At 51.7% G+C, this 1,068,541-nt stretch overlaps 365 protein-coding genes and 2 non-coding genes across 367 annotated transcripts; 190 read left to right on the top strand and 177 right to left on the bottom strand.

Moving 5' to 3' along the window:
* Positions 1-4,745: 4,745 nt before the first annotated feature.
* Positions 4,746-5,018, top strand: N0V89_001610 (uncharacterized protein; the record flags this gene model as incomplete). The annotated part of the gene is made up of 2 exons (XM_056210421.1): positions 4,746-4,884; positions 4,936-5,018. The coding sequence occupies 2 exons, from the start codon at positions 4,746-4,748 to the stop codon at positions 5,016-5,018; spliced, it is 222 nt and encodes a 73-aa protein (XP_056077243.1).
* Positions 5,019-15,242: 10,224 nt separating this feature from the next.
* Positions 15,243-16,259, bottom strand: N0V89_001609 (uncharacterized protein; the record flags this gene model as incomplete). The annotated part of the gene is made up of 4 exons (XM_056210420.1): positions 15,243-15,305; positions 15,399-15,543; positions 15,678-15,805; positions 16,035-16,259. 4 exons carry the CDS (start codon positions 16,257-16,259, stop codon positions 15,243-15,245), a joined length of 561 nt encoding a protein of 186 aa, XP_056077242.1.
* An 8,248-nt stretch (positions 16,260-24,507) lies between these two features.
* On the bottom strand, positions 24,508-25,383 carry N0V89_001608 (uncharacterized protein; the record flags this gene model as incomplete). The annotated part of the gene is made up of 3 exons (XM_056210419.1): positions 24,508-24,691; positions 24,742-25,162; positions 25,215-25,383. The coding sequence occupies 3 exons, from the start codon at positions 25,381-25,383 to the stop codon at positions 24,508-24,510; spliced, it is 774 nt and encodes a 257-aa protein (XP_056077241.1).
* Positions 25,384-27,297: 1,914 nt separating this feature from the next.
* N0V89_001607 (uncharacterized protein) lies at positions 27,298-28,185 on the bottom strand (the record flags this gene model as incomplete). The annotated part of the gene is made up of 1 exon (XM_056210418.1): positions 27,298-28,185. One exon carries the CDS (start codon positions 28,183-28,185, stop codon positions 27,298-27,300), a length of 888 nt encoding a protein of 295 aa, XP_056077240.1.
* A 1,378-nt stretch (positions 28,186-29,563) lies between these two features.
* N0V89_001606 (uncharacterized protein) lies at positions 29,564-31,054 on the top strand (the record flags this gene model as incomplete). The annotated part of the gene is made up of 2 exons (XM_056210417.1): positions 29,564-29,640; positions 29,695-31,054. 2 exons carry the CDS (start codon positions 29,564-29,566, stop codon positions 31,052-31,054), a joined length of 1,437 nt encoding a protein of 478 aa, XP_056077239.1.
* Positions 31,055-31,967: 913 nt separating this feature from the next.
* Positions 31,968-35,884, bottom strand: CLU1 (Intracellular distribution of mitochondria; the record flags this gene model as incomplete). Its single annotated transcript, XM_056210416.1, has 3 exons — positions 31,968-35,591; positions 35,640-35,695; positions 35,749-35,884. 3 exons carry the CDS (start codon positions 35,882-35,884, stop codon positions 31,968-31,970), a joined length of 3,816 nt encoding a protein of 1,271 aa, XP_056077238.1.
* Positions 35,885-36,658: 774 nt separating this feature from the next.
* Positions 36,659-38,480, top strand: N0V89_001604 (uncharacterized protein; the record flags this gene model as incomplete). Its single annotated transcript, XM_056210415.1, has 2 exons — positions 36,659-36,824; positions 36,880-38,480. The coding sequence occupies 2 exons, from the start codon at positions 36,659-36,661 to the stop codon at positions 38,478-38,480; spliced, it is 1,767 nt and encodes a 588-aa protein (XP_056077237.1).
* Positions 38,481-39,423: 943 nt separating this feature from the next.
* Positions 39,424-40,272, top strand: N0V89_001603 (uncharacterized protein; the record flags this gene model as incomplete). The annotated part of the gene is made up of 4 exons (XM_056210414.1): positions 39,424-39,775; positions 39,831-39,934; positions 40,004-40,094; positions 40,151-40,272. The coding sequence occupies 4 exons, from the start codon at positions 39,424-39,426 to the stop codon at positions 40,270-40,272; spliced, it is 669 nt and encodes a 222-aa protein (XP_056077236.1).
* Positions 40,273-40,995: 723 nt separating this feature from the next.
* Positions 40,996-41,962, bottom strand: N0V89_001602 (uncharacterized protein; the record flags this gene model as incomplete). The annotated part of the gene is made up of 2 exons (XM_056210413.1): positions 40,996-41,708; positions 41,761-41,962. The coding sequence occupies 2 exons, from the start codon at positions 41,960-41,962 to the stop codon at positions 40,996-40,998; spliced, it is 915 nt and encodes a 304-aa protein (XP_056077235.1).
* Positions 41,963-43,464: 1,502 nt separating this feature from the next.
* On the top strand, positions 43,465-45,019 carry N0V89_001601 (uncharacterized protein; the record flags this gene model as incomplete). Its single annotated transcript, XM_056210412.1, has 2 exons — positions 43,465-43,770; positions 43,835-45,019. The coding sequence occupies 2 exons, from the start codon at positions 43,465-43,467 to the stop codon at positions 45,017-45,019; spliced, it is 1,491 nt and encodes a 496-aa protein (XP_056077234.1).
* Positions 45,020-45,364: 345 nt separating this feature from the next.
* On the top strand, positions 45,365-45,962 carry N0V89_001600 (uncharacterized protein; the record flags this gene model as incomplete). Its single annotated transcript, XM_056210411.1, has 3 exons — positions 45,365-45,554; positions 45,677-45,819; positions 45,879-45,962. The coding sequence occupies 3 exons, from the start codon at positions 45,365-45,367 to the stop codon at positions 45,960-45,962; spliced, it is 417 nt and encodes a 138-aa protein (XP_056077233.1).
* Positions 45,963-47,188: 1,226 nt separating this feature from the next.
* Positions 47,189-47,707, bottom strand: N0V89_001599 (uncharacterized protein; the record flags this gene model as incomplete). Its single annotated transcript, XM_056210410.1, has 1 exon — positions 47,189-47,707. The coding sequence occupies one exon, from the start codon at positions 47,705-47,707 to the stop codon at positions 47,189-47,191; it is 519 nt and encodes a 172-aa protein (XP_056077232.1).
* Positions 47,708-51,508: 3,801 nt separating this feature from the next.
* N0V89_001598 (uncharacterized protein) lies at positions 51,509-52,477 on the bottom strand (the record flags this gene model as incomplete). The annotated part of the gene is made up of 1 exon (XM_056210409.1): positions 51,509-52,477. One exon carries the CDS (start codon positions 52,475-52,477, stop codon positions 51,509-51,511), a length of 969 nt encoding a protein of 322 aa, XP_056077231.1.
* Positions 52,478-53,255: 778 nt separating this feature from the next.
* On the top strand, positions 53,256-54,741 carry N0V89_001597 (uncharacterized protein; the record flags this gene model as incomplete). Its single annotated transcript, XM_056210408.1, has 3 exons — positions 53,256-53,592; positions 53,641-54,052; positions 54,108-54,741. 3 exons carry the CDS (start codon positions 53,256-53,258, stop codon positions 54,739-54,741), a joined length of 1,383 nt encoding a protein of 460 aa, XP_056077230.1.
* A 2,066-nt stretch (positions 54,742-56,807) lies between these two features.
* N0V89_001596 (uncharacterized protein) lies at positions 56,808-58,505 on the top strand (the record flags this gene model as incomplete). Its single annotated transcript, XM_056210407.1, has 1 exon — positions 56,808-58,505. One exon carries the CDS (start codon positions 56,808-56,810, stop codon positions 58,503-58,505), a length of 1,698 nt encoding a protein of 565 aa, XP_056077229.1.
* A 1,036-nt stretch (positions 58,506-59,541) lies between these two features.
* Positions 59,542-62,158, top strand: N0V89_001595 (uncharacterized protein; the record flags this gene model as incomplete). The annotated part of the gene is made up of 3 exons (XM_056210406.1): positions 59,542-59,958; positions 60,062-61,603; positions 61,658-62,158. 3 exons carry the CDS (start codon positions 59,542-59,544, stop codon positions 62,156-62,158), a joined length of 2,460 nt encoding a protein of 819 aa, XP_056077228.1.
* Positions 62,159-62,517: 359 nt separating this feature from the next.
* Positions 62,518-64,345, bottom strand: N0V89_001594 (uncharacterized protein; the record flags this gene model as incomplete). Its single annotated transcript, XM_056210405.1, has 3 exons — positions 62,518-62,679; positions 62,740-63,892; positions 63,945-64,345. The coding sequence occupies 3 exons, from the start codon at positions 64,343-64,345 to the stop codon at positions 62,518-62,520; spliced, it is 1,716 nt and encodes a 571-aa protein (XP_056077227.1).
* A 1,218-nt stretch (positions 64,346-65,563) lies between these two features.
* Positions 65,564-66,552, top strand: N0V89_001593 (uncharacterized protein; the record flags this gene model as incomplete). Its single annotated transcript, XM_056210404.1, has 2 exons — positions 65,564-65,822; positions 65,876-66,552. 2 exons carry the CDS (start codon positions 65,564-65,566, stop codon positions 66,550-66,552), a joined length of 936 nt encoding a protein of 311 aa, XP_056077226.1.
* A 329-nt stretch (positions 66,553-66,881) lies between these two features.
* Positions 66,882-67,202, bottom strand: N0V89_001592 (uncharacterized protein; the record flags this gene model as incomplete). The annotated part of the gene is made up of 1 exon (XM_056210403.1): positions 66,882-67,202. The coding sequence occupies one exon, from the start codon at positions 67,200-67,202 to the stop codon at positions 66,882-66,884; it is 321 nt and encodes a 106-aa protein (XP_056077225.1).
* A 1,400-nt stretch (positions 67,203-68,602) lies between these two features.
* On the top strand, positions 68,603-70,282 carry N0V89_001591 (uncharacterized protein; the record flags this gene model as incomplete). Its single annotated transcript, XM_056210402.1, has 1 exon — positions 68,603-70,282. One exon carries the CDS (start codon positions 68,603-68,605, stop codon positions 70,280-70,282), a length of 1,680 nt encoding a protein of 559 aa, XP_056077224.1.
* Positions 70,283-71,604: 1,322 nt separating this feature from the next.
* On the bottom strand, positions 71,605-72,621 carry rrp4 (Exosome complex component rrp4; the record flags this gene model as incomplete). Its single annotated transcript, XM_056210401.1, has 1 exon — positions 71,605-72,621. One exon carries the CDS (start codon positions 72,619-72,621, stop codon positions 71,605-71,607), a length of 1,017 nt encoding a protein of 338 aa, XP_056077223.1.
* Positions 72,622-73,170: 549 nt separating this feature from the next.
* On the top strand, positions 73,171-74,640 carry N0V89_001589 (uncharacterized protein; the record flags this gene model as incomplete). Its single annotated transcript, XM_056210400.1, has 1 exon — positions 73,171-74,640. One exon carries the CDS (start codon positions 73,171-73,173, stop codon positions 74,638-74,640), a length of 1,470 nt encoding a protein of 489 aa, XP_056077222.1.
* A 2,306-nt stretch (positions 74,641-76,946) lies between these two features.
* Positions 76,947-78,647, top strand: N0V89_001588 (uncharacterized protein; the record flags this gene model as incomplete). Its single annotated transcript, XM_056210399.1, has 1 exon — positions 76,947-78,647. One exon carries the CDS (start codon positions 76,947-76,949, stop codon positions 78,645-78,647), a length of 1,701 nt encoding a protein of 566 aa, XP_056077221.1.
* A 7,353-nt stretch (positions 78,648-86,000) lies between these two features.
* On the top strand, positions 86,001-86,714 carry N0V89_001587 (uncharacterized protein; the record flags this gene model as incomplete). Its single annotated transcript, XM_056210398.1, has 3 exons — positions 86,001-86,201; positions 86,273-86,546; positions 86,692-86,714. 3 exons carry the CDS (start codon positions 86,001-86,003, stop codon positions 86,712-86,714), a joined length of 498 nt encoding a protein of 165 aa, XP_056077220.1.
* A 2,197-nt stretch (positions 86,715-88,911) lies between these two features.
* On the top strand, positions 88,912-90,827 carry N0V89_001586 (uncharacterized protein; the record flags this gene model as incomplete). Its single annotated transcript, XM_056210397.1, has 3 exons — positions 88,912-89,530; positions 89,576-89,972; positions 90,023-90,827. 3 exons carry the CDS (start codon positions 88,912-88,914, stop codon positions 90,825-90,827), a joined length of 1,821 nt encoding a protein of 606 aa, XP_056077219.1.
* Positions 90,828-90,870: 43 nt separating this feature from the next.
* On the bottom strand, positions 90,871-91,628 carry N0V89_001585 (uncharacterized protein; the record flags this gene model as incomplete). Its single annotated transcript, XM_056210396.1, has 3 exons — positions 90,871-91,459; positions 91,514-91,529; positions 91,589-91,628. The coding sequence occupies 3 exons, from the start codon at positions 91,626-91,628 to the stop codon at positions 90,871-90,873; spliced, it is 645 nt and encodes a 214-aa protein (XP_056077218.1).
* Positions 91,629-92,376: 748 nt separating this feature from the next.
* On the bottom strand, positions 92,377-92,858 carry N0V89_001584 (uncharacterized protein; the record flags this gene model as incomplete). Its single annotated transcript, XM_056210395.1, has 2 exons — positions 92,377-92,567; positions 92,741-92,858. 2 exons carry the CDS (start codon positions 92,856-92,858, stop codon positions 92,377-92,379), a joined length of 309 nt encoding a protein of 102 aa, XP_056077217.1.
* Positions 92,859-95,274: 2,416 nt separating this feature from the next.
* N0V89_001583 (uncharacterized protein) lies at positions 95,275-95,893 on the top strand (the record flags this gene model as incomplete). The annotated part of the gene is made up of 2 exons (XM_056210394.1): positions 95,275-95,651; positions 95,746-95,893. 2 exons carry the CDS (start codon positions 95,275-95,277, stop codon positions 95,891-95,893), a joined length of 525 nt encoding a protein of 174 aa, XP_056077216.1.
* A 1,967-nt stretch (positions 95,894-97,860) lies between these two features.
* Positions 97,861-99,331, bottom strand: N0V89_001582 (uncharacterized protein; the record flags this gene model as incomplete). Its single annotated transcript, XM_056210393.1, has 2 exons — positions 97,861-98,288; positions 99,022-99,331. The coding sequence occupies 2 exons, from the start codon at positions 99,329-99,331 to the stop codon at positions 97,861-97,863; spliced, it is 738 nt and encodes a 245-aa protein (XP_056077215.1).
* A 1,084-nt stretch (positions 99,332-100,415) lies between these two features.
* On the top strand, positions 100,416-102,047 carry N0V89_001581 (uncharacterized protein; the record flags this gene model as incomplete). The annotated part of the gene is made up of 4 exons (XM_056210392.1): positions 100,416-100,423; positions 100,496-100,503; positions 100,543-101,488; positions 101,546-102,047. The coding sequence occupies 4 exons, from the start codon at positions 100,416-100,418 to the stop codon at positions 102,045-102,047; spliced, it is 1,464 nt and encodes a 487-aa protein (XP_056077214.1).
* A 783-nt stretch (positions 102,048-102,830) lies between these two features.
* On the top strand, positions 102,831-104,011 carry N0V89_001580 (uncharacterized protein; the record flags this gene model as incomplete). The annotated part of the gene is made up of 4 exons (XM_056210391.1): positions 102,831-103,107; positions 103,153-103,181; positions 103,336-103,499; positions 103,555-104,011. The coding sequence occupies 4 exons, from the start codon at positions 102,831-102,833 to the stop codon at positions 104,009-104,011; spliced, it is 927 nt and encodes a 308-aa protein (XP_056077213.1).
* A 455-nt stretch (positions 104,012-104,466) lies between these two features.
* Positions 104,467-105,494, top strand: N0V89_001579 (uncharacterized protein; the record flags this gene model as incomplete). Its single annotated transcript, XM_056210390.1, has 2 exons — positions 104,467-104,905; positions 104,956-105,494. The coding sequence occupies 2 exons, from the start codon at positions 104,467-104,469 to the stop codon at positions 105,492-105,494; spliced, it is 978 nt and encodes a 325-aa protein (XP_056077212.1).
* Positions 105,495-105,578: 84 nt separating this feature from the next.
* On the bottom strand, positions 105,579-108,167 carry N0V89_001578 (uncharacterized protein; the record flags this gene model as incomplete). Its single annotated transcript, XM_056210389.1, has 4 exons — positions 105,579-105,862; positions 106,566-106,582; positions 106,636-106,905; positions 107,218-108,167. The coding sequence occupies 4 exons, from the start codon at positions 108,165-108,167 to the stop codon at positions 105,579-105,581; spliced, it is 1,521 nt and encodes a 506-aa protein (XP_056077211.1).
* A 2,178-nt stretch (positions 108,168-110,345) lies between these two features.
* On the bottom strand, positions 110,346-112,618 carry N0V89_001577 (uncharacterized protein; the record flags this gene model as incomplete). The annotated part of the gene is made up of 2 exons (XM_056210388.1): positions 110,346-111,676; positions 111,823-112,618. The coding sequence occupies 2 exons, from the start codon at positions 112,616-112,618 to the stop codon at positions 110,346-110,348; spliced, it is 2,127 nt and encodes a 708-aa protein (XP_056077210.1).
* Positions 112,619-113,322: 704 nt separating this feature from the next.
* Positions 113,323-113,802, top strand: N0V89_001576 (uncharacterized protein; the record flags this gene model as incomplete). Its single annotated transcript, XM_056210387.1, has 1 exon — positions 113,323-113,802. One exon carries the CDS (start codon positions 113,323-113,325, stop codon positions 113,800-113,802), a length of 480 nt encoding a protein of 159 aa, XP_056077209.1.
* Positions 113,803-116,183: 2,381 nt separating this feature from the next.
* On the bottom strand, positions 116,184-120,659 carry N0V89_001575 (uncharacterized protein; the record flags this gene model as incomplete). The annotated part of the gene is made up of 1 exon (XM_056210386.1): positions 116,184-120,659. The coding sequence occupies one exon, from the start codon at positions 120,657-120,659 to the stop codon at positions 116,184-116,186; it is 4,476 nt and encodes a 1,491-aa protein (XP_056077208.1).
* Positions 120,660-125,789: 5,130 nt separating this feature from the next.
* Positions 125,790-126,232, bottom strand: COX9 (Cytochrome c oxidase subunit 7A; the record flags this gene model as incomplete). The annotated part of the gene is made up of 3 exons (XM_056210385.1): positions 125,790-125,875; positions 125,955-125,990; positions 126,094-126,232. 3 exons carry the CDS (start codon positions 126,230-126,232, stop codon positions 125,790-125,792), a joined length of 261 nt encoding a protein of 86 aa, XP_056077207.1.
* Positions 126,233-126,611: 379 nt separating this feature from the next.
* N0V89_001573 (uncharacterized protein) lies at positions 126,612-127,836 on the top strand (the record flags this gene model as incomplete). Its single annotated transcript, XM_056210384.1, has 2 exons — positions 126,612-126,927; positions 127,001-127,836. 2 exons carry the CDS (start codon positions 126,612-126,614, stop codon positions 127,834-127,836), a joined length of 1,152 nt encoding a protein of 383 aa, XP_056077206.1.
* A 3,522-nt stretch (positions 127,837-131,358) lies between these two features.
* DUG1 (Cys-Gly metallodipeptidase) lies at positions 131,359-133,061 on the bottom strand (the record flags this gene model as incomplete). Its single annotated transcript, XM_056210383.1, has 2 exons — positions 131,359-132,660; positions 132,708-133,061. 2 exons carry the CDS (start codon positions 133,059-133,061, stop codon positions 131,359-131,361), a joined length of 1,656 nt encoding a protein of 551 aa, XP_056077205.1.
* Positions 133,062-133,843: 782 nt separating this feature from the next.
* Positions 133,844-136,833, bottom strand: GLG2 (glycogenin glucosyltransferase; the record flags this gene model as incomplete). The annotated part of the gene is made up of 5 exons (XM_056210382.1): positions 133,844-134,335; positions 134,541-135,561; positions 135,622-136,606; positions 136,725-136,752; positions 136,801-136,833. The coding sequence occupies 5 exons, from the start codon at positions 136,831-136,833 to the stop codon at positions 133,844-133,846; spliced, it is 2,559 nt and encodes an 852-aa protein (XP_056077204.1).
* Positions 136,834-138,015: 1,182 nt separating this feature from the next.
* On the top strand, positions 138,016-139,968 carry N0V89_001570 (uncharacterized protein; the record flags this gene model as incomplete). Its single annotated transcript, XM_056210381.1, has 1 exon — positions 138,016-139,968. One exon carries the CDS (start codon positions 138,016-138,018, stop codon positions 139,966-139,968), a length of 1,953 nt encoding a protein of 650 aa, XP_056077203.1.
* Positions 139,969-142,595: 2,627 nt separating this feature from the next.
* Positions 142,596-144,245, bottom strand: N0V89_001569 (uncharacterized protein; the record flags this gene model as incomplete). The annotated part of the gene is made up of 1 exon (XM_056210380.1): positions 142,596-144,245. One exon carries the CDS (start codon positions 144,243-144,245, stop codon positions 142,596-142,598), a length of 1,650 nt encoding a protein of 549 aa, XP_056077202.1.
* A 1,726-nt stretch (positions 144,246-145,971) lies between these two features.
* N0V89_001568 (uncharacterized protein) lies at positions 145,972-148,259 on the top strand (the record flags this gene model as incomplete). Its single annotated transcript, XM_056210379.1, has 2 exons — positions 145,972-146,378; positions 146,432-148,259. The coding sequence occupies 2 exons, from the start codon at positions 145,972-145,974 to the stop codon at positions 148,257-148,259; spliced, it is 2,235 nt and encodes a 744-aa protein (XP_056077201.1).
* Positions 148,260-148,461: 202 nt separating this feature from the next.
* Positions 148,462-149,009, bottom strand: N0V89_001567 (uncharacterized protein; the record flags this gene model as incomplete). The annotated part of the gene is made up of 2 exons (XM_056210378.1): positions 148,462-148,725; positions 148,788-149,009. 2 exons carry the CDS (start codon positions 149,007-149,009, stop codon positions 148,462-148,464), a joined length of 486 nt encoding a protein of 161 aa, XP_056077200.1.
* A 247-nt stretch (positions 149,010-149,256) lies between these two features.
* EFM4_1 (Protein-lysine N-methyltransferase efm4) lies at positions 149,257-150,018 on the top strand (the record flags this gene model as incomplete). Its single annotated transcript, XM_056210377.1, has 1 exon — positions 149,257-150,018. One exon carries the CDS (start codon positions 149,257-149,259, stop codon positions 150,016-150,018), a length of 762 nt encoding a protein of 253 aa, XP_056077199.1.
* An 80-nt stretch (positions 150,019-150,098) lies between these two features.
* N0V89_001565 (uncharacterized protein) lies at positions 150,099-150,678 on the bottom strand (the record flags this gene model as incomplete). The annotated part of the gene is made up of 2 exons (XM_056210376.1): positions 150,099-150,572; positions 150,652-150,678. 2 exons carry the CDS (start codon positions 150,676-150,678, stop codon positions 150,099-150,101), a joined length of 501 nt encoding a protein of 166 aa, XP_056077198.1.
* A 91-nt stretch (positions 150,679-150,769) lies between these two features.
* On the bottom strand, positions 150,770-151,257 carry N0V89_001564 (uncharacterized protein; the record flags this gene model as incomplete). Its single annotated transcript, XM_056210375.1, has 2 exons — positions 150,770-151,106; positions 151,154-151,257. 2 exons carry the CDS (start codon positions 151,255-151,257, stop codon positions 150,770-150,772), a joined length of 441 nt encoding a protein of 146 aa, XP_056077197.1.
* A 727-nt stretch (positions 151,258-151,984) lies between these two features.
* Positions 151,985-153,351, top strand: N0V89_001563 (uncharacterized protein; the record flags this gene model as incomplete). Its single annotated transcript, XM_056210374.1, has 2 exons — positions 151,985-152,152; positions 152,557-153,351. The coding sequence occupies 2 exons, from the start codon at positions 151,985-151,987 to the stop codon at positions 153,349-153,351; spliced, it is 963 nt and encodes a 320-aa protein (XP_056077196.1).
* A 211-nt stretch (positions 153,352-153,562) lies between these two features.
* On the top strand, positions 153,563-154,987 carry N0V89_001562 (uncharacterized protein; the record flags this gene model as incomplete). The annotated part of the gene is made up of 1 exon (XM_056210373.1): positions 153,563-154,987. One exon carries the CDS (start codon positions 153,563-153,565, stop codon positions 154,985-154,987), a length of 1,425 nt encoding a protein of 474 aa, XP_056077195.1.
* A 1,012-nt stretch (positions 154,988-155,999) lies between these two features.
* Positions 156,000-156,853, top strand: N0V89_001561 (uncharacterized protein; the record flags this gene model as incomplete). The annotated part of the gene is made up of 2 exons (XM_056210372.1): positions 156,000-156,004; positions 156,076-156,853. The coding sequence occupies 2 exons, from the start codon at positions 156,000-156,002 to the stop codon at positions 156,851-156,853; spliced, it is 783 nt and encodes a 260-aa protein (XP_056077194.1).
* Positions 156,854-157,950: 1,097 nt separating this feature from the next.
* Positions 157,951-158,823, top strand: N0V89_001560 (uncharacterized protein; the record flags this gene model as incomplete). Its single annotated transcript, XM_056210371.1, has 1 exon — positions 157,951-158,823. The coding sequence occupies one exon, from the start codon at positions 157,951-157,953 to the stop codon at positions 158,821-158,823; it is 873 nt and encodes a 290-aa protein (XP_056077193.1).
* A 2,264-nt stretch (positions 158,824-161,087) lies between these two features.
* Positions 161,088-162,662, bottom strand: N0V89_001559 (uncharacterized protein; the record flags this gene model as incomplete). Its single annotated transcript, XM_056210370.1, has 4 exons — positions 161,088-161,550; positions 161,601-161,927; positions 161,977-162,294; positions 162,346-162,662. The coding sequence occupies 4 exons, from the start codon at positions 162,660-162,662 to the stop codon at positions 161,088-161,090; spliced, it is 1,425 nt and encodes a 474-aa protein (XP_056077192.1).
* Positions 162,663-163,339: 677 nt separating this feature from the next.
* N0V89_001558 (uncharacterized protein) lies at positions 163,340-164,184 on the bottom strand (the record flags this gene model as incomplete). The annotated part of the gene is made up of 3 exons (XM_056210369.1): positions 163,340-163,727; positions 163,782-164,011; positions 164,065-164,184. The coding sequence occupies 3 exons, from the start codon at positions 164,182-164,184 to the stop codon at positions 163,340-163,342; spliced, it is 738 nt and encodes a 245-aa protein (XP_056077191.1).
* A 423-nt stretch (positions 164,185-164,607) lies between these two features.
* N0V89_001557 (uncharacterized protein) lies at positions 164,608-165,615 on the top strand (the record flags this gene model as incomplete). Its single annotated transcript, XM_056210368.1, has 3 exons — positions 164,608-165,040; positions 165,067-165,419; positions 165,466-165,615. 3 exons carry the CDS (start codon positions 164,608-164,610, stop codon positions 165,613-165,615), a joined length of 936 nt encoding a protein of 311 aa, XP_056077190.1.
* Positions 165,616-165,947: 332 nt separating this feature from the next.
* Positions 165,948-167,470, bottom strand: N0V89_001556 (uncharacterized protein; the record flags this gene model as incomplete). Its single annotated transcript, XM_056210367.1, has 2 exons — positions 165,948-167,205; positions 167,262-167,470. The coding sequence occupies 2 exons, from the start codon at positions 167,468-167,470 to the stop codon at positions 165,948-165,950; spliced, it is 1,467 nt and encodes a 488-aa protein (XP_056077189.1).
* Positions 167,471-168,309: 839 nt separating this feature from the next.
* Positions 168,310-169,528, top strand: N0V89_001555 (uncharacterized protein; the record flags this gene model as incomplete). The annotated part of the gene is made up of 2 exons (XM_056210366.1): positions 168,310-168,313; positions 168,426-169,528. The coding sequence occupies 2 exons, from the start codon at positions 168,310-168,312 to the stop codon at positions 169,526-169,528; spliced, it is 1,107 nt and encodes a 368-aa protein (XP_056077188.1).
* Positions 169,529-169,767: 239 nt separating this feature from the next.
* N0V89_001554 (uncharacterized protein) lies at positions 169,768-170,397 on the bottom strand (the record flags this gene model as incomplete). The annotated part of the gene is made up of 1 exon (XM_056210365.1): positions 169,768-170,397. The coding sequence occupies one exon, from the start codon at positions 170,395-170,397 to the stop codon at positions 169,768-169,770; it is 630 nt and encodes a 209-aa protein (XP_056077187.1).
* An 884-nt stretch (positions 170,398-171,281) lies between these two features.
* N0V89_001553 (uncharacterized protein) lies at positions 171,282-175,187 on the top strand (the record flags this gene model as incomplete). Its single annotated transcript, XM_056210364.1, has 6 exons — positions 171,282-171,362; positions 171,409-172,125; positions 172,180-172,215; positions 172,842-173,344; positions 173,389-173,976; positions 174,029-175,187. The coding sequence occupies 6 exons, from the start codon at positions 171,282-171,284 to the stop codon at positions 175,185-175,187; spliced, it is 3,084 nt and encodes a 1,027-aa protein (XP_056077186.1).
* A 94-nt stretch (positions 175,188-175,281) lies between these two features.
* N0V89_001552 (uncharacterized protein) lies at positions 175,282-176,017 on the bottom strand (the record flags this gene model as incomplete). Its single annotated transcript, XM_056210363.1, has 2 exons — positions 175,282-175,911; positions 176,009-176,017. 2 exons carry the CDS (start codon positions 176,015-176,017, stop codon positions 175,282-175,284), a joined length of 639 nt encoding a protein of 212 aa, XP_056077185.1.
* Positions 176,018-176,755: 738 nt separating this feature from the next.
* On the top strand, positions 176,756-178,828 carry N0V89_001551 (uncharacterized protein; the record flags this gene model as incomplete). Its single annotated transcript, XM_056210362.1, has 1 exon — positions 176,756-178,828. One exon carries the CDS (start codon positions 176,756-176,758, stop codon positions 178,826-178,828), a length of 2,073 nt encoding a protein of 690 aa, XP_056077184.1.
* Positions 178,829-184,268: 5,440 nt separating this feature from the next.
* Positions 184,269-184,749, top strand: N0V89_001550 (uncharacterized protein; the record flags this gene model as incomplete). The annotated part of the gene is made up of 2 exons (XM_056210361.1): positions 184,269-184,383; positions 184,433-184,749. The coding sequence occupies 2 exons, from the start codon at positions 184,269-184,271 to the stop codon at positions 184,747-184,749; spliced, it is 432 nt and encodes a 143-aa protein (XP_056077183.1).
* A 3,607-nt stretch (positions 184,750-188,356) lies between these two features.
* On the bottom strand, positions 188,357-189,454 carry N0V89_001549 (uncharacterized protein; the record flags this gene model as incomplete). The annotated part of the gene is made up of 1 exon (XM_056210360.1): positions 188,357-189,454. One exon carries the CDS (start codon positions 189,452-189,454, stop codon positions 188,357-188,359), a length of 1,098 nt encoding a protein of 365 aa, XP_056077182.1.
* A 297-nt stretch (positions 189,455-189,751) lies between these two features.
* Positions 189,752-191,290, bottom strand: N0V89_001548 (uncharacterized protein; the record flags this gene model as incomplete). The annotated part of the gene is made up of 1 exon (XM_056210359.1): positions 189,752-191,290. One exon carries the CDS (start codon positions 191,288-191,290, stop codon positions 189,752-189,754), a length of 1,539 nt encoding a protein of 512 aa, XP_056077181.1.
* Positions 191,291-192,916: 1,626 nt separating this feature from the next.
* Positions 192,917-194,119, top strand: N0V89_001547 (uncharacterized protein; the record flags this gene model as incomplete). Its single annotated transcript, XM_056210358.1, has 1 exon — positions 192,917-194,119. The coding sequence occupies one exon, from the start codon at positions 192,917-192,919 to the stop codon at positions 194,117-194,119; it is 1,203 nt and encodes a 400-aa protein (XP_056077180.1).
* Positions 194,120-194,427: 308 nt separating this feature from the next.
* On the bottom strand, positions 194,428-195,624 carry N0V89_001546 (uncharacterized protein; the record flags this gene model as incomplete). The annotated part of the gene is made up of 1 exon (XM_056210357.1): positions 194,428-195,624. The coding sequence occupies one exon, from the start codon at positions 195,622-195,624 to the stop codon at positions 194,428-194,430; it is 1,197 nt and encodes a 398-aa protein (XP_056077179.1).
* Positions 195,625-197,954: 2,330 nt separating this feature from the next.
* N0V89_001545 (uncharacterized protein) lies at positions 197,955-199,817 on the bottom strand (the record flags this gene model as incomplete). Its single annotated transcript, XM_056210356.1, has 3 exons — positions 197,955-198,542; positions 199,057-199,314; positions 199,647-199,817. The coding sequence occupies 3 exons, from the start codon at positions 199,815-199,817 to the stop codon at positions 197,955-197,957; spliced, it is 1,017 nt and encodes a 338-aa protein (XP_056077178.1).
* A 713-nt stretch (positions 199,818-200,530) lies between these two features.
* On the top strand, positions 200,531-202,996 carry N0V89_001544 (uncharacterized protein; the record flags this gene model as incomplete). Its single annotated transcript, XM_056210355.1, has 4 exons — positions 200,531-200,713; positions 200,768-200,895; positions 200,946-201,325; positions 201,375-202,996. The coding sequence occupies 4 exons, from the start codon at positions 200,531-200,533 to the stop codon at positions 202,994-202,996; spliced, it is 2,313 nt and encodes a 770-aa protein (XP_056077177.1).
* Positions 202,997-205,985: 2,989 nt separating this feature from the next.
* On the top strand, positions 205,986-207,809 carry N0V89_001543 (uncharacterized protein; the record flags this gene model as incomplete). The annotated part of the gene is made up of 1 exon (XM_056210354.1): positions 205,986-207,809. One exon carries the CDS (start codon positions 205,986-205,988, stop codon positions 207,807-207,809), a length of 1,824 nt encoding a protein of 607 aa, XP_056077176.1.
* A 552-nt stretch (positions 207,810-208,361) lies between these two features.
* N0V89_001542 (uncharacterized protein) lies at positions 208,362-209,232 on the top strand (the record flags this gene model as incomplete). The annotated part of the gene is made up of 2 exons (XM_056210353.1): positions 208,362-208,482; positions 208,520-209,232. The coding sequence occupies 2 exons, from the start codon at positions 208,362-208,364 to the stop codon at positions 209,230-209,232; spliced, it is 834 nt and encodes a 277-aa protein (XP_056077175.1).
* A 288-nt stretch (positions 209,233-209,520) lies between these two features.
* SPP1 (COMPASS (complex proteins associated with Set1p) component) lies at positions 209,521-211,764 on the bottom strand (the record flags this gene model as incomplete). The annotated part of the gene is made up of 1 exon (XM_056210352.1): positions 209,521-211,764. One exon carries the CDS (start codon positions 211,762-211,764, stop codon positions 209,521-209,523), a length of 2,244 nt encoding a protein of 747 aa, XP_056077174.1.
* Positions 211,765-212,201: 437 nt separating this feature from the next.
* Positions 212,202-213,240, bottom strand: N0V89_001540 (uncharacterized protein; the record flags this gene model as incomplete). Its single annotated transcript, XM_056210351.1, has 3 exons — positions 212,202-212,800; positions 212,847-213,165; positions 213,211-213,240. The coding sequence occupies 3 exons, from the start codon at positions 213,238-213,240 to the stop codon at positions 212,202-212,204; spliced, it is 948 nt and encodes a 315-aa protein (XP_056077173.1).
* A 181-nt stretch (positions 213,241-213,421) lies between these two features.
* AIM18 (Altered inheritance of mitochondria protein 18 mitochondrial) lies at positions 213,422-214,762 on the top strand (the record flags this gene model as incomplete). The annotated part of the gene is made up of 1 exon (XM_056210350.1): positions 213,422-214,762. One exon carries the CDS (start codon positions 213,422-213,424, stop codon positions 214,760-214,762), a length of 1,341 nt encoding a protein of 446 aa, XP_056077172.1.
* Positions 214,763-215,655: 893 nt separating this feature from the next.
* N0V89_001538 (uncharacterized protein) lies at positions 215,656-216,942 on the bottom strand (the record flags this gene model as incomplete). Its single annotated transcript, XM_056210349.1, has 1 exon — positions 215,656-216,942. The coding sequence occupies one exon, from the start codon at positions 216,940-216,942 to the stop codon at positions 215,656-215,658; it is 1,287 nt and encodes a 428-aa protein (XP_056077171.1).
* Positions 216,943-218,702: 1,760 nt separating this feature from the next.
* N0V89_001537 (uncharacterized protein) lies at positions 218,703-219,443 on the bottom strand (the record flags this gene model as incomplete). Its single annotated transcript, XM_056210348.1, has 2 exons — positions 218,703-219,208; positions 219,263-219,443. The coding sequence occupies 2 exons, from the start codon at positions 219,441-219,443 to the stop codon at positions 218,703-218,705; spliced, it is 687 nt and encodes a 228-aa protein (XP_056077170.1).
* Positions 219,444-220,940: 1,497 nt separating this feature from the next.
* On the bottom strand, positions 220,941-222,386 carry N0V89_001536 (uncharacterized protein; the record flags this gene model as incomplete). The annotated part of the gene is made up of 1 exon (XM_056210347.1): positions 220,941-222,386. The coding sequence occupies one exon, from the start codon at positions 222,384-222,386 to the stop codon at positions 220,941-220,943; it is 1,446 nt and encodes a 481-aa protein (XP_056077169.1).
* Positions 222,387-222,747: 361 nt separating this feature from the next.
* ZCF27_1 (Zcf27p) lies at positions 222,748-224,210 on the bottom strand (the record flags this gene model as incomplete). The annotated part of the gene is made up of 2 exons (XM_056210346.1): positions 222,748-223,671; positions 223,854-224,210. The coding sequence occupies 2 exons, from the start codon at positions 224,208-224,210 to the stop codon at positions 222,748-222,750; spliced, it is 1,281 nt and encodes a 426-aa protein (XP_056077168.1).
* Positions 224,211-225,110: 900 nt separating this feature from the next.
* On the top strand, positions 225,111-226,738 carry N0V89_001534 (uncharacterized protein; the record flags this gene model as incomplete). Its single annotated transcript, XM_056210345.1, has 2 exons — positions 225,111-225,304; positions 225,364-226,738. 2 exons carry the CDS (start codon positions 225,111-225,113, stop codon positions 226,736-226,738), a joined length of 1,569 nt encoding a protein of 522 aa, XP_056077167.1.
* A 212-nt stretch (positions 226,739-226,950) lies between these two features.
* Positions 226,951-230,102, bottom strand: N0V89_001533 (uncharacterized protein; the record flags this gene model as incomplete). The annotated part of the gene is made up of 3 exons (XM_056210344.1): positions 226,951-228,615; positions 229,155-229,757; positions 229,806-230,102. 3 exons carry the CDS (start codon positions 230,100-230,102, stop codon positions 226,951-226,953), a joined length of 2,565 nt encoding a protein of 854 aa, XP_056077166.1.
* A 651-nt stretch (positions 230,103-230,753) lies between these two features.
* N0V89_001532 (uncharacterized protein) lies at positions 230,754-232,478 on the bottom strand (the record flags this gene model as incomplete). The annotated part of the gene is made up of 3 exons (XM_056210343.1): positions 230,754-231,239; positions 231,294-232,042; positions 232,088-232,478. 3 exons carry the CDS (start codon positions 232,476-232,478, stop codon positions 230,754-230,756), a joined length of 1,626 nt encoding a protein of 541 aa, XP_056077165.1.
* Positions 232,479-233,571: 1,093 nt separating this feature from the next.
* N0V89_001531 (uncharacterized protein) lies at positions 233,572-235,307 on the bottom strand (the record flags this gene model as incomplete). Its single annotated transcript, XM_056210342.1, has 4 exons — positions 233,572-233,676; positions 233,729-234,532; positions 234,583-234,945; positions 235,002-235,307. The coding sequence occupies 4 exons, from the start codon at positions 235,305-235,307 to the stop codon at positions 233,572-233,574; spliced, it is 1,578 nt and encodes a 525-aa protein (XP_056077164.1).
* Positions 235,308-236,514: 1,207 nt separating this feature from the next.
* N0V89_001530 (uncharacterized protein) lies at positions 236,515-237,810 on the bottom strand (the record flags this gene model as incomplete). The annotated part of the gene is made up of 1 exon (XM_056210341.1): positions 236,515-237,810. One exon carries the CDS (start codon positions 237,808-237,810, stop codon positions 236,515-236,517), a length of 1,296 nt encoding a protein of 431 aa, XP_056077163.1.
* A 3,942-nt stretch (positions 237,811-241,752) lies between these two features.
* Positions 241,753-242,796, top strand: N0V89_001529 (uncharacterized protein; the record flags this gene model as incomplete). The annotated part of the gene is made up of 1 exon (XM_056210340.1): positions 241,753-242,796. The coding sequence occupies one exon, from the start codon at positions 241,753-241,755 to the stop codon at positions 242,794-242,796; it is 1,044 nt and encodes a 347-aa protein (XP_056077162.1).
* Positions 242,797-244,148: 1,352 nt separating this feature from the next.
* N0V89_001528 (uncharacterized protein) lies at positions 244,149-246,393 on the top strand (the record flags this gene model as incomplete). The annotated part of the gene is made up of 2 exons (XM_056210339.1): positions 244,149-244,202; positions 244,282-246,393. 2 exons carry the CDS (start codon positions 244,149-244,151, stop codon positions 246,391-246,393), a joined length of 2,166 nt encoding a protein of 721 aa, XP_056077161.1.
* A 1,028-nt stretch (positions 246,394-247,421) lies between these two features.
* N0V89_001527 (uncharacterized protein) lies at positions 247,422-248,023 on the top strand (the record flags this gene model as incomplete). Its single annotated transcript, XM_056210338.1, has 2 exons — positions 247,422-247,425; positions 247,698-248,023. The coding sequence occupies 2 exons, from the start codon at positions 247,422-247,424 to the stop codon at positions 248,021-248,023; spliced, it is 330 nt and encodes a 109-aa protein (XP_056077160.1).
* A 3,839-nt stretch (positions 248,024-251,862) lies between these two features.
* On the bottom strand, positions 251,863-252,621 carry N0V89_001526 (uncharacterized protein; the record flags this gene model as incomplete). The annotated part of the gene is made up of 1 exon (XM_056210337.1): positions 251,863-252,621. One exon carries the CDS (start codon positions 252,619-252,621, stop codon positions 251,863-251,865), a length of 759 nt encoding a protein of 252 aa, XP_056077159.1.
* Positions 252,622-253,413: 792 nt separating this feature from the next.
* Positions 253,414-254,352, bottom strand: N0V89_001525 (uncharacterized protein; the record flags this gene model as incomplete). Its single annotated transcript, XM_056210336.1, has 4 exons — positions 253,414-253,506; positions 253,561-253,956; positions 254,028-254,204; positions 254,263-254,352. 4 exons carry the CDS (start codon positions 254,350-254,352, stop codon positions 253,414-253,416), a joined length of 756 nt encoding a protein of 251 aa, XP_056077158.1.
* Positions 254,353-255,196: 844 nt separating this feature from the next.
* On the bottom strand, positions 255,197-257,227 carry N0V89_001524 (uncharacterized protein; the record flags this gene model as incomplete). The annotated part of the gene is made up of 4 exons (XM_056210335.1): positions 255,197-255,628; positions 255,680-256,624; positions 256,723-256,880; positions 256,933-257,227. 4 exons carry the CDS (start codon positions 257,225-257,227, stop codon positions 255,197-255,199), a joined length of 1,830 nt encoding a protein of 609 aa, XP_056077157.1.
* Positions 257,228-257,802: 575 nt separating this feature from the next.
* N0V89_001523 (uncharacterized protein) lies at positions 257,803-258,259 on the bottom strand (the record flags this gene model as incomplete). The annotated part of the gene is made up of 2 exons (XM_056210334.1): positions 257,803-257,880; positions 257,933-258,259. 2 exons carry the CDS (start codon positions 258,257-258,259, stop codon positions 257,803-257,805), a joined length of 405 nt encoding a protein of 134 aa, XP_056077156.1.
* Positions 258,260-258,304: 45 nt separating this feature from the next.
* Positions 258,305-258,919, bottom strand: N0V89_001522 (uncharacterized protein; the record flags this gene model as incomplete). Its single annotated transcript, XM_056210333.1, has 1 exon — positions 258,305-258,919. The coding sequence occupies one exon, from the start codon at positions 258,917-258,919 to the stop codon at positions 258,305-258,307; it is 615 nt and encodes a 204-aa protein (XP_056077155.1).
* Positions 258,920-259,820: 901 nt separating this feature from the next.
* On the bottom strand, positions 259,821-262,268 carry N0V89_001521 (uncharacterized protein; the record flags this gene model as incomplete). The annotated part of the gene is made up of 1 exon (XM_056210332.1): positions 259,821-262,268. One exon carries the CDS (start codon positions 262,266-262,268, stop codon positions 259,821-259,823), a length of 2,448 nt encoding a protein of 815 aa, XP_056077154.1.
* A 658-nt stretch (positions 262,269-262,926) lies between these two features.
* Positions 262,927-263,745, top strand: N0V89_001520 (uncharacterized protein; the record flags this gene model as incomplete). Its single annotated transcript, XM_056210331.1, has 1 exon — positions 262,927-263,745. The coding sequence occupies one exon, from the start codon at positions 262,927-262,929 to the stop codon at positions 263,743-263,745; it is 819 nt and encodes a 272-aa protein (XP_056077153.1).
* A 1,860-nt stretch (positions 263,746-265,605) lies between these two features.
* N0V89_001519 (uncharacterized protein) lies at positions 265,606-266,567 on the top strand (the record flags this gene model as incomplete). Its single annotated transcript, XM_056210330.1, has 2 exons — positions 265,606-265,892; positions 265,940-266,567. The coding sequence occupies 2 exons, from the start codon at positions 265,606-265,608 to the stop codon at positions 266,565-266,567; spliced, it is 915 nt and encodes a 304-aa protein (XP_056077152.1).
* Positions 266,568-266,848: 281 nt separating this feature from the next.
* Positions 266,849-268,492, top strand: N0V89_001518 (uncharacterized protein; the record flags this gene model as incomplete). The annotated part of the gene is made up of 3 exons (XM_056210329.1): positions 266,849-267,685; positions 267,736-268,120; positions 268,173-268,492. 3 exons carry the CDS (start codon positions 266,849-266,851, stop codon positions 268,490-268,492), a joined length of 1,542 nt encoding a protein of 513 aa, XP_056077151.1.
* Positions 268,493-268,929: 437 nt separating this feature from the next.
* On the bottom strand, positions 268,930-269,554 carry N0V89_001517 (uncharacterized protein; the record flags this gene model as incomplete). Its single annotated transcript, XM_056210328.1, has 3 exons — positions 268,930-269,074; positions 269,124-269,380; positions 269,438-269,554. 3 exons carry the CDS (start codon positions 269,552-269,554, stop codon positions 268,930-268,932), a joined length of 519 nt encoding a protein of 172 aa, XP_056077150.1.
* Positions 269,555-270,236: 682 nt separating this feature from the next.
* On the top strand, positions 270,237-270,857 carry N0V89_001516 (uncharacterized protein; the record flags this gene model as incomplete). The annotated part of the gene is made up of 1 exon (XM_056210327.1): positions 270,237-270,857. The coding sequence occupies one exon, from the start codon at positions 270,237-270,239 to the stop codon at positions 270,855-270,857; it is 621 nt and encodes a 206-aa protein (XP_056077149.1).
* A 1,155-nt stretch (positions 270,858-272,012) lies between these two features.
* N0V89_001515 (uncharacterized protein) lies at positions 272,013-273,934 on the bottom strand (the record flags this gene model as incomplete). The annotated part of the gene is made up of 2 exons (XM_056210326.1): positions 272,013-273,548; positions 273,764-273,934. The coding sequence occupies 2 exons, from the start codon at positions 273,932-273,934 to the stop codon at positions 272,013-272,015; spliced, it is 1,707 nt and encodes a 568-aa protein (XP_056077148.1).
* Positions 273,935-274,591: 657 nt separating this feature from the next.
* Positions 274,592-275,782, bottom strand: N0V89_001514 (uncharacterized protein; the record flags this gene model as incomplete). The annotated part of the gene is made up of 2 exons (XM_056210325.1): positions 274,592-275,185; positions 275,255-275,782. 2 exons carry the CDS (start codon positions 275,780-275,782, stop codon positions 274,592-274,594), a joined length of 1,122 nt encoding a protein of 373 aa, XP_056077147.1.
* A 235-nt stretch (positions 275,783-276,017) lies between these two features.
* TOP3 (DNA topoisomerase) lies at positions 276,018-278,200 on the top strand (the record flags this gene model as incomplete). The annotated part of the gene is made up of 5 exons (XM_056210324.1): positions 276,018-276,098; positions 276,147-276,523; positions 276,572-277,934; positions 277,988-278,113; positions 278,162-278,200. The coding sequence occupies 5 exons, from the start codon at positions 276,018-276,020 to the stop codon at positions 278,198-278,200; spliced, it is 1,986 nt and encodes a 661-aa protein (XP_056077146.1).
* A 1,230-nt stretch (positions 278,201-279,430) lies between these two features.
* STB3 (DNA-binding proteins Bright/BRCAA1/RBP1 and proteins containing BRIGHT domain) lies at positions 279,431-280,555 on the top strand (the record flags this gene model as incomplete). The annotated part of the gene is made up of 1 exon (XM_056210323.1): positions 279,431-280,555. One exon carries the CDS (start codon positions 279,431-279,433, stop codon positions 280,553-280,555), a length of 1,125 nt encoding a protein of 374 aa, XP_056077145.1.
* Positions 280,556-283,367: 2,812 nt separating this feature from the next.
* N0V89_001511 (uncharacterized protein) lies at positions 283,368-285,929 on the bottom strand (the record flags this gene model as incomplete). The annotated part of the gene is made up of 6 exons (XM_056210322.1): positions 283,368-283,916; positions 284,002-284,926; positions 284,973-285,220; positions 285,526-285,629; positions 285,743-285,801; positions 285,907-285,929. The coding sequence occupies 6 exons, from the start codon at positions 285,927-285,929 to the stop codon at positions 283,368-283,370; spliced, it is 1,908 nt and encodes a 635-aa protein (XP_056077144.1).
* Positions 285,930-286,604: 675 nt separating this feature from the next.
* soh1 (Mediator of RNA polymerase II transcription subunit 31) lies at positions 286,605-287,053 on the bottom strand (the record flags this gene model as incomplete). The annotated part of the gene is made up of 3 exons (XM_056210321.1): positions 286,605-286,743; positions 286,794-286,927; positions 286,982-287,053. The coding sequence occupies 3 exons, from the start codon at positions 287,051-287,053 to the stop codon at positions 286,605-286,607; spliced, it is 345 nt and encodes a 114-aa protein (XP_056077143.1).
* Positions 287,054-288,049: 996 nt separating this feature from the next.
* On the top strand, positions 288,050-289,865 carry N0V89_001509 (uncharacterized protein; the record flags this gene model as incomplete). The annotated part of the gene is made up of 3 exons (XM_056210320.1): positions 288,050-288,074; positions 288,154-288,422; positions 288,600-289,865. 3 exons carry the CDS (start codon positions 288,050-288,052, stop codon positions 289,863-289,865), a joined length of 1,560 nt encoding a protein of 519 aa, XP_056077142.1.
* A 987-nt stretch (positions 289,866-290,852) lies between these two features.
* N0V89_001508 (uncharacterized protein) lies at positions 290,853-292,005 on the top strand (the record flags this gene model as incomplete). Its single annotated transcript, XM_056210319.1, has 2 exons — positions 290,853-291,074; positions 291,166-292,005. 2 exons carry the CDS (start codon positions 290,853-290,855, stop codon positions 292,003-292,005), a joined length of 1,062 nt encoding a protein of 353 aa, XP_056077141.1.
* A 489-nt stretch (positions 292,006-292,494) lies between these two features.
* N0V89_001507 (uncharacterized protein) lies at positions 292,495-293,957 on the bottom strand (the record flags this gene model as incomplete). Its single annotated transcript, XM_056210318.1, has 4 exons — positions 292,495-293,154; positions 293,204-293,537; positions 293,727-293,754; positions 293,819-293,957. 4 exons carry the CDS (start codon positions 293,955-293,957, stop codon positions 292,495-292,497), a joined length of 1,161 nt encoding a protein of 386 aa, XP_056077140.1.
* A 282-nt stretch (positions 293,958-294,239) lies between these two features.
* Positions 294,240-298,451, top strand: N0V89_001506 (uncharacterized protein; the record flags this gene model as incomplete). The annotated part of the gene is made up of 7 exons (XM_056210317.1): positions 294,240-294,308; positions 294,359-294,382; positions 294,433-294,946; positions 294,996-295,419; positions 295,790-296,562; positions 296,612-296,907; positions 296,955-298,451. The coding sequence occupies 7 exons, from the start codon at positions 294,240-294,242 to the stop codon at positions 298,449-298,451; spliced, it is 3,597 nt and encodes a 1,198-aa protein (XP_056077139.1).
* A 640-nt stretch (positions 298,452-299,091) lies between these two features.
* N0V89_001505 (uncharacterized protein) lies at positions 299,092-300,549 on the top strand (the record flags this gene model as incomplete). Its single annotated transcript, XM_056210316.1, has 1 exon — positions 299,092-300,549. One exon carries the CDS (start codon positions 299,092-299,094, stop codon positions 300,547-300,549), a length of 1,458 nt encoding a protein of 485 aa, XP_056077138.1.
* A 340-nt stretch (positions 300,550-300,889) lies between these two features.
* N0V89_001504 (uncharacterized protein) lies at positions 300,890-302,132 on the bottom strand (the record flags this gene model as incomplete). The annotated part of the gene is made up of 3 exons (XM_056210315.1): positions 300,890-300,927; positions 301,206-301,715; positions 301,835-302,132. The coding sequence occupies 3 exons, from the start codon at positions 302,130-302,132 to the stop codon at positions 300,890-300,892; spliced, it is 846 nt and encodes a 281-aa protein (XP_056077137.1).
* A 443-nt stretch (positions 302,133-302,575) lies between these two features.
* Positions 302,576-303,939, bottom strand: N0V89_001503 (uncharacterized protein; the record flags this gene model as incomplete). The annotated part of the gene is made up of 2 exons (XM_056210314.1): positions 302,576-303,745; positions 303,877-303,939. The coding sequence occupies 2 exons, from the start codon at positions 303,937-303,939 to the stop codon at positions 302,576-302,578; spliced, it is 1,233 nt and encodes a 410-aa protein (XP_056077136.1).
* A 124-nt stretch (positions 303,940-304,063) lies between these two features.
* Positions 304,064-305,104, bottom strand: N0V89_001502 (uncharacterized protein; the record flags this gene model as incomplete). Its single annotated transcript, XM_056210313.1, has 1 exon — positions 304,064-305,104. The coding sequence occupies one exon, from the start codon at positions 305,102-305,104 to the stop codon at positions 304,064-304,066; it is 1,041 nt and encodes a 346-aa protein (XP_056077135.1).
* Positions 305,105-306,148: 1,044 nt separating this feature from the next.
* Positions 306,149-306,916, top strand: N0V89_001501 (uncharacterized protein; the record flags this gene model as incomplete). The annotated part of the gene is made up of 2 exons (XM_056210312.1): positions 306,149-306,193; positions 306,248-306,916. The coding sequence occupies 2 exons, from the start codon at positions 306,149-306,151 to the stop codon at positions 306,914-306,916; spliced, it is 714 nt and encodes a 237-aa protein (XP_056077134.1).
* A 202-nt stretch (positions 306,917-307,118) lies between these two features.
* On the top strand, positions 307,119-308,049 carry N0V89_001500 (uncharacterized protein; the record flags this gene model as incomplete). The annotated part of the gene is made up of 2 exons (XM_056210311.1): positions 307,119-307,162; positions 307,212-308,049. 2 exons carry the CDS (start codon positions 307,119-307,121, stop codon positions 308,047-308,049), a joined length of 882 nt encoding a protein of 293 aa, XP_056077133.1.
* Positions 308,050-312,169: 4,120 nt separating this feature from the next.
* Positions 312,170-313,025, top strand: N0V89_001499 (uncharacterized protein; the record flags this gene model as incomplete). The annotated part of the gene is made up of 3 exons (XM_056210310.1): positions 312,170-312,316; positions 312,368-312,859; positions 312,933-313,025. The coding sequence occupies 3 exons, from the start codon at positions 312,170-312,172 to the stop codon at positions 313,023-313,025; spliced, it is 732 nt and encodes a 243-aa protein (XP_056077132.1).
* Positions 313,026-338,482: 25,457 nt separating this feature from the next.
* N0V89_001498 (uncharacterized protein) lies at positions 338,483-344,262 on the bottom strand (the record flags this gene model as incomplete). Its single annotated transcript, XM_056210309.1, has 8 exons — positions 338,483-338,557; positions 339,035-339,358; positions 339,411-340,221; positions 340,297-340,914; positions 340,963-341,274; positions 341,321-342,822; positions 343,127-343,970; positions 344,024-344,262. 8 exons carry the CDS (start codon positions 344,260-344,262, stop codon positions 338,483-338,485), a joined length of 4,725 nt encoding a protein of 1,574 aa, XP_056077131.1.
* A 1,287-nt stretch (positions 344,263-345,549) lies between these two features.
* Positions 345,550-346,797, top strand: N0V89_001497 (uncharacterized protein; the record flags this gene model as incomplete). Its single annotated transcript, XM_056210308.1, has 1 exon — positions 345,550-346,797. The coding sequence occupies one exon, from the start codon at positions 345,550-345,552 to the stop codon at positions 346,795-346,797; it is 1,248 nt and encodes a 415-aa protein (XP_056077130.1).
* A 135-nt stretch (positions 346,798-346,932) lies between these two features.
* On the bottom strand, positions 346,933-348,915 carry FRS1 (phenylalanine--tRNA ligase subunit beta; the record flags this gene model as incomplete). Its single annotated transcript, XM_056210307.1, has 5 exons — positions 346,933-347,096; positions 347,147-348,182; positions 348,229-348,338; positions 348,389-348,545; positions 348,601-348,915. 5 exons carry the CDS (start codon positions 348,913-348,915, stop codon positions 346,933-346,935), a joined length of 1,782 nt encoding a protein of 593 aa, XP_056077129.1.
* A 913-nt stretch (positions 348,916-349,828) lies between these two features.
* Positions 349,829-351,198, bottom strand: MKK1 (Protein kinase C signaling pathway involved MAPKK protein; the record flags this gene model as incomplete). The annotated part of the gene is made up of 2 exons (XM_056210306.1): positions 349,829-350,494; positions 350,542-351,198. The coding sequence occupies 2 exons, from the start codon at positions 351,196-351,198 to the stop codon at positions 349,829-349,831; spliced, it is 1,323 nt and encodes a 440-aa protein (XP_056077128.1).
* A 3,161-nt stretch (positions 351,199-354,359) lies between these two features.
* N0V89_001494 (uncharacterized protein) lies at positions 354,360-355,793 on the bottom strand (the record flags this gene model as incomplete). The annotated part of the gene is made up of 3 exons (XM_056210305.1): positions 354,360-354,483; positions 354,533-355,235; positions 355,289-355,793. The coding sequence occupies 3 exons, from the start codon at positions 355,791-355,793 to the stop codon at positions 354,360-354,362; spliced, it is 1,332 nt and encodes a 443-aa protein (XP_056077127.1).
* A 1,804-nt stretch (positions 355,794-357,597) lies between these two features.
* On the top strand, positions 357,598-358,845 carry N0V89_001493 (uncharacterized protein; the record flags this gene model as incomplete). The annotated part of the gene is made up of 4 exons (XM_056210304.1): positions 357,598-357,619; positions 357,765-358,033; positions 358,083-358,503; positions 358,556-358,845. The coding sequence occupies 4 exons, from the start codon at positions 357,598-357,600 to the stop codon at positions 358,843-358,845; spliced, it is 1,002 nt and encodes a 333-aa protein (XP_056077126.1).
* Positions 358,846-360,609: 1,764 nt separating this feature from the next.
* N0V89_001492 (uncharacterized protein) lies at positions 360,610-362,186 on the bottom strand (the record flags this gene model as incomplete). Its single annotated transcript, XM_056210303.1, has 3 exons — positions 360,610-361,113; positions 361,166-361,492; positions 361,545-362,186. The coding sequence occupies 3 exons, from the start codon at positions 362,184-362,186 to the stop codon at positions 360,610-360,612; spliced, it is 1,473 nt and encodes a 490-aa protein (XP_056077125.1).
* Positions 362,187-362,638: 452 nt separating this feature from the next.
* N0V89_001491 (uncharacterized protein) lies at positions 362,639-363,841 on the top strand (the record flags this gene model as incomplete). Its single annotated transcript, XM_056210302.1, has 3 exons — positions 362,639-362,791; positions 362,844-363,011; positions 363,062-363,841. 3 exons carry the CDS (start codon positions 362,639-362,641, stop codon positions 363,839-363,841), a joined length of 1,101 nt encoding a protein of 366 aa, XP_056077124.1.
* An 847-nt stretch (positions 363,842-364,688) lies between these two features.
* N0V89_001490 (uncharacterized protein) lies at positions 364,689-366,309 on the top strand (the record flags this gene model as incomplete). Its single annotated transcript, XM_056210301.1, has 2 exons — positions 364,689-365,298; positions 365,396-366,309. The coding sequence occupies 2 exons, from the start codon at positions 364,689-364,691 to the stop codon at positions 366,307-366,309; spliced, it is 1,524 nt and encodes a 507-aa protein (XP_056077123.1).
* Positions 366,310-368,407: 2,098 nt separating this feature from the next.
* On the top strand, positions 368,408-369,547 carry N0V89_001489 (uncharacterized protein; the record flags this gene model as incomplete). The annotated part of the gene is made up of 3 exons (XM_056210300.1): positions 368,408-368,663; positions 368,717-369,400; positions 369,447-369,547. 3 exons carry the CDS (start codon positions 368,408-368,410, stop codon positions 369,545-369,547), a joined length of 1,041 nt encoding a protein of 346 aa, XP_056077122.1.
* A 170-nt stretch (positions 369,548-369,717) lies between these two features.
* On the bottom strand, positions 369,718-371,437 carry N0V89_001488 (uncharacterized protein; the record flags this gene model as incomplete). The annotated part of the gene is made up of 3 exons (XM_056210299.1): positions 369,718-370,030; positions 370,078-370,520; positions 370,595-371,437. 3 exons carry the CDS (start codon positions 371,435-371,437, stop codon positions 369,718-369,720), a joined length of 1,599 nt encoding a protein of 532 aa, XP_056077121.1.
* A 511-nt stretch (positions 371,438-371,948) lies between these two features.
* TPD3 (protein phosphatase 2A structural subunit) lies at positions 371,949-374,082 on the top strand (the record flags this gene model as incomplete). Its single annotated transcript, XM_056210298.1, has 7 exons — positions 371,949-372,114; positions 372,168-372,319; positions 372,368-372,859; positions 372,908-373,167; positions 373,217-373,317; positions 373,366-373,703; positions 373,750-374,082. The coding sequence occupies 7 exons, from the start codon at positions 371,949-371,951 to the stop codon at positions 374,080-374,082; spliced, it is 1,842 nt and encodes a 613-aa protein (XP_056077120.1).
* Positions 374,083-374,588: 506 nt separating this feature from the next.
* TTR1 (Glutaredoxin) lies at positions 374,589-374,962 on the bottom strand (the record flags this gene model as incomplete). The annotated part of the gene is made up of 2 exons (XM_056210297.1): positions 374,589-374,746; positions 374,812-374,962. 2 exons carry the CDS (start codon positions 374,960-374,962, stop codon positions 374,589-374,591), a joined length of 309 nt encoding a protein of 102 aa, XP_056077119.1.
* Positions 374,963-375,767: 805 nt separating this feature from the next.
* On the top strand, positions 375,768-377,801 carry N0V89_001485 (uncharacterized protein; the record flags this gene model as incomplete). Its single annotated transcript, XM_056210296.1, has 1 exon — positions 375,768-377,801. The coding sequence occupies one exon, from the start codon at positions 375,768-375,770 to the stop codon at positions 377,799-377,801; it is 2,034 nt and encodes a 677-aa protein (XP_056077118.1).
* A 273-nt stretch (positions 377,802-378,074) lies between these two features.
* Positions 378,075-379,683, bottom strand: N0V89_001484 (uncharacterized protein; the record flags this gene model as incomplete). Its single annotated transcript, XM_056210295.1, has 5 exons — positions 378,075-378,493; positions 378,547-379,245; positions 379,352-379,543; positions 379,596-379,606; positions 379,664-379,683. 5 exons carry the CDS (start codon positions 379,681-379,683, stop codon positions 378,075-378,077), a joined length of 1,341 nt encoding a protein of 446 aa, XP_056077117.1.
* A 1,346-nt stretch (positions 379,684-381,029) lies between these two features.
* Positions 381,030-381,773, bottom strand: N0V89_001483 (uncharacterized protein; the record flags this gene model as incomplete). The annotated part of the gene is made up of 1 exon (XM_056210294.1): positions 381,030-381,773. One exon carries the CDS (start codon positions 381,771-381,773, stop codon positions 381,030-381,032), a length of 744 nt encoding a protein of 247 aa, XP_056077116.1.
* Positions 381,774-382,237: 464 nt separating this feature from the next.
* Positions 382,238-383,734, top strand: N0V89_001482 (uncharacterized protein; the record flags this gene model as incomplete). Its single annotated transcript, XM_056210293.1, has 1 exon — positions 382,238-383,734. The coding sequence occupies one exon, from the start codon at positions 382,238-382,240 to the stop codon at positions 383,732-383,734; it is 1,497 nt and encodes a 498-aa protein (XP_056077115.1).
* Positions 383,735-383,816: 82 nt separating this feature from the next.
* Positions 383,817-385,717, bottom strand: N0V89_001481 (uncharacterized protein; the record flags this gene model as incomplete). The annotated part of the gene is made up of 3 exons (XM_056210292.1): positions 383,817-383,863; positions 383,914-385,537; positions 385,598-385,717. 3 exons carry the CDS (start codon positions 385,715-385,717, stop codon positions 383,817-383,819), a joined length of 1,791 nt encoding a protein of 596 aa, XP_056077114.1.
* Positions 385,718-391,248: 5,531 nt separating this feature from the next.
* N0V89_001480 (uncharacterized protein) lies at positions 391,249-391,929 on the top strand (the record flags this gene model as incomplete). Its single annotated transcript, XM_056210291.1, has 3 exons — positions 391,249-391,364; positions 391,427-391,846; positions 391,899-391,929. The coding sequence occupies 3 exons, from the start codon at positions 391,249-391,251 to the stop codon at positions 391,927-391,929; spliced, it is 567 nt and encodes a 188-aa protein (XP_056077113.1).
* Positions 391,930-398,036: 6,107 nt separating this feature from the next.
* Positions 398,037-399,135, bottom strand: N0V89_001479 (uncharacterized protein; the record flags this gene model as incomplete). The annotated part of the gene is made up of 2 exons (XM_056210290.1): positions 398,037-398,858; positions 398,905-399,135. The coding sequence occupies 2 exons, from the start codon at positions 399,133-399,135 to the stop codon at positions 398,037-398,039; spliced, it is 1,053 nt and encodes a 350-aa protein (XP_056077112.1).
* A 231-nt stretch (positions 399,136-399,366) lies between these two features.
* N0V89_001478 (uncharacterized protein) lies at positions 399,367-401,073 on the top strand (the record flags this gene model as incomplete). Its single annotated transcript, XM_056210289.1, has 1 exon — positions 399,367-401,073. One exon carries the CDS (start codon positions 399,367-399,369, stop codon positions 401,071-401,073), a length of 1,707 nt encoding a protein of 568 aa, XP_056077111.1.
* Positions 401,074-401,538: 465 nt separating this feature from the next.
* N0V89_001477 (uncharacterized protein) lies at positions 401,539-402,877 on the top strand (the record flags this gene model as incomplete). Its single annotated transcript, XM_056210288.1, has 2 exons — positions 401,539-402,101; positions 402,151-402,877. The coding sequence occupies 2 exons, from the start codon at positions 401,539-401,541 to the stop codon at positions 402,875-402,877; spliced, it is 1,290 nt and encodes a 429-aa protein (XP_056077110.1).
* A 449-nt stretch (positions 402,878-403,326) lies between these two features.
* N0V89_001476 (uncharacterized protein) lies at positions 403,327-405,971 on the top strand (the record flags this gene model as incomplete). The annotated part of the gene is made up of 4 exons (XM_056210287.1): positions 403,327-403,497; positions 403,587-403,702; positions 403,754-405,174; positions 405,229-405,971. 4 exons carry the CDS (start codon positions 403,327-403,329, stop codon positions 405,969-405,971), a joined length of 2,451 nt encoding a protein of 816 aa, XP_056077109.1.
* A 598-nt stretch (positions 405,972-406,569) lies between these two features.
* Positions 406,570-407,792, bottom strand: N0V89_001475 (uncharacterized protein; the record flags this gene model as incomplete). Its single annotated transcript, XM_056210286.1, has 2 exons — positions 406,570-407,114; positions 407,174-407,792. The coding sequence occupies 2 exons, from the start codon at positions 407,790-407,792 to the stop codon at positions 406,570-406,572; spliced, it is 1,164 nt and encodes a 387-aa protein (XP_056077108.1).
* A 1,192-nt stretch (positions 407,793-408,984) lies between these two features.
* APL4 (clathrin associated protein complex large subunit) lies at positions 408,985-412,419 on the bottom strand (the record flags this gene model as incomplete). Its single annotated transcript, XM_056210285.1, has 6 exons — positions 408,985-409,308; positions 409,704-409,775; positions 409,827-411,942; positions 411,993-412,181; positions 412,234-412,357; positions 412,410-412,419. The coding sequence occupies 6 exons, from the start codon at positions 412,417-412,419 to the stop codon at positions 408,985-408,987; spliced, it is 2,835 nt and encodes a 944-aa protein (XP_056077107.1).
* A 636-nt stretch (positions 412,420-413,055) lies between these two features.
* Positions 413,056-414,929, top strand: ARE2 (Sterol O-acyltransferase 2 (Sterol-ester synthase 2); the record flags this gene model as incomplete). Its single annotated transcript, XM_056210284.1, has 5 exons — positions 413,056-413,222; positions 413,297-413,836; positions 413,885-414,462; positions 414,509-414,855; positions 414,903-414,929. 5 exons carry the CDS (start codon positions 413,056-413,058, stop codon positions 414,927-414,929), a joined length of 1,659 nt encoding a protein of 552 aa, XP_056077106.1.
* Positions 414,930-415,706: 777 nt separating this feature from the next.
* N0V89_001472 (uncharacterized protein) lies at positions 415,707-417,797 on the top strand (the record flags this gene model as incomplete). The annotated part of the gene is made up of 1 exon (XM_056210283.1): positions 415,707-417,797. The coding sequence occupies one exon, from the start codon at positions 415,707-415,709 to the stop codon at positions 417,795-417,797; it is 2,091 nt and encodes a 696-aa protein (XP_056077105.1).
* Positions 417,798-418,718: 921 nt separating this feature from the next.
* N0V89_001471 (uncharacterized protein) lies at positions 418,719-419,683 on the top strand (the record flags this gene model as incomplete). Its single annotated transcript, XM_056210282.1, has 2 exons — positions 418,719-418,778; positions 418,919-419,683. 2 exons carry the CDS (start codon positions 418,719-418,721, stop codon positions 419,681-419,683), a joined length of 825 nt encoding a protein of 274 aa, XP_056077104.1.
* A 122-nt stretch (positions 419,684-419,805) lies between these two features.
* Positions 419,806-420,869, bottom strand: N0V89_001470 (uncharacterized protein; the record flags this gene model as incomplete). Its single annotated transcript, XM_056210281.1, has 2 exons — positions 419,806-419,993; positions 420,059-420,869. The coding sequence occupies 2 exons, from the start codon at positions 420,867-420,869 to the stop codon at positions 419,806-419,808; spliced, it is 999 nt and encodes a 332-aa protein (XP_056077103.1).
* Positions 420,870-421,366: 497 nt separating this feature from the next.
* On the bottom strand, positions 421,367-427,600 carry N0V89_001469 (uncharacterized protein; the record flags this gene model as incomplete). The annotated part of the gene is made up of 4 exons (XM_056210280.1): positions 421,367-422,649; positions 423,797-423,806; positions 424,783-427,010; positions 427,057-427,600. The coding sequence occupies 4 exons, from the start codon at positions 427,598-427,600 to the stop codon at positions 421,367-421,369; spliced, it is 4,065 nt and encodes a 1,354-aa protein (XP_056077102.1).
* A 301-nt stretch (positions 427,601-427,901) lies between these two features.
* N0V89_001468 (uncharacterized protein) lies at positions 427,902-428,818 on the top strand (the record flags this gene model as incomplete). Its single annotated transcript, XM_056210279.1, has 2 exons — positions 427,902-428,301; positions 428,352-428,818. 2 exons carry the CDS (start codon positions 427,902-427,904, stop codon positions 428,816-428,818), a joined length of 867 nt encoding a protein of 288 aa, XP_056077101.1.
* Positions 428,819-430,265: 1,447 nt separating this feature from the next.
* On the top strand, positions 430,266-431,909 carry mns1B (Mannosyl-oligosaccharide alpha-1,2-mannosidase 1B; the record flags this gene model as incomplete). Its single annotated transcript, XM_056210278.1, has 3 exons — positions 430,266-430,423; positions 430,476-430,541; positions 430,595-431,909. 3 exons carry the CDS (start codon positions 430,266-430,268, stop codon positions 431,907-431,909), a joined length of 1,539 nt encoding a protein of 512 aa, XP_056077100.1.
* Positions 431,910-432,756: 847 nt separating this feature from the next.
* N0V89_001466 (uncharacterized protein) lies at positions 432,757-433,877 on the bottom strand (the record flags this gene model as incomplete). Its single annotated transcript, XM_056210277.1, has 2 exons — positions 432,757-433,192; positions 433,243-433,877. 2 exons carry the CDS (start codon positions 433,875-433,877, stop codon positions 432,757-432,759), a joined length of 1,071 nt encoding a protein of 356 aa, XP_056077099.1.
* Positions 433,878-434,518: 641 nt separating this feature from the next.
* On the bottom strand, positions 434,519-435,617 carry emi5 (Succinate dehydrogenase assembly factor 2 mitochondrial; the record flags this gene model as incomplete). The annotated part of the gene is made up of 2 exons (XM_056210276.1): positions 434,519-435,012; positions 435,137-435,617. The coding sequence occupies 2 exons, from the start codon at positions 435,615-435,617 to the stop codon at positions 434,519-434,521; spliced, it is 975 nt and encodes a 324-aa protein (XP_056077098.1).
* A 448-nt stretch (positions 435,618-436,065) lies between these two features.
* PRP24 (Splicing factor) lies at positions 436,066-440,128 on the bottom strand (the record flags this gene model as incomplete). The annotated part of the gene is made up of 3 exons (XM_056210275.1): positions 436,066-436,719; positions 436,778-439,469; positions 439,704-440,128. The coding sequence occupies 3 exons, from the start codon at positions 440,126-440,128 to the stop codon at positions 436,066-436,068; spliced, it is 3,771 nt and encodes a 1,256-aa protein (XP_056077097.1).
* A 691-nt stretch (positions 440,129-440,819) lies between these two features.
* mrpl22 (39S ribosomal protein L22, mitochondrial) lies at positions 440,820-442,057 on the top strand (the record flags this gene model as incomplete). The annotated part of the gene is made up of 2 exons (XM_056210274.1): positions 440,820-441,792; positions 441,918-442,057. The coding sequence occupies 2 exons, from the start codon at positions 440,820-440,822 to the stop codon at positions 442,055-442,057; spliced, it is 1,113 nt and encodes a 370-aa protein (XP_056077096.1).
* A 234-nt stretch (positions 442,058-442,291) lies between these two features.
* utp15 (U3 small nucleolar RNA-associated protein 15) lies at positions 442,292-443,987 on the bottom strand (the record flags this gene model as incomplete). The annotated part of the gene is made up of 2 exons (XM_056210273.1): positions 442,292-442,651; positions 442,707-443,987. The coding sequence occupies 2 exons, from the start codon at positions 443,985-443,987 to the stop codon at positions 442,292-442,294; spliced, it is 1,641 nt and encodes a 546-aa protein (XP_056077095.1).
* A 506-nt stretch (positions 443,988-444,493) lies between these two features.
* On the top strand, positions 444,494-447,124 carry HMLALPHA2 (homeodomain mating type protein alpha2; the record flags this gene model as incomplete). The annotated part of the gene is made up of 3 exons (XM_056210272.1): positions 444,494-445,121; positions 445,168-446,287; positions 446,338-447,124. 3 exons carry the CDS (start codon positions 444,494-444,496, stop codon positions 447,122-447,124), a joined length of 2,535 nt encoding a protein of 844 aa, XP_056077094.1.
* Positions 447,125-448,514: 1,390 nt separating this feature from the next.
* Positions 448,515-448,621, bottom strand: N0V89_001460. The gene has a single exon. It is a non-coding gene; the product is annotated as a tRNA-Lys (tRNA).
* Positions 448,622-449,105: 484 nt separating this feature from the next.
* N0V89_001459 (uncharacterized protein) lies at positions 449,106-449,644 on the top strand (the record flags this gene model as incomplete). The annotated part of the gene is made up of 3 exons (XM_056210271.1): positions 449,106-449,280; positions 449,348-449,571; positions 449,621-449,644. 3 exons carry the CDS (start codon positions 449,106-449,108, stop codon positions 449,642-449,644), a joined length of 423 nt encoding a protein of 140 aa, XP_056077093.1.
* A 549-nt stretch (positions 449,645-450,193) lies between these two features.
* N0V89_001458 (uncharacterized protein) lies at positions 450,194-451,468 on the top strand (the record flags this gene model as incomplete). Its single annotated transcript, XM_056210270.1, has 1 exon — positions 450,194-451,468. One exon carries the CDS (start codon positions 450,194-450,196, stop codon positions 451,466-451,468), a length of 1,275 nt encoding a protein of 424 aa, XP_056077092.1.
* Positions 451,469-451,846: 378 nt separating this feature from the next.
* On the top strand, positions 451,847-452,720 carry VPS21 (Vacuolar protein sorting-associated protein 21; the record flags this gene model as incomplete). Its single annotated transcript, XM_056210269.1, has 2 exons — positions 451,847-451,921; positions 452,064-452,720. The coding sequence occupies 2 exons, from the start codon at positions 451,847-451,849 to the stop codon at positions 452,718-452,720; spliced, it is 732 nt and encodes a 243-aa protein (XP_056077091.1).
* Positions 452,721-455,508: 2,788 nt separating this feature from the next.
* Positions 455,509-456,834, top strand: N0V89_001456 (uncharacterized protein; the record flags this gene model as incomplete). Its single annotated transcript, XM_056210268.1, has 2 exons — positions 455,509-455,966; positions 456,084-456,834. The coding sequence occupies 2 exons, from the start codon at positions 455,509-455,511 to the stop codon at positions 456,832-456,834; spliced, it is 1,209 nt and encodes a 402-aa protein (XP_056077090.1).
* A 1,869-nt stretch (positions 456,835-458,703) lies between these two features.
* On the bottom strand, positions 458,704-461,051 carry N0V89_001455 (uncharacterized protein; the record flags this gene model as incomplete). The annotated part of the gene is made up of 2 exons (XM_056210267.1): positions 458,704-460,887; positions 461,043-461,051. The coding sequence occupies 2 exons, from the start codon at positions 461,049-461,051 to the stop codon at positions 458,704-458,706; spliced, it is 2,193 nt and encodes a 730-aa protein (XP_056077089.1).
* A 1,971-nt stretch (positions 461,052-463,022) lies between these two features.
* N0V89_001454 (uncharacterized protein) lies at positions 463,023-464,410 on the bottom strand (the record flags this gene model as incomplete). Its single annotated transcript, XM_056210266.1, has 4 exons — positions 463,023-463,344; positions 463,404-463,785; positions 463,839-463,911; positions 463,961-464,410. The coding sequence occupies 4 exons, from the start codon at positions 464,408-464,410 to the stop codon at positions 463,023-463,025; spliced, it is 1,227 nt and encodes a 408-aa protein (XP_056077088.1).
* Positions 464,411-465,838: 1,428 nt separating this feature from the next.
* On the bottom strand, positions 465,839-466,983 carry N0V89_001453 (uncharacterized protein; the record flags this gene model as incomplete). The annotated part of the gene is made up of 2 exons (XM_056210265.1): positions 465,839-466,673; positions 466,937-466,983. 2 exons carry the CDS (start codon positions 466,981-466,983, stop codon positions 465,839-465,841), a joined length of 882 nt encoding a protein of 293 aa, XP_056077087.1.
* A 128-nt stretch (positions 466,984-467,111) lies between these two features.
* Positions 467,112-467,678, bottom strand: N0V89_001452 (uncharacterized protein; the record flags this gene model as incomplete). Its single annotated transcript, XM_056210264.1, has 1 exon — positions 467,112-467,678. One exon carries the CDS (start codon positions 467,676-467,678, stop codon positions 467,112-467,114), a length of 567 nt encoding a protein of 188 aa, XP_056077086.1.
* A 3,272-nt stretch (positions 467,679-470,950) lies between these two features.
* On the bottom strand, positions 470,951-472,069 carry GPA2_1 (Guanine nucleotide-binding protein alpha-2 subunit; the record flags this gene model as incomplete). The annotated part of the gene is made up of 1 exon (XM_056210263.1): positions 470,951-472,069. One exon carries the CDS (start codon positions 472,067-472,069, stop codon positions 470,951-470,953), a length of 1,119 nt encoding a protein of 372 aa, XP_056077085.1.
* A 492-nt stretch (positions 472,070-472,561) lies between these two features.
* N0V89_001450 (uncharacterized protein) lies at positions 472,562-473,296 on the bottom strand (the record flags this gene model as incomplete). Its single annotated transcript, XM_056210262.1, has 1 exon — positions 472,562-473,296. The coding sequence occupies one exon, from the start codon at positions 473,294-473,296 to the stop codon at positions 472,562-472,564; it is 735 nt and encodes a 244-aa protein (XP_056077084.1).
* Positions 473,297-475,330: 2,034 nt separating this feature from the next.
* ILS1 (isoleucine--tRNA ligase) lies at positions 475,331-478,819 on the top strand (the record flags this gene model as incomplete). Its single annotated transcript, XM_056210261.1, has 4 exons — positions 475,331-475,408; positions 475,566-475,596; positions 475,644-477,697; positions 477,743-478,819. 4 exons carry the CDS (start codon positions 475,331-475,333, stop codon positions 478,817-478,819), a joined length of 3,240 nt encoding a protein of 1,079 aa, XP_056077083.1.
* An 888-nt stretch (positions 478,820-479,707) lies between these two features.
* On the top strand, positions 479,708-483,273 carry N0V89_001448 (uncharacterized protein; the record flags this gene model as incomplete). The annotated part of the gene is made up of 2 exons (XM_056210260.1): positions 479,708-479,777; positions 479,831-483,273. 2 exons carry the CDS (start codon positions 479,708-479,710, stop codon positions 483,271-483,273), a joined length of 3,513 nt encoding a protein of 1,170 aa, XP_056077082.1.
* A 1,303-nt stretch (positions 483,274-484,576) lies between these two features.
* On the top strand, positions 484,577-486,530 carry N0V89_001447 (uncharacterized protein; the record flags this gene model as incomplete). Its single annotated transcript, XM_056210259.1, has 7 exons — positions 484,577-484,819; positions 484,869-484,974; positions 485,024-485,058; positions 485,107-485,177; positions 485,241-485,363; positions 485,418-485,582; positions 485,633-486,530. 7 exons carry the CDS (start codon positions 484,577-484,579, stop codon positions 486,528-486,530), a joined length of 1,641 nt encoding a protein of 546 aa, XP_056077081.1.
* Positions 486,531-487,106: 576 nt separating this feature from the next.
* On the bottom strand, positions 487,107-490,198 carry N0V89_001446 (uncharacterized protein; the record flags this gene model as incomplete). Its single annotated transcript, XM_056210258.1, has 2 exons — positions 487,107-489,923; positions 490,076-490,198. The coding sequence occupies 2 exons, from the start codon at positions 490,196-490,198 to the stop codon at positions 487,107-487,109; spliced, it is 2,940 nt and encodes a 979-aa protein (XP_056077080.1).
* A 2,254-nt stretch (positions 490,199-492,452) lies between these two features.
* NOP13 (Nucleolar protein 13) lies at positions 492,453-493,957 on the top strand (the record flags this gene model as incomplete). The annotated part of the gene is made up of 2 exons (XM_056210257.1): positions 492,453-492,458; positions 492,581-493,957. 2 exons carry the CDS (start codon positions 492,453-492,455, stop codon positions 493,955-493,957), a joined length of 1,383 nt encoding a protein of 460 aa, XP_056077079.1.
* A 761-nt stretch (positions 493,958-494,718) lies between these two features.
* Positions 494,719-495,883, top strand: N0V89_001444 (uncharacterized protein; the record flags this gene model as incomplete). The annotated part of the gene is made up of 3 exons (XM_056210256.1): positions 494,719-494,812; positions 494,881-495,134; positions 495,200-495,883. The coding sequence occupies 3 exons, from the start codon at positions 494,719-494,721 to the stop codon at positions 495,881-495,883; spliced, it is 1,032 nt and encodes a 343-aa protein (XP_056077078.1).
* Positions 495,884-503,609: 7,726 nt separating this feature from the next.
* Positions 503,610-505,529, top strand: N0V89_001443 (uncharacterized protein; the record flags this gene model as incomplete). Its single annotated transcript, XM_056210255.1, has 3 exons — positions 503,610-504,258; positions 504,307-504,966; positions 505,054-505,529. The coding sequence occupies 3 exons, from the start codon at positions 503,610-503,612 to the stop codon at positions 505,527-505,529; spliced, it is 1,785 nt and encodes a 594-aa protein (XP_056077077.1).
* A 3,035-nt stretch (positions 505,530-508,564) lies between these two features.
* Positions 508,565-509,428, bottom strand: N0V89_001442 (uncharacterized protein; the record flags this gene model as incomplete). The annotated part of the gene is made up of 2 exons (XM_056210254.1): positions 508,565-509,119; positions 509,189-509,428. The coding sequence occupies 2 exons, from the start codon at positions 509,426-509,428 to the stop codon at positions 508,565-508,567; spliced, it is 795 nt and encodes a 264-aa protein (XP_056077076.1).
* Positions 509,429-509,698: 270 nt separating this feature from the next.
* N0V89_001441 lies at positions 509,699-509,833 on the bottom strand. The gene has a single exon. It is a non-coding gene; the product is annotated as a tRNA-Arg (tRNA).
* A 544-nt stretch (positions 509,834-510,377) lies between these two features.
* On the top strand, positions 510,378-513,221 carry N0V89_001440 (uncharacterized protein; the record flags this gene model as incomplete). Its single annotated transcript, XM_056210253.1, has 1 exon — positions 510,378-513,221. The coding sequence occupies one exon, from the start codon at positions 510,378-510,380 to the stop codon at positions 513,219-513,221; it is 2,844 nt and encodes a 947-aa protein (XP_056077075.1).
* A 500-nt stretch (positions 513,222-513,721) lies between these two features.
* Positions 513,722-516,314, top strand: N0V89_001439 (uncharacterized protein; the record flags this gene model as incomplete). The annotated part of the gene is made up of 5 exons (XM_056210252.1): positions 513,722-514,574; positions 514,625-514,803; positions 515,184-515,272; positions 515,332-515,470; positions 515,526-516,314. 5 exons carry the CDS (start codon positions 513,722-513,724, stop codon positions 516,312-516,314), a joined length of 2,049 nt encoding a protein of 682 aa, XP_056077074.1.
* Positions 516,315-516,563: 249 nt separating this feature from the next.
* N0V89_001438 (uncharacterized protein) lies at positions 516,564-517,241 on the bottom strand (the record flags this gene model as incomplete). Its single annotated transcript, XM_056210251.1, has 1 exon — positions 516,564-517,241. One exon carries the CDS (start codon positions 517,239-517,241, stop codon positions 516,564-516,566), a length of 678 nt encoding a protein of 225 aa, XP_056077073.1.
* A 648-nt stretch (positions 517,242-517,889) lies between these two features.
* Positions 517,890-518,940, bottom strand: N0V89_001437 (uncharacterized protein; the record flags this gene model as incomplete). Its single annotated transcript, XM_056210250.1, has 2 exons — positions 517,890-518,547; positions 518,603-518,940. 2 exons carry the CDS (start codon positions 518,938-518,940, stop codon positions 517,890-517,892), a joined length of 996 nt encoding a protein of 331 aa, XP_056077072.1.
* Positions 518,941-520,272: 1,332 nt separating this feature from the next.
* On the bottom strand, positions 520,273-521,305 carry N0V89_001436 (uncharacterized protein; the record flags this gene model as incomplete). Its single annotated transcript, XM_056210249.1, has 2 exons — positions 520,273-520,688; positions 520,915-521,305. 2 exons carry the CDS (start codon positions 521,303-521,305, stop codon positions 520,273-520,275), a joined length of 807 nt encoding a protein of 268 aa, XP_056077071.1.
* Positions 521,306-522,449: 1,144 nt separating this feature from the next.
* N0V89_001435 (uncharacterized protein) lies at positions 522,450-523,644 on the top strand (the record flags this gene model as incomplete). Its single annotated transcript, XM_056210248.1, has 3 exons — positions 522,450-522,614; positions 522,665-522,757; positions 522,850-523,644. The coding sequence occupies 3 exons, from the start codon at positions 522,450-522,452 to the stop codon at positions 523,642-523,644; spliced, it is 1,053 nt and encodes a 350-aa protein (XP_056077070.1).
* Positions 523,645-523,659: 15 nt separating this feature from the next.
* Positions 523,660-524,580, bottom strand: DFG10 (3-oxo-5-alpha-steroid 4-dehydrogenase; the record flags this gene model as incomplete). The annotated part of the gene is made up of 2 exons (XM_056210247.1): positions 523,660-524,454; positions 524,512-524,580. 2 exons carry the CDS (start codon positions 524,578-524,580, stop codon positions 523,660-523,662), a joined length of 864 nt encoding a protein of 287 aa, XP_056077069.1.
* Positions 524,581-525,230: 650 nt separating this feature from the next.
* Positions 525,231-528,641, top strand: N0V89_001433 (uncharacterized protein; the record flags this gene model as incomplete). Its single annotated transcript, XM_056210246.1, has 1 exon — positions 525,231-528,641. The coding sequence occupies one exon, from the start codon at positions 525,231-525,233 to the stop codon at positions 528,639-528,641; it is 3,411 nt and encodes a 1,136-aa protein (XP_056077068.1).
* Positions 528,642-529,022: 381 nt separating this feature from the next.
* On the bottom strand, positions 529,023-529,683 carry PIN4_1 (Peptidyl-prolyl cis-trans isomerase pin4; the record flags this gene model as incomplete). Its single annotated transcript, XM_056210245.1, has 3 exons — positions 529,023-529,099; positions 529,162-529,239; positions 529,473-529,683. The coding sequence occupies 3 exons, from the start codon at positions 529,681-529,683 to the stop codon at positions 529,023-529,025; spliced, it is 366 nt and encodes a 121-aa protein (XP_056077067.1).
* Positions 529,684-530,000: 317 nt separating this feature from the next.
* On the top strand, positions 530,001-531,595 carry N0V89_001431 (uncharacterized protein; the record flags this gene model as incomplete). The annotated part of the gene is made up of 3 exons (XM_056210244.1): positions 530,001-530,652; positions 530,696-530,920; positions 531,012-531,595. The coding sequence occupies 3 exons, from the start codon at positions 530,001-530,003 to the stop codon at positions 531,593-531,595; spliced, it is 1,461 nt and encodes a 486-aa protein (XP_056077066.1).
* A 250-nt stretch (positions 531,596-531,845) lies between these two features.
* Positions 531,846-532,754, top strand: N0V89_001430 (uncharacterized protein; the record flags this gene model as incomplete). Its single annotated transcript, XM_056210243.1, has 1 exon — positions 531,846-532,754. The coding sequence occupies one exon, from the start codon at positions 531,846-531,848 to the stop codon at positions 532,752-532,754; it is 909 nt and encodes a 302-aa protein (XP_056077065.1).
* A 271-nt stretch (positions 532,755-533,025) lies between these two features.
* On the top strand, positions 533,026-534,435 carry N0V89_001429 (uncharacterized protein; the record flags this gene model as incomplete). The annotated part of the gene is made up of 4 exons (XM_056210242.1): positions 533,026-533,188; positions 533,237-533,434; positions 533,543-533,833; positions 534,194-534,435. 4 exons carry the CDS (start codon positions 533,026-533,028, stop codon positions 534,433-534,435), a joined length of 894 nt encoding a protein of 297 aa, XP_056077064.1.
* A 671-nt stretch (positions 534,436-535,106) lies between these two features.
* Positions 535,107-535,932, top strand: N0V89_001428 (uncharacterized protein; the record flags this gene model as incomplete). Its single annotated transcript, XM_056210241.1, has 2 exons — positions 535,107-535,110; positions 535,286-535,932. The coding sequence occupies 2 exons, from the start codon at positions 535,107-535,109 to the stop codon at positions 535,930-535,932; spliced, it is 651 nt and encodes a 216-aa protein (XP_056077063.1).
* Positions 535,933-536,499: 567 nt separating this feature from the next.
* On the top strand, positions 536,500-538,697 carry N0V89_001427 (uncharacterized protein; the record flags this gene model as incomplete). Its single annotated transcript, XM_056210240.1, has 3 exons — positions 536,500-536,944; positions 537,001-537,730; positions 537,782-538,697. The coding sequence occupies 3 exons, from the start codon at positions 536,500-536,502 to the stop codon at positions 538,695-538,697; spliced, it is 2,091 nt and encodes a 696-aa protein (XP_056077062.1).
* A 1,756-nt stretch (positions 538,698-540,453) lies between these two features.
* N0V89_001426 (uncharacterized protein) lies at positions 540,454-542,825 on the top strand (the record flags this gene model as incomplete). The annotated part of the gene is made up of 2 exons (XM_056210239.1): positions 540,454-542,257; positions 542,320-542,825. The coding sequence occupies 2 exons, from the start codon at positions 540,454-540,456 to the stop codon at positions 542,823-542,825; spliced, it is 2,310 nt and encodes a 769-aa protein (XP_056077061.1).
* A 1,226-nt stretch (positions 542,826-544,051) lies between these two features.
* On the bottom strand, positions 544,052-544,827 carry N0V89_001425 (uncharacterized protein; the record flags this gene model as incomplete). The annotated part of the gene is made up of 2 exons (XM_056210238.1): positions 544,052-544,584; positions 544,668-544,827. The coding sequence occupies 2 exons, from the start codon at positions 544,825-544,827 to the stop codon at positions 544,052-544,054; spliced, it is 693 nt and encodes a 230-aa protein (XP_056077060.1).
* A 982-nt stretch (positions 544,828-545,809) lies between these two features.
* On the bottom strand, positions 545,810-546,913 carry N0V89_001424 (uncharacterized protein; the record flags this gene model as incomplete). Its single annotated transcript, XM_056210237.1, has 2 exons — positions 545,810-546,154; positions 546,203-546,913. 2 exons carry the CDS (start codon positions 546,911-546,913, stop codon positions 545,810-545,812), a joined length of 1,056 nt encoding a protein of 351 aa, XP_056077059.1.
* A 533-nt stretch (positions 546,914-547,446) lies between these two features.
* N0V89_001423 (uncharacterized protein) lies at positions 547,447-548,010 on the top strand (the record flags this gene model as incomplete). The annotated part of the gene is made up of 3 exons (XM_056210236.1): positions 547,447-547,558; positions 547,612-547,727; positions 547,810-548,010. The coding sequence occupies 3 exons, from the start codon at positions 547,447-547,449 to the stop codon at positions 548,008-548,010; spliced, it is 429 nt and encodes a 142-aa protein (XP_056077058.1).
* Positions 548,011-548,800: 790 nt separating this feature from the next.
* On the top strand, positions 548,801-549,940 carry N0V89_001422 (uncharacterized protein; the record flags this gene model as incomplete). Its single annotated transcript, XM_056210235.1, has 1 exon — positions 548,801-549,940. One exon carries the CDS (start codon positions 548,801-548,803, stop codon positions 549,938-549,940), a length of 1,140 nt encoding a protein of 379 aa, XP_056077057.1.
* A 1,920-nt stretch (positions 549,941-551,860) lies between these two features.
* N0V89_001421 (uncharacterized protein) lies at positions 551,861-552,964 on the bottom strand (the record flags this gene model as incomplete). Its single annotated transcript, XM_056210234.1, has 1 exon — positions 551,861-552,964. One exon carries the CDS (start codon positions 552,962-552,964, stop codon positions 551,861-551,863), a length of 1,104 nt encoding a protein of 367 aa, XP_056077056.1.
* An 818-nt stretch (positions 552,965-553,782) lies between these two features.
* N0V89_001420 (uncharacterized protein) lies at positions 553,783-554,960 on the bottom strand (the record flags this gene model as incomplete). Its single annotated transcript, XM_056210233.1, has 2 exons — positions 553,783-554,368; positions 554,422-554,960. The coding sequence occupies 2 exons, from the start codon at positions 554,958-554,960 to the stop codon at positions 553,783-553,785; spliced, it is 1,125 nt and encodes a 374-aa protein (XP_056077055.1).
* Positions 554,961-556,404: 1,444 nt separating this feature from the next.
* N0V89_001419 (uncharacterized protein) lies at positions 556,405-557,931 on the top strand (the record flags this gene model as incomplete). The annotated part of the gene is made up of 1 exon (XM_056210232.1): positions 556,405-557,931. One exon carries the CDS (start codon positions 556,405-556,407, stop codon positions 557,929-557,931), a length of 1,527 nt encoding a protein of 508 aa, XP_056077054.1.
* Positions 557,932-558,382: 451 nt separating this feature from the next.
* On the top strand, positions 558,383-559,376 carry N0V89_001418 (uncharacterized protein; the record flags this gene model as incomplete). Its single annotated transcript, XM_056210231.1, has 2 exons — positions 558,383-558,397; positions 558,453-559,376. The coding sequence occupies 2 exons, from the start codon at positions 558,383-558,385 to the stop codon at positions 559,374-559,376; spliced, it is 939 nt and encodes a 312-aa protein (XP_056077053.1).
* A 261-nt stretch (positions 559,377-559,637) lies between these two features.
* On the top strand, positions 559,638-561,768 carry N0V89_001417 (uncharacterized protein; the record flags this gene model as incomplete). The annotated part of the gene is made up of 3 exons (XM_056210230.1): positions 559,638-559,646; positions 560,168-561,512; positions 561,566-561,768. The coding sequence occupies 3 exons, from the start codon at positions 559,638-559,640 to the stop codon at positions 561,766-561,768; spliced, it is 1,557 nt and encodes a 518-aa protein (XP_056077052.1).
* A 1,576-nt stretch (positions 561,769-563,344) lies between these two features.
* On the top strand, positions 563,345-564,688 carry N0V89_001416 (uncharacterized protein; the record flags this gene model as incomplete). The annotated part of the gene is made up of 1 exon (XM_056210229.1): positions 563,345-564,688. The coding sequence occupies one exon, from the start codon at positions 563,345-563,347 to the stop codon at positions 564,686-564,688; it is 1,344 nt and encodes a 447-aa protein (XP_056077051.1).
* A 1,133-nt stretch (positions 564,689-565,821) lies between these two features.
* Positions 565,822-567,063, top strand: N0V89_001415 (uncharacterized protein; the record flags this gene model as incomplete). Its single annotated transcript, XM_056210228.1, has 1 exon — positions 565,822-567,063. The coding sequence occupies one exon, from the start codon at positions 565,822-565,824 to the stop codon at positions 567,061-567,063; it is 1,242 nt and encodes a 413-aa protein (XP_056077050.1).
* A 741-nt stretch (positions 567,064-567,804) lies between these two features.
* Positions 567,805-568,612, top strand: N0V89_001414 (uncharacterized protein; the record flags this gene model as incomplete). The annotated part of the gene is made up of 2 exons (XM_056210227.1): positions 567,805-568,051; positions 568,104-568,612. The coding sequence occupies 2 exons, from the start codon at positions 567,805-567,807 to the stop codon at positions 568,610-568,612; spliced, it is 756 nt and encodes a 251-aa protein (XP_056077049.1).
* A 124-nt stretch (positions 568,613-568,736) lies between these two features.
* Positions 568,737-569,095, bottom strand: N0V89_001413 (uncharacterized protein; the record flags this gene model as incomplete). The annotated part of the gene is made up of 2 exons (XM_056210226.1): positions 568,737-568,946; positions 569,027-569,095. The coding sequence occupies 2 exons, from the start codon at positions 569,093-569,095 to the stop codon at positions 568,737-568,739; spliced, it is 279 nt and encodes a 92-aa protein (XP_056077048.1).
* An 839-nt stretch (positions 569,096-569,934) lies between these two features.
* N0V89_001412 (uncharacterized protein) lies at positions 569,935-572,307 on the bottom strand (the record flags this gene model as incomplete). The annotated part of the gene is made up of 2 exons (XM_056210225.1): positions 569,935-571,575; positions 571,624-572,307. The coding sequence occupies 2 exons, from the start codon at positions 572,305-572,307 to the stop codon at positions 569,935-569,937; spliced, it is 2,325 nt and encodes a 774-aa protein (XP_056077047.1).
* A 697-nt stretch (positions 572,308-573,004) lies between these two features.
* N0V89_001411 (uncharacterized protein) lies at positions 573,005-574,148 on the bottom strand (the record flags this gene model as incomplete). The annotated part of the gene is made up of 2 exons (XM_056210224.1): positions 573,005-573,472; positions 573,534-574,148. 2 exons carry the CDS (start codon positions 574,146-574,148, stop codon positions 573,005-573,007), a joined length of 1,083 nt encoding a protein of 360 aa, XP_056077046.1.
* A 935-nt stretch (positions 574,149-575,083) lies between these two features.
* N0V89_001410 (uncharacterized protein) lies at positions 575,084-576,361 on the bottom strand (the record flags this gene model as incomplete). Its single annotated transcript, XM_056210223.1, has 1 exon — positions 575,084-576,361. One exon carries the CDS (start codon positions 576,359-576,361, stop codon positions 575,084-575,086), a length of 1,278 nt encoding a protein of 425 aa, XP_056077045.1.
* Positions 576,362-576,713: 352 nt separating this feature from the next.
* On the top strand, positions 576,714-577,478 carry N0V89_001409 (uncharacterized protein; the record flags this gene model as incomplete). The annotated part of the gene is made up of 1 exon (XM_056210222.1): positions 576,714-577,478. One exon carries the CDS (start codon positions 576,714-576,716, stop codon positions 577,476-577,478), a length of 765 nt encoding a protein of 254 aa, XP_056077044.1.
* An 898-nt stretch (positions 577,479-578,376) lies between these two features.
* Positions 578,377-580,148, top strand: N0V89_001408 (uncharacterized protein; the record flags this gene model as incomplete). The annotated part of the gene is made up of 2 exons (XM_056210221.1): positions 578,377-578,417; positions 578,468-580,148. 2 exons carry the CDS (start codon positions 578,377-578,379, stop codon positions 580,146-580,148), a joined length of 1,722 nt encoding a protein of 573 aa, XP_056077043.1.
* A 727-nt stretch (positions 580,149-580,875) lies between these two features.
* N0V89_001407 (uncharacterized protein) lies at positions 580,876-583,125 on the bottom strand (the record flags this gene model as incomplete). The annotated part of the gene is made up of 2 exons (XM_056210220.1): positions 580,876-583,058; positions 583,122-583,125. 2 exons carry the CDS (start codon positions 583,123-583,125, stop codon positions 580,876-580,878), a joined length of 2,187 nt encoding a protein of 728 aa, XP_056077042.1.
* A 1,205-nt stretch (positions 583,126-584,330) lies between these two features.
* N0V89_001406 (uncharacterized protein) lies at positions 584,331-584,963 on the bottom strand (the record flags this gene model as incomplete). The annotated part of the gene is made up of 1 exon (XM_056210219.1): positions 584,331-584,963. The coding sequence occupies one exon, from the start codon at positions 584,961-584,963 to the stop codon at positions 584,331-584,333; it is 633 nt and encodes a 210-aa protein (XP_056077041.1).
* A 2,281-nt stretch (positions 584,964-587,244) lies between these two features.
* Positions 587,245-588,534, top strand: N0V89_001405 (uncharacterized protein; the record flags this gene model as incomplete). Its single annotated transcript, XM_056210218.1, has 1 exon — positions 587,245-588,534. The coding sequence occupies one exon, from the start codon at positions 587,245-587,247 to the stop codon at positions 588,532-588,534; it is 1,290 nt and encodes a 429-aa protein (XP_056077040.1).
* A 162-nt stretch (positions 588,535-588,696) lies between these two features.
* On the bottom strand, positions 588,697-589,538 carry N0V89_001404 (uncharacterized protein; the record flags this gene model as incomplete). Its single annotated transcript, XM_056210217.1, has 4 exons — positions 588,697-588,851; positions 588,904-589,020; positions 589,068-589,264; positions 589,363-589,538. 4 exons carry the CDS (start codon positions 589,536-589,538, stop codon positions 588,697-588,699), a joined length of 645 nt encoding a protein of 214 aa, XP_056077039.1.
* Positions 589,539-593,267: 3,729 nt separating this feature from the next.
* N0V89_001403 (uncharacterized protein) lies at positions 593,268-595,199 on the bottom strand (the record flags this gene model as incomplete). The annotated part of the gene is made up of 3 exons (XM_056210216.1): positions 593,268-593,894; positions 593,955-594,133; positions 594,962-595,199. The coding sequence occupies 3 exons, from the start codon at positions 595,197-595,199 to the stop codon at positions 593,268-593,270; spliced, it is 1,044 nt and encodes a 347-aa protein (XP_056077038.1).
* A 438-nt stretch (positions 595,200-595,637) lies between these two features.
* On the bottom strand, positions 595,638-599,164 carry N0V89_001402 (uncharacterized protein; the record flags this gene model as incomplete). Its single annotated transcript, XM_056210215.1, has 5 exons — positions 595,638-595,948; positions 596,007-597,259; positions 598,366-598,491; positions 598,545-598,857; positions 599,023-599,164. 5 exons carry the CDS (start codon positions 599,162-599,164, stop codon positions 595,638-595,640), a joined length of 2,145 nt encoding a protein of 714 aa, XP_056077037.1.
* A 4,247-nt stretch (positions 599,165-603,411) lies between these two features.
* On the top strand, positions 603,412-606,623 carry GIN1 (Gypsy retrotransposon integrase-like protein 1; the record flags this gene model as incomplete). The annotated part of the gene is made up of 8 exons (XM_056210214.1): positions 603,412-603,599; positions 603,649-603,722; positions 603,788-604,559; positions 604,608-605,219; positions 605,271-605,392; positions 605,441-605,655; positions 605,712-605,751; positions 606,124-606,623. 8 exons carry the CDS (start codon positions 603,412-603,414, stop codon positions 606,621-606,623), a joined length of 2,523 nt encoding a protein of 840 aa, XP_056077036.1.
* Positions 606,624-607,589: 966 nt separating this feature from the next.
* On the top strand, positions 607,590-608,549 carry TPT1 (tRNA 2'-phosphotransferase; the record flags this gene model as incomplete). The annotated part of the gene is made up of 1 exon (XM_056210213.1): positions 607,590-608,549. One exon carries the CDS (start codon positions 607,590-607,592, stop codon positions 608,547-608,549), a length of 960 nt encoding a protein of 319 aa, XP_056077035.1.
* A 1,864-nt stretch (positions 608,550-610,413) lies between these two features.
* On the bottom strand, positions 610,414-612,348 carry N0V89_001399 (uncharacterized protein; the record flags this gene model as incomplete). The annotated part of the gene is made up of 5 exons (XM_056210212.1): positions 610,414-610,984; positions 611,030-611,399; positions 611,499-611,624; positions 611,676-611,751; positions 611,803-612,348. 5 exons carry the CDS (start codon positions 612,346-612,348, stop codon positions 610,414-610,416), a joined length of 1,689 nt encoding a protein of 562 aa, XP_056077034.1.
* Positions 612,349-616,787: 4,439 nt separating this feature from the next.
* Positions 616,788-618,475, bottom strand: N0V89_001398 (uncharacterized protein; the record flags this gene model as incomplete). Its single annotated transcript, XM_056210211.1, has 6 exons — positions 616,788-617,453; positions 617,557-617,569; positions 617,618-617,672; positions 617,724-617,910; positions 617,968-618,194; positions 618,241-618,475. 6 exons carry the CDS (start codon positions 618,473-618,475, stop codon positions 616,788-616,790), a joined length of 1,383 nt encoding a protein of 460 aa, XP_056077033.1.
* Positions 618,476-621,842: 3,367 nt separating this feature from the next.
* N0V89_001397 (uncharacterized protein) lies at positions 621,843-623,290 on the top strand (the record flags this gene model as incomplete). The annotated part of the gene is made up of 4 exons (XM_056210210.1): positions 621,843-622,007; positions 622,076-622,292; positions 622,346-622,948; positions 622,986-623,290. 4 exons carry the CDS (start codon positions 621,843-621,845, stop codon positions 623,288-623,290), a joined length of 1,290 nt encoding a protein of 429 aa, XP_056077032.1.
* A 1,321-nt stretch (positions 623,291-624,611) lies between these two features.
* Positions 624,612-625,922, top strand: N0V89_001396 (uncharacterized protein; the record flags this gene model as incomplete). The annotated part of the gene is made up of 5 exons (XM_056210209.1): positions 624,612-624,629; positions 624,736-624,754; positions 624,817-624,999; positions 625,097-625,271; positions 625,322-625,922. The coding sequence occupies 5 exons, from the start codon at positions 624,612-624,614 to the stop codon at positions 625,920-625,922; spliced, it is 996 nt and encodes a 331-aa protein (XP_056077031.1).
* Positions 625,923-626,936: 1,014 nt separating this feature from the next.
* On the bottom strand, positions 626,937-628,527 carry N0V89_001395 (uncharacterized protein; the record flags this gene model as incomplete). Its single annotated transcript, XM_056210208.1, has 2 exons — positions 626,937-628,484; positions 628,519-628,527. The coding sequence occupies 2 exons, from the start codon at positions 628,525-628,527 to the stop codon at positions 626,937-626,939; spliced, it is 1,557 nt and encodes a 518-aa protein (XP_056077030.1).
* Positions 628,528-630,606: 2,079 nt separating this feature from the next.
* On the top strand, positions 630,607-632,535 carry N0V89_001394 (uncharacterized protein; the record flags this gene model as incomplete). The annotated part of the gene is made up of 3 exons (XM_056210207.1): positions 630,607-630,850; positions 630,900-630,977; positions 631,025-632,535. The coding sequence occupies 3 exons, from the start codon at positions 630,607-630,609 to the stop codon at positions 632,533-632,535; spliced, it is 1,833 nt and encodes a 610-aa protein (XP_056077029.1).
* Positions 632,536-633,066: 531 nt separating this feature from the next.
* N0V89_001393 (uncharacterized protein) lies at positions 633,067-633,617 on the top strand (the record flags this gene model as incomplete). The annotated part of the gene is made up of 2 exons (XM_056210206.1): positions 633,067-633,226; positions 633,283-633,617. 2 exons carry the CDS (start codon positions 633,067-633,069, stop codon positions 633,615-633,617), a joined length of 495 nt encoding a protein of 164 aa, XP_056077028.1.
* A 700-nt stretch (positions 633,618-634,317) lies between these two features.
* Positions 634,318-635,361, top strand: N0V89_001392 (uncharacterized protein; the record flags this gene model as incomplete). The annotated part of the gene is made up of 3 exons (XM_056210205.1): positions 634,318-634,515; positions 634,561-635,070; positions 635,128-635,361. 3 exons carry the CDS (start codon positions 634,318-634,320, stop codon positions 635,359-635,361), a joined length of 942 nt encoding a protein of 313 aa, XP_056077027.1.
* A 740-nt stretch (positions 635,362-636,101) lies between these two features.
* N0V89_001391 (uncharacterized protein) lies at positions 636,102-637,966 on the top strand (the record flags this gene model as incomplete). The annotated part of the gene is made up of 2 exons (XM_056210204.1): positions 636,102-636,142; positions 636,208-637,966. The coding sequence occupies 2 exons, from the start codon at positions 636,102-636,104 to the stop codon at positions 637,964-637,966; spliced, it is 1,800 nt and encodes a 599-aa protein (XP_056077026.1).
* A 1,857-nt stretch (positions 637,967-639,823) lies between these two features.
* Positions 639,824-640,858, bottom strand: N0V89_001390 (uncharacterized protein; the record flags this gene model as incomplete). Its single annotated transcript, XM_056210203.1, has 1 exon — positions 639,824-640,858. The coding sequence occupies one exon, from the start codon at positions 640,856-640,858 to the stop codon at positions 639,824-639,826; it is 1,035 nt and encodes a 344-aa protein (XP_056077025.1).
* A 949-nt stretch (positions 640,859-641,807) lies between these two features.
* N0V89_001389 (uncharacterized protein) lies at positions 641,808-642,761 on the bottom strand (the record flags this gene model as incomplete). Its single annotated transcript, XM_056210202.1, has 1 exon — positions 641,808-642,761. One exon carries the CDS (start codon positions 642,759-642,761, stop codon positions 641,808-641,810), a length of 954 nt encoding a protein of 317 aa, XP_056077024.1.
* Positions 642,762-644,519: 1,758 nt separating this feature from the next.
* On the top strand, positions 644,520-646,514 carry SED2_1 (Tripeptidyl-peptidase sed2; the record flags this gene model as incomplete). The annotated part of the gene is made up of 3 exons (XM_056210201.1): positions 644,520-644,693; positions 644,812-645,445; positions 645,496-646,514. The coding sequence occupies 3 exons, from the start codon at positions 644,520-644,522 to the stop codon at positions 646,512-646,514; spliced, it is 1,827 nt and encodes a 608-aa protein (XP_056077023.1).
* A 1,104-nt stretch (positions 646,515-647,618) lies between these two features.
* Positions 647,619-649,406, top strand: N0V89_001387 (uncharacterized protein; the record flags this gene model as incomplete). The annotated part of the gene is made up of 3 exons (XM_056210200.1): positions 647,619-647,808; positions 647,879-648,057; positions 648,111-649,406. The coding sequence occupies 3 exons, from the start codon at positions 647,619-647,621 to the stop codon at positions 649,404-649,406; spliced, it is 1,665 nt and encodes a 554-aa protein (XP_056077022.1).
* A 230-nt stretch (positions 649,407-649,636) lies between these two features.
* Positions 649,637-650,848, top strand: N0V89_001386 (uncharacterized protein; the record flags this gene model as incomplete). The annotated part of the gene is made up of 1 exon (XM_056210199.1): positions 649,637-650,848. The coding sequence occupies one exon, from the start codon at positions 649,637-649,639 to the stop codon at positions 650,846-650,848; it is 1,212 nt and encodes a 403-aa protein (XP_056077021.1).
* A 366-nt stretch (positions 650,849-651,214) lies between these two features.
* Positions 651,215-652,201, top strand: N0V89_001385 (uncharacterized protein; the record flags this gene model as incomplete). The annotated part of the gene is made up of 2 exons (XM_056210198.1): positions 651,215-651,221; positions 651,306-652,201. 2 exons carry the CDS (start codon positions 651,215-651,217, stop codon positions 652,199-652,201), a joined length of 903 nt encoding a protein of 300 aa, XP_056077020.1.
* Positions 652,202-653,281: 1,080 nt separating this feature from the next.
* PGG1 (Polygalacturonase) lies at positions 653,282-654,412 on the top strand (the record flags this gene model as incomplete). The annotated part of the gene is made up of 1 exon (XM_056210197.1): positions 653,282-654,412. One exon carries the CDS (start codon positions 653,282-653,284, stop codon positions 654,410-654,412), a length of 1,131 nt encoding a protein of 376 aa, XP_056077019.1.
* Positions 654,413-657,979: 3,567 nt separating this feature from the next.
* Positions 657,980-658,870, bottom strand: N0V89_001383 (uncharacterized protein; the record flags this gene model as incomplete). The annotated part of the gene is made up of 3 exons (XM_056210196.1): positions 657,980-658,504; positions 658,563-658,701; positions 658,761-658,870. The coding sequence occupies 3 exons, from the start codon at positions 658,868-658,870 to the stop codon at positions 657,980-657,982; spliced, it is 774 nt and encodes a 257-aa protein (XP_056077018.1).
* Positions 658,871-659,416: 546 nt separating this feature from the next.
* Positions 659,417-660,727, top strand: N0V89_001382 (uncharacterized protein; the record flags this gene model as incomplete). The annotated part of the gene is made up of 2 exons (XM_056210195.1): positions 659,417-659,528; positions 659,580-660,727. The coding sequence occupies 2 exons, from the start codon at positions 659,417-659,419 to the stop codon at positions 660,725-660,727; spliced, it is 1,260 nt and encodes a 419-aa protein (XP_056077017.1).
* Positions 660,728-661,730: 1,003 nt separating this feature from the next.
* N0V89_001381 (uncharacterized protein) lies at positions 661,731-663,022 on the top strand (the record flags this gene model as incomplete). The annotated part of the gene is made up of 2 exons (XM_056210194.1): positions 661,731-661,839; positions 661,899-663,022. 2 exons carry the CDS (start codon positions 661,731-661,733, stop codon positions 663,020-663,022), a joined length of 1,233 nt encoding a protein of 410 aa, XP_056077016.1.
* Positions 663,023-663,669: 647 nt separating this feature from the next.
* YKU80 (ATP-dependent DNA helicase yku80) lies at positions 663,670-666,162 on the bottom strand (the record flags this gene model as incomplete). The annotated part of the gene is made up of 7 exons (XM_056210193.1): positions 663,670-665,295; positions 665,343-665,403; positions 665,449-665,638; positions 665,682-665,749; positions 665,797-665,869; positions 665,926-665,980; positions 666,034-666,162. The coding sequence occupies 7 exons, from the start codon at positions 666,160-666,162 to the stop codon at positions 663,670-663,672; spliced, it is 2,202 nt and encodes a 733-aa protein (XP_056077015.1).
* Positions 666,163-668,103: 1,941 nt separating this feature from the next.
* N0V89_001379 (uncharacterized protein) lies at positions 668,104-669,438 on the top strand (the record flags this gene model as incomplete). Its single annotated transcript, XM_056210192.1, has 2 exons — positions 668,104-669,361; positions 669,389-669,438. The coding sequence occupies 2 exons, from the start codon at positions 668,104-668,106 to the stop codon at positions 669,436-669,438; spliced, it is 1,308 nt and encodes a 435-aa protein (XP_056077014.1).
* A 197-nt stretch (positions 669,439-669,635) lies between these two features.
* N0V89_001378 (uncharacterized protein) lies at positions 669,636-670,797 on the bottom strand (the record flags this gene model as incomplete). The annotated part of the gene is made up of 2 exons (XM_056210191.1): positions 669,636-669,763; positions 669,855-670,797. The coding sequence occupies 2 exons, from the start codon at positions 670,795-670,797 to the stop codon at positions 669,636-669,638; spliced, it is 1,071 nt and encodes a 356-aa protein (XP_056077013.1).
* Positions 670,798-671,725: 928 nt separating this feature from the next.
* Positions 671,726-673,821, bottom strand: N0V89_001377 (uncharacterized protein; the record flags this gene model as incomplete). Its single annotated transcript, XM_056210190.1, has 4 exons — positions 671,726-672,363; positions 672,416-672,622; positions 672,926-673,631; positions 673,684-673,821. 4 exons carry the CDS (start codon positions 673,819-673,821, stop codon positions 671,726-671,728), a joined length of 1,689 nt encoding a protein of 562 aa, XP_056077012.1.
* A 679-nt stretch (positions 673,822-674,500) lies between these two features.
* Positions 674,501-675,118, bottom strand: N0V89_001376 (uncharacterized protein; the record flags this gene model as incomplete). Its single annotated transcript, XM_056210189.1, has 1 exon — positions 674,501-675,118. One exon carries the CDS (start codon positions 675,116-675,118, stop codon positions 674,501-674,503), a length of 618 nt encoding a protein of 205 aa, XP_056077011.1.
* A 770-nt stretch (positions 675,119-675,888) lies between these two features.
* Positions 675,889-677,097, top strand: N0V89_001375 (uncharacterized protein; the record flags this gene model as incomplete). Its single annotated transcript, XM_056210188.1, has 1 exon — positions 675,889-677,097. One exon carries the CDS (start codon positions 675,889-675,891, stop codon positions 677,095-677,097), a length of 1,209 nt encoding a protein of 402 aa, XP_056077010.1.
* Positions 677,098-677,611: 514 nt separating this feature from the next.
* Positions 677,612-678,953, bottom strand: N0V89_001374 (uncharacterized protein; the record flags this gene model as incomplete). The annotated part of the gene is made up of 5 exons (XM_056210187.1): positions 677,612-677,833; positions 677,906-678,094; positions 678,408-678,803; positions 678,856-678,891; positions 678,948-678,953. 5 exons carry the CDS (start codon positions 678,951-678,953, stop codon positions 677,612-677,614), a joined length of 849 nt encoding a protein of 282 aa, XP_056077009.1.
* Positions 678,954-679,917: 964 nt separating this feature from the next.
* Positions 679,918-681,441, top strand: N0V89_001373 (uncharacterized protein; the record flags this gene model as incomplete). Its single annotated transcript, XM_056210186.1, has 1 exon — positions 679,918-681,441. One exon carries the CDS (start codon positions 679,918-679,920, stop codon positions 681,439-681,441), a length of 1,524 nt encoding a protein of 507 aa, XP_056077008.1.
* A 745-nt stretch (positions 681,442-682,186) lies between these two features.
* Positions 682,187-683,070, top strand: N0V89_001372 (uncharacterized protein; the record flags this gene model as incomplete). The annotated part of the gene is made up of 3 exons (XM_056210185.1): positions 682,187-682,206; positions 682,311-682,615; positions 682,673-683,070. The coding sequence occupies 3 exons, from the start codon at positions 682,187-682,189 to the stop codon at positions 683,068-683,070; spliced, it is 723 nt and encodes a 240-aa protein (XP_056077007.1).
* A 151-nt stretch (positions 683,071-683,221) lies between these two features.
* On the bottom strand, positions 683,222-683,668 carry N0V89_001371 (uncharacterized protein; the record flags this gene model as incomplete). The annotated part of the gene is made up of 2 exons (XM_056210184.1): positions 683,222-683,325; positions 683,437-683,668. The coding sequence occupies 2 exons, from the start codon at positions 683,666-683,668 to the stop codon at positions 683,222-683,224; spliced, it is 336 nt and encodes a 111-aa protein (XP_056077006.1).
* A 334-nt stretch (positions 683,669-684,002) lies between these two features.
* On the top strand, positions 684,003-685,166 carry SUI3 (translation initiation factor eIF-2 beta subunit; the record flags this gene model as incomplete). Its single annotated transcript, XM_056210183.1, has 2 exons — positions 684,003-684,825; positions 684,877-685,166. 2 exons carry the CDS (start codon positions 684,003-684,005, stop codon positions 685,164-685,166), a joined length of 1,113 nt encoding a protein of 370 aa, XP_056077005.1.
* Positions 685,167-686,505: 1,339 nt separating this feature from the next.
* On the bottom strand, positions 686,506-687,263 carry N0V89_001369 (uncharacterized protein; the record flags this gene model as incomplete). The annotated part of the gene is made up of 2 exons (XM_056210182.1): positions 686,506-686,915; positions 687,182-687,263. The coding sequence occupies 2 exons, from the start codon at positions 687,261-687,263 to the stop codon at positions 686,506-686,508; spliced, it is 492 nt and encodes a 163-aa protein (XP_056077004.1).
* A 905-nt stretch (positions 687,264-688,168) lies between these two features.
* On the bottom strand, positions 688,169-690,678 carry N0V89_001368 (uncharacterized protein; the record flags this gene model as incomplete). Its single annotated transcript, XM_056210181.1, has 2 exons — positions 688,169-690,554; positions 690,671-690,678. 2 exons carry the CDS (start codon positions 690,676-690,678, stop codon positions 688,169-688,171), a joined length of 2,394 nt encoding a protein of 797 aa, XP_056077003.1.
* A 112-nt stretch (positions 690,679-690,790) lies between these two features.
* N0V89_001367 (uncharacterized protein) lies at positions 690,791-691,927 on the bottom strand (the record flags this gene model as incomplete). Its single annotated transcript, XM_056210180.1, has 1 exon — positions 690,791-691,927. One exon carries the CDS (start codon positions 691,925-691,927, stop codon positions 690,791-690,793), a length of 1,137 nt encoding a protein of 378 aa, XP_056077002.1.
* A 516-nt stretch (positions 691,928-692,443) lies between these two features.
* On the bottom strand, positions 692,444-693,550 carry N0V89_001366 (uncharacterized protein; the record flags this gene model as incomplete). The annotated part of the gene is made up of 1 exon (XM_056210179.1): positions 692,444-693,550. One exon carries the CDS (start codon positions 693,548-693,550, stop codon positions 692,444-692,446), a length of 1,107 nt encoding a protein of 368 aa, XP_056077001.1.
* Positions 693,551-694,043: 493 nt separating this feature from the next.
* SER2 (Phosphoserine phosphatase) lies at positions 694,044-695,186 on the top strand (the record flags this gene model as incomplete). Its single annotated transcript, XM_056210178.1, has 1 exon — positions 694,044-695,186. The coding sequence occupies one exon, from the start codon at positions 694,044-694,046 to the stop codon at positions 695,184-695,186; it is 1,143 nt and encodes a 380-aa protein (XP_056077000.1).
* A 3,439-nt stretch (positions 695,187-698,625) lies between these two features.
* Positions 698,626-699,395, top strand: N0V89_001364 (uncharacterized protein; the record flags this gene model as incomplete). Its single annotated transcript, XM_056210177.1, has 2 exons — positions 698,626-698,690; positions 698,744-699,395. The coding sequence occupies 2 exons, from the start codon at positions 698,626-698,628 to the stop codon at positions 699,393-699,395; spliced, it is 717 nt and encodes a 238-aa protein (XP_056076999.1).
* A 389-nt stretch (positions 699,396-699,784) lies between these two features.
* N0V89_001363 (uncharacterized protein) lies at positions 699,785-700,648 on the bottom strand (the record flags this gene model as incomplete). Its single annotated transcript, XM_056210176.1, has 1 exon — positions 699,785-700,648. The coding sequence occupies one exon, from the start codon at positions 700,646-700,648 to the stop codon at positions 699,785-699,787; it is 864 nt and encodes a 287-aa protein (XP_056076998.1).
* Positions 700,649-711,134: 10,486 nt separating this feature from the next.
* Positions 711,135-711,566, top strand: N0V89_001362 (uncharacterized protein; the record flags this gene model as incomplete). Its single annotated transcript, XM_056210175.1, has 2 exons — positions 711,135-711,201; positions 711,262-711,566. The coding sequence occupies 2 exons, from the start codon at positions 711,135-711,137 to the stop codon at positions 711,564-711,566; spliced, it is 372 nt and encodes a 123-aa protein (XP_056076997.1).
* Positions 711,567-711,843: 277 nt separating this feature from the next.
* N0V89_001361 (uncharacterized protein) lies at positions 711,844-714,421 on the bottom strand (the record flags this gene model as incomplete). Its single annotated transcript, XM_056210174.1, has 8 exons — positions 711,844-712,254; positions 712,310-712,696; positions 712,747-712,981; positions 713,044-713,179; positions 713,351-713,402; positions 713,467-713,818; positions 713,912-714,138; positions 714,317-714,421. The coding sequence occupies 8 exons, from the start codon at positions 714,419-714,421 to the stop codon at positions 711,844-711,846; spliced, it is 1,905 nt and encodes a 634-aa protein (XP_056076996.1).
* A 1,329-nt stretch (positions 714,422-715,750) lies between these two features.
* On the top strand, positions 715,751-716,333 carry N0V89_001360 (uncharacterized protein; the record flags this gene model as incomplete). The annotated part of the gene is made up of 3 exons (XM_056210173.1): positions 715,751-715,817; positions 715,873-715,987; positions 716,078-716,333. The coding sequence occupies 3 exons, from the start codon at positions 715,751-715,753 to the stop codon at positions 716,331-716,333; spliced, it is 438 nt and encodes a 145-aa protein (XP_056076995.1).
* Positions 716,334-717,510: 1,177 nt separating this feature from the next.
* N0V89_001359 (uncharacterized protein) lies at positions 717,511-718,814 on the bottom strand (the record flags this gene model as incomplete). The annotated part of the gene is made up of 4 exons (XM_056210172.1): positions 717,511-717,917; positions 717,971-718,041; positions 718,093-718,568; positions 718,623-718,814. The coding sequence occupies 4 exons, from the start codon at positions 718,812-718,814 to the stop codon at positions 717,511-717,513; spliced, it is 1,146 nt and encodes a 381-aa protein (XP_056076994.1).
* A 1,352-nt stretch (positions 718,815-720,166) lies between these two features.
* Positions 720,167-721,351, bottom strand: N0V89_001358 (uncharacterized protein; the record flags this gene model as incomplete). The annotated part of the gene is made up of 2 exons (XM_056210171.1): positions 720,167-721,198; positions 721,247-721,351. The coding sequence occupies 2 exons, from the start codon at positions 721,349-721,351 to the stop codon at positions 720,167-720,169; spliced, it is 1,137 nt and encodes a 378-aa protein (XP_056076993.1).
* A 1,302-nt stretch (positions 721,352-722,653) lies between these two features.
* On the top strand, positions 722,654-723,568 carry N0V89_001357 (uncharacterized protein; the record flags this gene model as incomplete). Its single annotated transcript, XM_056210170.1, has 1 exon — positions 722,654-723,568. One exon carries the CDS (start codon positions 722,654-722,656, stop codon positions 723,566-723,568), a length of 915 nt encoding a protein of 304 aa, XP_056076992.1.
* Positions 723,569-724,224: 656 nt separating this feature from the next.
* Positions 724,225-724,992, bottom strand: N0V89_001356 (uncharacterized protein; the record flags this gene model as incomplete). Its single annotated transcript, XM_056210169.1, has 1 exon — positions 724,225-724,992. The coding sequence occupies one exon, from the start codon at positions 724,990-724,992 to the stop codon at positions 724,225-724,227; it is 768 nt and encodes a 255-aa protein (XP_056076991.1).
* Positions 724,993-725,879: 887 nt separating this feature from the next.
* Positions 725,880-727,052, top strand: N0V89_001355 (uncharacterized protein; the record flags this gene model as incomplete). The annotated part of the gene is made up of 4 exons (XM_056210168.1): positions 725,880-725,900; positions 725,957-726,143; positions 726,195-726,467; positions 726,523-727,052. 4 exons carry the CDS (start codon positions 725,880-725,882, stop codon positions 727,050-727,052), a joined length of 1,011 nt encoding a protein of 336 aa, XP_056076990.1.
* Positions 727,053-727,954: 902 nt separating this feature from the next.
* N0V89_001354 (uncharacterized protein) lies at positions 727,955-729,400 on the top strand (the record flags this gene model as incomplete). The annotated part of the gene is made up of 1 exon (XM_056210167.1): positions 727,955-729,400. The coding sequence occupies one exon, from the start codon at positions 727,955-727,957 to the stop codon at positions 729,398-729,400; it is 1,446 nt and encodes a 481-aa protein (XP_056076989.1).
* A 252-nt stretch (positions 729,401-729,652) lies between these two features.
* Positions 729,653-732,866, bottom strand: N0V89_001353 (uncharacterized protein; the record flags this gene model as incomplete). The annotated part of the gene is made up of 5 exons (XM_056210166.1): positions 729,653-730,162; positions 730,243-730,425; positions 730,932-731,046; positions 731,177-731,957; positions 732,005-732,866. The coding sequence occupies 5 exons, from the start codon at positions 732,864-732,866 to the stop codon at positions 729,653-729,655; spliced, it is 2,451 nt and encodes an 816-aa protein (XP_056076988.1).
* Positions 732,867-734,801: 1,935 nt separating this feature from the next.
* On the top strand, positions 734,802-736,725 carry N0V89_001352 (uncharacterized protein; the record flags this gene model as incomplete). The annotated part of the gene is made up of 2 exons (XM_056210165.1): positions 734,802-736,559; positions 736,618-736,725. The coding sequence occupies 2 exons, from the start codon at positions 734,802-734,804 to the stop codon at positions 736,723-736,725; spliced, it is 1,866 nt and encodes a 621-aa protein (XP_056076987.1).
* A 2,168-nt stretch (positions 736,726-738,893) lies between these two features.
* N0V89_001351 (uncharacterized protein) lies at positions 738,894-740,157 on the top strand (the record flags this gene model as incomplete). Its single annotated transcript, XM_056210164.1, has 2 exons — positions 738,894-739,199; positions 739,252-740,157. 2 exons carry the CDS (start codon positions 738,894-738,896, stop codon positions 740,155-740,157), a joined length of 1,212 nt encoding a protein of 403 aa, XP_056076986.1.
* Positions 740,158-742,428: 2,271 nt separating this feature from the next.
* On the top strand, positions 742,429-743,718 carry N0V89_001350 (uncharacterized protein; the record flags this gene model as incomplete). Its single annotated transcript, XM_056210163.1, has 1 exon — positions 742,429-743,718. One exon carries the CDS (start codon positions 742,429-742,431, stop codon positions 743,716-743,718), a length of 1,290 nt encoding a protein of 429 aa, XP_056076985.1.
* Positions 743,719-744,697: 979 nt separating this feature from the next.
* Positions 744,698-747,547, top strand: N0V89_001349 (uncharacterized protein; the record flags this gene model as incomplete). Its single annotated transcript, XM_056210162.1, has 1 exon — positions 744,698-747,547. One exon carries the CDS (start codon positions 744,698-744,700, stop codon positions 747,545-747,547), a length of 2,850 nt encoding a protein of 949 aa, XP_056076984.1.
* Positions 747,548-748,254: 707 nt separating this feature from the next.
* N0V89_001348 (uncharacterized protein) lies at positions 748,255-748,573 on the top strand (the record flags this gene model as incomplete). The annotated part of the gene is made up of 2 exons (XM_056210161.1): positions 748,255-748,487; positions 748,552-748,573. 2 exons carry the CDS (start codon positions 748,255-748,257, stop codon positions 748,571-748,573), a joined length of 255 nt encoding a protein of 84 aa, XP_056076983.1.
* A 756-nt stretch (positions 748,574-749,329) lies between these two features.
* On the bottom strand, positions 749,330-751,457 carry N0V89_001347 (uncharacterized protein; the record flags this gene model as incomplete). The annotated part of the gene is made up of 2 exons (XM_056210160.1): positions 749,330-749,551; positions 749,607-751,457. 2 exons carry the CDS (start codon positions 751,455-751,457, stop codon positions 749,330-749,332), a joined length of 2,073 nt encoding a protein of 690 aa, XP_056076982.1.
* A 1,716-nt stretch (positions 751,458-753,173) lies between these two features.
* N0V89_001346 (uncharacterized protein) lies at positions 753,174-754,429 on the bottom strand (the record flags this gene model as incomplete). Its single annotated transcript, XM_056210159.1, has 2 exons — positions 753,174-753,981; positions 754,035-754,429. 2 exons carry the CDS (start codon positions 754,427-754,429, stop codon positions 753,174-753,176), a joined length of 1,203 nt encoding a protein of 400 aa, XP_056076981.1.
* Positions 754,430-755,932: 1,503 nt separating this feature from the next.
* N0V89_001345 (uncharacterized protein) lies at positions 755,933-757,278 on the bottom strand (the record flags this gene model as incomplete). Its single annotated transcript, XM_056210158.1, has 2 exons — positions 755,933-757,125; positions 757,176-757,278. 2 exons carry the CDS (start codon positions 757,276-757,278, stop codon positions 755,933-755,935), a joined length of 1,296 nt encoding a protein of 431 aa, XP_056076980.1.
* A 2,206-nt stretch (positions 757,279-759,484) lies between these two features.
* On the top strand, positions 759,485-760,222 carry N0V89_001344 (uncharacterized protein; the record flags this gene model as incomplete). The annotated part of the gene is made up of 1 exon (XM_056210157.1): positions 759,485-760,222. The coding sequence occupies one exon, from the start codon at positions 759,485-759,487 to the stop codon at positions 760,220-760,222; it is 738 nt and encodes a 245-aa protein (XP_056076979.1).
* A 1,420-nt stretch (positions 760,223-761,642) lies between these two features.
* On the top strand, positions 761,643-763,115 carry N0V89_001343 (uncharacterized protein; the record flags this gene model as incomplete). Its single annotated transcript, XM_056210156.1, has 1 exon — positions 761,643-763,115. The coding sequence occupies one exon, from the start codon at positions 761,643-761,645 to the stop codon at positions 763,113-763,115; it is 1,473 nt and encodes a 490-aa protein (XP_056076978.1).
* A 1,164-nt stretch (positions 763,116-764,279) lies between these two features.
* N0V89_001342 (uncharacterized protein) lies at positions 764,280-765,694 on the top strand (the record flags this gene model as incomplete). Its single annotated transcript, XM_056210155.1, has 2 exons — positions 764,280-764,404; positions 764,725-765,694. The coding sequence occupies 2 exons, from the start codon at positions 764,280-764,282 to the stop codon at positions 765,692-765,694; spliced, it is 1,095 nt and encodes a 364-aa protein (XP_056076977.1).
* Positions 765,695-765,717: 23 nt separating this feature from the next.
* N0V89_001341 (uncharacterized protein) lies at positions 765,718-766,773 on the bottom strand (the record flags this gene model as incomplete). The annotated part of the gene is made up of 1 exon (XM_056210154.1): positions 765,718-766,773. The coding sequence occupies one exon, from the start codon at positions 766,771-766,773 to the stop codon at positions 765,718-765,720; it is 1,056 nt and encodes a 351-aa protein (XP_056076976.1).
* Positions 766,774-768,418: 1,645 nt separating this feature from the next.
* N0V89_001340 (uncharacterized protein) lies at positions 768,419-769,653 on the top strand (the record flags this gene model as incomplete). The annotated part of the gene is made up of 2 exons (XM_056210153.1): positions 768,419-768,620; positions 768,686-769,653. 2 exons carry the CDS (start codon positions 768,419-768,421, stop codon positions 769,651-769,653), a joined length of 1,170 nt encoding a protein of 389 aa, XP_056076975.1.
* Positions 769,654-771,539: 1,886 nt separating this feature from the next.
* On the top strand, positions 771,540-773,339 carry N0V89_001339 (uncharacterized protein; the record flags this gene model as incomplete). Its single annotated transcript, XM_056210152.1, has 1 exon — positions 771,540-773,339. One exon carries the CDS (start codon positions 771,540-771,542, stop codon positions 773,337-773,339), a length of 1,800 nt encoding a protein of 599 aa, XP_056076974.1.
* Positions 773,340-775,274: 1,935 nt separating this feature from the next.
* Positions 775,275-776,760, bottom strand: N0V89_001338 (uncharacterized protein; the record flags this gene model as incomplete). The annotated part of the gene is made up of 4 exons (XM_056210151.1): positions 775,275-775,583; positions 775,634-775,705; positions 775,754-775,841; positions 775,892-776,760. 4 exons carry the CDS (start codon positions 776,758-776,760, stop codon positions 775,275-775,277), a joined length of 1,338 nt encoding a protein of 445 aa, XP_056076973.1.
* A 2,845-nt stretch (positions 776,761-779,605) lies between these two features.
* On the bottom strand, positions 779,606-780,257 carry BIM1 (microtubule integrity protein mal3; the record flags this gene model as incomplete). Its single annotated transcript, XM_056210150.1, has 2 exons — positions 779,606-780,138; positions 780,191-780,257. 2 exons carry the CDS (start codon positions 780,255-780,257, stop codon positions 779,606-779,608), a joined length of 600 nt encoding a protein of 199 aa, XP_056076972.1.
* Positions 780,258-781,123: 866 nt separating this feature from the next.
* N0V89_001336 (uncharacterized protein) lies at positions 781,124-782,795 on the bottom strand (the record flags this gene model as incomplete). Its single annotated transcript, XM_056210149.1, has 4 exons — positions 781,124-781,519; positions 781,570-782,300; positions 782,351-782,683; positions 782,747-782,795. The coding sequence occupies 4 exons, from the start codon at positions 782,793-782,795 to the stop codon at positions 781,124-781,126; spliced, it is 1,509 nt and encodes a 502-aa protein (XP_056076971.1).
* A 3,292-nt stretch (positions 782,796-786,087) lies between these two features.
* Positions 786,088-788,361, bottom strand: N0V89_001335 (uncharacterized protein; the record flags this gene model as incomplete). Its single annotated transcript, XM_056210148.1, has 1 exon — positions 786,088-788,361. One exon carries the CDS (start codon positions 788,359-788,361, stop codon positions 786,088-786,090), a length of 2,274 nt encoding a protein of 757 aa, XP_056076970.1.
* Positions 788,362-789,314: 953 nt separating this feature from the next.
* On the bottom strand, positions 789,315-793,206 carry FUN31 (serine/threonine protein kinase; the record flags this gene model as incomplete). The annotated part of the gene is made up of 5 exons (XM_056210147.1): positions 789,315-789,592; positions 789,646-792,508; positions 792,565-792,646; positions 792,703-792,892; positions 793,185-793,206. 5 exons carry the CDS (start codon positions 793,204-793,206, stop codon positions 789,315-789,317), a joined length of 3,435 nt encoding a protein of 1,144 aa, XP_056076969.1.
* Positions 793,207-794,313: 1,107 nt separating this feature from the next.
* Positions 794,314-796,035, bottom strand: N0V89_001333 (uncharacterized protein; the record flags this gene model as incomplete). Its single annotated transcript, XM_056210146.1, has 4 exons — positions 794,314-794,363; positions 794,410-795,394; positions 795,455-795,655; positions 795,709-796,035. The coding sequence occupies 4 exons, from the start codon at positions 796,033-796,035 to the stop codon at positions 794,314-794,316; spliced, it is 1,563 nt and encodes a 520-aa protein (XP_056076968.1).
* A 514-nt stretch (positions 796,036-796,549) lies between these two features.
* Positions 796,550-797,694, top strand: RDH1_2 (short-chain alcohol dehydrogenase; the record flags this gene model as incomplete). Its single annotated transcript, XM_056210145.1, has 4 exons — positions 796,550-796,639; positions 796,682-796,785; positions 796,832-797,451; positions 797,510-797,694. The coding sequence occupies 4 exons, from the start codon at positions 796,550-796,552 to the stop codon at positions 797,692-797,694; spliced, it is 999 nt and encodes a 332-aa protein (XP_056076967.1).
* A 568-nt stretch (positions 797,695-798,262) lies between these two features.
* Positions 798,263-799,942, bottom strand: TEF1 (translation elongation factor EF-1 alpha; the record flags this gene model as incomplete). The annotated part of the gene is made up of 3 exons (XM_056210144.1): positions 798,263-799,371; positions 799,462-799,597; positions 799,877-799,942. The coding sequence occupies 3 exons, from the start codon at positions 799,940-799,942 to the stop codon at positions 798,263-798,265; spliced, it is 1,311 nt and encodes a 436-aa protein (XP_056076966.1).
* A 3,616-nt stretch (positions 799,943-803,558) lies between these two features.
* Positions 803,559-803,919, top strand: atp8 (ATP synthase F0 subunit 8; the record flags this gene model as incomplete). Its single annotated transcript, XM_056210143.1, has 2 exons — positions 803,559-803,696; positions 803,755-803,919. 2 exons carry the CDS (start codon positions 803,559-803,561, stop codon positions 803,917-803,919), a joined length of 303 nt encoding a protein of 100 aa, XP_056076965.1.
* A 1,586-nt stretch (positions 803,920-805,505) lies between these two features.
* On the bottom strand, positions 805,506-807,564 carry N0V89_001329 (uncharacterized protein; the record flags this gene model as incomplete). Its single annotated transcript, XM_056210142.1, has 2 exons — positions 805,506-806,606; positions 807,211-807,564. The coding sequence occupies 2 exons, from the start codon at positions 807,562-807,564 to the stop codon at positions 805,506-805,508; spliced, it is 1,455 nt and encodes a 484-aa protein (XP_056076964.1).
* A 2,673-nt stretch (positions 807,565-810,237) lies between these two features.
* On the top strand, positions 810,238-811,620 carry N0V89_001328 (uncharacterized protein; the record flags this gene model as incomplete). Its single annotated transcript, XM_056210141.1, has 1 exon — positions 810,238-811,620. One exon carries the CDS (start codon positions 810,238-810,240, stop codon positions 811,618-811,620), a length of 1,383 nt encoding a protein of 460 aa, XP_056076963.1.
* Positions 811,621-814,020: 2,400 nt separating this feature from the next.
* N0V89_001327 (uncharacterized protein) lies at positions 814,021-815,760 on the bottom strand (the record flags this gene model as incomplete). The annotated part of the gene is made up of 5 exons (XM_056210140.1): positions 814,021-814,682; positions 814,776-814,932; positions 814,985-815,283; positions 815,333-815,426; positions 815,560-815,760. 5 exons carry the CDS (start codon positions 815,758-815,760, stop codon positions 814,021-814,023), a joined length of 1,413 nt encoding a protein of 470 aa, XP_056076962.1.
* A 915-nt stretch (positions 815,761-816,675) lies between these two features.
* On the bottom strand, positions 816,676-818,065 carry N0V89_001326 (uncharacterized protein; the record flags this gene model as incomplete). The annotated part of the gene is made up of 3 exons (XM_056210139.1): positions 816,676-817,169; positions 817,264-817,681; positions 817,739-818,065. 3 exons carry the CDS (start codon positions 818,063-818,065, stop codon positions 816,676-816,678), a joined length of 1,239 nt encoding a protein of 412 aa, XP_056076961.1.
* A 4,405-nt stretch (positions 818,066-822,470) lies between these two features.
* Positions 822,471-822,784, top strand: N0V89_001325 (uncharacterized protein; the record flags this gene model as incomplete). Its single annotated transcript, XM_056210138.1, has 2 exons — positions 822,471-822,713; positions 822,773-822,784. The coding sequence occupies 2 exons, from the start codon at positions 822,471-822,473 to the stop codon at positions 822,782-822,784; spliced, it is 255 nt and encodes an 84-aa protein (XP_056076960.1).
* Positions 822,785-823,175: 391 nt separating this feature from the next.
* N0V89_001324 (uncharacterized protein) lies at positions 823,176-823,879 on the bottom strand (the record flags this gene model as incomplete). Its single annotated transcript, XM_056210137.1, has 3 exons — positions 823,176-823,519; positions 823,616-823,814; positions 823,865-823,879. The coding sequence occupies 3 exons, from the start codon at positions 823,877-823,879 to the stop codon at positions 823,176-823,178; spliced, it is 558 nt and encodes a 185-aa protein (XP_056076959.1).
* A 409-nt stretch (positions 823,880-824,288) lies between these two features.
* RPC11 (RNA polymerase III C11 subunit) lies at positions 824,289-824,747 on the top strand (the record flags this gene model as incomplete). The annotated part of the gene is made up of 3 exons (XM_056210136.1): positions 824,289-824,298; positions 824,341-824,666; positions 824,715-824,747. The coding sequence occupies 3 exons, from the start codon at positions 824,289-824,291 to the stop codon at positions 824,745-824,747; spliced, it is 369 nt and encodes a 122-aa protein (XP_056076958.1).
* Positions 824,748-825,574: 827 nt separating this feature from the next.
* N0V89_001322 (uncharacterized protein) lies at positions 825,575-826,556 on the top strand (the record flags this gene model as incomplete). Its single annotated transcript, XM_056210135.1, has 3 exons — positions 825,575-825,616; positions 825,799-825,940; positions 825,997-826,556. The coding sequence occupies 3 exons, from the start codon at positions 825,575-825,577 to the stop codon at positions 826,554-826,556; spliced, it is 744 nt and encodes a 247-aa protein (XP_056076957.1).
* A 1,503-nt stretch (positions 826,557-828,059) lies between these two features.
* Positions 828,060-828,908, top strand: RDH1_1 (short-chain alcohol dehydrogenase; the record flags this gene model as incomplete). The annotated part of the gene is made up of 1 exon (XM_056210134.1): positions 828,060-828,908. The coding sequence occupies one exon, from the start codon at positions 828,060-828,062 to the stop codon at positions 828,906-828,908; it is 849 nt and encodes a 282-aa protein (XP_056076956.1).
* Positions 828,909-830,159: 1,251 nt separating this feature from the next.
* Positions 830,160-831,726, top strand: N0V89_001320 (uncharacterized protein; the record flags this gene model as incomplete). Its single annotated transcript, XM_056210133.1, has 3 exons — positions 830,160-830,172; positions 830,461-830,986; positions 831,156-831,726. The coding sequence occupies 3 exons, from the start codon at positions 830,160-830,162 to the stop codon at positions 831,724-831,726; spliced, it is 1,110 nt and encodes a 369-aa protein (XP_056076955.1).
* A 174-nt stretch (positions 831,727-831,900) lies between these two features.
* N0V89_001319 (uncharacterized protein) lies at positions 831,901-834,004 on the bottom strand (the record flags this gene model as incomplete). The annotated part of the gene is given in 2 exon segments (XM_056210132.1): positions 831,901-833,984; positions 833,998-834,004. The coding sequence occupies 2 exon segments, from the start codon at positions 834,002-834,004 to the stop codon at positions 831,901-831,903; spliced, it is 2,091 nt and encodes a 696-aa protein (XP_056076954.1).
* An 851-nt stretch (positions 834,005-834,855) lies between these two features.
* N0V89_001318 (uncharacterized protein) lies at positions 834,856-835,636 on the top strand (the record flags this gene model as incomplete). Its single annotated transcript, XM_056210131.1, has 2 exons — positions 834,856-834,899; positions 834,949-835,636. 2 exons carry the CDS (start codon positions 834,856-834,858, stop codon positions 835,634-835,636), a joined length of 732 nt encoding a protein of 243 aa, XP_056076953.1.
* Positions 835,637-835,785: 149 nt separating this feature from the next.
* Positions 835,786-836,809, bottom strand: N0V89_001317 (uncharacterized protein; the record flags this gene model as incomplete). Its single annotated transcript, XM_056210130.1, has 2 exons — positions 835,786-836,716; positions 836,763-836,809. The coding sequence occupies 2 exons, from the start codon at positions 836,807-836,809 to the stop codon at positions 835,786-835,788; spliced, it is 978 nt and encodes a 325-aa protein (XP_056076952.1).
* Positions 836,810-841,857: 5,048 nt separating this feature from the next.
* On the bottom strand, positions 841,858-843,891 carry N0V89_001316 (uncharacterized protein; the record flags this gene model as incomplete). Its single annotated transcript, XM_056210129.1, has 3 exons — positions 841,858-842,331; positions 842,442-843,661; positions 843,708-843,891. 3 exons carry the CDS (start codon positions 843,889-843,891, stop codon positions 841,858-841,860), a joined length of 1,878 nt encoding a protein of 625 aa, XP_056076951.1.
* Positions 843,892-848,142: 4,251 nt separating this feature from the next.
* Positions 848,143-849,814, bottom strand: N0V89_001315 (uncharacterized protein; the record flags this gene model as incomplete). The annotated part of the gene is made up of 2 exons (XM_056210128.1): positions 848,143-849,402; positions 849,452-849,814. 2 exons carry the CDS (start codon positions 849,812-849,814, stop codon positions 848,143-848,145), a joined length of 1,623 nt encoding a protein of 540 aa, XP_056076950.1.
* Positions 849,815-850,564: 750 nt separating this feature from the next.
* Positions 850,565-851,966, bottom strand: N0V89_001314 (uncharacterized protein; the record flags this gene model as incomplete). The annotated part of the gene is made up of 2 exons (XM_056210127.1): positions 850,565-850,805; positions 850,873-851,966. The coding sequence occupies 2 exons, from the start codon at positions 851,964-851,966 to the stop codon at positions 850,565-850,567; spliced, it is 1,335 nt and encodes a 444-aa protein (XP_056076949.1).
* Positions 851,967-852,370: 404 nt separating this feature from the next.
* Positions 852,371-853,354, top strand: N0V89_001313 (uncharacterized protein; the record flags this gene model as incomplete). The annotated part of the gene is made up of 1 exon (XM_056210126.1): positions 852,371-853,354. One exon carries the CDS (start codon positions 852,371-852,373, stop codon positions 853,352-853,354), a length of 984 nt encoding a protein of 327 aa, XP_056076948.1.
* Positions 853,355-854,785: 1,431 nt separating this feature from the next.
* N0V89_001312 (uncharacterized protein) lies at positions 854,786-856,717 on the bottom strand (the record flags this gene model as incomplete). The annotated part of the gene is made up of 3 exons (XM_056210125.1): positions 854,786-855,858; positions 855,939-856,193; positions 856,306-856,717. The coding sequence occupies 3 exons, from the start codon at positions 856,715-856,717 to the stop codon at positions 854,786-854,788; spliced, it is 1,740 nt and encodes a 579-aa protein (XP_056076947.1).
* A 2,279-nt stretch (positions 856,718-858,996) lies between these two features.
* Positions 858,997-861,061, top strand: N0V89_001311 (uncharacterized protein; the record flags this gene model as incomplete). Its single annotated transcript, XM_056210124.1, has 3 exons — positions 858,997-859,091; positions 859,151-859,929; positions 860,772-861,061. 3 exons carry the CDS (start codon positions 858,997-858,999, stop codon positions 861,059-861,061), a joined length of 1,164 nt encoding a protein of 387 aa, XP_056076946.1.
* A 1,359-nt stretch (positions 861,062-862,420) lies between these two features.
* N0V89_001310 (uncharacterized protein) lies at positions 862,421-864,072 on the top strand (the record flags this gene model as incomplete). The annotated part of the gene is made up of 3 exons (XM_056210123.1): positions 862,421-862,793; positions 862,843-863,769; positions 863,819-864,072. The coding sequence occupies 3 exons, from the start codon at positions 862,421-862,423 to the stop codon at positions 864,070-864,072; spliced, it is 1,554 nt and encodes a 517-aa protein (XP_056076945.1).
* Positions 864,073-864,688: 616 nt separating this feature from the next.
* On the top strand, positions 864,689-865,541 carry N0V89_001309 (uncharacterized protein; the record flags this gene model as incomplete). Its single annotated transcript, XM_056210122.1, has 4 exons — positions 864,689-864,692; positions 864,883-865,254; positions 865,305-865,386; positions 865,436-865,541. The coding sequence occupies 4 exons, from the start codon at positions 864,689-864,691 to the stop codon at positions 865,539-865,541; spliced, it is 564 nt and encodes a 187-aa protein (XP_056076944.1).
* A 1,528-nt stretch (positions 865,542-867,069) lies between these two features.
* Positions 867,070-867,666, bottom strand: N0V89_001308 (uncharacterized protein; the record flags this gene model as incomplete). Its single annotated transcript, XM_056210121.1, has 1 exon — positions 867,070-867,666. One exon carries the CDS (start codon positions 867,664-867,666, stop codon positions 867,070-867,072), a length of 597 nt encoding a protein of 198 aa, XP_056076943.1.
* A 2,300-nt stretch (positions 867,667-869,966) lies between these two features.
* Positions 869,967-870,662, bottom strand: N0V89_001307 (uncharacterized protein; the record flags this gene model as incomplete). The annotated part of the gene is made up of 2 exons (XM_056210120.1): positions 869,967-870,084; positions 870,388-870,662. The coding sequence occupies 2 exons, from the start codon at positions 870,660-870,662 to the stop codon at positions 869,967-869,969; spliced, it is 393 nt and encodes a 130-aa protein (XP_056076942.1).
* A 3,357-nt stretch (positions 870,663-874,019) lies between these two features.
* On the bottom strand, positions 874,020-875,205 carry N0V89_001306 (uncharacterized protein; the record flags this gene model as incomplete). Its single annotated transcript, XM_056210119.1, has 2 exons — positions 874,020-875,076; positions 875,201-875,205. 2 exons carry the CDS (start codon positions 875,203-875,205, stop codon positions 874,020-874,022), a joined length of 1,062 nt encoding a protein of 353 aa, XP_056076941.1.
* A 1,672-nt stretch (positions 875,206-876,877) lies between these two features.
* On the bottom strand, positions 876,878-877,950 carry N0V89_001305 (uncharacterized protein; the record flags this gene model as incomplete). Its single annotated transcript, XM_056210118.1, has 2 exons — positions 876,878-877,610; positions 877,814-877,950. 2 exons carry the CDS (start codon positions 877,948-877,950, stop codon positions 876,878-876,880), a joined length of 870 nt encoding a protein of 289 aa, XP_056076940.1.
* Positions 877,951-884,165: 6,215 nt separating this feature from the next.
* N0V89_001304 (uncharacterized protein) lies at positions 884,166-886,959 on the top strand (the record flags this gene model as incomplete). The annotated part of the gene is made up of 3 exons (XM_056210117.1): positions 884,166-885,247; positions 885,295-886,434; positions 886,485-886,959. The coding sequence occupies 3 exons, from the start codon at positions 884,166-884,168 to the stop codon at positions 886,957-886,959; spliced, it is 2,697 nt and encodes an 898-aa protein (XP_056076939.1).
* A 2,740-nt stretch (positions 886,960-889,699) lies between these two features.
* Positions 889,700-891,330, bottom strand: N0V89_001303 (uncharacterized protein; the record flags this gene model as incomplete). Its single annotated transcript, XM_056210116.1, has 3 exons — positions 889,700-890,938; positions 891,038-891,044; positions 891,323-891,330. 3 exons carry the CDS (start codon positions 891,328-891,330, stop codon positions 889,700-889,702), a joined length of 1,254 nt encoding a protein of 417 aa, XP_056076938.1.
* A 1,162-nt stretch (positions 891,331-892,492) lies between these two features.
* On the top strand, positions 892,493-893,802 carry N0V89_001302 (uncharacterized protein; the record flags this gene model as incomplete). Its single annotated transcript, XM_056210115.1, has 2 exons — positions 892,493-893,708; positions 893,756-893,802. 2 exons carry the CDS (start codon positions 892,493-892,495, stop codon positions 893,800-893,802), a joined length of 1,263 nt encoding a protein of 420 aa, XP_056076937.1.
* A 1,568-nt stretch (positions 893,803-895,370) lies between these two features.
* On the bottom strand, positions 895,371-897,492 carry N0V89_001301 (uncharacterized protein; the record flags this gene model as incomplete). The annotated part of the gene is made up of 2 exons (XM_056210114.1): positions 895,371-896,803; positions 896,904-897,492. 2 exons carry the CDS (start codon positions 897,490-897,492, stop codon positions 895,371-895,373), a joined length of 2,022 nt encoding a protein of 673 aa, XP_056076936.1.
* A 1,623-nt stretch (positions 897,493-899,115) lies between these two features.
* MOH1 (protein yippee-like moh1) lies at positions 899,116-899,505 on the top strand (the record flags this gene model as incomplete). Its single annotated transcript, XM_056210113.1, has 2 exons — positions 899,116-899,214; positions 899,272-899,505. The coding sequence occupies 2 exons, from the start codon at positions 899,116-899,118 to the stop codon at positions 899,503-899,505; spliced, it is 333 nt and encodes a 110-aa protein (XP_056076935.1).
* A 490-nt stretch (positions 899,506-899,995) lies between these two features.
* On the top strand, positions 899,996-901,252 carry N0V89_001299 (uncharacterized protein; the record flags this gene model as incomplete). The annotated part of the gene is made up of 4 exons (XM_056210112.1): positions 899,996-900,114; positions 900,225-900,941; positions 900,990-901,103; positions 901,150-901,252. The coding sequence occupies 4 exons, from the start codon at positions 899,996-899,998 to the stop codon at positions 901,250-901,252; spliced, it is 1,053 nt and encodes a 350-aa protein (XP_056076934.1).
* An 810-nt stretch (positions 901,253-902,062) lies between these two features.
* On the top strand, positions 902,063-903,190 carry HEK2 (RNA binding protein, heterogenous nuclear RNP-K like protein; the record flags this gene model as incomplete). Its single annotated transcript, XM_056210111.1, has 2 exons — positions 902,063-902,453; positions 902,508-903,190. 2 exons carry the CDS (start codon positions 902,063-902,065, stop codon positions 903,188-903,190), a joined length of 1,074 nt encoding a protein of 357 aa, XP_056076933.1.
* A 932-nt stretch (positions 903,191-904,122) lies between these two features.
* HUT1 (UDP-galactose transporter) lies at positions 904,123-905,438 on the top strand (the record flags this gene model as incomplete). The annotated part of the gene is made up of 2 exons (XM_056210110.1): positions 904,123-904,346; positions 904,400-905,438. 2 exons carry the CDS (start codon positions 904,123-904,125, stop codon positions 905,436-905,438), a joined length of 1,263 nt encoding a protein of 420 aa, XP_056076932.1.
* A 712-nt stretch (positions 905,439-906,150) lies between these two features.
* AIM9_1 (Phosphotransferase enzyme) lies at positions 906,151-908,143 on the top strand (the record flags this gene model as incomplete). The annotated part of the gene is made up of 5 exons (XM_056210109.1): positions 906,151-906,546; positions 906,605-906,816; positions 906,867-907,045; positions 907,095-907,181; positions 907,332-908,143. 5 exons carry the CDS (start codon positions 906,151-906,153, stop codon positions 908,141-908,143), a joined length of 1,686 nt encoding a protein of 561 aa, XP_056076931.1.
* Positions 908,144-908,674: 531 nt separating this feature from the next.
* On the bottom strand, positions 908,675-912,030 carry N0V89_001295 (uncharacterized protein; the record flags this gene model as incomplete). The annotated part of the gene is made up of 6 exons (XM_056210108.1): positions 908,675-909,411; positions 909,674-909,940; positions 910,006-911,173; positions 911,237-911,255; positions 911,312-911,587; positions 911,708-912,030. 6 exons carry the CDS (start codon positions 912,028-912,030, stop codon positions 908,675-908,677), a joined length of 2,790 nt encoding a protein of 929 aa, XP_056076930.1.
* A 1,020-nt stretch (positions 912,031-913,050) lies between these two features.
* Positions 913,051-916,748, top strand: N0V89_001294 (uncharacterized protein; the record flags this gene model as incomplete). The annotated part of the gene is made up of 6 exons (XM_056210107.1): positions 913,051-913,069; positions 913,193-914,342; positions 914,622-914,728; positions 914,872-915,053; positions 915,261-916,122; positions 916,177-916,748. 6 exons carry the CDS (start codon positions 913,051-913,053, stop codon positions 916,746-916,748), a joined length of 2,892 nt encoding a protein of 963 aa, XP_056076929.1.
* A 70-nt stretch (positions 916,749-916,818) lies between these two features.
* N0V89_001293 (uncharacterized protein) lies at positions 916,819-918,402 on the bottom strand (the record flags this gene model as incomplete). The annotated part of the gene is made up of 1 exon (XM_056210106.1): positions 916,819-918,402. The coding sequence occupies one exon, from the start codon at positions 918,400-918,402 to the stop codon at positions 916,819-916,821; it is 1,584 nt and encodes a 527-aa protein (XP_056076928.1).
* A 457-nt stretch (positions 918,403-918,859) lies between these two features.
* N0V89_001292 (uncharacterized protein) lies at positions 918,860-920,545 on the top strand (the record flags this gene model as incomplete). The annotated part of the gene is made up of 4 exons (XM_056210105.1): positions 918,860-918,938; positions 918,983-919,317; positions 919,373-920,122; positions 920,177-920,545. The coding sequence occupies 4 exons, from the start codon at positions 918,860-918,862 to the stop codon at positions 920,543-920,545; spliced, it is 1,533 nt and encodes a 510-aa protein (XP_056076927.1).
* Positions 920,546-920,654: 109 nt separating this feature from the next.
* N0V89_001291 (uncharacterized protein) lies at positions 920,655-921,235 on the bottom strand (the record flags this gene model as incomplete). Its single annotated transcript, XM_056210104.1, has 2 exons — positions 920,655-921,102; positions 921,228-921,235. 2 exons carry the CDS (start codon positions 921,233-921,235, stop codon positions 920,655-920,657), a joined length of 456 nt encoding a protein of 151 aa, XP_056076926.1.
* Positions 921,236-921,882: 647 nt separating this feature from the next.
* On the bottom strand, positions 921,883-923,034 carry N0V89_001290 (uncharacterized protein; the record flags this gene model as incomplete). Its single annotated transcript, XM_056210103.1, has 1 exon — positions 921,883-923,034. The coding sequence occupies one exon, from the start codon at positions 923,032-923,034 to the stop codon at positions 921,883-921,885; it is 1,152 nt and encodes a 383-aa protein (XP_056076925.1).
* Positions 923,035-923,171: 137 nt separating this feature from the next.
* EXG3 (Glucan 1,3-beta-glucosidase 3) lies at positions 923,172-925,006 on the bottom strand (the record flags this gene model as incomplete). The annotated part of the gene is made up of 3 exons (XM_056210102.1): positions 923,172-924,415; positions 924,510-924,541; positions 924,600-925,006. The coding sequence occupies 3 exons, from the start codon at positions 925,004-925,006 to the stop codon at positions 923,172-923,174; spliced, it is 1,683 nt and encodes a 560-aa protein (XP_056076924.1).
* A 1,014-nt stretch (positions 925,007-926,020) lies between these two features.
* On the top strand, positions 926,021-927,212 carry N0V89_001288 (uncharacterized protein; the record flags this gene model as incomplete). The annotated part of the gene is made up of 2 exons (XM_056210101.1): positions 926,021-926,344; positions 926,397-927,212. 2 exons carry the CDS (start codon positions 926,021-926,023, stop codon positions 927,210-927,212), a joined length of 1,140 nt encoding a protein of 379 aa, XP_056076923.1.
* A 550-nt stretch (positions 927,213-927,762) lies between these two features.
* On the top strand, positions 927,763-928,734 carry N0V89_001287 (uncharacterized protein; the record flags this gene model as incomplete). Its single annotated transcript, XM_056210100.1, has 1 exon — positions 927,763-928,734. One exon carries the CDS (start codon positions 927,763-927,765, stop codon positions 928,732-928,734), a length of 972 nt encoding a protein of 323 aa, XP_056076922.1.
* A 429-nt stretch (positions 928,735-929,163) lies between these two features.
* Positions 929,164-931,023, top strand: N0V89_001286 (uncharacterized protein; the record flags this gene model as incomplete). Its single annotated transcript, XM_056210099.1, has 5 exons — positions 929,164-929,229; positions 929,360-929,388; positions 929,443-929,903; positions 929,958-930,232; positions 930,382-931,023. The coding sequence occupies 5 exons, from the start codon at positions 929,164-929,166 to the stop codon at positions 931,021-931,023; spliced, it is 1,473 nt and encodes a 490-aa protein (XP_056076921.1).
* A 215-nt stretch (positions 931,024-931,238) lies between these two features.
* Positions 931,239-931,600, top strand: N0V89_001285 (uncharacterized protein; the record flags this gene model as incomplete). The annotated part of the gene is made up of 2 exons (XM_056210098.1): positions 931,239-931,243; positions 931,330-931,600. 2 exons carry the CDS (start codon positions 931,239-931,241, stop codon positions 931,598-931,600), a joined length of 276 nt encoding a protein of 91 aa, XP_056076920.1.
* Positions 931,601-934,086: 2,486 nt separating this feature from the next.
* Positions 934,087-936,204, top strand: N0V89_001284 (uncharacterized protein; the record flags this gene model as incomplete). Its single annotated transcript, XM_056210097.1, has 4 exons — positions 934,087-934,189; positions 934,313-934,603; positions 934,732-935,379; positions 935,459-936,204. The coding sequence occupies 4 exons, from the start codon at positions 934,087-934,089 to the stop codon at positions 936,202-936,204; spliced, it is 1,788 nt and encodes a 595-aa protein (XP_056076919.1).
* Positions 936,205-936,651: 447 nt separating this feature from the next.
* On the bottom strand, positions 936,652-937,455 carry N0V89_001283 (uncharacterized protein; the record flags this gene model as incomplete). The annotated part of the gene is made up of 1 exon (XM_056210096.1): positions 936,652-937,455. One exon carries the CDS (start codon positions 937,453-937,455, stop codon positions 936,652-936,654), a length of 804 nt encoding a protein of 267 aa, XP_056076918.1.
* A 915-nt stretch (positions 937,456-938,370) lies between these two features.
* N0V89_001282 (uncharacterized protein) lies at positions 938,371-940,194 on the bottom strand (the record flags this gene model as incomplete). Its single annotated transcript, XM_056210095.1, has 1 exon — positions 938,371-940,194. One exon carries the CDS (start codon positions 940,192-940,194, stop codon positions 938,371-938,373), a length of 1,824 nt encoding a protein of 607 aa, XP_056076917.1.
* A 1,413-nt stretch (positions 940,195-941,607) lies between these two features.
* Positions 941,608-943,262, top strand: N0V89_001281 (uncharacterized protein; the record flags this gene model as incomplete). The annotated part of the gene is made up of 2 exons (XM_056210094.1): positions 941,608-942,078; positions 942,129-943,262. The coding sequence occupies 2 exons, from the start codon at positions 941,608-941,610 to the stop codon at positions 943,260-943,262; spliced, it is 1,605 nt and encodes a 534-aa protein (XP_056076916.1).
* Positions 943,263-944,070: 808 nt separating this feature from the next.
* On the bottom strand, positions 944,071-945,858 carry N0V89_001280 (uncharacterized protein; the record flags this gene model as incomplete). Its single annotated transcript, XM_056210093.1, has 4 exons — positions 944,071-944,267; positions 944,482-944,535; positions 944,589-944,779; positions 944,837-945,858. The coding sequence occupies 4 exons, from the start codon at positions 945,856-945,858 to the stop codon at positions 944,071-944,073; spliced, it is 1,464 nt and encodes a 487-aa protein (XP_056076915.1).
* A 4,277-nt stretch (positions 945,859-950,135) lies between these two features.
* On the top strand, positions 950,136-951,091 carry N0V89_001279 (uncharacterized protein; the record flags this gene model as incomplete). Its single annotated transcript, XM_056210092.1, has 2 exons — positions 950,136-950,144; positions 950,279-951,091. 2 exons carry the CDS (start codon positions 950,136-950,138, stop codon positions 951,089-951,091), a joined length of 822 nt encoding a protein of 273 aa, XP_056076914.1.
* An 863-nt stretch (positions 951,092-951,954) lies between these two features.
* On the top strand, positions 951,955-952,336 carry N0V89_001278 (uncharacterized protein; the record flags this gene model as incomplete). The annotated part of the gene is made up of 2 exons (XM_056210091.1): positions 951,955-951,957; positions 952,013-952,336. The coding sequence occupies 2 exons, from the start codon at positions 951,955-951,957 to the stop codon at positions 952,334-952,336; spliced, it is 327 nt and encodes a 108-aa protein (XP_056076913.1).
* An 824-nt stretch (positions 952,337-953,160) lies between these two features.
* Positions 953,161-954,204, bottom strand: N0V89_001277 (uncharacterized protein; the record flags this gene model as incomplete). Its single annotated transcript, XM_056210090.1, has 1 exon — positions 953,161-954,204. One exon carries the CDS (start codon positions 954,202-954,204, stop codon positions 953,161-953,163), a length of 1,044 nt encoding a protein of 347 aa, XP_056076912.1.
* A 515-nt stretch (positions 954,205-954,719) lies between these two features.
* Positions 954,720-955,721, bottom strand: N0V89_001276 (uncharacterized protein; the record flags this gene model as incomplete). Its single annotated transcript, XM_056210089.1, has 1 exon — positions 954,720-955,721. One exon carries the CDS (start codon positions 955,719-955,721, stop codon positions 954,720-954,722), a length of 1,002 nt encoding a protein of 333 aa, XP_056076911.1.
* A 589-nt stretch (positions 955,722-956,310) lies between these two features.
* Positions 956,311-957,444, top strand: N0V89_001275 (uncharacterized protein; the record flags this gene model as incomplete). Its single annotated transcript, XM_056210088.1, has 1 exon — positions 956,311-957,444. The coding sequence occupies one exon, from the start codon at positions 956,311-956,313 to the stop codon at positions 957,442-957,444; it is 1,134 nt and encodes a 377-aa protein (XP_056076910.1).
* An 833-nt stretch (positions 957,445-958,277) lies between these two features.
* N0V89_001274 (uncharacterized protein) lies at positions 958,278-959,543 on the top strand (the record flags this gene model as incomplete). The annotated part of the gene is made up of 1 exon (XM_056210087.1): positions 958,278-959,543. One exon carries the CDS (start codon positions 958,278-958,280, stop codon positions 959,541-959,543), a length of 1,266 nt encoding a protein of 421 aa, XP_056076909.1.
* A 606-nt stretch (positions 959,544-960,149) lies between these two features.
* N0V89_001273 (uncharacterized protein) lies at positions 960,150-962,396 on the bottom strand (the record flags this gene model as incomplete). The annotated part of the gene is made up of 3 exons (XM_056210086.1): positions 960,150-960,370; positions 960,426-961,717; positions 961,768-962,396. The coding sequence occupies 3 exons, from the start codon at positions 962,394-962,396 to the stop codon at positions 960,150-960,152; spliced, it is 2,142 nt and encodes a 713-aa protein (XP_056076908.1).
* A 1,135-nt stretch (positions 962,397-963,531) lies between these two features.
* N0V89_001272 (uncharacterized protein) lies at positions 963,532-964,313 on the bottom strand (the record flags this gene model as incomplete). Its single annotated transcript, XM_056210085.1, has 2 exons — positions 963,532-963,819; positions 963,882-964,313. The coding sequence occupies 2 exons, from the start codon at positions 964,311-964,313 to the stop codon at positions 963,532-963,534; spliced, it is 720 nt and encodes a 239-aa protein (XP_056076907.1).
* A 966-nt stretch (positions 964,314-965,279) lies between these two features.
* On the bottom strand, positions 965,280-970,023 carry N0V89_001271 (uncharacterized protein; the record flags this gene model as incomplete). Its single annotated transcript, XM_056210084.1, has 4 exons — positions 965,280-966,159; positions 966,228-966,356; positions 966,551-967,167; positions 967,972-970,023. 4 exons carry the CDS (start codon positions 970,021-970,023, stop codon positions 965,280-965,282), a joined length of 3,678 nt encoding a protein of 1,225 aa, XP_056076906.1.
* Positions 970,024-971,248: 1,225 nt separating this feature from the next.
* Positions 971,249-971,836, bottom strand: N0V89_001270 (uncharacterized protein; the record flags this gene model as incomplete). Its single annotated transcript, XM_056210083.1, has 1 exon — positions 971,249-971,836. One exon carries the CDS (start codon positions 971,834-971,836, stop codon positions 971,249-971,251), a length of 588 nt encoding a protein of 195 aa, XP_056076905.1.
* Positions 971,837-972,637: 801 nt separating this feature from the next.
* N0V89_001269 (uncharacterized protein) lies at positions 972,638-973,107 on the top strand (the record flags this gene model as incomplete). Its single annotated transcript, XM_056210082.1, has 2 exons — positions 972,638-972,698; positions 972,776-973,107. 2 exons carry the CDS (start codon positions 972,638-972,640, stop codon positions 973,105-973,107), a joined length of 393 nt encoding a protein of 130 aa, XP_056076904.1.
* A 5,767-nt stretch (positions 973,108-978,874) lies between these two features.
* On the top strand, positions 978,875-979,995 carry N0V89_001268 (uncharacterized protein; the record flags this gene model as incomplete). Its single annotated transcript, XM_056210081.1, has 3 exons — positions 978,875-979,157; positions 979,219-979,651; positions 979,701-979,995. 3 exons carry the CDS (start codon positions 978,875-978,877, stop codon positions 979,993-979,995), a joined length of 1,011 nt encoding a protein of 336 aa, XP_056076903.1.
* A 2,030-nt stretch (positions 979,996-982,025) lies between these two features.
* CPP1 (tyrosine/serine/threonine protein phosphatase) lies at positions 982,026-985,091 on the bottom strand (the record flags this gene model as incomplete). The annotated part of the gene is made up of 1 exon (XM_056210080.1): positions 982,026-985,091. The coding sequence occupies one exon, from the start codon at positions 985,089-985,091 to the stop codon at positions 982,026-982,028; it is 3,066 nt and encodes a 1,021-aa protein (XP_056076902.1).
* Positions 985,092-988,253: 3,162 nt separating this feature from the next.
* RPL4B (60S ribosomal protein L4B) lies at positions 988,254-989,755 on the top strand (the record flags this gene model as incomplete). Its single annotated transcript, XM_056210079.1, has 3 exons — positions 988,254-988,334; positions 988,672-988,745; positions 988,795-989,755. 3 exons carry the CDS (start codon positions 988,254-988,256, stop codon positions 989,753-989,755), a joined length of 1,116 nt encoding a protein of 371 aa, XP_056076901.1.
* A 1,217-nt stretch (positions 989,756-990,972) lies between these two features.
* On the top strand, positions 990,973-991,980 carry N0V89_001265 (uncharacterized protein; the record flags this gene model as incomplete). Its single annotated transcript, XM_056210078.1, has 1 exon — positions 990,973-991,980. One exon carries the CDS (start codon positions 990,973-990,975, stop codon positions 991,978-991,980), a length of 1,008 nt encoding a protein of 335 aa, XP_056076900.1.
* A 637-nt stretch (positions 991,981-992,617) lies between these two features.
* Positions 992,618-994,273, bottom strand: PRP45 (mRNA splicing protein; the record flags this gene model as incomplete). Its single annotated transcript, XM_056210077.1, has 1 exon — positions 992,618-994,273. The coding sequence occupies one exon, from the start codon at positions 994,271-994,273 to the stop codon at positions 992,618-992,620; it is 1,656 nt and encodes a 551-aa protein (XP_056076899.1).
* A 1,349-nt stretch (positions 994,274-995,622) lies between these two features.
* On the top strand, positions 995,623-997,697 carry N0V89_001263 (uncharacterized protein; the record flags this gene model as incomplete). The annotated part of the gene is made up of 2 exons (XM_056210076.1): positions 995,623-995,829; positions 995,907-997,697. The coding sequence occupies 2 exons, from the start codon at positions 995,623-995,625 to the stop codon at positions 997,695-997,697; spliced, it is 1,998 nt and encodes a 665-aa protein (XP_056076898.1).
* Positions 997,698-1,005,029: 7,332 nt separating this feature from the next.
* On the top strand, positions 1,005,030-1,007,050 carry N0V89_001262 (uncharacterized protein; the record flags this gene model as incomplete). The annotated part of the gene is made up of 4 exons (XM_056210075.1): positions 1,005,030-1,005,096; positions 1,005,198-1,005,557; positions 1,005,728-1,006,014; positions 1,006,121-1,007,050. 4 exons carry the CDS (start codon positions 1,005,030-1,005,032, stop codon positions 1,007,048-1,007,050), a joined length of 1,644 nt encoding a protein of 547 aa, XP_056076897.1.
* Positions 1,007,051-1,009,175: 2,125 nt separating this feature from the next.
* N0V89_001261 (uncharacterized protein) lies at positions 1,009,176-1,011,974 on the top strand (the record flags this gene model as incomplete). Its single annotated transcript, XM_056210074.1, has 3 exons — positions 1,009,176-1,009,519; positions 1,009,575-1,010,250; positions 1,010,304-1,011,974. 3 exons carry the CDS (start codon positions 1,009,176-1,009,178, stop codon positions 1,011,972-1,011,974), a joined length of 2,691 nt encoding a protein of 896 aa, XP_056076896.1.
* Positions 1,011,975-1,013,220: 1,246 nt separating this feature from the next.
* FKH2 (transcription factor) lies at positions 1,013,221-1,015,829 on the top strand (the record flags this gene model as incomplete). Its single annotated transcript, XM_056210073.1, has 2 exons — positions 1,013,221-1,015,655; positions 1,015,706-1,015,829. 2 exons carry the CDS (start codon positions 1,013,221-1,013,223, stop codon positions 1,015,827-1,015,829), a joined length of 2,559 nt encoding a protein of 852 aa, XP_056076895.1.
* Positions 1,015,830-1,016,506: 677 nt separating this feature from the next.
* Positions 1,016,507-1,017,318, bottom strand: N0V89_001259 (uncharacterized protein; the record flags this gene model as incomplete). Its single annotated transcript, XM_056210072.1, has 3 exons — positions 1,016,507-1,016,677; positions 1,016,785-1,016,924; positions 1,017,291-1,017,318. The coding sequence occupies 3 exons, from the start codon at positions 1,017,316-1,017,318 to the stop codon at positions 1,016,507-1,016,509; spliced, it is 339 nt and encodes a 112-aa protein (XP_056076894.1).
* Positions 1,017,319-1,017,937: 619 nt separating this feature from the next.
* N0V89_001258 (uncharacterized protein) lies at positions 1,017,938-1,019,343 on the top strand (the record flags this gene model as incomplete). The annotated part of the gene is made up of 3 exons (XM_056210071.1): positions 1,017,938-1,018,245; positions 1,018,587-1,018,876; positions 1,019,039-1,019,343. 3 exons carry the CDS (start codon positions 1,017,938-1,017,940, stop codon positions 1,019,341-1,019,343), a joined length of 903 nt encoding a protein of 300 aa, XP_056076893.1.
* A 2,652-nt stretch (positions 1,019,344-1,021,995) lies between these two features.
* Positions 1,021,996-1,028,019, bottom strand: MOT1 (TATA-binding protein-associated factor mot1; the record flags this gene model as incomplete). Its single annotated transcript, XM_056210070.1, has 4 exons — positions 1,021,996-1,022,317; positions 1,022,368-1,027,800; positions 1,027,921-1,027,953; positions 1,028,015-1,028,019. 4 exons carry the CDS (start codon positions 1,028,017-1,028,019, stop codon positions 1,021,996-1,021,998), a joined length of 5,793 nt encoding a protein of 1,930 aa, XP_056076892.1.
* Positions 1,028,020-1,030,300: 2,281 nt separating this feature from the next.
* On the top strand, positions 1,030,301-1,031,452 carry N0V89_001256 (uncharacterized protein; the record flags this gene model as incomplete). The annotated part of the gene is made up of 2 exons (XM_056210069.1): positions 1,030,301-1,030,562; positions 1,030,656-1,031,452. The coding sequence occupies 2 exons, from the start codon at positions 1,030,301-1,030,303 to the stop codon at positions 1,031,450-1,031,452; spliced, it is 1,059 nt and encodes a 352-aa protein (XP_056076891.1).
* A 436-nt stretch (positions 1,031,453-1,031,888) lies between these two features.
* N0V89_001255 (uncharacterized protein) lies at positions 1,031,889-1,032,976 on the top strand (the record flags this gene model as incomplete). Its single annotated transcript, XM_056210068.1, has 2 exons — positions 1,031,889-1,031,894; positions 1,032,044-1,032,976. The coding sequence occupies 2 exons, from the start codon at positions 1,031,889-1,031,891 to the stop codon at positions 1,032,974-1,032,976; spliced, it is 939 nt and encodes a 312-aa protein (XP_056076890.1).
* A 2,418-nt stretch (positions 1,032,977-1,035,394) lies between these two features.
* Positions 1,035,395-1,039,028, top strand: N0V89_001254 (uncharacterized protein; the record flags this gene model as incomplete). The annotated part of the gene is made up of 7 exons (XM_056210067.1): positions 1,035,395-1,035,741; positions 1,035,786-1,036,521; positions 1,036,573-1,036,734; positions 1,036,783-1,037,562; positions 1,037,656-1,038,457; positions 1,038,508-1,038,622; positions 1,038,698-1,039,028. 7 exons carry the CDS (start codon positions 1,035,395-1,035,397, stop codon positions 1,039,026-1,039,028), a joined length of 3,273 nt encoding a protein of 1,090 aa, XP_056076889.1.
* Positions 1,039,029-1,041,918: 2,890 nt separating this feature from the next.
* N0V89_001253 (uncharacterized protein) lies at positions 1,041,919-1,043,569 on the bottom strand (the record flags this gene model as incomplete). The annotated part of the gene is made up of 3 exons (XM_056210066.1): positions 1,041,919-1,043,222; positions 1,043,290-1,043,404; positions 1,043,456-1,043,569. 3 exons carry the CDS (start codon positions 1,043,567-1,043,569, stop codon positions 1,041,919-1,041,921), a joined length of 1,533 nt encoding a protein of 510 aa, XP_056076888.1.
* Positions 1,043,570-1,046,140: 2,571 nt separating this feature from the next.
* On the top strand, positions 1,046,141-1,047,436 carry N0V89_001252 (uncharacterized protein; the record flags this gene model as incomplete). Its single annotated transcript, XM_056210065.1, has 2 exons — positions 1,046,141-1,046,629; positions 1,046,678-1,047,436. The coding sequence occupies 2 exons, from the start codon at positions 1,046,141-1,046,143 to the stop codon at positions 1,047,434-1,047,436; spliced, it is 1,248 nt and encodes a 415-aa protein (XP_056076887.1).
* Positions 1,047,437-1,047,545: 109 nt separating this feature from the next.
* Positions 1,047,546-1,048,114, bottom strand: N0V89_001251 (uncharacterized protein; the record flags this gene model as incomplete). The annotated part of the gene is made up of 2 exons (XM_056210064.1): positions 1,047,546-1,047,767; positions 1,047,824-1,048,114. The coding sequence occupies 2 exons, from the start codon at positions 1,048,112-1,048,114 to the stop codon at positions 1,047,546-1,047,548; spliced, it is 513 nt and encodes a 170-aa protein (XP_056076886.1).
* A 1,687-nt stretch (positions 1,048,115-1,049,801) lies between these two features.
* Positions 1,049,802-1,051,714, top strand: N0V89_001250 (uncharacterized protein; the record flags this gene model as incomplete). Its single annotated transcript, XM_056210063.1, has 3 exons — positions 1,049,802-1,049,996; positions 1,050,051-1,050,306; positions 1,050,369-1,051,714. The coding sequence occupies 3 exons, from the start codon at positions 1,049,802-1,049,804 to the stop codon at positions 1,051,712-1,051,714; spliced, it is 1,797 nt and encodes a 598-aa protein (XP_056076885.1).
* Positions 1,051,715-1,052,745: 1,031 nt separating this feature from the next.
* On the bottom strand, positions 1,052,746-1,053,348 carry N0V89_001249 (uncharacterized protein; the record flags this gene model as incomplete). Its single annotated transcript, XM_056210062.1, has 1 exon — positions 1,052,746-1,053,348. The coding sequence occupies one exon, from the start codon at positions 1,053,346-1,053,348 to the stop codon at positions 1,052,746-1,052,748; it is 603 nt and encodes a 200-aa protein (XP_056076884.1).
* A 3,063-nt stretch (positions 1,053,349-1,056,411) lies between these two features.
* N0V89_001248 (uncharacterized protein) lies at positions 1,056,412-1,057,748 on the top strand (the record flags this gene model as incomplete). Its single annotated transcript, XM_056210061.1, has 2 exons — positions 1,056,412-1,056,815; positions 1,056,863-1,057,748. 2 exons carry the CDS (start codon positions 1,056,412-1,056,414, stop codon positions 1,057,746-1,057,748), a joined length of 1,290 nt encoding a protein of 429 aa, XP_056076883.1.
* Positions 1,057,749-1,059,059: 1,311 nt separating this feature from the next.
* Positions 1,059,060-1,059,548, bottom strand: N0V89_001247 (uncharacterized protein; the record flags this gene model as incomplete). Its single annotated transcript, XM_056210060.1, has 1 exon — positions 1,059,060-1,059,548. One exon carries the CDS (start codon positions 1,059,546-1,059,548, stop codon positions 1,059,060-1,059,062), a length of 489 nt encoding a protein of 162 aa, XP_056076882.1.
* Positions 1,059,549-1,060,228: 680 nt separating this feature from the next.
* Positions 1,060,229-1,061,625, bottom strand: N0V89_001246 (uncharacterized protein; the record flags this gene model as incomplete). The annotated part of the gene is made up of 3 exons (XM_056210059.1): positions 1,060,229-1,061,156; positions 1,061,260-1,061,287; positions 1,061,337-1,061,625. The coding sequence occupies 3 exons, from the start codon at positions 1,061,623-1,061,625 to the stop codon at positions 1,060,229-1,060,231; spliced, it is 1,245 nt and encodes a 414-aa protein (XP_056076881.1).
* A 1,836-nt stretch (positions 1,061,626-1,063,461) lies between these two features.
* Positions 1,063,462-1,064,086, top strand: RPL6_1 (60S ribosomal protein L6; the record flags this gene model as incomplete). Its single annotated transcript, XM_056210058.1, has 2 exons — positions 1,063,462-1,063,521; positions 1,063,601-1,064,086. The coding sequence occupies 2 exons, from the start codon at positions 1,063,462-1,063,464 to the stop codon at positions 1,064,084-1,064,086; spliced, it is 546 nt and encodes a 181-aa protein (XP_056076880.1).
* Positions 1,064,087-1,066,741: 2,655 nt separating this feature from the next.
* N0V89_001244 (uncharacterized protein) lies at positions 1,066,742-1,067,953 on the bottom strand (the record flags this gene model as incomplete). Its single annotated transcript, XM_056210057.1, has 1 exon — positions 1,066,742-1,067,953. The coding sequence occupies one exon, from the start codon at positions 1,067,951-1,067,953 to the stop codon at positions 1,066,742-1,066,744; it is 1,212 nt and encodes a 403-aa protein (XP_056076879.1).
* Positions 1,067,954-1,068,541: the final 588 nt, after the last annotated feature.

Raw genomic sequence — 1,068,541 nt, 5'->3', positions numbered from 1 at the left:
ACGTGGCTCTCCTCTTTCACAGACCTTTCCGTAAATGTGCATCGTGTTGAGGGGGGTATCACAACGCGAGATAGAGACGCGGCTATGACGAGAGATAGTGACTACGATGTCTTACGCTATCGCACTGAAGAGGAGGCGAAAAGGCAGTATGGACTTAGTTGGTGGCCGCGCGTGAGTAATACGGAGATGAACGAGCGGAGGAGAGCGGGGATCACGAGTCAGGAGTATGTGCTTGGCGAAGGGGAGGGGGCTGCGGAGGCGAAAGGGAATGTGCAATTGGATGTTGGGATAACGAATTATAGTGGAAGGAGGACGAAGCTGGGGAGGCTGCTTGATTTGTTTAAGCTGGGGTGAGGGAGGAATGGGAAATGGAACAGAGAATGACTAGGTGTTGGGATGGATGGTGAGGTTCATCGTTGGCTGCAGGTGATGGATACCATTAATGCACTTCCCGGCTTGGGCTGTCGGGAAAGCATAAATAGCCCTTGGGGCAACGCTTCTTGTGCTTCTCTTCTTCACACAACTGCTTGGCTTCGGCCTTCTATAAAAGCCATCAACGCAGAGCTTATGTCTTTCTTTTGCTGGCTGGCTCTCAAAAGTGACGTTCGCCGAGAAGATGTCTTGTTTCGCCCCTTGCGTTCGGACAGCTCCAATTCCTGGATCACCTATGCTATGTCCTGCCGGACTCTCCCTTTTGGATCCAGAAACAAGATGCAAACCAGGCGATGTTCCTCCTCCTGTTCTCGTCAGCTCGCATGGCTAGGGCCATTCAAGAATCGACAGGCTGAAGGCAGAATGTCCTTCCTGTGCTGTTGGCCCTTTCAAAGCCCAGTGAAAACCCTGCCATGTCTTTGTCCTGCCCTTGTTCCCAATTAGGTCCGAAACACCAATCTTAATCCATCATGCTTGGACTGTTTCTGTCGTTGGGACTTCAAAATCAGGAGGCTGCATATGATGTGCTGCTTCCCGCCCTGCTTTTCGATCAGCCAAAGTCATAGACCTCTGCGGCCATGTTCTGCTTCTCTCTGTTGTTGCGGCTCTAAAAAGCGAGTTGAGACCCCGCTATGTCTTGCTTCCAGCTGTGCTTCTGCGGGGATACAAAAAGACATGGACAAAGCGCGCATGTCTGGTCCACCGCAAAAGTGTCAGAAGCGCCAAAGACACATGCCCTAATCGTTCATGGTGGGACGAATGGACGGAGATCTCGTAACAGCGGCGGTTGGGATGGCCTATGTCTATAAATACAGCTCTTCTGTGTCTTTCTTCTTCTTTTCCACACGTCTCAGGGCAGTGCCCATTGATAAAAAATCTGCGAGGAGAAAAAGATGTCTTCTCCTCTGGTGTTGGAATCTCTAAAAGTTTGAGTGAAGAGGAGAATGGCTTGCTGCTTGCTGGTGGACCAAAACACAGGTCATGGTCAAACATGTTGCTGTCTGGCTCGATGATCATGCAAATGGAAAGCCGCACGGTTGCGTCACAATACACTGCCCTACGTCGCTATGGCTCCAATTGATGCAGACTTCGAAAAAGTATGTTCTCGGATGGTCAGAGAGCATAAAGACAGTTTTCCCGCGCTGTTCTTCCTTTCTCCCACGAGTGCAGGGGCATCTCCTCGCCACTAAAACCAAGAATTCGCGATGACATGTCTTTCTCTGTCTGGCAGATGCCAAAATCGGCAGCGGAATCCCATGTCCAGCGTATTACGCTCTTCCTCACGATGGTCACGAACACACAATCCCTGACTTTCAGCTCTTTGGAATCCGCCAAACGTGAGCGCCATGCTGCCCTTGCGGCTCTTGGTCGAAAGCGAGTAGCTTGGGGCCTATGTGCTTGCTCGTTTCGAAAGCTCGCACCCGCACCCCCATGGCTCGGCTCGACAAGCAACTTGCCAACTGTCATGTGCCTCTCTCTTTGCTTCCTTAAAAGGGAAGAGTACGCAGCATGCCTCCCTTCTCGAAAGCGATCATCCAAGAGCTTGATGTCCTTGTCCGGCTCGAAAGCTTTGCTATCGCCGCAAATGAGTCTGCCTCAAATGGTTCGCCGCCATCCCGCATGTGCCTCTTGCCTTCGACAAAGCTCACCTTATAGGTAGCATGGATCGAACGTCTTGATACCATGGTATAATGTCGCCTGTGGTATAAAGTCGCACTTTCAGACTTGCTTTTTGCTTCACAATACTACGATTTGGATCTGTCACTAAAAGCTGATGGCAATTGATTTATGTGCTTGCTGCGAGCTGTCTCTAAAGGTCAATGATGGCAAACATGTGCCGCGGTCGATCACGAAAGCTGTATTGACGGATTTCATGGACCGAAGTCTTGATACGACGGTCTAGTGTCGCTTGCAGTGTGTATAGTCTCACCAACAGATTTGCTTTCTGTTTCACAACACCACGATCTGAACTTGTCACTAAAAGTTCATGACACTGATCCATGTGCTTGCTGGGAGCTGTCCCTAAAGGTCAATGATACTTGACATGTGAAGCGGTCGATCGAGAAGCCTGCGCACACTGCTTTTATGGACTAAAGCTCGAGAAATCCGTCGCAGAGTTAGTGTATGTCTGTCTCTTGTCGACCAGAAACAATACTATTGACTTGTTATGGAGCAGTGTTCTGTGAATTGTTCTCGCTTCCTATGCTTTCGCCGCGGAACGTCTCAAAATAAGAGAAGGCTCTGAACCATGTGGAGAGTACTTTCGAAAGCCTTGCTACCACGAACATGGTTCCGCGGTACCTCTTGTCATCCAAACCTTCGACGTCAAATTGCATGGAACCGGGTCCGGCAAAACACGATTCAATGACACGGATTTCCCACCCATGAGCTGAGAACCAGCACTCCTTCGCCGCCTTCCAAAATCGGGTCTTCAGGATGGATGTGGTCCGCTTCCTACCATTTGCCGTATACGTCAGTCTCAATGCATCTGGAAACCAGGACATGGCTGCCCACTAAATGATCACTATTGAATCTCATGTCCGTCCGTGCGCTTTGTCGAGCACAGACCTAGCCAGGACGGTATAAATACCTCCGCTGGTAGCAATTGGACTCTTCACACAAGACTTCTTTGACCCTCTAACCAAAAACGAACGATGCATGCTTCCATGTCTCTCCCTGCTCCGGTTTTTGATAAGCAAAAAGCTGAAGCTTACCATTGTATGTGCGGTTTGTTTTCTCGTCGAGCGTGAGAACTGCAAAATATCGAATGAAGGCTGTACATGGTGTCGTGCTTTCTGTTCTGACGGCATCTCATATGGTTCTCAAAATCATGGTTGCTTTACCGAATGTCCCGTGTCTGTGCTGGGCTCCGTTCTCAAAATGGTACAGGAAGACTTCATGTGCGCTGTGTCAACTTGAGGCACACATGTGCCAATAGACACCGACATTATCTCCCATGAAGCTGCCTCGTGTTCTTATTAGCACGTCTCACCTAGGTTTCGCTTTCAAAAGAAGCTTGCTAAACCCTCATGTCTGTTTTGTGCTGGGTCTGTCGCCAAAACACGGTGGGCAATATCCATGTTTTCCTGGTTTGATCCAGGGTCACTCTCAAAATTGCTAGTGAAGGTGACATGTGGAGGACGCCTTAACTCTATGTCAAAGAAACCTCAAAAGGAGTTCATGTCTTCGTCCTTCCGGGCTTGTCGCAAAGGCAGAACAAGTCTTTTCATGACCTGTTCGTCACATGTGGACAACTATCCAAACAGGCCATATAAAATCTTATCTCTCCCTATCATGCACTCGTCACACCACACCTGGACGTAGATCTTTCAAAAAAAGATACGCAAGAGCGACAATGTCTCCTGCGTGCTGGACCCTGTTTCCAAAAGGCAAGTAGCACGAATGTATGCTGCTGGCTGAGCGGAAGCATTGTCTTAAATTTCACAGGCTGCTTGGTATGTTGGCTTCTGACTTCACGGCGCTCGTGATACTTTTTGTTCCAAAGAGCTTGAAGCCTGGGCGATGTCCGCTCAAACCTACCTGGTGTACTTTCTATGTCAGCGGAGTCGGAAGAGCTGTCATAGCTGCTGCTCGGAAAGCTCCTCGGGTTGGGTGTGGAGCTGGGATTGAATTTGAAGGAGGGATTCAAAATTCACTGTGGAGTTCACCGATGGTGCATCGCAGCAATGGGGTGCTTGTTCCTATGCTTTGGGATGGCAATCGGGTTGGAAGAGGGACGTGTTTGTGGCCCCATTATAAACACTTTCGATATGTACACTGGGTCTGTAACCGCACTATACATGTTAAGAGAAGTAAAGAAGTAGAGCATGTAAAAGCAGGCATACATGCACCCACAGCCTCGGGTCTCGACTGTTATGACGGCGTTAGGCTTATTGACCAATGAAGCGTTGTTAGCGTGTTGATTAGCCATATTGGGTTAATAAAATGCGGGGAGATCAAGCGTGAAAGGCTCCATGCTTGGCTACGTCATGTAACCACTTGTCCGTTGAGTCTCTTCCCGCAAGCGAATGGCGCAATCTGTGGAACTGCAAGATCGATCGCGTGACTAGTATGATGCACTGCGGTACCCCGATGATGCATTGTGCTAGGGCTGTATGGCTAGGAAGTCGCCCCATCCCCGCAATGATGTAGTTCAGCTGCATAACCAAGTTTAAAGGGTAACACGGCAGTACTAGTGACGCACGACGATCAGGTACGAGTATATAGCTGTACAATTCGCATCTTTTGTACAGAGTAGCATCCGCATTCAGTCACCTCTACACCAAACCAAATTACTTCACCTTCAACGCAATATGGCGGACGCAGTCAACAAAGTCACCGACACTGTCGGCAAGACCGCTCAGGGCGCTACAGATACAGCTGGTGATGCAGTCAAGGGCGCTGGCAAGACGGCTGGTGATACTACCAAGGGTGCCGGCGATACCGCAAAGGGTAAGAATATCTTGCATACTCAGACATGAGGCCATGCTAATCGCCATACAGGGGCGAGTGGTCAATCGTCAGGAGGAGGTGGCGGTGGAGCAGACCATCTCGGACTGGGCAAGACGGATATTGGTGGTAGCTAGGGATGCTCATTGTCCACTGTATTGCGGTCGCAGACAGTTACGAAGCATAACAAATGCATGTAAAAACAGTTATTCCAATATGCAAGCTCAAACGTGCTCCATTTCATTACCCATCGACGGAAAGGGCGACACAACCAGCCCGTACTAAATGCGCACCACTCCTCCTAATCTGCCTCACCGTACATTGGATACCGCATTGTTCCAAGGGCCGGTCAAGGTAGCACTATGTTCTCCTCGTGGAGAGCCGACAGCGCTGACACATACCAACTAAAAGCATATGTCTATTATCTAGCGAACGGCGGTGCGCTTCGAGAAGTCTCCGAGCAAGCATGCCTCTACACGCTCGATGCCGCTCTACAAGGAATCTAGAGCACAATCACGTGCTCTTCGCTGAGCGCAACTACCATCCACAACAGTATAAAGCCCTGTCCAGACCTAGCCTTACGCTCTCCTTACAGCACTTACATACAACTCTCCAAAAAAGAAGAATGAGAGTATCGATGTTTCCTGTCCCGGAGTATGAAACATTGTTTCAAAACCTAGACGCGGTCTCATACATGGTCCTCGTGGGCGCAGGAGCACTACCAAAACAGCCTATTGCTGTCTGGGCTGAGCGCTGCTCTTGAGAAAGTCTCACAGATATCTCCAATGGGTTTTCTGCGCTGTTATCGGTTTGGAATAGAGAGCCTAAGTCTCGACGCCAAGCACTTTCCGGGGCGGACAGTATATTCACCTCTACAAATCCTGCTTCCTCGCTCCACACAACACCTGAGCATTGCTCAACAAAAGTGACAAGAAACGCATCATGTCTCCTTTTGCTGGGCCTCGGCTCAAAACCCTGTCGCAGCGTCGCATATGCTCCCCTGAAGCGCAGGCACTGCTATCACAAACGAAAGACTGGGCGTCTAAAACAAGACTGGGCGTCTAAAACACTTTGCTTCTCACCACCCTCGAAAAGCCTAAATGCGTGTCTGTCATATCTCTGTGCTGCTGATGATTCCAAAACCAGCGTGAACACATACATGCGGCTTGCTCAAGCGCAGATCCGCGAATACTTCACTTTCCAAAGACCTTTGCAAGCCATGCGATGTGTTTTGTGCCCCTTATGATCCCAGAAAGCAGCCACTCAGCGCAAAATGTTCTCTTGGTCAATGCGGTCTGAGTGGTATATATCCTCTCCAGATCCATTGTCACTCTCCACACCCTGCAATCGAGACTCACTCTCTAAAAGGATACCAACCTACCTCATGTCTTCTCCGTGCTGGACTTCGGACTACAAATACGACTTGCAGGTCTTAATGTGCATCTAGTCCAACACAGTACAATAAGTCCCTGGGTCTCGTCAGGCCTTCCTTGCGCGACACTTCGAACCGCTCTCTAAACCAGCATACAACATTCGCATGTCTCCGGTGCTGCGCCTCGAAACAGACATGGAACTCTTGACAGCATGCTCCGCGTGGGTGCAGAATTCCGTTCAAATCAAAACGTCTGTGTTGCCCGTGCGATGCCAGGGTGGAGCTCTTCAAAAAGACAATTCCAAGTGTTCCAATGCCTTCTCTGTGCAAGGTCAGACCGAAGCACATGATGAAAGCTCGCCGTTTGCTCCTGGGCCTGGATAAAAGCAGTGTTTGGAATGGTATCACCCTTACCCATACGACTCCTGAACTTCGTTCTCGAGAAAAAGATGGAAGAGTTCTATGTCTCTGTGTCCGTCGTTCGGCGTTGCGAAAACTGAATGCGAACCTTGTGATGTGTTCCTCGCCAAGCGCAAGCACTGTTCAAGCTCGAAAGCATCAAAGCTCTCTGTGTACCACGCTTCAAGCCTTCACAATACCCGAGCATAGAGCTCGAAAAGCACGATGGACCTCATTATGTTTGCGCTGTTTTTTGCTTTCTGAAAAGAACAGTGTCTGGACTTCATGCGCTCGTTACCAGACACAAAACAGGTCGAAAAAGGCGGTGTCTGTCACTTCATGCCTAAGCGCTTGTTCTTTTAAACACACGAAAGAACGTACCATGTCTTTTTCCACGATATCGGACTATGAAAGCGGTTCAAAACCCAATAATGTGCTCCTCGGCCGATACTGTGTAAATACCTCCGTAAAAACAGCTCTCCGTCGATCAGACAATGTCTGAGCACCTCTTTCCAAAAGAAGCATCGGTCCGTACTATGTTTTCTCGGGGCTGGCCCTGGTTCTGAAAACGAGACTTCAGTGTTTTTATGTGTTTCTGTGCTTCACGAAGGACGCATAGCGCAAGCGCATGGACTTGTTTGCGACTATATAAATCGCATCATTGGACGTACCTTACCTTCCTCACACCACGTCTGAGAGCCTTTCTTTAAAAAGATCCAAGCATAGTTCAATGTCTGCTCTGCGCTCCCTGGGACCACCATATCGCCGATATCTGGTTTATGCTGTCTCGGCCGCTGTTGACCAAACTCAAAACCTCAGTATGCAACATGATGGCTGCTCCCGTTCCCTGTTTTGCATCAGACCGAAGAAGAAGGATGCATATGTCTGCGGAGTGCAAGACTTTGTTCCAAAAGCACCTGAGGAACCTGGCTAAGGGTGCTCTTTGTTGAAGCGCGGGCGCGTTTAATTCCAGACAGGCAACCGTATATATGCTGTCGCAGGTCGAGCCCTCCCATGTTCTTCACACAACTTCGTGAGCTTTTTTCTCAAAAAGATGGAGGAGCGCATGATGTCTCTTCTGCGCTGGGGTTAAAAAGACCATGAAGAGAAGGACACATGTCTCCTTTGCCACGTGTCGGTCCACTAGGCAGTTCCTTAGGGCTTAATGTCCGGCTGGCTGATATTCTCCCTCTAAAATAGTGCTCAAGCTCCAGTTATGAGACTGGGGCTCCTTACCCTGGAGTTACTCTTGCAAAACATTGTCAAGAAGCTCGGATGTCTCTTCGGTGCTGGTTCCTGTTCTAAAATCCGTTAAGAAGGCGATATGCGTCGGTTTGAGAACAGACATGATTCGATGAAGGCTGGCAGACAGCAGTATAAAATCTGCTTAGCCAGCTGTCCCTCCTCACACCACACCCGAACTCAATATTCTGAACAACCGATCGACAACTTGATGTCTCCGTGCTAGGCCCATGAAAGGTCTTCGGTGATGGCATCTATGTCTCCTCTGCCCGGCTCTCGACCGCTGGAATATGTGGCTGCTCCGAAAGAGCCTTTTCAAAATGTCGAAGCACCCGTTGCCATGGGAAAGCAACTCTGACGAAACCAAAAAGATGCGTCACATGTCACTTCCGTGCTGGCTCATCACCAAGGCCAACGGCATAGAGCACATGATCTCCAGGCAAACGCAAGACCTTTCTACAATCGCTAGACAGACAGCAGTATAAATACCTCCCTCTGGACCACCTTCTGCTCTTCACATTTCCCAGGATTCAGACTAAAATGGCGTTGGAAGAACTGGCATGTCTTTGTGCTGGATCGGTGGAAAAAAGAAAAATGTATCCTGCCATGTCTCCGCTGCTGGGTCTTGTTCCACAAAACGAACACTTCCAACTGCATGTGAGGCTGTGTCTGGTCTCGCTCTGTTGAAATCGAAATCTCAGCATACCAGCCTATGATTCTGGTTTCTTCTGTCTTTGTGCTATAGTCCAAAAAAAGGTGGGCTCATTGACATAGTCTTCGGCGCTGGGTCTCGTCGCACACACAAAACCATGACCCCAATGTGTTGCCTGTCGCCTTTCATTCCAGCTCGGACACGAGACAGTATAAATACCTCTTTACACCCAGCCTTACTTCTCTCTCCACACTCTTCCTCCACGTTCTATGCCAAATCCATGGACATGCGCGATCATGTCTCTCCTGAGCGGGCGCTGCTAAAAACTAGTTGATATCCTCTGATGTCTTCTCCGTGCTGGGTCTGTTCAGAATCTGCATTGGGGCCAAAAGATGTGCTCGCTGCGTTCATCCTCGCCCCTTCTAAAACTATCGGTATCAGGTCGCCATGGTTGGAAGCGTCCTTTTCCCAAGAGGCACTCTCAAAAATCCGAACGAATTTCTGATGTCTCCGCGCGGACGTCCGTTCCAAAAGTAGCAGAAGACTTTGAAAAGAACTGTCATGCAAAGCCAGACACCGTTCAATCTGAATGAATAACGGTATATAAGCACGCCCAGGCCCAGCCTCACTTTTTTCTCCACGCTTGCTAAGCGCTTGCTTCAGAAAACCCGCGAGCCAAGAGTAGATGTCTTCCCTGTGTTAAGTGCACCAAAAGACGCGAATTTCCCGACGCATGTCCCCTCTCTTCTGGATGCTATGCTAAATTCAGCCTTGGCAACCTCATGTGTTTTGGCTTTGTGGGGTCTCTTTCGGCATTTTCATGACGTGCTGTTAGGTAAACCTGGTGGAGATACCTTTGGTGCGACTTGCTGGTGTTCTTGTTGGGTGGGTTTTTGAGTTTTGCTGCCTAGGTTGGAAACGTGGTACGCAAAGTGACTGGTTGACCGCGCTAAGAACGCATTTGAACCTCTGCATCGCCCACTTCGGTTCCTTCATAAGCTTGCCTTCTTATTCACACGAATTTGAGAATGATGCTCGAAAATGGTTTCCGAAGCTTTGTCATGTCTTCCCTGTGCGGGTTCTGGACCAAAAGTTGGGTACAATACGTCTAAATGTTCTCCGCTCTCACTCCATCAATATCAAACATCAAGCGGTATTATGTCTGGATGCGCAGGATCTCGCCCTCATGAAAGACAACTGGCCTGGCTTCACCGTGATGGCGGCTGTCTCTTCCTGTGACTTTCTGGCGAAAAGCACCCGAAGATTCGAACGATGCCTCTTATGCGCTGGCCCTGGTTCCGAGATATTGGATTTTACTTAATATGTGTCGCTTCCCGGGCGCAAGGCGTAAGTTAACCTGAGCAGAGCACTGTGTATAAACCATCCAGATCCCACCTTCTGCTTCTTCACACAATTGCGCGAGTACTTCTCCAAAAGTACGTCCAGAAGAACTATGGCTCCTCTGCTTTGAGTCTGTACGAAAAATCGGCTCGTATGTCCAGCATGCTTCCTCTGCTCCGGCTCTTAGGCTACAAGACCCACGCTATAGCAGTCCTACCTTGACCGTGTCCGATCCTGCTTTCTCATTAAAGACAGGAACAGACTGATCGATTGAAGTCTTCTCTTGCTGAAAGTCACCCAAAACACCGAAAAGTCTCCAGCATGTCTCTGCTGCGCTGGCCCTGGTTTCGAAGACCTGGATGGAACCCTCCATGTGCCGGTTGATTTGCGCAAGAACCAGTCAACTCAGGCAACCAGGCATATAAAACCTTCACAGAACCAGCCTTCTATTTCTCCTCACACTTGCTGCACTATCCCTACAAAACTGCCCGGATGGAAGCTATATCCCCTGGCAGTAGGACACTCCAAGGCCTCGCGCTCATGCCTCATGTCTTTTCTTGCGGAGCCCTTGCTAGAAACAAACCGATCCCCTCTCAATGTCTCGTCTGCTTGACACTGCCCAATGTTATGTGTCTCTGGCTGGACCTCCTATCAAAAAGGAAACGATCGTGTCACATGTTCTGGGCTGGCTCGACCTTCTCCCTTCTGATCATAATTTCGCCAAAGAGCTACAGCATGTGGGTCTCCTCCTTTTTCGATTCATAGTATCAAAATCTTTGGGAGAAAGGCAACATTTCTCCTCTGCGCCGGCCCATCTTCCAAAGCGAAACCAACACTTTACATGTTAGCTGAGCCAAATCCCGCTCTCTAACAACAGATCTGCGAAGCCAATCCGTAATGCCTGCTCCCCTTCCCGGGCATACACAAGCTCAAAATTCCCCAGACGCACCCTATATGTCTGGCGAGTCCGACCTTCCGCAACCAAATTCAACATGAGCAACGACCATGAACTAGAAATCATACAGAAGTCCTACCCATGCCGTGGGATCGTCTGCATTATTCATAGACCCAAAAGCTCAGCTACTTGTATCATGTGTCTTCTGTTGGACTGGGTGCCAAAGAATCTCAAATCCAATTCACATGTCCCGGCGTGTCCGACCTGCGACCAACAACAATGACCACTAATGATCATGTCCATGTCCTCTCCCTCGACTCGCACTCCGAACATCAAGGAGACAATCGACATGTCTCCCCTGCTGGACCTCGCTTCAAAAATACCTTCCGCCGTAACTATGCTGGCTAGTTCGGACCCCGCCCCCGCAACAACAAAAACTCGGAAATCTGGAACATCATGCCTGCTCTGCTCCACCTTTCAAAGCACGCAAAAGCTCAAAAGTTTGGAGCGAAGAGGCTGATGTCTTCCCTGCGCCAGATGTCGCGTCAAAAAAACCAATTCAAATGTCGAATGTCCTGGAGTGTCCGGCCTGCAACGAAAGTCGAGTTGAGTGAAAATCATGGCTGCGTCCTCTTGCCTCCACTTCACACTCCAAACGCCAAGGAGACAATCGACATGTCTCCCCTGCTGGACCTTGCTTCGAAAACACCTTCTGCCGTCATTATGCTGGCTGGTTCGAACCCCTGCCTATAGCAATGATATCTCTGAAGCCGGAACACGATGCCTACTATCCCTTCCTAGCGACACAACTTCAAAAATGTGGAGGGAACAGCCCGATGTTTCCCCCGCTGAGTCTTTCTCTAAAAGCCCAGACCGTGCCCTGTATGTTCTGGCGCGTCCGACCTGCTGCGACAAAAATGGAGTTAATAAGGATCATGGCTGCGAGACGAAAGAGGAAGACTCTCACATTTCAAGAAATCCAGGTCTCACATATCATGTCTGCCGTGCGCTGGACTTTGCTTCGAAAACACCCCTCTAATAAATCCAAGAAGAGAGATCGTCATGTCTGCTTTCCCTTCCCAAAGGTCATACAATCTCGAAAGATTAGAAGGGAAAAGTGATGGCTTCTCCGCTGGGCCTTCTTTTAAAACCCGACGACACTGACTACATGTTCTGGCTTGTCCGACCCGCGTCCAAAACCGTTTTGCGAAAAGCCTATGTCTGTGAGACGGAATCTCGCACTCCCGAAATTGAAGGACCATTCCGCCATGTTTTCCCTGCGCTGGATCTTGATTTAGAAACCGAGACCGTACCCTGTATGTCTGGCGAGTCCGATCTTCTGCGACCAAAATAAAGTAAACAACCAAATAATGTCTGCGAGACGAGGGAGGAGGACCTCGTACTCCAAAACTCAACATTGCTCACAACATGTCTGCCTTGCTTGGAACTTATTCCAAAAACTACACAATGCTGTCTCTATGTTCCGGCTCGTCCGACCTTCTGCAACCAAAATTATATCAACAACCACCCATGTCTGCGAGACGAGGGAGGATTATTCTCATACTCTCGAACACGAAGGAGAGGGTCATTATGTCTCCTTGCACTGGATCCTGTTCCAAAACCGTGAGACGGAAATCATATGTTCTGGTGTCCGACCCGCGTCCAAAACCAGTTTGCGAAGAGCCTATGTCTGTGAGACGAGGGAGGAGAACTCTCGCACTCCAAAGATTAATGAGCTCGTCGTCATGTTTCCTTGCGCTGGACCCTATGTCAGAACGTCTCCACCACGGCTACATGTTCTGGTGTCCGGCCTGCCGCCAAAATCGAGTCACAAAATTCTCGTGTCTACGAGACGAGGGAGGAGGACTGTCGCACTCCGAAAATGCAGCACATTTTTGCCATGTCTGCCCTGCTTGGATCCTGTTTCAAAATCACTATCCACCCTTTTCATGCTGGCTTGGTCCAACCCGCTCCCTCGTAACAAAAACCGACATTCTGAACGATCATATCTGCGTCCTCCTTCATCTCACACTCCAAAACTTAAAGATACCTACCACATGTCTCTCCGCTGGACCTTCCTTCAAAACCACTCTCTACAATCTTCATGCTGTCCAGCTAGCTCGCATCTCACTCTTAACACTTTCAAATTGCACAGCATCAGAGTTATGTCGCCTCCCTCTCTCTGGTATCAACGCTTCATCAATAAACTTGTGGACAAGCTTTCAAAAGACGAAGCTCAAGACAACCTCTATCATTGTAATGCGGCAGGGCGTGAGCAACTCATGTACTATTCAGATATCTATGTGTTTTATACCTACCTCCCTCTCTCCCGACCAACCACGCAACCTCTCAAACAGCAACAGCAACAGCACCACCTACACAATCCCCATCGTCCACCCATCCACCGGTCTCCACACCACACCGTGCCTCGGCTCCTCCATCCCCTTTCGCCACCATCAGCACCCCATCGCCACCCCCAACCCGTCAGCAACCCACCTCTCCTTCGCCCTCGTTTCCCGAACACTCCCGCTACCCAATAAATCCCTCACGTGCCCAGAATTCCGAAAAGCGAGTGTATCTGATAGAGTGGGAGATATGGTAGTCCGATTCGATCGGTGCGAGCGATCGGGAATGTACACCCACCCATCCACCCACACCACACAACCACACCACTTACCAGTCTAGTCTAATCTACACACCCTACTAGGATACCATCGCCTTGGTGTCTAACAGTAAGATATGCGTATGCTTCTCACCCCACCCCACCCCACCAATGCTCGCTATCTATATATTTATACATCCACATCTATCAGGCGCCCACGTATATCTACCTACCTACTGCACTGCACTGCATGCAGACCCACCGTACCACAGTCCCGTTCTGTTGTGGTGGGTGCGTACGTCCGCAGATACGATACGGGGAACGACTGTTCGTCCGGACTTCACCCATGCGCCCGGTGCGCGGAGTCAGAGTCCGCGCTGGAAGCATGCGAGCGGCATGCGCGTGGCAGATAGGGAAACTGTTCATGTTACAAAGACTGTGGCGACGGGGTCTGGACATGCGAGTATTGGATAGGATAGGATCCTGTAAGTAGTCCTCATCGACAATCCTAGCACATACTCCGCCGTCGGCATTCGCGCGGGAACATACAGTGTGATGCGTACGGTAGAAGCCATGCCATGCCATGTCCGTGACATCCCACTCGCATCTACGTGCAATCAGAGAACCATCAGCGACCCGTGTCGTTACCACGCGACAGCACACCCGCAGGACTCGATGCGTTCGCTCCCTCCCGGGTGAGCGTTGCGGTTGCGCTGCGCTGCCGTCCGTCCGTCGGCACAGCCGAGCGTTAATCACCGCCATCCCACGCGTGCCGTGCCTCTCCACATGCACCCTCAAGCTCACAGAAGTGGGTCGGCACCCTCCCACACCAGCCTCTTGGAGCTTCTAGAAGGCCCAGCATCCACACCGCTGGGCTGCCTTCAACATCAATGCACAAGCGCACCGAGCCCTCCGCATCGCATGAAGCGCACGTGTCTCTGTCGCTGAGAGTCAGTTTCATCTCGGGTGAAGTGCGTCGAGCGACGACAAAAAGTCATGAAGCCTGTAAGCGGAAGCCGAGCGACGGCTCCGCGCCTGATCAGCACACCTTGCTCTTGCGAGGCGAAGCGGAAATGTCACCTGGTTGCGCATGTGCTTCACAAGGGATCGGTGCGGTGCCAGCCCAGTCAGGAAGCCGTTTCACGGCGGGATGCTCGCTCCTAGGCACTTTCCCCTTTTGTACGTGAGGTCCTGCGCTAAGCCTCGCCGAGCGCGCGGAAACTGGACCGCAATCCCTCGCAGCGCTAACGGCTTCAGGAGTCGAAGGATCCAGGGAAGCAGCCGTTATTTGGCAGGGAGCGGGTGGTTAGCGGCTCCTCGCTGACGTTCCCACTTTGGACCCACGAGACGCGGACGGACAATAATCAAAAGAAAGTTCGCTGGGGACAAGGGTCGTGGATAAGGCTGAAGAACTTTGGAAAAAGAAGGCTGGAAAGGGGAACGTCTGTGCTGTTATTAATGAGATAATTATCTCGCGCTGGGGCCATGGATCCGCAGGGTGCGAAATTTCAAGAGGAACGTGTTATGCCGAGGATGTTTATCTTGTCGCGTGTACATTAGCACGTAAAATAAACCTCAAGAAGCATGTGTTGTGAAGCACGCCTTATCGTGTAACACGCGGCAGGTTTGTAGTCGGTCTTGGAAGCAGTAAAAAGAAAGGTGACGTGGGATATTTTGATAGTGTTTCATTTGTGGCTTGGGACTCGCCGTTTGATGCTTTTGTTGGTGGCCGTCGAAGCGAGTTGGCTGCCGTTACTGTGCCAGCAGTCAAATCCTTCGTCCGCACACCCTAACAGTCGACGTTCCTTCGTCGCACGTTGGTGGAGAGTTGGTAGCGTGGGATTCTGCCGGTGCCCGCTCAAACCGTGCGACGATCTGTCATGACCCTCACGATGCTGCCTGGTCCTGCGATTTCGACGAGCTGCGCTTGTGTTAGCATCTGCGGCAAGTGCTTATGGCGACCCTTTCAGATAGCCACGCTTGCAGTGTGGGCGGGACGGGACGCTAGTCCTACCTTCTCATGCCAGCTCAGCAGCACGCTCATGGCTTGACCGCCGCCCTCGCCGCCGCCGCGGGCGTGGATCTGGGAGAAACCGGTTGCTTGGGGCGTGATGTTGCGTGTTGAACTCGCTGCGTTCGTCTGTGCCATTCCCTTGTATCTTTGGTACACCGTTAGCTATATCTGCCCATGATACGAGCACGAGACCGTCCGTCGGACACAGCCAGTTGCGAAACGGTCACGCCAAAGGGTGACCGAAATGGTATCGTGTCTGTTTTGGGAGGTGTAGCGTACATATACTTCATAAGCACATCCAATGCCTCTGTTCCACCCGGTGAGCTGTATATTTGGCTTAATATCGGTGACATGTCGGCCTGACGAATGGACTGGAGGATCTCGATAACGGTAGCTAAGTGGACATCCTGTATAATAGTGAGACAAAAGTCAGCCCAGTCTCCCTTCTTGTGTGCTTGTACGAGGGTCGGAGCGACCCGTCCCGGTTGCTGGAAGCCCGGGTCCCAATGTGACGGCGGCATGGCCACGAAAGAGGCCGATTAGGGAGAGACATGGACCGTAGGGTTCTGCGTGACTGCCTGGGGAATATGGCGCAGTGTTTCTGGAGAGACGAGGTAGCAGCATGCTGTGACATACCTTGCCCTGAGCGTCTGCGCCATACGGCGGGTTCTCTAGCGCACCCTGAAGCGCGCCTGGATTGTCTCCGCCTCTTAGAAGCTGTCGGATCTGTCCTGCGAGCGACTGGACATCGGCGGTCGACACAGGTGCGACGGAGGGGGTGAGAGAGCTAAGGTCGAAGTTGGCGGGGGAGTCGGGGTCGAGCGCGTCGATATTGATTGTGCGCCAATTGACGTTGGCCATGGCGGCGTATTACGGTGTAGGGAGCGGCGAGGAGGGTTCGGCGGTCGCAGGGCGTGCAGCTGCAGGCGGTGGCGGTGGATGGGCGCTGATGTCGTGGGTCGAGGTAGCATACGTTGGGGAGCTCAGCGTGGGGTTCTCCACCACAACCGCCAAGACATTGAGGCTCCAGCCGGAGCTTTTGGAAGGAACTCATGTACCTCAGCCCGTCACGCAAGCAAGGGTCATCGTCTCGAAACAGATCGGAACACAACGGTCGGCTACGGAAAGCCTATCGACGGCACAAGTGTGGAGACGCGCGGCGTCGCGGGTGCTACGAGCCTACTGCATGGTCACTGCAATGACATGGAAGCGATGGTAAGAACACTTGGTGTAAATTGGTCAATTATGATAAGTCTATCCATCCTGGCCGTGTCGCGAGACACGAACGCAGGTACCAGGAACCAGAACCCAGGCAGTTCCTCCGTCTAGTGTACATCGTGCGGCGCGACATGCCATGGTCGCTGCCCAAGATGGCCGTCTGAATGCAAATCGTGAGCTGGTCGTGTGTCTGCGGATTCGCCAGCCCGCGAACTATATAGTACAAAGAGTCCACGCCCAGGGTGAGCCAGTGAAGGCAGGCGTGGAAGATCTATCAGATATGCTACTGTAAGAGAAAAGAAAAAGAGTCCGATTTTGGTATCCGATGCCTGGGCCTTTCCTAGTCTATAATGAAAACGCCGGTGAGAAAGACTTTTCGCAAGGAGATGCTGTCGCTGAAAGCAGGCAAGCAAGGAGATGGCAGGCCGAGAAGGAGTCGCAGGAGTCGCTCAAGGAACGTGGAGCCGGTAACGCAGGGGGTATTATGGCACGCTGAGAAAGGAAGAGTCGCTAGGTATTAAAATGGGCGTAATCCCGAGGGAAGGAGAAACCGAGCCGATGCGCCAGAAGATAACGAGTGAGACGGAAGGTTCGGCGGTGTACGCGGTTGCGTTGTGGTGCGGTGCAGTGCAGTGCAGCGGGCAGGGCAAGGCTGCATAGCTATATTGGTCAGTCAGGGTGTTCATGCAAGGCGCTGCGGACCCTGGCAACTTACGAATGCGAGTGTTGGCATCCCCCAGTTTCCAGTTCTCCAACGAACACCGAAGCCACATGGAGCAAGCTAATCGACATGAGATGACAGGATGGCGAGTGAGAGTGCGCAAGCTTGTGGTCGTTGGTCAAGACGGCTATTGCCTCTTGGGCTTCGGCGGCGGAGGCTTAGGCGTGCCGGTTGTATCGTAAGCACCGCGGCCCATGTTGGTCGACTCGGAATCTCTGAGTATCATAGTGACTGTGGGGACGGCGGCTGCTTTATATGTCAGTGATGGGTTTCACGAGGCGTCGGACGCCCGACAGGGCGGGATTGACTCACAGGAAAGTGTGCAGAAGGGATCGAAAGCGTGGCGTCAGACGGCTGATTTGGCGTGCGAGGGAGCAAGCAGAGCAGAAAAGGGACAGGTGAGCGAGGGTGAGGTGTCGGCGACGGAGGCTCAGTGGTTGGGTTGTGTATACGTGGACAGGGTCGTGTTCCAGAGACTACAGCCGGGCAGCGCTGGCAATTATTAGACAGAGGACACTGGGTGCCGGTCAAGGAGTGTGAGAGGGTATGATAGTGAGGGCAGGAAAAGAATTCCGACCGGGCATGGCGTTCCTCATATAAGGCGGCGCTCGTTAAGGGGCCTGTCTACTGACTCTCTCGCCTGGGCCAGCGACGAGACGTATGGAAATGAGCGCCAGTGCTTTTGTCCATGACGTGCCGGGAGACAGGCCCCGATGCAGCGCGGCAGGGAACACGTTGAAACAGCCCCGAGAGAGCCGTCCCTTTGCCAGAAATTGTGCAGCATGGATCTGCAGCTGAGTCCCAGCACAAGGGTTGACTTCCTTGCTAGCCAGGGGTCTTCATGCAGCGCTAGCCACCAGCTAACGGCCTGCGATGAGCAGACACCACCAGCGTCCACCACCGCCCACCACCGCCCTGCTCAGCACGGCTGGCGCCTCTCCTGGCCGCTGATGGGGCATCTCACCAGCGATGCCATCCCACGCGGGCTGTCGCTCGGCGGTGTGAGGGCAGCCGGCGCGGGCTGAGATGAGACCGTGTCAGCGACGTCCGGCCCTCGCTGGTCCAAGTCGCAGGCTCCCGGCCGTGTGTGTGCCTGCGCTGCGCTGACCAGACGAGCCGTGGCCGACGTGCCTGTGCCTGGCCTGCCTTGACTCGCCCGCCCGGCGCCAGAAGGCGCGCAGAAGCGCCTTTGGAACTCTCGACGACCCGCCGCGCCGCGGCTCTTCTTCCCCGTCGCCCTCTCTCGCACTGCCCTGTCCCGGGTCGTTGGATTGGAATGAGTGCATATCTGCGCTCGCTCCAGCCTCCTCCGCCATGGAATGCACGGCGTCGCCAGCGGACGTTGCATTTGCGCCTCCACCACGCACCACACACTTCTTACTCGCCCGCGAGACGCTGCCTCAAGGTGCCGTGCTGGCAGGACGCCGCGCTCCACGTGGGCGTCTGTCACTGCACCACAGAAGCCTAATGCTGCTATTCCTGGCGCCCTCCCGATGCCATTCTGACCACACCTCAGGATGCACATGTGCCCGTCGCAGCGCACACAAGCACCGGTGTGGACTAATCACAATCACCCGTAACATCACGCCTTGCCGCACCGGGAACCTTGTCGGCCTCGCTTGGCTATATCCTTCTAGAAACCGACTAGAAGGCGTTTGATCAGCCGCGCCAGATGATATGGGCCCTATCGACGCTCGCTGTGAGTTTTGCCAGTCACCGCAGAGGGCTGCGCTGAGATGCGACGGACAAGCGCCCGTGGCCTGACGTGGTGGCCAACGAAACGCGCCTGCTTGGTCGTCTGTGGTCGCACGTTGCGCTCGTCTGCGGGAGCGATCGCTGCAGGCCCGCCCAGGGGAATGGAAGCTCGCTGCAAGCATCCGACCTGCAGCGCATGGATCTGCGTCTGGAATCGTTTCACGCACAGTCGCGTCTGCCTTTGTCCACGGCCATGACAACTCGCCTGCTCGTCTTGTATAGTATTGCTTGCTTGGTCGTGGACATGGCTGCACTTTGCTTTGCGCATCGAGTCCGCACAGGCTGACTCTTCCCTATCGATAGACTTGCAATAAGCATGTCAGACATGGGCCTGGGTAAACGCAAAACACGCAGCTACCAATAGCATAATTCGCACTACATCTCCCGTGCGATTCGCCAGGACCAGCCTCCGCGCCCGAATATTGGCATATATCGACAGGGGCGGGAGCAGCAGAGTGAGACAGGCACACACCAGGACCAAACTGTGTTCCGCCAGGCCAGATTGCTTGCTCGAGAATCAATACACCGCTACGTCAGCTCACTTTGGCCGTCCAAGTCCAAGCCGTGTTTCCACAAGTGAGGGAGACCTGTTCCCTGACGCGGCTCCTGTTGCAGCAGCCGATGGATGAGCGCGCGGCTCGTGTTACCAGCTCCATCGCTGCTCGCCTGTGGCCGTTGTCTGCAAGTTCCCCAATGCAGGCTGCTCTCGACGCCCTTCTCCACAGAAAAGTTTTCCTCTCGAAATTGCTGCGCTGGCTGCTGCGCGGGGAGTCGGGAGTGTGGGTTTCGCAGCGGAAGCCAAAAGATAGGGCGCGCTAAGGGCTGCATCTGCTCGCGTAGGCAGCGGGCTCCATCCCCGTGGATCGCAGCCTGCAAAGGAAACCCTGCCGACACGTGGATCGCCTTGTGTCTGGGAAAGGGGCGATTGTCGACAGGATCGCTGTGCTGTCTGCGCTGCTCGTGTGCCGACTCGCAGGACGGCGACCATGTGCATTTTCACCGCGACGGAGTCATAATTCCCGTCTCGTTCGGGCCGGCCTCCAACCTTCGAAAGCGGCCAGGAACACAGGCGGCCGGGACGTCAACCGCGCCCATTAGCCGGTGGAGCTCATCCCCGAACGGGAACTATGGCTTGGAGGATGCGGCCCAAGTTGCATTCTTGCAACGTTCCACCGGCCTGACGGGACGTAACCTGCCTTCTCGAAGCAGAACCTGGTGAGCGGAACAATCTCAGCTTCGTCGACGGCGGCCTGAGAACGGCCAGTCAAGCCATCTGTGCGAGTTGAGGCTCTGTCGTGTCCGCTTGTCAAGCTGGATTGCGATCAGCCACAGGCAAGGTCGATCGCCCATTCCCTTAACTTCAGCCAGTGTTGCGACTCTGTGCGAAGCAAATTCTCATCGCATCGATCCTTAGTCAAACGAGCTGCAACTTTGTTTACCCGGTAACAGGTACATCTTTGTGCTTCGGCAGCTGCTGTGCGCCCTGCTGCGGCCACCCAAGCTCGGTGTCCTGCGTCATCTCATCATACAGCATGGGAATCCGGCTGCCTGCTGCTGCTGCTGCTGCATGTACCCGACCAGCACTCGCAAGGCGAACGACGAACGCCAGTTCTCCGTCTGTGGGGCGTTCTCGTAGCTACGCCTTGTACCTTTCTCCACCTAGGGACAGCCAAAACCGTAAAACGGCTGCCACCTCATCCGCATCGGTCACCAACAACCCAAAGTCAACATCGAAACATGGTTTCACAATCCAGGGGTAAACAAACACTACAGGACGCTACTGTACGATCCGGTTGCCTAAAACGTGCCTTCGTCGCCCGGTCGCATCGCGGATGTGGGACGGCGCCGTCGCTAATCCGACCATCGACGCGCCGCTGCACGTCTAAACGCACTGCGAAACTCTCTCGACGTCTCTCAAAGCATGGCGCACGGGCGCTGGCGAAAGGAGGACAGGTCAGGATAGGACACATCCATCGCTCGTCTCGTCTTACCTACTCAAATACCGAAATAGACGTCCTGCGACGGTGCTCTATCTAGCTTTAGCTTTGCGATCTGCTAATGCTATCGAATGGATGGATGGGGGAGCTACACCCCCAGCCGGCGTCCCATCCGGCACACATCTACAGGACGGGCCTACCTTCCAACAAAACAAAGCGCACCGCCCAACAAAAGATATGCACTGCACTCAGCTCACCTGCAGCGAGCGAGCGAGCGATGCAGCCCAACGAAACGATCGCCAGGCCCTCCCATTGCTGACTGACTTCGGTCCTTCTCGTCGCTGCTCCAGGGTGCTGAAATACTGATCGTCTGCATCGGATCTGCCTAGCATAGCAAGCTACCGTGGTATTCAGCCCTACGAGTCCTTCGTGCCGCAAGCGAAAAACAAACCCTGGACTTGCATGCATATCTCCCCTCTATCTATACACAGCAGATACGTACATACGTTGTAGACATGATTTCTAATACCCCCTTCACCCCACCCCACCTACACAACATGATATCAGCCTCGCGTACCCCCTTAGGGCCTTGCTCACGCACTCTCCACGCGTTCGGTATCCTTCCTTCGCTTTGCTTTCTGAGCTCAGCTCAGCACCGCTGATGTCAGCGCCACTATGCGTGCATGCATGCTCAGATGTACGCATGCTGACCTGGCTTATCGACGCGCACCGCACACCACCTGCGCCGTAACCACCGTAACCGCCGTATGTGATTGTAATCGGTGCGGTGCGGGCGGGAAGTCCACGTGTAGCCCCACAGCCGCTGCCTTTCCGCAACGGTCCGCACCGCATGGAAATGTAGTGTAAGCAACCGCGATGTGGGTTGAGATGACTGTAAGGTAAGGCTGAGGTGAGGTGAGGCGAGAGGGACCTCTCTGTGGGGGTGTGCTGATGCTGAGTGCGTGAGCGGGAGGTGCGGGAATACCTACGAGCATGGTGTGGTGAGTCTCGCGCGACACCGCTTTTTGACGCGTATGGGAGTATCTGTGAGATGGAGGATCGGACGAGGCGGTTTGAGGCTTATTTGACAGACGGGCGTTCCGCGTTATTATATTTTCCACGATATAGACGGGTATAGACGCCTTTGTCGGGTATGCAAGGGCGGGAAAAGAACGCAAAGACAGGACCTGCATAGTAGAGCAGAGATCCAGGCACGCGTTGTATTTCTAATTCATTGCCGAAGAGAAGACGATGCTCCGTTGCACATTGCCATGTCCACAGGTTGTGCCCTCATGCATTGCAATCTGACCTTCCATCAGGTACGGACCGTGGGACGGGATGCGCTTGCTGGAATCGCTGTGTCTTGTAAAATGCGAACGTTCAGCAGGGTCGTTCCAGTGACTGAATCGCTCCCAGGACATGGTAGCGGTAGTCAGCTTCGCAGAACCTATCTCTAGAAACGTATGTTTAATCGTACTCACACTCATAGGCACCGTTGCCTCCCTCATTGACTGTCATATATCGCCATCCTACATAGCACACATAACATTCCTAAATCGACCTCGCACTCCTCCAACCTCGTTACGTTGTCTTAGTAAGAATTTCAATCTGTGCAGCACGTTCCCTTCTGTGAAGTAATCACTCGATGGATTGGACGACTGCGATGCGCAACCCATCAGATACATGCAATTTTTCCAAATTAATTCCGTAGTCTCATTGCAAGGCAACATTTGAAACAGCTTCCTAGTTTTACATAGGGACATGGAGGTTGACGGAATACGAGAAACGCACTACCACTACCTATGCTGCATATTCGGCACTCCGATCCGATCCGGTCCCAAACTCAAACTCCCTTTAACCTTCCATCGACAAGTTCCCTCATCGCCAGCTATACATCTCACCTTAACCCTAGACACCGTGCTGCAGCGCTGCTATCCACCACGGCTTCACCTTGCGAAAAAGATCACACATGGACAGTGTACATAGTTATTCCCTAGCTCGTAATGTGATTTCAGCATTTCATTTACTTTTACACCGACCTTAGGTACTACTCCTCACCTCTCGCGACCTCTCCTCCAACCCAGCACCGTCCCGATGGTCTCTGTCCAAACACAGGACGTCTAACCTGCACTCGGAACGCCAAAAATGCATGTCCAGCCACAGACACACACACCTACACACACACATACACACACACATACACTCTACCTCACAGCTACAACCCGCCTTGCAATCACCACAGTAAGACTACGAGAGGAAAGGCGAAACACAGCAGCTACCCGTCCATCCTGCCTAGCACGCCTTCTCCTTCCACCTCCCACTCCCTCACCTTGGCCGCCACTACGTAAGCTAGCTTCCCTTCCCTTCCCTCCCGCGTCCTCCAAGCGCACATGCACAAGAACACTTCACCCTCCACAAGCCCCGTCAGCCTCCGCTCCGCCTTGTTCTTCAAAAGCAGCTTGAGCCCATGTCATCCTTTCCCGAGGCTAAGACGAGACGAGACGACCCTTTTCTTTTCTTTTCTTTTCTTTTCTTTTCTTTTCTCCTCTGTCGAGCCTGAAGGTCTCTCTGAGTGAAACGACCCAAAGCGCGGTAGCACCGATACCACGCTTCTTCGTCTGTGTACGCCACGCGACAGGAATCCATACTGCGGACATAGCGTGGGATGTAAAGTGCAGCGCAAGTGCAAACGCGCCAGAAATCCATACTGCGAATGACACCTGCATAGCGTGGGACGTACAAGTGCAGTGCAAGTGCAAGTGCAAGTGCAAAGAAAGGCGCATGAGAGTATGCCATGCCTTTACTCGACGTAGCAAACACAGACTACACTCACATCACAGTCCAAAACAGAAGAGCAAAGAGGTCAAATGACGGAAACCAGCGCCCGTTAATGCCTACCATTACCACCTGTTAATTCCTACCGCACTAATCTCAACGTCACATGCACACATTGTACAATCATAAACCATTACTGGGACACTGCAGCAGACTCGAGAGGTAATAGGATGCGTGGTGCGGTGTGGCCTATCCACCTCCCTCCCACGCATGCATGCAATAATACTATCCCTATCCCCATCCCTTTCGAACCCAAAAGCCCAAGTTCAGCCCCAACGCCACATACTCATACGTAAAGTCGGGGTATTAATGCAAAGAAAGCCATAATCATAAACTCGCCCTTCCCCTCCCCTCACCAATTCACAAAAGACACACTCGCCGGCGACTTGAACCCCCCTTTCGGGCTCTTGACACCAGATTTCTTCTCAGACACCTTGAACAACCCCATTAAACTCTGCACGCTCTTCGAACGCGTCATATCGTACATTTCAACACTATCCGCTGCACCGCCGATATCAATTGCAAGCTTATAATTAGAAACCGGCGTAACAGAGGACGTCTCCGGGACGCCTTCCTGCACGGCCGCCAGGTTCCGCTGCATATTGAGATTCGCCGTGCGATGAGCATGGTCCATCTGCTCTTCCTAAACAGAGGAATGAGTGCCGTCGTTCGAGGTTACGCCCCGTTCAGGCGACGACGTAGCCGCGCTGTCGGGAACGATGGGCTTCTCAGTGGGATCGGTGCCGACGTCGTCGCGCGTGCGTGCGTGCGTGGACTTGGGGCCGTGGGCATCGATGTGTGAGAGGGAGTGCCAGAGGAGTGCGGTGCTAATCACGTCAGTCAGTGCACGTATATAAAAGGGGAAGGGACAACGAACCTAGCGAACGTAGCGAGCATGCCGGGCCACAAGAAGACCACGCTGGCAATCGCGCGTCCATTGTTACGATACCGCATAGGGCTGCCTCCATACTCTGCGAGTAGCCTCGACACCGTCGCCGCATCGGCACCTGTGACGTACGCGGAGCGGGTTGCGACGATGACGGTGTACGCTAGAGCGCAGGCGAGGGTGAAGAGGCATGCGAGGACGGAGCATATGCGCCATGCCAACTTTACCGCCTTAGATTCCATGCGTTCAGGCCAAAAGAGGTCAAAGAAGAAGGCCGAGCCGAAGATGGTAGCGACGTAGATGCCGACAAAGATGTTGTACGAGGCGATGCCGATGAAGTCGTCGTTGTGGACGGTAGTGGTCTCAGCGCTGGGTGAGTGCGCTGCGACGTAGTCTTGCTGGTCAACGTAATCTGCGGTCTGTTAGTTATGTAGAAAGCGTGTTGGTGGAGGGTGAATGCATACCACTAAGTGCCGCTGTACCCAAGCTCTCGCTCACAACGCAGAAGATCATGGCGATCTGGTAGACGATGAACTTTGTCCGGCGGAGGTGGTACTCCTTGTTCCACATGTAGCTGTTCTTGAACTTGCCCCATTGCATCTCCTTCAGGTCCAGGCCCCATATTACGGCCATGGTGTGCTAAGTGTGAAGAATGTGTCCGAAGTAATCGAGCACAGAGGAATAGAGAGGGAGTTGAAGGCGGCTGTATTATGACGGCGCGCTTGTACACAGAGGCGGGGCGCGGGGGTATAAGACGTTGTGTTGGAGATGGGTTGTGGGTGGTTGGATGGTGGTGACACGGTCACAGTTAAGTTAGGGCTTGGAATGTTTGCGTTTGCAATGTGTGGAGGCAATGACGACCGTGCTACTCGACAACAGGCAAGATCGTGGGATCAAGTTGGGCGAGTTGAAACAGCGCTGTGGTCGACTTTTGTCAACTGACCAAGCAGTCGCATTTCCGGCCGATCAATGCTTATTTTCGCCGTTGTTTTGCACAAGCGCCGCATTTATCAGCGCCGTTAGGGCTTGTCCGGAAGCTTCGCACGCCAGTGAAATGCGCGTTCCGGCAAAAAGCTGCATGCGGGAGCCGGGTGCGACGTCATAGCGGGCCGGGGTTAGCCGCTTTAGCGAGCGCTAGCGCCAACGATGTCATGGTTGTTGAACCTCCGCGGCCAACAGAGTACATGCGAATTCACAACTTCGACTCTGGCAACATCTCATCCGAGTCATCCACCAGCGTGCTTAGCGAGCTGCGACGACAGTGGGGAGACCCTTCACCAGCCATCCGTGCTTCAGTTCACATCGTTCGCTAGTCGCAATCTGCCCCCGAAAATCCTCGTAGATCTTCGCCCTCCAGCCATACCGTGTACATTATCACATTGCGTCATGCGTGGTAACCGCAAATCCCACACAGAGAGCATCTGTTGACACGCAGATTCGATATTGATAATCGTTGAGGAGAACTCCACCGCCACACCTCGAGCGCTCCAGCCCATGTGCTCTCGGACGTCCTCGTGCGAGCGGGACCGAGCAACGCCACCACGCAGACCCTTGGGCCCGCGGGGACTTTCGAAAAGCTTGTCGCGTCTTCACACACGCGCTAGCGTACCAGATCGGACGCCGATACGCGCGAGGACCGTTGGTGCTGTCGTTGGCTGACAGACTGCATGCCACGCGACTGAGGAATCATCTGCTGGTGAGCCTTTTCTTGCGCGCTTAGCTTAGCAAAACTGTCACAAAACTCTACCTTGTTTCCACTATACATCTCTGCAACAAAGGTAATACTCTTTCTGGCTGTAGCTAAACCTCTAGAAAACTCGGCAAAGATGTTGAAGCAAAGTTTTTGAGATGTGCTGCTAAGGTAAGCGCGCAGGAACTGGCTGACCACCTGGGTTGCTGCACGATCATGTGTCATCTAGATGGTTGCTGTCTCAGCGCTTTCGCGGGAGACCCTGCGTTGGCAGAGGTCCGGGATGCTCCGGGAGGGTCTCAGATGGCGCTTGTAAGTGAAGCATGGGAATCGTGAGAGAAAGAAATTCATGTTCTGAGGCTGACTACGAACGAAAAGGCATGAGCTACCGTCTCAAGTCATCCTGGATGGCCTCGTTGCCATCCACAAGACGCCTTTCGCTCTTCATCATGCGCATGAGAATCCACCCTAAAGTTGATCCAGACCACTCACTCCATAGTCGCAGAATCGCCTTGAAGTGGTGTTTCGAACTGAGATTCTACACCAACGTGCCAAAAGGATGAGTACCCCGTATCACCTAGAGCGAGCAGACAATGCAAAGCCGCGAGTCTTCGCATTTGTGCCTCTTGCTTCTCATCTGAGCGTAGTCCATCCGGTGTAAATTCTTAGGTTCGCTGCCGCAATCGACAGTGTCTAACAACTACTTAACAGGAAGTTTGATCATCATTCAAAGAAGGATGCTGCTAGCCTACTACAGTTCACTTTCACCACAACAATCAACAGCAATTGCTAATTACCGCATTAGGAAGTTCATCCATCCCTCCCAGATCGTCACTAAAATACTCCATCCCCAGCACTCACACCCCCTTCCTCCCCTCCACACTCGGCTTCAATATCCCCGCCACAACACCATCCGCCACACCCATCGGCAAAAGCGTATACAGCAAAAACTCCTGCACCCAATGCCCAAAGTACCCCACCACAAATCGATGTCCATGTCCGACCCGCGCTAGCGTAGCCCTAGCCATAACCTCCGCCGTCGGCATGAAATACCCAGGCTTCATGTTCGGATCTTTTTGAAGTTGCTGCGTGTACGTCCCACCGATGATCACTTCGAGGATCTCAACGCGAGACTTAGCCTCGGCCTGCTCCGCGGCGAGAGCCCTGTTCCACGTGTGCAGCGCGCCCTTTGTGGCTGCGTAGCCTGCGATGTACGCTTGGCCGATTTGCGACTGGGAGCCGCATGTCAGGATGAGCGTGGGGTGGGAGTGTGCTTGGAAGACGGGGAGGATGCGGCGTGTAAGCTTCATAGGGAACTTGACGTTGAGGGAGAACACGGCGTCGATTTCTTGGCTGGTGTAGTCTTCGAAGTGTTTGAAGTTTGAAGACAGGACTGCTGTGCCGCCGACGTTGTTGACGAGGATGGTGAGCGGGATGTCGGATACTGTCGCGACGATGCGCTCGATGTCGGGGTCGGTGAAGGAAGAGGCGTCGACTGCTATGGTGCGGAAGCGTCGACTGGGAAAGCTGGCTTTGAGTTCGGAACGGCATCGCGCGAGTTTAGTCTCGTTGCGGCCGTGGAGGACGACGTTGGATCCGCGTGAGGCTAGTTGTTTGGAAAGCTCCCAGCCGATTCCATCGCTGGCTCCTGTTACGAGAGCCCAGCTGGACTCTCCATTAGATTCCTGGCGGAGGTACTTGGGAAGGCCAGAGCTGTAGAGGTAGTGGATCAGAGGGAGAGGCATAATGATCGAAGTATTGAGTTGGAAGTCGTTGGCAAAGTAAGAATGATTGAGGTTGTACTGAAATGCTTTCAAAATGGCTGATATGGCTCGAGATAGTCACAAAGTCGCTGTGGTTTTGTAGTTGCTGGTGTCAAGTCACTCGTCCTGGCATCCACGATGAGCGGGCCAGCTCGCAGTATTTGTACCCAACGCCCATGCCCTCTCGCACCATACTTTGCGACATCAACTCACCAGTATTTGGTGACTTTCCGTTACTCTTGGATGTCCACCTCGATGCTCGGAGGGTTGTTGATGAACCATCGGGCTAACGTTGTCGAGCAGCGGAGCGAAATCATGCCGCTGCTCCCCAGATGGGTAGCGTCCGTGCGTACGGACGAAAGAAGGATGTAAGTATATAAGCACGAAAGTCGCCAGCTTGCGCGCGTAGAGCATCACATCGTCATGATTGCTTTATTCGCTGGACGATTCTCGGTTACAGCATTTCAGCCGTTGTGGGTGTGGTCTTGATACGTCAAACCTACAACTTCTCAGGAAGCCTGCTTCTTCTTCGACCAAGCTACCTCGTCTGCGACCAGCACCAAGCTGGCATCTTCAACGACCGGGCTCACCTCGTATGTGACCAATAATAAGCCGACACCTTCGTGAGCAGTGCGCTCCATGGTACAATTCTCGTTACTGTGGCGTTTGGATCCTTTACGAGCGGAGTATACGGAAGAGCAGCGATCCGGCGGGGCTCAGCCACATTGCCAGGAAACGGGCCAGACGAATACCTCGATATCCGGATGCTTCAGCTTTCGCGATTTGACCACGATGCCACATGTCGGCAACTCTTTTGCAGGGCTACAAGCTCCACTTTCCCAGGACTGCGACTAGGCACAGGGCTTACTGTCGCATGAGCCAACAGCTTCGCTCATGCTACCACTACAATCGACTCGCGCAGGGAGAATTCCGTCTTCTGCGTGGCCTTCGCGCCCGCGACGGCACTCTCTCAGGCGAGCTCAAAACATTCCGCATCCAAGCGCCAGAGACGCCGCCATTCAGGGCTATTTCTTATACGTGGGGTCCGCAGGTGCTTCATAAGACGATTAGCCTTGATGGATGGCAGACACCCATACCCGACTCTCTCCACCCGTTGCTGGATGTTGAATGGCAATGCCCGATAGATGGCTGGTGGTGGGTGGATTCTCTCTGTATCAACCAGCGAGATGACGCGGAAAAGTCACAGCAGGTGGGACAAATGAAGGAGATATTCGAGTCAGCTGAAGGAACGACCGTTTGGCTTGGAGAGCAGAGCGAAGATAGCGAAAGGGCTATGAACTTTTTGCGTTATCTTGGGGACGATTTCTGGAAGCACACTCGTTTGCACCATACCTCGTGGATGCAAACGCTGGCTTCTAGGCGGGGGCAATACCGCTCCGAATGGGGCGCAGTCGAGCGTCTGTTCCAAAGACCTTGGTAGCTATACTTTTCTGGTGCGGTCACCCATTTGCACCTGACTGATGGCTGCAGGTGGAGACGTGTCTGGACCGTTCAGGAGCTTATTGTTTCGAAAGCCGTTGTTTTCCGCTGTGGAAGAAGCACCCTGGACGGAGACACAATGAGAATGGCAATCTACGCGATCTGGATGTGCCACAGAGCAAGTGGTGTTTTCCGTTACGACGCTCAATGGAACCGCAATCGGATCGTTGAACGTCGTGAGCATGCACACACGGCAGACCCCTCCTTGACAGCTCTTTTAGCGTATCTAGGGGACCACTTCTCCACGGACCCTCGAGATCGGTTGTATTCGCTCTTGGGCCTCGTTCGAGATCCTGACCTCATCGACAGCTCCAGTTACGATATCACCGCTCCAGCATTGTACACGAAGTTCGTCAAGTCTTTCATAGCGAAATACCAATGCCTGGACATAATTTGCTTCGTTACAACCTTCCATGGCTCCGGTGGATCTGTCGGTCCACTTCCATCGTGGGTTCCTGACTGGAGCGTACCTGCTACACCCTTGGTTGCGCCACTCATGGTCAGCCAGGGTGCTCGACAATGCATTGGAAACCTGCGACCATTTTGGGCGAAGAGGCTTTCAGCCGAGTACTTTGCGTCAGATGGTGGAGACATGCGCATTTCGTTCTTGCGAGATGACCAAGAGTTGACTTGCCACGGTGTTCTGCTAGGTACCATCGACGGGCTATCCAGTGTAGCCAATTGGATGGCCCCCAGAACAGATGAGAACCGCAAGACGGATGCTCTAGTCCAAGCGACGCCCCCTTCCGCCTCGGGCCCACATTCAGCCATCGACATCACCAAAGCCATCATGCGCTGCCTAGTGTTAAATCGACAAGACCACTACTTCAGCCACATCGCGCCAGAAGAAGAATACTACAACGGGCTCCGCTCCTTAGTAGACGAGGCAACAACCCCAGGCAGCAAAACGCACACACACTTCACATCATGGTTCCTCGCCAACCGGACATTTCAAATAAGCGGCCTTTCTCTCGCCAGCATCTTCGCCCAAGCTTCCAGCACCCGCCAACCCAGCGCACACAACTTCCTCGGGCGCTCGGAACGCTACACGTTCGCTTCGCGGTTCCATGACACCGTGATCAAAATGGCGAGACGGCTTGTTGTCACTGAGAACGGTCTCCTGGCGATGGTCCCGAGGAGAGCGAAACAGGGCGACGTTATTGGCATACTGTACGGGTGTAGTGTTCCCGTCGTGCTCCGGAGAGCCGCAGGGACAGCCGCAGGGACAGCCGCAGGGACAGAGCAGTACATGCTTATCGGGGAGTGTTACCTCGATGGCTACATGAACGGCGAAGCACTCCATGTATCCAGGCCCCCGTCGTTTGAGGAAACAGTTTTTAAACTTGTCTAAGGAGGATGACCGAGTCGCCGTGAAGCCATGCATGCATGCATGCATGCATCTGTCCGAGAAACCACCTGATTTCGCTCCATGGACTATCGAAGGTAAACATAAAAGAAGGAATTTTGTGTCGTGCGCTATCATAAGTGTCTACGACGCAACGCGTCTAATTACCAAGCTCTCAGACCTGGGTGACAGAGCAAACACATTGGTCGTCGACGATATCGTGCGTCTCGCAGAAGAAGATATAGACCTGGCTGAACACGAGGTTATCGACCTGGTAGAAGAACCCTCAGCCATTCAGTCCGTAAGACCACCAACAGGTAATTATCCTCCCCCAGCAAGCAGCGTTAAGATCACGCTTGGTGTTCCGACGGGATGACGGGTCAGAGGAAGCCTCTCGTGGCGAAGTTTCCATCTCATACTCTTCCGGGTCTTTGACATCGTCCGCATCAATGACATCGTCCGCATCAATGACATCGTCAGCCGCACGCATCTCGCACAAGACAGCAGTCATAAAATAAAGAGGAGAATTTGTACTCGCTACCAACATCTACACCATTGTTTATCCCACCCACCTTCCCTTCAGCCATGCACCACCCAATGATATAATACAAGCAATTGAAGGCCTAGTCGTAAAACCCAGCCACCCAACACTCTCCCACCACCCCATTTATCTATCCTCCAGATCCATCCCACCCATGCGCCAAACCCATAGTGCGTCAGCCACATAAAGATGAGCCGGACCCAACCGAGGTGAGATGCTTGCTTTCGCAAAAAAGAACGACCCCAAAAATGCAGCGCAAGCGTGATAGAGAACAAAATGGCTAATGTTACAAACAAGAATGTCGGCCGTGAAAATCAAAGCAATGTGTACTTTTAGTCATGTCCATGTAGGTCGAACAGATATCAATGTCGAAGTCGCCTATGAGGAAGGCTTCTGCGTCCTCCTCTTAGGGTTGGCCGCAGGAGTCCGCTGCTTAGGCGTCTTCTTCGGGCTCTCACCCTCGATGTACTTCATCAGCTCGTCGATGCTCCGCTGGTCTACACGGTTAGTGCCGCTTCGCGGGCGGTTCGCAGTCGTGGTCTCGTTGGCAGTCTGTCCTACGGCGGCCTGGGGGCGGAGAGCACCGCGGCTGCCGAGCTGGAGACGTCGGATTCTACCCGATTGAAGAGCTTGCGTCTGCTTGGCTTGAGTAACGGCACTCGTAGTGAGTTGCTCTAGCCACTGCTCCGCCTCCTTCGTGTTGCGGTCCTCGGCGCCTAGGACCTCCTTGAAGATGGTGTATGACTCGCGCATACGGTTCATAGCGCCGCGCATGTCTTTAACAAGCGCAAGCGACTGTGCGGTCTGGAAAAGGAGGGTAGCCGTGTTGATTGAGTTCTTGCCAGATACCTCTTCGCAGATCGAGAGGGAGGCTTCAAACCAAACCTTGGACTCGGGGAAGTTCTTCAAGGTCTGTAGCATCACTGCCGCGTTGTTGAGCGTCGTGATGGAGTCAGGGTGGTCGACGCCGTAGACAACCTTCCACAGCTCCAAGGCATGGCGGACGTAGACGAGAGCAGTTCTGCCGTTGCCAGTGGCGTGCTCGAAGAGGGCGAGGTTGAGATACGCCAGAACAGTGTCGGTGTGGTCAATGCCGAGCGTGCGCTCAGAGACGATAACAGCCTTGTGTGCGAGCTCAAGTGCTGCCGCCTTGTCATCCAGGTTGAAGAGCAAGTTTGACAGTGTGTGGTAAACACGAGCAACTTCTGGGTGCAAGACACCGTAGATCTGCTCGTGCAGGGTAAGAGACTCCAAAAGAAGCTCCTGTCCTAGCTCCTTCTGATCCTGAGCGACAGACATGCGACCCGCTTCGAGAGCCTCTTCAGCCAGCAAGCTCTTCGGCGAGCCCTCCTTGACGATTGGGACGATGTTAAGAATGTCGTCCGCGTGGAAAGTCTGCACATTTTGTGGCGCGGGACTATCAGCGCGAGCAGGTGATGCAGTCTTGCCCTTCTTCTTCTTGCCTGAAGTGGAGTTGCCATTGGCGGTAGGGGCAGCATTTGATGTCCCATTCACCACCGTCTCCTTCGTGAAACCGTATTCCTTGTTCTCGAGCTGCAAGCCAAGTTTCAGGGCGATCTCACGGAGCATCTGCAGTTGTTTGCCAGGCTCAATCCAAGCGTCATCGAGTTCAAAGCGGTACCTGAGAGCGACTTGCGCAACAACCTCCTTCTTGACATCTTCAGGAGTCAACTTCTCGAAGCTGAAGTCGTTTTCAGGGTAGAGTGTCTTGAGGTCGGCATCGCTCTCAGCTACAGGCTTCGCGTTCACCTCACCACCGAGAAGGCAGTTGAGCAAGTGTGCGACGCATGGAGCGGCGAAGGGAGCAGATACATTGCGCAGTTTCGCGTTGGCGAAGTGCTTGAACCCACGAGCAATCATCTCCTGGATTACGAGACGCCTGAGCGCCTGCAAGCGCGGGTCCTCTTTGTCGGAGAGTTCCGCCAACTCACCGAGGTAGCGAATGTTGATACCCCGCTTGTGCAGAAGAAGGCTCAGGGACTGACCGTCCATTGGGAATCCAACATCGCCGTCTTTGAGCTCCTGGATCAACCGCGGCATAACCTCAAAGAGCAAGTGGTTGCAAGCAGCGCGAACCTCGGCTTCGTCCTTGGCCCACTCGGCCTTGTCCTCGTCGGTTTGGGGATGTTGGCCGCAGAAGACATCTGGGTTGAGAGCATAGTGGAAGCCAGAAATGTCGACGCGGTCTTGGTCCGCAGCTTCGGCCTCCTCCTTGGCGACCTCGTCAGACTCGCCTTCAGGCTTCTTGCTGCTTTCCTCCTCTTTCTCCTTCTTCTCCTTAGAAGCTTCGCCCTTCTTCTCGAGCTCCTTCTTCACGTACTCGCGAAGCTTCAAGCGGCCAAACGACTCAACAAGCTCAGGGCGCAAGGTTGCCATGCGGTGAGGGTAGTCCTTGCCTTCCTCCTTCTCCTTTCCATCCTTCTCCGGTTCGCTCCAGTGCTCCTCAATCCAGCTAACATCAATGGGTGTGAGGCGGTAGAGGTCGAGGGCATATCGCCGTCCATCGGTACCGATAAGACCCTTGGTTTCGACACTACCCTCGAGCTCGTGTCGGACGTTGTCCTTATCCCATACAGGATGCTTCTTAACGCGGAGTGCCTTGGACAGCTGCTCAAATAGGGGAATGAAGGACTTGTCATCTGCTACGATTTCCTTGCCTTCAACTGCGCCATAGTCGATCTGGTGCTCTCCCGGGTCACGTTGCTTAAAGATACCCGGCACAATGCTCTGACCGACGATACGTTTGCCGAGGTAGTCGACAACGACCGTACCAGACGTGAACAGGTTGGGGATGTCTAAGTTGTTGACGGCACGAACACCGAAGACATCCTTGCCGACCGCCACACGCGCAGCCTCGTCGCCACCCTCAGTACCAAAAGTGCCAACACCATCAGCACCGAAAGAGTAGAAGATGTTGTTATAAACGAAGATCTGCGCGTCCTTGGCCTCGGTTGGGTTGAGGGGAGCAATCTCTCCGCGGGCTACGAGCATAGCTCCGCGGGTGGCAGCATCGTTGTAGTCGGCGAACAGCTTCGAGGTAAGTCGCTCACGGAAGACACGGTCCTGGACAGCCTCCTTAGGCATCTCCCGGGTGGATTGGAATTCCTCATTCCAGTCTCGGAGCGTCTCCGTGTTCTCCACACCTGCAATCAGATAGCTCTCTTGAGTCCGCGCAAGATCGGGCTGATGTGTGGTATGCGTAGAGTTAGGCGCAGGGACCAACCATGGGTTGGCGGGAATTGCGTTCGAAAGCTGAAAGAAAGTGAGCGGATCCCGCTTTTGCGTGTGCTCGAGGTATGACTGAAACGCTTGAGAGAAGGAGGGAGAGAGCTCTTCGAGAAGAGTCAGAAGCGAATGAGCTGAGTGTGCCTTGGGTGCTTGCCGAGGGGACGGGTCAAACTTGGCGTTGGACGACTTGTTGACGTAGAAGCCCGCGACCGTCGATGTGATATGGTGCTGCTCATTTTCGTTGGTAGTAAGAAGCAGATATAGGAGGTGGCCCTTGGATCGCAGGTGGTACGGCGGGGGGTTCCATGGCGAGACAGAGATGGCCTTGATAGTCTTTGGCGCAGGCTCCTGAGCTGGAGCTTGCAATGTCTTGACCGAGCCACCAGCCTTGAAGTCGTAATCACTCAAAGGTGTCTGGTCGGCCTTGTCCTCCTGTGTTTTTGACTCGTCCTGCCCAACAGTGTCGTGTAGCGACAAGCCCGCCAGGATGCCGTGAAGGGCATCCGTGCGGTCACCCGCAGCGCCGATGAGCTCCCGTACGCGAATGACGTGCATCCGTGCCTCTTTCTCGGTGTAGGGGTCCTCAACGAGGGTCAGGACGGCATCGGGTTTGAGACCCGGGACCTCGGATAGCTCCACAAAATCGTTGATGCGCTGGCCGTCCAGCTCCAGATGGAAGCAGGAGTACTGGAACAGCTGGGGTGTCTCAATGATGGCCTGGCGGAGGTCTTGCACCTGCTCCTGGGTCGAGATCTACTCTTCATCAGCCGTGTTTCCCTCTCCAACTGTGACTCAACGTACGGTGATCGCGTGCTCGTATGGCGCATGCGGTAGCTTGATCGTTATCTGAAATATATCTGCACCACCGTCAATTCAGCTCCTCCTCACGGTGTTTCATCGTCCAACGTACTCTCGGCGTGGCCATTGACGGCCTCGTCTCCTTTCTGCTCTACGGCGCCCTCTCCGTTGGTCTGCTGGACAGCATTCGACTCGCCGGCTTCTGCTGCAAAGGCCTGGTCAGCTTTCAAAAACTCCCACGGCCGCATGGTGTCCAAAAAGCGTATTGTCTGGGGGCGGTGTGGTGCGGGCGTGTGTGTGCTCACCTGGCTTGGAAGCGTCATTGTTGGTAGACATGATGGCGAAGAGGGAAAGAGCAAGTGGTATCCGATTACAACTCCAAGAGCGCAGCTATAGGAAGGAACGGCTTTCTACTGTAAAGATAATATACAGAAAAGGAGGATTAATGTACAATGGAGGCGGCAAGTGGAATGCGAGAAGGGAGACAGCTGGAGCTCGATGGTCCAAAACTTTTTCCAAGCCGAGTCGTGGACACGGGCCCGCATCCCGCTAACCCGGGGCGTCTCCGAGTCTGCCGCTGCCGAGCAGCCCTGTTCCTTCCCATGCGTACGGATGATGCGCCCCCAACGTGCGTGGTGGAATGAGTGACGGCATTGCGCGCCTCTGGCATCGTCCTGGGACTTGTACATGCGTCTCGGGCACCGTCAAGGCGGGCACCTCACTCGAGGGACGGCGCATGCGACGACTGCGCTTCCCCGATCCATCCCGACGCTGCACTGGATGCACTGACCAGTCCCACGTCCCCAGCGACACCCTGAAATTGCGATTCGGCGTCATGGCGGTCCGTGGATTCATCACCTACATACAAGACCGCGCTGGGGCACGCTGACCCTCGATTGCCGCTGGTAGCTGCGCACGCATGTCCTTCGTTCGAGATTTGATTGCTGTCGCCTCAATCGCGCGCGCAAGCCTTCCAGCGACTCGTGTGGGCCGCGCGACACATACAGTAGCTGCGCGTCAATATGTTTATGCGGCGCTGGTCCGCCCTCACCACTGCCATTGCGCGCGGCCATGGCTCGTTTCAACGCCAGCACCCATATCCCTCCGTTGAGCGGTTACAGCCGGCTGGCCGCGCAGCCTTGCAACGCCAGCAGCCCTCATTCGCCCGACCTCTCACCGGCCAGTCTGGTAGGATAACCACCGTGACGTGCGAACCGTACAATTTCCTGACATGCGCCCGCAGGACCACCAACGCCCGGTAACGATGCGCCTAATCCCGTAGACGATGCCACCGAACAGGCCAACGAGCAAGAGGAGGGCGGAAAATGGCAGAAGTACAAGGGAACGGCATTCAAAATGTTCGAAGCAGCTGCGACGACCGGCGCCTCCATCCTGATCCTCGGCTTGGTCGGCTACAGCTACACGCGCTACTACAAGCACAATGTGCTATCCAAGATGGAGGGTGCCTTCACACCTGGCGATCCTGTCCTCGAATTGGCCGCGGTCGGCAAAGAAGTTCCTCATGCACCGCAGAAAGACGCACCCGGAGGCCACGACGAGGGAGAGTATAACCGCTGGATACCCCGTGAGGAGCAAGCGCGCATTGACAGGATCATGCGCGGCGAAGAGAAGGGCCGCTACCATCTGCTCATTGGCGAAAAAGGCACCGGGAAGAGCTCCATGTTGATCGAGGCCATGTCCAAGATAGACGGCGAAGGCGTTGCCATGTTCGAAGCGCACGCCGATCCTGAGATATTCCGCATTCGTTTGGGCCGGGCTCTGGATTTCGAATATCACGAAGACAACATCGGAGCCCTGTTCTCAATCCGCGGACCGCGCGATGCGTCAGCGCTTCTGGACATCGAGCGCGCGTTCAACAAACTGGAAAAGGTCGCTCTGAGACGCCGCGCGCGCGTCGGCCGCCCACTGATCTTGATCGTCAACCAGGCTCATCTGATTAGGGACGATGAGAACGGTCGGGACCTAATAGAGCTCATCCAGCAGCGAGCCGAACAGTGGGCAGCTTCAAATCTTGCGACCGTCATTCTAAACTCGGACAAATATTGGGTATATGAGAGGCTGAAGCTCCACGCTACTCGCATGGAAGTAACCCAGGTGTCTGACCTCCCCAAGGACCGAGCCATGCAAGCGTTGAAAAACTACCGCATGAAGTACTGGAAAGAAGCCACCCCCGATTCTGTCCTCACGGAAGTCTACAACAGGATAGGAGGCCGTTTGACATTCCTGAACCGCGTGGCCAAGGCTCAAGACATGATCGTCAAATGCGACGAGATCTGCGAGTTGGAAAAGACTTGGTTTCTGAACAATTGCGGCATCCTCGGCACGGAGATGGACGACGACGTCATGGACCAGCAGAAGTACGCATCGACAGCCATGGTCCTTGCTCTCGCACTGCACAAAAAATACGACGAAATGGACAAAACATACGACGATAAGATCGGCCATATCCTACCTGAGATCCCGCTCCACCAAGCGCGCTACATCATGACGCGCGCCGACTTCATCCACCAGCACCACGAGCTGTCCATCTTCGCCATCGACCGGCACGCCAAGGTCCGCGCCGACAGTGTCCCCATGCAGCGCGCCTTCAACCAGATATGCTCCGAACCAGGATTTGAAAAGTTCCTCGAGGCGACCCTGGATCGTATCGGCGATATCGAGAGCTTGGGCAGGACGAAGGAACTTACGTTTAAGGACTTGTGGGAGGGTGGCAAATACAAGATCACGAGCAGGGACAAGAAGGGGAATGAGGTGGGTGTTGTTGAGATGGAGACTGTCGCGCCGCCGGAGGACGATGATGAAGGTGGTGACGACAAAGACTAGGCACACTGAATGTGTCAGAGAACGACGTCGGGTTATGTACAGGAGCCGGTCTAATGCGAATGGGAGGCGCATGATGCGTAACATGAAAACCAGCTGTATGACCACGCTGTACGATACGGATGGGTGTAGGTCTATTGGGAGGTCATGTCGGTTCTCAAGGGCAACGCCGGGATTAAGGGATGAAGATACCCTTCCTATGTCATCGCTGTATGCCTATTCTCTTTACTTCTCTTTGAATGTCAAAACTTCGTCATTGTATGCTCTTGTTTCCTTTCCCTGGTTTCCTAGATTAGCATATGGTATCTACTATTATTTCTATACGTTGTGTCCAACGTCGATCGTAACTTCCCACCATGGCTTTGTCAGGAATGGCTCCTTCTGTCGAAACTACGTGTTACACGTTACAGCGGCCGACCCCAAAAACTGATTCGGTCGCGTCAGCTTTGAGACACGTCCATACAGTGTTAGTTCGTGGCCTTAAACACGTACTATAGCGTAAGTTACCCTACGCTTCATGATTATACACGTATAGCTAATCTAGCGCTCATCAGTCTGTGTCTTCTAAATCGGACTTACTGCATGGCGGTGAATCATCCCACGCCCAGGGCGACCGAGTCGCCCAGATCTCAACCTCAGTAATCGCACTGCCTGACCAAAATGCATACAAATACTTTCAGCCTCCACAAACCGGAATAACCGAACCTTCACAATCGTCGCTCGCTCACAGTAAGTCCCACTCTTTCACATCCCGCGCATGCGGCACCCGCTCCTTCCGTCTTCGTTGGCACCACACTATGAACCGCGTTCTTCACTTCAACTTTATCCGTGCATACGCCCGCACTCCCGCTATAAGACTGATAAAGCTCACCTCACCTCAAGTCTCACTGTACCAGCGCCACACGCGAACTTCGAACCGACCGCCCGCGACCCCTCACCGCTCGGCATGCAGTTCCTTCAGCTCCTCGGCGCCTTGATCTGGGTCGTTGGCTTTGCTGCTGCTCTCCCTCAGAGCCTCGTCAATGATAACGCCGTCAATGACCCTGCTCTGAACACGACACTACCGGCGTCAGTGGTCAATGATCCCGCCACCAATACAACATTCGCAAATCAGACACTGTCGAATTCTAACTGCACCTCGAGCGGAGATTGTGGAATTACTGGCCCTCTCCCCCCCATTCCCGTCACCGTCGAGAACCCGGTGGATGCCACTTGCCGTGGCTCAGACATGTGCACCAAGGCAGGTTGTCCCGGTGCCGGAGATGCCATCAGGCACATTATCGAAACCCTCAGTTACAGTACGTTGCTCCATTGCTCACAGAACCTCATAAGCATCCATGCTAACGCGCGCAGTGAAACCATCCGCAAAGTACGCGAAGGGCCAGCAGATGGCCTGCTGGTACTGCCAGCCTATGGGACCGCTTACTTGGGGAAACGGAAAACACAATTATGGTATCGTAAGTTCTCCACACATGACCTTAACATCTTTCAACTTTTCCGTAGTCAGCGCGAGCTGACAGAAGTAGTGCGCGTGGGTAGAGGGCCCGGATGGCAGCGCAATGACCATCGACGATGCCTGGGACCTGCTCAAGAACCTCCCAAAGGAATGCACTCAGTGTAAGTCTTTGCTAACTAGCATGCGCGCGAGAAGCAGCGAGCTAACGAGCTATCAGGCGGTCGCAATCCTACCAGGGACAAGGGCGAGATCCGCGTCGACTATACCGCTAAAATACAAGGTCACTGCAAGAATCGAAACCACGACGACCCTATGGAGGGGCCGTGTCCGAACTACTAGGGTCATTTTCCGTGAAAGCAACTTCTCTCATGTTGCCCTGAGTCTTCGATAGCTGGTGCACGTAGACGGCGTTATGAGAGCGGAGGGTGAAAGCCCACGCGGCGTCTCCTTCCCGCATCTGAAAGGCAGCAAACAGCGGGTCATTATGCAGCATTAGTCGTTCTACATGTCTGAAATCTCATGGGGAACGCCTCAAACGATCGCTCGGCGTGTCGAACCGTCAATCGTGCTGAAATTCTTCCTATCAGGCTTAGGCCCTCACCAATGTTTTATCTACTCTGCTCACTGACGCTGAATAGCTCGTCGTTCGTGACTACCATCGTGACGACTATTGTAACCCACTATTACAACCACTGTTGTAACTACTATCGTAGGCACTACCTCGATCCTGCTACACTCAAATCAAACGCTGCATTCAGTAGATCGACCAAACACAAATTAATTCGCAGGACAGACGTAGCTGAATCCCGCCTGCTCGCATATATGTCGCATACAACAGTTGTGTCCAGGAAAATAGTACGCTGTGCATATCCAGCAAAATGAGAAATTGGTATCTAGTATCCAAGAAACGCTCCCTATTTCACAGTCCCCTTCACCGATGCTAATCATGCCCTGACGCTCTGTCATGCTCCCTCATCCTGGGTCAGAGTCTCCAGTGAGCCAGTACATATCGCCCCTACTGTTCTTATTGTTTATCCATCCTGAGTCTCTCGTCTTCTTTCCTCACGGCTCGGCGTCGCCAGTCCAAACGAACCACCACGCGCAGATATTAGCCGCCACAATCCAGACAGAAGCATAGCCCGCAGACCCGATGACTTCACTGCCTTCCAGCGTTGCGCCTTTGAGAACGGTATTGGCAAGCAAGAAGATGCTCAACACCGCAGTCCGCTGAATAAGCGTCCTCGTGCGCCGGCCGAAGAACCAAAAGTTGTGCTTCAGCGTCTGCGGCAGTGTCGCAGTCGCAGGCTCGAAGTCTCCCACAGGAGTCGCAGCCCCAGTGTCGGGTTGCGCGCCGATAGCGGGGTCGAGCAGAAAAGCTTTTGTCGCGTAGCCTGCGATGAGGAGCTTGGGGACGAAGGTCGCTGCCTGGACGTCGTGCGCGAGCTCGACGCTGGGAAGGTCGAAGTGGTTGATGAGGAAGAGGGTGAGCCAGTTGGTCTGCAGCGAGCTGTATAGCACGGTGGCATAGACACCGACGGCGAGTGCAGTGTTTGACCACGAGACCTGGAAGCTGTTAAGTAGGTAGCGGTTGCGGAGCGGCACGGCGGGGTTGTTGACGTCCGCGATCGGGCGGAGGAGGTATGTTGGCACCACAATAGCGATGACCTCGATGGCGATGTGGGCGAATGCGGTGAGAAGCGAGATGTTGTAGAAGGTGGTGAGGAGGAAGGCAAACGGGATGTTGATCACAGCCGTGAGCGCGCCGATATCGAAGTCTGCACGGTCAGCACGTTCTCGTCAACGCAGGCATCGCGGCGCGCATCTTACAGTCGTATTTCATCCCCCACGCGACAGCAATCAATGCGATCTTGGTTCCAAGCCGGATAACAGGATCTATTAGCTCGCCAAAACCCTCCTGCTCTTGTCCTGGGCGCGGAACCTTGCTCACGGCTCCAAGCTCGTGTGACAATACGTTTTCCGCTCCACTCCAGAGCGCGCTCTGCAGGCAGATGTTCAGGATGATCAGCATGGGAAGGCGCACAAAAGCCGGCAGCCTGGCGCGTCGCGAGGCGCGCGGGACAACGGTGGGCGGAGGACGATCAGCCATCTCGAACGGAAGTATAATTAAACCGGTAGAGAAGGTGAAAGGTCGCGACGTAGATGCGCGATTTGAAGAAAGTGCGCCGCGAGCGCTGGGACGTGGTGGATAAAGTGCGGTTTGTTGTTTGGTCGTCAGAACGTCATCAACACGCGAAGCACGGACCATTCGCAGTTTTCCCAGCCATCTCATCTTGCTTCAGATGTGCGATACTCCACATCATAATTGAAGATTTTTGTCCGCGGTTTTCCTGCTCATTTGATTCTTGGTTGCATTTACGGCGCGATATTCATCGCGATGGACGCTCTGCCTTTTTGACACGTATTCGCGCTGCTGCTCATTTCACCTCACACCTCGATGCTCTTCACCATCATTTTGCCTGCCTGACGCTTTCCCAACTCGCTTTTCCATTTTTGTTTTCGGTTTTGGTTTTGGTTCAGGTGCAAAGCTCATAAGGGACTGAACCCGTAACGATTCTCATCCCCAGTGGCGCAAGGACATAGTCGACAGTCAATAAGAGCGCTTGAGGCGTCCTACCCTAGCATGCCCACGTCGTTCCGGTTTCCTTGCCACCTGGTCGAGACCCCGCGCTCTTCTCCGCCTTGTTGCAGTCCAGTTGCTGTTGGTAATGACTCGCTTACCAACGTAACACCGAACCCTTGAGCAAATGTGTTGATATCTACGCCCGCACACCCATGCTCATCGCCTACAGCATAGAGTCGCAAAGTAGAGCCGTATATTATAAAAACATCACATCTTCCAATGGTCGCCAGCATGGAGAACCACTTGAGAACATCGGAACTTGACCGAGATTCAATCAGCTCACACCACGCTTGATAATTCAGACCAGCGGTTTCTCCCGAGACACAAGCTCACCGCTCGAAGACCCGAGATTGTACCGCGCAGTTTTAAGCCTCAAGATGCGGCTCAAAGTTTAGTTTGCTATTGCCCCACCGCATGGCGCGTTGGGAACTCAACCTTTCACCCTCACGTGCGTCTTACCCGTCCCGTCCGCCAATCAAGTGGGCTGGGGTTACATGGAGTGTCCCCCACACTGTGCACCATCCTCCCCACGTCTACCGACAGACAAGCATCCGCAGCCCAGTGGCGTGCCGACAATCTTTGCCGCCTTCCTGGGCACAAACCAATTTGCAAATGGTTGCAACATCTTTTCTTCCCCGCACTAGCGCACCGATGCGGCTCGCTCAATGCGGTAAGATGCGCTGTCTTGGCTGACATTCAAGGAACCACCTTCGCAATGTGACCGTTTGGTAAGCGGAGGACGGCTCCTGGGGGTGTGGAGACTCCATGGGCAAAACCTTCTTCCGCCAGCCGCCCCGAGACGAGGGATCATCAAATAAAAGCGTCTCGCCGCCCTCCTTCCGCTTTCATCCCATTTCTTGCTTTCGTCTGGTCGTTGGTGGGCACTCATCATGGCTCCCTCAGACGTGAAAGACCTTGATGCGATGGAGCTGGAGCGGGTTGGCCAGGCCATCCACGCCAGCCAGATGGACCCCGAACGGAGGAGGCAGGTCGAAAAGAAGCTGAAGATGAAGCTCGACTTGCGATGCTCGATTTTCGTCATGATGTATATTATGAACTACCTGGATCGGAACAACTTGGGAGCAGCTCGTCTCAAAGGTCTCGAAGCTGATTTGGGTCTCGACGACACCCAGTATGCGACATGCCTCAGCATTCTATACGTCGGCTACATTCTCATGCAGATCCCCTCCCAATATGTAAGAAACATATGGATTTTAGCTGAAGTTACCTGCTTATACAGATTACAGGATCATCAACAAGATCGCCCGCCCGTCGTGGTACATTGGCACCGTCATGCTCATCTGGGGCATGATCTCTACTCTCTCCGGCAACGTCACTTCATTTGGAGGCATGGTGGCCATTCGTTTCTGCATTGGCTTCGTCGAGGCGGCTTTCCTCCCTGGTGCCCTCCTCATTCTATCGAAGTGGTACACCCGCCGCGAACTTACCAAGCGCAACGCCATCCTCTTCTGTGGTAACCTGATCTCCAACGCCTTCAGTTCCCTCGTTGGCGCCGGTGTGCTATCGAACATGGAGGGTACGCTAGGACACAGGGCGTGGAGATGGCTGTTCTGGATTGAGGGCGCCGCGACGATGTTCATTGCGCTTTTGGCGATTTTCATCCTGCCGGACCTGCCGCACAATACTAGGGGCTTCACAGAGGAGGAAGGTGCCGTGGCTGTGCTCCGCATGACCGAGGATGTCGGCGAGGCAGATGTGGATTCTGAGACAATGGGTGCCTTCACAGGTCTCGTCATGGCGGTCAAAGACGTGAAGATTTACGTCATGATGTTGACCTTCACGGCCTACGTTGTCGGCCTCTCCTTCAACGCTTTCTTCCCCACGCTCACCGGCACGCTGGGCTTCGGATACGTTCCTACCCTTTTGATGAGCGCCCCTCCGTGGGTATTCTCCTGCATCGTCAGCTTGATCAACGCATGGCACGCTGATAGATGTGAGGAGCGCTTCTGGCATATTGTCGGCCCCATTATCGGTGGCATTGTGGGTTTCATTATCAGCATGTCCACGGAAAATGTTGCTGCACGTTACGTAGCGCTCTTTCTACAGGCGTCGGCCTACGCAGGCTTCATCGTGTTCTACTCCTGGATCTCCTCGTCCTTCCCTCGTCCGCCGGCGAAGCGTGCCGTCGCAATCGCGATGATTAACGCATTCTCGCAACTTGGCAATATTGCCGGGTCTTACGTCTGGAACATGAAGGAAAATGGGTACAGGAAGAGCTACGGCCTTGTCACGTCGATGTTCGGTGTCACCATTGTGGGCTGCTACATCTTTAAGATCATTCTCGAGAGGCTGAACAAGCAGATCGATGAGGGTGAGGCTGCATGGGTCACGAGTGGTGATGTAGCTGAGCAGACGGCAAAGACAGAGGGTGTCACCGTGGAGGAGGGCACGAAGTTGATCAGAGGGTTCAGGTACATTATCTAAGAACGCACGAGTCTACAGCTTCATAGTTGCGACTTTGCTATGATAGCCATCTTCTCCATCGACTCGTACTTCTAGCCGCAGACATCCGGCTCAATAGACCATTAACGATTTCTAAGAAGTGCACACATTTTACACATTCTCGCGTGACCTCCCTCCCTCCAAACGTCAAGGGCAAGCGCAAGCGGGGCCCCGCTCGGTCCCAATTGCACCGACCCGCCTAGTGCCACACCGTCGCCTCGAGCTTCCCTCTTCCACGTGTCTACGCTCCCTCCAAGCCTCTTTGCACCTTTCCGTACACACACCCTACACATATCCCGGCACGACCAATCACAACCCTCATCCACCATGTCCTCCAAAGGCCTCTGGCAGCCCAAACAGCCGGACTCAGCGTCTATGAACAAAACGAACCAAGGCCCCCGCCGCATCGGCCAATGGCTGTACCTCAGGCCTGAGAAAATCGAGGAGTACAAGAAATGTCATGCAGCTGTCTGGCCTGAAGTGCTTGCCCAGATAGCAGACTCGAATGTTAAGGATTGTACGTATTCATCTATGACAATCACATTCTCTACCTCGAAGCCGCAATGCTCCCTTTCTATTCCTGTTCTCTCCTCTCCCGGCTGTTTTATAGTAGAGGGTTCCTGACATGTGACCATAAAGACTCGATATTCCTAAGTATGCACCCACGACCCACACTCTTCGCGAGCTTCAAGTACGTGGGGCACAAGTTCGACGAGGATATGGCGCGGATGGCGGCGAATCCCAAGGTGCAGGAGTGGTGGCGTATGACGGATGGGATGCAGGTAATTCCTTCCCTGCTGTTGAAGATGAGGTGAACGAGGCGTGCTAATGAGTTGTATAGGAGTCGCCTGTGGACGGCGCGGTGGGGAGTGCGAGTGGGCCCGGGTGGTGGGGACAGACGGAGGAGGTGTTTTATGTGGAGTAGGAGAGGAAGTTGAATCACGAGATAGCTCTGGTGTATGGTCATGTACATGCAGTTGATGACGGGTTGCGGAGGTGGAAGGAGAGCTGACTTGATCGGGGTCACAAAAGAGTGATGTCAGACGCATCACACGTTTTCTGCATGGGTATACGACACGTTGTACATAAACAGTCTAAAAGACAGATGTGCTGTCCCTTTCGCAGCTTGGAGGTTTGCACTGTCGTGTTTACTCGTTCTGGTGTACCTTTGCTTGACCTAGCCACCCTCTCTGATCGCTTAGGCAATCCCGCTGACGACATTTCCTGTCTTCTTTATTCATACTATGCAGGAAGAACATACGGGTATTGAACAAATCGTTCTTGCTTTGCTAAACGTCGTTTCATGTTACTAATGTTGGCCAACAGGAAGTTTCGGCATTAGTGCGAGGGATCGTAAAGAAGGCCTAACATACTGTGGCTCAATGTTCTTGAGCGCCGATACGTAAGCTCTCTGCTCGTTTATACTTCCTTCCAGATTCTTTGAGATGGCTCACCTTTCTCATAACATTATAGCGCGGTCGACCAGCTGATCAAACATATCCGTGAAACTCGCAACTATGGCAGTCATATCGACCAGGCTATTCATACGGTAGGCTACCCGACCAGAACAGAAGGGGATAACTACATGTCTGAATGCCTTGGCGGAAAGAATGGCTTGATCAAGCTGGTCCAATCCTGCGACAATGATTGTCAGGACTACGAGACGGACAAGGATGACAGTTGCGGATAAGCTTAAGTTGCTGCCCGGTTCGTTCGGCATGAGGAGGTGGTACGATGACGGTGGATGACCCAGGATCGGTCTTTTTCTTGTTATGATGTGTCGCGATCGGCCGTTACTTGTTGATGAAACATTGACTTTCATGGAAGTTGCAAGCGCACTCTAGCGGAAATGGAAAGTCGTAGTTATAAGCATCTCACATCTCAGCAAGATAAGGCTCGTCCTTGTAAATCGTATATATGAGGGTAGGTACATGGAAAGAGTGGAAGCTCTTACCAGAGCAGACAAGAAGAACAACAGGTATGAAAAAGCCAATGGAGATACCCTTAGCTAGATCGTATGACTGGACAAGCAAAGCAGGGAAATGGTTCTTCGTCTGAAACCCTTCCTGATCGGACCATACCTAACTACACCAGCCGAATGAATCCCACCAGGTTTGAACGAAGAAGCTGGTGATGCGGTTAAGCAGCAGCCTAAGCAGAAGATGATCCTGTGTCCCCACCGACCGACCGGTCGCCTTCGGCTGGAATTTCGGCCTCATTCTGACGTGGTGCTTCGAATCTATAGACGAAGTAACATGCGTATTTGTCGTTATTCGGATCCTCGAAATTCCTCGCACCCTCGACTATCTGTCCATTTTTCTCAGATTCAACATAAATATCATCTATGGACATTGCCCATTTTTCCCAGTAGGTTGAGATGAAATGCAACCATTCTGGATGGATCAGGTTGATGTCAAAAGGGAGCGTTTCTTTCCCCTTGTAGAATAGGCCCATCGCGACCTTCACAGACTGGTTGTTGTCGATGTCTTTGATCAAGATGTCCCCGATGTCGAAACGGCCTGTGACATCGAGGCGTTTATACGATTCGACGTTTTTGGGACCATCCTTGATGTTGCTGACAATCTTTCCACAAGCTTCATGGATCAACTTGGCAACCACCTCGGGTTTTGGATTGCCCTTAGATAGCCTGTATTCAACTTGCGGTGGCATGTTGAACTTAGGTCGTCAAGTCGAAATATTCTTGGCTATCCTTCTAAGATTCGCAGTTTCGAATGTTTCTCGTTTCTTGATGTGTGCTCTGTGCGCGTATTGTGCATATAGGTGCTTTGAAAGCTAAAACGTGATGTTTTGTAGAGAAGTAAGTGCTCGAGGGTGTAAAAGTTATACTCCCCATAACGGGTCTGTGAGTTGAGCAGTATGACTCCATTAGTGTTCAGCTCGGCAGATATGGATGACCTGGCGAGGAGGCGCGTGTTTAATTAGCTTGCGCGTCCGTTGCCGAGTGTGACTGCGATTTGAGCTTTCGCAGAGTGTCAGTCACGCAACAAATATGGGTTTGTGTTGCTTTCCGCGGGAGCCTCTTCCCGCCACGAGCAGCAGACAAGATCTCGAGGTACAACTGCGGTTCAGCATCGCAAGAACCGACCAGAGAGGCGCAGCGGAAGAAGACCGCGGATAAAGCTTTCTCAAAATCGCGTTGGAGTGATGTGTAGCCACGGAACAAGCACAGCGAGTGAGTCGGTCAATATACCGAGAAGACAGAGCTTGAGAGGAAGGTGGACGAGCTCCCCGACGCCCTTGCCACACCGTGCTAATTTCTCTCCAACAATTTGACTTGGGCTTCTCATTATTCCTCTAGGACCCTGATAGCCTACCGAGCCTGGCTGCTTGGACTCATCCGCATGGCGGTTTCCTTTCTTACCCAACATGATCAGTCTGTGCATTCAGATACAAGGTTTTATAGATCCAATGCGAAGATAGGGCTAGGACTCTGGCACATACTGCCCCATGCCGCGCGTGTTACCGCGGCAGTAACACTCGAGTCACTCGGTAACGTTACACCATGACTCCAGGGCCCAACCCCAAGCACATGGCTGTTCTTCATCAGAGACTCGGGCACTGTTGATGCGTCACAACGCTCGAGTCACTGAGACACGCGCTCCGTGATTTCAGGCCCTAATCCCAAGCACAGGGCTGTTCTCTGTCAGAGTCTCGGGCATCGTTAATGCGTCAATGCTGTGCAGTCATCGACATGAAGACTCAGAGGCCGCACGGTGAAGGTCGTTCAATACTACTATTTATTCTCCGTACTGCTCTGCAGCTTCTTTCTTGATCAAATCCTCTATACAGTACACGATTTGCTTCAAGAGTATCGACACTTTGTCTCAAACTTCTACACGACGACACAAACTCTCAACGAGAATTGCCCGAACTAGTAATGAAAACTGCCCAAACACCCAACCCTATTGTGCCATATTTGAGATTCGATGTCTTAAAGTCTATTCCTCTCCGCGCCGGAGTTGAGCATGAGTTCATTTTAGTATCCTCTGAAATCAAAGAGAAAGTCGAAGACTTCAAAACCGAAAGCACAAGAGTTTCGGTATTCGCTAGAACAGAGCTCGCGAGTATGCTTAAAGACATCGAAGGGATCAAGGTGGATCCTCATATCGCCGAGAAGAGATTGCGATCGGACTCGGAGACATACGAAACGATGTGGACTTTGCCTTTCGAAGTTTGTCTTTGGATGGGGACGCCAGATGATTCCTACTGTGAGCGTCACCGTTGAGGAACGATAGACCCGAGAATTTTGGAAGTTGCTAACACAATCTAGTCGAAATCGAACTAGCTTCTCCTGTCGCAGAAATCAAAAGCGAAGAATGGGTCCTACAGACCCAAAGTATATACAACAAATGTGAAGAAATGAATTATGGAATATCTACTCCGCCGAGTACCTGCGCCACCCAAGTTCATATATCGCCCTCTAAGAATTGTTCTCTGAACGGTGTCTGGAGCGTGGACGCTTTGAAATCGATTGCAAAAGCGATAGTATATTACGAAAGATGCGTCGACGCCCTAGTGGACAGTCCTCGTCTCATAGTTGGGCACTGTGGAATGTCCAATTTTGCAAGCGTAATTTACCAGAGCAATGTCACGGATGCTCGAGATTGGAAAGAAACATGGGAAAACAACCTAGCGGACACCTTACTAGCCATGTGGGCTAAAATCGATGCATGCAGCAGCGTAGACGACCTCGCCAAATTAACGTGCACTCAAGTCCAAGGGTCTTGCATAAACACATGGGTGAATGGGATCGGTACCCGCGCAGGTCGGACTCAAGACAAACTCGATAGAGACTTCCGTTGGAACTTTCGGCCCCTTATCGACGAATCAGGCATGTGGGATCCAAAGGCCAATCCTGGTTCTCCCCACGTACTGGGAACGATAGAATTCCGACAACCAGAAGGCTCGAGCACTGCTGAGCAGGCGATCAGCTGGAGAGTGTTCGTGGCTGGTTTCGTCCAGGCAGCTTTGTGCCTTCACGAGTACGGGCTCAATATGGCTTCCCATAGCCCGACGGTAGGAGACTTGAGAACCTTCGTGAGAGAAGGACTTAGGATGATGGCATACGACTCGTCGAGAGTGGAACCGGTGTTTGTCGGTAAGCTGGGACTGCAACCTTCGAAGATCACGTTTTCTACGATGCCAGGGGGTTTCAAGAGATATGATGTTAATTAGGGGGAATGAGAGCCTCTAGCGCTGGTAAGCTGTCTACTATGTCGCTATAAAACTCGGCGACGGGGCAATGGGTCTCAATTAAGGTCATCCTGAAATGCAGTGGACCTGACTAGGTAGACTCCGTCTCTCTGTCTTTGGTTAATTTTGCTTCTATTGTTGTTGTTACTTTGTTTTGGTTCTGGTTCTGGTGTTGCTCTCTGGTTCTCGTGCTTCTTATGCTCTGGCTTACTTACATGTCGATAGAGGTCATTCAACATGTCGATGGAGGTCATTCAACATGCCGATGGGGGTTATTCAACATGTCGACGGGGTTTACTCTTTGTCTGATTGTTATTGGGGTTGTTAGAAATTCTGCTTTCTTTTGGTTAAAGGCTGATACTCTATACCCATGAATACCAGCCGTTTTTACAAATGACCCTGCCCTAGATTTGCTTAGTTAGTACAGCTGAGTGGACCTTATACTCCCTTCTATTGACTCAGGAAGTTGTTGGACTTTTTGGCGTAGCGTTATTGAAGTAAGGGTTTAACTGAGGTATTGTGTCTGATTCACGAGATACGAGATACAATAACACCCCAAACCGTTTCGTATGGAAAGCTAATCTCAGCCTACCACGCGAAACACCGATAACCCAAATGTGCTGATTTCTTGCTGAAGCTCTGTCCACGATCCCAATACACATTCGCGTACCATCGGTTCTCGTTCCTCGTCCTTGCGTTCAGTAACAAGTGACAGTATGCTCGTATCGAAGGCTTGTGATTATCTCAGCAATATTCGCACCGTAGCCTCGGAAAACTGTGAGCCTGTGGACTGAACAATGGTACACGCTGATTCAACGTACGAAGGCGCCGATTCTGATTCTGGTGTTGCGCAATACCCTGGCCACGGTTCTGGTTGTGATGTCAGTGTGCGTCTTTGTATTTGGATTGAGCGCATTACCAGCATCTCCTCAATTAGCCATTGGAACCTTCTTGGCCCAAGGCCGTTATCCAGAGTCTCTATATCAACTCAGCCAATGCACGTTATCTTTGGACAGGCTCGGCGGTGCAATTTCGTATGATAGACGAGAACTCGGTGCCCACCGGAGGTTCCGCATCGACTTGAAACTCTTAAAAAGATCGAAGATATAGCCGACACATACCCAGATTGTCTATTTCGTCCACGAAACAGACCATCTTCAGCATCTGTTATACACATCGCAATAACACTTCTCGTATGCGGGACAGCTTATCAAAGTTAGCAGTCGCGCATCTCAACCCTAATTCATCGAATACTCACTAAACGGGGTCTTGACCAAACAGGATGTGCCAAAGATACTCGAACACCCGGCCACTTGTCTCATCTTTTAGCGGAGTTTCCATCAACCACGTATAGTACTTTTTGTATTCGTCCAACGGCCGCTTCTGCACTTGCTTGCTCGACACGGCAAACTGCGCACAGCAAGGTGTCGCCAGTACGTGGGGTATATCCGTGTTGTTGAACAAGTCTCTCCACGCATCCGGCATCGCTGCTTCGATTGTTCGATGGTCCTCAGGCGGATCTCGAAACGGCATCACTTCGTGCGGACAGCCGGGATCGTGAACGCAACGCAAATTCGCGTAGCCGTTGCTCTGGATGAAGTTGATGTTAAGGGTTTGCAGAGAGACTACGTTGGAATGCTCGTTGTTGTCAGTGTGCCAGGCGAGCGGGTAACCGTCTTTATGCGGATGAATGAACGCGATCGTTGAAGGGAGGTTGTTGTAATTCTGCACGATGTATGCGAGGTATGCATTTGCTTCCATTCCTTTGTTCCGAAGGATACGTAGAGTGCTGTTAGTGAGAGGATCCAGGGTCGATGTGTTTTGCGGAGTTTCGGTATCGATGTCATAGATGGCTGATTGCCAGTCTTGTAGGTCGGTATGTACCCAGCGTGTGTCGTCTGTTGGAAGCCTTGCCATTACTACGACGTGATCAGGTAGTGATGGGCTAGGTGTCGCGACCGCAGTGCTTTGCGTCAGTGTGCTTGTATATTGAGGTGTGATGGAGGCCGATGATGTTTCCTCTTTCGTGCCGCCATGCGCATTGTCCTGCCCAAGTATCTTTTGCTCTTCTTCTGCTTCTGTTGCTTCATGTTGCCATGGTTTCTCAGCAACGCTGGCCTCGACAGATTCTTCTGGGATATCATTGAAGTGGGCGTCAAAGAGGAACCATGCGCAGAGCACGAACACCGCTACCACAATGATTTCAATTTTCCTGCGGGAACGCATCATCGCTTATTGGCGGCAAGTGAGTGGGGTACTCGAGAGGTGATCGAATTGGATGTGTCTATTTGGTCGGGATATCGTGGAGGCTCCGTGTTTGCGTCGCGCGCACGTGCGCATGTGATATAGGTTGCCTAGAGGAGATGCCGGTTACCAGGAGGTGAAGAGCAACTGGGTCGCGCAGCCTGAAGCACCTTCTCAAAGGGCTCTTGCAATGTATAAAGAGAGGTATACGTTGCAGCCCGCAGTCTAGCGATGTGGTATTGCGGCACAGCTTGAGGTCGGCGCTAAGCGGTGTTGAACAGTTGGTAGATTTGTGTGGTCGACGCTAGCCCTAGGCGATTGCGACGCAGCACGGCATAACTTGACTGCAGTATAACACTGAATTTGAATACATATGCTACGCCAATCATTTAGGGGCTATCGCTTGAAACCGCATTAACACATTATTCTTCTACGCCGCAGTTCCTAGCTCTTTAGTCCCTCCTTACGTCGTAACATTCACCATCGAGCATTGCAATGGGCCCCTTGGTAAGCCTGTCACCACTGTTTCTGGGAGTCTTTCACTTCTTGACCTTTGTGGAGAGTCAGTGCCAGCCACAGCCCGTTGTCGCACGTATCCAGAATGTATCTTTGCCCAACGGAGCCTTTGTAAGAGGGATTTCCATGACTGTCGGCTCCAACGACCAGAATATCTCATTCTTCGCTAGCAGGTAAGTCTTGCAGTATAAGTCGCAGGTTTTGATACAATCGGTCTTTTAGATACCTCGTTTGCAGTAACAAAATGTACCAAAACCTCGAAGAGCTTGCGGATTCGGTATGGCTAACTAGCACCGCTTATAGCGATTACAGCGAGACCTACATCTACGGGACCAATGGATATTGTACAGACGTCTACTCATCTGGAGCATGCGTGACATTCCGTGGTGGCGCATACGACAAAACAGTATCCTCTACGCACGAATCCATCGTTAATCGACAGGATAGTGACGGTTTCGAAGCGGACTGGATAGAAGATACTCTTAGCTTTGGCCGCAACACCTCACTGTCTTCCTTCGGATTCGGCGTTCCGCAACAGGATCTCAGCCAAGCGTTCACCAGCCAATCTCAGCTTGGCTTAGGTACGCACTCATCCTTTCTGCGAGCACTCGTATCTGCTGGTGATATAGGTACAAAAGCATACTCCATGTTTTGGGGACTGGTCGGTGGTCCCGCAGAAAAGCAGACTCGGGGGTCACTAATTCTCGGTGGCCTGGACAAATCGTTGATTGAAGACCAAAACGACAACTTCACGGCGTCACTGTTCCGGAGCAGTAGGTGTGGGACGGGCATGGTAGTAACGATTAGCGACATCCTTCTGAACTGGCCGAGTGGTAAGAATGAGAGCATCTTCATGGGACGACCGGAACCAGCGACCATACAAGCGTGCATCAGTCCCAGTTTCGCAGGCCTGATGTCCCTTCCACTAAGCTACTACGAAAGCTTCTGGTGGTACGCAGGCGGAACTCCTCCAGATAATAAGAGTGAGGCGAGAAGCTCCGGTATCAATTACTTCACGATGCTTTTTGACCGAGATGATGCGTAGGTGCCGTACCGATTCAGTTCGAAAGGTATACAGCTAATCACCATGATTTAGTTACTACGGTGGTATGACAATCCAGCTTCAAAACAGCATCTCCGTAAAGATTCCCAACACCGAACTAGTCGTTCCCGACACTTACATTGCCGCCGATGGCTCAGTTCAGACGAATACATCGGTCAGCAACGTCGTAATCAACTCGCTTCGAAATGAAAATGACGACGATAATGACAATGACTACGATCTGCCGGTCCTTGGCCGACTGTTCATGAGCTCTGCCTACCTATTGGTCAATCAAGAAGCTGGGAGGTTCTCCGTCTGGAAAGTGAACTCAAGATCGAAGACTTCCGATATCGTCGCAGTGGATAAACAAAACGATATGGTCAGTGAGTTCTGCGCGAGCTCTACGGGCGGCTCGTCCAGTGCTACATCCTCGCCCGCGTCTTCCGTCATACCTGCGCCACAAGATAAAGGGTCCAAGCTGTCAGGCGGCGCAATCGGTGGGATTGTCGTGGGTGCGGTGGGAGGTATTGTCATACTATGCACCACTAGCTTCCTTTTGTACCGAAGACGAGGATCAGGCGTTGCTGCGACAGGTATAGTACAGGAACCAGAGTTGCAGACAAAAGATGTGAAACCGCCCACGTATAGTATGGTGCCAGCAGGCCCTCAGGAACTTGCTGGAGATTAACGCAATATAATAGAGCTGGACAGTAGAGCCGTCGATGGTCGTAGAATAGTTGATTAAGTTATGGCCTTCAGCGACGTATAGTATACCTTAATGCCTTACGTCCGCTAGAAGAGGTGCATTCGTAGAACTTCTCCCTAAGTGTAAAAAATCTAAAGCATAAACCCCCATGGAAGATTGGTCGAGAAGAATGGGAAGATTCTTTACTTGTCTATAGTACAGTCTAATTGTCAAAGAACACCATGGTCTATTATACAGGGAAAACAGTCCGCCCCATATCAACACTAGGCGACACACCCCATAGCTCCCGTTATAACAAGCCCCAATAACCCCAACGCAACCTTAGTTGGGACCTGGCCGTGATAAGGGTTCCCGCTTGATCCAGTCTCAGTGGCCCCCGAGGAGGTGGCAGATCCAGTCTTATCCTCGTCGTCCTGCGAAAATGACGCGCCTGTAGCTGTCGCAGTGGGATATGACGTCGCCGTTGCTGTAGCGTTGGTTGAACCATGGCACCATACATCCTCCCAGGCGACGCCAGCCTTGTAGAGACAGTCGGTAAGGTCCTGGACGGACTGGTCCACGGCTAGGCTGTACAGAGCGCAATCGTTATAGTATGGTAGGGGACCGGCAGGCTTCGCACAGGTTTCGAAGAGAGATTGATAGTTTTTGATATTTGGGACAGCGCAGGCGGCGTCTTTGGTTGGGAGTTCGTATTGCCCGTTGCCGCCGCAAGTCGCTGAGGCTGCTGCCGCGCTGGTAGTGGTGGATGACATCGTGGGAGGGTCCGATCGCGAGAAGATAAAACGATTGGTTGTGAAAAGATAAAACGAGTGGAAAGATGTTAGGAACTATCATCCATGAGTACTCCCTATTCATATGCTGTCACTCTTGCCAAGGTTCCGAGGGCTTCAAGTGTGGTTCACATGCGCTGCCGGCTATTTATAGTCGGAATAACTGGTTTCCGAATTAAAGAAGCAATAGACATCGATAATCGGCTTGGCTGTTGTTGAGACAGCTGTTTAAGATGCGCCTCTCACCTTTTCGATTAATCCAATGCTCAAGCACTGCCTCACAGCGTCTGGGGTGGTACAGGGAGCTTGGGAGGATCGACGTTGGGTCAGTGAAAAATGAAGAATCCGCAGTATAAATTCAACCCAGTATCTCCGGCAGTTAGAGATATAAACGAATATTAACATCATTCTTTGGATACTCAAGAGGTTTCTTTCAACATGACTCTTTGCTCACTGTCATTACTCTTGTTGGGGCTGCGTGCGCCGCCAAGGTTCGAAAATCCCCATCAAAGTTTTAATATTCGTCTCCAGTGTGCTGATCGTAGTTGACTTGCGCGATGGTACTGCTTCGAATTCTCCAAGTTGTGGAGTAGTGCGAATTGGGGGGAGTGCCGACCGGCACTACCCATTCTTCTTTGCAATCGCCGCCGCTTTATCGTCGTGCCGTGCGTCGTGCTGTGTTGTGTTGCAGACTCCCATATATGTTTATTAGCAGCTGACTCTGGACTTTACATTGCGGAAGGCCGGAAACAGTGACTTCAACGAAGCAATTAGTTGGGCGACGCATAGAAAATTGGGCTTTCCGTCTATTTAGATATGAATAGTGTACTGGCGGACCAGTAATTGCGTGGGTGACCAGCAGCGAATATGCACTGTTATATACTTGTATGTTTTTGCCTTGGTTGGTTTTTGTTCGGCCTCTGTGTGCACTGTTGACTGTCAGCCTCTACGCACTGTTCTTGTGCGCGGAGTGGGCCCCGCCTAATTATGCGTGGCAAGAACGCTGTAGAAGTCAAGCACAGCTTCCCTAAAATCAAATAGCCCGCACGATGAAGATTGGAGGTATCGAGGCAGACGAAGTCGCAGCTTATTTGTTGATGTCGTTGCATGATTCACGAGGGCTGGCTTGACGTGCACGGTGCTTCCCCTTTTGGGTGCATTGCGCCAAGCCACCATCAGCCCTAACCCCTGCTACGGGAACTCAACCCTGCTCCACCGACTTGTCGATGTCATTTCCACAACAGCTCCGCCTCAATCCCAGCTCATCTCTGCTTCACCATGGACAGCCTTCCGCAAGAGCTGGTGGAGCGCATTTGCGGCCTCTTGACCCGCAACGACCTGAAGAATACGCTCACTCTTTCGCGAAGCTTTCAGTATGCTTCAGAGCGAGCATCTGGAGCTTACACAACGTTCGACTTGAACTCAGAAAACACACAAGACTTCAAACAGCTATATGCCGGCCGGCGGTGGGCGTACCTTCGACATGTACGATACCAGACGCACATTCCAGCCTACGACGCAGAAACCGAGGACGACGAATATTACCAGAAGCATCATTGCCGTGAATCATCGCAGGAGCTTCAAAAAAAGGACGAGCAATTCACTGAGCAGATAAAGGACCTTTTTGACACCCTCAAACTTCTGGAAGGCAACGCATCCGAAGGGAAACTGCAGGTCACCATTTACGCACCAGTTCGGGAGGTCCGTGAGGCTAGTCCCCATCGCAAGTGTATAAGCTGGCGCCTTCACTTACTTTCTCCCGAATCGCTTCCAAGTCTCGGCTCGGTACGAGCATTGCGCATCGAGGACCCCAGAATCATATTCCCCTTGGATGACGACAAGTCACTGCTTAAGATTGACCTGCGGGTTATTGTGGATTTGGCTGTGAAATTCCCTCATTTGGAATATCTGGGCTGCAAACTCTTTGCTGGTAGCGGATGGACGCCTTATTACAACTCGGAAGCGCCTCGAACGTATAGCCGCGAATGGCCAGGCCCCCTACGTGATACGCGCCTCGACTTTGCAAAAGCCATTGAGGATGCCAATCTGCCTGCAACGCTGCGTGAGGCGCAACTTGACTTCCTTTGGCCCATGACGTCGGCCGAGCGAATTGACCATGATGAGAGGATACCGAATCTTGTAGGCTCGAATGCGTATGACCCATTCAGCAACAGCTTGAGGTCTCTTTCGCATCGCTTACGAAGGCTGGAGCTGAAGGCGGTTGCTGATGCAAGTTTATTCTGGCCCTCTAATGGTTCCGCATCTTACCCGAACCTGGAAAGCGTCTGTATTGTGTTCCACATGTCAACTCCAGCCGGACGTTGGTATTTTGATGGTCCTGAGGATCTTGGCCATGACATTGAAGGAACTGAAGTTAACGAAAGATCCTACCCTCCTCTGGAGGACACCGCAGACGATAAGGCTCTCGATGAAGAAGTCGAGGATGACGGGCTGGACATTGAAGTAGTCAACAGCAAACAGTTCCGCGTCCGACCGAACGACGATGTCTTAACTCCATTCCTGACCGCCTTCGCAAAAGCTGCCGCTGAGATGCCTAAGTTGAAAGAAGCCTGCTTATGGTGCCCACTCAGATGGCAGGCGGGTGACAGCTATGGAAACAGCGACGAGCTTGGAAAAGACATCTCAAAATGGCCCGATCGACCTTTGGCTTGGGGTATCACATATATTGCACCAAAGACCTTCGGTTTTCACTTCGAAGGCCAGCACTTTTCGCAGTCGCGACAGCTATTCTGGACTACTGGGCCGTGGCGGCCAAGTAATGAACTTCACGATCTCTTTGGTCGCATCGGCGACCAGAATGCGGAGCTTTTAGAGTATTGGGGACTGGAAAACTACGGCAAAGATAAGTTGGCTTTACGAGACGTCTTCGATCAATTTCAAATCTACGGACGGCGGCACCCAGGTTGTGCATGGCCTATCGATAAGTCATTCATTGTGCACAAGACACTGCAATGAATGGCGATCAGAAGCAGAACACGCATGCGCACAGTCAGACTCGACTCGGCTACAGTCGCTACCCACATATTGAGTAATACAAGGCAGTTGTTTGCGAAATACCGTATAATTAAAAGAATCGTGAACTCCACAAAACGGATGCCTAATAACAGAAGGGCCCCGATTTTGTAGCTTCACCTCCAGCATCCCAGCTATTATGAGGGCGATGTCGAACGACAACAATAAACGGGCCTTCCTGTGAAATTGTAGTTCGCATTGTATCCAGGATTAACGCTGTGTTTACGATCAAAAATAGCCGTTCACAACGGCTTGGCGGCTGCAGATTCAAATGTGGGGCCAAATTCAAACCTCCAGGCTTTCATACAGCTTCGACGGCAAGAATACATACTTCGCTCAAACTCGGAGTCACTTGTCTGTCGCAGTCTAGAAAGTTCTGATATAAGCTGTAAACTGTAGAGTCCGACGGTGGGTATTGGAGATGTTCTCCGATGGAGACACGCATGTAAGAGTCGGAAGGGCCCCGTTTGTACATACGAACTCAGGGTAGCAGTCATCAGCGCGTGCCTAAACATCATCCCTAACCCGAAACAAGCTGTAGGGCTGTGCTTTCATCGTCCACTCACGGAGTATTGCGCGGCGTCAATTCCAAAAAATCCACAGAAGGATCCTCGATCGTCGTTTCAGGTCGCGAGTGCGCGCATAAGCATGGGGCGGAGTTTAGATTAGGCTTACTTGGCCCAGCCTAGCGCCTGAAGAGTCCGATCCGATGTGAGAACTTGGGGCGGGTGGATGTGCGCAGGGGCATTGGGGGCGAACATCACCAGATGGGAGCTGGGCATAAAGATTGGAGGATGTCAGGGCGTTGTTGCTTCTGTCTACGGCGCTCAGTGGCCTCATTCCCTATCGTACACGACATTCTTTTTTACAGTCACTCTTTGAGGCTCAGTTGGAGCAATACACTCGTTTCCCACATCATTCTCAATCGCAATTTTTCTTCCTAAAATCTACATTTGGACTTGTGCGCATCGTTCCCGGTATGAAATTCACAGCTTCGCTGCTGCTCCTCAGCAGCAGTCTCCTCCCTACGGCCCTCGCGCAGAACTCCGACTCAGAAGTTACCGCTTCGTGGACAGAGCAGGGTGTTTGCGCATACTTCTACGAGAAACCTGGCGCGTGGAAGTCACTCGCCGAAACATGCGTTAAGTACTGCGAGAACAACGGCGGACATGGTTACTCTGAATGCGACCATACGCCATACGCGAGCATGAGCCTTCCCGACGGCATCGACCAGAGTATCATCAGTAAAGATGACTCAGGCGACGTCTACGTTCCGTGCAAGTGCAAGTGCGATAACCCTGATGTCGAGGGAATCGCTACCGCTATTCTGGACGTTGTTATCGAGGGGTTGAGCAAGCTCGATGAAATCATTTGCGGTGTCTTCATGACGGCCATGGTACGTGTCATATTATTCTCCACGGCACGTTGTCCAGCATCCGAAATGCTGTGTTCAGATTTCCAGTTTCAGATCACTTGAACTTCGTTGATTTATCGTTCAGGTGTCCGTTGTCGAGGTCGGCATCGATCTCATTCCCGGAGGTGCGGAAGCCACTGCAGCAGCCAGAGGTGTCGAAGCAGTCAAGTCCTTCACCGAGAACGCTCTCGATGTCGCCGACTCCATGGGTAACTGGGTCGGCAAAGCCTGCGGTATCGACGATCCGAACTGGCCCAACAGCATCTTTGATGTGCTCTTGACATCTCCTGATTCCTTCGGTACGAGCATTGGGTGCAAGAAGAAGAACAAGGCAGACTGCAAGAGCGTTGATCCGGTGCCGGATAAGCCGAAGACGAAGGGTGGCGATGACCCAGCTACTAAGGGACCTGACCCGGCTACAAGTGCGCCGAACGCGGACCCTACGACTGCGGACGCGCCGCCTGCTACGTCTGATGCTGCTCCACCTGCTACGTCTGATGCTGCTCCGCCAGCCTCAACCGATGCTCCGCCTGTCTCTAGCGATGTTCCTGTTTCCAGCGATGTCCCTGCTTCAACCGACGCTCCTGTCTCGAGCGATGTCCCAGCTTCAACTGATGCTCCTGTCTCTAGCGAAGTCCCCGTCTCTAGCGAGGTCCCAGTCTCAAGCGATGTCCCTGCTTCAACAGACGTCCCTGTTTCCAGCGAGGTCCCTATTTCTAGCGATGTCCCTGCTTCTACCGACGTCCAACCCACGAGTGTTGACCCTTCTGCCAGCGTCGACCCTTCTGCTACACCTTCAGTCGACCCATCAGCTACAAATAGTGTTGACCCTTCGATAACATCCAGTGCAGACCCATCAGCGACCAGTGGTACCGCCACGACCTCTTCATCCTCGTCCTCCGAATCTTGCGGCTCCGGAAGTACTGTGGTCCAGAGGCGCGGTGCTTCGCAGACCGCCGGCGCTCCGGCGTGCGAGGCAACGAATGCCTGCGTTATCACCAACCCCGACGTAGGAGGTGAAGACCTTGACGCCGATTTTGCGGATGCTCTCGATGCCGTATCAGATGTTGCAGACATCCTCAGGCTTCGTGGAATTGACGGCCATCGTAGCCCACGTAGCCTTTTACACAAGCGTGCACCGAAGAGTGGAAACCCGTGTTCCGCCAGCCCCGGAAACGAGGCTTTCGTCCTCCAATCAGACGACTATCCCTCAAACGGCAAGCTTGACGCCAATACCGATTCCTGGGGGTACATTAAGCAGAACAACAAGTGTGATTACTCGTGGCTTGATGGCAAGCCGCAGATCACTGGTAACACGTACGACAGCGAGCATGTGATGGAATGGCAAACAGTTACCGACTTCTTCAAGAAGCTGAATGCCAAGGGTGGCCAGAAGTACGACCACCCAGACCCCAGCCAACCTGATGGAACCAAGACCGACTTCTGCACCTACTGGATCCAGTCCTGGAGTCTTGATGCAGGACAGGAATTCTCGATCAACAGCAGCGCCCCTTACACCCCGTGGAACCACATTAAGACCGTGTACCCTGGCAACACTCTTGGCGCGGCGTACAAATCCGAGATGATAAGACTCCAGAGGAACATCAACTCGACTCCCAGGTCCAACGTAAGCCGAAATTGCTGCCGATGCGTTGTTCTGTATACTGACTGAGATCCGCAGATGTTCTCCGACAAGAACGACTACATCTGGACAAAGACAGACATGGACAAACTAGTCACGTCGAATCGAGACAAGGTCCTCGAGCGCATGCGCCTCCTCCTGGGTGTACGCACCTACCTCATGAATTCAAAGGTCAAGGAAATCTTCAAGAAACAAAAGGAGCGCATGGGCGCCATGATCGGCCAGCTCGATACAGACATGACGACCCACACGCGCACGCAGACCGTGACAGACCCCGTAACGGGCACCACGTCCACCGAGACATTCCGCCCTTGGGTCAGCCAGAACCTGTTGACGGAGTGGAACACGTTCATGGACTCGAAGTGGACGGACGCCACGACGAAGCACGCGAAGGTTATGAACTACTTCATTAACGAGCTTGATGATAAGCATTGCCAGAGCAGGGCTAAGCAGTCGACGGCTGATAAGCAGTTCTGCTCGAACTTGAGGACGCTGCAGTCGAAGTACAACACGGCGACGATTTTCTCGCAGCCGTGGTAGATGTGTTGCTGTATGAGTGCTAGGCATGTTGAGATAGATACCCTTGTATTTGTAGATGCTAATGTGGAGTTTTGATTTTTCTCCCATTGTGATATGCTGTACTGGAGTTTGGAGTGTGACTGTGAAGGTGCGATACTCTGATCTCTTGCGGGATGGGACTATGTACAATAAGATAGACCGTATGCAGTATGTCCCTGCTGTGACGTGCGTTGGGGCTGCTGCAGGAGAACTGGCACGAAGTGGGCTGGAAGATTCTGACCTAACGTGAGAATAAGAACAAGTATCGAACCATATTGAAAACTTTCAGAACTACATGTGGCAATTTTCTCTTATCGTACAAAACCATGCGCAAAACACATCTAGTCCCCACTTCCACTTCCCTCTCCCACAATCGACGCCGCATATTCAAAGATACCCTCATTAGGTTCGCATTCCGTACCCTTCGCAGGCAGCGTTCCTTCGAAGAAGTATTCACGGACCGCTTCGATAGTGCAATTCGAAGGATGACTCATGAAGCCATGCTACACTCAAACATTAGCCGATGTATCCCAAAGAAACATAACAAGTGGAGGGAAACTTACACCTTGCCCCTTGTGCGTCAAAAGCACCGATCCCTGGAAGCCCGCCGCAACCTCCCAAGCCTTATCAAGGGGTGTAATAGGGTCGTAAGCGCCGTTGACGAAGAGGATAGGATAGCTCGTGTTGATGCTCTCGAAGTTTCCTTCATATTGCTCCGCTGCCTTGAATGGCCACTGCGAGCACGGCCAGAACTGCGGCGAGAAGGCATCTGCGAAGGGGCCCTGCTTTGACTGCGCTGCTAGTATGGAATACATGTCTTCTGGCTTCTGAGTGCGGAACGCTGAGTCCGAGCAGCTGACGCCGTGGACGTTATTGGCGCCCAATGACCAGGGGAGTTCGACGTCTGCGGTGTTGGTGGCGGCAGTAGTCGCATTCTTAGGTATGGTGATGATGTAAGAGTCCCAGTCTCTGGCCAGAATTTGCGTTAACTTCGGAAGGAGAAACTCATAAGCTTGGTCCGGGCGATAGAGGAACCGCATAATGTTATACTTGGCTTCTTGCAGAAGTGGGAATCCGCCTGGCCGGAACCAGAAGTAGCTCGGGTAAAAAAGGTAGTCCTCAGGAAGGATGATGGGGTCTTCTTCCAGTTCTTGGAAGACCTCTGTCAGTGCGTCCATGATATCTGACACCTTGGTGTCCGCGCCGGTGAAATTCGAAATGCCGGGGCATAGCTCAGGGCCTGCGTCGATGCAGTTCTGGAGCCAATTCTCAAGTGACTTTTCAGTACCGGATGTAGCTGTTAGCCATGAGCCACTGTAGTAGTCATTGGCGCGAACGTTGCTATCGAGTAGCATGCGGTCGATGCGATCGGGAAACATGGCAGCGAATGTTTGTCCGAGAATGGTGCTATACGAGCGACCCCAAAACCGTAGCTTGCCATCTTCGTCCAATGCGTCGATTATGCGAACCATATCACGAGCGACGAATGGGGTACCCAAGAAGCGACCAATGTCAGCCATGCCCTCGGTGTTTGCGCATGAGCTGGCGTACCACGTCCCATCGTCCCAGGCCTTGGTTTCGAGGAAGTTCCACATATCCACGGAAGCAAAGGTGGTATCATTGTTCTTGATTGGGTGTGCATTCGATGTGAAGTTTGTCGTTGTGTTCGAGCCTTTGGTAGCGTCGCACGCGAATGGAATTGTGCGTCCGGTGCCACTGTACATCGTTAGAGTTGCTACTTTAGTTGTAAAGCGGGCATAATTCTTACCGTGTGTCAAATCCAACAATGTTGTACTGTCCATTGAATACTTCATCACGATACACATGGCCCTTAGTAGCAATCTCTTCAACACCGGAACCGCCGGGACCTCCAGGATTAAATATGATGGTACCTTTGAATGGTTCCTTTGTTGCTGACTGCTTGATCAATTGCAGTGTCAATGTGTTGTTGTTGGAAGAAAGATCCGTATAGTCGAGCGGTACTTCGAGGGTTGCGCAGTCAATTGGACCGGCAATCTCCTCTGTGGTGTTCTTGTCGAAGGGTAGGTCGCATGGAGCCCATTTCAGCGTTGGCTCTGACGAGTTGCTTGTACCGTACGGTAGAGCTGAAGTTGAAGTTGAGAAGGAGACAGCGAATGCTGCGCTCCATGCGAAAGATTTGGATAGCATGATTAGTGACAGTGGGTTTTGTTGTACGTTCCGAATGAAACTGACGGTGCGACTTGATACTTCTTATACATAAAACTGCATTTTAGTGCGCCATGACGTCCTTCTAGGCGATGCATGCGTATACGGGATGATGCTCTTGAGGCGTCCATCGCTGTAGTGAGAACTGAAAGACGTGCTCAGACTAGTGCTAATAAGAATACTTGATGAGCCTCGCGCAGCCTGTCGATCACACTCCCAATCGAGTGAAAAGAGTGTTCAAATCTTCCGTTGGAGGCTCTTAAATGCACAGGGCTGAGGCTTCGCCCCCATAATGACGGGTCGATGGGGCCGAACATTGGATGATCAATGTCTCCATTAGGAATTGCCCATGGCCAAGAAGTGGACAGAGCGCGACTATGCGTAGCTTGCCAACATTGGACCTCGCTGTATTTCGCTCTATGGGGACAGAACATCACAGCCGTCTATGAGCGGCTACTTTTTGTGCTTTCAGTAAAATTACATTCTTGTATGCATTGCTTTTGCTGGCAGATCAAATTGGCCTCGGATATCAATACAGGTCGAAACAACCCCACGGTCAGTTTGAGACTACATAGCAGCAACTCAACAACGGAATTGTACGGTGCCATGCTCTGATCGACAAGCAGAATGCACCCTGATATGGGAACATTCCACAGCGAGAGTGAAGCTTCAGCAAGCTTGGCTCGTTGTGCGGCAAGTGGAACTTTTCGACCACTCAAATGTCGCAAATCTTTATACAGCATAGCAGACCTAAGAATGTGAGCTGAGTTACATTGTAGCAGCAGCAGCAGCAGCAGCGTGTTTTGGGTAATTGCCCCTACCTTCATCCCTTTTGTACCTACCATAGGTGCTCAAACGGCGCGATTTCACAACATTCCCAGAAAATTCCTGAGTAATACAATAGCTTTGCGGAACTTCGTCTCATGCCGCCAGATTCTACTTTCTGGGTGAGCAATACCCGAACTGTGACGGAATGGAGTTGAAGAGGTAGTGGTACGGTACACACTATCAGAAAGAGGCAAGCCGAGGCAAAGCGGCATTTGGCGGGGCACCGCATCCCACTCGCTGGCTCGTTTACAAGCAACCAAGCAGCACTACGGCCGTCTCCGACGCCCAATTGCGGCTCCTATCGCGTGAGACATCTCACATAGTCGTCTTCAATCCTTGCCCTCCTCTTACGCCCCGAGTACACACCACAAAATGGCAGCACAACCAGAAGGTCTGACGCCTGAACAGCTCGCGTTTTTCAACGACAATGGCTACCTACTCATTCCGGACGCCTTGTCGCAAGAGACGGTCAAGGAGCTGCTGCAGGATACAAACAAGATGCTGGACGACTTCTCGCTGGACGATCATCCTATGACGAAGTTCGCGACCGGAGGCGACGACGGCGAAGGACACGTTGGAGACAGCTACTTCCTTGAGTCTGGAGACAAGGTGCGCTTCTTCTTCGAAGAAGGTATTCTGATCTTCCACACCCTCTTGATGATACGTCTCTGACAACATGTGCAGAGGCATTCAACAAGTCCGGCGAGCTGACCAAACCGAAAAAACGCGCGATCAACAAGATTGGCCACTACCTACACGAACTCTCGCCTTCGTTCCGCAACATGTCGCTCTCCTCTCGTAACGCTGCCATCGCACGCTCGCTCGGCTTCCGCGACCCGCAATGCCTGCAGTCAATGGTCATCTGCAAGCAGCCACAGATAGGCGCCGAGGTCCGACCACACCAAGATAGCACGTTCCTGTACACAGATCCGCCGAGCGCAGTCGGCTGGTGGTATGCGCTGGAGGACGCGACGGCAGAGAACGGATGTCTAAGCTTCGCAGCTGGTAGCCACAAGCGGTCACCTATCACGAAGAGATTCGTACGTACAGGCAAGGACGATGGCGCAGAAGGCACGGGCTTTATCGATAACGAAGGTGCGCAATTCCCGAAGGCCCTCCAGCGGGAACAGAACGGTGCAACGAACGGCGAGTCGAATGAGGAGGAGTATACGATGGGTGAGGTCAAGGCAGGGACCCTGGTGCTGATACACGGCAACATCCTGCATCGGAGTGAGAAGAACAGCAGTGACAAGAGTCGCTTCATCTATACGTTTCATGTTATCGAGGGGCATCAGGCGTATGACAAGAAGAACTGGCTGCAACCGCCGGAGAAGGGGTTCTCGAGGTTGAATGCGTCGTAGTACGAAGCGATGATAATGGTATTGCATGGACTATGACTTGCTTTGAACACACAATGCTATGCCAGCGAGCACGAAGGCCATTCCGATCCATGTATCTGTTCGTCGTTAGCTTGTTGTACGATAGCGGGCTTGGTGAATCGTGGAGCCTAGGTTGACTCGTCCCACCACGCATGCCCCAGGTCGTCCATGTATAGCGTGACAAAGCTTACCTCTGCTTATGACCTTCTTCTCTGCCCACCATTCTCCCAGTACTGTAAACAAGAACGCTAACGAGTTCGTAATCGGCACGGTAAGACTCAATTCTGCCTTTGTCAGTTGATGTGCACACCCTACGCCTTCTGAGACTTACCAGCTTGTCCAATCAATATAAAGAACCAGACACTCCCCGTAACATTCAACAAGAAAGGCACCGCATACGCCGGCCGACTGAGCACCCCAATGACCGCCCACCATATCCCCAAAACTTTCCTCTTCAGCCACGAGTTATTCGGGTCTGTGAGCGATGGCCGTGCTGGAGGCGTATAATTTATGGCTGCACGGCGCATGAAGGGTGTCGTAAGGCCCCAGCAGGCACCGACCATCAGGAAGCCCAGAACCCAGCGGAAGATAGAGGGCTGTGGGGCAGGCGTGGCAGGCGTGTCGGGATCCATTGTGCTGGCCTGCGGGTGCTAGACTATGCGCGGTACGATGCGGTGCGATAAAAAAACGTGAAAAGCAAAAAAGAAGATGGCGGTACGACCCAAAGAGCTTTGCGCGGGTGCTGCTGTGCGTCGTGAACCTCGTGCTGTCGATGCCGCCCACCAAGCGTTTGGGAGACGTGATGCCCTCGTTCGGAGCGGTCGTGGAGATACGGAGCAGGCATGGTCCGTGCGCTCGACCACTCCATTCATCACCAACCTCCGCTCTCCTCTACGGGTCTTGCCGTCACATCAACCGTTGAACCGATGCGGGAATACAGTCCTGTCAGGGACATGCGCTAACTGTGGCAAGCGCTGCTACCCAATGACGCACAGTACCGTGATTCGCCTCCTCCGACAGCACAATTACGACCCCTCGAGGACCCGCTGGGCTAGTCTCACCCACAGTTAACAGACTCTTTCATCCATTACCATGGACCTCGCATCACGCAGGTCGTTCCGTATCGTATGTCAGCTCTGGTTACATCTCCATCGAGTCATAGTCTCAAACTTTCATCCTCTCGATACGAAGTATTGCTTTCCACTCGCTTGGGCATTCGACTGTTTGCGGTCTGGAATCATTTCATTCCACCCAGCTGGAACAGCAGCGGCCAAAAATTCGCCAGCCACCTCAGCTTCGGCCTTCGATAGAGAAATGCCTCATGAAGAGATAGTGCAACAGGAAGTCGATGCGCTTCGACGGCCGCTCGCCGTATGAAACTCCTTTCAGTGACTGCAGCTGTCTGTCACTGCCATCTCCTGTATGACACCCGCCTGTCACACAGCTACCGAGCTGTCAGGAAGCTTCTTAGCAAGAGGATTGTCCTGCTGTGTGCCCCGCGGTTGCTGAGTGACAGGCGGTTGGGACCTGGAATGCAACGTGGAGACCCGCAAAGCGGCTGTTTGCGGCATGCAACCCACGTCGCCACACCTTCAGTATTCCCAGCCACCCGCAAGTCTAGCCGACCGTTGACTTGTAGACAGACTATGCAAAGTAGTCAAACCGTATAACCGTCCCGGAAATATCGGCTTATGTCAACACCCATTCCTCATTCATTCGCTAAGTATAGCACCGAGCATTCCAGGAACTGATGAGGCTGGCAAGAAACCCATGCACCACCATGCAGCAGTATATATCGAGTATAGGTTTGTTCGTCTATTTGTTTACCATGTTTGCTTTTCGTACCATTGGTGCGTTCGTCCCAGTTGTTGCTGCAGCCTCCTGCAAGGTACAATAGCCACATTTACACGCTCTTTTTCGCCTCCCTCGCGCAGAACTTGCTTCGCGTCCCACTCCCAGCTACCTGGTATTCCCAGAACACGTGAAAATCAGCACCTTCATGTCATCCATCTTTGCGCCAACCAGCTTCCCAATGCGGACAAACATCGACAAAGAGATCGAGGCTATCGACCTAGATCAACTTTTTGACCAAACCGTTGAGACAGGCTTGTTTCAGCAGTATAGCGATGCTACCACGGCCCCTTCCAGCTCCGACGATTTGTCGTATCTCTTCGAAGAGCCTTCCTCGAACGGGAGTAACCCGTGCGACACGACAGCCTTGCCCAGTTGGGGCACTCCGAATGAGGGCGATGCTTGGCATAAGGCTATCCATCGACTTGGGGAACAAAACGTAGCCTCGCCCCTCATTGATAACGATTCTTCCTCAGTATACCCTCACAGCGACGGCAAGGCTAGCTTGAGCGATCCAATATTGTCCAGTTTTGAGGAATTGTTCATCTTGGACCATCTCGATTCACGGCCTGCTTCTCAGCCTTCCTCACCAAAAGTGCAAGTTGAGAAGCCTACTCGGAAGGCTAGGTCTAGTCCGGACCGATCAATCCGTGACCGTCACGGAGTTCATAAGACTGCTCACAAAAAGTCCGCGAGTGCGGGCAATACCGTCAGAATGATGCGGCCTTCGACCTACCGCGCAGGCTTCCAGGACATCTGGACTCGCAAACTGGACACTGCGGCCGAGGCTTTCAATCTACATATGCCAACAAATGGCATCCATTCGCCACCTCCATCGACCAAGCTCATCCAGGACGAACACTCGACCGGTTTCTTTCCTCGTGAACCTCAGCCTTACACCATCGCCGTCTCTCCACTGGCAGGCGACGCGGGGTCTTCACCAGGTATCCATTCTGTGAACTACCAGCTCACCCCTCAACCTTCACCAGCCGTCGATCAAAATGGAATGGCAAATGCGTTTCAATTTTCCAACGACGGGATGGCCGGCGCGTACATCACCAATGCGGCTCTTTCAGCCTTGCACACCCCGCCCCCATCAAATCGGATACCCGCTGGCGCCTGGAGCTCCGACAAGTCACCAAACGTAGACTTCGGTTCATTTTCCTCATCTCCGAATTTTCAAAATACCACGAAGACTACCGGCTGGTGGAGTGGACCTAACACACACTCCATACCCGTCACCGGGCCCTCTACAACATCTACCTACCAAAGCCCGCAGTCGCGCTCAGCTAGCCAAAACATGGGATTTGGCACATCTCCCAGCTCAGTGACAGGACTGGGCATCTCATGCGACAGTGCGAGTTTTGGCGGGTATGCACCAGAGATGAACGACAGCCAAAATGGTATGCCTCATGCAGCCTCGTCCTTCGATATGCCCCCCTACGCCGCTGTATACCCTCCCACTCCAGGAATTCCTATCGGTCATGGACCCGCCAACCCGCCATCACGTTCACCTTCTCTCTCCCCACAACCACGCTTCACCAGACGCCGGCATTCTTCTCACCCGCACAACCGCACCGCATCCCGCCGCAAGTCTTCAGGATCCAGCCAGCACTCCGCTCAAGCTAGTTCCCGGGGTATATCTTTGGGCGGTGGATTCGTGAATTTCACACCAGACGACAGCAGGAAGATACTAACAGGCGTGGCACCGAGCGGGAGTTCCAAGACGAAAGCGCGACGGGAAAAAGAGGCCGCGGAGAAGAGGAGAAAGCTGAGCCAGGCGGCCGTGAAGGCAGTAATGGAGGCGGGCGGAGATTTGTGGAGGCTGGAGAAGGAGGGACTACTTGCGCTAGAGGGCTAGAGTTGCGGTGTCCTTGACTCCCCTGATTTGGGGTTGAGTCGGCGCCGTTGGACTCGCCTGATGGCACAAGTAACCTCGAACCGCCTCAGATACTCCCGTTCACCACTTGTGTGGGTCTCTGATGGCGGCCTTTCTTGTAATGAATTCGCGCACGTAATTGCGCAGTGGGCGGTTTCTATCGGTGTTCAGGGAAATGGGAGCGCCCGCACGGCTGCGGTTTGCCTTTTACTATCGCTGGGGATGTAATGCGTCTATAGCGCGACGAATACATACTGCTTCCTTCTAATATAACAGAAATCTACCTCTGCTCTCCCTCCTACTAATATTTCCACGTCTTAGGCTGGCCCAATCACTATCATCCCCAGCAAATGTAACACAACACTATTCTTCAATTCTCCTCCATCAAACGCCCAAGAGCAAACACACCGTTATATCACAATTCTACATCATGCGCCCACGTGTCGTTCTACACCGCAGCCCGTAAGCCTCTCCTTCCCACCTCGAAACACCAACCGCCAGCACACGTGCGCGAGCAACTCACACCCATTGCACTCCACAAACACAAGCCTCAGGCCTATCTCGAGACATTCCACAATGCCACCCCAACCGCCCGACGGCGTCTCAGACCCCGATCCGTATGTCTCCCATCACACATCTCTCTACTTCCTTAACCATACCCTAACGTTTTTTCGCCAATACCCCCACCACCTCTTTCCTCCACGATATGCAATTAATCTAATTACTGCTTAGTCTCGATGTCCCCATCGACACAGACAACCATATCTCTACATTCATCATCGCGAGCATTGTGTTCGGTGCTATAGCGGCTGTGCTGCTGGGTGTCTTTGTGTGCGTTGTGTGGAGTGGGGCGCTGGGGTGGAGAGAGGGTTTGACGTGGAGGGGGAGAGGTGTGGATTTTGGGGCAGGTATAGAAGGGCGGGTGGGGGCGGTGATGGGGAGGATGGATGGAGCCTTGCGTGACGAAAATGTAAGGTTGAAGCTGTTGAGGTGAGAGACATATGGCGTGCCAGAAGTCATATGTACCTGAGACAAGAGAGGAGACTTGCATTGGATAGCGTTCCATTGGCAATGTTACCTGAGTGGAATCTGGCGCGCGGCCCAAGCGGCGATGACTCGCTCGCTGGGCGTGTAGCCCAGACTTGTCTCGCTATCTTCGAAGGCTATGCATGCGAGAACAAGCCGTGCGGCGGTGTGTGGCCGCCCGACGCCGCTGCGAGCGTCTTCTCTGGCTCAGATGTTTCAGCATATGGCCATGCCGTACTGAATGTATCTGTGATCGTTCTGCTACCCGTTGATCCTCTTCACCCGCCCATCTCCAAGCGACCCAGGACTGCTTCCACAACTCCTTTCGCGCCTCCAGCTCGATCCGCACTACCCATGACCTTCTCTTCTGCGTCCAGATCCACAGCACCCTCGTACACACGTACAATCATATCTTCGTCCACGCGCCGTCCGCAAGCCACGAGCCCCTTGACCAACGTGCTAACCCTCGTAATCTCTCTCGCAACGCCAGGCTCGATCTCATCGTTCTGACTCGAGTACAGCGTCTCCGAAACGCCCTGTTCCAAAGATGTAATGCTAACGTCCTTCTCATCCTGCTTCGACTTGTTGTGCGCAGACACAAAGATGTACCCATTGACACCCAACACAACGTCAATCTCCCCAGCCGAAGTCTGCAGTGTGAAAGTCTGCCTCTTGCTCCTCACCACACCTCCTCTCCTTGACAAGATCCCGCCGCCCGCCCCGCTGAGACTAGTGAACAGTCCGTTCCTCAGCTTCCCATACTTCAGACTCCTCGTGTGCAAACTCGCCGTGTTATCCCCGTGGAGACTCTGCACCTCCGCAACCAACAAATCGCCCTCGCTGAAGAACGTCCGGATATTGAGTTCATCGACCGCTGTTCTTCTCCGAAGGATACCACCGGGCAGGTTGATTGCGCTTAGCGGCAGACTCGCCAGCATGGGCGCCGCGATGTCCACCGTCCACTTCTTTGTCTGGACCGAGACAATGCGGCCGACGACAAGGTCGCCAATCTCGGGCTGGTAGCGTGCACGGAGAGGCTGAACGGAGAGTAACTTGTTGGTTTTGTGTAGGTGTCCGGCGACAGTGGAGATGATGGTGGTGGTCTCGGCGGGGACGTAGGTGCCGTGGCCGCGCATCCATTGCGGGTCTGATGTTACAGTCTCGCCGGGCGTCACGATCGAGGTTGCGCTCTGGATGGGAAGGCCGTCGTCGTCGCTCATGTCTTCATCCGAATCTTCATGCTTGAGGTGCGCGGTCGCGATCGGCGCAGAGGGTGGGAGGATTGTGATGGGCATTGTGGACAGTGGCGCTGTTGCGAGTGCGGGAGGTTTGCGTAGTGGGCGAGCGTGCCACTGTAGGTGTCTTTCGAACGGTGGAGGCGTGTATGCGACGGCGAGATGCGCGTGAAGACTGTCGGGTTGCAGCTCTCGAAATTTTGGCGGGATGCCTTTGGTACAAGCTACCCTTGCACGCTTCGTGCGGAAAGAGCCTAGTGCAAAGGGCGGGCGCGATGGAGGTCCGGCATCAGCCACCCGTGCCACCCTCATTCAACGTCATCTCATCCAGCATCAATTCCAATCATCCTCCAAACAGATCAGGTGACACGTCGGCGCTTGACGGCTGGTGTGGAAACATCAACAAACTCCCAGAATTGTTGTTTGAATCGCAGAATACCTCTAGACACTGCACTGGGCAGTGTATATGAGCTGGGGATCCCTGAGCTTACCTGCACCAGTATGATTGTCATAAGCTCGCGCATTTAAGGTCAAATACTAATGTGATCTATTAGTAACCCCCTTCTTCAAAGGCCTTCGGTCTTGAAGTCCATCGGAATCGAGGATAGCATGCCACCACCCAAACCAACTCCCAATCCATCACCTTATCAAGAGCCATTTATCAGAGTTTTGGATGAGGCAGCACTCATCAACCATGAAGATGACCCGAACTACTACGCCAAGTACCCACGATCTCTGCTATCAGAGTCCACTGTTGACTCATTCATGACCGGGACTGGAGACGCCATTTACCGATCGCTTGTACCGCTCTTGGAAGCTACGAACCATGAGCTCATTCTGGTGACCTGCTTCTGGGCTCGTTCCTCCACCCTCGAAACATTGAATGCGCTCTTGCGCAAGCTGTCCGAAAAAGCGATACGGCGCGGCACAGACAAGATCAGAGTACGCCTGTGTTTTTCTTCATCGTCGCTCTTTCAGAAGTTGTTCCATAAGCAATCGATATCGGGCCAAATATACTCAACTAGTTCATGGACCAAGCAGTTTGGACTACCAGACCCGAGCGAACTTGGCGGTCTTGATCTTCAGCTCAAATCTATATTCATACTACCCTTCTCCGTCATGCACCCAAAGTTCATGATCATCGATCGCAAAGCCGTCGTGTTACCTTCCTGCAACATCAGCTGGGAAGAATGGTTCGAAGGCGCTATAACATTTACCGGCTCTACTGTTGAGGAATTCGTCAAGTTCTACAAACATTTCTGGTTACGAACGGATATGCCTGACCTCCCCGCATCAACAACATATGACTCCAAGCTCGGACAGGCCGACACCACAGACACGCAGAATCTCGACCACGGACACATCGTCACCCGCTTTTCCACGGCATCGAAACCTTCAACTGTCTCCAAAATCCCCACAATCTTCCTCCCCTCCCCTCACCGACGGAATCCGCGTTTCCATCCTTTCGCCTCATCCTCCGCGATCTCCGCGCCTCCAACCCCACTCAACGCCTTTGTCCTCACGCTGTTAGCCAAAGCGGAGAGAAGCATACGCATACAATCTCCAAACCTTACCGCACCGCCCGTCCTCACCTCTATACTAAAAGCTCTAGAACGAGGCATAGACGTGCAGATACTGACCTCCGAAAGACTCATGATACTAGAGCAGCTCGTCACAGCCGGGACTACAACCTCCCGCTGCGTCAAGACACTTGTCAAGCGCTACAAGAAGCTTGCGCGGAACATAGTAGCGGGGCAGCGCCGTCCTGCGACTGATGAAGAAGCCGCCATCTCTCCGCCCCGGCTTGGCCGCCTTCAAATTTCGTACTTCGAGCCCATTGGCGGACTCAAAGGACGTGGCGAGGAAGGCGGTGAACCACAACAAAGCCATCTGAAGATGACGATCGCAGACGGCGAGGTTGTGGTGTTAGGGTCAGGGAATCTTGATCGCGCGAGTTGGTTTACGAGTCAGGAGCTGGGGGTGGCGTTCTTTGATAAGGGGCTTGTACAACAGGTGGAAAGTGTATTGGATCGGGCAATGGAGGGGAGAGCGAGGGTTGTGTATGATAGCGCAGCGTGAAAGAAGATACCTTTGTTATGACCACAGGAGGGGCACGAACGTAGAACCGGTGATCAACGGTGTACCTATCATCAGTACGTGTAACCTTGTATTTGTAGTAGATGTAGATGCCCTCTCTATCGCGCCGAGCCTTCCAATCTTGAAAAGGCGTCTTATTAATATCTCGCGTCCATACCCATGGACGTGCCCTAGCATCATTGAGAACCCCGTTCAACGAGGTTTAGCTCCGAATACTTGCGCCCCACCGTTGTGCATTCCCCGTCTGGATGGTGACGCACCCCCCATATCTGAAGTATATGCTTCTACTTCTCCTTATGAAGAGGCGCATGTCCTCATAGGCTCGCTACCTTTGCCAACAAAACCTCTTCAACCTCTTCCACTGAATCTCAGAGGATCTCGATTCGCGATGCGCCTTCTGGCTACTCACGTATCGCTGTAGCCAGATGCGCACCGCAATCTTCAGACTTTTCGGTATCGGCAAATCCCGCTCGTTCGTGTCTTAAGTCAAGAACTACGGAAGGTTCCCGACACTGTAATAGATCCAACCGCAAGGTCAAAAGACAGGCAAACGTTGGTTTGAAGACGGGAAGTTCAGACCGATGAGTTCAGTCTACGGACAATCTCATCAAGATCGAGTTCTCCGTGATGACTGCCCTGCGCAGGACCCTTAGGTTGATCTCTTCGATTATTCCCGCTGAAAAGACGGACAAGTTTGGACCAAATGTAGTAGTCAGCGTCCAAATAAGCGTAGAGCGCTCCGAATGCGGCACCGGCCAAATGAGCCTAATCGATCGGTTAGCTATGGAAAATATCATAGATATCCACAGTAGCTTACAGCGAATCCAATAGCTTCATCACTATACAACAATCCGTTCAAATCATTAGCAACTTGCCATCCTAACGTCGAGGCAGATAGCAAAAACGAGGGTGAAGTCCAAGGCTGCGCGAAGCAAGACGCGCCGAAAACAGCCATCGCAACTCCGCTGGCGCCCAAGCTGAGCGGCATCCTCAGGTTGAAGCGAGAACTCCATAACCGAGTCCATCTGACATATGAGACGGCGCGTTGAGCATATGAGCTGAAGATAGCGGCGGAAACATAGAAGGCGACGAATTGGTAAGGACTTTGGCCGCATACTTGGAGCAGATGTGGTACTTCGGGAAGCAATGAAGCCATGTTGGCGGAGAGGTGCTTGATGTCTGTGTGACAGAATGCACAAGTCAAGAGTGTCCATGTCCCACGAGGCGTGTCTGCCAACCTCAAGACGTTGCGGAGATCGCGCTGGCAGTAAAGGAAGACAGAGAGATTGAGGCCGACTACTGTCAGAGACAGACCTCTGTGGGTGACGAGTGGCGTGGATCGGCGTAGAGCATATTGCCTCCTCTTTTCTTCTAGACTGAGAGCGTAGGAACCGTCGGTAAGACGATTGTGAATTCCTTCCATTGCGGCAAGCCCGACATAAGCTGTGGTAGATGCACTGAGAGCCCATAGCCCGGGTTTCCATAACGCGATAGTGGGTGCAGGTTGTGGTGGATTTTCGCTCAAGAGCCAGGCGGCCCCAATAGCCGGGACCATCCACCACATAATGTTGTTTTGTTGAGATAGAAGGGAAAGGCGCGTAGTGACATTTGATGAGTTGACGCGTTGGGTAAAATGTCGGCTTGGAGAGCATTGATCGTTCTAGCTTCTTTCGATTAGCGCGATGTTAACCCGATCTGGCGTTGGGAGTGCCTGATGGGCTGAAACTTTTTATAAGAGGTTCCAAAGCCATGAAAAGGTGGGGAGGAACATTTGTGAAGCATCGATAGTCTTTGATGTGAACTCTTTTGTTGTGTTTATTTGAAACAAAGGACGTGTGCGATAGAAAATTATGCAATGTGCAAAGAGCCCTGGAGTTGTTCGAGTAAGACAACCTCGGAGATAGCTATAGCTGAGTTTCAAATCACGTTCGGAGGTCAAGCGAACATGTCGGAAAGACAGTAAGCTTGGTAATATAAGCAAGAACTAAAAGGCTCGCTTTTTGCACTCGATAGGCCCTTGGAAGGTGCATCCGGGATCTCGGGCAATGAGATGAACCAATAGCAGATCGTTCCGAGTTCCAATAGCCAATCACCATCGGTTCCGAACGCCTTCCGAGCAAAAGGCAACGCTATCTCGACGCTCTCCGAGCAGCATACATACAGCGGCAATTAATATGCTATGCATGCCTGTGCCTTTCACGCTCTTCACACGTTACTCGACAGTTGCATGATCATTTCATCTACTCGTATGAACACATTCTCATTCTCATTCACGATTCTTTTTCGATATGCCTGGTCAAGACCGATTGTCGCAAGACGAAGAGAGCCGGAGCGGGCCTCTCTTCACAGAGGTATCGAAAGAGTCCGCGGCATTCGATGACATCACGGCGCCTACTCAAGTACTCTCAAGCCTGCATCTCCCAAGCACCAAGATCATCGGAGATGCATCCTCTGCATCTAAATATCCCGGTCGGCGTGCGCATAACGTGGATCCTCAAAATGCCTACCAAGGATCCGGGACAGATGCTGACCCATTTCTCGTTGAATTTCGCCAAAACGATCCCGACAATGCAAGGAACTTCTCTCCAGCCAAGAAATGGTACACCGTCTTCGTGGTCACTATGTCCGTCTTTGCGGTGACCATGACATCCTCTGCATACTCTGGCTCCGCCGTCGAGGTGAAAGCGGAATTCAACTGCAGCCAGGAAGTTTACGCTCTCGGTCTTGCGCTCTTCGTGCTGGGTTTTGCAGTTGGACCGCCGCTCTGGGCACCACTGTCTGAATTATACGGTCGAACGATATGGTACAAGATTACACATGCCGTCATGGTGGCATTCGTCGCCGGATGCGCAGGGGCGAAATCCATAGGCTCACTGCTGGTGTTTAGATTCTTCGCAGGCGCTTTTGGAGCGTCCCCACTCTCGAACTCAGGAGGATTCATTGCAGATATGTTTGGCCCTCATGAGCGAGGTGTTGCGATGTCCATGTTCTCCGCGGCGCCGTTTCTTGGACCGCTCCTCGGTCCAATGGTGGGAGGCTTTATCAGCGAAACGATAGGCTGGAGATGGGTACAAGGTGTGATGGCCATATATATCGGAATTGTTTGGATCGTTGGATCCTTCACATTATCAGAGACGTACGGCCCGGTCATCCTTCAACGGAAAGCAAAGCGATTGTCGAAAGAGACTGGAATGAAACACATCAGCATCCTCGTCAAAGACAAGGGATCGGCTGCTGTCACTAACGTCTTTACCAAGGCATTACGGCGTCCTTGGGTCCTCTTATTCCGTGAGCCGATCGTATTGGTTGGATCGACATATCTAGCAATACTCTACGGCACACTATACATGTTTATGGGCGCCTTTCCGATCATATATCAGCGCCTCCGAGGCTGGGACGAAGGCATCGGCGGACTAGCTTTCCTGGGCGTCGCTATTGGCTGCTTGATTGCTCTTGTGTACATCTTTAGGGATAACACTCGATACAAAGCACATGGAAGTAAGGCGACCCCCGAGACTCGCCTACCTCCAGCGATCCTAGGAGGCGTTATCCTCCCCATCAGCATGTTCGCTTTCGCCTGGACGAGCTTCCCCAGCATCCACTGGTCCGCAAGTATTATCCTTTCTTCCGGATTTGGATTCGGCATGGTCCTCATCTTCATCTCCATACTGAACTACCTTGTCGATTCGTACACCATCTATGCCTCATCGGTCATGGCTGCTACCGCAATGTTCAGGGCATTCTTTGGGGCGGCTTTTCCTCTCTTCACTTCTCAGATGTATAATAAGCTTGGGATCCACTGGGCAAGCTCGATCCCGGCATTCTTGACGTTGGTCTGCATGCCATTTCCCCTCTTGATGTATAAATATGGCGAGACTGTTCGGCTGAAATGTAAATATTCGAAGGAGGCTGCTCTTCTCCTAGCAAAAATGGAGAGAGCCGACGAGAAGAGGGATGGGGAAGATGGTAGTTCAGAACAAGAGGTATAGTCGAGAACATCCACGTAGAGCTGAAGGAGACCACTTTGGAGACTTCGCGGAGGTTTCCGATGTCGTAGGTAGTCTGAGAAGCTTCAAAAGCTGTTGTTACGCATAATATAGTAGATATCAAATATTGAATTGGCCTAATTGCGCTTGCTGTTGCTTAGCCCAGGATTCAATTGACATCGTTCACCCAATACATGTCCTCCGGACCGAATGCAGGGTTATTCGGATCAAAGCCGATGTCTCGAAATATATCTTCCATAAAGGCATTCGGAGGTCCATCCGATATAGTATCGCCGCTCTGCACGACTACGTTGTGCGTTTCCCAGACCTTGCTCGAGATGTTTTGCAAGACTGTTATGGACTGCGCAATGAATGGACTGAGATGTTTATGGGCCTGGAGTATAGAGATAGCTCGCTCCCAAGCCTGCAATACTTCGAATTGTACTGAGAGATCGGGGTGAAGTTTCGCGGCAATCAGAACGGTAGCAGCTATATGAGTATAATAGACGCGATACCACCATGCTGGTAGCAGACTGTTACCTCCATCTTTATTGTGGTGGTCGGAGATCAAGGTGATTATGGACTGCGCGTTCGAAACGCAAAGGTATGCACACTCCCGCACTAAACGAGGAGCTAAACCTTGGTCCGCGCGACTGTTGGTTGACTCGGACGAGCTTGACAAGCAGAATCGAACCAGAAGAGGCCTAGAGAGAATCATTCGACTGTGTGCAGTGCTGTAGTGGGTTAGTCAGTGTGATCGTTGTCTTATAAATGGCTGGTAGCTCGATAGGCGCATTGACGTACCGAAGACGAAGTGCAATAGCCTGTTTCTTATGCCCTTCATCGTTTGAGGCATGATGCACTCCAGGTCGCAGATAAGGAGGAAGGCCTTGCTCCCACTTAGAGAGACAAGTATCAAAATGTAATGCAGTCTCGCAAGCTTCTCTGTCCCTTTCCAGCGGTAGAAGACCGACTCTCTCTGAGAAATTACTCGGCGTCGAGGTTTGGTCGTAGAGAAGGGGTACAGCACTATTAGTTATCTCGAAAAGCTCTACCAAACTCATAAGATATTCGCTGGTGGGAGAGTTCGAAAGCGTCTCGATGTCTTTGCGGCAAACGTCTATAGCTAAGAGAGCTTGAGTCTTCGGCACCATAGCTGATCTTCCGTATGTCATTGAAAATTGTCTAGTGCACGCATTAGTCACTCAGGAGGACTGTCAGAGAACAAATGGTTTGTGGCAATCCCACTTACCTGTCTAGGTAGATACATGCCAACCATACCTGCCTTTGTCTTGGAAGTTCATTGGTAGAAGGCCCAGGTAATGGATCTAAACGATGCAGCCCAAGAGACTGGGCTACAAGGAAAGCCAACCCAGCGATCATACAGGTCTGATGCGCATTATTGGCGCACTTCAAATAGGATCCCATGAGTACCAGGCACTGCACAAGTCCAAGACATGGCTCTTCCCATATCATTGCATTAGGGCGATGCAGTGAATTCCAGGCCCGCTGAAAGTACGTGCTGCTGGTCTGATCTCTCTGCACCGGGTCTATTGATTCATGAAGCTGAGTGGCCAGGGCGAAGACAACATTGAGAATGTTGAAAAATACACGCTCATAAGCGGTGTGCAAGGTCCCTGCAAAGTACGCAATATAGCATTTCTGAAAGTGATCTTTGTCGAGAAGTGGTTCCAGAGGATGCACATGCCGCCAGAAGATATCTACTAGCTGATCGGCATGACTTCTGGGTGGAAGCACGAAATCAAGATCCCCAATTGCCGTAGTCGCATGATTGATATGAGCGGCAGAGAACAACGGCGCGTTGGTCACCGAAGTCAGACCTGGAAAACCTCCTGCTGGCAATCCAAGTCTTGCTTCTACGGCGGCTCTCAGCTCTTTAGTAAAAGCCTGATTGCTGACACTTCCGTAGGTTTCGGTAGCACACCGTTTTTTCGGATGAGTGGAGTAGCTTAATTCAGAGTTAGGCTCCTGAGAAGGTGTAGGTGTTGACGTAGTCTCTCGTTCCGAACGATGTAAGCCCGAAAGAGGCGACCACTCTTGGTCCAGAGGTGGAGGTATTTGCAGCGAATAAAGTGAGATATCCGAGTTTAGAGCTGAAACACCACTAACTCGCCCTCCGTCTAAGCTATCAGAATGAGGTTCTCGATAGTTGCAGCTTTCGAGGGGGCTCTGCGTTTTCTGGCAATTTCCACAAGCTATCGCCAGAGCATTAGCCACTTAAGCAATGCAATGACCAGAAGAGTTTGGAGCATGCTTATTTAGAAACACATACCTGGTCGAAGGCCGTCACATTTCACTTTTCTGCGTCGGCAAAGCTCGCATGCCACGTTGACCTTGTATCGTCTCTGCCTAAGAGACGTGGGCGGCATCACGAATGCCTCCTGTCATTTAAAAGTCCAATCAACTGGAGAGACAGGACGAAGGGGGATGACCTATAACCCAAAGCTAGGTTGGAGCGGTTCGCACGTCGAAAGTGCCGGCCACGCTGCAGGTGACAATGAGGCTCGCTTTCGGCCCGACTCTCTTCCGCTTACAGTACCAGAGGTCACGTGAGAAATCTGAGTTTCTGACAAATCAAAATTGGGCGGCCCATTGCTGGTTAAGAAGCTTCTCTACATTCGTAACCTCGAGGATCAGTAGTCAGTAAATTGTCACAACTTTCGGAGCTTAGACATGAGGCGAGTATGAATTAGTAGAGCCATTTCCACACCTAGACACTTAGTCTAGGCTATGCATAATTTTGACATTGTGAGTATAATCTAAATTTAATGGCGTCATTCAGTTGCGATATACGGGAGTAGCTTTCGTGATCATTCGACCTTTACTCCAAGGATCTTTGGATTAGATTGCAGCTTTGAATACAAGCGGCGTTCCATAGAAGTATATCGGCAATAGTTGACTGGAGTGCGTCAATACGGGGATTACCAAGCAGGGAAAAGAGACATTGAGTGACCCGAACTTGTCTCTTTAGCACTGCGGAGGCGAAGACAATAGTTCATTTTCAAGACATCGCGCCAACCTGGTAGAATAATGTAGGCTGCAGTCAATCACTATGGGCATCGTCACTCTTTGAACAATCCATAAAACCATGCGGGGTCTCAGTGCATTTTGCAAACAAGCGCAGGACTTGGGTTGTAATCCAATCGCAACATTTGGTGATTGGATTGTGTTCTACTAAACGAGTGACTATGGGTTGAGACAAGGAAAACCAGAACAAGTCGCACAATAACACGTCGCACGAGTGCGCACAGTGCTCGGCAAGTGTTCAGTCCACAGGTCATCGTGAGCTACATGCCGAGACCATTCCACCAATGTGTCCATCATTGCCAGCGGAAAGCCTACGCCAGTATCTTGGGGCGCTTGCTACGCCCGTTGAGCGTTTCAATGCCTAGAAGCATCCGTCGGTCTTATCCGGGTTGCAGTGGTGAATACCGGCATCGCCAAATGGGCAGCCTGCGGCTTTTAGCATTCTGTCCGTCTCGGGAAAAGGACTACCTACACCAGACGCCAGCGCAGCACCTGATAGCCGCAGAGTCACAGTAATCGCCGCTACCTTGGCACTTAGAAGAGGGTCAGTTTATGATGCTGTAGCTGAAAAGCTGTAAACGTACGCGCTTCTCCAGCTGGAAATACTCGGGAACCGCGGGAGCGGCTGCACCCAGGGTGGCGAAGACAATGGCGACAAGAGCGAACTTCCTATGAAGCACTTTGATCAGTTTCGCGATCTTCAGTTCTTTTAGACGGGGGAAAGCACATTTTGATTGTTGTTGTTGAAGACCGGTTTGTAGTGTTGATGATCGAGTGAAGTGTGGGACTGAAGCTTGAAGTGAAGGCTTGGGAGTGAGTGCGATGAAGGTTTTGGCAGGGAGAGGAGGGTGCTCTTATACTTTTGCTGGCCATCTCGTGCTGTGTTTTTGCACGCTTCAGTCAGCCCTTTGTCTCTGTCCTTTACGGCTTACAGCTTATCCATCCTCCTTCATGCTCCTAGACACTGCCTTGCTTGTCTTTGACCTTGTCGATCCTATACTCAAGTGTCATTATGATGGGCTCTTCACCATCTGACTGGGATCTTGTCATCCTAACTCCGCTTCGGTCAATTGCGGACCTGTCGGAGGCGGTCGGATAACTCGATCCGTCGTCAGACTGCAACCATATTGGACAACATTAAGTGGATCGTGCATAGGATGCTTCAGCAACTCGCATTCTATGCCATGTCTTCGCGGCTGTGACTTCGACTGCTTGTCGATCTCTAGCTCAGGTCCTTCAGCAAGGTTACCCAAGTGATTGAGACCATGACGATATCCCGCTCACGCCCCTTTGGAAGACCCATTCATCGGCTCACCACTCAGGCTGTGCATACCTTATTCTGGACACGCCTTTTGCTGCCAGGTGGATGAGGATTGTTTCACCTAGAGGTACTGTGGCAGGAGCGTCGGGATGGCATGTACTTAGCCTAGCGGTGCATGCCCACCTAGCACCTTACCTTATACTATACAGAATGGATACCTATTATCCTGCAGAGTTCCGGTCCTGTGCCAGGTACCATGAAGTCTTTCATTATCATCATTTCACACATTAGCTCATTCATGATATCCGTCTCGTTCAGTCTATACCGTGAGCCGATTCAAATGCAGGCCTCCACTCTCCACATTAGGTTGTGGGGTGCTAAATTACATGGCCGTTTTCCGGGCCCGCTTCCTTGCTGAGCTTAGGGTTTACCGGCAACCCAAAAGGACTGACTTTACTTTAGGCTGCATCTGACTTCTTCGACTATTTAGGATCCTTGAGGTTACGTAACTAAAAAAGGCGCGTACACTAAGACTGAACCGTGTACACCTGGGCATGTATGCCTCTTGTGGAAAGTCATTTTATGACATGCACAAGGCTGAAGAGTCAATGCGGCTCCGAAGGAAGAGCGATCCGCCGAGTCATGGGTAATTGCTGCTTCAGATTACTTTGCGCATCGCGCGCTCACACATCCAAGTAAGCTGAATCCAAGATCGGCAAGCACGTGACCTTGGGGTCCAAATCTGGAAACACGGAGTAGAACTAGGTCTGACATGCGATTGGAAGGCTATGGCTACCAACCAAAAAATAGCGCTGACAATCGTCGATTTACAATCGATGTATGGGTTCTCTTCCTTGTTCTTATATAGGTAAGCGCAAGTCACATTGCATGGAGGCAGTAATGTGCGAAGCATAGGACTAGCATACCCAGTTGGCCGGAAAAAGTGGATATTGACAGAGCAATGATTTGTTGACGAAGGGGGGATTCACGTAGCAGATAGGAAGCAATTTGCGTTTTGCACAGCCCGCAGGTTTAGTTGCTCCAACTGCGCACGAACAAGAAGAACAATGCAATCTCGTATGAAGACGGGAATCTCGATATACAGACACACATTGGTGAAGCAGGTATATACAGCTTGATGGACGTCTCTCTTAGATTGTTTTGTTTGTTCACCATGCTCTTGCCAGCCGTCATACGATCCAGGCAGGTATCAGTCGATTCAGGCTCTAAGCCTCTAACACAGTAATTGACCCTACCGGAGCATTCAGTCTGTTAGATTGTGAGTAGTCGCAAGCATAGCCTAGAGCGAAAATCGATGAGGACCCGAGTAGAGATGTGCAAGAGACCTGCCGATCAGATTGGTTCAGTTTGAGCGGAGAGCGAACGCTTGTTAACGCTTGAAATGTGGGGAACATACGTCAATGACCAACATCATTCCGCTATATGAATGTTTCGGTCGGAAGAACAACTCGGAAATAACGTTCGAAGTGAGCGGGGTTCGTATAACTCCATTGAGAAGCTTACGACGGGTCCACCGCAGGCTCACAGCATTCCAATCGAGACGTGCACGATCTAACCCATCATGTATTATGTCATTGCAAGATGACCTGCAGGCCCACAGATACTCAAGTCTTTCAAGCATTGGAGAGTCCAAAGGATGATGCACCTAAGTGCTTCTCGTAGGCTATGCTTGCTACGACTCTTCGGTATCGAAAACCCAAGGTCTTAAACTCGGCATAATAAGGAAGAGCTTATCGGACATCACTCTGGAGCACCTCTTCTGTAGTGGGCCCTACCGGACAAACGTAGTGGTGGGCTCTTCCACGAGCACAAGCTCGGGAATTGTAACATTCAACTAATTATGGTAAGCCTCACGAAAGGAGACTTTCACCTTGTGCAGCAATTATTCTACCCTCCAAGCGTTTTCGTCTGCACTGCAGGCACCGGATCTTCCAAAGTAATTATTTTAGCGACTCGAGTGCGCTTTAGGTGCGAAACTATGCAACGACGGCTCAGTGGCGTTCGCTTTAGTCCTGTATATCTTAATTGCAAGCTCTGTCACGAAGTGTTGCTTCACTGTCTGTTTCAAGGTAGTCTTGACTTTGTTGCTGAACGACAACGATATAGACCATGATATACGCGCCTACTCATTGAATTGAGATAGACGAGGATGAAGATCTCTACATGCACTGTGTTGCGTGTGGGTGGTTCATAGAAAACATTTTGTGCATTGGGAACTTGGGTAGCTGAGATACTCATCGATCACGCCAATGTCCATTTGCCTCCAGCATGAACCATAAGTCACGCCGAGGTCCTTCTCTCCGGCTCTTAGGGATTTTTGGGGGACCAAATACTCATCCAGTTCAGATTGCACCTATCGTTACGTCCACAGTCGTAACTTCTGGTGATTCTGAGATCATGGATATTAACTCATTCTGTCCGGGTCAAACCTCAAATATGAAATGACCTGGAGGTTGTAATACCATCTAAGAACTTATAAGTCGTTTCGTTAAGACCCAATGCGATTCCTTCGAGATTTTAATAGACGTTATGTTTCCATCCTTGAATTCAGCGGCGCGAATGAAACCTACATACAGGCTATCATAGGTACATTCCTTGGATAGTATGTGGTCCTCGCGCAAGACCATATTCGAGTGACCAGCTGCATTTATCATGTTCGCGCTAGGCCTCTACATCGCCTGTGCTTCACGATACTACGTTAAGAGCTTAGGGACTGCCTCACCCTCAGATAACATATGGTACCGAAGATTTGAACGGCTTCTTTCAAATTCTTTATAGTATCGAGTTATTGGCCTGCGATGAATTCATCCGCACTCGTCCACGTACACTTTAGTTCAACTGTCTTCACAGTAAGATTACCGGCGTTGGCTCTCACTGCTAGTACCCAAATGGTTAGCGTGAGAACTAGCGTTACTTCCCAAATAGATCGTGTAGCCTTGTTTTGCCAGCACAAAACACGCGAAGCACTCAGGCCAGAACTTCGCGAGAATACCGTCGCAGCTCCTTACAATTGAATCTCTACTAATATGGGTACAGCTTCAAGCAAACAACAGGTGCCGACACTCGCAGCAAAGCTGTCCGCCAAAGCGAAAAAGAAGTACAAGAAGATTCAAGGAAGGAGCAATGCGCTAGAGCCTACCTCGGAAGCGCAGTCGCGACCCGAGACGTGTCATTGGAACAAGCTATCTACGGAGCTCAAGCTACTCATCTTCGAATACTCGGGCCTTGTAAGTAAACACGGCATCACTTGATGCGTTCACTTTGGGAAAGCTATCACTGATTATGTGCTGCAACACAGATCTTGGAAGATCCTGTACGCCATCCGAATGCGACGGGTGCGAGTGCGAAATACCAGCTTAGACAGCTCAGCTTTGGTCTCGTGAACAAGGAGTTCAGACAATTGAGCCAGGACGTTTGGTACAAGAAGAATACGTTCGTTGTTGCGCCGGTCTGGGTCACTGACTGGATAGACGCCGGCCCAGTAGGCCGCACGGTTCTCTCATACCCAAACCCAAGCCATGGCCACCTCGTCCGGAATCTTCAGGTAGAATTTACCGTGGGTTGGGGACGTGGTACGCTTGAGACGCTTCGATGTTGGGAGGGCCACTGGCATCACCTCTTACGCCCAAAACCACAGGCTTTGATGTCTACGACGGGCATTCACATTTGGAGCGACAACGAAGGAACTACTCTCGTCGGTGCATACAAACCTTGTAGCTGTGGAGGACTTTGCCCTCTGACGTTCGACGCTACACAATGGCAGAATCACTTCCCCTTCCTCGACAAGCTCACGATAAACCTCCGATGGGGTAATGGTTTTGAGAAATGCTTTGCTGGATGCAACTGTCGCTCGCACAAATGTCACCTTGGATGTCTTCATCGGGTATTCGTCTCCCGTATGATACGGCTGATCAGGGTCTCAGAAATAGTGATCAGTGCGAGGGAAGTGGATGTACGCGTTTTTTGTGATTGTGGGTTGGCAGCCGCATGCTTGCGGTGTGTCATCAAGGCCAGAGTCGAGACGCGCGATGACTGAAAGCATGCATCAAGACCAATGCTCATCGAAGCGAGTACTTTGATGCTTTTTGAGGGAATGCTTTGGATAGTCTATCCGCCTACTTGTCAACGAACTGCTACAAGGCGCTGTGGATATCTCGGGATGAAGAAGGAACGACAAAAGGGTACAATCGCTTTTAGTGTCGTCCTGCTTGCGAGTGCCGTTGATTTGGTGGCTGAACACGGGTTGATCAATTTGGGTTTGCGATGAGGAAAGAAAAAAAGGGTACAATCGCTTTCAGTGTCGTCCTGTTTGCGAGTACCGCTGTTTTGGTGATTGAACGAGGGTTGATCACATTGAACCTGCGAAGAGGAGCGATGGTTTACCTGCAAAAGCTTTTATTATGACCGTGGGTCATTGTCAATAAGCTAGCAGCCTTTTCAAACACTGTATACACTATGCCAGTACTGAACACTAATCTACCTAAGCGTGATGTGCTTCCGCTCCAAAATCCGCGTACTCCATGCTCATACAGTATACTTCGACACGCCTCGCGCATGTTTTCTCCGTGTGCACTCTGCGCCCTTGTCTTGATCGTATCAAAAGGCTGTGTCAGATACACCGTGACAGTACCAGCCAGCGCTCCCATGGCGAAGGTCAAGGGGCTACTCTGCTGCAAGCCATTCCGCCGCGCCATCTCTTTCTCTACATTATAGAAACCCATCTTGATTCCAGAAGTCGAGGCTTGTTTCAATGTCGTCGAAACTAGACCGTGATATAGGCTTGAGAGGCCGTGTGTCCGAATCATGAGTTTGAAGGCTTGATATTCTGAGCGGTAAAGCTTGTTCGTGTTCTTTGCGTCCTCGATGAGCAAGGTTTTCATCCGCTCGGTTGGCGTGACGGCCATGACGCTTTCTGCTGTACCAGCTAGCACTCCGGCTAACACGCCGCGGGCTGGTGACAGAGCACCGTTTTCGTCGGAAAGATAGTTGCGAAGACGGTAAAAGGTCAAGAGACGCACACTGGCTTTGAAAGCACTTCCAATGACCATGCTTGAAGAGCCGGTGTAAAGTGCACCGAAGCCTTCATTCTTCACGACGCTCGCAATAACCGAGAACGGGTTGTGGCGTGTGGTTGGAGCAGTGTGTAGCTGCACGCGTGTTTTGGCGAATTCGAATGGATAGGTTGCTGCCGACTCCACGGCTCCTGCGATTGCGGCAGAAGTCATTGTGACGCCAACAGATACTTGCTTCGCTTTAGGTACAGCGGCCTCATGTTGGCGAGGCTTTTGTGGCCGGCTGAAGCTGATAAAGGTCGAAAATGGGAGACGGAGAACAGTGGGCGAAGACATCTCCATGATACTTGTAAAGTAGATCCTTTGTGCAATGATTGATGGACAACATGGCTGTGAAGTGCTTTAAAGCGAGCTGCGGACTTGAAGAATTGATGTTGATACTGACCACCACGGAGTCGACGCTGAGGCTGCATGTGAAGTCAGATTCGCTTGCTCCCGCGGCTTGGCTTGCCGCGGCAAGCGTCCTCAGCGAGCTCTGCCCACCGTCCCCAACCCCGGAATACTCCACAACCATCTGCGACCATCTCCACAGACGTTGAGGCATCATGGAAAGTCGTGAGGACATGCGTCCGAGGGCGGGTCGCAAATGGAAACGTTCACCCGAAGCCTGTACGTTCTGTCGTCGAAGAAAGGTTCGCAAAATCCGGCCCGCGGGCAGCCTCGTTGCACGTGACTCAGAGACATCTGCCCATCCTAACTGTCACAGATCAAATGCAGCACGGAACGACCAATATGCATGAATTGCAAGATGCATGGAAAAACGTGCCATTACGCGCCTATCGATAGCGGCCTCCGCATACGAAATGTTCGTCGGGAGGAGCCGGTCGAGTATACCTCTCCCGCGGCAACAACTCCGGAAGCAAGCATGACATTGTCCGAAGAGAGCTCTCCCATCACGAAACAGTCTGAGGAATGGACTGAAAAGGGTCTTGTCGCAGAAGCAGCACGCCAGCGTCAATTTGAACAAGTCAATGCTCGTCTGGGCAAGCTCGACTTTGATGGCGTAGAGCCAGAACTTGGCCTTCACTTGTTGTCTCTCCATTGGAACCGACAACACCATTCGTTCCTCATTACATATCGCCCGGCTTTTATGCGGGACATGGCTTGCAATGGCCCATACTTCTCGAAACTACTACTGAATGCCATATACTTTAGTGCAGCAAAGTTCAGTCCACGGCACGAGCTGAGACGAGAACGCGATAATGTTCGTACCGCGGGTTGGCGGTTTCGTGAAAGAGTTCGGGAGCTTTTGGGTGGAGCACTCGACAGAAGTGACATAACCACGATCCAGGCTTTGTTGATCATGACCAATTCACTCTTTGCGCTTGGCGACGAGCGCAGTGCTGCTTGGCTATACGCCGGCTTAGCTTTTCGTATGATCGTTGATCTAGGCATGCATGTGGAGTCGCCGAAGCTCACTAGCTATCGTAAATTCTCGGATGAGGATTCCGAGATTCGAAGGCGTGTCTTCTGGGCTGCCTTTGGTAGGTCGACGGACCATCAAACATGACTTTGCACTGACTTTCGAGAAGTGGTCGACAAGATTCAGAGCCTGTACCAGGGCCGGCCTGTTACTATCAAAGAATCCGATACTCTAGTACCTATCAAGTTCCTCGACACTTTCGAAGAGTTTGAGCCCTGGACACCTCTTGCATATTCCACTCAACCAAGCGTGGCTTATCCGGGTTCTCCATCGTATACGGTCTCTACATTCCGATATTTTTGCGAGTTGTCGGTAATCCTGAGTGACATACTAAGCAGCATCTACACAGAGAGAAGCTTTCAAAATACCCCAGGAGAGCTTTCGGCCAAGCTAGAAACGATCAATGCAAGGCTGGCAAAGTGGTACGACACTCTACCTGGACATCTTTCCGCTACTTCGCAGAAAGAAGAGATAACCCCTCCACCACACGTACTGAACCTACAGTAAGCGGCCCTTAAGGTCCTCGCATGGATTTCCATCTAATCTCCAACAGAGCCTTGTACCACGTTCTCGTAATTCTTCTGCACCATCCTTTCATTACTGATGGCCATCATTATCACGCATATCGCAACATCTCTGCAAAGTCTCTCAAGGCATGCGCCACCGCCGCTAATGCCATCGTGCAGCTAGTACGAGCATACGATAAGGCCTTCAGTGTGAGGAGAGCTCCGTATCTCATCTCCTACGCAACGTATATGGCTGCAACAATCTACGTGCGTATCGCAGCAAAGAGGACTGCTGGATCAGATGCGCATAGTAGTTTAGGGACTTGCCTGGCCGTGTTTAATGAGAATCAGCAGACCAACTCAGCAGTACGACGTGCCAATGCACTGGTGCAGAACCTTATGAAGAGACTTGGTGTGACGGTGCCGAACACCAGTCAAATCCACATCGACAAGAATGTAGAAGACGGCGAACACCCTGACCATATGGCTGCGACTGAACATGGGTCACTAAGCCAAGAGCCTGGCCTCCAGGGTCTCGACATCGATAGCATCATACAGAGCTTTGTCCGCGAAGCCGAGAGTCAGCAAGCAAACCGAACGACACTAGCTGGCTCTGTTGATACAACGACGCAATTGGACAGCGCCACTGTTGCGCCAGACATGACATCTTCCACTCAGCAAAACAACACTGGCGTATTGCCGTACGACTACACTGCGACTTGGGGCCCTCCAGGCCAAATTCAACCGCAGGGTGAGGGCATGATGTCTCTTGATGATCTATTCTACGGCTTCAATAGCTCTGCTCTGGACAGCTTTCCGGTTACACCCATGCCAGGTTGGGAGACTTTATGAACCTCCAGCTAGGTACAACCACATCCGTCTCATGCAGTTGGATCTAACTCATTGTTGTTACTCCCCTCCAATGTTCCCTCTCCAGGATTTTGTCGTGGGCTTGCTGAGCGACTCCTATGCGCACCTTGCCTCCCCAACACTCCGCACCATTCAGCTGCTGCATAGCTCGCTCTGCTTCCTCCGCACTTTCCAGGTCAACAAAAGCGTACTGTATATCTTTGCTGGTTCCGTGCACATTTTCTCGTGGCCATTTCACCTTTGAAACTGCTTCAACGGCAAATCCTCTGAACAATTCGCGAAGCTCAGCATCAGAAGTATGTTGGTTGGCCGGCTTGGGCATGCCGCTCACGATAAGGCGGCGCCGTCTGTGGATTGGTAGAAGCAGGGATTCCGGGTCTTGCTCGACTGGAGAGAAAGTAGAAGTTCCCCAGCGTGTGAGCTGTAGCTGCGTGGCTGTCTTTTGATCGCTGTTTTTCTGCACGCAAGGCTTGACATGTATGGGGCGGTTGAGGACCGTGGTGCCAGGGAGGACTTCAAGAGCTTTGGTGGCCTCTTCAGGAGTGGCGAGGTCAACGAAACAGTAACCAGGGCTACGATTCGTGAAGCGATCGACAGCGATGTCGATGTTCACACTGCGTATTTGTTGTCAGTGAATTTTACCTGTCAAGTGCTTTGCGCAAACGTACACTTCAAGTCCAGCACCTGTGAACAGTCCCTCTACGTCGTCTCTCTGCGCTATGTACGGAAGGCTGCCCACATACACGCGTGTTCGACTTGCTGGTGGGCGAGAAGCCGTTTCATCGTGCTGTTTGGTGTGCTCCCGGTCTATTATCTTGCGATAGTTGGCGTTCTGTCGGGAATCTTGGTGTCGCGAAAACTGCAGGTTTGTCTCTCCATCGTCAAAGCTCAAGGTGTCTTGTATGCGCCAATTCGTTGAGCGGAGCGCGCGGCTTATTGAGGGGACCATGCTGGTGACCAAGTAGATTCTCAAGTACGATAGCTATGCCGAGACGTGCGGCTTTTTAAAGACTAAAGAGTATGTGTTTGTTTTGCTACGCGACGGCGGGTTCGTGCATGATTGAATTTGGAAAGAACAACCAACGCACTGCCAAGACCGCCACTTCAAGGTTGCAATTTTCTTTGTTAGGGCCGACGCTGTAGAGGAATTGAGAAAAGAACTATATTTTCATGCTGCTCGAGGTTCTTCTACCTCATCACCACTCCTTCATCGCCCCAAGATTTGTCTCACCCAGGCGAACTGCAGCTCCGCAAGCGTTTCACTCCACAATCTTTCCATAGCCATTCTACCATCACAGTCATGCAAGACTGGTGGGAACCTGCAAGCTTTCATTGTTTGACCTCAAGAATAACCCTTTCTTCACAAGCTCACCCAGAGACCTTCCAGAACATTAAAAACCCGCCATGACTCTCCTTTCCATGCGCAGCCACAGCATCAATATAAGTCCAAGCTGCCACGAAGTCCCCGACGTCAGACCTGGTTCGACGGTGTTGACGATGGTCCTGCCCGCTGAGACAGATTGCGAGAGCATTACACCAGGATCATGACGAGCAGTTTCGAGAGCCCGTAGCGCTCTCCTTCTGCAGCGAGTCCTGAGAATGGATCGTCGAAGTTGGGAATGAGCGGCTCGGCCTTGCGATTATCGAATGAGGCGAAGAGAGCTGTACCGGAACCGACAACGGTCAGACGGCCGGGTTCGGAACGACCGGTGTGAGGCGGTGCTGCAAGGATAGGTAAGAGAAGGACTGACAGGAATGTTGTCGAGAGATAGTTGACTTGGAAATCTCCTCGTGGCCTGTTGAACGGTTGATGCGCGATACGAGTCCGCTTCCAACACCGGCGTTCAAGATGGCTATGTCCAGCCCGGGCAGCGCACTACATCTTTTCGCGAAACCTTGAATAGATGGGTAGGATAGCACGTCGAGCTCCCATACTTCGACATTGCAGTCTGGGTATGCTTGGCGGATTCGTGCAGTTGCCTCTTCGCCCTTCTTGGTGCTTCGTACCGCCATGATGAGGTGGGAGAGGCCAAGCGTAGGTAGCATCTTTGCGCAAGCCTGTTCATGCCGCTGTTGCTTCCAGTGATAAGCAACAGTTTGTCAGAAAAGGAGACTTTGGGCTCCTTTTCGGGTTCCTGGTGGTGATCTCTGACGCCCTCGATCATCATGCTGAATGGGGAAGCTTTGTATGGTGGTAGTGACATTGAAGCCATAGTTTCGTCTCGATTCTTAGTGATGCTTCCTAGAGCGTTCTAATAACGTGCTGGAACCCTACTAGCTAGAACGCACTCGCTAGGTAGACTCCCTTATTCACCAGCCATTTACCTTATTTGCACTAGTAGAGCACGCCGACAGTTATCTAAGAAACGGAGAGCCCTCTTGGGTATTGTAATCGCGGAAACCCTCCACCGTAATGCGACTCTCCTCCCAATCATCAGAACCATGGAAGGTAGGGGCAGAAGTTTTGCAAAGTAAAATAAGCGTGCTCACACCCACTGCCGTTTGTGCTCGCGTTTTCGTTTCCGATGATCCACTTGTTCCAGTCGTCTTGTTGTGATGGTGTTCGCGGCCTTGGTTTCGCCGTTGCTGCTACTTGTTGGTCCACACCCGTACGTGTGGATGAGAACCAAAGCCCCACACAGACAGGCACGGCGAGTCATTCATGTATGTTTGAGGAATCCGCCTTCTCAAGGATGCCTCACGCTAGCCTTAGATACTTCTCGAGCGGAAATATGAGAACCATTTTAGCGCTCGTTTTTTGGCATGCCGTATCCAGGTGTCTCAGGCTGCATCTTCGAGGGGATGTATTACACGGCTCGCCGATTAATCGAGGCGCATTGACGGCCTGCGCATGACCTGCGAAAAAATGTTGACTGACCGGTTCGTATACACAAGGCCGTGTTGATATGATCCCAACGAATCCGATACTTCATCGTATGCGAACGCCGATAGTTTGGTTTGACCGGTCTGCGCTTCGGGTTGCTTGGGACTCAAAGAGGCTGGAACTGATGACTTGAGCCAATGGAAGCCGTCGCATGCACAGCAAGCAGACGTGGCGGGACGTGTATCGCTAGCCCAACGCATCGGCTTGGCAACCCTGCTGTATCCTAATCCACGGCCACAAGGGAAGATGAGACAGCTTGGTCATAAGGAGTCACCGAGCTGTGACGATCCTTAAAAGTTGGATCAACGATACGGGCTGCATACGTCCCGCCTCACCATCAGCCGGTGCATCCGCTCTCAGTCGCCAGTTTGCACCCGAACATCCATCAGCCAACTTTGTTCCAATTCCTATGCGTGTATCACGTATGTTTAGCTCCCACAACTCACTGTTGACTTTAGATACGTACTGATAGATCATATGATAAAAGCAACGATGCCAGCCATATATGAGACACCTCTCGATACCGATTCGAAGGAAATTCGCATCGTCAAGCTCCTCCCTAGCGCAGACGCCGAATCCAAAATCTGTTGTGAATTCGTACGCGAGAACCTTGATAAAGATCGAAAGGATGTATTGCCTTACTCAGCTCTATCTTACGTCTGGGGGAACTCTAGCACAAGACGGACTATCAGTATTAACAACGACACGGTATATGTCACGTCCAATCTCTTCGCAGCACTCAGTCGATTCCGCCATTCAACAGACACACTTCTTCTATGGATCGATGCGCTGTGTATCAACCAAGATGACATGCAAGAGCGCAATGCACAGGTGAACTTTATGGGGACGATATACAGGTCGGCTAGACAGGTTTTGATGTGGCTAGGAGAAGAAGAGGACGATAGCGATTTAGCTATGGAACTTATTCAAGAGTATGACAGCCATAATCCAGCCTACATGTCTCGCCACAACCAACTCTTGTGGGATGAGGATTATGAACCATACTGGAAAGCTCTTTTGTTGCTCTTCCAACGGCCGTACTGGACTAGGGTCTGGATTGTCCAGGAGATTCTTCTGGCTTTGGTTCCAATGATATGTTGTGGCTCTCGCCGAGCTAATTGGTTGGGCCTCGTTGGCATTCTCACGGCTGTTACAATCCACGACAAGTTCGGTACGTTTTCCCCGGCTAACACGAGGTTATTAAGGATGATATCTGGAGCAGAGCTTCAGATAGAGTTAGCCAAAGCACATTGGGACATATATTTCAATAAAGACAGGTCTCTTTTAGGTGGATTTAGGCATAGTTCCGGTAAAACGTACCTAAACGCAATGCTCTTGTCGAGAAACAGGCAAGCGACCGATCCACGGGACCATGTTTATGGCATGATGGGTCTGCTTTCATCTCAACGTCTAAAGGCAGATTACGATCTCTCCATGTTTGATATATATCGGGATGTAGTACGCACGATAGTCCACTATTCCGACAGTCTCGATATACTTAGCGCATGCCAAAGATCAAATAGGGATCCCGACCCGAAAAAGCGAATGGAGACGTTGATATTTGCCTACGAGCTTGAACGGAAGTTCAACCGTGCACTGGCATCTTTCAAACGGCTAACCGAGATCATCGAGAAAAGAGAAATGGAAGATGAGGGTGTGCAAGCGAATTCGCCTGATTTGGGAGATAATTCATCATTGGGCCATATCAAGGGTGAAAGCAGTGTACAGAACGAAGCGAACAATGAAACAACAAAGTCTCTCGGGCAAGACACCCAGGATACGATGGAAGCTAAGAGTTCTATGGAGATTCAAAACCCGCAAGATACAAAGGCAGACTACAATGCAGGCGAGGCCCAGGACATTGACGAAAGTGAATTGCATGAGTGCGCTACCGGAAGCCAGGATGCAGAACAGCTGGTAGGGTTGAGAGACTCACATGTTCGGCCACAAAAAGACCCAATTGAGAGAAAGAGCGTCCAAAACCACGTCGACACGGTAACAGATCTGATTTTCAAGGTTACATCTCTCTCTTGGGTCCCGGACTGGAGAATACCTGTGCCCGAGGTTGCATACTTACTACTTCGCAACCTCGAAAATTGCCACTATAAAGCCGGAGGGGAAGCAACAAGTCAACCTCAGTTTCCAGGAAGATGTACCATTGTAGTCTCTGGGGTCACTTTCGATACTGTTAGCGCCGTATCACTACCTTGCGAAGACACAAGTATGGAATCATTTATCTGTAATTCCGTGCAGGATGCGTGGACTATGTGGCGTAGCGGCGCTCATCCCCGTCATATCTACAAAAATGAGATGCTACAGCAAGACGCCTTCCTGTACACCCTGGTTGCTGCAAGGCGTTTGAACGGTAATAAAGGGGCGTGTCCAGTTCCAGTCTCGTGTTTGAACGAATTGTTTCATTTGGATCTTTCAGACGACACTCCTGAGGGGAGCGAACTCCAGTCATCTGAAACTTCACTTAACGAGGATGACGAATTGCCAACGAAAGGACAAGTTCTCGCCTTGTTGAGTCTTTGGAAGCATTTTAGATTTTGCTTCACAGCACAGGGATACATGGGTCTTGTTCCGATCGGGACTCGAGTCGGTGATATCATTGCGGTTCTCTTCGGAGCAAGAGTGCCGTTTGTGCTTCGCAAGTATGACGGCATTGATAGAGATATGTTCTATCTTGTAGGCGAATCTTGTAAGCTCTATAATTATGTCGGTCACTGGAAGGGAATGTTGCTAATAAGTGCTGTAGATGTCCACGGAATTATGGAAGGGGAAGTAATCGAGGAATGGAACCACAGAAAGGAAACTTCTACCGAGTTTTGCCTTTTGTAGTACTATTATTACGGTCGATCAGCAGATTAATCTTCTGTTGATGAAGCAACTCTGTGGAGTGCACGATCTACCCTTCCAGCATATTTATGGCGGCACCGGGTCTATTAATATCTACACAACGTGCTAACAGCCCCGACAAGAGGCTGTATGAAGTGGTCGTCCATTTTGTGCATGGCCCTCGGCTCCAGCTTTGAAAAATGTTGCCACTCCCAAGGCGCATCCACTGCAGACTGCCACAACTGATTGCGTGTCTAATGTCTTCTTAGGAGTCACCTCTTTCTCCATAAGTAGCCGTAATACGCGGTCCTCTCTTCCGAATATGGCTACAAAAAGAGCATGGCGATGTTTCCTTGCTATTGCATTCAGATCTACATCTACTTATACAAGGATACAAGCTGATAGGGCGGTTCGCGAAGAAGTGGACTACCCTGATGTATTGGGGGATCAAGGAAGACTATAAGTCAGCGTCTGAACCGCGACTTACTTGACAACCATCTTGCAATTTCGCAATGCAGTGCATCCTATGGCTATGTCTTTGTCGTAGGCCCATATAGCACAAAAACCCACACGTCACGTTGCCTTCGAGCTTCACAAGCCACCCTTTGACGCCGCACTGTTGTCCACTCTTTCATGTAGCTGGTGGATTCCAGCCTACCGATTGACTACTGCAACAGACAGCACGATACTCGTGCTAAGAATGGGTTGGCCAATGGCTCGCCATATCTTTATCTCACGGCCTACGGCATTCTGATGATGAGCCAGCAAGCTGCTCACAACTAGCTGCCCGCGGTTGCAGCGTGTTCGGATCGATCCGCTACTTGCGGCACGCCCGTTTAGGCTCTGCGACTACCATGTGTTCATACCGTGTTCGTGTCCTATTCTAGCATATTCGACACCGCTCTTATTGCAGCCTTCTCTCTTGAACTCGCAATGAGCGTTGTACCATGTCACATTTCCAATCATTATCTTCGCGAGCACTGCAAAGCTCATGCGTTTTGTGTATACATCCAGCGTAGCGATATAGTCGCTTGCATGTACATGATGTCCCTGTTCCATGTCGTAGAATCTCATGGTCCCGCCATGAAATCCCAAACTTTGGCTATGATCAAAGTTCCAACGCACCGGTGGAAAGTCTCGATTCGGTAGAAGAATTTCTTTGCCTTGACATGCGTGCAGTGCATTGCGTTACTTCCCCGTATTGGCATACTTTCGTGATCGAACCGATAGTTTTCTATTAACTTTTGAAATTATACAAAGCTTCTTCCTTTGTCCGCCTCTGCAGCCTTTGTTCTATCTACTGTACGTCACCTCCGCTGTTTGCGTCTTCATTATACCCCCGTGAGGCACCGCTCTATTACTGTCTCCATCGGCGCTGCTGCGCAAATTCCCTTCCTCGTTCTCATGCGCATGTGGCGAACTACTAGCATCTACTAGTGTCTCCATCATGATGTCAGAGTCGTACGGCCCCCTCCTCCTTGAGCTTCTATTGCCGCGAGAACCACCGCCAATGGTCACGATATCCCCCCTTGAGCCTTTGGAGTAGTAATTGGAGTCTTGGATGCTGGAGAGGAGTCCTGGTGCAACGGTCCGTATGAACTGGCGAACGGTCGGAAGGGAGGCGCATATGATCAAGAGGTTTGCCTCGATTGATACCCAGTAATTGATAGGGCCTGCAACCCAGGTAGAGTCTACCTGTTCGATCTCGGTGACGAGCAACGCTAGGCGGACGATCGAGGTGATGACCGTTCTAGATGAGTGCGACCCATGTTAGTGTAACCGTGGCTGAGCAGTGCGATTAAAGACGAGAGGAATATGGATACGTACATAGAGCCTAGGACAAACATCAGAACCAGTCCGATTTTCTTGCTCCGCGACATCTGAAGGCGAATGACCATCGGGATTGGAATCGCGATGATAAGACAATCGACAACTACCCCGAAAGCCGCGGTGGCTTCATACAAGGCTGGGCGATTGATGCATGTACCACCGGTAACAGTAAGGTCCCACCCCATTGCGATTGGACTGCATGCAAATATGGAGGCGAAGAAGATGCCGGTGCTTGCCCCGACGCTGATGAACATGGTAGCGTACGTGGCCCATTGGAACCATTTCATTTGACTTTGCAACTGAGTATAGAATATCAAGAGCACAAGTTTTGCGAGAGCAGTTGGCGGGGCGTATACAATCGTGTGTATGTACACGCCGTACTAATCTGAAGATTAGCAATGAGCATGACGATACCATTTCGATGGCACGTACAAAATAGTTTTCTTGAAACTTGCTGAAGGGCATCTCCCATGCATGGACTCCGATGTATTTTCGCACAAAAGCCCCTACATCGCATTCAGCTAGATGTTCTTCTTGGGATAGGAGCAGATCACTCACGGACTATAAGAGCCTGAATAGCAATGGAGAAGACCTACGTGCATTGTAAGAAAGGGATGGAATAACCCATGGGCTCATGGTTGGGAATCATCTCACCCATGCCACAATGAGGATATCTGGTTCTCCGATTCAGCAGCTTTTTCGATAGGAAGCAGAGATATTTAAGATACTCACAGTCGTCGATTGTCAATCGTTTGCGCAGCACGGCCTTGACATACAACCGCTGACCTAGAAACAGGAGAGCCAGGAAACCGCCCACACCTGTGAGGCAGTAGCAGGTGACATTCCCGTTTCTCTTGGGGTTATCGAAGTCGACATCGTAGCCCTCAGGTGCAGGTATAATGGTGAGGACGCCTTTGGTCATGGACAGCTCCATACTGACGCTAGCGAAGGCACCTAGCCTGAGGAGGTGAGGAGTGGGGAACACAACGGAGGTATGTCTGAGAGGATAGTCGCAGGTTGTCGCTTGTGCTCCCTGACGCTGACGGGCGGAAGAGGCGGCACTAGTCCTATAACACTACAAGGAGCAGCGTTCGCTGCTTTACTCATCCGTCCTTCACGTTTTCCGTCTCATTTTCCTTCAAAGGTTCTCTGTTCGGAGATAGGTCCACTGATTGGCGGCCCGCTCCCGCTTACTGTCGCCAAGTTCCCGTGCCACCCATCTGGACGGTTCGTGGCTTACAGTGTGGCTGGGGTAGTCGAACCATTCTGTAATCTTCTGCATACAATAAACAGCCACACGCTGTAGCTGCGGCCTATACTATTCCCCGAGAAAAGCTAAGGGTACCGACAGACGTAGAATCGGCGCCATACACCCATTTCTGGGTTGGTGCGTTAGCTTATCTCCGAGCTACAGCTTCCTCGTACAGTCACCTACCAGGTTGATCAACAAGGTTACCTAGGCAGTAAGACACGTTTTGGGAAGCCGTTAGTTTTCTGATTGGACAGTCTCTGCTAACAAGGTTTAATTTAGCCTATGCAGCTCGCCAGAACCCTTTAGAGGCCGCTGATGCTTATGCTATCCGCCGGTATCTATTCCGAATGTAAGCCATGATTGATTAGTTCGATATATTTTTGTCCGCTCTGGTGTTTGGGCAAGTGCGCGCAAGTCGATATATGGTATTGATCTCATGGTGCGCCGATTTGCTAAGATACGTGGGAAGATTTTGATGGTGAAGGGCGTACACAAGGATTGGTATGCGCCAATGTGGCGTTACGATGGAAGGATCTGACCTGATGCAAATCGACCCGCGTTCGTGCGGCGCCTGGTCACTGAGCCCAATCGCCACGCTCGTAGTCAACACGGGTCATGGATCTGACCACAAAAAGTCGGCCTGTTCGGCAGGGGTAACACGCAATGCATGATTGAGATATAGCCGGGCGGGACATGCAATCATTCGAGTTCGTTTCCTGAGACCGTCACAGTCACACACCACAACCTCGGGTTTTGGAATCTCAACATGTTATTGTGTAACAGCCTTACTGGGTTGCTGTTGCCCTTCTTATATAGCGCAAGTGCATGGGGCGCAAGCACACGCAGCGGCGTTCGTCACTCTCCTCTTATCCTCTTCTGCTAAACTAACGTAGTCTTGCTCATGGATACTGACGAAGCCCTCCAGTGTGACCAACTCTTCGCCGCAGGACTGCAAGACCTGGTTCTCCTACGCGGGTCTGCCGCTTACGTGGACCGCGAATCTTCTTACTGGGCGGCCAACAACCCACTGCACCCCAGTTGCATCGTCCAACCCCGCAACACCGAAGACGTCTCGCGCGTAATCAAGGTGCTTGCCAAGGCAAACAGCTTAATTGCCCTTCGCAGTGGTGGCCACACCCAATGGACGGGCTCCAATGACATTCACAATGGGATCACCATAGACTTGGGCCGAATGACTACTGTAACGTACAACCCCCAATCTAAGCTTGCCTCAATCCAACCAGGGCCACGATGGGGTGACGTCTACGAAGAGCTTCTGGAATATGGCGTCTGCGTCCCTGGTGGTCGTGATGGTAACGTTGGCATTGGCGGCTTCCTAACTGGAGGTGGTAATTCGTACTATGCCGGTCTATATGGTTGGGCTACAGACAATGTAGCCAACTTTGAGGTTGTTCTTGCTGATGGTTCTGTTATTGATGCGAACCCTAAGTCGCACTCCGACCTCTTTAGGGCTCTTAAGGGAGGATCTGGAAACTTTGGCATCGTGACCCGCTTTGATATGTATACCTTTCCAGCACATGATGTCTGGGGTGGTATACGCGCCGCGGTCAGGGGCAAAGGGGACGAACTTGCACAAGCTATGGTCGATTTTACGAACAACAATAAGAAGAACCCGGAAGACGCATATATCATCAACTACACCTTCAATCCTAGCTCCTCATCGGACGCTCTGGTCGCTCACGTTGTGGTCGATACCCATGGAGTCGTCAATGCACCAGCATTTGAGCAGATTTTGAAGATACCAGTCATTATGGACGACGTCAAGACGAGAACCATGGCAAATATGGCAAACAGTTACCTGCTTCCTAGTGATGAGCAGTAAGTATGATCATGCACCCTACTCCTGACCCAGAAAAGTCTAACTGATAGTCTCAGGCAAGTCTGGTTTACCCTCACGTTCAGAAATGATGTGAGAGTCATCAAAAAAGCGGGTTTACTGCATGACGAACTGGTTGAGGAACTCAAACGTGAGATGCCAGCAGGAAATTACACGACCCAGTGTCTTTTTCAACCCGTTCCCACCCTTTTCACGGAACACTCGATTCAACGTGGAGGCAATGTACTCGGGCTCGACAACGTCAAGGAAAATGCGCTGATGTGGCTAATCACTGGCTCCTCGGAAACTGCTGAGCAACAAAAGATCATGCGGGAGAAGCTGACAACGTTTTACACTACCTTGGACGCATATGCGAAATCACTAGGTCTCAATATCGCCTGGCAGTATCTGAATTACGTGGATCAGACACAGGACCCACTCAAGAGCTACGGTCAGCAAAATGTTGACTTCATTTGCAAGGTTTCGAAGAAATACGATCCGTCCCAAGTTTTTCAGAGCAAGGTAGTGTCGGGTTGGAAAATTTCGAATGTCGGCACATGATTAGAGCGGATTAGCCAACGTAGAGTGTCTAGGTTGTGCAGCTTTGTCTTCCTATGTAGCCTCAAGGCTGAATCTCATATCATCGTTACCCTATAAGGTTTAGAAAGCACGAGGCTCTGCATGTTGCGCTGACTACGGGCGGTACGGTCCGGCAACGGTGGCGCCACTGTTATTCCCTACGGTAACGGTTTGCAAATTTTGGCCCCTATCGGGCAACAAGCACCCCTGTAGAAGTTGTTATCACTACTCGGTGGTTTGTTTTTCCCATATATCTCACGGTGGGGGTTTCGGCGGTGAAGAATGCAGACCATTGCCAAATTCGGCGGCTTTTTCTTCGGACTTCATGCATCGATGAGTGTGGAAAACTTTATACCAGTGATTAAAGCAGCTTCATAGCCAAGTCAAGCGATTAGGCCTCCTTCGGACTTCATGCGTTGACATGTGTAAAAAGCTTTGCATGCAGTCGTGGGCACAGGAACGTTTGATGAATCTTATTCTAGCTTGTTTGCACGTGCTGCAGGCAGCACCCGTGGACATTGGAGCGATCTGACGGCATTTGCCTGTAATGGAAGGATAGTACGTACCCTTGCTGGATCTTAGCAGGGTGGAAAACTAGGCGCGACTTGCGCAAGTAATTCCAGAAGATTCAATGCAATAAGCTTCCAAAGCGACAATCAGCTGCTTAACTTGGCGTCCTGCTCACTCAGCTGTGTATACATTTAATGAGCTCACTATCGCATCCTTCCACGCTTCGTATCTGAGTGAATACACAGCCCATTCACTATGGAGTACCAGTTTTCTAAGATTGTCGACCCATCATCGTTTGATTCCAAAGGACTTATCTCTGACATCCCGGTTCGGAAGAATCTTTTCTCTGAAGCAGAGTATGTTGGAACGTTCCGTGCTCAAGAGGATTGGAATGCTTTTGTCGCTCCTCTGGGGGAGTTCAAAGGCGGCCTTGATCCTACGTATCCCCTGATGTCAGTGGACGTACCCGAATGTCGACCGGAACGCCTCGAAATGGTTGCGTATGGTAACGAATTTGCATTTCTATACGATGGTAAGCACGCGTTGCCAGATTCTGTCCTTAATGCTTACATTTCAGATGCCATTGAAAGCATGGCCCATGATCAGGTAAACCCAGAGAGATATTACATCCCAAACTAAGGTCGCGATCTTTGACACGGTTCAGCTCGTTGAGTCAATAAATGAATGCATAAGGCTGTTTCTTGAAGCCGCCGAAACTGGGCATATGAACCCCCAAGGAAGTGGTATACACAATATGCAGGCCCAGATGTTCAGGGAAATGGCGGCGATCGACCGACCTCGCGCAATGGTCACTATGAAAGCTTGGGCTGAGTTTTTGCGGCTCACGTCCAGCCGAGATCGCCAAAAACAGTTCGAGAGTCTGGAAGAGTACATTCCCTTCAGAGTATGGGATGTTGGACAGATGTCAGTCACGTTATATCTCTCGTTTGCTCCTGTAACCATTCTAACGACACGGAAGGCACATGTTCGGCCTCATCACGTTCGGAATGGGCTTGACGATCCCAGAAAGCGACATGGACAAGTGTAACAAAGATACAGCACCGGCCTGTGCAGCCATTGCTCTGGCAAACGATCTATTTTCGTGGGATAAAGAACGCGATTTGGCGAAACGGGACAACTTGCCACATATCGTCAACGCTGTCTGGGTCATCATGGGGCAATACTCTGTCAGTGAAGAAGAGGCGAGGAAGATCTGTCACTCCAAGGTCGTTGAGTTGGTTGAAGAGTATAAAGAAACTGTGGAGAGGTACAAGAACGATCAGTCGATCTGCCTTGATCTCAAGAAATACGCTGAGGCACTACTGTATAACATCAGTGGTAACCTTATCTGGAGTTTGACCTGTCCGCGGTATAATCCGGGAACGGAATTAAACTCCTGCCAGAGGTGGATGCAGAAGCGGCTTACGCAGCCGTGATAAGTAGGCTTTCTTTAGCCTTCTTTTACAATTACGGCAGTAGACAAGGATTAGATCATAGATGTCAGTACATATGTACATCCGTTCCACTACTTGTAGAAGCAGCGCTGTATGTACGCAGCATAGCAGCCGATTCTGTCAATACTCCGTATTGAGGCGACCTCCACGTGCTATGAAAGTGAAAACGCTCAACATACTGCTCTCTTCCTACAACGGCACGCGGCGGCTACTTTATTTCTCTGTGCGATTAGTAGCAGCCTTGTGCGCCTTGGACCCGACAAAGGGGAAAGTTGGCTCGGGGCTTAACAACCGAGCAACATAGAGAGAACCAATCATCGCGTCTTGTTTAGAAGAAAGTAAGACCCGCTAAGCAAGCGTAAGGCGCTGACTGTGCCGCACTGCATCTGCCAACCTTCTCGTATAATTTCTTCGGGCCAAATCTCATGTATCCAGACATGGAGCAGATTGCGGAAAAGCACAAGGGCCTCATCGGAGGCATGTCAAAGATCTATGACATTCTGATCGCGATGCGCTATCTCTCAGCTAGCGACGTGATCCGGCCTCCCATCGATAACCAATCTCTGCCCTTCTCTCAGCTGCGATCATTAGGCTACGAGTCCGAGGTCCTGGGTCTGGTGCAGCAATTACCTGCGCTTCGCAGTGAAGTCGTCTGGGGCTTTCAAGAGTGGGGCGTGGAGCTTCTTCCGCGCTCGAAAGTCGTGACTTACTTTTCGCATCCTGACGACCCAGACTTCCTGAACGACCTGCTATGGGGCGATTTCTACAAGACCGATGATCCAAACGAAATGAAGTGGTTGCATCCGTGGATGTTGAAGCTGACGGAGTGTGGACAGAATGGCTATGGCACGAGTCTGATTTACAATATCCGAGACCGTACGGCACCTTTAGTGACTTTGAGGACCTTATATGCTAATAACACCCAGAGTCAATCATAGAATGGACCCAGATTGGCAGAAAATATTGGGACGATATGCCCAGTCGTCCTGCAGAGGAGGTCCTATCAGAGATAGCAGAAAAGTTGGAGAGTCTGGAATGGGTGCCATACTATGACTCGGACGACAAAGCAGAAGCGCCTCTCTTCCAGCGAAAACTTGTCGAAGACCCTATAGTCTTCCAGAACATCTGGTCTGGAGGCATCCGCGTCCCGGGGGAGATTGCCGCTGCGATCGAGTACTTGCAGAGTGAACACGGAGATGCCGATTGGCTTCGACAGAGCATCAATCGTTGGAGAGCATTGCAGATGCACTATGTCGATAGCAGATGGGCCACAGGTGCCTGGGACGCAGACGCTTTTTGGGAAAAAAGGGTTGCGTGGATTCGGGAACTGCACGCTTTAGAGCGTCAGCGGCCACATGGTGCGTGGTCGGATAATCAAAAGTACCTCGAGCATCCCATGCTGCCAGACTGGGAGAACAGACACTTCGATTTCTTCAAGCAAAGTGCGGGAGACAGAGCCGTCTAGAGAACCCTTCGACGGCTGTCCCTATGCATTCACGCAATAGGCGTAGTCCGGCCACAAGTCACTACAATCCGCATCCAGCGCTGTTCAGGAGGAAGACTCTTTCGCGGAACCTAATACAGATTTCCCCTCTTTCCTCTCCTCTTTAGTGGCTGTAGCAGCAGCCGACTTGGTCAGTCGCCCCTGCTCCACCTTACCAAGCTCAGTCAAGATGCCGTCCTCGGAGAGATTCCGGACCGGCCCTCCAATGTTCTTAGCCTTAAGCCAGTCTCCAGAAATTGCGAATCCCGGTCTGCCGCTGAGGTCGATCCGCTCACTCAGTAGTATCTTATCACGTCGTGGTGGGCCATCTCTACTGGCAGCCGCGCGTGCTAGGACTTCTTCTGCAAGGTTGCTTCTTCTGTGAGGAGCATTCGAGGTTGACCAATGGTCTTGTGGCGAAGAAGATAGGCCGTTGTTAGGGGGTGGAGAAGGCAGTGACGACGATTTAATCGGAATTGCCGTGGTTAAAAATATGAAGGGCAGAGTTGGAGAGACTCCGTTCCGAAGTTAAACCTTTACAAAGGAGCTCGTATTTAGTGTGTCACCCTTGGCTACCTTACGACTAGCGAGGGTGGTGACTTACTAGATACGAGCTCCTTCGTGAATGGACAACAGACAGCAGCGTTATAGTGCCTAGGTATTCCAAGTAAGCTCGGCAGAGTAATTCTTTCATCATTATTATATTACTCTATAACTTTACCATAGTTGGTTCCTGATATACTAAAATCGGTAATTTTGTCCCTTTAAAGCCTTTGTAAAAACCTACCCTATGCAGGAAGCTTTAAGACTTAAATCTACCTCTTCTAGGTATCCGCATAGGCCGTATTTATTAGAGCGTGTATTATATAAGTACTGGCGAGTAAGTTACCATAATTTTTCCGTATTGTATATCTCAATCTTCCGCAGCGTGTACCTTGAATCTGCTTCCAGACACAGCACAACAGTGACAACAGGTCTTTGGACAAAGCTCAATTGGGCCAGTAGCCAGCTTTGCCAGGACACTGAACGAAATTTGCACAGCCCACTTTGTACGTCTAGGGGGTCCAAACCTACCATAGTTAGTCGACTGCTCACTGGGCCTGTTCGACTTATTGAGTCTTACCAGGGTGGAACTTTCGACTTCGAACATCGAAATGTAGGCATCTGCACCTGCACATCTTCTTCAAAGTCTTCCTCGAACATTGCAGCCAGTGTGTTTGGTCTTTCCCCCCTGATAAAGCGTTCGTGCTTCCGCATTAAGATCCCCCCTTCAAAATCCTTCTTCAGGAATCCCTTTCTCAGAAACTCGAATCCATCTCCATATGTGCAGGCAATGATGGTTTTTCTCTCACCATGCTTGTCAATTGTGTCCGTCCAGACAGGCATATCCTGGCTGTTGGTGCTGTTATTCCAAGACACATATATGAAATTGTTCTGACTACAGAGCTCCAAACACATTGTGTAGTCGAACATTGCCATGATACTCGATCCTTTATCTCTGTGGTTGATGTTGTCGGCAGCCATATAAAGGGCACGTTGCATTTTACATCTTAGATCTCGAATTAGGATGTCCTTTAGAAGATAGCCTTGGGAGCCCGGACAAACGTCTGTCGGTTGAGAAGGATTCTCAATTATCAAATTCTGGGCCACAGTTGCCGCAGTGCAGAAACATAGATTTCCGGAGCTTATTTGTAGAATCAGATACATAAGCTCTTCCGTAGGAATCTCGTAATCCACCTCAAATTGATAACCGTCCGTGCAGATCGAGAGAAGCGAGAACACTCGGTCTCGAGGTACACTGCAAAGTCTGTTACGAAATTGAGATAAGAGGCAGATTAGGGAGAGGCCTTGAGTGTCTTGAGGCTTGCTCATCACCTCTTTCATATCCAAGCACGCATTGTCTCCTTGTCCAGAGGAGATGCCGTAGTCATCGAGGCTTTGAAAGAAGGTCTCCAGTGAAATTGTCTGATCATTCATGGCTAGAGTCTTCTCCCTGGCTAGAAGGACCTCCTGTAAGATCCAAGCACGGTTCCAATATTCGTTCCAGATCATATCACTGAGCAATTCTCCCGCTTCATGAAAGGCTTGATCTTGATCAGGGGTACGACATATTGAATCGTTGTTGCTTAGTACCTGTTGCCTGAGGGTCGAAAACACCGCACACAAATATTGGTCAGAAGCAGCGTGTTTACCAAGCCATATGATCACCTCTTTGGCCGTTGCGTAGATGTTACCCATCTCCTGAACTTGATGGTTTCTTTCTGCTGCGTTGTTCTGGTCGATACACAGGGCATCGATCCAGAACCATTTGTTCACGTCTTGTCCTTTCCTAGTCCACGTGGCCAGGAAGTCAAAGAGATTTTCACGGACGTATTTCGCTTTTCCGTCCACGAAAATTCGTCGAGTCGCCCGACCGTCCCCCCATCGGTAAGAGAGGCATGTATAAGTGATTGCGTCATCATTTTCCCACTCATACGAATGATATATCGTAAGGCGGATCTCATCTTCGGTAGAATCGTTGCAGATCTGAAGCAGGTGAATACCAGTGTAGCCCTGGCCATGCTCCAAAGGCGCATGCACGAAAGTACCCACTTGTTCAGAATCTTGGCCTAACAGAACATTCCTCGAAGCCTCATATTCTTTTCCTATTATCATGGCGTTGCTTTCGTCGGAATGAAGATAATGTGACATGATGCAAAATTGAACAAGGCTGAGTTACACGCGGAAGCGAGCCAGAGCCCAAGTAGAAGGCTATGTGTAATGAAATCGCTTGAAATTTATTGGAGGAGTGATGGAGTATTAGAATAGCAGCAAAGAAGGAATGGCACCATTGAAGGAGAGTAGGGCGAAAGGTAAACGGCGTGAACGTGGCGGGGTCAAGTACAGTCACACCTCTCCAAGCCAGCACCACATGCAACCAGTGGTCTAGACCCTATGGTACCTACCCAGCCTCTCAACGATTTGTGGACGAGCCTGCATGAACACAGTTTTTAGATTGCAGTTAACCAAGGAATTTGGCCACCACTACAACTACATGCACGCCTATGTAATCATGCATCGATAGGACAAACAAGTATGTTGAGCCCATGCGCCCTTGCACTCACTTAGCCCAATCATCCGTACGGCAAATTTGGAGCCAGAATCGGATATTCTTAGAACCCAACATGTCGGAACTGAAATAAGCGGATAGAGGTATACCTTCGTATCGTAGCGAAGGCACACGTACAAACTGGTCGACACCCTAAGACTCAGCATCGGATACGAGGCCCTAAGGCCCTCAGCAACGTTCGACATTTCGCTATGGCATCCCGGTTTTGTATAAAACGGTCGCACACGGTAACAAAACATCTTGCTAGAATACTTACGCCGGACAGACTTAGACAGTCAGAATAGACCAGCGTAGAGGCCGAGACACACAGCAGCGGTTCAACTTTTAAGAAGTGCGGGCGAAGTATAATAATGACATTCGTGATGTACTCAAGCAAGGTGGAGAGTATCAGTCACAATGCTCAGAACGTAGAAAAGTAGTGTGTAAAGTAGACGGAAGCTGAAGATGTGCAGGTGGCGGGGTCTGGATCTTATGGTACCAGCCGAGCCTATTCCCAATGCTTGTTCCTCGCTTTGCGCTCCGAGGCCACACGTTAATCGACCAGACCTATAGTACAGTCATTATATTCTTGATCTTATAGCGCCTAAGTAAATTTTCGACCTACAATCGATCTCGAACACCTGTTATGTAGTCATTGGTAAAAGTTCCTCCTCCTCCACCTCAAAATGGCTTTGAGTCACGCACTTTGATTTCAACAAACCAATGTAATATGTTCGTACTAATATAACCTACCTGGCTATAGGTCAAAGCGTTCATACTCATTTGTTGAAATCTATGAACCAGAGCTATGATAAAGTGGTAGAGCAACTTTTGTAAAGCACTGATATGCACCCATCGATAACCTAGCAAACACACACACAGAAGGCACCGCACGAGGCTCTCTCTCTCTCACCACAAAGCAGCGTAATCTCTCTCACAATATCATACGCTCTCACATCCTCGCTCCGACCACCAACAGATCCTTCCATCACCCACCACCCTTGCGCATCCTCCAAAGCTCATTAACAAAGTAAAAGTCTGATTAATCTACTAAAGATAAGGATATCGCGTCATGCACCCGACTACACAAAGCCCTTACTATATACACCATCTCAATGCCGAAGCACAGCCTATGCAGATAACACCATCCATCCCTCCTTTCGATCCCATGCCTTTAAAAGCGCAAAAAACGCCTCCCAGTTCCAGTCCAGCCCAGCTTTGCTTTCCTTTCCTTTCCTTTCCTTGCTAGTACACTACGGTATACCCGACGCCTAACAAAAGGAACAAAGAAAACGATGGGGATATATGTAAGTAATGTGAAAAGTACTAGCAATGCCATGCCATGCCATGCCTTCCAGGAGAAAAAAAAAAAAAAAAAAAGGTAAAAAAAAGAAAGAACCCAGACGCACCTACAGAATGCACATTTTCGAAAGTGAAGCTGCCCTTCATATAAGGCAGCACTCCCTGCGCATCCTCGCTCTCTTACCGCAAACAGGCATAACCCCCTGGTAGGCATCCCCCTCACTTGCATCAACCTTCCTCTTCTGTCCCCTCTTCATCACCCACCTCCACCATCCCCACAGCCTCTTCCCCCCTGACGGGATGTCTCGCGGCCGTGTGAACGGGCATTCCTCTCCTGCCGTGCGCCTCGTCAGCTCTAGCCACGTCACCCAGCAGCGGCGCAGGCGCCAAAGACTTCAACACAGTAAATCACCGCAGCAACAATAAATGCATGCAAGCGAGACTCACGCATTGCCCACCAGCGCCCCCGCACCCTGCACGTTCCACCCAAAGTCCAAAATGAGCGTCCGCCCGTCCTGACTCGTGGCCACGACGCGGCGGTAATCGCTCTTGGCGCTGAGGATCCAGGACGTGGTCCAATTCTCGTACGTGGCGTACACGGCGCCGTCGGAGTAGTTCGCTACGCGGATGCTTTGGTCGTAGCTGCCGCTCACGATGCGGCCGTTGAAGGCATCGAGGAAGAGGGAGCGGACGAGCCCGCCGTGGCGCTGGGACGTGTGCAGCGTGTTGCCCGTCTGGGCATCGAACTTGTACACGACGTGATCGTTTCCGCCGGCAAGGACGTACTTGGCGTCGTCGGAGAACTCCACGGCTGCGAGACCGCGGTCCTCGGAGGGGAAATCCTTGATGCAGACACCCGAATCGAGGTTCCACAGCTTGGCTACACCATCGCCCGAGGCTGAAACGAGCAGGTTGCCTCGGAGTTGTACGGCGTTTACGGGGCCGCGGTGACCGGTCAGAGTGCGGACTTGTCGACCAGTTAGGCGATCCCAAACAATGATTGCGGAATCTTTGGAGCACGAGATGATGTGTTTGTCGTCCAGGCAAACGTCGAGGACACCGGCTTGGTGACCACGCAATCTGTACATTGGGACGTAGTCTTTGCCAGTGATGTCCCAGACAATACATGTGTGATCCGAAGAGCCAGTCACCATGATGCTATCATCGTATTGGAGACAGAGAATAGAAGCGTCGTGGTAATCGGCAGGCACGTGGTACATGTCGTTGCCCCTCTCTGTACCATTGAGCGAGGGGTTGTTGACAACCTTGGCTCTGTGCGTGTCCATACTGGGAGGGGTGTTGTTAACAGGGCGATGTGTCGGACCGCCAATGACCTTGATGCACTCGTACGTTGTCATATCCCATACGCGAATCGTTCGGTCACGCGACCCCGTGATGATCTTGGTCTCGTCGAATTGGCAGCAGTAAACGGAGTCGGTGTGTCCATTGAGATAGATCGCGGCCGGAGTGGCAGCCTTCCATCGCCTGTCAATCGTCTTTCGTGTTCGGAACATTTGCTTCCAATCCTGCGCTGGTGCATGCCTTCCATTCTTAGTGAATCTGCCCACGCCAACGCCTCCCATTTGGATTGGAGTCGGTGAAACGTGTACCGTAGGCTCGAACCGTCGTAGAAAAACATCTTTCCATACATGCGGAGAGGTTGCTAGATCGTTCCAGTGCTTGGAAACTAATTCTGCCTGAATGAGAGATGGGGCATCGAGATTCGAAAGAATAAGAGTAGTAATTTCGGCGGGTAGGACTTGTAGCGGGTCGACTGAGGTGTCATTAGCAGGTTGAACATACTTTGCTGAGAACGGGGATAGAATGAGTGGGGGTATTCCCTTGTGTGGAGATCTCCACTTTGTCATGCTTCGTGCGTAACCACGGTTCGTGACATCTTGAGGGGTGAGAGTAACTTACCCATCTTCTTCTCCTGCAGGACGCTATCCGCGCGGACGATGGGTGAGGAGCACATCATGCCCACACCACTCTCGTTGTCGTTGTCGACTTCTTCGACGTTCGTCTGCGACAATCCGTTTTCTAAGAATTTACGTGTCTGTTCTTGCTCGCGGCGCATCTGAGACAAGCGGGCGTCGTTTGCCGCAGCTGCAGCCTGGCGCGCAGCTGATCCAGGTAATAGTGAAGGATAGTTGGACGGAATAGGCGGCGGCATGGGGTTGTACTTGGCAAAATCACCAGACGGGCCTGACGCGGCAGGTCGACGGCGGAGACTGGAGAAGCGTTTGAGCATGGAGATCTTGGAATTCACAGGAGGCGTGGTCGTGTCCAATTGTGGAAGGGGCAGGCCAGAATCGTGGTGCGGAAGCGGCAACCGCAGCATGTCTGAGCTATTCTTTCGAGCAGAAGCAGAAGACGAAGGACCCGGTGCATCGAATATCGCACTTATGGAGGGCCGCCTGGACGACGAAGACGACAGCTTGCGGCGGATCTGCTTGAAGCCTCCCTCAAACATCGACGTCGCCCGCGACAGCGACCTGGAGCCACTCGAGGCATGGCGAGAGTGGTATTCCTCGCTCATGCCCTCGTGGACGGCGCCCAGCGCGTTGGGGGCCTCGCGCGCGTCGCTGCCATTGGTGCTGAATGTCTGCGAAGCAGTCCGCTTCATGCTCGGTTCGAAAGCCCGGGGCTGCGCTGAACTGTCGTCGGCGGCAGACGAGGTCTTTGGGCGGTGGGCAATGGACGGCCGACGATGCATTTCCGCAGCGGCGGAGCGGTGTCGTGCGAAGGGGCGGGCTTCGTGGCTACAGTGGCCAAGGGTCTCGTTAGCAGCGACTGCGCGTGTCGACTGTTCGGACAGGCCGATTCTGGTACGCGGGATCTCCTTCGGGTGGGTGGCACGCGGGCTGCTGCGACGATATTGTTGTACGACTGGGCTTCTAAAACGAGGGCAGGTCGTCGCAGGGGTTGGGCCTCAAGGGAGCGTGGGTGTTGATCGACGGCGAACGGGCGACAATGCGTGAATGCAACGACTAGGAGATGTGTACAACGATGCAGGGAACGACGACAGGGACGGCGGTGGTCAAAGGGAGCGGAGGGGAGAGAGCGGCGCACACTTCGGTCTTAGAAGGTGCCAGGAGGATCTGAGGAGCGATGGGCGTGTGCACATGTTTTACCTTTATGCTGGAGCCACCAGGGACGGGGGACCGCGCCAGGGTGAAAGACGCCGCCTCAAAAATTAGCGGACGCTGCAGATCGTCGTCTCGCCTGCCCAGGGCGACCAGCGCACTAAGCACGGCGACGCACAGCAACACGACCACGGCCATTGCATATTGTGCACCTACACACGCATAAAAAGCCCGCCGTTGCCATCGCGCGTCCTGTCATTGCCTCGCAGCGTGCATCACCTGCGTCCGCTGCGGAGGCCAGCCCACACTCACCGCCCCGGTCGCTCCAGTTGCCATGACGAAGACATGGCCCTCGCCGGCCATTCCGGCTCTGTACCGCATCATCTACCTGTACCTCGAGCCCGTCTCGACGCTGGTCGGAGCCATCTACGCCCACCACTTCCAGTCTACCTATTTGCAACTGACGCACGCCGACTCCGCGCCCGTTGAGGCCATGCCGCTGGGCACTTCGATCGTCCTGACCCAGCTGGCCAACTTGTACTTCCTGCTTTGCCTCAACGAGGCCCTGGTGCTGCGCGCTACCACGGATCTCAAGGTCTGGAAGACGTTCCTCTTTGGCCTTCTCGTAGCTGATCTCGGCCACCTGTATTCCGTGCACCAGGTCGGAAGCTGGGTCTACTGGCGCTTTTGGGACTGGAACGCGATTGATATCGGTAACGTACCGTTCGTGTACCTCCTAGCCGTCTCGCGGGTACTGTTCATTCTCGAGGTGGGCTTTGGTAGCACCGGGGCTGCGGCAAAGAAGAAAGCATGAAAGCAAGAACAAGTCGTACCCATGTAGTTAATCGAACTGCTATGTAAACAATCACACCGTCCCCATGTAGATAATCAAACTAAACAATTCATCACAACAACGTTCCCTGTAGAATACAAAGCAACACATCACACACGTCCGAGGTAGACCGTACCCCATCACAAACACCAAGCGACCGGACAGCAGTCACACAACGAAAACCCCGTCCCACCGTGCACACCCTCTACCCGTCCTAACGATTACCCCAGAAAGGCCCGTCCCCACCGACCCACTCCCTCGAATCCACACTCACCGCCAACTCCGACCAACGCATCTCGACGCCTCCCCTTCCAGAACCCTTCGTATCGAAACTACTGTACCCTTGACCCAATCCAACCCGCGGAAATGCCCGCTTCCTGCACACTTGCACCGCTCGGTATTCCATCGTTGAATCCTTCCTCATAGTCATGACGCATTGACTGTAGCTTTCCACGTCGCGCGCCCCGTGATGGTTGGCGGTGTATACATTCCAACCGCAGCCGCAGCAGCTCAGCCCTACCGCTTACCTCACCTCACCTCACCCTACCCTCACCTAAAATAGCCCTTCAGCGGTACGCAGACGCACCGCGACGAAACGGAACGAGCGCAGCACTCGCCACATCGTTACCCTGCATCTGCCTCGCATTGCGTCCGCCTCGCCCTTGTCCATCCTCACCGCTCGCTAGACCTACCTAGCCACCGGTGCACCCCGGCGCGCGCACCAGTCGGAGAATTCCCACGGCTGCCCTTCGCGCGCGCGCCGGCACGTAGACTCTGCTAGCTTTTCTGCCTTTTACCGGAGTTTTCTCTCCGCTTTGCTGCTGGCGGCGGGTCGCCATGTGCACCAGTGGGTTTTCTTCGCTGCCACGTCGAGTGCGCATTCCATTTCCGGAATCGCCGTGGAGAAGCCAGGCTAAAAGTCAGGCGATAAAGCGAAGAAGAAAGGTCCAGAAGGTCTCAACATGTTCGGCGAACAAAGGCAGTGAGCGTGCAGCGTGCAGGTGGAGGTACGTACCCCAACGGGTTCCCTGGTACGCATGCACCAGTGTGGGCGGGCAGCCAACCGGGGGCTTTGTACGCCCCTCATTGTGCGGGTGGTCCTGCCATCATTAGGACTGGCGAATGGAGAGCGGCCGGATCATATCCGAACGTGGGTATTGAAGTTGTACTTGACTCGCATGTTGAACTTGACACGACTGGAAATGCATGAAGATGGGTCGCAGGCATATCTGAACTATCCCCGCATATATACCAAACTATCGAACTTGACACGACCGAACATGCACGAAGACGGGTCGCGGGCATAGTTGGGCTATCTGAGCATATGTACCAGAGTCATGATCTCGAACTTCCGTGTTGAGCTTCGTACCGCGGGTGAAAATGCACGAAGATGGGTCGCAGGCATATTTAGGCTTGTGGGGGCACTGAACATGCACAAGAATGGGGGCTCAAACATGATCACAGGCATACTTGGGCTATCTAAGCACATGTATCAAAGTATTGAACTTGACACGACATTTTGAAAATGCACGAAAATGGGTCGCAGGCATGTCAATTGAGCGCATCACCAAATATCATGATCATTAAAGTATTGAACTTGACAAGGGTGAGAACGCATGGAAATGGGTCTTAAGCATCCTTGAATTATCAGAGCATATGTATCAAAATATTGAACTTGACACGAATGAACATGCACGAAGATGGGTCTCAAGCATACTTGGGCTATCCGAGCATGTATCAAAGTATTGAACTTGACTCGCACATTGAACTTGCCACGAAGGAATACATGTATGCAAGAAGATGGGTCGCACGCACATCAAATCAGTGCATCAGCAGATCAATGTAGTGTATCACCAAACATCACGCTCATCAACCGTGTCCTCGTCTCATAAACAGAACATCAATATCATTTCGTCCACTGTGCACATGGCGAAAAGCCTCCTAATGACACACACCGCCCAACCATCGTCACCTATAGCCAGACCAGAGGAAAATGTTCGCAATAAAATAGGAAAGACGCCCTGAAAAGGGTGTTACATGGGTATAATTAACCGCCGCCAGATTCCAAAAGAAAAAAGGTAAATCGCAAACGTGAAAGATCCATACGCAAACATGGTGCTGAACCTCGCCTGAGGTAGCCGCAGATCCGCATAAGCAAGCATTACATAGAAAACGCCTGTAGATATGAAAAGACCTGCCCGGGTAGTTGTGACCCAGATTTTCCACGCCCACCGTCCTACGGCGGCGGTTTCTCAAAGAGCGCCGTGGCGTACAAGTAACGAGAAAAGCCAACAAAAGCATTGAGAGTATACGCAGAGATGATGGTACATATGTGAAGAGGCGCAGAAGACAACATGCCAGGACTAGACAGAGATGCCAGGCATTCCACCCATGCTGTCCATGGCCTTGTCGATGCTGTCAAGGTCCATCATCACGCTGTCAGGGTGAAACGACATCATGTCGTCGCTTTCCATAGCCGGCAAGGTGACGCCTAAAGCCTCGAGGTCTTGAGACAGCATCAAATGAAGAGGAAGTGCGTCGCCAGTCATATTCAGCCAGGCTTCAGGCATATCGGCGTCTTTGAGATCAAGGTTGATCTGCAAGTTATCGTTCTCAGATATGTCCGACTGCCGCGTGGACGGAGTGTCCTTGGAAGTAGAATCCGGTGTATCAAGCGGCGAGCTAGGTCGTGACCGGAGCGCCCACGAGTTGTCCTCGTCCTTGAGATCCAGTGTTGTAAGCGGCCCGTTCGTATCGAGTACAGAGTAGATATCGTCATACGAGAAATCGAAAAGGGATACCGGGACAAGCGGCTGGACATCCTCTTCCAATTCGGGTCGAAGCTTGGGCTGTACGTCAGACTCCTTGTGTGTGGCCTTCGTGACGCTGGCTGGTGTTGGTTTGCCAGGGGCGCCAGTGCTCGGTGTGGCCACTTTGATAGATGCCTGGGGTGTCTTGAGAAGATTGGTTGAAGGGGAACCCTTAATGCCGGTCTGTGTTGGAACACGGGTCATTGGCGTAGCCGCAGCATGACCGGCCGGAGTAGCAGCTGATTGCGGCATGCCAGGAGTGTGCGCGGCCTTGATGGGTTGCGGAGGCGCGCGAGGTGCAGTGGATGCCGGCTTATTTCCACGAGCAGCTACAGCGGGATCCTGCCTAGGCTGGCCAGTCTTCGGATCAACATCCACATATTCTGCCATGGCCTCCAAAGCAAATTGAACAGGATCGTCGATCTTGGTGTGGATGTGGCTGACGTGAGTATCCAATTCAGCTTGCGTATCGAATCCACGCATGGAGTACTCGCAATCAGAGAATCTGCATTTGAAGGTAGGCTTCTGGGCAGCCGGCGGCGCTTGTCGTTTGAGCTCGGGGGAATTGCCTTTGCTAGAGCTGATGCGCGGTGACTGTTTCGATGCAGGAGTCGATGTCTGGCTGTTGGGATCCATCTTCTGCCTCTTCTTCTCAGGCAACGACAAATGCGTGAGTGGCTTCGCGCCTTCAAAATATTTGGGAGCACCTGAAGGTGAAGCACCACCAAGCTGGAAGGGCGGCTGACTCGCAGTCGGTGCTGGGGGTGCCTTTTGCTGGCGCTGCTGTTGTTCAACGATCTTGAGGTTGGCCGCATTGAGTTGCGGCGTCACTGCTTCCCGTTGAGGCTGTTGCTGGTTCTGTTGGCCAGGTTTGGCGTGAGCTTGCTGACTGGCCATCCTGGACATAACTTTACCAACGAATTGAAGTATGTGGCGGATGTTCATGCCAAATTCCGTTTCCGTCAAGGTCAATTCTGGATGTAATGTACCGTCTGCCGGGTTTAACTGCCTCAAGAGCAGTATTCGGGCCCTGATCACAGTTCTCGCAAGGTTCTCAGACTCAGGCGATTCATACGAGATAAGGAAAATGCGCAAGGCCTGTTCCACCTTCTTGATGTGAGGTAGCTTCTCCTTGATGGTTTGTTGCAAGGTTGCTCGCACGTCAGGGGAGATGTGTTGCACGTGGGCCTTGGGAAGTCTGCTCTCTTCTTGTTGGATCATCATCTTGAATTTCTTCTCCCTTTCCGGCTCCTTGAGCTTAGCGGAAAGCTCTTCTTGACTCGGCAGACGTGGTCCCTGTGACTGCTTGTTTGAAGCATCCTGGGCCTTCATGAGGTTGGCGCGCATCTGCGCTTGTTGCTGCGGTCCCATCTTCGACATTTGCTCCTGGGTCAAGTTCACTCCTTGCTGTGATCGAGAAGGAACCATGGCCGGCGCTTGCGGTGCTGCATTCGGAGGCTGAACTTCGCCGCCAGCATCAGCTCCATCGTCATTAGGTCGTTTCATGCTCTTGGTCATGTTGGCCTGGGCGTTTGGCTGCGCCGGTGGAGCTGGCTGGCCTGCTGGCTTCGTCTGCGGGGCAGCCTGGGCGGGTTGGGCCTGTGCTGGAGGCGGCCGTGTTGCTTGTGGACCTTGTCCGGCCATCAGGCCCTGCGGCTGGCCCTGATTCCGTTGTTGGTTTTGCATGTTGAGCATTGTCGCTTGTTGCTGCCTCCGTACATTTATCTTTTGTTGCATGATGAAGTTGCGAAGTTGCTCATCGGTGGCATTGGCTTGTTGCGGGGGCAATCGCTGTCGCCATGCCTGAATCTCCTGGGGAGTAACTTGAACAGGGCCAAGGTTGGCCATGTTGGGTTGCTGCTGGGGTGGCCGATTAGGAACAGAGCCTGGAGTCATCTGGGCTGGTGGTGCAATTGGCCCCATATTGTTCGGTGGTTGCTGTGGACGCTGTCCAGCCATACCATTTTGCTGTGATTGCTTCATCAAGTCCTGGAAATGCAAGACTTGTAGCAGCAAAAGCTTCTGACTATCGACACCAGGAGTGAGGTTTGGATTTTGCTGCGTCCAGCTCTTAAGCTGAGCCCAGGTCTTGATCTCCGGTGGTAATATCTGCCGTATCTGAGCATTGAGGGCACTCGGCGGAAAGATTCGGTTGTCAGTCATGGAGATGATTCCTGGATTTTGTTGAAGCGTTTGCTGAGCATGGAGGAGGCGGGCTTGGTGCGGAAGCTGGCCAGGACGTTGTCCCATAGCCATCTGTTGACCACCCATAGCGCCTGGCATCGGCTGTCCCAAGCCCCCTGGTCGCATATTCCCCATGTTCTGTCCGTTCATGAGACCGTTCGCCATGCCTCCCATTGGCATGTTCTGTCCGGGGTTCATCATCATGTTGGGCTGACCGTTGGGAGGTTGGCCTCCTGGAAAGGCGCCGTTGATCATGCCTCTTTGTCGGGCATTGGCCATGTACTGACCGAGGATGTGACGAAATTGAGGCTCGGGGACCTTCAGTAATTGTTGTTTCACCATAGGATCTAATTCATGAGGTATCATCTGCATCCGCATCTGCTCCGTCAAAGGTTGGCCTTGTACGCCAGCAGCCTGCTGAGCTCGTTGCTGAGCCTCTCGCATGAGTTGTGAGATCTGTGATTGGTCCACCTGGCCTTGAGATTGGGGTGTCATTTGAGGAACGTGAGCTTGAGGACGTTGTTGGGGCGTGGTGGGGTTTGGTTGGCCAGGTGGCACCATAGGACGATTCAGCATTGACATTGCTGCGTTCGGATTGGGGGTACCTAGCGGACGATTAAGGCCTCCCGGCTGACCGTGGAGATTGGGAGTTCCCATCTGTTGTTGTAGGTTCTGCTGCTGCATCGCCTGTCGAGCCCGTGCTTCCGCCTGAGCCTGAGCGGCTTGACGTTGTAGGTTGGCGTTTGCATTCTGGAAGGCAGCTGCTTGCGCAGCTTGGCGTTGGGCCATAGCAGCATTCTGCTGCTGTCCAGGGGGAAAGTTGCCCATTTGAGCACCGACGTTGCTGTTGTTGTTGCTTGCGGGAACGACTTGCTGGCCCTGGTCCTGCACCCGCATTGCTTCATTTTGCTGATTTGCCAGAGCGTTGAAGTCGAACTGCTGACTGGTTTGGCGCTGGTTGGCATTCATTTGATTCGCCATCTGCCCTTGCTGCATACCACCGCCCGCCTGATTGGGCTGAGCCTGGTTCTGTAGTTGCACGAGCAGTTCGCGAGAGATTTTACCATTTTTGAGCATGTTCTCGGCTTGCTGTCTGAATCTGAACAACAGAGGGTTGATGCCCCGACTTAAGAGTTGCTGCTTCTTATCCTCGGGCCAGTTGTTGACCTCATTCTGAAATTGCTGTCGGATCTCCGGTCGTGCTTGGTCCATCAAGCGCTGAGTGAGGCGTGATATGATCATGTTTTGTTGTTGGGATGGCTGCTGGCCTTGCTGCAAATTTGGCTGTGGGTTATTAGGCGCCTGTGCGGGGTTCCCCATATTTCCACCCTGCGCACCCATGGCAGACTGGCTCTGCGACATGGGGATGGCAGACGCCTGCATTTGCTGTCGGAGCTGAGGATTCGGAAACCCTTGCTGTGGGGTATTCTGACCCGGGTTCTGAGGGTTTTGGCCCATCATGCCCATCTGCGCGGCATTCATTTGGTTCATCGCGTTCATGGGATTGTTGGCATTAGGGTTCAGGCCCTGTAGCTGCTGCTGGCGAAGGCTCTGCATCGTGAAGAGCTTTTGTCGGAGGGTGGTGTTGTACTGCTCTTTTGTTTGCGATTGCATGAAACTCGCAGTCTCGAATTGTAATGATTGGCGCAGAGCATCGTTCTCGTGGGCGTCGGGCTTGAGCAATCGGTAGGAAGTGAAGAACTGCAAGGCGAGCCCTCCTCGTTCCTCGGCGGTGATTTGTTGCTGCCAGCCGGGAGGAGCCTTCTCTTGCGCCTGGCGGTAGTGCTTGAGCAGCAACTGCTGTATGGTCTGCTGGCGGTTTGCCTGCTGGTTCCCCTGCATCATGTTGGGGAAGTTTGGGTTGTTCATCCTGGAGTCGGAGGCCGCCTACGGGGCAGCACAACGGGGAGCGGCACTGATGGTGCGGCGCAACACCGCGTGGACGTCGTGGAGCTCTGCGGGCATGCAGAGGCTGTGCAGTCGAGGAACCCAGAACACGAGAGGAAGATTAGCGGAGAGTAGTCGAAGCGCTGTCTCAGGCCTGCGTAGGAGAAGTGGCGCCGTGAGCGGCAGGCGACGACGAGAGCAACGCTCTGATCAGGTGGGCGGCTACTGTGCCTGCAGCATCCGCGTGGGAAGGGTGAAGGTGAGTGAGGCGTGAGGCGTAGGTGCGACTGCGAGGGCTCCAGGGTGTGTGCGAATGTTCCGTGTCGATCTCTCGAGGCGGAGAGGGCGGTATGGCGCAGGCCGTGCAGAGCCAAAACAGCTGGACAGGCGTCAAGACGGTCGTGGGTGTTTCGGCTCCTGGAGTGTTTCGCGGCGAGCACAGTGCTGGGAGCAGTGCGTCGCTTGTGCGGAGCCTGGGGGTGTCAGTGAGGAGAGTTGGGGGACGGTGAGGGCTGCTGAGTTGGAGTTGTGGCAGATGGCATGGGCGCCCGGTGCAGGCGGCTGCAAGTGCAAGTGCAAGTGGACCAGCAAGGACAAGGGTCAGGCCGAGCAGACCCCAGCAAAGCGTCAAAAGCACGACGCCAACAAACTTGCCCGCCCGCTGCTGGAATTAACAGGCTGCGTGACTGGCGAGAATGCCTGGGGATTTCGATTTAGGCTCCAGTATCTGGGCGAGAGAATTCCATTGTTCTCGAGACGGGCGCTCTTTCCACTGCCTGGGCTCTGCGGCAGGCGCGAGCACGACGGTTGCGCCCGCCGCGTCAGGTGCATTCAGGTGCATCCAGGGTGGAGCCTTCCGAACATGTCGGCCGCTCGTCAAGCGCAGGCACATCACCACGTCGCCCGCCAACCTCCACGCTGTCTTCCTCGCGCAGTGCCTATCCTCTCTGTCTCGTCGTCCCCAGCATGCGCGGCGGGGGCGATGCTCGGTTTCACCTTTACTCGAACGCCGGCTTCGTCTGCTCGAGACTGTCATGGCTGCAAAAAGCACAAACGCACGCCACCGTAAACAGCCAGCAGAGCAGCCGAAGACTGCACCATCTGCGCAGTATCGCCGTGGCCTGCAGACGCCATCAAGCCTGCTCCTATCGACGCTAGCCAAGCTGCCTGCCGTGCCATGCGCCTGATCCCATGATGCGCCGCTCAGGTTCTACAGAAGCCAGCGCTCGTCCAAGCCTTTTGCGAGCCTGCGTCGCCCTCACAGAAACAGCGAGGCACCTTTGCCCTGCGCGGACGCTGTGGCTGCGTCGGCCGTCGCCCTTAAAAATAGGCGTCATCCGCCAGCGAGCCCAGCCCAACTCCGATGCCAATCACTGCCTTGGGCCCATGATATCATGGCAGAGCACCACCCGGTATCCTGACCATGGCCTGGACGACTTCCGATGCTCTGTGCCGGACAGCTCGCCGTGTTTCATTCCTTTGCGCGTCTCCATCTAAACAGCACAGGCCATGGTGTTGAAGACGACCGTTCCGACTAGCCCACACCAGCTGAAAGCGGTCAAGTCGCGAGCGGGAGCTCATCAACGGTGGGACCACGCGTCGAGTCAACGCCGCCCACTTGCCTGCGCCGACCGCCTTCGCAGTTTCTTTTGCCTTCTGCTGTCGCCTAGAAGCCTGCTATTTGAGTTGCGAACACTCGCGGGCCCTCTCGTCGACCTCCTGCCCTTCGCTGTCGCTGTCCTTGCTGGCCCCGTCGATCACTTAGCCGTGTTCCCTGCATCGATCTACCTTAGCGCGGCTCCTGCGCCCGCTCTCGTAAACTTCCATGGCGCGCCGCTTCCGCCGCCCACTCAAAGTCAAAGGCGTCCATTAACTCGCAGTGCACGCTCCATGGCTGCATCTCTTGCGACTCTTTTTGTGACTTCCCTCTCGATGGACTCGACAAGTGCAGCGACATGCGCTGGCAGGCGCCCGGATGCAGTCGCCCCGTAGATGCGAAACCATCACAGTGCACATCGGGTCCAGTTGCCTGCCGCTCATCATGCACAGGAGCTCTCAAACATTCTTGCGCAATGCCCGATCTGCAGTCGCGTCTAGAAACACCACGTCCGCTCTCTGGAATGATACGCGGTTCGATAGAAAGTCAACACAAACACTTCAGCGTCCCCCTTTCAGTGGCAATTTGCACCGAATAGATACAGCTGCCCCGAGAGTCTATTGGATCTCGTCTTGAGCTGAAGGCCTCCGAGATTGTTCAGTGGCTTGCCAGGGTTCATACGGCCATGATCCCTGTCCGTGGCCTACTTAGGCTAGAGCCATCTCGCTCCACACAACTCAAGCGCTCCATCAACACCACGTTCAGGACCCAATACGCGAGACGATCCCGCAAACGATAACGGGCAAAGCAGATCGTCGAGACCCTCGTATCGTTCTTACGAAAAGGTACTGTTCTTCTTCCTCTAAAATTTGCAGTCTCCGGTATGAACCCCGACCAGCCAATGAGAAGCTGAAGTTCCGTTTGACATCACCCTTCACACTTCGGTCACATATCGCCGATCCCCCACAGGTGAAAAGGCGCATTGGGAATCAATCGCATTCATCCGTGTGCGTTCAGCGCTCGAAAAGGGCCTTTTCGATACCCAAATGCGGAGGCACGGAGTTCCCACTGGGCATCCAACACCGCCATGACCACATAGCTGCATGCATTGAAACCCGCCAATATACTCCGATCACTCAATATAGTCCGACCACGAGCGCCACCGCGACCTGAAAACATATACTTCCGAATCCTCTGAGGCGTTTGAGCCGCATGCAGGCCCCCATGACTTCCCCAGCGTGGGATCGATGCCATGCGTGCCGACGAGTGGCCGTGAGCGAGGCCGTTGCACGGGGAGATGCACCTGTACATATGGCCCGTCGGGGGCGCCTTGGATGATTGGTGACGCGAGGTATTTGCCTTCATCATGCGATCTATGTCGATGTTACTGTCATGGTTGTCGAACACGACGCACTGATGTATACGCTTTCCTTATGATCTCCAAGCTCGCGAGGCAGGCCACAGAGTATTATCGCACAGTGAGAGCGTTGTTAGGCGTCCTCCGACCCCAGACCATTGTAAGAGTTACTCGGGGGGACTATGTCGTGCGGCCTGAGTCTATGCGGCCTCGCGCACATCTGCGTCCTTTCATGCAGGAGCATTCCTGATGGAAAGTTTCCAGCGTGCACGGCTTTGGAGCACGAGCGCCCTCTCCTAAGTCAACGTGCGCTAGTAGCAATGCTAGCCTTCTCAGAAACAGTGGTCGCGGTGTGTACAAAACGCGTCCTAGTCCAATAGCCTTTCCATAAGAGTGATCGCGGTGTGTACAAAGCGCGTCCTACTCCAAAGCGTGTATTGACCCGATGCAACTGAGAGAGACTCAGTTGACATTCAGAGATTTCAAACGACTGCAATCTTCGGGATGCAGTCTCCAGTAATGCATGCAGACGTTCATTCCCACCCCACATCTTCATGATTGAGATATATCTTTGGTAGCATAACGACTAGATACATGGATATTGATATCTTAACACCACGTTGGATTACGTGAACCAACGACAGAGGCTCGTACCATCTCCTACTAGCATCCATTCACAGTGCCAGTCTAACTAAGTTGGATGTATGATAAGATTGCAAGCCTATAGTGTTCTGTCTCTGATCTCGATGTATTTATACCCACTGCAGCATGAAGATATACAAAAAACCTCCTCTGCGCGACATTCGCGCCACACCTCTAAGTCGAATACATCACTCAAACTTGTTTCCGTCGATTCGAAAAGTCCATCCACGTCTAAAATATCCTATTTCTTAACCGTGAAGTAAGCCTGTGCAGCGCTATTATATATTTGTTAATATACGTTCGAGTTATGTGTGAAGTGGAGTATCTTCGCTTGGACAACGGTGATATTTAGGTTTGAGGCATGGCTGAGTCAAGGTATGTGTCTTGACATGAGTGCGATTTTACATTTTTTTAAGATTGTCGCGGTTTGAACTTGGCCAGGGTAAAGGAAACTCGGCATTTCCATGAAAGCTGTCAGCTGGATGTAGCAAGCTCCAATATCGATATGAGGACCCGATTCTGTGAGCAACATTGTGTCGAGTGAGCGACCAGTGTGTTCAGTGGCCGAAGACGCGCCATTAGACGATATGCTGTGCTCATCTGTTCGCAAACGGGTGAGTGCGCGTACTGTATGCTATCCAAATGCAAAGTCTTGACTGGGTCCTTGTAAATCTTCAAACACGGTACTATTAACAGCCACATGATCCGAATTACTTTCTGATATTATGTTGTGTCTTTCAGTCTTACTGCCTTCCACCACCGTAGCCGAGATGTTCATCGAAACCAGATCCATCAATGCATGCTACCATTCAACAGTCTAGCGTTACCGGTACGGAAACAGCTCTCGTGCTGGCGAGAGACTAATGCTACTCGATTCGATTATTGCAAAGAGTCTTGGTGACTTCCGAGCAGTGCTAGGATTAATAATAGACTGGACTGGACACGGTGAGGAGAATGTGAGGAACTGGGCATGTAACATGTATAAGAGAAAAAGAGGGCCTGGGAAAAGAATTGGGGCATGTTTTCGATATGGTCATGCTTTGGTGTTTTGATCTGTTTTGACCAATGGTAAAGGGAATGATTACAACTCATATCGAGGTAAGCGGGAACATATACTTGAGAGGTAGACGCGCATAGATTTTGAATTGCATAAAGAATTACTGAGGGTTCATGTTGGTCCTGGTGCAGGTCCTGAAAGAGCTTCTTGTTCTTGAAGGGTATGCTCCCACATAACTGGTGGCTGCTTATCATCTGCATAGAAGCACAATTCGCTCACAAACCCTCCACTTGATTGCGAAGAAAGAGGTGGGCAATTTAACGAGAACCAATGAAGACACTACAAATACTTGGTACAGGCTCGATTGAATTTGATGTTAGTCTGCTGATCGAGGTTCCACCCCGCTATGATACAATCGGTTCCCCAGATCCAGCTTGTCTATGCATTCGGTCCACCAGGCGACAAAAGAAAATTCGATTGGGAGAGACTGATCGCTTATTTCTGGCCGAGGGCGGCGGCTCGCTCGTCTTCGATCTTCTGGTAGTATGCGTCACGGTGGCGGACAGCAGGGACGTGGTAGCCTTGAGACATAAGTCAATGAGTTGTCCAGAGGCCCTTGTGGATTTTGCGATGCGGGTCATCCGCTCTTCGCTCACGTACCGTACCACCAGCCATAGCCGGCAGTTACCCCGAGGCCTGCACTTGCTGTTAGCGAAGCTCCATACGGCTCGCAAACAAGCTGCAGAGCTCGATAAAAAGCTCATAGAAGCTTGCGCGAGACCTTATAAAGGTTACGAACCCATAGCAACGGAGAGGTCGAGCACAATGGTGCGGCGGAGCATCTGGATGGCAGAGGTTAGCTTCCAGTCACAGGGGCCGTGGGACGCGCGCGGGCGCTCAATGGCAACACATACGCCGGTGATGGGTTTGACGGCCATGGCGAAGTCGGTTTGTGGTGAGTGGAGAGGGTGGTGGTGCGGGTGCGCGGGTGGTTGAAGCTTGTAAGGACGTAAAGCTGGTTTGACGTGAGGTGCCGTGGGTGGAGTGATTGTACCGCTTGGCGCAGTGGCCCGTGCGCCCAGAACCCGCGCTTTGGAGTTGCGACATCAAAGACAATGACCGTCACTGGCACAAAGTGAAGGCGCCCAAGCCTTCACCCCGCGGTCCGCCTATTCATCATCACCGTCAATATCTACTCCCCTAGCGCAGCAACGTCCGAGATCACAACCTCACGCGACTGTCGCTCACCCGCTACAAACCCTCGTCTGTGCCGCCCACACGACCCAACCTCCCTCTCGCCCCGCCAGCGACACGCTTATGCCCGGAATCATATCGCCCTTGAGTGCCTCAGGTACCGGCACTGTTGCAGGAATGAAGCGACCGTACGAGGAGGTGTCGGTGCCGACGTATGGCGAACCGCACCCGAAGAAGCGCAAGGTTATACATCACCTTCGCCACACGCAGCCCGTCTCGCACTATGTCGAACCGCTCGGCGGAGGGTTTGGCGCAGCAGATGACGAAGAGTTTGTCCATGCGCACCTGCAGCGCGCGATCGCAATACAATGCAAAGGAGTCGGCTTCGACGGTGCAAAGCCAGAGGCCGTAGAGGCAATGGCCGCTAGGGTACACGACTGTATGGCTTCGCCTATACCATTCCTAGCAGCGCATTGCTAGCTTTGTGTTTTGCAGGTCGCTAACATACATAGACATGTCGAACTTCACCGACAACATTCGCAAGTCCATGTCCAGCGCCAGACGTACCGTACCGCTACCTCATGACTTTGTCTACGCCCTCAACTCCGTAGGTCTCACTGGATCGGGAGTTCTTGAACCACATCTCGACACCGGCGACTTGCCAGCCTCCTTATTACAACCAGCTTTTGCGCCTCCAGAACCCGCAGAGCCCCCACCACCAGACCTAGAGGGCATGCTCGGCCCTGAGCTATCCGGAAGAGCAGACAAGGAAAGCAGAAAATACATACCGGCACACTTCCCCGCATTTCCGCCGAAACACACATGGATGGCAACGCCCGTTTACGCCAAGCGCGAAGTTGACCCGCATACGATACGCGAAAGAGCCGCAAAGGAGGGTGTTGAGGCAGAGAAGAGCTTGCGACGGCTTATGGAGAAGAAGAAGGAAGGAGATCGGAAAAAGAACGCCTCACGTGTGCAACCCCAACGAAGCCAGGTTGCAATAAAGCGCGAAGAATTGTGGAGAACATGCTTGAGAGAAGCATTGGAGGAAGAGGAAGAAGACGAGACCCACAAGCTACGCGAAGCGCAACGGAGAGACGCGCAAGGTTATGCGAGCGAGCTCGACATTCAACTTATTGAAGAGGCCAATAAAGCGGCTAAAGAACTTCGCCAAGCCGAGCAGGACGAAGACAAAACAGCCACAGAAGAGGCTAAAAAGGCTGGAGAAACATACACGCCTCCAACTTCGGAAGAACGTAGGGAGAAACGCATGCAGCAGCGTATGGAGCAGCGCGTGACCGTGAATTATGGCCGCCAATTTTGGAGAAAGAATAAGAGGGATCATTGAGGCAGTGGCGCACCAGTGCAAAAGAGCACATCAGATTTCTGAAAGGACATTTGGATATGCCAAGTACATCAACATTCAGCAAGCGCACTGCGAGAAACGTAATGAGCGCCGTGTAGCGAGCGCGGGTGAAACCGCAGCTCAGTGCCTGCTTCAAAACAGCGGGGACATTGTAAAAGTCTTGCGAAGCATTTCTAGCGAGGCGTTTGGGTAACAATATCTGCATTGGCGCAGGTAAGGTTGATGAGCATTCTCATGGCGTTTTGTCCTCGCCCTCTTTCAGTGGGCGGTTGTATTATAGTTTATTGCCGTGTACAAGAGTACACTTTTAGGCCGCACCAGACATTTCGAGCACAAGTCGTGCAATTGATACCTTATCATACAATGGCCAAGCTCTCGACGTGGTATCTTACAGTGCACCAAAGCGTTCGATGTCGTCCGCCTCTGATCTATGGAGCGGTCTCACGATGGAACTTCTCACACCCACCTTTCCACATCTACACCTCCTCTTTGCTCTGCCGTGCATCTAATCCCTCCCACGCCGTAGTCTCCACATGCAGTCCATCTCTACACCTGTACAAAGATCAGCCTCGTGCTCCCCGTAAGTCGCAACGCCAAGCCCATCGTCCCAATCAGGAAACCACGACCACAAGACATAACTCACACTCTGTACATGCGCACCACCGGATCGCAAGTAATAATCGGCTGCGCGCCCTTTACTTTCGCTTTGTGAACATTGCACTTGTACTGCACCATCTCCTTCAACGCACAATCTCGCAGATCGGCAATTGGCGGCTTCCGCGGTTTGCCCTTCGGAAGAGTGTTGATTTCTGTCGGGAGGGAAGAAGCTGGGTAAATGGGGGTGGGCGGTGCCATTCCTTCTCAAAAGGCGAAAGATCGGGAAAGGAGAGAGTTTGTTGATGAAAGGGGAGGGCGGCAGGGATGGCGGATGCAGGTGGGGCGGAGGGACTGGGTGTGAGGTTGCTGGGTGAGGTTGAGGAGTGTGGGTTGGGCGAGGTGAGTACATCATCAATACACAACATCAATCATGCTAAGCAGTAGTAGCTTCTCACCTCCCTAAGAGCACTCATCCTCCCGACTGAACAAAGCAAAACTTTCAATATCCCGGAACTCGACGCCTTGCTACCTACACCACAGCTAGCTCCACCAGTTCAGATACAGCAACACCACCCGCACTCCGACGACGACACATGGAATCCTAACCCGGAACCGACCCGCGAGCCTCACCGAGTGGTAACAGGGAAGAAAAAGGTCCCCACGTCCTCGAACTCATCTCCCCCTCACACCCACCACCCTCCCCTCGGGAAAACCTCCCTCCTGCACCTCATAACCACGCACGCCATCTTGCCCTCCACCCTCTCCACCGTCCCCCTCTCAGGCCTCAACGGCCTAGTCATCCTCCTCGACCCCCTACACCACTTCTCCGTCCCCTTCCTCGCAACAACCGCCCTAGCACATATCACATCCCGCTTCAAAGCCGCCGGCCGCGACGTCAGCGCGTCGACCGTGCAGAAAGAACTAACGCAATGCGTTAAAAACGCTTTAAACCACGTGCATGTTTTCCGGCCTGCGAGCTGGGATGGATTACTGTCTACCCTAAGGAGTCTGGAAGGTTATCTCTTCGACAGTAAAAGGCATGGCTCGAGGCACAGAGCTGTACATTCTATCGTCTTCGACGATGTAGATGCTTTTATCCCCGGCATACGCGGGCTCCCATCTCTACCGGGAGGTGGGAATGCATTAAGCGCCGCGTCTGCACAATTAACCCGCGAGCTGGAGAAGCTTTCTTCCGTGTTATCCTGTGCGGTTATTACGACGAGCCGGTCTACCACGCCGGGGGGCTACCGACCAAGTATGCCGCTGAGCTGGCCGAGTACTATGCAGCTTACGCGATTGGCAGTGAGGCGCGTCGAGGTGCTGAAGTTTGCGCCGGGCATCAGTGTGCAGGAAGCGGAGGTGGAGCGGAACCAGCGCTGGGACGTAGTGCAGAGGGGACGGTTTGAGGCGTGGAGGGTTGGACAGAACCGAGATGGGGAGGGGTTTGTGTTTAGGGTTGGGCGGGGGTGACTATTGAGGAAGAGGAAAGGTGACAAGGGAGGCGGGTATACGGCATGGTCCGAGTCTTCAGAGGAAGGACGAGACGATACCTGCAATATGGCATGGGGCAACGAACATGGCGATGTACGACGATGGATGATATGCTGATATGCTTCGCATTCGAATAATTGGTATGATACAGAAGAAATACACGTCTTCCTTCCCAGCTCCGTAAATGCGTACAATGCAGGTCCTCGTAGCGGCCTCATATCGTACACTTGTGTTCCGAATTCTCTTTATACAATGCCAGAACGCTTGCCCAGCCAACGATGTACATCCTCCTGATCTAGACATCTCATCAATGTCTCCATCCCCACTTTGTAATCTTCAGATGTCGCTCAGTCAATGCCAAATCACGCGTCCCTCCCCAAAGCTCCTTCCTCCTCTCTCTCTCATGCCTAGCCTCCCTCCTCCTCTCCCCCACCTATTCCTCGCCCTCTCATGCTCCCTGCCCACTTTCTCCGCCTTCTCCACATTCTTCGCAACCATCCCCACGAAGAACTGACTGCACCCGAACTTCTCCGCCAGCTTTAGTCGCGTCCACCGCACGGGATCTTCCGCCCGCAAGCGCTGTATCTCCTTGATGTCCACATCCGTAAGATGGTACTTCTTCTCATACGGTTGACGAACCGGTGCAGGCAGACTCGTCGAAGGCTTAGGCGGAAGGGCAGAGGACGCAGAGAGCGGTGTGCCAGGAGACGCGATGGGCGAAGTAGCTGTGCGATGTGCGCGCTGCGTACTCGTTGACAAGAAACTCGCATACAGCGCTCTTCTCCTGTCGTTCTGCGGCAGGAACTTCAGCGGGGTGTGGTAAGCGCTGGGCGCCGACGAAGGCGGATTAAATATAAGGGTCGGTTCCGGGCGATTGGGTGTGTATGAGGGAGCTTGCTGGACGGTGAGCAGCTTCTTGTGTCGGCGCGTGGTGGATTCGTGGCGGCATTGGACGCGAGGGAGGAGAGAGGGCTGCCGTATGCCTGTGCTTATGCGCACGGCGGATTTACATGTCGACATTGTGGGTTGAAGGAGCGGATGGTAATTGCCCAATGGATTGGGATGGTCGCGCGTGAGCGAAGGGATGGAAAGATTTAGTCGGCGCTAGTTGTTCCGACCCGGGCGTGCTGATTGGTCTGTGCTGTTGCCCTTCACCTTCACGTATAATCGACGGCTTTCAAAGATTACCCGATTAGGCAATTTGAACATGGTAGTCCGCATCCTTCCCTGATGAAAAGTACAGAACCAAAATCATGCAGAATGATCCAAAGCGTTGGGCCGCACCCGCTGAAGTTGTCATCACGATATTTTTATACCACATACTACATTCATCAAAATACAATTGTGGGTATAACTTTCATTTATTTGGCCATTGTATTACAGGTACAGCGCGTGTAGACTTGACACTTTGGGCCTCTAGTTACGCTTCAGCTCGCCTGCAACATAGTGCAAGTACGCTCCAAGAAGCTTGGTTCCCTCAATGTAGTTCCGCTTGTCAAGCTTCTCGTTGATTGAGTGTGCGGCATCGGTTGAGCTACCCATGGGCAGCAACAGGACATTCTTGCCCAGCTCCTCCTGGAAGGTGAGGGTGACCGGGATGCTACCTCCTTCCCTGGTCATGTCTGGCTTGACGCCAAATACGCGCTCGACGGCCTTTGCCGCAGCGGTATAGTTGGGGTGGTTCGGGTCCTCAACCCACCACTTTCCGCCGTGTACAATGTGGAACTTGAAAGTGTTCTTTGAGTTGAGCTTCTTGAACTCCTCGTTGACGTGCTTCTCAACGAGCTGTGTGACAGCATCGATCTCCATGTTTGGCACCGTTCGGATAGAGAACTTGCCAATGACCTTGGCCGGAATGACTGTCTTTGCACCAGGAGTGTAGAAAGCACCCTCAATGCCGTGAAGAGAGAGCGAAGGGTAGCGCATTTTGGCCTTGAGCGAATCCTCCTTGTTGTCGTAGATCGAGACCTTGCTGCCCAGCGACTGGTGCAAATCGTCCATGGTGAAAGCGATGGGAGGGTACAGTGCCGCTTCCTCGTCTGTCAGGGGTGCTACAAGGTCTTGGATACCTTCAATGAGGATCTTGCCGTTGGGGTCCACGAGCGAATTCATGATGCGAACCAAGTCGGTCATGGGCTCGTGGGTCAAGCCACCGTAAACACCGGAGTGGAGATCCTGTCCGGGTCCTGAAATCTCGAGTGCGTAGTAGTTGCAGCCGCGGACACCGTAGGTCAGGCATGGCTTCTCGGTGCCTAACCAGTAATTGTCCGAGATGCACACGACATCGGTGTCCTTGAAAAATTTCTTGGCTTCTGCGCGGATAGTGTCGTCCAGGCCCTCTGAGCCATTCTCCTCCATACCCTCAAAGCACATGATCAGGTTGACCGGAAGCTCGACGCCTGCCTTCTGGTGTGCCTCGATCGCGTTGAGCCAGCCCAGAACAGGACCCTTGTCGTCGGTGGAACCACGTCCATACATGCGGTCCTTCTCGTCGATGCTCAGCGTGAACGGGTCGGTCGACCATCCGTCTGACACTTGCGCGGGCTGTACATCGTAGTGGCCGTAGATGAGGACGTTAGGCTTCTTGGGGTCCTCGCCGTAGCGACCTAGCAGGCAGGGAGGGAGATCGAGGTGCTCACGGCCGGGCTGCTTGCCGAGTTCGCGAAGCTCAACGGTGCCACCGAGGGCCTTGATCTGGTCTGCGAGCCAATGGCCCATCTACCAGGCATGTCAGCATAGATCGTGCAACACTAGAGCATACGCACCTTGACAACGTCTGGCCTCCTCTCATCTTCAGAGCTGATACTAGGGATAGCCACAGCCTCCCTCAGCCTCTCGATGAACTTGCCTTGAAGGCTATCTACCTGCTTGAAGAAAGGGTCTAGGTGCGCCATCTTGTCGAAAGCTTTGTACAGGTAAGGCCAAACAGGCTTGTCAGATCGTGTGATTGAGGTGGAAGAGAATGCGCGAGAAGGTGGCAGGCGAAGTGCGGTTACCTGCGGTGCCTGCGGTAGAGAGCGCACACGACGTAGAGCGAATAGGGAAGGTGGAGGTGAATTGGGTGCTCGATATAGGAAGGTGCGAAAGAGGGGCACAACCGCGGTGCCAGAGCGGGGCATTTTTGTGGCACACGCGCGTGGCAGTGGCAGAGGGACGAACGAACGTCACCCGCGCAGCCGTTTGACAGATCTTCGCACGATGGCCCAAGCTCCTATAGAACACTACGTTCGCGCCAGCAACGTTACTATTTCCGTGCTCATAGTCGATGCTAAGTTCAAGAATGGAATAGTTTCAATAATTCATATACATACTTCTTGTCAAATGTGGTAGAAGCTACTTGCTGCTCCTACACGCATGAGCATCGTATCCACCTTTTCTCTTCAGCAAATTGTGTCTTCGATAATTGGCTCTGTGGCCGGAAATCAATATTATATTTACGGGTGTTTCAGAATTTGATTTCTATTTTTAGGAAGTCAACTTCCTACGGGGACTATGCTCTGAGCTGATCTTCTTCTATGTCTGGTTCGTGACTGATACTTTCGATGCCTGGACCGTTAGAACTCACCAGAGGACGCACGAACTTGACTCAATCGAGGTCATAGAGCGCATAAGGACATGAAAATGCAGAAATCAGTATGCATGTAAGCCGAACGATCCTTTATAGCTACAGTAAATGTCCTCTTATTATACTGAACTTTCCGTGGACATGCCTCATATTTCCATGCTGATAGATGACACATGATCGATGCGTGGAAATGCAGCTGCTCAAAATGTGGTCTAGTAATACACTGGGTATGAACGCATTGAATGCTTCAAAAATATCGTAAAGAAAATTAACCCCCTAATGCGGAGGTCCAAGAAGACACCGAAACAACAGCCCACCACCACCTGAAACATACTATCATCGCGTCTGAGTTGGACTGAGAGGTTCGTCGCGAGGGAATGGTGCTTGCTCGTGAGGCAATCTTGGTGCATCGTCGAGCTCGTCACCTGTGCCGTCAGTCCCGAAATTCGGTGCAACAAATAGCGGCATATCGGCTGGGGTCTGAGCAGCTGTGTCTTCCTTGTTTTCGGGTCTTGCAAGGGCGAAATAGCCGTGAGATGGTTTGGGTGGATTGGCCAGGTCTTTCGTGATGCCCTTGTTTGAGTCTTCCGGTGCACCCGAAGAACTCGCGACATCTTTTGCGTCCGTTCCGCCCATAGCTGGTCCGCTTGAGCTCACAAGAGACGGATCAGATGTCTTTGCCTTGGAAGGGTGGTTTGATGGAGGGCCTAAGTCGACGGAGTGTTCTGGCAGCTTTCTGAGTGGTGCCTTCGGATGATTGGGACTTTTCAAATGTTCGAATTCGATGAGCGAGGACCGTCGTAGCTGCTCGAGCTTCTCTTCTGGATTCTTTAACGCGAAGTCGAGTCAGCTCATATGCGAAATCTTAAACAATGATATGCGCGCTCAATGCAGGAATTCAATGCAATGCTGTAGCAAAACTGGAAGCAACAGAGGCGGAAGATGGAGGTGGCTCAAAACCAGGAGTGTGTGAATGGGCGTCGAGAAGCTTTGGGTCAGTCAAAGACACGAGGGGCGCTCCATGAGAGCTCACACCAATCCTAGGGTGGGGCTTGGGTGGAGCGGGCGATGACGTCGTGTTGAGCAATAATTTTTCTGACGCGATTGAAGTGGGCTGCGTTTTCGGAATCTTTCTTTGTTTCTTGGCCGGCTGAATCGTAATCGGCCGAGTTTCAATGGACTGGGTAGTAACGAGTCGAAGAGGAGGCGCGGCCTTCTCGACAGGAACGGGCGATGCAGGCAACTCGCGAGAACGACGAAAATCTGAAGCGCTGACAGAGAAAAATCCACATTGGGGACATACCCAGTCTTGTTGATCTGGAACACCCTCCGCTTGAGGTAGCTCCCCTTGCTCGTCCCTCTCTTCGCCCCAAAACGTGGGTCGCGCAACAGGCGCCGGGGTGACTGGCAGACTCGGTCGTTCGACTGCGGAAGGGAAATCGGTGAGTATGAGACTCTCGCGGCGCTGTTTGCGGCTCATGATGGGCAATGAGACCTCTTCAGCTGCTGGACTCAGGACTTTCGGTTTCCCTCGTTGGGATTGCGACTCCATGACTGCTCGTACGTATGTTTCGATCCCGGGCACGCTGTCCCATGCATTAGTATTGCTCTGCTGGAAGTCCTGCCACTGTTGGTCAGCAGTCTTCGGAGAAGAAACGCGTTCAGGGCTCTGATGCCCAGGCGCTACTACTTCTTCAGACATGGTCTCTTCCTCATCGTAATGCACAGTAGAAAACGGATGTGCCCCTGGGGGTCCAAAAGCCGAAGATGGACTTAACGTAATCGTGGGCGTAGGCGGCGTTGGCTCGGGAGGTGGAAGGTCTTCGGCAAATACACGTGTCGGCTTGGGACGGTCACGCTCGCGCTCCCACGGAAAGATTGGTTTCGGTGGCTCGGTAGGCTTGGGTTTGTCTTCTGGTACCTGATACCACATGTCTTTGGGAGGCTCGGGGTAGACTTGGGGTGCCTTGAAGAACTCGTGACTGTCGCTGAACGTGTACTGCGCGGTTGGGAAATTCGCGGCTTCTGGTTTGGATTCGGATGGCGGTTCGAATCTAGATGCATTAGAGCATACACATGGGTGTGACCAAGGTGATATGTGATAGTATACTCACCGAGTAGCGTCCCATTCCATCTCCGGTGCCGAGAACTGGCGCTGTTGCGAAGTTGGAGTCGGCTCTGTAAAACCTTGGTCAATATTTTCCGAGGCTTCTCCGGGTTCAGTGAGGGGCATCTCAGTGCTTGTGCCAGGGGCTTCGGGCTCAACTACAGACTGGGATATGGAAGCACTGTGCTGGGTCGGTGCGTCACCGGATACGACACTCTCACCATGCACATTCTGATGAGCTACCGTTGAAGAACGATGCTCTGCTTCCTTACCTGAACCAGATGTAGGGGCAACCGAAGTTTGCTTGAGATGCCTATCATGAACGGCCCACCAACGAGCCAGTAGCTCGTTGTAGACGCCGTACCCGCCAGGGCCATTGCGCCCAGCCTTCCACGGCTTGTCTTTGCCAATGAAGTGAACAGCACTAATATCGCGTTTGTAGTATCGGTATGCGGGCTCCCATTGGTATTGAGCATTCGGGGTCGTGTTGTAAGTAAACCTTAAGCGATGCCAATTGCGGTGTTCAAAGTATTGGTTTAGCAGACCCTGATCAGCGCCGTCGAAGCTGTCGCCGGTGGAGGCCATGGTCTGCAACGCCCAGTACTCGCCCATGTCAGGAGTGAGGACCATTACACCGGTGTTGAAAGCATCCGGCCAGCCAACATCTGGTGCAGCGGCAAAGGTTGCGTCGATGTCGAAAAGCTCGTCCAAAGCGCGTAATACGACCACGTCCGCATCCAAGTATACAATCTTGCGAAAGCGTGTTTGTCGCCATAATGCAATCTTGGTGAAGGCGTAGAGGAGGTCCGGGCGGCCCATCAAATACAAGTTGGCGGGATTAGGGTTGCGTATACGGTCGACGGGGATCACATAGTCGTATAGCGCCTTTAGCTTGGTTATGGTATCGGCCGACAGCGTGTCGAGCGTAACGAGAACGGCCAGCTTCTTCTTGGTGCCAGCATCGTGTAAAGAATGTGCAAGAACTGCGGCTCCTTTTCAAAATGTTAGCCATGCTCCATCCTTCACCGATGTTACGATAGTCGTGGCTGGTACATGACAGACTCGGGAGGGTGATGGTGTACAAGGATATGGTAAATGGAGGAGGCATACCAGGCAGATAGGAGTCGCTCATAAGGAGCTGCAAGGCGGTTAGCTCGCGTGCTTTGTGCGACATGCGCAGACTTACCGTGCAGTAGACATCCTCCAAAGGTCTTGCCATATTGAGGGCAAGACAATGAGGGACAAGCTGTAAAGCTCAATTACTGAGAGGGTCAATTGAGGGGCACAAGACTGGCAGGTAACGAGGCGGCAAAGTTGGAGGGCGCGTGGTAGCTTTCCCCGCAGCGACGACGTACGATCGGCGCGACTTTGCGGACGCACCTATACCGAGTCCGCAACTAAACAGCGTGCAGGAGCGTGTATCGCTTAAGCAAATTTCATAGTCACAGCACCAGAAGCTGTAGGCGATGAAGAGAGATGCTCCAATAGCTCAATTGATGGTCAACTCTAACAAGTTGGGCTGTCGAGAGGCAAATGAGTGCTTCTCGATGTTTTCCTGCATCATCTCGAACGGGGTGGGCCGGGCGCACGAGCTGGAGCTTGGGCCCGCAGGAGCGACCGCGATGCCTAATGTGGCAGTAGCGTCCCTGAAACGGGTAAGGTGCGCGCCGTTCGACCCGCAGTGCTTGCGCTTTGCGTCATCTTCGGTTCATGCACAACTCAACTCCACAGTTGTCTCGCTCACATCGAGCGTCAACATGAGTGAATGAACCACAATTCCATGCCGCCCCATACTTCTATGATCGGTGACAAGGTCGACAGTGCACACTTTGGAACATGAATAATGGGACATTGCCGTTCCCGCTTGCAACAGTGCACAGCGGCAGGTTATCGTGCCTTTGTCAGCGTCCAATTTCCAAGGCTTTGGGTGCACTCAATGGCGCTTATGCAGTATCTGGATGCGTACATATACAATATCGTCTTCGGAAAATTTCAGGCCGGAGACAGCCAACCTTACGAGTTCAGAGAGGTACACAATTTGACTAATCCGTTTTGCACAACAACTGTATTGCTCGATTGAATTGAGTAGCAAACCATTTCTTACCGTCAGAGCTTACGTGCTTCCGTCGCCGACGCTGTGTGCTCAAGCGACGATACATTCACTCGTGCTGCCGACCCGAGAACGCCATTGGTTGACATCACATGCGCCTTGCCTCTTTGGACAAGCGAAGAGCTAACCCCAACCCTGACATCTATGACACCATGCATTCCACTACCGTAGGCTAACCGTCCCAGGCACCGTTTGTTTGCAATTGGCCTTTACACAACAGTAACTGTCGCATGTTATGCTTCTCTCATCACTCTCAATTCCATTGCTTGACTTCGCGGCTTTCGTAGCAGAATGTCAAAGCCACGAGTGATCTATTGGTTCCGGACTGACCTACGGCTTCACGACTCACCAGCCCTCAAAGCAGCTTTGGATCTTAAGCCGGAATGTCTCTATCCTATCTGGACATGGGATCCCCACTACGTGTACCACGCTCGTGTTGGGCCAAATCGATGGCAATTTCTCTTGGACTGCCAAAAGGACCTTTCTAAATCAATCACCAAACTCAACCCCCAGTCAAAGTTGTTCCTCATCCGCGAAGCCCCTCAAACGCTGTTCCCTAAGCTTTTCGAGGAATGGAAAATTACGCATGTGGTGTTTGAAAAAGATACAGATGCTTACGGACGGGACAGGGACGACAAAGTGAAAGAGCTAGCAAAGAAAGCCGGTGTCGAGGTCATCACCAGGCCTGGACGCACCCTGTACGACTCGGATGAGCTGGTCAAAGCGAACAACAACAAACCCACCATGAGTATAAGCCAGGTCCAACACGCAGGGGCGAAGATCGGAGACATTGCACAACCAATACCCGCCCCAACGTCGCTTCCAGATCCAGGATCCACAACTCTCAGCTTCAACCAGCAAAAGCCGGCTAGTGACCCGGATATCAATGCAATCCAGCGCGATGCGGAAGAGAAGTCTTACAACGCCCTTGCAGGCCCGAATGGTGACTTCGCTGTTCCCACAATGGAAGAGCTCGGCCTCAAACCCGCCACAACACCACATCGTGGCGGTGAGACAATAGGCCTGAAGATGCTCGACGAAATCATCGCGAATGAAGACTATACTGCCACATTCGAGAAGCCAAAAACCGCACCTACAGCCTTCGAACCCCAAGCAACGACTCTCCTCTCCCCTCATATGCATTTCGGGTCTGTCAGTTGCCGCGAGTTCTACTGGCGTGTCCAAGACGTGGTTTCCGAATACAAAGGCAAAGCCTCACAACCGCCAACCAGTCTCACGGGCCAGCTTCTCTTCCGCGACATGTACTTCGGTGCCCAGGCCGCACTTGGTTACACCTTCGGCCAAACCTACAACAATCCGCAGTGCCGCTTCATCCCGTGGCATCTTCCCTCAGAAATCGACACCAAGTCTGGTCTCATAACGGGGAAATACCTCGTGGATAACGCAGAAGCAGAGGTCTTCTTCAAGCGCTGGAAAGAAGGCCGCACAGGGTTCCCGTGGATCGACGCGCTGATGAGGCAGCTCAGGTACGAGGGCTGGATACACCACTTGGGGCGACATGCTGTGGCGTGTTTTCTCACGCGTGGCGGGTGCTACGTTGACTGGGAACGCGGCGCAGAAGTCTTCGAAGAATGGTTGATTGACCACGAGGCTGCGTGCAATATCGGCAACTGGCAATGGCTTGCTTGCACGGCTTTCTTCGCGCAGTTCTACAGATGCTACAGCCCTATCGCGTTTCCGCAGAAATGGGACAAGGAAGGTAATTTCGTCAGGAAGTACGTCCCAGAGCTGGAGCACTTCGATAAGAAGTACATCTACGAGCCGTGGAAAGCGCCCATTGTAGACCAGAAGAAGTGGGGTTGCCTAATCAAGGGAGATGGGACTAAGACCGGGGACGTGGAGTTGAAAATGTATCCAAAGCCGATGCTGGACTTCCCGAAGCAGAGAGAGATTTGTATACAGGGTATGAAGAATGCGTACCATATCGGGCTTTATGGAAATAACTCGAAGGTGTTGGATGGGACTTGGAGGAAGTTGTTCGATGATAGCGCGGAAGGGCCGACGGAGGGGACAGAAGGGCCTCCGGGAGCTATGGTGGAGCATGAGGCTGACAATGCGGATGCTGATGGCGCGGACGATGGGGAACATGCAGCTCCCCCTAGCCCGAAAAGTGAAAAGAAGACTCCCAAGAAGACGACTGAAAAAGGCAAGGGCGGACACAAGAGAGAAGCCAGCCAGTGTACGCTCGACGGCATGATCACTCGCAAAAAGAAGAAAGACTAGAGAGGTCAAGAGGGAGGTATTTCACGACCACTGGATTCTTCTCAGTACTTAGATTCTGGGTAAGAATTGGCTGCATAGAGGATTCTCGATGATCCCGCGCGGGTATTTGCCATGCTCGCCGATACATCGTAAATGAAGTCACGAATCAGCCCCCCTGTTCGCATCTCCCGCTCTAACGACCACAATATACGGCAATGTCGCCCACAGCAATGGGCAAGTGGGGCCTTACTGATAAACCTAGACGTCGACCTTATATCCCATTCCATCGACGTTACCACTCTCTTCCGCCATCGTGTCGACCAAGCCACCCACTCCGCTCAGTCACAATGCGCCTCCCCACCACCCTCCTCCTCTGCACCGCCAGCGCCGCCCTCTCCCTCCAAGACCCCGTCCCCACCCCCCATCACAAACATCTCCTACTGGGGCTCCGCCTGCCCAGACAACGGCCTCTCTTTCGCCCTCAACGCCGCAAACACATCCTCCCCGACCCTCCCGCTCGTCTTCACGCTCTCCAACTTCCTCCCCAACTACGGCTCCTTCGGCTCCTCGCTGCGCATGTGCAACGCCGTAGCTTTCGTCTCGGTTGAAAAAGGGTGGAAAGTGAAAATCAATAGCAAGGGCACGACGGCGGCGGGGACGCGCAGTTGCCTGGGAACTCGACGTTGTTTTTAGGGGACGTGGGCTTTTGCGGAGAGTGCGGGGACGCAGGTACGTTGTGTTGAACTGGAGGGCAGGGTGGATTGTATAGGCGGGTGGCTAATTGATGTGGTGGTGTAGAGCGTCGGCATGTTCGATACGCCGGGGCCGCTGTCGGGGCCGTTTTCGCATCTTCTACGCCGGTGGAGGGCGATCTGGGGATTGAGTCGGGGTGTGAGGGGGAGAGCAGGAGTTGGATGTTGAGTTTCAGGCGAGGGCCGTCAATGATACGTACGGGGGTATGAGGGGGGTGGGGAGGGAGGGGATGCGATGTGGACGTTGACGACAGATGTGGAGGTTGTTAAGTGTTAGCTACGTTATTGACTTCGTAGTATCCTTCCCATTTAGGTCCTTCGGCGCGCTGTACAGGGCCTTGATAACACAATAGACGGACGTGAATTCGCTCGATTAGAAAGTACAGCCGCACCCATGCCTACCTATATCTTGACCACCCCTTTCAAAAGCTCCTCATCGTCCTCCCCCTCGCCAACGTCCCCAACGCTCTACCCCATCTCCCCAACACCCTCCACTCCTCCCCACCTCAACGTCTACTCTCACCCCTATCCTCCCCTCCTCCTCCTCCTCCTCCTCCTCTTTCCCCTTCCCCCTTCCCCTCATAAACCCCTCCCCAACACCTCCCCCTCCCTTCCAGTCTCTCAACGTCATCCACAAAAACATCCCATTTCACGCCCATACAGCGTAACTCCGTCCTCACTTTCTCCCTCGACGCAAGTCTATCTCTTGTAATCCAATCTTCTTCATCATCACCATCGGCGGCCTGAGGGGGAAAGGAAAAAGGGAGGTGTAAGCGCTGCGTCAGACCGCGGGAGATGAGCAGGCGGTATGTGGAGCTGTGCTCTTGTCGTTGGGGGAAGCGTGCTGTGCCTGGAGGAATAAGGTAAGGTGCGCCGTTGGGAGTGGTGTGTATCTCGTGACTGAAGGGGGCATGGGGGTGTATGGTGGTAGAAGCGCAAGGAGCTGCGTGGTACACTGCGGTACAGTGCGGAAGGCGTGACGATTCGATGCGGTGCTAAGCTTGCGTGGCGGAAAGTTGCGATGCGATGCGATGCGAAGCGTAGAGATCCAAAGGCCAAGAAGCCCGACTTTATGCTTCGAAGTCTGTTGTTTGATCTGTCTGAGCAGTGAATGCTTGTCTCGATGAAGTGGCGTTCATACTCCATAGCTCGAGGTGCCGACGGCTCGCATGATTGTTCAAACGGGTGAGCATGGAAGCGGCTGTCACTGCACACGATCTCCACCCCCGTTTGATCGTCAAGGCATTCACAGACATTGCATGAACCAAGAGTATGGTGCGAACTTTTGATCATTCAATCCCCTATTCACATTCCCTTTCCTTCACTACACTACACGACCCTTCACCCCCTCAACTGTTGGCTCCCTAGAAACGCACCCATACAAAGACATAGCATAAAAACGTCGCAAGCATATGCACACCCCGCGCGTCATCCCCACTCGCTCGCGGGCGGCCAAATATACACAACAAAGAATCCAACAAAAGCCTTGTGCAAGACCGGGGTATGAAGCAGCCATGCAGGCTTGGGTATGAGACACGTACAAATGCCCAGTCTAGCGTGCCGAAGAAGCTATCAGAAGAGAACAAGAAGGGTAGAGTAGACAGAGACATGGCGGGAGCAGACAAAACACATTAGCGCGACCGCGCGGTCGTATTAAGGAGAGTATGTACCGTGTAAGCAGGTAACGCTGTGGGTGCGACGAGTCGCTATAGCAGCGCGATGGACGCGCTGTCCATCGCGCTGTTGGGCGTGAGAGTGAATCTCGCCCGGGTATATAACGTGGAAATTCCACGTAGACAAATGCTGGGTGCTAGTTCGCTATGCACATGCACGCTTGTCGTGAGGCAAATATGGTGCTGGAATGACAGTGAAGAAGGTCAACAGCACACGGTATCATCACACGTTCTCGGTGAAGCGCGACCCCCGTGAGATGGTCGAGCCGTCTCGCGAGGGGTGGCTCCTTCCGAGCGAACCTCGTGGGGGAAAGTCGGGGTTGGGCGTGGCCGGTGGGCTCAGCGTGTTTCCGCCATTGCGGGGTGGTGCACCCCATACAGGCGTATCATCGGGGTGGTGGATGACTGGTGTTTGAGCGGGGCTTGGTCTCACTCGCGCTTCGGTGCCCATCGCACCTGTATTCGACGTTTCTCCAATTTCTTTTGCAAAACTCGAATCCCCAAAGTCCTTTGATACGACGCCTGGACCGCCGTACCAGCCTTTGTCGTCATGGTAGAACGACGAGCCAGATAGCGTGCCCTCTCCACGACCCGCGGCGAATTGCTCAGAAGTCATACCCTCGCTGAAGGCGGAAGGCAGTTTACGTCCCGAGATACGTTGGAAGCTCTTCTCACCCGTACCGCTACTCTCGGCTGTTGATCTAGATGCCCCAGAGAAGCGATTGAGGAAGGATGGGGGTACAAAGCTTGTGCGTGCTGCGTTTTGTGTCATGGGTTGGCTGATTTCCCTATCCGTGTGGTCATCTCCAGTGAGTTGGAGGGCGCCGCCATTCTGCTTCCGCTTGTGGCGCTTGATGAGGAACAGCATCAACCATAGAAGCAAAGCGACGCCAGCCAGACTACCAACAACAGTTCCGACGACCTGGGGTGTCTCTAGCGGACCACTTGATCCATCATTGGTGGTCGGCGCCGTCGTGCCCGTAGGAGATGCAGCGCCCGTAGTCGCAGGGTCGAAAAAGCCACCAGCGCCGCCTCCTATTGCGGTGCTGGAAGCAACATAGCTCAAGCTAGTGGTTTGGGCAGATGTGGCGCTAGATGTGATGGAAGAGTCAGTTGATGAGAGCGAGGTCGAGTGTGATGAAGACGACGAAGATGATGTCGAAGAGGACTGTGATGATGTCGAATTGAATGACAATGATGCAGATGACGAGGCTGTGCTGGAGGACGCGCTAGATGTTGTGGAATTGTATCCAGATACAGTCGAAAAGACACTCGAGAGAGCACTCGAGAGAGTGGCAGCAGGTGTCGACTCGGGAGACTCGAGAGTTGTGGATTGTGCGGTGGTCTCGGCGGCTGCCGCTGTGGGTACGCCTGATGGCCACGGGTAGGCTGGAACGGATGGAACATTCAAGTCGGTAGGAAACGGAGGGACCGAGGGGACTGAAGGTAGAACGGCTGCAGCTGTGGCTACTGAAGGTTCGACGGCGGCTGCTGTGGCTACTGAAGGGTCAACGGCTGCGGCTGTAGATACTGATGGCACAACTGCTGTCGGCGCAGCGTCCACACCAGGCGTTGTAGTTGCTTGCCCGACCACATTTCCGGCGGAATCGAGCGTGGCAACCACTTCCACATTTACGGTCTTGACATTGGGCGTGACCTGCGCCGAGCGACGGTGGAACAGGCGATGGGCCTTGCCCATGACGGCGCGTCCTTTCTGCTCGCGGATCAAAAGTGGCTCCCCAACGTCGTGCGAAGATTCCTCCTCTTCCTCCACTTGCACCTGCGCGGGTTCCTTTTTCACAACGTCCTGGGCTTGGTGGCGATAGCGCGAATCGATCCTAATAATTCTAGTCGGTAACGGCCCCGTATCCATACGATATGGGAGCACTCAACGCTACTGGGGCGCGAGTGCGTCTCCGGGTTCTTGGGTGGCGAATGGTATACTGTCGCAAAGCATATAGTGAGCGTATCGAGTTGGTCGCGGTGGTAGTAGCATGCAAAGGAGCGGACGTTGAGACTTGGCTCTGATCAAGGTCCAGTCAATGGATACTGTTGGTGTTGTGGCTGTGTGAGTGAGGGTTGGGAATGAGTGGACGCCAGGGGACTGGCAGGTGAAGGAGTGGCCTGGTGACGGTCAGCGATCTGCACTCCAATGGTAGCTCGCGTGGAGTCGCAGGTACAGCAACTGAAGCGACTTTGGGGCTTGCAGAAATTTACCTGGACGTTCAACGGACCAGCATTCGCTCTTGAAACCCGTTTGTCGAGGCGGCAAGTTTTGGCGGTTCCGAGTGTGGGCGCTGAGCGTTTATGGCAACCGGTTGGGGGTGCTGTCGTGCAATGGTAGCGTCGTCCAACGGTCGGAAGCACAGCGTGGATGTCGGGCAACGGGGGGTCTTGTCGCGGGAGGGCGCGTGGCGGGCTCTGTTGCAGTCCTGCTGTCGCACACCGTTCCCTTGCGGGCAGGCGATTCAATTGTCGACGTCGCAGCGGAGGTCTGGTGGAGAGGAGCCGGGCACGGGAGCACACAGGTAGAAGATGGAGCGTCGAGCGGCTGGCCCACGGTTGGGGGGTGGGCAGGCGCCGACGAATCAGGAGCTTGAACCCTTGCAGCAAATTTCGATGGCGGTGGTGAGCGCGGGCCAGCAAGCCTCACGAGATTGCGAGATGACGAACGCCGGACGGGGAAAATAGCAGACGCGGTATAGCAGCAGCACGCATGCAGGGTTAAGACTGTGACGGAAGGTGACGGTCGTGTGAGGCTCTCCCCAGCACTGCGCCCTGACTCCGACTCTGTGACGACTGCACGATGGGATGGATCCAGACGGCGTGCAGGTGTAGATAATGTCGTTCTTCTCGTCCCGCCGCTGCAGGGCCCGCGACGGACTCGACGCCAAAGAGGTCCTGATGACCGGAGTCGTCGCCGGCCTCGCAGCTTTGTCGATGGCGCCCCCAAAATAGCGACCCCGTGTGCGCCGCTGATTGACTCGCCCGCAGCGCTCAATTTACAGCGTCGCTCGCCGTGGCACATTCAATAACCCAAGCGTCCGCAACTGCTTAGGCGGCGCAGGGATCGGGCCTGCACGCGGCGGGCCATGTCGCTCACGTGTCTCCACTGTTTGGCGGTCCAGATGCTCCATTGGCCCACCGCCGTTTCGTGAATCGATACTTGACTTGTTCCTCGTTGCATCAGCGCCGATGGTCTCTGCTAGTCAGGAACGCTCTCGCAGCCCGGGTGCCTGTGCGCAGTGGGCATCGGTTCCAACATTCGCCGCGCCGGCTGGAGGGGTAACGCCTCCAGCACTGTCAGCGCCGCGCGGGGCAGTAGAAACCGCCTGTTTGTAGCATCGTGAGTGTAAACACGGCTTCGTTCGTTGTGTATACAGCGTGCTGCCTGGCTACACCCACCATTGGTTGCTCTTTCCCCCACATATCACAGCACACTCAACGCTGATCGTGCCTTCCCACGTCATAGCTCGCATACCTGTTTCGCCCGCAGCCAAGACAGCTCCCCCCCCGCCGACTCTGATGTCTCTGTTCTTCAACCATTCCAAGCATGCGCAGTGATATTTGACTCAGTTTGCATATTCACAACACTGGCCATGGCGTCGCCCTCGCAGTCGCCACCTCCGCCGTACTCCCTGGAGGCTGAGGGTGGCAGTGCATCATTACCACCACCGCTGCCACCACGCAACAACTCCCAGAGGCCTGCTGCGGACCCTCATACAGACTCTTCGTTCGCAGCCATGGCTTCTCATGACCCACGCTCGTCGTCGCAGCAGTCGCTGGGCGCGCAGATTGATGATGACAGAGCAGGCAGACGCCGCCTCATGCTTGTGTACATCCACGGCTTTATGGGCGATGAGACTAGCTTCCGAAACTTCCCCGCTCATGTTCACAATCTCGTCTCCGTCACACTGGCCGAGTCTCATGTAGTCCATACCAAACTCTACCCGAAGTACCGTTCGCGATATGCGCTTGAGGTTGCTAGAGATGACTTTTCCAAATGGTATACACGGTTGTGGCTCCTTGTCAAGCTTACGGTATACTAACTCATACCAGGCTGAGTCCACATGAAGACAGATGGACGGATGTGATACTCCTTGCACACTCTATGGGCGGTCTTGTGGCGGCCGACGTTGCTCTACTATGTCGGCACCGAATAATAGGCGTAATCAATTTTGACGTCCCTTTCCTAGGTATGCACCCTGGCATCATCAAAGCTGGGCTCGGAAGTATCTTCAAGCCGTGGCCAGAACCGCAGGATCAGACCGTTGAAGAACCCGACCCGACTGGAAAGAAACTCAGCCGTTTTAATACCCTGTTCAACCCTAAACCGAATGACCCCAACTTCAATGCACCTTTCCCCAATGACGTACATCTTCCGGTGCGGAAAGGATGGGAAAACACATTGCACTGGCTGAACAAGCACTCCAACGGCGTGGTTCAGGCAGGGAAAAGCTTGGTTCGGTCGCATCTAGAGTTTGGCTCCGCTATGGCCGATTATCCTACCCTTAAAGCGCGATACATGAAAATTCGGTCCCTGGAAGAAGAGAACGAAAAGGAAAGGATTGCTGCCATGCATGAGATGGCGCATCCGCCACGAATACGATTCGTCAATTACTACACCACAAGCACGGGAAGGCCCAAGAAGCCAAAATCACCAAAGTCGCCTTCGCCATCGCAATCACGGTCCCTCAGTAGAACTTCGCAACATCCAGCAGACAGTACTACAGCACTTGCGTCGTCAGGCGCGCAGCTCCAAATAGATGGCCACGGTTCCGAAGCATCTACAGTCAGCCCCAGGATCTCGATCGAACGCCCCCCGGAAGACGATGTCTTAGATTTTGTACCGCCAACACCAATAGACGAAGTCGATCCAGAGCCGGAAGTCGTTCCACAGCCGTCACTTGATCCGCAGCCATCAGTCGACGCTGAATCTGCAGAACCTGCAGAATCTGCATCTGGACCACAGCTTCCAGATATTCCGCCGATACCCCAGGAGCCCCCATTCGTTGATTTGGCGCAGTTCACGGATAAAAGTCAAAGGAAGGCTGCCGAGAAGGAACATGACCAAGCCCTCAAAGAGTACCAACGGGCCGTCAAGGGACGTAACAAAGTCATCAACGAGCGGGACAAAATTCAGGAGAGGTGGGAAAAGCAGATGAAAAAGGATCAGCAGTCAAAAGAGAAGCAAGCGCAGAAGGACCAGCAGTCAAAGGAGAAGCAAGCGCAAAAGGACCAGCAGGCTGAAACGAAGCAAACGGAAACACATATGCAGCGAGAGGAGAAGCGGCTGCAGCAAGAGGCGAAGCGTATGCAGCAAGAGGAGGACCGAATGCAGGGATGTCTCCCAATCGAGGAACGAACAAAGGGCAAGGAGAAAGCTGACAGCGAACAACACACCGAACTCATCCACGAAGATGTTGGAGCCGTGCAATTGGGCGGTGACAACGCACCGCGCAGCTCAACGGATAATGGGCCTTATGGGAACTATGACTTTTCTCGAAGCGCTATCATGAACCAAGCTGAGCCAGATGACCAAGCCTCCTATACGACGGCCTCGAATCCTCCCTCATCATACAACGAATCTACGTATTCACTCACGACCACAGACAGTAACGTCCAAGCTCCTGCTTCTGAAAAGCCACCAAAGGTGAGGCGCTTGAAGAAGTTCTGCATGCTTCCGCCAGAGGATAGTAAAGGGAATAAAGACCCAACATGGGTGCGCATATTCATGGAGGGCATCGACGAAGTCACTGCGCATACAACGTTGTTCTTCGTGAATGACACATATGAGCGTTTAGTCGGGGATGTCGGCGCACGAATCGAAGAGTGGGTGTCCGAAGCCGACAGTTTGCGGCTCGCGCGAGAATTGGAGAGCTTATGAGGGTAAAGACCCTACACACAGAATGCTATCGTGGACTCTCATCACAACGTGGCGATCTCGGAGTATCTACCTGCTTGCCTGGCCACAGTTCATTAATTGGAGACACAATCTACACGATGATCATCTGCTTCACACACCGCACCGTGGCATTGCCATGTCATTGATATCAGTTCATTTCGACAGCATACAACTCCCTACTGCATTAGAAGAAAGATAGCAAACCCGCCGCGATCCAAGCGGCCGTAATACCACCTAACAGCTGCACCACCTCCTCACTGCCTGCAATGGCCTCGTTGAACTTACCCATGAGCGGGATTTTGATTTGATCCTTCTCGTTCCAGAACGTCTTCATATGAAGCCTCGCCAAAGCGCTCACTGCCATACAGATGATGGACAGAACGACATGCGTCGTGATTCCAAACTTTGTGAGCAGCAACAGCAGAGAACACAGCGTGGAAAGGACCAGCTAGATCAATTAGCGTTGCTCCATTCCACCGGTCCGAACTGAATTGAAGGTAAAGGACATACAGCGATCGTTCCGCTAGTCTGCGTGGCCCGCGTCTTGTGCAATCGCGCCGCGACAGCGTTCGACCATTTTGACAGCTTCTGCGCCTGCTCTTCGTACTCCTGGAGCCGCGTGATGTTCTGGTAGGCCATGTAGAGACCGTACGAGGACAGGGCGGTCACGAAGCATAGCGGGATGAGGGGCGAGGTGTTGTATTCGGGAGTTACATCGAGCCAGTGGACCATCTTTGCAGTGTGAGTTTTTTGAAATTCGGACAGTGAAAGAATGAGGGTTTAAAAGTGTCTGGGAATGGAGGTGCAGAAGGGTGGACGCCCAGAACGTCATGTTTCGCCAGGGTCTGGTCTCTGCGAAAATCTGCCCCTCGGCTCGCGTAGTAGTGCAGGGGTCGTTCGTCGACCTAACCCCTCCGCTCCGTACCTTTTCCTAGATACAACTCGACTGCCACTGGTCTTTGCACACGCGACCTGCAATATGGCAGATTCGACAAAACCCGAACATCTCAATACTTCCGCCCTGGGCACCCGCGCCTACTGGGACTCCGCCTACTCGACCGAGCGCTCCAACTTCTCCGCCGACCCCGCCGACGAAGGCACCATCTGGTTCAGCGACGCCGGCGCAGAAGAGCGCATGCTCGCCTTCCTCGAGGACCTCGCTGACGAAGACGTCCTCCACAAAGAAGCAGACGGCGAAGTCGCAAACGGCGAGGAAGACGCTGGCTTTACGGAGCCCACGCGCTTTCTTGATCTGGGCACTGGTAACGGACATTTATTATTTGCGCTGAGGGAGGACGGCTGGGAGGGCGAAATGGTGGGCGTGGATTACTCGGCGGAGAGTGTGAGGCTTGCGGAAGAAATCAAGGCGAGTAAGGGGGCGGAATGCGAAGATGTGCTGTTCTATGAGTTTGATATTCTGGGGGCTGCTGCGGCGCCGGAGTGGCTGGGCGAGGGATTTGACGTTGTGCTGGATAAGGGGACGTTCGATGCGATTAGTCTGAGTGAGGAGAAGGATGCGCAGGGGCGACGTATTGTCGAGGGATACAAAGCAAGTGTAGAACCACTGGTCAAGAAGGGCGGAAGGTTTCTGATTACGAGCTGCAATTGGACGGAGGAAGAGGTGAAGGGGTGGTTTGAGGGTGGGCAGCTGGAGTACGAGGGGAAGGCGGAGTATCCGAGTTTTACGTTTGGTGGGAAGACGGGGAGCAGTGTGTGCACGCTTTGCTTTAAGAGGAGGTGAGATGGATATCAACAGCTCGGAAGTTACACAGATCTACGTGAGACAGAGGGGAAACCGAGGGAGGATAGATGCCGAAGAGGCTATCTACGGCGACGCAGCCTTGCAAGCACACACCACTTCTTCCTCTCGGTAACATCCTCCCTGCCGCCATCGCGCTCCTTCGCCCACGCGCGCCTCTTACCTTCGGCGTTCATCTCGTAGATCGACGCGACCTCTAGCCCGACTTCCGGCACAGTCTCCTCGAAGAACGGCGCCACCTTCGCGCGACCCGTGTGGAATCCTGCTACCACATATACCCTCGCGTCGGGAGAGTCAGACAGGAAATGCACCATGGACCTCGCAAGATTCTCATGTTCGTGCGCCATCCACAGGCAGTCCGCAGCGAGGACCCTCGTATACCGCCGCGCGTGCTCCTCGGCGAAGCAATCGTCCAGAACGCCCCATTGGTGCCCGTAAACCGCAATCTTCGCTCTCCCCTCAGCCTCAAGGTTCTCTTCAAGATTCCTCCTAAGCGTCTCGAGTATCGGCGTCGCGGGGTAGTCCGTCACAGCGACCTATCCAATCCAGCATTAGCTTCATCCACCCCCCCTCAATACAGTAGTAGTGAAGAATAGAAGGACAGGGCAAACACACCTCTTTCGCCCCAGCAACCGCGCTCATTATCCCGCCTAGGCCTACTCCTGCACTGTCCATCAGCTGGCCTATCTCTTTTTTTCCGATGGCAATAAATGGCATCCGACGCGACGCGACGCTACACACCTGCGCCCAACTCCAGCACCGTTTCTCCTTTCACGCTCCACTTTTCCTCCTCTTCTGCGTCCGTCCACCACGTGCCTGCCGGCCATCTGCTTTCTTCGGCCCATACTTCGCTTTCTTCGTTTCTGGCCTCGTCCCCAGTCCCTTCTTCACCAGGCCGCCCGCCTACCAGCTCGGCCATCAGGATGCCGGCGTTCCAGAGATAATGCGCGAATTTTTGCCGCTGGTCTTCGCTGTTTACGTCGGCGGTGTGGAGGGAGATTGGGGCATAGGAGGGGTTCGAGGGTGTGTAGATGAGGGTTGAGGTGGGGGAGTCGCCGTGGTGGTTTTGTCTGAGCGGGTCAGTGGGAGGTTTGGGTGTTATCCTATAGATACGTACAAGTCATTTGCGAAGACACCTCCGAGACTGCTCTCGAAGATGTCCTCTGGTGTGAGCTCATAGGAAGTGGGGCGGCGGAGGGTAACGAGCGAGGTTAAGAGCATTGGTGTGCGCAGTATCGGCGACAAAGTAGACCAATAAATCAGTGTGAATGTTGGAGAAGAGGATCAAGGTGGTGTTTAGATTTTGGTGGCGGGGCATGGTCTGAACGGGGTGTGGGGGTTAAGGTAAAAATAGACAGGGATAGTACTAGCGCCACGTCGCGTGTCACCGCGTCATCCAAGTATCGGACGATCGAGCCTCGGCTTCACATCTATCGCTCATTCACTTTGGATAAATCGTTGCCTTGTAGGTCCTTGTCTTTTACCTCCATAACTGCGGCTTCTAGGATTCTAACATACATCTTGACACAACCTCTAGCTCTCACAGCTCGTCAATCGCAGCCTCGCTTGCCCTGAGCTCTCCCAGTCAACAATGACATCCCTCTCCTCGTTCAAGAATCCGGCTGCGTATCATTTGCTTAGGTACGCGCTTTCGCCTGCATAATGCGCCCATCCATCTTTCTATTCCTCTCCGCTCTGCTAACAACGCCTCAGCTATGGCACCCTCCTCGGCAGCACCCTCTTTCAATCCTTCATCGGCGGCATAATCGCCTTCCGCGCGCTTCCGCGCCCCATGTTCTCGACCCTCCAGAAAAGCATCTTCCCCACCTACTTCACCCTGCAGACCGTCGCTCCAGCGCTCATGGTACTGACCTACCCGTCCGGACCTTCATCTCTGTGGACATATAAGGCTAGTGGCGATGGCTTGGCGTTTTGGCTCACGACGACGATGTTTGCGACCGGACTGGTAAATTTGCTGTATGTTGGGCCGCAGACAACGGAGATTATGCGCATTAGGAAGCACCAAGAGACAAAGGATGGGAAGAAGAGCTATGATAAGGGACCGCATAGTAAGGAGATGGAGGCGTTGAACAGGCAGTTTGGCATTCTGCACGGTGTGAGCTCGTTGGTCAATTTGGTCGGTTTCTTGGGCATGTGTTGGTATGGAGTGTTGCTCGGTGAGGGACTGAAGTGGTGATCTGGCGGTATGAATGCATGACAAGAAACGACAAGGACAGGCAGTAGTTTGAAGAAATGAGATTGGTGGATCCGGATGAGTCGGAGACAGATACGAAGTGATAGTAAAGACGAGCAAAGAAGGTGCGGAGTGGATTACTGTGCCAATCTATTGTAGGATCTGAGCACCGCATTGACCCCCTACTTTCCACTTGTTCTTCGAAGGGCGTCGTCTAACGTTTTCTAGAAGGTAACGTTGTTGCACAATCGTGGATGAACTTGACGTTACAGGTACACAAACGCGATACACGCGTAGTGGGGTATTCGCGGATATCACCGCACTAGCAACCATCCACGAGGAACAGTCATCTCAGGGTCCAGATTATATGTACCTACATCGAACGGTATCTTGGCTTCAATAACTACAACATGTCTCCATCAACACCGAACGAAAAGTTCGGGCCCGAGGTCCTGGATACACCCGCCAAAGCCCCAAGCTACGAAATCAAGCTCCAAGGCCAACATGTCACAATCATCCCAGTCCATTCCGATCACGCCGCAGACCTATACTCCCAAGTCAAAGGCCCAGAAAACGCCTCCTTCTTCGACTACCTTTTCGACGAACCCCCAAAATCCCTCGACGCCTTCCGCGCCTCCCTAGCCAAAAAAGCAGATACCACCAACCCCTGGACCTACACCATCCTACTCAAAGCCACCTCCAAACCCGTCGGCATGGCCTCCCTCATGCGCATGGACCTCCCCAACCGCGTCATCGAAATCGGCAGCATCCTGTACACACCTGCACTGCAGCGCACACCCGCGGCGACAGAAGTGCAGTATCTCTTCGCGTCGTATGTCTTCGATACGCTCGGTTTCAGACGGTATGAGTGGAAGTGTAACGACTTGAATGGGCCGAGTAAGCGGGCGGCTGGGAGGCTGGGTTTTGTGTATGAGGGTACGTTTAGGCAGCATATGATTGCGAGGGGGAGGAATAGGGATACGGCGTGGTTTGCTATTATCGATAGGGATTGGGAGGGGGTGAAGAGGGGTTTTGAGGGTGGTTGGCGAAAGATAATTTTAGCGAAGGTGGGAAGCAGAAGAGGAGACTGGAGGAGGTTAGAGGTGCTCAGGGATGTGTAGAGATGTGAAGAATGGTATAGACTGTACTTTGTGTAACCTTCGCTTCTCACATACTTGACGCTGTCCTGATCTGGTTAGTCTCAAGTTGTGTCATGGTGCAGCATGTGGCAGCAACAAGTTGGCTTCAGCCTAGCTCAACTTCCTGCTGCCTACTCTCAATCTCTCCATTCCTCAGACGGTGACGAAAGCGCTTGAAACCAGAAACAACGCGATGGCTTCCAGCCGCAAAAACTTCGTCCACGATCCCCTTGACCACACCAAGCCTTCCATACGACTCATCGAGCTACAGCCTCACTTATCCGAAGACGGGCTGGCGCAATGCGCCCTGTCCCACGCAACGATTGATGGCGAATATACATGTTTATCATACATGTGGGGCCCGAAATCGCCGACTGCAGTCATCCTCGTCAACGGCAAGGAGTTCCGCGTTAGGCAAAACCTCTTCGATTTTCTCAAAATGGCCACAGCCCGTAAATCATTTCGTAGGAAGGTTTTCTGGATAGATGCCGTCTGTATCGACCAAGAAAACAGATTAGAGCGACAACACCAAGTCTTACAGATGGGCGATATCTATGCACAGGCGAAAGAGGTTATTGCTTGGCTCGGCCTTTGCAATGTACCGATACCTTTATGGGCTCTGAAAGTTTCTGGCTCGAGATTCCATGCCTCTGAGCGGCTCGAGATATACCGGGAAGGCTTGGACCGTTATCTTTATGACAACCCATACTGGAATCGCGCATGGATCACACAAGAGATAACACTAGCACGAAAATGCTCGGTAATTCTCAACTCGACTTGGATGGCACTCGATCATGTCATAGAATTCTACTTGCAAGTGGTCGAACTCAGATGTATGGCTTTCAACCCGCAATTAAAACCTATAGACAGGACTGACCCGAGACGTACAATGCCTATCATTACCCTTCTGGCAACCTTCGAGAATAGAAAATGCAGCATTCCACAAGACCGCATATTCTCCCTCCTTTCACTTTGCGATGAGCGGCAAGCTATCGTTGTCGACTATAAGCCACCAAGGCTGAATCTGATGCTCAACGTCCTCAACATTTTTCCAGATAAACTGTGCATCTGTTCGGTTTACATTGTCGGCCGTGCGTTGGAGCTTACAGGAACTCAATGCAAAAAAGTACACCTGAAGAAGCTCCTATGGCTCAGCATCGATTTAGACCCCCGGAAACGCGTACCGGAGAAGGATCATGACCTAGCACCCGAATTGTGTACCTCCAGAATTGAGGTATTATCGCCCCGTGCTGGGTATGCTGATTGGTACAAGGGCAAGATCTGGGTCGCAACGTTTACATTACAAGACCGCCTTGAGCATGTAATTTACTGGGGAGCAGAGTGCACAATGAACATGCCGGTATATTATGCCAGGAGGCGCTCAGATGGTACAGACAGCGAGTACCAAGTGCTTTGCAGGTATGGTGATGGTCTAGAACTCTCTGCCATGGCCGCCGACAACGGAAAGTATACGCTTCGTGTCGCTCTCCCGGTATTTATGAAGATTGTCGCCGCCATGAAACATGAGTTGTGTGACGTTGCAAAGTTTGGGCGTCAGTATTCGTACATTCGTGATATGGGCTGGCCTGAGATGAGGATTGGGTATCATGACTGCTAACAATCCTAGAAGAATTGATTGGACATTTCCTACGCATCTCTTATAGGCGAAAGCTTCAGAATTGCATTTTAGCAACGTATTATTGGCAAGCAAAAGCGCTCATCTTTACTAAAGAAGAATCTTTTAGATAGTTCTTGCGGTTTCCACACTTGGTCATGTTGATTGATTCGAATTTGGGAGTTTAAATAAAATGTGGAATTATACCGTTTGCTTTGCTCACTAGCGATACCCATCTCACTCGATGATAGGTACTTCACTTCGCAACGATACTCGAGGTGCCGCCGTGGTCAGTGGGGAAATTTTGGGATTGCTAGCAATCAACAGACATTGCTGTATTTAACTTAGATACTCGATATGCTGCAATTGCTGTAAGTTGCATTCACTTCAAAGGACGTCCACCTACAGACTCCCAGAACTAGCCATCTCCAAGGATTACGGCAGCGTTCGAAAGCCAAGTTTTTCTTGCTGCGCAAGGTGTTGCAGCAACCCTTCACGCCTTTTACGACGGCAAGCCAGGAGCATCTGTCACGGATGTCCAGTATCTATATAGATTTAGCATCAGATTGGGTTCGGATTGCAGTTTCGTAGCTACGGTTTGTTTATAGAAGTTTTGAATCTTGCGGCTGCTGCTAGTTTTGGCAGGAACGCGACCTCTTCTGGTCCAGCTCGCGACACCACCACCACCGTCACCATAGAAACGCGCCAAGTATTGCAAACGCCTACCACGAGATAAGGATTTGGATTTCTTCTTACCACAAAAAAACCTCTTAAATACATACACCATCACGTTGCATTGCCCAGTCGTGCGTGGCGGTGTGCTCGTTCGTTTGACGCGTTGTTTTCGATTACCACAGTTCCAATCTGACCATAGTTTTCGCAGGTCACGCACCATAGTTCGAGATGGCTTCGCCTAGCGAGCCTGATATCTTCCACCGCAGATCAAGCGCCTCCGGGTCGACACCTGCAGCAGCATCAAAGTCGGTTTGGGATGTTGATAGGAAATCACTCATAGATGAAGTCAATTTACCTGTGAGTACTCTCGGGACTCGACCTGTAGATGATTGACTGACTGGGGAGGTTATTTCAAGTACTGTCGAACACGGAGCAGCCTCTATCGACGCGGACCCAGAATCCAATGCGGTTGTTCATCAACAATTGGACAACTGGCTGTTGATGATCCGATTCGAGAGAATGAACATGATGAAAGGACCAAAGATCTCAATTTCCATTGGAGACGTGTTAATTCGAGGCATCTACAAGCGGGCTGCAATGGCCGTGTCCAGAACCCTCAATGAACACTTCACCATGGCTCCGCACAGTACACATTTCCACTTCGAGGCCGGATCATTGGAAATCAAAGCCGTTTGCACCTTGTTAATTAGCTGGCTCCGGGAGACAAGTAAGATCTTTGAAGCTCACGAAGTGCGCTTTCGCAAGCGATTCCACACCAACATTGCCATTCTCCGGGCTGCGCGCCTCCTCGGGATGGAGCGCTATACGAACATCATCATGCAATCTTACATCAACTATGTGCAAACGGAAGTGCCTTATTACCACGAGATCGCCTGCGTCGAGGCAATGCGCACATCGCATAAAGATCCAGTTTGGACAGCGATGGTCAACCACCTCAGTCACCTTCGATATACAGGCCAGATTCCCGATCCAAAGACGTTCTCCAAATTCCATCGAAAGCATCCCGAACTTGCCGGTGCTATGTACTATACCGACCAGTTCTTCAAGGCCAAGGCTGCGGAGGATCGCCGCGGCTACCCTTTGATCAAACACCTGATCTGCGATTACGAGACAGGGCAGAAGGTGATGGTAACGGGAAAGGAAGCTGCGATGTGGTGGGCTTCGCAGTTGTAGACCATCGTTGTTAACTATGCACAATTATTGGTGGCACAGCTCGAGAAGGTCTAGAACGGGGTTAAGACAGGTGGAACATTCTCATAGCTGGAGGCCTGGGGTCTTTTGAAGTGAGTCGCAGGCATACTCTATGGATTTAGAGTAATTGATTGTTTCTAATACATGCACAAAGACATAAACAAATCAATCCCGCTCGATTGCTGCTTGCTCAGCAATCTATCATGCAGATGAGGTTTATTAGAGCCGTCTAAGCCTGCGAGCAACCTCATCCCGCACCATCATCTCACTCCGCGTATATAACTCAAGTATGCAGCGAATGAGACAGGAAAAACTGGTGGTCTGAAGGTCGCGGTACATAGAGCACATGAATTAATAGCTGCTGTCAATTTTCGATACTTTAACCTTAGTCTACGCTCCAAACAACGACCTATTTCGTCCTGTCGGTGCTCTCGACAAAGACATGGCCCAGTGTTCAATTTATGGAAAATTGAAGAGGTCAAACGGTCTCGTCAGTTGTACTATCGTTGGTAGACGGCTACTAGGACCATGCATACATCTACCGGTACTAGAGGGAAGTGACTAATCGCTTGTATACCGACGGTAAGATCTCTCCACTTCTCCACAAGTTGAAAATTGGTGCCGCTGGTCATTTCTTTGTAAAAATGATAATATACCTTGGGTTTTGATTGCTATATACATTTCACTTGTTTTTCTTTTGCAGATACTGACATGTACCTAGACCGCCGACAAGTAATCAGTCACTGCCTTCAATGATGTTCTAGACGGTCTGCGGTATGTCGCTCTAACTTCATACAGTCACAAAGTCTTTCACAGCAGCATTGTGCGCCAAGCACGGGACTCCACCCATTCATTGACTCTTTATCACTAGGGGGGGACGTGCTCTTTCACTAAGGCTTGTGCACGCATGATGTCGAGCCGCGGCCCTTCTGTATATAAACACGCCAGCACCATTAGTAGAGAACCCAAAACACTCTCAACTGTCGAACCACCCCATCGACACAACCAACTTACAGCACCTTCAGTCAAATCTGAAGCTTCACACCAGCAAAATTTCCTTACAAAAACACACTTACACCATGTCGACTTTCTCCAAGACTCAGACTGTTGCCATGAACCCCCTGGCGGCAGACCACAACCCCTTGGTCTCAGCGAAGACTCCGGTCCACGAGGTCATGAATGGCTGTGTTGACCTGCGCCAGCTCTCACATGAGGAGCGCCGTGGCCTCTTGGAGGGCCCAATGGTCACGCTCACCCTGAACGGCAACTTCATCGCTCGGGTTCACAAGCGTGTCCTCATGGCCGTCTCTCTTTGGGCCAACAATCGGATCCAGGACCGCGCTACGACGACTGTTCTTGCTCTTCCCGCATCGGCCTCGCGCGCCGACCGGAAAGCTCTGAAGACGGTCATCGGCTGGATGTCGATGGCCTACGTTGGAGCCGTCAAGCTTCGTGGAATTCCAATGGGCCAGAACACCGTGGAGGCATGCAAGATCTTCCACGCTGCTACGGCCCTCGACATGCGTCCCCATGTGTCTCACATTGCGGCGTACTTCCACACCTACATCAACGACCAGAACACCCTTCTCGGGTATGAAGAGCTGGATGCTATTCTGCGCTCGTTCGCTCCTGATACTCCGGTCTTCAAGCATCTTGCTAAGGACCTTGCTCATCGCCATCACAAGGGCAAAGTCCCCGACATGAAGGAGTTCACGGCATACCTGAAGAAGAACCCTGATCTCTCCCGCGCCATGATTGAGGTCGACAAGGGCTACGCAGCTGCACGCAAGGAGAAGCGCGAGGCTGCTCAGGCCGCCGCGCGCGTCAAGTATTCGGAGGCTCGTAAGGAGGAGCGTCGTCTGATGACAGAGCAGCGCCGTCGCGAGGATTTCGAAGCCAATCTTTCGGCTGCTCGCGGTGGTCGCTCTGGTGGATATGGAATGGGTATTTAGGCCCATCACATATTCCCTGTGGTTCTCTTGGCATATTGCCCAAGGGGCCATATGATTCCCCAGAATCAGGCTTTGCGTTGCTCCTAAGCATCTGCCTGGTTTTGGGTTCTGATTTCTTTGTACACGTTCAATCGGGACGATGTGTTAGGCTATAATGCCAAATACCGTGTCCACTCATGTGGGGAGACTCTGCATGCTTTTGTATTTTGTTCTTTCGGAAAGGTTTGAATTTCCAGAAATAGAACCTTCAATTATATTTCATCATTCAAAAACTTCGAATTCTCTATAGTGATGTGCAATACTTACAGTGCAGTTTCTGCAATCAAAGCCAACACTCGTTTGATCGTCTCATACGAGCAGCAGTGAATGTATAACACGGCGTATAAGTCTGCGCTGCTAAAGCTAAGGTCAGCTAGACATGCCACCTACCTTCTATACGCAGAGTTCACAGCGAATCAAAGACACAAAATCCCATCGCTAATGCTACAACCGTTCCTGTTTCTGGGTATCACTTTTTTTGGCGAAGTGACTGGAATGCTGGCACACTTGAGCCATTATGCTGCTGATAGTACTGTAGGCGTACACCATCCCGTTGTTGGTAACCGTAAGAGGATTTGTATTCAGTGCAGTAACGTTCAAACACTCCCAAAACATTCAAGTTCACCAGGGGCGATTATCATTGGCTCGGGTAGGTAAGGCGGCCCTGTTGGTCGATGTCACCCGGCAGGTTTGAAAACGCGCCGAGTCTGCGCAATATGGCTACACAGCACCCATTTTCATGAATTCGAATGCAGCCGGGCCTTCGCGAAACCAATGAAGGAGTAGAGACAGTGTCACTGGCACACTTAATTACACGATGAATAGCGCGAACACTTGAATCAAAAGCGAAAAAGGACACGAGGAAGGCCCTACTAAAACTATGTCGCATCGGGCAAGCCTAGCCATCATGCAATTGCCATCCCGTGCCTAGAACCTAGGGCCCCCCGGCCCAAAGGTGTGGACGCCCCGTAGCCAGGATCGGTTCGGCGGCTGCGGCCCCCGTTTTGGGGGCCGATGTACTTGACAACGGATTGTGTTGCAAATCCTGGGAGCTGACCACTCAGAGTCCTTGCGCAACTTACAGAATCGGAAAGGAGAAACCGTCATGTCTCAAAATATGCGTTCCGCTGGAATAGCTGTGCAGGCAGATCAGCGCAATCTGACATGTACTTATACAGTCAAGGTAAACCTTAGGTAGACTTCCTTCCTGCAAAAATTCTCTAACAATGCTCAGCTCAAACTTTCGAGTTGCTGCGAGCCTTTCTCTGCTCGTCCACTACACAGTCCCTGCGATAGCGCAATGCTACTGGCCAAATGGAACCCAGAAGATTAATCCAGACGTAGCAAAATGTCCAGGATCGGATACATGCTGCTACCTAAATCGCGCGAATAACCCAGGAAATGACACCGAATTTGGGCTTCCGAGAGATGAATGCCTTCCGAACGGACTGTGTCAGCAACGAGGTACTGCGAACACAGAAAATCCACCAAGAGTATTTCAAGAGTACTGGAGGGACTATTGCGCGGATCCTACATGGGAGAATTGCCCGAAAGTCTGCACTGATCTTGTCAGTATGCTTCTTGCCAGCAATGCATCAACGCGCGTAGCTAATCGGACTATGTAGGATGCTGGGGGCCAGATAACACGCATGACACCATGCGATGGGACAAGCACGAGCCTGACATGGTGCTGTGGTGATGGCAGGGATTGTTGTGGCACTGGCGATGAGATCAGGCTCGCACAAGTGAATGCCTCGAATTCATCACCTATCGCGACATCTACCTCGGCACCATCTTCGAGCGTATCAACAGATCCGGAGCAATCGTCGCCGCCCCCTTCAGACACTAGCAGCGCTCGTGGCGGGTTGACGACAGGCGCAAAGACTGGCATTGGTATCGGAGTTTCGGGCTCGATTGCAATCGCTTTGGCGGCGGTATTCTTCCTCATAAGAAGGAAACGGAGCAAAAAGCAATCATCGGAGGTGGCTAGCGAATACGGAGACGACCAAAAATTCTCAACCTCTTGTCCGGAACTGATGTCCACGGCACGTGCGGAGATAATGTCCAACGACCGAACAGAACTGGCTGCGAGTAATTTATCGGCTGAACTCATGTCTAAAGAAGTGGTTGCACATCACATGGCTGGCAGAGCCCGGCCACGCTATGAGATGCCTTGAACAAGACGAGGACAGTAAATGCTTTGCAAAAAATGGCTCGTTAACTTCTTAATGTTCGGACCGAAAAGGAAACTTTCGAAACAATAACCACGCAGTTCCGTACATCGCCGCTCCGAAAGTCAACAATCCAGCATATGTGCCGAAACCAACGAGGTACTTTGGAGCGTCTTTGGCTGGGAACAGGTAGCTGCCATATATCTGCGCAAGGTTTCCCATCCCGTTGATCATAGCGAGGCAAATAGCTCGTGTCTCAGGATCGAGTGGGCCCAGGGATACGGAGGCGTATGATAATGCGAGTGGATTGGCCGTCCAAATGGCGCTGTTGATAAAACAGAGGAACACGTAACGGGGCATGTAGGCGTAGATTCCGGCAGTGAGCGCACAGAATACTGCACCAAGTATCAGGACGGTCATAGCCATCAGCGGTCGGTACGAAGGAATTCGATCGGCGAAGATGCAAGTCGGGACTGCGATAGCGAATGCGACAACATAGAGCGGAACGGTCATGTACCTAATGTCTGTGAGTCTGGGTTGTCAATCACAAAGTATGGAGACACTTACTGAGCTTCAGAGCCTTTATATCCTAGCCCCTGGACAAGCGTCGGATTGAAGTAGCTCAAACTGTAGCACCCGATGATAGTCATGTAGCCGATGCAGAGCCACCAGACACGCCAGTTGCTGACTGCGCTGACGAATGCTCGCCAATGTGATATGGATGCCACTTCGCCATCCGCACTCCGGCTCGTGATGCCATCGGCCTGCAATCGTGCTACGGCTAACACACGTTGCTCTGGGCTAAGACGCTTCGTAGTGGCTGGGTAATCCAAGAGGAAGAAAGGTGCGATGAGAGCGCAGCCAATGGTAGACACGCCTTCGACGATGAAAAGCCTGTCATCCTTTAGCACCCCAATATCAACAAGTTTATACGTCAACTCACCATTTCCACCCCGCAATCCCATGCGCCCCGTCAAGCGAATCGACGATTGCACCAGCGATGATCCCACCAAATGCACCAGACAAGATACCTGCGGAAAGAAAGGTCATGAAGCGCTTTGACTGTTCCTTCCTCCTATACCAGGTGGAAATGATGAAGAGAATAGCTGGACTAAATCCGGCTTCCATCACACCCAGAAGAAAGCGCATCCCGAGTAGCTGAGCAGGCGTCTTGACAACCGCCATGAGTGTTGCCACAGTACCCCACAAGATCATCAAGAATGGTATGTAAAGCGAAGGACGCCATCGCGCCATGACCATACTGCTACCCGTCAGGAACAAATTCCCCAATCAGTCTTGCTGGATTGCTCACTTGGAAGGTATCTCCGCGATCACATATCCCACCTGAAACACAACAATAGCGAGGAAATATTGTGTAGAGCTGAGGCCGATATCTTTGTCCATGCCGGCAACTTTCGCATTGCCTATGTTCGTCCGATCCATGTAGCTGAAGCAGTATAGGATCCATATCGTTGGCATCAGGAACAGATCAATCTTCCGCACCAATTTCTTTTCCTCATCTGTCCCTTCCACGAAACCAATTGCATCGACATCTTCCTTCGTTTCAAGAGCAGCAACATTGTCGACCTCCTCGACCCAGCTCTTGTGTTCTTCGGAAAAAGTGGTCATGGCTGCATCTACCTGGGGTCGCTTCGAGGAAAGAGAATGGAGGAGAAAACCTGCACATATGCAGCTTGTCGATCCATCTATAAGTACTCCTGCAAGGACTCATCGCACCGCCAATCTGATGCGAAACTAACGCCGCCGTCCCGGCTCGATGGAGCCGGAAGTTGATGTTACCCCACGGGGCACTTTCCCCGCAAATTCGGGTCATGTTTCCCATCTTTGCACGAGCGAGCGGCGTTCTGCTGCGTGGCTATCCTGGGCCTCTGCGCTGAGGTCCATAATTCTTAGAGGATGAGATGTCGGAGAGGAGCTGGTGTCCCCGATAGAGTGGGCGAAGGAACGCTAGGCGTGCGCTATGATGCCAGATGTGGAAGTGATGGTTACCCGAGGTCAAGGCAGGTGCGCCGATAGACAAACGACCCTAGTCACACACAGATCTAGTGTAAAGCCATCGTGGCTTACAATTTGGTCATGCATCATTACAACATTAGGATATGAAGGTCTATCGCATTCAACTTCTTGTCTACGGCGGCTAAGGTCGTTCTAACAACTGATGAGGACTCTGGATCAACCTGTCTAGCCCATTACACCTCATGTTCAATGTTCGCAACTCTGGGTACTTTGTGTAGGCTAACTCGGCAGAATTTGGCTATCAGTTCAATCTGGGCTTGGTCAATAACTTAGAACTTGCTGCTTGGTCTCGGCTCACTGACACATTGATGTATTGTTTCAACATCTACCTTGCTCACTCCAATCCTTCTTGTGCCTCTCAGATGCCAGCCAGTTTCGCGCGGCAAGTTTTGAATCATGATACCACCAAGCACTGTGAGCTCGGTCTCTACATCATTGATAATGCTATGGTCAGATAGGTAAAGTCCATAGCTGATGTTCTTGCTGATCCAATCTACCAACGTATCAGTGCAAAATTCATGCTTCCAGTGGTTGTTCCTACCAAAGTCCTTCTGGGACGAGAGCGCATTGTCGATAGCACCTTGGTTGTGCTTATAGAGTCTGTCCTGCCACGCGAACCCACGTTTGCGGTTCTCTTCATCGCACTGCCATCCTTCTCTACAGATAGATTAATATTCGATCATGTATCTTGATTATTGGATCTCTGCATACCTCGAGAATGAGTAGTCTTTATCCTTCGGCGCCGTTACGGCATCGATATCAAAGATCGCATCCAATGGCTTACAGACCCCGGCGACAGATACCAGCTTGAGTAGAGTCTCGCGAATTCGGCGCATCAACGCTTGTCGCTGTTCTGAGGTTTGATATTCCGGCCGCTTGATGAGTTCTTTGTACAAGAGCGGAGCGAATTCGTGTCCACCGCCTCCGACCATCGCGGCGAACTGAAGATATCAGATTCTCCATGAAGCCAAACTTATAGTTGAGTTTGACATACCGTAAGAACGTACCACTTGTCATCCCCAACTGTTTTCGAAGGGAACTTCTCTTCGACTGCCTTGAAGAGTGCGAGCGCCTCTTCTTCGGTCGGATCTTGTGGCACGTCGGTTGCAGCCATATTGTCAGGAGTATTCTGCTTGATTCGTAACGTTCTGTCGGTATAGCTGTTGCCTTCGCAATGTAAACGTTATTGCAGTATCTCGGCAATCGGTATCCAGGATAGTGAAGGAAGTATGCTGATCTTCTCGGAACACTTCCGTGGAGGGACCGAGTTAGGCACAATGCGGGGTAGATCCCCACAGCAGTGAATCGGACTGATGCATGCCTCCCCGAAGCGTCTATGATGACAATGGGCCTACTTATCTTATAGTTGATAATCTTCAATTTTCACTCTCATACAACTTGTCCGTACGGATTGCGAACCCACAGCAAAGATACCATATCTCGATCACACAACTGAAATACGCCCACATTTCCCAACACGCGCGCCTTACAGCACTAGACACAGTTCTATAACGAAAGCTGACGTATAAACAACAATATGGTGTCTCCTGTCCACCTTCCAAACGGCAAGCCAAAGACCGTCATAGTAACAGGAGGCGCCGGAGGCATTGGCGCCCAAACCATCCGCGCCTTCTACGAGAAAGGCTGCAACGTCGTCATTGCAGACCTTCCCTTCTCAAAAGATGCTGCCACTCAGATCATTTCTTCATTCACCGATTCTGGCCGCGCACTATATTGCCCATCCAACATTGCTGACTGGGACAACATGCGTACATTGTTCCGAGAAGCGAAGAATAAGTTCGGACAGGTGGACATTGTTGTAGCCAACGCAGGAATGATGGAGAGTCAGAACTTCTTTGACTTCGAAGAGGATGAAGCAGGAGAGTTACTGGAGAGCAGAGACTCTCAGAGGGTGTTAGATGTTAATCTCAAGGGAACGCTTAACAGTGAGCTGAACGTCACGAACATTCGTACGAAAGTCGCTAAGTATATATAGCTTTGCGATTAGCGATGCACTCGATGAAGTCAAATCCGCTCGATTCTGATGGCGCACGAGGCTCAATAATACTAACTGCATCGACATCCGGCTACTTCGGCGGCACGGGGGTGCTCTCCTACATTGCGACCAAGCACGGAGTCGTAGGAGCAGCGCGCGCATCCCAACGAAAAGCCACAGAGCTTGGTGTGCGTGTCAATGTTATTGCTCCTTTCTTTACACCCACATACATCACTGGCGGCTACTCGGATGAATGGAAGAGGAGAGGCTTACCGGCAAATACTGTTGAGGATGTTGCGAATGCTGTCGTATCAACAAGCATAGACCCGGTACGCAAGGGTCATCATGTTATGGTGAGTTATCAGCTGCTCCATACAGTGCAGTGCTTATGATTTATAGGTTGCTGGAGCTTTCATCAAGGAGATCGAGACACCACGAACTGCAATGACGAAAGATTGGTTAGGCGAGGATATTGCGGAGATCATGATAAAAGGTGGCCAGTTCTTTGATGATATGGGAGGGTACACCATGCCAAAGCCTCGCGAATGATTGAGACATCCTTCAGGCGCCGTGTAGAAGACATTTGCTACGTCTGGAAGATGGTTTATTCTAGATTTAGTGAGTGAATATTACCACACCAAGACAAAGTCTGCTCCTCGCAACTGATCCCGACCGTCATTGCTCAGAGCTCCGCGGTGCATCACAATAAACATGGAGTAGCTCGTGATTCCAGAGGTAGTTCAGACTCGACAAAAGAGTATGCGTGAGTAGTAGCTGTACATTGCAGATGTCACTTCACCAGCTAAACCCAGCAGCGTTCGTTCATGTTCGTTGAAATATCGTATATTATATCTACCTAATATCTAAACTGCATGCCTTATTTACGTGGTGTACAAGTTGGCCTTCACACCCGATTCCTCTTCTTGAGCCAGCAATTTCTTGTTCTCCCTCCTCAAATCAGACTTCACGAACATCACCGTGACTATACTCAGCCCGGAAAACACCGTCATTAGAATAACAGCCAGGACATACCGGGGTGCATCCTGTGGTCGGAAGAAGTATGGCGCGTAGATGTTGCCTATCTGGCTCATGATGTTGACAATAGCGGTCGCGCACGCGCGCTTCGCAGGAGTCTGATTAAGCGAAGACGATGCCCATGCGTATATGATGGAGTTGGAACCGAAAAGGCCACCGACGTAAAGAAACGAGGCGAAGTAGCGCCCAGCTTTATCCAGGGTTGATACAGTGATTGTGAAGCCGATGACAGCAAAGACGATGGGAATGGCGATGTGCAGTCCGCGTTCCTTCCTGCGATCACTGGAAAGAGCGACACCTAGCGCAATGAATGTGGCGACCAAATACGGCGGTGCAGTAAGAACGAGCGTGATTGTCTTCGAGCCGAGGTTGAAGCCTTTGAGCATGCTGGGGAAGAAGTTGTTGAAGCTGTAGGCACTGTGGTTGCTGCATAGCATGAGCGAGAAAACCCAGGTGCGGTAGTCCATCACTGCGAGCTTCAATCCATGCTTGATGCCCTCGTCTTCTGATGTTGCGGACACGCGGTCGCGCGCAATGCGGTCGACGGAAAGCTTCTTCTCCTCTTCGCTAAATAACCATTTGCCACTGCCGCTGTTTGATTCAGGAAAGTCAGGAAGGATGAAAATCGAAATCCCGGCGGCGAAGAACGAAGCCGAGCCTTCAATAATATACAACCACTGCCATCCAGCTATGTTTCTGACGTTATCAAGGCCTGCGAACACACCAGCGGCAATGAGCCCAGAGAAGGCCGTCGCCAGAATAAGTGCCGAGTACAACGCTGCGATGCGGAGGGCGAGTTCTTTCCTAGTGTACCACGCCGAGAGAATGTAGTATGCTCCTGGGAAGAAAGGAGCTTCGACGATACCAAGAATGAACCGGATAGCGATGAGTTGACCATAGTTGCCAGCAGCGGCCGTGGATGCTGAAACACAAGACCAGAGCATGGCACAAGCGGGAATGTAGAGCGAAGGGCGAACTCGCGTGAGCAACATATTTGAAGGCAGTTGCATGAGCACATATCCAACGTTGAGAATGGATACCGCAACGTTGAACTGGTTTCCGACGAGACCGAGATCCTTTTCAAAGCTGTCCAACTTTGCTTGCCTAGAGATGTACGTTAGCTGAATGAAGCTTTCTGTGGGTAAATGCTTGTCACATACGCAATGTTGTTCCGATCCATGTAGTTGAAGAAGTACAGCACCCAGACAACGGGCATGAGAGTCATATCGAGCTTGCGGACGATTCTCTTCTCCATCGTCCTTGTGTTTTCGTCGACGACAACTTCCGTCTTCTCTGGTTGTTCCAGCTCAGCCATGGCAGTATTCTTCTCGTCAATGTAGTCGCCTCCGACTTTAATGGTACCCGGCATAGTGCCGCTTGCGATACAGAAGCGTCACCAGGTAAGAGGAAAGCGAAGTTACGATGTAATGAGCTTGCTCGGCAAGGTGTAGGGTTGTCAAGCAGCGCTGTAGAACAAGACGAAAGAGGCAGCGAAAGAAGAGTTATATAGAACCCTGAGTTTTGCGTCGAGCGTATCTTTCCACTCCGCAATCTGGGGTGAAGCTGGGGAAGCCAAGAAGGCCCGTGACATTCCAGCATTGAGGCCCAGCTCCTCGGAGCCATCCAGGGAACATGGCAACAGGCCTGAAGCCAGATGCTAGTGTGGGCAGAGTTTTGTGGGGTAAAACGTGCGCCGACGTTGTGGTCGGATGACGGTCCTGCTTTCGTCGGCCACCCGATTGGCCACCGGAGTAGCCCGGTACGCTAAATTTCAACATGACCCTTTCCATCACTACTCTTGGACAACTCAGGAATGCTCCGTATTCACATGTTTACCAAATGATTTCTTTACCGCAGAACGAGAGCTTTCATGACTCGATAGGGACGTTCACCGTAATGGAACTCCTGTTCCCCGCGCCCCGAAACGGGTATGAGTTGCGGCCGTTTCCAAAGCACAAGACATCCTGCACAAGCCCATGAGGCTGGAGAGCCGGGCTTTCTAGTTGCAAACGGGATATTCACCGAATAAGATGGAATAACTAACAAGAGGCTTCGCGGCACATAGCGCCACGGGCAAATACATCCGGGCAAAGATTAAATCTTACAATGGAGCGGCTAGAGGCATATATAAAGAGCATACATGACTTTTAGATGCATGTTTTGAAGACTTGCGCAGACTCTCGCCATGTCGATTCGGACGTTCGCACCATGCGTACTGACATTGAGTGCCTACGCATCGGCCTCATATCTCTCATCGTTGCCACAAAACTTCCAAAACACGACATCAAAATGGGCGTGGATGTCCTACTCCAACCCGTCGGTAGCTGTGCTCTCAGGTAGCTTCAACCGCTCAGCCATGGACGCACCCTTGGAGGGTGAAACATCAGACGAGTCAATCTCCAAAGACTGGAGCTATTTGAACACAACAGATTTCATTGCCTACGACGACCGCTTCTTCGAAATCATCGGCCCTGACGCCGTGGTAGAACACATCGAGCCTCTCGCTCATCAAAGCCACGAAGCGCCCTGCTACAACAAAAAGACCAAGCAAATATTCTTCGTAGAATGGGGCCCACCAGGCGGTATCAACGGCACGCACGACTGGCAATACCTTTACGATGTGAACTCAGGAAACCTTTCCAAAATCCAAACCGACCCACCAACACTCAATGCCCACGGTTGCGTCGTCTACAACGACAGCCTGTACGTCGTGACCGACGGCAGTGGATCGAAAGAGACCGGAGCACTCGTCAAGATCGACCCTTCTACCTGGGAGAAAGAAGTTATCCTAAACAATTACTTCGCGCAACCCTTCCTCGGCTTCAACGACCTTGACATCGATTCCGACGGCAACTTCTGGCTCACGGACTCGAAGTCCGCTTACGGTAGGGGCCTGATCGACTTCTACTATCCTACGAATCCGACGGTGTACTTTGTCAATGCAACGACTATGAGGCCGAGAGCTGTGCATATCACGACTGGGAATGCGAATGGCGTTGCTGTGGCGCTGAACCCAGATGAGACCGCACGGGGAAAGCAGAAGCACACGGTGTACCTGCCTGACACGGGTGTGAGCGAGTTTCTTCCGCTCTCGAGGAAGAATCCGTTTGGTAACAGGGCGTTATTTGCTTATGACGCTTTGAATACGGGTGGTGTTCTCAGCAATCCACGCTTGTTGAACAATCCTATAAGCTACTTCTACGATGGCCTACGGGCGAGCCGAAGCGGGTTACTGTTCGCAGGTGCAGGTGATGGCGTGGATGTCATTGATCCCGTGGATGGATTGACCCTTGGAACGATTCGCGTAGGTGGAGGTGATAACCTGGCAGTCAGCATGACTTTTGGAGAGCATGAGCTATGGATCGTGGGAAGGGGTGGAATGTGGAGGGTCAGCAACATTGCTGAGAGACTGGACCGCGATTGGTGATGTTATGTACGTCCTGTATAGCTGGGCCTAGGAATGCTACCAATGGTACTAGACAACACGTGAATGAGTTAGACTATCGACTCATTGTGTTCGACCAAAATGCCTGATTTCTCATGATTTGCTTTCGGATAGAATAACTGAACTGACAAGGTGCTGAAATCTCTTGGACATAAGACAGACATGAAACCGGTTCAAGGGTCGATCAATGTACTCGGACTCGTTCACATTATGTCAACTGATCACGGCTGCCGATAGAGTCGCTGCGGGTTCTTTATCATTACCAAATCCCATTGCTCCTCTGTCAGCCACGTCTTTAGCTGTCTCAGCCATGCCCGATCATCAATTTCCAGATAAGGAGTCTCTTGAAGCGCCTCTTCCTTTGACCTGACTTTCATTCTCGGCGTATGCGGCCAGTCACTGCCCCATAGTATCCGTTGCGGATTAGCCTCCACTAATGCAGTGACCAAAGGTCGTACGTCTTCGTAGTCAGGTGCCAACTCGCTGACGCGATACGGTGCACTGATCTTGAGGTACAGAGCACCTGATCGTAGAAGTGATATGATATCAGAAAATCCAGGTTGTGAGGTTATATCAGTCTTGTACTCCTCTGGTAGCATGCTAGATGCTTTAAGAAGAGCAAAGTGATCGGTGACTATGGGCACACCACTCGAAACAATGTCTTCGACGATCCGTGTCAGTTCGCCCCAGAACTCAGGATGCATGTGGGTGAATGCCATGCTCCAACCCGGGCAGTGGCGTTTTAAAACTGTGGCATGCTCCCTCAATGCAAACTTCTGACGTTCAACATCGTGCATGGCGTCATACTTGTAGTTGTTGACTCGAATGCCGCGGATACCAGCTACTCGCATATCTTGTAGCTCAAGGGGCGTGACCGTCGATGGGTCTATAACGCCGACTCCCAATGTGCAGCTTTTGCCTAACTCCGGTACGAATGTTCTCAAGGACGTACAGTCGTCTCCGTATGATAGCCCGTGGGTAAGTACCGAGTGGGTGACGCCTATCTTGGACTTCCATTCTAGGTATTGTTCTATTGAGGCTGCCGGTGGGGTAAGATGTCTGTTGGGAGTGTATTGGAATCTGGAAGCTACAACAACTTTTGTAAGTAAGAATCAAGTTGAGGGAATTCGCACGCACGCTCAAAGATATGATGGTGCACATCCCATCCACCATTTGGAAAGAGGTTGTCGCGTCCTTCCACGACTCTTTCGTGGGTTTTGACTTTGGCGATGTCCTTGCCCATCATGTTGTGTTATCGGTGGTGAAGATTGGCCTCAAAAGTGTAATCTTGCTTGGGGATGCTGGAAGCAGTGAGAGCTGCTCAACATAATCCCATGGATCCCGAAGGTCGCGTGTGATCCCGGGACAAGAACTGTGGTCGTAATGAGGGCATCGAGCTAGCCCGGGTGGGACTGGGCCGCGATGGGAGCAATGTACGCTAAGCGGGACCAGTGGCGCCGGAGTACTCCAGAACCCCACAAATGCGCCTCCGGCGTGGACGTCGCGCTAATCTCCACGATGATCGAGTCGCGTTTCCGCGGCCGGCATCCGGGCTAACAGCTTAGCAAAGTATCCCAGACCAGCCTTTGTTGTTGGGAATGACATGGAGGTACCCGTGTAGCGGCTGGGTCTGCCATATTAGCACTTCAAGCGGACATGAAATCCCGAGGATCTTGATGGGGAAACAGACGGCGGGTGAGCAGCTGTACGTTATCCATTTCGCGTCCCGAACAACATGTCAGAAAAGTCTAAGGCTACGCCTTTGCAGTCGGTGATAGCTGGTGCCGCTGCTGGTGGCATTGAGTCCATCGTAACTGTCAGTATCTCCAATTCCCACGCGAATGATAGCTGACCAGCAAAAGTATCCCACCGAGTATGTTAAGACGCGACAGCAGCTGTTGCGTGGAGGGGCCAGCGCAGCACAGTCACCCATTCGAATTTTGCTGTCCACAGTGCGAGAGCATGGTATCGCTAGGCTGTACACTGGCGGTACTGCATTCTGCATCTCCAATGCCTCCAAGTCCGGCATCCGGTTCCTAACGTTCGATACCGCACGCAACGTGATGCCTAAAGAAACGTCCGGGAAGACGACCGTGCTTGGAAACATAATGGCCGGCCTATGTGCGGGCATTGCAGAGAGCGTACTGGTGTTGACGCCTGGCGAGAATATCAAGACTCGATTGATCGATGATGCCGCGGGGGCACGAGCTTACAAGTCCAGTACGCATGTCGTCCGAAGCATGCTCACAGTCGAAGGCCCAACAAGCTTCTTTCGGGGTGTCTGGCCGGTTACGCTCAAGCAGTCGTCAAATGCGATGGTACGATTCACCAGCTACAACCTCCTATCGTCCGCATTGAGCCCTTACACGGGTGCGTCGACTAGCGTGGCGGCGGGTTCGTTGGCCGGTGTCGTTACCGTCTACTGCACGATGCCTTTTGACAACGTCAAGACACAGTTGCAGAGTATCGCAGGCAAGGACATGTACAAAGGCTCGCTGGATTGTGCGCGTCAGTTGGTGCGACGCGGTGGCCTTCGACTGCTTTGGAAGGGAACTACACCACGATTGGTGCGCCTCAGCGTAAGCTTTGCCGATGTTCCATCGCCTCCTTCATATTGTTGACTATTTTTCCAGGTGTCAGGTGCCATATCGTTCACTGTGTATGAGCAGGTAGTGCAGATGCTGCGGTCAGTGGCGACAGGAAGACGCGCACAAGAGACTCAAGTAGAGGCGGTAGCGTAGCTTACATACCCAGGCGTGAAGGAAGGTATTTGTTTGGATTAGATTGTTCGCAATGCCACGGTGAATATTGTAGGTCGAGGGTTGTTGTGTCGGATGGATTCTCGCGTTGAGTTACATGAAAGGAAAGAGGGCAGGCGCCGTGTAACGCGCTGCCGACGGATATTAAGAATTACAATAGCCAGAGGTTCTAATAGGCATGGGGACTAGTTCCCTGGTCTCGAAATCTAGGTTCCGACGTGAGAAGAAGCAGAAGGAGCGATTATAAGCATGAATGGTGCGAGTCACGTGTTCGCTTCACTAAGTGAGGGTCTTAGTCGCGCCGCGTCATTAGTGGCTAGCCAGTCTTCTCACAACCATCACAAGATGAACGCCCACCTCCACACTCTTGCGCGTAACATGGGATGACTTCCAAGGTGCGCATCGCATGCCGGCGGTGCCGCGCAAAAAGAATAAAGTGCGATGGCGGCATACCAGCGTGCAGCAACTGCCAGAAGGCTTGTGAGGTATGTCTCGACGTCGATGGACGGAACAACTCCATTTCAATTCCTCGTGAGTTCACCGCCAATGCTCGCGCTCGTATCGAGTGGCTCGAAGAGCAGTTGCGTCGCCACGCTCCTCAAGTGAACTTGGATGAGGGTCCAAGGGTAGATCTCCGCTTCCAGGATGCTGCCAACGTATCGGCTATACTTGAAACCAGGTCAGTGGAACCGGAAGACACCGCCTCGCCCCCAAAAAGGACCTTTGCTGCTACTCAAGATCAAGTGCAGCCGCAAGAGCAACCATTTGCCACCGAGGCGCGCTCTGTAGCACTGGATCTCGGTTTATTGAGCTTGAGCTCAGACTCACGACAGCTCCACTATCTGGGCACTTCTTCAGGTCGGCTATTCACTTCGCTCATCGGCTTAGGATCGCCTGAGACAACTGCTCAGGCACGAGCAAGCAATACACCTAGCGTGTATTCTCAACCCAGTCCTTCCGGAAAACCGGGTCCTTTTGCACATGCAAAGCGTCTGAAAGAGTCTTCCAGACTTGTCTACGAGACTCTGCGGAAGGTAACGTCTCATTAACTAAGAAGTCCAACTTGGCTTACATTGTGCAGAGTTTACCTGCTCGCGAAGATGCTCAAATCCTGCTAGAAACTTACTTTCGCAGCATTCACGTTGAGCACCCCTTCCTGCATCCGAGTTCCATCATTGATGCTATCGAAGCTCTGTATCAGTGCGCTGCTGCGGAACCGTCTGCAGAGATTGGCTTCAATGGCTGGGTTACAACAGTCGAGCCATTCGCGTACAATGGAGAGTTCGCCCTTTCGCGGGGTGTCAATTGCACGCCCGTGTCAGTCTTCACAGCGACGTTCCACGTATTCATGGCTTTCACGCTTGCCGCTACGGTGAGAACCCGTCAAAGAATGTACGACTTTGCGCCAGACCAATTTTACCGGGCGGCAACTTCGGTTGCTCATCACTGCTTTTCCAACACATCGGTGGCCACTCTGCAAGCTATCCTACTTGCAGCCGTGCACAGTCTGCTCAGCCCAACAGAAATGAACATCTGGACCCTAACGTACACTGCAATGGCACAGTGCATTGATCTGGGATTACACCGGATGCCCTCAGACGGCGATGGCGTCTCTAGCCCCGCGGCTTTGACTCGCAAAATGGTGTTCTTCACCGTATACCACCTAGACAGGTATTACAGCTCCCTATAAATAATTGCAGAGTCTTCATTGACCATCTTCAAGATCTGTGGCCACTATTCAGGGGCGTCCACTGGGCATTCGGGATGAGACGTTTGACGTTCAACTTCCCAGCCTCCAAGATGTCCAAGCCGATGCAGCTAATTTGTGTTCCTCGAACCTGGCTCCTGAGCTATCTATACCTGCCATCGTGGCGTTCTCTATCCACCGTTTCAAACTGGATCCCATTATCTCGGAGATCAAGTTGTTATTCTACCACCTTCCTAGCGAGATCAGCGCTTACTCATGGCCTGCTGATCACCGCGTAACGCAAAAAGCGATCCGGCAGCGTTTGGAAAATTGGCGTCGCGAATTGAGTACCGTATCGAACATGTTGCCACAGAACACTGGTGACGAAGATGACCAGTTAGAGATGCGCCGCTACGAACTCAAGGTACAAAGTCAGTTCTTCGCAGCCATGATTCTGTTGTATCAACCATCTCAAATGATACCGCATCCAGGCGAGGAAGCTCTGCTCATATGTTACCAATGTGCAGCCTCTCGTATCAATACCTACAACAGCCTATACAATGCAGAAGGCCTTTTTCAGAGCTGGCGCAGCGTACAAGGAGTTTTCTCATCAGGAGCAACCATGATCTACTGTCTGTGGACCTCAACTTCTGTACAGAGATCTGTTCCACTTTCAAGCGCCATGACAGATCTCAGGACCTGCACTAATCTTCTCAGTGTCGGAGGTGAATGGTGGCCATCAGTCAAGAGGGGCAAAGAGACATTCGGTAGGGCCATGGATGCACTCCTAAAGAAGCTCGATCAATCCAAGTCATCACCGCATACGCAAGGCAACGTCCGCAACAGTAACGAACGACCGGTGCGCAATATCATGCAACAACCTGATAGAGAGTCGGTCAATTTCGAGGCGTTAGGGCCCGCAATCGGTATACAACGAGGTGGTGCAGACCTTTTTGGTGATCTCAGTACGGCACTGCCAGTAGGGTTTGATGAGTCTTCCCATAATAACGCTTCGATCGATTATTCAACTACAGACTGGAATCTACTGGACACTATTGGCGATCAATCACTACAGTTCGACGCACACAGCTTCGATAACAACGTTTTTGGAACCAATCCGGAGAACATGGACAGTACTGTCGAAGCTTTCATCTCTGAATTCTTACAAAACGACACCACTTGGAACCCTTTCTAGCACGTCATGGTCAGGTCTTTGGGACATTCTCTATACCCTTTTGGGTTGTCTCCTTCCGTGAAGATCAATACACTGTATGAATGTAATGTACAGTCTAGTTCCGTAGCTTCTTGATCGTTGGTCCGATGTCCTCCCCATTCTCCAGACAGTCCCTGGTGGCTTCATCAATAGCCCACCTCGACTCGCATAGCTCGACACATTGCTCTGCCATCTCTGGAGGAATCGCTACAACGCCGTCGGCATCGCCCATGATCAGGTCGCCTGGCCGGACGGGTATTTCAGCGTTGCCTAGCTCCTTAATCTTGTACGCGACTGGTACGTTCAGCTCAGAGGATCTCGTAAAGCTGTTCGAACCAAGGATACTCATCCCTCTCGCATACAACCCAATTCCCAACTCTCGGTGTTCGTTAATATCTCGAAACCGTCCATCGATGACAACACCAGCAGCGGCGGCTTTCTGTGCACGTGTGCTCATCAGTCCGCCCCAGCATGCGCTGATGAAACCGTCTGGCTGCGATACAAACACAACGCTGCCGGAAGGAATTGCGTCGGCGAAATGTTGGTTCGGTCGCGGAGAAGTTTTGTCTGTTTCGGGGACCATGCGAACGGTATAAGCTGGACCGAATATCTTCGATTGCCCTGAACTGGCTCCAGGAGAGAACATCTTCAGCCCCGAAAGATAACCACCATGTGGCACTTTGAGGCGTACGAGAGCATCGCCAATCTAGATAATATGAGCTTGTATTCTTCAGCTCTGCGCGAGGGGTCTATACATCGCATGTCGTGAACCTTTTGAGAGCCGCCAAAACGGGGAGTTTCACAGAAGTCATGATGTGTTTCTCCTGGTGCGTCGAGGTATGACGGCAGATGTGCGTAAAGTGATAGAGCTTTCCGCGTCAATGTCTGCCCGGTCTAGAAGTACGATGCATTCGAGAAACCACAGACCGCCCTGCATGCATGTTCTAGTGCCAAAAGTGCCTCGGCTTGCCCCGTTGTGGTGTGTCGGAGCCGTCCTCCAGCCTTGCCGGAGCACTCCGGCCAATCAGATTCCACACAGACCGCGGACATTCGAAAGCTACGAACAGCACTGCTTCGTTCCGAGGCGCGGAATTGGTCTGGTCTTGCTCTTGCGATAACTGTTCCCTTTATTCTTTGCGCTTTGATGTTCTCTTACAACAATGTTTACCCCGTTGTACTCCTATGTGTTGATACCCGCTGGACGGCCACTCCTAATGTTCCCTAACAACACCAGTGTCTTCCGGGAAGCACGCTCTTGCTTGTGGGCAGTACGACAAGTTCCGAATGTACGACGCCTGGCATCTGTTGCGCCTCGGATACCAATCAGCCCTTTGAACCCAGACACACCACTCGACTATGACAGCCGCATCGCACAATTAGAAAGAGTCAAGGCGGGCTCACAGCGGCCACTCAGCCTGACAGAGAAGATCCTTTATAGTCACCTATTTGACACAACCGAGTCTCGCTGGAGCTTGGACGGGATACGAAGAGGCGAAACACTATTGCATTTGAGGCCCGATCGAGTGGCCTGTCACGATGCTACAGCAACTATGGCCTTGCTGCAGTTCATAAGCGCGGGTTTGCCTAAAGTCGCGATACCGACTACTGTGCATAGCGACCACCTGATTGTATCCCGTGACGGTGCCGAGGAGGACCTGAAGCGAGGACTCATCGAACACGGGGAAGTCTACAAATTCCTCAGTAGCGCTGGGAAGAAGTATGGCATCGGCTGGTGGAAACCGGGTGCAGGTATCATCCACATCACGATCTTCGAGAATTATGCTTTCCCTGGCGGTCTCATCATCGGCACCGACTCACATACTCCCAACGCCGGAGGACTTGGTATGCTTGGTATTGGAGTTGGTGGATCCGATGCCGTGGATGCAATGTCAGGCATGCCGTGGGAAGTTATGTGTCCTAAGGTGGTTGGTGTTCGGCTTACTGGCAAGCTCCATGGTTGGGCATCAACGAAGGATATCATCTGCAAGCTGGCTGGCATCACTACAGTCTCGGGAGGCAAAGGCAAAGTGTTCGAGTTCTTTGGACCTGGCACAGAGACGCTCGGCGCCACTGCGATGGCTACTGTATGCAACATGTCTGCCGAAATCGGCTCAACATCATGCATATTTCCTTACACTGATTCTATGGCTCGATACCTCTCGGCCACTAAGCGATCAGGCATTGCGCAACTCGCAAACTCGTACAAAGACGTCCTTCTCCGGGCTGATGAAGGTGCAAATAAGCATTATGACGACATCATCGAGATAGATTTGGACACACTGGAACCGCATATCAACGGGCCTTTCACACCCGACCTCTCGTATCCACTATCACAGCTCAAAGACGCAGTAAGACAAAGCGATTGGCCTGTCAAGGTCAGTCACGCTATGGTCGGAAGCTGCACGAATTCGTCGTACGAAGATCTATACAAGACACAACAATTAGTAATGCAGGCGAAAGCTGCCGGTATCGACCGAGTTAAGACACCCTTCATGGTAGCTCCCGGCAGCGAAGACATTCGCGCTACAGCCGAAGCAGACGGCATACTACAGACACTGCGGGATGCGGGAGCCGTGGTCCTCAGCACCACCTGCGGGCCTTGCGTGGGGCAGTGGGATCGAACCGATGTCGACGTGAAGGGCCGCGAGCGCAATACTGTTGTATCAAGTTTCAATCGAAACTTCGTCGGCAGGCACGACGGCAACCCAGAGACGTGTTCCTTTGTTACATCCCCGGAGATGGTCACAGCCTTTGCTTATGCGGGTCGTATTGATTTCGACCCGACAACAGACGCGCTACCTGCTGCTGAATTACAAAAAGAGTTCCGCTTTACTGCACCAACAAGCGTCGAACTACCATTCAGCTTCACAACCGGCCGAGACCTCTACCAGCCTCCCCAAGAAGACTCGTCGCATCTCCAAGTCGACATCGACCCTACCTCAGACCGCCTCCAGCTCCTCCAGCCGTTCAAGAAATGGCAACCAGGCGCCACCACCGACATGCCAATTATCGTCAAAGTCAAGGGCAAATGCACAACAGACCACATATCCCCAGCAGGCCCCTGGTACAATTACCGTGGCCACCTCGAGAACATCAGCAACAACATGCTCCTCGCAGCCAGCAATGCGTTCCTTCCTCCCACATCTAAGATGCTCGGCCACACTGTCCACCCGCTAGACGGCAACACTGATCTTATCCATGAAGTCGCGCGCGATCTCCAACGTCGCAGCGTCCCTTGGTGCATCATCGGCGACTGGAACTACGGCGAGGGATCTTCGCGCGAACACGCCGCCCTTGAGCCGCGGTATCTTGGCGGATTGACCATCATCGCGCGCTCGTTCGCACGTATCCATGAGACGAATCTGAAGAAGCAGGGTATGCTGCCTCTTACATTTGCGGAGCCTTCGGATTACGATCACATACAGGCGGGCGATCGGATTACGCTGAAGGGTGTCGAAGAGGGTGAGTTGCAGCCGGGTTTGAATGTGGTGATACAAGTACAGACGAAGAAGGGTGAGACGTGGGAGTGCGAGTTGAAGCACACGTATAGTGAGGGGCAGCTGAGGTGGTTGAGGGCGGGGAGCGCGCTGAACTACATGAGAGAGAGCGTGTTGGGGAGGTGAGGTGGTCCAGCGTGTAGTGACAACTGCTTCGTGTATGTTTGATATCCTGACAGCAATGTAAAAATTGTGTTATCCTACTTGCTTACTGCCACCAGTTGTGCTTCTTGCAAAGTCGGATGCTTTACGGCGGGTACCGTCGGTGCCTTCCGTCTTTGACCTCCAAGGTGGCTGCCGTGACCTGCGTAATTGCCAACATGACTGCGCTTCATTCCTCCCTCGATGCGCTCCAAACATTCACTCTTGCACTCACTCGCAGCATTGCCGCAGTGCTGTTTACGGAGACTAAGCTCGCCCATCCTGGCAACGATAGTTGTCGCATCTCCACGAACCCAGCGCACACTCGGCGTTTGACGGTCAGACAGCGACTTTATAACCCTTCTTTCTCGAAGCGGCAAGTACAGCACCTGCTATCGATGACCTTCAGCTAATGGCTTTCCGGAACCCAGCTCGTCGACGCTCCGCTTCGGCGGTTCAGGGATCATGACTTGCACGACATCTTCCACCGGTACCAGTTGGCCGCAGTTGCCGATAGAGCTCAAGACGGAGGTTTTTGCTCATCTGCTGGTATTCGATGGAAACGATGAGAGAGACACAGATGGGAATCACGAAGGTTCAGTGGCACCGTTGGACGAAGAGTCAGAAGAGTCAGACGACTACTACTCAAGCCATTCCCTTCGATGCCAGCGAGATTTCGGAGATACCGCCCAGGCACCAAAACTACTTGGAATTGGTAGCAACAAGCATGCACAGATAATAGAAGACACACTTGGTCCCTTGATTGCCACTCGGAACCGCGAATTGGCTGTCCTGGCGCAAGAGGCATACTACAAGAACAACACCTTCATCGTCAGGTGCGAGCGCGATTCAGTACAGCATCCTAGTCTATCGAAGGCACACCTAATTAGGAGACTCGTCGTTGATGTGAGGAGACTTGAACTATACTGGAAGATCCGATGCCAAGAAAGGTCAACTGGAAGCTTTGGTTATTTCGCCAGCTGCTCCGGTGAGCCTCCCGTATATCATCCAACTCTCATTGCCATCCACAGCGACTGGTCGACTGTATGTCACAAGCATGGGTAACCGTTCTTGAATAAAGACACCTTTCGGTTCGACCTCAGCACATGGCAAGTAAACTTCAGGAACTTGGAGCATCTGGAGTTTAGAGTAGGATTCGAGACTTGCGATGTGGGTTGCCTTCCCAATGACGTGGACGGGAATGACTTACGCCACCTGGTGCTAGGTCTGGCAGCACGCGTCGTCACATACCAGATTTACCCATCTTATTCCGCACACTGGTTCTATAGATGATCCTACGATTGTATGTTACGCCTACCTAGGTACCTAGGTAGTACCACTATCACGTGATATCGTATGGTTGAGCCCACAAATTGAGACCACGGTTCCAGTGCGCTAAAGTTTATAGCTAATTAGAAAGTGGAATGAAAGGGATGAAAGGTACGAGTCGTGCAATTAGTGTGCATTGAAAATATAGAATATGTCGTACGGATGATTGGGAGCCGAGGATTACTGGGGTCGTTGCCTTCTGTGGGGCTGCGCTATGGCATCGCTTATCACTCCACTCTACTCGTACCTCACTCGTTCTTGCTTCCTTCATTCTCCAACCTTAATGCCAACAATCAATCCATGGACACCCTACCTGATGAACTACTTCTGCAAATTTTTGAGATCGTATCGGAACAACTTTGGCAAGGAAAATGGGTACGGAACCCACTATCCCGCACAAGGAATCTGCAGCGCCTATCGCTCGTTTCACGGAGGTTCAATCGCATTGTAACGCCAATGCTTTACGAGCGTATTCGCGGCCCTTTCTTTCGAAACAGTCCGTTCTGGGAACAAATCGCCAATACACTTTACCGAAACCACGCTCTTGCGCAACTGGTCAAAAGCTTCACTATGACGCAGTGTCCGGTAGGAGTAGCGGCTGGGAAACCTGGGAATATGCGCTCGAAGTCTCTTTTACTTCTGCTACCTCTTCTCGGTTGCCTTGATTCTTTGACAGTTCACGAACTTATACTGGATCTTGAACATCGATCCTGAAGAGGGGACTCAGTCCTTGCTACATTTTTGGTACTGCAAGCACCTGCTCTAGTCAAAATCGAACTAGGTGGCCTCCAAGATGATGAATTCCACTTTCCTATGCAACTTCCTCTTGTAATTGAAGAGATGGGTCGCATGATTATCAATGATCTTGAAGCTGGAAGGAGCCCACAGTGTTTCAGATCGCTTCGAAGTCTACACATAGACCTATGGGACTGGGATTACTTTCCTTCTAGTGCCGTAATTCCATTCATGTATCTTTCGCAACTCAAGCAGTTGACTCTCAAAGGCTGGGGTTTCCAGACGGAGCGCGCCAAACGCCGGGGGTTCTGGGTCTTTGGATCCGGCAGAGATTAGCCTGTCCGCTCTTCAGCAGTCGAGGAATTGAAGCTAGAGGAACAACATGGCAGCGCATTCCAGGTACGGGTCCAAAAGATTTAGACGAGGTGCTGCGTTGCCAGCTCAACGCGACGAGTGACGAGTGCGCTAATTATTTTTGTCTCACAGATGAACAATCTTCTGTCCGCTTGTGCCGCACTGAAGAGCTTCGAATGTACTGTACGAGTTAATGGCAGCAGGCTCGATCATTGGTACAAACAGGTTTCCAAAGGTCTCCTTGATCACGCAGCCACCTTAAAGAGCGTATACATAGGCGACCGTGCTTTCGGAGAATACCCTCTGCCTGAGCCGTTCAGAGACACCACCAGCTGGACGTCACTAAAGATGTTGCAGATCCCATACAATCTATTGGTCGGAAACAAACATCGTCGCAGAATCATAGACTATTTGCCACGTTCTCTGGAGTATCTCGTCCTGTACTCTACACAAAAGGCACTGGCGAGGATGGGGACTGACATTGAGTCCTTCGTAGTAGAAACAAGCGATGCGATTTACCAGGGTTATATTGAGGGCGCTCTACCTTGTTTGAAAGGTGTCGAGCTCAGCCTTGACTGGACCTGGACCGGCGATCAGACCATCGAGTACAAGTTGCCTCGTCCTGACGTGCGACACGTTATCTCGGCGTTCCAAGATCACGATGTCAACTTCGGTGTATCGATGCTCTCTAGATACTCATATGGTGAGGCTGTGACTTCTCGAGATATAAACAGTGCTGACATTAAACTTCTAGTGCCGCCTCTAACAAAAAAAGTCATGCAAACCTTTAAGATGATATTTCCCGGCATTACATCATGGTGCAAAGGCTCTAAAACATTAAGGCTTGCAACGTCTGCAGAGCCATGTGTGCCAGGATACAAGTATAGGGGTACGTCGGCGGACGGACCTTACGGGTGGGTTTTCAAACCTTGGGATTATGAAAACGATCCGGAGTCAATCGATCGCGGGCATCGATAATTTTTAGTGTTCGAATTGCTGTAGAGGTAGACTTTATCTAGAGTTTAGACTGCAACCGACGCGTATGAGACAAGACCGAAGCTTCTCTCGTTCACCATCCCCGCCGCTGTTCGTGCTACTAGAAGTCCCCAACCTTCTTTCCGAAAGCCTCAACAACATTATCAGCTCCGCGAACATTCACCCACTCGACCCGGGTCTGCCTAGCGCCACGAATCACGTACGTAGTGATGCTTCTGATGCCCTTCTTGTTGACCTCGCCAAAACTCATACGCAGGGAGTCTGAAGATGGAGGCAGGCCATTAATGTGCTGAATGCGTTTGGCTTTTGCCGCGAGCGCTTCTTATACAATGTTAATTGCGCACTTTCATGGGCATGATCGACTTACCAGATATTGCGCGGACTGTAGCTTCTGACACTTGATTTCGATGCGGGTGAAGCGCATTGTAGTAGTATTGAACGACTGGGTCACCGAAGGCTGGTTCCATAGCGTCGGAGTTGAAAGTAGACTGATTTTAGCATAAAGCACTTTGTGAAACGGGATATCAAGCGCTGAGTTATGGGCATGGTTTGCTTGTGAAATTGTCGCTGAGGACAAACCGCTAGGGCCGCATACTACGCTTTCTCTGCAAGAGTATCTTTTTCACTGGCTTTCCCTCTTCAACCTCTTACTGCACAAAGACCCAGTCACGCTTTGTGCGTAGAAAAGATACTATCGCAAAGAGCCCAGCAAGCAGTACGGTGACAAAGGTCCAGGGTAGCGCATCAACACTACAATGCATATTGTCTGTTTATTCTAACATCTGCTAGGTCTAAAAACAAAGATGCAAAGAGTCTGGGTCGTAATTAGAGCATCCTATAGTACACAAATTGGCTCAGATTCCATGCGGAAGAAAATCTTGTAATCGACAATAAGAGCCATTACGCTTTCCCTACGTCGGGTGTTTGGTTCAGACGTCTCGAATGACTTCGATGTATTGCTCATGCCCAACAAATCCCTCAGACGCAATCACAGAATTGTCTGGGGTCGTTCCGTTGTGGCTTGGTCTCGGGCCGATCCGTTGGCGCCAGTGCAGCCGTCATTGCCACGGGGTCACGTACTGCAACAGGGAGGGAAGTCTTTCAGGCCTTCGGAATTGCTTGAGCGCAGACGGATGGCAATGCCCGAATGAAGAATGAGGTCTCCATGCAATGTGCGCATCATGCCGTCGATATATCCTCGTAGATGACTTCACGTGGGTTGAACGCCAAGTGCGATCGCTTCAGAACGGCTGCCACTACCACACCTTCTGTCAACCTCCATTCTCATAGCTCCCACGGCTGTTGACAAGAATGGCCAACATTGTACGTCTCTTAGCTGTCCTCGTTACCTAGGTACCTGTGCCCCATCTAAGGCTGTGCTTTGCCTCAAGCCGTGGCTTTCAACCGCATCGCCATGTCCAGAGCAATCGTGGACTTCCTTGAATTTCTAAAGTATCCAATCATTACTTGTGTGATTCCGCAAACATGCTTTGGCCCGCGCACCATTCATGTATCATTGCGACGATATATATTGTCGGATGCTGAAAGTCGTTTCTCCATAATCACTGTTGTGGCCACATGAGCTGTCGTGGCACCGTGCCACTTTCGACGCACTGCACGTGGAGTCCTCCTTTGTTTTGTGCACGCGTGTCCTAAATTTGAGGATGCGCATCCTCGACCGTCAGAGTGTCCGTGTGTTGCGAATCGAACTCGTGAAACAGTCGGAAAGACTGAAACACGTCATTAGCGGGCCGTTCACTGTGGCGCTAACTCCACATCTCATCAATGTGGAGCACCCAAATACCAGAACGATGGGTGCCGGAGGATTATTTCCAGGCACCATGCGAGATGCAAAGTGGAGCGATCAATAAGAAGCTTGGTATATAACTGCGCTGATCGCTTGCAATGCTCCATTATCGGCTTTCCATTCACTTGTTCGGCCTGACCATCGTTTGACTTCAGCTATCGTCAAATACTCACTCGTTACTTCAACCGTCGTTACACTATCAACATGCGCAGCTTTGCTCTTGTTCCACTGTTGGCTTTGGCCGCCGGCGTCACCGCAACCCTCGATCCGGCTGACACGAACACCAAAGGAAAATACCCCAGCAGCCCCAGCTGCTCACGTAGGTCGCTTACTCTATCGTGATGCAGCATGCATTGACATTTCTATAGCCGTAAAGACATCGAATGCGATCCAGGCTGCCGAATGCTCCCACAACACTCGCACATCAAAGCAGACCTTTGCCGTCTTCACGACGGATCACCAGTATGACAAGGTCAACGGTGCGCCCTACGGCACTTGCAAGGCTTACAACTGTGAGCCTGGCACTGCCATGACCGCTAGTACGGACTCTTGGACATTTTTCTGGAGTGATGCTGGAGAGAGCGAAGGCGAAGGTGCGGGATGCATCAAGAACCCCGATGACGGGGTGTGCGGATGTGAGAACTCAGATGGAACTTTTGTTCCTGGTGGATCGGACTGCGTGTAGAGTGTGATGCAATAAGGCATGAAACCCTTTTATTACTGCAGGAAGAAACTATGTACAGTGCCTTCGAATGCATTACGATTACTTCGCCGGTGAGGATGACCAGAGCATATCTGGTGCACGTGACGATCCAATAGTATCCCAGACCCGCATTCACATACTGCGTGCAAGTATTTTCGATCCATCATGAGGAAGTTGAACTGCCCTTCCAAAGCCCTTTACAATCCGCATCCTTGACCGGTGGACTGCCAGGTGCACGATGTCTGGCAGAGATAGATGATGCTGGAGCCGTCTGGGTTCGAGAAACACCTGCTGTAGACGAAGTTCGGTGCTGTTTGAAAAATCAGTCAGCGAAGATGTTAAGCTGTGACGCGCCTCTACAACACGACTCGGGCTGTTTGGCTTTCCGAACGGCAGATTCTAAAGGTGTGAGTGACTTACCGGTACCACAGGTGCAAGCTGAGCCAACCGGAGGAGCCGGGTCAAGAGCAGCAGCCGGAACAGGAGCGGGCGCAGCAATGGCGGCCGCAAAGAGGGCGGAGATGGCGATAGCGAAACGCATGGTGAACGGCTTTTTGATATTGCGGAGGTTGGTTTTGGAGGCTGGCTGTTGATGCTTAGCTTGGTGACAAAGGCAAGGAGCAGGCGAATGCGCGCTCTTTATATACCATCTTCATGAAGGTACGTGCTCTTGTACGAAGCAATACGTGGGCCAAGCCACTCAGCATTTTGGAGGTCCCGCTGACAATAGTGATGTAGCATTACCTTTGGCTAAGTTTGGAAGATCGTTCCAACCGTTGGGCGTGGCGTATGACCCAATTTGTCTTAGAACACCGAGTATGGCACCTAGACGCAGTAATGTGTATGGAGGAGCTGGTAGCGTAAGCACTAGCTGGAGGCGGCCTAAGCTGATGCGGCTTATGGGACGGCAAAGTATCCTGCCGTGACTTCCACGCTTCGTACCACAGTACCACAGTTACAAGTTGATTTAGCGACGACGTTTCTAGTGGACAATCTGTGGACTCATGCTAGTCGAATTATTAACTAGCCAATTTGCATTATCAATATATATGAGAAAGTTGAAAGTGATCTTGAATTACTTGAGTAGAAAACTGGGGAACGATACCCATTCCCAGTACGCGGCCGCTTCTTCACACCAAGAGTGGCGGAATACGACGGCGGTGAAGGATCGGGAGTGCCGTTTGGACTATAGACATCATTGCGCCACGTGCGGATTTCCCCAGCAGGTCACCACCAAAAGCAAAAAAAAACTTCGAGGTGACACCGCGCGCTGACTGTGTTCCCTTGTCTGCTGTTGCACAAACGTGGGCTTAGTACCAATCAGGGAAAACGAGAACACTCGACAGCCAAGGCCATTGGACGGTTACAAATGTACAATGATGTCGAAGTCGGTGCTCGCTTGAGCCTGTAATCGGAGAATAGTCGACCTCCGTCATCGCAATGAAAAGCTTGCTTGCTCCGCTTGATCTCCCGCTTCCGTCTCCGCATCCTTCCTATTGCATATACTTTGATGGCGCAAATTGAGGCCCGTGCGAAAGCTGATTTCAGCTCTTCGATATTGATCCTGCATCCTCCACAGCGTTTAGTCTGCCCACTTCCCGCGCCTGAAGATGGCAGGTGGAAGTCTGTAATGCACACGGTATGCTTTCATCTGCGTGATTACTATGTCAACTAGGTGCAAATTGTGTGGTCGATCTTGGAGACTTCGTGCGACCTTGATAGCCTTGTATAGCTTCTTTTCTGTCGAAGAAGTAAACTAGGATTGGCTGCTAGACCGCGTAAAGGCGTTAAAAAGTCCAACACGGGCGAGGCTCGCGACAACGTTACATTTGCGTTGAAGGAACGCCGCTATGATCCATCATCCCGTGTTCGTTCCGTGTCGTCCTGGCTTGTTGTCCGTCAAGTGACCGCTTACCTATTCTAGCTTTGACTGCCCAGACTGATTCAGCCTTAGTCCCATCATATGACATTTTGTGAATTATTGCAAATGTCCCAGAGCTGTGCTCGATGAGCTCATCGTAGGTCTTCGCCTTTCGTCATGAATGTAGCGGCGCCATCCTCAACAATCTCAGAATTCCCAGTACCAACATAGTCGCTTGCAAAAGTTTCTCCCCCATCTTCTACGGCTCTAGATGCCTTTTTCAGAGATTTCAGCCAGACCGTGTACTATACACAGCTACGTATTAGCCCACTCAACCTTCTAACAGGTCAGTGCCTGATTCAACGTCGAATAAGCCCAAGGGTGTGGATTCAACAGATCATAACTATTAACTAGCCTCTTACATTAGATAGAATGGCTGACAGTTGCAGAAAAGTTACCCAGAGCCGAGGGAGGTGACGGAAGAACTCTTGCAAAGCATCAATGACCAGAGAAGCCTAGCCGCGCAAATCGTGAAGCACAATAGCTTGTCGAAAGGTCTTTTGTCGCAACGTCTGAGATCCCGAGATAAAGCAGATCTGTCGTCCCGAAAACCTCTAGTGCGACACGATGAGGCTCATGAACTTCTCCTCATAGTCACGATGCAAGACCGGATCCACGCTGATGAGGGAGCTGGTAGGCTCAGATTCAATTATCGATGACTGTAAAATATTTCCAAAATGAATCTGTGCCATGATTTTTGGGTAGTCGGAGAGAAATGGTTTGGAAACGATATGTTGGATATAAGGTGTGAAAGCCGTTTCGAAAAGGCCGCAATCGGAGCCTCAAGATAGCAACCCAACACAATAGAGACCCTGGTGCGCATAAATTACCGTAGCGGTCTGCCTTGAAATTGTCACGTTCGTTGCAGCCTGTTGTCCGTTTGTATCTTAATCACGATAGTTCCCTCACATGTTGAGGTTGCAGCCTATCGACTCGGTTACCGTTTGTTCTCGTGTGCTATATAATGCCACAGCCTCACCCTACCACAGCCTCACACTTTGAACTCTTGTAACTTGAAGGGTTCCCCAATTTCAACAGTACGTGGACACACATATTTCACTCCAAAATCAATCCACCAAGATTGACAAGTTCAAATAGTATCCTGCCCCCGGGTCAAGCGTTGTACTTGCACTATCAACGACACCGAAATCCATTGCTGCTCTGGTAAGTGGGTAGAAATCAATGTATGCAAGCTTACATCACGCTAAGGTCAATTCAGAAAGACGCAATGTGTACCTCTTATTTCATCAAGTACGCGTGCAGCTGCACAAAAGAGAAACTCTTCGTCCAGTGTGATCTTCGCCGAGGAACGACCATCAGGTGCAATCCTATCACCAAGGAAAGCGCTGGTCGACAAGACAACTGCTGCTCTACGCATCTGGTCAGCCCAGATGCTGGTGTGATCTACTACAACAACGAGCATGGCAATCGTGCGAGTGGTGGCAATACCCACGATGGAAGCATGGTCTAGAGTTGAAACGTCACTCAGGGTGGGCGAGAGTGCATTGCAGGGCGTTTACAATACATGACCACAAGCATGTAGCATTGGAAGGCTATGGAAGGCATGAATCTTGATGTAGCTACATCATAAATACAATATCGTACCACTGATCAGCAAATCCCTAATCCCGCTCCTCCACTCCTTTCCTTTTTTTCCTTTGCCCTTGTCTAGAACCGGGGGGTGAGAAATCCACCCATCTTGCATAAATAAGGGAGTCTCGATGGTGTAATTGTGCCACCATTGCTGTCTTTCCACAATGACTGAGCGTGTTCACACCATGTGAAATGTGCCAAGAACCCAGTATGCGAGTAGACTCTGTCACGAGCAGGACCAGCCCATGGCTCTTCACGACGGCCGCCCGATCTCTCCTTATACTTTTGGCACCCTGCGCAAGAAACTTCGCGCTCGACTTCATTAGTCCTCGGGTTATAGCTAGGCAACGCGCAGCACGCCATGAAAGCTTGCATGGGCTTGAGCGTGTCTTGGCAGACAATCGGCATGGTGATCTTGTTTTTCATGTCGGTGGTAGGCTCGGTGCCGGCGTTATCGTCACGGAATGCTGATAGAGCATACTCAGTGGGAACAAGGTTCACTCGGCCTGAGCGAGAACGCGCGTCCATAGTGTAGGTACCCGGGAGGGTTAAGAGACGAGGGAGGCTCTCGAAAGCCTTTTTTGACAGGTTTAAGTGACGTTTCGCACCGGCGGCGTTCGTAGAGCGGATCTCTGAGGCGTCCTTACGCAGGCAAGCTGAGCAGCATCGTGTCCAGGTGGGCAAGTAGACGAGGTTGCCATATCCTCCGCAAAGCGAACAGTCTTGCGTGCAGAGGTTGCGATATAATTCCCCCAAAGTGACGCACGGTGTTGTTCGCGTCTTGAGTAACGCTAAGAAAGCATTCAAGGCGTGCTTGGTGATGACCCGATACTCGTGAAGCGCATTGACGATCTGTTGTCCTCGCGCGTTAACCTGGCGCAACTGAAACAACGACGCAATATCCAACTGTAGACAGACATTGGTAATGAGCTCGAGAGGGAGTTTGTCGAGGTCTCCGAGCGATGTGGTTGGCTCGCGGTATTCGGCTGCCAGCGATGCGGCAACGTTGGTGTGTGTCCGAGGCGGGAACCAAATGACAGCGAGTTCGAAGTCCTTCCTGTGGTAGCTAGTGGTCTTGATGATGGCGTCTGAGTCTTCCTTTGAATATGAATATGCCTCCTTAGAGTGGTAACCATGGATGAGCGGGTTTGGCTGTGGTGGTTGGGCACTCATCTTGATGCTCCGCCGTCCGAGAAGATGTAGCTTGTCGACGTCAGTTCGATCTTGATGTAATTAGCACGGGGGAAAAACGTACTGGCTATGGTAGACGAGGCTTCAAGGGCAATGGGACAGTCCCCTCGCGGGTTGTTTGAACCTTACGCTGAGCAATCGTCGGGGTGAGTGCAAACGAACAGTGCCCAGGTGGCGCCCACGTCACGTGACTTGAGCTTATCGATACAGCTTCGCTAGCGCGGCGCGGCGCGACGCGACGTGACGCGACACATTCAATGTGTTGCATTAACAAACTATCTACGCCTTTGTATCGTTTTGCGACGCCAAATCCAACCATTCCCGCCTCAAATGGCCTTCCCTGTAGAGAGAGTCAATGAACTGGAATCGCGCGATCTGGATTTGCGTTGGGCCAAGTTCCTGCCCCAAGCCCATCACGTCACCTGCGTCTCCTCGATACTTAGGCCAAGCAGGCAGATTATCGGCATTAGGATTCCCAAATTTAGCGAAGTTCGTCCAATACGTGATTATCGCGTCAGAGAATTTGCGATCTGACTCGGAGTATTGCACAAAAGGCGGGTTGTAGAACTGCGGCTGGTCGATGGTGCCAAACATGAAGTTGATGTCGGAAGCGTGCAGGGCCACAGGGTTGTACTCCGACGTGTACGAGAAGAGAGACATGTACACGTCTTCGATACCAGCAGCTAGCTGAGATGTGGCTGCTTTCCAGGTTTGATGCGCGAGGTATAGGTCTCCCACGAAGTCAGTAATTGACTTGGGAAGTGGCGTTCCTGAAGCATCCGCTGGGTAAAGCGATTGAAACTCAGCATATCGCTCTGGCCCACCAATTGTTTTGCCGATAAGTTCCCATTCTTCTGGGGTCGAGTGAGCTGTTAACATGTTCTTGAACAGCGTCCCCTCATCAACCGTGAAACCGGTCATCACTGGGATCTTCATCTGCTCATTACGCTGGAAAATACGGAGTCCCTTTTCCGGAAGGACTTGCTTGTCGATACTGGGCGCGAAATTGAGAAGATCGGGAGGGCCTGAGAAATCGAACGGATAGTGCGCCACAAATGTCTCTGCTGGAACTTCGCGCAGCTCAGCGAGGCTCGACACATCTAACCGGCCAAAAATCTTCTTGCCATGCTCACGCGCTCTAGCGAAGTCCATGTCGTAGTCGAACACCTGATTCCAGAACGCGCCGCTCTGCAGAATCCCTTTGTGGAAGAGGCCCTTGGAAGCTGAAGACGACATCAAGATACCGATCGAATGTGCGCCGGCCGACTCACCAAAAACGGTGACATTGTTTGGATCGCCGCCAAAAGACGAGATGTGCGCTTGCACCCATTGTAGTGCGGCTTGTTGGTCCTGTAGACCGAACATGCCTGAATTGGAACCTTCTGCGTCTAGTTCGTCGAGCGCCAGAAAGCCAAAAGCACCCAGTCGATAATTGAACGTCACCACGACAACGCCTTTCTGCGCGAGTCTCTGGCCGTCGAGGAATGCTTTGCTGCCGTTGCCAAACACGAAGCCGCCTTCGTGAATATATACCATAACCGGTAGTCTTGCATTGCCATCGGTAGACGGAGACCAAATATTCAGATTGAGACAGTCTTCGTCCGCGTTGGAGTTGTCATCGCCAACAAGGAAGCTCCAGCTAGTGTGGCCGAAGCTGGTCGCATCCAAAATGCCCTGCCAGGGCGATGGAGGCTGTGGAGGTCGCCATCGCAAGTCCTTGATCGGTGCCTTGGCGTAGGGTATGCCTTTGAAATTTGCGATACCATCCTTAGACGTGCCATGAACCGCACCGATCTTTGTTTCCAATGTTGTTGTCATAACGATGGCGTAGCCCCCGAACAAATTGCTCAAAAAGACAGAGGTGTGTGTGTTATTGATCGCGAAGCAAGACTGGCCTATTCATCCGCGTAATACAACCACGCGCGTGGTGCAGCAAAATCGTCGCAGCTCCAGATTCGTGAGGTGGGGGAAGAAGCAATCCAGAACAATCTCCAGTCTGAATATCAATACTTGATGTAGAGGACACTACCCACAAGTCGGCGTTAGTTCTTTAATCTCCGACAACACTCCGCCTAGATCAACGGAACGAATGATATGCTGACAAAGCTCTGTTATGCTTCTCTAGCCTCTACCTTGAACACACTCAGCTGATTCATACTAGTCTCAGAGCTTGCCAATATACGAAAGACTTCTTCTACGCTGGCGCACTGCGAGGAGAGGATATCCGCCAAGAAGGGCCCCACTCTACCGCTGAACGAATGACAGCCAGACGCGCGGCCGCTCGGGCCCATGCATGAAAGCGCTTCCCGATAGAGAATTACCTCCTCTCGAAATGAAAGGACTCTGGTATTGCTTGAAAGGCCTCGCGTGGTACAAGACAAGGGCATTCTATGAAGGCCCAACATTGCGATACTCGTCGCTAGAGATACAAATCGGGCTCGCCTTAAGTAGAGCATACGATAGCCATAGAAACGCTTATTTGTTGGAAGAAGCTCCTGGACGGTTCGGAAAGTTAGAACTCATCCGCTGCCGGAGTATGAGACTTGACACAAGATATAAGCATAGACATGCCGCTGAGATGATCGAGGACAATTACTCGTAGAAAAACTATCAGTTACGGCTCTGCTAGCGGACCAAAGTTGAACTAAGTGGTTGATTCATTCGTCTTTGAATTTCCAAGAGGAAGTACTGTCATGTAGTCAACGCTTCCACAATGTCTCGTTGACCAGTCCCATCCTGCTTGCTCACTTCTGTGCTGACTTTCTCATATGTGATACATGCATAATCACACGTGCCTTCCAAGCAGTCTTGGAAACAGATTTTGTCGAGTGACTTGTACCGTCAAATAATCTCAGGTAGATCCGAACGGCTTTCGTAGAACGTTATTCTCAATTTTTGCTTCACTTCGTTCAAATTTTTACAGCCTGCTCCTGGGAGAATGAAAAGATTCGCCTAAGCAGGTCATTTTAGTAGCTGATTCTGGACATCATAATACTAGGAACATCGCAAGCAATTTCCATGGGTCGTTGGTGCCGTACGGTCTCAGGATCATCCTTACGAAAGGAACCAAAGTTGAAGTCATGCTCCGCCAGCTTCTCCCAGAAACTTGGTGCGCAGTTCCAACAGATGCTGTGTGTATCAATATCCTCCGTAGTGGCATGCTTTGGTAGCCCGTTGGCATTTTCCACGCGAAAGTCTGGGTAGGAAATCATGAACTAGTGCAGCATACGGGGATTTGTGACCTTGCCACCCCACACAGTAATGTATCTTATGTAATTTCCGCGTCGGACACCTCAGCGTTATCAAAGGTGCCCTTGGTGGTTAGGGTTTGCGGCCCGTGCGCTGGGCTAATACTTACCATTACTTACCTGTTACGACGTAGCTTCGAACACGGTAGTGCTTCGTCTCCAAACCAACTACACAGACCCACCCCCGCATCACACCATGGTACGCGCAATCGCATATGGGAACTGGGAACAGCCCATCGACGCCAATATCTTCGGTATCCGATCCACATGGCAAGGAGAACTACGCATCCCTTTCGCATGCCACATCCACCAACCAAGTTCGACTGCACCACCAAACATACCCTTCCACCAGTTCGCCCGGTTACCTGCAGAGCTGCAACTACGCGTCCTACAATTTTGCGACAAGCCAACACTCTTCCGACTTATGCAAACGTCGCACTTGATACGTACTGAGGCGACCAAGCTTTTCTTTTCCGATCCAGAGGCCTGGTATTGCGTCGAAGGGGAATGGCTGGAAATGGGCGGCCATCCAAGCGATGGGCTCCATGATATCGACTTCTTACCCTGTATACAGCGTTTGCACGTTGAATTTAATTTGATGGACGAGAAGACATGGACGGACGGGAATATTCGCAACTTTTGGGGAAGAGTGCAATGTCTATTTCCGCAGGCCAAAAACGTCATGGTAGGCGATGAGTCCATAGATAGCCCCCCTCATCCAGTCGGTTCGAGCACAGCTAGTTGGCCACCGCCAGAGTTGCACAGGAGAGTCTGCCAGCTGTGTCCACCGGACATCAACGTCTTTGTCTCAATCCTTCGAGGCGATGGCCGGTTGAAGAGAACACTGTGGCGAAGGGTCACAATTCAAGATGACGACAATGAAACGCAAGAACTGGATGAATGTCAAAATCATCCTGGACCGAGCATCATCGTGCCGCATAAACCTTTCCGTGGGCAAGTGGGAATATGCCAGTACCTTTGGAGTCAGTGTTGGGCGATTGCAAACAAGGAAAAGGCGCTTCGAGTGCTTGGCCTTGCAGCTATAGAACGGCATCATTTCCATGGACGCCACGAGGCATTCGGATGCCCTGCTCCAAATTGCGACGCCTGGTTCGGGCGACCTGAAGAATTCACGACACACGTGATTAGGACGGCGAGACGTCACGACGATAGCTATGTCTTACTGGAACCTTACCAGTCCTTGTTCGCGGATGGTGAGAAGACACTGGAAGAATTAAGGCAGCGCCAGCGTGAGATCGAGGGGCCATTTTTGAGGTGGTGGGGAAAATATGGGTCTGATGAGCGAAGGGCTGCCGAGAAGGAATTTCTCCGTGAGCTAGAGCAAGGTGGACCGTTTTCCAAGCAAAGATGGTTAAGCACAATGGAAATGTGGGAGTAGCAGATTGAGAAATCGCGTTTCAATGGTACGGATGTAATTTAAAGGCGATAGACGGATGATGAATACAGAAAAACGGGAGTGAAAACGATGCAAAAGGAAACCATCTCCATAGACAAAAGTTCGAAGACGTAGGAAATGGCACGTTGCTGTGCATCAGGAGCCTGCCTGTGAGCACAGCTCAATCGCAGAAGCGCCGAATTAGAATAAAGCCAGAACGAGGCGATACCAAATAGGAAAGCTCCAGCACCCTTCGAGGCCCCAATCGAGTTCCGTGGCCGCTTCTCTTGGTAAATTCCTTCAGTATCACTCTATCCTTCTTTGACTCCCATATAACGGAGCACCTGGTTGCAGTTTGGTGTAATGTTGGTATTGCCCACAGAGCATGTGGCAACATGTTGTGGAGGGGTACCTCTTGCGTTTTTCTCGCCGTAAGTTACCATCATGGATCCTGGCGGAAATTCAGGACCGTGCCCGAAAGCCCCTTTCTCGAAAGCATACAACATGGCTGCATCCTCAGCATGGTACAACTGCTGACTTGCAGAAGCAGAGCCGAATTTTCGTTCCTTCAGGAATCGGTCCCACAGGGCTGTAAACCTTGCACAATCTGCCTTGAACTTGTCTTCACCGCCTTTATGGGGGATGGTCCCGAAATAGACTCCGTGTTTAGGGACATACAGGGCAGCCACCAGCAATAACTTTGTGGGTCTCTTATTGTGGGCCTGCTCCCAGGCTTTCTTGGCGAGGGATGCAAGTTTCTTCGGGGTCATGGTGCCGTCTTCTGTGAATCCGAAGTAGGTCTCCCCCCAACCAGCGGGTGTATGCATGTTCTCGTCGAAATCTCCACATTCGTCCGAGGAACTTTGTCGGGATCCCGTCCTAGGAAAGAGTGTTGGGATGAGGCTCCGAAGGCCATGTTTGGAACCCTTCTTGCCATGAGTCTTCTTGTTCTTAATCGGGCAGGCTTTGGACTTGGTCTCCTTGGGCTTCGTCTTAGTCTTCTTTGGTCTCGGCTTTGTCTTTGTCTTCTTAGGCTTCGTTCTAGACTTTGTTTTCTTTGCCTTTTTTGCCTTCGTCTTGTGCTTTGTCCTTGTCTTTGCTTTCCTCACCCTTCTAGCATCTAGAGCCTTCGATTTTGAAGCTTCGCTCAGCGAAGTATCAATGGAGACCTCCACTGTTATTCCATCAGTGATGGCAATGCCACCGCCGAGTTCCTGGCCGGTGACACATTCCTTGATGATGGAATCGAACTGCTGTGCGCAGTCGTTGCTGTTGCAATCACTGCAGGTGCGATTGAGGCCCAGGATGATCGATCCAGATTGAATTTCAGCGATGCCTTCAACAATGCGGCTGCTGCAGAGGGCCTTGACTGATTTTTCAAATCCTTTATTCGCGGTGTCTGCGATGACTTGCGCCGCATGGTGCAGTGCCTCCGTATTGCAGACTACATCTGCGGACGCAAAACCGAGGGTAGCCCCGATGGCGATCAACAGGTCCGTTGCTCGCATGATGAAGTAGAAAGTCTTGGAAATATGAGGGGGAAAATGGTGTAGCAAGCTGCAAGAGACGAATGTGGGAACAAGAACGTAACGAACGTGATGGGACTATTCAAACGAGTGTAGTGAGCTTGATGCGTAGCTCTAATAGTGGGATAGACGAATATATAATAGCCTGCAGCCTAAGGAACGGTCTTATTTTCGGACTCTTGGTGAGCAGCTTGCGCAGAGAAGCGGCGTACATCTTACGGGACAGCCAGGAAAACGGAGTTCCTGCGTGTGGCGCAACCTTTGCACGATCGTCTACATGGTTTCAAAGAGAAAGCGCTAGAGACTCAGCTCCGATTGCCCCGTCATGAATGTACTTTCATTGTTCCTGCTAAGTCCTGTGGCAAGATGCGACAAAAAGGTTGAGTCGAACTAAACGATGACCGCAAATTCTCTGTACGTGTATCTGCGGGGATACTGGATGCGCAACGGACTTGAATACACTTAAAATTGGTGCACGGAGTGATTGCATGCAGAGTAGCAGTAGGGGAATTGAAAAAAAGGTAATGAATTTCAGAATATTGATTTGTGTAATTTTGCTTGCCGGGCTGACAAGGAAACTGCACATGTCCGACGGCACAGTCAAGTCACACGTCAGACGGCACAGCCGAGTAACTTGTCCAATGACACGAGTAGGACATCTAGTCAGGTAACCTATCTCTGCGAGTGGCTTACGTGCCTTACATGGTCGAAATCTATAACCACTTTCCTTAGGGTAGGCCGCAAAATATCGATATTGGAACGGCAAGTTCGTCGAAATACGCTTCACCCTTTCCAAAGTGGTCCCATTTCCCCTAAACCATGTACTTTATACATTTCAATTGCGAGAGACCGTTCTTCAGAGCACAGGCATGCGCGCGAAGAACGTTCACAATCGACGACTACAACTACCCCCACTTTGCCAACCCCTACCTCCCACAGTTCTTCTCCGCACAAATAGTAACCTCATGAACATACCTAATCCCCCACCCTCCACCCTTATAAAATTCGTACTACTCGTCCCATTCGGCTTACTCTTATCCAAGAACGGAAAGTCATTGAAGATATCCACAGCGCCGACCTCTTCATCAATAACGTACCGTCTGTTCTTCGCGCCCCCCGCATCTTTAAACCCACCCGGAAACTCCGGCATCTTACAATTCGTCGTATAACTCCCGCCCTCCAGCCTGGCACAAGGGTTCCCATACGGCACCTTTACCTTGCCGTCTGCCCAGCTATCTAGGTACGCGTCCCCCGCTGCTTTGATAACCTCGCGCTTATCACGCTTTCCCTCGGGTATCACATCCCAGACTTCCTTTTTGGAGTTGGTTAGACTGCCCTGCGCGTTGAAAAGCCAGTCCCTGCGTCGGCGACGACGTTCTCTATAGCAGTGATTGTGGAACCGGAGGGGAGAAGAGCATGCGCGTCATGAGGACGTAGGGGTGGGGGCGGTGGCGGCGATCATCTCGGTGAAGGTGGCGCAGGTGGTGGTGTCGTGGAGGGAGCGGAGAGGTCGATTGTGAGGGGGTGGTGAGGACGGATTTAGAGAGGGGAGGGGCTGTCATTCTCGAGGTAGGTTGCGTTTGGGGAGAGGGGAGGGTATCTGGTTTTCCGGCGGTTTGGGCGGCGATGAGGGCGGCGGTGGCGGCTTGGAGGGTTGCGCGGTCGCAGGCGGCGGCGGCGGAGGTGGCTAGGAGGGCTGTGAGGGAGAGTTGGGGGAACATGGTGGCGGTTTGGTGAGTCTGGATATGTGGTGTTGAAGTGGAGATGGGTTCGCGCGCCTCATGGCCTTTATGCACGTACCCGTGTAGTATCTAGGATAAGAAAGATGGACTCGAAATAGATGATGCACTTTGGTGTGACCCAATCCCCCACATTGTTAATATCGTGTCTGTGTTTCCTGGGCCTTGCGTGGTCGTTCTCTCGATTTAGCCGCAATTCGCTAGGGTGCCCAGAGCGTGGATATGCATTCTTGATAGTGCGAAGGCATTCCAGATGGGTTGCGGGAGATCGGCAGTCGGCATTTGGTCTTAGAGCAATTAAAACATGCAATGGTCGATAAGAAAGGCAACCAGCAAAACAGATGATCTGATTCGACTTGGCAAGGCCTTATCTATGTTTGCTCCTATCAGTAGCGTAGAATTATTTCGGTATTCAGGGCATAGGTAAAGCAACTCAGTTGCCTCGAAAAATGATGACGGTTCGGTATATTGCATTGCAAGTATTTGCGGTGGTCTATCGTTATGTTGTTCTATGGGTATTCGTCGAGACGCTGGATGGACAGCGCAAATCAGTCAATATCAGTCGTGACGCACCTATCGTTGGATGCCCTCCTTCTTGTTCAGCTCTTCACCTCTCATTATCAAGTCTTCCAGCCACTTCCCGAATACTTCTCTTTGCTCAATGGGTACCACATGCCCTTGACCTTTGACAAAGTGTTTCTCGATCTCGCCCTCTTCCCAGATATCCTTCTCTTCCTCGATGCCAAGCCAATTCTCCTTGCCGGTCCTGCCTTCACCCTTTTCCAAACCTCTCCAGACAACGACGCCGAGTGGGAACGTAAGCATGCGATCTTTCGTACCGTGCACGACCATGATACGATTCTTGCCAATAGTATTTGCAATTTTGTGAAGATCTTCCGGGCTCTTGTAGTGCAGCCATGCAGCGGCTGCTTGCAAAATGAAGCCGCCCTTCTGGAAGTAGTCCGGATGCGTGCGCTTCCACATTTCATTTGCAGCAAAACGATCTCCATTCGTAGGAAACGGCTTGACGACATGTTCCAGAGTGTCTGGAGCGTCGAGCCATTCCTGCGTGTAGAGATTGCGCTTCACGTTCTCAATTTGGGCATCAAGGGCTTTGGGGATGAAGAGGTTAGCACGAGCATAGAGGTTCTCTAAGAAGCCCTATCGGATGTCAGCAAACCCCAAAACACTTGCTCTCGGAGATGTCCAGGCTTTGATGATGGACAAAACTTAATTTGTGATATAGAAGCGATATAACACTTACTGTCGTTCGAAATACTCCGGCGGATGTCGACACAAGAGAGAGCGTGCATATGCGTTCTGGTATAAGCATCGCCTGCCAAGATTAGCTTTCCTCTTGTAGACTAGCCGGAGTCCGTTGGAAGGACTCAGTGCGATGACAGAGGAGGACTTCCGCCAAGTGTGTCCCGCGCAATGGTGGAGCGGAGCGGATGGCCAAGCGTTGGACGAGATTGCAGGGGTCGCCACGTTGATACGCGAAAGCGTTTCGCTGCCAAGTGTCGCTGCCTCACTAGCGCCTCATGTCGTACCATATCCACTCGTACCTGCCTGACCGGATAGTCTAGTATCCGAGCTCCGAGCTTGTAGGAGTACCCCTTATACTGAAGCACAATCGAAGCAGACAAGAAATAAATGAAATAAGAAAGGGACTCACCATCTCCTGTGCGATCATGCCTCCCATACTAATCCCTACGACATGGCACTCCCGCTTGCCTGTCCAGCCAACGTGATCCATGACCTCAATGACGTCTTTGGCCATCTCGGAAGTCGAGTATCGGAAAAATGGCTTGTCCGATTCGCCGATGCCACGGTTGTCCAGGGTGAGGACTGAGTACTTGTCACCCTGGGTGTGGGCGAAGTCTTTGGTTTGGCGTTGCCAGGCGTACTTCATGCCGCCCAGGCCCATTACGAACTACATTTCGTGAGTCAGATACGCAGAGATACGGATGTCTGTTGAAGTCGTCATGTAGTTGAAAAAGGGTGTGGAACATGCGGTAGTGATGAGACTGGTGCTCAGGGACACTGCCGACCTGAGACGGCCAATGCGACTGAAACGAAACAAGTCCTACTCGACGGCTACTCGCTGAATTTCCATTGGCGGGCCTGCGCCCTGCGCACATCATACAAAGAGTGACAAATCCAGCTGCAAGATGTGCCTAATCTGATAGTGGTCCAGACGGCAATATATGCAGGAGCGTTATACATGGAAGGGGCGACAAGATAATCATGGAAGGATCGACGTACGATGAGGTGGATGTCGCCATGGCCGTGAACCTCGTATGCTATGTTCAGCGGGCCGCCTCTGCCTTGGGCAACGGCAACTTTGCCTGCCTTTGTGGGCTTGAGGTCCCAGATTGTGTGTTCATACTCTGGGTGCTTGAGCAGCTCATCGGCGGTCATGGGCTTGGATGCCATGGTGCCAAGATCATACGTCAGCTACTTCTTACTCTTTCTCAATCGAATGCCTATTCGAGTAATTAGCAGCTGTGCCTCAGCGGTGCTTTCAGCTAGAGTGAGATGGGATGAGGATGGGATGGGGATGGCATGAAGCGAGCGTGGCTGTGCCCTTACTGACGGGCAGGATAAAGTTAGCATGGTTTGACCGCGGCGCCTCATATGGCACCTCCCGGTTTCAAACGCAGGCCACGCCAAGAGCTACTGCACGAGGTCGAAAAAGTTCACATACCGTCTATTCTCGACCGGACGAGAACGCGGGCGCTTGGAGGCAGCTGTCCGCCAGATCGCAGAGGTTGTAGGGTGCGGAGGCCAATATACTAGATTAGTTGCCTTGTGCCTCGGTAGCGAGCCATGACTTCATGTGCCGCATCGCTCCCAGAATTGTGGCTTGCACGTTCCCTCACATTGGGCGCGGCGCGTTCCCACTTTTACTTCACCTTACGAAGCACCGAAGCACCGCGCGGGATCCTCGGACGACATATCGCGCATCGTCCTTAACGCCGAATGCATTTTAGAGTCACCTCCCCGGCAGTAGCACACCGGCAGCGTTTCAGGGCCCGGACAACCCCTCTACACTCTTTTATCAAAACTCCACGCACGCCCGCTTAGGCCCGCAATTGACACGATACGCCGCACCCATTCCCCGCCCGCATTCGCGATAGATCACCGCCATGGATCAGAACGGCGGCTTCTACGGCGGCCCGCCGCTCATGAACCCCCCGCCGCGCATGTTTGGCAACCTGAACGCGAATGGCTCGCCCATTCCCGCATCGCTCGCTGCGAGTATGTTCTCCGCCGACGACCTGGACGACGGCCACGACCAGGGCGACCCCAAGAGGCGGCGGATCGCAAGGGTATGCGCTGCATGGGAAGGAGCGACCAGTGGATGCGAATGCTGATTGTGCTAGGCATGCGACATGTGTCGCAAGAAGAAGATCAAGTGCGACGGCAAGATGCCCGCCTGCACCCATTGCCTGAATTATAAAACCGAGTGCATCTTCACACAAGTCGAGAAGAAGCGCCAACCGCCGAAGGGGTAGGCAACACTCGGGGAAGGAAGGAACGACCCAAAACTGACAATTCCAGCGCCAAATACATCGAAGGCCTCGAGAACCGCCTCGCTCGGATGGAGTCGCTAATGCGCCTCTCGGGCGTGCTCCCCGAAGATGACGACGGCAGCACTGACCTCGCAACCTTGGAGAGACGTTTAGCAGACCGGGCTGGGCAGAGCGGGACACCAAAGGCACCAAGCCCGCAGGAGAGGAGGGCGTCTTCAGTACACGCATCGACGGAACAGCCGGAAGGAACACCCGCACAGCCAGGTCTACCCAGTCCACGAAGTGGCACAACGTCGCCAGAGCCGCAACAGCAGAACGGCAACAGCAAGCGCGGACAGGACGAGGATGCGCTCGCTGAGATGATGTGTTCACTGGTCACAAACAACTGCGGAGAGACGCGGTATATCGGTGGGTCCTGCACGGCAAAAGTAACCAAATAGAACGCTAATTGAAGCAGGATCATCATCGGGCTTCTCTATCTTTTCGCCAAAGGGAATACAATGGGTCAACGAAAAGACTGGCGACGACTCCTTCCAGGACATGATCTCGACCTCTGCCGTAGAGGACAACAAGTGGATACAATGGCGACCAGACGTTTTTCAGGACATCTTCAAGCGGCGAGTCTACCGGCAACTTCCGCCCAAGGCCGAGGCCCTTTCTCTACTGAAAGACTACTTTGAAAACTTCAATTGCATGTTTCCGTTGTTCCACGAACCCACTTTTATGCACCTAGTCGACAAGCACTATTCGAAGGACCCGTATGAGGGATCGGGATGGTGGGCTAGCTTGAATGTTGCATTGGCTTTTGCGCATCGCCTAAGAGTCATGAGCAACCTAGTGCCTCAGGAGGAAGACGAGAAGGCATGGCAATATCTCAAGAACGCTATGAGTGTCCAGGTAGAGTTGACGATGCGCAACACCGACCTCCTCAGTGTACAAGCTCTGCTTGGAATTGGGCTTTTCCTCCTCGGCACACCTAATCCCCAGCCGACGTACTTCTTCGTGGCAGCCGCTATTCGATTATCGCACAGTATCGGACTGCATAAGAAGGGGGCAGGCTTCAACCTGAACTCGTCGGAAGTCGAACAACGAAAACGAGTGTTCTGGATCGCGTATATGCTTGATAGAGATATTTGCTTGCGTTCTGGTCGGCCACCTATCCAGGATGACGACGATATGAATGTCGAGCTCCCCAACGAGGATCCACCGGACAACATTGGCAACATTCCTCTAGCTGACGGTAAAGGCAAGCTAAATCTATTCCGCCTGATGTGTACCTTTTCCATCATCCAGAGTCACGTATACAAGCGATTGTACTCCGTAAAAGCGACAAAACAAACCGACGGCGAACTCCTCAACACCATTGGGGAGCTAGATAAGGAACTGGAAACGTGGAAAGACGAGATCCCGCTCGAGTTCCGACCGGAACACGACATCAAAGCCTCGCATACTCCCCTAATCCTACAGGTCGCTGTTCTCCATCTAGGTTACTACAACTGCCTCACCACCATCCACCGCATGAGCGTTCACCACGGCTACTGGACGAGTCGACTCTCCAACTTTGCCATTCAAGGTCTCAACGCACGGCCCTTGAACCCTCGTGTGTTCATGTCGGCCCAGCTCTGCGTACAGGCAGCAAGAGCATCGATACACCTTCTCAAATACATTCCGAAGGGGGACCAGTCCTGCGTCTGGCTTATTATATACTTTCCGGTTACTGCGCTCGTCACGCTCTTCGCGAACATCTTACAGAACCCGCAAGATACGCGCTCAAGATCGGATCTCAAGCTCATGAAGCTTGTCGTCAGCTTCCTCAGTTTGGTCAAAAACGAGCAAGGCAACGGAAGCGTGAAGCGCATGTTGAGCGTATGCACCGAGTTCGAGCGCATAGCCACCATCGTCCTGGACAAGGCCGACCGCGAGCACACCTCCCGCCGGAAGCGAAAGCAGGGCGACAGCGAACAGGACGCCGAGATCGCCGCTACCGAGCGCGAACTGCTCTCCACAAGTCGAAACGGCCCGCAATCGCCCCCACAGACAAATGCAAGCCCCAACCGACCCCGCAGCAGGATCAAATGATCTTCAACCCCGATTTCCACGGGTTCAACGAGGCACGTCTCCCTCCCTTTCTTTTGCCCCAAATGTATGCTAACTTTAACCACAGCCCTTCCCCTTCTCCCCAACTTCTCCCACGCAAACCTCCAACAACCCTCCCACCTCTCCGCCAACTTCTCCCCTCCTCGCCACCTCCATGCTCCCGCAGACCTCGTCCAACCCCACCCACATGCCCATGACCTCCATGGACGGCGTCATGTCCATGGGCACCACCTTCGACCAGACCTTCAACAACGTGCCGCAGGACCTGTGGAAGATGCCCATGACGCTCGAGTGGGACTGGGCGGATATGACAGGCACGGGTGGTTTTAGCGGCGGTTATGAGGATGGGATTAGTATGAATGGCGTGTTGCCTGATTTTGGGGGCGATAATGGGCAGCATGGGACGAGCGGGTTTAATGCGGGGGCGATGAATGGGGCGGTGACGAGGATGAAAATTTCTGGGTTTAGGCGTTGGGAAGGGATGGATGGATGGGAGGCGGCGTTTTCTTTTCTTTTTTTTTTTTTTTTTGCTTTTTGCGAGGAAAAAGACAGGATGATGTGTAATGGTCAGTATGTAAGTATTATTTTAAAAGACAGTGAGGAGGGGTGAGGCTGTGCCTCTGCATATAGCCAAGGGGCACACGGGGGGACGCTGTCCATGATGTATACCTTACGACGTTACGTTTGGGAGGGTGCTTTACTTCGCTCCATTATTTTAGTCATCGGGGTGTGTATGAAGAGAGACAAGGATTATTGCGTGCCTACTCTGCTTTTACTGTTGGTGTGAATTTGAGTGCTGCTCTGGTGAGAGTTGCTGTATGAGAGATGGCGAGTGGACGGTCGCAGTGTGTGTAGTTACTTATAATATTGCAGCAGTAAGTAGATCATAGTGCTTAGTATTAAGTCCTACCATAGTCCACTGAAGTACACATCTTTGGCTCAATTGAAATTGAACTTCATGGTGCCAGATTCTCGGCTCCGTATGTCAGGACGTTAGATAATGGGCCGTGAGCTTAGTATCTGATAGTGTAACCTAGGGTGACTCGCTGTATGATACTTGTTTGAAGTGAAACCCGAAAAATGTATGGTCGTATCTCTTGTTGGCGTAAGAGCTGCTTCAGGTTTTTGTATCGGTTGGTCAGTGTGGCTGGTTTTGCTGTTGTTGTGAATGTGAGCACTGCTTTCCCGGTGAAATTCTGCAGCGCGAGAGAGGAGGGACTGGACAGTCTCGAGAGTGTATGGCTATGAGGCTGCAGAGGATTTGTGTGGGTGCTTTTTAGGGGGAGGGGGAGCAATGGAAAGGTTTGCGGCTAGCAGGCTTCGGGGTAGGGAAGAACGGAGCGGGATGATGGACGTTAGAATAGGTGTGTTGAAGTAATCCACCTGATGATCTAGCAAATAGATCATGGAACTCGATGATATTGATATAACGTTGACCCAGAGCTAGGAAAACGTAGGGGAGGAACTTTTGCAATCAACTAGAGACGAGATTGGATAAAATCACACGACAATTCGATCTACCGAAATCTAAACAGCATGAAGGTCAGCTGAATAAAAGTACCCGCTGTTCAACCGTTTCTGGATCTTCTTCCCGCGAAACACGATCTCAGCATCTCGTTGAATTTTGCACCCTTTCGACTCCGCTGAGCGACATCCTCCCGACTTGACTGACCTATATCCTCCCGACTGGGCTGACCTACAATCTCCCGAATTGGTTGATCTGCTTCCTCCTGAATTTTCCCATCCACTATTCTTCGAATTGATTGACTAACATCGCGAAAGCGCGCTCTAGTGCCACGTGCCGAACGAGGCGGATATGTCTTAAGCAGTGGGAGAAAATCTTCACGTCTTCGAATCAAGTCCTCAGTCATGTCTCCGAGGCCCTTCCCTTCCATCTGTGCCGTTGTAAACTCGACCCATCTCAATTTTCTTGTACCATTCGTTGCGCGAACCTGTTCGATACAGTCAACGTTGGCACCCTGTCGAATGAAAAGCTTCACTAGTTCAACATTACTCGCGGCAATGGCGGCCATGAGCGGGCTGTATTGCTCATCATGCAGGCGGGCGCCTTTGGCTAGAAAATACTGGCACATATCGTAAGTTGGTGACCGGGATATTAAGGAACAGAGAAGCATTTCGTCGACAGGGTATCCGCGTGCGACGAGCAGTTCTACGACTGGAAAGTCATCGTTTCTTGCAGCGATCAGCAGCAAGTTTTCCGAGTCCGTCCATCGCATGCTCGTTGGATAGCGGACGTCAATTCTCGCGAGCTCTCCCACCACCTCTACGAATCCTTCTTCTACAGCCATAATCAATAACTGGCTGAGCATTTTCCTATAGGTCCTTTCGTAGATAGCCTCATTGTGTTTACGAAGTGATAGCATTTCGTCCGGGATAATTTGTTCCAGTACTTTTGGTATCTTGTAAAGAGTGGCAAGCAAGGAGAAGATGCCTTTTCCGTCATGCATATGCGCTTCATCGGGGATGTGGATTTCGGCAAAACCAAAAATGTTTGGAAGAACATCGGGCAGTCCCTCTCGGAGGGGAGCTACCCAAGCAGGGTCTTATTCCAAGAACGGTTGTAGATGATCGACGAACGTTTGCAAAAACTTTCCGTCGTGTAGTTCTTTGTCAGCCCTTGAAGCATGCGCAAATGCATGATTCAAGGCATACTTGACCGGGTCTTTCGATGACTCTGGTACAAGACTGGAAGCCCGGCATGTTGCATCCGCCGAGGCCGCAGCGTTTCTGCTCGACTAAGAAGGGCTTTGTCTAAATGTGCTCAAGTAACCAACGCACGCTTCGGATGATGATGTTCAGCATCAAGGGCTACCATGGTACACCACAGTACACACCTTTGGTTCAATTTGGTTGGCCCACACAACAGAATAATTTGCTTTAAATTCATAGTTGAGATATCTTCCAACTCTCCTCAGTGAGTTTCTATTTCCAAAATTTCGCAAGCGAAAATATGGAATCTCCTTTCATGGAAACCGCTTTCCAAAAGTTCAACATCGGTCCTTCTGGACCAAAAGGTCGCGAGTACAAGGACATGTGGAAAAAGAAAGAGATGGACCCGGCGATGTTTTCAGCGAGAGTGTTACCTGAGAACATTGAAAACACTCGAGTGTTAGCTGTGTGCGGAATCCCACCTGAAGACTCTCATCCGGTTGAGGACGGCTGGTTCTTCTCGGACTTTTTCGCGTTCAAACATGTTTTGAGCGGTGTAGGAAAAGCTCAGACTTGGATGGCATGTCTTTCGCCCGAAAATCTCGTCCAGGAGCACAATGTGTTTCTTCATGGTAACCCGTACCATGATCGGAAAGTTGTGCTCAATAAGGACATGGTACGAAAAGGATTTGGGGCAGACATTGTGGTCATTCCAAGATTAGACATTCGAGATGCGTTTGCCAAAAAACTTCAACAGGAGGCTCATGAAGCAAAACAAAATAAGCAACCTCTTGTGGTTCTGGTATTTGCCCATGGGAGAGAAGAAGGTGGTGGTTGGTGGCTAGGACCTCCCGGACTGAACCTTTTTTCAAGAGCGAGATTTCAAGGGCTGGTTGACCAGGAGATTCAAGTATCGATCATGTCCACCGCATGCTATGGTGGGCAATGGGTCATCGATACGACTCTGAATAGGACCTACTTAGCAGCGGCAGGTCCTATACAGGAAAGCGAAAGCTGGAACGGGAGCAAATCCTGTAATAGGAAATGCGGCTCGATATATGCCTCAGCCCTCCTAAAAGCGTGGAGGGAGGAAGCTGATGAGGCGCAAGGCCTCCTGCAGAAATCTGCCGGATCCGTCACCGAAACCGAGAGCACGTACCACAATTTCACTGGCGCAGTTTGGGACTCTCTCTTCAGCTTGGACCGATTTGCCAGTGACCACGACATTAGGTTCTCGGTGCAGGATGAAGATTGGGCAGCAGGATGGAGCGCAAGGTTCGGACTTCCGGCCAGTGCAATTCGCTTCGAGGAGAAGTGGGAAAGTCTACCCACTGTCCAGAAAGATGTCTCCTTGGGGTACAGCTTCCTCAACAGAGATCCAGCACTGAGCGTAGATCTGAACAATCTGGATGTGTTGTCTTCGAAACTAAACGTGAGGCATGGCGGGAGTCTCAATTCCGCTCGTAACCAAGTGTGCGCGATGGGGGCTTTGTATTTGCAAAGCTTGCCGGGCGAGGATAGTCTCTCGTCAAACACTTCACTTCACGGAAAATTAGGCAGAACCATGGACAAAAGAAAAGAGGTGGACTGGTCCCTCTTGAACACAGTTTTGCAAGGGGTAAATTTTCGAATGGAGTTAAGCCACCTGGCTACGGAACTCGTTCAGACTGCAGGCATGAAATTGCCGCGTGGTCTCACATGTCACGAGACGGACATTTTAGTACTTGGAAGGCAATTTGAAAAAGAAAACAGAAAGAAATGGGGGTGCATTGTTCAACAGGTCATGGGGGTGTTGCCGGAGCCGAGCGAAGAGCTCAACCAAGGTGTGGATTGGCCGAAACCCCGGAGGTACATTGCCGCGGCTATATTCCTCTCTGAAGGTGTTCAGAGTTTGGACGATGTCCAGTCTGCAGTCGCAGCTGTGAATGGTTTGCTTTCCGAGGAGCTGCGATGCAGCAAGAAGACTTTGGAAGGAGTGCCTGAAGTCCGGGGAAGGAAGAAGGATTGGTACCAGGCGATGAAGAAGAGGCTTCGAAGCCTTTCACCGGATAAAAAGCAAAAGAGGATCTCTCTTAGTTCTACCACTCCGCGACAAGGTCCGAACTTCCCACCCTCAAAGCAGTAAAGACAACAATAGCTGGCGCTAGGAGAATGCGGACGTCAACTCTCGCGAGCTCTCCCACCAAAATTGCGTTTAGTCTGGACGGACATAGGTAAGCTGGGGGACATCAGACGGCAGTTTCTCTTATCGCACAATTCTGTGGGGTAACATAGACTGGGATGCGGCTGAGGTGCAGCAATTTTGCCGTTTGGGCAAGCGCCACTGACCGAGGCGCGCGGCATGAGACCAGTCAAGATTGAGGAAGGCTGAACCCAATGGCCCGACTGAATCCAGCCCACCTTGTCACGGAGCATGGGTCTTGGCATGGGGTCCTATGTAGAGGCTCCGGCACACTAGCTAGTTAGCCTCATCACTCATACAATAGATACCAATTCACCATAATCTCACACACCTCCCACGCGTTATGAGCTGAGTCGTCAGTAGCACATGCAATCAATAGCTGGTATGCCTTGTAGGCATGCCCCACAAGTGTATATATACGAGTAGACCCAGTGCTCTTGATTTCACTGAAAAGATCCACTCCAACCCAAACTCAAGGCTCAGCAATCTCCCACAATGTCCGGAAGTGCTAGTATTGTGACCAGCCTGCCTGGACTATTCATGGCATGCATCCAATGCTTCGAAATCATCCAATACGGTCGCACGCTCGAGACAGAGAGAGACTCTTGTCCTTCGCGTCCACTATATCAGCCTGTTTCTATCACGATGGGGAGCGTCGAAGGGCATCATTGGCACCATCAATCCACAGACGATCGATGCACAACTGGAAGAATGTCGACCATCTCTCCAAGCAATCATAACACGATTCGACGACGCCAAGCGGAAGAGCGAGAGATACAAACTCAACAAACAGCAGCAACAACAACAAGGAGGACGACCGCCAGAAAACAACAGCGTGCTACAACTCGAAGAGCCGACACAATCTCCCGGCTCAAGTTTTCGAAACGCCACAAAAAAGCTTATGAAAAAATATGTGACGAAGTACGACAACGCAGTCACGCGAACAAAATGGGCCATCTACGAACGCAAAGTACTCGAGAACCTCGTTTCAAACCTGCGATCCGACGTCGAAGACTTGATCGAGTTATTCCCGGAGCGTGTTGCCAGACCTGTAGACGAACTGATTGTGGAGGAGGTGCAAGAGCTCGATGACACCGCTCTTCCGGTCATGCAACAGATAAGTCATGTCGAGCAAGATCAAGCTATGGAAGAAGCAGCAACAGCAGAGATCAAGAAGCGCGAGCAAGGAGGCCACACATTTGACAACTTCGATGTTGAGGGTCAAGATGGTCTTCAATTTCGGGCAGGTGATGATATTGAGTATGGAGCAACGCCATCGGGACCGGGGAATTCGTACAGTAAATTCAAGATTCATGGGTCAGGCACAGTGAATACTGGGAACAAATGGCACGGAAAGCCGACATAAAAGCCGAGAGATGAGATCGAACGCTGAGTAGTGAATCACCTGATCGTAGATCAGTTCGAATAGCATTAAACCGTACTATAACAATACCCTCCAAGTAGGAGCCGGAAAAAAAATATGCATGCCATGCGGTACAAGAAGTACTTTTTATCAAAGGTAAAGCCCCAGACGTCGGGGGGAGCGACGCCCAACGCCTCGGACGGGGTATATTCAAGTCGATGCGATCCAACGCGCTCCCGATACCTTCTCTTCTCTCTGTGTGAACATTATTGCTCTTCTTTTCATAGTCGCCTATGTCTTCACCACCTCCACCCACCCCTCCGCATTTCGCTCGCCGCTACCTGCCTCCCCTCTTAACTCCCTCGCCATCTTGTCTTTTGCTCCCCTTCTCAAAGCGCGCTCCCGTACGCTCCTCTCTTCTTTCTCGCATTCTCGAATCGACTCTGCGATCTCCACCTCCTCAAATCGCGCATCTTGAAGATTCTGCTTCTGCCACTGTGCGTGTTTCTGGCAGCGCTTCTTCAGACATATAGTGTCAGATTCCGCTGCCTGTTCCTCGGACATCGCCATATCTGCATCACCGCCATTTTCAGCCGCAAAAGAAGCAAGTTCATCAGGCGACGGTGCAAGCGTCATAGCATGGAAGCTCGCCTTTCCAATCCGACTATTCCGCCAACGCAAAAACTCCGCATCCGACCAAGCAAGACGTGTATCGTATCCGCAAAGTTCTTTCGCTTTCATTTTCTCGCGCTCGGCGATGCGGGTGACCTGCTCTTTGACCAAGCTAACGAACTTCTCGCGGTCCTTGAGGACTTCGAGGCGGTCTTTGAGTTGAGACTTCTCGTTGTAGAGGGCGTTGAGACGTTCGGTTTCGCCGGCTGTGAGGGCTAGACCTTCGTCTGCGGGTCGGGCGGTGCCATTGACGCCGTCGAAGGAGGCTTTTGTGGGTGATGCTGTTCGTGGAGGGGAGAGTACGCCCGAACCGAGGCCTTTGAAGGCTTGGATATCTTTCGCTTGGTCGATGAGCGCCTTGAGATCTTTCGTACGCAAGACACCGCCGAGAGGCGTGGGTTCTTCATCCTCGTCTGAAGCTGCTGGCTCTTCGCCATTCTTGCCTTTTTTCTTGCCTTTCTTTCTCGGTGCCTTTGCGCCCGCCGTCCGTTGCATCTGTTCACTCATGAAAAGTGCGCCACATTCTTCCGAGCAATATTTGCTCTCTTTCCCTTTAGGTGTACGCGCAGGCTTGCGGCACCCATCGCGCCTGCACATGGGCTTCCACGTTGTTTGGCCTCGACCCTTCTCTTCGCACAGTGGACAAATGAATCTGTCCACGAGATCTTCATCTTGTTGCTCCATATTGACACAGCTGCCGTGGAACCAGTCATCACAGCCGCCGTCGCAGCCAATCATCCATCTGTGGTTGTCTGGCTTCCTGCATATGCAGTAAAGTGCATCGTCCGATCCGGAAGACGCGCCCTCATCGTCGCTAGGGTGCACTTGGGAGGAATGGTCGGGCGCGGGCGATGACCCTGCAACAGGTGTACCCGCTTGCGAGCCTTTCTTGCCACTCCTGCTTTTCGCAGTTCTCGAGGAGGGTGTGACCGAGCGTGCGTGACCATCGCCTTCCGTGTCAAGCTTTCTCTTCTTTGATGGTGGCTTCTTCGCTGTTGCGGTGCCTTTCTTCTTGATCCCAGACGCCCCAGAAGGTGCAGGGCGTTTCTTCGAGGGCGCTGGTTTCGATTGTTCGGTGGGCGAGGTAACGCTCTCGGAAACGCTGGCATTTCGTTTTACGCGCAAGCCTAGGTCGCTTTGCTTTGCTATCTCAATCGCTTTCAGCGTATCGGCATCCACATTCTCCGATGTAACAGACTGGCGACGCTCTACTGACTGCGTGGGTACGATGGAGGACAAGCTTTCTTGCGGCGTATCAGAGGGCTCATGCTTCAGTGTAGGCAGTTCATTTGTATCGTGTGGCGACTCGGGTACGCGGATCTGGGATGTTGTTGGCTCGTCGCGTACGAATGCCGGTTCGCGATTCTGTGTTTCGTCGCGGCCCGCATTCTCACCAGGATGCGATGGTGGTGACACCACCTGTGAAACATCATGGCCATGCGAGGCTGCCGGTTCGCTTATCTGGTCCTGCAGGCTAGTCGAAAGGTTCTGAATGGGCGCCAGAACGGGCGCGGGTGAAGATCGAGCCAGTGCTAAAGATTGGCGGCGCTGTGCCTCCGGCGAATTGGACCCGTGGTGGTACTGTTCGAGCGTCGGGGAGTGCGCCTGAGGTTGCTCGATGGGCGGCGAAGGTTCTACGGGTGCGGCGTGCGAGCTAAAGCTGCTGCTGCGGCGCGGTGGATGTGCGAAGGCCGTCGGTGAGGGGAGCTCGCGCGAGACGTATTGCTGGCCACTGCCCAGTGTTGCGAGGGTTGCAAGCGCGTCGGCGGCGTCGTAGGTCGTTGGGGCGATGAACTGTTCTGAGCGCGTTTGCTGGTCGCCCTTATTGGCGTCGGGGTTGAGAAGGGAGTCGATGCTGCTCATGGTGCCGGTGCTTACGAGGCGAAGACCATGGTGAGGACTGGAGACTGGTGCGCGAGGTCAAGGTGTCAATGTGGGCGGAGGGGAAGTGAAAAGTTGGAACGGCGACGGCTGGAGAGGAAATTGTATCCGAGTCGATGATGGGCGGGTCGAGCTGAGCTACGACTTGGCGGCGGGACCGAGGGAGGAGGCGCCGCTTCCACGCGCAAACCCATAGAGCTAACTCATCCTCACGACATGGCCGACAAGCATTGGCTAGTAGCATCGCAGCAGGCTGACAAATGCCCTTGGGTATCATATTTGGTTGTTCTGTACTACCTGCATGTCGGCACGTAGATGTGGCGCACCTTCTCCAGCGATGCGCCTTCCGATCTCGACTCCTCTGCTGTCGATCGCCCACCTCCACCCTCACGTTGCAGTATATATCTTGGCAGATATCGCTAATACTCATCGTCTGAGTCCTGTCCACGCCTTTGCTGCCTCGCCGGTCGGCGGCCGACATTCTGTACAGGCGCAGCAGGCTCGCCGTTCACCGCGTTCGCATCGACGTCTTCTCCAAGCCCGAGGCTACGCTTCAGTCGTCCGTCTAGGTCCTCCACATCGTCACCATACACGGTGCGCACGAAGTTAGCGACACCTTCTTTGCCCACCTCCACCTTGCCTCTCGGCCCCACTATATAATCGACAATCTCATCCCCGCCCTGCGTGTCTTTGATTTTCACAATGTAGCCGTCCTTGGCCATACGCGCGAGGACTTTATCTGTACTGTCAACCGGCGTCGTGTCTCCCGCGTTCATGCGCTTCATGAAGCGGTCGAGTTTCCCCTCAGACAACGTGCCGCCGGACAGCAGTATCAGGGAGATAACCATGCTGTATAAACCAATGTACGCGCCATCAACGTCGGGCACGTCGTGGTTCTCGTCGGGTGCGGGCGCTATGCCGGGGCCCATGACAGGGAGGCTACGATACTTCTCGGGGAGGATGTTCTGCAACACCCATGTGTTGCTGTTCTTCGACTGCGAATCTGAACCTGCGGCAGCTGGACGTTGTCAGGTGGTGAGATGGGACGTGGTCATAGGACATACCGCGTTTCTGTCGCAGCGTGACTTTCTCTCTGTTTGGAAGTTCTACCATTCGCATGCCGAAGACGTCCATGAGATGCGTATTTGCCGCGGCGAAGACCTCTTTGAATGCTCGCGAGTGCGATCCAAGCACCTTTTGTGATATATCTTGTCGTTTGATAGGCATTCGTGAGAACTCGCAGGAGAGTGCATATCGGACTAGGTTCTTCGACAGCTGTGCTATGCTACCGCTACCGTGGTCTTCCTCTGCTTCGTCTACTTCATCGTCAACTTGCGTGTGCCGCCTTTGAGTCGGTGTGGGTTCATCGTCGTCGTCTAGCAGCTACTATGATCAGAGGTGATAGGAGTCAAGTTTTCCAGGGCTTACCGCTCTGCGTTTCCGTGACGAAGGTGGCATCCTGTGACTGAAAGAACTCGAGGAGAATAAGTTGAATGTGGGGCACTTCTCCGGGGTCAACGCGACTGGACGCGTTCCGCGCTAAGCTCCAGCTTGGCACCGACATCATCGCCCGCTAATCATCCGACATCCATCATTCACCTCTATCCATGCAGCCAACCCATCGCCGGAACCACACAAGATGACATCCATACGCCTCGCGGCCCGCCGCCCTATCTTCCGGTGTCTCAATGCACCCGCAAGCCGTCCACAGCTTCGCCGTGTTGCCCAACAGTCGAAGCCTCAGCGAGAACACCTCTCAGACCTCGAATATGTCTCCGTGCACCGCGCCGAGGCAATGCGCCGGGCCCAGCTTATACGGAGGCGGAACTGGCTTGCATTGGGTGCCGCATTGTCAATGATTGCGCCTATCATCCTGGTGCGATTCTGGGAACTGCCACCAGATGAGGAGAATGAGGACGCACAGAAAGAGAAAGAAGAAGAAACCAAGAGCAGGGGCGTCCTGGATCTTATTACCCCAAAACCAACACAAACAGACTCTCCCCGCGCAGCAAGCGAAGAATTCCAGGGCAAGAAGGTTGTGATAGCTCCGGGAGACAAAGTCATTGCAGCGCCTGCAGACGCCGAGCATCCCACGGCCTCAGACGTAGACACGATAGAACTGATCGAGACAGGCACATCATACGTGCCTTATTTCCCCAAGACAATCAGCCTACCTGTTCCCACCGGCCCTGAAGCAATAGAAAGCCAAGCAGAGTATCAATTACTAGGCCTGGGCATCCGGAAAGTTTCGTTCCTGCGAGTGCAGGTCTACGTCGTTGGTCTGTACGTGCGCAGCTCAGACATACATATCCTACAAAACCACCTTATCAACACCGTTAACCCCACCGCATCTGCCTTGATTCCTGGCGAAAAGGAAGATCTGAGAAAGGCACTGCTTGATCCTGAGAAGAGCACGCAAATCTGGGACGCAATACTAGCGAGGAAGGGCGTCGACGGCATCGACATGGCGTTCCGCGTCGTGCCCACTCGTGGCACAGACTTCAACCATCTGAGAGACGGGTGGATGCGCGGAATCGCCTCTCGCACTGATGAAGTGCGAAAGAGACAAGCCGATCTTCTCCGCCAACAAGCTACTGAAAACAAGCAAATTTCGCTGCCGAAGCCGGTTGACGAGGGCGAATTTGGGGATGAGAGTTTTGGACTTGCGATGAAGGAGTTCAAGGGCCTCTTCCAAGGAAAAGGCAAAGCGCCCAAGGGCAGTGTCTTGATACTGACGCGCGGTAAAGATGGCGAGTTTGGTGCATGGTACCAGCCTACCATTAACACGAACAAGGGGGAGAAGATGGGTGAGACGACCAAGCTGGGAAGCGTGCGGGATGAGAGAGTCAGCAAGCTCGTCTGGCAACTCTACCTCAGCGGCCAGAACGTAAGCTCCGAAGAGGCGAGGAAAAATATCGTGAATGGATGCATTGCTATTACGGAGCGGCCGGTTGGGACAGTTGAGGGCAGGGTGTTGTAAAGTAGCTTCGTGTGAGGATAAGTGAATCGGGCTCACTGTACTATAATACTTGTGCTGGAATACCCATCTCTGAGCTCGCTGTATGTTCGATGGGAAATCATGTTACCCTCCTCACGCAGTACTTGCAAGTAATTCTACAGTGAGCAGGCTGGAACGTTCATACTACTAGAACAAACTTTGTCCTTCTCACACTTCCGACATGCACAAGGCTTGCTACCAACACCTCCTCAGCGGCGCTTCACACGTGTCCTTCCACATAGTAATTCCCATGGAGAGATCCCATTGGATCGCAAATACTTGCCAGTCCGTGTTCAGAACTCGTGTTCGCTGAAAGTTGCTCGTAAGGCCCATGCGATGATACGATTGTGATCGGCTCGACTGTCCGCCCCGATATCTCCGCCCCGACGCAACTCACGTACCCTCTCCTCGTTATAGTCATAGAAATCGTTCCGAAAAAATATCGAGGCTATGCTCAAGGAAACTTTTGTTCGCTCGGTGATCCTAGCTTGGTCTTCGGTCCTATGATTGGGTATACGGTGGCGGGTAATGTAGTGGGCGGATGGAAGTAATGGTCGATTGCTTTCCACACGGTGTAGAGCTCATTGGCTTCGTACTCTAGAGCAAGCTGTCCCAATGTGCCGGTTATTCCGTTCACTGACCAGAATGAGAGAGAGCTCCGTACAATTGTCGCAGCTATTGCTGCCCATGAAGCTGCTCAAGATTCACAAACATAGTATCGCCGTGCTTAGTGGCAGTGTAGCTCAAATCTTGCAATGTGTTTTGAAAATATTGGAGAATTAATGAGTTGAGTAGCATTGGATATCTAAACAGCCCCAACGCCTTCGCGCCTTGCCTTTCACAAGAAATCAACAGCACCTCCTGTACGTAACTCCCTACCATCCATAGTCGGGCAACTTCCACGCCTGAGTATCGTCCCCACCACCCAGCCACACCGCCAACTTCTGCACCCGCAACAAAGCCAGCAACCACACTATAGTATGCAAAACCCAATTTCCCCACACAGTCTGCGGATTCGCCAGCTGTGGAAAGAAGGCGAAATCCACGTTGTGCTTCGCGACAAACGGTTTAAACAAATCCTGATAGGTTTGTAATGCTTGCGGTACCTCCTCAGGCGATGTGATTTTGGAAAGCTCGCCGGCAATGCAGTAAGCCCCTGTCATGGCGAGACTGGTGCCCACACCCATAGTAGCGAAAGCTGCGTCGCCGAGCGTCACGCAGTGCCCTTTCGTCCATTGGGGTGTGCGGACTTGGCACCAATGTGTCATGTAAAAGTCGTCTGAGGCGTCGAGCCCGTCGAGGAAGCGTTTAAGTTGCCACGTGCATGACGAATTTTGAAATCGCTGGTGGAGATACTTTTTCTGCGTGGCAAGATCTGCACGTACAACATCCTCCAGTTCGGGATTTCGCTCCTTCTTGGCGTTGGTGACGGTCAGGTACACGCCCATGGTTTTGTTGTTACGGTGGGGACGCAGGTGGATGGCTAGTCCGGGGGCAAACGTAGCCCAGTGCCAGAACTCGTCGTCTCCGGGGATGCGTGGGACGGAGTAGAAAGCAATGTACATTCCTGACGGGTGGACGTGTTCGAGTTTGTCGTCTTTGCCGAAGATGAAAGAGCGCGTGGGAGAGCCGATGCCGTCTGCTCCTACGACGACGTCGTATCGCTGGTCCTGGAGCTTGCCGCGAGCAAAGTGGACGTCTACGCCGGTGCCGTCTGCTCGGTCTTCCATTGATTGGATCATTTCGTCGTAGACTACTTGGACCTGTACGCCCTCTTTTTTCGATTTGTCGACGCCGTCCAGTAACAGTTCGGTCAGCTCGCCTCGGAGGATTTCGTACTCGCTCGTCGCACTTTGAGCTTTGACATCGCCTGTTGCGGGAAAATATCCAACGATTTTGCCCTTTTCATTGAGAATTGCCAGGCCTTTCTCTGTTGTATGTCTGGCTTTGATGTCCTGTTCCCATCCCAGCTTACGGATCACATCGACGGCGGGGCCACGAACATCGACCGATTGACCTGTTGTTCGCGGTACTGGAGAGCGCTCGATGAGTGTGATGATGGGTTGCATCTTGAACCCTGGTTGGCGAGCGAGCATCAGGGCCAAAGAAGCCCCAGCGACGCCCGCACCAGATATGAGAATGGAGAGGGGCCTTTCAGACATGATTGTAACGATGCTCTGTTAAGCTTTGGGAAGAAAAGTTGCTTGTGTTGGTAGTGCTTAGCCAAGGGGCAAGGCGAGGCCATATTTATCAACATCCTACCTAATTTCCAACCTCCGAGCGCCAAATCTAACCTGCAAGGCCCGAAGACTTAGCGTAAACCCCGAACCACCGCGACAATTATTTCGCATTATCTCGCTCTGACAGGGCGACTAGGCACACAAAATGCGAGCGACTGTAATGTGACATCACCACTAGTCGCGTCCATCAATGGCATGTCACTGAAAGCGGGTGCCTAAACACGCGTGGCGCCATGGCTGTTGCACACGTTCCAGCGAAACAGGGCACCGCGTATGTTGCCTTGCATTGCGGTTCACAAGTGTGGCTTGTTCTGGACTGCACGAAGTGAAATCGGGATCGGTTCGGAGGCTGAGGTTGAACGGCAGCCCGATCGCCGACTACCTGTTTTGGTCTAGACCTGTTTTAGCCTCATCGGTAGCGTGTCGGCCAAATTTCACCGTCTTGGAACAATGCTACTTGTACTGACACTTTTCATTGAAAATTATGAACGCTTACTTCGGTGCTGGACCCAAGTAGTGACCCAAGGATATCCGTACTTCCCTCGATTGAGGCAGCAAAGGTCGCCGAATAGCCAATGCAACTAAAACACCTCATCCTCGCGCTTCGGATTCCTAACGACAGTCTCTTTCGGCAATTTGTCACGTGCTGTTAGGCAATCCATGGATGTTCGTGGGAATAGGTTTAGAGTAACTCTTTAGTATTTGATTAAGTGTTGTTACCTAGGGTAAAAGTAAAGTACGGGCGTAAGATAGCTGCTTAATAGTACTAAGAGCTACGTAGTCAACCTCTGCATCGCTTACCTTACCTCTATCCTTGTCCTCCTCAACCTTGTACACATACGCTAGCTAGACCTCGCTAATCATAGCTACGCGGAAGCTTGTGCCGCTGATCGGTGAGAGCTTCCTAGCGACAGTCTTGTTGACGACCGATGTCATGTACTTGCTGAAATCCCCCACGAATAAAGCCCCGATGAAAGCAACGCTGCCGAAAGCGATAGTACTCAAGTGAACTGTTGAAAGACCCTTCGCGTAGGCGCGCTTCGTCCCAGCACCGATGGCGGACAAGATCGAGCTATCAATTCCCGATATCTCCCACGGACAGCTGCGGGACCGTTCGTGAGGGAAACGAGCAGAGAAGAGATATTAGATGCTGGGAGGCCGGCGTCGAGGGCATACGAAGTTACACTGTTCGGGAGTCCGGTCTTGATCTTGCTCTCATTTCGAATACGCTGAAAATCATTCGTCAGAAAGAGACCAGACTATTAAATTCATGAGTTACTTACGGACATCCAGCCCACGTTAACGCTGTTGGTGGTGTACAGCAACGAGGTCTGCGATGGCGATACAATCCCGTTATGGCTACATTGAGTCCAAAGCGTCACCGCACTCTCTCCATATGATATTGATGCATTGGATTTTCATTTCATCTAGCTATGGTCTTTCAACACGCGACCAAAAATGTGATGACTGGGATAACCCTCAGCATTCATCCGACGGGCCGAGATAACACATTTTCTATGAATAAACTCATATTCCATGGAACTCTCCCAACCGTATCGAGAGATCTCCAAACCTCAAACCAAATCAAGCATGTTCCACGTCCACAGAAACTTGACATCCCATAATAGCGTTCGGTTCCGAACTTCCTGAAGTTTGCGGTTTCGCATAGAGGACGGATCCTCTTACACAACCGACTCCTCAGACTCGTCCTGTGCGTACGTGCTCTTGAGATATGCAAACGCCTTCGCCTCAGCTGGACGAGGCGCCGGAGCCAACCCGCTAAACGGGACACGTGCATTTGGAATGATTTTGACCTCCAACTTGCGTACGTCAAAATGGATAGGGGAAACCTCTGCTCGCATGAAACGCGTGCCAAGCTTCTCCCTGCATCGGTAGCACCCATTCAGTAGTCTGCTTGACAAGAGCACGTGGCGGCAAGTACGGACCCATATAGAGCGCCAGAACCGGAAGTCGACTTTGACAGTCAAGCTCGTGAGCCGCGGGAAGTGGGCTTTTAGTTTGAAGTTCGAGAGCATGGCCCATTCGCGCTCGGTCGGGAAGATGCCAATATGGATATGGCGTATGAATTTCCGGTACTGCTCTGGTGGAATAATGAACACGTTATTACCAGTTGTAGCCGGTGCGATGGAGAAGGTGTTATTTCGATAGAAAACTTCCTTCGCGATCTCTATAAGGCGAATCTGTTAGATGTATCGACGCAAAAGGGCCATAGGCGACTTACCTGAGTCCTTAAACTTCGGCGAGAGGAGGTAGTCATAGGGACCGTTTAAACACTTGGGGGAGCTCACCAAGTCGAGTGGCGTGTGCGTGAACAAGTGTAATGCATATTGCAGTATTCGAATCTTCAACTCGTCGGGCAAGGTGTTATAGAGGTTCCAAAACGAGATGTCCACGCGAGACATGATGGACGACTAGTGTTGATGCCCCCGAAGCGTTGAGGGAAACGTACTGGGCTTGAGGGCAGAGTAAAGTGAGTTTATATACACAAATGTGCGCAACAACGCACGGACCTTGGGACATAGTGCCTTCGGAATGAGTCAGCGTCTGTGAATACGTCCCCTCCTCGAGGTCACGTGTGACTCGACATCATTGTCTTGGCGCGATCCTTGCGCGGGGTTACAGACTTCCTAAGATCACAATATCACCGTTGGGATGAATGATAGACTATTTCGCTATCCATGATCTCACCCCATTCGGTTGGCCACGATGAAGAAGGTGTTGTTCCGGTAGAAAGCTTCCTTCCAGATTTCTGTTCTTCTGTCAATTATACTAACATACATTTCGGGCACAGAATTAAGGTACCTGCGTCCTCGAACCTCTTGGAGAAAAAGGGCTTCAAGTGACCCGCAATGAGTTTCGAGCAGGTCAACATATCGACAGGCTCGTGAAAGTCCGTCACAGGACCAAAAATCATGAGCTTCAACTCGGCGGGAAAGGAGTTCCCGCAGTCCAACAATGCATCAGTTGAAGCTATGATGAAAAGATCCGTGGTAAGACTATCAAAACTTTTGGGAGAACGTGATTGTATTTCCTGTGTTTCCTGTGTTTCCGGTGGAAATGGCGTGTATATATAGACCGAGTAATTGGACTTCTTCCCACATGAAATTAACTTTTGCAGTAAGCGATTCAAGGTTCGAGGTCCTATATTCATTGCAAGATTTTCCGCGCTGCCAAACCTCGGAGATCGAAGCAATATCAAACAGCAAATCGATTGCAGTAAGGATATACAGAACGTGTAAAGCAATCTCATATACAAATAACACAAATGTTGGATAGTGGCTGAGAGTTGCTTCGTGCTCACCCTTTTTGCAATTGGCAAATGCATCAACGTGGGGACAAGAGCCAAACGTTGTGACAACACTTGATAAGTATCAACTAGTACACTCACAACGTGAGTTTCCGAAGGATTCTACAGGTGAGGATGCGATACATAGATGAAGATGTAGATATCACAGAAATGACTCTTGGACACTTCTCAACTTCAACCAGAAGGTGCTGATACGCTTTTGGACTGGAGGAAAGGAGGTCAAGCATACCAAATCTCAACTATATACTGTCCAATTAGATACCATGTTACTTTCAGAAACTCTGCCTTATTGTAAAGAGACGGCTTTTGTGATATGCGACCAATGAGCAGATACTCCGTGATATACTACTTGTCCGTGTCCACGCTCGAGCCCTGCAGCACGGTGCTGGTCAGGACACGAAGCTTGTTTAAGTCTGCAATATCGATCAACTCATTGATGTTCAGAAAAATATCTGAAATCTAAATGAGCAAGTATCTCCCTTTCAAGCTTGGGAAACCTATCATCAAACCAGAAGCCAACAGTGCTCGTGCACGTCTCACACAGCCAGTCCCGTTCAAAACACCGAAAACGCGCCTATGAATCCTTTCCCACTCATTTCGCAGAATTCCTACCATCTTCCTCCAAAATCCGATTCAACCCATCCCGCTTGATGCAATTCTCAAAAGCGAAGCTCCTCGCCAACTCCTCCAGCTCCGCTTCCGTCTTCCCCTCAAACAGCTCCGCAAATTCCCATCCCAGATACTCGCTCATCAGACACTCCCTGACCGCCCTTTCCACCTGCCTATCGAATGTCCAGATATGTGGATACTTCTTCTTCTGGATGTGCTCAGGCACCATCTTTTTCAAGCCTTCGATGAACGGAGCGTACACATCCTTGACACTCTCTTTGTCTACACAGCCCCAGAAGTCGAGTGCTAGCTTCTGCTTCTTCGCTACGAAAGGCGCGATGAGCTTCATGTATGGTGTGTCCGGGTTGACGTAGACCATGCCCTGGTAGCCAATGTCTTTGTACAACCAGATACTCCAGCTGACCTTGTCTTGGTCATAGATGTTAAGCTGGTCTTGCAGCATGTGATAGCGCGCGTTGTTGACCTTCTCTGCCTCGGGGTCGACACTCTCGTTGGCATACACGGGACCGAATTCTCCGTTCCAGATGGGCACCTTCTTCTCTCGCATGAAGAGCGCTTTCCGGTCGAATTGCCGCTTGAGTTTGCCCTTGTGGTCGTCGCTACCAGAATATAAAGGCTGCCCGGGGATTGGGAACCCGAACATCGCGTAGTCGTGGCATGCGTAGACGGCATTGGGCAGGACGTTTTGGAAATATGTGAAGTCCATTGCGTATGTGTTGCCGTCGATGAAGAGCATAGTGTCTGGGTCTACAGCTCTGATGGCCTTTTCTGCACGCTCGTACCACGAAATCAAACGAACGTGCTCAGGGTCTGCCGGCTCGTTAAGTAGATTGTAGCCACATACTACTGGGTTGCCCTTGTAGCGCGTTGCGATAGCTTTCCAAAGCTCAATTGCCTGATCTTGGAACACGCGGAACTCCCAGAACATGGCCTTGTTGAGCCCGCTATCAGAGTGCCAATCTTGGTTCTGACCACCTGGCGCGGCGTGAAGATCCAGGACAACGTACAGGTTGTATCTTGTACAAATGTTGATGACACGGTCCATAAGATCAAACCCCTCTTTCTTGAAGGACGTCGGATCCTGGTCATCGATGAAGTGGCGGTAGTTGAACGGTAGGCGTATGCAGTTCATGCCCAGCGACGCGAAAAACTTCGCATCAGCTTCAGTAAAGAAGTAGTGTAATAACCTATCGAAGAAGAACTGTGCCTTTTCCTTGCCCAGAACTGAAGCAAGTGCAGCTCGATGCTCGTGTTCATGGCCTGGATAGCCAGTAATAAAGTTCTCCATGTTGAGATAACCACCCAGAGCTGTACCCTTCAGCACAATACGCTCACCAGCGGCGTTGACGATAGCATCGCCAGATACGCGCAGTGGCTGACAGGATGGATTTAAAGTGTGAATGGCCATCGTGGAGTTAGGAAAGGTCAGAACCGAAAGAACGAGGTGTAGAAAGCAAAGTACTGTCGACGTCGAGATGCAAACAGTTTCGAGTTCTCCAAAAGCTTACATCCGGGTCCCTAATCTAGTTCCAGTCGGAGACACGACCTGGGGAAATGTGGGTCCGAGGTTGTTGCAGCTCCCGACATTCCGCGAAGGTCTGGGGATCGACCGAATATGGTTAGGTTCGACTTTGTGCACCAGTGTGTGTGCGTGCATCATTACACGCGCGAATAGGCATTTGCAGATACGAGTCGTTATTAGCCGTTGGGTATCTTTCTTCTTGAACCTGCGCGATTCTGTGCAATTCGAGTAGAGGTCTCCCTTTGCGTTAAATTATGGCCGACGAATTGCGGTATAGTAGACGAAGGGTAGCAGCCATGGTGGAAAGATCAGCCGACTCGTGTTCCCAGGAATCAAGCAATTGGATGACCTCTTCGATAGCCTCACGCCAACCTGGCGGCATATGGTAGATAGTTCTGTACCCGTAAGACTCATCGTCTTCGCGAGCGTCAAAAGCGGGGCTCTGCGCAGCAGCAAGCAGAATGAAAGCACTGCGTGTGCAGGCCTTGATCATGCCAAATGTTCCATGATGTCTGTGCGAAAAGCCAGGACGATTTACATGAATTCGATCGATGTGTATTTGTAGACCCGTGTTCGCCATGTGCTGTATGCGCCGTGATTTTTCAGTGCGTAAACCCGAAGCAACGATACAGTTGACAAATGGCCAGTACACAATTTCCCACACATTGATGAGATGCCCACGCAGAACAAAGCGGCATATTTCGTCTTCTTCTGCTGGCGCTAGCGTGGATATGTTCTCTGGCAATGCTCGAATCCAGTCCCCGATCTGTGATTCACGGTCGTCGACTGTGTGAGCAAGCCCCAGGATATGGCTCTGCCCCGGTTCTGGTGTAAAGTCCACGACTTCTCTAGCCATACGACGCCACAGTCGCAGTAGTGAGATTTCAGAAAGGTAGAAATACCATGATAATTTCTCGCGTGTCGCAGTCTCCGTATTGACCAAGCTCGGTAGCTCGCCGTCATGACTTGGTGGAGTCGGGAAGAAGGCTGGGTACCCGGCGATATCGATTTCGGAGAACAAGAAGCCCGGCAGGTTCAGATCGTCATTCACTTCGCGCTCAGACTTCCATGCCGACCAATAGATGGCTTGCTCGGCAGCAGCTGAACGGCGTTCGGCCTCGTCTAGTCGCTCTCCATACTCCTGTCGGAAGGCGATCAACGACTGAAAGGTCTGACAGCAAGCCAATGACTGCATAAAGTACCGCCATGCTGGCATCCTTTCAAAAGTGCCTATGTAAGAGTCAACACCTTAGTTTCAGCTCGCTTAGACTAGCGATGTACCTACACATGCTATAAACACCCTAGTTACGGTTCAGCTCGTCTCCTTCATCGATATTGGACCATGCTACTTACTGCAAAGAACATGCACTGTGCCTCGATTAGAGTTGATGTGCCCAGAACCAGACCGAGCCTCTTCTTGGCAGCCAGAAAGAATGATTCAGCGGTACGGTACGCTTCTGAATCGCGATGAACGTAGTCCCCGTCGAGCGGCGTAGCTATGGTACCGAGCGCACAGACGAGCAACGCAAGACAGGCATCCGGTGACCAATCGATTCCATGCAAGCAGACTCTGTTCACAATTCTCCTAGTTTGCTGTTCGTCCAAGACCGGATTCTTTACATGCACGTAGTTGAAGAAGTTATCAAGCAATAGCTTGATTCGATGGGGCTCGAATTCATCAAGTCCAGATATCGGCGGAGAGGTCGTCATCTGCGACGCTGATCTATTGGTGCAAGGAAATGCCGGAGTGCTCAATGCCTGACCTGCGCGCAATCTTTTCAGAGACTCCCATTCTAGGATATCATCAATTGAGCATGGCAATAGTTGCGATCGATCAAGTTTCGTCTCGCCCAGTGCTGGCTCGGAAACGTCTTTGCTGCCACTGCCGACATCGCGAACAAGCTGTTCTAGATCGTCGAGACGCTGTAGTATTTGCAAGCTCGCAGGATCGAAGCTCGAGAGATCTACCGGTGCCTGAATACATTTTGCGCCAACCTTGACGCAGAAGGAACATGCCGGCTTCGCATTGTCGCACTTGGTTCGACGTGCACGACAAACTTGGCACGCTGTCACAGCGCGTTTGCGGGGGTAGGAGGCCGATCCACGTGGTGCGGGTCGTTTCTGACCAGTACTAAGATTCGGTGTAGGGACTTGTGGGGATGTCGGATGTTGCTGGGAGGAGTCCATGTCTGTGTTAAGGGTTGCGCGCGGTGGAAGAAGGAAAGACAGAGCGCGGAGTGTCGCTCATCTGGCGGCAGTCGTGAGCGCCATGCCTGCTCAGGCTAGACTAGGTTTGCCAGCAAGCCTCTGGGCACAATCACCATACCCCAAACGGATCTAGACTGAAATACTATCGCGGAGTGTCGTCCTCCACATTACCCCAGCTTTTCGTCTCCGCTCTGCACGCGGCATCCATGTCGCTGGGTGCATGGTACATCGAAGGCACCACTTCGGTTGACCAGGGTCTCTCCGCATCCAGACCCGTCATCAACGCGAAGCTTCATCGTCTCCAGCAGTATAAAGCGCCCTCAATGTCCTGCTGGAAAAGATCAATACTCGGGAGCAGCTGTCTCTGAACCTGCTTTCCTTTCCTCTTTACGAGCATCCAATATGGAGAAGCCGTCATTTGTCACCCACCATGAGGAAGCCCTCAACTCCCACGAGCTGATACACAGCGTGACTGAGACCAAGGGTGCAATTGCCGACAACATCAATGAGCACCAACTCACCCTGAAAGAAGTCTGGAAGAAACATCCAGCCCTGATCGGTTGGTCGTTTTACTGGTCGATGTGTGCCATTGGATGGTAAGAGGAAAACAGTACGAATCGAAATATGTAGAACATTGACTGACTTGCTTCGATAGGGGCTTCGATGCCCAGATCAACGGAGCTATGATCTCCGTCGCCTCCTTCCGCCGAGACTTCGGGTACATCTTCGAGGGTGAAGCTGTCTTACCCGCCAGCTGGCAGACTGCGTTCAACATGATCAGCTCAGTTGGCATGCTCTTCGGCGGGTTCGCCTGCAGTACGATTGCAGATAAGATGGGTCGACGAGCTTCACTGCTATGCGGCATCTTGTTTTGCACCGGTGGCGCCTTTGGAGAGATGTTCGCTCCTAGTAAGGGCGCCTTCCTTGCAGCGAAGCTCATCCTAGGTGTTGGACTTGGCTTCTACCTCACGATCGGACCTCTTGCTTGTAGTGAGATCGCACCTGTGGTCCTCCGAGGTATTTCTACAGCTGGTATCAACCTAGGTATTGCTATTGGGCAGTTGTTATCGAATGCAGTCGTCAAGGGCTTCGGTGAGAGGCCCGATCGTTGGGCATATGCTGCACCCTTCGCTATTCAACTGTTCTTCTCGCTGTTCCTCTTGTGCGGCCTGCCATGGACGCCAGAATCTCCGTGGTATCTCGTCCGTAACGGGAAGGATAGTCAAGCTCTCAGTGCTTTGCAGAAATTATGGGGCCAAGATACCGATGTAAGCGATAAACTTGCGACGCTCAAAGTCACGATTCAAGAAGAGGAAAGCCAGAAAGAGTCGAAATTTGTCGATTGTTTCCGGGGCACCAATGTCCTGCGCACTTGCATCTCGACCGGTGTATTCGCATGCCAACATTTCGTCGGCATTGTATTCGTGCTCGGCTACTCGACGTACTTTTTCCAACTTGCTGGGCTTGACACAAGTCGCTCTTTTGACCTGGGTGTTGGCGTCACGGCTTGTGGTGTGGCCGGCAATATCGCGAGCTGGTTCGTCGTCAATTCTTATGGCCGCCGTAAGGTCTTCATTTGCGGTATGGCAGCCCTCACAACTCTGCTACTTCTGATCGGCATTATGGACGTCATACCAACTGGGCCATCTAAATGGGTACAAGCATCCTGCACCGTCATCTACGCCTTTGTCTACTTCATGACCATTGGTGCCATGGCTTTCGTGTTGTTAGGTGAGACCTCCAGTATGGGACTCCGAGCGCATACCACCGCTCTCGCAACGGCCACGCAATCTGTTCTTGGCGTGGCCGTGAACATTGCTGTCCCGTACATGGTCAATCCTGACGAGGCAAATCTGAAGGGAAAGGTCGGTTTCGTCTTTGGCGGTCTTGCTGCGATAGCAACGTTCGGGTCCTGGTTGTACGTTCCGGAGCTCAAGGGGCGCACGAACCGCGAGATCGACACACTGTTTACAGCTCGTGTACCACCGAGGAAGATGGGTTCCTATGAGCTCGACGAGACGATCGCGTAAAGAATGCAATGTACCATTTAAATCAATCTGAACATGCAGGCTTGGATTGCGGAGACTGTTCGTTGCCCAAACGTTCGTTGGGGATCCCGGGTGCAAGCATGTAAGAACATGGTGGACTGTAGAGTCACAAAGTCGGAAGTCGTAAGTTCATTAGCCTTGTCTAAACACAACGTCGTGCCAGTATATCCAAAAAGCCTGTCCCATGAATCGCATCAAGGCCCAGGATATCCGATGTTTTCTCTATCATCATCGATAACACGACCATACTCGAGCAAGAGCCTGAAGAGCCAGGCCTCAAAGTCGACATTGCGCAGCGCTTTGCCCGACCACTCCGTACTCCTCTCAGCAATCTCTCTTGCCTTCTTCTCCCCTAGGCTGTCGCCATTCCCACCTTTATCTGCTTCCTTTTTCTCACCTTCACCCTTCTTGACCTCGACACCAGAGAACCACCGCACGAGATCCAGGTGTTCGTCGCCGATGAGACTGAAAGGGATGTAGTGGACCCATGGCCTAAGCCACTCATTATGCCACTCACGGAACACCGCCATCTTGTATGTCAAGCTGCGGGACTTCAGGAACGAGTAGAAGCGGCCCGAAAAAGCGTTGCCGTCCATGTCGAGAAGATGTTTGTAATACCAGGCATCCTGGCCATCAGCATGCTCAGCAACGTAGAAGAACTCCCTCTGCGCATCGCAGTCCCCCGGGTCACACTGTCCGATATGGCTGAACTTGACATCGATGAGGGGTTTATAGAGTGTGCGGTCGACTTCTTGTATCTGATGTGCTAATACTGAAGAAGTACCGTCCTCGTTGTTGACGGGAACAGAGATGTTTGCTTTGTCGAGGGCATTGAGGCGACGAACAATGCGCTGTCGGTGCTGACGGCGCCAGCCCCCTTTACGACTGAACCCGCCGGTGGTGGAACCGCGCCAATAGAGGCTGTTCGTCTTGTTTTCCCAGCTAGTGTCGTGCCAGTCGTCGTAGCCTACCTTGCCATACCAGTACCATGGACTTGGATACAGAATGTCCTGGAAGCTCGATATCTTCGATTGTGAGAATATGGGCGTGAGTTCGTGAACAACGCTAAATGCGTTCGGGCGCTCGAAGAAGCCGTAGGATCCCGAAAAAGAGGGTGAATTACAGATGTCGGTAAAGGCGGTTTGATTAAGCACATAGTTCAGCGGGCCAGCAGCGTATGCAGTCAGATTGTCCACGACCTGGTCCTCGAACTGTTGTGCTTGACTACGTGCGGGGCAGGACAAGCGTGAATGTGTCCATGTCTGCTGATGCGCGAATCTATTGAAGCGACTATAGCTCACTTCTTCGATTCGTTTCCCGCTAGAAACGTCTGATGGACGTGGGGAGAAGCTATTCTTAGGCAGGTCTTTCTTCGCCAGTGCGAACAAGACTTCTTGCGCCTTTGCGACCATTGCTGAGAGATGATCATTCGGCACTACTACTCGTGGTTCGTCGTGGATATTAAATCCCAAGTCCATATCTGGGAGGTACTGCACGAATTTCTCCATCATTCCGGCGGTAGCATTTCGTTGCCAATCAGGTTCACCCTCCGCTTTGGCTATGCTGCCATCGCGTATCAGGATGGCGATCAATGCACTATCCTCATTGCCCAGGGCATTTCTAATCCGCGACCGGATTGTAGAAGGCTTCAAACTCCAATACGGAAGCAATGTTTGTGTGATCGTGTCGAACTCATCAATGAGTACAACACCGTTGCGAGTGGCGAACTCGTACCATTTATCGAAGTATGGTGGTGGCGTAATTCCGTTTCGTCGACGGTATTCGATTACCGCTTCTCCTAGTGATTTGGACTGCCTACCAAGCAAATCCCGGAAATCTTTCTCGGCGGAATCAATGAGCTGTGCAGCGGGGTGTCCTTTGGCCATGTCCATGCCAGCAGGCCGATACGGAGATGCAGGAGGAGATGTATGTAAGGAGGTAAGGTCGCCCCGGGGCAGGCCATGTCGCGCTATGAGGGTATCTTGCAAGAAAAACAACGCAACCGAAAATGCCGATACGCAAAACAGACCCCGTTTCAGTCGCACAGAATTCCGAACATCGAAAATTGAAGATGTTTGACTACTAGAAAGGAAGGCGAAAGCTGATATGCCGTAAAGAAGCGTGAACCAGACGCCAGAAATCGTGGCGCTTAAGCGCAGTCTAGAGCATATGTACGCAAATACGTAAAGACAAGAAGTATGTACGACGCCTTGGCGCGAAAGCTGGAAGTAAAGATTAGCGAATCATGAACAGATGCGTGGGATCCCCAATGCTCAGTTGAAACCAGCTCTGTATGACGGGAATGATGCATTATTGCGCTACCCCTAACGCGTTTGGGGATGACAGAATAGCAAGAAGGGGGCTCAGCTGTGCGCAGATACCGTATAGATGGACTTACTATAAGAAATATCAATGCATTGAGAAGGGTATTGACAAGAATGAGGACCAAGACGAGCTGGACTGTCTGGTAATGCCGGACTGTTTTCACTGAATCGCCACCAAATCGGTAGACCGGCTCCCACGAAATGGTAGAGGAAGTGATGGGCGGCTCCATGAGATAGGCTGCCAGACCGCAGACCAAAGCCATGACCACAGCCACGTCTCGAAGCACAACGAACTGCTCCCTCCGTATAAGTCCATTGCCTGAGCCTGGGCGCATGAGATTGCGGTTGATAGGTACTTGTGATGACTCAAGAAAGGTTTCGTCGTCGCTTGACGACTTCAGAGCGGACTCGAACAGGACGAAGCCGACAGCGGCGAATATGACGCTACTGATGCCGAGGGCAAATGTGGAAGATGCAGTAAAGCCCGTGACTAAGGCGAGGCTCGCGGAGAGGGTGATTACGGCCAGTATGCGGACAGACGGCGATTGAGTCTGCTGTTCGGTGGCTGCAGCGCTCTCTTTTGCGGGGTTCGTCGACGAAGCGTGAGTGGGCAAGGCAAGGTGCTTGAAGAGTCCACCTCTCCCAGACAAGAAGACGGCTAGCAAAGGAAGCAAGCCCTAAAAGATATCAGTGGCATTAATCGTTGCAGGCCGTACCAATCATACCTTGGTAGACCATGTGCCCTCCTTGTCGCACGCTGCCCTTTCGCATATATGCGAAAGTGCCAAAAACCCTCCTGCCAGCCAATGTGTTTTCCTCTTAGCCGCATCTGGTGATCCGAGCCCAGCTCGGAAGAGCGTTGGTATGCATATGGCGGCCCAAGATACGGAGGCTATGAGTAACTGGTGCTGTACGGGTGCGTGTACGTTTGCGGTTGCAGCGAGGACGGAGAAGAGTAGTGGAACGACAACATGGTGATTTCTGCGCGCATAGTCCGCTATGGAGGAGGCAGTCGGGTGCATTGCATTGGTGTCGAGCGGCTATCGATCGTAGCGAAGGTCCGTCATGAATTTGGTTGCAATATGTAGGGTTCGGTCGTCGGTAAACAATGAGATCACACAGATGGAAGGAGTGGGCGATCTCCAAACAAACATCCCTGCATGCGCGTCGCGTCTAGCTTGGCGCACGGCCGCTAGACCCACTTCTAGACCTCACCTCCTCTACCTCGTCGAGCTCATCTCTCTTCATGGCTAACGAACGAGCACCTCGCCGTCTTGGGTGCATTCGTTATTCAGGAGCATATCTGCTCGGACTGGTATATTGTACGAAAACAAGCAGGAGGTGAAGTTTCACACATCAGGGATACGAGATACGCAAGCTAGTCAACATTGCAACAAAAACACTTTTATGGATTTTCTCCAAGTCTACATCTGCCAGGATCATATCAAAGTGGGCTACTTGCGACGGAATGAATAACATCAGAGGGCGAAGCCGCGAAGCCCGACTGTAGGCAATGGTACCTGCAACTGGCAGCCTCATGACAAGACATCCCAAAGAGATGATGGCCGCCTGGACGCGCCGGCGGGCTGTATGGAAAGAAATTGGGGAAGAAGGGTGCGAATTGGTATCAGGAGGAGTGTCGCATCTGCTGGTGAGCTGTTAAGAGTACGCCGTCACATCGCTGCAACAGCCGAGGTGGACTCGCTCTCCTCGTCAGCGTCATCATGCAACCAGATCACACCATCCTCACGCCCATCGTCAGGCGTAGAGGTCTCGGTTTCCCGGTCGGTGCCTTCGTCCAGCCAGACCTCTCCGGCATCTTCTTCTTCGTCGGCATACTCGTGGTCATCATCCTTCAGCCAGAAAACGCCATCCTCCTCGTGCTCAAGGCCATTCTCGTTGTCGATGTCTTCAATGGCCACGGAAGAAGGATCAGGACATATGTCGGCCGTCGATACCTTGCAGAACATCTCCGGAAGCGCGAAGTCCGTGGCGAGCAGCCCGTCGCGACCACCAACGTCCGCTTTGTCGTCTACCTCCCACTTAGCGAACAGCATCAAGACGAAGCAGCCTTTCTGCTTATCAGCAAACCAGGAGGGTTCTGCATCCATGAGCTCCTCGGCTCGCATGTACTGTTTGTGCTCGAGATAGAAAGCCTCCTATGTTGCTAAGTCAGCCCTGGTCTTTAACCGAAGTGGCTCGAGAGTACTTACCAAAGCGCGCTGAAGCTCATAATGCCACTTTATAGTGTTTCGGTCGCACATAACCTGCCACTGGTGGCAGATGCCATAAGAAACCAAGAAGCGCCGCGCCTTCGCAGCCATCTCGCGAGCGAACACCTGGTGTGCATCTTCCATGTTCGCCATGTTGTCTGGATCGAGGATGTCCGGTTCCGTCGACCGGCGCTTCTTGCGCTTCCCGAACCATTCTTGAAGTCTATCTGTGATCGCATCGACAAACTTGCTGGTCTCTTCACGAGAAGGGATGTTATCGGCAATGTTGACGATAGGTTCGATCACGCGGCCCGCAATCTCTGGGAAATCGTAGCCCGCTGTGACACCGTTTACATAAGCAGATGCACCGTCCGTTACGGTGGCCTTCATGTTATCCAATACGTGTTTCAACGTGCCTGGTGTTAGTATATCCTCCGCTTTGCGCTTGACAGCCTCGCCGGCCTTCGAGGCGGTGGCCACAGGTGTGCACACCGCTGCAGCCACTTCGTTCTTGAGCGTGCCGTTCCGCTCTGAGGGGTAGTTCTGCTTGGTGATGATAAACGTATCAGCATCCTCTTTTAGGGGGACCTCTTCGTCGTTGAACTCCAATTGCTCCGCCTGGGCACTATTTAGAGGTTGCGGGGTTGTTTGTGCGCTTGCTGGCATTACGGTCCCAGGTTCGTGGGCGTCCTCGTTGTTTACTGAATATGCGGCGTCGTCGTCGGGGAGCGACGCATCCAAAGAAAGAGCTATAGCGTCAGTATGCGCCTGGTCAGTTCGAGATGTAGCCTTACTCTCTGTGTAAGTCTCATCGATAATGACGGAATTCCAATCGCTCGCCTGATCAGGCACCACAACCGCTGAAGGGGTTGCGCTGTCGCCTTTGGTTGTTTCCTCTGCGGCAGGAGCGGCGCCATGATCAGAGGGCTGTACTGCTAGAGGACTTAGAGCTACAGAGTCGATATGCGCCTTGTCCGACAATGGTGTAGCCTTATTATCTGTTGAATCCTTGTCGATGGAAGTCATATCCATCTCTTCGGCTTCCGCGGTCGTTGGAGCTGTTGCGTTGCTGTCTGCGCTCTGCTTCTCCACGGAAGATACGTCGCAAGCAGCGGTGCGTAGCTCAGCCAACGAGACATCGGTCGGCTTCTCCATACTAGTAGAAACAAACCAGTCTAGGAACATTTTGTATGTGACAACAGCGGGTGTCCTCTAAGAGAGTCGACGTGGGCGGGGTAGTCGGGAGGTTGAGGTTTCCAAACTCCCAGTGAAGATGCGCGGGAAATTTCTAGCAGCTCTATACTATGGGAGTGTGTGTTCTTCGGGTCGATGGGTACGCTGCACGTTCTGAAGCCCGCGGCAAGGGCAGATTTTGCACGCTCAGGACTCTCGCAAGTGCCCTACCGTCCAGTGGGTATTCCACTTCGTTGGACTTAAAGTTAAAGCAGCGGCAGGTCGTGGGCCAAGTGGCCCGCTTAGGGTACATCGCGTGAAATGCATCACTTAGAGCAAGAGAATGTGAACGAGGCGGCTGCTTAGATGCATCGAACAACACGGATGCTTCGTTTGCGAGCGCGTTTGTAGGCGCACAACACGTGGATGAGGTCCATTCATGAGGCGCAAACCGCGGAAGAGGCACGACAATAGAAACATACAAACCGAGCTAGAAGACAAACGAAGCGATAAATTACGACGATGGGGAAGGGCCCCTTCCTACTCGAGTCCGTGTAGATGAACTTAAACTTTACGCTCGCCCTAGAAGCTACGAGACGCGGGAATTATGGCCATAGCATATTTGCCTTGTGGCATAGCATGGTCGGAATATCGTCCCTTCCATATTCGAAGGCTGGCATTCCTCGTGAAAGGCGACCTCATTTGATCAACTCGATATTAGGATAAGCTCCTATCTGGATAAGCTTTCGTTGGGATGAACTTCTATTGGGATGAACCTCTAACCATTGCTCATGTGATCACCCAAGATCCCTTCCGTCGAAGATGTGGAAAGGAACTCTCCCAGATGCGCTAGTGCATTGAAGTAGAAGAAATCTGCTGGCTTAGAAGTGCCGTTGACTCTTGTCACTCGAGCAATGTTAGTCTAATCAGAAACATGTTCTTTAACTAATCATGTTCTATGTCATTGCCTGCTCCAAGACTGTTACTACATGATCTTAAGATAATAATAGTACTCACTAAAGCCTACATGCAAAATCCAATTTAGGAAACGCTAAATCGCAATCAAAAACACCATACCATCCCCCACACTCCCTCCCATCTCCGCTCACGGCGCACTCTCCCTCGGCCTGAACCTCGTATTGAAATCCATCTGCCTCACAAACCACGCATTATGCGTCTTCCACTCTGCATCCGGTCGCTCAAGCTCAATCTGCAGCTGCGTTAGCCTACGTTGCCCTTGGATATTCACGAAAAGTACTCACCTCAAACCTCCTCAAAAAACTCGGCACCAACTTATACACCTCCAACAAACTAACATTCTTCCCAATACACGTGCGCGCCCCAGCCCCAAACTGAAACATCGTAGCCTTCATCTCCTTAAGCTTGTTTGGCGGCGCCTCGAGCCAGCGCTCAGGGCGGAACGTTTCTACATCATCGCCGAAGATCTCCGGCCGGCGGTGCAAGGCCCAGGGATTGCAGCCGACGATGGTGCCGCCGGGGATGAAGGCGCCGAGGATGTCCATGCCCTGCGGGGGAACGATGCGTTCTAGGATGAGGCCGGCGGCGGGGTGCATGCGGAAGGATTCCTGGATGACGGCGTCGAGGTAGGGCAGTTTTTGGGATTCGGACCACGAGACGGTTTTGTCGGTGCGGGGTTCGATGGTGCCGTTTGTGACTGCTTCGTCGAGTTCTTGCATCAGCTTGGCGTAGACGGCTGGGTGCTTGAGGAGGAAGTAGAAGACGCTGGATAGGGAGATGGCGGTCGTTTCGGAGCCGGCGAAGACCATGGAGGTGCAGGATGAGAGGATGCGGGTGTCGTCCATGAAGTCGGGGTGGTCGTGGGCTGCTTGGGCGAATTTCGAGAGGAGGTCGACGCCACGTGGGTTTGGTTGGTCTTCGGGGAGGCCGTAGGCTTTGATCTTTTGGATCTGGCCTGCGCGTTCGTTGGAACGGGTTTGCGCAAAGAGGGTCACGGGAAAGACGGTTTTGCTTAGGCCGATGCGTTGGAAGAAGAGAGAAATGGGGTTCTTCTCCAGGAAGAGGTCGAGGATGGGCATTTGGCCAATCTACCTTTTGTTAGTAACGAGCGAGAAGAAATACGAGATTTGTAGCTTACCGGGCCTGCATAACTCAAGAAGCCTTGCAAGAAGCCAATGATGCCGTCCACGTCCCTGTCCTCTTCAACGAACCCCAACCTCTTACTCCAGGTCAAATCTCCAATGACGTCAAAAGCGAAGTACTGCAACCACTGGCTGAAGTTGCAAGTCTTCCCCGTGTTTGCATACATCTCTTGCGTCTTATCGAGGAATACGCCAACAGTCGAGCTGACCAGCGGCTCGTAGTTGACTAGGGAGCTCATGGCAAAGGCATTGTTGACACAGCGACGATACTTCGCGTGGTAGTCCTCATCGACCGTAGAGAACAGTGATTGAAGTCGATGACCATTCGCAACAGCATTCTGCACAGGATAGAAGTCGGACTAGACATAGTTAGGCCTTCACCGATCGAACGACAGCAGGGCGTAAGTAAGCATACCTTGACCATGCCCTTGTTCAGTCCATAGATGACCTTGATAGCCCTCGGATCCGCAAAGGATAAGACATTCGGGCCCAATCTCACCACGTCTCCGTGCTCGCGGTGCAACTTGATGATAGTCCAATGGTGATGCCTCCCCCACACATCCCAAAACCTCCACCAGTTCGTGTAACCAGCCAACCAAGGACCCGGATACCGATTCAAGCCCTTCCAGAACTTATTGTTCAGCAGCCAGCCAAGCGTCAGCGAGACCAAAACGATTGGCCAGTACTGAGCTAGCAGCGGCAACACTCCGTTGAGCAGCATTGTGGCTAATGTTGAATTAAAGCGAAGTTGCAATTAAAGAGGCGATGGCTGAGCTTTCATATCTGGCTGGTGCGGCGGCCGTTTATGAGGTGCAGCAGCCGCGCTCTGCAGCCCTGATTGCCGTGCGAGCAACACGCTCTCGATCGCACGGGACTTAGCATAGTGGCCGTGCCCGCGTTGGAAACGTGATGATGCGAGTCGGCAGTTGAATAACTCTCGTAGTGCAGTATCAGGTCAGCGGAGATAAAGACCCGCCAACCCCTCAAAGGGAATGGGGTACTTGGCTTGTGTACTACTGACAACGCGGGGGCGGGATACACAGGTCCCATCCTGCGCCGCGTTCCTCCATCGCGCTGGTATCCGGCGATGGCACATATACTCTTCATATAAATGGCGCTGATCCCGAGCTTATGCCTCACGCTCCCGGGTTTGCGTGATGCCCTTGGTACGAACGTGCCTATAGCAGTCCATCAGCTCTGCCTCGGCGGGTACCACGCTCGGTCTTTCTTGGAGAGATGGTGCGAGCAATTTAACTGCCGATTCAGCGGCTATGCTGTGTAAGAGCGATAGGAGTTGGTCGTGATCTTAGTACTGGTCGGCAGTTGAGTGATGGTCGCAATAGGTACAATTGCCGAGCTCTAACGGCTAAGTCATCCCGCGATACGGAGCGGTTTGTTGAGGAGCAGTGTCTGCATTACGTCATCCCTCGGTTGTGAACGTCGGGTCGAGTGTACCTGGTACCACTCCACGTCGCTTCCAGCAGACCTACACTTGCATAATGTTTGTCGTGGCTTGAAAAAATCAATCGGAGGCTACTGTACATAGCGGTTGTGCTTCCGGGGTCTCTTGGAAGTACAAATGGTCCTCGTTTCGGTACCTGTGTTCCCGGAGAGTACCTATGGTACGTGAGAGAGGGTAGCTACTTTTCTTACTATAGTTCTATCTTAGATACATGTATAACTACTTATTAAAACACTAAAGAGTCGAATTAAAGCCACTCCTATGAACATTGTCTAACAGCACGAGATAAAAGTGCCGAGAGAGGTAACTCACGTGTAGGTATTAACCACGACTGCTGTGGACTTTTCCTCACCAAACATCATCTGAGCAAGTAACTCCCCTCCAAATCAAATAACCGTAGAAGAGACAACTATAATAAAAGGAACAGGTAGCTTGTGCTACACATTCGCATGTTGCATGCAGCTGCTTACACCAGAACGATCGTCTCAGTCTTGTATCCCGGCAACTCCAAAGCCTCGCCGTGCATAAGTCCTTGAACCCAGCATTCTCCGACCAAGACGTACGTGCCATCTGTCTGTGGGCGGAGCAAGTACGGGACACGGCCGCCTTGTAATATGCAAATCCGATCCCCCGAGCGTGTGCCACGATCTAAAATATTCGTATCCCAATGCTTCGGAGCCCAGGCGAACCGATCACCTGTCGTCAAACAGGGGAGACGACCCACTTGCCATAAGTTGGCTGTCTTTATAAGATTCTGAAGATCCACGGTAGGTTCCCCTTTCAAAAACTTGTCTACATCATTGATGTTATCTTCGGTTGCCTTTTCCTTTTCCTTGTCCAACTCCAAGATCCATGCCGCACAGAGCTTCCTGTATCTGTCTCCGGAAAGATCCGAACACCCAGCGAAGGCAGCAAGTTCCAGTGCCATCTGGTGTAATATATTGACATCGTAAGAATCTTCATAATCGCGATTAACGACATCTATGGTGTCAACGAAAGCGCCGACTACGCAAAGTTCCTTTTTATCATGAATCTCAACATCGGGGCCAGTACCGGATGCGTCGAAATGCGGGACAACTAGCAAAAGGTTCTTTATCAGTTCCGTGTCGAAGCAAGGTGTCCATGACGGGCCTGCGCATTTACAATCACTCGCGATGCCTCTAGCAATCAATAAAATGTCCAGGTTGCCATATTTGGCGAAGGTCCAATTGGCAAAATCTATGAACATCTCCACATGGCCGTAATTGTCGCTGTAATTGACAGGGAAATCGACGTCTTGAACAAGTCCGTACAAGGCGTACAAGCGATCCTTTCTTTCGGTCACAATAAACAAGTTCGTCCTGTTCATCAGGTCCAATATGGGAATGTCTAGGCCTTTCTGATAGCGTCCACGCAAAAGTTTAATTGCAGAGAGATTGACAATGACTTCGCTTATAGTTCCCGAAATCTTCCAATATTTGTCTAGGAACAGGTTTCTTAGCGTTCTTGTAAGCTTCCAGAGTTGTTCCAAAGAAGCAAAATCTTGTCCGATCGCAATGACCACCTGCTTTGCAAGCACCACTTCTTGGACAACCCACAATCTGTAAAACCATTGGTTTCCAAAAATTGGAGTGATCAATTCCAGATCTTCTTTTTCTGTGAACTTGTGTTTCTCGTTGCTTATTTCGAATTTCTTGACATGTTGAATCGCGGCTTGTCTTCCATCGCCTCCATCACCCAACCACACTATCGTTTGGCGCGCTGTCTTATAGATCCGTCCCATGAGAGGTATTTGCCGGCTCTTTTCGTCGTGGTCCTCTTGGTTGATACATATAGCATCTACCCATAACCTTTGAATCTCCTTTGAGCGTGATAAGTGCTGAAGAGCCGAGAATAAGTTCATCGTAACCTTCAATATCGCCCCATCACAGACTACATCCTGATCTCTTGTCCCGCTACCCCAGCAGTAAGACAAAGCATCGAGCTCTCTCCAGCATCCGCAAGAGTTATATGTTCCAGGGTAAAGCTGACTTCATCGTTCGCTGTAGTACGGTTGAACACGATAATCCGGATATGGTCGGTATCCTCGAGCTGTCGATACTTGTAGACCTCCATGGAGACTGGGACTTTGCCTTTGGCGATACAGAGAAGAACAATTTGTTGAGGGGTTGGGTTATGTAGGAACAAGGCTGAGCAGCTGAATGAGGATCAGGCTGCCGTTTAGCGACCAACTCGGATACGAAGCAAATCATTCGGAGCAGCTTGTGTAACATGGTGACAAGCGACTCCACGCGCACTCGCTTTCTGCAGAAGCTACCACATCACAGTTATAGATGCGCAAGTTGTTCCTCGCCCTCTATAGATTGCGGAGCGTGTATACGGAGATACTCGTCTACAGGAGGACTGTTCAGAACTTAACCAAGAACGAGCGGATTCTCGAAAATATTGCGCCATTTTGCTTGTCAAAAAGTGAGATCCAACAAATGCAGCGTTGCAAGGCCAGTAAGAACATTTGAAGCAGTGACGCAATGCTAATGTAGTTAGTGGCTATGGTCAGTGCGACTACCTATTGCCGACTACCTATTTCGGCAATCGCTCCTCTCTATTGCCGCACACCAAACAACCCCTTTTACATAGACTTTCACCAATTCAAGGGAAGAGAGTTCGAATCGTACTAACCGCTTGCACTTCTGGGATTGGCGTGACGAGTTCTTGTGGCGCCTTCCCAAAGAAGTTGGGCGTAGCTTCCTCGCTTGGGCATGACCATCTACGAACGTCCGAACTTCCTTTAGTTTACTCCGTACAACTTCCATCTATACTTCATCGCTTGCTTGGGCTCGCTGAGCAAACGAGCGAATGGCGGAGACATATAGGAGGTAATACTAACAGGATGTTTGGACAGGAACTAACAGCGTTCGTATAACGCGTCCAGAACACAACAGGGTCACTGCGAACATCGAGACTCTATCGGATGTCATCAGTCTCCGACGGCCAGACGACGGTATCCGAGGCGTATAGTCGGCGACGATACCGCCCTGACGCAACACATGAGGCGCCAAAGTCGCAAAAAACCTGAAGCGAGCATCATGCAGGTTGACACTTCCTTACTGGACAAGAAGCCGCGAGGGCGTTGGTGAGGCTGGAACCGAGACAATGAGATCTGCGCGACTTTTGCGAGCCTGTGCTATTTCCCCAGATTATAGCTGCGTGACGTTTATGACAAGAAGCACAGGCGCGTCGGATGGTCAAGCGACAGTACTGATACTCGGGCTATGTACTCGTGACCATTCCTTCACAGCCGCCGAATGCCCAACCCGAGGCTTACGGGAGACGATTGCATTGGACGAGTTTGAGACGGACATGCGGCAAGCGTCAGATGGGAAAATGCGGATACGACTGGAGCAAAAAACAGGATAAGGTATGAAGGAAAACTCGATGGCCCACCTAAGCTGGTTGGATATGCAAAGCTCCACAGTCCACTTGGAGTTTGTTTTTTCGCGGTGGATGAGTCACCGCACAACACGTCGAAGCGCATGCAGCTTGCAGCCGCGTTTGCAGCCGTGACTCCGACCAGCAGATTCTGAAACGACAGCAAACGTCCGTCTTTGCAGCTGGCAGCTGGCGAGTACGTTCTCGCGGACATGGAGACATAGGATCGTGAGATGGGCCGATGTTGGAGTACGTCGTGTACGGGTTGGAAGTCGCCGCAGCTAGCCGTTTAACCGAGCACATGACTGCGGCATCCCGCGTCGAGTTGCACCCTGGTCAAGCTGAAAGCCACCAGATCTCACCGTATACGGTAAGGAGCATTCTCTGCTTTCATGCGCAAGACGCGCGATCAACCGTGCAGATTGACGGGGAATTCCTGCTCAGCGAAGAAAGCGAAACACCAAGAGCCGAATGACGAACATCAACCGCCTCAACCGGCGCGGAAGCGAAAAATGAACCCCCGGCCACCGTCGCCTGTGAGGCGCAGTCAGCCAGATCCAACCTGCAGGTTTCGGCGTCGCCTTTGCAGATTTTGAAACAGAGCAGACGTGGGTTGCTATCGATAGCACCGCTGTTATGGGTCAATGATAGGTGAGCCCGGGGTCGACTCTCTTGGACACTTGCGCAATCGCATTCGTGTGCCTCAGTAGAGGATACTCTGTTCCACTCACGAAGGCGGCGCAAAGGGAGAGGGCAGGCGTTGAAACGTCCAGCAGCTGCAGATGCTCTGCGTGAGCCTGGCCTCCTACGCCGTTCCTGCACGTGTAGTCTACCAGAGTTTCGGCCGGTGCGAGGCTATTACACGCAACTGCCGGGAACAACGAGTGGATACTCCGGCCAGATAGGCGATGACTTGTAGATGTCGGAGACAGGCGACTTCGGTAAAGGCGACGCCGAGGGGTGATCGCCGTATACCGCCACAACATCCGCCTCGCACTGCCACAGCATAGCGCCACGTTTGCAACACGTGCGTCGAGCAGGAAAGAATCGGCGTGGCATTGCGCGCGTGGGCATGGCTCGTCATCGTCGTCGCGAGAGATATGGGAGCGCGTCGTAAATCTTGCTTCAGCACGCGCCGAAGCTACTCGCGATGGCACCCTGAGCTCTTCTGGACCGTGTCTGAAAGCCCGCTCCATCACATGAGGAGCCCGCGGGAGGGTTTTGGTGGCGTGCGAGAACCCTGCTTGCACCCCGGCTCTCCCGCATGATTGGGCCGACTGTTTCCTGCCCATTTTTAGCCCCAAGCAACGTCGGCCTGTCATCGCTCCAAGACTACGTACAACTCTCCCACCAACCTCCACATCCACACACAAACCTTTAGCCCATGGTCTTTCCGCCTTGATCCCTTTTTCCGCGCGTGCCCAAAGCGGCATCAACACCGCTGCGGTGCGTTCCGCTTTTGGAGGCCGCGAAAAGCTTCCAGAAACCCGCACGCAGGGAAAGGTGAGGTTGCAGTGTAACTTCGGGGCAACATGCTCGAGCCCAACGGCAGGCACCCTGGATCGCATGAGGCGTTTAGGTAGTGCTTGCTCTACTGCAGGCCGCCTGCTCGCACCATATCACGTTGTAGGAAGCCCCATATGCATGGTCGTCCGTGAGCGCGGCCCTCAGCTGCCTAGCACAATCGGACCAGACGCAGGAAGGTCCCAATAGTGCTCTTCCAGTTTTCTACCGCGTAGGCGACGGCGCGCCTCTGTATGAGTTTCATCTCCGCCTGCACGTAAAGCAAGTCTAGACAGTTTGGAGGCAGCCATGAGGGAATCGCAATATTCGCTCGCGCAGGCTCCGCCTATCCACGCGCTCCAACGGCGCAAGCAACGCGGTCGCCGTGCCGGACGGTCAGCTAGGATCCGACTAGACCTGCAGCTGCATCGTCGCCATACATGCACGATTAAACAAGCTAGATGCGCAGTGCAGCCAAACGGGGCAGTGTGCATGATACCCTTGCGGGCCCTGTGGCCACGGCGGAGCCGACCAGTGATCGTCCTCTCGTCAGCGCTCTTAAGGTATGCCCACCCTCCACCCGACTAGTTTCTCTACCCTCACCTCTCACCTCGCCTTCCTCCTCTCTCATTCGTCCGTCCCTTTCTTGTCTCCTCCTCAATACAAGGCGCACCGCAGAAACATAATTCCGCCTGAGACACCTCTTTGCCTTCTCTTTTGTTCTTTCGTTACCTTGATCTGCCGTCCCATATAATATCGCATCGTCTCGCGCACCGTCACACTCTGTCCAAAAATGCCGATACAATTATTACCTGCCTCGGCAGCCGCCTTTGCGCCGCGCTCAACCGTCAACATCGTTCTCAACTCCAAAGTGGAGCCGTGGTTAACACAGACGCTGAAGAGGATAAATCGGGTCAAGCGACCGCTCAACAGTGTCCAGCAACATACGCGATGTCTCACCGAAACCCTGTCAGGCTCCAACGCCATCTGGTCGTTGTGCTCAGTAATGGTACCAAAGGCTCCGGATTCGGAACTGCGTAAGGATTCCAACCCGCTTGTGGAGGCCATCTTCAACTACCAAGTCATCCATATCGAGGCGTACGTTGTGCACGTCGACATGGTTTCACAGCATGAGGTTGCATTCAAGCTCACGCCTGAAACCATTGAAGCGCTTACCGAATACCACAAGGATATCTACTCGGTCGACGTGTCCGCCAGCACCTGGACCTGGCCCGAGAAGGAGGCGCAACTAAAGAAGCTGCAGGACGAGTTTATACAGGCTGTCAACCGCTACGTGTTCCGCACCGGAGCACGCGCACTCGAAGGCATGGAAGAGGAAGGAGCGGGAGAACTTCTTGAGGGCCGAGGCGAGGACGTCAAGGGCGCCATCATGGGGCTGTTCCACCCGCTTCTCCCTCCTCCACCCAGGATCGTTGACGTTGTCCGGCCCGCTCCGCTGCTCCCAAGCTCGCCCGGTGCCACGACCTGGTGGCCCTCGCACGTGCTACAGTCACAACCTGCACCCGTCGAGTCCTGGAGAGCGCTCTCGTCGACACCAAGCCCGACCATTACCACCTGCGGTGAAACCTCTCCGTCGTTTTGGAGCACCATGGGCTTGGAGAACGTGCAGCTGCCGTCGCCGACACCTTCCTTCAGCCAGCCATTTAACACCACGAGTCAGTACTACAGCCCGCCCCAGGCAGTCGCCCCGATACCTGCCCTTCCGTTGCCTAGTGTGCTAGCCCAGCAATGCGGGTCAAGCGCCGTGCACAACGGATTCGGTGGTGGATTCGGATGGGATACTGGATTTGCACCACAGTACGCCGCTTTCACTTAAGAGCGTATACTCGGAAACGTGGTACTTGTCCTCTGTCACACTGCCTGGGAAGCGCGGACCTGGCCAGTCCCCTTGATCTTCCCACGTCGCAACAGGTTGATGCGCACAACCGAGCGGCTTGAGCACGACACGAGACGAAATATGCGATATTCACGAAAGTGATGTACAACACCCACATCATATACCAAGGCATGGGACGGCGTTTGATCGATTAGCGAGCGTTTGCTTTTTCTTCTCTCTTCTCTCGTACAAAGTTTCCTTGATATCCGTTTTTTTTCCTCCGTCTGTTTTCTAGCGAGCGTTTCCTTTGTGGCTTTTATGCATCCAGCGGCCGGACCAGGTCTGTTTCCTTTGCATCTCTGGGAGGTATGCATGTCGGGCATTTAAAGACGGATCAGCCTCACGGCTACGAGCAGGCACACTCGGCTGGGTTCATTTCCTTTTCCTAATGTCGTTCTGGACGATGGCTGGGCATCTCTTCATTGAGCATTGGCATGCCACTCATGATTGATGATACGCAGTTACGTTCACGTCTACCCGGACTGGCATTGAGTGTCAGCAGGATATGCTGGGAGACAACGACAAAAGATACACACACGCATCTGCGATGCCGTTGTACTGTAATCTTCGTCCGTGCGCTCCAGCTTCCGATGCGCCGAGCGAAGAGCGGGTTTCCGAGCAAGAGTACAGCAGCACGCCCGTGGCGTGTCTGGCTTTCAGGCGGCGGTCTTCTGCTTGCGGAACAAACACATCCTGGCGCTCGCGGAACTCACTCAACGTTTGTCGGATTGGAAACTGAGCAAAGGGACTGTAGGGTCATCTCCTACTCTTCAGGACTGCGTCTTGGAAGAAGCATCCCCAGGCGGGGTGAATTGGATGCTGGACAGAAGCAAGCTTCTTTATAGCGTAAATTAATAAAAAACGAAACTTATATCTGCTGATGTTGCTCTTTCTTCTGCGAAGGGTGTGCGCGAGCTATGCGGCTTAACGTCAAGGCCTGCACTGACTCGCTGCGGCTCTGCGGATCTCGCAGCCCAAGGATCGGGACCACGACGCTGGGTAAGGACGAGGATGAACAGCCCTCGCTGATTGCTGCGACGTTTGCGCATGCTGGTCCCTGTTTCATGTGGCCTTGTCGTGCCTAGGCAGACGAGCGTCAAACACAAAGAGCCGGTCTGAGGCTGCGGCAGGAACAAAGCCGAAGCTGCGACCTGACCTCAGCGGTCCCCCATTGCGACATCTGTACATACAAACATACCCCCGCCGCCGCCTTCTTCCTTGATGGCGACGCCTGCGCGCACGAACGATAGCAGCGACTGAAGACACTGTGCACGGTAGCGACTGCGGCAAGAATGCCCCGGGCAAGCTCCCGCTATCCCAGCCCGCCAGACGACGACGTGCGGGAGGTACGTCCGCTGGCCCTTGAGCCCATGGGCAGCCCTGCTCGCCACCATTCCGCATGTACTGACTGTGCGGCGACTGCAGGACGGCTCTCACACGGCGCAGACACCGCCGTCGTATATCTCCCAGGCCCTCGCCGAGGCGCTCGAGAGCCCCGTCACGCAAGACGTGTATAACCTGGCCGCCACGCTCACCACACAGCAAGACGAAGACGCACAGTACGACGCGACGCTGCGCTCGCTGCGCGCAGATCTGGATGAGCACACGGCTGCCCTTACGCAGATCCAGAACGCCAGCCTGGACCGCCATCAGGAGCGCCTGCAGAGGTCGCACGACAGGACCAGGACGCTGGAGCGCGAACGCAGCGAGCTCGAGCATCGCGACCGGAGCGACCGACTGCGGCGGGTGATGAACCGCCTGGGACGCCTCCACGACGAGACACGGGGCCCCTATCGCACCACGACCGCCACGACCAGCAGCGAACACATCCCCGCCCAAGATCGGCTGGCATACCTCCACAACGAGGCCCGCGAGGCCCGCACTGCTGCGTACGGCGACCGCGTCCCCAGCCGGAACAGCCTGTACGACTGGTCACCCGCCGCCGAAGCCGACGACGACGCAGAGCTCGAAGGCATCCTCGCCGAGCTGCGGCGCGAGCAGCCAAATACCCACCCCGAGATACTGCGCGTGCTGGGACGTTCGCAGCTGGACTCGGAAAGGGAGCGGTCGCGGGCGGCCGTGTCGCGACTGCTGAACTCGTCGCAGCCATCACAGTCAGCCGACAGCTCTCTGAGGTCTGCTGCGCTCCTGCAATCCGTGCGGAGAAACCCCAGATTCTCTGCCCGCACACGAGATCTTGCCCAGCGCTATACTGACAGAGATGGGGGCAATAGGACACCTCACCCGAGCGACTGGAGGGACAGGTCCCACATGACATCCGAGTCGACGCGGGCCGCCATGGACCGCTTGTCGCAGCGACGGACGTCGGCAGAACAGACGCGGGATCGCGACATGCTACAGAGAGTAGACTCGTACCGTCGGAGCTATCTGGAACGAGCCTCGAACCCGCCGTCAACGGTCTCGCCCATGCTGGAACAGACCATAAAGTATCTGTCGCAGATACGTCATTCGAGCAACATCGACGATAGCTTAAACTATGCCATAGACGCAGGCTTCCTCGGCAAGGACTACTTTGTCCAAGACCATCAGGACTTTGTTTTGGATCCTTTCAACATACCTCCACCTGCGGAGACGTCGTGGCTGGCCCCTGGTGCTGTGCTATCCGGCTGCCAGCACGCTACGACTGTCACGTCAACTGTCACTACCACGGGGGGCTCAGGTACCAGTACAACGCTGTACCGCTTCACGCACACCGGCAACAGACTTTCAGATGCACGTACCATGTACGCATCCTCGAGAAATCGGACCTCGCTTTCTCCACCTGACGTCGTGACATCGCATTCCCCACAACAGGACCGCTGGCCCGTCAAAGTTACCATTCATTCGGTGGACTACGACCGCATGGCGCTTTCCGCGACCATGGAAGCGTATAACGTCCCGAGTCATCCGCACAGTCATCAATCTCTACTCAGCAACTCCGATCTCGAGCCCTCTTTTACACGCACCTCCTCCATCACTACCTATCTCGAAGGCGAGATCTTGGATTTCAATACGCATACCCTGCTCACGGAATCGTTCAAGTCGACGGCCGGCAACGATGCGACCTACTGGAGGAAATTACCGATATTTCAGGGCATGACAGATGACGACATGGTGCGCTGCTTGACGAGTAAGGCATGGTTCGACGAGGTCCTTAGCAAGGAATGGATTCTGATGCGGTGGAAAGAAAGATGTTTCGTCAAGTCCCTCAACCGTTCCACGGCAGACCCAGTTCAGCCTCCAGCATCGACCACTATACCGCCTGAACCCACGCGGCACTATACGTCCCTGGCCTCGTCATCAGATCCAACGCAGATCTGGGGCGAACCTGGTAGTTTCCGCAGTGGAGATCCCGAACACACTGCCTTCGACGACTCTGGATGCGGTCTTACGATCAGCGGGTTCTACTACGTTTGTCTGAGACGCAGCGACGGGAAGCTGGAGGGCTTGTACTTTGATCCGCAGAGCAGTCCGTATCAGTGTTTGAAGCTGGAGAGTGTGAGGGGAGGCGTATTTCCTGCGTGGGGCTTTAGATGATGAGTATGTCGAGATATACGTTTCGATATTGTTATTGCATGGGTGGCGTTTGCACGTTGATTTAGGGTTTTTGGACGATGGTTGTTCAACATGTCCGGCGTTTGCGGGCCCGTGTGGCTTGTGTATATGGGATTTGCACGGCTTGGAAGGGAGCATGAAGTGTGTTTGATGAGCAGGAGGATGTGCTCGAGCACTGTGTGGTAGTGTGTAGCCGTGACGGAATGCTAGTCATGTGCAAAGTACGCTTCAGTTCCATGCCTTGGTGCATCTTCGAGTGGATGCGTGAGGTTCTATGAGAAAGCATATTCAGATCCGGGTACGACTGTAATCAGTGATCCTGCATGCTCATCTATCTCGTCATAGGCACTCTTCTGCAACCCATCCGCAGTCACTTTTGTATGCCGTACCTTGACTACCCTTCAATATCCCCTCTTGATACAGCCTTTGGATGACCATCACTTCGTACACGCCTCAAACGCTATCCGCGTGTATACGGCAGCCAATGATGAGGAGGGGGTTACTACCCCGCGCACCGGACGCGGCTAGTGCAACCGTTGTATGTTAGACGATGACTTCGTATTCGTAGTGCGTTTTAATCGCCAGGGATTGAGCGACGTGCGATGCTAAAGACTCATTCTGTGTTATAGAGCAGAAACATTTTAAAAGAAGTACCGTCTTTTCCCCACGAAGTTAACACTCAATATCATCGCCTTCGATCCCGTCCACTCTACGTTTCAAAAACCTCACTCCCTTCTTTCAAAAACCATTCCTCACAGAGACACGAACTATCATGACCTCCCCCGAATATCCCAAGACCGCAGTCAACAAGCTAGGCCGCCTACCGAAACGCGGCTTATACGATTACGCCACCGTCCACGGAATTATAAACGCGAGTCCTGTCTTGCACGTCTCGTTCAATGATCCGGAGCATGTCTTTCCCGTTGTGCTACCTATGCTGGGGTGTACGGGGAAGTTTGGAGAGCAAGATGGTGGGATGAGTGGGGAGGGGGAGCAAGATGTTTATATCCATGGGTATGTATGTATGGATGTGGAAAGAGGAATGTGATGTGCTAAGGGGAAAGGGAATAGCTACGTAAGCGGACGCATGTTCCGCCAGGGGAAGGAGAGTGGAGAGGAAGGGCTGGCTGTTACGGTTGCGGCGTCGTGAGTTACCTTTCCCCCCTCACTTCCCTGTATCATCTAATGGGAAAAACAGAATCATGGATGGTTTGGTTCTCGCGCTCGCGCCGTTTCGTAAGTCTCATGGTGGAATTATGCAGTAAGAGGATGACTGATGGGAATAGATAACTCATGCAACTACCGCTCCGCCGTTGCATATGGCTACGCGCACCTCGTCACCGACGAGGAAGAGCGCTTGTACGCTATGACGCGCATTACGGATTCTCTACTCCCTGGCCGTTGGGAGAATAGTCGGAACCCGCCTACGCCCGCGGAACTCAAATCTACGTCTATACTACGTGTGCGCATTGTTTCTGCGAGCGCGAAGGTGCGCACTGGGGGACCGAGCGATGATAGGAAGGATTTGAAGGATGAGGCGTTGAGGGGGAGTGTGTGGACGGGGGTGGTGCCGTGTTGGTTGGAGTGGGGAGGTGGTGGATGGGAAGGATAATGGGGCTAAGAAGGATGAGGGGATTGAGAGGTGGAGGGTGCAGGAGAATGAGAGGAATAGGGATGGGGCGTACAAGGCGGTAAAGGAAGGTGTTTGATGGCGTGAAGGGCCGGGATGCTGCTTCAAAAATGGGATTGTGGGACATGTTTCAGTGCGAGTTCATGCTGGGTTTCGTATGTGCTGTAAAAGATTTTTGGCATGTTGCTATTGTACGTTTGAATCATGACGTGGCAGCACTCATCATAGCTTCTACCCGAAGTGCCTCGTCTGATCAGACTCCAGTCATCTGTCGTCTATATAAGGCGTGCTTCTGCGCTCACTTCTACTCTCCACACAACCCTCTCTGTAGCACTTTGCTACTAAAAGAAACAGGACAACCGTCGATGGAGTGCGTCCTTTCAGACCGAAAATCTCTGTGCTATCTCCATATGGACCGCCCTCTGGGATCCAAAAGGACAAGGTAAAAGACGATGAGCCGTTTCCTGTCCTCTCGAAAACGCATGACTTTCTAGCCCATGTTCCTTTCTGGGGTGGAACCGATTGCAAAAGAATTGTGGCCCCATACTATGCCTCCTGTCTAGGCGATGGGACTTTCTTGTTTCAAATTTGCCCTGCATGCCTGTCATGTGGGTGCTGCGAGCGACCAAAACTCAAACTGTGAAAGATCATGACCATGGCAGCACCGGGCTGTAGATTCTTCATACCTTCCCAAGATCATATGAAGTTGACGACATGTTTTCTCTGCGGACGTGGTGTCTACAAACACACCTGAATATTCCCCATGTGGGCTCCTGTCCTCGCTCGGACACTGAAACAGCCGGAGATCCTTTTCATGTCCGGGCTCGGGATGTGACTTGAAGTCACTCGCGTGCAAACAACAAATTCCGATGTACAATCTTTCGATGTGTTCGTAAGACTGGTCTTCCCACAAGCCACACTTCTCAGAAAAGCACCGCATCGTTTGTCATGGCGAGCTGAGGCTGTCTGAGTCAATCCAAAAACTTTGGTCTGAATTATCGATGCGCTTCTTGTTCCCTAGGTCCTGCTGCTCAAATCATATCAGTCGAGATAGATGTGTGGGAGCTTGTTATCTCGGTCCAAAATGCGACTTTGAAAGCAGCTTAAGAGGCAATGGATGGGGTGAACTCCGCAGCAGTATAGCAAGCAGCAAAATGTCCAGCCTTTGAAACGCCAGGTTGTACACCGTATGGACTAAAATAGTGATAACCAGAGACAATGTGTCTCGGTTCGAGCATCCAAAATTTGCCATACCAAATTCCATGGCCCGTTGGTCCTTCACACTTCAAAATATCCCTGAGCGCCTCTCTTGATTTCCCAGATCATGCCCTTCGGACTGGGAAATCGAAGTTAGTGACTGGTTGTTCCATGGTCCTCTTCGAACATCGGAAAAATTGTTCCCTCCGATACATGTGTTTTGGACGAGAACAGCCCAGGATACAGAATATGTCAACTTTCTGACATCGAAACACATGTCACTTGTCTTTATGGGGGCAGATTAAGATCTACCATCAGGATCCAGGTCTCCGAAATTAGAAGGATTGTAAACATATGTCCGGCTCCGTCAGCTTCCTCGGTCACAAATACAACAAGTTCTACTTTTATGGTTGGGAGATCTATCCGCCATCAAAATTGGCTAAAGACTGGATTATTATGGACGAATGTCCCTTGGCTTTGTCCTGAGGAGACAGATTGCAGGATCAATTCCTGCGCTTCTCGCAATTCACAACGAAGAGCCGACATGTCTGGCTCTCCACGTCGTCTCGCATACGAAGTACAAGTGACGGACACTCATAGTGAGGAGTGCTATTGATATTCAATATGGTCCAAAACGACCAAAACCAGACACAAGTCTTTACAATGTTCTGGGACTCAAGAATGCTCAACCAGCTCCTGCGACTTTCAAAACAACCACGATTGCATTATGTCCGGCTTTTTCCGCCTTCTGGATCACCAAAAGCGTTTCACGGTTGCATTATGGCTGGAAGGACCGCTCTGGCTCAAGCATGTACCAAAATCGGTGGCGAAAAGCGTTATGGCCTCCCGCTCGTGTCAGAATCGAATGCATCCTGGATTCGTCTTGCGCGCCGTATTTTCCACCGCTTCTAAAGTCATCCTAATGCCTTACAATGCTCCGTGTGCGGAGTGGACATACAAACATCTGCTTCGCTACTGCTTGCGAGGTGCACGAAGCCCCTCAGAGAAGGATACGAAGTCACCCTATGTGAGGCGCGAACTGAAACGTGCACAAGCTCTACTATGTCTCTAGTTGGGCTCTCTCTGGTCTCAGTGCGCAGATGGCCAAGTTTTCACACACCCCAATCACACAAATGTGCGTCACTCTATCTTCTTCCTAAGGTGGTAGACTTTGAGTTCATGGTCTGGAGGCATGTTCCTGGAATCAATACTTCGGCTCCGCTTGGGGAAAACCAAAAAGCGCTAGATCGATAAGCTATTGGTCTCTCCGCTCCAGGCTTTAATATGGGGACTACAACTTTCTCTCATCTGCAATCATGACCTCCTAGATAAGAAACGAACAGGTCGGCCACATGAGATATGCCTCTGGAGCAGACTCACAGATCTTGGCCAACGTAACATGTGCTCTCTGTTCTTGACCAAGGTCGACAAGCCACGAACTCTAGTGGAACCGAATCATCCATGCATATTGCTTGGTCCTGGATAATTATTACTTCTACCAAGATTTTAATTCAGCTATCTTTCTGCAGCAAAAACCTTACCTGGCTGCCCTATGTCCTCCCTTAGGGGCGAGGACTTCGAAAGTACGATCTATCAACGAAATGTCTCTGGAGAGACCCAGAAAAAGTAACACCGTGGTATCATGAGCTGTACCTTCTGTCTTGAAGCAAAATTACAAAATGCACATGTTGGGTGTTCTTCCTGCCCTGCAGAAGACATCTCAATTCCTCTCTGGGTCTGTTCAGGTTCGCACGTTCACCATACCTTGGGCTCGTGTATACACGTCGCAGATTTCGCAGAATCTTCCTCATGTTCTCCTGTTTCGCTGGAAAATTACAGTACAAATGTCTATATGGCTTGACGGTGTTCGTTTTCTCAGCAACAACCAAAACAAATGTTGCACCAGGACATGTGTTGTTCGCCCTCTTTTTTCCGCACCAAAAGCCTGTTCGCCGTGATCGATGCCTTGTTGGAAGCCCTCGTTCTCGATCTTACGGCAATAAGAGTTTGGACACTAGCATTTGATGGCTCACGAACCTGAAGATAACACTCAATATGCGTGACTATGCTCTGGGCTGGTGTTGCAGCTGTCTAAAAATACTGCGATTGCCTTTCATATGAGGTCGGAGGAGCGTCCATTAAAGATGGTGCTTGAGCTCACTCTCAAAGGCGACTGTGCATTACCCTATGGTGTGGGCTCCCCTCTTCCAGAAACGACAGGGTCGCATTTATGATGTCGGTCATTGCTCTTTGCCCATACCTTCTTGAGACTGAACATGTCGTGGCAGTTTCCGATGGCGTCTCGAGCAGTTCAACCACATATATAAGCGTTGGGTTTTTCCTAAAACACATCGAAACACCTCAACGGCCTGTATTTTAGTGACATAATATTCCCGAACATTACTTCGCGTTCCTCTCGGGGATTTTATTGCCCTGGTGGGACGAAATTCCGTGGGAAAGGTCCTAGGTTCAACTACCTTTGCATTTTGTACCTAGGCTGCAAGGTTCCGGTATCAGAGGGAGATGCAGAAAAGTGGTTGCGTGGTCAATGTAATGAAGTTAGATTATCATGTTTTCTATTCCGTGAAAGAACGGTTTTAGAACCAGAGTTACTGAACGATTTTTTAGAGCGACATCTCTTTTAGACGTTTTGTCGTGCCTTCTATGTCCACCTCCATTGCTTCCAATACTTCATTCTCACCCTCATGTCCTCCATCTTCCCGCCCTTGAACATCTGTAAGCATGATCCATCCATCCAGTCCCAGATCCTGGAATTCCTTCACTGAGATCGCGCTCATGGACCAATGGGGTGGGCTCGGCGCCGGGTCCTCACCGAAAGGAAACACACCACTACCAAGAGAGGAGACATCGGATGGTGCGGGTGAAGTTAGTCCTTGCGCTAGGCCACCACCATGTCGTGTCAACTCTTTGGGTCTTTGACGGCGTCCCGGCAGTGCATAGACAGCAGTCGTAGCCACAAGACTACGAATCGGGTATCGAACGATACCAACCCTATCGATGAAGTCCTTCAGCGCAGGACCAGCCCAACCCAGCACCCTTTTCACCATCCGCACATCGTCGATCTGCTCATTCTGCATCCCGTAAGCGAACATATGCGCCGTCACCATCACCACAGGATCCTGTAAAAAATCTCCCCCATCCTCCTCAAAGATCTCGCGTGCATACTGAAAAGACCCAGCTAGTCCTACAACCGCGGCCTCGTTCATGGTACGCCACTCGCTCTTGAAAATGTCGAAAATCCGACTAGCAACATGGAATTGTACGTCAGAACGTGTACCCATACTCCGCAGCGCCATGTAAAAGTCAATGGCCACGCTGAGCCGAAGGTCCGGCCGAACGTGAGAGAAGTCTAGGGGAGGCATGCGTGGTGTCGTCCAGGCGTCGGCGGTGGGGGGTAGCGCTTGATCTACCCATTCGAGGATGTATTGGGCGGTGCGAGTACTGATTGCTCGGGGCAGGTGGACGGAATGACGACCCTCTTGCAAAAGCTGCTTCCAGCCTATGTTTAGCAGGTGTGTGATGTTTTCTGCATTGTATTCTCCAACTTTGAGAATGACGTCTCCATCGACCCAGACGCCCACACGAGTGGAAAGAGGCTGGTGAGGCATTTCTTGAGGCCTTGGGATACTTTCTTACGCAAGGGTGTGTAATGTGATGATGCGTGTTGTCGGGCGCCAGGCTCTGCTGTCGTGGAAGTGTTATATGAAATCGCCAAATGCCCCTTTATAAATTTACAATACGATAGGTGTTACATGGAACATGCACAATGCAATAACTTGACGGGGTTCGAACAAACCGATTCAGACTACTACGAAATTCCTGTCTCGAAAAGTCCAGTCACAAGCGTTTTCGTAGCAATCCTGTTGCATACATACTAGACACCGACGCCCAAGATGTCTTACAGCCACCGGCCCTGAGCGACGGTGTCAGATTTCGGAGTAATCTTCTTGACCCTGAATGGCACTGGGAAAGTAGTCCTGGCAAGTCTTATATGGTTTCGGTGAAGACGAACCATAGCCTCACGATCCCTCCTCATGTTGCACATGTTTGCTTCAAAATGCCCTTCGTGCGAGATGTCATGCACAATCACATCTGCGCTAACCGGTCTTGCCTCACGATGAGCCACCCACCAGCACACCTTCCTGAAATTTGTTTTACTCCACGCTCACACCAACCATCATACTAACCTGCGTCGCAAAGAAGTACGCAACGGTCAGGGACAGCACCGTGGTAAACGTAACCGCAAGCTACACCACGTTAGCACCCACCACTGCACTCCTCCCCCTCCCACCAGCACTCACCTTAAGATTCTCATCATACGTTACATTATCCGTCTCCTTCACCACCGCACTCCACACAAGCACCAACATCCCCACCAGCAAACACGCCACAGCCATAAGCAAAAACATCATCGAGCTCTGCCAGCTCCACACCTGGAACGGTTTAGGAACGAGCTTCGCCCGCCCTTCTTCGCTGTCGAGCGGTTTGCGGTCGCGCACGAGGCACAGGCGGGTGAGGTGTAAGCCATCCTTGTGCGCGGAGAGGCGGTGCAGGCGGAGAGTCTGCTGGGTGGCTGTGAGAACCGAGAAGAGGGCGAAGACGATGCCTGAGTACCAGATCGCGCGGATGTACCAGCCTTTTGAGCTTATTTCGTCCCAGGAGCCGGTGCTTACGAGGCAGACTGCTGTGAGGGGGCTCTGTGCGTGGTTAGTCACGTGCGCGGTGGTTTTGTTATAGGAGCTGTAGAAGAGGGAGTTTTCGAGCTTACCACGACGCCGATGAAGCTCAACTCTTCGAGTTTGTGTTCGCGCCATTGCCTGGTGAGGTTATCTTGCTCTTCTGGATCGCTGCTGTTCAAGAGAATCATGATTGTAGCGTAGGTGGTGTCGGCTGGGGCGATGAGACCGCCGGTGAAGATCTTGAAGATGGAGTGAAGGATGCTTGACTGCAATGTTTGTTAGATTTATCCCTGTTGCGTCGCACTGAGAACAGAAAAACCTTACATGGCTGTCTACATTGCGCGCATTCTTGATTCTGCTACCTGTTGATCGCGATCTATCGTTGGCTCTCCCAAGGAGAGGAGCATCAGCCATATTCGTTAGTGCAGATGAAACACTCAGATGATGTTTGTGTCGAGTGGTATTGAGAAAACCGCAGAGCAGCTCCTCCTCGACGCATTATGAACAGCTCATACTCTGTTTGTCCAACACATCCCGTGCAGGTTTTGGCGTGCATATCTCTCTGCTTTCGTGTTGCGGAGTAGCCCAAAAGGTGTCGCGTGCTCATATGACGTCACGCTTCTGCATCCTCCGCGGGACAACGCCGCACAGCATGCAGCGATGTTCGAGCGAATAAGAATACTACATTTCACACTACAAATTACTTTAAGCTGAATTAAAGAGGTGTGCGGTTACCATTACATTCCCTGCCAGGGACCTCAATGCAGGCATCAGATCAGAAGGAGCACAAAGACACGAGTAAGCCTGTGCCTACAGGGACAGAGTACGTTAGGGCGAGGGTCAAGGGTGTGCATCACAAGACTGTGTTGGACAAGAGAGAAGGGACAAAGTTCCAGTTCAAGGGGTCGACGGTACGAAACTACTACGAGTGAGCCTTAAGAAGCTAAACTTGCCAATCGCACCAACGATAGTCCTTAGATGTCTGCGATGAGTACATAATGGGGCCAGAGTAGACTTGTATGTCTTCACAACACACGTTACGAAGCGCGTCCGGGTTTCCTCGACGTCCACATGGCAGTTGCCGAGTTCGGAGACCATGCTGTATAAGACACCAGTTTCAGGACCGTTATGTCACATGTGCCATTACAGCGTTTGAAAATGCGTGAGCATGATGCAGGATTAATATGTCGATGAACAGACGCGACGCGTGAAGAACGGTGCAGTCGGCGGTTGTGAAACTCCTCGAGTCAACTCAGGCTCAGGGTCTATTCAGCGCATGTCTTCCCTTCCTGGCGAGCATGTTGACATCCCACCCTGCCTCCGATAGACTTCTCCCGACAAAATCTCCCTCTGACCACTCTAGCTGCTCCGTCCACACCGGACCTTCAGCATCAGCAATGTAACCTTCCTCGCATCGATCAAATTCAACCTTCGGCAGCCCAGCGAAGTAATCATCGTACTTCTCATCCATAGCCTCAGCCAGTGTGTAGACGTCCTCACCAGGAAGCAGAGTATTCCAAGGCTCGGTACACGCTGTGGCACCTTTGCAGGTCTTCAATGTAAGAATGAGGGCATCGAGGCGGGCGGTGAGAGCTGAAAGTGGACGACCGAGAGGCGTGGAGGTGTTATAGGAAGTAGTAGCGGTGCTGTTCGAGGCTGCATAGAGATTCGTCATTTGGGACGGATCGGACTAGAGACGTCAGCTTCGGATTATCGAATCAGGTCTGGAGAACCTGCTTACCTTCATGTCGTACAATTCATGGCTGTTAGAACACCACACCGCGTAGTAGAATCCATAATCTTCACTGACAATGCGGATACCCTTGTATGTGCTGTTGACCTCGAGTCCCTGGTCCTGGTTGTATTCCTGCGGGTTGCTCTTGCTCCAGAATTCGATCTGGATGTGTTCTTTCGCGCGCTTGCTCTCTTCAAGTTCGGTAAGACCGGCGTCAGTGAGTGGAATGGGCATGCCGTCGAAATCCTCGCGAAGCGGTATGCCCAAGATCTGCCACCAGGTAGGAGCAAGATCCGTATGCGTTGTGGAGCGAGTGATGACTTTGCCAGCAGGGACCCCAGGTCCGCGCACAACAAGCGGGACGTTGATATCCTCCTCGAAGCCACAGCCTTTCCCGGGAGCAAGACGATGTTGTCCGATGTGGTAGCCGTTGTCGCTTGAGTAGAAGATGTATGTGTTGTCAAGGATACCGGCCTGTTCAAGTTTGTCGACAACATCTTTGACGATCTCGTCAACAGACTGTAGTGCGCGCAGCCGCTGCCGATAGAGGAGATCGTTGTACGTGATGTTCTCTGCAGACAGCTGAGGTAACTCGGCAATCCAGTCAACACCCGAAGGTACGTCTGGATTGAAGCTGGGACCGCGTGGTACAGCTGCGTCCGGGAACAGGTCTTTGTACTCGTCCGCCGAAACTGGAGGGGTGATGTTAACACCATAGGGTGGATCCCCGCCGATATTGAGGGTAACAGTGTAGTCTGAGTGAGGCGCAATTGGAGCCACAGTGACAAAGAATGGGGAGTCCGGCTTCTTTATTGCATCGTCCATGAAGGCGAGGGCTTTCTTGCGGACAAGATCAGTGGAATAATCGTTTGTGTGGTAAACCGGAGGCAATTTGTTGCGTTGGAAGATCGGGTTTATGTAGTTGTATGTGTTTGGATCGAGCAGAAAGTCCTGGAAATCCCGTCAGTAACTATTTACGTCCAATTGTGGCAAGAAGAAGGGCAGAAGATGTTCATGATGTCCGATCACCAGCCAGATTGGGAACTTACCGAACCTGTAAAACCTTTCGGGAAAGGCTGGAAGTAATTGACAACGTTGTGAGCATTCATAAGCTTCCCTGTGTAGTACGTCTGATACCCTTCTGACTGCAGCCATACCGGAACCCAATTGTCGTTAAGTCCTTCTTGGACGAATTTTGGATAACCACCTGAGCCGCCATTTAGCATTTAGGCATTCGATAGAAATGACGGGTCACTCACCATATGGCGTCTCGACATTCGTAACATTAGTGTTATGCGCCGCCTTTCCGGTCCACATGCTCACGCGGGAAGGGCAGCACCACGCTACTGTGCAGTAATGACTCTTGAAATGGGTGCCTTGGTCAACGAGTAGCTCCTGTACGTTCGGCATATAGTCAAGACTGTTGAGTTTTGCATCCTGGTCGTCTGCCAGGATGAAAACAACATTTGGGCGTGTTTGTTTCTCGGCAATAGTAGGCGCAACATTGCAAAGCGCCGACACAAGAAGTACAGGCAGAAATGCTGTGTGAACCATGATGGTGAGGAGCGTTCGTGTCGGGCGATAGCACTCTGAACATGATGCTGTAAGGTTCAATTATATACTGGTCGATCCGGGCAAAGTTCCTGCATGAGCTCAAATGAGCTCGCGAGATGCACCGTAACTGGTAAGTGATGCATCGACACTTTGGTCAGCATAGCTACCGCATGCGAATCCGTGAGAACTGCGAAGCCGCGCAAGTACACGGGACAAAGCTTGAGTTGATGATCGGATGGTTTGTCGACCTCGCGGGAAGGCCCCAATCGGGAAAGAGATCGACAGCGGCTCCGGACGATGGAAGGCCCGTTGGGGCCGATTTACATTACATCTCGCCAAGCGCACCGAACTGGACCTTACACCCAGAGAGCCTGACTAGTATTTCTGTACAAAGTTGGCAGAGGCGGAGATGCGCGGACGGTTCTACGAGGCTGAGGATGTTTTAGGGCGCTACCGCTAATTGTACGTTGAACTACGAGTACGCCGAATTAGCATTGAAAGCTCGTACGAACCATGCCGAACGTTATTGCTGGTCATAACACTTTGTCATTGGTTCAACTACGATAAATCTTCTTCTACTTGTTCAGAACGGAAGACCAATCGTGCTTCTTCGCCCAGTCTTCCCAAGTTGTAAGCGGACAGTCAATACCAGCCTGTATCGAGTTAGCCTGACTGACTACTGAATCCCCCTTATTCGTCACTTACCTTCCGAAGGTCATCCGCCGACAATAAGTTCATACCGCCATCGTAGCCTGGATCACTTGAATACGAGAACATAGCAGCGACCTCAGTACCAGCTTCGCGATCCGGTGTAGCTTCAATCATCTCTTCTGGTGTGACTTGCTTGTAGCTAGCTTTGACGCCATTGACCTTAGCCCACGTCTCGAGGAATTGGGGCCAGGTGCAAGTGGTGCCTGCAGCCATGTATGCCTTGCCCGGAGGCATTTGCGAGACAGCGTAGGTAAATTCGCCCATATCCCCAGCAGGGTCGAAGTGAGGAACAGGCTTATCTGGCGAGGTAGTAAATGCCATGGTGAACGTGCCGTCAGGGTTCTAGCCCGTTGTCAGTAGATGGTTTCAATGGTTACGAGAGGAATGACTCGCCTTTTTGAAATATGAATTAGGCAGGATGTTGTAGCTTGTGTAGAAGTAGCCCGTATGAATGCACGACATCTTCGCCGCCAACGCAGGGTACTTCTTGTTCACATACGTCGGGAAGATGTCGGCCTTTGCATCGAAATGGTATAACTCCTCGAACTTCCCGTCGCTGCACTTGTCGGCGTGGCTGAGTGTGGAGGCTAAGAAACCGTTTTCGTCAAGGGTATCCGCCGTTGTGGCTGCAGCATCTGCGATATTTTTGCCCTGGAGGAATTCGACATCGTAAGCAAATTCGCGGCACGAGATGCCCATATCTTCAGCCTCAGCGCGGCAATCAGGGCGGAAAAAGGGCTCCCAGTAATTGGTTACACTGAAGATCGCGTTCGCACCACGGAACGCTTCCTTCAAAGATTGGGGGTCGTCGAGGTCTGCCTGCACGATCTCCACCCCTGTTGATTTCAGCGCGGTCGCAGCGGGAGAAGAAACATTGCGCGTGAGGCCGCGGACGCGGTAGCCCGCTGCAAGGAAGCGGCGAGCAACGGAACCGCCCTGGTTGCCTGTCGCACCAACAACAACAATGAGCTTTTTGGACATCGCAAGTCTGGTCGGAACGGACTCTAAGCACGTGGTTCACGAGGCTAACGGTAAGGCTGAGGATGCTCGATGTGATTGCTGTGTGCCTCTAAATTGGAGCTCAGACGCTATCCTACTCCGAGGACTAGCGCATTTGCTAGTGCCGTTCGAACTCTAGATCTTGCAGTGTGGAGATTCACGACCATGGGCGTCATCTCGTCGCGGATCCAGCAACACCTTTATCGTCTCAAACCTGGTGCGGTTCACTTCGGAAAGCACCTAAGATGTAGCAGAGCTTACCCGTGCTTCGTTAAGACCACCCATTTACATACCCCGCGAACTTGTCGGATTATCTCCAGTTATATAACTTCTCATTCACTTCACTCAACTATGCTATCTAATGTCTGCCGGAACGGTGTCGGCGACCTGAAGAGCTATGTAAGAAAGCCGGATGCATTAAGCATGGCTGGAAAACAACGCAGCGTACAATGAAAACATGAGTGAAAAGCCGGATGCACTGGACATGGCTTGGAAACTACGCAGAGTACAATTAGAACATGAACCAAGAGTAAACGCCCGACAATCGAACATGCAAAGATCTCGTGCCACAACAGAGAGGACCAAGGTTCTCTCCATTACGGCCGGGTGTTTTACCTTTTACTTTCTCTCCTTTCTTCCGTTTTTTCTTCTTCCTTCCTTTTTTCTCATTTTTTCCTTTTTCCTTTTTCTCTTTTCTTTTTGCCTTCTTTTTATTTCATTTTCTTATTTCCTTCTTTTCCTTTGATTTCCCCAAGAACCAAATCCATAGACCAGACGGTTCGCATTCGCTGAGCGGGAATTGTGATTTCTTTAGGAGACAACGAGCGAGTTCGGTGACGCTGCAATTCCGCTGCGCGGTTCGGTCTCCAGTTTTGGGAGGCCTTTACAACTGTTCTTCCTCCTCGTCGATCGGGTCTTGTGCTCTATCGGGTCCAGTAGCAGGCTGCGGCTGAGCCTCGAGCGGTGCAAGAGATGGTTCGTCCTTGTCCGAAGTGTCGCCGGCGAGATCGATACTAGAGTCGTCGATGTCTGCGCTGTCCCCTTCGCAAACGTCCTCTACCGGAGCACTCTTCACAGAAACATCGTTATAGCTAGCCGGAGTCGTCAGCGGCTCCAGTGTGTTCTCGTCAGCGGTGTCTGCTGTTAGATCGACGCTGAGGTCGATAGCTGAGTCGTCGTATACTTCGTCGTTGTCTTCGGCAATTGTCTTTAGGTCTTCCACAGCACCGCCCTCGGGAAGGGCGATGGTCGGCGATGTCGCGCTGGTCTCGGTAGATGCTCCGTTATTTAAGGTCTTGACCCGTTTGATAGGTGGCGCTGGGCTATCCGAACGCTTACGCTTCCGCGATGATGAGGCATGGATGTCAAAGGGGATTTCTTCCGTTTCTGCCTCCTGAATGACCTTGTTGAAGTTGTCGATAATGTCGGCGAATATAATCGCCTTAGCGCGCTCGGTATCTTCGATGGAGCTCTCAGTAAAGTCCTCGCGTGGCTGCTGGACCTCGTTCGTGGAGGCTTCGATGATCGTGGAACTCGCATTGTTGCCCTCGGGGGCCGCATCGGCGACGTAGTCCTGGGTACTCGCGCTCGATTTCTGGAGTGATTTCTCAGCGCGCTTGGTATCCAACATCTGCCGCAACTCTTGCATTCTGCGCGCTCGGTGTTCCCCACTGGCCTTGGAGTCGCTGCCATGGTCGATTGCCTTTGATGTCGCATCGACACTGTTTTGTGTTAGGTTGGCGGACGGACTGAACGAACTTGAGTCCGGAGCCTGGACTTCCTGCATTCCACTTTCTTTTGACCGCGAAGTTTCATCGGCACGCTTCTCGATGATCTGGCCATCGTTGCCGACTTCAACTACTTCCGAATGCGTGGTCAATGAGGTGTCCTTCTCATTGGGAGGATCAACCGGCTTCGAGATCGCGATGTTGTGCTTCAAGGTGGCACGTTGGAACTTGTCTTGAGGGTTTGCGCTCAATTCTGGGTCCTCTTCGATCTTGGATGTATCGATAGGCCTGAAGTATATGCCGTTCATAGTGAACGTGGTGTTCCGCCGAACTCGACTCCAGTCCACGAAAAATGTCTCCTTCTTTCCCTTCCTGCCCTCGTATACGGTGAAGTCGTTTGGATCCTCGTCGTATGGAACATTAGGCGGGTTGAAGAAGATACCCTTCTCTTCCTGTGTATTAGCTAGTGAGTACTTGCCATACAGATGACCGCATTCTTGGAGGTAGTCATCGCGGCTCTTGGTCATCTGCAAGTCAAGATTGCCCGACTCGCACTCTTCGGCTTGCTTGAAAAGAGCCTCACCAAGCTCCTGAGGGCTAGGGTTCTTCTCTGGAAAAGCGAACACATGTTTCACCTCAGCAGCAGAAAGCGGACCTGGACTCTCCTTTACCAATGCTAACTCCCGGTCCGAGGTGTACACCAATGGAAACTGGACCACCTTCTTGAGATGCGCGGAGTACACACAACCCCAGGTGCCAGCAGGCGTTCGTGGAGCGGAGACCGGAAACTTCATCAATACCAGCACCTCGCTACGTACGGGCAAGGGCAGCTCCTTAAACTCTTCGGTGACATATCGCTTCTCGGCAGCGTCGAAAACTGCCTTGGCCCACTCGGGAGCCTTGCCAGTAAAACGCAGCTTGCGCTCCCATGCGATGCCGCAGAGCTTGAGGTAGTCCGGCACGGTCATCAAGCCGCGCTCGGATGCGGCAACGTAGACTTTACCATCGCTGAGATCGAGGTATAGGTCAGCATAGTCGATAGTAACAGACCCGCCATGGCCTTCTTTTGCTTCAGGAAGTCCAAATTGTTGACGCGTGATGCCGGCTTTGAGCATTGTAATTGCGCTGTAGTAGTTCGTCCAGGCGGTTGAGTCCCACTGGTCCTGCTGAAGATTCGGGCTGAAACTGTGATCAATCTTGGTCGACCATAGGATTGGGATGGTGAAATCGCTATATGGGGCGAAAAATTCCGACTTGCGATCTGGGGGTGGCGGAGTGTGTTGTTGCGCCACTCCACCATCGACCTGCGGCTCCTGCTGTTGTAGAAATGGCAGCTGTCCATTTTGCGCGAGGAAGTTGAACATCTGCTGCATCTGCTGCATCTGCTGCCATGATTGCGCGATCCGGTTTTGGTCTACCTGGCTGAGCTGTTGCTGAATCTGCGCCTGAGTGTGCGGTTGAGGATGCGCAAATGGTTTACCACCGCGGTTGTTCGCGTGCTTGCCAGCGTGGTTCTGGCGATACGCGTTCGGCTGTGTCTGACGGTACCTCTTATCCTCGTGTTCGTCGATCTCGTACCGCGCTTTGCGCTTTTGATTCGACATATTAGATGGATGCGATCTGTTGATGCTTAGTTCGCGGTCCAAAGAGACTGAGAGTGGGCGCGCCGAATATCTGGCGCGATCAAAAGCTGAAGGCGAGTAAAGAAACAGAGGTAGAGTCAGGGCAAGCGCAAGGTAGGGAAGCGGGACTTTAAGAGAAGTTGAATCGCGGCCATGCACGTGCGTCATCAATATCCCTATTGTTCACTGCTGACGTAAACTGGTATTCACATTCACTGCTCGCTTGATATCGCCCCTCGCGCAATGGCAGTGATTGCTACTTGAAACGTTGAGCGAGGACCTATTGACCGGTGAACTTTGTGCAGTAAGCTACCCTGCTGTGCGGATATCCGGTAGTACCCTGAAGCGAATTACCCTTTGGTGAAATCTGCTCAAACAGCCTTAACAAAAGGCCGATTATCACGCTACTTCTGGTCCGTACTACACCCGACATTATAGATTGATTCAGCATTGGGCAGAAGCTTTTAGGCCCGAGACTCGGGTGTCACGTGCAGTTCAGTTCTTCTGGGCTCCAGCTTGTCATATTTCAATTCTCGTGTTCATAAAGAATTTGACGCCGCTCGCCTCGACTCCGATCGACTCATATCAACCCTCACGACTTCGCATCCTCTCGAGCTGCATCCTGTCGCCACACTTCGCAATGGACCTTGCCTTTATGGATCGCGAAAAGCGGGAGCAATTGCTCCACAGCACCACGATCACACTCGTTGTAAAGTACAGTGGCACAAAACATCGTCTCGAACAGCTCGCGGCCGCGGAAAACGTCGTCGCCCGTGATCGGTATCGCCAGCTTTGCGATCAGGCCAAGGCCGCCGGTTCCACCCCTTCCTCAGTCAAAATTGAATTCCCAGCACACGCACTGGAAGCCGCCATAGCGCTGTGCGCGGTTGCCGAAACCAACCCCGACGAGATATATATGCGCGAGCGTGGCGGCGATACCCACTTCCTGCAGATCGACCTAGGACCGATCCTCCCCGGCTACCTGATGGAAATCCTAGACTGGTACTGCAGGGCGCTGAGTGCTAGACAATGGAAAGACTTTCTGCCCGCCGACCCGTCTGTACAAGAATACGACAAGTTCTTCTGGCTATACATCTACATCACCATGCGAAAGCTCGGCATGCACGACTTTGCCAACACCCTTGGTGGCCCCTTCATCGGCATTCTGGTGGAACAACATGGGCTGGTGGATCATGCCTGGATGCTAGACTTCCTCCTCGAGCAATTGCAGGAGGGTGATGCTCTCTTTCAGCTTGTCGCAGAGCGATATCTGCAGCTCGAACAAGCTGGTCGGTCTCCGCTTTTCCCCGAGCAATGGTCTGCAATATGCAAGGCCTACCCTCATTTCGGCAACCTTGTGACGAAGTTGCAGGGATTCCAGGACCTGTTCGGCGATGCTGTGAGGGAGATGGAGCGTTTGGGGATCGATGATGGCGTCGACGAGGACATGGAACTTTGACTTGGAAGATTGCCACGCGCTCGGTCGCCGTTTGCACTCTGAGGACTCATCGGTGAGCGCGACTGTATGTGAGCATCCGTGCGACTTTTTTGTTTATTGATATCCCAGCAGCACGCGTGCTAGGTACGACTTCCCTTTCCCCTTTCCCCACACCTACCCTTGAACATGGTGTCCTGTATTCCATTTTTCTGTATGTTGTTCTCTTCCCTGGGGCGAGGATTTGAGTATTCGGGATTGAGCCATTTTGCGCTGCTTTCAATCGGTCGTTTGTGCACCATGTATGGACATCGTCATAAGTACGACCGTTTGCCCCTGCACGTGTGAGCGAGCCCCAGGGTCCGGTTCACCCTCGAGATTAGCGTACAAGGCCAAACGTTCATCATCGGTAACCTGCGATTGCTGTCAATTCGCCCTCGGTTATATGAACGCACAATGCCCGAATACCTTGCGTCCTTACACTTGACAACGATTTGAACTGTACAATTCCTGCATGTACTCGGTTTTACCATTCGGTTCTTTTCTGTATAAATCAAGGGCTTCGGAATTGCAGCAACTCCTCCCCAATCTTTCAAGCTTGTCCGTCTTTAAGTCTATCTGTTTTAATCGAACGACGCACGTACTGGTCGCACAATGCCAGACTCACCAAAGGCAGATACAATTGTTTCTGGCACGTACGATCTTGGTGGGGGACGAAGGGGAGCAGTGTCGGCGGCAGGTGGACAAACACCGAATCAGCCGCAGCCGAATGAAACTGGTCGTTAATACAAGCATAATTGTGTCGCCTTGGTCTTGTTAGGGTAGTGGTACTAGTTTCCTGGAAGGCATTGTTGCTCTGGTGAGTATTGATCCTCAAATCCTGTACTGGCCGTGTTGAGGTTTGACTGACATTTGCAGCACGCTCGATGGTCATGACCGCAAGTACGATGGTTCGAAGCTCGAAGAACACTCCTAGAGATCATGTTGTGGCTAATCGATCTTCCTCTGTACTTCTTTTCTCTGATGATTGGTGCATTACCTTGGTAAGCATGAGTCCATCGTCATCGATTTGAAGCTCCAGCTGACAGCGCAGGGTCTCTACGGTTTTGACATGACGATGTATTTCCTGAGCTCGAGGTTTCTTTGCTGGCGGTAGACCACTGTACGAGTGAGAGCCTCGGTCGGGGTGATCAACATGTTATAGAAGAATTGAATATCATCGGTCATTGCAGATGTGCTTTAGTGATTTTCATGATTCTTGAGGTTGAGGTGAAAGTATGACCTGCAATTGTAAGCATGGGGTCATCTCATAAACCAATGAACGAGCCGATCGGACATGGCTCCGAAAAGGAAAGAGGAAAACCCCGCATCCCAATTTGCTGACGTGCTTATACTCCATCTTTATTTCTGCATGTGCGACGCCGAGCCTTTGTCATCTAATGCTACGTAACGTTGGGCGCCCAACGTTACGTCCTCGCAGCTACGATCCCATTGGTTCCACAAAAAAGGATACACTATCAACATGAAAGTCGCACAAGCCCTCATACGACGTCGAGTCCCAGTTTATACTGACCTAACCCCTTGCATGTTCTGTTTTATACCCAGAATGACCGTTGGTCTTGTAGGACTCAGAAGATCAAGCCAACCATGAAGCGCGACTAGGTTTCCTCGCAATCCCAGCGGGTCTTACCCTATGCCCGGGATGTTGCGGCCGATCTCGTACGGTACAGCACGCTCGAAGTAAGCATGAACGATAACGTTGCAGATTGAACTCACCGTTCGGACTATCATCATTCAGCGTAACATATATAAGATGCGCAACCATGCATGGTGCGTTGTGCCACAACTCCTCCTTCCCATACAATCCCGCTATACTCGCCCCCAATGGCCCCCAAAACCTGGCTCATAACAGGATGCACGTCTGGTTTCGGCGCAGACTTCGTACGCGAAGCTCTGAAGAGAGGCGATAAAGCCATAGCCACCGGTCGCGGTGATATATCCCGTCTTTCTACGCTCAAGGAAGCTGGCGCACACGTGTACACGCTCGATGTCACCTCGCCATCGGAGACGATCAATGCAACTGTTGCAGAGATGATTGAAGAAGTCGGAGATATTGATGTCCTAGTCAATAACGCGGGGTATCTGCAGATGGGCCTCGTAGGCGAGCTGGAGTAAGCTTACCATTTCTCTCCACATTTCCCCGGCTTACGCCCGCAAGGCTACAAGCATGGCGGGACATCTTCGAGACGAACTTTTTCGGCTCGCTCAAGATGACACAAGCTCTGCTGCCTCACTTCCGCTCGCGCAAGGCCGGCGACATCGTCTTCATCGGTAGTATCTACGGCCTCACGGGCATTTCCGGGGGCGTCTCGTACTCGGCTACGAAATTCGCGTTGGAAGGCCTGCATGATGCGCTCAGACAAGAATGCGCACCTTTTGGGATCCGCTCCCTCATGTTCGAGCCGGGGGTTTGCCGCACAGAAGTGTGCAAGACGGGGGCTCAGCACCTTGATACTGCGCCCAAGAAGGAGGTGGAAGAACTGGCTCCCATGCGCAATTTCGTGACTGCGCTTAACACTGCGCTGCAAGGAAATGAAGTCGGTGATCCGAAAAAGGTGGTCAAGATTATGGTCGATATGGTGAGAGGAGAGGGCGTGGCTGAGGGGAAGGAGGTACCGGATCGGTTGACTCTTGGAAGCGATGCTTTGATCGCCGTTCAGCCAAAGCAGGAGACCATGGTGAAGCAATGGGATGAGTGGAAAGACGTGATCTTAAGCACAGATTGTGATGATGTGGCGGGGCGAGAGGAGCCAGAGTATGTGAAGATGATCAGATCAGTCTCGTAGAGATTGATACCTTTGTCAACGTCTATGCATAATTCAATGCTGTCGAAACATTCTTTAGTTGATATTGTATCCTGATTGGTATCTTCCAGTTGGCTGACAGAGAGGTTGATTAAATAACATCAGAAATGGTAATTCACCTCTAGGTGAGGTGACGTCGTCGCAGGTACTTGAACTCACCTTGGCTTCCGTATATGATCTTCGGGCGCGACTTCTTCCTTCGCCACCACACTCGTTGTTTCCACCCCACGCTCTTTTCAGCTCTTGCGTCCTGTACTCCCATCATGAAGCTCGCCTTCGCTGCAGTAATTGTAGCTCTTGCTTCCGTCGTCGAGTTTGCCGCGGGAGCAGCATCCCCGACTCCCACACGCCGCCTCGAAGGCTATCGACGACTCTTGCCGTTCTGGAGTCCCCGTCCCAGTCGCCGCCGCGCACTATCGCCCGCCATACCCGCTCCATCAACAGCTGCCCGTAAACGCGACGACCCTGCGCCTGCCTCTGCTCCACCAGCTGCGACCGTATCCGACATCTGGGAGATCAATGATCCGTTTCCGGTCCTCGAAACAGGGTCCTTCACCGACTCAGTGCCAGCATCTGGATCGAGCAATTCGCCCGCCCCGACGTCGGCCGATCCGTTCGAGATCTTAGAACCAGGGTTTGGGACGCCTACTGCTGAGCCAACAGCAGACCCAACGGCAGACCCAACGGCAGATCCAACCTCTATATCATCGCCGAGTGGCCTACCGGCCGCGGCGAGTGACTCAGTCTGGGAAGATGCGGCCAACCATGGATGCCGGCTGGTCGATGCAATGCGCACCTCCGACCTTGAAGCAGGCAAGCTTTATAGCCCTGCGAAACAGTCCGTGCAAAGCCCGCTGATGAGCTTTGAGGACTTCACAAGCTGGGGTTGGAGCGCAAACGAGGTCAATGGCGGCAACTTTACTGACTTCGATGGTGGTCAGAAGCAGCCTGATCCTGGTTGGGGTGTAGGACACGCTCTTAGAGATTTGGGCGTCTCGGACAAGATCAAGGCCCAAGGTGGCAAGAACGTGATCATTGACGCTATTCATGGGAAGGAGCCTTTCACGCAAGGATACAATAAGAATGGCAAGTCCTATCCGGTACGTGACACGGCCTCCCAAGATCTGGACATGACTGACGTATGCTCTAGGCGACGGGTGCAGAATTCAAAATCGGTATCAACGCCGATGACGGAGGTATGCCACCCAAATTATCAACCCCATTCGCCTGTACTTACTCAGAGATAGTCTTGATGGCCATGGATCGGATATCGCCCGCCAGTGCGGCGAAGAAGCGAAGCCCCCCAGTCTCGGACGACCAGCTTCCGGAAGTGCACGCATTTTCGGACATCGGCTACCTGAATTACAAGCACATCCTCGGAAAAGACCCGAAGAGTCTGAAATACATGATGTCTCTGATGATCACAAATGACAAAACAGCGAGCATCATTGCCAGGGCTTTGGGTAGTGGAGGGCTCGGACCATGGCCGGGAAAATCGTTCAATTGGCGTTCGAAAGAATTCAAGGCGCTCCTCGGTATGTTACCCCATCGCGGCTACCAATCCATGAGATCTCTAACGTTTGATAGGATCACCTAACGGTATGGGCTTCGGTTACCTCCTGGTACAACACAAGTCCCAGCTTGGAAGTATGTCCATCAAGGAAGCGCAAATATTCCATGGCGATACCTGGCACCACTTGCCCAACATGGTCTTCACAATGGAGGTGCAAAATGGCCAAGATCCGCCGCCCAAGCCATCAGGTTCACCTCCCCAGATGGTTGAGCCCCTCGTGACTGGCGTACCGGGAAAGCTGAGGCGTGAAGGAGCAGTGCCGGCGTATCCTAAAATGCGATCTCAGGGCCCGAAGAATTTTGTGAGGGCGCATATAAAACATGTCGAGCTATGAGCGGACTATCGGTTCCGTTCCGGGGCAAGGGTGCTGCAAGTGGCCGACGATGAATCTTTTCAGCTCAGGCATATCTTGCGGTAGATAGCATGGCATCATGGCAGCACGTTCGGGATACGTGAATCATTCAGGTGGTTATCGTAGATAATCACCTAGGTGGAGTTCTTCGTCTACCCAGATGCACGTATGGTGGCCCCCGGCAAGAAATGCAACAGTAGTAGTATCCCTCTTCAATTCAGCTTCAGCTAATTCGTAGCGTAGCACGATATTATAGTTTTCTGCTCGAAAAGCGTTGAAAGCTGTTCGATGTTGCCGTCCTCGAGGAAACCCCGATGCAATTGGTATTGTCTGTTGTTAAAATATACAAATCTGCTCTGCCCCCATTATGTACTCATCCCAGACGTGCTCCTCCTATGGGCGAAACTCTGAAATCCATCCTATGCCTTCGACTCCTTCCTAATCTTTGCACAAAGTTCCATGATGTCCTTGCATAGCACTTCAAGTGCGAACCGCTCCCTTGTCCATTCCCATTGGTCATCCCCAGTTCCGAATACCGTCCGCATTTGCACCGCGAATGTCAGTCTGAATGAAGTGAGCGATTTATTTTCAAAATGTGTCTATGATTTCATACCTGTTCATCGCACTCATGCGGTTGTTCTTCGTGAGGTCGCTCAGCTCTTTGAGGGCATCCACGAAGCGTTTTGCCCATTGTCCGGGCGGCAGCAGCGCAACATCGTCCTCACCAGCAAGGGCCTTTTTACCGTCCACCTCGATTCGCGGGGCGATGTCACGGATGATAAGTCTCTCCGGCGGGATCGTACTTCCGTCCCAGCCGTCAGGCCAGTTCTCTTGAATTGCGCGTATGGCTTTCATTCTCCGAGTGAGAGGCTTTCACTTGCGTCAGCTCCTTCGAAAAAATCGAAGATTTCGTCGTGACATGCGTACCTGTGCGATCTTTCTCTTGCTGGTGGCATCGACCAGTTCTCGGATGCTCGGTGCGTCCTCATCAGAAGGGAGTGCGCGTTTCAGCCGCATTGGAAGCGACAACAGTGAGGTGTCCATGATGAAGTAATTTGCTGTGATGGCGACGGCTGTTGGAAGATGTGTGTAAAGCAAGGAAGTGTCGCGAAGTGAGAGGTACAGGCGGTCAAGTGAGAGAGCAAACGCTCGCTGGCCTAGCAACGTGACCGCGCGCCTTCTCTCACTTGCGAACGCCCTTCCAAACTGTAGCCTATGTTACTCATACGCGTGAACTGTCTTGTTGTCTGACGTAACGCGTGCCTCACACGCGCTCTTTCACCTACTGATCATCATTTTTGCGATGTCTTGCAAGTTTTTGGTACTATTTATAATTTGTCGTTCGACTCTAATCATCCAGAATCATTGGACTCAAAGAGTGGGACGGATCTCGAGTATCAGAACCCGCCACCCTAAGCCAGCGTACAGGCTGGGCACAAAACCACCACGAGACTCACTAGGTAGCCTAGTATTCGAGGCACTTGGGTCCACATCAAACCCAACCGACTTTGTCTTGTGTTCGAAAGAGATCAATAGTTTGAAGGAGCACCTATGGGCGAAAAAGAATCTCATGGACCTTGGTGTGTACAACAGCACTTTAAGTGATGCTATGGACGGTATAGTTCCTTCGAGCATCTTTTTGAGCGGCCTTCGAACAGTGAGTCGACTGCGAGTCTTCAAGACACCTCACTTATAAAGGACATAGGCTATCGCAGTATATCATTACATGAATTCCAACACTGTGCAACAGAATCTGCGGAGCATCAATGCAAATGTCAGAATGGAGCTTGGTCATGCAAAGGCTTTGACTGGAGAAGATGTAAACCTTGTACCGCTATGGGACTCATTCTTAGAGAACAGATTCGCAGAAGTCGAGAATTATGGGAAGGATTGGCTTGAAGGGCGTGTCGAAAGGGCACTGAAAAATATTACAGAAACTCGCAAGAAATATCGTAGCCTTCTCACCCAGATGCAAAAGCAAGAGAAGGGAAAGCAGGCAGAGCGGCACCGAAAACTCCAGCACCAGAAACAGCTGTCTTTCGAAAAACTAAGAGAAAGCGCAAAGCGCAAGGTCGTTCATCAAAGACAACTGATCAGTCAATTAACAAAGAAGCACGCGGCAATTACGAACCCGACCAAGGCACAGACCAAGGCCTTCGACAGCAAGGTGACTACTGCCAAAAAGAATATGCTCCGGCATGAGAAGACGGTGATGAAGGCGCAGCGACGTATCCATGTCCTATATGCGCATTCATTGGAGGGCATCCTTCGCAACTTAAGGAAGGATCAGCAGCGGGTGTTGGCATTCAAAAAGGCCATACCCGCCTTGCGATTATTGCGACCGTGAACTACTCTACTACACCAGGGGAAGCAATGGGTCGCTGCATATGTGAACAATTGTCTCTCCTATATTACTTGTACATTTCTCTCTAACATCATCACAATGTCAGCTTAGGCTTATGTTATATCTTTACATAGACTCTCAATGTCAAATCATCTGAACTCGCAATTTACTACCATAGGTAGTAGCATGTGATGTAGATGCCTTAAGTGAGCACTTCCCAAATATTCGGCTCCTCCGTACAAATTGATAGACGTGATTTGACAAGGCATTTTGGACAGGCCACGGCGGCGGAAAGGTACCAAACTGCCGCCCTGGAGATGAAGAGGGATATTAAGGCAACGCTTTCACTTGGGAGCACGCTCGTTGATCTAGCAACGGACCGCGCCTTCTCTCACTGGCAAACGGCCACGCAAAACTTGGTCCTAGACTAGTCATTCACTAACTGACATCTACAACTTTTGGTACTATATATGATTTGTCGTTTCACCCTATTCATATAACTCAAGTACACCCACTAGCTTGGTCTAGTGGAGTCGGTCTGCAGAGAAATCAGGAGTTCCGAAAAGGTCTGCAGAGAAATCAGGAGTTCCTAACCTTGGGTTATATTTTTGTTGTCACAAGGCGTCTGTTCGAACCTCGGACTTGACCTCTTTTGAATGTTCTCGATGTGGCCCCGACTGGTCATTCACTAACAATCCTGACCTCTTTTGAATGTTCTCGTTTTGGCCTCGACTGGTTATTCACTAACAATCCTGACATCTTTTGAAAGTTCTCTTTTGGGCCCCGACTCGTCATTCACTTGATATTTACAACTTCTGATACTATATATATTTTGTTGTTTAACTCTATCACATAACTCAAGTACACCCACCAGCCTTGGTCTAGTGGAGTCGGTCTGCAGAGAAATCAGGAGTTCCGAAAAGGTCTGCAGAGAAATCAGGAGTTCCTAACCTTGAGTTATTTTTGTCTGTCACAGTGCGTGTGTTCGAATCTTGGTTCTGTCAGGACCACTGGAATATTCTCTTTTTGGACTGCAAAGATTGATTGCTGTTTTCACAAATAGCAGGCACGCTGTATGGTCAATACTCATGTTCACCTAGAACTCAGTACTATCTATTACTTTTTGATCCAGAATTCGTTCAATGACACTCAGCTACTCTATTTAACGCTAATAATCACACGATCGTACCGCGTCAACGGAAACTCTCCATCATCAGTCGCCTGCACGATTACGGAGACAGTCTGCCCAGAATGCGCATCCTTAGGCACCTTTACACTCGCGCCATTGTGCTTGTTGCTTGAGACCTCAACCTCACCCGGATACGTCCCCTCCTCAAGATACTGCCACCAAGACACAGTAACCTGGTCCCGGTCCGGGTCACTAACACGAGCAGACAGCTTAACAGTCGATCCAGCCCTCGCCTTCACCTCCCCACCATTCCGAATCTTCACCGAAGGCGCATGATTCCCCTCGCGATACTTCGACGTAAGCCCCCACTGCATCCTCGCCGCGAAGTCGTTCGACGCAGCCGCAATCCAGCGGTTCGTCGTCCAGTCCTTGACCTCACTCCCATTATCTGCCTTCTCTGTGCTGACCAACTGCCAATGCTCCGGCATGGAGCTATTAAGGAAAGACCGCCCACCCCAACCACCAAGCGCCGGCTTACCAGGCTCCTGAATACCCGTCGTCAACAGCGGGTTGAACGCCACATTGTCACCCTCAGACAGGAAATCATACGGTCCGAGCGGCTTGCACCACGTGCTCGGCGCAGAAGCCTGTGTGTAGTTACCGAAAACGTCGAGCTGGTCGCCGTCCGTATGCTGCCCGTCAAGCCACGAGCGGTACAGGCTTCCCAGCGGGCCGGTCTGAATGTTAGCTTTGATCCAGGCACCTGTGAAATACTCATGGGCGTCGGGGAGACCGCGGACGTTGCCTTGGCCTTTGTTGCAGTTGAAGCCCCAAGTGTTGTAGGCGGTTTGGAAGTCTTCGACGCGGATGGAAGGCCAGTTGGGGGCGATGTAGTCGGCGTAGGTTTGGTCTTGGAAGCCGCTGGCGAGGATGACGGTCTTTTGAGAGATGGAGGATTTGATATGTGGCCATTTCTTTGAGCTGGCGTACCTGTCTTCGATGGACTTGAGGGCGCGGGCAATGGTGTTGGTTCCGCCCCAGGCCTGGAGGTAGAGCGTTCGTCGGTCGTTGTCGAGGAGCAACGATCGAATGAGGTTGGAGCCATCCGTATCTTCGTCCATCTCTCCCTCAAAGACAATGTTACCCATCTTGACTTTGGACAGCAGATCCTTTGGCGTAGGATAGGCCGAATCGTGGGCCCGCAAATTGGGATATATTTCGGCGTAAGCCTTCAAGAGCTTGTCTTGTATCGTCCGAGTTCCCGTCCAGCGCCACGACGTCTGAGAAGTGTTGTATTCGCGGTCGGGCAAGAAAAACTTTGTACCTTTGCCGTCACCTGCCCAGTGATATTTGCTGGAGGTGTAGATGATGCCTTCCGTGTCGAGCTCGTTGGTATATAGTACATATCGGACGAGTGATGCCAGGTCATCCTGTTCCATATCGGTAGTGACGACCGTGCGGAACTTCTCTGGTTTGCCAGTGGAGTATGCCAATGCATCCGGTACGGCAGAGGCCAACAAGCTGACTGTCAGCAGATGGGGTATGGAGAAAAGCATCTTGTATAGCTTCAATGTCTCCACTGACGGACAAGAATGACAGCTCCCAGTCGGACCCTGCACGACTGCACATGTTGGCCGTTAAGGGCTTTTGTAGTACAAGGAAATTTTCTATGCTGGACGAATAGCTACATTGGGACCACTACACCAAGGATAACGCCGTCCGTAAAAGAGCCCTTACCCCGCTCGTAGTGTCAACGGAAAGAAATGTGGGGTAAATCTACCGCCGTTGGTGGATGATCACGGAGTAGCACGAATTTGGCATCGGCCAGAGTCATGTAGCTGTTCATCATACCGTTCAGCGACTGTGTAGTCTTGTAGTAATTCGCCCTACCGCTGTGTTCAATATCAACAGGCTTTGCGTACTCGCCTTCTTCTGAATCGACGTTCACCATGACGGGTCGTATGGGCCCGGTGTGCAATAGTGAGATCTGCAGAGATCTGGAGAAAAGCACGTGGAGATCCATCCGATCACACATATTTTGGCTAGGAACCTGGATCCACCGATTCATTAGACATGACGTTGGAGGTGTTGTCGCTTAATGCAGTAATCGGAGGCACTCCTTCGGAGACGCTAGCCCGTTCAGGAACGCCTCCTGAGCGCGGCTATTTTGCTCGAACTAGCAACAGCAGGCACCTGCACTGAACTGAGGTCCTATGGCATAAGGTACCAAGATTTGTCTCGAACATTCGCTTCACAGATGTACGGCAGATGAGGACGGTTGCCAGTACCTCGTCGACACATTGATTGTATTGGCATAAGTGACCTAGCATCCACACTCATGGAAAAAAAAAAGCAGAGTGACTGAGCCCATGGAAGACCTGATTCCACGACAATAAAGACCTTATTCAAACACAAGACGATCTGAAATACGAGATGGTATGACCTGGGTCATCATATGATTAACCGCGCTTGTGATTAAAGCCCAGCGGTTCAAGCCCCCTGGGTCCAGCCTCATTTGAGGCGTATCCGCTTTTAAGGCATCGTTTTCCGAGCCTGCGTCGCAATGGTATTACCACTATTGATACTGAGCATCGGTGTGACATAAGCTTCACTTTCGTTTCGTGGTACCAGTTGCTTTCACAGCCTTCGCAGGTTCCTGCTTCTGCTGGTCATTCGCTTTGCCATCGGCCGTAGGCGCATCCATGCTCTGAGTAGCAACCTTCGGCAAAAATCTACCCACTCGCTCCCGATAAATCTTATATTCAGGGTACTTCTGCGCACTGAGCAACTCAGTGAGCCAGGTGCTGGCCTGGAAGAGGATCAAGTAGGAGAGTGCGGCGCCAAAGCACCAGTTGACGAATGTCTCCGACTCGGAGCAAGACCACTGATACAACGCGAGCCATACGCCCTGTTCTGCTGCAAAATTCGGATGGCGTGACCATGCCCAGAGGCCGCTAGTATTGAAACCGCGATCGAGTTGCTCGCGAGTATATCCATACTCCTTCGGTACCTTTGCCGTCTTCTTGTACGCGTCCTTGGCTCCGTGAAAGTTCCACTGCTGCTGGTCGGCGAAGAACTCCATGAGAACGAGGACGAAGATGAGCTTGGAGAAGACGCTATCGTAGAAGGTGAGCTCGTTTCCGGTGACGCGCGAGCAGAGAAGGAGGACGTAGGTCGGTGATGTGATGGCAAACAGAAGTATCTACCATTGATTAGCATGCATTGCTTCGAGTCCCATATGGCACTCGGGGAAAAGAGCGTGTATACTAACATTTTGCGCCAACGAGATGAACACAATGTTGAAAATGAACATCACTACAGGCCCAGCATAATCCTTCACGATGTTCCATCTGTAGTCCTCAGAACCGACGGTATAACCTCCCTTGCGCCAGTAATTGAACGTCAATCTCGCACCCCATAATATTGTGACCGCCATAACATGGTCCATTCGCTGTGTTGGAAGTCCCGCCAGATGCGCCCATAGCGCGTAATGCGAGTTGTATATGACGGGCAATATGCTCCATAGGCGATCCACCTGCGAGTAGTTCTTGTTGATCTCGGAAACAATGAACACAACTGGCGTGACGAATAGCGAAAAAGCGAGCGCCGTAACTAGTGGGTTCGTCGACAGGTACACATGTTGGAGCGCCTCTAGATTGTTGATGTTATCGAAGACCTTCTGCGGCAGGTCGTACAGCTGCGGGAGAAATGGCTGGACAGTCTTCGAGAAGTCTGCGCAATCGGGTAGGCTTTTGACAGCGGGCAGCGCCACGCTCAAGGTTGGTCGTAAATCCAGCATTTTGGTGTCCGTAATGAAAAGCGTGCCGACCTTTTCCCCAGCACTTGAAGCACTGCAGAAATGACAGCACTGTACCGTGGGACAGACATGGCGTCATTATCTGTCGTGAAAGGGAAGGACCGCTCGCTTATTCACTGGGTCCCAGCGGTCTGTGCACAGGGCCGACGCGCTTTCGACGGCTCGACGCGTCTTCACATGATCGCTAATCCCAGACTTCACTGAGGGGTGAAGAGGCATGGCGAGGATTCTATGCGTTGCGGAGAAACCCTCGATAGCCAAGGCCGTAGCCAACCATCTCGGTGGTCAGGCTCGAGCAGTAAGTTTGTGATCTTTGAAAAGCTTGTGCATACTCACACTGGACCAGGAAAATGTTCGCGGCATACCGTGGGTCAAGAACTACAAATTCGACTACGACTTTCAACGATGGGGCCAGTCCTCGGTGACCTTTACTTGCGTAGCGGGTCATATCCAAGCGCAAGATTTCCATGAACGATATCGAAAGTGGCATTCATGTCCTCCAGCAGATCTGTTCGAAGCGCCCATTGTGACTCAGATCGCAGAGGACAAGAAGGCCGTCGCAAGCAACATTGAAGCTCAGGCCAGATACAATGACATTCTTTTCATCTGGACAGATTGTGACCGAGAGGGGGAGCATATCGGAGGTGAAATTCGAGACATTGCACTGAAAGTCAAGCCCAATATGCAAGTGTGGCGGGCAAGATTCAGCAACATCGAGAGAGCGTAAGTAACGGCCAGGACGTGGAGCAAAGACGCTAATGGTAGCTGTAGGCACATCATCCAAGCCGCCCGAACTCCCATTCAGCTGGATGAGGCTCAAGCCAATGCTGTTGCAGCACGCATCGAGCTAGACCTCCGTCTGGGTGCTGCATTCACCCGTATGCAGACATTGTCTTTACAGCAAATGCTCCCTCAGCAAGGTGAACAGAAAAAGGTCATCAGCTACGGGTCATGCCAGTTCCCTACCCTTGGCTTTGTTGTTGACCGATATTTGCGCGTGCGGAACTTTGTCCCTGAACCTTTCTGGTATATAAGAGTCGGACACGAGAGGGACGGCATCAATGTCAAGTTCTCTTGGAGGAGGGGTCATCTCTTTGACAGGATGACCGTCATTATTATATACGAGAGATGCTTGCTCGCAAAATACGCGAAAGTCACCAAGATGCAGAAGAAACCAACGAAGAAGTGGAAACCGCTACCTCTCACGACGGTTGAGTTACAAAAGATGGGAAGCAGATTCCTTCGGATGACATCTCAAGAGGTCATGAAGGTCGCGGAGGATTTGTACACCAAGGGGTGGATCAGCTACCCGCGTACCGAAACGGACCAATTCGACAGGGATATGGATCTGCGAAGGAACATTCAAAAACAGGAGCAGGATAATCGCTGGGGTGGCTTCGCTACAGGGCTGATGAACGGTGGATTCAATCAACCTCGCAACGGCCGCAACAACGACAAAGCCCATCCTCCAATCCATCCAGTAAATTACGTGAACCCGAACCAACTCAACGACAACGAGAAGCGCGTATACGAATTCGTAGTCCGCCGCTTTCTCGCTTGCTGCTCCGAAGATGCAGTGGGTGAAGCTACGGATGTTGAAATTGACTACGGAGGTGAAATTTTCCACGTCCATGGGCTGACTGTCATTGAACGAAACTACCTTGATGTGTACCCTTATGACAAGTGGGAAAGCAGTCAGAATCTGCCTCGCTATGTCGTTGGGGAAACGTTCGAGCCGGACGAGGCAACCATGCACGATGGAAAGACAACAGCCCCGGGCTATTTGACGGAACCCGAGCTCATTGCTCTCATGGATGCCAACGGCATTGGCACTGACGCGACAATGGCCGAGCACATTGCGAAGATCAAGGAGCGCGAGTATGTTATCGCGCGTCCCAAAGGAGGAGGTGCAGGTGCAAGCAATCACGGCGCTGCAGAGCGAGGCGGTGGTAGAGGGAGGGGTCGCGGTCGCGGCGGAAGAGGCGGCCGTGGAGGTGCAGCAGCTCAGAATGGGGCAGGAGGTACGAGCGGAGTGCAGGAGTTCATTCCGACAACGTTGGGAGTCGCACTCATTGAGGGATATGATAACGTGGGGTTCGAGACCAGCCTCAGCAAGCCGTTCCTACGCAAGGAGGTATGAGACACGCGCATGGGTTGACCACAAGTGCTCGCTAACCCAGCCGGCAGATGGAGGCCCAGATGAAAGCAATTTGCGAGGGCCGCAGCACACGCAACGATGTGGTGCAGCAGAATCTGGAGCAGTACAGAGCCGTGTTCCTCCGCACACAGCAGCAGATCAATGTGCTCAAAGATGTAAGTCGCGTACACGGTTGTTGTTGAAGAGGCACTAATCGGACGGAGGCCATACGGAAATACGTTGGCGGCGCCAATCAAGGTTGAGGACGCTTGCACGCACGTCCAATGATTGCGCAATTGCAACTCACACTGGAACGATTTTCGGCGTCAAGAATGTGGTTTTGCAGCTCGACCGCGCACTGGAGACACGTGGGCGCAGCAGAGCACCCCAGCGCAGGCCATATCCTACACGGGAGCCATTACTCAAGGCAGGTTCCACGCAAAAGCGGGGCTCTAAACACCTGTTCGAAGAGCGTCGGCGCGATTCTGCGGGATGCGCTGCAGCGATGCGACACGTGTGTTTGCGGGGGACGGTCCTTCGTTGCTTATCCTTCGGAATGATGCCAATAATCAGCCGAAGCGACGCAACCCGCTTCCGGTGTTTCCCATGCTTCCCCTCGCCCATCTGTCAGGCCGCATCGTCAGGCTGTGCGAGGTCGGAGAGCTTGACCCCGCGCTGCAGATAAGGCCAATCGTATTGGGGCATGGGGCGCATGGCGTGGGTGAAGATATGGGTGGTATGAAGAGTCGGTTGGACCCGGAAGGCAAGCCGGATCGTGACAACATCGAAAGCGTCCGTTGTGTGCGGAAAGTCACTGACGATATGCTGCCATCAGCATGTCGCAACCGTGTTGTGCGGCTGTCGAGGGACCCTGTGCCCTGTTTTGCGTGAGCAAACCGAGAGCGACGGTGGCTTGGGTCACGAAGCGTTGGCTGAGAGTGCAGATGACCACCATGACGCTGCCTCAACTGTGGCTGCCGTCAGACCCCGGTCGCCCTTTCCTTAGGTGGGTCACCGCGCTTGACCAATGGGGTGCGCGGCCGCCCCGAGCTGGCCGTGCTGGCTTCCGTTATCAACTCCTGTCTGCCCTTCATCTTGCGCAGTCCTGCAACACAACAAAGAACTGACCACAACCCAAAGAAGAGACTTGAATAGTACACTTACACCCACCTAGCCACACCGTTACCTCTGTCGAGCACCCTGATCGCCTACCAACCACCTCGCCGTTCGCAACGATCTCCCTCGCTCGCAGATCACATCGCCGATCGTTCGGAACGCTCAAGCAAGCAACCTCGCTGCACGCTTGCGCTCAACAACAACAATCGCTGCAACCGCCCACCGCTCGCACTATAATATACAGTTGACAGCCCTCGCTGTCTTCTCTGCCAACTTCTTCTCGCCACTGCTGCCTCGGTCAGACAGTGCCTTCCCTGAGTCATCGTGTCAGCTGCTCCTACCGTTCCGTTCCAATCCACGCAAGCCCGACCCGCGCCATGGCTGCTGTCGCAACCTGCAAGCCGGTCTCCAACCTCGCCGTCGCCTTTGCGAACCGGTCGGCCGCTGCGAACATACCCATACCACGGGATGGTGGACTCGCCACCTCCATGCCGACGCCTCCAAGCTCGATATCGCCGACTTTGCCGGCGCAGAAGGGCAGGCCTGGTTTGCCAGGCGCGGTGAGGTCGCCTTCGCCGCTGTCTAGGGACATGGACATCGACCTCGACGATGCACTCGAACACGCTGCGGCGCAAGATCTGCCTGCTCCTGCGCTCTCCAAGGAGGCGCTCGCGGGCTTAGACGCGACGCGTCAAATAACGCCCATCATGCTGGCCAAACACCAACTGCCTGGGATCATTCTGGGCCACGGCGCCATGCCGATTCGCGAGATGATGGCCCATCTCACCCATTCCGTCCCCGGCTTCTCAGGCCTCCCTCCTTCCAAGGCACGGAGGCTGGTCGTTGCTGCGCTGGAACATCGCGCTGGCGGCGGACTTCACGGCGAAGTCAAATTTGAGAAGGTCGGTTGGGGACGATGGAGCGTAGCAGGACACTCGTCGCAGGCGAACCGGGGAGTCCCTATCGGCGCGCATGGCGCGTCTCACAACGGCATGACTCCCCCTGCCAGCTTGGACAGTCAGGCTGGCCTCCACATACCCAAGAACTTGCGTCACGGACGCGACGAATTTGTCGGGAGCTGGGCTGCTGGCTCCCCTGACAGCCGCGATGAAGACATGGCGGATCAGATGTCCCTCGACGGCTCAGAGTCTAGCGAGTCTGACACGTCAGACATGGATCTTGGCAACGACATGGACGACGAGACGGACGAAGAAGATTGGTCAGCTGTTGGGCCTGAGGCTCTTCGTCAGAAGCGCCAGCCTACTCGCCCGGTCTATCGCGACTACAACTACCTCTCCCGAACCTTCCGTTCCACTTCGGCGCAATCTGTGCCGCCTTCGCATGCTGCGAGGACACCTACTCCGGCCTTTAATTCTTGTTCTTACACTGCATCCCGCGGAAACGCGGGCACTCTTCCTGCATCTACTGGCGCTATGGGGCCCCGAGGCCAACTCGCCGAGCGCGAGGCTATCGAGGCATTGATTGCCATGGGCTCTATGTAGCCGATACGACCTCTGAATTGGCGTTCTTCTTGATTTTGCTGGGTCACGACAGGCCTACGACGCGCATGATACTCCTCGGTCTTTGATGTCATCATCGACGCGGCATGAAAATACTGGCTTTTGGGATGGAATTCTGGGATTTCCTTGATTTTACGTTTTGTCATACCCCCTTCACCGTTGCTTTGAGAAGATCCGTCAAGTGCTGATGCGATCCATATTTGGGTTATTCTGGGTCTTTTCACCGTCACCATTCTACGATATCCTTCACACCATTTCTCTTCTTCGAACACATGATTTAGAAAACCTTACGATGTGATGTCAACAGGGAGCAGGGAACGGAACGCTGTCGACTCTTGCGAGGAGCTCTTCACCAAGACTACCCCTTCATTGGAATATGTCGCTAGTCGGGCTTCAACACCGGCTTGGAAGAGGGAGCTCTTGGAGGTCTCGAATTGGCTTTACCTTTACTCTTACCTGGACATGACCACTTTTGTATATACCTTTTGAACAAACACTCTACTCTCTGGCAACAGCCGGGCACAGCGGGTCAGTGGATGAGGTGTGCGCTGCTGAGCAGCAGCGCGAGTGAGAACAATCCAATGAATCTAATACACGCTGCAGCGACTGCCCATGGGCGGACGCTGGCACATGGCTCTTATTGGAAAATCAATTGACTTGAATACTGTGATGCGTGCATCTGCGTGTGATGACTTAGATACTGTGATGTGTCTATGTGTGGCTCACACACTATAGCAGAGAGCCTCTCCGTAGGCAATCGAGCCGTGCTTGCATTCACACATCGCCAAACGGTTGGCATCTCGGTTTGTCGTCATCAGTATCTACGTCACAATTAACTTCCCTCCCCACTCTGCACACTGCACACTGATAGTCTGGCCAACATCAACGTCAACAGTCACGGTGGCGAACCCCGCCATGACTACACATGCACTGCCCCTGTTGCCTGCACGCCACTTATCTCACTGCGTTCGTAGGTAGCGCGGGTATCCCAGAATGGAGATACCGCTGTAGCCGCCATGATTAGGTCACCCGCGTAATGGGTACTGGGACTGGGCATCCTCGCGTAATAAGATAGGAGGTAGATTGAGAAGAGAAGGGAAGGGAAGACTGTGGGTAGCCGAAGCGAAGTGGAGGTCGACATAGGATGAGAATAGGGCTGTGGACTTGGCTCTGCTCATGCATTTAAAGACTATATTCCTGCCCTGTAACCACCATCTATTCAACAGCTGCACATGTATCATTCTAAAGGTATAGCGAAGTGTGGCTTGTCCAAGCTAGCCTCCAGAGCTGTCAATAACTCCTCAGCTGAGAGTTCTACCCACGTAATCGAATCGACAGCTTACGGTGGTCGCCTATATTATGGGAGGTAACGTATCCTTGCCCTATATCTGTGGTAAGGTGCGTAGTCATGAGATGGGATGATGTGAGGTGAGGTTGTAGTCAGGCAACTCGGGGTACGTAAGAACGCGGGCGTGCGTGTGCCGACGGCCACGTACCTCATATCGCTTTTTTGCTGCTCTGCTACGTCCTGGAAACGCTACAAAGGTGTACACAAAATGCTGAGTTATTTCACGTGTTTGCCTGCTGGAGAGACTTGGCAGGTACTGATTTGCTGTATGCAGGGCGATGCAGGTGGTAGGCCATGGTTCTCTGAGGTTTAGGTTTGGACCGGGCGATTTTCGTACCATGTGGATACTGATATGTTATCGACGGCATGTCGAGGTGCTGATTGAAACGATAGCCCACTGTAGGGTGGACTGCGAATTCAAGCTGTACTGTACGGCGAGACAAGCTCTTTGTGATGACCATGTGTCACACAACACAGCTCTTTCGTCTCTCTCTTTGCCACCACGATTCTCGCCCTCCGCAGTAATCCCTCCTCTTCCTTTTTCCGCCTCGCACAACTCCCGCAGCTGGTCCTCGCCCAGCGGACCCTCGTTTCTGGACCGCCGATGACGCCCCGCCATCCCTGTTTGAGCAAGTTCCGTGGGACACCTACCCGCATCGAGCACCGTCGCCTCGCCTGAGTGAATTGTGCGGCAGGCTAGACAACCGCAAATCGCACCCTAACCGCGCCCTCTGGCAGGCGACCCGCCATGATTGGAGCCTCGTAACGCTGAGTGTTTCCATCGCCGCGGCTCTCGGCACGTGCCGCTTTCGGTTGGTCATCGGCGGGCCCTGTGTGAGCAGAGATAAAGACCCCGCCTACCCCTCCTTTGCTCGCCATCAGCAACAGAAAAGCAATAAGCAACACACACACGTACACCCCTTCTTTTTCAAACACCACCAAACAAGACATATTCAGAATGCCTGGCTGCGGAACTGCTGGATGCACCTGCGCCGACTGCGGCTGCGCTCAGGGCGCCTGCAACTGCGGAAAATGTGAGCTCACCCCACCCTCTGTCCTGTCGAGTATCCGGGCTAACGCAGCGATAGAAACTCCCTTCCATCATGATAACGACGGCGACATGAGGCGGTTTGCATCTTCGATTCGACACATCTGTCCTTGATACCTCGGCACATGCTTGATCCATTCGATCCAACTGTCCTTACGACCGCATACGATATCCTTCGCCCCCACTCCTTCGCACATACTCTTGCGGTTGATGAGATAGGATGGCAGGCTAGTTCGATTAATGAAATGAACAATCAATCAAATGAACATCTCTGATGGAATGCATGCGTGCTCGATACAGCGAAAACTGTGTATGATGTCAAGTGACTGCAAGTGGAAAGTGATGCTTACTATGCTCGAGATCATATGTAAACGGCCTTCGGGTATCGCCCTCCTCATCTACATCACAGCATCCCTCTTTCCCACATCCTCTAGATCGATGACCTCTTCTTCGACCTCCGCCTCTGCTTGACCTTTCCCCTTGTTCTTCCCGTTCTTCGCTCCGCCCTTGCTGCTTACGCTGCCTCTCTTCTCTTGTACAGACTCTTCGGCCTCATCGTCGTCTCCGAAGAGGAATCCTTTCCCCTTGAGCCTTCTCTTCTCGTCCGATGCGAACGCCGAGTGCGCGGTGCTCGATGCAAAGGTCGATGAAGCCGATGTAGAGTCCTGGCCAAGCATCCATGAGAAGTTGGAGGAGGCGAGCATAGGTCGTGCGCGCGGTGGATGGAGCGATAAGTTCGACGAGGCTGATGATGGTTGCGGTGAGGTGTGAACTGGTGGAAAGGCAGGCTGCGCATTCGCGGTGGGCGAGATAGATTGGGCATTCGATGCAGATGAAGTTGGTCGTGAGGTGTTGGGTATTGGGGGAGCGCTTGCTGTTCGTTCGGGCACTGCTGATGGGGAGGTAGGTTCTGGGGCTAGGAGACTGGCAGCTGCGTTGGCGGTGGCCTGGAAAGTCAGCATTAACTTCCTCATCGGGAGGGGGAAGTATTCAGCTACAACCCTGTTTGGCACAGAAGAATGGGACACGTACTGTTTGTTCTGTGGTCTCGTCCATCGGCAGTGGTATCGACGAGTCCTCGAGGTAGACCTGAACGAATTGTACTTTCGCAATCGCAAGACTCAGCGCTTCTATCGGATCTTTCTTCGTCTGGTTTGCTTCCTTTTGTCCTTCGCTGCGCTCCTTGTGATATTCCCAAAGCTCGCCCACGGCGCTTTCCAGCATCTTCGCTAGATTCTTGCTCCGTTTCTCCAGACTTTCAATCCTCTTAAGGGCGTTGCCAGATTGTGTACGTGCCAGACCGGGTCTTGAGCTAGCTGCTGGAAGTTGAGTTGGCTTGCGAAATTCGCGTCCGCCAGATCTTGGTGTACTGTTCCCAGAGACGGGTGTGGAGACAGCGCCCGATTGGATAGCTTCAGCCTGCTTTCTGACCTCACCTACTGCATCGCGGAGAGCTTTTCCAACGCCCCATTGCGAGCCTCGTTCAAGCACGTTCTTTGCTGCACCTTGCAATAGTGCTTCAAGCCCTGCACCCTGCTGGCTCACGAATGCCCTGGGCGATCCTAAGCTGCTTCTCGAGCGATGAGATGGAGTAGGAGGTGATGATGATGATGAAGACAGTCGTATCGCTGGTGGAGGAGACACGTCGAGTGCGGGTGCTTTCTTTCCATATCGCGTGATAATTTCAGCTCCGCCCTCAGGTGTCAGATGATCTCTGAGATAGAGTGCATCTTTGATAAAGGTATAGGCCGGTGCGCTAGGCTCGGGGTATCGTAACAATAACGCGAATGCTTCATTAGTATCGGCGGTTACGAGATCCCAACGGATACGTAACACCATGGCGACAGAGATCATATCGACAAGCTCAAGCGTGGAATCGATGGCAAACAAAGCATCCCACACTTTGAGGACGTCGTCAAGGGGGAATTCGCGACCAAATAGTAATCTTATCCAGCGCCTGGGGATGTGTTAGAATGTCCGCGATTGCGAGGCGTTCAACGTACAAGAGGAATATCTGCGGGACAATATCAAGCTTCACCAAGTGCGAGGCCAATTCTGGATCGGCCTTGGGCAGGTATCGTTCAAAGATCCTTGAACATCGCGCGAGCATCGGTGTCTCCTTGGAAGGTGAATCAGGATCGGCGGGCGCATAAAACGACATGGCTGTCTGCATAATCAGCGAAAACAGTGTGAAGGTGTCATGCTCCATGTAGCTCGAATCAAGCATGTCCACCATTGTCTGGTCCACTCCCTTATTTGTTCCTGTCATATCCACTGCGTCTCTTTCTATGACCCACAGCAGCGGCGCCAGGATCTCATGCATACCCTGCCGGTATCCCACGTTCGGATGCATCTTGCACCACACAAACAACACATCCAACATCATGTTCTGCGTAGCCGGCTGGCGAAAGTATACGTTATCTGGCATGCATCTCTCGATGTCTTGGAAGATCTCTGCACGGAGGGTCTCGTCGGATCGAAGGGCTGCCCATGGTGACTTTCAAGGCTTAGTACGGTCAATACGCGACGTGATGAGTTGAAGGAAGGCATGCATACCTCTTCGTTTGCGCTGAGCGGGTCCACGGAGGACTCGAGCTCGTCAGGGTGCTCGATACCGCGGAGGTAGTGCGTGCGGAGGGAGGCGTAAGTCGAACGCGACTCTGCAATGCGGGCGGGCCATGACGAGCGGTCGAGAGTTTTGAAAATCAAGAAGATCTATGTATATTTGCTTAGACAGACGGTCTCAGACAAGCAAGGTGCGAGGCATAAGTACCTTCCAGCATACGGAGCGCAAGCCAGCTGTGATCTGCGGCTCTCTGTGCGAAGATACCGCTATCTTCAGGTCAGTGAGCGAGTGGAAATCGTCCAGTTGGCGCCAATGTTTTCTGGATGTAATCAGACGTGCGCTTGCTGGCGACTTGGAAGGAGAATGCTTACTCTGCTTCGGCAATGCCTCTCATAGTGAAGAGGACGTAATCTTGGAGGGGTAGAAGCAAGAGGGTACCCTGATGTCAAGCTATGTTCCGATTGCGACGCCGCAGCAACACTGACGTGGGGCGGAGCTAAGCCGATGAACATCACGTGGCACCGTGTTGGCCGGGGCCAGGGGTCGATTGCCGAGGTGGTCCATAAACTTTTGGATGATCATCAGCTGTAGCGAGGTGTTTCAAGATTTGGAAAATGCAATGCACGAGAAGTTATTATAGGACCAGTTGCAAAACTACGGTAGCGGGTTACTCAACGCATCAGGCATGCACCCACACAGCAATGATTGTAGGCACTCGATTATATTATCGGTACATCCTCGTAATCGTACTCAAATCGATGTGAATCCACTGCTACATCGCTCCTTCGCAGTCGACGTAAGACAGGCCATGCAGCAGGAATGGTAATCGTAAGGAACCTGCGTCGAACCACAGTATGGCCGGAACTTGATTTATCCACTGTCAACAGACCATGGTCACTGTCGAAACGACTTTCTGCATTCGTTTCCCTGACAATCGGCAGGACCTCCTCTGTTGACATCAACCGGGCCCAGAGTTTCGTCAATAGTGCTGGTTGGGCGCTACTTGGTGACTAAGCCCATCATCCCACGTTCTGAGAGAACCGAGTTGACAGGAATGCGGTGACGCAGCTCAATCCTTGTTATCGGCCGGAATTGCGTTCTTGAGACCCTCCATGGTCATGTAATTGAAGAGGCTGGGGTTCAAGATCTCAGTGCGGAAGCGCTCCTGCTGGAGCAGCTCCAACGATCGGAGCGTTGGCCCGGGATGGCTGCGACACATGATCAGTCATGTACGCTATGGAGGTCCGTGAGCACCTACTGAAGAAATTTCGAGTATTTCGGGTCTTTGAAGTACTGTAGGTAGCCGAGGTAGGCCACGAAGTCTGGCTTGTCGAGGATCTTCTGCTGGGCTAGGTAATTGAGATAGGCGGGATTGGCGAGGCACTGCACGAACTAAGGGAGGTCAGTGATGAATAGGGGCAGCACGTGGGCCTGGTTCGGACGGACCTCGAGCTCAAGCTCAAAGCGCGAGAAGCCTCCGTAGCGGGGAACATGGTCGGGTCCGCCTGATGAGGCCATGGTGAGTCGCGGACGAGGCTGCAAGCTGTTGCTGTTGGTGCTGGCTGACCATCGGCTGTTCGCTGAGGCTCTCGGTGTGCGTTTCAGGGTCTGTACGAATTTGCGGGGGTGACGGCAAGTCTAATCCTCTTCGAGTGCTGGAAGTGAATTAGCCTGGAGCCGCTCTGCGGACTTGCAGTGTGGCCACGACAACCGTGCGCCGAAAAGCCGTGGTTGGGCGGGCCCCGTTGGCAGACGACGTGGCCGTCGGTCCCGTAGTTCAGTCTCCAAAGAGGCAAACAAAGGGAGAGGTCGATGGTGGTGGTGTGGACGCCGAGACAGCCACGGAGCCGATGCTGGGCATTGAGAGACGATGAAGCAATGCGGTGATGAACCCCTGCGCTACCCATTCCCCCACAGCAAAGGCTCAGTCATACGGGCGATTTCGTACAGAATCGGCACAGCGGGTCGAATTAGACAAATCAGCTGCGGCGCCACCAGCGCACAGTTCCCCTCAGTCAACGAGCCGTGCCTGCAGCTGTCTGCGAGCCATAAGTCAGGGCCCTACCCCAGCGCCGCAGCTCTTATTTACATAACCCACGGCTGCTGCTCCGACCTCGCGCCTGTCAGTCTCCCCCGTTCGCGTACATCCTTCGGCATCTACGCGCGCTGCCTCTGGTATCGTTGAGCAATTACTCGGGTTGCGCATGCACTAGCCCGCGCCTACCAAGCTCACCGCGCCTTTCAACACCCGTCGCGCTCCCGACGCCCACCAGCTCCCGTTCCCTTAGCCTTGTAGCCGACTTGTCGCGAAACAGAGCAGCCATCCTAATCGCCAGTCTTAACCGCGCCTCCCATAGCCTGCCAACTCTTGGGCCCCGCTAGCAGGATTGGCCTCGTGCGTCACACCCCGTCGCCAACATTCTGTCGCTTGCCCAGCGCAATCTCGCCCACGACCACCCCGGCAGGCCTGTTTGATTGGGTCCACCGCGCAGGGTTGGAAGTAGCCGCACCATCATGTTCGCGGAGCCGTCAATGCCTGGTATGCTCCTGTTCTTATCGCCTGTTTCACCTGCAGAAGCGGTGACGAAACTACTGACTAACCTCCCCTATTTGCATAGAACGTCGCCCCTCGCCTGGGCTTTCGCTCGAACTCAACTCCAAGAATCCGTTTCGCAACAGAGCGACGTCACCTGCCATCCCTTCGCCAGCCCTCCAAACCCCTACAAGTGCAGACGGCCGGCCAATGTCCCGCAACCCCTTCTTGCAGACCTTCGAAGCCGAGTTCAACAAAGAGGCCCGCAAAGAGGCCCAATTGATCGACATGTCGGCCACAATGAAGGAGTCCCCTAAGAAGGCTACCTTTGGTGACGACGCCAGAGACCTGTTTGTACGTCCTTGTCCCCCTGTCCCAAGGTGATTGTGCTGCGTTGCACCAGCAGCTGCATCCCAGTACTGTTTCCCATCGCACTCCAGCACCAGACACGTATCCCTACACTCACTCGAGCGTCTGATGGATCACTTCAGGCGGTTTGCCAGCAAGTTTGCTAATCATTCCTCTTTACAGGATAATCTTACGCTTGATGATGGCGACAAGAGGCGCGCCCCGCCTGCACGAGGCCCACCCCCGCGCAGCGGTACTCTTCCCAACTCAGGCCACCGCCCGTCTCGCTCAGACGAGGAAGAGCGCGAGAAGCGTCGAGACGACCGACGGGACGACCGAAGGGACGATCGACCGCGCGGCCCACCCCGTGGACCTCCCCGACCCTCTGGCTCTCGACGAGAACCTCCGCCGCGGGGCAGCCCGAACAGGAGGGAGCACAGCAGGCGACCGCGTCGCAACTCGGAGTCCTCCATGATCGACAAGGGTTCGTTGGATCCGAATGAAGAGCGCCGCCGCAGGGATCGCCGCAGAGAAAGAGACGAGCGTGGTCGCGACGGCAAGTCTCGCTCGACCAAAGTTCGTAAACCCCATGGCCTCGATATTATCGACAAGCTGGATGTCAGTGGCATTTATGGTCCGAGCATGATCCATCATGATGGGCCCTACGATGCTGTGCAGCCCCACCGCAACCGCGAAAAGGATAGACGCGCCCCTATGCACGCGTTCCCTGCTGGATCTGCCAACAATGCGCTTGGCGGATCTGGGCCGGTGAACGACAAGATTGACTTGGACAAGATTCACGGCCGAGGTGCTGAGGGATTCTCTGATTTCGGTGCAGCTGCCAACACTTGGACCAAGCGTCCGGAGCTGGAAGGGCGCTCTTTGACATTTGGTCCTAAGGAGCGTGAGGACATTGTACACGGAGACCAAAGCTATGGTTTGGGCACGTCAACCTTCCTCGAGGGCGCACCTGCCTCCCGCACTGCTATCCAGCAACGTGAGGCAGAAAACCAAAGGGCCTTTGCTGAAGGTGGTCTTGGCCGGAAGAAATCCATTGCTCAGCGCTTCCGCGGCTTGAACCAACCCCGCCGCGACTATGGTGACCGACCCCGCATAACGTCCCCTGAAGCTCGATACGAATATGGCCAGAGCCCCAACGGGCCCATGATCACAGGAGGCAGCTTGACAAGCAGCAAGAACGAGAGAAACCCCTTCTTCGACGACTACGATCAAGCGTACGATAAGAAGGGTGCCGCGATTGATGTAGCTCAGAAGGATGGAGTCACGTCACCCACTTCTCCTGAAGGTCGCAACCCATTGACGCGTTCCATCACGACAGATAGTGTCGGTTCTCCCGTCGAGTCGAAACCTCAGGTCGGCGGTGGATTCCTCAACCGCGTCAAGAGTTTGAAGGGCGGACGAAGGCCGCGTCCTGAGCGCCCTACCTAAGCACCACACGAACAAACCGGATACATCATTTCTGAATCAACATGCATAATGACATCCACACACGCGCGACGCCTGCGCCGAAACCACCCACTGCAGGCCACGCAGCATTGATTTCTCCCATCACCAGAATGGAACAGGAGCACGCCACCGCGGGCACATAGCAGATGACGGACATTTCTTTCATCGTCAAACAAAAATGCCACAACAGGAAGTTGGGAACGGCATAGAGTAGCATTGGAGGGCAGTTGGATATGGATATTTTGGGTGTACATTTTGGAAGGGAGAACAGGCTTCATTCAAAACGGCACTTAGGAACAACAGAGACGTTGCGACGGACTGAACAGGACAAAACACCACTTCTCCTTATGTTTATGTTTTATTGCTGACTAATGGCGTTTATACCGCCTCAAGATCCCCTTTTCGATACGAGCTTGGAGCAGGGCTGTGAGGAGTTTGTAGTTCAATTAAAGCAATTTGTGCGAAATGTAGTCTACGCTCCAGTGAAGTTTGCGCTATGTTTAACGCCACGGCTGGATGTAAGGTGGCGAAATGGATCGACAAGTGATCACGCCTGCATCCTAATGCAGGTACGTGACGGTTGACGTTCCGGACCTTCAGCTACAGTTCAGCTAGGTACGTATGAACTCAGGTTCACCACTGCAAGCCACGTCCCACCAGGCCGGGCACGCAGGTTCCGTGCACCAGATCACCGATGGCGTCATAGGGTCGCGTAATCTCTCAAAGCACGTTGGTTTCCATAAATCGATATATCGAGCCTATGCGAGCGTAGCTACGTTTCCAATCGACCGATGCACGATACGATGGATGTTGCGGATTCCTTGCATTGCCGCTTGGAGAAGGCGCGCTAGTCTCACTCTATTGTCCGTTCAGCGTCAGGCAACCTCCACAATGCATGTTCCCGCCTAGGTAGATACGGACTATCTATAGATTACCAGAACTTGGCGTCGAGACATATCCGATGACACGATGGCGCCTGCCAGGCCTGCGGAGCCGCTGCTCGCGAGCGCGCTTGTCACCGATGAAGAGCTAGGAGAATTATTCGGAAAAATCATCGCTCGCAAAACAGTGCCGGAGAAGAAAGAAGGAGCACTGGATACAGGGTCGAGAAGTGTGGATGAGGCACTCGGAGGGCTGGAGGGAGGGAGGGTGGTGGGTGTTTGGGGTGAGGCGGGCGATGGTGGCGCTGAGGTAGGTTTGCCTGGTAAACATCCAATCTTCATATGATTGTAGCAAGGATATGAAAGGAAGAGGCTGATAGTATCAAGCTGACAACTGCTAGATCTGTCTTGCACTTTTAGCATCGTCTCTGCTAAAGGACCCACATTCATCAACTGCGGTTGTGGACACGACAGGCAATTTTGATGTTCTGCGCTTGTATTCGTTCATTCTTGCCCGCCTTCAGGACGATTTGGAGCTATTGAACGCCATGAGGGGAGCTATGGGTGCCGGAAGTGTGAGTGCGGAAGATGTTGCTGCTAAATCACTCGATCGGGTGAACATCATGCGGGCTTTCGATTTGGTGGGTGTTATGGAAGCTGTCGGGGAAATGAGGGATGAGCTGAGGGGACAGCATCTCGAGGAGAAAGGGGACAATGCAGTAAAACTGTCTCAAGGACAGCGCGCAGAGTTACCATCCGAGGCAATGCCACACGAGGAGATCTTAGAACCGGAGGAGAACTTACCGAAGAGGACTTTCGTTGCAGATCGTGACGACGAAGGAGAGGGGATGTTGTTCGACGACATGCCCGCAGCCTCTACACCGGCAAATCACCCGCCCGCAGAGGCATTACCGACGGAAGAACGAGACGAAATACTCTTCGTCGACGGACCTGCCGACCAGCGCCACAATACCTCTCATCCTCCACCTGTGGCCACCAATCCCCAGGTCCAGCGAGCAGAATCCGAGCATGTACAATCAGCCCCGAACTCAATACCCACAAAACCAACATTCCTTCTCATCGATAACCTCGCTCATGTTATCAGCCCTCTGGTGCAAAAAAATCATGCACAAGGTACTTGTGTTATCCCTATACTTAACAACGTGAAGTTGACATACTATAGCACAAGCCCTGGCCTCCTCCTTCATGCTCACCCTCTCTCACTTAACGCGGAACCATAATCTCCACACGCTTCTGTGCAATCCAAGCACGCCACCTCGACCACCAACCAAAAAGGCGAATCCAAATCAAGAGTCTCGGCGACTGCCACCGCCGCCACCTTCGATATTTGCGTCGAACAATAGTATACCGGCGTTGATGGGTATCTTGTCGCCGTATCTGGATCTGTCATTGTTGGTGGAGAGGATGCCGCGCAGGAAGGTGGATGCGAGGGCTGTGTATGTGGATGGCGAGGCGGTGAAGAGAGTGAGGAAGGGCGTTGAGATGGTCGGCGTAGTCGAAATTATGAGTGATCGGTGGGGTGGGAGAGGTGGTGGTTGGGGAGCATTTGTGTGTGGGGAGAGGGGTGTGAGGGATGTATGATGCTCTCGGACACGATATAATCATTTGCACCCCAGTACGATACCCAGAAAATCCTTGATTCACTCTATTCTTCGAAACCAAACTCATCATCCCCTCTATTCTCCACCCATCCACTAAGTCCCCACGCTTCACATCCTCCTTAACCCTCCTCCTCGCCCCCAACATCTCCCCTCCTTCACCTTCGCGTACGTTTGCTTCCCCAGCATCTGCACGAGAGCAGGCACACCTACGATTCCCGCAACCCTCACCGCAACCTCCCACAAGCCTCGCCTACAAATTCTACTCGCACCCCTCGGATCAAACTGCTTTCTCCCCTGCAGCACGCCACCTATCAGCGACTCCTGCCACCCAGGCGTCCACACCGCACTAAGATTACTGCTCATAGCCTTCATCTCCGTCGGCACCATCCTCCTACTCCACGCAAACTCCCGACTCGTAGGCAGCACACTGAAGGGACGCCACAAATATCCGCCGTCCCACGCACTCGCTTTCTCCACCGCGGGTGCCATACGCCCAGACGATGAGAAAGCGCGCTCGCAGGCGGAGGGCACGTGCTGCGAGGCTGGCAGCACCAGTGTCTGCAAATACGCGTTCCGTGGGGATATAAGCAGAGAGGTCAGGCCTGAGAGGAGAGACGTCGCTTGGTGCAGGGCGAGCTTGTCGGTGCAGGATTTGGAGAGGGTGGGTGGGGCGTCGGGGCGGGAGGGCTTGCAGCGGACGAGGCCGAGGTGGGAGAAGTGGGAGCGGCCTCGGAGGGCGGTGAGGAGGGGTTTCGGGATCTTGGGGCGCTGGCAAAAGTTCCGCGCCTTGTGCTGTTGGTAGTGCTGGAGAAGATACGGTGCAAATGGGAGAAGTCCAGGGCGTGGCGTCTGCTTGGAGGGACATGGTGAGCTCCATGCTGGCGTCGCCGCAGGGGGCTTCGGAGCAGTACATGTGGATGCGGATGTCGTCTCGGAGGGTGAAGGGCTGGGCTTCGGACGATGTTCGCTCTTCTGGGGTCGTTTGGCGGAGGTACTGCGATGGTGGATGTGGAGGGGTTAGGATGAGAAGAAGCTCATCGAGAAGAAAGCAGTTGAATGCTCGGATGGCAAGAACCTCGGCGTGCCAATCATGGAGGGCGTTGCCCTTGGCTAGATGGAGTTTGTTGGAGGGAAGGCATTTCATGCCGGTTCTGCCGGCTGTTAGTGATATGTTCAATTGGGAGATAGATTAAGTCTTGTATTATTTTCTGTTTCATCTTGTGCTTTCCAAATATGGTCACTGATCGCAATAGCAGAATACCATTTCCGGTACATTTGCCAAGGTGTGAATGCAAAGGTAGACGAAAGCTCACGTGTAGATCAGCCTGAAAAAAACTCACCCTAACGAAACACAGGAAAGCTTGCCATCTTCGCTAGACGATGAGTATCAGCTTACTACAAAATGACAACGAATCAATAATATGTGTCGTACTCTTATCGGATATCACAATGCCGGCGAGGGGTACCCATTCACGCGCACCGTTGGATTGTGGTCTAGGCTTGCGCTTATCAGGAAGCTGATCGAATGTCGCAAGTACGCAATCCGCGATCGCGTCTGGATCCGGTGTCATGATGTGATGCAGGTATGTCTTTTGGGCGACGAAGCCATTGTTGAGGTTCGGATGCTGGACAGAATGCTGGCTCTTGACTTGGAATTTAGGTGATGCGAGCGGACTTTAGCTAGACCGTCCGAGCGTCCGTCCATTCACAAGGATTCACCACCGCATCCGGGTCGCACTTGGCCTGCCAGTCGTCACACCTCAGCAAACGCTGATACTTGACACTTGCCTTATTACAGCCGCGAGCCGCGACGCACACTGCGCCTCCTCCACCATGCAAGCCTTCGGTGAGGGATGTCTCTCAAGCGCTCGGTCGCCTTTGCGACACAAACGCTCACTATTACAGTGCCCAAGAACCGCCGCGTAAGGACCCATGTCTATGATGGAAGACATAATCGCTGACACATACACAGCCCAAGTTTGAGCTACACTTGAAAGTGAGCTGCTGCTGTTCATACTGCACCTGCGAGGGTCTTACTGTCTGCAGATAATCGACCTCAACAACGTCCCGCTCGTATCCGGCAACTCGTTCGTGAAATGGCACCTCCCGCACTCGACCGCCGCCGAACACCGCGGGCGCACCGAAAAGCGCCCAATCAAAGACCACAAAGTGAGCTATGACTATGAGAGCAAACAGTCAGTCAAGATGGTCGTGGACAAAAGTGGCATGCTGCAGGAGAGCTTCATTGAATTCGAGGTGGTGCAGGAGTACTCGGGTGGGGGCAAAGGCGAGCGCATCACACTGGGGAACGTCAAGCTCAACTTGGCCGAATACGTCGAGCAGAGCGAGATGAACCGGACAGAGGGCGACGAGCCCGGCGTCACCCGGAGATATCTCATGCAGAACAGCAAGATCAACAGCACGCTCAAGATCAGCATCTTCTTGCGCCAGGTCGAGGGGGACAGGAACTTTGTTGCGCCTGCGTTGAAGACGGCCCAGGTGTTCAGCGGAATCGCAGGGATTGTGTCGGGCGAGCAGGGAGATGCTGAAGAGGCAGGCAGTACGTGCTTCTTGTGCACAGCTACTGCGGCATACTGATAGTTCTGCAGCAACGCCTTCCCTGAGCGCCGGATCACGAGAAGCTGGCGAGCTCCAAGACATGTACAGACGGACGCTCGCGGCATATTGGTCTGCTCAGCCGGGCGAACTCAAAGCAGATGAATGTATCGAGGACATCTTTTCTGGTGGTGACGGCTGGGGCGACCGCGAGAAGCCATACGACGAGCCAAGACGCATAAGGTTTGTAAACGGTGACAGCAGTGGCTCAATGAGCGAAAGCGAGTCGCACAAAGGAAGCAGCATACTGCGAAAATCACACGAGACGCTAAGGCCCGGCGACACAAAGTCCAGCTCAGCGAGTGTGCGCGGCAGAGGGAGTCTTGAGCAGCAGGCGCATCAGATGCAAGCAGAGGCCAAGCGGGAACGGCGCAGGCCGCACCATGAGGTGGACGAGTTTGAGATCCGGGATGACTTGTGCAGCTGGCGAATGCCGATGTGAATTCTGACACCTAAATCAATGTAAACAAGTGATATCCTCAGCTTTGATGGCCATGCGAAGGTAGAGTGGGGCGACGCGTCGAGCACGTGAGGGGGCGTCGGCAGAATCAGTAGGGCTGCAGGCGGTGAACAAAGTTTCGACGCAATGCGCGGTGCAAAGCGCACCCTAGCCCTCAAGTGCTTCTATAGTGACACTCCTTTGATCCAGCATCCGCTGTCCGCTCCCTATGCTTGCGCCTCGCGCTTCCAGTGCATTCGTATGCCTGCGATGCGAGCTCACTTTAGGCCGTCCGCGACTTCCCGCTCTTCCTCGCCGCGTACCGCACGCCTCCTTGTCCTCCACCAGTCGCCGCCGCGATGCATTCGATGAGGAAGTTGAACGAGATGCGAAGCCAATATTGCAACCAAGACCGCAGCTGAGCGAGCATCCGCTCGGTCGCGTACGGAAGAGGAAGGGAGGACGCTCCATACGGGAGACCACCGCACGTCTGGAAGGCACAAAGACGCTCGGCGAAGATGCCTCCATTCTTGTTCTAGAGGAGCTCGGGGATGGCAAGAAGAAAGAGGCGACACCGGGACCTGAGCTCGTACAGGACGACGAACAATTACCACTCAAGCTTGCCGAGGCGCTTGCTGATGAGAAGCCTGCGACTCTCGAGGAAGTCCTGGAGCAGCTCGATAAATTACGCCGAAAGGCTACTAATGACGAAGACAGTGTGGACGAGCACTATGTTAGCCAAACCGTCTATACCAGATTATCAGACCACCTTCTCAGAGCTTTCACCGTCGCGCAACTCTCACACTACTACTCTGAAAGAAAAGGCGTTGAAAAAGATCGTGTGGCGCAGGAGGTCAGGGTGGGGTTAAAGCAGATGCAGGGGAAAGGCAAGCGGCCTTCAGAACGCTCCGAATGGACTCCTGGAAGAACACAGATCGACAGACGCTTGCCGAGCTTGGATGTCCATTCCAAGATGAAACGCAAGGCAATAGGCAAGCATCTGTTGGTCGACCAGATCCTCCGTGATGTATGGAAACTGGTGATGCTCGAGGAGCTTGAGGCGGCTGGCGAGATCGAGTTGGCACTGAAGGACTGGCAGCTGGTGATGCTCACCTCAGGAAGTACTGCATCTCCCACGCTGTGTCATAACGGGGGCTAACGTTTGCATAGCACCGGAAACGGCGTTGGACAGAATTGGGGAAGCTCGAAAGGCCAAGCTCGAAGTGAACGCTGCAGACAAGGTCTTGCGTATCACAGCCGACAAGCACACGGCAGAATATGCAGCGGACGATGTGGAGCGACTTTTACAGGCATCCGAGTCACGGCGCTTCCACTTGAACGAATGGATACCACACCTTGAAACACTCGGTACCGCTGAACCCACAACTGCAGATGTATTTCCGGAAGACGTTCGCGCAACGGTAGCTTCATTGACAGGAGCTCAAATCCAGATTGTCACGGACAAGGTACGCTGCCTGCTTTAGTTTTGAATGCTCAAGACTGACCGAAGCAGACCGTTGTAATTCGAGCGCTGGACAAAGAAACCATTGCAGACGCGGAGCGATCTTTGATCAAGCTGCTGCCTCTCAAGAATCTCCAGAACATCTCGGTCGACACCACAGGCCGAGATGTTCTCGAGGGCTCGGACCATTTCTTGCCAGTTGTGGTCGAAAAGGAGGCTGTTGCATACAAAGATCGCCGCACCAAGGTCGGGCGCTGGTCATTACCTGTGAATCAAGCCAATGCCTCGCTTCATGCATCGGACAGCATCACGGAACGAGTGAAGACTGCACAGGAACTGGTTGTCACGAAGCTAATGACACCTCCCACGCAATATCAACGCACCGGTAACGCTTCGAGAGATATAAAGTACCGGAAGTGGACTTATCATCCTGAGGCTCGGTTGACGGCTGTGTTCGGTCACGCACTTTTCCCTTTGGATGACCCGACCACGGGAAAACCACGCTTCTTTCCTGCACTACCAGGCCTATCTTCTATCTTTAGCGACGAAGCCTTCAGAATGGGCTTCGTAATGCGGCCATCTCTGTGTTATGAGTTTATTGCAGAGCCTGGACCTAAGAACTACACCTCCGACCTCTCGCCGTATAAGTTTCCCAGGCTCAGTGCGTACTTCCGGCCCGATAATGAAGGCCAGCATGCATTATCAAAAGTCGTCCTCAACTTTGCCGCCACAAAGCATCGAGTGCTCCTGCCTGAACAGGCCGTTGACATCCAATTCCAGACGTCGCAAAGCATACAGATGCAGAACGTTCGATTGGATCAGGACGCTCGCCTTTTGCAAAATCAAGTCTTACCGAAACTGCAAGGTGGTGGGCGCCTAAGTGCCCCTGATATCAGTGTGGATATCCCGAAATGGACGGTTGAGGGAATGGAGTTCGATGGAAAAGAGGACTTCGTAAAGACCAAGTTCATCTTCACGGGCATAACGTTCTCCCAGAGTATTTGGGGACAACATCAGGGTCAAACGACGAAGTATGTCACGAGGCAAGGTGGCAAGCTGGGCGCTAAGACTGGAATATTTTCAACGGTCTACGGGATGAACGGTTTGGCGAAAAAGCTGGCTCACTCTGACCCGCCGAACGCTATGAGGGATTTTGTCGCGAATGCATTCAAGATGGCAGGCACCATCACACAGGCTGCTGCTGCCAGCCAGGCTGGGATGAAGAAGCTCGAACGGAAGGTCAAACCACAGCACTCCTTTAGACCACGATCTCAGTCGGCTGGTGGAACTACTTCTCCAACGATCAACGAACAAGCCAGCTTCGCTCAAGCAATTGAGAACGATGCCAAGACAACCGCAGATTCCAATGACAACATTGAGGCCTTGCCCGAGGCGAAGACCACCGACGGCGCCTTCGATGTCCCACAAGTCTCAGCTATACTTAATGACACTGCGTCTCCGGGTAATGTCGATGAAGCACATCTCTCTGATGCTCAAGAAGAGCCAAAGGAAGAAGAACAAAAACGCCGCTTGGATACAGCGGCTTGAAAACCCAATGTAACAGCATTTTGTCGGCGCGTTCGGTAGGGACGAGCGATCATGGCGCGGCGTTCTGTTTCATGTATGCATAGTGGGTTAGGAAAGATAGTTGTACTGCATTGTAATGTACTATAATGTAAGATACCATACCGAACTGCATTATTGTAATGCATTGTTGAGCAACATCCGTCACGGGGAAATTGGTCTTCAACGTGACGAACAACGCGCTCTGGTCTCGTTTGGCTTCTTCATTGCTAATGGCCTCTGAGCAATTTGAAGTAGTCTTCTCGTGTGTTGCAGGTCGTTATGAACCTTCCTTTGATAAAAATGTTCTGTTTAGCAGATTAGAGCTCTCATTCTCAGATCTGTGAGGTGCTGATGTCATGAATTTATTGGGTCCAGGCACAGTTCGGAGCCACCACAAAAGATATGCACATTTTCGGTGCGCTGTGCTGATAGAGACCTAAGCAAGGATGAGTTCCAGTGGAAAGAGATGATCGAAGGTGGTGTTATTGATAGATGCAGCAGATCTGTGTCCATATCTCGTCAGCCCCACTTTCCTAGCTCAGTGACTCAACAAACAGACAAACGCCGGCTATGAAGATGACATCCACAACACCAGAATCATCATTTCGACTTCATTGCCGAGATGGCAATACTCAGCCCTCTCCTGGTCGCATTCCAGGAACAAACCTTTCTGTCAATCGCGACATCTGCCCTCCTGTTGATCTTGGTCCGCACCATCTATCGCATATACTTCCATCCTTTATCTCGAATTGCGGGACCGATACTGCCTAAAATAACTTCGCTATGGCTCCACTATCATGCCTATATCGGTGACGAGGCAAGTACCATTCACCGGCTCCACGTTCAGTATGGCCCATACGTGCGTGTGGCGCCCAACGAGGTCGACATCAGCGACGCCGATGCTGTACACCCTATCTACGTTGCGAAGGGCGGGTTCCTGAAAGCGCCGTGCTACGCCAATTTTGACATTGATGGTCACAAATCCATCTTTTCGACGACTAGTTCGGAGTACAGAGCGCCAAGGGCCAAGGCGGTGATGCCATTGTTCTCTACGAAAAGTCTGAGGGAGAATAGAGATGCGATCGCTGGGTGTGTGGATCGTATGGTGAAGAGACTGGGAGAAGAGGCACTTTCGAAGAAACCGGTGAATGTATTGAATTTGACGAGAGCATTAGCTGTCGACGCTGTGTCGACGCACTTGTTCCGCGAGAACTATGATGGGGTGAGTGAACGCGGGCCGACACTGAGTGTGAGTGCATTCGTTGATGCCTTCGTGGCTGTCGGACGGTTTTTCTATTTGCCAACCACAGTCTTCGTCTGGCTGGAATGGGCAATCGCGAAGTGGATGGCCGACCAGGAGACGGAGGAAAGCATGACGCTTGTCGACAAGTTCGTCGGTGATCTGGTCGCCAACACTTCAGCGAAGTCACAAACATACCCAGGCCGCCTGATGGCTGCAGGGATCAGTAACTCGGAGGTTGCGGCGCAGTGCAAAGATCTACTTTTCGCGGGCACAGACTCCACAGGCATGAACCTGGCGACAATCATCAGGGGCCTTGTCATGTATCCCGAGAAGTACAAAAGGCTGAAGCTAGAGGTGGACAACAATGCCGCACTCGGTGCTCAAGCTGTGGATATCGAGGCTCTGCCTTACCTTACTGCAGTCGTCAAAGAGGCTCTACGACTGAGCATGGCAAACCCTACGCGCCTACCTCATGTCATACCAGCCGGAGGTTGGATGTTTAAGGAAACGTTCTTCCCAGCAAAGTCGATAGTCGGTTGCTCGGCCTACGAGCTCCACTTTAACGCCAAGGTCTTTCCAGAGCCCCACGAGTTCCAGCCAGAACGTTGGCTACATGCGACTGAAGAGATGTCGAAGTACTGGTTCGCTTTTGGCGCAGGCAGCCGAGCATGCATAGCACGGAACTTGGCAACGTTGGAGCTTCACATTGCAACAGAAAGATTGGCAAGTAGCAGAGTGCTCGATGGAGGACGTGCAGTAAGAGAAGGTGATATCGAGATCTATGAATGGTTCAACTCAAAGGTCAAGGGCGAGAAGATTGAGATAGTCTGGACGTGAATGCGAGCCCCGGTGTCGTTATAAGCAAGCTCATGTGCGACATCCTAAACGAGGAACAATACGTTTCGACTATATCAATGTGCAAGTTTCCAGCTCTCGAAAAGCTGTCAACCCGGGCCGATCATGGATAAGCTCAATCCACATGATTCGCATTAGATGTCCCTTTACTTCCTTCCAATCCCACGCCTTCCCATCAGACGTCTCACGCCACGCATCTCTTATCCACGCCCTGTCCGTCCCAGTCACTGTAAAAGCAGCAACGACCAGCATCCACAGTCTCAAACTCAAGTTCCCATGTTCTACGCTACCATATCCCTTACGATACGCCTCTTCCAACCGCTCATTCACCCACCCATACGGGATCTTCCGTCCTGGCGCCTTAAAAGTCGTCGTCAGGAAAGCTAGCATTGTCAGTCGTACAAGCTCTTCGACAGGACTGACGAGCTGCGAAGAGAGATGCATGAGGCGCGATTGCAACGACGTAAGCACAGACTGGAAGCAAGCAGCGTCATGCCTCGCGCGCCTCAAAACATTCCGATTAATCCTCAAAGACAGATACTGAAAGTCTTGAAACACGCTCGCAAGACGGAAGTCCCACATCCGACTCGGTATACAAAGATCCGAAGGCAGAGGCAAGTACGGCGGTGGAATATTACAGGTCCAGTCCACAGCGTGATGCAGGAAGAAGGGAGCTTTCCCAGACGAAAGCGAGTACGCAAGGTCGATGCGATCAAGCTTGAAATGCAATTTCGGGCGCGAATTGAGGAACTGCAGATTTCCTCGTAGTTCGACGATCTTTTGCAGGCCTTTGAAGTGCGCGGCTGCGGCGTCCCAGTCGCCGAATACGGCGCTTAGCAGCGCGAGGTTGATCACGACCACTAGGACGGACTCGTCTTGGTGCACGTTTTCGTTGCCACTCAGTTTGTCTTGTAGGAGACGCAAGGTTTTGCGTAGGTGGATGAGCGTTTTACGGCCGGGCTTGCCGTCCCATTGCGGATACAGGAGATCGCTGACGGCGTAGCTGGCGGAGAGGATGGAGTGGAGGAATGCGGTGTCTTCGAAGAGCCATTCGAAGGATGCGCTTTCTAGGCAGTCGAAGTCGACGGCGCGGTCGAGAGGGGAGAGCGCTTGGTTTGCGACGTTGTAGGCGAAGGCTTTGAAGAGGACTGGATGTGGTGTTAGTGAAGCTTCGATGAGCGAAGTCGAACTCATATGGTTTTAAAACCATTGAAGTTTTAAATATTGACATATGCTGGTAGTGTTATTGGTTGTGCGTCTTACTTACTGCCCTTAGCTTCTCCATCAATATCAGGTCCCGCAAAGCGAACAAGTGCAAGGTCGCTTATCAAGGTACCGACAGGCAAGACTGGAGCCGAATCCGTATAGAATGGCATCCCTGTGGTTGTAACAACCTTTCTTTCGCGTGCATGCTTCGCGAGCCGTTTCTTCTCGCGTATCGAACGGCGGGAGTCTTCACGCTTGTTCTTGCCCTGCATGCAGCGGCTCCGGATTTGGTGGCTCTTGCCAGGTTTAGGGTTGGAAGCTGGATCGGAGACGTTTACAAATTCGAAGCTGGCACCCATGATGTTGGTAATATCGGCAATTGAAATGTCCAGTTTGCTATCTCTTTGTGGCTGTTCGATCGGTATTTATGCACTTTCTGGGGGCCAAATCTTCATCGGTGAGTAACTCAGCCCCTTCAAAAACTCTTGTCCAGTATTTCAGCTCGCCTCATCATGAAATCTTTGTTCGTTTGTTCGTTCGCGAAGGTGAGGGAAGGTAAGAACATGTCAGCCGCACTTGGCGCCGAGGGAGAGTAACCACATTGCTGTCCACATCTGGAAAGCACTATTCCCTATGCGTGTACAGGTGTAATCGCCCCTATCTGGAATATCGCATTCGTGCTTCTTTCCATCTCATCCATTTCTATATACGATGTAATTCACCTTAGGGCTCTTCTCTTCGCCATACCAGCGTCCGCCCTCTTCGGACGGACTACATCTACGAAATTGCAACGTAAACCTCCTTAGAAATCATCAGCTGTCAAGCCTATATTCTTCGCTTGAGCGAGGTCGAGCAATGCCCTTCCGATTGCCAGGTCCATGATGCCAATGCCAACGCTCTTGTAAATCACAAAACCATTCTTCAGCCAGTCCTCCTTTTCGGACGAAGAACTTTCTTTGATCGCACCGACTTCCAGCCACTTGTCGATGGGCACACCTGAGCTGACGAGCTCTCCGGCCTCTTGCAGACAGCCCTCACGGCTATCCACTGTGATTGAGCCCTGCCAGACCTGAGATGAAAATTCACCTGACGGATCAGCCACCTTTTTCAAAAGATCCGGATCAATCTCCGCCATGTCTAGTCGGTATGAGCCTATGGCAGCAATGTATCTTGCCTTTTTGCGTGCCATTTCCGAAGTGAGCCAGGCTGCGGGAAACAGAGGCGATTTGCTAGGTGTTGTGCAGAAGATGACATCAGATACTGAAACCTGAGACTCCAACTCTTTCACTTCATGTTGTTCGAGTGCTTGCAAGGTGATAGGTGAAGGCCACCCAGCGTCGCTTTTGAGTATTTCGATTAATTCTTGCGACCGTTGGCTTGACCGATTGACGATGGTAATGTGCCTGATGTCTTCGGCTCGAAGGAGGACTGCAAGGCGTAGGTGCCACAGCGCCTGCTTCCCCGCCCCGAACACAACAATATTCCCCGTATTCTTTCTATCCTTGTAAAGCAGCATCGAACCCAACGCCGTGCGGAACGCTGTTAGCTCTGCGGCATTCAAGATTCCAATGGCTTGGCCTAGCTCGTCGCACAGGGTCAGGGCGCTTTTCAAGCCTGCTTGGGGTTTTGTGCCCGGTGGGAGAGTTGAGGGATCTGGGGATGGAGCGACGCCGACGATCTTTACGCCGACGAGGTTCTCCGTTGTTGCAGGCATAAAGAGGCTGACTTGGCCGTTTGGCCGGGTGACAGCTGCGCGATGTGGTTGGTATTCGCCTTCATTTTGTGTGGAGTAGTTTGTGAGGGCTTTGGAGAGGATTTGGGTTAGGTCGTTGAGTGCGCTGGGTGAGAGTTCTCGAAGTATTCGCTGGATGTCTTTGTCGGAGAGCACGGTGAACATGGTGACGTCGTAGTCCAAGATGAAGTTACTCAATACCTTCGGAGCGATGAGTGACTTCCAATGGTCTGTTGTTGTCTGAACATGTCAGCAGCTTATGGCACGCTTTATTAGGCTAGTCATTCCCCGCATCTAACCGCAACTCTGCGAGACCGGTAGAACCGGCAAACTGCCACATTTACCACATCAAGCTTGCGCCCTACGTGTACGTGGGTCTCGAGCATACCGGTATCGGAGACGGCCTCAGCGGAAAGAGTGAGAGCACTAGACATTGAGCAAGGCGCAATCGCGTTCCGGTCCGACTTTAGCGATCATTCGCAAAGGTTCTGTAGAGCCGCACGAGTATCTATGTGTTATTGTTGTATTTAGGAAGCCACGATAATTCAAGTTCATATATCATCTGAAGATGAAGCCCGGGAAGACGTCGTCTGTTGGATCAATGAAGAAATTCATGCGGCCCACCAAATTTGCCCGACCTCTGACACGAGGTATACATGCCGGAAAACCTTCGATAGGACTCTGTTCCTGAGAGATTATGTCCGCTTCGAAGACAGTATCAACTATCGACCGATGCAACAACTTTGACTTTCCGGTTCCAAGTCTTCCCTGTGCGAGCAGGACTGCAAGCCTAGCGCAGGTTCCTGAACCGCATGGAGAGCGATCAATCTGTCCGTCTGCGAAGACTGTGACGTTCCGCTGCTGAACCGCTTCTGGATCCGCGCCTCCCCTAACGTCCTCGTTGAAGAAGATCACGCCGTACAAATCGTATTTTCCATAATGCGCCCGCTTCCCTAGAGTAGCCTTGATTTCTCGTCCAAGAGCTACGAAAAGATCGTAGTTTTGGGGCTCGACGCGCAGTCCAAAATCTGTCGCATCAACCGATGCATAGACCGCGCCACCGAAGCTGAGATCAACTTCAATCTTCAGGTTTCGCGGGGTCACCTCAACGGGTATGCTGCGGGCTAGCTGGTAGCTCGACACGTTGACGAAGTCAGCATGGACTGGCTTTCCCGCTTTAATCGCGACGCTCGCGACGACTCTCCCGGAAGGAACGTCGACCTTGACATCCACAACTCCATCGCCTTCAGGAGCTTTTACAATTCCTTTACTGATCGCCCAGTAGCCCAAGGCTATCGTTCCGTGACCGCATGCCGTAGAGAATCCATCCTTGTGCCAGAATAGAACGCCGAAGTGGGCTTCGGAGTCGTCTGGTGGGACGATGAAGCCGCCGTACATGTCGGCATGGCCGCGAGGTTCGTGGCAAAGCGATTGGCGAAGAGTGTCGAGAGGATTTCCAGGTGTTTTGATGATATTGAGTCGGCGTTCAGCTACGGTGGATCCTTCTGTAGTATGCCCAGGAGGCAGGTTCTCGACGATTCGAAATGGTTCACCAGCTGTGTGCCAGTCCTCAGTCTCCACCCAGAATGATGATGCCATATTGGGGGACTTGACAATCGTTCAAGCAAGTAAGGAGCGCTTAAAGAATGCGGTTGCCCAGGTGCGTACAGGATATCCGGGTGTTTTATTTTGTCCCAGCACTTGAGTGGAGGAGGTACTATTGCGTTGTGTTCTTCCAAATTGTTTCGTCGATGGTGGGTATAGGCCGTTAGTGGTTTCTGCGGAAAGATCCGCTCGAATGATCCCGTGTTGGGAAGTGGACTTAGATGATGAGAAGGTTGTCGCCGCTGCCTCTTAGCTCACGACTAGCGTAGACCGGAACCGGACATGCGACCGGGGTTGGACCGGAGGAAGGACCGGCTTGATTCTCTTTCCATCACCATCTTTTCCTTTTGTCGTTACCTGCAGATTGACATCGGATCTCTAGAGTCGGAAGCAGAAGAATGGTATCTGATGCTCAGGACACACCGGGGCTCAGACGTAAGCGGCCAGACGTAGCAGAGGGGCCCCGCAAGAGAACCTCCCGGGCGTGCGTAGCTCCATGGCAATGTCGGTATGCATTGCTAATTTTCTCATAGCTGCGAAACGTGTCGCCGGATGAAAGAAAAGTGTAGAGGCGGTTATCCCTGCGAGCGGTGCATACGCGTCGGCTATTCTTGTAACATACCGAATCCTTCAGGAACCACACAGGACCAAGGTGGTACAAGTATCGGTATCAACAGAGCGTGGGTATATTGATAGCTTGTCCGTCGACTGATTCTAACTTACTTTCAAGCGAATTTTTCGATCTTAGTCGAATCAAGCTTCTTGAGAAGATTGTTGCTCATCACACCAACATAAGTAGCTTCGATCTGGCGACGCTTGAGCCCATTGTCGATTCCATTAGCGATGGGACCAGTGATCAAGCGACACCCTATCTCAGTTCCACACCGTATCAATATGCGCGTGCAGAAGGACGTGACGAGTCGTCGCCAAACGTTCCCTGTAAGTCATCTTACATTCCCTTCCCTTGTTTATTTGTGTTGTCTCTAATGGTCTTCAGTGGACTTTGCGGAGCTATCTCACTCTCGATTCTCGACTCGAATGCAAGAGAGTGTCGACCGTCAGCTCACGGGACGCTATGCAGAGGTAAGTTTGCAAGTCACGTACGTTGGTAGACCCAAGAGCCAATCTTGATTACAGGCCAAAGGACAGCTGAGTGGTTCATCACCTACACCAAATCACCTATACTCACAGTCCCCACAAGTCTTCGAAGCTGTCGCAGCGATCCCGCCTACACACGTTGCTGAGTTCCTCTTTGATGTCTTCTTCACGTATGCTCATACGAACTACGTGTACGCCAATGAACAATGGCTACGCATCAAGCTGCGTGACATCTACACAACTTCGTCCACTGTGACTGCCGCAGATAGCCCCTGGATCTGCACTCTCCTGATGGTTTTCGCAATCGGTACACAGTTTGCACATCTGAGTTCGATCCCCGGGGATGAGGGCGATACGCTGCTCGAGCACGGTGACGCTGCATCCAAAGACGACGAGACTGCGCTATACTTCTACCACGCCGCCTGTAAGCTCATACCTGATGTAATGGTCGCGGCGTCGATCGAGAGCGTACAGGCGTTCCTTTTGTTAGGTGTCTTCACGTGTGAGTGTCGCCCCTTTTCCATCAAGACAATATCTTCTTACAGTATACAACAGTACCGTTGGACGCTTCAGGGCTGTCATGCACCTATTTGGGCATCGCCATCAGAATTGCCACCCAGAACGACCTACATCGTTTATGTATCCGCAAACCGGAAACGCAAAAGACTCTTCCAATTTATTGGATATGGTGGACAACGTGCACATTAGAAAGGTTAGTGCGCACATTGAACTCGGCTTTCTGATCGACCATTCGTCATCGAGTCTTCTGTAATATTCTGATTGGTAACATAGGCGTGTCTGCATCCTACACGGCAGACCAGTCTCGATTTCCCGCGATGAAGCAAACATCGGGCTACCAGAATTTCTTCCCGAAACGCAACTTGCGGATACTAGACCCCACACAGTCGCCATGATCAAGTTCGTAGATACACTAGAAGAAGCTAGAAATGTGATGTAGGCGCGACTTACCGGATTTAATCGCTTCGCTAACCTACCGCCACAGCGTTACTTTCAAGACAGGCCCACAAAGCACTAAAGCATCAGCTATGCGCTCACTGCTCGATCTCAAGCAGACTATACAGCAGTACTGGCACTTCCATCCCCACAACAACACACGCAAGCCTTTCGAGCCTACCAACCCCGCCTTTCGATCCTCTCACCACCTAGCGTTGACATACCATCTAGTGCACATCTTCATCGGCCGACCCTTCATCTTCGAAGCAAAAGAAAGCACACATCCCACGCCGCTAGGGAAAGGCCAGTTGGCTATCTCAGACATGCGCGATACGCTTGTGCTTGATTGTGTCCGAAGCTCTCTAGCAGTCATCGATATAATTCAGATTCTGTGCGATCGAAGCGGGCTAGCACGGGCGTCTTACACTGAATCATCCACCCTTTGTGCCGCTTTGATGGTGCTCTTAGCGAAGCGCATGGATGGGCCGAACGAGGAGGTTGAAGAGGCTATCGCAAAGGGGAAGGCGCTCCTGAATAAGATGTTGCTGGGCATATACTCGGGCAACCAGGAAAAGGCAGCAGTTGAGGCGCTCGAAGCAGCTGTTTCCAGATTGAATAGGAATGCGCAGAAAGGACAGGGTGGTCGAAGTAAAACGAACTACGCAAACTTTCAGAATTGGATTGGTAACAAGGACTGCGGAGTGCATGCTATCAGTAGGGACACGGTTACAGCGGATGGACGTTCCGATGGCTCTCCGAATGCGAATCTCGATCATCCACCTCCAGTAGATGTATATGGGAGACCGAGGTTCAGCCAGGCTGAGATTGACGAGATGCTGGTTTTGCCAGGCTTGGAGGATTGGTTCAATTTCTCGGTCGTGGATTGACGCTTTGTGCTACCACCCGCGCTCTATCTACATACGAACTCCGCGATATCTATGCTAAGAGCAAACCTACCAATCGTGTACTTCTCCGCCTCGGATGCAAAGCCTAGAACCACACTACAACACATGCACCTCGACACCCTCCGTCTCGTTACAGGGCAGGCAGAATACGTCCTGCCTCATGGGACTATACGGCCTCCACACGACGGATGGATGCCCGGGGGAGGAGTTAGTCCCATGATACGCGTGATGGGTGGAAGGGCAGTGTATTGTTACTGGGACGCAGAAGCACTCGAAGTCGGGGACGTGGAAAACGAAACGGATCCTGTTTTCAACGGGTTAGGAAATGTGACAGATTGGTCAACATGTCTGTTGAAGGATGGCATGACCGTCGAGGTAAAAAAGTGCGTAATGGGCGATCATGGACGCTTCGCGGCCGTCTACAATGTCCTGGAATATCGAGACGCAGCGAAAGGGCGGGATTCGGCTCCACTACGGACTCATCAGTGCCAAAGATCTTATTCGAGTTGGAAATGTCCCATGTGAGCTGTAAAAAGCTGCGGCAACGACGCGCGATCGGTCTAGGGGTGGGGGGTAGTGAGCCTTGGAACGGGCGAGCTTGGTTGTTCAGCTATGACGAGGAGGTGGGTATTGACCCGGAGCAAAAATTCCAGATCAAAATGGGCATGCTGGAACAGGGCTCTGTTATGATCGCATGGGCGCTGAGTTTGTGGCCATTGACCGTCACCAATGGTTGAAAACCGGGGACAATGTGTTCCTGTTGGATAGGCCAGACTCCAATAGTCAAGGCCTTTGGAGGTATGCGCACATCGCGTGCGAGGCAGAACCTGAGGATGCTGCCTAGCGGTGAATGATGCGTTACTTCGAGTGCGAATAGAGCAGGGATTTCTCGAGAGAAAGTTATTGGATCTTCGGTATCGCTGGTGCGTATGCGTATGCGGTGCTCGAGCCGAACGATTACAATGACAGAGAGAATCTCGCGCGGACTTCTTTTCGTGGTTGGACTGGCAATGAATTGCTGCTTCCTAGAAAATGGAAAGCGATAACCAGGTCACTCCTGCTGCATTGTCGGATATCTCCTTGGAATCCAAGGTGAAGTTCCCATCGGTAAACCGGGACGGATTGCAGAGTGTCATCTCGTGACGCCCGGATCGTGGAAGCTTTAACGGCCGAGGTTCTGTTCGTGCAACAAGGAAACGCCTTAAGTACCAGGTGGTACCTCCAAGCGCGGCGAAACAGGGGACGAGCGCGGAAGTAATCCAGTAGAGCAGGCCCTGCGAATACAGACGGGATGAGGCAAAGATTATTCCGAGGCAAATTGGGGATAACGCGGCTCCAGGTGTGTGTTCGGTACCATGCGCGCAGGTGTCCAGAAGCCAGATACGCAACCGGCAGTAGTGAACGTAAATCCTAGAAGCTGGACGATAAGTATTCCAAGGCAGAGGCTTCCTCTAGGACAAACACCGTTCCAACGAATCAAGTGTCCGAAGATGTCTTCGCAGGTTCAGATAATGTTGCGATACGTCGGCGTCGGACATTGAATGGTGAGATAGATCGGTTTCGATGGTAGCGGATCAAGTCTTCGAGAACGACATTGTGGAACCTGCGATGATCATAGACCGGACTGCTGGAGCTCGTGTCCTCCCGAAAAAGTCATCGAGAAGTATATGCATGCATTGAGGTTGAGCAGATGTGACTCCGACGTAAGGAAACAACGAAAAGCAATACCTACCTAAAGCGAGAATTATAGTCCGGGTCAAAGTCCAAGGGACGAAGAGGAACGCTGCAAAAAGCACCTTGCGCAAGGGTGAGCACAAACGCTGCTTGTAGCACAGGAAACGTCGTGTGGTATGAGAACAAATATTCTCAACCGCATAGACCTCACAACCCAAGGTTGATGTTTATGAAATTCCACGCACGGCAATATACAGGGCGTTGTGGCCGAAAACTTGACGACATCGAAGTCTCCATGTTATTTTTTTTTCCCATCCGGTCCGTACGATCGGCAGTGGCTTTGGACCCAACGTTTCAGGATCGACTTCGAGCGGGAGAACGATGCGGCTCAGAGGGGACACAGTGATAATCGAGAACGAATCAAGCAAGACTGCATGTGATCGCGTGCGGAGGCGAGTGGTCAACAGTTTGGCAGAGTGTCGGGGCATGTTGCTGTCGCGTGGGTCGGAGAGTTGAGGAAATTTGTCGGTTGATCTTGAGTACTCAGGTCCATCTCGAATCGAGGCATCAAAGAACATGATAAGAAAATGTCGAAAGGGAAATGGTAGAAACCCTGAGTTCGATGGCGAAATGGACCAAGCTGCCATAGCGTCTCCTATAACAAGCCGCGGAGAGGCATAGATGATGCCCAAGAGCACATCCAAACCCAACCAAGCAGCTCGGCCGTCCAATGTGCCGTTGCACGTTTTCGAAGCGAACGGAAGGATCATTGTCGAATTTCGCGTCGCCCAAAGCGTTCGTACCGAGACCCATAAACAGCCTGATATCACTTAGGCGCTGCGATAACGCCGTGATCGACATGTCTTGGCAGGGGGAACATGGCTCCTTTCGGGCGATTTGCACTGGGGCGATGGCGTTCTCGATCTTCGGCCCTACTTGAAGATGTCTATTGACAACTGGGCGACTGCACAACAATGCGATAGGCACCAATTGAAGGCGCAAGAAAAGGTTCGAATCAATGTTGGGGAAGCCGTTGCGCAGCTCGAAAGGCTGAAACCTGGTGCGATGGTCGGCGGTGTGGGAGGACTGCGGTGAAAGGCCTCCCCGCCTTTCTGCACGACGCATGCAGGACGCAACGAGAGTGGCCAACAAGCGAAATAAGGCTCGGCGCCTTTCGAACAGGGAGCAAGAAGCTTCGGCCCAAAAAGGCAAGCGAATTCAAATGGGTAGCTAGCCCTATAGCGAGCGACCATGCTTAATTTCCACCAACCCACGAACGAACGTGCGTGCGATGCTTGTCATGGTGTTTATCGATTTGGGCGGGGCGACGGGCGAAGAGTCAGGACCCAGCGTGTCGCGCTTTGTGTGACTCGGCGTGCAGAAGCTTGAAGTCGCCCTGGGGAATGGCGGTCACGAGTTGTGGAGGTGGACAACGGTCTCGAAGGTGCCACAGCGTATACGCTGAGGCTGCAGATGGCCACGATGGTAAATCTCCGCCGAAACGCATCCGGACACTTGTCTCAAGGCCCAAGGCAGAGAGGGTCGGTGATTTTGGGTGGACGACATGCGACACTGGTAGGAGGGCAGTCGGCAGGGAAGGGCTGACAGAGCAGCAGTTCCCCGATTCTGAGCAGTGATCGTCAGGGCGGCCCCCATGTTGTTTCCTTGTTGGCATCTTCACGTCACTTCGAATGTTGTCGGCGGTGGAAGGACGGCGCATTCGGCGGTCGAACTTTAGCCGACCCGTGACCTGTTCCGGCAAAGCGCACACAGCAAACAACACACCAACGACACAGGCCCACCGCCACCGCCAGCGCATTGTGGAGGGTGTCGAGAAGTCATCTCCAGCACTGGTGCTGTGCACATCCCAATCCGCGAGCGCCATCCGGCACCCAGATATTCGCAATAGCCGCCCGGCAGAGCCGTCAGCACAGCGCAATCATGGAGGCTCGACTAAGCAACTGGCAGCCCTCTCGCACACCCCCGTTCATCTGAAAATACGACCGCCACAGAGCACATTGACAGCCAGAACTGCCTTTCTCGGCCTAGCATCAGGGGCTCGAGCCCATCGACTGGCCACCGTGCTGCAGGATTGCATGGTTCCTGCGCTAGTCAATGCACCGCCAAGACCACTCGCATGGCCCGAAATCCGTCTACCCCTGGTGCCCGCTGTTTCTCTCCTTTCGAATGGGGCGCCTGTTTCCGGCCGCACCGCGGTCGCCGCAATCTCCCTAGCCTACATAAACATTCCACGGCCTCGCTGTCGACTTTTCTCTTCACTTCACTCAAGCCAATCTACAGCTCAAGTCCTACCTGACCTTTCGGTCGTCCAGTCGTTTACCAACTTATACTATCCTTAATAATACCCTCCGCCAACCAACCAACCACCTTTCTCCTACCCCCAAGTTCAATTACTTAATCAGCCAAAATGCGTGGATTCATTGCTGCTACTCTCTTCACCGCCGCCATTGCGGCCCCCAGCTACGGCCAGCCCAGCTACGGCTCTGGTTACAGCACTGGCGAGGAGTCCTCCGCCCCTGCTGTCTCCTACCCGGCTGAGACCCCCACCCCTGAGGTATGTTTTTTGTGATCCATTCGTATTCATCAATTGCTCACATGAATTCAGGTGCCCAGCTACCCGGTCTCTACCCCCGAGGCTGCTTCCTCTACCGCCTACGTGCCTGAGGTGCCCTCGGAGACTCCTGAGGTCCCTGGCTACGGTACTCCTTCTTCCTCCGCCTACGTGCCGGAAGTCCCCTCTTCGTCCGCCTACGTCCCGATGCCTTCTTCGTCCGCCTACGAGGTTCCCTCTTCGTCCGCCTACGTGCCCGAAGTGCCCTCCTCGTCTGCCTACGAGGTCCCGTCGTCGGTCCCGGCTGTCCCTGAGACTTCGGCGTACCCCACCATGCCGGTGCCCGCTCCCAGCAGTGAGTGCACAACTCAGACCACCGTCACTGTGACCCTTCCTTACGAGACTCCCTCAGGCACCCCCGCTGTCCCTGTTGTCCCCAGCGGTACTGCTCCCGGTTACCCCGTAGCTCCCGTCCCAACTGGCTCGTCGCCTTCTTCGGCCCCGTACCCCGTTGCCCCGGCTCCCTACCCTCGGCGCCCGCTGGAAGTGGCTACATGCCCGCCCCAGCGCGCCTGTCGCTTCCGGCACCGCCCCTGTTGGTACTGGGTACCCCGCACAGCCCACCACTACTGATTATTTCACCGGTGCTGCTTCCGTCAACACCGTTGGCTTCGTTGCTGGTGTTGGTGCTTTCGCTGCTTTCTTCTTGTAAATGTCATATTTCAACTGAGCTTGCCTCCGGGCAGGCTATGACTTTGCACGATTAGCGCTCATGGTTCGATTAGAAGAGGATTAGGAGCGGGGGATGTAATGGGCGTGCGGTAGAGTTGTAGTAGACAATCCAGAACTTGATCTAAAAACCCAGAACCATGTGTCTTGCTTCTCCCCTACGTGATGATTCACATTCTATTGTCATGTCCAAGGTGTGTTGATCTGGCTCGCAATGCATCGTTACGGTCGCAGAGCATTCGCTGTTTGTAGGCTGTCTCTTTGTACTGTCTCGACATCTCCATGACACTATCGACAGAGATCCAAATCGTGAGTAAGCTCGCAGTTGTTAAGTCGTAGTTTTTATTCACTTTGGGTGATTTGCGCTGCGCAGACGTCGACCCTCAAGCGTCGCGACTGCCATCCATCTCGCGCTAGCGCCCTGTCAAGGCTGTCGCCCACATTCCCTCCACGTTCGCCACGTGCTACCTACACAACCTTAAAAGTATATACACACTGCCTTCCACAACGTCGAAATAACCTTAATCCCCACCCCACCTCATCCCGGCCCTCCCCGCTTCTATCTCGTTCCAGCTCGCCATCGCACGCCAGTGCGTGGCCTGCCCCTTGTCACGACCCGCCGCAGTGTGAGAACGGGTGGCCAAAGCCTGCCTTCATGCCCGTTTGGAGTCGCGGGGCTGGAAATGAGATAGCGGAAAGAGATAGGCTTTAATTTCAAGGTAGGAGTGAACGGGTGGTCTGGGAGGGGATGGTTGGATTAAGGTTGGGAGGCCCTGGAGGTTGAGTGGGGAAGGGCGTTTGTGTGACGCGGCGTGGTGGGCGCCGCGAGGCAAGGGGTGGTGGGAAGAACAAATGTGCATGGTGGCTGGGATTGGGGGGTTTGAGTGGTTTAAGGGTTTGGAAGGGTTGGAGGGTTGAGTGTCGTGAGTGGCGGTATGAGATAGATTGGTGGTGGTGGTGTTAATGTCGTAGGTACACTGCGCGAATATCGTCGTTTAGATCTTATCGCGACTACATTTGATCAATCCTTGTGCATGCTGTTTCATGATGGTCATGTAGAGTCTTCTCGCTTTACTTGCATGGTCGAATGGGCGTATATTTTGGATGCGGTCGCGCTGTTTTCAAGGGGTGATTGTCATGTAACATGTCGCTCGAAAAATCGATGCACGACAGTACGCCAACGACCATTGTTGCGGTTCACATATATGAATATACTATTCTTACTGTAGGTCCAGCCATCTTTACAGCCCACAAACCGCTCAACCCGAGGTTTTGCTCGACCTTGTTGCGTAGTACCGTTGTTCTAGCGACAACCTCCAGCATCGCAGGCGAGGTCTACACCATCTCCAAGTAGAGCACGGAGCAAGACTCCACAAGTCGTTTTTAATTTCTCCGTTGTGGTCTCTATGTATTGTTTGGTTCATTCAGCGAATTTGTCATCTGCTGGGGTATGACTTAAGCGCAAACATGCTACCCCAGTGGCCGAAGGAATAAGTCGGAATTATGGCGGTAGCACCTACTGCGAGTGATCACCCACGATACAGTATTACCCTATGATTTTAGACACCCATTGTACAGTGAGTTACCCTAGGGTACACCCTAGGATAAATAATCCCATGTGGCACTTACTAACCTTTCTTGGTAACTAGCTAATCTTATATCTATTAAAATAAGTGCCTTAAGGTAGAATAGATAAGATAGATTAATTAAACTATCTAAAATAGCTAGGAGTAATAAGTAACTATATATACTAGTTATATAGAAAAACTAGTAGGATTCTAATACTTCCCTATAAGGTAATTTAGCTTTATATTCTTAGGTAGCTTTACTAGCTACTCTAGGTTAGTAAATTAGTAGATAGGTAACTATTTTATCTCTTTTTAATTCTAAAGTTAAATATTATATATTTTATATAAGTTACTAATTAAGTTAAAGACTTTAGCACTTCCCTATTTATATATTATAAGGTGTTTCCACGTACCTAACCTAGGCCGGCCTTATAGGTATTTAGTGGACGAGAGCGAATAAATAATAAAGAGGGGGTAAAAGAATATTCTAGTTATACTAAGAAAGGTAAGGTAATAATTATATAAGAAGACTAATAGATTTTTAGTGTAGAAGATGTGCTCTAATTTTAACTATAGAATTTAACTATAAAGAATAAAAAAAACTTAGAAATTATTAAATCTAAATAGGTAGCTAATCCTAAATAGGTTAGGGTTAGTTCTTAGGTAAGACTTACTAAGGGAAGGAAGAAGGGGTTCTTATTAATATAGAAGTATCTTATAAAGTATAGTAAGTTAATAAGGAAGGCCTAAGTAAATCTAAATAATAGATTAAAACTTAGGTTAAATATAAGTATAAAGGTTTATCCTTATATTCCTATATAGGGATCTTACTTAGTTACTTAGGAGCCCTAAATAACTAAGTAGGTTACGTAATAGTTCTTAGCTACTTAGGTATTTAGGAACCCTAAGTAGCTAAGTAAGTTACATAACTACTATCTAAGTAACTTAGTATATCTTTATCTTATTATAACTCTAGTTATTATATCTTCTACTTTTATAAGCGCCTAAACTTCCCTACTATTATCTAGTTTATAATATTATCCTTCCCCTTCTTATTCTTTGCCCTTAAAGAATTATGCCTACTAACTATTATTCTATAAAGCGTCGTTACGACCTTATTTTTACTATTAAAAACTATAGCGTTATTATAGTATTAAAGTGCTTATTTTATTAGTTATATGCCTATGTTTATAAGGTCTACATTAGTTTAGAAAAGTATAGTAAGTGTTAGAAGTAAGGTTTAAAATATAATATTACTATTACTTAGAATAAGTTCTCGCGGTTAGTTACTAAGAAGAAAAAGTTAGAAGTATAATTAGATAAAGTATAAAAGAAGTAGAATACTACTTTTAAAGCTATATATATAGCTTAAGCAAAAGAGGATTAGTTAAAGAAGTAGTTATTATAGAATAAAAAGTATACTAGTAAAGTTATTATAGTAGAAAGTATAGTGTTAGTAGAGTTAGATAAGAATTTTACTTAGCCTACTTAGCCTACTAGTTCTATAGAGCTTTACCCCTCTATCTAGTTAGTAATAGATAATCTCCCTTCTAATTTCTAGAAAAATATTCCTCCTATATCTAGTAGATAGGTATGTCTTTATATCTTCTATTATAAGATAGGGTACTAAAGGTTTTATTTATATTCCTTAACTTTTATCTAATAGTTATCTAGGTTACTTCTTAGTTTCTAAGTATTTTTACTATCTAGGTATCCTTTCTATTTAATAAGATATTATTAGATTCCTTTATAGGTTCTTACGTATATAATACTTTTAACTTTAAATTTAGTTTCCTCTTTAGCTCTATAATAGAAGGTGGTTTTAACTAGTGTCTTAGGGTCTACTAGTTCTAATAGTAATATATAGAATACTAGGTATACCTTTATATCTAGTAGTAATTCTAATCTATAGTTTACTAGTAATATTTATTTAGAAATGTAAAATGGTCTAACCTTAATATAATCTAATTTCTTATATTTTTTCTTTTATGTATAAAGATTCTTTATAAGTAGATATACTTTATCCCCTTTTTTTTTAGCTAAGGTGCTATTTTTTATTTCTAGTTTATATATAAAATACTTTACTATTAAGCTTTCTTAAGGTTTTCTTAGAGTTTATTATATATTTTTTTATATTATCTACTATATCTATGGCTTCTTTTACGTTAATATTTGTTAGTAGTTATTAGTTAAAGAGATTTAGATATTTTCTATATATAGTATAGTAAGGTGTTTGCTTTATTACTATTAATACCTTATTATTATATACTAATTATGCCATAGGTAATAGTAAAACCTAGTTATTTTTTTACTTATTATAGTATATTTATAGATACGTTTCTATAGTTTAATTTATTCTTTCTATTTTTCTATCTATCTATAGATAATATACTATAGATAGTTTTTATTTTATTCTAATAAGTACTATAAATATTATCTAGAAGTTTAATATAAAGAGTTTGTCTCTATTACTAATAATTATCTTTAGAATACTATAGTGTCTAACCTACTTATCTTAAAAGATAAGCTAGTTCTTTAGCTATTATATTCTTTAGGCATAGAATTAATTCGATATAGCTCGTAAATTAATATATAATTACTAAAATGCTATTATATAAGGTTTTTGTGGCTAGGTTAATTAAGTCTAGTATTTCTATAATAAAGTCTATAGCGATGTCTTTAAAAGGTGCTATTAGTATTCTAATTAGTTATATTTCTCTATACTTAAGGTGTGTGCTATATTTATTCTTTTAGTATTCTATATATTTTTAGATATACTTAGTTATAGCCTCTTTTATTCCTCTAAATATATAATTTTGTTATATAAGTTCTATTATTTTCGTAATGCCTAGGTGTCTATACGTTAGGTTATTATAGTATTATCTAATAATCTTAGTTTATAGTTATTTTAGTACTTCTTAGTTAATAACTAAGAGTTAGTTAAGTTCTACTATTAGTTTAAGAGATCTATTTTTATTTCTATAAAGAATTACTAAGTAGGTCTTAACCTTTTCTTCTACTAGATTACTTTATCTACTAAGTGCGTCTACTTATCCGTTTTCTTTTCCTACTATATAGATAATTTTAAACTTATACTATCTAGTGGTCTATAATTATCTTTATTATTATAGTGTTAGTTCCTTTATTATTGTAAACCTAAGTAGGTTTTTATAATCCGTGTAGATTTCTAGTATTAAATAGCTAAGAGTATAGATTCTCTAGTGTTTTAAGACTTTAATAATAGTATAGAGTTCTTTATTATATATATTATATTATGTTTCTACGTTATTAAACTTATATAAGTAATAAGTAATTAGGTACTATTTACTATTTTATTCTTACTTTGCGTATGCTCCTAGTATAAGATTACTTATATTAGTTTCGAATTATAGTAGTTTATTACTCCTAAAATAAACGAGAACTAGTTCTATAATATATACTATTTTAAGAAGTTAGAATAATATTCTACACTTATTTATCTATTTAAAAGGCGTATTCTTTCTAGTAAGGTTTATTAATAGTATTATAACCTTTACGTAATCTTTAATAAACTATTAATTAAATCTATAGAATTCTAAGAATTCTTAGATATTCTTTATAGTTTTTAGTATAGGCTAGTTTCTAATACTCTCTATTTTACTTAGTACTATCTTAATTTCTTTAGTAGTAATAACGTATCTAAAAAATTTAAGTTATTTAATATTAAATTAGTATTTCTTAAGTTTAATCCTTAAGTGTATTTTATCTAGTGCTTTTAGTACTATCTATATATACTTAGTATAGTTAGATTTATTCTTAGAAAAGATAAGAATATTATTTATATATATAATAATAAATATATCTAAGTGTTTATAGAGTATATTATTAATAAGTGCTTAAAAGGTTACTAGTGTATTAGTAAGTCTAAAAGGTATTACTAGGTACTTAAAGAGTCTATAGTGTAATTAAAATACTATCTTCTATTCTTTATCTTTCTTTATTCTAATTAGGTAGTATCTATCTCTTAAGTCTATTATTATAAAGACTTTTACCCTTAAGAGTCTATCTCTAAGCTCTAAGATATTAGGTAATAGGTATCTATTTTTAATTATTATATTATTAATTACTTAGTAGTTAATATATAGTTTATCTAATCTATCCTTCTTTTTAATAAATATAAAAGGACTTACTACTAGTAACTTTAATAGTCTAATATATCCTTTTACTAGGTTTATTTTAATAAATTTATATTCTTTTTAGAGTTCTTCTCCTATTTTACTATATAGTAGTCTAAAGGGTGGCGTCTTCCCTTCTTCTAGGTTAATTATATAATCTTAGGGTTAATATTCTAGTAGGTTTACTTTTCCTTTCTTTTCTATAAATATATATATCTATACTTTATACTCTCTTAGTACTTCTAAGGGTGTACTTTCTTTCTTCTTCTTATACTTTATAACTTAGTAGTTCCTACTAGCGTCTACTAAGGGTAATTTCTATTTTTTAACTTTCTATTATAAGTCTATATTATTAATAACACTCTTATCCGCTATTAATCTCTATTATTATATAGGCTTAGCTTATAATGCATATTTATAGTGTTCTAAAAATAGCGTTCTTAAACCCTAATTAATGTGTAGGTTATACTTCCTTAACTAGGGTAATCCTAATATAATATTATACCTAGATCTATCTAGTATATTAAGTGTGATTATCTCCCTATATCTATAGATCTAAAGTATAGTAGTAACTTTATAAGTAATATATAGCGTGTTTAGTATTTAACTTCTATTTATAATATAGATAGGATAAGCTTTGTCCTTAAGTATTAGCTAGAGTCCTACTTATAGTACTACTTCTTAGAATATAAAGTTTTCTAATATGCTTAAATCTAATAGTGCCTTAATCTATGTTTTATTAAGCTAAACTAGTAGCTTAATTAATACCTTATTATTAATAGTATTTAATTCTCTAATAGTATCCTTTTACCTATCTATAGGTCTTTAAGGGTTTCTTAGGCCTTAGGGGCTAGGATTTAGTCTAAAAAAAAACTATTCTTAGGAGCTAGGTAGTCTATATTTTCTTTTTATTATTCCTTTTACCCCTACCCTTCTTTTCTTTTACTATAGTTATTCTTCTACTATAGTTTCTCTTTAGAAGCTTTACCTTTCTACGCTATACTTATTTCTATATAAATGTTAATAACTATCCTTAGTTAGTTAGGGTTCTTACTAAATCTATAGATATGCTTATTATCCTAGTGTCTACTATAGTTAATATTTAAGTAAGTTTACTATCTATCCTAGGTGTATATTCTATTATAGAGCGTACTAGTTGCTATATTTTATACGTTATTTATACTTAGAAAGTATAATCTTTCTTACTTATCCTATAAATGTTTATTATATTTATTAATTAGGTAATTATACTATTCCTAGTAGTATTATTATTTATTTAGTAGTTATTTACCTCTATATAGCTCCTTAGCTCTATAGTAGGTTAGGCACTAGTCGTGTTTATATTTAATCTATTAGATATTTAAGTGCCATAGGTTTTAGTGGTCTAGGTAGTACTTTTATAAATAATCTAAGTTCTTATTATAGAAGTGTTTACTAGGGTCTTATTATATATATCTATAATCTACCTATTACCTATCCTCCTTTATAATAATTTCTAGTTAGCGTTTATTATAAGCTTCTAGTAGTATAGAGAATAATAGTAAGATTATTATAGGTAATAATAATATATCTCTATCTTATAGTTAGATTAGTGGTTTATCTAAGTATTCCTATATATTTACTCTATTAGTAAAGATTACTTCTTTACCTTTAAACTATAGGTAAGGTATTAGTATCTACTTAACTTTCTTATCTACTATTTTAGATTGTTCCTCTTCTAGGTCCTTATAGAGTTGTGAATTAGTTAATAATTCTAATCTAGATTTATTATTAAGTATAAGGTTATTAATAGTATCTATAATAGTCTATTCTTTATTCTTAATTTCCTTAGTTAGGACGGTAAGTACATTTAACTACCTAATAACCTTATTCTTAGATCTATAGTTCCTAGTAATATAGCCTAGTTTACTATATATAAAATATATATAAGTCTTAGTCCCCTAGTGTTAGGTTCTATCTAAGATATACGTATTAGGCTTATAAAAGCCTAGTTCTTTTTCTTTTCCTTTACCTAAGTAGTTAAACTAGATATCTTCTATTAGCTAGTATCTATAGGAGTCTTATAATGCGTATTAAGGTCCTTTTAGTAGTACCCTATAGACTATAGGTACTAGTTATCTAAAACTAATATTTTTAGGTTACGTTAAAATTTCTATTATAATATAAACCATTCTCTATTAATCCTAATTAATTTATTATATAATTTATTAAGGGTTCTAATAATTCTACTACTACGTAGAAGTTCTTCTTATAGAGGTTTCTTAAGACCTTATTTATATATTATTATTAATAACTTATTATCCTAGTTAAGTTATATAGCGTTCTTATAGAACTCTACTATATACTTAGCTACTAATTATTATTATATTATAGTTTAAATATTTTATACTATAATAGGTACCTTATTAGTAATTCTAAATATCTATTTAAGATATTTCTTAAAGTTAGTATAGTTTTTAATAATATTAACTACGTCTATATAGTTATTTACATATTCCTTATCTTTATTATCGTAGTCTATTTCTAGATACTTAGTTATATAGGGTTAAATCTATTCTCTAGTATTACCTTATATATAAGTAGCTACGAAGATAATCTTTTATTTATCTTTAGGTTATTTATTAAGTTTAAAGAAGTAGAGGTCTAACTAAAGAAGCTAGATATTAGTATACTTTCTATTACTATAATATAAATTAGGTTTATATACTTTACTCTTAGAGTTACCTATTAGAGTAATAGTATTATTATCTAAAACTATAGAAGAAGTAGGAGTCCTTATAGTTATATTAAGGGTATTTAAGATATTAAATCTAAATAGGTAGCTAATCCTAAATAGGTTAGGATTAGTTCTTAGGTAAGACTTACTAAGGGAAGGAAGAAGGGGTTCTTATTAATATAGAAGTATCTTATAAAGTATAGTAAGTTAATAAGGAAGGCCTAAGTAAATCTAAATAATAGATTAAAACTTAGGTTAAATATAAGTATAAAGGTTTATCCTTATATTCCTATATAGGGATCTTACTTAGTTGCTTAGGAGCCCTAAATAACTAAATAGGTTACGTAATAGTTCTTAGCTACTTAGGTGTTTAGGAACCCTAAGTAGCTAAGTAAGTTATATAACTACTATCTAAGTAACTTAGCGTATCTTTATCTTATTATAACTCTAGTCGTTATATCTTCTACCTTTATAAGCGCCCAAACTTCCCCACCGTTATCTAGTTTATAATATATAGGTAGTACTAGCTACTCTAGATATAACTACTACCTTCTATCTATAGAGTTTTTATAAATAAACTAAATTATTAACTAATTAGAGTATAATATACCCCTATTTTTTACCTATAGAATATCTATCTATAGGGTGCTAGAGCCTAAACTATAGAAAGTATAAAATTTATTTAAACTATAAAATACCTTATTCTTTAAGTACTATAATCTCTACCTATAACCTTATACCCTAGTAATATAGAAACGTACCCTTAATACTAAATATTTTTAGTATTTTAAAGAAGCTCTAAATACTCTTTATAATAGAATAAATTCTTAAGGTAATAACTAGAGTATCTAAAAACTACTACCTTTTAATATCTATAATATCTTTATAGGCTCTTTAGCTAGAACTAAATTTTTACTATTAGTATCTTTTTCTACTAATTTATTTAGTCTTAAGGCTTACTTTACTTCTTTTTTTTTATATTAATATTATTTATAATTCTAAAGCTATACTAGCTAAAGGTAAACCTTACTATTATAATAGCTAAAAAGCCCTTAGTTATTTAACCTACTTTAAGTAAATAATAGGTAATTAGACTTTTACTCTATTAAAGTAGTAACTTACTAAATTTAATTTTAAAACGTACTAAGTATATATAGACTTATATACTAAATAAGTAGCTTTTAGCCTATTACCCTATAAAGCTACCTATAATAAGTTAAGTAATAATATTACCTAGCGTAGCTAGTAGCCTAATATTATAATCCTATAGAAGAATAGTAGATAGATAAAGATACCTAGTAGGGAAGAGCTAATAAGGCTAGGGGCTAATATATTATAGAATACTAAGGGACTAGAAGGGTTAGGTTAGTAAATATATATGTAATGGGGCCTCTAGGACTCTATTACTAGACGTGGCCCTATTAGGGTTCTAGTGAGAGATAAGTAGCGTGTAGGGTAGTATAGATTACGTAGGGTATAAATATTAATTAATTACTACTATAAGAGTGTATTACTAAAGACTTAAGAGTAATCTTCTATAAGGAAACTAGATATAGAGAACTATATTATAGATTAATAATAAAGGCTTACCTAGTGGTAATCTATTATCTCTATATACTACTATCTAATAGTGGCTCTATAGGCTCTATCTATAGATTCTATAGATCTAGGCTCTATGGCTCTATTTTATAGATCTATAGATCTAATTACGTAACTTCCTTACATATCTATATTATACTTAGTATCTAACCTATAATTATATTCTTCTCCTATATAATCTAATTAGTTACTACTATTATTAACGTAAGTCCTATAATTCTATTATAGCGTAGTAGCTATAATACTATCTCCCCCTTCTAAGTCTTTAGCCTAAAGATTAATCTATTATAGGGGTAGTGCTATATTAGTAGGGTAAGCCCTATTATAAGTTAGGTTATTATTACCCTCTATGCCTTCTTATAAAACTAATAAACGACTTACGCTTACTAATAAAATTAGTTATTATAGATTCCTTACTATACCTTACTCTTACTATAATTAGTTAAAAATTCCCTATAAGCTTTCTCTACGTAATATGCCTAGGCATTCTACCTATAAAGCTTATATTTATTTAAATGTCTATAGTTCTTATAATATTAATAGTATCTTAGTAGCTAAGAGTATATTATCTACTACTATTATTCTATCTATACTAATTATTTATAGTATATAACACTAGTCGCTCCTAAGCTAAAATTTAAGCTAAACTTATTAAGGCTAAGAAAGCTTAGGAGGAGATTCTAGATGCCCTTACTACTACCTAAGTAAAGGTATTATAGTTATAGAAATAGAAAGAGCTTCTTAATAAATAGGAGGATTATTAGTTAGCATTCCTAGAGGCTAAATTAGATTAGAAAGAAGTAGAGCTAAAAGCTACTAGTCTATAGAATAGTCCTAAGGAGGGTAAAGTAGTTTCTTAAAATACTACTTATACCTTCTCTAATAGTAGCGTTCTTTATAATTTACTATAAGGTAGTTTAACTCTTAGTCTAATGTCTCTAGGCTTTCTTTAAAAGATTAGTTTAACTAAAATTCTTCTAACTTCTTAGGGTAGCTAAGATTACTTTCTAGTTCCTAGGTATTATCCTATAGGTTTCCCTTTTTATTACGTCCTAGCCATTTAACCTTATAGTAGTTCTAACTATTTACTAGTTAGTATCTATTAATACTTACTACTTCCTATTCTTCTTACTATTCTCCGTACGTGTCTACCTTATAAACTATAGGTTCTACGTCTTATAGTGCTTTTTCTAACAAAGCTACGTAGAATACTAGGTATATTTTTATGTTATTTAGGAGGCGTAGTTTAAACGAAACTAGGGTAATCTATTTAAGGACTTTATATAGTTTAATTTTTAGATAGTCTAGTTTATTTAATAGTTATTTACTAGTAATATTTTTTTATAGTAGTTAGACTTTCTCTCCCTTCTCTAGTGTAGGCGTAGGCTTATACTTAAGATTATAGTATTTACCTATTTTTCCTTATAGGAATATAGCATCTTATTAGAGTTAGGTATAGATTTATATAATTTCCTTTACCTAATCTTCTCTATCTACGCTCTAGGATCTTATTATCCTAGGCACTTAATAAGCTACTAGGTTAAATCTATAGTTTACAAAGAATAGTAAGACTCTAGTAGCACTATATTATAAGCTATTATAGGCTAACTATGCTATAGGGAGTAACCCTACCTAGTTATTTTATTAGTAGTTTAGGTAATATCTAAGGAACTATTCTACTATCTAGTTTATTCTTTTAGTCTAGCCATCTATTTATAGATAGTATGCCGTAGATATACTATATTTAATACCTATAAGAGTAAATGCTATTTACTAGAATTTAGATATAAAGCATATATCTCTATTAGTAATAATCTTATTAGAAGTACTATACTACACTATTACTATAGAGGTAAATTAGAACGCTACGTATTCTACCTTACTAACTTTCTTATATAGTAAGAAGTAAGCGTATTTAGTTATCTTATTAATAATAACCATTATTTTATTATATTTAACCTTATTATCTAGGTCTCTAGACTTTAGTAATCTAGTTATAAAGTCTATTATAATAACTCCCTATAGTCTATTTAGTACTTCTATAGGTTATAATTATCTATATAGTGCATATCTATTAGGTTTATTTCTATAGTAGTCTATATAATCCCTAAGGACTTCCGTAACTACCTACTAGGCTTAAGGGAAGTAGTAGTCCCTTATTAGTTATTCTAGTATTTATTTAATTCCTTAGTGGCCGTGTACTAGCACCTTATAGAATTATTATATAAATTCCCTCTAGATTTTTACTAGTATAAAAATCCTATTAAAGACTTTATATACATTATCTTTATACTTTATTCCTACTAGTAAGTGGCTTATACTTTCTTTATTAATTATAGTTTCCTTCTAGATCTAATTAAGCCATACACTACTTTATATTTCTATTATTACTATAAGTTTAGGTATATTATATACAATAGTACTATTAGCATTAAACTTAAGTAAGGCCCCTAATACTTTTACCTTTTCTTAGAGGTCTGGTCGTCTACTTAGGGTATTAGCCCTAAGGTTTTCTATTCCTCTAGTATATATAATCTTAAAGTTATATATTAATAAGGTCTATGCCTATCTTACTTACCTAGGGGTAAGGGCTTTATTAGTTATAAATCCTATTAGGTTCTTATAATCTAAGAATATAGGTGTCTAATATTTAGTTCCTTAGAAATATATTCTCTATTCTTTAAAAGCTTTAACTATTACTAGCATTTCCTTATTATAGATATTATAGTTAAGCTTTATAGCCTTTATTTTTTAGGAATAATAGCTATATAGGTATTTTTTGTCCATTTTTAGGTCTTACTAGAGTAAGCATACTCCTATAGTAAAATTTAACGCGTTAGTTTTAAGTATTACTAGGTAACGTAGGTTAAAGATCTATAGAATAGGTTCCTTTATAAATTCTTCTTTTAGCTAATCTATTACTTATTAGTACTTATCTATCTACTTAAAAGGAACTTCCTTCCTTATTAACCTTATAAGTGGTTCTATAATCCTAGTCTACCCTAGGATAAACTTTCTATAATAATTATAAAATCCTAGGAAGGACTAAATATCTTTAATATACTTAGGGGTTCCCTACTTAGAGACCTCCTATAGTTTAGTTTATTTAATCTTAAGCTTCCCTAGTTTAATTATAAACCCTAGAAAGATAGTCTAGGTAATATAGAACTTATATTTCTTAAGCTTAAGGTATAGTTTAGCCTTATTTATTTATTTAAGCACTTCCTTAACATACTCTTTATACTATTATCTATCTATTAAATAGATTAGTATATTATTTAGGTATACTATTACGTACTCTCCTAGGCACCCTCTTAAGACAGTATTAATTTATTATTAAAATACTACTAGGGCATTAGTAAGTCTAAAGGGCATAACTTTATATTTAAAGAGTCCTAGCTTAGTTTAGAAGGCCATTTTCTATTCCTTACCTTTCTTTATCCTAATTTAGTAGTATGCATTTTTAATATCTAAGTATATAAAGATCTTTATATCTTATAACTAATCTTATAGGTCTAAGATTAGTAGTAATAGGTATTAATCCTTCTTAGTTATAGTATTAGTTTTCCTAAAATCTATATAAAACTATAGTTTAGGGTTATCTTTCTTCTCTATAAACGTGACTCTATAAGCCATAGAAGATTTAGAAGGTTAAATATATCCTTATTTAAGGTTATTTTTAATATATTATTTAGTAACCTTAAATTCCTTTTCTATAGTCTTATAAACTAGTTCCTATATAGGTTATTTTCCTTCTTCTAGTTTAATTTTATAATCCTAGTCTATATATTCTAGTAAGTAATCTTCTAGTTTGTTAAAAATGTCTGCGAATTCCTAGTACTATTCTAGGATACCTAGAATTCGTTCCTTACTAGCGGCTAGCTAATAGGGGTACTTAATTCTTCTAGTTTCCTAATAGATAATTAGATTAACTTACCTTAACTATAGTATTCTAAGGATTATATCCTATTAGTTATCTATTTTAGCCAAATCTATAACAAAATTGTTAATTATTAATCTATTTAATAGGAAAGTACCTAGTGTGGTTTCTATATTAATTTATTCCTAGAACGGCAGCCCCTTAATATTATATAGGGTCTATTATTCCTTTTTATTTATATAGTAGAGCCCTTCTTCTTCTATAAAGTTTTTTAATATAAAGTTTTAGGTAGCTCTACTATTAATTATAGCTTAGATAGGTCTCTCTTAGTATTCTCTATTAAGTGTTATATGTGGCCTAAGTATCCCTCTAAGGGCTTTCTTACCCTTTAGCTAATACTTAGTCTAGATTTTTATTGCCACGTGCTTTAGGCACTTATTTTCTAGGTATTTATACTATAGTTATCCCTTAATACACTTATGTAGTAGAAGGGGTCCTAGAGCTAGTACTAGGTATTTACTAACCTTCTTTTCTAGATACTATCCGTATACTTTATCCCTTTAGATAAGGTTATTATGTAGTTTATCTATTATTTAGATTAGGAAGGCACGGTATTTTTTCTTTAGTACTAGGTGTATTAGATAGTTATCTACTATATATAATATCTATAAGAGTTTATAATACGCTAGATATTTAGTTAGTATTTAGGGGTTATCCCCTTCTATAGGTTTAATTTTATTCTCTAAACATTCTTCTTTAATTAGAATCTAGTATTTTATTATAATTTAGGGTATATATACTTTATCTACCTATCTAATTTTATTAGCTATTTAAGCCTAGGTTTAGCTGTCTAGCATCTTCGCTGCTAGAATTATATTCCTTTTAACCTACTTATTAAAGCTAGTAAACTTAGTATTCCTTAGGAACTAGATCTTTTAGTTCTTATAAACTTTATAGATTATTTCTCTATATAAGTTTCTATAGTAAAAGCGTATTCCCTTAATTTATTATCTAAAATTAGCCAACCTAATTATCTTAGCCACTTTAAGGGCTAGTCCTTCTAGCTAGAAGTACTCTATTCCTCTAATATAGACGTTCTTTCTAGAAGATATAGGTGCTTCTTATATAGGTAATAAGGAGAAAGGTTCTTCTCCTTAGAGAGTTAACTAGGATAGGGTATTAATTAATTTATCTAAACTACTTTCCTATTCCTTATCCTCTAACTTACTATTTAAGTCGCTTATATTAAAGAATCCTAGGATTTAGGTATTTTATTCCTTAAACTATAGAGTTATTTATCCTTCTTAGGTTACCACTAACTTTTCGCCTATTAGCTAGTATCCTATATCTTTCTTTATCTTTATATATAATATATATATATCCTAGGAGTACTTAGCCTAATAAGTAGCCTTATATTTCTTACTACTAGCTAGTTTCTCCTTAGTATCCCTTAAGGTTTCCTATTTCCTTAGTTCCTCTTTAGTACCCTTTATAGACTTATCCTAGCTTTTACTTAGGTAGTTCCTAGCTATATAACCCTTCTTACTATAGCTAAAGTAGGCGTCTTCTTTACGTTACTTTTCTTTTATTATATCCTAACTTAATCCCTTTTCTTTATTAGTATCTAAGACTATTAGGTCCTCTTTATTATAGATTTTATAGTTTTAGCTACTTATACTATATCTACTCCCTTCCTTATTATCTTATTTCTATAAGAATAACTCGTCGTCTACTTAGACAGCTTATTTAATTATTATAGGTAGAGTTATTAGCTTCTCTATTCTAATTATTTTATACCTAATATCTAACTTTAATTCTTTATAGAACCTTTATATTAGGGCCCTTTTTCTATAGTCTAAGACCTTATTAGCTAGCTACTTAAATGCTAATACATAAGCTACCACTATCTTAGTTTATTAGAGTTTTAAAAGTTTTTATTTGGCTATGTATTCTATATTAATATTACTAAAGGTTAGCTATAGTTTTTCCTTAAAGTAAGTATAGCTTACAAAGATAAGGTTAGTTTCTATTTTCTAGTTATTAACTTAGCTTATCCTCTAATCTATAAGGTAACTATTAAACTAGTCTATTACTTTTCTAGTAAAGTAGGTTACTATATAGGCTACCTTCTAGTCTTCTTCCCTAAGATATTCTTAATTTAGATCTAGGTAAAGAGATATTAAGGCTAGGAATCCCCTAAGTTTAGTTTAAGTACTATTAAACTTTTCTAGATCTATAAGTTTTAGTAGTTTATTTCTTATTTAGAGTTCTATCTACTAGATTTATTTCTTTATAGTGTTATTAGCTCCTCCTACTATTCCTTCTAATATAACTCTTACTTACTTAACTAATTACTTATAAGCTTCCTTAGCCCTAGTATTCTCTTTATTAAGGTAGTTAAGTTATTCCTTTATCTAGACTAGGTCTATTAGGTCTAATAATGTTAGTTAGTTTACTATAGGAGCTATTATTAATACTAGTAATCTAGGTATATACCTATAGAGACTCTTAAGATATAATTATTAAAGTGTAATAGGGCCTCTAGGACTCTGTTACTAGACGTGGCCCTATTAGGGTTCTAGTAAGAGATAAGTAGCGTGTAGAGTAGTATAGATTACGTAGGGTATAAATATTAATTAATTACTACTATAAAAGTGTATTACTAAAGACTTAAGAGTAATCTTCTATAAGAAAACTAGATATAGAGAACTATATTATAGATTAATAATAAAGGCTTACCTAGTGGTAATTTATTATCTCTATATACTACTATCTAATAGTGGCTCTATAGGCTCTATCTATAGATTCTATAGATCTAGGCTCTATGGCTCTATTTTATAGATCTATAGATCTAATTATGTAACTTTCTTACGTGCCTATATTATGCTTAGTATTTAACCTATAATTATATTCTTCTCCTATATAATCTAATTAGTCGCTGCTATTATCGACGTAAGTCCTATAATTTCGTTGCGGCGTAGTAGCCATAATAATATAACTATAATCCTACTAAGATAATAGAATTCTAGAAGTAGAGGAACTTAGTAGAAGTAAAAGAGCTACTTTTAGGTTAGAACTATACTCTTTAAAAATAGAGGTTAGTAAGGGATTATTATTAAATCTAGAAAGGGTAGCTAGTCCTAAATAGGTTAGGGTTAGTTCTTAGGTAAGACTTACTAAAGGAAGGAAGAAGGGGTTCTTATTAATATAGAAGTATCTTATAAAGTATAATAAGTTAATAAGGGAGGCCTAAGTAAATCTAAATAATAGATTAAAACTTAGGTTAAATATAAGTATAAAGGTTTATCCTTATATTCCTATATAAAGATCTTACTTAGTTACTTAGGGGCCCTAAATAACTAAGTAGGTTATATAATAGCTCTTAGCTACTTAGGTATTTAGGAACCCTAAGTAGCTAAGTAAGTTACGTAACTACTATCTAAGTAACTTAGTGTATCTTTATCTTATTATAACCCTAGTTATTATATCTTTTACCTTTATAAGCGCCTAAACTTCCCTACCGTTATCTAGTTCGTAACACTAGGTTAGGAAAAGTAATAGTAAAAGCTAAAAGATTAAAAGAAGGGTTAGCCTATAGCTAGATAAGATTAGTAAATAAAGGTAAAAGTAATAATAGTATATAAGTACTACTAGAAGCCCTACTCTCTACTAAGCCCTTCTCTTATAACTAATCTATTACGTTAGTAACCTAGAGATTATAATAAGTAAAGGAATATTCCTTTACCTTAACCTTAGCTAACTCTAGTTTAAGGTAGGTAGTTTTAGTATATACCTAAAGAAGAACTAGCTACTTCTACTTCTTCTCTTTATAGACTAAGGCCTAATTATCCTTAGGGACCTATAAGCTATAATTAGTATAAGCTAAGATATAACTAGTATATTAACCTAAGGTTACATCTATAAAATAGTAGAGTTTTAACTTCTAATAATACTTATAACTAAGTAATATCTTAAGGCTTTAGGATTTAACTTTTAGCGTATAAGTATAATATTTCTAAACTAATAAGTAAGGAGCTTTAGGTATATTTAGAATAAAAAGGAAAATCTAGATTAGGGTATAACCTAAATAGGTAAGAGGACTAGCGCACCTTTATACATCTAATAGGTACTAATAGGCTAGCCACACTATAGGAAGCTAGACTAGGGTATTAGAATAATACTCCTAAAGAGGGGGATAATATTATAATTATAGTAGGACTAAGTAAGGTAAGTAGAAAGGATTATACTTAGAATATTAATAATAAAGGTAAGCTAGATTAAGCCCTATAGGCTAGCTAAATAGGTAACTTATATTATCTATTACGTAATAAGGTCTAGTATAAGTAGAAGACCCTAGGGACCTTAAAGGCCCTAGGGACCTTAGGAGGTCCTAGGACCTTAGGGTCTAGGTAGGATCTCTTAGATAATAAAGAATAGTATATAGTCTAAAGGGACTTTAGAATTTTTTCTATTCTTTATAGTTAAAATTCTATAATTAAAATTAGAGTATATCTTCTATACTAAGATCTATTAGTCTTCTTATATAATTATTACCTTACCTTTTATAGTAAGATTAGGATATTCTCTTACCCTATTATTATTTATCCACTCTTGTCTACTAAATACCCATAAGGTCTAACCTAGGTTAGGTACGTAGAAACCCCTTATAATACTACTCTAGATTAGGTAGAATAAATATCTCTTCTAGGGATATAATACTATATCCTTTATCTTATAGTAGAGTTACGTATGTTTTATTTATATTTTCTAACTATATTCTAATAATTATCTAGGTTACTTTATAGTTTCTAAGTGTTTTTACTATCTAGGTATCCTTTTTATTTAATAAGGTACTATTAGATTCCTTTATAGATTCTTACGTATATAATATCTTTAACTTTAAATTTAGTTTCTTCTTTAGCTATATAATAGAAGGTAGTTTTAACTAGTGTCTTAGGGTCTACTAGTTCTAATAGTAATATATAGAATACTAGGTATATTTTTATATCTAGTAGTAATTCTAATCTATAGTTTACTAGTAATATTTATTTAGATACGTAAAATAGTCTAACCTTAATATAGTCTAGTTTCTTATGTTTTTTCTTCTAAGTTTAAAAATTCTTTATAAGTAGATATGCTTTATCCCCTTCTTTAGCTAAGGTGCCATTTTTTATTTCTAATTTATATATAAAATACTTTACTATTAAGCTTTCTTAAGGTTTTCTTAGAGTTTATTATATATTTTTTTATATTATCTACTATATCTATGGCTTCTTTTATATTAATATTTGTTAGTAGTCGTTAGTTAAAGAGATTTAGATATTTTCTATATATAGTATAGTAAGGTGTTTACTTTATTACTATTAATACCTTATTATTATGTGCTAATTATGCCATAGGTAGTAGTAAAACCTAGTTATTTTTTTATTTATTATAGTATATTTATAAATATATTTCTATAGTTTAATTTATTCTCTCTATTTTTCTATCTATCTATAGATAATATACTATAGATAGTTTTTATTTTATTCTAATAAGTGCTATAAACGTTATCTAAAAGTTTAATATAAAGAGCTTATCTCTATTACTAATAATTATCTTTAGAATACTATAGTATCTAACCTACTTATTTTAAAAAAGGTAAGCTAGCTCTTTAGCTATTATATTCTTTAGATATGGAATTAATTTAACGTAGCTTATAAATTAATATATAATTACTAAAATGCTATTATATAAGGTTTTTATAGCTAGGTTAATTAAGTCTAGTATCCCTATAATAAAGTCTATAGTAATATCTTTAAAAGGTATTATTAGTATTCTAATTAGTTATATTTCTCTATACTTAAGATATATACTATATTTATTCCTTTAGTATTCTATATATTTTTAGATATAACTAGTTATAGCTTCTTTTATTCCTTAAATATATAATTTTATTATATAAGTTCTATTATTTTCGTAATACCTAGATATCTATATATAGGGTTATTATAGTATTATCTAATAATCTTAGTCTATAGTTATTTTAGTACTTCTTAGTTTATAACTAAAAGTTAATTAAGTTCTACTATTAGTTTAAGAGATCTATTTTCGTTTTTATAAAGAATTACTAAGTAGGTCTTAACCTTTTCTTCTACTAGATTACTTTATCTACTAAGTGCATCTACTTATCTATTTTCTTTTCCTACTATATAGATAATTTTAAATTTATATTATCTAGTAGTCTATAACTATCTTTATTATTATAGTATTAGTTCTTTTATTATATAAATCTTAGTAGGTTTTTATAATCCATGTAGATTTCTAGTATTAAATAGCTAAGAGTGTAGATTCTCTAGTGTTTTAAGGCTTTAATAATAGTATAGAGTTCTTTATTATATATATTATACTATGTTTCTATATTATTAAATTTATATAAGTAGTAGGCTATTAGATACCATTTACTATTTTATTCTTATTTTACGTATACTCCTAGTGTAAGATTACTTATATTAGTTTTAAATTATAATAGTTTATTACTCCTAAAATAAATAAGAACTAGTTCTATAATATATACTATTTTAAGGAGTTAGAATAATATTCTATACTTATTTATTTATTTAAAAGGTATATCCTTTCTAGTAAGGTTTATTAATAGTATTATAACCTTTATATAATCTTTAATAAATTATTAATTAAATCTATAGAATCCTAAGAATTCTTAGATATTTTTATAGTTTTTAGTATAGGCTAATTTCTAATACTCTCTATCTTACTTAGTACTATCTTAATTTCTTTAGTAGTAATAACGTGTCTAAGAAATTTAAGTTATTTAATATTAAATTAGTATTTCTTAAGTTTAATTCTTAAGTATACTTTATCTAGTACCTTTAGTACTATCTATATGTGCTTAGTATAATTAAATTTATTTTCTAAAAAGATAAGAATATTATCTATATATATAATAATAAATATATCTAAATATTTATAGAGTACGTTATTAATAAGTACTTAAAAGGTTACTAGTGTATTAGTAAGTCTAAAAGGTATTACTAGGTACTTAAAGAGTCTATAGTATAATTAAAATACTATTTTCTATTTTTTACCTTTCTTTATTCTAATTAGGTAGTATCCGTCCCTTAAGTCTATTATTATAAAAACTTTTACTTATAAGAGTCTATCTCTAAGTTCTAAGATATTAGGTAATAGGTATCTATTTTTAATTATTATATTATTAATTACTTAGTAGTTAATATATAGTCTATCTAATCTATCCTTCTTTTTAATAAATATAAAAGGGCTTACTACTAGTAACTTTAATAGTCTAATATATTCTTTTACTAAGTTTATTTTAATAAATTTATATTCTTTCTAGAGTTCTTCTCCTATCTTACTATATAGTAGTCTAAAGGGTGGCGTCTTTCCTTCTTCTAGGTTAATTATATAATTCTAGGGTTAATATTCTAGTAGGTTTACTTTTCCTTTCTTTTCTATAAATATATATATCTATACTTTATACTCTCTTAGTACTTCTAAGGGTATACTTTCTTCCTTCTTTTTATACTTTATAACCTAGTAGTTCCTACTAGTATCTACTAAGGGTAATTTCTATTTTTTAACTTTCTATTATAAGTTTATATTATTAATAATACTCTTATCTACTGTTAATCTCTATTATTACGTAGGCTTAGCTTATAATATATATTTATAGCGTTCTAAGGATAGTATTCTTAAACCCTAATTAATATATAGGTTATACTTCCTTAACTAGGGTAATTCTAATATAATATTATACCTAGACCTATCTAGTATATTAAGTGTAATTATCTCCCTATATCTATAGATCTAAAGTATAGTAGTAACTTTATAAGTAATATATAGTATATTTAGTATTTAACTTCTATTTATAATATAGATAGAATAAGCTTTATCCTTAAGTATTAGCTAGAGTTCTACTTATAGTGCTACTTCTTAGGATATAAAGTTTTCTAATATACCTAAATCTAATAGTACCTTAATCTATATTTTATTAAGCTAAACTAGTAGCTTAATTAATACCTTACTATTAATAGTATTTAATTCTCTAATAGTATCTTCCTACCTATCTATTAGTTTTTAAGGGTTTCTTAGGCCTTATAGGCTAGGATTTAGTCTAAAAAAAAACTATTTTTTTTAGAAGCTAGGTAGTCTATATTCCCTTATTATTATTTTTTTTATTTCTACTCTTCTCTTCTTCTACTATAGTTATTCTTCTACTATAGTTTCTTTTTAGAAGCTTTATCTTTCTATACTATACTTATTTCTATATAAATATTAATAATTATTCTTAATTAGTTAGGGTTCTTACTAAATCTATAGATATATTTATTATCCTAGTATCTACTATAGTTAATATTTAAGTAAGTTTACTATCTATCTTAGGTATATATTCTATTATAGAGTGTACTAGTTACTATATTCTATATATTATTTATGCTTAGAAAGTATAACCTTTCTTACTTATTCTATAGATATTTATTATATTTATTAATTAGGTAATTATACTATTCCTAGTAGTATTATTACTTATATAGTAGTTATTTACCTTTATATAGCTTCTTAGCTTTATAGTAGATTAGATACTAATTATATTTATATTTAATCTATTAGATATTTAAGTGCTATAGGTTTTAGTGGTCTAGGTAGTACTTCTATAAATAATCTAGGTTTTTATTATAGAAGTTTTTACTAGGGTCTTATTATATATATTTATAATCTACCTATTATCTATCTTCCTTTATAATAATTTCTAGTTGGCGTTTGTTATAAGCTTCTAGTAGTATAGAGAATAATAGTAAGATTATTATAGATAATAATAATATATCTCTATCTTATAGTTAAATTAGTAGTTTATCTAAGTATTCCTATATATTTACTCTATTAGTAAAGATTACTTCTTTACCCTTAAACTATAGGTAAGGTATTAATATCTACTTAACTTTCTTATCTACTATTTTAGATTATTCTTCTTCTATATCCTTATAAAGTTATAAATTAGTTAATAGTTCTAATTCTAATTTATTATTAAGTATAAGATTATTAATAGTATTTATAATAGTCTACTCTTTATCCTTAATTTCCTCTATTAGGATAGTAAGTATATTTAACTACCTAATAACCTTATTCTTAGATCTATAGTTCCTAGTAATATAGCCTAGTTTACTATATATAAAATATATATAAGTCTTAGTCCCCTAGTATTAGGTTCTATCTAAGATATATATATTAGGCTTATAAAAGCCTAGTTCTTTTCTTTTTTCTTTACCTAAGTAGTTAAACTAGATATCTTTTATTAGCTAGTATCTATAGGAGTCTTATAATTAATATTAGGGTCCTTTTAGTAGTACCCTATAGACTATAGGTACTAGTTATCTAAAACTAATATTTCTTAGATTATATTAAAATTTCTATTATAGTGTAAACTATTCTCTATTAATTCTAATTAATTTATTATATAATTTATTAAGGGTCCTAATAATTCCCTACTATATAGAAGTTCTTCTTATAGAGGTTTTTAAGACCTTATTTATATATTATTATTAGTAACTTATTATCCTAGTTAAGTTATATAGCGTTCTTATAGAACTCTACTATATATTTAGCTACTAATTATTATTATATTATAGTTTAAATATTTTATACTATAATAGGTACCTTATTAGTAATTCTAAATATCTACTTAAGGTGTTTCTTAAAGTTAGTATAAACTTTAATAATATTAACTATATCTATATAGTTATCTATATATTCCTTATCTTTATTATTATAGTCTATTTCTAGATACTTAGTTATATAGGGTTAAATCTATTCTCTAGTATTACCTTATATATAAGTAGCTATAAAGATAACCTTTTATTTATCTTTAGGTTATTTATTAAGTTTAAAGAAATAGAGGTCTAACTAAAAAAGCTATATATTAGTATACTTTCTATTACTATAATATAAATTAGGTTTATATACTTTACTCTTAGAGTTACCTATTAGAGTAATAGTATTATTATCTAAAGCTATAGAAGAAGTAGAAGTTCTTATAGTTATATTAAGGGTGTTTAAGATATTAAATCTAGAGAGGATAGCTAATCCTAAATAGGTTAGGATTAGTTCTTAGGTAAGACTTACTAAGGGAAGGAAAGAAGGGGTTCTTATTAATATAAAAGTATCTTATAAAGTATAATAAGTTAATAAGGAGGCCTAAGTAAATCTAAATAATAGATTAAAACTTAGGTTAAATATAAGAATTAATAGTAATTCTTCTACTCCTATATACTTAATCCTATATAGCTACTTACTAGTAAGCGCTTACTAAAGAGCGCTTTCTAGAGAGCGCTCTCTAGAGAGTAGTTACATAACTTCCTAAAGCGCCCTAATTCTTAAATAGGCATCACCTATAGTTAACACGTGCTCGTCTAGAGGCTCCGCTACATAATAGGCCGTCCTGCTACCTGTTAGGTCCTGGATCCTAACAGCCTGGCTTTCCGAGAAAACAGCGTCAACTCAGAAACCTTACACTCCACACATATTTTGCATAGTCAGCCTGTTCGACCTGGAGTCTGTCCCTGCAAACTGCCTCGGCAAAGTTGTGTAAGGCTAGTGAGCTTAACATAGTGCCCGGGTGAAAGGTCGGCCTTCACCAAAGGCCATCCTGTAGATGAACGTCGACGATACGTCATTAGATTCAAATTTTTGGGACTTATAATATCCTGAGTCACCCCAGGCAAGAGCATCCCTTCCCGCTAGGGCAGTCGCGCACTGAAACTGTTTATTACTACTCCGCCTACCTTTGATCCATCCTCCATCCACCACAAGAACACGCCACTGTCTATAGCAACCTCTTGTTCTCAAAGCGCAAGTCTGTTTAGGTCCATAAGAGCATGCCTACTCCGATCGCCGTATCCGTCCTCAGCGGTCACCCACCGTCAACGACACATACGAAGAACTCTACCACACTCGCTGTTGCCTCTGCCTGGGCGGGATGAGAACGTAGACCATTCCCCACGAAGACGCCGCGCTCGATCGCCATCTCTGCAATTCAACTTCGATCCCGACACTGACCCCGACTCCGATCCACCACCAGTCTATTATCGCGGCATCGTTGGTCGGGGTATAATGTTGAATCAATACGACACAAGCCGCTTCCGGAATGAGGAAACTTTCGCGGTTGCGTAGATCGCAAACCGCAGCTGCGTCCTAATTGAAGAGTCTACTTCAATCGACCTAGTCATGCGAGAGCGACTCTCGGACTTCAACAAATGTCAGATTGGATTCCATGGCCCCGTTGGTTTAATATTTGTCGATAGGCTCTCGACGAAGCAAGACGCCGATAATTCCTCTTATTGTCATGAAGAGGTTGTGATCGTACTACACTTCGCACACCGAATTGTGATAGCATTCTCGGACGCGGACACGGGTAGCGACACATTGATGATAGTGGTATCCCCATACAATGCCCAGTTGAGGTTCATGCAGCGGGCATGGGACAAGCTTGCTGCGGCCAGCCCCAGGGCATTACTCGGCGTTGTGCATCCATGACGGGACCGAGAAGTCCGAAAAGTCCGAAGGGTCCTCTTCTACCGCTCCTTCCTGCCAGAGCAGTCGCGCACTAAGTCTGTTTGCGCACACCGCCTGCCTTTGACCGATCCTCAACACGCCACAGGCCGTGGGCAATTTCTTTTTGGGAACGATAATCACTTGAAGAGATTGGGCGAAGGAGTGTCAAGGCTCGGTCTTAGACGCAGCAGATGTAAACAGCGTATCTTGTGTAATGAGATCATAAGACCTTACTCAGCCAATTAAGATTATTGGAAAAGCTGTACACCCGCGTAAGGTGTATCCTGTGTCGTGCAATGATACGTTCCAGCCTCAAATTTGATATAATCCGTCCGGAATCCTCTCGGCCACGGATCCACAAATATCTTCATGTCTGTGTTCCGGCCTAGATCAAACACACGAAGTATCACATAGACTTTCGTTGGTGGGCTGAAGACGGGCACAGCACAATTTTTCATCTGTTCATAGTCAGCTATCATCATCAGATAGTAGACAAGAAAATTGACATACCCGCTCAAATTGGCTTGAACTCATATAGAACCTAGTATTGCAACCACTAGTTGTAGACTTGACCTCTAGGAAGTACTCAATCGGGTGCTGCGAAAAGTCATGATCCCGGGCGATGCCGTTCGGCATACTGCCAACGCAATGTTCTCTCAGATATTGCGTTAAGCTGCCGTCACGATCTGTGTAGACGAAATCTGCCGTCTCCCTTCCGTTCCAAGAACCTAGATTGACGTATCGAGGCTGCGCAAGCAGCTCGCGTCGCATGTTGCTGCGCCAATTTCCTTCACTGAATCCAGGAAGGTCCAGACTGCGGAGTATTTCGAATACCTACATTCCAGACATGTCAGCGTCGAGTCGCAGTCGCTAGGTAAATACATACGTAAGCTTCCCCCGAAGCGCCGATCCGACTATCGTGTGCTCTCTCGTCTGTGTGCCGGCTGCCAAATGTCTCTTCATGATCGTATTCGCGTGCAGGTAGATCATTGTCTGAAGCGTCGCGGTGTGCTCCTGGATGAGGCGAAGGGCGCCTCTCCCGGTTCCTCGCCCGAAACGCACTTTGCACGACCTCTTCAACGAATGTCTCGTAAAGCGGAGGACGCGATGTGCTTGTGTCTGGAGTCCTAGGGATTTGCTCATAGAGATCGCCTAAGCCCGCAGTAGACGCACGTGACACGGCAGTTGTGCTTGATGAGGGTGTTGGCGTTGCCCGCTCGAAAGCTTCCAAATTGTGACTGACTGGACTTGTAAGTGGCTCATTAGGACTGCTTGGTCCAAAAACAGGGGAAGCTGGAGCGCGGAACGTCGGCTTTGGAATCCAATCTACGGTGGTGATGTCTTGCTCAGACAAGATATCGTCCAGCTCCAGCAGATTACAACTCAAAATCTGGAGGATGGCCTGCGTCGCATTTAGATCAACGCCCATAATGCTTGCAAGAAGTTTTGGAAGCTGAGAACGGTAGCAGGATTTCCGTTGTCGCTCGTCCTTGGGAACATAGAAGTTGAGCTGACCACTGCAAAATTCATGGTGTACCGCCAGACGGTCACTACGAACTTTGATGGGTCCATTCTTGAGCTCGAGCACCAGGTCCGTACTAATACAGTCCGTGATGTAGATTCGTGCATTGGAAAGATGGTTGAAAAGCACCACGTCTCCGCGCAAGGCCTTCGTACTCTTATACCGTGCCGCGCAGCTAAGTATATCAGCAAACATCGTTTTGAACAGTCGTGCTCACCTCTTTATTTTGAGACGATTAACTTGCACTTACCAATACAAAGCGTAGGCTTTCGACTTGAACGCTCTGCTAAGAGACTGGTGTTCAATCGCACCCTCGCCCACAGCAGACTCTTCGCTCACCCTCTGTGAAAGATACTTGTCACTCAGTCCCATGTATCCAAACATCGTACTGAGTATATGCACTTCTTCAACCGAAAATTCAAGCAAGACATTCTGGATTTTGAAAGCGTCACCAAAGCGTTGGTGGTCATTGATGGCGAAGTCGTCGTCCTTCCCAACCAGCGTCTTGCTTCCGTTGTCTACCGCCTTGGGCAGGAATTTGACTTTTGCAAGACTTGCCAGAGACTTCGATAGGGTATCGTCGATTCCACTCTTTACTATCAGCCTACCAACGTCAATCAACCGTTGCCGGATAATCTCGACCTGCGGTGAGCGCTTCGTTGACATTTTCTTGATTTCATCAACAAGCATGCTCGGATTGGCCCTCTCCACGTGAAGCCGTTTGACGAAAAAGTCTTCAAGTTCTGGGTAGACCTGCGATAGCTCCACGTATCCGGCAAGGGGAAAGGGACTTAGCCACAAGCAATTACCCAAAGCATACGTCACCTCATCAGGACCCCAGACATAGGAATTCTCCATGAATGCATTTCTAGGCTTCGTCAGTTCAAGCAGAAGCTGAGATGGCACGAAGACTCACCTGACCCGGTCCCAGTCTGCGTCACTGCGCACGTTGTCGTCCAACCACTGGTAGATTTCTTCAAAGCGTAGTTTTATCACGGGATCTCCACTTGTGCTCATGGACTCGAGCTCTTCGATGATATCATCCAAAGTATAATCCGATATGTCAAGGGCCATCTTGAAGAAGGCCCCGAGATGCGGGACATGGCCGTAGTGTTGACTAAGAGGAACCTTCACCGTAAGGAACCTGGGGCCCTCCCAGACGTAACATGCAAGGTCGCGAATGCATAACTCATCCTCAGAGAAATAATAAACACAGTCAAGCTCCTCTCTGGTGACATTAGCATATTACTGGAAACGACTTTCGCAACTCTTACCTGAGATTGTCGAAGTCGCTCGCGGTGGCTAGGCCGGCCACACCTGTATACAGTTTTATGAGCGCTTCTTTCGGGTGTTGCGAACCCTCCTCCCAGTCGACGTAATTGTGAATGGTTGTATAGAAATCCAAGTCAACCTTGGACCGGACACCAAATTCACACAAAAACTCCCATTGAAGTCTTGTTTCCTGATTCCACTCCTCGGGAAGTTGTACGATAGGGATGTTATATCCAGCTCCCAATGGTTGAAATGCTTGCAATTCGGACATGATCTCAGTCGTTGGCAAGTAGCATTCCCGGAGTTCAATAGATTCACCCGAAGTGCATGGAACCTCCAAAAGTTTGAGTTGCTCAACAACAAGATGTATCTCGGTTTTGTACTCGTTCCAATGAGCTTTCAAGAAACCGACGAACTTATGAGGGCAGTGTTCCAGTACCGCAAGCATTGTCTTCGAAATCTTATGCTCCGAGGTATTGCCAGGCTGCAAGAGAGGAGGATGATACAGTGCACCTGTAACTAATTGAAGCCAGTCATTCCAGAAGTGGCCATGAACTTGGCTGTATGCATAGGGTCTCTCTAACTTCTGTAACTTTTCGTACACGAAGTTAGCTACCTCGTTTTGGTGACCTCCCTCTGTGAAGCTACCCGCCAGTAGACTCTGGGTGTCATACTCATTTGCCGACAGGAAGTAGATGGGCCTAGAACTCATAGCCTTTACAGCCTTAGTTCTCCCCACAGCAATACGGAGCCAAGATTTAAGCAGTGCAGGATGCGTATGGAAGTGAAACAGGTACCGAAATTCCATTAAAAGGTCGTCCACGCAGAAGATCTTAGCATGTGCTTTATGCTGCGCTTCGATATTCGAGAGCACCTCATCTTTAGGACAGTCTTGTACTCCCAGTTGGCGAAAAAGCTCTCCGCGATGAGGCAACAAAGCAGTCGTAATATCTACCAGGTGTAAACCGATGCTCGTGGGTATATCGATACCCTCAGTCGTTGGCAGATAGATCTTGCTGAGCCTGCCGGGGCCCGTTCCAGGCGCGCCAGTCCAGGATTTCCCCTTGTTGACTGGTATAATAGCCAGCTTTTTGACACGTTGCTGGATTGAATTGATCTTAAGACCTTGCAAGAGCAACTGAGCGCAGGCTTGTTGCCATGCATTGTCTGCTGTACGTGTTTTCAGTCTTGAGACTGGGCTTACAATATCTGCTTCAACCCGCGACAATGCTTCAGACCATTGCATTAATGGCACACCAAGGGATGCGAGTAATCCAATAGATGCTTGTTTATACTCTTTTGCGGGGTATATCTCGTCGGAGAGATCGCTGAAGATAGGGTCGCCTTCATGAAAGAAGAAATCCGGGAGTCGGCGTAGTTCTGCGGGTTTCTTGAGAACACCACTCTGCCAAGTTTCCAAAATAGGCAAGTTTTGTAGTCTTGACTTGATTGCGGGATATAAATGATCCCAGAAGGGTACACGCATGGGTTCCGTTGGCAGGAACTGAAGCCACAGATGTCTCAAAGGGTGGGCTTTGGTGGCGAAAGTGGCGACAGCATCACAAAATGTTTCTGCAACACCGGTCCGGAGGGCTTCATTCCAGGCACAATCTGACAAGGTCTCGCGATTTGTAGCTGTGATGAAATCAGACTGTATGATGAACTATAGCTCGTCAGAATCGAGAACCGCTTATCATGTGCTCATACAACTTGAACACTGTTCAGTGGTAAATTTGTTTGAATAAAATTGTCTGGGACACAGGATGTCTCGGGAGACCATTTCTAATCCGATAGAAGTGGAAACGTACCTGGATAGGCATTTGGTGCAACGGCAGATAGGCAAATACGTGCTGACCTGATGCAGAGATCTCCGGCTTCTTCGTCACAGCGTGAATGGGAAAGGCCAGTTCAACTGTGGCGTTGGTGCGGTGTAATCGCTCATTATCAGGTGGCAATGAGGTGAGGTGTCGAGTGAAAGTATAAAACATATCTTCGTGAGTTTTTTCCATTTCGCCATCGGTCGTCGTCCAATTCTGGATACTCACGATCCCGCCCCGGCCGTTGGCCACAAGAGTCTCCTTTTTTATCGAAGTTGTGGTCGGAGATTCGCTATCGGCAGTGGTGATCGTGATGACGCGAAGATTGTGAAGGTGTAAAATGGTCGTCTTTGGTATCTGGTCGATTGCATCAAGCATACGTTGGTGACCACTAGCGCTAGAATCCGAGAGTATGAGTTTTATCCTCGTGACGACACCGGGTGGTAATGCCTCGGGAGATGCATCCAAAGGAGTCACCATTCCCAGGCCATCGTCCTCCCGCTTGTGTTTGAACCGGAATGCCCAAAGGCCTGACTGCACGAATACTTCATGCGCAACAGAGAAAACGGACTTGAAGCCGAAGCCTTTCTCGCCGATGTGATTGTCTAAAGCCGTACTTTTCTTCGAACTTTTACCAGTCGCACAGATGGCTTCAACATTGGCGCGTGTGAATCCATCTTCGTTAGTATCAACGGTGAGAGTTGTTGGTGTTACGCTAAAATGTATGTACGGCGCATTGTTACACAATTTGGCGATGGAGAAGTCGGAGTCATCAGCGTTCTGTATCAACTCGTACACGAAGTGGTACTTGGACGAGTATAGTTTTCCTGAGATGCTGAAAGTTTTTCAGCATAAAATGACACATAGCTGGTACGACCGTCCCCTCACCTTTTCGTGTATGCAGCTTCCATTTCCCTGGCTTTGTCCACAAAACGCGTGATTGTCTGACGGCTCCTGTTCCTCATTGCTTGTACATCTCCTAAAGTCTCTTCGTCGAGATACCCTTTTTCAACCCGTATGCTCTCGAGAACGGCTTGCGCTTCGAACATGGTCAGCGGTTCCTGGTCTCCTAGATTGTCCACAGCATCTCTGTAACTCATTATAAGAGAGGCAGCATCGTCGGTCATTGTAGTAGTATGGACAACCTTAGCTTTGAATTAGATCCTTAACGTTTACCATTCAGGCTGAAGCCGCAGGTGTCGAAATTAGCATTATAATTCCTCTGCGCGTGTGGGGGATTCGTTCTAATAATCGGAATCAGTCCGAGCACTTCGATATGAGACAAGTGGACAGCTGCACGCTTCAATGAGTGTGGCTGGTCGTGACCCCTGATTGGGGGCCATCTTGCTGTGCCGCATGCAGGGTCGACCATCTCGAACCCCCGAAACGCGGAGCATGTCGCGTATGTACAGTCCGAGAGATGTCAACGCGCAAGCGCTAAGATAGGCCAATTGTATTCATTCTAGATTGTTCCGACATGCACGTGTTTAGTCCTGGTTAATTAGACACGAAAATAGATGTGCTTAGCAACGAGGGTTCATGACCCGACGATCGCATCATTCCAAGGTTTGTTTCCGACGCGTAAGGTCTCCAGGCAACATCCGGGTGAGTAAAGATAGGTTATTGAATCGTACCTTCGTTCCAATGTACACCATGCAATAAATGAGCGCAATCTATATTCTTCTGACCTTGTTTCCTTGCTTTATGGTACGCTTAGGAACACGCCCGCGTGCTATCGATGGCCACTTCTCACCGGCGGCGATGAACAATAGACGCGATCCGGTTGTAAGCCTGCGTCATTGGATATGCTGACATCAAAAGGAAACGAAAGACTCGACAGGAACGCGAACAATGCTGTTGTGGACGCAGTACACCCGGACAATGAGGCTGGTCTAGCTTACATAAGAGCGAGCACCGAAGCTCCGAACCTGAGGTACGTAATCCAATTCCGTTGAATCGTACATGCATCCCGCATTATCCGCCATATCCGTCAATGCGCTTGACATCGCGAAAGCGGAGTGATCTCAGACCACCAATGTAGCGAACGACTTGCAGTGCGATCCACTGATGGAACGCGGATGATATAGTCTATTCTCTTGCTACGAATCTCACCTGCGTTGTCCAGCCCGTTTCTACTGCTTGTCAGAAATCCTCATACTTCTCTCATCCAAATAGAACTTCCTGTTACTACCAAGCACTTTTGAATCTAGCCACAAGGCCGCGCCTGCTGCTCCATTAGTGCAGCAGCTCTCTCAACGCGCACCTCAACCCAACTATACGTCAAAGCAACAATCTAGAAGCTTTAGACCTTTCTCAGAATTATCTGGACCCAGCGGACGACGAAATCGTGCTCAATTACATCTACAGGCAGCTACTATAGTCCTGCGACCATCCTCATTTTCTCCCTCTTTCCCATGGCCTGCCCCATCCCTTCCGCACGAACCTATCCTCTCCGAAAACCTCCCAACCATACCCTTCCAGTTCCCCGCTACACTATTACCCTTCCCTCAACCACAACACACATCCACACTCTCTACGTAGGCCTACAGACCCATTCCGCCAACCCTGGCATCGCAGCTGCACTCAAGCAAGCCCAGCAGCAAATCCAAACATGGATCGAATCCTCAGACAGCGTGTACGAGACCTTGACACTACTCGACCCCACAAACGACGAATCCTCAAACAGCGTATACGAGACCTTGACACTACTCGACCCCACGAACGACGACCTCCCCGGGTCCCAAATCTGGGTATGCTACTGGACCAACAGCTCCGCACCTCCCTCTTCCTCTCATCCTCCAAACCTCGACCTCCAGCGCCTATGGAAGACCCTCCCCTCCTCTGCACGCTCCTCCATCGCCCTCTGGAAAGAGTCCTTCACAAACCCCACCTCCCGCCTCGAAACAAACTACTCGGGCACAGAGTACCTCCCCGGCCTCGCACGCCTGCCAGGCACGCAGGTGCGCGAGCACGATCTAGCGACGTACTGGGGTGCGGCTCGGGATCGGATTCCGGATTCTGCAAACGACCTATTCACCCGGCCTGACGGAGCAAGAGAGGATAAAGGAGTGCAGGAGGAAGCTGACGGGACAGGAAAGGTGCTTAGCGGCTCGAATAGCGAGAATGTAGTGCACATCCGCTCAGGCCAATGGTGGGCTAACTGCTCCCCGCCAGAAACCGCTGCATACGAAGAAAAGCTGGAACCTACCCTGCGCGCAGGACTGGCTTATCTCAACGCCCATCGAGCGGAAACGGGGTGTATGGGAATTCGCTACTTGCGCAACTCTCCCTCCTTCTCTTCCAACCCTTCCATCAAAAGCGACGAGGAAGAGCGAAAAGAAACATGCGGCGCAGGCTTCTTCCACAATCTCGAGGATTTAGAAAGGTGGAGTAAGACCCACAGCAGTCATTTGAAGATCTGGCGCGGGGCGCTGGCGCATTACAAGGCGTTTCCGGAGGACAGGAGGTTGAGGACGTGGCATGAGGTCAGTGTCATCAAGGAGGGGGATGCGAGGTGGGAGTATGTGAACTGTAGGGCTGGGACGGGGTTATGGGGTGTGTGGCGTTGGAGGGGGAGATGTTGGAGGCGTAGTATACGATTTGGAGGCGAATTATTTAGAGGCGAATCATGTGAAGGCTTGATGCAGTACTATCAAATTTGAAAGCGGGTCATTAAGGCTTGATAATGTTGTGGACTTTTTGATTCTGATCCAAAAAAGGCGGACGAGGTATCTCTATCGTACTCTACGTAACTGCGCCGTCTCAGCGGTGTGCTCGCACTCAGCTTTTAACACCCTCTACATGAAGACCTCGAGGTTGAACTCGACGGTGCTGACGGGATACGGCAGCTCGAACTTCTGCAGCACCGAAGGATGCAGAATGCCAAAGACACCGATGGTGTGATTTTTGCCGTCGAGATTGAGCTTGATAGCGGCGGAGTGTCCCTTGAGGAAAGTCGGGTCTGCGCTCGTTAGTACCAACCTACACAACTTGGTCATCGCGACAACTTACCGTCAAGCTCTTCAATCCAGTACCCACCAAGCTTAGGATTCTTCAACCCCTCTTCCCTCGTAATGAACACCGACCTCAGCATCAGCATCAACCGATCCAGCAGCCCGTGTACCTGCTCGAATCCGCTAGTCTTTCCCATGATGGCCGCTCCGAAATGCCTCTCGTTCCTCGTCTTCCTCTCCTGCGACTCATCCTTGAAACCGACGTCGCTGACCTCGAAGACCTTGATGGGCACGGCGTGATGCCTGTTCGAGTTGATCGTCTTGAGGAGACCCGGGAGCAGGGACGTGCGGACGAGTTGGTATTCAGCGGTCTTGGGGTTGGCGAGCTTGATGGCGGTATTGCCATCGTCCTTGCGGTTGAGCCACGCGAAGTTCTCCTCATGAGAGCAAAGAATCAGTGGGAGGACTTCTGTCCAGCCTGCTGCTGCAGATTCTAGACGGACTATGTCGGCGAGCTTGTTGATGGGTAGGGGCGCTGCGACAGCGGAAGACTTGTTGGGGTAGAAGCGGGGGAGCTTGTTGAAGCCGTATGCGATGGCGTAGTCCTCCATGATGTCGGCTTGGTGGAGCACATCTGCCCTGGTAATGGGCACGGCGACATCCAAGATGTTCTTGTCTGAGCTTGACGGCTTTACATCGTGGCCCATCTTCGCTAGAAGCTTTGAGATTTCATCTTTCGGAAGGTCAAGGCCGGTAACTTGATTCAGATAGTCAACCTCGGCGGGAAAGACTCGCGGAGTAAGGTCTGGCGCTTCTCTTGACTCGTTATTGTGCGGCGAGATAATCTTGAGCGGTTCTATTGACTCTGCGTAGCCTGCGAACATAGCGACTAGTATGTGATTGACGATTTCAACTTTCGTCTTGTCCAACGCTGTGATCTCGACCAAGACATTTTTCGTGTCGAGGGTGATCTTGCTGTGGTTTCCGTTTATAATCGGCGGTAATGAGAGGACGGTGCGGTTGGAGTCGTAGATCACTGGGTAGACCGGGGAGTCTCGAATGATGTGCAGGTAGCGGCCGAGATGCTTGTCTTTCTACTCCGGGTCAGTTGGGGTGATCACGCGGATATCAAGGACGCACATCGTAGAATTCCATGAGCTCCTTCCCGTTCATCTCCTTGCTCTGGTTCAGGGGAGTGAACTTAATCTCCTCAGGCGATAGAGCTTCGTATGTGAAGGGGCCCTTGATAGCTGTACATCTTTAGCACGTGCCACTTATCGATCTTTCCCGCGAAACATACTGTCAAGATCGTGCGTTCCAATTGATACCAGCGTCCTCTGTCGCGCCAGATTCTGGTGGAGCTTGTCCTGCAGCGCGATGAACGAGTCATAACGCTCTTGGGTGAACTTGATGTTCCGTAGTACGACACCGGAGACCAATGGCCGAATCTGTGTTGTCTGCGACAAAGTCAGTTTCCCAGACCGTTCCTCGGGTCGAATTGCATAGACGCACCTCCTCCTTCACTGTGATCGTTTCGAGCTCCCCAGACTGGGGCGGGGAAAGCTTCCATTTGGGTAGCTGCTGTTTCTCTAAGAAGACCCGCAGGTTCAGTGCAATGCCCTCGAAGCATAGCATGTCATATCGGTTGGCGGGTATCTCGATCTTGAGTTGCGGTGGCTGCGCCTGGTCCTCAGGCTTCGTGCTTTGGCTCGTGTCCTCGTCCAGCTCGATGCCGAACTCGAAGCATAGCTCGTCGAACTCTTCTGTTGTGTATTCCCTCTCCAGCTCTTTGAAGAGGGCTGCCTTGTCCACGGTAATGGTCGGCATGGCGGGCGTTTATCGTCGTATGCGCGGGGCAGAAGTGGTATGGTGGGGCAACTGAGGAAGTTGCGATGGGTGCAATCGCAAGAAGCTTCGGTGCTTCGAGTTAGTTCAGACTGTGCAAGAAACCCCAGAAGCTAGAATCCACACACCAGAGCGTTCTGCGGCGGACACAAAAGTTGACTCAGTAGCCCTCTTCTGACTCAATTCCGAGAGCCATTGGTCGCATCGGAAGTTGAGCGGCCCGACCTTGTCTCCGACGTGCGACCCACCAAGAATGCGTTCGAGCGGCAGCGGGTGAGCAACGGCTGTAAGATTTTAGTCGAGTTCACCTATGTCATGCCAGAAATGTCTATTTGTGTGAAGCTGCGTTGGTATATATTTATTTAGGGTATCCTGCATTCCAGAACATGCAGTCGGCGTGCCAGGACAAACAAAACGCCCGCCTATGCCTGCCAGCGCATGGCGATCCATGATCAGCCATCTTCGACAGCCCAACCCCATACTCATTCAATGCCTGTTAGCAATCCATTAAATCATGTTGGAACTCCGAACCAAACATCCCATGCATGCCGGTTATGATGCTTTCCTCCGCCGAAGCCTCCGATATGTCCTAAAATGTGCCATCTCGCCGTAATCTGTGCCCAGCACACGGCCCTAGATATGGTCCCCAAGATGGGGTGGAACATGGTTGCAGAGAAGAGTCGCCCGCTGAATCGAATATCGCTAAATTGTAAGACGAATCTAATCTTTCCAATCCCAAACTTGCTTCAAGAAATGGGCCATGTTAACTTTTTTCGTCTTCATCTCAAGCATCCATGGGTGATCTAGCATGCGCCATGGCGAGGCTCGTCGCGGGGGTTCTTTTTCAAGACTAATCTAGGTCAGCGTCATGTCGCTAAATTCAATAGAGTGAAACCTACCAGCACTCGATGAAATACTTGAAGTTTTCGGACCACCGGATGCCGTTCTCTGGTTCGTCTTTGAGCTTCGGAATCGGTTGTCGCACAATGTAAGTGAGCAAGTCAATGAGCCCAGCGCGAGGGTTCATTTCAGTACCATCGGCGGGGAACGGGAACCTGTGTTGCGCTACCTCTAACAATGTGACGCCCAAGCTCCACACGTCACTGGTGATGGTGTAGCTTTGGCCAGTGATCCGCTCAGGCGCCATGTAGTATGACGTTCCGATGAAGGTGTTAGCGTCTCCCTTGGTACCGAACTCGCCGGAAACACCGAAGTCGCATAACTTGACTTGTCCGTTACGACAGAGAAGGATGTTGCTCGGCTTGATGTCACGATGGATGATGCGACGCGCGTGAAGGTAGGTGAGGCCGTTGAGGACGCCTTCTGCGACTTTGCCGAGGACCTTCTCGCCAGTTCGACCGCCCAATTTCTTGACTTCGCGGTATACAGAATCCAGGGATCCACCTTCGCAGAATTCCATGGCAATGCTGATGGTTCCGGTGCTGTCATCCACAAAAGCACCGTAGTATTTGCAGATATGATCACTTGCGCATTCGCGGTTGAAGTTGAGCTCGCGCACGATCTGTTTCTTGACATCTGGGTCTGGGTTCGTTGTGATGATCTGATATGTCAGTAAGCTGGAATAGGGAGGTAGATGTTGGAACATACCTTGAGAGCAAACACCTTCGTTCCACCTCTGAGCACGCACTTGGTTACTGCGCCCCCAGCACCCTCGCCTAAATTATCCTTCTCTTCGATCAAGCCTTTTGCAGAAGCTGCTTTGAAGCCCACATCGTCCAGATCATCCACATCCAGAGGTGCCCCTTTTTCGGCAGCCAATTGCTCCAAGTCGGGCAGCGGCTGGCCGCTGCTCTCCCTCTCCATGGATGGAGCGCTATCACTTCCGCCGTGGGATATCGCCGAGATGGGATCCGAGCCTCTCTGCAGGCCTGGGAACCCGAGGGCCCCGTTGAATGAGGAAGCTGAACCATTTGCTGGGACCTCGCCAAAGCTCCCGGATCTCGAATGCGCGCTCGCATCGCTTGAGCCTCCCGCTGGTGAAAGGCCAGGACCAATCTGTAGTGGTGGCAGACCCCTAGGCTGCGCACGACCTTCGTGCGGGGTCTGATTGGTGCCCATAGGAGTCGACAAGTGTAGCTTCGGAGGGGCGGGTCTGCCGAGTGTCTGCGCATCACTTGTGCCATTTACGATAGGCCGTGCATGAGGCGATGGGGGTATGGAGAGCCCAAGGCGAGGTGTACGGCTGCCACTCTGAGAGCGGGCGCCAGGGATCGGCGGTCGGAGGAGTGGCGCGGGGGAGGACATGATGGGCTGGCTCGAGGGTGACGACTGCGTGTCCGGGTATGCGAGGTGTTGCATGTAAGTGTCTTCAGACTTGCGCTTTCACGCAGCGATCCAAGGCGAACAGAGGACTGCAAGCCTCGTGGAGTTGGGCGAGACGCGGTGGGTGCGGCCCGTGACGCGGTGATGGAAGGATCGTTGCAGACGGGTGGAGAGTATCTGATGTCGCAGCTCGCAGTGGGTGTGACGACAATGAGGGGTGTCGTGTGTGTGGAGGATCGAGGTCGCACGTGGAGAGCTCCTGGAACCCAGCGGGGCGGATAGCTGCCGTCAGCCGAAGGACGCGGACCGACTCTCCCACGGTCCTGCTAATCCAGAAGACGCAGGTCGTGGCAGCAACGGAAACAGCGCCGTTGTGTGCTTTCGTAGTGTACCGTCGAGCGCCTGCCTCCTAGGCGAATCAGTGACGTGGGCGGCCGCGAGTCGAGGCTACTGGGTGCAGGTGTGGGACGATGCAGGCGCGGGCGAGCGGCTGAGTGTAGGTTCGAGATGGCAGTGGGAAAGCAAGCAAATGCAGCGGATGTGAGTCGAGGAAGGTTTCAGAACAGTCGCCTTGGGAGGGGCTGTCGAGGCGTGGTAGTGGAGGTGGTGGAGGAGTTGGCGCGTGCGAGTGATGAGGCTTGCAGGGAACAGGAATGGGCCGTGGGCGGGAAAACAGCCTGTGACGGCAGACGAGCGCACGTGAAGCACAGAGATAGATACAATGTGCGGCGCGGCGTCTGAGAGAGGCAAAACGAGCGTGACGAAGGATATCGAGTACGGACGAGCTTGGGGAGACACCTGGGGAAGGAGGTTGCGTTGCGGCGCAGGCGCTTTGCACCCCGCTTGAGTGGCTCGATGGAAGTGGGACTCTTGCAAGCGCTGGAGGAGGCGCCTTTTTGAGTGGATTCTGTCTGTTTCAAGACCCAACCCGCAACGTAGACGCCTCTTATTCGAGGGTCTGGGCTAATGAAGCATGCGCTGGAAAGGGGAGGTCGCGTCTGACGTTGGCATCTATGTGTCTACGTAAATACATCATCGACCAGCATCGTGCAGCAGCGCAGCCAGCGCAAGCCTCAGGGACTGCATGTTTCCCGAACCGTCGCTCCCCCAGGCCCGACAGACCAGCTCCCGCCATGTCCCCCTGGCCACCACGCGGCTGGCCTCCGAACCCTCCACACCCGCAGATCGAAATGGTGGACACACGACCACTACAGGTGGCTGACGTTGGACCTGCTGCTGAGAACACTGCACACGCTCTTCCATGGCCGTGAGGAAGCCGAACGTGGCAGCAAGTTGAATCGACGAGGCAGCTTTCTCTGACCTCGAAGCCCCCAAAGCCCCCAAAGCCCCCAAAAGCCCCAAAAGCACCAAACTGGACCCAGGATTGAGGTCCCGCAAAGGAATCGAGCCCTGGACGACGTTTCTGCACTGGCGCGAGTATGGTACGAACTTGGCAGGGCCAAATCCGCTATGCGGGGTCCATTCCACACACACAACCCTCCCATCGCTCGTCATCTTATACGACTGACGCGATAGGAAGTCTTGGGTTCGAGTCGTATCGGCAACGGCCAACAGTTACCCCCCACGGGTTCTAATCAGAGCCGATAGTATGGACGGTCCCTCTGACAAAGAGGCCCGGAGAAGGTTCAAGTGCAAGGCAGCCCACACAATAGCTGACCCTAGTCGATGGATCTGCTGATTACATCAGGTTAGTATTGGCCCACTGTAGCCGCTTCCAATATTAGCACCTGCATGCCCAATTGATGGGTTGTCACGGTTTGTCTTTATGCCTATGCACTTCTTTGGTCACAAGATGATGCAGCCAACAATGGTGCCTGTGTCCAGGAAGAGATATTGGAGGGTTATTGGCAGCTAGCATGGAACTCGCTTGTCTTCTACCTTGGTCAAGTAGTCATTCCTTACTTCGAAATGCTCATCAAGGTACGCAGGCCAAATCGTACTATCCCAAGCTCAGCAGCCCGTCATCATAGCCACGTGCAACAACAGTTACGATGAGCGATACGAGCCTTGGCATCTCGTGTTCCCAGTTTGTCGGCATCGATACCAGGGTGACGCCCGTTGCAACCTCGTTTAAACCTTCCTAGGTGTCATCCTATGGTCGAGATGGAGTGCATCACGAAGCTTTGCGTTGCGCACTCTACTGCACGACCAAAACCTGGCCCACGAACCGCGTGGCAACAGGATGAGAATGTACTGCCAGGCAAATGATCCCAGAATACGACACTCCAGACGATTTACACACAAGAATCTCCGCCTCGTGTCTGTACATATTCCACAGAACGACCCCTCGCCTCTCCAGCTGTGGCTGTACCTGGCTTGATACGAGGATCTACTGTCTACACGAATGCGTCCCGTAGCGTGTGACGAGCGATTACAGTGTACTGTAAGTACTTGCAATGCCATACTAGCATGCCTTCTCGTGTTTAGCTCTAAGCCTGCACACATCGGCGCACTGCCACAGGTGGCGTTTCGTATAACGCTTCGTAACACAGCCTTCCCCAACAAGTCGGTCGAGCAAATGCTCCCCCTGCACGACCTATCAGCGAAGAAGGCGACGAGGAGGAAGAGGAGGTGGAGGAGGGTGTGACTCGTGAAATATCATTACATGAATTCTTCAACCGCGTAGCTAAGCGAGAGCAGAGTCGGGGGGTGCGGCGCCTTCAGGCCAATCGGAAGGATTCGACGAACATCCTCAGTCTGTCCGCGGATACCATTGGTTCGGCCTACGGTGAGCTATGCTGCTCAGCGAAGAGAGGTCTGTCTCTTCTTTTAATGGAGATGATGGTCACGGAAATGGTCATACATTGTGCTATCCATCAGCCAGGGCACTCCTTAATACATGCGTCGTGGAAAGGCTTTGCGAGGAAAGCGCAGCAACGCAAACTGGGGTCTTCAATACGCTTCACAATCATCCCAACCGTAGCATGACTGGTCGCACAAAGACTCTGTTAAGGGATCTGTTCAACCAAGGGTGCCAAGTGCAACTGCCTCAGCAACAGAGGGCAGCCGCGACCAACTTAACGTCAACGATGACTCAGAAATTACTCTCATTCTATTCCTCTGAACTGCAATAACACGCTTTCATTTGACGTATACACATCAGCCCAAGGGCACAGCATCTATCAACCAGAGGCCAGCGCCGAGATAACAGCACTCGGAGACACTGACGGTATGGCCGAGCCTGGAGGCATGTAAATCACAGGTGCCGGCGGAATCGAGATGAAGACTACCATGACGGCTGAGAAGCTGGAAAGATGTTAGCTAACGCACTGATCGTCTAGCAAGGGTCACTTACGCTGCAGTGGCTCCGAATATCTCAGTCCTCTTGCTGGTACCCTGCGTCAGAGCGATCAGACCTATAGCGAAGACTAGCGAGAACCCGGCAAGGCAAAGGAGAAGAGCTTTGAGGCCCTGGAGCTGCGACAGGACGGATATGGCGATGACTGGCAAGAGACAAGCGACAACGGTTGAGATGCCGGATGTCAACCTCAACGCGCTGTTCTGCGACCATGAGACCAACGCCTTCTCCTTAGGGGCCTTTTTCGCCCAAGGGGCTGCAGGACCAGCAGGGTTTTCCGCGACATTGCCGTTGACATTCTGTTCAACATCATTCGGGCCGTTGCCTGACTTTCGTTCCTTCCGCTTCTTGAATGATCTGCTAAACGGTTTCCACTCGGAAGCGTACCAGTGCGTCAAGCCATCCACCTCTGTCTGAGGCGAGGTGAGCGCTAGGTCTGGCTCGTACATGCTCTTTGCAGGCCGCCGCATCCACACGAGGCCCCAGAGAAGATTGCCAAACTGCGACCATAGGCTTTTCTCCTTATCGTCGGGATTATTCTGGAGTGGTCCCCAAGTATTCACCGCTCCGCCCTCATCGAGGGCTCGTATATTGAAGTCACCACATTCTCCATTGCGTAGCCACTTTCGGAGCGTGCGCATGTTAAACGGCTCGGGATCTGGCAATGCGCATATCTGCGAGTACTGCAGCAAGGCCTTATCTGGATCGTTTTAGCTGTGTACGGCTAACTATGCCAGCCGTCTTGAAACATACTGTACTCTTTCAGCACCGTCCGGATCATTCGCACCGTTTCAAGTTGCTCTGAGGCGTTCGCTTCGTTAACCAACGTATCGGCGTACAGTGCGTACTTTTTGCGCTCGGAATGGGCCTTGTCAGCATGCTCCAATTTCTGGAGCTTCTTTCTAAGGCTACTAAGCTCGACCTGATAATACAAGAGGCTCTTGACATTCAAATCGCGAAAACGAGGGAAGGCTGCGAAGTCCGGCGTGTCTGCCATGAGCTGAGCCAACTGAGGCCAGCCTTGAACTGCGTCTTCAGGCAATTTGCCTTCCGCACTCGGGATTTCATCTTCGTCTTCGTCGCTGTCGCTCGATATGGTGTCCAAGCTGGAGCAAAGGCTGTCGGCGTCGGGCTCCGCAGCGTTCTGCGGGAACTGGGGCTTGTCGGGACTGTTCACTGCGGTTGCCGTGGCTGAGATACTAGAGGTGCGATCTGGAGTCAAAGGGCGCTCGTCCATCTTCTGCAGTTCTATGCTCATATTGCGAGCCTGTTCGTTAGGACCAAGTTCGATTTCTGGCTTCAGAAATCGCGGCAAGAGGTTTGCGGCTTATATTTTGATGGCAATCGGCAGGTCAGGCAATGAGGCGCAGCTTCACTTCGTCACTGCAGGTTACTGTGGCAAGCGATGCATCTGCTCAGTTCCGGCCTATCATCGTCAAGTCGCGCAGGGCTCTGGTCCATTCGGATGCTGCCAACTGCAGCGGGTTACCCTCGTGAGCATCGACTATGCAAGGTAAGTCCAGCGTGCATGCACACCGCCGACTTGGTCCATAACTGCTTGCAGCTCTAGCTTTAGCTTCTTGAAGGACTCGAGAGTCATAAACCGGAGTGGCTTTCCATGTGGTTTCCTCGAAAGACAATTGCTGCCTCACACCTCATATCGCTCCATCTCTCCCTTTTGCCGCCCGATTTCTGAACTCTCTCGCCAAATGTATCCCGTGGCATGCGCCATGGCGTCCACGAACACCACCATCAGCCATCGTCTAGCTGGACCAGCAGTTACGCATGTCCACTTGTCTCGAGGAACATCGTTGGCTTTCGCAGGAGAGAACCGGTCTACAGGAAGTTTCGAGGTTACGGTGCAGCCTCATATGAGTGCGAGCTCACGTTGGGCAGCCCTTCAGATTGTCAGCAAATCGAGTCTATGACTGGAGCACGGTGCGAATTTACCCCTCCTCATACTCAATCCTCAGCTGTTACCTCGGCGATCGCCGAAACCCAAGATCAGGCAACGGCACAAGGCTGATAGCTGAGCAGCTTCTTGACCGATCAAGACCTGTGTCTGCGCCTTCCAGGTTGAATCTTCAGCCTCGCGCTAGAGAGCTGAACACCCCAGCCTGTTCATGCAACCTCCACCAGTTCCCTGCCTGAGGCTGTAAGCCACCGCCGAATGAACGACAAGTTCGAACCACCTCACAATAACTTCGCGGTAGGTTCGCAGATATCGATGAGGGAAGTCGCGCCACATCGTGCGGGCACGCAAGCTTTCATCGCGATTTTGGACGTCGTGTTGTTTCTCCTAGGCCGACTCAATCGACAAAGCGTATCCAAACGGTTGAAGCAGTACTATACTGCTGAACGCCTCAAGGCTCAAGCGAACCGCTGCTACGTGATAGCATTACGGCCATCTTCTGGCAACGCCGGATTGTTGGTGTGCGCAGGCGACAGTGGGGGCCGAGGATGATGGGCAATGCTCAAAACATCTTTTGCGAGATGCCGCGGAATCAAAGCAGGCGGACGGCGGAAGGATAGGAGAAGTGAACAGTAAGAGATGGAAGGACCTTCTTATGCCACAGGTGCGCAGCTGAGTGCAGCGTGACCCAATATCAGGGATAGAAACCTGACATCGCGGCATATCGCGCTCGACATGACCCCCGCGAGCGCTCAGCCAACGGATTACTCGCCACAACCGACCCCCAAAATATTGATGGCGGCCAGGGTAGCATCCCCCGACACACTGATGGAGGGCGGCGCAATCATCCGCGTGGTCGATTCCTGGCCCCAAAGCCAATACTTCGCCTACTTCATAAACATTGCTGAGTGCACGGCCTCCACGTTCCAGTCAGTGCTGCGCAGAACCGGTGACAGAGGCTTTTACCCCCGCTGCGATGAGGCTCAAAATGGCCCCTGGAAACACAATTTCGCTGCCTTGCTCGTCTGATTCATAATGAACGACCAGACGTCTAGCTCAGCCTGCCTACATTTAAGCCTTCGTCCTTCCCCGAGTTGCGGCACGGATATTACCAAAGATCCCAACTTACTATTTCAAACTGACAGTCAATATGAGTCAGACTCCAGCTCTCAGTGAGTTCAACCTGCTAGGGGTATAATCCCGAAGTTTGGACGCCGTGTTGCGGCTAGTCTTACCCTAAGATCCTCCATACGGTGTCCAGACTTTGACCTGCACCATACCTCGGGCCGGCCACAGCTAACCACGCAATCTACGCAGACTCAAACAAGAAGGGGCAGCACCTCTCCGTGGACTTTGAGAAGCTACCACGTGGTCGTGCATCTTCCGTCTCAGCACAAACCATCGTAGCCGAAAACCCAGAATTCGAAGCCAGAAAAGCAGCCATCAAGCGACGCCAAACGCATGTTGCCGTGGTGGAAGTATCGTGGTGGCAGTGCTTCAAGGCCGCGCTATTCGGTCCAAAGAACTTGAAGAGGGAATTGGCGGCCACTGTCGAAATCGCCGAAGTAGAAGACACCCATGCAGAGGTACGATGTGTTCTTTTCAAAAGTCCAGCGGAAATATTAACTTCTACAGTACTTCGATGAAAGAGATAACTGGTACACACTCACAGTATCTGCTTACAAACGCGATGGCGGCAGCTTTGCTCCAGCGCGATGCGTCCTCGACACCGGCAATACCCAAGGCAACTTTATCTCTATGGATCTTGCGCGTCGTCTTGGCTTCGCCGAATCCGACATTCAGCCTTTGACACCAAGGGAAGGCAATGGTGGCATGGTTGCCACTGGTGAAGTACACAAAGTGTTGGGGTTCGTTCGTGTATCGTGGTTCTCGCAGACCAGCCCGAGAGTGTTCAACCAAATGCGCTTCTTGGTATCAGAGACAGCGCCTGTTGATCTTGTGATCGGCACACGGTCCATCCAGAAGGAGAAATTGCTCAACCCTCCGAATCTGATGAATGCAGACAATAAGTTTGTAGTCGTGGACAAAGACGACGGTTAGTCCAACATGTTACTACCTCTGCCACGCACCCACTAACGCATAGACAGATCCGATCAGCGAATCCCTCGTTAGCAACATTGCAAAGCTCGAAACTGTTGTCCTGCAAGCTGAGACGGTGATCAAAGATACAAAAGAGGGCACCAAAGAGCGTGTCGCCGCAGACAAGGCGTTGAAGAAGGCCAAAAAAGAATTGAAGAGAGCTAATCTGAAGAAAGCCTTGAACGATGTAAAGCTTGGCCTGAAGAAGCAGAATACGGAGAGGACGCAGAGGGCCTTGATGGAGAAGAAGAAAGGCCTGGAAGCGAAGCTGGAAGGCAAAAAGAAGAAAGAGAGCTAGAAGTAAGATGTATGGTTGGTCGGGCGCTGGGCATTAGATGGAGAAAGGGACAAGATGTGTCTATGGCGAGAGGCGTTATTATCTGGTGTTTCTCCTTTCTGTTACATACCCCTTCACAATTATTGATGCTCTTTCTCATTTCCTTATTCAATTTCCAACACATAATACGAAAAATGCATTGCTTCATACTCTAGTCCAGCAAAATTACTTACACGTTCGAATTTCATGAGAACCTCGAGCGCGACGTAGCGGAGTCACCAAACACATCAAACTCCAGCAAGATTGACATAACGTCCAGGAATACGCACTATGCTTCCTGCAACATTCGCGAACGTTTGAAGTGTCCTATAGATCGCTAAACTGACCGAGGCATTCAAGCTTGTAGTGTCACGTTTCACGCTACGTTTTGACAACATGGCCCCAGCTCCATCGCGTCTCGCGTCGACTTTCCTTTACACAATCACTTTCGCATATAGGAGTAGTGCTTCAAGTATAGTCGCTTTCAACAGGCCTAGACATCGACAATGCAAGAGAGTTCCGTTTATCCGCCCCATGCATAGCTACCTATGGTACCTGAGGTTAGCAGTGCTGACAACTCCAAACACCTTAACATCCACAGTCCCTATCGTGCCTTTCCTAATCCGGCTTGCCCACTCCATCGCTTAGCTCCATCTTACCCTAGCGCACGGCTACTCGCGCCGTCTTGGTGTCTCAGACGGCCATCTGAGGCTTTCCATTCTAGCACTGGCCACGCGCTGAAGCAATCCAGCCTCTTGCAGCATTAACACGATACTTAAGGCATAGCTTCATCTTGCCATCTTGCAGTATAAAACCCACTTGAGCATCGCACAAGGAAGGTTCTGCAGCCACTCACTCCATTACATTCTACTGTCTATTTACTGTCAGTTTTTTCACACATCGCCGGTTCGATTATATTCTTTGCACGCTACACGCTTACCGCTGTATATTTCATCTTTAAAGAAAGGAGCATACACACCCACCCACCGCCACCATGAAATTCACCCTCGCAATAACCCTCTTCCCCCTCCTCGCCCTCGCGGCGCCCAAACCTCAGAATGACAACCGCCCGGTTCCGACCGGCGCTTGCTGCGTTGCGAATACGAGCCTGAAGCAGGATGTTTGTAATGTTAATGGGCAAACTGGGCGGTGCGTACCGGACGACATTAATAACTGTGAGTGTATAGTTGGTAGGGAAGTGAGAGTGAGAGTTGGGCTAATGGATGGTGGACAGGCGGTGCGCAGTTGACGTGCATTGAGGACGCGAGGTTGACGTGTGATGCGAATACGTTGGAGAGGAGGAGGCCGCTTTGTAGGAGGACGCCTGGGGCGTGAGATAGGGGATAATGGTGGGAAAGGGAACCTGTTATTATTGTTGGGCGACTGAAATGTTGAATCGAGGACAGGCTCTTGCTGTGTCTTGCTTAGCACCTGAGTCTCTCTGAGCACATTATCACCTGCTGTCAAGCAACGTCCGTGGGAATAGCTGATGTGACTTTTGTTGGGTTGTTAAGTGGTATGCTTAGGATGGAACCATGGAACGCGAAGGCGCTTTGCTAGTACTAATAGTGCAGTCAACCTCTGTGTCGCCTTCCTACTTCTAACTCCTACTTCTTCCACACCCCCTTGTCTACATTCGACTTTATAAATTGCACAGCTTGTGCCGCTGATTGGTGATGTGAGGGAGAACTTCCACCTCCACGATGTTTATCACTCTTAGAGCTCTCCTATCACCTGGTGCTCTATTCAATATGCGGCTTTCGACGGTACTAAATCCACAGACGACGGCGCCGAGACTTCCTCTTCGCTGTCCACAGCCTTCCTATCCCCCCTTCTCACAAAGTACCAGCTTGTACATATCGCCGCCAAGCACGCACACAATAACCCAATCGAGCAGATATAGCTGACCCTATACGTCGGCCCAAACTTCGCCTGATAAATCTGCGGACCCACAATACCCATTAATTGAGCGCTCGCGTTCGTGATACCAATCGCCAGCCCTGCCGTCGTAGTGCCCTTCGCAGCGCGGATGCGCTCCGGCCACATGAGCGCGAAGAAAGACTGCGATGCGGCGGTTGCAATCATGACGAAGATGTATTTTGCGACGGAGTTCTTGACCGTGATGAGGAGGATGTAGCAGATTATCTGGGTGACTTCGACGGCTAGACCGGCGATCCAGGGGGATAGGCGGCCTGTGTGGATGAGGTAGGCTAATGAGCAGAGGATGACGAAGACGAGGGTGAAGGGGGGCTGGATTACGTTAGACGGATTGCACTCCTGGGGAGAGGATTGTAAAGCTTACCATTGTCATAACCTGGCTAATGGCAGTGTCGGAGATGCCGAGCTCGTATATGACAGTAGGTAAGACGAAGGAGATTCCCCAACCGCCAATGCCGTGCGTAATCCAGATCATCAGGAAGGGAACGAACGTTGGGTCTTTGAACAGAGATACTGCTTGCTCCCGGTTGAACGTCTTTGCTTGCATAGTGGGTGCCTGTTTTGGAAGATCATCGAGGACTGCCTTGCGCTCGGTCTCGTTCAGAAATTTGACAGTCTCGGGGTAGTTCGGAAGGGAAAAAAATGTGATAACCGCAAAGAATATAGCGGGCATTCCTTCGAGGATGAAGAGCTTTGCGAAAGTCAGCGATGGTAAAGTTTATAAAAGTTCCCATGTTACTCACCCATCGCCAACCAGCCAATCCACCAGCGCCGTTCATGAATGATATAGCATACGCCAACAGGCCGCTGATTGTTCCCGAGAACATACCACATGCGTAGAAGAATCCAATTCTCAGCGGCAACCTCTCAGTCCTATACCAAAAGCTGAAGTGATACAGCACTCCTGGATAGAACCCTGCCTCTGCAGCGCCCAAGAAGAACCTGCAGACAAGGATACCTGCATAATTCTGCGTTGCCCCCTGGCACATGCTTATAATACCCCACGTAAGCATGATCCGCGACATCCAAACATTGGGGTTGAACTTTTTCAGAGCTAGCGTAGCGAGCGGTTCGAGGAACATGTAGGGATAATAAAAGATGGAAAGCGCCCATGCCCATTGTGAGGATGAGAGATTGCCGAGCTGACGACGGATTCCATCTCCAGATTCGAGATTTATGATGGCCGAGTTCGAGATGTTGGAGACGTGTATGCGCATGATTAGGTACACGAATGCATACCAGAGGAGAAGGCGCTTGTCGACTTTGCGATGGGCGGCTTTGAGAAGAGCATCGTTGTTGTTTCGGGGCTCAACAACTGGTGATGCAGGTGAGACGACCTTTCCTGGTGGAGGCAGCTCATTCGGCAGTTTCAAGGAATTGGCCATTGCAGTGATGATGGCTTTGTCGATCCGGAAGAGGCGCGATATGAAGGGTCTGATGGAGCTCAGAACGAATGCCAATGTCTCATAACAACAGTTTTCTTGGAACAAAGCATCTTATACCGCCCAAGTCCGTTTTACCATCGTAGGATATCGGGTTTTCGCTCCATTGATTCGAAGACCCTGCGAAACCTTTACTGAATTTAGCATAAACAGACGCCTCGTTATCGACATGCGGTATCTAGCGGTGAGAGCAGACCGCAAACTGTTACCGGCTTGTGGCGATTACGCCCTCTTGGCGGGGTATTGCGTGCTTACGACCTAGCATCGGGCGTAATGACATGGGTATGCATCTCGGAACATTGCAGCTGACCGTTGCTTAAAAGAACACGTCCGCGGTATTTATACGTGTTGGGACCAGCTGGGAGCTGAAAGTTGCGAGTCAACATTGCGACAACATGCCTTCCATTGCACCTGCACCCCTTCCAAACTGGGAAAGACCCAGCAAGACCAATGAGAAGCTTGACTGGGCCGACATCAAAGTCATTGATCTTGCTCACTATGATGAGCCGGGAGAAAAGCAAAGATTGGCAGAAGACCTCAGAGACGCCGTATGCGTTGACCGAGAACGTGGACAAGAAATGGTTGCTGACTCTCTGCTAGGTCCACAAGACAGGCTTCTTCAGCATAACCGGAACTGGACTTACGCAGGAAGAGGTAGAGCGCCAGTATGATATCGGTCAAGCGTATTTCAATCTTCCGTTAGAAGAGAAGGGTGACCCAAAGTACCGATGCGATTTTGCCAAGGGCAACTATTTCGGCTATCGCGCGGTCAGTGAACGAGTTTGCAACCATTTGATCATCTCTGACGTGCACTTTAGGCGAACGAAAAGAAGATTATGGGCACCGAGGTTCTCGATAACGTCGAGTCAGTCAACATACCCAAATTCATTCCCTCAAACAAGGACGAGCCTTTCCAGCCCTTCCTTCAACAATACCGCTCCGAAATCGAGGATTTCTCCCGGCGGTCTCTGGAAGTTGCCGTCAAAGTCCTTACGCTCTTCTCTATAATTCTTGAACTCCCAGAAGACTACTTCTCGAAGCAACATCTTTATAGCACACCTAGCGAAGATCATTTACGATACATGGTGTATCACCCGCGAAGCCAGGAAGACGATGCGAAAGTGCAAAACACATGGTCCCGCGCACACACCGATTTTGGGTCACTGACTATGCTCTGGAGCCAGGATGTTGCGGGCCTGCAGCTCAAGACTCCGGCTGGAGAGTGGAAGTACGTGCCACCAGTCGACAACGGCATCATCTGCAACGTTGGTGATACGCTTGACTTTTGGTCCGCGGGATACCTAAAGTCAACAATTCACCGTGTAGTACGGCCGCCAGTTGATCAGGCGCATATTCATCGCCTAGGACTGTTCTACTTCGTAAGGCCGGGAAATGATGTCGATATCAAGCCTGCGCCTTCGCCGTTGTTGAAGAGGTTAGGATTAGTGAGGGAAGACGCAGAGAACGCGACGCCTGTAAGAGGATTGGAATATGTGAGAGAAAGGGTGAAGAGCTACCACAATCACAACGACTATGCGGATATGAAGGGGAAAAAGTTCAAGGTAGGCAATCTTGAGATCGAGGACGAGGCCGCCTAGTGGTCACAAGAGAGAGATGCGGAGATATACAGAGGCATGAAAGTGGTTTCTCCAGTACCAATAGCTACTGAAAAATTCCGATATTGAGCGCTCAGTCCATTTTGATCATTCGGTATGGTGGCGAATCTCGGGTTCCACATGATGATGAATGCGGACCTATGAACGGCTTGCTGGCATTCGCGCTCCATTCTGCAGGCGTCGAAAAGTCAGGGCCTGCGAACATGGCTCAAGAATCCCGCTGAGTTGTTGTGGTGTAATGTTCAGCATGAGTGGGTTACGTGAAATCAGTCTACGTTCCGAACATCAAGACACACTGCTGTTGTGGATGGGGCGTCCGGGTAGTCGTAGAAATTCTTCGGATGTCCCTCGTTATGCATGGGTACCCGCGAAGGCCTTCAGATTGATGGTGATGTTACAGACGAGAAAGTGAAGTAGAGAGTCGATTTGCAGTCAACACCCTCACTTCTTCTCGACCCACACCGCTAAAATGCCCAGAAATACAAAATTCGGTGGAGAGGGGGCAGCTGGTGTATCATAGTACTGTATGATATTATCGTTTGCACAAAGAATCTGCCACCTCCCACGGCGCTGGAATAAGAGACCAAGAACATTCAACCAATATATTTACTATAGAGGAGAGCTCTTTCTAGAGAGTGGGAGGTTAGAAATTAGGGGGAATCTCGATCTTGCCTTGCGGGCTCTGAGGCAGGAGGACGCGGTGTTGACAATATGGGTCGATGCGTGAGTTCTCGCTCAAAAGTCAAAGTGAGTTCCTCTAGCCGCTGATCTGTACAGCGTTTGCATCAATCAAGAAGACCTAGGTGAGAAGGCGAATCAGGTCGCGAGGATGGATGAAATCTACAAGACAGCCGAATCGGTTATAGCATGGTTGGGCCCTGCATCTGAGACTTCCTCTGGCGCCCTGGACTTCATGAATATCCTAGCGGAATCAAGCAGGTCACCCGAGTGTGATAATAATGTTCGTCCGCATCCGGTTATTCTTGAACTCAACACCTTCCGCATGAATCCAGATGTAGCATCTGAGATCATGGCTACGCGTGTCGAAACCAATGTGGACGAAGTTCTCGAACGACTTTGGTTTAGTCGTATGTGGGTCATTCAGGAAGTCTTGTTGGTGAAGGATCTTGTCTTGCATATAGGAGATCACACCGTTCCATGGACACAGTTTCGACGAGCAATCAAGATGTTATGGGCTGCGGAGCAATATGTACCAAGACCATTCGACGAAGACCATGATGGTGGATCTATATACTATCCTCTAGGTCTAGTATACGCTCGCGATCAGTTACAAGCGAACGATAGCGGAACCACGATCTTTCAAGACTACACTATGCAAATCTATGTTCGAACAAAGGATTTCAAGCGATGGGGTTGCAAAGACGATCGAGATCGTGTCTTTGAAATCTTGGGCTTCATACCCCAGGATTTGAGCTTGCGTATTACACCACACTACATGTCATCGCCTACAGAAGTGTTCGTAGACTTCGCGCGCCAGCACATCCTCCACGGGCCTTACCGTCCTTCTTTTTGCAGGTCTAGAACAACGCCGAAGTCCAGCCGTCATGGACATAGTCCAGAGTCTCGTTATGAAGTATGCAGAGAAGGTTTTAGAACACGTACCTGACGATCTTTTCTCCGCCCCTGAGCTATTCAGTCATGACCTTCTCCCATCATGGGTCCCCGACCTACGCCCCGATCTCGTCAACCCAACTCACCGCTCCTGGCGCCCGATGAACTTCCATGCCGCAATGAACGGTCCACCCGCCGCAATCCTGGACAAACAATGCGCCCATATGATCGCCGTCCGCGGCAAAGTCTTCGACAAAATCACGCAAACCATTCCAACCCCAACATCATCACCAGAAAAACGCATGACGCACAAAGAAACCCTCGTTCACATCATACGCATCTGGTACGCCACAAAAGCATTCTACGCCGCCCAAGGAAACCAATACCCTGTTCTCTCCGAATCTACCCAAAATCACGATGCTATCTTCGACAACCTCATCACCGCGTCCAACACAAATTCCAGCCTCGTATCCCTTATGTCTTCCAACCCCCCGGGCTTCGTTCCTAAGATCCTCGTCTTCCTAAAAGAGGTGTCGGACCGCGGTACAACTGCCCTCCACGAGCATTATGCCTCGCCTAACCCCTCACCCACTGCAGCCGAGACCGCGAGTTTCGTCATGACAGTCTCTAGGCTTTTCAGTGCGGATCAAGTTATCTTTACGGAGACCGGATTCGTGGCGTTGGCACCGCATGGAGCGAGAGAGGGAAGTAGGGTAGCGTGGGTGAATGGGCTGCAAAGTTTCCTGGTGGTGAGGGAGATGCTGGGAAGAGGGGGCTTATTTGAGGTTGTAGGACCGGGATTCTTGGTGGGGGCGATGGAGGGGAGATCTTTGGGAAGGAAGATGAATGGGAGGGATGGTGGGGTGGGGAGGAGATGATTCATCTAGTCTGATGAGGGTCATTGCGTATTATGCAGACAAAGAGAGGGAGAACTTGCGATGATCGGGATTTGGACGATTTTGTGATGTCCAATCGTAAGTGAAGTTCATGAGAAAAGCATGTGGAGTAGCTACGAATTCACAATGCGTTCGCTCTCCTTCGGTACTGGGGTTCGCAGGTATGTGAACAGCGTGCTGGATGGCTGTTAACACCATATCCTCTAAGGGCTAGATATTTTAGAGATTTGTTTAGTCTTGCGGACAGAGTCTGCGACACACCACTGCATACAGTATCTTTTCACGCCTTCTTATGGTCGGCCCATTGACGTCTGCTCCTATTCTGTCGACCTTCAGGTGCCTTGCGCCGATATACGGAACGAGCCACACCAGTTGCGCTTGCTAGGATACCGCCTTCGACCTGCACCCATGGCCTTCCCACGCCTCTTACAACGCTTACCAGACGGCGATGTCGTCATTCGCGAACCCGAAAGCGACAATGCGCCTGCCTAGGCATTACTCTCTCATACGTGGGGAAAAGAGAGGTCATCTTTCAGGACCTGGAAGCTAACGCAGACATGGATAAGACTGTGAGCAAGGCCGAATAGAGGAAGATACAGTTCTGTGCGGAGCAGGCTGCAGCTGATGGACTGCAATACTTCTGGATAGACACATGCTGTTGAGTCCAAAAACGCCACATATCAAGATGAGAGCAGAGCAGGGAGGAAGAGAATAATGACTTGGAGGTCAGCGTCAGCTCTGCGCAATCCTCCACTCGCCACGGCCCGCACCGCTAGCGCGCCTCAACCGCTCTTTTCTCGACCACCGGTATCAACGACATGCCTGAAAACACCATTCACATCTTAGTCATCGAAGGTACGCTTTGGTTCTCTCATATATGAGTGTCTAGCCACTGCCCGCATGCATTAGCAGCAGAGACTCCTGAGGTTCCGACCTGTGGAGGCACCGCGCTTCCCGTCTCGAGATTGAAATAAACACGCAAGTCGATGTCGCCGAAGTCCAGAAACTTCTTGGATATCCGTTGTCGAACAGGTCGCCGTCTCTTGAAGAGTAGACGTGAGATAAACGGCGAACGCCAGCGTACGGCGTACACCATTCCGCTTCTGGCCTCAACCCTGGCCTCGGTACTTCGCTCAGCCCCCACACGTGCTGCACGCCTTACCACCGGCGTATCTTCGCGCGACCACTCCACATGTTATTCACACCTCCGTTGCGACGGTTCGAAACGTTGATTCGCATCTCCGAGTCTTGGTAACCGAAGCCTCCCGCTCAAGGGTCGAGGCGGCATCAGCGAACACTTCGCCCGAAACGGTTCCTTCCGCTGTGCTCCAATCTCAATAGGAAGGCCACCTTGGTATGGTCCATTTTCCCATCCAATGGATATTTGCGGCCCTCTTTGGCTACAGTTTATGAGCTAAAGAACCAGCGCGATGACCGGGAACGCATGTCCAGTGCGTCGCCGACGTGCCCTGTAGAGTTGCGCAAGGCGTCCTACGAACCATGAGAACGTCTACCTTAGCACACCTTCAGCCTTGCAAATCGTCAAGAATGCGCGCCTGGCTATACGCATCGTGCAACAGCCGTGTTTCTTCTCCTACCCCTCTGCAGGTATCCGCATCTCCTTGGCCGAATCAAATTACGATACCGTCGCCAAGGCGTGTTCGTATGGCGGTAGCTCCTTGTTCTGGCACTTGTGCAGTATCTCCGGACCCCGAAATACCACTTCTGGCTGGTCCCTGTAGGGGTGAACGCCGGTAGCAAGGTTGCACAAGGCTGTGGGGCCTGAAGGCGATTTAATATACTCATGCAGCCTGTCGTATATTGCGTGTGGTAGGACAGAACCGCCTTCCTGGATCGTAAAGAGATATATACATTCGTTACTGCGACGCTGTCAGGCATTTTCATCCTTTCGTTTGACTTCGATGACATTTCTCCTCACCTCATACTCTTTTGAGTAAACCCAAAGTACGCAACTGCACTTGTTCACAGGATAGACTGTGTGCTTTGTACCCGGCATAACTCCATACCTTATTGGTCGTCAATCCTCAACACTAGCACAGTATCTGAGTCGAGGTACACCATGGTCTCCGCTCCATCTTTCCCATCGCTCGACCAGTTCCCGCCAGGTTACGCAGAAGAGAACAGCTCGCGCCCGCTACTCGCAACATGCATCGCCTTCCTCGTCCTCGAAACAATCTTCATGACGCTTCTCTACACGTCTCGCTTCCTCTGCAATGACGGAAAGCAGCCCGGCGAGCAGAAAGCCAATTGGTACATGATAAGTCTAATGACAGGTACATACCTCGTCTGCGTCAGTAAAATAACGCTCGGCTTCCGTACGTTCTCCCTCCCACACCCCATCCAGCACTGTTCACTGACATGTAAATAGTGATGGTGCACATCGGCGGCGCAGGACGACACGCCCTAACCCTATCCTACGCCACCCTCACCACCTCCCTCCAGCTAAACACCGCAATGCAGCTCGTCTGCCCCCTCACAACCAGCCTCTCCAAGATGTCCATCCTCTGCCTCTTCTACACCATCTTCGGCCGCACCTCCGCACGCTACCGCCTCGTCATCAGAACAACCTTCATCCTCTGCCTCGTCACCCTCCTCGTCCAAGTCATCATCCCCTTCGCAAACTGCCGTCCCTTCAGCGCAAGCTGGTCCCTGAGCCAGCAAGACTTATGCACCATCAACGGGCTCATCCTCTGGAAATTCCTCTCCATTCCAAACGTCATAACGACCTTCATCGTCGTAGCCATCCCCATCCCCGCGCTGTACAAACTCCGCGTCTCCTTCGCCACGAAGCTGGGCCTAGCCGTCGTACTTTCCGTCTGTGTATGCGGCGTCGTAGCCGCTGTAATGCGCTTTGCGGCCTTCCTGCGCGTGAAGTCCTTCGACGACTTCACCTACGAGCAGATTGATCCGCTGCGGTGGACGATTGCCGAGTCGGGGATATACATGGTTGCGGGGGTGCTGCCGACGTTGAGGCCGTTGATGAGGAAGATTTTCGGGAATACGACGTTTGAGAGGATTTTGACGGGGCGGTTCAAGTCGTCGCGGGGGAAGAGTGAGGGAGTTGGGGCAATAAGAGGGGGAGTGGGATGGTGGGGAAGGGGACGAGATTAGGCTCGTGCAGAAGGAGAAGGAGATGTCGGTGTTGAGCACAGAGGAGACTGTTGTTGGGGTGGATGACGAGGAGAAGGGCAAGCTATAAACGAAAGATTGCTTGAGCCAAGTATAATAATGTTAAGACTGAATCATTCCCTTGCACTTCATGCAATGCTTGAAATCATGGTAGACGGCTTTATTGTGTGATGCATAATGTGGGCAATCCTAGCCCACTGTACAAATGCTGACGTGTGTTACATACCGCAGCGCAAGCGATCACCTAGCCCTTAGTCGACTGATCAACGTACCGATGATCAGAAGGCATGCTAGTACACCTGCTTGTGCTGGCGCAAAGATGGCAGAACGAACAACAATGAAAGTGCCTACAATGACGAACGTGGCAGGCAGGATCACGGAAGGCTTGTACGGTCGGTGGAGCTCTGGCTCACGGCGACGTAAAAGGAGCAAGCCCAACACGGTACTGACATAAAAGACCCACATTGCCATTCCCACAAAGGTCAATAGAGTTCTGAAGCTTCCGGTGAATATGTAGACGAGGGTGAGTGAAAGCGCCAAGAGATTCGCATAGCTTCGAGATATTAGTATGGGGACGAGTGGGTCCATAACGAAACTTACATAGGCGCATCGAAGTGAGACAGTTTGTCTTGGTTCTGGAAAGCGATGCCATTCATCTGCGAATCAATGTCAGGGTCGCTCGAGAGAATTGGTGCCTGCGTCTGGCGCCAAGGCAACCCTCGTTGGCCTAAGATAGCGGGAAGATATTCGCGCTCTGAAGCAGCTACTGTCAAGCGACCAATGGTGAAGACATTGCTGGTGATGGAGCCGGCACAAGAGACAGCAACAAGAATGGAAACGAGGACTCCCGCCCAGCGACCAAATGCGGAACCTAGTGCCACAACGGCCACAGCATCGCTCGAGCTTACGGCCGACCAGGGGAGTAAAATGTAGTATGCGATGTTCACGAGCTCATAAGAGCCCAGCACGACGATCATGGCCGCCTTGATTGCTTTGGGTAGCGCCTGTCCTGGATTTCGTATCTCACTCGCTACCACGTTTGCCTTTAGCCTTGAGTTAGTTCGACTGTTGTAGAAGGCATTGCTTGTCGAAAGTCTGGCTGCGTAACGTGACTCACATTATCCCAGCCATCATAGGCCCAAAGACCTCCGTAAATGGCAGCAGAGTAGTGTCCGTACCGATCCCATGTACTCATGGATGTCCAATCAATAGTGTGTCCCTCCGATGTAGTAGATCGAGTAGCGAACCAATTCTTGCTATACCAGTCTTCACCGCCTGACAGAGAAGAGTTCGGATTCACCAGATGAGCAATGACAGCCACAGTTCCTCCAAGCACAACCAAGAAAACAGTCAGTAGCTTGATGCCTGTGAAAGACTCGCTCAGTCTAAGGGTGACTTTGGTGTTGATCGAATTCAATAAAACCATGACCACGAAAGCAAGGGCAGCTATAAGCTTCAGCAGCCATGCAGCCGTGGGGTTCGAGCTGATGGAACCGATAGACTCGGCAATCACAATGCTTTGGATGGCCATAGCAGAAGGCTTAGCAGCCATGATGTAGATCCATGCCATCAGAAAAGCCATGGTATCTCCGTAAACGTATGCCAGATAGGCCTGCATGCCGCCGTTGAGGGGGATGGCAGCGCCTAGCTCAGCAAATGAGGCAGCTCCAGCCCATGACAGCAGTCCACCAAGCACCCAGACAAGCAGGCCCGCACCAGGAGATGGCACATTGCTATCCACCTGCGCGGGCGATGCGAAGATGCCAGACCCAATCTGGAGTGTGACCAACACGGCGAAAGCATGTCGCGCGGTCAGCTGTTTGGTGGGATTGTCGCTAGGTTGGTTATTGATAGAGGTGGGCGAGGTCCTGCGCTCCAGCAGTGGCTGGGTTTCCGAATTGGACGGCTTGTTGTGAGCCTCCTCTTCTATCCCATCTCTTTCCTGAGCCTGACTGCTCATTGCTGCGAGGAAACTCCACTGGCCCCACTAAGACCCTACGCAATGGTCGTTGGTGCTGATGTGGGTTGAGATTCTGGCGCGCAGAGAGAAATTGGAAGCAGCCACCTGCCCCGCCACAGCCCGATGCCAAGTAATTAAACCCACTCTCCAGGAACTGCAAGCACGAAACAACGACAAGAAACGCAACACGCCAACCTCGAAAACAAACAAAGTGCACTCGAAGGGCGGCACCTTTTCTACTCGCATACTCACACTCCATCTCCTGAAAACCGCCCCGACCCTCCCCGTCGCACCTGCCCGCCTGCTCCCCACCCAGCACCTGGTACGTCAACACCGCGACACACCACCCCAGGTCCCCAGCACACTCCCCCGCCGGACTTACATTCGCGCAGGAGTAATTCCAGAAGGCCCCACCGCGCCGTTCTGATACCTCATTGCCCTTCGCGCACCCCCGAGGACAGTCGCTGCCCCTCGAAGAACAAACCCTGGTGATCTAGCGCAGCCGTGCAACATGGAAGCAAACCAAAACGACGAGCTGTATCCGATCGCCGTTCTCATCGACGAGCTTAAGCATGACGATGTGCTGCTGCGATTGAACGCCATCCACCGCCTCAACACGATAGCTCTGGCATTGGGTGCCGAGCGGACGCGGGATGAGCTGATACCCTTCCTCGATGGTAGGCTGCAGCAGAGTAAACCGGACCCTAATGTGGGCTAACGAAGCGCACAGAATCGGTAGAAGATGAAGATGAAGTGCTGACAGCTCTGAGTGAGGAATTGGGCAAGTTCGTCGAATATGTTGGTGGTCCAGAGTTCGGACACGTGCTGCTCTCGCCTCTGGAGAACCTCGCTGCGATAGAAGAGCCGCTTGTGCGAGAGAAGGTGAGCGCACATCTGCAACGAAACGGGCCGCTTTACTGATGCTGGCAGGCCGTCGAATCCCTGAACAAGATTTGCGAAGAGCTCTCGCAGCAACAGATCGAGGAGTACTTCATCCCGCTCGTCTTGCGCCTGTCAAAGGCCGACTGGTTCACCTCAAAAATCTCGGCGACCGGTCTCTACTGCGTACCTTACACACGAGCTCCCCCACCATCGCAGGAGCAGCTCAGGCAGCATTATGGCCAGCTCGTGCACGATGACACCCCGATGGTGCGACGACAGGCCGCAAACAACCTCGCAAAATTCATCAAGTGTATGCCACCGGCCATCGTTATCGATGAGATGATTTCCCTCTTTCAGCACCTTGCGGCCGACGACCAGGATAGTGTCAGACTTTTGACGGTGGATATCTTGATCGCAATCGCAGAGGCAGTGCCAAAGGAGCAGCAGTCGAGCCATGGCGTGCTCCTCACAGCTCTGCGGAGTCTTTTCGAAGACAAGAGCTGGAGGGTGCGCTACATGGTTGCTGATCGGTTTGAGAAGGTGTGTCCATCGGGCAGGTGAAACTAGATCCAAGCTAATCTAGTCTAGATCGCGAAAGCCGTAGACGAGGAGGTTGTCAACCGAGACCTGGTACCCGCATTCGTAAAGCTTTTAAAGGACACCGAGGCGGAGGTGCGAAGTGCTATCGCGGGGCAGATCCCGGGCTTCTGCGCGCTCCTCGAACGTGAGACTCTGCTCCAGGAGGTGATGCCAAGCATCGAGGAGCTCGTTTCCGACCAATCGCAACATGTTCGCGCTGCACTTGGTACCCAGATTAGCGGGCTGGCCCCAATTCTCGGCAAGGACGAGTAAGAACGTGCTGTTCCCCGATGACGTGCGTTTGCTGACATGCTGTAGGACCATTTCACATCTTCTGCCCATGTTCCTTCAGATGCTCAAAGATGAATTCCCAGACGTTAGGCTTAACATAATATCTAAGCTTGAGCTGGTAAATAACGGTACGTTGCTAGCCGCGTGCATGAGTTTGGCCTCCTAACAAACTTCAGTCATTGGCATTGAACTTCTCTCACAATCTCTTCTACCGGCCATTGTCCAGCTCGCAGAAGACAAGCAATGGCGTGTACGGCTGGCGATCATCGAATACGTCCCTCTTCTTGCCTCGCAGTTAGGTGTTAAGTTTTTCGACGAAAAGCTTAGCAGCTTATGTATGAGCTGGCTCGGCGACACCGTTTTCTCCATCCGCGAGGCGTCTACGCAGAATCTCAAGAAGCTTACCGAGGTTTTCGGCGTAGAGTGGGCCAACGAGGCCATTGTGCCCAAAGTGATGGCCATGGGCCAGCATCCCAACTACCTCTACCGAATGACTACCTGCTTTGCTGTTTCGGTATGTTTGTCGTCCCCTTCCCACGGACATCCGCTAATCAGGCCAGACCCTCGCACCCGCTCTCAGTCTCGACGTGATTGAGGCATCCATTCTCCCTATGATGGATAAGCTCGTTAACGACGACATTCCCAACATCCGATTTAACGTTGCCAAATCATACGCCGTCCTCATTGACACTCTCAAGCAGCTCCCAGAGCAAGGCACTGTACTTGCACTGCAAAAAGCAGGAACCCCTGGCCAGGGATGCCCCAAGGGACAGGATCTCATTACAAAGAGCATCTTGCCCAATCTGGAGAAGCTGCAGCAAGATGATGATGTCGATGTAAGGTACTTTGCGACTACGGCGGCGCAGAGTTACACGGATGCGATGCAGACTTAGGAACCTGCATCGGCGTGGAAGGATATAGTGCGGGGTTTGTTGGATCAGTGAGGCACGAGGACACGACAGTAAAGCAAGCATTCGAAACAACGTAATGACATAGATGGCGGGGATGAAGGGTTGCAGGATGAGGGCCTCGGCTTTTGTCATGGTTAGGGCTTGAGCATTACAACGCCCGCTAAAACTGGGTGTTGTAGTCGCATCATATCTACGCACAGTGGTGACGGTGTATGAAGTAGGCAGGTGGAGTATAAGTCCAAAACCAAGACTACCCTGTTAGATTTCGAATGGTCATGTTTGAAATGCATTGTTTGGCAGTATCACGATTGACAGCAAGTAAACAAATTAGCATTATCACCCGTATCACTTAATATGCTTTCACACTCGCTCCTAAAGAGTTCTCTGGAGTCCATCACAAAGTGCCTGAAGTTGGAAATCGACTTCGTTTATCCGTAGTCTATGATTACTATGCTATAGGTATGCCATTACAGCTTCGACTCAGATAGTCAGACAGCGCCGGCGGTCTTGAGCAAGTTAGGCAGGTCCTTCTTCTTGCCCTGCAGCTCGGAGTTTCCACCAATGTGTTTTTGTCCGATGAAGATGTTGGGGACAGTAGACTGGCCGGTGATGTCGGCGAGCGTAGACTGAATCGCGGAGCCGTCGTCTACAGAACACTCTTGTCAGCGCCTATTCATCTACTATGCTTCGATACCATAGGGGTGTACATACCGACTTGGTCCAACTCAATGGCGTAGAACTTTGCGCCGCTGTCGCTCAGCAGCTGCTTCGCGGAACGGCAGTAGGGGCAGTAGCTCTTCGAGAAGACTGCGACGGGGTTCTCATCGATGATGGATTGCACCTTGGTCTTTGTGGCGGACATGGTGGCGGGGCTGGGAGCGCGCGTGAAGAAGTGCCGGAGGAAGGAAATGGTTGCGGTTGTACTCGGTTACTGAAGCTGTGTTAGAGTGAGGGGTGTAGAGTCTTCGTGAAAACAGTTCGGATACGAGCGAATGCAAAAACAGGTAGATGCTGCTGTTTTATGCGACTTACTTGAGGGGCGGAGTGTGTAAGGTGTGATGTGTGAGATTTGGAATACAGGGTCTCGATGGCGGAAGATCACCGCAGATGCAGATGCAGAAGGTGGATGGTGATTAGTAAATGCGATGCGCGCCCCGCAGTGAAAGACAGTCGCCCTGAATGATGCAATCGCCTTCGGCAGGTTCGTTAGATGGTTTTGGCTTGAAGACTTAGCTAATCACCGGGCCGTAGCCGGGCCAAGCGGAAACGGTATATTCGTCTATCGTATGACGACTGCATGCGCGACGGCGGCTCGAGGACCCTGAAGCACAGGTACCGCAGAGACGTGAGAGCATGGTGACCGCGTCGAATATGGTAGGGGCTTTCGGACCTCATTGTTTTCCGAGCTAGCTATGCTCGCGACTTGATCTAAGTAGAACAAAAAGGACGTGAAGGACGTCGCGACGGAAACCGCAGCTTCCGCATGCCGAAGGGTTGATTGCCTGTCTGCTTATGAACCTTTCCTTTCCATCCCTCGCCGCCTCACTCAGATGTAATTCCCGACGCAACCTTCTGTTCAACTCCAGGTCGTACCGCTATTTCCCCCGCGCTCTGCCTCCCTCCAGCGAACAATCTTGCATGCGCGCCGACGTGCGCTTCCTTCCACGATGCCGGCCTCTCCCGCTGGCTCAACCGCCTTCTTCGCCCTGGCTCTCCTTACGATCGCCGCCGCCGTACTCCTCCTCTTACGATACTACCTACCCTTACGAACCACGCCCGCATACGTGACCGTCCCAGTCTTCCTCACCATCGCACTCCCCGCCTCCATCGTACTCCTCGTACCCATCGATCTCGCTAGCAGCGCTGGTACCAAGGGTATCTGGCTCGGCGAAGCCGTCGTCTACAAATCATGGCGCGTTACGTACTGGCTCACGTTCGTACTGTCATGGGCTATCCTCCCACTGTTGGGCGAGTACGTCGATAGTGGGTACCGAGAACCCAAGGCGCGAGCTTTGTACAGCGTGAAGAGTAATGGGCGATATTGGGCTGTGATGCTGGGGACTGGAGTGCTTGGTCTGGTGTACTACATATGGTACAACGGATTTGATCTAGAGAATTTGAAGGGTACGGTCATGGCACTGGCGTATGCGTGGTCGCTTGCCTTGGCGATATACTTGATGGGTCACGGACTCGTTGCGTTTCCGCGGAATCTGTACCGCTATGCGAGTATCACCGGGAGGTTGAAACGACTGCAGGCACAGGCGCCTAAGCTTCACGAGAAGTTGACAGAGAGCATGGATAAGCTGGACCAGTATGAGTGGCAGGTTGTGCAGCTCAAGCAGAGAAAGAACGCTACGGCAAGGGAGTTTCAGGAATGGATTGATGAGTTGGCAGAGAAGAGCAGTCTCCCAGAGAGCAGGGCGAGTGTGGTGGGACGGATGAGCACCGCAACGGTACCGCCCGTCATCACGGAGAGGTATCTTGCGGATTTGACGAGGAAGTTGAAAAGAGCGAGGCATGCGAAGGTGCGGTTTGAGAGCGAATGGGATCGCTTGATCCACAAGGCTGTCAAGACTCAGGCAATTCTCGACTCAAAAGCAAGCCAGAGGTTAGAGTTCAAGACGTCACAGTTCCAGGCGGCCAAGGGTGGATTCATGGATCGATTCACATTGCTCACGCCCTACACTCGATACCTCCTTCACGTACACGTTATACCGACATTATTCTACTTCGCCTGGATCCTCACATCCCTAGCATCCCTGGCAGTCGTTTGGTCCGAATGCATCCGCTCCTTTGTCTACGACTCCAAGCTCTCCATCATCGGCCGCAGCGTAGTCCACCACCCCTCTTCATCGCGCGGCCAAATAGGATTTGGCGGTCAACTCATCGCCGCCATGTGGCTCTGCTACATGCTCACTTGCTCCTTCTTCTCTCTGACCGAAGTCAAGATTTGGGGAAATCGTGCGCTCGTCCGTCGAAACACATACCAAGAATCTGCAACCTGGTATTCCCTCCAACTAGCGAAGCTGACCGTCCCGCTCTCGTACAACTTCGTCACGTTCATGCCGCGTGGCCCAATTGTCCACGAAACAAGCTTCTTTAAGCTGTTGGGTCAATACGTCGAAAGCACGCCCGTCGGCCAAAAGTTCAGTGACTACTTCCCCATCTTCATTCTCGTGCCGGTACTCGCGACGGCGTTCGGCCTGTACAAGAAAGTCAAGAACATAAGTGGCTTCGGTGATCTGCTTGAGGACGAAGAAGACGAGGCTGTCGAGGCGGCGGGGACCGGCGGCTGGCGCGAAGGCCGTGCCCTCATCGAGCGCGAGATCCAATCTTCCTCCAACAATGGCAGTCTTGGGCTTGCGCAGAGGAATGCTTCGCCAAACGGGGAGCGGTACAGTGATAACCCGCCTTTAGCTGCGAATGCGGAGCCGAGTTCGAGACGGCAGCCGCTGGGAAGGAGGAGGCCGCCTGTTGACGACGAAGAAGAGGGTGGCAACTTCTTCGAAAATTTCAGCGCGAGGGTGAAAAATACCTTTGAGACCAGAGATTGGAATTTCGAGAGGCCGAGGTGGCTTGGTGGGGAGGATGAGGTTGATAGAGGACAGCGAACTAGAGGGTCTGGAGATGGAGGAGAGAGAGGTGGTGGCTTTTTGGGGTTGTTTGGTGGGCGTTCTGAAGAGGGGAGGCTTAGGCTGTAGGTGCATTGCTTTGGTATAAGGGCGTTGCATGTGCATTGAATTGGCGTTGATAGACATAGGGTACTTTGTTGTACGAGAGAAGTGTAGAGGTTATTGTAATACTGCACCTAGTACCAATATGGACATATCTCTTCAGGTGCTGACTCTAAGAATTTCGTTTGAGCACAATACGATGTAGGTCTTGAGATTGGACTGGATTAACAGAGCCCTAGGAATATGGTATTTCCAAGTCAAACGTTCGCCCGCATAAGGTACAGTAGTGCCGTTCACACCCTACTGCCTCGCTTTCAGATCGAAGGCAAACTTTCTCGGCCTACTGATCAAATACGTCGTATAATCATGTCGTGGAATCTCAACCTCGCGTCCATCATCTCCGACCTTCCTTGCCACATCAAAGGCCCAAGCCATCGCGCCAATCGAAACAAAGAACTCGTTCTCGACGAGATCCATGCCCATGCATAAACGGCGCCCATACCCAAATGTGGTGAAATTGCGAATGCAAGGATATTCGGTCAGAGGCTCGCGGTACGAAGGGTACGCTGGGTCCAACCACCGCGCTGGCTCGAACACTTCAGGATCGGGATAGACCTCGGCGTCCCTAGTAATAGCCCATTGATTTGGATGGATGTAAGTCCCTTTGGGGATGAAGTAACCGTCGTAGACATCGTCCTCTGTCGTCTCGTGTGGGATACCTATCGCATCATCAGCAAATTCACAGCACTACTTTCCCTAGATAAAAACATACTACTAGGTGTAATCGGTCTCCACCTTAGTAATTCCATAATCACAGCCCTCAGCACCGGCATCCTCGGCGCGTCCCGCATCTCAGGCCTCCTCTCCCCACACACCTCGTCAATCTCAACTTGCACCCGCGTCTGCCACTCTGGATACAGCGTCATGGCGAGGAGGTACGTCATCAGGCAAGACGACGTCGTCAACACACCAGCTAACCCGATCATACCCACCATGTACGCGGCTTCTAGATCGCTCACATCCGTCTTTCCCTGCCTGTCAAGCACGTACCTCATGAACGAGTCTTCCGCCGTGCCCTTCGCAACCTTCCTCTTAACTTCTTCGTGCCTTTGCAGAAACCAGACTCTCTCTCGCGCATGGCGAGCTTTCTCGATCCACTTCCAGGGACTCACCCAACTCGGTAGCAGTTTCAGCTGCGGAATGATATTCGTGATGTACGCCGCTGGCGAAATCGCTTGCAGCAGACCATGACTGTGCTGTCTGATTTCTAGGTAATGGTCCGGCACGCCGAAGGCCAGCCGCGATATCACGCGCCCGGTGTAGTTCTCCATTATGTTTTCGTAGTCGTCTGGGTTGGCGCGGAGTTCGTCTAGGAACTGGGTGCAGTATGAGTAGGGGATGTCTTGGTGGTTTGTTCGCGCTGAGGCGGAGAGGAATTGGGTTACAATTTTGCGTTGGCGATGGTGGTGGGCTGGGGGTGTTAGTCTGGTAGGTATATTTGGGCCGTGAGACGAGTAGTTGCGGAGGGGGAAGAGTCGTGCACGGTAGATCTCAGACTGAATTGTAGTTAGACTTACCATTGTATCCAAGCAAGGGCAGGTACTCTGGATCCGTCTTGCTGTTGATTAGTTGGTTGATACTTGGTCTGTCTGAGTGCTTTGCAGCCCGTTTGGAAAGCAGATCGTTGGCGATTCTGTCGGAAGAAAGCCAGATGTGGTTGACGCCGAAGATGTTGATGCTGTAGATAGGACCGTGTTTGTCTGACCACGCTTTGAAGCGCTTGTAGCTATGTTCTCGGGGGATGTCCCATACGCGACCTACTAGAGGGAGGCCTGGATAGTGTTTAGAGAAAAGAGAGAGAGAGAGACGGAGGCTGTAAATTTGTGTACCTGTTGGGCCTGGAGGCCATTTTGCGCCTGGTGGAAGGCTGCGGCGACGAAAGAGGTGCCATAGTAGACCAAATGCGACGATGATAATAAGGCACTTGAGAGCACCGTGAAAGTCACCTTTAGCCTCCGATACCTTCACCGGAAATAGCTTGTCCTTGGTTGACGCATTTCCAAAATGGAGGGACTCAAAAGCCATGATTACATACAGCAAAATGATCTATGCTCCCGGAATTGCCTGACAGTAGAGTAGAATCAGGTCCGTGGGACATAACGAGACTGAACGGTACAGTATGTACTTCCAGTTTGACCCGGTGCTATTCTAGGAGAGGAATTGCATTGACCCGATCCCCCTGCCGCTGGCTCTCGCCCGAAACGCGGATCTCCCGCATATCCTAGTTTTGGTAACCGAGGAGGAGCTCGGGTCCGTCTCCAGGATGACAAGCAACCCCAGACCCGTTGGGGCCGAAAAACGAAGCGGTCTTGAAAAGGCAATCCAAATGGGACGCCTGGTTGTGGATCCAGCGTGGGGTGTGTGATTGTGACATGCAATAAGGATGCAGGAGAAGATAGCTAATTTCAAAGAGACGAAAGCCGGAGGGGAAGCTGTGATGGGCCCTTGAGGGTCATTCAAACTTTCTGCATCTATAACCCATGGCCATTTGGTCGTCGTGGCAATGTAAATCTGCCGATTGAAATGGAAGGTCTTGAGTCTCATGCAATATGTGTGATAATTGGTCGACTGCAACAGAAGCATTTCAGCGTGTCCGGGACATGTTCGCAAGTTTTCAATATGGATACATAATACTGAAGTACATTCCGACTCGCTAAGCCTGATCAATACCCAAAGCTATGGGTATAAGCTAGGCTCGATTCATCTTGTTTCCTGTCAATTGTAAGAGTTGTTCTGGAGTATTCTCCTGCCAAAGCATTCCAAGACATCGAGTTGGATTTTCCGCAATCTTTTTTGGCTCTGTGACGAGGCCGTTTCATGTTCTATTGTTGTAGAACATTCGTCACTCCCGGCGAGACGCTCTCCAGTCTCGGAAACAATTCACTGATCCACCGTTTCCGCAAATCCTGGCCCCATTTGCTGGTCACTGTGTCCCAGTCACTAATATTCGTGTTAGCCTATGAATTCTGGGTTTAAAAGTGTGAAAGTGTGACCTACGAAACGACTTTACAATCCATCAAGAAACGACCATGGGCTTCTGGCTCCAACTGAGGTCTGGCGCCATGAACCAGAGCCCGGCTGCCGGCTTCAGTAGTTCGTGCAAATATTTTAACTATGATAGGCTGGATAATTGAACGTAGCCACCCTATCTCATCCCGGAACAAATCGCTCTCGCAAGCTCCTGGCGTAACGTCATCAATAATGACGTCGGAGCCCGAGCCTAACGGACTGCGAGCAGCAAGCTCTTGGACGGAGTAGTGTAGCAATAATTTTGACACTCGATACCTGCACAGGAGTCAGAAGATGATGCGAGAAGAGGGTAGAATCCTGCACTTGCCTGTCACTCATATCGGCAATCTTCTCATCGCTAAGCACATCGAACAACGATCCATCATGCTCCGCCTCCTTACATGCTGCGATGAAGTGAAGGTCTGATCCGACAAAAGTAAGTCGCGTTCGAGTGCCAGTCTTGCGTGCAGTTTCCTTGAGCTTTGGCAAAGCAAGCAGGCCAATTAAGACGGCAGACACGGAATTGATGGCGATGTGCGATTCCACCCCGGATTCCTTTTCCTTCTTAAAATGATTTGTGAGCACGCCTGCATTCTGGATCAAGGCGTCGAGGCGATCTAGGGTTTGAAGGCGTGCTCCGAATGCTTTGATAGACTCGTAGTCAGAGAGATCAAGAGGCCAGACTTCAAGTACACTCTTCGTGACGTGAGTGCTCTCGATGATGTTTTCGGCTGCCTTTTCGCCTTTGGAGATAGTTCGAACGGCAAGGATGACCTTCGCAGCACCTAGCCGCACAATGTGGCGTGCAGCTTCTAGGCCAAGTCCTGTGTTGGACCCTGTAATGACAACTGTCTGCCCCTCAAAGCTCCATGTTGGGTATGGGAGTTTGGTAAAGAGCTGCGAGCGAAGAAGTGTGAGGAAGAAGCCCATGGCTGGAGGTGCAAGCAAATATTGAGATGATACTTTCCCATGCTTGGATGATATGCGAAGTTGTAGAATAAAGAAGCGTGCATTGGTACGCCATTGGTCCGTAATCTAGCGATGCGGCGTTGCAATGTGTATCCACCCCACTTGGTGAAAGGTCACTCGCGCGAGTTGTATGGTGGGTTACACAAACAAGGGCGGGTCGCATCGGCCTCCCAAAATGGAAACGCACGTGTCGGACTTCCGGTCACGTGCCGGACAAATCACGCCCTTCTAGGTCACGTGCCGGAGCTCCGCCGAGCAACCTCACTGCAATCGGATCTCCGTCAGCATAGGGTTTCCATGCTCGGCCACGTCGGAAGCACAGTTCGAGACCGGACTATGATGATCGTTACCCTCATTACTTGACCTTATGTCGGCATTGTGCTACTGTCAAGTTCCCAGACACCACGTGCGACGCGACCCACAAGATGCAGGTACTCTACGCCATTTCTGCCCTCATTGGACTTTTTGGATATTGCCTATACTTGACCTTGCAGCGCCTGGTGTTGAGTCCGATTGCACGGTTTCCCGGCCCACCCCTGGCAGCTCTCACCTACTGGTACGAATTCTATTTCGATGTTGTCAAACGTGGGCAATTCTACAAGGAAATCGAGCGCTTGCACTCGATATATGGCCCTATCGTACGAATCAACCCCTACGAGCTCCATGTACGCGACCCGGACTGGTACAGCACACTCTATGCCGCCGGTGGACGCCGCCGCAACAAGTCAGAGTGGTTTGTAGGTCGAACTGGCGGTCAATCAGTGTTTGGCACCATCGACCACGACCACCATCGACTCCGAAGAGCAGCACTCAATCCCTTCTTCTCTAGAGCTTCTGTCATATCTATAGAGCCTCTCATTCAAGAAAGAGTTGACAGACTCTGTGAAGCGTTGAGGGAGTATGCCCTATCAAAAGCCGTTGTCGAGATGCACACTGCATTCATGTCTTTGACTTTGGATATAATATCCACTTATGCATTTGGAGAAAGCTATGGTTTATTGGACAAGCCAGGCTTCTCGCCGGAATGGAAACATGCTATTGAGTCCATGACAGAATCATCGATAACGAATCGACATCTTCCCTGGGTGGCTGATACCTTAAGCAAAATTCCTCCTCATCTGGCAGCAAAAATCAGTGAACCGGTTTCATTCTTTCTGGGCGTACAAGGAAAGATCAAAACTCAAGTTGAAGCTACACTGGCCGGTAAACCTGGCGAGAGCCGGGGACAATACAGGACGATCTTCCAGGAACTTCGCGATAGCGACCTACCGGCGTCAGAAAAGACCGTGCAACGTTTGATGGACGACGGGCTCATACTACTCGGTGCTGGAGCAGATACGACAGCACATACTCTTGCGGTCTTGTGGTTTCATCTGTTACAGAACCCCGATACCCTTGCGAAGCTCACTCAAGAGCTCCAAGAGGCGATTCCAGATCCGCACAACCCGCCGCCTTGGGCCAAATTGGAACAGCTACCATATCTCCGTGCGGTCATTCTCGAGGCGCATCGGGTAGAGGCAGTGATAACTGTGCGGCTTATTCGCATCGCACCGAACGAAGACCTACAGTTCCGTGACTGGACCATTCCCGCTGGTACGGAAGTGAGTATGAGCACGCACTTCATACATCTCGATCCAGATATCTTCCCAAATCCGCATGAGTTCGATCCAGAGAGATGGCTCGGGCCCGATAAAAGCAAGGAGAAATATGTTATGCCATTTTCTAAAGGCTCCCGGGCATGTGTTGGTATTCATCTTGCGAGTGCAGAATTGCTTCTGACTGTTGCATGTCTGTTTCGAAGATTCAAGTTTGAGTTATACGAGACCACAGATAAAGATGTGGAGATTACGTGGGATGGGTTCTCTGGTGGGTTCAGACCGGAGTCAAATGGAGTTAGGACAAAAGTGGTGAACGCAGTGTAGGAATAGGCGATGCAGTAGTCCGCATCGGCTCAACATTATCTATGTATGTACAACATTCAAGCATGAAAAGTCCCCCAGAGCCTCACGAGCCAGCTTTGATATCTGCGGCGAGCTTTTCTGCCAGTCCGTCTGTACATAGTGGTCAGTATGGGGTATTTAACAGCGACGCGATAACTTACAAAGAGTTCCCATTGGGTTGCCAGGGGGCAGAAAGGGCATTACCGACGCGTCGACTACTCTAAGCCCCTTAGTTCCTGTCACCCGACCATGGGTATCTACGACGGTATTGGGATCTGATCCTTTGCCCATAGCTGCCGTGCAGCATCCATGATTGCCGGGAGACATACTTTGCCGCAAGAACGTTTCGATCTCTGCGTCAGACCATGTTGCTTGTGCATCGATCCCGGGCAGCACGTTCGCTCCCGTTATCTTTCGCAACGATGTGGTGTTGAAGAATTGTCGTATGATTTTGAAGGAGGCGACTGCGACGTCACGGTCGGTCTCCGTCGATAGGGTGCTCACGTTCAGCACAGGAGGGTCTTCGATGCACGAACTCGCTATAGAAATTGACCCACGGGACGTCACGGCCTGAAGCATCACGATGCCTTGAGCATATTGACCTGGACCCCATGTCAAGTCGCTAAGCACAGCCATGTAATGCGGCCAATCCTGAGGTAGTTCTGAGAGCTCATTGACTGTCTGTTCACTGACTTCGTCCTTGGAGAGCTTTCCCCATGCAAAGTGGTCGGCCATGCTATGAGTGAGGACACCAGTGTGATATTTGTCGTACTCTGTGATAGCCGAGCTGGCGAATCCTGGATCCAACATCGACGATGCAGTGGTCGCAAAGGCTTCGTACGCAACTAAAAAGTTCGGATGATCAATCAAGTTCTGGCCAACTCCGGGAAGGTTCTTAACAACCGAGATGTTGAACCGATTCAGGGTATCTTGAGGGCCTATGCCCGAAAGGAGAAGAAGCTGGGGCGTATGCAGAGCTCCCGCTGCAAGGATGACTTCTTTTCGTGCTTTGATTTCGAAGGTCTCCTGATTTGTTTCAACAGTGACTGAAACTGCACGGTTTCTGGAATCGAAGTTGACGCGTTGAGCAGTACTCTTGGTGAAGAGGTACAGATTTTGCCTACCGCTATTCTCTGCTTGATCGAAGAAGGCTCTAGCAGAGCATCGTGACTGATCGGTTGCTCTTTCCGTCATCGGAACGTATTGATTTCCAATCAAGGCTCCACTTGTGACATCTTGCAATTGGGACAGCCCTAGATCTTTCCAGCCAGCCTTTGCATATGATGACACTGGGTTCGCCCAATTTGCGAAGGTAATATCGATGGGACCGCCGGGACTATCATAAGACTCAGGACTCGCTTTTGGTACGGTCGCATTTTTGGCTCGAACACGAGTGTTTGCAGGCGTGAAATTGACAGCTTTTCTCATCCAAGGCAGGAAGTTCGAAAACCGGTAACTGTCGTCTCCAACAAGCGCTGCCCAACGGTTATAGGCACCCTTAGTACTCCGGTGGTACGCCATTAGGTTGACGGCAGTACTGCCACCAACGGTCTTGCCGATGTGATAGTCGGCACTGCGGCCATCGAGCTGAGCCTGTGGGCTGGTGGTCAAGCCCCAGTCTGCACCGCTAGTAGATACCTGTGCACCATATCCAGGGACCCGGGAGAGGTTTCCACTGGTATTCTCATAGAAGTCTCCCGCTTCAAACACACCAACGGTAATGTTAGGGTCCTCCGCAAGACGCGCAGCGACTGTCAGCCCAGCAAGCCCGCCGCCCACAATGACCTAGCCGTTTTAGAGTCTGTAGTAACGTGTCATAAAGAAGAGTAAGATGAATGGTCTTACATAGTCGAGTGTTTGTTTCAATGATATCTGGGAGGATGTCGAGCGAGCGCGGCCATCGCTTAACTCAGAGACAACAACGGCCGCATGCAGTAGGAAAGTGCCGATCACCAACAGACTCATAGCTGCGAGAAGTGGATGTTCCAAAGACTCTCCTTTAATCCTCTTTCGAGAATTGCAGTATAATATATGACGACAGGGGACAGTGGCCGCACAATCTCTATCGACCAGGACACGCTGCCGTCGTGCCTACCAGAACGAGGCGCGCGGCCCCCATCACCCTGCAGAACACTACTGTAGATCATCCGCGCCACCCTCTAATCCCCGAGGCAGACTTCGGGATAGCCGTTAGACTCGGGTAGATCTTTTTAGCCTCTTCGTGACGCGGACGGGCGGATGTCCGTATGTTGTGTTGCAGGGAACTTGCGAAATCTCACATCACACTGGTCACTTCTATTATTGTGGGCCATAACAATGAACTTCTGAGCAAATTCATTGATTTCCCTTGTCACTTTCCGATCAACGCCCTGCAGAACAACATTCAAAACTTAATGTGCAGAAATCTGCATATGAAATGACTGGCCCATGAACGCTGTGTCTAGGCCAGTGTCCAGGGTAATCGTTACCACTCTCTGAAGAAAAGCAGACTCGTATTCATACTAAAGTTGCAACCTTTCACATTGTCCCTTTCAATTCAAAAAGGCTGCCCTCAATAAAGGTAAGGATCGAGTGAAATCCTGCGTTGAGACTAGGGTGAACATGCAACGAAAAGAGGCAAGGGTTGGACGCTGGTAACTGTATTTCCGCTATAGGACGGCGAAATCTTGCCGAAGACAAGATGAGGTCCACTTCGCAAGCATTTTGCAATCCTGGCTACGGCTCGGAACTCTCAGATAATGCACAGATAATACCAGCGGTGCCTGAATCCAGTCAACTAGCCGCTCTCCTTGGAATCGAAACTGCGGCTTTAAATGAGTGGACGTGTGACGAGTTTCATGTACCGATGCTTGTGACTGAAGTGAGCAAGAAGCTCCCAAGGCTGAGTACTAGGCGCATGCGAGACTAACTAGCTTTGGAAATCAATTTGTTGAAGTAGAACCCCGAATTGTGCGAACTAAATCGTTGAGGCAGGGCGCCGCGCAATGGCTTCCATTGGACAGGTTCTCGCACGTATAGGACAAGCCGTCAAAAGCCTTGCGGTGGACCTAGTCTGGCTGTGCCGCCGCCGCTCAGTGTTTAATGGGCTAATAAGACATACTCAATTCTGCACTCAGCTGATTATTGTATCATATCCGACGATGCAACCCCATCTCGACAGACTTAAGTGACTGTGCCACTTCGAAGAAAGCGTGCATAAGGCGGGTACCCAGGAAGGAAAGCAAAATGATGAGCCGTCTCGGAGATGCTCCATTGGGTCTAATTTACGTCGAGCTCGAGGCTGTTTAGTATGGACCGAGACAACATTATGAGGGCCCAAAATTAAAAATTCTGCGTTCGTGTATAGGCGAATAGGAACTATTCTACACCGGAGCAGTCAGGGTTTAGCGAACCAAATCTGGAGTCAACTCGCACGGCGCACTGACCAACGGACCTCCGTCTGACCATTGGCATAAGCGGAACTTTACTTCGTGGAACTGTACTGGTAGCCTGTGAGTTGCCTTCAAAGTGCTGTGTTGTGCAATCTGGATGGACGTTGGTGAAATCGCCGAGGGAATCGCCCACTTCCGTTAGTGTTACATTCAGGGACAATATTACACAACATCTAATGATGCTCTTCCTGAAAACTTTCGTGCTATAGTGCGAATGCTAGATCGACGATGTAGGCGTGATCTTATCCGGTTGCCTCGTATGTATGTGGCTGGTTCGTCCATCCGAGTCAATGTCCTCCCTTTCTGCTACCACAGTGCCGCTGGAGGAGTGTCGGGATAACTCCACGGCGCTCTCTCCAAAGTATTTGCCTTTAATGCTAAAGATACCTCCCTTGTCTTTCCTTCTACTGGAGGGTCCATGCAGCTCGATCGCATCATCGTTGGTACCACCGGACCTTCCTAATCTTTCCCTTATATACGTCGGTGCCTGTTTCAATCTTGCCTTGTCCTCCGTTGCGCTGCGATTCACGTTGAAGGTCGTCCGGAAAGATGTGAGAGACACCATGATGATCGCAACACATGCTTCGACGTGTAGCCAGTAGAACGACCATGTGATGTCCATGATATGACCTCCCTTCCCAAAGAGTGTAGTACATCTTACAAGCGCCATGGTAACCATGGACAGCGAGAGGCAGAGAAACGTCCCTACGATGAACTTCTGTCGGGTAGGAAGCTTTACGCGGTAGAGGACCAAGACCGGAATGCTCACGACTGCTTCAATCAGTGATCGCACAAGCCTTTGTGGCATGAAAGCGTACTTAGCAGATCTGTGACAATATCCAAAACACCACCAATATACATTGTCGCAACAGAAACCTTGTTGTTAGGATGCTGAATACAGATGACTAACTTGGTTAGAGAGGTTTGACCGTACATTGCAGCATAAGGGACTCACTTGACGATGCGCCAACATGTGGACAGTAGATGAAAGGTATAGAAACAAAAACAACCCAAGATGGCGCCGTTATTGCGACCGTAACCCACCAGAATATGGTTATCTTCTTCATCCGGCCGATCATCTTCTTAAAGAAAGCGAGGAACGATGCTTTGACACCGAAGATGCAGGACCAAAACAGGATGAAGTACACTCGCTGGTGTAGAAAGCTATACTTGGCAAGGTTGTCCATTTGAGATGCCGTCAATGCTGATGCCAACTCTGGGTATCTATTCAGAGCCGGCGCAATGTAGAGATTGTCCACTTCCGCGTAGAGTACACCTGTGCCTGAGATGAAGCATAATGTTGCGAAGAAGACGATGTAATCGTCGATAGTGAACGTCATCTTGTGTCTGAGTTTGAGAAAGACACGCCCGAGAGCTGTCAAAACAGCGATCGTGAACAGAATGCCCGACGAAATCTGATCCGGAGTGAGTAACGGGTGACCAAAAGCTCCAAAATGCTTACCCAGAAAGCACGACGTTTGATCCTCACATTCTCGTCACCTTTCTCGTAGAGAAGATCCATCTTGGAAGACATATTCAAAAGAATGATGTCGTTTGCTGATATCGAGTTGGGCGGAAGGGAGTCGTAAGCGACAGCCTCTTCACTAGCGGGGCGAGCGCTCGCGTTATATGACTTGATCCCCGATGCAACACAGCCGAAGACAGCTGATTGGTGACCCTACAACAAGCCAAGGGTCGGATTAATAGTCTGCGACAAAGGTCATCCATGCAGGTGCCTTTGTCCAAGGCTAGCAGGATCTGCATCCATGGAGATGTACCAAGGCATGGCTCGAAGCAGAGGCTAGTACATGCTAGGTAGTTTGCGTGGAGATTGGTGTGGTTTGATAAGACATTTATTGAGTAACTGGGTGCTTGGAGTGAACCTTCTCCCGCGCGAGAAGGTTTGATGGCATATGAGCTCCGCTCTCTTTCGGCACTTTGATCACGTGCTGTTAGGCAACGTCCGTGGGAATAGCTTTGACGTAACTTGTTGGGTAGTGTTCTGTTGAGCGGTGATGCCTAGGATGGAACCATGGTACGCGATGTAGCTGCTTGGTAGCACTGAGAGCGCAGTCAAATTCACTGTTGCATCTCGTGCGATACATAGGATATGCGTGTATATACCCGAAAGCTGTTGTGTCACGATCGGAGGCCGAAGATATATGACCTATCTGGGATGCTGCTCAAGTGCAAGAAACCCTACCAAGTCTGCCCTACGGCGCATACATTATGGGGCGGGAACGGACCCGGGGGTCCGGCGGGTGCTATGGATCGGCTCTGCCCGCCCCCTGTCAATGTGGCGGAGTTCAATTGGCGGGGCTTGGAACACCCGAGATGGAGGTATTCTGCGAACCTCATGTGGTACGCGATAGTCGCTGATGGTCAGCATTAGGCAGAACATGCTATGAGTACACATTCTGCTTTCATAATGCTCTCTTCTAAGAAGCTTTGAACGGACCATCCTGATTTGTTGATCGCTGACGCTTCTTTGTCGAACCTCTCTAAGAAACGTTCTTATCCCGATGAAGCCTGCTGTCGACGCTGAGACCCTCATAGCTTGCTCTCCATGTGCAAAAGCAAAGGCAAGATGCGACAAAAGGGTGGGTCATGTTCCACGTCTCTCAAGTGTCAGTCATGTTTGTCTTAGGCCAATAACTTAACGCAGCTACCTACGTGCTCCCGATGCCTTTTCAAACGCCAAAAGTGCCAACCACGACAGCCACGTCGATATCCAGAAGCTTTCCTACTGCTCGGCTCTGAAGTAAACTCACCAATCGCGACTCAGTTTTTCTCAAGCGCGCCAACGCCCCCGGCATCGATTATCCCCGCGTCGAATGTCCCCACTTCGACTGTTGACCAAACCGCGTTTACGCCACAAACTCCCATCGAAGCTATGAGTTGGCCAGAAGGATCAACAAGCCCAAATGACTCCGGCACAGCTGCATTCTCCGATGAATCCGTTGGTGCCTTCGCAGCGCAGTACGATTTAATGCTCAGTCCATCGTCAATATTTCCTGGACATAGGGATCCATCACTTGATTATAACCCAATGAGCCACTCTTACGATCTTATGGCACAAGATAGTCATGATCATCCTTCGTCTTCGACCTTGTCTGCGGAGCTTGCCAGCTTACTTCCAGCGGGAGCGGCTCAGCCTTTGCCTCCCGTTGCCGAACCACACAGAGAAAAGGCCGCTAACAGATCTGATGAGGATTGGCCTTGTTTCGGTTGCAATCCCCGCACGCAACGGTGGATAGACCCACGTACTGGAGGAGAACACTTGATGCGACTCGAGAAGACATTGGATGAACTACCCGGGTGGAGAACGAATTTCCACCCAGACGCGACCGATCCAGAAGTCAAGGTAGAAAAGCTGGAAGAAAGCCTGAGAGATAGGCTGATGGTCATAGCCCAAGGCTTCTTCAGCCGAGCACGCGAAGTGCGCCAGGCAGGGCTGTGGGAAGCTACACTCTGGCGTAAATCTTCTATTTCCCAGAATAACGTCACCGGCTTCTTTATTCTGCCCTCTACCTCCGCGCTTGAAGGCTTCATGCGCATGTACTCCTCTCGCGTCGAGCCGTACATGCCCTTCTTTTCTGGGAAATTGATCAGCCCAACAGAACTTCTTCGAGCAAACGACGAAAAGATTTCTGTGCTGCTCTTACTGTGCATGATTGCACATGGCGCAATGGGTAGCTCACTCCAAGAAGCACGCGAGTTTGCAAGTGGCTTGATAGAGATTTGTCGTATATGCATTTGGGATGTATTGGAGAAGAATGTACAGCTCGCAGCTCATCCGTAAGACCTCCCCTAGCTCGCTGAAGTATCATGGCTCATTAGCATAGTGTCATGCTTCGTTGCGCACTGCTCTACTTGCAGGCTTCTGCATGGAGTGGGAACAGGTGGCATATGGATGTAGGATATAGGACTTCCAAAAGCTGCGGGAACGTCGCTAATGCTTCTTCTTAGTTATGTGCGGCTCAGTTACGTTCGTATACTTCCGTAAGTTATCATTGCTGTAACTACTAACTCAGAGTATACCAGAGATGCTAACAGATTGTCAAGATGCTCAAATATGCTCGCATATTAGACGCTAGACGCTCTACGCTGGAGAGCATCTATGTTATCACCGATGCAGAGGCGGCCTGGACTATTTGGTGTCAAGAGGAAAGATTGAATAGGTACGTAAGGAAGCAGTGACCAACCCTATCAATGAACGTTTACCGACGAGGCAAAACCGAAGACTCACGTACGCATGGGTCGTCCTAGATCAAGAAATCAACCTCTTCTACGATAATCCGCTTGACCTAGATGTCAATGAGCTCAACTCTTACCTCCCAACCAGCGAGAAACTCTGGACAGCTACCTCTGCGGAGACGTGGTTGGCCACCTATTTGGAACTTCTTAAGACAAACGAAGCACAGACCGGAAGCCAGGAACACGGCACGTCACTTGCAATGCTATTCAAGAGATTCATTAATGGTGAACTCTCTCGCGCTGAGGACATCTCACAGCTTGAGCTACGACTTCTACTTCATCCTATCCAAGCTCTCATCTATCATTTGTACAAGAGCTTCTCTCACTGCTTCAGCAGCAACAGCCAACGACATCTCCAACGCTTTTTGACCCAAGTGGAAGAAGTCCAATATCTGCTCAAGCAATGGTACGATATTACTCAGCAGAGCTTCAGACACGATGACACATTTACCAGCCAGGGGTGCTGTAATATGGTTCTATATCACTTAATTAGCTTGAATACGCTTACAAGTGTTCCGGACATTGAACGATTTGCTCGAGGCGAACTCTCGATTGTAGATTTTCGCGAGTCGGTATGGATGGGCAAAAGATATATAGAAGACGCTTCTTCTATCTGGTGCCATGGTGGCCAGATATTGCGACTTGTCCAGAAGTTGCCTCTGGCCTCGAGGCCTTATTGGTGGTACGCATCAATCTACCGTGCGGCGCTCTCTATGTGGGCTGCTGGGGCCGCCATGCAGCAAGCTCAGCATGACACGATCATGAGAACAGGAACGGAGTACGTGGCAGTGGATACGCTACCTTTTCATCACCCCACAATCGTTCGACTCATGAGACATCGAGATGGAATTCCCTCAGTATCTCGGGCCGATACCGCCACGGCTATTGTTCATGAGCCTGGGGATATCTTGAAGCATTGCATCGCTATGTTGGAGGAGTATCAGTCGATTTCAGAGCTTGCCAAGAGTATCAAGGACAGGCTGGTAGTGCTCCTTGGAAGGGTAGGAGCGGAAACTAGCTAGGCCCATGAATTGTGCCCAGTGCATATGCTTCCTTGCGTAAATTACCTACTGCCAGCGTGTCTTGCATCGGGAGAATGACCAGAAGGATTGAGAAGGATCTTAACCGTTTACCAGGATCTGGAAGGATCCTCATCCCCAGCAGTGATCTGTAAGGTCCTGTGTTATCGGTGATGTATGCCATCCCTGCAAGCGTTCCAATGGAAGAAACCGGATGCAACGACGAGTGAATGAAGAATAGATCAGCATTTAGTCAAGTAGTCGGTCCGAATCTAAGCAGAACCGACGAGAGGCAAAGCACACCGTCTTGTGAAATGAGTACGTGATTACCGAAAGCTGAGCAGCGGTTCAATGAATGGCTACGGAATATTCAATGTGTACTGTTGCCGGGTCGTGGCCCTTAATTACCTTCCTAATGCTCATTGAACCGAGAGTAAGCTCCGAGGATCGACATACTTGCTAGGTCCATAATTTCTGCGGCTAGGAGAGGCGTGGGGTTTCCATCAAAGCGGTTGAGACAGAGCATGGCAAGGCGCAGGAGTTCCGTCTTACATTCGTTATTTCACACCTTTGCCGGTCAATCCTTGCCTGCCCGATTAGGACCAATATCCGTCGGCCCCTCCTTAGCGGCACAGCCTGTCATGTCCGTGAGAGGGTGGACGCCCATCGGAGACGTCAGTGGCCACAAGATGAGGGGAATATGTGACGGGCCCTGTTCGGCCACATCCGTATGCATATACAGGTGTGAAACTCACATCCGATGCTCATGATGGCCTCTACAGTCACGAAGGGTACGAAAGAATTTCACTTTGTTGCCAAAGTGGCACGCAATATCCTGACCTCTTGCTAACATTGTGTGCCAGTGTTTTGCCATTACTGTGGGCAAGGTTTCAAACGAGACGAACATCTTGAGAGGCACATTCTGACCCATACCAATGTGCGTCCGTTTCAATGCCATGAATGCAAGCTTACGTTTAAGAGAAAGTAAGTCCATATCAGCATCTGGTTGCACTGATTATAGTCACGTAGCTCACATGACCAAGGGATCTACTTAGTAGACATTATCGTTCCATACACGCAAATGCCGACCATGAGGGCGCATCAATTTCCTCCAACATGCCGGAAAAGCGCCCAGCCATGGGCCGCATTCCCATTGCATGCATTAGCTGTGCTGAAAACAAGACAAGATGCGACAAGCAGGACCCCTGCTCCCGTTGCAGTCAAAAAGGTATTGCATGCGAACGACGTAGGATACGACGAAGGAGCGTCAAGACCAAGCATACGGATAAAGCTCATGACCACCCCCTGAATGTGAGCCAAGCTCGAGAAGATCCAACGGAATTCAACCCCGCACCACACGCCAACGATAAAAATGTGGGAACGTTTACGTCTGTGTCTGGTGAAGGCACCATTGAGCAAGATGAACGCAGGGACTTCAGAACTACAGCGGCTTTGGAAGACAAATTTGATGTCCTGACAGCTATCAGTAATGACCAAAGCCCTGAATCATCTCTCGCTGCCTATACGGACATCTTTCGCGTGGGCACTGAACAGAACTTGTCTGATACGATTGGAAAACAATTCGCAGCCAGCCACTGCTCTCGGGTTGCCCTCGACTTAGATCTGCTGAACCTTCCGCTCGTATTGGATGAAGACCGAATTTTCATGCCGGATAGTCTGTTTCAAGATGAGTATTGCATCGCGCCAGATCTCCCGGGATCTTGGAAAAATACAGTCGACAGCTACAAGCCTTGGCCGAACTTGCAGAACAATGTCACCTCCCCAAAGAGCAATCTCGAAGACGAAGAATCTGGTCTCTATACCATTCTAGCGCATCTGAAAGTACTGGATAACCCGGATGTATGGTCATCCGGGGTCTTATCACTGCATACGCTACCCGTCGAAATGGATAATACGCAAACAAAAATCGACGAAACTTTCAGCACAACTACAAGGGACTGGCTGTTGTCCGTAACGCAATACATATGGCGCACAGTAAAACAAGAAGCAATGCACCGAGCGGCAAATGAGCTTGACCCTGAGATGTGTTCTTGGATGGACAAAATCATACTGCTCCCAACCACAGATATCCTAGGACGGCTATTCAGAAAATACTTCCACGACGAACAGCGACGATTCTCAATTTTTCCTGCTTCTGTTGAGGGGCTGTTAAGCTGCACGCCTAAGAAAAACAGCATCTTACATGGCTTGCTATGTTTGTTAATTATAGCGAAGGTAACTCGAATCTCAGAGAACCGAGAGGTTCAATGGCTTTCTAACGGCTTAATCGGTCTTTGCCGTATCTTCAACTACAACGAAAACTGGTCAACGGTCACAGAACACATGGAAGTGTCATTATCCTTGATACAACTCATGCAATGGAGCGGCGAATCAACCCATACAAATGTATGTCACAGTTATAAGCCTGCCATGAAGATATAAAATTACTTACACTGCGAAATTCCTAGGCCGTCAGTGAAATGTGGGAGCATCAAACACAGGTGATTGACTCGCAATTGTTCTAGGCAATTTCTCATTAACGTGTGTACAGCATATCCAGCAGAACCTACTTTCCCGTAAAAGGTTCCGTAAGGACTCTCTGGACATCCAGATCATACCACGCTGCGAGGGCGGCATTGAAAGCACTGACTACGAGGAAAACCGGTCAGTACAGCCACATTTTAGCGACTCAATAGACGCCTCTTACTAAGACATGCAGGCTACTGTGTTCGTGGGTGATGGTTGATCTGGAACTAAGTCTATTACTCGACACCCCACCAAAGCTATCAATCCAGGATAGCCCGAATCTCCGCAATTTTACTGTTGTATCTACTGCCACCTCTCAGACATCGTTTCTGGACTTGTTTGAGGCCTTTACCGATGGTCATCCACCAAATGACGCTGACGTCACTGCGCCAAACCTGCATCTACTATTGCACCCGTTGCAATGTGTTTCAGCGCGCCTTCATCAATGCTTCCACACGTTCAACGGTACTAGGGAATTTGGCAGAAATTTGAGTCCTACATTTGGATTAGCTTCTAAAGCTCTGATCGGTGAACTAGAGATTTTGCTTGGACGTTGGCAGCAACTGGCTTCATCAATCCTGTGGACAACAGACGCCACGTCTTCGATCAGAGTCAGTATGGTTCTCTACCATCTCATCAGAATCAATAGCCATGCATCATTCCCGGCGGTCGCGCGATTGCTCCAAGATCACTCACAGAACGACCTTACACAAAATTGGTCAACCCATGCAAAACTTTGGATGAGGATAGTGGAACCAAAATCCTTAGCGCTTCTGGGCTTCCATTGCGGCCAATGTCTCCGTTACCTCCGCACAATCCCAGTAAACGCAAGACCGCTTTGGTGGACTACGGCCCTGTATCGGATCGCCTTAATCTTGAGTATGGTGATCATGGCACGTATCGCCCAGATTCCGCCGGGCTTTCAGACGACGAAGAGCATCAATCGGACTTCCAATATGGCGGCGCAAATATCTGCCATGCCTCTGGACGGAAGCTTTCATGATGATAGCGCTACTGAACACATGCTGTTGCAAGCCCTGATGGACCGTACCCACGGCAGGCTGTCAATTACTCGATCGGACGGAAATTCCGTGGGTGTCGATGGGCCAGTCGACGTTCTCAATTATTGCATTGATATGATTGGTGAGCATTTACTAATGGAGCCGACTATGTTGGCAGATGAGGTCAGGTCAAAGCTTCATGCTCTACGTTCGCGGTGGAAAGAGGGGCTTTGATGACTGCAAAAGCTGCAGAGAGTACCAAAGCAACTGCACCAGGACATAGTTCAACGAGTTTTCGTCGCTGAAATATGGTCACTTTTCGTATAGTAATATGCGATAGTTTTCTTTTAATAACGTCTAATTAAATATCGGCTTCTGGAGTTTTTTTATTGGAAACTAAGCATTAATTCTCTACTCATGGTTGATTGAAGGGCATATCACGCATGCATGATGTACAGGAGTGCAAACAATCTATTGAGTCATGATGCATGTCTTCTGGGCTCACTCGGTGGGATCAATCAGAATCAGTGCGACTGACAGGCAGTGACAGCCACTGCATATGTAAGTCAGTGAAAGGCCTAGCGTTTCTCGCCAATCTGATCCTTGAAGTCGACCCGAAATTCATTCCTACATAAGCGCTAGGAAGCGCTCGGGGACAGCGTGCATGGGGATCCTTCAGAATCACCCTTATGCAAGCCACGATCGTTCACTGTCGATCTCAGGGTATGCTGCACGTAATTTACAAGGTCCGACCTGTTTCGTCCGTTCTCTTAGTTTCCCAAAGTGTCGGAAGCTCCACGAAAGACATGCACGACATCCAAACTCAAATGTTAGTTTCGGGCCGGTAACCGCTTCACTGGACCATGCCAATACTCCCACTCCATTCCATGTCTTCCGGCGGGTATTTTGGAAAGCAGTCCTTAACGAAACTTAGTACAATACATCAGCAACTCAGGCCGGCATTCTAGGTGATCTCGTCATACGCGTAGAGCGAAGGCTGGTATCCCAGCTGAAGAAGCTCGGACACCATCATCTTCATTTTCGAACCATCGCACCAACGTTCAGAAAGACCAACCCGGCCTTCACGAACCGACCAGACTACAGAGCGATATGGAAGACACCTTGAACCATTCTATCAACGCAGCTTATCGTACTTCTTAGATTGGCTCCACCTCACCTATTAAAATTTCCCCGGTAAGACACCGGTACTTACTTTCTCACTCCGTCTCACGCATACTGCTTCTAAATCCGTCCCAATCAGAGCTCAAATTAAAGGTTCACTTCGAAGATTGGCTCCAGAAACGCTGAATAGATTTTTATTGGATACCATGAAGAAGTGTGAAACGATAGACACATAGAAGACCATGCTAAGACGCTTTCCATTGGTGGAGACATAGATCGTTGTTGACGGTTGGTATTAGGTGAGGCAATTCATTTAACACGCAAATTTACTTCCAAGGAGTATGTATGTTATTCTCGACATATGAGCACACAAGTCTTCCGACAGTCAACTCCTAGCGGCACCTAGATGAGCGGTTAGGCCAGAGTTCCGGTACCGACCTCGACGAATTCCAAAATTCCCATGAACTCACTATGCTCTTGGGATTCTCGTGGTAGCCAGGGTTAAATGCTCACAGGACGACGTAGCATCGCATTCGTTGAGCACAATACCGAGGACCTGTGTAGAGCGGAGGATGGTCACTCTAAAGCGATGTTCGGAACATAGCTAGTTGGCCATGAGGCTGTTGACCATGAGGCTGTTGAAGGTTTGAGAGTTTGACTGTTACTTTCGCAAGCTCGGTATTTGACACCTCTTTCACCAGGAGGCTACATAACCTATCTTTCAGATACTGCAGTCATACCAGCATTTAGATCTAGTGACAGAACAAACATGGGTATATTCAAACGCAGTGGAGGATTCGATTGCATGGAGCCCCGAGCGCAATGTTAGCTCGTCTGCGCGGTTTGGGAGATGGAGTTACCATCCCTTCAACGTATTCTGATCGTCTCCTGTCCCACGTCTTATACATATGAAGTCGAATAATGCGTACTATTTCTCCCCACCATTTTTCTCAAGATAGTCCTTGATGCTGAACATGCCTGTGCCGCGATCCAGAGGCTTCGCTTGCTTCGGGCTATGTTTCCAGCCGATCATATAAATCAGACGGAACGTGGCCGGTAAACTTCCATCTTCGTTTCCATGAAGCGCTCTGTATATGCCCTCGGCAGCTAACAGCACGTCTCGTTGTATAGCGCCCTTCTCACGCGATATGACGGCATTGGACTCGCCCATGGCTTGTAAGTCTTTCATAAGCGCGAAGACATCAGGAAAGTCAACAACGATGTCGTCAACATCTACAGTGAGGAGATTGAAGCCCGTCTTCTGCAGCAATCCGCCGACGTCGCGCACATCGGCTAAGGGCGATGTGTGAGTTGCGACTCCGCCTCTTCTGTCCTGTTCGGCAAGTTGTAATGACGTCCGCAGCTCAAACAGGCTGTCTCCACCCATCATGACGCCTATAAAAGGGCTGTCTGGCTTCAAGATGTTGTTGACCTGTGCCAGTACGGAGGGCAGGTCATTGATCCAGTGCATGCTCAGGCTGCTCAATACAGCATCAAATGTATTCGCCTCGTAAGGAAGCAATTCGGACGCAGGCAGGACTTGACGTTCAATGTCGATTTCCTTGTTGAATGGAAGGTCTACGTCACGGAAGAGGAGGGTTTCGGAGGAGTCTGCGGCCGTGAGTTTGCCGACGCGGTTTCCGCGTGGCCCAGCGTCGGGAGAGTCTTCAGACGGGAAGGTGAGCTGGCGAGCGATGTTGCAGGCATTTGCGCCAAGGTCCAGAACGCGTGGGAAATGGCGATTGATATCCTGAATCAATTAGATTTAGCTTGTCGATGTGGGTGTCTGCGCATACCAGTAATCTTTCGCATAACCGGGAAGCCACCTCATCGCGGAGGTAGTCGACGCCACGACTAGCTTCGACGTTTCTTGCTGCACGCTCTTTTTGCATCCATTTGTGCTGCTGGCTGAAGATCTCCACGGTGGGAGCTCCGGGAGCTTGAACAGCGTAGCAACGCGTTGTGCGAAGAGGAACTGCGCGACGCGTCAAAGGCGGGATGAAGGCGCGGATGGAAAAGGTGTTCATGGTGACATGCAACCAGGCGCTAACATGTGCACACAGGCTGAGATGCAAAGGCGAAAGCGCAATAGAGGGCGAGAGTTCGTGATGTCAAGATTTCTGATGTCGGCGTTTGGTGAGAAGAAACGCCGACTTGGGCCGCGGCTCCAGAAACATTGAAGCTCGAGTCAACACGACTACAGCAACACGCGAAACGGCCGCCGGGCCACACATCCTTTTCATCCCTAGACAACCAATATGGCTCAGCCATTTCCGTACACATACTATGCCTGCGACTGCTACGACGGCAACAATACGAGTTCCACCAAGCGCGCCTCGCAGCTCCTGCAAGAAGCCGAAGAGGAGGAGCGCACCTTTGATCCCCGCAGCCCGCGCGCAAACTACTCGCTGTACCCTCTCGAGCACCTGTTATACTGCGAAGACTGCCAGCAGGTCCGCTGCCCCCGCTGCATCATCGAGGAGACGCTGAATTGGTACTGCCCGAGCTGCCTCTTCGAGGTGCCCAGCTCCGTTGTCAAGAGCGATGGGAACAGATGCACTAGAAGTTGCTTTAGCTGTCCGCTATGTACTTCCAATTTGCAGACATACTCGCTCGATCAGACGGGTGAAAGTGCTCCGCCATTCATATTGGAGTGTCAGTACTGCCGCTGGAGCTCCCTTGAAATCGGCATTGAATTTGAAAAGGGTCAGGGAATCGCAGCCCAGTTGGCGAGACTAGGAAATGGAGGGAAACATATACCCACAAACAAGGAGCGGGACAAGGAGCGAGAGCGTAGGAGAGAAGTCGAGATGAGGAAGAGTAGGGACTTGCTGTCGCCGTCGACCGAATCCACAAACACCGATACAGAACGGGATGATAGACCGCCTAGCCATGACGACTTGTTTTCCAATCTCACCGCCTTCTACAAATCTCAGGTCGACACTCAGACGCCGTCGAACCCTTTCTCCTCCCACGACATCAACTTCTCATCTCCGTCGGCGTACTCTCGAATCATGAACTTGTACTCCACGACTGGCTCTAAGAAGAACAAGCGTAGTAAGCCCAGCGCGATGCGCGAAGCTGCTTCCTCACTCGAAGGCCTCACGATCCACGACCCTATCAGTGACGCTGCCGCAATCGAGCGCATCAAGAGGGAAGGCTGGGGTGTCACGCTCTCGCCTGCCCAGAAACACGCCCAAATCAACCCAAACGTTCGTTTCACGGACGAGATCCGCCCTCTCGCAACTCTTCTGTGCACGAAACGCTCTAAACGTTGTCGATCGTGTCGTCAGATCCTCACTAAGCCCGAGTCGAAGATAACATCGACCCGCTATAAGATTAAGCTTCTTGCACTGAACCACATACCCCGCCTCAGTATCCGCGCCCTTAATGCCAGCCCACCCACTCCTGTTGCTAGTCGCACTGCTGAGACATTCGATTACAACGCACTTAAGCCTGGCATCCCGGCGCACTTCTTACTGCACCTCAGCAACCCGCTCTTCGACTCAATCAAAGTAACCTTAGCGACGCCTAGTACCACGCCGGGCAAGGTTCATTCACGTGTCACCATACTCTGCCCGCAATTCGATGTTGGCGCTAACACCGACATTTGGGACGATGCTCTGTCCTCGTCCCTTTCGCCCATAAAGCGCGGCTCTGTTTCGGAAGGACCGGCGCAGATCGAAGCAGGTAAAATCTGGGATCGCGGCCGCAATTGGACGAGCGTGGCCGTCGAGATCGTGCCCGGTTTTACGAATTCTCAAGGCTCCGGCTCGGAAGAACAAGAGCTCGAGGAGGATGAAGATGTATTAGAGATTCCGATTTTCGTGAGGATTGAGTATGAGACAGATGCTGGAGCGGATGACCGAGGGTTAGGTGATTCCAGAGGCAGTAAGGGTGAGAAGGAGAGGAGAGAAGAGGCGTTCTGGACGGTGGTGGGAGTCGGCAGGATCAAAGGAGCCTGAAAGATGCTTGTGTTCTCGCGTTAGTTTAGATACCCCATGTTTCATTTCAGCGCTGCATCACGCATGGCTGGAGAGTTTTAGGATGAGGCGGAGTGCGGTCGGCTAAGACACTCAACTGTGTTAAGATAGATCACGCAATGATCGACAACACATACAGGCAACGCTTCTTTGTGCACATGTGAGATTTGGCCTCGTATATTTAGATGTTAAGGGGATCGCCATCAGACTTATTTAGAGCTTTCGGATGTCATGCATCCAGCAGGCCGCCAAGGGTTTAGACAAGTGAGGGTGAATACCTGAGCTCAACGAAAGCGGCAGGCGCAATGAGCACCATACTCACCTTCACTTGCTTTGCTCCCGCTTGACGTCGACTACTCGTAACTTTCAACTTCAACCGTGTTTCGGGCTTACATCCTGAGTCTACAGCTGCCCAGCGTCGCCGTCGTCGTCGCCGCCAACACCACGATGCCTATCTATCGCAGCATTAGCGTCAAACTCCACTCCCAATTCGACATCGAAACCTTCCCCGAATACGTCCCGCGCTCGCAAGACTACTACATCTCGCGCGGCCTCCCCGTGCCCGCCGACACCCCTCGCTTCGAGGACGAGGCAACTTCCACGTGCAGCGTCTACATCCCCAGCTATCCGGCCTCCCAATTCTGGTTGAGCTACGCGGTGTCCCCGCCCGTGCCTGAGGATCAACATTTTCTGTTCAAACTCTACATCAATGGCGCGCACATCGTGAGCTGGAGCACCGGGAAAGAGGAGAAATGGAAGGGGAAGACTATGTTTGCGCTTTTTGAAACGGAGGATGAGGGGGGACGGAACAGGGTTGAGAAGAGGGTGTTGTGTTTTGCGAAGCCTGATCCTACGGAGGGAACGGAAAATGGTGTGGGAGGGGGTGGGTGGTTTGACGAGGAGACTTGTTTGGAAGTGAGGGTACATCGGGCGCTAGGAAGGAAGAGGGCGGAGAGGAAGATTGAGGAGTATGCGGGGACGGAGTTTGGGAAGTGTGAGAGGGGCGTTAGGTGAGTCTACTCGCGAGGCTGACGTGCGAGGTCTTACTGACGAGGACAGTCTTGTGAACGCTGGACTGGCGGGCTCGGAGCAGCCGAAGAAGTTCTACAAGCTTGCTTTGGTCGACCCGGTGGACAAGCCATTTGCGACATTCCGCTACTACTATCGCACTTGGGCGCAGATCCTCGAGATGGGACTGTCAGAAGATGAGATCGTCGAGAATGGCGAGGACAATGACCTGTCCGTTATCGAGCCGGAAGATACTGACGACAGCCGGAATGACAGAGTAGAAGTGCGGGATTTTGCGCCGCAGGACAGTGGAACCGTCTTTCGACCCAGCAACGACGGTGCGGGTGACCCTCCCAAAAGCCCACGCAAGACCTACATAAACACAGCGAGCCCAAGAATCCGCGGTGGTGGGTCCGGTATTCACTCAGATGAGTACGCACGAGCACCTTCACATCACGATCTCAGTCGCACTCCCTCAAACTATCGGCTTTCAGTCCCACCTTCCTGCAGATTCGATCCACCGCAACCATTACGGCGAGCTTTACCCACGATACCGCAAAAACACGATCCAGCTGCGGACACAAGCTACAAGCCTCATCCCGTCTACCCGATCGACGACTGGGAGAGGAAGACACCCAGTCCGGTGCAGTCATTGAGGGAGACCATATCCACACCCACTATGGAGCGGCCTAAGAGGGGGGCTGACGCCCACGGGGTGGTTGAGCGCTATGGCTGGCGCATGGCGGCGTCGTGGTACACCGTCGAATCTGTCGAGTGATGGCGGCAGTAGGACTGCTTCTCGAAACGATTCACGGGGCGTTCGTTAGGACTGAGCTTTGGGAAGGTGACCACGAGGGGAGGCCATAAACACGATTCGGGCGAACAAAGGCTACTATGGTTCTATCTTCTGGTGCGCTATATTCTTGTGTGGAATTGGACGAGATTGGAAGCGTTGGAGAGATCAGATGTTGGAGGTTATGATTTAGCTGCAAGGCACGTCGCGCTGAGTGGTCGAACCGTCTCACCCCGCACCAGCGGGTTCAGGGCTCCACAGCTCCCCACGTCGTCTCACAGCTCTAGCTACGCGCGTCATGTCGAAGCACAACAACAGCTCTCCGTAGCTCACACGAACATGCCATTGGAAGGCGCAATAGACATTGCGTGTATATCTTACTTCATCGTTCTCTCTTTCTGCGTCCTTTGCTAGCTGTGCTTGCTGTACACACAATGCACACCGGTATCGTTCCCGCCGCGCTGCTGGCAAGCGTCGCGACCGCATCCTTACTTACGCCACCTGTTCTGCCATTGTTTGTGCGGAATCCGTATCTGAGCACATGGCTGGGCAATGCGCGAGAGGAACCGTGGAAGAAGTGGCCTATGTTCTGGCACGGCACAGAGGTATGGCACCGAGCTGAACGCATCTAGGATGGGTAACAGCTCCTCAATCCGCTCGAACAGTCTACCAATGCTAATGCGACCCGAAATAGGTCGGCTTCAGCGTTCTCGCACATGTTCCCGACACAAACGAAGTTTTCCCACTGCTGGGTCGTCCCCAGGATGCTCTTAGCTCTTATGAGAAAGACCATGTTGCGCGCGAGAAAGGGTACAAGATATCTGTCCTATTATGACCACCGATGCTTACAATATCTCGCAGATACAGCATATCCTATCCCAAATATAGAGGCGCGCAGTACGATGCTTCGACCACCAATCTCACGTATTCGCTACCCGCTCCGGATACCTTGCACGATGCCAGCAGCCTCAACATCACGCTCTCCTTCCTCTCTCCCATTACGCCTACATCGACTCTGCGTCAGTCGCTACCGGCAGCATACGTGACAGTATATGTTGAAGGCAGCTTCGATGTGAACATATACATGGACGTCAATGGACAATGGGTCAGCGGGTTTTCAGACAGTCAAATCGACTGGGCTTTGTCGCAGCAGAAAGCTTCCGGTGACATCGAAGGTCTAAAGACATGGACCTTGAAGCGACGGGACCAAATCGTCTTCGCGGAGGAGAAAGACCAAGCTGAATGGGGTCAATTGCACTTCACTGCTCCCGATGATGTGCGGCATGAAAGCGGTGCCTCGGAGAAGCTTCGTCAGCGGTTTGCTAGGACTGGTACACTGCAGAACGAGGTCGATGGAGACTCTCCGCGAGCGATCAACAAAGATGAGCCGGTCTTTGCGTTCTCGAAGTCGTTCGAGCTGGGAAATTCCACCAGCCCAGGCAGTGACAGCGTCTTGTTCACCATCTCCCATGTTCAAGACGAGGTAACTCAATTCGCTTCTGAGCGTGGCCTCACTCGCATGTTGCCACTGTGGAAGTCCTGGTTTCACACCGAAAAGGACCTCCTCAGGTTCCACTATCTCGATTTCGCTAACGCAAAAGCCTTGGCTGCCAACTACTCTGAACAGCTTCGCGTCGACGCATATGCCTCCGGCTCGGATACGTACGTCGACGTCGTCGCCCTATCAGCTCGCCAAACAATGGGTGCGACGAGCTTCTCCGGCACGCCAGAAGATCCACTCCTCTTTCTTAAGGAAATCTCGTCGAATGGGAATAGCCAGACTGTCGACGTCATCTTCCCAGCGTTCCCATTCTTCCTATATACAAACCCTAGATGGGCGGCTTACCTGCTGGAGCCGCTGCTGGAGCACCAGTTGAAGGGTCTATATCCGAACGAATACTCGATGCACGACCTAGGATCTCATTTCCCTAATTTGACCGGGCATGCCGATGGGAGGGACGAGTATATGCCTGTCGAGGAGTGTGGCGACATGCTTATCATGGGGTTAGCGTTGGTGAATGCGATGAAGTATAAGTCGGACCAGGGCGCACAGTCCTTGTGGTCAACAATTGGTAAAAAAGATGAGATTGTTGTTCAAACCGACCATCGCTTTACGTTGAAAGATGTCAGCGCCTATGATGGCATCGCATACATTGACAGCTCTTGGGGTGGCGGAGAAAAGGGTGTCAAGCAAGCGACGAAGTGGTTAGAAAGGAGCTACCCACTCTGGAAACAATGGACCAGCTACCTCGTCGAGTTCGCAAAGGAGCCTGCGAATCAGCGTAAGACCAAGCTTGTCCTTCGTCCCACCATCCATGACTGACCATCATCTGCAGTTTGCACCGATGACTTCGCCGGCTGGCTGCCTCTTCAAACCAACCTCGCCCTAAAAGGCATCATCGGCATCAAAGCCTTCAGCGAGCTCGCATCTCTCCTCGGCCGCACCGACGATGCAGACCACCACCAGCAGATCTCAGAAGAGTACATCGCCCACTGGCTCACGCGCGGCATCTCAGTCGATGGCTCCCATGCGAAGCTAGCATACGACTGGAACGGCAGCTGGACAACGCTTTACTCGCTCTACTCCGACGCCCTTCTCTGCTTCCATCCATCCATCACCAACAGTGTCTCTTCCTCTGAGGACCCATCTCCCTTCACAACCCCATCGCACGATGCGCAAAAGCCAGTGTCGCCCAACCCCCAGTCGAAAAAGCACGAGGATTTCATCCCCCACGGAATCTACACAAACCAATCCCTCTGGTACTCCTACTCCCTGCAACAATACGGCCTTCCCCTTGACAGCCGGCACCTATACGCCAAGTCCGATTGGGAGTTCTACGCCGCAGCCGTCGCCTCGCCTTCGGTCCGCAAATCCATTCTGGAGAAGGTGGCGCTTTGGGTCAATGAGACTATTACGGATAGGCCGTTTAGCGATCTGTATGATACGGAGGGGGATGGGGACTTTCCGGATCCGTACTTTTTTGCGAGACCCGTTGTAGGGGGGCATTTTGCGTTTTTGGCGCTGGAGAGGGCTTGTAAGGAGGGGAGGGGGTGGGTGCTGGGGAAGAGGGTGAGATAGATGAGCTATAGAACGCGACCGCGGTGGTGTTAAGCCTAGAAGTGTATTGCCATTGACGTGTGCATGATTGGTATAGCTCATATACATGAATACATTTCAGTCGATCTACAAGTTCAAGTGTCAGTCACCTTACAAAAGCACATAAGGTACCGTCATTCAGTCACCCAGGCAGCGTAACCTCACTACCCGGTCCAAAGCAAAACAAAAGCAAAAAGCTGGGCACGCCAGGAATCGAACCTGGGTCTCTCTGCTGGAACGAGCGGGTATACACAGGCCCGAAAGAAGCGCCTAACCGGCGCAAGACGGGGCTGACACAGCCTTCCGACGGTAGACGGATTTTCTTTCCCAGAGTGTCTTACCACTGGACCACGCGCCCTGTGGTGTTTGATGGAGAGTGAGACGGCAAGAGGATATAAGTATGCGTGTACACTATCGTCGTCATGGGTGTGAAAATATAGGAAGTGAGAAATTGGAGAGAGCAAACGAGGGGCAAGGTATCTCAGCTCTTCGTATCTTCTTAAGAAGCAAGGATAGAACACAGCAAAGCGGCGAACAGTACCACTACAAGATTATCAGTAAATTTCACTCTCGTCAAGCATCATTTCTGACTCTCTTCCCACTCGGCCAAGAAACTTTCCATCAGCCTAGCACGGTCCGCCGCATCCTCAATGCTCACCCACCCATCTCCAGGTGCCTTACGATCAGCGAAAGCAATCAGAGTATTGATCACGTTCCTCGCCGAGGGCGGCAACGCAGCTTGTTCTGCGTTCCACTCCCATTTTACCTCTTCCACCTTATCGTTGTCAAACCAGTGTACGTGTATAGAAGCGGGCTCTCCCAACTCTAGATTGAGGCCGGATTGAGACACAAGTCGGATTTCGCCGTGCTCGAGATTGATGGTCCAAGTTAGGGCAGGAGTGCCTGGAAACTGTTGACCGCGGCGGAAAAGGTATGATAGAGTTGCGTTCGAGGGTTGCAAGGTGCCATGGAGGGAAAGTAGGTCAGGGACATCAGATCGAACGGTATCGATGATTTTGTTGGTCGAAGGGTCTCGTATGCGGACATCTGGGCGCTGCAGTTGAAGTTTCGAGTGGACTGTCTTGGGGTCCAGGTTACCCACCACGGAGAGAACCGTGTCAAACACTGTTCATGTTTAGCGCACGCCAACTAGGTTTTCATACCCACATTCAAGGGCGACTCACGATGCCCATTTCCGATCACAATCACGTTCCCACCAACCTTTCGGTCCGCGAAATACTTCAACCCCTCCGGCGTAATCTCCCTATCAATAGTCCCACCATACGCTCTTATATCCACGCTCAGGATCTTCCCAAGCTTCTTCCCCTCCACTCCATCCTTTATAATCTCCCTCAACTTCACCGCCGGCGGTGCCCACCTCCTCTGCAGCCCCACAGCGATCCTACTCCCACTCTTCCTCGCCTCCTCCACCAACGTCTCCACATCCTTCAGATTCGCCGCAACGGGCCACTCGACAAAGATGTCTTTACCCTTCTTTACGCTCGGCAAGATTGTCTCAAGGTGCTTGTCGACACGCGTATTGCATATTACAAGATCAATGTCAGGGTCATTGGCGAGGTCTTCCGGTGAGCCGTAGGCCTTTGTCCCCGGGTTAAGCTTGTACGACTCGATGGCCGACTGCGCAGCTTTGACGCTGCTGTTGAGAAGCGCTGTGATGGGGAGCTTGGAGCGCCCGGCTGGTGTTAGTAAGCCGGGGAGGTGGGCGTTGGCTGCCCAGGAGGTGATTGCGCTGGAGGAGAGGCCTATGAGGGCTGTGCGGAGGGGTTTGGGTGCGGTCGCCATGTTCAAGATGTCGTTATGAATGATATGTGAAGCTCTCGGATTCTATTTATGCGATTGGGCGTTCTGAGCACGCCATGCTATTCTGATGTATAATGCGTGGATTTGTAATATAAGCAATCCTTTGCGGGACATTGCAGCATGATGCGTGTATTTTTCGTCACAAGGCTGTTGTTAACTCTACCGAAGTCGTGAACTGCGCTACCAACATCAATCTCCATTGCGATGACGGATACCTTCTCGTAGCTTATATTGAGCTCTGGAGCTCTCGGAGGGTTACAATGCGTTTAGTGGTCAATAGAAATATCTATGGTACCTGATCATGACCCTCACTCACATCCACAGGCCTGTCTCAACTTCGAAATATGACTGAATTATGTTGAGTAATCCAGGTCAAATCGATGGAATTGAGTTTAGCATGCCAGGAAACTGCACGAGTAATAACTAGCACCAGACATCCTCCTATCATACCTCAGGTATAAGTACCGGCCGATGGTGGGTCTCTTAGTTTGATTTGTAATGCATCTTTCCTGTAACTATCACAGATGAAGTTGTCTCGTTGTACAGATGCGGCCTTTATTCTCGCTTTTTGTGAGCCTTGGAGCACAACTGCTCTATTTGCCAGGTAGTGACGCATTGAAGCTACAGAACACTGTCCGTTCAGATTACCTATAACATTGTAAGCATTTTATTCTTGCTCTTGCAGCATCATGCACCGACCTCTTAACTGTCACATGCCCAGAATCAATGTTAAGAGCTCTTTAGTCGGAATTCAACCTTTCGAAGCCAAATTTCACAAACACAGACCTCATAAGTGAGAGACTGTTGCTTCGCAGCTAGGTTTTTTTCTAGTCCGCCCGTTCAATACGAATACCTACATATACTTAAACTTCCTGCTTCCATCACGCAAGCTTAACCCATACAAAGGGCCTGTCCAAGAGTAGTCCCGTCATGTGCAATCGCAGTGAGCTTCTTCACTAATCCAACCTGCGTCTTGTAGGGTAAAGCTTGACTTGGCATACATGACCTCGGTGATTGGATTTCAAAAGAATAAGACAGTCACGGCAGGAGGGCAAGGGGACTCCAGGATATGAAGGCGACGATCGCATTTTTGAAGTGTCGGTTTGCAGGAGAGTGTCCGTTTGTGCTGATGAAGCAGCGTAAAGATTTCATTGCAGCAAAAGAGTAAAAATAATCATGCATTCCCTCCCTCCGCACCCGCCAAAATCGGCTTAACAAAACTCGCCGTCACCCTCTTAAAGATCTTATCCGTCAACAGCTTCTGCACGATAGGCTGTCGATTATGTTCGTCAAACGCCTCCTTTCCCCTGTAGCGTTCAAAGAAATGGAAGATCGTGGCGTCTTGGCTGTCCCGCCCAAGACAGTAGTATATAATGCCTTTTTCGTACTGCGCTAGTCGTGTCGTCTCCGCGTAGATTCTCTCGAGGTCGTCTGCTCGGTCGGGGTATGCATAAACAATTCCGTAGACGCAGAATTCGCCGTTTGGAATGGGAGGGAGCTGTGAGTCTGCTTCGCTGTCGTAAGACATCCTGGGTAGAGTTAATTGAGTGTGATGGTGTAGTGGGAAGAAAGATCAGGGCTTGTATTTGTAAGGAGATAGCAAGGTGGGGCTAAGCCGGACTACCCTCCTTGAGTGTATGGCGCAACATGAGTCATTCTCCCTCTTCCTCATTCGTCGTGGTCAAAAGATGTACGGATTGGACAAAGGACAGCAGCTGATTGAGCCAAGCCAAATGAAAGGGAACGCTTGTGAGTGTAAGAGATAGCTGTTGTTACATGGTATATTGAGTCTTTTGAACAAGCCATCATTTACTCTATGCTTTAGTATCCTACGTGAAAAACACCTTCTGACCATCGAGTGCTCGTACCTCATGTTGGCTCCGACCAGTCCACTTGCTCCGTTACTGGCGCACCACCAGCTGAAAATGCGATCTTCAGCCTTAATCGTAACCGTGCAGGTGGTGTCTACAAGGGCGTTAGTAATCGTGTCAAAGGCTTCGAAGATGTGAGACTTACCCCATTGACGGCGGTCACCCTCATCTGCTGTGTAGCTTCCTGACCGGCATCCAGTTCACCCGAACTGATAGGTTGCAATTGCAGCTTCTGGCTCTTGGGTACGGCCGCCTGCAAGCTAACTCCCGACAAGTGGCTGAAGTTGCCAACGTTACGGAAACGAGCAAGTAGCTGAACAGCATTCGCGTCGCGCTTGAGCTGGAAAGTGACGTGCAGGTCGTTCTTGTTGTACGCAGTATGCGCTGGGGGCCCTGATGCGGCGGACATTGGAGCTTGTGGTGGTGGAGACGACATACCACCAAGAATATCTAATGAGGATGACGCAGGTGGTGGTTGCGATTGCGCGGGCGCCGGAGAACTCGAAGGGCCTGAGTTGAAAAGGTCCATGATATTAGCAACATTGGAAGGAGGAGGTGAAGTGGTCTGAGGAGCCGGTGACGAAGTGGATGGACCTCCGCCCATGATATCTGCTAGAAGGTCGGTGCTCTGAGCTTGTGAGCCATTGATATTTCCGTTGGCATCCCCAGGCACACCGGAGTCGCCCATGAGGTCGAGCAGGAGGTCCTCGGTTGCAGCTTGTGCTGGTTTCTTCTTTAAGATCTTTGATTGCCGCTTCTTGGTTGCCTCGCCAAGCACTCGCTGCTCCTCGCGAATCTCGGGAGGAGGCATCTTCTCCAGCACACCTTTCCGAATCTGGTCGACACCGAAAAGATTGAGATACTCAACAGCACGCTGCTGGATCTCAACATCCAAATTCGTGCCAAATCTCTGCAGTAGTCGCCTCAGACGTTCTACTTGTGCAGGCTCGTTCAGTCGGGTTGTGAGCTTTACCGCGGCTGTGACGATATACTGGGTAACGATGAGTCCGGCATAGCTGCTGCTCAGTATCGTATCAAGCAGATCGACGATGTCACTCTCCTTGACCTCTTTGACAAGCTCTTCCTCTTCATATTGACCACCTCTCAATAATGCATCACCATACTCGCCGATGACCCATGAGCCTGCAAGGGTCAGACCCTCTTGCGTAATGTCGTCCTTCAATGCAGCGTAGAGTTTCTGGACAGAGTAGGTTTGGAGATCCGGTGTTGTAGCAATGAGGCGGACGAAAGATGACAAAATTTGCTCCTTTACATAGTTGCCAGCGAGCTTCAAAACACGCAGCATTGTGTCGACGTGCCACCGCTTGTTGGGGGCGAATCTGTCTGCCGCGATACCAATCTGGCTGGTCATTACAGGCTTGAACTCGTTGTCGGCAACTTCCAAGAATGCGAGGAGCTCGCGTATCAAAACGCGCACGTTGCTCTCGTTGATGAGCGTGAAACTGAGGTCCAGAGCTCTCCTTCGGATGGAGATGTCGGGATCTCGCAGACAGTCCAGTATCGTGTTTCGGTGACGCTGAACGGCATTTGGTTCCACCGCAACGACTTTGATGAGCGTATTGAGAGCAACATATCGAATGTTGTTGTCCCGGTTCGACAAAAATTTACCAAGAATATTGACGCCCAGCACGCGCAGACCTGAGTCGGCTTCGATGTCTAGAATCGTAAGAACAGCTTCGTACAGAATCGAATTTCCGACGTTCTTGGAGGACTCGGTGTTAGTAGCGACCTGTGCTAGGATATCGTTGATCTGTTCGCTAACCCCTAGATCGCCTCGGCCCAGGACCCGAAGTAGTTCCAAAATCTTGCACTGTAAGAACGGGTCCGTGATACCCTGCACGTCGTGTTCTGGGGCATATCCAGATGCCGACAAGCCTTTCAGAATCTTGACCATGCTTGGCACCACCGGGCGGAATATATCTCTGATGCCGTTTTCATCGTCCTCGACCTCGTCGGCCTCACAAAGGCTGATGACAAAGTTCAAGCCGCATATCAAAACGCCATGGTTCCTGTCTTGCAGCAACAGCTTTGCTTTTTCTAAGAAGTGTTCTTGCAGCTCCGGTACCTTGCGGCATATCCTCATGGCGCAGATGGCGGCTTTCCGCCGTATATACGGGTTCGCGCTTGAGAGGATCGTTTCGACTTGGGGAAACAGGTCTCGCGACATCTCGACCGAGGCAATATTTCCGAGGGTGCACAGAGCGAGACCGACAATATATTGGTTTGGATGGTTCAGGTCACTAGGCAACCATTAGCATTCAGTATAAATTCTTAAGAGCACACAACGTACTTCTGGAGCGAGTTTGTCACCAGCGTCAAGACTTCCTGATTCTCATCGAGTAACAGCATAGTGCCTAGGTAACCCAAGCGCTTGTCGGCGAAGCGGGGAGATGCCAGCAGCTTCAAACATTCGATCTGTCCGAAATGTGTCCGCTCGCCAAGCGTGAAGAGGTATAGGAGCTTCGCGACATTGTTTCGCCTGAGTTGTGGTGAGTAGGTGTCGCCTTGACTGAGACGTGGGCGGTACACACCTCACGCCTGAATCGTGGCTTTCCTCCCTAAAGCTCGCCCTAATGGCTGCGCTCTCCTTCTGAACCACGGCCCGCTCGTCGGCGATGGTTTTTGCTGCGCGCACATTGCGGATGAATTGCTTCACTGGCTATATCTCAGCTTCGAGTCCAGACCGGTGCATGGTAGGCAGGCATACAGGAAGTCATTGCGGTGGTCTCACGGACCCCACCCTGGGCGAAATGTCGAGAATCAACAGTTGCGGCGCGGTGGAGCTCGGGTCTGGGGTTGCTCCAGCGTCAGGGTGGGTTTACGAACGGGATAGATCCGTGGTTACGGGCTGCTTTGCAATGGTGGCTGATATTCGGAGCACCAGCACTGCTCCCAAACCAGAAGCCGCAATGCAGCCCGGACTATCGTCGGGCCGTTGCAACTTCCCTTAAGCTGAAAACGGCTAGGCTAGCTGCTCGGGGCCAGGTGATGTAAATGTAGCACATGGCTTCCGCCCTCTTTCCGAGCGTTCCGTCATCGCCGAGTGTTAGCTTACCTTGCTTTTGTGTTTACGCATCAATTCGCCCGCAGCAAAGTACAGTCAGTCGATGAACTGATTTAGATCCGACTGTCTTGTACACGTTACCTCTTCGGACTGCGAAGCCACCCTCTGTAAGAACAACCCTGCAATTTGTCCCCAACCAAAACACGCACCACGCCCGCTCGGGATTCGCAGGCGTGAAGCCGAGCAGTGATCTACACTGACGGCTGGCTGACACCATATATAAGATATCAACTTCCGAGGCCCACTCGCTCCTCCAGCATGATATGATCGCATCCTCTTTCCTTTCATGATGGCCGAATCTACGTCCATAGACGCGACGCCCCAAAATGGCCATGCGCATGTACATGAGCCACGGGCGCGCAAACCAACACGGATCGACTTCCTACGGCCACGTTTGAGCGATGAGGCGATAGCTACCAACGGCCAGATCAATGGCAACGCCTCAGGGATATCAAGGTGGGTCGACAAGCTACACAAACCTCTAAAGAATTTTATGAAGAAGCAATGGATCTGTGTACTGACAGAAACAGTGGACGAACCACACCCATTCCCGAAAATGCTCCTCCGTCAGTCAAGGCTACATCGTCGGCGCGTCGCCAGGTTCGAGCGGAACAAAGACGGCGGATCTTTCCCAGCATCGAGTATGTCGACCGTGTATCACATTTCGATCCATCGAGCGACTACCGAGACTTTCGCGGCTTCTTTGTGCTGTTTTGGATTGGTCTAGCCATCATGGTCATAACAGCTATGCTGCGCAACTACAAGGAGACTGGCTATCCCCTGAACATCAGGCAATTGGACCTGTTCAGAGAGAAGGTGTTCGAGCTAGCCATCTGCGACGGACTCATGGTGGGGTCGACCGCTCTCTCCCTGCCTCTGCATAAGTTTTTCATGGGCAGCAATGGCATCTTCCGCTGGAGCAAGTTAGGCATGGCCATACAGAGCATATATCAGGTCTTCTGGCTGGCATTCTGGTGTACCTATCCTTTCATCCGAGATTGGAGCTGGACTGCACAGGTCTTCTTCACCCTGCATCTGCTTGCAATCTTCATGAAAATGCACTCATATGCGTAAGCTGCCCACGTTTAGTAAGCCACAATCTCAACTAACATACCTAGCTTCTATAATGGCCATCTTAGCGAAACTAGACGTCGCCTTTACGATCTCGATAACCCAGACAACGTTTCCAAAGCTGCAGCATACAGATACCCTGGATCGCGCACACATCTTCACGAGATACCTCAATCACCGTCGGACGAACACAAAGAGGACTCGGAAAAGGAACGGTTGGCGCATTTGCGTGAGGATCTTGCGCTTGAACTGACGTCTCCTCTTGGGCACGTATCATATCCTCAAAACCTCACCGTCGCGAACTTCACTGATTTCATTTTCTGTCCTACTTTGTGTTATGAATTGGAGTATCCTCGAGTACAGTCTATTCGCTGGTCGGAGGTCTTTTACAAGACTTTGGCCGTGTTCGGATGCATCTTCCTCCTTACCGTCACCACCGAAGAGTTCATTTTACCAGTCCTGGACGAATCTGCAATCGAGCTGCAAGCATCAAATAGCGCTTTGGAGTTTGCTTTGATTCTCTCGGAAACGATAGGGCGCCTGCTATTCCCATTCATGGTCGCATTCCTTCTCGTATTCCTCGTCATCTTTGAGTACATACTGGGCGCCTTCGCAGAGATCACGCGTAAGTGACAAGATCAAATCCTGGATCATTATACTGAGCCTCGCAGGATTCGCCGATCGTCAGTTCTTCGCAGACTGGTGGAACAGTTGCGACTGGTTAGAGTTCTCACGCGAGTGGAATAAACCAGTGCATCACTTCTTCCGGCGACACGTCTATTCGGCGTCGCGTGGTCATATGTCGCGACCGCTAGCGACGACGATAACCTTCTTCATCAGCGCGCTCGCTCATGAACTAGTTATGGGCTGCATCACCCGGAAATTCCGTGGCTATGGGTTCATCGCGATGATGCTGCAAATGCCAATTGTACTGGTGCAGCGATCCAAGTGGGTGAAGGGCCGCACCCTCCTTAACAATGTGCTTTTCTGGTGCTCGATGATTCTCGGGCTTGCGATGGTGAGTGACGGACCGCAAATAATGCAGATCGAAGCTGACTCTGACAGATGTGTGCTCTTTACGTCCTCGTGTAATAGGCTGGAGAAGGCCTTCGTCAGTGAACCAGCTTTTGGTCAGCAGAAATACCCTTTGTCATCTACGAAGTGCTGCGAGGACCCTGTAACTACTATTTGCTCTGCCGTTTGGCTTGATACCCCTCTCGTTGGTTTAGCTCAAGATAGATTGTTCACAGTTTGCTCTGTGTATGCATTGTTCGAATGTCAAAATGCCTTATGTCCGTGAGCATGTACGTGCGTGATCCGAGAGTGTGATGATTACGGCCGCCTATCGTCCGCAAAGTATTCCCAACGGAGCATCTCTCAGGCCGCCTCGGGTCGGCTCACTCGCATCGGCCGACGAGTGGCGTGGATCGGTGTTGCGGGAGACCCTGCTCTGGCCCTTTCTGCCCCAGAAGCTTGGCATCATAGCGCAGACGTCCCATGTTCCCTGTCCTGTCTCGGGCTTGCAGTACACAGGAAACAGCCATGTAGAGCGTGCGCGCGTGAGCCTCGTTTGTTCGTTTAACTGTAGTGCTTGCTTTCGCTTTATACCCTTCAATGATTACTCATTTTCCGCGCTCACCCTTTGATTCAAGGCCCGCAGAGCGAGCTTGATCAATGTCATCGATTCTCCCCGGCGCCGACATCCCACGGATAGGTCGGAGATCTAGCAGCGACACTTAACGCACCATCTACGTAAAACACGTAGACCACCAGCTTCACAAGTGGATCTACAGCCTCGAAACGTCTCGCAGCCACACTTGTGCGATTTTCCATACCCTGTGGCTTTACCTTTGTCTACGTACAACAAGCATGAAAGAGCTGCACGAGGCGCTGGAGTGTCTGCGTCCGAAAGACTTCGCAGACATACCGGTCAATGACCTCAAAACCTTCCTCCCAGAGATTTTCACCAAAGCGGAACTTATAGCAAATTCCGTACCGCCGCCCCCCAATGGCACGCCCTACGAGTCGTCGCACCGTTCCCGTAACGACGCGAATTGCGCGAGGTCCGCGGCAGAGCTTACAGTATCGAAGGCACGGAGACCACCGCATAAAGAGCATGAAGCGCTGCATAAGGCATGGGGCAAACCACTAAAGCTAGGCGCGAAGGAGACGGCAACAGGCATTAGTGTGTTCAAGATGGCAGGACACGATAGACATGGCGCGTGGTTTGCGAGGACCAGCGTGCATGAGGGGCTCGGCTTTGCGAAGTGGAGGAAGGCCATGATGCGCGAATTTCCCGCGAGTCTGGAAGTACAAGGCGGACCCGGAGAGGGCAATGTGCGGGGCATTGGCGGAGATCAACGTTTGGAAGACATCAATGTTGAAGGCATTGGGAAGCTAGAGGTGTACCAATTGTCCGCACAGTTTCCTGGACCTACCGCTCCACGCGAATTCTTGACCCTTCTACTCACGTCTCCCAACTGCCTGAGTAGCGCATCCAAAGTTGGCGATGCCATGCCACGGCATTACATGGTCGTCTCGATACCAGTGTCACATAGAGATGCTCCTCCGCGGGACGGCATGGTACGGGGACAATACGAGTCCGTTGAACTAATCCGCGAAATCCCACTCGCGCATTCGCGACATGCATCCGCCTCAACGTCCGACCTCCACAAACAAGACCACAAGAAAACGAGAGAGAGAGAACACACCATAAGTTTTGCAGAATCACGAGGACCCGACGCAAAAGGCGAGAAGATCGACAGGAAAGATCATGCGGACGACGACGACCCAGAAACGAATCCCGTCGAGTGGATAATGATTACACGAAGTGATCCTGGTGGTGGAATACCGCGGTTCATGGTCGAGCGAAGCACGCCAGCGAGTATTGTCCAGGATGCCGCGAAGTTCTTAGACTGGGCATGCTCACACGACGATTTCCCCTCTCGCGAAGAAGACGAACAACCCACGGCAGTTGCAGAGGATTCTGAAGAACATCCAAGGCCAAGTTTCGATCTCCAGCCACGGCTATCAATAGCAGAGAACAACGGCATACTAGCCGGCGTAGGGATAAGCATTGCAGACCGCCCCGGGTCCGTACGCCGCCCCTCGCACCGCGAATTGGACGGCCATCATGAAAAGCCCCTGACTGTATCCGACCAGACCGATCCAGCAATATCCCAAGCAGTGAACTCGCTCCACAGAACAGACTCGCAAAGCTCCACAGAGAGCAGCTCCTCAAGTCTCGACTCATTCGCTTCCGCAGAACAGTACAATACCGCCCCCGAAGGCATTCACGTCCCCTCGCCTCTGTCCACCATGTCCGATACCTCCATCCCCCTCACCTCGGGCGAATCATCAAAATCCTCAAGGCCGCAGGACCGACACAACCGCGAACTCCAGAAGATCGAAGAGAAGCGTGCGAAACTAAAAGAGGCGCTTGATGCCGCGCACAAAAAGCAGTATCAAGACATCCAGCAGTCAACCAACAAGTCCGCGAAAGAGCTCGAAAAAGCCAACTCAAAGCACGACCGAGAGAAGAAGAAACAAGAAGAGAAATTCAGAAAGGAAGTCCAAAAGCTCGAAGCACGCCGCGAGCGCGAAACCGAGAAGCTGCTCGCGCGCCAGCAGAAAGAAGCTGATAAGAAGGCTCTTCGCAAGGCGCAGCAAGAGCGCGACAAGTATAAGCAACGGGCGGGGTTGGCGGAACAGGAGCTGAATTTGCTGAAGGAGCAGATTGGGGAGTTGCAGAGGGAGAACACCGCGTTAGTGGCAAACATAGGGAAGAGTGAGAAGGGGATGGAGGTGCTGAAGCGGGTGAGGGAGGAGTTGGAGGGAAAGGGTGGGAGGAATAGGGCGGGTAGCCGAAGTAGCAACGATAGCGGACGTAGCAACTCGGCCAAGAAGACGGGGCATCGCAGAGAGGGGAGCGGATTAGCGAATATGGAGAGTCCGGAGTAGGTGGAAGGCCATTTCGCGCGATTGTGTATATATGGACTGTTGGGTTCACTCAGCGTTGTAGAAAGCCTTTTGGAGTTCGGATGAAAAGGCACTATCATGATGTATATTATTATGATACACGGGCTGCTTTCTGTTCATGAGAACAATGCATGGAAAGCTTGAACTTCTGTTTACATGACGTCGTGAATGTTGTGGCTTTATGAGCTTGGGCCACAGCGTAGGGGCCGTGCACCCGTGGTCAAAAGTGAAGGTGACCACACAGCAATCGACACCTAACTCGATATTACCCGATTAGGACAGCTCTCCATCACTCCCAGAATGTTTACGATTCACCTGTCTTTCCTGTCCACAATACAGAGCCGCACAGATAATATGTGCGCAGAATGGACCTCTACAACGTGCCCCCACACGAGCCTTACCGGCCTATCGCCTAATCCTGGTTCGGCAATCGTGTCGGCCTCCGATGTGTGATATCATCCTATGGCTCCGAGCTACACCTATACTAACATCACCTGCACTTCACAAACGAGAGAAGAGCTCATTGTCGTGCAGGTACGTACGATCTTGGTAACCTGACGCTACGTGGAGACACCAGGAACATTCACGAAAAAGTTGGACTAATTTGTCGAGTACCCCGCAGTCGAAAGCTGAGCACGACATCCAAGCAAGCATAAGAATTTCGCCAAAAAGAATTGCAGTACAGAAAGAGCAGTGCAGCTGCTTGTACGAGTGTGTTCCTCGTGCGTGGGAGGAAAAAGGAGTGTGGTAGAGTAAAAGGCCTGCTTAAAACCGAACTCGTCGGCGTAAGCTTCCGTCTACGACCATATCGTAACGACGTATCTCCAAACACCCACCAACGATACCTCGATCGAAAGATCACCCACCAGAAGACAATAGGAGCTGAACCACCATTTTGCGAAAATGGCGAAACCTACGATCCTCACCTTTCACGGCTCAGGCAGCAACGACACAATCCATTCCGTACAGCTGGCTCGCATATCACGGTTCCTGAAATCTCATTTTGAGATAGAGTCCCTGTGTGGTAAGTCCCTTGTGATCATGCTTCTTTTTCTTCTCCGCCACAGGTCCATACCATGCAGTTCATGTGTACGGATTCATAGCTTAGGCGTGTTTTCTCCATCTACCTCGTATTCCTTGGCCACACACCCATGTCAAAGAAAAAGACCTCAACTAACAGCATGCAAACAGGCCCCATAGAATCAGCCGCCGGCCCCGGCGTCCTCCCCTTCTTCGACGGCTGCGGCCCCTTCTACCGCTGGGTGCCCCCCAGCGAAGCCCTCTCCGCCGCCAAAATGCGCGATTTAAGCACCCTCACGACTGAACTGCTCCCAGAAGTCTCCTCCCTCGTCAAATCCGCCGTTGCCAACGCTAAGGCCAGAGGCAGCGAAGTCGTCGGCGTTATCGGCTTCTCACAGGGCACGCGCGTGGTCGCGGGTCTTTTAAAAGCAGCGCAGATCCGAAGGGAGTTACTGAAAGAAGGGAAGGCGGAGGGTCTAGAGTGGTGCGATTTCAAATTTGGAGTGAGTGTCTGTTCGAGTTTTCCGCCGCCGTTGGTGCCGGTTGAGGTTGTTGAGGCTGTGAAGAAGTGTGGGTTGGACGAGGCGAGACAGAAGGAGATGTTAGAGGCGAAGATTACGCTTCCGGCGATACATATGCTCGGGAAGCAGGATGAGTGGCGATGGGCGGGGAAGCTGCTGATTGAGAGCGCGTATGAGGTTGAGTCTGAGCCGAAGGATGAGGTGGAGAAGGGGAAGAATGGAGTCTTTGAGTTTGTCATGGGGCATCATTACCCTGTGCAATCGGAAGACACAGAGAAGGTTGCGAACTGGGTGATAGGGACGTGGGAGGAGACGAAAGGCTTATAGAACTCGGCCTTGAAGAAGAGGCTGCACGCATAGACACATAGACATTTAGCAGTTGTTGACGAACTAACGCAGTTCGGGTTTACCATGTTCTTGCCTACTTTGGCTCAGACTCTTGTCCCTGCTCAGCCCACCCTGCCCAACCACTCAAAAAGCGCTGCATGATACCTCTCACTATCTTGAATCTGCGGCGCATGTCCCAGCCCTTCAAACTCGACCAACTCCGCCCCTGGAATCTTCTCCGCGGTTTCCTTCCCTAAAACCGAGTAGTTCCCCAGCTTAGCCTGCACCTCCGGCGGACTCCACGCTTTGCCTGCTTCGCATCAGTCATTGCCCTTGGTCTAACAGCTTCTCAAAGTTTGCAGGCTCGCAACTCACCTATAGCGGTATTATCCTTAGTACCAATCAACAACAACGTCGGTGCCTTAACCAGCCCAAACTCATAGACCACAGGCTGAGTAAGGACTGCGTCCGTAGTAAGTGCCATATCGTACGCGAATGCCTCGCCTTCACCCGGAAGACGATACAGTTCGACGAGCATGTTAACCCAAACATCGTACTCCGGCTTCCACGTATTGACGTAGTAGGTTGCCTGCTGGTAACTCCTCACAGTCGTATAATTCGACTTCAACTCGTCCGCATACAACAAATCGATCGCGCGCCACGGCACGCCCAGCGCTTTCCAGTCTTCCAGCCCGATAGGGTTTGTCAGGATGAGGTGGGTGGTGAGGGAGGGATACATGAGCGCGAATCGTGTGGCTAACATGCCGCCCATGCTGTGTCCCAGGATCTTGGCCTCACTCACATTTAGACTTTGGAGCAAGACGTTGGTGTTGAACGCTAGCTGTTGCAGCGAGAACTGGTAGCTCGGGGGTTTGGAGGACTTGCAGAAGCCGATTTGGTCGGGGATGATGACGCGGTAGTTGTGCGCGAGGAGCCGGCGCGCTGTGTCTTCCCATGTTGCGCCGCAGAAGTTTTTGCCGTGGAGGAGGACAATGGTGTCTCTCGCCTCAGTCACATTTGGGTGGACGTCCATGTATGCCATTGAGAGGTTGAGGCGCTGAGAGGTCAGGGTGTGGTACTTGACAGGCCATGGGTAGGTGTAGTTCCAGGTGCTGGGTGGGATGACGGATTGGCCGAGCACGATTGGCAGTGCTATAATCAGTAGGTAGGCGATTGATCGCATCATGAGGTTGTGTCGCTTTCAATGCTGTGTGGCATGGGTACTGAAGGCGGGGATATTATGGAACTATCAAATCCCTGTTACTCGCATGCATGGTACGCTGTGCAATGACGCCTGCCAATTTGGGAACTACCGGCCATTTATCGTCGCGAGGTCTTGCCACGCCATTTTTTCCGCTTGTGATAAATGGATGTTGATGTCTTCATCGTTAGCAAGAGAAGATGGACGGTGCAGACAGTGTCTTTGCCTAGTGAACGCAGCACATGAAGTATCGGCGAAGCTTAGGATGAAGTATTGCCACAGAATTGGTATCAGACATATAGTCGTCCCAGCAAAAATGAGGGCGGTCTATCGTTCATCATCGTCCGCTTGTCATCAAGGATGAAGCTACAAACTAACGTACATGGACGGATCGCTACTCAACACCGTAACGCAGTTCGTGATCTAGATCCAACGCCCGCTAATATTAGCTCATGGTGAACAATTCCTCATAAACGAGGAAGTCACTTTCCCTCCTTCGTTCCATCTAACGTATTGAGCATGCCTTGCACCTCTTTCACGAGCTCTTTCCGCCTCATCCTAGCATCTTGGTCGCCCTCGACCTCAACGCCATCTAGCTTCAGCAGGATTTGAGTCATGATCGTCTCAGACAGCTTCTTGTACTCAAATTCCCTTTTAGCCTTCTCTTCGGGTGGGTTCTGCATGTATTTGACACACAGCGGGACGTACTCGGTGTGGAACTTGGACGCTAGCGCATCGAGCTTGCCCAGCGGAGACTGAGGTGTTGCGGCACCAGAGACAGGTGCCGATTTCGATGTCGGGCGGGGACCCGGGACGTGAGAAGGGATGGGGAGGTACTCTGCGCCAGACGGTCCGGCGTTCGTGTAGCCCATCCCAGGTGTGCTGGTGCCCGATGTAGGAGCATTCTTCTTCTTGCTCTTCTTCCCACCACGTTTCCTGTTCTTCTTTTTACCAGGCGTGTTGACGCCAGAGTCTACACCGCTCTCCGTGTCATCTCCCTCATCTTCGCCGTCGCTCCAGGCTCGTGGTGCCCCACCTTCTGCGCCAGGTGCTAAGCTGCCCGTGGCCGTCTCGCCTACCGAGCAAAGAATCTCGCTGCCACTACCATCACCACGTAAACCTTCCTCACGCGCTGTGCGCTCATCGTGCTTCAGGTTCTTGCCCTTGTGGAATAGGCGTATCCGACGCGGATCGTCGATATTCAGCTTCTTTGCAGCTGCCTGCCGTATAGTGCTGACCCTCAGATCGCCATCCCGTATGCTCTGCGCGGGGAAGTGTGTAGGGTACTTTGTGCCGTCTTTCTTGAAGACGAGAACGTCGGTCTGGCGCTGCGGATCCTGGTCGTCCCAGTCGACGACCTCGGGCCGCGACGAGCTACGATTGCGGCCCTCTTCTTTCTTCAGATCGGCGGAGGTGATATATGAGTAGTCGGAATCGGATACCTCTCCAGTGTTGGTATGACTGCGCCCGAAAGGTGAAAAGCGACCGCCCCAGCCGCTGCCGCCAGTACCACGAGAGAACCACGACATCGTCAGAAAAACAGTAGCGAGGACGATTGTGAGGAGGGTAAGGTATGCGGGGTCGTCAAAGCGGGGGCTCGTGACAAAGTCGATCACGTCGTCGAGGCTGCCTTCACGGATAAGGTATGATATGCGGGACAAAGTGTCCGTGAGCTGCGGCTGTTGCGGAGAGGGCGCGGCGGTCGTGCCAAGGTTTGGGTGGTGCAGAAGAAAATTGAAAGACTTCTTCAAGTCTTCAAACCGATCTGAAAACGACGCCACGGTGAATGTGTAGAGGCGTAGCAGGCCAGCATAGAATGAACAAGGCCCCTCTAACGACGTAAGCGTGGCTAAGAAGCTGCTAGTGCCTGCGAACAGATTGGTCAGGCGGTTGTGGGCCGCATTGAAAGTCCTCAAGCGGTGTGGTGGAGAGGCAGCGCAGCCTGACGTCGACTCGCGTCACTTAGTCAGCCGCTGTTGTACGAGTCAGGCCGCCGTGCCTCCTTTGAAACACCATAACGCACGGACAGCCTCCATCACGACACGGAAACGGCAATCGTAGGGACAGCAGGTTTGCGATCTCTGACACATCTACATGTTTTTTAGTTTCTACAGAGATGTATCCGACGTGTGGTCTCCTATGTACCTCAGTAATCCGTACTGGTCATCACCTCCCATACCTGTAGCACCACCGTCGCTGAGCACCATTGCGGCACAATCGTACAATTTCTTATAGGTGATACATTTCTAACGTACGGGAAGTATGAATTAAAAGTCAGTGTCAAGTGTACAAGTCATCGTTCGCCTCCTCAGTCTCAATACCATTCGCGTGGAGTACTCATGATCGTGACGTTCACGAACCACGATAAGTCAAGGCATTGAAGATTTCTTACAGTTCCCACGCTCTTTGGAGTAACAAATAATTGTCTCGCTGCACCTATAGTGTTTCATACAGAACTGCAATCTGACCTCTCAGCTGTCCTTCATGACCACTACAGAAAGGTGGAAAGTCAGACATGGGCACACTAATCAACCGTTGACGGACGACATATCCGGTTCTGTTGGTTGTGCACATTTGCGCGCGATGAGGTTGATAGGGATACTTCTTCGTATCGGTGTTATTTATAGCTTCGTATATAAATCAGCTTGAGCGACACTGAAACCTCAAACAAACAGGACACTCGAGCTATGGAAGCATTTAGTACAATCCAATTCGACTCACATGGAATAATAGCTGACGAAAGGAGTTGTTCCTTCCATACTTGGTTTGCGATTCGCTGATGCAAAGACACTCCGTCGAGAGCTCGTGTCCTAAGCGAATGAAATGGGAGCATGGATTATTGTCAATCATGGCTTGCAGAGTGTCGCAAACTGTACAGATTGGTGGGTATCATGGAACGGAGTTCAACTCACGAATGAGATTCTGTACTCGGTGTCAGATGTATATATTCATCCTCTCTTCCCCCCTAACTGCCACTCCACCTACTGATCGTCCAGCATCTCTCTAGTAGTCACCACCCATCCACAATGCGTCTCCTCCCCGTCCTCATATATTCTATCCCCTCGCCCTCGCCAAATACCACCACCGCCCCTCCATAACCCGCTCCCCACCCCACAACACCTTCCATCCCGCCTCCCCGCTACACAATCCCCTGCACCGTAAGCGACGACTCCCCCTGCCCCTCCGGCTGGTTCTGTACCCCTACAACGATCCCACCCACAGCAACCACCGACCCCTGGGGCGGCCTGTGCAAGGACAATCCCACGCCACTGCCAGTTACGCCTTGTGGTATGCAGTGACTACCTTTCCATCTTTCTTGGTTCGAGAATGACGTGGTTGAAATAGTGATGGGAGATGACACCCCTGCCTTCCCTCCTCGCGGTGCACTCCTACTACCATTCCGCCGGCTGAGCCTACTGACCCTTGGGGTGGTCAATGTATTGAGGGGCCGCCTGCTTCGACGTCTGAGTGGGATACGGAATACACGCGGACGTTTGGGGGCACCGTCGCAGTTCGTATGATTCGGCGGAGGTAATGTGATCGGGGAGGCCATGTAGGTATGAGTGGCGGTGGAGGAGTGGAGGGAAAGGGAAAGAAGTGTGTGTGTGGAGAGTGTGTGCTTGAATAACGAAGGTCGAGATTGAAGGTACCGGGTGAAAGGAAAGAACGAAGATGAACTGCAAACTCGATCATTAAACTTGCGATTGTCAAGACAACTGTTATGAATTATAATTAAAGAGTTCCCACAATCGCTGAAACCACCCTGCTGAACGTTCTGCTGCTATTTCAGCAACCCACACATGCACTGACAATCCGGAACCGGACACATCGCATGCCTCGCAAACCAATCTCTCGCATGATGCCCATGGAACCCATGCGTGCAACTCATACAAAACACCATCAGTCTGGCTTCTAGATCCTCCTCTTTCAGCGTCTGCGCTGCGCCCAATTTGCTCGGATCGGGACTGCCCAGCCACATCATGCACAGCCCGCAGCGCGGCATCTGCGCGTTGCAGTTCGGACAGGCGAGCGAGGGCGAGGTCGTGCTGCCTTTGGGTTTTGGCGGGCGGAGCGGGCGCGATGTGGAGGGTTGGTGGTGATGGGAGGGTGTCGTTGGCATAAGGTAGGAGCGGGAGCTCTTCGGGTCGCGACGGAGGGCGAGGTTTTGCTGGCAATTATGGCAGCGTAGGGAGACGGAGGGAGATGAAGGCTTCGTAGTTGCGAGACCGTCTCGCGAGACACTCTTCAAATTATGTTCTTTGATATAGCGTGTTCTTTCGAGGAAGCTGCGCCAGACCTGCATCTGATTGAGATAGATCTCTTTCCAAAGAGAGAAGCGCGGGTCTTGTATATATAGCGGACATGCTCGGGAGAGGAGCAGGACAGCGGATTGAAGATCGCCGAACTTGGCAATGTAGTGCTCGAAGAGATCCATTGCGCGATTCGTGAGACCTGTGAGGAGTAGGCCTTCAATGTTGCCGTATGCGACTGTTTCTTGGGTACAGAGCTTGAGAAAGTGGGTGAGTTTATCGTCGGGGAGGTATTTGAGAGCTACACCGACACGGTCTGGTAGTGAGAGCTGTTGCATTTCGACAACAGTGGTCCAGTCACCGCTTATGAAATATGCGAGAAGACCTTTGAGGTAGGGTTCGTCGGTCATGTCAGCCATCCAGGAGCAAAGATGCCGCTGGTCTTCGTTGACCGAGTTGCATGCAATGACTGCACCGAGGCCAACGTTCTCGATCTGCTTCGCTCGTATGGTCTCCTTGAGGATGTCGAGTGCAACATCTTTGTAGCCCTGGAATACGGCGAGCACGATAGCTTTATAGTATTGTCCTTCATCTACCAGTAAGCCACAGCGCTCGCGTAGACCCTTCTTCGAGAGATTCCATCCGCAGAGAGAAAGACAGAGTTGACGATTATCTGGACGATCAGTGGCAACACCAATGAAAGGCGGGAACTCTTTCTTCTCGCATATCTCTGTTACAGTGTCTGTGAAGACTTTCTCGGAGGTTTTGGCATCAGGATCGACCTGCCGTTGATCGTACATCGTGAGCTCATTGGCCCAGATATCGGTGACACCCAAATATGCCAAATCGAGACCCTCTTTGGCAGCCATACCATCATTAGAAGCGTGTATTTCCATTCGCTCGACTAGATTCCATGCATCTACGAGCCAGGGGTCGTTTGATACGACATCTTTGTTCTTGCGGCATTCGAGGTTGTACCCTTCCTGACAACGACGCTTTTGAGTCTGCATACTTTTGAGAAGATCATCAAGGGGTAGCTTTACTGCGGGGTATGCAAGAGTGAGTAGGTCTTGGTGAATCTGATGGCTCGAATGAGATGCCGATTCAAGCGGTATGCTCCGATGTGAGGTTTCGACATTGAGTCTATCTAGCCTTCCGGTAAGGGTGTCTCTCGGATCTGGACTGATTTCGAGTTTATTGCTCAGTGCTTGGTTCTGCAGCTCGATCAGATCATCTGCAACGGTGCCCTCTCTTCGACTGGGCTTGGCAATAGGCGTGCGATTTCTGTATATTTCTTCCAGCGCAGTCATGCTGATTCGAGGAGCTGGAGGAGGTACTCTCAAGACTGAAATGTCCCTGTTCGGGTGGAATGCTAGTGCCGCGGGTCCACTAAATGGATTTCCAGGACTTATGAAGTCGTATGCTACGACCCGACTCTGGTCTTGCTTGCCGCTCCGGTCGTCATAGGATGGATATCGCAGATTATGCGATACCTTTGTGTAATGCTGCGAGTCCCAAGCTTGGGTATGTGGTCCAGCTTTCAGCGATTGGTCAGGTTCCGGGCGATGCAAATGCTGCGCGAGCTCGATGATCTTGAATTCGCCCGAGTTCGCCAAGACACCAAATGTTCCTTTCTTTGTACCGGAATATCGCAAGCTCCATATGGTAGCAGAGTGACTGTTGTCGACTATGGGTCGAAAGTCGAGCACCGCTCCGTCATCGTTGCTTCTTTGCTTAACATAGCGCTGATCCCAGACAGTGACAGTGGGGTCACCGGTGGTACCAGCGGAGACGAAGTAATTCTCGTCTAAGGGGTCGATAGCAATGTTGTGCACCTGTCGAGTGGGGTACTGAGCAACACCCGAGGATGAAGAATCTGGGCCACGTTAAAATTATGAAGAGTTACCACAACGAAAGCTCACCTCGAAGATCGTAGATGCGAATACATTGCCTAGAGACACCGGTTACAAGGGTATCCGGCTGATTTGAAAAAAACTTGATACTGGAAATGGCCTCCGAGCTCGCTAACTTCTTGTAGGGCTCCGAAGTGGATGTGGCATTAGGGTTATTGAGATCATAGATGTTAAGGCACACGTCGTTCCGCACTCTGTCAAGTCCGGTAGCCACGTAGTTCTTGGCGCTGAAAGCGATCGAGTTGCACTTTCGTTGATGCCGTATAGGAAACGAATGTATGAAATCTCCCTGCGGGCGGTCTGGATCGATCTGTACGATTGTTGCTTCTCCCGACGCGGAACCAATGCCTACAAAAGCCTCATCCCGCTTGGACCAATCGAAGGCCGTGTAGTTGGGTAGCTTGTCGCGAAGACAGAGCTGCTTGTACTTCACTTTGTTCTTTTCATACTTCTCAACCTGGCACAGTCGCAGACGGTTTGTCGCGACATCGATGATCAGGAAGCGCGGCGAATGCTGAGTCGCATGTGGAGACCATCTAATAGCAGCTTCCATGCTACTGGTTCCAGGGCCGGACAATGAAACGAGGTAGAGCGAGCCTAAAGTCTATGGATAAGACATTAGACGTTGATCAAGTAGACAGGGAATCCGCTCTTCATGCTGGTGATTGATCCGCAGAGACTTGAATATGCAAGCTTAATGTTGTAAGTGCCCATGCGAGGGTGAACGCTCGTGACCGAGGTCTCGTGCCAAGGCGCTAAACAACAGCGGTCAAGGATTCTGCCGCCCCACCGAAACTTTTGGTAAGTACGAGCGACAATTCGAGCTCTCCAATTTTGGAAACACCACAGTCACCATGTCTACCGGATACATGAAGCGGAAGCGTGCCGACGACGCCGATTCCGGTGATCACGGACGAAGGCACAAGCTGCATAAACAATTCTCAACCCGACCGAGACCGAACAGAAATCCAGGCTCGAAACCTCCGCACGCGCGCTCAGGCCCCTCAAAATCAGCGGAGGAGGAAGAAGCCCAGAAGTCGATAAATGCACTCAAGAGCAGAATACGCAATATCAGGCGATTGCTAGCGCACACCGACAACGACCCGACGAATCGCATGCCTCAGGGCATCCGCATCGAGCGCGAGCGAGAACTCGAATCATGCAAGCATGAGCTAGAAGAGAAGGAAACAGCGAAGCGAGAGGCAAAGTTCAGAAATGACATAATCGGGAAATATCACATGGTCAGATTCTTCGGTGAGTAAAACTACTCTCAAAACAATCTTACCATCGCTAACCATGTTCAGAACGGCAAAAGGCTACGAGAACCGTGAAGCGCCTTCACAAACAGCTAGCTACTCTCGCAAACGAATCAGAAAAGGCCGAAAAGATGCGCAGCATACATAATGCGGAGGTTGATCTCAACTACACCCTCTATTATCCGCTTTTGAAGACGTACGTTTCGCTGTATCCGAAGGGGCAGAAAGAGGATGGCAAGTCCGGTGATACTACACCACCAACAGATGGTCCAAAAGGCGATGTGGATATGTGGAAGACTGTGGAGAAAGCCATGGAAGAGCAGACCCTTGAAGAGCTTCGGGAGAGCAGGGAGGGAGTTACTATACCAGGAGCGCCGGAGAGCAGCAAGGCCAAGGAGACGAGCAAGGACGGGAAAAAGGACAAGAAGGAGAAGGTCGCGAAATCCAAGAGCACCGATGTCGCGACGAAGGATGAAGACGAAGAAGGGAGTGATGAAGAATTCTTTTTTGCTTGATACCCCAGCAAATCTTACGCTGTTCCACACCAAGTGATTTTTGAACGGCTTGATCCTGTCTACAAACCTCGACACCTCGGTTTTCCACTCGACAGACATGACCATCTTGACCGGACTTCGATTCTACACGGCTTGTACGCGAAGTCGCACAGTGAAAAGGAAAACCCAGAGTATTACTTGGGGGACATATCATCCTATGTGGAACTCAGGGAGGCTGCAGTTAAGTCGGTATGCTCAACCCTGAGAAGGATTATGGTCGTCGATGACGAAGGTGCATGGCGCTCGTGCACTCATCGCGTGGCTTGGCGAAATGTCTCAGTCAACGGGCCAGCCACTAGTCTTGTGAGACACGGGTGCATCTAGAGTGACCTTGTGCTTCAATGTGTGTTCACTTGTGTGCGAAATCTCGCGTTTTACGACATGTGCTTTTGGCATACATTTTGTCACCGGGTGCTGGCGTGGGAGACTTTGCTTGACAGGGCAGGACATAGCAGCGATTCGTGAGACTTGAGCCCACGAACTGGATAATTATCTGCGGGATCCAAACTCCAGGCGATCTACAGCTTGGCATTAGGTATCCTCCCATCTTAACATGCAGCTCCATGAATCCTACTTATTTCATTTGTCGACTGCTTGCTTTGACGTATAAATAGTGCCTCCGCGGATGGCTGTGGCCCAGCATGGGTCCTGGGGGCGGATCGGATCCCCCGCATTCCATTGGCGGCTAACGCAGCATCCAGGAACCACCCCTCCTCGAACAGGACAAGATAAGCCTCCCCCAAAAGGCGCATTTGATCTCTACAGCACTAATTCAATCCCTTACATGTGAAATCGGACCCCAAATCAGCTTCTTCTTTCGACAACGCTTCCGTCCTCCGTCACCGGACATTGCTCCCCAGAGATACCCCGGCCTTAGCTTGCCTAATGACGCCAGACAGCATGCTCCAAGGCTTTGCGCCAGCGCTCCACCCTGTCTGCTGACGACCAAGGGGGCAGCTCTAAGATCGACACTTTCGATAGCGCGCAGAGCCCCGTCCTGATTCTTAGGCGCCCGGTAACCTCAGGTTCACACCTTCCAAAGATGTGACGCCGTTAGGTGCTCTCGCGACGCGCTATCATCCCACAGCTATCTTGGTCCTGCCCAAGCAAACCGCCCGCACCAATCTGACGCCCCTCCCGGAGGTGGCGCGAAGCTTGTTTAGCCACGAGAACAGTAAAAGTACGGGGACAGGCAGAACCTGGGTGGGTCTTAAGCCCGCATTTCGGATGCATGCATCTTTAGTGTCAGATGGGAGTACATCCCTGCTTGTCTGCCGACAACCTGAACAATGATGCCTGCACATAGAGGCTGTACAGGACGTATATATGGGCGCTTTCGCAAACTGTCGCGACACCCACCGCGGTCCTTCATTGGAATTGCCTCAAAAACTGCACAGGAGCAATCACGATGGCAGTAATCAAGCGTGCAGTCGCGGTAGCAGTGCTGTTGTCTGGTGCCTCTGCCCTCCCCAGGCAGACAAAGCCATACGTGAAGAGACAGGACCTGCCGCCTGCGGATGAACGAGCACAAGGTGTTGTCGACACCTTCAGAACCGCTTGGGAAGGGTATGTGCAACATAGAGCATCTGCCATGCAGTAAAAGCTAATCTATGAGAAGGTACTACCAATATGCATTCCCAAATGACGAGCTCAAGCCAGTTACGAACGGGTTCAGTAACTCACGGTACGATCATTCCCATGTGCACTGTAGCTTACTTTGTTGATTTACTTTCGCAGAAACCAATGGGGAGCATCCGCTGTGGATGCGTTGAGTACAGCTTTGGTCATGCAGCAGAAGGACATCGTCAATCAGATCATTGACTATATCCCGACTATCGACTATTATGAAACCCCGTCAGAGGTTTCCTTGTTTGAGACGACAATTCGATACCTGGCTGGAATGATCTCAGGCTACGACTTCTTGAGTGGACCTCTGGCCGATCTCGCCGATAACAAGACAAATGTGGATGCCCTGCTCGAGCAGTCCAAGAACTTAGCCAACGCACTATCTTACGCCTTCGACACCCCCTCGGGCGTTCCGTACAACAATCTCGACTTCAGTACACGCAGCAACGACGGATCCAACAACGGGCTTGCCACCGTCGGCACTCTAGTCTTGGAATGGGTCCGTCTCGCCGATCTCACTGGCAACACGACCTACGGCGAGCTTGCCGAGAAAGGCGAATCATACCTTCTCAATCCTAAGCCCGCCTCAAGCGAGCCCTGGCCGGGACTAGTAGGCTCAAGCATCGACCCGAAGACAGGCGAGTTCACAGATGCCAGCGGTGGTTGGACCGGCGGCACAGACTCCTTCTATGAGTACCTCATCAAGATGTACGTCTACGACCCTACACGGTACAGCACCTACCTCGACCGCTGGGTCCTCGCCGTCGACTCCTCAATCGCGCACCTCGCCTCGCACCCCACGCCCCGCCCCGACATCACCTGGCTCGCCATCTACAACGGGCAAAACATTACCAAGATCTCGCAGCACCTCGCCTGCTTCGACGGCGGCAACTTCATCCTCGGAGGACAGGTCATGGGCAAGCAGGAGTACATCGACTTCGGCCTCGAGCTCGTCAACGGCTGCCACGAGACGTACATCCAGACCGCCACGCGCATCGGCCCGGAGACCTTCGGCTGGGACGACGCCAGCGTGCCCACCAACCAATCCGCCTTCTTCAACAAGACGGGCTTCTACATCCGCGACGGCGGCTACCAGCTACGCCCCGAGGTCATCGAGTCGTACTACTACGCGTACCGCGCGACGGGCGACGAGAAGTACCAGGAGTGGGCGTGGGATGCGTTCACAGCCATCAACGCGACTACGCGGGTGGGATCGGGCTATTCCAGCATCAGCAACGTGAATGTTGCGGGTGGAGGAGGGTTTACGGATTTCCAAGAGAGCTTCTGGTTCGCCGAGGTGCTGAAGTATAGTTATCTGATTCATGCGCCCGAGGCGGAGTGGCAGGTGGGCAAGGACGGGAAGAATGCTTGGGTGTTTAATACGGAGGCGCATCCGTTTAAGGTTTTTGGTGGGGACGAGTCGTGATGGATAGAGATGGAAGGGTAGATAATGAATTGATACAATAACGATCGACCTGAACATGTGCAAACGTGGCCTTCGAGAAATACTTACTGCTGAGATAAACTTGGTCATGCGTCCCTTCCTAGTACGTCGTTATGTCGCTCAGTAGACTGGCCGCCTTTCACCTTTCACTTTTTCCCTTCACCAGCCAATATCTCCTGGAAACACAAAGCCTTCACCCCTCACTCCATACAACTCTAGTGCCTATATATACCATACAATTACAGCTTCTTCCGACAAATCAAACAAAAACTCATGATTGGGTTCTTTGAGCCGGGACTTCGAATTGGCCTTTAGTTTTTGCGATTTTTGAGTATTGAGATCGGATGAAAGATAGAAGGCGCGTGAGTTCGAGTCGTCTGCAAGGAAAGTAGAAGAAGGTTCTTATTTGTTGTGAAGCTCGCTCGCTGGGGTTGAAGGTATATGTATGCTGTTGCGTGTGTTGCATTTAGTTGTCTTACGGTCGTTGTGGCAGAGAACCTAGGAAAAAATCCGCAACTACGTCACCCACACCAGGCTACATTTTTCATCGGTTTTCTTGCCCATTCCGTACTGTCTGTCTGAAGACGGCATGTCGGCAACGGGAACAGTGACGAAGTTGGTGGTGGTGGTACGAAAGTGGTTTTGACGCGCGTCGCTTCTCTCGTTGCGGATCGCTTGAACAGGTAGGTTGATAGCGAAATGAGATCTGCATGCAGAAACCTTAATGGCACGTCCAACATCACGCAGCACTCTTTGAAGTCTGAGAATTTGATAGTCGAAGGGGAATAATGTTCTCTTATTGATCCGTTGGATAAGTATTGTTGATAACCTAGATCTGGCCAAAGACCGCCAAACTATCCAGCGCCTTACCGCTTGAATCCACCATGAGGTTCGAGTTGCAAGAGCTGCCCAGTCCAGCATTGTCGATCCAAGCTGGCTCCCAGTAGAAAAGCCCTGTTCCTTTTGCGCCCGGTACGCCCGACACGCGCTTTGCGACTTCCTTGATCCAGGATGTCTGTCCTGCGCTGCTGAAGGGGATGCTCTTCGCATCGCTGGGGAACGCGTAGGCAGGCTTGGGACAGCTGGTGGGCCAGTTTGTCTCCACGACCATGACCTCTTTGTTCCACTTTGAGGAGATGGTGTTGAGGGAGGACGAGAGGGAAGCGAGGGTAGCCGCGGAGTTGTAGAAGGGGTAGTAGGACACGGCGATTACGTCGAAGGAGTCGGTCCAGAAACCGCCGCCAGCGTTGAGGACGGTGTCGTACCTTTGGCATGTTAGTCTGAAATATCAACGTCTTGTTGATGAGGTACATACCACCACGTCTGCGTATCCGACTTCCATCCGTTGTCGAGGTGGACTAAGATCTTGGGCTGGGGGGATATGTTGCTCTCCTTGATACCGTTGCTTGCGCTCTTCAACAGCTGCGAGACAAGCTTCGGACCACCCGAGTTGCTCAATTTGCCTGTGTTCCATAACAGGCCGGGCGTGATTTCATTACCGATGCTGACGAGGGCGAGCTTGATTCCATTCGATTGGAAGGTGTTCATCACATCGCTCGTATACTTCCAGACCTGCGTGACCAGCGCATCCGTGCTCAGACTAGCCCAAGCAGCGGGCTTCGTCTGGTGCGCGGGATCCGCCCAGGTGTCGCTGTAATGGATGTCGAGATAGATCTGCAGGCCGGCGGCTTGTGCGCGTTTGGCGAGCTTGATGTTGTAGTCCAAGTTGTAGTTGCCGTCAGATGGATTGACCCAGATCCTTTGCCTCACAGTGTTGACGCCAGAGTTCTTTAGAATAGTCTCAAGGGGTTGCACTTGACCGGCAGTGTTTTTGTACGTGCGGCCGGCCTTTTCTTCGACGAGGAGAGAGGACCAGTCTACACCTTTGAAGGCGAGAGCCGCTAGACCGGGGGCGGCGAAGAGCGCTGGGAGGAAGGAGGTGAGGCGCATGGTGGATCGATGTCAGCGGTAGCGTGGAGGTGTGAATGGCGATCTCGACGCCCCATCTCATAATGATTCTTTTGGTCTCTTATAAACATGTTTAACACTCCCTACTATTCTGTGTTGGGGACTGCCTCCGTTCATATTGTTTTAGGTGGAAAACGGATCGTCTGCGCGGGAAGTGGGGAATCTTGCGCCAATAAGGTCCTGTTTCATAACTTACCAGTGTCACCGGGTATGTCAGGTAGATTGCCGACAGGTGAAAACGTGTGAATTAGTGGGGTCCGGGGTATCAACCATGCCTGACATTTGATCCTGGATTGGGCGCGTTAATATCCTCGCGTGATGGCGCCCGCCACGCTCCGGAATATCTTGGGTTTCGAACCTTCTGACCCGGGTCTTGTACGAGTGGATCCGGCAATTGTACATGTGCTTTGGGAAAGCCATCCGCAACAGGGCTGAAGAATACAGGATTAGAAGGGCACTGAAGATGCGGGCCGGATGCGCTGCCTTTCTAGCGTAGTTGACGAAGATTGAGTTTGGTGTTGGATTAATGATGCTAAGACGGTGAATTGGCTGGGTGGCGATACAAGCCTATAGTACTACAGTGGATGATACAGGAAGATCAAGCAAATGCACTGACCTGTACTCTACTTGTCAAATTGTCGAATCTCAGGCATCATCCCTAGTCCACCACCGCCCGTACCCTTGACTCCCTGTGCCAAACCTTTCCCGCCCACCTTCGCGCCTCCTTCTTGCACGCCACCAGCACTCCTACTTGTGACATGGTCTCTTAGCATAGTAAGAATTTCGCTGTCCTTCCACCTCGCCGGCACAGGTCGGTACGCTGGCTTGAACGTGCCGACCGTTTGCGCCCACTCGCCTTTCGCAGGCTGCCTCTTCCACTCGTCCTTCTCCTGACCCCGCGCGTTCTCAGTCGCAAGTTCGCCCGACTGTCCCTCCGCCGTTTCCATGGATGTTGGAGTGGGTTCTTGCGTCGCCCAGTAGTAAATGTCCCAGTCGTTCTCGTCGAGAAAGAGGTCGAATTGCTCAAGTTGCTTGGCGTTCATGGTGGCAAGGTTTTCGTCGGCGAAGGTGGACATGAGAAGCTCACTTTCGAGGGTTCCCCTCTTGCGGCACTGATCTGTTACCAGTTAGTCGTTTCGACGAGAGATGCACATCCACAACTACCATCTCAATCCCCTTCGGTTACGTTGGGCAAAGAAAGAGAGGCGACAAGCATGTTGTGGATGGGATAGGAAACGGACATAATAACCTCGCCCGCATGGTGTTCTCGTCCTCGCCCGTTCGCCTCAACGGCTCCACCTTGAAAGATGCACCCTCCAATTCTCCTACACCGAGTTCCTTCGTGCCTTTGAGATCCTGGTTCGACCCACTAACGTCCTCGCTCTTGCTACCTTGTGTGCCACCAGTCATGCGCTCTGTGTTCTCCGGTACTGCATCTTTGGGTGTGAAGCTCGAATCAACAGAAGTGAGCAGCTCTGGAGGCGGCGCGTCCTTGCCTACGTTTGGCATTTCGTTGGCAATGGTCGAGGTAGTGTTGGTCAAATGAGGGTTGACCGTCCTAGAGGTCTGAATCCTGCGATACTCGGGAGCGGTGTCGTTGGCGCGCTTGTTCAGAGCTTCGAATTCGTTGCATCGCGCCGCGTAGACGGAGAAAGGCCGCGCTGGCTGGCCGAGAGAGAAGAAAGCTCTCGAGGAGCGAATTGCAAGACGCGCGTTCGCCATTGTGTTCAGTGAAATGCTAAAGACGCCCAACAATTGGTGATGCAGTGTGGGATGGAGGAACGAAAGTGTACTGCAAAATGGTTGATGTCATGGCTTGGCGGCTTAATAACCTACGTACCACCGAGGTCAGCTAGATCGACGGTAAATGTATTGGTCGTAGCGATCGATTGCACAGGATGCTGCCATGATGAACGATCAAATTCTCGCGAATATGATATAACATGTGCACACGCATGTCTTAGAGTTATGATGTGGTTGCATGCTAGACAATGCGATGCTCGATATTAACATTACTATACTACAATACATACAACGGACCGGTCCCCAAGCCCACAACGCTTCCGTTGCATTGCGTTTCCTTGGGCAACTCCGCTCATGATGCATCCGTATCCATTCCTTTTACACTCCTCCAAATGCAGAAAATCCCGTAAATGCCGAAATGCCCATGCTACTCCGTCTTTTCATCTGACGCCTTCTCCTTGCCCAGTAGCATGGCACGGAAGTCGTCGTTGCTCTTCGCTTCTCTCCCATTAGCCTCACCAGTTGCTCGAGGCACCACTGGCCTTGATCCTAGCCCAGGCTTCCCGCGGCCGCGAAGGCCACCGCGAGCACTGCCGCGAGTAGCAGTAGGCCTGTTCACGCGCGTAGGCTGCACGAAGCTGTTTCCCGCCTTCCACTCTCCCTTTTGCGCAACCAGATCCTTGTATCGTCCAATGCGTAGGTTCCTACCCTCGAATTTAATGCCTTGGAGGGCGATCTCAGCTTTACCAGCCTGCTCCACGGTCTCGAACTCTATAGTAGCGCCACCATGCTGCGGCATGAGTGTGATCTTCTTGTATCCGTAAGGTTCGGCGAGAGCTTTGATGCGAACGTCATTCACAGTATCCGGTACGTTGAGAAGCGCGATGGTCCGGTCTCCTTTCGTACCCGTTGTCGCATCCTGCTTGCCGGGTGTTGCTTCTCGCTCTGCTGGAGATGCTGCGTTTTCGATCGTTGACTTGACCTTCGGCTTCGTGTCGCCGCGATCGTGCGCGATCTCTACCTTCAGTTCCATTCCCCAGAAGTCTTTGCCGTTCATTTCAGCGACAGCTGTATCAGCATCCTGTATATTACGTCAGTAGAGTCCAGCATATGAGCGCAGTAGAATCAAATGCTCATACCTCTTTCCTTTCGTAAACGATATAGCCGAACCCTTTATTGTTTCCGTTTACCAAGGTAGGAATGTTGACTCGATCGATCTTGCCGAACTGCGCAAAGGCCTCTTGTATCTCGCGCTTCTTGATCCTAAAGTTGAGCTTCCAGACGTATACTTCACGTCCCTCAGCAGTCGCACCGTCGCGTTTCTTCTTCGCATTCGGGTTCGAGATCTTTGCAATGATCTTTAAGCCCTCCACGTCTGTGCCGTCGAGCTTCGTGGCTGCGATCGCATCGTCGCCATTCGCAAATTGGATGTAGCAGAACCGGCGATGAGTATTGTATTTGAGCGATGGGAATCGGACATTCAGGATCTCTCCAAACGTTTCGAAGAGCTTTCGTATGTATGGTTCATCAGCGTGAGCAGGGTAGTTCGCGACATACAGCGTGGTATTTTGACCGCGCTTGATGGTGATATCGTGTCCCTCGAATCCCTTCGCCTCCTTTATCAGAGCATAGTCTGCCTCTTCTGGAGTTTCAAACTCAACAATCGCGACCATGCTGTCCTTTTCAGGCTTCATGGTTACATTGCGCACGTTACCAGCGTCGCTAAAGAACTGGCGGATCTTGGTCTGTGTTGCGCTTTGGGGGAGTCGTTGTACAATAATGGATGTGTTCTCGCGGTCTCTCTTTTGATTGATAGATCCTGCATCAGATGGTGCCTCGCTTGCATGTCTGACATCGTTCGCCACAAGTTGCGGTTCCCCGGCCTCAAGGGGTTTTGTTTTCTTGACGGCGGGATCGGGATCGGCGCCATCTTCCCTCTTTCGCTTGCCGGACCCGTCTGCAGCGTGGTTGTGTTGTTGCTGCTCAGTTTGTCTCGCTGCTGCCGCTGCCTCTTCCTTCTGTTTCCTAATGGCAACAATACGATCTGCGCGACGTCGCTCGATCTGTGCGCTCCGCACTTTGAGCACACCTTCGTGTTGCTCGCAGTGGTTGACGTACATCTCAATCAACGGCTCCGGATGGTCGATGGTATGGAGTTGCTGCATACCGAGCTCAAGGACAGCTGTCGCTCGCGTGGGTAACAATAGCTGTTGGCCTTCATTGCTCTTGTCCCGCGTTGCATTGTTGGCCCACAAAACCATCTCCCAGATGTAGTAGCGGTACCAGAAGTCGTACGAATCCTTATGGTGCTTGACGAGAGAATCGAAAATATGTCGCGACTCTTCTGGGTTGCCTCGCTGGAGCCAGAACTTTATGTGAATGCGCTCAAGACGATATCTTGAGTCACCGGGCCAGTCCCTGCCATACTTCTTCATTCCGACCTCACGAACCAACTCCAATGCCGAGCGTATACCGACTTCAGCAATATCCGCGTCATCTTCTGAAGCCTTGACATCAAAAGCTCTGCGCCGGAGATAACCGCACCAAGCGATCTGAACTTTGATAAGCTCTTCTATATCGGAGTGCTCTAGCAGCCCAGTTCGTGTCGCGGTATGTTTAATCCCTTCGATCTCGTTGAACTCCCTGTGCTCAGCTTCTAGCGTCAGTATGCGATGTGACCAGAGAGATCCAGACCATGGGCAATGACGGGTCGCACGCTCGAGGACACTCAGAAGGTCAACTGAACGGTCTTGCTGCCAGATCAGAAACTCAACATGATCTTCCCACAAGGTAGAGTCTACGGGGAAGCGAAGTGTGGCACGCTCGAATAAGGCGTTGACCAAAGGAAAGCTGTAGACGCCCATTGTCTTCTTCTCCCATTTCAAATATCGGGTAAGCGCGTAGTACTCGGCGTCTTTGTCGCCTGCTTGAGTAGCTTGTAGTAACTTGAACTCGAACTCTTCGCGGTTGGTGTATTGCTGCTTGATATGCGTATTTTGCTGGACGGCTTGCTCCATGGCTTCCTCAGCGTTCCCGCCAATACGCGAGACAAATGAGGCGTATTTTGACAATGTCTCGCCCCACGTCGCATGAGGCTGACCAAGCCGCTCACGGTAGATTGCGGTGATACGCATGGCTTTCTCCTGCTTCTCTTGGTTTGAAGCGCTTCGGTCGAGATCTTCTTGCAAGAATTGGATGTAGCGATCCCAGACAAGGCTGCTGTCCTGGAGGTTAAACTTGACGTTCTCTGCGCCTTGTCGCCAAACATCTTGGAGTAGCACGGGAGTGAACAGTTCGCGTCCTATGGCCCTTTCCTCTTCAGGCCACTGTTCTGGTGGGTGTTGCTCCCAGGAACAGGCTAATAGGTGGCTGAGATACTCGCCGTAGGCTACCCATATCATAGCGCTGGCCGGCTCATCTTGTGTCGCCAACTTGTAGAGCTCGAGCACAGCCATGTGGTCCTCCACGTTAGTAGCTAATGCTTTCTCATCCTCAAGTCGGTATTGCCACAGAGTCTCCCCGAGCGGATACATCTTGGCCATGCTCGCGCCCGCCTCTTGAAGTATGGATAATAACTCATAAGACTGCGGATTTCCAGGGTCAATCGCGGACATGTGGTACTGAAAGCCTTGGTGGAGCGTAGTAACAAAGTTGACATGGCTGTAATAATCCAACGAGTTCTCGCTCAATGACTTGTCTAGCTGTGTGAGGTAATCGACGTGCTCCGGAGCAAGCGCACGCGCCGCGAAGTTTCTGATCTGCGGCGAAGCTTCGCTCATGCTCATGTCGGTTGTAGAGCTTCCGGAGATCGTGCGCGGGATGTTTTGGAGACTGTAAGTGCGTTAATTAGTGAGTGAAGTGAAAATAGCGCCAAGACCGCCAACGCAGGCAACCGCGACCGACGCGTGACATGCGTGCGGGAGCTTCTGAAAGATACACCTTCGCTGAAAAAGCAACATCGCGTATGAGCGCAAATGGAATCTTATAAGGCGGCTCACACGTCATCGCTTTCAGTTACAGCGCGCACTTCACGGCTCTCCAAATCATGAAAGATTAGGAACCTACCTGAAAGTTGGTCTTTGCGCAGCGGCATTTTGTCTTGCATGCTGGTGCTGCATTGCCGCCAAATCTGCCAAAGTGTCCATACCAGGAGTCGAAGCTTGCCGAAGCAACGGGTTTGGAGGGGTCATTCGTGCATCGCGCGGAGAATGGATGGGTCGTTCTGGCGGCGTGCTCGTCGCGCTGTGGATCGCCCGGGTGCCATTGGTATAGGTAAGACCTGGTGAGGGCTGCTTGTGCTGGTGGTAGGACAGGTGGGGTTGCGGTGAAGACGTGAGCTGCTGGCTGAGTCCGGACGATGTGCGCGAGGGTATCTGCCGGATCGCGCGCTTCCCTGCAGACTGTATCGACGGCGAACCGAGCGCTGGATGCGGTGGAGGCGTCTCTTGCGCCGGCGAGTCCTGCGGGGACAACAGCGAGTTGATATCCATGGTGCCTTCTCTTCTTTCCCAGCGGTGTCCCTATATGCACACAACTCCTATGCGCGCCTAGCAGCTGATACTGCTGTTGCTTTGTTCGCGCAGACGAATGCGCCTGGTCTTCAGTGCCGTTGCACTGCTGCAGGGACCGTTATGGGTCAAAAGTGAAGCGGACGGGGCTCACGGCGAGCAACATGGACTCGGGCTGGGTTCGCGGCGAAGAAGCTCAGCTTGGGACTCGGAGGAGTCAAGGGCGAGCGAAGAGCTAGAGACAACTGCGCCAAAGACCTTGAACAGTCTCGGCAGGTCTGGAGGAAGAATCAAACACGTCAAGCTAGGGCTTCGGCAGTGCGGGTCCAGCGACGCAGCTAATGACGGCACAGCTTGCAGCCGCCTCGCGAATCTAATCTGATGGCAACTTGTGCCGATGCGAGGCGGTTTTTGGTGGGTTTGGATGCGCGCAAGAGCAGGAATGGAGAAGGGGTCCTGTCTAGCTGTCTAGCACAAGCAGAAGTTTTGCGCTTGTTGCATGTTAGGGAAGCCGATCGCGCCGTTGAAAGGCATCAGATGATGATCTGCAAGGTCACGTGATATGCGGTGCCGCGACCCCTGCACGCGACTGGTCGCCTAGCGCCGTTCCTCAGAAATCTTCCAACGACAGCATCGTCCATCAACACCGACCATTGGGCAGCCGCACATCCCAATGGCCGCACGAATACCAGTCCGGAGACTTGGACAGCCATGTCTTGCCGCCTTCCGACCGCGCTCAACGTACTGGGTTACCTCAAACCGATCCTTCACCAACTCCTCCGCCCGGTCTGCTAAGAACGACGACAACAAAGAGGTCGACCTCACCAACCCCATCCTCGACGACTACCTCTCCAAGCGCAACCCCAAAGAGAAGCCTACACGCCCCGTCCCCCAAACCGGCGGCCTCTCGAAAACCGGACTCTTCAAAGAAGAATTCGAAATCCCCGGCTATCGCATGGGCATGACTCCCGCCGAACTCGAAGCTCTGAAAGAGGAGAATAAGAGCAGAGATGAAGAACGGGCGATTGAGACAAGCAGGCGGCTGCACGCCCTCAGGCTTGACCCTCTACCTTCAGCCCGCCGTTCGTACGAGCGGAAACTGGTGATTAGGGGCCTGCGGAAGAAACGCGAGGGCAAGACACTCCGCCTGAAGAGGACAGAGCGGGAGATGGTGTACAAATCGCAGGACCTTCCCACATCGTTGAAAAAGATGACGCGGCTCATGCACCAAATCGCTGGCAAGACCGTCGAGGAAGCGCTTATCCAACTGCGCTTCTCTAAGAAGCGCGTTGCTCGCGATATCGTCAAGGGTCTGCAACTTGCACGCGATGAGGCTATTGCGGCGCGCGGAATGGGTCTTGGTGCTGCTGTTGATGCAGAGACGGTGGCGAAGGAGGATGCGTTGATCGAGGCCGGGAAAATGAAGAAGAGCGAGAGGAGCAGGGGATATCTTGCTGACGGTACGAGGAGGAGAGGGACGAAGGAGAAGGCCACGGTCATTGAGCTTAGAGATGGAAGTAAGAAAACGGTGACAGATTCGACGGAGATGTATGTTGATCAGGCGTGGGCGTCGAAGGGACCGGAGACAAGGAGCGTAGAGTTCAGGGCGCGAGGAAGAACGAACCTTCTCCACCATCGGTCAGCGAGTGAGTTCTTCCCAAGCACAACGGCTGATGTAACACACTGCACACCCTTTGGGTGGCATGGGGTGCTCAACATCTTCCACTGTGTCACTTCCTCTACATGAATGCCAATGCTGACTGTCTCACAGAATTCAATGTCTTGCTCAAGGAGGAGAAGACACGCATGCGTATCTCAGATGAAATCAAGAAGAAGCGCGCGAACAAGCCACTCTGGGTACCCCTTCCCGACCGGCCCGTTACCACACAGAGGCAGTATTGCCTGTGGTAGTCGCCGTCATCCAGTTTTGTAACATATGTATACCAAGGGATGTGCAATAGACTAGCATTTGCCTTTCATAGGCATGTATCATATACCATTCAAGCAGACATTCCAACACATCCCATCCCATCATCCAAAGCAACATGCTTCATCCGGGTATCTCTCGACTTTTTCCCATACATTACAAAATCAACGCCGTCGCTATGCAATTCGAAAATGTCTGTCATCTGATTCCTTCCATTTCTAGCTCTCGATGGCATCCATCCTCTGCGCTCCAGCCGTCGCAGTCAGCATATCAAGCATTCCTTTAACGCCCCATGCAGCCTGGCTTGCCTCGACGAGATCTTTCACTTTTTGGTTCAGTTGATCGAACAGCGTGTCGATTTCCTCGCTGCGCCCCAATTGATCAGCGTACAAGTCGAGGACGACTAGCGCTATGTCGGTAGTGAGTCGCGTGATGCGGTAGTCGGGAATGTACTTGATGAGCCAGCGCAGGACAGGCTGGAGTGTGATCTCATCGCGGTTGACGAGAGCAGCGTTAAGGGCGCTGCGATGGCGCAGAGCAGTGAAAACTGTTATTGAGTGTTCTTTAGCGTTGTTGCCCTATTTTGTGATGTCAGTGTTTTATACAACTAGCATTTCGAAAGTTGTTTTGTACCTTCTGCGCTAGCACAATATCCAGTGCCTTTGCATACTGTCCTGTTCGTAGACAATTCGCCCAGGGGAAACTGGCATGAATCTTTCCTCTTGAGTTCGGGTCAATGACGATATCAGCGCCTTCGCCGGTGAAGTCGCGTCCTCGCATTTTCTTCTCCCATCCCTTCCCACGCTTGCGCTTCTTCGTTCGGTCGTATTCCTCAATCTTGCCCGCCATGAGGGCTTGCATTTCCTTCTCGCGCTCTCGCGCAAGAGCTTTCTGTTCGCCGGATAGCCTGGTCTTGATCGACAGCAACCCGGACTGCATGCCAACTGCAACATGCTTGTCCTCGCCTTGGGACGGTATGACGCTCAGCGAAAGAATAGGCGAGGGGTATTTCATGCCTGCCACCACGTTCCAGCCCGTGGTCTCGAAAACCTTGACGTGCCCATCAAGTGCACCCGAGAGAAGGCGTTCGCCATTGTTTGCGAGAGAGAGCGCGGTGACGGTCTTTTGGTGGTTGCGCAGGAGATGCATTGGTTTTGCAGCCACCACATCAAGAACGCTGATCGTATTTTCACTTGAGGCGAGGACCGCGGTTCCTGATGGCATAGGGAGAACGGCTTCCACGGGAGCAGCATGTTTGAACACCATGACTGCCTTTCCTCCGGTTCTTGAATCCCACAAACGCACCGTCTGATCGTAACTACCGGATACCAGCAGCCCACTCTGCGCGGGCATGAACGTTCCGCAGCGCACGTAATCTTGATGCCCATCGAATGTGGTGATGCTCTTGTCTGCCGGTAGATCCCATAGTCGTACGGTGCGATCGTCAGAGCAGCTCATCAAGCTCGTGAGCTCGCTTGGGTTCCACTCTGTCACCCATACCGGCTGCTTGTGTTCTTTCCAAGTTTTCAAAATAGCCCGACTGTTCGCATCGAATGCCTGTATCGTCCCGCTGTCCCCTCCTGCGATCACAATTCTCCCATCTCGCCGTATGTTGCCCGAGTGCGCAATGTCATCTACGCCGAATCTTGAGATGTTCTTCACAAGCTTACGGGTTTTCGACGAGAAGATTTGAACGCGTGAGCCTGTGGTGACTGCGAAGAGGTCTTGTGCGGGGCCGAGGAGGTTTGAGGCGGGCCGTGGCGGTATGGAGATATGCGTTATGGGCGAGGAATGCTGCGATGGGTCAAGACGAAGCTCGGTGCCGAAGGACGACCAATATTTTTGCTCTGCGGTAATAGTCGAGGGACCTTTGGGCAGCTTTATGGGCTGCAGAGGCTGGACTTCGGCGGCCATTGTGGGCAGTACGTTGCGAGGGAACTGACAGTGTCGTCGTTGCGGTCGCACTTGCACTTTGCGCCCGAACTTTTTTTGGGTGGAAGTCGCGCTTTCCGTTGCTGGGTTAGCGCACTTCCCCACCGTCCGTCCCGCCTGCACCTTGCGCGGATGCGTTCACTGGCACACTGGATTCCATCCCGCGCCGCGTCGGAGCAATTTCAATCTGCGCAGATGCGCGAACTCCAAATGCGACTTCCAATTGTAGCAGCGATCGAGGAGGGTGTTCCTTCTGAAGATCTCTCGATGCAGTATAGTGCCAATTCCAGCCTGGCAGCCTGATGATGATCCCCGCACGCCTTCTTCATCACTCACCGTCAGACAGCCCATCTCAAAACCAGGTGTTGCCTGCACTTTCCTGACATGATACACTTAACATCGTACGTCTTAGTTCTCCTTGCTGCCGAAGACGCGGGACCTTAGCAAGCCATCTTAAGCCACTCCCGTCTGGCCTAACCTGAGCGACCATGGCCGGCGAACCACTCGACAGTCTGGATGAGTTCTTTGACTTTGCCCAGTTAGAGAAGGATAACGATGGGTTCGACCCTTCATTACAGTATGATTCTTCGGCACAGGCTATGCCCTTTCTTGGGCCAGATAGTGCTATGGACTGGCAGCCTAGCATTGGAGCGGATGTGGGGGCCATGAACATACCGTCCGATTTCTCTTTCAGCATACCCGAGGAACCTACGCCAAACTTCTTTCAAGCTGATCCAATGTCACCATTAGTCCACGATATATCCATGGTGCCTCAGACTCTCACAGATCACCACAGCAGGACTGCCTCGTACTCATGGCAACATCACCCTATGCCACGGGAAGGGGAGGTGATTACGCTGAGGCAAGAAACAAACCAACTCGTGCGTCCCCAACGGAGCAACACCGTTACTTTGAAGCCCGCATCGGCCAAACGAAAAGGTCCATCCACTCGCCTACCGGTGGAAGCTAGGCAGATGCTGGAGGAAGAGTTCGCAGCAAACCCGTACCCATGCTCATGGGAGATAGACATAATTGCTCATCAGGCTAATTTGGATGTGAAACGGGTGCGAAATTGGTTCAACAACACTCGTGCCCGAAAGAAGCCAGAGTCCCCAGGTGCGTTGCTTGTTGCGCTTACTGGAGCTCTACTAATATATCCAAGAATCATCTGACGTTGTCACGTCGCATCCCAACGGAAGCGTTACCTCCCTATCATCGAAACTTTCCCGTGACAGCCTTGAAGCCCTGGATAAACTGGCAGATGAAGCAATCCAATTACCTCAGCCACCTCTTGCTGTATATTTGGCACAGTCGTATCAGGAGGAAGCCGTACCTTATTCTGCCATCCAAGCTGCTATGGATGACGGTTCAATCAGCGATAAAAGTGCTTTCCAGTTCGACGGATCTTCAAGTTACAGGGTGGGCAGGGCTGGCTCAGTCATCACATCAGTGGCCTCCTCTGACGGCACAGCACCCACGACATATAGCAGCGGCAGTAACATGTCATCATTTGGGCGAGCTCGAAGACGTGGCCGCCGACGCATGGAATGGAAGCAATCTCCGTACACAAGGACGAAGCTGAACGGTCTCAACAGTGCGGGTGTACCTCAAGAGAATCTTCCTTTCTGCTGCACATTCTGCCCACGTGCCTTTAAAACCAAATACGAGTGGATCCGTCATGAGGATTCTGTCCACGCACTGCGGACCACATGGATTTGCTGCGACAGCAAGAATGTTCCACTTCTGTCATGCCCTTTCTGCGGGCAGATGCGACCCGACGAGTCCCACATGGCTAGCCACAAATACCACCAATGCCGAAACAAGCCAGAGTCACAACGAACCTTCTACCGCCGAGATCACTTCATTCAACACTTACACCATGTGCACTTTGCCAACGTCAAGCATCCGTCAGCCCGCCTCGGCTGCCAGACACGCCTACTCGACAGCGAAGGGGGCAATTTTGGCTGCAAGGATCTTGCCTTAAAATGGAGAAGATTCGGCGCACCTATCAAAGCTGATGATCCTATGCTTTGTTGCGGCTTTTGCGGAAAACGAGCAAAAGACTGGAGTGAGCGTTGTGAACATGTTGCTGAGCATATGGCAGCAGGCGATTGGGATCGGTCGACATGGTGGCCGGAGCGTTTAGAAAACCACTTGGAGAACCTATGCTCGCCAGGTGCAGCTGGACCATTCCGTTGTCGCTACTGTCGGAAGGTATTTGCCAATGTTGATGCTATGAACGAGCACTCTCATTGTCGTGTTTGGAGTTGTCGGTTCCTTCGGTGAGTTGACTTAGATTGTTTCTTCTTGATGAGTCGTACTGACGTAATAGGTCGTTCGACGATGTTGCTGCTGAGAATGCTGGACCTCCTCTATGCCCACAATTCCCGTCGCCGAAGGCTCACCACTGCCACTTGTGTGGTGCTGGCTACAGATCCTTCCACGTGGAGCACGCTCAGCACTACCACCGCTACCGGGAGTGCGAACAGACTCTGTACACATCTGAAGACGAATTTCTACAACACATGCACGAATTTCACGGCGCGTCTGAACCGCAGTTGCTTCAGGGCAATTCCATTCTCGAACAAAATTTCTCCAGAAACAAAGGTGCTTCATTTGAGCCTATTCAACTTGATGAGATTATGCAAGGGTGCCACGTCGGAGACTCCAGCGCGTTGTTCGTTGATTCAGCCATCATCGAGCAGACGATAGCTTCAGCCTCCAGCTCGTCGAAAACAGTCCGGGAACAGCCGTCTACTTCAACGAGCCGGAAGGCACAACAGCCGGTTGCACCGACAGGTCGCAAGCACACAAAGACACAGCGCCAGCGTGCCGACAGTTCGGGTTCAAGACCTGTGCCACAAGGACCGCGTTTCTTCCGCCTCAGTCCTTTAGTGCCGTATTTGTCCACGCGCATCTACTACTTGCGTAGTGCGATACCAGCGAGCCTATTATCAGATAGCAAGGTGGTGCCCGAGGAGTTTCCCAAGAGCCATGTAGCCTCACTAGTCATGAGCTCCGGGCTCTTGGGAATGGCTGGCGTTCGATTTCAGGTCAACATGAAAAGGGACGGGGCGAAAGGGCCGGTGGAGTTCACTTTGGAGGAAGACGAAGATTAATGTTTAATAGCTGCCATAGAGTCTTGTATATGAAAAGAGACCTTTTACCACTTCATGTGGATATTCAAGGGTTTATTTGATTATGTACCGTTTGTGTCAGCCGTTGCAATATACCTACTGGACACACTGTCCCTTGATACACTGCTGCTGGTGGCCATGCCTCGGACAATCGTACATCTTGTCCCACCGGTAAACTGCAAACTCCTCAGCACTGCATTCTTACGCTCTGCTTTACCTACGTGAAAAATCATCTTGGCCAGCCCCTGGGAGGGCAATAGCGTTACATCTGACCTGCTCCCACCTTAGATCAGCCAGCGAGAGTGGCGAAAAGGAATCGTACAATTTGTCCCTCGTTACAAGCGCATCTCACTTGGCCAAAGTCCTCTTTCCTGCAGGATGTTGTCGCTTCTCCACACCATGGAAGGGGCGTGGTATCTCCATGTTCTGAACGAGGTACTGCCGGTGGCAGTCGTTGTTCAAGGTTAGACCCTCCATGCGGTGCAGCGTTCACGGCGAGGATGGCAGTGAGCAGGAGAGTGAGTGTGGTTTTCATGTTTGATAAGGTAGAACTTAGGGGTAGAAATTACAAGAGGATGGGCTGCAATTACGTGTGAGCTTTTAAGTTGCATTGTCTGAGTACGTACACACCAGCAAGCCTCTACAGAGTTCCTCTTGACGTGTGAGTGGGGTGCTGCTGCATGTTCGATGGTCTGGTAATAGTCGAGAGAGGTGCTTGTAACCTTCATTTTGGCTGGCAGCAAAAGGTGCATTGCGCTAGAGGCGACCATGCTTCTCGATCACGACGAAGGCTCGAATTATAAGAAAGATTAGAGTCTGGTGTGATAGTGTATCACCTGGCGTAGGTAACAGCTGGATGGCAATCTGGTACGTACTGCTGCGCTTGTGTCCGTGTGTGCGAACGAGTGCAACGATGGTGGCAAAATCGGGGTGAATTGTTGCAAGCACTAATTATTGCTCAAAGACTAACGACCCGCGATAGTATGAAGTGAAATCGGAGCATTGATCTCTTTGAAACAGTCTCGGGTGTTACTACGGTTGTCAGACCGAGGGTGTATGATGCAAATCAAAATTAGCACGATACGATCAAATTACGGGATGAATGGTTACCGGAAAGCGAGAAGCAGGTAGGTTTTAGTAGAGCGCATTCTGAAGGATAGCTGAGTTATTAGAGAACGTATTGGTGATCTATAAACTATTTCCGTGCTCGCCGCATGCATACGAACTATGAATATGCAATACAAAAAGAAAAGTAATGCCCTAATTCCACCAAAGCGTCCTTTTCCTGGAGTTCTACTTACGAAGCATAGCTTTGCGCACATCTTTGCAAAATATGAACTGTTAATGCAGGAGCAACAAAACGCAAAAAGGTAGCCCGACGTGGGGGTCGAACCCACAACCTTGAGATACCGCGTAATCGAGATGATTAGACCGTGAATACTTAAGAGTCTCACGCTCTACCGATTGAGCTAGCCGGGCTTCCGGTGATTTGATGATTTTTCTCAACGCATCTTTATATATATATCAAATACTATGCACCAGACAAACAGTGCGCGTGCGGCAGTAGGTCCTTGCAATAGAAAATACTTCAAGTGCGATGTAGTGCCGAGTGCAGGTGGAGCTAGCAGGCCAACACTGGCCGAATGGCGAACTAGTGGGGTAAAAAAGCCGTTGCCGATATCAACCAGAACACTTCATGGCAGTTCCGAATGCGTGTCAATTTGATTTTGTATGATTTGCACGAGGTGTCGAGGCAAACAAGGCGTACTCAAGAGCATTTGTTTTCACCTACCTTGAGCATCCACAATGATGCTCTACTGGGACATTGCCGCTTGGGTGCGCTACCCGACGCGAGACCTCGGACGTGTTTACGTCAAGCACTACTCCAAAGATCATCGTATATAATAGAATACCACGACATCCCATTCCTCATTGAAGACATCAAGAAGCAAGAGAAAACACAATGACATCGTACACATCCGAATACCCCTCCATTCCGTTCGACCCCGCATTCAAGAAGTTCTTCGAAGACTTCTATGCAGCCTCCGACAAGCCCGATGCGCATGATGCATACGTAGAGAACTTTACCAAAGATGCAACGCTCATCATGGCCTCGAAAAAGGCGCACGGCTCACAAGGTACCTTCCTCCACATGCAGCCTTAGCCAAACCCCCGAACCGCTCGCTTACACATTGCACTCACTAGAAATTCTTGCCCTCCGCAAAGGTCTCTGGGAAAAGGTCGCTAGCCGTGTGCACAACCCAATTAAGATATTCCCGTATGGTCCGAACTCTAACGAGGTCATGCTGCACGGAACGGTCAATTACGGCCTGAAAGCTGGCGGGGAGTCGAGTGTGGACTGGGCGGCGTATGCGCGGTTAGTCAAGGACGAGGGGAAGGTCAAGATGGAGTTTTATCAGGTCTATTTGGTGAGTCGCGAGAGGACCATGAACATATGAAGCTATACTAATAGAGTAGGATACTGGTGCACAGAATAAGTAAGATATTCCAATGTATCATGCAGCGAATCAGACATGATCGGGCAAGTTCTCCATCTTCAAGCTCTTATTTCTGAGGATTCGCGATGGATTATCATCGTGGACCATGACATAAATTTGATGTGCGATAGTCCAGGTTATGGTTGTTCTGCGTAGAAGCCGCATTGTGCTCTTACGGGCATAATATGTTTACCTAGGCAATCGCGAAATCACATTCTTCTCAAACGTGCCTCCCACAATGATTGCACTTTCCCCACCAATTGCTAGCTTTCTAACCCTAGCCGCGATCAATTCGTGTCGAGTCGATGCTTCTTCATCTAGATTAGTAATGACGTCGTGCAGTACTACTTCTGCGGGGTCAACCAATACAAGTAGGGAAGTTGTCCAACACCCCAACTTCCAAGAGTCTTGGTGTGAATACAAACTCGTGTACACCCAAGCTCAGATCTAGTAAGCATACCGCGCCGTTTTAATTAGTAATGCTGATTTTATATAGACTTGCACATTGAGCCAAAAGTACCCGTATTCCACCTCTCCTCAACCTACTGCAACCATGAAGTCGAAGCGTACCGTTCTCCTATCAACGATTTTCGCCATCATTCCCCAAACGCTTGCTCAATTCCCCACCACATGTCCTGCACCCATTCCAAAGAATGGCAACAGCACCATAGGGGTCTGTCCAACAGACTTCACCATCATTGGGCCGCAACTCGAGCCTGTTCATGAATCAACAAGAGCACCCACTGGCCTGGCTATCGATCCTAATCTGGTTCTATACCTAACATATCCTCGCAACTTCGGACCCACACCTGACAACGTTGTCAAATGTACCTCGTTCGAGACAGAAGAACCCTGGCCATCTGCCGCTTACCAAAACTGCACCGCAAGTCAAAACGCCAGCACATGCTTCATCAACGTACAAAACGTCGTGTTGGACAGTATAAATCAACTCTGGATCGTCGATTCCGGTATCAAGCCTGGAGAAAAGTCTGCAACTGAATACGGAGCCAAGATCATGAGCTTCTCACTGCAAGGCGAATTATTACGAACATACGTAATCCCATCGGAATTATTTTATGATAACATGAACGCAAACGATGTGCGCATCAATAACACACTTGGTGAGGGCGGCTACGCGTTCATCACTGATGAGTCGGATGCCGGATCCATCCTCTCAATCAACTTGGCTACTGGCGATGCGAATCGTAGACTTTTCAACACAACGTATACGCGTGCCGACAAAGGCTATGTGGGCGTGTATAACGGGGAGCCTATATATAATTGGAACGGGACAACAAAGTCTTTCATCACCACAGGCTCCGATGGTATCGCGCTGGCATCGGGAAATGTATACTGGGGTGTGCTTGCGTCGCGCCGCTTCTACTACGTCCCTCAAGCCGCGATCGTCAACAATTCGATCTCGGAGGAGGATTTACTAGAGCATGTGCAAGACCCGGGACAATGCGGCACCGAGCAAGCAGGTTTGACAGCCGACGATAAAGGGCGCGTCTACATTACTGCGAGCGAGCACAACGCTATTTTCTATGTTGATACGCTGCAAACTGCTGTCAATGAAACAGTCAACGGGGATCCGCCTGGGAGCTCGAGCCTGCTGGAGCCGGTGCCGGCGAAGGATTATGTGGTTAAGACGTTGGTAAGGAACGCGTTGATACAGCATGCAGATAGTGCGGCGATATGGGGTGGTTGGATGTACTTTTGTACGAACCAGCTGGAGTTGAGTCCTTTGAGGCAGTATCAGAATGTTGATGCGAGGAGGGGGCCTTTCAGATCGTACAGGCTGTGGATTGGTGCTGGACCTGCGATTTAAGGAGCTGAATGTTGATAGGAAATGTTATGGAATTTGGAGTAGCAGGATCTATTCGGAAAGAAGCGTGTTCTGCTCGAAAGTAATTCGTTCCCCTACGAATGGCGCGAAGATTGAGATGTAGTTACGATCGCTTGAATCCACATTTGTGCATAAAAGCTTCAAGCTCCGTTCTCATGGTCCCAGATAGGTTAGCGTATTGTGGCGCGTGCGACGGAAGCAGACGCCCATCAACGGCAGTCGTCATGGCATCAAACTGTCTGCCTACACCTGCACGCTCACCATTATTCAACATCGCCCGGCACCTCTCGCTCGATAGACGACCGTAATCGGCTTCCTTTGACCCCGTCACTCGCGCGCATACCGCTACTTGAGCCCGCCATGGCGGACGCATCACAACCGAAACCCAGCAGCAGCGTGAAGCTGGTACTGCTGGGAGAGGCAGCTGTCGGAAAGGTACGCAAGCATTCAGCAGGCTGCAATATTGAGTTGTGTCGACCTTCAAAATGGCTACTGCATCCTTGAGCCGCGCAGGGCTTCTGAGTTAGACGCAGCGCTGTGTTTGCCTGGAGCTCGCGCATAACTAACTCCTTTGTAGTCATCGTTGGTTATGCGCTTCGTCAACAACGACTTCCAAGAGAACAAGGAGCCCACGATAGGAGCTGCTTTCCTTACGCAGAAATGCAACCTGCCGACGCGAACCATAAAATTTGAGATCTGGGACACCGCCGGTCAAGAACGTTTCGCCTCCCTTGCGCCCATGTACTATCGCAATGCTCAAGCAGCACTCGTCGTCTACGATATCACGAAGCCATCATCGCTCACAAAAGCCCAACACTGGGTTGCTGAACTGCATCGCCAAGCGTCGCCGGGCATTGTCATTGCGCTCGTAGGGAACAAGGCTGATTTGGCGGCAGCAGCCGGCGAAGAGAGCCCAGAAGACGCGGATGCCGCGCCGGCAGCAGAGGGTGAAGAAGCGAACGAGGAAGATGGTACAGACGCGAGGAGGGTTCCTACCAAGACTGCAAAGGCCTATGCGGACGAGGAAGGACTACTTTTCTTCGAGACGAGCGCCAAGACCGGACAGAACGTTGCAGAAGTGTTTACGGCGATTGCGAATGCCATCCCCGAAACGAGCTTGAAGGGCCCACGAGGTGTTGGTGGGCAGACAAATCTTGGTGGAAGGCAAGAAGATGCGCGGGTGAACTTGGGCAGCGCACGGCCCGAGGGCGCCAAGGAGGGATGCGCGTGTTAATGAGTGGATAATGGCCCGTTGGATGCTGAGCGGCCTGCCCTGCTTCAGGAAGATTTTGTGCAAGCAGTACATGCTATTGCTCTGCTTTGGTTTAATCAATTCATACTCCTTTAGCGCAGGAAATGATATATCCCTTGTTGCGATTTCACTCGAATATTTTGCTCCACGGCGGATAACGACGACGGACCCTGCATACGGTGTTGCCTGAGATACCCAGAATGCAAGCAGACTGCGAGACATGATTTAATGGCCGGTGTCAGCTGTACCGATTATCCCAATGGAAATTATGGCCTTCATTACTAGACATCAGTGGCCCGTGTCTGTTGATGATAAAGAATACATGTTGTGCCAAAATAATCATTCGAAGCCTGCAATTTCACAAGCAAGAATGTGTGCTGATAAGACAGGGTCGAGGTAACAGAAAGCTTGCACGATGACTGTCACACGGTCGAGACCGATTCTAATCACGCTGAGATGTGTCAACATCAGCAGACCCAAGCGATACACATGTCGTTGCAATTACAGTGAGACTCTAGCGGGGTGGAATAAGGACCGTCTGGATGCGGTTGTGCGTTTGTTTCAACCAGTGATGGCCAGCCACGTCGCTTACATAATTCGGCAGCTGTCATGCGATGATTCGTCACGATGAAATCACGATGGGAATTTCGAAAAATGCCGCGAGTTTCGAGGCGGTGTTTCGCTGTCGTTGGAGCCGGTGGGTCGCGCTTGCCATTAATTCATATTCGGAGAAAGCGCATTCCCACTTCTGACGTCATCTGTTGTGGAGGTGAAACCGGCGCCGAGCCAGCGTTGGAAGTCGGCGCCCAGTTCCTGCCAAACGCAGGGAAGCCAACTAGACAGTGGCAGAAGAAGCAGGGCACGAACAAATCCACGAGGCGGCCTTTCCAGAGACAAGGTTGGCGGGCGTTATCTCGACCATGGCCAGACGCGACCGACGATTCCTGCGGTTGACGCGCGGCACACTCGCCAGCGCAACTGCTGTCGTTCAGGCACCAGAAGACGACGGCAGCAGTTGCGAAGCATTGCGGTCGAGCTTATCCGGGGCCGTGGGCGTGCACGAGTTCCTGGTGGCCAAACAGGCAGACTGAGTGGGCCACCCCTCAGCAACTGCATGGCGGATAGACGAGTTCGGTTCTAGCCTCGCCCTCTTGAGCAGGTCGGATATTGGAGTCTGCACCGCGGCAGCCAATTCGCAATCGGAGCCGGCATGTTCGTGACGTTGCAACACCGAAGGCACCGCTGCCGACTGTTGGGAGCGTCTCGACGCCGACGACCTCACGGGGACGCGCAAATGGCAGCGCGGATCGGTGGCAGCCGCTCGAGGCATGAATGACTTGCATGAGGGCGAGCAGGAGAGGCGCGCACGGCAATTTGACTCTTCCACATGGCGATGCCACAATGGCACCCGTCCCACGAACGACCAAGTGGCTTTGGCCCTAGCGCCCCGTATCATGCACAGACGACACTGGGGCCGATCGCGATGCGACAGGGCGGGGTCCAGCCAGCAGCGCGCAGAGACAGACGGGCACAGGAGCGCTGTTGCGCGCAGAGGACGCTGGGAGGTTTCTTCTGCTGTCTTAGCACAGAGCAGGTGTTCCCGCGAGACGATCCCCACGCCACGCTCCTCGACTGCCTCGGACAGCAGCGATCCGCTCCATCTGCGTCTCCGCTCGGGGTCCCGTGTGATGCGCAGCGCCCGCGGCTGTGGTGCGCTTTGACCCCGCCGCCTGAGCGATCGGCATGCGTCCCAAAGCGGGCGGGCATGGGCGGCGCTCGAATCACCGTCGCGCTGGCTATCGAGGGACGCTTTCTAGCGGCACACCTGCGTTGCTCAGGAACCTGCGCAGGGCACGGCTGTTCCTGGCGACGGCGACAGCACATCCCATCGACGTCGCGAGCAAGCAGACGCGCTGAAACATGTCATAAGCAGCAGCGGGCGGCTCATTTACGGACGACCACTTGCGGCCCATTATAGCACCACGCGCATCCTGGCGCTCCATCAGCCACAGTGCCCGGTACCTTGCAAGCTGCTCGGCCCTATCAAGGTCACGCTGGGCTAGCCGCTTGCTGCGCGACAGAGAGGCGACAGCTGACCCAGACGAGCACCAGACTGAGGACGCTCCCTCGTGCACTTCCGCAATAAATATTTCCGCGCCTGCTGCTGCCGCACACCCCTACCTGCTCTGTACATACTGTCCCTCTGCCACCCCGTCGCCTCGTTGTCCCCAGCTGCACCATTCCGCTGAGCCTCGCCGCCGTCGGAGTTCCTGGAGGCGCCTGCATGCGAAACGATCCGGCCAGCGTGTAACGCCATTTCAGAAGAGGGGTCCACATTCCACATAATTTTGTGAACAGACACCCACGCTGCACAACTACACCACCCATACCTGTTTATAGTACCTGCCCGCCAGCTGTTACTCCTCCACAATCTCTCGCCCTCGTCACGCTGAGCCCTCGGATCGCATCGGCGCAGGACAGTCTCACCCTCCGCCCTGCCACAAAAGTCTCCGATCCCCGGGGCTGTATTATTTTTTGGTAGAGACAGCTCGCTTGCCTGACGAACAAAGCCGGCCAGTCTAGAACTGGTCCACCACACCATGACTGTCCTCAAGGCACGTAATTGCTTATAATTGCTTCCCCCAGACAAACTCCCCACTAACGCTGCTCTCCACTGTAGGAACCCATCGCCGTCCGCCCCACCAGCCAGCACCGTCATTCAAGTTCCATGGCGGGCTCACTCCCCAAGTCGCGCCCGCATTCGCATTCCATGTCTGCAGCCTCGATGAACCCGGCACACCGCGTCACTCGCCGCAAGAGCGTCACTTCAAACGCTGGCAGCATCGCAGCAATCGCAGCGGCGGCCAAGGGCATGACTGGTGCGCCGCTCGAGGCTCAGCAACAACGAAGACCCTCAAAGCCCGCGGCGCAGTTCCGAGGACCTAATCTGAGCACGGTGCCATCCATGGCCTCAAGCGTGCCGAGCAATGGCTCAGCATTCGGTCCCGGCAGCTATGGCGCAGCTGCCAAGTCTGAAGCCATCGCTGACGGTCCTCCGCTTGCCGCGATGCCCGAACACGAGAAGGCGAACTCCAAGTCCAGGATACGTCGTGCGAGCGAGGGTACTCGCTTGGCCAAGGTAGAGGGCAAGCGTGCCAGTGGTAGCGAATTGAGATGTGAAAAATGTGGCAAAGGATACAAGCACAGCAGTTGTCTCACCAAGCACCTGTCAGTCGCCCTAAGTAGTCCATCCTTCCACACACTTTCACGGCTCGAGACGAATGCCCTATCCTCACCCCGCACGGCACAGGTATCTGTTTGAGCTGCGTTGACTTTTTGATTTAGTTGGGAGCACACCCCTGAATGGCAGTACACGTCCAAGTTGCTCATCTCTAAGCACCAGCAGGTGCAACTGCTCGAGGCAGCATCGGTACTCGTCGCCATGAACACCGAGGGTGGCGATAGCGATCACTCCTCGCCTTCGCCCCCAGCTTCGGGCACATCTGACTTGCACGATGATTTGAGCTCCACCGACACTACCCCGCCCCCACAACTTGACGATCATGCCGTGGGCTCTTTTCCCCGCAACCACTACGCTGGTCGCGCTACCAAGCGCTACTCTGCCAACAGCTCCGCCTACAGCCATTCTTACCAGTCAACCGTGTTCTCTGATAATGGGCATAACGGCCACTATCGCCACTGGAGTAACGTGTCCGATCGCCCTACAACTTCGGGCACATCGGTTGCTGGCTCGTATCGTGACGACGAGAACGACCAGGCAGATCTCGCTGCCGCTGTTGGTCTACTGAGCTGCTCGTACGGCACGCCCAAGTCTGGTCCCATGGCTCTTCCTCCTGATGTGCCTCCCGTGCCGCCGCTTCCAGCCAAGTTTCTAGACTATGGCAACGGCCTGATGATTTCGGGCAGCAACACGGTAACGGCACAGCAATCGAGTCTGCGCGGTAACCACTTCCACCACGGCAAGGATGTTGACATGGACGAGGAGAGCGAGGACGACTTCCGCCACTCCAATTCCCGCAGTCGCGGCCGCGCAGAGGATGACGACGATGCGTTTTTCGGCAGGATGGAAGAATGACGCTGCACTTCATTTCCATGTCCGCCACGATAAACACGACCTTGCCATTACCCTTGCTACACATATCGTATTTCTTCGACCTTCCCTTACTTTCCCGCGCGTTTCCGGCCTGTAACACAAACAATTAGCAATGTAGCGATCTATCTCCGCAGGCACTACCAGCACCGCTTTCCGCGAGCACCGATGAGAGGGTCGTCTTTCAACGTCGCATCCTCGAGGTTAAAGCTTCGGATCGAATATCGGAACTGGCGTTTACGTTGTACAATCCACGAATGGCTTGTACATGTATGTTGTTGTCGCGCGTCGAGAGCCTCACCATATATCACCCATCCCATGTACCGGAGTTTTCTTTGCCTTTCTAGCTCTTGATCTTGAGTTTTTCGATCACCATATAACCTATAACCGACACAAAGCCATCTCTAATCCGAATAACGACATCGATATCTTTCTAAGGGGAGGGGATGAAATGGATTGGTGTATTTTTCGGAAGGGTGGAAGGAGCGAACGAGGCCACAGGCTTGTGGACTTTGTGCTCTGTGTGCCCGGCCTTTGTATGTATCCGGCTGGGTGCGGGAAGAATGAGGGGAGGGATGCATGGGACGCATGTGATATATGACATGTAGGAAATCGAAGCCTCGGAACGTGCGGTACCTCTTCTTCTGCTGGTCTACTTCGTGAATCGACGTGAAATCGACTGACTGGACGAAACGCAGAAGCTGACGTGACACAATAGGAAAACAGAAAACAGGAAACTCGGTCCAGAGGGCGCGAGCAGGCAGAAACAAAGGTATAAGTAGCCACGCGGCGAGTAATTCCCGTCGATGCGAGCGTTGCGCTGCGCTGCGTGGAAGGTCTGGCGGATGATGGGACGCTAGCGATGATTTCACGCCTACGCCTGCGCTCCTGCGGTTCCGCTCGACCTACCAAGGTACCCAGCTCCCAGACGGTGCACGCCATCCCGCTGCCAGCGCCTGGTGCTGAACTCTATCGCTGCGTTCGTCGCTCAACGAAAGTATCTATTCCAGCGTCGTGGTGAGCGCCAAATCGCCGATTGAGCTAAGGGAACGCTTGCTTGTGGTGAGTGAGGATGCGAGACGAACGCAGACCCAGCAGCAGCAGCAGCGATGTACCTTTATACATATCCATCCACCACCTTGCAGCTCGAAGGATCCCACACACATGGGCACACACGAACGTCATTTGTGGAATGCGCAGCGCGCGGCTGAAGCCGTGCGAGGCAGGCGCGAGGTTGGGGAGATGAGGGATCTGCGGTATGACGCACTGGGATCGTCGTCGGTGGGTAGGACTTCGAACCAGCGCCGTGGAAGGACGACCGTGATCCGTGGTGTTGGAATTGTTCGAGACGTTAATGCATAGAGGCGACGCGGGTTTAACCCGGTCATAAGGAGGTAGATGGGTGCTCGCTGGCAATGGCGGCGTGGTGAAGTTCTGGAAGCTGAGCTTGGGGAGGTTGAGCGCAAGATCGGGATCGTGATGCAGCGCCATTGATCATCGTGGGATTGGGCACGCGAGGGACGCGGTATGACGACCTACCCTATGGAGAAGTGTGTCCGCGGGACGTAAATTGAGATGGGTCCTCTTGGGGCGGTGTGGTTGGTAGTATCTCCCGCTTGAAACGAGACGGTAAGCGAAGTCTCACTACGAGGCGCTTGAAGCAGTGTAGGTGGGAGCCGATCTGGGAGATCGAAGATACGGGCATGAACGGCGGGCGGTGGTGCAGAGTGGTGATAGGACTTGGTTCTAGGTGGAGGATGCGGTCTCCACATAATTGTCTACCATGGTATCCATCACCTTTCGTAACGAGATAGGTAACACGTTAGTAGATTCAGGACTGCAGATGCTTGCGCGTCAATACATGAAGCGCTCAAGTCCGAGTCCAATACCGCCATGCTTCTCGCTCATGTGATCGTAGCACTGCGAGCTCGTGGAGAACACCCCCATACACACCCAGCATATATGTGCCTTGCAGCCACCGCAAGTCATATGGTTGCAGCCCTCCGTCTTCTCCATTGGGGTTGAGCATTTCGGACAATCCTTGATGTTGAGCTCTTTCTTGAGCTTCTCCAGTGCCTCGTAGCCGCCCGACTGGATGTCTTTGTACTCTGCACACGTGTAGCGCCCGTGGAGTGCATGACATGAGGTACAAACCATTTCAAGGCAGTTGGAGCAAGTGTACATTGGGCGGTCTGCGCCTGAAGTGACCGTGCATCGGTAGATGTAGCCGCAATCAGGTGTTGGACAGTAGTGGAAAAGATCGGGACGCTGTTTGATGTGGTCTTCAAACGAAGACTGAAGGACTGTCTCGAAGACTGCGGAAGAAACACTGTCTCTCAACTCCCGCAGTGTGAAGACGTGGCTGCATTTCCCTTCGTCACCCTGGCACTTGACTTGGAAGGCCACTGTGCCACTGGATGCCGCGGCCTTGCAACACTCTTCGAAGCACTCCAGGCAATAGGTGTGGTTGCAGGATGTTGAGATGGGGTTCTCGGCTTCGCAAAAGCAAATGGGACAGTCCTTGTGTGTAGTGGATGTTGGCACCGTTGGACGGAGAGCTGTAATGGTACGTTTACCAGCTAAGACGTCCAAAGCCACTTCATGCTGTTGAGTTGTGCCATGAATGGCTATCTTCTTAGAGACTATGTCGAAGACCGCAACGTCATCGCCCAAAGTCTGTTGGACACTCTTGAAGCCGCCTTGTATTGCCCAAGCAAACTGTACCGTATTGAGATTGATGTCATGAACCGTCGCTGGCTCGTTCTTGAGTAGATCCTTCACTCGGTGAATTGTCTGGTCGAGCTTGTCTGGCGGGCCATGGTAATGTAACTGCCTCTTGGACTTATCCCTGCTGATTACTATGTCGAGTTCTTTCTCAATCGCTTTCAGTTTCTTGTATGCGCTCCCATTGTTGTTGAGCACCGTGCTCCACAGACCCAATTCTCCGTCCACCAGCAGGTTCCCGCGGAATATATCATCCAAAACCTTGCGTGCGTTGGCCACAATCTTCGCGTCATCGCCTTCGACCTTCAAAGTCGTGAAGTGCTTATGTATATCGTGATAAACATGAAACGTGAGGTGCTGTTCTCTCCATTTTTGGCTCTCTTGATCAACTCTGCTTTTCGAGGCAGTGTAGATTGCCGTAGAAATCTTACATTTTACTCCCTGGATTAGTGTCACAGTCAGTTTGCCTTTACCTAACGTATGCATCTGAGTGTTGTTCAAGGAACATGCCGATCGAGCATCTGCCTCGTCGCGGAACAGAGCGATAACTTTTACGCGTTTGCCGTAATGAGTGGGCGGCATATAGAAGCTCTCAAGTGGACCATGCTGTTCCAGGCGGGACCGGACGTCCACACTGACCTCTGCATCTGAAGCCACGTAGCTACGTTTGCCCATTTCGATGTGTGCTGGCTTGTCGCTTTGTCGCCGTATGGCTAATTCCACATCCTTGGATTTTGCTGCACCGGGAACATCGCTCAGAACAACAGTCCGAGTTACAGGGTTGTAGCAGATGTAAAGGCCATGTTCTGTTGCCTTTTGAGCAGTCGCTTTGACCGCCTGGCCCAAGATCTTATATTCGCCCTTTCTGAATCGTTCCGCTATTACATTTGAGTTGTTGCCAGGGCCAATGTTCAACCAGACAGTGCGCGTGGGTTTGTGCCATGATATGTAGACCTTCCTAGCATTTGAAGGCTTCGAATCGATCGGAAGTGGTGTGACTTGTAGTCCCGAAGCGCGTTGCCGAACCTTGTCACTTAACTTGCGTGCAAACAGTGGGTCTTTTACTCTCACAACGGCCATAGTCCCCAATGTTGAGTCTTGTTTGGGGATGCGGATACAGTCGGCTGCGATGTCAAGCTGCATTTCGCGGATAATATCGGCAACCATCTGTTGTGTGCTTTGTGCAGGAAGACCAGTGATACGTGCAACAGAAAAGTCAGTTGGAAGAGATATGCTGTCAACATCACCAAACTCGTCGAAAGAAATCGTTGCTCCTGCTATATCGCGGATGAAATCTTCGGCCGCATCGTCTGCCTGGCCTCGTCGTTAGCATATGAAGCGGGTTAAATAGTCGCGATAACTTGCGTCCTCTTCTTTCAAGCCTTGTCCTAGGTCCCCCGGGACATCCACTTGTGCTCCACCGATGTCATGAGAGTACGCGCAGGCGGCATTCCGGCAACCTCCCGGACGTGACACATATTGACAGAGTATCGAGGAGCGTGAGTCGAACGGCACGTGTTGTGTGTGAGCTGGCCGGTTTGGAGCAAAAGCCGGGGCCTGAGGGTTGGGAGTAATGCTTAGTGTATCAATTGCGGGAATAGCCGCCGCGTTGGGGCGAAAGTGGCTCCCAGCTCCTGCTGTTCTCTCGTGAAGGAAAGGGCAGGCGTCGCCATTTCGGCATAAACCACGGGCGAAGAATTTGCAAGATATCATGGTGTTTGGTAGAGATAAAACTGCACCGAACATACTGGAATACAGTCTTGTGCACGTAAATTTGATCGTTACACCAAATGCGCAGTGAGCGGGGTGCATGCATATATCACGTGTGAGCCTACCTCCTAGTTATACCGCTTGCTCATTCCGTATTCTGTCATACCTCTCGAGCGAACTCATGCGCACCTGTTTTCAATTTTTGAGTGAGGATCACTCTGACGATCTTAAATCCATCCTACGCAGACATAATTATTGCAGGTATCAGGTCACAAATCCCATAAGGGTTGTCTCTCATTACTACAACAACTGACGTAGCCAAGTTTGAACCCTGTGTGCAGAGGCTACAGTAATTAGACTTTCCGCGTTATTTTGCAGCACACTGTCATCATGTTTATACGTTGACCGCTTGACAGCTTCCACGTCCGGGACTTCCAACCTTACCAGGCTGAGAATTGACGCTCCCAGAACACATGCCAAACAACGATCCTCCAATTCTAACGAGCGCGGGCCCGATAAAAGGCAAACATGCTGCAATCAGGCCGAGATGCAGTTCCAATGAAGAGAGTAGTGCCAGCCGGTGATTGTTCGACATTGATTCCGTTTGGTACAAGCGGACTCTGAGGCCCGCGACGACAATGATCCTGCGGCACGATTAACAAGTCACCGTTATAGTTGATGTGCGGGTGCAACGGAAGACCCCTAATTCTTACATACAAGAGACCTAGCCCAAACATTAGACTGACTCCAATCTTTTTGGCCGTATTGATCTTGAGCGTCCATACCACGCATATCGGAATGACGACCAATATAACGTCCACAACAACGTTTATCACTGTAGCCAGCGAAGCACCCAATGATCGCGAAACACGACACACACCTTTTATATTAGGGTCGTAATTCGCTTCGAAAGGCGTGCACATGGTCATCAATCCGGCAGTGGTTGTTGCAAACATTACGATACACGCCGCAATCATCACCCATATGCACCTTTTGACCCAGACCAGCACATAGAAAAGTTCACGATATCCTAAAAGGATGGATATCTTAACGAGGGCGATGGATGCCGCGAATACGACTTCGCTGGCGAAGGCGAGCTGCGCGCTTCGCAAGGCGTACCGTGGGGCGATGGCGAGGTGGCTATTTCGTGAATGGAGCGCCCAGTGGTAGACTACCGTCCATGGTCTCAGTATTTCCTATCATCATAGCAACGGGAAGGAAGCTGCCGTACTTGGTATTTTGACCGCAAATCGCGTAAGCACGGTCATCTGTCCTCGTAACTCAGGACAATATCTCTAAGAGGTACGACCTTGCTCCTGGCCGAACTTACAAGTGCACCAATGGTAATGTAATCACTCAGAGTAACGTGCATCTTTTTGATACTTCGCCCCCAGATTCGCAGGCCGAGGACGACACAACCGAGGAAAATAACGATAGCGGATGACACTATCTCATCCGTACCAAAGGGTACGGTATCGACGCGTACCATCTTGAGGATTCCGGATAGAAAGAACTGCTACCACTCGGCTGTGGAGGCATATCGCTCATACATAAGGCTCTCATCCTGTTGCACAAGGTGGGGTTGGGTTGGGGGCCACACGCAAGCGTCAGCGCTTATGCACAATCATACAATTGCTTTTAAAATATGTCTTCGCCTCTATAATCTGAGGTACCAATGACAGCCAAGTCGCCACCTGGTGAGGTCGCGTCCCCCACTTTCTTCGTGTCTTGGACCTCAATCACTCTTTGTATCCGCTCTTCCCCTCCACGCACGCAAAAGCGGGCCCACCTCTGACAAACATAGCCTTCAGGTCTTCCGCAATGGCATCTGGGCGTTCCCAAGCCGCGAAATGACCTCCTACATCATACTCACTCTCGTAAACCACAGGACCGAGCGTCTGATTCCATAGAGGCGGCAGCAGAACCGTATCGTTCGCGAAACGCGCCACGCCGAGCGGGACATCAATGTAGGCTTGGGAAGCTGGGAAAGCGCCCTCTGGTTTCCGGTGCTCGAACTCGTAGAATGCGCGACTGGAAGCAGCTGGACCAGGTGTAGAGAACCTGTGCAAGCTTCTGATGAGCGCCGATCATAGCAAATTCTATCTCGTGGGGTCACTCACCAGTAGATGCTCACCCAGGTGCAGATCTCATCATCGGACCATTTATACTTTGGGTCTACCCAATCGTGTAGCTTTTCGTATATCCACGCTAGTAGGGCGACAGGACTGTCTGCAAGGGCGTATCCAAGAGTTTGCGGTCGCGTTGAAGCAATCTGGTAATAACCTGACGCCTTTGAGAAGTAATTTGCGGTCCGCGCGAGGCCATTGAGCTCAAGAGGAGTGAGGGGCGTGGACTGTAATCGTGCATGGAGCTGGGGATGTTTGGCTTCTGTAGGCTCCGCTGGCAGGGCGTTGTTCGTATGAGTCGCTTTACAGTGCTTTCGGCCGTATTTGAGAGCAATGAATCGTGCTGTGAGGCCGCCGAGATCTCCGCCTTGTACCACTGTAATGATGTGAGCTTCAAATAACACTCAGGTACAGGAGTCACCAGCTCACCGTATTCAGTATATCCAAGAGACAACATAAGCTTGTGGCATACTTCGGCATGTTGGTCGATGGCGAACCCGTCCTGTACAATGTTATTTAAAAAGCTGCTCATTGAAGGGAACACTACATACCTTCCTGCTTCCTGAGGAAAATCCGAAGTCAACCAGGCTTGGCGCGACGACATGAAAAGCAGACTTATCTCCGCCGCCGTCCAGGTAGGGCAATACCTTTGAGACCTCAAAGAAGCCGCCTGGCCAGCTGTGGAGAAACAAAAGCGGAATGGCCTGCTCGACGTCGTTTCTCTGATGGACATGGTGGATATTGTACTTCCCAAAGTTATCCACGTCGATCTCGGCAACGAATTGTGGGAGTTGGTTCAGCTTTGACTCAGCTTCTCTCCAATCGAAGGTTCCGGCCCAGTACGTTGTGAGGCGTTTGATTTCGCTCAATGGCACGCCGCGGGCCCATGGATCTTCTGCTCCCATGATTTCATCGGGAAAGTCGATCGCACATAATTTCTGCTTCAATCGCTGTACTTTCTCATCAGGGATATTGATACTGAAGGGCGTGATGTTGGACATGGTTGCTAAGAATCTGGGAGTAACCTCTGCTGGAAGCGGAAGGACACCTTACTTTGAGAGATGGACCTGCGGTGGCGCGAGGATTGCGAGCATTTTTATAGTACTGAGGCTCAGTCATTATGAGCTGGCTGTAGTATGTCAACCCGTGTAGCACTTGTGCATTCTTCATTAAGGTTTACGCACCAGCCAATCAGAGGATATCTTGAAGGCTAAAAGGGAACATCGGCAACGCCTGGTGTAGTGGGGGTCGTCCAATAGTGACAAGATATGATGTCTTGGATGTAAGTAAGAGCTTCGAAATAAAATATTGTCTCTTCAAAGCGCCGTTCGATCGCGCTAAGCATAGACACGGCGCTGCGCAGATGGATCCGAACCCTGTTGTAATTTTCGAGCAGGAACTCGAGAACAATCAGTGTTATGCTGGCTAAAACGATGCGAAATATGTTTTGCGGTGAATTCTCTAGGAGGCTGAGCTCTCTGACTGCCATGTTGTACTGGCACAGACCATATCTGACTGCGGGCTGTTGCTGGCTAGATAGTGTATAACGACTTCTGCTGAGAGCACCGACAGCAAGAGCGATTCGGCGAAAGGACTGATCTGTGCAAGCTGCTTGCAGCACAATGTTGGCCCATGATTCTATCTCAAAGAAAAGGCCGAATTCGGGTGCACAAATGAGCCGGAAGTAGTCGAAGTGTATCACGTCGGTATCGGCAAGTTGAAGAGGGGAAGGCGCAGAAGATGGACATGGCATGACCACGAAATCACATCTCCAGCCGTACGTTCTGCACGGAGTGCACACTGGCTTCAGCTCATCACACTTCTTGTGCCTTGTCCTGTGACTCGGTGAGCGATACAGTCATGACTGGGCGCTTTCCAGTCGTACTTGCACGTCAAACATCCTGTCTTCACTTTTCGCGCGCCTCTGGCACCACGACGAGCTCTGATACTGGCCATAGTAATTGGATTCATTGTCTGTTGTTTTCGTGAGAGGACGTGAAGCAGTCATCAGCGAGGACATAGCGGAGGGGCCTACCGAACCTATAGGGTCAAGCGCATTGCGACTGACTCACACTTCATTGGCTCCAGCGTAATTTGAGACGACGCTTATGGCGCTCATCGAAACAACGAAGACTAGGATATGCGATATTACTTCACATGCAAATTGTATGTAGTCTGATACTTGAAGGCAGATTTTGCGCAATCCATACTTTACTGCAAACCGTTTCCATAGGCATGTTCAGAGACTGCCAAATGTAGTTCATGCTCCAAATGCGAACATCCAATCTGAATGTGACAACCGGGAACGACACCAGATCCAGACACAATAGCGTGGGCTAGTAAGGCTTATAAAAGGTGGACGAGGTTTATCTTGAGTAATAACTTAATTAACGTGCCACTGGAGAAAGTTTGAAATTTGATCCCTTTGCCTAATCCAACCTCGTCATCGTGACGTTTGAATCTAGCATCCTCACTGCCATTACCCTTCCTTCCACGACCTCAAGCTCGAATTCAGTTGTGGTGAAAAAACCGGTCGTCTCCCAAGCCGTACAACCATCGTCAAACAATCCAGTTCCGCCTTCGACCTGCGATCTTGGAATCCCACCAGCTTTTCCAGAAACCGCATCAAATTGCTTGACGAGCCTGCCATTCGAAGGCGAGATATACTCGCCTCCAGAAGGATACAAACGGTTGCTTATATTTACCGACGCGGCAGGATCTAACAATGGCTGCGTAATATTCGACAGCCAGTTCACACCGTCAACAAATAGAGAAGGAAGGCCGAGGCCTGGCTCGTCTTTGTCGACGGTGAGCGTGAGATTGGAGAGTTCGTTGTCCGGGTCTGCAAATTTACCAGCGTAATTGGTAGCCGCATTCTCAAAGGCAGCGGCTTCAGCAGCAGGAATGAAGACCTCGCCAATGAGGTTGCGGAGAGGGACTCGATCAGGGACCGCACTTGCGCCCGCCAGAAGGATAGTGTAGCCAATGCCATGGTCTGGCGAAATAGCGAAGATAGCAGCATAGCCCGCATTTCCTCCCGCTTTAGTGTATAGGTCGGAGACGCGTGTTCGGTTCGTATCAGCGGAGACGGGAATAGTCAATCGGTATATCTCCCAAGGTGCGCCGAGGGAGGTGGTCAAGCTGGCTGTATGGCCTCGTGGCTTTAACCATTCACGAACCACATTGTCGCAGAGTAGCTCGTTGTGCAGTATAGAGAGAGCAATGGTACGCAAGTCCTTTGCGTTCGAATATACGCCCCCTGACCTTCGTCATGTTAGCTTTATCGTAGATCTACATCGAGTCCCAATACTTGCGGTGAGATGATGGGGTTATCCTTTCCCCAGTTAGAACTGTAAATATCTCCCGGCAGAGCCAGGGCGTTCAAACCCTCCGCTGGAGGCTCGATGCTTCCTGAACCAGGCAAATCAAGTGGCTTAGCAAGGTGAGTTTGTATCGCCTCCGCATATGTTTGATTTGTGAGCCTTTCTAATACGCGACCTAGGATTCCAAAGCCAGAGTCGGCATACAAGCTTGTCTGAAAGGCTGGTGTGACCGGTCGCTCCTGGTTGCGCATCTTTGACAAGAATTCTAGTGAAACGTCAGGCCACCATTGCGTGTTGAGATTTGAGAGGGCTTTATACCTTGGATACTGCAAGAGTTCGTCTCTCCACACGACACAAGCTCGATAGCTAGGTCAACTACTTAGTCAACGTTCTCGGACGGATAGTCGCTGGACTTACGGAAACCTCCAACGCCTCCCTGCTGCGATGCAAGAGCGCCCACTGTTATTTCTTCCCATATGATCTTCGATCTGTTGGTGTTCCCCTTGAGCTCCGGAAGATACTGTGTGACAGGATGCTGGAATATCTCAATGCCAGCAACATTCAAAAGGGTGTACACGGTGAACAACTTCGACACGCTTCCGATGCGGAAGATAGTGCCATCATCAAGAACACCACTGGTCAGAGCTGACTTATGGATATCCGCCGTATGCGAGTATTCATAGATAGAAGCATTCGTTCGGGTTGAAAACACGTCGATATGGAAAGATGTCGCGTTTTTGGGAAGCACCTCCTCTTCGAACAGTCTGTCGACAAGAGATGGGAAGGCCTCAATGGCTTCTTTGATGTACTTAGACTGAGGAATATCGAAGTCTGAAGGGAAGCTCGGTCCCAGGATTGGGCAATCGTTCGTGGGAAGGAAAGATGATTGTGAATGCGCTTTTGCGAGGGCCAGGAGTGGCAGGACCAAACCTGCTCGGTGTAGCATGTCGAGAAGCTGGTTGTGTGACTGTAGGGGCCAAACTGTTGAGGCCCTCGTATTGCCGCAGTTGTTGTATAGGTTAAGAGGATGAAAAACGCAATCTGTTGGGCTTTATACTGTGGTGAATTGAGGCTCGGCCGCAGCTTTCCGTATGATGACATAGGGGCCTATAGGCATTCCAGGCTCGTGTCTACTCATACCTACTCATTCTCCGATGCGGCAACCAATGCTGCACTTCACTAATAGGGGTACGTTGAGCTAAGGGGATTGGGCCGCGTGAATGAGCATTTCAGACGAGATCCTGGGGCCAGATGTTGACATTGGTAGCATGCAAACACTGCCCGTAAAGCTGGATCTGGCTGTATACTACCGATGCAGGAGCTTCTGTTGGCCAAGCATGGTGCGGATGTTCGTTTTACTCAAATTTGCGACATGCCCAATCGGGAAACCAGCATGGCCAAGCCCGCAGCTGTGAAGTAGGCGGAAGATCGTCAACCCGTAGAGCTAGGCGACCGATTGTTCTTCAGCCTTGCGCTGAACTCAATGCGGTGCGAAAACTACAATTTATTTTAGGTACGACGCAAAGTGTAGACGCTTCTTGGATACATCGACCAATTCGGAATTGCTGCGTCACTACAGCTGAAAGCCCCTCCGCTTCATGGTGATGCGATGCTTGGAGAATGACGTCACCCCGTAGTCTTCGATGCCTTTGCCTTCGGACAACGTCCATTGCCTATCAAAAGTGCTGTAGACAGTGTTTGAAGAGAAGAATGTGTCAAAGAAGGATCGGCGATCGCATGGCGAGGCTTGAGGGCAGCGACTGGCAGAAATGGGCTGGCTGCAACGTACGCCTGCCTCTTTCTTCAGTCTGCATCATCACTTCCAATGCTTCTCCACACTCATTAAAAATCTTGTCGTCGCATCTCAGGGTTCAAGTCATGGTGGGTTGTTGACCGGTTTCGAACAGACAGCCGCGCTGATTCCATATCCGCCATGAATAGCATACCACACCACTGGAAATATTCCTTGTGATCCAACAACGATATACTGTGCTGAAGTTCAATAGGTTGAATTGCTCACTTATTTGAATCTTCCGACCAGGAGTGCCATCAGAGCCGTCTACGTTATTCTGAATATCTGTTTTTACTTCAGGTCAAAGGGTCGTTCTCATTCACGAGCATTGAAGCTCAGGGTATGTTAAAGGTATCCTTCAAGCAACGATCTTCGCTAACGCCTTTTCCAGCTTTGTCTTTGTGGGTACGATATCCTCTTCAATACATTTGGCTAATGATGTGCACCGAACCCTCCATATAACGATAGCAACTCCTCCTGTCCATTGTTCAGGAAATCTTTTGCACTGTTGCTCTTTCCCCAATTGTGACATCTCTCCTCATAACCATCAACTTAGTCTTCTCAGGATCGCAAAATTTGCCCTCCTCTTCAAGTATGGGCTCAGCAATCTCGCTATGTATGAAGGTTATGAACTGCTGGAAATGCAGCTCATCCGCGAACGTCTATCATATCCTCATTAACATGTTGTTTTAATCATCAATACATCGGATAGGCGTACCATCTCGCCAAAACAATCCCAGTCCATGCCGTCATCGGTGCCGATCAAAAGCCTGGAGACACCCATTGGGCCTTCACCCTCATCCACATGATATCGTCGCGTCCATGTCAAAGGGTGCACTTTTCCGGCAAGCTTCTTCAATAGCGGGGCATAGCCGGTTTCGTTGTGATGTCGGAATTGCTCTCGGGTCATGCCCTCGATTCGCGTTGCAACAGTCGCGAGAATAAAAGGGTATTTCGAAATGACTGTTTCCGGCATGTTGATCTTTGTATCTGGTGAATGCAAACAAGCGCGATGGTATTCGATATAACGCAGGGTACAAGTAGATCTTTTAGCGGAATATCGAGATTAGACAAATTCCGGTCCCTTGAATTCAAATTGGCTAGCAAGACCTAGATCAACGATGCAGTTGCTGCTGTGGTGCGAAGAAGCGCAATAAGAAAGCAGCTGATTTTCGGGGGCCAGGGGAGAACACCTGAAGCTCATCGGCTGGGTTGCCAATGAGAGAACGTTAGACGGTGCCCGCGGAGCTTCGTGCAGATTGAAGCTCGGCAATTTGACATAAGCTTTGCTAGTGTGCCGACTTGCTCCAAACTAATGTGGTATACGAGACGCGATCGCGACGGAGCTTGCCTAGTGACATATAAATATGCGTCTCATCCAATCAATGCAGCCTGTCACAGCCTACTCTGGGTCTCTCCTCCAAGACTCATGGCCACCACGCAAAGACACAAAACAGGGAACCTCAAGGCTCGCGTCCGACGATCCTTATACTGGCGCCTGGATCACCTTGATGCATTTCTTGTGTTATTGGGATTATGTGTTCAGTGTTCATCGATAGACTTCCCTATCGCAGAATCTGAATGCCGGTTTTAGGCACGGCCAACTCAACATCTCGAAATGTGCAGGTATACCCAGTGTTGTTTCGTCGAAGGCGCCATCAGGATTAATGAGCAGTAGTCTAACATATATCCTTGATCGCCTCATTCATGGCCTCACTAAACCATGGAGAATCAATATGATTATCGGAGGGGAGGTCCCTGAGAAACGCGTCAGCATAGGCTTGTCCTCAGCCGACACATGACTCAGTTGAATATGACACTGTACCATCAACGCAGGATTCACCATAAAAGTCCATACGGCTGCATCAGGCGCTATCATCTCCTGGCCTTGGTGGACATGCCCGTCACGGCCCAGTGGCAGGCTGCTGTCCATCTTGCTTATCCTAACAAGCTCGATAAGAGCACTACAGCTTCAGGACCTATGTCCTACGTATCCTCCTAAAGCTTTTCTTTCCAAGTGTGGGCAGTGATCATGAAATAATTTTGCAACCATACGGATTATCCAAGATCCTTGTTCCCAGTAGATCGAGATCCCGGAAATCAGAACAGGTCAGAAGCCTTTTAATAGTTCTGCACGAAGGCTGGCCACATTATTGTGTAAAAGCAGCACGCCTATGTTCAAGTGTGCGTTCTGCAAAATTCCCTCTTCTCGAGATTTGTGTGCTATCGTTTAGCAAGCCCCGATAATGAGGCCCCCATTTTCCCTGCTACCCCTGCTCATATGAACGGGCCGCTCCGGAAAATTAGAAGGTTAGGCGATGTAGCGATCATTTATTACTGTCGCATGACTGATTACCTAGCAGGGCATCCAACTAGTATGTGACAGCAACAGCCAATCAAGTCTCGAAGCATCTCCAAATTCCAACTCATCCTTTTCCGTTTCCACGGTCCCTTATCTTATCCCTCACAGCATCTCCCATTACTCTCAGAACCTCTTCATCCCCCGGATTCCCAGACTCCACTCCCACCCACGCACCGCTCCGATTGACCTTCCTGAACCTCCCCACCAGATACTCAAGCACCCTCCCAAAAATCATTCCTCCTCCACCTCCTCCCTCAAAGTCCTCGAAATACTCTCCAAATCCCACCTTCCTCAGCTTCTTTTGAAACCCACTCACATTACTAAAGAAAAGTACAAACGTTCTGTCACGCCACTGTGCTCTGTTCACCACCTGCTCAAACAACGAAATCATACCCTCAAGCGTATTAAGTCCAGAATCAACCTGATCGTACCTACATAGATCAACCACAAACAGAACGACCGGAATAGCGTCAAACTGATGTTGAAATTTCCATCTCTCTCCTCTGCGCGGAACATTCAGCACGTTCAGCGTAAAATCGCGCCACTTGAGATGCAGTTCTCTGATGCCTCCTTGGAAGCCCTTCCGCGAGTGGATTATATCTTCCTCGGTAGGAATATACTCCTGACCCGATATTCTGAGGATATTATCGAAAAAGTACGACCCTGAATCCTTCCATTCTGCATCACCGTCGGATTTGAACGCGTTCTTTATCGATTCATCGCCCCATAGCGCTTCGATCGCGCACGCGGCTCGCTCGTCTAAAATGCCTTCTTCACAGGTATACCGCTGCAGCAGATACTTCCAATGTTCGTTGTCGCGCTCTGCTTCGTCTCTTATCTCATCATTTTCATCGATGACCTTTACAAATATTTTGATGCACGTTTCAACAGCTTGGTATACGTCGTGTCTGTAATCGAGACGTTCTTTTTCTGTGAGTGTGATGCGAGCATGGTTGCTTTTTAGACCCTCGATGACATCATTTAAGGCGAGAGTATCGCCGAGTGGTAGGACGTTGTACTGCTGGAGGCGGAGTTTCGCATCTTTCGCGAGCACACGATCGATTGCGAGGGAGCGCTTTTTAGCCTGTAGGGATTTGGAGAGAAGAAACTGGGGGAGGATCTGGAGGTAGGTGTCGGTGAGAATGTCGTGTAAGCGGTCGATTAAAGTTCGAGTAAAATTCATGTGGCATGCATTCAGATGTATAGCATAAGACCTGTTTAGCATACGATGTACTAGAGTAACGATGGTTTGTATAAACCTGCTGGAGCCTAGGCGAGATTGCCTCGTATGCTAGGAAGCGCCACTGCCCCGCTCCGCAAGCCGAGGCTGACAGACGCTTCTGCCTGGACCATTCGACTGCAAACTAGAGATTGTTGCCAAGAAAGCGCAGTGGATATGAAAGAGCACAGTAGATGAGCGGGAAGCACGGTAACGACTGATGGGTATATATGCAAGGTAAATCTAAGACTCAATATACATGAACGAGTGCTCAGCCCAAACCTTCTCTTCCTTCAAGCACTCCAAATCGCCCTGCTATCTTACCGAGCTCATCTCGGTTTCCTCCCCCTTCCCCAGGTCTACTGCAGAGACCATTGTGGATCCTTCTCTATTACACCTGTGCGTGCATCGCGCGTGTAACCATCCAGAGCAGACGATGCACTATCAATAGCTCATCTACAAGAGAATAGCAAAGAGACCAGCAAGAGCCGGGACGAAGACGTAGGGGACCGTCTGCAGCGTCAAGGAGCTGGCGGCGCCGGTAGCTTGTTCAGGCGTAGACGAAGACTCAGCCGCCGCACCGGTGGTGGAGCTACCGCTGTCGTCAGAGCCCTTTTGCGACTTCTGCGAGGCGCACAGGTCGGTAAGAGTAGTGTTAGACATGAGCTCCTGGAGCTTAGTCTGAGCCTTCGTGATCTGGTCCTTGAACTTGGTGACCTGGGTGTCGTTGAGCTTCTTCTTGGCGACGAAGGCATCCATGGCAGTCTGGTTGGTGGCAAGCGCGGCGGTCTTAGCAAGCTTCTTCATGGCCTTGCACTCTGACTTGACCATCTTGTTCGCGGCGATGACATTGCACTCGTCGACGAGGGTGCTGTTGGCCTGGAGAGTCTTGAGGGTCGTAGTGGCGTTTGCGGCCTTGTCCTTGATGACCTGGATCTCAGTTTCGTTCAACTTGCCCTTAGAGACGAGGGCATCGAGCTTGGTCTGGTTGGCGGCGAGCTCGGTGATCTTAACCATCTTCATCATCTGCTTGCACTGCTTGTTGACAGAGTTGCCCTTGCTAGTGCCGTTCTTCTTTCCACCTTCGCTCTTAGTGCCATTGCCGTTCTTGCGCGCCTCGAGGAAGTGGAATTCCGGGAATGCAGCGGCGGTTGCGACGAACGCAAAGAGGAGGGTGATGAGGAAACGCATATTGAAGGCTGTTTGGGGAAGTGGAGAAAGGATTGCACTGCAAAGATGAGAAGTGAAGTCGGTCCGGCCGAGGAAGTGAAAAGAAGTGAAGGGTGAGAAGGTAGTCGCTGTTGATGAGCTAAGATGAGCTGATGATGCTCTGGTGTTGATGTACAGACCCCATATATACCGACCCCAAGTTTGGATGCCCTCGTCAACACCTACGCGGCCCACGCGTGCTTGAAACTTGACAGAAACCTACTCATTGCGTTTCTCAGGCACTGCAACAAGGCACTGTTAGGCGCGGTGCCCAGACGTCTGTCGCAAGTAGGCGGCAACCAGAGGACTAATTCGTTGGAGACGAAGGGGTTCGTGTCGCTACGACTCGCAAGGATGACGAGGCTTGTGTATCACGGACGAACATCCACCAGAGGCCAGCATCGTGGAAACCAGTCGGCTTGTGCGTTGTGGTGTGAGTCGCGGCCTGTCACGTTTCATCAGCGAAAGACATGGTGGCGCTGCCTAAGCTTTCGCTTCGGTCTTGGCCTGTAGTCTGTTTCACTTTCCGCCATCAACGCATCTCGAACGGGCGGCAATGGAGCCGGAAATGTCTTGCGTGGCAACCTCACGCGAGGTGTCGCACAATGAAAAGCAACCCCGAAAAGCTTCGTAGGCGAATTGCGGCCTTATCCATCCGCATAGAAACATTGGCTATTTCAAGGTACGCACACAACCATGCAATCTCTCTCGCGACCAAGAGTACTTTTGCATGGTATATAGTACTCACACCATGAGAATTTGAGCCATACGGAATACATCTTGTTCCAAAGAGGCTAGTCGGTGTATGCGAGTGTTGAGTGTTGCAGCGTCTTGGCCCTGAAACAGCTTGGAACGAAAAGCCCCATAGAGCGCGTAGGACCTCACCAACTCGCGATGAGCGGGCACCAGCACTAAACCCATGGAGAGCAAAATCCCGCATTCGCGTGTCAAAGTCGCTGCACTAGTTCCTGCAGCAGCGGTTACACTCCGCATTCTTGTAGATTATCAGCATCATTACTGACATCTGTCGTTGACTTGGCGTCGAATGGCGTCGCCGAGACCCTGTCCGTACATTGCGGAGGCTTTGAAGGCGTTGCGGTCGGCTGGCCTCCAACGATCAAATTTTCGATGTCGACGCTAACACCAGGACAATAGTTTGCAAAAACCATTATATTGCGATGTTCGTAGCTCCAGTCGACGCGTCGATACGACCTTTCACGCATGCGTAATCACTACACGGAATGTCACCGTAGCCCCAAAGCGTACGTCCGAGATCGCCTTTCTTAGAAACTGCCTCAGGTTCCGTTCGCGCCAGACAAGTCGAAGATCGCAGATTCCAGACTAGCGCCATAACAGCTGCCGTCGGTCTCAGTGCTGTGAGAACGTAGTGGGCACCTAACGAACCGACAATAGGTAGGATTGTTGTACGGCGTGCTCGTGAATGGAACATAGTCGCCTACGGCCTCTACGGCTATATCACAGAATTTCTGTTCGTGTGGAAGGTAACCTACACCCAGTCAGCTATTGTCTGCATCTCTCCTGAGCGAATGGTCATGCATTCGAATGATAAGGTAGTGCTTCTCTTGGTATGATATTGCTACATAGACCCGGAACATGCTAACACATGTGGTGCCGCCATTGTGCACCTCTGCATCAATGTTGCTTCAAAGGACGTTCCCGCTGTAACTTCAGATGTAGTGGTCATGTAGACAGCATTCCAAAGGAAGTTTCTTCAGGGGGAAGCCTCTTTTCGACAACGGCTCTCTCCAAGCCGAAAAGCAGCAGCATCTACCGCATCCTGGTAGACGACAACAAGAGATATCGCGGACGGAAGTCAAGTCCTGGATTATTTTACCCCAGAGTATATCGTAGGGCGTGTGTGTAAAGTGATACAGGGATGAGTCAAGAGGTCCTCTATCGATAGGGAAAATTGCCCCACCAGCCCACTAGCACAGTCAACTCCAGAAAAACATCAACCCCGCCACGCCGACAGAGGCACACGACAACACAGTAGCCATGAACTTCCCCCAGGAGGAAGAGCGCATCCTCGCGCGCTGGAAGGAGATTGACGCCTTCCTCCGTCAAGTCGAGCTGGTAAGTGGTCGCTCCTTCCATCCTGAGTCATGCATATGAGTTACTGTGTCGACGTGCAGCATGCAGCAGTCGGCAAAGTCTCATTGAAGGTTCATGTACTCTGTTGAAGTTTCTCTCGCACACTCTATCTTCTTCTGGTAGTGCTAACAGACTATAGTCAAAAGGAAAGCAGCCCTACACATTCTACGGTAAGCGCCCCTACACGCGACAGCATTCTCAAGTCTGACTCTGGCAGATGGACCGCCTTTCGCGACCGGCATGCCACATTACGGTCATCTTCTCGCCTCCACTATCAAGGACATTATTCCACGTTACTGGTCTATGAAAGGCCGATATGTCGAGCGACGGTTCGGTTGGGACACGCATGGTGTGCCCATTGAGTACGAGATCGACAAGGAAATGGGCATGTCTGGCCGCGATGCCGTCCGTGAGATCGGTATTGCGAAGTACAACGAAAAGTGCCGCGCAATTGTCATGCGCTACGCGACCGAGTGGAGGCACACCATCGATCGCTTGGGCCGCTGGATCGACTTCGACAACGACTACAAGACCATGGACACGAGCTTCATGGAGAGCGAGTGGTGGGTTTTCAAGCAGCTGTTCGACAAGGGTGTGGTGTACCGGGGGTTCAAGGTCATGCCGTACAGCACAGCGTTGTGCACGCCGCTCAGCAACTTCGAGGCATCGCAGAACTACAAGGACGTCCAAGACCCAGCCGTTGTAGTTTCTTTCCCATTGCTGGACGACCCGAATACGCACCTACTCGCGTGGACTACGACCCCGTGGACGCTGCCTTCCAATACCGGACTTGCAACACATCCCGATTTCGAGTACATCAAGATCCATGACGAGGCATCTGGGAAGCACTACATCCTATTAGAGGCTCTGCTTCGGACGCTGTACAAGGATCCGAAGAAGGCGAAATTCAAGATTGTGGAGAAATTGAAGGGCAAAGACATGCTGGGCTGGAAGTACGAGCCACTGTTCGACTACTTCTACGAAGAGTTCAAGAATTACGGATTCAAGGTTGTGAATGCCACGTACGTGACGGCGGACAGTGGTACGGGTATTGTACACCAAGCACCCGCCTACGGTGAGGAGGATTACAAAGTGGCCGTTGAGAACGGCATCATCGACCAGAACCGCCCACCCGTAAACCCTGTGGACGATGCCGGCTGCTTCACCTCCGCTGTTTCGCATTTCGAAGGCCAACATGTGAAGGCTGCCGACAAGAACATTATCAAGCACCTGAAAGGAACCGGCCGGTTAGTCGTAGACTCACAACTCATGCATAGTTACCCATTCTGCTGGCGCTCTGATACCCCTCTGATTTACCGAGCGGTTCCGTCGTGGTTCGTCCGTATTCAGGACAGCATCCCCCAGATGTTGAAGAACATTGAAGGTTCGCACTGGGTGCCTTCCTTCGTGAAGGAGAAGCGTTTCGCCAACTGGATCCAGAGCTCGCCCGATTGGGCTGTGTCACGTAACCGCTTCTGGGGTACCCCGCTTCCTCTGTGGGTCAGCGACGATCTGAAGGAGATTGTGTGCGTTGGAAGCGTTGAAGAACTGAAGAAGTTGAGCGGATACGAGGGTGAAATCACCGACATCCATCGTGACAAGATCGACGATATCACCATTCCCAGCCAACAAGGCAAGGGTGTGCTACGGAGAAGCCCTGAAGTCTTTGACTGCTGGTTCGAGTCAGGTTCTATGCCTTACTCAAGTGCTCACTACCCCTTTGAGAACGTTGAGCAGTTCGAGAAGTCCTTCCCCGGTGATTTCATTGCCGAAGGACTGGACCAGACGCGTGGATGGTTCTATACTCTGACTGTCCTTGGTACGCTTCTGTTCGGCAAACTGCCTTTCAAAAATTGTGTCGTGAACGGTATCGTACTTGCAGAAGACGGGAAGAAGATGTCAAAGCGCCTAAAGAACTACCCTGACCCTATGCTCATCATGAACAACTACGGATCCGATGCGCTCCGGTTATACCTCATTAATTCGCCTGTAGTACGCGCTGAGACGCTCCGATTTAAGGAGGCAGGGGTCAAGGAAATTGTATCGAAGGTGCTGCTTCCGCTCTGGAACAGCTACCAGTTCTTCGAGCAGCAGGCAGCGCTACTGAAGAAGGTAGCGGATCTAGATTTCGTGTTTGACCCCTCAGCAGGGAAGACCAACACGAACGTCATGGATCGGTGGATCCTGGCCTCATGTCAGTCTCTATTGAAATTCGTTAACGAAGAGATGGCGGCGTACCGATTGTACACCGTCGTTCCGCGGTTACTCAAAGTAAGTAATTAGACAGCTTCGAAGTTTCCCCACTGACATGCATAGCTTATCGACGATACCACAAATTGGTACATCCGCATCAACCGCCGTCGGCTAAAAGGCGAGTCTGGCGTCGAAGACACCAAGCACGCCCTCAACTCCCTTTTCGAAGTCCTTTATACCCTCTGCCGTGGACTTGCGCCTTTTACTCCCTTCCTTACCGAGAACATCTATCTGCGCCTCCTGCCACACATCCCTAAAGAGCTCCGGGCAGAGGATGACCGCAGTATCCATTTCCTTCCTTACCCCGAAGTCCGTGAGGAGCTGTTCGATGAGGTGGTAGAGCGACAAGTCAAGCGCATGCAAGCCGTAATCGACCTGGGCCGCATCTGCCGAGACCGTGCGAATAAGGGATTAAAGACCCCGCTAAAGACGCTTGTCATCATTCACCCAGATCCAGAGTACCTTGACGACTTGAGGGCATTGGAGAAGAACAACTACATCAGTGACGAGCTGAATGTACGTGATATTATCTTCTCTAGCGACGAGGAGAAGTACCACGTGCAGTACTCTGCATCGGCAGACTTCTCGGTTCTTGGAAAGAAGCTCAAGAAGGATGCTGTCAAGGTGAAGAAGGCATTGCCGAACTTGACGAGTCAGCAGATCAAGGACTTCATCAAGAATGGCGAGATGCTGGTGGACGGCATCAAGGTCGAGAAGGAGGATCTCATGGTCAAGCGCGGTCTCGCCAAGGATGAGAGCAGCAAGAACCAGGAGTTCAACACCGATGACGACGTGCTCATCATCCTCGATGTTGCCAGCTATCCCGAACTTGAGCAAGAGGGCCTAGCTCGTGAGATCATCCGCCGTGTGCAGGATCTCCGCAAGAAGGCTAACTTGGTGCCCACGGATGATGTCGGCATGGAGTACCGCGTGCTTTCAGACCCTGAGAACGTTGGCATTGAAGCTTGCTTTGAGAGCCAAGGTGCGCTCTTCGAAAAGAGTTTGAGGAGGAATGTGGACAAGCATGTCATCACTGAGCTGGAGGGCAAGATCCCGGAGAAGGACGACGAGACAGTCATTGTGCAAGAGGAACAGGAGCTGCAGAAAGCAACTTTCCTGCTAAGGTTGATCAAGCTATAAGAGCGAGATGAACCAACCTTTTTGGGCGTCTTGGAAAATTCGCGGATCATTTGTGACGTGTGGACGTGAGACATGATAGATAGACCAATGAACAAGCGAAATTTATAGTTAATTTCTTCCACATGTCAGTCTCCTGTTCTGGTCTGCTTGATGCTTTTGCATGATTGACGTACAGATTCTCATTATGTACACAGTCTATAAAACTATGATATATTTATGGATAATTGGGTATCCATGACTTCGAAGTTTAGATGGATCCTTGCCACTGTGTCATCGCTTTTTGTAGGCGGCCTGGTTGTCGTCAGTACACGAAAGGAGCGATAGTATAGAATCTTACTAGATAGCAGTCTTTCAGCTTCATAAACTCCGCAGCGCATTTATCCTTGTGCACATTGTTGTAATCGGCCAATATGCACTTGCCATACACCGCACTCTACACCCATTATGAGCCTCTTTGACATGGTAATTTCATTTGTACACATACCTCTTTCGAGCACTTTCCAACGGCCGTAGCGAGCTTGTCGATTGGCCGTGTCCGTCCTGGCATGATTATTATGTTTCACGAGCGCACGCTGCCGGCGAGTGTTTCGCGATGAGGTCAAGACAGCTGCGTGCACGGACATTCTTGGCGCGCCGTTCCGCGCAAGCGCGACCAACCACCGCATAATGCCCGCCAAACAAAGACCGGCGCGCGTTCATTCACTGCCAACGCGCACCCGCTTTCATCGCTCCTCTTCTTACCGCCTGTAATGTTTAGTATTGGCGCACGCCATTCCTCCTCACCGTCCTCTTGCTTCACCTCTCGACTTTTTGCTACTTGACTTTTCACTTTGATTTGGGCATGTACTCGTTTACGCGCCGCGGTCGACGACAGAGAAAGGAACACGAATGCCGCCCTCCATGAACGGAGGCGGGAACGAGGCTTTGCAATTGAACAAGGATGATGTCTCGGAAGGAGGTACTTTTCCAAATCCTGCCGTGTTCTTGAGAAAATTCTAATCTGCGACGCAGCTATTATTCTACTCTACGAAGTAATCGAACGCGCACGATCGGCGCCCGACTTAAATGCCTCCTCTTACACGTTATTTGATGTCTACGAAGAGGTGCTCCGCGAACACGGCATCGAGATCGAGGATGACAATGTACCGCTCCAGATCATAGCGCGTTTGGCGAGAGAAGCCAGAGAAGATGAAGGACTGGTGCAACGATTCAAGCGCGTCATGGGCGATATTGGCTTTGATCTGGAGTACGATGAGGAAGGAGAAGGATTCGAGTTTACAAGTCAATTGGAGGGACTATCAACGGCAACGCAAGCACCAACACCCGCTCCTGTACGGCGCGGAAGCCTGGATTCTTTGTTGGATGGTAGCGCGGACAAAGTTGCGGGTACATTGGATGTTGCTCGCCGGTTGCCGTTGCGCCCGAGACCATCGAGCGAGGCGACCGGTCATTCCGACATTGGGTCGTGGTGGCAGAGGAGAAGGTCTCGTTCGGCGACAGATCTGGAATCGCAAGTGCGACCTCGAGTCCGACTGTCTCAGCAGAACGGAAATAAGTCACTTGCGCCTAAGAGCGAACCACTGGTCTCACAGCAGTCGAAATCTGGATATAGGCCCGGCGCACCGCTCTCGTACCGCGAAAGGGACGGTAGGCAAAGAGACGGGATTACAGGCACTGCCTATCTTGAAGAGTCCGATCTAGATGGCGACCAGTCGGGCGAAAGCGCTGATTTTGACCACTCGAACATATACATACCGGGAATCAATGCGCCCATACCGGATGGACATCAGAGACCGAACCATCACTGGGAACCCGAACCTTTCCAACCTTCCGACACACGCTTAATGGACGATGCCGAAGACCTTGAGCAGCAGCGTCTACACTCACTTGTGAGATCTTGCATACGAAAATGGCGGGAGCGGACGCAAGATCAGATTGAGCGCAACGAGCAAATGATGGCCGCTGCAGTGCGACATGATAGTTGCATTCAGTTCCGGAACGTGAAGGGTGAACTTCTCCGCGAAGCCCAGAACAGACGCTCACTCCGCGACACCGATCACTTCTTCATTCGCCTCGAAGACCGCGCAGCTAAAGCTCGAAATCTCTTCCTGCTCACCAAAGCTTTTACCCATTGGGCTAGGAGCGCCGAGGATGAGGTGCAACGCACTTCAGTCGCGCGCCGCCACATCCTGCGTACGCGCTTCTTCAACGGGTGGCGCGAAATAACCGCAGTCAATGAGCTGAAGATACAGCATTTTGTCCTGGGTACGTTCTTGCATAAGTGGCGCCGGCGGACGGCGGAAGTCCGTCAAAGACAACAGCAAGCGGTACAGGTGTACGATGACAATTTGCAGCGCAAGTACTACAAAGATTGGTTCTTCAAGTTCTGCGAGATCGCGGCCCCGGCGTGGCATAACGCACGCTTAGATCCACGCTTGAAGAGAGCTACATTTCAACAATGGCATGAAGCTGCAGCTATGTGGACTGAGCGAGATGCTTGGGCTACTAACCGTCGAGATCAGCAGGTACAGCGCAAGTCGATGGAAGTCTGGCGGCAGAAGACCGCTACAGTCCGAGCGCTGGAACCGCAGGCCGAAGAGTACCGAAGGCAGAGCATCCTTAAGAAGGCTTTGGCAGCTGTCCAAAGACATGTCCGTTTCACTCCTTTGCTCATCGCAATCCAAAAAACGCGCGATGCAGATCTTCTTGGATCGACCTTACGGACATGGCAGCACACCGCGGAACTCTCTCGGCGAGCGAGGAACATGGACCGGATGCGTATACTACGTAATGCCTGGACTGCCTGGAACGATCGCCTGCGTATCAAAGCGCTGGAAGAGCGCATCAATGACCGCGTGCTGATCGAAAACATGTACAAATGGACACTAGCTTCCAGAGTGTCGTTGTTTCAACGCGTTCATGACCGCTCGCTGAAGGAGAACTGCTTCTCCACATGGTTCACGAAAAGGAACGAACTAGTTCAGATCAGAAACGATCGAGAAAACAGACTTGCTGCTGCGGAAGCACGACTCGCCCAGTTCAAGCGCATCCAACTTTTACGGACCTGTCTTCACAAGATAGAGGCAACGACAGCGGAGAAACGCGCCGAAGAAGCCGCGATGACCGCGAAATACAACATGATTTTGAAACAGCGCGTGTTTGAACAGCTCTTAGACAAGCACGACCACTTCCAGCAATTGGACAAACGAGCTGAAGCTGCGCAGTTCTATGTTTTGACTACGCATACACTGAAGAAGTGGAGAGATGCTACCCAGCATGCGAGGAGGAATCGGAGACGCGAGGCGTATGCGCACATGCGGCGGACTGTCAAGTTGAATCTTGTGAGAAGAACGTTTGGTGTGTGGAGAGAGAAGGCGAATGTCATCGCGGAGCAGCACCAACAGGCAGATGCGATAGTATATGCTCGTACTGTGCAGGATTCACAGGCCCTGTTTGCGCACTGGCGAGACCGAACTGCCGCCGAACAAGTACAGACTGTGCAAGCAGAGATGCACTACGATATCAAGACACAAGCTCGCTGTTTCGCGACTCTGAGAAGGCGTATGGAAGCTTTGCACAATATGGAATCTCAAGCGGTCGCCTTCCGCCAGATTGGCGTCGAGGTCGCTGCGGCCACTCTCCTCAAGAAGCTGGAATGGGAAGGCTGGGAAATTAGGTTGCGGAACAGCAGTGCAGCTGCCTTGCACGAGCGGCACTTCAGGCAGCATGTCACTGCCATGATCAGATTCTGGCACCAGCAGACACTCTCTCGTCTTGCTGCTCGCCCGGTCAGTCCGACGCCAACCTCTCGCTCTCATCAAGGTCGTCACAACGACAACCAGCACGAGCACCATGGTAACCACGAAGCCAACGCCGCATTCGAAGATACGGACCATCATCTCGACGACGACGCAGGCGACGAGACCCGCCGTCTGGAAGGCTGGACCGAATTCGACCAATCCGCACTCGATCTGTCCTTCTCAATCTCCCCGCAAAATCGACCACCTCAGCCCACCAAACCACCACCGCGAGTTCCCCCATCCTCTGCCAGACCAACACCTACACGCCCTCGCACATACCCCATACCAAACTCTATTCTACGCTCTGCTCTCCGCCGTCCAGCCCCACCGGCTATACACGAGGATCTAGAGTCTGATTTCGGGGGCCCAGACGCAACGTCCACGCCCATGCCGCCGCACCTGCGAGCCGGGTACTTGAAGACGCCCAGCAAGCGCTCCGTCATACAGAACAAGCGGTCTGAGATCCAGACGAGTCCTCAGAAAAGACTGGGCGCCATGAGCGCGCCGCCTGCTGCGGGGTTGAGAGACGTTCCTGTGGCCGGACTGGGTGGAGTGAGGAGCTTTGGGGGTATGCTTAGGGAGAGTGGGTTTGTGCAGGGAGGTAGTAGAGGGAAGGGAAGGGTGGGTTTTGGTGATGTAAGCCATATTGGGTGACGGGTCGTTCTGTATTGCATAGCCTGGTGTTCTAGTCCTTGAATGGTGTTGATAGTGCGAGATACCCTATTTGTACTCATTTGTTCTACGTATGGATTTCTGCCGTCGTGTGACCATTACGGTCATGGTTTCCATTTGCAAGATCAATAAATGGATCATTTTGTTTAAGGAGCTACGCTGTCCCTACATACACAGAACTCCTTACCTCAGCAGTCCATGCTTACCTTCAATCTCCGAAGTACAATTGCTCTTCTCGTTTAGCTTTTACTGCACTATCTACAATGGTTTCCATCGCTCACAGCGCCTGAATCATTCCCGCGCGGTAATCCGCTTTTTTAAACTTTTGATTGGCTGCCGTTGACGACATCAGTGCTATCCTCCACAACATCTGTCAACTCACGTGCTAAGCTTGCGGAAACAACGCCTTCAGCTGCGCCTCTCTTCCAGAATATTAAATATGTGCTATTGCAGGCTGTGTGGGTTTGATGGGGAAAAGCCAAGCTGCCATGCCTGACGCAATCCTCCTAGGACTGACGTGCCCGCAGGGTATGTTCGGTATCGCAGGTAGATCGAGCTCAATTATACCATCCGGTATACTTTTCATCCTTATCTAGTGATTAAATCGACGAACGAGCTTTGGAGCAATTTCCCAAAGGATTATGCCACTCCTCCGCAAGGTCAACGATCTATTAATTCGCCTCAGCAGAATCTTCGTAGGTCTTGTACAGTACCGTACCCGCTATGTCAACCCCATAGTCTGTGCACTCGTTCTGCTGCCGGTCCGATTACCGACCCGGTCCCAGAGTTTTAGCACAGCTTGGCTTCAAGACCTTGGTCGTGGCATAATTCGCCATGAGAAACCGTGGACCTACGTGCCAATGCTTTAATGAACTTCACGATTGACACGCAGCCAAGCACATTGCACAAGCGCTACAAAATCTCCCGCTCGTTTCCGGGATAACTGACATCTCGCACTTGCCGAATGAGTGGAGGGCGCCGACCTTCCTCCAATGAGCATAGGAACGTCTCTTGTCGACCGCAAAACAGGTGAAGAGCGTGGTTCTGAGGCTCGCCCTTGGCAGTATCTCTTTCCCTCTCCTGTTCTTCTCTCGGGATGTTGTCAGTCAAGAGCATTGTTGCACCATGCTTGGCTCAAGAAATGTTCGAGAGTACCTCCGGTTGTTTAAAAGGTCCCCGAGGCAGTCGCAGATACACACTTCAGTATCCTGGTCAGGTGGACCCTTCGCCTTGCTGTTCGCAAAGTGTTACTTAACGACATCCTCGATTCGCTGCCGCGACGGTTATGGCTGCTTCTGATGTCGACCAGACGCAGGTACCCAGTGCCCAAACCGCGGAGTCGGGTTCTTCCCAGAGCGAAAAGCAAAAACGTCCAGAGCACGGCTCTTACGATGACCACCCGTTTAGCGACCGTGTGACCACGCAGTACTGGCGTGAAATCTACGAAACGGCGCAGTATGAGGGACGCCACCGCTTCGATCCGAGCTATACTTGGTCGGCGGAAGAAGAGAAGAAGCTCGTTCGCAAGGTGAATTGCTGGACCATAAGGGAGGAGTAATGGCTAACAGCACCAACAGCTTGACTTCAGAATCACACTATGGGCATGGATGATGTTCGTCTCGCTAGATCTGAACCGCAAGAACATCAATCGGGCGATTTCTGATAACATGCTGGGGGATCTTGGTGAGAAGAGCGATTGTCCTTGTGGCTTACAGGATTAATAAAGCGTCAGGCATGAACACAAATGACTTCAATTACGGACAGACCGTGCGTTTTCCTAGATTCAAATTCCAACAATGACTAACTTTGGCTTAGATCTTCCTTGCTATGTTCCTGTTCGCCGAATTGCCTAGCGGTCTGATCAGTAAGAAACTTGGAGCCGACAGGTGAGCTCTACCGCATAAGATACAACCGGGACGGCAGCAGTAGCGCTGATGCGAGTATTTCAGGTGGATTCCAACTATCATCTGCGCATGGTCGTTTGTCAGTGCTGCTCAATGCGGTATCACCAGCAAATCTCAATACTTCGCCATCCGTGCGCTTCTGGGCCTTTTGATGGGCGGCTTCATTCCGTGAGTGGCTATTCATAATACTCGCGCACTGAAACTAACTGACGATATCTACAGCGACATCGTCCTGTGGCTCACATACTTCTTCAAGTCCAACGAGCTTCCGACTCGTTTGGCATGGTTCTGGACAGCTTTGAGCTTTTGCAACATCGTCGGCTCGTTGATGGCTGCCGGCATTCTACAAATGCGAGGGCTTCACGGCTGGGGTGGCTGGCAATATCTGTATGTGTCTCCGCAATTCTGCATATACTGCGCTCACCGACCTCGGATAGATTCCTAATAGAGGGCATCCTAACCTTCGTCATCGGCGTATTCTCCTATGTCCTCATGCCCGCCGGCGCCACCCAAACCGCAAACTGGTTCCGCGGGAAGAACGGCTGGTTCTCCGAACACGAAGAATACATCCTCGTCAACCGCATCCTCCGCGACGACCCCTCCAAAGGGGACATGAACAACCGCACCGGCGTCTCCCCCCGCCTCCTCTGGAAGACCATCACCGACTGGGAACAATGGCCCCTCTACCTCATCGGCCTTATGGCTTACATCCCCCCTTCCCCACCAAGCACCTACCTCTCCTACATCCTGCGCCAACTCGGCTTCACCACCTTCGAAGCAAACATGCTCCTCATCCCCTCGCAGTTCCTCTTCGCAGTACAACTCCTCATCCTAACCTGGATCTCCAAAAAGCTAAAAGAACGCGCCATAGTATCCAGCCTCTCTAATATTTGGATCTTCCCCTGGCTAGTAGCCCTAGTCACGCTGCCTGCAAGTGCAAATCCCTGGGTGCGCTACGCCCTCCTGTCAGGCCTCCTCTCGTACCCCTACTGCCACGCCATCCTCGTCGGCTGGAACGCTACAAACTCCAATTCTGTACGTACGCGCGCCGTCAGCGCGGCGTTTTACAACATGTTTGTGCAGTCGGGGAGTATCATCGCGAGTAACATCTACCGCGACGACGACCAGCCGCTGTACCGCCGCGGGAATAAGATTCTGCTAGCCATTTGCAGCTTTAATATCTTCTTGTTCTTCTTTGTCAAGGCTTTCTACGTTTGGAGGAATAAGGTTAGGGATCGGCAGTGGATTGCGATGACGAAGGCAGAGCAGGAGGATTACGTTGTTAGTACAAAGGATGAGGGGATGAAGAGGTTGGATTTTAGGTTTGTCCATTGATGAAGCGCGCAGACGTGTGTACGGACGGACGAGAAAGGTAGGCAGATGTTATGCGTGCATGCGTGAGTAGAAAGGAACAAGTATGTGTAACACGAAATATCTATCAGCTGTTGCATTCGGGAACCCTTCTGTCGTCCCGGGGGCTGGACGCATCGATAGCGCCACAACAAGTGGGCCATTCTGCCCTTTCGAGGAGCCATTCCACTCGAGACAAGCATGTGTTCAAAGAAATGGCATTCTCATTCATACTAGTCCTATCGGAAGCCAAAAAGGGAAGAATTTCAAATACATAGTCGCACACCATTATGCCTGATGCCATGGTTCTGCCAGCAGGGAACACCCTACTCCAGACCAGGTAAGGCAGTGTCGCCGTGAAGGAGTGTGGTGCGGTACCTTAACCAAGCCTTAACTCCCCTTGATCCCGCGATGATATCCATTTGAACCGAGAAACTCCATGAAGGGGCGTTGAATGCCCGGTGATACAAATCGGTACTGGTGACATGTGCAGTTCAGTAGACTATTCGGTCTACTACCAGCGTACCGTTTTAGTCAAGAGCCATTTCCAAGCTGGCTAGCTCACGGGAAGCTCTCGTCAGCCGACTCCAGAATATCGTACTCCTCGTCTGTCATGAAACCATCGTCATCATCGTCAGAGATGATCTCAATGCTCTCGGCATCCTCGAAGAACTCCTCGTCGGATACAGTAGCAGTTGTGACGCTAGCGCGGCGTGAAGCTTCGGCCGGAGCGGCCACAGCCTCGTGTGTGCTGGAGGCAGGTGACTCTTTGTCAAGCTGAGGGAAGATCATGCCTGAGTGGGGTGCAACCTCCGGTACCTTTTCAGCCTCCTTCTCGACGGCGTTTTCAGTGACCTCTTTCTCGGCGGGAAGTTCAGCAGTCTCGTTCTTGATGGACACCTCGGGGGTCTTGTCTTGCGCGCTGACAGCGTAAAGGCGGGCGATAGCCGCCTCCTGCTCCCTACGACGAGCCTCCATTACACGCTCGACAGCAGCCTTGCGGACCTTTTGGATGCGGAGCATACGCTCTGCCTCAAGCTTGGCTAGCGCCTCCTTCCCGTTCATTTTCTGGTGCATTCTGTTCAGACGCTCCAGTGCTTCTTGCTGTTGGGCGGTCCCAGGTCTACGGGAGATGGGTGATGTGGAAGCCTCAGCCTCAACTGGGGCCTGCGCAAGCGGAGAGGCAGGAGCGGGCGGGCTGGTGACCTGAATGTCGCACCAGAGGCGGTGGCCGAATGGCATGCCCTCGGCGGTCTTGAGACGCCAGTACGAAATGGCAGTTCCTTCGCGGATCGGCGCCTTCAGGACAATGCGGAAAGCCACCTCCTCACCAGGAGCCACGGTACGGCCGATAACATTGCTCTCGCTAGCCTCTGCAAGCTCGCTCTGGCTCAAAGCACGCGTGTTGTCAAGATCGAGCATGTTGTCGCCGCCGACGTGGCGCACGCTGCAACCAGCGGGCCACGAGTTGGGACCAGGGTTGCGGAGTGTCCAGATTTGGACGAATTGGAAACCAGAGCAAACTTTGGTACCGTCAGCAATAGAATCACGGACAAAGTGGGCGTCAAGCTCCACTAATGACTCAACCTCCTTTTGAGTCTCATTCGCAGGAATAGGAGTAGTAACAGTGATCTTCTCCTGGACGGGCTCGGAGAGAAGGTCACGGATCTCAATCTTGTCCTTGGTCGTCTTAGGCTGAGGCTCCTCGGTTGGCTTCACATCAACGATGGTCTGGACCTGGGTAGCGGCATTGGAAGGGGAGGCTGAAACAGTCTCGGTTGAAGTTGACCGCCTAGCAGGCTCCCGGTCGCCAACCCGAGTGATCGATGTGCCATCCTTGTCCTCATTCAAGGTGGTGACATTAACGCTGCGTACAGGACGCTTGAACTTGATCAAAGGATGAGTGTGGTTATGCCTATTGGAGGGGTGGGCCTCGCAATTGGCGCAGAAGTCGGTGTCATGGCAGACAGCACACTTGTAACGAACACCCTCAATGTAGGATATGCTCTCTCTATCCTTGCAGAGCGGACCATCGCAGTAGATGCCGTAGTGGCGGTTAGCGCTGCTCACCGGCTCAGCCAAAGGCTCGTAGATGGGCACGAAGCGGTGTGCAGGGTGAATGAACTTAGCGCTCTTAATGCACTCGGAGCAGAAATCCCAGTCGGGGCAATTCAAGCACTTATGGCGCACGCCGTAGATGAACTTCTCGCAGCCATCGCAGACGGCGGAGTGGCGGACGTTGCGGCCAGCATTGCACAAGAAATCGGCAAGAGCGGGCAGGGAAGTTTGCTCAGTAGCAGCCTTGAGAGTATGGCCGGGGTGGTGGCCATGCTTGTTGTCGATGTGGCACTGCAGGCAAAGATCATAGTCGTCGCATGCGGTGCACGTAACGAACTCACGCTCGTGGAGGACTGAGGGGGTCAGATGTCTGGATGAGTCAAATTGATTTGATGACTTACTCTGGACGCAACAGTTGCAGGTGCGGGTGGGCTCATCGGCCTCCCGCTTCTCAACCACTTCAGGCACGGATTGCTTCTCCTCGGTGAAGGCTCCTGGCATTTCCTTCTCTACTTGAGACTTCCTAGGAGTCAAGCGCTCAGTGTTGCTGTTGACGACGCTTCCGTTCTTGACGAAGCGCTTGACCATCCAGTGGCCAGAGCCCGGGCAGTGAATGCCAGATTCGACGCACGATGGGCACAGATCGTAGTCGCCGTGATCGCAGATGCTGCAGTGATAGTGCTCATCTTCCATGGCCATGTTGCAGTTGTTGCAGTAGACGACCCAGGAGGTTTGCACGTTCTCCATCTTGGGACGAATGGCCAGATCAGGGATGCGCGAGCCAGCTGCAAGACTGCTGAAGAAGCCTAAGTTTTCTTTTAGTCCTTGGTTCTGAAGATGCTCAATGAGTTCTTGAGCCTTACTCTGGCGGGCAGTGAGCTGCGGCTGGGTTGCGACGAAGGGACGAGGTACAGGGGCCTCGCCCTTGACCTCAGCGTCAGCTACCAGCGGAGAGACAGGGCTAGTCTGAGCGGCCGCCTTCGGAGCGGGTTGTGGCGGCGAAGAGAAAAGCGGCTGAGAGTGGGCAATGAGCGGCGATGGTAGTGTAGGCTCAGCACGCGGAGGTGAAAGAGTTTCGGCGCTCATGCGGTGGAGCGAGCTGGGCGGGGTGGAAAGCGGCTGCTGCACCGGGGCAGGCGGAGCAGCGGCAGCGGGCTCGCTCTCCTGGCCTGGGATGGTTGCACGGAGACGCAGCTTGAGCTTCGCTTTAGCAGCGCGGAAGAGCGTCTTGTAGACCTGGGGCTTGTTGGCATCAAGGGTGACGTAGGCGCCGGCGCTGTCGGAATAGCGCTCGAAGATGACCTCCTGGCCTGGATGGACCTGCAGGAGATGGCGGAGCTACTCTCACGACTATGTTAGTGTCTATCTCGTTGTATTGAAGCTCTATGGAGCTGTCTGTAAGCTCGGCGGGTGGCACGGCCAGGCTGCCGATCGCCCGCGTAAGCAGCAGCAGCAGCAGCATCACAACGCACCTTGTCGGGGAAGACATTCGCACCGAGGTCACGAAGAGGGACCTTGAAGCGGCGGGTGGCGCCCTGGAGCTGTATCTTGACGACGATCAGCGTGTCCAGCGTCACCGGGACGTTGGTCGCCATAGCGGGCAGCTGCGAGTCAGGCTGGCAGCGACGTAACGCTCAGCAAGCGGGTGAGAGAGGTGTTGAGGAAGTGGTGCAGCTCGTCGTGTCAGAGAACACACGAAGAGGGCGCTGTTGAGATGCTGGCACGGGCTGTCCCAAACACTGAAGGTGGACGGTGGAAGGAAGGCAGGCGGGAGGGGGCGATGGGGGAGTGGATGAGGTCGCTGGAGTAGCTGCCTGCGCGCTAGAGCGATAGTGGATTGCGGGGACGTGCTCGATGCTCTCACGCGCGCCTCGTTGCCGGAACGCCACCCAGGCTACGAATTGCGTCGTCAGCGGCGGGGAGGCAGCTAAAAAGATTGCTGGTGATGCTGAACAGGCAGTACAGTCTCTTGCTCTGCTGTTGACCTAGATATTGCTGGCTTCCTGTGTATAGCGCGGCTGAACAGGCAGCTGCAAGTGAGGCGATCCGGACAAGCGTGTAACGCGCTACCTAGGTACGCAATAGAGACCAGTGCTTTGGTGACGCGACCACAACACCAGGATGCACAGTGAACGATGCTAGCATATACGCGGTTCGTTTGGCTGTGTGTTGTCTATTCTTTCGCCGCTCCCTCCTGTCGGCTGCACATACCGGAGCACGCCCACTGCTAGGCACCTTGGGACACCCGAACCCATCAAGTGATGCATATTGGACCCATTCTACATATGCGGATACTGTGCACGACGAACTACGGACACACGCTCAGCCAATAAACGCTGTACCACTTTTGCAAGCTTTCGTGCTTCCCTCGGACTGTACCACAAATCGGCTGACAAATGGCTGACCTTGAGTCACTCTGCTACTCGCTCCTTTACTGATGCTTGAACCGAAGAATATCGAGCGCAAGTGGAGAGCGGGATCCAAGGGGCGCGCATTGCAGTTCCACGAAATGTAAGGCCAACTTCAAGTACGAAGCTGATGGCACAATTACGGGAGATTCAGTAGCCAGAAGATCAAAAGACCTGCGAGTACAATGAAGAAGAGGAGTTCTGTTGGGCAGCGTGCGGATCTGCAAAGGCTTGAAAGGCTCTTGAGACGCAATACAACCACGCCGCGGTTGGAGGGATCAATCGCAAGAGATGATATGCTTATCAAGCTTCATGGCCTTCTGGGCACGATCACCTTCAACAGAGCGGCCTCTTTAGGCCAGTATGCTGGCATTTATCGTGTGGCATTTTCTATAGATCTCACCGATTTAACAGACCAATCTCTCGTCCTCCCCGACGATACACTGCCTCTCTCAAGTTTGGTACTTAAAGGCGAAGGGTTTCCGCCCCTCGGTATCGGGCCCTACGTGAATATATTGAATCCTGAAGACGATAGCGACGTAGAGAGCGTCAATATTGACCTCGAGAAAGATAAGTTCTATGTCCTGGACCGGGTCCGTATTGACAGCAAGATGTACTCTGAGCTGGAGGACGTATCTGGATCAACGTACAATCCGGCAAACAAGAGTTTCGTCGTCCTGATGAGGGCGACAACTACATGCGTCGTGGAGATGCATAGAAGGTGGTATATGCGCTGTTCCACGTGGACTGGCATCCACACGGGTATCTAACACGGAGAATGGGGAAAAGCTCTCTGGTAGTGAATATGCTTTGTGGCATTTCCGCGCGAGCAGTGCACATTTCCGGTCGTCTATCAGATGGCATCCAGAAACTCGGCCTCTCCGCTGACGAGCGCACAAAATTCCCGCGAGCCGCCGAGCCAATACTTAAGAAAACACCCGGGCCTACTAGTTCAATAGCCTTGTTCGGGCTCGAGCTCGTGCTCAAGCAGATGCTGCACGAAGTCCCTGACGTCAACATCATGGTGGGCATTTTGATGCTTACGAACGAAGATCTTTCGGGACTTTTGTATCAATCCGCTCGTTACATCGATTCATCTTCACGGAGTCAGATCGATTTTGACCTCAGGGCGGGTACTATTGTAGTGCCGAGTGCGTTTGGGGCGATGCAGACTTTCGAGGTTGACCTGCAGGTTTTGCCATCTATGTCGAAAACCGCAGGGCCAAGAAGCAGAGACACGGTGACAGTGAGGCATGCTGCTGTCTTGATAGGAGCTCTCAGAGCTTGCGTGAGGAGTGTCCGGACGCGGATGCGATTACTAACCTGCTCGACAGCTATGGAGAAAGCATTTTCCATGTAACCTAAGGTCGAGGATAAAGGAACACGATCATGTTACCGATAATACAAACATTAAGCATATGCAAGAAGTTTCATCAATGTGATGCACGTTGCAATGAGAACTCACACTGAGTAAGAGGTAAGAGGCGTGAGAGGCTACCGCGGCCCGCCCGTGGAGCCACCCCGTGCCTGCCAAGCCTCCAGTTATCGATTGCACTAACCTAGCCTCAGTTTATTTTCCACACCGAACTCTACATGCAAATCTTCGAGACGCCTGTAGCTCCACGCTCAAGCACCGCAACCATGTCTAACGCCGCAGAAATGCACTCCAGCTCCGACTCTGAGGCAATCGCCGTGCCTAAGAAAGAAAAGCGCCAGAAGAAGGACAAGAAGGAGAAGAAGCGCAAAGCTGAAGTGGTGAAGGAGGAAGAAAGCAGCGATGTTGAGGTAGAAGATGAAGACAAGAAGGCCTCCAAAAAGCGCAAACGTGAAATTCTCCCCGATGAAATCGAAATCGACGTCTCCCTCCCCGAACCCGCCTCCAAGAAAGCCGCCCGCAAAGCTAAAAAAGCGAAAACCGCACCTGCCACCACATCCACCGACGCCGCCGACGGCTCGGACGAGAAGACAGAAAACAACGAACAAAAGCGCTCCGACTTCAGCGTCTGGATCGGCAATCTTCCCTGGTCTGCCACAAAAGAGTCTCTCCGCACTTTTTTGACCGAAAATGCAGAAATCAAGGACGAGGAGATCACAAGAATACACATGCCAGCCCCTAAAGCACCGCCGCGACCGAACTGGACAGACGCAAAGCCCCAAAACAAGGGCTTCGCGTACGTCGATTTCTCCACGCAATTGGCTATGTACAGCGCCATCGCCTTGACAGAAACGCGCATGGACCGTCGCCCGCTCCTCATCAAGAACTCCAAGAACTTCGAGGGGCGGCCGGATAAGCCTAAGCAGGAACAAGTCGATGGAGACGCCGCAGGGAGAGAAGCACATGGCAAGCGAGAGAAAGCCCCGAGCAAGAAAATTTTCGTGGGGAATCTGGGCTTTGAGACAACAAAAGAAGACCTCACAGCGCATTTCGCGCCGTGCGGGGCGGTCGAGAATATTCACATGGCCACTTTCGAAGACACTGGGAAGTGTAAGGGTTTTGCTTGGGTCACATTCGAGGAGCTGGATGGCGCTACCGCGGCAGTAAAGGGATATGTGTACAAGAAAGACCCTACGTCCAAGAAGTCACAGACCAACGACGAGGAGGAAGAGGAACAAGGAGACGAGAAGTCGAAGAAGCGCAAGTTCAGACTCAACAAGCTCCTCGGACGCGACTTGCGCTGCGAATTTGCAGAGGACTCCACTACACGATACCAGAAGCGCTTTGGCAAGGAAAAGTCTGAGGATGGTGCTGGTGAAGGCGATGGCGGCTTCCAGCAGAGGGGCTTTGGAAGACAGCAGAGAGGCGGGAAGCCTTTTACTCCGAGGAACAACTTCCAGGAGCGCAAGGTGGATCCGCGAACCATCGCGCCCGGCAGTGCTCATATGAATGCCCCCAGGGCATCTGCTGCCATTGTGAAGAGTGAGGGGAAGAAGACCACTTTTGACTAGTTCAAGGCACCAATGGACGCAAAAGTGTTGGCCCATGATACCCACGTAGTGTAATGCATCTCCGGCTTGCCTAGCGATCTCATTTCAAACAGTGTAAATGTTCGTTGCAACCCTTTGCGAACTTTTACCCTCCCACTATTCCTGCCTTCCTCATGCTACTAACACGCGACTGCCACATATCGACGATGTCGTCATACTGCCACCGAACTTGCGTTGGGCAAGTGCTACGCATACTCATGTCACGCCCATGGTCCCGCCCCAATCCGAAGTCTCACTTCATCATAGACCTACCTTGTTACCATTGTTCACCCGATATCCCTACGCGCAGAGTCCTTGGCCCTAATCTATATATACATCATTCATATCCTTTTGTTTTTCGCTTGCTTGTATATATTGCGTTGAACCTCAAGCAGTGTGCGTTCCCACGCACCCTCAAAACCACAATATGCTAACAACTCTCCAGCACGTTTCGTTACTCGTACCCCACGCTCATCCCCCTCGAACCTTCGCCACATCCTGGTCACCACACCCGACAACCACGTCCCAGAGCGCCTCCGTATTCCGTCCCACCTGCTGTCTTTTCCTCGATTCCACTTTCTGTCTACGAGAACTCCACCATCAGCTCCAGCCCCCGCGTCTTCGAGTCACTACCGAGAGATAGAAAGCACAGGTCTCTGTCAAAGCCAAGGTCGACGAGGAGGTCGACAAGGAAGTCGAGAAGAAGGCCTGCCCCCCAAGTTGTCGAATTTCACCGTCTCAAGATGGGTGGAAGGGAACAGAAGAAGATCAATGTCAAGCCCAATCCGAGATATGAGAAGGCGGGGATGAAGAGCTATGCCAGTTTGTTGAAGAAATGTGAGTGGTCCTACTTGATGTTTTGGAGAGTCAGGCATCCATGCAGTGCTAACCTCGTCATCACTCAGACGACTTTGCCCCGACCACTGAAGGCCCCTACCAGAAGGTTGACGAAGTTCCCAAGAACTTCAGGAACCTCTTTAAGCCAAAGAGCAAGAAGTCCACCAAGCCCGTGCTCTGGAAAGTCCACGATGACGGCCAGAAGGGCGAGGTCAAGGCCGAAGATCAGATGAACGATTCCTTGTACCTCTGCCCTGTCGAGATCGGAACCCCGCCACAGGTTTGCAACTTGGACTTTGATACTGGGAGTTCGGATCTGTGGGTACGTCTGTACACTCTCATCACCCATCACCCTTTGATGATCTGGGCACTAAGCTGACACCGCAGCTCTGGTCCACCGAACTCAACTCTACGACCCAAGCCGCCGGAAAGTCCTCCGGCCACAACATCTACAACCCCAAGTCCTCCTCAACCTGGAAGAAAATCTCCGGTTCCTCCTGGAGGATCCGATATGGCGATGGTTCCAGCGCCTCCGGCATCGTCGGCACCGACAATGTCACCCTCGGCGGACTGTGCATCGAAAACCAAGCCATAGAGCTTGCGTCCAAGCTCTCCCCGCAATTTACCAAAGGCGCCGGTGACGGACTCCTTGGTCTCGCGTTCGGCATAATCAACACCGTGAAGCCCAAAGCTGTGAAAACGCCGGTCGAGAGCATGATCGACCAAGATGATATCGAAGAAGGGGAGGAGCTATTCACGTGTTATCTGGGCAGCTGGCGGGATAGCGACGAGGCAGACCACGGCGAGAGCTTCTACACGTTCGGGTATATAGATCAGGATGTTGTCAAGCGGTGTGGAACTGAGGTGCACTACGTTCCCATTGATCCGAGTATGGGCTTCTGGCAATTCAACTCTGAGTCTGCAACCGTGAATGGACAGACTATCGATCGCCCTGGAAACACGGCCATAGCGGACACCGGTACGACCCTCGCGCTTGTGGACGACGCGCTGTGCAACGCGATCTACGGTGCTATACCCGGCGCAAAGTTTGACAGCCAACAGCAGGGCTAGGTGTTCCCTGTTAATACGCCGGTAGGAGATCTACCCACGGTCACCGTAGCGGTGGGTGACAAGCAGTTTGAGATTCAGAAAGAGGACTTTGGATTCGCGAGGATTGGGGGTGGCATGCAGTATGGCGGAATTCAGTCGAGGGGCAATAATAGCTTTGACATCCTGGGGGACACGTGGTTGAAGGCAGTGTACGCTGTTTTTGATCAGGGGAAGAAGAGGTTTGGGGTTGTGCAGAGGGTGGAGGGAAAGCAGAATGTGAGTGCGCCGACTTAAGACAATGGAGAGGTGAGAAATGGTGTGGAAGTAGCAGACCTCGAAATGGTGCCCAAGCAAAACGATAAAATCTTTCTCTATGTGTGGGTATTGACACTTTCTTGAAGTGCGCTTTCATCAACGATACTGCCCCTCCTCGACTAACCTTCTCCACAGGTTTGAATGTGAGCTTTTTAGATCTTCGTCGCCGTATCTCATCAACACATCCGACCGTCTAAATCCACCTATTTTTGCAAGAGCGTGACCTGAGACTGCGATATCTAGACCAAGACTTCTATGGTGCAGTGAGATCGCATTTTGGGTAAAGGTGAGAGCGTGCGTGGCACTTCCCATATGAAGTTTCCACGACAGTATGACCTAGAGTTAATTAAACTCAGGATGACACTTATGAAACTCTAATTCGTAGCGATGCTAGTAACCCTCCACTATATACCTATACTTTGAGTCAACACTACATTATTTATACACTCTCCTAAACTATATGGTTTTCTTATTAGAGGTGTCAATCCATCGCTCGCTCGAATGCTCAATGCGAAGTTCTCCCTGATACCGGCGCCAGTTACTGTCGATTTCGGCTATTTCGGTTGCGCTGATGGACAAGACGAACGTGCTTTGATAGTTGATATCATTCGAGACGCCGTAATTGGAGGATTTGATTTGAGCTTATTGGTAGTGACGTGAAACCCATGAATGTCACAGTATTCGGCCGTGCGAATGCGAAACGATACGACACGGCGTGCCAGTACGTGAATATGGGACGACACATGGCCTAGAGCAATCCATTCAGCTAAGCCTTAGGAATCGAACAAGCCAAGCCGCACAAAAAGCGTAGTCAAGAATTGCTGTTTCTCGATACTGCAGTAGGCCGCTATCCTACTCCTACTTATCTCTGTGCTTCCTTGGCTACTTTCGGGACAGGCTCATCAATTCTTTGGTGTCGAAAAACCTAGCCCCGGCGCTTGTGCTATTGTAACTTCGAAGTATAGTCTATCTCCGGAACCTTAAGGTATAGTGAGTGTTGATCCACATATGCTCCTTGGACAATGACCGATCTGGGTGTGCGGATCAATCCAGCTCAACTCTCGTTCTTTCAACTCTATTCCTGCGCACCATGTTCTCCATTGCCCCTAAGTCAGGCGTCCACCATTTCCGTCAAGCTCGTGAAAAACCGAAGGTGCATGGCTCCGTCCACCTTCCATTTCAGCCCTTGTACCTTCTGTGGCGACTTCATGACGTGTGGCTTCACCCTCTCCAAGTTCCGCTCGCTGCCATTGCCCTTCCTTCTTGTCTTCAGGTATGTTGGTCGTCAGACCTCCTGGGTTGTTCTGCTTTCTGCGACGCCAGAACCACCTTCCAAGCGCCGCGGCCACGATGAGCACTGCAGCCGTGCATCCTATAGCGATTCCTACTGCGGCACCAGTAGAAATGTTATGACTGGGTTGAGGCGTGGGGGTTTCGGTCGCAGGTACCGTATTCGTCGTAGACGTTGTCGGAGTTGTCGTCGATGCAGTCGTACCCGATGTAGACGGGGACTGGCTGCGGGTCCTCGAAGGCGCAACGGAGTTCGACGAGGTCACTGATTCAGTGGTGATGTTGAAGTAATGGCAAGACTCGAAAGTTTGGTCAGAGCCATCGTCTTCCGACACTGTTACCCCGAGATAGAAAACAGGTGAATCGTCAAGATCGAATGAATGTGGGTACACAGTCCAGTTGTACTCTGTTCCTTCGATATCTACTTGCCCCGTTAGTAATGTTCGAAGTTGCAATTTAAATTCTCTTCTCACCACCGGCAATATCGATATAGCTTGAGCCGCCATCCCGCTGTTGGAACAGCTGAAGCTTTGATATTGGCCGCTCTGTATGCCACTGCAGAGTCTGCTTGGTACTGAGCTGCATCAAGATATTGTTTTCGAAGTCTTCGACTCGACCCGCTAATGGTGGATATATCCAGTAGACATTTTGCGCGCCCACGAAGTGAGTGAAGGCTGCGAAGCATAGGAGGATGGTTGGTAGCGTTGCCGTGAAGGTACGAGATGCCATCGCAACGCGCACAGACGTGGACTGCGACCTCGAACGAATCACTCTGAATAGATGAGAGCAAGTCGGCATGTTAATTCTCTCGAAGATTAGGGGAAGCTATGGTTTTGCTCATTTGCACGAGGCTGGCCCCCAACTTGAGGCGTCGCTCCAATACGAGAGCAAACCAATAGCCTTGACATCCCATACGGCTGGAGCGGTCCTGCGCGTATCAGAGTGCACCGATAGCTGAACTAATGCGCAAGATCTCGCATATTCGGAAGCAAAAGGCGAGCGTACTTGCGCCTTCCCAATGGGAAGAGCAAGATGAGGTGATGTGCTCCAGATACTCGCTCTTTTGTTTTTCCTGTGGCGGGCTCTTGCTAATCGAACCTCATAAACGAGCTACAAGACTTAGGGCCCTGCCGGCCTCGGCATCTGCATTCGACTCCTCCATGTATCTCATCCCTCGCGTCGAAATCGAGCCCACACGTAGCCTCGTGAACAACCGTACTGACCGCATCAACACGCACCTAACTGCGAATACCAACACATGGCTAAAATAGCAAAGCACGTTGATTTCGAGAATCGGGTTCCAGTACGGCGAACCACGATGTCCATCTAGCCAGATCCCGGTCATTATGTTCAGAATCTTGTTGTAAAATCCACGTGTGTTCCAACAGCCTGATAGGTGTAGACGCACAAGACCCGATTGACCACATTGAGCTTGGTGCGCTAAGCCTACCACGCACAAGCTCAGCCTACCACGCACTTACACAGGATACTCACGAAACTTAGTAATTTCAAGAGAACTTTCAACACCCAAGACGATGAAGACATAGAGAGCGAGATATGCTTGTCCCGTATCGGACTGACACAGCCCTTCCTCTTTCATATTGAGAGGGCAAGCTCCCTCCGTGTCAGGAGCATGACCTAGATCGGAGAAGGTCCGGTAGAGACTGGCATATGTCAAGATGATACACCAAGTTCGGGAGTTTTCGATGTGCGTCTTCGGGTCAACTTCCACCCCCGAAGTCTCGAAAGCTTTCGGTGACAGCGCAAGAAAATGTGTTTTATGCCAGCGACCCTTCATCCAGAAGGGCTTCGATCTCCATGTAGGACGCGGGAAGATGAAGAGTCGAGAAAGCGACGGTTTGCCACAACTCTCAAGAGAAGAAAAGAATCGGAAGCGCGTCGTGAAAATGCCATGCCTGTAGAACTTACGACGTAGCTCCATCTACATCTCCACCAGCTAAAAGATTTCTGCAACCTGCAATGTTAAGGTCTCGTCTACAGCAGCTTGAGTCCTATAGATTACAATGTACGTTTACTTATATGGAGTACTTACAACAAATACGGGTAGTAGTACAGTGTAGCCTATAGCAAGAGAGGCGTTGCTCGATGCGGCGAAGGTAGGAAGAATATACGTTATAGTAGGAAGGGAGCGCGGAGGGGTCTTTGGCGGGATTCGTAAGGTGGATGAAGGCAAGGAGGATCGATGTGGTGTTGCATTGGAGAGATGCATGTTTCTGACTGATATAAAGGTTAATATGGACACGAGGTGACTCTTACGAAATTGAAGTCATGGCGATGTCTATAACATTAGTACCAGTTCATTACACGCAGGTCTCCCTGAAGAGATAACAGTTTGAGCAAGTGATTTGAGAGTACACCCCGTTATTAGAGTATGTTTTGTCAAATGCGTTGACCGACGATGTGGACATGACGTTTCTCTGCGGAACGTTGATTGTGTTACTCGATTCTAGAATGTGAATGATGGAGGCTGATTCACTGATGAGCAGGCATGGCAAGCTAGCACGGTCAGACCAAATAGCGAGACCTAGTGTGCATCTATTCGTTGATACTGACGTGCTCTCTAGAAACCAATATTCTTTCTAGATTGTTAGTGATCTTGCGTTCGTGTTGTTGTAGTGGTGCGCTTGCGCTGACGGATCGGCGCGGGCCGCCAAGCGTCAAGCCGGACTGTCGCGAAGGTCAAGCCCGGTCGTAAACCAGCGCGTAGTCTATGATTTTGGAGGTTCGATTAATCATACAGACAAAAACACATTCACACATCCTTCAGGGGTCGTGAGGATTGCTTCCTGGCAGGTAATACACGGCAGATTCTACGTTCCCTAGCGATCGCTGTACATAAGAGTCGATCAATTCACCTAGTCTGGAGCCGCGTTGTTTCAATAGTGCTGCCAAGGCAAGCAACCGAGAACGACGATGAGAAAGGAAATGATCGCATTAGGCAAGACGCAGAGATTTGCAGAACTGCGTGCCCATCAACGACCGTCGACAGCATGACTTACGGTCGCAGAATATTGCAGAACAACAGTGCAATCCGGATGCTTACTCCTGCCTATTCGGTTAGCAGATAGAGCCGCACCGCGCCGCATTGGCGCGTAGAGACTAATTCCACTTCACCCAAGATCTATAATTTGTCCGCAGTGACAGATCTCTCCGAGTGTTCCGTCGCTGACGGTAAGGCCTCTTGGGAGGAGAGTCCGACGACGTGGGGTTAACCTTTCTCCACTTCCAAGGTGCGATCCATCGGGTTGTTGGAATGCGTCGATCTCGTGCGCGTACTTGGCCTACCTTCTATTGATTACGCACCCTCGTGGAGCATGGAATGTTGTTGTGGCTGCAGGAACGAGAACGCAGAAAACAATCTACGAGAAATAGGGATAATTGCATCATATTCAGCTCAGATGAGCCGCTGAGGCAAAGGAGATTGTGAGAGTCGGACGACGCCCGAAGTGGATGTGCGCCATGGATTTTAGCGATCAGCGAGCCTGCTCCGTATCCATCGCATTAGCCACCATCGAGGAATAAACAAAGCGCGACAGACACTGCCGCAGCGCTACAAATGGCACTGTGGATTACGCGTGTTGTGACGCAAAAAGAATGTTGCTTGGTGTTTCTAGCTTGTCGTGTGTCCGTCCGGTCGGAGGCCTCGTCGCCTCGAAACGAGCTGGTAGGCCGTGGGGCTCAGCGTTGCCGCCGTCAATATGGTTGAAACACACGACCAGTATGATCGCTGCTGATTCATGCGCAACGAGCTTGACTTTGCTTGGGAGCTGCCGGAGTCGGAGACGAACGTCAAGCCATGCTCTCCAGGTTCCTTCCAGTCGGAGGCAGTGTTATGCGAAGGTACTATGCGCTCCTGCTGGTGCGGAGAACGACATCATTGTGAGATTCCGGAGGCGCAGGCATGGAGTCATCATGGGAAGGGTAATTATTTCGCCGAGGAAGCGACGAGAACAGACTCATCAATTTACCCCAGATTCTTCGTATAGTTGATTACGGCTGCCGTGTAGCCTCGTGAAGATGCGATCTTGCCTCCAGGCTAATTTGACAATTAGACGCACGGGGGCGGCACTGCGTGAGTGGAAATTGACAACTTGGCTGTGGCTTGCGGTGCCACGTCGGTAGCGAATTGCGGAGAAATAACCCTGCCAGGCTGGGACTGGTTGGACGCGGATGTTGCTCTGCAGCATTCCCCCTGGCTTAAGACGTTTTCATTATCGATTTCGCACTGCAGACGCGAACTGGTCTTGAGAAGGAAGCAATTGCATCATAGGTCGTTAGAACTTGGAATTGGCGGCATTCTTTCTCGCGTGACTGACCGATTGCCCAAGATAGGAACGCATTCCATATCGCAATCGATGCAGCAACCACGTCGTACAGTGGAGCCAAGGATCACAACCTGCCCGAAGCGGCCACGCATTCTGGTCTTTTGAGAGTTCGGAGGGTGAGTCAAGTTTCGTAACCGGCAGTGTGGGTACGCTGCTCCAGAACACTCGTGCACCTGTCAGGTGTTTGGATGTCGCGGAGTGGTAAACAGACACTGTTTAGAAGAGGCGCCTGACCGCCTCAGGGTCCCTCATCCACATCGTAGAAGTGGCGCCACAGCATCGCTGTTGGATGCCAGAGAGCGGCTGATGTGACAGGCAAACCGCTGGTGACGACGGGAGCTTGTTTCACGGCCAGGCATGGACGCTGGATGCTGCGGTTCACCAGAGAGCGGTGGTCAGGCCCAGTATGTCACTGCGAACTGCGAGTTTCTGGGGCCTGATCTCAAGGTCTATGTATGCAGGATGTTGAGTGCAGCTCGGGGCCTGATGGTACCGTTTCCCAACGCATTGCGGACGCACTTCGAGTAGGCGGTGGTACACATCGGCGGGTCTCGTCCGAAGATTTGATCAAACAATCTTATCGTAGGATCACGGGACGATGGACGTATTCCACCAACGAGAAGACTTGCCCGTGTGGAAGATTCGGGTGCATTAGACGCAATCGTCACCTCGTTTCACGTCCATGCTTCGCGCCCAGGCGTCGTCACCAGCTTGACAGCGGGTCGCGTCTCGGCATGTAGGCGCATAGGACGTGTGTCTGGGAAGTTCCTGGCGGGTGCTGTCGAATGCGTTGAGGGTCTGGATGCGCTGCGGTGAATGCCATCGTGAGTCTTTCGCAGGGAAGGTGCGGCCGCGATAACGTTCATCGCAAGGAAGGTGCGCTGTGCAGCGCTCCACGGGGGAGGCGCGCCATCGCCAGCACCGGCTCGGGGCATCCCAGCGAATTGAGGCGCTCCGGAGGGTGGCCGCGGGAACAGCGTCGCTGAGGTGGAGCAGGAGATTCGTAGGGACGTCTTTCGGAGCGGGCGTTTGGAGTCGCGCGCACCGTCCGCTGTGGCGCTGGCCGCCCCCCGTTTCAGCGTCCGCGACGGCCGAATCGCAGGCGCCTGTGGGTGCCTCGAGTCCCGCTAGCGAAGGCATCCCTGCCCCAGGCCTCGCCCAGTCGCTGGCTGTTATGCACTCAGGGCCCGCGACAATCAAACTCGCAGCCAGCGCGCACCCGCTTTTCTCGTGCCCTCTCCCTCCTACATCAACAGTCCACCGTCTCGCCCAAGTCGCTCTTTTGCCGCCTGTTCCCTTCTCTGCGCCGTCGCGTACCACGCTCCTTTCCCCGCCGGCTCTTCAATCTCAACCCTGGTGGATAGCCTATCGACGCCTTTACCTGCTGCCTTTTTGCACTACCCCAGGTCACCTGCAACTCAACCTGCCCCTTGCGTGTCTTCCAGATTAACCCGCCTATTCTGCGCTGCCAATACTCGCCCACGCACCCATTAACCCTCTTGAGGCCCGCATCTGAACCCCGGCCTGGTCTGCCCAAGAAGGAGCTGGTCACGACGCATCAACACTCAACCGACTGCGCGCCCTGGTCTCAACTCTCCCGCCTATTTGGAAGCCGCCATCTGTGGCTCTTCCCCGATCTGTCAATTGCTGGTCAAGGCAGATACCGCTCACTATACATACTAGGTCAATCCTGACCTGTGGCCGCCGGCAGTCACTGCTGTCATAAGAAGTCTACCGACCGCTGGTCTGGTATCTACACCCACTAGGGCCTGTACATCTCTTTCAACACCCGCACAATGGCTTCGCCCGTTGCCCACACCATGATGCAGAACCTACGAAGAAGTGGTGGAGGACAGGAGGAGGACCCCACCGCCCCCCTCGAGAACTTGAACGTCATGCACTATCTCGGCTGGATCTGGGTCGCTTTCGTCGGCACCTTCTTCCTCTACCAGGTCATCTTCCACTTCTCCAAGTACCTCCGCACACTGGCCTGCCTCAACAACGACTCCCAGAGGTATTTCGCAACCCCCAATGCCGCCTTCGCCACCTTCAGGAAACACTTCCTTGATGCACCGCTTTTCCGCACCCGCCACCACCGCGAGTTCAAGCTTTCCACCGCCATCAACGTTGGAACTCTCCCCAGCCGTCTGCAGACCTTTATGCTTGTTGGCTACTTTGCCACCAATGTCGGTCTCAGCGTATGGAAGATTGACTGGAGCCAAAGCTACGCGGCCGCTGCTGGTGAATTCCGCAATCGTACTGGTGTCATGTCCGTCATTAACATGATCCCGCTGTTCCTTCTCGCCGGACGCAACAACCCCCTCATCAAGCTTACTGGTATCTCTTTCGACACTATGAACCTGGTCCACCGTTGGTTCGGACGCATTGTCGTCCTCGAGGCCGTCGCGCACACCGTTGCCTGGATGGCCAGCAAGGTCATGACTAGTAAGTTGTCCTGCATGTCCACCTGAGCATCGACTGACAATATCATAGAGGGATGGGCTGCCGTTCAAGCATCAATCACTGGTAGCACTTTCATCATGACTGGTTTCATTGGCACAGTAGCATTTGTATTCCTTCTGATCCAGTCCCCCTCTCCAGTGCGTCACTCCTTCTACGAGGTCTTCCTGCACGGTCACATCGTCGCCGCTGCTATCGCTATTGGCGGTGTGTGGGTTCACTTGGAAGGCATGACTCACCAGAGGATGATGTACGGTGTGGTCGCCCTTTGGGTCATGGAGCGCGCCTGGCGTTTCTTCCGCCTCATCAAGGGCAACGTCGGAAACGGTGGAACTCAGGCCGATGTCGAGGTTCTTCCTGGCGATGCTCTCCGCGTCACAGTCCGCATGGCCCGCCCCTGGACCTTCCGCCCCGGTCAGCACGCTTACCTTTACATTCCTTCCGTCGGACTGTGGACCAACCACCCTTTCTCGGTCGCTTGGAGTGAAGAAGAGGAGGATCTCAATATCACCAACATGGTCGCCGACGAGAAGGGTCTTCCGATGAACCGCCAGGATATCCTGGAATCCCGCAAGACGAGCATGTCTTACATCATTCGCCGACGTACTGGTTTTACCGAGAAGTTGTACAAGAAAGCGGATCTCTCTGCTGCCGGCAAGTTTTCATGCTCGGCATATGTTGAGGGTCCATATGGTGAGTGCCGAACCCTGCTCAAGCCCCAATTTCTGCTATATTAAGCAATCTACCCTCGACACAACGCATGCTAACGTCATTTCGCAGGTGGTGAGGATCTCAGCTCCTACGGAACTGTCATGCTTTGGGCTGCTGGTATCGGTATCACACATCAAGTTCCTCAGGTTCGCGAAATCGTCGCTGCTTATGCCAACGGTACCACCGCCACCCGAAGGCTGACCCTGGTCTGGATCATCCAATCTCCGGAGCACCTCGAATGGATCCGCACATGGATGACCCACATCTTGTCCATGCCGCGCCGTCGTGAGATTCTCAAGATTCTCCTCTTCGTCACGAGACCTCGCAGCACCAAGGAAATCCACTCGCCTTCGTCCAGTGTGCAAATGTTCCCTGGCCGACCTAACGTGCAAGCGCTCGTCGACCAAGAGATGATGGAGGGTATCGGCTCAGCATGCGTGACAACCTGCGGAACGGGCGCGCTCGCTGACGAACTCCGCCGCGCAGTGCGCCAGCGCGAGACGCAATGGAACGTCGACTTCCGCGAGGAGTCGTTCTCTTGGTAAACGCCTCGCCTTCATCGTTACTTGACATCACGACTAGCGGCCATCGCATCGCTCTACTCTTCCATTCCTCCCTCCTGACTTGCTGGTCACATACGTTCAAGTCACGGCAATCATCTAGCGCTATATATGCAGGGATCTAATGATGACGTTCTGTCTATCTATCATCGTTTTCTTTTTCTTGTATAAATTTCTTACCTTCCTTCCCTTACTCCTTTTTGGACCGTCTTGTTGAGATTATGAAAGGAGCCCTGGTGACGGCAGGGCGGTAAATGGGGGCTCGGTTGGGAATGGATAGGGCGCAAGAAGAGATGTCTAGATAGACGAACGCGGCACATCCCGAGCAATCTACACGGCCTTGCAGGCACATCCACACGCTTCTTCCTTTGCATATTCGTGTGACTCCGCATTGACATCATCCAAGCTTGACTGTTCTCCCCTTTCAGGACTTCGGAGCTCCACACTTGCTCCAAACCCACTGATCCTCGCAGCTCCGCTTGCGCTAAACGCTTACGCCGGAAACAAGTTCAAAATGAGCCTCAAAGATCGGCCATTCAGCCCCAAGCGGAGGAGCGATGAAGCACGAGACGGAGATCAGGCGCGGTTGTGGCGCAGTGCTGCGAAAGTCCGATCAGCGCCAGTGTCGGAAGGAGCACGAAATCTAGATCTAAGGCCCCTGGCCCTCTATCTATGTGCGTTTTCGGATGTAGACGATGAAGTAGGGAAGAGGTGTGGGTCTGTTGTGTTTCTAGGCGTGCTGCAGGAGTATACGCGCTACGTCAAGGGCAGGGCTAGGTTATCTCGGAGGGGGGTGCGTGGGTGGCAGGTACAAAGGATAGGTACCTCCGAGGTAGCTAGAGGTTGCGCTGAGCGTGGGGTGTTTGCGCGAAGACGTGAGTAGTGTGTGTGTATCTGTCGGAGAGGGAAGGTGCAACGTGCTTTTCGCTAGTCTACACAGCACATCAAAGTGGGGCGGGCTTCTGGCCAGCATGCGATGTACCATCTCGAACAACACCCAACAACAGGTTTTTCCAGTTCTTGCAATATCCGCTCAGAAAAGCATGGGACACTATGGTGGGAGTGGTCATCGTTACTCGATAGTGTCACAGATCCACCCTCACCGCAATATGCTGGAGAGCCACCAATATTCTCAGAACCCTCACATGCTCGTACTAACAAGTCATTCCAAGGCAGCGCTCAACTCCAGATTGCGACCAAGCACGATTTCCACTGATCATCGTCAATTTCCTAATCCAGTCCAGCCATCCACGCTCTTTCCCATCTTTAACCCCTCCCCTGCCCTACCCTCTCGCTACCACGTGCAACCCACCGCAAACTCCAAATACACCACCTTGAACTATGCCTTCATCTACATCCCCACAGTCGCCCGCCCATTTCAATATCTACCCAAATTGACCCCACAACCGCACGTTGTCACACCGTCTCGCTACCACTCCACAGCGCATAATTGACATCACGCGTACCAGGCGCCTTCGCTCAAGTACCGGCATCGCTAAAGTACGCGGATATATCCATGTCAATGCATGTCGGATGGTCCAGCCAACCGCACGCTTAGGAAGCAGGGAAGGTCTAGACTTCGCGGCTGAACTGGATAAAAGCGTGACAGCGCCCGCGATGTGTGAGAGGATGGGACTGACAAATGCTTGGGTAAGGCGGTGGAGGAGGGAATGGAGGTTCGAGTGCAGGGAAGAGGTTGGAAAAGTGCGTTGTTGCGGGTTAAGAGATAGTAGATTGAGCATGAGTGAGGCGTAGGAGGTGAAGAAACAGGTACGGCGTACGACAGATAGGGAAAGAGGTTTGTCGTCTTATCGCACAAGCAAGAGACGGTGTGGGTGTCGAGCCCTCGCGAGCACGCTTTTGAGCAGACGATGTCGCTATCGAGATCACATGTCGGCTGATATGGACAAGTGATCCTACGAGGCGCCCAACCTGTTCTTCGCGTTATCGAGAAAGTACATGGGTACATGGGACTACGATAACTGCGCGCATAGGACTTGGTACCTCGGTTGTATGAAGATTCTGGAAGTGCTGCTCATGCATGGGCACAGGAGCAGGTCGTGTCCTCTCGAGTCATAATTTAGACCTCATGCATCTCGTACGGAAGATGAGTCTGGTTCGACACTGCATAGTCCAGATACAGTATTACAGCCGTATTCAATCCACCCTCGAGGTGATGGGGGGAGATCCACCGGCGCAAGCTTCGAAGTCCTCGAGCCTCGGATAGCTATAGCAAAGTTCGCTATGCATCTAGCATCTAGTATCTAGCACAAGAAATCGTAGGTCGGACCAACTAGCCGGTGGGAGAAATCGCCTACTGGTTGTTTCTCGCGTGCGGTTAAGACGATGTCTCAGTTCAGAATATCCGTTGTGTGCAGCTTTCAACCAAGGGATAAAGAAACCTTTTTTGGGGTTTCTTGCAACAAGGCACAGCTTGCATGAAGGAGGTTATCCGAAGGAAGATTGCCCGGAAGTTCGAAATCCTCAGTGGCGACGCATCACTCTGCGATTGGGCACTGATGCTCGACCGCTGTAGATGAATGAAAGTGCTTCCGCAGCAGAGGTAAGACAATCACGATTAGTTAGCATGGTTCATTCTGGCAGCTGCAGCTATAGAAGTCGTCGTACAGATGATCTGGGTACCTGGTCCCCTAGTCGGAGCCAATCACAGCGCAAGGCAAGCACTGGAATCTTCCGAGTGGTCTTCATTATGGTTACCGATGCCAGCTGTAGGAATGTAGATTAGTGACACAGCGTCCACTGGAGATTTCGTCTTCGTATAGCAAGTCACACAGAACTATACAATGCAAACATTAATCGTTGGGAAACTCAATCGATACTCTATCCATGCTGTGCAACTGTAAGCTAGTGAGTCCAACATGAGAAGTCTAGAATTGGAAGACGTAGAACGATCTAGACTACGATCTTCATCCATACCGTCCCATAGCAAACGCCCCGCCGAACGCCATTGATAGCATACCCTAGCCATAGCGACCTGCCTGCTCCGAAGGCATTCATGCTCAATTGAGATTCCTCAAAGTGGTGTCCCGCTTAGCTTCTGCCAACTGCTCCGGACTATGTGTGTCGGCCTCGCAGAGCGTAGCACCCCGACCCTCTTGTTCCATTCTCGACCTCTCCTTGATCATCTCCCACCCTCTCCTCACCACATCCGCCATAACACTATCCGTTCCCCCCAGCAAGCTCATCGCCTCCTCCACGCTCACTAGCTGACTCTCATATTCCTGCTCTTCCTCATCCACACCCGTCCCCTCGTGATGTATCGGCTCGTGCCCCTCTGGCTCCATCGCTACTCTCTCCTTCAGCGTCAAGTTGGCAGGATATGCCGGCGGCTGCTTATACGGCTCATTGGGCTGCGTCTCTAAGAGGGGTTCGACATCTGGTGGAAGCGTCTCCGCGATATACCAGTAGAGCAGATACTGCTTCGTGTTGCGCGCAAGCGGCATCAACTGAATCCATATAGGCTCAGCCGTCATCGGGGGCGCTGAGACGCGGGGATGCGCCTGCGGCTGGTGATGCTTCGTAGGAAGGGGAAGCACGCGGTTTCGGTAGCCGGACTATCACTCGATCAGCGCACGTCCTTCACATCTTCAAGGCGATCAGGTAGGTAGCAGAGATATACATACTTCTTCGAAGCCCTCCCTCTCTGCGCCAGCCCGCGTATCTTCCCCCGCATCCCGCCGTCCCTTGGGCAAAAAGTAGTACTTCCCCACGCGCCTATCTACCGCGCTGCACACGACTACGCGCTCAGACGCAATGTGGAAGATTGCTACGCCCGCGCCTTGCACAAAGTCTTCGGACGCGTGGTTCGCGAAGGTGGGAGCTGTGGACTGCGGGGCGCGCTTCTGCGTGCTGCTAGGCGACATTGTAGGAGAATCAGTAGGTGATGGAGATGGTGAGCGGAGAGAAAGACAGCAGCATGTGTCAAGTAGGCGCCATTTCGTAGGCAGAGACATTCACGGGGCTGACCGGTGGCATCGTGGCTGAGGCTGAGGCGTGTTGATGCGCGTGAGAGGGTGTTTGGGGCAGGCAGCAGTTACGTCACAGGCGGGGACTCGCTTAAGATCTGCACCAGGTCAAAAAGCTAGAAATCTGACTCCAAATTGAATCAGAATTGCAAAAAGAAGTGTCATTGTTGACCGTGCCAGGGGTCGAACCTATGTAGGATTAGTAATTGATAAGGATGAGATCTCTTCAGTTTGGACATACCTGGAATCTCTTGATTATCTAGCGAGTCGTAGTCAAGCGCCTTGCCATTGGGCCACACGGCCGTCAACTTTTTGTGATTGATGGAAGGATGGCCCAATGGACCATATCTATAGCCAAACATTCCGAGCCTAGTGCGAGCTGTGGAAGTGCTAACGGTGATGGGTTTTTGCAGGAAAGAAACCGACCCCGCTTTGTGCGCTTGCCCGGCGAAGACTTCCCCACTTCGTGTGCTCAGTACCACGCACGGAAGCAAGGCGAAGCGCGTCGCTCATAGAAACATCGCAACTCGGACAACGGTATCTTGCACAAGCTACTTCGGAAGACATAGAACGCATGGTCATCGGATCGACCTAAGAGCATCCCCATCTTGTACTTGAAATCATGTCCATGCTGCAAGAAGGGTCGCAGCCCGCCAGGGTGGTCATGTGATCTCGTTTTGCGCTATTCCAAAACTAGCTGGCTGTCGCGCCGACGCCGATGTTTATCAACACTGCGGTCCAGTCCTCGACCCGACGACAAGCTTCGAGCAGCGCCTAATATATTTTCAATGCAATAATTACCGACGCATACGTACCCTATATCGCTGCGAAATATATATACGCTTTAATGGCTTCAAATGACGACCTCGCATTCAACACAACGCGCTGTAACCGCCTCCTGCGCCCTCTGCAAACCAAGCTCGCGAAGCTGCGCAAGGAGCTCGAGCGACCGAGAAGCCCCAACGATGACCGAAGAAGCTCCGCGACTGCATTCGCACTGAAAGCCTCGTCACGGAAGATCAATGTCACCCAACCTGCACGCAAGCCTCGCGGGCTCGAAAAACGAAAGGACCCGGATTGGATGCCCGATGCTGGGTCAGGAGGTGCAACCAAGAAGACATACGGAGGTCGGGGGTTAAAAAAGCCTTCTTCACGAATAAGCTTACATGGCGGAAGCGATGCGCGCCCCGGTGCCATTGCCTTCACACCACTGGTTACACGCACTGCCAACCGCTTCCATGACAGCCCACAGCTTCACGACTCGCCTCTGAGAAAACGCAACAATTACAGAGGGCCCTTACTTGCTAAGGTCAACGTACAAGGCCTCAAGACACAGATGCCAGCCGAGATTGGAACGTTGGTGAAGAGTCTGTCGGAGTCGTACGCAAATCTACTGCAAGCGACGACCGCAGGTGATGAGAAGAGGTGGAATGGTACAAGATCGCTGTTCAGCGCTTGTCTCAGGAGGCTGCCACAGTACATTCAGCTGGAAGAACACTTCGCCGCGCTTGACAAAGATGATGAAAGTGAAGATGAAGACACTGACGTCTCCCAAGAAGTCTATTCATATCTCGAGCAGCTCTATGAGATAACACCGGGACAGGGCTGGCGTGGTTTCAAGCAAGTGGTTCGAGCACATGGCACCCAGCTTTTGTGTGACGCATTGGGGGCTCAAATACTTGGGCTAGAGACTCTGCACCTGCTTGTCGTGCATTGTCTCAATGCGTCAGCATGGGACGAGGCAGAGAAATTCCTGTCATCTTTTCTGCCATGTCTGAAGCCTTTGCCCATGCCTAACACGCTCTATGCCAATGTCTTCGACGAACAGCGTTCACTTTATATGTGGATGGTGAAGGACTTTGTAGCTCGCACCGGCCGATATCGCTTCCTCTACGACCATTTGGAGTACATGATATCACAAGAGCTTCTTCCTTTGGAGTGGTTGGCGACCGAGTGCATGCGACCAGTTTGGGACCGCCTGGTCCGCAGCCTATCCGACGGCGATCAGCGAAGTTCTGCTAGTGCTTTCCGCTTCCTAGAAACGACCATGTTTGCTGGCATAGGTCTGCCAGATGAGAGCCTGTTCGAAGCGGGCGAGATCGATACCATCGCGCGCCAATACAAGCCCTCATCAAGGCAGGAATTCCGGGATGCACTCGATACTACCTTTTCCAGCTTGCTCACCGTGTTCTGCAGCATAGCCCTCATCAATCAGTCTCGGGAAGAGTCTGCCGGCGCACTCACTGTGAAAAGAGTTGTCTGGGCACTTGACTCCATAGTCATCGACTTAGTCAAACGCAAAGACATCCAGGATGATCTAGCTCTCCTTGGCCCGCTAGAGGATCACATGCAGCTGTTCGCGCAACGTGCAGTGTGGGCAGTCTTTGCCTCCTTCCTCGTGCATCTAGAAGGCTGCCAACAGCATGGAAACTTGCTGTCACTCGATATTGCCACAGTAGGAGGCGCGATCCCTTGGATTCTCTCTCAATATTCTTCCACGCATATCGACAACTCGCAGCTGTTAGGCACTTTGCCCGCATTTGTGTCAGCCGCGGCACGCGGCACGGGCAGGTTCTGGAAGGACGATGGTTTCGATCAAATTCGACGACTGGTGCAGGGCATGTTGTCCATCTCAGGCCTTCGTCTTCCGCATAAGCTGTGGACGATGAAACGGCTGGCGCTGGAGGCGGTTATGGACTTTGCGCAGAGCACCAATGAAGCCCAACACATGGCATATGTTCGCGAGGTGGAACAATCGATGCGGATGAAAGGTCATGTGGTGATTGCTCCAACGCCTCAGAAGACTGACTCACCGTCAGCTGTTGGTGGGTTCAGATGGGAGGAAGGCATAGGAGAGTGGGTGGCGTGCACGCCGTTTACTAAAGAGAGCATGAAGCGTATCTCGCGGAAACCGGTACCCACGTTGCAGCTCCTGCCAAGCCCTGAGCCATCTGATATTGAAGATGCTAAGGACAGCCTGACGGCGATTTCAATGGCTCCAGCACTGACGCCTTCCAACAAAATCTCGATGTGGGAAGCCTTGGCCGAGGATGAGGATGCAGATGATCACGTCCCTCAATCCTCTCCAATCAAGCAAACTACTCGTCGCTCCATCTCCTGCCTTGGGAAGCGCACTCGTGCGTCTTCACCCATGGTTGTCATTCCTGCTAAGCGCATGGTGATGACACCACCCGATACGCCTGTCCTTTTCTTCACCGAGCAGGACTTGAGTGACTTAGACGACGGTCCTCGAAGATCTAAACGAGCGAAAAAGCAGAAGTACAACACCATGTCAACACTTCGCTCACAGCGTTCGCGCTCTTCTCTCGATACGGCCTTAAGGAACCTCAAGCGTCGGACATACGTGGAGATCGAGAACGTTGACCTGGATCTGATTGAAAGTAGCGAAAGCGAGGAGGAGAGCAAACGTAATACTTCATCTTCATCGTCGAGCTCATCGATCGTGAGTCAACGTCTCGAGCTACGAACCGTGCGCTCGATGCCTTCGTTGGTGAACAAGAAGAGAAGGGTTTTAAAGGAGGTTGCCGATATTAACAGCCAGCCAAGCAAGATGCCGACATTGAGAAGGCGGCGCAGTGGGAGACAGACCGTGAAAGGGGTGAAGGAGTGGTGGAAGGTGGATGGTGGTGTTGTCAGTACCGAGGGAAGTGACGATGAGCTGCGTCTTTAGAGTCGAAAGAGCAGTGCGCTGTTGTTGTCGCTACTGCTCCGCGTCTGACAGCGACTTTATTGTTCGGCTTTTGGATATTCATTTGAGGATTGTAGTTCTGTGCGGATGATACCCTATGTGTTGGATGAATGCATACTTCGGTTATTTTCAGTGCCTGGGAATAGCCGTTCCCTCGTCGTGTCAATATTGCGTTCTGCATGATGTTCACGCATCCGGTCGACATACAGGCGCACTTGCGCGTTTTGTCACATGCACCGTGGTATGCTGTCAACCTTGGGCTGCTGGTGGCAGTGCAAATGCAAGATGGCTGCATGTAAGAGCGATAAGTGACGAGGCCGAGTTGCGCTTACCATTTCCGCCAGCCTTGTGTAACCATCTTCGCTTTTTTCTCAGCCTGATGCTCTACGCCTTCCTTCACACAATCACCGTTCCGATCTCCATGTGGTATGCAGAAATCCGTTCCTTACATGTGAGGACGACTTACCCTGAATTAGCTCACCATGGATGGAGCCTCAGCTATCATCACTTTCGTTGTTGTTGCCTTGCAGTCGGCTAAAGCAGTGCACGGAACGCTTTCCGCGGTCAAGGATGGTCCGCATAACCTTCAAAATGTCATACACAGCGTCGAAGAGCTGAAGAACATACTCGAGCGAGTAGAAAACATCCTGCGCTCCGGGTCAAACCGCGGCGACGTCGACCTAATTGCATTCTCTGGATTCGCCGAGAGGTGTGCGGAGGACATGAGGCGTTTTGACGAGGGCATCGGAAAGCTCATCGTCTCGCCAAAGTCGAAGAAGTTAGGAAGGTTCTGGAAGCGACTGAAGACTGCACTAGATGAGAAAGAGTTGGATCGCATGCGGAGTATTCTTCAAAGTCACACGTCGAGCCTCGCTTTGCGAATTATAACATATCAGAGTGCACAGACGTCGGCTTCAGCTTCACAGATCTCGCGGATACAGGACATTGTGGAGACATTGGGAGACCACTTCAGTCGTCTGAATCATCACGAGAGCCACCCGAAAAGCTTGCTATCTCACGGTGCGGAAGGCACGACTGCGTTGCAGATTAAGCCCACGTGGACAAGTGAATTAGAGCACAGCATATCTAGGCTCTGCGATCTGGTAGATGCGGAAGGACAAACAAGAGACTCTGATTATGCCGAACAATTAATAGAAGACCTCAAGAAGCTATTGGATACTGCTTATAATCTTGAATCCCAGATACCAGAGATCGGAAGTGCAGCGGAGACATCTCTTGGGTCATACGTCGAACCAGCGTCAAATCTAGCTAAAGAACTCAAGCTTGCCTCAAGCCTGGTTTCCTCCGCCCCTTTCATATCCATCAACAGTAAAGGTAGGGTTATCATTATTAGCTTTCATGGCTTGGAAACTAACGTTACGAAGAGCAAGCCAAGCGCTACAAATTCAACTCCCCGCCAGAGATGTTCACACAGCAACAGCGCAAGCGAAAATTCATTGATATGGAACATGGGACCCTGACGGTCACGACGAACAAGCGCTGCCGAATCACCAGGAGTCAGAGAGATCGCACACTGAGCCAGACGACTCCTGGTACGGCAACAGTCAGTGGCAAGGACTGGCTCATCAGGGTGTCGTTTACGCTAAAGGCTTCTTCCCGCATGCTAACGGTCTATATTGACCAAAGCGGTAAGTCATACATACGAGGAAGCATGTGTTGAGCTATTTGCTTTTGCTGATACACAGGCTTAGCCATGCTTCATGCGGCCTTGTCGAGTATACCGAGACTGTCTGTCAACAACGTGTTGCCAATGGATGCTCCAATTTTCCATATAGCAAGAACAGGTCGCGTTGAAGATCTAACTCGACTGTTTGCAGAAGGCAGTGCCAGTCTTCGGGATCATGATCCAAGAGGCTGGTCGCTTCTCCACGTTGGTACAAACCTTCCCGATGCCTTCATACTTTTTGATTGACGGAGTTTTAGCATGCGGTCAGGAATCCCTCAATGTGCAAGTACCTCATCCAGAATGGTTTGGATGTCGATGAAGTAGTCGGATGGACATCGTACGAAACGTACGTACTATACGTGTAGTATTCTTCCATATTGCGACGCTGACACGGCAGTGCCATAGAACACCATTGCATGAAGCAATGAATTACAGCAATAGCGAAACAGCTGCGCTGCTTCTTGAAGCCGGTGCTGACCCTACTGTTGATTTTAGAGGGACACAGAACGTCATATGTCGGAGTGCGCTTGGTGGCACATCCATGGTAGGTGTTAAGTGCCCTGAGACATGTCTGTGACTGCTTATATTGATGTGCACAGCATGACCTAGTCCTTGGACGTATCCTCATTGACAGCCATCACCTCGACGTGTTCAACCAAAGAGACGCGCAGGGTAAAACTCCATTCCTAACCGCATGCTCTCATGCTGATGCAGTACGGAGTGTACTGGAACTATTTGTCGAAAAAGGAAGCAACATACACGACAGAAATTATGACGGGGAGACCTGTTTACATCGACTTTGTTCTAAGGACGGTTATAGTTACATTATTCCCGAGAACATGCGCGATTGCCTCGATTTTCTCTTAGAACAAGGCGCAGACCTCAGAGTCACAGATGACAAGGGCCGTTCAGTTGCCGATGTCGCATACTCGCACATGGGTACACGCTTCCGCGGTATGGTTGGAGACGTTTTTGACGCTTGTCTTGCGAGACACGGGTATGATCTCTATGAATTCAGAAAAAGAAAACCTAGGGTAGCGCGGTATAACGAGGTGTACCAGAGGATAGATTTTGAGCGGCTATGGGAGGGCATCGAAGATCAATGTCCTTATTGGGATGATAAGCCATGGCCAAGTGACGAGCACGAAAACTTGGATGAGTGCGATGATTCAGCTTGCTCTGGGGAGAGCTTCGAGGATGAAACATTTAGCGAAGGAACGGACGTTGATACTGATATGGAGTACGACAAAGGTGGCGACTATTATGGCGATTTATTTGAAGAGTATGACGAAAGCGACGAGCGGTCGGGTACAGGGACATTCATGGCTACCGATGAGGTTTTGGAACCATCAGTAGAAGAGTTTGATGAGAACGTCGTGGGGTCGTAGATAGAAGAGCACATAGTATTGTTGGCGCTCATCAATGCCCAGAATAATGTTCAGAGCTATGTGCTCTAATCGATACTTTCCTATACTTGATCCAGCAAGTATGATTAATTGACCGAGTCTGCCATATCGTGAACGACCCATAGACCTTCTGCAGATCGATAGCACGAGCAATGTACGTCTTCTTCTCTTGCGTCAAGACGTTCACTCATTTCGGACTGATGAATCGTTTCGCTCCCCAACTTCAGCGCACTACCTAAACCCTCCCACCGTCTTCTTAACCCCTTTCCAACTAAATCCCCTCACCATGCGATTCTGCGCCTTCTTCGCCTCTTTCCGGTTCCACTCCTCCATCTCCCTATCCTCCTTCTTCCTCCTTTCCTCCTCCCACTCCCGTTCCCTTTCCATCTCCACTGTCCTCACCCGATCTATATCCGTCTCCTCATCCTCCCCAATCGTATTCAGCCTCTTCAACAACTCCTCATCCGTATACACTACCTCCGGCCGCCCCTTCACCGCTGGATCCGCCTCATGCATCGAGTACACAGGCTTCCGCCGCGCAGGCTGCGAGTGCGCGGCGGAAGAAGTAAGTTTTGCAAAGTCGCGCACGTTAGAATGTGCTTGGGCGGGTCCTAGCGGCTGCGTCTGTGATTGCACGCGCTCGTTTGGTGGTGAGCCCGGTGGGGTCCGCCTCACACGATAATTCGTACCGAACGCGCGGCCAGGCTGTTTTGCTTTCGGTGCGGGCCCTGGGTGGGATGCTGCACGCACGAATTGGGGTCTTTGTGGTGCGGGTGAGTTGGTTCCTGATTTGGTGGGTGAATTCGAGCCGGATTTTGAGCCAGATTTGGGGGGTTTCGAGACGTCGGTTGATGAGGAGGAGCGCGTGTGCATGCGGGGGAAAGTTGCCTGTAGGAGTTTGGTGGGCATTGTGGTGGTGTTGGTTTGCGTGTGGTGATTTATATATAGCGAAGTTCTTTGCGTGGACTATTAACAATCGATGTCGGATAACGTGGAAGATATAGACCTCAAGGTGGTTTGGCTCCCTTTGATCGTGATACTTTTAAAACGGAAAAGAGAAAGCAGTTGGGGGACGGAGCTTTGGAGGATCGTGAGCACTCGAGGTGTTGAGTGGCCGTGACGTTTAATTATGGGAACCCTGACATCATTCGTCAGGGTCCATAAGCGCGGTGTCGATCATCGTATCAGAGTCGCGTGTAGGATCTCAAGCTTTTCTTAAGCTTTTGATAAAGGACAGAGTGGGTCGGATACGCGCGCTATCGTTGCTGACAGTGGGTCAATGTAGATAGCTTTTACACCCACGGTCATTTCTCTTCGTCACCAACATTTTCCCGCATTTATTTATTTCTCACTTTTGATTGATTGTGGGCTAGGTCAGAACTTGTTGAAGTTCTCGACACCCGCGACCGCAGATCTGGAGAACCGAAGATTGACCTTGTGGTGGAGTTCTTGAGAGGTTGGGAAATTCATTTGAACATGCCTAAGTGCAGGTGGTTAGTCAACCACGTGATATGGTTGTGCCCAGGCCTGCCTCAAAGCCTTAACAAAACAATCCTTCTATGTACGAGTGGGTAAGCCTTGTAGCCATTCCCAGACCAATGTATGCGAGCTCCAAGAAGTTTGGTTGAGTGGCGGTTGTACCCATGACGTCTGCAACCCTTCAGCAAACGCTCCAGATACCCGCTGGGGGCGTCGCTTTTGTTCCCGCCCCATTACCTGCTTGATACGCTGGTGTTCACGGACCCAAATATTCTCCATGATGAGTTGGTCGTTCTTTTGCAAGCGTTTAGGTCCTTGCTCGGGGTCCGATTGGTTCTTCAGGCGCGCAAAATGAATCGTGCGCCGGCTTGTCCTGAGAAACCCATGGAGGATAGCTTGTGGCGGTCCTCCCTTATTCCGGATGTGCGGTAGGAGTTCGCGATTGATCTTATCCTTGAGTGTTTCTGTCGAAATGGACTCGCCTGTCCTTGCAATTCGGGACAGGATGTTGCATAGAGGATCAAAGAAGTGGTGGTGAACTTTCGTGTTCCAGCCACCAGCTGCGATAAGCGTCTTCCGATACTTGCTGGAGGGATCGGTATCCCTCTTGGTAGAAGAAGCCGCAAGGCCTGCGTCACAGCAGTTCAGGAAGACAAGTGTATCGCTTTGCGACTCCATGATAAGATCGCTTATATTGGCCCACCAGACGAAGGCGGCATGTTTGCTGCGGCGATGACTATGCTGCAATTTAGGTGGATTGAATCTAGTAGGGAACCTTGTAAGGTACTCACCTGGATAGCACGAGAGTAGCCTCTTGATTTTGCTCACTTGTTGGCTGATGACCTCCATGCCCGCAGTAGTATACGATCTGCAACGTCTCTTCGTTCTTCGATGGCACCCGCAAGAAGCATTCCAGGTCTTTCTTGAGGTGATTCCAAGAATATTCCATTTCAATGTCAAGCACCCTAACGTCGTAATTAAGCGATGTGAAAGCGGCCTTAATCTGATCAACCTCGGGACGCAGATCATGGTCCAGATCACTTGATGCAAACTTGAGAATGAGGACCTCAACCTTGGTATAAGGCGAGCGTTTGTTTCGTGTAAGGGATGTTTGCAGGCTCCTAGTCATTTTGGCGATGCTTGTACTGTTTGTAGTGCTCGAAACCTTCTGCTTCAATACCTTGCACTGGTTGCTGCGGTGCTTTCGGTGTGTAGTGTCGGCTGTAGGCGGGGAGGCTGGCCGCTTCCCAAGGTTGGAGAGACCCATGAGCCGTGGTTGGACGATAGGTTCGGCTTTGCAACAGGGTGTGGTTTTATAGAGGTACCAGGACTGGTCAGACCAGTTGAGAGTGGTGTGAAGGTGCGAGACCGCTCTGTCCTGAGCCTACGACTTTCCTGCCTGCACTGAGTTTTTATTTGCAAGACCGCGGTGCTAGGCTAGTACTTTCACTGCGACGCCTTTGTGCTGCGGAGGCGCATGACTGCAGCTGGTGGCCGGGTCTTGACAGCACTACCTGTCACACGACCGGAGCTCTGCAGGATGATGAGTATGTATTCTGTATAGTATGAGGTCTGGTGCTAGGCCGGCATGCTCCGCTAGGCTACGTACATGCCAAGCCTACGCTCCTGCCACACTACCCTGAGTACGGTCACTTAGCCACTTTTTCAAAGGGAGAAAAGTGTAGCACCTCACGAGCTTGAAGTCGTTGCCAGTTTAGCCTTCTCCTTCCACCACGAAGATGACGCCATGCAGAGATGGCAAATCCAATTAAATCTAGTCGTGTAACCATGGTACAAGTCCACTTCGATTGCCTATATTTCCCCTCAAGTGGCTCTTTTCAACGAATAATTGTTGGTTTCGACTCCTTCTACACTAAGTGTGAGGTGCCGAGAATTAGGAAACGACGCTATTCATCAGCTTTACGGTTTTTCTAGTAGTAGTCGCCACTTTGCTTTGGCCCCTTCTTACATTTATTGCTGCTCCTGGTGTCAAACTGACAAAGCAGCGGACCTTCTTCATGATGAGAACACTTACAAAGCGGAAGAGATTCAAGTATCTCGCGATTCCAGTGTGTTGCTCTGAATATATATCTGTGCGAAATAATTATCACTTGCGATAGAGAAGTCCTCGTATTAACTATATATCCAGTTATATATCTATCTTATTATCTATCAAAGACTACTACCCTTAGAGGCTAGAGAAAGTAGGTACCAGTATTCATAAAAACGCGCGTCACGGCAGTGACCTAACACATCGTTCTCTCATACATGGGACATTACTTTGTGAGTGGCTTCTTATTTATTACTATCTTATGGGCGACCGGCATGATTATCCACGTAACAAGTCATTCTATCATTCGGCGATTCCGTAGTCTCCAGTTCCATACATTCCAATGTCCAGTGACCGCAAACTCTTCCGCCCACGCATCTTTAACAATACTAGGGTCGGCTCAAATGCATGCTATGGTGTATCCATGTTATCGTTTGAAGCATCCTGTGACATGGCCCCAGTCCTCCTCCTGTTCGTCCTTCTATTCAGTCCGGCCAAGGCAACGTAATCTATGCGCTTGCCCCGCAACCGTTGGTGCCAGGCGCTCTTCTTCTCCAGACGCTCAAGCATGATCTTCTGCCTCAAACTCCGCCGGAGAAGGATGTGATGGGCTTGTGGTGGCTTATGAAAATTGGTGAACCTCCGCGACAAGCGACGGTTCGTTTTGGCCGTCAAGGTCTCAGTCGACTTGTCACACATTTTATCCGAAATACTTCTTATGGCCTGGCTAAAGGCCACACCAAAATCTGAATATGCGTTCTGGCCCCAGCCACTTGCTGTGATGAGTACTTTGCGGTACTCATGGGGTACATTATCGTCATTCGCATCTACCGCTAAGAAAGCCGCGCCAGCATTGCAACAGTTGAGAATAGTGAGTGTATCACTGGAAGAGCGCATTATGAGCCGACACAAATTGTTCCAACGCATCTTAGAAAACCCCGGAATTTCGGGTGATCTGTGACTGAAGTGCAGGTCAGATTACCTACCCCCGAACACGCAAGAGGAAACGACCAGATACCACTTACCTGCAAAAGCTAAGTCGAGGCGGCAGACCCTCCTGCTGTCTCATGCTCATATATCCATGGCCACTGTAATAGATAATCTGCAAAGTGTCTTTATTGGCGCCATTGAAGAAAGTCGTAAGAATAGTTTGAAGGCCAAGCCATGCATTATCGCCGCTCATCTCGATCAACTCAACGTTATAGTTGAATGATTCGAAAGCTGATGTGACTTCTTGAATCTCCACCTTCATATCGGATAGGTCGTTCTCGGCAAAGGCGAGAATGAGAACATTGACCCTAGTATATGAGACGTCTTTAAGGGATTGTGGTAATGGTACCGAGGAAAATCTTTGTACAATCTCCTCGGGATTCGGCTTTGCCCCGATGCGCTTCCTTGAAGCGGCTGCACTCTTAGTCTTTGATGTCTTCTTCTTGACACCCATTGCTCCGACTATCTTGAGAAATGGCAAGTCCAATGCGCTGAAAGTGTAGTTAAGAGCTACACCAAAGGAACCCATACGACAAGGAACTTAAAGGGCGAGAAGCTGTCTCTACCTAATTGTTTCTCTGTCACGTGGAACTATCACGCCAATCTCAATGTGATCTAATAGCGACCTTTCACCGTAAAAAAGAAGCCAGAATCAGTGGTTTCCTTCCGTTTCCAAGTCTAGATATTTGCTCAGAACGCGAAAGATATCTCTTCTATTTGCGCGATCCTTCCACGCGAAGTTGCCGGGCACTGTGATAGTAGAAGACTAACATATCCGTCCTTCGAAGTGTTCTCACGTGGTGAAATTCAGTTTCTCACCTTTGCGTCTTTTATCTGCCCACGGTCAAGACAACTGTTTGAAACAACGGATAGCAACTGACACCGGCCTGAAAGTGCCTCGATTTGCTGAACAGGACCGCGCTATAGGGATCCACAAATACAGGCCGAGCAAACAACTTATCATCCTAGCTATACTTCATCACCACCCAATCATGTGGGTATGCAAAGCAGCAGGTTAAGGGCTTCTATGCCCAGGTGTCACAGTGTCCACGGGTACTGCTGCCTCCAGCACGTGCAAATAAGCCGGAAAGAAAGTCTATGTCCAAATGGGCTATGATGGGAATAACGGACCAGAGTGGAGGAAGAGGCACCTGCTCTCACCTCAGTCAGAAAGAACGAATTCGCGCTTCGCATTGTCTAATGGCAATTCACGGCCAAGCTCACATCCATCAATAACACGCATTGGGAAGCTCCATTCATTTCGCGATCCTACTCCATACTAATGGTAGGCTTTCTAACGCGTTCCGGCTACCGAATACGTGCATGCTTCCTTCCCCCCAATCGGTACCTTTTCACCCGCCATGCAGTAGTGCATCGATCGTACCCCGCCCCCACCAACCACATCCACAGGAGCTCGCATCTTACATTCTCCAATTCCCACCCATCTGGAAAATAACACATAATTGCGTATAATTCTCTCCCATCTGGCAGACAACACATAATTGCGTACATTTCTCTCTCCTCGAGCGCTGAACCACGGGTTCGAGAACACCACCCCTCCAGCACCTCCTGCACATAGTCCCAATAAGACATTCACCATGATACCCGAAATGGAATACCGCTTCGTCGGGCGGTCCGGCCTACAAGTCTCCGCCATCTCGCTCGGCGGGTGGATCACATACGGCGGCAACATTAACGACGAGGCGACCTTCGACTGCCTTAAAGCTGCGTACCAGGCGGGCATAAACTTTTTCGACTGCGCAGTAAGCTGACCATTGCAATCTAAGTGTGATGAGTGTGCTAATAAGAGTAGGAAGGCTACCAAGACGGCGAGAGCGAGAAAGTAATCGGGCGCGCAATCAAGCACTTCGGCTGGAAGAGGAACGATTTGGTGATAAGTACGAAGGTACGTAGTTGCTGTCTACCGTCTCATTTCTACAGACTGAAGAATTGTCGATGCCAACTGAGAGGGATAAAGTGCTAACAGCGAGCTTCTAGATTAACTGGGGCGCGGCACACTCCGCCCACGTCGGCAGTCCGCGCGCAAAAGTAAACAACCTAGGCCTCTCGCGAAAGCATTTGATCGAAGGAACAGAAGCCTCCCTCCAACGCCTCCAACTCTCCTACGTAGACCTCCTCTACGCGCACCGCCCCGATCGCCACACGCCAATTGAAGAGACTGTTCGCGCAATGAACTTCCTCATCAACGCGGGCAAAGCTTTGTACTGGGGCACTTCGGAGTGGCTCGCCACGGAAATAGAGGAAGCGTGGGCGGTAGCAGACCGCCTTGGTCTTATTGGGCCAATCGTCGAGCAGCCAGGATATTCTCTACTGAGAAGGGAGAAAGTGGATGGCGAGTTCAAGAATGCGGGGTTGTATAGTCGGAGGGGATTGGGACTGACGCCTTTCAGTCCACTGGCGGGCGGGCTGTTGACGGGCAAATACATCAACGGCATACCGGAGGATAGTCGGCTGAAGACCAGCGATGAGCCTGCGGTGCAGACGCTGCTGAAGAAGAGGGAGACACCTGTGTGGGACGAGGAGCAGGGTAAGATCAAAAAGTTAATGGAGATTGCGGAGAGATTGGGGACAAATGTTGCGACTCTGTCGATGGCGTGGGTATTGGCTAACGAGAACGTTGCGAGCGCGATCACAGGGGCGAGTCGGCCGGAGCAGATCTGGCAGACGGTGCATGCGGTGGCGGTGTACAAGAAATTGACGCCTGATGTTTTGCAGGAGATCGAGACGATATTTGGCAACAAGCCGGAGGAAGTGACTAAGAGGTTTGGGTAGATTGATAGACTAGGGCTACCACAACCAAGGGATCATGCGCCGCCGCGCGCTCACCTTATCTTTGCCGAACTTCTGCTCGTACCATTCCTTCGTACCGACAGCTGTGACGCCGAGGTTCACGGCTGTGAAGAGCGCAGCTGTCGCCAATGTCCAATTGATAGCATGACCGGCGGGAGCACCGAGAAACGATAGCAGGACGTAGACGGCAATGTCGCAGGAGTAGTGCGGGCAGAGCAGATTCGGAAAGAGCGGATGCGACGGCAGCTGGTAGCCGTTGTTCTGTGTTCGGAGGCGATAGAGGTAGGCATGGTAGCTGTGCTGAAGGACCTGGGCTGTGAGGACTGCCGGTACTAGGACAGCAGTCCGCCAGCCTAGCACAGCCTGGGTTGACTCGCGATGGCGTACGGCGTGCGTCCGCAACTCAACCCATACGGCCACGTTGGTCGCCAGGTAGAAAACCAGCCCGAGTATCCAATGCGCAAACCACATCCTGCTCTTACTTGATGACGTATACACATACGACTCTACCAGCCTTCGCGTGCCCTGGAGCAGCATCAGAGCCCAGACAAGAGGCAGTTGCCCGCCCGCATCCCAGAGCCGCAGCTTCCATCCCCAGAACACGGAACTCGCAACCGAGACGATGTAGAAGTGGGTGAAATAGTTGTGCGGGACCTGGAAGCTCGCGGCATAGTCGAGCAGTCGCTCTAAGGCATTCGGCGGGCGGGCCTGGGAGGGCTTCGCGTCCGTTGCACGGGAGCCGTAGGCCAGGAAGCGGTTGCGAAGGGCGGGCGTTGCCTGTATGACGAGAACCTAGAGTAAGCAGCAGGGTTAGTCGGTGGATACAGAGCTGAGACGGTGTCGCGATACAAGAGCTGAGGCGGCGAGGTAGAAGGCGCGCGCGGCAGCTGGGGTGAGCAGCAGGCCGAGCAAGTCCATTCTGGAGATTGTGATTGTGATTGCGACGGTGGAGCTTGGTGGAGAGAAGACGCTGGCTTCGCACACCGCCGCTTGGATCGCGCAGCTAAGGCTAATTACCCGTCGATCGCACCTTCCTAGCGTCGTATGTCAGGCAATCGCGGTGGGCGACGCGGCGGTTGTTGAGGGCAGGAAACATGGCTCGCGGCAACTGTCCTCCACCGCTGCGTGCCAGCGGAAGGCCCAAATGACAGTCGTCGCCCCCAACCCTCTATATAAAGCGCGCAGACGGCCGTGTTGTCGTCTCGCCGTGCGCGTCCATCATCATGATGTGGGCGCTGCGCACGGCCGGCGGCGGCCAGGGCCCAGGATGAGACGAGCAGGCTGCTGGGGCCAGGCTGCTGCTGAGTGGTCGAATGCAGGCCCGCCGCAACGCCTCTCTTCGCCGTCCCGTATCTCACTCCTCTCTGCCTCCGCTGCACCTTCACCTTCACCACCCATCGCCTCCATCCCCATACCGCCTCTCAGCCCTTGCCCGGCGAACCGACATACAAAGCGACCCGGGCGCCACGCGCTATTGAGCTGCCTTGTGCCTGCGCCGCCCTCGCCCGTCCCTTGCTCCAAGAGGTCGACATGAGGCAGGATTCTGGGTCCTGTCCACTTCCCGCGTGATGAACAGTAATGGTGATTCCACCGTAAAATCGCCCACCGACGACCCCGGCAGCCGCGACGCCCGACTCAAGGAGGAAAGAGCCGCCTCGTCCACTGCCTCGCCGCCCCGGCAGCTCAAGCCGTCGCTCGACGCGCTGCAAAATGGCGCCAACAACGACCATGACGACGCCGCAAACGAGTCCGAGGCCGAGACGGTTGTGCTGGACCACAAGGCTGATGCTGACCGGGCCGAGGCCAAGGTGATCAAGACGGAGCGCAGCGACGACGACGATGCAGCACGGCTGTGCTCCGTCAAAGAAGCAGTCAATGGCCGAAGACACTCGCTCGACAAGCCCAACGGCGCGAAGCCTGGCTCCGATGCCGACGTCAAAAGCCCTGTACCCACCTCGCCCAGCAGCCGCACCACCTCGCGGCACACCAAAGAGACGAGCCCGACCGACTCGGCCAGATCGCCCGTACACTCTGCGGCGTCACCTCCACAACCCACAGGGCGCGGCCGCAGCGCGTCTACCGTCGAATCTCGTAAGCGCAAGCTGCGCGACGATTCGCATCCCAAAGGCCTCGAACCGCCGCGGCAAAAGGCCAAAACAGAGGGTATACGGGAAATGCGCCAGCCAACGTCACCAGCAACACCAGGACTAGGCCGGCCTCACAAACGTTCGCAATCGACACAATCATTCATTTCCGGGGCGACCGGCCGCAAGCGCAAGGACATGACTTCACTGGCAGTGTCAACAGAGCGCAAGCACTGGTCCTCCGACAGCTCCGAAAACTCGTCTTCACCACGGCCCACGCAAACACCAAATCCGGCCACGCAACCGCGCTCTAGAGGACGCCCTGGTCGTGCCCAGACGTCGCCCGGACGCACAATGGCACCTCGACGCGTCGACAAATTCGGCTCAACCCGCCTTGCGAGGGAGAGTGAGAAAGGGAATCTCGACGCACTACAGGCTGCTTACGACGCAGCACCCGAGGAGATAGATGTGCCAGACTTTGCCGGCATCACTCCATTACAGAAAGCTTCGCTACACGGTTGGGACGAAGTCGTTGGATTTCTGATTAGCAAAGGATGCCGCACAGACTGTGAATCGAACGACCGAGATACGCCGCTTATTGACGCCGTCGAGAACGGACATCTGGACGTGGTGAAGATTTTGCTGAATGAAGGACATGTGAACCCGCACCACCAGAACAAGAAGGGACAGCGCGCAATTGACGTACTGCCCAGCAAGAACGACGTCGACCATCCCGAAGACGTGGACGGTATTGAGAAGGAGCTCAGGGCTGCTATGCGACGCGAGGTCAACACCCCCGCTGCCACCGAGGAGGAGAGCAACGCGACAGTGACACAGACTAAGTCGACTTCGCGGCTGCTGTACAATGAATACAATACCGAAACTTTGGTTGAGAAAGCTGGAGATGGGGATATCTTGGCGGTTGGGGAGCTCATCAACAGCAACGTCAAGATCAACATTGCCTGTGGCGTTGCTGCCTCGCGTGGCGGACATTATGACATTCTCAGTATTCTTTTGGCAAGTGGACTCAAACCGGACCCTGATCCCTCGAAACATAGCGAGACACCCATGCTCGTGGCTATCGGCAGAGGTCACTTAAAGATCGTGAGCCTGTTGTGTGGGAATGACAACTTCAACCCCACGAGGCGAAACCGAGATGGGAAGACCTACTGGGAAATATCTGAAGAGCGGCGGGGTCCAAAATGGGAGCAAGAACGAGACATTCTCAAGAAGGCCTACGATCTTTATTCCACGACTCGCAAGAGCCCCAAGAGAGTGAAGAAAGAGCCACCGAACCGTCCTGCCCAATTGAAGCGGAAGTCGTCGCCATCAATACGCCGGGATCGCTCGTCATCCCCTCGACCGACTCACAAACCTGCCTCCCTTCAGAAATCTACAACTGCTCCGCAAGCACCACAAAAGTTGAGGAGGCTGATGTCTGGTAAAGAGATGGCAAGCCAGAACGTCAAAAGGCATAGACGAGTTGTTGACGATGAGACCAGCGACGAGGACAGCGACGAGGAGGTGCGGGCGCCTGCAAAGAAGTCTACCAAGCCACGTTCATACAGCGACGGCGAAGAACATCACAAGTCTCTCAAGCGGGTCAAAGGAGGCGATGAGCACAATCCATCAAAGAAATTACCGAGAGCCGCCTCTCACGACCACAGCGATCACGATCGACCTAAGTCGAAAATGCACACGAAGGTGGAAAGCGATCATATCAAGAGCAGCCTGGGAACGGACTCTGCGGATGAGAAGCGAGTTAAGCAGAAGACGAAGCCACGGCCCATGGAAAAGGACGTACATAATATCAAGAAGCGGCGGGCCTCGAATGACTCGCTTGATGATACGAAAGTAAAGAGAACACCTAGTGCATCGGCAAAATCGACGCCTGCACCCCCTGAAAAGGCAGGAACCCCAGACTTGGTTCGCGAACGCCGTCTGGAGGAGCAGAAGCGGGCAGAAAAGCAGGCAGAGGCTAAGAAGAAAGCTGCTGAGGAAGCTGCGCGCAAGCTGGAAGAGGAAGCCGCTCGAGAACGCGAAGAGGAGGCTGCGCGGAAGAAGAAAGCGGAAGAAGAATCTCGTAAAGCTGCCGAAGAAGAAGCGCGGAAGAAAGCAAAGGCGGAAGAGGAAGCGAGACGTGCCGCAGAAGAAGCAGAAGCCGCTCGCAAACGAGAAGAGGAAGAAGAACAGCGACGTGCAGCAGAAGAAGCGCAACGACAAGAAGAGATTCTTGCGCGGCAACGGCGGGTCGAAAAGCTTCCTCGCGCGCTGCGTAGAGCGTGTCAACTCGGACACAACCGACCGCTCCATTTCTCTGGCGAAGAGCTGGGCATTTCCGCTATATTCCTTCCAATATTTTACGCAACATCCGCCGATCTCCAAGCCGAAACAAGCAACAAGGTGTATATACCCTCTTTTCAGGCGGTCGGCATCCTAGGCCTCCCAGAGCTTGATCTTGCAAAGCTGCACGAACCTTACTGCTCTTGGCCACGCATACCTTTCACGCCCAAGCATCGCGATCTCCTCCTCCGCCAATACGACGTTGCACTTCTGGCACAAGACTTCCGCTTTCCTATGGAAGGCGCGCCGGACTTTGACTACGCACGGATACAAGAGTCTGTCAAGGAAGCCCGCCAGCAGTTTCTGGATATGGAAGGCTTGTATTGGATCGAAGATTCGATCCTCTTTCCAGAAATTGAAAAGGTGGAAAGCATCCAGCCGCTACTGGCGGAGACCAAGGACGTCAAAAGGAGGAGACAAATTCACCTCGCGGAAGCTCAGACCATGGCTGTTCCGGAGAAGAAACACAAGCCGAGAAAGAGCTTTATGGATATGGTACTTGCGCAGAACAGGGTAAATGGCGTGGCGCTGCAGGTCAATGGGGATGGATGAAGACAAGCCATGTAGTTCTGGTGTCTGAACCGATCGATACTACCGCCCTGGGCGAGAGCGAACAAGCAAAGCGCGGAGGAATATACCCCGGAGAGAGCTCCCGCGACTGGGGATGTCTGACATGATTGTGTATTTTGAGCGATGATGGGACTGCGTTGTTCTAGCTGGGACACGGTCGCTGGCACATGTATGAATGAGATTTGCGCGTGGCATGAATGAAAGGTTTATAAGGATCGCCCATAGTAATGGCACAAGTGTTGAAATCTGATGTACGCTTGCGCATACTACACGGACTTTGTGCCCCATATGAGGCTTTTTGATATACCTCGTACAAGACCCGCCATCCTTCCCGAGATGCGTGACAGCCGCGCTTGCTAAACCTCACTTCCTCCCCTCCACCATAATGATGTGATACCCCTCCGATGTCTTGCACTCTCCTATCTTGGGACTGCCCGTAGCTTTCCCCCCAGCTTGATCAGCTTCTTCTATGCTCAATTGGGAATGAGGAGGGAAAACTTACTGCTTGGTTCTAGATCGTATGCTACTTTTTCAAAGTCGGCGAGGAGACTGCCGCGGACTTTCCAGCCTAGGGAACCGCCTGGGAGTTGGTTAGGCGGTGTTGGTATGGGCTTGGGGTTCGAGATATATGGGTGATTGTATGAGGAAGGGTCGATCGACGGACGGGCAAATAAAGAAAGGGGTTGTCAAGAGTAAGTATCAGGATGGGTGTATGGGAGAAGGGCTATGAGAACGGGTGTTTGAGGGCAGATATATGATGATAGGTGTATGAAGAAGGGGTAGAGGGTATGAGAACGCATGCATGTTGCATACCTTGCCTAGCCTTATCCTCACTCATCTCCCTTGCCACCTCGTCGAACTTTGCCCCATTCCTGAGCTTTTCCAAGGCTTCTTCTTTCTTGCTGTGTTTCTCGCACAGAATGTGGCGTACGTTGATGCTAGTCGCGGGCTTGAGCTTGGATTTGCTGTCGCCTTTGCTATCGCCTCCGGAATCTTTGCCTTTGCCTTTATTTTTGGGACCCATGTTGATTAGGGTCGCAAGGAGCTGAAGAGAAAAGAAGAGCAAGGATGGCCCGAATGTTGCCTACACTCAATGGAACTATCGTGATTATAGGAAACGGGCTGCTGGATGCCTAAGTTGGTGTGCGAATAAGGTTTCGCTGGTGGGGTGGAAACTACGTAGGTGCGGGGCGCCAAAAGCTAAGCGGCAGGCGGTGAGGTCGCGCTTCCAGGTTCGTGGACAGCATGACATAGCAAACATGTACTAAACATCTAGATACATATAATTCTTGTGGCTTCTCCTGCGTTGAAAGAGTTGCCCCCTCGATTCATATCTCCAGAATGCCCCCACGAAGTTTGTTAGGTCTACCCGAGGAAGTTCTTCTTTACATCGTGGAATCAGCATGCGAAGGCGAAAAGTTCACCAGAATCTATAATCTGCTGTTTGTGAATCGTCAGATCTCCCGTCTAGCACTGCCTTTCCTTTACCGACATATCCGGGACCGCGACTTTGTGGATGAAGAATACGATGCGTTCCGAAAGCTCGTCCTCACTCTTCTTTTCAATCCCGACAAAGCCAAATTCGTGCATTCATTCAGTATCGAACAAGGCGGTGAGCATGGCGAGGGTCCGTCGTTGGCTGATGCAAAGGGCGATGCTGAATTGAAAGAGCATGGTTATACGGCAGAGCAACACGCTGAGCTTCAACAAATTATTGATGTTTTATCTGAGTACGAAGATGGCGAGGAGGCGGAGAAGACATGGAAGAAGGATTTTCTAGATGAGCCGCTGATGGGCGCGATTCTGGCCTTGATATTACCGCGGTTACCTAATCTTCAAGAGCTCACCATTCTCGATGTGTACAACCCATACTGGAAGATGTTCGAGTTTGTGATCGATGCTATGACTGCGGCATGTCAAGATCCGAAAACGGGCGTGACGACGCCTTTTCCAAAATTAGAGAAGGTCAATATGGGAGGTGCGGATTGCAACAGTACGCCCGTTTCATGGCCAATCAGTTACTAACACCCCCTTAGGCTCGATCCCAGAGTACCCTCACTCCACCCTTCCCTTAACTATCATCGCGAAATGGCCATCTGTCAAAGCCATAGACGGAAAGCAAATTGGAGACGGTGACAGCTTTCTACAAGAAAACCCTGACAAGTGGTTTCTTGATCTCAAGCCCCGATCCACTAATTACACATCCCTCACCTTTCGGCCCAACAGCAAGTTCCTCGGCGAGCACCTCGTCCGCTTCTTGGGTACAGCCAAAGCCCTAGAATCTTTCGATTACCACATCGGACACGCCGAGTCATGGACCCCTCTCAACGCCCGAGCTCAACAAGGCGCTAGACCAGCACAAAAAGACGCTGAAGTCAATCACGCTGCAGCTCTACGTCATGGAAACAGAGGATGAATATTCCATATTTACGCCTATGAATTTCAAGGAGTACGCCGCTCTTCGGCACTTGAATATCGCTTTTGACCTCCTGTTCGGTTACTCAGACGAATCCCCGCCTGACGCGACGGCCGCGCAAAATCACATCGTCGATGCGCTGCCAGAGTCGTTGGAGACGCTGGAGATAGTGCAGTGTGAGACGGAAGAGCATGTCAGGGCTGCGACGGCGGCGGTGAGAACTGTGTTGAGACAGAAGGAGGAGAGGTGGCCGAGGCTTGAAAAGATCATGGTTGCGGTGGAGGATCCTGGATGGGATAGTCTGAAGGGGATACAGAAGGGGTTGCAGGATGAGGGTGAAACCCATGGGGTGAAGTTTGTACCGACGAGATGCAGGGAGTGTTATGTGAATGGGCTGGAGTTTGGGGCTCCTGTACAAAACGAGGATGAGTCAGGAGAAGATGGGCAGGGGGACGAGGATAGTGAGAGGGGAGATGCAGAGATGCATGTACCAGAAGAAGGGGAAAAGGAAGGCGAATGAAGAGGTGATCTTCAATTTCTTTCTGGAACCAAAGGTGTATTTATTTTACAACCATATCCTTAGATTCAATGTTCCACAGCTATCATCGTTGTCATTGGCCGTCACCTTACCGAGCGATCGGACACGCAATTGCTCAACACTGGAGCTGACCGGCGCGGGGTAGAATCTCAGCTTTGTTGCGACACCACAACACATACCAACACTTCTTACGATCCAGATTTGTATCACATATCGTCTCTTTTGTCGCACGATGTCCTCGACTGACAACATCACGAATCTTCTACACAATGTCTCCCTTAATGACCCTATCCGCAACCATCCCGAGCCTGCCTCTCCACCCAAATCCTTCCTCCACTCCATGAACGAAAAGCTAGCCCAGAGACCACGGAAGCAGAGACCTCGGACCAAGGGCAGTCACGTCCAATGGAAAAGTCGTACGGTAGCAGTTATAGATCCGTCGTTGTACTACGTTGTAGATGATCAGAGAGACTTTCTAGGGGTGTACTCGACGACAGCTACGGCCACGAATGCGGCGAGACTAGCTGGGGCCTTTGAAGGCAGACTTGCTAGTTGGGTAGAGGATGGCCTGATGGGTGGAGTAGGGGTGCGTATCTTGCCGCAAAAGCTGAGTGATGATCGGAGCTCGGTACAGAACGCAAGGAAAGAGGAGCTCGAGAACAACATCGAAAAGAGGGAAACGGAAAATGAACTGCCCGTAGAAACTCCGAACGATCTCGAGTTCAGCCAGCACAACACAAAGCCTCTCGATCTCTCACAAGATGACGAATCGAGTCAGCAAGATCAGACCACCACGCCCGGAAATCCACCAGTAAATGCAGATACTACAGCAAAAGAAACCATACCACCCAATGTTGCACTTAACACGACAACGAAGTCCTCCATCAAAAGCGTATATGTAGCACTGGATCACTCACTTTGTCTTGGTCTCTTCACTGAGAAGTCCATGGCTTGGGAAGCCTGCATGAAGCACAAGACGCAAATGACGTACTCCGTAGATTTGCGGCATGCAAGGCAGTGGGTTGATAAAGATGGTATGCCGTATCTGGAAGGTATGATTGGTGGGAGTGGGAGGCATTGTTGGCATGTGAGGCCATGCGTTGTAGATGAGATGCCCAAAAGAAGACAGAGAGGGTCGTAAGTGTGGGAGTAGCTGAGATTGGGTGACGGAAGTTTCCATAAGGGACCTATGTTGGCCGTTACATTTCGAATTTCACGATATATCCGCTGTGGGCCTGAAAGGTGAAAAGTGCCTAAGCCCATTGGCCGCATTAAGTTGTTTTCGCGCACCTCGCTCCTTCTCCATTCATAAAAGCACCTCGCTTGATCCGGCTCCGATCCCGACTGCTCGATTGCACGTCACCCACCTCAACCGTGAGCCCCGACAGGACTTGCACAGCCGCGAGAATTCCATGGATTCCACGATGACAAACAAGAACACCAAGAAGATGAGTGAACCCGAGAAACCGCCAATGAAACTATTGGAGCTCCCGCCCGAGATCTTCAAAGACATCATCCACGAGATAGTCGCCAATGTAGGGCCTGGAGAAGCCTTGAAGATGCGTTCGACTTGCCGTAAGTAGCCACTATCGCCTGAGGCTCTTTGTATACTAACAGCTATAGGCACCTTTGCTGGCAACATACTTCATGAACTCTGCTCGAACTACTCATGGACCTATAGCAGGTTGCACAAATACGCGAAGTTCGCCGAGGACAACATGAGCTCGATTCTCTTCAACCAGACCGAGCGCCTCGCTGGAGCCCACCCTGATCTTCCTAACAAGATCATCGCCATGGCCGATTGGATCAGCCACGAGCAAGGTAGGATCACCAATGAAGAGCGTGACTATTGCGTATAACTGTTGTGCAATATGATTGTTCGAAATACCACGTTTCTTAATATTCCGATGTTACTGTATGGGGATAGAGACGACCGTTACCCGAACCACCCGTGGTTTGACGTCGCCAAATCACCCCTGAACTACTATGATAAACTTGCAGTGGCAGCTGAGGTCGGAAACACGTCGTTGGTGAAGCCTCTCATATCGAAGTCGGACTTCCGGGCGGTACGTGGATACCAAATCTTCGGTGATGGATTGCGAATCGCCGCCACCATGGAGAACCTCGAGTTTGTCCAAATTGTATCTGACTACTTGGACGCGATCAAAGGGGATAATTCTTCCGACTATCAACGTCTTATCCATTACCTTAGACACGGTGGTCCGTTTCAACATGGGCTGCGAAGGTTGCTGGGATGACGCAGTCGTGGCAGCCATTGAGCACTGCAAGGATACCACTATGATAAACCTTCTCTTCGATATGTGTGAGAAGCACTCTATCCTGGAACGGGAGCCGACCCAGGTCTGTGGATGGGGTCATCGCTTTGCCTTTGAGCGACTGTACAAGAGTGCTCGCGCATCCGGAAACCCTGAACACGTTCGTCGTGTCCTGACTATTCCCTATCGATATAGAGGAAGCGGCGACGACCATCTTTGGAATCTTCGGTTTCCAGATTTCTATGAGGCATGTACGCTTGGGAAGATGGTACCGTATGCGATATACTCAAACATATAAATCCAGACGATATAGATCAGTATGGGCAGACGCCCCTGGTGACGGCGATTGAGTACGGAGACAGGGACATCGTAACAGCTGTCCTAAACGCTGGCGCAACGATCGGCGGTGTCGAGCCCCAGTACCTTAAAGAGCGGACCAAAAAGACCCCCCCAGTCGTTCTAGCTGCTGAGCTCGGGAAGGAGGGTACCGTCGAGGTAAGTTTTTTCCTTTCGCATGAATGGCGCAATGTTGTGAAGGGAGACTAAGATATCTAGCTGCTTCGGAGCGGCGAATGCGACATGGAGAAGGGTATCGCTTTGACCAAGGCACGCCAAAAGAAGATGTGTAGCAAAGGCGAGAGTCATCACGCCTAAGAGTGAACAGCCCTAGCTCTTCGTCTATCTTCCACGAATATGAGTACATGAACACATACTTGCCGGTGGAATTTCGGCGACGAACCTACCATCGAACCAAGCGGGTGCAATAGAGAACAGGTATTGATCTTCTCGGTATTCTGGTCCTGAGAATGCATCATGATCTTACTAAAAAAAGGTCAAAGAGCAATTTTAGTGTCAGAATTGGTTGGATGAAATGGAGCACGGCGGACCACAAAGTCTGATCCAGTTTTCTGATAGGTCCTGACGGTGGATCAAGGCGTCTTGTGCTGCGACATGTGATCTTAATTAGCAAAGGATCGAATTCAGGTGGTGTCATATACCTTTTTGGGTGGCTTCCTGGTGAAAGTGGTCAAGATTCCAGTGATTTGAGCAAGGCATGCACTTCCATCAGACGTAGCGTGCTGCTGCGTGTCAAGTGATTCGATTTACGGCGTGTGATATTGCACGGCTGTAGAGGCGGCTCCAAGGAGGGCTTGTGGTTATCGGACTCCGGAGTACATGTACTTGTGTTTCCCAAAACGGAAGGTCGGCTGCCTGGTATGAGTCAACTCACGATTTTAGTATACGCTCCCCTGTAGGTTCGAAATAAGCTACACTTTATGAGACTTAGTTTTTCGTGATAAGCGATGAGTCTAAAGACCTCTTCAGCCCGTACGCAAAGTGCTTCAAGACGCCCCTCAACAACAGATCCCGCGTCACGCCGTATAGCGACCTGCAGCCATGCTGGACTTCAGCTTCTACGTTACCACACCCCGGCTGGCAATAACCTACTTCAATCCCACGAAGGAGTCGCATATCGATTTCACTTTTGAAATGTACAAGGATTACACCAAAGTTGACGAGAATGGGAACATTGAGCACATCATGCCCGGCCGTGCAGCAGCCATTGAACTGATTGAAGCCCGCGTGACGGAGATCGAGTCAACCGGCTACGGCAGATACTGCGTCTCAGTTCTTGCTCCACCATCCGGACCCGATGACGATACCGCGAACCGCGTGCAAAACGCGACGCCCGTTGGCTTAGTCGGTCTCAACCTTCGCGGGCCAGGCACGCCACCTTTACCTGACATTGGCATTAACCTTCTCCCGTCCGCTAGAGGGAAGGGGTATGCGCTCGAAGCTATGAAGGGTCTTTCAGATTACTATGACCGCGAAAAGGGAGTGACGGAGCTGCTGGGATATTGCGATGATGATAACACGGCTTCGAAGAAGGTGTTGAGAAGAGCTGGATTTGAATTGCTGGGCGAGAGGAATATCTGGGTCTCGCAGAAGAGTCCAGCACAGGTCGTAACGGGCGAGCAGCCAAAGAGCGTGCTGGTATGGACGAGAGGGCTGGAGAAGGATCCGAAGGACTATGGCTTGTAACAAGACTTGTTGCTTACATCGACAACTCGAAAGTCTCAGCAATTGATCGCACATTGAAGGGTGACATAAGCCAACACTCGTTTCTCGATTCACGTCTTAGGTACTCAACAGGAAGTCGTAGTAATCGAAATTTAATAACGCGAGTCGAACAGAGCTTCTGCATCGGACAGATCAGCACTCGTAACTCTCGTTCGCCGGAAGGCCTTTCAGGATTTCAGATGTACCTGCTTCTCTCGTCATCGGGAAGCCGTACCTTCACACCGGCCAGGAGAAAGTGCATCGCCTCAAGGTGTGGATACAGTGTGGAAGTTTGATGGATCACCCGCCGTGCTTCGCCCCGCATTTGACGCTCGATTAAGGATAGCTTCAAAATGACAATGTGGGGGCGCATTTGCCTCGTCACGTCTCACTTCGCCTCCTCACTGCCGCCTGATCGACAACGCACTATGCGATTGTCAATCTGCTTAAATTTGTCCTCGTCTCCACAATGTTCAGCAGAAGCCTGGGCTCATGTTCCACTTGCTCAACCTCTAAAATTAGGGCTTCGGAAGATCTGTAGTTTTGAAGATGTCTCTGTGCGATCTATGCAAGACCATTCCATGGGAGACTCTCCCTGAGGTTCCACCAGATCTTCCCGGTAACTTGACTGGGCAGAAATATATCCAGCCACTTGTGCGGTGGCCGCAGGGCACGCGCGGATACGAGCACCATCAGAGTCTAGATGCTCTGCGAAGATCAGCCTCGTCATGCGCTCTTTGTAAGATAATTTGCTCATCTGCCGAGAACGTGCAGAAAGAGCTGGAGGAACTAAAGCCACAATGGGAAGCGAAAGAAATGCACCAGTATGAGTGGCCGACCTTTGACTTGTTCTTGGTCAAGAGGCGGGAAGGCGGCGATGGGGCCTGGGTCATGAGCTTTGTGGATGGTGACAGTGAGCGGACGAAGAGAAGGAAAGAGAAGGGTCTCGAGGAGGCGTGGATCATAGCGGCGCTAGGGCTTTGCGTCCGAGATGGTAAAATCCAATATGCCTCAAGCTCTGATCTAGTTTTGATATGCTAATATCTCTAGGTGACCCTTTGGAAGAGGTCATTGAAGGAAGGCCTGTGGAAGGTGACGCCCGTTCAGAGACTGCATTCGGGAGAAGCCGTCAATGGCTGCAAAATTGCGAGAGCCATCCTACTTGTCGACCGTCCCAGACACTGTTACCTTCTCGCGTGATTGACGTCGGCGAACTCGACAGTCCCGAAGTGCATCTATGGGAGCCCATCCCCGAAGGAACCGTCGGGCAGTATGTTTCACTCAGCTATTGCTGGGGGGATTCTCGAGAGTTCATCACGACGCGAGCTACCATGGAACAGCGAAAAGCCGGCATCACTGTTAGCGATATGCCAGCGACATATCAAGACATCGTCCAATTGACGCGCGAGCTCGGTCTGCGTTATCTCTGGGTTGACTCGTTGTGCATTTGCCAAGATGAACGCGCGGACTGGGAGAGAGAATCCGCAAAGATGCTTTCTATATATTCCAACGCATACCTGACGGTCGCTGCGGCTAGAGCAAAGGATAGCGCTGAGGGATTCCTCAATGTACGCACTGAACGAAGCTTCGTAGAACTGGGCTATACCCGCGGTGATATACACGGAAAGGCTCTTGCCTTTAACCTGCCCCTACGAGAAGAGCTTGTGAAGCACGACTACATTAATCTACCAAACGAACCTCTATCCGAGCGAGCCTGGGGCTTGCAGGAGCGTGTCCTTTCTCATCGGGTCTTGATATACGGATCTGATCAGATGTTCTTGTACGTATAGCCGGTGTTAAAAGTCTTCTTGGCTCAGCTGACCAGGAATAGTGAGTGCAATGAAGGATTTCGTGGAGAGGATGGTCTCAGCCTCAAAGAACGGCACAAGTGTGCACACAAGCGCCTAGAAGCCGAGCCACGCGATAGCGCCAGCAGCTGGCTCAAAGGTCTAAAACTCAACGAACGACCGAAGCACGAGACCATGGAAGGGTGGTATAGTCTGCTTTGGTTGTATGGACCAAAAAAAATGACACGTGCATCCGACAAGCTGCCAGCCATCTCAGGAGTAGCGGGTCTGTACGCAGAAAAGATCGGCGAGGAATATCTTGCTGGATTATGGAGGGACCAACTCATCGAGGGCTTGATGTGGCAGAGCCTCAGCTTCCGGCGCATGTCTGAATACCGAGCTCCTTCGTGGTCGTGGGCATCGGGCGATGGAGTCCCAGCAAGTGGACAGACAGTTGACTACACTGAAATTGCTGAAATACTGGATGCGAAGGTAACTCTCAAGGGTACGAATCCATTCGGAGAGGTTGCAGACGGATGGATCAAGCTTCGAGCTCCATGCGAACAGTTGTATCTGATTCTCGAAGATTGGGATCCCGAAGCGAAGGGCCGCTACAAGTACGACAACAACGTAAATGTGCGCACCAAGAGCGGTGATCCCAAAGGGACCTCCTCACGCTTTGATTTCGCTTTCACGGACGATGACGCACCTCAAGAGGCGAAGAAGATTGTGAAGAGCTTGCAAGGTGTTGATATCTTTGCTCTTTTCATGTTCAGGAGCCGATCTTGGGATGCGGAAGCGGCAGAGGACGAGGGAACTTATCATGCACTGATCGTGAAGCGAGTGGACGGGACAGAGAATTACCAGAGGCTTGGTTTCCTGTTGGCAGACAAGGAAATGGTGGGGAAAGAGCCAGAAAAGGAGGATAAGGAAGGCTTTCCGACGATCACCCTGGTTTAGGCATTATACGTGCTGTCTCGAAAGGACTCATGAATCACTTTAAGTATTCCAATCCGCGAAGGATATATTCAGGCGTTCCGACTCGTGGCAAATGTAGAACATGGTTGGGGCCGAGGTCGCACAGGGCACGTGCGTTCGCGACAGCCCTAGGGTCCATTCCACACTGGCACTGCTTATGCAGCTGGCTTTCTTCCTCGAACCCTGATGTAATCACTCTCGTCAACCTCATTAATCTTCACCTCTACCTCGCAATCTTCGGCATGCCTCCCCTCATAGTCCAAGCAAGCGTCGACTGTCCGCTGCAGTAGCGCCTGTTTGTCCTCAACACTTTGAAGCTTGCTCTTCGGAACGTCGATCACAATGCGGATGTAACGGTAGTGGTGTGCATCATTAGGGGCCAGCAGAATACCTCCGTTGACGCTCACGATATTGGTGATGATCTTGACAGCTCTGCGCTCATCGGGCGAAAGACTGGCGAGCAGCGTTTGATGCAAGAATTTGGTCGCGCGCCCCGCTTCCGCTGTTTGGTAAATGGTATAGACGGTTTGCATGCTTAGAAGCAAGGAGTTCTGGCGGTCCGAGAAATTTCGCAACGCTGAGGTATCATCGCCGTCTAGTATATGTAGGCATTTATACGTACGTACACACCGGCTGCGCGGCTGCGCTAAGAGGACCTCGGGATAGTACGAACTGCGAGAGGCATCATGTGAGCACCCGGAAGTTGTAGCTCGCCTCCCAACGTCACCAACCGCCGTCGAAGTTCTCATTGAGTAAAAATACATCGAGCTTGGCTCTTTACGAAGAAGGCTTCACGGTCTTGCGATGCGAACTATCGAACAGGGATTGCAAGAGACCCGTCTCCGTGACTGTGCCACGTTGTCTGTTGTTTCCCGCGAATTCGAAATCGCGGGAAATACTTCTGACAGACGGGGATCCCCTGGTGAACGCACAGGCTTGCACCGCTTGGTGATTATGAAGCGGATGGCCCCGATATACCGCCGGCCTAAAGAATGTACCGCTGGGCGCGTCATTCTATGTGAGCGCTTTCAGGTAATAGCACTGAGTACCGCTTTCGACGTGAGCAGTATCGTCACTTCCATCTTTCGAGATGATGGTACCTGCCGCGAAGTTCAGACCGGTTTGTCTTTCAATCTGAAGGGGCACCGCCTCGAAGGATTCGGTGCTCCTACAACTTGGAACACAAGCGCTAACTCGCACCAGGAACTTGTCTGGGATCAGTAGGTTCGCTACAGCCACACTTTATTCTCCGGTATGATGCTGCATACGGAGTTCGTCTTTTGGGATGTGTTTAAACCCCATATCGGCAAGTGCGATACTCTAGAACTCCGTTACAGAATATGCAGGAACAAGAGTTAGTGTGGTCACCAGTTGCGCCCACATCGATGAGCTGTCATTGCAAGTCATGAATTATTTACTTGACATTCGATCGGAATGGAATGTTACCTTAAAATTCGGGCGTTCCGGCCATCTGCGGTCTGACAAAGTCTCGTTCAGCCGCCCAGAGCTGTCCTGCGACGCCGTGTAGCTGCATTTCAGCTACAACCGAGTACATCAACGTGCGTCGAAACTCACCCTGCTTCACCGACTCCCTCGTCATTTCCGCAGGCATATCTCGCACTGGCGTTCGCGCCCCACCTATATGTCAGGCCTCTTCGCTCGCTGATTTACAATTGCGATGTCGCGCTTGGCAACTATCTCAATTTGACACCACCTTCGTGTGTTGCGTGGCTTCGCAATGGCGAGCCTGCCCTCGCCACCAGATGTGTCGCCTCTAGCTTCACCAGATCATGGGCAGTATGGCGTCTCCCGATCGACTACGACCACCTCTGCGTCTTCGAACAGATCTTTTGCCTCCAAATCAGAAAAGCGAGCGAAGTTTCAAGAGGCCATGAGCGATGGACTAGGCATCCAGATGAAAGAGATGAGCACACTCAACTCTCCGGATAGCGTCTATCGGCTTAAAGGTGGTTTATATTCGCCCCTCTCCCCACGGCCACCTATGCCCAGATCTGGAACTGTCAGCACTTCGATGTCGCGCGCAAGGACGGATCCAATGACACAACGCCTCATTGAACGCCGAGCTACCCAGGCTGCAAGGTGGACTATACATTGGAGAACGCCTCTCATGATGATCACCTCTTTCCTTGTCGGCGTCGCACTAGCCATGGGTCAACACCTGCTTTACTCATCTCTGCACCACAAAGTCGAAGATGATGAGGGCAAGAAGGTCAAATTTGTCCTGTACGGTCGTGCACTTGCCTACTTCTCGAAAGTCGCTTTTGGAATGTGCTGTACACTGGTCTACAGGCAACGGATATGGACTTATTTTCGGTCGAGGGCACTCACGGTCCTATCAATTGACCAACTGTTCCTTGGGACTGAGGACCCATCATTGTTCCTGAACTGGGAAGCGATCAGTCTGGCCCCTCGGGCAACTTTTATCGCGCTGGTCATCTGGTTGATACCTGTTGCGACAATTATCTTCAGCCCCGGCGCCCTCACGTTCGGCTGGTACTTCGAAGTTGACAACACTTCACTGAGTGTACCAACTCTCAACTTCTCTGCGGAATCTTTCAGCGACTGGCGTGTGCCTGTCACTATGAAAGACGGAACAACGAGAAAGTCATTGATGTTTTACAATACTACGGACGCGCTTGGTAAACAGCCAGGGTTTTTCGATTACTACGATCAGCCTTCAACGGACATTACCCGTGTCACCCTCATGAACGCGTTTAGTTTGACAGACACGTCTCTGAACCGAGCCGATGCGCGTCAGGAATCCTGCGGAGGATCATTCAATTGCACATACACGACGATTTTCCTTGGACCTGGTTACAAGTGCGAGGAGGTCGCCACAAGTGCTGCGGACAACGCGAAGTTGGAAGGGCTTGGAGCACCGTTCAATACCAGTAAACTGATCCCAGACGGCAAAAATGTGTATTTCGCAGACATGGAAGAAGGGGATTATGCAAAGCCACAAGACACGAGAATCACGGCCCAGGGAGGCGTCCCACCGCCCGAGGTAGACCTCGATAATCTCGGAGTTTTCAAATCAGAACCTATCATCTGGATTGGGTATGCAGTCAATTCCACGGAGCCCTTGGCCGACAATTCCTCGTTTAGAAGCAACTGGACGCACAGATTTGACCAACACATCTTCCGCTGCATCCATTACGAGACCAAGTACACCGTGAAGTGGAACTACACGGAGCCATTTTTCAAGACCGACGTTTCGCAGGAGTTCCTCTCGCCTGTTGTTAATACCACATTTTCGCAAAATTCAGATGGATCGCCGAATTGGGCAATTCCAGTGCCACCAGAGCACTATGTTAGCCCTCGGAACACTGAACAGTACAAAAAGGTTGCTGCATACCATACAATGGGTCAGTCTTTGCGGAGGTTTTTGAAGGGATCAATTGAAATGGATCCTCCCATCCCCGGACCGTCTTATCCTCGGGTGGCTAGTGACATTGCACAAACAAGACTCGTCAGCAACAGCTCTAGCTTACCAATGAAGGATCTGCCCGAGCAACTCCAAGGTACGCTCTTGCCCCATTTACATTCTAGACATATTGCAGCTAATCTTGCGCCTCCATATTAGAATTTTACACGAACATGGTCCTCTCTCTCTTCTCCGCGCCACAGATGCTAGTAGTCGACCAAGAGCGCGTCGTCGTCAACCGGACGAGATTCCAGTCGACCTTCATCTACAACCCCGAGAAGCTCTGGGCGTGCTACGCACCCGTCATCTTCGTAACGTTCGCTATACTGATCATAGGGGCTTGGACCATTATCAGAGATGGCACTACGTTTTCCGTTGGGTTTTCACGCATCATGGTCACAACGCGGAATACGACTTTGGACGACATCAGTCGCGGCGCGTGTCTAGGTAACGATCCCTTTCCGCTGGAGCTCATGCATACGCGACTACAATTTGGTGTACTGAACGACCACACCGAGGACTATGTAGGCGTGGAAGCTCTTCCCGGGATTGGACACTGCACTTTTGGCGTTCCTTCGGAAGTATCGCCAATAAGAAGAGGACAACCGTATGCCGGGCTTGCGAAACGAGAAGGGAAAAGAATACCGAAAGAGAAAGTCGATTGATGAACGAGAGCAGGGGTCCTGGTACCTGCATATTGTGGAAATTAAGGCATGGTTTCCATGCCTTTCGTGCGTGAGGATCGTTTCACGCGCCTCCGCCCCGCACCAAAAACTTACAGTAGTCCGACGGGTCTGCCCCCACGAACACCGCCGCACGTCATCTACGCCACCGAGTAACGTTTACGGTCGTTCCGTTGGAATTGGTGTCAGCGGTCGTCGTCATTTCACGGTGGTCGTTCATGAGATGACACTCGTGCCTTTCAATTCTTCGGCCTCTTGGAGCTCATCATACTAATGGTATTATGGCTGCATCGAACAAAACACGGAGCACGAGATTTCCCGCTCGCTATACTGTGCCCATTCCAACGTCTCAGATGCAGACCCGTATTAGTGATCTTATGGGGACGGCTACCCCAACCGCGGAAGGACGACGAGACTAAGACATGATGGTTTATCTGCGCACGAATTTACGAAACATGTTACAGAGGACGGCTTCACTGGTGCTAGGATTGCAGATGACACGCGCTGGCGATAAGGCTGCTAAAGGAAAGAGGGCAACAGACGTTGTTGGGCGGTAATTTGCCACGCTGAGAATGCGAACGATGTTTTAAAACCTGTGTACCAAGATGTACCGTTTAGATACAGTCAATCTACGCTACAACCTTACAGAGACGCAGGTTGTAAATGCCTCCCACAACATCTTCTAAATGGTGCTTCCAAGAATTCTTGCTACGCCCGTATCTGAGATTAGTTCTGATAAAGCTAACGGCTCTCTCCACCAACGGTTTTGCCCTCGTTTCCTCTCTCACTCACCCTGCACCACCGTCGGTACTTCGAATGATCGAGAAGAGTGTCTGAATTACCTTTGGTTTGCAACGCAAGAGCGAGGTGGGTTCCATCTGTGGCATTCAGTAAGGCCTAGGTAGCTTGTTATATTCGGTGAAGAAATCGCTGAAGCGCAGTTTCGGTTGTGGCGTAGGAAGCTCCTACCCGCTGGTTCCTCCAGAACGTTGCCATCCACCCAACCTCTCGGAGGGAAAGCACGACTTTGAGAGCCGCTCGTCACAAGGGAAGCAGCGCTCGAGAAGAAAGTGTGTCTGCGATCTAGCCTTACATCAGCTCATCTATATCCCACTATACATACACCTATCGACTTAACACCATCACATGATCTACCCACGCTCAATGCTCAAACACCACTCACGCCTCTACACCACACGCCGACCCCTCTACGACTCCTCGAAAGCGTCCCCAGTCAGGTTGTAAATCTTCTGAATATCCTTCAGCTGCCCCTCGAAATCAATCTCCAAATCCTTCAGTCTCCCATCATTAAACCCAAACACCCACCCATGCACAATCGGATAGCCCTTCTCCTTGTATAGCTGCTGGACCGCCGCCGTCTTGATAATGTTCCTTGCCTGCTCCACAACGTTCAGCTCCACCAGTCTATCGTACCGCGCGTTCTCGTCTTTGATGGCGCTCAGCTCCTGGTCGTGCAGGCGGTACACGTCGCGGATGTTGCGGAGCCAGGGGTTGAGGAGGCCGAGGTCCTTGGGCGTCATGGCGGCTTTGACGCCACCGCAGCCGTAGTGTCCGCAGACGACGATGTGCTTGACGTGGAGGTGGCGCACGGCGTAGTTGATGACGGACATGACGTTGAGGTCGGTGGAGCAGACGAGGTTGGCGATGTTGCGGTGGATGAACATTTCGCCGGCCTCGAGGCCGGTGATGGCTTCGGCGGGGATGCGGGAGTCGGAGCAGCCTGTGTTGGTGTCAGCTTCGTTGTTCAGACGGACGGTATGGGATGAGAGGCTTCGGGGTTGGTGATGAGGGCAATTGACTCACCGATCCAAAGATACTCTGGGGCCTGTCCCGCGCTCAGCTTCTCGAAAAACTCCGGGTGCTTCGCCTTCTGCTCGTCCGCCCACTTCTTGTTGTTCTCGAAAATCCTATCATGGCTTTGCTGCAGGTACTTGCGTACGTCTTTGGGGTCTTCGGAGGCCATCTTGATGTCGCTTGGACAAGGTCGTGCTCCTGTGGTCACAAAACTTCTAGCAGCCGTAAATTGATGTGAGAGACCTTGAATAGCCTTCGGCACGGATGTCGCTCGCGTCGTAAAAGAAGAAGAAAGAAACGATGAAGCTCCCCGCACTAGATATACATCCTTCCCAACGTGGGGTAACCTACCCACCAACACACGCATGTCTGATTCCTCGCTCCGACGCTCGGCCAACGGTGGAGGAAGCGAGAACAGCCAATGCGCCTCCACCCGCTTTGCTCTCGGAACGTTGAGGTCTGCGCATCGCGCCGAAATCGTCTGGCCCTGATTGGCTCTGACGTCGACGATCTGCTCTTCCGCATGGATCGCGAAGTGCCCGCTAAACCATGTGCTGATCTAGCCCCGCCAAGACACCTTGGAAACGCGTCTTGTCATCTCTTGTGCGTTTCTTTTGCGTTTGATACGTGAAAAGAAAACATCGTTTGCGAAGCACGTCCACGAGGATGATACTCGATTACGACCAGCAAGAGATTCTGCGGAGCCATTTGAAAGCTTTGCTGGGTAAGCGCGCGTATCCGAAAACAATCTGCCCCTCCGAGGTGGCACGCGCATTGGACGAAGATGAACTGAAAAAGTTGGATTGCTATGATTGGAGGGATTGCATGGAAGACATCCGCGCGCTATGCTGGGAAATGCGAGAGTACGGGGTAGTCGAAGTGTTGCAGAAGGGCGAGGTTGTGAAGGCAAAGTCGATCGCTGAGATTGTGGGCCCCATTCGTGTGAGGTACCACCCAGATCACAGGAGGCAAGAGATGATGTGAAGTGATATTGAATGTACTATGCGGTGCGCTTCGCCGTAAGTGTGCTCTTCTAATGAGAAATATGTATGCGAAGCTCAACATATGCGCACAGCTATGCTCGGGTATCAATGCCAACCTCCGTCGTAATCCTCTCAGCCTCTATACAACCAACCATTCAGATAGATCGTTCAATCCTTCTTCGGCGGATCACGCGGATGCTCCGCTCCACTGGAATCAACGCCCTGCCACTTCTCGTCCCAACCGTTCTTCGGATCGGTAGCGTTACCTGCAGTGCCTTCTTCAGCTAGCATTTTTATATCGCTCCAGTATTCTAGCTTCTTACACTCTGCATCAGCAGCCTCCACCGCCTTGAGCAGGTTGTTGATCCTTCGTTCTTCCGCTTCGTCCTCGGGCTTGCCGCTTTTTCTGTGTGTGTCTCGGTGTGCGCGTGCATCGTCGATGGTCTCCATGAGGGTGGACAGGAGCTGGCGACGAGAATTCTGGAAAATGAGGAGCGACATTATGGATGGTATCTATTGGTGTCAGTCAGGGTATGGGGAGGTGAAGTGGTGGATGCGAACCTGTTCGGCCAGATAGTGTAGCTCTTCGCCCCCTTCGTCAATAAATTTGTTGATGAACACAATTTTCTCGCGATCGATGGCTGCCTTTTTCAGTTTCCGCAGGAGCGTTGGGACGTCCTTGACCTCCTCATCGAGTGAGGACTCTCCGCTGTCTTGCAGGCTAGCCGGTCCTGTTGTGCTTGTCACTGCTCTCGCCAGTGTAGTGCCAATGCTGAATGTGTCCCCGAACAGCCTTTCTCTGTTCTCTTTTGATTTGGGCGGGAGCTTTTGCTTCACGCGCCTCCGCAGCCATCGCCGCCTCCGTACAAAGCTGTGAAACCATGGATGGTTCCCGTGCCAGGCAGCCCCTCTAAACCACAAGCTATACTGCCAGCCTTCTTCGTCCACGTCATGGCTCATGTCCACATACCAGCTCTTCCATTCCCACACCCAACTTGGGTCTGGGACTTGTGCATTTGTGATATTGACCGGCGATGGCTTGAACTTCGCATCAACCCAGGGTGACTGGTCGATTCTAAGGTTCCATAGCGCTTTCGAGGAGAAGAGCGGGATGCCGAACACGAACCAGCCGCGCTGATTCTCATATAGTACGTCGATATGAGAATCTGGGGTCTGTAGGGGCTGCCGTGCCTGTTCGTCCAATTGTTGGGCGCGCTCAGGGCTTTGTTCGTTTTCGGTCGTGTCGACGAGTGCAATGTGTTGGTCTGCCATTGCAGACTGCGGTACTCGGCGACAAATTTGAGTGCCGTGCCGTGCCAACAACTTATATACACAACGTTGTGCTGTGATGTGGGAGTGGTCAGGCAAGCTTCATGGCGTGCTATCGTGGAGGCATAAGTTGTTCAGATTGGTAGGTGATGGCTAGACGTTCGTAGGGCGCTAGGAATTAGGGGCAAGAGGAGCGGACTTCATAGAAGCAGCTGCGATGCACTAAAAGACCAAGAGGAAACAAATTGCACATACACTTGCGCTACCAGCACTTGGTACACGGCAAGTAGACGTGAATAGAGAAATATGGAGATGATCGAGGATCGATGACCAGGATCGGGTGACGGTTAGTGATGGTTCGCAGTGGGTTCAGGCCCGTGCTCAAGCTGGCACGTTCCTACGTCATCATGCCATGCAATGCCTTGAAAGCACCCCGCCCATAAGTACCTTCCTGCAGCTCCTCCTTCGTCCCGCATCCAATCCACGTCCAAAATCACCCTTCTTTGTACGACAATCACCTTTCACATCTAAACGCAATGGCTGGAAGACAAGTCGGAACTTTGGCCGCAGTCGCTGGACTTGGTGGCATCGGCTACTACCTGTACAGTGCTGGCGGTGACCCGAAGCTCGCCGAGAAGAAGTTTGAGCGTAGGTGCCAATTGAGAGGCTTGTATTCGTACGCGACTAACAGCTTTGTCCAGACGATGCTGCCGAGGCCGCGAGGAAGGTGAAGGGCGACTTTCCCGGTCAGGACAAGGAAGCGAAGAAGACCGCCGAGGAGGGCTACGAGGCGGCACGCGCAAAGGGACAGAGCTTGGTAAGTCGGCTATAGGTCTCCAACTACGTCCTGTGGTGTCGTCGACGGGTTGTTGCGAACATGTTCTGACGTTTCCTGGCAGGCCAATGACGCAAAGGCGGAAGCGGCAAAGGCGGAAGCCGAACTCCAAAAGTACAGCGCCGAGGCCAAGAAGAAGTTCGAAGACCTAAGGCAAGAGACTGGCCGTGAGGTCAACGCTGCGGCGAACAAATTCGACAAGGAGGTCAATGAGGGCATCAACAAGTCGAAGGGCTGGTTCGGTGGATTGTTCGGCGGAAAGTAGCCGGTTTCGGTTGAAGAGAGTGTACGAATGTAATGGATTACCACTTCTGCATGTGGCCTTCGGGTTTAGGAGTTAGATTTGGATTGCTTCCCGCCTCAATTGATTTACATTGACTTCATTGCGTTTTCGTTCTGTGCTACTCATATTAACGTATTGCATGTGTCTTGGAGGAAGCGGGCTGTTGCGCATCCGTTCTGCACGGCGCAGAAGACTTGAGAACTGTAAGCTCTTTACGCGTGGCTTCTGTTTGATATCCTGCAAGTGTACGCTTGCAACAACCGATTCATAGGCAGGATTCGGAAGGCCGAGAGATACCAGCATATATGCTAGCCTGCTTGGCAGAGCGCATGGTACGTCAGCTTTTGCTTAAACTTCTTCCCTGACTGTGAAAGGTTCCCAGAAGCATGCCGGTAGCTTCGAGATCACCTTACGCCCCAGGCCAAGGACGTTCTGGTATAACGGCACATGCGCTAGCCCACAAAACATCCAGAAACTTAGGATAATCGCAAGCTGGTTGAATTGGAATCATTGGTCGTGCTCAATGTCTTAAGAAAACGCGTTTTGTCACGGTTGCGCGTCTTTCATTGGTCGGCGCGAAAAGTCGCGTCCCCCTGGACGCGCTAGTGCTGTTTTGCCAGCCCACCGACCGCATTACAGCCGTCCTCTCCCCTCTCCTCATCTTCATCCCACTGTTATCCACAACTTCACTATTTCTCTTCTCGCGTGGTTGATAGTCGAATAACTGCGCTGTATCAATTTCGCCTTATAATCATTCAATCTTCCGAACACAATGGCACCCATCGACCTGACGGCTGCCCTGCCAACCGAGCTAGTGAATCTCCTCGCGCTGCACTCGTCCTTCCTCACCGCGTTGTCACTGCACTTCGTACACAACGGAACCGGATCGCCTATCGACCTGCGAGATCTTACCGAGACAACTACGTCTGTTTGGCGCCATCGAAAAGTCACATACGATGACATCCGGCTCTGCGTTGGTGTCCTCGGCTGCGGACCAGCTGCAAGGAATAATCCCTTCCATCTCTCCGACTACGGACGTGGCAAGATATGCCTGGAGGTCAGCGAAGAGTACAAGATGCAGGCGGGACTGTCACAGATGAACGAGGAGGCCCTCAAGATCATGTTCATGGAGAGCTTGGACCACTTGTGGAGGCAGTGGAGCGCCGCAGGTCAGACAGCACAGAAGATGTCTAGCCGACCAATTGCTACACCAAAAAAGCGCGGACGTGGACGTCCTAGGAAGAGCGACCCAACACAATCCAGCATCCAGTCCTTCATCGATGAGCCCTCCATGACAAAGTTCATCGCCCAGCTCCCGCACGCCGAGATCACAACATGCGAGTCCCTGACCGCTATCGCACCCTTGCAAGAGAAGGGCCGCAAGAGGCTCCGCGAGTTCAAGGACAGTGTCCAGCAAGGCCGTGCGGTGAAGAAAACGCGCGAGAGTACGGGCAAAGAGAACGCGCCGGTGCACCCGAATGCGCAGCAACCCCAAACCAAAATGACAGATTTCACCACCGTCCGCAAAACCAACCTCCTCGACCGCATTCTCGCCAAAGAAGCTGCCGCCGCATCCGGCCCAAAGGCCCTCTCGCCCGCCGAGCTCCAGCGCAAAGCAGCACTCCAGCGCTCCGAAGACGTGCTCGGCGTTCTTTCCCTTCTATGCGCAAGCAAGGGACCTGGACTGCGTATCTCTCTGTCGATGAACGCATTGCTGCAATCGCTGCAAAGCTCCATACGGACACCGATATCGAAGGAGGAGGCTCTGAAGTGCATTGAGGTGCTTGCGAATGAGGTCACGCCGGGGTATGTGAATGTTGTCAGAATGGGTGCGCTAAGCAGCGTGGTCGTCAATATGGGGATGAGGCCAGTGGACGTTAAAGGGAGGCTTGTTGCGCTGGGTGCTTATTAGTGCCAGCTATTGTTTTTGTATTAGTATGTTTTCTGCCTGGAGTTTTGCAGGTCTCATCAGCGTTATCAGCGGGTGGCATAGCGTTTGGCATTGTTTCGGTTCAGCGGCTGTTTGCATAATTCTCAGTTGTATCAATTATACATCCTTCAGGTACCAGTCTCATTGTAATAGCCAACTCTCTCGGCCATTACGGATGGCAAGAGTGTCCGGTGTCATGGCTATGTGAAGCAGTCCGGTGGGCTATACAACCCTCGAATGGTACGTGGAAACAGCCATAGCCAGTTATGGCGAGATCATGTTGCTGTGCTATCTGGTACAGATACACAAGAGCATGCACCCGCCTGCACGTATCTAACTCGTCAAAATAGAGCGTGAACAGAGGCATAGAAGTAGGTTGACACTTTGCGTGTCAAGAAACATAATACTTTAGCAGTTTCACCAAACCAGAGAGACCAGGGCTTCCATGTTTCCACAAGCCAAGAACGACGTTCCAACCTCGTATTATTTAACTACGGTAGCTCATGTCTTAACATCGGCGAATGCAGCTCGCACGGAACGGGTGATTCGAGCTCGGATATAGTGGGTTTCGTCTCTATAGCAAGGTGTGGGAAAGCGTTTGCCTGTTGCGCTTCTTTCTTTCGCGCAAGCCGGTTTCTCCTCTTTCGTATAAGGATCAGGATTACCAGAATGATGGCGCTGATGACGACCACTCCTCCAACGGAGGCTCCGACGATGAACCTTGCTGCTGGCTTGTAACTGGTTGGTGGGGTGAAGAATGACGAGGAAGTTGAAGAGGGCGAGGAGGTTGTAGAGAGCGAGGCGGCATCTGTTTTGACGATATCTTTACTTTCGGAAGTTCCTGGAAACGTAGTATGCTTACTATCTGATGGCGACAGTGTTGAAGAGGAGGGCCAGGAGAACTCTGTTGATAGTGACAGTGTTGACTTATGAGTCATCATTGGAATTGTCAAGGTCTGCAATACCGACGTTACAATCGTCGCTGTGCCTTCCTCGCTCGTACTCGAAATGACCATCGCAATTGCTGTTGTTGATGCTGGCACTGAGATTCTGTTATCAAACACTGATCAACGTGAGCACCTGCATTAAGGTTTGAGTCTCATGTATCTCTTGCTCACCCGCTATGTCTTGCAACTCCCATGTTCGCGGAGGATGTTGCTTATAGTATGTTCGCTGTATCCAGGTATTTGGTGCGTCGCACCACACATTGCTAAACAGAGGGCTCTGCGTGCGATATTGTTGAAAGACCGTTTCCGTGCGGCAAGCTGTCTCCGGACTATGGAGCCTCTCAGTATGTTTTCGGCCTCTTGTTTGGGTCGTCTTTCATTACCAAGTCGATGTCACTGTTAAGCCAGTGATGCTACCTGAGGCACACTCGGTCCAGTAGCCACACCATTTCGAATCTTCCGTACACCAATCAAGCCAGTGGGAACCGGTGTTGCTGAATGGCCTGTCATTGCCGTTGATCAATGGCCTATCTACGTGCTTACGTTAGCCTTCTTGATGGTCGCGGTATTGATATTGATGAAACACGTATGCGTACTTACATTCGTATCCACCATCAATTACAGTCGTAAGATACCAAGCAAACACATCATCAGTTGTGCCCGCCGCAGAATCCTGCGCAGCTACCGTCATGGTGGGATTCATGTTGTTAAAAGGAGGGCCTCATCGACATGAAAGGGAGATGTGGCGAGTGACTATACCTGCTCCAGTAGCTCGACATAATGCGGAAGGTGCTCCAAATTCAAGTAGTGTGAAGTTTGCTCGCGAGCATTGCCACGCTGCCGTGTCGCGACGCACACAAACATAGTACCACAGCATGGTGTGATTCGATATCATTGCCGAGCATCGCTGTCCAATATATACAGGGAATCTAATGTCTGTTTCTAATGTGTCGACTTAATTGAACACGACTGTCTTCGCACCGTTCAACAGCACTCTTTGCTCGCTCCACCACTTAACTGCAGCCGCGAGTACCTGACTCTCAACGTTGCTTCCTTCTTCCACAAGTTCCTTCGGTGACATAGCATGGTCGACGCGTGCGACCCTTTGCTCGATGATAGGACCCTCATCTAGGTCGGCAGTCACGAAGTGCGCCGTGGCACCGATAATCTTAACACCACGCTCATATGCCTGGTGGTACGGCTTCGCGCCCTTGAACGATGGCAAGAACGAGTGATGAATGTTGATAATCTTGCCGGACATCTCAGTGCACAGTCTTGGAGAAAGGACCTGCATGTACCGCGCCAATACAACAAGATCGATCTTGTGCTGTGAAATGAGGTCCAAAATCTGCGTTTCCTGCTCCACCTTCGTGTCCTTGGTCACAGGCAGGTGGTGGAACGGAATGCCGTACGACTCGGCAAGCTCTTTGAATTCCGGGTGATTGCTCACAATAAGCGGGATGTCGATCTTCAATTGGCCGCTCTTGACTCTGAACAGCAAGTCGTTTAAGCAATGTCCGATCTTGGATACCATGAGCAGCACCTTGGGCTTCTCCTGCACGGCTCGCACTTGGTAATCCATCTTCAACTCGCTCGCTAATTTCTGCAGCGGCTCCTGGAGGGCCGAGAGATCCGTGGCATGCCCGAAGTGCACGCGCATAAAGAATTTCTTGGAGTCCGGATCGGAGAATTGCTGCAGGTCCAGGATAGTGAGGTTCTGCTTTGCCAGGAGCCCCGTCACCGCATACACGATACCCGACTTATCAGGGCACGAAAGAGTAAGGTAGTGGTCGTCAACTGCCATCTTTTCTTTTTGCTTCTTGAGACTCAGTTCTTCTGTGTCTGAGGGCTGTGATCTGTGTTTCGACGTGGCCGTTTGACTCACGTGGAAAGTGCGGTAAAACTGGATGGACTGCCGGTTCCGGAAAATTTTCTGCTGAGGGGCCGGGCCGGTAGTCAATGTGAGTGCTCGGCAGTTGAAGGGTCGAAGATGAGACGTGTAAACTCTGTTGAAGAGATTATGGCACGGTGACCACAATGAACGAGAGACGGGAGGCATTTTTTGGTGTCTGGCCACGATGGGTGTCGGTGGGCGGAATGTGAGTGGTTGCCGCTAGCGCCGGTATCGGCCGAGGTTTAAAGCGTTTCAGCATGACAAGTATTCCCTCTCTTTGTCGCGGCAAACGAGCGCATTGAGACTCTGATATATCTACGTGAAGAAGTCACATGTAGATGCTGTTCCTGCGCGATGAAGGATGCTCCTTCCCTTTCAGGGTTAGCACACAGATCAACCACAACCTCTCCTTGCGGTCCGCTTGCGTCCGCTGTCCACACACCTCACCAATGAGATCGCACGAGAAGTGAGTAGACTTATCATGCGGGATACTCGAGAAAGACGCCTGATCTTGAGGCTGTAGCACGCCTTGCGCAGGACACCAATGTTCAAGATGTCGAAGTGGGCAGGTTTAGCATCACGCATGCTGTTCACTGAAGGATCGCTTACGTCCGACGTGAAGAACTAAGCTCATTGAACAAGAAGGATGGATCGAAGTGAACTTTTACGACGGAGACAGACGTGAGTAAGTGAAAGACTTCATTGCGAAGGATATATCTAATGCAGAATAATCAAATTGAGAACGCTCCAAACTCCATCTCATGCACATCGTTCCAAGTTCATAGTCACATCATTATGATGTCTCGAATGGGCTTCAAGCCTGCAACCCATTCGATGGTACCGCACTCTTTCGTTGAGCGCATCACTACCATGCCAGAATCTCCTTCTGTGTTCCACAGCCTAGACCATCGCAGATCTCCTCATCCTTAGCGCTGATATCGGCACCAGCACCCTTGGCCTTCTGCCTCGCCGGCCAGATCTCCCTACCTACCGCCTTCTCCTTCTCGTAGTGCTCGGTAACAGCCTCCCCTGACTGCGGCTTGGAAGAAGATGGGTGCCTTCTCCCACTTGGGGTGCAACAGGCCGTTTGTGAACACATTGCGATCCAGATTGCTTTGCTGGCCCATGCACAAAACCTTATCCTCGTTCATCACGCGAGCGTATGGCTCGCTGATAGCCTTGAAAGATTCTTCATCGGCGTTCTTGTGGCGGTAGATCTCGTATGCCATTTTAGACTGATTGGGTCCATTGGGCATGAACTTCTGGATCATGATGAAGGCTCTGGCAACCGTCATCGATGAGTTGGGGAAGTAGTATGTGCTGTGTGCATGCAGACCCGCCGCGACCTGCTCGGGTTTCGGGTCGCAGTGGTGCTGGATGTGGCCATCTTTGAGGTCGCTGTCAAAAGATTCGAGGTTCAGGAAGGTGGGGATATCGGGGTGGGTGGTAGGGCAGTGGTAGCATTCGTTGAAGTTGTCCGAGAGGATCTTCCAGTTGTATGCGCCGTCGATATCGTACGAGTGGTCGAGGACGTAGTCGTCGAAGTTGATGCCTTCGTATCGGTCCTGGCTACAGAACCGTTAGCATGATTTCCTCTGAAGTAGGGGTGTGGATGGACTTACACATCAACGTTGTCGAAGTGCTTCTCCCACGGAACTTCCGGGACCTCGTTGGCGTCAAGATTAATCCAGATGAAACCGTTGCGATCGATCTTGACGTGGCACCTGAACAAGCTGTTCTCCTCCTTGTTGAGCTCCAATCCGTCATAGGCTGGCGCCTTCGCCAGCTTTCCGTTCAGTCCATACGACCAGCCGTGATACCTGCATGCCAAGATCTTCGCATTGCCTGAGCCCTCCTTCTCAATGACGGGGTATGCTCGGTGGCGGCAGACGTTGTGGAATGCATTGATGTTCCCTTGTCGGTCCTTGTTGATAATGATATCGAAGCCAGCGAAGGTGTATCGTAGCCAGTCACCAGTATTTGCGAGGCGGACCTTGTGCGTCATGAACAGCCATCGTTTAGAGAAGATGGCACGACGCTCGAACTCGTACATCTCCTTTGTGTTATACCATGAGGCAGGCAGGGCGCGGACAGGCTGCTGCTTGGGGTCCTCGGGGTTCGCAGGGGCATTGCTGCCGAACTTGAAGTAGTTAAGCACCATTGTGACTGAGGAATGTTACTCGAGTATACAAATGATAGTCGATTGTAAGCTATCAGTATACTCGAAAATGATGTGATGTTTCTAGTGAGCAGACCCCGAAATCTTATTATATGTATGCTCGCGATCTGAGCACTCGTTTGCACACGTAACGAACACGAAGCCCTCCCCCAACTTCTTCGTTCCGAACCCCCAATCGAGGCGGGGCCCTTAGTTGGTTTGTCGCCAGCTATCATCACGCTGATATCAAACCAACCATCAATTGGTGGCGATAGTATGGTCTAGTTGGTTATGCGTGGTAGTCGCGTGCCTGCTGGACGGCTTTCGTATTCAGATTCCAAAAGCGGACGCGCTAGTGCAGGGAACGCGAAAGTATCGCCTCGCGATTGGCCATGGTACTACCATGACGGATTCACGAACAAAGAGTGCCTGCGTTTCTTGTACCTTTTTGGAAAAACCTCCCCGAGATAGGTAGATACCATTACCATGAAGTTACAAAAGGCCGAGCCGCATGATCAGGCAGGAGCAGCGTCGCCTTCAGTTTAGGCCAGAGCATATCGCTTAATCGTCCAATCGCTGTTTGATTCGGAGATGAGCTCAAGCACCACCTCTCCGCTCTCCTGGAGAACAAGCTGTATAACCTAAAATTTGACCAGCTGATCTTGCTGTGCTGTTCGCGAAATGATCGCCTCTTACGTTCTTTCCTGTAGCTCCCGATGGTCCTCCTCGTTATGAGCTGTCGAAGTCAGCGCCTGACTGCGTTTGTCTGAGTCCTCCTCATCCGCCGCACCGAAACGCAGAATGTAATGCGTTGCTAATGCCATGGAGAACAAACACTGCCCAAAGCCGTAGAAACGAAAACCTTCACAAACCCGATAGCAGTCTGTCTTCGGTGCAAGCAGCACATGACTCGGTTGAATGCCATCGTCGCTGCCACTCCCACACGCGTTCACGCGTCGCAAGTCTTAATCTCGCAAACTCTTCTCTTCCGGCTCATCGCTGACTGAAAATAGATCTGGTGCGTAGAGTCTAGCTCGCCTGTTTCCTGTGATCAACGTAGCCCCAGCCCCATTGCTTGCGCCTCAGAGAGCCTTGTTCACGTCCGTGAACGGCCCCCAACTCGGCAGATTCCCGATAAGATCACGCTATGCCTTTCCAGGAAAACACCCGAGGCTTGAAACGTGACTTTCTAGCCCTAAACACCAGCGCAGTGACAATTTACGGGTCCTACGGCGAGGCTTGTTGACGTTGGTGCGAGGCGGGTAGCAACGATGACCACATTCGGAAAGGGAAATACACGACATGACCGACTGGTTATATAGCAGATGGCGAGAAGCTGCAAACATCATCCTCCATCCCACATCTCTCCAGATTCTTTTATTCCTTGAGTGATCATCGCCTTTACTACTGTATTCTGCCCAGGAACTCAGCTGTACTCATAATGATAATGGCGCCGACTACTCGTCTCTCCGTCGTCGCATCCTTACTCTCGTCTACCATCGCGTTTCCTCTATCTTCTCGACACCCAAGTTCATCTAACTCCACCACATTACCATCGAACTGCACAGCACCATCAATAACCTTCGGTGCTTGTCCTGAGGGAGCTCCTTCACAACTTGAATGTGCGACATACTCGGTACCCATAATTTGGGACGAACCGGAGGGCACAAAGTTTGACTTGGGCCTCGTCAGGTTACCCGCAAATGCAAACAGCACTAAAAAGATTGGTTCGCTCTTCATCAACCCCGGCGGACCTGGAGGTGCAGCATCTGACTTCATTGGTTCGTTGGTCTTGGGCGTGCTTCCCCTTCCGGATGGCCTGACTGATTCATTCGATCTGATCGGGTTGGATCCTCGCGGTGTTGGTTTGAGTAATCCTGTTCAGTGTGATCAAGAGATTTGGGCCGAGCGCGTGTCATGGTTCCCGAAAACGCAGGCAGAGTATGACACACTTGTTGACAAGAACAAGAGGTACGGGGAGTCGTGTCGCAATCAAACTGGACCGCTACTAGAATACTTGGACACCATCAGTGTCGCGAAGGACCACGAAGCTGTGCGCATCGCGCTCGGCAACGAGCCTCTGAACATGGTTGGCATATCTTACGGATCGCAGCTCGGCGCTCAGTACGCTCAGTTGTTCCCCGACAACATCCGTACTTTGGTCCTCGACGGCATGCTGCAGCACTCCCAATCCGTTGCTTCGAACGTTCTTATAGAATCTCTCGGCTACAGTATTGGTCTCCAACACTTCTTCAAATGGGCCTCAGAAGAGGAGACTTCTCCTCTGAAGGGTGAAGACGTCGCAGAAATATGCGCTGGACTGCTCACTAATGCCTCCACGACCCCGATACCCGCGCCTTCTTGCGACGGCACTACCTGCCGCACCGATGTCAACGCCGAAGAGCTTTTGTTCAACGCACAAGCAGCTCTAGTCTTTAAGGACCCGCGAATTACTGGAGGCCTCAGTACTTGGGGTGACCTCGCCTCCGCCATCTATAACGCTACCAAAGGTGACGCTTCTGCGTTCTCTACGCGCTTCGACGACGCCTCTACGGCTGCATCAACTGCCATCTACTGCCTTGACCTCAATCACGATCCGTCCGTATATGACTTCAACTACATTCAAGCGAAGCAGCACATGTTCGATACATTTCAGCCTCTGAGCCAAGGCGCTGGCCAGTCTACCTCTCTCCTGCACAGCTGTATCGGTTGGCCGTTTGCGACGCGGAACCCGCCTAAGAAGCTTGATGTAAACACCAAGACAACGATCTTGTCGGTCAACAGCGACGCCGATCCAAGCACGGCTTATCCTTGGGCAATTGGCATGTTGGAAGAGATTCGCAATAAGGTATTCATTACTAGACATGGCGATGGCCACACAAGCTTCCCTATAGGCGGGGAGACGGCGGCCGCGATTGCCCAGTATTTGATCACCGGCGAGGCGCCTGACAATGGGCTGGTACTGAATTCCTAAGAGATGTTGAAAAGGTGCTACGCTAGGACTATATAAAGGCAGCGCCTCCCATCTGATGCAATCATACATTCTTACACTCAACTTCATGTTTACATTGCCTTTGTTTGTACGCTTGCAATTATCTAAACAAGAGACACTGAATAATAGACTGTGTCACATTATTAGATAGGTAACACAAAGAGCGACCTTGCTTTTATATTCAACCATATCGTGTTCTTCGGCGCAATTTCACTTACTGCACGCGTCAAGCTACGACGCGTCTCAGACGCGTCTACATGCCATAGCTCACGGCGTTGACCTGAATATGAACCCAAACCACGGAAAGTCAGCGATGCAACCCCTTTGCTCTCCCCTGATTAGCACCAAAGCACTTCGCCTCATAGGTCGCCACGAGACATCAACTCAGACCTACGCCACACGTTGGCCGACTGCCATCAAGGCGCCTACAATAATGCATCACCAATATGTAAGTATCACGTACAGAGTTTTGAATCATAGCCTTGAACTAATAATTCGTTAAGATCTGCAGCCATTCTCCTAAGCCAGCCCATGCCCAAGAAAGGACGGACAATCCTTTGATTCCTCGGGTCAACCCGATCGCGTTGTCGTACATGGGCAAGCAAACACTCCACGTGTATGATTCCCAATTGAAGGCAGGCATAGACCTGCAGGTTCCCATGACGCTCCAGCCGCCGGTCCTTATCCGCATACGCATCAGATCGGCAACCCAGTTCTTCGCTTCTACTGGCGATAACCCGACGAATCCAGAATGGAAGTCCATCACCACCGAAGCTCCCGTGAACTCACTCGTATTATATTCACGCCTACCCGTCCATCTCAAACCGCAATACACCCTCGGCCCACTATTCGTTCGACACTGGGAGAACCTGCCAGAAGAGCTCCGAGTGATGATCATAACTCAGAACATGATCGCATACCCTGTTCGCCAGGGCTGCCGGTACCCAATGGATCTGATCACAAAGCTATTTCCGCATTGTCGGATGACGCCTCATATTGCTCGTATGGCTACGGAAGCCTTCTATAGGAACAACGAGTTCCTGATCCAGCTCAACTCCGGCATGCCCAATCGGTACCCACCGGCTCCGCTCAATTGCCTCATCCGTCGACTGCATCTGACTATGTACATCTGCCGTTCGCATTGCACGTTCCTACGGAAGCTATCGGAGGGTAGACTCGGCTTTGGGAGCCTGAGGTACCTTCGTATCAAGATTAGCTGGCACTTCCCTGTGCGCGATAGCGATAACACAGATTGGGATAACTTCATTGATGATACGACGGACAATCCAATCGAATTTTTATGCGGGGGCAGTCTGGCTGTGATCTCACGACCGGCTGGTTTGATCATGTATGTTCATAGGCTCATGCGCGCCGATCCAGCAAAGCAAGCAGTCATTCAAGATCGGATCAAATTCGGGAAGAATTGAGCTAGACTCCGAGTGTCTGGATGCCACCAGCTTTCTGTAAGTACGAGCTCCCTAACTCTCGTCCACATTATGTGCTTAGAACTTCAGCAGACAGTTCCACGCGATTGGTTTTCTGATGCCCTATCGAGGTATATTTCCGATCATGTCGATCAGCGGATACGGTCGACGAAACGGTGGAGTTTATGTTGTCATGGGCATGCTTTGGCCTCTGCATGTAGTAGCTACGAGCCTGCGCAATGCCCCACAGTATAGATAGCAAATATGAAAATTGTTCAAGAATTGATGCATCGACGTCGTGAGGCCAAGCAAGGGAGAGTCGGTCAATAGTAGATGAAGTTACTGCTTACTAACAGAACTCATGGCCAACCTCGCTCCTTGATCCCTCGTTCGGAACGGGGCCGGTATGTCCGCGTCCCCACATCTATTCTCAGCTTCAGCTCCGCTTATTTTGAGCCTCACCACCCCATAAGCTTTGGTCGTCATTTTCGCATCGTTCCCCTGCAGGCATTCGTATTGAGCTCGGTCGAAAAAGGGCATCGTAGGCATCAGTCAGCATGTGGACAACCGCATTGGGCGGAAGGCGCTTTCGGAGCGCAAGGCTGAGACCGATCGTTGAAGCGCATTGGTGGCCTTGGGAGAAGACCTAGGGGCGGAACTGTAAAAGACATGGTGTCGCACTTTGACCGGAGGACGATTTGAAGGCCGATCCATTCTCCATCAAAATCTGGATATAGCCATGCTTTACCCCTCTGAAGGATGGACAATCGAGTGTTTTTCTCAGCCTGGACTAGGTTACCTTCATGATGCTTTTTGCCGCAGCCTTCTATCTCGTTACACTTTCGCTTCCTGTCTATGCAAAGACTATTGACTACAAAAAAGCATGGACAGCAAAAGGCGATAAGATACCCAACTTCTCTTTCGCAGGCTATCATCAGTCCGAGATTGGCTTACCGGCTTTGAGCACGCCTGCCAAGAAGACTCTGAGCCCTGGATCTGGAGACATGTCTACTGCGATTCAAGCCGCTCTTGACGAAGTCTTCCAAGCTGGAGGTGGCGTGGTCGCGCTCAAGGCTGGCACATACGCGCTTTCTTCTGGACTGCTTATCCAAAATGGCACCACCCTCAGAGGCGCGGGTATCGGCAAAACTTTCCTGACCGTAAAAGATCTTAGCGAGGATGTGGCGACCCTGGGCAAAACGAGTGGTCAAGAGAAAAGGAGTAAGAGCATCAAGATTACCGACGATTATGTCCCTGCTGGCACTGGTACTGTACATGTCGCCGACGCAAGTGGTCTTTCTGTCGGAATGAACGTGTATGTAGAGCGAGGCATCACGCAAGCATGGGTGGATGCGATGGGCATGACTGCTCACAAGAAGGAAGATGGCTTTCCTCGAGACTTCACGTGGCTGGAGGTGAGTCATTCCTTCGCCGAGGGCACTGTGTCCAATTGTACTGACAAAAGCCAGCCCGGTAAACTCGTGCAGCAACCACGCCGCATCAAGTCTATGAATGGCAAGGCTGTCTCTTTCACAGTCCCACTTACGGACTCGTTAGACGCAGAGAATGGCATCATGTCGCCTATCCAGCTCACACCCTATACGCCTCCTACGCAACCCTCCGAAATGGGTATCGAGAACCTGAGCATGCGCGTCAAGCCGTCTTGCTCTGGCAGAATCCTTGGTGATACCACATGTTCCTCATCTGCAGTTCACATTCCTTCCTGGACTACTGATTCATGGGTGCGTAACCTCGACCTCACCGGCTTTAACAACCACATCACTATACTGCAATCGGCATCGCGCATCACGATCACTACAGTCACCATGAACCGTGACGGCACAACGGACAATGGGAAAGGGTATGCACTTGATGTTGCTATCGACGGAACGCAAGTGTTGGTACATAATGTAAAAACTCTCGGAAAGAAGGATTCAAGGAGTTATAGCGTTGCGACGCAAAGCCTTACGCCAGGTCCGAACGCATGCATCGGTTACGAAGCGGAGCAGGCCATCGAGAGCATCGAGCCACACCAGCGATGGGCTCACGGGTTCCTCAATGAGGGTAGCAAAGTGGCCGCCGTGCTCTACAGAAATCGCGGCAGCGCAGGGAGTGGACACGGTTGGACGATAAACAATGGTGTGAACACCCTGTTCTTGAGTTAACGAAGCGCCTTCGGCTAACAAGATCAGGTGTATCTTGGAATTCTAACTCGTCAGCTGTCACCATGCAGGATCCGCCACTCGGCCAAAATTACTGCTTCGGCTGTGTGGGGCCCAAATCCAAGAAAGCAGGCTACGAGACTAACAGCACCGGTGAATACGGGTCGTTCGTGGACCCGCCGAGTCTGTTCGAGGCACAGCTGAATGATCGTGGTTTTGAGTTCAAGCTTTGAAAAGTCCTGTTTTGTCGTATGGAAGTTGTAGCCGAAAAGATGTAGACGCCAGAACGAATGTAACAACTTTTTCGCGAGCTGTCAGACTCAACTTGTGTTTTTTCGATGAAGGTAGTCATTTGCCCATTTTATTCGCTGCTTAGGAAATTAGTCAAAGGCTCTACGGTGAACACGTGGTGTTGTGCATCATCAAGAGTCAGCTGTCATGGAATGGAGATATTCCCGGACGTTCGCATCAGCTTACCCTCGGCATAGCGTGCAGTACGTGGGTGGGGGTTGCTCAAGTCGCGATATGGAAAACCACCTCTTTTTAGAGCAGAGTTCATCACACCCACTTCAGCGCAAATGCGCAACCATAAATATATCGCTACTGGTGGAACTGTTGCCTAGGTCAGCCTTGGGCGAAGGCAGATGGCCCCGCGCCCCAACTCTGCGACCAAACCTCTGATGGATACATTCGTCGGCCCAATTGCGAGAAATGGTTAACCCATCCACATGATGTATACGAGTCAGTCCAAAGGCAAAGAACTGAGTTTTGAGGATGCAGAAGCCGCTAAGTATTGCCTCAGCTCGCGTGTCGTTAGCTCAGGCGAACTCTTACATAGCCAGGATAAGGCGTAAGGCTTCCGTCTCAAGCGCAATATGACTGATTATTCGTCAAAATAGAAAAAGTGTGTTCAGGTCACAAGAAAATATGGCTTCGCAAAGCCACTCGGAGGGCTCCGCCTGTAGGATTAACCATACCTGTTCAGTATCACCGGTAGGGCTGCATTGGAGCCTGCGTCCCTGGCCCCCCATGCTGTAGGGCTGAGCGAACGATCCGGATGGTTCTGTCATGCCAAGGTGAGCAGTAGTCTTCGTTCCTCTGAAGTGATATTAGATGTGTAGTTCGTTGGTCTTGGAAGCTTCACTGAGGCTGGTCGTGGCTGTTGCCTTATCACAACATTTGCCTTCTGCACCTATCATAGACATGCAGTCGATGGGAACGAAGGTTGACTTCGGCTCTAGCCATACGATCCTGGTATACATCCTGGTGGTCGATGCCTGGTATGACATGATCTCAACCATCAGCAGGTGAAAGATCCTCGAGGGTCCAATTCACTGCCTTTCTGCGCCACACATCACCATCCTTGGCACGGACCATAGCACCCCTTCGTGAATAAACTTAGCCCAAGATGACGTTGCGGCTGCTCTTAGCAGGGCTAGCAGGACCAGAAGGACTAGCAGGACGAGAAGGCTGTGGCCGCAGGCTTGTATTTTAATGGTCACCACCCATCTCAGTCCGACACAACTCCTACCTTCCCCATCCAACCGCTCTTCGAAGCAAATTCAACTTCTTGTGAGAGCATATCAAGGTACGTAAATTCGTGTCGCTCGACTCAAGCACTAGTCCATAAGCACTCCTTTCTGGTTTCTCAACCTGAATAAAGAGAACACTCCCACCTCCTTATCCCTTACCCTATGCAACCCTTGAAACCGTCTTATGCATACACTCATCCCATCCTGTACTATCAATCCGTGAATATCAACTGATTTTGTAGGCAAAGAAGAACCCATAGCAATACCGCCTTGCAACATGATCCAGGCCTTGAGCAGTAACTGGATCTACTACATAACGGCGGGACTCGCCACGCTTCCCGAAGAGACGCTTCACCACATCATTACATGCAAGGAATGGGAAGCTCTTGAGCATGGCGAGATCGGCGAGCACGAAGCTGTGCAGCGCATCACGGCTTCGCTTTTCCTTCCGTCCGAGCATGAGCGCAAGCTTGAGACGCTCTTCTACAAGAATGCGTTCTCCAACTTTGGTGTTTCTCCTCAGGCCATAGACCTTGGTTCGCAGGTGCTGCAAGGGAAAGCCTGGCTGCAGGGAAACGCGCGTCGTCTGGTGAACCAAATCGAGGGCTCCGTGACCTTCGAGGACACCTTCTCACAGTTCCTTATTATGGAAGTCACGAACGACCTATCGCTTCTGCGCCTTCATCCACACAAGGATCTCGAGACGAACGACGATGTTCGCAATACCATGAACGTGGCGAAGAAGTGGAACTATTTCCTCGACAAACCCGTCGGCACGACCAAGACATTTCCACCAGACGTCGACTCCACTTCTTACGCGCTGCTTGCTTTCACACCGAACGTCGGCGTTGATGATCTCCTAGACAGTATGCTTGCAAATCGCAATGGCGATGGCCTGGTACAGACCTACTGGGACCCAACACGCCCGCGCGTCGACATCTGCGTGCTCACCAACGTCGTCCGCGTGTTTTACAAGTACGATCGATCTGCCGAGATCCAGGAATCGCTCGCATACATTAGCGAAGGTCTGACTTCTGGAACGTATATGTCCGGCACACGACATTACTGCACACCAGAAGTATTCTTTTTCTTCGTGTCGCAGCTCGTCGCCGCCCACCCATACGCCCCGGAGATCCAATCCTTACGCGTACCACTCGCCAAAGCTCTTGCCAGCCGCATGGGTCTCTACGAGTTCGAAGTTACCCAAGCGGAACTCGATCTTGCTGAAGCTAGTCAGGCCAAAGGTGAGAAGTACGAGGCATACGTTCCAGAGGTGGATTCTCTCGCTATCACCTTGCGCATCCTAGCCTGTCAGTCGCTTGGACTCCGCCCTAAAGGCATCGACCAGGACATCTCGCGCCTCGCATCTCTCCAGTGCGATGATGGAGGCTGGCCTCTTGGATGGGTCTGTCGGTACGGACGCTCGAAGCTCCGTATTGGCAGTCGCGGCGTCACCACAGCCTACGCGGTCAAGGCTCTGGGCACAGAAGCCATGATGTCGGCGCAGATAATGAATGTTGCACACCTTGAGCTCAACGAGCGTCCTCACCAGCACTACGGCCACCAGGATAGGTTTATTGCTGGTGTCGCGGGTCAGCAGCTTAGTGTTGGTCAGCCGTAGGAGGGAGCGACAGGATCGATGTGAGCGGGCTGGGAAGCCGCCGCTCCTCAAAGATATACCCGAGACCTTTCCATAAACTGTTCGTCGCGACACCATTTTTTTTCATCGGATCTTTCTGTTATTTGTTGGCGTTTGGGAGCAATGGCTTGTCGCAGCGACAACTGGACTGCACACACTCCGCGACCCGACGTAGGAGCGATCGGGTCCAGCGGAAGGCGACCACGAATTTGATACGTTGTACAGGACGTACGTACGTATATATCCATCAGGCGTTCGTATTGCGGCGTACATTGCTAGATATTCGGAGTACTGTAGATAGTTGGATTTACAATAGGACGCACTTCCTCAGGTAGGAAGTGATGCAATTTAAACTATTCCATCAAGAAGAAGCACCAGCATTTCCATTTGAAAGTAGCATTTTCGGTAGGATGTGATCTGCATGATACAGATGAGGACGAAGGGAAGCGTGTGGTGAAAGCAACAGTTGAAGGAGATAATAGAGCACGGACCACCTTGTCGGCATTTGCGGCCACCGACATCTTCGTTCTACTCGTACCCTTCACAGCCCCCGCGACACGTCTGCTCACATGCTTGCATGTCAGCTTACAACGTGGAGGCCGAGCTGAACAGGGCTTCTTGATGTCTATGCGCAACCACTTAAGTGTTTATCAATCACCGAATTCCTACATGCTGACTTTCCGCTCCATCCGTAGAGTGCACCCGATACCGTCATGGTAAGCAGAGCAGGGCGCTCTAGAGGTTGTTCCAATTGTCGGCAACGACGTGTTAAGTGTGGTATGTGTCTGATCTAGAACTTTTCTGGCTGCAGTATCTGCAATGGGAAGCAGAACTGCCATACCTTGATGTCCTTGCACACAACGAAATTGCAACCGACCTAAGAATGTGTTATGTTGAGAACGGACTCGCACTGACTAAGACCAGATGAAAACCGTCCGATCTGTGACCGCTGTAAAAAGCGGAACTTGGTATGCGACGGCCCGAAAGACTCTACCTGGATAAGCCATCACAGTAATCCACTTCCTGCTGGCCTTCTGCATCAAGCGATTCCAGGGGAAATATCTTTTGTGGCTTTCGAAGACGACATATGTGTCTCTTACACACGCAAGCATCTGATGAGAGGTGGCTGCGTTGAAGTGGCTTGCGATCTCGTTCAACGTGTGGGATTGAACGGCGATGTCTTGGACCCTGGCCTTGATCTGCTCCGCAATGCGATCCTTAGCCTATCTGCAGCGTTCTATGGCAACCAGCATCGTCAAAGAGTTATCACCAATCGCGGCTACAAAACATATGGCAAGGTTTTGGGACAGCTCAACGCGCACTTGGCGCAGCCAGAGTTGCAGAGTGCTAACGAAACGATCATGGCGGCGGTCACATGCATGATACTCGAGATCTTCGTTCCCACCGGACCAAACAATTTCTTCAAACATGTGCAAGGTGTTGAAGCGATACTCGCTGCGCGTGGTCCCCCTACGTCTCCGCTCGGAGCGGACCCAGCGATGCTTAGCGGTGTTCGGATTCTCTGCATAGTCGGTGCATTGGTACAACGGCGACCATCGATATGGGCAAGAGACGAGTGGAGGTACGTGCCACCACTTCATACCGATGAAGGCTCCCTCATTCGGCATGAGATCCTGCTTGTCATGGCAGACTGTACTGTTCTGAGGGAAGGGCTCAAGACATCGTCCTGGAAAGAAGCTACCGGGGAGGACCGTTGTCGAACGGTGGCTCGTGCTCGTAAATTCTTGAACCAGCTGGATGGCCTCTACCTCCGCTGGTCGCAATACAACGTCAGCATGCTGAACGAAGAAGTAATTCCAGGCCCTAAAGAGCCTGCCATCGCGAATCATGCATCGGCAACAACATATATGCTCTACAACGCAGCGCTCATTTGCGTTGTACGCATCCTGAGCGCTTACAGCCCCTCATCAGAGAGCCTTTCACTCCAATCTCTTAAGATGGCGGCCGCGCTGCGCATTGTCAGATGCCTGGAACTGAAAGCATATGACAAGCGCGAAGGTAGCGGCGAGTCGAATACCATCGGATTCGTAGCTACGAAAGTCGCTTGGGAGACACTCGGTGGCTTCAACTCGCCTGCTGGAAGAAGGCTATCGCGTGTAGTCAAGGCCTCAGCTAATGGCGTCTTCGCCGTGGGCGCGTGGGATGAGCCTGAAGAGCTACTCGAACTAACAGCATCGTCCTATGCAACTGGAAAAATCCAGAGAATAGTCCCCTTGGTACAAGAGCAAACAACGATGGCAAGTTCAAACTACAAGGTAATTGAGCTCATCAATGTCGGCGGAAAGAATACGATGATGGACCCTGTACCATCCCAGCTCCCGAGTGAAACTCCCTAAAACATTAGACTTAGCTTCAAGCCAATCTCAAGTCTTTGTCGCTTGATTTAAAACACAAGGAACCCAGTACCAAGTAAACTTTTTCGGCTTGCGATGGACATTGCCCAGGCTGCGAATAGCGTTCGTAGTCATTGATTCTGGACTTTATCCACACCTCGGCCTCACGAAGCCTGGGTCACCTTGAGGAACAAGCCCGACGGATCAAGTAGCGCGCCAAGCCAAAGCTTCACGATCAACTGTGGGGAAGCGCGTCTCGCCGTCCCGAGGCTGATCTCACGTGGAGAAACCCCTGGTGGTTACCATATTTACCCGGCGGAAGCATGACGACACCGATATGAAGCCGACGTTAGTTGCACCTCAAATTTGTCGGATGAAGGGCAAAATGAACACGAACGCCTCTACGAAGTAGACATTTACGCCACAAAAGCCGACGTTCTAGGCTAGTAACGGCAATCCTCGTCGACGCGTACTGCTGGTTTCCCCAAAATTAGCATGCTACCGTCGTCCTCATCTTCCGTTCGCCGCACGCTACCAGGTCTACGTCTGAATTGAAGCCTTAGCCGCACCGATGTTCCGGATAGTCTGGGTTCATTACCAGGAATGAGCCAAGAGAGCCCCAAGCTAATATCGACGACCATGTGCGCACACCCTAGTCGATCACTAGATATAAAACCTTCAAGCCGGGTCAAACATGAAATTGAGAGTCCCACCTTGCTTTCAGCGTCTTGAACAGCCGTCAACATGGGTTTCACAACGCTCCTTGTCGCCTCACTGGCTGTTTCCTCCAGCGCGGTACCGCTTCTGAATCCTATTCAGGCAATCCAAGCAGCAGGCCCAGCAGCAGGCCAGGTCATAACCAAGTGCAGCTCCCCGGGAATGATAGCTCTCGCCTACGACGACGGTCCATACCAATACACGCAGAAGCTCGCCGACATCCTCTCGAATGGTGGCGCCAAGGGTACGTTCTTCGTCACTGGCACGCTTTATGGTAAGTATCTTTCTACCGCTACTACGTGACAAGCAAAACTAACCACCACCAGGCTGCATCTACAACCAAAAGACTGCCGTCCAAAACGCCTACAAAGCCGGCCACCAAATCGCCTCGCACACCTGGACGCACCCACACATCGGCTCCCTCTCCGCCTCCGCCCTCACCACCGAGATGACCAAGCTCGAAACCGCGCTCGTAAACATCATCGGCGTGAAGCCTACCTACATGCGCCCGCCCTACCTCGAGACCTCCGGCAGCGTGCTCTCGACGATGAAGACGCTCGGGTACCGCGTCATTACTGATGATGTGGATGCAGAGGACTGGAACGGCAAGACGCCTGCGCAGAGCGAGGCGAAGTTCCAGGCTGCAGGGGCGAGCGGGAATGGCCATATTCCGCTAATGCACGAGACATACCAAGGGACGGTCGAGACGCTGACGCCGTGGTTGATCAATTGGGCGAAGACGAACAACCTCAAACTGGTTACTGTCGCTGAATGCCTGGGTGATGCAGGAGGCGCGTACACGAACGGAACGGGTAACAGTCAGACAGCCTGCTGAAAGATTTGAGTTTGGTACGCTCTTTCATAATGAGTCCGTTAAAGTAGAAAATGTTATTTTGTACAATGCCCTCGTCATAGGTCACATTGACCTTCCTCTGATCATGCTTGCTTTCGCCATCACCCTAATTCTTCTTCTCCGTCGCCGGCCTCGACGGCCCATCCACCGCCTTCTCGACCTGCCCTGCGATCCCATCCTTGCTCGCATCGAACTGGCTTCCAATAGCGCCGTCCTTAGAGAACGGTCCCCCGACCTTCTCGCCGACCTGTCCAATGTTTCCATCGGGGTTGAACTGCTTGCCTACTGCGCCGCCAGAGGAGATGACTGAGGGGTCCTGTCATATCGTTAGTATTGTAATTCCAACGCTGACCTGAAGTATAGTAGAGTGAAGGACATGGGAAAGGAGTAAACTACCTTAGGGTTCGTCCCCTTGGCCTCGCCAGCCGCCTGTGTAGCTTCTTCTACAGGGCCTTTGGAAGCCATTGTGCGGAACTGGGTGGGTGCAGGCCTGATGGCGCGGGTGGAACGGAGGAAGGAAGTGCGGAGCATTGTTGCAGTTCTTGTGATTTCGGATATGAGTGCGGAATTGGATAAATGATTGAGGATGAGGTTTGAGGAAACGCGTGAGGTACAGGTATAATTGACAGGGTACGCGTTAAGCTATTATATTTATGTGTACCGTGAATTACCACGTACATCATGACTACGGGAAGTGCGGCGCTAGGCTGATTTGGGGGGAGTAAGACATGATGTCAGGGGGTGTCATCGATCGCGCACGTCAACTGGACGGAAGGTGGACGATTGTAGTACCGAGATCTCGGGTTTTGCGGAGGCTCATGATGGAATGATGCCGATTGGGTTGAGGACTTACGAGTTATACACGCTTTCATCTTTGGACATCTCGACGAGGCGCTGGCACGCCAGCCTCTACAAGACCGTCTATTTGTCTATTGTTGTGACAGAGGGATAGCTTATATACAATAAAATGAGGCGGCAGAGCGATGGACCGTGTTCTATATTCGGAGGTGTTTTCGCGAGCTGCGATCATCGCGAAGGGTACGTAAAAGTCACACATTTCTCTACGTCACAAGTGCCTACCAGACGTGTAACATGGCACATAAAAACGAAATGTTTAAGAAAAACATGTTCAATTTGATCGAAGTCTGGAGTAACAGACATAAAAGTATCTAAAATCATATTCGTGGGAGGAGCAATTGGGCCTTCGCCTTCCTATGCTCAACTCCATCCTCGATCCGCGGGTACTACCAAAGCACTTAGCCTGGAGGTAGACCCTTCCTGTTTCCCACCTACTGATCAGGGATCTACATCCCGACCATTCTCTTCACCATCATTGCGGCATGCGCAACAGCCGCCTCCGTAGCTCCACCGCAAGTATCCGCGCTACCACCAATCTGCGACGCATCGCAGCCATCGGGGTAGAAGAAACTAGCCAGTGCAATAATGACATACGCCGCAATCAGCAAGCTGCCTTCCAGGTAGTTACTCCGTCCATCCAGAACCAAGAAGTTAACCACGAAAGCCGTGACAAACAGCGCCACAGTCTCGAAGATGTTGAAATACAGGGTCATCGGCTTGCCCATAATCCATCCGAGAATGACAATGAACGGCGTGATGAAGATGGCGATCTGGATGGACGAGCCAACGGCGACACCGATGGAGAGATCCATCTTATTTTTCATGGCCACTGTGACGGCAGTGACGTGCTCGGCGGCGTTGCCGACGATGGGCAGGATGATAAGACCAATGAAGGCTTGGCTAACACCCGTCTTGTCTACCATGGGCTCGATGGCGTCGCTCATGAAGTCGGCGCAGACGGCGACCAAGGCAGTACTAATGACAAGCATCATAATGGCGGCGGTACGAGACATTTCAGGAACTTCCTCCTCTTCGACTTCAATAGCGTGAACCGAAGGGGCACCAGAGATGAGTCGAGCAGGTGTCGGGCGTGAGATGGCGCTATTCTGAGAATCCAGTTGACGAATGTCCTCTGGTTCGGACTTGGTGCGACGAAGAGTGCGGGCTGCGGCAACGCGTAGATTGGGAACTGGAGCACCGACTGGAGCCGGGTTCTGCGGAGTGCGGAAGACATTTTCGGAGAGTAAAGACGGGCGGAAGTTGGGTCGTTTTGCAGCGATAGCAGCCGCTTCGCCCTGTTTAACATCTTCGGCGAAGGCAACCTTGGGCGCAGCATCAGGCTGAGGCGCCGGGGCCGCAACGATTTCAGTCTTCTCGAGGTCCTCGTGACGATGCTTGTTGTGCTTCTTGTGGTGCTTCTTCTTACGTTTCTCCCGCTTGGTGGTGGGAGGAGAGCCAGATGACCCAGCTTCGAAGTCACGAGCAATCGGTGCGTAATCATCCACATCGGCTTCATCACCGCTGACAATGGCAGTGAGGGAACCGCGGCGGGACATGTTGTTAGAATGGACGGCGTTCTCGTCGCCAGTAGTTCCATTGCGCTGCAAGTTGAAGTAGTCGTTGTGGCGTTCGACAGACGGCGAGGACATGACTGATGGCAGGTCCGGGGTCTCCTTCGAACTTGCGCTTGACTTGCGGCGCATCCTGCGCACAGCGCGCTTGATCTTAGACTTTGCCGTGACATGCGAACCAGCTGAGCTGTCGGTGTCACTGCTGCTGGAGCTCGACGACGAGTCCGAGCTAGATGAGTCAAAGACACCGGCCATGACACCGGGGTGCGACTCCTCATCGATAATGTGCTGAGGCGTGCTAGCGTACATGTACGAATGGCTCTTGAGCTGGAAGAGCAAGTACAGGACGTAGACCAGCAACAAGACAACACTGGTGCCACGGCTGACCTGGAGCGTCTCTTTGTCGGCGATAGCATTGCTGGAGAAGGCAGCGTGGAATGCCGTCGGTAGCAGCAAACTCATGACAGCCAAACTCAGCATGCATGCACTCATCTGTGTGACGGTGCTGTTGTAGACCTGCGTGCGTTAGCGTTGCATTAGCCTAAGATTGCCCAGAATGCTTACCTGCTCTTGATACCTCAAGCCTCCCAAGAGGAAGGCCATGCCAAGAATAAGTAGCAGATTGGCTAGGATGGATCCTAGCAGTGCGGCCTGTACGACCTCAATCTGGTCACCGGCGAGCAAGATGATGAACAAGATGAGCTCTACAGCATTACCAAACGAGACGTTCAGCAGCGCGCCCAAGGTGTCTCCGAGGCGTACTGCGACTGCCTCAGTGGCGTGCGCCAGAAGACCAGCCAACGGAATGATGGCAACGGCGTTCATGGCAAACACAATTTCAGGACCCAGGCCAGCGGCGTGCACGGCGATACCAATGGGCACGAAGATGAGCAGGGCATTGACCCAGCTATGGAGGAGGGCATTTTTGGTATGTCTTCCAAATCGAATAATTCCGTTCCGCATGCGTGTGAGCATGGGTGGCTTTGGCTCTACGGCGGAAGATGCCTCTCCCTCAGCTGTGGATCCAGCATGAGGTGTCGCAGCGGCAGGCGACTTCGCGGCGCCATTGTGGTTCTGGCTGGTGTCCGGCTTCTCAGCGAGGGACGTGTGCGAGGCATTGCGAGTGCTGCCATTGTGAGGTGTGTTGTGGGTTGGGAGGACAGCCGGGTCCTTGTTGCGTCCCAAGCCTAGAGCTTTCGCTGTAGACTTGACACTGCGCGATAAAGGGGGCTCGTCAGATTCTCCCATCGATTATGGTGCGTGGTCGCGTGCGGGCGTGGGTGTACAAGAGAGTTGTACGTGGGGAGCGAAACAAGGCGAGCGAAGGCGCGGCGTTGCTCTTGTACCAGATCCCACGCCTCACCCATGGATGCGCTAGCGGCTTGGCATGACGTTAGCTTGCAAGCGCAGGCACGTGCCCACTCGCGATTCGCTGCCCTGCGCACTCGCCACAGCACTGCGCCACACGCCAGTCGTAGCAGGTACGCTCTGGATGAAGTGAACTGCGACCGGCGCAACGCTATGAGTTCACCATGCTATCATCCATCTCTTTGTCGCGTGCCTCTCTTCCTCCTGAGCCTGGATCTGGCCTGCTTCGTGCCTTGATTTCCTTGCGCGTCATTCCACAGCAGTCCAAATCAGGGCCAGGCCTCCCCCACCTCTGTGTGATCCGTGGTCCACTTACCGCACTGGCTCCACAGTAGTCCACACGCCAAACGCCGGCCAACCTCACGCTACCAAACAAACCTCAACTCAATGCAGGGCCTACTGTAATAAGCAAGATTATCATTTTCATCACTTCTGTATCAACAATTGCGTTTCACCGAGCTGTCACAGGCTATCTCCGAGCCCTTTCTGAGGAGGAACTTATCGCCGAAAGCATCCTCCGCTGCCGGTTTTCCGGTACCCTTACACATCTCATCAAACCATTCCCTGATGAGGAACATTACTCGTCAGCCAGCTTGGCGATGACCTTCTTGCTCCCCAACCTTCCACTCTTCTGTGCCTCCCATGCTTTCGGGATACCATCTATGCCCTCGCCTTCAACGCTATATCCCCCGACCTTTAGTTTACCGCTCTCCAATAACCTGTAGACTACCGGGATCCATGAGGTCAACTTGCTATTTAGCTCAGCAGCTGAAGGACGCCCGAGTGGCCCTAGCTCGATGGGTTTGGTGGTGAAACCCAGAGATGCGTCGGGCGCAGGGTCCCAGTCGTTCGTAGTAGTGTAGAGGCGCCGGCCAGAGGAAGAGGGGATAGCTGTGAAGATCTTGGTTACGAGGTCGTTGTTGACCGACACTGCGTCGAAGGCGAGGTCGACCTTCTCTTCTGTAATGCGCTTGACTTCTTCGACGATATCATCTGCCGATTTCTTATAGTCGATCGTTGCATCTGCGCCGAGCGACTTGAGCAGCTACCAGCCATCCGTCAGCCTTTAACACTGTTTCCATAAGCAAGACTGGGACCTGACGTACCTCAACTGAACCTGCCGAGCAAGAAGCCACAACCTTATACCCAGCCAACTTCAGCGTTTGCACCGCATATCTACCCACCGCACCTGCTCCACCAAACACAATCACCCACTTTCCCTCCCCTTCCCCCTTACCCTCCTCAAGCCCCTCAATACTAATTCCTAATTCCCCAAACACCCCTAGAAACGCAGTCAAAGCCCCCACAGCAACCGTACTCGCCTGCGCCGCCGTCAGACTGTCCGGTTTTGGTAACGCCACCTCAGCATCCAATAGAAAATACTCTGCGAATGTCCCATGCCCCTCGACTCCCAGCCTGGCGCATCCCGCAACGATATCACCTTTTTTGAAATAGCCGCCGAGGGCATTGCGCGCTTCATTACCGGCTTTGACGACAATGCCGGATGCTTCGCAGCCTGGGACGAAGGGCCAGGACTCAACGAGGAGGCCCATTTGCGTGGTAAAAACGTCGACCGGGTTGATGGCGGCGTAGAGAGTTCTGACGAGGACTTGGGTGGGCGAAGGTTCAGGAAGAGAAACGTTGTCACGGACTTCGGCGGGCGCGCCTTGGGAGGGCGTGACGAGGGCTTTCATAGTCGTGGGGAGGGATGTGCTACCCATGATGAAGGCGAGAACGGTTTGTAAAGATGGGATATAATGCCGTTCGAATCCAACTGTGAGGCCAAGAGACGATAACGCGCTGCTTGGTGTATAGGCACGCGGGCTTGTTGGACCCTCACACCAATTCGCACATCATATTGGGTCTACTTATACGATATCTTTATGCTCCCCTCGCATTCTCGCATTCCTAAAACGCACTTCGTCGCAGCCTTGCCATACGATTTGTGGCTGCGGTTACTAACCCTGCACCACACCTTTGTCAGCTCGTAATCATGCCAATCATGCAGGCGCATGGGTTTCCAGTTCCCGCTTTCGTACTTGCAGGGCGCATCGGGGTGACCGATCGTTAAGGTGTGCTTTATCTGTAGCGGAAGTATCCATGGCGGTTTGGCTGGATGCGAGCTAGTGAGGTGGGAGGGGGTTTGCTTAGAAAGCAGTGAAGGGGTTGTGAATAGCATGGCTGGAATCGGTTGAGTAGTCTGTGTAGCCATCTGGGCCTCCAATTAAAACAAAGTGGAATATTGCGGCAGATCTCCACTTGAAGTTGTGGATGGCGACAGACCATGTCTGCTGTTTGGCGGTCACACGTCCCAGCTACGCATCAGATAGACCATGCACTCTGCAACGGAGGAACACGCACGCGATGTGTAGATTCTAGCGAGTCCAAGTGTTGCATATCAGGTATGCTAGCTTGCCTCCCAATGTGGTTGTTTCACTTTGTGTTTCCATTAACCGTCCTCGAGGCATACATATGACTCTTTGCTGTGTCTAATCACGACGACCATTGTGTACTCGCGTTAGAAGACGCGACAAGTTTCCTATATCGGAAGTAGTCCGAAGGTCATCTTCCAAATGCTGACCGATGGAACGTTCCCTGGCGGATGGCTCCGGCGACCGCGATGATGGGCGAAGATCGTGATGAGAGGTTTAATAGATCAAATGTCCGAAATCTCCTGCGTTTGAATGGCGGCAGTAAGCGAAGAAATCGCCTGCGACAACTTTTCATTCATCCAACTCTTGTCTCCACTCTTCCCAGCGTCTATGATCAATTTGCCCGTGTGCTTCGTCTCTTCTGCAAACCACCGGATAGATTGGGGAATCTGCTGCAGATACTGGAGACGCAAATATTCAAGATCCAATTCGTTCTTCAACAAATTCAAGATTGATCTCCATGTTCCTGGGCGCAGTTCGGTGTCGCTTATCAGGAGGCGTCGCAAGCTTGAGGCGTGCGTCTTTATCATAGCGACGAGGTCCAGCTCGTCCACAGCACATCCATACAGCTGAAGAGAATTAAGCATCGGTAGTTCGACGGTACTGAATATGGAACGCATCATGGTAGCTCTGAATTGAGGCTTACAGTCTATTGGATCCATGCAAAGTGTAAGGGTTTCCAACGCCGGAGCAGTGGTGATGAAATTCGTTACGCCGGTCTCCCAGCCTTGTGATCGAGAATTGGTTTTAGGATCGGTACGAATCGACAAACGCAATGACTTCAAACAGGAGAAGGCATGCCCCAGCGATTGAAATAAGGGAAAGGAAAAGGTGAATGCTCGATAGTCCAAGTTCGCAGACTTGCTCATAGGGCGGACTGAGTTACCCTTGATCAGCGTAAACTCTTGTAATTTGACGCCGGATCGGACAATTGCTTCCAGAACAGCTCTGAAACATGCCGACATAAAAGATTGGTAGACGTCGTCTTCGGCGAGGATATGGAGATTGCCATATAGGGTGAGACCGTTCACTCTCAAGCGGATAGTTTTTAGATTTCGGAGCCGTTTCAAGGCACGCGCAAGTGGATGAATGACAGCCGTGGGGTCTTGATGAGTACGCATGTATTCGAGGAGCTTGCTCTCCCGCCTAATATCTCCTGTTTTGACCTGTGGTACTTTCGGAAGCCGCTTCGGTGGCGGATATATGCCCACACGATCAATCTTTTGGAGATTACCATAATCTTCGTAGTTCAATAGCTTGACGTCGAGCAAATTCACACAACCAGAGAATTGGGGATGTCCAGACGCTTGCAGCAGTTGACTTAGAGACGCGACGCCCAGCGTCGTCACACGTTTAGAGAAGACAGTGTTGCCAAAGTTCGTCAAAGTCAGGAAGTAGAGCTGCTTCGATACAAGTCGCAATGTACAGCGATCTGTAGGGGATATGTACAGATAAATCAAATCAACAAGTTCTTGAGGCAGACGCTCCATCTTGGAGGTCATAGCTGGCGTTCGTGGGGAGGGTCATGGGATGATGTTCCCGTGGATGATGGCAGATCAGATGCACGGGCCGCTGTCTGCGAGACGGAAAGAGTCGCTCATCGACCCCACCCCACGCCGCGACTGCACTCCTCCACTTACTTCAGACGCCATTCTTTGAGCACCACAGTGACTCTCGTGCCTCATAAATTGTTTCCGCACTCCACCTGCCCCTCCAGGCACACACTCTCCTTGACTTTCCCGCAGGCAACCGCGGCACAGCAGCAGCCTGTCGGCAAATTCAGCATCCGATACCTGCACCTCCGCAGACAACTCAGGAAACACTCTTCCTTTAAAATCATACCAACCTGCAATCATGGATTCCATGCGCAGCCTCAACACCTCGTTGCCCAGGACACGAAGACGTCAACCGACCCCGCAGCCCGACACCCACAAAGCGTTCAAGGACACGGCGTTGACCGTCACCAACCTGTACAGGACCGCCCTTGCAGATATTGAACGTTCTCGCTCAGATGGCTACCAGCAGGCGCTGGACGACCTCCTCGGATTCTTGGATAAAGAGAATCTCGGTGTAGGAGACGGAGAAGGATGGCGCATTAGGCAATGGGCCACGGAGCGCCTAGACGGAGCGCTGCTAGTGAATTCGACCAGCGACACGGACGAGGACATACCCGAAGAACAACGAGCACGCAGTTCCTCGCCGGTCGTAGAGCATGTCCCTGAGGAGAACCATTCCGTCACACCCGAGCCAACCTCTCGCAGCGACTCAGCTCCTCCAGCCGCCACAGAGTCAGCCAATTCCGACACGGACATGGCACCGCTCCCGCCCATGTTTCACTTCGCCTCACCTCAAGTCTACCCAGCAAACAACAACATGGACAACGCTACTTACGATTTCGCCGCCGCTGCTCGTCGTGCCTTCCCCACGACCCGCCGAAACTCCAACAGGTCGTCCTCTCGAAGCCTGCAACGCTCGGCGGCTCAAAATCTCGTCTCTCTAGGCAATGGCGCCGGTCAGAAACGAAAGCTCATGAACGACTTCTTCAATGTAGACTTCAACCACGACAGACGGGACAGGGAAGGCCCTGGCGGTGGCCCTAAGAAGGGACGGATGACCTGATCTCATCTGATACGGAACGATTAACGGCATTTGCATTGCGCACACCAGCGACGGCGTTTTCCATACATGGCGATAGAAGGACTCGGGGGATGTGGCATCCATGTTAGCATTTCTGGGAAGGAACATTTTCTTATGAAGCTCGTACGATGATACCACATTGAGCCGAGGATGGGCTCTCGTTTCTTGGAGGATGCATGGGATGGTGTTTATGCAGAGATATTATACCGGCTGTGTGCATATGATGGCCGCGTAGATGGACCTCATTGTGTTGTTGAATTTACAGTATGTGTACAGTGTGGTATCCCTGAATCCCATCTACAACGCCGTGAATGCTCGCATGACTCCCTCATTATGCTGTTCTCCTGATCTTCAATTGAACCATCTGTACACTCCGGCCCCGACTAGGACCGTTGCTGTACCCGTAATGGCGGCCCTACGACTCGCCATACCGAACATGCTTTTGCTCCGCTTTATGACCGCCTCCTGTGCCTTCAGTTGCGAGTGTCCGGACATATACGTGTATGCGCCGAGGCCGATGAACGCTCCGCTGCCTACAGCTTATGTTAGTTTTTGATTGCATATGAAGATAAAATTGCGGCAGCTCACCAATGATGCGACACGGGGTGCAGTCGTTGAATTGTTCTCTGTCATTCTTCAACGCTTCCTTGAAGGTCGGAACACCGGAGTCCTTTGCTTGTGACATGGCTAGTATGCCCTCTGCGCGCGTGGAGCTGTCGCGTGTCTGCTGGGGACGGGCAAAAGTCGCGGTCGTCTCCCAGCGCGGACCCTTGCATTGGCTCCGTCATGCGTAGTTCTCCTCCGAACTACCCCCGCCGACAACCCCACGATCACAAACACGAGGTCTTTCGCATGGAGCGCGTAAGTCTCGACGCTAAGTATGAGCTCGATAGAAGCTCTGTACATCTTCGATGAGCACAAGTGCGTCTGGTTTACCTTAGTAACATGCTATTCTCAGCTAATTGATGCAGCACGCCCCTCCTCGAGCAGACCTACACCGGCCGTCCACCCTCGGGGAGCACACTTCTCCCGCTCTACCTCGCGCACGCCGCTCCCCGCCCCTCCCTCGTATACCTCCCGAATACCAACCCGCCTACGCTCCTCTACTCGATAATCCAAGACCAACTCCTCTTTCTCTGCCCCTCCTCGAACGACACCGACCCGCTCCAGATACTCGAGTTCCTGCATCGCGTGACCGATGCTTTGGAAGACTTTCTCGGTGGGCCATTACTCGCAAGTAAGATTGAGAGCCACTACGATGTCGTCGCGCAATTGCTGGGCGAGATGGTGGACGGCGGCGTAGTGAGCTGCACGGAGCCGAATGCGCTGAAAGATGTTGTGGACGCGCCGAATTTCATGAAGACGTTGCTGGGAGGTGTGGGATTGCCGAGTGCCACGCCGAGCAGTCTGGCACCTTCGAACACGCCGTTTTCGCTGGGAAACAGACCAAGTCCTAGGTTAGGACCCAGTGGGGGCGCGGGAGCTGCGACGAGTAGCCCGGTGCCCTGGCGGCGAGCGAACGTTAGGCACACGAGCAATGAGATGTATGTCGATATTGTAGAGACGCTGCATGTGACGCTATCACCCTCTGGTAGACCGTTGGCTGCGCTCGCGAACGGGATGATTGCGTTCACGGCGAAGATATCTGGCGTACCGGACTTGATGCTTCAACTGGGCTGCCCAGGAGGCATTGCCAACGCGGTGTCCCTTCCAACCTTTCACCCATGCGTCAGGCTGAATAGATGGAAAGACCGGCCGGGAGAGCTCTCTTTCGTGCCGCCAGACGGGCGTTTTACGCTCGCAGGGTACGAAGTCGACCTCCTGGGATCAGCAGCCCTGGATTCCTTCTCCACCACCACGCCCACGAATGCAGCGCCGAAACTAAACATCCCGGCTACAGTCTCGGTATTAACCTCTCTTGGACCCACAGGCTCAGACTTCGAGGTTCGCCTCCAGCTCAATCCACGCTTCAAAGGCAAAGCGTCCAGTCCGCTCCCCAGCTCCACATCCTCCTTCGGCGGAAGAGGAGGTCTAGGAAAGGGTCTGGGGTCCACTGCCTTCGGTGGCTCTGCAAGTACAGGCACGACTGCCGCCCCAGCCATGGACGGCATGGTAATCCACATCCCGCTCCCCACAAGCGTGAAGAACGTGGTAGAGCTGAAATCTGGACGGGGATCTGGGGAGGCGGTCTTCCAACCTGCAGAATCTCGCGTCCGTTGGGCAATCAATAGCCGCGAAATCGCCACCCTCATGGCTAATGATCGTGGCACCGGGGCGGGCGTCTTGACCACTCTACGCGGCACCGTCGTTGGGCACGACAACTATGACGACGGCGACGCTCCCGACACCTCACTCTCCCTGTCAAGTAATACATACGACTACGACGACGACCCCTCCTCTCATCAATCCTCCACATCTGCTGCCCCCACCAAGCCCAGGGACGAAGGCAATGCGAGCAAGAAGAACAAAGTTCTCATGCCGAGCTGCGCGACAGTGAGCTTCACAGTCAAAGGGTGGCTGCCGAGCGGGATCAAAGTGGAGAGTTTGAATGTGGATCAGAAGAAAAGCAAGGGATTGGGGGCGGGCGTGCAGCCGTACAAGGGAGTGAAGTATCTGTGTGTGTCGAGGAAGGGGGTGGAGACAAGATGTTAGCAACACAATTGAGACCGATCATGAAATGGATACATAGTCATAAGAATACGTGCAATTACAACTGTCCAAGAAAGAGACCATGTGTATGTATATATATGTGTGTGTGCTTTTGAGAGCATTGAACTGTCTCCTTTTTGATCGATGATCGCGACTTAGTTATTCCTTGTGAACAAAGTGCTGCATGCACAACGTCTAAGAAGCCATGGACGTCCTTTTTCACTAGCTAAAGCGCAGCCTCTCAAAAGAGACCAGCTCATTCTTCGTGCCCCCAGTCCTCGATCTCGGCCTGCTCTTCTTCGCTATTTGCAGCCGGTTTAGATAGCTTTGACGAGCTTGTCGAGGCGCTGGTGTTAGTGCCGGATTCAGCGAGGATGCAATCGTAGAGATTGCAGAGTAGGACAGTTGCAGGCTGTAGCCGAACACTGGGATGGCAATGGAAAGTTATCGTAAGCCTCGACTTCTCCGTCGTCGCATGGACTGAAGAATACAAAAATGTCAGAGGCATGGCAGTATAGTGTTCGGTAAGAGAAAGATATGAGGCGTGAGTGGCGGAATGTGTGAGTTAAGGAAGGGGCGATGGAGTCGCGACTTCTTCTACGTCTTCCACGATGTCTCTCCTTCCTTTTCCCCTTCTCTTCATCCGCTAACCGCAACTCTCCGCGAAACAGCTTTTCATGTTTTTTGACTTCGTGATGCGCACTAGATCTTCTTCTTAATTGAGTCCACCTCACCATGTTTCGCTTCTCCTCCCGTTGCGGGATGCGGCTCCACTGCTGCCTTCCGCTACGGTCCGTATCTCCCAGTCCGCCAGGTTGTAGGTACTCAAAAGCTTCGCTATCTCTTTTGCATTTGGTATGCTTTCTCGGTCACAAAGTTGCATCCGCAATGCTGATGTTATCCGGTAGCCAAAACCACGCTCTAGGAGCAGCTTGCAGCACGCGACATGACCATTCATTGCCGCAGCCTCAAAAGCGGCCACACGACACCACCTTCCCCTCACATCCTTACAGATGACCAGCATATGAGGGTCAACCCTTCCGCTCTCCACGACTCCACTCCAAATGTCAGCGGCGCGTCCATCGTAACAAGCTTTCCAGAACCGATAATCGTTGACGAACTTTTCCATAAGCTGGCTTCGTAGCTGAAATGTTCCGCTGATAGATATACCCACGAAGTCCTTGGCGCGTAGCACGTAGTGGCTCCATAAGAAATCAACAATCGTCGTATAGCGTCCTCCAATGTCCAAGGAGCTCCAAGCATTCTTGTCCACAATGGCCTCAGAGACTTCTTGGAAATGGGTGGCCAGGACAGCCTCGACGACCTGTTGCTTCCACACCGCCGCAGCGGCACAGGAGACGATGAAAGCACGCACAAGACAATACATGCGATCAGCATCGCCTTTTGCGAAGCTGATGAATCTCTCAACAAACCTTGTACCCCATTCTGGATGTTGTGCGCTCGATCGCACAAGAACTTCGACTATTTCGATACATAGAGGGCTCGCGAAGTTCCCTAGAGTAGTCCGTTGATCGAAATTGATCCGTTCGACATATTCCACCAATGCAAGCATTGTATCGAGTGTGATGGCATGTCCCCAGATATCGAACATGAAAGCTAGCTTGATCCTTCGGTTCTGGTCGTAAAACGTCTCATTTCTACTATTAGTCGATGCGGAGAGGAAGGAGACCTCGTTGAACAATGATCTGATGAGCTCTGTGCCGTGTTCTGGGTAGGCAGTTAATCTAGCTCGAATTTCAACAAGGTCCAGTTCGATGTCGTTAGGCAATCCAGAATTGAAACCTTCTCCGCACAATACATTCTGGAGATCGGTCTTCAGCCCAAGGTACAGGTCCCAGTTTGGAAGGGTTTGGCGCAAATCTTGGAAATGCTCCATTACCCCAGTTGGCGCTATCTCCCCACTTTGATAACATTGAGACCCCCGTTCGAGTAGGGTTTCCAAGGCGTCTGTGTCATTGACGTCCTCCAGCACTCGTATCATGTCAGAAAGAGTGGACATTACTTTTGGTTCTGCTTCAGAAGACGATGATAATTTAGTCCACTGCGTTGTCCACTTGGGATCGAAATTCCAGACAAGAACCAAATTGCGGCTGTGCTGCATGGGACCCAACATCTCATCGCTTTTCTTAACGCGGCTCGAATGGCGCGTCGAGTCGCGCACTTCCTGGAAGAGGTTCTTGACCAAAGTAGGCGGAAAACTGGCCAACACCACGACGATTGCAAAACAGTTCCCCTGGAACCGGATTATTGTGGCCTCGTTACTACCGTCAAGCCAACAGACTATGTCGCCATGGCGGACCTCGGCAGTGGAGTTATGCAAGATCCATCTCAGTTGCGCTTTTTTCGATTCTTGATGGACCATAGGGCTACGGTGGTATGTAGGCGTGATGGACACTGTTTGGTGGTGGTTCTTCGAGTTGTCTACGTCACTTACATAACCCACAATACATCCCTTGCCCAAGATTCGACCGTAGTCACGACCGTCGTTGGAGATCCAAGCGGACTTCACTTTCTGGCCTAGCATCGATTTCACGAGATTTTGGAATAATTCGGCCCATTCTATGCCGTAATCTGGCATGATGTCGGATGTCGCTGGATCTGATGACATAATACCAAGCAAAGCGTACACCTTGTCTCGACGGTCGGTGGCTTCACGGAACCGGAACATGTCCAGCAGCTGAGAGAGCGGACAGATACCAAGTCGGAAAGGCTCCAGGCCGTCAGGCTTGTTCAAGCGCAACGCACTAGCATTGCCAATCAAATAGAGGATAGAGGAGACCACACCGCGAAGCCTTGCGTCCTCACACCACTCAAGAAGGCCAGATAGGGCCCAGAAAAAGCAAGTGCCGGTGAGTTCCTCGGAGCCACACAAAACGACCATGATGCGCGCCGCTGCTATCTCTTGGAGTACCTTCGCGGTGTCAGAAACATCTCCGATCGAAAGGATTACAGTACCCATATTCTCTGGAACCATGGTCTTTTCAGAAGTGCCATGGCTTCGCTCCGGGGAAATCGTGACGGAGCTTTTCCTTGCTTGATTACTAACTTCAATGTGTTGTTACCTAGAGGGACATCGCCGGAGACTTCGTTCTCATACTCCCCTCGCTCACGTCCATCATCTTCTGCGCCTGAGAAACTTCTAAGTTGGCGATATACTCGACCAGCATCCTCTCGAAGGAGCTCCATCGCCTCCTTGCTACCGTCCGCCTCTTCGCCGAGCCACACGACCACACGACTCGCATATGCGTATATTAGAGCCATGATCTGTACCTGCTGCGCCCTTTCTTCTACACTAACTTGATTGATGCATATCGCGTCGACCCACAAGATACGATCCAAGTACGGATCGCGCAATCGTCGAAGTGCACCATGTAAGTTCTTCGTTACAGCCAGCTCAGCATGGTCGACGTAGATCGTCAGCTTATCCTCTAAATCGCCCCATACGTACGACAAGCATTCATACAGATGCGAGACGCGTGGTGGGGTTGTGAGGGAGTAGTTAAAGATTTGGCAATGAATAGAATCCTCGGCGCGGCTAGCGGGGAGAAGGCGCAAGAGCCGAATACTGTTTGGGTGGACTAAGAGAGGGGAGTATTGGTAGGGGCCTTTGGCTTCACTGGCCTTGACTTCATCGGCCATGGTAAGCTCCCCGTGATTGCTGACATGCGCTCTAAGGACGAGATGCAAAGAGCAATATCGCCTGCTCCAGGTGGTCTCAGCTTCGTGACAGAGTTTGTTGTTGCCTTAGTGTCGGAGATTCGGCGATGGATCGGCGATTGACTTTTGCATTGAGGGGTTCCGAAGCCACGTTCGTGGTGCATCGGCATCCTGCCTTCAAAGCTCACTGTGTAATGCAGTAATTCACGTACGGAAAACCTCGCTCACGAACCTTTCGAGATGGGCACACGTCTTAAAAAACCGAAGTCAAGATTTAGGAAGACCTCCACAAAGCGATCTCCACAGTGATCATGGCTGCCACATGCAAATATTGCACGCTTCTGTTGACAGGCTAACAAGATTCGCTCAAATCACGTCGAGGAATATAGGCACGAAATGTAGTTTCTTTAGTCTGCTCACAATCAGCGAGATGCTCTCCCAACCTCCAGAAAAGTTCGCTATCGTCGTGCACCTAAATTTCGCGCTACCAGAACGCAGTTCGCTCGATCAAAGCCCATGATATCGTCTCTTATCCGGCTCTTCCGCCTCCAGCTCAATGGGTATGTCGATAGGTATATCCTTCGCGCCCTCGAGTTCCTTCACCTCAGATGTTGTCCGATACTTTTCCAAATCAAAATTTTCGGACAGAGACTCCATGTCGTAGATCTGCTGCTCGATCGCCTTCGTTTTGGCCCTTGCCGCTGCAGCGGCCGCAGCTTCCTCTCGCTCTTTCCGAGTCCTATACATCCGGAACACGATCACAGATATGAAGGCGATCAGGGCGACGAGCGGTACAATAATGGCGAAGGCTACGATACTTGACGAATCCGACGTTGGTTTTCGCGCGGCGCTTGTCCCCGTTGGATTGAGCACGAAGTTGGATGTGGTGGAGATCGAGACGCTGAACGCCGCGGCGCGGGTTGCCGTCACTAAAGTCGATGCATAGGAAGTAGTTTGAATAGGAATTATCGGTGCGACGGTGCTCGCCATCAAGGCGGAGCTTTCGAGCGTCAAGCTCGTGGATGTCGAGCTTTCGTACTGGTCCCAATCGTGCGCGTGTTCAAACAGGTGGTGGAATGCGTTCGACGCACCCGGCCCCGGCAATGCAAGTATTATCACAAAAGACAGCTGCCGCTGCATTGCGACGGATGTATGATCTCCTCAGGCGACGCGTCGCCGATCCCACCTTCCATTTCTCTCTGATGCCTCCTCCAGGATTTTGTTCAGGCGCAATGCATAGCACTGCAGGCGCAAAAAGACTGGAACAAACACAATGCGTTTGGACTTTTGCGCGTGCATCTGCTCGAACGGCCGCTGAGTGGTGCGTGATGGGCAACGCATGACGATGTTAGGAGCTACGTTCCCGAGAGAGTTGCGGAAGTTTCAGATGCGACGACCCACCAATCTGGCGAGGGAGACATCGTAAGATCTGTTTATCTGCTACGAACGCAACCTGGAGAATAAACCTCGTTATCAGTGAAGGTCGCCGACAAATGCTTCGTTACATAGTGGGCGTCAGCATGCCGGGTTCTTCTCGATTGCGGCAGTGCACGATCGCTTTCTATTATATCATCGTACAACGCCGGCATCTACGACTACGATCTATCACCATGCTCTCACCGACTCGGCAAATCGTCGTCCAAAGGGAGGATGAGGTCTGGGCACATCAAGGTGCGCACAGGTTAAGGTCGATACATCAGTTGCAGCTCAGCCGGGCAACATCACACCGAGAAGAAATTCACATACATCGTATTCCACGAAAGGTTGTACAGCTGACAATCAGGGCTCACATTTACGCCCTGATCGACTTTGAAGCTTGCTGCGTGACAAGTTCTGGTTCGGAGACATGGCCCCCAATGTTCCTTCGCAAGTGAGCTTGGATTCGGGTCAGCCGCAGAATTGTACGGCGAGGGCATTATCGCCCGTGTCTCCAGTGTAATCTGTCGAATGTGGTTCAATCCGCTCCAGTAAAGGTCTTGGGACTTGAGGTGGTTCTGCGATGGGAACATGAATTCTCGTCGAGCAAACCCCACTGTTGTACGGCACCAAACACGATCTGCAGAGCGACCTTAAGATGGAATGCCCGTGACAACTCAAACTGGAACATGCGCAGCGTTTTAGAAAATGATCCGGGGGCCCATATGCTACACATGTCACCTTGTATAGGTCAGTCGAGCACTTTGGCATTGGCAGCCCACATCTTCACCACAATAGAGGGCGCGAGGACATTCACGAGTACGCCAGACCACATGCGTTCTGTTTATCTGAAATTCCTTCTGCAATTAGATGTTGTGCTTTTAGCCGCGCTGCGAGCGTTACGCCGGCGATAGGATTCGGTCGTTAAGCGCCGGCTCCATACGAGGGCGCGTAACCGTGCCGCATAGGGATGGTATACTTAGGCGGCTGGTCAGTTTACGGTCGTCTGAACCTCAGAAATCATTCGGTTTTGTTTCTTCCATTTCTGAAGACCAATTTTATGCTCTTTCGGCTTTGTAATTTCGTTCTATAATTTCTCGTGCTTCGCATCGCTGGACGATGGGTTTCTTTTCCAAAAGCAAGAAGAGTGCGCCTGCTCCCACTCCTACAAGCTCGGCCCCGAAACCGGTGAGAACCAAATCAGGCCTCGTTGGCTCTTTTGCACTGAAGAGGCACCCCACTGGCTTCCTCAAACATGGCACCAAGGACGATAACGGTTGGCCCATGGCATCGCGAATGTACTGGAATGTGAGTTCAGGTCGTCTCGATGAATTTGTAGTCGTTTGGAAATCCAATTTGCTGATTCTGTACTCTCTAGACTAATCCACTGACACCCTGTCCTGATGTACAAAAAAATTGCGTTTTTGACGTGAATCACGACGATGCGGAATGCTACGATAAACGCGAATTACACAAGGGTGATAAGAATCCCAAGCGTAAGTTAAACCCGACAGAAAGGGCCTTCGAAGGCTGAATATTGCTGTTAACTTCATATGATAACCCAAGCTGACTCGATCTCGTATCAGACGTTTTCAGTGTCGCATACGACCCAAAACGAGTCAATCGAACGGCAGTGAGGCCCGTAGATGCATCTCCGGATTACGCACGCATCCGGTCGTGGCTCGGACAATGCGACAGAGAGCATAATCAATGTCGTACAGTCGGGAATGTCGAAAAGCTCAAACTCATCACATTGATTGATGTCCAGAAACGTCGGCTCGTTCGATATCAGCCCAACATGCAGTATGTAGCACTAAGCTACGTCTGGGGAAAAGGTAGTCCTATACCAAAGCGGGTAAAACCCCATGAACTACCAATCAACATATCCAAAACCATTCAGCATGCGATGGTGGTCGCTGGAAATATTGGAGTTCCTTTTCTATGGGCTGACGCCGTCTGCATCAACCAACACGACCCTAAGGAGAAAGAACAGCAACTCCCTCTAATGGATTACATATACGAGCAAGCGTTTGCGACCATTGTAGCTCTGGGTGAGAACGCAAATGTTGGTCTTCCAGGCGTAGATGGTGGACCCCGACGACACCCACAGTTAGTCGCTGAATTTGGTCCCGTCAGATTGCTCTCCCGCTGCCCGACGCTTTCTTCTCAAATCAATGATTCGGTGTGGCTATCGCGCGGATGGACGTATCAAGAAGGTCTTTTCTCCAGGCGGTGCCTCTTCTTCTCGGAACATCAGGTCTACTTCCATTGCAACAATATGCTGTGCACGGAAGACTCGCCTTCAGCAGTCTATGTTTCGGCAGTCACCGATCCGAAGAATATGGCAAAAGAGAACCCATATTGGAACGCTGATCGGAACTATATCCGCTCAAACACTTTGTGGACCGGAAAACTCGCTGGAAGTATATACACCTACGTCGAATACCTCGGACAGTATGTTTGTCGAGATGTCTCCTATGACTCGGATGCCGTCAACGCATTCGGCGCGGTGCTGTCCCGATTGCAACGCGACTCCTTTCCCAACGGTTTTGTGCATGGAATACCTCGAGATACTTTCAGAGAGGGATTGCTATGGTCTGCCGCTGGTAACATTTCTCGGCGCGCGTCCGGTGGATTTCCAAGCTGGACTTGGGCGGCATGGAAGACTGGCAAATCCGGTATCACATACGGCCCTGTCGCCGCTGCAAACGATGACCAGTCCAGCACCATCGTGCCTCATCCGCTCAGCATTTCGCTTGGCCAAAACAACCTTTACAGATCCCAAACCACAAACATGCGTCTTTCCGATTCAGGGCTGGAGCTCCAGGCTCTATGGGGTGCTTATTCTAACTCACACAAAAGCCTTCCTCCGAGAAAAGTACCCCGGTCAATTACTGCTGACGCTCTCTACATCGATGGTCCAATCGTCAGCCTTCCAGTCACTTACAACGCTGCAACACAAGTAGTAGGCTTCACAGCTCCGCCTCATCTTCCCAAAGTCCGCATGATGGAAGTATGGCCATTGATGGTCGAGAAATGCCGTGATGGGTTTTGGTTTGGGTCACTGCCAGTGGCTAAGGGAGTGCCAAGTCGTCGCGACTTTCTAGTATTGCGATCGAAGCATGTACCGAAATACAACTATCTAGCCGACATACAGTTCACACTGCTGTTGCTGGACTGGACAGACAACAGTGTGGCAACCAGGGCTGGTATACTGACGTTGAGCATCGAGGCAGGCCTGGGAGAATTTTGGAAGTTCGCGAACGTGCGAAGGGGCGCGTTCTGGATGATTTGATCGTATTCAGGAAAGATGCAGGGGAAAGTGTCAATGTTTTGTACGATCGATGCACAGATGAAATGTAGGTAGAATACTCGCAGATTCAGAATTCTGTGATTACGTCGTTGCACCAAAGAAAATAAGCCCATTGTAATCGTGTCATACCGCAGGAGATACTGATCATTTCTCGTTGTTCTTCTCATCCAGGCATATGCACATTGCAGCAATCAGCGCTTGGTCATACCCTTCTGTGATCTGCACTGCATATGTCTGCTGTCCGAAGAAGATGTCCTTTCCGCTAAGCAACTTGCGGTTGATACGCGCAGCAGTGGCGCCTAGAACCAGTGTCAATATCATGCTATCGATTGCGTGGAAAGAGTGACATACCACCGCGCGCCTCGTCAACAATCTCGGCGCTTGTATCGAAGATCGATCCTTTCATCTTCAGCACATGCTGTGTACCTTGCTTATCGGTAAAAGTTGCCGTTGCGCTGCTTCCGAATACTAGCAGCCATTAATAGATGTCCTGACGGGTTGCGGCAAGCACTTACGCTTGAAACTATTCTTCACTTCCATCAATTTCTGCCCTTGCGGGTCCTCAATAGCGAAGGTGGTGTGGATATGGAGGTGCTCCTTTACGATATCGAAGAGGTGATTTCCAGCCATGTCGCAAACCTTCTTGCGGCCTGAAATAGACATCATTTTGCCTTCAACCTGCAGAATGGGTGTTCCATCTTCCTGTTTGATGCTGAAAGAGTCTCCTGTCAAAGAGAGGACGTGCTCTTTCAGTACGATGGTTGTGGGATAAGGTTTCATGCAACTGTCGAAAAGGCCGACCAATGGTACCCCTGAGCCGTGACCTCCTTGCGGGTGACCGTAGCCTGGTTGAGGCTGTTGATGGCCTGCTTGTGTATAACCTCCTTGAGGATGACCTCCGTGACCTGGATGCGGCTGGCCGTAACCTGGATGCGGCTGGCCGTAACCTGGTTGCTGTTGGCCGTATCCTGGTTGCTGTTGACCATAGCCTGTCTGGGGATGTTGACCGTAGCCTGCCATTGTGTCTTATTGATACAGTCCAATTGTTGAACCCAAAAATGCGATACGAACGCGATGATGCAGGTGATACAAATATAGCTTGGTGTAGTGCTTTTGTTTTCAGATTCACGGATATCCCACGGTCCGCAATTTAGCGACGCTGGATAGATAGCTCGACAAATTCAGATTTTGAAGGAACCTCAAGGCAATTTAGGGAAATAAGCCTCTTTACAGTGCAGCGCTAGGCCTGCCTGCTTATCCCAAGCAGCAAGGTGCGCGCCATCTTCCGGCTGTCATCTCGTTATTTATGGGATGATAGGCGACTAAATTGAGGCTGTGCCCCGCTTTGGCGCCCATAAGGTCTTGATCGTCGAATCACGCTTGGCGACGCGCGAAATGACGGAAAGCTGAAAAGTCCGACGATAGGCGGGCAGTGGGAACATGTCAAGGATGTTGAGACGGATATGCATACATAGCCTGAAAGAGGCTGGTGTGCATATGCAACGGCGACAGGAGGGTGTTGGGCTGAATGAGGGGCAGTTCTTGTTTCGAGAAGCGGATGGGGGCCAAGATGCGGAGTGCTGGGATCGACAGAGGGATGTTGTTGCCTGGATCATACGAGGATGTATGAGGTCATTAAGCAGAAGGGAGTTCTTCAATTTTCGAACGCGTTGTGGATGAGTAAGATGGTAATCCCTACCTATAGTAGTCGTTCCTCGCGTTGTTCAAATGATCAGTCACGATTTCTCATGGGTGCTATCCTTTTCTAAGTCATGCACCCAGAGTGTGGCAAAGAACTGGGGTCAACGCTCACCATCTCTCGGGCAAATTTCGCCAGCAGCCCACGTTTTGTCTTCATGCACCATAATGGGTAGAGGGCGAAGCGGCAAGCGCAGCCGACCTGAAGAAAGAATAAGCGAGTGGAAAATCCCAACCTCAATCTAGCACATTCCGTTCGCGTCTCACTCCGTCCCAACCGAACTTCTCTGTGGCCTCACGCTGATACATCCTCGCAAGGCAGATCATTCAGCCAAGTTATTCCGTACGGCACACCATGCGATGAACTACGACTGGGTCGTGCATGAGCAGCGTGCTATGTACGTTCCTCACGACACCCTTTGATCATCATTTGCTCTCGGACAGAACCCACAACACAAGAGAATCATGTAAGTCGACGATGAACAAGTTGTCTCATAGGAATTCGTAAGTGGATTGAAGTCGTGGCATTGCTTCAGACCCGAAAGTAAAACGCGCCGCGAACTGTTGAAACGATGGACGAGGCACAAGGTCGTTGCTGCATTTCTATCACAAAGCCTTTGGATGGAAATAATGGAAAGCGCTATTATACCTGAGCTCAAGAATGAGGAGAGCACATTCAAGACTTCCCGTAGCAGAGCAATTGCGCGTCACTCTCCGCACGCTAATGTATTCAAACCTCGGATGCTGTTTACTACCGCCCGCATCCTGAATGCGATGCCGGATTTCTTCACTGAGCAGAGACCCGGACGGACATTTTCACACTATCGACGACGTGCATCACTTGGACCAGAAAAATTGACCGGATCACTCTCTGTGAGCGTACGTGTACCTCTCACCCCCACGAACCTCTCTGGTTCCGAGCGTGCTACATCGTACTTCATCCTCTACTAGCCATTCGGACAGGAACCTGCGGGGGGCCGACTGTTCTGCCCTGTCGAAGTTGGCGGACCCTGCTCCAACCAATCACCAGGGCTGATACACCTGGGCATCCGGTAGAGCACGTGATCCGCTTAACTGAATGCAGTTGTCAGGGTAAACAACAGCTTCGTCGGCGCTCAAACCCACACTCTGCTGTATCGCTCATATGAATCTCGCGTATGCCCGTGCTCAGCACAGCGGGCACCGTCCGTCAGGTCCTTGTGTGGAACAGCAATGTTTCGAGACCATATACCCGTCCTTCAAGGCGATATCGACTCGAAAAGTAGATTGTGAAATCGAAAAGCATGAAGCATCATGTCCTTTAGCAGTGCCACGTCGATTTAACGGGCCTAACACCAATAGTATGGCTTAATTCGCCCTTGGCTTCAGGGGCTCTACATTGTCACTTCCAGCTGGGGCCACTCGGCATTAGGATGCTGGGAACGTGCCCGCAAAAGCTGATGGACACATCAAGTGTCTCTTGGTTGCTTGAGCATCATACTGGCATTGCTGGTAGCGATGCCTTCGGATTGTCGATGCAGCATCCCCACAAATACCCGACCGTGTGCCATACCCACAAATACAGAATATTCCAGGCCAAAACTAGATATTCTCAAACAAGCACATTTTTCGAAGATCAAGCCCTGGGTTCTCGGGTAGCGGACTCGCAGCGGTCATCGACGTACTGGCTGGTCAAATTGCTCAGGGGACGATGTGAGCGACTCGATCAGATCTCTACGTAAGTTCTTAGGCTCGATCATCATGCCAAATCGCATAGGCGCAGCCTCTGGACACCTTCACCAGCCACACACACACACACGATACCTGCTTCATCCCCGCCTAACTGTCTCGGAGTGGCGCAACACCCTCGCGGAGCAGATTCCGGGTAAAAGTACTGGTACTGGAGCTACCACTGAGGTACAAAATTTCAGAACGAAGGTTGCATGTCGAATTCTCGACGTCGGATTTACACTGAATTGCTCATAGTTAAGGACCTAAACATACCATGCATGGTCGCCTCAACTATCATACAGTGACAGGGAGGAATATCAGATACATCGACTGCAGTATCTTTATCGCTAGATCTACCAACGCGCATTCGTTCCAAAAATATCGCAACTATGAACTATGTTCCTGAACGATTCCCCTGGGGCATTGCCCTGAACGTACCCTAGACGTACCCTGCAGAATCCCCCAGCAGCAAGAGCATATACTGACGTGCTCGACGGCAGTGTTTTGACCGACTCTCCGACATTGCAACAGAGCCTATGATATGCTCGAGTCAACTCACATGCTTATCTCATACCAAGTTCGAACGTCACGTGAAGCTTAAGTTCACTGTACTAGGTACAGCACCCTACTAGTCCAATCAGTGATTGGATTGAACCAGATTGTTTAGGTGCGGCGAAACCGTAGTGCTCCGCGCCGACATTGCGACACATTGGGTGGCAGATGTCAATTCACATGCCGTCCACTGAGGCCAAGCGGCTTTTGCAACATGGCGCTAGCCCGACCAACCCGCTCAACGTCGCACCGGCAACACCGTTACCGGACCCGCCTCCCGCACCTCCAACTACCATGACTTGACGGACTTGGCAAGCCCTGCAGTCGTCTCTTCGATAGGGTCCCAGTGAACATGGACTCCAACCAAACTGGTGTTTTTGGTGTCGACAACATGTGGCTGGCATCTATCCGAACGACACTTCTCCGAACGAGTATAAGAAGGGCTCCAGCAAATATGCGTCTGATCATCCACCAAGCCACTGTACCATCTACTTTCGTTTACACTTCAAGATGCACACGAAGATTGCCCTTCTCGGCCTCGCGTTGCAGGCAACCGTGTCTGCGCGTGTCCTGGAACCTCGTGGCGAAGACAAGGCAGTGTCGGCTTTCTCTGGAAATGCCGCCTGGGGATTGAAGACGCCCGGGACATACACGCTCGCTTCTGAAACATGGGTTACAGCTAGTGCTCCTTCAAGCACTTCACCGGCCTCAAGCTCTTCTTCGAGCTCTTCGTCGACTTGGTCTGTACCAGGTGGTCACTCGTCGTCTTCTTCGAGTGCCACCCCGAGCTCTTCCTCGACATGGTCCGTACCTAGTGGTACTTCATCTGCTACAAGCTCTTCTTCAAGCGCTAGCCCGATCTCTTCCTCGACTTGGTCCCACCCAGGCGGTTCTTCATCTGCCTCAAGCTCTTCCTCAACCTGGTCGACACCAACTGGTTCCTCGTCTTCGTCGACATCTTCCTCGTCTTGGGGAGCACCATCTATCGCAGCTATAAAGTCCAAATGGAAGCCAGTAGCACCTTCGCATGCCTCTACCTCCGCCTCCGGATCTGCCAAGTCATGGTCTGAGTCCGCGTCTGTTTCCACGGCGTCTAGCAAGAGCGGCGCACCTTCGTCTTCGTCCTCGGCGTCGTGGTCTAGCAAGAGTGGTGCACCCTCATCTTCGTCCTCGGCGTCGTGGTCTAGCAAGAGCGGTGCACCCTCATCTTCGTCCTCTGCATCATGGTCTAGCAAGAGCGGTGCACCATCGTCTTCGTCCTCTGCGTCGTGGTCTAGCAAGAGTGGCGCACCATCGTCTTCGTCCTCTGCGTCGTGGTCTAGCAAGAGTGGCGCACCATCGTCTTCGTCTTCTGCGTTGTGGTCTAGCAAGAGTGGTGCACCCTCATCTACTTATGCCTCGTCGGCCACTCCGGCGAAAGAAAGTGGGAAGGGATTCCCTACAGCGGATTCCTCTTCCTGGTCTGAAGCACCTTCATCTACCGCTGCCTCATCGTCTGGCTGGAGCTCCAGCAGCTTGAGCTCGGCTTCGACCACTTCGACCTTCCCTGGAAATGATAGCTTCAACCGCGTCAAGTCCACGGGCGGTGCTGGTGAAAGTACGTCGTGTACTTCCACTTCCGCTGCACCCTCCTTCACGCATGGCTTTGGCGGCCACGGTCACTGGAACGGCGGCAGTGATGAGAAGTACGGTGACTGGGCTGATGAAGATGACGACGACAGCGACTGGTAGATGGACTTGAGTGACAAACACATCAGTGCAGACATAGACAGGAATTAATGGTAGTGCGGAATATGGACGGTCCCTGTCATAGGTAGTTCAGATAGCACGCGTTTAAAATAGAGATTTGTTTGCTTTAATCTTGTACACTGGCTACGTGAGACCAATCCCTGCTCAACATGCTATCGCTCTGCAAAGCGTACATGTCAATCTACTTACGTGATATTTTGCCGATTAGCTCTTCAGAACGAGAGAGTTGAATTATTTCCGTTCGATGATCATCATGCCCCACCTAAGAGCACATAATGCATGACCACTGGCCAACACTGTATTTATCCTAGAATAACTTGCGCGTGTTCATGGTTGTGCTGAAGATGGTTTGAGATACCACGGTGTAGGTGGTAAGGGTGGTTCGCATAACCGCAGTTGAAAGCGAACACAACTTTGGTTATGAGTGTTCAACGCCAAAACACATGTTTTATAAGCAAGATGAATTCCAAGATCGAGTTTATCTTCGAAAAGCAACTTACAACAAATACTCCAGCATCCAAAAAGATTTTGTGCCAGCTCGCTCCTTCCTCTTCACCACAAGCGAATCAAACTGACATCAAGTCAATCCTACCTGTACTTTCACCATGTCGAACAGAAGTACCCGCCCCAGCTGTAACCATACATCTCCTCTTCGCCCATCAGGTCATGCCAGGAGGATACCGGATCCGCTGACGCTCACACTCCCTCCGGTTTCCTTCGCAAGGCTCCGGGAGATCATGGGTGACGCCCTCCCGCGCTCCTTCAGCGTCGAAAGGTGGCTGAGCAGCGGCATCGACAGTAATGACGATGAAGTGCTCACGGTTCGAAGTCCCCGCCCGCGTACTCCAGAGGTCGGGCAGGGCTCCCCTACACTCTCCGGCACTACGCTTGTTGGTTCCCTGTCTGGGTACGAGGCAGTGAGTTACCCCAGGGTACATTATACGTAAGCGAAAGTAACTAACAATGTGAAGGATAGCGATACTCGGGAAGAGGTATGCCCTACCTGCGAGCGACTCGCTGAAGCGCGTCGGCGAATAAGGGAAGCATTGTTTGGACGTTCTTGGTGGGAAGAGTTGGCACGGCCACAACGGCCTCGGCCACGGCCACGTGCTCCGCAACTTCGTGCGGTGGACAGCGACGGCAGGATTTCGCCCATCGCGCGCTTGCCGCCGCCTGCGTATGCAGTCGTGAGTGGACCCAGGATACCTCAAGCAGCGGCTGAGGAAGCAGCTGCCCCGGATGAGCCCGAGGGTACAGTCGTTCGCGAGAGTATATGGAGACGCCTACGAAGACGATTTCAACGGTTAAGACGGTAGTCACGTCCATATCAGTTTAACGTCATCATCATATGCATCCGGCCTACCTATATACATCCACTACACGGCATCCCTCTTTCCCTTTGCCCACTCCCGCAATACATTCTTCTTCAACTTTCCCGTACTCGTTTTCGGTAGCTCCTGCACAACCTCCACTTCCCTCGGAACCATGAATCTGCTAATATTGCTATTCTCCTTCGCCCACGTAATGACCTCGTCGGGCTCGAGGAATCCGCCTTCTTTGACGGTGACGAAAGCCTTGGGCCGCTCACCCCAGTGCGAGTCGGGTACCGCAACGACGCCCACTTCGAGGATGAAGGGGTGTGTTGCGAGCATGGATTCGAGGGCGACGGAGGAGATGTTTTCGCCGCCTGTAGAGAAGTTAGCGAAGGGGAAGGGAAAAGGTGGGATTGGGGACGGAAGACGTACCGGAGATGATGATGTCCTTCGCTCGGTCTAGGATTTGGATTGCGCCGTCGGGATGCCACACTGCGAGGTCACCGGAGTGGCTCACGCCGCCAGCCCAGAGCTTCCTGGTCGCTTCAGCATCTTTGTAATAGCCCTTCGCGCAGATGTTGCCCTCGAAGACGATTTCTCCAATTTCCTTTCCGTTTCGCTCCACATCGATGAGCACGCCTTCGGGTTGGTCTGTCTTGATGACGCGCGATGGTAGCGACATTACCATGCCGTGGCCCTGCCTCGCCATCTTCGCATATTTCTCTTTCTCAGGGAGCTCTTCCCACTCCGGCATATGGTACCCTTTCGTTATCGGGCCGTACGTTTCTGTGAGGCCGTACACGTGGACAGGATGCAGGTTTAGATTTGTCATCTGTTCAAATAGCCATGCTGAAGGCGGGCTTGCTGCGACGGTAACATGCACAGGGTGGTCTAGCTTTTCCGCTTCCTTCGCTGCACATAGTAATGTATTCACAGTAGGCGCGGCATTAAAGTGGGTGATTTTCTCTTCCTTCAACAACCTCCATATCTCGGGGTAGTCGATCTTTCTGAGGCAGTAATGCGTGCCGCGCACGGCGGTGACGGCCCAGGGAAATGTCCAGCCGGTGGCGTGGAACATGGGAAGAGTCCAGAGATACTTGGCTCGGCCCTTGTGAAAGTTGAGCCCGGAATCGATAACATTGCCCATCGCGGCGAGATAGCATCCGCGATGCGTGTATTCAACACCTTTCGGCCGCGCGGTAGTACCACTAGTATATGCCAACGCTATCACGCTCTCCTCATCTTTCGCTTGCGTTTCTAGGTCTGCCCAGCCCTTAGATCCGTTCTCGCGGTCATAGGTAAGACCCTCGAAGACCGCGTCGTCAAATGGTCCGCTTAGCTCGCCTTCCGTCGCGTCTGTATCTGTGTCCACGATGATCTTGACACCGGGACTCCCCTTCTTATATTTCCCTAGCAGCTCCTCAAACTCATAGTCTGCGATTATGACGTCGACATCCGAGTGTTGGAGAATATATGATATATCGTCGGTCTTCAGCCGGTAGTTCACGGCTACCGAGACGGCACCGGCAGCTGCGATACCGAACAGTGCTTCGAGGAAGGCAGGAGTGTTTGTGCATAGCAGTCCGACGCGCTTGTGATTGTATTTGCGCAGATAGTAAGCGAGCCCGCGCGCTCGATCAGCGGTTTCTAGGTAGGAGCGTTGGAGGATCTTGTTGTTTGCGGTCCTGTGGTAGATGGCTGTGGCCTATGTGAAGCGCTGTTTGATTAGTTGGAGTTTGAGAAAGATGATAGACTGTGGGGGATGTAACATACATTTGGCTCTATGCATGCCGCTCGCCACAGAAAGCTCGTCGGCGACAATGTGTGGAAGTTATTCCTGTGGTGATACCCATGGCTATCTCCGGGTTGTATCTTGTTTGCAGGACCCGGAAATGGACTTGCAAATGTGAAATGTGAAGCTAGCTTCTGTATTCTTTCAATTGGGCTCATCGCGCCTGTGAACCTCCGGTTGAGGAGTGGTGCAGAGTAACGGGCAGGGCCGCGGGGTCGCGGGGTAGGATGGAGTTCCGAAGCGGTGGTAATGGTATGGAGCCCAGCTTAAGGGTATATATTGGTCTCTGAAGGTAAATAAGACAAGTGCGCTGCACGTAGCGTACGAGGGATTGGATCGGATAGCGAAGGCGTATCGAGGGCACAGCTTTGAGGGGATGCGGAGCACTTCCGAAGCCTACAGCTTGATGTCTTCAGCAATGACTACGTTGATAGGAAAGGATATGCGATATATCCAATAGCCTCTACTACATAAATCGAGTTGTTTGCCAGTGAAGAAAGCGTAGTAGGAATGGGTAACGAAGATGCGAAGCTGTCATCGAAAGCTGGGGTAGCAACAACTGGGGTAGTTAAGACGCGACATAGCCGAGGTCATGGTCACTCGATTGGCTAGAAACGCCCTCCCCCCGGCGGCCGCCAGCGGCATCGGTCCGCGCCCGGTCTGGGAATAGCGACGGCCGTCAGTTGGGTTGATGTTTAAGATACAGCACGCGGCATCACTGGATCGGCGAATGTCAGACATGGATATCATTATTGACAAGACCAACTCCATGACATTACCGAACCCATGCAGCCCTGAGATTTTCATTTTGTGTTTCTTCTATTCGGAAGACAGTATCTGACCGTGAAGGAACCCATGAACTCGTGAGCACTTTGAAGCTCTTTTTGCCTGGACACCCTGACCGATGGTCGAAAGATACTTGGAGGTCGAAAAATTCCCATAAGACCAATGCATTGCACGCCGACCCTGCTCATCATCCATCTAATCTAGTAGCCGTACTGAGCGAGCTGCTCGGTGACCTTGGTATCAACCTTCGCGTCCTTCTTGGCCTGTGCAAGCTGCCTGCGTGCCTGCTTCTTCTTCTCGTAGTACGCAGCGCCGTTGGCTTTCCTTCGCTCCTCAAGGCTAAACGTTCTTCGTTAGCAGGACTTCGATACAGATTGTGAGATATGACATACCGAGAGACAACGTCCTGGTACTTCCAGCCGAACTCGTGGCCGAGACGACCGACGGTGCAGTACTTGCGTCCAGGCTTAAGGCGGAGCACACGGAGAGCCTGGGGAACGACGACGCGCTTCTTCTTGTCGTAGGGCGGGGGAACACCTTCGAAGGTCTTCAAGCGCTCCATGGCGGCAGCACCACGAGGGGTCTTGTGAGGAATCATGCCACGGACGGTACGCCAGAACATCTTGGAGGGAGCGCGGAAGTGGAAGGGACCTCCACGGGTGGGGTTGTAACGGGTCTGCTTGCGGAGGAAAGCAGAGTACTTCACTACAGTCTAATGTCAGCCAGGTGCTCACGTAGTGTGAATCGAGGTGCGGCTGCAAAGCAGAGACAATCCTCCCAGTCAGAATATTGTTTTGCAAATTGCCGCATGTACAAAATCGTCTCTGGTCCATGCCAATGCACCTTATGGTCGGTTCGGGTAGTACGTACACTTCGCGCGGAAGAACTCGCCGGAGATGTTGAGGGCTTCACATCGCACGACAACGATCTTCTGGCCGTTGAGCAACTGCTTTGCGACAGTGCTGGCAAGGCGGCCGAGCAGGTGGCCCTTGCCGTCGATGACCTTCGCCATTTGTTAGCCAAAGCTCTTATTCCAAACTCGTTGCGGGTGTCGATAGGATTTTGTTGCGACTCGGCGACGAGTGCGCAACTCGGACAAAGGTATGCAATTGCTTGTAGCAGGCGTACGTACAATGACGGGCTCGAAGGACGACATGATGCTCGATTCCGGATGGTGCTGGGTGTTAGTATGGTCGTTGCTGTCGAAGAGAAATCCAAAGTTGCGCCTGTTGGCTTCGCGAGAGTGTGCGGCTTGGCGGCGCTAGTTAGCGAAGCGACGCGAATGGGTTAGCGCGCCGCACATCCATCGCAACTGCCTCTGGAACAGCAACATGGACTGCTATCTACAACACAATTTGTTCCTTTTCGTGACGTCCTTTTCGTTGACATCGATTTCATCTGTGGGTTTGTTCGACAAGTACTATTATCGGCCTTCCTGTCGCCCGGTCTGCCCTGATTCGTCTTCTGAACACAGACCGGCGTCTTGTGCTTGCGCACGTTGTTCGAGGAGCTCGGGAAGCTTCTCTACTTGCACATGCGAACGAAGCAGAAGGCCTGGCCGCTGTTGAAAGGTCAATGCTGAGGACCCTTCTACGTTTGACCAACATACAGGTGCTGCATGGACACTCGGACAGCCTGCTCTTTCCCTTCGTCCATAATGATCGACGTTTTCCGTCCACATGTGTTAATACAATGCAACCACGTACATCACAAGACGGAAATGCAACACAAGGAGGAGTCTTGACGAACCTTGTAAATCGACTACTTGATTTCGTTCCCCAACGCGCCGTTTTCTGGTCGCACATTGTCCAGTTTTGAGCACACACCGTCTCAACGTGGAACATCGCACTCGACTACTTCGACTTGCGTTCTCCTACCCTGTGCGAAGCCTGCGAGGCTGCTGTTTAAGCTACCAATGTTGGGCTTGGGTAGTAGTACTACTCTGACTAACATATAGGTGTTGCATGAACGACCTGCTTCGTTCTTGGCGATCAACGTTCCGTGTCATCTTGAATTGATTTCTCCTTGGAGATGCGGGAACCGAGTTCAACGTCGAACGCGATAACTTCGGCAATTCAACGACATGCACACATGCCAGCTACTGAAGATCTTCGCCCACTGCCGGAAGGTTGCATACTTCGTCATCTTTCAAGTCAGCTCGTGAATATGCCTGCTATTCCTACATCCCGGTCACAGAGAACTTTTTCAGACGATCATTACTGCAAAGTAGGCAACTATGCCCGTGAGCGCGTGCCCACTCGAGGTCTTTACATCACATTCGTCATGAGGCCGGTCGAGATGGAATGTCGGCAGACCTACTTCAGGCTGTCTGTGTTCTGGTTTCGAACCCCATCTTCCATGTTGTCCAAAATCCATTTTCGTATGGTCATGGACATTGCACACCGCCTCACCGCTTCATAGTAACTCATCTTCGGCCCTGTGGTAATGCCATCGACTCACGATATACTCGCTGTACGAAATTTATCCATCTACCAGGAAATGTAAGCAGTCAGACCGAAGTTGACAGGGTGAGCTGGTGAAGGGGAGTGTGAATACCGATGAACCTGCTGTTTAATCAGCTTGACTCACCTTGCCGGCAAATCGCGTCAGGTATACGGAGCTCCTTACCGGGTGAATTTTCCGGGAGTCAGTATTGCGACTGCCAGCGGCGTGATTGGATGCAACCACCAATGTGGTAGTTGATCTCGTGTCGCATGCTGCATCTATTATAGGCGTCAGGAACCGGACAGCGTCAGCGAATCTGTCGTCTTGCCTCAATTGGTCGTGGATTGAGGATTAGAAATTCGCAGGTTGTCGATTATCGGACGATTTTCTTTTCCATATTCCGTCTTAGGTTCCTCGGAAGTGGGCCCAAGTGAGGCCTCGCGGTCAGCCTCAGCAGCGAGCGATTGTGCATTGTCGGAGTTGACAACTGCACCGGAGATACACGAGGGTTGATTATTTCCATCGCCCTGTGCCTCATTCAACCGCAATTGTCCCGACGACGGAGACTCTGAGTCGCAGTAACAGCGCGTCCCGCCAGCACTACTCGTACACGGAATTCGCCGCACTGCGTTTGGTTGTACGAGTATGAGAATAGCTCATGCCCACAAAAAAATCAATACTTCGATATGGCTTTATCCGAGGTAGATACCTATCTTACGCCAAGTGGATGAGAGATTGCGAACATGTCCCGGTGCTCCTTCCCTACTGGGGCAAACTTACACGACGATACATACATATATCCGCGAGCTTGACATATGTGGGCTTGTCAGCTGATTCAGTGTCCACCTGAGCACTACGAGACGACTTCCCGTCGGATAGCGCAAGGTCCGCCGAGTAATTCACACTTTTGCTGTTGACGATAACTCTCCATGATGACTCAGTATCTCTCGATGCGAAGCAGAAATCCGACCGATCAGTGATCAAAGATGATCTGTCATATCGGATCGGTGCGCATCACTGAGCGTCCGCTTTATGTCCGAGGCCGCAAATTGAGGCGAGTGCAGCGGTCAAGCCGCCTTAAAGTGGCGGTAACTCGCCAGGGTTTCCCCGAGCAGCTAGCCCACAGGTTTAGTACGTAATGTGCAGCGTGCGTACGAGGAATGCTCGTGGCTGCACCCGAAGCATGGGAGGGCGCTAGAAAACCCGGGCTTCCACACTTACGGGCGCTGGGCAGCTAAGAAACCATCGTGGGGTCTTCGTACCAAGGTGCCCGTCAGAAATTAGAGTAGCATGACGGGCTTGATTCATCAGACCAAGTTGCCACAGCGAGTGAGACCTGCAGCCTCGGACACTGACGATTTGTACCGTGCCACCGAGAGGGAACATCACCGGGACTCGAATGCTGAATCTGCCGTGTTCTATTACGCTACCGGTGAGAGAAGACACACCGGCTGTTTCCCCAGAATCAAACCTTGTGCGCGGCCTGCGTGGAAATGCACAATATATTTCACGATTCAAAGAGCACCTACGAAGCAGACAGGGAATACGTGGCCGTTCCTTGCTTCCAATGAAAGTGTGTTCCACTCCAGGATGGCTGTGCAAGGATGCATCATGCATGAGTGTTAGGTTATCCATCGTGCTGGAGGAAGGCCCACTCAATTCGGAGCCGGTCACATTGCAAGCACATTTTCAGAAGTACCTCGCGCACCGGAGTGGAGCCTCACGAGCCACAAAGGGTTCCAAATGTTGGAGTTGTTGTCGCCTGGAGCCTTTGCAAGTTTCGACTCGAATCTGCAGGACAAGTCACGGCAACAGCACCAGAGGCTGCGACATCGGTGCAGTGTTCGAATCCACCCGTCCTGCAAGCGGAATGGTGCAGCATGCCACCTCGGTCACATTCCATTCCAATTGGTGACGCCATGGTGGCTTGAGAAGGCTGGTGGCAGCGGTGGGGGTGGAAGACAGGGCTTCGGATCCTCGCACGCTGCGTGAGACCGAGCGACGACACGAAAGTGGACAACGGCGGCTTGGCTTGGACGAGGCTCCAATACGCCATAAACGACTCCGGCACGTTTTATCCGTGCTGATCGTCCCCCAAGCAGCATCCGCCTGGCAGAACCGCAAGAGAACGGATTCGGCGGGGCAGGCTGCAATGGAACAGACGATCACTCGCCCGCTGCAACCCTCCTGTAGCCAGACGTCAATACCGGCGGAGGGAGCATCGTGCTGGCGCGCGCCACGACATGTGGGTGCAGGCCCAAGCGGCGGCGCACCTTTGCTCGGCGTCTCCATGAACCTGTGGCAGTGGTGGCTTTTCTGCGGGTTCCCCTCTTTTCACATTGGCATCAATGCGCCTCGCGACGCCCAACAATGCGCTGTGACGCCACAGCTTGCAACACAGGCTGCAGATAAGCGAGCTTGGCGGGCGCAGTCGTCCTCTTCCGCCACGGCCAACCCTGAGCGCCTTGCCCTACTGGATGTGCCCTCGTAAAAGCGCCTGAACCCGCGTGCGGCCACCGGCGATTCGCTGCCCGGTCCCCACGGCAATGGACCGTCGACCTCTGTGCCAAGCGGACAACTGCGTTCTTCATCCTCAGTGACGCCTGCGCGGACGACTCCGAATTGCCAACGCTCGAAGGCTCGGCGCTACTCCAGTTCCGCCCTTGCCCACGGATCCACCTGAATTCTAATTCAGTGGATAGCCACTCCCACCGCCCCTCCCCGCGGCTTAGTCAATGCCAGCCGACAAATTGATTCAATTCTTCTTAGCTTGCGCGCCTCCCAGTCTGCGATGCTCCCACTGCGTGCCACACTATGGATGCTTCCACCTCCCCGGTCGTTGATGTACAGGCCGCTGACGCTGCCCGTGACGCCGCCGTGCAGTTCGAAGACACTCCCGACGGCGATGACCAGACGTCACCAATCAACGATGATAGTGAGGAACAGCCACACAGGACAGCCACAGGGCCGATGCAGAAGCGAAGGCGGGTAACTCGTGCATGGTACGTACCAGCGTGGCGATTGAGGCTGTGCAGTGTTAACAGAACCCAGCGACGAGTGCCGCCGAAAGAAAATCAAGTGCGACGGCAAGCAACCTTGCACCCATTGCACGGTATATAGCTATGGTAAGCCCGCCCGCATTGTCGCCATCCTTGCGCGCGTTGCGCACTTGCTGATGACACGCCTCCAGAATGTACTTACGATCAGCCTTCCAATCGACGGCGCACTGCTGCGCCGCAGTACATCGAAGCGCTCGAGTCACAGCTAAAGCGAGCCAAGACCATATTGTCAATTGTTTTTCCCACACTGGATATCGGTGATGCCAGCATTGACGCTCATCTGCAGAGTGGAATGCTACCACAATTTCCCGCTGCGCCAGCCCGACCACAGCCATTCCAAGAACCACGTAGCGCGCCACGTCGCGATGATCCAGCCAGGGTCGAGGACACGACCGACTCCCATCTGGAGTCCATGGTAAAAGCGACTGGTAATTTGGACCTTGACGAGGATGGCAATTGGGACTACCACGGCCAGTCGTCGGGACTGAGTTTCATGCGCAGAATTCAGCAGGAGTACGGAGACATAATTAGTGGCAAAGCGCCCTCTGCTTCACTATTTAAGTACCGGCCGCCTTCTCAAGTGCTAGATTCGCCGAATTCTGCTCATCCGTCACCCGCGGATTCTACAGCGCTTCCAGCTGGAACCGACTTACCACCCAAGAAGATTGCGAGAACACTGTGCGACAGTGCCTTAATCGATGCTAGTGCAATGCTTCGAGTCGTGCATTTGCCATCATTTTACAAATCCCTCGATCGCATATATGAGATAACGCCTGAGAACTACGGTAATGCGGAAAATACCTTTCTACCACTACTATATGCTGTGCTAGCGCTGGGCACGCTCTTTCCTAAAGTCTCCAGTGCGGCCGAGCTAGCTGGAGTTGAAGGCTACGCCGATGAAGGGTACGTCGCCAACCCTGCTCCAAATCATCTTTCGCTGACCTGTTCCAGGTACAAGTATTTCCGAACGTCACGTCAACTTCTAGACGTCACAGACTGTCGCGATTCAACGTCCCTGCAAGCTATCGTGTTCATGATACAATTTCTTCAGAGCACAGCCAAGCTGTCCACGTGTTATTCCTATATCGGTGTCGCCTTGCGTTCCGCCATTCGAATGGGCATGCACCGGTCGTTCAATATCAATTTCACACCAATAGAAGCAGAAACTCGCAAACGTTTATTCTGGGCTATTTGGAGAATGGACACGTATGTGGGTGCAATGTTAGGGTTGCCTCATTTCATCGAAGACGAAGATGTCGATCAGGACTACCCAACCGAAGTTGACGACGAGTACATCACGGAAACCGAGATTCTCCCTATGCCCGAGGGCAAGATCTCGATCATGCACGCCTCGAATGCCCACGTGAAGATTGTTCGAATTCTTAGCAAGCTTTGTCAATATGTGTATCCGACGAAAGGCACGCAAAATGGTGGGAAGCACTCAGTTACCTATTCTGTGAGCTACTCCAAGATTCGGGAAATCGAACAAAGCATGCAGAGATGGCTAGACGAGCTTCCGATGGCGCTCAAGCCCGGCGGTGAAGCCCCACCCATCATTCTCCGGTCAGTAGACCGTCATCATGAGTTTCGCTTGTTTAGCTGACAATATGGCAGAGTGCAACAACTGTTGCGCATGGCGTTCGCTCACGCTCAATTGCTTCTATATCGGCCCTTCCTACATTACGTGTCGAGCACAGAACGCAGCAAAGCCTCGGTCGACCAACGGGCGTTCGCTTGTGCGTCTGCTTGCATCAGTGTATCGCGCAACATCATACACATATCAGCAGAGATGAAGAAACGAGGTTTGCTCGTTGGTGCGTACTGGTTCTCCATGTACTCCACCTTCTTCTCTATTATTTCTATTCTTTACTTTGTGCTAGAGAATCCGACAAGTCAGACCAGCCGGGAACTTTTCCGGGAAGTCGTGGAAGGGAAGGAGCTCCTTGATTATTTCGCTAAACAAAGTCTCGCAGCGGACAGATGCGCAGAGACTTTACAGGTACGTGCATATTTTTCACGTGTATCGTCTTCATTGTCGTTCTAATTCACATTCAGAGTATTTTCGACAGACTACCCGAAGTGGTGAAGCGTGGAGGTGAGCCGACTGACAATAAGAAACGTCGACAAGCAAGTTCACCGCAATCGATGCATTCTCGGCCGCATGCGCTAAAGCAGGATTCGGACTTCATCGCAATGGGCGTTAGACGAGCATCAACTTTCCCAGAATCACTGCCGCCTCATAGCAAGACGGCCATTCCGCTATCGCAAAGTCATCTTTCTAGTCTGGGAATTGACCGCTATAGCACTCCTACGCCGGGCTCCGACTATTTTGAAGCGACACCGAGCCTGACTCCAACATCAGCCACTACCAGCAGCCTTGGCAGCTATGGTTTGACGGCAGGGTCTCACCCGCGTCTGGGGCAGCCTTTTGCTGGATCACCCTTGACGACTGTACCTGATGCATCAGGACTCAATGTCGACATCAACACTTTGATGTTCCCGTCAGCAGATCCTTTGGCTTATCCAAACCAGCCCATGACTACTTTCGAAAACAATCACCCGCAGGCCTATCAATTCAAGCACGGCTCGCCGAATATGGCGCAACTGCCTCCACAATACACTGGTGTCGACATCAAGCCGAGCCCTGCAACTTACACTTCAAGCCCCCTAGCTAATGTACCTCCAGGGTCAAGGCGACCAGATAATGAGGTACAACTCCTAGGGCCGATGCCCATGTATCTTATGCAAGGTGCGCAACATCGAAGTTTCCACCCTCAAACAAACGTTCACGGGCCTTCACCTCAAATACCCGGCCAGAACCCTACGAACTTGAGCTTTGACGAAATATTTGGAGGAGAAGAATGGGCGCAAACCTTTATGGATCCTGGCCTAGGTCTGAGTGGCGGTCATGGATACGGTGTACCACCTCATTATGGCGCTGGTGGTCCGAACATGGGGGGTTGGTAGTGACTCCATCGTCAACATGGCCGCCTCATCAGAGAACTACCAGCGCCGTAACATTGGTTATCACCGCACCGCCTGAGCACCTTTTGAATTGGACAAACGATTGCGATGCTACGTACGTTACAGTGATCATTCGGACACAGCCATGCGAGTCCCTCAACTAAACGGCATGTTTGACGAAGATGAAAATAGAAATGATACCCCGGCCAGACAGGTTTCTGCGCGAGAGCAGGAACTCTCAAACGACCGCCTTTGACTCCGATTCAGGATACCCAGTTATTCTTGTACTTGATCTTCACATTTGCGTTGCCACTGCGACGTCTACCATTTCTTGGAATTTCTGCGCATGGAATGATACCATCTAGGGCGCACACATCGTGGGCGTTTTGTTTTCTCGGAAAATTATCGCGTTTGATACTTGGATCTCAAAAAGAATGGCACTGTGAGCGTTCGGACGGATTGGCATACATCTGTCTATAAAGACAGGTGTTGCGGAAACGATACCCTTTACTTTATCGCGCTTCGTCATGAAGCGCTCGCATCTTGGCGAAAAGGTAGATGAGACATACAAAAGTGTACAACCAGGCTGTTTCATGTATTGCAAGTGATCTGCATTGTAAAGCTGCTCCGCCTAATCAGCGCTCACCGGAGCAACTTCCGCCCTACTGTATACCTAGGAGGCTGTGCAATTGATGCGAGATTGTAACAGGGTAACAGACCTGATCTGATTGGACATGTTCCTGTGGCGCACCTGTGGCGCATTTCCCGCACAAACGCCACTGCTCTTTCCCTTTCGACCAAGGGCGCAACCATCGCCTGAGGCATCCTTATGATCGACTCATCTCGACCCATGATCCCTCACATATAGCGTGACTCCATCCCAGCCAGCCAAGCCCATATCAACACCAAGAAACCGCACACTTTCATTCTCCACGACCAAAGTTCAAAATCCCACCCAAACTCTTCATAATGGCGCGCGGCGGCCGCGGCGGCCGCAACCCTGCTTCCCTCCCCCGCGAACAACAGGTCTCACGCAAAGTATCGTGGCTGCTCCGGCACGGCGCAAACTCCGAGGGTCTCAAGCTCGGCAAAGGTGGATATGTCGGCGTGGACGAGGCCCTCCGCACACGCTGCCTTACACAGCTCAAAGTCACGTTCCCGGAATTAAGAGATGTTGTAAGGACGAACGACAAGCAGCGGTACTCCATGGTGCTGAAAGAGCGATTGGAGAAGGTTGGAGAGGACGAGGCGGAGGGGGTTGAGGGTGTTGATGTTGGTGGGGAAGAAGAGGAGGATGCGAGTAGGTGGGTTATTAGGGCGAATCAGGGACATAGTATCAAGGTTGATACTGAGGGTCTGCTGACGCCTATTACCGTGGAGAAGGGAAATGTGCCGGATGTCGTTGTGCATGGGACGGACGAGGCGGCGTGGAATCTCATCTTGAAGAGTGGAGGGTTGAGGCGCATGACGAGGAATCATATTCACTTTGCATCTGGACTGCCGGCGGGATTTAAGGCGCTGGATGCTGGAGAGGCGGCGGGAGAGGAGAAGGAGGCGCCGCCGGTTATCTCGGGGATGAGGAAGTCGTCGACTGTGCTCGTTTACATCGATATCAAGGCTGCGCTCGAGGCGGGGATCCAGTTCTTCATCAGTGAGAATGGGGTCATTCTGTCAGAGGGGAACGAAAAGGGGCTTCTGCCGTATGAGTTCTTCAAGAGGGTGGAGAGCAGGAAGAAGGACGGAGGCGTGCTGATGAGTGAAGGTGTGCTACCAGATGGCGTGGTCGTTGATATGGACGCATGGGAGAAGGAGGTTGGAAGTAGAGGTGGTAAAGGAGGCAGAGGAAGGGGTGGCCGTGGCGGTCGGGGAGGGCGGGGGGGGCGGAGGGGGCGGAGGGGGCGGTGGCGGCGGAAAGGCAAAGGTGAATGATGACTCTAGAGATCTGCTGGCTGGCGCTTGAGGTTTCGGACATCTCATTGAACGCAAGCAGAAGCAGATGCTCCTGCGATGATGTGGGACAGCTACCCAGCAAATAGCTGCGTATACGTCCATATCTAAGAGCTCACGAAGTGCTATGCGGGTGTCTCGACCATCAAACTAGGTCGGACCCCTCGATGATGATCGGCTCCATCATCCAAAAATTAGACAGCACTATCGCCTACTGGTACTTTCGTCGTCCCATCTCTGTTCGACCTTCTTCTGTCTATAAGACCCTCTGTTCTGCCCCGTTTCTACTCTTGCACACACATTGCTCCGCTTTTGTCTGACCAAAAAAGTACTGCTGCAATCTGATGCCTTGGTTCTCCGGCACTGGCACTAAAATGACTCCATCTTTTCCATGCGAAAGTTCCGCAGGCCAAATACATGTCTTTTGGTGTCTGGTGTTGCTTCCAAAGCCTACTACCTACTATTTGATGGAACCGTCCGTCTCTGAAAAAAGCAGATCGACTATACCCTATGGGATTCCGAAGCTTCGGAGACCAAAACACCTAGCGCACGTTCATGTCCTTGCACGGTCCCAGGCGATCCAAAAGCAAGGCGGCACAAGTTCATGTTTCTTGGTGTCTCAAAATTCTACCATGCCATCGCATGTGCACTTTCTCGCTGCTGGAAGGACCTTACTGTCCTCACCACTATGATACATCAAAAATACGCACTGATGATGTGTGACTTCGGAATCTTTCCGACTACACACGCGGTTCTATCTCTGTTCGGCCTTTCTCCGTCTATAAGAAGCTTCTGATCTGCTTGACCTCGACTCCACCACTCTGCACGAGTCCTCTTCACTTCTAAAAGATCCGAGGGGCGCGACTCATGTCTTTGTTTCTGGCCCTGTTTCGAAGTGTCCGGTCTTATATTCATGAGCTTTGCGATCCAAAACTGCTGGCTCATAGACCCATGGTCTTTCGGAGCTCGCTCCGGCCCCGAAATCATACGAGGTCAAGATTATGTCTTCGCGGGCTCTGTTGTCCAGATGTTGTAGTCCTTCTATAATATTTGCAGCATAATTGACATGTGTATGACTTTATGCCATGTGCGCGCCCTGTACGGGTAGGACTGCCACAAGCTATCTTATTCCAAAGATAATACCGTGGTCATCTATGGCCTGGGGATCTCCCGGTATCGAAAAGCAGCGTTGTATACTTCATGTCTTTTGGGCAAGTCTGGAAGCATCTTTCCACTCGGTGATGTGGTCCGGCTCCATTATAAAAGTCCAAGCTGTGATACTACGTCTCTTCCTGAGCGCAATTACACTACGATTATCATGTGTTTGTACGAAAGACGGATGATCAATTACCATGCTTCTCATGTTGGCGCGCTTACAAGGAAGGTTGTTTCGGCTTTGCGGCTTCTTCCGAGCTGGTGAGCTTGATGTCGGGCTTTTTGCTGCAGTCCTTCTGGAGGTGATGACACTCATTACCAACTAAGACGGATGGTCAAATACATGATACTGAGGACACTGGAGCCATATCATTCCTTGTCAACGAAAGTCGTAGCGAACACTTTCATGTCGCATGATATTAAGACTATACCCGAAATACGAACACAGCCATGCAGATAGCATGGCCATTCCTGTCGCGTGGCCACTGAAGGTGACCTTCCGATGTAATACCATAGAAGGAGTGAGAGATAACCTAAGACAAATCAAACGCAATGCAGAAAGCCACACAAGCTTTTACCCATGGTATCATCCATGTAAACTCCCAGCAGAAGTTCTTCCCATCATCCAACCTTTTGTTGGATTTTATTCAATGCCACGTCATCTTTCTGGGCCCCCATCTAGTTCCAAGCGCTATTCTTCCACAGGTAGCTCTTCAACGCCTTTCATTATCTCGCCCAGCTTTCTCGTCTCTAGCTGCCCCTCAGAACTGACTATCGGCACGGGATACGAACACCTCGCGCTCTCGTCGATCATGCGTTGGTCTTCTTTAGTGACAGGCTTCAGAAAAAGGAACGTCCTCACCCATTGTAGATCGTCTGGCCTCATGCTCTTCTGCAGTCCTAGCGCGCATATCCTAGCGATGTATACGTTCTTGCTCTGTTGCTTGAGGCCCTTAACCGCAAGAAGGAGCGAAGACAGTGCGTCGGCTGGATGTTGGAATGCTGTGGGAGCGGTGGCATCGTAGAGGGAATTGAGTGCGTTGGTGCCTAGTACTAGGAGGAAGTGGATGATCCATGCGTCATAGGTGCTGTAACTGTGCCGAAGATAGTAAATTCGGAGGAGGGTCTCGAACATGACTTGCGAGTGGCGCACGATGCCTTGAGGCGTTCCGTCCAGTGATGACGGCGGCGCGGGTGCCGCTGTTGCTGTCTGGACGATCAACGGTTGGAACAAGCGAATGATCCAGTAGTAGTATTGCATACTGAATAGGTTAGGGTGTGTAACAAGATGCTTCGCATGCACTCACTGAAGATCAAAGTGGATCGGGAAGACCAGGACCTTCGGATCAAATAACTCGGTGACTTTAGAGAACCACTGGTCCAATTTCCCTTTCAAGCGAAATGCGTCTGCCAAAGATTGCTTCTCCACAGGCAAAGAACTTGCCATCTCGCCAAGAGTCCGGTACAGCTGGGCTTCCAGGTGCATCTTGTGGTCCATGCGTAGTGATACCAGCTGTTCCGAGAGCGGATACTGCACCCGTATATCATTGGCGTAGAATCCTGGTTGTCTCATGGGATCTGGTAGTGCCATCGCAGGCGGCTTCTTGATCTTGAGTGGGCGAGAGTACGTAAGGCAGACCGCAGCTTGTCGCGACCCTTGCGCAACAAAGTTCAGTCCTGCGCTATAGGTAAAGGAGTTTGAGGAGTCGATCTGGTTTCACTTACAGAGAGCCCAAGCGGTGATTGTACGAGCGCGGTAGCTTTCGTCCGAGGTACCGTGGCCGGCTGGACCAAAGAGGTCAAGCGCTTTGGCCATGTCACACGCCTGATCCAGATATCGGATTGCGATGAAGTCATTGGCATTGAGGTTGTACGTAACATTCATTATCAAGGCGGCTTGAACTGTTGTCAATTGGCTGTTCTGAGGCAGTTCTAAATCCCACAAACGCCTACACTCGCTCAGGAATTTGTAGGCAATATTGTCTGGATTCCACAGCATCCAACGATCCTCCAGATCAAGGCAGCTTTGCTGTGGATTTCAGTAAGAATATGGCTCTTGAAGTGGACACAGTTCACTTACACATCCGGCAGCTAGCACAGCGTTGACAAGAAGCTTCGACGCAAAACGGCATTCACCAGTAATCATGTCTTCAAAGAAAAGGTCTTTATGGAGCACCGGAGACAGTACTGAGGGGTTTAGGAAATAAGATCCTAGGTACTTCCGCAGGACTCGATTGTCCGAACTGACCGACGTCCACTTCGAAACGTCAATCTTCTCGAGCATTGGGTCCGCCATTTTCGCGGCCCGAAATGGCTTGTCGTATGCGCCCTGACGGAATGTAATGGGATACCCCTGAAGTGTACTGTTTACACCGTTTATACCGTTTATCGCTCTCTCGAGCCGTGTAGTACTCGGCGTTGATTGAGGGATCACGGCTTCATACACGAAAGAATCGAGATATGTATTACCCTCGAATAGTAAGTGCAAAGGCATGCCCTTGGCAAAAGGAAAATCGTAGCGCCTTCCGGTCTCAGGGACAACTGAAAGTTGTAATAGTAGGTCTGCTCCGGTGAAATTGTTTAGCAGGATATCCATGTCGTTTCCAGCTCGAACGTGCTCGAGCATGCTGATGGCACGCTCTCTAGGTGCCGTCCTGAGCAATTCGAGAAACTTCTCAAACGTGGAGACGCGACGTTTGAGGTCTTGCACTTGGTTTTGCAAATCATGCTTGGACAGGCTAATCTCTAGTTCTGGGTAACGGCACACAGTTGACTTCCTGGTGCATTCTCCGCAGATGGGGTTTTCGCTATCGCACTGTCCTACTGTTAGCCTTTTACTAGAGGAGCGGGTGCAGATGAGAGTATCTCCCTTTCACCTTCGTTTTGCGGTCGCGACACGGCACACAAGCTGTCTGCCTGGGTCTTTTCTTCGCGCGCGGCTCCTCTGACAGTAATTGTCGCTGGGATGGCTCAACGGCTGGAAGAAGAGCCCGCAAAGCCCGCAGCCCACTGGAAGACATAGTTTCGAAAGCTCGAGATGAAGTATCATGTAGGCAGAGAAGGTATCGGTTGTGCTGATGGGGCGCGGACTTATTCACCGTGACGAATGGGACAGGCAGCACCAGCTGCGCTAGCCTAAAGTGGACCAGCGGCATTAGTTGGGTAGACTATACCTTGGCGATCGTTGTGCTTCCTCAAAAAGCAAAAACTGTATTTAACGATCACGGGCCCCACCTTGCACCTCCAATTTCCCATTGTAGCTAACACGCACTGCCCCTGGCGACTTGACGCACCTCGTATTGGGCGTATCAATAACAATAAATGCTTCTTTCCGCGGATGACGTCCGGATGACGGCGGAATGACGAAATCTTCGAACTTCCGAAGAGTTGTACAATGTGGCTTGCCTGAATTTCGTCCTTCTACGAGGAAGAATCTACGAGGAATCCTGTCGGAAAGAACTGTGTCATCATAGCCAAGACTGACACTCCCTTAGAGTGCCAGCATGTAGCTTCAAGATTGCTAATGGTGTATTCTTACGCATGATTACCAGCCAGCAAAAGGATGCCTCAAACTCGGACAAATATTGGTACGGCTGGACTTCGAAATCGTACGATATTCATACACATCAAGTTGGTGTAGGACCTGTTCGCTATGAAAGCGCGGGTGCAACAGCAGATCAAAGATCAATTCTACAGACCTTTTTTAATCAACACTTACTTCACGTCGAGCTCTGGCCAGAAGCCCACATCAAGTCCTCAGTGCTGGACAGCACAATCAATCTATGCATCGCCCATCCCATTTTTGACCTTCTCTGCATCTTTCACACCCCGGTCCACGTACGCGCTGCCTCGACATTGCAGCCATCACAGCGATGATCACGTCCCTCGCAGCGAATCCAGGGATATCCCGTACAAGAAGGGCGATGCTGTGCAGCGACAGGTTGCAGATTCCGCGGACGAACGTCCTGTGTCGTCACTTCTCTAGGATGAAGGTCGAATCGAAAGTCCTCTTCGAATGCGGGCAGCTCGAGTTGGAAGCCCTTCGCTCAGCAGATGCGCCATCCCCCGACGTCGCGATCGTATCTTTTATGAGGTCTTCAGGGTGTAGCGTGAGGGCCCATCGGGTGTTGGTAAGGTCCGATACCGAGATGTCCATCATGCCTGACACGGTTGGAGCACAGAGAGAATTGGGGATGATCGCCGATAAGGATCGACCTCCCAGATTCTGGGCTTGAAATGATGTTTCGTTAGGTGGGTAGGTTATATGTTGTGAGGTTGTGTTTTCGTATGTTTACATAGTGATACGCTAAGCTCCACGTATCATAGGTCTTCAATGGTCGAATTTGATGTGAGGCTGATCAGTCTGCTGCTCCAACTTGAAACATGAAAGGAACTTATAAGCCATGGACAAGCTAGTCTATTTGATGTTGCGGAAAGATCTGCGGCCCGTTCCGTTGAAGCTCTCGAATCCAGTCCTTCGACGTGCCGTCCTCCAACAGTATACATTCAATGGGAGTAACTTTATGATGATATCACTCCCGGTACTGATCGACTCCAGCTCTTCCTCAAGCGCCACCATCGGCAGACGACTCAATGAAAAACAGTAATGCATCAGTTGCACGCACCAACTCTTCCCCACGTCAGCTTTGCTGGCCCCTCCCGCCCGGATGCAGCCCTACTTCAAGAGCAGACACTGAAGAACGGTACGATCAGTTTCAACTCCACTGGGAAAAAGAGTACCGAACATTGCCTTTTCAGGCGCCCCATGCCGTGACATCGACGCGAGTACTTCGGGCCAAGCAGACCTTTTCCTCAGCGAAGACTTGCCGGACATTTGTCGTTTCACCCCACCCCAACGTACCAGGAATGGGCCGACTCCCTCACGTGCTTCCGCATCCTGGTGGTGTTCGACGGTCATGGTAAGCATCCGAAAATGTCCACCGAAGTGTTCAATTGCCTGCAAAGCCATTCGTGTCGTCGACCGAGCCTTTGCGAGAGACTCTTGTACCAGGTTTGGAAGGAAGGGTTCAAGTTTGCTCGGAGGGACTTGCATACATCGAGGATTGCTCCGCTGTGAGAGAAGTTAGTCGCGTCGAGATCATAAAGGGAAGAGACTTACGAAACCATAGGCCATAGAGCAGCGATCACCGCCGTGATCCTCAGTCGGAACGTTTCTGGCCTGTCCTCTTGACTAAGTAACTCCATACCCGCAGCTCACATGAGTGATTGACTTGTTGGCGGAGCGCGAGCTCTCCGGTAACAGCCCTGCAGGCGGTTGAGACACAGATCTCGATACCATACCGCGTTCGTTCTCTCCGATGCGTGCAAAATCCAGATAGCTAGAATTCCCAACCTGACCGGTAGGGCTGGTGACAGATCATGCGCACGCATTGTTTGCAGAGGATTCCGGCTAGCTGGTGGTGCGGCGGGCATGAAAGCCCAGCAACTGAAGCAAGTGTTTCCACCCGATCCTTTTTTTAAATCGCCAGGAAAGGGAAAAAGGGCGTTTTCTGTGCTGCTGTCGTTTCGCGTACGGAGCCGTGCCTACGATCTAGTGAGGGCCGCGTTGGCAGCAGGCTCAAAAGAAAGTGAGGTTTTGGCTGGAGAGAAAAAGTGAGAGACAGCGGCGACGGCCGTCTTTTGTAGCAGGAGCGGACGCTGTTTGCTCCGCACAGACCACCGTGGAGTGAAAGCAAGAGCGCTGGAGGTCAAGGTGAAGTCAGAGATTGCGCGACGCGTCGAATTGCGGCGTCACCCGCGATATCAACACCGTTTCTCGGGATAAGTACATGCCAATAGACCCCCGTTCACTTGAATTCAAATAAGCGGCCAGCAACTGTGGCGCTCGCCCTGCTTTACCACGAATCTTAGCCACCGTGGACACTGCTTATGGGTGCGTCAACCACGCATTCACACGGTTCATGAGGTCCGCTCGACCAGACAGTAGTATCTCTAGAGTACTACTGACCGTATCTAGAACCTTTAGATCGAGATTTTGATAATCTCTGCCGAAATCACTATCACCGCTCGAGCATCAACAACACACAGCCACTGCGATCATTACATCAAAGACGGAGGACGAGACTGCCCGCCTCTGACTGAGCAAAGAGTACATGTTAGCCCAGCGAGGGCTGGCACGGTTGGGCTGTCACGCCGACCTATGTAATCGTACAAGAGCGCATCGCAAGCGGCTTAGATGATGCGACGAGGGGGGGAAAGCAGCGCAAAGGACTTCCCGCTTGTCCTACAAGCGCCATACAAACTTCGAACCGGGAACAAGCTCCATGTCCAACTTTCGTTCTATTGACATGGCAAGTTTGCTATGTGTAGCGTTGATAGATTTATTATATTGAATGTCAAACTAGATCCAAACAAACCACCTGTATAACCAAGCACGTCCGCAGTGCGATTTAGCTCACTGAGAGCTTCTTGAAACAATGATCCAAGGAACCACCAAGCCACAAGTCGATCGATATGTGAGGAACTATGTTACATATATCGTCGTAAACACAGCGCTAGGAAACATATCTCTGACATGTTACAGGCATTTTGGCCTCCACCACCTCCTCACACCCAAAATCGCGTCACTAGCCTCTCAATCCTATGACACTCTCAAATTAGAGCACGCGCGCAGTTGAGTACCGGAATACCTGTGATAAGACAGCAAAGTCAATCTGCCCACGTAGTCCTGAGGATCCTCTACATCCCAGGTCCAAGCGCTTGCAGAAGGTGGCCTCGGGTCCGACGACCTGCAGTGGATTACTTCCACTACTGGTTCAAGTTCGAGCTATTTTCTCGGGTGGAGTTACATCACTTCACCTGCGCTGGTGCAGTATTGTTGGATTGCTGTGCCCATACAAGAAAAAGATACTATCCGACCACCCACCAAAAGCACAGATCCGATTCAGAAACCGAGTCAGGTGGGACGATGTGGAAGCATATAGAACGCATGTAGGTTTAAGACGGTCTATCGTAGGAATAACTACTCAAACCCATCCCAATCCCGAGAGTGCTGAGCCAAGAAGATTGTACAGGATGTATCCAAACAGACAGATGAAGAAGATCTCAGAACCACTCATCGCGTTGCCTATCTTCTTTCCCTCCTGGGTTCCCCTTGAACCATCCTACTCCCGCATTCGCCACGCCCTTCCACCGCTCCACGCTCCGCTTCTTCGTAAAACTGTATTGTCTCCCGCGACTGTGCTCGAGACGCTGCTTGAAAGATGTCTCTCCCGAAGGACCCAGCCCTCTAAGCTCTATGTCCTCTCGTACCTCCGCCTCGCGGAAGCCCAGCGCAGAACGATTGCCTCGTCTCGAACTGGTAGAGTTGGCCCTGAACATGGTATTGGCTCTCGAGCCAAGCGTTTCGTTCGATCGGACTTTCCTGAGGCGACTTTGCAAGTCTGCCACGTCGCCGTCGCCCAAGATCTTACCTTTTCTATTGCTCGGGGGCGTGTGGTAGTCAAAATGGGAGTTTACTTTGCGCAAGCTGTATTTGCGAGGACTTTGGTCGAGGATCTTACCCAGGTCCTGTATCTCTTCGACTTGAGCGCGCATGCGATCGAGTGATTGCATGCGCGGTGCAGCGAAAGCACGACCCTGTACAGAACGGGACGGACGACGACCAAGGCGAGGTGGTGAATGACCACGTTGATAGGTGTGTGCAGTACGCTTTTCTTCGATGGCCGCGGCAACCTGTGCCACCGAATTGGGTACAACATCAAGTGAGTTCTGTAGCAAGCGTCAGTTCACGGCATAACATGACAGAGGCGCTCGCTTTTGGAGAGTGAGCTGATGAACGTGCCATGTGTATGAGCACAATCGGTAGCTGCACCGTGACGAGCTTTCTACGTTGCATTAGTCTTAGTCAGTAAAGCCAGTGCAGAACAACTGACGTATGAGAGGTTCCCACGATGACATTGAGAAAGTAACGAACTTCGAAATATTTCCCTATTTCGGTCAATTGCTTGCCAATTTCGCGGTTGCGGTCATTGCACATACCACACTTCACGGTGGCGTGTCCGCGCGGTACCTCAAGGTCGCACGTTCGTACATGCGAGTTATGGGCAGGAACTCCGTGCCAACCGGCCGCACCTTGTTTGATAACGGATTTGCTGAGGATAGACTTTTCATTGCTGTCAAATATACGAGCCTGGCTTGCTGACTTCTCCATCGTACATGCGGCTGCCTAGTTTTATATTCGATCAGCAAGACACCTCAAAGTCGTGTTCATCCTGTGACAAACATGTTTGTAACAGAGAATGTCTCGCTCCAGATGTAACTCAATCTTTCTAATTGTCTTCCGGCTATTGTTGGCAATGTGCACATCGACGTATATGCTGGTCCCGCTAACCCACACTTGTCGGTGTAAGCCGGCTGTCAGCCGAACGATCTCAAGGGTGGCATCGCGAGGCTTCAGCCACTCGTCGGACGCGGTGAGAGGACTGGGGAGAGACATGAGAGCCTTCTCGGCTGGATCAATGTCAGTAAGATCCATGTGTTGCGATGTGTCACCTACGGTCATAAACAGACAGCACCGTAACATCCTCCGACACCCTGACAATATATTGTTTACCTTGGTCGCGGATGAGCAATGAGATGCAAAGAACGTATCGGATCCGGGCATTCTTGGACTGAAAAGGTGGTGGGCCGACGTTGAGCGGCAGGCTCATAGAGAATGGTAGATTGGTAATCGAGGGCACGAGATGCCAGAACGGGTCGTCGAGCCCTATTTGTTGTTGACTGTCTACCATGTTTTGTGGTGGAGGGGTTTCTTCGTCAATGAGTTCCGTAGCCAAGTTAAGAAATACGGATCGCCTGTTTCCACTCATTTCTTCGAGCCCAAGCAGGTCAATTGATACGCGTGCGAGAGCTAATGTTTTCTTATGTCGTATTCGATCGGCATCTTCGATCTTGATTTGCACAGTGCCTTCGATCGAGCCTCCTCCAACGAAAAGGCTTGCTGAGAGATCTAGCCCAAGATTCACGCGCGGATGTCGATGGGAAGGATATTCGAGCAGCTCGGCAGAAAGCGGTTCGCGTATGAATGTCCGAGATGGTGGGCGTCGGCAGGTATCATGTGCGACAGGGGCTGCAATATTGCGAAGAGGTGACTGTGATTGCCCGCGGCGGGGTATTGTGTTACTAGCACCACGAGGTGGAGGCAGAGGTATCGTAGGAACATTGTTGAGAGACGGAAGAGGAACGCGTTGAGGTATAACAGATGCGCTTGGTGGAGGTATCCGGTTTCGCGACGCACTGCGTGCCCTTGTTCTGGAAGATGATCGAGGCGGGATGCTGCCGGGTGGAATGCTGTATATGCTGGAAATGCTTAAATCTGCCGGCGATGGTGTCCTACTGTAGTCATAGTTTAGCGGGCATGGAATGTCCCATCGAGTTAGCTCAACGTACGAAGTGTCTCCAGCCTTTTGAGAGGACCGCCCTCGGTGCGCTGATCTAACGCCGTTGCTGTCGAAACTCGTCTTCCGGTCGGGCTCCCTGTTCTCTGCAAACCGTATGTCAAGACTGGGCCGCCTCGATCCGACGGATGGTTTCCGGGTCAATTCGCTTCGCGATGCACTACGCCGGAGCGAATTCTCAGGAAGAAGTCTTCGCGGTATAGTGTCGGCAAGGCTCGGCTCAGTAAGTTCACGGATGTCTGACAACGGGCGCGTCCTTGCCCAGGACGCGATGTTGCTCGAATGACCTCTGGATTCTCCAAGGCCACTGCCCACCATGCCTCTACAATCGAATTCCTCTGATCCAGATGATGTTAGATGTACAGAGCCGCTCGCTCGCTCCAGTGAAAGACGAGCCTCAGAAGGAGGACCTTTGCCCGGAGGTGGCTGCGGGTGACCTGATCCCTTCAGCATCCGACCCGCGATCTCCGACAAAGCCAACGGCATACCGTCAGCTGTAGCGATCTCTGTGGAGCCGGGATTGTTTGCGAAGGGTTTCGCAAAGACAGATTGAGCGCGGGGCTGACGCGTAGCGATTAGATGCTGACCAGATGATTACTGTTTGTGCGGGATCCGATGTTGCTGGAAACAGTAGGAAAGTCATGTGAGACTATGTCGATGCTCGTTATCCAAGGTGTGTTGATTGAGGGTCGTCGCATACGGCGCGCTGCGTACATGATGATGTTGAGGATGCTGCTGAGGAAGGCGCGTTCCTGTCTTGGGTAACAGCACGAATGTGAAGAGCAAATGAAGATGGAAGGAACAAGAAAAACAAGAAAATACGCGCGTGGAGATGGGGTAATGTAATTGAATTTCTCTTGTGTCCACACCATCTCGAACGTCTCTTAGAATCGAATACGTCGCAAGGAGCCTCCGGACCTCACCTAGAGATCTGCCATCACAAGGGTGGTTACTCCTGTCGATAGAGTTCGCAACATCGTTGACTGAACATAGCAGGCTCACAGTGGAGGACGGTTGGCATCATCATGCTCCACGGGCGACTCGACAAAGTCACACCGGGATATTTGCCTCGCGGCTCTACGATCATGCGTGTCAAACCTAACATACGCGTTTCACGACTCGCCATGATCTCTGGTCGCAGTCGGACCGAATAAGAGACCAACTCGCAATGCTACAAAACCTTGGCGGCTCGGAATAAAGTCGAACAGCAACGTGACCAGCGAAGCCATCCACATATAGTTAATCAATCGCAGACGCTGCACAAGTCGGCACAGCGGGTCCGCCAGCCTTCAAACAATTTTCTGGACGGCGCTGCAGGCGGCTGCAGCTCCAGTGTTGGATTCCTGCGTGCGCAGGTGACTTGGGAGCCAACGCGTGTCGACTGCTGCTTCGTCTGCCGGCAGGCGGTGGAGTGTGCCGGCGGCATTGCGGCATCTCTTGCGTGTCTGCCAAAATGCAAGACTCGACTCTTGCAGCTCCCGACACGTCCGAGGCGTCCCCGGATTGCCTGTTCGAGGAGAGGGGAGGACCTTGCTGGGGTGAGTAGTCCAAGGCTGTCGCGGGAGCGCACTGTCTGTGCAGCCGCGTCTGTCAATGTGGTCGAGACCGTTGACAGTGGGCATCGCCGGTGTCGCAACGAGAGCATGTCTTCAAATCCCCAACGAACGTGCTGCGTCCATCTCTTTGACTGAAGGGAAACGCATACGCCGTGCCTTATCAGATCGGACTCGAGCGCCCCTGCAGGCGTCAGCCTTACAGCGAGAGGGACCAGTGACCTCCTGGCGCTGGCGCACAATGCCTGCGTCTCACGGCGCGTGGTCGCTGTATCGCCGGGGCGTCGCTGGTCCCCGTCGGGTTGCTTGTTCGGACCGCGTGGGCGCCAGGCTGCGGTTCTGTGTACCTGGTGCTAGGACGTCGCTTTCGTGTGCGGAAAGTTGGCAGCGCGTCGCGCAGCGGGCGAGGAGTTCAGATCTTCCACTCCGAGCCCGCGCGCGCTGGCGGCGGTGCTGTTAAGAGCATCCAGGCGGCCGCTGCCAGAGCTCCGCTGGGGCCTTATCCATGGAGATGCCGGAGATGCACGATCTCTGCTCTGTGGCGCGGCTGCGAGGATTGCGCGCGTTGCCGGTCTCGGGCAAGCGATCCCGTTAGCGGCGCAAAGCACCGATGGGCCTGCAGCTCGCCTCGGCGCATCCACTGCTGGACCCCCGCCATGGTCGTCAAACAGACGCCCGCTCGACGGATGCGAAGAGTTTTCTCGCGGGGGGCTCACGCTGCATTGGCACTGGCAGCACCTCCTGGGCACCGCGCTTGCCTACCATTCGCACGCAGCCTGCGCAATTGAGGCGTTCTCTGGGCCAGCAGCTGTCCCATGTGCTAGCCCGTGACGCAGAGCCCTGCGCCGGCCCCTTTGAAATCGCTGTTCTCCCGCCTTCGCTGGACGTCTCGTTTCCTTTACATAAAGTCTTACCTCACAACATCTGCGCGCGACCACCCACAGCGACCGTAGCTGCCCTCTTATCAGTCATTATCAACAGCTTCCACACACACGTGCAAACCGACGACCCGGCGCTGCGGCTGTCATCGAGCGCGCGCTTAGCCCCCCAGAGCCTCTCCCCGGCCTTCCTGTCCACCAACCTGTCGCGTCGCTCTGTGCTTGGCGTCTGTGCCCCTCCTACCGTCCGGAGGGGCACGCTGCCCGCAGATGGGTGATAGTGTCGTAACAGATATGACGGCCACGGTGGGCAAGACGGAGGCTGAGCGGGATGGTTCGACCTCCTCCATAGCCTCGTCGCCCGAGCCCGAACCAGCTGCATATACCCAGGACAACCCGCAGCAGCAGCAGAAGCGCAAAGGCGGGCGCAAGCCTGTAAGCTACCCATTGTGCCTGGCGCACGCCAAATCGCAATGTCCAAACCATCACTAACCCGCCGCAAGATATATGCCACCTCGGAGGAGCGCAAGCAGCGCAACCGTCAGGCTCAGGCTGCCTTCCGCGAGCGACGTACCGAGTACATCAAGCAGCTCGAGAGCACCATCAAGCACCATGAAGAGACCCTGCAGAACCTGCAGCAGAGTCACCGCAGTGCTGCCGACGAGTGTTTGATGCTACGGTACAAGAACTCGCTGCTGGAGAGAATCCTGCTTGAAAAAGGTACTACTCTGTCTTGACGTCCCATCAAAACCACCAGGCCTAACAACGTCTAGGGATAGATGTCCAAGCTGAGCTTCACGCAAAGACCGGCAGTCCCAACCTAGGGCCCACACGCCAACCGGCGCCTGCAACGGCCTCACCAAACCAACCGCCGCTCCAGCAGCGCGCCATGATGAATAGACAGCAGCAGAATCGCCGATCACTGGGAGGGCTGCCTAAGGCTGAAGGTGTGCATGGTTTGCCCATGATTCAACCTGATGGAGCAATCCCAAATCGTTCACCACTGTCGCAGCCTACTCCCGGCTCGCATCTACCCTCGCCCGTCGCGTCGGCTACGCGCTCGCCGAACTTCATTCCACAAGGCACATCGGTGTCTCCCAACTTCGGGTCCATTCCTCCGCAACAGCAACCCCAGCGGCACCAACAATTGCAGCCACAGCCGCCTAGGTCCCAGTTCACACCCCTAATGGGCCCTCAGCGGCCATCGCTCATCACGAACCAACCGCCCTCGAACGGCTTATCGAGCGCATCCACGGGTAGCGGAGGGAGTGTAATGACGCAGAGTAGCACCAGCGGCGGCCCGCAGTCTTACTTCCCGACTCCCTATTCGGAGCATATGAACCAACTAGGCAAGCTGACCCATTCCTTTTTAGGGCGTAAGCCTTTGTAACTTTGGCTGACTTCGTTGTGTAGAGCAAGAGTATGACGAGCAAGGCGACATGCTCGACCAAGAAGACCCCAGTGATCACTCCGCTGGGCCTGGCCCGTACCCACATCCCTTCCCGTCGAATTCAATGCAGTCGCAGAGCATGCAGCCTCCAATGCCACCTTCCCAGAATCCACCGTATGCGAACAACGCGCCGGTATCGACCAATGACGGCAATCATGCGTTCAACGGGATGAATAACCTCTTCGACCCTTACGATCCCATGCTAGACGCGGATCCATTCGGACTCTCTGCCAGCATGCACTTTCCGACCATGTATGAATCGAGATGAGATACAGCATCACGGAATATATGATTAGTACACATAATGCACCAAAGGACGAGCTCCGAACTTACATTCTCGGACTGTATGAAGACATTACGAGATGATGCATTCAATATTGGGACTTTCGCGAACGGGTTTATTTGTTTCAGCGGGCGTCAGAATAGGTCATGGCATGGTCGAGGATTCGACGACGGCGTTTGTTGTCCTGGGCAAGGATTACCCCACGAAGGCCATGCGTTAATGGGTTTTGTTTCTAAGGACGGCGGCATTATCAAAAGTTTTTTAGGAATCATTTTATCAGATGAGTGGGTTGGAGCTGGAGGGTTATTACTACGAAATTTGGCTTGGGCAGTCACGGCTTCACTGTTCCATATTCTTGGCCATACTAAGGGTCGCTTCGATTCAAAGACCTAGCTTAGATTCTGTAAATACTTGCACTCAGATCGAAACGATCTCTTCCACCACCATGTCACTCCCGCTAGAATCGTGAAGCGAACCATAAGTGGCTGTTCTGCATTTGCCATTTCTGTCGAAGAACGTCATCCCTACCCCAGACGCCTCACATGTCGCATCTCGGCTGCGGAGACGCACAGATCAATCTACGAACCCGCGAGTTCTGGGCTCTGACGTCGCCAATGCAAAAGCAGCTCTTGTACAGAATCAATATCCAATTGCTCATGCAAAGGTACACACCCGCTCTTCTCCTGCGAAGGCCTGTTCTAGTTTTGTGGGCTGAACGGGGATTCGAGACCTTTGCAAGCTAAGCACACTTGCTGTATGTACCGCAGACTTCATGTGCAACAGCAGAGCGCCAGTTGCCTTCGGGTCGACAAGGAAGTACTGGATCTTGGGAAGGCCTTCCATGGTTGCGTAGTTGGTCTTGGATATTCAGAAAGGCGTAATTCGACGTTGTGCTCTCAAATGAGGGGCAGCTGCTCACCCACTCTGTGTCGAGAAGAGCAACAGCGCTTCCCATGGCTCGATCTCGTCTTTTTTTGGAACTGTGAACTGTGTAACTTGAAGCCCATTCTTCAGCATCCGGAATTACGAACAAGCTGATTATGCACCTCTGCATGCAGGCAGCTGAGGCTTTGCTTTGTTGCTCGAAGGGTGGGCACGGGCCGCTATTGACTAAGCGAACAGCTCCATCCACAATCGAAATTTACCGTCCATCCTCAACGTTAACTGCGACACGCTTTGAGCTATCCACCTGTTTCTTGAGAGCCGCGACCCTTGCACCCCAGGGCCCGCTCTCGTAATTTTCACCGTCCTCCATCAGATTGAGCGTCTAGAAGGACAAGCGCGAAAGGCGCTTTAACTCCTCAGAATGTCCATCGCTTCCAAGGTGCGTTACTCCACCTTGCATCAAACCCCGCGAGCCTCTGCGCTTTCTCGAGTCGCCAACGCAACTCATCAATCGCTCTTTGCAATACATTGCTGACTCTTTGCAGAACCTCTACGAGTTGCTGGGTGCGTGGATCCCATGTTGACATGATCGCGAGACCTGAGGACCCCACTAACGTCCGTCACAGGCAACGACCCAGAGCTCGACCCCGAGCGCGCTACTCCCCAGCCGCCGGTCAAGACTGTCGAAAAGCCCGCCGCGAGAACAGGCAAGCGCAATGCTCCCGCCGAAGCTCCTGCCCGGTCCGGTGCCGCCACTACCTCCACTACTTCCCGCCCTGCCAAGGACTCTGGCAACGCCAACGACAACTGTATGTTTACCCTCTTGAAATACGGCTACGACGCTGGTCTGCAGTGGCCTGGCTGGGCGACGGTGGCTTCGATTGGGGTTATGGCTAACCTTTGCAGACCTCCGGGATCGCAACGTAGGTGCGGATAAGAACCGTAGCCGAGGTGCACGATTCGACAACGAGGGTGGTGACTCTTCTCGCGGAGAAGGCCGCGGACGTGGACGTGGTGGACGCGGAGGCCGCGGTGGCCGTGGTGGTGCTAGGGGCGACCGTGCCAGCCGAACCGGCGTTGCGTATGCTATGCCTTCAGCACTCTTTCCGCTCTGTAACTGACTGCGACTAGCGACCACGACAAGCAAGTTGCTCACGGATGGGGAGGCGCCGATGGCCCCGCCGAGCTGGCCGACGAGACCGCTGGTGAGGCTATCGCCCAGAAGGACGAGAAGGAGGCCGTTGCTGAAGACGCCGCCGCCGATGCCGACCCCGCTGTTGAGGAGCCTGAGGACAAGACCAAGTCCTACGAGCAGTACCTTGCTGAGCTCGCCCAGAAGAAGCTTGACCTTGGCAACCAGAACGTGCGCAAGGCCAACGAGGGCAGCTCCGCCAAGTTCCCCGAGGGCAAGGCTGTTGCCCGCGACGACGATGAGGACTTCATTGCCGGAACTGGTGGCAAGAAACAGCGCACTCGTGAGCGCAAGGAGAAGGCTTTCGTCGAGCTTGACGGAGACCGCCTCCTCCAGCCTGCCCCCCGCGAAAACTTCGGTGGACGCGGCCGTGGCGGTCGTGGCCGCGGCGAGGGCCGTGGTGGTCGTGGCGGCGAGTTCCGTGGCCGTGGTCGCGGCGAAGGTCGTGGCGAGGGCCGTGGCGGACGCGGACCCCGTGGTGGTGCCCAGTCTGGCCCCAACCTCAAGGATAACAACGCTTTCCCCAGCCTGGGTGCATAGTGTGTTTCCCTTACAGCGGAACTTGCGTGACCTGCGGGAGTCATCGCAACCTGATGGCTTAATGACCGTCATCTGAACAGTGTGAATGCTACATGAAAGGAATGTGGGCCGAACGGCCGTCAGGACAAAAAGATACACGGATCTCACAAGGGATGGTGTGGCGGGCAAATCATCTATCTGGATGTATTAGCTATGCTAAGAGTTTACTCCTTTTACTTACTCTTTTACAAATTGTGCCACCTTGTGCTTGTGAATTGTGTGTGATCACCGATCTTGGTTGCCTTTTTGATCATCCTTCCAGAACATGGATATATGCTTGCAAAGCCTACAAGTGTAGAAGCAAAGGGTAGACGCAGCGAACGCACTGACTGAACACAGTAGTATGGAAAGGTAGACATATAGATAAACGCCTATCTACCTCACCAGCGCACCGTCATGGGCCTATGGTCTACCTTGGCTGGAGACAAAACATGATATGGGTAGCCGAAGCTGCACCTCACCTTTTTAAAGCGTCTCTCACAGCTTCTAATATGGCTCGATCAGTGTCGTTACGGCGGCTTTGGATGTGTCGTGTGATAGATTGATGTAGAAAGAAACGTGCAGCCTACCACTGCCAGGTAAACAACGGATATGTCGCCTCTCAGTAATTCTTCCCTTGCGTCTACTCCAGACTTGCCCGTATAATGATTGGCCATGGCTTGACTCACACCAGCCTGTACACGCAGATTGAAATAAGGTGTAGTTTGCCAGGCACATGAAAGAGTAGTTCATTACTTTAGGACTGAGTCTCCAAGATCTGACTTTGTTATACATTATGCACCCATAGCTGTTCTCATTTAGCTTCGGTAAATTAAATGTTCTCATTTCTACAAAGTATGCCGGTCCTAATCTCTCATAACGCCGTGCTATGCCAGAAAACTCCTGCTGCGAAAATGCATGCCAAAGCTTACTCCATGCCCTTCGAACACGCTGAAAGACCCAGCCTACATGTGGTCTTCAAAGTCACGCGTAGATCTATTCTCCATTGTCAGCTACGTTGCAAGTGTCCTCATCGCCTTTGTGTTCATCCTCAGTCTTGTCCCCCTCTACATCTACACCCACATGATGGCCTTCGAGAGTGTCTTTGCACCGATGGCAGACGAGCAGGCCGCAATCGTAGCACTCGTAGGCGAAGCTGAAAGGTGTGCTGTCCGTTGCGAAGCTGAGCCCGCTCTTGCCCTCGTCTACTTGGTTCCAGTCAGGCATGTGCTCATCTGCATTGCCATCCTTTGCCTTGTTCGCCGTGGCGATGGTGTTGCCGTACAGATCGACCACGCGCGCTGAAGAGCTTCCTTCGAGGGATTCTTGAGATTCACCTGGTATTGAACCGCGATATAGCATCAAGCTCGAGAAGGAAGCGGGCGAGCTGCTCAGGGGTGAAGCCGTGGCTTCGAAAGTCTCCATTGACCGGGTACCGCGGAGAGAGCCCGTAGCGCGTCTCCGAGCGTGCTGTGCATGTCCCGTACGTCTTCTAGAAGGTATGCGTATTCCGCGGCTGGCAGTCGCGACGGCGGTAGTGATCTTGTTCTCCCCGGCGCGGACGTTAGCTGGCATCTTCACTTCTGGGTGCACGGTAGCCCAGCATTTCATGCATTCCATCTGATTGACAGATGCGTCATTCCTGAAGGCGGCTTTGAATTCGATCTTCGCAGTGCCAAAGTCGTGGTAGCAGTCCCATGATCGGTCCTGAAAATCGTCTGTTGGCTCCTCGCCAAAGTCGAAGTCTTGCTCTTCCCAGTAGCGCCCGGATCCTCCGTCTAAGTTTCTAACTCGCGGAGTGGAGACTGTCGGGTCTGTCGCGGTGTCGTCAGGCGGTTGGGATGTCGTTGGCGCCGATGGCTCTGTAGGCTCTTCAATTTGTGACATGTGAGGGAACACATGTGCGAGATTCGAGGCTGGAGGTGCCGGTACCATTGGTGCAGTCTCTTTTTCAAATTCTTCATCTTCTTCCTCGTCGGGCTCATATTCTGAGTAATCCTCCTCTTCATCATCGTCACACTCTCCTATACAGTTATCCTTCCCTTGCATGCATCCCCAGCAGAAGTGCGCTCCGCATCGGCACTCCATGTGATTGCATCCATACATGCGCTTCACCCCTTGTCCACACTTCGGACACTTCCTGTATCCCCACTTTTGTATCAGATCTGCCGTCTCCTTGTCCACTCCAAAGTCGAAGATGCCACATACCCCGTCGTGTGTTAGGCTCCTGCAATTCGTGCAGATATCGACTTCGCACTTGGGGCACGCTACTGTAGGTTTGGTAGGTGTACCGATCCCAGAGTCTACCCGCTGCTTGCCTTTGCTGTTTGTTCTTGCTTGCGGAAGCAAGTAGTTGGGTATGAAAGTGGAGCATCGTGCGACTGGGCAGTAGAAAGGATTCGGCGTTCCCCACTCTTCATACTTGGACTTGAACAGGCTTATCTCGTCGACCGACAGGTACGGGCGGATGTGATGTATCGGTATTTGGTTGCAGCAGCGCGGCGGCATCCGGGATATGTCCTTGCAGGCATCGATGAACATGTTCTTGAGGCACGGTACGCAGTATGCATTTTCGCACCTGCGGCATGGATGGACTGCCTTCGCCGGTTTCTTTTCGGGTCCTTCACATGGTGTGCAGCAAATAAGGCAATTCAAGGAGGATGGCGGTGGGGACGGTGGTTCTTGGGGCCTCGCGGCTTGCGGTATCGGAAGCGGTCCATCTTCTGCCACGCCTCCTGGCAGCTGTTCGAGGTCTCTGAGAATGGACGCTGAGCGCGAATCAGTGGACCGTCGCGGGTGCTGATCGATGTCCATCGATTCGGTGTCTTGAATTGAGACAGGCGATGCGGGAAATTCATGGGATGAAGTGGAAGTAGCGGTTATGCCATTCTCCGTTTGCTCTTTGCCATGCGCTTCTTGGCGGCTATTTTCCTGCGATTGGTCTTGCTGGGAAGTTGCGGCTCGCCGTGAAGCAGTTGCCTTGTGCTCACGCACGGTCCGGCTAAGTTTAGAGCCCATCGTGTAGGAAGTCTGAGTTTGTGACGCGACGATCTGCTGGGTATTATTCTACATTTATATGACATTTAAGATGTGGCTGGTTGTGAGGCACTTTGAGTCAACACTTGGTAGTTGACCAAAAAGGGGGTAGCATCCGAGGCGGAGGCGGTGCTGCCTGAAGGCAGCTCTGCGATAAGGCCTTCCATTGGAGATGAGTCTTAAAACGGGCCTGCACCCCACAGTCATGCCTAAAGATCAGGAACACTCCTGCGTCGCATTGAGACAACAGGATCTTGGTTGCTCATCATGTCAATTGAAGAATTGTACCTCGCTGTTGGCAGTGTAGCGGGCCCAGTAGCTGGCTACTACACTGGCAATGAACATCTTATGGTGTTTGAAGGGCGAAGAGACGGTTTGTTGCTGTGCTTTGGAGAAGTTTTCTTGCCCTCCGCCCTTTGGATGAAATGGAGGGTGGACGGCACGGTCATCGGTTGCTGGTACTTCGTTCTCAGGTCAGGTCCTCGCTAAACCTGATGGTCCGTGCGGCAATCTTTCGAAGGTCTTACTTTGGAACTGGGACGACTACGTGTGCATTAAATTGAGACCTTGTATGACGCTTTTTCCTTCGCTGTTTCGGACGAGTAGAAACCTTCACACGTCGGTGAATGCGATCTTTACAGCGATGAAGACACGCTGAGAAGCCGTACCAGTGACAAGATAGCTATTGAACTTCCGGCTGTCATTGGCTGTTTACGAGGAACGAAAGAGGAAGTATCTATACATGTGCTTTGTGCATGTTGGAATGAGTTTAGGTAGCCGATGGCCTGTGCGCCGTGGCTGGCGGGTGCGGTGGCGGACGTCTGGCGCCGCGTCCACTGAACTCTGCTGTCTTTGACTTCACGCAATTCTTCTTCGTTTTCGAAGAGCCAGTCGCAAAGATTCAAAATGTCGCCTTGCTCCCCTCACCACTTTCTCCACCTGCAATACTCGCTTTCTGGCGATGGCAACTTTGAGTCTGACTCCCGTAATTTGGCACGTTCACGGCTGACTTCACGGCTGACTGAACCAAAAAAAAAAAACGTATCAAGTCACACTTCTGCCGATGCTAACATGTCGGGAAGAAATGATGCAATCTGGTCAGCAAGATATGCAAGAAGACTATAATATTCGTGCATGCGTCACTACTAACGAGTGCTGACTCGAGTTGCAAGCTGGAGATATCAACAATGTAACAGCGCGGCGACATCTAGATCAATTATATGTATAGCCGATCACTCCAACAGTCCACCAGAGGCGCTTCTCATCCTATTTCCTTCCACCATCAAGCGTCCAAAGCACGTTGTGCGGCGCGGCAATATGTAGGACCACCAGGAATTTTCTGAATTCTCCTGGGCGTGTTCTGGGCACCTTCGAATAAATCTGGGCATCTCCAACGGGCACCCTCTCCTTACCAATGCTTCGTCGCGAGGAAAAACACCTTCCTAATTGGCTGCTTGCGTGCGACAAAACCCGATGATGCAAGGCTGGGCGCAGCTTGCAGCATCCACGACCCATGCCGCCGGGATATGAACCCTAGCATTCGAGATAGCATATATGAATAACGATAAGAAAAGGGCACTGCGTGCATCACCCAAGGCTTTCGTCTCCCTCCAGGACGACTGCATCGACCATGGCTGCTCAGCTAAAGCGCATACTCCAGCTCAATGATTCGGGCGCAGATGTCGATACTGAGGTCGTGAAAGAGAAGAACGCGCAGATTGGTGACAGCTTCTCCGTAGAAGGTGTTACCGTCTACCAGGATGCAAATGGTGCTCCTGTGGAACAGGTCAGCCCCTTGGGCTACCATGTCGGCTGGTATGGCATCCTGTTCTTGAACGTCAGCCAGATGGTCGGCACGGGCGTGTTCAGTACACGTAAGTTTCTAGTACAGATTAATAGTCGTCAAGTCTGACAATCTTACAGCTGGCAGTATCTTGCGTGCTCTTGACTCGGTCGGCATGTCCATGATGTACTGGTTTTTTGGTGCCATCATCGCAGCTGGTAAGTAATTCGTCCCGAATCGACTGCATTGCCTAATATGAGTCCAGCTGCGTTGGCCGTTTTCTTCGAATACGCATCTCTTTTCCCACATCGCTCCGGAGGCCAGGTCGTCTATTTGGAACAAGCCTTCCCCAAGCCAGCATTCCTGTTCGCCACGATGTATGCCTTCATCACGGTCGCCTTTTCGTTCTCTAGCAGTAATGCCGTCGTCCTTGCGCGATACATCTACCGGGCTGCGGGCTATCCAGCTGGTGAATGGGCTAATAAGGGGTTGGCTCTCGGGGCATACACCCTATTGGCCTTTTTCTGTTTGATCTCGAACAAATGGTCACTTCGGCTGATGAACTTGATCTCTGCTGTCAAGCTCATCATCCTTGTCTTCATCTCGGTCACTGGTTTCGTTGTTCTCGGTGGTGGAACTCATATCAAAGACCCACACGCCAACTTCCGGAACAGTTTCGACGGGATTACGAACAATGCGAACGACATCGTCAGCGCTCTCGTCAACATCAACTTTGCATATACGGGATATTCCAATGCCTTCAATGTCGTGGCAGAAATCAAGGTAAGTCCGATGTCAAGTCGATCCGGTTTGATGAGTCTAATAGTGATCCAGAACCCGCTCCATACCCTCAAGCGCGTAGCGCCGCTTTCGCTTATCATTGTGTCTATTCTTTACGTGCTCTGCAACGTTGCATACTTCGCCGCCGTACCCGCTGCAGAAATCCGTGAGTCGGGCGAATTGGCAGCCGCGATGTTCTTCGAAGCGGTTTTTGGGACCAAGGCCGCAAAAGGTCTGCCTGCACTGATCGCCGTTAGCGCTGCAGGTAACATCATGGCTGTCATTATCGGCCACAGCCGCATGATGCGCGAATGTGCACGGCAAGGCCTCGTGCCCTGGCCTCATGTGTGGGCGAGTACCCGACCTTTTGGCACACCGTTCGCACCTACGCTCCTGATGTGGCTCTTGACCGTTATTGTCATACTCGCGCTGCCATTCGGAGATGCTTTCAACTTCTTGGTCGACCTCCGCAGTTATCCAGACTCGGTGTTCCTGTTCCTGATGGTCATAGGCGTCTACTTTATCAGGCACCGGAGAAAGAAAGAAGGCCTCCCACAGGCTCCTTTCCGAGCCTGGCACATCGCCAACATCCTTTCGGCTGCTGTGTGCTTGTTCATCCTCGTCATGCCGTGGTACCCGCCGGACGAGAACGATTATTCCTTCTGGTACGCGACCTACTGTGCCGTTGGTATTGCTTTGCTGGTCTCTTGCGCCTTGTATTACTTTGTATGGATCAAGTGGCTACCAAAATTGAAGCACTACTCGATCAGAACGGAAACTTTGATTTCGGATCAGGATGGCAGTGTGTCGCATCGCTTCAGGAAGGTGCCCAATGTAGATGTCGAAGAATGGGATCGAACACACGACGAGGCGGGCAATGTGCTTGTCAAGTCGGGTGGTGCAAGGAGCGTGGATGGCAGCCAGCACTTATTGAGGAGAGTGAGGGTTACCGATCGAGAGGCCGCAGATGGTGTTGTACTGGAGACGAAGGTGTAAGTACGAAGACTAAACATTGGATACTACTTTGACTATTTGAGCTCTCTCAACTATTTCTTCATGAGGGCAGGCCACGTCGAACCTACCCGCTGTCGCTTTTATTACGATAATTAACCATACAACAATGCCTCGAGGACCCTCAACCGCGTAACAGTCGGGCCGATCTCTTTTATGGCTGAAACACAAATACTTGCATGTGAACAGATTCATCGCGGTAAGCTTGCTTTTCTGTATCACAGACCAAGATCTTGATTGACTAGGCCCTGATACGCGTGGTGCATGATAGGCACATCGCCAAGGGCGATATGCCGCACGCGGGACGATCACTAGGTCCAGCCCCATTCCAAGGCAATGACGTAGGGGTCTGCAGCACATCGTCACTAGCCGCTTTTGCGTCACTGTCATTTGATGACCCAGTATATATCACCTGCTGCCTTGATAGGAAGATATCTTCTGCATTTACGAACAAATCCACTATTCTCTTGCTTCAACGTTTGCCTCACGAGAACCAACAGTATCACGACCACCAAGATGGCCGAGCAGAACAACAATCAGAACCAGAACCAGAAGACGTACAAGCAGCAAGCAGGCGAATTTTACAACCGACAGTATGAGAGCTGGATGCCTTGGGTAGAAGATCAGTATCTGCGATGGTTCACAAAAGACAACAAAGCTTCCTACGCAACAAAGCGTCCGTATTCTCCTCCCCTTGCTTCGTTCCTATCTTTGATACTAATTCCTCAACAGAAGAACTTGACAAGACCAAAATCACGGGCAACGAACAAGTCGACAATCTCCAAGACGGTGTCAACAACCTCGTTAGCGGACAGGTCGGGAAAGGCGGGCTTGCGCAGCCTCTCGGCGATGCCTTTTCCAAGGAGGGCATCAACCGCGCGGAGAGGGGTGGAAAGGATAACGACGGAAGTTATGGAGGACCTCTTGGGGGTTATGGACAGGGTGCTGTTGATGGGGTGAAGAATGCTGGTTCGAGTGTAGGAGGCGGGTTGGCGGGAGGTGCGAAGAGTGCGGGGGCTATTTGGGGCTTGGGGGAAGAAGGGGATGAGCCGGCTGATAAGAAATAGAGGCTGGAAAGGTGAGACGAAGTGGAACGCGGATTAGGAGCGTTTGCGATGGGTCGCTATTACATGTGGAGGCGGAGGCGAGCGGGGATACATGATACCACTTTTACGAATTTCTTCTTGGATTTAGATTGGAACTCTTTCTCCAGTTTCGGTCAAGTAATGTTTGAATGGAAAGAAGTAAATCATCGCTTTGGCACGTAGGTGGCGTATATCTCTTCAATAATTCGTTATATTTGAATGGTCTTACTATGTCGTAGGTAGGCCTGAGCCATGTGCTTTGGAGGTATCTAATCAACTACACATCTACCACAGGTGCTCGGCAACGTCTCAACATAAAGGGGAGCATATTGCGAGCCTGCAATATTGTGTGAACACACGACCGTTCATTTTCTGGGTACCTTGAAACGGTCTGTGATTGGCTGTTGCGAAGCTCGTCTCGGATGACGCGCCCAGCACCCCTCCGCTACGATGTCCCGCGCAGCTCACCCCAGTTCTTTGCGGCACGGCGCCCCACCATGTCCACCACCAAGTCAATGGCAAAGATGCTTGTGTTTGATGGCGCACATAAGCTGATATCACGAGCGCCGAAGCTCTTTATCTTCCTGCTGACACTCCCCCACTTACTCGCAGCTTAGCTCACGGACCCTCCAAACAATTGCAGACCGCGAGACACTGATCCACGCGACTCCACGCCGCCAAAATGGCACAGAACGGTACTATTGAAGACGCCAAAGCGCACAAGTTCAACCCGCATTTCACGCAAGCCGTCATCAATGCGACAGGCCCCAAAGCCACGCCGCGCGTGCGCCAGCTTACGACGAGCCTGATCCAGCACCTGCACGACTATGCGCGCGAGAACGAGCTCACGGTAGACGAATGGATGGCTGGCCTCGACCTCGTATGCCCTTACACGCGACTCTCTATATGAAGCTGATGTCTCCAGCTCAACGAAGCAGGCCGCATGTCCGACGACCGTCGCAACGAAGGCCAACTCCTCTGCGATATCTTCGGCCTCGAGACACTCGTTGACGAAATAACCTACAAGCTCGCCTCCGACGCGCAGGACGAGCCGACCGCAACTGCCATCTTGGGGCCGTTTTGGCGGAAAGATGCTCCCCAAAAGGCCATGGGCGACACCATTGTATCAGGCATAGAAGGCAAGGGCGACAGGACATATATGCACGGTACTGTCACGGACTTTCGAACTGGCAAGCCTGTGGAAGGCGCGGTCCTGGATGTCTGGCACACGGCGCCGAACGGGCTGTACGAGCAGCAGGATCCAGGGCAGCCGGAGATGAATCTCAGAGGGAGGTTCACTACAGGCAAAGATGGCAAATACCGCTTCTACTGTTTGAGACCGGTGCCGTATCCTATACCTTACGATGGACCGGCAGGCAAGATTCTGCAGGCGTTAGACAGGCATCCGTATAGGCCGGCGCATATACATTTTATCGTACGCGCCCTACCACACATTCCATCCACATGCCTGGTAGCTAACCCATAGTCGTAGCTCACTGCACCCGGTTACAAACCCATCGTCACGCAGATCTTCGATCGAAATAGCAAGTACATTGGAGATGACGCGGTCTTTGCGGTTAAGGAGAGCTTGATTGTGGACTTTAAGCCGTTCGAGGGGGACCCGAATGCTGAGTTTGAACTTCCCTATGATTTTAAGATGGCGACGTTTGAGGATGCGAAGAAGCACTCGGTTGCAGGCGCGACCGAGGTGAGCGGTGCAGTCTAAGGTAAGAAGTGGAAGACGATAGCTTTTTGAGGGATAACTTGCATGTTGTCCTCTGGCTTTCTGAAATAGTAGGATGCTCTGTTGCTGTGTCTCACTATTAGTACATGCAAGATGTCGCATTCTCCTTGCAAAGCAACACCGACAATGTACTCACGAACTCATATCTCCGCTCGCTATCTAATAGCCCTTCCGAAGTGGATACATTCCCCGCATCTGACTTTACCCAATGCACTGGCGCTTATCCCCGACACCGAGGATACTGACGTATTGGGAATGGTCCCAACGAACTGCGCCCTATGTACTTCTTTGACGTCCTATGTTTACTTCTCTCTTCCTCTTCTTCCTATATTATACTGCCCACTTCTCTGCGTCCTCTTTATACTGCCTGGTGTAGGATTCGCCTGCAGCTACTGACTCCTGTCGTCTGTTGTAACCAGAGTGACTTTCCGTTTCACGCAATAGGTCGGTGATATGTAATCCAGTCTGCTCCTGTTCTGAGTTACAAGTCTTCTGGTTGGAGCTAAATGCATACCCGTTTCTATCAGCGTTGTTGAATATTTACTATGCACATAGCGCTCCAAGTGTTTGGAACAGCGACGACACTCTTCGACACGGATCATTGCTAATCAACAAAAAAGTTCCTCAGCGCATGGTGATATATTGAGTCAAATCCGAGAGTCAATACACCTGTTACAAACATAACCGCCGGCTTTCACGACAAACAAAGCTTCATCCCAAATATGGCGAACAAGATTAGCCTTGGTCGGTATATGTGGGAAAGGTCAGCACACCCATCTTCAAATCCACACCGTGTTGGATACCAGACCTGGCTCACAATCCCCCCAGAATACATCAAATAGGCGTCAACTCCATCTTCGGCGTCCCCGGCGACTTCAATCTCCAATTCCTAGATTCAATCTTTGACGTCGACGGCCTAAAGTGGGTCGGGAACCAGAACGAACTCAATGCCGCCTACGCCGCCGATGGCTATGCTCGCGTAAAAGGCGTCCCTGGTTGCCTTGTCACCACCCACGGTGTCGGTGAGCTCTCAGCCCTCAACGGCATCTCGGGCTCCATGTCCGAGAACATCCCTATTATCCACGTGGTCGGGCAAACTACCCGCGCGATGCAGAAGAATCACATGATGATTCACCATTCTATTGGGCAGAGACCGGATCATCAGCAGTATAATAAGGCGAGTGTGCCATTAAGATTTGCGGCCGCGGAGCTATGGGATGTTGAGAATGCACCGGGCGAGATTGATAGGGTGATTAGGGAGTGTGTGATGAAGAGTGGCCCAGTGTACATTTTTCTACCGCTGGACCTGAGCGCCGAAATGGTGGATGCCGAGCTACTCAAAACCCATATCGATCTCCGACAGAGGCTCGATGAGGAGAAGCAGAACGAGGCAGTGGAAGCTATTGCGGAGGCCTTGAAGGCGGCGAAACACCCAACTCTACTAGTCGATGTACTTACCAGACGCTTCGGTGCAGCGGAAGAAACTCGACAGCTAGCTAAGAAGCTGAATGTCCCGGTTTTCGCGTCGAATATGGGGAAGGGCATTGTAAATGAGACCGAGGAGATGTATGGTGGTGTATGGATGGGCGCGGTGAGCAGTCCGGGAGTTCTGGACGAGGTCAAGAAGGCGGATCTTGTCGTAACTTTAGGCTACCTCCCTGCGGATACGAACTCCGGCGGTTTCTCACGGAACCTCACTGAAGCAAGAACCATACGTATCGAACCACACGAGGTCATCGTAAAAGGACACAAATACTCGGACATTGCGATGAAACCTCTCCTCTCCGCCTTCCTCAAGACGTTGCCGGAGAGACCTCAGCATACTATCGAGAAGCCTACCCTACCTGCATCAAGGGTACCAAAAGATAAGGACGAGAAAAAGCTCACACAGTCATACATCTGGGATAGAATCGGAAGCTATCTAAGGGAAGGCGACGTCCTCCTCGGCGAAACCGGCACCTCAAACTTCGGCATCTACGACATCACCTTTCCCTCCTCTCTACAGTACGAAGCGCAAATATACTACGGCAGCATCGGCTGGGCGGCGGCCGCAACATTCGGCGCGGATGTGGCGCACCGGGAACTGCTCCAGTCTACCAAGAAAAATGGTGGAAGGACAGTGTTATTCACCGGCGACGGCAGTCTCGCCCTGACTATCCAGGAAATTGGATCTATGGTCAAACATAAGAGTCGATGCGTTCTTTTTGTTATCAATAACGAGGGTTATACCGTTGAGAGAATGATCTGGGGCGCAAGGCAGATATACAACGATATTGTGCCGACGGATTACGAAAAGTTGCTGCCGCTTTACAAGCATCCTGATGCCCAAAATTCTTACCACCGTGTCACGACAAAGGAGGAATTCGACGCTGTGCTGCAGAAGCCGCAGGTAGTAAATCCGCAAACTGTGCAGCTTGTGGAGTTGGTGGTGGAGAAGCTGGATACCAGTTGGAGACTGGGGGCACAGCTGGCGGTTAGGGGAGAGGAGGCTCGGAAATATCTGAAAGAAGAAGGTTTTCATGATGCGTACGGGAATTGGGGGTTGAGTGAGGAGGCGATGGGTGGGACGGGCGTGAGCTGGAAGTGATGACTCCACTTGTGAGATTCGTGCAGGTTCTACAAGAAGCGCGGCCGATCTTGATATCTGTGGCGATAATAACTACCTATGGCTCTCATTTGCGCATCACATGCTCAGGCCCAATCACTTGTCCCATCACGATCTATTCCGAGACCCCGGTTACGTTTGTGCCTGCCGGCAGAAATGGGTTGAGCATAGAACATAAACGCAGGTAAGGAATTTCCAGTCACTAAGCCGACTCTCTAGCTCAACGCGTTTGGTCCGGACCTTTCATTTTTACCTCGACCCAAAAAGAGATAGCGTAGGTCAGTCACACGTGCAATACTAGGTCCGTGAGCCTTCCTATTTGCGCACCTTCTCGATGGCGAATTCCCAATCTCTCACTTTCGGCGGGGAAAGCTCTATCACCTCCGCTACTCGCCACCAACACGACATAAAAAACAGTAATCATATAGTCGTCAAAGCACTCCGAAACTGATTGGTGATGGCCGTCGCTATGCTGACTTACGTATTTGCACTGGTCATCGACACACTTCGTAGACTACCGCACTTCCTCGGAGTCGGCCTTCAGCAGGTCTTTCCCTGGGCCACTCTAGGTATTTAGCGCTCGGGCCGTTGAGCCTCCCATAGAAATCGTGCTCCAAGCTGACATGCGCAAGCAGGAGATTCAATTGGCACGACGACAAACACTCCGGCACCAGAGAAATCTAGCGACCCTCCAGTCCAGCTATATGCGCCCATGAAGTTAAAAGCAAAGGTAACGCACAGAGTGACGTCGCCCCATGAGATTGTCGTGAGAGGTCTCAAGCTTTGGTCCGGTAAGCAAAAACCACTCTCACTCCCGCAACGGGGGCCTTGATTCGTCTGACTTTCCATACTTAGCGACTCCGATTCATACATCTCCAAGCGATGGCTACGTCATCTTAGAAACTACTCAAGAGCTTGGATCCACATTTGTGGCCGGCTGGGAGAAGCTTGCCACTGAGCTCAAGCTCCTGATAGTGTCGTTCGCCCTGACCAGCAAGGAGTCGGTCACATGGCAACACTGTAACCCAAATTGCCCGCTTGGCGTTGCAGAGGACTATTTTCGGCTCCTCAGATCAACCCCAGAGCTCGCGGAACTGGCGAAGGAAGCCTTCTTTTCGCTGAACACCTTTCGCATTGAGCAAGAACTGTTTGGTCCCAACCACGAAGCCCTTATATGCCCTCCTCGAGACCTCGGCCGATTCATCCGAAGAATCAGCCTACGTTTCTTGCCCGATCCCATACGATACCTTACAGGAGTTATCTTCTGAGCAACTTGGTTTCCAACGTCTCGAGTTCATCACGGTCGTTCTTTATCTTATGCCAGCTTACGACGTGACGGCTCACTTGCGAAACAAGAACAAGATTCAATTTCGGTGTGCAGGGAAAATAATGGTGAGCATTCTTGTGGGAAAGAAATTTGAAGTGCCGGAAGATAGCATGATGCGGCGTATCGAAGAAGTGTTCGAGTTCAAGGCAGTCTGATACGCAGGCTCATTCGCAGCTTACCTAGATGATTGTAGAGGGCAAAGACAGCTCCTATCATCTATACTTCGGTGGAGGGCTTCGAAAACTTGGATTATGCGAAACAGTTGGCTGTCAACGGCCGCTGAATATTGAGTGTCTGTACAATGAATGGAACGGAGGAGCAATTAGAACAGTCGAACTTGCCTAGCAGCATGACTGCTGCATAACTGCTTCATTTTCTATTGGTACTACGAACAAATGATAGTTCACACGCAGAAGGTGGCGTCGCAACAGTGGTCCTCGCCATAGGCCTAATATGTGTGTTCTCCCAATGGCTGCTCAGCCGAATACCCGTTGCCATGATAGCGTGCTGTTTCATCCCAGCCTCTCCTTCACAATATTCTCACTCAACTTCCAAAGCCTCTCTGCAGCCTGGGCATCTGTAGCCCATGCCGGAACCTGGTCGGTGAACTGACAGTCGTCCAAATAAACCTTCTCCCCACCCTTCAAGCCCGGGTCCAAGGCCGCCACCACAGCCGTTGCAGCGCCTTGATCGATTGTCTTGGGTGCTCCCAACATGGCCTCCAATTTGGCACTCTGAGCTGGGGTAATGAGCGCTTTCTGCCCAGTGCTCCCCACAACACCGGGATGCAGTGAGAATGCTGCGATACCCTCCTTCGACAAAAGCTTGTTGAGATGGACGGCCATCAGCACGTTAGCCGTCTTAGACTGTCCGTATGCAACCAGGAAGGAGAAAGGTACAGGGTCAGCAGGGAGATCCATGAGTGGATGAAGGATCCAACTAGGTTGCTCGTCGTCAGGCACGTCGGTAGAGTGCTTTTCGTAGTTCCAGTCACTGAAGCGGATGGGGCTGGCTGCGTTTGCGTTAGAGCTCAAGGTGATGATACGGGTTGCACCAGGTGGGTTCTTCTTTGCTGCGGCTTTGATCTTGGGAAGCAGGGTGGTGATGAAGACGAAGTGCGCCAGATGGTTCGCGCCAAAGTGGGACTCGATGCCATCCTCAGTGACTTCTCGTTCGTCTCTGCCGGTACCAAAGCCAGCATTCGCAACAGTGATGTCGACCTGCTTGATTGAAGCGTCTTCAAGGATCTCCTGCGCTGCTTTCTTAGAGGCAGCGAGAGAGTTGAGGTTTAATTTGAGGGAGCGGAACTTGGTGCCTGGATAGTCGGCAGAGAGGGCTTTCCGGACGGCGGACATCTTAGCATCATCACGACCAGTGATAATGATGGTCGCAGCGCCTGCATGAGCAAAGGCTCGAGTGATGGCATCTCCAATACCACCAGTCGATACACCGGTAATGAGTGCGGTCTTGCCTTTGATACTGTCTGCGTAGGCTTGGGCGATCTCGATGCCGCTGCTTGTCTTGCCGTAGGATGGGTTGGAAGTCATGTTGGGTTATCTTCGTTGGTTGTAGATAGTCGATGGGAGAGAAACATTCTCCCATTCACTTCCTGCTTTATATATCCCTTCGTCGTACTGAAAAAGCTACATCGCTATGCACGTGCTCGGAGGCTTCCAAAGTCCCGAACCTTGCCCAAGGCATTTCGTGCTCAGTGTCTATACCTAATGCAAACGTACATTTCATCGATGCCCACTTTCTCTGCACTAACCATGATAATGACTAGTCATCATAAGGATAATGCGTTTCGGCCTCAATTCGCTCGCTTGAGCTCGAACCAATCATGTCGCCGTAAACGTTCCGGGATTTTTCTTTCTCAGACCATGTTTTTGACCCCGTTCGAATATACCGGACGAATAGACTGCCGTAGTAAGATAGACGCCCCAGGTTCGCTGATTAATGATAGTTTGACGTATGCTGCAGCTCTTGCATTGGTCACCAGTTGAGGGAAGTATTTGCGGAGGTTACAAATGCCTGCTGGAAATGATCTTTGTAAGCAACCCACCTTTGGCTAGCGTCACACCAAAGCACCTATGCAACATCAAGTAGTCTTCGGTTCCAGTCGACATGATCAATAATTGTCAATGTCTACCCACCGCGCAGCTCAACAAGTGGTAAATCTTAGTCTATGCGAAAGTAGACATCTTCGACTATGGCGATGTAGAATAGGATACTTCCTTAATCTATCAGGAAGCGCGAATTAAGGGAACGTAGAGCGAACACGCATTTCATTGTGCTAGAAATGGGAAGTCCTCGTGTGAATAACAAAACAAGTTCCCAAGCTGCATGGAATCAAAGCGAATGTACCATCCAATTTTAACAGGTAGACTGCGAACGGACCTATTCAAGTACCAGCCAGATCTCATGCATCTGCTCGTGAGGAAGCCTCAGTATATAACAGTATTGTAAGTCATCAATTACAGGTCCAAAGTCAAAATACTAACCTTTGACCTTGTACGGGCAGCGTTTACCCTTGTTCCGTTCGTAGTACCGCGCCTCAGCACGAGTGAGAACAGCCACATTCTTTCCCAAGCGCATCTTCTCCTGCAACGAGCGACCCAACTCTGCCTCCTCCTTTCGCTTCTTCTCCCACCTAGCGCTTGCTTTCTGCGTGTTCTTGGAGAGCTTGTGGTTTCCGTCTTCCGCCTTGCGCTCGACAACTTCCGAAGCGTACCCTCGATCCACCGCGGCAATTTGGGCCACTCCGGCCGCACCACGCTCATTGCGCGCCTCACGGCGAGCAACACTTTTGGCTTTGGCAGCCTGAATCTCTTGGATGGTATGGTATCGCTTGTCCTCACGTGCGACTATGCTCTTGAGATACGGCTGACTATCGACGAACACCTTTAGCTTGTCGATATCACCACCAACTCCACCACGAATCAGACCGGCGATCTTGCTACAGACGAGTTGCAAGATTGGGTCATCAGATCCCAATGCGACTTTGAGCACAATTTGAACGTTCGCTGCGTTGATGGGCCTGTTATTCAGCTTCCACCAATACCAGTTGTGGATATGGGTGATGTACGTCTCCAAGTAAAGAAGGCGGGCTGCTTTCAAGATGCGGAGATCAGCCTCAAAGTCTTGCGTGTTGCGAATTCTGAAGGCGTCTTCCGAAGTAGTGAGCGCGAGCAGGTAGTAACCGATCGCAAGGATGGCTTCACAGCCTGTATCCGGTGGCAGGCGAACGTTTGAACTGTCATCGATGAGGCGAGGGTTGGCGGTGGCGGCTAAGAAGAGCCTGCTCGGGATGTCCATCACATACATATCGCCATCGTAGATTTTGACTGTTGGACCGGTAACAAAAGTCTGACGATCTTTGAGTGGTAGCTGGCGGATGTCGGGGATGTATCCTTCATGATCAGGACACGGCGGCTGATAGCGTGGGCTCATGTCGCGGTCGTATGGACACTACCAATTAGGCTGTTGATAGTTGAACGTGTGTGCGTAGAGTGCTGGACTGGACTGGAGAGCGAGTACCAAGCTGTGGGCCTATGTAGCGTTCATGTGTGAAGTTCGAGGCCATTGCTGCACCATCGTGTTTGAATCGCCGGGGTGAAAGCGTTTGACGTACACTGATGCTGGTGAAGAGGTGAAACATGTCAAATCAAGACTCTGAACGACATGCGAACAGAAGCACTCTTGTTGCTCTCGAGGTTGCGAGCTTCGTCAACGAGGATGCCCATTCCTGATGGGGTTCCTCATACCCAAAACATCTGCTAGCAGCGAGCAATTGTTCCCGAAACAGCAAAGATGTTTTCGTTGCACCAGAATGCCGAGGGCTTTGATGGCATGTCTGATCATCAGCAGCAACTCTAGTGGGTTGTCCTAGTTGACCCATCGCCTTTAACACACAGAGTCCAAGGTGAGCAGACAAATTATCTTGGTAATGCATATTTTCAATTCTTAGTCTTCCTGTAAGTATGCAGATGTCACTTCCGAAGACGCAGCTGTCGTCTCCACCGTATGGCTTGCATATGCTCGCTGATGTGCCTCAAGGTTCCGCATTGCAAACGTAATCATGTCGTGCAATCCACATGTCACACGTGTAAGGCGCTAGTCATCAGGTTCCTGAGGCGCGCAGCGTGACTGTACGACGATCCGACCGAGACAGTCGAAGGAATGCCGTGTAACGATAATCACGCTCCGACGCCACCAAGGTCTTTTCTTCGGAAACGTTCAGATACCGGAACGAGAGTGCCAACGTGCTACATCAGCACACAAATATTGGCGTATGCATGAATCCCGCCGGACAAAGTAGGACAACAGCTGGGAAAAGCGACTGTCGACCGTATCGTAGGCACCAGTGAAGCGACACAGGAGTGCATCTTGTGGCAAGGCGGCTGAAGCGATGGCTGGGCGCAATTTGGGTGTTGACGGCAGTGATGAAAGAACTAGCACTAATCGTTGAGGGACATTGGGCCAGGCGCGCCTTCCCTCATCGAGCGTGTTTGAAACAGCAGGGACGACAGGGGTGCGGCTGTAAACACCACGTGATCGCGTATCTTGGCTGCAGAGCAGCGTCACTGGCGCTGCGATACGACCCGCTACCCGAACTCCTTCGACATTCCACGGATTCCTTCTATTCCCTGCCGCACGATACGATGCTATTCTTTGCACCGCGCCATGGCGATCAGCAACATCTACCTGACCACGGCCCTATGCCCTGGACAGAGAGCGCTGTTCACTTGCCGCATTCAGCCGCCGTACCGCGGGCTGACCCAGTTGCAAGCCCACCGTAATATGCTTCAAACAGTAGGCCCAATCACGACAGCCGCCCCACGTTAATCTCGGACCTCTTGTTACACAGCGCCCAGATAATAGTCGCTCGGCACGCTGATCGCCTGCCCCTTGCGCCCTGATCCCAGAGCTTGACGGTTGCGCTTGTTGGCCGCCCGGGGTAGCTCCTGCTTTTTTGGATATGAGTCTATCTATGCTCTACGGGGCCTGACGAGTATATTAGGCCCGCTGCGTCCGCCATTGCGACCCCACCGTCTCTCTTTTGCGTCATTGCGAAGTTAAGTCGCCGAGAATCCAAGACGTGCGCTGAGACATTGCGTTGGCGGTTCGTTGCTCGTCTATATCTTCCAAGCTACGGCTGCCGCATTCCTTCAATTGCCGTCTTGCAATCGCTTCGAATCGCTCGCCGCAATGAAGTACGCAGTCTTCACAGGCTTGCTGGCTCTCGCTGGCGTACATGCCAAGTCTACCTCCCACGTCGAGGATGTGTTGGTAGAGAACCTCCACAGAGTCCCTCAGGGCTGGAAGGAGGTCGGCGTGCCGGCCCAGGACCGCAAGCTACACTTCCGCATTGCTGTTCACTCGGTGAGTACAATAATTCAATTGCTTGCATGTCAAGCCTGTGTTTACTTGAAATGCACGTTCCGTGTTCTCCGTGTCAGATTGCGCCTGTTTCAGTTTCTCTTGGCTGACTCCCTCACAGCCTGACCACGATCTTTTCGAGCAAGCCCTGCTGGAAATCTCAACCCCCAGCCACTACCGTTATGGGCAACATCTCAAGCGGGACGAGTTGAAGCAATTGATCAAGCCTAGAGAAGAATCCACCAACGCTGTCTTGTCTTGGCTGGAGGATTCGGGCATTCCCTCCGAAGACATCGTAGACGATGGAGAATGGGTCAACTTTTTGGCCACCGTTGCTACCGCCGAGGACATGTTGGACACCAAGTTCAAGTCCTACCAGAACGTGAACCGCCCCGATGTCAAGAAGATCCGCACGCTTCGTTACTCTGTTCCCCAGGCTGTTCGCGAACACATCGACTTGATCCAGCCGACCACCCGATTCGCCCAGCTCCGTCCCCAGAGCAACAACATTCACGACCAGGAAGAGGTCCCATTCACGACTGCTGCAGTGAATGCTACTTGTGGCACTTCCATCACCCCTCAATGTTTGCAGGATCTGTACAACTTCGCCGACTACAAACCTGGAAACGCGTCTGTTCTGCTCGGCGTGACTGGATATCTGGAGCAATATGCCCGTTACAAGGATTGGGCTCAGTTTGCGAGCACGTTCGCCCCCGACGCTGCTGGAAGCAACTTCACCTGGTCTTCCGTAAACGGTTTGTTTGTCCTTTACCGGCTGTCCCACTCAAGCTAACGAAATACATAGGTGGTCTTCTTGATCAAAGTGCCACAACCTCTAGTGTTGAAGCCAACCTCGATCTTCAGTACACATTGGGTCTCGTTGCACCAGCTGTGAAGGTCAACTTCTACAGCACAGCCGGCCGTGGCATTCTGGTCCCCGACTTGGACCAGCCAACTCAAGATGACAACGACAACGAGCCCTACCTTGATCTCTTCACCTACCTCATCAACTTGCCCGATGAGAAGCTTCCGCAAGTGCTATCCACCTCCTATGGCGAGGATGAACAGAGTGTGCCACCGGAGTACAACAAGAAGGTCTGTGATATGATTGGACAGCTCGGCACGCGTGGTATGTCTGTCATCTTCTCCAGCGGTGATACTGGTGTTGGCTCGGCTTGCCAAACCAACGACGGCAAGAACACCACTCGTTTCCTGCCCATATTCCCGGCTGCTTGCCCATACGTCACGTCGGTTGGTGGCACCACCGGAGTCAACCCAGAAAAGGCCGTCTCTTTCTCATCTGGTGGTTTCTCGGATTTGTACGAGACTCCTGCGTACCAGAAGACTGCAGTGTCCGCGTACCTTGGGAAATTGGGCAGCCAATGGGAGGGTCTTTACAACCCGCAGGGCCGTGGCTTCCCTGATGTTGCTGCTGCGGGTACAAGCTATCGCGTTGTGGACAAGGGCGCTCTCATCTCGGTCGGTGGAACAAGTGCCTCAGCCCCGACGTTCGCATCTGTCATTGGTCTTCTGAACAACGCTCGTCTTTCTGCCGGAAAACCTTCTCTGGGATTCCTAAACCCCTGGCTGTACCAATCCGCCTCTGGCTTCACCGACATCACTCAAGGCGGCTCTAGAGGCTGCACTGGAAGGAGCATCTACTCTGGACTCCCAGCACCGTACGTTCCGAACGCTTCGTGGAACGCGACAGAGGGCTGGGACCCGGTTACTGGTCTGGGCACGCCTGATTTTGGCAAGTTGCTCAAGCTCACGCAAGGTGGTGGCTACGGTACCGGGCGCCGGGGCCTTGACGGAAGGGTCTAAACGATTGGAGAGTATGTTTCCCTGTCACATCTACCTTCGATGTATGGATAGATATCAAATGTATAATGAATCAATGAATTGAGGTACAATTATGACAAAGAGTGAATTTGAAGTTTCTCCCAGCTGCCAATTGCGCCGTTGCACGCCACACCCGTGTATTTCCCCGTAGTCGCCAATCTCACGCGACCAGCGCAGCCACGCGTCTTCGACTCCAACCTCACATCAGCTCCATATCAACGCGGCTCAATGTGCAGCCCGTTTGCGCATACGATGCTCTCTTCTCGTCAATTCCATCTTACCCGCATTATTGACATCATGGACAAGATCCACACGCGACAGTCTCGCGTCCGCTAAGCAGGCACACCTGCCCAAAGCATGCTAGTCAGGGCTTATCTACAGCAAGCTCCGAGCAAGCTTGCTCCGCGTATCTTGGGCAGCCTCGGCCGCTACTGGGAAGAGCTTGTCTCGATATCGCAGCTGCACATGGAGCTTCGGCCGGCTGCCGCATGAAGGAACGGAAGCCGGGTTTCTGGGTGGTGTGTTGGAACGGTCGGCAAGGGGCAAGGTCGAGGAGGTTGCAGGGAGCGGGGTCGACTTGTACCTGACGAAAGAGCACAGGGAAAAGGGTCGGGAGTTTGGGGTAGAGCTTGCTTGCGAACGAGTCAGGCTCCCTCGGAACACCACACTCCAGATGTCAACTGCGCAGCAGCCAGCTTGCGTCTACTTACATACTGCCCGCTGTCAAGATACGGATATCTTGCTTCCTCGACCGCGCCACCAGGATTCTCCCCGCCCCCAGGAACCAGCCGAACAACCAGTGGCGACGAAATTGAAGGCGAGCGCCTTCCTGTTTGGGTGAAGAGCTCTACAACCCGGGCCACCTGCAGATATCACCCATGATGACGGCCAATCACAACTGCAAGCGGCTGCTTCTCCGAGTATAGCTTGAGTACTACCTGGTGGAATAAAGATGGGTGACGTCGCGCGGAAGTTGTGGTACCTTTTATCCCTTCGGTCGCCGCCTGGGTCAATTGCAACTGTCCGTCATTGACAGCATCTCGAGGCTCGGATATCGAACGAGACAAGGCCAATTGAGCAGTAACAATGCAGTTGCTCTCACTTCTCGCCCTCACGGGGGTCGCCAGCGCCATCAACACCCGCGGTTCTCGCGGCGCAGCGCTCGAGCGAAAGGGCATCAAGCTCCCGCAGCCCAGGAGCGCGCCGAAGCACACTGCTCCGCTTGTGAAGCGCGATGGTAATGCTACTATCATCCCGCAGACCGAGAAGACGGCGAGTGAGTCAACCCATCTGCCAATTCACCAGCACAGAAGAGTACTATGAAGATAGGTTGCTGACCAAAGCAGAATTCGTCGTGAACGGCACTGCCGGCGCTATACCTGAAGTCGACTTCGACATTGGCGAGAGCTACGCTGGTCTGATGCCCATCAGCGACAAGGCAAACGAGACGAACGAGCTTTACTTCTGGTTCTTCCCGAGCGCGAACGAGGATGCTGGGGATGAGATCACCATCTGGTTGAATGGCGTGCGTAGCTTTTCCTCGCATCATCTCCCAATCGATAGACTAACAAGGACCAGGGCCCCGGTTGCTCCTCCCTCGAGGGTTTCCTCCAGGAAAATGGGCCCATCTCCTGGCAATACGGAACCCCCAAGCCCGTGTACAACCCGTGGAACTGGGCAAACTTGACCAACATGGTGTGGGTCGAGCAACCTGTCGGTACCGGATTTACCCAAGGCGAACCAACTGCGACTAGTGAAGAAGAGGTTGCAGCGCAATTTGCGGGTTTCTGGAAGAACTTCCTAGACACTTTTGATCTTTGTGGTCGCAAGGTCTACATCGCTGGCGAGTCTTACGCCGGCAAGTATATCCCTTACCTCGCCAACGAGTTCTTGGACCAGGAGGACAAGGAGTACTATGATGTGAAGGGTATCATGATCTACGACCCTTCTGTGGCCTCCGATACTCTGCTCGAGGACATCCCCTCGGTGCCCTTCGTTGACCGCTGGTCTGGCCTCTTCAACTTCAACCAGTCCTTCACAGATGAAATCCACCAGCGCGCTGAGATGTGTGGGTACACCGACTACATGGACACATATCTTACCTTCCCTCCAATCAGCAAACTGCCCACTCCCAACTCTACGAACAGGGACGATGGGTGCGCTATCTGGAGCGACATTATCGATGCCGTCATGCTCACCAACCCCTGCTTTGACGTTTACCAGGTGGCTACAACATGCCCTTTGCTTTGGGATCAGCTTGGCTTCCCCGGTTCCTTTGATTATCTGCCCGAGGGTCAGCAGATCTACTTCAACCGCACCGACGTGCAGAAAGCCATCAATGCGCCTATCCAGCCCTGGGCAGAGTGCCAAACCGCTCTTGAGACTGACACCTCGGTCGACTCCTCGTGGGTCGTTCTCCCGCGTGCCATTGACGCGCTTGACCGCACCGTCATCGTGCATGGTGATCTGGACTTCATCCTCTTGTACAACGGCACGCTTCTTACCATCCAGAACATGACGTTCGGTGGAGAGCAGGGTTTCCAGGAAGCGCCCTCGGACGCCTTCTACGTTCCCTACCACGAGGACTACAGCCTCGAGAGCTTGAGCGCCAGCGGCATCATGGGCATCACTCACACCGAGCGCAAGCTCACATGGGTGCAGCAGGCACTCAGCGGACACATGGTGCCGCAGTACCAGCCCAGCAGTGGTTACAGGCAGCTCGAGTTCTTGCTCGGTCGCGTTGACAGCTTGAGTTCGAGAGACCCTTTCACGACGCAGAAGTGGGTGGAGCAGCCGCAGGCCAATGCTACGGATTTCAAGGTTCACGCTGAGAAGTCGCGTAGCAACAGCATGAGGATGCCGCGAATGTACTAGACGGCTGTAATGTGTAATTAGCTAGTCGATGAATGATGAGATTTTAGAACATTCATTATATTTGGCGCATATATTTCGCGCAAAGAAGGGCGGCCAAGCAGCCGAGGCCGGGGGCTACCACCCCACATTTCCCTCCGCCCTCACGCCCTACGAATCCCCCCACCATCAATGACCACGCTCAACATGCATCCTCCGCACCTCGACGTGACTTACGCTCTTACTCGCTCACGATGGGCTCGCATACCGAATTGCCGCTGACCCGCGAATCCGTAATCGGCGCGCATGAACTCATCAAACCGCACATTCACCTCACGCCCGTACAGACCAATACCACGCTCTCGAACCTCGCATCGACGCCGCAGACCGCCGAAGCTCTCAAGGGGACCCCGTGGGAAGGACAAGAGCCCGCCAAACCGAAGATAAAACTCTTTTTCAAATGCGAGAACTTCCAGCGCATCGGTGCCTTCAAAGTGCGCGGTGCGTTCCACGCCGTAAAGCGCCTCATCGAAGCCGAAGGTCTCGAAGAAGTCCGCAGGAAAGGCGTTGTTACGCACAGCAGCGGGAACCACGCCCAGGCGCTCGCGCTCGCCGCGAAGACGTTCAATATCCCCGCGCACATCGTCATGCCCAAGATATCTACACCGAGTAAGATCGCGGGGACGCAGGCGCAGGGCGCGATTGTACATTTCAGTGGGAGCACAAGTCAAGAGCGGGAGGCTGTAGTAGAAGAGGTGATCAAGGATACGGGCGCAACACTTGTCCCGCCGTACGATCATCCGCATATCATACTCGGGCAGGGTACTATGGCGCTGGAGCTTACCGAGCAAGCCTCCTCTCTGATAAAAAGCGAGCCTGCGCTCAGCGTGAGGGAAGGAAAGACCGGCTTGGACGCCGTCATCGCGCCCTGCGGCGGCGGCGGCATGCTTGCAGGGAACGCGGTCGCTCTACATGGCACCGGCGTCAAGGTGTTTGCCGCCGAGCCCAGCTTCGAAGGTGGAGACGACGCAAGGCGCGGTGTTGCAGCTGGCGAGCGAGTCACAACTGTCAAGACGCTTACCATCGCCGACGGGCTGCGCACGCCGCTCGGCGAGATCAACTGGAGGTTTATTGCAGACCCATCATACGTTCACTCCCTGTACTCGGTAACAGAGGATAATATTAGCGATGCGATGCGGTTAGTGCTGGAGAGAATGAAGTGCTTCGTTGAGCCGAGTGCGGTCGTCGGGTTGGCGACGATACTGTATAATGAGGATTTCAGGAGGTTAGTGGAGAAGGAGGCGGGAGTGGAGGGATGGAATATCGGTGTGGTCTTCAGTGGAGGTAACACTACGATTGAAGCTATCACGAAGATATTTGCACCCGTTGAGGGAAAGAAGGCGGAGAGGGAGGAGGGTGTTGTCGGCAAGGATGGGAAGAAGGTCGCGGAGAACGTTGCAGGTTGAGCAGATGTTGTATTTCCTTGCGAAAGCCTATCTTGAAAGACCTGCCACTGTACGAAGGCAGAGTTTGCATTTACTTCGATAGATGAAGATACCATTCTTGCTCTGATTCATTGGCATGCCTAGTGTAGCAAACAAACTTGAGCCTCAGATCATGACGTAAAGACTCCTAGCAGTCGGATCTAGCAAATAACAGCCCTTAGGATGCTCATCGACCTCACAGTCTCAAACAGTCCACTTCTGCAGACAAGTGTCCTGTCTTTCCAGCTCCAGTGTGAAGATTCCAACCCCCACGCAGAGCTACCCCGCCAAAGCAGACCCACTTCCAGAACGAGCAATCCGCATCAGCTGCAGCACCACCTACCTACCATGCAACGTGCGAGCCAGATTCTGAACAGATCCATACCGGTGATTCGGCATTCCACATCGAGCAGAGCGTACGCTTCATCCACAAGAGCAGGGAAGATGGCACCCCGGCGATTTGCGCCGCTAGACCCAGCGAAGAAGAAAGAGGGCGATGACCGACCTGTGCTGAAGGGTATTGTTTTTGATGTGGATGGCACTTTATGTAAGTCCAAGTTCTGTGCTCGTTATACCTATGGTATCACAACACGCCGTACACATCTCTCTATCGCAATTATGCGGTCCACACCCACGTCGTTCCAGGATTCCCACGCCGTCACGTGTCCTGCTCAATCCCTGGGCGAGGCACGCCATCACCACTCAAGTATTACTCCACTGACACAACCAGGCCTACCTCAAAACTACATGTTCGGCGAGATGCGTTCCGCCCTCGGCATCACCAAAGCAACCGATATCCTCGACCATGTCTACTCCCTCCCACCCTCGGAGCAAGAAGAAGCCCAAGAGAAAATCCGCGCCATCGAGCGCAAAGCCATGGCCTCTCAACGCCCGCAAGCCGGCCTCGTCCAACTCATGGACTACCTCGACTCCCGCAATATCAGAAAAGGCATCTGCACGCGCAATTTCGATGCGCCTGTTGAACACTTGTTGACGACGTTTTTACCCAAGAGTTTGTTCCATCCTATCGTGACGAGGGAGTTTCGCCCACCGAAACCTGATCCAGCGGGGATTTTGCATATTGCGAAGGAGTGGATGTATGAGGATGGCGGGGATGGGTTGATCATGGTGGGGGATTCAATCGATGATATGACGGCGGGACGGAGAGCGGGAGCTGCAACGGTGCTACTGGAGAGTGAGGCGAACGGGCATTTGAAGGAGCATGAGTGTACTGATTTAGTAGTAAGGCAGCTGGATGAGCTGATTGGGATTTTGGAGAAGGGTTTTGAGGGGAGGGATATTGGGGAGACGGAGAAGGAGGCGGAGAAGTTGTGAGGAGTAATTAAGGTGTATAGAGTTGGGTCAGCTGTATATATTGAGGCATCCGAGCTCCGTAGAGAGGATGATGTTATTAGCTGTGAGCATTGCAAACTGTTAGATTCCCTCCCACGGACGAAGTATATGCTATGCTACCGCTAGAGACTTGTGGTCCTTTAGTTATGTAGTAAGAACTCATATACTGTTGACAACAAGCGGTTTGGGGTTGGGCAACTAGCTCACTGGTTTAAAAAAAATGCCGGTTAGCGGAGAATATCTAATGAAATGTTTGTTAGAGATTGCGCTTGTGGTGAGATGTCAAGAACGCATGACAGCAGGCGAGTCATGCAGAGGCGTTGACGCTAGACTGATTTCATCTCGCCTATCTAACCTCCCTTTTTTGTTTCATTGGAAATCACTCTTGCTTTCCCCAATCTGCACCCAAAGAGAACGTGCGGGACATCGTGCAACCGCATTCGACGCCTCTAGAATACGCCTCTTCGGAGATAGGACCGCTTTACACCACGCGGTGTGGCGGCAGCCACAGTTCAGCGTTCCATGTTCTAGCGCGCTGTCGCACCATGATTCTTTCGATAAAATTCCGACAGGGATGAACATGTTTCCACCAACGAAATAGGACCCGCGCGGAAAGGGAACGGATCATGAAAGCCTCTATAGCACCCCTTCAAGGTACCATCAACGAATGCATCGTCTGTATTGCTCGCTTTGGAAAGGTAAAGGTCACGCTGCTCTAATCGACGGAGAATTATCGTTCCTTCGCGTTCGCCATGGGTTGCGGGAACCAAATGCATTGACAATCTCGGCGGTGGTCATCGTTCAGTGGTGGATCTCCTCATTTCCAGCGCAACCCTTCATCTGAGGTAGAAACAAGCTCCGCCGAGCACTACCAAGCCTTTCCCTTCCCACTCTCGCGGACCCACCACTGTCCTCGTCCATGGCTTCCGCGTGAACCGGTGTGGAGGTGACAGGACGGCGTATAAGTATCTTCCTTAGGCCCTCCCATTAAGACATCAGCGAAACATCGCAGTCACTCATTCTTCAGTCGTTCTTTTCTAGCCTTTTCGCTTCACCATCAAAATGGTCTCTGCCAAGTTCTCTGCTCTTCTCCTCGGCGCTGGCGCTATTGTGTCGGCCGCCCCTGCTCCGACGCCTACTCAGGCCGCTAAGCTTGAGGACCGCGCCGCGAGCTGCACTTTCTCCGGCGCCAACGGTGCTGCATCTGCTGTCAAGTCCAAGGCTTCTTGCGCTACCATTGTCCTGAGCAACGTTGCTGTTCCTTCAGGCACCACTCTCGACTTGACCAAGTTGAACAGTGGAACCACTGTCATCTTCGAGGGCACCACCTCCTTCGGATACAAGGAGTGGGAGGGTCCCTTGATCTCGGTCTCCGGTACCAAGATCACCGTCAAGGGTGCCAGCGGCCATGTCATTGATGCCAACGGTGCCAAGTGGTGGGACGGAAAGGGCTCCAACGGTGGCAAGACCAAGCCCAAGTTCTTCTACGCACACTCGATGAAGCAGTCCACCATCTCCAACCTCAACGTTAAGAACACCCCTGTCCAGGGCTTCTCCATCAACTCTGCCACCGACCTCGTCCTCGACCACATCACCATCGACAACTCGGCTGGTGACAGCGACACTGGCGGCCACAACACTGACGCCTTTGACGTCGGCTCCTCCTCCGGCATTACCATTTCCAATGCCAACATCAAGAACCAGGATGACTGCCTCGCCATCAACTCGGGCACCAACATCCACTTCGTCGGCGGCACATGCTCCGGCGGCCACGGTCTCTCCATCGGCTCCGTCGGCGGCCGCTCCGACAACACCGTCGACGGCGTCGTCATCGAGAGCAGCACCATCTCCAACTCCCAGAACGGTGTCCGCATCAAGACCGTGTACGACGCCACCGGCAAGGTCAACAACGTCACCTACAAGGACATTACCCTCTCCGGCATCACCAAGTACGGTATCGTCCTCGAGCAGGACTACGAGAACGGCTCGCCGACCGGAAACCCCACCACCGGCGTCCCGATCACCGACCTCACCATCAACGGTGTCAAGGGCTCCGTCTCGAGCAGCGCTACCCCCGTCTACATTCTCTGCGGCAAGGGAAGCTGCTCTGGCTGGACCTGGAAGGGTGTTTCCCTCACCGGTGGAAAGAAGAGCACTAAGTGCGCTAACGTGCCTTCCGGTGCTTCCTGCTAGAGGGAGTCTCTACCTGGATAAGGAGCGTGTGAGTGGGAGGTTTGCGAAGGATCGCTGGATGTGGTCGACATAATTTCTCTTCTGGGTATATATCTTTAACTAGCTTCAAGAAGACAACGTGTATCTTCGGCACCTTTGATTTCCCTCGTTTAGTGTGTTTTATCGCGTGATACCAGTAACATGAGTCTTGACGCATGCACGATACATAGCTCAGGTCCAGAGTAGTTGTCTTGAGGAGGTTGTTTCATGCTGCGGGTACATGTGTCGCTGTAATCGAAATGTTAGCACCCAAGCGTATGACGTTAACAATTCGACTTGTCGTGTGGCTAACTTACTAGACTTTAAAAACGAAACTACAAGTGCTCGAGCCTGATAAGGGTGATTCTTTTTCCTCTTTCTCTCTCTTTTTGAGCCTTTGCAAATAAGACAAAGGCAGCTGGCTATCTATAGTCATACCTTTTGCTTCTACGTCGCCGTATCAGGGTCGAAGGATTGCTTCTGGATGCAGTAGCCTGTTGCAAGGCGTACCCAGTTTTGGAAATGACAACTATTACGCGTTATATAGTCAGGTGCATCTTGCTGTCGATGAGTCATGCTGTTCCCGCTGATTGTACCATTGCAAGCTCTGAAGGCCTCTTTTACGCCAGATGTAAACAAAGAGATATAGGCGCTTTGGGTACCACGCGTACCTTTCAATGTACGGATTCTCATTGAAGTTGATTCGCACTGAGGTTGATTCGCACTGAGGTTGATTCGCACTGAGGTTGATTCGCACTGAGGTTGATTCGCACTGAGGTTGATTCGCACTCGGCTGCGCTGTCCAGCAGTGACGTAGCTGCCTGCGTATGCTTCACTCGCCCGACCGGGCGTTCACGGTTAAACTCTATCTTTTCTATGGGTACATATATTATGTTATTGGCATTAATGCCATCTGTTGAAGTCAGGCCATCCTGTCGGTAGCAGACATGAGCATGAATCTGTTCTACAATGTTGAACTTGCCAAGTGGACGAAGCCAGGCCGGGGTAGCATTTTTGTGGTTGTTCGAGCCACGTTGGTGGAGTAGCTTTTCTTTTTGTTCTTTTTGCCTTTTCCGGGGATTTTCCGCTGGCTGATGCGATCAATTCTGCTCTTTCGCGCGGCGCTCTAGGCTTGGACGAGGCTATCCAGAAGAACTTATAGTATGGAGTCAAATCAACATATGCGCGTCTGTAGCTGCTAGTATGCCAACCAGAGTCTGTGATATGTAGCTCCAGAGCATCCTGCCTCAGAGCGTATCGCATTTTAGATTACCCAGGATGACTCTTTATCTGTCAGAGTATCGCTTTGATGCACTTGAAATATCATATAGGTAGGAAAACATACTTAATGACTTTGGAGGCCCATAGTGCTCGAGAAACAGATTCTTTTGTGCCCACGTCAAGCCGGCCTGTTTCCCATCTTTTCCAATGGAGCTCCTTCGTCGAACGTCATGCAGTTGGTTCTGTAGCAGTGTAGAGAGTTGCAGGTATTAGGCATGGCCCATTGATAAATTGACGAAATCTGCCCGCAGGTTCCTCTATCATAGCGGAATTATCAGAAAGGTTGACTCACGGTTGAAGGCCACAGTGTGAAGGGGTTCTCTCTACACAGCGCATAATGTAAAACTTCTCTCTACGACGTCACTATCCACTATTCTCTGTGTAGTTCGGGCTTTTCATAGTGGGCTCAACCGCATCTATGGATCTGTGGCATATCTAAGTATGACCAGCCCATCTAATATTCAGTGCCATCTCTCATTCACGATGACCGACATACAAGACTTCAGTATTTATCTTAGGCTCTCGCAGAGTGTGAAAGTTGCACATGTACTATTAAACTATGATTTTGTTTCTGGATTATAGAGCAAGTTATCCTAGGACATGTTATACTATATCTGACTCGCTGACGCTCGTTTGGGCTCTCGTCTGACGTAAGAGACACGGGCGCCGGGACATGGACGACCATCGCCCGGCACTGTGATTGCTGTCAATGTTCCTTTCATGGTTCTCAATCCTATCAGAGTTATCCTAAATTCTCAAGTCGACCATTCGCAAGTAGTCTTCTTTCACTATATGTTGTTTTCGTGTTGTAGATAGTGATGTAAACGGCTTAAATTTTACCGCTACGACATATACCGCTCTCGTCTCCAGCCATGGAGCGCCAATGGGCGCTCACGCTTCTACTACATCGCGCCCAGCAAAGGTCTATGCAGTTGCAACTGAGTGTGCTTGATATAGCGGTCGCTGATAGTATCTATGATTCGCGCTAACTGTTAATCTACCAGCGTCCTTGCCAGTTGTGTCATGTAGCTCTTTAATTCGTGTTCCCTTCCAATGCATCGTTCTAGCCTATCTAGGTATCGAATGCACTAAGGAAGCCTCGTGCCCAAAGATTAAGAGAATAGACCTCTGCAGATTCATCGCCGCTCTGCTGCGCTTTCTCTGCGATGACGTGACTGCTGCGCACGTGCCCAACAAGCCTCCATTCACCTATCCACCTACTCAACTAAGGCTTCGTTATTAGACAACAATTCTTCTGGTATATATATTTTGAAATTCAGCAAATAGTCACTAACCAACCGCAAGATATTTCGGGCGGGCGGTTAGCTACCAGACATTAAATTGCTCCTCATCGTCAATCCTATCAAGTGTTCGAGCCTGATAGGGGTGATGTTTTTGTACTTTTTATTCTTTTTTTTTTTTAAAAAACTCAAATCCTAGTGTGTGCGTATCCAACGCGTATTGATATATTACTTTTGCGTTCATTTGGATACAACAACAACTACAGAGGACAAAAGGAATAGCGCGTGCAAGGTTTATTTTAGAGTAAGAGCTACACTCGCATACTCGTCACTCCATATGGATGAATCTTATATCTCGTCCTCCGTGCCTACCGGAATATCTCTCAGGGCATGAGCTTAGACTGAAACCCAAACTCAAAGCTCTCTGAGCCATGGCAACCCCTATCCACCTGCAGTAGAGGTAAAGTCAGCGGCAGCGCTTTCGAGTTGATACACACCCAGCTAGATGTCCCATTAAACTATACTTCTAGTCATAAGATGGTACAGGAGACGGTACCCTTGGGGTTCTCTGTGTTCGCCAGATGACAATATCATAGGGACCGATAGAGGAGTAATTGTTTTATGAAAGCTTGCTCGAGTAATGGTAGCGGTCCGGCGTGTGTCGTCACATTGCTACCTATCACCAAAGTGACTGTGAGTCAATTTTCAACAGGAACCTGTCAGATGCGACGCTAATCTGCTTTCATTCCTTGTCCATCTTCACGCGTTGTAGCAAGAACAGGTGCATCGCATGTTTGATCATTGTATTCCTATCGAACGTGCCATAGTCCTTATGGATTGGATCCAGTCTCTTCAAGTCCTCTCTAAGCACAGTTTAGTGGCACAACGATAAACAAGCCATTCAGACGTGATCCAAATCAACTGCATAGAGACGGGAAGACCATGACCTCTGCATCTAGTCTTTCATGTGGACATCATCGGTGCGTGCTGTGACCCCCTCTTCCGCTGAGGCTTGTGGCGCGACTTTCTAGTCATCCTTGCGACCGACATAGTGTCCCATGTACCAGCAAAGACCATAAGAATGATTGTACCCAAAATCCGGCATGCATTGCAGATCAAGAAAGTCAGCCCTATGGGCACCAACAATGAAACGCTCGAAGTGGATGACTGCGGCAGTCAAGAAAGCACTGTGTAGTGTTTTTGTGGCGTCGTTCTTCTTCTCGCGCTTGTAAACCTCCTCGACCGCCTCGATAAACTCCGGATCGGTAAAGCTTCCATGAAGTAGGCGACCATGGAGAGCGTTTAAGGTGGTTGCTTCAAGCAGGCTGTCATCTAGATGTGTCGCTGCATCGTAGAGGAAGATAAGAGCCATTAGCGTAGTGATGGAGACACTGAGCTCAGCGGCGTTGTCTGGCACGATTTGAGGTTGTTGCAAGCTTTGAGGCTTGGCGATGTTGACCTCTAATCCGTACCAGAAAATGCGTATATGTTCGACCACGAAGGGGTGTGCCCAGCGGAGACCGTCAAAGTCGAACACCAAGGGTACGCCCTCCTTAGTATCTGTTAGTATACCTCACTGATCGTAGCATTGCCATTCTTATTGATCTCACCTTGTGCTTCTTGTCTACCCACATCTTCATGTTCGCCGAGGTCAACGTGGCAAACGACGCGGGTATGCTCCACGCATATCCGTTTGCCATCAGGGCAAGGCTACCGTACTTGCTCTCTTGGAGGTGATGCCCCACGCTTCTGTAATCATTTAGTCACCGCGGTCGTCGCTTGTTGCACAGATCGAGTATGAGACTAACTTCCAGAGGACATCTTGCAGTGACCCCACTAAGCTGGGCAGTTCCCCAGACAACAGCACTGGATCGAGGTGTTTGCTCGCCCAGTCGACGAGATCCAATTTGTCCTCCATGTTGAGATCGTTGCTGCGGGCTGTCGATGGTGGTGATCTGCGGGGCGCGAGTTGGTGGCGGGGTGACGGTGCGAGCAGTTAGATAGTATTGTGCGTGCAAACGGAAGATTCATAGTCCGTAGCCCGTGACTACCTCATTCACCTGAGAGAGCCTGGCCAGTTGTTTACCGAGAATAGCCGCCGTATGCAGATTGTTTGAGAAGAAATCAGAATTCCTTCACTGCGGAAGGAACACGTGCCCATGAAACGCCTTAAAGCGCGACAAGTACGGTGGACGGCCCTCATAAGGAACATATGCCTTCAGCAAGACTACTTATACCTCATAGTACTAGCAAAACGAGCACGGGTCATTCAGAGCTTCCGAAACAGCAAGTCTGCGTTACAAAAATGGGCGCGTTCTCCGCTAACACCGCTTATCGTCACCCACTCTAGCTCTTTCACGCGACAGCCACGAAAGCCGCAGCCATACTCGCTACAAAAAAAACCTCTACCCATCTCTTGACGGCGTATAATACCCACACCTTCATGACTCAACGACTCTCAACCATGATGCCTGGAAACCTACTCGATCTACCTCCGGAGATGTTCCGCATGGTAATCGGAGAGCTAGTTACAGATACTGGAATTGCGCGTGCGTGGAAGTTGCGCGGGGTATGCCGTAAGTCAGACTTACTCTTTACCGACTTTCATTATTGCTGACATGAAGCAGGTACCTTCGCGGTCGAGATTCGCGATGAAATATTTGCTCGTCAACCTAGCGGCATCATCCGACGATCTTTGCACACAAACCTCGTCGGAAAGAATATTGGATTCTGGCTTAGCAACATCATGAAGACCTCCCTGAAAGCCGATGGGGCTTTGATGTACAAGGTTAAGGAGCTTCTGGACTACATCGTAAAGCTGCTTAGCATCACCGATGAGGAGAAGCGTCGGATATGCGCTCAGAAGCTATTCACAGGTCTAACCTGGAATTTCACTCCTTGGGAGATCGATAGGCTTGTCTGGACCGACAGACGCCCCAAGAACTCCACCTGGAATAATGACTTCCAAAACAAGTTAAGCTTACTCCTAGGACCGATAACAACTGAGCAGAAACTCTCTGCAGCTATAAGCGTAGGCTCAGGTGCTACCATTACCGCGCATTTTCAGCCTAACCTTGATACGACGGGTACGGTTTTTGGCAAGCCTTTAAGTATCGCCACCTTCCAAGGCGACCAAGCACTGATCCATACTCTGATCGGCTGTTACGGAGGATTCCCAAACATCTTGCGTATCGACCTTGCAGAAGCCATCTCTATAGCCGTTCAAGTGGACAACATCGCCATGTTCCATGCTCTCCTTGGCTATTGGGATCCCGTGAAAGGCACTCGAGCCAACCAGAAGCGGTGCATCCAAAATTGGCTAGCACACGCAGCTCGACAGAACTCGATACCGATGATTGACGCTATCCTCGCCGTTAAAAAGCATCGAGGTCCTCTGATCCGTATAGAAGTCGAAGCAATCTGCCAGAATTGCAGTGCCATTACCGCTCAGCACTACCTCAACAATGGTAGTATGGATCCGGACATAACGTGGACGAACAGCTCGCCTCTGCTCATAGCAACTAAGCGCAAGGACCTAGACATGATCAAGGCAATGCTCGAAGCAGGCGCCGATATGGACAAAGCAGCTGGAGATAATACTACCGCACTGTACGTCGCTTGTCGGGATTATGACTATACAACCGCAAGATACTTGCTGGATCAGGGCGCAGACTCCGATCTTTTGAAGTGGCCCGACAGGAGAGGAACGGCATGGAATTTCTACCATAGAAGGATCATTGGTCATCCGAACTCTGCGGGCAATGGCTTCCGCTGAAGCTTCTCAGAGTGCAAGGGAGGACAAAGATGGATACGCTTGCCTGGAATATCTTGTTTTGGGGTATTTGCTGCGTCCGAGGCGTTCCGGGATGCGGTTGTCTTTCTGATGAATGTTGGTTCACGATACTGGTGGAGCGTGCACGACCCTGATGGGACCAATACACGCGTAGGCAATGACACAAGACCAACCACTGTTGGTAGGCAAGTGAATATTCGGTACATTTCTCTGACTATGGAAGCTAGCTTCAGTAGCGTAGCGACATTCATGTATGATATGTGGCAACAATGAGTGGATGCAGCAGACCTGCAGCACTTGAGAGGTGATGTTCGATCTATTACACGCAACTCATAAGACAGAAAGCCGATATAGAAGGTTACCTTGTGCATATGCATGGCGCTTTGGCCGACGATGCCGGAAATCACCCGGTCGTAGGCTACCGCGTGCCTTCCCTTTTGGTGAACAATTCACCAAGGCGGGTGCAATCGGCCTTCCCTCACCCCGAACCGCTGCGTCGCGCCTTCACCACATGGGCACGATTCCTTTCACGTGACAGTCACGCTGCCAAGTGCAGTCCACCCCTTCCGCTTTCAACACCCGCAAGCCAATGACATAAGGCGAGTATACAGGTACGTCACACGCAAGCCGCTTTGCGTTCCGATTAGACGCACGAAAACACGCGTTCACCCTTTGCGGCGACTGATAAACAAGGAAGCATAGTCTTCGCGACGGCAAGCGACTGGCCTTCAAGCGGCTGCCGCATACAAGAACCGCTCTATTCTGTCTACCTCGGTACGATCGTCCAAAGACACCTCCATGATAGCAATCTGACGATAAGAACAGAACCAGGAACGGGGTTGCAGTCACAGCTTTATCGAGCGCTTCCGATCGCCTGCTCGTCAAGTCGACCACCACACATCAGAGAGCGGCTAAGTATAGCGCGAAGCCAGGCAGGCATTGCGTGTATCAATCGCGGCGCATCAATCCTGGCGCATCAATCGCGATGCCTCAAGATCTTCTCGACCTGCCACCGGAGGTCTTCCAGCGTGTTGTCCATGAGCTTGTTTCCGATGTCGGAGTCGTCGAAGCCTGGAAATTGCGTGGCGTCTGCCGTAAGTGGCAGCTCGACATCTGTCTAACCCAACCTTTTCGCGGTGCTGATAGGAGTCAGGTACCTTCGCAGCCGAAATACATCATGATATCTTCGCTCACCAACCCAAAGAAATACTCTTGGCGTCTATGGATACGTCCGAACACATGAAGATCTTCCAGAACAATCTTACTGTGTATCTGCGCAACCGATTGAATAAGCGTCTTGATGCCAACGGCATGCTTGTGTCTAAAATCCAAGAACTATGGGATTACCCGACGGAGACACTGCACATTCAAGATTTCCAAAAGCGTCAAGAATGCGCAGCGCGACTCATCGAAGGCATTGTATCTGATCCCGATCCGCTGTATTGGATGGCTTTCATATGGGACGAACAGCTTTGGCCTCACAGGCACAACCATGCGGATGCATATATGGTTCCCGCGACGGCTGCCGACAAACTCATTGCAGTCGTAGCAGTAGGAGAACATGATCTCATTCCAGGGCTCTTCGAACTTCCCGAGAATGGAGATTATACGATGTTTAGCCGTCCATTGGTCATTGCAACCGGGAATAGGGACACCGAGATGGTCCGGACCCTCATCAGTTGCTACAAGAAGCTCCATCCTAAGAACAACACGCACCCAGATATAGTCGATGCCATCGACTCAGCCATCCAAATTGGCAACGTAGACGCGCTTGAGCTCCTCATTCAAACCTGCAGATCATGGGGCCACTGTTACTATTCCGAGAAGAGGGCTTACCGAGGTTGGATGCAATGTTCCATTATTCACGATTCTGTGGCATCGCTGGATACTGTCATCGAGAACAGAGGTGGCCGCAAGGGGATGCTGACGCAGGAGGTTGTCAAGTTAATTTGTCGCTCTGGAAAGGACACGATGATCAATCATTACATCGAGAAGGGCCTACTGGATGTGAACAAGGTATACAGTCACACATCGCCTCTTATTATCGCGACGCACGCTGGCAACGTTAGAACTATGGCCACTTTGATCTCTGCAGGCGCCGACGTTGATAAGGCTACCAGCGACGGAACAACTCCACTCTTCATCGCTTCAAAGAAGCACAGGAAGGGTGCAATGAACTATCTGCTGGATAACGGCGCAAATACCGACACGGACAATTGGCCAGAGTGTCCAAAAGACGCTGCTAGAAATTTTCTCCGACAAAAATTGTCGTTATGAGCTGCTGCCCAGGCCGAAACCTCAAAGTCCCGCAAGTCAGGGTCGTGAAATCGAAGTGCCGGAAGGGATGGACGAAGAATGGTGAGCGGAAGGTAAGCGAAGCCACACTGGTCGTGTGAAATCTGCTTACTCGCCCAGCAGGACATAACATGCTTCTTTTGTCTCTTTAGGCGCATGTTCACCACAACATCAGATGAAAGGGGGAACGGGCCTTTGCGTATAGTTCAAGACACGCGATATCGCAGGATTGAAAATAATAAGGTGGGTAAATGCGCGACTGCACGATGTCGTGGATTGCATCTTTCTAGATCGTGCTGGTGTCTTTGATAAGAGATCAACGCCTAGGTATTGCTGAGCTCATACGGCATGCTAGAGCAAATGTCCAGCATGAGGAAATTCTGGGATCATAGCACAGTTGGGGAAGTATTCACAGCGTGCATTCTACATCGAAAGGGCTGAGGTTGACCTGGAGACCGGGATCTATCCCACTTGCTCTAGTTCGATAGCCTCGGAAAAGAATGGTAATGCCGCTTATTGCTGTCATACCCACGATTTTGAAAAGGTTGCCTCGCTTGATGATGCTTAACCCGAGTCGTATCACCTGGTACCCCAATCGCTCCCGTGTTAGGACTCCCGTGTTAGGCATGTTACTTGTAGAACTGTGCGGCCTCCTCCTCAGTAACATCACTCGCGAAGCACCTCTTCCGATCAATCAGCCCATACTTGCTGCCCCTCACCTTCCACCACATCTCCCTCCTATCACCGCCCAACTTTCCTCCAAGTAACTCCCCCTTCAGCTCTCTCGCGAATACATTCCATATCTCTGGTTCCTCGAGCTCCGTGAGCTCGTCCCTCATCACGCGCAGCGCCTCGAGCGCACGACCGTATGCACTATCGCCGACAGAATTGCGGATGAGGGTACGTATCTGGGTGGCCATTGCATCAGCAGCTTCCTGAATGGCATCGAGGTCATCGGTAACAGCAAGAGCTTGCTTGAAGGAGGGAATAAGATTATTAGAATCGATCTTAACGCGCTTAGGGTTGCCGAGGAGGGCATCGATGTCGAGACCGGAGAGGGGTTTGTCGCGGTCGGCGCGGGAGCGTTTGCCCCGCCCTTTGGACTTGGGTGGGACTTTCTTGACGTCCGCAGCTTGCTTGAGTGTCTTGAGCTGCGCTTCTGTTTGCTGCAGCAGATCTGAAGGCGGTTCTGAGAATCGAGTGAGGATCTGCGGAGGATCCGGTAGAGGTAGTGTGGGATCTGAGTGGGTTGCTCGCCAGCGGATGATCTGATTTACGCGGTGAAGCAGGGGAGAGTATGAGTCTTCGATCTTCGCATACTCTGTTGGTTCACCCTCATCATCTTTGTCGTACTCAGAGAGGTCCAGCGCGTCTACGTAGTCGCTCATTGCTTGCGTGAGTTCCGCGTTAGGCAGGTCCTTGTGCTCTGTGATGGTCTTGCCGGAAATTGTAAGCTTCTTGTCTAGCGGGGGAAACTTGTAGCGGCGCATGTCTTCCTCGAAGGGCAGTTCGGCTTCCACTAGAGCTTCATAGGCAGGCGTAATGTGGGGAACCATAACAATCAGCAGAGGTGCCTTATCCTGCTTAGCGACCAGACGCGCAACGGCGTAGCACTCCGCTTCGTATAATGCGTGGATAAAGGAAGATAGTGCAAGCTGCGCCTGCGTGTTCGTCTTTTGTGGAACGATGAAGTTGGTTCGCGACATGGGAAGGAACCGTTCGAACTCTTCTGCCCTAATGAAGCCAAGGAGTTGCAATGATGAATCGTTCTCGAGCTTCACCACATTCGCGTCTGATTCACTGATATGGACTGCTGTGCGGCCATACTCGAAGCCTCGTTCCAGATCGTCCGGTTCAACGTTCATCTTCTCGCCGGGCTCGTCGGGATTGTCGACTTGATATACGCGCTGATTGCGTACCGCGGAGAGCTGGCCGTCCATCGGGTGGTCGTCGTCTCCGACTACAGTATTGGAAGATTGAGCGCTAGCTCCAACGCCTCCCAAGTCTGTTCGTACAACAAATGAACTTGCGGTTGGCGGCTTCGCGGGCATGATGCAAGGATACCGTTCAACATCGATGGTGATTGTTGTGTCGTAAGTCTGGCTGTCTCCAAGTGTAAGCGTGCCTCTATAGCTGGGAGTAGGCCGAGTATCCTTGATGCGTGGAATTGCTAGCTGTTCGATGGCTTCTGCAAGAGTGCCGAAGTTGCCGTCGCATTGGTCTACGAATTCTTTGAGGGTCGTCTCGTTGTCCTCCTTTTGCCAGATTAGTGCGATGGCTCAACGTCAACCGGTACTCCTACCTTATGAGCGTCCTTATCTTCTTCTTTATAGCCGCTATCTGGGTCGTCAAAGTCGACGCCGCTATGCACATTAGCGCGTAGATCGTAAGCACCTAGCAATACTTACAGTAACACTACCTCAACCGGTGGATCATAGTCTTTGAGCTTGCTTGTAATCTGCCCGAGATCACTAGTGTCTAGTGACCCCGTACCATCCGTAACAATGATTATTCGGCGATCAAACTTGAGAGGCTTCCCTGTTGTACCGGTTGTTGCGGCATCGATCTGCTGTACTGCAACCGCGACAGCAGACATTACTGACACAATAAGTACAATTCTTGAAGTCAGGCGACTACATACCATCTCCGTTATCAGTTGAGCTAGGCTTCACCTTCCCTTGCAGACCTCGGATGTCCGGCAGAAGCCATCTAATCTAATTAGCGATCTTTACTACATGGTCACGTGGTACACCTACTGTTTCAGTGGTGAGAAGACCGTGATGTTCTCGTAGCCATCTTCTACAGGCATGACGCCCGCAAGATCGCTGTCTATGAGCACTAGCATTAGTAGACTGTACCATCATAGGTCTAGTCTTTGTAAATACCATCTGTTCGAACTCCAATCACGCTCATCAAAGCAGTTTTCCTTCCTGTAGCGACCTAGGCAATGTCAATATCTGCAGTCCGGATATGAGGCTCCAGCGCACACTTACGGTCGTGGTAATCTTGTCCCATACATACTCCATCGCCCAATCAAGATCCGACACTTCTCTTCCATGCCGTTTCCTGCCCATCGACGCGCCCAAGTCGACAATATACACCGTCGCTTCTTTGCCAGCCATCTTGAACGCGAGAAAACAGAAAGGAAGGGGAGTGAGGGATGGAGGAGCGTTTGCGCGCGTTGACAATGATGATGGTAGAGGCGAGGTTCAGGCAAACGTGCACGGACCAGCAACCTTGGAACGCGGGCGCGCGCCGCAGCAGCGCGGGCTCAGGTGACAGCTAAACCGCGTTTGAATGAATGCCTATTCGTGCCTGGGATGTTACAACTTCGAGTGATGTGCGCTCCAGATCTGGTTCTGCATGCTCACGTGTATTTACACTTGTCACATCGTTACGGCGATCAGTCGCTCGGACGGTAGGACAGAATTCACTCTTAACCGATACATCCCCGGGACACAAAGTGTGAGCCAAGAATAGACGAAGCATCATCGCAGATGTATCCAAGTGTTCGTTGACAGATCTGGTACCGGATTCCGCCTGTAGCCCGCAATCTCCGAACGATTAGCGTGTCGGTCTTCTCGGTCTTCTCGCTAAATTGAATTCAGCGACCACCCATTTTACTCGGTCTATCCTCCCTCATCGCTCAATTCTTCTTTAATCACCACATCACGCTGGCGCGCATCGAATTCATATTCCCCATTTTCGGCACGTGTTAGTTGGGCAACCTTGGAAAGCGGTTGTCCGAGTCAGACTAGTCTACCATGGGCGATAAAATCCCGGCTGTGCACCATGCCGACACAGACGGCGCAGGCCCTGTTCGAAGAAGAAGACCGGCACTTTCGTGTGTAGAATGTAGGAAACGCAAAGTCAAATGCGATCGCGCAAAACCCTGTGGACCATGCACACGAATACAATCGGTGACATGCACCTATAGACCACACCCGTGGAACAGTAAGCTTCCACCAGTACTCCAGACTACCATTTCAAGCTGATCACGCATGTCGGTAGACGAGCGTCGATCACCGATCGAAGGACCGATAGCAGCGACCTCAAGCGGCGCATCTACTAATGACGATTCCCGTTCGGCTACGTCTCTGCGCAGCAATCCGAGTCACGGTGACTCGGAGAAGAAAGACGAGACTATACAGCACCTGATTGACCGCGTCCGGCAGCTCGAGTCGACATTGGAGACGTCTTCCCATTCTACACTATCTAAGAGTAGCGCACAAGCAGACCCCACCGTCGCCCAGTCTGGCCCAAGCCATTTCGTGAAATCCAAGTTCTATGGGGAGAGCCACTGGGTCAATGTTCTGGAACCGGTAAATAGCATGAAATCCCTTCGATAAAGCATGCTTATTTATTTAGTACGACGCACTTGGGCACTCCAACGTCTCTGTCAACACGAGCACCAACAGGACAGAAGTCAATGAGACTTCCGAACTGTACACCACCGTAGCAGAGTGTAAGCGCATGTCCCGTACGATAAAAGCATCCCGGATCATGCAGCCGTCAATCCTGCGCGATGTGCAAGAGTTTATCCCATCCAGGCATGTTTGTGATCAGCTTGTCCAGGGCTACTTGCGCACCTTCGAAGGAGTACTTCGGATATTGCATATCCCATCCTTCATGAAAGAGTATGAGGCATTTTGGATAAACCCTACTGCTGCAGTACCTTCGGTACTATTGAGAATACTCCTTGTCTGCGCTATTGGTGTAGTGTTCTATACTGGGGAAGAACAGCCACGGCTGCGAGCCGACTGCACCAAGTGGCTTCAGGCTGCAGAATCTTGGCTCAGTGCACCTCATGCAAAGTCACGCTTCAACCTGGCCGGCACACAGATACAAATCCTGATATTGCTTGCTAGAGAAATCTGTGCCGTGGATGGGGATCTAATTTGTGAGTGGAACATTAGATGCATGGCTTGGTCTTCGTTGCGATGGGAAAACCTTCTATCGCTTGATTAAGACCCATTCTCGATGTCACTCCCCGCTTGGTCGGCTTTTACTGACCTTGTATCCGTGCCATAGGGGTGCCCGGGGGACGATTACTCAGAGGCGCCATGCACCTAGGTCTTCATCGCGATCCGAGCCACATTGGGAAGATGTCGGTATTCCATGCTGAGATGCGCCGTCGCCTGTGGGCCACGATAATGGAAATGACGGTACAGAGTAGCCTGGACATGGGTATGCCGCCGATGATATCGCCAGACGATTACGACACGCTTCCGCCCAGCAATGTCAACGATGAGGAACTCACGGAGGCCGACACTGTTCCTCTGCAACCTAAACCTCTAAAGGAATATACACAGTGCTCGATGCAGATTGCGTTCTACGAAACTTTGCCGCTCCGGCTAGAGATCTGTCGCTTGATCAACTCACTTCACTTCTCACTGTCGTATGATGAGGCGATCAGACTCGGAGCGGACATGCTTGCCGCATGTCGCGAGAAGTTGACATTCGTGCAGTCGTTCTTGGGCTCTTCCACCCCACATTCGCCGAATATCTTCCAAGTAAAGCTCTTCGATACGTTTATGCGACGATTCTTTCTATGTCTGCACCGCCCGTTCTACACCCGCTCAGCCCACGATCCCCGATTCTACTACTCCCGCAAAGTATGCCTGGACGCATCCATCATGATCGCCAGGCCAACAGCGAATCCCACCGAAGGCGAAGAAGAAGATGACTGGAACCGGTTGACATATCGATGCGTCGGCTTTGTCAAGTCATTCATCCTCCACAGCATGTCCACGATCTACTTTGAACTCACGTCGCGACTGGAGGACGAGCAGGATACGTTGCTTACGGTGCCCATCACTATCTCACCGTCGTCTTCGCGCCCGTACGTCCCTTTAGAATTACAACCTTACTACAATGCTTTAGTCTTCGCGCGCTTTGCCACCGAAAAGCGTCTCTGCAACGGGGATGTCAATGCGAAAGGCTACATCTGGTTCTGTGCCGCAGTCGCTCGAGTCGACGCTCTTCTCTCCCGCACTGATCCCGGTGCCGCCGTCCTTTCCGCTTCGAAAAAGGCTGTAAGCGATACCGCCGTCTTCATGCGGGAGGCGTATTTTGCGGAGCAGGGGAAACATATTGATCTCTCGCAACCGTATCCATATGCAGGGAAGGATCACGGAAGAGGCGATGGTGTGGACGATGTTACAGGCACGCCGCGCGATTTAGAGGAGCAAAGTCGGCTTGGTGATAGTTTTGACGGCGTTGAAGGGGACCTTGGTCAAGACATGGACTGGGAGAGATTGATGCGGGATGAGAGTCTGGATATCGGGTGGGGAGACGTGGGTGATCCGCAAGGCTGGTTCGGTAAGTGATTCCCTAAATGCGAGATAGGCATCTCCGCTGACTTCACACTAGGCTGGGGCTGGGACGCGCCGATGTAGCAGGGGTTTGCAAAGGTTCAAAGCACAATGGTCTCCACTCTCAGCATGTACAAGTAGATGACTTGGGCCTCCATGGTTCAACATTGCTGCGCCGCCTAAGCGTCGTACTGCATGCACGACACGGGACGTTTGATTGGTGTGTGGCCCACCACATGCAGCACAGCTGCATATTTGCCGACTATCATTAGCTTAACAGCTCAAGGATCGAGTACAATATTCATTCGCCAGAAACACTCATGCTCCGGAGACGCTTGAAAGAAGACGGGTGTGTCGAGGATCGCCTTTACGATCTTTACAATGAAATCTTCGGCAACATTGGGGTACGCTGGAAAGAACAGCGGTATATATTAGAAGCCTATATATCTCTGTTGTTCCATTCCCTCATGATCCTCAAGGTCGAAAAGTCGTGATCTTACCAAAAGTATCCGCCATGCCCCAGATGCCTCTTCTGAGGCAGCTTAGCTGGAAGATCTGACTATGGTCGACGAACAAATTCACATCGACGCCAAACTCCCTGATATACCAATTGAAGACTTTAGGGTCGGCTGCTTCAAACATAACTTTCTCCAGTGGTACGTCTCTCAAGATGGCCTGAATCACATCGGTTCGCCAAGTCTTCACATTCTCAGTAATGCCCTCGCTCTCGATCATCATGCGCTCAACGCCCATGTCTACGAATTTCTTCGCCTGATTGATGATGCGCGACGGGTCTGATGTTCCCATCGCTTCTAGATCGGAAGCTTCGGTGTCGCCGCCCGCGCCGAATTGAATACCGAGTTCAGGCTTAGGCTTCAAACCTTTCTGCATTACGCGTTCGCAAAGTCGGAGCCAGTCATCCGGCGGGAGAGAGAGGAACCCTGCAGATATCTCAACGACATCGAAGCCTAGGTCCTTGCACTTGTCGAGATACTTGTCAACAGCTCTTTCTGTGTCACTTTGTGTCAACACATGTTCCATCCAGCCACCTGTCGAGACGTAGACATTGTGCGAATGCGCGATGTCGATGAGTTCCCGCAGGTCCGGTTCTGGCAAAAGGGAGAAGGATCCACCCGCAAACTTCAAGCCGTCGACATGTGAACCGATAGTTTTGAGAACGTCTGTCAGGTAGTTTGGGCCCATGGCAGAATAGTATGGACCGCGGATCTCGGTGACGCTTGTCTTTCTGGGCTTTGGAGGGAGTCGGTTGTTACGAATGAACCCGAATCCGTTGTCATTGTCTTCAAGGAGACATTTGGGAGACTCAGATTTCGAAGATTGCGCGGGGTGACTAGTTGAGAACCAACGTGACGCTTTCGATCGCGGCGTGCATCGTGTCGCTGGTGCGACAAGTGGCCGGACGATTTGACGTAGCGGAGGCATACGGCGGATATTGGAGGCTTATGATCTTCACAGTGAATAAATGAGTATAGATCTGGTGGGAAATAACAGATCTGAGGTCCTGCTGCGACTGGGGAGCCTTTGAATGATACATAGTACAGGGGTGGTCGTATGTAAGGTTTACGTCACCTTTACATATGCAGATCCTGCATCAAGGGATCAACAGAAAGAGTGGAATATGTTACTCAAGCAAACAATGTATGCACTCGAAGGAGTATAGAGCAGAGGGTGGGCAGGACTTTAGGAAGGTGGGAAGGTCAGGCCATACTACCGTAGTATGACGGAGGGACTAACCGCATTGGTCCGGCCCCACTACCACCACAACACTCAACATGTTTAAATTGAGAAGAAAGAGTTTGTTCTGCAAATCTGTGAGATCGAGAATGGCCGATGGTCATCTTGACATTAATATCTTCCATGTAGCCGCCCTCGCTTTCGCCATCACTGAGTTTAGCCAGATGCTGTGCTCTTTCCACAGGCCTTTGCAGCAAGAAATTTAATCACCAGTTGAATTGAGGAGATACCGACCCACGCAATGATATTCTGAGATATTCAAGCTTCCCAATAGCGCGATCAAGCAGAGGGAACCACCAGCAAGCATCTGAGCGAGTCGTGGAACACGGTATTGCGTAGCCATCTGCGGAGCGCAAGTGTTGCCACGGTACAGCAGGATGCACCGAAGGCATCTTCTACTGTAGTGACCAGGCTGGAGTTCAGAGGCGTTATTACGATGAATAAGGCATTTAGGCTTTTCTACCCGTAATTGAAAGTGGTTGGAATACATCCAAGAGGACGACTACAAGGCAAGTAGCCACGACACCGGATCCTTGATTGTCTCGATGAACCGTTTTCTCTTGAGGTGCTTCTGCTCGATCGAAATCTGCTGAACGCATGTGATTCCGAACCCCACTCAATCGCCAGTAGCCTCGTCTGCTCTTCCCTTACCCTTACCCATGTAAGATGGATTCGATACGTTTTCTGTGCTTTGCCAATGTGATCCTAGGCTGTTCATCATTCCCGATTCGGCTGGATCAAAATTGGCCAAACATGGGATTGTTTCGAGTGCTGTAGGCCACCAAGGATCACTGGGAAGTGGGTTCGTCTCCGAATAATATGCCGAATCCGGATAAGTAGAGGTTTGCAGGTTGAATGTGGCATCCATACCCTGCCAAAGTTCAAAAGAAGAGTCCATGGGTACGGTGTACGGAGCTAAAACACTTGGTGTCGCAGTCGCGCCAATTTGCGGTTGCGTTCCACTATCACTCGGACCGGCTAATTCAGATGTCGCATCCAGGCCTCTCTCGTGAGCAGATTCTTTGGATTTCACAAAATCCCGCGATAGTCTTTCTTGGCAATTGCGAATGAGGCCTTCGAGCTGGTTCTTCAACGTCTCTTCCAGCGGACCGAAGAGTTTTCCAATTGCTATCTCGAGCTCCTTGCGGACTTTTCGCGGAAGCTCACGATTCATGTACGCTTCATACTGCGCGAGGGTAGGGTCCTTCAGGGAATGGTCCGTGAGATCGGTTTCACTGGTTTCATTGTCATAGTCTGCTATTGCGATCAATTCAAGCTGGAGTAGTCGAGGTCGACGCCGACTTACACGGTGTAGGCATGTCGCCAGGGGTAGTATCTGGGAAACATATCATGTAGACGATTTTCCACTTTTCTACTTCGCTTTCTGCTTGAAACATACTCTTGCGGCGTTTTAGTTGCTCAACCTGCTCCTGAGTTAAACCTTCAAGAGGCTCTTGCATTCTGATGACACAGGCCACCGGCGTGCGTTGATGTTCTGCGAGCTCGCCTTCGTCTTTAAAGGTTTCGCAACAGCGGACACATCGAGGTGCTAGGGTATGTTTACGATATATGTGCTCTCTGTCATATACGTAAGTCATGGATTATTAAGCGAGCCTTCCCAGGCATTGAACTCACTTGAGACGGGGTATATCTTTCCAACCTCCTGGCCCTGAACAAGACCTGGTCGTACACCTTTTTCTAGGATCATGCTTGAAGAAAGGGCAAGCTAAAGGCTTCTTCTTCTCATGATTGGAGATATCGTCGGCGTTGCTCAATTTTCGAGGCTTTCGCCTAGGTCGATCTCCAGGTTCTTTACCGTCGTCATCTTCTTCGAAAGAACGGCCATGTTTTGTGGTTCGTCTAGAGCTCGAGGTGTTGGATGTCGTCTTTTTGGACGGAGAGCCTCCTGGGGATTCTGAAGAGCCTTGGTGTTGCCGAACAGGGGAGTTTTGAGCATCAAAGATGCTGTAAAATTGGAGCATGAGTCGATCGACTAGGAGTTCTTTGCGTACATCAACTTCATCCACACCGGCTTCTAGAGTGCCTTCGGACTCCACGGAGGGTGACGGAGCAGCATCGGTGTTGTTCGAAGGGTTCGAAGAAATGGTCCGGTTAAGTAGAAGGAAGTCAGTTGATGTGTTGGGCAAACACATGACTGCATCTTGTGTTTGCTCTCTGTGTCCCTTTTTCGTTCCACTTGCAGCTCCTGGAGCATCAGTGTCCATCACTTTATTTGAGTCAGCGTTCGCGTTTATAGAGGCGTGTGCCATACCAGTTGCAGGCACTGGTCCTAGCCTCGGAAGACTAACATGATGGTACTGTCGACTTGAGAGACCACTAGGTGTGCGTGTTGGTGCGTCTAAATTCGGAATTACACTAGGATTCGCGTCTGGCTCCTCATAAGTGTCCTCGTCTTCATCACAAATGCCAATGCCACTATCAGGATTAATATCGTAATTGACATGCTTCTTTTGCGCTTGACGAAAAGCTTGGGTTAAATTCTTCAATCCATTCTCCATGACCTGGAGTAAATCAGTCAAGAGCATCCAATGGCTAATTCATTGAACCACATACTTTCTGTTCAACCAATTGCCAGTTCTCGTTGACCCTCGCGCCTAGGATCCTCCACATCTCATATCGCACTTCCATATATGCTTCTGCAAGCACGTCTAGCCTAACACCGCCCCATTGGTCGGCGTTTTGTTTCTCCATGAGCCGATCATGTCTTTTGCGACAGGCATTCGCCGACTTGGCCGGAAAATGTTTAGCTGATATTTGATTCCAATTGAGCCCTTGCGCGCGGGCTCTAATTAGTGTCTCGTCATCTGTCTGAGACCAAGATGAGGATCGAACACCTCCTCCAGCCGCTGAAGCTGTGCTCACTGGATTTGTATGTACTGATGATACTCTCTCTGCTTTCGGCATGCTGGCGACTGCGATGTGTCGAATGTAAAGAGCTCTTAAGGCCGGAGAATCAGGGAATAGAACTGTGAGTAACGCGAAAGCATGTCAGGCGACGACGCGAAGTTGGAAACGTCGGCTCTTTATACTTGCACACGACAAGGCTGAGAGCCATGGGCTCGTTCGCGCGTATTCGGCGCATAACTTTGGCCCCCGCGAAACACGCGAGTACACCTGGGTAATGAAAACAGCGTTGCGGTTGAAGTACATGGATGATTTAGGAAGTCAATGTTCGAGAGCCCCAAGATACATGATATGCCAGAGCGAATGCAGTAGTTGTGGAACAATTGGCGGTGCGATGGGAAAGGTGGGGTCGTGCAAAGGCAGGTAAAATGGTGATTGGTCAATCATCATGACGAAACCTCAATTATCTTACATTTTCCACAACATCTATAATTATACAGCCATGTCATACACCGCCTTTCCCAATTTACTGCCTACTCTTCGCAAGCTCACTCTGTGCCGCACTCGTCGGTCCCCCCTTCACCCTATCGCCACCCGTAATCTTCTTCTCCCCCTCGGTGATATCATGCAACGCCTCACTCGTAATCGGCTCGCCGGTATGCTGCTGTGCCTTTGCGGTCGGGCCTCTTCTAACCGGGTCTTCTTGTCCAGTGATCTCCTTCTCCTTTTGTGTGATCTTGCTGATCGTCTCGCTGTCCAGCACGCCCGATGCACCGCTACCTGTCGTCGAGCCTGACGCATCGAGGATTGACTGCGCGATGGAAGTGGGACCTGAAGGCACGGGGCCGTCGAGACCAGTGATCTTGCGCTCGCCCGTGGTGATGTCGTGGATGACTTGGCCAGTCAAAGGTTGGTTGGCATGAGACTGGGCTTGTGCAGTTGGGCCTCCGGCAACAGGTTCGTCCTGGTTTGTGATTTGCTTTTCTGCGGCGGTGATGCGCGAGATGAAGTTTGAGTCGACTGTTGCGGCCATTGCGCGGGCTGTGGATACGAATGTGCGATTGTTGAATACTCTAGACACGATTGGGGCTGCAGGGCGTGATGCGCTGATCAATCTGGTAACACGAAAGAGCTTGGAGGACATTGTGGTAGATAGGCAGTGTTTGCTAGAGATGATGTTTTATAGGGGAGGATGTCAAAAGAGGTGATGGAAAATTATATAACTTTTCGGTAATGTTGGTGTCATCAGCAATTATCAAGTCATAATGGGATTCTTAAAGGTGGATGCGACGCAGATCTTCCGCTATGGCACTTTCATCCTTGACAGGTATGCAAGGTACCGGTTGTCGATGGCGACAGCAGGCGCGATGCGCGACGCAGTTCATCGACGATGATGTAGGACCATGTGGAGACAGTGATGTCAACGAATTGTAGAGCTAGAACACGGCACGCTAACACTAGAAGAGCTTAGTCGTCGAGACTCCAGCCCTACTTGCGACAGCCTCACCGTTCCTAGAATCCTCTGTCCGGCTCAGCTTGTTCAAAGCCTTGGGCCCGTAAGTCTGCCACTCTATGATTGACGCTAAAGTCTTCGGGCGTGGGTCCGAAACGTTCGGAAGGCAATAGTTCGGAGTTTCACGGACTTAAGCTGCGATATCTCAAGGCGAAAGAGTCGAACAACGAATCAACTTAAGCTCCCGTACGAGAGCGGAGCAGGCGAATATGGACGTAGTACAAAATCCGATGTATAACGCTAATGTAAGGGACCAAGGGAAGAATATATATGGAAGGGGCGAATCCGCAAAGGAAGTTACAACGCCTGGCCTTACAACACAAACATACACGTCGAGCACACTTACGTCTCCAAATCAACCACACTAGAACTTTCGCATCAACAACACTCCAAGCCTCACAATGGCCTTTCCCGCACCTCCAGTCCCCAAGTCTGTCCTTGGCCGCCACCGTATCCTCGCTCCCAGCGCTGGTGTCCGCGTCTCTCCCCTCTGCCTTGGCGCCATGAACTTCGGCGATGCGTGGAAAGACTCTCTCGGCGAATGCACCAAAGACACTGCCTTTGCCATGCTTGACTACTTCTACAGTCAGGGTGGAAACTTCATCGACACCGCTGTAAACTACCAATTCGGCGAGAGCGAGCAGTGGCTCGGCGAGTGGATGGAATCCCGCGGCCGACGGGACGAAATTGTCCTCGCTACAAAGTTCACCGGCGGACAGTATCAAAATCTCGGAGATAAGATCATCCAGAGCAACTTCAGCGGAAACAGCACGAAGAACATACATACGAGCGTGAAGCGGTCGCTCAAAAACCTGCGAACAGACTACATCGACTTGTACTACATCCATCTATACGATCATACAACCTCCGTTCCTGAACTCATGCACACACTCAATACGCTCGTCTCCCAGCGCCTCGTCCTCTACCTCGGCATCAGTGACACCCCCGCCTGGCTCGTCGTAAAGTGCAACGACTACGCGCGCCAGCACGGCCTGCGTCCCTTTTCCGTGTACCAAGGGCGTTGGGGCGCCGGCTGCCGCGACCTCGAACGCGATGTAATCCCCATGTGTCTTTCCGAAGGGATGGCGATCGCTCCCTGGGGCGTGCTCGGAGGCGGCGGATTTAAGAAGGCAGAAGTCAAGGAGAAGGAAGGGACGCGCGCGCTGCAGGTAGGCTCGAAGTCGCGCGACGAACAAGTCCGCAGCGTGCTTGAAAAGGTCGCGGAGAAGAAAGGTACGGGCGCAACGAGCGTGGCGCTTGCATATGTGCTCCACAAAGCACCATATGTATTCCCTATCATCGGCGGGCGCAAAGTGGACTACCTTGGCCAGAACATCGAAGCGCTGAAGTTGAAGCTGGACGCTGAGGATATGGCCTCTATTGATGCGGCGTATGGCTTTGAGATTGGCTTCCCGCATGATTTCTTGTCTGGTGGAAACCATATGGTGCTGGGACCAGAGCATAATGCGTTCAATGGAAGGGGAGGGTACTTTGATTATCCCGAGAGCGTGAAGCCAACGAAGCCGCATGAGGGGCCATTGGATAGGCAAGTTGCGGGGCTGCCGTTGGGACAAGCGAAGCCAAAGGGTGATGCGGAAGAGAACTTTTGAGTCGGCAATGTGTATACCTCTGCGTGTGGGGCACATGGGCAGGAGAAGCGGATGCTTAACGGTGGGGTGGCCAACTCTTCAAATGTTGTTTTGATAGATAATTTGGTACACTGAGTATTAACTCAAGCGCTGTATTGCTCAATGAACACGATTCAAACATCATCACTAGTTTCTGAATGGAGACATTCATATAATTTGCATGATGGCTTGTCGCGCGAGATTTGACAAGCAGCGGAGCTTTCTCTTTCGACATTACGTCTTGTTGTGTTTGCACTTCCCATTCCAGACGGTAAGGATGCACTGCGTCAACGTCCATCGCTCAGGTACGATACTAACCTGCGTTCAAATGAGCGATCCGCTATGATGCGGAATGCATGCACAACCTCACAGTAGCCACAGCTAGTAGCTACGAACTTGGAATTCATCATTGATCTGACTCCAATCCTCCGAATAGACACAAAACCACCCCCAACACCACGCATCAAAGCGACCGACATAAATATCCTACTCATGATCACGGGTTCTGAATCGACTGCCCCGCCAACCACGCCGAAAATTCCCTCGGATTCCTCGTCTGCATGAACACGGTGCCCGGTCCGGTGAACTTGCACACCAACCCCTCGCCCGCCGTGACGTTCGAAATGATACCTCCAGAAGCCACGCGCTCGAGCACGTACTTGCAGTTCCAGGCGACCAGGTGGTGGTTATCGATGTAGTACTTTTCATCCTTTTGTAACTGTCTCACAGTCAACATGTCTCACTCGCGAAAAAGAAAAAGATTTAGGAATTGGTGAAAGGGCAGACTTACATCCTTCCTAATAATCGCGCCAAAACTCGTGACCCACAATATCCCTTGCCCGCTGATCTTGTACACGAAAAGTCCCTCGCCAGAGAATATGGCTTTTCCGAATCCTTGCGATTTGTACTCTGTGACGATGCCCTGCGTGCACGCGAGGAATGCGTCCTTGCCAACGGACCACTGCTCGTGGCCTGCGAGCTTGATGATTGTGATGTCGCCGATGGAAGGGGGGCGCGAGGAGCAGTTCGCCAGGCCCAGTGTACGAGGACTTGGACATGTCGCCGCCGACGAGAGCTTTCTTGAGGGAGAACTTGATGTTGCCTTTGAGGGTGATGGTGGGCGACATGGCGATCATTGCGCCTGTCGTAGGCTGTCAGTACGAAGACGCCATTTTCCACATTGCCTTGCTCCAAAAGCGTCCCAAGGGAAGAGACGTACCAGGCTTTGCCGTAAACGGCGCCCCAATCGCCAACTGTACCGTCAAAATGGTGTTTGTATCCCTATGACTAACCCTATAGCTCCCACCATTGAATGTGCCCACATCATCCGTCTGCGTGCTTCCCGCGCCCGCAAATTGCGGCTGGCTCGGTGCCTGCTGTACTTGCACCTGCGGCTGCTTCTCCTGCTGCTGTACATATTGCTGGCTCATTTGCTGCGGCGGCATGCCCGGATGCGGGCTCGGACTCGGTGCGCCATAGGGACTCTGCAGCGGAGGGGCACCGCCAGGTGGAGGGTAGTGTTGTTGTTGAGTGTGATGGTCGGGAGGAGGTGAGAAATGCTGTTGCGGTGCGCCGGCGGGTGGGGGCGGATAGTGTTGCTGCTGTTGCTGCTGTGCGGGGGGGCGACGAGGGCGGAGGAGGGTAGGATTGGCCGCCCGGTGGAGGCGCAAAGTATTGCTGTGACTGGTCTCGACGGGTGTTAGGATGTGGTCGGAGGGTAGGAATATGCGAGGAACGAACCTGGTGGGGCTCCGTAGCCTCCCTTCTCGGGTGGTGCTGGCATGTAGTCAGCTTCCTCTGCTTCGTACACGCTTTCTCGCTTTTCTACTCACCCGCATAATAATTTCCACCCGGCGGCGGACTGCCCTGGAAGCCCGACATGCTCACTCGATGTTGTCTCTCCAGATACTCTTCCCCGGGGTGGCGCTTCGTACAAGTAACAGCTCGACGCGCTAAAGTCACGCTGGAAGGCAAGCAGAGAGCGGATGGTCAGGAAAACGGTCTCACGCGCAGTCTAAGTACAGCTCTAAGTATAGCTCTCCACGCGCGCGCACCTCCAGCTGCTCAGCCTCGCTGCTGTCCAGCGATGTGTTAGCGGGGTATTTAAGCGCTGCAGGTGCCCCTCGTCTGCAGCGCGCCCAATCAGAAGTCATCCGCGGGCATCTAGCTGCGCGGCACGGAAACACCCAAGGTGCGAGGCTTCTAGGCGTGAGATGGTTGGCATGTCGGACGGCTTGGCGTGAGTGGGTGTCTTTGATAGACGTTGGAACAAGCGTGACGGGCTCTGCCAGGGTTGTGGTTCGTTGTTTTGCGGGGAGGGTTCAGGGTGTTTAGCGTGCCTTGTTGACGGCCAATTCGGGCGGCAGAATCGCTGCTTATGCTTGTTGAGCTTACTATGTATAAGACGCTATCGGCTCGGACGCGCTCGGATTGCCGATGAATTATTGATGAGCGCGACGTAGCTACTTCTACTTCCATGCGTGCGCTCGAATGCGTAGATCTACCAAGAATCTGCAAGACAATCGAGTTCAGTTTTACAACTCCACTAGATCCTACCGGTGCGGAACAAAGGCCTTCCATAGTTGGTCAGCAGTATTCATAGGGATTGGTCAGATTTGGCGGAGGAATTCTAGTCTAGAGTGGCTCGGAAGCCGGTCACTACGTTCCATCGACACGTATACAGAGAACGCAATCAGCACTTGAGGAGATAACAATCCCGAAACACCCACTGTAGAATATACACCAGTAATACTCTGGAACACCTACTCTATCTTCAGCTTTCACCGCCACAAGAATCTCATCATGGTCGACATCCGCTCAGCCCTTCCATCTACGTGCGAAGTACTCCTTGCCAATCCCGAATCAAAAGTTGAGGATCTCTTCCCAAATCGCTGGTCCCACATCCTCATCTCCAAGCCTTACGCGATCGTCACACCCTCCACCGTCTCCGACATTATCGCTACAATACAATATGCCACCTCCCAAAACCTCAAACTCATCCCTTCAGGTGGAGCACGAGGAGCTTTCGTCCCCATCACCCACGATGTTATCTGTCTTGACCTGCGTAACTTTTCATCACTTCATCTGGATGAGGAACGGAATGAGGCGACCATCGGGGGCGGCTGCATCTCCGGCCCCTTGCTGAAGGGCCTAGCAGAGAAGGGGTCTTACACCGCGGTGCCAAACTCGAATGGTGTAGGAATGACGGGTGCATTACTGGGCGGGTTAAACCATCCGCTGGGCGGTGTACATGGGATGGGCATTGATACGGTGAAGTCTTTCACCATTGTCCCATTCAGTATGCCCGATGGCGGAGCAGTAAAGCCGGTTACCGTGAATAGGGAGTCTGTGGGTGAAGAAGAGAAGTTATGGGACGTTCTAAGAGGCGCCGGACATGGGATGGGCGTTGTGGTCAGTGTGACAATGGAGGTGTTTCCACTTGTGACGTTGGATCTGGACGAAGGGGATAAGGTCTGGCAGCGCACGTTGGTGTTCGCTCCCAATGCTTTGGAGACGGCAATTGAGGCGTATCTGACGTTGCAATCCAATGTCCCGCCGGAGATGAACTTCTTCCTAGGATTCATGCGGGCTCCGCCAACTGCGCCTCGGCCGGGAGCTCCAGTAGTATTGCTCTCGATCTCGTTTTTCGGGCCGTCTGAGAAGGCGGAGAAAGCGGCTGCTGTTACGTTCTCCGAAGAGGTCCTGGCGAAGACAGTGAATGCCACCACGACATTAACGCCCTTTGCTGATATCCACAATGCTCTCGATCCCTTCAACAAGCCGGGGGGCTACAAGGAATTGCACGGGGCCTTCGTGAAATCCGTCACTGGATCCAGCCTGGCTCGCGCCTTTGGCTCCTTTTTGTCTTTCACCAATGACAACCCCTCCCGCTTCGGTTCCTCCGTTATCTTTCCGGCATCAAATATCGCCAAATCTGAATCTCTGGCCGCAAAAGGAGACTTCTATAACCTCCGTGACCGAGGGATATACGTGCAAGTCAAAACTTCGTATGCCATGGCCGACGATAAGATTGAAGCCGATGCGTTTGCAAAAGTAGTGCACGGCATAGCCCGGGAAGGGGATAGGGAGTTTGGAAGAAAGGACTGGGCATTTGCAAACAACATGGTTGAGGGTATGTCGCTGGACGACGTATACACGCCCGACCAGATCCGCGAAATCCACCGGGTGAACCATATCTGGAACAAAGGGAATGTGGGGTGGTGTCCGACGACGGAGGAGTGGCGGTGGTACACGATAAGTCGAGAGAAGGGTGCGAAGCCGGGGACGATCTTGCAGGAGGTGGTAACAGGGCAGAGCTTGTTGTGAAATTAGAGGACGTTCTCATCTGGGGATATTACTATTGAATATTGCTTATAGCTCTTGCTATGTGTGAACGAACCGATGTATGAAGTCCAATGGTTTACGCCGTCCGGCTGGTTGGTGGTGCTTGCGCCCAACAAATTCGGTTGCGTTCATGCGTCAATAGCATCAACCCAGACAATCGTGGGTGTAGCTACCTAATAGACAGTACTGCCTGATACTTGTTCTTAAACATGCTAAGCAAACCTAACTTGGATTAATAGACTCGAGAATAGCGTATGTACGAGCCGATCCTTTACATGACTTCATGTAGCCCGGACTACAACCTTGTAGCGTATACCATAATTTCTTTTCCCACCTCAGCAGTCGCGCGTAAAGCGGAATGCTAGGTGGCGAGCTGTCCGTCCGTAGCTTCCTGAAACTTCCAAGATGATCTCATCAGGAAGTTCACGTCGTACACAGCAGGAAAGCGCGCTAGCCCCCACCAGCACCTGACTACGCGTTCCTTCTAGTTCCTTCCCCGCACGGTGCATCAACAACCTAAAGCGGTACGCGTTTCACGGCGTCATAATCAATAAATGCCCAACACTCAACACTCCATTCGACTCATGCCATGTGTCCAGTACTGTAGTACACCAAAGCATTTCACGCTCAATATATTTCGTTCAGAACTTGTGCCTGAACCAAAGAGAAGAGTAGCCAAACGAAGATGTCCACTCTAGGGAAGCGCACGGCAGACCAATTCGCTACCATGGACGATGCGACTCTGACGTAGAGCTTGAGAATGTGCCAATGACGGACAGCTGTGATGTAGTTCGGTGCGTTTCCTGTCCATGAACACTATCTGACCTGTAGCTCAACTAACTCACATCAAGCCGCAAGATCCGCGCCTTCCTCGACTCAGGCGAGATGAAAGTTGGCGAGTTCCAAAAAGCCATCAACGTGACCAGCAATGCGTATTCGCGCTTTATGGGTCAGAACGGCCCAGAGAAAGGGTTAGAAAGCTCGGTGTACGATGCTGCGTGGGCGTTCTTCAAGAAGCGGGAGTTGCGAGGGATCAAGATGCCCAAGAAGCAGAAGACCGCGGCTGGTGCGGGACCAGCTGCGTCAAATAGCGGTGTACCGAGTGTCGAGGGGATTGTGTTGGACGGGGAGATGGAGGAGAAAGTGCCTGTCTTCGGTGAGTTCCTGTCGTGTGATTCTCACTCGTGCGCTCGATTCTGACTATAGGCTATAGACACATGCGACGATATCCGGCGCAAGATAAATGCGCATCTCAAGCTTCTGGGTGTGACACAAGCCTCCTTCCTTCGCAATGTCATGGCGCAATTCCACCCTGAGCGTCGTGTGCAGTCCAGCCAGCTTGCCTCTTTCCGCTCCAAGAAGGGTCCGTATGCTGGTAACACCTCATCCGTTTACTATGGCGCTTATGTGTATTTCGAAAAACTCAGGATCAAGGAGAACAAGCCCAAAGGGAAGAAGCGAGAGGAGATGGAGAGGCTGTACGCTGCAGAGGGTGGTATCGATCGCAAGCACAGCCACAATTGGTACACTGTGATGCAGGGCTCATCCGTACACGAGGATCAGTATGGCAGGATTCATATTTCAGGACCAAGGGAGAACCGTGTCTATTGAAAATGGGGTTGATGCGGGTTCGGTGTGCGATTGGTTTGTAAATGTACATGTTGGATGTGTGAGTTCCGCCCATTAATGAGAATAACTGTTTTTCGTACGCCATAACGCCTTTTGCTGTTTGATGCGATTCGATATATCAGCATAGTTGATTTCATATCGATGCAGCTGCCTCCACCGCGCCTGCGGCCTTGAACGCTGTGGAACTTGTGATGACGATCTCGACGGGGTATTTCCACTCCATGTACTTCGCCCATCCTGCTGCCATGGTTAGATACTGTGATATGCAGCACCTGCCATTGTTCCAGCGGATAGAGAGAGCTCGTCAACAGACGTCTGGTCTTCCCCTGCTGGACCCAATTCACTCACCCCAGTATGCACATTTCCGGCCGAAGTACTTCCCCACATACGGGACAAGCACCATTGTCAACAACAGCTCAATCTGCTGTAATGATTCCCTCCATTCGCGCTCCGCATCTGACACATATTCGTCATCGTCGATCGAGGATCCGGTGGAGGAGGAGGGCAGTGAGTTGACCTCATCGGAATCGGAATCGCTTGGGGGCGGCTCGATGAAGCTCTGACTGTTCGACATCGACATTTGGGCGGTTGCAGTCGGTCGGCAAGGCAAATTCGGGCTACCGTGTAAGCATTGGCAAGGGTGTTGTCGTTGCTGGAGATGGAAGTTGCGGGCGGCTTCTCGGTTGCTTTGCGATCGCATCGCGTCGGTCGACTCATGGCCAATCAGCGGGCGAGGGGTGCCTGAGTCAAGGCTTAGGTAACTATGACTCCGACCACCGTTGACGTGCGGCAAAAAGAGCATCCCACCTCGACGGGAGGCTGCACTACAACACAACCTCTGGAACGACTACACATCACGACGATTACGCAGAAGGATTCGATTTACTGCCGCAGACGTCCCGAAAACCGCAATCATGGCTGATGTACGTTACAAGACTGCCCCGCGCTCGCGCGAAATCTCCACTTCACACACTACCCGCACGAACACCTCCTCCGCATTGGGCGCGCGCTTCACGCCTGCCGCAAGCGATATGAAGGTCGAGAGCGCAGCTAACATATTCCCACAGGTAGACGCCACCGAGCGGAAACCTCGCAAATCCGTCGCTTTTGAAGACAATACCACCATCGTTGACAGCGACGGCCAGGTCACAGAGTCTGCCGCCATGAACGGAGACAAAGATAGCGCAGCGTCGCACGCGGCTGGTACGTCTTTCCAAAGTGACGACACCGCGAACAACGGCGCTGACGCACAGATCACAGGTGAGGACAAGGAAGTCGACGAGGTAACCGACATGTTTGCCGGCCTCGCCAAAAAGAAGAAGAAGAAGCCCAAGACCGAAGGCGGCGAGGACGCCGAGGACGTGCTCTCCGGCCTCAAGAAGAAGAAGAAGAGCAAGAAGCCCAAGGCGGACACGGACGACTTCGAGGCACAGCTCGCGGCCAAGGTGGGCGACGAGAAGGAGGACAAGGAGGAGCCCGAGGAGGAGGAGATCGAGGAGGGCGACATGATGAAGGGCACCGGCATCTGGGCGCACGACCAGACCAAAGAGATCCCGTACAACATGCTGCTCAACCGCTTCTTCACCCTGCTGCACTCGCAGCACCCCGATCTCGCCTCGTCAGGCTCGAAGAGCTACAAGATCCCGCCGCCGCAGTGCTTGCGTGAAGGTAACAAGAAGACCATCTTCGCCAACATCAGCGAGATCTGCAAGCGCATGAAGCGAACAGACGAGCATGGTATGTATTCCCACACTCTTTTCCAATGTCCATTACTAACACTGTGCTTAGTCACACAATTCTTGTTCGCTGAATTGGGTACCTCCGGCTCCGTTGACGGCTCCCGCCGCCTCGTCATCAAGGGTCGCTTCCAGCAGAAGCAAATCGAAAACGTCCTCCGTCGCTACATCGTCGAATACGTCTCCTGCAAGACGTGCCGCTCCCCCGACTCGGACCTCACCAAGGGCGAGAACCGTCTGTACTTCGTCACCTGCAACTCATGCGGTTCGCGACGATCCGTGTCGGCCATCAAGACCGGTTTCTCGGCCCAGGTCGGCAAGCGAAGGAGACAGCAGGGTTAAGTGCGTGGCTAATGTTATTGAGCATTTCCGTATTTTGTTTCTGGGACTTGGCCATGTTACAAGACGGTGTTCAAGCTTAGGAATGTGATAAACGTGTGATGTGGATTCTGGCTTAGGTTTTCCTGTGAGACGATAAAATGGCATGACGGCAATGGATGGGTTCCCTGGGAAGGCGCATGCTGTCCTCCATGTACCTACAGCAAGTACATAAAATCGAAACGCGTTGGCGTGGCTGGCTCTGACACACCGATTGAGAGCGTGAAGATTTTCTTCGATGTTACAGACAATCCGCTAGTCAAAACTGTGCAGGACATGGCACGATTGCCTTCGCTGATTAGCCACACCCACGGGTAACTATGAAGCTACCTATTGTAGTCATGCTGCGGCTGTTCTTTCGGTGCATCATTGCTACGGGTTGTGAGCTGCATCTAGAGAAAAAAAAGAAAAAATACCGGCTTAAGAATAGATGCATGGGTGTTGAGGGCTTTGTCGTGATATTACAAGATGTGAAGGCTGGCTAGGAGTGTGTACAAGCGTGGCAGATTTGGTGTTTGTCTTTGGTTTAGGGTATAATGAGAATGTAGGGGCATGAAGAGGGTAAGAGGTTCAGCTGAGGCGTATTTGAGGCTTGCGAAGCTTTACGACAGTCAACGAATGATTCATAGAGCGATCGCGGAATTTTATGTAAGGTCGTATCAAGGTATTAGATGGTGAAGGATGGCTATGAGGATGAAGGGATTCTGACAGAGGGATGTTGGACGGTTGGCATTAGGAGGCTAGTGTATTCCTCAACACTCGCGGAGCTGTAGAGCAAATAAGCTGCGGCGAGATGTTTACCTGGCCAAGGCCGTAATACCTGGAGCCTCTAGGGCATGTTCAGGTCCTGTTTTGCTCATCATGATCCGAGAGTGCATTACAATCATCGAGGCGGTTTTCGAGGACTGTTAATGAGTTTGAAAGGACATTTGTATGCCATTATCATACTTTAGCAATGCCAAACCTCATCATGTTCCTTCCTTATAGGTGATCATTGACCCGTAGCTCGGAAGCTCTTAGGGATATGTCGGCCATGTTCGACGCACGTTCGCGGATGGCACGCAGAATTCCCGTACAGTCCTGATTCCAACGCTGCACCGATCGAGCGTCTTGACGACATCCTTTTTGATAATAGTGCTCAAGCTTGGAAGACTAAGAGCCTCCGAACCTCAGCTACGAAGTCAGCTCGCTCCTGTGGCGTTGTAGTATACGATCTCGTATCCATCCACGTGACGTCGAAATCACCGTCGCATCTGATTTGCAGAACACCAAGTCTCTCCAGCAACCGTGTGAGCGATATACCCTACCCACCCCGGCCCCAGAGTATCAGCTGTATGTGAAGAAATCGGAGATTAGGGAATCCGTATCTTCCTGAAGCCAGATCCGGAATCTTCGGCCAGAATCGCGAGGTAGCGAAATCAATGAATGCTAGCTCGACCTCCAGGCGCCGAATGAAGCGATTGGAAAGAGGAGGTGGGTACCGAAGAGCGCGCCTCCTACCATCTTGCCGTCTGACTTCTAAGCAAATAACGTTCTTTTTAAAGTAAATCTCGCGAGCCAAGTCGGCAATCTCTTTGGTCATACGAAGGTATGGTAGCAAGATCGACGTTGTTGCGTCCTCGGTGGCTTTGTAGGGCGCAATATAGATAAGGTTGAATTCCAGAATGTGAATTCTTAGCTCCAAAGGCAACTTGTTCCAACCTCGTACGAAATCTGTGCCCAAACAAGACTGTGGATGCAGGATGATGGGTTGCTGTTGTGGAGCTTCCAACAGAACGGGGGTTTTGGCGTGAATGATAATCGAGTCGGTTGTTATAGGGTCGTCGCATGTAGCGAGCAGACGTCTGCCTGGTGAGAGGGTCATTATGTGATATAAATGAACTGGTCTGTCAACAGGGGATTTGGCGGTTGTTGCTAGAAGGCAATCAGTCGAGTACATATGCATGTAACAAATCCATCGGATAAGTCGTTTGACTTACTGTTCTGCGCATCTGGGGTTGCGAGAATGGCAGAATCGTGCGAAGTGGACCGATTGGCGTGTACTTCTGGTTGTGACGCCATGGTGGCGGACAGTCAGTTTGGGTAGGTAGTCGAGAATGTCGAGGGTGTTGTGTGGTTTATATACGAGTGCGGCTTGTTAGGTTGACTTAGGAAGGCGCACAGACAGGATGGCGAGTGCACTTCCTCGCCGACGTCAGTCATGGCTTTGCTATGAGGCTTTGGTGATTGATAGAAGTTCGGACCGAGGTGTAAATACAATGTGAAAGATTGCGACATGTACCATCGTATATTGAGGGACTATCCCGGGCAGGTGAAAGCCAACCTGAGCCAAAGCTGGCACTCGACTTCGGTTTATCATATTTGGCGCACTTCGTTTTGCAACGTGCGCATCTCGTGCGTGGTTTAACTCCTGGTGTTCGTTTTCTGGATGCTATTGAGCCGCGAGCCGCAGCAGGTGACATGGCGACTGCCTCTGAGCCGGGGAGAGAAGATGACTGGGATTGAAATCGGATGCATCCTTCCCCACTGTGCCTACCTATATCGAAGGCGCGATGCCAGCGGCTTGGAAGCTACCCTAGAGCCCTGAAGAAGGATGCGTCACGTGATTAGGACAGTGCAGGTGCCCAGGTGCCCGGGTGGGTAGGTGGGCAGATGCGGGATATCGATACTCACGCGGTAGAGCTTCTTCGAAGAGTATGGCCGAAGCCATTATACGAACATGCCAATGTCAATACTGCTCTACTTCTACTGATTAAGAAATATGAGTATGGGGCACGTACCACTGCGGTAATATGGACCATTTACGATTGAGCATAGTCAGGACTGATCTCAACCATCGCAGCAAAGAAGCAACATCAAAATACAAACAAAAGAAATGGTATTGACCAGGGTATTTGACCAGGGGTATCTCTCTAACGTCCCATCCTATGCTCGCAAAAACGCCACGATATGACCGTCAACAACCCCTAAAGAGCTCTTACACTGCCGACATCTCCATTAACGAAGCCGGCGCCGCCGTTCAACACAGTACCCTTCGACAGCGCTTCGTCCTTTGCCTTGCGCTCTTCATGCTTATGTAGCGGATCAAACCTCCACTTCTTGTTTGTGGCGCCCGTCTCCTTATACTGCTCGGCAGTCATAGGTGCGCTCTCGCTTCTTGGGACACTGGGCCCGCCACTGACGCCCCCGTTCGGTTGCCCATCAGTCTCTAGAATGGGCTGCGTCCTCGCTTTCCTGGGCCTATCTTCATGCCTCGTCGACTGCAGGCTAGATCTTTCCTCCTTCAGCGGCACTGGGGCGCCTTCTTTTAGTTTTGGCTGCCCCAGTAGCGCGGCCTTCAAACCACTCCTCGTCTTCTTTCTCTCCTCTTTGACCTGGGGCTGCAACGCCCTCCACTCCGTACTAACCCTCTTCTCAACCTCCCACCTCTTTGCCTTCTCCGCCTTCCGATCTGCAGCACGCGCCTCCGTGCCCCCTGAATTGGCCGCCCGATCTGCCGCATAGGCTAGCTCCGCGACTTCTTTCCTTCCCTGGAGGATGCGTGCGCGCCGAATGAAGTGAGTCGGCTGGTATTTCTTGAGGTATTCTTCGTCGCAGCCTTTGAGGAAGTAGGCGCCCGGGCCGACGAAGGCGCAGACGTCTTTGAGAACGAAGCCGCCGAGCCCGATCCCAAGACCTCGGGCGAAACCCATCGCGCCTCCGGCTTTGGCACCATAAATGGGTTGCATCCAGAGCCCACTCACGCCGTCGCGGATCCCGTAGACGAACTCGTCGCGTCCAGCTCTAATGCCAGAGTGCACGCCGGTGATGCGTGGGATACGGCGTACGGTGGTGTCGCCGTACAGACGCGGGGCATTGTGGAAACCCTGAGCGAGGGCGAGTTGGAGGCGCATGGGGAAGCGGACGACGGCGCCTGCTGTTTTGCGGAGACCTTGTTCGGCTTCTTTTGCGAATTCGATGGCGAGAATCTCATCCGGCTCTGTGACATTCGATGATACGGATTGTTGTCTTTCACCAGGCTTGGGCATGCCCTTCCTCGAGTCACCGTTCGTGTCGCCATTGGCAGTGTGATCGCTGGTTGAATCGCCATCGTCCTTCCCTTCCTCATGCTCTATGTTCGTACGGTCGACTGTCGCCTTATGATCTTGTTTCTGCTTATGACGCTTGTGGACCTTGTACTTCTTCTCGTAGTATCTCTCTCTGTTCTTGACACTCTTCGCCATATTGTAGGGCACGCCTCCCATTCCCGTCGCTATCTCCCCGATTGTATCCACAATCGCTTCGTATATTCCAGTTACTGGTTCGCCGGGTCCACCAAAGTCATTCCACTCATAGTGCCGTAGTAGACGGAGCTCGTTCCACTTGATTTTCTTCCACTCAACCAGCAACTCCGCAGCAACCGGGCTAAGGCAGATCGTTGTGTTTTTGAGTCGCCAAGCAGCAGCATGATTCGGCAGGAGTGAACAGCGCATAGTCCCGCCTTCCCTTAGCGGTAAACTACGGTGGAAGGAACGCACGGCGTTGAGCGCACCGTCGCCCTCTTTGACGATGCTGTCTGCAATATTTTGTACATTCTGCTTTGCCTCGTCTGTGAGGCATTGCTTGATGCCTTCTGCTAGACGCTCAGCCGTGAGTTGTTTGTAGGGTATGCATTCGTGCGCTCCGGCTTTCGCCTTTGCCACCATAGCACCCCAGAACGGTTGATCGCCGAAAAAGGGTACGATCATCGTCGGTCTCGCGCATTTCAAACCGATAGCAGTCGTACCAGCACCGCCGTGATGCACGACTGCAGACACCTTCGGGAACAACCAGTCGTGCGGCGTGTTCTCGAGCATGAAGATGTTGTTCGGTGCCGTCGAGTTGCTGCCAAAGCCACCCCATCCTTTAGATACCAAGGCGCGGACACCAGCTATCTCGACGGCTTTGAAGATGAGTTTAGTGAATTCGTCAGGGTCGTCAACGACGATAGATCCGAACCCTATATACACCGGCGGTTGGCCCCCGTCAAGGAATTTCTGGAGATCATCGGGTGGTTTGAACGAAGATGCTAGGTCCAAAAAGACGAAGCCTGCTATGTCGATTTCAGGACCCCAATCTTTGGGCTTAGGAACTAGGCCTGGCGACCACTGTCTCCACGTTAGTCCAATTACAGCTTGTGTCAGGTATAAACGTACCATATAGGTGTAAGGGACTTTCAAACGGAACAGCTGCCCCGGCGCCCAGAGCGTGCTTACTTCATCCAAGTGCAGCGTTGTGCTCCTGAATCGATTAATTAAATCGCCGAGGCCTTGCCAAGTCATCATCTCGACGAGTGGGTAGCTCATGAAATTAGTATACTTGGTATCGACATTACTATGTTGGATGTTGGCTAGCGGGTGTGGGAACTGCACTGTAGGCGTGTAGGGAAAGCTTGGCTAGAATCAGCGGACACATTCCGGTAAGGAAGACAACCACGGGTATGGACTTACGTGAACATCATGTGCAGTGGAACACCCAGCCGCTCGGCGATGTGAGGCGGTGCAAAGCTTGGGGGATTGGCGATAATGGCGTCGCAAATGAAAGGTTGGCCGCCACCCACTGTACGACGATTAGCAAATCTTGTAAGCATCGACCTTTGCCAGCAACTCACTCATTTTCAGGTTGGCATGATCATTCTCGTCATCAGTAGCATTTATGCAAGCCCGCCACATGCCCTGAAACATCTCATACATGGCAGCTCGTCTCCTGCCAATTTCACCCTCCCTGACCGTCTCCAAACTCGGAATCAGGCCAGGATTCTTTACCATGAACGCCATCAATTCAGATGGATTACCACCAATGGAAAAAAATTCCAACCCAGAGTCATCCTGAATGAAGGACTTGAAAGCAGGATGGGTAGCTATGCGAACACGATGACCGTAGTCCTCTTTTAGGATCTTTCCTATCCGCAGGAAGGGCTGAATGTCACCGCGAGACCCAATCACTATGATGACAATGTTGAGGCGGACGCGCCGTTTGGGATCTTCCATGCAGTCATCATCGGGCGCAATCTTTGCATGGGCGGTTGGTGCGTCGGTGCCATTCTGCAGCTCATCTGCACCAGCAAAGTGCTTCTTCAGCCCTGCACCCAACGTCTTTGCAAAATAACCGCTATTCAACGTCTCGCTAATGGACAGCTTTACGCGCCCATCTTTTCTTGACACCTTGCCCTTGGTATGGAAATGGTCATTGCCAAATTTCAGTTTCGAGAACGGTCGCGGGTTCGACGTCTTCCGGCTGTTCATCCTTGTGGCGCTGAATCGTGTTCCAAGTGTCTCGTCTTCATCGAAATTGCTCGAGGAGTCAGAATCGGAGTCGTATGGAACGAAGGTCAGCGTTTTCGGCCTATGCATATGCCGTGTCATATCCTGTGCGGTTCCCGCGCGCTTTATCTCTTGCAGCGATGTCTTTCCCATGGGTTGTGGTCGCTCAGTCGCAGACTTCTGCAGCGATGGTCGTGCAGAGTTCTCTTCCGCGACATCCGTGACATTGTCGGAAGCCGGCGGTGTGGCTGATCGCGCGGAACTGTACGCAACGTGCATAGGCATCTTGCTGGGCACACCTGGCGATCCTGTAAAGTCGGTCGCGGAAGGCTTGGAGAACGAGCCATATTGCGGTGCGTTTCGTTCCTCAGGCGAAGCAAGTTGGGGTTCGTGGAGGTGAACTGCAGTGGGGGGTGGCGGGGATTGCCTCTGGCTGTAAGCCATGGCGGTTGCAGTGCGAATTATAACGATGGATGTCAACTAATATATCAAGCGCAGGAAAACACGATACTGCAAAGCTCCACTTTCATAAAGAGTGGAACATGTGAAATAGCATGTGAATAGCATGCTCAAGTGCAAAACTTGGACAACGCCGAGCGACAGGGGTAAACTCAGTGGAAGGCGGCGGATGCGCAATGCCCAAACTGTCGCGCGACGACAACAAACGCTCCGTCACTTGGACGCGATTTCTAGCCGCCACCCTTCACATCCTTGCCGACTCCCGCCTTAGCTCCCGCGAATATGCCCGAGCATGGCATGTGACGTCACGCTAGTGCTTGTGCCTCGCTCAAATGGTCCCATCATTCCCATTTTGGCCATCTACATCGACACCATCTCGAAAAAAGTTCACGAAGGTGCAGGCCGTTTCTGACCAGCGCGATCGACGGCAAGGGCCACTGACGCTTCGAAGCGTTCGAGACGCTCGTAGTGCGGACCGTTCCACATAAACTCCTTGGCCTCTCACGATCTTTCACCCCCATACCCAAAGACTTGATAGCCTACCAATTTCGCGATGTCTGTAGCCCAGCCTACCCACCCACGCGCCTGCTCGACAGCATTCAATAGCTTGACCACCCTTCGATCAAAGGCATCCACCTCCTCCCAGTCATCCGCATAAGCCTCCCATAGCGCCGTTTCAGTGCTTCCCTCGGTGTCCTTGTTGACCAGCTTGAATTCTCCACTCTCATCTTGCTTGATTGTAACCTTTGGCCCCACGACAATGCCGCGGCCGAGGATGCGCGTGTCAGCTACTAGCCTTGTAGCTGCCTCGACGACGTCTTCCACCTTGCCCATGCCGCCTCCCGCAAGCAAAAGCTTGGCCATGGGAGGCACGATAGCCGTGTCGATGAAGTAAGGGAGGACTATGTTGACCCGAATACCTTCCATGTGTGATGTCGATCTGAGCGAGCGGAATAGTCCCAGGACGGCATGTTTACTCGCCCCGTAGAGAGGTGCTGCCGCAATTGGGGCCAGGCTTGCTATACTGCCCAAAAGTACAAGGTTCCTATCTCGTGTTTGTTTGTCTGGTACTGAGTTCATGTTGCAAGGCTTGGATCCGGGGTTCTTCGGCAGCCAATAGTAGGCCAGATGTGTCGTGTACAAGACTCCTGTCACGTTCACGTCCATGGTAGCGAAGTTGGGTGGTTGGGGCTCTGCTGCGCCCAGGTCTCCAGGCTGTTGCAGTCTATCATTTGCTTGTATACCGGCATTCGCAACAACGGTGTCGATGCCGCCATGTGGGCTCCATTTGACGGCTTCCTTGAAGAGATTGACCTGGGATTGCCAGTTTGTTACGTCGCAATGGACGAAATGAGCAGCTCTATCCCGTCCCGTCTCTTTTCGGATGGCCCTTGCAAGTGCATCGCCTTTCTCAACATTGACGTCTCCAATGATGACTGTAGCGCCGTTGGCAGCCCATCTTCGTACGAAGCCTGCGCCGAACCCGCTCGCGCCTCCGGTGACGACGATCGTTCTGTCTTTTACCCAGGCGTCATCGTACGGAATTGAGAAGTCAAGAGGCGGTGATTGCTTGATGTAGGCGCTCAGGCCTGTTGAGTTTGAGGTCATGATTGCACAGCAAACGATTTTGAACGCGAATGAATGTTGACACTCTCAAGCATGGAGATCAAAGAGGAGCTGAACATGTCGTACTAGTATTCTAGCCTCGGCTCACTTGTGATGGAAGGTGCAGATCGTGCCAATGGGAAGGTGCTCGCAGTCCGCGGAAGATCCGTCTCAATCCTTCATCGGTCTCGTGCGCGAGCAGTGAGATACATCGTGGCGGATCAAAGTCCACAAGACGATGGATTGTAAGACGTCTGTCGGATGCGAACAAAGACGTGTACTGAACCAAGGTCGTGATCGGAGGCTAGTCCACAGATCTGCAGGGTTTTCGGTGTGCGTGCGTGTGGTCCCCGTCAACCCCGCCAAACCAGCCCCTCTTTATTTTTGAAGCTTGCTAAAAGTTCCTCAAGCATTCGCCCACTTACAATTGAAGTTCGTTCTCTGCCCTTCTATACAGTGCTCTCGTATTAGCGATTCCCGCGCTGCTGTTTTTGCAATGGATTTCCCGAGCCTAGGCCCCAGTCACCTCATAGCGACGCTCTTCTACAAGTCAAATACGCCCCACTTCTTTCCACACCCCGATGCCTCACCACATTCCCCTACCGATGCGCTCGCACCCGCCTCTCTTGAGTCACTGAGAGATGGCGCCGCTCCCACAGACAATCTGGAAGCATACCCGTTAGAACCTCCTACGCCTGGTCCCAATCCGCTTGACCACCTCTACGGCAGCTACATCAGCCAGTCCTGTCTGACAGACTTCTTCGTACTGTTGCGCAACATTATACCGCGCATAGAAGAAGCCGGTATCACATCAAGGCCATTGAGCAGGGAGAAATTGGCGCGGGTCGTGGAGGTGCGCTTCCCTGCCGCGGGCGCAGACCTAGAAGCACTGCGACGAGATGAACAAGTTAGCCGGTTCGAGCGTGAATGGAACCTCGAAATCGTGTGGCAGGCGGACACGGTGCATAGGCGGTACAAGCGCCTGGCAGTCTTCGACATGGACTCCACCCTCATCCAGCAAGAAGTCATCGACCTGATTGCGTCACTCATCGGCGTGGAAGACCAGGTCTCCGCCATCACAGCCGCGGCTATGAACGGCGAATTGGACTTCGAGGCAAGTCTGAGGGCAAGGTGTAAGCTGCTGAAGGGCGTGCCGAGCACCGTGTGGGAGACATTGAGAGTGTGCATCACGCTCAACGAAGGCGTGCAGGAGCTTATTACGGCACTGAAGCGACTGGGGTTCAAGACTGCGGTATTGAGTGGCGGCTTTACGCCATTGACTGGGTGGATGGGACAGAAGCTAGGCCTAGACTATGCATTCGCAAACCACCTCGTCGTCTCGGAAGACGGGAAGGAACTCACCGGCGAATTGACTGGCGAGATAGTTCACGCCGAAAAGAAGCGTCAACACGTCCTTGAGATCGCAGAGAAGGAGGGCATATTGCTGGATCAGGTTGTTTGCATCGGCGACGGCGCGAATGATCTCCCTATGATGGGAGTCGCAGGCTTGGGAGTCGCATTTCATGCGAAGCCCAAGGTGCAGATGCAGGCTCCCGCAAGGCTAAACTCGAAGAGTATGCTGGATGTGCTGTATCTGTTTGGCATATCAAAAGAAGAACAGGAGGCGCTGTTACAGTGAAATTTATTTCCCGTTCATGGCAGTGCGGATTTGTGAGATATCGACTATACCCAAAACGCTCTCCATGCCGAGGTTGTTCTGTTTCGAGTCCACGCAAGCGTGTCTGATTCAGCTTATGTTACTCTCGTCCCCCTCTTTACGGGGGCGTTTTCAAGACATACGATGACTGGGATCGTCGCGTCGAAGAGATAATCGTTTCCAGAACACAATGTGGCGGCGTCAAACCCAACGTAGTCCTATTTCTCAGCTATTCTCCAAAAACACTACGTTGTACACAAACCTTCGAGCAGAACGGAGAATTGTCTACGGCTCCCCGCCCTAACCGAACAAATCGGAAGGGGAATTTGACTAGGTCTCATCAACCTTTTCGCAAAGAGCCGATCCAAGTTCGGGTGGAGCGCACCAGCGGATAACAGACGCTAACATAAGAGACCCTATCTCCGCCACTAGTCTCTATGGAGATACGGTAGTGTTGCGGTTCATGACACAAAGAGATCAGAACAGTGGATGTGAGCTTCAAATGTTTCTTTCAAAGCGTGTGAGGAGCGTACTGTCGCTCTGCCTGTCTACCCCGAGAAGTCCGAATCATGGCCAAGTAGAGGCAGCGTGCGCATTTTCAGTGCACAACGGTATCTGAAGTGCAGGAACTTGAGATCATGGACAACAGCTTCCTCTCACGAGACTTGGACATACATCCCGTGCATACTTTCGGTTGTAAGTCCAAGAAGAACCCTCAGTCACCGTGTTACCGTTTCCACGAATTGGAAACCCTTGAAATGCATATGAAAGTGTTGATCGCTCTAATGATAAGCCATGAAGAGCTGAATGGAAGCGGGTCCTGTCAATAGTGTCACAACTGTTAGATGCATGCTCGCACAACGCTTGAAATGTTGGAGATGCAAAAAGCAGACCGGAGCTGAGGCACGACCTCCCCGGAGCCGTCGCCTCTGCCAGAGCGACTTGAATCGGAACTTCTGTCTGCGGGCTCCACATCTAGATCGCCAAGGTCATAAAGTAATTCAAGCTTCGCGCTCACATGTGCTCTTACACCAAAACACCACGACTTCGGGAGCTCCGTATTCAGGCCCTACCATCGGCGCTCTCGTCTCTGACGGGAGGCCTGCCAATCACGGTCAAGCAGTTTTGCACAATCGGACGCCGAGATCAGCATACTATCACCCCTAAATAGTTGTAGAGGGAACGGTTCGACAACGTGCAGCGCCGTTCGGCTCGGAATAAGCACTTGTGTGGCGGCAGAACGTCGATTGGACAAACGTCAACGACACCGTCTCTGACTAGACAACACCATGTTCAACTTATCGATATAGATAAGCTACTTCCCCGCCTCCATTATCGGACTTGCATCGTCGGTATCTGAGTCATCCGGAAGCTACCACGACCATTCACTAGGCTTGCCTATCCGGCCAGAATCTCGCGTTAGTGCCAAATATTAAGCCTCCCCCACATCACGGCTCCGGTCACGAATGCCCATTTTCGGACCTGTCCCGGCTGTCACGGATGCTTAATTCCAACGACTACTCTTTACTTCATGAGCTAGTGCGGTTCTCAGCTACGCACTATGCGAGGGCACGTCTCGATTTACCAACATTGAGAGGGGCTGATTTTAGCACTGCTTAGCACTCAAGCTTGTTCATGCCGTGTAGTCAACACACGGGAGAGTTCTATCTACAGGTATAAGATGGAGCGCGAGTAAGTCTTAAGCTGTGCACGCATTCAGCAACGACTTTCATTCACTTCTTGCTCTCGTTCACGCTCTTTCGTTCTGTATCTATGATCATGCTTTTTCAAAGCGCTATACTGTCTACTCTAGTGGCTATCGTAGTTGGTTCACAGAGTGGCACTGGATCGTCAGACAGCTCATCGCCAAGCTCTTCATCATCACCATCTGTTTCTTCCTCGGCATCAAGCTCTTCTCCTTCAAGCACCTCTTCTTCAGGTGGCTGCTCCGCCTGGTCTGCAGTCGCTTCAGACCTTGCCAGCACCTTCCAGGGTTGTGGTCCTGCTGCACGAGGTGCCATCCGAGCTCCTTTCCACGATTGTATCAACAACGGCTGCGACGGCTCTCTGATCCTCGGAGACGAATGCTCGCGATCTGAAAACGCCGGATTGACGCCTACATGCACTCTACTAGCCTCCAAAGCGAAGCAGTACAACGTCGGGACTGCAGACATGATCCAATTCGCCGCCTCCGTTGCTATCGCGGTATGTCCTCTCGGGCCTCGAGTGAAAGCCCTTATAGGCAGGACAGATAGCAGCACCCCAGCCACAGAAGGCGGTGTTCCATCAACTAAAGATCCAATCGACAAGATCTTGGGCACTTTTGCAGCCGTCGGCATGAGCGCGACCGATGTTGTCGCCCTCGTAGGATCGCACACTGCAGGCACACAATCGTTCGATGACCCGAGCCAGGCTGGGAAAGCACTTGACTCTACGCCGAGCAGGTGGGATGTCAACTTCTACCGGGAGACGAAGGCGGGGACCGCGCCGTATAGTTTCTCGAGTGATAAGCGTATGACGAATGATTCTTCGGTGGGTTTTCCAAGTCTGCACTTCATCATCGATACTAATTGTGCGCTAGACTTCCGGCTCATGGGATCGCTTTTCGAATAGCCAGGGTGCTTGGAGCGCTGCGTTCACAAGTGCTTGGGAGCGTTTCACGGTGGTGGGCAACGATGTGGGCAGTTTGCAGGATTGTTCGAGTTTGCTGCCTGGAGGTGCGAGGAGGCGAGCGGAGGGTATGAGCAGGCCTTTGGGAGATAGTGCATTCCACTGATTTGAAGATGTTGATGTTCATTAATATCACATACCATAGTAAATTAATGATGTGTATACCAAAAGAATTTGATGCTTACACCAATCAACATCATTTTGAAGGGAATCATACCGTCGTCAGTTGCTTCTTGTCAAAGCGGGACCGTATTTGACGACATCCTCGGAACACCATGATTGCGACCACAACGGCCGACACTGACAATTGAACGTGCCAGAACCTACCTGCTCCTTCACGCATTTCCAAGCACAGCATTCAGCTACAGTTTCAGAGACGTATTACAGCTCAAGCTGCCATGGTTGAACTTAACAACCTTGTATTTACTGCTGTTGACACGACAAGCTATTAGAACCAGTTCAGGCTACAGCGTAGATTGACGAATGAAGCCCCTACTCTGGAATAAGAGCAACATGATGATACACCCCAATTAGGTTAGCTCAATGGATTGGAGGTGGCATGCAAACAAGCGGGTCAGCTGCTTCCCTTTCGCTTGATCGTAAAACGAGCAAACACTATGTTGAGTAACTCGTATTTAAGGGCATACGAACGTCGCTCTCACTATCTCTCATACCAACCCTCGTATCACTTGTCAAGAAAGGCACTCACACTCAATTCCACAAATTTGGTCGCGCCAGCGAGCACCTAACCATGGCTTCGTCTTCGAACAATCAGCTCTGTCCGGATTGGGTATTTCTCAACCTTTCCAACGTTCAGTGAGTATCTACGGCCAGTCGAAAACCTAAGCAAAGCTAATTCCATGCAACAGCGTCGCTAAAGATCGTGATTGGTTCACTTCTTACACTCCATTCGAATCTACGCTTGCATCTCTGTATGGTGGATCAAACATGCGCATCCTCGGCATCGGTACCGTTCACATCCCCGTCAAGCAAACCCCGAACAGTACTTCCACCACGCTATGGAGACTTGAAGACGTCCTACATGTCCCTGATTTCGTCTGCAATGCGCTTGGCGCACCTCTCGTCGATAAATATGGTTACACCTTTATATGGGGAGGAGACAAAACAAGTAAGGGCACCATCCGCAACGACTTGGACCAACAGATTGCATATTTCCTTGCTAAACGACCGCTATATGTTCTCGCAATCGAAGCCCCAGAGGGCAAGCAGCTAGGACCGCCCGTCATTGTGGAAGGCAAAAACTGGATGATCAACTGCCGCTGGGAGGATACAGAGAGGAAGAAGTGGGAAGACTATCGGGATGCCCAGAAGAACGAGGCGGTCGATGCTAGAGAGGATGGCGTAAACAGTGGGTACACAGATGCAGAGAAAGACTTCGCGAAGCAGCACTGGGGTAGCGAATACAAGTTTCTCACGGTCCACGGACTGAGCATCTACAAAGAAGAGGACCGCGAGCAGGGTCGTATTATCTTGAGAACGCTTATAAGCAACGAGGAGTAGGGTAGGAGGTGATCTATGCTCCTTTGTGGGGTGGACTTATGACGGTCTGGGGCGGTAGCATACTTTGGCACATGAAGAGGTTTTCCAAACAATTTTTATGGGCTCGGGGACTTGAGATGTTCATGCGATGCGCTCGAGACCGGTCTCTACAATCCTATTTGTCACATAAGGCGATGTACGTAGTTGCATGATATTTCGATACTACGTTTACGTGATCATTGCCTTCATGTCTTTAGTCTCTCGAAGGCCTTCCTAGAGCCCACACCACTACGACGGTGCATTGATTTTCACTGATGTGCAACATACCCTACGGTCCTCGAGGTTTCGTGTTCCATGACTTCAAGACTTCAGAAAGTCAGATCAATCCTAGGGTTCTACTATCCTGACACCTACTGCCACTGTGTCCGCACCATACGCTTGTGCCAGGCGTATTGAGACGTCGGCGGAAGGGCCCACACCTCGTCTACCTCCACCTTCTTCATGTAATCATGCCAATAGCGCGCAAACTTCTCCTTTGCCGCTTTTCCGCCCGAAGCCTCAATGCTGATGTTCTCGAACACAGAGGCCGCTTCGGGATAGTCTACACGGTCCAACTGGGTTGGTGGCCGGATCTCGCCCAGAAGTTGACCGATGCAGCGGCACTCAATCACGAACTTCTGTGCTGATACAATGAGCGGCCCAATCTCGGTGAATGCTTGATCTAGAGTCTTTGAGTCCTCGTCGATATCTCGGAGAAGGATGAACTCCACCTCGAAGACCTTCAACATCGGCATATCTTTGGTAGCCTTGCAATAGCTAGCGAGGTCCTTCCAGCCAACATAGTCGCCGCGGATATAGGCTTCGACATGTTGCAAGTGAGCAAACGCGTTCCTATTGGGCACGAGGTAGGAGAAGGCTAGCTTCTCGCCCGACTGATAGTTGTGGCCGCCGAGTTGAAAGGTGTTCTTGCCGTACCAGACATCGAGGGCAGCCTTGCGCATGTTGAAGACTTCGTCGATTCGGGGGCATGCAAGAAGAGGAAGTGCGATCTCTGCGAATCGGCCTAGGTAGGCAGAATCGTAGAGGTACTTGTACGCCTCATTTGCAGCCATATAATCATACGCAGTGATACGATGGCCTTCGAAGTCATCTTTGTCGATGGTCAGTACGTATGATAGGATCTGCAGGCGGAGCTCAGCGGGTAGTGAGCACCAACCCTGCGTGAAATGGGAAGGAGAGTTGGCGGTGTTGCGTTCGATCAGCGACGTCGCCATGCTGAGGGGTCAATTGGTTGATCTGCCTGAGTGGCTGTTGACTATTGCGTTTGGGTTGAGGGAAGTAGCATGAGGATTTATATCAGGAGGAATGTACATTGAGGTGGTAGATGATAACCACAAAGCAGCGCACGTGTAGTGAATGTGCCAAGGTAGTCTGTGAAATGTGACCCCACGTGGTCTTTCTGGTGAATGCGCATCTGCCCATGGGGGGATATTGAAGATATACATAGTAGTCCGAGATGTTCGTAGAGCGCAGCCTGAATAGCTCTGATGGCTGAATAGGAGAGCTACGTCTACAGATTGTGAGCTGCGTTAGCAGATGATGCTGTGTGAATCCACAAACTACAAGCACGCCCGTTCTACTGCATCTAGCATATGAAGAGTGAAAACTTACAGAACGGAAGACGAGATATACAGCCATACAAGGAGTAATAGCTTTCTATTTGTCGAGGATCCTGTTAATCGCTATATACACAGCATTGTGTGCCAAAATGAAAGCCGGTCATACATTGTCAGGCCACAACAACGATCAATCGGTATAGTAAATTTACTCTTCAATACACCACATCTTTCATCATGACCCTATTGAACGCAGAATTAAGTCTGGTACGCCCCAGAAAGTCACATATTGTCATATTTAGGCGGTCAGTCCATATCCTGTATAGTGGATAACAGAGAATGAGTCATGTTGAATGACGGGCCAGCATTAAAAGGCACAATACCACATACTGTTTTCAATACGTTCCTATGATGTCAAGTAGAAGATAGGCAGTACTAGGTGCAGGTCTTTAATATTCAATATCGCGCACATAAATTAGTTGGCATACTTACAGCTAACCTTAATCTTTCGCAGGAGGGCAAGGATTATACATTCAAAAAGCAGCGACAACGAGCACATGAGTTCAGCTAGTCATATGTCAGAACTTCTGCAGAGTCCCCTTGGTGTTAAGATACATCAGGCACACAGCTTCACGCTGTTGCGATGAGGGCGGCACAGTGGGTGCACGCAGAAGATGAGAGTAAAGTAGGTACATAATGATTTCCTAGCCAATTGGTCCTACACCTATACTCGCGGTTGACCACGGCGACCTTCATTAAGGCAGCCTTTGAGCCTTTTCATTTTGTTCTCTTCATCTAGGGATACGGTGCGATCCCAACCCCGGCTCCTGGGTAAGCGGCACTTCCGCCAGGGGGACTGTTCTAGATGCAAAGTCAGTGTTTGACTCAAAGAAATGTGGATAGTACATTGGTTCGTGTCTCAGCTAGGTCAAGGATACACTCAAGGCTTTCTTTTTACGTTGCAGAAGGCACGCATCCACTTTGGAACTGGGGGACGTGCCTGATCACCAGTAAAGGTCATATAGTTGATCCAGCAATTTGGGATTGGAGTTGACCCTGCTATGTGTTAGCGAAATTTTCTCGGCCAGCTGCGAACCCTGGTCTTACCGACAATCCTTCCATTGCACTGGCAAGCTTCTACCAATGAACTTAGAATGGAGTCGAGTTTCCAACATGGAAATGAGCTAAACGTGTGAATAGAAAGTCAGTGAAAGTCAAGAAAGGTGCAGTAGGCATGAGTCACGTACGCTTTCCAAGCCCGATCAGTATCTCCGAAATGCGTGAAGAACATGCCTACTTTGGCATGGTTGTTAGCTTGCGCCATTGCCGTATATCCATCTATGTTAGAGTCTTGTGGGCGCTCAATGATACACTCTTGGTCCCCGAGTCTGCTGAGAAATTCCGAGAGAGCATTCCCTTGAAAACATTATGACCAGTACAACAAAGTTTTGTTCAATTTTTACCTTCGGCAACTGTAGGCGCCCAGTCCGCGTTGCAGTAACTGCGGTCCTCACTGCACCACCAAGGCCAGTTCTTTAGGTCGTCGGGAATCTCTATTGATGTCTTCCGTCAAAGATCGCTCAGATCACGGGTTCATCCTACTCACCGTAGAGTGCTGTCATGTTGGAATTCTCTACCGTAGTAGATTCGACGCCATTGATGGTCTCGTGGCTGACGACTCTGAAACGCGCTGGAATACCTCTCTTGTCGAATAATGGGTGAGGAGCTGTATACGCGTTTGGGAGCGCTATGACCTTATGTGACAGAACAACAACGATCAACGAGACGGTGAAAATAAGCTTCATTGTGCTCCAGTGCGATGGCAAGGTAGATTTTCTCTGGGAAGGCTTGATCGACTAAAGACCGCATGGGCGGTACTGTGAATTCTTGCCTACTTGTAACCATACTGAACTCGCATAGGCATCCACCCGCATTCGGCGGTACAGTTCCCGCGCTGGCCACAGTCCCTCACCCTGTGCTCGCTTGCAGATGGCGCCTGCACACTCTTCTAAGCCATCGGACGTTTCTACATTTGCGGAATGAGGGACGTGGAATGACTCCGGGTCGCTTGATGATATGCAGTACAGATTTCCACGAATGCCATGGCATTAGGCGTTCAGTCGATGCTACACCTATGGTATCTGCGTTTACGGGCATCTTCTAAGCCTGCATTTTCCCTGATCCGGCCGTTTACGAGGCGAAATCGGCATAGCAATAAAGATCCTTGAACGAAGGTGTATGGGTTCAGGAATATTTGATGAATCGTGCAGAATATGCCTTTCTGCCCCTGGCGCTTGGCGCTGGGATCTGACGTGCGTTTTAGAGCACGTCGGCTACCGTCACATTGTCTAGATGTACGCGCCAATACAACATGTTTGCAGGATCCATCTTGGTGGCCCGTGGCGGCTGATGACACTACAGAAGCGATGGCAGCTTCTCGCCTGCATGAGTTTCCTTTCGGCACTTTTCTCGTCGACCTTTCGTTGGGTTCATTCACTCTGCTGTACTGCTGTGCTGCTAGCCACAATACCGTGGTTACAGCCAGCACAAGCGTATACGCAGGCTATGTCTAGATACGGAAAGACTCATACTTGCTGGCAAGTATTAATTGGTGGGGTGGCTGTGGGCATGAGTCCATCCAGGGGCATGTCAGTGATAGCGATATAGGCCCAGAACAACGTTTGGTGACCTGGTAGGGCATGTACATTATGATTGTGTGTCGCAGGGCTGAATCGGAATAGATGAAAGTAGCGGGGTCATAATTAGCGCGAAATCATTTCGAGGCTAGCTGTTTTGGGTGGTGTAAATCCATCCTTGACCTTGTGAGTGCAGTCTAGTCTAGTCTAGAGCGAATGGATATAAATTTTTCGTATGCTGCAAATCATCTAATCGCTACCAGTTTTGAACGTGGAAGCGTTGAACGGCTTGCAAATGTACCGTACGGGGCTGAGCATTTGACCACCGGTGAATGTCAAAAACGCACTAACTGAACCAGGACTAACGTACGCCTCACCACTCACCCCGCGTTCGCGGAACAGCACCCGCTCAACTGTCTGTCCCATATCTTTATCATAGCACTGCCTCAATCGCAACCCGCGCAAACGCCAAAAGGATCCATCAGTGCATCCACATGATGTGCACCTGATGACCTTCGGCGAACCTGCACCGGCTCACAGCGAGGTGAGAGCTAGCGGGCATACTGCTCTACACGGCCCCGCATAAGAGGTACCCTGTGGTGTCCAGCCATGTAGGTTCAAAGACAGCTTATCTCTTGGTATTGAAGTAAGCTCTGTCGGATCTGTATGCGGGCACATTGACCCAAACCAGGTCACAGAATGCTCTCAGGGCTGATACCAAGCTTCGTACGTGCGATAAGAGCGAGCCTAGCCCAGTACCACATGCAGGCCAGCACATCCTTTGACAGACTCGAGTTCATGTCCCATACTTCGAGATCAGGCTCACATACATCCACTCCGAGGGAATAATTCTCCGTGAGGCAAGAGCTCAATAACAACACTGATAGTAATTATGATTGATTGATTGAATTAATTGTCATTAGTTTTCAAATGCTTCCTCTGGTACTAAAAGACCTTGCTGCATAGAAGTCCGCTTGTCGCGACTCCATCTCTCTATCTGGCCCCAATCCGCACATTGGCGATATGACTTTGAATGCAAATCCAAGAACTCAGAGTTGTTGTTCTTCGGCCAAGTGAAAGTGTAAAGACTGAGGTCGCCGGTGCACATCACGGAAAGTCTAAGTACTTCGACGCAGTGATCTTTGCAGCCGGTGTTAATCAATGAAAGTGATAACCAAAAAAAAAGACGGTTGACCCACCCAGATGTCTGTACCAATAGTCCATGTCTTCTCGATTCCATGTCTGCTCGGTCTTATGGCTGTATAAAAAAATATCTCATCTTGTTCTGAAGGAAACAGTCAGTCGGTCTTCGTGTCATATTCATAAGGAGATAGATTCAAGATCACCAACCAAACAGTGGAGCTCATGATGGACACCTAGAGCTGCCAAATAACCGCCGCCCCTGACTTGGGATATTTGTCTCTGCATCACCGCCTTCTGTGACTACTTCCTCTCTTGTTGCGTTGAAATACAAGTCTGAGTGCGGATATTAGACCATGAATAAATGCTTCTGTAGGTCTTTATCGCTCACTTTGAAGGAGCTTTTTCCATGCAGCAGAATTCCCGGGGCTGGGTGGCCCTGAAAATGCCGTATAAGACGTGAAGTTCGTCGCATGCTCATTGCTCGTCATAGTTCCGAGTTGCGATCGAAGTGTCCGCACTGCTTTCTAGTTAGCTAGAATCGTGTCTGTGTTGTTCTTCGGAGCTACTATACATCTTGTTATAGGAGCATTGGGAACTCCGTTGTGCGCGAATAAAAAAACAAGAAGGGCAACGTGCAATGCAACGATGTATAACCCAAAGGTAACATAGAGCAGTTTCCAACGCGCACTCAATCGTTGCTCTTGTTTCCTCTCGCCCGTCTCTCCAGAAAGAAGGGCTTCTCCTTCTTCAATCGTACGCATCGTGTTGCTGTTGATGCTTCCCACCGAGCTCGAGACCGCATAGGAGAGCCTCTGTCTTTCGACCGCGTAGGATATGCGCTGTCGCCTGTTTGCAGGCCACCGAAGCATATGCGAACAATTTTCTCCCGTGCCCAGGTCAGTCGGAACCGGGAATGTATTGCATGGGCTGTAATGCTCACTGCATGTAAGCTTATGGCATGGGTATAGGGCACTTCCAGCCTTGTGGGCTTGCATGCCCGCTTGAGGCAGGATTTCGCTTAAGGTGCAACTTGCAGGATCGTATGGAGCATGCCCCCAAAGCGGAGATGTCAACTAAGCGTGGCGATCTTGGCCCCCGTTGCGGCTGCCGCATCGAACGAACTCTTTACCGGACCGTACCTCAACAATTGATTCTATCGACAACTCAAAGTTTTCAGTATAGCAGTACCTTTGTTTGACTGCTGTTCCTTTTCTCACGTCGCCAATATGCACCGGTTCTTGACAACTCTCGGTCTTCTTCTCACTCTGGCGTTGTTCGCCAGAAGCTTTCCGGTTGCGAGCCCAAGTAAGTAGGATTTGGTGACGAACAAACAACCAAAAAAAGAAGCTCATAGAAACAGGGCTTGTGGAGGTCAACATGCCAAGAGAATGTGATGAAGGTGACAAGGTTCTCAAGAGTATGTATCTCAACAGCAAAGCTCAAGATTGTGCTGAGACTTTTCAAGGGAGCAAGTACGATGTCATAATTGGTAGTTTCGATATCTTCCAGATTGCGGCTCCCTGTTATGGCTTCAGAAAGAACTAATACTAGAGGCTATACACGGGTCCACGTTTGAGTGTATTGTATGAATATCAATGGACACATTGTATGCTACATAACAATAACTTTCTAGAGTTTGTATGAACTTTGTGGAGTTTGTATGAGGTTGCGATCCTGTGAGACTCCATTACAAACTTTTCTATTCGATAATCTTCTGCGAGTTCGAAAGTTGATGCCGTGTGATATTGATCCAATAGGGATAATGGGCAAGCAATACTCAACGGGAAATGATCGATGTCGAGCAAACCCCACGGACGCGGATGCATGGAAGCTCCATGCTCCCAGGTCGAGCATGACAAGTGCTTGATACGTGCGTGCTTTCCCAGCCAGCTTACAGAAGGTTGTCTTTGGACACTTTATCACGTGCTGTCAGGGAACATTCGTGGGAATAGCTGAAACATGACTTGTTGGTGTTCTGTTGAGCGGTGATGCTTAGGAGCGAACCATAGATTGCGGAAGGCTGCTTGCTAGCACGAAGAGCTGCGCAGTCAACCTCTGCATCGCCTATCACACTTCCACCGTCCTTTCCTCACCTATGTCCACATATGCGCTATTTAGACCTTACCGATCATGGTTGTGCAGCTTGTGCCGCTGATCTGCAAGAGGTCTGAATCTTCCACAGTCATTGCTTCCAAAGGGCATCATGTCCGTACGTGCATGTTCTTTCTCTCTACATCAAGTTTTTCCTTCGAGCTCCTGTACGCTGCAACGGAACAAAATTGTGGTGTTGTCATCTACGCCTTGTTTGTGGTCTAAAACCAGTATGTGAGGGGCAGGTAATATGACCAACGTTGTATGATTGGCTCGCCAGGGAGTGAAGAACCACGAAGGTAGGCTAAGCATGAGTTCTACCATCTTGGCAATAAACATGGAGGACAGACTTTGGAAGCGACCACCAATCCGGTGTCTTGCCCCCCTCGGCTCCCATCGTTGGGTAGCAGTTCGGAGGAGGTAGAAAGCGAGTGTACCTGGGGGCCACATCACCAAATCTGGTAACTGGTCAAAGCTTACACGTGTGGCATCCTTTCCGACAGGCGTTAGCCATTTGTGAGTTCACCGGTGTCTTTTGATTTTACTGCACGTCTTATCGGAGCCCCAGAAGTATCCCCATGGCAGTTGCCTAACCACGCGCTAAAGTTACCTCAAGCCCGTCAGCCGAACGACTCCGGATTTAGGAAATTTTGCAGCGTGGCCGGCCAGGATTGCGGGCATCAAAGATGGCCAGAGAGTGGTCATTTCTGTATCCTGCATGAGCGTGTAGCCAAATGGATTGCGTGACGGGGCGAAGCACGGCTACACTCTAGAATCGCTGAGATGATGCCCTAGGTATGGCATGATATAAGGAGAAGATCGTCTTCATTACTCCTAGGCTTCCGGTAAAAGAGACTTTGCGCTATTACACATACAGCAGTAACCAGCTTTACACTCTCTTTGGTAATAATATTCGCTTCTCACGGTCTCAAATCATACCAAGCATGATTATTCACGCCCCTTCAGTCCCGACCATCATTGGTGTACTCAGCTTTCTGCTATTCCTCGATGTGCTCGCCGTATGTTTACGGATCTACGCGAGACGAGGTCTAGGTCAGAAGCTCCAAGTTGATGATTGGCTCATGGTGCCAGTCATCATTGGCGTCTTTGGCTGTGCCGCCTGTCTATTTCACGGTACGCAGACAGCTCCAGAAACTCTCTCAATACTCACAAAGAAAGGCATCCGAAGAGGGTCGATGGGATATCGCTTTTCGCCCATTATAGACCCTTCAGCAGACTCTGCAGAGCTGCAGTCTCGATCAGATCCCTATGCTCAGGAATGGGTGATCGTGGAGACTCGCTTAGTAGGATCATCACGCACACACAACCTCTAGTATATGACTGACGTGATCAGCTCGAGTCGTCATTTTTTAATATCCTCCAACCAACCCTGGGACTCATCAAACTGGCTGTTGTACTATTCTATCGTCGTCTCTTCGTAATCCAGAAGCATTTTAGCGACGCTCGAAACTTGATGATTTCCGGTATGGCGACCATCGTCGTTCTGTGGACTCTTGGATACACATTTGCCAAACTGTTCCAATGCGGCAGTCACTCGTTTGAGCGAAGGCCCTTTTACGACTTCGACTATTCTACAGCAGTCTGCGTGGATACATTGAAGCTAGGATATTCTTTTGCGATCACAGACTTCATCACCGATGGCCTGATTGCCCTGATCCCAATTCCCTTGGTACGCTTCTCGAAGGTTCACTTCTGCAAACTCAAAGGCTGACTCATGATTAGATATGGAAGCTTCAATTACCAATTCGCCAACGTCTGGCCGTCATGGCAATATTTGCGGTTGGCTTCATGTCAGTACTTCGTTTATACAACTAGTCACCCAGGCTCATCTTCATAGATCAATAGCTGCCTCTGGTGTACGCTTGGCCGTATCGGTCTGGATACAACATGTGAACGTAGACCCCGAGTTTGACGAAGAACTCAACCTTACAGCCGAGCTCTTCTGGGGTCTCATCGAAGCTACCACTGCTCTCCTCGCTTGCTGCCTTCCGACTCTTCGTGCACTTATTAAGGTGCCTTTCGTCAGCAGTACTATTCGAAGTTTGCAGAGCTTCCTCTCTATTGGCAGCAAGTCCCAAACCTCTTCGATGGATGCGCCGAAGTCGCCACCACTGCTCCAAACTTATTCGGCCGGGTCGGAGAAAGGCAGTGGCTATATCGTCAAGCATTCAGGCATCACAGTGCAGTCTTCTAGGGTCAATGCATTATAGATTGCGCTCCGAGTTAGTCAACATAGACGGAGTTGGGTAGGCGGTGGTACAACGGCAGTGTCTTTACAGCTAGCACAGAACCTCATAGATCTCAATTTTTCTGAAACGTTAGAGCAATATATAGCCTAATAAAGATAATGGTTTCATATGAAGGCGTTCTCCGACGTGACCTCGGACCACTGAGTGCTGTGAGCATTCCCATCACGTACCAACCTCCAAGGTCACTATCATCGCTGCTCAGAAAGCTTACCTCTATGCATCACCCTGATAATCGATTCTGCTAGCAATATAGTGCCTGTGACTAGAGCTCTTAAAGCGCGTATCAGCCTCCATGGGCTCATTTGTGCTGAGCCAGGTCGTAGCGATGTCTAGGTCATCCCAGGATTCAGTTTCGCGACGGCTACCTATGATCAGTGGTCAGTGGTCCGTCTCCTCAGTATGAGTATTTCTTATTATGACACGTAATTGCGGACTGAGCGTGGGAAAAGTTAGTTCGGTTCAGCGTTCGATCTGCTGCGCTGAGTAGAGTTCCCATGGTGACTGGGGTTGGAGCAGGGTTTATCTTGTGGGGAAGTAGCATGGTTAGAGAGTTGATCGCCTTGAAACCGGTCTTATAGATGATCGTTTGATGGAACCAACTGTGTTCGACACCCTTCGTGGTACGTATCTGCTAGATGTAGGGCTGCGTGTACAACGCACTTATGGAACTGCTCCAGGGCTTCATTGCGTGTTCGATCACTCAAGCTAACAGAGAGTTCCTCTACGAGATCCTTGAGATGCTGTGTAAGTCCATGATGAGCAATGCAATCCTTGAGTATCTAGATCTTGACTTCGTGCCCAGGTGATATCGGAACCACGTGCGGACCGAAAACAGCGAACAAGGGTGGTCGCTTTCAAGTCTATAAGGACTAGGATACAAACCCGTTTGCCGGCCTCCGAACATAGAGGCATAATCCACACAGTAAATCATCAACCATGGACAAATGCGAAGCTTTGGAGGCTGCCCAGGTGCCCAAGTGCAGGTGGGCATGACAGCACGTGGCAGAGACCTTTTGGTTGAGACTAGCCACATAAAGCTAGCGTCTTGGCGAGCCATGTTGCTGCCTCCAGCTGGACCTTTCATTCTTGCCCCAGTGTCTCTTACATGGAACTGAGCGCATGACCAACCCGCCAACGCTGAGACCGGTCTCAGTGATTACGCGGACCTAAAACATGGACACGGAGGTTGCAGTCGCGGCTTCATGTGAAACCAGCAACTACTTACAAGATGGGATATTTCCTTTCTTAACTTTACCGAGAGGTCAGTCTGTCAGGGCTAGAAAATCACACGTCTGATTTTGATTTCCAGAACTTCGTGACTACATTTACGAATGTGCTGGACCATGCGCTAAGCCAATCTCAAATGAGAGATCGACGTTCATCAATGCCCGACATCACCCTTGGCCGGACGCCGATAAATTCACTGGCCTTGTCTTGACCTGTCGTCAAGTTCATAGAGAATGGATTTCTCGCAATCCGTGTTCCAGGAACATATCCCTGCGTATAACGGATGTCAACGAATATATCCAAACCTTCTTGGTACCAACTGAAGAGCCTAGGGGACCGATGGCCTTGCGTATATTGGAGAACTACAAATCTGGATCCCACTCAGGATCCCACTCACCCGTTATCGATATAACTCCATTGATCGAACTGTCCCTACGCGATCCAAACTTAAGGGTGTCGTTCGCCTCGAAGAAAGCGTATTGCAGGTCTGGCGATGATCTAAACTCCCTGACTGATGTCTTGATCGCACGAAAAGCGCTGACCAGTTCGAACCCAGTGGGCCCGGTTGTAGAGTCGCTGGACCCTACTTTAGTCTTATCTGGATCCGAACTGACGCTTTTATCTCCGATTACTGCACCCGTCAGTAAGGTGAAGGTGTCATGGAAAGCTGATGGAGGTGGTGCTAATACAGATGACGCGCTTATTCTATTATTCGATCCGAGAAATGCTGCTCCGTGGATGCACAATGATTGGACATACAGCTCCAACATAAACACGATGGTTTGGGACCTCGAGTCTGGCGACATACCTCAAGAGTACTTTGACGAGGACGAACGCCTGCGCTGTGAGTTCTGGAAGAGTCTGAACCTACATCGATTATCGTCAAGCTGGAAAGTCTGGATAGGCGTGGAGGGCCGGGAAGTTGTTCAGCTGTCAGGGCCCAGCAGACTCGGCTTGGGATGGGTGTGGGATCACGAAGAGAAATTGCCGCAGGATCATGCAGAAGAACAACAGGAATTCACATGCCGCAGCGAAGAGGACGACGAAGAGGACGACGAAGAGGAGAAGGGAGAAGGGAAAACACAGCCAGGGGAAGAAGGATCTGACAGCGAAGAAGACGATATGGAATATGATGAAGGAGAAAATGTTGGTGAAGAGGTGAGGGAGGAGCTTGCATGGCTGGAGGCGCACATCAGAAGACCTGAATAGATCGCCCAATGAAATCACATCTTCACGGTCAAGGCCATTTGTGGGGCACCTTCACATACTAATCTAGTGATGAGGGGGCGATGGGGTTGAGGTGAACTATCCCGCTTTATCTCGGTGCTCGTCAAATGCTGACCATATCGGGGGTTTCCCGAACTGGAACCCAATCTAGCCTGTGACGCAGACCAATCATCTCTCACTAGCACAGCAGTCACCTAACGCTGCCTCTAAGGCTGTCCATGCCATGCTTCTTTGCCGATTCGAGTGAGCACCAAATTCCCTATTTTGCTGCCTTGACCCGCGCTTTGTCCTCGTCACTGTCATACCCAGGCGGTACTTCGCCCCTTTCCGCCATATTAGAAATTGGCCTCCCACCCAACTCGCCCTTATTGTCCATTGCCACGGTCGGCTCTGTACCCTCGCCGCGCCGTTGAACAGGAATCAGTGCATCATAATATCTTGGGATGGCGTAGCCAAGGATTACGGTCAACATAGTGAGATGGGCAATGATGAAACCAGTAATCATCATAGGGTCGTAGCGGAGGGTGTGGAATTCGGGGTAAGCAAACGAGAAGATGATTGCAAGGACCGGGCCGCTGATGTAGCGGAGGAGGATGGGAAGGAACGAAGGAATCGTCCAGTTTTTCCCGACGCCTACGATGACGTTCAGATCGCGGCGTATTTGGTTGCCCTGTGTCATGTAAATCGTGTGATACTTGCACGATACTAGGCAAGCGTGCACTTACGGAGTAGAAAGCAAGGAACCAAAATTTACGAACGAAAGTGCTCGAGTTCCAAATATCCTTCTTGGTAAACTTAGGGGCCGCAGTGTCTGGAGAACGCGCGATAACAGTCGCAATGATCGCACAAACAACATATAGCCCAATGCCTGCACCCACCCCGGCTCCGGGGTTGCTGATGCCGTGCGCCAGAACAATGCCGAAGAGCTGGCCTCCGAAAAAGCCAAAATTGTAAACAGCAAATGCTGGCAGACCAGTTTGCTGAACGATGTCGGACCATCGGTATACTGTCGTCGAGCTAGTCACCTCGGTCCAGACCACGAAAATGAGTGCAATATTGTTGACCCATCGATCGACACCATCCAGAAGGTAGTAGCCGAATTCAGTGCAATACTGCGATGTCTATGAGATTATGCCGAAATCATTCAAAGTGGTAAACTCACCGGGATACACATGAGAAAAGATATGACAGTGAGTATCGTGACGACCCAGGGCCGCGACAGCTTCGTCAGACCAGAGTCACAGATGAGTGTGACAACTACGTCTAGCATAACGAATGCGGAGCTAAAACCTAGGACTATCAGAGTGAAGAACAATAGGATGGCCCAGAAGTTGGCTCCAGGCATCTGTAGCACAGCTTCAGGCAGTGTCAAAAAGCCCACGACGAAGGCACCAAGTCTGAACAAATGGTTTAGTACGGTCGACCTCAGCATCATCTTTCTCATAGAGAATCCACTTACCTCACACCATCTTCGGGCCACCTTCGCAGATAACCGACAACACCGAAAACGGCGAATGCCGCAAAGTTCTCGAATAGCACGTTGCTACCACAGATGAGAATCGCATCCATCACAGCGTTAGCGTGCTTTTGGTTATCTAAAGGTGGAGGTACAAAGTCAGTGTAATGTTCGGCAACCAGGGGGTGGGTGAAGTAGGTGTTCTGGCCAGCTGCTAATGTCTGACAGTTTCAGACTTAGAAGTGTAACGCTTAGGGTCTTAGACGATCGCCCAGCACGAACACCCACTTTGTACCCCGGTATTGCGTACAGCTAGCGTAACTCGTGAAGTAGCCAAAGCCAATTCCAGTAGAAAAGAAAACCTGTCATAGTTAGTTGTGATACCTATACGAGTGACGCGCATATGCGGCTCATTAGGACACTTACTTGTCCAACAGCAGTCTGCCAAACAGTTCCAGAGGCCAGCTGATCGCTTCGCCAATTCGTCCAGACGAGTGCGACTCCTTCTCTGGCATTCTCGAGCGATAGTGCTCTACCTACGAAGATGATCGTGGTGACAATTGGCAGGCCCATTGTAAAGTATACAACTCGACCAGTCATGCCAACTCCGCGGAAGATTGAGATCCAGATGAGGAACCAAACAAAGATGGACCATCCCACAGTCTCTCCGACGATTTTAACGTGAGGAAAACCCGTGTAAGCCTGTACCGAGTTGCCATCGGGACTCAGGCTGCCTTCTGTAATATTGCCAACAGATAGAACGTCATTCCAGTAGAAGCTGGTACAGAGTCAGTGCACGTCAGGAAGGTGAGGGTAGTTAAGTGGTGCCTATGTCTAGGATACGTCAGTTTCGTATCCAGGCGTGACGTACTCTTCAAGTCGACCTTCCCATGGCAGTGGGCTCGTGAAGCTCCATCGAAAATAGCTCATGATCCAGGCAAGATTGACTGTGAAATACTGCACAACTAGAAAGCTGACTATCACGGGTCCAAGGCCTACTCCCTTCAAGCGGCGGTTGATGTTGTTGAACGCGATGACGGTACCGCCGCGATAGGCTTGACCAATGGACACCTCCAGAATTAGGGATGGTATGGCGATCTGCCAAACCCGAAGGTACAAAGTCAGTGTGTATGATTGGAAGAAGTGGGGTTGGTATATTTGCTTGTTTCCCAGCTAAGCGAAGGACATATTCTTTTCTCAAATCGTAATTAGATGAACAAAGATTGTGCTTCGCTTGGCAGGAAGGACGCATCCACGTTGTACCCGGGAGACTTGCCAGAAATACGGCTAGCAAATATGGCACGAACCATTGGAGCCCATAGTTGTTGTACAATACAGACGGATACCGCAACAGGTTGCCCTGACCCGCGCAACCGCCCATTGCGGCAAGCAGCTAAGGGTGGGTACCAAGTCAGTGCAATGTTCAGAAAACAAAGGAGTGGGTGGAAGTAGGTGTCTCGGCTAGCTGTGAATGTCTGAATATGTCGACATATGTGGAAAGTCTGATAGTCCGAGACAATCGCCCAGCAGGAGCACCCACTCTGCACCTACAAAAGCGGCACGCGATGGCCATTGGTCCCGCCCATCGTCTGACGTTGGGGGAGGTGGAGCTAGTAAAACGCCCACTTTCTTGAAGTATCGTAAAACCATCTCGCCAATTGGGTCGTAGGGCGTGAAAAAGTAGATTGAACAGACAGACCCTTATGCGGGTGTTGGATCTACCCTAACCTTCCGGCTGGTTCATTATGTATCTCGATGAAGATCAGCCACTGGGATCTTGCCGGCCTTGCCAAGCCCTGGAGCTCCTACGGGCACAAACGATCACATTGCTATCGTTCGGCTTTGGGCTTGGCCGCTGGGTGCCCTACATTTGAAGAGGACAGACTTGTGGCTTTGACGGTTGTTGAGATACTGCTGTACCATTGGGACAATATGCCTAGCTCCTCCGTGACACCGTATCGTTCCTGGGCATATGCACTTTACATCTCTTGGGTGAGAGGCTTGACTATGTCTCAAATGTGGTGATGGTATGGCAAAGGTCGGAACTTGGAGCGTTCATGCCAAGATCCCGCCCCGTGAAACGTGATTCTTGCGCCTGGCGTACGTCAAAAAGTGGAACAAATCCGCTGCCTGCAAATCATCAGCAGTCTTGGCTTCCGCTTTTCCGACTTGGATAGATCTCGGTATATCTTGGCTTTCCGCTGTAAATTTGTCTCGCGCTTCTGGCGTGCTTCCGCCGCACCGTTACGTGCTGCCAAATCTCCACCACGGACGCTTGGGATTTTCGATGACATCTGCAGACAGGTGCGGCGAAGAGAAGCGTGACCGCCGGGTGTAGGTCCCAAGGTGAACTAGCCGTCTTTGGATTAGCGTAAGAACACCCCAACTTCCATCACTTGATCGTCGCGACCAACATCGAGCAATCTCCTAGGGCTTTCGAGGTGCTCAATCTAGTTATTGAGTTCGAATAAGTCAGTGAACCCTCATATACCCATATGTCACGGGGATTGTTAAAGGGTCGAGCGCGAAAGCCCACCTAATGATTCAATGTTGACATCATGACGGGTGCTAGCTCTGAAGGGTGTAACTGCGTAAACTTTCTCAACCACAAATCGCACACACACATTCGAGGAATACCTTCTTTGAACTTTATTCCCACCATTCGAATCACATTGTGACTGTTTCTATCAACGAATACACAAATACCAACATGCCTCGTCAAGTAGCACCACCGCCATCTGGAGAGTTTCAGGTCGTCCTCTCCAAGCCTTTCTCCGGTAAGATGAACATCATATAACCGATGACAGACACAAACTGATCCAATTACACCAGGCGCCCCAACACATCAGATCGAAGTCATCGGCGAGCCCAACCGTTCCGCAAGCATCCGACGCACAGAATACAACGGCGGTGGAAAGTCGTCAGAGAAGAAGGGCGATGTTCCTACGTAAGCTTTTATACCCCCACTACACTATCCAGACACGACCCTACTCGCCTAAATCACTCTCTTGCTTTCATTCTAACATGCGTTATACAGTGACGATGTCAAAGAGCTCCTTTCTCTCGTGAGCCGGCTACGAGGCTTCCCATCGCACGCTTCGAAAGACGTCTACGGCTTGGATACCAAGGTGGATTTCAACACATTCGAGATTCAGTGGGGTAATGCGGATGATGACTCGGCGGCAGACGTTGTCAATGAGATTGCGGGCGAGCAGAAGGACGACTTCAAGCGGATTGTAGACAGCATTGAGGCTTTGGCAAGGACATTCGCTAAGCAGGACTCAGCGGTGTAAGCTGTTTGATGTATCGCTTCGAGAAGTGAGAACCCATCATTCGTCCAAAGACGACAAAAGTAGGGAACATTTTCCTAAAAAGAGCGATATAGTAGTTCGGCAACAATAAAAGTTTTTCCAAGTAAACCATTTCGTTTCACACTGCCTGTTGGGATTTATGTCATATAATCCTTTCCAGAAGCTAGGATTAAGCATCACGAAAGGAACATGTTTGTTGCGGTTGCATTCTAGTCTCTTTATTTCCCCTTCTCCATGAACTGCAATCATGCACGAGCTCAAGCATCAACACTCTCGAGCTTCCACACATCAGCTGTACGGATTGATGTTACATGTTCGACAACTTCCTTATTCTACGAGCTTTTGAAACCAAGGAATGTGGTCAAGACTTTCAGTGAAGGTGTTGGCCTTGAGAGATGCTGCTTCGGACTGAGATGCAATCTAAAAGTTCTTCCCGAGCAGGAATATCTGGACTCCATTTGTGAGTCTATTCGTCGAGCCAAGTGGTTGTAGCGGTAGCGCCTGTCCATGTAGTTGAAGTTGCTGTCTTCCACGGCTCGGCCCGAACGGTTCGGAAGCAAAGTAGAGGACCGCGTTTAATTCCAGACCAAATAAAGAATCGTCACTCCGCGAGACATTCGGTGGTGATGTTGTTATGTGTAGAGGATAGTGTGTTCCGAGATAGCCTCTCACGTTACGGCCTTCAAGTCGTAGCAATATCTATGTTGATCGTATGAAATATGTATTATGTTTCAGTGTTGTCTTATCTTTGGCTACACGTGTGGACATAGAAAGTCTACTCGTGTGCCTAGTTTTCTCCTGAGTGTCGGCAATTCTTCGGCTGAACGCTTGCGTTATGGGTCACATAAGAGCTCTTGTAATCGAGTCAAAAGAGAAAGGGGGAAGCGCTTCATAAGTTACTGGTTTCCCGAGATTTTTGTTGCTCGAATAACTTAGACTCACTTCATCATTTTGGAACTGAAGCCTGATATGCAGATATATCCAATTATTAGGCCGTGTATAATACATTTCCTTCATACATACGAAAGCGCTGTGTTGTAATGAATGCTTTTTGGCGTCGGGCCGGGTATGTCTTTCCAAGGACTGAGGCCGCCATGTCCCTGCACGCAGGCAAACCGCACCCAAACGCCTGTTTCACATCCTCGAAGTAACCGAGGTTTCAAAATAAATGCTCCGACCGCTTAGAACTGACGGTCCTAAAGCTCCTGCCCCTAGTAATACCCCCTGCTTTTTCTTCATCGTCCAGCTCGCGGATTGTTTCCAGCTCAAGCCCGTTGTTGCTGGAGATCTTGGTCTCGTTGAAGCCAAAGTTCAATCCGTTCATCCCGCTGGTGCCTTCCAGGGCTTTCAGGTCCATGATTGGGGTGCCGGGAGTGGTGCTGTCGCGCTTCTTGCTCACAGTCCAGGCCCAGCTGCGACGGCTGGTGGTACCCTCAGAAGGAAGGCGCTTAGAGGTGAGAGAGGCGTGCACTTCTCGGAGGAAGGGGCGTAGGACGGGTATGCACTGCACGAGGATGGTTCCGGCGACTTCAGAGGAGTACCAGACGTTTGAAATGCCGTTACGTTCTAAGAATTGTAAGACGAGTGTTGGACAACGGCGAAGGTAGTTGGAGACTCACGATAATAGTACGGATCACGCTTGTTGCCTTCATCTTTCCAGGCCACGCGAATAGCTGCGACTACCGCGACACTAGAAGAAGTTAATTGATGCCTGTAGTGCTGAGAATCAAGTTCCACTTACACCACTCCCAGGCTCATCGTGATACAAAGACCGATTTTCTCGTTCTTTCTCATGTCCAACTTCCAAGTTATCCACCAGGGAAAGAATGCAAAAACGAAGTCCATTACGATGTTGTAAATGTTGCCAGCTTCTTTGAAGTCATCGCGGAAGGTCTTGTCGAGGCAGAAGTCCAGTCTGTACCAGACGTCGTAGCTCTTCTCGTCGCACAGCTTCGCCCATTGGAAGATTACTTTTACCGCCATCCATACATTCATCGTAACGATGCAGAACCAGATGATCCATTGCTGATATTTGTTGGTGAGTTTGAGAAGGGTGACACCGAACGCGGTCTTGCTCCAAGCTTGGCCGAGGACGTTGGTACACGAAGATATGTTGATGAGAATGTGCATGCGATCGTCCCACTTTGATCCATTTACTGGTACGTAGCCGGTCGCGTATTGGTGAGAGATCATCGCATCGGTAAGCAATAGCATACTCTGTGGTGCCCTTAGCATTAACTCGACTTGCATATAAGCGCCTGAGGTACTTACCCATGCGAGTATAAGAATATAGTCGTCGTACCATAGGCCATGGCGACGAGTGATCTTGCAATAAAGCCTCAGGCCTAGAAATAAAGTCGCGCCCGCCCACAGAGACCACAGTCCCGCGTTCAACTCTTTCTCTGGATTCACATAGTTGGTGATAGAATCAGCGCCGTCACTCTCACGAGGTCGCAGCCACATAGTGATGTGGCCACCGGTTCATTCGTGCGAAATCCTAGAATTGACACAGTCAAACAGCAGTCATCGAGAGGTTTGCGAAAGGAGACGATGACAGCGTAGGATTCTGGATTCGCGAAGGCAAGCTCGTAGGATCAGAGGTGGGGCGTCCAAGGAACATACGCGTGCGCTGCATTTGTTCCGAAACGGCCGTTGGTGGATGCTATCGTTCCTCAGTCCACGATCCTGGGACACCAACTGCATAGGACCCACGCGGCGCGGTGCATTGACAGCGGGCAGCACCGATAGTCGACTTATTGAACGGCGCAGTATTGCGTTTTCGTCGATTGCTCCGCGTGCATGTGAGCGCTACCAGCCGAGTATAGTCGACAATTTCACCCACAGCTGTTGTCCTACCAGCCACCATCGCTCAAATTACCACCTACGTGTGCACGATACAAGAATAGACACGCGGATAGACACGCGGATAGAGGATGCCCTGTTTCGCCAGCTCGTGCTGGTACCTCAGGCGTGTCAAGCTGTGCTCCTAAACGTCTGCACATGTTGTCGCACTTCCCTCATCCATCGGGCCTCAAGTACCAAAGCGGCAGCCGAGTCACTCCTCGCTACGTCTCCCGATACAAGGTCTGCATGCGCTTACGCACCCACGCCGCAATCCCTGTACGCCGCCAATTTCGGCACGCGGTTTCATCTTGAACGGCACGACCGGGGGAGACCCGCCGTGTTCTGGACATGGCCCGCATCAGAGACCTCGCGAAAAACGTCAGGCTTCGAGTCAGGAGACGAAATCGCTAATCTTGTACCGTTTCGAGACACGTCAAACGCGCCAGACACGTTTCTGACGGGTACCAAGATGTGCAAAGGGGGACCGGGTGCGCGTTTCCTGGGATCTGGACTCGGTAGAGCACGCGGCGCGGGCGGAAGGTAATCCTCCGTCGCCGCACCGCCACGCCGGGGCTGGTGCGTGGCGGATACGCTAGCTGCGTTGAGGAGAGGATGGAGGGGATACCGCAGGAAGTCACTTTGTTCAAGACGAAGAAATTTCGACAATGTTACTAACTAGTGCATGGAAAAGCCTGAATGCCCACAACGCTGGGGACGCCAATCCACAATACCGAACGCCTGAAGATGCCGCTATACCAATCGAGAAGGGTGATACCTATCCGGTCTATACCTCATTTCCATCAAATTAAACAACTCTTCTCGAGAAACGCCATGACATCACCTGGGATTCCAGACCACCCGCTATCATGCCATATTGAGCTCCATTACCGCAAACGCCCCCAAGATCAAAGGAACCGGAGCCCCCCGCCATATCCACGTGCAGTAGACACCGAGGGCAAGGCTCAGGTTCTTCAAGCGCCCATGCCATGACGGCCCAGCGTGCGCGCTTCCGCGGGCGTTAGCAGAGTGACACCACCACGGTCCAGCTTTGCCTCAGCTGCGGCTCGCATCTCACGGTCACGGGCAAGCTGCTTCTTGCGCAGCTGATGTGCATGTTCCTTGTTCTTCTTCCACTCGTCCTGCTTGCGCAAGGCTGTGGTGCGCTGCTGCTCAATCTGATTGACTTTGGTGAAGAAGCGGCCCCGCATCTTCGGAAGCTGCGAGAGCCAATGGAGGAACTGAGTGCGCGCAGGCTCCTTGATCTGGCCGTCGACGAAAGGAAAAACTCGGTCATCGATGACCATTAGAGCGATGGTTGAGACGAAATTGTCGGAGATGCGGTCCTCCAGAACCTGGAGACGATCCAGGCCGATCTCCTCCACGTTGGTGAACTTCAGCCATTGCCACCAACAGCCGCGCAACTTACGGACAATGTCGTGCATCCCAAGAGCTTCACCGGCGAGAACGACATCGTTGTCCGTCGCGAGAGATTGGGCGTCGCTGCCAACGGATTGCAGGCCATATGGACAGTATTTAGCCAACGAAGTCCTCAGCCAGTCTAGAAGACGCGTGACCCCAGCGATGAGAAGTGGGTCGACTTCTAGGGTTGTGAGCTTCCGCTTGTTGCACTTGTCACAAGCTGTGGTTGACACCGCCATCAGCAAAGAAATTGGCACCTCGAAACGCGCCGCGCCACAATTCACATCGATGGTAGGACCTCGAAGTAGAGCGAGACGCTCCTGGAGAGGCCTGTTGGCAAGCTCGCGGAACTTGTCCGTAGGTTGGTTGAGGTAATGAGTGTCGTCCTGCTGCTGAACTGCAGCGGAGATGCCCTTGTTGACTGCCTCGCCGTTGGCCTGCTGAAGCTGGGCTACGTCGGTCTCGTCTGCTTCGCTACTATCGCCGATAGGGGACGACACAAGAGCTGGGCCAGGGACGGTGGTCGGCTGCTCAGCTGCCTTGACGTTTGGCTGCGGGGCCAACTTTGGGGTCGCCTGGAGATGCTACGCGTCAGTCATCTTGAACCTCTTGGAGCGGTAGATAACACTTACCTTGCCCTTCTTCTGGCCGTACATGGTGGGAAAATCCAAGATGGGAGCGGGGGGAGCCGCGGTAGGCTTGTCGCTGGTTGCGGTGTTGTGGGTTGGAGCAAACATGATGTATCTGCTCCTCGAGATCGAGTTTGGGAACGAAATGTAGAAAGGGAGAAGATAAGAGAATGAGTACCGGTGAGTCGAAGGTCGAACTTCCTTGTTAAACTGCTCAGAGGCTCTGTCGTGGGTGTGAGGGGCTGCAGGGGCAAGAGCGGATTTGCTTATATAGAGGGAGAGTGTGGTACCAAGACGCTAATGGTTCGCAGAGACGTGCTGTAGGTGAATGTCTGCACGTGCCAGGCACGCAGGTTCCAATATCCCAGCCGCTAGGCTTCCATTTCATAGGCGTTTGACAACGGGAGGCGAGCCACGGGATGCTTTGCTGTGTTGTCCTCATCGAAGCTAAAGCTCGCTGTACGAGGATCGAATTACACGGTTCTCGTGAGGATGGTACGTTGTGCCTGTCGACCACGCGCCACACCCCTCGCCGCAGTTCAAGGTATTGCTCTAATGGAGTCTGTTATCCTGATGCTCAGCATCAGAGCAGCTTCAATTGGAGAAGTCCTGACGAGAACCTCGGCGCGTGACGAGCGCATCTGCTTCTTTGGCATCCCACAACCAGAGGAAAGTACCTGCAGAATCTACTTTTTCGCGGTAGATCGCCTGCTACAATCGAATGATAATATAGTAAGGGTTGTACAGCTCCATTCTCTAGGAGCTAAACTTTATAAGTGCTGATCATCCGAAAACCTTGCTACGATCGCAGTGACGCCGGTTATAGCAGTGCCGGCCTACCTTCTGTCACGAACGAAAATCGCGTCTCCAAACCGCGTGTAACGAGGGAATCTTGTTGAATAGTACGGATGAATTGCATTGATTCCATATACATCGGATGAGAGGCCTACATATACCTAAAAAGCTGTTTGTGCTTGTTTCATATTCTTTGAGATGAAAACAACCAGCAAACCTCTGTGTCAAACATCATTTACTTGTTTGGGGCTCATATTAAGGATGTGTGCCCTGGGTGACTGTCTATATGCTCGCTTTCTCGGCTTCACGCCAACACAGCTACATCCGCTGCTGCCTTGCTATTGTTTTACTGCATCTATTGAGCATCAAATGTCGACGAGGTATTGTTGCCTTACATTGTCTTTCACTGCACAATGTCTATCGGGTCAATGTCCAAGCACAATACCATACCTCCCGACTCTATATAAATCTCGCACATAACATCCCCGAATAACCATACAAAAACCACCACCACTTAGAAAGCACCTCTGAAGTTCAACTACGATCTTCAGTCCTTTATCGTGTCAGACTTACACTCACACGACCCCTCACCAACCGTCATTCTTGAAATCAGCAATGGCTTCCCAGAATACCCCAATTCATTCTGCCCCCGTCTTGAATTTCCCCACCATGTACGGCCAGAAGTCGAAGACTCAAATTGAGGCACAAATCGCTTCGAATACGAACAAGGTCGATGCCAAGTCCAACCCTGGGCAGCTTCGCAAGACGTCGGAAGAGAAGCTTCTCGAGATCTACAACTGGGCCCGCACGATGGAAAGCAAGGAAGATGTGCGCGATATGCCGCGGGCCTATCGTCTGACCCTTCTCGAGGGTCCCAAGGTCGATCTGACCTGTGGCGGTGAGGTCGTTGGCGCAGTTCCGCTTCGGATGCTTCTTGCTACCTCGCCAACTTTCCACAAACAGTTTCTCATTGACCAGGAGATCCCGACTGTCCGTGCCGTCCATCCCGCACTTCGGGGCGCTTTGGTGTCTCTTGTCGAATATCTCAAGAACACTCTCACCAAGGCCAAATGCTATTACCTGAAGAAGACTACCTTCGAGGATGACATCGACCTCATCCTGGCTGCAGAATCCCTAGGTCTCGGCCGCTACGCAGCAAACATTCGCAGCATCTGGTGGATCTATCTCCGCACTCAGCCGGTTGAGAAGATTGGCTTTGACAAGCTCCAAGCCCTTGAGACCCGCATGGTGCCGCAGACCAAGGACTTCAAGATGACGAAGATGCTCATCGAGCGCTTGACTCGCCAGTGGTATCACTACCAGATTGCGAACCTTACCGAGTTCGATGCTTGGATGGAGAAGCTTCCCAAGATGCTCCACGCCATGAACGAGCACGTCGACAATTGGGACGCTATTCGCGCTCAGAAGCAAGCCGCGTCCAAGCAGCGAAAGCATGAGGTTGAGAAGAAGGCCTACGATGAACAGCTCCGTGCCGCCCGGGGCGGACGCGCTGGCGGCTTTGGCATGTAAATCTCATGCTAGCTCTCACATGTGGACTCATTCATAGACTCTTCATAAAATGGCTGAAGGTTCTCATAGATACGTCTCATGGTTTCAGCAGTCTTCAATTACCAGGGATATGGGCCGCAGGCATGACTGGATGCCAGCAACTGAGTAGCACGTGGAGTATAAAGGCATCGAATGAGTATTGTTAACAGTAATTGCACTGTTAGTTGCTAGTCATGTGGCGTCCAGCCATATAACAGCGTTTGGGATATTGTTATATGAGTTACAAATAAGATCGTTCACGATTTAGACGAAGTTTTACAGTATGTGATGATTTAGGGAGATGATACGTGTGGTTCGGGTGTAATGTAAAAAGCCATTGTGATAAAATCCTTATTCACTTAGACTTACACTTCCTTGTCTGAGTATCCCACCTTGCCCAAAGCATGCTCGGTGGGACTTCCAGAAGGTTGGTCGCGAGCAGTTCGTAGTCTCCATATCTGACCCCAGGAATTCTGAATGTTATGTCAAACACATCAGCACTCCTACAGCTACAGTGCGTTGCCAAAGTCGATATGCTATGTGTTGCCTCGGGATGAACACTACAGTTCCCAACTCTTTGACTAAGTACTATGACGCCCTATTCAACAAGGAGTAGCCTCGATCTTCGAACCCAATAACTACTTCAACTGCACCATCTTTTCCTGACCGCGCGAGGCCTTCCACTTCCCCTCCCGTAACCTCCGCATAGCAGTCCTCAACGCCTTGTTATCCTCCCCCTCCAACCACTTGTGCACCTGTTCCCTCTCTTGTGCCCACAAGAGATTCATTGTCTCGTTCAATTTCTGCGCAAGATATCCTAGTAGCGGATCGTCCTCCATAACAATCGGATATGGAGCATTGACTTCGATGGAGCTAGCGTAGAGCAGCTCGGTAATCTGCCATGGCTGGAGTATATGTGTTTGCGCGTCGTGGATGAAAGTATCGGGACGGTCCGTGAGGTAAGAGCTCATACCCAGTTGGCGAGCGATGTGACGAAGGGAGACTTCAGAGTAGAACGTTGGCGCTTGCAGGTCGGTAATGTTCGGCGTGGAGAGATTGATCAGCCACGTGTTCAACGTATTCAGTGCCTTCTCGTGTTCGTGCCGCAAGAAGTTGTTCATGCGACCGACATCGAAAGTGAAGGTATCTATGTTTGGATTCTGGAGGAGATGCTCGGCGAAGGTTTGCGATACAGCCGCGAGAGTGTACTTAGACACAACGCAGATCTCGCCAAATACAGTGCCAGAGGACGTGTTTGCCGCTATGAATATTGTGATCAGGTCGTAACTGAAGAAAAGATCATGGCGGTCTTTCAAGGGCCAGTTACGAACGTCCGGGTCGGTGAGATAGGGCTTGCCGAAGCCGGTAAGAGCGTGCTTTTGAGCATCGGAGAATTCGAGAGTCATTGCGGCGCGTGCGTGCTTCCGTCTCGGTGCAGGATCTCTCTGCAAGAGCTTTTTCGCACACTAGACATGTGTTTCGTTCAGAAGTGTGGTATTCGGACGCGCATGAGCCCGTGGGTTGCTGGGGAGATATTTCTGGTGAACCGGCTGTGTGGCGCGTCAAAAAAACAATTGCGCGCCGCAGTTGACCAAACACAAACGCATTGTCGGCTCAACAAAAAAGCTAGACAAACATGATCATGAGAGCTTAAATACCCCTACAATTGGCGGAGCGATCTAAATTGGTTACATGCCATACATAGCAAAAAATACTGTTTCCGTCTACACCAAAGCCATGTAGGTCGATGCTCATACCTGCAATTAGATTTGCAACCCAAGTCAACTGGACAACCCGGACGCCAGGATTAGTGCAGTCACGGATGTCATGGACCTTCTAAATCTGCCATTGAGGTCGAGAACTCGATACGTGCGTCAAGTTCAATTTTGGAGAGGCGCATCAGTGCCCAGGTGGCCTCCGCCTCATGCCCAATATCAGAATTTCGCGGTGCTGCGAGACAGGAATATATAGCATTGAAACTCGAAGAAGATCAATAGAGTCCCAGACTTGTACAGCCATCTAGATCGGATGGTGATAGGTCAGTTACCAGATGCTTCACTTTTACAAAACGACAACGGTGCGTGCGCATACATTCAACCAGAATAACTGGATACGTCACCTCGAGGTCGGGTCCGGTGAATGGAATATTCCGAACCGTGATCATGGCGCATTGGTGGTTGACTTTCTTTGCAGTCCGCTATATAAAACGCCCTCGTTCACCTGATTCCTGACGCTCAACTCGACCGCTGTCTCTGCACTATCGAATTAGCACCCACACGAAAGCAAAACAAACATGAGCAAGTTTCTCACCACTGTAAGCATCTCTCTGTATCCTCGATTGAGAGTCATGGCTTACCTTGAAAACTCAAGAGCGGTACGCGCAAGCATATCAAGTTGGAAAACAACTATTACTCCAAGGATACTCCTGACGTCCAAATCTCGAAAGTGTTGGAGGACCAAAAGAAAATGAACGGTGGCGGCAACCTGAAGAACTGGTCGCTGAGCGCTCGTAAGGAATTGGCAGGAGGGAAAAGCGCCGCCTTTCTCGTGCCCATATGTGAGTCGCACACCTGAAGGACTGAATTCATGGTTGCTGATTGCTGTACAGTCTCAAAGAACCATGAAGCTAAAACTTGGAGCTACGAGGCCCCGAAACTCGCCATGGTGGTTGCTTCGCCTGTTCTTCGAGACCATTTCGTGCAGAATCCCGAGTCAACCGAGTTTCATGCACTTAATTCCCATTTCAAGGCCAAGGCTATTGAAGCGATAGCGCACTGGCTACGAATTGCTATGACTGTGCCGGAGCTACGCAACATCCAGTTGTCGAAGATCTCCCCGACTATGAGCAACGCGGATCTCAAAGATTCTCTGGACTTGCGAGGTAAATGCATTCCCTTTCCCCTCTCCTCCACTCCGAAAGCGCTGACCGGCCTCAGTTGCTATGCAGCTACTTGGCATGAGCCAGTACATCGATCACTTTGCGTCGAAGTATCAGTCCACGCTGGTATATCCTGGACCATCCGCTGCGAATTCGAATGCCACCACTCTTCGAGTCCCACATACGGATGAGGCGCGCACTATACTTGACCACGCAGTCATGCCTGCCCAGAACGGTCGCGACGAGGTGGTAGATGCACTTGCGTATCACTTGGTTGTATTGAAGAAGAAGAAGATGTTGGGTGCTGAGTGGACCGCTTTCCTGGCAGACTTCACGAATCTTATGCTTAGCCATGCAATGAAGCTTGCAGAGGCCCGATTCACAGAGAAGGTCAAGAAGGAACGCAAGGAGCGGGAGAAGACCAAGAAGGACGGACGTCGGAGGGAGGCCGAAGGAGGCACCAAGAAGGACAAGATCACAGCTAGTGATGCCCTGAAGAACAGCAAGGGTGCCCACGAGGCGAAGCCGACTCTGTCGAAGAGCAGGACGACTAACCTCTTCGACCTCTTGTCAGAAGAGGACGAGTAGGTGGCAGAGGTTCTGGGCTGAACGAGATGGTGTACGTACTGGTAGGCCTGCAGAAGTTTTTGATCTGTTAAATTGCGTGAAATGCGTAAATTGCGCTGTGATAAAGTTTTTTATTTTCTTGTCATGGATGGGAGACACATTTGTGCGCTTAGTCTCGACCACGGGACTTCCGAATAGTTATAGCTTCAAGTTATAATCATTATCAGGTTCAATACTACGGGTGAGCGACGATGCGCCTTTATTTCAGGCGGCGATCCAGGCGTGCATGACGACTCTCTGACAGAAGGTTTATTGACAAGGCGCTCTTTTCAGTACTGGGCAAGAAATCCGTGTTGAGTATGAATGGAGTATCGAGACCCCCTAAAGTTCCTGGGATGAAGGGAATAGTAATTGCGCAACATGAGGGAGCTGAGTATATATTGAGCCTCTGGGGTGAGCTGAAGCAGAGTTACTGAGGGTTGCAGCGAAATGAGATACTCAATGATCGTCAGCTTCAGGTCTTTTGAAAGCCCCGCCAGCGAAGCCATTCGACCCTCACTCAATCGACGAGTCCGCACTCGCGTCGCGCCAGATAGATGGAAGGTGCGATCAAGCATGCGATGATTGGCGGATCATGAGCCAATCAAGCGTCTCATTCCGAAGAGGGCTTAGCGCATGGGGCGGAGCAGGGGCTTGTAAGGCAGCAACTACGCCTCGTTCCACTTTTCCTAAGCCAACATCCTAAAATCAACACGTCTGGACGAGCGTTGTGCTACTTCAGAAGTCAATTAGCAGTCGTAGGGCAATAGGATAGTACCACGTTGGTGTACACTTCAACAACAACACTTACACTACGCTTGCGTACTATCTCCCAGTAGGCCGCTCATCACTCTCAAATAATCACATCTCTTACGGCCGCACTCATGATGGCCAAACCCACACCCTGTACACACACCACCCTTCTCTTCGAGCCCTCCCCTTTCTCAGAACTAGCCGGCTTCGAGCGTCTCGATCCACGAGTCCGCATAGCAGCAACTACGAAATCCGGCCGCGCGCCTCCAGCAGCCAGAGACAAGTCTTCCACCAGCGCCTCCCTGGACAAACAAGCCCAAAAGGAAAGCCAAACATATCCCGGCCCCCTAGTCCTCCCTCACGATGCATTAAACTACGACCCTGACGGTGACGAGCCGGCGCAGTCGTTCCGGAGTTGGTTGCACGAGAAATGTAGGAATAAAGTGACGCCCGAGAGGCGGACACTGTATGTAGGTGCGCCGCCGAAGATCGACGAGAAAATGGCCTTTATGAAGGGTTGGACGACGCCAAACCTCGATTCTTCCGAGCCACCCAGCAAGAAACTGCGCACAGAGAAGGGGGCGAAGGCTCCAGCGCCCAATTCCTTGCAGAGCCCCAACGTCGATGAGACAGTCGCTTACCTTCGCGCTTTCTACCACGGTATGCACGTGGTGCCCCTTCCCATAGATCTGTGTTGGGTACCCTGGGAGCAAAGTGCGACCAAGAGTCGACCAGTACAAACCGTGAACGGCGTGCCGAAGTACGTCGCGCTTTCCTACGGCGAACTCGCAACGCGCGTGCGCGCCAGACCTGCACCAGACGACGCCTTCGCCGCGCAATTGAACCTCAATGATATCCTGGATGCAGCGATCGCGATGTTGCCGGCCGATGCATTCGCTATGGTGCTGTTGGTCGACCACGACATCTACGAGTCACCCAACGACGACTTTTGCGCCGGGCGCGCGTACGGAGGGAGCCGTGTCAGTGTTGTGCAAAGCGCGCGATATAATCCGCTGCTCGATTCCTACGCTGGCATAACGCAGGACCATGCTTGGCCGACATCTCACTGCAAAGCCTACATCGACTCGCTCTGCGCAGTAGAAGAGATGGAGGCGAAGCCCGCAACAGCCACCGAGACCCGTCTCAGCAAAAACGGACCAGTGCGTGCGGCCGTGAATGCCGTGTCAAAGCTGAAAGCATCAGATTCACGGGCCGATTTTGAAGCGCTGTGGTCGTCCCGGCTGCTCCGCACAGTGTCGCACGAACTCGGTCACTGCCTCTGTCTGGCGCACTGTTTCTACTTCGCCTGCATAATGCAATCTACCTCCTCCCTCCTAGAAGACACCCGCCAGCCACCGTACTTGTGTCCTGTCTGCGACGCAAAGATATCTCACACGATAGTCGTAGAGTTACAAGGAGGTACGGAAGACGACAGAAAGCGCTGGGTGCGCGAGCGCTATAGTGCATTGAAAGCCTTTTGTGAAAATGGTGACAGGAAGAAAATGACGCTATGGGCGGGCTTTGACGGTTGGTTAGGACATGTGCTGGAGACTACAGATGCATTGAACAGACAGTGAGAGTGCAACAGCCTGCAGTCAAGCAAATGTTCAGATGTCTCAGGGCATCCACGTCCCAGGGAACTGAAGAAGGAAACCCGGGAACACAGTATAATAACGCTACAATCGCTAAACAATGCAAAGCGTACTATCCACCATAACAACACAATAGGAGACCTGTCCAACCAAAGAAAAGACAATAGCACATGCTGGGAATTATACCATTCAACACCTCCTCATTCTCTTTAGCAACATCGTTACTGTTGAAGCATATCATTCAGTGTCGGATCCAGTGTCCTCGTCCCCAGCTTTGGCGTCCTTATCGATGTCCACTTCTGGTAAGTCTGACACCTCTGGCAGATCAACGATGATCGGAGCGCCAGTTACGCCAGCCGTTCCACGTCCAGTGATGTTCCTGATATACTCGTCCGTCTGAGCACCGAAGATTGTCTTCAAAAGTGTCGTGCCTTGGGCAACAAGCTTGTTGCCTTCCTCGACGAGGTGAGCACCCTGCTTGTGCATGCTAACGCTGTCGTCTACCAGACCGCTAGTGTCGCGGCAATGGACTGCGCGGTCTGCCGCGGTAGGTACGAGCGAAGTGTCGGGCACACCGGCGTCCTTGGGCTCCTTCGCGTCCGAAGGGATGTCATTGTGGGGGTCTGCCGCGAACTCTTCCATCGCAGCGAAATCTTCGAAAGAGGTAGCAGAGTCTCGAGGGCCGAAGAACGTCTCTAGAAGAGAATCACTCTGTGCCGTGAGTTCCTCACCCTCGTCAATGAGCATCTGAATAAGCGTCAGCGAATACGCTTGGTCCTCGAGGGATGTACATGGTATCAAGGGGGATGTAGGCTATAATGTCTCACCTTGCCTTGCTCTGTAAGCCTCTCGCTATTCCTCAATAGACGGTCATCGACCATTTCGCGCTTAGGAGAGCGAGGAAGAACGTCTCGGTCGGCGTCGGCCACGGTACTAGCAACGCCAATTTGGGTCAAGACGTCGTAGAGACTGGGTGCTGCGCAGCCTCCATTCGGTCCGCCTTCCACGTCCTGGCATTTAAAGATTCCATGGCACCTGGTCATTGTCAACACAAGTACAGGGGCACCAGCCAGTGCAGTATCATCAATCACCTCCTATATGGGGTCCAAACGTCGTCCTTGAATTGCTCGAGCGTATTCTGGTCCTTGCAGCGTGTGACTTGTCCGTTATTCGTGCTGCGACTTAGTGCTGGCCAGGGAAGCCACATCTTCCCGGAATGCGCATTGGGGTGCGCACAAAGTGCGAAGTCTGCCGCACCAACGAAGAAGTCGTTGCATTCGTATGGCGGAAGGCATACTCCGCGGGACTCCCAAGACCTGCCCATCCATTGATGAACTTCGCTCGCATTGGATTTAGTGCAACGTGTCCTGACTCGCAGTTGGCTAATGGGCTCGCGTTGTTTGACCGAGCTGTAGTTGGCCAAGGGCAACTTGTAGAGGTTGCCTTGCGGGCGGCACGCTCCGCGACCATCGTCGTCAACACAATAACCTGGTAAGGTACATTGGAAATGGCGGACCCAAGTGGTGCCGTTATGACGCTGCACCTCCCTAGGATCACCAGGGTTGCAACGAGTGTCGAACATGTTAAAATCAGGTGCGTGAGGATCGTAGGGGTCTTGGCGAGGTAGCTGGCTGTCACAAATTAGCCGCCAGACCCTTCTGAAGGTGATAAAGCGCATCGAAGATACAGCATTATGTTGTCCTGGAATAGGAAACTGCCCTGTCGGAAAGTCTTCACGCTATTGTCGGAAGGGGAGCTTACCGAGTCTGACCATGAGCCTCCATGAGATACGGACGGCCATTAACGTCACAAACAACGAACCCAGCACCTGTCTCGCGGCACGCCCCATGGTTGGGGCACTCTCCGTATGCGATGGTTTGGCCGCGGAAAAAAGCGATCACTCCTGATGGGTAGAGGGCGTCACATCGAGAGCCCCAGCCGTTTTGCGCCAGCGGATCATCTGGAGCTACCAGATCCGGTCGAGCGGCGCGCTTTGGAAAGTTCTGCGTGGGTGGACTTGGAATCACATACTTGTCGCGGTACTCTTCGCAAGCTGCATATTCCATGAACTGAAAGCAAGGCCCACTGCATTGGTAGAAGCGGAGCCACTGTTGCGCCGACGGATGGAGGTACTGGACGAACCTTTGAGTCTCGTCGAGGGGATCGCATCGGGTCTGTATGGGGGCTTGGGCCAAAACAATTTTCTGTTCAATCTGCGGGAGCTCACTGTCATCCTCCGCCTGTTCGACCTGCACGACCAGTCGCGGCGGGCCCCCGTCTACGCCACTGATAAGATCCACGGAGGGAACCAGGATCCGGTATGCATCATGGCAGTAAGCTTTACCCCTGAAATTGTGGCAACCGCTCGCGTACTCGCATGTATGGAAGTCTTGCCACTCATTAAAAAACTCGCTGAAGTACTGAACATGGTCCCTGATCTCGGGGTTGCACCGGGTCGGTGGTTGATCCTCCTCATCGCGTTGTAGAGTCGGCCACTGTATGATTCCTCCATTAGAGGCATGGCGTTTATCGGCAAGTGATCCTGTACAGTCAGTATGCTACATGTACTGAAATGCAGGGCGGACTCACGGGAGGTCAACGGATAGGCCAAGGACTGGACAGCCTGGCAGCCGCCCTGGCCTCGGTGTTCAACACAGGTAGCCTTCGCCGTGCATGCGTAGATATCCTTCCATTGTTTGCCGTCGAGGTACTGAACGGTTCGTCCGTTGGGGCTGCAGCGTGTAGTGCCGTTAAGGTATGGCCCGAGTGGCTTTGGAGAGTCAAGCGCGTGCACCGAATCAGCGAAGTGACAAGTCTTTGGGTCCTTATAAGCATCCGGGCATTTAAAGGCCCAGAGGTAGCTTCGACCAGGGATGGTGAAGTCGTGCCCTCCTGCCCTGCAGGCACCGCTACCAAGGATATCGGAGCAAGCGGTGCCTGGGGGACACTTGTAGTGATGAATCCAACGCTTGTCACTAAATTTTTCGACCAGATCGAAGCTGGTAAGGCTGCAGCGCGTGTGGATACCTTTCCGGTCCGGTATGTTCAGCCCATCTGGAGACTTTCGTGGGGACAAACCTGCGTGAGCGGAACCGGTCGCAGTGTCAGGACTGGATCCGATGGAGCGTTTGTTCGGATGATCTTTATAGTAACCGCAGTGATCGGAATCATCGCAGCCGATGTGCCAGTCGCCATCGGTCGTGGGAGCTTCCTCGCCCTCCTCGTAGCCGAATTTGCAGCGCTCATCGGTCGGTTCCCAGGTACGTTCTTCACCATTGCAGATCCAGTAGATAGGATCACCTGTAATAGTGTTTGGGGCACATTTCTTATGAGCATCCAGTAGAGGCCCGCAGGTTTTACGCCAAGCAATGTCCCACACAGGCTTCTCCGATGCGTGAATGGATAGCACGCCGAAGCAGGTAATAGCGAGAACCGTGAAGAACATGGCCATATTCGATCTGGGAAACGTCAGCTTGGAGAAGTAGACAGCCAATGTCATCATACCTCTGTCTGGACGGCTCAGAACGGTCGGCAACACAGCGTAACAGGCGTGGGGAAGCAGAAAGGATATTCGGCCAAGACAGCCGGCGTGCACGCTGCAAAAGTCAGCATGGAAAAGAGGATGATGAGGGCCTAGCAAACCTGGCGGTGGAGGATATATGTGGTGGAGTCACTGGTGGTGTGATTGGAAGAAAAGAGAGAGAGGAGAGCAGAACGGACCCAGAGATGATTGTTTTGCGGGCTCAAGGCGGCTGCCGATGTCCCTGAACAGGGCAGCTGCTTGGAGTGCGCCTGTAGCCGTCGGAAAGAACGGTCGCTGCGTGAGCATTATCGAGTGAAGAACGCGCGTACGCATCGTTGAAGCGCACGAAGACTTCCCTCCACGTCTCCCTATATCGTAAGCACAATGAGGCCATGCGATACGCTGGTGCACCTCCTATGCTGATGTTTGCGCAGCGGACTCCAGAAAGTGTAGACGCTGGAAGAGTGCGATTTCCCTGCGTAAAGATACGGGCAAAGACATTTGTATTAGCCATTAGAATACGTCCTCGAATTATGGGCAGCCCATACGCCAGATTGAGCTTCCACAGATCGCAAATAACACAAACGGGGCGGCAATTAGCAGTGCAGGCGCAAGCCGGAGCGGAGCCACAAGGGCGAGGCAAGGCGCGCATGTTGCGGTCACTGCATCCCTAGAACAGCCCGTATATTTCAAGAATGAAAAGCATATCGGAACGATGACTAAATTCGATTAGAAAAGTCCGAGTCGTTGCTGCTGTACTGAGCTGGGTGAAATAACGTGCGCGCACAGTCGAGGAGAGAAAGTCAATTGATCGCGTCCATCCGACCACGAGGCAGCGATGGGCGTGCGCCGGGTTAGCTACATCTCAAGGCCTTGCAGATACAATTAGCCTTGACGCATCGCAATTGGAGGTAAGAGAAGCAGCAAGTCGGGTGGCGTGAAAGGAAGACGCGTCGGCGCATCGGGTAAATGTATTGCCGAAACCCCGTCCTCAACCACGAGTACGACTACAGTTCAAGGCTACTTCATCTCATCGCAAGCTCGGAGCATCTCATTGCCTATACCTAATCGTTGCAAGACAGATGATCGACTCGTGAAACTTCACATGGTGGTTGACTCCGCGCGGCTCCTCTCGTGTCTGTTTGTCATCCTTTACTCTTCACGGTCACGCGTCCATTGTTTGGCATCAAACCCATGCCCGTAATTGACGGATGCTCTACCGTAAGCGAGCGTGACCAGTAGTATCACCTGACAGGTTCCCTCTCTTACGATCATTAAAAACTGCACGCTGCTGCAATTACTGGTCAAGCCTGTACATTCTTGTTACGTCGCACCTTACAACGGGACGAAGTCAGCGGGCTCGCAAGCATGCAAAAAGTTTATTTATATATACTTCTCTTTTCATCGCCTCTTGCATTCCTGTCTCCACGTGCTTTCGTGGTTGCCCTGTCGCGCCTTCCCTCCCTTTGCAGAGTCACGGAGCACCCGATTGGTCTGTGCCTGGCATGTCTCCTTCACTTCACCTTACACGTCGAGAGAATTATCGCCTCACGCACGCGCAACCGCCAAGCGAGCCGCCAGAACCGTTTGCACTTCACGCACTGGCCGCTCTTCTCTTCTCTGGCCATGCGCAGGTCTATATAACCCCACCCCGCCCCCCTGCAAGACCTTCCCTCCCTACACGGATTAGGAGTAAACCCGCCACAGAGACAGACTTCCACACCACCGAACGCGAACACAATCTGAGGTAAACATCATCCTGCGCGCTCACCACATCGCGCATTCCTGCACACACTCCCCTACACCTGATCCCTTCCACATTCCTCACTCAGGTATCTCAACGAACCCGAACTCCGCACCAGAATGTCTTCGAGCTCCGCCGCTTTCTGGGCCAAAAACGCGCACAAGATAGGCCAGTTGCGTGGAGTCCTGCCTCCGTCCCCTGACCAGGAGACCAAGCCCACCGAGCCTACGCCGGCTGAAGCCAGCGTGTCGAAGCAGTTCGGCAGCGGCCATGTCTTCAAGGTGAAAAAGGATTGCGGCACGAAGAGCCCTGAGTATCCATCAAGCGCATTCACATCGACGGCGACCACTTCTCCCTTGTCACCTAGCACTGCAACATCGTGGGCCGACTCGGTTGAAGAAGATGAGGCGCAAGCCGATGCCGACGCTGCTGCCGCTGCCGCTGCCGCTGGCCATGGCGCCGGTCGTAACTTCCAACCTATGCCCGGCACCGTGATCCAGCAGGCGAAGCGCATTCAAGAACTGGAGACCACGATCGTTCATCAAGCCAAGCGCATTGTGGATCTCGAAGGCGACGTGAAAGACAAGGACGCCAACATCGAGCATTTGACTGGCGCAATTGAAGAGAAGGAAGCGCACATCAGCCGACTGGAGGCCAACATAATCGATCGAGACACGCACATCGCGAATTTGACTAGTCAAGTGGATGAAGAAATCCGACGCACCAAGAAGCTCAGGGACGAGCTGCAGGAGAAGATGGTGCTCGTTCAAGACTTGGAGTTACAGGTCGCAGAAACCATCAGTGTACCCGACTCGGGTTCGCTCACTGAAGTCGAAGAGGATGCAGAAGAAGAGTCGCTTTCAACCCCCGCGCGCGAGTCTCGCACCGTTCTCATGGCCGAAGCCTGCGAAGATATTGATGTTCCGGGGGACACAACCGCAGGCGCTATCGCTGCCGCACTGGAAGCACAGACGCCCATCAAGCCCGAGACTGCCACCTCATCTGAAGATGAGTTCCCGGCGCTCTCCCCTGTTGACTTCCCTGCACTCGGCTCACCCACACCAGTGCGTGATTTGAAGCGCTCACCATTTGTGACGGCGGACAACATCAAGAAGGTACCACCGCCCCCGCCAGCTCGTACCCTCAAGCTTGGCATCGATCCTTCAAAGTTCCAAAAGAAGTCTGTGGCAGGCCATGGAGGGCGATTCATGTTCGGATCCCGCCGGGCAAACGAGGGACCTCCAAAGATCGATACCTCTAAAGACATTCGAAAAATGTCTAAGGAAGAGCGCGAGCCTTTCGGGTACGGTCCAACTGTGCAGTTCATCATTGGAAATGACACTGTAGCGTCTCTTCCAAAGTACATGTTGATGCAAGTTTCTTCGAAGGCGTTCAACCACTGGACAGCCAATCCCACTGCCCTAACGATCAAGTTCGACGCTGGTTCCATGACCAAAGAGGCACTCAACATCCATTTGGAGTGGATCACCATGCACACCCACTGCAGTCGTGTGTACAGCGTGTCTCTGAAGCCGGAGAATTCCGACCGTTACAACTTGGAGATCGTTCGCTGCGCCCGCGTGCTGGGACTCCACAGCATGTATATGGGTCACTTCACCCGTCTTTACTGCCAGAAAGTGCGCGACGGCCCCACTGACGAACTCATCGCTCTTATCGAAGAACTGGCCTACACTGATGACGAGCCGATCTTCGATTGCTTGGCCAACAACATGGCCATGCAGCACTCAAAGGCGAAAGCAGAGGATCTTCAAGACTGGAACATACATCTCGCCCGCCTTCCGAAGCTGGCTGCTAAGATCCAGGACATCCAGGCTCGGAAGAACTTCGCTCAGGGCAAGACCTACAGCAAGGGCAAGGTATGACTATTCGGCGCGCAAACCTGTAAAAGATTCGAGTGACGCTGACATACCGTAGAAGGCTTTGCCGCCGCAGAAGGCTGCCGAGGAAGTCGCCACAACGGCCGTGACAGCGGATATCGATCCTGACGCGGCGTGGCGCGCTGTAGGCCCGGCGTATGTCTGAATCTGTCGCCTGGCTACCAAGAATTTTAATTGGCGCGGAACATAAATACAGCTTCGGCTTGTGATACTTTTGTATGTAGTCAACCTTCTCGCCTCACCGATAGTTTCGTTCGCCATACCACGCATGCGGAGGCGACGGCTCATTCTTGACGACGAACATCCACAAGCGTTATGAGAAGAAGACAAGCGAAATCTGGTTTGGGCTGGCGAACATCATGCACATAGTGATCTTGTTCTCGTGTTTTGGCATCTCTGGAGTTCGGCGTATCTTTCCATTGACCCTGCCATGAGAGTGCATAAAGGAAAGGGCCTAGATCTGAGGAAGGATTTTTTCCTCCGTGGACGTGATCTTTTGCTACGCTGGTGGTCTAGCTTTCTGATAGTTTGCGATTTGCATGGGCGAACATGGAGGCTGAAGAAGTTGCGGATACCATAGCTTAACGCGATGAACACGTCGCAAGGATAATACATGACAGTTCGCATATCGAGATTTCCATATATACGTCATAGACCATTGTTCAAGCTTTCCTGAGGTGCTTGCCAGCCAGGAGATGAGGTTTGTACCGATCTGCTAGCTGCTGCGTCTCAAATCAACACTTTCCCGAACCGTGGAGATTCACCACGGTATGCGAACAAGTCTAAATCGTTCATCAAGGGTTATGAAGCAAACATCCGTCTCTCTTTACTTTGTTGCAGATGCAAAGAAGATCATTCGACATGACCGAATCCGAGCAAAGCATTCAGAAGTCGCGCATCGATTGCGCCCGCGCTATTCAGACTCTATGTGGCCTGTCGAGAACTTCTGACTGTGCTGTCGCCGTTACGCATCTTGAACTCAGGGGACATCGAGATCCGAGAACTTGTTGTCTTGCTACTTAGCTCCATACAAAATTTCTCACTGAGTCAGAACATGGTGTGCCCCGCATTGGTATCTCGATAGCCTTGAGGCGTAGTTGTTCCGTTTCCGAGCTACACTCGTCATCTTGGTTCATGCGTTTCTCGACAGGGGCCGCACCTCGATATTAGCGAATCTGAAATTAACGAACACGAACTAGCTTGCGTCATTCCAGTAGGTTCGGTCGCACTGCTACATGATCCCGCTGTGGGCCGCGGCTTACCACGCTTTCCGCGTGCTCCCGACGAGTAGTGTTTGGTTGCTGCCCAAATCAGGGCTCGGGTCACATAGCCCTGGCTGTACCCTGGGCCCGAGAAACCCAAGGTTACACAAGTAATCCGGCGTGCAGTTGACTCTTCAAATGGTGCAGTGCGTGCCGCGAGTACTCATGGTGACCAAATGTGCCTGTTAAGGCAGTATTCCGATGTGACATTCAAGCTAGTGACTATTGGTGCTCTCACAAAGACATTGCCCACAGCGCAAGATTCAGTTTGTAGAAGCGGAGAGATCCTGTCATCTAGAAGGCTTCATTGGCCATACTAACGTTGGTTCGTTGGTTAACAGCTACTAGTACTACATAAACATCTACTAGAGGGAAGTGACCAGTCGCTTGTCTATCAGCGGTAATATCGCTCCGCTTTTCCAGGGTTTGGATCTTGGGCCGTGGGACGATTGTTCATGGAAACAATGCTAATTTGATGACTCGATGGGAAAAGTTTGGAAAGAGCATGCCATGTCTTCTTGGTGGCCTATTCATCCTTGAAGGTGAGTCCAGCGCTAGCTCGAAGCTTGTTTCCACTGTGCTACCAAAACATCTATTAGGTTTGCGATTTGCCCTAAATTAGACTCGGGCCACTCGTTGGGCCCTGAGCACTATGGGTTAGTCAATCACCTCTCATGAGAGCTTCCTTAGGAGCGTAAAAACGTGGGAGTAAGTCATGCGAGCACACAATCCACTTCATAAAGTCCCCGCTGCCCGAGATTGTGGCTGTTTCACCGTTCATGCACTGTGCTCTGGCGGGAAACATGCGTGAACGGGCTTGGGCACTGCAACCTTCGCTACTCACTTTATGACGCGGAGTTCAACAAAACTAGAACTTACGTGCGACAAGCTCTGATAGACAATTGTAGATAAGCGGGTTCACCATGTATAAGAATGCGACCTGAGACCTCCAGCTTGATTCTCTTCATGATATACTAGTATAATCAAATTTTCTACTATTGTCTCAGTCCAACAACCAAGTACACTCACACACACGAGAGAAATCGAAGAAATGTCACCACAGAAGCAAGTCAAGGTGTGGGACGATGAGAAAACACAAGCCCTTGCCAAAATGGTCGAGAAGTACCAAGGACCTCTGGAGCAAAAGTTGAATTTCTTAGACGACCATTATAACTCTCAGGAACCCCTGCTCAACGAACACAACAACAAAAAGTTTAGTGACTTTGGTTTCAACCACCACACACTCTATTACCGCAAGCCGGAGAAATACTGGAATGAGGTCGGACTTCTCGTGCCCGACGACCTCGATTTGGAAGAAGAGGCTCCCATCCACGTATTCTTTCAAGGTGGCGGCTTCGTAAGTTGTATCTCGGATTTTTTGCACCTTGAACTAGTCTGATACGATGCAGTGGACTGGCGACTGGACGTGGTGTCCATGGTACCTGCAGGCATCCCTGCGACAAGCGAAAGCTCAACGTGCCGTTATCCTCGCCGTCAACTACCCCCGGTTCCCACTTGCCGACATCAACGACATCACGCGGGCTATCGATGACTTTTGGGACTATTTTTACAGCACCGACATGATCAATGGCTACAAAGCTTGTATAGGGAAACTCGCGCTCGATAAAGAAAAGCTACTCATATCAGGAGAAAGTGCTGGTGGTTATGCAGCAGCATACTCGGTCATACGACCGCATGAGAAGCTCAAAGTCAACGCACTGTTCCTCCGTTATCCAATGCTTCGTCACTATGAGCGTGTTGATAGTTGGAAAGAGCAACTAGGCTACATGGGCCGGACAGTGAATGATAAGAAATATATAGAGAAGAAGGTCAATGAGTTGTGGGAAATGGTCCAGACCATACGTAAAGAGATGAAGGATCATGGACTGCTCGGTCGAAGCGATGATGGCATCTTTGCCGATATCCTCAAACGACGCGTTCCGCCCTACGGCATGTTAGGGGCTTTCGCCAGCTCGTGGTGTGGAACGTGGAGCAACTATTTCGGAAAGACAACTAAGGATGAGCGGTTGCCAGACATCCTGACCCAGTTAGAGCAGATGAAAGACAACAGCCAAGTGTCTGGGCTAAAAAAGGTGCCTGCTCTATTCATTTATCACGGAAAAGACGACACCAATGTGTCTCCTGAGGTGTCTGTAACCTTCAAGCAACAGTGGGAGAGGTTGTTCGAGAATGTGAAAGGTCTAAAAATCAATTTTAAGATGCCAGAAGGTCCGCACGGGTTCGATTACTTGCTCGACGACGAGTTCATGAGAGACTTCATCAAAGACATGACGGAGGCTTGGATTTCTGTGTGAGAAGTGATCCTCTGGTGCATATCAGAGATCACTGACCACTTGTATTGATTATCATAACTCTCAATGTACCTAGGTATCTATGTTAACCATACTGTGTGCATGGGTTTGGGTGGCCAGGTCTTTGACCTGTTTCATGGCTGTGAAGACTGATGCCTGAAAAGATGACGTAGTATGAGATCCAACACACACGTTGAGTATCTTGTTCACGGATACGTTCGCGTTCGTATCGCGTGGGTGCTCTAACGTACGTAAATCACAGCCACCCATTTCTTGCTGCACACTCAGCACTCGCTCAAGCAGTGCGCCCCTCAACCTCGAACATGGCTTGCCGCAACGATAATATGCCGGCACATCCATCCCAATCGCCATCTAGGCTCGCTACAGAGTCACAGATTCTCGACATAGACGCCAGCGACAAGACCACGAGCGTCCTCAATTCGCGCTCTAAGCGCACACCGCTTCTACGAGAATCATGTTCCATTCGGAAATCCCTTAGGAAACGCGGCAAAGCAACTTTACGACCACATTATCCTTCTCGTTGTGGATTGGTTTCGCACTGGTGCGCGGTACTTCTCTCAGATTTGCAAACAACAATTGGAACGCAACTATATGAGCTGCAACTATGAGGAGGAAAGGAAACCAAGCCACTGTACTTTCCGAGGGGTTCCTGCGGACGCTGTGCGTTACTGTGGTGACGATGCAGTTGAGGATCTACTATGGCTTTATCGCATCTGCACAGACAGCTTGGACCCCCAGGAGTACGATGAGTGGTTGCAAGTTGTTATATGCTCAGATAATCCTTGGATGGCTAAGCTTATCTTCGATGTTAACCCTGACACGACATCTGGATTTACGACACAACAGGGTCTTCCGACTGGTCCTTTGAGAGGGCTCGGGCACTTGCAATCGCAGAAGCCTGCGAACGTAACCATGTGGATCTTCTCAAAGCATTCGTCGGTAACCCTCTGATTGGTCCTTACCATTTTTGGGAAGAAGCCCTGATACATTTCCGCGTATACTATCAATTGAACCCATTAGACATAGCTACAAAGTACGGTTCACTAGAAGCCGTCGTGGTTCTCTTGGATGCCGGAGCCTTAGTCGATGGTCCCAGAATACCCGTAAGGGCGTCACAACAGGAAAATGGCAACATTGAAGACACCTATACTCCCTACCGTCACAAGTGCCCGCTCGAACACGCTGTCAGATCAGGATACTTAAACATGGTACAGTATCTCATTATGCGAGGCGCAAACATACAAAAGGTACGTTGGGATGGGAATCGCTTCAGCGAGGCCGTATACGACGAGTTGGACACGATAAAGATGGTGAAATATAACGAGGATTGTCCTACTTATGACCTATGGTGCCGCAGCCAATGTCACTGTAGGTATATACGAACCGGTAACACCTAATGTCTCTCACCCATTCACGTCGCTAAGCCCCGTAGGTTAGTCATACGACCGCCATTGCGTTGCCTGTGCGTGGGCACTGGCGGGAACTCAAATTGGAAGCCAACGGGGCAGTCTGAGGAGATGGGCAGCACACAACATTTGCATTGGCCGTCACAATGTAAACTAGCAGACTTTCAGGAAGCGAACCATATGGTTCGTGTACAAATCATCCGATTCGGCGCGAAGCGGACCAGATGATCCACGCATATTGGTGCAATGAGCGATGGTAGGGTGGTCTTGGGTATTGTTACATGAATGAAATACATAGTTCTGGTGGGGTATTACGTTAGTTCTGGGTGTGCAAACGGAGCTTTGATTCTACTTCCCTCGCTCGTTGCTCTTACCAATAGCGTAGGTTGACCATATCCCCTAATTCAACCACTTTGATAAATCAAAGATTTGGATTAGGTTAAAGACGGGTTTCACTGTATTACGCTCGTGCCCCAAGCGTAATGTTAGCGCATGATATCGCACGAATATAAACCCCTCTTCACGACAGACGTCACTCTGCTTTTTCACCTCACCACGATCTCGTATTTCGACAACGAGCCTCACCCAACAACGAAGCATAGCAATCCACACCCTCCCCGACCGATAACATGAAGCTGTTGGATCTCCCACCGGAGATGTTCCAGCGGATCGTTCACACTCTCGTGCAGCAAGCGGGGCCGCACGGGGCCTGGCAGCTTCGCGGAGTCTGCCGTAAGTGACCCACCACAAGACGGAAAGAACCCTCGAGTCTGTTATTGAATGACATTTATGCATGCTAACTGTGGGAGGGACCTTTGCCGCTGAGATAGAGTATGACATTTTCGCAATGCAGACACAGGACGCATTTACTTCGGATGTAAGCCTGCTGCTCATGCGCAATAACCTTTGGCGCTATCTCTTCTATCGCACCAAGTCTATCCTCGATGCAGATGCAGCCGTGCCGGACATCATTAACGCTATGATCACCTACCTCCAAGAGTATGGATCCGAGGGCTCCGATCAAACCTCCGACCAGCTGCGCGAGGCTCTGTGCAAGGCAGTCGGCCGTAATGTGTCAATGAAGGATCTGGGATTCGACTTGGGTCGTTGGCTTTATTCTGAATCCAAGCTCGAGACCTCTCGAGGGATGGAATATCCAGACCCGATTAGGCTACCTGAAAAGGATGAGCTTATGCTTCCTCACTACAAACTCGCTATGGCCGCAGCAACGGGGAACATGGCGCTCTTGAATAATGTCCTGTCTGAAGACAACCGCGTGGATCCATTCAAGGTTTCAATCTTCGGCAATGCGGTCACGAACTCATTCGCATTCAACCAGCCGCTTATCTTCGATGCAATTGCGACTTACTTAGAGGGATTGCATTCAGAATTGAAGAAGGTTCTGCATATCTACACCTTTCTCTGGGAAAAGCATCTGAAAGAGGCAATGAGGACGGCCAGCCAATCTTGGGTGCGACGAATCATGAATCTCGTCCGGAAGCCCTACATGAGGTACTCTTCGGGAAACTTCCAGAATCTGTTGTATCGAGCTATCAAAGATTGCAGCAGCGAAATCGCCATCACCTTCCTTGACGCTTCGAACACTAGGTCAATCTATTTGCGTTTGGATGCCTACGTGTTCAAGCACGCCTGCAAGCACCACAGTACTGACGTCGTGATGCGTCTCCTCAACATCCCGTCCCATGGCGCCAACTCCCTCTGGCGCAACTCTTCTCCCCTGACCATCGCTATCAATTATGGTACAGCAAATACCGTCGCTGCGATTCTGGGTGCCGGAGCAGTGGTCGACGGCATTGCAAGCCGGCTGTATCAAGATGGAAGCAGGTTCCGAACTAAGGTCATACCCATCGAAGAGGCAATGAAGCGAGGCCGCCTGGACATCGTCCAGACCTTGCTCAACCGCGGTGCTAAAGTTGGAGACTTGGAGGTGGCGAACAGGAAGAAGGCTGTTTACAACTTGCTTCGCGACGCCAAGATGAAAGAGACAGGCAAGCATGTCCCCACCTACTCGGAGAAATACAGCAAGTTCAAGACACAAGTTCCGGCCCCTAAAGATCGATCCCAGCGTAGTCCGGCCCCTAACCCGTCTCGTCAAGGGTCCGATCTGAATATCTGAGCCTCATTCTCGCGCCTATGAGTGCGGCTCCAGCAGCAGCACCGAGATCCTGTGATCACTTGGCTTTGAAATGGTTTTCGGACTGGCTTCAAGATATGGTAGCAAAGAGCGAAGGCATACGGTATAAGCAGGGTGAGATTCTCTGAGGGTTTCCCTGATTTCATTGTTCATTCTGCCCTTTCCCCTAATGGTTTGTGTCCCTTTTTTGGTCTTCCCTGTTGCGTTTTTCCCTTAATCCCCTTTGCCCTACTGTGGTTTGCCCCTATTTGGTTTTCATCCGCGTACTGGCTTGTTGTTTCTTCGGTTATCCATTCGATGACTGAACAACAACAACTCTGAGGCTCTGAAGTGAAAGTGGGTGCATTTGATCTCTTACAGATGCATCCTCTTCCAGCTTCACTACCTCTTTCATGTTATCTTCCCCAATTTCGCATGCTTGTGTAGGTTGCAGTGTACGAATGAAACGATAAAAACGATGTATATCAGCTACTGTCCTCGTGAAGCCCCCAAGAACGCAGTCTGCCAAGCCCGTACCGTGCCACGCGCGCAGCGTGATCACAGATTCTCTGTGGATGAGAAACACGGTCTGGACCCTAATATCGAAAGCGTACACTCATCGGCGAGAGGGCTATTATCAATGGATTGGGTACTGGCAACAAAGGCAGGTCTCCGCAATGAATGCTCATAGACCGTGTGAACTCTGATGCTGTTCATCTAGGAAAAGATATACCATGACGATTTGGCCACTGTCCTAGCACCCATGTCGTTTATGCAAGATATCTTCGAAGTGTGTTGGGTTGTTGAGGAGTGGGAACTTCAGACTGCGGACCTCCGAAGCTGGCTTGTGCCGGCCTTACGTAATGCGGGACAGGGAAGTCGCGACGTGTTTGTGTAATCGCGACGCTGCCACAAGTCACAAAAGAATATGGATAACATCCCCTCCACAACACGATAGCCGCTCAGAGCCAATCTGCACAACATGGCGGAGCTTCAGAGGCTCCAGAAGCTTTCTGCGCCGCATTGCGTCCTCCTCGCCATCCACCATGCCAACGAATCCAACATCACCGCCCTCCGCGCATTGACAGCCCTCCGCGATACCGTCTTTGACCTCGAACTTATTCTGCGGATACTTTTGACGTACCTGCCGGAAAGTGTTCCTCCTTCCGCATACCTCGAATACCTCGATGAACTCGCGAGCGACAACCGCACACCAGGCGACGACCCCGCAGCTGTGCTCGAAGTTGCGCCGGTGGAGGAGCTCTCAGATTCGCAAGCAAAGAAAAAGCGACGGAAGCTTCAACTGAAATTGCTGCCTTTAGTACATCTTTTGTACGAGGCTGAGACGGAACTGGACCCCCTCACACACTTCCTTATCCACCGCGCGCACCGAATAGACGCTGAGACTGGCCTTCTCAACTCAATACCCGAGCTGATCGCGCCCTTCATTGGCCACTCCGAATACCTACGGATATGGTTCATATCTACAGCACTGCCGCTTCTGCGACTGATGTACGAGTACTACCCCGAGAGCCCCGCTCCATCGCTCGATGAATTCGCCAGGTCAAGAGGCCGGCGAGCAATCGACATACAACTATCGAACCTTCGCCAAACACACGCAAGATCACAAGAAGGAGGACTTGCGGCGCGTGACCTAAGAGGTGTGGTCGGCCCCTGGATATGTGGAGCAAACGAGCGAAAGAGGCGCAAACTGTCGCCAGACGACCGAAGAGCGTCCATGACCGAAGCACCAGCCCAAGAGCCTGACGACTGGGAGTCTCTGTTCGGATGGCTGGTGGATACTTCGAAAGCCGACTTCCCATTGATATCATCGGTCATCATCGAGTGGGATGGCCCTGAGGACCTGGACCTTGGCGGCTTCGAAGAAGGACGTGACTATGTCGATGACGAGACACAACGAAAGCTGGAGCGTCGGTATGCACAGATAGCCTTGGCATGCTTATATCTCTTTGATAGTAGCAACAGCGACATACTACAGACAGCCCACGGCCTGCTCGCACGGATATCCGATCTTCTTAGCTTAGAGCCTCCCCCACATCTGAGCTTGATCGTGGAAGCATTACCGTCGTGTGCTGCAGATATGCCCATGCTCCAGGGACTCAAAGCATCCGCCCTCCAAGAAGAGCACATCACACGGCCTGACAATCCCCTGATCCAACCGAATCAGGATGCTGTTCATCTCCTCGAGCTGTTCATTTTTTCTACCCACCTTTTGTCTAGCTTGCAGCAACTCATGTCCGTGAGGGAAGTCGCGCGCATGTTTCTCCGCAATGACAAATCAGAGCAGCTCTCCCTTCTCCACAAGATCGTCCATGCTCTCAGCACAAGTGCTAAGCTTGACGCTGAACAATGGCGGGCCAATCGATCTAGGCTACTCTGGCTCTGGAATTGGGGATCGAATCAGATAGGCTCCGATCGATATGCACAGGGAATATTTGGTCACATTGACAGCCAAACTATTGAGACTGAGATATTGAAAGGTCTTCTAGAAGGCAGCCAGTACACACTTATCGGTCAACTGTACATTCGGTCAACGTCAGATCGAACCCCCCTTCCTCTCTCCGATGTCGAGCAGGTCATCCTCACGGCTGTATTGCACCACTACGACAACGCGACCAACGGCAACCGAACAAGAGGAGGCATGAAACGCGCTTCAGACATTGTTGCAGCGTTCAAGGCACACTTTCTCAATTCGGGCCGCTTTCAGCGTATTCAAGCTCTGCTTGCCGCAACACACGCCATGTCGTTCTACTCTCTGATCCTACAACACGGTGTCCCGTTCCAGCCTGTTAACATCAGGGTGAGCGCTGACCCGCTTTCGTTGATCCAAAAACTACTCGAGCAGAACCTCCGCAGTTACACCCACTTAGACGACCTCATTTCTATCGGCCAGAATCTTGTCGTCGCGCAGCCGTCTACTATCATGGACAAAGATGCCGATTACAGTCACCTTGACACAGCCGCTGTAGAGAAAAGAAAGGCCGCAGCGGAACGTCGTGTCATTGGCATGACGGTCGAGGCAGCACTTGCAGAAGACGACTTTGAGACTGCGTACTCATACGTCGTGAACAGACTTACCCCATCAACGCCCTCGCCCGCTATGTCGCCAACCCTGTCCAAGTCATCACAGCGCTTCTCATTCGGGTCCCACGATTCAGAAGCTCGAGATGATGATAGCGAAGATGTAGCCTGGCGCGTCGCCGTACAAGCAGGTCGCCATCGCGGCTCGCCATCCTCGTCATCAACGTGGGGCCAGGCAAATACTGCCGCCCGCCCCGACTTACGACGATTGGAACAGCGCATGGAGCTTCTTTCACAAGCACTGCTTCTTGCACCGCCTCATCATTTGGAAGAGGTCCTAGCCGTATGGCAGGAATGCGAAACCGAAATGACGAACCTCCTGGCGGAAGAGAACGAAGCAGAAGAGCGCTTCAACGACGCGGCGGACCGCCGTCTTCCCGGCGCATTCGCGGAAGTAGTTACCATCCAGCCTCGCCGCGAAGTCGGCCGAGGCGCGGTGGAAGAAGCACCTATGGGCTTATTTGATGTTGCTAGGGGGGCCGCTGCTGCGTTTTCAAAGAGTGCATTCCCACTTCGCGGAAGTGGAGGCAGCCGCAACGTATCTGGAGCGGAGAGTTACGGCGACACGAGCCGTGCGTCCGTAGATCTAGGCAGCGATTCTGGAAGCATGCACAGTACCGGCGATGAGAGGGTGAGGAGGAGGGATATGGTTGCTAATGCGGTTACTGGTGGGCTGGCCAGTGGCCTCGGGTGGGTGCTTGGTGCGACGCCTGTCAACGAGCATCAATAGATACGCTAGTAATAAATTGGTTCAATCCGATTGATCCTTCGTAGCCCGCGCATTATTGAGTTCGCGAACCCGCAGCAAGGTTGACATCCACGTTGCACAGCACCTGCTTCCAGAAACGTTCTGTTCGGACACATCGATTAGATTACATCGTAGCATCTTTGCAGATCGCATTCAGATGGACAATAACGGGAAATATACCCTAAGGGAGTACTCCATAGCAGGAGCCACTCACATCGGCTGACCTCATATTTGCTCCTACAACGCTGTTCACTGTTTACATTACGGTTCGACGTGTCTATATAGCTTTGCCGCCCACTTGTTTTCCCTTCGCTGTTGCTTCTCAATCCAGATTCCTCCTACCACGGGCGCTCTTTCCTTTCGCATCTCCCGCGGCCCACGGCCTCTCTTTGTCCATTTACTCAATCGCAAACCCGAGTCTATCCACCTCCACGTCGCCTTCACCTTTCTATATATCACACGAGGTAATTGCCTTGAGTACCGCACCTGATCCCTCGCAAACGCACCGCTTCGCCGCCGCAAACCGAGTCCTCCCGCTCCACTATATATAATTGTCTTACAAGCTCTCTACTACTTCTTCCCACTTCTCTCTACCAATCTCGAAGACACCACTATCGTCACCTGGACCTTCGATCCACCAGTCACTACCTTGATACAACTACCCATCTAGATCCGTTTTCACCGCGAAGATGAACCCCCTCATCCTCCTCACCACCCTCTTCTCCATCCTCGCGTTCGGCGCCGCTCTCCCAGCCAATGCTCCCGCGGCCGCAGTCACCGTCTCCTTCGCAGGCAACACCGAGTGCGCTCCCGGCAACATTCCTGAAGCCAGCGTCTCCGGCTGCGTCACCTTCCCACCCGGCACGCAGAGCCTGCGCGTCACGGGCGTGCAAGGCGGTGGCATTCGGTACAACAGCCGTACGTATGATCTTCTAGTCGAGACCGCTGGTGGAAAAGGGTCAAGAAAGTACGCTAACGAAGAACAGTGCGCGTCTACAACAGCGCTGACTGCAGTGGGGGATGGACTCTCGAGCCGGCGCTCACATGTGCGGGTCAAGGTGGCCACGGGTGTGGGTGCAGCCAGGTCAGGGCCTTCGGAAGTATCCAGCTTGTGATTGACTCTTAGGCGGATGAAAGCCGGTGAGTACTGGTCTTGCTCGCGAGGTGTGGTGGATGTGCTGACAAGGTGTGCAGGGGGTGCGAGCATGAACGGGCGAACATGACGGCGATATGATAATGTGTACCACTAAGTGAACATCGATATGTGTATGTAGTCATGCGTTCGGGCAGGCTCACATGGGATGAGTGCGGGTCATTGATTGAGTGAGGGCCTCCTCACTGTCTCACCTCGCCTCACTTTACCCACAATATCAGAGAATAATTAGATGATATATACTTTAGCAACCAACATCATCTCATTGTATCCACACCTTCTCTCTAAACCCTTGTTTTCTCTTTATTTACAACCCACCACGATGCCATATGCACAAATTTCTGCTAAATGAACGAACAGACTCCGTCGCTGATGCCTTCGCGATGCAAGTAAAGAATGTGATGTGCAAGAAACGAAAATGAATCAAAAGGGGGGGATATCTCAACACCAATCGTGCTCGCTCAACTCAATGGGGGAATATCGCGCGTCAAACACCACACATGCAACGCTTTGCCGAATATACCGCATTCCACATCCTTACATTCCTCGGTTGCGCACAGCAACAACATGTCCACGACTCAACACTTTCATCACCATCTCTTAGCTTTCTTTTACGGCAACGGCGGAACCGAGTTCAAGATCCTCGTAACCTCGCTGGGTGTCATCGTGGTGTTCGCAAGAGAACGGACCAGCGAACCCTTCCTCAGACGCTGCAGTCCGATGTTAACCTTCCAGCTCTCGGACTCATCGATCAAAAAGACATATTTCTTGCCGTCAGCGTCGCGGACGGAAGCGCGGAGGATGTGCAGGTGCTTTGAGGCTTGTTGGCCAGTCTAAAATTCGGTCAGTATATTCAGTACATATGAGAGGGGCAGAATGGAGACTCACCTCGACCAGCTTCAACGTCCACGCCTTGCAATCCCACTCGCGCTGCGGTATATTCCTAACGTCGTCGTCGATGAATAAGCCCTCGGTCTGAATCTTCAAGACCAAACCATCCGTCACCTTACCCACGTTCGATACGAGCTGAGCTACAGGCTTCGGGAAGAGGTCGTTGAAAAGATAGACAGCCTTGATCTGGATCTTGTCGGGGTCATTCGTCGAGTACGGACCGCGCTGGCTAGGCGGGGCCGTTGACGCAGCAGTCGACTGCGAAGGCGCGTAGCTGGACGCCGTGTAGGAAGATGCATGGGATGGGGGCTTCGGTGGTCTGGCAGTATCGTAAGGTCGGAAGGAGTGCTCGCTTTCGTCGCCCATGTAAGACTTCGCTGTTGGCTTTTCGTACTTCTTCGATGTAACGTTGACCTTGATAGGCGAGGAGTGCGTTGAGGTGACCGAAGGTGCTGGGGGGCTTCTCGCGCCGGCGTATGGATCGAGGCGTTCACCAGCACCAATGCCACCGTATGTAGTAGTGCGTCGACCGGCTGAGGATTGTGCTGTCGCAGCCGCTGCCTGTGCTTTGATCTTCTCGGCTTCGGCTTTTAGACGAGCTTCACGGTCGCGCTGCGCACGCTCTCGAGCCGCCTTCAACCGCTCACTTCGCTCCGCGTCCGACTTGGCTTTAGCTGCGGCAGCTTCAGCAGCGGCGGCGTCCTCAGCGGCCTTCTTCACAGCCTCCTCGGCAGCTTTGGCTTTCTGCTCCGCCTCCAGCTTCTCGCGAATTTCCTGCTCGATCTTTGCCCGTTCTGCAGCTTCTTTGGCTTGTCTCTCCTTCTCAGCCTTCTCTTTGGCGTCCTTCTCCTTTTGTTCACGCTCCTTTGCAAGGCGAACGCGGGCTTCTCGCTCGCGCTGCTCGCGCTCCCGAGCGCGCATCTTCTCCCACTTCTCCTTCTCCGCCTTTGCTCGTGCTTGCCGGTCGGCCTCCTCCTTCGCTTTCCGTTCCTCCTCCTTCCTCCGCTCAGCTTCGACACGCTCAGCCTCTCTTCGCTTCTCTGCCTCTTTCCGCTCTTCCTCTTTCTTACGTTCTGCCTCCTTGCGTTCTGCTTCCTTCTTCTTTGCCTCCTCCTCGGCTCGTCTACGATCTTCGTCGGCCTTCTTTGCAGCCTCTTCTGCTTTCTTGCGCTCCTCCTCCTTCTTGAGCTCCTCTGCCTTCTTCCGCGCCTCTTCCTTCTTGCGTGCCTCTTCACGGGTCTTGTCCTCATCTTCATCATCGTCATTCCAGAAGTCGTCGTCTTCCGGTGGGGGTGACTGAGCACCACGCTGTTGATGTTGTCCGGACCAGCCCCCACTGCCGCCTCGAGGCGGCGGCGCACTACCGTTCGGATAGCCGCCACGGGGAGGCGGTGGTGGAGCTCGTTGATAGTCCGATCCAGAAGCACCAGCTCCAGCTCCTCCAGGACCAGGGCCACCACCGAAAGACCCCGAGAAGCCTCCAGGTGTCTGCGACTTTCCGAACGCCCAGCCAGCGATTCCCATAGCGACGACCATAAGTAGGACACTGTTTGGACCACCGCCATTGACATTCTGAGTCACGATGAAAAACCACTGCTTGACCGTTGGCTCCATCATCTTCCACACGGCTATGCTGGCAATGGTGCTAGCCACGCCAGCCATGAAGCTGTTCCGCTGAACCTGCAGGCTAGGCAGATACACGAAACCTCCACCTGCCGAATGCGGGGGTATGATGAAGATGTCATAATTCCCTGATGGCAGGCCACCGGACCCTGCAGAGCCATGTGATCCGCCTGTTGTCTTCGGGTTCTCGCCGTGGGGAGGTGGCGGCGGCGGCGGGCCGTCCATGGCGATGTGTGCCCCTTAGGGCGGTATGACGAAGGTAATCAAGCGATGTGAGAAGAGTTGCCGTGCCGAGGCACAAGCTATCTGTAAATTTCGAGGATATCGAAGGTCAGGCTGAGAAGCGGTCGAGCGGCGGGGAATTGCATCAGCGGATGTGGGTCGAGGTGAACGTGTGTGCAACGCCTTCTAATCCTACGTCAGTGTTTCAATTTCTAGAAAACATGTTCACAGGATGTTCTCCCACCTTTCACCGGTGTTGCGGTTGCAAAAAGACAGCGTGTTCGGTGCGGGTAAAGATTTTGTGGAGTGGATTCATCCTGGCGCTGGCGGTCAGGTCGCCGTAAACAAAGGCGCTGCGGCGCTACCACAAGGGGCTAGTACAGCTCGCGCACGGCAGGCGGGAACAACCGTTGGCCTACCACGCTCTCCCATGCAGCCTGCCGCTCAGCCCCTGGACCTCAATGCTGCAGCTTGTGCATGCGAATATTTCCAATTCGCCGATATTCCCTTTTCATCGCGATGTGAATTGAGCACACAGCTTCACTCATCCGCTCGAGGTGCCCTCCCCGCCATCGCGCACGCCCCTCCTCCATCGCTAGCACGACAACAGGCGAGTCAGCCAATGCACGCCAACGCGGCAGACCGCCATTCGCTGCCAACACGACAGACAGTGGAGAGTGGACATCTCCATTCTGCCGTCAACTGTCCGCGGGTCTTCGATTGTTTTGATGCCAGACGCATGCGTCAGAGCGAGACTCGAGGCCTTCCCCTCCTCCCGTGTCCCCGTTCAGCGGTTTTCGTGCAGCCCGACGGCGTAGAGACTGCCGAAGTGCCACAAAAATGCATGCGAAGCGTCATTTCCACTAGCCGATCGACAGGAGGTACCTCGTAATATCAGGCAATTTCCAAGGCCAGACTCCATACCGACGTTATTCTAGAAGCAGTCCTTACCTTCGATGCAAGATGCTCCAAGACGTGACTGTCCCTGTCTTCCTGGGTTGGCCCTGCCATTTCTCGCGTTGCCCCGCATAACGCACGCGAGCCGTTGCGCTAACCGCCTTCGGCGCGCAAATCACGTGCATCTAGCTCCTCCAGGGCTCCAGCTGGTACTGACATATGAAGCCCTGGCTACACATCAATTGGGTGATATCCTCACACAGAACACAGGATCCTATGTTACCACCGAAGCAGCATTCAGAAATGCTTTGGAGCTGTCCCCGCTTCCACTTCCAGCCAGGCTATCCCCCAGACTACATCAGGCTGTGATGCTTCACCTGGCGGAAGTGATAGTACCTACATCTCCTCGCCTCTGGCTCCACGGATTGAAGCACGCGATTAACATATTCAAGATGCTCCATAAAGGTTTTATGCGGAGATTCTTTCACCTCGCACCGCTTGCAGATGCTACATCCTAGCTGACGAATGAGTCGTGTCGGACAGCACAATGACAGCACATTAGGAAATGACACAACTCAGTATGCCGGACCGTCTCAATTACCTTTGCTTCTTCCAGGACAGGAGCACAAATCGGCCGTTCAGTGAACTATAATGATCGTAGTCCTAGCGACGATGTGGCATATCTGTGTCATATTGATGCTGCAACACACTATGTCTTCTTGTGGCAGAATCTCTTTAACTTAACGGCAAAGCCGTCATTACAGTTATCGTCTCCAGCTTTCTTTTTCACCTCTAGCTAGCCAGCAATATCAGCGCAAATTATCACTCGTCCCACTGCGTGTACACAACAGGGCCATTGACAACGACCTCTCCGACCTTACCGCCTTCCTCCTCTAAGACAATCTTTCCAGACGCCACATGGCGCTTCCAGATGATAACAGAGTTATTCCTCTGGTGACCAACCGCCAAAAGATCTCCGTTCTTGTTAATGCTGAACTGCCTAGGCGACCATCCGCCCGAGGGCGCAACCTGCACAAGGCTCAACGTCCCACCATCATTGATAGCAAAAGTAGATATCGAGTCGCTAGGTCCCGTCTGGTATACCGGCGAAGTGGCGAAGGACTTCTCCCTGTGTGACACGATGACGAACCGCCCATCCGGGCTCACGGCTAGCTCACTCGTAGGCGCAGTCGTAGCAGGGTACTCGACGTCCAGCCCGACGATTTCGAAATTCTTGGTGAAGGCAAGCCCGGTCTCGGTGTATTCGACGCGGTACGAGTACACCTTCTGGCTGAGTTCGCCATTGAAGAACAGATACAAATCGCCACTGGGGGACTCCCACAATGCGGCGTGGCGGGGACCAGTTCCAGGGTCGGCAACGAGGGGCTTGAGCTCCGAGAGAGGAGATATGGTCTTGGGATCGTACTTGTATACGCGGACCATATCGCCGCCGAGGTCGGGGACGAGAATGAACTTCTTGGTCGGGTCGAGAATTACGTGGTGTGCATAGCTGCGGTCCTGGCGAGCGGGTACAGGGCCGGTTTTGTTGATGGTGGGGAAGATAGTTTCCAGAGGTCCAGTAAGTGCTCCCTTCTCTCCAAGGATCCAAGAAGCAATTGAGCTTTTGTTGCTGTAAGCTTTGTTAGCCCACACAACGATGTATGTTGGAGGTGTTCAACGCACTATGAGGCTGACACATAGCCACGCACATCGGCCTCGGTATCGAAGATTTGTGCGAACACACCAGACAATGGCGCGGTCGTGCGTGCGATGCGGCTCAGCGATCCATTGCGGGAGATGGAGAACGAGTTGAGAGATCCCGCCGTTGCGTTGGACTGGCCTCGGTCCAGACAGTACAGAACCCTGTTATGGAAGTCGAGATTCAGATGCGAAGGGTTTCCAGCACAGTCAATGGTGTTAGCGATAGCCTTAAATCCTGATGGTTTTCTCGTGTCACCAGCAGATAAATTGAGTGTAGTCAGATTGCCATCGGACTGCGCAGCGAAGAGGTGAATAGCACTGCTCGAGGATACTAAGAGTGCGGATGAGAGCACAGCACCCAGATCTAAGCCTCGCATTTCGGTAATATGTGCTTCAAGAAGTACGTGTTGAGCGAGTGAAGGTGAGAACCTACCCTCTAAAAGACTACAGCTCTAGGCATTACATCCCGCTCGAACTAACATCCAGCCCTTCTCTAGGAGGAGCTTGTACCTCGCGGGCGTCCAACGGAAATTTCTTGCTTGGCGTTTGGTTTGCCAAGTTGCGAGGTACCTACAGTTCTGGGCTCGCTGGGCGCTCCCCCGCTTTGCGACGTCGATCCTCCGGGGAAATTTTGAAGCAAGTACCCACCACTGACAGAGAAACCTTTATCCTAGGATACATACAGAGGTAGTATTGCTTGCCGAAAGTATGTTCCACCGCAAGGTTTATCTCCCCAAAACAACGTCACACTATAATCAACGCGACACGCCGGCAACCATAGACCCGATGTGGCAAACCACAAATTCGTTAGAAGCTAATTTCCAAACATCTTTTGGTGCAACGTCATGCGTAGGGTACAGCTTATTCCGGAACATCTGCCCAGGTAATCATAGAAATTTTGTTCCAGACGAGAAATATGGCGGGCGTGTGGCGATGTAACAACGAAGCGATTAAATGTTTCGTAGTGACGGCATACTCATCAAATCTGGGAAAGGACAAGAGCGCCCGGTATCTGGAGTGTTTCGAAGGCTGCTGGTTAAGAGGATCACGTTTCCGACGATTTGATTACGGTGCCAAAGACCATCAGAGACTTGCATGTGTGGACGTGATGGTGAATGTGGCCGTCAAATGGACTGACAAGACAAAGCACGGCGGTCGTAGTACCAAGAAACACAGTTCGTACGTAGTTAGTTGGTGACGAATATGTACAAAGACAAAAGAAGCCAGCAGTGTTAAGAAGAAATGAGGGGGAAAGCATGATTCCAAAATTGGACTGAACTCTCGGATCTATGAAGATTGATTGCCACAAACCCGGTCTGTCTCGAGGGTTGGCAAGGTAAATAAAAGACTCCTATTGTCCAGGTCGCTGAAAATGGGAATTTGCATCAGGAAGTTCTGAAGCTCGGGAACCACAGGCACGATGGTTATCCGTCAAAGCGCTTGGGGAATCGATTTGTAGAAGGGATGTATTACAGGAAAAAATTGAGTCGTGTTATGTTGGGTTGCAAAAGAAAGACTGGCTTGTAAAAGCACGTGTCTTCCGGGAACACGCAGCTGACATTGAGTATGCATGATTCGTCGTGGTGATCGCAAGGATCTCGATATCTATCCCTTCGATATCAGTTTGGTCAGTCTCGTGGATCTGTGTAATTGCGTGCAACGACTTACGGCTGTGGGCATGGTAAAATTGATGACCACTCGTGATTGTTCTGCTGGGTGTTATGCTTCGCCATCAGACAAAAGATTGCATGGCCGGAAAACTTGTTGGCCAGACCCACAATCACGTTCATGTCTTAATTCAGCCCCAGAACGCTACCCAGGAGAATAGTAGGCGCACGCTGACACTGCTGAGCTTCGCCATCAATGTCGCGAATGCTCTTCTAATTGTTGTCGGTGCGTTTGATAGCCTCCTCAAGCAATTTTCTTTTCGTAGATTCAATATGGCATTTCTCCAGATTATGTTTACCGAAGAAAGGGTCGACTCCGATAAGATCAGCGTTATACGCAAGGAGGAGCTCAAGAATCTTGGCTTCGCAGTTCGAATTTGTGATAGCTTGACGGATAGGATACTCGCGAATCCCACTGGAATTAATTGCACCGTTCGCGTCTGCACCGGACCTGAGAGCGAGTTGTACCAGATCTGCATCGCCGAGACGGACAGCGTAATACAGCACGGATTCGTCATTCATGACAGGAAGAGAGTCACTCCGTGTACTCCTGAAGGTGTATGTTTTGGCCATATCAAAAACCTTCCTTTCAACGAACAGCTTCATAGTAATCCGATCTGGTTTTTCACCCCACCACTCAAAAAGACAAGGGCGATATTCGGCTGCCAGGGCAGAGTTGAATCCCATGTCTAGTATCTTTCTGGAAATGCTTATGGCTCCTCGATGGTGGGCATATCCAAGCCACCGAATACAATACTCCGTACGGGGTCGGCCGAGGAAGGTGCAATATAAGGAGAGAAGTTTTTCCAAGAAGTCTACTTTTGATTCGTCCTTTTGCGCATGAAAAACTCTGTCGATTGTCCGTGAAAAAATCGAAGATTTCGTGCGCTTGTGTGATCTAGTGTCTGTGAGGAGCAATTCTACGGCGGCTAGATCCCTGGCACGGACGGCCACGTCGACAGGAGAGCCCAAGCAATATGCCTCACTCCATGGATCTGTGCAGTGCTTAAGCACACTCCTTGTCAGGTCTAATCTTCCCATGCCAACCACCAGACAGAGTAGACGAGCATCATCTGTATCTTTGGAGCAACCCGTTTCCGTGCATTTGGACGGTTTGATCGCGGCGACATGTACGTTTTTCCAGAACTTTACGACGGCAGCAATGACTTCCTTGTTGAGCTCTATACGCTCTTTAACAGACGTCTCTTGAGTGATTTCAATGATTTTGGCGACGGCCATGCGTACAGCCGAAGGAAGGAGATCATGCGCGCCGTATAAGTGTTCGAGGCGATATTCGAGGAAGACAGTCAATCCCTTTCGGAACAAACCACGGTTTCGGCGGCTAGAGTACACCTTCATCGGTTGGTGTTTGAAGATCTCCACGGTGATATAGACATTGAAAGTTTCTAACATGGTCAGCTGAGTTGCACATGAAATTTAGTGTAGCAACTCTCACTGCAGACTTCTCTGTGCTTCCACGCGTCGCATAGTCCGGCCTTTGCAACGTACTTCTGCATGATACGCTGAAAGACCTCGGGAGGTAGGTCGAGAAGCTCCATGGTGGACCACCAGTTTCGCAATCGATACCTGTATACAGTCATTCAAATATCTCTCACATGATGAAGAAACCGCGCTTACGTAGTGTGCTTGCGCTGTTGGCGTTAATTGATTGATGACCTTCAGGTTTTCCAAGAACGACAAGAGGCCAGCGACAGGGATCCAAATATAATGGTGTCTAGAGGAGCAGGATGAGAAGGCGCGCCAGACGGAGACCTTGTGGAGTGATAGGTCGAGAAGTGGGCAAACGAGCAGGTAAGAGACCGCTGGTAGGGAGAGGGTCTGGCAAGTGAGAGGATTTTGCGAGCCATTTTTTTTATCAGTACAGCAAGCGATGGTGCATCTCAACGTAGGCTTGTGATGTCCGGGAAACCCGCTATTTTGTGTTTCCCTATGCAACCCTTATTGGCGACGTCTGGCATTTCCGCGCCTTCCATTCATGCCATATCGGGACTGTCGTGTAGCTACATGATTGGATTTTTGATGAGATGCGAACAGCTGTGTATATATTGATCTGACACGGTCGAGAGCTCAAGCGATTTCCAACGCTTCTTCCAATGGCTCAAATCTTGAGAAGGAATCAATGATAAAGCTTGTTGAAAGCCACAGCTAAGTTGGTTCAGCAGCCCCGTACTAGAGGATCTTGCATCAGCTAGGGCATGACTACAGTCCTACAAGCTCTCTGAAAGATGAGTGCAGTCGTAGCACGATGCGAAATTGTGTCGACGACTCGTCATTACTGGAGCGCTCTGATGACATTGAGAGTGAGGAGGACGCGGAAACGCCCCCCAAAAGCGTGGTGTTTGAACAGCAGAGGGGGACTACATGGTATGGACGAGATGGCGACGGGATGAAGCGAGTTGGCTCGGAAGTATCGGGCGATACCAAAGGAAGGAAAGTGGAACCCGTCCCATCCGCTAGTCCGAAACAGGATGCATTTTGCGCCGCCGTCCATGCAGCGAGGCCCGTGCAAAACGACCTCGATCGGTTCCGAGTACTCTTTGCAGTCCTTCATCTTCTTATACACCGACATAGTCGTGAGGCATAAAATTCAATTTTTTTATAGCGCCTGAGCGATTGCTCTTTCCTCCTCCGTTGCTAGTAATTTCTGTCGAAGTTAGTAATAAGTGTCGAGCGTATCTTGGGGAAAGAGCTTCCCAACAAAGCTGTCATCATAAAGATCCCTTTAGCGAACTAAATGTGCTCAAGCTGTTGTTCTGTACATATCAGTATACACCGTGCATTGCAGTAGGAGATGGTAGGAGTTCCAGGGCGATCCAAAGGTACTTATGTTAACCCCCCTCATTCCACATACGCCTTGCTGATACCGGAAGGATGCTCGACCTGCCGATCCAGGAAGAAAAAGGTATGCAGATGATTGGTCATGCGCGCTAGTGATGCAAGGTGGCTGACGTTAAGTTGTCAAGTGCGACCAACTACGACCATATTGTGGTAATTGCATACGTGGGAGCTTTGTTTGCGGCGGGTACGAGCGTAACATCATCCTGGTTCATGCCGACCAGTCAGGAAAAGGAACCTATAGACCGGAAACGACGAAAACATGCCCTGGTTTGCAGCGGTCGGGCCCGATTTGTGAACCAGCTTTCGAGGGCAGACAGTCCGAAAGCTTGAATCGTACATCGCTTGAGCTGCGATTCTATTCGGACTTTTGGAACGTGTATTTACCGCCGAAGTCCGTCATAGTGTCTTCCTACGCAGCCTCTTTCGCAAATCCTGGCATTAAATGGGCTGAGTATACCCTCAACTGCGTGCCCCGGAGCGAGGTTACAAGGTGCGCGTTGCTTGCTTTGAGCACTTCCAAGCTCGGTAGAGATGGTCAAGACAAACATCTCACGCAGAGAGGTATACAGTTATACGGGAAAGCGTTGTCATTGTTCGCCAAGGAGCTAAGGTTACAGGCGATGCCATTCGAGATGTTAAATTGTTGTCGCATACTAGCGCTCTATGAGGTATGCACACTGACTACACACAAGACCTAGCTTACTTCCATAGCAAATCAATTCTTTCAGCTCGGCAGCGAGTAACTGGAAAGGCCATATACGAGGGTTGTTGACTCTTGTCCATTTTCATCCCCCAGAAGCATTCTCGCATACTGGAGCACATGAGATTTTTATCGAAACTCGTTTTGACGGTGTGACATCTGCCCTTTCGAATCGAAAAGCAAATTTCCTGTCTCGACCTGAATGGATGACCGGCCCTTGGAAGAATCGACAAAAGGATGCCGTTGATACCGCCATGGATGTTCTGGCCAAGCTTCCTGGTGTCCTTGAAGAATGGGACCTACTCAGCACTCGAAAACTCACTGAAAAAACGCTCCAAAGGTTGAAAGTTTTTAAGGAGCACTGCTCAGACCTTGATATCGAGCTACGGGTCTGGTATAGCAACTTCATAACCTTATTCGAAAGAGCGTATCCACACAATGCAGAATTCATTAAAGAGGGTGAGAACGATCCAGCGCAGCAAGCAGTCATACCTGACATTCTAGCGGGTATGGACCTCCATCTTCTCCATGCCATGACGATATACTGGACATCTTGCACGATCTTACACGCCACTATAGACATGGTAGAGAATGGTTTCCCCGCAGTAGCCGACACTGGCAGCAAAGAGCCCAGCGCTACGAGCGGTGGTATTCTCAAATACCTAATATGTCTCGCACATAGTGCGAAGTACTTTTTAAAATCTGAACTGGGGCTCCTCGGAACTCTGAGCATGCGATATACCGGTACCTGTTTAGTTCGTACGCTGCATGCTCACCAAAGCTACTACCCAAAAGCCGATCCAGAAGACCTAAAGCAGCTGAGGCGCGCAATGAGACTCTTGCAGGGCTTGAGTGGATATGACGCGTGGAAGTTTTGGAAGTGTGGCATGGATGACTTGAACCACAAGAAGAATGGCACGTATCCTTCCCGCCTCTGCTGTTAGGACAGCTCATGGAATAAACTCTAAAGCCATCTAGAATTACTCGATCGCTACAATGCCGATTCGAACTTGCCAATTCCATTTCGTGCGGAGGAACGAGCGGACCCGAACGCTTCGCGTGATCAGTCACGTGACCGGAGCAGGCCCACGAGAAGCACAGCGCACAACATTCGAGAAGATACGTTGTCCGCATAATTCACGCCAACTACGACCGACCTGCAAACGTTTTCATAACACGAACAATGGCGCATTCAACGATAATAGACAGTAGCACCGCTGCGTGTAATAACAATCAGTATCGCGCGTTCTTCCCAAGCTGTTATACACGTCGTCGCGACATTTACGATGCCTTCAGAGTATTTGTTGAATAGACCCACTTTTGTGCGATTGCTCCCCAACGTTTGTAGACATGGTTCGCCTAAACGCTCCCGTAGTTGTCGCACCCTACGAACTGCCCTTGCGGTATTCTCGAATAGGCTTCTGGGAAAACGGGATACAAGAGCATGCGTGTTGCTCACTGGTTTGAGTATACACCCTACCCCAACTTGGATCACCATGCAGAGGGTACATGTGCCTCAGAATCTCACTTCGACCTGAGCCGCTCCTGGTGCAAAGTGCGTGGTTCCTAGAGAGGTGGAGTTGAGGAACGTCCCGTGGCCCACACAAGGAGTCAAGGTGCGCTATGGTTACCCTCGGTGAGACCAGGTTCAACTATGGTAAACTCACTTGGATGCAGCGGTAGAGGCACCACACGTCAGTGGCGATGAGGAGGTCTGCAGCAATACCAAGAGTGATACAGACATGAGCCATGGATTGTGGTCGAAAAGCGGGTACTAGAAATCCATTTCTTGCCTCAATCCTGTCGACAACAAGCATGAGCGGTGAAACAAGCGCGACGGGTCGCTGCATGGGCCATATATGACCCGACGCTACCTCTGTTCATTCACTATGAGCGTCACCCGCAGGCTTTAAAGGTACCGCCACAGAAGTAATTCTCCCGGTGCGCAAACCCAACGAACACACCTACCGCGACACCACGAAGCCTCAACCGTCGCAAAAGATAAAGCGAAAGTTGCTGTTCGACAAGCTCGCCTCTAAACTCGCCTCGTGTTTTCTTCGTTCAGATTCCAACATGGACAACGCTCCACAGCCCGCAAGCGCAAGGAGCGCGACTCACCAGGAATGGATGCCCGTTGATATCGGCGTACACAATCAGCGCGCGCACGCTTTTGCGCAAACAGTTGCGCTGGTAAACTTGCAGACTAATTCACTTGTCGTTACCTCTTCACGCGGCTTTGGTCGCGAGCTGCCACCGACCGCGTCGACTCGTCCGTCGCTCAAAACCCGCCGATACACGGTGGATGCCTCACTCACTCAAGGAGCCTTCCAAGGGCAACGGGACTATATACGCAACAACCACAACATGATGCAGCAGGACTTCACCTACCCGAATCAGCCGCGCGCGAGGCAATTCCGATCTGTGCGAGAAACAGACGAGCCTGTGCAGCGCCAAACTTTGCTTCCTTTTCCGGACCCGCTTCGATATCGCATTCTCCACCGCTGGGGGTACGTCTTGCCGCCCGTTAACGACGATACATACGCTCATATCGGCAATGCTTTGTTATCAAATGAAGACATCTGGAGCATCATGCAGCTCACAGGGATCTATAGTTGGTATAGAGACACTGTTTTGGATGCTGCGCTGGAGCTGACCTCTCTCTATTACGATGGTGAGACAAATGGTATTGCAGTCGCCAGTTCCACGACAGCACAATGCGTGCAATTTGCGGCAACGGGAGTCGACGATGCAGCTATGATCGAGCTACGAGCGTACAAGACAATGTTTGACGACAAGAAGTGGATATTCGTACCTCTCAACGATGGTATGGGTGGCACATCTGCAGAAGAAGTTCGAGGTGGTCACTGGGCCCTCCTTGCCATCGACCGCCCAAACAAGCGAGCGCACTATATTGACGGACTGTTCAGTTGGGCTGTTGATTGGCAAAATATTGCCCAGAGTCTTGCACTTGCTTTCGGAAACTTGCTCGGGGACGGAAAGTATGACTTTTACGTCGAACAGAACGCTCCTCACCAGTGGAACCACAATAGCTTCGGCAGTGCGGACTCGGGTCCATGTGGTCCATATGTTGTGAAGATGGTCCAGACTATGATGCACCATATCTACCACTCTCAGCTTCACGGAGTCGAGGACCAGATTTCACTCCACCTCGAATATGGGATGAGTTTTTTGTTTATATTCAACTCATTCGAGGAGCGCCAGTCTCTCGTGTACACCCTAGCAGGTTTCAAAGCCAGCCAAGTAGCGAATGATCGCGCAATGAAGCACGATGACATGGTACTTGGCCAGCCACGTCCGCTTGGTCTCATTGAGCTCCGCAACCCGGCTTCGTTGGTGTACGATTCGGCACTGTTCGAACGCAATTCTTTGACATTCCATAAGCTAGAATACCACCGCATTCTTGCTCTCCACCAGCACCAGCGTAATATGTCGACCTCCACCCAGAGCTCCAGCGGTAGCTCTGGAGGCATCGATATCACTAGCGTGGCTAGCGGAAGTCAGATCCCAGTTGGGTACGACGGGTCCCAGGACGATCAAATCGCGAACGAAGTGGAGATGCGCGACCGGCCAGCCTCGACTGTGGGAACTGACGACGACTATGTCCGTATCGAAGAAGTTCCGAATAACGAATTCTCGCCATATTGGTATATCCGCGAGCACCTGGAACTTCCCTCCAATGTCAGTCAAAATCGTGCTGAGATGATCCGCCCTCATCAGAATACCCAAAGAAGTAACGATCAGTACCCTCAGTATCCGATCCACGCTGATCAGAATCTGTACCTCCGGGATAGGGTCGACGAAATGTTCGATGACTAATCTCTTCCATCTCAGCAGCTGAACCCTTCGCTCTAGGAAACGATTCTTCTCGGCGATTCGAACACAGCACATACCGAGAACAGAATTGAAGTGCGTGAACATCGTGTCTTCTATTTCCTGCGTAAATACATCCCTCACGGCTCAAGGCCTGTTCCCAATACTTTGCAACCTTGTCTCCTCGCGAGTATCTGTATCTAGTTCATGGTGTTCGGAAGTCCAGTCGGGACTTTCATTCAGCCTTCCTTTTCCGAAACAGGCGCTCTCGGCACTTGCATCCGCAGATTGGATCTTCTTGGTGATTTTTACTGCAATGGTATGTCTTAGCATGAGCGACGTGGGCATGGCGTTAGCGTTCCCAGGACTTCATCCTTACCGCAAGGTCTACACGAAGTGGACAAGAACGCGGGGAGAACTCGAGCAGAGGTAACCTGCATTTGTTAACGCGTTAGAATGTCTGATTCATGGTTCCATTCTAATTCAACTACAAACCTTTCGGTTTATAGTCTTCTGTTACTCTATCTACAATTTCTTCTGTTCCAAGGTTTTGTTTCAGGTTTGATTACCATGTTCCCTCATTCATCGTTCCATTCTCGCTTAACCTAAAAAAAAAACTTGGTTCATAGTTTCACATTAGTTTAGTAACGATTACTCCCGGAATACCTGCTGTCCACATGAGCTCCTTACGTGATGGGATGAGTTTTCGATGAATGCCAGCACACTACAATTACTCCTTTTCGACGATATGCACCCCCGCATCAAAAACTCAGTTGCGGCAACAAGAACCAAAGCACATGTCGGGATCTATTGTAGCTTCAGTGCGTGCGTCTCAGACCTAGATAAAGATACCCAAATTGCAGGCAGTGGTCTTTCTCCCTTTAATATTGCGTGCTTGGTCTGCTAGTGCTGAATTATTGTTTGTGCTGAACAGGATATCCCATCTATATCGGATCAACGATGGGCACAGTAGAGAGCAAGACCTTCTACCGTCGTACATCGCAATTGAACGGATCATATCTGTATATTGTCAGCCTCGTAATGCTTCAAGGTTGCCGGACAAATAAGTTTGTTTCTTGTCTTTGGATTGCCTCGGCTTTAGTGCCACCGCGGCTTGCTTGACAATATCTCACATTCGACAGATAATCCAGGCGTGCGATCATACCCCCGATGAACTATGGTATCATCGGTATAGGCGGCGACACTGGTGCCGCTGGCTTGAACGACCGGTGCCGTGCAGGAGCTGCAGCCTTGAAGATCCGGATCATGAACAATGGGCATAACGCGTACACACGGTATGCTTGCACTCCAATGACTATAATGCAGCCACAAAATCTGCCTTTAACCGTGCGTCGTCAGCCACGCCTCATACCTAGAAATCACACGCTTCTGATATTGCTCTCACTGCAACAACATGGGTTTGCAATTGCCACCATAGGTACGAGTCGTTGTTTGCGACAAGTTCGGTTACAAGCGCGCCACGCCTCGTTTAGGCTTACGTCACGGTAGTTGCTTTTTGTTGAACCCGTCATCGCATTGTCCTGGGTATACATACATATTGCCATCATACTGGTACGCATCTCCCGGAGTGAGTGCGCGACGCTCCCGGTCACAGCCGCGCAATCTCGCTCGTACGTCAGGCACCATCAGACAACGACCTGAGCGTACAGAACACCAACCATTTGCCAAGTTCAGATATGGAGAATGAACGACATCCCGTTATGTGCGTACCAGCGCCATGGACCCTGAAAGCAGAAAGCTACCTACTCTTCCTGAAGCTCAACAGTCTTCCACTCGGGCTCTACGATCCGCTCGAAGAAGCATGGACAGATGAAGGGCTAGGCACATTCACCGGCGGACTTGGTGCTATAATGATTGTTCGCTATACAGACACGCCCGTTGGACTCTATGACGAACTCATGCTCATCCCTGGAAACTTCGCCGTGCCGCGTCCCTCCGACGGCCCGCCCAAGATCCCCAAGAAAGCCCTCCGCATAGCGCGCATTTACGTCTCGCAACGCACTACCACATACAATGGTCGTCTAAACTGGAATATCCCGAAGCATCTTGCACGATTTGAGTTTTCCGCGCCCGTGACGAAGGAGGGGATGGCGCCGCCAGAGAAACTGACTGTGAAAGCATTTGCACCCGGGACGGTGGAGGGGGATGGCGTTGCGCCTTTCTTTGCGTGCACGCTGAAGCCGTGGAGGTGGGTTCCTGCCGTGCCGGTCAACATGAGATATGTTCCGCTGAAGATGGTGCATGTTCAGCCGCCGATCCCAGAGCCGGCGGGGCATCGGCAGGCTGTGGAGACTGAGCTGGACGACGGAGTGAAGATTGACCCGTACGATATTAGTACAAAGAATGAGATAGCCGTAGCTGCGGGTACGGATCGGTGGTGCTCGTTTGATATCGGTGGGAAGGTGGCGAGAGCGCGTGGATGCTGGGTCGAGATGTTGCGGAATGGGACTGGAGGCGAGGAAGAGTCGAAATATTTCCCGCTGGAGCTCAAGCCGTGGAGTTTCGGTGGTTGGATGGAAGAAGCGGTGCTGGAAATTGAAAAGCCGCTGGAGTGGAAGCTGTAAGGTCAAGTACACCGCGTTTATGATCATTCATTGTTGTGCCAGGATTCTATCATAGCTACAGTCATCGATGAAGCTGTCACCACTTGGACATTTACACCACGACCATTGGGTGTCGGGAAGACCTGAATACACAGCAATTTATAGCCTTGGAGCGGTTCGTGGCCGAGAATTTCATCGACGTGGTTCGCGTTTCTTCCCACACAAGCCAATCTGATGTTCATGCCATCTTCCACAAGCTTTTCGACAGCTGCCAGCAGTGTTCGGGGAGGGTAACCTGGTGGACCGGAAACCCCAATTTCAAAGAGATGCTTCACTGCATGGTCGACCTTTCCGATTGCGAAGAGGAACTGAAGGTCGACGCAAGGAGGACCAACGATGCAGCCTTCAATGACCGAGGGTGCGAGGCAGTTGCTTGCACTCCTGAGAGCACTCAAACCGCTGAAAGATGTGCTCAACAGCTTAGGAAGGCGAAGCGTAGAAGCTAGGAGATGAGAGATTCCGGTGCGATGCTGTACAGGAGCGCGGCTTAGGTACACATCAAGGAGCTCCTTCACATACTTGCGGCGTACTTTCAACGAAAGATTGGGGAGAATTCTGTCTGCCATCCGCACGGTGACTCTCCTGTTCACTGTCGCTATGAGATCTTCGTGGCGGGCTCCAGCTCGCAAGGCTGCGGTCACTCTCTCGCCGCGAAGCTCTTGATCAACGTCGCCGAGCACCATGAGCACATCCTTGAGTCTTGTATATGTATCCCAGCTCTGTATATCTGTGCCAACGTAGAGAACGAAAGCAAGGGTCCTGCGCCAAACTCGCAGATGCGCGTCTACCTCTTGACTGAAAAACTTAGACGCACAGAGAAGGCCGCCATGCGTCTCGAAGTCGTAGTCCAGACACCATATTGAGTCGAATGATGAGTTCTTCGCGCGAGATTTCCTCGTGTTACTTTGCAGGAGATAGCGTGCCGTTGCCTGGAAGAGCTCGTCATAAATATTGAGGCGGATGTCTCTAGGGAGGTCGAGCAAGCGAAAGGGGAGTCGTTGCGTTTGAGGCGCTTCCGATGATCGTGGGACGCTCGACATTTGGGGGATATTTATGCCCGGGTATTCGAATAATATTCGTTATCAAATGTGTTGGACTGTTGTATGCGAACTGGGGTAGTGTTTACGCGCGCAAAGCTACTGGCGCCCTTACGTAATCATGTGAAAGTGAAGGGAAGGGACGATACACAGATTCTCTCCGCTCTTAAATGTTCGTAAGGCGCTTTAGGATACATCTGGAGATGTTTGTCTATTCGAAAAGCAAGCATTTTGTGTTTCACCACCATGCAATGAACAAAGACGTCAGTGTCATGCTGCGCTTTCGCCTAGGCCTGGGACAGATGGGACTTGATAGCAATGATTCCACGTCTTGCATGTATAACATCGAGGTGCGGCACAGTAATATCGCAACCTAATTTGTCGCCGTTTCATGGAACCTCACCTCACTCCGAGCAGCGTCGGAAATGACTTATGATCTTGATTCGTAAAGCACCAGTACAGTGTAGAAGCTTCTTACCCTTCCAGAAATACGTGTCTTTTGTTCTTCGCATAAACAGGGCAGCTAAGTCTGTTTATTTCTTCGCCAGAATGTTCGTGTCAAAGATGGACTAGAAATTCTTACCTTCTGGAAGATCGCACACAAGCAACTCCACGCGGTGCTCTTGTCACCATATCAATTTGAACGTCCGCAAATCCCACGCGAGAAATAAGACCTACGCTATTCAGCAATAGAGTCATAACCAATGATCCGCACGGCCTGGGTGTCTTCAATGAAGACCGCAACAAGTGCCCCCAATAGCGATCATAAATACCTGGTCACTCTGAAAACCTAGTACGAACGCGGGGCACTTTACAAAACTGCTGCCTGCAGAGCCTCATCTGATCTCATCTGATCTCATCTCCCTCCCTGTAATCTCATGTGGCATCCAAACAGTACTCAGGAATCCCACTTCAGCTTTCTCATCGCAGCGCATCACCACGGACACCCTCGCCATATCCTTGAGTACCTAGGCTCTGATCCGATTGTCTCCAAATTTATCCTCCTGATCGTAAGCATCGATGTCACATCGCACGCTCGCCTCGCAACACCCGACCTCGCAACAAGCACCCTCTTACACACGCAAGCATGTCCCCTGCACGCCACATTGCGGTGAGCAACCCTCTAGCCTAGCCTTTTCCGTAGTGCATTTTCAGCTTCATTCTCGTGCTGACAGGGACTACGCAACGCGTATTCTAGAAGCCTGAGTCGCGTAGTGCTTTTTGACATGAGGCTGGGGCTGCGCGCTATTGAGCTGTGGGGTTGTCGTGAAGACAGGTTGCCCTTGAAGAGATGAATGGGGAGTGGCGGTGCCTCGGTTAGATCTGGACTAGTTGAGAGATCAGCATGGCGCGTCTGTGGCGCAGGTACAGCCGCGATGACCCGAGGCTGCTATTCGGACGCCTTTGCGTGATATTCGGATTCGGTGTCTTTGCGGAGAGAATGTCTGCTTAAGTTGAGTCACGCAAGGCTGCGACCTTCGTACTTTCCATCGTGTGAGGGCATACGAGCCATGACTCATACAGGCTAGCCTACAAGAGCTCTTGAGTGAGCATCCATGGCTCAACGAGCAACACATGTACTCTACAATTTCGACAGTCAGCACCACATATCAAGACACACGCACAAGTAGAGAGTCTATGGATCAGTATGATGACTACTGCAATGAGGAAAACGCGCAAGACGCGCATAGTGTGCATCTCTGACACGCACAACCAAACACCTAAGCTACCGCAGGGCGACGTACTGATCCATGCGGGGGACATGACGAAACAGGGAAGTCGGCATGAGCTAGAGAAGACGGTTAGGTGGCTAGAAGCAGCGGATTTCGAGGCTAAAATCGTTGTTGCTGGTATGTTGAAAGTTGGGCTGCTTCTGCCCGATCAAAAGTGTGAACCGCTGGCTCATCTTGGTCAGGAAACCACGATATGACTCTCGATGCACCTTTCTTCGAGCAGCACAACACTCGGATTGGATCAAGTCATCCAAGATGGCCAGATACTCGCAGCTCTGAGGACAACAAGAGACTGTTGGCCGAGTCGACGTCAATCACATATCTGGAGAACGAGGCTGCAACCATATATTTGAACGCTAAAGACGGCCCGCATACCTGCTTCAAGGTATATGGCAGTCCCAACGTGCCCAACAACAGGGATTGGGGATTTGCGTACAAGCCTGGAACAGCTCGAAAGATTTGGGATGCGATTCCCTTAGATACCGATATTGCGGTTACGCATACCCCACCCTTGGGACACTGCGACAAGGCCGTGCAAGATGAGCGGACTGGTTGTGAGGAGTTGCTTCACGCTCTCCATCGTGTTAGACCAATGCTGTCTGTTTTCGGGCATATTCACGAAGCACGTGGTGTAGAAAGGGTGCGGTGGAACCTTGAGTCTCCGGGGAAGGGAAGTCTGACGGATGGCGTGGAAGTCTGGCAGGACCCAGGCATGGGCAAGAAGCAGTCAATGGTAGATTTGACTGCTAGAGGACGTCGTCCTTTGGATAACCATAGCAGGCTGACACGTCAGACATACAGTCCCAGGCACTTGGCCCGGGGCGAGCCTCCCGGTGGGGGCCTGTCAGGTCTGCCTGGCGTCATTCAGCCTTCTCAGATTAATGCCACCTCGTCCTCCGAGGGCGTAGGTGGTGAGGTAAGTGGAGGCGCAAAGTTTATGCTTGGAGGAGCAATTGAGCATCGCCAAGGAGTGGGCGCAAGCGAGGTCGGACCCGAGCACAAGCCTGACGTGGATGCCGATGAGCGGAGAGAAACTGTCATGATCAATGCTGCTTTCTTGGGCCCCCATCATCTGAAGACCACGTTCAACAAGCCCATTGTGGTTGACGTCGATCTTCCAGTGTGGGTAACGGAAGACGACGCAGGATGATGTAGAGGATCCCCCATCTAGAATACTGGGTCGATCTGTGTTGTCAGAGTCGTACAGATGAGCGAGCTCCGCAACGGCAGTGACGGACTTCGTGTTGGTGAAGGGCGTCTGTTGTTGGGCTGAAGTGCGTTCAATCAAGCCCTCCCACGTACGTGTACAGTAGTGGTGTTTGAACAGGACTTGTAGGTCGCGATTGGTAGTCGTAGTGAAGAATGCCCCGCTTTTTGTGGCGCCGTCCCCGCATCGTGTGCTACCTGGCCATTCATTGCCAGCGTCTACTGCAGACTACTGTTCTTCTAACGCTTGTCATCCGGGACGGATCGAGTTGGAAATTGTCTGCCTGGCGATGCAACCGCCGGTGCGTCAGGGCACTCCCTCGCAGCTCGCACGCATCACTTCTCAACATGGCGAATGCCGCGCCGGATCTGGCATGGCTCTTGCAGGACCTCGTGACGGATCGCTCGTCCTCCCAGGTCTCCGCTGTCTCGGTATGGCGGGAAGGACGACATGTGAGGGCAATCAGGGCAACGGTCGGCAGGCTGCGAGAAGACGCAGATTGTGCTTTTCCTGCAGCCTGTCCTCTTGGTCATGCCTTGCAAATGTCTCTGCAGGCCAAGCTGTCCGGGTTTGATTGGGCATGCGTGATGCTATCGGCGACTCGTGGATACTTCGTCGGTGTTCTGGATGCTGCAGGTGTGGGCGTCTGTCCTATCACGGCATGCGCAGCGTCAGGTCCCAAAACGTTCCATGTGGCCAGGGCGGCGGCTGATTGGGCGTGTGTTTGTAGCCGCCGTGCCCGCGACGTAGAGTGCATCTGCAGGTCTCGCAGACGGTGTCTGGTCTGCGCGATTTGGGGTGGCTCGGTGGCTCCTGTCTGGCTGAGGACGAGGCGTGGAGCGACGGTGGGCACACCAGGCGTGACTGACTAGTGGCTGCGATCCCCACGAGCTGGCAACTGACTACCTCGCATCAGCAGCGGTGGAGCACGCTCAGTGAATCGGCCTCAGGGCGGAGCTGACGGGCATTGGCTGCTGCAGCCTCAGATGCCGGAAGCATGCAAGTGCGCTGAGGAAGCGTGCGGGTTGAGCAAGGTGCCGCTGTACTGTCCCTAGATAGCCTCTCCGAGCACCCATCGAGTGAGCAACAGCGAAGCCTTGCGTCCCCCATTGATTACTGTGCCCCAGCCTACACTGTCGCACATTGCACTACGCTTCCCTCCTCTTCCGAGCCCTTTTCGACCATCCATCCTCCGTCATATTGCGCAGAGCGTTTGTAATTCCAATCTGATTCTCGTGTCTGGGCTGGCTCCATCGGGTGCGTCAAGCCTCACGCAGTACGTCACTCACCGCCAGAACGACCCGCAGCGTCTCCCGGCCGTTGCCATAACAAAGCATCCTCTGCGCGAGACACGAACGTGCTTCAGAACACAGCCGCGTTCTTGTCGCTCAAGAGGCCTGAAGTCTGCTTACCCTGCGCTGTGTCACCGGCGCAGTTCCTGTCCGGCTTCTACGGGCTTCCCTTGCGACGGCGTTGGCGTTGGCACCTTCCCGCCTTCCCGCTCCACCTTCCACTTACCTCATCGCCCCTGCCGTGACCGACCGTCCGACTCGAGCGACTTTACCGACCGACATATACTCACACGCTCCTTAACACCGCCGCGAACGCGAGCGCGTCCTGACGATCATTGACTAGTACAGCGACTGCACTCGCCGAGGTTTCTGGAGCCACGGGCAGCCACGTCCTCGCCACACCTCGCACCGGCATTATCCAGCACCCGTCTCAGGGATCGTCAGGGCCCTTAAACGCCGCAATTCGGCATTCCCATTCATAACATCGACCAACACTCACCCACACCCACACACGGCAGCCCTCCATCGCCACACATCATGGACCCGCTGCCTCCAGACCCGTACCTGGCACTAGGCCTGCCCAAGGACGTCGATTCAGAGACCATCAAGAAGACGTACCGGAAATTAGTCCTCAAGTGCCACCCTGACAAAGTCACCGATCCGTCATTGAAGCTGCTGAAGCAGGAGGAGTTTCACAAGATTCAGCAGGCCTATGAGCTCATAGGCGAGGAAGAAGCGCGTGCCCGCTACGATGCCGAGGTGAAGCTGGAGTCGCTCCGCAGAGAGAAGGCTGCGAGAGGAGCCAGCGGCAGCGGGCCAGAGGTTCGGACAGCACGCTACGATGTCCGAACTCAAGCCCCCGCAGGCGCAAGCTTCAAGGCTAACGGACCCGCTCGCTATGAGGAGCACAAGTCATCGCGGTACTCGGATGACCGATACTATGAGGAGCGTTCACGCAAGTACGACACGTACGAAGCATATCCCTCGAAACAGAGCACCACGCGCAGCTCTCGCGAGAAAGTGAGCCCTCAGAAGACCACTCGAGAGACCTCCGACCGCGCGAGATCCGACTATAAAAAGTCGCGCGACAAGGAGCGAGAGAAGGATCGCAGGCACGTTGCATCAGAGAGAGAACGCGGCGACAGCGACCACTCTGCAGACGAAAAGGCACGCTATGAAGCAGAGTATAAGAGACGCAGTGATGATGCTCGCAGACGCGCAGAGGAAGACGATGCGCGCAAGGCTGCTGCCGACCTGCGCCGCAAGGCAGAGGACAGGCGCTCGTACGAAGATAGCAAGTATGACCGCAAGCAGAAGCTGAGCGAGCAAGCTAGCGATGCGATGCGCTACATCCGCATGAGCTCCAAGGGAGACGAACGTCCTTCGCCGGGCAGGACCAACTCCTCGCGAGATGTACGGGACTACTACGATAGCCGCGACAGCCGCTCTCGACGAGAGCGACCAGAGACGGTTCGTCGGTCGTCCGCACGACCAAGGGACCGACATTCGCCAACAGGTCGAGACCGGAAAGGCCCCGAAATCGTTGACTGGGAACCTGAAGATAGGAAAATGCCCGCTTTCAAGCATGCCTCGTCTTCGCCAGCTGAGATCAACGTGCCGCGTGCGACACCGCATCGGTCCCATACAGAGTCGTCCCGCGACCACCGCCGTTCAGAGACATCGCCTACGCCAATGTTTCGCCGCTCCGAGACGATGCCTACCGTGCCACAAGCTTCGTCTGCCAGTCGCAAAGCATCGACTGCGCCTCGCCCTTCTGGTCTTCGTGAGTCAGTCACCCCCCAAGACTCTGGAGCTAGCAGTCCGGAAGCATATCCAACAGTCCCGTCGGCAGCTCCAACCAAACGCTACTACTACCCTACGCCTGGAGGAGGTGTCAGCTTAGCTCCCGAAGACATGGGAGTGGGTAACGGGCATCGCACTGTGCTACGCGAGCCAGAGCGACAGCGCCACCGCTCGCCATCGCCACTCACTCGTCCACCCATGGGCGCCAATAGACCTTCCGAAACTTCCTCCGCACGATACACCACTGCTGCACCTAGTAAATCCTCGGTCCCGCCACCGCCACTCGGACGCTCCGCCACCACTATGAACACTAATGAGGATCGCGGTCGACGTCTCTATGGAGAGGTTGGCTCTGATGCTACGCGACGCGAGAATGCACGCCGTCAGACGAGCTTTTCGCCAGACAAGGTCTCTTATTCACGAAAGATCGGACCCGAAGACGTTCGGTGGGCACCTCAAAGCGGCAGCGGTCGTGATCGGGACCGAGAGTACACGAAGCCTACATTAGGCAGACATGCTACGTACGTGTTCTAGTGGCGTGCTATGCGTGCTATTGCAGCCTCCATAGAAGATTTCTGGCTTCTACCCTGGCCATTCGACATTCCGACCGGCAGCACACATCACACAGACAGTATACGTTTACAGCTGGATACCCAATCCTGGCTCTCGACGCGCTTACCCGGACTTTGTTTTGCTTCACTTGTTTCATTGTCATTGTTTACATTCTTGTCCCTGTTTGTCGAGAGACCAGGCTTGATTTACTTGCTTTTGCGCTTCTTGACTGTCTCGCTACTGCCCTCTCAATCACCAAGGTGTTTGCGACACGTACCGAGCTTTGTGTAAAAGACGTTTTCTTTCCTCTACTTTACGATCAAGCCTGCCTTGATCCTTCCTATTATGTCCTAGCTCTCGAGAAACCAACATTGGTGGTCATTTGCAGGCGTTTTTGGCAGTATGTGATTTTGCGAAGTCACTCTTTTCTACATTCGCTGCAGATGATTTACGATAACACTGAACGACGATGCAGGGGGGACCTTGGTGAGAGATGTGAGGCTCTGGGTGCGTGGACATGGGGGGAATCGGGCGCGTTGAGTGCGATGGGTTCGCGCTCCGCTTGTATATAGGAAATGAAATGGAGCCATTCGGTAAACTATAACTCAGGTGCTTCATGTGTGAACGGTATGAGTACGTCATGTACAAGTAGCACGAGGCCTCACTTTACAGCATCATTTCGCTTCACTGACATATTGCAAGGCAAGCTCGTCAATACGACAACTTTCTATGAGTCGCTTCCTTTCTGCCTCCTGGCTAAGAAGGCAGAGACGTCACAAAAGACGAGTTACGCATCAACAGGCCCTACAAAAATCACACTTCCTTAGCTTGCCCTTTATTTTCTCTTGCATCCATCTTCCCCTCTTTTTCTGCTTCTACCTCTGATTCTCCCTCCTACCCACACTAATTTCTCTAATTCAATTTTTCTAAACTTGCATTAATCCTGGAATCATTGCTGACCACCTTCCCTCTTCCCAATAGTCAAGTCCCTCGGAAAAAAAACCACCCCCAATAAGCCCCACATTCACACTTGCTCTCCGGTCTCATCATCGTCGCCCACACTCTTCTTGGCCTCTACCTCCGCTTCTTTCTTCCTCTCCGGTTTTTTCTTCTCTTCGTTCTCCTTGTACCTAGCCTTGACCGCCGGGTCATTCTCGATCTCCTCTCTGGTCCTGGGTTTCTCTGCTTTTTTGAGCACTCCATTCGTATCTTCTGTCTTCTGTAGTGTACTCTAATATTCCCGCTTTCGTAGCGTCTGTTTTTCGAGCGCCTGCAACGGGTTCTCGAGCTCGCTCTCCACCTTCTTGATTACGCGTGCGCGAACGGCCTGCAATCTGTGGGGCATGTTTAGGGCGTGTTAGAGGAAGGTTGGGTAAAGGCGTACAGGGAGTGTTCGCGTTGGGTTGTGAAAGGTGGTAATTGCTGGATAAGAGGTAGGAAAGGGATGCGTCGGATTCATATAGTTTGAGATATTGACAGGCAATTAAGGGGATAGAATGCTTGATACTGAATCAAACACTACGAGGCAAATACCACAAGACAGGTACTACGAGACAGATACTACGAGACAGGCGGTGGGGAGAGTTACCACAATCTTACTACAGGGGACTTGACAGAGTGTAAGGCATCTCGCGTACAAACATTCATCTGAATAACTATCTTGTGATACGACTACCAGCTGATTTCGAAATTGAGATCATTACTGGAGAATCGTCTTCACACACATTTTGTCGGGTTATTCCACTTCACTTTTCCTTTTCAAATTGCATGGAAATTAGTTATAGCTATATCAACTGAGATTGCTTTGATTTCAACCTATTATCGGCCGTCAAGCGAGCATTCGCTGCAAATGTACTGTCATTGAACCCTCATAGTAACTACTCGTAGCACCTCGTGCATACCGTGGGTATCCGCAGCCTAATCCTGGCTCAACCTCATTGTGCTCAAGTTACCCGCTCGCACCTTCTGAATATGCTCAATCGCCTCGATCAGATGTGGCACGAACTTCTGCGGGTTCTCGGTTGCGGGGAAGTGGCCCAGATCCGGCATCGTCTTATGCTCCGCGCCGGGAATCTTGTCCGCCGTCTTCTGGGCCATCTCAGGTGTGTTTGACCAATCGTACTCTCCAGTGAGCATGAAGACAGGACAAGTGTTCGTGTCGATGTTGGCGACGCGGGAACGGCCGTCGAAGCCGCCGAAGTAGAAATCGAGGTCGCCGTGGAAGATCTGAAGGTGGTCGTTAGCAGGGATGGGGAGAGAGGAAGGGGATGGCTTACACCATAGGCTTGGGAGCTATAGGTGTGCCATAGGAGCTGTTTGTTCACAAGTGGTGCTGTTGGCGACATCATCTGGAACTAGTTAGCCACATTAATACCATGCGATGTTCCTAAACTCACCCCGTAAACCCACTCTGGGTTGAATAAAGACTGGTTCACGTACGGCGAGCGGTCGTGCCACAGCCGTTCCATGCTGAGGTACTCAGTTCTATGCAGTGTTAGCCGTCACACTCCATGCCAGCGTGAAGAGCGACAAACCCTTGCAGAGGAATAGTGCCAATAGCTCCAACCTCCTTATGCCTGGTCGCAACAGCCAGACACGCTTGGCCAGCCATACTAGCACCGCAAATGATGGGTCTCCGCAGTCCTAATGCCTTGACGAAAGCTGCGATGATGCCCACGTAGCCATCCTCAGTAATGGTGTGTGCACCAGGGAGGGACTTCTGAGATGGGAAGCTCCTCCCATGCGCGGGCAGGTCAAAAGCGTACATTGTACATCTAGACCGCATTCGCGAGTCGTTCATCACTCCATGGTATTGTCGGCTGTCGCTGCCCGCTGTGTGAAGGAACACAATCGCTTGCTTGCCTTCTCCAGAATACTCGTAGAAGACCTTAGACTTGCCCCACGCTGGAGTTTCTAGGTACACGTATTTGCCTGTGAGGTAGTCCTGGGTCGGTTCCGGCTGCGTGTCCTCCTTCATCGGTCCGCACTGCGCGTCGTGCGCAAGCTCGAGAACGCGTCGCCAGACGTGAGTCCAGTGCGCGAATTCAGTCTCGTCGCCCTGCACTTCAGTGCCTTTCTGCTTGATGTTCATGCCGAACATGCCCCAGTAGCTTTGGTAGGGCGCAACAGGCACTTTTTTGAAGAACTGCTCCCACTGCTCTGGAAGAGCGGAAAGCGTGAAAAGCGCATCTTTCGGAGAGCCAGTTTTGGCCTTCGCGGAGCCGTTGCTCACTTCGATTAGGATGGTGTTGTCGGATCCGCTCGATTTAATTCCGAAGGTTGCCGGCTTGTCAATTGCATTTGATGTTGTAAATGCCTTCAGCTGGTCGTCCGACTGGAGAAGCTGGGAGAACTTGTCGAAGCTTCCCTTGAGAGCTTCGGGAAGATCGGACCAACTGGCCATAGTTTTGTTCGCAAATTGTCAGTTGTGTATTCGACAATGCAGCGGGTGCGTGCAGAATGTGTAGGCGAAGAGCAAGGAAGCGGTGGGATAACAAAGTCAAAATGGGGGAAGCAGCACGCCAAAGTGACGATGTTCTATTGATATACATCTTCTTCCGCGTCTCCAGAGCCATGAGGTCAGGCGGGGTAAGCTCGACGGCTTCTGGTGCGGGGTGTCGACACGTGGATGAGTAGCCTTGCAGAGGAAGGGATAGCTCCGGTAATTCTTTGTGACGAGTATGATGAGAGATGACCCTGATGACCCGTATTGGATAGGTGAGCTTCTGGGGCGCCGTCCGCTGCGGGGACATGCGCTAGTCTGCAAGAGGTAAGGGCTTGAAACACCATGAGGTCCGCTTCCGATGCGTGATACGCCCATCCTTCTCGCACTACGCTAGACATTGCCGGGAACATTCACGTCCCTGATTCGGCGGTCCGTATCTGTCAAAGACCGTCGTTGTGTCGCCGAAAGTGGATACCAGATGTGGATAATAGCTGTTGGCATTACACCACGCATTGCCTCACCAGAACTATCCATCGTTTGCACATCTACAGGAGTTCCAAGGACTGATTACATACACTGACACCAGACCGAGTTGTACGTCTCTTCGATAAGTAACATCGTAATGGGCATAACGTCGTGTTCTCAGACCCGTACCTACGGCGATGGGTCACGCAGGCCGATCAAGCGCAAGCTCAACAGCGCGTCAGTAATGCTGAATGCACACAGAGTGTTACAAGACGAGTACAAGTTGATCTGTCACAGTAAACCGAAACCGAGATAGCTTACGGCTCAGCATCCTCGACACTGCCCTACCTCTAGTCTTTACGACACGCTGCACCGCAGAGATTGTGTTCAAGATGCGTTTGTAGAGCGATCAGCATAGCCACAATGTGCTCGCGAGATACACCGCAATCTGAAGGTGTTTTAGATCTGGTATCTAATTCTCTGTTTCATGAGATAAGGAAATACTACCAGCTTACCCGCTGTACAATGACGGGTCAATCGTTGCACCCGCGGGGCCTGCCTGAAACCCACAGCCAGAATTTTAGTGCTACATCACGACCACTCCGATGTGACCTACCCTGTCACTAGCTCCGGCAGTCGTGCTCCTTCTCCCAATCTGTTGTCGAAAGTCAACATAAAAGCCCCTTACAATTCACGATACAGGATCCTGGCAAAAGCATCTGCTTCCAACCGCTTACCAACAATGCTCTTCAAGATTGCCAAAACAGTCGTGCTATTATCCAGTACCATAGCAACAATTGCACAACCTTTCGCCTGTGGCCAAGGCACCTCTGCCTCCTGCGTCAGCTGGCTCACTTCATCTGCTACACCCTAGAAAGCTTCCCAATAATAGAAGACTTCACCACCTGCGCAAACAATTATCCGAGAGGCTGAGTTTGCTGCGTCGACCATCACCTGGTATGCACGCGTGTGCTCGAATCGTCCTTCAAGGCCAAGAGACTGACTTTGGCTGAAGATAGTAACCCCTATTGACTCTGGCTATAACTTCGGATGTCTACCAGCCAATGTTGTGTCTGGCAAGCCGCTTCAGGGTTCGTTTGGGCATCCTTACGGTAACATGGAACATGACGTATGATGAAGCGTTGGCAGTAATCCACGCCGGTAAGAACTAAAGGCTTGACTGTGAGGGAATGGACATCCTGAGAGCTGCATAGTGTGATTCAGCGCCAGGTTTAGCCATGATCATAGCTCTTGTAATATCACCCCCAAAGCCACTCCATGTTCAAAGAGCAACCATGATCCAGTGACACCCGCTCCCGTCCCGACAGCGGAACACCCTTTCACCATACGTTCCGCCCTCTCACGAAATCCGCTCATAGGCCCCCCCTCTTCTTGTGCATGTTCTACAAGTGAGACCGTTACAACCCACACGCCGCCAATGTATAAACAAACTCGCATCCCCACCACCATCTTGCCTTCAACACAGCCTCAAACCTCCTACATCCTCTTGAATACTCGTCACCATACCACTCCAACTATGTTATTCCACCTCCTTTCCCTCATAACCCTCACCGCAGCTCAGGCCATCGAACCTCCCCAATGTAGCGACATGGCTTCCGCATTCTGCTGCGCAACGCTACAATCCCAACTGGTCGGCCCCTGCGGCGCGTCCGCCGTGGCCGTCGCCAACACCACGGACTGCACGCAAGACGAGTATCCACTAGGCTGGGCGTGCTGTATTGAGAAGGTACGTCCGCCTCCTCAGGCCCTGACTTGAAACTAGGGGAAAGACGTTGAAAATCGCTCAAGAGTGAGAGGCTAACATCAGGTAGCAACCAGTAGATGCGAAACAGCCAGCCTGGGGATGTTTTTCTGCGGTGCCGTTGGTCGAAGGGTATTGGGCTGAGGCGGGCGGGAGCCTGGTTTCGAATGACACTGCGTGGAGGGGTAGGAAGGGGATGGGTAGGAAGGTAAACGTGTTTATGTAAGGGATACTGCTGAACGATTATGGGAGAGGTTTACAAAAGGGCTCGTAGTGTGTTGTGACTGGAGACGAATGGCGAAAAATGAACAATTGAAGATTTCTGCACTAACTCTGCCGCTTCCACATGTCTCTTGCTCACCGTGTGCGCTGCTTTGTGCCTACTGATGCACGAAGCATTCTGCACCTCCGAAGATACGGCGCGTGTGCACCATCTCCACCAGACTGTTGTGTCTTACAAGCTCCTGGATCTGCGAACTCTCCACGCACTTTCGTGTCTCGTGCCAACCTAAACATTAAGGAAATGGTATCCCAGCTTTAGCCCCGCGCTCAAAATATGCATCAATCAATAACTGCCTAGAATGTCTCCTCTTCAGCACCCTCGGTCTCAGCCGGGATCTCGAAGCCCTCCTCTGTCGAGTACAGGATGTTCTGGATCTGCTTAAGCAAGCCTTCATCTTTCTCGAGTTCTGGGTCCGCCTCCATTGCTTGTTGAATCAGCAGCTCGATATCCCGCAGCTTGCTGAAGTAGAAGTCGCGCTCGCGCTCGAGGCCTGCCACTGTCTCCTTAAGCACGTTGTTTTCCTCACGCAGGGCGGCGCTCGCGGCACCTCCACCTCCGAGTGGTGTTCGAGTTCGCGGGGCGGCTGAGTTGCTTGCAGCGGGTGCTCTCCGAGCGGCCGCGGGGGCTGCGCGAGCTGCAGGTGCGCTGGTGGCGACCACTCCACCTTGTCCGTTACGGCGGGCGAGGGCATCGTATTCGTGGCCGGGGAAATACTGGTCCCAATACCTCTTGGCAAATTGGAGAAACTCGAGGTTGTCCTGCATCTTGCACTTGACTAGCTGCTGGACAGGAATAGGCTTGTCGACATGATGTTTCGCGAAGGTGTCTGATCGTGTGATTAGCACAGCTCTTTTCCATCCCTCTTCTGGCGGACATACTCTGCAATATCTTAAAGTTTTGTAGGTATGCGTATTCGGTATTGGCGTTGAACTTGACCCTCGCCATCGGCACGTCATCTATTGGCATTAGTCGCGGCTCCAACAAGGTCCAGCAGCAGAGCCAAACTCACAGAATATGCTGTCGAACACCTGGCATAGCGCTGCCCTGTCAGACCGTCAGCTTCCGTTCCTACCAATGTCCCATGCGCTGAGGCACACGATGTCCTCGAGACCTTATATGATGACATACCCGGTACCACATTGTTCGACCTTGGTGATGTTGAGCTGGAGAAGGTTATTCAGCCATGCAACGAGTTCTTGTCTGCAAAGAGGAATTATATTAGCAACGCATTCCGACGACGGTAGATTGGCAGATTGGCAGGAGGGATCCGAGGTGGCGCTCGTACCGTGATTCTCCCATTTTGGGCAGGAAGGCCTCGAATATGTGTGGTAGGGGATGTTACAGATATAAGCGGGTTGAGTCGTGGCGGGGATAAACGTGGCTTCAGTGGGGGAAGAGTGGAAAGCGTGCGGTGTTGTTTGTTGACTGCCTGGCGGCGCCGAAAATCGTCTGGGCTACGAGATGAGTGCCCCTCGACACTGGGATTGCTGAATGGCTCGTGCACATGTACGCTAACCCGATCGAGGACATACTCGTCGAAGTCATGTCACCGACACTGTTTTGAGTTCATGATGTCAATGTCGGTTAGAATCGTGATATAATATCCACTCGTAGATCAGCTCCCCAGCGCATCATTGATGCTCTTGCCTCGTGGAACAGTATTATATCTCCGACCCATGGCACAAGCAAGCGCGCCGACCCATTAGTGTACCAAAGGTCTGAGTAAATCGACTCGATGTAAAAAGATCCGTTATTCACACCCAAAAGAAAACTTCCCCTTCTGATCTTTGACCTTGAAATCCCCTCTATCCTCAACTACCGTTCTCCTTTGGCGCATAATGTCCGCCTGCAGGCTGCGTCTCACTAACCTCCCTCGGGCTCCCCGCATACTTTACTGCTCTGGTCCTCCTCTTCTCTCCCATGACCATAGCAGCCACCCACGCCAGCCACACCACACCGGCAACCACCCCATAAGCGATCATACCCGACCTTGAGCTCATGTTCATCCGATCCGCAAGCTGCAAACCTAGTCCGCCATTGATGATGCCCAGCGTGACGGCAGCGCGGCCCGTCCACAAGTGGAGGTGCGACCACACCGTGCGTGTCTGGTATTTCTTATACATGGCGTGGTGCAGGAAGCCGAGGATGGGCTGGAAGAAGAGGACGGCGAAGACGACGATGCCGATGATGGGGTGGGTCTCGGAGAGCTGCAGGACGTTAGCATATTAGACCTGTGGTAGGAAGGAGTGATGCTCACCATTTGGTACTCATTGGCGATGTGGATGCCGAGGCCAAAGGCTGCGATGTACACGATGTACGCAAAGACTTGGAACGCGGCGTGGAACCAGACTACGCCGGTGAAGGAAGCAAGACGGATCGCGATGGCGCCGAAGGGGAAGAAGATGACGAAGGCGAGCGCGGCGAGAGTGCCGTGCGCGATTATCATCTTTTTCGTGTTGCTGGTGGATCCCGATGATGAAATGGGGGTGAAGCCGCTGTTCGAGGGATCGTTCTCATCGCAGTAGTTGATGTCTTCACGTTCGGCCAGCTCCCTCTTGTCGTTATCTTCCCATGGGTTGCCAGTAGGTCGGGCGGTTGGGCGGGCGGTTAGGTGAGTCCAGCTATCATTATCATCATCGGACTTGGTCGATGTTGCTCCGCTGCTTCCTCCGCTGGTCGCCGTGCCTGTGGCCGAGCCTCCGCTGGCTGCAGCTCCAGCTGGACGGGGGACACAGCTCGTAGGACTGGCTCCTCCACTTGCACTCCCAGACGATGAGCTTCCAGAGTTAACAAGGGGGTTGACACTGCTCCCACCCTTGGCGTTGGCGTAATTCCACGAAAACGTTGCATGGTCATCATGTTGATCGATGTTCGCAGACTGTGAAGTGGAATCTATGGCACCTCCATTCTGTTTCGTCGCATAGATCCAGTTGCCGTTATTGCCCGAGAAGCTTGCAGTACCACCCGACCAGCTATTGCAACTTGAGCCTACAATGATAGTCAGATCACGTGTAGGATACTGTTCACAAAATACTCACATCGCACATTAGCGACCATCTTCCCGTTCGATACTCCAGAGCCTTCCAGCAAGGTCACTTGCGCGTCACTGTTGAGCTGAGGCATGTTGTGGCCGGTTCCTAACCGTGGTGACAAAGTCACATTGCCGTTGCCGTCAGTGTACATCACAAAGATGTTCGACCCAGACATGCTATTGCCCTGGCCAAGAGCAACCCAGTTATAGGTGTCTGGGGCCGATATTTGGAAGAAGATATCTCCATTGCCAGACGACGCTGTGTTCTGAGGGATATTGAGCTTGAAGCAGACGTTTGTTACAGGACAGACACTGGCCACTTGAGCCGTGGCAAGGGAGGCTGTTATTGGTCAACACACCTATACTCACATATGGAGCGGAGAGGCACATGTATGACACTTACCTAGGGCTACTAGACCAGCAGCCAGAAAGTTTCTCCTGCCGTTCCTCATCTCGAGTTGTGCGTTGAAACAAGAAGAGAGCGGTTCAAGACTTGGGGTTCCAGCTGAACAAGGAGGAATGGGGGCTTGCCAAGCGTCGTATAAGAATAAACCAATTTGACAAATCAGGAAGACAATGGGCGTACAAGCGGACTAGGGTAATTGACGTGCCCTTCAATGATTTTATACTCGAAGGTCTAAAACACTGAAACACTTCGAATGAGGACCTAAAGGGTGGGATGACCGTTGATTAAATCCACCTGCCCCAAGAGGTCCCAGCGATGATCACCGTCCTAAGCCAACCCCCGGTCGCTGGGCTTACAACCGCAAGCTACCGCACGAGCATCAAGCCGGACTTAGATCGTATCTGTTCCCAGCCATTACATGCTATGCTGCAGACGAGCTGCACGTGTGGACCTGCTTCATGCCTGCTTTCGACGTGCCTTGGCTGAAAGCGGTCGGCTCCCCTCTCTGCCCATCGTTTCCGCAGGAGCTTGTCCAACGTCGGACCTTCAGGTACGCGTCATGAGCGACATTGTCCCGGGCGTGGCAGCACCGCAGCGAATAACGCGGGCAGATGCTGTTGAGCAGTGCGACGATTTTGGTGCTGGGCATTCTTGATGGCCGCGTGGTGGAGGCTGAGCACAGGGCAAAGGAACGGGACAAAAGGCAACGAATCATGGCGAGGGCATTTCGCAGATGGTTTGCGCAGCGCGCATGCAGCGAATTGCCTGGCTTTTCGACTACCGCTCTGGGTGAGGCGCGGAAGGTTGCTGTTCAAGCATACGTGAGATCTACGCGGTGGGTCCCGCTCCAGCGTCGTCGATCCGCGCGCACGTTTCACACCTTCGTTCGCATTTACCCCCGCGCGACCCTTATCTACACCTCGGAGCCTTCGACAATGCATGTGCCATCGTCGTCGTGCGAAACTCTTGCAGGCGCCGACTCACCGACAGCATCTCTCAGCTTTAATCCGATCGGCCTCCTGCTACTGAGAGTCTTCAGGATATGGACCGGAGATTTTGGGACCTGGCGCTAAGCGCAGCTAACCGTCAGCAGAGTTAGTACACGGCGTATTGGTCGGTCTTAGTGCAGGCGTGGGGTTCTAGACTGACTTCCGTTTTCGACGAGCTTTTGGAATCACATCAACGTTGCTGACTTGTCCATGGCTCACGGTGTGTCGATGAGCATCATATGCGCCGTATGACTACACAAGTCAGCATACAGTCAGGCAGTCCACACAATAGCATCAGACCGCAAATGTGACTTCGCTAGACCATTCGTCCAGACTACTGCCCATCAGATCCGAGGTCTGTATGGTGTACTCGGGACCATCTCTCATCTCGGACGTATCCTGAAAGAGTTACATGTTATGATAGGTGCATTGAACTCTCCGCCTGCGCGCTTGTAGTTGCCAAGTGCCCTGACTCTGTTCTACTTGTACACGTTGTGCAGTAGGAGAGCAGGAGAGTTTTCGCGCTAATTTCGTCGCTACCACTTCTTGCGAGCCCTGCATACCCCAATAGACCGCGGCAGAGGTATTTGCTGTCTTACGCATCTCTTGCCGTCTACACCAGACACACCCATTCTGACAACGTGAGCTATGGGTGCTGTGATCTATCGTGTCTACAATCTCAACGTCCACATCTCGATACCATGATATCACCGATAGAAATCCACTACATGCTCGAAACCACTGACTTCCTATCTTAGCAAGCAGTTCCCATTTAGTGCATCGAATAGTCTTTAACATCGTCCTATTGCCCTACTAAATCTTACACAGACTAGACTTGACGCTACCATCAGTGGAGCTAAAAAGGTTTGCAGCGGACACGCACATCTCTTCTTCGTCCTGAACTCTCCCAGCTCCACGACACTCATTCAATTTCACCGTCAATAGCACTGCCTCAATGATGATCCGTCTCGTTCGCGTTCCTCGTTCCCACAACGCTCACTCAGGTACACCCATCATATGCTCAGTGACTTACTTCCTAATCTAGCAACAGCCCGTTGCTTCCGCTTCACACGTCCTCCTGCGCACCGTGTGCTTTCGGTGGTATTTCGCCAGACGGTAGACCTCTGACTACGCGAGCTCTACACAGCCTGGAATCACCCCACACAAGACTAACAAACGGTCCGGCTACGGGCAGAAGCACCTCTCGTCCATTATCGACTCTCTTAGCGCCAAGACTTGTACTCAATTCGACGAGCTACCAACAACGATGATCCAACCTGCCCACCGGGTCCTTCCTACCCGGCGCCAACAAAGATCACCCATCAATCCTCGCGTTCCTCGCTCCCATCTCCCACACCAGCTTCCCAAGTCGATCATCTACACCCAACCTCAAGTAGACAACGCAATTCGACTGACTTCCTATTCCAGCACCAGACACCGCTGATTCGCTACGCCTCGTATCAGCGCAGTAGGTATCTCCCAGCGACCTTTGATTTTTAAACATGTGTAGATCTTCAGCTCGATGCACAGCCCCAATGCCAGGACGCAAGCGGAACCTTGGCCCGCGTGCGCCCCAACCATGTGGCACCTGAAACACGAAAGATAACGGTGAGTAAGGGGAAAGATTTGGCGAGTGTGGACGTCATGATGCATGCGACGCGAAGTGGTGATTGCGACGCGTGCGATTGACGGTGCGGGGAGCTGGATGGTGCGACCTCAACACTTGGGGAACAAGGAAACCCCGCCATATCCTTCATCAGCATGTGCACAGCAGCATGTGCATGGCAGCACCCACGAGGAAGGAAGTGGTTGAATGAGACTTGTTGTCCAGAGTGGTTTGTGAGCCAAATCTACAGGTTCATTGCACAGGCGCCGAATTGCAGCAACTTCAGACGACGCTCTTTCGTGCTCTTCCTGCGCACCTCCAACCTTGTTTCGCCATTGGAAGATTACCCGCATTTCAGCAATCTCAAGACTCGCCAGACAATCAATGTTACTCAATATCATGACTTGAGCCATGCGCGAGGATAAACTCCCAAAGATTAAGCTGCAAGAAGTTTTCACAGCATCTGGTTCAAGCAATCATCGCCTCATGATGTATTCTACAATCTCTATATAGGCGTTATTCGTTCACGGATACGCTGGAGCTCTCGGCTGACGGAGTGCCCTGGGATGGTCGAGGAAACCTTCACATCTCGTCGATGCGACACGCGCAATTCCCGTAGGCGCTACAGATCTTGATCAACGAGATAATGACGGCTAGAGTAGGCCGGTTTACGTGAGGCTGACCATATAGACGGAAAACAGAGAACCACTAGAGAATTATGCTGCAGCGTCGTCGGACAGTACCTAAGGAGAATGAATGATCAGTAGCGATAGATATGTCAACCCCTCCTCCACCACCACAGCCTCCTCCGCATCCACCACCGCCTCCCCACCACCACTGCGCTCACCAACTCCCCCTCCAAGACAGCTAGCCTGACAGGCAGGCGTCCCGTTTCCCCTCCCTTCACCCGCACAGTTCCCCACGCTCGCCCCAGGACAGCATGTCCCAGCGACACAACCGCCACCGCTAATTTGCCCACTGGCCGAGTACTCGCACGCCGACTCAGCATAGTACGGCACATACGCAGGATAAACGACCGGATATCCATACGGGCCATAGAGAACAGTATCCTGTTCTTTCTCCGGAGGACTCTGCTTCTTCTTCTCATACCTTCTGCGCACCGCCGCGTACTCTCTATCAAGCTTCTCGAGCTCGGCACGGCGTTGTTTCGCAGACGTTGGGATCAAAGCGTTGTGCGTGCTGATGTGCGGACCGGAGGCTACGTCTTTGCAGAGATCCAGGTCGGCTATGCGTTTGATGTCTGTAGGGAAGCCGAAGACGCGGTTGGTGAAAGAGGAACGGAGAGGCTCGCGTGTGGATTCGCAGTACCAACATGCGCACTCGGCGTACGGCGTGCCGTACTTCTTCTCGTAGAGCTGCGAAGTTCGGATAAAGGCTGTGTTAAGATTCTTACCTGGGATCTTGTCGTCGTGGTTGATGAACCTCGTCGTCTCGCTGATGGTGTATTTGTAGTATACCTTGGGCGTGAGCTGGTGAGTGTGCCACGCGAGATCTACGTCTAATGTGGGAACTGCCGTGTTGTTGTGTTCTGCGATAATTCGTGTAAAGCGGTGATACTTGACGATGGAGCGTTGCATGGTTGTCATAAGCGAAGGGCTGTGGAGCCAGTCTATCTTCACCATTTTCTGGATGAAGCTTGCTTGTCGGACGACAGCCCCGACCAAGTCGAGCCCGAAGGGACTCGAGTTATCCCAGTAGTGGCTCAGCATCTTGCGCACAGCGATTTTGCTGTCTCGGGCTATGTGCAACGGTCTGTGTTGGTTAGAATTTATCAAGCGGATATCAGATTTATTTGCCATCAATCTCCTGAATCCACGCTTGATCGACTCCACGGTGAGCTGCTCCATATCGTTGCGAAACGTTTCGGGTTCAAATCTGTGAAGCCTCTCGACAACGCGATTGGGAAAGAAAGGATCGTGCGTTCCGATTCTTTTTCCATTTGACGTGAGCTCAGGAACGCCTCTGGCAGAAAGGATGGTACCAGGGAGTGGAGTCTTGTGTTCGCGGAGCTTGGTGGCATCATTGATGAATTTTCCAACGCGGAGCTTCTCGTGAGTGATTATCAGATTACATCGCGGACAAAGTTCTTGAAAACTTGAGCTTGCGTATCCAAAGTCCTCTGCAAGGTACACTCGTATAGTTTCCGAGGCGTTGCTTGTGGGAGGACGTGTGTACGGAACCGAGAGCTCTTTGCAGCATTTCGGACAGGTGATGGACTTGTGCCCTATATCATGCTGCCACTCCCATGGAGCATGCGGGTTAAGCCTCGCAAAGGTCTCTTTGGCTGGTCTAGGGGCATCGTATTCGAATGAGTCGCCGATAATTCCGCATATCAGCTGCCATGGGAAGCTACTCCTCCACTGAGGATGTTTCCCCATGCGCATGCAGTCCTCTAGGTACGCCCTCGGATTCAGCATGTACGTATGCCAGACCATTAAGATGTCCAGTGGAGGCAATACTTTGTGCAAATACTCATCCATACCGTCTCCTACCTCTGGCCATTTAATTATCGAATTGGTGTCCTGCGGCCTCGAGGAATTGAACTGCGTCGTCTGGAGCGCAGAACTGAAAAGGTCACAGTCGAACGGCAAAGATTCCCACCACTTTTCGAAGCGGTCAACAGCCTTCGTAAGGAAGATGGTCCATCTCTTATCTCGTAAGCGCTCCGCCAAAGGCCCTACGTCCTGTTCTTGCGCAACCTCATCGCCAGGATCCCCTACGTCTCGAACTCGTTCCAACTCGATACCATATAAGCCCTCAGAATTCCCGACATCCCTCCTCAACTTTGCAAAAGCATGCAACAGTTTCAAATGCGCAATACACTGCGCCGCCGTCGGAATTTCTAAGTTTCCCTCGTCCCAGTCAAGATCGCCGATAGCAGTTACTTCAGCTGCTGCAGGCGCTTGTGAGCTGTACGGTGGTGGCGCGCCGTTCTCTTCATCCATCTTTTGTATTGCGCGCTTTCGTGCCGCATTCGGCTGCTTCAGAAGTACCATTTGATTGATCAAGACCTCTGTATTCGTTCGAGAAGGATGATTTGGACATTAGGGGTGTTCAAGCTGCAGAGCCGTTTTTTTAAACGAACCCCAGAGATACAAAAGAAAGCCGATAGCATGGTCTGAGCAGTGGAATGGCTAGATACAACTCTCAAAAAGATGGAGGCATTCAATCTCTTTTCACCGATCCAGTCGCCGGTCAGCAAGGCTGTTTCCAGCGCTTGGCCGAGGCTGAGCATCCGCAACAGGCAGGCTCAATTCATCCTGTCAACAGCGGTCACTGTATCGAGCATATGGCGTTTTCGTGACTGCAACGACTAGGATACATACAGAAAGAGGCACTCGTGCGGCGTTGCTACGCGGGGTCGCGAAAGCCATGCTTTATCGTGGTCCGTTTGGCTAGGCGAAAACGCAGCCATTGTCGATACTGCCTCAATACGAGCGCAGGATGATGCGCAAACGGATCGAAGATGCGGAGCGAGGGGCGGATAGTTGCAAGAAGAGGACGTGTAGAGTCATGAAGAGGGATTGTAGTGGAATCAGATGGTCGGAAAACTAGGAACCAGGTAGTGGCTCTTCTTGCGCCCACCCTTGCCATCCTCACAAAGCCTTACCATTACAGTCACCACAGCGTTAAACAATCAAGGAAATAATTTCGCATATGCATACGCGTTCGGGTATTCATTTTCATCTAACGCTCTTCCATCGCACTTACAATCCCTCATGAACATACCTTTCCCATAGCCTCCCACCCGAAACCAAACAAACCCCGCCAGCCCATGCAAAACAGCTCAGTGCTCAAATGCCGGAATAAAAATCATCATCACTTCATCATCAGTCAGTCGTCTATATGCTGTGCCAATCCCAGTCATGCAGCCGGCAGAACTCTCGAGATCTCGCTGCACACTGCACCCGCCTCTTCTATCTCTATGTGCTTACACGCTCAAACGTACTCACGAAGTAGCATCTGTCACCTGACACCAGGGATGCTCCAAGACCTGAGAAATAGTAATGCGTCGCTCGACATCGCGGTCCAGCATGAGTCGAATCAAGTCAAGGTTCTCTTCGGACATGACGTAGGGTACGCGTAGGTCGTGGTCCATGATTTCGTCGATACTGTAGAAAGGATTCTCTTTGTACACGATGGTGTAAAGGAGTATACCAAGCGCCCAGACGTCTTGCTCTTTACCGCGGTATGCCTTGCCGGCGAGAACTTCGGGAGCAGCGTAATCTAGTGGACAAGTCAGTCTATGCTGTAACACAAAGCGAGGCCACGATACGTACCGATGGTCCCAACGAAGACATCAAAGGGCCCGCTCTTAATGTACGCTGCGCTACCGAAGTCGATCAACTTGATATTTCCTTCTCCATCCAGGATGACATTCTCGTCCTTGATGTCGCGGTGGACGACCTTTGCTTTGGTGTGCAGATGATGCACCGCCTCCGCGACTTGGCAGAATATCTTTCGGCATTCTTTCTCCTCCATGTTGACGCGAAGCTCGATGTAATCAAAAAGATCCATGCCCGGCAGACCGTGTGGCACCATTTCAATGTAGTAGTTGACGTCGTCCTCGAAGAAATCGGTCATCTCCACAATGTTAGGATGTTTGAAGCCGTCTCTCCGTAAATAGTCCAAAACATGGATCTCCAACGGTACTGTGCCGAGACGGCGGTCGCGTGTCCAGGTGTCGACAAGAATCCGTCGCTTGGTCACGTATTTGATGACCGACTTTTTGCTGCTGCTCTTCTTCGATCGACACAGCTTGACCTGGCCGTATGCGCCCTGGCCCATATCTTCTACGACAACGAAGTCATTAATGGTCTTCCGGGGCGGCTCGGCCATTTCTTTTGTGACGTCGAGTGGTGGTTTAGCTTGTGGTTCCGCAGGAGAAGCAGGTTGGTTAGCTTGGAGTTGTTGCGTTAACAGCGAAATAGGAGTATCAGATTTAGTTTGTTCAGGCTCGGTTTCCTCAGTGTTGATCAAGGTCGACTGTCCAGGCGAGGGTTGGTGCGGAGGCGTGCCTGGCCGTGACACAAGAGGTGTGACAGGACCGACACCGTGAGTGGCCGCATGCAATTGTCTGGAATAAGTGATCCACAACGCAAACACCAATTCCGCGCTTGGCGTTTGACTGGCTGCGGTGTTCTCTTCCTCAATCACTTGCTCATCGTATAGCGGTTTCTTCTCGCTCTTGACAACCCGCATCTGCACGTCTACCATGATGTCGGTGCCATCCCGATGCAGAGCTGGCAGCCCGCTAGGCTTGAGGAAAAGAGTCGCTGCATCGCCACGCCCTTCACGCATGGCCAAAAGGGCTCGCGCTCGCCGGAAACTGTGCTCTGGAATGACAATTCCATCAGCAAGTTCTACATCGTCTTCATCCGTCATTACATTGAGTATCCTGTCGAAGCCGGGAATCAACTGTGTAATGTGGAGGCCGTCAGGCTTTGACTGTCCAAATAAGGCCGACAGAAAGACCGTATTCGAGCTGGAGATGGTAAGGTCCGACGCCGATAACACCACTATACCGGCGATATGAGGAAAGCTCGAGATGCGGAAGGTGGGTTCGCCAAGTAGGGCTTCGACTGTTACGGGTATATTTATGCTGTTCACGGTCCGAGCGGTAAAATTGCGGAGTTCGGCGATTTTATCGTAGTCCAGAGCGCCAGTATACACTCCTTGGACCCTAGGGATTGCTGGTATAAGACGGCTGAGGTCCATGCCTCTTCGTAACCGATCGTCTCCGAAGACTGCTTCTATCGCTCCATGCGCCTTCACGACGCATCCTACTTCATCGACGTTGATGTATACGACGTCTTCCGCGATCTCTTCCAGGACCCAGATGAGACCGCCTCGTTTCTCTTTGACCCATAAGCTAGCACTACCAGTGGCGCCGTTTCGCTTCTGGATCGGCACCACATCACCACAGAGCAAGACTCCTCTGGAAGGCTTGGATTCGTGGTGTGAAGCACCTTTGGTGTTCGACTTCTGTGCATATGATGAACCACTCCCATCATCGGTCTGCGCCCGGCGGTTCTGGGCTACCTGCCGCGATGAAGGCTTGCTGAGTAACCTCGCTGTAACGCCGTTACCAACTTTCAATTGGGTCAGCGGAGCGGGGGTAGTTTGCTGACTTTGATTGTGCGGTTCCCGGGATGCTTTTGATCCAACTTGGGGTTCCCGCAGCTTGTCCTCAAGCCACTTCCTTCGTTCTTCTCGAACGACTTCCAATATGCCCAGCTTCCGAACCTCGGCCCTCGTCACACCGAACACCAGGCAAGCAAGATCGTTCGCAGCCGTGATGGTCCAAGGAGCTGTAGCCTCGGTGGTGAAGATTGCCTGTGCAGCTGGCGCCCAGCGGCTGCCGTGCTGTCCGTGGGGAGCTGGTCCTCCTGAATGCGGGCCTGGAATGCTAGAGAGAGGAGTTGCAGTGGGGATAGTTGGAGACATGAGCTGGTTGGTAAGGTCCTGGTCCCCTACGCGGTAGGGCTGGGCTAGAGCGTCATTGAGTTGATGTCGTATCGATAGAGGTGCTACATCGGTAAGTGTTCGCTTCAGTGCTGCGCGTTGAGGTCGCTGTGGCGGCGAGGTGCCCGTCCGTTGACTTGAGGCCTCGGAGATTTGGTCAGATACGGGGATGCTTCTCGCGTCGAAGTTCTCGTCGTTAGTGTCGCCGTTCGGTATGTTGTCCGTGGGGTCCTTCTGGGTCGGTGACCGGGCTGGGCTTAGCATGCTCGCAGGACTTTCCGATCTTTGGAGCTCGACAAAGCTCTTCTCGAAGAGGTTCTCTCCTTCCACCTCAGCAGGCCCAGTCAGGGGCCCAAGGGCTCCCAAACCGTGAGCGCCTGTGGCATCGCTGCCGATCAGGTTGGCCCTCGTCAGCAGCTCCATCATGCTCTGCACCTCCTGGTCCCCGCTTATCTTTGCCTGGGCTTGTGCGATGCCGGGGTTCGCAGCTGCCCAGCCCAGCTTGTTCTGCATGAAGTCTATCGACCGCTTGAGTACGTTCTGGCGGTTGTGCATGAATTCGTCGGACTGGGTGGCGAAGGAGAACGAGTGTAGCGACTCGCTGGGGAAACGCGTGAGGTCCTCTCCGAAGGCGAGGGTGGGCGAGCTTGGGGCGGTCGGGGCGGAGGTGGAGGGTGTCTGGAAGCGGGTGGTGTAGGATTGATGTTCAGTGATGCAGCTCGATGTTGAGAGACTCCCCGAGAGCCTGGTTGCTGGCGTATGCGGCGAAGACCGGAGGCTCCCAGGCCGTGTTCGTGTTCGGGGACAATGGGTGAGCTGGCGAGTGTAAGCGTATTGTCGAAGGAGGCAGCCATTCACTGCTAGGCACCTACCGGGCCATCCTGTCCAGCTGCCCCGCGTCGATGCTCATGCGTTTGGTATTCACGGACAGGCCCGCCGGCGTGCGCTGTGAGAGCAGATTGCTCGTGCTCTTGTTCTTGGGCAACGAAACATGCTGTTCGGGGGCGGTGATGAAGCGTGTGAGCTCCGGCAGCGACGACAGTGGTTGTTCGTTGGGCGAGCCTGGCGGGGTGTAATCAGCAGTCGAGTTCATGTGCAGTAATGTGAAGCGTTGGGGGGAAGGCGCGTGAGGGACGAGTCAAACGAGGCGTGCGTGGAAGGTGCGACCAAGTGCTCCGAGCATTTGTCTTGCAAGATGCGCAGCGGGAATACGATTTCCACGGAACGCGTTCGGCGCGCTCGGAACGGCCAGTCATGGAGCGGTGAAGGCCTGGGCTCTCGCACGCCGCCATGGTAGGACAGCAGAACGAGCTGCGTGACGGGCCTGAAGGGTCATCAGACGCTTACTACTCACCATCTCTTCGTGGCAGGCTCATTCCCTCAGGTGCCTCACAATGGCCGACGTCGTAACTCGAGTCTAGTGGCGGGACGCTGGAGTCACAAGAGTAGGAGCAACTCTCGTCGTCCTCTGCCAATGCCAAAGTCCAATGCTTGGTAGACAAAAGGGTATCGCGAAGGGTACTGGCGCTTGGGCTACGGTGCAGATGCAGGGCGGGAGTGGCAGAGCAGATGGCGGGGAAGGACGCTGCCGAGTCGCGTTCGCTGGTGGCCGGACTGCTTCGAACAGCGAGGGGCAAGTCAAACAGGGACAGAGAGACAGTGCAATGCGTGAGGTTATGCAAACGGTAGGACTGTACACTTTGGCTGGAGGGGCTTGTAGTGGCCGCCCTGCAGGCTAGTCCATCTGATCTGGTGTTGGCCCACGCCCACGCCCGCCCAAGACCTGCACGGACATCCCGCGCCGCAAGAGAACAAGGGCCGCATCCAGGTGACCGACGGGTGCATTCACATGGGAGACATGACAATTACACGTCGCGCCGTCCACGCGTCCAGGCAGCGTCGCCATCGCCACTGCCTTCACTGCCTCGCGCGGCTTCGGCGTTGGCTCAAAATGCGATGCCGACTTCCACCTGTGCCCAGCGCACTTGTTAAGCGTGTGGTACGGTAATGGTTTGACATTTCCCGACGCCTGGTTTGGTTCAGGTTCGCAAGCCACCCGCTCCATGAACCATTCGTTGCATCACGCGGGGCGTGAGCAGCAGATTCTGGCCACACCGTCATGTACCTCAAAAGGCTCGGGCGTCTGCAGCAAATTTTGTTGATTGCTTTTGCAATGCAAGTCATACCCGGCCTCAGACCTTCCGCTATCCCCGCACCTGATTATTGGCTAGTTAGCTTGCACGTGTACTGCCACAACAACCAGTGAGTGTTTTGTATTGCTCTACGAACAGAAAATCAGTCGCCGCGTGCTTTTGTGAGTAACGGTCCCTCGCTGCACACGAGTTCGGTAGGATGCCCTGACACAAACATCTTAAAGAGCTGAAACTGGCTGACCTCCACCGGTCATTGCCCGGCATATCTGCGGCCTTTTGATTCACGAAATAGTATGATGACCTCCACAGCCTTGGCCATGGCGAAACCCTTCATCGCTGCCTAAGCAGATCCTTGTGTTCACCCCAGAAGTTCTGACAACCTGCGGAAAGTTAGCATTTGTGCCTCGATAGGAAAGGGAGACATACTACGATGCATATTAACCTGCTCAACCCACCACTCCCCAAAGCTATCCTCGGCGCCCTGATCCACAGCACCCACCCGCTCATCTCTCTTCAAGCCGCACAGCATACACGGCTCCTTCGCCGGCACGCCACCTTCGCCCTGTTTCAACACCTTGACAGGCATAGTTTCCTGGATATCTGGCACCGCGCCTAACGAACCAGCCCTGATCTGGTTTGCGGCTGAGACAACATGCCGTAACCTGCCTACTTGGTCCTTCCACGCTCGCACCACGTCTGATGCTTCACGCTCCTCTTTCATGTTCTCGCTCTTATCGATGCTGGAGAGCTTCATCCCCGAAGTGGCCCGTGAGGATGCGGGTCCTATGCGCATGCCTTGCGAGAGATGCTGGTCCCTTTTCCAGCGCAGCTTGCGGCCGGCTATTATGTGAGCTGCGACGGAAGCTAGCATGATGTAACCTTCGAGGTAAGTAATCGTTGCGGGCTCCGCTAGCACTTTGTTGCGCATTGGGAGCGTTTGCGCTGCCATGGGCTTGAACAGTTTCTCCTGAGCGTCGGCAAAGAGTGGAGGAAATAGAGTAAGTAGTACTGCTGGTGGTGGGACGTTCGTTGGTGGTAGCTCGCCGGGATGCGGATCGTCGAATGTGGGTGACAAGATGGGCGGTGCTGAGGTCACATAATTTGGCTTAATAGTCTTCTTAGGAGCAAGGTCGGCCTTCTTCTGAGGCGGCGGTCTTGCGGGATCCCTTGCCGGTGCCTTGGTAGGAATAGATGCTTCCCAGTCGTCGAAGGTATCCCACGATTCTTCTTCTTTCGGGGCTGGAGGGGCAGTGGTAGCTTTTGCATGTTGATTCGGAGCTACGGACCCAAACCCGCCGATGGGGCTTTTCAGAGAGGTTGATGTTGAAGTCTTGTGGCTTGTAGCATTCTGTTGGATGCTAGGGGGAACCGTAGGTTGGGACAAATCCAAGTCTTCGAGCAGATCTGCTATCTAAAACGATGATATGATAAGCACATGCACCACCCATGAGATTTAGACCTGAAAACTCACTCCCGTAGAACTTGTTGGTGCAGCAATAGGCTGCGTAGGAGCCGATTCCGTTCCTTCAAAGTCTCCAAAATCGTCGTTGCCAAAGTCATCTTCTGCGTCGAACAAAACGCTAGGATCCGTGGACTTTTTCGCTTTCACAATAGGTGCTCTCTGCCACGTTGTCTGTGCGACGCGTGGTGTTGAATGAGAGAAGAAGTCGTCCTGTGAGTACAATGAGCAAACATATCTACACTCTGCGGGCACTCAAAGCTCACGTTTTCCAAGGTTGCTGGCAATGTTGGTGCACGTGCTCTGGTCGCTTGAGCCGCTACAAACGCGAATGAATCCTGTTTCACAAGAGGAGGCTTTTCGAAAGACGAAGCACCGCCTTCGAAGTCACCCCAATCATCATTATCGCCATCGTCTTGTTGCGTGCTGCTCGCGAGTGCGGTAGGCTGTGGTGCTGTTTGGGTAGAAGCTGGTGTTGCCGTGAAGTCATCAAAAAAGCCGAACGACGTCGCATTCGGGCCCCCAGGCTGCTTTTGCTGAGATGCCTTTGGGGTTGAAGATGCACCAAATTCTGCAAAGAGGTCCGCTGACATCTTCGCGCGTGCCTGGTGGTGTGGACAAGTGACGGAAGTCTGGGAAGTAGCGAACGGCGCTAGGCTGGGAAAGGGCTGTGGGGCGAGCCTGCGCGTACGATCTTCTCCACTCTATATACCACATGTTATGGCTGGGTTTAACATGCTCTCATATATCACCTCTCACATTGTCTAGATAAACTGTGGAGCCTACAGATATGTGAAAGTGGCCAATGCCATCGTACAACCTTGGGAAACAGTATAGGTTTGCTGCGCCGCCGCCCCCAATTCTTGAAACTCCTAGCATCCTTCCATAGAGGAAGTCGCACATTGGGCGTTGAGTAATCCACAAACCCGGCTGTAATCGAGTTGCATTCGGCCGTAGCTGTCGAGCATACAAAATCTTGACATGACCCGACGCAGCCCTCAACAAGAACTCGAATATAGAATGCCATAACAAATACACCTCTGGAATTTAACTCGTTGGTAGATCTCGTCATTTAGACTTCAGGGCATCACATTGCATCCATTCAAAATGATCCCGCCGGCGCCGACCTTTACAGAAAAGGATATCATCGATCTTTCCAGCAAAGTATACATCCCCCTCTATGCAACCCGAAATACCGTACTTAGGAAATGATTCGTCCCTGACAGACACCCCTTTCAGGTCTACATCATAACATGCGCGACATCCGGCCCCGGTCTCGAGCTCGCAAAGATCCTCTACACGCTCCATGCCACTGTCTACATTGGAACGCGCCTCCTCTCGAGGTACATCATTCTTTGCCATCCACCCTCTTTTCGCTGACGCACTTAGCTTTGAAGATACTCACAGAACAATAACCTCCAAAGCCCCAACCTCCCAAGGCACGCTCAAACCCTTCATAGCCGACCTCGCTGACCTGCACACTGTCAAGCTCGCCGCCGAATCGTTTCTGAAAGAGAACTACCGGCTAGACGTACTGTTTTTAGAAGGGGGTGTTGACAGGGACAGCAAAGACGCCGCCTTCGCCTTACGCGCAAATTGCCTCGCCCCTTTTCTCCTAACACACCTCCTCTACCCTCTCATGCACCGCACAACCACTCACTTTTGCCACATAAACACCTCAATCCGCATCGTGTACGCATGCTCACTTCTCACCGTCTCCACGCCGCAGGGAGGCGTACAACTTGTCCCGGGAAAAGAGGAGGAAATATGGAACCCAAAACAGCTAGTCGGAGTGGAAGGCTACATGCAGAGCAAAGCCGGGGTGTACTTCCTCGCGTACGAATTCGCGCTGAGGCACAAGGATGTGGAGAAGGTGGATGAGCACGGTGTGAGGAGCAGGAATACGGCTGGCGTGCTGCATGTTTGCGTGAATCAGGGGGCTGGGAAGGCGGCCCTACCAGAGGCGTTACAAGGAATTTTGGGTAGGGTTGGAAAGAGGGCGAGATATGGTAAGTTTCATCGTGCTCTTGTGCTATCTGTGGTTGTGCTAATGTCGATGTGGTGCAGGCGCGTATACCGAGCTATTTGCGGGGGTTGCTCCAGGTGTGGAGGACGGCGACTTTATCGTCCCGTGGGGAAGAAAGGGGAGTGTACCTGAGCACGTTCAAGCGAGCATGAAGGAGGGGAAAGGAAAAAGCGTGAGCGCGCGGTTCTACGAGTGGTGTGAGGCACAGGTCAGGCCTTTTCTGTAAAGTTGCAGACCTCAAGTTTTTGTATGCGACTGTCAGTGCGGCCATTGTCTCGCATACACGTATGTTAGGTTGCGCGCCTTGTGCTCATACCGCTGAATACATACGGTCATAATTGCCGCGTCTGCCATATAAACTCGCTTTATCCTGAGACCTCTTTCTACCTCATCCTCACCCCATCAAACATAGCTTTGATGTCTGGCGGTCAATTGCATGATGAAGCATAGATCATGCCCAGGACAAGACGACCTGCGTTCATCGAGCTGCGAAACCAGGATGAGCTATAGCCGTCTCGTGCTAGTCTATGTTCATAGGAGGATGGAGCGAGGACAAGGTTACAACACCCACAAAAACATCACAGTAACAAGTAGGTGGAAAAAAACTTTGTCCAACCCAGTCGATTCATTGGTTATCATGACATAAATCTACGGAAGGACAACGCCAGAACCCGCCTAACCCATTATGCATCATAGCAGCCATAACTCATAATGGCTTCAAGCCACCGCATCCCCAGAATCGGATATCTAGAGACTTTTGGAAGAAAGAAACAAGCCGGAAAAATTGTAATCGCTTATTTCTTGGAGGCCTTCTGGGCGGCCTTGGTGACCTTGCCGGCACCCTTGTCAGCCTTGACGACGGACTTGATGACACCGACAGCGACGGTCTGACGCATGTCACGGACGGCGAAACGACCAAGAGGGGGGTACTCGGTGAAAGCCTCAACGCACATAGGCTTGGAGGGAATCATCTTGACGATAGCGGCATCACCAGACTTGACGAACTTGGGGCTGGACTCGACAGACTTTCCGGTACGGCGGTCAATCTTCTCGAGGAGCTCGGCGAACTTGCAAGCAATGTGGGCAGTGTGGCAGTCAAGGACGGGTGCGTAACCAGCACCGACCTGTCCGGGGTGGTTGAGGACAATGACCTGGGCGTTGAAGGACTCGGCACCCTTGGGGGGGTCGTTCTTGGAGTCACCGGCAACGTTACCACGACGGATCTCCTTGACGGAGACGTTCTTGACGTTGAAGCCGACGTTGTCACCAGGGACACCCTCGGTAAGCTGTTCGTGGTGCATCTCGACGGACTTGACCTCAGTGGTCACACCAGCAGGGGCGAAGGTGACGACCATACCGGGCTTGATGACACCGGTCTCAACACGACCGACAGGGACCGTGCCAATACCACCGATCTTGTAAACATCCTGGAGGGGAAGACGGAGGGGCTTGTCGGAGGGACGGACGGGGGTGTCGATGGCGTCAATGGCCTCGAGGAGGGTCTTGCCAGTGTGCTTGGCCTTGGTCTCCTTCTCCCAGCCCTTGTACCAGGGGCAGTTGGGGGAGGCGTCAATCATGTTGTCACCGTTGAAGCCGGAGATGGGCACGAAGGGAACGTGCTTGGGGTTGTAGCCGACCTTCTTGATGAAGGAAGAGGTCTCCTTGATGATCTCCTGGAAACGCTCCTCAGACCACTTGGTGGTGTCCATCTTGTTGATGGCAACGATGAGCTGCTTGACACCGAGGGTGTAGGCGAGCAGAGCGTGCTCACGGGTCTGGCCATCCTTGGAGATACCAGCCTCGAACTCACCAGTACCGGCGGCAATGATGAGAATGGCGCAGTCAGCCTGCGAGGTACCAGTGATCATGTTCTTGATGAAATCACGGTGACCGGGGGCATCGACTAGAAGTTGTCAGTGAATGTTGCTTGCTATGCTGCTGATTCTGCTGAATCTGCCAGCAGCCGGGGTTGACTTGAGAGGAGTTGACCTACTAACGGTGACATAGTACTTGGGCGTCTCGAACTTCCAGAGAGCGATATCGATGGTGATACCACGCTCACGCTCGGCCTTCAACTTGTCAAGGACCCATGCGTACTTGAAGGAACCCTTGCCGAGTTCGGCGGCTTCCTATGCAACGAGTCAGCGACGTGAACGAGTGGGAAAGCATGAGACAGGATGCGACAGGGCGCCGGCAACTAGTGATCGCTGTGGGTAATTTTGCGGCTGCAAGCTATCCACTGTGCGTCATAGTTGGCGAGCAGCCAACAGTGGACTAGCGCGAAAATTTCGCACAACCCCACTCGGACCGCCCAAATTGCCCCTCAGCGCGATAAGCCAAAAATGTGGCCGGCGCATCGCGGATGCAATTTGATGCCAGTGTCGCAAAGGAAACAGGTGTATCCGTACCTTCTCGAACTTCTCGATGGTACGAGAGTCAATACCACCGCACTTGTAGATCAAGTCTGTCTCCATTGTAAGCTGCTGTTCGTACCCCGCTATCGTTCGAAGGAAGGCTTACGTCCGGTGGTCGTCGACTTGCCAGAGTCGACGTGGCCGATAACGACGACGTTGATATGAGTCTTCTCTTTACTGCAGTACTCGTTAGCATTGTGCTCTTGCAGATGCGTTGCAACCTAGCCGGCGCAGGGCTGAGGTTGACGTACCCCATGATATCGGTTGTGTGGTGAAGTGTGGAAGTAAGAAAGTCTTGAAAATCTCCTGCGAAGAAAGTTAGTGACGAGACAAAGGAGATGGAGAGTGGGGTCGACTGACAGATATCAAAGCTTAATGTTTGATGGTGTGAGGACGAGGGAGAAAGAGGTCCAAGGGAAAAGCGAGTTTATATGGCAGACGCGGGGCAGCCTAAGGGGCGCACGGACCTTCACTCAAATTTTTGCAAAGTGTCACAGCAACCGCCCTCAGCCTCGCTGTTGGGCTCTCACTCTGCGCTCGAGGCCAGATACGGCAGATAACCACTCTGTTATTGGCTTACACGCCCGTTGCGCTGACCGCCCGCTGATCTACTCGCCACAGCCGGACATTTGCTACGTGAAATAACTGCGCAGCCCACCGTCCCTTCTCAGTTCACCACGTCGGCCTAAGTCTCAACAGCATGCATGGCCAGAGTCTAGCTCCAGTGCGCGCTCTACACGTCAATTCATCTATCCACAACGCGAACAGCGCCCGCGGCCGGCGAAGAAGACTGTGATAACGACGACCCAAAACTTTTGGCGGGGTACCTGTTGCATTGCCCCACCATGGTGGGATGCGTCTTTGTTGTTGCGGCGGTACGTGCACTTCTGTTCGTCATCAGCCCACCTTGACGTCCGATAACTTTTGGTGTCTCAATATTGATCCTCGTGGTCGATGTCCAGCGCGGCATCATTCGACTTCTGCTCTGAGATTCATTTTCGATCGATGCGGGGCATTGAGGGGCCTGAGCCATCCCGATGCGCTGAAGGGGCGTATGGCGCCCTTCTCGTTGACTCACTTCCACCAGGTTTCACATCTCGCCCCCAGAGTCGCAGATACCTCGAGCCGAGCTTTACCGTCGTCGTACCTTTTCGTAGACCTCTGCAGCTCTCGCCGACGGCGTCCGTAAAGTCCTCCTTTGCATGTGTAGCGGTTGAGCTCATCCTGTCTTTTGGTTCCTGTTCGCGTCTGAACCATTATGGCATGAGGTAGTCAATCTTGACCGCACCTTCGAGTCAATCCAGAACCTCTTCGATGCATGGCGAGGCACGTACCAGTGTTGCCTGGCATGAGACACCAGATTGAGATCATTGGGAACGTGCTGTACACACATTGCACTGACAATTGGGATGTTGGGTATGCTTCAAGTATTGGCAACAAGAGAGCAAGCGACAGCTGTTGACCAGAGGCGGCAGTTACTCTCAGGTGGCTTTACCTTGATCCTTCGATGGGCAGTGGATCGCGCTTTTCCCTGTCACCTAGCCGTAATCGCATCGCAATTGCGACGTCGGCACGACACTATCCCTATATGGTCGGCCGCTGTATTATACGTCTTAAGGTCGCCCAAGTGAAGCTCCAGTCTGCCAGGCAATTCTGCCAGGCAATTCTGTTACATGTAGCTCGTGGATACGTAGCCAGTCCTGGGCACTGACTTGCAAATAATTTTGAGTTCCATACGTAGCTGCAGTATGAGAAGCAAATGCGCCCATTCAAGAGCTGAAGCAGGTCTGAAATTATTCCTCAAGCCCCAGTGTGTAATGCATTCCAGGACATGTGGTCAAGTGTGCTCTATCTCTCACACTGTTCCAAGAAGCTTTGTTCAAGTTCACTATACGACCAATCGAAGTAGCAACTGTATCACGCTCATGCAGTCCAACGCAAAAGTTACTTACATATATCTGGAATCACTCAGAACTGCTCTCGGCTACGTCTGGGTACCTTTATCTACGACCCTGTAGTTCACGTTCGAAAGCTTTATCTGGAGACAAGGCACCCCTGTTCCAATATAGAAACATCTACCGCCATTCGTGGACTTGGTATTCAAGGCACGGTGTAAATACTACTTTTGATACACCCTCCCCTGCGAAAGTCCATCTTCATAATACCACTTCTAGATGGAAGGTCTAGGGTCCCGCGCGCAATATACACAGCCCATGGTGTCCGATGACCTGTGCTGAATAAAAGCGTGGTGAATACCTACTTAAGGCGAACGTAAAGTACGCTCGAACCTCGCATTCGAAAGCTATAGGTACTTTACGGACATGATGCTTCTCGCACTACTCCTCGCCGTCAGTGCGCTCTTATCGCCCGCATGGGCGGCGACATGGTACTTCCTGCGATACAACTTGCCTTCCTCGCAGGCCTTCCTGTCCTTCTCCGGGACTATGCAGATACCTAAGCTGCCTCAGGCAGGGACGTACTACCTCTGGCCTGGACTACAACCCACTGACAACTCCGGCGTGTATGCTCTGCCCCTCGCCCTTTCCCCGCATGTCCCATCACAAGCTCATGCACTCTAGGTATCAAAACGTGCTCGACGGCCGTTCGGGCACCTGGTGGATCGGCAGCGGCTGGTGCTGCTCGAACCCAAGTTTGCCCTGGGGCAGCGGCTTCAACACATATCAAGGCGAAAGCGTCGCGTTCTCGAACGTGAAGGACTCGAGCGGTAGTACGTGGACGAGCAAGCTCACGAGAGGGAGCTCGAGTGTGTCGAACAGCTTTGCGCTCGGCAGCAAAACATTCAATCAGGTATTGTTTGCGATTGAGCTGACGGGCGTGTCGTGGGACTTCGGAGCGCTCGTATTCAACAATGTCGTTATTGTAAGTTGTAGTGTTGATGCGGTCGGGTAATTGCTAATGCAGGACGTTAGACGTCGTCTGGTACGAGCACGAGCTGGTGTACTAATGCGCCTGAGAACTACAATGGGGCGAGCAACTACGCGGTGTCGGGCGTGAGTGCGAGCGTCAGCGGGAATGTCGTGACGTGCAAGATCAATAGCGTGACGCTGCAGTCTCCGAAGTGAGTTTAAGGAGGAGCTGAGGTGGGCGGTCGTAGTTTTGCAGATGGAGGTTCACCATTCCCAGAGGCCGAAACGAGGATGTGTGAATGATGCTCAATGAGGTATCCTAGCTAGTCAGAAGGTTAGTGATAATAATTGTCTTTGCAAGAACACGCGCAATGGCTCTGTTCAAACTCTCGAAGAATACGTTCGCTACGTGTGTCGAGGGCATGGCAAAGTAAAGGCATCTCTGAAGTGGTGGCTAATGATGGCTGTCCTTCTATGACGCATCAAGCATGCGATAGCTACAATTGTCTCTCCTGAGGGCATCGACACGCAGAATAATCATAGTGCGTTCGTAGAGGATTTACACTCGAGCGAGATCGAAGGAAGCGGTGTTACATAAGCACCGCAACGCCGAGGATCTCCCGACGGCAGCATCACGGAGAGCTTTTCCTACACCTCCGAACAGCTTCCCCGACCACCACCCATCCAAATCCATCTCCCCGGGCTTTGTCACTCCCACCCGGTACGCCAATTCCCTCGCGAGCACTCTCTCTGTACCAATTGACCTCCCGGAACCGCGCGCTAATCCACACCCTCTCACAGAGCCCACGATGAACGCCGCACGCCTTTTCCGCCCTCTCGCCAGGGCCGCCGTCCGCCAGCCCGCCATGGTTCGCCCGTCCGTCATGGCGCGCCCGGCCCTCGCTGCCACCCAGAGCAAGAAGACTGAGGTCGCCCCTCAGCAGATGGTGCGCTTGTTCCCGATGTACAGCGCCAAGGATATGGAAGGAAGCTAACGGATCACAGACGATCCTCAAGTCGGCCATGCCCCAGCTCATCCCCTTCTTCTTCGTCAACGAGACCACCATGGCGTTCGTCCTGCTCCCGACGCTCATCTACGTCATGTCCAAGTACATCCTGCCCCAGCGCGTCCGCCTCTTCGCGGCCCGTCTTTTCATCAGCAAGCTATAAAGGGTGCATACGGAAGGATATGAAGAGGATGGAGGGATTGTGTACAAATAGTCAACATGTGCTTGTAGACAATTAAGTGGTTCGACAACAATGGCTGGATGCCAACCTATGATGCGCCCAGTTGCAGCGTCTTGCATCCGATACTGGCGTTCTGCTCAACTTCAGGAGCGTATTGATGTGAATACAGGCATACTGTTCAGGACTGACGAATAGGCTCGGTCGTCGTCATCTTTACATGTTTGACTGATGTCTTTTCTGAACCATTGAAGACACTGACAACTGCAGCCCTCGTTTCCCGTATGGCGCGATATCACTAAAATACTTTGAATGTCAAACAGAGCAGGATTTGAGGCTTGATTCCATCGATATCAGCATGACAAGGACTGTAGGCAACCTTTCAAATAACTACGCGCATCATCAAAGCCCTACACCGCCTTCTTGAACTCCAATAGCTGCCTCTATAAATTACCAAACGTCTCTGCGCTCCGAAACTCCAGTATCAGCACCCTCTGCATTTTGCCATTATCCACACAAGAAATCGTCAGGGAATGTGCTCTTCCTCGGTGTCCCCTTAAGCACCCTCTCATCCGCACCCTTCACATCAGCGCGCAGGACATCGGCGATCTTTTGTCTAACGGCAAGCGCAACCACGAGGATGAAGCGCTGGGCAGCCACCTCCAAACTATCTAGGGCTAGAACTTGTGCCTCTGCGGCGTCTTCCAATTTATATCAATCCGGTCATCCGTATAACAAACACGAATGAAAAATCATGCTCTGACTTCCACATACAAAAGCACCCAGTTCGGCGGCACCTCGCCATCGGGATCCTTCTCGTAAGAGGAAAGGTGCTGTGGGAATAAATGTTCGCATTGAATGGAAGGGAAACAAGTGCGTCGATGTACTGCTACACCTCGAGTAATTTTATACCTCTCCTAATCCGGTTCCTTAAGCATACGGTCGCAATCAAAACCCATGAATTGAGAAAATTATGATCGTCCCGATGGAGTACTGCTTAAACGAAAGCTTGCTTGCCACCTTCTATTGGCCTACTGGACTACACCTCTCGCTTCGTCAGGGCGTATGCGACCACCGTGCAATGATATCCTCAATTCTCCATGCAAAGCTCCTTACACGAGTAAGCTATCTGCCTCTTCAGTCTTGTTGCGTCACCCGGGGTGCGCACGAGCGCCATCAATCGGCCGTAAATATGCGGGTGGAGGACAGCATATTGCAAGATTCTGTGCTTGGCTGTGTAAAATTTCCTGGGGGATGCGAAGCTGAGGAGAAACTGTGGAAAGCCCGAGATTTTTCGGGCTGAATGTACTTGTGAGTGGGGAATGCATCGTGAGCTGGTCGAACTCGATGTCTAGTATGATGCGAGGACTTTTGCTTTAGTGGTCTCGCGAAATAAGACACTGGAAGATGTGCTCGCGTGGGGGCGGTTTAAGTTGTGACTGGGGTACCACGAGGATGTACAACAAGACAAAGGTTTATTGCCACTTTGGGTACGTCACTGACCCAGGACGGGGTCCGCACACTGCGGAAAGTCTACAAAATATTCTTCATGTATGTATTTGATTGGGGCTTTAGTATACATCCTCGACCTGCGTAAGAAGCGCAAGCCTCCACGGCAAGTTGTTGTAGTTCGTAGTCACATTCGGGTCAACACCCTGATACAAATACCTTAACCCATGTGTATCAATCCTCAGATTCTGATCCACATCCGTCCTAATAACCTCCCCATGACTGATACTCCTCGTCCACTGCGGACCCTCAAACACCACATTCTTCTCGCCCATGAAAGGATGCTCTTCCGTCGCGGCCAGCACATCCCACGGCCCAGCAAGATTTGAACTAGTCCAAGACCGGAAATACCGCTTGTTCTCCGTGCCGATACATTCTACGAGAAGCAGGTAGGATGAGTTGCCGATGTTGTACACGTTGGACGCTTCAAAGAGGTCGTATTTGGAGGGCTCTTCCATCGCAATGACGGGCTCACTCATGCCGTTGGGGAAGTCGGCGAGGGGTGTTTGGCTTCGGAAAAGGCGCCCGTTGTCATCCGAGGAGAAGAGGTGGCAGTTTAGCTCGTCGCAGATGACCCACATGTCGACCCAGTATCCACCTGGAAGGTATTGTTCAATTATCGCGGGCGTGCCGTTATAGAAGTTGGTGGGCGCTGACCAACCTAGGGGATCGTTGATGTCTGGGTTCGTGCTGTACGCTGCATTGTTGTTTTGGAATACGAGATACCATAGTTTCTGGGGCTCGAAATAGAAGACTTCTGGTGCAGCGCGGTAGCCGGTGCCGATTCCTGATTGATCTAAGTAGTTGAAAGGCGCAGAGCCAGCCTCGTCGAAGGAAGTGAAGTTGAAGTAAACTAGCGAATAGTTGGGCGACTCGGATTTTGCTGTGCTGGCGAAGACGTGATAGGTGCCATTGACGGAAATGATTGAGGGATCTTTGATACCTGCGATGGCTCGGGTATCATTCCTCGGGTAGACTGATGCTTGTGTCGATGTCCATTTGAAGCTGCTGGGAAGTGTTGTGTTACGTGTAACGAATGGGAAGCGAGGCTGTGGATGGAGAACGCTACGTGCAGCTGCTACGGCAGCAGCAGACCAGAAGACTAGAATCGACTTCATCATCGAAAGGTTGACGACGGGCTCCCAAATCACATACGAGTATCGCTATAATCCGTTCAAATACATCTTGAAGACCCCCGATTATGGGTGCCCCTCCGTGCCAACGGTTAGCACTCCCGACTAACAGATCCTAGTAAATTGAAATAATGAAGATATCCAAGCAGCAGTGACTCGGGCGTAGCAATTTGGGGGTTTCTGAACCTGATGGATCCCGAGGCCCGTCGTAGCGGCGTTCATTTAACCAGGATTCAGCCGGGACGCAATGTGGAGAATCGCGATTCCTCCCATTAGCACGCACCCAGGCAGATCTCCAGTAAAGTGGAATTCTCGCAGTGCTAGTGTGATGGAAGATCGTAAAGTAACACCAACTCGATCCAGGTTTACTATAAGGAGCTAGGTTCCCTCAGGGTGAGCGATGCAAAGGCTGAAGAGTTCAATACTTCAACGTTCCGGCGGTTGTATACGGTGCAACTCAAGGCATTTGGAGACTAGAGACTTTCGGTTTGGATGTGGTCAGAATGCAGGCGCCCATCTTCAACCATCCCACACGTTGCTTTATGCAGAGCCATTCCCGCGACAGCTTTCCTACTCAAGGTCCCATCGGTGACATCCACTTGAGCACCGCTGTATTTAAACTGTCCCTACGCACCGGCTTCTCCAAATAATCGTCCATGCCAGCCTCCTGGTATTTTTCTAGCTTATCTAGCCTTGTGAATGGTGGAGTTGCAATGATAGGTAGTGAGCGTGTCCGTCCGTCAAACAGGTTCGTGTCGTTGCGGATCCGGCGAGTAGCCTCGAAGCCATCGAGAACGGGCATGCTAGTGTCCATGAACACAATGTCGGGCTGGCGGTTTCCGGATGTTTTGCAGAGATAGTCCAGTGCTTGCTGCCCGTCGCACACAGTAGCTACTGCATGGCCTAGCTTCAGGAGTATAAGAGAGGCGACTCTGCGGTTGACAGTGTTATCCTCTACGACAAGAATGAATATGCCGGTGCTGGGCATTTTGGAACGGGGGTTCAAGTATTTTTGCAACTGTATTAATTCTTGGGCAGCCGACTGTGCCATGGTAAGGAATGCTAGCGTCTCAGTTCGACGCGACGTAGCGTAGGAGGGACGATTGTAGCTTCATCCAAATACGCCTGGCGTGACCTACAGTAGACGCACAGACCACCTCTTCGGTCTTTCGCGCTCGCTGCCTGCTGGGTCCCATATGGTGTTGCCCAACGACAATGCTGGCGCACAACAGGTCGCTTGCGTGTTTCGCAGGCCATTGTGGATGCTCGGCCGAGGAACTGCCTGTCACGGGTCTGTGTACTGCACGGCTGTCGCGCCGCTTTGCGCCTTCCGCGTGCCGCGTCAGCAACACCTCAACACCATCGGCTGCGCAGCAACTGCACGGATCCGTCAACTTGTGCGAGCTCACAGCTGGCCCCGGAATTATTCAGTGCCAGACGATAGGTTCTCGACTATCGACTTGCCGACATCAGTTATGCTGCTCGGAGTCGCCTGGGCAAAGACTCTGGCCTTGATCGATCGAAGAGCAGGCTGTTAGCAGCGCCAAGCGAGGCGCGTTGCGTATCTCGCCGGTTCAGCAGCGAGCAACCATGATTCCAGCATCGACTTAGCATCAACGGCATATGCTGCACGGAGACGCCTTCAATCTTTCGAATGCACTTGGTCGCTGATGGCGACGCTAGAAAGGGTATGCAAAGTGCTGCAGCTTCATGAGGTCGTCTCAACCGCCATCTATCGTCTCGACGCGCGCGAAACGTGTCGCATTGTCCCTTTCGGGTTGCGGTAATGCCGAGCTCTGCAATAGGAACTGCACGATGATGACCTGGTGGAATAGTAAATCGCGTGCTGACGAAGATGCAGTGCAGCGGTGAAACGATTGGCCTCGAGGTACGCCAGACCGCCGGAAGGTCCGAGGCCTTGCGAACGACGAGAGCGATGAGAATCCTCCGACGCGGCGGATGCGGTGTATATTCGACGGGCATTTCATAGCCTTGCGGCCTGACGTCAAGCACAGTCAGTGGAGAGGTTCGCAGCGCGCGGTGCTCACCGCCGACGCGCGCACCTGGCAGCGATCAAGCATCTCACCGCGGCCAGCGCCGACGAGATGATCCGTCCGCGATGGCTGTGCGATGCATTCTTAGAAACACAATTGGCTGCTGCTTACCGCTGGCGTACACCGCCACAGGTTCTGCCGCTACTGTGCAGGCGTGTCCGATTGGCCCACGCGCCTTTTCCGACGCCATGCCGCGAACTGTCGGCGGAAAAGCGGCCAAGCGAAGACGGGACGGGCCTAGCGCTGGACCCCAAGCACGACTGAGCCTCACATGTCCCCTGAAGCGCAGACCGTGCGTATCCCTGGGCAGCTGTTAATAGACCTGGGCCAATCACTTGTCGTACGCGCCACACTTAGCCACACGATACCTTTCATGCTGCGAATGCTACGTACTGTTGCGATGCGGGGTGCGCTGGCTAATATGAACTGGCGGCCTCGTCGCCTTTGCCGCTGTATTCGAGGTCCAGATTTACTGCCTCGTCATTCCGTCCAGCACAGCTTCACCATCGCGGCGACAGACAACAAGCGTGCAACGGCAACCCGACTACGATAAACGAAGACCATCTCGGACAGAACATAGTGTCCAGCATTTGTGTACCGATACCAATCAGGCCGGGGAACCCTACTGTTCGCCCAATTCTTTTTCAAGATCATTGGGTACCAGGAATCTGGGGCTCAGGTATACCCGGACCATGTTGTCTCCAAAGGACATTGGATCCAAGGCCAATGCCTCTAGCATCTGTTCTTGCGACTCAGGTTACGAGACCAGTCGTGCAGTATCACCATCGGTACGACAATCAACAGGTTCCGAACACTACACGGTAGCTTACAATCAACAGCTCCAGGCTCAGGCACCAAACAATACTCATCCGTACCATTCTCAGCAACACACCCCAGTTATCTTCAATGGAGGCGATATCTGGAACTCACCGGTTGGTAGACTAGCTACCTCACACAATGGCATGGAGCTGATTGAGAGCCTACAGAGCCATTGTACTCGTGTGCGAGAAGATTCGCTTGTCGATCCGATTACGACCCAGTTCAACGTCTTCACAACAAGTGATGCATCGATTCATGCTTTTGTGCTTCCTGATCTCCCAGCCTTTGATCAAACTTGCTTAGAGTGTGAAGTTTGGCAGCTCACGAACCCTGGACTACACAACAAATGCCAAAAGTGTCGGGCACTTTCCATTCACCGAGCTATGCCTCCCACAGCGGATCCTTTATCAACAACCAAAGATGCCCTCCCTCAGTTAGAAATTCCTGGAAACCTGCAAGGTCAAGGACTAAAACGTCTACGCTCAGTTTCACGTTGCTTGGCTTGTGACGTGTCTCTGCAGGTTGATTCGAGATACTGCTCTACTTGTGTGCCCGCCCACACTCTCTCACCTTTATCGCCGTTTCCCCCAGAACACCGGGTCAAGCGATCTCGCGCAGGCCGAAATTCAAAGCTTCCAATAGCTGCACTAAATCGACTGCAAGCCTGGCTGGACGCCAATAAGCACAACCCTTATCCGACTGCTGATACAAAGCGATGGCTAGCCCAAGACTGCGGTATCACCGAGAAACAAGTCAACACATGGTTCACCAACGCTAGAGCTAGGCAGATGAACGCACACCAGGTGGAGAGCGGAAGCGAAGTAGAGGGTGCCGAGGATAGCGACGATGCAGAGACGCTACACGCCAACATAGGCGCCACCGAATACCTACAAGACATTGCTCAAGCAGAGTCGTCCCATCGTCGTACCTCGGCTGCCACAGGACCCTCGCGGAGGGGCAAGAAGAAGGACTACCGGCGGATTCACAATGCGGAGGTGCCTCAGACCCCTCTCCTCCTTTCGCCAGCTTCGATGGCGACGTCGCCTATAGATCAATCACTTCCAGCGGACCAGGAGACATGGCAGTGTACGTTCTGTTTCAAGGCTCTGGTACCGAAATCGTGGCGGCGGCATGAAGACACGCAACACCGACCCAAAACTCAGGCCGCTCGGTGGACGTGCATGCTGGATGGTCCACGTCTGAGTTTCCCAAACCGCACCAATACGGGGACGGTATGCGCTTTTTGCATGGTCAAAAATCCAACCGAAGAACACTTTCTTCAAAATCACCGAATCGATGAGTGCTCGAAGAGAGACGCGACTGACCGAACTTTCTATCGACCAGACCACCTGCGACAGCACATCAAGAATTTTCATAATGCCACTCTGTTCGACATTGTGCAAGCCCGCTGGAAGACAGCTGCTGAGACTGTTACAGAAGGATGGACGTGTGGGTTCTGTGGCGACCGCCTGGAGACCTGGGACAAGCGGGAGACGCACATCTCGAACCATTTCAAAGAGGGCATGACCATGGCATCGTGGAGGGACTACCCCGATACGGAGAAGCAAATCGACAAGAAGGGCAAGGGGAAGGAGAAAGAGAAAGGGAGTGCTCTCAGTGGCTCATTCATGAACATCTTTCGACGACCAACTTCACATCAGCACAATCAGCCTCAAACGCAGTCACAGGACAGCGCGTTTGCAAACTCCTTCCAATCTCTGCCCATTGCACCTCAGATTCAAGCTCATGTTCACGGCTACCAGACATCTGCTTCGCATTGCGCATCGACAGGCTATGAAAACGCATATACCTCGTCAACAGCGCCAATGGGTCTCGGCATATCTCAAGCACCTGTCCTGCCTGTCATTCCGAACGTTAGTCCACTTGTAGTGACGCAACATGACTTCGACAATGTCGGCAACGTTTTCGACTGGGCACCAATGGCAACCTCCTTCGATCAGCAGATACAATATCCGCTTCCGAACACGAACATTTATGAGGCTGGAGTACCTACTACTACGATGCAGCCTGATTATACCAATTTGAACGCACTTGGTCTGGATCTTTATGGGAACCAAATTGATTACCAGGGATCCTGGACGCAACAACCACCGTCGTCGCCGCACAACCCGCAACAGTACCCGCAGTACAACCAGAGGCGGCAACAATAATTCAGTCGGGCAGAGCGTCATTCACAACGCTTGCATTGACTGTAGGCTCTTCCTATGGAATTGATGCCTGGACTCCTGTCGATCTCCGACTGGGTCGTTCCTGCTTTCATGTACATGCGTTTGATGCAGTCCTCTATCGAACTCTTATCGTATGTATGATTGCTGTTCTTGGAGTTCTATACACCCTGGGATGTCGGCGCCTGGTGAGCTTTCTCTACTTTCATTCGTGTCATTCCGCCGCGTCACTGTACTCTACCATAGACTGAGTGGGGCGACTGGGGTGTTTCTCTGTTTCATAGTAGATTTCATTATTTCATTCTCTGTCACGTCTCTGAAGTATTCTTATCGTTCTTAATATCTGTCACATGCGTCACTTCTTACTTCTCTGCCACTTTCCACAGCGCAGGTCGCTTATAGTAAGGTCCGCACCACGAGCAGCATGATGTAATGCGTATAACGGCCGATATCTCACAGCAACGGATAATTAGAATTTCTCAGCAGATGACTTCTCTATGAGCCGCATTCAGTGCAGCTAGGCACAGGAATTGAAACATGAACGTGGGTGACGACTTGCGGGTGTCATCTCAGAATACATATCATAATACAACCGCTCTTGCAAAATTGTTGGCGCTGCTTCCGTATATACGGTCCTTCAGTTAATGCTTCACTGTCTGTGTCGGTACCTACGGGTGGTTTCTAATAGCTCTCTTATACACCGTCACCGCTGTACCTCGCAGGCTACCTCAACTGCTGCCGCCTTCACCAAGCACTAGGATTGCCTCTGCTACTCGCTTACCCGAATATGAAGTTCTTTGACTGAAAGCACCGAGCACAGGCCACATTGCCGCCTCCACGGCCGTTTGTCGCGTCGCCGCCCGCCTTCACCAGGCGCCTGCCGCCCTCAAACACGCCCTCTCACCTTCACCACGGCGTGTTTCACTCACTTAATCGTTGTTACCTGATCACGAAATTGCCTTCAGATCAGTCGCTTAGTTTAACTAAACGAGAAACGCTGATCCGGCGCCCGCAGACGCCTATATAAAGGCCGCCCGCCCGCCTCTCACCTTCTCTTCTTCCATCACTTCTCCACTCCACTTCTACTTTTTTGGGCTGTGGCGGCCTGGAACCCAGCATGAGCTCGACTTCTACCTTGTGCCTTCACTCATTGGTACTTCACCTTCACTCAACCTGAGTTCGACTTCTACCTCTGCATGTCGACTCCATCACACCTTGTCGACTTCACATCATGTCGACTTCATCATACCTTGTCGACTTCATCACACCGTGTCGACTTCATCACATCATGTCGACTTCATCATACCTTGTTGACACCTTCACATCATGTTGACCTCTTCACATCATGTCAACATCATCACACCTTCTCGACTTCATCACATCATGTCGACTTCTCTACATCATGTTGACAACCTCACATCATGTCGACTTCATCACACCTTGTTGACACCTTCACATCATGTCACCATCCTCACACCCTGTCGACTTCGCAACCAGCAGCCGCCACCCCGCAAACGAACCGAACCGAACCGAACAGTGGGAAATTTGGCAGTGTCGGTGGATCGGTCAAAGAGGTGGAAGCTGCACTCTATCCGGCGCTCTTCGGAGTCAGGTCAAAGACAGAACAGCAAGTTGGTAGTGTTGGTGGATCGGTCAAAGAGGTGGAAGCTGCACTCTGTCCGGCGCTCTTCGGAGTCAGGTCAAAGACAGAACAGCAAGTTGGTAGTGTTGGTGGATCGGTAAAAGAGGTGGAAGCTGCACTCTGTCCGGCGCTCTTTGGAGTCAGGTCAAAGACAGAACAGCAAGTTGGCAGTTCAAAGACCTAGGGTCGTTCTCAGTTCATGTTGCGGGCCGTGTGGAATCTGAGGGCTTTGTGCCTGGACTACCCGCAACGCGCCTCTTGGTCTTATGTTTTCTAGATGGTGTCATGTATGGATGGATGCTTCACTGTTGCCACTGGGGCTTCGCATGTCTTGGACTTTGTATGTTTGCCTTTCGGCTGGATGAAGCACGTGTTGTGTCCAAGATGTTATTGCTGGGATAAATCACATCGTCTTCTCCAAATGTTCATATGTCTTGCCTATTGTTGATACTCCGCCTTGGCCTTTTTCCCTTGCGACGCGCGCTTGGAAGGGTCTTCTGTATTCACTTGGTGCCCATTAGTCTTCTTTAATCCTGGGGCAACACATGTGCAGTAGGCTTTGTCGCATGTGCGCATAATTGCTCGGCATCGTATCTCATCTCATTCATGATTTGATATCATACAATCATAATCCTTGCCTGAGCAGATTCGTTGCCTGAGCCGATCTCCGCGCTCAGGCGCACATATCCCTCCCCAAGTCCACGTGCACAATGCCATCCCACAAGAATACTCATACCGATAGCCTACACCTGCGTACGGAACCTCACATTCTCCTTCCACTTGCCTGCAAACCTCTCCTTCAGTGCGCCTTGTTCGCCGCCCATCGCCCAGCCCACCACCTCCTCAATGGCGCTGCTCCCCAACTCTTCAAGCGGCAGCCAGTGTCCCGACTCTTCTAGAACGACCACCTGGCTATCCTTCGCCAGGTAATCCGCAATTCCATCGAGTGCCAGCCGGCTCTCGAACGCCGGGTCGTCAGCGCCATACACGATCGTCGCAGGCGCCTTGAGCGCGCCAGGCGGACCGTCGTCGAACAGGCCTGCGCGAGAACCACCAGAGCCGCGCTTGCCGTCGGACTGGATCTCTGAGAGTGCGACGACGGTTTCGATGGACTTCTCCCACGGGCCACGGAAAAGGCCTTCGCGATAGATGCGGACCTTCTCTAACATGCCGTTATTGGAAAGGCGCTTCTTCAGGGACGTGGCGTAGCCGTTGGGTTCATCGAGCTGGGCTAAGCCAGGTCCTGCTGACGAAGCCATGGCGTCGCCTGCCTCCTTCGAAGTGAGCTTGCGGTACTTGCCCGGTGCGATGCGGCCAATGCCGGCCTTGTGGAGTAGACGGAGGAACCAGTAGTTTCCGAAAGTGGGGAAGATGGGTGCGAGCGGCCAGGGTAGGTTGAAGATGACTGTACATGCGTTGTTAGCATTGTATGATACGAGGATCTCGCGTGATGCGCGCAGCCACTGACGTTAGTGGCATAGACACAGAAGATACTTACAGACGTAGAAAGAGCGCCTCATCTGGCTCACCACAGGCTCCAGCGTCCGAGACGCGTTCTTCAGAAGAGAAACTCGTAGAGGCTGTCGAAGATACGTATGAAGCATCTGCTTCGCGGAAGCAGCTTTGGCGGTGGTGTTGGAATATGCAAGCTCTGGCTATCTCAGTGTCAGTATATTGAAGTATTGCATAGAGGATGATCCTACTCACGATCAAAACGCTCGCGATCACCCAACGATCAGCGAGCTGAGAAGCCTCAGCCGCAAGCCTCGCTCCAATGACGGCTCCCCAATCATGTGTGACAACCACCATCTTTGCCTGATCTTTCAAATACTTCTCCCGCATACCCAGGATGAACTCCGTCATGGCTTCCAAAACGTCGTTCGCGCTGTATGTCTCGATGCCCTCGCTCCCGCCATAGCCGGGCAGATCGACAGCGATGAGAGTCTGGGAGTCAAGGGACGATGCTCCGAGTGTCTTCTTCCAGAGAAGGTAGGAATCAGGGAAGCCTCGATCATTTCAGTACAAATTCGAAGACTTTTGCACAGCTGCACTTACCATGGATGAACACAGCGACGTTCTGCGGTTGGGAAGGACCATCCTGAGGAAATTGGGGGCTGTCTTTCCTCAGTAGCGATTCGGTCTTGACGACCTGAGCGATGCATTATTAGCATGAATAACCCGTATTGCTCTGTCGTCTTACATAGTGCAGCTTGACCCCGTTTCTGAGCGTAAAGAACTGATGTGTGAAGCCCGGCAAAGGATTCAGACCGATGCTCCAATACTGTTTCTGAGCTGCGATCTCTTAGCTCGGAGTCATCAAACGATTGGATTTCAAGTATACCAATCTGCAGCTCTCGAACTGCATCCTTGCTCGGCCGCTTGAAGAATGCCCCGTCCCGCACGGCTGCGAGGATGAGGACAGCGAGCAGGTTAGCGGAGGCGTAGACGAAGCTGAAGCACTTCCACAGGAGCTGTCCGAGCATGATCACAGTCTTCTTCGCAACAGGGCGTGGGAAACGTCGATAGCCGTGTACAAAACAGCCTTAGTCGGCTGCCCAGGTGATGTAGCAAATTGGGCACGAGTCTATTGTGCGAGAAGAGTTTTCAACAAGCGTTATACGTAGCAATTCAAACCAAAAAACCTCGCGTAAAGTGTGAAGTGAGGTCGAAAGCAGTGCGTACAAGGTGGAATGTTTGTGGCACTAGCACTGGGCAGATGATTGCTCCCGCCGCAAGGGTCCACGCGCTGGCCGGTGGCAATGACGATGGTTGGCCGACGCAGCGATCGATCCCGCCAGTCCTTGCCTCATTGGGATAGTCGCGCATCTACGATCAACATCGGAGTCGCAAGCCTTTGTCGTGTCCCGCAATGCTAATGCCATTGTATGCTATCGTACAGGCGGGTCTTTGATGCGGTCGTGGATGGCTGAACGGGTATATGATGGCGACGTTTCACGCAGTTTGAACCAGGAGAAGCGACGTCATGTGTACCACTTAACATTAGGCTGGTACCTGCGTGAAGAGTAAGTGGGGAGAGTGGGTAACGACTTCAAGAGATATATCGAAAAGTGAGTTGCCCTAGGACGTGTATTCGCATATCGAACTGGACTTGATTTCCCGACGTTTATATATTCAGGTACCTTGTAGCTGGACGTCATCCTGACATAAGAAACTCGTAGAAGGAAGATAGCCTGGCAGAAGTACACAATAAGAAGATGCTGTATGAACTAGCGAGCGTGGTCGCGAGCAAACAGTCAAGAAAGGAGTGTGCTTTACCATCGTTCACGAATATGCGTCCTCGCCAGCACACATCGACGTTACCAAAGAGCACGCTCCCCTTTTAGTACCGCGCATCCGGCTCTTCCTTACACCTAGTCCAGCTGCATCTCATCCCCAGGCTACACCTTCCTCCCAACCTTCCTGATCCTCTCTCCATAGTACCACAACACTCCCGCCATAGGCAATCCCACACAAAGCATGATGAGCGCCACCAAGCTATTCCCCCACCCATACCCGAGGGCCTTGTACATCTGGGGCGCAAATATAGGCAGCACAAATCCAATAACATTCTGCAGCAAGCACGACGCCGCCATCGCGCTCGCACTGTGCTCTGAGAACTCACCTAGCTGATACGCGTTCACTGCTTGTGCAGTTGTAAAGCTGCCCATCGTGAATACCGCGACGCCGAAATCGACCATGACCCAGTGGAGGGTATAATGTGCGGACCATCCGTACCAGAGAAGGCCGGCGGGCATGAGGATGAGGCCAGGGACCAGGTATGGGATGCGAAACTCGGGCTTGCCGACGCCGTTATTGCGACGTGTAAGTCGCGCGTAGAGGCGGTCCATGAGCCAAGAGCCGAATTGGCCATTGATAGTGGCACCGATAGCAACTGCTATATAGTGCAGACTGCTCGTGAATTCGGAGTCGTGGTACCTGTCGATCCAAAGGTTGGCGAGGGGAGGAGAGCATTAGGCAGTATACACCCATGTCGAGGGCTAGGAGCCCTGCCATGAAGTAGATGATGGGACGGGTCCAGTATAGTCGTATTGGGCGAAGGAAGACCTCAGTCAGGTTGGCTTGTTCATGGGCAGATCTCATGGATTCCCAGGGTTTCCATAGCGGGAATGTCGAGGAGACTGCGGTAGAAGTTTGTGCTGCATGTTTGCGGCGGAGGAGAACCGGTGTATAAGTTTCCTCAAGTAAGAAGACGCCGATGATGGTAACAATGGTGTTGAGTATACTTAAGATCCAGAAGATCCACTGCCAGCGAAGAAGCTGCGTTACAACTCCTCCGAGGATAGGTCCTAGTGCCGGACCGGCATAGGTAAGAAGTGATACAATGGCCATCGATTTGCCACGCTCTTCTTCGCGGAACATGTCCGCCATAATGGGGAAGGCGAGCTATTGCAACACTGGATATCAGCAACGTGAGGTGAAGATATCTCTGTGATTACTTACATTAATGCCAACACTGGCACCTATGCCTGCCATCAACCGAGCAAATATCATCAGCGCCGTCGAGCTCCCTAAAGGGGCGATGGCGTTCCAGAGAATGAACCATATGTTACCTATCATCCACACAGGTCGCCGGCCAAAGGCCTCAGCCAAGACGGCGAAGACGAACGGACCAAGACCAAACCCCAGAAAGGTTACCAACATTTCTACCTGCACAGTGGCAACATCTGTGTGTAGTTCCCGTTCGATGTCGCCTAGCGCCGGAGCGATCATGCTGGCCGACATGTATGCTATGAGCTGTCCGAGCGAGGCGACGGTGCCGATGGTCATTTTGCGTCGGAAAATCCAGTTATAGGGATCGCATGGGTCACTCGGTCCGTCCCAGGTGGCCTAGAGAAGTAAGTAAGATGTACTTTTTGGTGGAGCTGTCCTTCGTTCTGTACCCCATATTGCTGAAGAAGCTTCTCCAAGGAAGCATCATTGTGCTCAACTGCATTTTCAGCATCTCCAGGGGGTACTGGGAATAGCGTAACAGTAGGCGTCACTGGAGGTAGCGGCTTCTCACTTGAGGCCATGAGTGCTGGTCTTGGAAGATACTGTAACTTCAGTGATGTCAGATTCAACTGAAAGTTGAAGTGAGTCTTCACGTTGAACCTGCCGACTGATAAAGTAACAGGCACGGAGACGTTTGCACCGCCATTTATTCAATTTCGTTTACTTCAATGCTCATAGTCCAGCAGTCACGTGGCGCATGAGTATGGTCAGTAACCACGTCTACAAACGCCCACGCCGCAATCTTTCGCAGGGTAAAAACCTTCTCCTTCAAGCTCTGACCGCGCCGCAACAAGATGGGATCCTGATCAGACGATTTGAAACTCTAATACCATGCATCGGCATCGGCAGTCTAGTGTCCTTCACCCATCTACACCCCGTTGTTCAGGGGGAAATATGCCGAAGGGTAACGCCTCGGAGGCCTGACCCTGGCGATCTAGTTGGAAAGCTGTTTTCCGCTACCGGGGTACGTACCTGGACTGAAGATGCGTTAAGCCGGAAATGTGCATCGTGGCTTGCTGCTCAACCTATTGCCTTACAGTCTCTTCTTATTCATTGGCTCCTCAGTGCAAACACGGACGCGGCAGACGCGGCAGATATGGGACGATCAACTGCAGTGTACAATACCCGACCGACTTTCCAGTAGCGAAGAGTGAAGTATGACGTCCAAAATTGAAAGTCCAATTGGAACTCGTGCTGCGTCTAATGTGTGACAACCGCTTCAACCGCCGGCATGCGCGCGTATGCAGCCCGCTTATTCAATGCAGTCGAACAGAGCGAACATGGCTGCCAACAAGCCGCGCATCCCGGTTGTAGGTAGATGTCCGCTGCGCTGCGGTCACAGAAAGAAACAATAGGTGGAGTCAACACGCCCTAAGCTTCGAGAGGCGAAAACCTCTGATCATGTTGGTAGTGGTCCCACGTTGAGTCGCCTCAATTTGTCCATGGCTGCTCTCCGGTTCTGAGCAAAGGACGGTCAGCAAAGACGTAGCTACCATGTGGTTTTCGAACGGTCTGGAGAGGAAAGCCAGTCCGCAAAGAGGTCGAAAAGCTCAATGGTAACAATTTGCGAGGCATGGTGCATCCTTCACGGTAAATTAAGGCATGGAACCTTACAAGGATTGTCGGTGACTCGCAACAGGATGGAGACAAACGTCAGAAAGCTGATAACGCTGACGCGAGCAGCGACACATGACAGGTGGCACCGCCCCTGAGTAGGAAGACCACGCTATCGCAACCCAGAATCAGGCTACTATGCACGTCAACATTCGTTCATGAACGAAGAAAGACGCGATACCTTAAGCCAAATGTGGTTTAGTTAAACGGCCACTGCATGTAGCCATGGGATCAGTGCTCAAGTCGCGCACTGCATAGTATGATGGTCACCGTTGTCTGTCTGCGTACCGTGTCGTTGGACATTCGCTTGCTCGTCAGATGTAGTACAATATCTTTAGTCAGCCGGGCCGGCCCTCGGCCGTCCCACGCCGCCGAACGGGTATGTTTCGGGAACGCAATCGGCTTCCCGGGATGTGGACATGGTGGCTCTGCCGCGACTAAAGCTAATCTTGCGACCTATGGCTCGGTAAGGATATCGTTTAAAAGCCAGAGTCTTCTTTACTGTGCCGTGCATGACCAAGAAGACACCCTTCGAGATCGGTGTGACCGCGCGGACAGTGCTGCCGATTCCGCCTTGGAAGATGCATACTTGGACATGGTGCATTTGAGTAACCCTGAGGTGTTTCGAAGTTTTAGTGACGGAAGAAGCTGAGGCATGACCGGAGCGTAGTGAAGTGGAGAGTCCGTCGTAGTGTAACCTGGATAGAAGAGCTATAATCATAATTGGCTGAGGGTCTCCGCGGCTGTGTTGACCGACAAGAGGCGACAGCGACTGTAGAGACGCTTCCAACCTTCGGGACCTTTCAACCGTGCCGCTGCCGCGCACGGCAAAGTGAAATAGGAGATGAACAGAGCAGCCAAACGGTGAATGCAATGCAGCTTTCAATTCTTTGTCGGTGACCGGACAAGCAGCAATATGGAAATAAGACGCCAAAAGCAAGGGGGGTAGGCGAAGACTGTCTGGTTTCCGAAATCTGCAAGGCCTCAACTTCGACGTGCCCAACCGCTGGCTTTGCTGGGTGCCGAGCGTGCAAAGTGGCGAGATCAGATGAGTGACACTGGAATTCCCGCATATACCGGCAATCCGAGATGGACCATAGATAGGTATGTTTCGAGATTGAGATCTCGTACGTTCGCTTGCGGTTTTGTGAGAGGTGAACAAGGGACGCATAGCATTCGCAGGGCCAAGGCGAGACTCGGGATCGAGATGTGGCAAGCTGGTTGTTGTACCGCAGGGATCTTGCATACGATGCGTCGTCCTCTCGGAACAAGTCGCGCTTCCCCGTGCTGCCCCTTGCCGTTGTCTTCCCTGCGCCTGCCACGCTCACTGAGCTCGACGCAGCCACCTATACTTCGGTTTCCCGTGAGTGTCGGTAAAGGCCGATAAGGAGTGTCGGCCTACAGCTGCTTCACCTTTCCTTCACGACCAGAAGCTGTGTGGAAGCGACGTGATCTATGTTTCCCCGGCACTGTCAATGTTCATCGCTACTACCGACTCTTGTCGCAGGCCAGGTCAGCCCGAGTAGACTCAGCAGCGTTTCCGAAACTAAGTTGCTTCTCTTTCGGCTTCCCTTGATGGTACACATGATAGGCCTTAAGCCTACGCCATACACTCTTCTCCGGTTTTCTCCGATCTGGGACCGCTACGTGATGTAGATGTTGCTAGACCACGCTCCCAACGTTCGAATCCAATAGCCTAATCGTGATGCGCTGTTTGATAGGCATGCACCATGTTTTTTCTTTGTTCTTTCCTTTCTTTAAGGCAGATCAGATTGGCAGATCGACTCAGCCTGGACTACCCCAGCAACAATTGCAAGCATGAATTGTTTCTCTTCTACTCGACCCCAAACATGCAAGCTGAAGTCTTTGTTCGCCTGCGATTATTCGCCTCCTCTTCTACTTGGGGCTGCCTATCTTGTGGACTTTGCGAAGTCCTACTCTCTGATGTGCATACATCACTTCTCTTGTCTCTTATCCCAGGAATACATATGCGAGGGTCTCAAACTCATCTTTATGGCCTTGACCTGGTGACGATTGACATGTCCTGCTCTTTTTTGAACCCTCCAAAGATAGCGTCTGGCTACCTCATGAGCGTCCCGGTGTCTTAGACAGCATCATCGGGAAGACGTTGCATATATAGAGCGTGTTGCGCTTGTTTTAGCACCCGTATGCGACACCAACCGGTCCCACATATCGCTTTATCGTTCGTCTTTTGTTTGTTTTTCCAAGCCTCCACACACCTCCTCATCTCTTCAACCCCTTCAACTTCTCCTGAACACTAACCTCAGCCGCCCTCTGCACCCTCAAATCCTCCAACTCCCTCTCCACCCCTCTATTCCTCTTTACCGCCTCTTCTCTCTCTTTCATCCTCTCCTTCACCGTCTCCAACCTCTCCTCAATCGCCCTTCTCACCGCACTATCCAACGCCTCCCGATCCACAACCCCTTCCTCCGCGATAAACCTCCTTGCGAATTCCTCTATCGACGTCGGACTCGGCCCCGGACCGCCGGTATGATATCCATTTGCGTGCGTGAGGAGGACGCCTGGGATGGGCGAAGGGTGGGTGCGGAGGGCGCTGTCGAGGGAATGGGGAGGGTTGTGGGGTTGATGACGGGGATGCTTGGGAGGGTGTTCGTGGTACGTTTCCTTCGTCGGAGAGGATCGCAGACATGAGCGCATTTTCGAAGGCTTCTGAGTAAGGGATCGTTGCAGGGGAGTAGTCGATTACGGAGATGTAGGCTCTGCGCGTGGGGAGTTGTCGGGGAGCCATCGGCGTCATTGTCGGCGTCGGGGGTGAGGGGGCGTTGGTCATTATCGTATCTTCTTGTTGGGCCATTGTTCCTGGGTATGGGTTATGGTATGGTCTAGGATAGGGAAGTGTAATGCGACAGATATCGTGGTGCGTATGCTATGGTGTTGAGCTTCGAGATTGGATTCGCTGTGGAGACAGATGCAAGTGCGCACAGGCCGCCTGTTCGCGCCTACTCTTAGAAAGTAGATTTCCAACTCCATCTTCAACTCTACACTTCTCACCTCGCTCCCACTCCACCACCCGACCTACGCAAACATGGCCGACAAACTCCGCGCTCAACAGCAACTTGAGGCGCTCCAAGCGCGCTACATCGGCATCGGGTCCGCCGACACGTCTAAGCACGAGTGGACGTCCAACATGGCGCGCGACTCGCTTGCCTCGTACATTGGCCACCCGCCGCTATTGCAGTATATGAGCATCGGTCTTGGACAATCCCGCGAGAAGACTAGGGTCCAGTTGCTTGAGAGGATGATTCAGCCTGTGGGACCACCGCCGAAGGTACGTGAGGATTGATGTCACGGGAAGAGGGAAGGGAGAGCAAGCTAATAGGGGTGCAGCAAGATGATTGAGATGGAATGAAGAAACAGATTGGTACACCACGACGGCGAGTGCATGAACGATACGACTTTCGGCAGGCACGCTTTGCAGGGGAAATCATGCGCGCATGAGGGACGGGTAATGGAATAAGCGCAGACGAAAGAGCGGTTTCGAGGAGAGGAAGGAACCCAAACATGAGATTGAAAACTACAAGGAGTGGAGGAAAGACACCATTGGGCAAGCTTACGCTTCTGTTTGGTCTTGATTCACACACAAGCCTTTACGTCGTACCGCGCCGCCTCCACAGGCGTTTGCGTTTCCCAGCGTCTACACATTCGTGGACAAGAACACGAGTTCATCAGCCTTTTCATAGGCTGCGTACCAGAAGCTGTATACCCTCTTTACTCCCAAGTGATGCTAAACTTAGTCGCTATCACTCGCGCTCCCTGTTGGACCATCGTCATCGTCCGCAACCACATCACCTCCCGCGTTGAGCGCATACTCCGCCTTCTGCAACTCCGCCCTCAGCACCGTATTCCTGGGATCTACCAGCTCGAACGGCTTCAATTTGGCCTTGTTCCGTATCCTGGGGTCGCAGCCGGCGTCGAGGAGGATGTCGACAATGGGGTGGCCTGCGGACTCCCAGTCGGACTTGTCGAGCGAGTTGACATAGCGGACGGCTTTGTGGAGGGGCGTGTCGTGTTCCATGCGGTCGATGTTGTCGATTTCGACGCCTTCTTGGTCCAGGAGGACGTCTAGAACGTCGTCTGCGTGGGGTTAGCTTCAAATTCCCTTACTCATCCTGTGATGATTGTTCTCCAGTGCTGCAAGAACGAGGAATTATGTACAAAGAGCTCACATACAGCTTCCGTATGTTGCTGCGACGTGTAGAGGTCCGTTACCCACTCCGTCAGCGGCCTTGTTTATCGTCTCCGCAACATGGTCCTTCTCCTTCCTTCCGACCTTCTTCGCTTCCTTGGCTAGGTCGGTTATGGCCTCATCGAGTAGAGAAGTGTTATCGCGGCGGCACGCTTCGAGGATAAGCTCACGAGGGGAAGCGCCCTATGTTTCCAGTCAGAAGTAATTCCCTGCAGGAGTGCGCGGCAACAGACCTGGTCATCAGCCATGGTGAGCGACGTCTACGAACGTGCAGGTCTTCAAGAGCTTGCAGTACACCGGGATGTGCGTGGATCTTGCAAGGAAATCGAATCGAACGCGGTGAACGTGCTCTGCGGCGGGGTGACGGAGGAGCCGCAGCGGCAGTTATGGGATGAAATCGCCTTATACGTGGACACTATCTTCCAACAGTACAGCAAGAAATAGAGAAATTTTTAAGAAGGAGTATCAGCGTGTATAAACGTCGAACGTCCACGCGAAACAGTCTCTCCGCGCTCTTTCGTGGTCCTGTGGCTGAAGCAGCCGCAACCCCGCACTTTCCCCTTTCGGGCCGCTAGCTCCTCAGGGTCCCGCTATAACTTTTTGGCCCGCCGTCACTCGTGCATCCTTGCTCTCCTCCAAGTGAAGGCGTTGCCCATCATGTTGATCTGTAAGCCCATATGCCCAATTTACCAATAAGATTTTTACTGAGCATCGATTAAGTCTGCCCAAATTGTCACAACATGCTTCGCGTCTCCAAAGTGCCTCCCGGCGACCCCCTCCACCGCCGCCCTCGAAGGCCGCTCCCGCCTCGAATGCCTGACCTGTCCGTACCAACACATCCTGACGAAGCAGCTGTTTGAGCGCAAAGAGATTACGCCGAAGCAGCCGGATGATGCACTGGGTGGGGAAGGCGCGTGGGACAACGTTGATAAGACGAACGTGCAATGCCCGAACGAGAAGTGCAGGAATTTCGAGGCGTATTGGTATCAGCTTCAGATTCGATCTGCGGATGAGCCTATGACGGCTTTCTACAAGGTAGATATGCGGTGGTTGTTGTGGGCAGAGCTGGGCTGACGACTACAGTGCACGAAGTGTGCGAAAGAGTGGAGAGAGTGAGCTTGGTTCTGGGGTGCGTATTCGACTTTGCATGGCATTTGGAGTTTTGGAGAAAGGGTGTGCTTTACGATATACCCGGAATTTCCCGTTAGCATCAACCTTCGACAATTGATCCGAACACTCAACGTTAGCAGTTGCTCCAATTGGTCACACTCGTTGACAATTTCGTCTTTATGTGCAAGAAAACACACACTTCACCTGGCTGTTCTGCAGTCAATGTCAATGGAGTTCTCCCAGGCTGCGCGATCATAGCCAAAAGCATGGGAGTGCAGCTCGGGATAGCACCACTCACCATGGAGCCATCCAGCATGGAAGCGCTCAGCATAGAACCACTTGGTATGGAATGTCGTGCTTGGCGACAACGGACTGTGGGGGGGTTGTTTTGGAGTGCAGCAAGGTATTGGCCAATGGAGATGCAACACCCATGTCAACGGCTGAGCGCACAAATGTGCACTCCTTCTTCCTGCGCGCTCATCAGCCTTGTGCGAAAACACACACGCCTACTTTATGACGAGGTTCCTCTGTCTACGACCCACCTCCCCTTTGCTTTCGAAGACTACAACGGTCATGTCTCACTACCCGTCTTTCAGCGTTTCGGACGATGAATTGGAGAGATCCACTCGCAGCCCGGATCTTTCATTCGAGTACCCTGATAGCATCGAAAGCACAAGTAACGATGCGTTGTCAAGCAAAAGACCCAGGAAAATAAAATCAGATGACCAACGACCGCGACAACGTCGTAAACTCAACGCTTACTCTTCAATGAACAATCGAAACTCCCGATTAGCCTGCCCATTCGCGAAGCACGACCCATTAAGGCACCGACCATGCTTCAGGTTCTCCAAAATGGACCAGATCTCAAGGCTCAAGTACGTTTTCCCAGGCAGTCACCACGCTTACATGGTTGGCTAACTACCCGACTTTATCGAGCAGACAGCACTTGCTCAGGGTCCATCAAGTACCCATACACTGCGTCCGCTGTTCGCAGACTTTCAGCACAGAGGACGAAAGAGATGTACATCTTCGAAGTGTCCCAGGGTGCGCGATTCAGCCGAATCAGACGCGCATCGGGATCACCGAGACCCAGAAGGCACAACTGGCTCAGCGGATTTCGTCGAAGACGTCGAAAGAGGAGAATTGGTACATGATCTACGAGATTCTATTTCCAGGGTGTCGAAGGCCTGAGACACCATGTACGTACCAGCATGCTTCAATGGCTCTCATTTTTTGCTTCGCTAACTTGGTGAAGACTTGGACGGCACACAGTTCGCAGAAGAACTGTTTGCTCTACGAGAGTCCGCGGTGCAGGTGGCCCCAATTCGCATCAATCAGCTTACTTCAGCGCTCCATCACGAAGGAAAACTCCCCCCTGTGCCGCCAGAGTATCTTGAAGCCTTTGCCTTCGCGGCCGCAAAGGACGTCTTCGACACCGTTATTGGCCAGCATTTGCGCAGCAGTGTTGCAGCAAAGAACTCGCGGCAGACTAACCCCGTGCATCCATCAGATTCAACTTCGCCCGCGCCATCTAGCGTCACTTTGAAAAGATCTCCTTCGGCAACCAAAGCAAAGCCATTTGTTCTGGGAGAGACGAGCTTTAGGGTGGAAACTTCGATAGAACGGAGTGTAGGAGAGGCTGGCCCTCTTGATCACTTACTACCCTCTATCGTGGAAGGTACGAAAGCATGGACCGGCCTCGAGGAGCCTTCGCGTCTAGACTTGCTTTCTATGGTGGCAGATATGGACTCGAGGTCGTGGGACGAGCATTTGAATACTTGCGTGGATGGCGCTTTGCAGCAACCGCTAAAGTGAAGGCGTGTTGAAAGTACGATGGATTGGAGGGCGATGGACTTCATGCTGCACTTTAAGCATGTCTAGCGCCAGTTCTAGCTAAACCGCGCGGTATGCGCGTGGACCAAGATATTACCAAGCTTACGGGCGAGGCCAAATCGAACTTTGGAATAGCTACAGAAGCCGCACTTGCGGCTTATTTAAATTTACAAACTGATGTTGATGGGGAGCTCGTCATTTGTGCAAATTTCGTCCGTACTATAACATTTCAAAACACACCGCAAACGAAAATACTCTCGTCAACTACATAATTCTAGACATGATAGCTATACAGCCACAAGGCACTCATGGCAATCTTGATGGAATAGACGATATTGGAATGCGCGATCAGCTTGCTGAAAAGTGGTGTAATTCGTGATGGTTTTCGAGGAACAATAAACACATTCGTGGCTTTCGCCAATATCCTGCATGGACAGGGAAATCAAGTATATGAAGTATATGTTAAGGTGGTCCGAATGCTAAGGCTGAGGCAGGGAGAAACACCTTCAAGTCAAGTGAGAAATAAAGAATAGCGCGAACTCAATGTTCCATCCTCGAGTGAACAAGAAGAAAAGAAGGTTGCCGGCTGCTGGGTTTGAAATTATGCTCTACGATATAACGATGAGCCGCCAGAAGAGTCTTTTGCAGATTTCATCGTTGGTTGAGTCTCTGTCTCAGAGTGCGAGAAGATAATCCATGCACCAAGGTATAACTCATCACAGTTTACAGGGCTCAACTGTGTGCGTCAACGAGGGACGTGCTTTGCAATAGGGAAGAGTATTATCCTAGACGTGAGGAATTGGACAATCGGCCAGGCAACGGTACAGTCTATGGTAGCATTGCGAAATCCCAGGAGCCGATCGCCCGGTTCCTTTTGCGAATGGCGTGAAATGAAAGGGGCTCAATGGGCCACTGGGAAGCAGGCAACTCCGAGTGAGCCTGGTCGGGAAGCTTTGCTTTGATCCTCACACAAGCATTGAAAAACGTTCTCGGGAAATTGCCGACGTATAGTGCTGATTAGGATGCGGCCTACCCAATCAGGAAGAAGGGTCTCCGAGCGGGCCTATTGCAACAAAGTACACGACAAGTGGCACAAGTGCTGACATCTAAACTCAGTATTAACACTTCTAGTTGGAATGCCGCGGATACAATATCTGCAACGCTATGGCACGTAGAGCGGAACCGATGCTTATATCTGGCCTCTGCTGTACGTCGCTGCTATCAAACCTGCTTGCACTCAACGCCTGCATCCAGCTCAAAGACACAGAGTAACCTTTTCCCCGAATTCATAAACACCAAGTCCTACTAAGATGGGGAATACCTGGACCCAATTCTTCCCTCCCAAGCCGACTTTTACAGAGAAGAACCTCCCAGATCTCTTCGGGAAGGCGCGTCAACTCATCTTCCTAAAGACTATCCCCCTAACCCGCCTAGGTTTTCATTGTCACCGGTTCCAACACCGGAATTGGCAAGGAACTCGCACGCATGCTCTACTCTGCCAACGGCAAAGTCTACATCGCCGCGCGCTCGGAAGACAAAGCCACCAAAGCTATTGCTGATATTCAAGCTGCCAATCTGTCATCAAAAGGCAGCCTTATCTTCCTGCATCTCGACCTGGCAGATCTTGCCACCATCAAAGCGACAGTGCAATCGTTCCTCTCTAGAGAGGAAAAATTGCATGTGTTGTTTAACAATGCAGGTGTCATGTCCGTTCCGTCTGTCCCGGACCGCACGCCCCAAGGCTACGAGATGAACCTGGGCGTGAACAACGTAGGAACGTTTCTGCTGACCAAGCTACTGACTCCCATCTTGGTCTCAACCGCGCAGACCGAATCGCCGGGTGTAGTTCGCGTGGTCTGGGTCTCGTCGACCATAGATCTTGCAGCCGCGAAAAACGTCGGCGTCCCACTCGACGATCTCGAATATCGAAAGAAGGAGGTGCCAGGCATGAATCGCTACGGGCTAAGCAAGACAGGCAACTGGCTCCATGCAGTCGAGTATGCGAAGCTGCACAAATCCGACGGCGTCGTTTGCGTGCCTGTCAACCCAGGGAATTTGAACAGCGAGCTCGCAAGGGAGCACACCCGATTTATGCAGTGGATACTGAGTTTCATTGTACATCCGGTATATTTGGGGGCTTATAGTTTGTTGTTCGCGGGGTTGAGCCCGGTGGTCACGGTTGAGAAGTCGGGAACTTTTATATGGCCGTGGGGTCGGTTTGGGACCGTTAGGCAGGACCTTGTGGCCGCAACGAAGAGCGAGACGGATGGTGGCAATGGCAACGCAAAGAAGTTCTGGGATTGGACTGAGGAGCAGGTGGAGAAGTACGTCTGAAGGACTTGCCGTACTGTAAGGTAGGTAGCTCGTTTGAGGAAGCGATCGAAGCCTGCATACTGCGCTGAGTCATACCTGGCATGTGTACCCCCTCCACCACTCCGAGACGAAGTCTTTACTGTTTTAAGCACTTCGCGTCTGTTGCACTTTGTCATTCCTGGAGATCGACCAAGCTGGAATGGTCAAGAGGGCTGCGCCGAGAGCAATGCTTACACCGCTATACACCTGCGCTCCGATGTAGTCAAGGTCATCTTCGTCAACCTGCCTGCTTTACCAGGGCTTCGCCAATCAATTAAGTCCTTAAAGACTCCAATAGTCCACATCAAGACAATGCGAACACCGACGTTTCTTTGGGTGGAGAGGCGGGATGCGGCAGTGTTAGGTATGGAGACGACGATGCCGGAATGTAAACTGTGTCCTGAAATTAGTGCACATGAATCAAAGGAAAAGGGGAAAGTCCGTACCCAGTGGTGTCAGCACATACCCAATGACAACACAACACACTGTGATCACCGGCGCTGACGATGCCCAGGCACGTGAATGCAAGCACGACCAAGGAAACAGCTCCACCAAGCAGTATCATAGGCGGGCCGACAGGCTCACTTACGGCTACGGGCAGAATGCAGCCGAAGAACATGCCTACGTTTAGGATACTCAAGAAGTACTTAGCGTAAGTTGAGGACGTGTTGAGCAAGCCTGACGAGAAAGGCACGATGTAAAACAAGGGTACCCAATAACAACAAGTGAATCATGTCGCTGATTATTCGATATTCTGCGAGGCTGTCGGTGCCTTACCCTGTCAAAATGTTAGATTAAGTAACGGCATTCCTGCTGCCAAAGCTCCGTTGTGTAGTATGAAGTCGGACGTCAAGCCCCGGGAGCATACACAAACCATCGCGCAATGGCATGGATATGTTGTAAAGCAACGGAGGTAATGAGGGGTTTTGGGCGCTACAATAGCCGGGTGAGAGTACCCGATTGCAAAGCACATTGAGCTCCGAGGACAGAACATCGAAGAACTGTCTAGTCCATCCGAGCTTGTTCAGCTTGTAGCAAGGAAGAGAGTTGCTGAAATGGTACATGGAAGATACCTGTCATTGGATGCGCGCGCTAAGCAGGGATCAGGCCGCCGGGAAGGAGCCACGCAATCAACCCAACCTACTGTGCCTGACAGCACGCTTTTCGTCCTCGTTATCTTGATGCTTCTCGCAACGCTGCTGTGCCGCTCGACATAATGTGCAACATGTCATGATGTTCCAGATCGGTATGTACGTTACGACCGCACACAATCGCTGATTCGTGGAACAATGAAACACCACGCGTCGCCACTAGCCACAATGTCCCCCAACATTCGAAGCATGCTAAACGGCGATCAGGACCAATCAATTTAAGGACAGAACATGGTTCAAAAAACATTTAAAGATGTTTCTGCCCAGAGTCTTGGTCGCTGTCCAAGTCTATTAGTTGCTTGGTCTTGCCAATGAAAATGAGATCCCAAGGTGGGCCAATGCGAATTCATGTGCTTGGTCGCAACAAGCTAACCTTGTGATAGTCTTGACAGCAGCTACGTTTGCTGGTGTCGCAGTAGCGGCGACGAATAGCTCTTGTATCGTAACTCAGTATGCGGACGTGAATGCGACAGTTGCGTCGTGTACCGACATTACGCTTTCGAACATCCTTGTTCCCAGCGGCCAAACGCTTGATTTGACAAAACTCAAGACTGGCGCCACTGTGACTTTCGCGGGCAAGACATCTTTCGAGTATTATGACGGCAACATCGACCTCATCAAAGTAGCCGGTACAGACATTACCATCACCGCCGAACCGGATGCCATAATCGATGGAAATGGCCAGGAATGGTGGGACGGCCTAGGTTCAAACGGTGGCATCTCTAAGCCAAACCACTTCATCACCGTCAGCAAGGCGAACGGCGCTTCCACTATCAAAGACTTGTACATTCAGAATTGGCCGGTGCACTGTTTCTCCATCTCTAACTGCAACGGCCTCAGCATCTACAACATCACGCTGAACAACACCGCCGGCGATGCACCAAACAACCGCTCTGACGGCCTGCCAGCGTACGCAATTTCGGGGTACAAAGTTGGTGTTCATGCCAGGCGATTGTCTAAGACTCCGAGCGTAACACCTGTCAAGTCCTGTCAAGACTTCTTCAGACATTAGCAGCTGGCCAGAACACCTACTTCACCCACTTCCCTGATTTGTGAACATTACACTGACTAGGGATAGAGCTCACAACTCGGATGGTTTTGATCTATCGTCGTGCAACAATGTTACTCTTCGCGACTCCTGGGTTCGTAACCAGGACGACTGCGTGGCCGTGACATCGGGCGACAACATCACCGTACGAAACATGTACTGTGACGGCGGCCACGGACTCAGCATCGGCAGCGTAGGCGGCAAGTCTAACAACAACGTCACCAACATCCTCTTTGAAGACAGCAAGGTGCTCAACAACCAGAATGGCGCGCGTATCAAGACGAACTCGGAGACCACTGGTTACATCGCGGGAATTACATACCGCAACATCGAGCTGGTCAACATCTCCACGTATGGTATCGATATACAGCAGGATTACCTGAACGGTGGCCCAACGGGTGAGCCGACCAACGGTGTGATCATCAAGAACATCACCATGGAGAACATCCATGGTACGGTGACGGGCGACGCGAAGGATTACTATATCCTCTGTGGTGATGGGTCGTGCTCGGATTTCACGTTCAACAACATTAGCATTACCGGGGGAACGAACAGCAGCTGCAACTTCCATCCCGAAGGCGACTTCACATGCCAAGAGTAGCTGTGTACGGCGGGCATAAGGATCTATATATTCTTGTATATAAACGTTGTTGTATGATTCAAACCTATATCAAACGCCTTGTACATTGCGCCTTCAGTGACAGAACGAATGCCATGCCATGCACCACAACGCCCATTAATCTCTCTCATCCGTCTACTCTAAGTTCTAGATCATCTATAGTTCATTGTGCACAGGTCCATCAGCTTCCTTCTCAACCGCAGGAACCTCTCCTTTCGCCTTGGAAGAATGATACGACTCCACGTTCTCCGTCTCGATGCTGACCTCAAACAGACCGCTGCCAACAAACCCACTTCCCTCGGCATGCGATACTTCCAGCTCGAACCACGCATCTGTACGCGGTATGTCGCCGATTCCCAGCTTAGCTCTAAACGTTGCGTTGCCATTCAGACCAATGTCAAGCTCCTTGACGACCTCATTCCTGCGGACGTGTCGCATGGCCACGTGCAGCGAGAGCTTGTGCGTGATGGAGTGGACGGAGATAATAGCGTTATCGAGCTCACTCGCGTCGAAAGAGAAGCGGCGGGGCTCAGACTCGGGAGTTACGTAGTCGCTGATAGAAAGACCAGCAGGGAGTAGAGTAGCGGTGTCCCTGGCGTTGTCGTACTGCGTGAGGCCGCGCGAGACCACGTGGTCTAAGAAACTTGGTACTGCTTCTTCGTTTTGGAGGATACTGTAGGTTCCGCCTGTGCGGAGGACGCTGGTGATGAGGTCTTGCTCTTTCGCCTTGATCGTTGCTGCGTCTTCGTCGATTGTCTCTGGTGCTTCTGATGGATAGCGTGGAGGTGGAAGGAGTCCAAAGTGAACGCGGATGCCTTCGTCTCCGGCGTGCCATACGTGCGCGATCTGCTCGTCAAGGTGCAGGTTTCGTGTCTTGGTCAGCGCTATGATGGCAGTCTTGTTGGTAGGGAAGGTAGTTGCGTTGTGGCGGAGAGCTTTGAACGCGCCGCCGACATCAAGACCGTCATGTGTAGGATGATGTAAGTGCTCCACAAGGTGCCCCTTATCATCAGCCTCTTCCTCTTCCAGCTGACCGCTCGATCCCATGCTCTTTGTAGAATTCTGAGGAGTCACGCCTTCGCCAGGTCCCTCGTCATGCGCACTCCCTTCGATCTCTTGCAGAAGCCAGGCCTGGATGGGGATCTGCATCTCTGCGATTCTGCTCGTGTTTCGTAGCGCATCTTGTAGGATGGCGACCCTTCGCCCATAGCAGTCCTGCGTTGGATCATCGCGAATCAACGCGCAAATGATGATGTTGCCCCTCTCTTTCCCGTACGTCCTGCGGATCTGCTCGCGGAAGTAACGCCACTGCCGCCTGGAGTCCTTGATAGCTGCACTAACTGCCCGCTCAAAATTACCCGGTACGTCGCTCCGTGGGGTGTTCGGACCGGGCTTGGTCGTCTTCCCAGTGACCCAGTCAACAATTCCATTGTCCTTGTTGAGCGTGTGGTGAGTGACCCGGCCTCTGCAGTCGAGCGAGCCGGGCTCTAGAGGATGTCCCGCTTTGCCTTCTGGGCCATCTGTCATGATGCCACCGAAGCAGCCTGTAGATAAATCATGAGGCACCTGGTCAGTGATGTTGTTCTCTGCGCGCAAATCCAGAAACACGGGACTACCGTCAAGCTTCAGGCCTGGTGGGTTAGTCAGTCCATAAGGTGGCTTCGCCTCATCGGCCCAGTTGCTATGTGCATAGAAGTCTTGAATTCCGTGCAAAGCTCTACCGAAGCCCTCGATAGCGGAGCATTTGCCCCTCGAGAACCAGTGCATCTGGAGCTCCGGGAATGAGAAGCGGCAATCACTGCCCGAGATATCAACTTCAGGCGTAACGATCCGTGCATTTTGGTCTACAATCTTATCCGCCGCATCTACGCCCTCAAGGAACCTTAGGCGCATATGATTCGTGCAGGTCTGTAGTTGTGCTGTAGCTTCCTCGCGCGTGCGTGGGTATGCAATGCCTAGCCCGTGCGCTTCTGCGTCTAGGAAATCAGCATTGTCGCAGTGAGCCTCTGGACCTTCCGGGATTGGGTCTAACATGTCCGGAGCACCAACTGCTCCGTTGGTACCCCATCCTACATGGCCTTCCGGTCCTGATCTTCCTGCTAGCTGGTGAAGGCTCAGCTCTTCGAAGCATCGGCCATCCGATACCTTGATACCTGGAGGGCAAGCAAATGCCGCCCTGGTGATCCGCTCATGTTCGCAGTGTTGGCCGACTACTTCTGGCTCATTTATAGTCCCAAATCCTGAGGTGGAGACGCTCCATAGGGAAAGGCCCAAGAGGAGGGGCAAAGACAAGGTGGGATGGCGTCGCCTCTTCATTGTCATATCGATAAGCAGCCGCGCGCTAGGGATGCTGTGAACGGATCTGCCTAAATTCGATGGCGCAATGCAAAAATCGTTGTTATCGGTCCATGGTGGTGTTTGTGTGTATGTGTGGAGTGTAGCTGGTGAGCCGGGTTTGCATAATGATTCGTGCTAGCTCGGAAGGTTTGTTTTATCTGACGTTAAACTTTGGTCATTGCGCCACATCAGTGTGGCTGATGGGTCTGCGTGACACGTTGAGCAGTCGTCTGATGTCTGGTCACTCGCTCGCATCAAACATGTTTTAACATGGTCACTTGTAAAGATGCATTTACACTCATCAGGCTAACCGTACCGAGCGAGAAGCTCCTTCGGGTCTTTCACAGTCACTTACCTTTAGAGTCCTAGTCTATCTCTGAACAGACCCTGCGCTTTTATGCAAACTAATGGTTCCTAGCTTCGTGCACCTGCCACCAGGCTAAAATACTCCACGGCGCTTTGAGTGCGGAGCAGCTGGAGTAAGATGCACCGAGCCGCTTTGAGGCAACTCCCATGCAGATGTGATTCCTCCAATCACTACAAGCGCTAGAGCATGTAGTTTGAGATCGGCCATTTGTCCGAGAGCACGTCGCGCCACTATAAAGTGTACCATCCCGAAGATGGTAAGTTGGGCAGCAACTATTTTGAAGTTGTTCTCGAATGTTGTGTGGGCTCGCGTGGCATTGAAATTCTGGAATGCAGGTCCCTGTTAAAATCATGAAGGTCCTTGTGTCGTTGCTCAGCATAGCGTCTGCTGCATCTTGCACCCCAGCAATGGGCAAACAAAGCGAGAGTGCTCAGGTGCTGAGACGCCAGTCGTATGCCGAATCACCACCCAAGACATATAATGTACTGACCATTCTCCAGGGTGAATAGCAGTATCTTGACATACCACCCTGCGAATGTTTCCAATGGCGTCGGTGTGCTCGTTTTGCCGGGCGGAGGCTATTCGTACACATCGATGGACAAGGAAGGCTACCAACCAGCCACCTGGCTGAACCAGCGTGGCTATGATGCCTGGATTCTGGACTACGCAACAGCGAACAACACGGAAACACCGCTCTATCCGCTGCCTCAGGACCAAGCCCTAGAAGCGGTGAAGCAGATTCGGGCAAAGGATATCGTGTCGAAACTGGGAATTTGGGGGTTCTCAGCAGGAGGGCACTTGGCTGCAACGACTGTAACGAACACCTCCGCAGACCTGGACTTCGGTATACTCGCATATCCCGTCATTACACTAGACCCGAAGTACACGCACAATGGATCGCGGACGAATCTCGTTGGGAGCAACCCTTCGCCTGAACTGCAACATTTGTTATCGGCAGAGAACCGCGTCACGAACTCCACTCCTCCAGTGTTCTTATTTCACACCGCCAATGACGGATCAGTTCCTATCCAAAATACATATCTTTTCGCAAATGCGATGGCGAGTCACAAGCGACCCACTCAATTGCTTGTCTTGCCTGATGGAGGACATGGGCTTGGATTGGCGCTAAGTGACCCGGTAAGAACTTGGACCGGAGAGCTTGAAAGGTTCTTAAGGTACTCGATCTGAGCTCTAGAAACAAGGGATCGAGTCGGGAAATTTGGGTATAGATATGCCTGAAACGAACATTGCCCCCCTGTTATTCTATGTGAGCCGTGTGACGACGGTCCCTCAGCGTGTTGTGTCATAATCGCAAGGATCCCTTTTCGCATAACATTTCAAGGTGCTGAAGCTGATGTAGCCACTGGCAGCTTCCGGTGAAGGCGCGTTACAATCTCAAGGTAATCCTGCTCGTTCTCGTCTGTGAGGATGCCGTGTCGAATAAAGAAATCAATCATAACAGCCGCGCAATTGGTTTTGAATTGTCGGTTGATCATTGCTTTCTTGACTTGCTCCAGGTCCCACAGATAGAAGTCTTCTACCTCGTCGTCTTGGGGCCGAGGTACGATGTGTTCAGGAAGTTCGATGTCGTAGTTGTATAAGATGACCGGGGTCATTAAGTCAGAACCGTCTCCGTAGGCATCGCTACTCTTTGCGACATATGTGATCGCACCGCAAGCTTTGACGTTGGCGCGAACGAAATCAGCCGGTATAGACGCTTCCTCGGCAGCCTCGTGCACGATGCATTCGAAAGGTGACTCTTCAGCCTTGACCCCACCAGCAACGGTCGTGTCCAGCTTGCCTGGGTAGGTGAAAAGATGAGCGGCCCGTCGTCCTACCCATATCTTCATCCCCTCATTGGTTCGCACGTATGCTGTCATGTGGGCCCCACGAGAGCAGATGCCAAATAGACGCGCTGCACTGCGCAGTATCTGCACGGTTGGATATCTGGCACCTACGATCCTGTAATTTTCCCATTGCATCGTCTTGAGAAAAGGAAACAGCTTGTCTTCAACGGCTTTTTCTAACACCTCATAGAAGGCACGGCTACATATAGCGGCAGTATCCTCTCCATGTGAGTCGTCGAGCAGCTGCACAGTTCTTGGCGAGTTGTGGCTCACTTGGAACGCGGCAGACCATTTGAGCTTCTGCACTATGGACGAGTGGATGTATCCGTGGGGTCGAGGATCGTTGGGAAGAAGTAATTGGTAGAAAGCAAGATTGACGCGTGGGTTGTAGGGTGTCTTTGATATGTCAATGTGTGGAAAACTTATTCAATCAGTAAGCTGCTGACGTGACGAATGAGCAGACTCACCTATCCACAGCTTCCAGGAGTTCAAGATAAGGAGGCTGCGCCGTCATATTCGAGGTGGTGACGTTGCGCGGCTGGATTTGTGAGTAGGCGTCACGATCAGTCACACGTAGCGGAGCCGAAGTCGGCTGTACCTGCATCCAATGGCGGGCGACCTGTTCGCCCAACCTGGTCAAATTCAGTGGTCCAGTAACTAGGTACAAGGCAGCCACTAAATGAAAGCCCCAAAAAGTCAAGATTTGATCCACATGTCCATCGGACCTGAACCACGACGTCACGTGTCTCTAGCTTTTCCCAGGTTAGCGCCTTGGCATTTCGGCATTTCGCCTTCGATCTAACATGCGACAACGAACGGCTATTTCAAACATGATCCAACGCTCGATAGATCTATGACACCTAAAGGACGCAGAGCTGAGCGAATTTCTGCCCGCTACTGGGGGCCTGTAATTGCGAGAAACCCGCAACAGAACGATGCGGATGATGGCGCCGAAAGCGATTTGCGTTTGATGGGCAAGGACGTGACGTATGCATACCACCTATCCTAGACATCAAGCCCGCAGCTAGTGACAAAGCACATAGTATTTCATCTCAAACCGTTGGCTCCGATGATATCGATGATTTTGGGGCGGCGGCGGAGCCATCTGCTCGTCGTAGTAGCAGTAGCATTCCGCTGAGAATGAAAGAGAACATCCAAACGGACCACCAGGCGATGGTTTTCGATCGGAACGCAACGTATGTCGAATGCTACTTGTCTCCCGAATTTTGCATCTAACTTTGGAAAGTACACTTCGCAATAGAAAGGAGTCAACGTTACTGCGACTCCCCGGCGAAATCAGACGACAGATCTGGGACATGGCTTTTGGCTTTCGCACCGTGCACCCAAGGGCTATGCGCGGCAATGTCGACTGGCAACCCAAACGAAAACACCTGAAGAATTCCAGATGGGGCGTATCTTATGACCCGTGCTTTCAGAGCCCGTCGGATCATGAGATATATGCGCTGAGCTTGCAAGATCCGGATACTGATCATTGGCCCGACGATATGCGTCCTGATTTAGGAGCACCCGGTTGGCACCAATGTGATCAGCTAGCCAAACCAAGGGAATATCACTACTTGGTTCCCCCAGTATGTAAACAGATCTGGACCGAAGGTTCAGAATGCGCTTGGAAGACAGTCACTTTTGCTTTCACCACTTCTGGCGATTTCCAGCATTTTATTCATTTCTCAGGAGCTCGATTGGATCAGGTTCGACAAATCTGCATCATCAGTCCCGGGATGGACTTCTTCGGTGGACACGAGATCTCCGAGAAGAACAAGTTTGAGAGAGGTTGGGAGAGAGCGCTGAAATCAGGCATCCTCGGAGAGTTCACTTCCCTCGTTGGTCTGCATCTGGTTCTTCGTTCCTTTTGGGGCACGTCTCGATGGGGGGTCACTACCGTCGAAAACCTGGAGTTTCCGCCAGACGAATGTCTGTACCTTCCAGAGATTATCCGAGTCTTCCAGCAACTGCGACTCCGCCCAGAACATACAACTGTTTTGGTTACCAACGACCGATCTGATGAGCCGTATGGGTACGAAGACTTCACGGTACCTAAAAGACGCAAGATGGCGCAGGCCATCCGAGATTTTATCCTTGAAGAAACGCCGAGTTGTGATTGGACCGGACCGGGACAAATGATGGTGATGCGGTCCTGAGTTTAGACTTGTGCGAAGCAGCTACTACAACTACAACTACACTATACTGGAGACGGAGCTATTGAACTGATAAATAACAGAAGAAATGTTAGCCACAATCGCAAAGCGTATCACCATTTTGATCAATACCATCGACCCCTTCGTGTCCACACGTCACCGCCAAGATAGCGAGAAGGTCTATCCCTGGCGGCCGGCGTACGATTCGACGGTATACCATAGAACTCTGGCTCTCAGTAATCCCACCTTCTGTTCATATCTCGATTGTCCCGTCTGTACAGGCGACGGCTGTTTGGATCATACCAGCTCGTTGTTCCGTCATCCCGCTATCCATCATCCCAGCTCATCACCCTGCTGTTGGCTCCGAAGTTGAGACCGTAGGCTTCGTGGCGGTCAGGAGCATACCTAGGATGCACGTGGTCGTTTTGTTGACGAAAATCGGAGTTGAAAGGCATCTGCGTGTGAGAAGGTTCCGAAAAGATTGTTTGCGTTGTTTGAGATTTGAGTAGAGTTGTCGTTGTCTTCTTGCAAGGTAGAGGACTTAAGGTAGTGCCATACTGCAGTACATATACGAGTGCTAGCAGATAACCTGGAACAGAAAACCTTCGTGGAATTCACCAGTGCTGCATTCGCGTCTTAGACTCTCTGACAGTCTCTATGAATTTCAGCGACCTTTACATTATGATGATGCATAAGTATTGTCGACAACGTCTAGCCTAACTGCAGCGTGATTGGGGAGTACAGTGGTTCGTGAGCTAATTGGCACCATCCGAGTAAACAACACGAAGCCCGCAAATAGTTAGGTTCTGCTGCCAATCATTCCTCTTCATCCACTGATTATACTGTCAATGAGATTCGTGATCAAGGTAGCGTCAGTTTACGGAGACAAGTGGAGCAACGTAAGTATGCCAGCACCTAGTGCATCAATTGTCGCCTACACGTGAATTGGTACGCTGTTCTCTATTTGACGTACTCTTTGTCTATTGCCAGCATATCACCATGTCACAACGTGCAGTATATGATATTCTCGTAAAGACCACACAAAGTTGCCCTCCTACAAAGCACATTACAACGACTCGAAAAAGGAATCATGCCTCGAAGACAACTTGACGCCAGAAATCTAGCCCAGCACGATGCCGCCATGAGTAAGTCTGGCTCTCCTCAACTAACTGCCGATCATCTAGCTCGACATAACGCTGCTATGAATGAGTCTGAACTTCATCAGCTGGCTCGAGAGAGGTTCGATCGTCGCGATACTGGCGTCAATGAGCCGCAGCGCGACCAACTATCATTCGAAAATCTAGCACGGCACAACACAGCTACGAGCGATCCGTCTGGTACAACCGCGGGTACACACGGGTCAGAACGATCCAGGCTGACTCATGGAAACGGCACTACGATGAGGGATCGGGGCAACGCTAATAATGAACAACAACGTTCCCATCTGCTACGCGATGATTTTGACTACAGCGATATTGGTTGGAGCCGGACAGAACATCGAGAAGGTTGGGGCGGTCTATGGGAGCCTCGTGCTGGGCGCCGGAGGCGAGACAGGCTCGAGTTGCTTGATAGTAGCATAGTTGGGAGGGTGCATTGTTTCTAATTGGCCTGTGTGAAGTTGGTATTCAAAAAAGTGCAATGCTTCACAAAGGTTTTCTGAGGCCCACAGCACTACCCAGACCATTCGGAAAATCGTTGGTATGTTGTAAATTATGGTTTTAGTATGCATAGGCAGTGTTTTCACGCATGACCACAAACCGTACAAAAGGGTTGTATCAGAATGATAGGATTATGTTCATGTGAGATGTGCGATGGATTGCATAGCTGCAGAAAAAACCCTAGACGCGAAAAGAGATTGGCTTTGAAAAGAGCAACCTTGTGCCGGATACAGTTCTTAGTTCTGACTCAGTATGTGTCGACCTGCGATGCAACGCTACTCTCTAGCTTGCGACTGACCTATTCCTCGCACATAGCACCTGCCCTCCACATCAAATCATTTCGCACTGCAGTACAACCACACTGAGTTCACTAACTCGTTTCGCATAGCAGCAAGATTGGAAAGCATCTCTCGCTCTTCTAGAACCCTGATTTGATATTTGTCAGTATTTCATCGCATTGTCTATCACAGATACAGTTGCGGGTAATAGATTGTGCTAGGGTCGAGATTAAGCATCAAGCCAGCCACCCACAAAGCGGCTCAAGAGAATCTCAACTCAAGGGATCCCGTACCCGCAACGCCTCTCCCGTTCCGCACGCATACACCTTCCGTCTTTCCAAGCCAACGCCAGTGTCGCCGTTATTCCCATATCCGGGAAACCCATTTCGAATACGGCATATCCCAATTCATACACTCGAAGTCCTTCATCTCCCCCAGCAAAAGTCCCCACCTCCCCACACCCGCCTGCACCCCGCCGCTTATCACACAGTACCGTCCTGCACATCATACCTCAACCCATCACATCATCTCTTACTCACATAGGCCCTTTATGCACCCTACCGCACCATGCACACCGTACGCCACCGCAAGGACACCGCACCCCTGCGCACCCACGTCGTCGGTACATGTCTCCGCGATCGCCTCCTCTGACAAGGCTCTGTTTCAAGGGTCCCCCTTGTGTCTGAGCCAAGTGCGTGCCCCAGGCTGCGCCGGTTTGAGAGACTGCGGCCTCCGTTTGAGTCCCCGAGAGTCGGATCGAGACATACCCGGCCAAAATGGCCCGGAATCGGACGGAGTGGCTGTGAAGGGCGGTGAGGGAGCGGAGTCCGGGAGGTCACGAAGGACGAGCTTGCGACAGTTATGAAGGATGTGTGTGTAGGAAAAGAGGGTGGTGTTGGCATGGTGGGGGGTAGTACGAAGAGAGCAGATGCTCACCGCTTACTGCGCTGTTACCGTGGCATGCGGCCCATCTCCGAACAAATTGACATTTTGATGATAATTTTTCTTGAAAGCGTATAGGACATCTATCTACGTGATCGGGTGATATGTCGTGACAGGTTGGTAATGCAACGGAGTGAAGGGGATATCTACTTGCTAATTTCGTAGCTTCATACGGCCGCACCACCGAGTGGAGATGGCGTGCGAGCCTAGAAACAGAACCGCTGAAAATAAAACAAACAAAGAGAGATCCTAAGTTTATATCCCGTGGCCCTGTGATAGCCTTGCGCCAAGAATAGCGTGAAAGAATCGCTCGCCGGTCCATGCATCGCTCCGTAGCATAGGAAAATGATGACCGCAGTTCGCCAATGAGTACCCGGTGCTTTGACAGCCGTACCAACCATCTAGCCGGAACGCCTACTAAACACGAAAGAACATCGTTACGAACGAAGGAGAAGAAACCACATCGGAAAACGAAAACAAGCTGATTGGTGAAAGCAATGCGGATCACCCTTTGCGACATTCTACGCCCTAGATCATACTTGCGATAGAGCTGAGGGCCGTCGTCCTCGGTATGCCAACCAATTCTGGCTCGCTGACCCGATGCGTGGGGTGGAATGTGCCGCCTGGTTGTAATGGTGAGGTGAAAAGACCAACGACAGGAGTCTTGGGCTGGAATTCGGCAGCAGAGGTCGGTGGATGCATAGCCGTTGTGGAAGTCGGTGTCGGATACGCCGACGGGGCCGGGTAGGATGTAGTGGTACTCGGCTGCGATGTCGAATTCGGCACGGCGTGCATCGAAGCGGGTATGCCAAGGGCTTTCAAGGAGGACGTGGGGATCGGGGCGGAATGTCGGTGCGCGGTTGTATCTTGTTGCGATGACGACTCTGTCTTGATTGGGTAGCCGGAGGAGGTGGCTGATGCCGATGATACCGCCCGAGCACGAACAGCGTGGGTTTCACGCCGTCTTTTGGGACCGTCTTTGACCTTCGGGTGCGTGTGGCACTGTCAAAGTATTAGCGTACGCCCAGTACAACGTCGCGCTAAGATTATTGTCCGATAGGCGGACAGAAATCTCAGTACAGTATGCGGGGAAAAAAAGAAATATGGCGTACCTTGTATGCATGCCTGAACCATGTTGTGCCCTTCTTCTTGCTACTCACGAGCGCAATCCACTCTCCACAGCTTCCACAAAGACCCTCCCAAACGTCAAGGTTGCCTTCGGTGCGGCGCGTCTCTTGCGGTCCTTGGAATGCAGCTCCGGTAGCTGCGCTCACACCATGCGTGAACGACTTGTCGTACCAGAAGGCGCTATTCTTGAGCACGAGCCAACGGCCTGGCTTACACAGTCCGCACCAGCCTTCTCGCTTGTTGCCGTGGCCACGTACCCAACGTGGAGTGTACAAATCTCCGGTGAAGCGCAGATCCTGTTCATGCGGGATGAGATCAGGATCTGATGGGTTCATATCCGACTCCGGAGGGTCGGAGGCCTCTTCGTGTAGGGACGAATAGAGGTCTGGTGGATCGGAGAGATCCGCGAAATGTGATGCACAACCACCATGTCTGTCGGCATTGCTCTGTAACAATCGGAAAAGGCCTTGGGACGGTAACGGTCGCGGCACTTCAAGTTGAAACGGCTGATCCTGGGCGGCGAACATTGTAGGATTGCTTGATTGCAATGGATGGGGCTGAGAGTACAACACGTTCTGAGTCTGGAGTCCGAAGTTGTGTAGCGCGCCAGGAGGATAAGCTGGCATCGAATGGTGGGGATTCACTCGAGGACCATAAGGCGCAAACCGGTCTTGCACTTGAGACAGTGGGCGCTGCGTAGGGGTGGACGTGGGCGCATGGCCAGTTGACCATCTCTTGAAGCGACTGCTCTCCAACGTATATGGCGAGGATCGAACATTGTTATGGGGCGCCGGCGAAGCACGATTCCGACTACCACTGCGCACGACATTGTCATGCTGGGGTCGGCGCGGGGAGGCCAGAGGTGATAGTAGATTAGGCGCTGGTTCCAAGTTTGGCCATGCTTCGCAATCGGACGGATATGCGACTGCCTCGGACGTTCCCAAGTCCTCGTAGTTCGTCGTTTCTGGAAGAACACCACCAGTGCTGGATATTGAGAACGAGGATTCGGATAATCGTCGTGAAGAGTTGGGGTTGTACGTCGGCATGCTATCGACTTCATGCTGGTCCATACCATGATACTGTCCGAGGTGAATGATCGGGGCATTCTCGTCGTGACCCATGAAGCCTTGATTGAATTCGTGTATTTCTGGGTCCATGGACGGGAACGATTCCAATTCTTCGCAGACCTTCTGTCCCCATGGACCTATACACATTAGTATCACTTGATCATAGAGGACATGCTGACCTACTGGTATCGATTACACCAGGAAAATAGTCTGTAGTTCCAAGACTATCCGGTCCACTAATCTGAGGTCGATAAGTTGCACTGCTCAAAGCCGGTGAATGTGTTGTCGTGACGTCAGGTCTTGATACAAATCGCTGCTGCTCTTCTCTGGTAGATGCCACGGGCGCCTTGGTAAGCCCGTTCGGCATCGGGTAGTACTGGTTGTGCGACTGTGGCACCGCCCACGTGGGTTGAGGTGGTGACGGCCTCGATATGTTTTGCATGTTCTGGTGGTGCTGATGGTGCTGGTGGTGCTGTGGATGTTGAAGAGCAACACCGCCGTAGGAGTACATCATCTGCGTTGGATTGCCTGTCTGTTGATTGACGGCGTATGATCTATTAGGTGATTGCCGGTATCTTTATATCGGGTCAGCCTGCGTCCGAGCCGATTCTGGTGGCAGACCAGGATGGAGAGATCTCACTGTTGGACCGCATTAAATTCCATCTTTATATTCGTCCCGTATTGGTATGGCCTTGAAAAGTGGTGTGTCTGTGAACTAGATCGACGCCACTGTTAGCAACCTGAACAGGCAGTTCACTCTAGTCTAGCACTAGCAACAACGTGCATCGGGCGGCGCACAGCGTGGGGTCTTGTGAGGTAACGCAAGGGAGCACAGATGCGCACGAGGGACTTACTATTTCGTGAAAGCGAAAGAGGTATGTCTGTTCAAAGGAATGTAGCTAGTCGATACTGCTGTGCGACTATGAATAATGGCGTGGCGACAAAAGAAAGCTTGCAGCCGGATCAAAAGAGTGTACGGAGAACAATGTCTCCCTCGCTGCCAGCGCGGTAAGGAGCCCGCTCCAAATGGAAAAGAATGAATAGTAAAAATAGGGCGTGATTCCGAAAGAGTGACGAGGCCAAAGTAAGAACAAACGTAGCTCGAGGGTATATGCGTATATAATGAGAGGCGGGTTGAAGGATTCCGAGAGTGACGATGGGCGGGATAGACATGTGCTCAGCGGAGGCAGAGGAACCACTTTGGGGCAGAGAGTTTGAGAACAGCATCGGGAGGCGCCTTGGCCGCCAGAGATCTGGAACGACGCCAACCTGGAGGAGAGGCGTTCGCCCAAAGAGGGACATCGCGCGGTGGAGCAGGTGGGTGTAGGGCTGCCGGGGATTAGCGCTCATGCCACGGGGCGGTCTACGATGAGCGGCCAGGGTGCGGGGAGCTGCATCTGGAGGGCGAGCAGTGTGAGTTCCTGACAAACTGAGGCAACTCTGTCATGGTGGAGATGCGCCAGCCAATTGAGGAGGCGCCGGAGGAACCTCAGCCGGGATGCCTCCTGCCCATTTGCGAACTCGAGACCTGTTCACGAGAGCCGTTTCAGGATAGCCCCCGTCGCTGCGGCATCTCGGCGACGGGGGCGAGCTGAGGTGCTCGGTTGAAGCTGGTGAGGGTCGGGTAGAAGTCGAAGGATGCTGGTCGTCGCAGATATGAGACGTATTCTGAAACGTCGACCTCGCGCCAGCCCACAGTATGGCCGCAGTACGCTACAGAGGCTTCGCGGGCAGCACCGCGTTTATTGGTAGGACACATTTTCCATTATCGAGAGTGCAGCTGGCCAGTGATGTCTCGAGGCAGTGGAGAGAAGCGTCACGACGTTGGGACGATGACTTTGCACGGTTGAGAACGGCTAGCGCGGGCCGCTAAACCCGCTTACCGAGTCCCCTGTGTCAGAGCCTCGACGTCTCCTCCACCCTAGGAACTTCGATTCGACAGCCGCTCCCAGGTGTACGGCGGAGACAGGAGCGGACTGCCCGCCGACGTTACTCGATCGCTGTCAGAACATGGAGCCACCTAGTCCGAGCCGTGACCAGCCAAGCTACTCGCCCCGTGTAACGTGGTTTACACTTTCGGACGGCCGCGCCTTGCGCGAGTGCTGACGTTTAACAGCTCGATGACTTTTGGGAGTCGTGGACCTTTGACCACGTGAGCACTCTCGCTGCTTCAGGCAGTCGTTCGGTCCTCCTCACAGCTTTGGATCGTAAACCGTCCGTGTGGGCGTCCGTGTCGACTGCAAAGCCACCATGTTTAGCACACACATCTCGCGTCATAAAAACACATCTTAACAGCATATCCATGTTCTCTTTATCATACTTTGACCGACATAAGTGCGTCAGGCCCGACGTGCCTCAGTCAACCTGACTTCGAGACGCATTTGTCAGTAATGAACATGCACTACTGGTGAACATCTACGACTCAGCAGCCACTTTGGCGGTATGCGCTCTTCCAGCATGACTTCTCATCACAACGGCCTTAGAATCTTATTCACGGTTCAGCCACCATCATGCCACTATGCGCAGACCTGCAATATCTGAACTGAGGGACCCAGCGCCCCACGATGACCCTTCATCAGACCGCTACTTGCACGTCGGCCAGCCCGATACACATGCACCCCATCTGTGCTGTCCACGCAGTCACTCCTTACAGTTTCTCGGGCCCAGGCGCCTAGGCGTCGAAAATGCATCTCGATAGGCGCCTTAGCCGGCATAGCGTGCACATCAGCATGGGGCCCCGGATGCAGCACGGTCCGTGTGCTGTTCAATCGGCAGTACTGTGGCTGACAACAACATTTCTAGAAGGAAGGGGCCAGCGATCGATGTCGTTCGCAGCCCTCCCTTGCTTCCCAATGCAGGCAACTTCCAACGTGGACTAGACTGGCCGCTACACCACGTCACGACATCTGTTTATCTGAAGTGAACTCCACTTCTGTGCTTCCTTCTCATTCCTCCACGTGCTGGGTTGCACGGGGCGGGCCCCTCCGGCCGCGTAGACATCTGCACTGCCCTCCGTATACGGGATGGCTACAATCTAGCGACTGTCTATCGATGTCTCGGATGAGAAGGCGTTCATTCCCCGCATAACCAAAAAGGTGAGATGCCCTGAGCAGGTGCGCGGCTGACCACCAAACCCCCCTGTACCGGGAGAGATCCTCGGATATTGATCTTCACTGGGAGTTCGTGCCACCAACTTGCCGCCTGGACCGCGTTCCTGACGGCAGACGGCAGTCGGTGGTCGCCGCGGACGTCTAGGTTAGTCCTCAGGCCATGTTGGCGACCAGATCATGTAAGACACGACATCCCGCGCTCACAAGCGTAGGGCAGGGCGAGGCGAGGTATCCTTAAGAAACGACCCTTCCGCATATTGGCGGATCGCGCCGTGGGAAAGCTGCCGATACGACGGGTCGCACAGAAACGGTCGGAGGAATGGCAAACATCGTTGAAGTTTGGCTGTCCACCATAGCCATAGCTGATAGGCCTGACTACGCACCTTGAAGTCAATTGAAATCAAACGCTTCAAGTTGACAGGCAGCAACGCTTTCCGCAAGCCATTTTTAATATGGGCATGTTACTATATGGTCCCGAAACAGCTTATCACTTTCTACTGACCAACGAATAACGCAGGCCAAAGACCTCACTTCTCCATAAGGTTCGTCCGCTATTTCTTTCCACGGTAGCTATTCCTCTGCCAGGATAACGTCAACACCAACAACCACAGATTATCATTACGAGCCTCCAGTGTTTCCAGTCTATCCTCAAGTCCAACCCTTTCGATAACGTCCGCCTCCACTAGTTCCATCTTACTTCATTCACCATCCACAGCTCCTATATTACATCACATATGATCGCTAACAATACGAACATACGGCCAATGTACGCTCAACACGCCCGCTAACCCAACAGTCCTCGTCCGAAAATGGACGGATGCGCCTTCAATTTCCCACAGGCTCACAGACCATGTCCATTCGCACCATCTGCCCTACGCTTCACCATTAGGTGGGTCCAAGGCGGGAGTGGACCCGCACACCGAGGGTTTTCGGGTCCTCGTACCGTTGCGTCTACTACACGACGGGCCATCCATGTCCCAACATGTCGGACCATGAACGGCCCCATTGCGCCGACGAACGTGCGAGTAACCACACAGTCGACGTGGAGTTGGGATGATTCGTGAAGCCCGACCCGGTCCTCGTTGCGCTCTTCATGCGAATGGAAGCCAATGTTTCGTCTGTAAGGTGTCTGGGCTGACGGGTCCTGACGAACGCGTCAGAGGTCTTGGTATATGTGGTGCGGGCGATGACATGTCATTCTTGGCTTCCCAGTGCGGAGATATGACCGCGAGCGCGATATTGGTTGCCTCTCATGGATACATGGTCAAGGCCTAGCACGCGCAACGTGACGAGCATTCGGTGCTAAGATGTGGAGCATTCGGCGCAAAACAACGCCCGAGCAGATGTATCCCAAGCACCAGTGCAAATCAGAATACGCACAGCTCCATGAACAAACGAAACTCAAGATATGCGACTATATGGTATCATACCCCCAAAGCAGCGCGGCGCCGCGCAGACCACTTTTGCAACACCTCCGAACGCCATCATGAAATCGTTTCCCGCAGCGATTACTTCCTTCCTACCGAGACGTCGCAGCCCCCATTAAGCGTCTTGAACACCATCGTGCTGCCACCATTTCCTTTCTTCGCCTCAACACGGTTCAAACCAGGCCTCTCTTCTTGTCGAATTAGCTCCAAATCTTTACCCTGCACGTGCAGTACTCCCGTCACACTCTGCCCCTCCAAATGGCCCTCCCATTCCTGCGGGTACGCGAGGTCGATCTGGCCACTGACACTAGTATGCGTGCTCAGCAGTTTGCCCATCGCCGTCCCGGGCGTCTTGTACGGTGCTTTGAGTTTGATCTTCGTCTCGCCATCTACTGATTTCGTTGTGAGTAAGGAGCTGTAATCGCCAGAGGAATAAGGGAGCAAGTCGATGTTGATACCACCGGCGACAGAGGATATCTCCGTCTTGGAACCGTGGATGAAGGTGCCGTCTACGGAGCCGGCGGTACTGTTGATGCTGACGATGTAGTCGCGCTCGGGGATTTTCTTGCGCTCTGTGTCGACGCGAATGCTACCGGACATCGTGTTTGCATAGAACAGAGCCGCCGCTGGTCCGTCTGCGGCCTTCTCTTTGGGATCGATGTTGACGTTCACGGAGCCTGACTTCGTTACGATCGATAGGAGATCGAGAAGCGAGTACTTCCCGCTGATAGACCCAGATATGGTTTCTAGGCGTGTCTCGCGGGAGTTGAGGGACGTGGCGTCGAGGGTGCCGGTGGTCAGGGTGATGGAGGTACCGTTCGTGACGGAGAAGTTTACGCCTTCATGGATCTGCATGCCTAGATGTATGGCCTGGACATTGAAATTTTCGAGAGTGACGCCGGGAGCCATGTATAGGACGACAGAGACGCCTAAGCACGACTGACCCCTTTGCACTCCATCGAAGCCATCCGGAAAGGATGGGTCGCCGATCGTAAGGCCTGTTGACGACCACGAGTACTTAATGTTGTCTATGTCGACTGTGTTCGTTGCAGCGTAGGATATCTTGGCCTCGATGGTACCAGCGGCCTGTTCAGGCGGCGCTTGAGTGACGTGGATCCAGCCGGAGACTCGCTTCCAAGGACCATCGAGCTGATGTACAGCTTCCACGATGTTCAATTGACCGGGTTTGCCAAAGCTCATCTCCTCGCTCTTGATGTTGTAGTTCTTCTTCCCACACGCGGCGGGCCACCGGATTGGAAAGCTTTCTTTGCCTTTCGACGGTTTTGATATTGGGGACCCGGATTCGGCAGGTTGTGCGGGTACGGGAGTCACCACGGCCGACTACCCATCGGTTAGCACCATTACCTTGAGGCAAGACCAAGACTCGAACCTTGTTATTCCTATGCGCCAGCACCGCAATGATAGCGACCAATATTATCATCACAAACAATGCCGCCAACCACTGCATCCTCTTTCTCGAATAGTATGCCTTACAATTCCGCCGTCGATATCTCCCATCTTTGTGTCCCTCCTCCCTCAGCGGCGTCAACACCGCTGTCTCCTCATTCAACAAGCCTACACCTTCTCCTCTCCACCCCATCGGCGTAGTCGCCTCCAGATAACTCGGCGGCGCATCCTGTCCCACAAAAGAATCCAGCAGCGGCGTTCTCTCCTCGGTATACCTCGCCGGACTACGTGTGGTCCCCTGCGGCTTCTTCGCGCCCTCATTCGCAGCCTCGGTATCGATGTACATGACGTCGGATGGCACGCTGCCACTGCCTCTGAAGTTATCTCCTCCACGAAAGCCGTCGGCCGGACCAGAAAGCGGATCGGAAATGCTGGAATAAAAAGAAGCAGTGTCGTCGTCCCTTAGCGACTGTGGACAGCGCGAGGAACTCATGACGGGCTGCGTTATTAAGTATTACAATGGCTAAGAGTTAAGGAGCTATGCTGTGATTGATCTCCGGGTCCTGGAGAGCTTGGGAGCTTGGCTGGAAGGGGATGTCACAATTGTTTCGGGGAGTGGAAACGCGGAGAGTTTGAGGTGGGCTTGGCTGCAAGTGGTTGCGCATCGCGAAGATGATGGCATTTAACATTTTCGCTATCAAAGAACTATCGGTCAGTGGCGAGGGATCGAGTAAGCGAAGGATACGCGTCGCTGCAGGTAGTCGCAAGGCGACAATGTGGTGAGGAGGGGCAATTGGTTGTAGAGGGCGTTGCCGTGCTGCATGTCGCGATGCCTCAGGCTGTTCTTGGTGGGGAAATGTCAGACGCTAGGGGGCTTTGGGCAGGTCCATCTGCGATCTGTGCAGCGACGCGAGTGTCTGGCTGCACATCCGCCATCACACCTGAGGCAGCGATCGTCGGTGTATGCTATGGGGAACTGGTGTTCCTGGTAGACTTGCGCTTAATACTAGCAACCTCGACGAGCAAGGAGATTCTACGCTCTTTTGTGGACGCCACTTCGAGCACGCCACTATTCACACAACATTCAGATACTATACTACCCTAAGTCTTCGGGTGCAAAATTGCTCGTCCTGGAATAATAGCGAATCATCCGTGGAGTGTAGGCAAAGAGCGCGTGTGGTTGCAAGTCTTCCCACATGCCCTCAGACTCTTCCTCATTGTCGTCCTCAGACTCCTCCCCATTAGACTCCGCGTCATCAGCCTCTTCTTCGAAACCTTCATCAGCTTCTTCATCAGATTCTTCATAAGTCTCCTCATCAGACTCTTCCTCGACACCACTCCAAGCATGCGTTCGGTAGTAAATATGCAGGTGCATCAACGCGCCTCGGGCAACGCTGCGCATACTCGAGGTCCTTATCGAACTCCTCCTCTTCCAGCTCTTCCTCGAACGCGTCGTCCTCGTGGTGATCTTCTTCAGTCCCCTCCTCGTTTCCATCTTCTGAGCCCAATTCTTCTAATTCCTCGCCATCAGGATCTTCTTGCTCAGGTTCATCTTCATCAGACTCCTCGTCATCAGATATGTTCTCATCAGGCAACTCCTCATCAGGCACCTCCTCCTCAGACTCCTCACCATCGTCTTCCTCAGACCCCTCCTCTACCTCTCCCTCCAACTCCCGCTTCTTCCCACAAAACCTGAACGTCAAACCCTTCACCAGCCCCTCTTGCTCACGCACACTGATCTCACACCTAACAACATCATAGGTTCCCCCCACATACTCCCTCAATATATCCTCATCTTCCTTATTAGTGACTTCATACGCCCACCCCTGAACCAGATCATCCTCAACCCCATCAACAAGCGCCGCATACTTCCCGCGCCACAAGCGCACCTTGCCGCGAAGAATACACGCAGGTGTCAGCATAGGGGCTGGGGCCAGAGTGACGCTTTTTTGTAATTGCAGGCATTGATCCAATTCCTCTTCCTTATCCACTTCCTGGAAGCCACCGTCTGGATGGCTTTCGTAGCAAGTCGTCGAATTGTCTTGTGACTCTGTCTCCGCACCATCCTCAAGGTCCTCTGAGGTAAGGATAGCTTCAGCCCCCAAAACCCGTGCAAGGAGTGCGGGCTCGCTAAGTGTGCCGTAGAAGAAGTAGCACACAGGGTACTCATTTTGCCTTGGGCGTGGCTTAACAATAGGAGCACGTTGTTGGGCTAGGGTGGTTTCAATGCCTAGGGTGGGCGAGAGAGACGTCTTGGAGAGGTTTTTGGCTGCTAGCTTTCGTGTAGTGTAGAATGGGAAGTCTGCCTTGGGAAACTCCTTCAACAGGAAAAATAGCATGGATGGCGTCATGTAGGCGTAAAGAGCGGGAGGCTCCTCGAGTTCTAGAATTTCGATGACTGGGATCTTGTCGTCTTGAAGGACTTCATGGAGTTTTGCTTCGGTTTCGACGGGGGAAGAGAGTTTGAAGAGGTATTGAATATCTGTGGTGGTGGACATGTTGGATTCCGAGTGGATGAGTTTATAAATTTCTGAAAGTGGTGTCAATCTGACAGTGAAGCTTTAGTCGCGATTTGAAGGCAATATATGTTTTATATTCTTTTTCGTACCGCATAGTGTTTGGTGAGTCGATGCTCAACCGTGGTTCGTGGCTTCCTCTGTGTCCACAATACTGTTCAACCACCACTTTGGAAGATGCGAAAAACCATGGCTTAAGCGTGACTCAACAGTGCGTATGTGAACCACTATCTACCTTGCCTCGTCCACAATGAGTCTTTCGAACCTCCGTGCAATGTGGACTTGAAGGTCTATAAGCTCACTGCGCCAGGACAAAACGCGCGCAGCGTGCCTTGAGTCATCCCAGGTCACGCTATCAGTAAGACAACACTACAAAGCACTCCACCATGAGCGACCTCATCGACCTCGCAGTCCTAGAAGGCATGGCGCACACCGCCACCGAGTCCTCCGTCCTAGCCTCCAACTACGCAGACTACGGTGGTCAAGATCTCTGGATGAAGCTCTTTTGTTACACCGCTCCGGAAGCAGAAGCAGCAATAGAAGCCCACTTTGGGGACGTAGAGCGTGAGGTGATCAATGATGAACAATTTGAGCGCATCCGCACTTTCTCCGATCTTAAGGATCATGACAAGGAGAGTTTCGCCTATTATCTCAAGCGCTCCGACACAACTTTGGCGCGGTATTTGCTGCAGCAGGCGGAAGGGCTTGATACAAAGAGGAGAGATAAGGGGCAGAAGTATCTTGTAAAACTTGGACGGGGACTGACGGCGGCGTTTATACAACGCTTGGCTGGGCTCGCAGAGCCACCAGGGGTGTCCGAGAGCGAGACGGGTGAGACTATGGCTGCGGTTGTAGACAGCAAGACGAAAGCTGCACTTGAGGAGGCGTTACCAGGCCTGCTCCAGTTTGTGCCCATATCAGGTCCACGGAAAGCAGAGAAATCCTTATCATCCTGCTCAATAGCACCCGCGCTCGGCATCGACGCCACTCTGCCTCAACATCGCCCAACCATGTCCCCTTCACCGGGTCAAGACTCATATCCCGTCCCCTACTTCTTCTACGGTAGCCTCGCGGACCCGGAGAAGCTTAGCAGGGTTCTAGAGGTGAAAAGCAAACCAGTCTTGTCGCCTGCAGAAATTCGGGGAGGGAGGCTAATGATCTGGGGTGAGTACTTTGCGCTTGTGGATGGGACAGAGCAGGACTTTGTGTCGGGTTGGGTGTATGTAGTTGAGAGTCAAGCGCATGAGGACAAGCTGAGGTGGTATGAGACGGGGAAGTATGAGGTGGTCAGGTGCGAGGTTTGGAGGGGGGGAAAGAAGGGACCTGGTTTGACGTTTAGATTTTGTGGAAAGAAGGAGGAGTTGGCATGAAGATTTAGGTATAGTGGATAGTGTTCAAGATGGGTTTGTGCGCTTTTTAGAATGTGTGTATCAGTCCAGGCCTATCGGAGGCTGAAAGTAACTTGTACTAAGATATTGCGTTGAATTCAGTTGCTGCGACGAGTGTCGAAAAGCTGCTGATGTGAAATCAACCTTTGTAGCTTTGTAAGCAAGCAATAGGGTGCACGTATCTACAGTGTCGTGCCCAATTTAGCTCGAGTAATGGAATGTAGGACACACATTGTCTCTTGACTCAGACTCCGTATAGTGAGACCCACTTTGAGTATAGAGTCAGGATCGTGGCCCTGGCAGATGGCAATGGAAATATGTCAAAGCGCAGTCCTTACGATCGCAGACAATTCGGACATTACCGACGTGTAAACGGTTAAATCTGGTAGTACCGAGAACCGGGACTACGCCGTACCCTGGCCCACTTGGTCTTCCGACCATTGCGATTCGGCTCTCGAAAGACAGCCGGGATTTTCGGCAGGAGTGGTTATCAACGGCTAACCTCGAGACGATGATATCCGGGAGTCTGCTCTCGCGCGCTCAACGGCTCTTCTGTTGAACTATCTATGTACTGCTATATTGGGCAGACTACCGATCACGAGATACCTCAATCAGGTCATCCGATCGAGCTGATGCCAAGTCGGCATCGACCTACGATGTCACTTTAGCTCGTCAGCTGGACGATGGACTTTTGCGTAACGCCGTCGGCGCGCTTGTCATGTCGTGTCGGCACCTGGAGGAATTCAATCGGGAGAAGTTTAGCAAGTGGTGTGCAGATGGTGGGTCTTGCCGTGGTCCCGCAGCGCTAATTGCGTAATCGGCGTATCGCGCAACGTTCGACGAGCTAGAGAGCTGCGGGTGGAAAGCTGCTGTCGGCTAAGTATCGGTATTTCGTGCAGCTGTTATGGAGCAAGTGTCCATCTTCCGACGACTGTAACTTTGTTTTTCGAGTCGAGAGGGGCCTAGAAGAAGCTACGGCGGACTGTTTAGAGCCTGTCAGTCGGCCAACTGCCGTGTAAGGCTGGGCAAATGCAAGCATGCTGCTTGATACGGTCTGCTTGAGTCATAATGGAGTGTAGCTCCACTGTCGACGTTTGCAGCCGCTGTACGTTTAAGTGTACAGATGCATTCACCTTACTCCTGATGCGGTAAGCGAGTCATTATATTGACCTATGGCGTCTTGTGTAGTGTAGGACTAGACATCGGAAAGCGCACTAGCATCGTACAAAGAGAACTCTGAGAAAGATAACGAAACCAGAATGGGCGGATCCTCGGAGGAGGTAACGGCAATGATATTAGTATGGTCGACGTCGCTAGCCATAATTCAGAATGCGGGAAATGCTATGGATGCCTTAAGAACGCCAGCGATGCAATATTGGGGCAAAAGAGATTCGTGATATCAAGGCCCAGTCATCAGCTCTTTAACATGTCATCGTCCACCTCCCAGTCGTCCCACGTGGGTGTGTCGAAGCCGTTCGGTCGGGAGCTGCGCAAGAAGCCGTTCCAAGTGCCTTCGATCTCGACGACAGGCCTTATGGTACGAACGATTGCATCAAAACCCCGACTGAAGCATCCTTGCATGTGCTTATCGTCAAAAAGTTCGGGATGTGTCCTCCTCATTGTTTTCAAAGCACGCTTGCCAACCTCGTCAACTGAGTCGTTGTGGCGTAGTTCGAAGAACTCGCTATCGTGCTGTTCCCTCAGATGGGCCATTATGTTCTCGTCGTATAGCCCTAACTGAAGTAGATAAATGTCGTACTGGCAAAGTGAAGTTGTGCCAAGATAACTCCCGCCATATTTTGCTCGCTTGTATAGACCGGTCAACGCTGCAATCGTTCCCATGCAGCCGGTACCGTAGTCGCTCATGGGAAATGGTGGCACGACAGGTTCGTTGAGGCCCATCCCGAGGCCTTGCGCCCAAGCGACGCCTGACACGCAATCCGCAATTTGCTGCCATCCTGGTCGCGAGGACCAAGGCCCAACATGACCGAAGCAGTCTTCAGCCACGTACACGATGCCACGTTTGCGACCCTTTACGAGCTGCAATATCTGGCTGGGGCCGTATCCGAGACGCTTTAAACTGCCTGGTCGGTAACCATCAAGGATAACATCGGCAGATTCCAGTAAATCCTCAAAAACTTTGCGATCGCTCGAATCGCGCAAGTTCAGTTCAGCGGCATGCTTGCCTAGATTGCCGTCCACTTGAAAGAATGGTACGTCGGATAGATTGGGCGACGTGATTTTGATGACTTCGGCACCATATTCAGCCAATCCTCGTCCGATCGCCGGTCCTGCAATTATCCGGCACAGTTCGATGACGCGAATTCCTGCCAGAATTTGGGGTTTCGGCGCCGATGACGCAGCGAAAGGGAACGGAGCAGGAGGCGATTCAGGTTCTAGAAGGTCGACTCTCCACGGCGGCTCTTGCAGTAGAGCTTGGCCGTGCTCGGTGGTCTGGAAGTCTTCCCACTTCAAGCAGGTCACACCTTATGCAAAGTTAATCATGTAAACATTGGTGAGTTATGACAGGATGTACTGTTTCGCATAACTCGAATGGGATACCTACCCGCCTGTTTGATCCTCCAGTTCATCTCTTCAAGCTCGTCGACAGTGTACTTCTTGACATGATCTTCAATGACTTTAATACATTCGCGGTACTCGGTGAGGTCTGCTCGGTGGCCTTCTAAGCCGATCATGTTTAGCGCTTTGGTAGCTTCCAGAGAACCATGAAGATGGAAGTATTCGCCATGGTTCTTGGTTGCGTAGAGGTTCGCGGACAGTCTGCGATAGAGGATGGACTGAGCTTGGAGGAGATCGGTATCTAGGCGAGCTTAGCCATATGATAGTTATGCGAGGAGGGTTCTACGTCTTCGGGATCGGACGCGTTCAGGGGGCATGAGGTGAAATTCTGTAGAGACCTTCGAATCACCTACCCTTCAAGTACTTCTTCACTTTGGGATGTGCCTTGTCCATGCCGCCAACAGTGGCAAGGTACGTAGAGAAGAGGAAGGCGGAAGCTCGTTCCAGGTCCACATTGATGCTTCGATCCGGCACATTGGTTTTGAGATCTGCTATTGATGCTGCTACGCCAGCTTCCACCGCCTTTAGAGCTGAAATGGCTTCTGTCTGTTTCAATGGACTCGGAAAGTAAGGACTTCCGGTGTTGGCTGTCGAGAAACGTGCTCGTGCAACATATGGCAAGCACTCTTCCGGAAGTTGAGCTGTGACCTGTCCTAGAAGAAAATCCAGGGCGGCGTGCGTGCCATCGAGCAGTGTGTCTGTGTTGTCGTAAGACGCACTACCGTTGGCGTGACCATTCGTAGCTCCCGTAAGGTAGGGCGTCATCCTGTGGGCCTAAAAGCTCCAATTAACGGTGGGAGAGGAGAAAGAAGAGGCAGGATGGTCGAAGACATGTGAGCGGGCCGAGCATACAAGTATTTTGTGCCGCTCGGAAAGCCGTTGCGGGCTCGCTCTGCTAGCGACATGCTCAACGGGCACTCGGTACAATGTTGGTGAGGCTAAATCAGGGCGCCGCGGAGCACCAGTGCCAATGCCGGCGGATGCAAGCAAGCGGCGGTAGGGCTGGCGATGGAGTGAGGGTGGAGGGCGGCGGATCGTTGTTCAGCGCCGATGGATGCCTGTGAGGGGAAGCCAATTGCAGCGCGCTAGAGGCCTAGTGCCGTGATCGATCTCGGCTTGGCGCCGTGGAAGCCGGAAAGCGACGCGCCTTGCATCTAACAAGGAAATACGGGCGATCCAGCCGCCAGCTATCGAGGTCTCCTCAGCCCATTGCGAATCCCATCATTCGCTGTGCATTGCGCCTTTTACGTCGTGTGCATGAGCATGCAATCCCCCCGCAGCTGATGCCACTTGGTGAGCACGACCCGCTTCGACCGCCGCCCACATCCGACACATGCTCCGATAGACATCCTCACCGCGGATGGGCACCAACCCTGTCTATCCGACGAGCCCTTTGAGCACCCTATCGTGTTGCCTGTCGTAAAACACCCGGCATGACTCGTCCCAAAGTACCGCCTGGCAAGTTCGCTCAGATATCGCGTCGGCCCACCCGCATCTAACATTCCACGCCTAGAACAGCGCCAACGCACAGCACAGGCGTGCGAAAGTTGCAAGCGCCGTAAACAAAAGGTCCGTCTTTTGCTCAAATCCCATATTGGCGTCATAAGCGAGCAACTCCAATCCATTCGGCTTTTGCCGAGATCCCTGCCATAATGTGTAAATACACTGTCGTACAATCTCCTCTACTGTTTTGTGTCTTTTCGGACCAGTCATCACGCGGAAATCATCATCCAGCCGTGCCCTGAGGCTCCTTCCCCACTTTATCTTCTGCACCTTTCTTTGGACCCAATTTCCCTCCAGCCTGATGATGATACCCATTGCCAGTCACTCCGAGATCCCGAGATTTTGTAACAAGCCAATCTGTACTAAGTCCAAGTCCTTCTCCTGTACATAGTAGCTTGGCGTTGCGTTCCTGCTATTCTACTGGCGTCATCCCACCTTCCTTTGTTCACGTCAACCCCGTCGCGGGCCGTAGCGTTGTCGTTCTGGAGAAGCTGACCGAAAAAAAGTGCAACGGTCTCTGTCCCTGCAACACTTGCGATAGGGTAAAGAAATCCATACTCGTACCGCACTATCATTAACTCCTACAGAGGAAGTTCACATGCATATATTCCGAGCGGGATGCACCCTCACCTTCTGCCAGCGAACGACCACCTAAACGACAAGCTGTTGATGGAGAGCAAGATAGTCCAGTCGTAAATGACAACTCGTCCACAAACACTCCCACCAACGGAATAAACACCGCAAGCCTCTCTCCAGTCGCCCATTCCCTATCATACGTGTCGCCACCCATTCCACGGTCTGGCCTTGTCCCACATGAATCCAGATCTGCGCCGTTAAACGTAAGTAATTTCGAGCTACTCAAAGCGAATTGGTCAAAATGTGGCACTTCAAAGCATACCATCCCATGTTGTCTGGGATGCCGTAGGCGAAGGTCGACTGTACGATGCTTGCAGGGCAAGAGGTCAAGTACAACTTCTCTGCTCACTCCGGCAACACACTCTATGATATAGGATAGCATGTCGCTCACTATTAACACACTCGTGCCTTGACATTCCATCTTGAGCAATTTACTGACTTTCACCGGCGCTTCAGGCTATCAAGCGCGAAGACAATGCAAACAGAGTATTTGATGAGCGACCGTCTGTCGAAGTCGCGGCCACTCCCTTGCCACTAGCATCCGGGTATGTCATCGCGAGTATTTAGCTCTCTAACTGTACCATGCCCCACTATAGTTCATGCTACCCCATGATACCTCATATTCCCTCTGAAGCCCCCATATTGAATCTTACTGACTTGTTACCCAACATTTAGCCCGCCACCCGACGAACCACCACCACTTATCTCACGCGGCTCAACCGTTCAGAGTGGGCAAGACGAAGAGGCGGTGATATACTCTCAAACTCGAATGTTGCAGGATCCAACTGGCCGATTACGTGGGTTTGATTCCAATGATTACTCACACCATAATCCGGCAATACTAATCAAGTACAGTCTATGTCGGAGATTCGGCAACCTTGTCGTTCCTGCAACTCCTGCGAATGATGGTGGAGAATGCTGCCGGACAGTCACCCTTCACTGATGACCCTCGACGGCATAAGATTGTGGAAGGCCAATTTTCGCTCCCTGCGGGCGCTCGGTACGGAATCACGTGCAGAACGGTTACCCTCGGATCATTTTGCTGACTTTGCACCTTAGGCATACGCATCTCTTACCAGACCAAAGAACCGCCCGCGTCCTCGTTGACGCTTTTTTCATCAACACCCATGGGCTCCTGCAGGTCTTCGAGCGTCACAAGTTCTTGGAGAAGCTCGAGACTTGTTATTCCGACCCGTTATCTACTGAACCTTCCTGGCTATGTATCCTCAACTTAGTCTTTGCCATTGGCTTGACCATGGCCACCCCACTTTCTGGGAGCTCCGAGGCGCTCATCATCGACAAGCTGAGGAGTGAGCACCTGGACCGAGCGGAAGTCTTCTACCTCAACGCCAAAAGCCTGAACGACCCGATGACCGGGTTTGAAGACCAGGACTTTTGGTCAGTGCAAGCGTTGCTATTAATGTCTGTATACATGCTCGCCAAGTCGAAACGAAACACTGCGTTTGCCTTGCTAGGGATGGCAGCCCGCTCAGCCCAAGCACTTGGGCTACACCGGGAGGAGACCTTGGTCATATTCGGCCCTGAAGAGCAGAAGGCACGGAAAAATCTATGGCGCTCATTATTCGTGATCGATCGACTTCTTGCTTGCCTGCTGGGGCGCCCTACGGCAATATCTGAGAGCGACTGTTCGGGAGATAATCTACGCCCTGCCGAGGCAGCCGCTGAGGCATCGAATCTGAAGGCCAACTTCAGTGAGACCGGAGCTTTCGCCCTCGAGGCTGCTGTAAGAAGCTGCTCTGCTATTGGTCTGATACTGAAGAAAGTCTACCAACAACGCAAGATCAGTACGCGACTTGCTCAGGAGATTGCTGACATATGTAAGACATGGCCACGAGCTTTGCCGGCCGTCTTACATTGGCGTCAAGCATCCACAGCCACTGCTAGCCAAGGGATAGCCATTCTGCATGTCAATCTTTTCTATTGTCACTCTATAATACTGCTAACGCGTCCGTTCTTCCTATACATTCTCAACATGGAGACTCAGCGTCAAGTCACCCAAGCTTCATCTGGAAATCGAGCACCACGGCCTTATCTGCGTATGGAGAAGTTTAGCGAAGCGTGCGTAATCGCTTCGACGCATACCATCCTCCTGGTACAGAACGCCTTCGATGCTGGATACCTTTCGCGACGAAACCCTGCCGTAATATACTTCCTCTTCGCCGCTGCACTCGTGGTACTCGCCAACGAATTTGCCGGCTTGTACCGGGTGGAGTCTCCAGATTCCTGCATCACCAATTCAATCACCATTATGAGTTATTGCGCAGAAAGCGACCAACAGGCCAGCCGCTTGGTGTACATCCTAAGCTCATTCCGAGACGTTGTCGTCCAACAGCGGGTGCGCAGGAAGCAAATCCAGACTGATAACCTACATCTACCAAGCATTAGTTCGCAGCTGTATGGAGGGCCTACACCCAATCAGCAAACGCCCGTTCCTGGTCAAAGTGGGGAAACACCGAGACTCCATCAGGTCCCAATCCACATATATCCCGGGATGCAGACTCTCCCGCATAGCGATCCGTCAGGGGGGCTGCAGGCGCAACAGCAGCAATCTGGCGCACCTGATCTGTCTGTACATCTGACACCAATACAAGTAAGCACCTCAGAACACGCAACATGGACTTTACTTATTCATTTCGACAGGACCATCACGCAGCCACAGCCGGGCCAGACCTGTACTCGTTAGGTGGCCAATCTAAACCTCCGAGCCTCTCCAATGTTTTCGACCTTTCTGGTCTTGATACCACCCGTGTACCCAGCCTCTATTCTGAGGAGAGTGGCACAGATGAACAGATCGATTTCGATGCGTTGTGGGCATGGCCGAGCAATACTCCTGCCGTCGGGTCGCCCAGAAACCCTGGTGACGCTGCTGCCATTGGGCTGCCGTCGACTCAAGGCATGAGCGATAATTCTGTGCCGTTGTTTAGTGTAGTTTCACATGCTGGAGATTGATTGGTAGTAGATCGCAAATGTCTTCCAGTACAGCGCATAAGCGCACGCACGAACCTAGATAAGTGAAGTAACTACAGGACCACGGATACAATAGGGTATACGAGAAGACGGAGGGCGAGCAGAAAATAATTGCGCTGGTGTACTTGTAAGGGCGCACAGTAGGGACTGAAATTCAGCGATTGCGGGTTTATTCTAGATTCGGCGGAACAAAAATGTACGTACAGATTTCTGGAGGTTCTGGTGAGGTTTGGTTTGCGCGACTCATGGCTTGTACAATGGCTAGAGCAATACGGTCATGTTATGGAAGGAGGGAAGGAACTTCCCGTCAACCTCGTTGCTTCCCTTTTCGTTGGCACCTACTCAAGCTCCCCACTTTCTCCACGAGTGTCAGAAAAACGAACCTCAACCTCAACCTCACTAATCACAGTGCATTCCCTACCACTTGAAAGCCGCGCTACAACCGAGCTCTCCATACTGACAACTTTCTTTGTTGCCCGCTCAGCTGTGTTTGTGAAGCGTTGCAGATCGACTTCAGCGCAGGATTCGCCTTCACCCACCGGCTCATGTGCCACACCTAGCTCGAGGCCACCCACGACCCGAGAATTGGCGGAACCCCATTGAGGGCTCTTAAGCCTACAAGCCTACCACGAAGGCGGGCCGCGACTCCACAAGAAACCGTGAACTGTAAACTGCGGATTGATGCGGCGTGTGCGCGAGCGTTTCCCCAGACCAGGCTCGCAAATTGTTTCGAGTGCGGAGTCACCATCTCCGCCTTCGTAGCGAGGATCAAAGAGGTTAGCTGCAACCCCACACGTACGGGAAACGCAAATGTATCATGCCACAGATTGACTATCTGCCGGGTGAGGTTGAGGGGTTGCGCTGCTTGGAGACGACAGATATGCCTCCCATGCAAGCCTCTCTCAAGTACCGCCTCCGTAGGATATTAATACTGTCGTAGAGAGGCATACTGCTTTCCTCGTAGCCATAGATTTGTCTCGACGCATCGCTATGTTCCAGCAGGAGCAAGCCCAGCTTCGATCTGCATATGAATCGCATGCCCAGACCCTGGAGTGAGTGAAGTATTCGCGGAAAAACTCCCACCACCAAGGTCAGCATCCATCACACAACCTTTCGAGCCAAGCCTGGGCAACGCTGCACGACACGGCTCGCGGTATGCCCAGTATGCCTCTTCGCTGCATCGTACCGACCTCTTGGTAGCGCCTGGCGTGCCACGCTGGGGTAACACTGGGGTATATAGACGACTCTTTGCGCGCTTCTACAAAGGGCACCGCAGTCGGTCTTGTCTTTGACAGATCGCTGAATATCTTGCGGCGGCAGCGACATCTTCTTACCGGCACCATGGCTCCCACGGCGGTTGAGGAGGGTATTGTCCAGCAGTTGGTCAATGCTGACAAGGTGCGATGGTGGAACAAGCCCAACCTGAGGACGCTGTACCTCCTACTTGTGCCGTTCTGTCTCTTCATTGAGTCAACGTCTGGCTTTGACTCGTCGATGATGAACGGTATGCAAGCACTGGTTTATTGGAAAGAGTACTTCAATAATCCTGAGGGCGGTATGCTGGGCCTATTGGTCGCGTGCTACAATCTGGGCGCTTTGACATCGATTCCATTTGTCTCTATCGTATCGGACCATGTTGGTAGGAGATGGAGTATTGTGTTCGGATCAGTCATTATGATCATTGGTTCGATCATGCAGGGACTGTCTCAAAACCGTAAGTGATCTCCAAGACCACAGTATTGCCAGATACTGATAGCTAGTAGTGGCCATGTTCATTTTCTCGCGCATCTTCCTCGGCCATGGTATCGTCTACGCTATCATCGCAGGTGCCGCCCTCCTCGGTGAGCTGGGTCATCCCAAGGAGCGTGCTTTCTTGGGCTCCATGTTTAACGCCTTTTATGGTGTCGGAGCTGTCCTCGGCGCAGGCATTGTCGTCCGCACGATCAACATCCAGAACGACTGGTCCTGGCGTCTTCCTAGTATGCTGCAAGCTCTTCCGTCCCTCCTTCAGATTGCTTTCGCTTTCACCGTCCCCGAAAGCCCACGTTGGCTCGTTTCCAAGGACCGATCTGAGGAGGCTCTCCAGATCTTGATCAAGTACCACGCCGAAGGCGACGCCTCTAACGAGTTGCCACACATTGAACTTGCCGAAATTCAAAAGGCGCTCGAGATCGAAAACGAGTCCCGTAAGCGCGGATGGATGGAGCTATTCCAGACCGCGGGTATGCGCCGCCGCTCCCTCGTCTCCGGCGCTCTCGGAATGTTTGTACAATTCTCCGGAAACTCGCTTATTTCACAGTATCTGGTTCCTATTCTTGAGATGATTGGTGTCACAGATAGGCAGCAACAAGTGCGCTACAATGTCGGCAAGGAAGCGTGGGGTCTCATCGTCGGCATTGTGCTCGCTGGTATTACGCCCAGGTACCCACGTAGGCGCATGTACCTGCTCTGCGCGTCCTGTCTCTTACTATGCTACACCGGATGGACTGTGGCCCAGGCTCGTAACCGCATCACTGGGTCGGTCGAGTCTGGCTACGCAGTTTTGGTGTTCATATTTTTGTACAGTCCGGCCTATTGTCTCGGATACAACGCATTGACGTACGTGTACATGGTCGAGATCTTCCCGTACTATGTACGTACGAAGGGCTTGAGTTGGTTCCAGCTATGGAGCAGGTCTGCAGTCATGTTCAGTAGGTCTCCCCCAGTCCGTTGCAATCCTCGTCTTCTAACAAGCAGCAGGCAGCTTTGTCAATCCGATAGGCCTGAAGGATATTGGCTGGAAATATCTCTTGGTGTACGTGTGCTGGCTGTGCTTCGAGGTCGTCTTCATCTATTTCTTCTTCCCCGAGACATTTGGCAAGACTTTGGAAGAATTGACCTTCTTGTTCGATGACGAAGCAGACGCAAAGCAGGCACTCGCAGCTACAGCAGAGAAGGTGCTGAATGATCCGACTGTTACCGAGATCCACGAGTCGGCAGAGAAGAAGGCTTAGCTGGGATAAGCAAGCACTACCAAGCATTTGGAATATGGCGTGGATACGACGTAAACCTGGCAATGGTGTGCGCGTCGTGAGGCTTAGGCAGATAGCTTTGTGCGTATATAGCCAAGTCAGTGTCGCAGAACAGAGGACGACAGCAGCTGGCTACGAACAATCCATCGATTGATGATTTCGGCTCTGAACCAATCATATAATTCTCCCTGACACCATCACCCTATTGGCCACCACACATTAAGCGCCTTCCCCTCCTGGCCACCAGTTCGCCGGCAAAATCGCCAACCGAACGCCTACCCCGCTAGCGTTCCGGACCTGCTTGCGACGACATCATAACACAGTAATAACAACGCGCCATTCCTCCTACACAAACACCTCGCATCTCGCATAGTTCCAATTACATCTATATTTTATCTATAAGACATCGCGACCACGAAAATGGTGTCCACGCGCAACCACCCATCGACCTTCCCGCCACCCGAGGCCTCACCCACGAAGTCCTCGCCACGCAAGTCGCGCACGTCTACGCCCGCGCCCACGGCGTCGCCGGACCGCACGAGTCCGAGCGTGGTCGTGGGGAAGGGTCTACGGGAGCGCGCGGTCGAAAATGCGCAGAATGGGTATGCCGCTGTGAATAGAGAGGGAGGGAGAGGGAGAGGTGGCTGGAGCCACACCGCGAGCAATGTGACGATCGCGTGGATCGCGGTTAGTCTGCCGCTTGTGATCTGTAAGTTCCTATATGAGAAAAGATGGAAAAGAAGACAGATGATTTTGGGTTCAATGGTAAAGGGTTTGTGCTAACATATTCAGGGGATTCGCTGTATATTCTTCTGCGCCCGCACACCATGGCCGGCGGCTTCCTCCAATGGCCCATCTGGAAACCCTACGAGATTTACGCGTCCATCGACTACGTCTACGGCCAACCTGGTTGGGACGAGAAAGACGGGTTTGGAGGCGGGCAAGGCGCGATTAATGCTATCGAAGCTGTGCTGTACGGACTGTACCTCATGCTTGTGTATAACCACGGTATTAAGGCCGCTGGTGGGAGTGGCGTGCAAATTGGACAGGGGGTGAACGGGTGGATGAGTGGTGGCGTGAAGGTAGCGGGGAAGAGGGGGAACACGGCGCTGATAATTGGATTTACGGCGAGTGTTATGACGTTGAGTAAGACGGTATTGTACTGTGAGTCTCTCAGACCCCTCGCCCTGCTCTTCAACTAATCATAATTGTAGATCTGGTCGAGTACTACGCTGGATTCAAGAACACTGCGCATAATGACTGGTTCACGCTGTTTTTGTTCTACGGCGTCATGAAGTAGGTTTATTAACATTAAGCTTTTATGTCATGAGCTAATGAGTTACAGCGGCCTCTGGGTCATCTTCCCAGCGTACATGACTGTAACATTTGGGTCTGACATTCTCGCTGGTTTAGACGCTGCGGTGGAGAGCTCGGAGAAGAAGCAAAACTAGGGACTCAGATTTCATATTCACTATCTCGTTACAATCGCCTTCCTGCTCAGTAATTATGCGGCAACTCAGTCTCCGGTACTTCAATCAAGTAATTTCTCTTACTTCCGCCGCCCACAACAGCCGAACCATTTGCTCCACCATCCGCCTCTTTTCTCTTCACGAGGTCCAGGAAGTTCATACACCTCGCGAGGCAAGCCACTGGGCAGCATTTCAGTGTCGCTGTCACCCTCCCCAGGCATCGACACATTCCTCAGTGGACTCGGAAGATGCACCCCATGTGAATGGCTAAAAGTTGGCCTCGTAGGACTCAACAGCGCTTGCCTACTCTCGCTTGGACGATCTCGGGGAAATGGGCGAGCAGGTGTAGGATCGCTTGCCAGGGGAGTGGGAGCAGGACTCCGGATGGTCCAGGTAGGACTCAAAGACGGATACTGGGAGTCGTTCATTTCGCTACGCGGAAACCTGGGTACACCTGCAGGTGTCGGAGGGTTGGCAGCCAGGCTATCGGAGGATGTCGACGCGGTAGCAGGTGGAGGGGTCGAGGGTGGACTTGACTGGTAATACCTCTCCCGTGGACGAACGATATTCGAGGGCTCCGCTGTCGGTTCAAGAGGACTGGGAGATGTTGCAGGCGCGCTCGCAATCCGACGACTCGGCATCCTGACTGGACTCAGCTTCAATGTCCCGCTTCTGCTTCGCTGGGCGCTTGGAGCCGACGCAGTCTCGTCCCAGTCATCCGGTGGGAGGGTGGCTGACATGCGCTGGCAGTCGGCGATCAACTCCTTGAGCATCACGGGCGGGGCGGTCGCGGGATGTTCCGACATGTTCGTATATGCGGTTGCTTTCTGGCGTGTATGGGTTTTTGTGTGGGCGGATATCGACTGGCGTTCTCAGGCGTGCGCGAGTGCGGTGATGCGGTTGAATGCAAGGCGTGAGTGTTCGCGCTGCTGTGTTTACGGTGAGCGTTTGCGTCTTCTTGCTTGGGGCTTCAAATGGCCCGGGCGGGACTTTGAATTAATGGCGTTCGTGCAGAGGTGAATGATGGAGCGCTAAGGGGCGCCATTAACTACATTCCAACTTCGTTGAGCTTATGATATATACGAAATTCAGCATTGCCGACTTATGTCAAGATATACTCTATTTCTATACCTGCCGGTGTCCCCGTTGTCGAGTGATTTGACCTGAATACCTGATAAAATTGTAGTGGTAGACTTGGTTGGAACAGAGGAGATTGATATATGGAGTAGCCATTTGTGGGGTTTGCTCTTGTAGGGCCGTGTGATGTGGGCAACGGGCAGAATCTATGCTGATTACGCAAACGCTACCACAAATGATGCTTGTATATATACTTGCTACTCAATCTGTAGGCTTCCCTCAGCGTTCATGCAATGCTGTCGTGGCCACACTGGCCCTCTGTGCGCTCATTAGTATCGCTCAAATATCAAATAACTACTGCAAGGCTATGAGCACCAATTAGAGCATTCAGGAATACGCAACATCCTTCCACAGAGCCATCATTCTCCACCCATCACATGGCCACACATTTACACAACCCTCCACGCTCTTCATCCTCCTTATTTCCTCTCTTCCCCGCGGCCTCGAACCTCTGGCTCACGCTCTTGGCTCCACTAATCTGCCTTCGCCTCTCAGCAAGCTCCTGCACCCCCTTCGCAGTCCCAAAGGGACCTTCGTCCGCGTGGCCCATCTTGCGCTCCATCTCATCTCGTCCAGGCGTCGAGAAAGTTGCATTGCTGGCCACACTTCTTGTCGATGCCTGACGTGTCGGTTGCGGCTTGACGGCAGTAGCCGTGACGTTCCGGGGGTGTGGAGGAGATGGCACATCAGGACCGATTTGCAGCGCGGGCTTCTTCCATGGTGAGGGTATTGGTCCACGCGGGCTCGTAGGGAGTGGTGTTATTGCGTCGGGATCATGTTCGTAGAAGGGCCTATCCTGGAAGTAGTCCTCTTCGCGACGTACAGCTGGCCGTGTGGGATCGATGGCTTGATGTGAAGTTGGTGGTTCCGGCGCAAATGGGTCTTCTGTGGGGAACAAAGTGAATTCGCGCAGCCGCGCTCTCTCGTCGTCTGGAACCGCGGGTGGTGGCCGCGCAGGGGAAGCTGGCATGGCTAGTCCTGCTGACACAGCTTCGCTCCCGCTTGCGGCTGAGATGGTCTGGTTCTCGCTCGCGTGAACGGGAGATACTGGACTGGAAGGCAGTAGAGGACGGTGCTGCCGCGGGGCGCCCAACTTCGACGGCGATTTACGGCCTGCCTTGCTGCGCTTAAGATCTCCAAAGTTGCTGCTGCGGCTAGAGGTGTGGTTCGTAGGGATGGGGATACGCGATGGAGTTATTCTTCTGCTGTAGTTCGGGCGGTCCTCATGTGAGTGCAGTGAGCGCGCGCGAGATACGTCGTTTTGATGGCCTGCATCCGGATCACCTTCTGTTCTTTCATTAGCTTCGTTATGTATGGCTTCAATGCAATGGCGTGTATGATATGCGCTCAATGCAGCCCGGTCATCCGCGCAACTTCCTAATCGGGCTCCGCGGGGTACATTCGGTCTTGCACCAGTTGTGAACTTACCAGCTAGCAACAACGTCTTGCCGTCTACAACTGCACGTCCGAGACTGTGCAGAGAGCGTGTTTGTACGGGACGGCGAGGTGTCGATTGCGTGGCATGGCCTTTGGTGAGAGCCTCGGACAGGGAATCAGGTGATGGCGTCACGCGGCGGATGGTCGAGCTCATGCTGTAAGAGCTTACGGGACGTGTTGGTGAGTGTGAAGCCGTGTGTGGGCGAAGATGAGTAGCCATTCTTTGTTTGCGTTAGAGACTATTGCGGGAGAGTAGTGGGCTGGAAAAGGTTATTTCGGTATGAGATTTAGTCAACCGTGCGAGCAAAGCGGCACTTCTGAGTCGCAAAGCTGACTTGTCGGCGGGTTTTCGAAGTGTGAAAGGTATTCAAAAGTGCACAGTGCGAGTGAAGGTGGGGGGTTCCAATACTTTGGGCGTGTTGCCGGAGCAGTATACAATCAACCTCGATTTTTTAAGAGCTACCTGCACAAGTTCTATCACACCTACAACGATGAGAACCTCAAAACCGGTCATCGTTCAGCATGGCTAGACTCAAAGCGTTGATCTGATTCTCAGAAACAATGACATATCCATTCTAGGATGCTGACATTTCCGATCGCTATGACCGTTTGCGTCGCGCCTTCTGCTTTGAATCACTCCACCGCCCCTGACCATCTTTGTATTCATCATTCCAGATCATGGCTCGCTTTTTAGCAATAAGACGAGCCTCTGCATCCGCAGAGGTGGATTCGGGTATATAGCCGCGGGAGTCGTCGGTGCGTTGCCAACGTGGGTAGTCGCCATGGCCATGCAGACGGGTGTGCTGAGGCTGCGCAACAACAGCATGAGTATAACCAGATGTTTGCCCGTGAACGGTGTCATTAGGTCGATTGCGTTGTTCTTTGTGGTGGTTTTGCTGACGATTCGGCTGTCTTTGTGCAGCAACAGGGACACTAGTAGGAGCACGATGGGGTCTTTGACGCCTTGTAGGGTCAAGCAAGCTGAAGAAGCACATTGTTAGCAGACTTTTTCGGAGGTTACATGCCGTTAGTGAATCGTTTTGGTCAGTGAGGTAGCTATATATATGATGCGAAACGAGGGACGTGACGATGGTGAAGCTGGCAACATGCTACGCATTCATTCCGTGGACGTTTGTGCGGACGTGGCATTTCCGTTCGATTGTTTCTTCGCTGGTTTGTCATGTGTTGAATCATAGATGAGCTAACTCATGCGGCTTCCACGTACTTCAGCTTCGTCGTCAATACGATGCAAAAGCTGTAGTCCGTTTCCTCAGTCGCAACTGGCTATCGGTAGGGTACCATCCTACAGCACTTACCTGCGCAACATGGAGGACGCTACCGAAGGAATTCGACTGACATGTGATGAGAAAGGGGCTACCATTCCTATGGAATACTTGATCGTCATGGATCGGCACACGAATTATCATAGCAGTGTCATTCAGTATCGCGCCGACGGTTAGCAGGGTTGCGTTCAACATTGCGATCGCGACAGATGCAAAGAGATGTGATCGCGAGAGAGAAAGAAAAAATGCTAGAAGGAGCAAATGGGCCTGAGGCATGATGTTGTCCTGTTGCGTCCGGAAATGCAGTGATGTCAAAGACGCCTTTTCCCTCACAACATCATAGAAGAAGAAGCCTCCACAGACAAGTGATTGATCATCCTGTCGCAGACAATTGTATTAGGGAGGCTATTCTTCCCTTACCATGGCGGCGGGCCCATCGACCCCACCATCAACCATCATGGGCAGCCTACTCCACCATTGTTGCATGGAAAGAGTGGCCCACAGCAATTTCCACAGCTTCACACCCCTGAACTGAATTCTAAGTCACCCATCATGCAGATAATGTGGCCATCGATTTGAATATGTACTTTTTCTTGCCGCTGTCAGCGCTATCGATAACCTTAGAATAGCTCGCCCCATGCGTGGCGTTCTCAACATTCTTGCCCACACTAGACAACGCGTTAGAGCCAGCTAACACTAGTGAAACCCACTTGTCGTTGCTACTGCAGGTACGAAGCAGTCGCTATGAACGCCATCTTCATGACAAGGCAGCACCCATCTTAGTGTCAGCCACGAAAGCCACGAAAGCCACAAACATCGCTTGTCGCAACTACTGCAGGTACAGAGTCGCGGAGCAGAAGCCATGAACGCCATCAGACGAAAAAGCAAGACACATCTTAGTGAAAGCCATGGCTCGCAACTACTGCAGGTACGACAACTGCCGAGCACGACTCGGAACAGGGCGAACTTACATGACGACGCAACACCCGATCTCGTCGTGCTTCGCACAAGTTTTCCTCTGAAGCTTCTTGCTTCCCATGTATTGGTAGTCCGTCGGCTCATGCTGAGATGGAGGCATCGCACGCATCTTTGCTCGGTAGTTCACCTCTTGCTTTGCCCTCAGGGCCATCATCTCCGCCCTGAACTGAGCATCTCGCCGCGAGTTCCCGCTTCCTTCCTTAGGGAAGAGCGAGTACTCTGCTTGCCGACGCGGACGCGAGAAATTCGGAGGCGTACGCGCTTTCATTGTAGCGGTGTGCGTCATCTTGTTATGCTCAACTTACTTTAATCAACTCTGATCTGGAATGTGGGAAGTTATTGTCCTATGGTTAAGGGATAGGCCGAACAACGCATTGTTTGGGTTTCATCGAGTGTACAGTGAGAATAAAGTCATGCATTCTTTCTACAACAATGAAAGGAACACTTGGGCTGAACAAAGCCACCCTGTCGCCGCTCACATGACTACACAGTACCTCAACGACGACTCTCCACCCTGTTCGATTGTGTGGCTGTAGTATCTCTTGGGAACCCTTTCGCCTGTACCTCGTGGCTGTCTGCCTGCGCGAGATGGAATCCCGTCCTCCCGTCTGAAGTAACTGCGATCATCCATTGCTGGAGGTTTCGTTTTTCCGTATTCGCCTGTAACCTGCGACCGTGCTCCTGGACGAGATTTCTCTGCGCGGTCATTGCGGTCATCCATTGCTGAAGGTTTCTTTTTTTCGTATTCGGCTGTATTTCGTGGTACACTCTCTGCGCGAGATGGGTTCTTGTCCTTCCATCTAAAGTCATTGCGATCACCCATTGCTGGAGATATCGCTTTTCTGTGTGCCGAAGATATGGGCGTGGATCGATATCGAATTGTGGATGCTGTTTCGAGGCAGAGTTGTGGCGAATATCCGAATCAGCTTAGAAGAGCTTGGATTTTGGGAGGTTTCCAATAACGATAATAGTAGTGATGAAGCGGCCCATATAAATAGTAAGTACATGGAATGCAGTCACATTTTGAGCATTCACGAAACAGTCATCATTATCGCTTGGTTCGCGTCACTGACCCATTGACTCATCGCGCACTTTGTAACCCGCAGATGACACAGATCTTCAATACGCATTCACATACTTAACAATGCTGAATCCTCCCAGGACAATTCTCGGAGTCACATAACACAACAACACTTCTTCGCTTCCCTATCCTCATCTATCGTCACTGGACTCCAAATACTCTGAAACTCGTCATCACGCCTCTTCTTTGCACCCTCCTCTCTCCTCACAACGATCTTCTGCGCTTGCCTTTCCCACGGACTACGTATCGGTTGTGGGTGTTGCAATGGCGGAAACAGCTCACCTTGCACAGACTGATGCGGTTTGGTATGCGACACAGAAGTACTTCTCTCTGGCCCCGGCTGCACTACTTGAGTCGTCGCAGGCGAGGACACTCTTGGTAGTGGCGGCAACGGCTTATTGTTCATATTGCGGTCGAACTCTCTCTCCCACTGCTTGTAGGCTGCATCGTTGAAGGGTCGACCTTGTTTGTCGAAGGATGATTCTTGCATATTTGCGTGCAAGGTGCGTACAAGTGCGGCGAGGTGTTTCGTTTCGCCGTCGGGGTAATGACAGGGCTCTTCGGGAATGGAGTTGAGCATGGGCTTAGGCGTGGTGCTCACCGTGACTGCAGGTGGGGCTTTATGATAACATCGTTCTATTGTGGCGGTCTTAGTAAGGGGGCAACGTTATACATAATAGTTTTCTTTGTCGTGACTGTAACGTTACGAGACAAAGAATGGGACATTCCCGCAAGCGAGACAACAAGATCCTAAAGATTGTTATTGTCTTCTAAGAGTCATGCTGGAGATGTTTCAAGGGCGCGAGAATTGTGGCGCAAGGTAGCCTATGAGACTCGTGTACAGTGACTGGCACGCAAATAAGCATGACCCGAGCCAGCACAAGAGGGTGAGGAAGAGTATGCATATCTGGTTTTGTTTCTAAAAGCTGACGATACTAGTAAGTAATGAAGTCAAAACATTTCTTCGAGGAAGAGGTGATTTTCTCTCGCGCACTTGCGCTTACATAAACTCCTTTCATGATTAAATCCACAATACATTCGCACCACACTGCAACCACGTGTCCTCCACACGGATCTAGCCATCTCCAAGTACGACAGCCTTCATCAAGTAAGATTACACTCATCAACGCCGAAGACTCATCCAGGACCTGTCCGGGTTACGCCTTCGAGCGCGTGCTCCAGGACCATATTGAGGCCCACCGTCTCGTTCTGTTTGGAAGCGCCATCGAGGCTCGCTATAATCATAGTGTCGGTTCAATTGCCTGTTCCCCAGCGCATGCTCCCATTCGCCGCCATGCACATCTGCATGACCCCAAGTTGGTCGTCCGTTGTTGTAGCCGTCGTCCCAGCGCATCACTCGGTCGCGGTTAGTGGGGTGCTGACGAGGTACTCTGTAAGGCATAGTGTTGAGGGATATGATCAAGTATCTCGTGGTGTTGCTTATTGAAGTACAGGTTGTAGGGGGAAATACTTTCGCAGTGTTAATGAGATAGATATCGATGTTCGAGGACTTGGGGGCGAGGGGACATTAATATAGACAGTGTTACGTAGACATGAATGAAGTGCTGGCTGTCTGTGTTTTATCCTGACGCTGATTTCCTGGAACGTGAAGACATCTCTGTGCCTTATGTTGAACTTCATACCAGCTTCGAGCTTCAAGTTCGCCACGACCTCTCGGAAATTCTTACTCGAGCGTCAGATAACTTCAATGACACTTCACGTAGGTAGGATATCCTGAAGACATCTTCTTTCGAATACCATATCTAGGCCCTCCACACACGCGTATGCTACCCGGCACCAACATTCGAGCGCCTGTCTTCAGTAAAAAAATCCAGTCCTATCAACCTAACACTGTCACACTACCCAATAACTAAACAGGATGCCCCGCCGCGACCCCCCATATACTCACCACGGCCCAGGCGGTTTCCGCAACCCGCACAACCTCCGTTACGCCAATAGGGACAATGACGACCTCGACACCAGGATCTCGCGATGGAATGACGGTTTCAACGGGGGCAGGCCAGACTGGGGTGATCGCGATAGATTCGATTATGAGGATCTGTACTATGGACCTCATGCAAACAGTTGGGATGGGCCGAGGAGTTGGGCGCATGGGGCGAGGAGGAGGTTTTGAAATTTGTTAGCTAGTGCGAGGATCGCGACGATAGTGCCCAGGTAGACTCAAATATCTGAAAGTCAAGACTTTGGTATTCACGCCGTGTTCGTTCCGTCGCTGTCTATTCCTATGAAGTACAATAGATTTCATATCACCGCTCGTCTAATGGTTATCCAATCCAGTATACGCGAAACCGTATGCATCTTACAACAATATGCCCGACCGATATCCAAGGACAGGTTTTTGAGTGCGCGCAAGATCAAATGCGGAGCGGAGAAGAGATGAGCAGCGTAGGTCTTTCGGAGATTGGTAGGGTGGTAGGGTGAGAAAAGACACGCTCATTCAAAACGAAACGCCAAAACGATGCAGCCAACGCCAATCAATCAGACGAGGAGCTAAACCCGGGTATCACAGCTCTCAGTCAACCTTTACCATCCTTCATCTTTCTGATTCTTGCTATCGCCTTGCAGCACTTGCTTTTCTTCGTTCGTGAGCTCAATCATCTCAGCACCTTGCAGTCGGAAGCCCTTAGCATCGACTATGTGGTCTTGGGCGGTCTTGTGATAAAGCTGGTGCAGTCGCGGTATGAAGTACTGCATGACCTGATCGCTGAGCGCCTTCGGGACGAGGCCCTTGTTAACCCAGTAGTGGCGCACAAACGTGCCCTTGCAGCCGCCACGGTTCTCGGCTTCCGGGGCGCCATTCGCTTCCACGCACGGTAACACTTTGATATCTTGGGGGCGGTCGAAGTCGTAGCGGATGTAGTTGCCAAAGGCTGCCTGCTCGTGGAACATCTCGAGCTTCCACTTGGCGCAGCCCGGATAGCGTCCTTCGTCAGGGCATTCGGCCCATACTTTGAACATCTCTTGCGTGCGCGGGCTCTGCTGCGCAATGACGAAGCCGGTGTTGAGATAGCGGTTTCCTCGGGAATCGTAGTTCTGCGGCTCGTCGGGGTCCAGCGACATCATGATGAGGGTCTCCTTGGTCATGTTCCAGTAGTTGAGAAGCCACTCGAGCGGAAGGTGCGGAAAATGGAGCATGACGTCCGAGTCCATGAAGAGGATGTAGTCGTGAGTCTTGAGGGCTTCCTTCATCACAGGCACCTTGACCCAGGTGCCCCAACGATCCTCGTAATCGGGTGCGCGAATGAATTTGTAGTCGTATCCGTGGATCATGGCGTAGATGTAATGGCTCAGCATGCCGGCGGAGAGGGCTCGAATTCCTTCTCCACCCTTCCAAATGAGCTCATCGTCCATGAGCTGACCTGGCTTATCCAAAGGCCGGCTATCAATGTCCAAAACCAAGACCTTCTTCCCCAACTTTTGTTTGAAGCGTGGTTCACCGTGTAGACGGTATATCTGCCCTTCGTCATCGGTAAAGTTCGCGGCGTCAACCGGGTGTACTATCGGTTCGTAGAGGGCTTTGATGACGGTAGCCATGGATGTATCGCCGTCGGGGAGGGAAATATTGTGCAGGTAAGGGTATCTGGGAGCACATGTCAGAGTCAGGCTGTCCAGCGTATGGAGATGCGTGATGGATCGAAACATACTGTGAGCTCTTGTAGGAACGTATCGCGTTCGATTCAAACGTGAAGTATATAAAGGCGCACAGCATCGGGATCAAGGCCATCATCAGGATGCGTCGCCATCGCGCGTGAGGCCCGGAGGTAAGGTTGGCTAGGGAGGTGTAGGCATAGTTGGTGTGCGCCGACATGGCATGCGTTAAGGAATGGCGGTGCGGGTCGCGAGGAGCTAGGTATCGGTTTCTAGGACGGTCGAGGAGGGAGTCGTTCGGCCAGACGTGAACGTGGCCTTGTGAACGCTCCAGCAGCGAGGAAAGAGCTGCGGGCGTAGGCGGAACGCGCGGTCGCAATTGCAACAGTAAAATAGGTAGCAGCAGAAAAGAAACAACAAAAAAGAGAACAGGTCAGGTGTAGGTGCTGGAGATCAGCAAGAAAGATGGCGGAGCCGCGTCGCAGGCTCAGCTAAGCTCATGGCGCGTCCACGTCTGATGGCGATCGCTCGGAGGCCTTGCGGGGACTAGCCACAGCAGCCACTGCGCAACGGCCTCCCACATGCCATTGACCCCTTGCGGCGATTCGCATGCCGCATTGGGCAACAGGGAAGTAGAGTGATGGTTTACACTTTGTAATTGTGCGAGATAGACTCAATAACGCGGGGTCAAGTACGCCTTGCAATGCGATTTCCGGCAGAAATCCCATGTTTAAGCGAGCGATCCTGCAAGCCATCAAAATGTCCCGTTCTTGTCCCGGTGCCGCGACCAGGGGGTTGCGTCAGGCACTGCGTGGCGCAATGGAATACTCGTACACCTGGTGGTGCCAACACACATGTTGTGTCCGCCTTCGTGGACAACAACTTCAACTCTGACGTCTCGAGCACGTTGTTGATCGAGATGCCGAGATACACGGACACAGTGTCACTATTCCCGGATTTTTGGTACTCGGCGGCCTAGCGTCTGTCATATGTCGTTCAAGACCACCTCTTGCCCACCTCCACCGTCGATGAGTCGATTGTGCTTTGGTTTCCATACGGAGAAATGCAAATTTGCCAGTAATGCCCGGCCTCCAGCTCGATGCCGGTGGTGCCGGTAAGCTTGAGGCTGTGCGTCGATGCAGGCAGTATTTGGTTGAAATTTGGGGCCCTTATGGTGGGCTGTGTTATCCCAGATACGCTATACGATCTCTAAACCTATGGCATTGCACAGTCGCCGTCACAGTAAGCGCAATAGCTCGTAATCTTTGGCTATCCCAGGACTCTCGCGCGCGCAGCTTCCAATCAGATCCATCATGATGTTTACCCAATTCTCCCATCCTTCAGGCAGTGTCGCTCTCAACTCGGGGTCTGATGATCGCGCCACTGAGTTAAAGAGTAGGACCTGACCGAAGCATTGGGAACACCATCCAAATTTGATCGGCAAGGCAGCTTTCATTTGGGCGCATAATCCCATTGTGGTTGGCCAGTACATAGCCCCCTCGAGCCCTTTTCGGACCTCATCGTATTCACTTCGCGTCGTGTGTTCCGGCGCATGAAGAGCTTTGTATAAGAATGGTCGTCCGATATGGAACTTTGCGACCCGGTAGCGACTGCGTAGCATGGCTTTCGCAATCACATGCGCAGGGCTGGGTGAATCATCGGCGTCCTCACTATCGGTAAACTGTAGTGTTGGTGGTAGATTCGAGCGCCACTGTTCGAGCTGGTGGTGCATCTCCGCCGTTAGATTCGGACTGGGATGACCTTCTTTTTCCGCAAAGGAGTAGAGGTTGTGCCTAGAAATCTGTCAGTAGTAATCGTATATTTAGAGCATGATCTACGCGCCTGATACGGGTAAGTATGATGCGATGGGCGGCTTGTGCAAGGAAATGGAAGTTGAAGAAAGAGTCATCTTCGTCAGAAAGCAGTCCGGAGATTGACGTCTTAGGCCGAGGGGAGGATTTAAACTTGGGAATAGGAATATCCGCTTCGTAGTCGAGTAGACCGCTCAAAGGGAGACTGAGCTCTTGCGTGATGATAGTCTCATACATGAGCGTATTCCAGAACAATCTCGAGAACATGTCGCCCTCCCAGTCATCGAAGTCAATCGTTTCTTCCCGCGACAGTACGCTGATGCAGCACAGGGCAGCACGGTTGACCATCGTCCACGAATCGATTGGACGTAGGGTCTGGGCGTAGTACAGTGTACAAAGCATATAAAACTGGCCAATTGGCAAGTCATTCTGGTTCATGAGGAATCCAATCCGCTGTCGTGCTTCGTTGAAAAACTTCAGACCTGGTGGATCGTCCATGACTACTTCATACCATTCGGGCCGTGCAAAACCGGTTGTAGCAGATGGCGTGCGTGATGGCAATGCGAAGTCTCCCTCTTCGTAGGCTCGGACAGCTAGACAGCCAAGCGCAAGAACTATCAACACGAGGCACGTTTCGACATCGTATCCGAATTCGCTTTCCAGTGCGCCATGAAGGGTGCTGGAGAAGAATTGAAACCGATCAAGGATAGGAGTACTACGGTGGAAGACCGCAAAATACGCGTCAGCTAGGCCTTTGATGACTGATAGTGGGAGCCTTGTTAGCCAGAAATTGCTACTGTATTCTGCCGGAATGTCGATGTGAATAGGTAATGGCGGTCTATGAGTTTCTATATTCACGATATAGTCTCTGTGCAGTGCCTTGCGCGCGGCGAGAAACTCCGCGGGGAGCATCTCCACAACAGCAGGCCACAAAGCAACTCCATGCTGACTGAAGGATAGTTTGGTCGCACCATGGGTCTCGGGAGCAGAATTTGAGGCTTTCCCAGGGGTGCCGGTGGCAAGCGGAGATCCGACGTCCAGGGAACCTCGTTCATGATGCGGTATTGAGTAAGGCAGGACGTGTGATCCAGGACTTGGCTGAGAATTGGCAAATGGGGACCTGTAGTCTTGTGGGTGTACAAGTGGAGGTGGAGGCGGAAGTCTGCTAGAATTAATGACTGTAGTGAGATCTTCAACCTTCGCCTCAAGCCGCCTGATGGCATTTATGGCCACTGTCATTGACTGATCCTTCCTGTAACATCATTAGAGCAGAAGGTGACAGGATGCGTGCAGACCCAGGCCGGAATTTGAGTCTAATGCCCCTTGTGTTGCCCGTTTGTGGCATACGTAAAGCAATCAGAACTTGGTTTTAGTGCAACATACTTGGTGGGACGAGGTGTCTGGTATATGCATTCGAGGTTCATGACCTTGCAATACCCACACTTGGGGCGGTCCTCATCACATCTCGTCTTTCGAGATCTACAGACGTCGCAGGCCTGATATCGTAAGTTCTATGATGTGCTGCTGGGTATGCTATGTCCATGCAAGGTGTTCTGCAGGCTCGCACTTACCAAAGTAGCCATGAAAGTGCGCGGCTTCTTCACGGCCGAGCCATCTCCGTCATCTTCGCCGTGACTCGAATCGGCACGCTGTGCGCGCCCCGGCGGGTGCGGGCTAAATGAAGCAGACGCGTCTTGAGGTCGCTTGGTCATGTCATATTAATGTAGTGATGTGCGCAGGGAGCGTTGCTAGCAAGCTGTCGTGAGTGATGACTGGTTGCTGGGGTTGGCGTTGGATGTTGAGGCTCGCCGGCTTTCTGGAGGGAAAGCGCAACCGACGCACTAGTCGTTCTTGGGGTTAGTAGCTGCCGTTCTTTGGAACACTTGTGAACGTTTGAAATGTATGACGTTGGTACACTTGTGAACGCTGGAACACTTGTGGACGTTGGATCACTTGGCGGAACACTTGCGAACGTTGGACCACGTGTGAACGTTGGCCCACTCGTGAACGTTGGAACACTTGCGAACGTTGAACCATGGGGAGGCCTTTTCACAACACGCGACATCACGAATCGTCTCGCAAGCACAGGGTCAGTTATAAGCAACATAATGCGACTTGGCAAGCTCAGAGGTGAAGCGCACATCGATGAAGACCGAAGGAACGCAGTCAAGAAGGCCAGAGAAAAGAGAGTACAAAGAAATTCCCGACACGTTTATCGAACCAACGAATTGTCTAAAGGGCTGAATATAGAAAATCTGCTGTAAAAACACTGTCGCGGACGTGCATACTGGACGATATTCGGAAGGAATTCGGAAGAGAAGAACAGTAGGAGATTGACAAGTGAAAAGTGTGCCAGGATGAAGGAATTTGATGAGTATGGGAAGATAAACTGCTCCTATGCCTTCTAAGAAAGGGGAAAGCATTTCGACTTGATTTCCCGATTGCGTATCGAAGCTGTTGCCCAAGTGCAACCACCTGCAGTCTAGCTAGGGCATCATGAGCTCATCGGATCCAGAAGGCATCATGGGGCCTCAACGGGACGTGTCGAAGACAATGCAGACAAGCGGTAAGACGAGAAACATGAAAAATAGATACCTGTATTTGAATGTACTGTTGAGGCACCTGCTTCTGTCATATTTTCCCTAGGTATCTGTGATATCGAAACAGTTAATATAGTGTTAAAAGATATTGGTTTGGACGAGTATGGGGAAGTACTGCACAAGCGCCATCCCCAGCGAAATTGCTCTGTAAGATTTGAACTCAGAAGAAACGCACTCGAAGCGCGAAGGGATATCACACGGGCGCATGCCCCTCAGCATAGCAGCGTCGTGGGTTTTCAGACTTGAAAAAGCGTTGCTTTAGAAAACCGCAAGCAAGAAAAAAACTGCTGCCTCACTCACTATGGAGGCAGCATAGTGGAAAAACAAGCATCTACCTCAGCGAAGGTAGCAAGGCCGCAAGAAATGAACAAGAAGCTGAAAAGAGTCTCGCCACCAGGTACGTTCATAATACCTGCACCGCCACCAGCTGAGGAAGTATAGATGAGGCGCAACGTGGCGCCGACTTCCCGACGGTACGGACTGCCGTCCCAAGATTACACAAATGAAATCTCCAGCCGCGCGGAGCCAGCAGATCAAGAAACCTTGGAAGACCCTGCGTGCAGTGGGAAAAAGAAAGGCAAAGGGCGGTAAAGGAAATGCATCCTGACGTGGTCCTGCCCGCTTCCGAATCAAGTAATTTTATGAAAAAACTAAATATAAATGGGCGACCCCGCAGTAATGGCAAAGTATTGCCGTACGACATCGCGCAGGTAATTGCGCATATGCGTTGTGAGATGGGGATTGAACCCTACAAGGACGGCCCCAGCGTTATTCCTTGCAGGTGCGTGTGCGTAGGTGGGTATTCCGAAGCTGAAGCTCCATTCAAGGAAATCTCCACGAAGACCGTCATCGTCGTTATTCTTGGTGGGGGCGAGAGCCATATCGATACAATCGTGATTTGTGGAACAACCCACTGAGGGGTTCTGCCTTCCCTGTAAGTGCGCGGAGGATTGATGGTTACGATTGGGTAAGGATCTACACGAGATGCATGCAGAATGCCGTTGTTCATAATGCTGCGTAGGTGGCTTATCGATAGATGCTCGTTTAGTGCGCATGGCGGCAAGAGATGGGATTCTCGACAGGCATAGTTTACGTCCTCGCTTAGAAAAGCCACTGGATGAAGGTATTGGGTGAGATATCGTGCCTAGTCAAGCATCCCCAGGCGCGCGCGTCTGTTCGCACTGCTGCGCTCTCTGCAATTCATCTGATGTGAATCCCGGATGCACCGGAAAGGATTGTGACGAAGAAAGGAATTGGGTGATCCAAGTCAGGCGCAGTCGCTTACGCTCCAGCGCTTCCTTGTCAATGCGGCATTCTAGAAGCCCGTATTTTAGATTGGGTACATGCCGTATCTGCCGTGTCACATTTTGCCTGTCACTGCGTGCGAAGAATCGAAGGGACCTGGTCAATCTTCTCAGCCGCATTCGTGCTACAACGTATACGCTTCTTCGCCCGGCAACGTGCATCGGAAAGCCGGATGACAGCTGCTTAGCCTTTCGGACGCAGCCGTCAACGTTTTCGAGTCGCCACAATATATATGCGATAATCAATCGAAATCGCGAGGCCTTGGCGTCGGCTCCAGCGCGGTCAATAGTTTTGCATGCATGCGTTGTGCATCGGGGTTGGAATCCTGATGTTCGTTTACCCATGCAGGTTGCGTCAGACACCATGGGCACATACTGTACATCGTCGCAGCGAGCAGATCTGGGAGATCCAATCAATTGCATGCCATGCGCAAAACGTGCGTGTAGTCTACTCGCAGTTGAACTTGCTTCAGTAAGCCCTGGTCCAGCAGCGCACAGTGGTTGATCACTGTCCACTGATCGTAAATGGGCTGACTCCCACCCACCAGATAGGCTCTGAGGTTGCTTGTAAGTTAATGTTCAGTTTTGCGATGAGGCATCTGGAACTGCAAAGTTAGTGGGCTTATATGGCATTGAATGATCGCTGTGTGTGAGTGCTTCACAACCTTTGAATGGAGCAACGAGATGTGCACTTTTGGCCTAACAACGCTTGCTGCGTTTGGCGACGAAATTCCTTTGAGTAACTGCAGCGAGACTACCTCTTTCTTGCTTTGACTTCCGGTGATGCCTAACAAAGTCCAATGACAAAAGCTTTTCGGTTAGAGCAACGACCCCCTGAAGTCCAAGAATAGGGCAGAGGTGCGACCTCAGCGAATGGCCTGCGTGATGCAAAGCGCGTGGCATAGCGTGGAAGCGCGGCTGTGGACAGGCAGCATCGTGCGAGCAGCGCCTGAAAAGCACGCAACGTGCTCATCGGCGGGTGCAACGCGGACCACTGTGGCTCGGTGCTAGTGATGGCATACTATTTGAGGGCGTCTTCGCGCCGATGCAGGCCATCGCTCGATGGTCATTGCTCAGTGTCTCCGAAAGGTACCTAGCTTTCAAGATTCACATCCTGGTCTCGGTCGGAACTTCGCGCCGCTAGTTTTTTCATGTTGCTGCGGCCGAGAACCCCCATGGTCGAGTTCTCACATAGGGATAGTCTTGCTGATGAGTTTCGAAAGATGATTGAAACTTGTGATCTGACTCAAGCTCTGTTCCTACACAGTATAGCAGCGGAGGAGTTCCACGTTTACGGCGTCGCGTCTGTTTCGACCACGGCCCTGTTTTGGGGAACGAACAGCCACATAAAACGTGGCGTCCTGGCACTAGTAGAACAAGAGTTTAATTCCCACCAGGAAGCATTGGCGAGTCCGGCCAAGCTTGCTTGTGAGTTTCCGTGTCCACAACTTGTTCCACTACCGTGCCGCTATCGATACAGGCCTAGTTTAGCGCGCTCCGCATGTTCACGCCGTTGGGGAGGTTTACTGCGAGCGCGGCCACGGTCGAAGAATGCCAGCTTGCCAGATGTACCAGGAAATCCGGCTATATCGAAAGTCTCACGTCGGAGATGCTTCATGCTGATGTACGTCCATGTAGACTACTTTGTAGACTAGAGGAAACCGTACCGTCAGCATGTTAGTGTTCCAGGTTTGGGTTGCACACGGCAGGGGATGTGCGTGGCACACCCGGCCCCTGCGTCCGTCAAGGCCCTGCCGCCCTATGGACGGGACTATCCCAGTCATGCGTTGACGCCGCTAACGGCATGGGGCAACGGGGCTGACGGAGAGTCGCACGCAATTCGTGACCCCCATCTGGAGACCTCCTTTTTCGGCGGATTTGGGCCCGTAGCGGCTAGTCGTGGTGTGTTATTGGGAAGTTGCAGAATTAGATGGACCCGAGCACGGCGTAAACCTTCGCGAATGCCACCGGCCGTCTGCTGTGTTACGTACGATACACGTTCAGGGGCGACGTACCTTTGCCACGCGGAGGCCGCCTAGTCAAACCTTCCACGCGGCGTGCGAAAATTTGGTCATGGTGTTGTACTGTGTGGCATCGTTTCCTGTCCGTCTTGCGGGGTCAAGGGTCTCCCCTAGGAGATATCGATGGTAGGCGTCCCTGACGAGCACCAAGGATCCGTTGCCCTGAGCCAAAATATGACGCATTGGCATGACAGGCCAGAGCCCGAAAGGTTGGCACGCTAGTAGACTGGTGCCGAGTGGGCGCTAATGTGCAGAAACTTTGGAAAGGTACATCGGTACCTCGATGGCCGCAGGCGTGCTGCAGCATACGTAGCGACGACGCGCTGTCTTCGGGCGGCCAATGTGGGCACGTAGGGCCAGCACGATTGGAAGGGTCCGGCGTTTGACGCCTAGGAGCTGAGCGCTATTGCCTTGTTTCATGCGCTGAAGTCAGCAACGGCTCGTCTAACAATGCACTTCTAGGCTAGAGAGCTCCTCCGGCCCGCTCCCGGTGATTGCTTCGGGTGGCTTGCAATGAGGGCGTTGCCACAAACCCAACTCTGCCGATCGAAAAACGTGCAACATCCACCTTGGCTGTGCGGAGGCTCAGCAGCAGTAACTCTGGTTGCACGGGGCTCCAAGGAAGCAAATTTTACCTAACCTTTTTACCCCTGCAGTTGTAGTCTGCAGTCATGTTGCGTTGCGGGGTTGTTGCATAGGCGTTGGTGCTGGAGGACGGATGAATATTCCAGAATATCCGGACATGGAGAATTCCCTCAACAGCCTACTCTAGCATGCTGAAGCTATGCACATCTTCTGTGGGACGGAGGTTCCGTACATCCAGAGTACCCGCCGGGATCGCCAGATCTCAGCACGTGCTTGACGCAATGAGTGTCCGAACGCGAACCCAATGGTACGACAAAGTAACTCATGATGCTCAACCAGCCTTATGGACGACTAGAGCGGCCAGAACAAGAGCGGCTGGTAGGGTGAAATTGCTGCACTGTTCGCTTCTGGCCGAAGCGCTATGAACTCATACATCGCCCCGGCTCGCTTCACGATCCTTGTCAGATGCGGTGAGTTCGGCGACGCCACGGATGCCTAGCTCGGGTCTTGTTCTCGATCTGACGCTGTAGCTGAAGACCTAACTATTGAATTTTTGCGGAGGGAATTCACCGGAACGTGCGTTCCGATGGTCGTGGCTTGCTGGCACGATGTCGTCGACAAGAGCCCAGATTCGCGAAGGTAGATCACACACAAGCTCCCCTGAGGCCTCTCCACGCTTATAGGCAGCTGCCCTCGACCCGGATACTGGGCAGCCTTTTCGCCGCCACACACTCGTTTGCTCGATTGGACTTTATCCAGGATGACGCCTAACCCTCGACCCCCTCGGATTAACATCCAAGGCGATTATCATAGTGAAAAGAAAGGGTCCGCATCGAGTGCCCAATCTGGGTCCGGTAACTCGTTTGGTAGCCTAGATGTCGTTATCCCTGCCCATCTGCTCCAAACTGCGACGAACACGGTCTCCAAGCGCGATGAGGGCGAAGTACCCAACTGGGGGCCTCAGAGGCAGCTCAGTGTACGGCAGAATCCCATATTCAGACAGCTATCCGCCGCTGTCCGTCCTCCTCGACGACCGGCTGCGATACAAAGGTCTTCGACAGCTCCAAGCGTGAGGTCCTCTGCGGCACCTTCGCGTGTGGTATCTCGAGCAAATAGCACTACAGGGAGCCCAAGGACATCATTGCCGAACGAGGCGAAGCCTCGTGTGGTGAAGAGACCAGAGGCGATAAATACAAGAAAGAGTTGGAGGTTATCCTATACGCCTGGGGACCTCGAGAAGCTGGCCATTAGTCCAAGAGCGTCACGAGCAGGTTCTCCAGCTTCAGAGACTTTTCCCGTAACCGAGCACGCCTCATACGACTTCGGGAAACGACCTGTCTCGAATCCGTTCGGCGATAAACATGTCGACAAATCTGCTAACGCCTCTCGACGTTCTTCGTTCGGTGAGGCCATCAACCCTTTCCTTTCACGGAACAACTCGTCATCATCGATCGACCAGCACGCCCGCCCCGAAGCGGCCTATGCCCCCCGGGACGCACGAGAACGAAGCAATACACTCGAGACCATTGTCAATGCCATCGTCCCTGATGCCCTGCAGAAGAAGCTGACGAACAACACCACTAACACCGGCGGCTTAGCTCGGCACAGCAGTATGAGGAAGACGTTCGAGAACGCCAAATTGCGCGGGCAGGAACTGCAGCGGAATAAATACGCCATGGTGGCCTTCGAATGGGGCATCTATCTCTTCCTCTTATGTTTCATATACTTTGTCTTGATTGGTATACCCTTGTGGAATGGCGCTGTCTGGTGGTTGTACTGGGTGGTCGCTAATAAGTTTGTCTTCACTGGTGGTTTCAGTATCACCCTTGGTATTGGTTTCTTGTGAGTAGCTTGTCCCTTCGTCAATTCCGTCGCTAACAAGGTTTTAGCTACGCCTTCGCGCCTCTCCTTATCATGTTCGAGAAGGATCCTGACCCAGTGGAGATTACCGCCGAAACGAAGATTCAGGAAAACGTCAAGGACACCGCGCTCTTGATTCCTTGCTACAAGTCCGCCAACCTCATCGCAGCAACGCTCGAAGCCGCACTAAAGATCTTCCCGGCCTCGCACATCTACGTGCTGGCAAACGGCAACAGCCCAACGCCGCTCGATAACACCGAGGAGATATGTCGCCCGTATGGTGTTAACCACATCTGGTCTCCTGTGGGATCCAAGATCGTCGCGCAGTTTGTGGGTTGTTACGCAGCCAAGGCTTTTAAGAACGTGTTGTTGATCGACGACGACTGTGCACTACCGCCTGATTTCCCCGTTGTTACCGAGCGTTTGAAAGGCAACGTGATGTGTCTCGGATACACCATTAAGAGTGTAGGACCCAACTCTTCCAAAGGCAACTACTGCCAGCAGGCACAGGATCTCGAGTATAAGCTCAGCGGTCTTCAGCGAGACTTTGCAGGTCGCGTCGGTTCAGCCACCTTCCCTCACGGTGCCATCGCGCTGTGGGACCGCGAGCTACTCGTTAAGACATTCCACGAACACCCCGGCTTCAGTGTCTCCGAAGATTGGTTCTTTGGCCACGTCGCGCGCAAGCTCGGTTCTAGGATCACGATGTGCTCTCAGGTCTTTGTCGAAACCGAAACCCCAACGTCTGTTTTCTTCTCTAGCGGCGGTTCGCGTGGCGGGTTCGGTGAGATGACCATCTTTAGTCAACGATTCAAACGCTGGAACTTCTTCTTCGTCAACGGCATGTGGTTCAACCTCGCCTATATCTTCGGCAGCTGGAAGCTCGGCTGGTGGGAGATTGGCGCCAAAATTTTCGTTTTCCAGGAGGTGTACGAGACCCTTTTGTATTTGCTGACTCCATTCATTTTGCCTATTTCCTTTTATGTTCGACCATCTTTTTGCGGCATTTTGCTTGGAGCCACCATCGTTATGTATTTCGTCAACACCATCATCTTCAACGAGATCCACCTGCGCCGCAAGAAGGAGCGCATTGGTTGGTTCACGGTCTACGTCTACTATCTCCCGTACAAGTTCGTCCTGACGGGCATCAACGTGGCGAGTTGCTACTGGTAAGTCTACTGCATCGCTTCTCCAGGATGACCGACTAACATGGTGACAGGTCGCTGTACAAGTACGCTCGATACTTCGCGAAGAGACATCCCAGGGTCGTCGAAGATGAGAAGGCGGTTGAAGTCGTCGTTAGACTCGAGGAGGACGCATACGCAGCGGAAGCCGGAGGCCTTGGTCGCAGTCTTACCGTCCGCAAGGTTGCCGAAATACCTGCTGGCCGGACATCCTTGTCTGAGGAGAGCGAGGGAACGGCCGTGCAGACAAGGGCGAACACACCTCAGATCGGATTGAACCTGCATTCGGATGCGTCTTTCTATGAGCCATACTATCACCAAGATGAGCTCGACAGCGCTGGATCTGGTGCTAGCACCCCTGCTAGAGGTCTAATGGGTGGCTATCATGCGGTCGGCTACGCACCCACCAGCCAAGCCAGTACTCCAAACAATCGTTCCTATGCAACGAGTGTGAACAGCGACTACTCCATGTGGGATAACGGCAGAGTGAGCGAGACCCGGTGGATCTGAGGTGGAGCTGGCCAGGGTTGGTTGTTTGCCTAAAAGCAGTAATCTATAATACACATGTGCATATACCCAACGACAAAATAGAACACGTACGCCTTCCCATTGCGTCTTTGCATAATTGTTGAAACGTGATGTAGACAGACTTGACGAGCATTCGGGAGAGGAGAGATACCAGTCACTTATGAAGCTTTCAGCTGCTTCTTATCAGCCATCGCACTAGTCCAAAAACAATACAATCACGTGATGTTATCTCTTCCCCCGGTAAATGCTATCTTTGCAGATAATCAATACATCATTCATTGAGATAGACGTGCAGAAATTATATCGATTTACAAACACCCCTGTCTAGTCCAGGGCTCGGGCAATTTCACATAAGAAATGCGTCGACAACCATAGGTGCCCACGCGCAACACCCGTCCAACACTGCATCACAGGAGGAGTACATGCGGTGGTGCAACAAAGACGCAGCGTGAATATGTACACCAAAAATTCAAAACCAACAGCAGTAAATAAATCTGGAAGTTCTACCATCGGTGGTATGCCATGTCTTTCACTGTGTCACATCAGATAGTTCGCTCAGCCTAGCCCCAAGACCATCATCCATGTACACGCGGGTAGTAACAAGGGATGTGCCTGGGGCCGATCTCCGTATCTTCGATATCTGGGACTCGGCACTACCCGCCCTCGACCCTTGCTTCCGAGTACCGCGTGTCCACATCCGTCGACTCAGTGTCCCAATCAAAGTCCGTAACCCACGTATCCGTATCCTCATTACGGAAACTCTTAAATTCAACCTTTGTTTCCAGCCGTGCCACCCTGGCCCATCTTGCCCGTAAGAATTACAGCCAAAGACGTGGACGTAAGGTTCGTCTGGGGATGCAAACCCAATTTTTCACTACCAATCTACAGCGACTGTGATCCCGAGCCGAGGTCACCGTTATCAGTAGTAGTGCATAGCGGAATACTTCGTATGAGTCTGTCTCACCACCTGAAATGAAATTGCGAGACGTATTTGGGAGATTTCTTGTTTACAAACGCAACCGTTATCGTGCTCCGGCTCCACGGGAAATGAAGGGCCGCCGATTAGACCCTTAATTTCTGCCACAATGAATTTTTGGTTCTCAACTTTGTCTCCTGGGAAGTGTCCTGGCAGACCGCTGGCTTTCTTCGGATGATAGAGCGAACAGTGATATGTTTCGGTAGGTATGGAAGGTACCTAGCTAGGCTTACTCATGTTCGGCGTCTTCTTGAAGCCGTTCGATTTCGAAGTTGTTGGCGATGTTAGGGTCGGTCATGGGGGTTACGCTTTGGTTGCTCGCCTGTACTATTCCGGAAGGCGCTTCACTGGTAACTGGTAGCTTCGTCCGATCAGCGTCGGTACGCGGAAGTGCGGTTGTTGTTGATCTCGTCCCCATACTCGTCACGTTCTATGCAGCGAACCTTGGAAGTGCGTTGCGCGGCTGGTCATTACCCTAATCGTCCTGCAGCCCTTCCACCGTAGAACACTTATCACAAGGATGGGTCACATACTGCAACAGATTAAACAAGCTTTGTTTTAATCTGAATGTGACCAATCATAAATGGATGATTGAGCCTGAAATATATTAGCGCAATGATAACAAAAAACCAGAGATCTTACACAATTTTGACCATGCCACATACATACATGTGCAGATTGGGTGTTTCTCCCTTCCTGAATTACAGCCTGAATGTAGTCGGTTGTGATTACCATCGTTGAACTCCCATGTAGGTAGCTGTGTAGTTTCTTCTTTTTATAGTTGACAAAGACACTCACTTCTTATGTGGAAGATAAGGATATGTAAGTGGTCAGAACAAAATCCCTTGTTGCACGCATTATCGATGGAACGTCTGTCACCACCGCGCACTGCGAATAGCCAAAAGAGCATGATCAGCTGTCTGGTTGCCATCTACATCTCACTCGAGCTTACAGCGCCGCTAAGCAAACGCCCGAGGACGACGCCGTTGCACTCTTCATCTCCTACCGTGACGTCACCCAGTTACCCGCGCAGTAAGAACGAGGCCCTAGGAATGAATAGTGGAAAGCCGTTCGAGAGACACGGTTTTCGCTTTCAAATTATACCTAGATATCCACAATGCCGATGTCAGAGGTCCCGTTTACCCTCTTCCGCCTTCTGGAAGCTGACGACCGAGGCGTGAGTCTTTAGCTCTGTCGATGTGCCTTGACCATCAATGATATACTGGAAAAGGGGGTTTCGAGGAACTGAGTACTTCATCTACCCTTTCTGGCTTGCATCTGACGACTATGCGGAGCGCCTAGCAGACCCAAAGACAAAGTCGCGCAAGGCTAAAAGCCCCGATACCGCTTTCGTACAAAGTCACCGTTCATCGGAGAGAAGGCAGAAGATGTTACGGAGTGTCTGCGCAAGAAACCACCAGAGGCCGGCATCGATGGCCACTTCTTCGCCTTTCTGGACAAGACTTGTGTGAGTGGAGAAATCGTGATATGTCGGATCGGCCGAATGGACTTGAAGGATCCAAATGACTTGAACTACATTCATGGGATCGTAGAGATGTTAGCATAACAGCAGGGTACTATAAAAATCGGAGCTTGGGAAGAGAAGGAGTCACGTGGACAGGCTGAGATAGAGTATTGAGCGCATGCAGCTGGGTTCATGTGCTTTCGACCGACCTAAACTCCACGGTACTTTCTATTTCATTTGCATCGCAGTCGCCTCAGTGCGAAATGCCTCTCGCTTTGGAACTACTCCCTCTCCGTTCCTGCAGCTGTAGCCTCGCCGTTGGCCGCAATGTTGATCCCGTTTTCTCCTCCAACGGACTTGCTTCCATCGGAACCTTGAGTGATTCCCAGGTTTCCACCGAGATTCGCCGCGCTGCCATCCGTGTTTAGTGTAATGCCAGCCTCTTCTGAGAAGCGCTCCGACTCCTCGGTAGCCTTGACGCCATTGGACTTTTCCTGTCCAGCACCAGCCTCACCCTTTGCCTCAGCCGCCTCACCTTTAGCCTCTGCCGCGGCGGCTTCGCCTTCAGCACGTCCAGGTTGGTTTTCAGTTCCTGGTCCGGCTCCGCTTGCAGATTCTGCGGGAGCGGGTGCCTTGGGCTCTTCAGCTGGTGCTTCTGGCTCATTAGCGGGTGCCTTCGCTTCTTCAGCTGGCGCTTTTGTCTCGGCAGCTGGTCGGCTCTCAGCAGGAGTGGCAGGCGACTCTTTTGCAGCTGTAGCTTCGGTAGCCGTACCATTTCCTCCTGGCTTCGAGGCCTCGACTATGACGGTCTCCTTCGCTGCAGCGGGTGCTGCTTCGGCTGCTGTTGCATTTGCGGCCACGGCCTCTCCCGACTTCGAAGCTTCGACAGTGACAGTTGGCTTTGCTTCGGCCGCTGTCGCTGGCTCCTCACCTGCTGCGGCTGTTTCTTTGGGTGCCTCTGCTGATGCAGCCGTTGCGTTTCCTCCTGATTTGCCGGCTTCAACGGTAATAGTTGACTTTGCTGGTGCTGCCTCGGCTGCGGGCGCGCCTTCAGCTGGCTTCGGAGCGGCGGTTTCCTTGGGCGCTGCTTCGGCTTCTGGAGCGCCTTCAGCAGGCTTCTCAGCTTTAGCGGCAGTCTCTTTAGGTGCCGCCTCAGCTTCCGGAGCACCCTCTGCGGGCTTCGCACCTTCAGCGGCAGGCTTAGACTCTTGTGCTGCTTGTCCTTCTGCCGGCGTTGCTCCCTCTGCTTGTCTTTGTTCCTCAGCAGTGCCTGCTCCCTCAGCCTGACCTTGTTGACCCTGGCCGTTGTTCTGACCTCCAGGCAAGTTGAGGCCATTGCCTGAGATGCCACCATTGGAGCCACCGAGGGTCAATCCGCCAATAGTCAGACCGCCTCCATTTCCTCCTTGGGTCTGTCCGCCAGCTGCGCCTTCAGTTGCGTTGCCTCCTCCGCCGAGCTTCAGACCTCCAACCTCGATCTGACGGCGACCAAGTGCGTTAGCTCGGGCAGACAGCGAACCCTGAAGAACTGTTAGCACCTGTATTTGTAGTCGGAGCGGAAGGGGAAGCTTGTTTATTTGATCTCTTGGTGGCTTAGCCTAAGGGGATGGAATACGTACCGTCCACCTACGCGACGGAGTATTAGCAACCGCGACATTAGTAAAGGCTAGAATAGCAACGGCTACTTGTGTATTGAGCCTCATATTGCAGTAAGAGTAAGAATCGAAAGTGTACTAAAATGATACCTGTCCTGCAGACCAAGAATTGAATGAAAGTGACAAGAAGAGGAAGAAGCTTCAAGCTCCTAGTAATTAGATAGAGGATAAGAAGTGACGAAGGCACAGGTTCTAAGAGGACTATAGCATAGCTTTTGAGCGGCGCCGCAGGCCTAGAATGCTTCTTACTGGACCATGCATTGCGCAACGCATACAGAACGACTTGGCAACCTTGACGTTGACTAGAAGATGCTAAGACTCCGACGCACGAATAGAAGCATTCTGTTTGAGCCGCGGTGGAGATCTTGGCGTAGCGGAATGGTTGCAGACACGGGGAAACGGCTTGGCGTTTGATCGGCCCGTGACAACGAGGAGCAAAGAAGCAACGTACGGGGAATGAAACTCGGATGATGTCTATCCAGATTCTAGGCGTCTGGAAATAGTTGGTTGTTTGTATGGAATGATGGAGTTGCAATCGCGTCAATCGCTTGGCCACGACTGCGGTAAACATGGACGCCGGGCTGATGGCTTCGGAACTGTGACGAAGAAACGTACTGGGACACCTGCGATCCATCTGAGGTACAACAGCGTGAGCTGTTGACCCCGGAGGCTCTTAAATAGACGCCATTGTGATGAAGTGGATGGGAGGGTACAGACGCTCCTCGCTCGCATGCGCACGTTTGTGCCCGACGGTCGTAACTTCAACGTGATGCGTTATCGCGAAGCAACGTATTTACGTTCCACATACTGCAGATCGGGCGAGGGAACAGTGTGAGTCTACAGAGTAATAGAGGCATTCCGGAAACGGATGAACAAACGTGAAGTAAAAGTGGGAGAGCTGCCGATGCGTAGGCGCTAGTATTTATTAGTAAGCGAGCACCTCAACACCACCCTTCATTCTATAACTCAGTCCACTGCTCCTCGCATAATTGAACTCCGAACCACCAAGTTTCTCAAGATACGATGGGCGGGTCTGAATTTGTGCCTTCATCGCTCTAGATAGCACTCGCTCTTGAAGAGATGGACAAGGGAGCAACTGCAATTTGGCAAATCACAGAGGAGTCAGATGACATATGTTACATCCAGGACGCAGAGTAAATGGGCTGGCAGTAACATGTGTGCGCTGGGAACATTGATACTGTAACGCTAAGCATACGTGATGGGCCGAGATGGTTCACTTTCACCGCCCTCGCACCTTCCTCGTCACCTTGGACACGCTCGTGCCTTCCTCGCAACGCGTCCCACACTACGCACGGACCTGTTCAAGCTGCACTTCATAGCTTTTGTCAGTCGTTGACCTTGACACCTTCTCTAACCTTGAATTGCTTTACGCGCGACACCAGACGTACTTGACGCACCATGGCGGGTTCGATTTGCGGCGAGAAGATAACTCCAGGAGATGACGACGACAGCAGGAGAGCGGAGCTCGCAAGAATGCTCGCTGAAAATGAAGACGACTGGTTCAGGATCAAAGCCCGCAGCGCAGACCGTTCAGGTGGATCCAGCCCCACGGTCGCAGCAGGAGGTGACGAGGAGGTCCTGCAATTTGAGCCAGCGAAGATCAACACCACTCTTATGGATACACCTGGACTATCTTTGGTGGTTCCCAATGAGGTCCAGGAACTTCGTGCTGAGAAGGAGCAGTTGAACATCGAGCTTGATCAAGTCAAAAAGCAGCTTGCGTCCAAGACATTGGCACACGACGAGGCCCTAACACAGATCAAGCTGCAGGGTGAGCAGCTGGAAACGAAAAGGCTTGCGCATGAAGAGGCTCTCCAGCAAGTCTCAAACCTCCAAGACAATGTCCTTGCTCGCGATGCAATAAAGGAGGCTTCGGACTACAAAATTAAGCAGCTCACAGGGGGAACAAGCTTTATGGACCGCCTGGACCGCCTTTACAATGAAAAGGACAAGGACAAGGACCAAATTCAGCGATTGTTAGAAGAGCGTCTTAGCCTCTGTGAGGACCTGCGTCGCAAGGGCGAGACAACTACACAGTTGCAGAAGCAAGTGTTCCAATTCAAAAAGCAGCTCGGCTCACTTCAGCTTCAACTTGGCTCTAGGAAGGCAGTGGAATCGCAACTGATTGACAAGTGTGCCGAAGTCGATTCTCTCAAGTACACTCTGGCAAACCTGAATACTCAGAAGGGCGCACAGTCTGTCGGGCTCAGCACCGTTCGCACCGAGCTCAAGGATGCTCTTAATGCCAACCAAACCCAGAGCAAAGCGATCACGGCCCTGGAACCCCATGTTGCCGCTCGATGCGATAAGCAGAAGATGTGGGAGCTTAAGCGCGATATCGCTTTCTACATCACGCATCTCGACCTAGCAAACAACCGCTGCCGGGTCTTCAGCTGTGCGCACGTCAGTCTATTCAGCCTCCCCAAGCGCAACAAGTCTACTCTTCAGAGAGATGCACGTGTTATTGCAGGCGAATTCTTTAGGGACTGGGCTAATGATAAGCAATTCATGGACCAGTATCATTTTCAGCGTCAATACGTTATCGACCATCATCGAGCGCACGAGCGTTCCGCCTCGGGACGAGGTGCACATTCAGGCACGATCAAGAATATCCGTGAGTGCTCATCATCTGATTTACTGACCTCTCACTAACACCAACAGTCACTCAGGTTGACGGTGGCCGGAACGTGTCGCTCGAGTATAACTAGGGTAACAGAGGTTGTTGCATGTAGCTGAATTTTGAGGGCGTTCGGATGGATTCAACAAGCTCAGGCACGTCAAGCTCGTATGGCTATCCAGATCAATTACCAAATTTCAACATCATCCCTCAGCAAAGTGCCTCTCAACATGAAACGCCACCGCCCTCTCGTCCCCCTCAAATTCTCCACAAACAGGACACACCGCAAGCTCTCCACCATCTCCATCCCTACCACTCGCCCCTATACTCTCCGCATGCCTCCTATCCGCCTCTTCTAACTGTACAAAAAGCCCCAAATCCTTCTGTCCCGCCCTTCCCTCATCATAAAAATACTCATCATCCTCCCTGATGTCTCTCTCATGCCTGTACCCCTACCACCTCCACCTCTCCCTCCTCTAAGTCCTGCACCCCAATCTCCCCATCCCTTCCCAAATTCGCACCAACCCCACCTGCTGCCTCTTCCCCAGCTAACCCATCAGCTTCGCTAACAAGCCGCTGTACGCGTCCCACCCGCCCATCTCTCAGCCTGACCTTCACACCTCGTGGATGATCACCCCTCGTGAGCAGTTCGGCCACTATGCCGCTAACTTGACGACCAGTGGGCTGGTCTACTTTTAACACAAGAGATACGGCGGTTCCAACAGTGATGGCTGAGAAGGCGGGAACGGAGCGATTCTCTGCGCCGAGGGGTTGGCGTTGGGGTCGTGGGGGACGAGGGCCACGAGAGCGGTTTGAAACGGAGTGGTTATTGGGGTGAGATGTTGATGGGGAGGAGGAGTGTGATTGCTGCTGAATGCCGCCGCGGGGTGGGCGAGGTTGGCGGTTGCGTCCTGGCATTTCCGGTAGCAACAATGGTGGTAACGATTGCCGGGCCACGTGCTATCTTTCTTCTTCCTACGCTCTTTTCTGTGGAAAGTGTGAAAGTGGGCGTGGTGAGATGAGTGACTAGGCGGTAGAGGTATGGGCAAAGTGGGAGATGGTCAACGTTGGTCAAACGTAATGCAATGCACAGTCTATAATGCAGGTATTTGGGAATAGTATATCTGGCCGTTTGATAAGGAGATTGGTGAAGGCATTGGAGCATTCGGGTGTGAAAAAGCTATTCCGAGTTTGGCGTAGCGAGCAATTACGTCATCCTCGTCCCTTCCTCAACCACCATCACCTTATGTGGAGCGAGCAGGAGTTTCGGGTGATTCAAAGGTCAACCACACTTGCATTTGCATGGCACCATGGGTATGAAGCTTCGGGGAACAGATACAATGAATGAATGCATCATCTTATCCTACTATGCGCCAAATACAGAGATCTCGTTCGTTTACACGATAAGATTGAGACGCCAACAATGCTGTGATGACAAGGCAGTCTATATCGAGCTTACGCTGTAGCTCTCTATGTGGAGCTTACGCTGTAGTAGCTCGCGCCGACCCATACTATCCCAACGCCGTGCATGATCCAATAAGAGTACGAAACCCAGTGGGAAAGGATTGCGGGTGTGCAAGTGTAGGTGCAGGATGCGGGATGCCCAGACTATGCACTTACCGTAAAATCTTCGAATGCAGAAGTATGCTGCGAGTACGCTCAGAAGGGGAATCCGCCCTGGAACTGCTGGCCTCTTCGGCCTCCACCGCCGGGCATACCGCCCATACCTCCGAAGGGGGGCTGCCGCCGCCGCCAGTCTGGAAGCTGAAGCCACCCCCACCCCCGCCACGGCCGCCGCCCATGCCTCCGAACATTTGCATGAGGATCTCTGGGTCTATTCCTCCTCCCATGCCGCCTCCGAAGCCACCGCCACCTCCGCCGAACATTTCGGAGGGGGTCGATTAGGTCCTCGCCAGAGTCATAGCGAGCACGCTTCTGCGGGTCGCTCAAAGTCTCGTGAGCTTCCTGGATCTCTTGGAACCTCTGGTGAGCGGTCTCATCATCGGGGTTCTTGTCGGGGTGGTGCACGATGGCGAGCTTGCGGTAGGCCTTCTTGATTTCGGAATCGCCAGCGTCCTTCTCAACGCCGAGGATCTTGTAGTAATCCTTTCGCTTGCTCTTCTTGAGCTCGAGCTCTGCGTTCCTGATCTCCTTGGCGATGCCGGGCTCTGAGGGGTTGGCCTCGTGGATGGCCTTGAGCTCCTTGATAGCCTCGTCCCAGTTACCCGACTCTCCCAATGCCTTTGCTCGGGTCTTCTTCGCTTTTGTGTAGCTGGGATCGAGCTCGAGAGCCTTGTCACAGTCCGTGATAGCGTTCGTATATTTCTTGAGCTTGGAGTAGCAGAGCGCTCGGTTCTGCAGGATCTTCGAGTTGGTCTGCTTGTTCGAAGGATCAATTTCCAGCGCCTTGGTGTAGGTGTCAACGGCTTCCTGGATGCGACCCGACTTGAACGCTGTGTTGCCCTCCTCCTTCGTCCGCTCGAGCTTCTGCACCATCCGCAGATATTTCAGCGCATCTTTGAAGTCAGGATCACAACTCAGCGCCTGCCTAAAGTGTTGGAGAGCCTTCTCGTTCTCGCCCTGGCCGTACAGCGCGCGACCTCGGAGCACCAGTGCGTCCGGATCCTGATTGTTCCGTCTGAGCAGGTTCATAGCCACGTTTTGTGCCTCACCAAGAGCGTTGATGTTGCCCATCCGCAAGTGTGCTTCTCCTCGCATGAGGTTCCATTTCCGCGGCCTGTCCACGCCAGAGCCTAGCCCTCGCTCAGCCTCGTTGAGTGCGTATATAATCATGGACCCCGCGCCGCCACTCTTCAATGTCTCCTCGGCTTGCTGCAGATGCCGCTGCATGGTGAGCGCAGGCTGCATGTCCTTCTGCGTAGCATGAACAGCGTTGAACGCCGCGATTGCCTCGTCAGGTCGCCCCAGACTGGTGTACACTCTGCCTAATCGGAGTCCGACCTTCATGTTGCCGGGCTCGAGTTCATCTGCCATCTTGCAGTCTTCCAAAGCTTCGACGAAACGGTTTGACGACATGTAAGCGGCGGCTCGGTTCGAGTAGTAGGTGGCATTCTGAGGGTCGGCCTCGATGGCTGCGCATGATTAGCGGTTATTTACAGGTTGTGCGAGGTAGCGCAGTGCGGCAGGATGCAGCACGCGACCCAGCGAGCGTGCGACGTTAGCACAACGCACCTTTCGAGTACTCTTTGATAGCGGCGGGATAGTCCTTGATCTTGAAGAATTTGTTCCCCGCAGCCTTGTACTCCTCCGCATCAATGGTGGGCGGCTGTGCAGGCGGAGATGACTCTTCTGGGGTTGCAGCATATTTGGCCGACTCCGGCGGCGGACTCGTCGTGTACCTATGTGGAGGTGGTGCTGGCCGTGATTCTTCGCCGTTGGACTTGGGGAATGCTGCCGGGGCCTGTGCGGCAGCCGGGCTGGAGGGCGTCGGCGAGGTTGCGGATTCCCGGTCTATATCCATGGGCTGGGGAGTAGGCTGGTCGGCCATAGCGGACATGGCAGACGAGGACAGCCTGCGGAGCTCGTCGGGCGGGAGGTTGAGCGGGTGTGAGTCGCGCTCGTATTTGGACGAGCGCTTGGACGAGTAGGAGCTAGAGCGGCGTTCGCGCTCACGCTCTTTGACGCGGGTGTGGGACTTTTTGTCAGGCGACGAGGAAGGGGTGCCTGGATTACTTTTTGTCGAGGGCTTGCCGGGGGGGAGTTTCGGGACGTCGGGCTTCGCTGATTTGGAAGACTTGCGGAAGAGAGAGGGAAGCACCATGAGAGGCGAGCGAACAAAGGTCAGGAGGCCCGGTGTAACTGAAATTTTAGTGCGCGCAGTCAAGGCAAAGTTTGGTTGAGAGCGGGCGCGGACCGACGAAAAACGGCACTGGGATCAAGGGAGTCTTCTAGCACCTTCTACCGCTCTCGCTCTCGCTAATCCGCAGAGACGTGCAGCCGCGGGCGCGTGCTCAGCTGGGGGCTGGGCTGCAGCTCGTCATAGCAGCCAGGGTAGGTTGTCGTGAGACAGGGAAGGAATCGTTCATTTAAAACGTCGTCGTTTCGACACTTCTTCACGTTGTATGCGTTTTATGCGTGGTGCTTGCGGACACACAGTCTACCATCACTGCGAGGCCAACACCCAAAAACCGTCAAGTATGTATACAAAAGACACCCGCACTCCGCCAACTCTTCACCCGCCTACAGGATGAAATGATCGTCTCGCGTATCCAATCCGCGTCCAGGAGGTTGGTGCTTGCAGATCAAAACATCGCCAACAGCAACTGCATAAACAACGGTTATTTCGCTCCAATCTGCGGTTGCATCTGCGGTTTTCCCGCTGCATTTGATGTGCTGTCCTATCGTTTGCCAGCCTCTTGATATTCCCATTGGAAATGCTGCAAATGTGTCGACACGTCGTCACTCTACAACCGCTGGCCGAAGGATGTTACGTGTTGATCAAACTGGCTTGTGAAATAGTGAGATGGCTTCCAGGCATGCAGCAATGTCGGTTAACAGAATGACAGGCGGCTGATGGCCTGTCAACCGCCGTTTCTGAATCAGGAAACCGGATATGCTTCTCCATTGGTGGAGACCCCATAGCGATCCCACAGTTCCAGTGGGGAACAGAAGTCCGCAGCAATCGTGATAGGAGTAACTTCATCTCTGTAGTAACGCAACCGCATCTGATAGCATACGCACGTCTCATAGGATGGTATATATAACGAAGGCCGCCGGGCCAGGCCACGGCATGGTGTGAGGCTCGCTGCAATCAGCGTGAGATCTTCGTTTGCGCCATGTTGAATTCTGTTCGTAATGATCAAGCCATCCATATGTGCGTCTGAGCAGCAGGAAGAAGGTCCGTGAAAACTGACGTGAACTTCCGCAGCCGGCGCTTTATCTAATCGCCACGTGCCAGAGCTCCGACCCGACCGGGGTCGCACCTGCCGTCCCTCCACTCACAGCTCCCCGCCATCACAGTACCTCACAGCTCCAGTCTCGCTCGGCCACTAATGCAACCTCGCAGAGCGTGCGCACACTTCTCGTGGTGATCGACAACAAGGAGACAACGTCTCCAGCAAGCTTCTCACTTCCATCCCAAGCTGGTCGTCACAAGGACAAGCGTGGCGCCCAACAAGCCAGGGCACCAGTGCTCCCCAGGCATTAACGACAAGATTGAGGTGATCTCGCAAACCACTTGAACCACCTGTCACCGCTCGCCCGCTCTTTTGCTCTTCCTCTTTCACTGCAGCGTGAAGCAACTCCTCCATCTTCGCATCGGTCAACGTTCCGTGCCTTGGGTCCGCGGCGGACCCTTCGCTACCTCTGGACCTCGCTCTGCTCGCTGCGGCCGCCGGACATACGGTACCAGCTATACTCTCACTCAAGTCCGCATCCCTTTGCCATGGGTCTGACGTACAACATCTACCTCAGTGGAGGCCGCATCTATGGGTGTAGGACCTGCAAAACGCACCTCTCCAACCACGACGATATCCTCAGTAGGGTAAGCTCGCCCAAACGTGTGGTGTATACGTTATTGACCATACTGAAATGTCCTCAGAACTTCCGCGGCCAGCATGGCAAGGCATACCTCTTCGATCAAGTGGTCAACATCACCGAATCGGACCCAAACGAGCGCAACATGACGACCGGGCGCCACGTCGTACGCGATATACACTGTCGACAATGCAAAGAGACTGTGGGCTGGAAGTATGATAAGGCGTACGAATCCAGCGAGAAGTACAAGGAGGGCAAGTTCATTCTCGAGGCGGAGCTTTTGTGTACGGTATCTTGAGCGGTCGGCATCCCGGCTATGCATCAGCACGCGGCCGATCTTCCAAGCATGCATTTATATGGAGTTTTTGGGTATGGGATAGGGTTAGGTCTAGGGCACGGCATGGAGTTCAAGTATGGGTCTGCAACTTGGGCGTCTGGCGCGGTTACGGCAGGCAACAGGATGGTTGCTTGGTATGTGGACACACCATACTTCTCTCCCAAATGTACGAGGCCTTCCAGATGGACAGCACTCTAAATAGCTTACACAGCAGGCAACATGATGAAACGTTCAACTCGCAGCTTCCGTGCTTCCTTGAGGCCTGCATCTACCCCGCTCAATCCGGCGGGGTGGAGCACAAGCTCTTCCGATAGTGACCCCACCCGATGCCGAAGCTTTATTTCTTGAACTGCTCAGCCTTATCCAAACACCATAGCAACTAACCCATACTTCTTCCTTTTAGTGCCTGAATATTCTAGACACTGCTGTGTAGCGTACCCCAGAGCTTCCCATGGCAAAAGACACAATGAAGGCCGTGGTCTTCAAAGGGCCACATAAAGTCGTCATCGAAGACCGCCCTATTCCTAAGATCAAAGACCAGACAGATATCATCGTAAAAGTGGATAAGGTGTGCTGGCTGCTCCCATGCTCTGATGCTTTGCTAATCGTTCTCAGACTGCACTATGCGGCAGGTGCGCTGGACGCATCTCGTAGAACTTCAATTGTTGATTTGTGGACAGCGAGCTTCACGTTTACCGCGGCCACCAGCCTTCAGGCACGGACTTCATCATGGGCCACGAGTTCACCGGCCACGTTGAAGAGGTGGGCTCCGAGGTCAAGAACTTCAAGAAAGGCGACCGCGTGGTCACCCCCTTCACTGTGTCGTGCGGAGAGTGCTTTTACTGCACTCGCAACTTTTCGTCTCGTTGCGCCAAAAGTCTTCTCTTCGGCTCAGTAGGTCTTGACGGAGGTCAAGCGGAGTTCGCGCGCATCCCCCTGGCCGACAGCACTGCAGTAAAAGCACCAGAGGGTATCAAAGACGAAGCACTGGTGCTCATGGCAGATATCTTCCCCACAGGCTGGTTCGCAGCGCACAATGCATTTAAAGAGACGCCCAAGGAGGACATCAGCGCCAGCACCGTGGTCCTGATCGGCTGCGGCCCAGTGGCCCTTTGCGCCCTTGTCAACCTTGTGGACTACAAGCCGAAGAACATCCTGGCCGTTGACTCGATCCAGTCACGCCTGGACCTGGCAAAGAGTCTGGGAGCCGAGCCATGGAACTTCCAGACTGACCGAGAGGGTCTGGACAAGCGAGTGAAAGAGCTCACCGACGGGAGAGGCGCAGATGTCGTGGTAGAGGTGGTCGGCCTCTCACCGGCGCTCAAGATGGGCTATGAATTGCTGCGACCTTGGGGCGTCATCTCGAGCGTGGGCGTGCACAATGGGGAGATTCCTTGGTGAGTCGAACCGCATGCGTGCAAGACACAGGTGGGCTAAGTGTCTAGGACGGGAAACCAAGCATACAACAAGAACCTACGCGTTCAGATGGGAAGATGCCCGGTTCGCAGCGTGTTCCCGCAAGCGCTGCAGTCACTGAAGAAGCACCAGGACAAGCTAGGGTATGTCTGTGAATGACTATCACGGAGCACGAGCTAAAGATGACAGATTCATGGCGGACAAGATCATGCCGCTGTCAGAGGCCGTCGAGGGCTACGACCTGTTCGACAAGATGAAGGCGCAGAAGGTGGTTTTCGAAGCGCAGAAGTAGGTTGGAGACAGGCCAATGACGGCTGCGGAGGAGAGCTGGGAGTTGTATGCAATTAAGTGAAGCGCAAGTTCGCCGCAATGCGACCGTTTGTGGCTCGTGCGGGAGCGGGGCGAGCTTGAGGGCCGGCACACCCACGCGTCGAGCTGGAGCTTGGGTGCGTTGGGGTCGAGCCGCTGGTTCACGCGGCGGCAAGATGACGCAGAAGTGTGCCTGCATCGCAGCGCGTCCGCCTGCCCGCCGTGGGACCTGCTGTATCTGCTGCCATTCCCACTGCCATTGCTTTCTCTGTATAATTTCCGGACGTCGCAGCTGCATTCCCCAGTCGATACGGCAAGACCTGCCCGCCTCGCTAAGAGAGCTAGCAACAAAGCAGCCGTCCCCGCCGCAATATTCGTGTTCGTCCTCTGCAACCTTCGTCACCTTACCTGAGCGTACCTTGGTCACTCAAATCCGCACCCACTCCCCTCCGTCTCCACTACCACCCTTCCTCTCTCCTCCCTCCCCTCGCCTGCGTTGCCTCACCGCACGCCTCTCCTCCCACCTGTCGATCCGCACCGACCACCTCTCCCCCCGCCACTTCCGCAACCACCTGTGAGTAGCGAGAGGCATCCATGCATCCTAGCAGCACGTCAACAACCCACTGACACTACACGCGCGACAATAGCAGAGCGCATCACACACGCGCCCACCACCCTCTCCTCCTTCTTCATCTTCCCCAACTCACTCTCCGGTAAGTGTCGCGTTGTTCTCCGCCACGCGTGTGGACGTCACTGACGGCGCCGCAGCACCACCCTCCCCCATCCTTAGATCATGTCTGCAGAGGAGTCCCAGCAGGCCGTCCAGGACCCCAGCCAGGTCGCCGAGTCTCTGCAGCGCCTGAGCGTCAACGAGGATGGCGACGTCCAACCGCGCACCGAGCAAGAGTATGCCGAGTCGCAGCTCACTCTTCGCGCCATTGTGTCGTCCAAGGAAGCTGGAGTCATCATAGGGAAGGCAGGCAAGAACGTTGCTGACCTCCGCGACGAGACTGGTGTGCGCGCAGGCGTCAGCAAGGTTGTCCAGGGCGTTCATGACCGCGTCTTGTCCGTCACCGGGCCGCTCTCTGGCATCTCCAAAGCATATGGCCTGGTCGCAAAGGGACTGCTCGAAGGAGCGCCCCAGATGGGCATGGGCGGCCTGCTTCGGAGTGACGGCACTCATCGTATGTTCAATGCGCTATTTTCCCCCTCCAGTGAATGTCTGCTAATTCACCCAGCCATCCGCCTGCTCATCTCGCACAACCAGATGGGCACCATCATCGGACGCCAGGGCCTGAAGATCAAGCAAATCCAGGATGCCTCCGGTGTGCGCATGGTTGCGCAGAAGGAGATGCTTCCCCAGTCCACGGAGCGCATTGTCGAAGTCCAGGGTTCCCCGCAAGGCATCGAGAAGGCTGTGTGGGAGATTGGCAAGTGCTTGATTGACGACCATGAGCGCGGCTACGGTACCGTGCTATACAACCCTGCTGTGAGGGTCCAGCCTGGCGTTGCTCCCTTGTCGTCCAATGGCATCAACAGCGGTGGACGCTCGTACAATCGCACTGGGCACGGTGCAGACTTTAGCGATTCGCCTCCTACCTACAGCCGACGATCCGGATCGGATGCTGCGAGTCGCCCACCGCCTCCGACGCACACCGAAGATGGTGAAGAGATGCAGACGCAGAACATCAGCATCCCCTCGGACATGGTTGGTTGCATTATCGGCCGCGGCGGCAGCAAGATTAGCGAGATCCGCAAGAGCTCTGGCGCGCGCATCTCGATCGCGAAGGCTCCCCATGATGAAACCGGCGAGCGCATGTTCACGATCACCGGAAGCGCCGGCGCCAATGAGAAGGCACTGTACCTCTTGTATGAGAACTTGGAGGCCGAGAAGATGCGTCGCAGCCAAGCTGCAGAATAGTCGCCCTGCGCATGTTGCTCCGTTGGAGATTGACGCTGGATGAGGACGAAGGCGCGTCGACCGCTTCTGAGCACATTGGGACCTTGTCATCATCGCCCTCATCGTCTGGTTGGCATTCTCTCGCCAAACAGGCCCCAAAAGCAAGGCTTTGCTTACTTTCTTCTGTCTGCCCTCTTTTACCTACTACTGATGGATACCAACGGCCGGGGCATTATTTTATTCTAATTCGAGGTTCAAGTGCAAATTGAGCGAGCTGGATTGTGTCAGTTACGACTTTAACGACTTACGGAAGATATCCAGGACTGCTGCCGGACGGTCTGCGTCAGGCAGGATTTCTTTGGCTGTTTGAAATGGCGCGGTGAAGACAGTGTACTCCTGCAAGGGAACACCTCTCTGTACTACTCTCCCTAAAACCCTCCTATATCTACGAGCACTCCTGAACTACTTCTTTCCGATATCCTATTATCTACTCCTGTCTCTGTCTATGCAGAAGTAAGCTGGCTGGCGAACCAGCCTGTCTGTAGTTGTAGAGTACGAATAGATGATCTCTACGTCAAAGTCAATATGTGTTCCACCGCCGTCATTGTTACGCTTTCTGCTGGTGACGGTATCTACCTATCACATCGGCGATGCATCCCTCTCGGAACATGGTTCGGAAATCGGAATGAGGGAGGCTGGGCCCGTGCGGCCCGCGGCTTAGTCGCCGTTGGAGCTTGATGCCACCTTTAACTTTTTGGGAGTAATATAAAGTGTCATTCTCCGCCTCTTTCTTGGGGTTTACTTCGATTTCATGTTTCCTTGGTGCTAAAACGAGAGTGATTCGCGTCGATTCGGAGAACCATTTCGCCTCGAAGATAGAAAAACAATTGCGACCGCGTCCACTGCATTGCGGATCATACCACAACACCGGTATTCCCAGTTTGTAGTTCAGAATGGCGCAACCATATGATGCCACACCAGTCAAGCGTACATCTTCCGAGACACATACGCAGAATGGCAACACAAATGGCTCAGCGCGTCGACGAGCGAGCGTTACGGAGCGGATAGAGAAGCGGTTGGAGGACGTTGCTGAATCGGCAGCTAGGGACCCCGAGGAGCAGAAGCAGTCGGGGCTGCTGGCATTGGCAATCTGTGTAGGCGGAATCTATGCAAGTTTGTAAGTGAGAATTCTCGCCGTTCAGTGCGAATTATGGCTAATGCGACACGCAGCTTGAGCTGGGCATACCTTCAGGAACGGATTACCACGACTAAATACGGACCGAATCAGTCCCGTTTCACATATTCCATCTTCCTAAACACCATTCAATCCGCCTTCGCAGCGTGCACCGGCGCCGTCTACCTCTTCGCATCCTCCCCGCGCGACCCCAAGACCGGCACCCGGAAGGTCCCACCTGTCTTCCCCTCGAAACAGATCCTCTTCCCGCTGCTCATCATCGCCGTCACATCCTCGCTTGCCTCTCCTTTTGGATACGCAAGTCTGAAGCACATCGACTATGTGACCTTCATCCTAGCCAAGAGCTGCAAGCTGCTCCCCGTCATGTTTCTCCACATGACCCTCTTCCAGAAGAGATACCCGTACTACAAGTACGCCGTGGTGATCACTGTCACCGCCGGCGTGGCCATGTTCACGCTCTACAACCCTTCCACCGCAAATAAAGCGAAGAAGGGCGTTTCCGCAGACGCTTCCAAAGTTCTAGGAATGTTCTTGTTGAGCATCAATTTGCTGTTCGACGGCTTGACCAACACGGTGCAAGACCAGATCTTCAGCACCTTCAAAGGCTTCACAGGCCCTCAGATGATGTGCGCGCAGAACATCATGAGCACGCTACTAACGGTGTCGTACCTCCTCTCCGCGCCGTACATCGCTGCCTCCCCCATTGGCGGCGCGGTCGGCCTCACTGCCACCTCTGGAAACGAATTCGCAGACGCAGTCAACTTCGTCACAACGTATCCGGCCGTCGGCTGGGACGTCCTCGCCTTCGCGGCCTGCGGCGCCATCGGTCAGGTCTTCATTTTCCACACGCTTGCACATTTCTCGTCGCTGTTGTTGGTCACTGTGACGGTGACGAGGAAGATGTTGACGATGCTGATGAGTGTTGTGCTCTTTGGGCACAAGGTCACAGGGATGCAATGGGCGGGCGTGGGGCTCGTGTTTGGCGGGATTGGCGCGGAGGCGTGGTATCAGCGGGTCGAGAAGAAGGCTAAGATGGGGGCGAAGAAGCGGGAGGCGGCGGCAAAGAAGCAGTAAACAGAATTAGGGGGTGATGTGGGATGAAAGGCGTTCTCTGGATTTGAATTTTGATGTGTTTTGTGGAGAAGAGAAAAGGTGGGAGCGGTATACCCAGGCGTGGAGATAGACTTATTCGATGAATACATTTGCGGTATGGCTTTCACGTTCGTAAGTTTCCTGCCAATACGTGATCTCTCATTACATCCTGATATCTTTGAGCGAAATGCAACGGTAATGACTGAAAGCATACCTTGGCGTACGCTGTTTTACCCAGGATAGAGATTAGGAAGACAAGAACCCTGGATTCGTGCATTGAGTATGGGAGGTTCTTGGAGGGAGAGGACGTGGGACAAGCAGTATCCAGACACGAAAGTTTAAATTCATGATATTAAAAACTTCTCTTTCATCCTGAATTCGCTATTCTCTTCCCCGTCGCGATATTAGGTCCAGGGTATAGGAATCTTGAAACGAGTGATGCTGACATAAGCTGCACCTGATCTGTTGCCTGATCGCTCTCAGTCCCGATCCATCAACAACTTTTCCCTTCATTGAGGGGTGTAACAATTGAGATTGGTGCATCTTTTCTTCTGTCTGTGCTGTTTGAGACGCAGCAACGTTCTTTGAAAGGTTACGGGAACTCGTCAACTAGACCTAGCCATTCGTGACTTCTCAGCTGCGTTCGAGGGGCTTGAAAAAGGGTGTTCCACTCGACCGCTCTTACAACCGTAGCATGGTGCACTCCCGACCTCAGGTCGCTACTCTATGGAGCCCTGTGAGGTGTCATGCACCGCGTCGCTCACTCTATGAATCCGCATATGCACCCAACAAATTCGATCATGAACACTTCTACCAGCATAGCACTGGCCGCTGGCTCTGGGATGAGAAGAAACAGCTAGCGGAGAGCTATAGACACTTCGATATCCCTGCTCTCAAGGAGATCGCGGCGCAAAGCGTTGGTGCGAAACGGTGCATTTCGATGGGCAAGATTGCAGAAGGTCATTCAAGCAGGGTCTTTCGATTGAGGATGGATAACGGGAAATACGCGTTTGCGAGGATCCTGTATGCGAATCTTGATCCGGAGTGCGCGGCTAGGGCGATCAATTCCGAGGTCGCGAGTATGGAGTTTGTAGGTTGTTGCCTCCGGTTTGGAATTGAAAGGCGTCCTGCTGATGGAGACGGTGCAGGCTAGAACGGTGCTTGGGGTGCCGACACCGAGGGTCTTGGACTGGAGCGGTACTCAGGAGAATGCGGTGGGGGCTGAGTATGTTCTTATGGAAGCAGCGACGGGAACGCCGCTCTGGAGGCTTTGGCCGAAGATGGATGTAAAGAGCAAATTGAGCGTTGTTGCTGAACTCATCGAGGTGGAGAAGAAGTTTCTCTCCGTGGCGTTCACGCGGTTCGTGTCCGTCGTCCTGCTTAACAACAAGAAATGCTCATGTACGACAGCTATGGGAATCTGTATATTGCACAAGATGCCTTTCCTGGCTGCGAGAAAGCTGAAGTAAAGGGACAAGTGGCGCAATTGATTAAAGACGAAGTCTCCAGAAGATTTGTGATCGGTCCGGTGGCAGCGCGGAGTTTTTGGCATCACGAGCGCGCATGCATGGAGATTGATCGGGGTCCTTGTAAGTCTGTACCATTGGAAGGGATGGTCAGTATTGAAATTTTGAATAGGGAAATCTCCACAGGACTATCTTCGAGCCATTGCTCGAAGGGAGATTGCGTGGACAGTGCGCCATGCAGATCCGAAGACCCAGCGGAGTGAGTCGCATCTACCATTCATTCTAGAGATGCCTCTAAGGGCGGAGCAAAAGGCCTAGACCAAATGCATGATCCCAAGGAAGGATATCCCAATGACGAAAATTCCTAGGCTGCGAAGTTAGTGTTGAGCTGACAGCATTTCTACCTCAGGCTTCTACAACGCACCTTTCACAATGCCAGAACCTCCAATGCAGCGAGACATCAGCAAACACATTGCTCACTACCTCAAGCTCCAAGATCTTTCCGAGACCCTACTACCCGAAGGAGAAAAAAGCCGCGCCACACTTTGGCACCCGAACCTCCGGACAGCAAACATATTCGTGAAAGACAACAAGATCACCGGCATTATCGACTGGAACGATGTCTGGGTTGGGCCGTTATTTCTGCAAGCAGAGTCTCCCTCGCTGGTAACTCATGTGGGCGAGATGAAGCTAAAACTTCCGGATGAAAACGAGACGATGGATGAGGTGGACCAGGGGTTTGCGCGCCGCCAGGTCGACGGGAGTATGGTAGCCCAAGCGTACCGCGAGATGCTTAGGAAACAGAGTCCGTTCTTAAGCTGCGTGCGCAACGTTCCGCACGCAAAGAACACCCAGCTAGTTATACACTTAGCGCAGAATACGTGGCACGGCGATGTCGTGCTTCTAAGGCAGGTGTTGATTCGCGTCGCAAGGCATTGGGGCGATATGCGCCCGGACATCCCCTGTCCCATATCTTTCACCGATGCGGAATTGGAAGAGCTCCAACCCTACGCCGAGGGCTGGAACCATACCGCAGACATTTATGAGGCGTTCCATACGTTCATGGGCGTACATAGGGATGGGTGGATCGAGGAGAGGAATTATGAGGTCGCGGTTGAATACTTGAAGGAGATTATTGAGAAGATAGATTATGGGGAGGAGGATACGCCTGAGGAGAGGGAGGATTTCATGGCGAAGTTGGGAAGGGTGGGCGGGGAATGACGCGGTGGGGGAACGTGTGAACGTAGGTCACGCATACGTGGGACAGGTACTCAGCTCAATTGTAACACTAGTTTGCCGCTCTGTGAAATCGAATGAGTCATGCACACATTCAGCTATTACACCTTGCATGCATATCATGCGCGATCTGAAGTAGAGATTGCATTATACGGTGGATTGTACCAGGATGCGAGAAGGGCAGTCAGTCATAACTAGCCTTTGATCTATCTTAGTAGGCCTTTGGAACAATTAGACGTGACTTTTAACTACCGAATTGACATCTTGCGATGAAGGTTATTCAGTACGTATTCCAGGCTGTAGAAACCCTCTGGGACTCAACGAGGACATTTACTTGGAGAGTAAGCTACATTAAAATCTGTCTTCTCGAAGGAATGTATTGAGGAAGTCATTCTAGAGATGGCTACAGGTGTATGTCATGCAGCTTGGCCATTCTGATAAGAAAGAGGAATCTACACTAGGAAAACCAGATCAATGTATTCTGGGAGCCTTGACCGTGTCCTGAACGTGAACTCTTCAGTCCTCCTCATTACTGTCCGATGACAAATCGTCGTTCCCGTCTTCATCTTCGTCCTCCTCCGTCATAGAGTGCTCCTCACGTACTGGACGCTTCGACTTCGACGAATGAAGTCTATCTTTCCTTTGACCCGGCCGTGCATCATCTCGAGATGGTGTTCTGTTTGGATACTGCTTCCTGGCAAGGGGCAGATGTGGATCATAGTCATCATCTCGCAGTTCTAGATCGCGAGCTGTCGTACTATCGTTGCCGCGCAGTTTCTCGATATATTCTTCAAAGTCTGACGCAGTCCTGGCAATCTTCTGGAAGTTTGCCTTTGTTAACTTGACTGTGTTCCACTTCTTCTTCCCAGTCGCAAGTGCTTCTTCAGGGGTCATGCCTTCGGCGCGGATCTTGGCGACCCTCTCATAATGGCCCAGCGCGATCGCGGTTTGAAACGCGTTGCGGATTTGGCGTCCGTTCCAAGTTACACCTGCTTGAGTGCACTTCTCGAAATGTCGCGTAGCAAAGTCGAGCAGAGCATCTTTGTCAAAGACAATCCTAATGGCAGTGGACTTGTTGTCAATTTCCAGACGATTCATAATGTTGCGCCACATGGTTTTGGTGGACTCGAGATCAATGCTTGGATATCGGAGAGAGATGTGTATTCGCGATTTGAATGCTTCGTCAAGCACACCTGGTCGATTGGTTGTGAGGAACAGAATTCCAGCGTAGTACTCTAGTTGTCGAAGAAACACTGAAAACCGTTAGAGCGCATTTGGTACGTGAAGCAAGGAACCACTGACCGGATACGAGAGCGTTCCGTTGAATACTGCGCCAATCTCTTTGAACAAGGAAAACGTCCGCCTCATCTAGGAGGAGGACACATCCCCACTTGTCTGCTCGCTGTGTATGTTGAAGCAAGCGTAATTCAACTTCCTGTGGGGTTGTTCCAATATCACCACATGTAATTGCGTACAGTGGCCTTCCTGTGTACGCTGCTATCGTCTCGGCCGTACTCGTCTTGCCGGATCCGGGCGGTCCATGCAAGAGGATGATCAAGCCTTGCCCCTTACCTCTGACCAGGTCTATCTGGGTTGGTTTGAAGTAATCCTTGCTCTGCTTGGTCTTCTCCCGTGCGCGCTGGATACCGGATGCATGATTATCCACGAGTGCAACTAGAAGATCTCGATTGCGTTGGTCTATGACCAGATCGTCGAATCCTGCCCGCCTGGCGCTATCCGATTCGCGATCCATCTCATTGACGAGCTCAATATCTAGGCGACCTAAATGTGATGCGGGTCAGTCGATGCACTGCTGTTGCCTCGTGGTAATATTCAGTAGTACTCACTCCACCGCCGTGTCTGGAAGACATATCCGAAAACCCAGGGAGGTAATAGGACCAGATGTTCCCAGGAGATTTTTTTCTCATCAGGCTTGAAACGCTCCAAGCTTGCTCGGTTCGTATCCATGAAATCTTCGTATCGTTTTACGTCTACCTCGTGGCCGCTGTAAACTCGGTAATTTGTCACGCCGGGCCAATTTTCCTCAACCTCTGCCGGATTCTGTTTACTCCTGAAGAACCTTCCAAATTGAGGCTTCTTCGCAGGATAGTCCTGGAAATAGGTATCGAAATCGACATATATGTCGCTTTCAATCTGTTCGTGGCGGTCCTCTAATTCCAAGGCAATGTTTCCGCCATCATAGCTCTTATGTCCCCCACCAAAAAGAACTTTCCTTCCTCGTTCTTCCGCTTTGCGTGTCATTACATCTCTATCGGGATGGAATTGTACTGGATATAACGGCAGGCTGGTGATTTCCCTCTCTCCTGCATATGGCCTTATACGCTTTAGCACGTCTACAGGCCCGCAGTACACCCCGTCAAAGGCCATTTTGTAGCAGTCAACCTTGAAAGTCGTCCAGACTCCAACACCAGAATATTGTTCTTTTTGTAACATTCCCTCGTCGTGGAGTTCAGCGACCTCTTCATATTCTATAAAAAAAGGTGGAGGGGGAAGATGAGGGGAAGGATTCTCCTTAGGGTCAAGCTTGCGTCCTGGGACCTGCCCACCAGTCACGGCAAAAACTTTGTACAGCTGGTCACGACCATGGGACTGAGAATATACCATGTCGCCTATTTGGTAGAGATGCCAGATATCCTGGAAGCGGATGCTCGACAATGTGCCCATCTTCACACGCTCTCGTAACTCAATCTCGTCCTTCAATTCGTTGGTGACGAATTCGAAAAAGCATTTGAGGTGAAGGTATTGCGTTTGAACCAAATCTCGTCGATCTGAGACAGGGATGACAGATGACATGTCATCTTGCTTCGCTCCAGTCTCCTCACGTTTTTCGTGTTCAGAGGTAGTGCCTTCTTCGACAGGCATTGATAAGAGCTCTCCTTCTCGCCCCGAAGAGCTCTTCAAGCTATTCGCAGTGGTGTGAAGCGCAGTCCCCGATGCGGGTCCGTTCAGCTCTTCTTCGAGTCGTGCGATTCGAGCTTTAACGTCCGGTAGGAACTGTAAGATCAACTGCATGAGAGTTTAGCCGTGGCAACAAGTTGATATAGGGTGGTTGAGTACCTTGTACGGCGGATTCAACCTTTACAGATTGCGAAGGTCAGTATGAGTGACATAGTTTATCTGCCTAAAACTTACATGATTGGATACGTCGCTGACGATATAGAGGTGATTATGAGGAGTTCCTCAAAAAGTACATCGGAATAGATGCAGATTCTTTGAAGATTCTTCAAAGGTCCGTTCTCATCGGAAGGCAGTTCCCCTTCATGATGAGACGGTGTACTCTTTGGGTCGCCAGGTTTTTGTACGTAGAAAGCTTGTATGATGGGCATGGGCCAACGTAGGTTATGATAAAGCGGCTTCCTCCAGTCCCGCATTGAAGCTCTCTCTACCTCGCATACATACTTCCTCTTGCTGTGAGATGTAAGTCAGCCAAATTGGACCAACAGCCGATTGTGCTGAACACACGTGACGATAACGATTGCTCGGATCAACGACTGCAAGGAAATTTAAAGGTCTTTGTGTGGGACGCACTGAAAATTACCTATGCTTTCTCCAGGATTTCGTTGAGGTATGTGATCGAGGAATTTGCCGACAAAAGGAAAGAACGTAGGCTGCGGCGGTTGAGCTGGGTCGGGCGACGGTTTGCTCAAGGTTTCCTCTTCTTGCGGTGATGGCGAAGATGCCTTGCTTGAGGCTTCCTCATCTTGCAGTAGGGGTGGAGGTACTTTGCTTGAGGTGGAATCTCCCTGTGGGGGCGTTACTGTACTGGTTGCACCTTCGAATCCTGCAACATCTTTATCCACGGGTTCAGGGCCTTCAGAGTCCTCCTTTGATTTAGCAAGAAGCGCATCCATGATCGATGTCAACTTCGTAAGGAGACCGGACAACGGAGAGAAGAGATAGCCCGAACTGACTGAATGGACAAGGCTGAAGTTCAGACGGTGTTGGTGCCTGGAGTTGGGCTGTATTTGACTCTTGCGGATTTCTATTTCAACTGCCCATCACCAATATACAGTGCATTAGCTCGTCCGTGGAGCCAATAGCCTTAAGTTAAATGCTTAGACCTCAGTCATTTGGGGGCGATATGCATGTGGCCATAGATACCCCGCAGCGGCCTCGACAGTCGACACTCAGCCTCGCGACAGCCGTCTTGAGTCTTCAAAGATTCCCGTAAAACCGATCCCTACATTCATTAGTCGCTCGAGCATTATCGCGAATATGTCTGATTACGAGGTTTCGGAATACATGGTATCGTCTCTGAACGGTACAATACATTCCGCATTGCTGGGGAGGCCAGGATCCGGAGTCATCTTTGACGGTCGAAAACAACGATGGATGCCCGAACCTGGCGAGAACGCTCGCGAAATGTTGAGAAGCTGGATCCTAGCTTCACGTCCTCCTTTTGCTGATTTGGATTAGACCATACGATGAAATATACCGAGCCACATTCCTCGCGCGCGATGAACTTTTAGCGACAGCGAATAGGTACCGCAGAAAGCTGAAGCAGCCGACTCTTGCACTGAACACCACGCATAGCTGGTCCGAGGTTCAAGAATGCGTCCAAACTACCTGCACTGGATTGGATGAACTAGCCGTGACGGACAAAGACATGTCGGGTTCTTTGGGTAGACTCAAAAAAGCTTTTCGAGGGCTCTGTCGCAACGCCGGTGTGGGACAAACATGCGCGGCGTTGATACCTAACGACTCTTTTGGTTTTACTTCCGTGTTATGCGGAGGCCTTAAGGTAGTCTTTGCAGGTTTACGGGCCACAGGAGTATACAGGCATGAGGTGTACCGGACTTTAGAAGGGTTACCGGCGCAACTGGAAGACCTAGCTGCGAACGTCAATCTTTACGAACACGACGAGCAATTGCATGTGCGGGCCGCGGCTTTGTATGTCGCAACATTCCATCTCTTGAATCATATTCTCCTCTGGTTCTTGCAAAGAACATGGCGTAAGCTACGACATCTTTTATGTATTCGGTCAGAATCCTGCTGATGATTCTTGTGGCGTAGTGACCGGAGCGAAGCTCTTGTTCGATCCTTCGGGCTTCATCGAGAAGCTTCGAGACCACCAAGCCGAGTTCAAATTGGCGGCTCAGAGTTTCGGAGCACATCTGAGCACTCTTGCAATGAAGACTGACCTGGAGACTATGCAATTGCAGTACACGACAGCGTTCACTCAGGCTAAGATCAGTAGTCAGCTTGAAGCACTTATAAAATTCAAAGAGGAATTCCAAGAGAGACAGGCTCAGATGGAGGTGCGCGAACATAACACTCGGGTTGAAGTGTTGGAGAGTATACGTCCACTGCTCAACAACTTGATGGACTCCTTGCAGCAAAAGGCCATAAGTGCCCCACAACCTCGCCACTTAGTAGCTGGTCCGGAGGTAAATGTCGATGACACACTCACGGACTTTCTTTATGAGCGTGATCTCGTCAAGAATGACTGTGTCGCATTAGCCAAATTGCTCAAGGGAAAGCATCATCTTGCCAGATATGATATAAATCGGATCTCAGCCCTGTCATTCCACCCGCAGCTACGTGCATGGCTCACGGTCGACGAACCATCTCTGATTCTTCTCAATGGTCGAGCTGATGCTCGCCCGGACTCGGAAGTGTCGCTATACACCGCAAAGATAGTGCACCAGTTGCTCGAACACCATTGGGCACAAGCGGGGCAGAGCAGCTCAGGTGGCACAGTCATACCTTTGGCATTCTTCTGTGGTCAGCATCGGGACTGGCAAAGAGATGACAGTGGAACTCCCGAGGAGCTTGCCATGAGTCTCCTACTTCAGCTGGTGGACCGCGGCCAACATCATCTGAACACAAATATACTTCGAACCTTCAGCGAACATACGATCGGTGGAGATACAGATTCTATCTGCTCAATGTTTGGACGACTGATCTCTAGCCTTAGTCGCGAGGTCATTGTGATAGTGGTAATTGATGGTTTGAGGTATTTCGCACAGCCACCAAACAGGGGCCATGGTACCAAGGTGGTTGTTTCGCAACTGGTTCAGATATATAGGAGGTCCCCGCAAGCGACCATGAAGTTCCTGTTCACCAGTCCGACGAAGTCACATTTCTTGGAGGACTTGTTTACCGAGGAGGAGGTATTGGAGATGCCAAGGGACATCCCAGCTACCGGCATGGAGTCGTCGCAGTGGTTGCGATTTAGAGTATGAGGCAACGAGGTCATTCTGGCCGCGGCAGCCACCGTACGTGGTCTGTGTCTGGCATGTCGGGAATGTCTCTGGCCACGGAGAGTCATCAAACATGCAGTGTGCTGAGTGTGCTGAGTGTGGAGGCGTCAATCGTTAGCGCCAAGCTAACCTATCTAAGCAAGGGGACTTGCTAGCTGTCTCCAGCTGATGATCGAATTGACTTGATTCATCGCATCTTCCTCCGAACATTAGACTTTCACACACGCTACATGTCCGAGAGTCCCGGACCTCGGCGGAGGCGACAGCCTGTTTCGAAAGGGCCTCGTCCGTGCGACGCTTGTCGCCGGCGGAAAACTCGCTGCATCCTTGACACAAGCCAACAAAAGTGCAATATCTGCATCCACAGAAGGACTGATTGTACTTTCTTGGAAGACCCTCCGAAGCGCTCGGCCCCTGTACCGTTGCCATCTCCTGACCGTGAAGTTCAAGTCGCGCCTGCACCGTCGCCTCATTATGTTCTTAGCCCAGGCTATGACCCGAGCCCAACGGCCACGCTAAATGCCAATGCGGTGCCAAATGGCATCGACACGCGGAAGGACAGAGCAGATGTCATTGCCCGTATCGATGAGCGGGGAAGATCGCTTGGACTAAACCCTACTAAGTTCGCCGAACTGTATGGGCTGGGGAGCGATATGGAACCTATTCTTATGGTTCGTAGATCCTGACGAACTACAACATTCACCATCTAAAATCCATCAGCGGCATCGTCCATACTCCACCATATGCAACGAGTATACACTGCCGACACACTCAATACGTCGAGTTCTGGAGCACGACCAAAACGTTGACTATCCAGTTACATTTCATATGGCAAGCATGGTGGATCCCTACTTGGTATCGATGCTGACCATAGTCAGGGCTCCGATACTAAATCTTCTCTTTTCGAAGATAACTCCGATGCTGTTGACTCCATCGAAGCTTGCGTCAAACCTCATGGAGAAAAGTTACTTCGGCTGTTCTGGAAGATCATACATCCATCGTACCCAATTGTTCACAAAGACGGATTCATGGAGAAATACAAGAAGTCCTACCGGTGCATTGATGCGCCTTTGTTAGGTGCAGTCTACCTCAATGCGATCAACTGGTGGTTCTACGATTCCAATCTGTCAAATCAGCCAGGCATAGATGTCGCCACCTTACGTAAGCTCACATTGCAGAACATCCAGCTCTCTTATCATCGACCTCGTTTGTCATCGATCGAAGCGGCCTTACTACTTCTGCAATGCAAGCCTGAGGATCCGCTGAATCCTGATCATACCTTCGCGTGGGGACTGACTTCGCAGGTTCTATCGGTTGGGCAGGCTTGCGGATTGCACCTTGATGCATCGGCGTGGGCGATCCCTGAATGGGAAAGATCTCTGCGAAAACGACTTGGCTGGGCTATCTATATACAAGATGTATGGACGGCGCTCGCGCATGGTCGGCCCACACATATAACGGAAGATGATTGGGGTGTCACCCCCCTCGCCGAAGACGACTTCGACATTGCGGATGGTACGAGTGTCGAAGGAGAGCAGTTTCTGTACTTTCAATCGCTCACAAAAATATTGCACACTGTCCTCAGGACCTTCTACACGGTCAAATCCACAACGCAGCAGGACACGTCGAAGCTAAAGGAACAAGCGCAACCAATTTTCGACTCCCTTGAGCGGTGGCATCTATCTCTACCGCCATCGCTTGCAGTATCTAACCTTCCACCAAGAGAGCTCTGCGCGAACGGTATGTCTCGAAGCACTGCAATCCGAAAAGTCTTTGATCACTAAGTCCATGCAGGCAATATACATCTCGCTTATTACGGCGTAAAGATTAACATACTTCGCCGCCTAGTGCGCTCGACTGCTCTCGCTCCACTCTGTCTCGATATACCAGCTCTTACTGCGATCAGAGTCCATGCCCACGAGACAGCGCAACAAGCCACTTCTTTTGTGGCGTCATTACGACTCGAGCATTTGGACAGCTTCTGGTACTTTGTCGCACCTTATCTGTTCTCTGTCATAGGCTCCTTTCTCACACTACTACTGGTCACTAGTCTTACGCCAGCAGAGCGCGATCATTGGCGTGAGTCACTGAGAGCTTACCTATGGACACTACGCATCATGAGCAAGTCCAATGAGCCGATTCGATACGCCGTGAATCGCCTGGAAGGAGCCATTCTCCGTGGTCTGGAGCACGCGCTCGTGTTCACGGTGGAGGGTACCTCACCGGTAGCTTTTGAAGCTACGCCTGGCCAGTTCAACGCGGACCCAGACGCCTTTGCGCTCGGTTTTGGTTTTACAGACGGTTTTGATCCTATTGAAATGGACCTAACCGCTTTCGATTTTCTAAGTAATGCTACCCTTGGCTGACTGGCCAAATGGCCCGCAAAGTCATACTACCGACAGTACACTCGCAGTAGTTACAACTAAAAAGTGTACGTTAAGAGCTCGTGCGCCTTCGTAAATGTACATCTGTCAACTCAACATGTCCATCTTCAACGAAAATCCCGACTTCCTGCGCCTGGTGCTCGTCACCATTTGATAGCGAGCCATTCACCAGCCCATTCTGGTGGCCGTTGGTCTCGGAAGGCAGCTTCTCGTGCGCGCCTACATCCGAAGGTAAACGATAACTAAAAGACTTCCCACCGACAAAGATTTCCAATACGTTGCTTGTTACGGTAATGACGATGTTGCCTCGGATGTTCACAAGATGGCGCGCGATTTCGGGGCCGTCAACTTCGCGTGGCAGATGCATCTTGTATTGGTCCGCCCAGAAGTCGTCCAGGGGAGCTGGATATCGTGCTAAGACGACCTCGCACAGCTCCGACTTAGCCGGTATGAATCTAAGCCTATGGCCATCCATATCCTTGGATGTGCGGAACAGTAGACCAAAGGATGAGGCATCGTAGGAAGCGATGCTGAACTCGAAACAATATTCATTCGGTATTGCCTCCCCTGTAGAGAGGGATTGGCTTCTTGTCTCGCCGACGCTTCCGATTGAGATATTCGAAGGTATCGGTACTTCAGATCCCGGAGCGAATGTCGCATCCAGGTATTCAGAACATGGTCGTATGACCAACTGACCGCCCTCATCGGCGGAGATCTCTCTCGGCATGCCCATATCGCCACCCCATGACCACTGCCCATCAAGCTTATCGGCAACCCATCCAAAGTATATTCGCTTGCTTGGATCGCCGGCCTTCGGACATGATTTCGCGGCGTACCATCTACGCGCATCAAAGCGCCCACCGGAAGATGCACGGGGCGTTCTGAACGGGCCTCGCGGCGAATCAGCGGTTCTGTACACTGTACCAGCATCTGGAGCGTGAAACCGCGAGTACACAAGGTACCACTTCCCATTTGGCAGCGAGAAGATTTCGGGGCATTCGGGGCAGAACATATCGTTGGGCGCGTAGAAGGGTTCTGGGTCGATTGTCCAGGCGTCGAGGTCCGGCGACGTGAGCAGCGCCAGACACCCTCGTGTCCAGAAGGGACCAGTCCTCAGTCTCGTAGCGACTAGCATCCAGTACGATTTCTCTGACTCTTGCCACGAAACATGAGCGTCTCGGAAATCGATGTCTTCGAATCTTGACATGTCGCCAGTAATTCGGATTGGTGAGGGGGATTTGGTGAACTGTGTGCCCTTCTTATCCTGCGAATGTGCATGCAAGATGACTTGCTTGCCATCTTGTGACAGGTTGTATCCGGTATAGAAGATGTGCATGTTTTCATCTGGCCCGATGATCGCGCATCCAGTCCAAGCACCATCGGCATCTGGGCTATCGCGAGTTTTGCCTGGTGTCAGTACCTCGCTCTGGTCGCGTTCCCAGTTTACTAGATCACGCGAGCGTAGACGCGACCATGTTGATCGAAGCCGTGGCGGATGTCGAATTGTGTTCGGAGGGGTACTGAGGTGGAAAACTTGGTATTCGTCGTCTACCAGTATTGGTATCGCATCAGCTGCAGCTTGGCGATCTGAAGGCCTACTGTACGGTGCTGACCGCGGAGTTGTTCTTGAAGGCATCTTTGACTGTTGAACAACCAGTGACAGCGGCGCACATCCGACCTTATGAACAATTCGAAATGATCCATCAACGCTTGCAAGCGCTAGGAACATATGTCGGTCGCTCGCCTTGCCGATTTTGGAAGTCAACTCGGCATCTTTGAGGTGGCCTCCCGTTGGTCAAGGTTAGCAATAACATTCTCGGCCGGCCGGCCGGCCGTTCTCGCCTTGCAATACGCCGGCCGCATCATCGGCCGGCGAGTTTAGCATCGGCGCTTTCCCCAATACGACCAGCTAATGGTCGCCTCCACAAAACCCGTTCAGATGGAAATGAATCGTACGGGGCTCCACAACTTGTCGCGTGGTTCTCCGCATCATTGTGTGAGAAGTATAAGAACGCGGCGGCCCATGGCCACTGTGTCGGTATCATCACATCTCCTGTGCGGAACCATCCTCCCTACCAAAGGACCCATCAAAGATGCCGAAACTTCAATACCCATACATTTGGGCATTTTGCGCTTTCGCTGCACTCGGCGCATGTCAATATGGCTACGACGGTAAGTATCTCAGATCATCTGCCTACCAATTACTTATCTCACAGCAGGCGTCTACTTTTCGGGTATTCAAGCCATGTCGACCTTTGTGCGGCACTTTGGCGACAAGCAGCCCGATGGTACCTATGCAATCTCTGCTTCTGACTTATCGATCATGAGTTCGATGATCAACGTTGGAGAGCTGGTTGGCTCCCTTGGAGCCGCCCCTATAAACGACTTCTTCGGACGAAAGGGTGCATTCCTCATCGCTGCTATCGTCGCCATCGTTGGCACGGTACTTCAGGTGATCACAGATCATGACCAGGGAATAATCATTGGTGGACGAGTTATACTGGGCTTGGGCGTCGGTATCTTCTCGTCTACAAGTCCTCTTTATATTGGCGTAAGTCGTAACATTGTATGAGTAACGGAACGTGTCACTGACGACATAACAATAGGAGATCGCACCTACTGCCATTCGAGGCCCTCTGCTTGGCTGCTGGCAGCTTGTCCTTTCGATCTCTCAGATCATCGCAGCTGTCATCAACCGAGGCACGGAATCTCTCACATCCACGGCCTCTTACCGTGTTCCCACCGCTGTACAGCTCATTTTTCCAATCCTCAGCCTTACCCTCCTCTACTGGGTTCCTGAGTCGCCTCGCTGGCTCATGCGCCATGAGAAAACCGAACGCTGCGATGCAGCTCTCCGTCTCCTCCGCAAAGACGACAAGACCTACGAGCCCGACGTAGACATGATTACCATTCGCGCTAGCATCGAGCACGAGGCTGAGCTTTCCGCAGATTCGAAGTGGACGGACTTAGTGACAGATCCGATTGAGCGTCGCAAAGTTATTTTCAGCGCTGGAGCTCTTGTCGCACAGCAGATCAACGGTATCCAGTGGTTCTACTACTTCGGTACGGTGTTCAGCCAGGCTATTGGACTCGACGATCCATTCCTTATGACGATTATCGTCTTCGTGATCCAAGTCGTCACTGTCTTTGCAGCGGTCCTCTGCGCTAACAAGATCCCGCGACGCCCGCTACTGCTATCAACCACGTTAGTCATGATGGTGAGCATATTCATCGTTGGCTGCTTGGGTATTCCTGGGGGCGAAGTGAGCGGGACGAGCGGCAAAGTCATCATTTCGTTCGTCATCATTGAGATCACCGCTTTCAATTTCGCGTGGGGGCCTTTGGGCTGGACGATTGTAAGTTCCCCTCGTATTGCCTAACTAGTATACAGCACTGACTTCCGTCTCAAGGCTTCCGAAATGGCTGTCGGACGCAACCGCAATAAGATCTACGCTATTGCCGTCGCGTGCTTCTGGGTCACGGTCTGGGTCACGGTCTTTACGCTGCCCTACCTCTACTACTCGGCAAATCTTGGTCCGAAGACGGGTTTCGTATACACAGGGCTATGTTTCATCACTCTGGCGTACGTATGGTTCTGCGTTGGGGAAGTGACGGGTCGCAGCATGGAAGAGATAGAGGGATTTTTCCGGAACGGCGTGCCTGCGCGTCAGTGGAGTCAGCAGCCAAAGATGACTGGGTTCGACGAAGATGTACAAGTACATGTCAGCGACAAGGAAAAGGAAGTTATGCGGATGCAGCAGGAGAGGAATGAGGTTTAGGCAACGGAACTCGTTACACTATATTCAAGATTATGATTAAGCATTTCGTGTCAGCCTTGACCCAAGTTCCACCCACTCGCGATGCGATCCACTCCTTCCATCATATTTCTTAGTTCTGACCGACAACGTATATATCACAATGCACGATAAAATTGGTCACATCCGTCTCTACAGCCTTGCCAGGTTGGCCGTCCAAATCCAGGTAAGTGTGCTGAGCATCCAATTGCCCAATTGTCTTATCCCCGTTGTAGACACCGCAGCTATGACCCGCCGGCAGTGGAAGATCGGGGAAAGACAGCTGCATGCTAGTGGCGATGATTTTGCCGTCGCGGCTAAGGGGAGAGTTGGAGAACAGGTCCCAGCCGAACTCAAAAGAGTGGCCGGACGTGTCGATACCGACAGCGGCGTGGGCGCCGGTGACGTCGTTGAAGACCGTGACCGTGAGCGGGAGGTAGTACATGTTGGGAGAGGCGTTGGATTCGGAGACTGGGACAGGTGCCGCGAAGGCCGCTGTGAAGAGGGCTGCGATAGCAAGGTAGGAGCGCATCTCGGTGAAGCTTACGAAGAGGTGGTGAGGATGGGGGAAGGTGGTAATATTATGTATTAGTGATCTTAAAAGATCAGTCGTTGGGAGATTGTCCTATCGTGAAGCTTGGGTAGTGAGGCAGTCTTGGTTGCAGACAGTGCCATCTTTATACCTTCGTTCAGCCTGATACATCTGAATACGAGGAGCTGAACATATTCGTGGTGTCACCAAGTTGCCTTGTGACGCGGCCCCGCGACAGTAACATCGTGTAAAATGATACCAATTACACTCGTTTGCCTGAAACTCATTCTCATTAGAGGATATGTTTACTGTGCTGATGTTCGCGGTATTGGTGGTGGCTGGTTGCAGCTCGATTTAGCAGTGCAGGAGTATCTGAGCACTCGGTGCCCTACGCAGGGTCCCCACTCTGTCCACGCTTACATGAGGAAGTCTTAAGGTGAGCATGGCTAGCGGGATGGGGACTACGCAACAGTTGTTTACTGGTGGTAGCGCAGTTTATTCAAAGGGTCATACGCTCTTCGCTGGTCCTCACCCGCTCAATTCCGTGGTGGACATCGAAAGCGGAGGGCGAGGTGGCTGTGCCATTGGTGCTGATGAACTCTGACATGGCTTCATGCATCAGTGATACAGATCCTATGAGGCCAACAGTGTAGTCAATATCTTTTTTGTTGATATTATGATTGATCAGATGCTACTATACTGCTAAACATACCAAAACGCTGCACATTGCAAGAAACAAGCATCAACACCCCTTCCCGTGCACCACCACGAGCTACCTCCTTACAAAACCTTACATCACAGCGCACATCCAACAGCTTCGCCCCCTATCCTTCTCAGTCTCTTCCAGTTCCGGATAAATGCCTAGCACCAACTCCCTCAGCTCGTCGCCCTCCGTTCTCCTCTGTCCCTTTCTCGCTTCCTCTGCTTTGCGCAACCTGTCTCTCTCGTCGAAGTGCTCGTCAAGTGGGTCTTCAAGTCTGCGAATATCGGTCCGCAAGCGACGCTCGCGGTCCAGGTTGTCCGTTGAGCCCCAAGGAGGGAGACGTGGGCCGTAGGGTTTGAAGCGGTCCGGTACCGAGGCGGTGTAGGAGAGCTCTGTGCGGCGAATTGGTACGGGAGGGGTGAGTGGAATAGGATAGGAGAACGTCTGCTGAGGTGGTGGTTTTGGTGAAAGAGGCGTGCAGAGAATGGTGTGGGCGTCTGCGAAGCGTACAAGAGGTTTATGGTGAGGTTCATCGTCTTCGTCGGTTGAGGCATCATGGAGAGGGCCGTAGTCTGAGCTTGAGCGTCGATGATGGTGGTGCTCGACATGAGGTGCGTCGGGAGCGTAGTCGCAGACTGCATCTAAGCTTGCGCGGCGGAAATGATATGCAAAGGTGCTCTCGTCGCAGTTCACCCGCAAGACGTTATCTGGCTCCTTGGGCGCATTCGAGGCACCACGCGTAAGAGTGCCCGTCGATAAATGAATAGGAGTGGCGGATAAACCAGAAGAATGCGCTTCGTGCGTCGTGAATTCCGAAAGTCTCTGCTGTGGCACTTTCGAGCCATTAAGAGGGGCTTTCGCATGCAGAAACGTCCTGAGATTGTGATAATCATCATCTGCTCGAGCAAAGAGATCGAGGTTGATTTCGCTCGTGTCGTCGAACAATGCGAAAGCGTTCTCGCTTTCCTTCGAAATACTTGCATGTTCGCTCCCAGGTTCTACCCTAACGTCCGTCTCATCTCGTGGCTTAGATTGGACCTCATCCTTATCCTCATGCGGCAATGCTGGCAGAGGGTGCTCTCTCATAGTAGTAGACGGTATATGCCGTGATTGAAGCTGCACCTGACCGCATGTTGAGAGCTGGATGTTTGCGTTGTTGGCGTGATGTAGCAGGTCGTACCCGTGCCGGGCATTGGTGTCGATGTTATTGTTGGCTCGTGGAGCGACGGGTGACACCATGTGATATTGATGTGATTCGTGTGATTGGCCGTGCACCTCTCAACCATCAACACGGGCCAGGAAATGAAGAGAAAGGGCATGGCAGAGAGCGAGCTATGAACTGTGTTGCTCGGGTGCATACCAGCAAGGTCATGTGCTCAGATCCCAACAACAGCATTGAAGTCATGAATACCCCTTCGTATTCCCTGCTCATACTCCCATACAAAACCGCCTGCGAATCCACTTTCACGGATTCTCTTGAGCAGCCAAAGCTCCACGTTGCCAAGCCTATTGCCCGGCCCCACGGCTTCGTCTGCTTTGCCCTCGAAGAAGACGTACGCATCAGCATACCCAATCTTCCAGCCATGCTCATATCGTGAGTGGTCAGCCAGCGTATTCGGGGCAAGGTGGTCGTAATATGCGCGATGCTGGTCGACAGCTTTCCACATACGTTCTTCCTTGCGGTTGCGGGCGCATTCCAGTAGTCCGAAGATGTTGCGCTCGGGGATAAATGCGTGCGGAGGGGGAAAGATGAAACGGTTTTGAGGGTTCGATTGAGCCTTAAATCCCCACTCGCCGCCAGGCATCCAGTCCATCTTCCATGTCCAGAAGAAAGCGCCTCCGGCACGTTGTTGGTATCGTAAAGACTGCTCCGCACCAAATATCTTGATCAGTTCCGCTTTGGGCGTTTCGCCTGTTTTCACCCAAGTATCGGCGGAAAGGACGTTGGAGTATTCGCCAATGATAACTTGTACAGCGCCGCGATCAGTCACGGACCCCTCTTTTCCATTGAGCTCGGAGAGTTTAGTAGAGACTTCTTGGATGATGTCTTGAGGGGACTTCTTCTTGTCGGCGTCGTTGAAGCACCAGTACATGTGCCTATCAATTACGATGGGGTTAATTGGCTTAGTAGGGTTTACGACATTCTTTCTTAGCGAGTATCCGATCGCTCGTTTGAGGTCCCAAGCGTCCGATATAACAATAGGAAGGCTGGAGTCTATGGCGGAAACAGCATCCGTGGCCTCATCGTACCAATCGTAAATGGTTTCGCTGTCCGTGTTCGGCTCGTTTACCAGAGATATGCCAGCAAGTTGAAGTCCTGCAGCCGATTCTCGAGCAACAAATTCAGCGCAACGAATACCAAGCTTGCGATTGTATGGCGAAGTGAAGAACTCTGCGACGTTGCTATTGGTGCCGGAGTGATCATTAGTGTTTGCACCACCTGGAACAGCGTGAAAGTCGATCAGAACGCCGATGTTGTGTGCACGTAATCGTAGGATGAGATCACGAATGCTTATCCAGGCGTTGGAATAAATGTGCGAAATAGGCTCGAAAGGAGTACCTCTTGTGAACTCTTCTCCTGGTAGGTCCCAATATCCTATAGGAAGACGAACCGTGGTACCTGTGTCGCGTTAGTAAAAACGCCGAACCCCGATGTAGATGCATTTGATCGTGCAGATAAACACAAAGAACAACCACGAACTCATTCTACTCACCCTTTGCTTCATTCCTCAACCAGTCAATGTCCCTAGAAGATCGGTAAGCGAGCTTCGTCCACAAGCAATGCATTCTATTGGATTACCTACTCATCCAAGATTGCATTTGCCCAACATGTCTCGAACATTTGCTTCGTTTGTTCCGTTCCAATCTTTGCGACCCATGCTTTGACAGCCTCCAGCTCGCTCGATCCTGAAGTGTCCTGAGGAAAACGAGAAGGCGACAGCCATCGCTCGAGGACATAAACAGAGCCAAGATTAGTAGCGTGGTGATAACGGTAGCGAAGAATGTCAAGTGCCGAAGGGTCTTGAATGGACGGTAGCAGGTTTGAGCGAGAGTTCATGCCGCTGAAGCCCACTGTTGAGGACGGAGCGATCAGGCTCGACGGTTTTGATGCTGATAGCGGCCTTGGATTCCTCTTTTCAGACGGCGGCTGGGGACCAGCTACGAGGTCCGCATTGAACAGCTTGTGCGCTTTACCAATGAAGCCCTTCATGATGTGATTTAGCAACCCGTGTTCCCTCGGTTTGAGTGTCAAGTCCGAGATAAAGTGATGCACAAATCAAGCAACGAAAAGCTGAAGGAGGGACTGAAGCACCAGAGGGTATTGAAGGGCAAGATGACAACTATTGTAGGTTTGAGTGGGTCGGCCTCGGAAGTAGGAAACGTGTTTGAGAAACAGACCTGACAGTAGACTTGGATGGCGCAGCAACGCCGCGCATTAGCTCGACAGCGGCGTCCAGATAGTCGCACATTTTGCTTAGCGTGACGTCTTGGAGGACAGGAGTGGAGGGGTCTTGTGCATACACGCGCAATCGGCAGACCATTCGCGGATGAAGCAATTATCGATGATGTCTGCTTTCCACTCGACGGCTATGATATCCGCTCGCTCCTTGCCCAACGCGCATGATATCTATATCTCAGCTCTCCACCTGAGAAGCTGAGCAGGTCGCCGCGAATGATTTGCTTCCTGCGATAATCGCAAGTCAGCCTACTCAAGCGTGTTTCCGATAGCCTGGTATCGGAGGTCTGTTTCACTGGTGTGCGGCTGTTGTGTCACTATACGATCGAAGTTCCTGGACTAACGTCGCGCAGTACGGCTGATGCCAGAGCCAAGAGCCAGATGGACGCGCCCATGGAGGAGACTTCAGCTGTGGGGCTCTCGTCAGATGGAGGCTGGGGAACGCGCTGCGGACACTAGACGATAAGCCAGACCGGATCCATATCTGGGTGGTCGGTGGTCGGCGTGTGGGCCTGTTTCGTCCCGACTCAAGCTCGAGCTTCAGGACGACGCGCTTGCAAACACGACTCACCAACATTCAGAGCGCGTCTGCTTTCCTCTGGAATATCTTGACACCGATCGCATAGGTTGTCTCTAAAACGCTCTTATTCTTCCCCATTGCACCTTTACCGCGTCTGGTCATCCTTGCCTCATTGGTCCCGCCTCAACACGCGTGCTTTCTCAAGACGAGCTCTCACATCTTCCACCCCGCACGCCATTCTTTGCGCCATGTCTGTCTCGCACGCAAATAGCCCCTCCCAGGGCACTCCTCGACGTATCCTAGGAGACCTCACGCCCAAGGCACTGAACACGCCTTCGAAACGCGCCGACCTGTCCGAAAACACGCGAGCACATAGCCCGTTGAAGCAGATGCAGACCCTCTCGCCACAGCTCTTCGGAGACAAGGAAAATGCCTTGAACAGTGCGGTGAAGGGCAGGAAGAGGAGTATTAACGAAGTGGATGACGCGGAGCGCATCGATGCGAAGGTCAGGGTAGGAGGGAGCGCGAGTGGAAACATGGGACTGAGCGCGGCTGCAATGCGCCTGCACACGGTAGCTTGCATCTCAAGCCTGACGCGTCAGTCACACAACTAATTTGGCCCAGAGTAATACCACCAGCGACCTCCCAGTGCCGGGTTCTCCCACGGAGCGCAACTCGCCAACGCCAGAACCTGAGCATATGCATGAGGCGGTCAACTCGCAAGATACGCAGGGCACCAACAACTCCTTCTCGGCACTGATCGACTTCGATCTATGCGCCAGCCAGAACAGCGTCCAAGCGCCCGCGTCACGCGCACCGTCACCCCCTTCGCCCGTGTTGGAAGAGAATAATTCCAGGGCGGACCTGCTCCGCACGAGACTATGCTTCGGTATCTACAAAGTCAAGACGAATCAAGTGACGAAGAGCGGCAGCGATATCATATCGACATGGGAGTCGTCATTCTACCACGCAACAGACGCGTCCACTTCCATGGCCATAACATCTTTCGATGGATCAAAAGACGTGCATCAAGTGCCCGATATTACTATATCCTCAGCCAGACGCGACCATCAACCAGTATTCGTAAAAGCGAATCTCGATCCTTTCCGTCCCATCGGCAACCTAAAGCTCACGCCTGCGCCTGTCCTCCTGCCGACCGCTACCTCTTCGCGCATATTACATGATTATGACATGCCCTCGTCTCCACCACAAGTCATCTCCCCCGAGCAGCTCAGATCTCCAGTGAAGCAAAGACTAGACTACGCGACGCCAGTGAACCAGAGCCCGCGATCAGAGCGGGCGGAAGATGATGTAGGAGATGGAAGCGCGCAAAGTGGGCTGAGGAAATTGCAGAGATTTCAAGAAGGCGAGCTGACGAGCTCTGCGGTGAAGGGCAATGCTGCGAAAGGGCTGATGCAGCTGATGGCTGGAAAGCGGTAGTATAAGCTTTCCGGTTGTGGTTGATGATGCTATGAGGATACGGCGAGATTTGAGAACCATGCGGCAAGAGAAAGCCTTAGGAAAACTTAGACCATGATGTTATTTATCGCTGAGAATAGCGACCATTGATACTCCAAGCTCGTAGTGTTAGCGTGGAGACAATTCAAGATCCACACAACAATCGATACTACGTGCTCGTCAAGGGGAAAAAGGTTCCAATGTCGTCACATCGCGAAGGCCTGAAGGACGGCGGCACAAACGTGTCAGAAGCAACGTGTCTAAAGGTGTTGTTGCAGTGGAAGGTGAACGAAACGCGGATGCCTGCAAGTGGCCATAGCTAGGGAGGTTAGCTCACTAGCCACGGTGGCGCGCCACCCAAGAATCAACAAAACGTCATTATTCCAGCCGTGAAGCGACTTGCTTGTCCTCGATTTTTGGTCCTTTCACCCCTCTCGCCTTCCACACAAACCATTGTTCATGGCACGCCTCTTGCTCATATAGATAGCAGCTGACCTCATTCTCTCCTCAACTCCACCTTCACACACTCGAAATGTCAACGCGACGCAAAGCAGCGAATGGTCAACCTGCCCCACTGACCGCGACCATGCCTTCGGGTACTATTCGAACAACGCCCGCAGCGCGGTCGCCTTTCTTTCCCACCCGCCTCGAAGCGCTGCTCCTCGGTATATACCCCGCGACACTTGTGCTCGGCTCCGTCCTCAGCACCCTCACGCCCGCATTTCGCAATGCGCCCTATTCGCCTGACCTCCAGTCGCATGATCCTGCATTCGCTCCTACATACTTTGCAAAAAAGAAGAACATTTTCAATGTTTGGTTCGTCAAGAAGGGCTGGGGCTGGGCGACTATAGCCTTTGCCGTGTTCCTGTTAATGTGGCCGGGTTTCGGAAAGGGCTTGACTACGAAGAGGATACAAGCTACGTTGCGCTACAGCGTTATCACCCTGTGGTGGTTCTTTGTCACTCAGTGGTTCTTCGGACCGCCTCTGGTCGACCGCGGCTTCCTCTTCACTGGTGGCCAGTGTGAAAAGCTACAAGATCCAAGCGCGATGGAGGGGATGAGCGATACGAGGGTATACTTGACAGCGGCAGCTTGTAAAAGAGCAGGTCGCAAGTGGACAGGCGGACATGACATTTCTGGACACGTATTTCTGCTCATCATCGGCTCGGCTCTTCTCTGGTTCGAGACACTACCCGCACTTACGAGGTTCGAGGGTCTCCGCGATGGTCGCCGAATTATACTCGACGATGGAAAGGTTGCGAGCGTGGCTGTGGAGAAGAGCCCTGAATCTGAGAATGATGAGCCCACGAGGCAAGGCGTTCCGATGCCGCTTGGTGTTGCAGTCTTCATGTGGTGGATGCTTTTGATGACGGCGGCTTTCTTCCATACTTGGTTCGAGAAGTTTACGGGACTTCTGGTTGCCTTTGCGGCGTTGTGGACCGTGTATTTCTTGCCTCGAGGAGTACCCGCAGTCAGGGCTGTACTTGGAATGCCCGGTGTATGAGGGATTTCACATCATGGTTGAGTAGATAGCCTTCATGAGTGTACGATAGTAACGTCGACGATATCCGCATCTTAATATCTATGTATTTACTTCTCCTTCTGCAGCTTCGTGGTAGTGGACAGCGCTGAAACCCCGAATATATCACACATTTTGACAATGCTTTCTTATGCTCGTCGTTGTAAATCATTCCAAAGCTATGTACCGATAGATAAATCATCATTAATCAAACCGCAGATCCATGGAACACATCACTTTAGCCCACGTAACATGCAGTAGCTCGGCTCGGAAGTCTTGGCGCGCCGACCGCCTCCTCCATCATCACTTCCCTAAGCATGCATCTAGAGCGCGTCCCCGATGTCAGCTAGTATGTTCCAATTAAAGTGATAACTATTCATACCCCCATGTCTCACGCACCCGATACAGCCCAAGATGCCCGAGGAGAACTGGGCGCTACATGGCGGCGCCCCTGCCTGTGATTTGTGTCACTCGAGGAAGGTACGCGTTGCCCAGCTTTGTGGTGCGGTCAGTGTAGGAATCATGTTGAAGAGCAAAGGTCAAATGCGATCGCAACTATCCGTGTAAAAATTGCACGACTGCGAGTGTCCCATGTTTGCGGACGAGGCAGAAGAAGACGCCGCAACCAAGGGTTAAGGCGTGAGTAGCCTCCTGAGGAGGAGGTGGGCGAAGGGTTGCTAATGGGAGAAATAGCGACGACAAGATCAAAGCTCTTGTGGAGAAGCTGGCGACGTTAGAGGATGCTGTCCGCTCAACGGGAGTCAGTGCTCCATCCGTTACCTCGGCGCCGCCAGCAGCAGCCAAACCCAACACTGTCTCGAGCACAGGAGACGACATTTCATCTCGGCCTGCGAAGCGTAGCAGGACTGATGCGGGCTCTGTTGGAACGGCGACGTCCGCCCAAGACCTCCTCTCGCCTCCGGACTCTGTGACTTCGCAGCTTCATCGCAATGGCGGCGCCCGCGACCACATCGAAAAAGAGCTCACTCTCAACGAGGGCTTAAAAAGCCACCAGAAAAGCGTCTTCGAGACAGCGATTGCTTTCATTGACCAACTGTCGCAGGCTCCAACGACTGCTGTAGAAGAAGAAGTTTGGAACCTGAAAGTATCGACCGAGTTCTCGAAAGGCGAACTCGTACAGATAGTTCTCGCCAGTAAGCGTCTCCTCCCACAACTTTTTCCCCTTTTTCAAAACTAACTTCCCCCAGGCCAGCAAGCCGACGTCGACAGAAACCGCCCAGACACGCAGCTCTTCTTACTCGACCACGTTCCTCCCTCAGCACTAACCAGAATGGCAATGTGTCTGCTAGAAGGCACGGCGAGCGAGCAAACCCTTCATCTATGCAAGGTGATAGTGCATTTCAAGGCTGGACTAGGCCTTTATGCGAGCCAGTTGCATTCGCCCAAGGATCCGACGATCAGAGAGTATGTCAAGGAGATGCAATTGAGGCACCTTAATGCGGCGCTTACGGCGTTGGATGCGGTCAGTTTCCTAGTAAGGCCGAGTTTGTTGCTGCTGCAGGCACTGTTGACTGGGGTCAGTATGAGATCTTTCTTGAAAAGGACGGTTGAGAGGGTATTGGCTAACGCTGTGCCTAGTCCGTGTTGATGTATATCGTGGGGAACTCCCAGAGCTGCTGGTCTCTGACGGCGTACGCCTCACGGACCCTCGTCGCCCTAGGCTACCACAACATTCACACTTTAACGCCTGAGAACGAACAAGAGCAAGAGATCCGCGCGGCCGTCGCTTGGTGCTACCACTTCGATAGAGTTATGAGCCTCCTCTTGCTCCGGCCGCCATCTTTGCCGCCTCTCCAAGTCCCAGTCGCTTCGCTGGTGTCGTACAGCCCGCACAACCCCATGGCCATTTTTGCCTCCATCATGCTCGAGCTCGTGCCCATCCACGAGGTGCTGCTGGAACTGACGCTCGCCGGCCAGAAGCGGAACATGTCGAAGACGGAAGCGGAGCCCCAGGTGGACGATCTGCGCAGAAAGATGGATGAGATTTACAGCATGATGGGAAAGGTTCGCGCGAACGACCCTGTCGCCAACAGCCCGGACTACCAACTCCATTGGCATAGCTTGGAGTTTAAATTCTTCTCCACGCTAACGGCAGTCCATCGGCTCAGCAACACGGTATGCTTCTGTGCTTCTGAGCGCGAGAAGTGTCTGTACGCTGCGCGCCGTGCGTTGCAGTGCGTGAAGGCGATACAAGGTCTTGCTAAGCAGCAAGACCATTTCCTTGAAGAATTCAGCCCGTACCTTGCCTGGTAAGTCTGCTCTTTCTGTATTCAAGTCCGACCGGTGTCCGGAGCCCCCCGCCACCAATCAGGGGGGACATCCGGCGGCTCAAGTGCCTGTATATACAGTCCCAGTGTCTCTAATATCAGCTCTCAGGACAATTCTCTCATACCCGCTCTCACCCTTCTTTGTCCTCTTCTGCAACGTAGTCGGCACCTCCGACTGGCGCGATTTTCAGCTCCTACAAGATGTCGTCGACAGCGTCTCCTCACTAGTGATCGAGAACAGATACGTTGAGCGCCTGCGTCGCCTCTGCAACACGCTGCTCGCGCTCTGCAGACCGCTCGTCCAACAGCATGGCAATGCGGCAGTCGTTCAAGAGCAGCAGGCTGGCCTGCTCTTGAACTTCGCAGCTGGCAATGAAGCAGCAGTAACTGAGGACGGTGTGATGCAGTCATCAATTACGGGAGAGGCTCAAGAGGAAGTAATGGCGAATGAGCCGTGGCAGGACGATATGATGTGGCAGCTCTTCCAGGCTCAACCTAGCCTGGATTGGTTCAATTCGGATATCTTGGACCCGGCGTCTTGGGATCTGAATCTACCGAGTTGAACAAGCGCACGGTGAGCCAAAGTCTTCGTATCACCCTCCTCAGCTCCTATCACGCGCAGTATATACGCATCGATGCCCTGGCCGACCCTCTTCCCGACCTTCTGGGCAACACCTATGTTCGCCATGAGCATGGGAAGTTCATAATGCTGCCATCTAAATCACTCAGAAGACGTTCGATCAATCCAGCTCGATGGGGCGCTTTCGACATTATTCTTTCTGGTCCTTCTAGTGTTGCGCGATAGCGATATGAACCACAAGGATTAGCGGGGCGACATATTATGAGAGAGCTTTCGTTCCGAAACAGGGACGCCATCTGCCACAACAACGAATGAGGAAGCGTAAAGATCGACATTGCTTTGGTGCTTGTTTTGTCGACTGGCAAGTTCCGCGAGGGCGGCGGCTGTGAAGAGCTGAAAAAGCGACCGCTTCTGATCGCCCTGTTCGGCCAGTATGATGCGCCTGGCCAGGTCTTCGTATTCGCGACCAGGTGGATCCTTGTTCGCAATCCGCAACAAGGCACTTCAGCTACAACGTCGCTCAGCGACGAATAATTGTACCGATACTTGCTTGGCATCCCTACGTACGGGTCATGCTCGCTTTGAAAGGCTTGTTCGATGCAGTAATAGAATCCGTAAACGAGGTCGCCTCTAGAATCGGCCTTGGGCCTCACCTGGCTTTAGGTGGGCGGTAAGAAGCATTGCGACGAGAAAGCCTGGCCTTGCACATGCCGTTCTTGTCGACCATGATGTGCCTTACAAGAGCCGCATGTCCGCCTCTGAAGTGCGCAGGCTTTGGCTGTTCCGGGTGTGAGCTTCCCTTGAGGATCTCTGTTGGTCGTCACCGAAACCTGTCGCGAAGATCGGTGCGTCGGTATTTCTTGTGTCTAGAATAGTCGACAATTGACCTGAAGTATGGAAAGCGTACTGAGGGTACAACAACGCTGCCCGGTACTCATCCTCTTACTCTTCGCATCCAAGCAAGGGCTGGCATAAGCACTCTCGATCCCCAAAGAGGGAGATCCCCCTCAACAGCCAGCTGCATACGGATGTGGCTTGGCGAATTAGGATAGCAGACATTGAAGTCGGCATCGGATGCGGCAATTTCTGTTTCCGCCGCCCCCGATTGACCCACGGCGTCTTTTACATCCCAAGCCGCCTTTCATCCGACTTCTCCACTTGAACCGAGGACCTCTACTTCACACGTGCCGTGAACTATTGCCACAGCTTGGGAATAGCGACGGTCACTGTCGTCACATCGTTAAGCTCAGCTCCCTAGAATAACGGACCTATTACTGTTACTAAGTTTACATCCGTACCTACCGCTACTGTGACCGTCGTATCGTCTTCCGCTTCTTCTACAAAGGCATCGCTGCCCTCCAGTGAGTGGCTAGTGGCTTGTCGTGGGGGGTTTCGCTCTCGTTGTCCGTCTACACTTCGAAAAGTCGCTCTGACGGCGTCCGGCCAGGTAGTGTTGGCGATACTGGGCCCTGTAGACACGCTCGTCGTCGTTTTCCTCTCCTGAGCTATTATTCCCCGCGACATCTCCGCTGCCACGACCCTCTGCAAGTGGCCCTTCACCATATAGCTCTTCTATCTCGATCTCCGACTCGGGCTCAAGGTCTAACGAGAGCGGATATGATCAACATCGTGATACCGATCGCGTGCCTTGTCATCGCCATAGTCGCTGGAATCATCGGGTAGGTTCCACGCAGGTGGCACAAGGCGACAAAAGATGGGAATCGGGGTGGTGCGGCAGTCAGAAGCGGTGTACCGGCGGACCATCAACGACGTCGAGTCTCGAGGGGCGGAGCCTGCATGGCTCATCGTGGCGGCATAGCTGACAGGGCTTTTGGGTGAGAGCTGTTTCGAGGGACGGATGGCGGATGCGGCCCGAGCCGGTGGGAGAAGGGTTGGCTGTATAGGCAGCATACTCAAAGGTCGACGCGGCGGCCGTCTGAGCGGCATGCCTCCATCGTCACGGGGGCGTCTTACTTTTATCTTCGAAGGAGAGGGGGAACTGGACCCGGGTCTCGACCGAGCTGGACTTTCCAACGTCCTCGGTGCTCGAGATGTCAGGACGACATCTCTGTACAGAGGGCCTGTGGCGAATCGCGCCCCCACAGTGAAGCAGCTGGCGGTCTCCTTGGCTCGCCGACTGCTCTCTCGATGCAAGAACAGCCTGTTGTGCTATAGTGGGGGTCGATGGGCCAGCCATGGTGCTCGGTATCGATGCAGACTCTATCATAGGTCTCTGCTGTGTTCCATCTCGCTCGGCAAAGGCAAATTCATTGACAGCTTACGCTTTAGCAAAGCTACGCCCGTCGAAGAGGCCTCCTCCGTCTTGCTGCTTGCATATTATCGTAGGCCAGGCAGGGGTGCGGCCGTCTAGCGTGGGTGCAGCTGCTTTATAATTTTGAAAAACACGCCCCCGTCTCACTGCCTTCTTCGCGACACGACCACTGAAAGACAATCACCACGACAGCAACCATGGATCTTCTGGACCTCCCGCCTGAGCTCTTCCAGCATATCGTGTATCTCTACATCATGATGCACAAAGTGGAGAGCACCCAGAAGCTCCTTTTCCTTCATAGTACGTATATTTCTATCAACCTGAATGGTGGCCGCTCGAAAGTCTGGCTTTCTGCCCAAGAATGCAGTATTAAATCGATAGAAATGAAATAGCACTTACCTTCAGCTGACTCGAATTGATTAGGTGCGTTCAACGGGGCTATCAGCTACAGCCTCATTTTCGAATTGCCGCGTGAGTATTATCGTTACAAGCTTGGTCACAACTTCTTCAAGGCGCAATTCAGCCTTATTCTGCAGGCGCGCGTAAGGCAGGTTCCTCGAAAGAATGCGGATGCTTTAACGGCCGAGAAACTTAACGGCGTGTATCCCTTCCTTCCGAAGTACATCACCAAGGTCGTCAACCGTGTCTACGAGATTGCCGGTCTGCAGTACGACCACAACGATCGGAAAAAGCACGAGGCAAATCTCTGCGACGGTAAGTATCTATCCAGCCCCGACCTTCAGCATCATTCTCGGGAGGGTTAAAATCTCTGGGTGCCACGAGGTGGTCAACGTTCCATCGCGCACTAATGTGGCAATTGCACGCTGACGTTGCAAAAAAAGCTATAGTACATTACTTCAAATACGCTGAGGGCGTTAGTGAGAGCGGACTGTACCCCCTCATGTTAGATGAATCTCGGGCGAACGAGCAGCTTAAGACGGAATTCAACACAACTCTTCCTCGTGCCACTGTAGCGGCCGCTGCTGCTATGTACGGAAGCCTCGACCGCATAGAAGCGATCGTGAAGCAGGATGACATGTGGCAGGCCTCCGCTGCCTTCGGAACCCCGTTCAATGTTGCTGTATCCTCTGGATCGGCCGCTATAGTTCTTCGTGCTTTGGTTGCCGTTCAGAAGATGACTCCATCCCCTGATAGCGCTGTCGTGGATGCACTTCTCACTGGCCTTGGCATCTCACTTCATCGGGGACATATAGGAATGGCTTCGGCTATCTTACTTGTTGGAAGCAAACAATTTCCTATCATCAAAGCCCACACATACAAGGCCTGGCTCGATAAGGCTATGGCGATCGGAGACCTGGTTACCTTGAATACTATCCTAGGGCTGAAGCATCACGCCCGCAAGCAAAGCCTGGGTGACGCTTTCGTGAAAGCATGCAAAAACGGCCAACACCTCATCCTGAACGTCTTCTTTCGCAATAATCTGCTAAATGTCACCGAATACGTAAACCTTAGCAAGGCTACAATGTCTCGTAAGTCCATGGGCATTTACAGTTATAACAGTGTTCTTCATTCTCAAGACATCGCTAACTCCTGGCCTTTGTTATGTAGCACCCTACTGCTATCCGATCATGGCAGCTATACGTAGAGCGCCGTCTGACGAAGCACGCGCCGCGCTTGTCACAGAGCTGCTACAATTGAGAGCGGATCCCAACGGACCGAGCATGGCCATGGGTATGCCAGTGTCGGAAATCCCCCTTGCTATGGCCGCGGAGAAGCAGAGCTGTGCTACTGTCAAGATTCTATTCGATAATGGGGCGGACTTGATGATGCCCACCGCCCGTGACAGCCAGTGGTCCGCGAAGTTTGGTGTCCTACAGGCCATCATAGCTTTGGTCAGGACGTCACCATACCACGAGTTCTGTCGCAAGCTGGAGCAAGAGCTGAAGCTTGACGGAGTCTTGCTAATCACCCCACTTGTCATGGCTGTGAGGAATCGTTGCTGGGGTGCTGTAGCAATCCTACTCAACAATGGTGCGGACTTGACAACGGAAATTCACCACGAAGACGTAGCCGAGGAATGGTTTACAGTCCTGGATAGCATCTATGACTATTTCAACACCGGACGTCAGCACATGCTCTTCCGCCACGTTTGGCTGAAGCTGGAAGCAGAGTTGGCCTCTTTCGACGACGTTTGGCTGAAGCTACGTGCAGAGTCGGACTCTGACTCTGGAGACGATGAGGAATTTCCCCTTGAGCGGCAGCCTGCCTCCACGGATGAGCCTTGTCCTGTATCTTACCGTAGTCCTGTGTTCTACGGTACAGCTGGCTTCCCTCCCCCGGATGCATCATACTAGGCAAAAATAATGCTCGATTGGTTCCCGTCAAGTGAGTCACAATTCCCTACATCCAAGCAGATTGAAGTACACTAATTTTACGTACACAGGAGCTCAGATATGATCTTTTCATGTCTGACAGTCAGCGTACCCCTGAAGCCATGCAGCCTGGTCTATACATGCATCATTACTGTTGCATATTGGAGATTGGTTTCCGGAGCCCATCCATCTGCTTGACTCGATTGGTAGATGTTACTATGGCATTATCGATGCTTGCCCCATTCCCTCGCTTCGTGCGATCCACCTCCATGAGTGGGAATTTCTTCTCATCTCTTGATTTGCGTTAGCTCTGATTGGGTAACATAACCTGATTCTCTGTAGTAATACATGAGGGATTTGCACAATCTTTCATTCACCGTGTGTAGCTAGTGTACTACGCTTGATATGCCTTTGAAACTGCTGAGGTGACTACTCATTTGGCTGCTCGAATCGCGTCGCGAATTCCCAGACCATTGGCCCAGGAATCTCATAGCTCGTAACATTCCCATGAATGTCCACCAGCACGCCCTTATCCCTTATCCCATACAAATTCTCTCCGACGACCCCGCCCTCTAGCTTCTTTACATCCCTGCTCCCACTGCTCGCAACCTTCAGATTGACACACTGCGGGTACGCCTGCGCCCCATTCACCTGCTCCGCCACATGCAACGCAATAATTTCATGCCTCAACACATAGTTTCCTTCATTCAAACTCTCCGGGATCTTCACCATCCAACTTGCCTTATTCGCAATAAGCACATCGCTCCCCCACGTTCCCCCAAGAGGCACAACATCCACCCCCGAACTGTTTAGCCAACCCACCTCATCAATCTTGACCCATTCTAACTTCTCCTTATCCACATCCACACAGCTCCCAGCACAGTCTGCTAGGTACGTCAAGACGGGTCCTTTGTGCGAAACAGGCCATTCGTTCCATTGGACTTTGAGCGTGGAGCCTGCGGTGGTGGGGATGTGGAGAGCTCCCGGAGTGGCGTTGTAGTGGCATATTATGTCTGAAGTATTGAACTGTGAGGGCTTGACGAAAATGTTTCCGAGGTTGGAGGCGCGCCATGCGGCGAGCGGCGTTGCGAGGAGGGATTGGGGGGTAGCAGGGTCCCAGCCGGGGTAGACGGTGCCGGATGAGGTTGTAATGTTTGTTATACGGCCATGGGCGGAGGTTGTGGAGATGAGCGTCGTGAGGACTGCGGGGAGAGTAGAGGTGGAGAGTCGCATTGTTGTAAAGGAGTGTGGATTATGGGACTACGCCCATGCTGAGTGGTATTCACGGAGCGTTGAGAAAGTCGTTTGAAGAATATGAGAGCGACTTCTGAGTGCGTATGGAAATGATTTCAAACGTAACTACCATATATATGAACGTTTCTAACTGCGGCTGTAAACCCCCAAGTGGCAAGCCACGCCTATCGACCATGTATCCACCTACTCTCCGCAACTTCTGCCTATTTCCACAGTACTACTATACAGTCTCCAAACACGTGAGTTGTTGCTTCGGTTATATTGTTGGTGCAAGGTCGCCATCCCTGTAATATCCCGGGCCAACGGCGCGTATATGGTTCGAAACAACATCGTAATATGAAACATCTCAGGCAGGTAAAGATCGCCGCGCGATCGTCTTTTACGATTCCCTGACATGTTTCCAGTCTACATGGCTGCGGCTCTGCTGTCCGGTAACCGCAGATTGGGGAGGCTGCAGAGGGGTTTGTGTGGATATTACGAAACTTGGTCCTTCATTAGGGGGATGTCGTCGGGGAGGAGGTACTGCAGCTGCCAGATGTTCTGCTCCGGCACTCTTTGCACTTATGCAATGCTCGTGGAAAGTGCAATGGGTACAACAGATCCTTACCGGAGCATGTCATTCAAGCCTTTGATAAGAGAACTCGTCGTGCTAGAGATGCCTAACAGTTTGCAATCCAGGCGCACAGTGACATGTTTAGGAGCTGAATTCCGCAATTCCAACGACACTGACTGTGGTCGAGGACTATATAAGAGTGCTTCGAAACAAAAAAGAAGATATTGAAAAATTTATACACAAGAAGTTTGTGAGTACGCACGGTTCGCTTGGGTGCTGAAGGATATCCAGAAGTTCTTGTCGAGTAGGACTACCTGCGCACTGCGGTATCTCGCTGCCCTTTACGTCCACCATATCGTCCGCTTCTTCAAGGCAGAGTGTTTGACTATGGTCTGCACTGTTCTAGGTCTCTTGGAACCAAGTTCCTTTCCAGACATCTTACCCGCCGCGATGATATGCTGCTCACCGTTGCTTTTGACCCAGTTGACAAAGACGCTGCCACCACCATCCATGTTTAGTGCTTGGTGCGCATTCGCGATTCCTTCTTTGACTGTCGTGAACTCTTTCAAGAAAGTATCAATGAGTAGTCGCATGCGGTTTAGATCGAGACCTCCACGGTTGTTCCTTGTAGAAGTGTATGAGAATACATACTTGTGGGACGGGCTGATAATAACGGTTACAAGACGCTCAGCGGAACCACTTGCGTGGGAAAGACTTCCCGGGATAGACCCATAGATCTTGTTGACTAAGCCAATCATATTTGCGTCTCTTATGTTAGACTCTTCCGCTGTAGGCTTGGGTTGGCAGAATTCTGGATGTTCCGGACCAAAATCTAGCTCATCCTTGAGGGATGGTCCGCACATCATAGAGCTACCATCTGTGCCTACGAGCCGCTCGTAATATCCTTGGTAATCTGGAGGTACACCGACAGTCTTTTCTTCTCCTGGATCGGTAGAGGTAAAGCCGATTGAGTACGAATGGAATTGGTCAATATCATTGATAGGCTCACCACCGTACTGCCAATACATCTCGTCGTCTCCGGGCAACACGAAGAAGTTGCCGTTCGTAACAAGACACCTTCCACCAGCTGCTGCTGCCTTCGCAACAACATCTTGAGGTCTATTGGGACCCGCTTTGCCCACGCAATACGTCTTTTGCGATTTGCCGGTGAATGCAACCACGTTGAAAAAGCCATTGGACCTCATCTTGTTCATGACGTTGCGCACGTGGGGCGGTGAGTTTTTCACTGACGGCGACTGTTGCCACCCTTCAGTCGTATCAAAGTAATAATGATAAACAAGCTTCTGGTCGAGAAGCTCTCTTCGATAATGTGGTTTTAGTTCGCATGCCTCGACGTCGTCGTCTGTAGCTTTTCCCTTCCCCTTGCCACTTGGCGAGCCCGTGGGTGTTGTTCTAGGCAACAAATAGGATGGTAAGAAGCTTTCGACAACATCACGTATGTTCTTTTTGCCCTTCTTGCCCGTCGTGCCTGACTTGCCCTTCTTCGCCTGACATGAGTTCTTCTTGGGCTTTGTAGCCTTCTTCGGTTTAGTCTTTGGTCTGATTTTTGGTGTGCTCTTCGGTCTGGTACCCGACTTGGCTTTCGGCTTAGACTTAGGTGGAACCTTCGGTTTGGTCTTGGACTTGGACTTGGACTTCGTCTTCTTGGCCTTAGACTTCGTTTTCTTCACATTAGGCTTTCTGGTCTTCCTTGTGCCAGACTTGGTCCTAGTCCTTCCTCCACGAGTACGGCCTCGTGCCTGTAAGCCTTTCAGTTCTTGATCGTCGTTTGATAAACTTGTTTCTTCAACACCAGTCTCGCCCATTACATGTATCTCGTACAAGGCGTCGTTACTAACGGCAATTCCGCCCTCAACGTTCTCAGCGATGAAGCATTGGTTGAAGATGCCGCCAAAGTGAGTGATGCAGATGTCCATACCTGCTGGCGCGCCTTCATCAAACTGCGTCACGCTCAACAGATGCGATCCGCAATCCTGTGACGCACCACCAGTCGAGCAGAGCTTGTCAATGCAGGATTGAATCGCATGATTCTGGTCCTGACTCGTGCCATTGATTCTTGAAGCCTGCGAAGTATCGCAGATAACGCTTGACAATGCTCCAGGCAGGCCAAGGCTGATTGCAGTTGCGAGCAGAAAGGTTCGCATTGCTGGGAAACGGCGACCGGACTCGCGATACGTCGTAAGTTTGTGAAAGCAACACAAATTCGGTCCGAAGTGGTAACTAGATTCAATTCGAAAGTGCGATGACAACGATGCGTATCACATCTGATATCAATAAAGGGTCTTCTAATTGTGGATGCAGAACGGAAATGTAAAGGAGTGCATGCATGAAAGAGTGATTGACTAACGAGATGTTTGTTGAAAGCGTGTCTTTGAGACTTATGTACTCGCAGATACACGAGAGGCCTTGTAGTCCGAAGTATTGAAGGGATGTATTACGCGGCGAAAGTAAGATCGCCCCGTGCTTAGCCATTTAAATTGTGAGACCTACTGTGAATCATCCGCAATGTCCGGGCTACCTCCCCCTTGGGCATTGTGCTATTGCACATGCTACTAATTCGTTACTACTACCGACTACCAAAGCGGACATGGAAACTTCGTCAGGAAGACCTCAGCATGTGTCAAAGAATCACGACTACTCTGTTCTCGCTATGATTGACCTGAAAGATTAAAGCCTGGTTACATTAGTACCACTTGGGCAACTTCGGTAGCAAATTGAAAGGATTTTCCAAGGATACGGACTGAAGGGCGGAAATCCGCAGGGCGTATGCTCTCAGATTGTCAAACTACGCCACTGCATCACGCTGACAGGTCCCAGACAGAGTCAATCTTGATGAACTGTGCAGCTTGACGTTTCACTACTGCAAGGCGAAGGTAGTCAGCGCAAGAGCCGAAGACCGCAAGCTGGGAACTGTGCTGCAATGCAGGCTTCAAATCCACAAGCCGACGATTCGCATACTATTCATCGACGCTTTACAGAATCAAAGGCAATAAGCGACACTAGCGTTCAACCTCACCTTTTCGACGAACTTGGTAGAGGTACATGACATAAAAATGCATTAGAGGTCACGAAAACACATGGTCAATGTCTTACTAGGTCAGAATCATTTTACCCGTAGGGTGGGTGTCCGGTTGTGCCTTTGGCAAAAAAGGACTAGCGTGGCTCACTGCCCATGCATTCGGGCGACACGACTGTGCAACCCCCGCACTGTTGCTTCGCCCCCACAGTACGCCTAGTTCCGCATCCCAGACTCTACGACTTGTGCGGCGCTGCTTTGAAGCTATCGTTTCCCTGTTACTTTCATCTCCAGTTGCAGCCTTATTTCCACGCTTGCAGCAATCGCAGTCATGACTGGAAGAGATCGTGAATTCACGTTGCAATTAGGCATTTCGCATGACTACCCAAAAACAGTAAGAACTCTATGGCGATTTCCTCTCGTTAGGTCTACCTGCAACATTCTGGACAGGACTAATAAGGGACAGCGGCAAGGCAGCTCCTGCCGTAGCAGCGACGGTCTCACTGAGTGCGCGTGCATCAAAAACAAGATTAACACAAGCATGGAGGAATGCTCTCTCTACGGGCGTCCTATCGAGCCCCTAGCCTTCTACTTGCCGGCTTTCTCCGAAGTGGAACAGCAGAAGCAGTCGCCATTGTACAGGATCCCAAAGGAAATACGCGATCTTATCTTCGAATATGCTCTGACGGACGACGGCGCGCCGTCGCCTAATAGCGACAACGTCTTCCGGCGCAGTGCTAAAGGGGAAATTTCTGAGGTGGACAGCGCATGTTCTCTCCTTCAAACATGTAAAGCAGTGTATCTGGAGGCATACCGTTTACCTATGCAGTTGAATGGTACGCTTCTGTTCTCCCGTGACAAGCCTAGGCAGGCTGGTCATACGTTTCTGTCCTTGCTAACCTACTGGTGGATTAAAGGCTATCTGGCATACTTTACTAAGGAATGGAGCGGAAGGCGCGACGGCTCGCGTTGGAATGATCCCTCGCGTCCAGATCTCGCCCGCATTGCACCAGTAAGTGTGGCACACGAGTTCCTTCAACTTATGGTTGACCATACTTCCAGTGGCAGTACGCCTTGATCCAACGAATTGATCTTAGCCTTCAGCAAACCTCAATAGAGGGAAAGGGAGGCCTGCAGAATGAACTACAGTATTGGGGGCCTGCCTTAAGGCACTCAGGTGCCTACGTCTCTCCCCGCTACTATAGCACCACACGCTCTCTTAGCAGCCGCCCCAAGCCCGAGGTATCCGCTCACAACTTCGCACTTGTTCCAGCATCGGACAGAAATTGCGAAAAGGGGATTAAAGACGGAGATAAGGTGACGCTGGAGCGGTACGATGTCGAAACGTACTATGATCCGGAAGATGAGATAGGTTATGGTCAACTATGCTATGTGAAAGGCAAGTTCATTGCTCGATCAATGGTAGCCAGGAGGCTTACTCATCTCACGCTTCGCATGTCACGGACTGACTGGTGGACCTGGGGAGATGACCCCAGCGCAGTCGATAGCGACAAACAACTCGCCCTAGATCCCGCCTGCGGCGGCACAATACCGAGACCAACAATTGACGACATGCTAAACCTAGCTACTTCCCGCCGCAATGGTTGCCATCCCTCGTACGACGAGTCAGGCAGCGAGACATGGGGATCGGCCATTGGAGCTTTACCAGACCTGAAGACATTTGAACTTATACTAGAAACATTCTCGCCAAAGAAGCAGCAACTGGAGAACGTTGTTGATTGTGCTAGAACCTGGAAGTTTCCTCTAAAAGGGACGCAGTATGAAATGGTATGCGATCATAAGATAGAGTCTCTGCAGTGGGGCCTGCCTGAACATAGAGATGGAAACGTTGATGGCATGGAAAGGATGTCTGACGAGCAGAATCAAGCGCAAGACCAACGCCATCCAGCCCCTTACACGTTGAGGGACAACGTCGATCCCGCCCCCTCATCCGCTTCCTCTTCACTACGTCAACGGTTCAGGCATAGGTTCTTCAAGCGCTCTAGAGAACCACCGAAGACCAAGTCCATCGCGATACTTCCACAATGGAATCCTCCAGCTTCACAAGACTGGGTGCAGCCGAGTCAAAGCCCATCTCTATATGAAGACGACTTCCATCCGGAAATATCTTGGCTTCGCGGGTGTACTGAATTTGAGGTTAGGGTCGTGCGCTTTAAACGGAGGAGAGCGGACTGAAACGTCTGTCTTCTTTGTTCAGAGATACGAGACGTGACAGCTTGTGCGGGTTGGGGGACTAGCTGTGTGTGTGCTACTCCGTGAAGTTCCGCACTTCCAAAGACATTGCTCTCTTGACTATTAAACGAGAGAGTCATGTCCTACAAGTCAAAGTCGTGGAGGAAGGCCATGCTACGTTTGTGTTCTCTTCAGGTTATGGGCTCGCTGCGGCTACGACATCTTTATAATAAGCTAATTTGCAGAATTTCTCACATACGACTATAGGACACTGAAAACTAGTTTGATAAATCACCGCCGCTTAGATTTCTCTACATAGAATGCCTCTTCACTTTGCTGTTTGTTCCATCACTAATAGCCGTACTATCGCTCCTGAAAGTTTGTTGCTTTGTCAAAGCTACATCTTCCATGGGGAGGACCGTATGCTTGCTGATATGCTGTACAGTCCCACTCTTCAATAGGCCGCCCTCGGTTGTTACCGGTTGTGGGGTCGAAGCGAGAGGTAGATTGGTCAGGTTCCCCATATCCGCAGTTGTCGGTATTGCTTGAGACAAATCTTGCCATTTTCCCTCACCATGTGCTTCGTAGGCACGCCTTTGAAACTGGAACACGCTGTCCTGTATCCAACGGTCTATGCGCGGGGCTAACTTACGCCTGAAGAAAGGCACGTGGACTAGCGACTTCAACAGGACAAGATCTAATAGCATGAAAGTGCAAGACAGCCCGATGATGAGGGAGAAACCAAGTACATTGACGTTCCTAGAGTACTTGTAAGTATGCGATGATTTGTTGCAAAAGGCACAATGCACACTTACGCGAAACCACCGGACTTTTTCATCCTCATAGCATGGCACAGTGATTGTTCAGCCGCTGTAGCCGGCTTGTCAACATATTCGTATGCATGCGGCTCTGTGGCTTGGGCACCGATGGCATAGTCCGCTAGCAATATCTGTAGCACCGCCCATACTTTGGAGTCCTGGGAGATCGCTTCTATCTTCCATTGATCATCTGGTAGGGTTGTTCGCGTCCCTCTATTGAGAGTGTATGTCGCGTTCAGAATGCCTATATTACTAAAATCCATGAACCACGATCCATGGCCAAGAAGCCGAAGTATCAATCTTTGGACATCGCTGGCTTCTGGAAAGCTTTCTTGCCAAGCATTTTCACTGAGCGGACCTAGGTCGCTACAAGATTCATTTTTTCCCGTTTCGACTATACACACCTGATACTGTAGCTATGGTGAGTTTTTGTTCTCGTTTGAAGCTGGTGTTCTTACCTGGACTGTACATCCCAGTGTACCGGATCGATGGTCGGATAGATAGTATTTACCGGTTGTGAAGTTGTAAACAGTATGGGCAGCGAACAACGGGTCTTCTACTGGCTGCTGATATCTAATCTGTCCAATAGTTACAACCATAAGCACGAGATCAGATTCCTTTTGCGAAATCTCTGGAACGGGTGTCCAGCAGTAGTCGTCATCTGTGCAAGGAAAAGGATCGCTCCCAAGCTTCATCCATCCGCTGCAGCTGCATCAGTATCGCGAATTTCTTGGTAAATCTGGTGAAACGGGTACATACTCAGCTCTGTAATTTCTGGTCGAATTCGTGTACAGCAGACTGCGTATCTCTGTAGCCTGGTCTAGCTTACTGGTAGCATTGAACCATTTCGTACCATTGCCGCTTACAAACCCTCCATAGAGGGTTGCCTCGAATTGTTCTTCGGAGAAGTCGTAGCGCGGCTGGGATAAATAAAGTAGCTTGTCCTCACGAGATAGATCGGAAGAGTTTATTATAGTGAGATAGCCATCTGGAGGTAAAACTGAGCACGTAGTGCGCCGCCGGAACTTGACGCCGTCGTTTACGCCGAGGTTGAAACCAAAATGCTCGTTCATATCCAAGAGACCAGAATCCATGACAATAGCGGAGAAGTTCTTCGTAGCACAGATTTTGGCTGAGAACGGGCATTCGGCCTCCTCGATGGTGACCGGTATGCGTGGCTTGACGAAGATGTTGTTGCACCGGCTTCGTGAAGTATCGGACTTGATATAGCAGTCCAATGCGTAGGTTTCTCCGATGCTTTCGTACGTAGAAACGTAATCGTTTTCGAACGAGCCATGTTCGTTTAGATAGCGTGTGGCATTTCGGAATCCACAGAAAGGACTATCAACGAGGACTTGGATGTCGGAGCTTGAGACAATAGCAGACGAGAATACACTTGCAGTGAGCGTACTAGCCGCAAACAGAAGTGAAAAAAGAGCCGGCAATAGACACCGAAGAAGCACACGGCCTTTACGTCTCCAGCTCCACCAAAGTTTGATCATTTCCGTCACAAAATTGCCGGGCGCAGGCATGGTTCGTAAAAGCGCTTGCTGTTGCTGGAACAGAGCATCCTTGGACCCGCCGGATGCTCGCTGCTGGTGGAACGAGAAAAGTAGCAAGCTCCATAAGTGTGTTGCGCCGATGGTTGACATAATCGCTAGCAGTGCCACGATGATAACAGATGTGTTTGTGTCCACGGTTATCGTGCGTCCCATGGTCGATCCACCAGTCTGGTCCAACCATACGCCACGGTATACATAACGGTCATCTAGCTCAGACATGGTGGTTGAGTGCGGAGTGGGGATGCAATTGTAAGGAAAGAACGTGTGGCCCCTGATTGGTTAGATGATGGACTCAAGTGCTGAATCTACAAGATTCCCTGAAGGATCCGATATCTATCGCGAGCCTTGCCTTGCTTATAAACTCCACTTCATGGGCACAAGGCAGCATTGATAGAATCATTAACAACGATATGAACGAATGAACGGACGTTCTCCCAAAAAGGAATATAGTGGAAAACACAGTGGTGGCGACGATCTCCAGCAATTGGACTCAACCTCGCCCCATGGATATCAGCCTGCACTTCGTATGCAATGCATTGATCGTTATCGCTCGAATAATGCGTAGTCGAATATGCAGTCGGATGCAACATTGTATTTGAATAATATGCAGGTTACAATTCATTAGTTCTCTCCTAAGCCCCCTTTATCAGGCCCCCTTGTGCTACAGTATCGATGAGAAGTGTGAGGACTGTGTTGCTCGATATGTACCTTGGAAGTTAGACAGAGATTGGGGCTAAAATAACAACGTGGGGTACCATAGGACAGACTGCAAGCAACATTTGTAGTGCATATTCTCTTAGTAGGTGTGTTGTGCCGGTGCAAGGCTGAGAATATAGACTCTTGTGATAGGTAGATAGTGATAGATTTGCGTCCGCTAGTCTGGGCCCCAGTGTCGCTTGAAGGATGCGCCGAGTATCTTCAGTCTGATTACTATTTACAAAGACAATCTGTACATTACATAGCTACCACCAACCTCCAGGAGGGGTGACCTGTCCGTTATCTGTCCTCCATACTATGGGAATCCTGACTTTGGTCGGTTGCGGCGTTGCAAGTTGGCCTATCTGGAGGGTTTGCCTGATCGCCTTGCGCCCCTAGCCCCAGCGGATGTGGGGTGTGGGGGCATTCCGCAGACGCGGTGGCTTTTGTGTGATATACGACCCATTAGTTGCATCGTGGCGTTTCTTTGACTCGTTCAAGTGTGCCACATCTGCATGGGGCCAGCTGAAGCCGCTCTGATAGGCCAGGCGTTCTCAGTCTCTGGATAAGGCCAGTCTAATGCGTGAAAAGGCAAGACACATCAATATGTCTTGAGAACTTGGCAAGGAAGATCAACCTTGCACGATCCGTATCTGAACATGGCTGGGGATTGTGAAAGCACTTTGTGTTATGTCGAAATTCGTAGTTTTGGCAACGGAATATTTACGGGTGCTAATTATACTGAGTTTGCGAAAGCGCATCTAGTAAGTCTGCAGTACATCTCAGCGACCTGTCCATTAGTGCCCACAGTTGCAAAGCGAATGGCAACCGCCTCGATTCAATGCATTTTCACAAGTCTACAGGCCAACAGATTCCGCTCAAACTGCAACGGTGCCTCAAATCACATTAGCCCCAGCAAACATTTGAAAATTCTCAAGTTAAGGCGTCCACCCACCACCAGACAAGGGGCCGAAACTTGGGTGCATTTTCGGCAATCCCGCACTACCTATGGGCTGCAACCGAAGCGACAGAACCAGAGACCTTTTGACACAGAGTCAATCTTTCGTGGTTGTTGTAGTGACTTCAAGTGCATCAGGTGCAACCGTGCAGCCAGGTTGGCCATTAACCAGAGGCCTCTTTCATTTCGTGTCAAAGAGTATAAGACGATGTAACTATCCTTGCGAGGCAAATTCAATGTCTTGGAGACTAGTGTTAGAAGTTGAAATTTAAGTCTATTGTACGTTCACTTAGTTAGACTTTTTGAAACGTCTCGCCGCAAACCTGCACAAGTCGGCGGGATCAGGCTCATAAGCAGCGGTTAGGAGTAATATGTAAAGTTGGACAAAGGGACTTCCCGCGGCGGGAGAATAGAGCTGACGCGCGCATATACGTTGGTTTTTGTGCTGGAGCAGTTAGGGCCACTCGCTTGGCAACAAATGCTATTCCGTCTAGGAGGAAGCGCCAGCTCAGCGATGCTCTCTCTATTCCCACGAAAAAGCTTCTCTCAAAGGAGTATAGAATCGTTTCTATCAAGTATGTCTCACTCATCTGGCGCCTGTTTGATCAGGGTGATGATGCCATTGGCAGCTTCGTGATCGGAAACGCGCTACGTGATTATCTACGCGCCACGCTAACCGTCTAGGATCAGACTCCTCGCCAAGATACAACACTACTGGACGTTTGTCTGGCGCCAACCTCCTTCCAGCCTCCCCACAACCCTGTTTTGTTTACCACACGTTTGATCCTAGCGCTTGCCATAACAGCAGCCGTTGTTCACCGATCTGGAGCCTCACGCGATTAGAGACGATATGCATTTGTCTGTACCAAGCTTCGCCGCTACATGTTCGGCTGCATCGCTCCCCGCCGGTTGATTAAACAGCTGCTATCCTCACGGTTCTGCTGGGTGAGTTTCTGTTTTTACAACCACACTACAAAGATACTATCTTCTTCAAGTGGACTGGGCCAGAATTGGTGCACCATTTACATAATCTGCTGGAGGATGTCGCACTTGCCAGTCGCCCCGATGACACCAATATCGCCATCCATCTCGACTCGACTCATGATCAAACGTCTTCAAAAGCCGAAGAGGTCCCCGAGCACATATGTCCTAATTGCTCAGCGAGCTCGAAGAACCAATCCATTCACTGCATATCAGTGTCAACGCCTGCTCCCCCTTCCTATCATACGACCGTTTCACAGCCACGGTCCGTAGCAAGATTATCTGTTCCGATCCTCAACTTGCAGACGCCAGATCATAGGTCGATATCTATTCGTCCACATCGCCCTCCACCCGCTTTTCGTCGACCCGACGAAGGAAGACTTCACGTGCGATTTCGTGGAAACGGCCTCTCGCCCGTTTCGCCTCAAATATCCGAGCAAGGTCACCGCAGCGGCTGGCAGGTTTCCGCAGGCCTCGGCATACCGGACGCTCCGTTCAAACCCGATATCAGCCCGATAACCCCAGGGACCGCGGAAAAGGCCGAAGGTGCGGACGAAGCTAAAGACACGGAAACCCCGGAGGCAAGCTCCGGTGCTTCGAATCTCGCACAATGGATCGAACAGAAACTGTGGAAATACAGCGCGTCCCCAAACGTTGTGAAAAGATGGCTGATGGAAATCATCAGTTGGACCTTCAGTGCACTTTCCAGGGTTGGCATAATAATTGTTCTATATCATTACCAGCATCGACCTTTACCACGGTGGCCGCTTGGATTGACGTTAAACGCTTACATTTCAGTCTTGGCAAAGGTTAGCGGAGCTGCTCTCCTCCTCCCCGTCTCCGAAGCTCTTGGGCAACTGAAATGGATATGGTTTCGAGTGAATGGCGACAATTCTATGCAAAGCAAGAAGATGTGGGATTTTGAGTGAGTTGATTCTATTTCGTAAAATGGACATGGTCTTGTTGGGCAGCATAGATCTACAGCGCTACTTGAAACATCCTGTTGTCATCTCACTCAACGGAGGTTGGCCTTTGTTCATTTCTTCTTTCAGTGGACCACGCTGACTTCTTGGGTTGTTAGGCTATTTGACAACGCATCAAGAGGTCCTTGGGGGTCTTTCATGTTATTGTTCCGTACCAAGGGGAGGTCGGTGGCCGCTCTTGGCGCAGCTATTACCCTCTTTGCGCTTGCGATGGACCCATTCTTTCAACAGGTGGTCAACATCTCCGAGCAATGGCGGGAACAGCCGACGAAAGCATTTCTTCCGCGTGCAACCACATACATGGCGTACACCGCCGGAACGTTCCTACTCGAAGGCAGCGGGGTCATCGAGCTTGATCAAGCCATGTCAGCAACATCATATCTTTACTTTTACGACAATGGGACCATGCCAGTCACTTCTAGCAACAAAGGGGTCAATCCCACGATTCCCCTATCTTGCCCCAGTGCCAATTGCACATGGCCCACGCATGAAAGCCTGAGTGTATGCAATAGGTGTGAAGACGTCACCGATCGCCTCGAATTTAGGTGTCGCGATTCAACTCTTGACTGGGTCCCGGCCCCCGTGCCTCTTCCTGATTTCACCAATTGGGACTACCCTAACGGAACCGCATGTGGATGGTACCTTATAGCAGATACTCCGATCCTTATGGCTGGCTATACTACCGAGCCATTTACTAATCAGACCGGAGAAGTCCTTATATCACGCTCGCAGCCGCTGTACGATCTTTTCACAAGAGCTCCGCTTTCTGGTTACGCAGCAAAACTCAACGACACCCGCAACCCAATATCTCACTTTGTCGTTGTCTCCGGTGGGGATGCAATACGGGTTCGCCAAAATGCAACACCAATAGCGCATGAATGCATCTTGTCTGTGAGTAAACCTAGCCCTAGGGATTATAGTCCTCGTCGTGCGCAGAGCTGGCAACATATCACTCGGGTGGCCTGACACATTCGCCTAAATATCAACTCCCCGATCAAATCGCTGACTTCGAACCCTCTAGTGGTGCGTTAAGACCATGCAATCAATGGTTTTTGAAGGAGCGTATACGGAGAATGTAACGGATACGGTCTTCAACAAAACTCTCGGACGCGATCCGTGGATTACCTTCGTTGAAAAGGACGGCAATGAAACCCTTGGCATGTTTTATGAGTATACGGAAAGCGTCACCATTGTTGGAAACAGCGGATTCGACTACACAATCAGCAACGAGACACACACCAACATCCTCTCCATCTTCGATGACGTCTTTCCTTCGACGTATACAGTCACAAATACCACGGATATGAAACAGGCTGAGTTGCGCTTCCAGCAGTACAAAACCGCCGGCTACCGATCACGGAATGAGGACTACAATCCCTTCCTCTATGACAACATTACATCTCACTTGAACAATATGGCTAGCGATTTGACCAACATCGTAAGGTCAGCAAAGAGCTCGATTGAGATGATTCCGGGTCCAGCATCCGACCTTGTGAGTGTCGTCGAGGTCCGATGGGAATGGCTTTCTCTTCCAATCGGCCTCCTTATCTTCAGCTTTGTCTTCCTGGTGGCAACCATCATACGAAGCTCTATGGCGCAGGACGTGGGCGTATGGAAGACTTCGGCCATCGCAACTCTGCTTTATGGCCTCCCAGACGATGTGCGGGAGAAGGTAACGTCCGCTAAGGACAAAGGAACCCCGCGAGCAAATGCGAAACGTACAAAAGTGAAGTGGCTTCCTGGGGTCGGGTGGAGGCTCTCGGGCGCGAGCGCGTTCTCACCATCTCCTCTAAGATCTCGTCACACGCCTCCGCGGGCGAAATGGAAGGAATAATTTGATGATACCTTTATTTCACTCCAGTATACTTTTTATCCAAGATATCACAGGAATCCAGTTGCACACGCCTGCATCAACGTTTCTCGGTCGTTTACGAACAGACTCTTCGTGTCCCGCCTATAAGCTATTTTTGGGTTTTGCAAATGTACATACCGAACGCCTACAATCTTCGCTTGTTGAAATGCTTTGGCCCCCATCGTCGAGGGCAACTGCCCCATGTCGCATAGGCACGGGGCTTTAGTCCAAGGTCACCATACATCCCGCGCCTAAAGCCAATAATAGGCATCGGAATCGACACAAATCTCGGCCAGGTCACCATGCGAACTCTTCCACGAAGCCAATCAGTATGGAGCGCTTTCAAGCACGTGAAGACCCATTGCATCGCATAGAGGGAACCTGCCAGCCACAGTACCGAAGCGCTCAGGTACCTATTGTTCCTCCAACTTCCTTCGTTCTTACTGACACGCGTAAAACTACACTTGTTTCAGTTTCTCCACCGGGCGGCTAGCAAGTAAGGTTCACCGTTCAAGGCACTAGGCGCTTACAGTATCCTTGTAACCAATCAACGCACAGCTCTTGTGTTTGACATAATGCAGCCTTGTGCAGCATACCAACACTTAAAGTGCAGCATATCGCCCAGTTTGCAAAGCAAGGGCTGGCTCCATTCATTACTCCATTCTTTCGAACTTCTCGTCTCTCTTGTCTTTATCGTTTTAATACTGGGAAGTGCTGCGCACCGAACCCCTCACAGAAATATACACAGAAATATACCAGAAACAACACAGTCAGCAACAGTCAACATGCGCTATTCACTTATCTTCGCAACCTTTGGCCTCGCCGCCCTGGCCGCTCCGCTTCCCATGGTAAGTCGAACTGCGTTTTTAGCGATCTCCTTCGGAAAAGCTAACATGGACACAGGAACAAGCCCGCGGAGTCGCTTTCGAAGCGCGCAACACCAGGAAATTCGGGAATGGGCTGCATGTCTCCTCGCGAGAGGCAAACGCAGAGGCGGACGCAGATGCTCAAGGAAACCTCCGCCCATGGTCACGAGAGGCAGAGCCAGAGCCCAACGGCAACCTGCGCCCGTGGTCAAGAGAGGCAGAGCCAGAGCCCAATGGCAACCTGCGCCCGTGGTCAAGAGAGGCGGAGGCGGACCCCGAAGGAAACCTTCGCCCATGGTCACGAGAGGCAGAAGCAGAGCCCAAGGGAAATCTCCGTCCCTGGTCGGCCAGAGAGGCCTAGTAAACATACGCTTCCTCGAGTGGAAAACGCTAAGACTGAAGCGCTGAGAACAAGCGAGGTGTAAGATCTGGAAACCGATACCGGTCAGCACTGCATGACGGTACTCGGAGGACGCATTTGACTTTTCAGACGGTTGTACGCAGCCTCGGGAACGTGGAGACTGTAATTGGGGCCCTTCATGCTCTAAGCACTTCTAATAAGTATAACTGTTCTTCTCACCCCTATTCTTATGTGCATAGTCACCTCGACATTATGTGTTTTTTATTCTTCTTTGATAAACCACGACGCGATGGTCTCGTAGTGTCTACTCAGCGGAGTCGATATAGAGCTGTCCTATAAAGTGTTAGGCGCTTTGGCTTTAGGATCCTTTGATCTTGGAGAAAGTTATTATAACTAACCGTCTTTGCAATCCCCTCCTCTACACCGTAGGTTTCCAAAATTGGTGTTTTTAGCAGTCTCCGTGGCGAGTTTGTACCGGTGGATTAGTAGTTGCGTGGGTGACCAGCAGCGAATACCCGCTGTTGTATGTTTTTGCGAATCTTTTTCTTGCTCGTTGTGGGTCTGGAAACGGGCGATGTGGGCCTCGAAGCCGGACGCGGTCCGCTACTCTAAATCACTAACGATAGTCCCTGCCTCGTTTGTTTTTGCCTCTTATTGCTCGTTTAAACATCATGATCTTATAGAGAAATGGGAAATTCCTGCCACTGTATAGTGTCTGGTAGATCCTGGGTCTGACGGACGGGGTGTTGGAAATTTGATCGCTCCATGGGCATATGCGAACTGTACTATGTCTTTTTCCTCTTTTAGACAAGAGTCTGAATCTGTTACATACGATAGACATCCCTCCCAGTCATCATCCTCTTCTTCGGCGCCGGTTTTGTCCGGTAACCACTTGTCTCATTACCCCCTTCGCCACTACTGAACAAATTCTCCACCTTCGCAAACACCATCTCCGTGTACGGAATACTCGGCGCGTCGTAATCGATGGTAAAAGCGCTCACACTAATCCCGCCGTTAGCCACCACGGCCGTCTCGCCGGGCAGACTGCAGTCTCCATTATAGCACGCGTTCACACCAGCAGCCAACGGCCTCAGGTTTCCCCACGTAAACGTCCCCTTCTCTTCATCGTACACCGCAACATCCGTCTCTGCTTCCCCCGTGAGTCTTGACTTCACAACCGGCGGCAGTGTGTCGTCAAATAGCTCAGGGATGTTGACATTCACACCGTACCCGAGCGGCAGAACGCGTGCGCCTTCTGCGGTGGCGTTGATGAACTGCTTCACCACGGCATAGGATGCCTTCGCCGCGAGAGCCGCAGGATGTGAAGAATTTGTCACGTTGAAGTACGGCACTGCAGCGTTGCTTGCGCTCAGAGCAATGGCGGGAATGGAGCGCGATACAGCCGCGTACGTGGCGCCCAAAGTACCACTCAGACTGTACACAAATGGCCCAAGATTCGTCCCATAGTTTGGTCCAGCAAGTGCGAGATCAGGCGTCCATCCTGGATAGTATCGTGGCAAAACATAGTCAAGCGCAACGAACGTGCACGCAGCAGGCGTCCCGTTGTAGTACCATATACTGCTATCGTTGGGGTCTGTTCCTACGGCTGGGGCTCCTGCGGGAACGATGTCGTACTGCGAGGACGAGGTGAGGTTGGGGTAAGTTGAGAAGTCTGAGCGACCGCCTTGGCCGGACTGTTGTGTTGCGGGTGCGACGATGAGGACGTCGTGGCCGGCAGCTTTGAGAAGCTTGTATAGTTCGCGGAGATTGCCTGAGCCGAAGCCGTCGTCGTTATTTAGGAGGATGTTAAGGGCTGAGGAAGTGGAGGCGAGCGAGAGGACTGCTGCGAGCGTAGTGGCAAACCTCATCTTGGAGCAATGGCAATGACCAAGTGCTCAGTCTAATAGGTGGGCAAGAGCTGCGCGCTATCAATCAATGAGAGAGGCCTTGCTCTTTAAAAGCTGCGAGCAGCGCATCCCTCCGATGCCGCTCAAACCAAGTGTCGCGTGCTCACCTTCCCTATGCAACTAGCAGTTCGCTAAGGATGCAGGTACCGTGCTGGTTCGCAAAGTCGTTCAATCATCGCAGCTCCCGGAGAGGATCTACCAAGTCCCAAGCTCTCGGTGATAAGAGGTGCTGGAATATGGGGTGGGGACTTGGGGCTAAACGAAGTGTGGAAGGTGGAGATAAGCTGGGCTCGGAAATCGGCGCCTCGTCACATATAGCACGGTGATAGTTGTAGGCTAAGAGTTGGAATCGACGTCAACGTCAACGTGACAGACGAGTAGGGCGATAAGATTTGGGCGGAAAACAGGTCGTTCAAATTTATGATAGTAGCATCTCTTGTGAAGGCAGCCCGAGGAATGATCTTTTAATTCTTGAATCACATATAAGGTTTCAGTACCTCATGCGTATGCTTCCAAACGCTCGGCGTCGCTTTTGCCCTTAGAGCGGGAATAACTTTAGTGTTCGTAGTAGATTCGCATTTATAGTTGGTGAGGAACAGGCCTTCGTCCACTCTCCCTGTCGTACTTGTACCAGCTTTTCCCGACCACGGTACACCGCAGCCACCAAACGCAGCACTCGTGCAGATGTAAAGATGCCTCTGGCCAGCTTCCTCGTCCGTGAAAGACAGTAAACGGATCAATGGATCAAGGAACGCCCAAATGGCCCACGACAGAATCGACTGATTCGCGTCCAGGCCTCTCCACACGTTACCTGTGTTCACCCAGCCCGGCCAGGAATGGATGAATGTCACATCGGTGTGCCCAGTTGCAAGCTTGTCCAGAAAGACAGTGTTCAGGGTCAGGTAGTGCGGCTGTGCGGTTGTGAAGCCGAAGCTGCCAGGATTCTTAAGATCGATGTCGTCAACGTTGATGCTGGTCGTTCGTTCAAGGCCGCCTCCCAGGACATTTACAACGCGCGGGTTCTCAGCCTTCTTCAGGAGAGGAAGAAGATGCAGGATGAAAAGGACGCGTGCGTAGTATGACAGAGCTTGAGAGATTTCTATTCCTTCAGAGGTCTCTTGGCGGATGCCAAAAGGTGCATATCCCGTTGTAAGAAAGAGCAAGTCGATGTGACATTCCTTGCTCTTGATCAACTCGCATGCTTTCTTGGCTTCCGCGAGAAGTGATACTTCGGCTTCGACCCATATGACTTCGGCGTTTGCATTGATGCTCTGTAGTTCTTGGACGAAGGTACGAGTGCGCACTTCAGAGCTCGGGCGTCCGATGAGATATATTCGCAGACTAGTACCTGTCGCGACTAAGGCGCGGAGTGTGAGCTTGCCGATGCCAGAAGTTCCTCCCACGAAGACGGCCACACGGGGCGCGTTTGCATCGTTAATAAGAGCGTTAGAAATCTGGATGTCCTTGTAGGCAACCATGATGGGGTTGGACTTCGATCTTTGGCCGGACTGTAGGTATACAGAAGATTAGAGGCGAAGCTTTGCTCTATAAACATTGTCAACCGTACGTGTTCGCACGGGTCATTAAGGCATCCTGCTCTTCGGACGAATTCTGGGCGCCACAGTGCCGCTGGATAGACCACTCATGCTGCCTTCGTGGCATACATCGGAGTCGAATCTAGCTTCTCGCATATCTAGCGACATGCGAATATGTGTACGAGCAGGCTCATGCGTAGTGGAAGAGGGAGTGGAAATGCAGCCGTGCAGTAATTGTCGGCACGTGGCGCTAGGTTAGCGTCATCGAACTGTTGTGCTCCACCGACGTCAGCCATCGAAGCGGACCCTGGCACCAGATACAATCTTTATGTCGGCCTGTTTCGCTCATGCCCTGACTGTGATTTCTCTTTCACAATCCGTGTGTTCATATCACTGGCTTTGACAGTACCATTTCGAAACTTGTTAACCAAGAGGTCCCCCGGCCCCAGCACGCGACCAGTCCTCGCGCCGCTGCCTGTTTACTAGGTACTCTTGCGCTCTTCGCCCATTCACCTCTCAACACACCACCACCATGGCGCCTCTCCGAATAACGATACCCACGTCGCACACCGAATCAGATGGTGGTAAAGAGTTCACAACCTACGAAATCCGCATCGAGCACCCTTTCCCACGCGCATCCACGTCCCTGCGAAAGCGCTACTCCGACTTCGCGGCACTCGACTCCGCTTTGCGCTCTCAAGTAGGCGCACTCCCGGCTCCCTTACCTGCCAAATCGTGGCTTGGGGGTTTCCTTGGTCTCGGCAGCTCCCTCGGCTCCCCGGAGCAGATAGAGAAGCGCAGACAAGGACTAGAAAAGTACTTAGAAGCGATTGAAACAAGTGAAGACGGGCGATGGCGGGTCAATCCGGTATACCGCGAGTTCCTCGAACTCGGAAGCGACAAAGACAAGAAGACGGCGAACCTTCCGGGCGCGCAGTTCGGCAAGGACAGAGTGAGGGACAGCACAGACTGGTTGGATAAATATCAAGAGGTGAAGAGCAACCTGCAGGATGCGAGACGGTGGTTGACGGCAAGAGAGCAAGCTACCGCCGCGACAGCGCAGCACGAAGCGGGTGCGAATGCGAAGAAGGGTCTCGTCAGAGCCGGCACCCTTTTGTCAGCGTTGGAAGAGGGCTTGAACAGGCTGGGAGGCAGCAGCGATGGATGGAGCGGTGATAAACTTGGCGAGGGTGAGATACGGCGGCGACGTGATCTCATTGGCACGTCACGTAAAGAGCGCGATGGCTTGGAGAGCGTGCTCAACACTATGGCGGTGAAGGCCGCGGTCTCGGGGTCTGCATCCTCCGCACCTTCCACAAACTCGGCTGCAGTCACGAACGAGCAAAAGGCTGGGCTCTTCAGTCGCGCGAATCAAGCTGCACCAGGCCGATCGGGACGTGTTCTTGGAGGTCAAGCCAAAGAGACCGAGCGCACACGCGAACTCGATAATGAGGGTGTGCTTCAACTTCAACAGCAGATCGTCGCCGAGCAAGATGAAGATCTGGTCGACTTGACGACGGTGGTCAGACGCATGAAAGAGATGGGCGTTCAGATCAACGAAGAACTGGTGTATCAGAACGCCTTGCTCGACCAGGTCGACCAAGATGTTGAGCGTGTTGAAGGCAAGATGAAGATTGCAAAGAAGCGCATTGCAAAGATCAAGTGAGAGGGGATCGAGTATGGGTTTTGCATATCACACTGGCGTTTTGCTTATCAGCTTGATTTTGCTTTGCATATACCCATCTTCCTAATGAGCACATACGCACATAGCATTCTTCAAATACGTTTTCTTCTGTTCGCTCTTCCTGTCCATTGCTGTGTTGGCTGCAGGCAAACCTCATTCACACGGTAAGAGCCACCGCCGGCGCTAGCCTTATGTTACGGCGTCTCCAGTTTCTGCCCTCCACCCTTCTTACATCAACTTCAGGTTTGCATCTACTTTAGTTTAGTTTTCGACACTCAGCGCTGTTGTCTCAACGACCTGTACGCTCTTCTTCATGCATTCAAATTCCATCTGTCGCCGAGCTGAAGCGGGGAACGCCAGCCAAACCACACAGCCCCGCCTCTCGTCCTCCTCCAGACATTACACAGCCATAACGCAACATGTCGTGCAGTACATCACGTTCGCTGCTTAATTGCGCCACGATGCCTTACCGTCCTCATCGAAGGGCAAAGTGAGCGTGAAATGGAGAGCTGTGCGGTGAGCAGTGGATGCGCCCTTGAACGCGGCGAACCACATCATTACGGTGTGCAAGAGCAAGGCAAAGGCAATGCACCAAAAATTTGTGGCGTGTAGCAATAATGTTTCGCCATTTTAAGGTGCAGGTAGGTAACTGGTGCCACATGGACAGGGAGCATATAGGTCGGCGGTTGCCCCTGGGAGCGCAGTCCATTTCACAAGATCGTGAAGCAATACTTGAGGCCACGAACTTCCTACCCGCGATTCAAACCTGGTCAAATATATGAACCATCTCTGTGAAAGATTTTGTTTCATCCAACATGGCCGCCCTCAGCGACTTAGCTACCGTAGTACACATTCTCAAACGCGCCCACGCCTTTTGTGAATCCTGCCGTTCCGCCCCCGAAGAGATCTACCTCGCACGTGAGCATGTACACGCCATGACTCTCTGTCTTGAAGGAGTTTCATCCGATCTGTACGAGAACCAACGCTCGTTTGTACACCAAACCACCTACAAGGCCAAAACCCGTCAACACACGCTCAAGGCGCACATCGCGAGCTGCGACCGCTCTCTGATGCGAATGGAAGTTCTGCTGCAGAGTTACCAGGGGTTCAAGAAGGAACATGTCAGTCTCTGGGATAAGTTTCGCTGGAGTACTGGCGGGAAGAAAGAGATTGCGGAGTGTAAAGCGGACTTGGTGCTGAGTACAGCTGTGCTCGATGTGTTTCTCGGCAGGGAGCAGTTGAGTGTGCTGTATAAGCTGGAGAGCATTATGGAAGCGTTCATGAAACGGGTTGCACCGTTAGAGGCCTTCGACGTGCCCATGTCAGCGAATGATGGGAGGGGGAGGCAGAGGAGTGGGAGCAACGTCACGAGGACGATTGTTATCAGTCTGGTACTAGCCCGACTGAAGAAAGTCTTGCAGTCTTACCGGAGGAAGACGGCTAATGCCAAGTCCAAGAAAGCCGGACACCAAACAAGCCCAGGACGACCGAAGCCTGTGATGAGAACAAACTCTGGTTTCATGAATAATCCAAACCGCAACGCCCTGATGCATACATATGCGTCGAACATGGCGAGCGCTGCAGCATTCAAGGCTCCACACATACAGCGGAAACCTCATCCTCGCACACCCAGCCCAGACTTCCATTACATCCCGAGCACCAGACCATCTTCTCCTCTACCTGGGCTCATCCGCCGCTCAAGCTCCATGCAACGCCTTACGAGCCACCTGAACGCCCGCAACAGCAATCTCCGTACCTCCAAAGAGCATTACGAGTGCTGGAGAGTCGGAATCGGCACGCTGGCCTTGGGGCCTAAGACCGCACCACAGTACCTACCACACAAGCGTGGGCAGCTGCAATTGCGAAAAATGGGTGACGTGTTCAAAGAAGCTGAACTATATGATAGCAGGGCGGTGACAGAAAGTGACGAGAAGGTGAAGTCGTTATTGAAAGAGAAGAATAGAAAGGTGAAAAAGGGGAGAAAGTGGTACTTTGTGGCAGGGAAAGTGGTCGGGAGGGACCCGGGGAGGACGGGAGTGGTGAGTGTGGAGAAGGCTTTCGTTGTGCTTGTGAGACGATGAGGATCGAGCTATGGATCTTAGAAATTACTTACCTTGGCATGGTATGTTTTGTAATACATCGTTAATAATGAAATGTAGAGCTTCTAGAAGCAAGTCCCTTCACATCCATCAACCTACGGACCAAATACCTAGCCATTGACTCTCACTGCCTTCATTCACCTCTTCTGTTCCCCCCAATTGAGTAGGCAAGTCAAAATCATTGTCAGCGACGCACACAGTTCATCTACGATGTCTACGATGTAGGCCAATAGACCGGCAAAGATTGTGTTCAGTAATCCAATCTGATGATTCAAGAGCCCAAGAATCAGCTTCAAGAACCCCGTCGATCAGGACTTTCAGAATGCAGAAGAGTTTCTGTATCTGACGATCGCTGCTTGGAGACTTGGTATCTAAATCGTGCATGAGTCTTTCACAATTACATGTAGCTCATCGGTAGGCTCAGGTGGATAGTGTATATTATTTGGAAACTGCGTCTGTGTCGAGAGCTACCTCGGTACTAAGCATTTCTCGCAGCGAAATTCTCATGCCTATGCATCTATGCTAGTTCACGATGATCTGCTCGCCGAATTGGGAAAGATGATACACGACGAAGCTTCCCACTGGGAATCATACATCCTGTTGATGCACAGCCAGGAATGTCAAGCTCCATAGCTGAATGATATCGCTCTCGGTCGTCGAAAACGCACTCAAGGGCACGGGTTGGTACCCATTGTTGTACTGCCAGCTCCAGACCTCGCCGCTCAGCTGTGCGCGATTCTCATTGATCGTTTCCCAGAGCACTTCGTAGGCGTTACCGACTTTGCTGCGAAGTTTCTGGCCGCAGAAATCTTGAAAATGGGTTAGCCGCGTGAATTCGAGAACGAGAACATGAAGGACGCTTACCGGGTGCAGAGGTACAGTTACAGCGGGCGAGTTGTCGGCCTAGACCAGCTGCCATCATGGCTAATTGCCAACTCCATACTACAGTGCCGTGGTAGTCGGAATTCTTGAACTGGTCTTGGAGGGATCTACTGTCGGCATAGGCTGGGTTTGCAACAAACAAGCCCACATCTGTTTTCAGCCCGACGGGGAAGTTCTGCAGGATGTGGTCGGCGGTCTGCTCAAGGAATGCGCTCAGCTGAGCTTGATTTGTGGTGTTCAGGAGGAAATGTCGGAAGCAATCATCAGTGTTCATGACGCGGACCGGCTTGTCATCAGTCCCCAGAGCGAGACCGTAGAATGTGATGTTACCCGAGATCTGGTCGGTGTTCGAAGGTCCTGCAAGGGCAGCATCGGAGACATATTGTTGGACAAGCTGTTTAGCTTCGCTGCTAGAGACTGACACCTCGAAGAATTGTAGCGTTTCGTCTTCCCACACTTGCGCATACTTAGCTGCAGTATCCGCCCAATCCGGGTGATCTGAGAAGTAGCCTGCTTGAGACAAGGAAGCGATTGCACGCAAACCTGCGGGTACAAGCGCTGTGTTGACGTCGTATGGTATGCGACCACCTCCTAGACCTGTACCTGAATCTCGCCAATTGCCTACTGTTTGGCCATCTTTCAGATGTAATAGATTCGATGCAACTTGGCTTGAAACAAACGGCGCAGTGATGCTCATGATCCTCTCAGCGGTACGCTCTGCCAGGGTAGAATAAGCGGTTCCCGCATTCTCCTCCAAAAAGGTAGCTTTTCGGCTGAAGAATAGCGCTGCTCGGTCTTTGCCAACGTCCGTGTTTACGAAGTAGTTGTTCATCAATATAGGGAACAAAAAGTCTGTATCGATCATCTTGTAATCGCAGGAAGGCGCGCTCGAGTCGATGCCGTCCTGGCGAGCGAGGAATGCAGCGTAGTCTCCTAGATTCTCTTCGTGGCAGACTGTTCCGTCAGTCTTATTAATGCGCTCGATTACTGCCCCAATCACTGCCTCCAGTGCACCACCTTCTCCCTGGCTGAGAATGTCTTGCATAAGCAACGCGGAAAGCATGCTGTCCCGACCGAAGTACGTCAGGAACCTCCATGATCCAGCAAGAAGCTTATTCGAGTAGGACAAGAAGGAAAGTGACTTGGTTAAATCGGCACTCTCCCTTACAAGAGCTTGCGAAGCGTTGTTGAGCACCTCCGAAGGGCTCAGCTGAACGAGCTGAGGGTAATTGAAAGTTGCTCTGAACTCGTATGTTCCTGTGCCAAAACGAAGCCTTTGTGTAGAAATTAGCTTTTTGGACGATAATGGAGAGTGTTCACTTACATCCACTTATCGCCGGTGATAATTTGAACCGCTTCCACCCCAGAAGTGGGTGTGAAGTCGATCCAAGTGGTGGTCTCGCCATCGAACCAAGTCCGCGAGAACTGTCCGCCGTTGTCGCCAAATGTCTCCGTTACGACAGCGTTCTGTACATCGGGACTGAGTATCCCTCCACCCTCAGAGTAGTCGCGGATAGAGCGGATGCTCCCAAGAATGGGCAGAGTGAGAAGAGCAGGCGTATCGAAGTGAACCAGACCTTTGACACCAACGCGCGGATTCTGGTTCTTGGCTCCGGTGGCTGCAGGTTGGTTTACAGTGTCCAGAATTTGCCCGTCTGCGGTTGAGTTCTGAAGCTGCAGGCCAAGCGTGCCGTTGTTCTCGGCTTCAAAATAGGCAGTTGCGCCACTGTTGCCTGCAGGCCATGCGACAAGTAGCCGTGGTTTGGAATTTGAATTGTTGGTGTTCGCATCCGGACTTGTGACAATGACATGGGCGCTGGTGATGCAGTCGGAGAGGAAGTAGTTGTCATACGGCGGTTCCGAGATATGGAGCCTTGACGCAGGACAGTCTGCGGCAAATGTGAAGCCAAATGAGGCTGCCAACAGATACCAGAGCACGAAAAGGGTAGCCATGAGGCAGTTGAAACTGTGCGTGGTGATCAGCTTCGATTGCGGGAGCCAAATTATATACTTGAACTAAGGTACCATGCAATGCCCGTGCGTCATTTGGGCGTTAGCCCCGGACGCAGTGAAAGACGCAGGCATCGTGAGAGCACACCGTGAAGCCGTACATCAAAATGAGGTTACACATCCACCTTCCCCATCTTATAGGTTTCCTCCATGCAAGGCCATTGACTTTCATGGCTTTGTGTAAGCGATAAGGAAACAATTACAGTTGGTGCGCGCAACGGCAGGTGAGATTCTAGCAACGTCATTCAGCATGGCAGCTACCTGAATGCGGCGGGCGTGGTGCATCTAATGCAGGCAACTCGGAACAAAAGAGGGGTCGAAGAGCGATGCTGCAGATCACCTGGCCGACGAGCTTTGGTGTCTTTGACCCGATGCAACCTGGGAGGAATGGTCCGCTACGGATGCGCTAAAGACCAAAGAAGACTAGTCCGTAAGCGGAGCACGCTTTGGGATTCTCGTCATGCATGGTGCCTTGCAACCTTCCTGCTGCGGCTCATCACTCTGTCTTGTTGTCGTGCGAGTCCACCGTCGTCTCTGCCTCGGTTTCGTACCCCGGTGCTTTTCGTTGGCTCTATCTAAGCTGCTGTGAACGGCTATTACGTGGCCGACAGAACCACCTGCAATGAACAATCCTGTACCCTTCAGTCAGTCCCCTTAGTAGTTTCCCGAAGGTTGAAGCCTGTGCCAATCATTGAACGCTTGGTCAGCTGAGTCTCAGGCAGAAATTCTACTTCAACAAACTGGTCTCTTCTAAGAAGCGTCTGGTCCAGGGCAAGGCAAAAATTGCGAAGATACTTCGGAACGTTTTGTCTAGCTTTCCTAAGCACATATCTCTACGCAATATAGCAGAAAGAGAACTATAGTAAACGTCAGCATCGAATCAGTTGTAATGAATCACCTCCGGATTTCAAGGAAAGGGACACCATGTTCAAGATTCATTTTCAAAGGTCAAACCCTTGCTTTCGCCTGATAGCATTCAAATATATACATCAATGGTAGGTCAACGGTACCGCAGCTTATAAACATCCACAAGAGCTCGACAACCTGCTTCGTGTCGATTTTACCCAGGTTTTACCTCTCATGCGATGAACTTGACCGCAGTAGTCGTCCCCTGGTCCGCCTTAGCCGCCGCCAATGCCATAAGCAACCCCGGATACCAAACATTCATCATCTTCTGGTCTCCGCTCGCATTCGGATGCACACCATCGCGCAAGTCGCTCGAGCCAGAAAAGCCAGTGTACTGGTCCACGACCCAGATAGGCGACTCGGTCTTGTTGAGCCCAGCGGCCCAGGTCGGGATCTGAGCGTTGAGTTGCTGGATCTTGGTGTTGTACGAGCCGATTCCCATGGGGATGATCTGGGCGACCTGCGGATAAGAGTTTAGTGAATGGTTTGCAGAGGAGGGTGTTGGAAACGGGGAAGGCATACCACAATCTTCATTTTGGGGTTGTGAGTCCGCATCGTCCCCACCAACTTCGTAAACGCCGTGATAACATCCGCCACAGGCTTGTTCTGCTGCACGAAATCATTCGTCCCCAGGTGCATCGTAATCACATCCGCGGGATTTGTCTTCAGCCAGCCGTCGAGCTGGTTTTTATTCGCGATGTCAATGGCCAGGAAGCCTGAGTGGCCCTCGTTGTCGCGATCATACTTGGTATCTTTGCAGTTGTTCTCGTTCTTGCCGCTGCCGACGAAGTTCACAGAGGCCCATTCCGTGGTTTGCAGTTTCTCCCAGAGGAGCGAGCGCCAGCAGGTGATCTCCGTGATGGAGTCACCGAAGGGCATGTAGCGCAGGGTGGCATTTTGAGCGGTGGTGATCCCGAGGAGGGTGAGCAAGGAGAGGACTTTGAGGGATACCATTGTGTGTGAGTGAAGTACTGCGCTCGTAGACTGGGGTGCTGATGGATGAATCAGACCACTTTCTGCTCTTTTATATGCAGTGTCTGTGGAAGATATCTCGGATGTAGTTCGGAGATCTTAACAATTGATATTGATTATATAGCTGGCGTCGCGTCGCCCATTGCTCACGGCGGGGTCATTTCATCTGAATAGAGACTTGAAAATGGCCGCGGAGGAAGTCGAAAAGACGCTTGCTGGTCGAGATTGAAACTTAGTTCAAGAATAAGTATATAGAGCAAGGTGAATTCCCAGGATCGCATGCCATACATGAGATCTGACAGGCGTGACCGGGTTGTGAACCTGGCTAAATGGGACGAAATCGGATATTGCTCATCTAAACAGATTGGCGAAGGTCAACACGGTATAAAACACGGTACAAAAGCGCGGGGTTATCCCCAAATTCCATGGTGTCGGTTGAAAGGGAGCATGGGTGCCGGCGATGTTTCGGGTGAGCAGTGGAGGGTGAATGCGCCAGATCGCAAGTGCACTTCGTAAAGCGGCCTCGCGTAGCCTCATGTAGAAATCGTTGTACCTTCCGAACGGACGTAGTATATGCCACAGATGGAGAGCTTTTGGAAAACGAGATAACTTGAGGCGTATGATGTCGAGAGGCAGCACCTAGGGTTGAGAGCCTATGGGCCTATACGCTCAATTCACTACAAGATAGCCGCAACTGAGGTAAAGCATAACTCCAATTTATGCAGTCGTATTCGCTCCCATACCAAGGACTGCAACGCTCAATACCAGAAGAGGTATCAGAGCATATACCGGTGCGCCTGTATGCTTCCGAGTCATGCACTACACTCCACTCTTATACATCATCGCTTGAACGACCAAATGATCGATCGGAAACATGGAGAATGCCGGTGACCTCACAGAACCGACTCCACCGCCCACTCAACTACCACCTGCCACGCAGATGCAGACCTACGGACGACCGACAAACACGTACTCCTCCTCCTTCTCCTTCCCAACCGTCTTGCCGTCGTCCTGAACTGTCTTTTTGCTTTCACCCTCCCCTACTTCCACGCCGGCCTCAGCTTTGCTGACAACAACAGGCTCCTCTTCCAACGCACCCGGCGCCCTAGACCCCGCCACATCGTCCGGCCCGACCGTCTCCTCATCATCCCCCTCACTCTCATACTTCCCCAGCAACGCCCCCTGAATCTCACTCTCCTCCTCCAGCACGAGAACGTTCTTGACATCCTCGAATAACTCCCGGTGCCGCTCACGCCTAATCTCGTCTTCCACGAACACCGGTGTGCTCTCTCGATCAGCCTGCGATACTCTACGGCCTAGAGCGATCTTGGTTGGGGAATGTTGTTCTGGCTTCGTGGGCGAAAGATTCTTCTCGCCGAACTCGTTGCCGTGCTGGATGCCAGATAGCCAGGTGGAGATGTCTCCTGGGCTTGTGCGTGGCTTTGTGCGCTTTAGGCGCTTGACGATGAGTGGGTGATTTGCGATGGTGGAGTCATTTTCGAGGTTGGATGACTCATTGATGCTTGAAGCCTCATCGTCGGCGAATGAGTCGTCACTTGATGCTTTTGTCGGGGTCGGGGTGGCCTCTGTGACGGCTGGCTTCCTTCTAATGAAGGTCATCACTTCGACCTGCTTCGATGTAGTGGATTCCATGTCGACGTTGTCGCCCTGATCGTGGCGCGGCTCCTCAGTCCAAAACGTCTCTAGCGCGGCGTGCGCCTTGATGAGATCCTTGTGGTGGATAACGATGTACAAGCTGATGCTTGCGGCGCACACGATGAGTCCAGGGCCCAGATAGCGGGTCAATTGGATGTTGTCGGGCATTGTACTTAAGCTCGATGATGCAGCTAAAGCTCTTGAGCATTTGATAGAACATTAGAAAACAAGGATACTTACCAAAGAAGAGGTGTGAGAGTATGACAGAGGCCCTGTGCAGCCAGTCGGTGGTCTATGGCAGGCTGCCAAAGGTTGAGGTCAGGGGTGCTGAAGTGGGTGATGGGATTAAGAACTGCAATGGATTGAGCTCTGATTATTAGTGATTATGTTCAGTGCGTTTTGTTGCTCACTATCTAGGATAGCCCCATGCGTCAGGCGTGAGAGCCCACATTCACTCGTGGGGACTTGGCAATTTCCCCACGTTCGAATATTCATCCGTATCAACCGCTTCTGGACCATCACGTAGCCCGTCGATTCCCACCTGAAATCCACCGAAGGCTTACCGCCTACCCATTCCCAGAATCTTCGAAGCCGCACTACTGACCTTCAACACATCCCTATACGTTAAGCTCACTCTCGTCCCCCTCTCATTTCTCCCGTCTTCGAAAACGGTCCTGTCTCCCAAGAGTCCCCAATTCGCCACCGTCTCCTCGCTCAGTCCCTCATCAGTTTCGACAGCCGCAATTCCGTGCATCAAGTCACTATACGCCGCCTCCGTCGTGACAAGCAGACTTCTCCGTTCCTGCAGAACACGGGTCGGGATGGCGTACACAGAGTGCTCTTCTTCAGTCGTAGATTCTTGGGGATCGGAGGAACCTTTTCCCGTAATCTCCAAACAGATACTTGCACCCAGACTCACAGTCGCGACGACAGGCGCATACGCATCGCCGTCCTCGTGCGGCATAATGCCCTCTCCTTTCCTATACTCATTGATGAGCACGTGATTAGGCTGCTTGTGCGGGGTGGCTTCGAAAATGCCTAGCTGCTTGAAGCGCTCCACGACGGGGTCGAGAAGATAAGGCGGCAATGGTGCACCGAGCAGTGTGTTGTTCTTCGTGAGGGTGGAGGGGTGCGCTTGGAGGCGTCGGTGGGAAAGGGTTATCCAGCGGTTGGATGGGATCTGCGGTGCATTAGTATGGAAAGAAGGATAGAACAATTCTCGGGAGTTTAGGAAGTCGCTCGCATTACACGGTGCATGCATACTTTGTCCAAGATCGAGGCCTCCTCTTCAGTCGTGATGAAGTTTGGGATGTAGTAAAATTCAGGCGGCAACGACGCAATCCTGAAAGCTTCCAGCCCTTCACGTCCAATTGTTAAGTCCATCTTCGGTAGGATACCCGCCAAGTTGATGTCTATCTTTGATGTGGTCGTGCCTTGATGTAGTTGAAGGATAGTACACTAGTGTGCAGTAAGAAGTGGCGGCTCGTTCGAGACAGAGCGACCATGCCTTTTCAGGGAATATGTGTCACGTGCGCTCTGAGGCCTAACCAAAGCGCCCGCAGTTGATGATAAGAAAAAGCACACGAATGAAGAGAATTCAATTATCAAACGCAGCTGTAATTGCAAGGCCTGATGTATGATGTTCAATGCGAAAGCTATCCTTAGCTATATATAACCTCGACAAGGGAGTGGATCACTCTACCTCTAATCTGCGCCGATGAAAATGTATCCAATCCGTGCGCCCCATGACAACAAAGGAAAGAGATCACATAGGAGATGTTGTGGCGATATGAAGAAATAAATGCGAAGGATGGAGGCCGCAAGATATCCAGACCCGCCGACCACATGTAAAGAAACACGCGACCCCTAAACAAGATTTGAACAAGACATGGGAGCGAAGAGAAAAAAAAGGAAGACCAAGAGGTTTGGCTCACATCACACTGCAGCCACCAGGGCCACTTCGAGCGCGACGGCGACGACCCACACCGCCGGTGCCCAACCCGATACCACCTTCTTCTTCATCAGCATGCATCATCTGTGCTTCGCGTGCGCGTCTTCGTCGGCGTCGAGCGCCAGCTCCGCCTACACCAGCCTCCTCGTTCAGCATCATCCAGTCAGCCCACTTGCGCTCCAGACGTGCGGCAGCGGCAAAGTCGCCTCTCAAGACGCGCTTGGTGTGCTCTTCGACTGTGGGTTGCCAGTTGTAGAAGCATTTGAGGCCGATTATTTCTCGCGGGTAAGATGGCATGTTTGACTGCGAACCAGGCGACGGTCGCGAGATCTCTGCGTTACGGGACAACACTTCACGAACACCGGTCCACGTCACGTTTGCACAGTCGTAGGCCACGATGCGAATACCGACACTAGGGCGCTCGGAGCTAGTCAGTGCTCGCGCATGGCGATTGCGGGCACGTATGCACGATGCGGCTTCCGCAAGAACAAGGTCTGAAATTCGAGTGTTGTCCATCTCCAACGAGCAGAGACTTGAACATGCTTTGAGAACCGGTAGCATCCCGGCGTCACCCAGTGACTCGCAGTACGAGATACAGAGGTGTCGGAGGTGAGGTGCGCACATTGCGGAAGCAAGTGTCTTCAGCACCTCGTTCGTCAATCCATCCAGCTCTTCGATGTCCAAGTGAGTAAGCACGGGGAGCGTAGGTAGTACTGTAGTGAAAGCGTCATCGGTCAAGCCATGGCACTTGGACAGTTGAAGGCCTTCCAAGAAAGGCACATTCCCTGCCAACTTCTTGACTCCCGCATCCGTAATGCCGCGACATCGTGTAAGGTCCAGGTGCTTCAGTCGTCGCGGCGAAACAATAGGTCGGTCAGTAAGAACGTCAATCTCGCTATCGACGCCTTCAAAAAGTGCAGTGAGCGAGTCATCATTGAGGCTGTCGCAGTTCATCAGAACAAGCCTTTCCAGGGTGTTGCGCTTGAACAGCTCAGCCATGAAGTCAACGTCATCCCAGCCGCGTACCTCTCCGGCACGCAAATCTTTCAGCTTCGGACAGTTTTCGACGACTTTGCGGAGACCCCTGGTGTCGATGTTGTTGCACCACGACACGTTGAGGTGCTCCACGCGCGGGCAGTGGTTGGCCAATATCTTCATGGCCGCATTCGTTGCGCCGGCCAGACCTGACAGGTTGACGTGCACTAGAGATTTGTTCTGCAGTAAGAAGCAGTGAATCGATGTCCTGTCAATTCGGCATCCTTCCAAGGAAAAGTTCTCCAAGTTTCGACACGCATCGATGAGGCCCTTATTGCTCCATTGCTCTCTCAATTGCACGCATCCGCGAAGGTTGAGGTCGCGCACGAACGGACCAGCTGCGGTAATGATGTTGACCAAAGCATTGGCAGTAATATCGCGATAGAATCCAGAGGTATCCAAATCGCTCCACAGTTGGCCATCGAAGCACATTGAGTGCCATGTCTTGGAGACAGCGGAACATCGTACTATCTCTTTCGGCTCGAGGTATCGCAAGATCTGCATGCGAATCTCGGCGGGCATGTCGGACCAAAAGTTGAAGTTTGGTCTTGGTTGCACCCGCTTCCGGATGGGCTGCGAGAAGTAGTCGCCCTCGCCTTGGATGCCATCCTTGGTCAACGGGCGAAACTCAGAAGGAAGAGGCACAGAAGATGGGCCATCGGGGCTGAACATTCGAAAGCGCGCCCTCTCATCGTACAGAGGGCTTCCCGGCGGGCTATTGGCGACCGAAGTGGGAGCTGTGGAGAAGCCAGCCGAAAGCTCCGAGGAGTAGGAGCTGCCGTACGACTGAGCGTAGGGCGATGCACCCGATGCCAGCGACACGCACGACATGGAAGCTTTTCCTGTGCCTCTCATGCTGTGCGAGCGAGACCTGCTCAGACTAGCTAGGCTGGGTGACGAGCCCATCCGTTGTAAGCCATGTAGGAGGCGCTGGCGGCCCTTCAGCTTCGGTTTGTCGATGTGGATAGCTTCGCTCGGGGTAGGCGGACGGCTCGGGGTCAGGTCGCCGGGAGTGTTCACCACGACCGAGTCGATTGACAATGGCTCCATGGTGACGCGTAAACGGGATAGGCAGCGGGAGGAGGTTGGGCGGGTCGGACGCGGGGAAAGTAGAAGCACAATGCTGTGAAGGATGGTACCTTGAGGCCTGCCAGCGAATGGACTTGGCAAAGCACCAGAAGGTAACAGTCGCTGACGAACGGAAGAAAAACGAGCGAGGGATCCGTCTACCGTAGACTGTGTGCCGGGTGGGTGAGCGGTTTTGAGTACACTGCGCGGCGGTATGTACTAGGGGTTCTAGCCCGTCCTGGCAGTGTGTGGATGCGGGGGCGTGGACACTGGATCAGCGCTGACCTGCGGGAGCGTGAGGCTAGCCAACGCAGCTTGCAAAGGAGAGCTCTCGACGGAGGGAAAAGAACATAGAGAGCTCAGAGGTTTACTACAGCACGATAGATACAACGCAGCGAGCACGTCTATGATATGCGGGTGTACAGCTCGCTGCACTGCGGGCCAACGACGCGGGGATCCAGCGGTTATCTTATCGATATGGGTCATGAGCCGCCGCGGCTCGGCGAGAAACGCACGTGGAGAAGGTCAAGCGACCATCGCAACTGCCATCCACCCTCCTTGTACTGAAACAGTGGGCGACACCACGCGCCTCGTGAAGATTTCGTCTGTTGCATACTTCCATCACGACGGGTGGGCAGGGCGGTCCTTCGTTTCCTGTTCGGCCGCCGCGGCAACCCCTGTGCGCCCCATATGCAGGGAAAACAATCGCCAACCGCAGCTGCCCAATGCACACCAGACCCGCCAATCTGGACCGGCAGCGGGCGAGCTGGCCGTGGAACAACGCGCCGAAGGACCAACGGCGCCGCGAAGTCGCCTCTCGCCAGTGCCAGCCCACATCTTTCGACGGGGTACCTTCTGCCGACGATCCACGCCTCCTTGTGGCCTTGCGCAGCAGCTGTTAAAGACCACATGCCGCCTCGCCACAAGTGCTTCGAATGAGACGATGTTTCGTTATCTCCAACACCATCACGCAACGCTCCAACGATGGTCAACTGGCCTCGTCTGATAACCTTCGCAGCCTTGAAAGAACCACACTGCAAATCTCATCCCAAGCGAATGCCCCACCTCTTTGGGAAGGTGGGGGCTGTGAGAGTGCGATACGCGGCGCCTCGCAAGAGGAACGGAGCTGAAGAGTAGAAGTTTCATAGAACGCCTAGAAGCCTGCCTGAATGCGCCATCGATGCCCACGTCTCGCGTGTCCGTACAATCAAGCCTTCACTGGGACGCCCTGCAGGTGCCCTACGAACCTGCTGTGGATGCCTCTCCAGTTCTCCTCGCACTTCCCCTTTACAGTGCCAACCAACAGCCGTGACGCTTTGATTTCGACCTCTTCTACCAGACTCCATTCATTCTTCGCCTCCGTCGACTTGCCCTCGTCCACAGCTTTCTCCTTGCCCTTGCCTACGTCCGCGTTCCTCGTTATCGTCCATTTGGTCTGCTGCACCAGCCCCAGCGGAGCCTTGATCACCCACAGCACACCGTCTTCCGTGTTGGTGATCTGCGACTCGAAGGTCACTGTAGAGTCCCAGAGGCCCTTTGGTAGCGCGTGCATATGGTCCGTCACCTTGTACCGCTTCGTGTTCGGCGCAGCATCGTCCGAGGGCAGTGTCTCGTACGAGTGTAGCTCAGGGTCGAGGTGAATGAGAAGATCATGGTTTTGAAGCTTCTCGATCGCTGCTTCGATGGTGGTGCCTGCTGGAAGCGGTGTGACATGATGCAGCTTCGCCGTTGAGCTGAAGGCTTGACGGTCAGCTCGACGCAGGGCTGCACGAGGGGAAGCTGACTTACAGAACATGTTTCGTTGATCTTGAAGCTCGAATCGGTGGTAATTCGACCGTATCCGCTTTTTGGCCAAGGAAACTCTCGCGCGTGGCTGTGTTCGGAATTGTTGCCGACGTCTACAGCTCTCAGCGTCGGATTTGATTGAGTATTATCACGTATCGCGCGAGCAAGGACTTAGTATAGGCTCAAAGGATCGACGTGTGTTATTGAAAGAGCTATATGTCTCTCCGCTTGCGTTTCCGACGCGCCCGTTTCATATGCGCGACGCTTTTGAGGCAGTAAAGCAGACCATGACTGAGGATGCTCGCAATCTCAACAAAAACTCCGCTTCAGCTCCACTATGCACAGTTTGGACGAAAAGTCAATTGAGAGCTCGTTACAATTGTCGCACGGGTTTTGCGGTTTTTGGTGAGACGACCCATTTATCGGTACCGAGTGACATCGCGCGGGCCTCCGCGAAGCTCTAAGCTCGAATGACCTCACACCATTCAGGATCAAGTAAAGGGTGTCAGGCAACCAAGGGAGCTATATGTAGCACTCTGTTCATTGCACCGTAGTTCTGCTCTTCCTACACATTTTAATTAATCTCCATTTCTGACGTCCAGCTACTCACAATGGCAACAGCAGGCTCTCCATCGGGGCTTCTCATCGCCCAAGCGTGCGAATGCCCTCAATCGCTCAACAATGGCACAACTAATTGAGCACCAGGGTGGGAATCACAGCATCAACCTACCTCCTCGGCGCCAACGCAAGCATCGCCTTTGTCGCGATCCCCGCCGTCATGGAGGCTCCCCTCCCCGCTCGCCGCACGCCAATGGGCCAAATTATACAACCTCGGGAAGCCCTTCGGAATCGGCTGCAGCGTCGCCGCTGCCGTATGCACCGGCTACGTCGCGTATAACCGTGCGCTTTTCCCATTCTCCTACTCGAAATCTCGCTAACGTGGAAGCAGAGGACCCCGCCTCTCTCCCCTTCAAGCTCAACGCCGCCGCTACCCTCATTATCCCGTCTATCGTGCCGTTCACGCTTTTGGTCCTCAAGCCGATCAACGATAAGCTATTCGCCAAAGCCGATGCGCTCGCGCTGGATGAAAAGGCAGAGGTTGGCGTTGCGCAGGAAGAGACGACCAAGGCGCTCATTGAGCGGTGGACAAAGGGACATCTCGTCAGAACGGTGATTACGGGCGCGGGTGCTATATTGGCAATTTGGGCCGCGTTGGATAAGAGCGACACTGGTAGCGTTGCTGGACTGAGCTTCGGGACTGGGGCGAACAGACTTGGGTAGATGCGAGGGGAAGAGAATTCGATATTCTAGGATTTCGGGCATGAGGTGAACATTGCACAATCGCTGAAAGCTGTATATATAGTGTTGAATAGCGGTGCGTCCCAACGAGCTGAAAATCTCAACTGTCTACAAACGCTTACGCGCAAGTCCATGGCCAAGTACTTACGTTCTGCGATGCTCATGAGCTCCTAATTTCATACTCGGCTGTCCAGGAAGCGTCGTGACGAATTTCAATCGTCTGTGCTAGAGGAAGCTCGTCGGACGCGGTGATGTTCATCACCATCAAACTACCAGGAGCTCGCGCTAAGATTTTGCTTATAAAAGCCCTCACAGTTTCCTTCCTTCGACCGCACATTACTTCGCTCTTCCTAGGAAGTGTCTAAAGGTTACTGGCTACCACGCTGATGTCGCTGGGATTGTCTAAAAAACTGCTCCGGTTCAATTGATGTGCGTGGGAGACTTCTAAAACGCCATGTACTCCCGGAGAATGTGGGTGGTCGGCTGTCCTTGTCTAAAAGTTCCTTCCCAGAAGCGACGATGTTCCTGGGAGGTTGGCGCCCTGCAAAGTAGCCATCCAGTGGGACCATGTGGGCGGTCTTTCGGTCTATCATGGGTTCATGGATCGATAGTAGGAACATCACCAACACCATCGGACTATGCAGAGCTCAGGGCATTGCGTTGCATACAAATGTCCATTCTGTTTCAGTATGCGGGGCCGCACAGCGCTACATGCTCTCGAACTGGTCTGAAAGAAGAGCTGTTCGTTGCTCATGATTGTGAAGGGCGTTGAAAAGTTGCGGCAGCACATATCATTGAGGGCGTCTAAAGCCCATATACAAGGCTATGTTCTCGGGGACTTCTAGAATGCATGAAGGCAACCGCAAATGGGTGGACGGACGTGTTCTCCAAACACCTTATGAAGCACATCATGATTGTGAGACCAGAATGCATTATCAGATGGGCCAATGCGGCTCGTCTATAACATCGGTGTACATATGAGACAGTGCTGATTCTCGCCGTAAGACTCCAAAGCTTGTGCCGTGTTTTCACGTATAAATATCAGCTAATCATTCCCTTGGACGGCACACTGCTCACTCGCCACTGCGGACCAAAAGAGAGAGATGCGACGCGACATGGCTCTGGAGACGTCCAAAAGAAGACATCAACGAAGACATGTTCGTGGAGGGTCTACAAGAGCTACACGATCCCAGGCATGTGAGCGGACGAACTTTTTCTCTATAGTCCAGAGCACACGAGCAATGAGCGGGACCAAAAGCCTGTACGATTGGGGCAAATGGCTTTGGAGCAGCTCCTCTCGCAACATCGACCCAGTTGCATGATCTCTAGCCATGCTAGAGCACTCGTCCTTGCAGTCGTCTTAATACCCAAGCGACAAGAAGCTCATGCTGAAGGAACGGTGTAATTATCTTTCCGATGCTTTCTCTCAAACTGCACAATATTCTGCTTCTTTCATAGAGTCCAAAAAGGCGCCGCGGCGACCCTATGTGTGAGGGGGCCTGTTCTCAAATGAATCAATCGAGCAGAATATGTTTGTGGAGGCTGTTTCCAAGACGAAGAACAGAAGCTTCATGTGGGTGGATGGATCTTTCCCAAAATTGTGCCCAGAAATCTCATGTTCGTGGCAGATTTTGCTGTCAAACTCCTCTGCAACATATACGTGTCTGTGTACAAAATTTCAGTACGAGCTTGTCGATCACTTTATGGGCCGTCTTCTATGACCTTGTCTGTGTGCGTGATCTGGTCATCGTGCTATGATACTCGATTCTGGTGTTGAGTAATACCACTATTGGAACCCTTGTAGCGCTGGTAGTTGGGTTGCATTAAATCCCTTCCTCTGCTTCTCTTGTTCCATTGCACACTACTTCTGTTACGCTTGGAAGGATACCAAAATCAAGTTATCCCAAGTGCCATGTTTGAGGACACCGCTCTCTAACAAAGGACACAGATTGCCAATGTTCGTTGGGCGTCCTAAAATCGGGAAGAGCAAGTACATATGGGGAGAGCGGATCTCTTCTCCAGATTCCACAAGTCAAGATCCGCATGCGCTTGAGGATCATACTCTGTACAATCTATGACGCCGAGAAGCATCACCAACATGCACAATGTCATGACATATAATATCATCTTTTGCTAGCGATAACGCCCTTCACCCTGGGAAGAGATGAATCCTGACTGGAATTGCGCCATTGAGTGGTTATAAATATTTGTCTTTCTCATCGTCTTGACCACACACTACCTTGCTCACTGGACAAAAAAGGAATATCCTCAAGCACCCTATGTTCTTGGATTGGAGGACTGTTCTCCAGACAAGATGTCTAACAAGAAACGTTTGTGGAAGAGGTAAAAGGCGGATCAAATAATACACGCTGGGAGCAGACCTTATCAAAAGCAATGGCTTGAAAGCTGATACTTGCGAGACCAAAAGTTCATTCGAATTCTCTGCATGAAATCAAAACGTGTGCCTCAAGATCTCAGCCTTTGGCGCGATGTTCCAGGGATCAGCACACATAACTACGGCAGCTTTGTCACGCTGAGCCTGCTATCCGTAATCCACGTTATAAACCCATTCTGCATCACTGATCTTGCCACACATTACTTCCTCCCTTGCTTGGGAAGGCCCAGAATACAGCATCAATGCGGCCATGTTTTGCGGGCAACTATTCTCGAACTAAAAAGTGACGACTGACCTTGTCCAAGAGCTGTGCACATACGAGTGCATGTACTACACGGTTCATGTTTGAAGCCGTGACTCAACAAGCTCATGCTCCTAACACCAAAAGTTCGCTCGCTTCCTTTCCATCGCCTGTGGAAGTTAGTCTCGTAAACTCAACCTGTTGGCGCGATATGATTCTCATGTTAAAGCGCCCATGGCATGCGGCGGTCGTCATAACGATCAGCATAACAGGTTACGCCGCCGTGTAGGCTATAAATACCAAGTCTACAGCGGGGTCTAAAATTAATCTTCGATTGTCATATGTCTGTGGATGATGTCTCAAAACACTCTCAATGAAATCCCATGTTCGGGTGATCGACCAAAAAGTGATTGATGTGGGTGGATGAGCTGCCCCGGCATAACCAGATCAACGAGTGCATATGCCTGGATCCAGGAAACCGCGACCCGACCAACAAGATTATGTAAAGGCTGTGACTTGGCCGATGTGCGTGATTCGGCCGCTCATTTCGTGGTACTTTCTGGCGATGATAAACCTCACTACTAGGCAATTCCTACTACTGCTACCAAGTCATCTATAAATTCAGCGACCTATTTTCACCATCAAGCTCACATGACGCCATGTACCAGACACCATGTGGTGCGTCTGGAAGGTGCAAAAGCTATTCCACCAGAATGAAAAGGCTGTGAAAGACGTCTGCAAATATGAACTGGGTATGTACAATGTCTTCCGCCTTCAGGAAAGCGTTGCGGACGCAATGATAAGCACGGTTCGTCTGCTGCAGCATGTTGCACAGAAATGGTTGTGCATATCATCATTAAACAATGGACCATATCTGGACTGCGCTACTAGTTGACGATAAATCTCTGTGTAATTCTTGGTTACAAGCCCACAGCACTCACAGCTTTTGTGGGACATCTCAATAGTAAATCAGACGAACGACATGCATATGAAGGCATGTGCAAAGATGCTCACTAATGTCTACATGGTCGTCAGGGACGTCTAGAATATCACTTACATCTAGAAGTTCATGTGCGTCTCGCCTCCCAATAGATGCTATCGTACTGCTTGAAAGTCTGCGGTTGCGACAGTGTCCTATCTTGACAGTGATACTCACCATCACTGAAGGTTTCTAACTTTGGTAACTTGATGCGTATAAATACCCCATCAACTTCTTCCCTTTTTCTGTACACTGTCTCCAGAGTTCTCTAGAACAATCTAAAATGGGTCAACAGCCGCTCATGTGTTCGTAGGCGCTGTCCAAAAAGACTATCGGAAGGGGGACATAGTCTTGGCAACGGCTAGGAAGTATCCCGGGATTGGACGCATGCTCAAGTGAAGACTGCTCTAGAAGCGAGAAAACCGACTACACATGGGAGGACAGACCTTTTCGGACTTTGAGATTGAATACATCACTGATATGCTGTTGCTCGACCATAATTGCGCAGTCGATCTGTAGCAGTTGCGTGTACCCTCCGAATTGTGTTCTTGTTGGTGGATCTCATCTTTAAGAACTTCCATCATCTTCCTGGTTTGATGCCACGGCGTAGTCTATGACTACCGTCTTCTCCCGTTCTTTCTACCGTACACAACTCCCATATCTTCTCATGACAGTATGAAAGATAGGGAAGGAGAATTCATGTCGTTTGGCAGACGTCTAAAAGACATAGAGAACCACAAAGTATTTGTGGCAGGGTGGTTTTGAAGACACTGCTGGGACCGATCATGACTGCGGGGAACGTCTCTGAAATGGTCTATCACAGAGTCCTATGCGTGGCGCGTGTCTATGGACGAGAAGCCTAGGGATTATATGGCCTTGGGAAAGACTAAAATATGAACAGTAAAGGCCCTTTCCCCGAAGGCGGTACATATGAAAACCCTACGTCTTCCAGTTATGTTCGTGGAACCAGTAACCATGCCAATCTCAATCCCTGACTTTGGGAGCATGTTATCCCGTCAAACCCACTGATGTTGATGTGAGCAGCCTTCAGAAACTCGTGCGGCCGTGAAAGCGCTATCCAGAAATAGTTGTTGTCTCATCATCAAATTGTCGACTCTTCGTGAGCTTGTCCTAACACTCGATTAATACCCTGCGTCTTTATCATAAATGCTACAGAGTCCTCTTGTCCCTCATTAAGGAGTCAAAAATTAACAAGTGTCATGACCAGGACTCGGTGCGCATTGGAGGACTTCCTCGAAAGCGACGGTAAATGGATATGTGTGTGGGAGCACTAAGCGCGGACCAATTTTTCAAGCGCAAAGCTGCTTCCGTAAAGGTAGGTTCTTAAGCGGAGCTCGCCGTACAAAACTTGATGTGTCTCCCCGATGCCAGTGTTGTTGGCGCGGTAGCTTGGATCCGCGAAAATCTTCTTCTGTTGGTAAAGCTCATCAACCTCTTTCTCAGCCTGTCTTTACCTTCGCATGAAAACAAGTCTCCAAGGTATTCTCCGATCCCCGTACCATGCTGTGGAAAGATGGGTCAAGCGAAGATTGCACGTTTTCGTAAGCCCTATGTCTACTGGAAGAGATCTGACGTGAAACGTGTTGGCCTAGTGGGCGAGCTTATCGCCCATAAGCGGTGCGCGAGTAACTGGGAAGTGTGGACACTGGCAAAATCTAGATAGAAGTTAGTTGCCTCTTACGGGGTGACCCATCAAATGTGCTTAATCAGTTCGCCGGTTTCGAGCGGTTCGGGCCGAAAAGCCTCCCCGACCACGTCCGAAACTGGACCGAGGCCTGCACACATAGTGAGGCTCCTAACGCTCAAACAATTCTCGGAGCGAGTGTTCTGCTTTGGACCCTTGTTTGTTTGTCAGCGCCGCCGAAATGATCAGAGCTTCCTCCGAATGCTTCTCTTTCAGGATACTGATCCGTTGTTACCATACGTGTCACTGCAAATCGACGTTTACAAACGCTTTGACAGATACTGCAACAGGGAAAATTTTGCTGAATGTGTTTGAGATGAAAACAAAGTCCCACAGCCATAATGTTGCCTTTGTACTTATATAAGACTTATTCTCGACAAATCTTCTAATTTTCTTCATATCAATTGCGCACAGCACATTCTCGTCACCATGGAAGTAACATACAACGTCATCAAGGGCTCTGCCAGCAAACAACTTGTTGAGCATAGCGTGGTTTCCCGTCTAGAGCCTCACCAAGTTTACATCGAGACCACCCACTCTGGCCTATGTTTTACAGATGAGCATTACCTTGGCGCCGACCAAGCTCTCGGTCACGAGGGAGTTGGTATCATCCGCCAAGTGGGTCAAGGAGTAAAATCGGTCAAGGTTGGCGACCGTGTCGGTTTCGGATATACCCATGAAGTTTGCGCGAATTGCGACAACTGCGCTCAGGGTCAGTAATCCTCGTCTCAAGATGCGTCACTCGGTTGGAAACTAACTGAAGAGTGCAACAGGTTGGGATCAGTTCTGCAGAGATCAGAAGCAATATGGCTTCCACGACTTCGACAACGGCACCTTCAGCTCTGGCGCCGTCTGGGACGAGAAGTGCGTATACCGCATACCTGAAGGCTACGAGTCCGCCCATGCCGCTCCTCTCATGTGTGCTGGAGCTACTGTTTGGACCGTCCTAAGCAAATACGGCGTCGCTGCCCGCGACCGCGTTGCTATCATGGGTATCGGCGGTCTCGGACATTTGGCCATCAAGCTTGCTGCCGCCATGGGATGCCATGTTGTGGTTCTCTCAAGTTCTGAAACTAAGAGACAAGAAGCAATGGACTATGGCGCATCCGAGTTTCATGTCTTCCGATCTGGAGAAAGTCCAGTGGATACCATCGCACCTGTGAAGCACCTGCTCCTTTGCGGTAGTGGTGGCGTGGACTACAAGAGGTAAGTTCTCTACGGCTAGCCATTAAGATGTCTTGCTAAACTTAGCTAGTCTCCTCCCTCTTATGGACACACACGGTGCTATCTATCCTCTTACCGTGGCCTTTGAACCTGCGCCTATTCCACTCCTTGACCTTCTCTGGAAGGGTGTCAAGATCCAAGGCTCCCTAGTTGCATCACGCGACTCGATGCGCAGCTTGCTGGAGTTTGCTGCCCGCAAGAACATTACTCCAACTATCGTCACCTACCCTCTCACTGTGAAAGGCATCGAGTCAGCAATGGAGGACTTGCGGGGCGGAAAGGTCCGATACAGAGCAGTTCTGTGTCGTGAGGCATCACAGCCCTGATAACATGCGCTTTTGATTTTCTTTTGTATCACTAACTACATCAACGACGTCCTTTACATGCAATGTTAGCGAAAAAATCATCCATAATACAACACGTATGTGCTGTCGTTCGAGACTTGCCGATATCAAGAACTCGAAATGATGAGCTTCCAAATTACAATGCTCCATAGAAGCTTCTATAACTGGTCATGACTATCGTCTCTCTCTCAGTAACCGGTGACATCGAAATTAGCGTGTACCATGATTCAGAAGACATCTTGTCCAGAATATTCCACAGGTTCTGATCTTACTAAAACATGTTAGAGCGCTTATATTTGTCTCTTTATCTGCGAGATCCTGTCAGAAATGTATGGGATTTTGCTTTGAAGTTCAACAAAGAGTTCGGAATTGTCATCGTGTGCACTGGTGACGACTGTTGAGCATCTCATGTCCGCGGCTCTTAGTGTCCTTCCAAACATGCGAAATCGACGATCAGAATGGAAAAGTGGGCGAAGACGATCATCGTCCTCGTGAGTAAGGCTAGATTCCAGAAGCAAAGTATAAAAGCCTGCCATTCCATTTGTTTCTTCGTTACACTACTAACTCACCTCAACATACTAAAATGAGCCGTCATCGAAAGTCGATGGGGTCTGGACCACAATCGACTCCTATTGGGCACATGTCCGGCTGCGGTTCTCCTCTTCACACAGAATGGTCAAAAACATTGAGTAGTATCTCAGAGGGTCAGGGTGAGAAAGGCGGTGATGATTATCAGCTTCCTCCGACGCTAAAAGTCCGATAACCTCAGGGTACAGAAGCGTTCTAATCTAGCTTGTTGCTCCGTACGAGAAAGCTTGAGATAGGTTCATGGTAGGACAGAGAGGTTGACCATGGATGTTGTGGAAACAGCTTACGACACAGACAGCGACTGTGCTCTCTATTGCGGGACGAACGAAGGGATGCTTCGCAGTTACGTATTGGGGTAATTATCACTAGCCAAGTTCAACACACAACATCATCACGCAACTCGACACCAGCAATTGAAAGGTACTTGTCGTATAGATTTCGATTCATCTATACCAATTGTCTCACCCGCCCTGATGTAATCCATGAGAGGTGAATAAGCCCAAGCAAGGCCCTTTTCAAGCTTCCAATCCATCACCAAACCCAATTCCCAATCCAACATCGTACTCCAAGGCTGTTCAAAGCCTTTCAAAGCGTCCCTTGGGACGATCAATGCGCGATCCAAACATGAGACAATCCAGCGAAGGAAACGACATAAGAGATGCAAGACTGCTGACCGCCCGTTGCGCCCAAGCCGATCCTGCGCACCGTATGTACAGGTCTGAGATTGAGAAGCGCAGGTTGGTGCGTCTTCTTTGCTCGCCGTGGCGTAGCATAAACTTCGTAAAACAGGAAAAGAGGTCGATTGTGTAAGAGGAACGATCTGAGAGTGTATGATAGGTAGGAGAGGTACAGAGAACGTGTGATGTGTGATGTGTAGGATATGATGGTGTGAAAGGCATAATGAGCGTGGTGGAGGTTCGCGTGTACTAGAAACTAGAGACTAGAACATTAAGTGAGGGTGCAGAGCTTGCCTTCGCTATGCCTCGGCAAAAACCAATGAAGAAGAGAAAAAGAAAGGAGAAACTTTAGGAAAGAATGCTGATCGCGCTATGCAGAAGCAATGATACACAGCGGGTGTATTGTGCGCACGAAAGTCGCATGAGGATGGCGGTAGCGCGACATTAAGACAGCGAGCTTTTGCCAGTCGTTAAATTTCGTGCTCAGCGCCTGAAGGATTCGCATCGTGAAGTGGGTGGCTTGGAGCCAAGGCCCAATGGTTGGTGCATATATCTCGAACACCGAACAATGCGGACGCTGTGGGCTCGGTTACAGCATGTGTTTGCTCTTCCAACGACGAAACCTACGAGATCGCGACGGCCTCATTGCTGTTGAGCCCGGTAAATCTCTCCACGGCGAATTCCCATGTACAATGCGCGATAGGGAGTCTGGGTCATTGACAAGCAGCGTTGAGTGACGAACTCTTTTCAAAGTACGTCCCAGATATTTCGCACGATAGGACTGCTTCCTGTTTGAACTGGGCTTCGAGGGTCGTCATCGAGGGACTTCTGGGGGGTCCATTGACGCTTCTCTGTCCATTCAGTGGGGGTTTGACCATCTTTGACCGTTTCAATCGAGGAGGCTGGGCTGACTTCGTCGGTCGGGGATCGAAGATCGAAATGAAACGGATTGCGAGTGAACTCCTCTGCACGCGGAGACATCAGAGCGTCCAAATCGTCCACAGTTTGCGTAGGCTGCGGCGCCCGAGTTGGGAGCATGGCCTCCATCTCGGTTTGCAGCTTGTGCAATTTTCGCTGTTCTCGGAGATTGGGTGAGGAGAACCGTGATTTGATGCCGTTTTGTTTCGAAGGAGTTGACAAATATGCGTGACCGGGAGACTTTGGAGTGACTGGAGGCTCTCGTGTAGCAGTCCTGAGAACAGGCAACGGGCTCTCTGAAAACGGGATATTCTCCGTAGGGCTGACACTGTCGATACGAGCATCAAGCTCTCCGCTCTTGGGACGAGCGAATGAAGGTGTTTGGATAGCTGGGGGCGCCTGTGCTGTACTATTCAGTGAAGCGAATCCGTTGACGCTCTCAGGTTGGGCAAGATTAGAGGGCGGCAGAATCGCTTGAAAAGACGGCCGTCGAGCCTCCGCTTCGAGTTCCGCTTCGCGTTGGGCAAAATTGTGGTGTTTGAAAATACTTGGAGGGAACTCAAAGTGTCGCGGAGACGCAAGACCAAACGGGTCCTCGTCCGCGACTCTCGGCTTCAGCGGTGTCATGTGGAACTCAGTCGCTCGTGGAGAGGTTAATTCCTGCTTTACCACGTCCGTATCACGCCCAAAAATATCTGAAGGGAACTCAGTTCGAACTGGAGATGCAGAATCCGTCTCTTCGTTACCCTTAGTACTCCGCTCCAGACTAGGCATCCTAATCGTCGAATCTGAGGCTCGATTATAACGTGCATCGTATGACTCGGTCGGTTCCGGCTCATCCCGTTGTGGGGCATTGAACTCGAAGGTCCTCGGAGACAAGGGCGGCGGCGGCGGTGAGTCAGATCTTGTGTAAGGATCCAAGTCGTAACCCTTCGGCCATGGATTCAAATTGAACTCTGGTTTTGCGGGCGACTTTAGTGGAACACCCAGCGCATGGTCCGGGGCAAGAGAAGGTATGTTGAAGGTTGCCACAGCTGGAGACCGTAGTGGCAAGTCGTGACCCTGCGAGGGAGCAAGGAGGTTACTGACATTCGGCGAACTCCGCGGTCGGTCGAGTTGAGTATCACCGTCTGCTAACCTGAACGGTAGCTGGCGGGAGAAGTTTGGCACAGGGTATGGTTTGAGGCCTGCCTCATGATCACTTGACTGTGGCTGTGCCTCTTCTGTCGTAGACGGTGAAACTTCAACTGCTGAGGAATCGTTGTCCGTGATGGCTAATACCGGAACAATGTGGCCTTTCGGGTCAACATACGGAGTAGCGGTCGGTGACGATTTCGGTGATAGGTCGAACTGGGTCTGGCTCGCCGCCCATGATTGACGGAATCCAGGAGAGAAGAGCGAAGAACCAGATGGTGCTGACAATGGACCGGGCGATATAGCCATCATGTTGCCAGTGCTGGCGCGTTGCAGATTTATATCTGTATCGGGCGGCAAAGGCGCGGTGCGAGGAGTGCGGGGGCCGGTGGGCATGTTCCTATCGAATGGCGAATGTCGATTTGTGGCAACCGAGACACCTGTGGGGAGACCAGCAGATCGTCTGCCAAAACCTTGGTTGAATGACCGGCTTTCGTTGGCTTTGAGCAATCCGTTCCGGAACTCTTGGAGCTGCATGATGAGGTTCATGTTGGGACCTATCCACTTGCTTCGCTTCTTAGCAATGTCGTAGGCTTCCTGAACGCTCATTCCAGGGTTCTTGTACAGGCCGTAGGCGACGATCAAACTAGCAGAACGGCTGACACCGCACTGGCAGTGGACAAGAACACGCTTGCCCTGCTGTACTCGCTCATCCATAGTCTTCACCAGCCTGTACAGGTCGGACACGATGTCGGTGTTATGCTCCCACATCATGTGGATATATTCCGGGGTCTTCTGCGTCTTGCCGTCTATCAGATACTCGGAAGGATGGATGGTGTCAAGCACAGGTGTGGCTTTCGGCGTCGTAGGTGAGCTAGTCTCCTGTTCGAGCGATGCTTGGGTTTCGTCGAGGATCGAGGTGAAGTCTGGATTTTCAGCTGGCGGGCCATCCAGTCGCCGAGCATCGAGGTCTTTTTGAGACTCGGAAGCAGGTGTGGTGAAAGGGTTCTTAACCTCGCTGGCAACGTTGAAGATAACATCGAAAGTGCAAGCTTGTGCGGCTGTAGGTTCGAAGTAGAGGAAGACTCCCGAGGGGTAAATCTGAATAGGCCCATTCGGATACGCCGCAGGCTTCTCTTCTCGCGACTGAGGAATATCAAAGTTCGGTTCTTGCTCCTCCTCTTCCTCCATCTCATACGGGACCTCTGACAGTGCACGTGGGTTTGCCTTGACCGGGCGAAGGGACGGGAATTGCATACCGCCAGATGGGCCAACAGCAGGTGAGCATAACGGCAATGATGGAGACGACTGGAAGTGGCGAAGCGCAGGGCGGTTGAACGACGGCGTAGATGGGATGATCAGTCGCATAGGCTTGTTTTCCTGGCTTCCGGGAGTCGATATAGTCAAGCTTAAATTGGACGGTCGCCGCCGTGGAGGCGTCGGGGGCTTAATGAAAGAGGGCGAAGGAGGTGCCGAGCTGTTCTTCTCCTGCTTTTCCACTGCGGGAAGAGAGGCCGAGGGATTCAAGCGCAGGTTGCCTAGTGACGTAGAAGTGTTTATCCCAAGATTTTTGAGATTTCGAGGCTTCTTCGCAGGTGTGGTAGGCCTTTGTAGCTCGAAAAAGGTGCTCGGTGACGATTCTTGGGAGCCGTTATCAGTTCTACGCGACCGGAAATCGGCAACGAAAGACGTCGCAGCCTTTGCAACCGGTGACTCGGGGGACGGTCCTGGTGATGGGTCTGTTACTGAAGATGAGTCCATCGTGGATATGGTCGTGGTGGGCGAGTTGTCCGAAGAGGCGGTCGAAGTGCTGTCCCGGCTGTCGCGGTGGATGTGAAACGAAGAGAAGGGGACTGCGCTGTGGGGACTCCCACTCGTATGCGGTCTGGTTATCATGCCATGTGCGCTTGCGCCGTCTGCGCTGGGCAATGGTTTCAGGTGGGTGTTGCGTGCGTCTTCTCCAAAAACCGAGCCAAACGAGGGCATGGCAAAGGACCTCGGGCTTGTTTGCATGCTGGGTCTACGGGCTCCGGCAGGCGGCCCCGACCTGGGCGAGCGACTATTTGTTCTGTTGGGCCACGGTGGTGGACTAGAAGTACGAAGTGTGGACGTTTGGCGTGGTGTCCGCTTGAGCCTTTTCGAAGAGAAGGAAATATTACGTGTAGAAAGTGCCCTTTTGAGAGCACTGTGGTCAGTATCGTGTGCTACTAAAATGGACGCCATCTTGACGTTGACATCTCTTGTGCGGAAAGTCGTAGGTAGAATTCGAGGGTAGAAGCACAACGATTATGGTCGCTGGAGGGCGCTAGCCGCTGAGGCGCGGAAGCGTACTGACAACGGTGACAGGCTGAGAAACAGAGGGCGCAGCAGAATGTGCGCCTCGCCTCGACTTGGTAGACAAAGAGAAAAGTGATAAGGATAATGTACAGTGTGCAGAGAGGCAGAAATATCGGATCAGGACAACGGAGGCAGACTTACCGACGGCCAACACGAGAATAGACCTGTGTTGTAGACTTGAAACGAGAATACCAGATTCTCAACTAACGCAGTAGGGAGCGGCTGGGGACAAGGTACCCCGAATGTGCGTGGAGGAAGAAGAATCGACTTGGACGGCCGTGTGCTCAGCGTCGTGGGGAGAGTCGTGCCGTTCGTGTTGCAATGCGACGGTCGTGTACGGCGAGGCAAGAGCGCACTTTCCTCGAGGGCGAAGGGGGGCAAGTACGACCGACTGGGAGGCGAGAAAGTCGGCCTGGCGCCGTGGGTGTTGTTGTGGGGGGTTGCGCGGCGGCGCTTTCGCTGTGGTTGAAGAGGATGGGTGTCGCTCGCTGGTCGCTGGAGCAGAGCGTCGGCGGCCAGTGTGAGGGCGAGCGCCTAAGCGTCGGCCAATGACAGGCAAGAACGGCTCGCAGGACTGCCCAAAAATAGCAGAAGAAGGGGCGTCTGTGCGGGAAGCGTTCGGCCTGGCAACTGCCTCTGCACGCACACTGCGTCGTTCCAGCCCTGTTGAAATTGCACCTCGAGTCGCGCCTTCGTACGACGCTGTTTGCGACGACTCTTCCAGCTCTGCTTGTGTCTTCGCGATGCTTGCGACGACTTCTTTGTCCAAATGAGCCGACGTTTGTCTAATTTTAGAAGCCGTACTCGGCCGTTCGGTTGGCTCGCTCGTGTGGCAAGACCACGGAACTCTGCCCTCCATCAGCAACAGTCAGTCTTTATCAAAACACAAGGCCCACGGCGCACAACAGACAGCATGCATCTCTACGTCCCCGGACAATGCTGGCTATCCTGTTCAGTCCATTGAGGCTCTGCTGCGCACGGAGCCGTCAGCCTCGTTGGACTGGACTCCGTACCAACCCATAATACGCTCCTCCCGCGTTGGCCCTCGGACTCTCGTTCGACTCCAGCGCCAGTGCTTTGTCGTCGCTGTGTCCAGGAAATTGTCCGACAGCACAGGTGATTATGAAACATGAGGCTGGTTGGCGGGGTGAGCACTCGAAACCTGCGACGGCGAGGTCATCTGACCGCCAGTTTCAGATGCTCTTTGGAAGACATCTGTCGCGCAAACTGACATGTCTTGTTTCCCAATTCCAATCATTAGCCACAAGCAGATTTATCATAGGTTACAGCTATTCCACATGCGACCTTTGAGTGTATCAGCTACGACGTCTTGCAACACTTCGGTACATCGCTTCTCAGCTACATGCTGTGCTGCTCGCTTGTAACGGTGTCCCTTCGCTAGTGACTTGGAGCGCTTTTGAGCTACAAGCATCGCCAACCAGGCACAAAATTTTCCGATTTCGAAACTCGCCATGTCAACGCCGGAACCCTGGCAGCGCCCGTTGAAACACGTAGAACGCCGGAGCACAGACATTCTGTCTAGGTGAAGCGTAGTACAAGCAGAAGCAGAAGGTGCGGGGATCGCGTAGTCTTCAGCTAGTTGCATTAGGAAATTGCCGGTGTCCGGGAAGTTACAGCGAAGGGAGTTAATGGTACTCAACGAAGAAGTAATTTGTTATTCACAGCGGATGATAGCATGGGCCGGACCAAACTTTCGACTAGTTACTTCATGCTAGTCCACCCAGGATATGCGGTGCAGAGGGAAACTAGAGGTCACGACGCCTATGCATGCTTCTGCAATCCTGAAATCTAGGCGTGTGCAGTATCTCTCAAGCTAACAAATACTTGACTCTAAACAGGCTTACCCTATCGCCTATTGAACATTGAAGACGTAGTCCTTTACCCGCACATGACCTTACTTCAACTTCTATCCGGATGCATTGAGCTGAATGCCTTAGAGCTGGACTCATACAGAATGAAAATCTAACCACACCTCCCATCGTACTCCCTCGGCTCTAGCTCAACTCCCGACTTCAAACAACTATCCAGCATCCCATCACCTAGCAGGCCGGACTCGTAGGTGTTTGGAAAATCAACGGTACTGATGCAAAATCACTCAAGTCTAATCTCCACAAAGTGATGCGGAATGACAGGAGACTATTTCCAGAACCATGGAAATAATTCCATGACGCAGCTCCAGATGCAGCTCGTATCATTCGTGAGGTGTTTACAACAATTTGCCTCAGCCGTCTGCAGTAATATCTGTCAAACCATCCGCATCAACAGCGGCCAAGCTTTGTCGATGAGAACGCCGTTCATCCATGAACACCAACCCTCTCATTTTTTTAACGCGTAATCCTTTTGGCCTCCACCTCCAATCCACTTTGAAATATCCGCGGCATAATTGTGTCCTCCTCGTTCCTTGGACTAGTGCCGTGCTTGTCCTGCTAGCGCGACGGTCGCTACGCTAACGCTCGCTTAGCTTTTCGAGCAGGCGCGATCTTGGCGCACACCGAAAAATCACTCCGCGAGTTCAGAACTTCAACATCAACACAGCGTACTAACCCGCAGCACAAGACGCCCGCCATGTCTCGGCCTACCGTCACCATCATTTCCGGCTCCGGGGAGGCCTCTAAGGACACTGCCTCTATCCCCAATGTCTTCAAGGCAAGTCCTACGACATCTTCGCAATTGCAGCTCCTACCGCCTCGCACGCCCCGCCTCGCAACGACCACCGAATCCGCGCATATTCTGCAGTAGATGGTTAGGACGATGTATCGGCAATGTTCTTTCAGGACTTTCCATCGAAATACAAACAGACGTCAACAGCTTGATATGCGCGGATGAGGCTTCGGCGAAGCGCTGGCATCTACAGGATTTTCCATTCTTCATGGTCCACATTACACCTTGGTGTGTGGATGGAGTTTGGAATATCTGGGCAGTGCGCTTTCAAATAGCGATACTGCGTACTCAATGCTGAGCTGAATTGCTAACTTCCGAATAGAGCCCCATCCGCCCGGACATTGTCCACTCGGTGCACACTGGCATGAACAAGAACAAGCGCCAGCCGTACGCTGTGTAAGTTTTTTCCAAACCCACTGGATACGTTCATAGCTGACTTGTGCAGCTCCGAGAAGGCTGGTCACCAGACCTCCGCCGAGTCTTGGGGTACCGGTCGTGCCGTCGCCCGTATTCCTCGTGTCTCGGGTGGTGGTACTCACCGTGCCGGTCAGGCTGCTTTCGGTAACATGTGCCGCTCCGGTCGCATGTTCGCTCCCACCAAGGTCTGGAGGAAGTGGCATCAGAAGATCAACCTGAACCAGAAGCGCTTTGCGACCGCCTCCGCCCTCGCTGCGTCATCCAGCGCTGCTCTTCTCCTTGCCCGTGGCCACAACATCGCCACCGTCCCGGAAGTTCCCCTCGTCATTTCCTCGACCGCTTTCGCCGACGCTGCTATCGCTAAGACCTCCGCTGCCCTTGCTCTGCTCAAGGCCGTCGGTGCTGGCGCTGACCTCGAGAAGGTCAAGAAGTCCAGGAAGGTCCGTGCCGGTAAGGGTAAGCTCAGGGGCCGCCGCTACACTCAGCGCCGTGGTCCTCTTGTCATCTACAACCCCGATGAGGATGGCAAGGAGCTCGTTGGTGCTTTCCGCAACTTGCCCGGTGTCGAGACCTCGTCCGTCTACTCCCTCAACCTTCTCCAGCTCGCCCCTGGAGGTCACCTCGGACGTTTCATCGTCTGGACTTCCTCAGCTTTCTCTGCTCTTGACAAGGTCTACGGCTCCACCACCGAGCCTTCGGCCCTCAAGAAGGATTTCCTCCTCCCCTCGGCTCTGATGAAGCAGCCCGACCTCAGCAAGATCATCAACTCCAGCGATGTCCAGAAGGTCCTCCGACCTGTCCGCGGCGGTGCCATCAGCAAGCGCACCAACGTCCAGAAGAAGAACCCTCTCCGCAACCTCCAGGTACAGCTCCGCCTCAACCCGTATGCTGCTGCCTACTCCAAGAACAAGGAGGGTCAGAAGTCGCTCAATGCCGGCAAGCCCGAGCGTGTGGGCGAGTCTTTCACCGAGCAGCTTCACGAGAACTAGATCTAGGCGCTTGGGTTTGGTTCTGGGTTTTCTTAAGGTTTCTTCATGACACTGAATGGCTGGTGTACGCGGTGATGGCTTAATGTAGCTGTCCCAAAAATATACCCGAGAAGGGTTTCTTCACCTTCAATATCATCTTCTGTGCCTTTGTGATGATTGATGTGGAATATGCTCTATAATATGACTTGGCTTAGTAAAGCGAATGTTACCCGCGTTACTGGGTTCCGCGATTAGTCCTCAACAAGCACCTGTCAATCTTGATTCCCAGGTTGCTCCAAGCAAAGAGCTTCAACGAGACAAGTTCGTTCATGGTGGTTAATGTTCAGGTGGCCTGGGCGCGTCAGTCATCCCTTTCCAGTGCTATCGCCCAAAAGTGTCAGTTTTATCGCAGAGTTTCACCGACACATAGCTAACCAAAACTATCTACATCTGAACGGGTCGCACTGATAGTACCCAGACACTGAATCTAGATCTGTCCAGCAATGTTGCGTAACAACATGCATGTAGGGCTGCTTACTGCATGTCTGTCCAGCTATCGACCACTGCATGTAGTTTCTACTACTCGCCCGTACTGCCCTTGGGTCTGCTTCCTTTCCTGCACATGAACTTGTGATATGAGCTGCTTATAAAGCACCTGTGCATGATCTACGATTCTGCAGCTCATACATCAGCTTCAGCATTAGGTACTATGTATTTCGACAGGTGTAGACCACTATTTCACAATGATACTTTGTTTTCGCCCTTATAAAATGGTTGAACCTACATCGCCATAGAATAGGATCCGTATTGTACTCACGTTGCCCTAGAGCGAAGCATCCACGTGAATGAAACTTGCTTAATTATTTTCTTAAGATTTTGAGGTGAATCTACGTGAATGAAAATGATGCTTGGCTTTGGTGAAATTTTCTGTGCTAGTAGCGTACATTCCGGTCATCAAATATCACTATCAGCACAACGATGTTCTCAAGCTAAAATAGAGCTGCTCATAGGAAGGCAGAGTGCGTAAAGCAGGGAGGTGAGGTAGACATGAAAGAACCCATGTTAGGTGCCCGTGCGCTCCCGTAGTACTAGCGCGATTTTCGCGAAGCGGCGCCTTTGAAGCTCCCGCTTTCTTAACTGCAACTTGACGGCGCTCTCCACGCAAATCATCACTCCATCCTAATAGCCCAAGGGCGAACCCCGCCAACTTTGCCATAGCCAGGACTTGAAGACATACCATGGCGTCGCCGCCACCCCCGCAAATCATCATACCCAATCCTCGCAAACGCGGCTCCATCTCCAGCGTCTCTTCGCAGGCAAAGAAACGCAAACCCTCTAATCTCCGCAACTCTTTCGACCCAGACAACGAATCCGCCATCGCGTCTCCGTTACGCCACAGCCGCTCACCTTCCGTCGGCAGTGTAGATACGGCCTCACTCGTAAACGGAGCAGGCGGTGGCAGAAAGAGGAAGCGCAAAGGTGATGATGGTGCCAGCGTCGCCGGCAACTCTGCCCGCGACGGCGCACGTCCAGGCGATCCTTCAGTGAACGGAGCTGCAGGTGCGGAGGAAGAGGAAGACGATGACTACGGCGAAGACGAAGACGAGGGCACAAAGCTCGAAGGCGAGCGCCCCTCCGAAGCTGCCAAACAACAAGCCGCCCACAACGAGCGCATGCTAGTGCTGGCCATGGACGAATCGCAGCAGAACGCCTACTCCGTATACCGTCGTGTCAAACTCAAGACCTCCATGGTGCGCAAGCTAGTCAACCAGACCCTGTCACAATCCGTCCCGCCGAATGTCATCATCGCGGTGACGTCGTACAGCAAGGCTTTCGTTGGCGAGCTTATTGACCGCGCGCTCATAGTTCGCGACGAATGGGCCGCTGCTCGCACGCACTTGCCGAATCCAAATCTCCCTCCCGCCGTCCTGCAACAGGGTCTGCAAGAGCCGTTTGGTCATCGACCGGATAGTAAACCGTCGAATCAGCATATTCAGAATGCAGGCCTGTACCTGAACCAAGTGAACAGGGAAGAGGGATTCTGGAAAGAGATTCCGCGAGATGCGAGTCTGAAGGATAGGCTGAAGGAGGAGGACAAAGGCCCGTTGACGCCGGCGCATCTGAGGGAGGCGCTGAGGCGGTATAAGAGGGATCGAGAAGGCGGTGGAGCTGGGTTCGCGGGTTTGAGCTTGGAGGGTCCGGAGAGAACGTTAGCAAGGACTGGGGGGCGGAGACTGTTCCGTTGAGGAGCTTGCGACACCTTCAAAGGTACGAACGAGGAAATGGAGTGTTTGGACAAGCTCTTGATCGGCCCATTCATTTGGTCGGCGACCATCGACTTCAACATCGTATTCCCCACCTCTACGACGTTCCTTGCCAACGGACTGTCTTCCAGCATCTTGCGGAACTCTGAATCGTTACTAGTTACATCAGCATCCCTCCCTTCGAGATTTGGGTTTTGGACCCGTGGCTCATCTACTTTGATCAAAGGGGCAGAGACTATAAGCTTTACCTGAACATGTTTCCACCTAACACATGACTTCGACAGATGGATGGGTTCTAGGATACTCGGCGGTATAACTGGTAGATGTCGCCATCAGCGACGAAGGGACTCAACACAGTGGCTTGCATAGCATGGCATTGTGGTCTAGGTGAATCAGATACCCAAAACAGTCACTCTTCAGTTGCTGTAGAATATGAATACGATTGCATGACAATGACGTGGAGACATAAAATATTTCTTGATATGCTATAGTACTATAGAATGCAATATCGGAGAGAGTGCTCTCACAAACCCGATGTCAAACTCCTGCTAATGCAAATCCTCGCATACAAGGCCTACGAATCGAGCTATTCCCCTGGATCGGCATATACACAGTAGTCTTAATCACTTTCATCCTCCACCCTCGCTCTCTTTGCCGCCCTCCCTTCATCCTCTCCTTTCCTCTTCTCCCCCGCAACCTCCTTGATCATCTTATCAATCTGAAACGGATCATCCTTCTCCTTCTCAAACTGCACAGGCCCATCCCTCTGCTCCTGCACATCCGCGCCCTTGAACCCCTCCTTCGCCCTGCCCAGCACCTCAAACCGACTACTTTTCGTAATCTTATCGTACGTTTCGCCCGCGTCCTCGCCATCGTCCTGGTTAACAGTCGGTCGGTAGATGCTGGCAATAGCGTCCTGCGCAGCGAACAGCGGCTTGTCGTACGCCTGATCTTCGTTGAACCCGGCGTCGAAGCCAGAGGATCGGTTGAACAGGCGCGAGTCGTACATTGCTTCGCCTGATTGTGTGGGTTTGGCCAGCCCGAGCGCAACTTTCTCGCTAATGTCGCGATTTTGCTCGCGGGCGAGCACCTGCAATTTGCGCTCGGTGCCCATGCGGGATTGGCGAAGTTCGCGCTGAAACTCCTGACGGCGCTCCTTACGGGCTTCTTCGCGGCGGCGAACGGCTTCGTCTTCGGAGTCGGAATGCGAGGATGCGGACGAGTAGCTGGCAGAGCGACGGCGCGAGTGCGTGGTGCGATCTTCGCGGGCTTGCCGCGCGAGGTTGCGGAGGTGTTCTTCTTTTTGAAGTTTTTCCTTCTCGGCGAGACGCTGCTGCATGAGTGCGCGTTGCTTTACTTCTTCGCGAGCGTGGCGGTCGGCAGCTTGGAGAGCCTCGCCAAATTGCGCGAATTTGTCGTTGATGGTTACGTCTTGGAGGCCGCGGCCATCGGCTGCGAGACGCTTGTCTAGCGGGACGGTGTACCCTTTGGGGTTCTTCCAGTTCGAGATGGGAGGAGGGATCTTCCACATTTCCTGGTCCTCTGCTGTGAGCTTTCGCGGGGGGGAATGGAGGACTGGCGGCGGAGGCGAGGGAGGACCGCGCGGGATGCGCTTGTGCTTGAATTTGGGTGGTTCCATCGGGTCCATTTGTCGTTGTTGAATCTTGAGAATGCGCGTCTTGCCTTGTGCTTCGCCCATTTGCGCCGTAGGTGTGTACCGAACAAATGTAGGTTCATCCTTTGCTCTCCCCTGGACCGTCTTCGGCTTCTGTGCGGCAGTCTGCCCCGCAATCAGCGCATTGAGCGCTGCCTGTGTCTTCTCTTTCGTGGCCTGCACCATCTCCTGGCTCGGTCGCTCCAAATCCAGCTCTCCCGCATTCGCCTGCTGCCGTAATGGTATCAGATCCTTGAAACTGGCTTGCACTATACGGTTTTCTGCGTGTCCCCGTCGTGCGATTTCGTCGTATTTCGTTTTTCCCTCTTGATCAACGCGCATCGCAAGCGCATTCGATGAGCTCGCAGTGCCCTTTCTCCCCATATCAAGCGGATACTGCGCGATATGTATCTCAGGAAACGCGCCACCATCTCCGTAATCTTCTGCTGTGCGGGGCCGCCATCCTGTGCGCTGGCCGTACGGAGGGGGCCCGTTTTGTCGCTTCGCGAGTTGTGTCGAATGTTCGGGCAGCACGCGTGCGTTCCGTGAGGTATCTAGCTCTTCCACATCGCCCGCATATTTCGGCTTCGGCAGAGACTTTGACAGGGTCGCGACGGACATCGTGAGTGGTCGGCGGGGGAAGTCGTGCTTGTTGATGTCGAGTGACGAGGGCGAAACTTTCAGACTAACGACGGGCATGCGGAGCTTAGTTTCACCGGCCCAGGAGCTCCAAATCACGTGAATTTTAGAAGCCAAGCAGGAGGTTCCAGCCTCCCGAATTACACCAAGCGCAAGCGAGACTCCCGCGCGACTCGCCTCGTGGTAGTCACGGCGCTTGTTGATCACTGCTCAGACTTGGACCAAATTCAATCTTGGGTTCTAATCGTGCTGGTGCGCGGCAGCAACAAGTGTGTGCGCGCGCGAATAAACTGCATAGGCCAGTACTTCTAAGAGGAACTGAGCTCCTTGAACACAACGTCAACAGCATTTGTAAACTGCGACACGGGTCACTCGGGACACGTGGAGTACTCTTGCGCTCTTGATGCAGAGATCGACAGAAGTGGTAGATTTGGGGCATGCGCGAGGCAGGGGGATGTTGGTGCTTCAAGACTGTTTGCAAATGGTCTTTGGGGCTGTTCTTGCTCAATGGCCTCAGAGACGATGCGCTTTATTACGAGTAGCTGAGAGCGTCCAGCAGAACTATCAACATAAGACGTTGTTTAGAGCCGGTCTAACCTGTACCTGCACGTCACCGTCGAAACGATGGCGACAGTAGCCTGTGCCTGTGACAGATAGTGCATGGCCGGCGCGTCTTGGCCCGTTCGAAAGGCGATGGCTGGGATTGTCGTTCGACTCGCGGCGCTGATACACGGGTAGCCGATTATCAAAATAGCCCTGGTGCCGCTGCCAGCTCCAAATCCTAAACGACGGCTCTTTTGAAGTAGTGATGACGGTTTTCTGCACGTTGCAATTGAGCTGAGAAACTTGCAAGACCATCCATGCATGCACGCCAACGCAGCTCGACCGGCGCTATGGAGACCGGCCCGTCAGCCTCGCACTCTCGACTGACGCGCCCAATGGCTGACGCGCAAACAACGACTCCCAAACACAAACTGGCTCAGTCGCCTTCGGATAGACCTTCGCTGTTGCGCCTGCCTTCCTCTGCGAGTTCGGCAGCTGCGTCCTCGATACGCTCTCGCAGAGTCTCGAACCCCACGCCCACGCGCACGCCGACAACCAGCCAAGCTTCAGCGTCAGCGACGCCCGCCACAACGCCCTCCTACTTCTCTCCCCAACACGCTTCGGCCGGCAAGGAAGTGCGCTCCCCTGGAACCGGACGGCCGCCTGCTTCCTTCAGCTCTTTTGGCAAAACATATGGCGATACGTCGCGAGGCCCTCCGATAAGCGCGTCTGGCACCTGGCCCAAACAACGCACACCCACGCGCTCGTTATCAATCTCTACAGACCGCATGGCCGGCTCCAGCGAAGCCTCCTACTCCTTTGACTCAGTCGCGCGTCCGCGCCTGCAGACACGTCGCACTGGCGAAAGTCGTTATGGGGACACCGACGCCTCTGGCACTGACGGCGACGGCGGGGAGGACTTGTTTCTGAACATCGCGGAAGACAGTGCGAAGGATCCCACTGCGAATGTCGTATCTCGGTCGGACAGATTACGGGTAGGTCCTCATCCTCTTGCGCCATGCTTCGGGCATTGGCCAACATTGCACGCTGCACGCTGACCCTCCGCAAACAGTCCCGCATAACCCGTAGCAACCGGCAATCGTTACCCTCATCTATACCATCATCATCTCCAGCGACGTCCGGTGCTACCAGACCGAATGGTGCCAGAATCCCCGCTGCAATCGATACTTCAGCAGGCACCCAGTACCGCCGCGCATCGCTCCTTCCCTCTACGACAAGGTCCACGCGGGAACAGTCCCCACTGACACCTGCAAATCCCGTCTTCACACCACGCACGCGCATTCACGAGCTTTCGCCCAGGAACAGGCGTTCGATTACGTCACTGGGACAAGATCAGGACCAAGAATCGCAACCTCACTCGGCGCGGGCAGATGCGGGCTCCAGCTTTTCCCCAAAAGAGTTTTCGGCACAGGTGGATGCGGTCAAGACACGGCAGCGAGACTCCACTTTGTCACCTAAAGAATTTCTCGCACAGCTCGAAGCAGGCAAGCGCCGCCCTTCATACCCGGATACGCTTCAGACACCGCCGAACACTCGCAACGGGGCATTCAAGCCCTCGAATCTGCATTATCATTCCTCTTCGCGCGACAATACCACGATTCCACACGTCGATACACCACCCGAGGCACGGTCGCGATATGCAGGGACAGAGTCTCAAGGCAGCACTGGAGCCGCAACATCAATGTGGGACGAGCTGGACGAGCTGAAATCAAGGATGAAGCGACTGGAGTTGGGCGGGAAGATACCAGCTACCTCTGGTGCCGCAGTAGCCCAAGCCTCCGCAGAGCGCCCGCGAACGGCGAATACTTCAGCTACTACAGTGTCCTCGTCTCCAAAACAGCAGAGAAAACCAGCTTCAGCCGACTCAACGGTGCCACTTTCCTCGTCGAACAGGGTTCACCCCTTGTTGCATGAGGCTTTGGCGAAAGCGAAGCAGTATACCGCACCTGCAGTTTATCGTGCTCTTGAAGACACGGCTAAAGAAGCACTCGCTTTGGCTGAGATGGCGGGAAGCGGTGGTCCGCAAGGTACATTCCACTCGACCAGTTCCATCCTAGGCGGTCACTCCATGCCTGACCGGCAAGTCCGGCGAAAAGCAGATCACATCTGTCGTAGTCTGACGGAACTCTGCGTTGAGCTATACGACAACAAGCCCACCTTCGTAAGCCCGGCAGTACAGAGAACATCAGCTGCAGCGGTATCTCGTCGACCCAGTCTTCAAATCAATGGCGAGTCACCAACTATTCGCCAAAGCATCGAGCCCGAGAGCGACGTCCTCCCTCGATCGAGTCCCAGCAGGGCCATGAGTCGCATTGAAGCGCGTCGAACCACTGTACTGGGCAAGCGCGGGGGAAGTCAAGAGCCACCGAACCCGTCTCAGTCCCAAGCTCCATCCCGATTGGACACTCGTTTAGACCGATCTGGTACCAGTCTTTACCGTCGCCGTGATCACGAACCGGAGGATGACGATCCGACCTTACGAGCACCTTCGCGGGCAATGACCGACTTCCGGGAGATCCGTGCTGCACACAAGCCGCGCTATAGCAGAGAATATACCTCTCAAGAGCCTTTACCAGACTTACAGCCTTCGCCTGCTCTTCCGACATCGACAACCTCGCGGCGAACTACTCTGACCGGAAACGAAAACAACCTGCTCTACCGGAACAGAGACAGTATCACTGGTAGTTCTAGTCGTTACGGATTCACTAGCCAGGCTTCTCCTGCGACGGAGAGACATCCGGTGGCCAGGACCCAATTCGCCTCAAATAGGAACTCAATAGGAGGGAGCTTCCCGCTGGGGCGTAGCGCTAGCCTCAGCCGGAGGCGCGTCAACGGAGAGTGAATTGAGCTATTCGCTAGCGAATCACCGACTTCTTTCCTTCCGGCGCATTATGACGATTGCATGCTTTACATATACCCCTGGTTTCCCACCGGCGTCACGTAGGACGTCTATTCGAGTAGGCTTTTGCAAGTTGCGCTAGCGTTCAGCAATGCATCTAGGGATGGTATACGCTTTTATGGGGATCACACCCGGTGTGGCCATTGTCCACCAGTCAGCGCTTTTGCTGGGATGTTGGGATGTTTCATTTCATTTCCCTGTCCTTTGACACGGCCTGATATTCACTTCGCAGCACAGTGTTTACACTTTTGCATTCGCATGGCTCTGTTCCTGCATAACCAGCGGTTTTTGTCCTTTCTTCTACTTTTCTAGCATTTGTACACGGAGTTCAGTGAGCGTATGCCCTATCGGGAGTGAGCGTTCTCAAAACGGATTTAGCATCACAGGTGTTTGGGAATGTAGTGTATGCGAAGTATATGTGTATGATCGGTGGGTGTAACGAGAATAGTAAAGTTCACTTTTTCTGTTTCAACCCCGCGTTTTCTCGTTGCACGGAATTGATTAGTGTGCAAGCCGATACCTTTGCTGGGTATTGCCTCCCACGGCTCATACACCGACGCCCTACCCAATCGGTGAGGCTTGAATGCGGGCTCGAGAAATGCAATGCGTGCAGGATGCTCCCGCACCCGAGACATCCACCTGGCCATTCCAAACCCTACAGTGATCGAACTTGTACTAATACACAGGCCCCGGATCCGGAGATGACACATTTCTGACGTGGACGAAGCCGAAACTTTGTCTAAAGCATCAAGAACCATGCATTAACAGTAGCCAGACGCGGTGTAGTTGGATCAGACCTTGAAGAGGATTTGTAGTTTGCGACTACACAGATGGAAGAGTTATCTTATTTAACCTCGTGGAAATTTTCAGACGTGGGACAGCGTCCGGGCATGTAATATGAAGTAGTATCGGCGCGGGGAGCAGTAATTGATACTATGATCGGCCTTTTCCAGCCATCGGTTTGCCTTCCTCAAGATCGTCTTGACTAGAGTTGATACTTTGTGTGCGGGTTTCGTGAGATCGGTTCTTTCCCCGTTTTCTTTATGGAGCGAATTCGTGAATGTGATTAAAAGTAGTGGGAGCCTAGGATGTGACTTCATGATGGCAGTACGAGGATACTGAGGAAGCCAAGGGATTACGCGCTTTGTTAATGCAAGCAAGACGTAGGATGGTAGTATTGTTACCCATAGTAACTTCATCCTAATCGATTTAGCGTTTCGATCAGCATGGGCTGGATCAGAGGCCTAGGTACCTTGATCTCCTTCAGTGAGGCTGCATACGTTCCAATCTATCCGTCTCGTAGGGTTTGGCATTCGCTTGGCCAACTTCGGTATTTTCCACATTCATCGAGACGTTCACCTCAGAAGTGGTGTGATTGTTGGTAATCGGTCACCGTATCCGGAGATAAGATACGGACAAGTTTTGGTGTTCAATAATCTTGCCTGTTCGGCCATCAGTGCTTTTGAAATATTCATGGATAGTCGGTAGTTGAGAGGTAGAGTCCTGATTGTGTGTTCTGAATCTAGAACGAGGTTACGAATTTGGAAGTGGATAGCTCATCCAGAGCGCGGACAGTAAATTTCGGTTACTTGAAGTGATTTCGGCGTCTTAAGTCTGAATGAAATTCTGTCGCAGCCAGCTTGTGACAAACATGCTGATGGCTATCCCCCCTTTAGTCGTGAGTGGGTGGTGAGATGGTAGTCGCGTCATGTCTTGTTGAAAGTCAACATGGAGGGGAGGCTTCCTGATTGGGCATGCTTGTTCACAGTTGGAGGAATCCTCGGGGTACCGTACCCGCTGCCGGGTCTGACTGATGCTAGTTAATGTGGCCCAAGGGTCGATACCCATTGAAACCGGATTGTCTTCGCATTTTCATTGCCCTCGCTAGAGAGGTTTTTGCCCGAGTCTCTAGCATTCGCGATTTAGCGTCGTTCGGTTCTTAACAACTTGGGTATGTAGACGGAGTGTAAGACAAGGTACTTTAGAGAAGAACATGAGCTCCTGTCTCTGTTGCTCTAACATCAGTGTAAGATCATGGCTGATTCAAGAATCTGAATAACTGCCTCTCCAACAAGACCTACTGTAAAAACGCCCATGATTCCGTGTGAGCCTTAGATCTGCAGACTGTGCCACACTGCTTGGGCGTGTTTTGTTTTTGTGTTGCTGAGCCTCATAGAAGCCTTTGATCCTGCGTAAATTAAGTTAGATCGCCAGACCACACTGCGCCGCAGCGCCTTACATGTTTTACCGAATCTGCCGAGATGGAACGTTCACACCGCCGTTCTTTCCGTGCTCTAAGGCGTACAGCTTCTCAGGAGATTGTTGTTCCCTGAAATTTAAGAGCAAAGGCATTAGATATATTTAAACCTGCCATTTGTAAGAGTATGTGCGCATTAATCTATGCGGCGGGACAAAAGCTCTGGGCGTCCGGTACCAGGAGGATCATTTGACTCAGACGCCCCCATTGCAGCATTGCAGGCAAGGATATGCGACACGCGACCAGCTCACCGCGTACGCTAGGTCGGCGCGGACGAACTTCCTAGGATTGGCCTAGGGTACGCTGAGAAACATGTGTATAGGATGCCAATTCCTGTATGAACAAGTCACCATGAGCGCCGTGCAGCTTCCTACAGTGGGTTCCAGCGGTGTGTAAGATGTAGTGTAGGATGGGGCTTATCCGCAGTGGCGCTACATTACGGACGGAAACATCAATCGCGTGATGCAGCAAGACGGTCTGGGAAGAAGAAGAAGATGGCGTAGGCGTTGTCGTTGTCATTTTGGCCGCGTGATGTTTGGAGTGTTTTGCAATCTTTGGAAGCGCTTCACATATGCAATTGTCTTTGAGGTCAACCAGTTCATATGCACAGCTTTTCGTTCAATCACATACTATGTATGGACTGATGCATGATATAAATATAGGAGGCAAAACCAGAAGCATCAAATTGTCAGTGCCTACATGAGCTTTGCATACAGCTCAGGTCAATCGACCGGGATTTTGCACCGGAGTTATCCCCGTCCTCATGTCCGGTCTATATTCGGGGAAGCTGATCAATCAAAAGCAGTACTGCACGGGCGATATCAGTTTGTGGGAGATGCGGCAGGATCGTGTAGTTCATACTACGAGACACAGGCTGCAGTCCCATGCCTATATGATTAATAGGGCGTAGCGCGAGTCAAATTAATTTGTGACTCCAGGGCTCATGACTTGTACGCACTCACCATTGGTGACGGTGGCCATGATGAGTCTCAGATGTGTCGATTCGCATGAACCGGCAACGCGTTTCTTTGTCAAGGTTGTATGCAGGTAGCAAGCTCGGGTCCAATTCAGGAGCGTCTTGTTGGTCGGAGTTGTCGAAGGATCATGTCAAGTCACAAATCTGGCCGCTCTTGTGAGGTTGCTGGCATGTAAGTTGTAAGACACATTATGGCGTTGCGCATGGCGGCTAACGCGTAGCTCAAGTAAACAGTTGTGCCGCTTCAAAGAGGGATTATCTATTCAATCGTACGATCGCGTCCCGTCTATACAAGGACTAGCTCCCATCAGTCTTATTGTAAATCTTTAGATTACAAGTTCGTTACGATAGTCAGGCCTGAAAGACGCGCTAAAACTTACCATGATGCCGTGAATGCTTACTTCTTGCATACGCGAGATATACTACACGAACCCGATATGCAACCCGGGAAGACTTGCTGTCATTAATTACACTCGCATTTCCTGCATATACGAGATTTCCCATCCTCAAGCAAATAACTTTCAATCAATCGGAGGTTCCCGAAGGATTGAGTCAAGCTGCTTGGAAGGCGCATTGGCGCTCAAATCTCGATGGTATTCGGAGTTAAGTTTCGCGAGAGGCGGATGGCGCGAGTCAAATTGAGCCGTAGTCTAGATTGTTATGACTTGTACATGCTTTCATCGTTGAAATTGGACATGACGTTGCTCCAGTCTATTTCGGGAGCGCTTGCCGATTATGGGAGATTTTGGAGGATCGATGGGCACAAGCCACACATGTGATGTGTTTGGTATGCGAGTTCTAGGATGCATATTATTGTTGCGCATAGCGCGCATGGAGAATTTGCACCATTAGGTGGGAGAACTTACACATCAGTTCCATTATTGAAACTGGTCTCCGATTGTTCACGTAATGTCAATCCTCGCTATCGAGGCATATTCTGCATTTCGCTGTCTGCATGTCTCTCTCGATGAAGACTAATTCTCACGTTGTCCCTTGCTATGGGTCCATGTTGGACAATTTACTCACCGCACATTTGTCTCTAAGAGGGCTAATGCCCATGGGCGGTGCCCCTAGAAATCAGTAAAGCATCTGCAAAGCATCAAATTTGCACAATCTAGAAGTACGCACCATTGCGTTCGCTTCCAAATGTGTACTAACTCCCACGGGTCGTCCTTCACAAGGTGCATGGCTAAGCGGGCATCGGAACTTCAGCCTGGTGCCTGGCCCCCACTTCTGCGTGAACCCCTCCCATTGGTCCACTCGTAATTCACAAGGCTAAAAAAGCTCCGCCATACACTGGCACTGGCACCCTAACAACGGCTATCCTCTAACTCTGCCACACCGAGCTCGACCGACCCACCTCGCCCACCCACCCCATGCCCGATCAAGGCAGTAATCGTATACACTAAAGTGACCCATCTAGAACGGTTCCGTCCGCCTCGCCCAGATCGAGTGCGTCCGAAATGGGCCACTAGATCGGAATGCGGCCCCCACATCGCGTGCGGACTGGCCCCCAAAAGACACGTACGCGCGCAGCGCCAGTCGTGTTGCGGAAATCATCCGACGGATCTTCGCAATGCGTCATGCTCCGCAATCTAAGGATGATAGATGCACCTTTCCTGTGGGTGTAGGGATAGTTGATTTGCTTTGGGTGAGAAGTGCATTGGTGCTTAGAGATGGTTCCGGTGAGTGTGAGAAAATGTCGTGGAAGATGGCGGTCTGAGGCACGCCTTGATAGAGGGATGATGGTCTGGTGGTATGATTTGACTATAAACATGACTGCAGATGCAAAGTGAGGTGTGATAGTGAGCAAGACATGATAGTGATGGGGCATGTGCAGCGCAAGGCGCGGCCAAGGCGGAATAGCTCGGTCATTCCCTCGTGGTGCCCGTTAGGATTCATGTAGCGTTTGGCACTCGAGTCGCGATAACGCCGTAAATCTAGGCTGTCGTGTGGAGCTTGCCGGCGTTGGAGCAAGCCTATTATCCCGAACGAGTCGCATTTTGCGCGCGGCTCATACTCGGAAGTGACATGGGAATAGATGTAGCGGGATATGCTTAAGCTTCCGCTACCAGGATCCGAAGCCGAAGCCGAAGCCGAAGAGACACGATTGGTTTGCGGAGTTGGGCCCGCAGCCTGGATCGCATGCATGTTGTTTTAAGATGTGGTACTTGCGGTAAGGCTGTAGGAATAGCATGCTGCTACCCAGCTTAACCTTCGTTAACCTTGACTTAGTGTGATAGTAAGCGAAAGTGTGCCATGGATATGTGGCGAGCGCTGCCCGTTTGTAGGTTGGTATAGTGGCGTCTGGGGACATCATAGCCTAGCTTCTTCTCGACGCTGGATTCACGGGAAGGATTGCGGCGGTGCTAGCTTGGAGCAGGAGGTATTGCGAAGCGCACTTATGTAGCCCTGTGATCTGTGAGCATCGGACCATAGCCATCATCTGAAGAGTGAAGGTGCTGGATTGGGTATCCGTGCCGTAGGCAGTTTTATGAACACTACGCGCAGATGTCCCGTTATGACTCTGTCGTGCCTATGTGCCGGGTCAATGCTCCATGCCAGTCCTATTTTCAGAACGCCGCAACGTGGTTCGGCCGTAAGGTTGAGCCTTTCAAGCGATACTGTAATACTCGTATGATCGAATGAGTTCTATGCAGTGCGTTAATTCCGATCACTGTAATTCCGGGGAAGCAACTCCTGCGGCCGCACCATGGCTACCGGTATGCTGGCTATGCTGTATGCACGAGCCGATACCTGTACTCTGAGGATCTTGAAGCTTAGTGTACGCTGATACTGAACTAGCTAGGAAATGCTCTTTTGGGTGGACACCGACGTATCTCGGCGTTGTAGTAGATTTGCATGTCAACGAGAGTAGGCGACTAAGTCCATTAGGAATTGCGCAGCGGACCTGCGTACGGAGTGGTCGTTTATAGTTGCACTTTGTTGTCGGAACAGGCAGGAGCTGGTACGATCGGAGCTGGAATGTTGAGGGCAGTGGACAACGTCGTAGGTATACTTCACTTCCGTGACGTATGGCGATGATCGAGACCCGCGTCATTCGCGTCAAGAGGCGAGTGTCGCAAATTTTGCCGTTTGCTCGCTCCTACGCTGCGTCAAGTGACAAGACATATCGACGCCATCTCTGCGAAGGTGTGTCTGGCACGTGGCGAGTACCATAGGTACCTAGTCTCACTTCTGAGGCTGATCAGTGGGGGCTAGTTAGAGGCCATGAGTTGAGAGACTTACACGAGTCGCCATGAGCGTAGTTATGCTTAATTTTACCACATTGCTGTCTTCATGGCCATGGCGGAGATCCACCCCAGGATCCTATTTCCGTGGGCTGCCAAGCCTGGATTAATGCCTCGAATAGGCTAAGCGTAGGAGAACTCGCGAGCATTTTCGCGAACGGACCTATCACAACGTTGACAGGTATCACTGGTGCCAAACAAAGTACAGCATCCGAGACAGGTTGGATGTGCCCGCCAATGGGCCACTGGGCCCCGTCTAGGGTGGGTTTTGTGGCAGTACGACAGGGAGATGCCGCGCGGTGAAGGGACTTGCGCCCTTGGATTTGAAATATGGGATGCCAGTATCTTCAAAGGGCTGTGGAGCATGCTTGCGGACTCGAAGGAGGATCGTGAAGGCGCGGCGGGACAGCAGGGCTGTGACGATTCCCAGCATCGCGTACTACTGCAACTCTCAAGTGCTCCGCGGTTCGTCCTCGATCTGCACCCTTCATATACTGGCTTACTGGCTTACAAGCTCGCAGATAAACCGGTGTAGGGCCAATCGTAAGGTCAGCCTGTACGTGAGGCTACTTTACATACATTGCCTCGCCTACGAAGTATTACCCAACTTGAGCCTGCGTTTTTCTGATTCGGGAGCTGCCACCGCACCGTTCGCTGGACTTCTGAAAGCGATCTTGATGGTAAGATCGGAGGGAAACAGTCCGCCATGTGAAGGCATGAATGTGCCCACAGCGAAGAGTAATTGCTGGACGTGCAAAGGTATGTCATGCTGGTTTATTTCTTCCATTCGTATGGTCCAACTCAAGGTCGGTCATGATGTCGGTTCCGGATGGGGTAACCGGGCGAATGCTTACGGCCGTACATACCAAGAAGTATACATGAACAGGTTACGCCGCGCTCATACACCTGTTGTAGTAGATACCGTGGTTCGCTTGTCTATGTTGGCTTACCAGTTGCAGAACGCAAAGTCGGATGCGATCGCGCCCTGCCGCATTGCGCGAATTGTACGCGCGCAAAGAGGGAGTGCAAAGGCTATGGATTGAAGCTCGCGTGGCCCGATAAGTACGATGGAAGAAGAAAGCAGAAGAAGTATCAGGCGGAACCAGACACAAGTGCGACCAACTACGTGACCAAGTTCGGCGAATTCTACTTCCTCAACACCAGCATTGAGGACGTCGAAGGACACAGGTATACTGTGCGAGATCTCGTTGCAATTGGCTGTTTTGCCAACGACTTTTACGCCCCGAGAAGCCTTTCGCCGGGCCTAGAATTCTGGAAGCTGGATCTGGGCGAGCGCGAGGGAACACTTTTGTCTTATTGTAAGTGTACAAACTGCCCGTATTCCGCGTGTTGCACTCGCACGGGTAGCGTTGATCCGGACGATTGGTCAAGCGCAGCTCGCATTTCATTGCCTCGATGCGGTGAGGTCACTCCAGGGTCGCTCGTTTAGCTTCACCAGAATGGACACATGCTGACATGGATTCTGCAGACAACTCTGTGGTCGCACGAATGATCACAACGATTGATGATAGCACCAACGGTTTCCGTCTCGAAATCATGCCCATGGCATTAACGTCGACAGCTGCAGCCGCAACAAGCCTTCTGCAGGCCACATTAGCACTGGCGTCTTTCCATTTAGGGAGTCGTGAAGAAGCGCTTACCCATAAAGTCAGGGCTATTAAGGCGCTTGCGGATAGTTTTCACTGTGGATCGCCTCCAGACGAAAGAACTCGACTGACGCAGTTTGCGTCGTGTATGATGCTCTGCGTATATAGCGTAAGTATCCCACTTATTGAAGCGGAGTAAAGGGAACGCATGTGTTTCTGCGCGATCCAGTTCCTCCAGTTCAGCCCCTTGTTGCGAGATTCTGACTCACCTCTAGGTCTTCGACGCCTCAGACACAAGCTGGCACACTCATCTTCAAGGCGCCCGCAACGTCGTCACAAGCCATCTCCGGGCTCTCCCTGGGAACCAACATAGATGCAATCCTTTCTTAAAAGAATGGTACGAATACCACCACACTTTCTCGGAATTCGCGTACCCGTCCCAGTTCTACACGGCGTTACCATCAATACACGACATTCTGATCCCCGAAAGCCTCGCTATTGATCGAAGAGTACGTGGACCTCGCAACCCAAGCTACCAGTGCCATCTTGAGACTGACACTGAAGATAAGATTGTGGGTCTGTTGGGTTGTTCGAGCGAATTATTGCGATTGATCTCGTGCATCAACCAACTGCGCACTCTCCTGACGATGGAAACAGGCACGTCGGAGTCTGACATGACCGCGCTAGCTGTCCATATCCGCTTTCGACTGCTCAATCTGCGACAGGAGATATACATCTACCCAGACGAGACTTCCGGGCACATCTCGCACACACGTATTCACCATACAGCAGAGTTCTACCAAGTTGCTGCCATGCTGTACTTGTACAACACGTACCCGGCAACCGCTCCATCTTCATCGACTTCTAGTCCACCGAATTCGCCGCTTCCATTCCCGAGCATCCCGGATCTTGTTCGCAAGGCTTTCATGCTGCTTGATCAAATGGAAGTGTGCACTTCGCCTTGGCCACTGTTCGTGGTGGCCTGCAATGTGTCAGAGGATAGGGATCGTATTGAGATCATGAGAATATTCGAAGAAGGGTCCCAGGTACGAAGAGTTGGCAACTATGACGTTATTACGGGTTTGGTGAAAGCAGTATGGAGTAGAGGGGATTTGAAAGTTGACGAAGGCAGGGATGGAAGCGCAAAGATACCGGACTGGAGGGAATTGGTCGATGAAAAGACGGGCATGCCTTCGTTCATTTGAGACGATGGACGAGTTCATGAGAGATGACACGACCAGGAAAAAATTGTTTGGGGCACGACGGCTTTGATTATAATGCGTCAAAATGCAGAGGATCTGACGTTTGACCGGCAGACCATACGTGGGATGTCTGAGGGTCGTGCTTCTGTCGACCGCTGTCGTTTGGCATTTGATACTGGCCCATTTTCTAAAGGACAGAAACATGCAGGGACGCGGAAGCCCATGGCTATTCAGGATCGCCTCCGTTGCAGAGGGGTCCATGAAGACGAGGCCTAGGAATGGGAGCCAATAAACACGGTCGGATTTCCATCTTTTGTGGAACAAGAAGAACATCTAGAAGGGTCGCTGATGTTACTAAAGATGAAGCGATGACCAGCGTTGGTTGCGAGCAAGTGGAGGTTATACCCAAGTAGAAGATACAGCAGAGAAATTCAAGGCTGGATAGTGCTGATACAGATCAGTCAATGAAGTCTGTGCATCTCCGCACGTGTTTTTTGAGTCATGAAAACCTAGGTCCCCAGAGCTGTAGAATGGTGTGCGTTATCGGTTTTGCACTGATCTGGATATAACTCGCATTGAGAAAAGGAAACACTTCTCTCTTAGAAGTGAATGAGCGTCGGTCTTTTCGTGGATTACCCTCAGTAGCAAGGGATACGGTGGCTGCGGGGGTTAGATGCATCGTGGTAGATCTCAGATATTGGCGAGGCTGGCGCAGGTATACCGTCTTCGTATGCGGTTACGCTAGCTTCCGTAGCAGCTTGGGCGCTTGACGTTAGCTAGATCTTGGTAAGATGGAGGTACCTCGGTACCCCGAGAGCAAACTTTCGAGAGGCCCCGCAGTAGACGGAAGAATGCATCGTATAGGTGTGGAGCCACGGTACTTGTAGTTGCATGCCGTGGTATGTTTGTTCCTTGGCGACGGTGTTGGCAACGTCATGCGAGCTGTGGTGTCCACAAGCCCCGTTCGAAGGGATGTAAGGTGTGCTGGAGTCGCAATTTCGAGGTGCGAAGTACACATATCGAAACAAAGCGAGGCTTTCCGCCGCTCTGTCGACGGGTCTTGGACTTGAGCTTGCGGTGCGGTGACGTGAGTGCTGTTGGTTCCACCTTCCCAATGCGCAGAATCCACTAGATGCACTGCGAAAGACGGCCAGTGATGGCTCGTTGCGCGTGCCAGGGTGGGAGCCCAAGGAAAAGCGCTGCCCGGCCCGCTCGTCAGCATCGAGTACAGCATCTAGCGCCTGCAGAGAGGGCCGACAGCGGGGAAGGTGACAGGTTGACAACCGCAGGGCTGGTAGGAGACTTTGTGACAATGAACCAGCAACCAGGCGTGGCGTAAGGAAGCGGCAGGCCTAGCAAAGCAGCTATGCGCGCCAATGCGGCGCCTCACGGTGAAGGCAACGCTGATGTACGACGTCAACCCCGCATCTCTTGATGTTCTGCACGCTATGCCTGATGGCGGCGCGCCATGTCGACGTCCGGGGAACGACGGATGGGGCTTTGCTCGGCAGCTGGGCGTTTTTGTGGGCGTTTCTGGGGGAGCAGCGCACGGCCGCAGGAAATGATGATGTGCCGCTGGGAGATGACGCAGGCGAACGTCTTGATCCCACGCCGGTAAGGGGAGGCAGACGAAGCCCAGCGACGGCACGGCATCATCGACGCAAGGACGCGGCAGAGATGGCTAACGCATTTGACGCATCCGCGGCGGCCGTTCAGCCGTTCAGCACCCGTGAGCGAAGCCTCGAGCGAGGTGTTGGCGGAGAAACAAGACTGGCCAAAGATCAGCAGGTGCCTGAGCGTGCAGCCATGGCCCGCCCAACCTACGACAGGGGTGTGTGCATCTTCCGGGGTCGAAGCTGGGGAGCTTGCGGAGCTGTGAATAAAAACCCAGGGCCGCTGTCCTCGCCGCTGCTTTTCTGCGAGCGCCCTCACATTATACCGTAGCCCTAGCTGTCGGTATCCTAATACACAATCTTCGCGCAGGGCCTGTCAAGTAAAGCTCCCACGTTCGAAGAGCATTCTTAGCCGTCATGGTGCACCGCGCGTGGCTTGCTCCATTCCTGCATGTGGCTTTCGCCCAAGCTCAGGTACGTCTACTCCCTTTACACACCACCACAATTTCACCTACATGAGAAAATCTGGGAGAAGCTGCACCCATGACGCCTGGTTTGGCGCATTTCTTCTTGTCGCTGTTTCCCTTTCTCAGAGTCACCAATGTCTGCTTTCCGCTCTTGTTGATGCACATGCGCTGACGGTAAACAAGTACTCCACCACGCCAATTGGCCCCAATGGCACCACGCCTGGTGACCTGAACAATGCCTACAGTCCTCCGTACTATCCTAGCCCGTGGGTAGACAGCTCAGCGGCTGGTTGGACCGACGCCGTTGCTAAAGCGCAAGCTTTCGTACGCCAGTTGACCCTGCTCGAGAAGGTCAACCTGACCACGGGCGTTGGCTGGGAAGGCGAGGCCTGGTAAGTAGATTCGATTCCTAAACGCCCATTTTCGGTCCATCGCTGATTTGCAAAGTGTCGGTAATACTGGAGCCGTTCCGCGTCTGGGCTTCCCAGGCTTCTGCGCCCAGGACAGCCCTCTAGGCGTTCGATTTGCCGACTATGTCTCCGCGTTTCCGGCTGGTGGCACCATCGCGGCCTCTTGGGACCGTGGCGAATTCTACCGCCGCGGGTATCAAATGGGTGTGGAGCACCGCGGCAAAGGCGTGGATGTCCAACTTGGTCCCGTTGTTGGCCCTCTCGGCCGCAACCCCAAGGGTGGACGTAATTGGGAAGGCTTCAGCCCTGACCCAATTCTCTCCGGAATTGCTGTCGCCGAGACCGTGAAGGGCATCCAAGATGCTGGTGTTATCGCTTGTACCAAGCACTACATCTTGAACGAGCAGGAACACTTCCGCTCGCCAGGCGACTTCGAGGACTTCGGTTTCGTGGATGCGGTCAGCTCCAATGTTGATGACAAGACTCTCCATGAATTGTACCTGTGGCCGTTCGCCGACGCAGTCCGTGCGGGTACTGGTAGTATCATGTGCTCCTACAACAAGGCGAACAACTCGCAGGTTTGCCAGAACTCGTACCTTCAGAATTATATTTTGAAGGGTGAGCTTGGTTTCCAAGGATTCATCATGTCAGATTGGGATGCGCAGCACTCTGGTGTAGCTTCCACACTTGCCGGTCTCGACATGACTATGCCTGTAAGTGCTACTATATGCTGATGGCCAGGACAATCACTGATTTGATATCGTAGGGTGACTCCGACTTCGACAGCGGCTTCTCCTTCTGGGGCCCCAACCTGACCCTCTCCATCATCAATGGAACAGTTCCGGAATGGCGCCTTGACGACGCAGCCACGCGCATCATGGCTGCTTACTACCTCGTTGGCCGCGATCGCCACGCTATTTCACCAAACTTCAACAGCTGGTCGCGCGATACCTACGGATACCAGCATGCCTTCGCCCAAGTAGGCTATGGTCTGATCAACCAGCACGTTGACGTACGGGCCGACCACTACAAGGCCATTCGCGTTGCATCGGCCAAGTCGACTGTCCTCTTGAAGAACAACGGCGCGCTCCCGCTCAAGGGCAACGAGAAGAACACGGTCGTCTTCGGTCAAGATGCTGGAGACAATCAATACGGCCCCAATGGCTGTGCTGACCGCGGTTGCGATAATGGTACGCTTGCTATGGGATGGGGATCTGGGACATCTGACTTCCCTTACCTCGTGACTCCCCTCGACGCTATTAAGAATGAGGTTGCCAGCAACGGTGGCATTCTACAGTCCGTCACTGACAACTACGCATGGACCCAGATCGTTGCGCTTGCCCAGCAGGCGAGCACTGCCATCGTTTTCGTAAATGCCGACTCGGGAGAGGGCTACATCACTGTCGATGGCAACATGGGCGACAGGAACAACCTCACCATTTGGCAAGGCGGCGAGACGCTTGTGCGTAACGTATCTGCGTACTGCAACAACACCATTGTAGTTATTCACTCTGTTGGTCCTGTTCTCGTCGACTCTTTCTCCAACAGCGAGAACGTCACTGCCATTCTCTGGGCTGGTCTTCCTGGTCAGGAGTCCGGCAACGCTATTGCTGATGTCCTTTACGGTCGCGTCAACCCAGGCGGCAAGTTACCATTCACTTTCGGCACAAATGCATCGGAATATGGCCCTGACCTCATTTATGAGCCCATCGCCGGTCATGACAGCCCTCAAGACAATTTCGAAGAGGGTGTGTTTATCGACTACCGCGCATTTGACCAGAAGAACATCACACCGGTGTACGAATTTGGATTCGGATTGTCATACACGACCTTCTCCTACTCCAACCTGAAGGTTAGCAAAGTCGCAGCTGGTGCTTACAGTCCAAACACGGGTCTCACTCAACCTGCACCAATCCTCGGTAACTCTAGCCACGATGCTTCTCAGTACCAGTGGCCGTCGAACTTGACCTACGTTAACAAGTACATCTACCCGTACCTCAACTCCACCAACCTGAAGGACGCATCCCACGACCCCGAGTACGGTCTCGACTACACCTACCCCGATGGCGCCACCGATGGCTCAGCTCAGCCCAAGATTGCCGCCGGCGGAGGTCCCGGAGGTAACCCACAACTGTGGGACGTTCTTTTCTCCGTGACCGCCACCATTACCAACAACGGCACCGTAGTTGGAGACGAGGTAGCCCAGCTGTACATTTCACTCGGTGGACCGTCCGACCCTGTCGTTGCGCTCCGCAACTTCGACCGCCTGAGCATCGCTCCCGGCAAGAGCGCGACTTTCTACGCGGACATCACGCGCCGCGACGTGTCCAACTGGGATACCATCAGCCAGAATTGGGTCATCAGCAATTACACCAAGACGGTGCACGTTGGCTCGTCGTCGCGGAAACTGCCGCTCAGCGCAAAGCTGTCTTTCTAGATGCCTAGATGATGATTGTTCATTGTTGTGTATTGTTTTGCTACGAACTGGATGAGATGAGCGGCTGCCCCATGAAACATAGCATGGGTATCAGATCTTAGCATAGCACATAATGGCAGAATTTTCAAATCTGTGATAGGGCCGTAGCCGGAGTTGTTACATGTCAATTGAAGTGAAGTTGTTTACTTCTTCCTGGATAGACGTTGTAGAGCGCGCGTGGCACGCGTCTAGCGCACGACTAATTTAGACGGAATGGTTCTGGTGTGCCCTGCAAATGCGGTGGTTGGAGTGATGTCATGTGGGTCGGATCGCGCACTGTGGGATTTTTGTTTACCTTGGGTAGCGTGCTGCATTGGAAAAAGTTTTCTTTACGTAGCTCGCACTTCTGCACGGAAGAACTTTGATCGTCATGGACAACAATAGATCTGTGACGCTGGGCTCGCTTCTCGCTTGCTGGTGGGCTTGCTGCGAACTGTGTGGGCCGCAGCGTGGGTGGGTGCATCGACTCCTCGCGTTGATGACGAAGCGCGCTTGTCTGAGAGCGTTTGCCTACAACAACAATGGGCGTCATCGTCGACAGCGAGCGATCGAAGCGAGTTTGTAGCAACGCCATGATGTTCAAGATCGACTGTAGAAGCGCGCTGCTCCTGTGTCTCGATTCTTGCAGACAGATGGACAGACTATCGTAGCAAATGGACGAGCAAGGCGAGGCATCTATAGACGCGCTTCAGGCGTCACGTGCGGCTGACCTGCCCGGCGCACGGTCAAGGCTAGAGGCATTGAGCCGCCATGTTCCTTTCTGCACGTCTTCGTGATCCTTGGATGGCTGAGACGTGTTGTCTTCCTCTGTGTCCACGATTCCCGCCGGCTGTACCGCCCAACTGTCTACCAAACGCAGCGCCGTTTCGTCGCGCATGGACGGAAAACAAACAAGACGACCCTGGGCCGAAGAACACGCGCCGCTTCCTCCACATCACCACTACTGAAGCGACAGCCAGCCTCCCGCTTCCCACAACGCAGCTGCTCCCGCTGCACATTTGCGCCTACGCACCGCGGAAGAGGCAGCCTTGACCGAACGCGACGGGCAGCGCATCCCGCTCGAGTCTGGGTGGGGCGAAAGAACCACTCGACGACACCCTCTGTTTAGATCGCCTTCTCCGCTCGCATTCTCACCCGCCCCGCGAGCGCACTCGGAACAAATACTCACGCAGCGCCATTTCCGCCTTGCAACCGCCGCCCACACACGATGCCGCCCTCAGCGACGAGGCGATCCGGCCTGCGCTCCCGCCGTGAGGCCGACGCACAGCACTCGGATGCAGACACGCCAGACTCGATCGCCACACCCTCCCGCAAGCGCAGGAAGGTGGGCAGCGCCCATGCCTCTCCCGCAAAGTTGAACGCCCAGTTTGTGACGCTGAACGGTGCCGATCAACCCGCGCCCGCGGATCTGGCACGTAACCGCAGAGCATCTGTCGGCAGCAACGACTCCAACGCAACCCTGCCCGAGGCGGACGCAGATGAGCCCGTAGACCCTATAGAGCGCCAGAATCACCTTATCAATCATCTGCGGATACCCGGTTATACCACCAACGCCTCGATTGACTTCGCCAATGATCTCCAGATGCGCAAGGCGATCGGCAACAATGTCGCGGCGTTTGCAAAGGTGGCAGCCCGCGACTGGTGCTTTTTCGCGCAGAAGACGCGCTTCATCATCGGCCGCGCAGACGCAGCGTCGCGCTCGCAGGCGCGTCCGACAGCCCCAAATGGACAGTATAGCGAGTTGAGCGAGCCGAATGTCTGGGGAGTGGACATTGATCTGGGTCCTGAACGACAAGTCTCTCGTGTTCACGCCGATATCGAATATGATGGCGATGACATGGTCTGGTACCTCACCTGCAACAGCCGTAACGGTCTTAAGCTGGACGACAGGAGCCTGACCAAAGGACAACGCGAACCGCTGCACTCGGGCATTTGCATACAGGTCATGGGCACGCAGATGCTTTTCCTCCTAGCTAACGGTGAGGATGTATTTCACCCGATGATCTGGCGCCAGACGATGAACAACCCGAATGCAGGCTTATCTGATGACGAAGATGGTCACCCTCCTTCTCGCACTGCACCGCCGCACGCTCATCCGAACGGACCAACACCCAAGCGCGAGCCATATGATCCATTTCCACCTACATCGTCACGCAGTAGAGGCGCCCATCCATACAGCAGTCAGTTGACGTCGACTCCTGGACGTCCAATACCTGGCACACCGGTTACTTTTTCTCGCAGTAAAGGCTCACCCTCGACTTACCCTCGTGGCATGATGCTTGATTCGACCGAGGACATCGATTACAGTCAGGACTCCGCGAAAGATATCAAGCCGCCTCACAGTTATGCCCAATTGATCGGCCAGGCCATACTACAAAGCGAAGAGCAGATGCTTACGCTCGCAAACATCTATGAGTACATCAAGGACCACTACGCTTTTTTTCGTAACACAAATAGCGGTTGGCAAAATTCGATCCGTCACAACCTGTCGCTAAACAAGTGCTTCGAGAAGGTTGCCCGCCGCACTGACGAGCCTGGAAAGGGCATGAAATGGAAGATCACCGACAGCGAGAAGGAAGATTTCATGAAGAAGCAGATGCTCAACCCACGCAAAGGCGGTGGGGCATTCCGAATGGACACGTCTGGACCAAGCTCACCTGCTATAGGCCAGTTCCGGGACCCGCGCGACCAACGGGAGAACCCCTTGCAAGCTTCGGAACGACTTCAGGGTGCTCTCGGACAGCAGGATGCTTTTCGCAGACAGGAAGCAGGAGGCCACATCAAGTCCCCGCCGCGCTCAACAACACCACCACTATCATCTGTCCCCATGGCTAACGAGTCCTACACCCCTGACCGTGGTCCCAGGGCAATAAACCAGCCGGGAATTCTCAAGCAATCTCCAAAATTCACCAGCGATCGCTTCGTGACACCCGCTAAACGACTCATCTATGGGGAGGATGAATCGCGCGGACCCGCTTTCGTCAAAGGTCCTGAAGACAGTCATCGAGGACTGGAGTCATCCCCGTCTGTGGACCCTGTCAAGCCCAACGTAAGTGGTCTACGTGGTGAGGCAGCCAACTCACCACCCACGCTATATTCGGACGTCACGGCCAACAATTCCAACGGAGGACAAGACTCATCTAGGATGAACCCGTTGGTCACGCCCCTTGTCACCCGCCATGCTCCGCGTCTTGCACCCCCTTCTACTGCTCAAGTACCAAGCCAGTACATGAACTTCTCCAGCCCGGCCCCATTCTGGAAATACATCGACCTGCCCAGCACCCCAGCAAAGCAGCCGCTGGATCTCAGCCCTATCAAACTGAGACCTAGCAACGAGAAGGACGGGGAGGACGAGGTGCCGCAGCCTAGCTCGCCACCGCTTATCCAGGATGAAGAGGAAGAGCGCAGTGGCGAGTCGGAAGAGAAGGACGCTGAAGAGAAAGCCGACGAGGATGAGGACGCACCACCAGATAGCCCAAGCCGTACCGTGTCGCGTCCCGTGAGCCGCCGTGAGCCCCCCTCCCAACGCTCCCGTTCGAACTCCAATGTCAATAGCTTCGATGCTAAGCCTGGTATGGTGCGAGGTGCTAGCCTGGGTTCTTTCGAGGAGGAGCCCGAGGAGGAGGGATTCGATCTGTCTAAGTAAGTAACGGTTGCTTGCGTTGAGCGGAATGTAGTCTAACGGTCAGAAGGGGCTTCCAGAAGATCGGCTCATTCCACAGGAGCATTGCGCAAGCGCACGGCGTCGTGGGCCCGCGCTCTTCGCAAAGCCAGGAACCGGTCTCTGCCAGGACGAGTGTCACAACGAACATGTAGGACGTGGGTCGTCGTTACACACCTGGTCTCACGATCGTGCCTTGCACATCTGGATATGAAGTCCCGCCTCGCACGCTTACACATTCTTATGAGATTTACAACCCCAGGCTCTTCGCTAGTATGGACGAAATGGAGGAGTATTGAGTTCATGCGCGGTCTGCTCGGAACGTTTCAAGATCTTCGTGTTGGTTACGTTTCCGAACGAAGCGTGTCATGCATGAGAGTAGAGGAAGAAAGGACACAAACTTCGTGTTACTATTACAGCATGCATTTGTTTGATGGGTATGGCGTTTATCTGGTGGCTTCGGATACGATGTTATGAGTTCTCTTCTACGACTATGAGGCAGAGTTAAGGGTTTTTGTTTGATATGTGGGTTTGGGTGGCTATGTCTTTTTTTTCGGCGAGGAGCTCGTCAGGGTGTTATAAGACTGTATGTGTACGAGGAATGAATGCATGGCTACTTTCAACTCCACATATTCTACCCCTGCGTGAGGTGGGACACTCTTGTGAGATCTGCACGGGAGGTCGACGTGCGTGAGACATCACATATCAGACAAACGCAAACGCAGCACACCACGATTTTGTTCTTCACTCACTCTCTTATTCCTATTGACAGCCTATCCTACTCTCCTTTCCTTACCGCGTGATATCATACCCACTTCTCTCCCTCAAGACACTAGTTTATCTCCTTGTGCGGGAACCACTTGCTCGCCTTGAGGTTCTTCTCCTCGAGCGGCGCATCCAGCACGCCCAGTCGCCGTATCTCTCCCGCCGAGGGCGCATCGTCGCGCTTGATGTTGGCTTCGGCTTTGCGGTAGGCGGCTTGGAGGGCGAGGGTGCGTGCAGCCTATGCGAATCACATCAGCATCGTTTCTCGCTATGAGTAACTTGGTACGACGACGAATGAAGTGGGGAATTGGATGGATGGATCTGGGGTCCATAGGGAGAACGAACCTCCTTCTTGTGGTGCAGACACTCGTAGTAGTCTTCGAGCACGGGCTGGCACTTTATCTTGCCAGCGTCGCTGTCGGGAGATGTGTTTGTGACGTAGCAGGCGAGGACTTCTTGCCAGAAGGGGAAGCAGCGGGAAGGGCCTGCGGAATGTCAGTATGAACATCTTCGTCGCGCTAAAAGGTTCGAGGGTTCGGTGAGCGCGGAGGGAGAGCATGAGCGGCGAGGAGAGGAGCGAAGCTTTGAGGCAGCGGATGCGGAGCGGAACCGAGGCGTAGTGTTCGACGGTGCGCGGTAGGCGAGAGAATATGCGAATACAAATGTGCGTAGAAGTGTCTATTGATGTTGCGCGTTCGATCGTGTGGTGCTCCAAAGCTTCGTAGCCGTGGTTGTGGTCGTCGTTGTCGCTGGTGGTCGCATCCTCTTCGCCCGCCATTGCCGCCGCTCCGGCACTCGTAGCTCCTCCTCGTGCTCGTCCAGATGCGATTGATATGCATGAGAATACGTACCGCCGGCCAAGCCGTATCCAGAAGCCATAGTCGCGGTATAAGTGGGGGGTCTTGCTGTTCGGAGGTAGCTTTGCGAGACCTGAGGTTGAGCTAGCTCGCATGACTAAGCCATCGATGGCCGAACTTCATCTCTTGGCGGTCATCGCAACAGCACCATCCTGATAGGGCAACGAGCATGCGGGAAGAGCTAGATCAGGCGTGAGAGGCTTGGAGCGATGCCCAAGTCCTCTCAATAGCTGACTTACCCGTCTGCATCTCTGCGGCGTAGACTAGATGCTGCGCCTGTTCGCCCGAACGCATGCACACCGCCTCAGCTGCTAACGAATCTGGTGTGGTGTCTCTACATCTCCGTTTGAAATGGCGGAATGCCAGTGGATGTATGCTGGCTTGGGCACGATTTGCCCATATCATACGGTAAGCTGGTGCGGGGCCAAAAGTCTGTAGATAAAAAGGCAGGCTTTCGCCCGTCCAGCATCGATTACCTAGGTACCATAGGTATTGTTGTAATTCGATTCACCATCGACTGTGTGTTCGACACCGCTCCTGATACAACGCAAAATCACCCCTATTCAGGTAGAGCCTTTCCTATGCATGACAGGATCAGTATTGATGTACTACAGCCGCACTCACCCAGCTTTCCAGCAGCCATGGCGCCACCAGGACCTCCCACCATACGCACGGCCTTCCTTTCTGTCAAGCCTTTTGAACCCGTTATGGTGTTTGACACCCAAGATCAAGCATTTTGGTTCCAGGACAAGGTCCGTCAAGGCCGTGTGCTGCTCGATCACAGCCAGAAATGGGTGTATCTGCCGATGCCGGAGGGCCTGCTCAGAGTGCGGACGGCAAAGGATGGGGATATCGCGTTTGATTTTGATACTCCTGCACATGCGGGCTTGTTCAACCAGAGTATTAAGGGACTCGGTAGAGTGTTCCAGAGGACCGCAGACAAGCCAAAGTGGGATTGCACGTTGTACATTGGGAAGTCTTTGAAGTGAAGAGCATCAGACGAGTCAGAGGACGTTGAGGTCAGACAGGATTGCTTGCCGAAAGAAGAATCCGTGTTTGCATGGACGGTGAGCAGATGTCACGCTTTGGAAAGGTACGGGTTACCTAGCAAGTCCACGATTCACCTCGTCACCATGGTGATGACAGCGCGCGCCTTCTAGAAAAGGCTTTCTCAAATTCAACCTCGCTCATACCTACTCTACCTTACACTACGCTCCCGCACGTGCCGCGTTCCTGTCTCGTCTCTACGTATATAAGAACTTGCACTGACTCAACAACTATGTCTCACAGATCCGTTTCTCCCTTTTCTCCCGCCCTCGTCAACCCCAACAGCAACCCTACTACTCCGCACGTGGGCGTGAACCACATCCAACCCCAGATCGACGACATCGACCCCGACAACGAGTACCTCAATAACCTCCGTAGCCCATTCGCGCACGTCAGCAGCATGAGCGACCCTTTCCCGCAGCAGAGTCGCCGTCACGTTCCCTTCACCGTCGCCTCCGCCCTCGGCCGCACCGACTACAAGGAAGAGTGGGAGCCCAAGGAGCGCCGCTCAGACGCGTACCTCGCGGTGCAAGGTGAGTAGTGTCATCTCTACTCAGTTACAGTATCACTATACGTGTTACCCCAGAACAGACTATACCAGGGATCAAAAAGCTCACTGTCCGGACGTTTTGGCCCTTTCTATAGCCAATTTGTGGTAACTCAGCACACTCAAGCTTCTGGCTGACTTTCCGCAGTGCAAATCCTTGACTATCTCAACACCCGCGCCGCCGACGAGCTCACCCCCGGCCAAGCGCACTTCTTCACCGAGAACGCAGGTACCAAGCCCCACGGCCCAAGCACAAAGCAAGCCGTCGAGCTATGCTACTTCATGCGCAGCCATGGCTTCGACACGTACGTGAAGCTGGATTCGCGCGACAAGAAGATCCGCCTCTATGTTGCGAATCGCGACACTTGTGACCGTAGTCGAGACAGTTTGTACTGGGTATGTAATACGTGCTTGAAGGCGAACGAAGAAGACTTGCTGAATGAAGTGTTCTAGGAGCAAGACTTGAAGACTGGAGAGTCTGTGCCGATGTCGGGTTTGGCGCGTGGAGCTAGAGGGGGAAGGAGGGGCGCGCTGGCAAACATCTTTGAGGGTGTGCGGACTGGCTGGCAGTAGAGTGATGCGAGGAGACTGCGTGGTGTTTTGGTGTTTGAGCTTGCGGGCGTTATGGATGATACCCTGGGTATGTAAGTTTTGGGTTTGAGGCCTTGTTCTGGCGGCGTAAAGGGGTGTGAGTTCCCGCAGGATGAGTATTGCCGGAATGCTCAGTATGGGCAAGCTTTTGAACCTGCGATGTCGATGTGTAAATTTAATTTGATGTAAGAGGTATTGTGTTACCCCAGGCTACGATTTCTATCAATAGCAGCACGTGCAACAGACTTCCCATCTAATCACAACAGACCCGCCAACATAAATACAGTTCTCCTGTCCCGCTGCTTCTGCCTCTTTCTCACCCTTCGCACCGACTTCACGGTTTCTGGAATGTGCCATTTGTGTCTAAATATGTTCTCTGGGTCGCATTCAAAAATGGGTCATCAAGGTTTTGATGGCCCTCTGTGTTCCGAAAGTCTCACATGTTTCCGTCATGTTTTTCCACTGCGTGGCTCCAAAATTACACATCTGGAAGGTTCATGTCTCTCTTCTGCGTTCTTCCAAAGACAGAGCACTAGTGAGCATGGCGCTCTCATGTTTTCTGGGCAACAAAAGTTCTGGCAATAAGCTGGCACGGGGTCCATCTCCATGGGAACAAAAGTTCCACAGTAAGGTACATTTAATCGATGCCTGACCCCTTCCACAGCCCACAGAGGCCATAATAACGTTGGTGGTGGGGTCAAAGAAAGTCGTGACCGCGCTTATGGCCTGTCACCAAAAACCCAGTCCACATGCCCTTGTGAAGTGTGTTGTGTAGCTTATCCCCACTATCATCGGGGTAAGCGGCACGTATTATTTCCACGATAACCAAGAAACCTTGATACAAGAACACATGAACTTTGCCTTCTCCGGAGTCCAGGAAAGGGTCGCTTGGAGGGATGGTGCAGATGTCCCGTGAAATATGGAAGTTGGACTTGCTGGAGAATCTTGGATTTTGGAGGACGCTCAAATCCGTTTTGAGATAGAAGATGTTCTTGATGGAATTGCCTCTAAGCGTTTTCTGATGACCGGCATGTCGTGAGCCAGCTCATTAAAGAAAAACAATCTTGACAGGAGAGAATATGTGCATTGCTGATGGTAAAGAATAGCTCCATCAAGGTCGTTGAAGGCTATGCGACATCAAGTGGCTTGGAGGGTTGAGCATGACTGCCTTGATTTCAACATTTACCACAAGCCCGGATTGATCAAGCAGCCAAATACAACATGATCGGGCAAATGGGCTAGAATCATAGAAGAACAATTTGGATATGCTGGGATAAACTCGAGAAAAGCCTCCAAACACCTTTAGGGCAATTTTGCTCTATCTTTTTGAACCAAAACCCCTGAACACTCCCTAGAAGCTTCATTCGGCAGCTTGAACAACCCTAGGGTATTGTGCACACTACACCCTTTTTCTGTCCAACCCAACAAACCGTTCATGTCTCCCTCGCGTATGCCTTGCGTTTCTCCTCTGGCATTATTGTAAAATCTAATTTTGGCGAAGTGTATGCATCACGTGGATCGCCACGCATGAGAGATACAGTGCCGATAAGTTTGCACGCACTAAGACGTTCAAAAAGGGGCCTAGTATCGTCGGGTGATAAGGCAGGTCAAACAGCTTATGCAGACTTAGCTCGAGCTCTGTACCTTCCGCGCACATGATAGACCAAAACCCAAGCCCGAGAGATTTGCCGTGATGCAGACGACTTTATATATGCAAATAAAGGCAAATAGAACCTCAGTCACGAGGTTTTGTGTCGAAATGAGCTAGAGCAGTATTCCTTGACTTGACGAGTGCCCGGTCGCTTGGAATTTGCTCGGAATTTGCTCGGAGAGAAAGAGTCTGTCTCAACGGAGCAAACGTCTGTGCTACTGCTATCATCGTTTGCGAAAAGAATGAGCCACTTCCCACAGTACTGGAACAGCGTTTAGGGCGAGTATATATGAATTATTAATTGTATTAACGTAATGGAAGCACATGACACGGCCTACCTTGTCCAAGATAGAAGCGCGTGGCCGCATCGAGGACAACGTATATATCAGCATAAAGTCATGTGCTTGCCGGAGTAAAACGGCGCAAGTATGGGAAACCAACCGTGCTACCCAGACTTCAACACGGCAGGTGTAGTGCCAATATAGCTAGAAACTTTTTCCGCAACGGATCTGTAGACAATGCATTCGTAAAACCAAGATACGACACGAACACGAGCTCGTCGATTCTTCGCACATCCGATGTGCAAATAAGTCTCTAACTACCTAATACAGCCTTACCCACCAACCACACTTCCGTGGCTCGTAGGCGAGAAAAGGAGAAAACAATTCCTCCAGCGCCATGCTAAAACTAGATAGTGCCCGTAAATATACAAAACAAGTAACCACACCGTACCGATGAGGTGTTCCAACGCCAAAAACTTATTCCTAGAGTGCCATTGTTGTGCTGATGACGGTGGAGTCCTTCCACCCTCGAACCAAATGCATGGCGCCATCTTACAGCTCAACACCTTCCAAGCGAAGGTCTCAGTTCTTCATCTTGCCTAAGAAGCCCTCCAAATCGAACTCTTCCTCGTACTGGCTTTCATCCCACAGCTCGCCAATCTCATCGAGGAAGCCCTTCTTGCCCTTCTCCCTAAGATTTCCTTCCGCATCGACTGCGTCGTTTTCTGAGATACCCGTGCCGCCATCCTTGTCGTTGGACGGCGGCGGCGGCAACGCAGAGGGATCTGCTGAATCGGCGGATACATTGAACAGGTCGAGGATCTGGTCTGTTTGCATGGAGCCAAGGCCGGCGTTTTGTTGGTTGACGACGGTGGAGGCGACGTCGATCTTGAAGCGTTGGAGACTGGTTGTAGTTAGTATGTGTGACATAAGGGGCGAAATGGAGACACGTACTTGAGAATCTTTTCCTCCAGAGTACCGCGCGTGATAATGCGGTACACGTTGACGACCTTCTTCTGACCGATACGATGCGCGCGGTCCATGGCCTGAATATCCTTCTGCGGGTTCCAGTCGTGCTCGACGAATATGACTGTATCAGCTCCAGTCAAATTAAGACCGAGACCACCAACGCTAGTGGTGAGGAGTAGGACGTCGTATGAGGGATCGGAGTTGAACTTGTTGACGATGTCTTGACGCTTGGTAGCATCAACGCTACCATCGAGACGCATGAACTGCACGGAAGGTAAGCACTTCTGCAGGACCTGTGTCTGGACCGCATCGAGCATCTCCTTCATTTGGCAAAAGACGAGGGCACGATGCTGTGAGACGGCTTCAGGAAGGTCACCGTTGGTAGTGATGCCCTTCTCCTTCTCCACATCTGCAGCTCCGATACCGCAATCGACCAACAAATCCTTCAGGGCACCAAGTTTGGGAGCATGCGCGATATCTTCTATCGAGGTATTGTTCTTCTTCAGATAGGCTTGAGTAGCATCGTACTGCTTGTGGTTTGGCTTGATCACCATCGAAGGGCCGTTGCAAAGCTTTCTCATGTATTGCAGCGCTTGGAAGATGTGCTGTTTGCTGTCGCGGTCGGCATTGCCAGCCTTTGCCTGGATCTCCTTGCTTTCCTTTTTCGTAAACTCATCGAAGAGCTTGCGTTGCAGGTCAGAGAGATCGCAGTAGTAATTCTGTAGGATCTTCGGTGGGAGGTCGTCGAGCACCTCTTCCTTGAGGCGACGCAACAAGAAGGGTAGGACCTGCTTGTGGAGGGCTTCGATGGCGAGAGCACCACGCTCCTGCTCCTTCGAAGAGGACTTGGCAAAGCGCGATGCCGCAATAGGTTTGGCGAATCGCTCCTGGAAGACCTTCTCGGAACCAAGGAAGCCAGGCATAAGGAAGTCAAACAGCGACCACAACTCGAGCACATTGTTCTGAATAGGCGTACCGGAGAGAATGAGACGATGATTAGACTGGAAATTCTTGACAGCCTGGCTAGTCTTCGACTTGGCATTCTTGATGAGATGACCTTCGTCGAGAACGACATAGTTCCAGCTGAACGGCTTCAAGACGTCGTTGTCGTTGCGACAAATATCGTACGAGGTGATGACAATGTCAACCTTGTCGAGCTGATCCCTGTGCTGGCCTCGAATGGCAGGTGATCCCACATACGCTACGCATGAAAGGAACGGCGCATACTGTCGGATCTCTTGCTGCCAGTGTCCAGAAAGTGTAGGCGGGCAGACGATAAGTGTAGGCACGCGGCGGAAGTTGGGGTCCTGCGTCTTCGCGAATTCTTCGGCGCGCAAGTGATGGTCAGAGGCAACCATACAGAGAGTTTGTAAAGTCTTTCCGAGACCCATATCGTCGCAAAGGATGCCATGGAGGTTGTATCTGTTGAGGAAAGCCAACCAGTTGACGCCGTCTTGTTGGTAGGAACGAAGTGTGGCTTTGATGCCGACTGGAATCTCGAAAGGCTCGACTTTCTTTGCGTCCAGCATTTGGGCAACGAATTTCCGCTCTTTATCCCTTCCTTGCAGCAACGTCTCTGGAAGCCCTGGCGGGTCGGGTATACCTGCTTCAAGCGGAACCAGTTTGACGAGAGTGGCGAAGCTGGTTGTCGCGAGGAGACGAACATCGTTGTCGGAGTCGCTCATCCTACCGAGGACTGGGGTGATCAAGAAGATCACGTATGGGAGAATGCTGTCTTCCATGACGTGAATGAGATGGTACACGCACTCGATCGCACCTTGCCGAGCATGCAGGTGATCGGATCTGCTAATGGATGGAAGGACACTCTCGACAAGCATCGTAATCCCTTCGACAGACATGACACTGCAGATCGTTGCAAAGCACTTGGCCGCAACGTAACGTAGAACGTAAAGTCGTGACTGTATAGCCTTAGCGACGAGCGGAAGGAGATCCTTGATGAACTGATGGACATCGGGGTGAAAGCTTCCGACCAGTGCGCGCAGCGTCGAGAAGGCGTCGACAACCTCTTGTCCGAACACACCATCTTCGTCTTCGATCTCTGATGGGAGTGCATCTTCGGTGAATGCTTTTCGGATGGGTTTCTCAATCAAGTCCTTCAGAATCGGGACCTTTGCGAAGATTTGGGCGCCAAAGTTTTGCACAACTTGCTCCAGACCCTCGCGAGCACCGCGCTTAGTAATGCGAGCGGCTCTTGATTCTTCCGCGAACTTGGCGGCATCAGGATGATCACGAATATCTTCGTCCTTTTTGAGAGTGAGAATGCCATCCTCAATGCTTGCGTGCGCGGGGAATTCGGGTGTCTCCGCGGTTTCCATGCAATAGAACTTGACGAGGTTGCCGACGACCTTCTTGACAACACCTGTCTTGTTCTTGTCGACAAGATGAACGATGAACCCTGCCACAGCGCGAGCCGAGCGTTTCTGGAGTTCCACGTTCTCTTCCTTCTTGATGCTGTCCATCATGGCCTTGATCGCAGGGGAAGGCTTTCCTGGAGGAGATTTGAGGGACACGAGCGCTCCAGCGGCGGCAGCCTTGATTCGAACGTCGCGCTCCTCCTTGATATCCCTGGCTTCACGCAAGGTGGTTTCCACTTCTGCTTTCGTGGTCTCCAAGTTGGCGAGAGCCATCATACGCGCTGCCGGGGTCATGGCCTTTTTCAACTTCTCGTAGGAAACACTCAGAATCTTCTCAGCATCCGCCACGGAGAACGCGTATTGACTCGCCTCGGGTTGACCTTGGACGACTATTGCGATGTTGGGGAGATTTTGCACGTGGTGGTCGCGGAAGACGTTCAGCAAAGCGGTGCATTGCGTTCGAACAATTTGCAACTTCGGAACGAGGTCCTCGTATGCGGTGGGCCTCTCACCCTCTACGATGTCTGAGAGCGGTTTGACGAAGGCTTCCGCGAGCTCGTCCTTAGCCGAAAGCGATTGGCCGAACTCCTCCATGATCATCGCTGCTATTAGCTGGGTCGTAGAGTTTGTAGAGGTGAGGGGAGGGATCAACGTGGTTTTGAAGGTCTGTAATCTTGAATCCTCCGGCCATGTTGCGATCGCTTTTCCAAGGGCTTGTGCGGCAGAAATTCTTGAGCGGATCATGACTTCAGAGCCAACGAGCTCCAAATCACCGTTGACCATGGGGCCATCGACGTTGTGGGAAGAGGTACTAGCTGACGCCGGTGTCTCCTCTCTACTGACACGAGACTGTTTCCGCTTCTTGATTGCACGCTCGCCGTTTTGTGGCGGCGTCGAGCGTCGGGAGACTTGCTGGTTTGCAGGAGGGCCAAAGGCTTGACCGGACGGCTTGATGAGCAGAGACTGATCCATGTGTATCGGGTGGCGAGGTACACCAATAGGTGTCAATGAGAGAGGAACGATAGATCCAAGGATGGGGCCAAGATGCAATGGCAGCTCCGCACTTCCAAGTACATCGAGAAGCGAATTCCAGAGCTGCATGGATAATCGCAGTACACCCTCGTTCCTCTCCAGAAGTATGTTCTGGAATACCAATTGAAGGGCTTTGCTGTCAATCCAACCATCCTTTCCTGCGTCTTGAATGTCGAGGAAAGTGCTTAACGCACGGAGGACTGCAGCACGTACACTGGTGATGGTGTGCCGAAGGAAGGGGAACAGACGTGGCACCAGCTCATGGAAAGACTGAGATTCATCCATCTGAGCGTTGGCCTGCATCGCTTCCAAGACCTTGGGGAAGCTGCATAGCTTCGCCAAGAGGTCCATAATGAACCCAGTACTGGCACTGAGATCATCTGTCAGACTGGACAAACACGCCCAGACTTCATTGATGAGTTCCTTTAGTCTGTCAGGTCGCATCTCGACAAATTCCTTGGCAACAGGAATCAGTGTCGCGGCGCTGATGGCACGAACGTCATCGTCAGAGTCGCCCAAGCCCTTGATAACAGCGTTGAGCACTCCGTCCATAAGGGTGTCGTCTTGAAGAAGAAGGTCGCTTCTCACGGCGACCAAGTACCGCAAACCCATCATACCGCCTTGTGATATCTGCCATAGAGCATGTGTGGGGGCGTCCTCCGGTGAAATGAGGCGATTAAGAACGTGGAATGTGGCGAGGACGTTTTCTTGTGAGAGGTGTTGGAGTAACGCACCAAGCGCTTGTCCAGTAGTTTCACGAACGGGTGCGACGGCATTGTCGCCCGTGTAATCGGCAAACCTGTCGAGCATGAACACACAACAGAAGCGACATGCGAGATCGTTGAGCCATCTTTGATTGAGCTGATCGTTTTGCGAGCGAGTCTTGCCCTTCAACCGCCCGGCACCAGCGCCATGCACACGGAGTATCTCTCGAAGACCCATGGCAGCACCATGCCGTACTTCCCAAGCATGGTCAAACAACTCTACACTGAGGTATTCGCAGACACGCTCGAATGGCCACTCCAGCCCTTGCTCTTCTGCTTCCGTCTGGAACGATGACTTATCAGGTACCGGTTCGCCCTTGAATTCTTTCACGAACTTCTGGTCGTCCTCGGCACCATTCCGTTCCAGAGAAAAGTAATCGTCTGTGCCCGTGGCGTCAGCGTCTTCTTTTGGTTCCTGCTTGACGGCATGGGGATGTGCACTGGCTGGCGTCTGGGGTATGTCGTGTGAGCTCTTGCGGTGGGCAGATCCAAAGTCGACGATTTGTACTTTGTTCGCTTGCTTCGAGATGTCTTTCTTCGCTTTGCGCTTCAGTGCGTTAAGTTGACGCTTGCTAAGCCCGGACTGATCGCCGCTCGGGGTGCCGGGCGGTGGAGGAGAGAGGGCCGATGCAGAAGCCATGCTATCTGATCGCTGCACTGAAGTATCTATGCGATGCGGTGCTGGGGTGCGCACAGCTGGGGTTTGTGCTGGAAGGTCATGCTCAGTAACAAGTTCTTCCTCCATGTATTCACCTGCGAGACCAAGTCGTTGGGATAGGGTCTTCTTCTGATGTGCGAGCCGTGAAGCAGGATCCATGCCGGCGAGTTTGTAGTCGTATTCTTTGCCAGCGCTGCCGAGAAGCTGCTTGCCGTACCTCAGTATGGAGCCCATGTCCATGGTCCGAAGATCGAGAAGGTCTTCGTCGAGCGAGTCGCTCTCTGCACCATTCTCCTCCTTTTTGATGGTGCCATTGCTGCCCTCCTCCTTGACGTGGCCGTTGGACTCGGATTTGACCTCGGCCTTGATGGGCTCATCCTCGGCGTTTGGGTCGAACTTTTCCGCGTTGGCGATGATGCCTCCTACGGCCCTGGCAGCAGCGACCCTGGTCTCCCAGCTCTTGGACCGCAGGTACGGAATGACGCGTGTAAGTAAATTGAATAAATCTTCCGGATGCTGCTTCTGGACATCGGCTAGCTGGTCTGCAGCCGTGTTCCGGATCAATGGAGTGCTGCCGGTCTCGAGGAGTCTGGCCGGGCGTCAGTCAAGAGGATGCAGGAGCAACAGCAAGCGAAGGAAGGCGCGACATGGCATGGAAGCAAGCGACTTGTATTTGCAGCGAAGAGGGAAGTAGGTGAAGGGTACTCACGTGACAAGCCTGTCGAGCCGGCTGTGCGAGCCACTGTGCATTGTTAGCGGGCACTCTTGCCATAGGTTGCAGACGCATGCTGGAGTCGACGTACCTCATTCTGGCTGCGCTGGGCGGACGCACGGGCGGGGAGTATTATAAATTACGAGGGCCAGTCAGGGCGCCATGGGGGCACTGGGGGTGGGGCAGGGTGCTGTTGAGTGTTGCAGGTCACGTGGGTGTGCGCGGGCCGGGGGAAAATTGGCGCGGACGAGCTCTTCAGGTTGGAGGGGAACCGACGCCTATGTACGAGTTCAATAAATACGGTATCGCACCGCCTTAGCGGTTCGACCGCGCACGGGCCACTCCCAGCACGGCCGTTTCAGGGAACAGATTCAGTTTTTCGCACGCCGTCTGCATCGCGGCCTCGCTTCTCTGCATCAATTTCGTCGCGGGCCCTCGGTCGCGTACCTGCAAGATGCTGCTGGCCACCCTTGCCGCTTCGCACTTTCCTCGTGCGCCGCCTCGCGCCTGCTTCTCGAGACTGGACAGGTAATCACCACGCGCACGCTAACCGCAAATCATCAGAGCTTGGGGCACGCCTTCCCGCTTCTCGTCGCGCTCTACTCGGACGCGACAGAGTCCACCTGCGTCTCCGTCATCAGTTTTGTGCTGCCTATTCGCAGCATCCGGTGAGCACCCACGTCGAGCACCCACGTCGCGTCGCGCTGGAGACTGCAGCAAATCGTAGGCGGGCAACCCCGGATCATCTACGCGAGATCCAGGCACCCATGGTGATGCGCGCCCCCATCAGATGTCGACACCTGATTCTCTGCTGCAGTGCTCTGCCATCGCGACCAGCTGCAGAACGCGTCGGTGTTGGTGCCGGGACGACGCGCAATGCAGCAGCCGGCGATTCGACGTGTCCTGCGTGGAAACCCGCGGCGTCAAACGTCGGCCTGCGCAGATCCTCCCAGCCTTTGGCAGCCCCGGCACCGAATCCGCCGTTGATCTACTGCGTGCGGCTGACCGCTAGCGCATCGTGTCCACCTCCACCTCTTCTCTTCTACTTTCTACTTGCCTTTGACGTCCCTTCATCAGCCCTATTTGTACTGCAACATCCTTCCAGCCGCAATGTTCCGCCCAAGACGGGGTTTTCCATGATTGCACACGAAGAGTTTTCTGCCCCTGATAGCCCTGAGTAGCTCGCGTGCGGCACGCCGCGGAAGAGTCGCGGGAAGGTGCATGCTCTTTAAATTCAGATGCTGTCCAGCCTGGAGCTATCCATCACACCCCAGGGCTGACGCTAACGTCTTGATTGGTTGATATGTGCGGGAGGGTGGGGAAGCTCTCGCGCCTGACAGGGGTTTCCGGGACCTTCAACACCACCGCCATGTGTCCCCGTATCCTCGGTCGCTTTCATCTGTGCAGGTATTGGTCTCTGATCAGGCTGCGATGCTACTACTGTGTATGTAATGCCAATGCCCGGTCACGTGGGATCCATTTATCCATGCATGTCAATCGTTGCTGTCTGGGCCACCCCTTTTGCCAGGCTGGGCATGTGATCGCCATACCCCAGCTTTCCGATGCGAAACCTGCAACACAAAGTTCCCTAGCCATGTTGGACCCATTTGACGCGACGGCCATGTTCTCGACCTTGTCACGATACACTATGCGGCCATGTGTACTAGATTTGTATCAATGACTATCGCACCAGCTGCTCGAAGCCATGTGGCCGCAATACCAGATCCCTTTCAATGTCGTTCGCACAATTACATCGCAGCTTACACATATCTAATACATCCCAATTCCTCCCGGCGGAACGGCTCCACCTCGCAGGTCAGCCCTTGGTTACCTTTGCAGCATTCGGCGAACTTGAGAGCTTGTGTTCTTGGCTCTCCATTAGAACTCTACCCTTTTGATATCTATTCCATTACATGTCTCTGAAGAGTTCACAAAAACTTTGCGAGTTATGATTGACGCCACGTAATGGCACCCCAATGTTGTCAGGAACGTAAAAAAGGTCGAAGATGACCGATTGGAAGAGTGAATCATACGTCACATTACGTAGACGGTATGTTTGAAGCAAATTCTCAGAGAACATGTTGAACATCAGATTATTGGTGGTTCCGCTAACGTGCTTTGTCATAGATTAATCACGAGAGCTGCACTTGCCCGGGCAACCCAGAAAGACAGCATCACTGTCGCACGTCCTGGAAGCAGCGCCATACCAATATTCGAGCGTCTCTTCGCCATTATGCAGGCGCAACCGAGTCTTTTCCTCCGCGTTACGACATAAAAATTTTCTCGACTTGCCGATTACCTTCTAAGGTTGCACGGCGTCGACACACCTCAACACTGTACCAACAGCCACCCGGCTCTGCAAATCCATCGCCCCACCATGGCGGCCTCAACCGACGTTTCAGACCATGCCAGCGACCCCGACTCTGTCGAACTGGTCAATACCATGTATGTTGCCAATATCATGGACGAGGACACTGTTGGCAGCGGTGCGGTCAAGACACCGGAAATTACAATTGACGGTCCGTCGATACGACAAGCCTGCATTACTCATCAACCAAAAGAAGATCTTCCAGACACGACAGCTACCAACGTCGATATCTTCGCGGGCTTAAACATCGTCGACAAAGCCGCCCCTAGCGGTGCGCTTTCGCAGCCCGTCCCCCTCTACCACGGTAAATTTTTTACACACGAAGCCTTGCAGCCGCAGTCATTCTGACAACGGTTCGTTCTAGACATGAAACTGGCACCAAAACAGCCCGTTCAAATCCTCGCGGAGAAACGCGTTGAAGTTGCGCCCGGCGTCTTCGTTTGGTCCGATACTCCGTTCTTCATCGAAGTCCACAAGCCCGCCGTTATCAAGGGAGTCGAGGTTCTGAACGAGAAGTTCGGAAAAGGCTGGAGCAAACTTCCCGATGAGCTAAAGGTGAAGATCTTGTCCTTCGACCCCGAACTCAACGACGATATCAGGCCGCGCGGCAAGGAGCACTGCTTCGGTCATCAAAACGGTTGGAAGACGCTGAAACGTTATCACGAGATGGCCCCAGAGTTTGGCATCCTTGCGACACAGATTTTCTACAAGACGCATCACTTCCATATCACTGGCGTATGTACGCCATCGGATAGCAGCTCCTTCAGGCCTATGTTCTTCCCCAAACCCAACGTCAATCGCTGGATTAAGGTGATAACCTTGTGCATACCACTGCATATTCGTGCTTGGACCTGGCTTGAGAAACTTGCCAGCGGGAGCTTGGGCTTTCAAGATTTGCAGTACCTTGCCGTAGAAGTCTTCCAGACAGTGGATTTCGTCGCTCTGGGCAGCACTCTGGTCGATGTTCCATTGCGAATGCAGGTCTGCAACGAGCCGTTCGTGGACAAGTTCATCGTGTTCAAGTGCAAAGGAAAGGTCATATATACTTGCGATGCAGGATATGACGACTTTTACGTGGACATTAGCACAAAGAAGGACACGCTCGTATGTGAGATGGAGGAGTTGCTGCTGCGGAGGATCACATTCGGTTCCGGTAGCTGAAGCGCAGCCATTCGATCTTACAGCGACAATATATGGACAATATGATACTGTGTACTTGCAGCTCTGGTTTAGTAGACCTAGTTGCAAGGGCTGATATTGTACAGCATGATAGACTCTAGTTCTTGGTCGCTCGATGGATGCGTCTCAGTGGCGCTAGATAACTTGCTTCCCACTCTTTCGCAGCCTCTTGATGTCTCTTGACTCGTTGAAATGGCACAGAGCGTATGCAAAACTTGCAAGTCAATGATGGATTACCTTCATTATCTAATGAACGTCCCTTCTCTTCTCATCGTGTGAGTTGTCTGGAGAGATCCGCAGTGAGTCCGCTCTAAGCCTTTGGCATAACTCGCATCGTATATATGGACCTGCCATTCTACGCTGAGCACCCGAAGATGGTGGCTCATGCAAATATATCATCGTAGCCAGAGATTGCAAGATGCTGGTACGCTAAGCGTAACGAGGGAAGGCCCCACTTTGCTCAAAGCTAGCTGCTTCTTCTTCCAGCAATGCTCGCTTCCTCCATCAGCTAACCGTCCTGGTTGCTCAAGCAAAGTTTTCCCTTGTCTCAGCTGATTAAATTGCTGTATAAAGCCCTCGTTACTGGTCCTTAGTATCGCACCTCTTTTCTGCAGAGCTGACGTCATAGAAGTTGACCCGCGACGAGACCTTACCCTCGCGAAAAGAATGTCTGGCACGCAACCTCTAAGAATACTCATCACCGGCGGAGCACGTGGTATCGGACGCGGACTCTTTCGACACTTTTTGGGCGCCGGACACTCCGTTTACATACTCGATGCCAACTCAATCGAGCTCGAGCACGTCAAAAAGTCAGCGGATAAATGGAAGTCAGCCTCATCCCAAGCCATATGGAAAGCTTCTCTCTGCGATCTGCGAGATCGAGAATACATCAAATCCATTGTTGATGACGTGAAAGACGTGTTCGACGGAAAACTCGATGTTCTCATCAACAACGCTATGGCAACCGAAGGGGTTGGAGCGGGCAAGCCCATGGAGGACGATGGCGACGAGACCATGGAAGACTGGGACACGAAGATTGCCGTTGGCCTGACTGCGCCATACGTGCTCAGTCGTCTATGTGTACCTCTTTTGAAGGCCGGATCAAGCGCGCCAGGCTCCCCAGGTACCATCATCAACATCTCGTCGACGCGTGCCCACCAGGCTGAAGATAATCATGAGGCATATTCGGCTGCCAAAGCTGGTATTCTTGGATTGACACAGTCGATGAGCGTATCTTTAGGCCACAGACACAAGATTCGCGTGAATGCAATCTTGCCAGGGTGGATCCACGTGATGAACGAACGAGCGGAGGCTGACGTGTCTGGTGCAGCATGGGAAGAGGGCCTGACTAAGGAGGATGCTGAATGGCATCCGGCTGGAAGGGTGGGAAAGGTGGACGATGTTGCTAAGGCTGCTGAGTATCTGATTGGGACAGGCTTCGTTACGGGACAAGAAGTGGTGATAGATGGAGGCGTCGGACGGAAGATGGTGTATCCTGAGGAATAACATTTTCAGAGCACAGCTGAAAAGGTGTGGTGTCAGTCCAGCCAAAGTGTGCGACTATATGCCGCATCGAAGATCGTGCCTAGTGTACACGGAGAGCAGCATGCAGGTGTCAAGAGGTAATAATCATTTCTTCCTAACACTATTTATAGAGACTGGGCCCTCTTACAGGGCCTGTTATGATAGGATCTATCTCGTAAAACTTACGGAGCTTGTATGGGCTATTTTTATAATGAGATACGGTGTATCAGTCCAGAGCAGCCTATAAGCAAGCCATTTGACACGATATTGCAGCTTTCAGCGATGAAGACGGACCGCTAGAATCCGCGTCATCTCGTATTCGGTATCATCACTTGCACTTCCGTGGTTGATCTCTGCCTTGTCTAGACCTTGCTTGGTTTTTTCTCCTACCCTGTCGCTGCTACCATTAGCGCCTTTGTCTTCCATGTCCTGTACTCAACAATATTGGCGCGCGACCTCAAATTTGGATGAGATGGCGGAGGACGTGAGGAAGGGTATTGTTCTCGTTATTTGCCGATCGCTGCTTCGACAATTCGTCTGATGTGTTAATTGTACCGCTTGCGGCCCGCAGTAATGACTGAAGAAGCACATTCCTGTTTCCGAATGATGCTATAGGCATTGCTCTTGCTATCGCAATTACTACCACTAGTTATACCGTTAGGCGTGGGAATTCGCCTAGCTCCTGTTAGGTCCGGCAGTGGCAACTTCACATATAGAACTACCTTATACGTGGAAGATCTGGCCGTTGCAATGGACAGGAAAGGGGCGTCCCCATCGCTTTCTCGTCCCCAAACGTATGAGAGACACGTGTACTCCCCTGAGAGGGCCGAGTTGAACAGTCGAATCTGGACTGTGCCGTGTGTTGGAATTTTGGTTCTACTTCGATGAGCCGGATGGAGGAGCCAGAGCTGTCAAGCGGCTGGTACTGAAATCTTTGTTTACTATCTGCGCTGTCGCTGCGTATCGACTCCGTTGCAACAAATGATAGACTGAGAGCTTGCGTGTATGGACTGATCGAAAATGGAGAAGATAAGGATGCTTGGGCGCATCGGGAGGCTATGTACAGTGGGTGGCCACGTTGGCTCGCACACCTCGTTATCAAACCAAGCGTACCGTGAGTTTAGTCTGGTCGAGTTATCAGTGTCGCAAACCTCCTTAAACAGAATTTGTACGTTTTTACATGCGCCATCGGCGTGTAAGAGTTAATGTGGGCACACCCTGTACGAATAAGGCTGTGCTCGCGGGGCGGGGTAAGTCTACCACAAGGCTGAAAATGAAGAAGTGCGGTAACGGATAAGTCTCAGAATGCGGACATTTAGAAATCTCATTAAACCGCATCTTGGAAAGCGGATGCAGGCCATTTGAAAATTGGTTTGACGCTGGGATAGTTGCTGTAACCATACTGATCTTCGTCATAGTCACGACCGCTTGTGCCACTTGCACAGCCGCATCAAGGATTGATGGAGATCCCACGTTCACGTGATGGCCATCGCGGGTGGCGTTGTCGCCCATTCACAGGGATGGCCACGTTAACTTATGCTTCTCGTTGCCACTCAATGTGCACCGTGAGTTCAGTCTAGTTAGGATCTGTACATTACATTCGCTTGGTCTATTTCGGCAAAGCTCGAGTGTGAGGCACATAAGTTGAAAATTCAATTAAGCCTTCCTCCGTCATAGATGCTACGCGGACGAGAAAGAATGTAGGTGTGATGTCGCGTCTTCGCCATCAATCCACACCGAAACGACAGGCGCCAACGACGATGTTGCGGATATTGAGTAGGTGCAAGAAAGACCTGAATTATTTACGTCCTCAAACATCAGGAAGGCTTGGAGCTGATGAGTATAGTGGCTATGGATAGTTGCGAGGATAGTACTCGTCTTCCACGGATTCTTTTACGATTACTAAGAAGCGCATTGCGTATTATGGGTGGTACGACCCCCACGTAACTAACCTAACCCGTAGGTAGCGCTTGCCCCACTCGCTGTATTGACACTCTCGACAACGACGTTCACAGTGTTCTCGCTGCCACCAGCAAACTTGGTGTTGGGCACTTGCTCAGCGTGAGCGGCGCGGGCGGGAAAGTCTTCTTGCTCACCATCCTATGCTCTCTTATTTGGATGGCCTTCCTCGATTAATAGCCCGACGCTCAAGATCAGCCTTACAACCGTTACACCACCGCACACTCATTGGCCCAGATCACTCAGCAGCTCAACCCCGCTCCTTCACTTTATCATATTTGACCAGCCAACTGCGCTTTCCTTACTGAGATCAAGCGACATACTCGTTTCACCCGTCAATTCGCCTGTTGCAAGTGCACCAAAGCTCCAGACGTGTCGACTCGAAGTGCCCGTCAACCCTTTCGTACAGTGCATCACAACCGACAAAAACCGCGTAGCACCATGGAAGTTTTCATGCGAGGCCTACCACTGGACTTGACAGACCAAGGGCTTCGGACCCATCTAGCGCCCCTGGTGAAGGCACTGTACATCAAGGACTGGTCCTGCCAGAAACCACGCAAGAAGACATTCGGAAGTGTCACCTTCCTGCTGTATACGGATGGCCAAAAATTTCTACAGGGACATGGAGAGCAGGCTATGCCTCCTGGGATGTTCTCTAAGTACCAATCTAAAGCTCGTTTGATGATCCTGGGCAAACACGTCTATTGCAGCCTCAGCAAGAAGTCTCCCGACCCTTTCCTCTTGAAGTGCTTAACGAAGTCAGCAGAGGATCGACGAGCAGGCAGCGAGTGAGTCTCACAGTCCTGGTTTGAATTCAAGCTGACGAGCCTAGGCTTCCTCCCTCAGCTGATCAAGATGACAAGATCGTCTTTCGCACGCAAGCGTTCTCGTGCGGGATATACCAGTATGTGGACAGCCAGTTGGTTTACTCTCCGGAGGTGGAATGGAAATTTGCAGCCGGAACAGCCAAGTTCGTTAAGAAGGCTTTGATCCTTGAATACGAAGATGAGTTCGGCCGCACGAGGGTTGAGATACCATATCGAACAGTGGAGAGCATCGTAGCCACCTCACGACCTGCTGCGCTCGTATTGACCCTATGGGAAACACCTCGACTCTTCGGTACAAATGAGCCGGATCTGGCGGATCTAATGGCTGCACTACTGCTACAGAAAAACACAAACACTAAGCGACGGCTTACAGGACTCCCAAGCCACAGTTCATCGCATCATAAAGTTGTTGGCCAAGCGTTGGTGTACCGCATCTGCGTTTCTCCAGTTGACTTCTACACACTGTCAAATCTGTTGATCCAGCGCGAAGTCCTCAGCGTCATCCGACATGATCTCACTGTATTGCCGTCGCATGCACATCTCAGCCTGAAGAAAGGTATGGAGCTCCTGAATCAGACCATCCAAGAAACGAGCCGCGCGGTCCCCTTCGCGGTTATGTTTCAGCTAGAAGCTTTGGCAAGAAACGCGTTCTTGCCTCCTTGGACTGTTCAGAGTCTATTGTGGAAGATCAACACGCGGCTCGAGGAGTCCCTCGATCCGGATATGAAATATTCTCTAGAGGTAACTTATACGACAATGGAAGCTTCGCGGCAACTGACATGACATGAACAGAAACCCCTCGTTTCAGCAGAGGCTGTTCGAAAGCTACTTTCCCAAATACCTTTCCCGGGCATCGATATCGATGCTTCGGTGTTCGACCCCGAGAAGATCTGGGATTACCTTGAACAGAACGAACAAGAAATACAGAGTGGTTGTCACAAAGATCTCATAACCGTACGATACTTGACTCGATGTCAACAATGGTATGCTGATAGATTCTAGGAAAGGGGGCGGGAAAACCTCACCATGGTCCACAAGATCACCGTTACGCCCACAGGTATCACGCTCCATGGCCCTGATCCCGAAGCCAGGAATCGTATCCTGCGGCGTTTTCCGGATCACACTGAATACTTTTTGCGCGTTCAATTCTGTGATGAAGACGGCACCGGTCTACAGTTCAATTCAAGAGTCTCCAATGAAGAGATCTATGAAAAGTTCAAACAAATCATGATCAATGGGATTGCGATCTGCGGTAGGGTGTATGGATTCTTGGGTTACTCTCACTCATCCTTGCGAAGCCATTCGGCCTGGTTCATGGCTCCATTCTGGCACAAAGACCGCTTAGAGACTTATTTCACGGTCATACCGACGCTAGGCAAATTCGGTGACATTTATTCACCAGCTCGCTGCGCAGCTCGCATTGGCCAAGCATTTTCGGAGACTCCATTCGCAATCTCGCTGGATTATCACGGCGTACGACATGCCACGATGCCAGACATTACGACGGGAGATGGGCAGCATATGTTCAGCGATGGTGTGGGGACGCTTTCTCGTGCAGCTGTCGAAGCCATCCGAGATTCGATTCCTCAGAAGAAGGGTGCTGCTACCTGCTTTCAGATCCGGTGGGGTGGAGCTAAAGGCATGCTCGCACTAGATGATCGCCTCGAAGGTACCACGATGAATGTTCGAGATTCGATGGTCAAGTTTGAGAGTGCCGATATCGAAAATCTGGAAATTTGCGATGCTGCAAACAAGCCCATTCCGCTGGTCTTGAACCGACAGGTACGTTGTTAACTGTGCAAGATAGTCTACGATCGTCGAAGCATGTGCTGAGATGATGGACGTATGAGCTCATATTTACTGACACATGAATAGATGGTCAAAATTCTCGAAGATATGCGTTTGCCGGCTAATTGGTTCTTAGAACAGCAAGCCACTGCATTACGCAAGCTACAGTTCGTTACAGCGCACATCGCAAATACCGCGGGTTTCCTCAAGCGTCAAGGCGTCGCCGATCGTATTGGTTTCCCACAACTGATCAGGCGCTTAGAATCCGACGGTATCGACTATAGAAGAGATCAATTCATGCGCTCAGTTGTAGAGACGGCTGTACTTCGTGAGCTGCGCCTCATGAAGTATAAAGCGCGTATTCCCATTGAGCAAGGCGTTACACTATTCGGGATCATGGATGAAACAGAATATCTAGAGGAGGGTGAAGTTTTCGTTGTGTTTGACCATGCATCTTTCATTGGCTCCCACACACTGGATCTGGACAACCGCCAAATGCTCATCACTAGGTCACCAGCACTGCATCCAGGCGATATCCAGGTTGCGACCAACATCATCCCCCCGGAACATCACCCACTGAGGGCTTTGAGAAATTGCATCGTATTCTCTCAAAAAGGAGCACGAGATCTGCCAAGTTGTTTGAGTGGAGGAGACCTCGATGGTGATACGTACAGTGTGATATGGGATAAAGTAGCGGTGTCCGGGTGTCAGTGCATCTACACGCCTGCCAAATATCCTCGCACTGCCCCTCTGAACATCGGACGCACTGTAGAGAAGAAAGACATGACCGACTTCTTCATTCAATTTATGGCCACAGATCAGCTCGGGCTCATTGCGACTAGGCATATGATCTTGGCAGATCAACGGCCTGCCGGCACAGCTGATCCAGGTATGCACGCACCTAATCTGCCAATTTGCCTACTTATTAATATCGTCTAGATTGTGCGATGCTTGCGGAATTGCATTCAACTGGTGTAGACTATTCCAAAACAGGAATACCGGTCAATATGGAGACGTTCAAGAATATCAGAACGAACAAATATCGACCTCACTTGTAAGCTTCATCTTGGAAGAGACACGATTTCCTCGCATGCAAGTCATATCCCACCGGTTACTAACTGGTTGATAGTCTTGCGCCCAGCGGGTTCACTTACATCAAGGACAAAGCCCAAATCGAGTTTGACATGCCCACACGCCCACGTGAAGATGAAGAGAAGGACGAAGATGATAATCTTGGACCACAGTATCTATACTATCGCTCTGAGAAGATCAATGGACTTCTCTATGACGCTATTGATGAACGGAAGATCTGGTATGAGGACATAAAGGGTAGCAGCAAGACTGACGGAGCGGTATGGACCGACTTTCTGAACCAAATGAAACGCCAATGCAAGATGCAGCTCGGAGCCGTTCATTGGGAGCACTTGAGAGATGAAGCATTCAGCATTCGTCACGCGTAAGTCCACTTGTCGAATGCGTCCATTCTGCGATCTCGCTTACCATGTATATAGTTACGAGGACGCTATATATAGCGCCACAATAGACTACTCAGGTCACCCAACGCAGCCACTTACCGAGCTCGAGGTTTTCACTGGGTCTATCTTCAATATTTCTGGCGTGCAAACGCGTCGACAACGAGATCGATCGCTACAGCTGAAGGATGAATTCGATCGTATTGCGCGATGGATTGAGAATCTAATTCGGAGACGCCCCACGGTCTCTTCGACCAGACAGGATGATCACAGGAATGCTACCCAAGACACCCTGGAAGCTCTCATGATGAGTCTCGCATGCTTGGAAGTCAGCCAGTGGAAGGAGACACGAGCCAATAGGTCTAGATCTGGGCGTTCGATCGAACAGTATCAAAGCTTCAAGATCATATCAGCGTGTTGCACAATCAGGGAGCTAAATACAGCAACAAAGCGGGCAGAGGTGGAGGATTGGTATTAGTGGCATGAGAATTGTCCTTGCGAGTTGCAATTTGCCTGACCTGCAGATCAGTTTTCCCCCAAGTGCTGGATATTAGACGGAACCGATCGTCACCTTTCTACAATGCCCACTCCGTAGGCGCCTGGATGACTGAGCAGAGCCATTATTGGTTATGAAAACGACTCTGTGAGATATGGCTAAGGATCGGGTACGAACATATTCTAAGCCCTACGACTGTACGATAATGAATTTCATTGAATGACTGAATGAGATGAGCGGCTGTTTCGAAATAATCATTTGTGGGGCGGGGCCAATTGCTGCTTTGATTCAACTTACGAAGCAAATGACACGTCATTGCCAAGGCTGGATAACTGTGCCGCATGTTCTTGCTGTGCCTCAAAACCAGAATTGCCCTCACTCTTTCCCCATCCCTATGCTCTGATTGCCGCTCGCGCGTGAACTCATAACCGACTGTCTTCGAGTATCTGTTATCAAGTCCTTTTTCGAACTATTTCAACATCTAAGGTGACACCCACATCCGAAAGTGCACGCTTGTCAGCCAAATCGACTTCCCATCGGACTTGATCCGATATCCTGCAATAATTTCTTCCTTATACCAGGATTACGGCATCTCGAACCAATCCGCTATGGATAAGCTGGCGCCCGAACTGTATGCAGAGATCGTAGAATGCATCCGCAGGTCTCATCAACCTAATGCCAGGTTGGCGTCATATGCGGCCATAAGCAGGCGATGGAAAGATTCTATCGAGCGCTATACGTTCAAGGAAATCAACAGCTTGGAGACTACGGAGCTCGACACTTTTAAGCAGCTCTTTGTGGGAGCAAACATCCAACGCCGAGAGTACTTGAAGCAGCTTACGATCCACTTTATCTTACCGGACCCGCCGAATATGGACGCATGCTGTGACCTGGAGGTTGTGATAGATCGAGATGCCGACAGCAAAGCATTTACGGCATCCATACGAGAGTTATTCGACACACTGTCGGGTCTTGAACGGAGATCGTCAAGGAAATCCAACATCACACTCATCTTTCACCAGGCTTACCGTTGCTCACCGGGCACATTTCAGTTCGGCGGCAACAAGTACCATAGATGTAGTGGACACGCCAGGAGAGATATTCGAGAAGCAAGAGCAAACAGTGGAAAGTTTGAACTGCTTACAGGAGATCCTCTACCTGACCTACACCATGTATCCCATTTCGAGTTTCAATGCGACACATTGCTTGCTGATTTGAAACCCACGTGGATTCCGATCGTTACAAGTCATCTTCCTCAAATGACTAACATAAAGATCAAAGAAAGAGATCTTTACGAGTTTGGTAGTAAGCTGAGGAGAATCTATAGAAACGGTATGTCCTGGGTGTGGGTCGTGGACTCATGGTTCGAAGACTAATCCAAGTAGAACTTGCACGATCACTCTGCTTGCTACCAGCGAACCAACTAACGGAAATCGTTCTGGACATTAATCACACCACATTGCCTGACGAAGATGTTCCTGTACAGAAGCTTGTTGAACCAGGCAGTTGGATTGAGGAGGCCTGGAGCATTGTGTTTTGCCGTCTTGCGCAGTTTCCGCATCTTGTAACGTTACACCTTTTTGGCGAACTAACCATCTGTCCCGAATTCTTCCGTAGTATTGAACAACATGCAGACACGGCTTTTCAGTCACTTCAAGAGCTTTTTATTGAGGTTGCTCCGGAGACTGCAGATGGTAGATGGTTTTACGAGCGGGATGAAGATGCGTTTGCAAAGGCAAGGGTTAATCCGGAGCTAAGCGAGTGGTGGGAAATAATGGGGGGAGGCGCAAGACGATGCACTTCAATCAGCTGATTATCTAGTCTTCAGAGACTCTGCACGGTATACCCGTAAAACCTATTTCAACAAATTTCGCACGCTCCCGGATCCGCAGGTCTTTGCGCCATTCCTTCAAAGCGCCACCCAGGTCGTTTGCCGCCTTCCTCAACTACGAAAGTTTGTTCTGAAGGTGGCAGACGGTAGCGGCGGTGATTACGGGCCTTTTGTGTCAAGGGAGTTCGAGCTGTGCTGGCTACGGAGCGGTGAGCCTCGATCCCCGTCCAGGACAAAGAATACAGATCTCTGGCGGTGGCCATACATAAAGTGCGAAGCTTATTATATCAACCGGAATCGCCTGTATTGGCGGACAGACAACTGGGTACCCTGGGAAGAGGTACAGAGTGCGTGGACTAAAGCGGCTGGTGCGAACGCAAAGATCGTATTTTTAGACGAAAAGCACTGGTCTGGGGATTGGAGACGGGCCGAGCCTCCCTACTACTACCGCCAATTTTAGCGAAACACTACCTTTCCACAAGTAGGTTGCTAGGTCACTTCACAGCAGAACCAAAAGCTACAGCGGCACATCCCTAGCCCAGGCTACACGATCAAGGTACCCCATCTTTCAAGCACTGCTTGAAAGCTGGGTTTTGCACAATCCTCCTGAATCCTTCTTTCATCCCTTCTAGGCCTTTGGGTGTCCCTTGTCCTTTCGGAGCGAGTTTGAACAGTCGATCCGTATTCTTCGCGATATTCGCCAATCTCGGCGCCCATCTTGCAACACTCGTTGCGGTACGTGCGATGAGCGACATACCCAAACGAGTGCCAAAGAGACCGATCTCGAGGAGGATTTGAAAAGCAACGACTGGGTTCCGTTCTTCGATTTCATTCAGTTCGCTAGCGCTCATGGTTGCATAAAGCCCGACAGTGACGGATAGCGATGAGATATTGTTTGCCAGCTCAAATGCTGACCGTTTCCGGCACCGTGCGTTCAAATTTCTGCCTGAGATTTGACCACACGTAGGCCAGTTTTTCAAGTCATGGCTCTGCGCAGTCTCCTCCCAGTACTTCATGTACGCCTCTGCATCTACGCACTTGTCCGAGACACAAGCGACAGTGTCGATGTCAACGTCATTTGGCCAGTCTGCCAGGCGATCATCGGAAGTGAAGAATTCCTCGTCAAAAAAATTGGACGTCATATCGTAGGGATGATCTTCGTCCCGTTTCTGAGCCGTGTTTTGGGCGACACCCATGATCAGCGCCGTAACGGTGGAGCACTTTCCCATCCGTGCTTTCTTTTTGTCGTTTTGTTCTTTCAGTTTGTCTCTCTCCTCCATCTCCTTCTGAAGCTTGTCCCTGTGCTCTTTAAGCTTAGACAGCTTGTCGGCCCTGTCCTTCTTCTGTTGCTCCCGCTGTGGCTTCTGTTTGTACCACTTCTCTTTGAAGTTTGCACTCAGCTCTTTCACTCTGCTTCTCTTGTGCTCTTGAAATCGTTTAGTCTTTTGACATTCTTCATGTGCCACTCCGTCTGTGTCAACCCACGTATAAGTATAATGCGTTTTGGCTTTGCACCTCGGCCGCTCGTTCTCATTTTTTGGTTCTCCGCAGTCCGGCTTATAGGAAATGTCTGTTTCGTATCCTTCAGTACGTGTAGCTGGAATCTTGGGCTTCTTGCAATCTTTTTCGTCATCTATTTGGCATTTCGGATTCGGGTCGTCGGGTTTGTTGCCTTCTTTTGGATCGAGGACTTGTCCATCGGGGCAATTACCCTTGCGACTACTGCTGGTATCATCGTCGCAACCGATTCCTCCAGGTTTCGATTTTCTTCCTTCAGGGCACTCGCATCCATTTCCAACTTGGTTTGCCTTCATGCCTATTGGACAACAGCCGCCTTTGTCGTTCTTCTCATGACCTAGAGCGAGAAATTAGATGTATCGCACCTAAACGAGTTCATTGTATGAGCATGGAATTGAACATACCATCAGCACAGTTATCCTGGCAAAACTTGCCGTCCATAGAAGGAACTTGCGGCGACGAACACTTTCTGCATTTGCACTTCTCAAGAATCTCGCCGAACATGTTGAGGCAAAGCGGCTGCTTCTTGCAACATTGCGTTTCCAGTCCTCTCTCAATGATGTAACGCACCTTACGTCCACTGTATACGCCTTTAAACTCGATGTTGACGGCATCTGGGTAGACGGATCTGCCTAATGGGAGAATGTTGTTCTCGCCCATGCTACCGTAATCGCTCGATGGCATAGCGACAATGAACGGAGCCAAATAAAGTAATGGAAAGATTGCAAATGAAGCGAGCTAATGCATTGCCATTGTTTTGAAGAGTGGTAAAATCACAAATCTTAAATCAGATATCGAACTTTTGCGAGTAGGCGGATGGCATAAGTACTTGTACTAGGTCAGCAGTTGGAGCCCTTGAGACCTACGACGTCAGCTTTGTGGCTAGAGAAAGCCACTGCACTACGGCCACGCGTCAGTCCAAATATACAACTGTCCAAAAGAGCATGATCGCGCCTGTGAACAGGCTCCACGACTGGTAGAATGGTTCCAACAAGTCTTAGGTAGGTAGGTAAGACAACAACTATTCAGAACAGCGTTTCATGTATATAACTCGCGCCACTGCGCTAGGACTGTCGAAACGGGGGTCACGATGACTGTAGTCCTAGAGGCCTGAATGTTCCATGTTTTCGATGAGTATTGAACTCACTGTTGAGGGCTGCGGTACGGCAGCACATGCGGCGTAGCACGTATACCTACACGGTGTTCAGACGTGCGGCACACAACTTGTGTCCCACCTCGGTGCAGTGAACAAGACAGATATGCGATTAAGGTTTCAGCGGCATAAGTTGCACATCGGTGAAATGTGGCTACACCGCCAGAGAGCGCTCCAACCCTTTACTAAATCCCGTCTCATCCGCATCATTGTTAATCCAACACCACCCTTGCCAGCGTCTAAGCACCTCCACTGCACAGCCATATCTTCGCCCAGCGTACGTTCACAGAGATTTCAAGTTTTCATCTATAAGGAGTGAGCTGATGGTAACTTCTTAACAGTATGCACGCATTTCGACTTCGACTTCTCAGGCTCGCACCGCTTTTTGGTTCAGTCAATGCCATGTACTACGCCCTGTGGGATTCTGAAGGCTGTCACGGGAACAACGATCTTCGTCGCTCTGTGGCGATCGAGGAAGACGGCTGTCATGTCCGAGGTGATGTCCTGGTCGATCTCGAACTCGATGGCCGGGGAGGCTTCAAGGAGAGAGCTATTTCTGCTTCTAGCGAAGGACCCGACGAAGCTTTTGAAGTCATAGTGTTCTTCTCGTCAGATGACTGCTTCCCGGATAATCGTATTGAGAACGCGACTATGGATGACGGATGCTCTAGCGAGCTCGGTGGCTGGGACAAGGCGAAGGACTACCAGAGTTGGGCGGTTTGGAACTTATGCGAGAGCAATGCTACGTGCGATTTTGACTAAACAAGTAAGGATATTTAGTATCGCCAGCTACGCTGAGTAGTTTGATATTGAAGCTATAGATACGGTTGGCAATCGGACGTAGCGAGATCAGTTCAATGACAAATCGTACGATACTCGTGCGTACATCATCGTAATTATGCTATCGTTTGTCATATCCCACATCAACTTTTACCCTTGTAGGGATCCTATACATCGTTGTACCGACGTATGCACGGTCTGTTACCTCTCTTGCCTCTCTCAAACTATGATGAGCGAAGCCACTTACACCCATCAATGATTTCTGTCTTTTGAAGCGCAGTCAAACTCGGAGGCCGAAATTATATTGATCATGCGGCGCGAACCTCGCGTCATCATTTGATCCCAAAGTAGGCTTCTTGTAAAGTGTTATGTGCCACCTACGCCTTACTTGTAGTGTTCTATCGCCAAGTGTTGAGTTATTTGAAACACCGTGTCTGACACTAACAAAACTACCAACAGAAGGATTGCAATAGCGGTGACACAAAACAACAGCTCTCCTCCACTGCACAGTTCCGGTCTGTGGCATCGCGCATAGTTACAGCCCAACGGCCAAATTAGTGAGTATCGGCTGGGAGTATGATATCATGTCTTTAATCTATAGAAGATCTCATGAGGTGTAGTCGTTCAAATCGCGCTCGTTCCTTGGCATGGAATGGGTGCTTATTGCCTTGGTGTTCACTTTGACTGCGCCGTGTAGTAGATATCCAACGTGGCAAGATTCAATGCACTGTGATGATGGCGGATATATAAGGCAACAATTGCGAGCGATACATTTCCAGATCCCAGCTTTACTACACAATGCGCTTATGTCAGACCATTTGCACGTCCCTCCTTACCGTTGCATTATGCGAACGGAATGTCCGAGCATCTGTCGACCACATCCCGAAATTTGACTTTTCGCCCCATGAATTGTCGGCGTTCGGTGACTTGGACTTAATCAATGTTACAAAACGTGGGAATGAAGTTGTCTATCACCTGCGGCGCCGAGGGAACGATCAGTGTGATAGCAAAAGTGACTGCTTGACCTATTCAGGTTGGACCGCCGATGAGAAAATGCCTTGCAGCGAAAAGGAAGTAGGAGACTAAGAAGACGACGAAAATGAAGAGGTAGAAGACGTGCCCGAAGTTGCGCGAAGATCCCTGATGAAGAGAGGCGTCAAGTTCTCAGCAATATGTCTCGGTGTCACGGTTCCCGGGAAAAAAACCGAGAAAGGCTTACGACTCAACTCACCCCGTTGGCCAAAGTTGGGTGATCTGGAGAAGGTGTTTTCATCAGTTCGATCATTCCTGGTCACCATTACTAATTGATTCAGAAATATAAAATGGTCTATGATATTGGAGACCCTTCGGACCCGACAAAGCCAGACTGGTACCAGCTTAAACGACACGACAAAAGATGGACCGAAGACATAGATCCTGAGAGAGGAGACCGATGTTATGACGCCGAACACGTTCTCGAATGGTCATTGCTCCTGCAATTTCTCGGAGAGAATAACAGTCGTTGCGCGCTGCTGTGGAAATACTTCAGCGAAGAGAACATGCCGAAAAATGATATAACGGTTAGAAAAGCGAAGGACTACAAAAAAACTCTGAAAAAGGGCGACCACTTTGACTATACGGACGCACAATTCAAGATGGGGAAGTTCAAGAGCTTCTGGTCAAACGATAAAGATCCAATCAAGGAACCTAGACCAATCGATTGGATTGGCATGCAGTGGCCCGGCCAAGAAGGCTCGAGGTCACGACCTCCAACTCCATGGGAGTACGAGCTCATCTTGTTGAACAAAGAGTTCAATATTAAGAAGAACAACGTGAGTTCCTGTGTCAGTAATTTCCAGGTCATACCTCTAACATTGTAGGTCTGGGACGATGAAGAAATCCTTCCCGTGCCGGACTATGAGCCAGGTACTACCAATCTGAAGAAAACACAGGCCAACTCGAACACTCTGGAGGCACTTTACGGGAATCGATACTTCGAAGAGCAAGCAGAGAAGAAATGGCAGGACAACAGGGGAAAGTGCAAGGCGATCTACAAGTTTACTACGTTGATGAGCTTGGTGAGCTACCACAATGATCCATACATACAGGAAGTGATGCGCGCTCAGGTACGACGCGTCGGCCGAGCTTTCGAGCACTTGGAGAAAACGGTGTTGCCGGCATTGAACGAACCTTATATTGATCCGGTAACCCAAGTGTCTCATCCGTATAAACGGGTCAACCTGAGAGCTACATGGTTCAAGTGGATTAAGAAGGTTCACAAGGCTCGCTTAGGAAAACTCAATGCCGTTATGGAGGAGAAGGTGAAGGTTTTCGAGGCCGACACAGCGGCGACGACGAGATTCAAGCGTTGGGATTTCTTTGGAGTTTTCAGGAGGGCAGTAAAGGAGCCAAACTGCGGATTCGAACCAGACGACCAAAAAATCCTTGAAAGAGTGGAACTGATGTTGGATGCGTACGGGAAATTGGAGAAAGTGGATACCGAGCTAACACTCGAAGGAGACGACGAAGACAAGGAAGACGACGAAGAGGAACAAGAAGAGGGGGAACAGGAGAACGAGGAGCAGGAAGAGAATCAAGACCAAGAACAGGAAGATCAAGAGCCAGAACAAGCAGATTGAAATCGGTTAAATGGGAAACAAAGGCATTATTGAATTGCAAGCCTTTCATATCACTCATATCTCGTTTAGTTCCAGCACCCTCAATCTTATACAATCCTCCAACATGCATCTACGCCTTCTCAACAGCCCGTCTAGCAATTTCCTTCGCAATCTGCTCATTCGCAGCGGGCACGCTAGCCGCCAACACCTCCGCCGCTGCCTTCTTGCCAAATGCCCTCACAGCCGCATAATATACGTCAGCCAGGTCCTTGCAGATGCTCGTGAAGGTCTCTGTGTCGCACTGGTTGTACAAGTCGTTGTGGAAATTGTCGTCGATGCGAAGTTTATTCGCCTATCCCACGTTAGCACATCCCCAAAATGGTTCACATATCTGCAGGGCCAGCTCACGTCCGTAAACCTCGACTGCGCCTTGAAGTTGCGGTATCCGAAGTCATGGCGATAGCATGAGTTCAAAAAGTCAAATCCAAATGGGTTGTCAGGTGACGAGCTGCAGCCATCAGAGGACCAGTCGAGCGTCGAAGGGTTTTGTGCATTCCTTGCGGTAATGAACGCTGCGAGAGTCGTTTTGAATACGAGCCTGTCGGTGGCTTCGACGGCGGTTTCGCGCACTTCGAGGGACTGCGTGGGGGCCGCCGCCACGCAGGACACAAGGGCCGCGATGAGGATGGGAAAGCGCATTGTAGCTATCGAATAACGGAATGGTAAGAATGGCGAGGACGAGTGACTTTAGACACAGTTGTCGCGCGAATCGGACATGTACTGTAAATTGAAGTTGAGGCTGAGGGGAGGCCTCGTCGGTGTCCAATACCGTGGCAATGGATTTGCGCCGGTGGTGTTCGATTTGCTCAACAACCTGTCTTTCCTCACTGAACCCGACAGCGAATCCAATTTATATTATGTCTTCCGTCCCGTATATTGCAAACGACCCCTCATCCCCAAGCCCGCGGAGCAGCCCATATTTGCTCGAACCTGCATGTAACCTCTGGCTCTCGCCCTGCTGTAGGTGACGTCTTCCCCACTCAGCCCCATTCTTACACCCCATTCGCTTTTCGCAAAGAGCGCATTCCTGGGCATTTGACCCTTCTACGCGCTGGATATATGTTTGAGCACGGTCATGGCTCGTTTATTGAGCGTGATTGGACCGCGGACTTTACATCCCAGCGATGATCTACATACTAAGCAAGTAACTGCCGATTCGAGCGCGAGTCGGGCCGCGCGTTGAGCAAGTGTTTTTGGAAGGTCTCTAAAGCAAGTGACTTCGTGTCTCGAGACTTGTACACGATTCGAGGGATGCGATGGGAGACTCGTGTTGGGGCTCGTATGCTGTGGATACAGCACGTATTCTAGATGAAGTTGGCAAAGGCCGCCCGTATAACTTGGTCATCACGATGATATCGAGTGGCGCATGATGCGTTGCATGTGGTCGAGTTCTAGGTGTTCAAGCGGATGTTTCGTCCTTATAAAAGTGTCAAGGCGAAGGGTTGGATTCCAGGACGGGTGCTCTCCCCAAGAAGTGCAAATGCAGTTGCATCGGAGGCCTCGCTCATCGTTCAGGTAGAGTTGCGCAGCGGACGATGTTCGAAATCTTGATTTTCCATTTGACAACTGCACAAGTGAGTCGGGAGCTGTATGCACAAGCGCTGTGCGCGTCGTAGACGATTGATAGATCATATACACGCGATTGAAACCAGTATGTCCACAATCAAATGCAACGCCTTTCAAACCCTGGTAACTTCGTAGGAGACATCTGAGGGTACGCTCATAGAAGTGCCGGCCGTGTTGATAGCGAACACACTGAGCCAGAAAATATATTTATAGAGCTTATTAGTAAGAGATCAGACCAAATCGTAGTTACCCGTTCGAGGCTTTTCCGTTGAAAGAGTTGAGAGCATCGCAAACGGAGCTGGATGCAGTTCATCTTCGTCCACACAGGCGTGCGCAGCCATTCACAGGCTCATCCATCTTCACATGCTTGCATATCGGGCTATGTTGTCCTCTCAAGTGTACAATTTCGTTGTCGATACAGGACCAGAAGCCGAACCCAGAAGCGCTGCGTGTAGGTAGCTTAGTTATCGCGGAGAATTGTAGGAGGGATGCAGGTACCAACGTGGATGACGGCCATCAACGTGCGCTATCCCACATTGGCAACGTCATCAGGGACTCGCGGAAGCCACGACCACACTGAACAAGTAAGCGCAGCCTCGCAACGCTCGTATACCCTCCATGGCTGTCTTACATCCTGGGAAGCACGCGTCTTTCTTGTCACACAGTTCGCGATGCACCATCGAGGTCATGCGGCGCGTTGCTTCCTCTCGTGACAATATCCCCGCTGTGTCTTGGCGGCTCTCTCAGCATGCCCCAGCCCATGGCAGAGGAGCCGGCGGAGGAGCACGAACTGGATGCACTCAACGAAACATCCGCGACGATGCCGCCCGAGGATGCCGCCGACGTCGCGCGGCACGATGAGCAGCTGCACAAGCGCACGCTGCGGAAGCTCGATTTCCTGCTGCTGCCGTTCCTCGCCCTGCTTTTCCTGTTCAACAGTCTTGACAAGTCAAATGTACGCGCTGCGCCAACCAGCAGTCGATCAAATTTGCTGACACTCGATGAACAGATAGGCAATGCTGAATCCGCACACTTCACGACCGATATAGGCCTCCGCCGGTCCGACCTGAATACCGCCGTAGCCCTCTTCTTCGCCTTCTTTGTCGCCCTGCAACCCGCCGGTGCTGCCCTGGGAAGGAAATATGGTATGGTCGCATGGGTGCCCACCTGTATGCTGCTGTGGGGAATCTCTACGGCGCTGCATACCTGGGTGAGGGCGCGGTGGCAGCTCTATGTCCTAAGGATAATTATTGGTTGCTTGGAGGGTACGTGTAAAGCTACAATTGAGCTCTGGACTTCGCAGAACGATTGCTGATGCATCGGACAGCCGGTTTCTACCCCGTTACTGTCTCCTACCTCTCTCTCTTTTATACGCGCTTCGAATTCGGACGGCGGCTGTCTCTATTCTACGGCCAGGCTGCTGTGGGCGGCGCTTTGGGCGGCATCATAAGCTACCTGGTCTTCTCTCACTTCCCAGATATACACCACGAACACGGCGATGAAGGAGACCCGGAGTTAAATGATAGGTGGCAGAGCTGGCAGGTCCTATTTTTGCTGGAAGGCAGCTTGACCATGGTCGTTGCCGTCGTAGGCTACCTCTGGCTACCCCATAACGCAGAAACAGCATGGTTCCTGACGCCTGAGGAGAGGGCATACGCCACATCTCGCGTCGTTCGCGATCGTATGGCACAGTCCGATTCACCTTCGCTGCCTTCAGAAGTTGTGGACGAAGAAAGAGAGTACGATGAAGAATCCCGCGGCCTCTTGGCTTCGTCGCGACCGAGAGCCATGTCCGCGTCGAATCAAGTGACGGATGACCGCGGTCTGACGCCGCACGACGTCGTGTCTGCTTTCCTCAACGTCAGAATATGGCACATCCTCGCCATCAACATCCTAGCTGCCATTCCCGTCTACGCCTTCCAAGTCTTTCTCCCGCTCGTTCTCGCGCCGCTTATACCCAACCCTGACTCCACAAATCCGGATGCGGATCCGGCCCTCGTCAACCTTTTCACCGCCCCGCCGTACATATTTGGCGCCATTATCCTCTACCTCTTCGCCTCCTACAGTGACCACCACCGCACGCGCATCCTTCCCATTCTTTGTGGCCTAGCAATCATGGTACTCGGCCTCATCTTAGTGGTCGCATTGCCCATGACGGCTGCGTGGGCAATTCCTCGATACGTTGCGCTTAATGTTCTCCTTTCCGGAACTTTCATTGCAAGTCCGCTCACCGTGGCGTGGATCTCAGGCAACACGCCGAGTCCTGGAAAACGAGCACTGTTGCTGGGAATCAACGGGTGGGGAAACCTAGCCGGCGTCTTATCCGCTATGCTGTTCAAGCCAAAATACGAGGCCTCTGGGTACATAGTACCTTTCTGGTGGACTCTCGCGTGCGTCTCCGCGGCCGCAGTCGGATACCTTGTTCTCTGGCGTAACCTCAAAGCCGAGAATGCAAGGAGGAGAGAGATACTGAGCAAATGGGACGAAGAGGAAATCGAAAGGGAGAAAGCGGACGGCCACGGGCCGCTGGAGCAGAACCATCGTCTTGAAAAGATAATGATTCAGTGGCTCAGAAAAACCGGGAGATTTCCTGCAGCTGTGGAATGGCTCGAGGAGGCCGCGCAGGGCGGGAGGGAAGGTGAGGAGAAGATCACATTCGTGTATGGCCTATGAAGGTACAAACGATAGGTTGAACATATGATCCCGGCGCTCATCCTACTCTGAACATAGCTTTAAGCCTCTTCAGATGTTGCGCAAAATCCGATGACACGACGACACTAAGTCTGTCACGTACCGGCATTGCTCTTTCAGGGTACCGTATTAGTATCGACCGCTGAGCCTCGCTGCACGTCTGGCTCCAGCTGTTCAAAATTCAATGCGGCTGAACATCGTTATTCTGCAGGCACGCAATTGGTCATTTCCTCCAGTGCCAGGCATTTGTCCAATTCTGGGACCTTCTCATGTTTGAGGATGGCGCAGGGCCTTGCGAACATCGTGCTGAGGCACTTTGCAACAGTTGCAAAGACCAGATTGCTTCGTTCACCAAGCGCAACCGCGCTTCACTTCGATAACGATCCCTACAACTGGAAATATCGGACGCGATGTCAGGCATTCACGGGATACAATAGGATATGCGAGAACCCTCGAGCGATAGTTCTAAGATCAGATGTGGGCAGGACATCCTGGCCTAACCAGCCCGAGGTTGATGTATCTTCAGATACCATTATCGTAGACTACCGAAGCGATGAACTCACGGGCACAGGCCTACACAGGTAGGGTCATATCAGCCTCGTGGAGCTCTCTTCCGAACACATCCGCCCAACCCGACCTGTGGTGTTCAGATACCACAGTGTTCGTCTGGCTACGGCTCCTGACTCCAAAGCTCTTTCATACACTTGGTACTTATCTTCGCGGCATAGTTTAATCCGAAGCATCTATCTTACCGACAATCCATTATCGTATTGACGAACCTCACCACAACTCACGTCACGAACGCCCGGACCGATGAAAAAATAGAGAACTACCCCGAGTGCCGACCGTATAACTAAGTATTCAGGCTTCACTCTAAAACCACTCAAACACATTTCTATGTTCACGTCTTCTTTCCGTATCCAAGCCCCTTGTGCACCTAGCCGATTTAATTGCTTCCGCCTTAAGAATAGAACTACCGATAATTCTTGAGCTCAATGTATTTTCTCGATCAACTACCATTCATACTGGCCCATCGGCGTCCCACGATACTCATACATGTCAAATTGCTTTCCCCCAGTATTCCCGCCACTGCCGGAGCAAACCATGGAGGGCATGAAGTGCTCAGAATGATTAGCCGGATGGGCCAGGTAGCTCTCCGGGAGATCTCGCCAGCCCATTAGTTTGGTCTTGCGGTCCACAGGGTCTGGAGTGGACGCTACAGACTTGAAGAACTTCTCGAACTGCCTGCTGCGCTCAGGTACCTCCTTTCCTTCGAAGAAGGCTGCGGCAACAGCTTGGAAATCATGAAACGATCCACCGCTTCCCACGATAGCGCAGCCTTTATCACGGAAGCATTCCAGAGCTTGTCCCAATTTGATGTTCGCTTCCGTTGACTCTGCTTCGGTGTCTCTGGTAATCACCGACATCTGCACGATGGGAATATCAGCAGCGGGCCTCATGGAAGTCATGGGCACATAGACTGCACGGTCCAGTCCGCGTTTCTCATCCAGAACGGGCTTGAATCCGCTAAGCTGGAGGCGCTCAGCGACTTCGCTCGCCAGGTGCGGATCTCCTTTGGTTGGGTATTGGAACTCGAATGCTTCCTTGGGCAGCATGTGTGTCATATCCTCGTAGACGTAGTAGATTGGTGATGTGTGGCTGCTCGGTTTCCCAATGAGCAGAGATCAGTAAATCGCTCTGACACCGTCGAACTTGTTGCCATGTCTACCAAGCATCTGACGAAAGGGCTCCTGCTCGGGGCCTAGAAGAGGGAAAGGTCCAGTACCGTGCGAAAGGAAGAGACTGGGGGCGCGCATTGTTATCTGCAAATTTGCTACTTAGGGGTGGAAGTATGGTTCAGTAGATAGGCTCTGAATCACTCCAGGCCATAACCCTGTTCTTATATACTCAAGTAAGTCCTTATCCCGCTGATGTTCAATGCTTCGTCTGCACGTGTATAAGCATTCACCTGAGCACATCGGACCGACCAGCACTAGTCCGCTAGTGCCACGCTAGTCCCCCTCCGTATTACGCTAGTCCGCTAGTGTCGCTCTAGTCCGCTAGCGAAGTATATCTCCAGCGCTGGAATCCTGGGGGATCAGGCTCACTTCCTTTCTATTTCGTCACGTTGGCAACTTCATGGTCAGCCTATCATCTTAGTGCCCTTTCTAAGCCATATTATGGTGTCTGAAGAAGCCACGCTATCTAGACCCACTGGTGCCAATGCTTGCATAGCATGCTGGTCGAAGAAACGGAAATGCGATCGGCTTCTTCCAGTGTGTAGCCGTTGTGTTGCGTAATGCTGGATTTCCTCGGCTTGGAGGGCCCCGCTAACGAATTGAACAGAGTGAACGCTGAGTGTGCGTATTGTGATGTGTCCAATATCACTTCATTCGCCCGGGCTATGCAACCTTACACGTATACTTCAGAACGAGCAAAGAACAACCGGGTACCTATTCTCTCAAGAGTAGACACCTTGAAATCTCAAGCGCTCAACATGAGTCCTGACCTTGACGCGAGGGTCACGTCCGAAGTCATCTCGTTGCTGAGAGAGCTCGGCATCGGCATTAGAGCGATTGTCGACCAATACTGGAAATCAATCCACCACTGGCTGCCTTTGTTCCAACCGCAGTTTTTCGACAGTCACGTTGCAAATCTCGCCAGCAAACCATGTGCCGAAACTGCGTTACTCCTTGTGCATATTCTTCTAATATGTTCGTCCAGGGCCTCGCCAACGACAGGTGACCCCAGTCACAGGAATGCGCTCTACCACATGTGCAAGTCTATCTTCGAACATGTGCGCCAAACTACAACGAGACCAAAAGTCACAACCATACAGTCTGGGGTTCTACTAGCAGCATTCGAGATCGGGAATCGCTCACTGTCAGATGCCTTACAAACATTGGAAACGTGTGCCAGTGTATGGCGCAAGACCAGGACCTCCTCGCCTTCTGTCAATGGCGCGGCGTCTTCTGGGGCAAGAGAATTGCAGGCTTGTTGGTGGGCAATCAATATGCTCGATAGAATCCTCTGTCTTTTTAGTGACGTTCGACGGGTTTCAATCATTGCAGACGCCGAGGTTGACCACGACTTCACAAATGAGAATCGCTTTAACCGCAGGGGACCCAATGGCAAGCATATACTTCAGCCAGGGGGCGAATATTCCGACTCACAGCATCAAGGCTTTACTACTACTCAGGCCCAGGCACTGAGCCTTCTAGACGACCTTGTATCGGATGGAATCCAAAGCAGCGATGAACGTCGATTAATGGACAGCCTCTTGCAGCAACGGCTTTCTGAGATCTTCAATAGAAAGGATCGAGACTGGGTCCTGCCATATAGTACTGCCGTGATTCTTCTGCTGTAAGTCTTGATCATTGGTTATCGCATCTCATCTAACCAAGTCAGGGCATTAGTTGAATTGCATGGGAAGGTACTATCAATAAGTCCTGACATGTTGGATGCAACTTTGAGAGAACAATCTCAGCTAGCCCTGAGGACGACTCTTCAGATGACGGGCGACTTAACTCAATTGGAAAACATAAACAAGCTAGAAAGGATGCCACTGGCGGCAGTGTTGCTGCTAAAGAAATGTATAGCTGTTTCCGCACTCCTGGGCTCTGAGTATCAGCCAAGTAAGCAGGTCTTAGCAGAGATTCATGGCTCATTACAGCGGGCTAGAGCGCGGTGGAAAGTTGCGAACGACGCCCTATAAAGGGATCCTGGTTCGCGTCGCGGTTTTTAAGCAGTGCCCGTTATGCTCCCGCCTAGGCTAGCCTAGGCCCTTTTGTGGTAGGCGACTCCGACCAATACTCTTCGCTAAAAACAACTTGTATCATCAGAATACCGTAAGTTTGGAGCTGAGCTCCTGAGCCGTACTCGAACCCATCAATCCACGAGAAATACTCTATCATGACATGTGTTACAAGTGTAGCTTTTGCGGGAATATGCGCCTGGCGTACTAGAGCCTACGCGCAGGGCTGATTTGGAATGGTCTTTGGCAAAGCAGCAATTACGGATCTCATGATGACGACCGCTGCCCTTTGCCAGATGGAATTTTGCATTATATACGACTCTTTTCGATGTTGACATGTTTTTTGAATTGAGGCTACCTAGCTAGATTGCCGGATACGCTTCCGATATCTGTGGCAGTGCACTTGAACTTCACTGCCTCTGTGCTGCCTTGTTGCCTCGAGTACGAGCAATTCGCAGCGATTTCAATCCAACAAAAGACGATCGTCAGCGTAGTTGCGTTGATTAAACGTTAGCAACGCCTGCACTTATAGGGGTGAGGGATATAGGGCCATGTGACAGCAAGAGCGCGCGGTATGCTGCGGCAACTTGAACGGAAGGCTGCATCCGTTAGCAGTGAGATCAGATTGAATGAAAGTAGTGCTCTTAGATGTTTCTGGATCCTTGTATACTGTCGCGATAGTGCGCGCGACACCTGAGGCCGCTTTTTACGATGTCCACGTCTGATGCCCCCTGGTGTCCCCGGGCTGCGCCTCTTTCACGCCTCCTCCCAGCGTCGCAGCTTCGTGACGAACAAGCCCACCAACGTTGCCTAGAATCCGACCTGTGTATAAGATCATGCGGTTCATGAAGGACTCGTTATACCACTCCCTCCATTCCAAGCCATTTTGTCTCTTACTCGCACATTTCAATTCCACTTTGTCAGTATGTCACGTGAAGTCCCGGAATCCGCATGGGCGGTCATGTATCCCGAGAACGAAGCCGATGACAACTTTGGTCTCAACAGTGTTCCAGAAGATATCCAACACCTGATTCTATCGGAGCTCATGGAGGCATCACCAGCCACACTCCCAAGCGTCTCACAGTCTTCGAAAACACTGCATGATGCTGCGTTACCATTCATGTATCGACACTTGCAGTTACTGAAGGCACCAAATGGAAACAAGGAATTGTTGGTATATAAAGTCCTCCTCAACAAGTTTCGCGGTACTGCGGCCAGTGAGATCGCAAGACACGTGCGCAGTATCACTGTCCAAAACGAAATACCTTCGGAGGACTTGATGTTGATCCTTGACAAGATTTCAGAATTTGGGAAGCTTCGCGAGTTTAAGTAAGTCATGTAGCGAACGATATCTCGACCACAACTAACCTCCATAGCTGGAATACGTCGGCGCACATTCCTAAAGCGGTCTTGCAGAAGCTGCATTCTACCTGGTCTGACCTAGAGATATCGGCTACTGTGGTTGACCGTGAAGATGCTGTAAATGCGGCGTATCGTAAAATGGATTTGAGGCTTCTTTCATCTCCCCTTCTGGCTCGGCTGACCTATGTCGTGTACGAGCGAGGCTATCGGTCGGATCAGCCGTGTCGTTCGGACTGGCCAAAACTGTCACAAGCTTTGTCGTCTGGAGGTAACGTCCGATCTATATCGATTCAGAGCCAGCAAGATAGCTCGAGTGCTTATCGCCACATGCTTGTAGAGGATACTGAGCCAGAGAAACTGCCACGCTTAGACCTATCACTTGGAGCGTGTTTCTCTAAGCTCGAACAACTCAGAATCCGGAATCAGAGTTACTATACCTACTTGTGGGACGAGGAGCATTGCCGAGCCCTTCGTAACTTCATCGATCCTTCTCGGCTACGAGCGCTCGACTTTGGTAACGATAATCCGGAAGTTTTCTTCACCACCTTCGCAGGTATTCTTCCAGACCTGAAAGTTTTGCAGTTTGGAGCGAAGAGGAATACCTCCTTGCAGCCTGCTAAGGACTTCATCGATTCCCTTTCTGGTTTAGAAACTCTCGAGATTGGAGAAGCACAGAGGGGATTCGATGAGCTTTGGCCCGTCATCGAGAAGCACAAGGATACTCTGAAAACACTGATACTTGGACCGACTTGGGGGCAATATTGTTCCCCAGAGTACATTGACCTTAGCGTACTGGAAACTATTTCTCAGACATTCCCGAAGCTTGAGCGCCTTGGTTGGCATGTGCCCATCGGACAAGCCGTAAGTGCACATACGTTCAATACTTGGACACTTCTGTGAGCTGACTTCGAACCTCAGAATGACGAAAACTTCCTTGCAATGCTTTCCACCATGAATCTCCGCAGCCTCGACATATCCATACATATCCCCGGCGAAGCTTCGGAGTACAGCGGGAAGCTGGACGTAGATGTTATGCAAGGATCAAACAACCCTCCACTAAACAGAGTCCAATCCATAGCTGCCGCAACGCGAATTGCCGATACAATATCTCAAAGGCAGAAAGACGACCTCAAACGGCTAACGCTCCACATTTCACGCACTCTATACATGGATAGGTTTCAGCCATACATGACGTACACGGCATTTCAATTGAGAAGAAACGAGAGTTCCACTGCACAGGACGAAAAGTATCATGTTCGTGGCAAGATGCATTGGTGGTACAGCGGTCAACCACTTCAAGAAGAGCTGCTCTTCGAGGAGGATAATGCAGCTGCATTTCCCGCACAGTAGTTCGAGAAAGTCATAATCAACCTTGCGTTCGGATACGAAAAGTAAGGGTCTAGATCTATTTGATTGCTAGTCTACGAAGGTGGTGATTAGCAAGTAGTCCAACGTTTACACATAACCTACAAGCCTAGGATACCTTATGTTATCGTCAATTTGTGACAGATTTAGTTATTTGATTCGCTGCCCTTTCAACCAAAATGCTTATTTATCTGCGCAACAGATGATCCCGCATTGGCCCACATAGCTGTAGATGCGAGGTGAGATGGTGTGTGGAGGGATGCGGCAACAGCAGCAGAGCTAAATTCGCTCAGGCCAGCTTGCTCGGCTTTGCGCTTGATCAACTTGTGGCACTCGGCGTTCCACGCGGCAGGCTAGAGGACGTGAGGCCGAGCAATAGGCTGAAGTGCGACTGTTCATTTCAGGACGAGACGTTTTAGTCGAAGAGAGCTGGATGCCCAGGGAAAAGGGGTACGGCTTCGACTCGATCACGTTAACGGTTGCCCGCGGGTAAAAGAAAGCGAAGGAAGGCAAGGGCGGTCGAACAAACACCTAAGCCGGGTTGATCGGAGCAATTGACACCTATTGGCAAGAAATTGGTATCACATGATCACGGAAACTAAGATGATTCAACCATCGAGGCAGGATATTGGAGCATCGCAGCGCAGCTGTAGAGTGTATTACGTCTCACCGTCACACTATATTAGCTCGCTTCGTGTCATCTATGAGCCAGCACAGATTCGTATTTGAAGCCGCGTTTGAGACTGACTAAATCCTGATTCGACTCATGTTGCGCTATCCAAGGTCTTTCACTCGAATATCCTTCTTGATAGACCCTTCTTGACATTTGTCGACCATACGACGGAGCTAGCACTTCGCTCCTGCAGAAGCCGATGCAGCCATTCTGTTCTGTAACTCTTTCGTCGCCACAGGGTCCACAAACTCCATGCTCCTTTCGACCTTCGTTCCCTCCGCAGTCATCCAAAGCCACCACACCAGATCATTCTCCACAGGGTCCTGCCCTGGCGCCTTCATCTGGTATGATACCCTTGCTACCACAGATCCTTGTACCTCGTCAACTGCCACGGCTTTCACTTCATTTGTTTCGCTCTCCAACTTGAGCGTCATCGATGCCACGCGCGTCATGAAACCATCGAGATCAGACGTGCCTTGCATAGGTGGGGTTTGAGAAACGAAGTAGTTGTGGCCGAAAGTATGAGTGTAGTTCGAGGCGCGGGCGGCGCGGATTTTGTTCATGTCGAAGCGGACTTCATCTGTGGTTGTAGTGTTGGGCATGAGAGAAAGCGAAGTAATGAATGCGAGAGCTGTGCTTCGAAGAACATCGTAGGCGACCATGTTGGAAGGTGTCTTTTATGCGCGAAGACTTGATTGCAAAGCGAAAGAATGTAAAAGATTTTAACGTTGAAGGCGTGGCGGAAAAGTGTCTCAATGCTCTGAAAACTGTGGTGTATTTGGTAGTATGCTCTCGCTGTCTGTCCTGCAGCGGAGAGTACCTCTTTTATATATAGGCTGAGCAATGTGCATGCGGTCGACAACTTTCCAATCACCGCGTTTTCTTAATCTCGGCATGGTGACGGCTATACAGGACGCCTATGTGTATGCGTTGAGGCTCAAATCTGTGGTGTACAACCTGGTACTAGTGTACGCTGGATATCCTAGAAGAGGAATAACATAACCAATAGATGGTCTTGCAGCTCTGGCGTCGGGAATGCGTGAACGCCAAGTTCGTTAGAATCGGACTTGGCGACATCGTCGGAGAATAACTCTGAAACGACCAATCAAGCCTCGCGATTTGCTCCACCATGGCCTAGAACCAGACTAACAGCATGAGTTTGCTCTTTTCTAAGTGGCTGTCCGAAAACAGTATTTGAGGTGAAGGGATGATGTATAGTAGGGCGCCTGCGCAAATGTTTCAAGATCACCGCATACGTTGGTGTAGTATCTATTCCAATACGAGAATGATGGAAAGGTCGCACGTGGTGAACCCATTTGGTCAAATGTTTGCGCGAGAGCTTCTAGAACTGTATCCGCCAGCTCCACCCTGCTGCCACAATCCTTGTCAACAGGAACGCAAGAAATGCTGCCATGTAAGAGGCTCCAGCAAACACAATCAACCCAGTGAACGCACCACCGCTAGCGTTTACGATCGCACCTGCGATAGGAATGCTAACAAGCACGGCGAGGCTGGAAATCGAGAATGTCGTACCACTCCTCTTGCCATAATCCTCCGTCTTGCAGACCTGTCCAATGCAAACCGGCGTCAGACTTATTGCCGCCCCAGACCAGAAGCCAAAAATCACAGCAAAGGCTGTTATAGCAGCCTCACTTGCGCCGGACGTGAGCCAAAGCGCAAAGATGAAGGTCGCGCATGTGAAAGAAGTGATACACATGACGTTGAAGTAGCCAAAGCGGTCCGCTACGTAGCCTGGAAGTGCGCGACCTGGTATTGCGCCAGCATTGAGTAGTGCAGAAAGGCGATAGGCGTGCTGAGGCTCGACTCCCTGGTAGATGGCGTACGAAGAAATGTACGTGTATGGGATGAAAACGGCGAATTCAACGAGCCACACTGCCAGTGTGGTGAGGGCATAGTTCCTGTCTTTCAAAGCCTTCAAGTCAATCGACGCGCCAGCCTTCTTGTTGTGAGGCAATCTTTTGCGAAGGAGCCAACAAGCTAGGACGCCTGCTATGAGGCATATGAAACCCACAATCCGGATCGCCCAGCCATAACCGATCACTGGTGCAGCGTATAAAATTATCAGTGGGAATATAATGCCGCCAGTGCCGCCTGCAGTACAAGCAATGCCCGTGGCTAGGGCGCGGCGCTTGGAAAACCAGTGGCCGATTGTCGCTATCGCAGGTGTAAATTGGCATGAAGCAGAGAGACCACCGAGCACACCGAAAGTGAGAAGGAACTGGTAGTACTCTGAAGGAACGATGGTCAGTCTGCGCGCTTCTTGTCAATCGGAAAGACTGCAGCATACCTTCACAAACGCTGAGTAACATGACAGCAGCTACTATACCGATAGATCCAGGGATCATCACGTACCGTACGTCGTGTGCGTCGAATATAGGTCCTAGATGATGATGAGATCTGCGTATACTGTGGAACTGGGAACTACTCACCAACTTGTGCACCAGTGACGTAGAGGAAGAAACCATATAAGCCAAAGATCCATCCAATGTCGAACTCCGTATAGTCGCGCAACTGGTGCGTCCACACCCAAGCCTGGAGTACACCAACAGTGTTGAGAAGTCCCATGGATGGTATCATAGCACACCAAGCTCCAAATACGACTGTCCATGCCTCTCCTCCTCCGTCTGGGTAGTCCTCGATATCGTCAACATCATCGAAAAGTTCCAATCGCCCTGCCTCAGGAGAGCTTTGCTGTGCGAGTTCTTGTTGTCCCGTCATTACTGGTCCATGAGAGAGCACCCCGGTGGATGCGCCGTTACTCATCACAAGTGAACCACCCGTCGTTAACGATCGTCCCGATTTCCAAAGAGTAACCGATCGTAGAAAATGTGGTATCTTGCAAAGCTGCCTTGGGATAGCGACTCTCTTAATCATTAAGTGGATACAGTCTGCGGGCTATGGACTCTACCAACTGAGAGACAGCATTCCCGAAAGCTGACAAACAGATCGCAAGGTCTGATTTTGTTATTTGCGGGATTGAAGAATCCGTAGAGCAGTGGGGCAAGTTTTAGCGAGTTAAACCATCCTAGGTAAAGGTTAGTGAAAAAGGAGGAAACTAGAGTTCGGCTCGGCGCATCCCGACGGAAAACCATGCGGCCAAAGTTGCTCAACTGAGCTGGCGCTACGAGTAAATGTTCGTATAACCTGTCTTTGACGCTCGTAACGCTGCTAACGCGGCGAGAAGTCTATTTTGACGTCTTCTTGTCATGCTCCAGAAAGTTTTTTTGGTCGCACCAGTTCGAGGTGCTCAGGAGTCCGGCGACTGAATGTGGAGATTGCGATCAAGGTCACAAAAGATCCAAACCTTCAGCTATTGGTGAAACAAGCAAACAATAATTCCGAGACCATTCTACGGTTTATCGCAGTAGGAAAAGACTCTAGTCCGTGGAGCAAATGCATTCACGATTGTTTCAACAACGAATACAGAATTTGCGATGTCCATTGCCAGATAGCATGAGCAGATTCGTAAGTCCAGGAACCTTTGACAATGGTAGTTTCCTTTAGCAGCAAAGTTCCGCCCATGCCCACTGCCGATGGTCCTTGACGTGTCGGCTACAGTTATTTGGTCTTTTCGAGCTTATCGAAGCTGTTGACAATTGCATACCAACTCTGCCGAAAGCACCTGGTACATACTTCACATAGTAAGCTAACACGTGAGCCAGATATATCCCTGCCATTGCCCGAAGTGGAAATCCATATATCTCTGTGGAAAATAGATTAAAGTCTGGGCTTGGCGCACGGATGATTCACTGACACTTGCAACCTTTCTCGGCAACTTGGCATCTCAATTGGCATCAATTCCCATGCAATGAGCGTAGCGTGTGGCTTGCGCTTGCCTTCAATATACTGAGACAACGCACGACTGCCACATCCTTTGCCAGGAGACCGAGATGTCATGTGTACATCCTCTGCAGTGCGTAAGGTGCGGTCAAACCATGGGATATCTGGCATCTTGGACGATAAGAGAGGGATCGGAACCGTACGTAGGATTCTTCGTGATGTAAATACTTGTGCGCAATAAGCTCTACGCTGCGCTTTCAAGCTACCGGTCCTTAAAGAGTACATCATATACATTGTGCCCGTGAGACAACGAAAAGTCCATTCGTCAACCGCAACAAGATCAAAACGACAGCGGTGACTAGGGTTACCGGAGGACCAATCAACCTTGCGCATAAATCAACATCGCGGTGTCGCGGTAGTTTTGGCTTCTTTGACAACACACGTCATCAACCCGGTACCTAGGTAGAGGCAGCGCGCATTGGAAAAGGTAATAGGCTCTCTCTGCGGCCAACTCGTTGCTTTGAGATCGCCGCAAAGGAGGAGTCGTTGTATGACGATGTGCGGATGTCATTGGAAGAAGAAGATGTGAGGAACATGGAATTTACAGAAAGCGTCGACTTCACCGCCAAGCGTCATACTATGCTACAAGTGGATTAGCTTATATTAAGCGACCTTCCCACATTCCCCAGACCGACGACTTCGGTCTACGTGTATAAGTCCACTACCTCCAATTCGATACATTGTAAACTGCGTAATCAAAAATTCGAACCTACGATGACCGCCCAAAACTTCTCAAAGTACTACCCTGCAGAGGATGAGGCACAGATGAAGCAGGTAAGTACAACTAACGCGTGACCTGCACGCATGTGAATGGGATAAACCTAAGGATTGATGGATGCTGATTGTATGGAAGGCCCGCAAGACAGCGCATCCGACTAAGTATCGTACCTCGCTCCAGCCTGGTACAGTGCTCATTCTCCTTTCCGGTCGCTTCAGGGGCAAGCGCGTGATCCTCCTTCGACAGCTGTCTCAGGGAGTTTTACTTATCACTGGTCCTTTCAAATCAAATGGGGTTCCCCTGCGACGTGTCAACCATCGCTACGTTATCGCGACTTCTACTTCTGTCGATATCACTGGAACCGACGATGAGGTCTTGGACCGTGTAAGCAAAGATGAGTACTGGGCACGAGAGAAGAAGGAAGGCAAAGGTGAGGAGGAATTCTTCAAGGACGGCGAGACGCAGTCAAAGAAAGAGACGGACCCGCAGCGTATCGAGGACCAGAAGAAGGTCGACAAGGCCATTATGAGCAACATTCGCAAGGTTCCGGATCTTGAGACGTACTTGGCTGCCACTTTCAGTCTCAGAGGCGATGAGAAGCCGCACGAAATGGTGTTCTAAGGAGGATGTGTGGCAAAAAGATCACGAAATTTCTTCCTAAAGAATGCAGGAAGGTCCTAGAGATACCCAGTCATGCCTAGTTGCTATGCAGCCGAGTGCGTGCGTGCGCAAGAGCATGTTCAAATACAATACTGTAACAATTAGCCCCTACTGGCGTGATTTCACCTCGTCAAAGCAAGATTCCGACAGGCGCAAGGGAGCGACTCTACTCGAGATGGCGAACGGTCCACATGAGGTAATCAACCTATGAGTGAAGCTTCGGCTTTATTTGTTACGTTGGGGAGAAGTTTGGATAGAAACACTAAAGTATTCGATCTGCATTAACCGATGGATGGTGTGATTTGCGACTTCATCTCTTCTTTGAGATTCTGGCAAACGGTTATAGTTTCATTTCAAAGTCATCATCTTTGTTTGCACAGGTGAGTCCAGGTGGATGGCTACAATTGAATATGTTTACTCTCTTTGTGGCGGGGTTTCGTGCTGCAATGATCCAAGGGGAATTCATGCAGCCAGTGTTAGATCAATCGGCCCGGTCTTGATGAGTTCCAGACTGCAGAGTATGTAGGCTATGGCTCTTTTATGTGTATATTAGATCAGACCTCGCAATACGAGCTTGTCTTAATGATCCAGCAAAAGGAAGAAAGAGCCCTGCAGTACGCAGACCAAAGCTACCGTCAGCAACCCGAACTTGATAAGAGACGTAATCTGTTCTATCGCGAGAGCCTCAACTACGACTCGGCAGACTGCTCAAGACCTCGTCCTTTCAGGGACAAGATATATGGTAACACTTCACTCGTCACCTCGAGTACCACAATTTTGACGCAGCGAATTTGGGATCAATGGTCAGAGGACTCACAAATCCCGTCGCATCGCTCTGTGATCATTGCGCCTGAATGAGCGCCTTCTCGAAGCATCCAAGGAGAACGCAAATAAAAGGCATCATTATTCCATGGAGAGAAGCATAGTGCAAATTCTCCAGTCATTGTACGCTTCTGATCACGGGAAATCCTTGGGATGACTAAGTACCAGTATACGACACCTAAGAGAGGATCTGTGGGTTTATGTTTTCTTTGGAGAAACTCTGGAGCGATTCTTCCAAATGACTTCGCAAAATCTCAAAGTGCAGCTCTTCGCTCCAATGTCTTGCTACAACAAGATCGAAGCCAAAGCCGAATTTGTGGCTTCGCTATTAGAAATAAGAAAATAGAATTTGAGTCGATCACGCACTACACGATGTGAATTTCCTTGCTCCAGCCTTTATCACCAAAAAGAAGAGCGTGATGAGGCTATGTGGCTTGGTAGCTTCGGGTCTGGAGACCGGTAGTGGGACAGTGAACATCGCTCATAGACGCCATGTATCCAAGCCAAATGCTGCTAGGTAGTTGCGAATCCTCGCCCGTTGCATTCACGGCACGAAACAACCCTAAGGTACTCCTCCGATTTAGAATTGCAGATGAGTTCGAAATGCTTAACATGAACCTGCATTTTGAAAGCGGACAGCGGTGCTTCGAAGCGCATATATCGCTACAAGACTTTATCCCACACAATGCATATGGGGCCTCGGCGTTCCAGCACCACTCAATCAGATTCTACATGGCTCTTGTGGAGGATTGTCGCGCAGTCCATGTGTAGGGCACATCTTCCCGCCCTGTCATTTTGCCGCAGCCAAATCGGTCAAGTTCTCGTGTTGTTTCCACGTGCGAGATGCAGTTGAAAGGGCAACAACTCGTAAGCCGCATCCGATGCCATTTGATTCACGAATTAGATCCAATGTTCACTACTATCTTTCTTTCTTCCTTTCTTCTCCTTTTCAGTGCCACAAAAAGCTTTCCGTCGCGACGCGTGTGCTCATGAAGTACTGAAAATTGACCGGTTAGCAGGTTCGTTTCAAGTGAAAATATGTATACAAGCCGATATGCGCTCGCTGCCCTTTCCTCCCTCTCACATTTGCTCGAAACAAAACCCGACACCACAATGATATGGTTTCTGGGTGCCAAAAGCCAACAGTCCATCTACCTATGCTTCGGAGGGCGCGCCGAGTTCATGGAGCCCAGTCCTCCCGCTTCGTGATCCCTGTTTTGGTTCCTTATCAATCGGCCTAAGAGAATGCTGCGACAAAGTCATGTGCTTCTTGAGTCTCAAAAGCCGCAATGTACCTTGATTATGCTGGTCGGTGGACCGAGTCGGAAGCGAGGAGTCTTTCAAGAATTACGTGCCTGCTGTTCCGCTCGAATACCCATCATAAAGCTTGGGGGTGTCTCAAAAAAGAATTGCTCAAATGATGTCTCTCTGGCCATGGAACAGGACCAATGCACCAGGTTAGAGGACATGTGTGTGTCGTGAGAGTCCTGCACCTGATAGCAAAACAGATCACGTTTCGCCCCTGCTCGTTATCGCATGTGTCTTGGCGCGAAGTGGATGAGAGAAGGTGAGACGATCCAGGCAATAGTGGTGAGTATCGTTACTTCAAGGCGTTGGCGAGTGCTGGAGGAATTAATGTTTGTTAGCACACTCAGAACAGCAGTCTTCAAGATCAGGATACAGTATTCATACAAATAGCAGCCTCTACCCCTCCTCCTTGTTGCCTCTATATGTGTCTCTCCTACTGCCTGGGTGCATATGCTCTCCTGTCTCGCATCTGGGTATCATAGCTCCTTACTGCTCTTTCCTCTCCGACTTGCCCACCATCCCAGACTTTCCAATCGCCGTGTCCATCGTGCTCCATCTCCTCAGCAACGCTTGTATTCCTACCGGAAGCGCGCCTAGGCTCTCCGCATACTTCGTATACAATGGTAGCGCCACTTCCCCGCTCTCACCCTTTTCAATCAGATTCATTATGCTTTTCGCAACCTCAGCTGGTGAAACGATCGGACCCAGGAACTTGCTCGGCGTCTTGACGCCCTCGAACATCTTCGTGCCCATCTGGCCTGGCGTAACGAGTATTGTCTTGATCTCATTCGCATCTGGGTTCTGCGCGAGCTCGGCGCGGAGAGATTGGTGGAGCGCGAGGAGCGCGGCTTTGGAGGCGGTGTAGGAAGAAAGGTTTGCGGCGCCGAGACGGCCGAGGACGGAGGAGATGGTTACGATGGTGCCACGACGTTCACTAAGCATGTGCGGGAGGATAGCGCGAAGGGTGTTGAAGTGGGAAATGGTGTTTGTGCGGAAAGTCCTATATTTGCGGTCAGCATCTAAGATGGTGCTGTTGCGAGGCATGGGGAACGTACTGCTCAACTTCTTCCGGGGTGGATTCGAGTATCGATCTCGCACGTACCATGCCAGCATTGTTAATGAGAATCGTCGGAGCGCCGAGCTGTGCGTAATTAGCATTTTGGGGGCGTCTCTGGAGCCTGAGGTACATGCATCTTCCACAATCTCGGCCACGGCCGCTTCGACCTGCTTCGCATCGCCCACGTCGCATTGGTAATAGAGCACGCCCTTCTCTTCGGCTTCTTCGTCGTCTACCTTCTTCATGTCCAGAACAGCCACATTCGCGTTCCGCATCCCGTATGTATCGGCGAGCAATCCACCCAAGCCGTCGACACCTCCGGTGATGACAATTACCTCCTCGCTCAGATCAACCTCCCTCGGCGCACCGTACGCGATCCTGTCGCTGAAGATGTTGAAGATGCCAATTGCACACATGAGCATGGCCCACGCGATCGCAATACGCATCTCAAGCGCGTGCCATGGCGTGTACTGCGCTCGCAGACAGAGCACGAGAACGCAAGCTACGAATGGATGGAAGACGGTGTAGCCTAGGACATAGTGCAGCAGGTCTATTGTGACGTAGCGATACCATGGCTCGTCGGGGGTATCGAATTTACGTGGAAGTGATACGTTGACTTCTTTGAGCTTTGGCGGACTCATGGTGGGTGAGCTGCAAGAGGTGCGTTGGATCATCTCGGAGGTATCGCGGGGCGCGTATTCGCGTCTTGGAGGGGTGGGGCCAGTTGTGATATTGTATCAACACGAAAATACGAGCGAAGCTATCCAGGAGCTGGAGCAAATGCAAAAGATTGGTGTACAGAGCGAGACTGCGAGAAAGGAGACATGGCGGTCTTATCCTCAGCCGTGGGCGTTGTGTCCTGAGGTGCAGTGCGTTTCATCCTCAAGCTGCTCCGCATCAGTGATCACCGCTCCGAAGTATTGCCGAACGACGCGACCTCGCACATCGCGTCCGACTTTCACCCCGTACAAGTTACCTGTTACGAACTTGCCTATGAGCAATGATAACGTGCTGGTTCATCGCAGACCTTTATGACCAATCTCCTTCGCTCTCATTCTCTGCTAACAAATTAATGCCATGTCTGCACCCAGGAGGAAGGAAGGCGACGGTGACTTAAACTGTAAACGGGGATTCCTTTGCGCTCGTTCTTTCATCTCATTGATCGATTGCTCTTACTCACAGTGTTCATGGTGAGCCCTTGCTGCCGATGCCCGATATGTGCAGCCCTG

Source organism: Didymosphaeria variabile (assembly GCF_027946475.1).
Source record: "Didymosphaeria variabile strain IMI 356815 chromosome Unknown scaffold_1, whole genome shotgun sequence".
NCBI classification, from domain to species: Eukaryota; Fungi; Ascomycota; class Dothideomycetes; order Pleosporales; family Didymosphaeriaceae; genus Didymosphaeria; species Didymosphaeria variabile.
Note: the sequence above shows the minus strand (reverse complement) of the source record. Positions and strands in the feature narration are given on the sequence as shown.